General features: G+C 39.1%; 5 protein-coding genes and 2 pseudogenes across 26 annotated transcripts; 2 read left to right on the top strand and 5 right to left on the bottom strand.

Annotated features, from left to right (window-relative positions):
• The first annotated feature begins 169,611 nt into the window (after nucleotides 1-169,611).
• PAQR3 (progestin and adipoQ receptor family member 3) lies at nucleotides 169,612-195,959 on the top strand. Of its 5 annotated transcripts, XR_449607.3 has the most exons (8): nucleotides 169,612-169,991; nucleotides 173,580-173,742; nucleotides 178,085-178,240; nucleotides 181,227-181,424; nucleotides 183,538-183,628; nucleotides 186,939-187,087; nucleotides 189,722-189,842; nucleotides 195,822-195,959. XR_449607.3 is itself a non-coding variant. In XM_007165596.2 (7 exons), the coding sequence occupies exons 1-6, from the start codon at nucleotides 169,807-169,809 to the stop codon at nucleotides 187,079-187,081; spliced, it is 936 nt and encodes a 311-aa protein (XP_007165658.1). In that variant the 5' UTR covers nucleotides 169,612-169,806; the 3' UTR covers nucleotides 187,082-187,087; nucleotides 195,822-195,948. The 5 variants fall into 5 exon arrangements, 4 of the variants coding, with proteins under 4 accessions (XP_007165658.1, XP_007165657.1, XP_007165660.1 ...); XM_007165596.2 differs by lacking the exon at nucleotides 189,722-189,842 and having other exon boundaries at nucleotides 195,822-195,948; XM_007165595.2 differs by lacking the exons at nucleotides 189,722-189,842; nucleotides 195,822-195,959 and having other exon boundaries at nucleotides 186,939-189,655.
• On the bottom strand, nucleotides 191,440-315,810 carry BMP2K (BMP2 inducible kinase). 3 transcript variants are annotated; one of them, XM_007165600.3, is made up of 17 exons: nucleotides 315,116-315,194; nucleotides 297,288-297,376; nucleotides 260,576-260,694; nucleotides 257,270-257,375; nucleotides 253,870-254,012; nucleotides 251,300-251,421; nucleotides 249,073-249,154; nucleotides 245,296-245,428; nucleotides 235,618-235,721; nucleotides 234,100-234,179; nucleotides 229,884-230,044; nucleotides 223,097-223,278; nucleotides 221,582-221,680; nucleotides 220,621-220,805; nucleotides 217,876-218,033; nucleotides 210,973-211,083; nucleotides 191,440-197,270 (listed from the first exon to the last, which is right to left on the bottom strand). In XM_007165600.3, the coding sequence occupies exons 3-17, from the start codon at nucleotides 260,630-260,632 to the stop codon at nucleotides 195,853-195,855; spliced, it is 3,141 nt and encodes a 1,046-aa protein (XP_007165662.2). In that variant the 5' UTR covers nucleotides 260,633-260,694; nucleotides 297,288-297,376; nucleotides 315,116-315,194; the 3' UTR covers nucleotides 191,440-195,852. The 3 variants fall into 3 exon arrangements, with proteins under 3 accessions (XP_007165662.2, XP_007165661.2, XP_007165663.2); XM_007165599.3 differs by lacking the exon at nucleotides 297,288-297,376 and having other exon boundaries at nucleotides 315,116-315,810; XM_007165601.3 differs by lacking the exons at nucleotides 210,973-211,083; nucleotides 297,288-297,376 and having other exon boundaries at nucleotides 315,116-315,810.
• Nucleotides 315,811-442,141: 126,331 nt separating this feature from the next.
• LOC102997340 (Y-box-binding protein 1-like) lies at nucleotides 442,142-445,269 on the bottom strand (annotated as a pseudogene).
• A 1,854-nt stretch (nucleotides 445,270-447,123) lies between these two features.
• Nucleotides 447,124-510,355, bottom strand: ANXA3 (annexin A3). Of its 6 annotated transcripts, none has more exons than XM_057547126.1 (14): nucleotides 509,951-510,074; nucleotides 509,290-509,432; nucleotides 506,675-506,722; nucleotides 487,995-488,082; nucleotides 483,114-483,208; nucleotides 480,380-480,493; nucleotides 476,482-476,572; nucleotides 471,588-471,667; nucleotides 467,930-467,986; nucleotides 467,484-467,577; nucleotides 466,045-466,140; nucleotides 461,305-461,363; nucleotides 451,296-451,418; nucleotides 447,124-447,693 (listed from the first exon to the last, which is right to left on the bottom strand). In XM_057547126.1, exons 3-14 carry the CDS (start codon nucleotides 506,687-506,689, stop codon nucleotides 447,634-447,636), a joined length of 972 nt encoding a protein of 323 aa, XP_057403109.1. In that variant the 5' UTR covers nucleotides 506,690-506,722; nucleotides 509,290-509,432; nucleotides 509,951-510,074; the 3' UTR covers nucleotides 447,124-447,633. The 6 variants fall into 6 exon arrangements, with proteins under 6 accessions (XP_057403109.1, XP_057403105.1, XP_057403110.1 ...); XM_057547122.1 differs by lacking the exon at nucleotides 509,290-509,432 and adding an exon at nucleotides 494,489-494,655 and having other exon boundaries at nucleotides 509,951-510,043; XM_057547127.1 differs by lacking the exons at nucleotides 509,290-509,432; nucleotides 509,951-510,074 and adding an exon at nucleotides 510,274-510,355.
• Nucleotides 510,356-517,835: 7,480 nt separating this feature from the next.
• On the bottom strand, nucleotides 517,836-974,948 carry FRAS1 (Fraser extracellular matrix complex subunit 1). 7 transcript variants are annotated; one of them, XM_057546917.1, is made up of 74 exons: nucleotides 974,778-974,933; nucleotides 967,849-967,880; nucleotides 808,145-808,252; nucleotides 801,575-801,667; nucleotides 789,307-789,466; nucleotides 787,440-787,573; nucleotides 779,591-779,674; nucleotides 777,807-777,908; nucleotides 777,316-777,507; nucleotides 772,431-772,520; nucleotides 770,584-770,619; nucleotides 768,997-769,144; nucleotides 767,415-767,558; nucleotides 765,768-765,902; nucleotides 743,382-743,525; nucleotides 734,967-735,107; nucleotides 733,268-733,408; nucleotides 731,802-731,978; nucleotides 718,421-718,561; nucleotides 715,968-716,111; nucleotides 689,033-689,185; nucleotides 688,654-688,800; nucleotides 682,614-682,760; nucleotides 679,844-679,984; nucleotides 678,780-678,920; nucleotides 676,831-676,968; nucleotides 673,801-674,071; nucleotides 670,168-670,252; nucleotides 666,987-667,313; nucleotides 655,543-655,696; nucleotides 650,101-650,279; nucleotides 645,618-645,734; nucleotides 638,000-638,114; nucleotides 635,751-635,888; nucleotides 633,767-633,799; nucleotides 625,486-625,617; nucleotides 624,259-624,384; nucleotides 620,728-620,975; nucleotides 615,129-615,277; nucleotides 614,780-614,942; nucleotides 612,429-612,564; nucleotides 608,879-609,069; nucleotides 607,504-607,657; nucleotides 606,022-606,285; nucleotides 603,965-604,153; nucleotides 602,052-602,171; nucleotides 601,605-601,784; nucleotides 584,567-584,691; nucleotides 584,142-584,282; nucleotides 582,280-582,507; nucleotides 580,082-580,195; nucleotides 578,214-578,364; nucleotides 576,935-577,094; nucleotides 574,687-574,855; nucleotides 571,771-572,017; nucleotides 570,161-570,505; nucleotides 568,473-568,633; nucleotides 567,773-567,920; nucleotides 560,874-561,079; nucleotides 557,593-557,749; nucleotides 555,383-555,583; nucleotides 553,648-553,835; nucleotides 551,585-551,860; nucleotides 547,687-547,919; nucleotides 545,548-545,708; nucleotides 543,299-543,513; nucleotides 540,283-540,433; nucleotides 538,498-538,605; nucleotides 537,315-537,474; nucleotides 533,650-533,766; nucleotides 528,735-528,901; nucleotides 525,670-525,875; nucleotides 523,969-524,115; nucleotides 517,836-521,786 (listed from the first exon to the last, which is right to left on the bottom strand). In XM_057546917.1, exons 1-74 carry the CDS (start codon nucleotides 974,851-974,853, stop codon nucleotides 521,193-521,195), a joined length of 12,036 nt encoding a protein of 4,011 aa, XP_057402900.1. In that variant the 5' UTR covers nucleotides 974,854-974,933; the 3' UTR covers nucleotides 517,836-521,192. The 7 variants fall into 7 exon arrangements, with proteins under 7 accessions (XP_057402900.1, XP_057402899.1, XP_057402903.1 ...); XM_057546916.1 differs by having other exon boundaries at nucleotides 601,605-601,787; nucleotides 974,778-974,932; XM_057546920.1 differs by lacking the exon at nucleotides 743,382-743,525 and having other exon boundaries at nucleotides 601,605-601,787; nucleotides 974,778-974,932.
• LOC103018876 (LIM/homeobox protein Lhx2-like) lies at nucleotides 749,353-750,602 on the top strand (annotated as a pseudogene).
• Nucleotides 974,949-985,957: 11,009 nt separating the features above from the next.
• MRPL1 (mitochondrial ribosomal protein L1) lies at nucleotides 985,958-1,120,548 on the bottom strand. Of its 5 annotated transcripts, none has more exons than XM_057546839.1 (11): nucleotides 1,120,446-1,120,548; nucleotides 1,112,251-1,112,362; nucleotides 1,101,568-1,101,826; nucleotides 1,099,096-1,099,179; nucleotides 1,097,893-1,097,964; nucleotides 1,094,427-1,094,538; nucleotides 1,088,457-1,088,563; nucleotides 1,064,937-1,065,018; nucleotides 1,063,125-1,063,169; nucleotides 1,060,869-1,060,922; nucleotides 985,958-985,977 (listed from the first exon to the last, which is right to left on the bottom strand). In XM_057546839.1, exons 1-10 carry the CDS (start codon nucleotides 1,120,483-1,120,485, stop codon nucleotides 1,060,870-1,060,872), a joined length of 966 nt encoding a protein of 321 aa, XP_057402822.1. In that variant the 5' UTR covers nucleotides 1,120,486-1,120,548; the 3' UTR covers nucleotides 985,958-985,977; nucleotide 1,060,869. The 5 variants fall into 5 exon arrangements, with proteins under 5 accessions (XP_057402822.1, XP_007165649.2, XP_057402821.1 ...); XM_007165587.2 differs by lacking the exons at nucleotides 985,958-985,977; nucleotides 1,060,869-1,060,922 and adding exons at nucleotides 1,024,573-1,024,890; nucleotides 1,026,662-1,026,784; XM_057546838.1 differs by lacking the exons at nucleotides 985,958-985,977; nucleotides 1,060,869-1,060,922 and adding exons at nucleotides 1,024,576-1,024,890; nucleotides 1,026,662-1,026,739.
• Between the last annotated feature and the right edge of the window lie 22,617 nt (nucleotides 1,120,549-1,143,165).

A 1,143,165-nucleotide genomic window follows, 5' to 3' on the forward strand; every position in this document is an offset into this window, starting at 1 on the left:
CTCCATATTAGCCAACTAAAGTAAGACATTCCCCCACTGGCCCTGAGGTAAGCTGACATGCTGTGGGAAGGCCTATGATAAAGTTTGCATGGTAAGCAACATTCAAGAGCTGAGAGCAACTCCAAGCCAACAGTCAGCAAGGAAACAAGAGCCTCAGTCCTATAACCACAAAAAGATGAATTCTGCCAACAACCTGAGGGAGCTAGAAGGGATATTTCCCCAGGTGAATCTCTGATGAATGCAGTGCAACTGACACCTTAATTGCAGCCTTGGGAGACTGAGCAGAGGACCCAGCTAAGCCAATGCCTGCACCTCTGGAACACACAAACTGTAAGATAATAAAAGTGTGCTGTTTTAAGCCACAAAGTTTGGTAATTTGTTATGGAGTAATAGAAATCTAATAAAGAAATAATAAACCCCAAATTTGGAATAGTGGTTACCTCTGGGGGAGGTGGGATAGGAGATGTAATCAATGAACGTCACAGTGTGGACCTCAAAGATATTGTTCGTATGCTCTTTCCTCTTTTTATATATGCATACTCCCTGGGCTTTACAGATAGTCTATTCTTCCTTTCTTAAGTATACAATATGTTTCTAGTCAACTATATTTTAGCCTCAAATTCTATTTTATCAAACTTAAAATTTTTATCCCAGCTTTCCCTTGGTTCATACTGACCTACATATCCTTTCCCATGCTTTTATTTTCAACATTATCTTGACATTGTTTAAAATTGGTACTCTAGTAGAGAATGTTGCTAAATATTTTAAATCAAATCTTAGAGTCTCTACCTTTAATTGGCCAAGTTAACCCATTTGTTTTATTATAAGTTCTATTATTTTAGAACATAATACTGCTATTATTTAAAAAAATATTTTCCATTTTCTGTATTTTTCTTTGCTTTGCTTTTCTCCATTCTTGCTTTCCATCAGATTGAGTGTTCTTATTCCGTTTATGTCATATTTTCTATATGTGCTCTTATGATGGATGGATTTAACTTAGGACCAATTTAACTTTCTTCCTAATAAAACAAGTGCTACAGCATGCTGGCACGTTCATTTGATCTCCTCCAGCATATTATGTTAATTTTTCCTACAATTTTAGTTCTAAGTTCTAAAATTTCCCCAGAGCTGAGGGAGGAATCCAGCAGCCCATGTTGGTTTGCCATTTTGTTAGGAGAAGAAATTTTTCATTACACTATTTAGACATGTTCCATTTCTTAAGCTATGTGGCAGGTACATGAGTTTTGTTTTATTACTAGCCTTTAGGCTTTATGTGTATGTCATATATTACTTTGTATGAATCATCTATTTCATTAATTTTTTTAAATAAAAAATGAGTGCCTGGCTCAGGTAGATATTTAGTGTTAGTAAATTAAGAAGTAGAATATAAAGAACTAAGTGATTATTCTTTTGATCACTGTTTCATAAATGCTCTGGTAACACTAACTACTAAGAAATTATTACAACAGATAAGACGGATCTTGCCCAGCCTTTCCTTTTTACGTAGAACCAGTGAGCTTTCTATCACATCACTCATTCAATGCCACTGTTAGTTAGTTCATAAAAAGTGTATCTGTTTATCCCAAGCATCCTTAGCCACTTCAAGCATGTTGCTTTTAATGAAGCACATTGCTTTTAATGAAGCACTTGTTACATGCAAATGGTTATTAATGTGAAGGGTGTAAAAAATAATTTAGCAGAACCCACAATGGGCTTATTTTCTAACAATGGGTGGTAGATATGCTTACAAATAATTAAAATAGAAGATTGGTTGTAATCAATGCAAAAAGAGGGTATAAACAGATGAATAGGGAGTGAGAGGAGAAAGCGTAATAAAGATTTCCAACTGATCCTTTGAGGAAGGGAAGAATTGGGACTTCTTAAATAAATGTGTTTTTCTCTCTCTCTCCTCTGGGCCTTCATAAACACTATTTTAACTGCACATACACTCTTATGCATCCTCTTAGCCTAACTCTCACTCATCCTTAGATTCTCAGCTTTGTTGTCATGTCTTTCAGGGAGACTTCCATCCAGCCCCACACCTTTACTTCCCTGAGCCTGGGTTCAGCACCTTTCCTATGTGTGCACCCCAAAATCTGGTAAGTGAGCTCTGTTATAACTTTTATCATAGTCTATTTTATATAAAAATTAACTGTTTATTTACAAAATGGAATGCTTCTGTGTATGCTAAATTGTTAGCTAGAGATTTGCTGGTCTATCTGTGTGAATTATTTGTATTGGGGGGAAAAAGACTTCTGAGAAGAAATTTTTTTTTAGCAGGAAGAGGAAAGCGGGAAATGAAGAACAGAATGTGTATCTCTTCTCCAGCCTGTGCCCAGGCGCTGGATCTGACAGAACTTTGTGAGCCTTGGGGCACAGGCCGCTCTTCTTGGGAGTTCACGTGACAAAGCACAACATACAGGTAGGGCTTAGATCACGTTTTGTATTTTGTTGAAGAACAGTGTGTCATACCAGCCTAAGGGCAACATGGTGGTAGCTCAAGGATTTTGCAGGGTTGAGAATATGAGAAACTGAACACTGGTCGGGTGGCATTCAGTAACTGCATAGATACCAGGCACCTAACAGTGACCGTATAGGCACCAGACAGAAGTGCCTTTGCAGTAACCCAAAGGAGAACACAAAAGGATCCTGTGAGCACATATGAGACACCCTTGGGAATTCTCAGGTAACTCAGGAGGCTTCGAAGGAGAACTGAGGTCTCCAAGTTATGTAGGTTTGAAGCAAAAAGCCTCATGCCAAGTTCAGGCATTAAGGCTAATGCAACTTCATTTTCATCTAAGAGATGGTAAGTCTGGAGATTTTTGTAGGAGTCTTTCTATATCCCCTACAATACTGTGATTTCTTGCGAGTAGGTACTGTGTCTTGTTCACTATGGGGTTCCTAGAATTTGGCACAATATCTGATATATACTACATGTTCATTACAAAATTATTAACTAAATGAATCATGAGTGGTATTAGAACTGAAAAGTGTTTCTTCTAATTGTTCTAATTGTTCCTTTTTACCACTGTATTGAACTGATTCCTGATTTCCTTCATAAAAGATTTTTCAAATGAGCCTTTGAAGAAGTGTGGAATTTGTGCTTCTTAAAAGTGTGGAATTTGTGCTTCTGGTGTTCTTCCCTCTCATATTCAGCTTTCATAAATGTTATTTTAGCTGCATATACACTCTCCTGCATCCTCCTAACCTGGCTAATTCCCACTTATGCTAATGATTCACAGGTATCTATTTGCAAGAATTATTTGTATTGGAGAAAAGACCTGTTTTTTATGGGTGACTCAGTTTCACGTGGGTGAAGTTGCGAGGGGATAAAAGTAAGTGAAACTTTCAAACATTCTTCTCGGTCTGTTTCAAACCACATCCATTAAAATACAGTATTATCTGGTAAGAACAGATAGGTTTTCAAACAAACACAATCAATCTCTAGTGTAATTTGGTCAATTTGAAATTGTGGACGAAGGATTTTCTCTGTAACGTCCCCCAAACAGTACTATTTCAGAATCAGTCCCTGCTCAATGAGTATTACCTCCTTACATTTAGATTACAGGATTACCTAAAAATGTCTCTATATTTTATATGCTGCATTAGATGTTTTCTAAATAACAAGATAAATTCAGAGTGCAATATGGAAGTAAAGGCTGGTGCGTGTTTAGCAGCATTTTCACTTAGAAGGCTGAATCTCTGTGTTGTGGTGAGAAATCAAATCTAATGTCAAAACCCCCTTTTAAGAGAACATGATTTTTCATAGTGATGAGAGAGAGTGACCAAACTTATTTTTAAATTAATTGACTGCTCTCATGTGTCATTAAATAGTTTGTATAGATGGTGGAATACATGAAGGTTACACTCTTTGCCCCAAAGAGGTAAATCAAACAAGTGGAGAGAATTACACAGCTTTCACAAGCTTATATGTCCCTGCTACAGAGTTGCCCATGGAATGTCAGGGCTCCTGGATGGTTTAGATATATGTCTTTCCTACGGGGTATATTTGAAATTTTATGTAAAAAGCTATATGGCACGAATAACAAGCTAGACTTTGAACCTCCACTGTCAAAAAGAGCAATACACTGTGACTATAACAACAGATGTTTGGCAGTGTAATGGGAAATAAATGCTCCCAAATAAAAATTTTAAAAAAATTTTAAGTATCTTTGACTAAAATGAAATAAAACTTTTTCATTAAAAATTTACATAATAAAACTAAAAACAGATTATGGGAATAATGGGATTCTTGACACTTTCAGCTAGAGTTGGGTATCTGACTATCTTATAGAAAAGATATCCTTTGTGTCCTATTTATACCCTCTCCATCCTCTCGCAATCCATGAGACATGCCTTATTTTGGCAGGCTCCCAACCAGAAAGTCAAAATATTAAGAAATCAGTTATAAAGGGAGGTGACTCATCTGAAAATATTTGCATTACACTTCCCACTGAGCAAGAAGCTTAAGGAAGGATTCGAGTAACTTAGAAATAACATTTTTTTGGAGAAAGTCAAATGAGAGTTCAAGTAGAACTCAACTTATCTGTTCAGGCAACTGCTATACAATTTGATTCTTATAGCCTGTTTAAAAAATGTATGTCCATATTTTACTTATAGAAAGGTATGATGCTTGGGTGAAAGAAACTTGCCATTTCTTTTTGTTTTCCAAATCTATGCTTTCACCCCTAAAGTCTACAGGAATTCCAATCAATCATTCTTTGGGGGTACCTTTCATGTTTCTAGGGTCATAGAGTCACAAAAACTTAGATGTATCACAGGAAAAGTCTCTCGGTCTATAACCAACATTACTTTTTCTTCATATGGTGTTTCAATGCTTGTTCACACACTGATTTATTCTTCATGGAAGAACTGTTGTTATTACAGAATTATTATGATCTTCTTCTTTGTTTTAACATATTTGATCATAATTTTAAAAGATAGTAGACTTGTTTTCAGTAATTATGTAATTAGTGCCATTACTGTAACTGCAAATGCTGTCTGATATTTTTTTTATTAATGAAGAAGTATGAGGAAGAGGAGAAGAAAAGATGGAGAGGGAGGAACAGAAGGAAGGAAATAAATAAACATGAGTAAACATACCCACTACCTTTTATTTGGTTCAATGTGGGTCTTAAAATCTTTTATAATAGAAACTCTCAAAGAGAGAACACTTAGAGGACATAATTTCTAGGACTAGTATAGCAAGTCAAAGTTCCAGATTAGCTGCTGTGTGAACCTTGAAATAAGAATAAAATGGTTTATAGTGTTAAGAGTTTCTTTTTTTAATACGAGTAAGGAAACATGTAAATAATACCTAAAAATCAAGTCTTTGTATTAAATATAATTTTTATATGGGTTGAAAATTATATTAGTCATTATTGGTAGAACACTGGATGCTTTGAAAATGTTGAAAGTAATTATTATCGACATGTATAGAGAAAATATCCAGTATATAGATTTTATGTGCTTTTTAAAAATAGCCTGATTAACTTGGTAAATTATTTATAAAACTTTACAATGTGAAGAAAGGACTTATGTCATTATTTAAACTCTGTTATAAAATACCTACAAATGCAACACAGGTAGAAATATTGTCAGTAAAAAATTCCTAATAGTAAAGGATTTTGTCATGAATCTTTTTGTAAATTCAAGATGAGTGATGTTGAACTGTATGAATTGCTAATAAATCAGATTTGCTCATTAGATTGAATCCACAAGGTTTCTTTGATATCAACAAGTCATGACTTTCCACTTTTAATAAAATTCAGAGGAAAAAAATTAGTTAGCTTTTTATCTATTGTATTTCCATCAGCCTCATGTGCCAATAGCCATACTCACAGTTCTTTTTAGTCTTATTTCTTAAAATTGCTATACTTTTTTGCTTTGCCATATTCTTTCAACTTAATTATTGGTATCTTGAGTCTATCAAGCTTTGGGTGGAAAGCCATACCCCTGAATCATTTTGTCCATTTCTAATGGTTAAAGGGTATCACACCCCCAATTAGAAGTTTACTTTGAGACATCTTAATCCATTCAGAGGTTGTAAGCAATTTAAACAGCCATATACCTTAATTTGATTGTTGTTACTAGGCTGAATTTTAATCATCCCTTGTAACTTAAAATCCTTCCCAGTTTTATGTTTTACTGGTTGGAGTTCATAAACAATTGCCTCTTCAATTCTATAAGACCTTGAATTCATGTACTCTATTTCCATTCATTTCTACTTTCAAGCTAAGTCTTTTCTGTCCTGTCTATTTCATATCATTCCTTATCAAATGCAGCCACCATCAAGGAACACACACTACTAAAGCTTTGGTTTTTAACAACTTGCCCTAGAGCTACAAGTTCATTAGGTACATTATCTTGTTTTCACATTTTCATAAACAACTTTACTAAATATTTTGCCACCACATAACACAGACTGCCATGCTTCCAGAATCCAAAAATAGTTTATTCATTGGCTTCCACCAGAAAGCTAAGCCAGTGTTACATATTTCAGATTTATGACGACATCTCCCTTGGGTAACAATTTTTGCATCTGTCAGAAAAGGCTAGAATACACTGCAGTAACAAACAAAAAGCATATGGCTTATCACATAAAAGCCCATTTCATGTTCAGGGAGATTCAGCAATAGCTCTGTTCATCACAGTCTCTCAAGGACCCAAAATAATAGAGATTTAAATTTGACAGACACATTTAAGATTTCTGCCACAGGGGAAAAGTAACATGGCAAACCATTCACAGGTTCTTAAGATTTTCACAAGGAAATGATACCTATCACTAGCCTAGAGCAAGTTACGTGATTACACCTATTATCAAGAGGACAGGTAAATGCTGTCTTACTATGCATGCAGAAAGAAGAGAGCTAGAAATATTTGGTGATCCACAATAATAACTTCCATGGGTATCTGAAAGAGAAGGGCAGCATTAAATAACTGTTTGCTTCTTGTGATTATTATTGTAATTTTGTCAATGCAATACTTACAAATTATGTAAATATGAAAGAAGTGAAATAATAAAACAATACTGAATTCCTCCAGTATAAGATGCTCGTTATTAACTTGAATTGTCAAATCAAATCACAAGTTCAGAACAATAAACAAAAAACTTAATCACAAGGGTTCTTTTTTTTTGAATTATTAATATACCCCCACATCTCTGTCTAAAACATAATGATAGTCAATGATGTGGAAGAATAAAATATATCAAATCATTTACTGAACAAAGATGAGGTAGACTGTTTCTATATAATTCTTTCAAATACTTATTATTTAGAACAACTTCAGATAATATATTATGATTTACACAGCATTCAATCAGTAACTTAATTACAAATATATAAGCATATTCTTTAGTGTTTTCATAAATGATATACTGTACAGGGTAGTAATTGCTTGTATATATCTTTTATCTATTTCTCTGAAGATAATAATTCACAGACAAAGTAATGTGCAACTAACTAATCTCAAATTTTTGAGGGCTCCTCACTGTGTCATTTTTAATAGATATAGTGGCAATAAATTCTTTACTTATTTGAACTATTGGACTTGAAAACAATAGGCATACTATAGCTACATGGAGCAAACAAATACTTAAAATTATTTTTAAAATCTTACATTACCATATCTTATAAGTCTTGCTTGAAAAAATATCTTAAAATTCTAACAAATTAAAATTAAAGAGCAGAACATCTATATCTTAAATTTTAAAAGGTTTTATATAAAAAGAAAAAATATTTAAGCAGGGGAAAATTTCAAGCAATAGTAGTTAATTTTCTTCAAAAACAACAAAAATAAAAATGCATATTATATATTTAGCCAGCTGGTGGGGAAGAAATAAAATATCTATACCTTTTTAAGCAGTCTCCTTAAAAAATTTACGACAAATGAAGTGCTCAGGTTTAGGACTCTTAAGTGAATTGGCCTCTCTTCATCTATTGTAATTAGAGTAAATTGAAGAAAGATAAAACAAACATAGACTTTTTAGTCAACATTCCCAAGGCCTTGGAGTTAGTTCTCTGGACATGAAAATCAAAGGCCCTGCCCACAAGAAGTTTATGTCTAGATGAGTAAATGAGACACGAAAATACAACCAAGAATAAAAATAAGAATAAGATGCTGCTTAGAAATATATTTGAAATAAAGAATAGAAAAACCAAATATTATAGAATAATTTTTAGAGGAAGAGCAAAGATATTAGACAGTATGTACCTGAAAATAAAGTGGGGAATTTGGCAATTAATCTGAACTCTAACCTCTGTTCTGAGTAACTAAATTCAAATAAACTTTTACTTCAATTTCTAGCTTTTTACTCTAACTTATTTTTGGAAAGAACTGTAATTCAAAATGTTTTTAATTGCATAGACTTAGCTGATTTACAAATATGAAATTTAAAAGAGACACATGATATTTAAGTAATCACTTTTGAGAAGACTGGATGAATGTGGGATACATTGTATCTCTACTCCATTCCAAATTTTATGAAATAACAGGAAAAAAAGGATAAATAAAAAATTCCTGGAAAACAAAAAAAAGATGTCAAAAGAGAAAGAAATACTGAACATTTTGAAGATAGAAAGAAGATATTCCTGAATTAACAGAGAAATAACACCATAGAACACCACCATTTATGACAATGCTGGAGAGGGTAAATGGTTGTGGAGTGACATTGTCACGTAAACATTCCACAGATAATATTTACAAGAATTGGATAAAATAAAGAACAATTATTTAGATATGCCATAAAACATTCAAAAGCAGATAGAGCAGGAAGAGAGTTTAGATTTTTTAAAACTGTAACTGAAAGGAAAATGAATTTGACTTTATGACTTTTTGGTCCAAACGTACTAATAACCCCCACAGCTACAGAAAATGATGTAGAGAAAAACCATAGGCACACTGAGTAAAAGTGCCAGATACCAGAGTTCAGTGCAGGGAAAGCAGCTAGAAATGTAAAGGGGAAATCCTGACGCTAAGAGAATCAAGGAAATAGATCAAAATTCAGAGTATAAATTGTCCAAATATCTGGATGACACTATGATAAAACACAGGAAGAGACCAAAGAAAAATAATCTCTTGAAAGGTAAAACTATACAGAATCTGAGCCTAATGCTTTTCCCAGCAAAGTACATTCCCCAACTATGTATAGTTTGGTCACAGAAAGGTCAAAGTGTCAGAGTACAAAGCCCAAAGATGGCAAAGCATCTGGAATTTAAGGAGGAATCCATAAAATTAGCTAGATGAGTTCATTAGCAGATATTTACAGGGCTGAAAAAGAGAATCAGTGAACTTAAAATAGATCAATAAAAATTCTCTAATCCAAAGAACAGAGGAAAAAAGAACAGAACCTCTGAAATAGTCTAACGTGCACATATTTGGAATTCCAGAAAGAAAGGAGAGAGACAGAGAGGCAGAAGAAATTTGAAAGAATATTAACTAGAAATTTACAAATTTGGTAGAAAACACTAATTTACAGATCCAGAAAGGTCAACAAATAACAATCAAGGTAAATAAAAAGAAATATATACCTAGACACATCAGAGACAAACTGTTATGACCAAAGGATAAAGAGACAATCTTGAAAGAAACCAGAGCAAAACATTTCAAGAGGTTTGGAGGAAGTGAGAGTACCGCAAAATTTGATGACTGACTTCTCATCAGAAGCTATGAAAGTCAGAAGACATTGGGATTGCATGTTCAAAGCACTAAAGGATAAAAAATTATTTACAGCAAAGCTATACTTCAAAAATGAAAGCAAATTAAGAACATTTTAACATAAAAAATTAGAGAAACTGTCAGGAACAGATATGCAGTATAAGAAATGCTAAAGGGAGTCCTTCAATTTGAAAGTAAATGACAGTAGATGACAACTCAGATCTATAAGAAAGAATGAAGAGCATCAGAAATAGTAAAAGTATGGGTAAATATAAAACTACTTTTTCTTTTCTCTTTATTTTTTTGTAAGCTATATGTGTATATAAGAGAAAAAAATATTACATGTTATTTGTTACTTTATTGGGTAAATAGATATGTTCATGACAATTGTCTTAAGAAGGGGGAGAAAATGGAAATATATACTGTTATAAGGCTCCCATATTTTAAAAGAAGTAATTCAAAATTATCTCTAAGTAGACTGAATAGGTATAAACTATATATTTATCCTCTGCAGCAATCACTAAAAAATGCAGATATATAAATAGAAAGCTAGCAGAGGTATGAAAATAGAATTTTAAAATTTATTTGATTAATTTTTAAAAGGCAAAAAAAATGAAAGAAGAAAAACTTCAATAAGAAAAATTTCAAATGTATAGTAAAAAGCAGATCTAAATGCAGTCATATCAACAATTACATGAAATGTAAAGGACTTGAATCAATAGGCAAAGACTGCCCCATGGATATAAATGAACTGTCTTCTACATATAAAACCTTAAAAAAAAAACACAAATACTGAAAGTGAAAGCTGTCTAAATGTTTATCTGTAAAAAACAAAAACAACAATATTGATATAAGAAATAAACTTGAAGACTGGTGATATTTTTAGAGATAGAGAGGAATATTTCATCATTATAAAAGTCAACATATCAAGAAGATAAAACAAGGACTTCCTTGGCGGTCCAGTGGCTAAGACTCTGCGCTCCCAATGCAGTGGGCCTGGGTTCAATCTCTGGTCAGGGAACTAGATCCCACATGCTGCAACTAAGAGTTCACATGCTACAACTAAAGATCCTGCATGTAGCAACAAAGATCCCATGTGCTGCAACTAAGACGCAGCGCAGCCAAAAATAAATAAATTAATTAAATAAATACTAAAAAAAGAAGAAAAAACAATTATAAATATACTTGACACAATTAAAGAGCTTTAAAATATAGGAAGCAAAAACTGGAAAAAAAAAAAAGGAAAAACTACAATCTCAGTTGGTGACTTTAACACACATTTCTCAGCAATTAATAGAACAACCAGCAAAACCACCTATAATAAGGTAGATCTGAACAACACTGTCAATCATCTTAATCTACATGACATTTAAAGAACACTACAATGCCACAACTTCAGATTACATAGTCTTTTCAATGCACTTGGAATAGTAACCAAGATGGATCATATGCTGGACCATAAAATTAGTCTCAATATAGTTTAAAAGATGGAAATCTTAGACTATTTTCTCTGGCCAAAACTTAAATTAGAAATCAGCAAAAATAAAACATCTAGAAACACCAAAATATTTTCAAGTTAAATATCTTACTTCTAAGTAAACCTCAAATCAAGGAAGAAATCACAAAGGACATTAGAAAATATTTTGAAGTGGATAATATGAATGTGCAACAAATCAATATTTGAGAAATGCAGCTAAAGCAGTGTTCAGAGAGAAATTTATACATAACATGCTTAAGTATTAGAAAAAAGAAAAGGTTTAGATCAAATTTTAGATCAAGGATTAAGCTACTGCACTAAGAAACTAGAAAAAAAAGGAAATTTAACCCAATGTGATGAGTTTAGGGAATAATTAAGAGTAGAAGTCAATTAAATATAAAACAAAATTAGATAAATATCAATGAAGCCAAAAGCTGATCTTTCAAAAGATCAATACAATTGAATAATTCTATCCAGATTTATCAGGAAAAAGAGACAACATTCAAATTACAGATATCAAAAATAAACAATGGGTCATAACTAAATATTTTATCAATATTAAAAGAATGAGGGAACTTTAAGGTCAAACTTTACCTTAATTCAACTTAGATAAAATGGACACATAGTTTGAAAGACACTAACTATTAAAGTTCACCCAAAAATATGTAACCTGAAACACCTGGATTTACGAAAATTCTGAATAAGCTTTCCACAATAAAAACAACAGGCCCATATATATTTATACCTTCCTGGGTGAATTCTACCTAACACTTAAGGAAAACAAGTAAACATACACAAAATGCTTCCAGAAAATAGAAGGAGGGTAGGGGAAGAACATTTCCCAATTCATTTTATGAAGTCAGAATTATCCTGATAACTAAATCAGATAAAGACATTATTTTAAAAAATACAAATATTCTTCATGAAAATAGATGTAAAAAATCTTTTAAAGATTTAGCAAATCAAATACAGAAATATATGAAATGAATAATATATCATGACTAAGTGGGTTTTATCCCAAGAAAACAAGGTTGGTTTAGCATTTAAAAATCTATTAACTTAATTCAATATATTTCCAGGTTTAAAAAGGGATGAATAAAAAGCATCTGATAAAAGTGAACACCTACTCATGATTAAAAACTCTCAGCAAACTAGGAAAAGAAGATATAAGGGGATTCTACAAAAACCTACAATGTCAAAATTAACTTCCCCAAGGAACAAAGCAAAGATGTTTGCTCTCATCCTTTCTATTCAACATTGTTTTAGAGATGGTAGCTAGTACAATAAGGAAAGGAAAAGACAAAAAAGGCATATGAATTGGAAAAGAAGAAAATAAAATTTGTCCCTGCTCAGACAACCTGATCATCAATGGAGAAAATCTTAAGGAATGTACAAAAAGCTACTTATTAGTGTTAAAATTAAACACAAAATGGAGACCAGACTTGAGAATTCCCTGAGCAGAAAAAAACATTTAAGCCACATAAGCAAAACTAAATCTAGCTTATTACATGAACACAAGTGAAACTTAACTTAGGGTTATTTCTTGTAAGTGCCTCTGAGAGTCACAAAGAAACTTAAGCCATCTTCTTAAAAATCGTATGAGACAGAGAGAGCCTCATCCACCAGAGGGCAGACAGAAGAAGCAAGAAGAACTACAACCCTGCAGCCTGTGGAAAAAAACCACGTTCACAGAAAGAGAGACAAGAAGAAAAGTCAGAGGGCTATGTACCTGATGAAAGAACAAGATAAAACCCCAGAAAAAAAACTAAATAAAGTGGGGATAGGCAACCTTCCAGAAAAAGAATTCAGAATAATGATAGTGAAGATGACCCAGGACCTCAGAAAAAGAATGGAGGCAAAGATCGAGAAGATACAAGAAATGTTTAACAAAGACCTAGAAGAATTAAAGAACAAACAAACAGAGATGAACAATACAATAACTGAAATGACAAATACACTAGAAGGAACCAATAGCAGAATAACTGAGGCAGAAGAACGGATAAGTGACCTGGAAGACAGAATGGTGGAATTCACTGCCATAGAACAGAATAAAGAAAAAAGAATGAAAAGAAATGAAGACAGCCTAACAGACCTCTGGGACAACATTACACACAACAACATTCACATTATAGGGGTCCCAGAAGGAGAAGAGAGAGAAAGGACCAGAGAAAATATTTGAAGAGATTATAGTCGAAAACTTCCCTAACATGGGAAAGGAAATAGCCACCCAAGTCCAGGAAGCACAGAGAGTCCCATACAGGATAAACACAAGGAGAAACATGCCGAGACACACAGTAATCAAACTGGCAAAATTTAAAGACAAAGAAAAATAATTGAAAGCAGCAAGGGAAAAATGACAAATAACATACAAGGGAACTCTCATAAGGTTAACAGCTGATTTCTCAGCAGAAACTCTACAAGCCAGAAGGGAGTGGCATGATATACTTCAAGTGATGAAAGGGAAGAACCTACAACCAAGATTACTATACCCGGCAAGGATCTCATTCAGATTCGATGGAGAAATCAAAAGCTTTACAAACAAGCAAAAGCTAAGAGAACTCAGCACCACCAAACCACCTCTACAACAAATGTTAAAGGAACTTCTCTAAGTGGGAAACACAAGAGAAGAAAAGGACCTAAAAAAACAAACCCAAAACAATTAAGAAAATGTTCATAGGAATATACATATGGATAATTACCTTAAACGTGAATGGATTAAATGCTCCAACCAAAAGACACAGGCTTGCTGAATGGAAACAAAAACAACACCCATATATATGCTGTTTACAAGAGACCCACTTCAGACCTAGGGACACATACAGACTGAAAGTGAGGGGATGGAAAAAGATATTCCATGCAAATGAAAATCAGAAGAAAGCTGGAGTAGGAATTCTCATATCAGATAAAATAGACTTTAAAATAAAGAATGTTACAAGAGACAAGGAAGAACACTACATAATGATCAGGGGGTCAATCCAAGAAGAAGATATAACAATTATAAATATATATGCACCCAATATAGGAGCAACTCAATACATAAGGCAACTGCTAACAGCTATAAAAAAGGAAATCGATGGTAAAACAATAATAGTGGGGGACTTTAACACCTCACTTACACCAATAGACAGATCATCCAAAATGAAAATAAATAAGGAAATAGAAGCTTTAAATGACACAATAGACTAGTTAGGTTTAATTGATATTTATAGGACATTCTATCCAAAAATAGCAGATTACACTTTCTTCTCAAGTGTGCACGGAACATTCTCCAGGATAGATCATATCTTGGGTCACAAATCAAGCCTCAGTAAATTTAAGAAAATTGAAATCATATCAAGCATCTTTTCTGACCACAGCACTATGAGATTAGAAATCAGTTACAGGGAAAAAAACATAAAAAACACAAACACATGGAGGCTAAACAATACGTTACTAAATAACCAAGAGATCACTGAAGAAATCAAAGAGGAAATCAAAAAATACCCAGAGACAAATGACAATGAAAACACGATGATCCAAACCTATGGGATGCAGCAAAAGCAGTTCTAAGAGGGAACTTTATAGCTGTACAAGCCTACCTCAAGAAACAAGAAAAAAATCTCAAATAAACAATCTAACCTTACACCTAAAGTAACTAGAGAAAGAAGAACAAACAAAACCCAAAGTTAGCAGAAGGAAAGAAATCATAAAGATCAGAGCAGAAATAAATGAAATAGAAACAAGGAAAACAATAACAAAGATCAATAAAACTAAAAGCCTTGTTTTTGAGAAGATAAACAAAATCGATAAACCATTAGCCAGACTCATCAAGAAAAAGAGGGAGAGGACTCAAATCAATAAAATTAGAAATGAAACAGGAGAAGTTATAGCAGAGACCGCAGAAATACAAAGCATCCCAAGAGACTACTACAAGCAACTCTATGCCAATAAAATGGACAACCTGGAAGAAATGGACAAATTCTTAGAAAGGTATAACCTTCCAAGACTGAACCAGGAAGAAACAGAAAATATGAACAGACCAATCACAAGTAATGAAATTGAAACTGTGATTAAAAATCTTCCAACAAACAAAAGTCCAGGACCAGATGGCTTCACAGGTGAATTCTATCAAACATTTAGAGAAGAGCTAACACCTATCCTTCTGAAACTCTTCCAAAAAATTGCAGAGGAAGGAACACTCCCAAACTCATTCTATGAGGCCACCATCACCCTGATACCAAAATCAGACAAAGATACTACAAAAAAAGAAAATTACAGACCAATATCACTGATGAATATAGATGCAAAAATCCTCAACAAAATACTAGCAAACAGAATCCAAGAGCACATTAAAAGGATCATACACCATCATCAAGTGGGATTTATCCCAGGGATGCAGGGATTCTTCAATATACGCAAATCAATCAATGTGATACACCATATTAACAAACTGAAGAGTAAAAACCGTATGATCATCTCAATAGATGCAGGAAAAGCTTTTGCCAAAATTCGACACCCATTTATGATAAAAACTCTCCAGAAAGTGGGCATAGAGGGAACCTACCTCAACATAATAAAGGCCATATATGATAAACCCACAGCAAACATCATTCTCAATGGTGAAAAACTGAAAGCATTTCCTCTAAGATCGGGAACAAGACAAGGAGGTCCACTCTCGCCACTATTATTCAACATAGTTTTGGAATTCCTAGTCACGGCAATCAGAGAAGAAAAAGAAATAAAAGGAATACAAGTTGGAAAAGAAGATGTAAAACTGTCACTGTTTGCAAATGACATGATACTATACATAGAGAATCCTAAAGATGCCACCAGAAAACTACTAGAGCTAATCAATGAATTTGGTAAAGTTGCAGGATACAAAATTAATGCACAAACATCTCTTGCATTCCTATACACTAATGATGAAAAATCTGAAAGAGAAATTAAGGAAACACTCCCATTTACCATTGCAACAAAAAAAATAAAATACCTAGGAATAAACCTACCTAGGGAGACAAAAGACCTGTATGCAGAAAACTATAAGACACTGATGAAAGACGTTAAAGATGATACCAACAGATGGAGAGATATACCATGTTCTTGGATTGGAAGAATCAATATTGTGAAAATGACTATACTACCCAAAGCAATCTACAAATTCAATGCAATCCTTATCAAATTACCAATGGCATTTTTTACAGAACTAGAACAAAAAATCTTAAAATTTGTATGGAGACACAAAAGACCCAGAATAGCCAAAGCAGTCTTGAGGGAAAACAACGGAGCTGGAGGAATCAGACTCCCTGACTTCAGACTATACTACAAAGCTACAGTAATCAAGACAATATGGTACTGGCACAAAAACAGAAATATAGATCAATGGAACAAGATAGAAAGCCCAGAGATAAACCCACACACCTATGGTCAACTAATCTATGACAAAGGAGGCAAGGATATACAATGGAGAAAAGACAGTCTCTTCAGTAAGTGGTGCTGGGAAAACTGGACAGCTACATGTAAAAGAATGAAATTAGAACACTCCCTAATACCATACACAAAAATAAACTCAAAATAGATTAGAAACCTAAATGTAAGACTGGACACTATAAAACTCTTACAGGAAAACAGGAAGAATACTCTTTGAGAGAAACCACAGCAAGATCTTTTTTGATCCACCTCCTAGAGTAATGGAAATAAAAAGAAAAATAAACAAATGGGACCTAATGAAACTTCAAAGCTTTTGCACAGCAAAGGAAACCATAAACAAGATGAAATGACAACCCTCAGAATGGGATAAAAGATTTGCAAACGAATCAACGGACAAAGGATTAATCTCCGAAATATAGAAACAGCTCATGCAGCTCAATATTAAAAAAACAAACAACCCAATCCAAAAATGGGCAGAAGACCTAAATAGACATTTCTCCAAAGAAGACATACAGATGGCCAAGAAGCACATGAAAAGCTGCTCAACATCACTAATTATCAGAGAAATGCAAATCAAAACTACAATGAGGTATCACCTCACACCAGTTAGAATGGGCATCATCAGAAACTCTACAAACAACAAATGCTGGAGATGTTGTAGAGAAAAGGGAAGCCTCTTGCACTGTTGGTGGGAGGGAATGTAAATTGATACAGACACTATGGAGAACAGTATGGAGGTTCCTTAAAAAACTAAAAATAGAACAACCATATGACCCAGCAATCCCACTACTGGGCATATACCCTGAGAAAACCATAATTCAAAAAGACACATGCACCCCAATGTTCATTGCAGCGCTATTTACAATAGCCACGTCATGGAAGCAACCTAAATGCCCATCAACAGACGAATGAATTAAGAAGATGTGGTACATATATACAATGGAATATTACTCAGCCATAAAAAGGAACGAAATTGGGTCATTTGTTGAGATGTGGATGGATCTAGAGACTGTCATCCAGAGTGAAGTAAGTCAGAAAGAGAAAAACAAATATCGTATATTAACGCATATATGTGGAACCTAGAAAAATGGTACAGATGAACCGGTTTGCAGGGCAGAAATTGAGACACAGATGTAGAGAACAAACGTATGGACACCAAGGGGGGAAAGCCATGGGGGGGTGGGGGTAGTGGTGTGATGAATTGGGCGATTGGGATTGACATGTATACACCGATGTGTATAAAATGGATGACTAATAAGAACCTGCTGTATTAAAAAATAAATAAAATAAAATGAAAAACTTTAAAAAAAAAGAAAGTAGTTATTTGGCAACTATGAAAAAATAATTGTTTCAGACAAGTATCATCAATAGATGCTAATATTAATGGAGGAAAGTTTGGTGAGGAACAGGATACTTACATGGTCTCAAATATCTCTCCACAAATACTCATTAGTTACTTATTTTTTAATAAGTACAAAATACTTTTACAAAGGAAAAGCTTGGCAGAAATCACCTTAATCAAGTAATCAAAGTGTGCATCACCAGTAATGGTAAATCTTAGCAGAGTGTACCTCTTGGTATTATAAACTAAAAATAATAGAACAATCATTTTTGTTGTATCCCTGCTTAATATTCATAACCTAAATTTAATCAAGAAGAAATCTCAGACTAACCTAAATAAGGGGCATTCTACAAAGTAACTGGCCCATACTTTTCAAACATGTCAAGGTCATAAAACACAGGAAAAGCCTAAGGAACTGTTCCAGACTGAAGGAGACTTAAGAGACATGAAAACTAACTGCAACACATGATTCTCAACTGGATCCTGAACCTCTAAAGAATATAACTGAAACAAAAGGTGAAATTTGAATGGGGTATGTGGATTAGATGGTGGAATTATAGTAATGCTAATTTCCTGATTTTTGATGGTTATACTGTGTTCATGTGGGGAAATGCCCTTGTTTTTAGGAAATAAACACTGAAATACTGAGGTTATATCTGCAACAATTCCAAATGGTCCAGAAAGAAACAATAATAAGGATACATATTAGAGAATGAGGGAAATATGATAAAATGTTAATATTGTGGAAGTTGAGTTCATTGTGCTTTTCTTGCAACTTTTCTACAAGTTGGAAATAATTTCCAAATAAAACATTTTTAAAAGGACAGAGTATGTACTGAATGCATTGAAAAATATATTGTAAAAGCTTACTAGCCAAATAAATGACAAGCCATAGAAAACAGAATAGGGGTCTCATACAAAATTACCATTTTTACCACAATGGTTATATTCTTCAAGTTTTTGGGAGCACCAGAAATGAATACTTGTGTGAAAAACTAAAGAATACAAATTATTACAAAGTGTAAGGCGAAGAACACTGAGCTAGAAATTAGGAGCCCTGAGGTTTAAATCTCTGACAATCTCCAGCCTAGTGCCTCAGGATAGTTGTTTACTTTCCTGAGCCTCCAGCTTACTTAGTTATAAAGTGAGTGATTAAACCATAAAGTCCCTTTTATTTCTAAAATTCTATGATTCAGTTTCCTCCAATTAATGGTTTAAATCAAATTACTACGACCTAAATATCAACTAAATATTTGACTAAGCACAAATCAATGATAAAGTTTGTTGGACTACTATTTTCAGATGATCTTGAATTTATTTGATAATATGGGGAAAAATCTAAAGACACTTTCATATGTAAATGTATATATTTGGTTGTTCTAGATTAAAAATTCTTCACCATTTCTTTTTTTTTTTTTAAGAGCTATTCTTTTTTTTTTTTAATTAATTTTTTTTTTTTTTTTTTTTTTTGGTTGTGTTGGGTCTTCGTTTCTGTGCGAGGGCTTTCTCTAGCTGCGGCGAGCAGGGGCCACTCTTCATCGCGGTGCGCGGGCCTCTCATTATCGTGGCCTCTCTTGTTACGGAGCACAGGCTCCAGACACGCAGGCTCAGTAGTTGTGGCTCACGGGCCCAGTTGCTCCGCGGCATGTGGGATCTTCCCAGACCAGGGCTCGAACCCGTGTCCCCTGCATTAGCAGGCAGATTCTCAACCACTGCACCACCAGGGAAGCCCACCATTTCTTAACATATGATAGAAGAATCATGGCCTGAGTTGAATTCCAATAACTGCCTGAATCAAGTATCTGGAGAAGTGATTATCAAATTGGTCACATTTTCCCTCCTAACCCTTTAGTGCACTTTGTGTTCAATTAGCATAGCCGATCAGGAAATTACACTAACAAACTCATGGGTTCATCATTCAGATGACTCAGTAAACCTCTCACCCTTGCCAGCCATCTGACATATGCTCATCATTAGTCACAAGGTCAATTGAGTGATCACGTATGGACTTATCATTGCAAATTCATCACCAATAGAAAAATAATTCACAAAGCATATCCAATCCGCAGTGGGCTAGTGACATCATTTTTCTGTATGAACACAGAAGATCAAATTAAGTTTCTGGTGCTTTTACCATATGCTATTAATCTCAAACTTCTCCTCTTTGACTTCATAATCGGCTCAAATTTTAAATCCCTGACAATACCGTTGTGCCTTTTAGGAATAAACACCTCCTTAGCTTTGTTGCTCTTTTGAGCAGAATTGGGAGGCAAAATATCTAAAGTGCATGTGCTTCTAGTTCTCCCACATTTGTAACCTAGGAGAAGGCACTCACCTTTTCAATCATCCCTGTGTTGTGGTGTCGGCAATGCAATACACAAAGACACTGCTGTGAGATAAATACTTTTGACTGATCATAATAGTAATATGTCCATCACATTTTCACAAGTCCAATAACTTCCATAAAGCTGAATTTTCAAGTAGGATGTTCATGTGTTCAAAAGTATATTTTAAAAGGTTACTAGCCAAAGAAATGAAGAAACAAACATGTGGTTTGACACTCACTCTGAATCTTCAAATAGTGATCTCACTGAAATGCGCCCTTTTGAATGTGACTAAATATTGGGAATCAGAAGGCAATGTATTTACATGAAGCAGCTCCATAATACCTTATATAGTATGGTAAAGGAAATCCAAAGCAAAACCTTTACATAGAAGGAATGCACCTCTAAAAGAAGCCCAGGCTCTGGAAACTTGTGGAGCCCTGAAATGAACAGAGGACGATTTGGTGATTGGTTATATGGGATACAGTTCAAATCGTTTGGGTTCTCATTCCCACTCTGTCAGAAGAACGCCAAGAGACAAGCATATACAAAAGGAAAGATCTCATTCTGCTTGAATATTACCTTAACCTATGAGCACCACTGCTCCCTTGGTCAGCTTTTTCAGGGCTTGCTGGCACCTCAGCACTGCTGACCTGGTAGGTCTGATTATGAATGATCAATGTGCCTATTTGCAATAAAACTCTTTGCACAGATCTGGACCCTCAGCCCTTATTCAGTCATGCGGATAATAACGGCAGTTCAAGGCACTTGCCCATAACGCCAAGCTTCATTAAACAAAGGGAATGTCACCAAAAGTCCCTTTAACTGTCTTTTTGCTGCTAGGTAGGGAAGAATTGGCCATTCTGAGAAAATGAAATTTACAGTGTTAATAAAATAAAGATTTGTATATCCCTGTGCTCTATTTTGCACATCTTTCTTGAGCTTCTGGTGTTAAAATCCACCTCTTTAGTGGGGAGCAGGGTGAGAAATGTGAACAAAGGATGCTGTGTGCCTGAGGTCAGATTCTGCTTCAGAGGAAATATTTCAATGGAATTTTCTGTGACAGGGAATGGGGTGTTGCCACTCCTCCTCATTCATTACAGATACAACTAGTGTTAGGCTGGTGTCTCAAAGGTTTGGAGGTGGGGGAGCTCCAGAGGAGTGCAGCGTGGACTTGAAAAGAGGGTCCCCTCTGTGGTGCATTGAGGCATGATGAAGTCTGTCCACTTGCTAGTCTCTGGAAGGGTGTGAAGTTTGGATTACTCGTTTTCTCAGGCAAAATATGTTAACAAGTCACTGTTGTTTGGGGAAAGTGTCAGCTATAGAAGTTCTAATAAGAGATGGTCATCTAAGACACAGTCCCCTGTCTATCATCTTCTTACTCATGCTCCTCCCAGGAACTCCCACTCCACTACACACCTTTGGCATCACTCCCACGTCCCCTCAATACATATATTAGTTTCCCTAACTGTTTAGAACACCCATTCATCTTTTTTCATAGTCCTCTCCTTAACGTAAAACCAGGATTTTAGGACATCCTTAATTTTTTTTTTTCCTGCTTGAATAACCTGCTATGATTTAAAATTCATAGGAGAATGCAGTTTTGAACATCAAAATAATCATAGTCAAAGTCTGGGTTCCTTTACAATCAACTAAATGGCTATTTCTGCATAATAACTGGTATTTGCACTTCAACTCTTAGGCAATACCAATTCAAGAAAAATGAGAACAATTCAAGAAAAATGAGGACCCTTGTGCACTGTTGGTGGGAATGTAAATTGGTGCAGCCACTATGGAAAAGAGTATGGAGGTTCCTTTAAAAACTGAAAATAGAACTACCAATGATTCAGCAATTCTACTTCTGGGTATTTTTCCAAAGAAAATAAAAACATTAACTCGAAAAGTTACATGCACCCTCATGTTCACTGCAGCATTATTTACAATAGCAAGATACGGAAGCAACCTAAGTGTCCATCAATGGATGAATGAATATAGAAAAGGTAGTATATATACAAAATGGAATATTATTCAGCCATAAAAAATAATGAATGCCATTTACAACAACATGGATGGACCTTGAAGACATTATGCTAAATGAAATAAGTCAGAGAAAGACAAATATTGTACAATCTCACTTATATATAAAATCTTACACACACAAAAAAGATACAGAGAACAGAATGCTGGTTGCCAGAGGTGGGGATTAGGGAGTGGGCGAAATGAGTAAAGGTAGCCAAAAGGTATAAACTTCCAATTATAAAATAAATAAGTGATGGGGAGGTAACATACAGCATGGTAACTATAGTTAATAATACCGTATTGCATATCTGAAAGTTGTTAAGAGAGTAGATCTTCGAAGTTCTCAAATTGTTGTTACTATGTATGGTGACAAATGTTAACTAGACTTATTGCGGTGATCATTTTGCAATATACACATATATCAAATCATTATGTTGCATAGCTGAAACTAACATAATGCCAATTACATTTCAATTAAAAAAAAAGAAAAACAATGGACAAATGAGAAATTATTCTGTGCGATGAATAAACACAGTCACAAAACTTAGATAAATTAGGCTCCAAATAAAACACCTTTCCACAGAAAGATTTTTGTCTGCAAGTGTTTGGAAATAGTTTTTCCTGTTTTGACCCATAAAAAGTAGACCTAAGGTCGGAGGTATACGTACATGGCCGTGTAGAACCTAATAAGACTAGTTGTTTTGTTCCAACTCACTACTAAATGCTAAGGAAATAGACCATGAAGTTTTCATGCCCATTCAGAAGTTGACTGGTGAGCAAGTTGCACACAGCAGTGGTCTGCAGAGCAGCCCTCTTTGCAAGCAAACAGCTTTCCCTTCTGAATCCCTCTCAAACTTTCAAAACTGTATGAGTCTGTCTGCTCATTCAAAGCCCAGCACTTATTTATGCCCCCAAGTCACCTTGCAACAATTTTGTATGGGAAGGGAAATGTGGAAAAGGTCCAAAAAAAAAGTAGAGAAGGAGGTGGTTTGGTAATATCAGTGGTAATGAAATTAAAAGTACAGAGGAATAATATTCCCAAGATACCCTCCTGAAAAAAGATGCCACACAAAGAATAACCGAAGGATCTGAATATGATTGGCTCAAAGGAAAAACTAAGGGAACACTTTAGAGTTACATTCAAACATTTGAAGTTTATCTGCAGATGGGGCATGGAGATTTGCTCTGTGTTTATCTGAAGGTCAGAAATGGGATTAATGGGTGAAAGTTGTCAAGTAGGAGATTTTGTTTCAACCTAAAAAAAAGAACTTTTGAATCACTAAAACTACCAAACTATGGCTTGCTCAGGAGGTCACGTACTCCCTATGCCTATTTATGAGAGATGCTTTAGGAGACATTACTGGAATGGGTGAGAGATTATTCTTAGATGATTTTTAAAAATACTTCAAACTTTAAGAATTCTATAACTCAATGATGAGGCAGGAGCTAAGAAAGTTTGTGAAGTAAACCAACAAATAAAAAACACAACTAGCATTATTTACTACCCTAATATCATCTTCAAGGCAGACTTGAGTCCCGTTTGGCATTCTCAGGAGGGCACACATCTCTCTTAACCAGTAAGATGATATGAACCTTAATTGCATGAAAATTAACTAATTTTACTTAAAGAAACTTGAAGAAAAATCAAGAAATGACAGTGTACTATTCTGTAAAGTGATTCCATCTATGGAAACTCCCTGTGGCATTAAGATGTCCAGGTTTAAGTTACACAGTTTCTTGGTGTTGGAATAGTTTGATCACCTCACTTCAGTGTGGATGAGAGAAGCTCACTGTTCTCATTTTAAAGCTCAGGGATAAGATGTTCATAATATATCCTTCTCTTTCCTCCCACACTCTTCCAAGACATGAGAAGCTTCTGCCCAATACCATCTATTCAAAGTGAAAGACTAAGTGAGCTATTCAAAGATCCCTCCCAGGCACTTAGAGCTTTGTGCTATTGTCCAGCTGTATAATGCTCTGGTGAAGTCCATGGTTCAGTCTGTTCTAATACACCTCCCACCAGCTGGAATACATGCCTTTAGCATTACAGTCTCTTTTCCATTATTTTTAATCCAGGCCATTCGGGGTTTGTTCTATTTTGTTTTGGACAGTATTATGTCCTTGGCCTCCAGTATTGGGTTTTTTTTTTCAGTACATTTCTACTAGAATATAAATGCTTGTAGATGAAATTGCTCCTATATGGTAGGTAGGAACCCTTCATATTTTTGTCTTTTTGTATTTTCCATTGCACTTGGCATAATGCCTTGCACACAATAGATGTTTTTTTTCCTGCCCAAGAAAGTGTTGCCTGAAAAAGTAAAACAATGCTGAAATGATGACATTTATAAAATATCATACACTGAAATAATCTTTTGATACTTTTCATTCATTTCAACAGTAATTGACCAATTTACTATTGACTTCTATTAAGAGATTTGAAGTACCTGATCTTCTACAATATAAAATCAACAACCTTAGTTTTCCAGAGTGAAAGAGGAAGAAAATTGGAGTGAAAAGAGTAAAATCAGTTTTTGAGCAATTTCATGATTTCCCTATATGAACACTATATCACTGAGTCACTAAATATTTTCAACAAAACAAAGACTTAGCAACTAACAAGTCCAACTTCCTGAAGTGAAAGATAGACTATTATACGTTAGGGAAATGATTTGTTTTGTTGTTAAACAAGAGGATCAAACTCTTGGCTAGATTTTTAAAAAGCAAAGGTGAGACGGGGATTTAGGGGTTGGGGAAGAGGTATAAAAGGGCAAGGCCTTTCTTCTGTTTCTCAGAGAGTCCAGTAAATGTTGACAGTCCCCCTTGGCATAGCCAGAGTTCTGCTGTGGTGGAGTTTGCTTAGTGGGTAAGAGATAATAATGATTTATGGAGGACACTTACTACCAATTCTCTCGTTTCCATCTAGAAGAGGAAACTTTCACTCTATTCCCCAGGGAGCAAGCCATGGAAGAGGTACTCAGGCTCTCCCTCAACTCACTCCTCTCATGGAAGAATGACTGATCTAATTGATAAATTTGGGAGAAGTAATGAAGTCCATTCAGCTCAGCATCTTCTGGGTCCCTCTCTTTCAGATCTTGCTTGACTGCAGGATGCAAGCTTTTGGGCCTCTTCTCCCATGTGATAGTTTAGCAGCTCAAGACCTACCCCTGCAAGGAGGAGCCTATAGTTCTAAGGAGAGAGGAAAGGTTAAAATCGAGTGATATATTAGCAAGACCTCTCTGGCCATAAATCTAAAGTAATATTCACTAATTCAGTTGTTAGAAGTAATAAGGATTTCTATTTTTCTGACTCTCATGTTCTATCTCACAGTTGTTTCAGTATTTGCAAGAAAAAAGATAACAGAAGAGAAAAAGTCTCAATTTTTAAGCTCATGCATTAAAGAACTATATTTATAAGCTATCCTTTGAAATTATAATGATTTTAAAGCCAACATGGAAAATTATTAGATAACTCAGCCTCCAAGTTTTCAATATTAAAATAATCTGTATTCAATTTTTATACTGTTCCTTTTAGTAAAACAGAAAAATTTGAACTGTTATAGCAAAACTTGGTATCCATTTCTTGTGAAGGAAATTTATATTTGCCAGTATATTAATTGTATATATAAACTTACAATTTGGGGCTTTGGACAGTAGAATTATCTTATCAGTTTATTTATGCTAGCCTCATAATGAACACTATTTCTCTTGCTGTGGGTGACATTATTCCCAGATACACCACATCTGAAACGTAACCATATACTTAATCATCATATCAAATAGTATTTTTGGATGGCTTTAAAATATTTTCACTTATATTCTTCTATCCAACCCTTTCAACAGCACCATAAGTTGAGTAGTGCAAATAGTTTTATCTATATTTTAATGAAAAAATTCACAGAGAGATTATGTGACTTCTTGAAGTTACTCAACCAGTAGTAAAAAAAGCTGATACTAGTACCCATGTGTCCTGTCTCCTATTCCTACACAATTTTTGTGTATTTATTATATTGTCATTATATTACAAACTTATAAGGGCAGTATTAATTGCAGGTGACTAAAATGGTACGATTTGTTCTTTGTTTGGCTTCTAAGAGCATATTAATTCAATGTAATTAAAAATATTTATTGAGTATCTAGCACATGGTTTAGCAAATAACTCCAACAACAATAATAGTAATGGAAAGCTCTAAATGTGTTAGGATAGGAGAATGAATGGATAGCTGGATGGATGAATTAAAGGATGGATAAATATGCAATTAGCATGAAAATAAAAGAACAAGTTTTAACCCCTAGGGAGGACAGATGTAGTAATACATAGTTAGAATTCATGTTGATACGTGCTATAACAAAGGCAAGTACATTGTTCTAGGAGAACAGAAGACAGAACAAATCACTGTGCCATGTTTTGAGATTATTCTACAACTGTTGCACCACAGACCCATTGAAATGTTCTTTATGTGGCAAAGAAGAGAATGGGAAGTAATGAAGCATGAAAGGCCCATTGTCAGAATTTTTCAAAGAAAGATACCTTAGAATCCATGAAAATCAACAAAGAATCTAGGAATTTGAAACCCCAAAGAACTTAAATGAAAAGCCCAGCCTTACATGTTTTTATTAAAGCAGTGACATCCAGATGGGGTGGAGGGCAGAAGGAAGACACGTAACATCATGTGCATGTATTTTTAGTGGTCAAAGAAAGCACTGAACCAAGGCATTAACCAGACACATTTCTAACCTTGACATGAGTTGCTAATGAAATGGTCCTTAGGATAAACAGCACAATTGGCCTTATTCTGACCTGAGTCAGCAGGAGCTTTTAGCAGTTCTATCCTGTAAACGTCTTCTGGAATAAGAACAGAACACACTGTTCAAGTTGCTCGAACAGAGCTGGTGGGTCAGTAACTGACACAAGGGAACTTAGGTAGAGGCAGAACAGGGAGAGGATCTCTTTCAGGAGTGCTGAGTGTTAAGGGGATTTAACAGAGTGAAAGGGAACTATTCTGGGAAAAATAATATCTGAATCCAAAATACTTCGGCACTTTAATCGAATATGCTGCTTAAGGAAAAAGCAGTCTGCACCCCAACACCTGCTGGACCTAATGGACTCTGAAATGTTGTTTCAGAATTAATCAAGTCATTTAAAATCATAGCTGCAGTCTCCATTCACTACTCCTGTGCATAAATGTGCTGATCCCGATACTAATCCATGTCGGGTGACTTGAGCAATATATCACCATAATTGCCATTTTAGGGCTGCAAATTGGAGTTAAAATAACCAGATGCAAAAGAGATAGCCATATCATACTCTCAAGATGGATCTTCAAAGTTCAAGGAGAGTTCAAGCATGGAAGAGGCAATAGAAAGGGGTCAAGTGTAAGGGGATTGTTCATGTTCAAGAGGAATTAACTTTACAAATACATTGTTTCTGAGGTGGTAATTGTCCCATCTTACAGTTATTCATACCTCATTTACTCATTGCATTCTTCTCAAGCATTTAATGAAATGAATTTGATTTTGACAAAATATTCCGTTTCAAAATTGCCATTAATTTTCAAGATTTTTTTATTCTCTGCTAAATTATCTGTTTTAAAGGGATAGAGACTAAATTTGGGAAATCTAATATTTCCCTAGCTAATCTTCTCACAAGAGTCCATGTCAGTTTCAGATATTTCCTTCTTAGCTTAGTCAATTAAATCATTGAACTAAAAAACGTCACCAATATCACAAACATCCCAAACTCAAAAGACCAGGAAAGAGTTCTGCCCCATGCGAGTAAAATGAGGGCAGTTTTCTAGCTTATCTGTCACAGTTTCTCACTTACTCTTTGCTTTGGTTAAATCACCAATTCCCCTGATATCTTTAAAATAAATCAGTGTAAAAAGGAAGCACAATATACTATCTCTATTTCAAACTCCAAACTTGTTAACATAGCACTCAAGGGCCTTCACAATCTGGAGCCAACCTATTTGTTCAACGCCTCTTTTTTTCACAAGCCCTTGTACTCCAGCTTCTGCCACAACAAATGGCTCATTGTAATTCAAAGAAGAAGGCTTAAAAAAAAAAAAAAAAAAAAAAAGGATGAAGAAGGCTTGTTTAAACCTCCAAACCTTTTCAAATGTTCTTTTCTCTATGACTTATTTCTCTTCCCTTTTCCTCTAGCTAGTACACTTATAGTCATTTTTTAATACCCAGCTGAAATGTCACTGTCCTTGGCTGACTAGCCATTCCAATACAGGGCAGTTAGTTTTTTCTTTTTTTTTTTGCTTTCCCATAGTGAAGAATGCAAGCCTCCACTGCAATCACTTATCACAACATATTATACAAATGTTCTCTGATATTTTCTTTGTGTCTGTCACCTTCAATTACATTATGAGGTAGTAGAGTAAATATACTAATTTTCATAATTGTTGGAATAATACCTTAAATGTAGATAAAAGCAATTTGCAAAATTATAAAGCAATATTAAAGTTGGAGTTGCTTTGCTATTATTATTTCTCAAAGCGAGCAATATATCACAACATGTCATAGATATTTCTTTGGGTCTAATCTAGTAACCATCAGGAGAGGATGGATAAAATATTTGAAGAAATAATGGTCAAAATTTTTAAAAATTTGATGAAAATTTAAACCTTCCATTCTAAGAGATTCAGTTAAACACAAGGAAAATAAACACAAAAACCATATCAAGGCATACCATAATTAAATTGCTGAAAACTAATATTAAAGAGAAAATTATAAATGCAGCCACTGAAAAAGAACATGTTATGTAAAACAGGGAACAAAGATAAGAATAACTTCAAATGTCAAAAACAATGCAGTACAAAAGACAATGCAATGACATTTTTAAAGTGCTGAAAGAAAAAACATGTAAAAATAGAATTCTATATCTGGGAATAACTTCTTCAAAAAAGAGGGTTAAAAAATATGCTACAAGGATATATTGTACAACAGAGGGAATACAGCCAATATTTTATAACAGCTATAAATGCAGTATAACCTTTAAAATTATGAATCACTATATTGTACACCTGTAACTTATGTAATATTGTACATCAACTATACCTCAATAAATAAATAAATAAATAAATAAAATACAAGAAAAAAAAGAAGGAAAAAGTATATTTTAGGAAAAACTAAACCTCAGAGAAATTTTTGCATCAGACTTCTATTAAAGAAATGTTAAAGCAATTAATTCTTCAGGCTAAAGAAAAATAAAACCACATAGAAATTCAACATACACAAGGAAACCTATGCATGCCAATATGGTAAATATGTGGTAAATCTAGTAAATATTTTAGTCATTTTTAAAGTTTCCTTAAGAAATAAATAAGTATTTTAAAATAATAATAACAGTATTTTGAAGTTTATAACATGGGAAAAAATTATCACAACAATATAACAAAGGATTGGAGGACAGAAATGGAAGTATACAGCTCTAAGATTATTACAGTATGCATAAAATGGCAAAATATTATCTGAATATAAATTATAATAAGGTAAATTATGCATAACCTAAGTGAAATAAAACATACATTGCTAATAATACAAATATATATCTAAGAACAAACACTACAAAATACTCAAACTAATTCAAATGGAGACAGAAAAAGAGAAAAAGTATATATAGGACAAAAGAAAACAAATAGGATAATGGTAAAACTAACCAAAAGAAAACAAATAGGATAATGGTAAAACTAACCTCAACCATGTTAATAATTATGTTATCTATAAACTGTCTGAAATTTCCAGTAAAAAAGCAAAGATTTTCAAACTGAACAAAAAAATCACGATTAAAGCATATACTATTTACCAAAAATGAACTTATAATATAAAGACACAGATTAAAAGTAAAAGAATAGAAAAACAAAAAACATACACACACTAATTAAAAGAAAACTGAAGCAGCTATATCAATATCAGGAAAAGTACACTGCAGGAAAAGGATATGACAGAATATAAAATAGATATTTTAAAATGGCAAAAGTGTCAATTAGCCAAGAAAGAGAAATAATAAGTGTGTATACTGTAAATAACAGTGCTTCAAAATATTTAAAGCAAAAGCTGAAAGAACTGAAAAGAAAAAGAGACAAATCCACAATGACAGTTGGAGATTTCAACACTTAAAAATAAACTGATAGGGCTTCCCTGGTGGCGCAGTGGTTGGGAATCTGCCTGCTAATGCAGGGGACACGGGTTCGAGCCCTGGTCCGGGAAGATCCCACATGCCGCAGAGCAACTGGGCCCGTGAGCCACAACTACTGAGCCTGCGCGTCTGGAGCCTGTGCTCCGCAACAAGAGAGGCCGCGATAGTGAGAGGCCCGCGCACGGTGATGAAGAGTGGCCCCCGCTCGCCACAACTAGAGAAAGCCCTAGCACAGAAACGAAGACCCAACACAGCCAAAACTAAATAAATAAAGTAGTTATTAAAAAAAATAAAAAAAATAAACTGATAGAATACAGACACACAAAAAATGATGGTAGATAAGACTTGAAGAACACAATCAACCAATTTGACATAAGTTACATTATAGAACACTTGTTCCAATGAAGCAAGTCTGAATAAGCTTAAAAGGATTGAAATCATACAGAGTTTGTAATCTGATGATAATGGTATTTTTTTATTGAAGTATAGTTGATTTACAAAATTGTGTTAGTTTCAGGTATACAGCAAAGTGATTCAGTTATTTATGTATATACATATTCTTTTTCAATTATTTTCCCTTACAGGTTATTACAAAATATTGAGTATAGTTCCCTGTGCTATACAGTAGATCCTTGTTGGTTATCTATTTTATATATAGTAGTGTGTATACTTTAATTCCAAACTCCTAATTTATCCCTCCACCCACTTTCCTCTTTGGTAACTAGAAGTCTGTTTTCTATATCTGTGGGTCTATTTCTGTCTTGTATATAAGTTCATTTGTATCATTTTTTAAGATTCCATATATAAGCAATGTCATATGACATTTGTCTTTCTCTGTCTGGCTTACTTCACTTAGTGTGATGATTTCCAGGTCCATCCATGTTGCTGCAAATGGCATTATTTCATTCTTTATTATGGCTGAGTAATATTCCATTGTAAATATATACCACATATTCTTTATCCATTCATCTGTCAGTGGACATTTAGGTTGCTTCCATATCTTGGCTATTATAAATAGTGCTGCAATGAACATTGGAGTGCATGTATTTTTTTGTTATTGTTTTCTCCAGATATATGCCTAGGAGTGGGATTACAGGATCATATTGTAGTTCTAGTTTTAGTTTTTTAAGTAACCTTCATACTATTCTCCACAATGACTGTACCAACTTACATTCCCCACAATGGTGTAGGAGGGTTCCTTTTTCTCCACACCCACTCCAATCTGTATGGAAACACAAAAGACCCTGAATAGCCAAAGCAATCTTGAGAAAGAAAAACGGAGCTGGAGGAATCAGACTCTCTGACTTCAGACTATACTAAAAAGATACAGTCATCAAAACAGTGTGGTACTGGCACAAAAACAGAAATATAGCTCGATGGAACAGGATAGAAAGCCCAGAAATAAACCCACACACCTATGGTCAATTAATCTACAACAAATGAGGAAAGAATATACAATGGAGAAAAGATAGTCTTCTCAATAAGTGGTGCTGGGAAAACTGGACATCTACATGTAAAAGAATGAAATTAGAACATTCTATAAAACCATACACAAAAATAAACTAAAATGGATTAAAGACCTAAATGTAAGACTGGATACTATAAAACTCCTAGAGGAAAACATAGGCAGAACACCCTTTTATATAAATTGTAGCAATATCCTTTTGGATCTGTCTCCTGGAGTAATGGAAATAAAAACAAAAATTTTAAAATGGGGCCTCATTAAACTTAAAAGCTTTTGAACAGCAAAGGAAAACATAAACAAAATGAAAAGACAACCTGCAGAATGGGAGAAAATATTTGCAAATGATGAGACTGACAAGGGATTAATCTCCAAAATATACAAACAGCTCACACAGCTCAATATAAAAACAAAAAAACAAACAACCCAATCATAATGGTATTAAATTAGGAATCAATAAAAAAAATCTGGAAATGCCCCAATATTTTGAAATTAAAAAACACTTTTCTGAAAAACCCATGGATCAAATAAGAAAGCAAAAAGTAAAATTAAAAACTATTTGACCTGATAGAAAAAAATATACAATACATCAAAATTTGTGGGACGCAATTAAAGCTGTGTTTAAAGGAAATTTATTGGTTTAATTGCTTATGTTGAAAAAGAAGAGTTTCCAACATAAAATAAATGATCTGAAAGTTCCACCTTAAGAAGCTACAATCAAACAGAATATTAACTATAAAATATTAGAATAAAGGAAATAATATTGATATGTTAAGTCAATTAACATATAAGTGAAAAACAATAGACAAATAATAGAAAACAAAAGCTGGTTCTCTGAAAAAAAATTGAAAAACCTCTAATTAGACTAATCAAGGAAAAAAGGAGAGAACAAACAAGTAAATTCAGCAATTTATGTGAAAAGAGCAAATTACTTGAAAGACAGAAATTACTAACACTGACACAAACCATCCATCTAGTATGGAAATTAAATTTGGAAATAAAAACTTTCTCACAAAGAAAACTGTAAGCCCAAATAGCTTTACTAGTTGAAATCTAGCAAATAGTTAAGGAAGAAATAATTCTAAAGCTACAAAAAATATCTTAGAAAATAAAGAAGGAGGGAACACTTCCAAACTCATTCTAAATGGCCAGCATTACTTTGATACCAAACCAGACAAAGACATAAAAAAAAATAGGTCACCAGTAACTCTCATGAACATAGATGCAAAAAAGAATCTTAATATAATATTAACAAATGAAATCCAGCAACATTGAAAAAGTTAATGCATAATAACCAAGTAGGGTTTATCCAAAGAATGTAAAGATGGTTTAACATTTGAAAATCAACTTACTTAACCAAACTAGGGCATTAAGGAGAAAAATGATATAGTCATCTCAATAGATAAAGAAAATCAATTTGACAAAAATCTATACCCAATTATGTTAAAAACTATCAACAAACTGGGAATAGAAGAAACTTCTTCAACCTGATAAAGAATACATATAAAAAACCTATAAGTAATATCATAGTAGAGAAAGATTGAACACTTTCTCCCTAAAATGGGAAAGAAGTCATGGATATTCCCTCTCACTACTCCTGTTTAATACTTTCCCTACCCTACCAACTGCACTGACATAGGAAAACAAAGTAAAACAACACAAAAAGCATGCAGAGTGGCAAGGAAGAAGTAAAATTGTCTCTACATGTGATTGTGCACATAGACAACCCTACAGAATCTGGAGAAAACTAACAGAACTAATAAGTGATTTTAACAGTCACAATATAGAAGGTCTGTATACAAAAATCACCTGTATATCTAAATACTTGCAGCAAACAATTGGAAAATATGATTTTAAAAATTCAATTTATAATAGCATTAAAATATGAATTACTTAATGGTAAATTTAACAAAATATATGAACTACCTGTACAGTGACAACAACAGAAACATTGCTAAGAGAAATTAATGAAAATATAAAGAAAAATTTTAAAGGGGGAAAATATACTATGATCATGGATTACATATTCAATATTTTAAGATGTAAATCGTCCCCAAATTGATCTACGTATTTGAAAGAATCCCAGACAAAATTCCATCAGGCCTATTCTGTGGAAATTTACATATTTATTCTAAAAATTATAAAAACACAAAGAATCTAGAACACTCAACACAATTTTGAAAAAGAACAGAGGTGAAAGACATATACTACCTCATTTCAAGATTCACTGTAAAGCTATCAAGAATCAATACAGCGATACTGACATAATGTACAATGGAACAGAATAGTTAGCCTAGAAAAACAGCCACACCTGAATTGATTTTATCAGTGTCTAAGTAATTTGATTGAAAGGGATAGTCCATTCAACAAATATTGCTAGAACAACTTAATATCAAAAGGTGGAAAAGTGAACCACATCTATTATGTGATACAAATTTTAACCTAAAATGTATTTTAAACTTAAACATAAAAGTTAAAGGTATAAAACTTCTAAAAGAAAATATAGGAGAAACTCTTCATGATCTTTATGGTCAGGTTTTCTTAGATAGGACACAAAGTATTATTAAACAAAAACTTGATAAACTGGACTACATCAATATTAAAACTTTTGGCATTAAAAGTTTTCCAAGATATAAAAGAATTTTTAAAACACAACACTAAGAAAATGAATTAACCAATTTTTTTTAATGGGAAAAAAATTGACAAGACATGTCATAAAGTAGATATATGAATGGTTAATAAGGACATGAAAAGATGCTCAATAGTACTTATGCTTCTGGTCAAAATGGAGTTTCAGAGAACAAATCTTTCCTCATGCCTGAAAAACTAAAAAATTGGACAGGTAAGTAAAACAATGGTTCTCAAGACACTGGAAATCAAGCAATGAGAGGTCAGCTAACCTAACGAGTTTAACTTGATGATGGCCCCAACGTAGGAAGAAAATGTCCAGGCCATGGTACATTGCAGGAGGAATCAGCTGGAATGCAAAAGTCTCCCTGAGTTGAAAAAAAAGTTGTTAAGTCTGTGGAGGTCAATACAGTCAGACTTTGTAGGGCAGAGTATCAAAGAGAAGAGAACTGTGAAGACAGAGTATTCTAGAAATCTGAAGAAGGTCTCCCCTGAATATTCAGAAATTATTAGAAGAAACTACTAAAAACTGGAGAGAAAACACCAAGAAGCATTAGAAAGAACAATCCCTTAGGCACACACAGAGAGAGAATTAATGTTTGTTCAAATCTGACAGAGTGTAAAGCCTCATACTTCATGGTGATTTGGTAGAGTATCCAGAAATGTTTTCCCTCAGTAGTGGGGCAAGTTAGCCACTGACTAAATTGCGTTATGGTCATGTTTGTCAAAGCTTAAGAGCAAGAACTGAAAGAATCAAGCTGTTTTCAGGTACCACAACATAAATGCACAAATATTTGGAAATATTTTTAGGATTGCAAAACATCCAGAATCCAACAACTTAAAATTCACAATGTCTGGCATCAAATTAAAAATTAAAAGTCATGCAAAGAAATGATCATAATGAGAAAACTCAATAAATTGAATCCAAAACAAATATGACACAAATAATAGCATATACAAACATATTAAAATTATTATAACTGTATTCAATATGTTCAAGAAGCTAGAGAAAAAACTGACATGTTAAGTAGAGATATGGAAGATAAATTCTTTAAAAGGACCCAAATTGCATTTCTAGAGGTGAAAGCAATGTCTGAAATGAAAATTGGTGGTATTAACAGAGTAGATATTGCCAAAGAAGAGAGTAGTGAGCTTGAAGACATAGCCAAGAAAAGAAAAAGAAAAAGCTATCCGAAAGTACTAGTACTAGAACTAAACATTACTCATACTAAACATGAAGTAAATCATATCACTTGAAGATAGACTGGGATAAGCTAAAAATATATACTATAAACACCAATGCAACTATGAAAATAACACAACAAAGAGTTATAAGTAACAATAAAACAAAAGCAATAAATTTGAATCATTAAATAATCTCTATTAAAGTAAAAGAAAGTAGAGGAGACGGGGAAAGGGAAAAAAAATAACGAACAGGGGAAAAAAAAAGCAAGATAGCAGAATTAACCCTAACCATATCAATGCAAATGACTTGGACCTAAACATTACAATAGCAAAGATTAGCAAATTAGATAGAAAAAGACCCAACTACATACTTCCCACAAGAAATACCTTGTATATATAAAGATACACTAGGTTGAAAGTAAAAGGATGAGAAAAAATATACCAGGATAACACTAATCAAAGGCATGCTGAAGTGGCTCTATTAATATCAAAGTAAATTTCAGAGCAAACAATATCACCAGGGATAAAAAAGGATCATTCTACAATGACAAAGAAGTCTATTCATTCAAAGGACACACCTATCCTAAACATTTATTAACCTAATAACAGAGTGGCAAACACAAAAACTGATAGAACTGCAAGGAAAAATAGGCAATTCTACAATTACAGAAGGAGATTTCAACTCTCCTCTTTCAATAATTGATAGAACAAGTAGACAGAAAATCATTAAGGATATAGAAGATGAACACTATCAACAAAATTGGTGTACTTAGCATTAATAAGCATTCCACCCAGAAACAGCAGAATATGCATTCTTTTCAAGTACACATGGATCATTTACAAGTCATATAAGATATACTGTCTAATCACAAACAGATTAAGTTAGAAATGTATAAAAGAAAAATATCTGAAAAACAAATAACAAACTTTATGGGTCAAAGAAGAAATCAAAAGAGAAATTAGAAAGTATTTTGAATTGAATGAGAATGAAAAATACAATATCAAAATCTATGGGATGTTTCTAAGGCAGTACTTGGAGGGAAATATATAGCACTAAATGTCTATTAAAATAGAAGGTTTCAAATCAATGACCTCAAGTTCCTCAGTAAAGGAAGAGCGAATTAAAACCAAAGTAATTTAAAATAAATAATAAAAATCAGAGCAGATATCAATTGAAAAGAAAACAGAAAAATCAATAGAGAAAATCAATGCTTTTTAAAGTGCTTCTTTAGGAAGACCAATAAAATTAATAAATCTCTAACAAGACTAATGGGAAACAAAAGAGAGATACTACAAATTGCTAGTATCAGGAATGATAGAAGCAACTTCACTGCAGATTCTGCACATATTAAAAGGATAATAAGGGAATAGTATAATAACTTTATTCCAGTGGATTTGACATCTTAGATTAAATGGATAAATTCCTTGAAAGGCACAACCTACTAAAGCTCCCTCAAGGAAAAACAGATAATCCCAATATTACAATATCAATTAAGAATGGAATTTTTAGTTAAAAACCTTGACACTAAAATATTCCCCATCCAGATGGCTTCACTGAGGAATTTTAACAAATATTTTAAAAGGAAATAATACCAATTCTATATAAACTCTTCCAGAAAACTGAAGAGAAATACATATTCCTAAACATATTGTGTAAGGCCAGCATTTCGTTAATACCAAAACCAAAAAAATGTACTTCAAGAAAAGAATAATATAGACCAATATCCTTCATCAACAAAGACCCAAAAATCCTTAATAAAATTTTAGCAAATAAAATCCAGCAATATATAAATACATCATGAGACACTAGAGTTTATCCTAGTAAAGCAAATTTTAAACTTTGAAAATCAATGTAATTCATCATATTAATAGAATAAAACAGAAAAATTATATATTTCAATAAATGCAGAAAAACTATTTGACAAGCTCTAACATTTATTCCTGACAAAAACTCTCAGCAAACTAGTGTAAAAGGGAACTACCTCAACCTGACAAAGGGCATCTATGAAAAACCTGTAGCTAAAACTTTAAATAATGGTGAAAGACTTAATGGTTTCCCTCTAAGATCAAGATGAAGGCAAGAAGTCCACTGTACAAAACTGTACTAGAGGTTCCAGCCAGTGAAATAAGGCAATAAAAATAAATTAAAAGCATAGATTGTAAAGGAAGAAGCACTGTCTTTATTCACAGACAATATGATCAACCATGTAGAAAGTCAATGGAATCTTTAATAATAAAATTAAGTGAGTTTAGTATTAAAGGTTGAAGGATACAAGAGCGATACACAAAAAACAATTGTATTTATGTCCACTCACAATGATCAAAGGGAAATTAATATAAATACATAATATAATTTACAAAAGCATCAAAAATATAAATACTTAGGGGAAATCTGAAAAAAGATGTATATAACCTGTATACTGAAAATAAAATATTTGAGAGAAATTAAAGAAGACTTAAATAAGTGGAAAAATTCACTGTATTCATGGATCAAAAGATTCAATATCATTAAGATGTCAATTCTGCCAAAATTTATTTATAACACAATCCCAATCAAAATTGTAGCAAAGTGTCTTGTAAAAATTGACCAGCTCATTTCAAATTCATTTAGAAATACAAAAGACCTATGACAGTCAAAACAACATTGAAAAAGACCAAGTACAAAGGACTAATACTACCTGAAACTTAACATAATGTGATAACAATGAAGAAAGTGATTATAGACAAACAGATAAATGCAAGGGAATACGGAGTCCAGAAATAGACCCACATATATATGGTTCTATAATTTTTGACAAAGACACAGAGGCAATTCAGTGGAAAGGATAATCTTTTCAACAAATGATGCTGAAACAATTTAATATCCATATGCAAAAAAACAAAAGAACATGCATCCAAATCTTGAACCTTGTACAAAAATTAGTTCACAATGGATCATAGATATCAACATAAAACTTAAAACTACAAAACTTCTAGAGGAAAATAAGAGAATATCTTTGTAAGCTTGAGTTATGCAAAGAATTTTTAGCTATGACACTAAAAGCACAATCCATATGATAAAAATTGATAAATCAGATTTCAAGAAAATTTAAAATTTCTGCTCTGCCTAAGACAGCATTAAGAGAGTGAAAAGACAGACCACAGACAAAGAGAAAATATTTGCAAATCATATAATTATACTCGAAATATAAACATAACTCACAACACTCCATACTAAGAAAACAAGCAAGCGATTTTTTTTAACGGACAAAAGATTTGAACAACCAGCTCACTGAAGAGATACAAATTGCAAATAAGTACATGAATAGATGCTCAATATCATTAGTCACCAGGGAAATGCAAAGCAAAACTACCATATGATACCACACTACATCTATTTGAATACTGAAATTAAAGAGACTAATCTTTCCAAGTCTTGGTGAGGAGGCAAAGCAATTGGAATTTTCATTTACTGTTGATGGGAATGTATAATAGTAACCACTTTGGAAAACTGTATGCAGTTTCTTAAAATGTTAAACATATACATAACTCATGACCTAGCCACTGTGCTCCTATGTACTTACCAAAATGAAAGAATATGTCTATTCAAAGATTTAAATACAAATGTTCATAGCAATTTTATTTGTACAGCTAAAGAGTAGAAATAGTCCATATGCCAATCAATACGTGAATGGAGAAATACAATGTGGTATATCCACACAGTGGAATGCTGCTCAGTGATAAAAAGGGGATAAACTATTATACACACAACAACACTGATGAAAATTGAAATAATTATGCTAAGTGAAAGAAGATAAACAAGAGTACATAATATATGGTTCTATTTATATAAAATTCTAGAATTTTCACACTACTTATAATAACAGAAAATAGATGGGGGTTGGGAGGAAAAAAGAGAGGAATTTCAAAGGGGCACAATGAAACTTTTTGGCTATGGATATGTACATTATCTTGATTACATGATGGTTTCACAAATGTATACATATGTTAAAACCTACCAAACTGTACCCTTGCAATATGTATAGTTTATTATACCAATTAAGCCTCAGAAAAGTTGGTTTAAAAATATTCAACCTCCGTAATCATCAGAGAAATACACTTTAAAACCAAAATGAGGTATCACTACACACTCACTAGAATGTCTAAATAAGTATAATAGTACCAAGTGTTGGTGATGATATGCAGCCACTAGAACCATCATATATTGCTCTGAGAAGGTAAAATGTTACAATCACTTTAGAAACCAGTTTGACAATTTCTTTAAAAAGGTAAACGTACACCTATCATGTGACCTAGGAATTACACTCATATGTGGAAATGAGTGTTTACACAAAGACTTCTTCTCAAATATTCATAGAAAGCTTATTTGAAATAGCCTCAAACTACAAACATCCCAAATGCACATCAACATGGGAATGGATAAAGAAATTATGGTATACCATAAAATGTAATATTGCTCAGCAATAAAATGGAACTAGCTACTTACAGGCACAATGACATGTTAGAATCTCTAAAAAATTATGCCACATGAAGGAAACCAAACCAAAAATAGTACATACTGAATGACACCACTTTATGAAATTCTGGTACAAGCAAAACTAGTTTATAGTGATGTAAAGTAGATCAGCAGTTGCTTGCAGCCAGGGATGTAGGTATCGTCTAAAAGAGGGTAAAAGGGAACTTATTGGTGTGATGGAGCTGTTTGATATCTCAGCCCTGATGTGGTCATGCATATGTTTGTCAAAACCCATCACAATTTAAAAAGGGTGAATTTATTGTATCTAAGTTATGCTTCAATAAAATTGATTTTAAAATAATTTTCACAAATCAACTATTTTCTAGGAAAATATACACTACCAAAATTAAAGATGTAGAAAACTTGAATAAAGTAATTACTATGGAAGAAATTAAATCTGTGAACAATTTTATGAAATTGAAACCTTTAAGATACTGAAAACTTTACAAGAAAATATTGTAAATGATCAAAATGGAGGACAAAGAATTTTAGAAAATCAGAAAAAAAGATATTTTTAGGTTTCCAAAGATTTAATTTCCACAGACAGTTTTATGGTTAAATTCTTTCAATCTTTTGAGGAACTGATCATGTCTGTTCCATAGCAGAGGAAAACAGAATTCATTTAATGATGTCCATAAGAATGATAAAATTAAAACTGATAAGATACCAAATCCATGTAAAACTATGGAACAAAACTCTACACTGACCAAATAAGATGACTTAAAAAATTCAAAGATGGTTCAATATATTATATTGTTTCATCCACAAATAAGCAAAAATAGAAAAACTATATATTCTCCTAAATCAATGGCCAAAAAAGCATTTGATAAAGAGATAAAGTTCTGACAAACATTTTAAATTTAAATTAAACAGCTTATTTATTAATATGTTGAAGAAGTAACTTGCAAATTAAAGATGTCATTTTACATAATGGAAAAACAGTAAAAATGTTCCCATTCAAGTTAAGAACATATAAGGATACAGCTTATAAACACTGTCATGGAAATTCTAATTAGTGCAATGCTACAAGAAAAGTAAGTAAGAGGTATGAATACCAGAAAGGCAGAAACAAACAAACCTTTTTGGAGTGTAACATGTGTTAAAGAAAACACCACGAGAGTCACTAGAAAAATGTATGAAAGCAATAAAAGAGTTCAATAAGATGGTCACTTATCAACTACATATACAAACATTCACGGGTTTTCCAACATATCAACAGAAACCACTTTAAAATATCCTACTTTCAGTAGTAATGAAAAATATTAAATATCTAGAAATAACCTTAACAAGATATATGTGGAACTCATAAAAGTTTAAAAGTTTCCTGAGGAAAATATTAAAATAATTAATTAAATATACATGGATAGCAAGGCTGGATTTTTACAGTGTTTAATTTTTCCATATTAAATTATAAATATAATCTAATTTTTAAAAATCTCCATGTGGTGTCTTATTTTTGTTTTGCACACTGTATTTTGTTTTGTTTTTTGGAACTTGAAAAAATTATTCTAAAGATCATATGAAGTAATAAACTTTCAAAACTAGCTAAATTTTTTTTTAAAAAGAGTAATAATAATGAATATGTTCAGTGATGGAAATCAATAATTTAAATTAGATATTTTTTTCATATGATGATAGACAAATTAATGAAACAATAAGCCCAGAAACAGATGAAAATATACATGCACTTAATAAATTAAAAAGGTAGAAGTTTAAGTTGTTGGGAGGGAAAGGTGAGTACCACGTAGATTAAGCGGACAAGAAATAGTTCTGGTTTTATCTGCTATTTGGATAAAATAAAGTTAGAGCAGTTAATTTTATATGCACTAAAGAAGTAAATGTAATAATGTAAACATAATATTACCAGAAAAATATGTAGGTAGACATTTATCTGATTTCCAGTTGGAAAAATGGATAGTTGTGACCTAGTAAAAACTGAAAACTTCTACATGTCAAAGTTACCGAAACCAAAATATAAAGGAAAGTAACAATTTAAGAAATACTCTAGTACATATCATGAATAAAGGGTTAACATATTACTTAGCTTTTACAAGTTAATTAACAAATACATTCACACTGAGAGGATGAAAAAGAAGAATATTCCATTCATTCAAAAAGAAATCCAAGTAGACAAAAAATATAAAAATATTCAAACTTATTACTGATGAGTGAAATAAAACATCAAATTGACAATATTTGTCTTTCCCAGTTGGATAACATTTGTCTCCTATCACAATGGCAAAAATTTTAAATAATAATACCAGTATTAGTAAGAGTATCAATTTTTATACTCTGCTGGTGGGAATATATACTGACATATTCTTTCAAGATTCCAATTGAGCAACATAAACTACAAAGTATAAATAGTTTCATATTCTTCTAGCTCCATCAGACTTGCACATTTTTGTTTACGGATATTCATTATCCCTGTGTTTACAGTAGTGACTAAGTGGAAACAACCTAGATACCCTAGATCATAGTACACTAATATGATAAATACTTGCAGACCAGAAGAAGTCATGTTGCAGAAGAGCATATGTTCATGAAAATATTCAAATATTATACTGAATACTATATTTGGTATGATTCCAAAATTATGAAGATATATGCCTGGGGCAAAAAGAAAAAAAAAAAGCCTTGACATCCACCACAATTTTATGTATTTCTTTCTGTGTGCTAAGCCTAAAGGTGACTGTACTTTTCTTCTCACTTTTCCAACACTTTTTAAATTTTTTATACTAAAGAATTACTTTTATAAACAGAAATTATTTTTTATGATTATAAAAGTAATTTTTCACTTCCTTTTAGTCAAAAGATTGCACCAAGCATCCTTCCTGGCCCCAGCCAGTTTGTGATGTCCCCTCCGTCTGCTTCCCCTCATACCCTGGGCAGGACACAAATCTGTCTCCCCATCTAGGTTGAGAACTCTGTGAGGAAAAGGGCTGTGACCTGTGCACTGAGGCACCCCATGAGTGCTGAGAGGCTGAAACAGACCGGCAGAAATGACAAAAGTCAATGCAGGAAACGAAGAGAGGTACTGGAAGAGAGCTGGGGTAGGAGAAGTACATTTTTATCCCCCTTACCCCCATAAGCATAGGTAACTATAAACATATATTATGTTTGCCTTCTTTTTCTCCCTCCACCTGTATAAGAATAAGGGCCAGTTATGTTTCCCAATCACTTAGTGCTACTTATAACACTGGTACTCAGACCACACCTCTCACAGCCACATGGACTCTATTATATTTAACTACACCAATTCTAATCCCTTGATAGTAAGAGGCAGCAAAGTACAATGATAAGAAGCTCTTTGGGGTCAGACTTTCTGGGGCAAATGCTGGCTCCACCTCTTATTAGCTATATAACCTTGAACGGACTGCTTAAGTTCTCTGTGCCTGTTTCCCCATGTATTGGGTTGGCCAAAAAGTTCTTATAGAAAAACCCGAACGAACTTTTCGGCCAACCCAATATAATAAGGTTGTTATTAGGATTCAATGAGTTACTACGTGTGGCAGCCTATAATAAAGGGCTACATACGGTGCTGGTAAAGTGAAAACATAAAGACTGTATTACCCAGAACACATAGCAGATATACTTTTTGGTTAATATCTATTGCAGACATGACACCAGAATCAGTGAGTCCTTTGTCAGACATGTGTATGGTTGACTAGCCTGTCTTGACAAAGTATTCATAATCATTCATTGAAAAAGCATATTTAAGAAATTAATCCACATAGATTTTCGAGGCTTTCAGTTTTCACATAAGCACTAAAATGTCAACCTCATTCTTGCTGTAACTTTCTTTAGACGCCAAATCTGAACAACACAGAAAACTATAAATAGATGTTATTCCAATGAGAGACTTTTACAGTTAACATCTAATCATTCTTCTTCGAAGTACAACTTCATCAAACTACAACTTTACTATTCTTCTCAGTTCCATAACTCCAACAAATGACAGTTTAAGATTGTAGACATAAACAGTTAAAGACTTCTTTCTAGTTCTTTTCTTCTACCATGTTATTTGCAAACTTATAATTTCTAAATTCATTCAACTATAAAGATCAAAGAGAGGTGACAGATTTCCATGTCTGATGCTTGCACCCGCTCTGCCTCCTTCTCTGTGGGTTCATGTTTGTGTATGTGTGTGTGTGACCAACGGTTCCTGTTTGTCAATAGAGAAACAGTGTTTAGAGGAAAACCTGGTGTGGGGACTGGGTCAGAGGCACAAAATGACATGTTTATGACAAGGCGCAAACTGTTGTTTTACCTAACCTGCAAGATTTTGTTTGTCTTTCCAGCCTCAGTGGAGTCTATATTCAATATTAAATGCCAAACAAGCCCCCTATGACATTGTGGAAAACTCATCCTATCTCAATAGTGGCAGAATCAGTGGCTCAGAGAAGCTCAAATGGGCCAAGGTAATGCATGACAGCTGCAGCTGCAAAAGAGAGGGAGAAAGACAGAGAGAGGGGAAGCACTTCCTTTCTCTAAGTGCAAAGAGCCAGCAATGGCTCCTAAACACAACCAACCCTTCTGGCAGCTCTTGTGCAAAACAGTTGCCTGTAGGCTTATTTAAAAAAAAATTGAAAGAAAAATTAAGTGAGCCTCTGAAGGGAAGGAAAAATTAAAAAAGACATTTAATTAAGTCATAGAGCTAAGGAGATAAGAGGTTTCCAGTTCCACCTCTATTGCTAAATCAAATTTAATGTTAAAACGAGAATTGTCAATTTCAATGTCAAAAGAGTTCCATTCACTACGGGTTTGTTTTTCCCACTTTGAATCTATTATGGATGTTGGGTTTTATGCCTTCTGAAGAAAACTTTAAGTTTAGAGTGAAACTAGCCCTATATATAAACATATGTCAAAATAAGAATAGGTAGGAAAATACCCAAGTGTCTAAGATTTCCTAAATACTGTCATTAATTATAATGTACTGGGCAGCCACCAGACACATAGAACTATTCCAGGAACAATGTAATGAGATTTGACATGTGTCTCCAAACAAAAAACAAGCACAGGGTTTAAATATTTCAGGTAAATCTTCTACTTTTTCTTCCCTAAATTACCCCAATTATCACATCAACTCTTCACTTATATTTGTGATGACAACTCAAATTGTACAGTTTGAACTAGGGTACCAGGAAATCTCCTTTTGGAATAAAAAAAGAAAAACAAATGAATAAAAATAAAAAACCTCTACCATTAGCTACACCATCACCACCTCCAACAGTTTCGTAAGAAGAACAAAAATACTAATATCAATAAGTAATGGTATTTAAGATCAGTGTCTTTCAAAAATTCTAAACATGTTATGGATATCATGACAGAATGGAAGTGGATTGGTTATTATGAATTTCTCTGAAATTCCTAGTTATAATTGAGACCATCTTATTAAAAGGATGTTAACTAACTGCAATATCTTTGTAATATCTTAGAAGAAATTAAAAGTCAACATTATTGATGTAAGTATTCATATCCACGTGCTCCTATTCTTTGCTTTTTGAGATGCGGTGAGTTTAGGTAGAATTTCCCTGAATTTACCAATGCCACTTTCAGGCACATTTGATCTCCTAGAGAGGAATCTATATTATACCTCCATGAGGCATGTCTGTGGGGATGGAAGAGAGGGCAAGAGGGCGACTTGAGATAATCATTGCTAAAATGTTTTATTTGCACATGATAATTTCTCCTTTCATAAATATCAGCAAATATGCTTCTCTCCCCTCTCCCTCTCCCTTTCTCTCAGGATATCAGGCAGATAAGAGTTATCAGTAAAGGTCATCCTCAATTTCTGTACAGAAATGATCTGTCTCTGGTATGTAATAAACATTTATCCATGACTTTATTAGCTATATTGAAGCTGACAGTTCTGTTAAACTATTTCCTTTCATTTTGCTAGGTCATGACGGTTAATGCTGCTAAAAAATCTCATCACTGCTTTTGATCTCTGTATTGTCTTTCCTGTATTATCGGAATTTTCTGAAGGTAAGCACTGGCTGGAATGACCTATTAAAGTTACAGCCCGTTGAGTCTCTGTTTTTTTTTTTTTTTTTCCTCTTTTCATCACAGTAAAAAAGCAAAGGAGTGCAAAGAATAAATTTTCCTCAGAGGGTTATATTTAGTTGGTTAGTTGACATATTCAGTCAACTCTCAATTATCCACAGTAAAAGGGAACTAAAGTACCAAATGTAAATGAAAACCACACATAATCCAAAATCTTCATTTTGGCTAAATATTTTACCAGGGTATTCTCAGGATCTAAAAAGACAACTTCACATTTTACTCAAATCCCTTTCTCATCTCCAGGGGTCAGTTCTCAGGAAGTAGACAGATGAAGCAAAAGCCAAAGCAAGAAGAAAACATCCCCAGACAATTGATGTGTGCAATGGAAAAACATGATGGAGGGTGCAGTTTGCATCTGGGCCTTTCTACCTTTCTTTCATCCATGCCACATAAGCTCTCCTCTCATTCAAAGAAATGTGTAAGAAATGTTTGCTTTTGAGAAAGGAAAAACAACAAAATAGCCATGAACATATCTGCCTTTGTTAATGGATTAAAGATCTTATAAAACTTGCCCAACAAAGGTTGGTTGTCAATTTAAAGGAAATACAGTTCAGACAGATAAGAAATAAACTTTCTAAAAATGCAAACATGTTTCCTTTCAGTTAAACAAATATTTATTGAGCTCTTATCCCATGCCAGGCACTATGGGAAATTCTGGTAACACAAAAATATGAACGACTCATTTCAGCTCTCATGTAGCTCATAAGGAAGAAGTCACGAAAATAGATGTTTAAAATTGACAGAGTAATATTAAAGCACAGAGAAGAAGCATCTTCCTCAGCTAGGGTGATCATACCGAACCTTGAAGGGCCAGCACAGTTACCCAGGTGAAGAAGCAAGAGTCGGGGGAAGGGCACTGCAGGCAAAGGGAATAGTGTGAGCAAAGGCACAGATGTGTGACACAGTTTTGTGTATTCACAGAACTGCTGGGATCTCCAGGTTGTCAGAGCACAGCAATCATAATCACGGGGGATGAGAAAGGGAAGGAAAAGGCAATTGATGAAACTGGAAACCTGGGCAAGTTCAAATCTCTGGGGGCTGTGTAAGAAACTTAAATTAAGAGTCCTTCCAAGATCATTTACATGCAAGAAAGTAACGACCAACATGACCCTCAATTCCATTATCTATTTGTTCTTTCTTTTAGTTAGTCAACAACATTTTTTAGCATTTATTACATGCCAGGCACTGTTCTAGGTGCCAGTGGTACAGTGGGGAACAGAACCACGTCCTGGACTCATGGTGTGTTCATTCTGATGGGGAGAGAAAGACACAAAACAACAACAAAAACAACAAATTATGTCAGGCAGTGGTAACATGTCAAAGCCTATTTATTAGTATTTTTCTTTTGGCTGCACCACATGGCATATGGGATCTTAGTTCCCCGACCACAGATCAAACCCATGCCCCCTGCATTGGAAGCATGGAGTCTTAACCACTGGACTGCCAGGGAAGTCCCTCAAAGCCTATTTAAACTCTAGTCTCTAAAAATAAAGTAAGGCTGAATAAAGAGGATAGGGATGTGAGGTGAGGGAATGCAGAGCAGTCTAGTTTAAAAAAAAAAAAGGTGTTCTTTTTAAGGTACCCAACACCTAGCCCAGTGCCAGGCACACAGGCATCCTAATATTGTTTGTTGAATGAATGCATGAACGAATGAATGAATGAATGAAAATAATTAGAACTTATTTACAAGGCTCAAAGTCTGAAGACTTCAAATTAGGCATTTCAATTCCAAAACAAAACTCTAATAACTGCATGATCTTCAGATCATTGCTAGTGGACAGAATGTACTCAGAATTTAACAGAAACCAATGTTAGTCACTTCTAAAAGTGGACAAAGTTTTCTCAAAAAGGTCATTTACTGGAGGTAAGAGGAGAGTCCTTACAATTTACTTTTTCATTTTCTGGAATCCAAATTATTTTTTCTGAATAAAATATAATTAAGATAAGTTGAGAGCACGTCCCTAATGATATTAATTGTTGTTTTCATGGAAATTGATTTCTTCTTACCCTAATGTGACTTCCAACAGAGGATTACAAAATCTTTAGATACAAGTGTGATAATGTGCCAGAATTTCTGACTAGCGCTTTTGATTTTTTTTTAAAGAATTGTATGTGAAGGGAACAACATTCCTCATGATGTTAGCTGTGTATGTTTTCTTTTTTTTTTAATTGAAATATGGTTGATTTACAATGTTGTGTTAGTTTTAGGTGTACAGCACAGTGATTCAATTATATATATGTATATGTGTGTGTGTGTGTATTCTTTTTCAGATTCTTTTCCCTTATAGGTTATTACAAAATATTGAGTATAGTTCCCTGTGCTATACTGTAGGTCCTTGTTGGTTATCTACTTTATATACAGTCGTGTGTATTGTTTTGTAAAAGAACTGGGGTTCAGAAAATCTTATCTTTATTCTGTAGAATAATAATAATTGCTAAAATTTACACAGTGCCAGGCTCTGTTTTAAGCATTTTGCATATAAATATTAATTCATTAAATCCTAACAATAGCCCTATGGGAGAAGTACAGTTACTATCCCTAAAACTGGAAACTGAGGCACAGAGAGATAAAACAACTTACCATGTGCCATGCACTGCAACATCCTATTTAATCTACGTAACAGTCTTATTTTAAAAATAACGTAACTGAGGCATAGGGAGGTATAAGTTGCTTCTGTCACAACCACTAATTGGTGGAGCTGGGACTGAGTCCAGGGCAATCAGCTTCAGAGTCCACACCCCTGGAGGCCATGTCATTCTGCCTCCTTTAGCTGTAATGCCTGGGCCAAGTCAGCACTGTAAAATACGATGATGCCAAGTGAGACCTTACGGAAATCGTGGGCTCCTCAGGAGAAACCAGTGGCCCTGCTATATATATTCAGCATCAATCATTAGATGACAATTTTAATATCCTTACCACCAAGGACTTAGCAAATGTAACTTATGGAAATTTTATCTTATACTTTCCCCATCAAATTCTCTACTAGAACTTTTAAATTACCTTGAGCCTGAATTAATTCAAGTATTAATGTCTCTCTGCATTTGTGTTTTGTTTTGTTTTGTTTTTCCTTCCTTCTTACTTCCCTGAGACCCAAGTTTGGACCACTGTGCCTTTAAAAATTAAAAATGCAAATATTACATGGGATAGTCTATTTGTCTATTTCACGTCTCACTTTTAAAATTGATGATTAGATAATTTTGGGTGTTCATAGAGAGATGCGGCCATCCAGACACATGTATATATCAGCATTTATAGCTCTTATTAAAAAGGAAGAATTTCCCTTAAGCTTTCCTTCAGCTGTTTGCTTGTCTAGCACTTTATACACACACATACACACATACAAGAAAAGAGTAGGGTGTTTCCCTTGATGGTCTGCTCCTTAACCTAAACTACATTCTTTGTCATCATGATAACAATTATATCATTGTTCAGGACACATTTCCTAAAGAGCCTTTGTTCTCCTTGGGGACTCAGCATAAATATACCAATAATAATAATTCATGGCCAAATGCTCTATTACCCCAACTTGGAAATGAAAGTTGGTAATGATAACTCTTTTCACCATTCTGAGTACAAATGGAAACAATAGAAGTGCACAGAGTACCACAGTGCCCTCTGACCTTCATGCGTGAGGTCACAGGACTCCAAAGCAAGAAATAAGACCCTTGTGGTCATGGGAATCTTAAAGCGACATTTCAAACCATAACCTGGCATTTCTTAATGAGCTCACATTGCTTAAACTCTGCTCCAGGGTATGGTCAAAAGAAAACCATCCCTTTATCAACTGGTAAAGGCTTCAAGTTCCTAAAATAAATTCAGCAACTGAAAAAAAATAAGTAACTGAAATATCCACTTTCCCGAGGTGATGTGGTATTTTAAGCCAGACATTTTTCTGTGAGAGCTTCCCACTGTTTGGATCGTAATGAATAAAAACAAAGGACCAAATGCTTAACAGCTCTACTAATATTTCTTGTTCTTTTCAAAAGTAGGTCTTGGAGACAACCCATGATAATCAAAAACCACATGGTGGTCAGGTTGCCCTAATTTGACACTACACTCTGCTACATCCATAACCTTGGATAAGCCCAATTTCACAGTCTAAATCAGTTTTACAAAGAAGAAAGTGTATTAATCTTTTTCTTTCCTTTTCTCTCTCAGAAATACCCTAGAGCTCACCATAACAACTATCCTCCAAATGTTTGTTATAGTATGATATTACGGTATAAAAATATAACAAAATCTTTCATGAGATACAGACTAAGGCAAATCCTCCTTATAGTATATTCTGTACCATACTATGCCAAGATATAGCTGAGCTCATGAGTCTATTTTCAAATGATAATGTCTTAAAGACCTCAGGAAGGTTATCTCCTGCATTGATAGCAGGAAAAATACAAGAGTAGGAGTTACATGAAAGAATAATCTGTCTCTTCTACTTAGCATCTTTAACATGACAGTTTCACATCCTGATACTGAGCAGAAATTCAGAAAAAAAGTTAAATCCACTGAAGAAAAAAAAAAAAAGAAAAAGAAAAAAATGTATCCAGCCACAAAGTACAAAACAAACAGAACAGGGCATCAGCATGTGGCAACTCCAATATATCTAGTCTCCATCACTTAGAGGGTATGTCATCCCTAATTTTCAGGAAGAGACAAGGAGTCAATAAGAAGAAAAACTATTGATCTATCAACAAGTTTAATACAATCTTGAAATAAATTCTGTTCAAAACCCAGAAGCCTCCTTCCGTGTAATAGTTAAATTACTGACTCCCATGCAAAACAAAAATCCTGCCCTTAGGCCATTATCAGCATGATCCTTTATTTGAAGTCTTACAGGCTGTTCAAGGGACAAGCCTGATGGTTTGGCCAAAGGGAAACAACACGTCGAGTAGCTCAATACAGGCCAAGCAAAATGGAGCCTCCCAGTGTGAGAATATTAAATTATTACGGCTGCAACAGGGGGCACAATTGTTAGTGGTCCCCTCCCACTTATGGCCTTGCTCCTCTCTTCCCTGCAGTGAGTGTTCATTGTCACACCTAATATTCAAATGCTTTGATAATAATAAGGTTGTCAAGATAATAGCAGGAAACTTTCAGTAGAAACTCCATTTTCAAAAGCCAGCTGTGCTGTCCCAATGGTTCTTCCTAAGAAGATGCCTTCAAAAAGCAAATTTTTTCCCATTCAAAAATCAGAACAAAGCTCCTGTTATATGTAAACACACACACACAGGGTCTAAGTTTAGGAGAACAAATGTACATCAGCAAGTCAGTACTACAAATGATCAAGAGAAAGAATGCTACAGGAGAGAGAATGCCCAAGAAAACTGGCAGGATAAGAAACAGGGCAGCAGAATAGGACGAACCTTTCTTAATCTAACATTCTGTTGGGGGCAGGGAGGGTGTTTTTCCCCTATCCAAGAGCTTTAAGTGGATGCACGAAGGAGACAAGATCTTAAATCAGGGAATGCTCGCCCATGTGGGCATTATTGATGGCACCTTGTTAGAAGAAGCAGTTTGGGTTTCTTTATTTCCTTTCATTTGCACAACATTCCAATCAATGGACCCAGTGAGGTGGGGTGTAATGTGGTTTTTTGGAAGAACACTAGTATTGTTCACATGTTCAATATCTGTACTTCTGAAGGTGGATTCAGGAAACCTTGCCCTTTTGTCCCAATAAAATAATGGCTTTCAGGAAATGCTACCCTTTGGCTTTCTTTTCTCAGTCAATGCTATTTGGTCTACAGCCATTTTAAATTAAAAGTTTCAATGGATTGAAAAAAAGCAGCAGCTGGAGACTAAAGCCCTGCAGGTGGCCGCTGATAAATACAGTATTGTAACTTGCTGGCATGAGCCCTCTCAAAGTGTTCTGAATACAGGTCAAAAGGCTTGACAAATTCCGAAGTCAATTTTAAATTATAATCTACATGCAAGTAAATTTTACCCATGCCACCCATAAGGATTTCTTTTTTCTTTCCCTGGTTACATAGGAATAGATAGAATTTCATTCACATTTTACATAGAGTTATATCAGTGTATTCATTTGTGTCACGGAAATGCACAGTTATTCCAGGGATTTTCCAGCTTAAAACAATGGCGGCCATTTTTTTAAGGAGAGATAACCTATTTTTTTAAAATATATATATATGAGAACATCCTTTAAGTACACTTTTTCTCCTTGGGGCTAGCGGGTTGTTTTAAACCACGGGAAGAAAAGCACTATAGAAAGATAAAGAACTGCTTATTTCCATTGTGACATCATTTGGGACCAGCAGGTACTCTTCCTCGATTCATCTCATTTGGCCACATTTGCTCTATGGCTCTTTGTCCTCTAGCACTTATGTTTCTCATTTTCACAGGATTAATTAGTAATTGCCTGTATATTTCTTCAGAAGTATTGTCTTTTTCATATATTTGCCCTATCTCCATATTTAAGTTTTAGATTTCCCAACATCAAGGATCAGGTCTTTATCGACTTTTGGCATTTCCCCAAAGCAAGCCTTTCTCTATTCAATGTGAATGTTTAATAAAAATAATCGACAGTTTATAAAGAAGAAATAAGATCTAAGAAGGCTACAGAACAACTTCCTAACGTGGTCTTTTTTTTTTTTTTTTTTTTTTTGCAGAAAGGTAGTCAGAGGAGGAGAGCTATGTTATATAATTTTGAAGTGTTTGATTTTTAAATGAAGATTATGTTTTCTTTTATAATAAAATCACAATAAAATAAAATAATTTTTAAAGAAAAAAGAAGGAAGATCTGAAGGGGCACACTAGTTCTCACCTTGAGTGACCCAATTCAAATACACTATCACTTTATTAATCAATAGCACAAATGAGGTGCAGAGATGGAGATGAAAAATTTTTATAGACCTTGCTGCAAGGTGGGAAATGAGGAGTGTATATCTTCTAATCTGAACCTTGACTTAACCTATGCAACTAGAGAAAAGAAATGGTATTTCCTAAAAGGAAATGGAATATCATCTCACCATCCTCCATCTACTAATATTAGGATTCATTCATTCAACAGATTTTTTTTTTGAACATCTACTCTATGCCAGGCATTTTTCTGGGCACTGAAGATACACCAGTGAATAAAATAGGTAAATATCACTATCATCACTGAAATACATACTAGTTGGGATAAACAGACACTAAACAAGAAAATCTTGAATAGGTCACGTGGTGATAAGTATCTTGGGGAAAAAAACAGAGAAGGGAAATTGGGACTCATTGGGTGGTAAGGATGGCTGCAGCTTCACAGACAAGGCAGACATAGAGGGAGATGACATGAGAGAGGTAGGATGGACCAGAACACATAGGGACCAGTGTGCCCTATGTGTTAATAAGCTTGGATTCTTTTTTAAGTAGTAAAAGAACTTACTGGATACCTTTAGGCAGCAAATAATGTGATCTTATTTCCACTTGAGAAAAATCATTCTGCTGCATGAGAGGAGTGGTACAAGAGTAGAGACAGGAAGAGGTCCAGGTCGGAAATAGAAGTTTGAGAAACATCACAGTTAAAATATATTTATATAAAAAAAGAATGTATATATATGTATAACTAAATCACTTTGCTGTGCAAGAGAAATTCACACAGCATTGTAAATCAACTATACTTCAATAAAAAAATTTTTTTAGGGCTTCCCTGGTGGCGCAGTGGTTGAGAGTCTGCCTGCCAATGCAGGGGACGCGGGTTCGTGCCCTGGTCTGGGAAGATCCCACATGCCACGGAGCAACTAGGCCCGTGAGCCACAATTACTGAGCCTGCGCGTCTGGAGCCTGTGCTCTGAAACAAGAGAGGCCGCGATAATGAGAGGCCCGCGCACCGCGATGAAGAGAGGCCCCCACTTGCCGCAACTAGAGCCCTCGCACAGAAACGAAGACCCAACACAGCAATCAATCAATCAATCAATCAATCAATAAAAAAATTAAAAAAAAAAAAAAAGAAAAAAAAATTTTTTTTAAATAAATAAAAATAAAAATGCATTTAAAGTCATGGGACTGCCTGAGACCACCTCAAGAAAAAGAATACATTGAGTAGAAAGGAGGGCTGAGAACAGAACCTGTGAATGTATAAAGGTCTGAAAGAGGAAGCAGTTGGGATTTGTCTGACACCATGGCTCTCAAGCCAATGAACCTAATACCTCACGTAGGAGAAGCCTCCATACCTAGATGCTGCCTATGAAACAAAAGCCCCCTTCTCATCTGTGTGGAGCTGAAGCAAGAATGGCATGGATAATGCTTTTCCAGTGCTAATATTTGCACTGAAGAGACACCATGGACAGGGAATACATGCTTGGGTTTCTTGACCCAAGAGAGTCTGGTGATTCCTAGGTGAAAGGCTAGATCAGGTGTTCTGTTTGAAGAAGATGGACTCAAAGGCCTCAGAGAGACAAGTAGGAGTAGGAAGAGAAGGATAATTATGAAGGGAAGAAAAGAGGCAAGAGAGAGAGGAGAAGGGAAGAACAGAAAAGAAAACCAGCACTAATTTCAGAAAAGAGTATGGCTTAAGGGCAAGGTTATGTCACAGGGTATACAGTAGGTGATTTTTGGTGGTATGTAGATTCTGAAAAATATTTATGTATTATGTATTTTATAGTTATCTTTTGGCAATTAAATTGATTATTTTTGTTTTACACTTCTAGGAGTGAGATAACATTTCCTATTTTAAAAAATGTATTCAAGGAAAAAATAAGAAATCAGTTTAAGGGAAAAAATATACTAAGTTCTTAATCTCCAGAATCCCCAGATCTCTCAACAATACAATGGGATATAACCTGTCTTTCAAGATTGCTATGATAACTAGCAATAAGGGTATACCTGGCAGGCTCTCAATAATAATTAACAAATATTATTACTATTAATATTTTAAGTACCTAGCATGTGCCAAGTGTAATAAAACTTATTTTATTAATGGAAACATAGAAAAGTAAAAAAATAAAGGCAAAACAAATCTGGAGAAACAATTATATTACAAGATTAGCAGAAAGAAAAGAGTGAGGTGGTCATTAATGATAGTGAATTAAAGCAAAAACTGAAGTTAGAAAATAAAAACTTGATTAGAAGAAATTAGGGTGGGACTTCCCTGGTGGTTCAGTGGTTAAGAATCTGCCTGCTAATGCAGTGGACACGGGTTCGATCCCTGGTCCAGGAAGATTCCACATGCCACGGAGCAACTAAGCCCGTGCACCACAACTACTGAGCCTGCGCTCTGGAGCGGGTGAGCCACAACTACTGAGCCCACGCATCACAACTTGTGAAGCCTGCACACCCTAGAGCCCGTGGGCTGCAACTACTTAGTCCATGCACTGCAACTACTGAAGCCCGTGTGCCCTAGGGCCTGAGTGCCACAACTACTGAGCCCATGCACCGCAACTACTGAAGCCTGCACGCTCTAGGGCCCGCGTGCCACAACTACTGAGCCCACGTGCTGCAACTACTGAAGCCCACGTGCCTAGAGCCCATGCTCTGCAACAAGAGAAGCCACCACAATGAGAAGTCCGTGCACTGCAACAAAGAGTAGCCCCCGCTCACTGCAACTAGAGAATGCCCGCGTGCAGCAACAAAGACCCAATGCAGCCAAAAAAATAAATAAAAATTTTAAAAAAAAAAAGAAGAAACTAGGGAGATAGGAATAAAACTGGGAGTCAGGTACTGTAGAAAACAAGATGGTGGCATGATTTTGAGATGGAGTTGAAGGACCCAAGGTGAGGCTCGACTCATCAGGTTGCTAAGCAAAGAAGAGAAGCAGGGGGTCTTGACCTGGAGACCATGGTGGGCTCTGGGAGACCCCTGAAACCGCTGAAACTGGGTGGTGAAATATTATGTATTCAAGTATAGGAGCAAGCATTTTTCTAAATAGAGGGTCCATGTCTCCCATCAGATTTTCAGAGATTTGTGGCCTCAAATTTTTAAGTATTTCTGACTGAGCTAGATCAATTAGTGAACTGAAAACATCTGGAAGCTGTCGTTCTATGTAGGTGCTATTCCAAGTTTGCCAAGTATTGGAATGGTGTTGTATTTAAATAGTCTAGGGAAGAGGGGCCAAGTGTTGAGCTGAACCCATAATGGGCAAGTCCCAGATCCATCACCATTATTTTCCAAAGTGGATTTCTGTTAAGCTATGGCCAGACCTGCTCTAGGCCTGATGGACAGAGAAGCAATCAGTATATGAAAACATGTAGCTATAGCATGGCAAGATTTTCCTTAGATGACAATGACATTGATCCTTGAACAGTGACATTCTAAGCATTAGAGATGGCAGTGAGCATGTCCTTCTGAGATCCTGCCTCCACCAGGTGGCCTTGACCACCAAACTCTTGGATGTACCTCTGAAGGAAATGGGGAGACCAAGGGGAACTATATTCAGGCACTCATCCACCTAATCTCATTGCTCCCTTTGCACTGCTTCTTTCCTGGTTCAATAATAAACTGAAATTACCAGCAACCTTAAACCAAATCTAAGCCATCTTCACACTAGCCCATCCTTAGGGAACAGAGTCAGCCAGCCCCAAGCAGCTCCTTGGAGACTGCACTCGACCTATTTTATCACAACTTAGTACTCTCATAAATATTTCATAAATATCTGTAATTCTAAAAGCAAACTTAGAGTTTAGCACTTCAGCTGAAAAATCAATAGCAGTTATTTCAATAATTGTAGCTCATCCTGAAAAATATTTTCTTTGTTAATTTCTCTAAACAGAGAAGCAAAAGAAAATGGGTCTCCCAAAAAGAGAGGCCAATTCAAGGGAAAAATGTAAATTCCAGAATATACTTTCAAATATCTGTCTTTCCTAACTATTCCTAAACATTTATAAAATTTCCCCCTCCTATATTTTACATGTTTTAAAGGTGAGAAAAAACAAATGATGAAGAATGTGTTTCCCATGGTTGAAAGGATGCCACAATGCAAGTTCTACTAGGAACTCACCAGAAACTCCTCAGTAACAAAGATTTTGAGCACCAAGAGAACTTACAAAATAAAACAATTAAAAATGGATCCACCGAATAAATTAATAGATAAATAAATAATTCAACCAATAATGACTTTAAGTGTTGATTTTTTTCAAGTGGAGGCTCAGCTTCCATTTCTAGTAAAAAAAAAACAAAAATGCTTTCCTGGCTAAGGTAAACAACAGTAACCAAAAATCCCACAGAACCATATTTAATTAAGGTCAGGATGACTAGCTCTTGAAATTCTGGTTTCTTGAAGATGAAGATCCTTACCTCAAGAACTAAGAGAAAGAGAATCCCAACAGACATTGTTAGCATATTTTTAAAGAACAACTTTAGTTTTGTATATAAATGTGACTTTCTCATCTTAGAACATACATTTTTCTCTCAATTTGTTCAGTTTACAGCTAAGAACAAAACAGGAGGTCAAGTATAGTAATGGATAAGAAAAGTATAAAGGAATATTTTTCACAGTGACAAATCAAGCAGATATTTAGAGTCACACACATATCAATTCTTCTTAGGGGAATATAAAACAGTGACATTTTCCATTAGCAATTTTTTTCCACCCAGGTGGAGCACTTAGGAACCACCGGTACTTGGTAGCCTACAGTGAAATGCACATGGGAGGTGTGTCCTCCGCTGAAAGGAGTCTCCTTTCTTTCTCTGAAGTTACTCTTTCACAGAGCTGAGGGGAGGCTCAGAGAGGTGCAGTGTGGGACAGAGAAAGGGAAAAAACCCTTTCTTCACACTCGTGCTGCTCTGAATGCGGACCATCTGTGGCCCCAGCTGGAGCACCGGCAATGGTCTGGCACTTGAACCACACCATATTTACAGATCTAAACACAAATGGCTACTGCCTGATTGTTTCATGATTCATTAGTCAGACAAGCTCTCCTCTCCCGCCAGCACAGCTGTTACAGAGTAAACCTTTGTCACTTAATAGGCCTGATTATTACTTTCCATCAAAGGTATTGATCTGTGTCACCTCTACTTAAGGGAAAGGGGGAGAAGAAAATGGGGGAATAAAATGTACCAGGAAAACAGGAACATGAAGAAGAAGAAGGAGGGCAAGAGGGGGACATTAGATGGGATGAGTGACACTGGCTTCCTTCCTTGCTCTCTCCTGTGTGACCTGAATATCTGGATCCGTGTCTTTGGCTGCCTGCCGTGACTGACTTGCTCAGAAAGGGGAGCCATACCTCACACAGTGTGCAGCCCTGAGCCCCCACACCACTGCGGTCACAGACCCTGACCACACAGATCACTGTTCAATGATGGGCACACGGTGAACTGAACCGGAAATCTGTATCAATTAATAAACCAAGCCAGTGTGCAGATCAAGTACAGGCTCCAGAGGGAATTTTTATAGCTCCTTTAATTATCTCCTTTTGTTTAACAAATAAAGTGAAGCTATAACCCTAGGCTGTTCCCTGACTGTGAGGCACAGTATCCGCCCAGGTGGAGAGGCGCTCCTGTCTAGCTGCCAGGCAGGCACGGCGGGGCAGAGCACCGGCTGGGGATGCTGAATGCCAGCTTGGCACCCTGGCCGGTGCTCTGCTTCTCTCTCACCTCTTTTTACCACTTTCCTCACGTTTTCCTTTCTTCCAAAAACTCAAAGGAATAAAAAGCGAGAGGATTTCCTAGGGGGGGAAAGACAAAGAAAGGCTATCGGAAATTACCCCAACTCAGTAAAAACCAAGGTAAAGATTCCCACCAACATTACCACCGAAGCAAGAATTTTAGAAAAGGAGACCAGAGATCATCTATCTAATCTTCGGATTTGCCTATAAGCAAAGGAAGCCCAGACAGGTTTAGAAGCTTCTTCCTACTACACGGTTTATTGGGTGGGACAGCTGAGTCTAAAAGAAAAGTCCTCTGCTAACCCGTTCAGAGCTCTTTGCATTCCACCAGCCAGCCCTCCAATACCAAAATCTCAACTCAGACAGGGACTGTTTTAACTAATATTTTACCTCCTATAGGCTGATAGAAGATAAGATCATAAAAGAATGAGAGCTTTGATCAGAACTTGTGGAATCATCCTCAATACAGTCACACTTTTGTAAACTATATCCATATCATAGAAGAATAGTATTTTACTTTATATAGTACACATATGTGTCTGCAGAGATATTACACACAAGTAACCCAGTGCATGCATCCTTGCAAATGGGCCTTGCTCTTACCACCACTTAACAGCTCCAGTCCTATGAGATTCCAGCATAGGCTGGTTGCCTTCCCTTTGTCTCCATAACACTCACTGTAATTGTTACCCAAATCTAGTATATTAATGAGACTTTTATTACTCCGTTTCCCCATCTCACCCTCCAATTGCAAGCACATGTCATTCCAGTTCACAAAAGGTCAACAGCCTTGCTAAGCCCATACTGTTGTTTTACGGTGCTCAGCACAGGTGATGGATTGACAAGCCTAGACATTGGGACCCTCCACTGAGTGACCGTCAATCGAAGCAAGAGACAAGGTTCACCCCCGCCAATTCAGTCCATTCAGAATTAAAGGGGATGGGCAGAACTTGGTTTGCTTAAGTTCCTTTCTTAAGATACTGCTAATGAGTATAGCACTGAGGAATATCTGAATGGCCTGGGGCCCTAGGGAGCTGAACAAGCCCATTTCATACTTATTTTATTCTCAGTAGGCCCTTGGCCAAGGGTAGGATGCTAATGGCTTGAGATCGCTTCTGACTCGGCCCAGATTTTAATCAGCAAACTGGCAGTGAAAGACCCCTTGTCCCATTTCCATGTCTATAGTTCTCCAGGTGGTTTAATTGTTCCACTTGATATCCATGTCCAGGGCCATCTAGTCATCTCCCCTTCCTCATTCCCAGTTACCAAATGGCATTGGGAATTTTACTCTTTGGAGCAGCATGTTAATGAAGCATGCAGTGTATGTTTTGGTACTCATAAAAAAGAATTTTAACAGAAATTATAACCTTTATTCTTCTATATAAAACAGAAATCAGATTTGGAAGCAAATGAAATCTTAATGATAGCCAACTTTCAGCTTTTGAGCTTTCCAAACCAGAGTTTCTTTTTGTAAGTTATGTCTATCAGTTGACAGGACCAATATGATTTTACATGGGCACAGTTTGGCAACCAGGAACTCCACATAATTTACTGCACTTGAAATTCATATAAAAAGAAAGCTGTCAGCAAGTAGAAACTGATTAAAATAAAGGGCATTTGTTCTTAACAGGGGAGGAAAATCAGCTTATAGCCATAAAAAAGAAACTGATTGGCAAGAACTCATGTGAAAATGCTAAAGTATTAAAAACATACTTTGTTGTTTTCTCTATTTATATTCCACCCGATAATTTGATTTTGAATCTAAATACGCATTTCCCCCAGCAAATCAACAAAAACGGACCTTACCTAGAAATCTAGGTATGATGACAAACAGCATTTGAAAGTATCCTCTAACACAAAACCCTGAAAATTGTTTCAAATATATGACAGATGGTTTGTTATGCCTTAACAAATTTGGGTGAGGCAGGAAGAACAGGTATACAATCTCAGTTTTATAGACGAGACACTGACGTGTTGACAGGTCAAGGATAGAGAAATATCATCAAACAATGTTTATAAAGCTCTTACATGTGGGGCGCCACTGTCTGGAATGCAAAAGAACTACTGGTTATAATGGCAAGAAGACTTATAAGATGGTGCAAAGAAAAATGACCTGAGTTCAAGGTCTTACCAACAGCTTTGTCTCTGGGGAAAGCCTGAGAGAAAATCCACTTTCTGGCATCCAGTGGTGCTCACGTGTTCTGGAGGTAGCCATGCAAAACGAATCCTGAGTCTGAGGACTTTCTATAAAAGTAAAACAAAACATATATGTGCAGTTAATTAAAACGTGCCTTTAAAAATAGGCATAACACTTGTTCTTATAGAGGTACATTATTTAGCTAAATATACATGGAACAGCTGGGACTAAAACCCAAAAAAAATACATACAGCAGATTGCAATGAAAACTTACGGTTGTATTTAGTTACGTACATATTTTAATTTGGTGCATGCAACCAAAGCCAACAGTACTCAGGGCTGGATAATTGTTCTTTCTTGCTCCTAAAAATGGCAACACCAAAGTATGTTCTAGGAAATGCCTTTTTCGTTAAATATGTTTTCTTTATTTTTTCTGTATTTTATAGGGTGAATGCTCACAGAAATTTTTAAAAGGCACTGTATTTATATTTCTCATTTCTAAGTTTAAAACTCATCATAGTGCATCCTAAAATGTCTCTAGTCAATGCGGTACAAATCTGGATTGTAAAATAATAAATAAATAAATAGATGAGTAATAGCCAACACTTATGACTCACTATGTGACAATCATGCATATAGTAACTCATTTAATCATCAGAATACCCTATAAATTAAGTTCTATTATTATCCAGATTTTACAGATGAGTAAACTGAGTCACAGAGAGATTAAATAACCTGCCTTACAACATACAGTTGATAAGCAGCAGAGCTGGAATTCAAAACCAGGCTGTCTGGCTCCCAAGTCCATGCTCTTAAACTAAAATTTACAAATAAAGATAACTCTACAGAGGCGGGGAGAGAAAGAAGGAAAAAGGAGGGAAGAGGAAGGAAGGAAGGAAGGAAAAGAAAGAGAGGGAGAGAAGGGAAGGAAGGGGGGAGGGAAGGGAGGGAGAAGAATAGAAATCTTTAAAAAATTGAGTCAAAAGAAAAAGAGAGGGAGGATTAATTTGCCTTTATAAGGCAATGGGAAAATTTGAAAAAATTCTCTTGAGGAATTAAAGGAAGTCTTTTTTGACAACTGGAACAGGTTTTTTTGAAAGGAAGGAGGAAGTGGGGGTGGGAGTCTGATGCCAATTGAACCCCGCTATGACCTTGGTGGAGGAGAAATGACTGCAGATTCAGTCCTTCTGTGCCAGATCTCAGGGCCTCCCTTCCAGGAATGCATCCATCTGCCCCAGCATCCTGAACATTTCAAACACTGCTCCTCCCCACTTGGACTTAAGAAGATGTCAAGGGATAAGACACCCGGAAACCTAAAATACAGGCGTAGTGATGCATGGTCACTTGGCAACGGTGGGGTGTACTTAGCTTCATGCCAACGAATGGAGCCTGCTTTCTTGCCAGCAGCCCAGACATTAAGCAAACAGACAACACAGCAGAAGCAGGGGCACAGAAGCAGAAGGGATCTGTCCAGCAGGGGAGAAATCTTCCACACATTCACGGAAAAAATGCAGAAGATAAGAAGAATAGATTATCACTGACGGTAGCAGCAGGATATTTGTGATGAGAGAAAGTACTTGTAACTCAGCAGTTATGTGGACCATATTAAGTGGAAACAGAAATATCATGTAATGATATGTCACTTACTGAATGCCTGGAGGAGCAGCCCACAAAAATAAGCAGAGATGCCAGTCTGTTTTTTGGACTTACGCAGAGCTAGAAATGAAGGTCATCAGAAACCTAATGCCTGAGAGTTTTGTGGTTTGAAGGAGATGAGGGTTTGTTCTATTTTCTTTTCTTTATTTTTTTTTTTCTTTGATACATTAACCCCCTTTGGGTAGCCTCCCGGGGTGTTTAGAGAGTAGAAACAAAGATTTAATAGGCCAGGTGGCCTTATTTGGAACCTTTGCCAGATATCTTAGTGCAGGTATTTGCCACTAAAGCTTGTCAAATAAATTATGACTCTGAACTTCTAGATAGTGATTTTTTGTGGTAAATGGATCAGAATGTTGAGTATGGTACAAATAATCAGCATAGTTACCATTCAGTGAATGCCTACATGTGCTTTTTGGGCATGGGCTAAGTGCTTTAATCCTCACAACAATCTTGAGGGAAGTGCTGTTGCCCCTATTTTACAGAAAAGAAAACTGAGACTTATAGTGGTTACAGGAGCAAAGCCAGGAGTCCACTCCAGGTTTGTGTTTCTCCAAAGTCCTTGCTCGCAAAAGATGTTGCCTTTAGAAATGTCACCAGGAATATTACAGTAACTACACTCCAACCAGCAGCCCTGAGGTTTACCATCAGCACACCCTTGGCTCACTGGCACATGTGACTGCTTCAGCCTTCAACCCTTTGAAAAAGCAGGAATATGACGACAGTGCAGCAATAGGAGTAGTGCAAAGTGCATTAGACAAAATTTGAAAAGAGCTGGGTTTTGGACTTGACTCTGCTTCTAATTCTCAGTTTCCTTGGGCATGTTCTTAAGCCCTCTGAATCCCTACAAAATAATGGCAAAGAGACCTGCCAGATGATTCAATGAAAATATGAAGCAGGAATGCACTTTTTAAACCTCTATATATGCAACACTCAGATTATAACTCGGGTTTACGCAGCCTCAACCGCTGAAATGGAGATCAGTGTTTCCCCTTTATCACTCCTTGTCCTCAAACAGCAGCCACAGATACTAGATGCTGCCATGAGAAACATTCTCCGAATGCTAGAAATTGTGCAGGATGAGCCTGAGCAAAACGACCATAAATTGGGTGTAAGGCCAGCACCAGGGCAAAGACAGAAAAGGAATCGGTGATTCTTGAAGTGCTCCGTGCCACTAACAAAGGGCAGAAAGGGATGAATATTTCCCTATTTTCTTAATGCGTGTTGTTGAGATTGGCATGTGATGAATGCAAGAAAATCAAATCCTATTGCCTTCTGACTGCATCATTATACAGAATGGGAATATTGTATAAATCTATGAGGCATTCAAAAATACATAGACCTATCAAAATTCTGTTCTTGCCTCTACTTGCAAAATTATTCCATCTTTCTTCCTAGAAAGCCGCAAAGTCAGGACTCTTACTAGATCTTGTGTCTCCATATCCTTTGAAATTGCATTTAAAAGTAGTTCCAAAATCGTCAGATTTCTACCAATGTAGTTAGAATTTTTATGGATTTAACTTTTTGAATTAGGAACTCTTAAAAATCTGATAAAAGCCATGGATCCTTTCCTTAGATAAAGGGGCACACACACACACACACAAACACAGGACTGTACAATAAGAAGCCCATCCACGGGCCCCTCAGGGTTTATGGACCCCCAAGGTGAGAACTCCCAGAGCTCACACCTTGTTGTGCAGGTTAATACACCGCATACACTGCACACCTATGCTTGGCCAAGGGGTGAAGTAGGGACTGAACTCCAATCCCCATACCACTGACTAAGCCATGTTGTATCTGCCCAGAGTGGGTGCTGTGTTCTAATTTGTGCAAAGATGCCGAATAGTCACAGCGCTGTCCTGGGACCAGCTCGCACCAGCTGTCAAGCTGAGCCCTTTGTGTGTGTCTCCTCCCAACTCCATGTTCAGTGACAGTCATGCTGAGAGCTTGAAATCAGCCATGATGTGAATGTTTACACCAAGGAAACTAGTAAACTCTACAAAGAAAAGCTGTCCCCAACAAGAGAGCCAGTTGTTGAAGATTTACTGGCATATCACTGCATATGGGCTAGTAGAGACCCTGAAAACCTCTGTCCTGTATTATGTAGATTTGAAATGAAAAGCAGAAAACACAATTTAAAACCACATCCCAGTTTCCTTTCAGCCTGTACTAATTGCTTCTAGGACAAGGATATGTGGGGCCTGACTTGTTTTGAGCACAGACTTCACAGCTAACAGTTGCTGAAGAAGGTATTCACAGAGGGCTGCTGGAAAAACTCGTTCCCATTCGATCCCAGGGGGGTCTAAAGACAGTATCCCAAGCTACAAACCTATGTTTTAAACATCGCAGCACTGAGAGCAGTAACTGCCATAGAACCATTAAGAAAACAAAACTAATGATGGTTGCAAAACAAGTTTTAAGATAAGGATTAAAAGTAAGATCTGATGTGGAAAGTAAATCTAAAGTCCCAATCCTCCTTGCAATGCCAAGGAAGAAAATCCTTGGCCATAACAGGCATAAATTTGTTGTGGACTGATGTCAGGTTTCTTCTGTAGGCTTTTTGAAGAACTGATCTTTACAACTGAACTCTGTCTTGAGCTGATTCTCTTAGGAAGGAAAAATTAAAAAAATAAAACAGTCAGGTCAAACGATTGATTCCAGTTTTGAATTACAGAGGGCTATTGATTTTTCATTAAGGTTCCTGTGCGGCTCTCAAGAGGAGGGAGAAAGAGAGGAAAGTAATTCATTGATCAGAGCGGAGGGCCATGTTCATTTATTGGCTTCCTGCCACGTCCCATTATTCCCGATTCTAAATGTATATTGAAGTCAGTTTATTTTCATCATTGCCTCCTGTCACCAGAAACGTCTCCCAGTAACTATTAGTTTAATCATCCTTCTCTCACAGTGGTAATGAGTGATAATATCCAACATGATCCTGAATTCGTGAATGTTATTCATTGGATTACAGCGTTGCTCCCCCCAAGGCTCTAGTTAAGAGTCTGTCAACACTTTAATAGTCTAAAAAAAACCACATAAATAGTTTGAAGACTTTTTAAAACGTATTTTAATTTTTTAAAAATAACCTGCAGCATTTTTACCACTGTTATTTAAAAAAAAAAAAAAAAAAAAAAAAAGGAACTTCCCTGCTTTCCTGGAAGATCCATGGTTTTTGATCCAACAATGATGATAATTTTAGAGAGTGCATGAAACCTACCCAAATCAGGTATCATATATCTACCAAAGCCACTGGAACCCAATCTAGAGAACCATCAAGCACATGCAGAATAAATCAGGCATTCCACTTAGTACCCTCATTTCATTTGCAGAAACAATCTTCAATTTGTCTGTACTGTCTTGTCTCACATTTGAACCTCTGCTTTACATATTAGCAAACTGAGGTTCCAAAAGACTGAACCACTCAGGATCACCCAACAATGTGGCACAGTGGGGAACAGAACCCACATTCCCTGGCTTCCGTATCACTATTTGTTCCACAACAACATGCTGCCATTTTAATAATCTATCCTCTCAATTCATGCGATATTTATAATGCATAAAAATCAGAAGCTGACTTTAATATCAAATCCTAGAAATGCTGTTAATGATCTTCTCTTTTTCTCATCTAGAGATAGGACCACATTTCCCATTAAGTGCTATCTCACATCTAGGTAGAGTAATAGTTGCCCACATTATGTGAGTGCCTACTCACCCCCCAAGAGTTCTCGATCTCAATCTCAACCCCTCCAGATCATCTGCCAAGGAACTCATGTACATTAACGTTTCTCAGTGAATTTTCCTAACACCCTGTGAGAGGTGGGAGGAATGTTCCCATTTTATAGATGATCTGTCAAAGGCTACAGCAGAAATAATTTACAGAGCCAGGACTCAGAGTCAGGCCTTATCGTTAACGAGGTCTCTTTCCACTACACCACAGCTCCCTCTGGTGCCAAAATTGACAGTGGGAACTATTATAAACAACTATGGAAAAACTACTTAAAAGTAGTACTCCAATAAATCGAGCTGGAAAATATCATAGAAAAAAATCCCATTCAGAGTAGCAAATAAGAATATAAAATGCCTACAAATAACTATGACAAAAAAGTGTGAAACATATAACTAAAACTATACAACTTTACTGAAAATGTAAAATAAGATCTAACTAAACAAATAGATACAAAATATTTTAAATGTGTGAGTTCTTTCCAGTGGGATATTTTGGGGAAAAAAGCATGATAAAATTATTCTAAAACTCCTCTGGATGAGCAAACTATACAAACATGAAAGGTTTTTTGAAAAATAAAAACAATGAAAGGGCACTCACTCCATCAAACATCAAAATGTAGTTTAAAACTTATTTAAAACAAATTGAGAACCTGTGCAAAAATCAACAGACAGATCAATGGAACGAATTAATTGGCCATGAAACAGACTATAACATATACAGTGAAGAAAATATTAAATAATCAGAGGAAAAATTATATATTTGAAGAAATTAAATTTGATACTCATTGTACAAAGTACACCGAAATGTATTTCAGATGAATTACGGAGTTAAATGATTTTTTAAATTCTATAAAACAGGAGGAAAATAGAGATAAATATTTAACTTATGAAAGTATTTTATCAGTATAAAACCTGCAAAATTATGATGGAATAATAGATTTTACTATATTAAAATGTAAAATGTCTATTCAAACATCACAAACTAAAAAAATTAGATTCAAGTCACACACACGCAAAAAAAAAAAAGTTCTACCTCACTAGTATTCAAAATCACCAATTAAAATAACATCATGATAACATTTTTATCTACTGATTGACAAAACTTTTATTTATTTATTTTATTTATTTATTTTAACATCTTTATTGGAGTATAATTGCTTTACAATGGTGTGTTAGTTTCTGCTTTATAACAAAGTGAATCAGTTATACATATACATATGTTCCCATATCTCTTCCCTCTTGCATCTCCCTCCCACCCTCCCTATCCCTCCCCTCTAGGGGGTCACAGAGCACCGAGCTGATCTCCCTATTCTATGTGGCAGCTTCCCACTAGCTATCGGTTTTACATTTGGTAGTGTATATATGTCCATGCCACTTGCTCATTTTGTTGCAGCTTACCCCTCCCCCTCCCCATGTCCTCAAGTCCATTCTCTAGTAGGTCTGCGTCTTTATTCCCATTCTGTCCCTAGGTTCTTCATGACCCTTTTATTTTTTAGATTCCATATATATGTGCTAGCATACAGTATTTGTTTTTCTCTTTCTGACTTACTTCACTCTGAATGACAGACTCTAGGTCCATCCACCTCACTATAAATAACTCAATTTTGTTTCTTTTTAGAGCTGAGTAATATTCCATAGTATATATGTGCCACATCTTCTTTCTCCATTCATCTATTGATGGACACTTAGGTTGCTTCCATGTCCTGGCTATTGTAAATAGTGCTGCAGTGAACGTTGTGGCACATGACTCTTTTTGAATTATGATTTTCTTAGGGTATATGCCCAGTAGTGGGATTGTTGAGTTGTATATTAGTTCTATTTTTAGTTTTTTAAGGAACCTCCATACTGTTCTCCATAGTGGCTGTATCAATTTACATTCCCACCAACAGTGCAAGAGGTTTCCCTCTTCTCCAACACCCTCTCCAGCATTTATTGTTTATAGATGTTTTGATGATGGCCTTTCTGACTGGTGTGAGATGATATCTATTGTAGTTTTGATTTGTACTTCTCTAATGATTAATGATGTTGAGCATTCTTTCATGTGTTTGTTGGCAATCTGTATATCTTCTTTGGAGAAATGTCTATTTAGGTCTTCTGCCCATTTTTGGATTGGGTTGTTTGTCTTTTTGATATTGAGCTGCATGAGCTGCTTGTAAATTTTGGAGATTAATTCTTTGTCAGTTGCTTCATTTGCAAATATTTACTCCCATTCTGAGGGCTGTCTTTTCGTCTTGTTTATGGTTTCCTTTGGTGTGCAAAAGCTTTTAAGTTTCATTAGGTCCCATTTGTTTATTTTTGGTTTTTTTTTCCATTTCTCTAGGAGGTGGGTCAAAAACTATCTTGCTGTGATTTATGTTATAGAGTGTTCTGCCTATGTTTTCCTCTAAGAGTTTGATAGTGTCCAGTCTTACATTTAGGTCCTTAATCCATTTTGAGTTTCTTTTTGTGTATGGTGTTAGGGAGTGTTCTAATTTCATTCTTTTACATGTAGCTGTCCAGTTTTCCCAGCACCACTTATTGAAGAGACTGTCTTTTCTCCATTGTATATTCTTGCCTCCTTTATCAAAGATAAGGTGACCATAGGTGTGTGGGTTTATCTCTGGGCTTTCTATCCTGTTCCACTGATCTATATTTTTGTTTTTGTGACAGTACCATACTGTCTTGATTATTGTAGCTTTGTAGTATAGTCTGAAGTCAGGGAGCCTGATTCCTCCAGCTCCGTTTTTCTATCTCAAGATTGCTTTGGCTATTCAGGGTCTTTTGTGTTTCCATACAAATTGTGAAATTTTTTGTTCTAGTTCTGTGAAAAATTCCATTGGTAGTTTGATAGGGATTGCACTGAATCTGTAGATTGCTTTGGGAGGTATAGTCATTTGCACAATGTTGATTTTTCCAATCCAAGAACATGGTATATCTCTCCATCTACTTGTATCATCTTTAATTTCTTTCATCAGTGTCTTATAGTTTTCTGCATACAAGTCTTTTGTGTCTTTAGGTAGGTTGATTCCTAGGTATTCTATTCTTTTTGTTGCAATGGTAAATGGGAATGTTTCCTTAATTTCTCTTTCAGATTTTTCATCATTAGTGTATAGGAATGCAAGAGATGTCTGTGCATTAATTTTGCAACCTGTTACTTTACCAAATTCATTGATTAGCTCTAGCAGTTTTCTGGTAGCTTCTCTAGGATTCTGCCTGTATAGTATCATGTCACCTGCAAACAGTGACAGCTTATACTTCAAAGGCTTTCACCACGAAGGATCTCGAGAGTATGAGGAATAGCTTGAAAGAGAGAGAAACTTAGTAAAATTAGTCAGACAGAGAAAAACAAATACCTCTTGTTATCACTTATATGTACAGTCTAAAATATAAAACAAACTAGTGAGTATAACAACAACAACAAAAAACCAGGCTCACAGATATAGAGAATAAACTAGTGGTTACCAATCGGGAGATGGAAAAGGGGAGGGGCAAGATATAGATAGAGGACTAAGAGGTACAAACTAATATGTACAAAATAAGTAAGCTACAAGGATATATGGTACTGTACAGGGAATATAGTCAATATTTTGTAGGAACTTTAAATGGAGTATAATCTATAAAAATTTTGAATCACTATGCTGTACACCTGAAACTAAAATAATATTGTAAATAAACTGTACCTCAGTTTTAAAAAAAAGACAATGTAGCAGCTTAGAAAATGCTTTACATTACCAAAAATAGGAAACAAAATTGTGTAAATTACAATTTTAACTACATTAAAGTAGATATGCATAAGAAATATGATAAAGAATTTAAAAGACAGCTGGACTTAATAACTGTATTAGGGGTGTTGGCTTATAATTTTTCTTTTAACATCTTTATTGGAGTATAATGGCTTTAAAATGGTGTGTTACTTTCTGCTGTATAACAAAGTGAATCAGCTATATATATATACATATATCCTCATATTCCCTCCCTCTTGCGTCTCCTTCCTGCCCTCCCTATACCACCCCTCTAGGTGGTCACAAAGAATGGAGCTGATCTCCCTGTGCTATGGAGCTGATTCCCACTAGCTATCTGTTTTACATTTGGTAGTGTACATATGTCAATGCTACTCTCTCACTTCATGCAAGCATACACTTCCCCCTCCCTGTGTCCTCAAGTCCATTCTCTATGTCTGCATCTTTATTCCTGTCCTGCCCCTAGGTTCTTCAGAACCTTTCTTTTAATTTTAGATTCCATATATATGTGTTAGTATATGGCATTTCCTTTTCTCTTTCTGACTTAACTGTATGACAGACTCTAGGTCCATCTATCTCACTACAAATAACTCAATTTCATTTCCTTTTATGGCTGAGTAATATTCCATTGTATATACGTGCCACATCTTCTTTCTCCATTCATCTGTCAATGGACACTTAGGTTGCTTCCATGTCCTGCCTATAGTACTGCAGTGAACATTGTGGCACATGACTCATTTTGAATTATGGTTTCCTCAGGATATATGCCCAGTAGTGGGATTGATGGATCATATGGTAGTTCAATTTTTAGTTTTTTAAGGAACCTCCATACTGTTCTCCATAGTGGCTGTATCAATTTACATTCCCACCAGCAGGGCAAGAGGGTACCCTTTTCTCCACACCCTCTCCAGCATTTACTGTTTGTACATTTTTTGGTGATGGCCATTCTGACCAGTGTGAAGTGGTATCTCATTGCAGTTTTGATTTGCATTTCTCTGATGACTAGTGATGTTGAGCATCCTTTCATGTGTTTGTTGGCAATCTGTACATTTTCTTTGGAGAAATGTCGATTTATGTCTTCTGCTCATTTTTGGATTGGTTTGTTTGATTTTTTGATATTGAGCTGCATGAGCTGCTTCTAAATTTTGGAGATTAATCCTTTGTCAGTTGCTTCATTTGCAAATATTTTCTCCCATTCTGAGGGTAGTCTTTTTGTCTTCTTTATAGTTTCCTTTGCTGTGCAAAAGCTTTTAAGTTTCATTAGGTCCCATTTGTTTATTTTAGTTTTTATTTCCATTTCTCTAGGAGGTGGGTCAAAAACGATCTTGCTGTGGCTTATATCATAGAGTGTTCTGCCTATGTTTTCCTGTAAGTGTTTTATAGTCTCTTACTTTACATTTAGGTCTTTAATCTATTTTGAGTTTATTTTTGTGTATGGTGTTAGGAAGTGTTCTAATTTCATTCTTTTACATGTAGCTGTCCAGTTTTCCCAGCACCACTTATTGAAGAGACTGTCTTTTCTCCATTGTATATTCTTGCCTCCTTTATCAAAGATACTTTGACCATATGTGTGTGGTTTATCTCTGGGCTTTCTATCCTGTTCCATTGATCTATATGTCTATTTTTGTGCCATTACCGTACTCTGTTGATTACTGTAGCTTTGTAGTATAGTCTGAAGTCCAGGAGCCTGATTCCTCCAGCTCCATTTTTCTTTCTCAAGATTGCTTTGGCTATTGGTGTCTTTTGTGTTTCCATACAAATTGTGAAATTTTTTGGTTCTAGTTCTCTGAAAAATGCCATTGGTAATTTGATAGCGATTGCATTAAATCTGTAGACTGCTTTGGGTAGTATGCTCATATTCACAATGTTGATTCTTCCAATCCAAGAATATGGTATATCTCTCCATCTCTTTGTAACATCTTTAATTTCTTTCATCAGTGTCTTATAGTTTTCTGCATACAGGTCTTTTGTCTCCTTAGGTAAGTTTATTCCTAGGTATTTTATTCTTTTTGTTGCAATGGTAATTTGTTCCGTAATTTCTCTTTCAGATATTTCGTTGTTAGTGTATAGGAATGCAAAAGATTTCTGTGCATTAATTTTGTATATTGCTACTTTACCAAATTCATTGATTAGCTCCAGTAGTTTTCTCAGATCATCTTTAGGATTCTCTACATATAGTATCATGTCATCTGCAAACAGTGACAGTTTTACTTCTTCTTTTCCTATTTGGGTTCCTTTTATTTCTTTTTTGTCTCTGACTGCTGTGGCTAAAACGTCCAAAAGTATGTTGAATAATAGCTGTGAGAATGGGCAACCTTGTCTTGTTCCTGATCTTAGAGGAAGTGGTTTCAGTTTTTCACCACTAAGAACGATGGTGGCTGTGGGTTTGTCATATATTGCCTTTATTATGTTGAGGTAGGTTCCCTCTATGCCTACTTTCTGGAGAATTTTTATCATAAGTGGGTATTGAATTTTTTCAAAAGCTTTTTCTGCATCTACTGAGATTATCATATGGTTTTTATCCTTCAGTTTTTTAATGTGGTGTATCACATTGATTAATTTGTGTATATTGAAGAATCCTTGCATTCCTGGGATAAACCCCACTTGATCATGGTGTATGATCCTTTTAATGTGCTATTGGTTTCTGTTTGCTAGTATTTTGTTGAAGATTTTTGCATCTATGTTCATCAGTGATATTGGCCTGTAGTTTTCTCTTTTTGTGACATCTTTGTCTGGTTTTGGTATCAAGGTGATGGTGGCCTCATAGAATGAGTTTGGGAGTGTTCCTCCCTCTGTTATATTTTGGAAGAGTTTGAGAAGGATAGGTGTTAGTTCTTCTCTAAAAGTTTGATAGAATTCACCTGTGAAGCCATCTGGGCCTGGGCTTTTGTTTGTTGGAAGATTTTTAATCACAGTTTCAATTTCAGTTCTTGTTATTGGTCTGTTTATATTTTCTGTTTCTTCATGGTTCAGTCTTGGAAGGTTGTGCTTTTCTAAAAATTTGTGCATTTCTTCCAGGTTGCCATTTTATTGGCATATAGTTGCTTGTAGTAATCTCTCATGATCGTTTGTATTTTTGCAGTGTCAGTTGTTACTTTGCCATTTTCATTTCTAATTCTGTTGAATTGAGTCTTCTCCATTTTTTTCTTGATGAGTCTGGCTAATGGTTTATCAATTTTGTTTATCTTCTCAAAGAACGAGCTTTTAGTTTTATTGATCTTTGCTATTATTTCCTTCATTTCTTTTTCATTTATTTCTGATCTGATCTTTATGATTTCTTTCCTTCTGCTAACTTTGGGGGTTTTTTGTTCTTCTTTCTCTAATTGCTTTAGGTGTAAGTTTAGGTTGTTTATTTGAGATGCTTCTTGTTTCCTGAAGTAGGACTGTATGCTATAAACATCCCTCTTAGAACTGTTTTTGCTGCATCCCATAGGTTTTGGGTGCTCGTGTTTTCATTGTCATTTTTTTCTAGGTATTTCTTTATTTTCTTTTCGATTTCTTCAGTGATCTCTTGGTTACTAAGTAGTGTATTGTTTAGCCTCCATGTGTTTGTATTTTTTACAGATTTTTTCCTGCAATTGATATCTAGTCTCATAGTGTTGTGGTCAGAAAAGATACTTGATATGATTTCAATTTTCTTAAATTTACCAAGGCTTGATTTCTGACCCAAGATATGATCTATCCAGGAGAATGTTCCATGTGCACTTGAGAAGAAAGTGTGTTCTGTTGTTTTTGGATGGAATGTCCTTTAAATATCAATTAAATCCATCTTGTTTAATGTGTCATTTAAAGCTTGTGTTTCCTTATTTATATTCATTTTGGTTGATCTGTCCATTGTTGAAAGTGGGATGTTAAAGTCTCCTACTATTATTGTGTTACTGTCGATTTCCCCTTTTATGGCTGTTAGCATTTGCCTTATTTATTGAGGTGCTCCTATGGTGGGTGCATAAATATTTACAATTGTTATATCTTCTTCTTGGATTGATCCCTTGATCATTATGTAGTGTCCTTCTTTGTCTCTTGTAATAGTCTTTTTTCAAAGTCTATTTTGTCTGACATGAGAACTGCTACTCCAGCTTTCTTTTGATTCCATTTGCATGGAATATCTTTTTCTTTCCCCTCACTTTCAGCCTGTATGTGTCCCTAGGTCTGAAGTGGGTCTCTTGTAGACAGCATATACATGGGTCTTGTTTTGGTATCCATTCAGCCAGTCTATGTATTCTGGTTGGAGCATTTAATCCATTTACATTTAAGGTAATTATCTATATGTATGTTCTTATTACCATTTTCTTAATTTTGGGGGGTTTGTTTTTGTAGGTCTTTTCCTTCTCTTGTGTTTCCTGTCTAGAGAAGTTCCTTTAGCATTTGTTGTAAAGCTGGTTTGGTGGTTCTGAATTCTCACAGCTTTTGCTTGTCTGTAAAGCTTTTGATTTCTCCATCAAATCTGAATGAGATCCTTGCTGGGTAGAGTAATCTTGGTTGTAGGTTTTTCCCTTTCATCACTTTAAATATGTCCTGCCACTCCCTTCTACCTTGCAGAGTTTCTGCTGAAAGATCAGCTGTTAACCTTATGGAGATTCCCTTTTGTGTTGTTTGTTGTTTTTCCCTTGGTGCTTTTAATATTTTTTCTTTGTATTTAATTTTTGATAGTTTGATTAATATGTGTCTTGGTGTATTTCTCCTTGGATTTACCCTGTATGGGACTCTCTGTGCTTCCTGGACTTGATTGATTATTTCCTTTCCCATGTTAGGGAAGTTTTCAACTATAATCTCTTCAAATATTTTCTCAGTCCCTTTCTTTTTCTCTTCTTCTCCAGGCACCCCTATAATTCGAATGTTGGCGCATTTACTGTTGTCCCAGAGGTCTCTGAGACTGTCCTCAATTCTTTTCCTTCTTTTTCCTTTATTAAACTCTGTGGTAGTTATTTCCACTATTTTATCTTCCAGGTCACTTATCCATTCTTCTTCCTCAGTTATTCTGCTATTGATTCCTTCTAGAGAATTTTTAATGTCATCTATTGTGTTGTTCATCATTGTTTGTTTGCTCTTTAGTTCTTCTAGGTCCTTGTTAAATGTTTCTTGTATTTTCTCCATTCTATTTCTAAGATTCTGGACCATCTTTACTATTATTATTCTGAATTCTTTTTGAGGTAGACCTCCTATTTCCTCTTCATTTGTTTGGTGATGGGTTTTTACCTTACTCCTTCATCTGCTGCATATTTCTCTGTCTTTTCATTTTGTTTAACTTACTGTGTTTGCGGTCTCCTTTTCACAGGCTGCAGGTTCGTCGTTCCCATTGTTTTTGGTGCCTGCCCCTAGTGGATGAGGTTGGTTCAGTAGGTTGTGTAGGTTTCCTGGTGGAGGGGACTGGTGCCTGTGTTCTGGTGGGTGAGGCTGGATCTTGTCTTGCTGGTGGTGGTGGGCAGGGCCACATCTGGTGGTGTGTTTTGGAGTGTCTGTGAACTTAGTATGATTTTAGGCAGCCTCTCTGCTGATGGGTGGGGTTGTGTTCCTGTGTTGCTATTTGTTTGACATGGGGTGTCCAGCACTGGAGCTTGCTCACCTTTGCATGGAGCGGGGTCTTAGTCTTGAGATAGAGATCTCTGGGAGAGCTCTCGCCGTTTCATCTTACGTGGGTCCGGGAGGTCTCTGGTGGCCCAATGTCCTGAACTCAGCTCTCCCACCTCGGAGGCTCAGGCCTGACACCAGGCACCAAGACCCTGTCAGCCACACGGAAACCACAAGGAAGAATCTGCACCTGCACCGTGGATGAAAATTTGCAGAGGGGTGAGAGTTTGAATCTTCTGAGCAGGGACAAAGAAGCAAACATTCCAAGAACTGTTTTTCAAGATGCAGACTGCAGATCACCTACCCAGCAATCACCTGGTTGCATCTTCTTCTTGCTGATCCTCTCTCACTTCCTTGGGGTTTGACGTGTGTGTGGCTACAGGAAGGTGTGACATGCTTGTGCTCTTCGGCTTTTCTGGATTCCTCTTGGCAGCCACACTTGGATTCCACAGCTCCAGACTACTGGTTTATTATCAAGGGTACAACCCAGGAACAGCCAAATGGAAGAGATGCACAGGGCAAGGTGTGTGAAGCTTCCATGCTCTCTCCAGGATGCCACCCTCCCACTACCTCCACATAGTCAACCCAGCTGCTCACCCTGTTGGCTTATAATTGATTTCTTCCTCTGTCTTCCATATATTCTGCAATATTTTTATATGTTAAATTTTTGTAATAAATATATTTTTAACAACAGTTAAAAAAGAGAGAAACTTTTTTCATAATCTCCATAAATTACTGACCTAATTTTTTTTAATTAAAGTATAGTTGATTTACAATGTTGTGTTAATTTCTGCTATACAGCAAAGCAATTCAGTTACACATATATACATTCTCCTTTATATTCTTTTCCATTATGGTTTATCACAGGATACTGAATATAGTTCCCTGTGCTATGCAGTAAAACCTTGTTGTTTATCCATCCATAAATTATTTAATTAAGCAAAATAGGTATTTAGATTAATGAGAACTTAAAGTAAGATTTAGCACGGTAATACTCAAATTAGATAATCAATGTGCACGTAATTAAAACTGGTTGTAGAGAGTGTGTGTTTGTGTGCAACATCCATGCTCAAAAATTTCTCCAAATTTCTCTAAACTATAAATAAATTCCAACTTAGCCCACTGCATAAATTGTATACTTACGACTCAGTGATAATATTAATACTCCCTCCCCCAAAACGCTTATTTGTAGCCTGGATAATGGTTTCTTTTTGCACACTATATGATATTTGGTTCCATTAGAGTTAAAAAAATATTCCATGAAAAATTAGGACTTAGCTATTTCTATAGCATCCCCTTTTTAAAGTTTCTGTTAAGAAAGGAAGAATAACAGCTTGAATCCTGAGGCAACAAAACTTAGTGAAATGAATTAGAGAATGGAAACCCCACACTTAACATTTCAATCCCCAATCTGTGCTCGTGGCAAGTCGTTTAACTTCTCTGAGTCTCAGTTCCATATCCATAATTTGGAGGGGAAAATAACTTATCAGAACTGCTGTAAGGACTAGAGATATTGTAAAGCATCATCATTAAAGTAATAGTTTACTATTCTATGTATTTTCTGTATATTATCTCATGTAAATGTTAAAACAATCCTATTCTTTTCTCCATTTAAAAAGTTAGGAAACTGAGGTACAAAGAGATTAAACAACTTAGCCAAGGTCACATGCCAAGCAGATCTGAGACTGAAACCTGGGCAGTCTGACTCCAGAGGCTCAGTGCTAAATCACTACACCAACCTATTTCAAAAGGGCACCCTATACTGTTAAAAGTAATAATTGTTGCTTTTGTTACGACTTGCATCAACAATGCTGCTTATCAAAGAGGTCCTTATCCGTTCAATTTTCTCACAAGCAATGCTGTTTTATATTTATTTTCAACTCAGACAGAACAAGAATATCATAAATATGTGTGAATTGGTTAAAAATAACTCCTTAAATGGTTAAAAGTCTTACAAATATAAATCCAGAAGTGATTGTACCTTACAGTTCAAGGTAAAAAAGAATGGCTGATGTAAATTGTGCCAGTACACCATCAACATAAACCATCAGGGCACTATATATTACTGAGCAACCTCCACTCTGTACATATATCTTGATACAAGCAGTGCTTTTGACACCAATCATTTCCTGAGATAAAATACAGTTTGTAGGGGAGTAATTTCAACACCACATAAAATGGCACCCTCCCACAAAAGAAACATTCATTTTCATACCAAAAAACATGCTCACAGTGTTGAGTAATATAGTCAGCAAACACAAAATAAATGCAGTTCTGTACTTCCTCCTAAATTGCTATTTTTAGTCTCATTTTCCAACCTAAATATTAATTTCTTACCCACAACAGAAAGTGAATATTAAGAATCAGCTGGTTTTCAAACCTTGAGATAACTGTATATTTTCTCTATGCTCTTTTTCTCCTTGAGATTCATTGGAATTTCCTGGCCAAAATAAACCATGACTCTAAACAACAGATATGATGCTGCTTACCGGCAACAAATAAATTATTTCATTATATAGTATCTCTCTCTCTCCTGCACCCCTAACAAGCCCTAGATGGATAACAGGTACCTAATATCTGTTGCCCAATCTAAAAAAGTTTTTCATAATCAGTGCATTTAACACACCCTGTGATTAACATCAAAACTGATGTATTTTCATCTAGTATAACACCCACCACGTGGCATATTTCATACTTCTAAGAACTTCACAAACCATAAAGGCATACATTAGTGCCATCCAAACACCACCAAGAGGAAACATGTAGTTAGGAAATGGTTTTCACAAATAGAAAATGATTTTTGCATATTTTAAAATCTTAATTTAGTTCCATTAAGGTTAAAAAATTCCAAGAGAAATTAGGACTTTTAGGCTTTCTCATGTTGCTCCCTCTTTCAAGTTTCTCTGAAAAAAGGAACAATAATTACTCTAATCCTGAGGCAACAAAATTTAGTGAAATGAATCAGATCATGGGAGCCAATCAGATCGAATTCAATAGTCAATCAAATTTGTCAGTAATTTTTTTAATGTTATTCTATACACAGGCCGTATTGGCGGAGCTGAGACCAAACTATAAATAACTGTTGGATTTTAGCAGTCTGTTCCTCTGATGCACTTTAAAAATAAAAGTGATGGGCCTATTATTTCCATACCTGTCTCATCCTAAGACATGCGCATAGGTAAAGCCAAATCAGATCAACTTTGACCACTGATCATATTGCTACAATTTACAGTATCAATCACAACAGTTATGCATTTGAAGTCAATGAATACTGAGAAGCATGGGGCCAGCAAGAAGAGACATATTTTTAATATTTATTAAAATTAGAAGTTATTCTCAGCCTTAATCCTTTTAGACCTTGCCTCAAAGTAAGAATCCATGTTGATTCACATAGTTTTCCCAGGGAAAAAAAAATTACCAACATTAGAACACTATTTCATACTCCACCAGACCAGGAAAGGAAAAGAACAGATTAGAAGAGAAGGGAGTTACAAAACAACCAGAAAGTCTGACTTTATGACTAGTTTATGGTGCATATATAGTTGAAAAAAACTACTAACTTTTTAAAGAGAGGGCTTTGGAGCACACCATTTGCTGTATAACCAAGAATCTGACTGGCTTTTGTCCTTGTCCCTGGGAGGGAGACTCTAAATCCTTGGAATTTCCTGAGAAAAAGGAGTGTCTTTGTTATTTACACACTCTTTGACTCATACTTGAGTTTATGCTAATTAAGTGACTCACGTTAGGATCCTAGATAGATTGAGGATGAAGGCTGATTATGTTATTAGATGACTGGGGCTTTGATCTGTGATATCTGCCTGACATCCCAGTCTCTAGGGTCTGGAGATTGAGTTCAATTATGTGGACAATCATTCAATCAGCCATGCCTACATAATGAAACCCCAATAAAAACTATCAGCACCAAAGCTTGAGGGACCTTCCTGATTGGTGATTGCATTAGTGTGGGAGGAGTTTCATGCACCCTGATCCCATGGGAAGAGAGCATGGAAATTCTACATTCGGGACCCTCCCAGAGCCAGCCCTATGTGTCTCTACATTTGGCTGGTCCTGATTTATATTCTTGATAATAAAACTTAATCATTAGTGTAGCTCTTTCCTGAGTTCTGGGAGTTATTCTAGAAAATTATTGAATCTGAGGGAGGGGTTGTGGGAATGCCCTAGATTTGTAGCCAGTTGTTCAGATGTGCAGGTGGTCAGGGGACCCCCAAATTCTCAGCTGGCATCTAAAGGGAGGACAGTCTTACTGGGGACCATGCCTTTAAAACTGTGGTGTCTGATGCTAATTTTGTGTGGTTAGTATCAGAACTGTACTGCAGTACACCACTGAATGTCTCCAGTAGGTATTTAAATGCCTACAGGTTTTTTGCTTTAAACTGGTTAAGGAAAACCCAAGGACAGTATATCGACTATCAGAGCTGTACAACTGGAGCATGACAGAAGGGAGAATAAAACCCAACTCTCCAAGGCTATTCTTCTGCCCATAAAGATAGAATGCCTTGCCACACATCATGGAATCATTCATGTTTCTATCAGCCCAATTTCAATATCCAAAAAATAGATTGGCAATATTCTATCACAACCCTGAAAGACATCAAGTTTGATACTTACCTCTAAAGAAGATTGTAACACTGTTCCTAAAGAAATTTGAGAGTAAATAATATAGTTTCCATCTTCACTTTTCAGTAAAATATGGATGGGTATGTCTGCTTACTAGATAAAACATATCTATCTTTTCCATTACCTGGAATTCTTTGGACATATCCACTTGACCTCAGATTTGTAGACATTTTCTGCTTCTTGATTTCATTTTCTAACAACAGCAATATAAAACAGCCTGAAACTTAATATTCGTATCACAGATGAATTCTAAATACAAGTTGAATTTATAATCTAGTCCATTAGAGTTTATGTAATGGCTTTGCAAAGAGAGGCATAATACAAACAAGAATATAGGCAAAATGAATTACATCATAATGAAATTTCTTCCATTTTGTTTGGATTTATCTCTTGCAACATTTTTTTCTTTTCTTTTGAAAGGTAAACTATATTAAAAGCTAAGAATGTGGTTTAATGATTCTGGGTGTTACCTTGGAACATAATATAAAGCTATCTACTCTATACCAAAATATAGTCAATACTAACCTCTTCCTCCCATTAGAAATTACTCTTTTATTTTTGCCTTTATGTAAAAATTTTCTGAATTTTTCATTCTTTGTTATTCATAAAATAATTTCTTTCTAAAAGAAAACCCATGTATAAAGGCTCTTTATCTGGTAAGAGAATAAGAGAATTACAAAAAAATCTCAGAAAAGAACAAAAAAAATTAAATGATTTACTCAAAGTCATGCCACTAGTGAGGCTAGTAAGTGCCAGAATCTAAGATATTTTTTTTTGCAAGATTTGGGGCTATTTCTACTACGTTACTTCTGCTTCCATCATTGGTATTGTAGTCAGTAATTTCAAGGGCTGTTTAGAAGGAAGAAATTACAGAATTCACTCACTTAGAGTAAAAGTAAAGTAATGAAATATTGCCTTATTCAACATTTCATTTTGACCATTTTCAAATAAGTATAACTTAATGGTAAGACCTGTCAAGTCTTTATATGATGTAGAAAAAACGTGGAAAGATACCCACCAAGTTACTGATGATGAAAAGTCATATTGGGGAATGGAAAAGTCATATGGGTGAACGTTTTACTTTGAATATTTTTGTAACATCTGGGTCTTACTTTTGTAATTATGTCAACATTGAAACTCAAACACTAGACTTCTGAAAAACTTTCTGCTCTTTTTAAACTTTTTAAGTTGTTTTCAATAAATTCCAAAACTGAACATAGATCCAAATATCCTCAACAAAATACTAGCAAACAGAATCCAACAGCACATTAAAAGGATCATACACCATGATCAAGTGGGGTTTATCCCAGGAATACAAGAATCCTTCAATATACACAAATCAATCAATGTGATAAACCATATTAACAAAATGAAGGAGAAAAACCATATGATCATCTCAATAGATGCATAAAAGCTTCTGACAAAATTCAACACCCATTTATGATAAAAACTCTCCAGAAAGTAGGCATGTAGGGAACATACCTCAAGATATAATAAAGGCCATATATGACAAACACACAGGCAACATCGTTCTCAATGGTGAAAAGCTGAAACCATTTCCTCTAAGATCAGGAACAAAACAAGGTTGCCCAATCTCACCAATATTATTAAACATAGTTTTGGAAGTTTTAGCCACAGCAATCAGAGACGAAAAAGAAATAAAAGGAATCCAAATCGGAAAAGAAGAAGTAAAACTGTCACTGTTTGCAGATGACATGATACTATACATAGAGAATCCTAAAGATGCTACGAGAAAACTACTAGAGCTAGTCAATGAATTTGGTAAAGTAGCAATATACAAAATTAATACACAGAAATCTCTTGCATTCCTATACACTAACAATGAAAAATCTGAGAGGGAAATTAAGGAAACATTCCTATTTACCATTGCAACAAAAAGAATATAAACCTACCTAAGGAGACAAAAGACCTGTATGCAGAAAACTATAAGACACTGATGAAAGAAATTAAAGATGATACAAGTAGATGGAGAGATATACCATGTTTTTGGATTGGAACAATCAACATTGTGAAAATGACTATACTACCTAAAGCAATCTACAGATTCAATGCAATCCCTATCAAACTACCACTGGCATTTTTCACAGAACTAGAACAAAAAATTTCACAATTTGTATGGAAACACAAAAGACCCCAATAGCCAAAGCAATCTTGAGAAGGAAAAACGGAGCTGGAGGAATCAGGCTCCCTGACTTCAGACTATACTACAAAGCTACAATAATCAAGACAGTATGGGGCTTCCCTGGTGGCGCAGTGGTTGAGAGTCTGCCTGCCAATGCAGGGGCCACGGGTTCGAGCCCTGGTCTGGGAGGATCCCACATGCCGCGGAGCAACTGGGCCCGTGAGCCACGACTGCTGAGCCTGCGCGTCTGGAGCCTGTGCTCCGCAACAAGAGAGGCCGCGATAGTGAGAGGCCCGCGCACCGCGATGAAGAGTGGCCCCCGCTTGCCACAACTGGAGAAAGCCCTCGCACAGAAACGAAGACCCAACATAGCCATAAATAAATAAAAAAAATAAAATAAATTTTAAAAAAAGACAGTATGGTACTGGCACAAAAACGGAAATATAGATCAGTGGAACAGGATAGAAAGCCTAGAGATAAACCCACACACATATGGTCACCTTATCTTTGATAAAGGAGGCAAGAATATACAATGGAGACAAGACAGCCTCTTCAATAAGTGGTGCTGGGAAAACTGGACAGCTACATGTAAAAGAATGAAATTAGAACACTTCCTAACACCATACACAAAAATAAACTCAAAATAGATTAAAGACCTAAATGTAAAGTAAGAGACTATAAAACACTTACAGGAAAACATAGGCAGAACACTCTATGACATAAGCCACAGCAAGATCGTTTTTGACCCACCTCCTAGAGAAATGGAAATAAAAACTAAAATAAACAAATGGGACCTAATGAAACTTAAAAGCTTTTGCACAGCAAAGGAAACCATAAACAAGATGAAAAGACTACCCTCAGAATGGGAGAAAATATTTGCAAATGAAGCAACTGACAAAGGAATAATCTCCAAAATTTACAAGCAGCTCATGCAGCTCAATATCAAAAAAACAAACAACCCAATCCAAAAATGGGCAGAAGACCTAAATAGACACTTCTCCAAAGAAGGTATACAGACTGCCAACAAACACATGAAAGGATGCTCAACATCACTAGTCATTAGAGAAATGCAAATCAAAACTACAATGAGGTATTACCTCACACCGGTCAGAATGGCCATTATCAAAAAATCTACAAACAATAAATGCTAGAGAGGGTGTGGAGAAAAGGGAACCCTCTTGCACTGTTGGTGGGAATGTAAATTGATACAGCCACTATGGAGAACAGTATGGAGGTTCCTTTAAAAATTAAAAATAAAACTACCATATGACCCAGCAATCCCACTACTGGGCATATACCCTGAGAAAACCATAATTCAAAAAGAGTCATATATCACAATGTTCATTGAAGCACTATTTACAATAGTCAGGACATGGAAGCAACCTAAGTGTCCATCAACAGATGAATGGATAAAGAATATGTGGCACATATATACAATGGAATATTACTCAGCCATAAAAAGAAATGAAAATGAGTTATTTGTAGTGAGGTGGATGGACCTAGAGTCTGTCATATAGAGTGAAGTAAGTCAGAAAGAGAAAAACAAATACTGTATGCTAACACATATATATGGAATCTAAAAAAAAAAAAAAAAAATGGTTTTGACAAACCTAGGGGCAGGACAGGAATAAAGACACAGACGTAGAGATTGGACTTGAGGACACAGGGAGGGGGAAGGGTAAGGTGGGACGAAGTAAGAGAGTAGCATTGACCTATATATACTATCAAATGTAAAATAGATAGCTAGTGGGAATCAGCTGCATAGCACAGGGAGATCAGCTCAGTGCTTTGTGACCACCTAGAGGGGTGGGAGGGAGACGCAAGAGGGAGAGTATATAGGGATATATGTATACATATAGCTGATTCACTTTGTTATACAGCAGAAACTAACACAACACTGTAAAGCAATTTTACTCCAATAAAGATGTTAAAAAAAAAAATTTCCAAAACCAAGTTGACTTACTTTCACACAATGAAAATGAATAATTAACAAAAAATATTCTCCTCTTCAGCCATAGTGTGCTAATTTCTGGGACAATGTTTGTGACTATCGGTCAATAAACATCAAAGTAAACCCAATAGTATTTTTAAAATTTCAGGGATGGGCACCTAAAGGGCCAGGGGCACTGGCATATTCCATTCTGTAACTAAGAAGCACAGAGGACATATCACTTGTCTATAAAATCGCAAGAGGTATAAGTAGGTGACCACTGATTCAGTCCCATACCCTGAAAAACCAGCACTGAATCTCACCAAAGGCAAGAGGAAGAAACTTTTAAATTAAACAAGAGCTAGTAGCACTATAACCTGTATTACTGAGGCTATGTTTAGGCAGAACATATGAGAACTCAATCTAAGCACAATAAACATATTGACTTCCATATAAATCTGTAACAAGATATAAGAGAAGTTAAATACAAAATACATGGATTCTGAAAGCTTAAAACAGTCTCTGCCATGTTTTACTGAGGATCTCAGAGCTTTTAAAGATAAAAGAAAAAAAAGCCAAAACAGTTAAAATTGTAGTATGTATATATGCAATGCACACATTCAACAAATTAACACATTTTGCAGAAAAGCATACAGTGTAGACTGGGCTAGTCATAAGATAATTACAGGATTTAAAAATACATAGGGCAGGGACTTCCCTGGTGGGGCAATGGTGAAGAATCTGCCTGCCAATGCAGGGGACACGGGTTCAAGCTCTGGTCCGGGAAGATCCCACATGCCGCAGAGCAACTAAGCCCGTGCACCACAACTACTGAAGCCCATGTACCTAGAGCCTGTGCTCCTCAACGAGAGAAACCACTGCAATGAGAAGCCTGTGCTCCGCAACGAAGACCCATTGCAGCCAAAAATAAATGCATTAAATAAATAAATTTTTTTTTAAAATACATAAGGCAGTATAGGTGTTGAGGTGTGGTCATGAGACAAAAGGTCTCATGTTTATGATAAACAGCCTTCAATCCTGTTAACACATCTCTGAGACTGTATACAACTGATCTTGAAAAATCTAAATCAGGGCCCTTCATGCATGTGAGATCTGAGCCCAGAGTGCCGCCACCTCACCCCTGAGATAGAGTTGGCCTACATTTACCTTTTGAAGGTTACAATGGGACTCTACAACAAACTTCATTGGTGTCCTTGACAGACAGAGAATACCACATTAGATTAACCATGGATCAGAAATATTTCAGTATCTACACTCTTAGGTAGACGTTGTTAACATGCTCTTCTAGCAACAAAAATTCTTGGGGAACTCAGTGAAGTGTTACAAATTCTATCTCTATTTCATAAGCCTACTTTCTTTAGTTCTAGAAATGGACTCATTTTAATATTCAAATACTCAGGACAGGCATTCTAAAGCATATCTGATACCATGGTATCAGTATCAAATAACTTCAGCCACCACGTACTCTAGCAAGCAAAGATGAAACAGATGTAGTAGATGATTGTCTAGTGTACATGAATGACTGAATATCTGAATAAACAGAAGAAAGAAAGAACAGAAAGAGGTAGACATAGAAACGAAAAGGAAAGAAGGCAGGAAGGAAAGAGAGAGCAAGCAGTGAACAGTGCATTCGGGTGGGACAGGGAGTCAAACTGGATAATTCACACCTGAACCCATCAGTCTTCCGGAGCACAAGCCTTGAAAAACCCGTAGTGGACATGATCAGTGTGATTTGGTAGAAAACGCGATTGATTTAATGTCAGAAGATTTGGCTCTAACTAGCAATGTGACCTAAGATGAGTCACTTAACCTTGGCCTGAGTTTCATTTTTAAAGTAAAGACATTAGATTAGATTATCTTTATATTTCCTTCAAGATCTAATATAGTGTAATTCCATTTCTCTTTTTGCTATGTAGCAATTGTAATCAAATCAACGGATAGAAAAGAACCTCAGCAGATTATCAAATTAATGAGGATAAAATGAAATCCAAGATTTAAAAGCTCCTCAAAAAGTATTACATGTTTTATAAGTGTTAGGTATTATTCTCTCCATTATTAATACAAATATCTGATGTAAAAATTCTAAAATAAAAAGCACTTTAAAGTTTCCAAATATCTAAAAGTGAGGCCATGTATTTCTATGTAAGAAAGTGTCAAATTTGATATGTTCTGATATTTTATTATATCTTTTTCAAATATCTACTGAAGATTATTTAGAAGTTACATAATGGAGTAATAAGTCATTTATGTTTATGTTTACCTTTTCAATTTGATTGGAAGCATCTTCAGAGTAGTAATCATGTCATAAATCTATGTATACATAAAACCAATGTCATATGAGAAAATATGGACAAAAATTCCTTAGAAACTGTAAAGAATTACAAAGACTCCATATTCCTGGTAAATTATAAAGGGCTGTATATACTGCATTGTAAACTAAAGAACAGAAAGGGAAGGAATAAGTGCTCAATGAATGTTGGTTAAATTTAAATTATATGAACCAAAGGATTTGGGTTCAAAAAGTTACGCAGAACAAAGGTGTCATACAAATAACAATGAGTCTACTGACAAACCCCTCTCAGGTTTACTGCCAAGAGTTTGTTGGACAACTTTTGAACCAAAAAACAAAAGGAAGGATTTAACCCCATCTCTAGAGCCAGAAGCCAGTAAATTTAACTTGCCAAAGATGTCTGGAGTGGATAATAGTATGGTATCCCTGATCTTAATAAGAAGTGTAAAGAGAACTCAAGAAAAAAATTGTTAATGAAAAATTTTAGAAGTAAGAGAAAAGATACATTGCACAATAGATGGCTAAAAAACAGCCATTCCCTAGTTTATCAACTGCTTCATCTGTGTCTCTGTAAAATGTCTAAAAATAAATCTAGAATACAGTTGATTTATGAGCTCTACATTCTGTAATCTCGCATTTTGCCATTATATCAGTATTACAATGATGTAAATCTGAATCATTTGGCTTACCATCAACATAAAATTCAAACAGAAAAAAAACTGCAACAGAACAAAGAGTTTCAAAAAGTAAAATAAAACTTTTTTCCTTACTCACACAAACTCGGGTTCCAATCCACTCTTTGCAACAATCTCTTCTTATACAATTTGGTTAAATTCATATGAGCTTTTTTATGTTATCAATCTCCTCCCACAACATCGTAATCACTACAAACTTGAATTCCCTCCTACAATATTCTTGCAAATTCTTCCAAGTTCTTTAATTGACAACAGTCATTGTTTTTTTCTCTCCCTATGACTTTTAAGTCATAGTCTTGTTATTAATGGTCAAATTACAACATCCTCTAAAAAGAAAAGCAAAAGAAAAAAGTAGGTGACTCCAAGATATTACTATAGACTATTCAGCAGTAAAATTCAACACATTGAACACTTCCACCAGTAACTCTAATATTTTACTATTTGCTTTATTGGGCATACTTGGGTGTTCAAAGCAATTTGCTAACAAAATGTCTGTTACAGTTAGACACAGTAATTAGGAGGTAGAGGACCTCACCAGGCTTAATTGGGAATGCCTGCCTTTGATCTATTTCCTAGATGAGAGAAAGCAACCTGCATTAGGGGAGAAGTTCAAAATGTCAACTGGTAGAATGCACAGGATACCTGTGTAATAGCAATCAATTCATCATCAACCTCTTTACTGTGTTGACTTTGTCAACTGTTTGTTCATTAGTTTCTCATGCACAAACACTGCAGACAGATATCAAGTCATAATAAATGCCAGCTATTACAGAATAAAAGGGACAATGTAAATAAGACTTCCAAATCAAAAGAGAAATGTAAAAATATGAAAATTAAAATTTTTTATCTTTTCCTTTCGATAAAGTCCTTTAGATTCTACAACCCCAAAATCTCATTTCAAAAACTTATAACAAAATTGCTCTAGTAATTTATTATTACTAATACTATCCTGCTGATGAATCTGGTATTAATACTGTTAATCTTTATCTTCTTCTTTATCACCACCACTACCATCATCATCATCGTCATCATCATCTTTACAGGATGGTCCGCTGAAAGACACTCTAAATAAATGGAAATGGTACTTCTAAAACAAATGGATTTAGAGATTATACCCTTTAAAAGTATGATATTTATATACTGGTTTGGGGGACTATTTTTCTTAGAAAAATCACCCCAGTGGATTTAGTATAGGGTTTAACTTGAAAAACTTTTTAAATATAACTTTCTAGGAAACATATTTACTATTAAAACCTACAATACTGAAATTCCCAATTTAGTCCAATTATCTGTAGGCTTACTTAGCTCTGAGCTAGGTCCTGTCCACCCCATCATCACCACATCATAGCAACCCTGTCTACCTGATTAAGGAAAGACAGACAAGCTCTGAAAATTTAATGAGCTCTGTCCTGTAAAGTGAGTCTGAAGGACAAAGGGCTGTTGTTATTGAGTGTGTGTGTGTGTGTGTGTGTGTGTGTGTGTGTGTGTACTTACAAATGTTGACTGACAAACATCCAGTGCTTATTTTCAAACTTACAAAGGACAGAATTCTCAGGTCACTATGCTGAGAGGGAAGAGAAAAAACATGGAATATTTTATACACAATTTATGCCTAAGCTTCATTTTAACCATGGAATGTGACCTTTATCTCCTATTAATTCCTGCTAACAACCAGCAAAGCCAAATGTTACTCCTTCTTCTGTGGTGACTAATCAGAAACAAACGTGACACATCCTAAATGCTGGAGCAGGAGTGAAAAGGAGAAGCCCAAGGAGCATGGATAATCCAAAAATCCTAACTAACCAAGTGGTGGCCACATTTTAGTAAGCTCTATGGAACACAGCTCTATTGCATTCTCATCCTTCAATTCTGGGGTTTAGAAACAGGGTGTGCATTTTCTCAAAAAGAAGAAAAATGGAAGTCCCTTATTACCTAAGACTAAAGGAAAAAAGTCTTCACCTCCGCCATGATGGTATTGTTTCATATGGTTTGAAATCACAACAGTCACCATTTGCACCAGCTTCTCTGCCAAACTCTCAAAACACAATACATCCTCCTGCTTTTTCTGCAAAACAAAAACATAAAACAAAAAACATCTCTCTCTCCTTCCAATGATGAGGCCTAATATGTGTATTTCCCAATGTCATTCTGACACTCATATCCCAGCCATTCTCTGTATTGGTGGCCACATACACCGAACAACCTAAAACAAAATCTGCATCTCTATACACTCAGTTCAACTGAACAAGCATTTCCTAAATGCAGTGGCTAAAAGCAGGGCTTTGGAATCAAAGAGACCTGGGTTCCAATTGTGACATGGCCTTTTATTATTGTGTGAGCTTAGACAATTCACTTTACTTCTTTCAGCCTCACTTTTCTCATTTCTAATATGGGAATAATTATCATTGTGAAGATTAGATAGAATAATGTATGTAAAGTGTTTAGCATTTAGCTCCTTGACCTCTAGAACAGAGTAATCCTATTCTCTATAGGAGCCTTTGCACCAGGTTGGTTTGTGGTTGGGTTTTTTAATTTACTGTATATTTATATTTACTATGTATGTAAATATACACTAAATTCTACTTTTTCTTCTTTCTTCTTTCACTCATCCACTTTTTTTCTTTTCTTCTCTTCCTTATTTTTTCCACCCACTCCCAAGTCAAAGTGGGCAGAGGAATATGGTGACAATGAGGAAGGTTGGTGGAAATGTTCAGAATTTGAAGGAAGAGCCCATTAATATCCCATTCCTCTTTCCTCCATCCATCACACACATACACACACACATGCACACACACACTCATGCACACTCGATACTTGACTTTAATTCATTCAAATTACTCTGACCAGCATAAGACTGTTTTAGCTACAACACTGGCCCATATACCAAAGTGACCAAATCTGAGCCACAAATTTTGCACGTACATCTGTCAGCATCCTTAAACCTTTGGCTCTACTACTTTTCACCTTTAGCAACAAAACCTTAAAATAAGAAAACCAAATAAGAAAAATCACTTTTCAGCTAAGGCTGAACCATGAGGCTTAACCATGTTGTGATTATACAAAGTGTTAAAAGCCAAACATAAATATTCAAGAAATTAAATCCCTGGGCCCCTATAGATTTCACTTCAGTGTATACTACATAGAAAGACAGTAAAATTTGACCATAGTTTCTTAGAATGAGAGAGAACAACCAGAGAAAACAGACAACCTGCTAGTCACACAAACAGCAGCATCTGATTCTGAAACAATCTCCACTTTGATATATAAAACGTATGAATCTATACACATACATCTTCTAAAATGTTAGAATAAGATAAATATTCTTAGGATAAATATTATTAGTAGGAATTTTCATTATGGAAATAAATATGCTGTCCAATAACAAGAAAATAATTTAATTCCTAAAATTAGCATTATTTTTTAAATTTAATTTATTGAACACTTGAATTCTACATTTTAAAAACACCAACTCTAAAAATTATGTTTTTTTTTTTTTTGCAAAACAATCAAAAGTGTAGAATCAGTGTTATCTAATTTGCCTCAAAAGTAAAAACGTAAGTAATCTGATCAATAGAATCTGCTTATACCAAAGATTCTGCAGAGAAAAAATTTTCTTTGATTTCAGATCATTGAAATAGGGAGTATGGGAGTAATTATTTTTTTACCTCTTTGCTTAGCCTGCCAGAAGCATAGCTAGTATTTTAAAATAACCTGACTCAGAAAACTTCATCCACTGTGGTTCCAGAAAGTATTGGCCAATTATTAATTTTTTCTTGATAGACGCATACAAAAGTATCTATAATAAAATCCATAATAAAAGAATTCTTTTATATTCATTTATTCATTTTGCATTTCTGTCCATGAGGGTCTTTTAATGAGGACAGTGATAATATTGTACTGTGCAGATAAATTAAAGACTTTTAACACTTATGCTGCCCTCCTTATTCCCTTACTTGTTTAGTGATAAAGACTTGGGATCTATGTTCGGCTTTATCTGCGATATTGAGCAAGTCTCTTTAATTCCTCTGCTTCTCTCATCTGTACAATTGATAAAATACCTTCTCTACATATATCACAAAGTTGTGAATCTCACAACTCACTCTGAAAAAAGTCTACCAGCTAAAGGGGCAGAAGAGCTTAAAGAGTCTGACATGTTCAACAAGAATATATCCTGGGGGCATTTACCTGGTAAGAATGGTAAACATAAAGTCATTGTACTTGAATTTCCATAGATCAAGGAGTACATTTTCTTTCCTATAGGAATTCCTCAAGAGCTTTAGTTGTACAATGGTAGTACTCCCTTCTTTAATTCATTTCACATGTTGGTAAAAACAGAAGCAACATCAGATTATCTCATAGAAAATATTTGTGTATAGCATGTGCGTCTTTCTTCTTTTTTGAACTTCTTATATATGGATATGTTTTTTTCTTCAATTAAATAATAAACTCCATCTTATATATACCATACGTTTTAGTCCCTCACGCAGTTCCTGACATATAAGAAGTGCTCAAAAAATTTTTATTCATCTGTCAAATATTTATTGAGCACCTATTGCATGGCATTCCCTGAGCTCTGCACAGGAATATAATGGTCGAAGACACAGACAGGCTTTGCTCCTACGGAATTTAAAGTCTATAAGGGGAGACTTAAAGCAAATATTTGTTTAACCTTCATCCATCAAATACTCATTGAGCACTGACTGTAGATCAAGAACAAATAAATACCTAAATACCTTTACATTTACAATTGTGATCATCGTTCTGAATACACAGGTACCATGAGCTCATAGATGAGATGCATTTAGTTATCACAGCAGGTCTCTATGAATTCAATCAAGAAGTATTTATTGAGCTCTTATGAGAGTGAGAGCTTTTACAGAAGTCTGGACTGATCTTATCTCCCACATGAGAGTGCATCTGCATCGCATGCCTCTGTCCAAGATTTCCCTTTTACTACACGTGCACCCATGCTTTACCATCCTCTGGGTCTCCATGACTGTTGCTGCTATGACCCATTTCTCTGTAATGAAACTGTTTCTAGAACTATAAGAACATAGTTCACATATACAAGTCAGGTAACAAAATCTTGCTTTTAAAAAATGCTATAGAATTTTTGGCTAATTATCAGATGGGCATGACTTAGAAAATAGTTTAGTGGCTGATATATATGCTATTGTAACACCTTCCAAAGTCTGTTATCAAAGCAGGCAGCAAAAGAATAATCTTGTCTCCAGTTTCTAATGTAAGAGACTGCTTGGGAAGCTGATCCAACCAGCTTTCAGATGTATCAGGTTCAATGAGGGAGAGGGTGGACCAAGGGCAGCTCCCTACAGATATAAAGTATGATTCTAAAGTGAGCTAAACTACTTCTAATAAGGACCTTCTATTAATAACCCTTCTGGATTTGATGGATCACATCGGAGGGACAAATAAAAAGATGTTCTTGTGAATCAAGGGTGGTAGCTCTTCCTTCCCAAGCATCAAAAAGGAGGGACCTAGTCCTACTTGATCTCCCTCTCGAGCTTATTTACTAGTGTTGGAAAGGAGCCTCCAGGGCCTCCAAAACAATTAAAGCTGAGTCTGCTCTCTCAGGAGGGGAGGTCTGCATGTGAGAGCCGGCAGGCATGGTAAAGCCCTTCCACTAGCCAAGTGCTGGCACAAGGGCAAAGCTGTGACATTACACGCTAGAGGACAAAACCACAAATGCAAAGTGGGGAAAAATTTGAATCCTGTCCTCCTTTTTCTCCCTGGTCTAGCCTCTAGTCGCTACTTCGAACACCCTCCAAAAAATTAAAGAAGAAAAGGCAAGCAATGAGCTAAACCCACCACCGAGTGTGCACAGGAAGATGGGCCGGAAGGGTAAGTCGTTTCTTTGAGCTCATCTCACATGCAGCCAGCTGAATATAAATTTCCCTCTATCTCATCAAGCTCTCACTGTTTGGCCTCCTCTGACTGATATTGGCTCATCATACTTAATCTAGGGTGAAATTTCCTCGTCTGAGCTAAATTACTCGCAGCCATCAAGGGAAGCGATATTTATTTTTCGTGGGGCTAATGACCTGTCCCCCAGACCCACCCACTGATGGTTATTTACTGGGGCCCAGATGCTTGAGCTCAAAATGAGTGCTAATGTCAGCAGGTGCCATCCCTCATTCAGCTCAGTGATTGAATTGGAGCGATCCCATTGACATTGACTCTGTGACTTTTAAGGCCATTACCCTCAGCCAGAGATGAACCTCTTATCATGGCTATGACAGTGACAGCTGATTAGCGACAAATTACAAGCAGGAAGGTGCAGAGGCTTTAGTGGGCAGGGCAGGACCAATGGTAAGGGTGAGAGGTGTGGAGAGAAAGAGCAGTAGGAAGAGAGAGAGAGATGGAGGGGCGAGAAGAGAGGAAGCAGAGGGAAAACATCATACATTCCTCTTCAGTGTGCTGTTTAATCAGTTCTTAACTACGGCCCCTGAGTATATTTATGTTTTGCATCTATTGGAGTATTATATTTAAGCACACAGAGATTCATACGTATATAAACAGACACTCATGACTCAACACATAAACCTCGAACAGGCAAGAACTCTTACCTAGGGGATTTAGGCTGTAAAAGAGAATATAATATTTTAAAAAACAATAATCCATAGACTATTCAGGCACAAAGAATCTTTCACTAGGGCTTCCCTGGTGGCGCAGTGGTTGAGAGTCTGCCTGCCAATGCAGGGGACACGGGTTCGAGCCCTGGTCTGGGAAGATTCCACATGCCGCTGAGCAACTAGGCCCGTGAGCCACAACTACTGAGCCTGCACTTCTGGAGCCTGTACTCCGCAACAAGAGAGGCCACGATAGTGAGAGGCCCGCGCACCGCGATGAAGAGTTGGCCCCCGCTTGCTGCAACTAGAGAAAGCCCTCACACAGAAACGAAGACCCAACACAGCCAAAAATAAATAAATTAATTAAGTAAAAAAAAAAAAAAAAAGAATCTTTCACTAAACAAAGCAAATAACTATTTTCTCTCTTTTCTTTTTGTGTACTTGAGATTGCACTGACAAAAAAAGTCTTTTGGAATTTGTTTGTTTAACAAATGTTTTTATAGTTTGTAGCCAGATTGTTTTAGTAGAGCCTTATGTGGATTGTTGCTTGAAGAACATGAATGTAAAGTTCTCAATATAATCTTAAACCAAAGCTCATTCTAAAAAGCCATTCAGTTCCTCAGACTGTTCATTTGGTAGACTTTAAATCAAAGCTTTTTTGGATTTTTAACTTAATTATAAGAATTAAAAATTATTTCCTGAACATCCTTTACGTTGAAACAGTTTTTTCTTTGTTTTCTGTTAGGGGGTGTGTGGATTGGCTTGGGGTGTTTTGTAGCTATTCTTCCAAACCTCAATATCCAGAAAGGGAAAGTTTGAGAATTCTAGACAACTTGAGATTTTGAAAGTCAAAGCCTGAAGATTCAAAGAACACCTACCGCTGTTTGTCAGTTATACCTCAATTAAAAATAATAATAAAACAACAACAACAACAGAAACACTGACACTGATTGTTGAGGCCTCGACACTTGCTGGTAAGTGGCAGTTTGGACAATGCCTCATGTTCTGGGCTGAGAATGGGGCTCCAACAGCAGCAGTAGTGTTCCTGCAGCCTCCGCAGCCCCGCGCAGTTAACCCACCCGTGAGTGGGGCGACAGTGCCCAGCACCCACCCGCTGGTGCAATGCAAGGCTCTACGAATAAAACCAAGCGGAAAACTCTACCGTCCTCCTGCCTCTTGATCTTTCTATTGAATCCCTCTTCTTTCGACCTCCTCCCTTCCACAACTCTTGTCCTCCTTGATTTCACATACACTCTTTTGGAAGTACCTTCCAACTGTCTGGGAACCACTCCCAACATATTTGGTAGCAAACACGATAAAATATATTTTTTGTCAAAACTATAACAAAATATAGCACCTCTTAACAAAATACTGTCTGCCAGGTTGAAGCTGTCTGCAGAAATGGGAAGAGGGTGTAGGCATGTAGGAGCTGACCCCCACCAGCTGGTGGGTGCTGGTTTTACACATCTCTTCCCAGCTCTGTGGTCAGGGAGGTCAGGCTGGAAGCTTGAAACTGACCAACATAGGAATATTGACAGCACAGAAATCAGCAGTGTTACGAATCAAGACTTGTTTTTTATTTTATTTTTATCTTTTCCCAGAAAGCCAGTTTTTTAACATTTACCAGCACACACCACTGCATGTAACATTGTCTGTTGTTCAGAAACAACATTTGAATGCTAGGGCAAGACCAGCCTCTGGGATGTCCAAGAGTGTAGGTAGGGAGAAATATGGCCCTGCTGCATGCTTTCCTATCTTCTTGCTGATAAATCTGCATTGCGAGGTTCCATGACAGATGTGCCTGTTTAAGATTGATAGCCAAAGGGCAAGAAACATACTTCCTGTTAAGTGCGCTTATGTCAGCACCCATGGTAGAACCAATACATACTTAATAATCATTGTCTTATCATGCTAAAACATAAAGTTTATTCACAGCAGGTTTTAGCTTGTCTCATATTTGAAAGGGGCCCTTCTTATTAGAATAGGGATGTTCAAAGTATTCAAATGAAAAACAAGACCTTAGTCATCCCTAGGCAATAAAGGAAATTGATCGACGTACTGATCTTTTTGAAACTGCATAAAGTAATGAGTTTAGAAATCTTTTGTTCAAAGTAAAGCACAGAAAAGTTTAAAGCTTTATTCAGACAGTGATTATCACTTTTCATTACTGAAGGCACTAAAAATTGTCTTATCCCTCCATACACACTAGCTCTCCATCCTATCCACTCCTGTGGCCTCAGCTGCCAGCTGCATGCTCTGGACTACACAACCCCTTCTCCAGCCAGATCTGCCTTCAGACCCCTACATCCAACGGCTTACTGGACAGGTCCATTTGCTTATCCCACAGGCACCTCACACTCAGCATGGCCCAGACTAAACTGACAGTCATCAGAGGCCCCTAGCAGCCCGATTCTCCTCCCACGTTCTCTGTCTCCATCAACGGCCATACCATCCACCCCAGTGTGAAGCACCACCCTAGAAGTCATCCTTAATGCTTCCTTAGCCCTCACCCTCAACTCCTGCACCAATGAACAATAGAACCCTGCAGATCTTACCTCCTAAATGCTCCTGTAGTCCATCCGCTTCTCTATTCATGCAGCTACAACACCAATTCAAAGCACTGTCATGTCTCACCTTGACCCTTCCACAATCTGCATACTGGTTTTCCCAGTGTCTGAACTTATATCTCTCCACTCTGCTCTCTGACCAAGCCACAGCAATCTCTGTAAAATAAACTCCTGACCAGATCACTCTCCTGCTCAAAATCCTTCAGTGGCTTCCAGAACCCTTAACATGAGCTACAAGCCTCTTGCTGCCCTATCCAGAGTCAATTCCTGATATTCCCCATATCACACTCAGAGATTGTGCTAATCTGAACATCCTTGGGTAATTTCAGGGTCCTGTGCTCTCTCTTGCCCTCGGTTTCTCAAGCATGTTACCTGGAATACTCTTACTCCTCTCCCCAAACTTTGCTGACTCCTACTTATCCTGAAAATCCAAGACTAGACAACGCTGCCTACAGACAGGAAGCTTTCCTTGACCTCTCAAGGACAGCTGGTTGGGTGTCCCTCCCTCCTTGACGTTCCAGCAGGGCCCTACAATTCCAGCCCTTCCCGCAACGACTGCTAATCTCCCTATTTCCCTCACCAGCATATAAAGTTTGTTCACTAGTATATCGTGTACTTCCTGAAAATGCTGTGCACTTAACGGCTCGATAGATATTCACCGATTGCCCAGATGAGCAAAATGGATTACAATTAACAGTGAGTCCTAGTACCTAGAAGATGGTTGTCAAGACTGCATTGTGAGAGGGCTGTGCCTTCAAGACAAAGTGGACCTCGGATCTCAAGAGTCCTTGGGCCTTCCCAGCTCCCCAGACCTTCCCATTCATGTACTCCTGTTGGCTTTGACTTCACATTTTCCGGAGCTTGGTCCTCACATTTACCACGTGAAGCTGGTTTCTCTAGGGGATCGACCAACACAGGGTCTAATCTGCTTAAACCCTGAACTGGGTGTTTGGTGTCCTCTACATTCTCCCAGAGCCTGACTCTTAAGCTTAAATATCTCAGCCTCACCTTGACTACTCTTCTGTGTGCACTGACAGCAACTCACGATCATCTGCGGGGCATTTTTCTCCAAAAGGCATCACTTAGCAGTAACGCAAATACTGCAAGGCTATTTCAGAGGAATAATTCTTTTCTGACCACAGGATAACATAGCTGTTTTGAGCATTGAATATATAAGATTTTACTGTCTAAATCCCCTCCTTCAGTCCCTCTGAATCATATTCCTCTTGCAGGAAAAGAGAAAGAGACTAAGTTAACTAAAATTGTATCTGATATTTATAACCAAGGTAATTGGGACCACAAATCCAAGGATATGAGCAAAGTAAAATACTGCATGGGAAAGCCGAGGTATAAAAAGAGACAAGCAGAGTTCAGAGGGTCAGCAAAACAGAATGGGATCAGAGGCATCTATCCAAGTCTGGATATGGAACCAGAGAAAGATAAAAGCCAAAGTGTTAGGGAATCAGGAGGAAGGTGAAGGCAGTTTCAAGGCCATACCCTAGAGTGGCCATTTGTATAAGTCATCAGGGAACAGTGAGGGTGTGAGCTGGTCCAACACAAGGAGACAGATGCAGAGCTCAGGCCTATGAGAAACTGTGTGGCATGAATGACCACTTACAGCAGAGTGACCCTCAGCAAGCTACTCAACCTCTCTAAACCTCAGCTTCCTCACCTGAAAAAAATAGGATTAATCATCACGTGTACTTATTAGATTTATTGTAAAAACTGAGACAACATACAGAAAGTGCTTAGGCCATTACCTGGCACATATTAAGTGTTTAATGAATAGCAGTGATCATTTTACTATTATTATTATTATTTGGTTTGAAATTAATTCTGAAAGTGGCCCAGATCACACCTATGTATTTTTTCCATGTACCAACAGTATAATTTAAAATTTATCCCAAGAATCCCAAGGCCCATTGACCTACCTTTGGGAGGTCAGTAATTAAATCACCCTGTCCCCCCACTTCTAAGTTTGGAACTAATGGAAAAATAGATGCATAATTCAGATAGATGGAGATCAAAACACCACTCGTATTACTGGTAAAATTGGTCTAGAGAACATGGGTGAGATTTTCAGCCACAAACCTGGCTGGTACCCCCTGAATCAGATTCATACACCTGGGTACAGTCACCTGGACCAGCACAGTGCAGAGCTGTGCTTCCAAGTTCACTGCCCAGCGGGGTGAGCTGCCTGGATTGCACCCTCTGTGCAGGCCTGGGAGGGTCTGGGCCATGCTGTTTGCTTCTCCTCCCAACTCACCTTTCAAGCCCAGCCCTCCTCCTTCTCCAGGGGTAGAGAGGGGCCAGTAGGGATCCACAGATCCAGATCAAGCCTCTCCCTGTAGACAGGAGTGGGGGGTAAGAATGCCCACCTAGCATGGCCACAGCCACTGTGCCCCCAAAATGCTTGGTTCATATCCCACTTCAGAATATGTATTTCCCCAGTCACAAAAACCCATGGAACTATGGTCTTCATTAGCCTAACTTTCTTTTCTTGAAAGAAAGCACTATTACACTCTTTAATTGCATAACTTGTGAGAATGCTGAAGGACTGCAAATTTTCCACAGTGGTTCTTGCAGCTCCTTGTCCCCTGTAGCCTGTTCTCCCCACCCTCTTGTACTTGGGCTTAGCCCCTAACTGTTCCTCTCCGGCCCTCTTGATAAAATCCACATTGCTCAATAATCATTGCTCATCCACAGAATAAATTCTATCTCCTCTGAGAACTGTCCTTAACCAAGCGTTCCAGAAACTGGCTGAACTTCTGCTAGACCCCTCCTGCTAAAGCCCTATAAAATATTCCACATCTTTCTCCAAGTTAAAACGCCCTGTGAGAGTCTCCTGAAGCCTGGCATTCTCAAATAAAGACCCAGGCTAATGGTGCTCTGGTTTATTTTCTTCCACATTGGCATTCTCTATTGAATCATTCTACCAGATACATAGGCTCAAACCGCCCCATGTTCAATATCATTATAATGCATCTTAAATGCAACATATGAATCTATCAAAACTTAGAGAAGTATAAAATTCTAGGTCTGAGAGAAAGGGGCTGTTGGCTGCACAAATAAACCGAGTTACCTTAAATGGCCCTCATGGTCTGGTGCTGATAACTGCCTATTTAACCGTGGCCTTCTCAGCAAATTCAAACAGTTTAATCTATTAACCTCGATGTGACTTTAAGCTTGACATGGCAAAATTATGTATGTTAGAGGCTTCACACAAGAAAAACTGAAAGATGATGAATAAAAAAAAAAAATTTTACTTCACCAGCATAATCAAATCAACATAACCCATTGCCCACAGTATTCATTGCTTCAAACAAGACAAAAGATCACTTGCTCACAACCTATCTTGTGCAGGAAAAATCAATAGTAGAAAATGCCAATAGCGATGCATTTTGTGGTACTTCAGATGGTCATGCAGTGAAACTGTCCCTGAGACTGAATCCATACTGCTGAAAGTTAAACCAGTAGTATTATCAGAGAATGAGGAAAGGGAATGAACCTGTGACCCCATGAGGGGCCCATTCACCAGGGTGTGTTTGTGAGACAAAGTATCCGAACAAGATAATGTTCTCCTCACCATTTTGACTGGTCAATTTGGATGACATATTTTGGGCATCTCTGCTGATTCCATGACTGCAACTTGTACACCGTCCACAAATCCCCATCTGCAGCTACAGATGGTCCACAATTTTTTTCCAGTGTTTATAACAGCTCTTGGAGGTGGGGGTGGGGAGAATGAAGGTTTCTCAGCCAAGCTGCCCTAGTCAGGTGAGTGCTCAGTCCTACTGAACTACAGCGCATCCAAAAAACAAATGTACAGGGCTATACTTATTCAATGCTGGCAAACCATGTCCCAAGAATTACGCTGAAGATATACACAAATGCTACCTAGCGGGAAGTCATCTTGGTACAGGGCATACCACTGATCTTTAAAAACTGTTGATTGAGGGGATGCTTTCTTTTCAGAATAATTTACACTTCCAGTTATGGCCTGGACACCATAAAGCTATGCCCTCCAATTCAGCAGCCATTAGCCATGTTTGGTTATTTAAAGTAACTAACATTAAATAACACTAACAATTCAGTTCTTCCATCACACTACACACATATAAAGTACTCAATAGACACATGTGGCTCGTGGCTACCATACTGGACTACACAGAAACAGACTCCTTCTATTATCACAGAAATTTCTATCAGATAGCTCTGCACCTGAGCAAAATGGCTTTATCAACAGTGGATACTTTTGCCATAGTTTTTACTGAGTCTTAACACCTCTTAAGTTGCCCAATGCTGTTTTTTTCCCCGTCTTTTTTTTTTTTTTTTCCTGTCCCACAAACATCCTACAAGACATTTTTACAATAGGATCAGTGGCTTCTTTTTGGAAGGCACCAGAAAGACTGTCCTAAAATATCTTGAAATCCTGTGGTGACCCATTGTTTCCAGGCAATTAAATTACTGAATACTAGATTTCAGATTCTTGTTTGCTCTGTGGAATTGAGATGACACGTAGACTTAGAACAATAGTATTGCTCCATTAACCTTCCCTACTTTGCACAGTTCACATTTACAAACAGCTAACTGGGAAGAACTTCCTATTCTACCTTACTTAATGAACGTAATAGCTAGTAGAATGCTAAGCATCCCCTATTCTAACCCTCACAACACAGGTGTATTGCTTTTGTCTTATCCACAAATCAATTTTATTCATGAGATAATTAACATTTAGAGAAATTAGCTTATTAACTTATTAAAATAATTCAGCAGAGCCAAGACAGGAACCAGGTCTTTCTGACAACACTCTTTGCCTCTAACTACTATGGAAGACTGTCTCTTGGTGAGTTAAAAGCCTTATGAAAGCTCATGGGAGCTTATCCAAACAATGCATCAGTGAGCGCACCTGTATTATGATTCCTGAACTCTTTCCATGGAGTTTATGATGCCAGAAAGAAACATGCTCTAGTAGCTACACCAATCATTGGCTCTCAAACCTGACACTTTTAACTCTACCCAGAAACATGTGTAAGTGAGGAAAGCATCCCATAAATCCAGGGAAATCCTTAACTGTTCACCTGGCACTGCAAATGACAAAATTTACATTCATAAACATAAAAAAGTTTGGCAAATGATGTTTACAGCTTTTTATCTTTTGTTGGTGGATGGTTTCCCCTGCTCCCTTCTTTTCAAAAAAGAAATATCATTGATACTGAAAAATTGTATGTAATAAAGACTAACATGTTATGCTAAGAGATGACTAAAAGTTTGCCATTTCTCCATCAAAGATTTAATCATGCAGCTTTTAACAAGAAAACTGAATCACGTTGTTGGTGTCATTAACAAAATTTCCTTTCTGCCAACTGTTGTACTTCTTGTCTTGTGCCAGTTGGCTGCTCTCTTCCATAGCTGAGGCAGCTGCATTTCAGCAGAGAAAGAGGCACAAAGAGATTAAAAAGCCTACTGGGATTTCTTAAAATGAAAGGAGTTGTGTGCATGTGTGTACACACAGAAAAGGGTGTAAATAAATCTCTTCTTGCAAAGATATAGGAATTATGTCATAAGAGAGAGTAGAGACAAGCTAATGGAAACCCTTAAAGAGAAAACCTCAGAACATTGTACCTACCTCTAGTCTTTAGGCTTGTCATCTTCAGGTGAAAATGAAACTTTTATCATCGCTCATGTCATTCCCCTACTTCAAATGTGTTTTAAACACTATTACGTAGGACAGCCCTGTACGACTGTGAGTCAGTTGAGCACAAGATGAAGGGGAACTAGTTCCATGTAAGAGATCATGTATTTGTGTATTTATTTAAATAATGAAGTAATTTATCCTTTAAAAACTCAGGATATTATTTTTTCAACAAATGATAGTGAAGTTTCTGAGGAAAGGGTGCCTTTTTTTAATACATTCAAAGATGCTATAGGGTGGTTGTTATTAAATAATTTTACATAAAGACCTTTTTCTTAAGATAGAAAAATACACTTGTTAACATTGTGACTGAGACTTTTATCCCAAGAAGTTACTTTTAAACTTTTCATTAGAATATAACATTTTCAAGGACATGCCTACTTGAGTCAAGTTATAAAACCTGTAAACCATAAAAGTGTTCATTTATTCATTCATTTGTCCATCCAACAGGTATTTGTTAAATGTCTGTTATAAGATTGGCAACATGCTAGGTGCTGGGCATTTAACAATAATTAAAATTCAAGTTGGCCTTAAGTTTATAAATGTAAAGCAATACTAAGAAAAATGCCCAAAAGATTTTTTGTCAAACTAAACATGTTTATACGAAAGCTCATATTTTAAAAATAATCATGCAAGAATAATTACAAAAATAATAGGAGGAGCTTCAAGATGGCGGAAGAGTAAGACGTGGAGATCACCTTCCTCCCCACAAATACATCAGAAATACATCTACATGTGGAACAACTCCTACTGAACACCCACTGAACGCTGGCAGAAGACCTCAGACCTCCCAAAAGGCAAGAAACTCCCCACGTACCTGGGTAGGGCAAAAGAAAAAAGAAAAACAGAGATAAAGAATAGGGACAGGACCTGCACCAGCGGGAGGGAGCTGTGAAGGAGGACAGGTTTCCACACACTAGGAAGCCCCTTTGCGGGTGGAGACTGCGGGTGGCAGAGGGGGGAAGCTTCAGAGCCGCGGAGGAGAGCGCAGCCACAGGGGTGCGGAGGGCAAAGCGGAGAGACTCCCGCACAGAGGCTCGGCGCCGAGCAGCACTCACCAGCCCGAGAGGCTTGTCTGCTCCCCCGCCGGGGCGGGCGGGGGCTGGGAGCTGAGGCTCGGGCTTCGGAAGTCGGATCCCAGGGAGAGGACTGGGGTTGGCGGCGTGAACACAGCCTGAAGGGCTTAGCGCACCACAGTGAGCCGGTAGGGAGGCCGGGAAAAAGTCTGCAGTTGCCGAAGGGGCAAGAGACTTTTACTTGCCTCTTTGTTTCCTGGGGCGCGAGGAGAGGAAATCAACAGCACTGCTTACAGGAGCTCCAGAGACAAGCGCGAGCCGCGGCTATCAGCGCATACACCAGAGACGGCCATGAGACGCTAAGGCTGCTGCTGCAGCCACCAAGAAGCCTGTGTGCGAGCACTGGTCACTCTCCACACCTGCCCTCCCGGGAGCCTGTGCAGCTCGCCACTGCCAGGGTCCCGTGACCCAGGGACAACTTCCCCGGGAGAACGCACGGCACGCCTCAGGCTGCTGCAACGTCACGCCGGCCTCTGCCGCGCAGGCTCGCCCCGCCTCCTCCGTACCGCTCCCTCCCCCTGGCCTGACTGAGCCAGAGCCCCCAAAGCAGCTGCTCCTTTAACACCGTCCTGTCTGAGCGAAAACAGACGCCCTCAGGCGACCTACAAGCAGAGGTGGGGCCAAATCCAAAGCTGAACCCAGGGAGCTGTGCGAACAAAGAAGAGAAAGGGAAATCTCTCCCAGCAGCCTCAGGAACAGTGGATTAAATCTCCACAATCAATTTGATGTACCTGCGTCTGTGGAATACCTGAATAGACAACGAATCATCCCAAATTGGGGAGGTCGACTTTGGGAGCAATGATATATATATATTTTTCCCTTTTTCTCTTTTTGTGAGCGTGTATGTGTATGCTTCTGTGTGTGATTTTGTCTGTATAGCTTTGTTTTTACCGTCTGTCCTAGGGTTCTGTCTGTCCATTTTTTGTTTGTTTTGTTTTTTTTAGTATAGCTTTTAGCACTAGTTATCATTGGTGGATTTGGTTTTTGGTTTCGTTGCTCTCTTCTTTCTTTTTTTTTTTAATTACTTTAAAAAAATTTTTAATACTTATTTTTTATTTTAATAACTATTTTATTTTACTTTATTTTATTTTATTTTATTTTATCTTCTTCTCTCTTTCTTTTTCTCCCTTTTATTCTGAGCCGTGTGGAGGACAGGCTCTTCATGCTCCAGCCAGGCATCAGGGCTGTGCCTCTGAGGTGGGACAGCCAAGTTCAGGACACTGGTCCACAAGAGACCTCTCAGCTCCACATAATATCAAACAGCAAAAATCTCCCAGAGATCTCCATCTCAACACCAAGACCCAGCTCCACTCAACGACCAGCAAGCTACAGAGCTGGACACCCTATGTCAAACAACTAGCAAGACATGAACACAACCCCATCCATTAGCAGAGAGGCTGCCTAAAATCATAATAAGGTCACAGAACCCCAAAACACACCACCAGACGTGGACCTGCCCACCACAAACACAAGATCCAGCCTCATCCACCAGAACACAGGCACCAGTCCCCTCCACCAGGAAGCCTACAAAACCCACTGAACTAACCTTAGCCACTGGGGACAGACACCAAAAACAACGGGAACTACGAATCTTCAGCCTCTGAAAAGGAGACCCCAAACACAGTAAGTTAAGCAAAATGAGAAGACAGAGAAACACAGAGCAGATGAAGGAGCAAGGCAAAACCCCACCAGATCTAACAAATAAAGAGGAAATAGGCAGTCTACCTGAAAAAGAATTCAGAATAATGATAGTAGAGATGATACAAAATCTTGGAAATAGAATGGAGAAAATACAAGAAACGTTTAACAAGGACCTAGAAGAACTACAGAGCAAACAGTGAAGAACAACACAAGAAATGAAATTAAAAATTCTCTAGAAGGGATCAATAGCAGAATAATTGAGGCAGAAGAACGGATAAGTGACCTGAAAGATAAAATGGTGGAAATAACTACTGCAGAGCAGAATAAAGAAAAAAGAATGAAAAGAATTGAGGACAGTCTCAGAGTCCTCTGGGACAACATTAAACACACCAACATTCGAATTATAGGGGTCACACAAGAAGAAGAGAAAAAGAAAGGGACCGAGAAAATATTTGAAGAGATTATAGTTGAAAACTTCCCTAACATGGGAAAGGGAATAATCAATCAAGTCCAGGAAGCACAGAGAGTCCCATACAGGATAAATCCAAGGAGAAATACACCAAGACACATATTAATCAAACTATCAAAAATTAAATACAAAGAAAAAATATTAAAAGCACCAAGGGAAAAACAACACACAAGGGAATCTCCATAAGGTTAACAGCTGATCTTTCAGCAGAAACTCTGCAAGCCACAAGGGAGTGGCAGGACATATTTAAAGTGATGAAGGAGAAAAACCTACAACAAAGATTACTCCACCCAGCAAGGATCTCATTCAGATTTGACAGAGAAATTAAAACCTTTACAGACAAGCAAAAGCTAAGAGAATTCAGCACCACCAAATCAGCTTTACAACAAATGCCAAAGGAACTTCTCTAGGCAGGAAACACAAGAGGAGGAAAAGACCTACAATAACAAACCCAAAACAATTAAGAAAATGGTAATAGGAACATACATATCGATAATTACCTTAAATGTAAATGCATTAAATGCTCCAACCAAAAGACATACACTGGCTGAATGGATACAAAAACAAGACCCGTATATATGCTGTCTACAAGAGACCCACTTCAGACCTAGGGACACATACAGACTGAAAGAGAGGGGGATGGAAAAAGATATTCCATGCAAATGGAAATCAAAAGAAAGCTGGAGTAGCAATTCTCATATCAGACAAAATAGACTTTAAAACAAAGACTATTACAACAGACAAAGAAGGACACTACATAATGATCAAGGGATCAATCCAAGAAGAAGATATAACAATTGTAAATATTTATGCACCCAACATAGGAACACCTCAATACATAAGGCAAATGCTAACAGCCATAAAAGGAGAAATCAACAGTAACACAATCATAGTAGGGGACTGTAACACCCCACTTTCACCAATGGACAGATCATCCAAAATGAAAATAAATAAGGAAACACAAGCTTTATATGATACATTAAACAAGATGGACTTAATTGAAAATTATAGGACATTCCATCCAAAAACAACAGAACATACTTTCTTCTCAAGTGCTCATGGAACATTCTCCAGGATAGATCATATCTCAGGTCACAAATCAAGTCTTGGTAAATTTAAGAAAATTGAAATCATATCAAGTATCTTTTCTGACCACAATGCTATGAGACTAGATATCAATTACAGGAAAATATCTGTAAAAAATACAAACACATGGAGGCTAAACAATACACTACTTAATAACCAAGAGATCACTGAAAAAATCAAAGAGGAAATCAAAAAATACCTAGAAATAAATGACAATGAAAACACAAGTACCCAAATCCTATGGGATGCAGCAAAAGCAGTTCTAAGAGGGAAGTTTATAGCAATACAATCCTACCTTAAGAAACAAGAAACATCTCAAATAAACAACCTAAGCGTACACCTAAAGCAATTAGAGAAAGAAGAACAAAAAAAACCCAAAGTTAGCAGAAGGAAAGAAATCATAAAGATCAGATCAGAAATAAATGAAAAAGAAATGAAGGAAATGATAGCAAAGATCAATAAAACTAAAAGCTGGTTCTTTGAGAAGATAAACAAAATTGATAAACCATTAGCCAGACTCATCAAGAAAAAAAGTGAGAAGACTCAAATCAATAGAATTAGAAATGAAAAAGGAGAAGTAACAAATGACACTGCAGAAATACAAACGATCATGAGAGATTACTACAAGCAACTCTATGCCAATAAAATGGAAAACCTGGAAGAAATGGACACATTCTTAGAAACGCACAACCTTCCGGGACTGAACCAGGAAGAAATAGAAAATACGAACAGACCAATCACAAGCACTGAAATTGAAACTCTGATTAAAAATCTTCCAACAAACAAAAGCCCAGGACCAGATGGCTTCACAGGCAAATTCTATCAAACATTTAGAGAAGAGCTAACATCTATCCTTCTCAAACTCTTCCAATATATGGCAGAGGGAGGAACACTCCCAAAGTCATTCTACGAGGCCACCATCACCCTGAAACCAAAACCAGACAAAGATGTCACAAAGAAAGAAAACTACAGGCCAATATCACTGATGAACATAGATGCAAAAATCCTCAACAAAATATTAGCAAACAGAATCCAAGAGCACATTAAAAGGATCATACACCATAATCAAGTGGGATTTATCCCAGGAATGCAAGGATTCTTCAATATACTCAGATCAATCAATGTGATACATCATATTAACAAACTGAAGGAGAAAAACCATATGATCATCTCAATAGATGCAGAGAAAGCTTTTGACAAAATTCAGCAGCCATTTATGATAAAAACCCTCCAGAAAGTAGGCATAGAGGTAACTTTCCTCAACATAATAAAGGCCATATATGACAAACCCACAGCCAACGTAGTCCTCAATGGTGAAAAACTGAAAGTATTTCCTCTAAGATCAGGAACAAGACAAGGTTGCCCACTCTCACCACTATTATTCAACATAGTTTTGGAAGTCCTAGTCACAGTAATCAGAGAAGAAAAAGAAATAAAAGGAATCCAAATCGGAAAAGAAAAAGTAAAGCTGTCACTGTTGGCAGATGACATGATACTATGCATAGAGAATCCTAAAGATGCTACCAGAAAACTACTAGAGCTATTCAATGAATTTGGCAAAGTAGCAGGATACAAAATTAATGCACCGAAATCTCTTGCATTCCTATACACTAATGATGAAAAATCTGAAAGTGAAATTAAGAAAACATTCCCATTTACCATTGCAACAAAAAGAATAAAATACCTAGGAATAAACCTACCTAAGGAGACAAAAGATTTGTATGCAGAAAATTATAAGACACTGATGAAAGAAATTAAAGATGATACAAATAGATGGAGCGATATACCATGTTCTTGGATTGGAAGAATCAACATTGTGAAAATGACTATACTACCCAAAGCAATCTACAGATTCAATGCAATCCCTATCAAACTACCACTGGCATTTTTCACAGAACTAGAACAAAAAATTACACAATTTCTATGGAAACACAAAAGACCCCAAATAGCCAAAGCAATCTTGAGAAAGAAAAACGGACCTGGAGGAATCAGTCTCCCTGACTTCAGACTATACTACAAAGCTACCGTAATGAAGACAGTATGGTACTGGCACAAAAACAGAAATATGGATCAATGGAACAGGATAGATAGCCCAGAGATAATCCCACGCACATATGGTCACCTTATATTTGATAAAGCAAGCAAGAATATACAATGGAGAAAAGACAGCCTCTTCAATAAGTGGTGCTGGGAAAACTGGACAGCTACATGTAAAAGAATGAAATTAGAACACTCCCTAACACCATACACAAAATTAAACTCAAAATGGATTAAAGACCTAAATGTAAGGCCAGACACTATCAAACTCTTAGAGGAAAACATAGGCAGAACACTCTATAACATAAATCACAGCAAGATCCTTTTTAACCCACGTCCTAGAGAAATGGAAATAAAAACAAAAATAAACAAATGGGACCTAATGAAACTTAAAGGCTTTTGCACAGCAAAGGAAACCATAAACAAGATGAAAAGACAACCCTCAGAATGGGAGAAAATATTAGCAAATGAAGCAACTGACAAAGGATTAATCTCCAAACTTTACAAGCAGCTCATGCAGCTCAATATCAAAAAAACAAACAACCCAATCCAAAAATGGGCAGAAGACCTAAATAGACATTTCTCCAAAGAAGATACACAGATTGCCAACAAACACATGAAAGAATGCTCAACATCATTAATCATTAGAGAAATGCAAATCAAAACTACAATGAGATATCATCTCACACCGGTCAGAATCGCCATCATCAAAAAAATCTACAAACAATAAATGCTGGAGAGGGTATGGAGAAAAGGGAACCCTCTTGCACTGTTGGTGGGAATGTAAATTGATACAGCCACCGTGGAGAACAGTATGGAGGTTCCTTAAAAAACTAAAAATAGAACTACCATATGACACAGCAATCCCACTGCTGGGCATATACCCTGAGAAAACCATAATTCAAAAAGAGTCATGTACCAAAATGTTCATTGCAGCTCTATTTACAATAGCCAGGACATGGAAGCAACCTAAGTGTCTATCAACAGATGAGTGGATAAAGATGTGGCACATATATACAATGGAATATTACTCAGCCATAAAAAGAAATGAAATTGAGTTATTTGTAGTGAGGTGGATGGACCTAGAGTGTGTCATACAGAGTGAAGTAAGTCAGAAAGAGAAAAACAAATACCGTATGCTAACACATATATATGGAATCTAAAAAAAAAAAAAAATATGGTCATGAAGAACCTAGGGGCAAGACGAGAATAAAGACACAGACCTCCTAGAGAATGGACTTGAGAATACGGGGAGGGGGAAGGGTAAGCTGGGACAAAGTGAGAGAATGGCATGGACATATATACACTACCAAACGTAAAATAGATAGCTAGTGGGAAGCAGCTGCATAGCACAGGGAGATCAGCTCAGTGCTTTGTGACCACCTAGCGGTATGGGATAGGGAGGGTGGGAGGCAGGGAGACACAGGAGGGAAGAGATATGGGGACATATGTATATGTATAACTGATTCACTTTGTTATAAAGCAGAAACTAAGACACCATTGTAAAGCAATTATACTCCAATGAAGATGTTTCAAAAAAAAAAAAAAGAAGAGAGACCAGGGGAAAAATTCTTTATTTTACCACTGAGATACTGGTATGTGGAAGCTGAAAAGTCAATTCATCTTCTTATCTACCTGAGATGCCTATAATTAATGTTTCTTTGGGTTTACTTTTAAAGGTTAAAATAGAATTCTGTGAAACCAATCACTGCTAAGGAAAAGAGCAGCAGCATTCACAAAGAGAGACTATTTCATAATAAAACTGCATTCCATGTTATCTGGCATGCATCCTAACATCCTCAAACCACGGTGACTGTCAATCAACTCAAAACCTGGTCATTAATATTTTATTTTGTAAAATACTCTGTGTGGAATAAAAGTTATGGCCTCCATCCTCAGGAAGCTTTTATTTTACTAGAGTGTAGAAAACGCCACAATTCAAGGCAATGTATTTTTCTTTTTACCAAAACATCCAACAAGGAAGACATATTTCTAACAAAAAATTCAAGTGCTGCTAACATAGATTGACATACATGAATGCGTACTATGGGTATTGCTGATGACTTTTCTAGAACTTCAATCTGGATATCATGTCCTTGTTGCAATCTTTCAGAGGTTCTGCACTGTTTTCAGGATAAACTTCAAAGGATCATAAAATGACCTTCACTTGAACATTCATTTAATTTTAGCACAATTCTAATTCCAGTGTCCTCTTTTCCTTTATTCGGGATCTGTAGGCATGTTACTCTCCCTTATTGCTCTGTCTCCCATTCCCAACAGTGTTCTTTTACCTTATTGCCTCGCATGTATCTTGCAGAACTCATTTTAATGCCTCCTCCCCCTGCAAAGTGCTAGGACCCTCCCTCAGACCTCCACGAAGGATTGATTTTTCTCTTCCAAAATTCCTCCACTGTGTATCTTATATTGTGCTATTTAGTACTGTAGTAGCTTGTTTGTTGACAATCTTTTCTACTATCTTGTGAATTCCTTGATGACAAGGTTGTATTTTAATCATCATCATATTATTCAATGGCTAGCATGATACTTTGCATATTTGCATGCAACAAATTTGTGCTTACTGATTGAAAACTTGGACAAACTTTATAAATGTTCCAAAAAAATACACTAACAACAAGTAGAATTAAAACATATTGACATGGGTATTATTTATTAGAGATTTTAAAGATAGTGGTTTATCTTATAGGTTATTTGCAGTGCTTTGATTTCTACATATTTGTATCAATGTTCTCATTTAAGATGGATTCCACTGTTATCAAAATAGGAACATTTTTGTTAAAATGTTTGTGTAATTTTAAAATAAATTGATGTAAACACATGGATAAAAATATTTCCCTAACTAGAATAAATGTATGTAATGTAAATCTTAAAAAAATAATAATAATAGGAAAAAGAGCTATCTGGGGAGAAGACATAGATACTACACATAATATAAATAAAATAGAGGACCCTGGTGCATGAATACTTAGACAAGAAAGATAGAATAGAAAGTCCCAGAAACAGACTCAAATATACATGAACATGTTAATATAGGTAATACCTCAAATCATGGACATAGATATAGTTTTTAATAAATTGTTTTGGTTTTATAGAATATCTATTTGGAAAAAGATAAAATAGAATATCTCACATCATATACAAAAGTAAATTGCAATGAATCAGAAATCTAAGATAAAAAATGAAACTATACATATACTAGAAGAAAGTAAATGGGAAAAATCTTTCTAACTATGGCTTAAAATCCAGATTCACTAAAAGAAAATATTGACAAAATTGATTACATATGAGTTTAAGAAAATATCATAAGCAAAATCAAAAAACAAAAATCGGGGGAAAATACTTACAATACATAAAATGGGAAAAAAGCTAATGTCTCTAATAAATAGAGAACTCTTAAAATCAAGGGAAAGAAAGACCCAGAAACCTGATAGAAAAATGGACAAAATATATAGGTAGACAATTGACAAAAAAATTATTAAAAGATGGCTCATAAACATATGGAAATATGTTCAACCTCACTTACATATAAAAAAAGAGAAAAACTACACTGAATATTTTTCACCTGTGAGAAGAGAAAAAATTCAAAAGCTTGACAACATATTCAATTGGTTAGGGTATGAGGAAATGGACATTCTAATACATTACTGCTGGGAATGAAGCATGCTGCATTATTGGAAGGGAAGTTTAACAATATCTAAAAAAAACTACTTGTGCATTTAACCTTTAACGTGGCGATCACACTTCCAAAACACATTTATGCGAGCTCCGGAGTCCAATGAGAGGATCCAGCAACCCAGTGTAGCAAAAAGTCTGAGAATAGACACATTGAAGAAGGTAAGAAGAACAGTTTTACTTTACCCACATTACCCCTCCACCAGTACTTAGAGAGACCTCTTCAGCCTGCAGTTTCTCCCACAGGGGACTGTAAGAGCAAAGTGTGCACTTGATTCTCCAAGCCTTGCAGGGCACTACCAAAGAGGCCTACTTCTGGATCACCAACCCAGAACACAAAGATAATCAACACAGATGAATAGTCTGGGGATAGCTAGGAGCAAGGAAAAAGAGCAGGGATTCACAGCAACCAGCCTGTGGCCTTCAGCTGTGGACTGTACTAACCAGCTCACAGTCACCACCAAGAGCCCTGCCTATGAAGTCCATAGGATACCTCACCTGTGAGCCTCCCATAACTAATCCTTGCATGTCCCCAGCACTCCACATGCTCTCCCCTGTAGCCAGCACCCTGTGCTCCACTGTAAGTGGAGCATGCAAGCCTCTACAAATAGCTCATGGATATCATCATCCAACTTGACTCTTCTGGATTGGGAGAAGGCACACAACCTGATCACTTCAGGGCACTCCCTTAGGGAAAATAAATGGAATTCTCTCAGCACCCAACTTTGTGGGACTGAGAAAAGGCATACAATCCTAAGATATTCCCCCCAAAAAAGAACAAGAGGAGTGTACTGGGCACAACCATAGAAAAGATCAGAAAGACCTCCAGAATCTCTAGATGGGCTGATTGGTAAAGCTCTTTCTCTAATGAAGCCAGTTAGTAAAGACTGGAGGAGATGACTGCTTTTCCAAACGTGAAGTCAACAATGCAGGGCTTCAAGAAACATGAAATATCAAGGGACTATGATACCACTAAAGGAACAAAATAAAACTCCAGTGACTGACCCCAAAGAAATGCAGATCTATGAATTGCTTGACAAAGAAGTCAAAATAATTGACTTAAAGAAGGTCACAGCTTCAATAGAACACAGATAGACAAGTAAACAAAATCATAAAAATAATACATGAACTAAATGAGAAGTTCAAAAAGATATAGAAACCATAAAAAAGACCCAAACAGAAATTCTGGAGCTAAACAGTACAATGACTGCACTGAAAATTTCAACAGAGAGCTTCAGTGGCTTATTCAGTCAAGCTGAAGAAAGAATCAGTGAACTCAAAGACAAATCATTTGAAATTACCTAATCAGAGTAACAAAAAGAAAAAAGAATAAAGAAAGCCTATGGGACTAATGGCACACTATCAACAGAATATATACATTATGGGAGTCTCAGAGGAGCAGAGAAAGAGAAAGAAGTAGAAGGCTTCTTTAAAAAAATAATGACAGAAAACTTCCAAAATCTGGGGAGGAAAATGAACACCCAGATTGGTGATGCTCAAAGAAAACCAAATACATTGAACATAAAGAGGTATTTACTGAGACACATTATAATCAAATTATCAAGTCAAAACAGACACAGAATTTTGAAAACAGAAAAAGCAAAGCAACTATGACACTACCCACCACCACCACCACCTCCACCACTGCCTGCCATAAAACTATCAGCAGATTTCCAGCAGAAATCCTGTTGGCCAGGAGAGAGTCAGACAATATATTCAAAATGCTGAAAGAAAAGAAAATTGCCAACCAAGAATATTATACCCAGCAAAGCTCTCCTTCAGAAATGAAGGAGAGATCAAGAGTTTCAAAGACAAACAAAAGCTGAGGGAGTTCATCACCACTAGAACTACCTTACAAGAAAGACTAATGGGTGTTCTTCAAGTTGAAACAAAATGATGCTAATTAGCAACATGAAAACATATGAAAGTATAAAACTCACTGGTCAAGGTAAGTATATAGTCAAATTCAGAATACTCCAACACTGTAATGGTGGTGTGTAAATCACTTTTAACTCCAGTATAAAAATTTTAAAAGTACTGAAAATAACTATAGCTACAATAATTTGTTAATTATTAATAATCTCTTAATAAATTAATTTATATTGTGGGTACACAATATTAAAAGATGTAAATTTTGACACCAATAACAAAAATTGTGGGGAGGGGAGAAGTAGAAGAGTAAAGTTTTGTGAACAAAGTTAAGTTGTTATCATTTTAAAATAGACGTATAACTATATTTTCTGTAAACCTCATGGTAAGCACAAAGAAAAAACCTGTAGTAGATACACAATAGATAAAGAGAAAGACATTAAAGCACACCACTGCAAACAATAATCATCAAATCACAAAGGAAGATGCCAAGAGAAGAAGACAGGAACAAAGGAACTACAAACAGTCAGAAAACAATTAACAAAATGACAAGAGTATGTCCTTACCTATCAATACTTACTTCAAATGTAAATGTATTAAATTCTCAAACCAAAAAACACAGAATGGCTGCATGGGTTAAAAAAAAAAAAAGCAAATAAGACCCAAACATATACACCATCTACAAGAACATCACTTTAGCTCTAAGGATACACATAGGCTGAAAATGAAGAGGCAGAAAAAGTTATTCCATGCAAATGGTAACCAAAGAGAGCAACAGTGGTCACAAGAGACAAAGAAAGTCATTATATAATGATAAAGGGGTCAATTCAACCAAAATATATAAGAATTATAAATATATGTATACCCAACATCAGGGCAGCTATATATATAAAGCAAATATTAACAGAACTAAAGAAAAATAGACAACAATACAATAATAATGGAGAACTTCAATACCCCACTTTCAACAATGGATAAATAATCCAGACAGAGAATCACTAAGGAAACAGTACACTTAATACTATAGCAGACCTAACAGACATATACAAAACATTCATCCAACAGCAGCCAAATCACATTTTTCTCAAGCACAAATAGAACATTCTCCAGGATAGATCATATGATTGGCCACAAAACAAGTCTTAACAAATTTAAGAATACTGAAATCATATCAGGTGTCTTTTCTAACCACAATAGTATTAAACTAAAAATCAATAACAGGAGGAGAATTAGAAAATTCACAAATATCAATATATGGAAATTAGACAACATGTTCCTGAGCAATCAATGGGTCAAAGAAGAAAATAAAAAGATAAATAAGAAAAGAATCTTGAAAAAAACAAAATTAGAAACATAGCATACCAAAATTTATAGGATGCAGCAAAAGCACTGTTAAGTAGGAAGTTTATAATGATAAACACCTACATTAAGAAAAAGAAAGATCTCAAATCAACAGCTTAACCTTAACTTCAAGGAACCAGAAAAAGAAGAACAAGTTAAGCCCAAAGTTGGAAGATGGACAGATATAATAAATATTAGAACAGAAATAAATGAAATAGACACTAGAAAACAATACAAAAGATCAATAAAACTAAGAGTTGGTTTCTTGAAAAGATAAAATTAACAAAGCCTTAGCCAGAATAACAGAAAATAGAGAAGACTCAAATAAAATAGAAATGAAAATGGAGACGTTACAACTGACACTACAGAAACACAAAGGATATGAGACAACTATGAATAAATATATGCAAATAAATTGAATAACCTGGAAGAATTGGAAGAATTTCTAGAAATATACAGCCTACCAAGACTGAATCATGAAGAAAGAGAAAATCTGAACAGACCAATAACAAGTAAGGGAACTGAATCCGTAATCGAGAACCTCCCAACAAAGAAACACCCTGGACCAGATGGATTCACTTGTGAATTCTATCAAAAACTAAAAAAAGAACTAATGCCAATTTTTCTTAAATTCTTCCAAAAACTTAAGGAGGAGGGAGCACTACAAAACTCATTTTATGAAGCCAGCATTACCCTGGTACCAAAGCCAGTTAAGAACACCACAAGAAAAAAAAATTATAGACCAGTAACTGTAATGAAAACAGATGCAAAAACCCTAAACAAAATACTAGCACACCCTAAAATTCAACAACACCCTAAAAGGAGCATACTCAATGACAAAGTGGAATTTATCCCTGAGATGCATGGATGATTCAACATATGCAAATCAATGAATGCAATACATTACAGTAACAGAATGAAAGATAAAAATTATATAATCATCTCAATAGATATCAAAAAGCATGAATTAAAGACTTGAACATGGAGCTTCCCTGGTGGCGCAGTGGTTGAGAATCTGCCTGCCAATGCAGGGGACACGGGTTCGAGCCCTGGTCTGGGAAGATCCCACATGCCGCGGAGCAACTAGGCCTGTGAGCCACAATTACTGAGCCTGCGCGTCTGGAGTCTGCGCTCCACAGCAAGAGAGGCTGCGATAATGAGAGGCCCGCGCACCATGATGAAGAATGGCCCCCACTTGCCACAACTAGAGAAAGCCCTAGCACAGAAACGAAGACCCAACACAGCCATAAATAAATAAAATAAATAAATAAAAATTAAAAAAAAAAAAAAAAGGCTTAAACATGAAACCTGGAACCATAAAACTCCTAGGAGAAAACATAGGAAAAACTTACTTGACATTGATCTTGGCAATGATTTTGTGGATCTAACACCAAAAGCACAGGCAACAAAAACAAAAATTAAAAAGTAGGATCACATCAAACTAAAAGTCTTTTGCACAGCAAAGGAAACAATCAACAGAATGGGAAAAAAATTTACAAATATCTGATAAGGGGTTAATATTCAAAATATATAAATAGTAAATAAATAACCTGATTAAAAAATGGACAAAGGATCTGAATAGATATTTCTCCAGAGAAGACATACAGATGGCCAACAGGTATATGGAAAGGTACTCAACATCCCTAGTCATCAGGGAAACACAAATCAAATCCACAATGAGATGTTACCTCACACCTGTTAGGACGGCTATTATTAAAAAAACAAAAGAAAACAAGAGTGGTAAGGATATGGAGAAAAGGGAACCCTGGTAAACTACTGGTGGGAATGTAAATTTGTATAGCCATTTTGTAAAATAGTATGGAAGTTCCTCAAAAAATTAAAAACAGAAATACCATATGAGCCAGTAATCTCATGTCTGGGTATCTAGCAAAGGAAACAAAAATATTAACTCAAAAAGGTATGTTCACCCGCATGTTCATTGCAGCATTATTTAAAAGAGCTAAGACATAGAAGCAGCCTAAGTGTCCATCGATGGATAAAGAAAATGTGATAGATAGATGATAGATAGATAGATAGATAGATAGATAGATAGATAAAATTATTTAGCCATGAACAAGAAGGAAAAAAGAAGGCAATTTGATTATATACTCAGTCTAAAGACAAAAAGAACTACAAAGAAAATTTGAATTCTATTTAGCAAATTTGCTGTCAGTGATGGTAAACAAGTATTCTAAAACTACTTTGTTTAGTGAGTGTGTAAATAGAGTAAATAAATGTAATTTTTTGGAGCCAATGTTCTCACTGTCAGAGAAAAGAGATACAAATAAGGAATGGGGGAAAGTAATGAATAATCTTGCTGTGTTGGACTGGAATTAGAAGTATCAATATGAGGGAGAGTGAAAGGAAGATCAGAAATCAGAATCAGAAAGAGAGAGAGAAATAGATTTCCTAGCTCATTCTGCACACACATATACACACACACACATACAGGAGTCTAAAAAAAATGACATTGCAATAGCCATGAGCATACCAGTTGCTTAGATCTTGGTTTATAAATATCATTCTCTACTAAAAAGAACCAGGGATCCTTGGAATATAACAATCCAAGAATGCCTTTATTGTTCCAAAAAGTAAGGAAGTTCTCAAAAATTACAGAAACATGAAAAAAAAGAACTTAGGAGCCAGCTTAAAGGGGCTCCCATCAACCAAATCTGGGACAATTTGAGCCTTAAAGTGAATAGTGATAGCAACTGATTATAACCAATTTAATTTTAAAAATCCATAAGATCATACTGCTAATTACATAAGATGATGGAAGGGAAATTCTTCTATGCATTAAAGTGCTAATTAATGAGTATAAAAAGACTGATATAGTTATAAAACTATCTTACAAACATCACAGTAATAACAGATACACATAAGAACCACAAATAGATGCTAAAGCCACTAAGTGAAAGCTTGATGGGGAATAGAATATCTACAACATCTTACATTATCTCCCCACAGATAAATTGTTAACTAAAAAAGGGAAAACCATAACTACACAGTGGAGAAACTAATGAACACCACATTAACCAACCAATCAAATTAATATTGCCAATAATGGAACAAACTAACACTACATGCCCCTAATGTGGCACGCTGAGGGACACAACAGCAAATATCGTATTTCTGACAAAAATGCATAACTTAGTCATGAGAAAACAATCAGACAAATCTTACTTGAGGAATATCCTTCAAAACAACTGGACTCCCTTGTTTAAAAAAAAAAAGGTCAATGCTGTGATAAAGACTGAATCCTTAACCTATACTAGATTAAATGGAGCTGAAGGGACCTGATATCTGAATGCCATGAAGAGATCCTGAACTAGAACTGGAATTTGAAAAATTAAGGATATTATTTAAACAGCTGGTAAGATGTGTATATGCTAGATAACAGCATTGTTTCAACATTAAATTTACTGAATTTGATCACTGCACTGTGTTTTTGTAAGAGAATTTTCTTATTCCTCAGAAGAACAGGCTGATGTTTTAAGAAATAAAGGGGAATACTGTCTGCAGTGTATTTTCAAACTGATCAGCAAAGACAATAAAAACAGTAATAACAATACACACGTGCACTTGTGTGTATGTGTGTGTGGAGAGAGAGGGAGAGTAATAAAGCAAAAGGGGCAAAATGGTAACAATTGGTAAAGCTGGGGAAAAGTTATACAGTAGTTTGTTGTATTATACTTTCTTTTTTCAGCTTTATTGAGGTATAATTGGCAAATAAAAATTGTATATATTTAAGGTACACAATATGATAATTTGATATGTGTATACACTGCGAAATGATTATCACAATCAAGCTAATTCACACATCCATCACCTCACATAGTTACTTTTTTTTTTTTTTTTGGTGTGTATAGTTTCAAATTTACTGTAAGTTTGAATTTTTTCAAAATAAGCAACTACTTCCTAAAAGTGGGCATTGTTTTCTGCCCAAAAAGTTCTCAAAAATCATTCTAATGATGGAAAGATGTTACTTTACATCCATTTGGATTATTATCCAAATAATCATACATGACCAATTTAATTTTAAAAATCCGTAAGATCATACTGTTAATTACATAAGATTAGACAGTCAATAGTCAGGGCTGCCAAGAGAGTTTCCTCTAGTGAAAAAGAAAAAAGTGTGGCTTGCGGGGTTGGTGGGGAGGGCGGACGACAGGTAGCAGAGTGCCTCAGATAGAAGAAAAGCTACTATTTGAATAACTTAGCCCTCAGATGATGAGATTCTCCCTTAGGATTTGAGAAGTGAAAAAGAAGAGAAAAATCAAGACACTACATGGCCTCTGTCCTTTTACTTGGTGCCTCCGAACTCCCCTTTACACTTAGAAGGACATTCTAAGGAAAACTCAGCCACAGGGACACTGGATAAACTTCATGTGCCGAAATCCAGCAGGACGATGTCTCATATCACTTGAGATATTGTTGCCTTGAGGGAACACTGACAAATATAAAACTTCTCTGCTCCCTCCAACCTGGCAAACCTCAAGTTTTAGACTGTGCCCCTTTTATTTTGGGTGACAAATATGTTGAGTTTTATTACTGCAGTGCATGACTTTTCCACTCCGCCAAGCACATAATATTTTTTTATTTTATATCTAACCAGTTGGCAGTGACTTCTGTTCTCAGCACGGCTGACTAAAATTAAGAGTTCATGCAGAGTGTGTCTCTCCCACCCAGACTAGCTTCTAGCATTCCTGCTGTTACTTGTGAATTCTGATCTATCGAGAAAATTGTCTGGGTCTTTGCTTTCTCCATGTCTAGAGAGTAGAGATATATACATAGTTATAATACATTTGCCAACGGGTCTCTGTTGACAGTGAAAAAGTAGGTTGAAATTTTATGAGGTCTTTATAGGCTGCTTTTGAGATAAAAATATTCTCTTAGTTATTGTGAGAAGTGGAAAGTTTTTTACCTATGTTTGATTTTAAATTTTAAATAAATAATGGTAGAGCCTCTATAAATATTATAAATAATATAGAGCCTCTATATTCTCTATTACACCAAACTGTTGCTATTTCATAGCATAATTTGATGTCAGGAAAGCATCTGACCAAATATATCATGATACATTTGTGGCCACAATAGAGATGTACACGGAGAGCTAGTGCAGCTAAGAAGATCATCCACTGGTTGAGTAATAGTGACAATTAATGAAGGAATGGTACCTTGAAAGGCAGGTCGACCTTTAGTGATTGGACTAAGCCATGACCCCACCCTGTGGCCCTGCATTGTAAAACAGTCAGCCTCTGGTACCTCAAATCAGGACACTGATGGTGTATTGATTATGTTGTTCTAATAAGCACATGAAAGTAGGATGATTTTTACCACAGATGACAAAACCAGAATCCAAAGTGCTCCGTACCGCCTGAAATGATCACTCTCATCTAACAAAATGAAGTTCTATTAGGGTTAAATACAAACTCATTTATCCATCAAACATGCATTTCCCACATACTTTGCACCACACCCCCTGTGCTCATTTCGAGGGAAATCCTAACCTTCACAGCCGACATTTTCTTCCCAGTGGAAGCACATCCATTCATGTAACACCCCTGGTCTCCCTCTTGCCACTGTCTCTCTTTTGAAGGGAAGCTAAGTTACTTACCAGTCTAATGAGTTTGGAAGAAGAAATTAAACATAAGTGGCTTAGCGCCTTCCTCTCTTCTTCTTCCTGAGAGCAAGACTGGCCCAAGGAAAGCAAACACCCTTGTCTTCATCTCAACACCCTGAGTCCACAGGGGCAGACATCCACGTGGGAAGGCCCATGGCTGGTTCATGCTGTCTCTGACAGAGTGTGTGGTCTAGTTCTGGGATGCTGTATCGAGAAGTTCATTATTGCTGCATATGTAAGCTATTCCTCCTAACCAGCTTTTATCAGCAATAAAGCTGATATTGGTACATGTATTTCACATTGGATGTTGATAGATAGAAACATAGACACATAGATAGAAACACAGATACATAGGTAAATATTTGTATCATTGTAATATATATATTACATCCATCATGCAATTGGCTCTGAATTGGTCCTCAGGCAGGGCAAGGTGGTATTATTTATTGGACCCCTTCAGACCTCAGTATGAGCCTCTGAGATTGCAGCAGGGAGAAGGGAACTCACTGTGTCATGCATGATGACTTTCTCTTTACCAAGGTCTTCTCAGTGGGTGCTTGCAACTCTGATAGTAAGTGCTCCATGCATATTTCTTGCTATAGAAAGTGAAGCTTAGTCATTTAGTCATGTCCCCAAAGCCACTCAGCTAACAAGCGGTGAAGCCAGAATCAACCCCAGGCTGACCCACTGCAGAAACTCTTGTCTCCTCTGCATGAGGCTACCTCATACCTCACAAATATAACCAGTGAAGAGTCCTTGAGGAGCTCCAGCTTAGATGGAAAGGCCAGTCCTGCCCTTGGGTCCCACAAACACCTCCTGCTTTCTACCACAACCTTGACATTTTAATCTGCCTTCCAAAGGCCTGGCATTTCTGGAATATTCCTTGGAAGCATCTTGACTTCATATTTCTTCATAATCTAAATGTCTACTCCTAGCCTCGTACAAGAGATATGTATTGGAACAATTTTTAAGGTCCGGAAAGAGAAGGCTTGCTACTTAAAAGAAAGATTTTGTAAAGCAAAGAATTCTTCAGGGGTTCAAATATTTATCCCTTATGTTTTTATAAATTTAAATGTTTCAATGAAGGATTTCTGTTCATTGCAACATATCAATTTTGTAACTATTTTTATCATAGAGCTATTTTTAACATTGATATGAAAAACTTAATAGTTATACTTTTCTCATCTTTAAAATTAGAAGGTTGGACTTGAACTAGATGTTTTAAAAGGTTGCATCCAGCATGAAAACCCTACTTATTAATTTCTGAACTCTGCAAAGCAGTTTACAGTTGTCAAAACATTTTAGAATGCATTCTCTCATTAAATCCTGACAATAAGCCTGATTAGGCAGAGAGCAGTTATTATCTCCACGTTCCTGCTGAGAAAACATGCTTCAACCCACTTTGCAATGTGGCTTGGATTGCAGCATAGAGGAGCCTGGAGCCCAGGATTTCTTGCTCCTAGCCCCACATCTTTCCACCACATGGAAATGTATGTCTTAAATTCTCGGTCTATAAAGAGACATAGTCCTCCTTCAGCAGTTGAGGAAATGTAGCTTTACCAGTATTTAGTGCTTGCAATCAACTTAGATACTAAGATTAGACAGTCAATAATCAGGGCTGCCAAGAGAGTTCCCTCTAGTGAAAAAGAAAAAGTGTGGCTTGCGGGGTTGTTGGGTTGGGGGGGACGACTCCTTAACAGGAGGAAAAGGCTGAAAACAAAAACATGAAGCAGGATGTGGATTGATGCTCAACCTCGTCAGGTCGAGGGCCCAATAATTTGCACCACGTGCCCTGATGCCCTACCCGTACCTTCCTTCTATACAGACACCTGCAGACAGGGTTCCGTGTACATCTTCTCCAAAGTGCAGTCTCAAGCCATTCTGTACAGAGGGAGGAAAGAGTGAAGAGCCAAAGAAGCCTGGGGGATGCTGGGAGAAAGTAAGAAGCATATGAGAACATCCAGGGCTCTGAGTAAGAAATACAGGGAGTAGCTTGCAAGTCAGTAGAGGTGCAATTAAAGTTTGTTTTCTATCTTTGTCCTTAAAAGCTGCTGAGTAGATACCAGGATGAATGACTGGGGGTTCAAGGCATCTTCCAGGTAAAAGGAAAAGAGTCTCAGATTGTGATAATGGCATTGGTTCTGCATATGATATCATTTGCGGGCCTTTTTTCTCAACTAATGCTCTAAGATAAAGTTTATTAGAAAATAAACTTATTGGACTTTCATAATGGTACTGAAACACATAGTAAAAATCAATAAATAAGAAGAGGTCAGGTTAGAGGTATATGGAAAGCAATACATGTGATCTATACCAAAAAAGCTGTACATGTTTGCAAAGACTTAAATCTAAAATTGGAATGTACATTACCATTTTCCAAATGTTTTCAATTACAGTCCCCCCAGTGATCTTGTGAAATAGCAGGCATTTGAGGAAAGTTTTTAATTAAACTACATACACAACCGGAAAAGTACCTGGGTCATTGGGCCATCTTGCTGCCTAAGGAATTTTCCCAAAGTAAACACAACTATGTAAACTACGCCCAGTGCAAGAAAGAGACCATTGGCAGCATTCCAGAAACCCCACAGCAACTGAAGTCCCTCCCAACACTTCCCCACCAAAGTAACCACTGTTCTGACTCCTCACAGCGCAGCTGTGTTTTGGCACAGGTTTTCAATTTTTATCTTAAAGTTGAGGAAACTGGGATTTAGAAAGCTGCAATGACCTTTCCACAGTCACACAATTCTTTAGCCAGCCAGATCTGTTCTCCTGATTCCCAGCCGAGTGCTCTATTTTCTATCCCATAATGCCAGATTTTCCTTCAATTTCCTGAAAAATAGGGATGATTTTTGTACCCTACTTGTTGTTCATGTCCATTTAATACTGGAAGGCAGCTGCAATGATTAATGTGAATATGGATGTCAAAATATGATTTGTTAGAAGAATATTCCCGGCAGCAAACACTACTCCTGCTTGCTGCCTTTCTACCCTTTGTTATAAATGGACTCATACTAAAAAAATAAAATTTCCTACCAATTTTCAGTCCTAATGTCACATAGCTAAATAATTACATTCATACCATCTTTGGAATGTAAAATGTTGCCAATATATTTTTCTTTTTCAAATCCTGGGGAAATAACTCAAATATTTTCTAGAGGAGAAAAACTTCCAAGCAAGTAGCTACAAGACAAACATAAAAACAGTGTAATCCTGATAACTACCAGATAGTAATAGTTAGTAGTCTCTATAAAGAAATAGTTCATTTCTTTTAAAAAGTGAATGCAATTAAAATTTTAACCTCCATTTTTCTCTGATGAGCTGACATTTAAATGAATTGATCTCACTCTCCAATGTTCCTTCAAACATGAGGAAAAAGAATTTGTCATAACAGTGATGACTTTTCAAAGTTATCACCTTACAACTTCCAAATACTACAGATAGAGTATGTTTGGTACAAAAACTACTTTGAAGAACCAAAATATTTTGTTTAATGTAGAGCAATTCTGAAACTAACCTCAGAATTTGGTCAACTGATCAGAATTCATAAGCCATTTATATATTTTTTTTATATAGCAGTGTCTTATTAGTTATCTGTTTTATACATATTAGTGTATACATGTCAATCCCAATCTCCCAATTCATCCCACCACCACCACCACCCCTTCTTTCCCCACTCGGTGTCCATACTTTTGTTCTCTAAAGCCATAGTTTTTTAAAAAGGGAAATGATGGCTGTCCTGCTAACACATTTCACATAACCTCAGATAATGAGCCTACAATAGCTGAAGACTATTAAGATTATGCAGAAAAAAAAATCTCATCCCAGAAGAGTGAGTAAGCAAAAGGCTTCACTTCCTTTTTAATGTCAGCATCAGAAACCAACTGGAAAATAGAAAAAGTAAAAACAACTTCTGAATGAGGTAACATAGAAACACCATTCTTATTATTGCACTGGATTATTCAAAAATATAATGAAATTCCAGGAAACATCAGATGCTGGAGGTACACGAAGATAATTTTGTTTTTATAACCAATTTCAGGCAGATAAATACTAGAATCCTTTCCAATTTCTCCCCTATGAAACTGAAGTGTCACCAAGATTTACAGCCCCTCAAGTTCCCTTTTCAGAGGAACATTCATTTACATAAACAGATAATCCTAGATAAAAATTTCCATTAGACAAAGGTGAAATGGATCAATTTTCTCTGCCAAGACAAATCTTAAATCTTGAACAGATAGGGTCATTATTACACCAGCCCCATTTCAGAAATAATGTATTTTTAAAAAATCAGCCGATAGCAGCCATTTCCAGCTTTCCAATTATCTTTAAGAAAAGCTTATTCTGTGGACAATAAAGCACATTACTGCACAATATGATACAGTCCATAAAGATCACAATGTTTTATGAAAGGTTAAAGAAAGCTCAGCACATTTAGGGGAATGTCATAACCCGCAAAGTCTTTCAAGATTCAGCTGCAGCCGTGGGCATGCTGTTCAAATATTGTGCTAGGCACTGCAGTATTCCTTTTTCAGTATCAAAACTGAAAAAGAAAGCATACGCCAGGATGATTCTACTGTGAAACCAGGGATTCCTACAGATAAGATGAGAGAGGCAATCAAATCACAAGAAATAAGTCTCCTCATTTTTGAAGCAATTGGATTTAGTCATGGGAGAGTTACTTCCTGACAAGAAGGCAACTCTATTTTCTTGGTACCCAGTGCCCACTTTCTTGTTTTTTTTCTTCAGGCAAGTTTCTCATGCTGTTTCATTAATATTAATAAACACTATAGCAATTAAGAAAAAGGTCTCTGATTTTTTTTCCCATTCTTTATAAAATGCCGCAACACTTTTAAATGACTAAGGAGTAAGGGATGTGTGCAGCGATACTCACTGTTATAATTAAGTAAAAGTAGTCAAAAATTCTTGGATGCCTGATCAAAGATGGTTTCGGTATAAGAGTATGGAGATTTGGATATCAATCCATATTTTCTTCTGTACTAACCAACAAACACGCGAAACAGTTTCACAGGCTAACGTTCCCTTACTAAACTAAGAGAGGAAGAACTCACTCTACAGCTTTCAACAAAATTCAACACCCATTTATGATAAAAACTCTCCAGAAAGTAGGCATAGAGGGAACCTACCTCAACATAATAAAGGCAATATATGACAAACCCACAGCCAACATCGTTCTCAATGGTGAAAAACTGAAACCATTTCCTCAAAGATCAGGAACAAGACAAGGTTGCCCACTCTAACCACTATTATTCAACATAGTTTTGGAAGTTTTAGCCACAGCAATCAGAGAAGAAAAATAAATAAAAGGAATCCAAATCAGAAAGCAAGAAGTAAAGCTGACACTGTTTGCAGATGACATGATATTATACATAGAGAATCCTAAAGATGCTACCAGAAAACTACTAGAGCTAATCAATGAATTTGGTAAAGTTGCAGGATACAAAATTAATGCACAGAAATCTCTTGCATTCTTATACACTAACAATGAAAAATCTGAAAGAGAAATTAAGGAAATACTCCCATTTACCACTGCAACAAAAAGAATAAATACCTAGGAGTAAACCTACCTAAGGAGACAAAAGATCTGTATGCAGAAAACTATAAGACACTGATGAAAGAAATCAAGACGATACAAACAGATGGAGAGATATACCATGTTCTTGGATTGGAAGAATCAACATTGTGAAAATGACTGTACTACCCAAAGCAATCAACACATTCAATGCAATCCCTATCAAACTACCAATGACATTTTTCACAGAACTAGAACAAAAAATTTTACAATTTCTATGGAAACACAAAAGACCCCGAATAGCCAAAGCAATCTTGAGAAAGAAAAACGGAGCTGGAGGAATCAGGCTTCCTGGCTTCAGACTATACTACAAAGCTACAGTAATCAAGACAATATGGTACAGGCATAAAAACAGAAATATAGATCAGTGGAACAGGATAGAAAGCCCAGAGATAAACCCACACACGTATGGTCACCTTATCTTTGATAAAGGAGGCAAGAATATACAATGGAGAAAAGACAGCCTCTTCAATAAGTGGTGCTTGGAAAACTGGACAGCTATATGTAAAAGAATGAAATTAGAACACTTCCTAACACCATACACAAAAATAAACTCAAAATGGATTCGAGACCTAAATGTAAGACTGGACACTATAAAACTCTTAGAGGAAAACATAGGCAGAACACTCTTTGACATAAATCACAGCAAGATCTTTTTTGATCCACCTCCTAGAGTAATGGAAATAAAAACAAAAATAAACAAATGGGACCTAATGAAACTTAAAAGCTTTTGCACAGCAAAGGAAACCATAAAGAAGACGAGAAGACAACCCTCAGAATGGGAGAAAATATTTGCAAGCGAAGCAACTGACAAAGGATTAATCTCCAAAATTTACAAGCAGATCATTCAGCTCAATATCAAAAAAACAAACAACCCAATCCAAAAATGGGTGGAAGACCTAAATAGACATTTCTCCAAAGAAGATATACAGATTACCAACAAACACATGAAAGATGCTCAACATCACTAGTCATTAGAGAAATGCAAATCAAAATCACAATGAGGTATCACCCCACACCGGTCAGAATGGCCATCATCAAAAATCTACAAACAATAAATGCTCTAGACAGTGTGGAGAAAAGGGAACCCTCTTGCACTGTTGGTGGGAATGTAAACTGATACAGCCACTATGGAGAGCAGTATGGAGGTTCCTTAAAAAACTAAAAATAGAGCTACCATACAACCCAGGAATCCCACTACTGGGCATATACCCTGAGAAAACCATAATTCAAAAAGAGTCATGTACCAAAATGTTCACTGCAGCTCTATTTACAATAGCCAGGACATGGAAGCAGCCTAAGTGTCCATCAACAGATGAATGGATAAAGAAGATGTGGCACATATATACAATGGAATATTACTCAGCCATAAAAAGAAACGAAATTGAGTTATTTGTAGTGAGGTGGATGGACCTAGAGTGTGTCATACAGAGTGAAGTAAGTCAGAAAGAGAAAAACAAATACCGTATGCTAACATATATATATGGAATGTAAAAAAAAAATGGTTCTGATGAACCTAGGAGCAGGACAGCAATAAAGACACAGACGTAGAGAATGGACTTGAGGACACAGGGAGGGGGAAGGGTAAGCTGGGACGAAGTGAGAGAGTAGGAGAGTAGCGTTGACATATATACACTACCAAATGTAAAACAGATAGCTAGTGGGAAGCAGCTGCATAGCACAGGGAGATCAGCTTGGTGCTTTGTGACCACCTAGAGGGGTGGGACAGAGAGGTGGGAGGGAAGAGCAAGTGGAGGGGATATGGGGATATATGTACACCTATAGCTGATTCACTTTGTTATACAGCAGAAACTAACACAACATTGTAAAGCAACTATACTCCAATAAAGATGTTAAAAAAAAAAAAAAGAACTCACTCTATGGAGAAAACTGATCACCTATTATAGGCAAGGTTACAAGAGGGAAAGGGCATAAAGGAGACTCAGTCTCAAACCCTCAAGAAATTTATGCATAGCATGGGGGGTGGGGGGTGGACCACTTAAAGGAATGTTATATTTAGCTCAAAATTAGAATGTAGAACAAGATGGAAAATGATGCAGTCAGATTCATTTCATTTACAAGGGCCCTAAAAACGTGATCCTGCAAACACCCAAAATTATAGTTTAAGGTAAAGAAAAGCTTTGAAGAAGCTTGAGATAGTCACTGATACTTATTCCACCTTATTCAGGAATGGGAAATATAGCAGCATCTTTTAAATAATATGAAAAAGAAAAGAAATTATCATGGGAGGATCCACAGAAGTCTAAGTTATTTTTAAAACTTGGTTGAATAAAATTTAGTTCCTTCATATCAAATACAGTCTTCAACTTTATATAACTAAAACTAGATTAAGTTTAAGAAATAAATTATCCTTGACATCATCATAATCCAAGCAGATACTCATGCTATATTTGAATATTTTATTTGGAGGAAATAGCAGAAGCTGAGCCAAATATGCTCAGTTTATTCTTCTAATAGCATAAATCACTTAGGAAATGTCTTAGTCCATTCAGGCTGCTATAACAAAATACAGACTAGATAGCTTATAAACAACAGAAATTTATTTCTCACAATCTGGAGACTGGAAGTCCAAGATCAGGGCACCAGCATGGTCAGGTGAGGTTCTCTTTCAGGTTGCAGACTTCTCGCTATGTCATCATATGGGAAAGGGGCAAGGAAGCTCTCTCAGGTCTCCTTTATAAGAACACTGAAGGCAGAGATGGGAACTGACCACACACCCACGAGCCAATGAAATCAGCAGATATCTTCAGGAAGCCTGAACTCTAAGGGGCAGTGGGATTGGAGGTGGAAGGCAAGCCTACATTGCTCTCAAGGTTGGAGAGGTCCCAAGTGTCACTGCGGGATAAGTTTCCTAAGCTACCTTTTGGTTTGCAAGGGATCTTTGCAAGGTAAGTCAATATGGGAAAAATGAATTTGGAACTTGTGATATCACTTTTACAAGCACACTTTTCTGAGGGTAGGTGCACCTTAAATGTCATTTTAACTTTTTATGTGCATGTAAATAGCTATTATTTCAGTTGCTAGAATATTAGTCATAACATCTAATGATGTGGAGATTGTTGCCTTATAAAACTCACAGCTGGGTGGCTACATCAAGGCAAAAGCCTGTTTTAAAATCCATTGCTTTAGGAGGAGAATGTTTATTAAAACATTATATCTATTAAAAATATATGATGCATCATTGGGCATTCTCTGTGTTGCAATGCCAACCACAGTTTTTCCAGCAAGGCTTTTTGAGTTGATACCTGGAAACCTGGCGAGGTCTACAGCCTCATAATTTACCACTCCATCAAAAAATAAATAAATCCCAATAACCAGAAAGTAAATCACCAAAGGGGCCTGCATAGCAGCCCATAAACCCATGTTTACACAGGCTCCATGGGGGTAGCTATTGCTGTCAGTCAAATATTTCTAAGCTTGTAGGGAAGTAAATGTTCAAAAAGGAATAAATGTTTGATCTCTGTGTAACAGAAGTTGAATGAATTAATAATAAAGATACACAGGGTGGGGCTGATATTTGTAAAATATAAAAGTGAGATGAGAAAAAAAGGAAAATTAACAACTGAGGTGACAAGGGCTGAATAAACAATTAGAAAGACTAGAAAGACTGGAAACTTTATGTAATTAAGCTAGACTCTACCTTCAGTAGTTCTCACAATGTTACTTAAGTTATAGAGGAAAATAGATTTTTCATCAACTTAACAGCAACAAACTAAGAATAATTTGTAAAAAATAATTTCCAGAGACTCCTGACTTTCTTAATGTGCCATCAGTCCAACACTGCTGCCTGCTTATGCTTTAAAAAAGTACTTATCTATGGATTTTCTATTACCTAAAATAAATATTTGATGATATAGCTGGTCTGGACCCAGTAGGAGTTCCATAAACATATGTCACACTGAATCCAAGTCCTTAAATTGCACTGATTTCCTTTCTGCTCCCCAACTTTGTATAATTATTTTGCTTAATGCTATTTCCTTCAGGGTAGACAAAAAAAAGGCAGAGATGAAAATGTTCAGAGGGTAAATGTGACAAGGCACATGGAAATTTTCTTTTTCAACAAGGTTGAAATTTGAGATTTAAAGGCAGGCTTACCTTTGACCTTCAACTGCTTTAATTCTCTATTCTTCACCCTCATGGGGATGTAGAAGCAATGAAAAGGGTTACTCCTGGAAAGTGGAGCTAAGTAATTAAGCAAGCAACTTTCGCTAAGCCAATGGCATAGAGACTATAAATCACCTTTCCGGAATCCAGCTGAGTGATCAATTTGGTGCCAATCTCACTCCTCTGCTTTCCCTTTCTCCACACTCACTCACTGGTGTAGGGTAGCTCTGGTACACCACCCAGCTCCTTGCTTCAGGACGCAGGCACCCGCTTCCCCTGCTACCTGGATGTGCTGGCTGCTTGTGGGTCACAGCTGAGTCCCTCCTGGGGTACTGCCCTCAGCAGAAGGGAGATGCCTCACCCCAAATCAAGCAAACTCCCCTGGGGCAGCCACATATCCAACGACTAGTCAATATGGGGGTACAAAGACCCACTCCCCTCACCTAAACTTAGGACATCTCCGAAGGGCTTTCCAAGCTTCAGAGCTTCCTGTGAGATCAGCTGAGGGCTCTGCTGCAACTGAATCACAGTTTTCAGTTCTCCTTCTGTCCAACTCTGCTTCCCAAACAAGTGTTCCTAAAAGACTCTTTAAGAAATTTCCTGCACACAAATCTCTGGCTCAGAGCCCTTTCCCCAGAACCTGACCTCCAGATGGGTCCCTCTTAACTTATAGCAAAGCTGCACTGAAACCTAGAGAGGAAAAAACCTCATTGAGAACCACCCAATGTCCATCTATGGCTGCTTTTCTGTTCATGACCCCTCCCTGTTGCTCCACCTGAGAGACACCCTCTTGCTAACAGCCACCTACCTTTAGCAGGGGAAAGAAATCATATTGAACTTTATAGAAAAGTTAGATTGGGGAAAGGAGATACGGAATAATTCAGCAGAACGGTAAATGTCTCAATATCATCTTATTTGATACTCAGTGGCCTTTCTGGGGCAATCTTGTTCATAACCCTGGAGCAGGAAGAGGAAATAGAGCTGAAATTGAATAGCTTGTGAAGATTCCCAACAGGAAACAGACCCGTTCCAACCAATTTCCACCTCGGTAAATTAGTAACTCCCTTGAATGAAGCTTTTTTCTGTAGCCCACCTGGACCCCCCAGTGAATGGAAATTTCAAACCTTTCTTACCTCAAAGTGTTAGAAGGTCCAGGCCACCTCCACTCACCAAGGCTTTTCTCCAACTACCAAGTTGTAGTAGGTAAAATTTTTCTCCCATCCTTAGAATTGTTCATCCAGATTTATTTGGAGGAAGAATAAATGACTCAAAATGTAGAGTTTTTGTTTTGGTAGTCATGGTATATTAGTTTCCTATTACTGCTTTACCAAATTACAAACATGGTGACTTGAAACAAAAGAAACTTATTATCTTGCCATTCTGTAGTTCAGAAGTCTGAAATCGGTCTTACAGGCTAAAATCAAGGTGTTGGCAAGGCTGTATTCCTTCTGGAGGTTCTAGGAGAGAGTCCATTTCCTTACCTTTCCAGCTTCTAGAAGCTGCCTACATTCCTTGGCTTGTGGACCCACCCTCCATCTTCAAAGGCACCAGCATAGCATCTTCAACGCCCCCATCCCCACTTCATTATATCACTATTTTCTTCCTCTGACCCTCCTGGCTCCCTACGAAGCCCCTTGTGATTACATTAGGGTCAATAGATAATCCAGGATAATCTCCCTATCTCAAAATCCATAACTTAATCACACACGAAATCCCTCTTGTCCTGTAAATTGACATATTCACAGGTTCCAGGCATTAGAAAATGGACATCTTGTGGGAGGAAGGGCATTATGTGGCCTACCATACATGGTTATGCATATTTCCAAGGAAATGAAACAGCATGATCTAAATCCTCCAGGAGAACTAGTTTTAAAGTTGAAGTCACAGTCTCACGTCATAAATATTGGTTCAGTCTCTTCTCCCCAGTGCTGCAGCTGTGTAACCAAACATCATTGTGCTAAGAGAAACTCATCCACTCAGCTGCCTGGATTCTGCTACCTCAGCTGGGAGCCTATAAATTTAGTCAAGCTGTTTTTGTGGAAATTTTCCCCAGGTTTACGGGGGGGAAAGCTAGGATCAAAACCTTCTTTCTGACAGGCAGAAACTGGAACAACTTTGTGACTGAAAGTACACTCAAATATTTTCATGCATAACTCAAGAATCAAAAAAAATGGATTGTAGAATTTGATAACTTGCTGGACTCCTAGGGGGCCTATTTAATAAATTCTTTCATTTTACCATTGGGAAAACTAAGGAGTAGAAAGATTAAGTCAAGCTCACCAGCCTCTAAGTAGCAAACCTGAGACATGGCCTCTGTACCTCCTACTCCACTGCCAGGAGGGGATGAAGCGAGGAAGACAGGAAAAAAAAGGCAGACAGGCCGGAAGGAAGGAAGGAAGGGAGGGAGGGAGGGAGGGAAGAAGGAAGGAGGGAAGGAAGGAAATTTAAATGATTCGGGGATCTAGCCTGTACCAGACCTTACACAAGACACTTTGCTGCATATTATCTATGCCATCCTTACAAATATCCTGAGTAATAGAGATATTGGCTTCATTTTTTTTTTTTTGGCTGCGTTGGGTCTTCGTTGCTGCATGTGGTCTTTCTCTAGTTGCAGCGAGCAGGGGCTACTCTTCGTTGTGGTGCGTGGGCTTCTCATTGCGGTGGCTTCTCTTGTTGTGGAGCAGGGGCTCTAGACGCACGGGCTTCAGTAGTTGCAGCACGCGGCCTCAGTAGCTGTGGCTTGTGGGCTCTAGAGGGCAGGCTCAGTAGTTGTGGCGCACAGGCTTAGTTGCTCCACGGCATGTGGGATCTTCCTGGACCAGGGCTCGAACCCGTGTCCCCTGCACTGGCAGGCGGATTCTTAACCACTGCGCCACCAGGGAGTGGCTTCATTTTTTATAGATCAAGAAACCAAGGTTTGGGCTTCCCTCGTGGCGCAATGGTTGAGAATCTGCCTGCTAATGCAGGGGACACGGGTTCGAGCCCTGGTCTGGGAAGATTCCACATGCCGCGGAGCAACTAGGCCCGTGAGCCACAGTTACTGAGCCTGAGCGTCTGGAGCCTGTGCTCTGCAACAAGAGAGGCCACGATAGTGAGAGGCCCGCGCACCGCGATGAAGAGTGGCCCCCGCTCGCTGCAACTAGAGAAAGCCCTAGCACAGAAACGAAGACCCAACATAGCAATCAATCAATCAATCAATCAATCTTTAAAAAAAAAAAGAAAACAAGGTTCAAAGAGATCTGGTATGTCCACTCAAGTTCAGACACCTAATACAGTCAGCTCTCGATCAATGAGGACAAAGGAGGAGACAAATCAAAGTCATGTATAATCCAAAATCCTGATTAAAAAAAAACTCTTCAGAACCTGTTACCAAATAGATTTACATAAACATATTTCCTTGTAATTATATCTAATATTTAGGAACACATTTACCACTCTACAGATCTCCAAAAATGTAAAAATAATTTTAGTGCAACTCATTAGGAACACTAAACATCACGTGTCACTTAATGAGAAATCACTAAAAGCTTGCTAAAAATCTAATTTCTATTTGCTTCCTAGTTCATCGCTTTTTTCTACATATTAGAACAGAACCAAGTTGAGCAAAGAAGTAGTCTCAGTGCTTCAGTCTTTCTCTTCCTCTTCCTTCCCTTTCTCACATTCCTCTACTCTGTCTTTGTAGTACTTGAATCCACAGCCCTCCAAATTCCTTTTGCCTTTGCTTAAACTATAGCTTCCTCTTTAAGGACCCATTGGCTCAGGGATAGGGCTCAGAACTAACCTGACTGTCTAGCTTGGGGGTGTTTGACGGTTACCAGACAGCTACAAGCTATGAAAGCCTTCAGACATGCACTTTTAAGACATTTTCTATTAGTCAAAAAAAAAAAAACAAAAAAACAGAGAGCACAACCCCAAATAACTGAGAAATGATTGTGACTAAGAAGTTGAGACATAAACTTAGCTTTCCAGAGTTCCCAAGCCTTTTCTTCTTGCCATTCACTGCCTAAAAAGCAGGAAGCATAAGAGATACGTGCTCAACAGTTGGCTTAAAGGCATATACAAACCCAGCATCATTTTGCATTATGGTACAAAATAGGACCTGAAAGTTATACATGAAGTGAATTTGAATTTTAAAAAATCACAAGTTGCCCCTGACTTTGAAGGTATTTACAGAGATGTTTCTACAACAAGCCCTATGAATGAGCTTCTCCCTTGGCCTGGAACGTTCCTCCAGCTTCTCCGCCAGCCACCCCACCCCTCACACATACACACACATACACACACACACACACAAACACACACACCTTTCCCTGGCTGCGTCTTTTCACCCCTCCTCATCAGTTCATCAGGCAAGGCTTCCGAGACCCTCCAGACTAGGTTCAGTTCCCCCTCATCCTCTCACTGTCTCTGTAGCTCTTCTCACAGTTGTTAGTTGACTCACCATTTGTTAGTAGACTAGGATAGTGTTTGGGACCAGGTTCTGGAGCCAGTCTTCCTGGGCTCAAATATCAGCTCTGTTGTTTATTAGCTGTGGGATCTTGAGCAAGTTTCTTAACCTTTGGTGCCTCAGTTTTCTCATCTGCAAACTGGAGATCAGAGTACCCACCTCCTAGGATTATTGGGTGGAATACGTGAAATAGTGCATGTAAAGCAATTGGAAAGGTGTCCAGTACACAGTAAGTTCTATTCAAGTGTTTGCTTTTATTATCCATGAGCTATTGATCTCCCTTCAATAGGCTATAAGGTACATGAGGGAAAGAGCTGTTTCCATATTTTTCTCCACTGTACTTCCAGAATGTGTGTTCAGTAAGTCAATTTTGAAGACACAAAGATGTGAAATCCCAGCATTTCCTCTGCCACCATTAAATCTGTCTATCTCATCCATGGACCCAGCCACATTCACTGTTGTCACTACAGCTGGAGCTGTTATCACCACTGCTGCTCCAGCACCTTGACCGATACTTTCAAATATCTTTAGTTCAAATAGTTATGGTACCAGATTCAGAAAAAAAGAGTGGCAGTTCTAAAATATAGTCATTCTAGTAGCAGTGCTGTAACAGATGTTTGTTGATTTCGCTTTCATTTCAAGGGTAACAAAAAGCCCTGGCTAAGCTTAGGGATAATAAAGGCAGAAGCTAAAATAGCTGAACTCAGAAACAGAGAGTAGAGTGGTGGTTGCCAGGGAAGTGGGGGGAAATGGGGAGACAATGTTTCAGTTACGCGGGATGAATAAGTTCTGGGATCTAATGTATAGCATGATGACTACAGTTAATAATACTATATTAGATACTTAAAATTTGCTTTAAAAAAAGTAGATCCTTCACTGTATAGCACAGGGAACTATACTCAATAACTTAAAATGGAAAATAATAAAATGACTGAGTCACTTTGCTGTATACCTAAAACTAATACAATATTGTATATCAACTATATTTCAATAAAAAGGAGGCAATGAAAAAAACAACAAAAAAATTAGATCTTAAGTGTTTTCACTGCAAAAAAAGTAAATATGTGAAGTAATGAATATATTAATTAGCTTGACTGTGGTAATCATTTCACAATGTACACATAAATCAAAATATTATGTTGTACACCTTAAATATATAAATTTTTCATTTGTCAAAAAACTAAGATCTCTAAAAGAAAAGAAAAAAGAATGGTTAAAAAAAAAAGAAGGCAGGAGTTAAAGCTTTGTAAGAAACAAAGACTTTACAAATCCAACAAGTACAAATTCATAGCGAGTATCTACCAACAAGGTACAAAGTAATAAGAACAATAATAGCAGAAACAACAATGAAAATACTAAGATGCTTTCCAGGGAGGCACCATAGCAGAGATGTCAGGAGCACAAGATCTAGATCCTGACTATCTGGGGTCCAAGCCCAGCTCTATCACTTACTAGCTGTGAAATGCTGACAAGTTTAACTTTTATGTGTTTCAACTTCCTTATCTGAATAATGAGGACACAAATAGTACCAGTCTCCCAGTGTTACTATAAGGACTAAACTTTTTGTGAAGAACTTGGAACAGAGTGTGGCACATAGACTATTCAATAAATGTTGGTTATTTTTGTTAAATCAAAGAATGTTAGGACTTTGTTAAATTAATTTTTGTTAAGTGGAACACAGGGTACCATATGGTAGTCAACAAAAGACCACAATAGAAATTGAAAGGGAGAAGTTGATCACTCACAGGTCCTAGAGGAAGTACACAACATGCCTCAAGGGACCACACCACAAGGTCAAGGCAGGGTGCAGACACAGAGAGAACAACAGGACCTGGGGCACGGGCCCTTATGAGGGTCATGGGTGGAGTGCTTTGGGGTTCCTGGGCTAAGTCTGGATTGGTCAATTGAAACCAAAAAGAGTAGAGCTTTGGTCGGCTCCACAGGGGTCTTACCTAGGGGAGCACAAGTGAAGACCCTGGGAGGCAGGGGAAGCAACGATCATAAGGCTGTTGGAGAAGTCACGTCAGGGACTTAATTTGCTTGTGACTCTGCAGGCTGTTGTCCAGGGCATGCCTTTGCATAAGGGGACTAAGTATCAGTTTAAGTCCCCCACAGGTTGCTTGGCCAAACAAAATGGATGCCGAGGCAGCAATACAATGGAGTAGCTTAGCTAAAGTCCGGACAGAGACTTTTCATGAACATTATTTTAAAGGACTGGTAAAGAGTGTTCTCCATACATATGTTGTGTTCACACCTACACACACACATATCATGATCTTTTTTCCCCCACCTCACATTATCACTACACTTTTAGATAGTAAGTACACACTCTTTCAGTTCTTTTCCTGGGGCTCTGGTACAAATCCAAGGGTTCGACCTGTTGTTCTGTCCCTCGGACTCTTAACCCTGTTAAGGCAGGGATCTTGTATCAAGCCAGGCATCACTACCATGTTTTCAATGCAGAATATGGACCTGCAGCCTCAGCTTTCCCGCTCAGCTGAGGCTTTCCTGTGAGAATAGGAGCTTCCTATTCATATTTTTTAATAACACACAAATACCAATGTTTTAACCATCTTCTAACCCAGTATTTATCAAACTTGAATACCTCTTCAGATCTACAGATTTCTATGGATTCCTGTTTAAGAGCCATATTCCAATCTTTAAACTTGTGAAAAAATACTCAACTAGGTTTAAAAATTAGAGCTAATTAAAATTTATAAAATCAGATCCAATTTTCTCTTTCAAGTCTCTTTCATTGGTTCAATAACTATCCATTTAGTGCCTAGTACATACTAGATACTTTGCTAGGCACTGAGGATGCAATGATAATAAAATATAGATCCAGTCTTTGCCCATGTGTAGCTAAAAGTTTACTTCGTGAAGTGGGCAAAGCAGGTCCAGAGAGTAGTTTATCCAAGGCTACACAGACAGTAGAAAGTAGAACCCTGCCTGAAAACCCATTCTTTTGACTTTAATAAGATGTTTGCTTTAAAATAAATTTTTTAATTAATCAAAAAGATCGGAATGCAGAAATCATGGAGATGATTGCTCAAACCTAAGACTAAGGGAAAAGCCAGATAATACACAAAAATCATAGCTTTTTTTAACCTATCAAGAGAATTGAAAACATAAATAAAGCGAAATTAATTAAAATCTACATAGTTATGATCCCATTCTAAGAGAGAGGAGACCAGTGAAGGCTTTCATCGCTGGTGAAGTAGGAGGCAGAATGCATCATAGAGGGGGAAAGGAGAAACTATTTAAAAATTTAAAAAACTATTAAAAATAAAGTCAAAGTTGGTTCTTTGAAGAGATTAAGTCAATTGATATATGCTTAGCAAGTCTTATCAAGTGAAAAGGAGAAAACATAAATTATTACTACTAGGAATTAAAGAAGGACTATAAGGACAGATTCTCCAGATTTTAAAAGAATGCTACTGGAATATTATGAAAACACTTATGTCAATAAATGCTATATCTTTGGTGAAATGAACACATTTCTTCAAAACACACACTTCAAAATTTACACTGGAAGAAACTGAACATCTAAACAGGTCTTTATCTATTAAAGAAATTAAATATGTACTCAAAAAACTTTCCACAAAGAAAACTCTAAGCAAAATTTGCTTGACAGGTGAATTCTACTAAATATTCAAGGAAGAAAAAAATACAAACACACAAACTCAGAAAATAGAGGTAACACTTCCCAACTCATTTCATGAGGCCAGCATAATTCTGGAATGGTTATGAAGAACCTAGGGGCAGGACAAGAATAAAGACACAGACATAGAGAATGGACTTGAGGACGTGGGGAGGGGGAAGGGTAAGCTGGGACGAAGTGAGAGAGTGGCATGGACTTATATATACTACCAAATATAAAATAAATAGCTAGTGGGAAGCAGCTGCATAGCACAAGGAGATCAGCTCGGTGCTTTGTGACCACCTAGAGGGGCGGGAGAGGGAGGGTGGGAGCGATTCACAAGAGGGAGGAGATATGGGGATATATGTATATGTATAGCTGATTCACTTTGTTATAAAGCAGAAACTAACACCATTGTAAAGCAATTATACTCCAATAAAGATGTTAAAAAAAAAAAAACCTGACAAAGATATTACAGGAAAAGAAAACTGAAGGACTAGATCCTTCATAAACTAAATTTTTTAAAAAACCTGAAACCAGCATTTTTTTTAAAAAAAACCATGGTCAAGTAGGGTATATCCAAGAAAATCAAGGTTGGCTTTATATTTAAAAAATAAATCAATGTGCATCTCCTTCTGGCTATGGTGGAGTAACAAGGACTAGATTTATTCTCCTGCCTGAAACAAACTACAGACAAAATATAGGAAACAATGGTTTGAAAGACACTGGACATCAGACAATAAAGAATAGGGATTCCTAAAGACGGGGGTGGGGGAAACGAGGCAAGCCCTAGTTTTGAACTATGTCTTAAGACTCTGAGAGTCTTCAGAAACAGAGACTAAGAGACACACTGAGTTAGGAAGATAGTGATGAGGGTCCAACACTCCCAAGGCAGCAAGAGTTTATTGCAGAATACCAGAGAGGAAAGAGCTGCACAAAGAGAAAACCTAAGAGATCTACAATGAGTCCACCCTTGTGTATTTATCAAAGTACTGATCAGCACAGACACATGGAAAAACTACCCAAGTCCAGAGTAAGAATCACCCTGAGGTAAGAGTGCCTGGCACCCAGGCAGGCCTGTAAGTAAAAATGCCTATTCTCACCAGCCAGACTGGAAAACTTCATGGGGCTTTGAGTATACAGAAGGTCTTACTGAAGCAGTGGAAAACAACCCTAGAATGGACACTGTTCAAGCTCACATCTAAAAAATCTTAAAAGCAAGACCGAAAGGATCAAACAGTTTCCAAGTAATTTAATAGCATACCAGAACAACACTCGGGTATATTTGGAGGAATATAAAAATACCCAGGATGCAACAGGATAAAACTCATATGAAATTTAAAATTTCCAGGCATATGAAAAAGTAGGAAAATATATCCCATAATGAGGAAATAGCTAATTGAATCCTAATAAAAAACGACACAGATCACAGAATTAACAGACAAGGACATTACAAGAGTTATTTTAAATGCATTCCATATGTTGGAAAAGTTCAATAGAGACAGGAAAATATAGAAAAGAACCAAATCAAACTTTTAGAGATGAAAAATACAATGTATGGGGTAAAAAATACACTGGATCGGATTAATTGCAGATTAAACATAACAGGGAAAAATAAGATTAGTGAACTTGAAGCTACAGATACTATCCAAAATGGAAACAGAGAGAAAAGAGAATTTTAAAAGATACAAGTAGAGCAATAGAGAGCTGTGGAACACCTTCACGCAGCCCAGTATATGTGAAATTGGGGTTCACAAAGGAGAGGAGAGAGGCACGGGACAAAGAAATAGTTTAAAGGAATTATGGCAAAAATTTTCCAGATTTGATAAAAACTATAACCTTATAGATCCAAGCAGCTCAAGAAACATGAACAAACTCAGGCATAAGAAACATGAAAAACTACACCAAGGCATACCATAATCTCACTGGTCAAAATTGGTTTTATAGAGAAAATATTAAAAAACAAAGAGAGTAAATACACACACATACAAACACACACACATTACAAAGAGAGGTACAAAAATAAATGATGGCAGATTTTCCGTGGGAAACAGTACAAGCAAGAAGACAATGAAGCAACATCTTTAAAGTATGAAAGAAAACTGTCAATATAAAATTCTGCATCCAGTGAAAATATCTTTCAAAAACAAGAGTGAAATAGACTTTTTCAGACACAGAAAAGCTGAAAGAATTCATCAACAACAAACACACCACAAGAAATGTTAAAGAAAGTCCTTCAGGAAGAAGGAAAATGATACAATATGGAAGTATGGGTCTACATAAGGGAATGATTAGCACAAGAAAGGTAACTACTTGATTGAAGATATTAGATATTTTTCTTATTTAAATCTTCTTGAAAGATAATTGTTAAAAAAAATAGCAATGTAGTGCACAGTTTAGAGCATGCATGAAAACAAAATGTATGATAGCAATAGCATAAAGATTGGGGGAAAGAAATAGAAATATACTATTTTCAAGTTCTTATACTATATGTGAAATGGTCTTATACTAAATGTGAAATGTGAAATGGCATTTTTACTTACAGGCCTGCCTGGGTGCCAGGTGCTCTTACCTCAGGATGATTCTTACCCTGGACTTGGGTAGTTTTCCCATGTGTCTTATACTGCATGTGAAATAGCATAAAGGTTGGGGGAAAGAAATAGAAATATACTATTTTCAAGTTCTTATACTATATGTGAAATGGTTCTTATACTATATGTGAAATGGTTGAAGGTGTCTTTTTTATAACTTAAAGATGTGTACTATAAGCCCTAAAGCAAAACTAAAATAACAAGAGTTATAGCCTTAAGCAAAAACATAAGGAGATAAAATAGAATTATGAAAAAATGTTCAATTAATTCAAAAGAAGGTAGAGAAAGAGAGAAGAACAAAGAACAGGTGGGACAAATAGAAAACAAATATCAGTATGGCTTAAACCTAACTATATCAACAATCTTACTGAAAATAAATGGTCTCAACACTCTAGAGTTTGTCAAACTGAATTTTTTAAAAAAGCAAGTCCAAACTAAAACACTGCCTACAAGAAACATTTGTTAAATATAAAGACTTGAATAAGCTAAAAGTCAAAGAATGTAAAAAGATAAAACTTACTAATAAAAATAAAAGTTGTGTGAATACATTTATATCAGACAAAATAGGATCCAGAGCGAAGAAAATTATCAGAAATAGAGTTATTTTGCAATGATAAGGGGGTCCAATTATCAAAAGGACATAATAATCCTAATGTTTACAGACCTAATAACAGAGGCCAAAGTACATAAAGCAAACTGATAGAACTACAAGGAGAGTTAGACAAATACACATTTATAGATAAATACTCCACTCTTAATAATAGAGAGGAAAATTATACAGAAAATCAGGACAAATATAGAGGAAGTTTGATCATGGATGAATTTCAAAATAATTATACTGTTTCAAAGAAGCCAGACCAAAAAAAGAGTACAAACTATATGATTTTGTTAAAGCAGAACTTGGGGGAAATTTAAAGTAATAAATAGCACATAAAACTGTCTCTATTCACAGAAAACATGATCATCTGTGTAAAAATTTGATGAAACCTAGAGTAAAAGTTATTAATAAGTGAACTTATCAAAGTTTTAGGATTTAAGATCAACATATAAAAATTGATTCAATTACTGTATACCAGCAACAAGTAATTGGAAATGGAATATTTAAAATGCCACTTATAATAACATCAAAAAATACAAAATACTTAGGAATAAATCACACAAAAATATAGAAAACCTGACCACTGAAACCCTCAAAACATTGCTGAACAGAATTAAAGAAAAACAAAATAAATAGATAAGATATGCATTAATCAGAAGACTCAATATTGTTAAGATGTTATTTATCCCCAGATTGATCTACAGATTCAAGGCGACTCCAATCAAAATGCCAGCGGGCTTTTTGCAGAAACTGAAAAACTGAAATTCAGAAAACACGTATGCAAATGCAAAGGACTTAAAATAGTCAAAAACAACCCTAGAAAAGACAAACAGAGTTGGAGAGTTAACACCATCTGATTTTAAGACTTCGTATAATCAAAGTAATGAAGAGAATGTGACAATGGTATAAATATATACCAAGAGATCAGTGAAGAAACAGACCCACACATATACAGACAACTGTTTTCCACATTGGTGCAAAGGAAATCCAATGGAGAAAGAATAGTCTTTTCAACAGTGACGCTAGAACTGGGTACCCATAATCAAAAAGTAAACTTCAATCCATACCTTGTACCACATGCAAAAATTAACTGGAAATGGATCATTGACCTAACTGTAAAAACCTAAAATTATAAAATTTCTAGAAGAAAACATGGAAGAATAACTTTTATAATCCTGTGATAGGCAAAGGTTATTTAGATACAACAAAAGCACAGTCTATGAAAGAACAAGATGAAAAATTGGACTTTATCAAAATTTTCTGCTCTTCTAAAGATACTGTTAAGAGAATGAGACAATAAGCCACAGGCTGGGAAAATGTATTTCCAAACAATATACATGCTTAAAAAATTTGTATCTAGAATACATAAAGATTCTCAAAATTCAGAAAAAAAATTAACTCAATTTTTAAAAGAACTAAAGATTTGAACAGACACTTAAGCAAAAACAATATATATATGAATGCAAATAAGCATATGAAAAGATGCTTAACATGGTTAGTAATTAGAGAAATGCAAATTAAAACCACAACGAAATACTCCTATACACCTATTTGAATGGCTAAAATCAAAATGAAAACACAAATCAATAGAGGTTGGTGATACCAAGTGTTGGTGAAGATATAGAGGAACTGGAACTCTCACACACTGATGGCAGAACTACAAAATAGTACAACAACTTTGAAAAATGGTTATCAGCTTTTTAAAAAAATTACCATGAAATCCAGCCATTTCACTCTTAGGTATTTACCCCAAGGTAAATGGAAAAAAAGTGTCCATTATAAAGATTTGTACACAAATGTTCAGTGAGCTTTATTTTTAATGGCCCAAACTGGGAAAAATCCAAATGTCCATCAACAGGTGAATGGATAAACAAATTATGGCATATTTACACAATGGAATACTACTCAGCAATAAAAATGAATAAACTATTGATACATGATACATTATGACTGAATCTCAAAATAATTATGATAAATGACAAAATGAGTATAATCTACATAGTTCTATTTATATAAAATTCTAGAAAGTGCAAACTAAGGTACAGTGACCAAAAGCAAATCAATGATTGCATAGGGATGACAAAGGTATGAAAGGGTTAAAGGAAGGTGCAATGGAAAACCTTTGGGGGCAATGTATTTCTATATATTAGCAACAAACAACTGAAAAGTGAAAGAAAGAAAGCAGTATCATATACAATAGCATCACAAAAATACCTAAGAACGTTATTGTAATGCAAGACCTCTTCCCTGAAAACTATAAAACATTTCTGATAAAAATTAAAGATTTGAATAAATGGAAAGAGAAACCACATGCATAAATTTGAATTTTCAATATTGTTTTTATCTATTCTGCCCAAATAGATGTATACATTCAACGCAAACCCTATAAAATCTCAGCGATCTTTTTCAAAGAAATTGACAAATCAATTGTAAAATTCATATGGAAATGCAAATGACCTAGATTATACAACATACTATTTTAAAAGGACAAAGTTGGAGGACTTAACACTAGCTGATAAAGCTATCAAGACAGTGTGGTATTGGCTTAAAGATAACATGAACAAATAGAATAGAACAGACAGTTCAGAAATACACCCACAGCATATATGGTCAATTGATTATCAACCAAGGTGCCATGTAAATTTATTGGGGAAAGAAAATCTTTTTGCAAATGATCCTGGAATGATTAGATACCCTTATGAAGAAAAAAGGTAAACCTCAACTCCTACCTCACTCCATGAACAAAAATTGATGTGAGATGTAACATAGATCCTCAAACAAATGCTGGAACCATGAAGCATCTAGAAGAAAGCATAGGACAATATTTTCATAATCTTAGACTTGATAAGGATTTCATAGAAAGAACAGATTAAATTGCTAGCCATAAAAAAGAATGTCTTGTCCTTTTAAAATATGAAATATTATTTTAAAAGTCCCTTTACTACCATCCAAAATACTGTCTCCCCACTCCCTTCTTCAATACAATAAGCTCTTTATAATTAATTATTGTTGGTAGTGGCATCAATACTGTGTCATTGGTGGTGGTTGTAACACTAGTGGTAGAGAAGAAAGGAGTACTAGTAGAGAACTAGTACAGGAGGAGAGAGAGGAGGAGGAGAAAGATAACAGAAGGAGGAGAATTTAGCTGTTCCTCTACTAAAGGACAAATATGAATATTTCCAGTTTCTTATTATTGCAAACAGGATACAATAAACAGCCTTATACATGTTTCCTTGCGCATTTGAGCTAGCATATCTTTACAAAAGTGGAATTTGGTGATCACAAAAATTGCTCTCAAACTGCTCATACATAATTAAAATCGATGAGTACATAAGGCATCTAGGGGGAAAAAAAAAAAAAGATGTAGCTTCTGTAATACCACTGCAATTGATTCCCTTCTTAAAGTATAGTAAATGTTTAGTTGTGGTTTTGAAAATGTCCACAGTTTAGTGAGAGATAGACATAGACACAAATAATCACATATGATAGAGAAAGAATTATAGTATAGATATGTAAAGTTACTCAGGAGTAAAAAGTAGGAAACTGTCTAGGAAAGCAGGGAAGATTCTCTCTCTCTCTCTCTCTCTCTCTCTCTCACACACACACACACACACACACACACAAAGGTATTTGAACTGAATTCTAAAGAACAAGTAATCTGAAATACTGAGAAACAGAGAGAGAGGAAAAAAATTTTGGAAGAGGGAAAGAGCAGAACATATCATGAAAAGGGTGCCTTTAACTCTGTCTTCAGATGCCATCTGGATATAGTTTCCCCAATAACCTCAGGAAAATCACAAATGTTATCAGAGGTAGAAATAGCCTTCAACCAATTTTGCATTTTACACATGATGCATCTGAAGCTCTAGTCCAAACTGATTTTCCCAAACTATAAGCTTGTTAGTGAAAACCTCAAGGGAAGAATTCACATCCACTTATTTTTAGTTCACTATTTTTATACTACAATGAGCTACCTCCATAAAGCAACAAGGAGGGTTTAAAAAAAAAAAGAGTACTCCTACTGTCATAAATATCCTTTTATTCCAAATTCATCAGGTTCAAATAAATAATACTACTTTCAAAAAACATACAAAGATAATTGTTATGGTCTCTCTCTAGCCCTATAAGATTCTAAAAGATCTTCTGATTTAAAATATGTTTTACTATTAAACATGGCTCTTAGAGACAGATTTTTTAAAATTGACAATCTATGAATGCTAGTAGAATGAGTCTATATTTATCAGAATATTATTAATAAGTGGAAGCTTAATAAATTATGTATAAAATCAATAAATTACACATTAAATGTACACTATATGCAATACTGTATTGAGTCTCTGGAGCACACAGACATTGCAATTTGGCACCCATTACCTGCCCTGCAGTTTATTTGTGCTACTTAGTGGTTTAACTCATAAGATATGACATCTGAAATATCTGGGTTTATATGCTGGCTCCACTTCCTTGCTATGAGATTTTGGCCAAATAATCAAACCTTTTTAAGCTTTGATTTCTTCCTCTATAAAATGAAGTAATAATATTACCCAGTTTATGAGTTGTAGTGAGTATTAAATGAAATGAATTCAAAGCAGTCATCATATTGCTAGACACACAGTAAGTGGTCATCAATACATATTGGCTGACATCATCATAATAACCATTTTTATCATCTTCTTCTTGACATGATGGCCTAGGTCTATGTGTTAGTTTGGGTCTCTAGAAAACAGAGCCTGGATCAAGATTAAGTGCTGGTGCTTTCTTTGGGATGTGAAAACTAGGGCAATAAAAGTGAGGAAAAGGGCTTCCCTGGTGGCGCAGTGGTTGAGAATCTGCCTGCCAATGCAGGGGACACGGGTTCGAGCCCTGGTCTGGGAAGATCCCACATGCCGCGGAGCAACTGGGCCCGTGAGCCACAATTACTGAGCCTGCGCGTCTGGAGCTTGTGCTCCGCAACAGGAGAGGCCACGACAGTGAGAGGCCCGCGCACCGCGATGAAGAGTGGCCCCCGCTTGCCGCAACGAGAGAAAGCCCTCGCACAGAAACGAAGACCCAACACAGCCAAAAATAAATAATAAAAATAATTAAATAAATAAATAAATAAATAAAATAAATAAATAAAAATTTTTTTTAAAAAAGCTTTTAAAAAAAAAAAGTGAGGAAAAAAGGGAAATGAGGCAAGAAAGGATGGAAAGCCATGCAAAATGACTTGTTAACATGCTGGCCACAGCTTCATGATGAGTCGTAAAAAGACAGAGGAAATCCTTCAGCAGAAGCATCTGCTTGGCCATACAGGGCTTCTTCAGATGAGCCATGTGGCTGTGTGGTTGGAACTGTCCATGGAAAAGAGGAAGAAGGGGTCAGGGATACTTACTTTCTCCCTCCCATCTTCAGTTTCCCAGTGATCAAAGTTTGTTCCATGGGAATTAGCACACCACACTTCTGGACTCTGTCATCCAGCTCTTTAGGTGGCCACTTAAGATGCCAGATGCCACACCCAGGACTGGGATTCCATTCAAGTCTAAAGTGATGACGGGAGTCAGAAACTCTGAGTTGTAGTCAGTTAACCTGACTACACTGCAGCAACCACAGAGAGTAACAGTGGTTTCTATCTGAAATAGCACATAAAATCTGTGTCAGATATGCTCTGGTTCTCACATACCAACAGCCTGAAATTAGAGACCTCTCATAAAAGTGTATTAGTCGGGTTTTGCTATAATAATGCTGCATAAGAAACAACCACCATATTTCAAGAGTTTAAAACCAACAAAATATTTATTTTTCCCTCACAGGTCTGCAGGCTGGCAGTGGATTGGCTGAGCTCAATTAGGCTCAGCTTGGCCAATGTTCAGGCTGGTTCCTTGCATCTCTGATTCTGGGACCCTGGCAAAAGGAGCTGTGGCTACCTATGGCATGTTCTTCTCATGGCAGATTGTAGGTGCTTAAAAGAGGCAGATGGAAGCTTGCCGTGCCTCTTTAAGCCTTGGCTCAAAGCTGACACACTATCACTTCTGTGAAGAACAGCAGCAATAACTCACGAAATCAGGCTTATAATCCACATTGTTCTAAAATCCCTAGCAGTGCCACTAATCAAACCAAGCCCCATCATTGATATTTTCTATTTCTTCAGGATAATCTATATTTATTAATAGCCAAAGTAGCATGGGTATTTATTTTAACGAATTTTGTTTCCATAATCACATTCTGAATCCTTTGAGGTGTCTCTTCTTCTAAGGCATCTTCTTTGTACTGAAATTTGATGATTGAACACAGCTTGGATTTTACATCGTTAGCAACACCCTTTGCTCCTATTAACACGCCCAGAGACAAAGGACACCTAGAGAAATGTAGAACTCCAAGTACTATGCATTCATGAACTGCAATTCAAAGTCCCTAGGCAATAGGGTTCTTGATACCAAGAATAGCCTAGCTGTTCCGTAGCCTTCTTCCAAGCGCCATGTGTTTGCTTAGTTAACACACTAAACTTTTTTTTTTTTTCTTTTTACTATTGCCAGCATTGCAAAGTCAAAATAGCTGTGGAGGAACAAGCTGTTCTGCCTCATGTCTCATCAACATTCCTTGTTCAGTGTATCAAAACACAGAGAGCATGAAGAGCAAATGCAACAACTCCAAAAAGTTCCCTATTGGGGATTTGCTTCCTGTGAAACTATCCACAGCTGCCTACTCAGAACAGCAGAAGAAAGGTGGGTCTCCTTGTCAAATCCAAATGAAGTCACGGCAAGCAAGTATGGATTTAAACTCTCATTTTGTCACTTGAAAAACAAAAATCAATTATGTAGGCCCGCATGAACTAATATCAAGTTAAAGCTTGCAAAAAGTTTTCTTTCCAAAAAAACCAATTTAAAATTATCAGCAGAAGTTATACTCCAAGTTCATTAAAAAAAAAAAAGTCATTGAACTAACATTCTAACCCAAATCACCTTACTAACCTAGGAAGGATTTTCATTTCAAACAGCAGCCATATTGCAAGCTGTCCTATGCCAAGTACATAAGATGGGTCCATATAAAGAAAGCTAAGAGGAGAGACTGATAAGATGATCATTACCACTTTCATTCAGGTCACAGTTCAGCTAATGAACTTTGCCTTTAAGACAGAACAAAATCAATAGGAGAAAGATTAACCTAATTTTCCACATTTGAACATATATAAAATTAAATATTCAATTTATAGTCTTTCTCTTATTCATGACCTTGTAATTCAATTAATATCTATCCCAACAAAAGAGTTTCTATTTGCATAGTTAAAACATGAAATTCTCATCTAACATGATGACAGTTCAGAGTTAGAATTAGGATAGTATTTGAACTAATACTTAATAATTAATACTATTATAATTTACAGATGAGTCACAATAAAAATAGCCAAAGAGAACATTTGCCACACAGTAGTGATTTTTATAGAATACTGGCAAGAAGTTGTTGCCTTTCCAATAAAAGCCAAGATGATCTAAACCACCAGTCCCCTTTACCTCTGCTTCTACCTTCCTGCAGCATAAAGGGAAGAAATCTCTCCCAGGTGTTCTTTCCAAATGGCTACAGTAGACAATTGTGCATAGACACAGGGGTGATAGCCACATGCCCTATGTTCCAGCCGTGCATTAAGTCCAGAAAGAGAGAGAGCGAGAAGAGGAATAGTATGGTAGGAAAGACAATACACTAAGTCTAAACTTGAGCAACTGCAGATAGAGAAACTGATAATTCTCTGATCGCAGAGGTCAGGCCTAAAACAAAACAGGTCAACTCAAAGTAGATTATGAGGATTATTATTTGGTACACAATTTACAACAGAAAATGGTACAGAGCCAGGTGACAAAAAAAGAGATTATGAACAAGACAGACCTAATCTTTTCTGTATCCTCTCCTTGCTTTAAAATGTTTCACTTATATTTTGGTGATGAAATATTGAGTCAACACTAGCACCTCATACTGGATATAACAGCATGCACCTTTTTTGAAATTTGCTGTTTTAGTCTTTATGTAGAGAATTCCTCTACTTATTATGGTAAAAAGCTATGCTGCTATAATTAAAACACCTAACAATATAGTGACTTAAAAAAACCATTTTGTGTCTTACCCCAAACAGCTCTGAGGACAGCAATGCAATTTGGTGGGACAGTTCTGCTCCGTTCCATCATCTGAGGTTCCAGGGCATCAATGTCACCTAGATGGTTGAAACTGGATGACCAGGGATTCCAGCTGGAGGAAGATGGAAGGCATGAAGGAAGCACACCCACTGCCTTCAGGACTAGGGTCAGAGTTTAGACACCTCACCTCCCCTCACCTTCTACTGGAGAGAACTTAATCACATCCAAATGCAAAGGAATATGGGAAATGTGGTCTGGTCTTGGTCTTGTTTTTTTAAAGTCACTATATTAGTGGGTCTCTTTATTATAGAAGCTTATTCTTTTACTCTAATTTATGGGCACGTGAAAGAAGAAGAGAATAAATTTTATTGAACAACTAGCAATCTCCATATTTCCAAAGAATGCCATGAAAAAAAGATGATTTTTATTAGTACCTTTAAGAATCTATATATAAAAATTATTTCTGTTCACAATCTGTTCCTAAATCACAGGGAAAAAAATCAATGGAAGGAATTTCAGAGATAACCTAGTTTAAACCTCTAACACATGAGAAAACCAAGGCCCAGAGGTGTGAAGTTGCCTGCTTAAACAGCTGATAAGAAAAGCAGGAATGTTTATACATTCTCAGCCCAACATTCTTCACAGCCTGGCATGAATTAGCTAAAATATGCACTTGCCTAAGTCATCTGAACACCTCCAGTAAATCAAAAACGGTTGGGCTCCAAAGTAGATTTTTTTTCTCCTCCTAAATTAGGTGGTTTAGCTATCTAGCCAATTCAGAAGTCCCAATAAATGCTATGCTCTATTTCATATTTTAATGTAAATATTTACATCAAAGAGGAATTGGGAAGTATTGGGAGCTGTGCATTTAGCAGCATTCTTGGCCTCTACCCACCAGATGCCAGTAGCGACCTTCCCACTCCCCAGCTGTGACAAGCAAAAATGTCTCCAGACATCTCTAAATGACCACTAGGGAGAAAATTACCTCCAGTTGAAAGTCACTAATTTAGGCTGTTAGGGGAAAAAAAAGAATTAAGACATGGACAAAAGATCTCAGAGAAAGCTACATGAATGAGCAAGAATTTGCCACCTCCTTCCCACCACAAGGGGGAAGAAAAATAAAGAGCTAGAAAAATAATCCTCAATAATGAGAACATGCATCAGTAATAAACTCTGAGCCATTCCTTAGGCCAAGTTCTGGAGAGGTGGCAACACCACCAAATAGGTTTGTGGGGTTCAAGAACAGAGGGGATTTGCAATCCACTGTCCTAGTTTAAAGTCCTGGGAGATGTTAATATCTCAGAGAAGAAATAGGTGCAGGCCAACTGGGAGACAGCTCAGGGATCAGGGACACCAGTGTGGCTTGGTGATGTCAAGGATCTGATGGTCCCCACTTCAACATCACATCTTGCTGCTACTTAAAGTAACTCCAGAGAAAGAGGAAGGATTCCCCAAATTTAATGAGGTTAATTTTCTGCTACTCCAACTTAAAAAGAGGCTGAATATTAGTTTCCCAGGGGTGCCATAACAAATTACCCCAAAGTGAGTAGCTTAAGACAACAGAAATTCATTTTCTCATAGTTCTGGAGGCTAAAAGTCTGAAGTTAAGATGTCAGCAGGGCTGAAGTCTCTAGGGAAGAATCTTTCTTTGCCTCTTCCAGCTTCTGATGGTTGCCAGAAATCCTTATCCTTCTTTGACTTGTAGATGCATCTCTCCAATCTCTGACCCCACCTGCACATTTCTCCCTGTGTTCACGTGTTCCACTCTTCTTATTAGGGCCCACCCTGATCCAGCATGACCTCATCTTAAGTTGATTATATCTGTAAAAACCCCATCTTAAAATAACGTCACACCCACAGACTCCTGGTGAACACAAATTTGTTTATTCCTTTTTTTTTCTTTTTGCCGAGCCACGCATGCGGCATTTGGGATCTTAGCTCCCTGACTAGGGATTGAACCCACGCACCTCACAGCGGAAACGTGGACTCTTAACCACTGGACGGCCAGGGAAGTCCCTGAACATGAATTTGGGGAGGGGCACTATTCAGCTCAGTTACGGGTTACAATAGAAGTTAAGCAAGCTTTAGAAAAATAAAATTATATCTTTTGCCTGCCTGAGTTTGTGGCTTACACTTTGTACCAATCACAGACAATAAAGAAAAAAGTGTAACTCTACCAGTAATGGCTAAAAATTGTGTGTTCTAGATCTTGAGTAATAAACAATTTCTCTACTATGGTTCTGAGGAAGATTCAGATTCTTCTTCCAGCATAAAAGACAGCTGTATTGTAACATGTGCTAAATCACCCACTATAAAGGAAAATCACTGACACATATAATTGGCTCTTAAAACCTTTTTTGAAAAGTTAACTAACTTGTGTTACAATAAAAAGAAGAGTATATGAACAACTTTCACCTCACTGGCTAGTAGAAACCATTCTGCCTCAATGCGCTTTTCTTCTCTTGTAAAATTGGTCAGGAATATCATGGTACCAGCACTAAGAGAGGGCATTCATGTCTAATATGTGATTTTGAGCAAGGCAAAAAAAGAAGAGCGAGAGGCAGAAAATGGTCTTACCAACAAAAACTACACACTCATATAATTCATAGCTGGACTCCAAACTATGCCCCCATTTATAGAAATTCACATTTCCTTCTATTTTGCCCACATCGTTAAAACAACGATGCAAAATTAAGAGAACATCAGCAATGAACCAAGCTGAACTTGATGTGGGAAATTCTGATGGAAAGAACACAGGGTTTATTATAGTGTGCAACCTGCCTTTTTGTCTGTGTATCTATTGGCACAGGGGAAGAGGATCACAAAGAAGATACAGCTGAAGAAGATAACAGCCATTCCCCAGCCATTCCCGCACCAACAGGCAGACAGGCGGTGCTGAGCAGAACTGCCTGACCAAGCCACGCTGGGTGAGCAGTGTGCAGATGCTGTGTCACCCCCCACCCCACCCCCAGCCCTGCCCTGGCCGGCACGTGACTACCACCTCCACAACCAAAGACATGTACGTTTGCATGTACGTGAGCACAAATTATACAGAGAAGACATGTTTCATACACAGTTTTCAAGTTCCTACTATGTACTAGGTCCTGTTTTACGTAGTTGTAAAAGGGAATATCAAGAATGGCAGTAACGTAGGAAAGAATCAGCCACAGGAGAGGTGACATGAAGACTGAGTCAGAGGCACTGTTACTTGGCAATGACCCTCAGTCCCCTCACTGTTGCCTTAAAGAGTTGGGGGGTGAGAAGACTAATGTTAGGGGCGGGGGTCAACATTTCAGTTGAATATGAGCCACATAAACCTTTTTCAGGACTTTTCTTTTCCCCCTGCTTCTTCATCCCTGATCATGTCATTGTATTGCTCTAACCACATGACCTTTTTACCAAAGGGAGAAGAAATATAAAGAAACCTAAACATAGACGTTTGTGGAGATGATGTCATTTGCTAAACCCTAGATAGGATTCTGATAATATTTAAGACAAATGAATCCTGGGGAGCAGAGTTACATAAAATTTCTCAATCATATTCACCATTTATTTTGTGGTAATCCATCAATCTGGTGGACTGTTGGAAAATGTGGCAAGCTGAATCAGTTTTTAATTCATCCAAACATAGCATCGAGATCAATTATCAGAGTCTAGTTGTTTGATCACCCAGATGTGTCCTTAGTACCTGAAGTATTTACTAAATGGTAACTTAAGATAACCTCCTGCTCAAGAGGAGAAACACAGTCACATGATTTATTAATTTATCCATCTATCCAGCAAGCCAGCCAGCCAGCCAACAATACTTATTAATCCCCTATTATAGGCCAGACATGGTGCTAAGCAATTAGGGATATCAAGAAGAAAAGAAATGATCCAAGTCCACAAGAAATTCATAATATTGTACAGTGGTCTCAAATATTTTTTACTGTACACCACCATCAGGAAAAAAAATTTGAGCACATACACCCAATACCAAAAATGTATATTTCTTTATATGTTAAGCAAGTAATACTGTACTAATAAAGTATGTATATATAATATATACTACTACTACTATATTCATAAAGTGTACATATGTAGATAGAGAAATTATATCAGAAGAAATACATACTAAAATTGAAGTTAGGGCTTCCCTGGTGGCGCAGTGGTTGAGAGTCTGCCTGCCAATGCAGGGGACACGGGTTCGAGCCCTGGTCTGGGAAGATCCCACATGCCTCGGAGCAACTAGGCCCGTAAGCCACAACTACTGAGCCTGCGTGTCTGGAGCCTGTGCTCCGCAACAAGAGAGGCCGCGATAGTGAGAGGCCCGCGCACCACGATGAAGAGTGGCCCCCACTTGCCGCAGCTAGAGAAAGCCCTCGCACAGAAACGAAGACCCAACACAGCCATAAATAAAAATAAATAATTAATTAATTTTAAAAAAATTGAAGTTAAAAGGAATGAAATGAGAAATAAATAGGTCTAAACAGAGTAAGAGAAAGAGTTCAAAGGAAAAAACCAGACCCTTAAATCAGTAACATCAGGGACAGTATTGAAGAAGACAGGTCACTGCTCTTTTGCTCTTTTGCAAAGGGAGTCCTAATGTGAGCTCTTCTAGGCACAGCAGCGACCTCAATATGGCTCCATTACGTTAGTCCCATCCACTGCTCACGCCAGACTGCCCTCTTCCATCACTAGGACTGCAGCGTACAAGACTCCCAGGTGTGAGAGAGCAGTGTCAGCGAGTGCTACATAAATGATTTAGAATACAAATCTGGGGACAGAGAAAAATAGTTTTGCTTTGGAAAATCCAAAACCACCTTAGTTTTAATTTTGTGTGGAAATTTAAGAGAGACTTCAGGATACTCACTGAAGCTTAAGAAGAAAAAAAAAAAAATTACCAGAAGTTCTTTTTTACAGTGATTAATAACTTAACAAAAAATGAAAAGCCAAATGCTGCCACATTATGGGCAACCATCCTTATATCACTAAAAAGAATGATCTTATCATTGACAGATGCTAATACTCAGTGGTTTGAATCACACCATGTGTTACAAATTAAAAGGGCTAAAATCACAATAACACTAATCTGGAAAGAACAGGAGAAAAACAATTGTTAGGAGCTGCAGGACCAACATTTAAAAGTAACCACATAATACGTTTCTATTTCTATTAAAAAGATATAAGTTTATATATAAGAAAAAGTATAAGAATATATACTGAGCTGTTAACATTACTTATATATGGAAGGGAGTTGGGAAAATGGAAACTTTTACCTTCTTAAAATTCCATGTCTCTAAGACTGAATTTTATAAGGAGAATTTACTATTCTTATAATCTGGAAAAATAGGTAGTTATTTTTAACAAACAAAAAAACCTACTGAAAGAAATCATATTACAGTGTAATAAAAAACATTGTGAACTAAAAATCTGTAGACTTGGGTTCAAAAGATCAACACTGCCACTCACCAGCCATGAAATACATGATCACTAATATTTTTGCTGGTTCTGGTAGTGGATGCTGTTAGAGCAAGAAAATTCAACCAACTGACTCCAAAGAACCCTTAAGTTTGCCTAAGTCACCTCTTCTATAATTCTGCCTCTGTCATATATAGTGTATTCCAGCACTGCCCCCTACCTTCTATATGCTGCATTACAACGGGCTCAAAAAGATGGGTTTTTTCCCACCTGTGATGGAGGAATGCACATACTAAAACTATCATATAATGGACTTTAATCTTTACAAGGCCTCCTAGATTCTTCCCCTAGACTACAGTTAGAGGATGGACAAGCAAAACTGCTTGGTGGAAGGTGACATGTATGTATTGAATGGTCGTCTCTGGAAAATGAGGACTACCTACAACCCTCACTGGGGGGCTCCCCAGCCAGTGACCCAGGAAAGCACCCCATCTCTCTGTTCTGCTGAATGGCTCCTCCACACCTGAGCAACCCTGGGTTTTAGTCTTGCATCCATCTCTACCCAGTGCAGCACCCAGGACAAGTTCTTTAACTCTCTGTCGGGGAGAACATTCCAGGTGCATATGTAAAAGTTAGGCTATCTTTTCTTGCTGTACTACATGAGTTCACGGAGAGTGATTTCTTGGTAGCTTCTTGAATTTTATTTCAGCAAACATTTAGCAAGTGCTAGTATGTGCTAGATACTATGTCAAGAGCTGGATATGAGGGAGATATGGCCCCTCCCCTTAGTGTTCCATATAATAGTATCTCAAATTGGTACATGGAAACAGAAGTGAGAGAGATACATTTTCATGCATAGGTTCATTTCTTCATGTTAAAGATGAAGAAGCCCTGGGCCTTATCGTCAAGGAGCTTACTTATTAATATTTGGTTTACACTGATCTACAGAAATAGAAGTGGGAGGTAGGATTTTTGAAAATTCCTTTGTGAGTCAGCACACAGTAAGCATTTACTATGTCCTAGTCACTAGGCTCGATGCCAGGGATACAAAAAAGGTGAAAACTACTTCCAAGAAGCTGATAGGAAACAAATTAGAGAGTGAGGCAGTGAGTGCCCTGCTCTGTGACTGATCAACTGCCTCTTCCTGGAGGACTTGAGGAGTTTGTCCTTGAGGAAGGACCCAGAATCAGATCTTAAGAGATCATTTCTTGCTAGGTAAAGAACAGAAGAGAAGGGAGGTGGCCAGGAATACCACCCGACAGATGCGGGGAGAAAAGGAGAAAGGTAAGCAGGGGGTCCTGACTATGCCAGGCTTAATCCAGAATAAATGTGCTGGAATTTAGGGTCCCCTGACATTATCAGTGGGGACTTCATTAAAATGCACTGAACTCTGGGAGATTCTCAGATCATCTTTAGTGAATAAAGGCTCTGGGCATAAACTTCAACTGAGAATAAGGAATGGGGAAGAGCCCTGCAGATACCCCATGTGAACAGGGATAGCAGCTGGCAGCTAGGACCAAATCAGACTTGCAATCTGTGCTCAGGGAACTGATGGCTCCTGGGACCACTGCTTTTCAGTACTTCTCAAACTTCAGTGAGGGAAAGAATCAATGTTGTTTCTTGTAAATCCTCCAGAGAATCTGGTTCTATGGTTCTGAAGACAGGTAGGTCTAAGATTTTGCCTTTTTTTCCCTTAACAAACACCCCCTCGATTGAGATGCAGGTGATCAACAGACCGCACTCTAAGAAGTACTGCCTTCAAGCTGGACCCAGGGGTCTGATGGAAGAGGTAAAAATTCCACAGCTCTGAGATGCGAAACCCTAAATGTTTCAAGAGTATACCAGAAAATCAGATGCTGTCACTGGGTATGACATACTGACTCACCAGAGCCACGTACAGAGCTACAGGGGTGAAAATATTTTGTGCATTTGCCCAGAAGCATCAAGAAAGTGATGCAAGCCTCGAAGAGTGTTTTTGCAAAAACCATGGGATAACAATTCAAAATTTGCTATTTCTGGGCATATTGCTAATTCTGCTTTACTCTTCCATCTTGCCCTGGCATGTTCCTGTAGGGCTGTACTCTCAGCCCCAGCTATGGCCACACGCCTGAAGGACAAGCTGAGCCCCAGGTGGAGGGGAGTGAGGCTGATGAGCTCTGCCTCTGCCAGGAACCAGTCAGAGCTGACCAGTCATTTCCCCAAGCTCAGTCACACTAACCCCTCTGAGAAAAGGGAAAAGAAGTCAGAAATGAGGTAAGACAGGGCGGTTCAAAACGAGGCATAAGTGGAGGCCAGAAGCTTTTCATCCATCTTCTGAGCTTGCCTTTCAAAAACAAGTCGTTTCAGTTTTCCTGAAGAAAATAGGACAAGTTATCTTCTTTTAGGCTAAAGATAAGGTAAAACTGCAAAGCCATTCAGAAAGTATGTGAACTTAATCACCAAGGTTTCTATTTTATAAAAAGTGTTTTGAATTTAACTTTCTAACGGTCAGGCTGATATTTAGGAAGTTCAGTTCAGATATAGGTAATAAATCGATCTTTTTGTTTAACCTTAGTGTTACCAACTTTAAAAATCACTGGTTTCTCAGCCCTATTTCGGTGTAAGGCTGAAGTCAAGGACTCAATGGGTAACATTCTGCAGGGAAAGACTGACACCTGCAGGACGACTGTGTCACTACATGGTAAAATCCACAGGAATTCTCAAAAATCAAACAATTCGGCAATGCACACTGGGTTACACACTCAGCATATTGCCTGGCATACAACAGCCTCTCAACAAATGATGACTGTTGCTTACTTGATGGTGAATGGTGGTTGTACATGCTTTTGCAATGCATTTCTTGAAATTTAAAAAAAAAGCCCAAGGATGAAGAGGGTCAGAGGCTATTCAAATTATTCAGATCATTCTTCTGTTTTGCATAGAAACCCTTCCCGACAGATAAGAGTCTGTCTTGTTTTTAAAGACCTTACAGAAAGAAATTCTACAGCCTCCCCCAACCACACTGTGGCTCTACAGCCTTCAGCAAGGCCAGGCTGAGGCAAACTTTGTTAGGTATATAAATTTAATTTAAGGAGCTCTGTCTCTCCTTTCAGAATAGACACCACCTCCCAATTTAGACCATCTGTTCAATAAACATTTTTGTTCAAGTACTATGTTCCAGGCACTGTGGTATTTAACCTGTGAACAATGGTGTACAATGGCGAACTAGACAAGTTTCCTGTTCTTGAAAAGTTTCCAGTCTGCTGATCCTGCAAGACTCCAGGGTGCTCCTGCTTCCTTTTCTCTGCCCCCCACCTCGTTTTCAGCTCATTTATTCTTCCTTATAAACACTTGATGCCAGGAACTTCCCATAATCTTCCACACTCCCAACAAAACTAAACTGCCTGTGCTTCATTTTCGCGGGGCTCCAGTCTAGGTAGCAACTTAGCTGATCTGGTAAACTATTCCATGCCAAGGGCTAATGGATCATATCACCATGGTAATTTGAACACATTTTAATAGGGTCTTCCTGAAGAAGACCAATCAAAATCATTCAGACCTTTGTGTTGGACTGATGGAGATGATATTCAGAGTTAGGCATGGCCTTGTGGTACAGCCCTACCTTGCCCATGTGGTACCTAGCCTCCAGAGAACAGAGCCAAACCTTGATTTTTTGGCTTAACGCCACTGTTTAAACCTATTTTCTTATTAGCCTCAACAGAGTTGAAACATATACCCAATCACTTTTTATTGTAGAGTAGCTCCTTTATATTCCTGGTAAATGTCTCTTTTCATTCTTCTTTCTGACATACAGAGGCTCCCCATAGTAATCCAAAAATAACATTGAAAAGTGCAAAATTAGGTCAACTTGCATTTTTCACCAATTACACTTAACTTCCTAAATTTTGCAGAGCAAGTAATCAGGTGGAAAGGCTACCACTCCTCAAATTTATAAATTCGAATCAGATACAAGATGATTAGTAAGCTACTATTCCTGCTTGTTGTAAATGGTGATCTCTCTAAGTAGTTCTTGATCTGTGCTCTTGGCCATTCTCCAAGTGGGTGTTTGTTTAAAATTCCAGGCTCTGTCAGTGGTGATCTTGTTTCTGATAGCATTTAATTATTAAAAATAAAAATATATTAGTCCACATTAAGAAACACAATTCCTTCACTTAGTTGAACTGAACTAATGTATACTAGTAATGAATGTATATTCATTACCAAGAAAAAAGAAGTCAAGAAATATACGGTTTGTGTCCCAAGATGTTAACTTTTTCAATGGGGCATAAATTGTTTTTCTTTATATTAATATCTATCTCTAATCTTAAGAAGGCTCATTGGCAGATTATAACAACTACCCTTGAATATTTCCTTGGATCTGATTGGGTTTTTTTAAACTTATTCTTTTAAATCTCCTGGACAACAAGACAAAGTATATAAATAAGCCTTAGAAATTTATTACTCAGGAAATTAAAAATGCCATAGAAGAGTTTGGGATTAGCAGATGCAAAGTATTATACATAGAATGGATAAACAACAAGGTCCTACTGTATAGCACAGGGAACTATATTCAATATCCTGTGATAAACCATAATGGGAAAGAATATGAAAAAGAGCGTGTGTGTGTATATACACATACTGAATCACTTTGCTATACAGAAGAAATTAACATAACATTGTAAATCAACTATACTTCAATAAAATACATTTTTTTAAAAAGATAAATCCAAATTTAAATTTAGAAAGGAACTGAACATTATTGATGCCTTTCGTACACTTTGTACATGTTATTTCATCTGTTTCTCTTGAGAGCTCTGTCATGTCATGTCATGTAGGTTGTTTAGAAGGATCCTCACCTAACAGATGAGAAAATAAAAGCCAGGAGACATCCTGTAACTTGCCAGTAAGCGATATTTTTCAGATTCAGCCTCGTGTCCATCTGGGTCTAGAGCACATGCTCCTTCCATGATACCTGAAGAACCTTATTCTAAGTGCTGGGTATGAATTTCAAATAAAAAGATAGACTTGGTATGAAGTGAGAATGCTATCAAGGTTGTAGCACCTTTATGGTGTCCAGTGGAACACTATAAAAATAGAAAAAAATTTTGAAGGGATTTGTGTTTACATGTTTAATGTATGTTAGTGATTAACAAACTATGTTTATCATTTATGGAGGCTTTTAAATGTAATTTTCAAAGTGCAGCCATTTAGAGATTAAACATTATAGTGCAGTGTCTGCACATCATTTGTGAGAAATCTAACTCACTATTGCTATAAACAGTTTAGGATAAAAACTCTGACTCCTAGAGTAATGAAGAAGCTTATCACATTTAAGCTTTATTGATTTCTGCTCTGCAGTATGTTTCAATGTATTTAGAATATCATTCTTGTGGCTAATATGATTGACTATGCAATTAGTAGAAACAGATTTATTTGATCCTAATATTCACTCTAAAGATTTTGAACAATGCTATATCCTCATTCCTTTATTCATTAAAAATTTATTGTAAAACAGTTTGGTGTTCCATATAAAACTAAGCATGCAATTGCCATACGACCATGACTGAACAATTGCATTTGGGGGCATTTATCCCCAATAAATGAAAAATTATGTTTACATAAAAATCTGTACACTATTGTTCATTACAGCTATATTTGTAATAGCCCCAAACTGGAAATAACCCAGATGTCCTTCGACAGGTAGTTGGTTAAACAAATGGTGGTACATCCATACTATGGAGTACTATTCAGCCCTAAAAAGGAACAAATTATTGATACATGAAACAACCTGAATGAACTGCCAGGGAATTATCCTGAGTGGAAAAAGCCAACTCCAAAAGGTTACATACTGTATGATTCCATTTACATAATATTCTTAACATGACACAATTATAGAAATGGAGAACAGATCAGTGGCTGTCAGAGGTTAAGGAGGGGGTGAGAGTAAGAGTGAAGTAGGTGTGACTATAAAAGACAACAGAAGAGATCCTTGTGGTGATGAAAACATTCTGTACCTGGACCGTGTCTGTGTCAATATCATGGCTGTGATACTGTACTATAGTGTTACCACTGGGGGAAACTGGGTGAGGGTACAACTCTATTATTTCTTACAATTACATGTGAGTCTATAATGACTTCCCCCAAAAAAAGTTAATTTAAAAAAAAAAAGATATTGGGACTTCCCTGGAGGTGCAGTGGTTAAGACTTCACGCTCCCAGGGCTTCCCTGGTGGCGCAGTGGTTGAGAGTCTGCCTGCCAATGCAGGGGACATGGGTTCGAGCCCTGGTCTGGGAAGATCCCACATGCCGCAGAGCAACTGGGCCCGTGAGCCACAATTACTGAGCCTGAGCGTCTGGAGCCTGTGCTCCGCAACAAGAGAGGCCGCGATAGTGAGAGGCCCGCGCACCACGATGAAGAGTGGCCCCCGCTTGCCGCAACTAGAGAAAGCCCTCGCACAGAAACGAAGACCCAACACAGCCATAAATAAATAAATAAATACATAAATAAATTTTTTTTAAAAATTCCCCATTAATGGATATTTGCATAGTCGCTAACTTTAAAAAAAAAAAAAAAAAGACTCCACGCTCCCAACTCAGCGGGCAAAGGTTTGATCCCTGGTTGGGGAACTAAGAGCCTGCATGCTGCACTGCATGGTCAAAAAAAAAGATATTGACCACCTAACACCTAAGGCACTGCAACTGCAAACAGAATAAAGATTCCTCAAAGGACACTAAATACCTACAAGAAAGAAGGTAATTCCACTGTAGTGTGGTAAATTCAATTCCACAGTTTGCATACACACCAAGGGGACACAGAGGAAAAGCACTGAACCTATATCTGGAATAAGGGTATATGAAAAGTTTCCCAGAAAAGGTAATGCTGCAGCAGAGACTTGAAAAATTAATAGGAGTTATTCTGGCAAAGAAAGGGGAAAAATTGGTGAAGGGCATTCCAGGCAGAGGGAGCAGCATGTGCAAAGGCAAGGAGATTGGAAATAATGTGGTGCCTTCAGGAAACTATGAGTAGTTCGGTATGTCATGTGTCTGGTGGGTAAGGCTGCTGGGAGAGACAAGGCTCATCTCAATCCTAAGTCAGGGTCTAGGTCTTGAGGTATATTATGTTAAAGGGCTTGAAGTATATCCTGTAGGGTATAGCTAGAGATTAGAGGTTTGTCTGTCTCTCCATCTGTTTATAGCAATAAATAAGATTTAGGTTTTAAAGGGCATGGAGGTGGAGACTGAATTGTGAGTTGAAGGTGGGGACCAGAGGTAGCTAGTGACATATTAGAGCAGTAACAACAGGAATGAAGAAAAGGGATACATTTGAGAGACATAACAGAGACAGAATCCAACAGTATATGGTGACTATTTGAATGTGAGAGAGGAAGATAAGGGAAGAATCTAGGGCATAACCGCAAACGAGTAGGACTAGAATGATGATCCCCAGCCCAGAGCAGACATCCCTAATTAATAATTACAGGGACTTCCCTGGCGGTCCAGTGGTTGGGACTTCTCCTTCCAGTGCAGGGGTTGTGGGTTCAATCCCTGGCCAGGGAGCTAAGATCCCACATGCCTTGCAGCCAAGAAACCAAAACATAAAGCAGAAGCAACATTGTAACAAATTCAATAAAGACTTAAAAAATGGTCCGCATCAAAAAAATCTTTAAAAAAAAATTATACTCTTTACAACTCAAATCAGCTCTCCCAGGAGCCACTGCTTATCCATCAGGGTTAGCAAATGAGTTGAATTTATTTTCCACCTCTTACCTTAACAACTCCTGAATTTCTAGATGGATGGTGGTGTTAACCATAAAAATGGGGGAAACAAGAATTGAAGAGAAAAAGTTTGAACTTGCTTCTATATGTTCCTGAGTTTGAAGGTCATGAGAGACATCGAAGTGGAAATACGTAATAAGAAACTGGATATTTAGGTGTATAGCTCAGGATGGAAATTTGGGAACTAGGAGCATATATGTGGAAATTAAACCATAGTAATCGAGACAGTTACAGTCTAATTACAGTATGTAAAGGGACAAGAAAAAAAAAGATCAAGCACAGAACCCTTAAGAACATGGATATTTATGTGATAGGCAAAAGAAGAAGTGATCACAAAAGAGACTAAGGTAGTATGTTAAGAAAAATAAGAAAATCAGGAGAATATGGTTACTGAAACTAAGGAAGGAAAGAAAGGGAAAGTGGTCAGCAATTAAGTGCTGCAGATAAATCAGTAAAATAAGGACTAAAAAGAACTTATTAACAGAGACCCAGGGAAGATGGTGATGGTGGTGGCATCACAGATTTTGGACCCAACCCAATCCAGGCTGATCTCATCTTGAAATCTTAATTGCATCTGCAAAGACCATTTTTCCAAATAAGGTCATATTCACAGGTTCCAGGAGGACATATCTTTTGGGGGGGAAGAGGGGCACCATTCAACCCACTACAGTGTGATGAACATGCAAAGTGCATTCACTCCAGGCCAACAATCCCAAAAGTCTCAACCCATTAGAGCATTAACTCTAAAATCTTATCTAAATATCATCAGCTCAAGAGTCTCAAATCTTATCTAAATCATCTAAATCTGGTATGGGTGACACTCTGGGTATGATCCATCCTGTGACAAAATTCTTCTCTATCTGTAGAGTCTGTGAAACTAGAAAAAATGCTATCTGCTTCCCAAATACAAGGGTGGGACAGGCACAGGATAGACATTCCCATTGCAAAAGAGGAATAAAGGGGTCACCATTCTCAACTAAGCTCCAAATCCAGCAGGACAAATTCTTTTAGGTTTCAAGGCCTGAAAATAATCCTCTGTGGCCTGATGCTCTGTCCTTTGGGCCTATGACAGGACCCTGCCAGTCTCTGTGTCACAAGGGCTCTGCCCTTGAAGACATTCTTCCTTTTTCTTGAAGGGTAACACATGTTTGCAAACAAGTAACTCTATCAGCCAGCTTCCTGCCTGTAGAATCTCAGAAGTCCACAAGCCTTCCTTCATTTTGTCCTTTCTCTGTCCCCTTCAGTCCAAACTGTGTTTCTGCTAATACAACTTTCTCAAAAACTGTGTGTGCCTCCTCTGTATGACCTGGAGGTCTACTCCATTAGACAGAAGGGTCCCCACAGATCTTTCCTGGATAGCCCCATACTATTCCTGGCTTCTACTGAATGGTTGAGTAAATCCATAAGTTACAAGACAATCTCTTAAGCAAAAAGGTTGCCCAGCCACATCCTTGACCCTCTCTCCAGAGCAAGCTTTTCCAACAATGAATTTCCTAATTTTAGCATTCTTTGTGATCTAGACAGTTTGAGAATCTCCCAAATCATCAAATGCTTGTTTCTTTTTGCTTAACAGTTCCTTCCTCCCATTTATCTCTTTCCTTCATGTTTCACTATAAGCAGCAAGGAGAAACCAGGCTGATTTTGTAACACTTTCCTTGGAAATCTCCTCAGCTAAATATCCAAGTTCATCACTTTTAAGTTCTGCTTTCACCCAACAATAGAACTCAATTCAGCCAAGTTTTCTGCCACTTTATAACAAGGATTTCCTTTCCTTCATTTTCTAATGCTATGTTTATTTCCTCCTGAGACCTCCCCAGAAGAACCTTCTAACATTCATATTTCTACCAAAATTTTGTTCATGACAATACATGTATGCTCTAAGATGATAGAAGCTTTCTCTACTGCACTCTTCACTTCCTTCTGAGATCTCATCAGCCTTTCCTTTAACATCCATGTTTTTACCAACCACCCACCACTTCAAGGAAATCTAGGCTTTCTCTATCACACACCTCAAAATTCTTCCAACTTCTATAAACTACCCAATTCCAAAGCCACTTCCACATTTTTAGCTTTTGTTACAGCAACACCCCTCTTTCCAATACCAAAATCTGTATTAGTTGCTTAGGGCTGTCACGAACTTGGTGGCTTAAAACAACAGAAATTTATTCTCTCAGAGTTCTGAGGTCAGAAGTCCTAAGTCTGTAGGGTAGGCCACCCTCATGCTAACGGCTTTGGGAGGGAACCCTTCCTTGCCTCTTCCAGCATATGGTGATGCCACGGGCCATGGGTTCTGTGGCTTGTGGTGGTATAACTCCAATCTCTGCTTCTGTCTTCACGTGGCCTTCTTCTGTGCTTGTGTCTCAAATCTTCCTCTCCTTCCTCTTACAATGACACCAGTCATCAGATTTACGGGCCACCCTAAATCCAGGATGATCTGGAGATATTAAACTTAATTATATATGCAAAGATCCTACCCAAATAAAAGTCACATCCAAGGTGTCAACTGAAAAAGAAAGCACAGCACGAGAGCTGTGAGTTTCAGTTTTATCAGGGAACTTACTGAGGACTTCAGCCCAGGAGACAGCCAAAGGGAAAGTAAAAACAGACAGGGGAATGTTGGAGATACATCTGAGAGAAAGGTAATTGACAGAGCAAGATCCATGAAGAGACTAAAGGGAACATGATCCAGAAAATAGGTAGCAGATTGACCTGAAGTAGCGGGTTCAAAGGGGTCATTTCTACTGAGACAAAGGAAAGGAAACAAAGGATGGTCTTTAATTTGGGGTGAGCTTAGAGGGGGAGGGTTAGCAGCAGAAAGTTGAGGAAGTTCCCACTCTCTGACCTCTTGTTTCTCTGTGAAAGAGGAAGGGGTTGATCTGCTAATGTTAGGTGGTGGGTGGGGAGTAGAAGGTGTGCAGCAAATGTTAAAATATCCAAAGTGGTGTTGAAAGTTCCACAGAAACTGTAAACTGAATTTGCAGAGATACCAATCCACGCCATTTTTGTCATCTTCTTCAGAGACTTGGGTATGGAATTAAAGAAGATATAGTTAAGTTGATGAACTGTTTGTGGTTCATTGTTTCTTCAGGTCAGCCTAATTTGACAGGAGGGCTGAAATCATTGGCAAGGAACTGGTTGTGGTGATGGGGATGGAAGGAAAAGAAGGTACTGATAAAATGCGGCCAAGGGAGGAGATAATTCCAAGGCTTAAGAGACTGAGTGAACAGGGAATCAGGGTTAAAAACAGATTCAGGAGGAAAGATAATGAGTTCATTTTCATTATTTCAGGCTTCCATGTCCAGTTCTGTATGTGAATCCGGATGCACAGAAAGGAGATCTGGCCTGAAACTACAGATTTGTGAGACATCAGCTTAAAGATAGTAACTGAAGCCACGGAAATATATAGAGTAAAAATAGAATACATTTTTTAAAAAACTGAAGAAAGAATCCTAAAACACACCTTGGTTTAATACTCAGGTAGAGAAATAGCAATTATCAAAGGTCTCTGGAATGGATAGGCCGAAAGGTAAGGAAAAAATCCAGGTGTGAGTTGTCTCAAAAGTCTAGAAAAGAGAGTTTCATGGTGGGGTGGGGGGGGAGGGGAGGCAGTCAAAATGTCAATTTGCTGTGCAGATTTGTAAAGATGACTATCTAAAAGATGTCTTATTCATCTCTGTTTTCTGGGACAAATGTGTGGCACACAATTGGAATTCAATAAATGTAAACTTCCATGGTGCGCCCATTCCAATACCTGCAAGTCTCGCTCCAATATCATATTAGAGCTATTAAAAAATGTAAAAAGAATAAACTAGAAGGAAAGAGGGAAGTGAAAAATATCTCAGATGCTCCATGAAGCCCCCATGTCTCTCCATCCCAGATCACTGAAAGCCATCCTATAAAACAAGGCACAATCTGAGTTTCCCCAAACCTCAAATCCCTGTAGGACACAGACTGATCACAGCAACAGTACAAATTTGAAGTTTCCTGGCTCTTGGGCCCACGTGAAGATGTAGGACTCCCAACTCCTCGAGAATTTCCCACCCCCTACCACAAGTGTATTAAAGCCAAGATGTGTCTCACCGCAGGTGCTTATGATGAGATGCTGCCATTTTCTCAGTAACTCTTACTGGGCAGTTCAGTTCCCCATCCTGTCACTTCAAGCGCCCTGAGATTTCTGCTAGATGCAGCTGTTGATCCCCCACCAGGAGGGGGAGGCCCTGGCATTCCTTTACCAGGCATGCTACTGAAGTCTTCTGGCAAGCACCATGACTAAACAGCCAGAGCCCTCAAAGTGCAAAATCCCATAGCTATCTGTGGGGAACTGTGCCCTCTCCCCTTTGCGTTATCACTGTTAGAGATGCCCCAAAGCAACGTCGCTCCTGCTTCCACTGCCTTACAGACCTGAGTGGAAGAGGAAATAGAGCTCTTTCCATTTTTTTACTCATAGACCTCTTTTTCTCTCTAGATTCTGACATGGATTGTTGCTATATCTATGTTTTCATATCTGTCCATTCATTTCATAAGCGCGGGTGGGAGTTAAGTACTTAGTGTTAAAGACTGCTTACTTTAAAAATTAAACCACATGAATGAATTAGAGAGAACTGACATGGGTTATAAATGATTGAAGTCAGTCCAGAAGTCATTTTGCAACAGGTTTCACGACAATAAAAGCAGCTGCCATTCCTAATTCTTCACTCTAGTGTCCCACCATTATCATAATGCAGCCGCCATTCTCAGGTCTCTGTCTCTGATGATCTCTGGGCATCTTTCTACTTCTGTTTCAAATACCAGGTTACAAGCTCTCTTCCCGCATCTCCAGGCCAAATTCCCAAGAAAGAAACTGATTGAAGAAAGCTAATTACCGTTGCTCTTGCATGGACATCTGCATTAGGACATCTCATGGGCCACTGATCCAACTCTGGGTCACCGGTGGCCACAAGGTAATCTCCTGTGGCACTAGCGTGAATACATGCTGAAGGAACTTCCCAGAAGACTTCTATGAGCATGGCAGGCATTCTCAGGCATGATCTTCCTCCACTAGGAAATAAGAATTCCTATACACAGTAACCTTAAGCAGAGCTAATGTACTGAACACACAGTAAGCTTTTAAATATTAGTTCTAGCTTCATGGCTTAAAAAAAAGTCTCAGTGTTTCCTTTTACATGACATTTAAGTCCGTTTAGGATTTATCTAAATTTGTCTAGTTTTATCTATTAATATATATTCCCTTGAACTCTAATAATAGATAACATTTTGCGGGGGCTAACAATATGCCCGGCAGTTTTCTCAGAGTGTTACATGGATTCACTGATTTAATCCTTACAACACAAAGTACTGTTATTATCCCTATTTTACTAGTAAGAAAACTGAGACACAAAGAGGTTAAATACTTGCTAGCTAGTAAATGGTTGAATTCAAACCCAGGTAGCAAGGCTTCAAAGCCCAGAAGTTAATCAGTAAACCATACCGCCTCTCACACAGCAACTAATATTACTAACACAATAACAAAACATAAATAATAGGCATCATGAATGATTCTCATCATGCATGTAGCCAAACAATGGGCTAAAGATTCCACATATATGGATGCAAAACTGATGTTTTGCCCTGTTGCCATTATGAATAAGCATTTGCATCATAATTCGTAGCCGGAGACAAAGCTATAATATTTGCCCCCCAAATTTTGATATATTTCATCTTTATCATTCAGTTCAGTAGATTTTCTCATTTCCATTGTGATTTCTTCATCAACCCATTAAATACTTAGAAGGGTTTTGTTTCAATTCCAATCATTTGGGGCTTTTCGGTTTTCTTGTTCATTCCTAGTTTGTCTATTGTGGTCAGGGAAAATACTCTGAATGCTTTTGGTGCTTTAAGTGTGCTGGGGCTTTCTTTATGACTCAGCGTATGCTCGGTTTTGGTATAGTTCCATGTACATCAGTTTTCCTCTATTTCCAACCACTTGCAAGGACTGACCTTAGCCCAGAAAATCTCGAAGGTGCCCTCTGACCCCAAGTGTGTGAGATTCCACGATAAAAAGTAACCGGTGAAGAGTTAGCTCTAGTTCCTATTTTTCTTCCAGTTACTCTTTTCCCCTTGATTTTCAAAATGTAACATATATTGCTTCTAATTAAAAACAGAATAAGAAAAAAACCCACTTGAATTCGCTGTACAGTACCGCGCTCTCCTCACGGAAGAGGAGAGGCCGGCCGCCTCCCGTACGCGCTCGAGCTGCCCGGGAGCCCCGGGCGAATCCCGCAGGTCCTTGCTTACAAGCGCGCCCGCGCGGACCGCGGCCCCGCCCCCTCCCCCGCCGCGTAGGCCCCGCCCCCTCCCCCGCCGCGTAGGCCCCAGCCAGGGCCGAGGGGCGGGGCCTGCCGCGGCGTGCTGACGTCAGAGAGGGCTGCGTCGCCGCCGGGTCCGCCGGGGTGCTGACGGCGGTGGCCGCCCTGCGAGCCGAGCCCGGCCTGGGCAGCGGCAGGGCCGTAGGACCTCGCGCAACGTCCGGGCTCCGGGGCGGGGGCTGCGGGGGCGAAGCCCCCTCCCCGGGGAGGCGGGGCCTGGGCGAGCTCCCCGCTTGGGGAGTGGCGGCGGCCGGGAAGGATGCATCAGAAGCTGCTGAAGAGCGCACATTATATCGAGCTGGGCAGCTACCAGTACTGGCCCGTCCTGGTGCCCCGCGGCATTCGCCTCTACACCTACGAGCAGATCCCCGTGTCCCTCAAGGACAACCCGTACATCACCGACGGTTACCGGGCCTACCTGCCCTCCAGGCTGTGTATCAAAAGGTACAGTCTGGCCGCCTCCGCTGGGTGCGCCTGGGGGGGCGCGCCGGCGGCCCCTCCTCCTCACCTACAGCCTTTTTGTCTGGTCCGCCTGCTGCTTTCCCCGCTTTTCTCCGTGCCCATCATTTCCTAGCTGCCCCAACCTTTTCATCCCTTTCTGCCACCTCTCCTTTCTCGTTGTCTTTCCTTCTTCCGCCACCGGGCTACTTGATCCATGGACTAATGATAGTAACAATGATCATAATCACTAACTCCTGTGGGGCTTTGCTCTTTACAAAGGAATTTTACATCCTTTATTCCATTTGGTGCTTATCGGGATACATGTTGGAATCGACCCCACTGACAATGACTGAGCCATACTTGCCCCTGTGTATACCTAAGTTTTGTTTATTTTAAAGGCAGCCCTATGGAAATGCAGATGTTTGGGGCCAGATAAATGCCTGTATAATAGGAAACAAGTTCACAATGCCATACATTTAGAAATCCTGGTGTATTCATTCAGCAGATAGTATGGAACCCCTGCTAGGTGCCAGGCACCCTACCAGGTCCTGCAAAGAACAAGCAGGTATGGCCCTTGTTCTCATGAAAATACTGAGGTCTAGCCTGGGGGACACATATTAAAGAGCTAATTATACTATTACATAATAACCATTGTGAAAAAACGCTGTGTGGGAAAAGCACTATAGCAAAGAGAGCCTATAACAGGCACTGCCCTCCACTAGAGCACTATAGAAGTGTCTTTAAAAGAGGAATTTCTTCATCATTTAAACTCTTAAAATTGAGTCCCTTGAAAGCCTGGGTGTAAAAAAACAAAACTGAAAAATGAGTGTTCTAGTTATTAGACTAGCTTTCTGTTAAAACTCCCTATGTGTACTTAATTACAGGACCCCACTTTAAGAGAATTAAGGTACCCATGTTGGTTAGCTCCAGGTCACTGTAGTGACACACCCCACTGCTGGAATGTGAGCCATTGAATTGTTCAAGCAGCAACCACATGTTTGATTCTTGATCTTGTTTTTGGCATGGTCTTACCCCAGTTCCGTTGCCCTGCCTGCCTTTAAAGTGCTTTTCTGACTCAGGGTCACAAGGTGACATCACTGTCCGTCCCTACTTGGCTTCGATGCATGGCCCATGGTACTTCACAATTTGAATCCTGAGTGCCATTTTCCTCCCCTTTGACTCCTTTGCATAAGTTATTACAGAAGAAATCAGAGCTGGGCCCTGCTATGGATGTAGAGTTCCACAAGGATAGAGCAGGTAGTCAGTTGCCTTAAATAGTTTTATACCCACCTCTGCATTCTAATAATAGGGTCCAAATTTCATGGATTAAGGAGTGAAATATAGTGCTTTAGATCTTGGGCTGTTGAGTAAAAAAGACTTGGGTGTGCAGATCTGCCACTTAACGGCTGTGGGACCTTGAACAAAAGTTAACCTCTCCCAGCCTTATTTTCCCCATTTGTAAAAATGAGGGTAATTACAGTATATGCCTCAGAAAGTAGTAGGGACAAAATGGGACTGTGTATGTAAAATGCTACACAGAGCCTGGTACATAATAAGCTCTCAATAAATGGTGACTTGTTATCACCATGGTCATTGAATTTGAAGCCAAATAGATGATGATGATGAAGGTGACTGTTGATTTTGAAGCAGAACAGAGTATAGGTCTAACTTCTCATAGAATAAGAGTAGATCCCCTACTGGGGATATTCTGCTAAGTGCTCTTCCCACCAGCTTGGTCTTTTCCAGGTTCAGCTTTTGCCCTTTGTCTAGAGGGACGAGGACACATTTTGGATATAAGGAGAGGTTTTGTACGTCACAACTGTTCTGCCAATACTCTTGTTAGTTGGAAGGAACATGCCAAGATTATGCCTCTCTGCTCAGTTAATGAGTGTATACTGGGTTTCACCAATGAAAAGTTCTGAGGCAACAGGCAGAATGTGGTATTGGCTGTCAAACAGTCCTGGGGTTAGATGCGTCTCCTCACATTCCGGCATCTCTTCCCCCACTCCCCAATATAAGTAGTTTTTATACTTGATGCTTATACAGGATAAGCCTGAAATCCACGGTACAAGATCCACTTTATCTTTGGTGATCGTCTGATTGTGTGAGACCCTGCTATGTTTATGACATGGGAAAATGTGAACCATGGTGACTGCTGCAAATTCTGTATTAGAGTTATACGTTAGTGCTTACCAATAAGGATTCTGAATCAGTGAAGGTCAAAGACTTTAGTTTAAACAAAAGATTAGATTTTGCAAGAGAATTTTAACCTTTAGTCATGACATCACCTTTCGATAATCTGATGAGTCTTATCCACAGCTGGAGAAACATTTCACAAAATTAAGGAAGGAGCTGGAAGGGACTTGAAGCAGCATCTAATCCAGCTCCCTTGTTTTAGAGATGGAGAAATTGAAGCCAGAGAGGTGAAGTGACTTGCTTATGATCCCAGAGCTAATTTGTTGCCCAGGGTGGGAGTGAAGGGACACTGAGCCTCCTGACTCTTGGTCGGCAGGGAACACTCTGCACCGGCCTGCACTGCCAAGACTGCTTAAACTCAAACCAGTTAGGGCGTATTGAAAGAGGGCAATTAGTACTGATAGTAAAAGTCACCTCCTGTCGTTCCAAACAAAGAATAAACTCGTGCCACCTGGAAACTAGTTTGGTTTCAAAACAACCACAGCAAAGTTGTTGCAGCATGCCTGTCTTTTTTTTTTTTTTTTTTTTAAAGGACTTGATCTTTTTTTTTTTTTTAATTTATTTATTTATGGTTGTGTTGGGTCTTCGTTTCTGTGCGAGGGCTCTCTCTAGCTGCGGCAAGCGGGGGCCACTCTTCATCGCAGTGCGCGGGCCTCTCACTATCGCGGCCTCTCTTGCTGCGGAGCACAGGCTCCAGACGCGCAGGTTCAGTAATTGTGGCTCACGGGCCCAGTTGCTCCGCGGCATGTGGGATCTTCCCAGACCAGGGCTCGAACCCGTGTACCCTGCATCGGCAGGCAGACTCTCAACCACTGCGCCACCAGGGAAGCCCAGCATGCCTGTCTTAAAGGACATTTCCAGCGGATCCATTTGCATTTATCCTGCTTCTCTCAAGGCCATTTAACTTTGCACTTGCATGTAATGAGTACTAAAAAGGTATTTTAAGTTCGTGCCTAACCTTATACTTAGCGGGTTTTCAGATACCTATTACTGAGTGTCAGAGTATGGTAGCTAGCACCCAGTTTTAATCTGCACATTCATTTCTGTAGACATTTAGCATCTAATCTGAGCAAGACACTGTGCTTGGAACAGTAGTGTCATAAAGATGAATCATGCCAGCCGTCAGGGAGTTGATAAGCTGGAGGATGAGATGGAATTTATACATAAATAACTCTAATTGAGGAAGGAAATGGTAAATATAATAGAGGTGAGCAAGAAAAAACTGTAAGATCCCAGGACTGATGGAGATGGTATATCAAATTTAGAAAGGTAAAGATGGGGTTAAGGGCTTAAAGTAGCAAGTATTAGATAATCCCCAAAATTGTCCATAAACTTTTAAATGCTGACAGTGAGCGAACAGATATGAATCTGAGCTGCACGTTTGGTTTTTTCCAGTTTGTTTATTTTATCTAATGAGACGGTAAACATCTGGAGTCATTTGCTGGGTTTCTTTCTCTTCTTCACGCTGGGAATATATGACATGACATCTGTGTTACCTTCAGCAAGTGCATCCAGAGAAGACTTTGTAATTTGTTCTATTTGCCTTTTCTGCTTCCAGGTAAGTCATTTCACAAACGCTATTATTGGTAAAGAGAACTTTAGTCAGACAAGCTTGGGCAGGTGACCTTACTTCACACCCACAACTTGCTTTAAAGAGCCCCCAAAAAGCATATAGGTTAGCTTATTCAGTTTCATAATATAAGCATCCAAAGTATGTTTTTATGAGAGTGTATTTGGATGTTATTAGAGTATATTTGAAATCCAGTAAGTTTTAAAGATTGAGAAAATTTCTTTCTTTTCTCTTCCTTTTTTTAGACATCTCTGCTTTAAGATTAATACAAAGATAGGAATCTCTGTACTGTATTTGCTGACTAAAGTAGAACTCTGTTGTCTGCTTAAAACTTGTTTGGGAAGATTTCTCATCTTTTATATGTCTATGACTTTTGTATTTGTTGTTTCCATACTGTCTTAATTTTAATGTCTTGTTTTGTCGGCATTAATATTTTCTCTCACTTTAACGTTAATTTCCTTTGGGCCTTTTACACGTGCCTGATTTCAGATACTTTCAGTTTCTTCTCCTCTGTAGCCTCTTGTATGTGTTCCTCAGCACTTTAATTTTTCTTCCGGGATCTGTAACAAAGTGCCTTTAAAAGTTATGTTTAATAATTTTTCAAACAGGTAATTCTGAAAAAGAAAACTAATGTGGAACAAAATCCAGTTGATATTTTTTAAATTTAAAAAAAAATGCAGAGAGTACAAAAAATCATAAAAATGAAAAGAAGACGCTATCATGCCTCTCCCTCCAAACGTAGGCCAGCACTCCCTGCAGTTAACCTGCTGCTACTCTGAGAGGGGAATCGATAAGTAAACTGCACAGGTGTTGCTTTCATTGTGTAATAGTCAGTTTCAGGCCTTCATCATTTGACTCAAAACTTTGGACTTAAATGATCAAGAAACACACTGGGAACATCTCCCTCCCCCTTTTCTTCTAATTCTAGCTCCTAGAACCATATTTTAAATTTCTTTGAGGGAAAGAATACTCTGTATTTTTGTGTTCTTATTAGAAGATTATTTTTTCTTTAAGTGTTTTTTAAAGTGTACTCTTTCTCAGGTTTAATTTTTGTCCTGATCGGAGCCTAAACATCTCTTTAAAATCTATCCCAATTTTTTAAATGGAAATGAATCAATTTCTCCATACTTAATTTTTAGATGTATCTTATAGACTAAGATGTGCTGAATATAAGAAAAATTGGTTTATACTCTACTGTTATACAGATATTATCTCCTTTGAGGATCCCACATGTTTTCCTCTACCCCAGGCCTACCCTTTATCCACCCAGCCACAGCTGATGTTATTTCAGGAAACACACATTCATTTTCATAGTGGTTTAAGAAAGCAGTGCATTGCAAAACTGAGAAGACGAAATAATTTAAAAAACTGCCAGTGAAGAAACACCCAAAGTGTTTAGAGTGACTTGCTCAGGATTGTTCAGCAGGACAGTTGAACCCTCTTCTCCTAAATGCTAGTGCAATGATCTTTCTGTTACACACAGTACAGCTTCTAAAGGCAAATGAGCACATCTTCCCTACTTACAAATACCATTTTTATTATTTTTATTTTTATGAAATTATATTTATAACTTGTTCACCCAATTTCCCCAAATTCTTAGAGTCAGCAGGCAGCATGGTAAACCATAAATATATGTATTAATATTGATTTACATTTCATTTTTTAAAGGTATAACATTTTTACTCTTTTCACTTCTACCCTTTTTACGTGCTCAGTGCTTTCCTACCAACCAGATTAATAGAGTACATTCTGAATAGTAGAATGTAATTTTAGGGGCTTTGAAGTCTTTCTATCTTAGAGAAGAATAGAATCTGAGAACACCTTTCCCTAGATTCAGTTCATTAGCATTCAGTTCAAGAAATATCTTTTTAATACCTCTTATCTATATCCAGGCGCTAAGCTAGGCATCGTGAATACAGTGCCGAACAAAACCAGCCTGTCGTAAAGATCAAGTCACCCAGATAGGTGAGCAGAAGCGAGAGTGAGGCAGGGCACTGAAGCAGAAAAAAGAGTGCCTAAAGGCCCAGAAGCTAGAGACAGCTTGGCACTTTCTGGACCTGTAGGTGCTGGTGTTTGTGGTTAAACCCTAGGAAAATGGAGAAAGGTGAGGCTGGAGAGATAGGCAGGAGGCAGATCCCGAGGTATTTGGGTATCATGGCAAGGAGCTTAGACGTGGGATGTCATGCTTAATTGCCTGTCCACCTGGACGGAGTGAGATACTCCACAGGAGGAAACTTTCCAGAAAACGGAGACATACTCAATGTCAGATAATTTTTCAGTCAGTTTTTTAAGCAACTCTAACAACACGTCCCTTTTAAAACAGAGCATACTAAGTCTAGGTTAACTTTTCTAAAACTCAGATGTTCTCTCTGAATACCATATATTTTACTTTCCTCTTGATACTGTAGTTTTTCTCTTTCCACTTCTATTTTCCTTTTCACAATGAAATTAGCTTTATTGTTATTATTACTATAACATATACTCATGTAGAAATTCAAGCAAACACAAAAGTATTTGGAAGAAAAGTCATTTGAAATTCCACTTCCACATTTGACATTTGGGTTCAGATTCCTCCAGACGTTTGTGTATCACAGCTGCCTCACACCTGCCTGCCTACCTTTCCTATCTACCTCCTTCTGAGCTGTGGTCATCTCTGCACTTGCTGTTTTGTGTCACTCGGCATTGTGACAATGAGATCTTTCCCTGTCAGTGAGAATATACACCTTCATGTTCTCTGAATTTACTGTGTTTTATCTCAAGGATAATCAGAGAAAACAAATAACCAAGCTTCTTAGAGTTATGTTTAATTGGGTCAATAAACTCTGACTTGTAGTAGCCAAAGCCACAGACTGTTAAGGATTTTAGATAGTGGATGAAGAAATGAGATTGTGGCTAGGAACCTTGTTTTGAATATTGATATTGAGGCTATGGGGACTTAGGTTTGTTTAATGGCCAGACTACAGAATAGCTAGATGACCATTTATCTGGCCCATTTTCCCTACCCCCACTGTCCCTGGCTTAGTGTAGGCTCTAGTCATTGCTTCCTAGGGCTATGCCTGTAACCTCTCATCTCAGCCTTTCTGTAAGGGTGCGCTTAAAATATTCAGAAGTATCACACAGAGCCCATAACACTGAAGTTAAAACTCCTTGATGTATAGGATGTCATAATCATATCATGAAGAAGGCCACATAGCATTCCTTAATGATGCTGTGTTTCTCAATATGCTGCTTTTCCTGTGGGCCCTCCAATAAACCTGTGCACACCTTTATTTATGTCCTTGATGAATGCCAGGTCAACTTAAGGTGCAGCTCAGGTGGCAACCCTTGTATGAAATATGTAGCTCTTTTCCGCCCGCTAGCCCCACCCCCAAGTACACACATGCACCCACAGACCTGGTACTCTCCCTCCTCTATTTTCTAACTGTGCTCTGCACTGACTTTTCCTATAGGACTTCCTACATCACCACTTGTTCACTTGTTTCAGAAAAATCTCTTTGAGAATAGAGGTTTCATCTTTGTATCCCCACTGTATGACACGCAGTAGGTATTTAATGACTAGAGGGAGTTCAGCAGTAGAAACCTTATCAATCTTCAGAGCAACTGATAGAATTACATTAGCTTTGCTCTCAATTTGATAACGTACAAAGTCAGCATAAGTCATAATTATTTTCCTTGAATGCAGCAAAGCTATGTTTTACTTAAAAGTAAACTCTATACAATGAAGTCTCATACAGACATAAAAGGTCTTAAATTAAGTGAAAAAAACAAATAGCAGAACAGACTATGATTCTGTTTGATTAAGAAGTATATATGGTGTTCTTGTGTGTGTGGACTTCTATATCAGGTGTTTGATACGTTCATTGAAAATATCTGGAAGGACACAAAAAGATGTTATCAGTGGCTCCCGCTGGAGAATAGACTGACTGGGAGGGGTTTATTTTTTTTTACATCATACAATTCCATATTCTTTGATTTATTTTTCTTTAAGGACATATATTCTGTAGTAAGTAGTTTTTAAAAGGAAACTTATCCATAGATCACAATAAGCCTCAGTAGATTTCCTTCTACTACACTGTTCATTAAATTTTTTATGTTATAAAATAGTTATCATTATAGATTTCTTTCTTTATGATTGTTGTCCCCATTTTACCCATGAGGAACTGAGGCTTAGGGAAATGACATATAGTCAGGCACAAAGCTAGGGTCCATGTCCAGGTCTGTTTGGCTGAAAAGCCTGGACTTCACCACTTCCATGAACATCATGCATGAGTTGCTTTTGTTTTTTTGTTTGTTTGTTTCACTTTGCTAAGATTTGTTTTATTTTCCATAGGTCTGTATGCTTTGCTCTGTGGGCTATCATCTTTTTTCCTGCCATCGATCAGAAAAAACCTGTCGAAGATGGATGGCATTAGATTATGCAGGAATTTCTATTGGAATACTGGGCTGCTATGTCTCTGGCGTATTTTATGCATTTTATTGTAATAATGTAAGTAACTTAAAACATTTTACATTCTACCTTTCTTATATAGGTCTTGGGTGTTCTTGCCATGGTTCCCTTGAACTTCTGAATAAGCACATAATTAACTTATAGAAGAAACGAAAGTCTGGTGGAGGCATAAACTCCTTTTTCAGAAGGGCCCTGTGATCTCTAACATCTATTATCAGTTCCTATTCCTTTCACTAACTTGGAAAGGAATGGAAAATAATATATATATGTTGTTATTTTCTGAAACTTAACGTAAACATTAAATTATTAATGTTTCCCCACTAAACCCATATAGCTACATGGTTCCTCAGATGTACATTATGTATCTTTTATTTTTGTGTTTATAGAGTTGAAGGTAAAGTTAGCACTTGTTAAAATTATGAAGCTAGCTGCTGCTTTCCATTTTCCCTTCTCATCCTTTACTCCTCTCTCAGTGAGAAAAAAGCAAAAGGTATATCTGCGAGTGTGTTGACCCATATTCTTATGTAAGAAATATGTTTTCCTTTCCTTAGTCTTATGTTTGGAGGCAGGCCTAGAGACAGACCAGATGGGTGGTGAGTGTCTTTAACAAACATGTGTCTATTGTGAGTTCTACATCCACTCTTCTTTCTGACCCTAAAGTTACAAAAGTCAGTTTTTGCCTTGTGCAAAGCAGCATTTGAAACACTGTGATCAAATTATACAGCAACTGATCTAAATATGCTGGCCAACCAAACTACCCCCTCTCCTCATGTCTCAGCCAAGAAGGCAAACTGAATCTTTCTGAGGGCTCAGTACATCTCAAGGCCTCCCATTCAGAAGGTCCCCATCGACCCTACTCTCTTGTCCTCCTGCTCTCCTACCATACTTTTTTTTTTTGTTTTCTGCTTATCCTTTTAGTTCCTTCCCTTACAGAGCCAAGACTGAGCTGCTCTCCCAGGGGCAGTGTACCTACTAGTCACAGGACTAGAGCCTGTCGTGCCCGAGCCCTCCCCGTGGAGCAGGTGGTCCAAGCCGTATCCCCAGCCTTCACTTTCTAGGAGGATTGGCTGCGGTGCAGGGGTCCTCTGACTGCTGGGAACTCTTAAGTAGGACCTTTGTTGCTACGCAGTAATAGAAAACTGTCAGCACTGCTGGAGTGTAAAACTAGCAAAGCGAAAAATCATAATTTGGTTTGAATGTAAGAACATTATTAATTGTAGCCACTTAATACGTGAGCCATTTGCTTTTTAGGCCTGATTACGTTGGAACATAAGCATAAAATTAAATGTACATGCCATTTACCTTGTAAATTGATTTGGTTTTAGTAGTAAACTATTCATATCTACTCACCTTTCACAACTTATTCATTTTGCATGAAACTGTTTGTATCTTTAAAAAAAAAAAGGCTCGTGAGTACAGTCATGTAATATTAGAATTGTTTTGTTTATTATGTATTTCTCTGAAACCTGTTTTTTGTTTACCTCTTCCCAAATATATCTGATCATCAAAGAGACTAGAGGGACACTTTTTGTAAATCTCTTTTCAGAAAAACTAGAAGTCCAAGGTAGATTAAAGAGAAAAAAAAAAGACTGTTAGAGCTAATACAGTCCATGATCATTTAAAGGAAAAGTTTTCTTCCCTCTGGTATCTTATCATTTCCAAATATTCAGTTGCTATAGTGGCTCTTTACCTTTTAAGGAACACAGGCTGCTTTGAGAATGAGATTGGAAACCATGGACCCTCCATCCCGGATAACGGCCGTTTAGGCACAAACTGACCAGTCATTTTGACGTGTGAATTTCAAGAAGTGTAATGGTCCCAGAGAAGTCCTTGGAGCCCAGGTTAAGAACTCTGTCCTAGGTGATGCTAACTTTTGAGCTTCAAGACCAGCTTTTCAGCTGCTCATTTAGATACCTAAATATTCTCTAAGTCCTTCAAACTTGATATATTTTTAAATGAACATTCTTTCATGCTTCCCCATTTTCTCCCCCCAACACACACACACACACACACACACACACACACACACACACACACACACACTCTGGACCATCTTTGTTCATTTGCTCATTAGTACAAGCCATTTGCATGGCCTTTCATACTAGAAACAGTTGAACCATCCTCTACTGCCCTCTCGCACATCCAGTCAACCACTAAGACTTTAGTTTATTTCAAAGATGTCTCCTGAATCTGGTGCTAACATCTACCTTGTTCAACAAAAGTCCATGCTCCTATTTTCTCCTTGAATCAGTTATTCTATAATAATATCTGCTAGCTGGCTTCCTGTCATCTCTCTCTATTTTTCACTGATGTCGGAGTTATTCTAATAAGTCAGTTGGAAAAACAACCACGTCATCTCCTTCTTCAAGGACTCTGCTTTTCCCTCAGTGCCAGCGTGGTAAAGTACAAATACATAGCCCGACAGTGCATCTGCCTTTCAGCCTCCCTTTGTAAAACTTCCTTGCTCTGTGTGCTGTTCCTTCTCCTTGAGAGCTCCCTCTTCTCATGAAAATCTTATATATTCCTCAAGGCCCAGCTGAGATGTCATTTCCTCTGTGAAGCATTTTTTAGCTAATCCAGGCATCAATTGCTCCCTCTTCTGTAGTTCTACAACATTCTCTTCACAACTCAGTTACAGTATTATCATTAGATTATAATCATTTGCTTATATGTCTGCCCCTCTCATAGCCTATGAGCTCACCCTCTGAGAGAGCCTCTGTCATAGTCGTCTTTGTTTCCACAGGACTTAAATCGCCCTGGCATATAATAGGTACTCAGGAGATGCTTTTGTGTGAATAAATGTGTTCTTTACCAGCTCACTTTGGGGTCTGGTTTATCATCCTAAGAAACCTAGCAGTCGTATGCAACGTGCGTTGTTTTAAGGAAGGGAGGCAATCATGTTTGGAAATGAAAATACCAAATAAATAGAGTTTGGAATGTGTAATGTAGAAGCCAAAACTGAAAATTACTCTTTTCCTTCCCGTATTGTTAATAACAATTAAAATGTGATTTCCTTTCCTCCTAGTACTGGCGGCAGGTGTACTTGATCACAGTGCTTGCCATGATCCTGGCGGTATTCTTTGCTCAGATCCATCCCAATTACCTCACACAGCAGTGGCAGAGGCTCCGTTCTGTCATCTTTTGTTCCGTTTCGGGATATGGAGTGATCCCTACTCTTCACTGGGTTTGGCTCAATGGAGGAATCGGTGCTCCTATTGTACAGGTAGGTTGAGTGCAGTCAGTATTTTTCCCATTTTTTTTTTTTTGTCCTTTCAATTTTATTCCTTTCAGTAAAGTAATGTAATCAGGCCAAGAAGGTGGATCTTTGTCATTTGAGGGCATATTTCTAATTGCATAATGACGCAATAATTTTTCACCTCTATATAAATAAATAAACATACCTTGTAGTGGTAGAAGTCTAACTGTTTTCTTCTGAGATGTATTTCTATGAGATGACACATTCTTAATTCTCTTTCTGTTACCCATAGGTTGTAAATCCCCAAGTCCTTACTGTAGAGGAGGACTCCCAAGTTTCCAGCTTTGTCATCTGAGGCAGGGATAATGCCAGTAGGAGCAGTTGATTTGTTTGTTTGTTTGTGGAGGAAAAGGAGTTGGGAAGGATTTCTTCTTGGACCTGAGTTTGAGGTACCCGTGGGATGTAAAGGTGGAAATAGGGTCTGGATTTAGCTTGGAGTTCGAGACTGGTGATGGAGATTTGACAGTCATTTCTGTCTTGGTAGCTAGAGCCGTGGGAGCACATTCCACCCAGCAAGGAAAATATATTGAAAAATAAAAGGCAGTTAGTTATTATGGGAGAACAGTTGGAGTACATTAGGAAGAACCTCAGTGAGAATTCCTCAGCATGCTTGAGAAGGGAATTAGAAGTAAGACTTAAGTTCTTAGAGATTTATATTAAAATGCCTTAAGTGTGTGCTAGAGAGTAAACTTGAGAATTTTTAACATAACTAATTATGCCAAGAAATCTAGAAGAAATCACATACACTTGTTGCAATGGGACCTTTAGGGATTTAAATGCAGGTTTTATTTAAAGGAATTATATCTTTTTAGAAGGGGGGACTAAAAGTAGGCTTACATACTGTTGGCAGCAGCGTGGTGGAAAGCATCTGCGTATAAAACTAAAAAGAAAGGAAGTCTGTGGTGTAGTGAACTGAGTGATATGATCTGGCTGTTTTGCCAACTTGAGGATGACGGTGATGCTTTCTTTATAAGATGAGGAAATTGGGAGAAAGGTGAGACAGTAGTGAGGAATAACTTCAGTGATCCTGATACCTGTGAAAACATTGTTTTTCTGACAGTTTCGATGCCCAGAAAATAGAATGGGGAAGTGCCACTCTAGATTTAATCCTAACCAGAAATGAATAACTAATTACTGACATAGAAGTGAGTGAAATTTTGGGATGAGGGAAACACATCTTTTTATGCTTATCGTGACAAAGAAAGAGAACCAGACCCATTAAGCCAGTAGATTTTGAAGAAATTCAGAAAAGGAAAAAAAAAAAAAAGAAAAAAGGAACCATCTTGTGTTCAGCAAAAAAAGATGGAAAGAGAGGCACATAACCAAAGATGAAAAGTTCCAAAGAGCTAACCCTGGGAGGCAGGGTGAAGCTGTGTTCTAGAATGTTTGCAAAATCTGAGGTTGATTAGTCTGAGGATATAGGATTTAGGGGAGGGGGCCCATGATGATTCTCAAATATCTGTTAGAGGGAAGAGAAATAATTTCTCTTTATTTCTTCAATGGCTTCTTGGTAAATTAGGTTTATAACCAGAATTAGGAACAGCATGTATAAATTAGAGCTGGCTGATTTTCTTAGAGCAAGGAAAAGCTTTCCAAGAGAGCTGTGAGATGGACTCCTTTGTAGAGTAGTATTCAAGAGAGCCATTTGTCTGGGACGGTGGAACAGATTTCATTGTTGGGCCAAGCCTCTTGGCTCTTTTCCAGCCACAAATCCCTGTTTAGTCTCTCCTCATTCAGCTGGCAACGCCATTCCCATACGTATTCCACCCAGGCACCTACGCTGTAGATGGAGTTGGACGCCCTTAGGACCTAAACTATGTTGAAGCTTCAGCTGCCCTGGTGCCCTGACCTTTAGGGTTGTCTCTGTGTTCCACTCCTCTGGACTGCTTCCTGAAGTATTGAGAGCAAGCTTTCTCTCATTGGAGACTGTCTGCAAAAGCAATTCAGATTTAACACACTTAAACCCCACCTATGAATTCTACTCCTGTGTGTTGTCTAATTCTATGAATTAGATTTATAAGAAATTGAGAATTCAATCACAGTAGGCAAGATCTGCGAAAAAATATGTTTTGCTTTTCAGGACTTTGCACCCCGTGTAATTGTGATGTATGTGATTGCTCTTCTTGCTTTCCTATTCTACATTTCCAAAGTTCCAGAAAGGTATTTTCCAGGTATGTATCACTTATATAATGGTTTTCTAACTTTATTCTAAATATATAGTGGAGGTATATGTTTCAGAGCATCAAAACTTAGATTTTTTTCCCCAATATTATTGATTATAGAATGGCTCTTCTCTTCTCAAATGTTATCTAAAACTTGAACTTTCTAATGGCTTTCACAAACTTTGTCTTTAACTGTCACAATATGAGTTGAGTCCAGTAGATAGGGTCACCACCATTTCATAATTATGAACTACCAGCCACTGCTTTTTTGTGGAGCACTAGTTAGCAATTACCATTTACTTCTTTGTATACCAGCTTATGCTTAAAAATCAATTTATCAATATATGTGCGAGATCCATAAAGCAAACAAGAGGCAAAGTAAAATAACAGGATAATGAAAAGAAGCCAGGTTTAGGATTACTTCATAATGTATCTATCGTAAGTTTCTATAAAAGAAAGCCCGTCAGTCTGGCTTTCAGCTTCCTGGCGCCCAGTGGTAAGAGGAAATTAATCTAAGTTAAGGGTCTTCATTTCCCCAAGATACACACAATCCAGGAACTTAAGAGAAGGACAGATTTCCCTGCTTCTTCAGTCCAGAGGAAAACGTCTTCTGGTAGAAAATAACTAAGAGGACACCGGGTAGAGTGAATAATGTTCTCCAGAACATGTATTTGCTTGTTTAGGAGCTTCAGCTCTGGAGTCAGACTGCTTGGGTTCACATCTCCCGTCAGCCACTTTCTAGCTGCATGAGCTAAATAAGTCACATAAGCTTTCTCAGCCCAGTTTTCTCTTCTGAAACATGAAGATAATACTTTTCTCTCTTGGGGTCATTGTGCGGATTAGATGAGAAAGTGCACATGAAACATTTAGCACAGTTCCTCACAAGTAGTGAGCACTCAATAAATCTTAGCAGTTGTTATTATGATGCCCCTCAACCCCAGTTTCATAAATGAAATATGTGGCTTAGGAAGGGACAGAATGATGCAAGTCCAGGTGACCTTTGGCTCAAGTCAAGAATAACAAGAGACATAAGGCAGTGGTCTTTCGGTTTGGGGGCTAGAAGTAGGGGAGCAGTTTAAATTCAAATTGCAAATTGTCTTCCCTTCTTCCTGGGTTAAGAACCTCTTCCACAGTGAATCAAAGATAGGACATGCCACTCGTCATGTGTGTTGGGGAAGAAGAAAGGATGAGAAACCCCGAAGTATAGAATGAATAGACTGCAGAACCTCAGGCATTCCTCTCTGCACTTGACTTTTCTCCACTGAGTTTTAAATAAGGACGGACTACAAAGAAGAACCTGAATATAAACATTAGGATTTGGGAACATAACTAGGACATGTCCCTGAATTGAAGACCACCCATCTGCCAGGCAGGGTCAGAATTCTCCTCAGAAAACAGTTTTGGTAAAATACATTTTTGTATCACTTTATTAATAATTATTTTATTATTAATTTTTTCTTCATCATAGATGTAGAAAATTAACCAATGAAAGGTGTCTACACTCTGTGATTATGGCCATAGTGTTTTTAGGCCTTAAAATATTCAGATCAAAAGTTCCTACTTGGGGACTTCCCTGGTGGCGCAATGGTTGAGAATCCACCTGCCAATGCAGGGGACACGGGTTCGAGCCCTGGTCCAGGAAGATCCCACATGCCGCGGAGCAACTAAGCCCGTGCGCCACAACTACAGCTACTGAAGCCCATGCACCTAGAGCCTGTGCTCTGCAACAAGAGAAGCCATCGCAATGAGAAGCCAGTGCACCACAGCGAAGAGTAGCCCCCGCTCGCCGCAACTGGAGAAAGCCCACGTGCAGCAACGAAGACCCAATGCAGCCAAAAATAAATAAATAAATTTATAAAAAAATTTTTTAAAAAGTTCCCAGTTGTCTAATATAGGGCACCTATAAAAGGTCAAACGTTATGTAACTTAACTTTTCTCAAGATGAGCTTGACATAAAACATGCCCCATGTAGCTGAATGTGTGCAAATACAGGTACATTTGAGCAGAGATACAGAGATCATAAAAACTGAAACACTCCTTGTCTGGCCAGTCCTCATTTATTACCTGGCTCTAAAGAGAAACATGTTGTAGTGGTGGTGGGATGGTGGGTGAATACTGTGCAATCAAAACATTTAAACCTAAGAACTTACTTTCAGCTCAGGTTAATTTTTTTTTTTTAGTATATAAACATCACAGTGGTATTTGATGGGTTCAGGGATCCCCAAGATGTCCATGGACAGAATTCAGTGAATCTGTGATACTTGTATTACAAACTAATCAGTTTTCTTGATAATCCTCAGTGTTTTATGCTTTTAGAAATGAGTCTGTGAGCTTCACTAGGCTGTCAAAGTGTTCCATGGCACCAAAAAGAGGCTAAGAACCTCCACAGAAAAGATCCTGTTGACTTACACTTTAAAATCTACTTACTATACTGATTATTATTCTTGGTGAGAGAAGACAGAGAAGGTTAGAGAATATTTATAGCATTGGCCAAAAAGTTCGTTTGAGTTTTCCCATAAAATATTACAAAAAACCCAAAGGAAACTTTTGGCCAACCCAGTACACATTACGTGACCATAGAAGCACCATGAGTAAGAAAAAATTATTTACATTTAAATGTCTATGGCTCTGTATTTTGTTATTTATTTTGTTGTTTTCCAAGATGCTTCCCACATGTTAGTTATTTAATCTCCTTGGAATTTAAACTTGTTTGACCACAAAGAGAAATGAAGTAATTTTCCTAAGTTGTATATGAACTAATCAGCCTTAGTTAATTAACTCATTACTAATTACATTTTGCAGATTGTTGCATTCGTCTGATAGCACAAGATTCAGGTCTGAGCTTTCTCCTTACACACCTGCTTAAAATAAAAAGTGCTTCAAGTAGACTTATACCCAAACACAACCGTGTATCTGCTTCATACCTAATAAACTCCATGATTTATAGCACTAATTTGCTTCTCTCATGTAATGTCTTTTCTTCACCAGGTATATAAGTTGAGACATGGGAGACAAAAGGTCAAATTCCTGAAATTAACCACGTCTTAATTTTGAAAAGACATTTGGAATAGTATTTCTAAAATTCACCAGTATACTTAATGAATTTAACACCTTACAGTCACACTCAAATATGAATTAACATTTTTTTAGAAAACACTTCAGTCTGAATTAATCTCCAGTCAGTCTCCAGGTGCTCTGAGACTGCCAAAATCTTTTTGCTGCTCAGTCATATTTCCAGGGCCAGAGATGGAAATATATTTTTATTTTAATATCAAAATAATTACAGTCGATATTCTTTTCTCTCTACCTTCCCTTCCAGGACAACTAAACTACCTCGGATCAAGCCACCAAATATGGCATGTCCTTGCAGTAGTGATGTTATATTGGTGGCATCAGTCAACAGTGTATGTCATGCAGTACAGACATAGCAAGCCTTGTCCTGACTATGTTTCACATTTGTGAATTCAGGTATGGCCACCTGGTGTATTCAGTTATTAAGCAATATATAACAGGGAGTTGTATACCCCACTATTTCTAAGATTCCCATTAGTTTTTCCTTTTCCCTCTGGTTTGATATATCATGAGTAATACTTTATAAAAATGGAAAAATATACTTGGGGATCTGTAACTGTTTGATGGGCCCTTAAGACTACTAATTTGCTGCTTGTACAGAAAGTGAAAATTAGTTGGCATTCATAACAAACATCTGAATGACGATGAATGTGAAGCCAGTGTAGAAATAGTACTTTTACTGAACACCAGCTTAACTTCCTTAGGAAGGGCTCACCTCCATTATAAAATGGAGTCCTCTTGTGTGATTCCTTTAATAGGTGATACTTAGAGTAGATGATCAAGTTTAAGTGCCTAATCAAGGCAAGGGTTGCGATAAGCCTGTGTTTAACACAAGCTGATCGTGATTTTGAGTAATCACTGGCCTGTCAATGTTTGTGAGAAACCGGCACTTAAGATATTATTTCCTTCAGCTGTAGGTTCTCTCCTCCCTAGGAACATTGGATTTTTTAGTTTGCTAGAACAAAAACTTTAAACCCCTTCTCGTTTAAGTTGAGAGAGGCGTTAAGAAAGGGAAAAGAACTTGCATTGTCATTTCCCATCAGATAAAAGTCATGTTAAGAACCGATTACATGACCAGGCAACAAATTCTGTGCTTTAATAACCAAGTTATTAGCCATTTAAGCTTTTCAATTTCAAATATTATTTAATTCCATATAATAATTGAGCTCCTGCCAGTAGACGGTAGATTTGGGGTTCCAAAATTCCTATAACAGAAGACTTTTCACTTCTCTTGAGTTTGCAGTCTTAAATTTCCTGGTGATGGGGGTTCCCAGGTACATGGGTGCTACTTTCAAGGGCATAGAATCCAGATGGCCCAGTTCTTGACGCTGAAATGAACCTTAAGCCTTAGAACAAAGTCATGCAGATGCCCCAGTTGATGACATGATTATTCACCTGTGCTCTGGTCTTTCTCTGTTTATGCATGTGTTAGTATTGCACTGATAACTCACAGTATTGATATACACTATCTAATATTTGGGCCTGAAACTGCATTGTATATACTTAAAAACTAGATCTCGCTGCCCCATCATACAACATAGCACTCTTGTTCTCTGGTCTTTTCATATGCATAAGTTAAATCCCATAAAGCAGTCATTCATAAAAACATGTTGTTTATTGGAATATAAAATATTACCCAAGTTTCTTAATGGGTTGACAGGAACTGCTTTAAATACTGGTGTATCTTCAGAACATCGGAATTTTCTAAGTATCAGGAGGTGTTGCTTGATGGTGACGCTTATTCCCAAAATGTCATTTATACCTCTGATATTTGGAATGTTACTTTAACGTGCCTCAGTTTATGCATCTGTAAAATTTTGTATTTCTTTTCAGTGTAGTGCTTTTGGAATATGAATCCCCTAGTATCTCAGCAAGGAGAATTCTCCCCCAGTAGGCTAAGGGTACACCACATTATACCCATGATTAGGATGGAACGCCACTTTGAAAATGGCCATTTTACCTCATAGGGCCAGAAATTTGATTCATATGCTAAGTGAAAGAAGATTTTGGTGAAATGATAATAGGATATATTTTCCCTAAAGCATCCCTTATTGGCTTACATGGTATTATTGCTTTTAAACAGGTATGTTGTCATTTTGGTCAAACAGAATATACTGCGTAGTTATAATTAATATAAAAATGAAGGAGAAGTCCAGTTATTTTAGGTCTGGCGCCATTTTTTTATTATAAAATCTTCTCAAAATAAAAACATATTGAACTTTAAATTTCATTTTCTTTTAATTTTTAGAAATAGTCTTGTTTTTTGTTGTAGTGTATGAATTATTTAATACTTGCCATCTGAATTAATCGATAAAAAGACCATACTTTAAGACTGTTCTTGAATTTGAAAAGCATACAGGTCTGACTGTAAAGGAGAACTAAATTATACCATGTAAACATTTCATCTTTTTTATGAAAATATTAAATATTTTAAGAAAGTTATTTTTATCTTTACTATAATGTACTTATTATAAAGTAGGGAATGAATGAATGTGGATTGCTGTCAACTATAAACACTTCTGTATATCAGCATTTACTGACCACCTACTGTGTGCACATCACTACTGGCAAAATTTTTAAGACGTTGTTAACATTAAAGAATATTTAAAATTGCCTATGAATCTGAGCCTTGTAATAATGTATATTTATTTTTGTTTTGTAGATTTATTAAAATAAGATTAAAAGTACACTATTCAGCTACAGTACTAAAAAAGACTGGCTTTAATTTTACCAGTGTGTAAACTATAAAAGCTCTTTACCTACAGATTTACATTTTAAAATTATTCATGGCTGTTTTAAATTGTCTGTAGTGATTTGTAAGGTTGTAGTTAATTCATTTAAGAGAATTATCTTTCTATATAAAACCATTTTCAAATAGCAAGATAGTGCCTGTCTTTCTTGTTACACCGAGTGCGGTTCATGAGCTGCATGGCAAAATATGTATTATGTAAATAAACTGGGTTTACTAAATATGTTAAGTGCTGCTTGTCATTCTTTATAATACGTAACAGCTTCACAATCATATTTTAGAATCAGGAATGAAGCTTCAGGGAATGTGTGTCACATCCTAATGGCATCCCACCTGGACAGAGTAACCGATTTGAAGATTGTGATTGACTGGCATAAAGCTGTACAACTCTCCATTTGGCAGGTACCTACCTAGAGATATCCTTTGCCCTGCATTAAATATCAAGGGGCAAAGCCTGCATTTCTGGATTCCTGCTGAGCTGAGTAGGTCTGTATTCACTTGTAATCATCATTCTGGGTAATTTTACCCCTGCCGAAGTGTGTGCAGTGAAGAATCAGCTCAGCTATTAGGGGAGGGGCAGAAGTGTCTTTTACATGCATTTTCACAATAACTGTGTTTACACTGAAAAGAGCTACGGATGCTATTGGGTACTTACATCCCCTGAAATTCTGTACCATACTTCCTGAGTAGGATAGCGGGAGAATGATCCAGAACTGAAACTACCTTTGAGAAAACATTTTCAGAAAGGAGAGGTAGCAACAGTGGGGGGGGGTCTCTTATGAACAGTGAAACTTCCATCCTTAGAGGACAGGAATGATAGCCACCAAGGTGTAGTCATGCTCTACAAACCCGGGATCAAAAACACTGCAGGACACACGTGTAAATTCAGTACTGCCAACAGTCTAAAGCAAAAGTGAACTATCTTTTTAAATGTGCAACAAATAAAACTTCAAAAGCTCATGCTTTCAACAGGAGAATCTTAACTACATCTTACATATGACGCTGGAGCTGGACTTCCTTAAAAAGGGGTGAGCTTACTCAAAGTCAACAGCTCTAACTGCAGCATATATTCTTCTCGAAAGAAGTTAACTATGACTGAACAGTGGTACATCCCACACTGTTCTTTTTAGCTAACCTTTATCATCGGACATTTTGCTCCTTTGTACCGTTTCTTAAAAAGAAACAAAGCCCTTATTTTTCCACATAACTTTAGGTAAATGGTACTACTTACGAAAAGAAGAAGAAGTTCATTTCTAACAAATAAGTTGAATCTTTCCACAAGCCACCAATCTAAAACTCCAGTTTGTGGAATAATACATAAGATAATATTGCGAGCCGCATAGCACAGGGAGATCAGCTCGGTGCTTTGTGACCACCTAGAGGGGTGGGATAGGGAGGGTGGGCGGGAGGGAGACGCAAGAGGGAAGAGATATGGGAACATACGTATAACTGATTCACTTAGTTATAAAGCAGAGACTAACAAACACACCATTGTAAAGCAATTATACTCCAATAAAGATGTTTAAAAAAAAAAAAAAGATAACATTGCGATCTTGACGCCAAACTTAGTCCATCAATCCAATAAACAGGTTTCTCTTTAACATGCCAAAGCCTCTTTTCTGACATAATCAAGGACTACAGTATTTTATTTAAAACTAAGTATTTTTTAAAAGTTAAAATGTCACCAGTTTTTAAAGAGTTTAAAAAATAAATTAAATGTAATGCAAAAACTATGCCAAACATTCAAAAGGTACTTCAAAGTCTTATGTTTTTGCCATACCTTCATCGTTGTAAGTATCAGTAATTGTAATCCCTGAACAAGTTGTGTTATTGTTTTTGTAGTATAAATGCTAGGTCAAAATGTGTTTTCTTACTTAAATCCAAAACTGTGAGCCCCTTAGAAGAGAGATCTAATCTTACTCATTTTCTATTCCATTAGCTGGTGCATAATAGGTGCTTAATGTCTGTCTGTGGTGTAAATGAAAGAACTGACTAGAAGTTTGCATCCAAAACTTTTAATAAGATGACAAATAATGAAAAACTCTGAAGTCACTGATTATAAAGAATATGCAATCCATTTGGGATTTATTGCATTTAAAGAAAGCAGATTATTAAAACAGTAGGTATGATAAATACAGTAAGAAAATAACTTTAAATTTCAAACAAAACAAAGTGAATGAGGGACAGGATTCAGTCAATGAGAATAAGCAATGTAAAGGCAATATAGTACTAAAATCAGTTAGTGCTTAATTAGACATAGGAAGAAAAAAAAAAGCAACTGATTCTGTCTCATAAAACAGTTTTCCAGCTGTATGTGAGGATTGAAGTTAACTTTAGAAAGTATGTTTTCAACAATTAGAAATATAATAAAGATGTAAATCAGGTTTATTAAAAGTTAAAGTTATTTGCTTAGTGGTACATAAAAGGCTTCAGAAAATTCAAGTTTAACAAAAAATGGAAGTGTAATCAAAGAAAGTGCACTTAAAGCTGTTTGCCAGCAATTAAAAAGTAGCTTACTATTACTATTCTGCTTACTATTAGATGACTTTTCAATCACAAAAAGAGCGTAGGAATAAAAACAATTCTCTTTCAAAAGTAGTACAATTTTTAAATAAAAATAACCCCAAATGATGGCCATTTGCATTTTCATCTGTCTACCTTATTCTTTTAGTGGCTTTTGTAAACCCTCACCAGGAGTGAATGTTCCTTTAGTAATGATTGTGGTTGCAATTCCATTTAAAATTTAAAAATTCACATTAACTCCACAGTAGAGAGGTGTAACATGTACATGCATGTGTGCGTCTATATATTTACCCTAATATATAAACACGACTGTGTATAAAAGTTTTCAAATAAACTATCATTGTTATTCTCACAGTAGATCTGTCAGCTCAACATTGGCCCTAAAATGATGCGTAATTTTGCTAAAAAAGAAAAAAAAAAGAAAGAAGAAAATGTTTACTGCACATTCTATATATATATTAAAACAAATGTACCCAAACTCCTCAGAACTAGTGATACTAATACACGTGTACCTTCTAGCAATGCTGATATGAAGTACCACAACCTAAAATAAACCAAGCAGAGAGGCTGAATAGTAGAAAAACTACTCCGCCTGATGAACACCAGAGTAGAGGAGGGGTCTCCACCTTAGTATTTCCCACCAGCAAGATGAGGACAGCAGTCTATCAATCACTGTCACACAATAAACAGGGTAGGATCAAAAGCTGCTTCTATATACAATTCCAAATAATGTCATAACTGTGCCCACGTACACACACACACACACACACACACACACACACACAGGGATGGGGCGCGTAGTGGAAGAATCACACTCTTTCCCGATGGATACTTTTGAATAAACATTCTAGTCAGTTAAATTTTCATCCAGCCTACAACCTCTCCTCCTCTGCCTAATATCTATAACCAAGCAACTTCTTTTGTGTCTTAGCAGATACATTCCTCAGTGCCATAAAAACTGATCTTTTTAACACTAACATTTTGCTGAAGTGATAATATTAAAATAAGCAAATGGTCCACTTTTAAAAAGATGATTCAAAATCAATAAGCATTATTAAAGCTGTTAGGACAGAAATAACTTTGGCCTCAGACTTTTGCTAGCTTCATAATATTTTACTTCCCTTAGTGATGTTCAAGTATTACAGGTTTAGAGTTATGACTACTTTACATGCTAAAGAAGCACAGAGGACAACTGATTAATACAAACATGATTTCTTTTCAACTTGCCTTCCTTAAGCAAGAATTGGACCATCCCATAATAGAGCCAAACTTTTACTGAGTGCTGTGTACCAAGTATGTGTTAGGCTCTTTCACACGTCTTGTGAGCTTTATTCTCATAATTCTCATAAGGGAATTACCTGGGCATCAGCTGTGTGGAGTGACTTACAACCTAACAGTAGTGGGAAAACATGATGGGAAATGGAAAGCAACCCTAATCCTGTACTCCTTGGGAAAATGCCTCTACTTCAACACAAAGGAATCTCCCCATTTCTATCCCATTGGGTCCCCTATTAAGTCCTAAATGTCTCTTCTGAGCTATAATCTCAAGAGAAAAGTCACTGGGCTATGATATAATAAACATAAGAAGGTAAATATTTTAAACAGTGTCCAAGTGTTTCCTTAGAATTTATCCAGCATTATAAGCCAAAGTGTCTATCAGTATCTAAATCATTTAAAATTATTCAGTGTATTGAAAAACAACTGTAAGCAAGGCCTTGGTATCAGACAGACTCTAGGTATTTCATGTTTACATCCCAAGGAAACCATACTAGTTCATCCCTACCGCTTCTAAATTAAGAAACTCATGAGGTCTAGCAGAGACCAAGGCTAAGGACTAAAATAGTCAAAGAAGCATATTGTGTATACATCAACCAACAGATTTCATTAAAAAACAGATTCTGTTTGATACAAACCTACTGTAGTTCATGAATTTACTATGTGTAATCATCAACTCTTCACTTTTAAAAGAAAGTATCACTTGAATCTACTTTGTAAAGTTTTAAAGCACATCTACTTGAGCATTTGCATTAGCAGTATTAATCAACCTGAGAATCAGGAAAAAAAAAAAAAAGGTGCAAACATAATATTTGCCTTTGGCACAAGGACAAGTAACTGGTGCACTTGGGCTCTAAAAGTACAGCTTTTAAGCAGTAATGAATGTCATGCTTGGTCTGCCTCTGCTTCACTCTGATTCACATACTGCTTCCCCCTTTGTCCACAAAAGTTGTATCTGATTTAAAACATAAAAAAGAGAGAAGCAATAAAAAATAGATGGTTTAGTTACGTATACTTTGCTTCTTTCCAAGTTTAGAACTGTGAAAACAGGCAAATAGCTCAACCCAACTGGGGCACTATAATTAAGAGACTCTAGTATGATGACTCATAAAATACATTTCAATTGGGCTCAAAGAGAGTTAATTTAAAATAGAGCAATCGAGGAGAGTGCCAGTTGAAAAAGAGTTTTCACCCTTTTTTTGTAAATAGCTTTAATGGTTCTAGAAACCTCTAAGTGTTAATTTGATAGGGAAGGACAGTTAATTATAACTTAAAATAGTTGGAGACACAGGAAGCACAGATACTCTATTCACATTAATTCATAGGCGTGATTTCTATCTTATTAAACAACTTCTATAAAACCTCAAGTTTCTAATTAGGATTTGTGATGTTAAAAAAAAGGCAATTTGGTAGCTGGGTTCTTTTCACTAAAGACACAGTCAGCTAGAGATGCTAGCCCCTGGTCATCTGACACCTCACAGCCACTCTCAGATCTCCTGTTACTAGTGCAGAGGTATTTGCAGCAGGATGCGCGAGTCCTGCCGGTAAGGCTTTGTGGGTTTCGCTGTTCTGTGCACTTTATTAAAACTACTCCACCCTCCAGACCTAACTCAGAAATTGCTGCTCACGACTTGGGGAATAGTTGGCGAAGGTGGTAATTTAATAAAGCACATTATTAAATGCAACATGATTTTACATTGTAAACGTCTCAAAAACTCAGGGTTTTAGCTACATATTGTTCCCTAAAATAAAATCTCTATATGACCCTTGTCCTCACTCCCAGTTTCTCCAATAATCTGCTTTACTAGGGACATGATAAGTTTTTAGCAAGAAGCCATTCAAAACCAGAACATAATGTGTTCCTGAAGTAGAGTGCTTTTTTTCTTTGTATCATTTTTTTTCTCTACATTTTTCCACCTGTCAGATATCTCTCTTTAGTTTTTGTTCAAGGTGTCTACATAGATATTCCATATTAATGGCACTTGTTTTTTTAAATGAAACAGTTTTAGGCACAACAGTCAGTGACCTCTGGCTCCGCTTTGTAGAGAAAGGTGTAAGGACTAAAATCTCTGCACTCTCCAGATAATAACTTCCTCATTCTTTATGAGAAGTGGATTTTTTTTTTCCCCAATGTGGAAATTAGAAGAGACCTTAAAAAAAAATCCACAAATGCAACTTGTGTATGTACAAACAACCTTAGTTTTAAATGCTGGATTCTGGAATGAGCCTCGGATACGCGCACACACAAGTGACATTCTGTTATAAAAATAAAGCTGCAGCTTTCCAGTCCCTTTTCAGGGACCACACGACTGGAAAGGGCCCACACGCTTCCCCTGGACTTCTGTGCCTTCACGTCTGCAGCTGAAACCCCAGGTTAGAGCTTGCCATTTCGCTCCCTTTGCTCCTGCGTGGAAGAGACGTGGAGTTGCTACCCTGTGCAGATACTTCCTTTTTCTATTTGGTTTATTTAAAAATCACCTATGCTGATTGACCTGTAAGAATGAATGATATAAAGAGCTATACAAATAAATTTTCTTTCAAATTCAATTCATAAAACTATTCATACTTTTTTCTTTGAAACAGGAGTTAATAAGAAGAGTCCGTCAGAAGTTATCTACTGTTTAGAAGGAAACGGAGCAGCACCGAATGGGTCCAATTCGACTGGCTGGGCCTGTTGGGACTGATGTGAGGTGACGCTTTGCACCACGAGTTCTGTAAAGGGCACGGCACCAAAATCATCCATTTTCAACGCATCTGCCCCGGGGAACGACGCGTGGAGTGAATTCGGCCTGGGCCGCCCGGGCAGGACGGGGTTGTGGTCGGCACGGATGTCGCTCAGGCCCTGATGCGGGGGGTGCCACGGCGGGTCCGGAGGGTGGAACGGCTTGGCCCCAAAGGGGTCCAGCAGACCCTCATCGGCTTGCAGGACGTGCCCTCTGTCCTTCCCGTCGGTCAGGGCAACGCTGATGTTCTCCTTGGAGTCCGAGATGGTGAGAAATTCATTGCTGCTCTGGGAGTCCCGGCGGCCCACCCTCTTGTGCCTGCGGGCCCTCTCTGGGGTGCGGTAGGCGGGCTTGGCCGGCTTTTTGGCGCCGGTGGGCGTGCCGTGGTGCCGCTTCCCGTTACTCTTGGCCGCCTCCTGCTTCGTGCGCCTCTGGCGGGAGGACAGTTTCTGCAAGCTGCGCTGCTTGACTTTTTGCTGCTGGCTGCCGGTTATCTCCTCAAAGGGCACCAGCCCAAAAAGGTCCTCGTTGCTGTCGCTTTTACTTGCTGACGCGGGCAAGGGCTGGAACGGAGTGGAGCCAAATATATCCACACTCTGCGGGCAAGCGGGGAGAGCGGGCGCGTCGGGCACGGGTACCTTCTTGCTGAAGGGCGCCTTTGTGAAGACATCGAACTCCTCCGGCTCCAGCCCCGCGGCGGGAAGCCGGCTCTGGGGGCAGGGGTCCTGCTCCGGCTCCCCTTGGCGGGGCTGCTGAGCGCGCGCAGCAAAGAAGGGGACAGCGCCGAAGACATCGAACTCCGGTCTGGGAGGCCCCGCTCCGACGTCCGAGGGTAACTGCGTGGGCGTGAGGAGTGCTGCGCTAGGGTCCTGGATCGCTGCACTGCCAGCTGTGTCTCTGTAGACCGGGCTTGCGCTGCTGTACTTGGCTTTGGCCTGCTCGTAATCCGAATCGGAGCTGTGTTTCTCTTCTTCTTCCTCATCTTCAGAATCCATAAGCAGAGGCCTGTGACCCAGGTTTTCCGGCTCCGTGTCGTCATCGTTAAACTCTCCCTGTTCCCCCTGAAGAACTTCTTCGTCCTCTTGCTCTTCCTCTTCGCTGCTCTTAGGAGAAGGGGGGTCTGACTCAAAATCACTCTCGGATTCATCGTTCCCCTTCTGCACTGGACCGTGTACTGATGGATTCTCTGGGGGTTTCTTTGCAGTCCGGTGGTCTTTAGATACTGGGCTTGCTTTGGTATTCTTGATAGGGTTTGCAGTGCTCTTTTCTTGATTCATGGATGAATGTTCAACTTTCTTTTCAGGAGAACCTGCAGATTCAAAGAAAAATTATTATATCATTCCAATGCATTTCAAAAACCATTTGCAGTAAACATTATGTACTAACACAAAGCATTACAGATCACTCACGGCAGTTCCCTTAGAGGAAGATGTAAGGGCAGTTCTTTATTATTAGGCTTGGGGGATGCACCTGGCCTCACAGTCGATGGTTAGGTCCTTCAGTGCAGACAGACTTACTTGTCTCTCTACTCTACACGCCACCTCCTCACCATTAGGTGATCGCTGACAGCTAAGTCTCATTTACAGTACCCAGAACAGGACTCTGAATACAGTACACAAGCACATTTTCTTCTTCCACCTTCAAACTAAGATTATCCAGACAGTTGCCCTGCTCAGATCCCACGTTTACCCAACAGCCTTCTGCTTATATTTCAACTCTGTTATAAAGTTTTCCCACAGAGATCAGCAAGCGTGAATAGCTTATCTGCTTAGTTATGTTTCGCTGTGTAATTTTTAAATTGGCATTCTGGTGTCTTTTTGTAAACAAGTATCTTATGAGTTGGGTTAACATATGAGTGCATCCCCACAGCCTGATCAAAACTAAGGACCAGCTACTGAACTGAGACGGTACCAAGGATATCTGCCTTCCCTAGATGTCACATCTTCCTGAAACTGTCACACCTATACTACTGGACATTACATTAAAAGCATGCTACTTTAATAAAAATCTTAACTATCAGTATGATAGGTAATAAAATTGCATCAAATACAGTGCTCTACAATTTCACTGTATGATATATAGTAAAGATAAATAGTATGTTAGTTTACATGAAAATATACAGCCCTCCCAATACACTGGTGTACTGAATTGATTTTCCTGAGGTAGGAAACAATTTGAATTGATCCAACCACATATCCACTTATCCCTTCCCCTCTAAGATCAGATATTTTCAAAACAATTAGCTAGGGTTGCAAGTATAGTCTTTAGTCATGGAAACTAATTATACCTTATGATGGAAGGACCATTTCTTTCTCGTTATTAACACAGTGGTCTCCATGGCATAGGACACCTGTGAGTTATTTCCTTCTCTTTGAAAGTCAGCACTGTTGTCTTCCCACCTCTCTGACTATTCCCTCTTGGCCATATTTGTAGAGACTTCTCTTTCACTAACATCTCCTTAACATGTATGCTCCCCAGGGTTCTATCCTTGGCTGTCTTTCTCCCTCTGCATGTCCTGCCCTGGGTCCTAACTACTTGTATGTTAATCAGCATTTACACGGTAATGAGTGGATCTCTGATTCTTACCATGAATACTGATCTATCCATCTAATACTTATCATAAATATGTATGTATCTCCTACCATTACTTCAAACTCAGTAATTTCAAAAGAGATCATCTTTCCTCTTAAAATGTGTCCTCACCAGTTCCCTCTAAATTAGTGAACAACACTTCCATCTACCTACCAAGTTCTGCAAACTAGCAGAAATCTGCAAATCATATTCCCTCTTCCCACCAAATAGTGTTTTTAAAATCTCTGGAATCGGGTCCCTCCTCTCCCCCTCTGCCAGTTGTCTATCCCATCCCCTCCTTATCGTCATCCAGCAACTCCTCAGCCTCTAAACTTGCCTGTCTGCCTCCAGTCCCATATCCCTCAAACTGCTCCTCTACACTGTCACCAGAATAACCCTCCTGAAACGCTAATCATGTGGCTACCGCTGAAAACCCTTCAGCGTCTCGCTGAGGAAAAGGGGATCCACCACTGAGCCCTCAGGTGTAGAACATTTAGAAGTCAACAGAGGAACCTGCAGCGCAAACAGGGAAGTGCCAGAGAGGAGGACCAAACGCAGGTGAGTGTAATGGTGCCGAAGCCAAGAGAGCAGAGTGTTTGCGGGGGAGGGAGTAGACAACTGCGCAGGGTGACGCAAAGAAGCCCAATGAACTGAGGAAGGAAACGCCACTGGCGCCGGTCAGCTCATGCAGGTTGTTGACAACCGTGAAGTGGGGAGTGGGGAGGAAATCTAGTGGGGCTGAGGAGTGAGGGGGAGAGAAGATGTGGAGATTTCTATCAGTTATACTTAAATACAAATATAACCTTCATCCATTATTCATCTGCCAGTTCCCTGAAACCAGCCAAGAGTTACATGCTGTATCTTTGCATATTCATAATAAGCTTATCTTCAATCCTAACAGATTAAAATCAAATCAAATGCAGATTTTCATTTGACTTCTCCATACAGCATACTTCTGATATTAAAAACAAAGATTACTTTTAGATTAGCCAGAGCACTTATTTTCATGAATTTTTATCCAAAAGCAAAAAATGCGATGGCAAAGACCTGCAATCACCCCTGACTTTAGGACAGTCCCTCTAAGATACACGTTAACTTAGTACCTCCTCAGGCTCCTTACCCACCCACAGAGAGCCACACGGGCACCACCCCTCCTGCCTGCTCATGGACACCTCCAGGAACATTCCAGTATGTTTCCTAAAGTGTCTTCTGCAGAACGCTATTCCCGTAACAAGAACCAAACAGTTCTGTGGTCTCAGGCAAATGAGTTTATGAAATGCTGCACTCTACAATGTACCCCCCTCTCACCACCACCACTCACCTGGAAAATGCTTATCGTACTAAAGGTGCTGACACATCGTACACAGAAGAATCTGACTGAATGAAGCCTAGGGTTTCCCAAATTTGCTTCACTACAAACACTTTTATTTGTTACATGTAACACTTATTAACCTTTATAAACAATTCTGCAAAAAGCACTTAGGGAAAATGCCGCTCTACAATTTCCCTGGAAAATGTTCCATTTCTAGGGCACAGAGTTCTGTTCCTAGAAATCTTCTGGAACATTTAACATAGGACAAGAGTCCTTCAACTGACCTTCTCTTGGTATTCTTATATTAATCTTTGTCTTCTAAATTAACTGTTTCCTTTACCCAAATGGTCAACATTGCTTTCCAAAACACATTTGTCACTTTCTACTCCCTACTCTGTCTGCCTTTTGTCAGCTTCTCAAAGTTGTATTAATACAGATACATATTTCTTTGTTGTAAAGTGCTATACAGATCTGCTTTTTAAATTGTCAGTGTGGATATAAATTTGTAGGGTTTCACTTACCATTTTTAACGCATCTTTTACAGGTATCAACATAGTCCATTTAGTAATTCTGATAGAAACATAATAAAACATTGTATGTATAGCATTGAACTATTTACCTCTAGGTTGTTTTACGTCTAGGTTGTTTCTAGTTTTTCAGCATTTTAAACAGAACCATGATCATGCACTTTTTCTTTGAGAGGGGAAAGAAAATCCCTTTTTTAATCATAATTTACCGATTTACTGTTATTCCTTCCTTATGCAAAATCAATACAGAGCTAATAAAGTTAACCCAGTAACAATCTCTACTAAGACCACAGCTAAACCCTCTCTCTACTCTGTTCCCTCATACATGAGGGAATATATATTATTATATTACGAGAGAATAATATGATAATAACAGGTTCTACTTTGTAGGCCTGTTGTAAAGAAAGGACTTAAAATAGTGCCTGACTCAAAAGCACTTGGTAAAGTTAACTGTCATCATCTCCAGAGCAAGGCCAAACTCAATTATCTCATACATCATACTCCAACTTCCTACCTACTTTCTGGACCCAATGGTTGAAGATGGATCTAAATGAGAGGGAAGAATAGGGAGGGGGCAGAGAGGAGGGTGCAATGCAATTCTATGGCTAATTCAAGAGTGGCTCAGGTCTACTTTAGAACTGGCCAAAAATAAGCAGGCAAACAAATGTATATTTACTCACCACAAGGGTGCATTTTGGATCCTGGAAACTGTACCTCTGATTTTTAAATAGCTATAGTTGAGAGCACAATATTAGAAATTGAAAGGATCACTTTCAAAAAGAACATGAAAAGACACACACAATGATCTATCTCATCTTTAGGGTTTCAGATTACATCCCTGAAAAGTATGGGCAACTGGGGAAATTTCTGGTTGGTGTATACAGACTGGTTTTATTTCTTTTATTGTCGCCCCTTCATAAAACTAAAACAAGCAATCAAAAATATTTATCCAAATTCCTTTTTTCTCCCATATTCACATAACCTACCCACCCTGACCCTGCTTAAACGTCTCCCTATTTCTCTATCCTTCCACTCCTTCATAAACTAACATAGAGTCAAGAGCAGCAATGGGCCTCTCTGCCAGCACACTAAGAGCAGCTCAAATATTAAGCACCATGAAGCACAATTTTAAGTACAAGTGGTTATCTCTCTGTAGCACCTCCTGCTGGGGAAAAGTTAAGCTCCAAAGCTGCATGTTACAACCATAGTTTCGCTTCTGTGACAATAGCCATCCACTTAATTTTCCTCTCTTCACTGTGAAGCTATAAAAAACTGAGAAAGAAATGGAAATTAAAGGGGGAAGGGATAAATGGCAGATTGGGATCAACATATAACATACTACTATATATAAAATAGATAACTAATAAGGACCTACTGTATAGCACAAGGAACTCTACTCGATACTCTATTATGACCTATATGGGAAAAGAATCTAATAAAGAGTGGATATATATATATGTATAGCTGATTCACTTTGCTGTACAGCAGAAACACAACATTGTAAATCAACTATACTCCAATAAAAATTTTTTTAAATTACTTCAATATATTCTAAGACTTTTTTAGTCCTGTTCCAAAGGCACAAAAGACTGTCAAAATAAGTATTACAAGTTAGAAAGTTGGTTACCAACTGTACAATGTACAGTGCTTTAAAATGTGACTTCATAGCTGAGTGCCATCAACTTTTAAAACCTATTTCTTTGCCTAAACATATTTCTGTCATTAAAAAAAATTCAGATATTCCTACTGTTTGCTCTTGGTGCTAGACTGCTTCTTGTAAGCCGTCAGAGCAAATATTACACATTTGGTTTACCATGAAATTTAAATCAGGATTATTTCACTGCTTAAGTTAATTTCCCAAAAGTATAGCCTAAATATGTTGCCTTATAACTCAATATATCCCAAATCCTAATAATCCCTATATTTACTGAGATTTGTATTATTAACACAAAAATGGCTGGTTTTCAGGTAGGTAGAAGGGGAGCTGTAATATTTACAATAAGCGCCAGGAACATGTATTTAAAGCATAAACAAATGTCTAGAATGTGCCCAGCATCATACCTCAGTTGCATTTTTCTCCATTAAATGATATTGGTAAAACCCTGTAAAATTTCATATATTGACCAGTCTTTATTTTTGGCTCTAAGTAGGGCATTCTTCTTTCCTTAAACTAAATACAGTGGAATGATATTTTGATGGCTTCTAGTCAGGATATTTTTATTTGTTTTGTGCCTTGGAACTAACTACAAACTGTAAAAATTTCAGCTTTTTGAGTAATCCTCATCTTTTGAGGTTGGGTTTGATTGCAGGAAATAGCCAAAATCTAATCAGAGCCAAATCCTGAGAATAAGGTGAGTGACTAAGATAGGCAGTGCAGATTTGGGTAAACGATTAAGAACAGCAATGATGTTATGAGTCTTAAATTCTCGTGTGGCATATAAATTCATCTCTCGAGAAACAGTACTTATTTACACACATAAATTCTGCTTATTCTCACTGCTTTATGGCTTAATATACCTCTTATATAGAATTTCAAGATAGTAGTTCAAAGCTAACAAAGTAGTGCTTCAATTATTCAGTACCATCCATAAAATAACAAGCATTTACTAAATAAGTGAAATACCAAATTAACCATTTGGTAACTGTCTATATCAAAATATACAGTATACTTCCCTTACTTCATCAAAGTGTCCTTTGATGACCTGTGTTCTCATTTGGAGTCAGGTATTACTTAGTGTCTCAGTTTCCTCAGCTGTAAAGTAGGGACACAGCAATAATATCTGCCTCAGAGAAATGTAGCGGGGATTAAAGTGAGAATTCCGGTAAAGTGCTTATAACAGTGCTGGCACGTTGTAGGTACTCAGTCAAGGGCTATATTATTGCTATTGCCAATGTATTATACCATCATTTCATGGTTATTTGTGGAGTACCTACTATACATTTCTAATGGTACTGAGAAATGAATCAGAGAAGATAGTAACTAATATTGTCCTGAGTGCAAATGCAGTGCCAAGGGGTTTTCATACATTATCTCTTAACTCCCCACCATTTAGGCTCCCACACAACATTAGGGTGAAATCGCCCTGTAAGGTTTGCTACGATCTTTCCCCTTCAATCTTATTAACCACATCTTCAAAAATGTTCCCCTTGCTTTCCACGGCAGAGCACTATCATGACTTCCTACCACTTCAAAATACGCAGTGTTACCAACCAATGCTCATACCCTGGCTTTCTGGCTTCTCTTCTCATTTCTTTCTTTCAGTGACCTTAATCCTGTTTCATAGTTTCAACTATATCTTGAAAGCAAAAAACAAGAAGAGATTTTTAAAGACCTAGTCCAATCTCTTTATATACATAAATAATTTGAAACTAAGGAAAAGCTGAATGACTTGTCCAAGTTTAAGGCCATAATGACTTCTTTGCTGATGACACTAGTTCTAAAACTCTCATCTGTAAATTCTACAATTAAACTACCAGTAGAATATCATCACCAGCAAACATTCAGTATAGCTTAGCACCAACCCCCTACAAAATACTACCACAGACTTGTCTTGTGTTCCTTTTGTATCCTGCCTGAAAATTTACAAAAGCTATGCCTGAAAATTTTTAAAAAACTAAAACAAACAAACCAAAAAAAACTAATAGAATGAGCACAGTATTGTTTCTATTTCAGTAAACAGTGTTTTGTTGAATGGTAGGATAAATAATTTAACCCTGTAGGGTTAAGTTCTGGAAATACTATAAGGCTTTATCAACAAATGAAAGCATATACAACTTTACAAAATCCACAGAAGATAAACATCCAAAAAAGCCTCAGTTTCCTCATCTGTAAAATAAGGACAATAATGGAACTTACCTGATAGAGCTGAACATTAATAAAATTCATCTTATCTAGTGAAAGCTCATTAACTATTAGGGTGTGTGAGAGAGAGAAAGTTTATATTAGATTACCAAAGTATACTTTGATAATGAATTCATTCATCAAGGTACTGTATGGGGCATACAAAGATACGACAATTCCTGACTTCAAGAAACTTATCATTCACTTTAACAGTTGTGAAACCCATGTACTAATCCTGATTCTAGTGATCTGGAAAATGACTGACACAGGTATAAACAATTGGGAGGTTCTGAAGAACAAGCTTATCTAACCAAATGAATTTAAGAACATGAATCCACCAAATGAAGAACATAAGAACATGAATTCATCTATTCCAAGCTCAAGTTTTCAAAAAAAAGATATTCCTAGGTGGTAAAAGTTCAAAGACATCATAGTCTTACGCAGTCCAAAAGATGACTCCAAACTCAAAAGCTAAAATTTATCATCAATTTTCATAGACTTTCTTATACTTATTATTAGTATTCTTTTAAACAAATACTTTGTGAAAAGAATGAGATCCTGGGTAATGCCACACTATTTAAAATAAATACTGCAAATGTATTCTTAAACCACATAAATGAACCTTTATAAACTATATCAAAAAATACAAAATATTTAGAATACGTCCAAAACAATGTGGGGAGAGGGGCATATTTGCATCATACTATTCATATTACCATTCTTCTAATCAGGTTTCCATCTTTTAGAGGACAGTTCTTTTAGTTATAAAACAGGTGGTACATTTTTAATCACATAAGAAGCTTCCAGTTTCAAGAAAATTTTGTTTTGATGTTCTTTTCCTTGCTATCGGATTATAGAGGATGAATGGCTTGAAACTGCTATTGTAATTACATGCCTTCTGTTGTCTCATCATTTGGGGTATAAGGGAGGGGCTGTAAGACTTTAAAGCTCACTTTGAATTGGAAGCATACTGCCTGCCATCATTTCTCAGCAATTTACCATGCCAGACCCAAGGATTACTGGATTAGAAGGTTTTATCAAAATCTGTATGATTTCTCTCAAGACAGGCCAAGCGACAAGGCAATATTTGCCACTCTGATTAAAAATGCCATAAAACTGACATTTCTATCACGTCACTCATGTTACTGTAGGTTTTCATTTAAAACAAGTCCCTTGATACTTGAGGAATCGAGGTGACGGAGGAGTTGGACGTGGAGCTCACGTCGTCCCACAAATACATCAAAAACACATCTACAAGTGGAACGATTCACACAGAACATCCACTGAACACTGGTAAAACAAGTCATTTAACACTTTTGTTTTGCTACTGTTTGTAGAACAGAGTTTAGCATCAGACAGAGCTGGATTCCTGCTTATAAACTATCTTACCTTAAGCAAGTCACTGATCCTGCTCTGAGCCTGTTTCCACTGTACGTGTACAGTAGGATTCAATAAATGGTAACCATTATTACTGACATTCTGGAAGAGGAAAATTCTTGATCTTCAAGAATTACTAGAATCTAAAGTTATAAACAGTACACTCATCATGGCTTATAAAATGACCCAGCAATTGGACTGACAATCTGTAGTCATTTATGTTCCAACAAGTATTCGTTATATATGATGTGACCTTCCCAACCCTAAATTCAATTTAACTTCCTGTTAGATAATGAGACCCATGAGGTAGGTCTGGGGTTGGGGAGAGTAAAGGAAGTTCACCAAACCTAATTAAAGATGAAATGCAATACAAGAAATCTAAAACTTCAGTGACGAAATTCTTCAAATACTATGTTTCAGAATTTGAGAGTGTTTATTAAAATTAGGTTGTCCACGCTGTAATTCAACTAACTGCAGCACGATGCCTTGGGGAGAAGGAAGGCTGGGTGCATTTCAGGACTGGGAATGAACACCATGCTTTTAACAGGACGTCTGTGTGTACACTGTACTGAATACTGGTAGTTAATGCTTTAATAAAAATAGAAATGGCACTGTTAAAACAGTTCTTGGTGGGGAACAGCTTCATAGACAGGTTTTACACTTTATTAAAAGATGTAATTCAGTAGTTAGCTTATTATTACTGGAACTCTGTACTACTACAAGCTAGATGGCAGCTTCAAAACTTATTTAACACTAAGATTTTGGAATTTAGTAGTAAGTAGTAAAAATACTATTTAATAACACTACCTACAAGAGCCACAACAGCGACCAACACTGAGGATGTCCGCGTGTTGTATAACATGCTCTCATTTAATCCTTTCAACAATCTCATCAACTAGCTAATATTATCCCCAATTTAAGATACAGAAACCCTCTAAGAAATTAGGCAACAGCCGGTATCACATGGTTAATCTGGGACAGAACTAAGATGCGTACCCAGGGCTTTTTAATTCTAAAGTCAATGTTCTTTATGACACACCACACTACTAATATCAGCTTAGTAACCTGACATACAAGGTATATATAATTCCATTATAATTAAGATATCAGCTTATGGAATAAGATATTCCCTTTCTATACAGCACCAAACAGATTCTTGATATAATTATTTGATTTCTGCATAAAAGAATAATTACAAAATTTAATCTTGCCCATAAAGAAATGTTTAAAGCTAAGAAGGAAAGCTAGATTTGATTCATTTGAAGACATGGTCTACCAAAATGTTACGTTCAGCTAAGCTTCTTAAGAAGTCCAAAAGTGATCATCATAAGCCGAGGCAACAAACAGGCATCCATATAGACAAACTAAGGCTGCTGACCGTACCAGATCTGCAGTACACGCAGCTAACAAGGAGAAGAAACAGGTATTTTCGCCTCTAAATAGTAGAGGCTACGGGACCTAGGGTTAGGGGCATAGAGTGCAGCCATTCCTCTAGTTAAAGCCCCCTATCCCTTTTTTTGAAGCTAGAATACAATGAAGCAGTACCTTGAAAATTCACAAGGAAAGATTATGTCCAACAAAGAATTATTCACCCAGCCAAATTATCAGTCAAGTGTCAGGTTAGGAAAAAAAGGCAGCAAAGTTCAAAAGTTTTCCTCCCATGCATATGTATTTTCTCAAGAAATTTCTAGAGGAGTTGCTCTACTAACCAAGAAAGAGAAAGAGAGGAGATCCAAGAATTCCCAGGAAGATCGACGGGCAAAAGAAAATACTAGGATGATAAGCGTGTGGCAGGCACAGGAAGCGACCAACTCAGGCTGTGGAGCTCGGCGAGAGACGTAATCAAGTAAAAATGAAAATGACAGCCACCTTAAGTTGGGAGGAAATTTACATTTCCAAATGGAGATGAATCAATGACAGGGTACAGAAAAAACCAGGGAACAAAACATAGTCATTTTTATAAACATCATTATAATTAACTCCAGGAAAAATAAAACCTTATAGAAGGAAATGTAATAATGGTATACTGGACCTCAGTGACAAATACTTACATATGCATAAAATGTACGCATTGAATAACACGGACAACCAACAATTGTGTCAAAACTGTACTGGAAATTAGCAAAAGGACAGGTGCATGTGATTGCGGCTGGGTGCTAACAGTGTAATTAATCTAAATCATCATTTTCCAAAATACGAAGTCTATACACATCATCTAAAATTGAAAAAAAAGTAAGAAATAGAAGAATAAGCATGACATATTACAATGCCAGAAGTGAAAAATTATCTCCAGGGAGTCTGAACAGGGAAAGGGTATAGGGAGGGAGCAAGCAGAGAAGTGACTTTTTTTCATTATAAACCTTGTTAAATCCAACTTTTTAAAGTAGATACACATATTATTTTAACTTAAAAATTTAGCTTAAAAATAATTTTATAAAATTATGATCAACTAAAGAAAAGCAAAGTAAAAACTAATTCATTAATTTCAAAGTTAAGATTAAAAGTTTTAACAGAAATTTTTCTTTCAAAATAAAAAGAACACAGTTCCTAATAAAACCAGTGTAAGGAACACTAGATTCAAGACAGTGTGTCTCCTTAAATGCACTTTGCCACTAAAATTCTTATAGCATTCTGCCTCATGATTGAATTCATTTTATTCTCACCTAGCATTCTCTATATGGTTTACCTAAAATTAAATTATGTTCAGAATTGTCAACTCTCAGATTCAAGTAAGATGGCTTATCACATATACATATCACCCTGTATTGCACACACACACACACACACACACACTTAGAAGTAGTTTCTTGCCTTTCTTCTGCCCTAGTCCTATAAATCTCCAGATGCTCACGATGCCACGTGGAATGTATTTTCAATGGGTAGAATTCCTTTTTCTTTTTCCAATTTCTTCATAAAGCGTATGAGGAAGTTCTTTGCTTCAGAGATTCAATTATTTTACTCTTAGAGGAAAATGAATGCCTTCAAATACTTTATTGTTACCTAAAAATTATTTATAACAAAGTATTTCTAATCTTGATGATGAATAGGTCAGTGGCAGTAAGTTATTTTCAGATTTTTAAATTTTGATTATGTATTTTGAATCTGATAAAAATAAATTAACAAAGCTAATACAGCAAAGGGAGTGCCCTTTTCTTCTCTCTGGAGGCACATTTCTCTTATGACCATTCCCCTCCTTTATTCTAGTCTATGTACTCAATTTTTCATAACCAAACTATTCCAATGTTCTTATTAACACTAAATCTAAAAATATTTTTTGGAGCAGTAGCATTTCTATCAAAGGGCATTTTTTATGGTCATTGTCCTAACACCAAGGAGTATGAATTTTTAGGAATAGTCATAATTTTTTCATACAGCCAATGAATATTAATAGGTACTTACTGGGTTGGCTACTGGGAAGGATTCAAAGACAGAAAATTCATGTTTTCAACCCTCAGCAAGCTTAAAATCTAATAGAGAAGTTAAATACCCAAAGGAAAAAGAAAAACAAAACAGCAACAGCAGCAATCAAGCTCAAATCTGTGAGCATTATTTCTAGCTACAGAAATCCTAGGCCAACCCCAAAATAAGGGTGCCCACAGAAAAGGCAAATCACTGAGGCTTCCTCTAGTTCCTGATTCTACTATTCATTTCCCCAGGGTTCTTTCAGAAGCTATTAAAGAACAGACAAGAAGTTGCATAGATATGTACAAACCTGAAGGGGATTATGTAACTCCTTCTAGAGTATGAAAAAGAGCTAGTACTGAAACCGCTTTCTGCCACAAATAGATCACTATCTGAAGTCACTGAGTACCATGTTCTTGAGAATTTATAAAGACCATTTGTGCTATTATTAAAAAAAAAACCCTGGGGCTTCCCTGGTGGCGCAGTGGTTGAGAATCCGCCTGCCAATGCAGGGGACACAGGTTCGAGCCCTGGTCTGGGAAGATCCCACATGCCGCGGAGCGGCTGGGCCTGTGAGCCACAATTACTGAGCCTGCGCGTCTGGAGCCTGTGCTCCGCAACACGAGGGGCCGCGATGGTGAGAGGCCCGCGCACCGCGATGAAGAGTGACCCCCACTTGCCGCAACTGGAGAAAGCCCTCGCACAGAAACGAAGACACAACACAGCCAAAAGTAAATAAATTAATAAATAAAAAATTAAAATGGAGATTTCTTTAAAAACAAAAACAAAACAAAAAAAAACAGTAACAGTTTTTGACCTAGGGTATTGGGGGTGTGAGGGAGTGCATCTATACATATTAAGTAAACTGACACAGTCAATTTGTCTTCCCCAGTTAATGATTTCATATCATTCATGAAAAAGATAATCTGAAGGAAGCTAACAGAAAATGACAAAAATATGGATTGTTTTCAATAAACGGCAAAGAGTAAAAATATGGAACATCAAAGTATACAGAAACACTCTTAGTTACCGTACTGTTCTGGATAACCAAATCTGAATGTTGAAAGGCTATAACATTGCTTCAGTGTATTATCAGAAATCCTGAACACCTATTTCTTATTTTGGCTTTACATTCACAATGCTTTTCTTTTGTTATTGTTCTCTCTTGTATGAAGTTTTTTTAAATGGTAGTGATGATGTCACATGTTTTACTTGCCTGAGTGAGAAATAAACGAAACAGAACCAAAGAACATAGCTGACAATTACCTTGAATATATTAAACAAAACCTTTACCTTCTAGTAAAGCATAATTTCTTGCAATGCATTTCCCTTTTCTAAGATTAAACTCAATTTTCCCACTCTAACTATACAAACACAAAAATCCATTTATGCCAGAGTGGGATCCTATTCCATCCTAGTTATCTTCGACAGCATTAACTAGGTAATTACTTTGAAAGTATTATCACAAATATTCTTAAATGGTGAATAATTAAATTCTGGATTGAAGTCAAAGGAGTAAGAAGAAAATAGGTAATTTGTCACAAGTTGTAACAAAGTCACTAATACTTTGTAAACACAGCTACAAGAGAGCATGTATAAACTAGGAAAACAGGATTTTTAAGCAAAAGCTAAGTATAAAAATGTCTGTAAATGTATTTTAAGTATATAAAAGTGAGAGATATTTTCATGCATGAAATTTTTCAATACTATCCAATAGTCGAGGTAGAAAGAACCAGTTATGGTTCTACTACGCAAATCAGCATTTTTCTGTGTTTGCAAAAGGCACAAATTGAATAACCCAATGGAAAGAACATTAGGAAAACGAGGATGGCTAAAGGTTAAAATAATTTTCTGTTCTATCTGCTGTAACTAAAACCTGATTCCTACTTTGGCTTTATAATAAGGGTTTTTGCCCTTGTTGCTGTTATTGTTCTTGTGTGTACTTTTTATGGATAGTGATGATGTTACTTATGTAACTTGCCTGAGTGAGAAATGAAAGGAACAGAACCAAAAGGATCTTCTGGAGGATGGTTATGTGGAGCAGAAAGTGGCTCTACATTCTTATCTGAGGATGCTCTCTCCTCGAGCCTGTCTGCAAAAATAAGATGAAACAAAACAAAAAATAAAATAAAAACAAAACGATCTTTAAATTTAAAAGTGGCATACAGTATAAATAAAAGTGAAAATTAAACAAAGCCTTCTTGAAAAATATGAGATTCAAAGTTCATCCGTTTAAGTATTAGTGGGTAGTCCTGAGTTTAATACATACTTGTTGCTACAAAGGCAAGTTTAACAATGTAATCACAGTGCTAGATTTCACTAAATACAATTAACCTAATAAATAACTTAATTTGGTTTATTTAAATACCAGTTGTCTTTAACTTGTAACATATTGGATCTGAAGTTAAACCCAGATTATTAAACAGAGACATATTTGGCAAACTTTCTCTGAAAGCACACATGGAAAAAACATTGCAAATGGTGATTCATTCATAAAATAGGTAAATCCTATTTCTCAATAGCAATAAAAAGTAATTCACTATATGTTACTTCATTTTATGTTATTGTTCATTTCTCATATTACTTGGTTAAACCATTCTCATACATACAAATGCAAAGATATAGATATTTCTCTACTAAATTAAAAGCCTTAACAACAGAATTCGTTTTTTCATTCAACAAATAGTTGAGCATCTAGTATGTGCCAGGCACTGTTCTAGACAATGGGCATGCAATAGCAAACAAAGAGAGGACTCCTGCCCTCATGGAGTTTATATGCTGGCATGGAAAAACGACTGACAAGCAACAAGCATGAGAAATAGAGACTGTTAAAGCTAGAGAGAAAAATGTAGAGCAGGGTAAAAGGAATTAAGGGAGCAGACACAGGTTGCAGTAATAAACAGAGTGAAATAGAGTGATTCTAACAGGTACCAGGTGAGAAAAGACTCCAAGGAGGTAGGAGTAGATACCTGGGGAAGAACACATCAGGCAGAGGAAGTGCTAGAGCAAAGGCTCAAAGGTGGGAGCAGGTCTGGTATGTCTGAAGAAGATTTAATGTATCCTAATTCCCTAGTAGTGATTATTTTTCCCTGCTCTTAAACTCTGCACATCGCAGGCACTTTATCAGTTGAGAACTTCTGGATTTTTATAAAATGCCTCTCTATCCTCTGATTCTTGGTAATCAAACATATGCTATTAGGGACCCATTTTGCCCTTACAGATATTTTAAACATTCCCAGGACTATACTTTTCATGTTTAAGGAATTCTATGGGTAAACTATGCTGGTTTCATTTGAGTTCTAAGGGATGGCAGGATGGGGAGGGAGAATCCAAAGAGAATTAGAATTCTTTAAAAATGACTCGTAACTGCAGAGTGAAACAAAAAAAGCCCCAAGTTAAAGCAGCAATCTCCTAGGACAGTGCTTCTCAAATTTAATGTGCATTCTAATCACCTGGGAGTTGTTAAAATGCAGATTCTGACTGGATGGTTCTGGAATGGATCCTGAAATTCTGCAGTTCAACAGGCTTCCAGAGGACATGACACTGCTGGTCCAGGGAGCGCAAGCTTGAGAAGGCAAGGCCCTAGAGTCTACAATATCCTGAAAATACTCAATTATTGCTATGGACAACTGATTCTTTAAACACCTTTATGATACAATTATGAGCTTTTATGGCTAAAACTAACTCTGCAATATCTACATGAAATTTTAGATTGTTTAAATTTTTACTTAAAATTTTGCTGAAGCACTAATTAATATTTTAAGGCAACACATCTGACAACTGATTTATGCACAAATAAAATTTCCAAAACTTAAGAGGTTATTTTCAAATCCAATACAGAAATGGATAACAATGAAAATTTATTTTAGATGTTCTTTTTCAAGGTATTCACTGTATACTTAATTCAGGAAATCAGTAACAAATGCTGATTGTACTATGAAAAAAAGCTTTTTCATATTTTGTTGTCCAACACTTAACTATAAAGAAGTTACTTTCATAGCAACTTTCTGAAAAAATAAGGTTGGAGAACACCTTATATAACCAAGGGTGTCTTTAATTTATTGTGGTGGGAAGCCACAATCAAACTTTAAGGAGAGGCCTAAGATTCACTGAATCACAGAGGATACCTGTGGGTTACCAATTTTATCAGGCCCTGATAAAATTATACTTACATATATATATATTTGTATATAAGTATATAGTTTATAGGTACTTTGGTCAAAATCAGGACCAGATTTCCTTCCTAAACCATCTGCATCATAATTGCCAGGACTCCTGTGTAAAATGTATTTATACTCCTGTATAAAACCTGGGTCCTATCACAGACCTAATATAATACAAATGAATCAGATTATCTGAATAGAAGCTTGGGAATCTACATATTAACATATTCTCCAGGTTTATAAACCACTACTGTTCCAATGGTTCCCAGCATATAAAGATGCAAAGTTACCACTAAAGTTCTTTGAATCCTCATGCAGTGATGTATTATCTCCATCTATCTATGGTAAATTCATGGTAAATGTATAAACAGCACCATGTAGTTATGACAAGAGTACAAATACTATCATGTAGGGGGTAAACAAATATTTTTTATATATGGGGTCCCCATAGGTTAAAATATGAACATACTGTTCCATACAAAGTTCATTTATCCAATTATTTCAAAACAGGAAGCAGAATAAACTCACTATAAAATGAATCATGTTCTCATTGTTCCAAAAAACACAGCATCAATTTTTCCATGGAAGATTTTTAGAAAACCATTTAGATTTCTAAAGTTCACATGATAATCTGGGTCCCAGGGCACAAAATAAAAAATAAACATACATATTAATTTTTTTAATTATCAATTACCTATAAATAAAAACTAACAAAATGGTATGTAGAGTTTCAAATACATAGTCACCCCTAAAATGTATTTAAGCCCCATTTTCAAAGAACTGGTTTTCTTTTCATTAGAGCAAAACTTGAGCTTGATTTGTCCAATATAAGAAACTTACCTCTTTCTGCCTTCCCAAAAGAATTGTGTGCTGAATAAAGACAGTATCTTTTCAAGAAGTTTAATGGATACAAATGGCAAAAATACGGGATTTTAAAATCCTAAAATCAAACTGTATTTCATACTATCATCAGAAAATTAATATACTCTAAAAAGTTAATTCAGCAGCTTATATGGATAATGGCTTGAATAGCCAAAAGGTTAAAGAATAAGGTTTAAAAGTATAGTCTTCATCTGATACTTTCGACACTGTTCTAATATACCTGAAAAGTTCTGTTATTCTGCCCTAAAGGAACAGTGATAGGTCTGAATCAGCTTAAAATGGTGAGAGTTAATGTTTTACAACAAACTGACTATATATACAGATGTTTATATCTATTTCATACTGTGGCTTCAGAAAAAAAAACCCAACACATTCAGTAGAATATGCAAAGCAACCACAGTCTTTAGTTTCTTCTACTCTTCCTTTTAGTTATTTTGATGCAATTTTAAACAGAAATAAACAATAAATCCACTATCAACAAGAAAACAATATTCCATCAAGTATTACTTTTAATATGTAGAGCTACACAACTATTCAAACAAATGCAACTTAAAAATTTTCCCAAAGCAAACACCTGTATTCTAATTAGTGTTTAATGTATTAAATATTATGACAATTAGATTTCTAAAGTTTACATACTAATCTGGATGCTTTGATACAAAAGACCATGAAAAATACAAGCTTAAACTGTAAAAAATATTGAGACTAGCTTTATTAATAACGCTTAATTTCGATTTAATGTTTTAGTCTTAAATAGGAACAGGTAAAAAATTCCAAACCATAAATATTGTTACACTGAAAGCAAAAGCAAGAAGAATTTGATTTATATTTTATATGTTAAATCCTTTTGCCAGCTGGATTCAACTGTTCTCTTAAAGATCACTAAAAAACAGTTTTTTTTATCACCAATTACTAGTATCTTGGAATTTTAGTATTTCAAAATATAATTTTTAAATTACCTTCTGGAAAATACACACAAGTAAAATATTTCCTAGACAGCATATCTTTTTGCTTTTTTTTTTAAAAAAATAAATAACCACATACCATTTAAAAAATAAAACCTCAAATGGCAATGTTTTATTCTGAACAATCATTAACATGGGCAATGCCTATACTTTTAAGGACCATACATAAAAGTATTCAGTTTCTCATTGGAAAGCTTTCATAAGCCAAATATAAAAAATCTTAGAAAGGACTTTGAAAAATTGTTGATAAATATCTGTACTGAGAAAAAAGATAAATTTGATATTCCAAACACATTGATAATTTATTCATTTTGGAAAAAGTTGATAGCGACAGAGGAACCAACCAGTAATGACCAACAATCAATTTTCATTACACTGTTAGTCTGCTGAAACTCTTAAGGTTCTAGAAGAGGTCTTTTGCCCATTGGTGTAATTTAAACCCTTATCAAGTAGATCAAATATTAGATACCTTATTGGTTGTGAGTGAAACGGGTGCTAAAGATGACTCAATATTATAATAAAGTCAAATCTGGGAGGAAATCTTTCTAAACTATATTCTATACTTTATTGATTTCTTTATAAACTTTATTAAAGACATTTCACCTTTGTTGAACCCCATTACTATGACTATCAATTATTAAGGGAAAACCAGACATTTTTCCATCTCTTACCATGCTGTCATACATCACTTCTGCTGTTGATATGTTTGCCCACAAAGCCCCTTCTACTTGGTTTTTTTAATTGCCAGCTGAGAAACCTGACAGTTTAGATGTAATTTTTAAATGCTGGTTATAGAGCAATAACCTCAGGAGTTAGAGCCCAAAGACTTATACAGAAGGTGAGAAAAGCAGAGGTGACACTGATGGAGTGCCCAGACACTTAAAAGACATTATTTAATCTTCTTGACAACCCTATGAAGTAAGCATCATTATACCCAGTCTATAAATGAGTAAGTGAAACAGCAGTTAAGTGACTTTACAGAGTTAAACCTAGTTAAATGGCTTGGCCAGGTATCAGAATTCACGTTTTCTGGTGCTATGTGCCAATTTAAGTACACTGTCCTTGTGACAGTGATTTCAATAGCTCGGGGACCATCTAGGCAGTTTCCCAAATGGCTGAGTTGCTCCAAGTCTGACCTTCAGATAAAGTTCCTCCTGCGCTGTCATTTGGAATTTAATATCTTCCCATATCTAATGCTGCAATGAAGTCTGAACTCTCTTTGGCATACACATGTGTATACAAACACATACACAAATTACACATGTAATCAGACCTTAAAGTTTGAAAGCAAATAGCTGGTTAAGAGTTTTACATGCTAAATCCAATTTTTATGAAGTTAGGTATACATGAATATTTGTATGCCACTCTTGCCTATGCAAAGTAACTAACACTTGGGTGTCACTACAAATTCTAGGGAGCTTAGAATAACATTTTTATAAGGCACAAAAAAAATGTGAATACTTTACCCATTCCATACATTGATTTATTTTTTAAAAACAGTGGGGAGGGGAGTGTTCACCCAAAGAGTAGAAAAAACTGATCTAGCAAACCTTAGTTACTATCCTGGTCACAGTACAGTAAAATGAATATTTTAATTTTCCCTTTTGCTTTAAAAATAATTCTGTAAATTACAGTGATTGGTTACCCCCTGTATCCCCCTACCATCTCCCTAAAGGAAAGAGGTATTTTACTTCCTTTTTTAAAAACCTTGCTTTTGGGACCACTCAACATAAATTGTAGGAAAAATGCCAAACAAAAATGTTGTAGTTTAAAACAAATTTTTTTAATAAAAAAATGTAAGATTGGTTTTACCAAAGTCAACAAACCTTTATTAAAGGATCAGAACTCATTTTTATATCTGCATTTAATCAATTTAATTTTTCATAATCATATAACCAATATGTAAAATACCAATTTAAACTCCAAACAACTATTCTTACATGAATTCAGGGCATTTATAAACTTTATATAAAATATATACCAATTTGGAACAAAGTACTTCATCTAATAAATGTTCTCATAAGGCCAGTTACCTAAAATAAAATAGAAACTAGGAACTATAACTAGGGACCATCAAGACCCTCTTTTCACATGCAAAATGGGGAAACACACTGGGCACACACGTGCACACACACACCCACAAGACTCAGAAACCTGACAATTATCCACAGACTCCAGGAGTGAGCTTTTTGCTACTGTTTTGCAACCTCCCCAAAATACTCCATACATACCTTTTCCAAAAAATAACTTCTAAAATATGTATAGCGAGACTTGACATATATATTAGGTAGTTTAAGAAAAGGCAATGACTGCAAGTAAAAACATTGAGATATCTGATTTAAAATGGAAAAGAATTTATTTCACTTTTGCCATACCAGGACAACAAGGCAGCCCGTTTATGTCACCACTCATTAAAAGGACATTACAAAACATTAACATAATGTAGTAGCCCATGTTTTCTTTCAGGCACTTTCAAAGGGCATCTCAGACCCACAATATCTTCTACTGAGTGTGCAAGAAAACAGAGCTGCAAAATGATTAGTAAGACAAGATACTAATCTCTCCCTTTTTATTTGAACATTAATTTTCCATTTCTTGGAGATTTCTGAATTAACAAAGATATGCAGTATTTAAGTGCTGGGAATCAGCATATTATCAGCAATCTTGGGTTTAATAGCTACTGTCAAGCAATTGATTTCTAAAGCACACAATATAGTTTGATAGTATATGTAAAAGAAGATGGCCTGAATTTTGCCCTCAAATGCGCAAAAAGAATTTTCTCTTCACCATCCCAAAACAGTCTTTGGCCTTGCTGAATAATTATAGAGCTGTTATTTTACTGTGAAGCAAAATAAGCCTTCAAGTGTCCCTTACTTGATCTTAGAAGGTCAAATTCTCTGTCCAACAGTTCCTCTTCTGTTAACTTGGAGAAATTATCCTCTCCAAAAGGATTCCACCCTGACATATCAGGTGGGTTACTGATGTTCTTCTGATTTGTAATATTTGCAACTGCCTCCTTATCAGCAACTGACCTAGAGTAAAAATTAAGAGAGGAAAAAAATACATTATAGTTGAAAATTTTAAAGTTTCCTAGTTCATACTTTATAAATATTTGGAAAAGCAGATCATTTTATTATGATGGAGGTGGCAGTAAGGGCATGGATTGGAAGGGAGACCACATGGGATTTGAATCACCTCCACAAAGGTCACTAGCTGTGTACCCTTGGGCAAGTCCCTTAACTTCTCTAGGTCTCAACTTCCTTATCTGTGAAACAAGAGTAGCAGTATTTACCTCATAGGGTTACTGAGAAGATTAAATGATTTAATACATGTAAAGCAGAGAGAACATAATAAATAAATAAGCACTCATTAAATATTAACTACTGGGACTTCCCTGGTGGCGCAGTGGTTGAGAGTCTGCCTGCCAGTGCAGGGGACACGGGTTTGAGCCCTGGTCTGGGAGGATCCCACATGCCGCGGAGCAACTGGGCCCGTGAGCCACAATTACTGAGCCTGCGCGTCTGGAGCCTGTGCTCCTCAACAAGAGAGGCCGCGATAGTGAGAGGCCCGCGCATCGCGGTGAGGAGTGGCCCCCGCTTGCCACAACTAGAGAAAGCCCTCGCACAGAAACGAAGACCCCACACAGCCATAAATAAATAAATAAACAAATACTTTAAAAAAAAACAACAACAGTCATTTTAAAAAAAGTATGTTAAAATAAATAAATAAATAAATATTAACTATTATTTATCATAGTGAATAAACCTTAAAGTGAAAATCAGTTGCCATATCAAACAGTATCACTCTAAAATCACTACTGAATAAGGTGATTTTATGTCCTGGTTATGCTGAGAGACACAATAATTTTCCTTTTGACAAAGACATTCTCTACATAGCTACCAACAAAAGGTGGGCTGCTAGAATTGCTTTAGGAATTGCCTAAAACTAGAGGAGGGTTATTTTCTATATAATAAATTATTCATGGTGTTTAAAATATCTATAGTCTGGAGCCTAGGACTACTGGTTCTATGAAAGTTATCCAATAGGCCTATTGGCTTTTAATAGAAGATGAGAGTTTAAAGCCTTCTTAACCTAAGAATACCTGGGTACCTCTCCCTCAACCCAGCCTGGAAATACAGCATAGGCACTAGACAGTATAACAAAAGTTGTCAAGTTCATTTAATAATTCAGATCCAGATCTTCTAACACTGGTAATGGAGGGAGAACCTCTATGTGCTTCTAAAGAAGTATCTTAATTTTGCAAGCCTTGACTCATCCCCTTAAATTCACCTTCCCCTTGGGAGCTCACTTCTACTGCCACCACACAGATCTTGAAAGGGAAGAAACGGCAAAAGTTGCCCATTTAATCCCCTAGCCCAAGCCCCTTCAGTATAGTTGAGCCAAGAATGGAATGTTTAAACACTTACTGAAAGCTAGAATTGGCCAACTAGTAGATAGTCTTTCTAGTAAATATAACTTAGGTATCTTAATAATAAATGTAATTCAGTTTAGAACTCACTCTAGGAATGCACCAACTGCCAAAGTCTAAGCCTGCCTCCGTATGAAGGAATCCCATCTCTAATTCCAAAACTACCTTTAAGGACTTTTGGAGTTCTAGAAACACAGATAAGAGAGGTTAAAACTCAAAGAGAAATGGGCATTCCCCTCCTGCCTGTCAATGATCCTTTTACAACCTTAGGATTCCCTATCTAAATCATCTTCCTCCTGTTCCTGGAATGAATTTATGGATTCTTCTTCATAGACTGTAACTCAACGGGGGGTGTCACCTTAACCTACACTTCAAACACGTGTTAAAATGTGTCTGCAAGTTCTTTGACACTCCTCCCTTCAAAGGGTGGAACCGAATTCCCCTGCCCTTGAATGTGGGCTAGATCTAGTGACTCAATTCTAACAAATGAAATATGGTGGAAGTGCCAACGTGTTACTTCTGAGACTAGATCATAAAAGGCATCAAAGGTTCCTCCTTGCCCTCTCTTTTGGACCACATGTTCTTGAAGAAACCAGAATAAACAATTCCTTGTTCAAAACAGTCTTTGATTTTGCCAAAGAGAATACTCAAACAGCCTTTTGGAGACATCCATGTGACAAAAAACTGAGGCCTCCTGCCCAAAACCATGTGAGTGACCTTACAAACAGATCCACCAGTACCAGGCAAGCCTTCAGTGGACTGCAGCCCCAGCCAACATCTTAACTATAACCTCATGAGAGACCCTTCCCTGGTCATAACCATACAGGTAAGCTACTCCTAAATTCCTGATCCAAAGAAAGTGTGTGAGATAATAAAGGTTTATCATCGTTTTAAACTACTAAGTTTGTCAGACAAAGAATGTCTTAACATATAAGCTAATAATTTTCTTAGCCTTAAATGCTGCTGGATGTTGCTAAGCCTTATTTGCAAATAGCAGTTAGCAGAATCAACTGCTGGAAATGGAAAGAAGGATGGAGATGCAAAGGGGTCAGGAGAGAGGACTAGTAAGAGAAAAAAAGGGAACTCTAAGATGGGCTCTAAATTAATTCAGGAGCCACTTAGTGACTCCACTCCATGATAACACCCACTCCCACAATAATTTCCTTTGTATTCAATGGAAAAATACTTGCCTGTTGGCACTATAAGAGGAGTCCATTATGGTTCCAACCTGAGCTGGAAGTGATGAAGTGTAGGACACTAAGGCCGGTGAGAACTCTTGAGGGGAAGTGAGATACTCTGGTGATGCCTGTTGTCGAGACTGCTGATGTTGAGCTAGCATTTGCTGCTGCAAGAAAGCCTGCTGATACTGCTGCATCTGAAACAAAAAATGCCGTTACGCAGAACAACGCTCAAGGTCACTAAAGCACTGTCAGCGTTGCACCTATTTACTACGCTCCTTCCTTTTCACACTGGCAACAAAATCAGGAACCTGAAAAACAATTTTTATCTGAAGGAGTGGCTCACTACTAGAAAACTACAAGATGAAATCAATCTATTTAAGAAGTTGTTTAACTGGACTTACTGTGGTGATCATTCTGGAATATACGCAAATATCGAATTATTACGTTATCTCAGGTAGATAGTTTCAGGTAAAAGAATATAATCTTATGTCAATTATATCTCAATTAAAAAAAAAAAAAAAAAGGAACTGGAAAGTTAGGGTCACCCGGCAGGATTCAAAAATTCTCCTTTAAATAGTTTAAGAAAAAATGATACGGTAGTTTAAAGTCACTTGGTATAGCGGTTGCTGCAAAAACAGGTCAAACTATTCTCTGAAGCAAATGCAACTTTCCTTTGGGTTTCTTTTCTTTTCTTCAACAGACATTTGCCAAATGAGAGAGACATATGACAAGAGATCCTGGGTAACCAATCATCTCCTTATATACTATCAGATAAGATGTGCCAGATCCGCGTTCAGCCCAATGTAAAGCTGCTTGAGAATACATAACTGGCTTTGATAAAATACATGGTAATAAACTAACTTGAGTTGATTCTGAATTATTGAATTCTGAATAATACTATTCGTACTGTGAATTCCAACACTGGAATGTATACTCAGAGAGAAATCTCTAGAAATTACATAACGCTTACCATTGTAGGATACTGGGATGTGGAAGGTTGCGGCTGATATACTGAATGCATTAAAAACTGTTGTTGAAGTATCTGCTGCTGTTGCACTGCATGTTGATACTACAATTGGAAAAACAAACTCATCAGTATTACTCATGCCTTTTTTGTGCGAGAGCCTTTTTTTTTTTTTTTAGGTATTGATCTTACCATAGCAATGACTTGGGTACTCAATAGTCCAAACACTAATGTAAGAGATACCTATAGTCAGTAAGTGACTATAACTTAAATCAGCTTATTGGAATTGGTTTCAAAATTATTTATGAAACATAATAGATTCAACTAAAACCATCTCCAGCACAGTTTAAGGATGTCTGGAAGAAACCTAAACCGAAACACGTTTACCAGCTGATGAAGACCCCTGAAGTGACTTGTGTCCAGGAACCATTACAGTAAATTCCCATGCTCCTCTGCCTCCCCTTCAATGGTATCTTCTGGCCATCCAATGGCACCCCTATTTAACTATCCTCCACTCTGGGTCTATCAGTCAAGACCAGAGGACAGGGTATACCCATGAGAAGTAGCATGCATATAATTGGCTCAAAAATAGTTCAGGAAATGATGGAAGGACAATGATGACAGTCATTAAATTTAAAATAGTTTAGTGAAACTACAGATGTGCAGGTTCTGATGAGGCAAAGGACAGCCTAGAACTTAAGGTCATCTTTTTCTATGTCCCTTCCAACTCTAAATGCCAACCCTACACACATACACATACACACATCCCCCAACACAGGCAAAAAAAGAATAAGAACAAAAACCCAAGACAATATTACTTCTGAAAGTCTAATATCACCTTTCCAACAATAACATTATTAGTCTATATATATGAACTCAAAATGTAACCTGAAAAAGATTAATATTCATCATAAATTGCAGTACTTATTTGCAATGCCAAATGACTGGGTGAACATCCTTTGCTTCATAAAGCCACGATACAACTTATTACAACAGGAGTACTCTTGAGTATCTCACAGAATGCAAATAAAACATATATTCTTTTTTTTTTAATTTTTTATATATTTATTTTTATTTTTGGCTGCGTTGGATCTTCACTGCTGTGAGCGGGCTTTCTCTAGCTGCGTCGAGCGGGGGCTACTCTTCGTTGTGGTGCTCAGGCTTCTCACTGCGGTGGCTTCTCTTGTTACGCAGCATGGGCTCTAAGCATGCAGGCTTCAGCAGTTGTGGTACATGGGCTCAGTAGCTGTGGCGCACGGGCTTAGTTGCTCCGCGGCATGTGGGATCTTCCCGGACCAGGGCTCAAACCCGTGTCCCCTGCATTGGCAGGCTGACTTTTAACCACTGCACCACTACAGAAGTCCAAACTACATATTCTTTTAATAATCAGGAAACTGAGCAAAATGTTTACTTCCATCTACAGTTCAAAGCGCCCATGATACAAAAGGGGATTCACTGCGATTCAAGAGCGGCATGAATTCCACGACAGCACTTCTGTATCTCAAGTAACGCAAGCATCACCTGCTGCACATAAGCATCCTGAAGTAGCTGCTGCTGCTGAGGATGACGATGCTGCAGATGCAGCTGCTGCAACCTCCAGTCCCCCTGCTGTAGCTGCTGAAGTACTCGATGCTGCTGTGGAGGCTGCTGAGCGGGCCCCTGACCCAGTAAGAGCTCAGGGCCACTTCCAGGTCTCAGCGCTCCTAAAAGAGGTTTCCAAAAACTTACATTAACATACTCATGACTTCAATAAAATGGCTGCATTTCAAAACACGCACTCCAATCATCATTAACCAAGGCATTCATATCCTTATCTTACAGAAACTTCCGTATGCGTAGAGTCTAAAGGGATTATTTACTATAATAAAAGTACCCATGAAAGTTAATTTTGTCAGTTACAACTCGTGAACAAGTCAACATCCTAGAGACACTTAATCTGTCACGCTTCATCTCTCCGTGAACACACCAACCATGACAATTTGAAATGTTCCACATTTCTCAACTGTATCATGCACCATCATGAGTCTGCATCTTTGCTGACATGATTCTCTGTCTAGAATGCCACTTTCCACCCACTGCAACTCTTCTTACCTTTAAAGTTTATCTCAAATCTCTCTTCCTTCTTCCTTCCTTTAGTGCTTCCACTCAGTTTATAACATTTCTTTTTGCCTTGCACATATTAATTGTTTACATGGTTATTTCCTAACTGAAGGATGGGGTGAAGACTTATTTATTACTTCTTTTAGTGCCCCAAAGAACTTTTTCCATAACAGATGTTCAATAAATGCTGCTGTAGTGAATCTACTAACACTGTCTCCTAAATGGGCATTTTTTTTATAAGCTTTATAAATTTAACCATAGGAAAATCCTATGAATAAACTTCTGAAATAACCAAGAAAGGATGAGACAGACAACTTCAAAAAGAGGAAATGCAATATACTATAATTTCTATATTCTCTTCCAACAAGTTACCATAAATTCACATATGACTCTTTAACCCTAAAGGGAGAAAAGAAGGGAGAGTGCAAGAAGAGAGAGAGAAGGATTCTTTTTCACCAATGTTAATGTCTTCAAACTTCCACAGGCCTTAAGAATATACAATGGAGAAAAGACAGCCGCTTCAATAAGTGGTGCTGGGAAAACTGGACAGCTACATGTAAAAGAATGAAATTAGAACACTCCCTAACACCATACACAAAAATAAACTCAAAATGGATTAAAGATCTAAATGTAAGGCCAGACACTACCAAACTCTTAGAGGAAAACATAGGCAGAACACCTATGACATAAATCACAGCAAGATCCTTTTTGACCCACCTTCTAGAGAAATGGAAATAAAAACACAAATAAACAAATGGGACCTAGTGAAACTTAAAAGCTTTTGCACCGCAAAGGAAACCATAAACAAGAAGAAAAGACAACCCTCAGAATGGGAGAAAATATTTGCAAATGAAGCAACTGACAAAGGATTAATCTCCAAAATTTACAAGCAGATCATGCAGCTCAGTATCAAAAAAACAAACAACCCAACCCAAAAACGGGCAGAAGACCCAAATAGACATTTCTCCAAAGATGTACAGATTGCCAACAAACACATGAAAGAATGCTCAACATCATTAATCATTAGAGAAATGCAAATCAAAACTACAATGCGATATCATCTCACACGGGTCAAAATGGCCATCATCATAGCACAGGGAGATCAGCTCGGTGGTTGTGACCACCTAGAGGGGTGGGATAAGGAGGGTGGGAGGGAGGGAGACGCAAGAGGGAAGAGATATGGGAACATATGTATATATATAACTGATTTACTTTCTTATAAAGCAGAAACTAACACACCATTGTAAAGCAATTATACTCCAATAAAGATGTTAGGGGGCTTCCCTGGTGGCACAGCGGTTGAGAGTCTGCCTGCTAATGCAGGGGACACGGGTTCTGAGCCCTGGTCTGGGAAGATCCCACATGCCACGGAGCAACTGGGCCCGTGAGCCACAGTTACTGAGCCTGCGCGTCTGGAGCCTGTGCTCCGCAACAAGTGAGGCCGCGGTGGTGAGAGGCCCGCGCACCGCGATGAAGAGTGGCCCCCGCTTGCCACAACTAGAGAAAGCCTTCGCACAGAAACGAAGACCCAACACAGCCAAAAATAAAAATATAAATAAAAGTTAAAAAAAAAAAAAAGATGTTAAAAAAAAAAATCTACGAACAGTAAATGCTGGAGAGGGTGTGGAGAAAAGGGAACCTTCATACACTGCTGGTGGGAATGTAAACTGATAGAGCCACTATGGAGAACAGTATGGAGGAGTTCCTTAAAAATCTAAAAACAGAACTACCATACGACCCAGCAATCCCACTACTGGGCATATACCCTGAGAAAACTATAATTCAAGAAGAGTCATGTACCACAATGTTCATTGCAGCTCTATTTACAATAGCCAGGATATGGAAGCAACCTAAGTGTCCATCGACAGATGAATGGATAAGGAAGATGTGGCACATATATACAATGGAATATTACTCAGCCATAAAAAGAAACGAAATTGAGTTATTTGTAGTGAGGTGGATGGACCTAGAGTCTGTCATACAGAGTGAAGTAAGTCAGAAAGAGAAAAACAAATACCGTATGCTAACACATATATATGGAATCTAAAAAAAAAAAAAAAATGGTCATGAAGAACCTAGGGGCAAGACGGGAATAAAGACGCAGACCTACTAGAGAATGGACTTGAGGACACGGGGAGGGGGAAGGGTAAGCTGGGACAAAGTGAGAGAGTGGTAGTGTATATATGGACATATATACACTACCAAATGTGAAATAGAGAGCTAGTGGGAAGCAGCCGCATAGCACAGGGAGATCAGCTCTGTGGTTTGTGACCACCTAGAGGGGTGGAATAAGGAAGGTGGGAGGGAGGGAGACTCAAGAGGGAGGAGATATGGGGATATATGTATATGTATAACTGATTCACTTTGTTATAAAGCAGAAACTAACACACCATTGTAAAGCAATTATACTCCAATAAAAATGTTTAAAAAAAAAAAAAAACTCCACAGGCCTTAAATTCAACACCTCTACAAAAATCGTTTTATAACTATTTCTAATTCTTCCAATTACAAAAAAATGGCATGTTCATTTTAATTATTCTTGAAAATGTTTATAAAAATACAGAAAGAAAATTAAAACCATAATTCCGCCACACAGACATAACCACGATTAGCCTTTTAAGTGTATTTATTTCCAGTTGTAAGAGTATTAAAAAGTTCAGCTCCTCAGCTATACATTCATCTTTTAAGGCCCTGATGTCTAACTGGAGAACACTTTCAGCTGCAGGTGAAGCACAAGCACAAGCCAATGAGCATCATGCAATAACTCATGGAACTCCCCTCTCACCTCACAAACTGTGACTTCTCTTTAGTGTTCTCAAGCTGAATAGAGCTCCTTGGTTCTCAAGCCAAGCCCACAGAGCACCAGAGAACTCCCAAAAACCATCACTACAATCCTACATGAAAACCATGCTTTCGAGTACATCATTAAATCCTCATACTATTATTCCCCATTTTGCAAATGATGAAATGAAGGCTCACAGAAGTTCAGTAAATTCATGAGTTAAAGACAAATGATACACTGGAAGAAAATATTTACAATATATTTGGCAAAGAATATTCAGAATACATGAAGATAAAACTCTTCAGAGCAATAAAAAGTAAATAAAAGATAAACAATCTCATGGAAAATTGCAAAAGACAATTCACAGAAGAAAACAAATGGTCAGTAAACATGAAACAGTACCGTTAATCAGGAATATTAAAATAAAATCAAAAATGTTTCACCTGTCAATAGGGAAACATTTTTTAAAAACCAATACTACTGGGCTTCCCTGGTGGCGCAGTGGTTGAGAATCTGCCTGCCAATGCAGGGGACACGGGTTCGAGCCCTGGTCTGGGAAGATCCCACATGCCGCGGAGCAACTGGGCCCGTGAGCCACAATCACTGAGCCTGCGCGTCTGGAGCCTGTGCTCCGCAACAAGAGAGGCCGCGATAGTAAGAGGCCCGCACACCACGATGAAGAGTGGCCCCCCTTGCCGCAACTAGAGAAAGCCCTCGCACAGAAACGAAGACCCAACACAGCCATAAATAAATAAATAAATAAAATTTAAAAAAAAAAACCAATACTATCAAGTGTTGGCAAGGACAGGGATGAAAGGACACTCACACCTTGTTGGTGCTGTAGCGTAAATTTCTGAAGTCTTCTTTGGATGGTAATTTGGCAGTATCTGAATAATTGTAAATGAGTATACTTTAATAGCTTCCTAAGAAGAATGCTGACATGGAAATCAAGTGTCCATTATAAAGATGTTTACCACAACACTATTTATAATAGCAAATATTGGAAATAACCAAAAAGGTTTTATAGACTATGGTACATTCATATGATGGAATATCACATACCTATTAAAAACTACATGGTAGATCCATATGCACTGATATGCAAAGCTCTCCAAAGTATATTAAGTTTAAAAAAAAATCAAGTTGTAGAGAACTATGTATAGTATGAATCCATTTGTGTTTAACCCAACGTGAATTATTTATATCTGTGTACATGCATGCAAGAACATAAAAAAGGACTAGGAGGATGTATACCAAACTGCTGCTAGTTTACTCTGGAAAGAAAAAGAATGGGGACTTCTACATTGTTCTGAATGCTAGTGTCTTGTATGAATTTATTTTTAAAATTTATTCATGTGTTATTTTTTTAACATCTTTATTGGAGTATAATTGCTTTACAATGGTATGTTAGTTTCTGCTTTATAACAAAGTGAATCAGCTATACATATACTTATATCCCCATATCTCCTCCCTCTTGTGTCTCCCTCCCTCCCACTCTCCGTATCCCACCCCTCTAGGTGGTCACAAAGCACCGAGCTGATCTCCCTGTGCTATGCGGCTGCTTCCCACTAGCTATCTGTTTTACGTTTGGTAGTGTATATATGTCCTTGCCACTCTCTCACTTTGTCCCAGCTTACCCTTCCCCCTCCCCGTGTCCTCAAGTCCATTCTGTAGTAGGTCTGTGTCTTTATTCCCGTCTTGCCCCTAGGTTCTTCATGACCTTTTTTTTTTTTTTACATTCCATACTTTTTATATAAGATTTAGTGAGAAAAGCACTGTTAAGAGATGTACATATGGGGGGAAAAATAGTATTTTTTTTCAACTTAAGCTAGAAGTATGTAAGAAAGAGAAATGGTGCCCCTGACATAGGGGGTAGGCCTGACACACTTAGATCTAGGTGTTCTCATGATAAACATAAACAATTTTACAGAACACTGGCATCAGACAAAGCCATCCTATGACCATGATGGACCAGGACAAGACTACTCCATTATCATGTCTCAACACTGACAAAATCAGGAACACAGTCCAAACCAGAAAAATGACCAAACCTCTCTCAATCCTGGCCAAAATGACTAAATGCTGCCTCATTTTCAAATGAGGCTTTTGCTTCCCTCCTTCTATATGATGATAATGATATTATAGCCCCACCTCCCCAAAATTACCTAAAACAAGCCCAAATCCCTTAATACCTCTTTTCAGACACCTTCTTACTGAGATACTCCCACAGATTTCCAGGGTACCTGAGTAATAAACCAAATTTATTCAAATATAAGTGTGTTCCTAGTGGTCTTTGGCTGAAGGGCCAAAATATGTGATAGGGAAGACTAATAGCGAGACTTCCCTGGAGGTCCAGTGGTTAAGACTCTGCATTTCCACTGCAGGGGGCACAGGTTCAATCCCTGGTCAGGGAACTAAGATCCCTCGTGCCGCATGTCACGGCCAAAAAAAAGAAAAGAAGAATAAAATTAAATAAATAAATAAATACAGCTTTATTAAAAAAAAAAGAAAAAAAAAAAGAATAACAACTCCAACCCAAAAGGTAGAAAAAGGAAAACTAACACTGAATGCTTACTATGAAACAGAATTTTCCTAGATACCATACACCTTGTTATTTACTCTTTATAATAGACAGAATGGTTGTTTTCCCATTTTACAGAAGAGAACAGTGAGGCTAAGAAATGGTAAAATGGGAATTGGACATAAAAGACTTCAAATTCCCCTTTTGTTCCCTTTTCCCTTTCCCTATTCCTCCATCAGGTAGGCCTGATCACCACAGGCATATGTTACATCAGATAACATAAACGTCTTCCCTGAGCATATACTTTACCTAATAGTAGTAACAGTAGTTACTTAAGGACATATTATGTGGCAGGCATTATAGTACATAGTCATTTAATCTTCACAACAGTCCCATAAGATAGGTACTAGTATTTTCGTAACACATATTACTAAAAAATAGGAGAAACAGGACTCAAATCCAGGTTCTTAAGACTCAACATGTAGGCTTTTAACAATTACAGTATCCTAATTTAAAACATACTAGTTGAAAACACTTTAACATTAAAGCTTTGTAAGGCTAGAGTTTCAAGTTCCTCCTTTCCAATACAATATAGAATTTTCTATACTCTTGAACTTTAGTATCAACCTCGAACCCTACTAGTTGATGACTCTAGAGATAAGCAGATTGTGAGCTTTTCATACCATACTTTTATACTGCCAGTACCTTACCTTTGCTGACAACATTAGGAAAACAATTAGGTGGGTTTATTAGACATTAGTAGCTTTATGTTTCTTAAAGCACTATGTGACACATCTGCTTCACAATAGTAAGTCTGCCAATAATTTACATTTCTAGGAAACCAAGCCATAAAAGGTTTATGTAAATTAACTAAAAAGGGGATGAGGTTGGCAGAGCTGTATCACCTTTTGGTCTGTGGTTACTGAATTCACCAGGAGCTGGGACTTTAACAGGTATTGCTGAACTTTGAATGGTCAGCACACTAGGAGTGGCAGTAGTAGAATTCGCCTTTGGTCTCTGTCTTGGTGCAATTGAGGTTTCTGTTGGTCCAATGGTATCTGTTATTCTACAACAGAAGAACACATGTCATTCCAAATACTGGGATCACTTCCAACTTACTATTTGTTCTATAAAGGATCTATTTCAACAGATGCATATTTATTATTATTGATAATCATGTTAGTCCTCTTGGCTTCTTCCTAAGTCTCATTTTCAAGTACTAAATGTTTAATGAAGATAAGAAAGTAAATAAAATAAACCTAACCAATTTCCTCAAGCCAGATTGCTACCACTTATAGTCTGTCACCGGAGCTGGCAGAAAAAGAGTATAGAATTGCTCTTAAGGAGATAAAATAAAGGAAGCAAACAGAAGTCTTCCCAATAAGGTTTTAGACAAAACTGAGAGCCAACTCTCTAAACCAGTCAGAGAAATAAAAATAAGAAACAACAAACAACAGTCTCCTTTAGCTTGGACTCCTGGCCTAAAAAAAAAAAAAAGAATAGGCCCTAATGCATGTAAAACAAAAGAAGCCAAAACTTTTAACTGGTGGAGCTATCAGCTCACATTCAGCATCTTGAATCTTTAACTTTGCTTTACTTAAAACACTGAATGGAAATTATATAAAAGTTTTCCCACTAGGACTTAGTTTAGGCCACAAATGTGAGTGGTCAAGTGGAAAGCAGTTTTGAAAGCAAGAGACACTAAATATAATTCAAGGAGACACAGACATTTGCTTTTCTCTTTCAAAAATGGCCAGGAAAAATCTTTAACTTACATATTTATCAACTCTGCTTTCTATAAATTCAGAACAAAAACTCGAATATTTTTTAACAGGGTCTATGTTCACTTTTCAAAAGGATTGCAATAAACTCTCTTTATCAAGTTCCCTTAGCACATTTTCAAAATGATCTGACGCTTAAAAGTTTTGCATACATATGATTTATCAAGTACACATCTGCGGCATTTAGAGAAAGTCCTGTCTATCGTAACTGCACAGAACTCTACAGTTCTTTCCTCTATCTGGAGATACCACAAGAGGGAGCCCTCTCAACAACTATCTTTCTCAGAAAGAAAGGATGTGAAATTGAATCAAAAGATTTTGGAAAATCATAGAAATGCATTGTATGTGTGCTGTTTTCTAAAAATAACATTTATGTTTTAGACGGGATGGGGAATGGTACAAGTCATATGAAAATAGAACTAAAAGGTTATAAAAAGATCATGTATACATGTAACCAATTATATCTCATTTAATCTAATTATTTATTGAGTTCAAATTATGGATATGGCACTAAAACCAATGCTGTACTCCCTAAACTCAAGTAATTTGGGGGAAATATTGTATACAATCTTTCTATTTGTCTACCCATTCTTCATTAAGTGGGTAGTATATAGGCCAGACCTCACCCTGCCTTGTTCCTGTTCTAAATAGCTCCGTAAAGGATTCACAACACACATGAGCAGGGCAAACCTCTAAAAAGCATATTAAAAGTTCTGCAGACTTTGTTTAGTCTAGTGTTTCCTAACTTATTTCACTAATGTACCAATATCTATTATACAATTACTGAGATCCAGCTAACAGGGCTCAGCACCCTGTCTTCAAAGAATTTACAGTCTACCTAGAAAGATATGACACATGTTCATGAAAATATAATAAAATGTAAGACAGAAAAAGTAACCAGCGCTAAGCTAGTACTGTCAAGAGTTTCATGGAGGAGTAATTTTACCTTTAACCTAACTTGGCTAGAGAAGGCTCAGGTGAGAACTGGAGGTTAAACATAAATATGATTTCATCAGACAGTAAAAGAAAGTAAGCAGTCTATGAAGAAATGGGAGGAGAATGCCTGGACAGATTTGGCAAAGTGAAAATACAAACTTAACTAAAATGAAAGAACGAGTAACTACTGATATCAACACTGCTACGCAGCTTCCTTTGCACTATCGTACCAGACACAGAGCTGGTTTTTTGCTTCCTTTCTTCTCTTTTCTGCTAACTAGCCTGAACAATCTTCCTAAAATACAAACACTTCTTCTCTTAAAATCCTTCAGTGTTTCCTTCTGCCAGGACAGTGATTCTCAACCCTTCCATCTTTAAGATATAAATCACATAAGCTTCACATGTGTAACAGTCCCAAGAGCAGATGCAAATTTTGGGGAGGTGGATGGGGGCTTTTAAGAAGTGAAACAAAAAGTGCCACAGATTGAAGGCAGGGCAGGCAGATAATATTCATAAAAGCTTTAAAACATGTTAATAATGATATTGCTATTTAAAGATTCCCCCTCCTCCCCTCTCTGGAAATATGCCTTTTACATGGAAAAAAAAAAAAAAAAAGATTTTCAACTTCTTAACATTTAGAATTTTTCAACTTCTTTACTGATACTATCAATAAAAAGTAAACTTATATTATTGACCAATAAGCACCAATGAACCCTATTTTTTTAATATACATAATGTATAGATTTAACATACTCTGAATAGCACTGTGAATTTTAGTTAACTATTTCATTAACTATTTCATTTCCTTATAATTGTATAGCTGTAACTTGCGTCATGGTGAAAAGATATTCAGAGCATTACTGTTCAGTTGACTCACGCTGTTTAAAAAATTTGTATCTACTTTCTTAAAGATTTAATCATTAACAAAATAATTATTTTAAAATACAAGTAACAATAAAATTCAACTGACAAGTCCTACAATAATTCATAATGACCACTCAACTATAACAGCAGTTGCTAACTACAGCTATGTCATGGGTAAGACAGTCAGTCATGCTGGATTCCTGCAAGTTAGATGTCACATTACTCCTTCGTCTCTTACTCAAAAGAGTATTTTAAATTTAAGTGAATGAAGATAATGTTTTTAAAGTGATGCCGTATTTTTTTAAAAAAACTAAGTCATTCTCAAGTGATATTTCAATAATTTACAAATAACAGATTATTTATAACACACCTGACAACCAAGTTCCAAATAGTAGAACTGACTGCAAAGTTGAAAATTCACCGGCCTAAAGGCCAAAATCCAAATTTCTCAGCATGACATATAAACAAAGTTGCTCATGACTGATATTTACCTACCCCTCCTCAGCTTCATTTCCCACCACTCCTGTATATGTGCCCTTATTATGCCCCAGCCTTGTAGTTTCACAAAGGCTGTCCTCACTGGCAATGTTTGCCTGCTATGGTTTCACTGCCCATCATTCCAAGTGACTAGACTATTCGTCCTTCAAGAAAGAGCCCAGCAACTCCCACCGGATTCTTCCTGTGCTCCTGTCTTCTTTCCCTTCCTCCACCCTCAGAGCTGCCTGATACCTATCAAGGTGTGACTGTTCACCCGTCTATCTTCATTTGGATCAGAACTCCTTGGAAATAAACACTGCTGCTTTTTCTTTGTGGACTCAGTATCTGTATCTTGCATGTAACAAGTGCGTGACAAATATTTTTTATGTATTTTATGTCAAATAAAATACTTTGCATAAGTAAAATATAATATAAAAAACTGTGACCAAGAAATCTCCCCAAATGTAATATTATGCCTGCCTGATAATCTAAAATACAGTCCTGCTTATTAACTTTTAAACTCAAAAAACAAAAAGCATGAGAAAAATCAGTCATTAATTCAATCATTAGTCAGATTTAGGTCTTAACCTATGTAATTCGTATCAAACATTAATGTAGTAAAGAACTATAAAAACTATTTAAAACATTATATTTATCAGTCTTAAAAGTATTACCATTATAACCACTCATTATAAATTATACATAGCTATTTTTTCTTTCAGTAAATTTAAAAAAAGTCATACTAGCTATTAGGTAAAACATAAAATCTCCTAAATTAGTTGCCATGTGATGAAATGACAACTCCCCCCTGTAAAAGGACCCAGTGTAACATCACCAGTTACACAATCACTTCGTGATTGCTGAGAGGGAGCAGTTAAAGCGCAACTGCTGTCAAACCCTGTTACATCATATAAAGAAGCTTATTCTGTACTTGCAATAAGAAATACGACATTTTTTGTGGGTGAAGATGATATTTAATGAATGACACTTGCTAGGATTAAAAACAAGAACTGTCCTCTTTTTTTTAAAATGCCTTTTCAAATTTCAGCATAGTTTTGCCTACCTGGCTTTTATTTGGCTTTTCCTAGAAGCTGCTTCACTAGCAGTCATCGGTTCAGGAAGAGCTGAAGGAATAGGAGAATTCTTGGAAGAAAAAATAAAACTTTTCATTTTAGTTTTCATTTCAGTTGCAGAAAGCTTTACTTAAATACTACAGATACATTCTTAAATTTTAAAAGTATTGTCTCTGAGACAATCTCTTCACCTCAGATATCTATAAATTGTTCACATATATTTGCAAGTATCAGTGCATGTTATACAAATGTCACTTTCATATTTGTGTTCCACAGAAACCCTTGGACAATAAACAGAACAACATCATTATATCCACTTTACAAATGGGTAAATCTTGGGTATAAAGGATTATATTACACTTGTAAATCAATGACTATTTCATACTCTTTGGAAGAAGAAGCAAAACACCAAGCACATGAATACAGTGTTGTTTTACATACTGCAGGTAATTTTCATGACACTGCTTGTCAAGTCTAGAAAACAAGAGCAGAGGCTTCACTCATTTGTTTATCCTCTATAATGTCTGGCTTATAGTAAGTACTCAATAAATGTTTGCTGAGTGAAAAGCCAAAAATCCAGGCAAATGTCAAATAAAGCTACTTTCATTACTAGAATGTTAGTAATGACTTTCAGCTTCAACAGAGAATATATTATATTGACATAGTAAGAACTTCAAGAAACAAAAAGGAAAAGGTACCAAATTCCTTCTTTTTTCTCAGTGGGGTGGATTAAGTTATACACAAAGGAAACCTATAAGAACAAGTCAGGCCAGAATGATCTTCACAATGTTGAGAACAGCTTAAAAATCACTGATGATTCGAGACTTTTACTAAAATTAGCAGACTCGCCATATACTGTTAATCTGATGTAGTTAAGTACAGTATGCAGACACCAGATACAGTTCAAAGCCTTTGCATGGTGATAGCTATTACCAACTCAGCTTCCCTGCCCTAGACACTGGGTTTACATTTATTATTTCTAATCCTCATAATTACTATCCCTGTTCTACAGAAAAAGTAACAAACTATTAAGTAACTCCCTAAAATATACAAAATCAGTCACTGATAAAGACAGAACTGAACCCAGTTCTCTGCATTTACAATGCCGTCGATGCTCTTTATGCCAAAGGTAACCAAACTTTAGAGTGCTCAGTGTCTCAGTAATTTTTCATGACACCCCGGCCCCAACCTGCTCCCCAAAAATCTAACAGTCCTGTTTCTTCAACAGTTAGGCCCAAACAACTTAATAATAGTAGTTTGTGCTGTATCAGACAGAGGTCACTGCGTTTCCCTCAAATATGCAAAATATCCTGCAGTGCCCTCAAGTCCACTGTAGCTCCCCAGAGCACCACAGTACGTAGTTTGGCAACTGCAGCTTTGTATCAAAAATACTAATCACAAACATACTATGAGACCACTCGTCTTGAAACAAGTAACTCTGAAAGTATATATATCCACACAGATAAAATGGATTTTAAATTAATATCCTACTTGCAAAAACTACTTACATTGATGTTGGAGATTGGACAATCCTTTTTGGCAAATTTAAATGCAAAATATGACACTTGAAATATATCAGGTCTACATTCTGGATCCGGTTCAAGCATGAACCCTGCAAGAAAAGATCAAAATGTTAAGACGTTTCATTGAACACGGAAGCAATTAGGGGTACATTAAAAGGATAAAATAAATATATATATACATATATTATATATATATTTCCATTCTAAGAGCAGTGATGATTCCAGCAAACTTTGTTAACGTATATAGAAAACATTAGAATTGCTATTTTATACATTATCCCAAACTAAAGACAAATCAGTCCTAGAACAGTTCTGTACTGAAAGTATGAACGACAAATATGAATATTTTTCTGGGACCCTAACGCAAAAGAAAAAGTGAGTTTAGTAAACACTGGGGAATTATCCAAAAAAGTTCCAGGGCTGTAGTAGGGGTCCTTATTTTCACAATTATCTAAAATACCTCTACTTAATTTTTAAGTGCTTCTAAATCATTAAGAGAAGACTAAATTGTATGCATTATAATCTGTTTAACAAAGTAGTACAGGGTTGGCACTATAATTTTCCTAAAACATGCTTTTTCCCCATGCTGATGATAGCAATATTCATCATAGTTCTGTATTTCAACATGCTATCCTCATCATGTTCAGAAGTATAAGCATAATTTTATGGTTCTATTATGAACAGATTTCACACCAACCCTACAGCATTGCTTGAAAGGCCTGACCTTTTTTCTAACCAAAATGACCACTACCACTTGTCAATTTCTTGAACTACTTGTTAATTTACAATTTCACAAGAAGGCTGACATTTATACTCAATTATATATCTAAAAAATCCATATTTTGTTAAAGCATTCTTCATATTCTAATGCTGCTTCATTGATTAACTCTAAGTTCTTATCTTATTCAAATCATTTTTAAACCTATTTGCAATGTAAAATTTATAGCATTAATTAGATAATATTCTAAAATTCACTAACAAAATTATATACAGAGATATCAAGGTATATAAACAGCTAAATTAAAATTATAAATCAAAATGAATTAAATCTACCTTTCAAACTTAAGTAATATTTGAACAATGTGTAATGCATCTCAAACAGCGTGATAAATTTATTTGCTAAAAACATGGTTGTTTGGCAAGTGACACTAAGCACAAACAAAAATTTATTTGGGAGATTCTGAACTCAGTTTTATTATATTCTGCACATCACTTGATTTTATATACTTAAAAAGGCTAACAGATATCACTTATAAAATTGATATTTTACTATTGTATCACCATTGTTAGAAATAACTCAGAACATTTCATTCTAATATTTATTAATGTATATTCAACTTCATTCAAATCCAGAAAAGATCTGAAAAATCTACAAGGTTTATTTCATCCTCCAAAGTTATATTTTATCTTGATACCAACAGATACTACATGTTTTAAAAGTAACAACAGTACATGATATGGGGATAAATTTAAACAGACTTTTACCAATGTGGGTAGAACTGATAACATCTTATAAGCAAACAAAAGGATCTCTAACTCCCCTGGCTCATGTTTCCATGTGGGAATACATCTCCTGGAGGCACTTTAGTTTGTGGAACTGTACTGATACCATTTATGTGACATAAAATCAGCCTAAAAGGTCATGACTAGCATTTATTTTAGTAAAGTAGAATAGAAAATATTAGAGTGCATTACTGTAAGTATAAGCAATGTTTCAAGAAACTTGTTTTATGTGTATGTATATATAAAATGTATTTTTTATCATGGATAACTGTCAAGCAGTTTGAAAACCACTGTGCTAGTGACCTCTCTCTATTAGTATAATACATTCCTCTCCAAGGGAAAGACAGTGATTTGTCTAATTTAGACTAGAAAAAAAGAAATTAGTACCCACACGTGTCCATCTCTGCTGCTCTTTCTTTCAACAGTTTATTCTCAGGACATGTATGTTCTCTACAGAACCAGGTTTTGCAAGTGGCCTACTTCTGTGGAAGAAGTCCATGGTTTTCCAACATTGTCTATGACTCTGTGAGAGTATATTTGGGGGTTGTATATGCATTAATAGGCCCATTTGGCTTCGGAGTCCATTCTGCAATCTGCTTTGTCATTTTATCTAATGAGATCCTGTGCCCCATCTCTAATTTGGTTCTAAATTCAAAGTATGAACAGGCTGAAACCCACAGTAGAACATGGTTACATTTTTATTTCTGAATATTTTTATATTAAAGCTTATCAGCCATTTAAAAAGAAAAAGAAAAAAATCTCAATAAGGCATTGTTAACGCACTTAATAATGTAATTTTCCAAACTCCCCAAAAGAATGGATTGCAAAATGTACTCCTACATTACTGAATGATGTAATCTGGAGTGTAGAGGTATCAGTCCTAATCCAGCTAAACACTGGAGCATATCTACCAAAAAATGACAATTTCAATTTTTAAGTAGTTGATCCAAAGCCATTTTCTCTCACAATAATTAAACCTCAAGTCTAGTGTTTTATTAACTCCTACTTCATGACAATAAAACCATACCATCTATAGAAATATGCTCCTGAGGAGAAGGGGTGGATTAAGGAATACATGTGTCTAGTTCATCCAAAAGTGAATTAAGTACTTAAGTTTTTTTAAAAAAGACAGAGAAGCTAGAATAGAAGCTAGAATACTAGAATAAAGCTAGAATAAATAAAGCTAGAATACACCCTTGTTTACCCAACTTAATATGATCATGTGAGTCAGCACAAGACCATTCCCATTAAGCTTGATTCTACTGTAAATATAAAATCGACTTTTAAAAAGTAAGCCATATAGAAATGGAAGGGTACTTCTCTGCTCCTCTTACTTGTGTGACTCCTTCTATTGACATAAATATCACTAATTCAACCTAAGAACGCAAAACTGTCTCAGCACTGAAGGTAGCATATGACTAAACCACCACAGTATTTCCAACTGATGTATCAGACTACCTGATAAAAACCACTTGCCAGGGCTTCCCTGGTGGCGCAGTGGTTAAGAATCCGCCTGCCAATGCAGAGAACACAGGTTCAATCCCTGGTCCGGGAAGATCCCACATGCCGCGGAGCAGCTAAGCCCGTGCGCCACAACTACTGAGCCTGCGCTCTAGAGCCCGCGATCCACAACTACTGAAGCCCACATGCCTAGAGCCCGTGCTCTGCAACAAGAGAAGCCACTGCAGTAAGAAGCCTGTGCTTCTCAAACTCAACGAGAGAGTAGCCCCCGCTCACCACAACTAGAGAAAGCCCGCGCGCAGCAACAAAGACCCAACGTGGCCAAAAATAAATAAATAATATAAATAAATTTAAAAAAAACAAAAACAAAACACTTGCCCAAGGCAGCTGAATTAATTATGCTTACTCTAATTTTGCAAAGGAAAGTACACCATCCCTGTGTATTCCAGCAAAAAGAGCAGCTGAAGAAGCAGCGGCTGCTGCAGCACAGCAGTGGCCAAGTTAACCTACGGGTACGTCGAGGACGCACACCGAAAATCCAATGAAGTAGTTTCCATTCAAGTTACATAAAATGAGGGATCCATACCGGGTCCTAAGTAAAAGTTAAACCAGCATCTCTAATCTCACAGCTCAACAAATTTAATAGGAAAATACTTTGGACAGAGGTCTCAAAAGAAGGTTCCTGCTTAAAATTTGTCAACATTGTTTCCTTCCACAAAGACACTTTTTCTCTCCCGCAGACTTCCAGTTACTACACTTACAGTAATTTACCTGAAAAGAGAAATACCCACTCTAATTTTGCAATCATAAATACTTCAAGAATTAACTTGTTATTTTTGTCTGTTGACCTATGGAAAGTAGTATAGAAACTTACATATTAGGCAAAGATGTTCTACAGACCTTATTGTATGGACGGTTGAAATGAAACCAAATTTCACAGCTAATAATAAATGTGTTCAACCATAATGTAAAGACTAAACGGCACTATAAATACACCAGGATAGTATATTTGGGATGGCCCTGGTAGCTGTTCCTAGAAGTTATTGATCACAGCCCTCTCTTTACATCTCCCCAAATGGTAACCCAGAGCCAATGACTGAAAACCTTCAAGGAAACCCTATCTTAATCTCTGATTTCTTTTCAAAGGTACATTAAAATGTCTGAGATTTTCTTCAACAAAAGCATATAGGAAGACAGTGGGTGAAGGGCATAAATGAAGCAAGATTGGCCATGAGTTGATAATCACTGAAGCTGGGTAGCAGGTACATGATAAACCACTGCACTGTTCTGCCTATATTTGTATGTATTTTTTAACATCCATAATAAATTTTAAGTGTTATCTAAATAAGCAAGTTCCTGGCTTCCCACAGAAAACAGTTATTAAAATAAATTTATTTATTATCAAAACAACAAGAAATAACAAGTGTTGGTAGAATGTGGAAAAAAGGGAACCCTTGTGCAATGCTGGTGGGAATGTAAATTGGTACAGCTACTGTGGTAAACAGTACAGAGGTCTTTCAAAAAGTTGAAAATAGAATACCACATAATCCATCAATTCTCCTGAGTATGTATCTGAAGGAAACAAAAACACTATCTCAAAAAGATATCTGCTCCCCTGTGTTCACTGCAGCATTATTTTCAAAAGCCAAGATATGGAAGCAACCTAAGTATCCATCAATGGATGAATGGATAAAGAAAATGAGAGGCATACACACACACACACACACACACACACACACACACACACACCATGGAATATTACTCGGTCATTAAAAAAAGAGAAGGAAATCTTGCCATCTGCAACAACATGAATGAATGTGAGGGCATTATGCTAAGTGAAACTGGTCAGACAGACAACAAATACCGTATGATCTCACTTAAAAAAACAAAAAACAAAAAAGACAGATACAGAGAACAGACTGGTTCATTATATATTATATATCACTATTTCACTGCACAAAGTTAAGAGGTAAGAAAATTAATCTTAGTAGTTACATTTAACAGTATATTCTGGAATATATGATAAATTATGGTAAACCTTTGATATCCAACCTTAACCTGAAAAACCAAGTTTGGCTTCAACGCATCCAAAGAAATCTCTGCAGGGAAAGTACATCCTACTTAGTATCTGACAGCAGATGCCCTGACCCCCACCCAGAAAATCAAAAATTAGGTTAGCTCAGGAAGAATTATAATGACATCAGTAGTAGTGGTAGTGGGAGCTATAGTAGTAATAATGATAGTAGCATTAAAGGCCATCTCTTTCTGAGTACTCACACATACTAAGAAGCACTTCTCATAATTCATTTAATTTTCACAATAACCTTAAGAGGTAGGTAATTTAATATGCTCATTTTAGAAATCAAACTGAAATAAATGGAGCTGCCCCATATTCTGTACCAAATAAGTGACAGAGCAGATGCAAGCCTAGGCCATTTGGCTCCGAAAGCCAAATTGCTCTTAATCTCCACATGTACTTCCTTAACCACCATAACAGAAGCTAAAAGAAAGGTGAAGCAACCAGCCTTCTGTTCACTCTTCAAAACTATTCAGAAATCCCATTAGTTATGCTTCTCATTCTCCTCTAAGTTCTTTTCAACTCTTAGATCCAGAAATGTAAAGTGCTTCTCTCCTCATTGCCCTCCCCAATCCATCTCCATTACTTGTCTATTGGAAAAGTTAACAGAAGCTAAGAAGAAAAATTCTAAATAATTGCTACTTTTAAGAAGTAAAGTCTGCAGAAAGTTAATAAACTGAGCTTTGTGGACAGTAGTTAATATAATTAACAATTATTATCGTTAATTTATTAAATATTATTATATAAATAATAATAACTACCCTTGACCAAACTGGTGATAATCAAAAGTATATTCAAATACTTATATAACCACAAACCATACAGTTTTAACAAAGATTAAGCATGGCTATTTCATTTTCAAAAATCTTGAATCATATAAAATAGATGTAAACAGCATTAGTAAATCTATTCATACTAAGAAGATATATTTTTTTAAATGCTTTATCTTATAAATAAATGTGGGACAACTACATTGTATGAATAGACAGTTGGCAATAAAATGCTTCACTTTCAAAAACTATGAGCACAGCTAGGTAGTTTCTGGTTTCTGAAGGTAGAATTTACTCGAAAGCAATGTAAATCACCAATTAGTTTATTATAAAAGCAGACAGAGAAACCTAAATAGGATGGTGAGAAACAGGCAAGGTCACATGTGAAAAATGTAAAAAATAAAATTGCAAAGAATCTAAATGTTTTCTAAAGACCACTGCATTATAGATAAGTATGTTCGGGTTTTAAAAAATCTCTACTTTGTTACTAAGCTTTTACTACTCAAGACAATATTTAAAAAGTAAAGCCCAGGGCTTCCCTGGTGGCGCAGTGGTTTAGAGTCTGCCTGCCAATGCAGGGGACACGGGTTCGAGCCCTGGTCTGGGAAGATCCCACATGCCGCGGAGCAGCTAGGCCCGTGAGCCACAATTATTGACCCTGCGCGTCTGGAGCCTGTGCTCCGCAAGAAGAGAGGCCGGGATAATGAGAGGCCCGCGCACCGTGATGAAGAGTGGCCCCTGCTCGCCGCAACTAGAGAAAGCCCTCGCACAGAAATGAAGACCCAACACAGCCATAAATAAATAAATAAATAAATAAATTTAAAAAAAAAAAAAAAGTAAAGCCCACAAAAGCCCTTTGACAAGAGATAAAATATCAACATTTACTTGAGTGTTTTTATTTTATTCAACCTTGTTTTTTTATTTCTGCCTAGCTCTGAGAAATCAGTTCAAAGAAATTAATACATGGTCGAATTTATACTAACATTGATAAAACATAAAATCTGTACATTTATTGAAAAATAAAGCAAGCATATGATGCCCAGTAAAGCATCAATGAACCAGAGTCCAATTAGATCCTAAAATTACCTGCAGTGTTTAGCTTTTCTACCTTCCTACTATACACAAACACATATACCCAAACACATACACAGAGAAGGAAAACAAACAAACCTAACACAAGAAAATAAGATCTCAAATGGAAAGAAGCCTCACATGTGAAACAGAATCCCATCCCATCCCTACAGGCTGTAAGAGCTGTAGCTGGTATGTGATTTATCAGTCTAATCAAATGAGAACCTAATCCTAAGTTGCAGAGTTAGTGTACTGGAGCCTGTGTCTGAAGTTTAAGCAGGACTTATGAACCTGAGATATAAACTGGCTGTGGCAAGAGGTAAGATTGGAAATGATTGGATCTCTTAGAATCTGCACTGTGTTGCATTCTGAATCAAATATTGAAAATCTCTCATTTATAGCTGGCAAATAAACCAGAAATTTCTTGTTGTAACTATCAAAAAACAAAAAAAAAAAAAGATCTCATCACTATAAGCAAATTAAATCATGAATCAGGGTATATACTGTCCAGTCTCTCATACAGTTTTGTCCAATGAGGATACTGAGTTGCTAAGACACTTCAAGATCCTCAATAAAATCCTCAGCCCAGTTGTGATTAAAGCATTATACTTAACAACAAAACAGTGCCACAGATACAATGATTTACAACAAAGGCTTCAATAAAAGGTTAAACTTCAATTAGCCAGAACACTCAACAGCCAGAGTAAATTCCTCAATCTATTTTTTGAGCATTCCAATTAATGAGTTTTTTCCATGCTTTTGATGCCCTAATTTTTGGACAATGAAGGAAGAAAGCAACTGGATAAGACAGAGCAGCTTATGGGTATGAAGTTTATTCAAATATACTCTAAAGTATGTTTGCTCTCCAAAAAAAATTCACATTCTGCAAAATGGCAGGCTAAAAATAACAGGGCTAATGAGGAAAAGAGAGCTGGGACAAACCACTGAAAAAAAAAACTATACAGCTCTGTCACCAGAACACTGACAAAAACATTAATTGGTATCTGGAAAGGTAACTTGGGCTGACCAGGCAGGTAGCTTAATTTGGCTGAAAGCTGCCACGAGGACATAAAAACACGTCAAAATAAGACTAGGAGGGTCTCAACCAGTAAGATAAAAGTGCAGTTCCGAGCCAGCGCGGGTGCTAGGCAGGAGGCCATCCGCTGGTAGAGAGTCACACAAAAGCTGAGAGGTAGACCTCCCTGGGAAGAAAACCTCAGGTACAAGCATTCATATTAATGTTCTCCAGTTAGAGTGGAAAGTCTACAAGCTGGCAGTGCAGCAGCCAAGCTCAAGGCTACTTCCTTCCCCTACAAGTTATAACACCAGCTCCCCCACCCCTGCCCTGCCTCCCCTCGCCTAGGAAAAGCATTCCACGTGAAGCAATGTAATTTTTGTGTTCAACTGACATAATTCTCTAGTTTCCAACATGTATGAGCAAATCCACATTAAAGAAACAAAAAGATCATGCTTTAAATAAGTTTGCAAAGTAAAGCTAGATATCCTTTTAGGCTCCATTTTCTTTTGATTATTTTTCTTCTGGAGTGTTTGCCCTCTTCTTTTTGAGTTACATGAGTTAGCCAATTGTCAAATGTGTAACATAAATTACAAAAGTTAGCCAATTGTCAAGTGTGTAATAAATGTTTTTTTCCAGTTTATCATTTGACTTTATGCTTGGGTTCATGGTTTGGGGGAACTTTTAATGGCTTAAATTTATATGTCAATGGATTCATCTTTTCTATGTCCTGAGATTAAAAGCCTAGTTTACACATTACCTATTCCAGTGTTATAAATAAATTCAGACCTATTTTCTTCAAGTACATTTATGTTTTATTTTTTACATTTAAGTCTTTGATTTATCTGAAATTTTAGCATAATGTTTCAAGTAGAGATCCAGTCTGATTTTTCATCCACAAGTGGATAATATAGTTTTGTATTTCCATCTGTTTTTCCCCACTGAGTTGAACTGCTATCTTTATTATACAAAACCTCAAATATATTTACATTGACCCTCTTTTCTACTGCACTGATCTCAGTGGCTGGAGGCTATGACAGAGGATGTTTAAAATGGAAAAAACAGAGTAGAAATGCTAGAAACACTTTAACTGAAACAGTGCAGAGCAGTGCTGTTTAAATACTGCAACTTCCTAACATATTTAATATCTGATGATCCTCCCCCTCCCCCAAATCATCTTCTTCAGAAATTGTACCATGTGCATATATAAAATATTAAATTACAGTACCTGTCAAAAAGGAAGAAAAAATTCCTAAAAGAGGCTGTAATGAAAACTGAGGTGTTCTTTTGGAATCAAAGGCCCACAGGATTTCTCCTTCTGACATACACTTAGGTTGCTTTCTAATTTTATAATCAATAAGGAATACTAAAAAGAGTGGCCAAATAAACTACTATCTAAGATTGGCAATACTGTGATCTAAAGAAGCAACAGATCTGGATATTTGGATTTCAAAAGTTCAAAGACTGAATAACTAAATGTTACGCTGTAAGTTTTTCCAGAAATTTCAGTTTCCTTAATTACATAATCTCTATGTTCTATAAAACCTTATCTAGAGCTTAAAAATACCCATGTACTAATCATTAATTAATCTGCGTTCATTCCTATAGAAGTCTTATAAACCTCTTTTTAAATGTATTTCTTGACTATAGTTTCATAAAATTATAATACATGAAATTAAAAGACTAGGTTTAGGTAAAGGAATGGAAACAGCCGGCCCTAAGTACTGTATCTTATAATTTTTTTAATAAATTTTCCAAGTACTTACTTATTAAACAATGTATGTTATGGGAGTAACGGGAATTGTCTGGGATGGTGAAGCTGCCATCACAGATAGCAACCTGACTCTCACCAAAAGGAAGAGTGAAGAAACAAAGTTTATACAGCAAACATCCCAGGGCCTGTAAAACAAAGCATGAATATCATCAGAGCTCAAGTATCAACTTAACCACAAGACAAAAAAAAAGTAGCCACAAACCAAAAACTAAATATGTTATTAAAAGAAATAAAAGCCTAATGTTTCTATACTGGATCAATCTTTTCACAAATTATAACTTAAACAAATTAATGCACTTAATTTTTAAAAAGGCATTTAACTGTATCATTACCATATTTTTCTATCACATCTGTGGCTAGCTGGCTGAATTAATGTTATCATGGAACTCTAGATCATGAATGATATAACTAAAATTAGAAGTGGCTGGTTCCCTTCGGGAGAAAAATTACACCTTTATTTCTTTCACAAGGAAAATATATATTTAGTACATAACTAGCCTATAACAACCAACGATGTAAGCACAAGGCTCCTCCGAGCAGATTTTTTTTTAAATTCACTATAATATCTGTTTTAAAATCCTGGGATTCCAAGTACGAGTTAACCAGAACCGTTAAACTTAGCAGACAACCATCAATACTGATTATTCCCTGATTTTCACTGATTTCATGAGCACGTCATTATTTCAGAATATATTATTCACTGAGCACATAATATAAAAATTAGTTCTCTACTTCTATATATAATCCTACAATTTTAATTCTACATTACACTAGTCATATTTGTACCTGGGTAATCTATGTAAAATTCAAAAAGGAAGGGCTCTGTCTGCTTCACTTGCATGGATTCATAGACATCATAGCACCAATAAATCTACTTGCTGACAATGAAGACAAAACACCCTAAAACACAAATTGCATCTGGAAAAGTAGCACAGGAAATTTTTAGCTAAACTGCCAACAGCTCAAACCTGAGACACAGTAATAAAATGTGATTTTCTGCTCAAGAAATCATTATGCTGTCACAGGAAGTGTCACCTATAAGCCTTGAGTGTAAGGGGTGATTCTAATTCTAAATTGATTATATAAAATTATCCAGTAGTAACTATACAATTACATTAGCAATAACCGAAATTTAGCCTATCTAAAAATTAGCAAATCAGCTTTCCTTTGTTGGATTTTCTCCACACAGCAACTTAGCAAACCCAATTAACAATACACTAGTTTTATAACTACTATGAAGATCACAATATACAGAAATACCTTTCTGAGTTCAACAATATTAACTTACAACACATTATTTTCAATACTATAACAGTCTTCCAATGAAAAAAGTTTGAAGACTCTAGAAAGTTCAATATATTAGTTCAAAAACATTACTAGATTATTTACCATATGACTAACAAAACTATTAAGATTCTGAATAGAAATAACCAGTTCAATGTGGCTTTAAAAAAATTTACAATGCTTTTTTTCTATAAGGAAGATATTTTCAGCTTTTATGCAGCAAATTGAGAGTAAGCCTTCCTTAAAAGCACTAAAAAATATATTATTAATGGTGTAATATCTGCATTAAATTACACCTTTCTTCTGCCCAAATGATAGTTAGGCAAACTGCGTTTTAGCCAGTTTTATCTTGTCAATCAAACCTTTAGTAACGTGTCTTTTATTGCGGGAGTTCCCAGATAACAATTTTAGATAGCAATGTCAGTGTACTTAAAAAACATAAATCTAAAATACTCTTGCTTTACAGAGTGTGAGCACAGTGAGGTGTCCTAATTTTTTTTCCCACCAAACGCAATTCCCTCTTTATCCATTTGATACAATGAGAACTGTTGAAGAAACAGGAGGGAACGAATGACCTTATCACCATCTTTAATTTTCCTCATTAAAAGGTAACATGAAGCATCTCTCACTGAATTTCCTACTGGTCAATAAAATCAGCATCCTAGTTCTCAGGATAAAAATAACCTACAATGAAAACTTCAAAACAAAAATTTTTTTCCCAAAATATATATGCTAAATGAATACTTTAACCTCAATATCATAACCCTCTGAATCAGCAGTATTTTTTTTCTGGATATTCTTGAATTCACACCTAAAATGTTGTAGCATTTCATCTGAGCTAAGACAAGCATTAAAATGGCATCATGGAAATTAAAACTCTGTCAAGCATATAAACACAGATTCTGTTTTCTGATTATTTTTCTGGATTCTTTTTTATCTTTGAGTATCTATTTGTCATCCCACAGCTATACCAAGTTATCCATTATAGAAATACTGTCCCATATACTAATCTGTAAATGGCATAAATTTTAAACTTATCACTGACAATTTAGTATGCTGCCTGGCATGCATTCGAAGCCTGGTGAAAAATGAAAACAACAAAAAAAGATTCCCTCCTTTTTGTTAAGATACTGGGTAGCAATCGCGTTCTTAGAGACTTTGTTTTTTTTAAATCAACGCTTGATGATTTCAAAACAGCAGTCAAGCTATAATGTCTGTTGCTTCCTCTGCTGTTGAAATACACTTTTAGGTAATGTGGATTTCAACATCAGTCACAAAATTAGGCCAGAAAAGACTTCCACAATTACCTCCTCTAATTAATACCTTCGTTTTATAAATTAAGATCCAACTGAATTTGCTTTCTACATTATACTGCAAGCCATTTACTATAAACCATTTAATGAGTCAAATGTTAATGCTGAGAAGAGCGAATGGAATTTGAGTCACACAAGCTGGTGATCTGTAAGCAGTATCAAATTACCTAAATCAAACTTATTCACGGTTTGATTAAATTATGTATACGGTCAAAAATTCAACTACCACAAGATTTAAGAACCATCGGTGAAAAAGTGTATATTACATAGACAGAGGAAAACCAATCATAGATAGATACTCTTTTTTTTATTATCTTGCAAGAATACTTGGTATCCCAACCCCTATAAGAGAAGGCCAGGAGAGGGGCACCAAGAAGATACTCATTTGGGTTCACACGTTACACTCGACTACTTTCTAAACATTATGTTTTAAAACAAAATAAATGACTTTTCTTGGAAATTCTAGAACTACTTCCAAAGGAGTATTTTTCCTCCATCCCTAACATAGCCACTAGTGGTAGATATGGCTAAATACCTGTTAAATTTAAATGAATTCACATCTAAAATAGAGTCTCCTGCTAGTTTATTAAATATAGCCCAAACACATTTTACTTCTGAAATAAGTTCTAAAGAAGTGTGGGCACTCTAACGTAAAGTTCAACTCTGTAGAAACATGATATATCTCAATAATTCAATCCACATATAGATGCTAAATGATAAAGAACCTCAATATATACAGGTTAGTCAACAGTATGTTTATAATTTTTAAAAAGTTTTACTCATGTTAGTTTCCACTAAAAAGATCCTAAAATACTCCAGAAAATTATAAACAATATTACGTAAGAATTATGTCCAGCTTTTCCATACTGTGATCAACCAAAATTGCACTCAAATCAAAAAAAAATGTTAACAATCATATATAATTTAAATTCTAAAAAATACTGTGGTAAAAAGTTACATTATATGGAAATCCTTTATTTGCCTTTTTATACCTAAGCTTTCCATCTCAGGATTAAGAAGATAATATGTGCTAATATTTTTCTTCTGAAGAAGAAGCTTTACTGTCCACCACTCTCTGCTACTTATTAGGAAATACCTTGCGGAGGACAGGGGGAAAATAATCAGATTTTGTTAATTTGGTTAGTGAAAATGTCAGCCTTTCTTGGCCTTACCCAGATATCAGCCTTGGTGGTGATAGGTTTCCCTCCATAAAGGTTGATCATTTCAGGGGCTCTGTATGACAGAGTTGTATACCTGGCAGTAAATAAGTAAAATGGAGTGGAGATATAAAAAAAAAGACAGATACTACATTGTTTCTACATAAAATACTACGAAAAACTTTTAGGTTCGATAACATTATAAAGAAATAATACTATTTTAAAAGCTCATTAAAAGTCCATCAAGGATTAAACAATACAAAGCATCTATACACATTTTTATTCAACAAGTGCAATTGCATCTATAATGATAAAAACAATTTTTAATTGAAAAATTTTAAATAAAGGTGAGGTATGGGAAACGTAGTTTTCCTTGAATTTCTTCTATGAAATAATACAATTTGACTATGAAAATATCCTTATCAAAATATTTTAGTCTATTAATTTAAAAGTAAAGCTTCCACCTTCTCAAAAAATTAATTTCTATGTTTATTAAGCAGCTTGTTTTTATGGACTCTAACATAATTCCTTGCACACAGTAGTAAATCTCCTTTAGGTTTGTTTTTATAATTGTTGCTTTAAAGTAATCTCGTTGCCATAATTAACTATTATTAATTACACTAATTAAGTACAATTCTAAAACTGACTGTCAGCATAAGCAATTTGGAATTAAAAGATACTGTGAATAAATATTTACCAGTATAAAAACTCCAAATCCATTATGAACAGAATAAAGTAGTGCTCAATGAACAGAATAAAGTGGTGCAGAAATTATTAGAATATCAAAGGAATTCCTATATTATGGCATAATTTAGGATTCATTTTCAGTGTTTATATGTTTCATTTTACAGAGTATCTTAAAGTTCAATATTCTACCATCGTACTTTTTCCAAATTACCCTGACTGGGTGATACATTCTGATGATACTACTACAGAGGAGTGATCTAAGAAACCAGAATATAAACTACATGAGGACGGGACTTTATTTTTTTTGTTCACTGCTATACTGTAGCACCATCAACAGTGTCCACTACATTGTAGGCCCTAAATAATTACCTGTTAACTGAATAAATGGTTAGATCATTAACTCCTCAACTGAGCCACAAAGCACAAGAATCCATGAGCTTATTACATTCATCACTAGTGTACAATTCTGCTGAACCTTAACTATACTTCAGATCTTAACAGCAAGAAATGAAACTTCCAGCAAGTCAAAGATGCTTGAGCAGAATTCTGCAGCTGTCACTATACATCACAACCCAATCTTTTTAAATTATATGTATATACAAATATCCACAAGAAGCTAATTCAATAATTCATTGTTCTGTTTCTTCAGGACATTTATATGTTTAATAAGGAGTTTGTTTTATGGAATCTAACATAATCATCATAGGCTGTTTCCTGAGTAGAAATATGTAAGTCTAGAAAACCATAGTTTTATACAAATGGTCCAGAGTAAGATCAGCTCTACTTGAGCTATCTCAAAATATACGTTGCAGTTCAAACGAAAGCTCCTAGGCAGCCTTAAACAATTGAGAATTTGTCAGGAAGTGAAGAAAAGCAACTTAGAAAAGGCAGCTACTTAGAAATTTCTATTCTGACAGATCTTTCTGCATTCTGTATCATTTTATTAAGATAACCTAAGATTTACAAGCAGTACTATTTTCTAAAACTAGAAAACAGAAAAGTCAGGGAAAGGTCCTTATAATAGTACTCTCACAACCATGGAAAGTACAAGATTAAGAAAACGTAAGGCAGATACGAGTTACATTTCTACCAGAAAGTTTTCCAATACAATATTATAAAGTAACAAGTTTTCCACATAGTTTTCAATGCATTAATAGATCAATCTTCTTAATATTAAATATGAAGTAAAAGTTTAATGTTTTCAAATAATTTAATTTTTTCCTAAGAAGCACAAATCCTCAGTACCGATAAAAACAGATGTTTAACTGAATTCAGCAATAACTTCAAACTCCCTTTAATGATTCCACTAATTACTATAGCTTATTTAACAAATTTCTTGATAAATTTGTTTACAATGCAGATGAAAATTTTGTTTCCATTGTAAAATGTATTTCCTATTGAACTAGATGAGACATAAACTAATCAATGTCTATGGCACAGAAATATCTTAAAGAAATCTATTAATGGAATACCTAAAATTTATATTAGCAGAGCTGGTCAGACTCAAGTTAACTAAAATTCCCATGAGACAAAGCACAATAAAGATAACACTTACTTTTTAATTTCTTCTTCTACTATATTAACTCCATCTTTCTGAGGATTAAGAAATTTATTTGTGGCACTGCCAAAGTCACAAAGTACATAGTTTCCACCATCATTCAACAAAATATTTTCCACCTTCAGAAAAGAAACGCAATTATTAGTAGTATTTTCAAGGTGAAAATTATCTTTTTATAACAATGTTTTTACACAATAAACACTGATATGTATATATAGAGAGAGACAGAGAGAGATAGGTAGAGACAGAGAGAGAGAGAGAGAGAGGATACCTCAAATTGTGAGAAAGGACAAATGATTCAGAACAAAAATATACTTTATCTACTGCTTCTCTCACTAAGAACAGAGAAGTGCTTCTCCCATCCCAGGATGATTTTTGCAAGAGCCAAGGAACCCTAAGTCCTCTCAAAAACTGCTTCTATGGAAGAGAAGAACTAGTGGCAGTCAGAGTCTATACTACACCTCCATTTTTCTCCTTTTCTGACACTTAGCTTACCTATAGAAAGGTAACAAAAACCATTACAATTCTACCTCTGATTGACTCCTAATTCCATTTTTATCTAAAATACTACACTGAAAAACACAGATTTGACTTTATGCCTTAACTTAGAGATCAGAGTTGTAGTAATTTAAATAAAAATTATGTGCACAGTTTCTAAAACAGGAGAATGTGGGTTCACAGCCCAGCTCTGCTACTTATTAGCATATGTACCCTTGGACAACTTGCTTAACTACTCTTGTGCTTTAGTCTCCTTATCTATGAAATGGGGAAAATAATAATATCTATTACATGGGATTGTTGTAAAAACTGAAAGAATTAAAACATGTAAAAGGCTTAGAACAGGGACTGAAATAAGGTAAACACGCAATAAATGATACTATTATTAATATTTTTACACAATATTTTTTATTTTTATGATACAGTTTTAAATGAGTAATTCAATTTCTCTCAACTCTACCAAAATACTCACATTACAGTTTCTTTACAATTTTTCTTCTATATTTCATTTTACTCTACTTTTAAAAATATTCAATATTTGTACAAAATAAAGATTTATACAAGAAATCAACTTAAAAAAAAGAAACTTACTTAAAACAAACACAGGATTGCATAAATTTACACATGTAAAAAGAACTAAGTATATGAAATATGGTCTATATAAAATTATGCAGTTCAACGTCTTTTTTGTTTTAAAATCAAGAAGACTCAGCTGAAAACATCAACTTTACATTTAAAAAGTTAATGAGCTACAACAGTGCAAAAAAATCAGACCGAATTATTGGGGAAAATGTAAAAGTTGCATATTCAAGAGAACTGAAATGAACTATACTGGTTATCGAAATTAAGGGACAGAGGTCTGCAGTCAAGTATTTCAATCTTGCCTTGACTTGTATCCTTTCAGTACAGGTGTCCCTAGATGATGCTTTCACGGTTAACAACCTATATTCTAAGTGACATCTTCTATTCTCTTGTATCTTAAGAGCATTTTATTATCACTTTTCATAAATTTTGTATAATAAGTCAGAATTAGGATTCATTCATTCATTAAATATTTATTAAGACCCTGCTATGTGCCAGGCACTGTTCTAAATGCTTGGATACATCAGTACACAAGAGAAAAATCCCTGCCCACAGGAAGCTTACAGTGTAGTGGGAGAGGACAGAAAATAACCAACAGACATAATACATAAGCAAATTTTATAGTATCAGAGAAAGTGACAAGTGATAATAAAAGGTAGAACAAGTAGAGTATGGAAAGGTTAGGTTGTAATTATAAATAAGGTGGTGTAAGGACAGGACTCACTGAGAAAGTGAATCTGAGCAGATTTGAAGTGGGGGAAAGATTAGCCATGGGATATCTGGGCATAAAGCATTTCAGGAAGAGGAATTTTTGTAATCTTAGTGTTTGTAGGTATCAAAGAGGACACCTATGCTTCTAAACAATATGTGTAATGATAGCTCAAGCAATATGATACCAGGAATGTCCAATCCCCTTTGGGCACTTTTTCCAATTTAACAAGTGGGTACCATATACAAGAGGTCAGATTCCACGAAAATGTAAGACAAAGTGACCTTAGAGTGACAATCATCACCAAATTACAGTAAATTATCTAAAACTACAGTAAATTATAAATAAATGAGTAAAGAGACCCATTTACGGTCACCTCCAATATCTCTGGAAAACACCCTGATGCTTAAAATGAATTATAAGAAATAGGAGGAGTGCTGAACTGGGAAGAATAGTGTGGAGGGATATCCAACCTGTGTCAGTGATGTTCATATTTTTGCTCATATGAAACCTTTTAAAGAAGCCTGCTCTGTAAAACAGAAGCAAAGTAGGGAGCACAAAATCCACCTCTACAGCCGTGCTAGCAACCCTCAGGGTCATGAAAAGCACAATGTCAATTTATTGTCAGTCTTTATATGGCCTCAGGACATGTAGCTGGGGACAGAGAGACCAATCTCAGTGCTAGTAACAAAAACTGGTTTATATGAAGACAGTCCAAGAACATTTTTAACTCCAAAGTTTAAAAGGCATTAATCCATAAGTAGACTAAAGTTCATACCTTCAGATCCCGGTGAATTATTGGAGTCTTACACTGATGCAACCTTGCAACAGCTTCACAGGTATCACAGAATATCTGTAACACTTCTGGTTCTGTAAAACCTGTCTGCAGCTTCTTATTCATCTGATTCACTACCTGCCCAGCTAACCAAAAAAGTAATTTTGAGAAGACATATTTTTAATAAATGAAGACTACCACAAACAAAGAGATTAAGAAATGTCTATGGTCTCAGGTAATGGGGAATTGGCTTTTTTTATAATTTTCATGTAAGGATGCTTATTATACCATATTGTGTTGATTCAATGACATACATTTTTTTTCATATTTTACATCTCTGAAATGAGAACATCTTAAAATAAGTGACGTTCTGCTAATGCTATTGGCCATATTTTAACATCTCCAAATTCAGAGTGTACCTTGTAATTGATGGCATCACAGATTTGAAGAAATGGTTATTCGACACTGTGCTAGTTTTAGGGGTAAACAGTGGTGAACAAAGATAAAGTCTCTATTATCATGGAATTTATAGTCTAAAGGCAGAGATAAACACTAAACAATCACACAAGTATTTATCATAATTACATACAATAAGGATAAAATGAGAGAAACCCAAATTTAAATTAGTGAAGGAGGATGGGGAGAAGAGAATGCCAGAGAAGGCCTAAGGAAGTGATTATTTATGTTGAGACTGAAGGTTAATCAGGAATTAACCTGGCAGAGATCTGGGAGAACACACTAGTGATAGCAAGTGACATATATAAAGGCCTCTAGTTTGGGAAAGAGCTTAATGATTTTGAATAACTTAAAGAGAACCACTGTGGGTATGGTCTAGAAAGCAGAGAAGAGAGTAAAGTCAGATGATACTGACAAGACAAACAAATCAAGATTTTATCTTGAGATTTTTATCTTGAGAACCAAGGAAACTTCCTGATCTGACCTTTTAAAAGATCTCCTTGACTGAGGGATGGAGGAATCACAAGAGTGGAAAAAGAGAGATGGGTTAAGGGGCTAATGCTCTAAACCAGGTTAAGAGATAGTGGGCAGAGTAACTTACTAAAATCAAATAGCCACAACAATGAGCCCCGAGAGGATTATTAAATATTACAATGTATTATAATAATTGATAATCTAATAATGACAATTCTTAATTACTAAGAGAAAATTTACTATCATTATATTTTAAGAATGCAAGTAAATACATGATTCATTCACAGCATTCTAACAGAAATCAAGTTTGGAAATTTGAAAAGGCAAGCTTATGTTAACTTGAAACTTTCCTGTAACAAGTGTGAATAAATGAATGTCTGCTACTGTGTAATCTGTAAGAAGGTGCATACACACCTGTTCCTTCTATTATTACTGCTTAAACAGCATACTCGTGTATTTTCTGAAATAGGTGTTTTTTCTTAGAACTTTAAAGCAGGGGGAAAAAAAACATTTATTTTACCTATCAATCCTCAACTTTCAGAAAACTCAGGTCCATTTGGTTGTAATTTGTTCAAAGTGTCTCATATAAGATTGAGGCACTTGACTAGGCAGCAATTTCCTCCATCCTCTTGTTTGTCAGACACCCTGACTCATTTTATCCAAAAATTAAACAGTAAGAAAAGTGTTTTATTGGTGTTCATTCACATTCTTGAAATATCTTTTCACAGCTAAAGAAATCATAACCTTGAACTCATTCTATCTTTTCCACACTTTCAATGTTGTAATGAGTAGAATAAATTATAAACAAAAGTCAATCTTCTTTCTTCCCTTCAGAGATCTTTGGGCTAGAAGGCTTGAATCACAAAATCCAGTCCCCAAAAAAAGCTAAAAAGCTCTATTTGATCTGCATTTCAAATGTAGAAACAAACAAAATTTCATTATTTAAAATCAAAGTCTTCTGAAAATTAAAGTAAAATTATTCTAATGAAAAATTTAAAAATCAGATTCAGAAAGCAAACAATGTATACTGAAGGTCTTTTAAAATAAGGTGCATGTAACTCCCAAATCTTTACATATTTTTCAAACAATTATCATCTCCTAAACAAGAACTTTTATACTCTGCCCAATTTCATCATTAAAATTTAAAAAGTAAGCATTTTTCTAGCCTCAACAATCTTCATCTCTCTGAGATTACACTTATTACCACTTAATTTAAAATGTTATACCATCCCATTTAAATTTTGATATGACTTTTTTTAACAAGATACTTAATTTTATCTGCAGTAGCCTGCACCATTGGCTCCCAAATACTCACTTGCCTAAAAACTGAAGCTCATGTAGCTCCCCTTTTAAAATGTCTTCTGGATGACAATTAAACTCATCTAGGATTATAATTATGCTCAATTCAATTATTTTAAAAAAGTTACAAGTAGCCAAGCTACAAGTAGCTATTAGTCAACTCTCATCCAGCTAAGAATTGGCACCTTAAATGCTAGAATTCAGGAAAGTAGGGTAAAGAAAATCAGTATCGTCTCCTTAAAGAGATCACAATGCTTTACAGTAGAGAAGATGATATATAAATAAGGAAAAACAATCAAGAAAATATCTAATTTTTTACGTTATATATGGAAATAAGTTACAAACATATCACAATAGATATTATAATATTGATTAATTTCACTTTCCTCTGTCCTTCCCCCTTCTTACAAGACTGGAGTAAATGAGACCACATTTTCTCCATTATCATCACCAACCTCCTTCTCCTCCAACCTTCAGGAAGTGACAAGAGTTCCTGGTACCATAATTAACAATCATAACTGTCTTAAGAGAATTTATATATAAACCAGGGCTCCCTAGAATCCAAACTGTCAGATACAGTCTGATGGGGGAGGGAGGAAAGCAAGTTTGCAGGAAATGGATTAATTGCCCCCATTACACCCATTAAAGTAAAAAAAAAAAAAAAAATTTCAGGGACTTTAAAAATTATTATTATAATTCTTAAGGCATACTATACAAGTAAATATTTCTTTGAAAACACCACATTATATCCAAATAAAATGTAGTTTTCTATCTTCTGATGTTTTCAAAAGACCACATAAGTTTATAAAAATTATAGATCAAAATCTTGCAACACTAATATGGACACAGTATGCTCTTCTTGGTTGGATTATAGAAGAAATGTATAGGGAACAGGAAAGGTGACTGTTCTTTATGTTTTAGATTTTCTGTTTAAAACCCAACAGCATTTTTCTAATTGTCCATTAAAATATGCTCATATCATCACTGCATCAACTATGAGTAGGTTTTAAATACTTTTTAACAGCACTCCTTATTTAGACAAATAATTAAAGCTGAGATTGCAATGAATGCCCAGAATTAGATGACAGCTGCCCTGGGAGAAACCAAGACACCTACTAACCCACTTTTATGGGCAAATTTTTTTAGCATAAAACAACTGCAGAAAAATACTTACCTCGACAATATTCCATTAAGATAAGCACTTCCCATACATTATCACTAATTGAATTAACAGTACAGTCCAAATAACCCACGATATTTTTGTGACCAGACAGCTCTTTCTGTAAAAAATAAACAAAATTTTAAAAACTGGCAAACATATATTTTAAAGGTCTATCATTAACAATGATTTCAAGTCTAAATTGATATATTTAAAGAATTTCAAAAAGTAAGATTAGGTGTAAGTATGGAATCTGACACATTTCAAAAAGGTTTCTACAGTTTCAATGGAAAGTTTATTTATATGTGACTGTCATTTCCTAACAAGCAAATACTTAATGAATACTTACTTTAAATTCATTGGGGAATAAAGAGATGGTTCATTCAAAAGTAACAGTTTCCAGGGCTTCCCTGGTGGCACAGTTGTTAAGAATCTGCCTGCCAATGCAGGGGACATGGGTTTGAGCCCTGGTCTAAGAAGATCCCACACGCCGCAGAGCAACTAAGTCCGTGCACCACAACTACTGAGCCTGATCTCTAGAGCCCGTGAGCCACAACTACTGAGCCCAAGTGCCATAACTACTGAAGCCCATGTGCCTAGAGCCCGTGCTCCGCAACAAGAGAAGCAGCTGCAATGAGAAGCCTGCGCACTGCAACGAAGAGTAGCCCCCACTCTCAGCAACTAGAGAAAAGCCCGCACACAGTAACAAAGACCCAACGCAGCCAAAAATAAATAAATTAAAAAAAAAAAAGTAACAGTTTCCAAAAGTGAGTGTACAAGAAAGTCCTTTGGGACTCAAGAATAAAATATCAGAACTTTTACTTATTTTTATCTTAAAAAGATAAAGAAATTAAGCTCTAACATTTATGAACTAACAATTACACTCTCGTTTGTTTGTTTTGTCTGCAACATATTGCAATTTATGTCCACCTAGTCAAGTGAATTTATGAATGTATGTACTTTTAACTAAATAACCTAAAAAAATAAACAAATACCTAAAAAGGATTTTTGTAAAGAAACCATAAAGATAACACTAATATTACAAGTACAAGAAAATAAGAACATGGCAAACCTGACACTTTTGCTCCTAGTACAAGACAATCATCAACATTTATAAGGTTAAAAATCAAAATGATCTAAATAAGGTCTGTCTGTAAATTAAAAACTCTTATCAAGAATACTGTTTAAAATAATTTACACCCACTATCATTAAAATAAACCTAGTTTTAAGTGTGTAATATAATTTGAGATATTAGCTAACGGCAGCTGAACATGTGAATAATTCATAAATAAACATAAATAGTGAAGGATTAGTCATCAAAAAACAGTTGGAAGACAACTGCTCACCTCCCCAAAATATCTTATTTAAAAGCACAGGATCTGAGTTTTGCTGAGGTTGATGATGACTATATTTTATATATCTGAAAATTATACAAATTCTATTGAAAGGAAGAATTACAGTACAATACCATATCTGGGCTCAAGTTAGAAAACTTAGTCTAAGATTCCCTATTATCTCAGAGTAAATCTTTTCACCCTTTTGACTAATAGCCTTACCTGAAAAAAAGCAAGTCTCAAAGCCTAATCAACTCTAGTCTAGCTAAGGGATAGGGACAATAAAGGCAGAATTCTGATAAGTCATACTGTACAAACGTGCCTATCTTCAAACAAAAAGGATCAAAATATGTGTGTTGATAAAGATGTTGATACAAAATAAGAAAATCTCCCTCTTAGCAGTTGGGGAGGCTTGACAGTAACAAGTGTTTACAAGGAAGTGGAAAAACTAGAACCCTCCTAACACTGCTGGTGTGAACAGAAAATGGTTCAACTGCTGTGGAATTAATGGTTCCTTAAAAAGTTAAATGTGGAATTACCATATGACCCAGCAATTCCACTCTTAGATACATACCCAAAAGAACTGAAAATAAACAATACATATGTACACATATTCATAGCAACACTACTCACAATAGCCAAAAGGTAGAAATAGCCCAAATGTCTATCCATGTTTTTTTTAAAAAGTCCATCAATAGATGAACACATAAACAAATTTTGATACATATATAGTATATATAATAGAATATTATTCACTCATAAAAAGGAATGAAGTGCTGATAAGTGCTACCATGTGGATGAACCTTAAGAATATGGTAAGTGAAAGAAGCCAGACACAAAAGGTCATATACTGCTTGATTCCATGTATATGAAATATCCAGAATAGGTAAATCCATCGAGACATAACATAGACGGGTGGTTGCCAGGGCCTGGAACAAGAGTGGGATGGGGAGCAACTGCTTCATGGGCAGGGGTTTCCTTCTGGAGTGATGAAAAGGTTTTAAAACAAGGTAGAGGCAGTCTGTGCACAATACTGTGAATGTACTAAAAACCACTGAACTGTTCATTTTAAAATGTGAATTATAAAATGTGTAGTATGTGAATTTCACCTCAATAAAACAAAAATGTTAAACATATATATTAGCACTTGATAAACAGTGGATGAGGAGGAGGAAGAGGAAGATAATAAAAGAAAAGAGGAAGAGAGGAAGAGGAGGAGAAAGAGGGGAGAACAAGAATAAGAAACCATCCAGAGCACTGACAATAAGCAACTCTAGAAAAAAAGGAAAGTTTTACTCTGTAATTTTCTCGAAATGTTTAATCTAGTTAACTGAGTAACTGAAATTTTCTTTAATGGTGTATTAAAATATTTTTCACTTTTCCTAATATTAAAGAAGAATTTTTTTCCTTGCTGAAACATACCTTACCAATACTACAGAGTTCACACACACACACAAATCAACTTTACAGCATGATTTTAAAAATGAAAAGCAAAACTAACTGTTGTCTGTGAATAGTAACACATATAGTGAATGTATTAAATACCCAAGGGAATGGTAAGCACCAAATTCAGGATAGGGGTTTCCTTTTGGATGAGGATAACAGTATAAGGATAATGTTAGAGACGAATACACAGAAGGCTTCAACTGTATCTGTAAGCCTTTAATTCTTAAGTTGGGTAGGGGGTAAACAGGTGTTCACTAATTTTCTAAATTCTTCTCTTCTCAAAATATTCCATAATTTAAATTTATTTTAAAAAGGAAAAAAGAAAGCAGAGAAGCTTGCCTGTTGAACTACAATAGGGAAGGGAGGAAAGGTAGGAGTTCTTTGTATTTAGCCCTAAGTATGGCTATAAAGAGTACACTTCAAAGGTTATCTAGATGTGCCCAAGCCAATAAGCAGCTTGCCTAAAGGCTGGTTAATGTTATGTGAAAAACTGAAAGAAAATACACCAAATTTTTCAAATGGAATTACTCTTTCACTTACCATAATTGTAATTTCCCTTTTACAAATGTTGAGGTCTGTCGCGTTATTGACATACATTCGCTTCAATGCATGGCGGAGTCCACCATGAGTCCGCACCAGGAAAACTGTGGAGAATCCACCTAGAAGAACAAGAATCGATTAAATAAGAAGAGTTTGAAGCTCCTGCCAAAATCATGTAACGGCACTGAGGAGCTTAATCTCACAGGGAAATAAACTGATTGTACACAAGACAAAAATAAGAACAGTAAACAACTAACACATTGTACTAAATTAACAGCCAAAACATTGGCTTCCTATGCCAATCATGAAGTAGCACATACAGGATAACATGCTTCTCAAGTTAAAATATACAAATATCATTTGAGTGGGAATATTTCTTATATAGGATGTGGAAAATGTTACAACTTAACTATATCACTATAGTTTGGCAAATACTAGTGATTGCCTACCCATCAGCCCCTCCGTCTCAGTGATGACAAAACACTGATGTGATTTAATATGAGACATCAACAGCATCAGATGGGTGGGTCCCTTTTAAAGTTCCAGAGGTTGAACCAACACTGTTCTAAGGCAATAATGGGAATCTCGTTTCCTCTGTCAGCAACTGATTTAGGATGGAATATGTAACCAATTTTGGCTATATGGGACATAAGGGAAAGTATGCTGAGGGTTGCAGGAAAGATTTTCCAACCAGAAGAAACAAAACAAAACAAAAAAAGGATTTCTATGACGAGGCTCTGCTCTTCCTTCCAGCTTTTGGATTTTGTTCTATAAGAATATAATCTTTAGACCTATGGCAACCATATGTGGCCATGATGGAAAAAAGAATCAGAGAGAAAATGACCCAGAACACTGAATTACTTCGGCTACTGAATTACACAAGCCTTCCAGACCTCTCATGTAAGATTATAAATGTCCTCATTATTTATGCCACAGTCTGTTAACTGTACCTGAGAAAGCATCATATCTGAAACACATAGCCAGGTATTCTAAAGGACAATTACTTCTGTCACATATAAACAAAGATTTCCACCTTAAGTTTTTAAAACTCATTTTGGCATAGGATATTTTGTAGCTTAATTATAATTTTAAAACAAAAAAAAATTACCAATAGCCTCATTCACCTGAGGGAAGACAGCAGAAGCAAGAAGAACAGAAGCAAGAAGAACTACAGAAGCAAGAAGACAGCAGAAACAAGAAGAACTACAATCCTGCAGCCTGTGGAACAAAAACCACCATCACAAAGAGACAGACAAGACGAAAAGGCAGAGGGCTATGTACCACATGAAGGAACAAGATAAAACCCCAGAAAAACAACTAAATGAAGTGGACATAGGCAACCTTCCAGAAAAAGAATTCAGAATAATGATAGTGAAGATGATCCAGGACCTCAGAAAAACAATGGAGACAAAGGTCGAAAAGATGCAAGAAATGTTTCACAAAGATCTAGAAGAATTAAAGAACAAACAAACAGAGATGAACAATACAATAATTGAAATGCAAAATACACTAGAAGGAATCAATAGCAGAATAACTGAGGCAGTAGAACGGATAAGTGACCTGGAAGACAGAATGTGGAATTCACTGCTGTGGAACAGAATAAAGAAAAAAGAATGAAAAGAAATGAAGACAGCCTAAGAGACCTCTGGGACAACATTAAACGCAACAACATTCACATTACAGGGACCCCAGAAGCAGAAGAGAGAGAGAAAGGACCTGAGAAAATATTTGAAGAGATTATAGTTGAAAACTTCCCTAACATGGGAAAGGAAATAGCTACCCAAGTCCAGGAAGCACAGAGAGTCCCATACAGGATAAACCCAAGGAGAAACACACTGAGACTCACAGTAAACAAATTGGCAAAAATTAAAGACAAAGAAAAATTATTGAAAGCAGCAAGGGAAAAATGACAAATAACATACGAGGGAACTCCCATAAGGTTAACAGCTGATTTCTCAAGTGAACTCCCATAAGGTTAACAGCTGATTTCTCAGCAGAAACTCTACAAGCAAGAAGGGAGTGGCATGATATACTTAAAGTGATGAAAGGGAAGAACCTACAACCAAGATTACTCTACCCAGCAAGGATCTCATTCAGATTCGATGGAGAAATCAAAAGCTTTACAGACAGGCAAAAGCTAAGAGAATTCAGCACCACCAGATGAGCTCTACAACAAATGCTAAAGGAACTTCTCTAAGTGCGAAACACAAGAGAAGAAAAGGACCTACAAAAACAAACCCAAAACAATTAAGAAAATGGTAATAAGAACATACATATCAATAATTACCTTAAACGTGAATGGATTAAATGCTCCAACCAAAAGGCACAGGCTTGCTGAATGGATACAAAAACAAGACCCATATATATGCAGTCTACAAGAGACCCACTTCAGACCTAGGGACACATACAGACTGAAAGTGAGGGGATGGAAAAAGACATTCCATGCAAATGGAAATCAAAAGAAAGCTGGAGTAGCAATTCTCACATCAGACAAAATAGACTTTAAAATAAAGACAATTATAAGAAATAAAGAAGGACACTACATAATGATCAACGGATCAATCCAAGAAGAAGATATAACAATTGTAAATATTTATGCACCCAACATAGGAGCACCTCAATACACAAGGCAACTGCTAACACCTATAAAAGAGGAAATCGACAGTAACACAATAATAGTGGGGGCCTTTAACACCTCACTTACACCAATGGACAGATCATCCAAACAGAAAATTAATAAGGAAACACAAGCTTTAAATGACCCAATAGACCAGACAAATTTAATTGATATTTATAAGACATTCCATCCAAAACAGCAGATTACACTTTCTTCTCAAGTGCGCACAGAATGTTCTCTAGGATAGATCACGTCTTGGGTCACAAATCAAGCCTCAGAAAATTTAAGAAAATTGAAATCATTATCAAGCATCTTTTCTGACCACAACGCTATGAGATTAGAAATCAATTACAGGGAAAAGAACGTAAAAAACACAAACACATGGAGGCTAAACAATATGTTACTAAGTAACCAAGAGATCACTGAAGAAATCAAAGAGGAAACCAAAAAATACCTAGAGACAAATGACAATGAAAACACGATGATCCAAAACCTATGGGATGCAGCAAAAGTAGTTCTAAGAGGGAAGTTTATAGCTATACAAGCTTACCTCAAGAAACAAGAAAAATCTCAAATAAACAATCTAACCTTACACTTAAAGCAATTAGAGAAAGATGAACAAAAAAACCCAAAGTTAGCAGAAGGAAAGAAATCATAAATATCAGATCAGAAATAAATGAAAAAGAAATGAAGGAAACAATGGCAAAGATCAATAAAACTAAAAGCTGGTTCTTTGAGAAGATAAACAAAATTGATAAACCATTAGCCAGACTCATCAAGAAAAAGAGGGAGAAGACTGAAATCAATAAAATTAGAAATGAAAAAGGAGAAGTTACAACAGACACTGCAGAAATACAAAGCATCCTAAGAGACTACTACAAGCAACTCTATGCCAATAAAATGGACAAGCTGGAAGAAATGGACAAATTCCTAGAAAGGTATAACCTTCCAAGACTGAATCAGGAAGAAATGGAAAATATAAACAGACCAATCAAAAGCACTGAAATTGAAACTGTGATTAAAAATCTTCCAACAAACAAAAGTCCAGGACCAAAAGTAAGTCAGAAAGAGAAAAACAAATATCGTATATTAACACATATATGTGGAACCTAGAAAAATGGTACAGATGAACCGGTTTGCAGGGCAGAAATTGAGACACAGATGTAGAGATCAAATGTATGGATACCAAGAGGGGAAAGCAGCAGGGGTGGGGATGGTGGTGTGATGAATTGGGAGATTGGGATTGACTTGTATACACTGAAGTGTATAAAATGGATGACTAATAAGAACCCGCTGTATAAAAAAATAAATAAAATTCAAAAATTCCAAAAAAAAAAAAAGAAAACCCTAAAGACTCCACATACACACACGCACCCACACCCACACCCACACACACAAAACTGTTAGAAGTAATAAATTCAGTGAAGTTTCAAGATCAAATTTTTAAAAAAATGTCACTTTTATCAATTTGTTAGTCCTTCTAACACAGCAAACTCAGCAATGATAAGGCACTAGCACTCCAGTTCAGTGCAAAATGCTCAAAGGAAAAGTAAACTATTGGGGATAAACAACAGGGGAAAAGAGCTCCTAGGATGACAGTCCAGAATCAGTACGGATTCATTCCGGAGTCTCCATATCCTCTAACTGCACGTATAAGAAACTGTACAACTCCCACCTCATAGATTTGGATTTCCATGTATATAATGTAGGGGAAATCAAATCAAACACCTCACATGGCAGTTACCAGGAGAGAAAAAGATGATGTTTGGGAAAGGTACTTTAAGTAAAAGCTCTAACAATTCAGGGCATTTCTTTAAAAGATGCTCATTTAACATTAATTTCATATGCAAACATTAACGAATTAGTAGCATTAATAAAGTGCTACTTAAGCTGCTCAAATTTTATTTGATTAAAAAATTAAAGTCAATGCTAAAACTTAGCATATATCTAGATACAGAAGTAGTATGGGTACAGGTCAAGATAAATCATTTATATAGCATTTGTTTTGAGATATTTTAGAGATTCCCCTAGAGCAATGATTCCCAAGCACAACTATGCATCAGAATTGCCTGGTGAGCTGGTGTGTGTGTGTTTATCTTGAATAGTTTCCAGGTTCTGACAAGTCTGAATCAGAAGGTCTCAAGTCAGGCCAAATACATACATTTTGCTAAACCACCCCTTACTCATTATTCTACTTCTGTATATGTTCTTATGAATATATAATAATATAAACTGATTATTAACTGGGGTGGCAGTGGGAGTCCCCCAGATGGTTCTGATGCACAACCTAGTTAAGTACACACTGAACCACAGTAAAAATATTCCTGAAGGAACCATGGATTCTATCCATCAGCGGTCCCCAACCTTTTTGGCACCAGGGACTGGTTTCGTGGAAGACAACCTTTCCATGGACTGCGGGGGCGGGGGAGGATGGTTCAGGCGGTAATGTGAGCGATGGGGAGAGATGGGAAGCTTCGTTCCCTCACCCACCGCTCACCTCCTGCTGTGCAGCCCAGTTCCTAACAGGCCTTGGACTGGTAGCAGTCTGCAGCCCGGGCACTGGGGACCCCTGCTTTATATCCATTCTCAACCGTACATATAACAAAGTAAATATATCCCTATGAATTAGGAAAATTAGGGGGAAAATGTTAACTAAGTTTTGTTCATAAAACCCCTGTTCCTAAAAATTAAAGTTTGATAATTTCATCAATCCTATATCAGACATAGATCTGGTAAAACGTTAAGTCTTCTACATAGAGAGATAATGTGTTCATCAACTATGATTTACACCTAAACATGGTAAACACTGTACTGGTCTTCAGCAGTGCCTGCTCTGAGAATGAAATGGAATAATTTGTTTATATTTCTCCAAATACTATATTTTCCAAACTTTTCTGATTAAGTATTAGTTAGCTAATATTATTTCTGTTTGAAGAATGCATTTAGTGGGAGGTAACTAGTTGAGACATTATAGTAATCCAAGAGAGGACCATTATCTGCTTGCCACCAATCCATATCCACCAAATTCTCCAACACACATTCTTCACAGAAGGCTTTCAGGACCAACCCAATTCATGCTCCTCACTCCCTCAGGCACCTCTATATAGAGTTTTGACGATATCACATACTTCAATTTTTAACTCATTTTATACATAAATCAAAAGAATTTATGGCAGTAACCACAAATTCCACTTATATATTTCTATGTCCAATGCAACATATTGTTCAAGCCCAGTTCCAGGCACGGTTGCTAAATTAAAGCTAAATTTATACTTCCAAATATTGGATTACAAGAATACTATAAAATATTCCAAATGTTCTCAAAATCCCATGAAAATAAAATAACTAATGACGGATATTGGTCTTTGTTATGTTAAAGAGGTGATTACTGGTGATGTCTCTAGATAGCTTCAGGTTGGAGGCTGGTCCCAGAAAAACCAACTACTGTGTATGATTAGAGGGTTGAAACTTTTCAGACTTTTTCCTATCCCACCTCCCAATCTCTGAGGAGAAAAGAGTCGTTAGAGATTGAGTTCAATCACATGACCAATGATTTAATCAACCATACCTATGTTAAGCTACTTCAATAAAAACTACAAGTAACAAGGTACAGAGAGCTTCATGGCTGGTGAACATACTAACATACTGGGAGAGTGGTGCATCCTGACTCCATGGGAACAAAAGCTCCTGCACTAGAGACACTTCTAGACCTCATCCTATGTACCTGTTCATCTGGGTTTTTCATTTGTATCCTTTATAATAAAATACTAGTCATAACTATAGCACTTCCCTAAGTTCTGTGAGTAGTTCTACCAAATTATCAAACCTGAAGAGGGTGTCATGGGAACACCCAAATTTGCAGTCAGCCCAGTCCATCATAAGTGCTGGTGGTTCCCTGTCATCTGAAACAGGGGCAATCTTCTAGGACTGGTCCCACTTGTGGGGTCTGCACCTACTCTGGGTACTGTCAGAACTGAACTGAACTGATAGACATCCAGTTGCTGTCAAAAAATTGTTGTTGGAATGCAACCACTTATCTAGTAGTTGTACTTAAGGATGTATTTTATCTTCTACTTAGGAAGATGAGAAGTATGTCATCAAACAACAATTAAGAAACATTTAGTGTAACCATAATTCAAAATGGATTTGTAGTGGTCCAAAAGGTCACTACAAATTGGGTCCTTAATAAATATTTGTTCATACAATTAGGCTTCCTAATTGTATGCACAGCACCTCTTTAAAATTCTCACAGCTTTCTGTTCCATACCATATAGCACATTTGATCCTGTTTATCGATCTGTCTCTTCCACTAGTTGTTAAGCAATTTGATGAGGGTCTCACACAATAGTAAGTGAAAAATAAATAATGTGTTTAGAACATAACTGTTAAGTCACTTTTGAATTAACCAAACTGCTCTGAGAAAAGAAAAAAAAGGTATTTTTTTCACAAGGTTTGCCTTGTTAAACCTAACATACACTAATTTCTTTGACATAACCTGACTACAAGCAAAAAAGTTTCCCAATCACTACAAGAAATCAATTTCATCAGATATAATTTGCATTCTGAATGTCCCTCAGTTCCTAATCAGTATTTTCTTTCCAAAGAACTGAAAAGCCAACTTGGAAAAAGTTACATAAAATTAGATACCATTAAATGTTTCCTGTAACTGAGGCTCTCAACCCGTTTTCTTGCCCAACATGAAGGACTCTACTCACTCCCCAAAATGATAGAGACTGTCAGTGCAACTGGGAGAAAACTCTCAAAGTTGAGAAATATGACATTAAGAAACTGATTCAGCAAGGATCATCACTGTATGACAAAATCCTAGATGAAAGGTTTATGAGAAATAGGATAGTCACATGGTGTCAAAGTATCAAAAGGAAAAACATTCCTTTTCATGGGAGAAATTTGGGGGTCACTAATTTGGCATTAATATCGACATTATATGCTTCCTGATGTGATGGAATATGAAGTAATTAAACAGCATCACCTGTGAAGTACCTTTGTTAAAAACTTTTAACCTAATAAAACTTATGGCTTATATTGCAGTTTACAGAAAACAGGGGCTAGGAGAATATGGAAAATGATAACACAAAGAAACAGACAAAGTCAGAGATTAACTCTGACTAGCTTTCTTGTACAGTGTTCCATATGTGGAGTACAAAAATGAGGGGAGCAGGACTACATTACAATCAAATGTAATACATAATCCTTGATTAATTACTAGTTTTGAAAGAAACTGTAAAACATGATTTTTGTTGATAAACTATTTGAAAGTAAGTGGTCCCTTTGGGACAATGACAAGTCTTGGCACATCCACAACCACTGAGAGGTATTAAAAATGTAATAGGCTGCTTGGGCAAGCACAGATGTTTAAGAGACAACCAAAAGCTGAGGCAGGGCTGAATGACAAGATTCATCTCTTACACGGGGTCACTCCTTCAAAACTGTGAGAGGTGGTTGTTTCACCTACTGTATGGAAACCAGCACAGAGAGTCAAGCAAAATGAAGAAACAGAGGAATATGTTTCAAATGAAAGAACAAGATAAAACCTCAGAGAAAAAATAAAAATCCCTAATGAATGAGAGATAAGTAATTTACCTAATAAAGAGTAATGATCAAAAAGATGCTCACCAAACTGAGAATAGATGAACAGTGAGAACTTCAACAAAGAGATAAAAAATATTAAAAAATAACAACTAGAAGTCACAGAGCTGAAGAATAAATAACTGAACTAAAAAATACACTAGAGGGGTTCAAGAGCAGACTGGATGAAGTAGAAGAATCAGTCAACTCAAAGACAAGGCAGTGGAACTCAACCAATCAGAGCAGCAGAAAGAAAAAAGAATGAAAATGAGTGGAGATAGCTTAAGGGGCTTATGGGACAACATCAAACGGACTAACATTCACAATATAAGGGTCCCAGAAGGAGGAGAGAGAGAGAAAGGAGCAGAAATCTTATTTAAAGAAATAATGGCTGAAAGTTTCCTTAACCTGAGGAAGGAAAGAGACATCCAGTTCCAGCAAGCCCAGAGTTCCAAATAAGAGGAACCCAAAGAGACCCACATCAAGACACATTATAATTAAAATGTCAAAAGATAAAGACAAGGAAACAACATTAAAAGCATCAAGATAAAAACAACTTGTTACATACAAGGGAACCCCCATAAGCCTATAAGCAGATTTTTCAGGAGAAACTCTGCAGGCCAGAGGGAGTGGCATGATATATTCAAAGTGCTTAAAGAAAAAAACTTCTAACCAAGACTACTCTACCTGGAAAAGTTATCACTCAGAAGTTTAGAAGAGATAAAGAGTTTTCCAGACAAGCAAAAGCTAAAGGTGTTTATTACAACTAAACAGGTCTTATAAGAAATTTGTTAAAGGGACTTCTTTAAGCTGAAAAGAAAGGGTACTAATAGTAACAAGAACACATATGAATGAACAAATCTCACTGGAAAGATAAATACAAAGTAAAGGTAGGGGATTAATCATTTATAAAATAGTATGAAGGTTCAAAGACAAAAGTAGTAAAAATAACTATGATTACAATAATTAGTTAAGAGATACACAAGATAAAAAGAGGTAAACTGTGATATCAATAATATAAAGTGTAAACGGGAGGGAGTAATAATGTTGAGCTTTACAATGGGATCAAACTTATTAAGTAGTTTTCAACTTAAAATAGACTATTATAGATACAAGTTGTTATGTGTAAGACTCACGGTAACCACAAAGCAAAAACCTATATAGGCATACCTCAGAGATATTGTAGGTTCAGTTCCAGACCACTGCAATAAAGCATATTGCAATAAAGCTAGTCACACAAATTTTTTGGCTTCCCATTATATAAAAAGTTATGTTTACACTAAACTGTAGTCTGTTAATGGTGCAATAGCATTATGTCTTTAAAAATGTGCATACCTTAATTAAAAAATACTTTATTGGGCTTCCCTGGTGGCGCAGTGGTTGAGAATCTGCCTGCCAATGCAGGGGACACGGGTTCAAGCCCTGGTCTGGGAAGATCCCACATGCCACGGAGCAACTGGGCCCGTGAGCCACAATTACTGAGCCTGCGCATCTGGAGCCTGTGCTCTGCAACAAGAGAGGCCACGATGGTGAGAGGCCCGCGCACCGCGATGAAGAGTGGTCCCCACTTGCCACAACTAGAGAAAGCCCTCGCACAGAAACGAAGACCCAACACAGCCATAAATAAATAAATAAAAGAACGTGAATTTCTTAAAAAAAAAAAAAAAGACCTGGGACCATGTCTCAAAAAAATAATTATAAAAAAAAAAATACTTTATTGCAAAAATATGCTATCATCTGAACCTTCAGAGAGTCTTCGTAATAACAGCAAAGATCACTGACCACGAATCACCAAGAAAAATATAATAATGATGAAAAAGTTTAAAATACTGCAAGAATTACCAAGATGTGACACAGAGACACAAAGTGAGCAAATGCTGTTGGAAAAATGATGTTGATAGACTTGCTCAATGCAGAGTTGCCACAAACCTTTCATTTGTAAAAAATGCAATATCTGTGAAGTGCAATAAAGGGAAGTGCAATAAAACAAAGCACAATAAAACAAGGTACACCTGTAGTAAATACACAAAAGATAAAGAGAAATATAAGCATACCATTAAAGAAAACCATCAAACCACAAAAGAAGAAAGCCAGAGAAGAACATAGGAAAGAAAACAACAAAACCATGCAGAAAAAAATTAGTAAAATGGCAATAAGCACATACCTAACTGTAATTACTTTAAATATAAATGGATTAAATTCTCCAATCAAAAACACAGAGTGGCTGAATAAATTTTTTGAAAGACTAATCTATACGCTGTCTACAAAAGCCTCACTTTAGATGTAAGGACACCCAGACTGAAAGTGAAGAGATTAAAAAAATATTCCATGTAAATGGAAACCAAAAGAAAGCTGGAGTAGCTATACTTATATTAGACAAAACAGACTTTAAAACAAAGACTGTAAAAAGAGACAAAGAAGAGTGTTACATGATAAAGAGATCAATCCAACAAGAAGATATAACATTTGTAACATTTATGCACCCAACATAGGAGCACCTAAACATATAAAGCAAATATTAACAGATCTAAAAGGAGAAATAGACAGTAATACAATAATAGTACGGGACTTTTATACCCTACTTACATTAATGGATAGATGCCCAGACAGAAAATCAATAAGAAAACATCAGCTTTAAATAACACATAGACTAGATGGATTTAACAGGTATGTACAGAACTTTTCATCCAAAAGCGACAGAATACACATTCTTCTCAAGTGCACATGGAACATTTTCTGAGACAGATCATATGTTAGGCCACAAAACAAGTCTAAAAAAATTTAAGAAGACTGGAATCACAGCAAGCATCTTTGCCAACCACAATAGTATGAAACTAGAAATTAATTACACAAAGGAAATTGAAAAATTCACAAATAACGTGGAGATTAAAGAACACGCTACTGAGCAACCAATGGCTTAAAGAGAAATCAACAGAGAAATTAAAACCTTGAGACAAATGAAAATGAAATGTAACATACCGAAATATATGGGATGCAGCAAGAACACTTCTAAGAGGAAAGTTCATAGTGATAAATGCCTGCCTCAGGAAACAGGAAAAGTCTCAAACAAACAAGGTAACTTTACACCTCAAGAAACTAGAAAAAGAACAAACAAAGCCCAAAGTTAGTAGAAGGAAGGAAATAACAAAGATTAGAGAAGAAATAAATGAAATAGAGACTAAAAAGACACTAGAAAAGATCAATGAAACTAAGAGCTGGTTCTTTGAAAAGATAAATAAAATTGGCAAACCTTTAGATAGACTCACCAAGAAAAAAAAGAGGACTCAAATAAATAAAATCAGAAACGAAAGAGAAGATCTTACAACTGATACCACAGAAACACAAAGGATCATAAGAGATTACTAACAAATTGAACAACCTAGGAGAAATAAATTCCTAGAAATACAAATCCTACTAAGACTGAATCATGACAAAATAGACAATCAACTATGCTCTAATATAAAATAATTTTTTTAAAAAATAGCATCTAAATAGCCAAAAATAAATAAATAAATAAATAAAAAGAAAAAAAAGAAATAGACAATCTGAACAGACTGATTACTACTACTAAGGAGACTGAATCAGTAATCAAAAACCTCCCCACAAACAAAAGTCCAAGACCAGATGGCTTCACTGGTGAATTCTACCAAACATTCGAAGAAAAGTTAATAGAAATCCTTCTCAAACTCTTCAAAAAACACAGGAGGTAATTCTTCCAAACTCATTTTACAAGGCCAGCATTACCCTGATATAAAAACCAGACAAGGGTATCACAAGAAAATTACAGGCCAATATCCCTGATGAATATAGATGCAAAATACTCAACCAACAAAACACTAGCAAACTGAATTCAACAATACATTAAAAGGATTATACACCATGATCAAGTGGGATTTACTCCAGGGATGTAAGGATGGTTCAACATCCACAACAGTCGATGTGATATACCATTAACAACATGAAGGATAAAAATCATATGATCGGGCTTCCCTGGTGGCGCAGTGGTTGAGAATCTGCCTGCCAATGCAGGGGACACGGGTTCGAGCCCTGGTCTGGGAGGATCCCACATGCCACGGAGCAACTGGGCCCGTGAGCCACAACTACTGAGCCTGCGCGTCTGGAGCTTGTGCTCAGCAACAAGAGGCCGCGACACTGAGAGGCCCGTGCACCGCGATGAAGAGTGGCCCCCGCTCACCGCAACAAGAGAAAGCCCTTGCACAGAAACGAAGACCCAACACAGCCAGAAATAAAAAAATAAAGAAATATTTTTTAAAAAAATCATATGATCATTTCAGTAGATAAAGAAAAACAGTTGACAAACTTTAACATCCATTTATAGTAAAAACTCTCAACAAAGCAGGTACAGAGGCAACGTACCTCAACCTAATAAAGGCCATATATGACATATAAGCCCACAGCTAACATTGCACTCAAAAATGAAAAGCTGAAAGCTCTTCCATGAAGACCAGGAATAAGACAAGGATACCCACTCTCACCGCACTTATTCAGCAAAATATTGGGTTGGCCAAAAACTTTGTTCGCGTCTTTTCATAACATCTTATGGAAGTCCTAGACAGAGCAATTAGGCAAGAAAAAATAAATAATAGGCATCCAAATTGGAAAGGAAGAAGTAAAACTGTCACTATTCACAGATGATATATATATAGAAAACCCTAAAGACTCCATTCAAAAACTGTTAGAATAAATGAATTCAGTAAAGTTGCAGGATACAAAATCAATACACAAAAATATGCTGCATTTCTATACACTAAAAATGAATGAATTTATTAATTAAGAGAAATTAAGGAAACAATCCCATTTACAAAAAGAATAAAATACCTAGGAATAAATTTAGCCAAGAAGGTGAAGGACCCGTATATTGAAAACTACAAGACATTAATGAAAGTAATTGAAGAAGACACAAATTCCTGAAAAGGTAATCCATGCTCATGGACTGGAAAAATTAATATAGTTTAAATGTCCATACTACCCAAAGCAATCTACAGATTCAATGCAATCCCTATCAATTCCAATGGCCTTTTTCACAAAAATAGAACCAAAAATTCCAAAATTTGTATGGAACCATAAAAGACCCCACATAGTCAAAGCAATCTTGAGAAAGAAGAACAATGCTGTAAGCATCACACGCCCTGATTTCAAACTATATTACAAAGCTATGGTAACTAAAACAGTATGGTACTGGCATAAAAAGACAAATGGAGCAATGGAATAGAATAGAGAGCCCAGATTAATTAAATAAGCCCAGATATGTATCATCAATTAATTTATGACAAAGGAAACAAGAATATACAATGGGGAAAAGACAGTCTCTTCAACAAATGGCATTGGGAAAACTGAACAGTCACATGTAAAAGAATGAAACTGGACCACTATCTTACACCATACACAAAAATTAACTCAAACTGGATTAAAGACTTGAATGTAAGACCTGAAACCATAAAATTCCTAGAAGAAAACATAGGCAGTAAGCTCCTTGACATAGGTCTTGACAATGATTTTTTGAACCTGACACCAAAAGCAAAAACAACAAAAGCAAAACTAAACAAGTGGGACTACATCAAACTAAAAAGTTCTCACAGAAAAGGAAACTAACAACGAAATGAAAAGGCAACCTACTGGACAGGAGAAAATATTTGCAAATCATATATCTGATAAGAAGCTAATGTCCAAAATAGAGAACTCATACAATTCAATAGTCTTTTTTTAAAAATCTGATATTAAAATGGGCAGAAGATCTGAATAGACATTTTTCTAATGAAGACACAAATATGGCCAACAGGTGCATGTAAAGATGCTCCACATCATTAATTTTAAGGGAAGTGAAAATCAAAACCACAATGAGATATCAGCTCACACTTGTTAGAACATCTATTATCAAAAAGACTAAAAATAGCAAACGTTGGAGAGGATGTAGATAAAAGGGAACCTTTGTGCACTGTTGGTGTGAATTAAAATTGGGGGCAGCCACTATGGAAAACAGTATGGAGGTTCCTCAAAAAATTAAAAATAGAACTACCATTTGATCCAGCAATTCCACTTCTGGGTCTTTATTGGCAGAAAATAAAAACAGTAATTTGAAAAGATATATGCACCCCCATGTTCACTGTAGCATTTTTTACAATAGCCAAGATATAGAAACAACCTAAGTGGCCACTGATGGATGAAAAGATTTTAAAACTGTGCCATACACACACACACACACACACACACACACACACACACACGAATATTATTCAGCCATAAAAAAAGAAGGAAATCTTGCCATTTGCAACAACATGGATGGACCTCTAGGGCATTATGCTAAGTGAAATAAGTCAGACAGAGAAAAACAAATACCATATGATTTCTCTTATATGTAGAATCTTAACGTATTTTTTAAATAAATATTAAAAAAAACTAAGCTCATACGCAGAATAGATTGGTGGTTGCCAGAAGTGAAGGGTTGGGGGATTGAAGGAAATGGGTGAACTGCTTTTGTTTTCTTTTTTTTTTTTTTTTTTTAGTTTAAATAAATTGAAACTTTTTTAATGAGGGGGGTAGGGTTATTCTAGATTTTAAGAGACATTACAATCAAATTCAGTACATAATTCTTAATTAAATTCTAGTTTTGAAAAAACCATAAAACATGTTTTTTTGGTGGTGAATTATTTGAAAGTAAGTTGTAGATTCATGTCATTTTATTCATTAGTATTCATGAGTATTTAAACACATACACATTCTTAAAATGCATACATTATCCTATGTAACTACAGTACCTCTGTCCCACATAAGAAAATGAACAATAATTCTTCTAATGCACAGTCCTGACTCAAAATTATCCATGTGTTTTTTTTTAAATGTATAAAGAAAAAAGTGGTAAAACGTTATTAGTAGTTGAATCTAGGTGATGAACATATGGTTATTCACTGTACTACTCCTTCAAATTTTCTGTAGATTTTGAAATTTTTCACAATAAAGTTGTAAGAAAAAGAACAAAAGACCTAGGATGTTTTCCCCCAGATAACTCTTCTCTCCCTTGCCATTCAACAACCCCACCAGCACCACGGAGAATTATTATTTTACAAGAACAACAATGCCGCTGATTATCCAGGCTCACAACTTCCCCAAAGGCAACGTAAGTCTCTTACCACAGAAAATGTTTATGGTATCTTAGATACCTTATGCTCCAATATCCCGACACACACAAGCACTTCATGTTTATGAAAGACTGGGCTTTAGTAGTGTTTACTTCTATCAAGTTTATTTCCCTAGGGAATGGAAGGAAATGAGAGGAACGGATAAAATTACACATGGTCTTTCTGTATTGTGTATATCATCAGACATCATGCTAGTCAACAAGACAGAAGAAATACTAAGCTGTTCAGCAACTTCTGGTTCCAACCATTGCCAACGAAAGCAATGTCACTTGAAACTATCTTCAAGTTAAGTGGAACAGGCACTTATTTGGCTGTGGGATTTGAGCCAATGACCACTGGCCTGTGATACATCAGAGTTTCGTTACTCTAGGTTAAGGCAATGACTCCAGAAGTTCCTTTTTTAAAAGTGAAAATATCCCTAAAAAGAATTACTAACTTAAATTCATGCCAAAGTTATTGTATCTGTTCTATCTACTACAAGACAATGAAAGAATAAATCAGTTACATTTGATTGGGTGGAGAACAAAAGGAGAGGGAGTTGAAAAGTGAAAAGGCAAGAGCACAACATTCATACAACCCTGACAATACATAAAGCATGGCTAAGCACGTTACCTTATTTAGTTCTCATAACATTATGAGGCAATTTAACTGTTATTCCCATTCTACAGATGAGGAATAAACTAAACACTGAGAAAGAAGGTAAGCAGCTAGTCCAATTACACAACACTGATAAGATGAAGCCAGAGGGGGTTTTTTTTTCTCATAAATCTCACATTCTACTGATTTTTATATCCACACCTGTCTTTGTTATGCCAGAAGAAAAGTCTACGTAGGGGGCTTCCCTGGTGGCGCAGTGGTTGAGAATCTGCCTGCCAATGCAGGGGACACGGGTTCAAGCCCTGGTCCGGGAAGATCCCACATGCCGCGGAGCAACTGGGCCCGTGAGCCACAATTACTGAGCCTGTGCGTCTGGAGCCTGTGCTCTGCAACAAGAGAGGCCGCGATAGTGAGAGGGCTGCACACCGCGATGAAGAGTGGCCCCCGCTTGCCGCAACTAGAGAAAGCCCTCGCACAGAAACGAAGACCCAACACAACCATAAATAAATAAATAAATAAATAAATTAAAAAAAAAAAAAAAAAGTCTACGTAGGATCTGGGAATAACATTAAAATTTAGAAGGAACAAAAGAAAATTGGGATAATCAAAACAAAACAATGCCCCCCCCAACCCCCCAGAGTTTTCTTCTTGATAGAACCTTACTTTATAAGCAGTATTCTTTATACAGAAGAGGCTCGTAGGTCAAAACCATGTTTGATTTGGACTGCACAGTGCCTCAGAAGATCGGTATATTTCAGATGACAATCTAGATTTTTCAGTTTCTCTTGAAAAACTTGGAAATAAGGAAAGAGAGGGTCCTCATTCCCATATGACATCAATCAGATGGAGCTGTCACCTGCCATCCCCTTTACACTGGGCATGTGCTCTGCAGTTCATCACAGCTCCCTCTATTCTTGAAGTTTCTGTGATTCACTGGCCCACTTTACTCTTTTACATTACCTGCCTGGCCTGTGTAGGCATCTGAGTTTGCAACCCTACAACAGGAATTTCTAAAAATTTATCCACCACAGTATTTGTACCTATTATACTTATTCAACGCCTCTCCCTTCAACTGGGTTGTGAGCTCTATAAGGACAGAGACTATGTAACACCTCACTTACCCCAGTATCATCAATGCCTACCACCTTGCCTGGCACTCAAATATGTATTGAGTGAATGACTTAACATTAATAAACTGGTTCTGCTATCTATATATCTGAGGTCTAAGAAGGCAAACATGCCAGGATCACAAGTGAAATCAACCTTGACTTGTGTATGCTGTATCAATGCACTGTTCATACAAATTTCAGAAATTCTTAATTTGAATATTTTGAGAAAGGAACTAAGGCCTAACGATTTGCTTTTTTACCAGTGAATATTGTATTTTACTTTTAATTTAGCATTATGCACAGTATTTAAGGAGAACTCAACTGTAATCGCCCATTTACCAACCGGGTTATCATATGCAGGTTAATTAACCTCAGTGAGATTCAATGGTACAATGAGGATAAAACTGCCTACCTCATAGGATTGCTCTGTGGGTTAAACATAATTGTGTTAGTATGTATTTGGCTTGACTGTCTCCAAAATAAAGGCATTCAATAAATATTATTTCACTTTCAAAATAAATAAATAAATAAATAAACTGGCTCTGCTGGTAGTACTTGAATTCACAAACTACAATTACTACTTTGATCTTCCGTGAATAAAATGCAATTAACCTCTGATTCACCATTTTCCCTTGGTGCTGACTATATTTTTTCCCCCATGTTTTTTTAACATCTTTATTGGAGTATAATTGCTTTACAATGTTGTGTTAGTTTCTGCGGTATAACAAAGTGAATCAGCTATATGTATACATATATCCCCATATCCCCTCCCTGACTATACCTTTAACACACAATACAAATTCGGAAAACAGAATTTCACTTCTTTACCACGTAAATCATTCATTCATTCATTCAACAACATATATTAACTGTTCACAAGGTGCCAAGCACTGTTCTAGGTGCTAGAAACAAAACTATATGGAATTCAGAGAAACCCTTGCCCTTTGTGAGCTTACATCCTAGAGAGACTGAAACAAGATATACAAGTAAAATATGCACTACATAGAAGATAATGATACATTCTGAGGAGAAAAAAATTAAAGTGGGGATGGATCGTAGACTGGAAAATTGTGTTGGGTGTAGCGATGAGGTTGAAATGCTTAATCTGGATGCTAGATGCCTAGAGAAAGCCTGAGGTGACTCTGAGTAAAGATGGAAAGTGAGGGAATGAGGGCAAGTGCATTCCAGGTAGATAAAAGAGGGTGTGCAAAGGCCCTAAGGCAGGAGCCTGCTGATACGTCTGAAGAATAGCAAAGGGACCAGAAAGCCTGGAGCAGAATGAGCAAAGGACAGTATAATAGAAAAAGAGGGCAAATGGTTCAAAGGGAGACAGATCAGACAGGCTCTTACATATGGATAAGAGTAAAGACTTTGCCTTTTGCTCTAAGTAAAATGGAAAGCCAATAGATGGTTCTGAGCAGGAGTGACATAACTGGATTCATATTTTAATATGACCACTCTGTCCACTGTGTGGGGAACAGAGTGAAGGCAGGCAACATTAGAGGTAGGGGAGTCAGTTAGTAGGCTACTGCAATAATTCTGTTGAAAGATGACAGTGGTTTTGACCAGGGCAGTAGGAACAGTGAGAAATGAAAACATTCTAGATATATTTTTTAGAGAGAGCTGACAGGATTTCTTGACAACACCGGATGTGAGAAAAATGGGAGCTAAAAATGACTTCAAGGGTTTTGGTCTGAGACACTGGAAGGATGAAGTCACCACCATTAACTGAGATGGAGAAGACTGTGCTGGAAAACAATTTAACATGGGTCTCTCGCATTTCTGCCCATCTTGCAAGCAGGGCACTGACTGCCTTTGTTGTGGACTATCTTTTCAGGACTGTCTGCATAGTGAACAGCCTCAGAAGACAGAGCCAGTGTATCCCTCAAGAGCAAAGGGAAGGTTCGCTTACTGCCCAGCATAATAAAGGTAACATCTGCCCCCATCTCCGCTGGAGCAAACTTAACGCCCATTATAAAAGACTGTGGTTCCCTAAACTCAGGGTTCCTCTCCTGTAATACAGCACAGTCCACTTCGTGTACAGGCATCACCTGGCCCTTTCATGTTGCCCTTTGGGAACTGAGACTCTGGGAAGTGGAGCAAACACTGATACTCTGGCTATAGCTATTACTGTAATAAAATCCTTTGTCTCGTGTTTTCTGCCACCATCTATGAAACTATGGCAGGCTAACTCCTCAGCTTAACAAGTAGGGTAAATCTCAAAATCTTAACAGTTCTTGACAGACAACAGGGAGGGTTTGGAACAGAATATCAAGTGCACAGTTTGGGACATGTTGAGTTAGAGATGCCTGTTGGACACTCAATTGGAGATGTGGAAATGGCAATTAGATTTCCAAGTATAAAGTCCAGAGAAGTGATCAAAGTGAAAGAGATACATTTAAGAGCTATGCTTATTTATACGTGAATTCTTAATACATCTATCATTAGTTATAGCCATGAGGAGGATAGTTGTGTTCCTGAATCTTAAAAAAAATTTCCCAGAAAAAAGAACGATTATTTAAAAGTAAAACCTCATTATATTTGTCATCAAGGATGTTCTAAAATCAATAATTTTTATATGCTCTTGTTGGATGTGGAAATTAGTAAAATATTTCCACCATAACCATACTTTAAAGATTATATATCATATATCAAGAGCCTTAAAAATATCCATATTCTTCTTCTCATGATTTTATTTTACAGAATTCTACCATAAAGAAATTATTAGTGAAGATACAGAAACCTATATTTCCAGCAACATGCAAATAATTACGTAAATATGTCACATAGGATGGCATTTTGTGCAAGCATTAAAAGTGCTTAAAAAAACGCTAATATAATTTTAAACATATAATAGACTACAGTGGGCCCTCCGTATCCACGGCTTCCACATTGCAGATTCAACCAACCAAGGATTGAAAGCATTTCCCCCCTTCCAAAAAAAATTCCAGAAAGTTCCAAAAGGCAAAACTTGAATTTGCCACAAGCTGGCAACTATTTACATAGCATTTACATTGTATTTACAACTATTCACATAGCATTCACATTGTATTAGATATTATAAGTAATCTAGAGATGACTTAAAGTATACAAGATGTACATAGGTTATATGCCAATGTTAACTCATTTTATATAAGGGACTTGAGCATCCTCAGATTTTGGTGTCCCCAAGGGGTCCTGGAAACAATCCCCTGTGGATACCAAAGGACGACTGTATATACAGAGCAATCTCAGCTGACTTCAGGTACAGCTTCATTCAGGACACAGAGTCTCTTGTCTTTCAACTAATACAATTCCTTTTTCAGTACACTAAGCTGAGATGTATTCAACTGCAAACTTTTGTTTGCAGTTAAGAGAGTCCTAGACGGGCATTGCATACATTAGCAGCTGGATCAAGCCTTAGAGGCTAGCCCTCATTTATAAGATTATTTCTATAGGAATACAAATATCATGTATTTCTCATTAACTGAGAACCATATAAAATGTTTCCAAGGTAGAAGCTTACAAACAAAAATCAATAATTCAGAATTATGATACTCCTATGTTTTGGGTATTAGGTAACAATAAGATAAAGTGGGCTAATATAGATAGTTCCCTATAATACTTAAAATGTCACTTTAGGATCCAGCTTACGCAAAAGAAATTACATATTTGCATGTATAGACATTATATGCCCAGAGACTCAAAATACAAATATTGTCATCAAAGTTACTGACATTGATTTTCCACATCATCGCTAAAATTTAACACAGTTCACTAACACTTCTGTTTGAAACAGACTTCAGAGACGGTCATAAATTCTTTTCGATAACTACAATGTGGGAAATTTCCCACTTCTTGAGACTGACAGAATTTCAAAAGCATTACAAGTTGTCCCTAACCAAGTCAACTAAATTGAGATAAAGGTTTTGATGGGTTTCAACGTTTTGGGGGAAAAAAAATAGTATGTGGAAGCCAGTACATGAAAAGGTCAATAAATTAACCTGTGTAATTTATAAAGTGGTCCTAAAATTTCTTAAATGACTTCTAAAACATGTTATAAGAAAATTCCTTTATCAATGGAAAAAATTAAGCTTCCTGATAGAGATTACTTGGCAAAAACACTCATTTATTTGTAATTTTTTTCAAAAAGATCTAACTACTTATATATTTATATATACACCAATTTTTTAAACTATTTTTATAAAGTCCAGAAAGAAAAAAGTTCCTATTGTGTTTAAAATTAACTAGCTTTGTATCTATCATCTCCTGATCTTATTTCACATGTATATATGAAATTCTAATAAAATAGATTTGTTTTCACCTGCAAATAACTAACAATACATAACCACAGCTTTATAATTCTATATAATAGTAATAATTAAGTGCATAATGACTATGTACTACATGATTAGCAGAAAGTGGGTTTTAGAAACATACTTAGTCAAGTATTTACTATTTTACTCTCTCTAGGCCTGTCTCATTTGTAAAATTATGTTGACAGTTATAGATAATCTCCAGGGATTCTTCAACTCTCAGGAACTAGAGATTAAAAGCAGTCTCAAATATCCCACAATCTTATAGGAAATATGGATAAACAAAGTATCATAACAAGTGGAATAAAAGAGCTATATTCAAAGCATATGGAAACAAAAAAAGTTGTAGTATATGGAGAAAAATCAGAAAGGTTGTCACTAAAGAAGTAATATATGAGCTGAATGTTGAAGATGTATAGTAGTTCCCAAACAGGTAAAGTAAAGCATGGGGGAAAAAACAAGTGTAAAAGTATCAGAGGTGGGACACTTCCAAAATAGAAAATTAAGGACCTTCAAAAATCTGTTCCTCCATAAAAGCAATAAGAACACTGGCAAAAATTGTCAAAACCTCTATTTTCACAACTCTGGAAATTACACAAAGACTTGCAATAATTCAAGAAAAATGACAATCTCAGTAAAAACAGTGAGCTTTGTGACATCTTAACTTGTCCTATTATCATTCTCTCCCAGCTCCACAGTAGTCTTGAAAAGATAAAGCTCACAACCACAGTAACTGCAGCTCTGCAGACAATGGAAGAAATAAAACAGGTTTAGACTTACCAAAAAGCCCAAGACTCATCACTATTAGACCTGTCAGGTAGCTCCCTGGAAAAGCTCCATTCTCAGGGTTTGTCTTTATTTAACCCAACTCATAACTCACACTGCAAAAAGCTCTATCACTCAAGTGGTTGGTGAACACAATCAGCAACAATTCTATAACACTGCAGCTGTCTTATGCAGTGACACAAGGTGGGGATAACAGGAAGTTCACCAAAATAATTTACATAGAAAAATAGGAAAACAAGATATCTATAGGGGGCTTTGAAAAGCTATGACACGGTCCTGGGAACTGAGAAGGCCACACACACATACAGAGTAAAATGGCATGCCCAGGGCAGAACTGAGAAGGCCCTAGCCTCTCATCTCTGGCTGACATTGAGGTTCTGCAAAAGAAGGAAAGGCAGGATAAGGACAGTTGTAAACTGCATCAGAGAACTGAATTCCTGTCAACACACACATAAAGCCCCTTGGCAAAAGCTGGAAGACTTACTGATTCCAGGTGTTTAACAAAATATGTCTTATCACTAGCTGACCACTAACCTAACTGAGCAGAGACTTCAGGGGCATTAAAAAAGAAAAAAAGAAAAAATTCAGACTTTACAGAATCACTCCAGAAAAGTCACTAAACAAAAAACAACAACAATAAATCCTGGGGAGTGGAGGAATCTGGTTTCCAGAATTGCCATATTATGTTATTTAAAATGCCCAGTTTTCAACAAAAATCATCTATCAGCCATGAAAAGAAATAGAAAATTATGGTCCATATAGAAGGGGAAAAAAAAGCAGTCAAGAGAAACCACCTCTGAGGAAATCCAGATGTTGGACATACTAGACAAATACTTTAAGCCAGCTATTACAAATACATTGAAAGGACTAATGAAAACCATCTCTAGAGAACTAAAGAAATGTACAAAAATCATGTCTCCAAGTAGAGGCTATCAATAAAGAGTCAGAAATTACTTAAAAAAAAAAAAAAACAACTTTAGATTCAAAGACACAAACAGGCTGAAAGTGAAAGAATGGTAACATATATGTCATACAAATGTTTGTAACCAAACAACGAGCCAGAATAGTTATACTAACATCAGGTAAATTAGGCTTTAAAACAAAAATAGTTACCAGAGACAAGGAAGGGCATTTTATAACAAGAAAAGGGTCAATTTACCAGAAAAATACAATAATTATAAACATACATATATTTTAAAACAAAACCCCAAAACACATGAAGCAAAAACTGACAGAAATGAAGAAAGAAATAGATGTTTAAACAATAGTAGTTGGAGAATTAAAAATCCCACGTTCAATAATGGATAGAATAAGTAGGCAGAAGGTCAACAAGAAAATAAGACTTGAACACTATTCACCAACTGGACCTAGAAGACATTTATGGAACACTCCCCTCAGCAACAACAGAAAGCACATTTACCAAGTACATATGGAACATTCTACAGAATAGAAAATATGTTAGAGCATTAAAAAAAAACACATTTTAAAAGATTGAAATCATACGAAGTATGTTCTTCAACCACAATGGAATAAAACTGGAAATCAAATACAAAAATAAATTTGAGAAATTTCACTTATAAATAACCAATGGACCAAAGAAGGAATCACAAGGGAAATGAGAAAATACTTCAAAATGAATGAAAATGAAAAAAAACAGCATACCAAAACTTAGGAAATGCAGTTAAAGTAATTCTAGGAGGAGAACTTACAGCTGTGAACAACTGCATCGAAAAAGGATGAGAGATCTCAAATCAATAACCTAACTCCTCAGGTTAAAATCTAGAAAAAGTGGACATGTTATACTCAAAGCAGAAAGAAGGAAATAATAAAAATTAGAGTAAAAATAAATTAACTAGAGAATAGAAAAACTAACAGAGGAAATCAACAAAACCAAATTTTTTTCTTTAAGAACGAAGAAAAAGAAAGAAAAACGGAGATGGAGAAATCAGGCTCCCTGACTTCAGACTATACTACAAAGCTACAGTAATCAAGACAGTATGGTACTGGCACAAAAACAGAAATATAGATCACTGGAAGAGGATAGAAAGCCCAGAGATAAACCCATGCACCTATGATCACATAATCTATGACAAAGGAGGCAAGAATATACAATGGAGAAAAGACAGTCTCTTCGATAAGTGGTGCTGGGAAAACTGGACAGCTACATGTAAAAGAATGAAATTAGAACACTCCCTAACACCATACACAAAAATAAACTCAAAATGGATTAAAGACCTAAATGTAAGGCCAGAGAAAACTCTTAGAGGAAAACATAGGCAGAACACTCTTTGACGTAAATCGCAGCAATATCTTTTTTGACTCACCTCCTGAAGTAATGAAAATAAAAACAAAAATAAACAAATGGGATCTAATTAAACTTAAAAGCTTTTTTTTTTGCACAGCAAAGGAAAGCATAAACAAGACAAAAAGACAACCCTCAGAATGGGAGAAAATATTTGCAAACGAAGCAACTGACAAGGGATTAATCTCCAAAATATACAAACAGCTCATGCAGCTCAATATCAAAAAAACAAACAATCTAATCCAAAAATGGGCAAAAGACCTATAGAGACATTTTTGCAAAGAAGACATACAGATGGCCAACAAACACATGAAAAGATGCTCAACATCACTAAATATTAGAGAAAAGGAAATCAAAACTGCAATGAGGTATCACCTCACACCGGTCAGAACAGCCATCATCAAAAAATCTACAAACAATAAATGCTGGAGAGGATGTGGAGAAAAAGGAACCCTCTTGCACTGTTGGTGGGAATGTAAACTGATACAGCCACTATGGAGGACAGTATGGAGGTTCCTTAAAAAACTAAAAATAGAATACCTTATGACCCAGCAATCCCACTACTGGACACATAACCAGGGAAAACCATAATTCAAAAAGAGACATGCACCCCAATGTTCACTGCAACACTATTTACAATAGCCAGACATGGAAGCAACCTAAATGTCCATCAACAGAAGAATGGATAAAGAAAATGTAGTACATATATACAATGGAATATTACTCAGCCATAAAATGGAATGAAATTGTGTCATTTGCAGAGATGTGGATGGACCTAGAGACTGTCATACAGAGTGAAGTAAGTCAGAAAGAGAAAAACAAATATCGTATATCGCTTATATGTGGAATCTAGAAAAATGGTACAGATGAACCTATTTGCAAAGCAGAAACAGAGACACAGATGTATGGCTATGGGGGCGGGGGGGTGAGGATGAGTTGGGACATTGGAATTGACATATATACGCTACTATGTATAAAATAGATAACTAAGAGAACCTACTATATAGCACAGGGAACTCTACTCAATGCTCTATGGTGACCTAAATGGGAAAGAAATCCAAAAAAAAGGGGATATATGTATACATATAGCTGATTCACTTTGCTGTACAGCAGAAATTAATACATTGTAAGGCTACCATACTCCAATAAAAAATAATAAAAACAAACAAAAAAGAATAAAGAAGAGATACTACTATCAACATCACATAAATAAAAAGAATTGTAAGGGAAACAATTTTATGTCAACAAATTACATAACCTAGATGGAATCAATACATTTCTATAAAGATACAAATTACCAAACTGACTCAAGAAGAAATAGAAGATTTAAATAAACCTGTAGCAAGTAAAGATATTGCATTAGTAATCAAAACACGTCCAACCAAAAAAAGCCCAAGACCAAATGACTTCACTAGTGAATGTATCAAATGTTTAAAGATGAATTAACACCAATCCTTCACAAACTCTTCTAAAAAGCAAGAGGAAGGAACACTTTTTAATGCATTCTATTAAACCAATCACATTGCAAGAAATTACAGGCCAATGTCCCTATACTACAAATGTGAAAATTCTCAACAAAATAATAGCAAACCAAATCCAGAAACATATTTAAAAAAAAAAAAAAAAAAAAAAAGATTATACATTGTGACCAAGTGGGATTTACCCCAGGAGTGCACAAGGTTGGTTTAACATATATAAAAATCAATCACATAATAAAACATATTAATAGAATAAAAAAGCACATGATCATCTCAATAAAAACAGAAAAACGTTTGAAAAAGTCCACCAGTTTCATGATAACAGTGCTCAACAAACCAGGAATAGAAGGGAACTTTCTCAGTGTGATAAAGGGCATCTACTAAAACATCATACTCAGTGGTGAAAGACTGAAAACTTTCCCCATGCAATCAGCAACAAGACAAGAATGTCTGCTCTTTCCACTTCTATTCAGTACTGTGCAGGAGAGTCTACCCAGGGTAATTTAGGTAAGAAAAATAAATAAAAGAACATTCAAATTGAAAAGAAGTAAAAATACCTATTTGTAAATGACAATCTTGTACATAGAAAAGCCTGAAAAATCCACACAAAAAGGAGCTAATAAACAAGTTCAGCAGGTTACACAATACAAGATCATTATTGTAAAATCAATTGTATTTCTATACACCAGCAATGAACAATCTGAGAAAGAAATTAAGAAAACAATTCTATTGATAAGAGCATCAATAATCTTAAAAAAAGTCATAAATTTAACAAAAGAGATGAACGACTTGTATACTGAAAACTCCAAAACATCACTGAAAGAAATTAAAGATCTAAATAAGTATAAAAGCATCCCTCATTCATGGATTGGAAGAATGAACTGTTAAGACAGTAATATTCCCCAAGTACTCCCCAAATTCCCACTTTAAAAAAATAAATAAACTCCCAATATCTCTATCAAATCCTTTTTTCTCTTTTTTTTTTTTTTTTGCAAAACTAGACAACCTGATCCTAAAATTTATATAGAATTTATATAGAAACTCAAGGGACTCAAAATACCAAAACAATCTTGAAAAGAAAAAAGTTGGAGGACTCACACTTCCCAATTTCAAACTACCTACAAAGCTAGAGCAATCAATATAAGGACAGACATATAGCTCAATGGAACAGAATTGAGAGTCCAAAATAAGCCCATACATTTATGGTCAATTGATATCCAACAAAAATGACAACACAATGAGAAAAGAAGTCTTTTCAACAAATGGTGCTAGGACAACTGGATATTCACATGTAAATGAATGAAGTTGGATGGACCTCTACCTCACACCATATACAAAAGTTAACTCAAAATGAATGAAAGACCTAAACATAGAGCTAAAATTATATAACTCAGAAGAAAATATAGGTGTAAATCATCATGACCTTGCATTAGGCAATGGTTTTTTTAACACATGACACCAAAAGTACGATCAACCAAAGAAAAAAAAATTGGAATTTACCAAAATTTTAAACTTTTGTGCTTCAAAGAACGTTAAGAAAGTAAAAAGACAAAGACAGCTGCACTGTTAATAAAATATTCAATTTGAAACCCTAAAAAAAGTGAAAAGATAATCCAGAGAACAGGAGAAGATATTTAGAAATCCTTTATCTGATAAAAATCTAGTATCCAGAATCTATGAAGAACTCTTACCATTGAACAAGAAAAGACTAAGAATCCAATTTTTTAAAAAGCAAAAGATTTTAATAGAAATTTCTCCAAAGAATATATATAAATGACCAATAAACACATGAAAAGATGCCCAGCATCATTAATCATTAGGGAAATGCAAATCAAAACCATAATGAGATACCACTTCACACCCACTAGGATGGCAATAATCAAAAAGACAGACAATGTATTGGTGAGGATGTAGAGAAACTGGAAACCCTCATAAATTTCAAGAGAATATAAAATGGTACAGCCACTGTGGAAAACTTTGGCAGTCCCTCAAGAAGTTAAACATGGAGTTACCATATGACCCAGTAACTCTATTCCTGAAAATATACCCAGAAGAACATTCATAAAAAACTTGTACACAAATGTTCATAACAGCGTTATTTATGGTAGCCAAAAAGTGGAAACAACCCATATGTCCATCAACTGATGGACAAATAAAATGTAGCATTACCCAAATAATGTAATATGACTCAATCATAAAAATGAATGACATAGGATACATGCTAAAACATACATGAAATTTGAAAATATACTAAGTGAAAGAAGTCAGACAAAAAGGCCACATATTATTCCACTTACATGAAATGCCCAGAAGAGGCAAATCCATAAAGAAAGGAAACAGACTGTTGACTGCAAGGGTTTGGGGAAAGGAAGGAAAAATGTGAAGTGATTGCTAATGAGTACAGGGCTTCTTCTGGATTGATGAAAACGGTCTATAGAATTAGATAGTGGTGGTAGTTCAAATATGCTAAATATAGACGGTCCCCGACTTACTATGGTTCAACTGATGACTTTATGATGGTGCAAAAGCAATAGGCATTCAGGAAAAACCATACTTCAGATTTTGAACTTTGATCTTTTCCCGAGCTAGGGTTATACAGTAGGACATTCTTTTGTGATGCTGGGCAACAGCAGCGAGTCGTAGCTCCCAGTCAGCCCAATGAGCACGAGAGCGAACAACTGAAACACTTCCAACCATTCTGTTCCTCACTTTCTGTACAGTATTCAATAAATTACATGAGACATTCAACACTTTATTATAAAGTAGGTTTTGTGTTAGATGTTTCTGCCCAACTGTAAGTGGGCAGATGTAATATAAATGTTCTGAGCATGTTTAAGGTAAGGTAGGCTAAGCTATGATGTTTGGTAGGTTAGGTGTATTAAATGCACTTTCAACTTATGATATTTTCAACTTACAATGGATTTACTGGGACACAGCCTCGTTGTAAGTCGAGGAAGATCTGTATACTAAAATATACTAAAAATCATTAAATTGTACACTTTAAATTGAATTCTATGATATATAATTATATCTCAATAAAGCTTTTATTTTAAAAATCAGAGTATGTCCAAGGAATTACAATTAGCTCCTTATAGCTGAAGCACAGGTCCCAAACTATGAAGTTATGGGAGATGAGGCATGGTAAAGAGTCAGAAATAATTCTAACCATGAAAGATCACTGCTAAGATCATTGTGCTAAGATGCCTGAACTCTGTCCTGCATAAGATAAAGAAACCACAGAAGAATTTTAAGCAAAGGTTTATATTCATCAGATTTGCATTAGAAAGTAATTCTCTAGTAATTGTATTCCTATACAGAGAAAAATGGAAAAAATATAAATATATCATTTATGATAGCAACAATATCACCAACAAAAGCACCAAGGAATAAATCAAACAGAAGATGTATGAGAGATGTACGAGGTAAATTATAAAACGTTAATAAAAGACAAAAAAAACTTAAATAAGTGGAGTTTTCTATATCTATATATTTATGAAAAAGAAGGCTCCATGTTACAAAGTTTTCAATTTCTCATAGATTATTTGAGAAATTCAATGTCATTTAAATAAAAATCTTAATAGTTTTTCATGGAATTGGATATGCTGATTCTAAGGCTCACGTGGAAGTGCAAAGAATTAATAAGAATAGCTAACAATTTTTTAAAGAAATAAGATAAAGGAATGGGGTTAGTCACTTTACCGATTATCAAGATTATAAACTCTGATAAGATTATATAATGGCATAAGAACCACAGAATAACAGAGAAAACTCAGAAACAAATCGACTTATATATGAAAGTTATTTTTAAAATTGATAAATGACATCAGAAACATTGCATATATATCATTGGGAAAAGGATAAATTAGTCAATTAGATCTTTACCTCATAACACATCAAACATAAATTTGATGACTTAAAGATATAAATATTAAAAAATTAAACACTAAAAGTTTTAAAAGGAAAAGGTAAGTATGACTTTGAGGTAGGGAAGAATTTCTTACATTAGATATTTTAAAAACTCAAAAAGATGAAAACGAATAAATTTGACCATATTAAAATTTAAATTACAATTTTTGTTTCTAGCAACATGGGAGGGAGACTAGAGATTCATGGTAGACTACCTTCCTAGTACAGTAGTCCTTAAAATGCTGGATATAATAATCATGGAGGCAGATCAAGAGAATTCCTTGAAACAAAAGGAAACAAGAAGAAAGCATGAATCCATAAGCTGCATTGGAGCCAAAGGCCAACACTGAGAAAGGCAGAAGGCCATAATGGGACCACCACATAAAGCCTAGATCCACAAAGCACTTCACCCTCAATGTAAAATAGAAACCAATCCACCCTGCTAATGATGCTAAAGAGATATATGCCTCGACCTTAGCCTCAGCTCTGAATGAAGTGAGAGAGTCTCCTGAGATTTCCAAGCAAAAAAAAATTCTAAGCCAACAATTTAAAGTAGCTCAGGTGGGTATACCCAGAAGTCTACTAGAGATAAACTCACATTTTCTCTAGAGGAAGGCACTCAGACCTCAAAAAACTCCAACCGCTGAGATTCTATGGAATATGAGCAGACAACAAATATTTTTTAAAAGAAGGAAATCACTGAGCACTCAAGAAACCAGCCACCATGAACAAAAGTCAGAAGGAACAATCAAACTACACAATGAGACTGGAAAAGACTAAAAAATACTGGAATTACCAAACACAGAATACAAAATAACTATGTTCCACATATTTAAAGAAACAAAATAGGAAACTGAAAGTATAAAAAGGGATTAAGAGGTTATCAAAATTGACAGGAACAAAAAAATTGGCCAGGCAATTTTATAACACCATACAAATTGTATTTCTAATATGAAAATTACAATAACTGAAAACAGTAAACAGTAGATGAAGCACACCTGAAGGAGGAAAACTGGAATATATATCCAAATGCAACAGAGTGCTGATATATACTTAAATGTAGCACAAAGGGTCAAAGAGAGGTTATGGGAAAGAGAGGTTATGAGACTCGGAGGATACGGTGAAAAGATTCAATATATGTCTGTCACCTAAGAGGCATTATTAGAGAGGATATGGTTGAGAATTCTCCAGAAGTGATGAAAGACACCAATCAGCAGATTCAGAAAACCCAAAAATACTAAAATAAAATAACAGAAAACCATACCTATACCATCACAGTAAAAGAATACAGCACCAAAGAGAAAACATCAAAGCCACCAGTGAGAAATTGCAGATTACCCACAAAGGCAATTAGAGTGACTACCAACCTCTCAACGATAAAAGCAAGGCAATGAAATGATATCTCCAAAATGCTGAAAGAAAATAACTATCTGCCTAGAATTCTGTATCAAGCAAAAGTCTTTTTAGAATGAAGATGAAATAAAAACTTTTCAGGCTAACAAAATGACCTTTATTAAAGGAACTTTAAAGGAAGAATGTTTCAGAGTAAAGGCAGCTGAGCCTAGATGGAAAGCCTGACATACAAGAAAGAATGATAAACAAAGAGGATAACTATTAAACACTGACTAATAAAACAATAAGTGTAATGTCTAATTTGTAGATTAAAGAAAAGTGAAGATAGATGCAAAATCCTGGACAATAATATCACAAATCAGGAGGAGAGAATGGTGATGTTATATAGGAGTTAGAGCATTCTATGGTTCTCATAATATTTGTGCAGTAAATAGATACTAACTTTAGTCTTGTGTTAAACAACTGCTAAAAAGTAGAGGGAATATATATATATAAAACTTCCAGTTAATAGAGGGGAAAAAATGAAATAAAGGAAAGAGAACCTAATCAGTCAAAAAAAAAATAGCAAAAAAATAATTTTTAAAAAAGATAATAATTAGCAAGCACTGTTTGAAGAGATTGAAGAGGAGTCAAGGGCAGAAGCAGGAGACAAATTAGAAAGGTATTTCAGTATGAAGAAGAAGGTCTTAAAAGGATACAGGAAGACCATTAATAAGAGGTTAGTGAGACATTAATATACACACACACACACAGCTACTTTAAGAGTCCAGGCAAAAGATAATAAAGGCACTGTATCCCTGGAAAGGAGATGACAGACTCATCTCTAGTTTCTCGCTTGGGTGACTGAGTGGCCTTCCCTTCCAATGAAGACAGAGAAGGTGTTGATTTGGTGAGAAGTTCAGGTATTTTATATTTAATAGTTTGATATCATGTCTACAACAGAGGCAAGGAGGTATGTACTACAGAGATGGAGATTTGGGGAATTTATGTTTGTGAATACATTCATCACATAGAGAGACTGGGGGAATAAAGGACAGGTAAAACATCAACACCAGGCAAAGGAAAATGAGCTCACTGAGCACTATGGAATGTTCTAACTCCATCTTAAAATATTTTGGACAACTGCTACTAGAAAAAAAAATACTAAAAGAAAATTCTTTTTTAAAAACTTCTGAAATACAATGAAAGGTTTACAAAGTTTTTAAAATATATTCATCCTCCAAAATCTTGTTTATAGTTTTAGTATATATTAGATATTTCTTATATATAAGCAAGGCAATTCAATCTAAAGTCCATTAGCAAATGAGTTGTTTCCATTTTTTATTTTAGATATTTACTTTATAATACAAATTATATTTTTATTAAATAAAAATAGCTCTATATCAAAGTTCTGAAGACAGCTGTAGTTCAAGCCTTTCCAATTTAAAACATTAACGTGCAATGATCAGAGGAGTAGGAAAACCCATTTTTTTCGACACCTAGAAATTAAATTAAGCTAACTTGACACTAAACAACTTGCACCCATAACTACATTCCAGAATTTGGTTCATTAAAGTAGAATTAAAACCATACATTACAGCCTATGGTTAGCAAACAAAACCCACAAAAACCTGTGTTGCTGAATCTGCATGAGGAAGTTAGGAGGCATGGTAATTCCATCTCATTCAGTACAAGTAAGATAAACATTTGTTTTTAAGTCACAGAAGATATAGAGTGTACTGAACAGGATATGTTAACTCCTCCTGGCACTATCCTTTATCACTACACTAGCCCTAACATGTTGATGCTTATGCAAGCACTTTGTCTAACAATCTCAAGTGTGCCAAGTAAACACAGTGCCTTCTGTAATTACTTCAGAAAGGGAGGAGGGGACTACTGAGAAAAATCGCCACACAGAGCCAAAGTATCAGCAGAGAGCCAGTATCTATTACTTCAAGGCCTGATAGCAAAACCTTGGCACAGAAAACAGATACATATTTAAACATTCTGTGTAAGCCCACTCTACAAGTTTCAAATTGGTTTATCTTGATGTTACTAAACACAAGACTCAAACTGAAAGAATAGCTTGTTTAATTCCTCCTTTTTAAAGACAGCTTGAATCTATTTCCTAATTAATTAGGCCTGTCAGGCAGAGTGGAGCATATTTTTTCTCACCAGCCTCTACCATCCCCTGGGCTTAATATTCCATTGTCTAAATCTGCATTTAGCCTACTAATAGAAAACCATCCAGTACTATTACCCAACTAAGTGCTGTCCAACCACTTGGCCAGCCCCCTGGGTAAATGATGTAAATGACAGTCTGCTTTTGGACTGAGCTGACCAGCAGGGACCTCCAACCACAACAGGGCCACTTTGAGGGCTGAGGCGGAACCATCTCGGCACACCTACAACCCATCTGTGCATACTGGTATGACCGCAGCACATCAGTAAGGAAGAATTTGGTCAAACTCTCTGAAAGTCAGAGATAAGACTGGACACAGGGACTTCACTTCCCTGGTGGCGCAGTAGTTAAGAATCCGCCTGCCAGTGCAGGGGACACCGGTTCGAGCCCTGGTTCGGGAGGATCCCACATGTTGCAGAGCAACTAAGCCCGTGCGCCACAACTACTGAGCCTGCGTGCCACAACTACTGAAGCCCGCGCACCTACAGCCCGTGCTCCGCAACAAGAGAAGCCACCGCAATAAGAAGCCCACGCACCACAACGAAGAGTAGCCCCCGCTCGCGGCAACTAGAGAAAGCCTGTGTGCAGCAACCAAGACCCAACGCAGCCAAAAATAAATAAATTTTTTTAAAAAAAGACTAGACACAGCCTTACAAACATTTTATGTACTTTTAATAGAAAAGTCAATCACACTGAGAGAAAAATTGTACATAAAACTCTTTAAATACACACACACACACACACACACAAAATATCTGAATCAGCAGCAGAATTCCCTCCCCAAAATCAAGTATCTGTGTATAGGTTAGAAACATAAATTCTCTATATGCTTTTACTTCCCATTATTTTCATGTATATTATAAGTACCCACAGCCACTATTATCTAAGCTACTAAAACACAAAAGCTTGAATATCATTTTTAAATTGTAAAAATCACAGAAAATCAAGAAATATATTACATAGTAATTTGCCTATCTATACACTCTCTGAAATCTTGTGCAGGATTTGTATGTATGTAAATTTTCCTGAGGAAAGGATCTATATAACTTTCATTAGATTCTCAAAGAAATATGCAATCCAAAAAAGTTATTTTTTACTACTTCTACTGGCATATGCAGCAAGCATAACTTTTTCCAAATTCTGGCCCTATATATATCCCCTATGAACTGGCTTCTAAGGGTACCTGACCTTTGTTGGCCTCACATTCCTTCTCTGTAAAAATGGAAATGGTGCTGTTGTCCTGTCCACTTAAGAACTGGTGAACACATTAAATTTGGCAACGCAGGAGAAAGTTCTCTAGACAATTAAAAGTCTCTATCAAAATATGTCAATATGTAGTAATTTGATAATGTTTATCATTGATATTTTCATCTGTTAGAATGGTCTATAAAGATATTTAAAATTTCAGACAGAACAAGTACCATTAAAAAATCAAAACAAGTTTTGTCTTAAAAGCACCGATACCCAGACTTTAGTTCTCTCATTTAGCTTGCGGATCTTTAAGACATGCAGGTTTATATTAGAATATACTTTATTTGACAGAGCATAATAGTAATTATGTGTACATTTGGTTAACAATGACTAAAGTGAAATTCTCGAGTAAAGGGTTCCAGATAACCACTGCAACGTCCCTAAAAATATTGCCTACCTGAAGGAATCTGTTCAGAGACAACTGTTAGAAAGTCGCACCTTCGAAAGTACACGATCACAGCTTTTCTAAGAACAAATTCTTTTCACAGTGAAATAATTTATAGAAATGGTATAGAAAGAAAGCTAAGGAAAGAAATAAAACCAGTTATTTCCTCCCCTAGTGAGTGTGTATATATATATATATATAAACAATATTTCTAAAAAATTTTCCCATAAACTGTAAATTACTTAATGCACTGTCCCCCTTGACCTTAAAAGACCTTCGTAATAAAGATGAGAGAGACTTTCAAACAGTTTAGGCAAGTTTCTCACACGCACCCAACAGGTACTATGTCCCGTTTCTCTTTGTTTTTCAACCGAAATCTTACAATTGTGATTTCTAGTAATTCTCATATATATGACTTCAATAAAATGGAGAGACACGCTGTGTTCCTGGAAAGGAATACTCAATACTGTCAATATGCTCAATCTTAAGTTAATATGCAGTTTTTGTGTAATGCCAATCAAAATGCCAACACTGCTGAATTATACAGAGTGCTTATGAAACCTGAAGTTTTCTGGACAGTTCTCTAAACCTAGGATTAAATCTCTGGGATTTAAGTCCAGGAATCTGTTCAATAAGCACCCCAAGTAAAGTTTAAGAACTCTTACATTAGCCCTGCTATCTACTAATGATCAACCTGAAGCCCATTAACAAAGCAGACGTTCATCATGAACTGCTTTGAACACTCTGGAGGGTATTTTTTCTCTCCCTCCTAGGAGACTGGCTAAAGGAGAATGTGACCTGTGGAAATAACAGCACTGGCATCACCTAAAAGCTTGCTGGTAATGCAGAACCTCAGGCCCCACCCCAGATGTGCTGAGTCAGTAGCTGTATTTTAATAAATCCCCAAGTGATCCACATACTTATTAGAGTTTGAGAAGCAGTATATTAGAGAATGACTCCCCAAAATTACTTCTAAAAAATTAATACATTTAAAACAAACCAGCTATTCTAGTAAAGAGGAATATTCCCCTCGAACATCCGTGCTCTATCACCAGTCCCTAGGACACCTCATCACAACTCCCATGAATAAGACTGTAATGAAGTCACTATCTTTGACTTTCCTTTCTGTTATTTCTAGTCACATCTTTTCCCCTCCCTTATCCTTATTTTCTCTCCTACAGCAGAAAAGTCAGATTTTAGAATTAATGTTTTTTTGTTTTGTTTTGTAGAACTGAAAAAGACTACATATAAACTTAGTTTTCTACTACTCTTACTGTTTTCTCCCTTTCTTACATCTCAAAACTCCTCCGTTCACAAATCCGAAGCCTGGGTATTAAGTCTCAATCCTCCCTCACTGATTTCACAACTTCCTGCTCACCAGAATATCAGGCTTCAAAAGCATCAAATTTTAGCCAATTCTTATATATTGTGGTTAAATTTGTCTTTTCTTCCCAAATTCAGCATTATGCTAACCTCTCCTTGGGACTCCTTGGCCTTATAACTCTTAAGTACAAAAAAACCTGCACCTTCAACTTTTCCCAGCTTCCCTCAACAACATCTTAATACATCTTAATACTACAATTAACTTTTTAATTATAGTTAAATTCTACAATTCTACAACCCATCATCTGCTTTCTACAACCATCATCTGCTTTCTTAGCCTACCTTCAATTCTCTCTTCACCCAATCACCATATTCATGCATCTCACCCAAATTGCAATCAACTAACCATGAGACGGGGGTTCTTCCTATGTTCTTTTTTTCAACAAATTTTAGTATGTGGCTGGGCTAGCCTCTGGAAAACATGATTTTACAAGTCTACAGAGAGAGAAAGACAAAAATAAGTTATTATGGGATATTGTGATAAATGCTATGGGCAATATAACTAACATACAAAGAGTTGTAATGAAATAATTATGTTTAGAATACCCTCAATCCAGCATTCTCTTTTCACTGAAGCAGGCCCTGAAATTTCACTGTTTCAGGAAGACTTTCTTGATGAGAACAACATAAGCCAAGAATCTATTACATAACAGCATCATGGACCTAACTCAAACTAAACATGCAACCACTTAATTCACATATCCTCCAATTCAGCGGCTTGCTTATATAATCCCACTATGATTAGGGATTAATGGTTTGCAAGCATCCCATAACTTCATCTGTGGAATGTACTGTCACTTTAACACATGCTTAATATCTTATTTTCAACCTCTATGAATGATCAAGTTAAGAAATTCACTCATTTGATCAGATTCCAAGCATCAAATGTATGAAATCCCTGACTTAGCAGTGGACTGTGTTCTGACAGCTCCTAAGACTACTCTTTGGGTTTCCGAATATTTTTCCCACAGCAACAATCCTACATGTGATAATTAAGTTCTCAGGTCAACCTGCAGTCTAGTACTAATAGTACTATATAATACCTAGTGTCTCGCTAAAAAAAAAAGACATTTCTGTGGGACCGTTCATTCAAGGTTCCAACTTGAGCAGCCAAGTACATCTCACCAAAACCCAAGCACCACAGGTTTCACCCAGCCATTCAAAGTGTGAGAAAGGGATTCCCCCAGATCCAAGCCACAAGCAGTGCCCAAGTAACTACAAGCAGTAACTCAGGCAAGTTGTCTACACATTCTACAACACATTCCTAACTTTTCTTTGGTCACATATCCATTTGAGAATATGATGAGAGTCATAAGCCCTCTCCTAAGAAAAACACGCATGGATGTCGGTGAACCCCAGGTGAAGAACCCCAACTGCAAAGTGTAGGGTCCATACATTGAACTGTACATCGTTACAGACCAGTACTGTCCAATGTATGTCCAATATAGCGAGAGCCACATATGTAATTTTAAATTTTCTAGTAGCTACATTCATTAAAAAGGTAAAAACCAGTGAATTTTAGTAATACATTTTATTTAACCAAAAATACCCAAAATACGATTATTTCAACATGCAATCAACATAAAATTAATGAGATCTTTTACATTCTTTTTTTTTTTTTTTTTCACATTCAGGCTCTGAAATCCCATGTGTATTTTACATTTATGGTACATTTTAATTCAGACTAGCCGTACATCAAGTAGCAGTCACATGTGGCTCGTGGCTACTGTATTACACAGTTTTGCTAGACCATACAATGTATACCCAACAATTCTCAAGCCCTTTGGGCTCAGGATCCCTTTGCAGTCTTGAAAATTATGGAAGACCCCAGAGAGCTTTCGTTTATGTGGGTTATACCAATCTGCATTTACCAGATTAGAAATTAAAACAGAATTTTTTAATGTTTATTAATTCATTGAAAATAATAATAAAAATATTACACATCAATATAGATGACATTTTGCTAAAAATAGCCGTATTTTTTGAAACAAAAATTTAGAAAGGAGAATGGCAATGCTTTACATTTTGGCAAAGCTCTTTAATATTTGCCTTGATAGAAGACTGCTGGATTCTCATACCTGCTTCTGCGGTAGATCTTCTGTGATGTGGTTTTGGCTGAATGAAGCACATGAAGAAAATCTAGCCTCACACATACATGAAGAGGGAAAGATAAAAGACTATCTTAATAGTCTTTTCCAATAACTATGGATATTCTTCTCTGCTACTGTAGCAAAACATAACAGTTAGTGGTTTCTTAAAGGTCACTGCAACATGGTATCTAAAACCACATCACTGAATTTTTTGCACTGTTACATTAGAAGCCAATGGTCGATCTTGTGTTTGTAACGTCATGTATTTGGAAAATAACAGTTCACCAAATTTCCCATTACCCTTTTTTAAAAATCATATTTGTTAATATTATCACCTATCTCCTCAGAAAAGCCTTTAAGTGATGGGAAGCTGTCAAGTTCACAGTGGCAGATATAAGTTTTCCAAAATTGTAATTTTCCTTTGAAAGCTCAAACCCTATCATTAAAAACAGTTGTTTTCCTTGCAGTGACAGGCTCACTTAATTGAGAAAATGTCTGCCAAATACCCAAATCTAAATAAATAACCATAGTTTGTCAGTCATTCTTGCAAATAAACAGTCTTCCATGAAAAAAGCAGCAGGTTCAGGACACAACTCAAACAATCACCTAAGTGCTTTTCCTCAATTACACCACTATACTTCCATTATACAGCAAGTGCTTTATGTATACTTCCCATTTCTTCACATATTAAAAAGATGCGTACTTACGAATGACCAGTAATAACCACATGAAAAGATGTTCAACATCACTTATCTTTAGGAAAATGCAAATCAAAACTGCAATGATACACCACTTCACATCCATTTGGATGGCCATTATAAAATTTAAAAAAGAAAATAGCAAGTGTTGGTGAGGATGAGGAGAAATCAGAACCCTTGTACACTGCTAGTGGGAATTTAAAATGGTGTCGCCACAATGAAAACAGTATGGCAGTTCCTCAAAAAATTAAACATAGAATTTTTCACATACTAATCCAGCAATTCTGCTTCTGGGTATATACCAAAAAGAAATGAAAGCAAGGACTTGAGCAGATATTTGTACACTTATATTCATAGTAGCATTATTCACAATAGCCAAAAACAACCGAAATGTGTCCACCGATGGATGACTAAACAAAATGTGATATATACATACAATGGAATATTACTCGGACTTAAAAAAGAAATTCTGATACATGCTACAACATGGATGAATCTTGAAGACATTATGCTAAATGAAATAAGCCAGTCACAAATGGACAAATACTGTAAGATTCCAATTATATGAGGTACTTAGAATAGTCAAATTCAGAGGGACAGAAAGTAGAATAGTGCTTACCAGGGGCTGGGGAAAAGGAGGAATGAGGAGTTAGTGATTAATGGATACAGAGTTTCAATTTGGGAAAATGAAGAAGTTCTGGAGATGGATAGTGGTGATGGTGGCATAACAATGTGAATATACTTAATGCCATTGAACTGTAAACTTAAAAATGGTTAAAATGGTAAATTTTGTTATATGTATTTTACCACAAGCAGGGAAAAAAAAAAAAAGACATGGACTCAAGAGCCAAGATTGAGAAAAGACTTTTTACTGCTTCATAAGGACGTTCTTAAGAAAAGCTGGCTTTAAAACAACAACAACAACAAATGAGTGCATGTGACAGTGAAGAATACAATGACTACTAATACATTTTGGTGCCAACTGTGTAGATCTGTCTTAAAGCAGCTTTAACCACCACCACTGCTTTTGAACCATCAGTGCAAATGCCAGTACAGTGTAAAAGGCAATTACGTCTTAGAAGTATCATGAAAATAATTTGGACCTGACAGACCCCCTCAAAGGGTCTTGGGGATCCCTCCCCCTGGGGCCCACAAACCACACTTTGAGAACCATTACTGAAGCCTGTTTTTTCAGAAAAGTCAATGAGAGAAAGAAAGAGACATGAAAAGACCACAAAAAAAGCTTTATTTTCATTTTTGTCTTTTAAGATGAGAAAAACAAACAGTTTGATATGCTGAATAGATATAGTAAGTAATTAATAGTAATTAGTATAGTAAGTAATATATAGTAAGTAATCAGATAACTAATGGAGAAAAAAAGAGGAGGGAAAAGATAATCAGGGGGTGTAGTCTCTAAAGTTTGAAGTAAAGGAGAGACAGATATTAGAGGTAGATGGGTGGTGGGAGGGGTTATACTTTGGCTTATAAAAAAGCTCTAAGTCCTGGGGATATAATGTGACTACAGTTAATAATACTATATGTATATTTGAAAGTTGCCAAGAGAGTAGATCTTGAAAGGTCTCATCAGAAGAAAAAAATTCTGTAACTATGTGTAGTGATGTTAACTAGACTTATTGTGGTGGTCATTTCACAGTATATACAAATATGGACTTATTATGTTGTATATCTGAAACTAATATAATCTTATATGTCAATTATATCTCAATTTTTTAAAAAAACTCTCTACTTAGAAAAATACAAACATTAAATAAATGCTTCTTGATGATGGTAATAGTCCCATAGTTTAATAAAAAATATTAAGAAATTTTCTTTTGATATTTTTCAATCATAGATCAAGGACCATTCCATTCTAACTTTTCACTTGCATGCGTATAAAAATATGCCACATATATCACAGAAGTAATGTCATATCATTTTTAAGAAAATTTTTATGGTGTCACATGAATTTATTTCCTGCAAAAACTCAGAAGTGTAGTACTCCAGGCTTAAGTCAGATGCATATGTGCTATGATCTAAAACAAAACTTGAAAGAACCTGTGTCTTTTTATTTTGAATAAATGTAGCATAAACTGGTTAAATGAAATACAAAAGGGGATTTGATGTTACAGCACATCATACGCTAAGCTTTAAAGTTCCCATAACCTTGAACTAGGAACAGAAGGAAGTAGGGGATAAGAAGTCAGCTATTTCTCTTCTTTTCACTTTCCTCCCTACCAGGAGTTCCCAGATACTGCTACGCTAGATTCAAATGAAGAAGCTAAAGTAATGTGATTTTATGTTACTTACTTCACAGTTCTCAAACACATTATTTCACTTAGGACTGAATCTTTCTAGACGGAGACAACAAACTAATTTGGGGGAAGTTGCAATTTTAAACCTTTTCATATTAATCCTGACATCTTAAACAACTGCAACACATAGCTTGATGGCCTCAGCAAGGAGCACAGTGGGAAAACTTTAACTCAAAAATGTTTGGGAATACCTCCTTCCACCTCAGACTCCTCATGTACCCATTAATACTCCAGCTGCTTCCAGAATATTAAAAGTCCCCTGGTCCCTTAAGCCTGCTTGAAGTCCCACTCCAATCAAAGGCCAATGCTTGAATGTGCGCAAGAGCCAATTAAGGAGGGCACATGGTAGAAAAAGTGCTAAATTAAAGTCCTGAGACCTAAATTCTGCCCTCCACAACCAGCACTGACAGTGTAACTTTGGTTCATCCCTTACTCTATGTTTTCATAGTTAAATAAGGGCACTGAAATTGGATAATTGCTACAATTACGGGAGATTTAATGGCGCAGCAGCATTTTAAAAGAAAGACTGTTAGTCCAGCAACACCAACTCCAGTTAATAGACTACTGGGGATCCTCTCTGAAGGAAGGTGAGAAGGCCTTTGCCTTAACTCAGATTCTTGTACACCACCCACCATCGCTATCCCTTTATTTAGTCCTCCGAAAAGCAAAACTCAATAGAACTGACCTCAGAATACACATAATGGCCCACCACAACCTTTTAAAATACACGTAGCCTTTATTAAGAAAGACAGCCACTATTCTAAAGTGAGAACAAATTTGAACCGTAACTCTGTAAATAGGAGTTTCTCATGCTAGAAATTTATAGGACAACAAAATGGTTACATCCAACTTTGAACATGATGGATTCATATAGCACCTTGCAAACTCACTTCTAACATTCCTTACAGACAGGATACTATGGGCAAAATGCCATACACAAACACATGTTTGTTCAATCCATGTATCTGCAACATTTCTTAAATTCCCACTTCAGTGAGCTGAAAAACATAAACCTGTAACAGCTAGTTCACTGGGTTTTAAAAATATATAACTATCAATTTGGATCGAGATCCTTAGAATTGTAAAAATAATATTTTGCTAAAAGACGAACAATTAACAAAGATTTAACAATCTGGTTAACTCTTCACTAGGATTTGAACTAGGCTAGTTGGTAAACAAACAAACAAAAACCTCTTTAGGTCTATATTACTGCAGTACAACACTAGTTAACTATCTTACAAACTTCTGTCATTGATCACAAAAGAGACTATTAAAAGCCTAAGCACAGGGACTTCCCTGGTGGCACAGTGGTTAAGGATCCACCTGCCCAATGCAAGGGACACGGGATAGAGCCCTGGTCCGGGAAGATCCCACATGCCATGGAGCAACTAAGCCCATGCGTCACAACTACTGGGCCTGTGCTCTAGAGCCTGCGAGCCACAACTCCTGAGCCCGCATGCCACAACTACTGAAGCCTGCATGCCTAGAGCTCACACTCCGCAACAAGAGAGGCCACCCAATGAGAAGCCCGTGCACCACAATGGAGAGTAGCCCCTGCTCGCTGCAACCAAAGCCTGCGCACAGAAATGAAGACACAACGCAGCCATAAATTAAATAATTAATTAATTTTTTTAAAAAAAGCCTAAGCACAGTTAAACACATACTCATCCTACTTCTGGAAAAATAACTCAAGACACACATCCTACTGATCATGACTCAGTGGCATCATTTTTTTTTGTACACAAAGAATAGATAGGCCATTAACATTCAGTAGGAGAGACTCTGTTATGCAGGCCAGAGAATGAAGAAGTGGATCATGACCAGTGATGCATAATCCCACTCCCTAGAAAAATAGTCCTGACAACATTCACTAAGTAAAATATTTTACTATGTTATGTGTAAGTCATTTTAGTACTAATATCTTAATGATTCCAAAATGAATATTATAATTTAGACTAACCACTGACCATCTCATTCAAAAGACAATACTTAAGTATGTAAAAAGCTCCAGCCAGCCTGAACAATGGCCCAGCCACAAAAAAATTAAGGAAAATAAGTAAATACAGCAATTAGGCAAGCGAAGGAGTGTGCTGGAAACCTCTCTTCCAGGAAACCAAAGAAGAAATAGAAGAATGTTGAGGGTGATAATGATTAGCTACTAAGAAAACTGCATAAGGACTTGGTTTTTTACCCTCTGATCTGTTACACTAAAGGCTTACAAATTTCCTAATCTAAAAAAAAATAAAAAATTCAATGTTTCTCTACCTAGAAAATGATCACCTCTGATATCACAGACTAGTCAGAGGCGTTTCCCAAAGTAATGATCATATGTTCCTTCACACAGAGCATTAAGGAGATGAGACCCCCTTCTTGCTAATCTCTCATTCTCTTAGATTCTGGGTGTCACATTAAACCTTGGTACTTATCAGCCACTCAGGAGAAAGCCATAGCCACTTGATCATTTCCAACATTATTACTTTCTTAAGATCAGCTACTCAGAGCACATACTTTAGGCCTCTTCAGCTTGCTCTCTCTGTCCCACAGTAGTGGCTTTCTTAAAGATGCCATGGGTCAAGGGAACTCAGGCTGGAATATTTCTGAGAGTCATACCTAATAAAAAGAGCAATGTAGTACGCACAAAACAAAGATGTACTGTTCCTGTAATCATACCAAAAATAAAACAGGCTAGAAATCCAAAAATAAATCTGGTTGTATTTTTTTCATCCATCTAGATAATACTGTACCTACATTATCATCAAATATATCTACTTATTTTAATTTCTATAAAGGGACACAACTTGAAAAACAGGGCCAATCTGCTCCTAAATATCAACTGAACAGTAGGATATGTCAAATCTGGTTGCTATCCAATTGTTTTACAGTAAATTTTTACTGGCCTTCTGACTGCTGTTCAGTTCAAAAACTCAATCTCTTACAAATGTACTGAATACCTATCATGAGTACAGCACTGCAAGAGATATAAGATGAACATAAGCCAAACCTTAAAGGAGCTTTTAATCTTGCAGCAGAGGAAACTTTTTATTAGACATTTTCTTGGAATAGAACAAAGCTGTGTAAAATAAGTGCAATATGAGCAAGAGTTGCTACACAGGGCATCAAAGGAAGGCATAATTACACTCATTTGGTTGCGAACAGGGTTTCATGGAAAAATAAAGATTGCAAATAACTAACTGTATTTTAAATGTATTCTGCAAGATCCAATTTCAGCAGAACTGGGGAGGCAGAGGTGTCTGCATTCTAAGCAAACGTAACAACACAAGCTGAAAAACAGGAATGAGAAAGCATCAGAGAAGTGCGGAAGATATCAAGTACATATGCAATAGTGATATACACCTAGGGTTGGAGTGAGAGATTAAGGCTGGAGAGGGGCTTGGGGTCACATTACAGAGGACCTTGAATCCCAGAGTAATGAGTCTGCACTTCACTTGGTTAGGCAAATAAGAGGGTGACATAATCAGAAGTCCACTTCAGAGAGAATAAATTTGAAGGAATACAAGTGTTGCTTCTGTGAGTAAAGAGCATAAAATGGGAGGGATAGTCCACATAAGAACGTACTTCTTTAAGAAGTATTAGGGACCCAAACTAGAGCTGACAGCACTGGAAACAAAAAGTAACGTTCCTCACACATATCATGGTTAAATTTTCTATCCGTAAACTCACTCAGATAAAGTATAACCATACCCTTCCTCATATATTCTTTACAAATAAAAACTTGAAAAACAAGAACGTTTCTTTACTTCCAGATACCCTCTAAAATACATATACTATAAATGAACCACTTGGAGAACACAAATTACTAAAATGACAAAAGCAGCAACTAAGGCCGTACATCCTTTGAAATTAAATAGTACTCTGAAATGCCATACAATTTTATTTGAGCACCCATCCCCTAACTTAAGGCTACCACATAAGACAACTTCTTAGAAAAGACTTTTTTCCAATGATTAAGAAATAATTTTATACCGTAGAATAAAAAATAAATTGCTACCCTATACTGAAGTTTGCCAAAAAACTCAAATGCAGGGGCTTCCCTGGTGGCGCAGTGGTTGAGAATCTGCCTGCCAATGCAGGGGACACGGGTTCGAGCCCTGGTCTGGGAAGATCCCACATGCCACGGAGCAATTAGGCCCGTGCACCACAACTACTGAGCCTGCGCGTCTGAAGCCTGTGCTCCGCAGCAAGAGAGGCCGCGACAGTAACAGGCCCGCGCACCGCAATGAAGAGCGGCCCCCGCTTGCCGCAACTAGAGAAAGCCCTCGCACAGAAACGAAGACCCAACACAGCCAAAATAAATAAATAAATAGCGTTCCCTTTAAAAAAAAAAAAAAAAACTCAAATGCATGATAATCAAACACCATTCTTTCGTTACAGTCTCAATCCTAAAACTGTTCATCATTATCCCTCCTTTCTCATGCTCCTCTCTTATCACCAGGAGAAGTAAAATTCAGTTATATAGACAGAATCAGAGAATGCTAAAATGGAAAAAGATGTTACAGGTTCATCTTTACCCACTTCATTTTTTTTCCTTGAGGAAACTGAGGTCAAAATGTCACAATGTGTGGACAATGTGTTTTGCACAGGGATGTTCTTTACTTTCTATTTATAATGTCAAAAACTGGAAATAAGTTCAACAGAAAATTGTATTGGAATGGTAGACTATGGTATATTGATGATTCTGAAAAATTCTGATTTTGAAGAACTTTAATTATATGTAAATGTTCACAATATTTAAAAAAAGAAAAAAAGATCCCACATGCAGCAGAGCAACTAAGCCCGTGCACCACAACTACTGAGCCCACGCACCCTCAACTACTGAAGCCCGCACACCTAGAGCTCAGCAACGAGAGAAGCCAGAAGCCACCACAATGAGAAGCCTGTGCACCACAACGAAGAGTAGCCCCCGCTCGCCGCAACTAGAGAAAGCCCACGCACAGCAACGAAGACCCAATGCAGCCAAAAAACATTAAAAAATAATTTAAAAATTTTTTTTAATTAAAAAATAAAGTAAATGCAAAAAAGTTAACAAAAAAAGTTACAATGTGAGTTAGTGGCATTAACTGGGATTAGCAGCTGGCCCGACTCCAAGTTTTGCCTTTTTTTTTTTTTAATAGTTGCCTCCAAGAAGGCATCATTTCAAATTTTAATATAATGTTAAAATAGGAAAACTAGTAGCGACAATTGTTTCACATTTTAAAATAATATCCATGGCAAAGTGCCTCTCCAAAGGTTACGTCCCAAACTATGCCCTTAATGTTACTGGAATTCTAAGACAAACCCAAAATTCCAAAAACAAAGTCCCTCTGTGGAAAGGCCCGACAACCGCTTTCCTACAGAGAGTTTTGAAACTTAGCAGAAATGTGCTGACTGATCTCATTTGTAAAGATGATACACACAGAGACAGAGAATCTCCAAATTAACTAAGTGCCCAACTATTTAAAACGGCTCAGTCATTAACCACTCAATGTCCCAACTGAGTCCCCTAAAAATAGTGGCTTGTGGGTACATAAATGGTTCACCAGATGGATGCAGGATAAAAAATCAGGGAATGAGCAGTCTCAAGCCTTTGCTGATGAAACCTTATGCAGCACTGAAACTGCCATTCAGACTCTTAATGTCAGAATTCCAGATCAAGGTTTTAATCATTTTGATAGCCACCAAACGTGTTCTAATAAATGTGTATGTTCTACTTTAAGCTTTGACCAAAAAAAAAAAAAAAAAAAAAACATGGAGAGAAGGGGTGAAAGAGAACCCCAGATAATACATAAGATTAGTAAAGAACACTAGGGAAGATCAGGAATCAATGTAAGAAGAGACATCAATTCTACCTTCTAGTATGTTCCTTAGTACTAACAACATCAATTTTCTATTTATCCCTCCTGCACACTCCATAATGGAAAAATACTAACAAGTATTAATTTATTTCCATTATTTTTAAAATAACCAAAGACAACCTTTCCAATTTGCTCAGCCCTAAGCACACAAAGTTGACTACAGCTAAAAGCAAAGAAATTTGACATACCAGTGCAATTTAGCCCCTTTATTGGACATAAATGTAGTTTCCACTACATACTTCTGAAGTGTTGAAAATTGGGAATTGTTTTAGTGTCAGTATCTTGTCCTTGAATAAAACTGCCACCTCTAGAGAAAACATATCAGCAGACAATCAAATTTACATCTTAGCCGCTATCCCTACAATGATAACATAAACAACCCAAAAGAGAAGCATCTGTTAGTAAGAGTCTATGTAATATCCTTTACTGCAAATTACTTAAATATTATTGTGAAAGCATATGCTGCTATCAAGGTCAAAATTCTATACAGCTGATTGTAACATAAAAATCATATGTGACTGAATGCCATATAATAATTATCTAATCAAAATGATTCAGATTTTTTACAAACATAAACGTGAAACTTAATTCAGGATAAATGTAATACCTAATCTAAAAGCAAGTTACTACAATGCCAGAATCAGATTTCACTGAAAGCTTGTAACTAAATCTGAACCTAAAACTAAGCCATATTGATTGAGAGATCCCGCATGCACTGTTAGGTACTGTCACAAATTATCTTGTCAATATCACACATTACCTACTGATCTTCATAATAGGTATTAACTACGCGTTACAGAAAAGGAAACAATGTTTCCTGATAGTTTAATTCAACAACAACAAAAAAATCCTGGACAGGAAGGATACAGAGATAAATAAATAAGACCCTGTCCTCAAAAAGCTCTCCATCCAAAAAAGGCTGTCAAAATCAACTGCAGAATATAAAACAATTTCACAATTGCACGTAAAAATACTTTCCTTCTTTTAACTCAGCCACCTTTGCTAAATAAAGAAAAATATAATGTCAATAGAGAAAGATGACTTAAGGGGGCATCCACGTTATTCTTTCTTTGCTGTTTCAAGAAAGCTAATTTAAACAACACTTTGCCTTAAACAAACTTTGTCTTGAAACTTTGTCTTCACCAAAGTAGAAAATTCAGGGTCCCCAGACGTAAGTAGAAGACCTTTGAGGGGACAAGAACTAAAGAGCCCTCCACTGGTACTTCTTAATTCGCAAATTAGGTCTTAAATTCTATTAAAGAATTCTGGTTTAAAAAAAAAAAGTCAAAAATCATTTCCTTTGAAAAGTATTTGAATGTCAATGATACAGTGAGGCAATTTTTATGACACAAAAAGCAATTAATACAGAGTCCTTTCAGCCTCAAGAATTTTACTATCTGCTAGGGGCCTTGAGACAGGAACAATAATTAACCTCCCTAGTGTTTCCAAGTGCTTACATAATTGCATCTCAAAACAAAAGATTAAATGTGATAAGGGGAAAAAAAGCAAACAGCTACAAATGTCCACAGGAAGAAGGGAGTGATCACAGCCAGCAGTTAGGAAGATAGGATTAGACAGCCACAAGCAGAGTGAAAGGCAAACAGAGGATTCAATCACAGAGCAAGGAGGAGAGGCGCACACTGTGGCTGGAGCAAAAAGCATTACTAGGAAATAACCACAGCTAAGATTCAGAAGGTAGGTGAATGACTGAGCATGGACAATCATGAATGCCTGGCCAAAAACATGTGACCAAGTAAGATGACTTCTCAGCAACACAACTGTTCCCTCCCTCCCCTTCACTCCTGAGTTTCAAAGCATCGGAGTCTCCTGGTATTCCTTTGCCTCTCTGGCAGCTCCTTTTTAGTCTTTTCAGTCTTTGCCTACTCTAAATCACCGGTTCTCAAGGCACTGTTCCTGGAGCAGCAGTATCTGCATTGATGAGCAAGTTGATAGAAATGCAAATTACGGGCTCCGCCCAGACATACAAAATCAAACTTTGGAGGTCAGGCTCTGCAATTTGTGTTTTGCCAAGCCCTCCAAATAAATGATTCTGGTAAACTCTAATGTCTGAGACCAATGTTCCACAGGTGTCCTTCATGAGAGCCTTCCCCTTCTCATTCTACACCCTCTGCCTACACCAATCCTCTCCCGGGCTTAAAATAACAGCCAAATGCTCACCAATCAGAAGTACGTGTCTCTAAGTCCAAACACCTTTGCTGAGTACTGGACAATATATTCAACTTCTCACTTGACATGCATTTCCCCTCTCAGGTATCTCAACTAAACATGTCTGGAATTACTGGATATCCTCCCAAACCCCCCCACCCCCAAACCTGTTCCTTCTTTACTCTTCCCCATCTCAATAAATAGCACCTCCTTCATCCAAGAAGTACATAAGCAAGTCATTCTTCACACTTCCTACAACACCCACCTCCATCCAATCCACAACCAAGTCTTCCCATTCAAGCATTAGTAACATCAGGCTCCATCCCCACTGCCATCATCTTAACTAATCATCTAATTTGTATACCTCTTAAACAGTCTCTATAGAGCAAACACCATGATCTTACGAAAATAAATATCGGAGCGTGTCATGGCCCTAATTTAAATCCTTCAGTAGCTTCCCATTGCATTTTCAGACAAAATCTAAAATCCCCAACATGGCATACAAAGACCTGGATCCTGGTCCTCTCCAAAACCACCTTGGATCCTTCTTCCATGTGATTCATTCATGATAGTCCATAGCTCTGGACATATTTCAGTTCCTGAAACTCTTCCCCACATAGGAGTTTCTCTCTTCATGACATACTCCATACCACGCCACCTTCATACCTCTGCCTTTACTTAACTCTCCTCATACTTCAGATTTCTGGTAAAATGTCAAAAAGAAAAAAAAAAAAGCCTTCCTTCATCCTCCAATATAAATTGAATCAGTTATTCTCTCATAAAACCCTATGCTTTCTTCTCACGACAATTATCAAAATTGTTAACTACATTAACCTGATTAATTCTGTTTAACATTTATCTTCTCCACTAGCCTGTAAGTTCCATAATGCCAGAGAAATACCTGTTTTGTTCTCTGCTGTATAAATAGCACCTAGTACAGAGCCTGGCATTTAAAAAAAAAAAAAAGGCATTTAATAAATAGGGAATAGTAACAGTTGTTGATATTTTACTAAATCCTCCCCTCTGCTTTGTTATCTCTCAAGAACTTTTACTTACATGTTACTGGGTAGCCACAGATAATTCCTACAAATGAGATACCATGCTTAAAGATTCTTACTGATCTATCCTGCAAGATCAGATGTACCTTACTACCTTCCTGTAAAATTAACAATGAAAATTGACACCTTGCCTAAATTCACCCTACTCTAAGCAGTTAACTGAGAGCTACTGAGCTACTTTTACAGAACTCTGTAGTAAATTCCTGGCCTCCAATTACTGACAGTGCCAACAACCCCCATGCCCGTGTCAGAAAGTCCTATGCATCCAATCATATTCAAAATACAACTCCTATCCAGTCCCGTAACCTCATGATTAGACTATGTCAACAAATATTGGATGGTGTCCTGCTCTCCACGCTCCCCATAAGTCCGCTTTTTACCAAAGACACTTAGGGGAAAAAGTCTCCTACTTGACAACCCACTCTTCCCATTATCAATCAATATTAAATTCTTCTGACTAGCACTGAAGGTCTACAGAGGCATATGATCCAAAAGCAGTCCTACGTTTTAGTAAAAACTTGGACGGTTACATTGAATTATATGTGCTTGACAATTTGACACTGTTTCAAGCTAAAATTCTTGTATATAGCTCTACCTCATTTCTACAGCCCAAAGTTGAAATGCCACTCCTGAAACTAAATTGTTTTGAGGAAAACCATAAAAATGGCCCACTGTGATATCAGTCCTCTCAACTTTGAGCAAGAACTAAAAAGGTGCAAGTTGTCAGCATTTTCAAACATCTATATACTTAACTAGAAAGAGATTATGATACAAAGTGTATAATATTTCAGAAAGGAAACTACACCAATACTTTAGTTATAACATACAACATAAGTATACCCCTGAGAATGTGGGGTTTTTAAATATATATAATGTATAAAACATGTATGTGCACGTAAATATATACATACATACACATACCTATACATACATACATATAGTTGATCCCCATTATTTGGAGAGTTCATATTTGTAAACTTGCTTACTTGCTAAAATTTATTTGTATCCCCGAAATCAATAAAATATCCCAAAATCAATACAATGGCACTTTCATAGTTATTTGCAGACATGCGCATAGTGGTGAAAATTTTGAGTAAGCCAGCTGGAATCAATGAGGTATTGCTCTGCCTTGATTCAGCTCTCACTGCTATAAACAAGGGCCCTCTTCAAGGTCTATGTAGTGTCATGTTTTTCTCATTTTTGTGTTTTTTATTGGTGAGTTTGTTGTTTAAAATAGCCCCCAAGCGTAGTGCCAAAGTGTTGTCCATCTAGCGTTTCTTAGTGCAAGAAGGCTATGACGTCCCTTACAGAGAAAATCTGTGTATTCACTAAGCTTCATTTAGGCATGAGTGACAGTACTGTTGACCATTAGTTCATTGTTAACGAGTCAACAATAATATATTAAACAAGGTGTCTTTAAACAGAAACACACATAAAACAAGGTTATATAGTGACTCGTTGACAGAAATGCTGTAAACACAGGCTTGCGGTACCCTGACACTATTTCCCCTAGGAACACTGATTCAGTATTTGCTAAATCACTGGTCACAGCGACTTTATAGAACGTGACTACCGTGAATAATGAGAATCAAGTGTGTATTTGAAGAGGGGGGCGGCAGCACTCACACCAGGTTTAGTGAAGACTCAAAGGCACTGCAGAGGTCATTCTGAGCAAGCTGCCTATATTTGCAGTAGCATGGCAAAAACACCTCAGGACAAAGCATCTACAGGGTCTTGCCTCTATTTAAACAACACTGACACAAAGCAAAAATGTAAAATCTACTAAGTTTGTTTTTTGATCTGTCTTTGCTTCTACCCTTTTCCCACTCAATGGTACACCTCTCCCCAATTCAGGTACTCTAAACTCTACAGTAACGCCTTTTCACAAGCACTTGCCCTAATCTTACAATTGGGCAAATGTATCTGTAAATTATTGGAGAATCATTCTTGAATGTAAACCACGTTTGTGCTTAAACATCTTATCTAAATTGTAGCACTACTTATTCAGAAAGAAGAGATGATATAAAGCATATGAAATGACAATATGTTGTCAGGAACAAAAAGTAAACCGAATATAGATGATTTCCGTGGTGCGCGCGCTGAAAATAGAAGAAATACACAAGGAACAAAGCCCAGGCCTCAGCCTTCCCTCTGGGGAAGGCCAAAAGCCTAGTTCCAGGAGCTGGGGTGTCGGGTTGGGGAAGTGCCATCTTCCAAAAGAGTTTGTTCAACGCTTGCTTCCTCCTAGCACTTGATTACGGATTTTTCCAAGATAAATGACAAATTTATGGCAAAAGTAAGTGGAACACTCTAATAGTGACATTAGTGATGGAAACATTTTTTTAAATTTTGTGTGTGTGTGTGCTTGAGCACTCTCCTTTTGAAATTCATTTGTATTTGCCTTTTCCAAAATTACTTCTTTTTTATTGAAAATGGTTTGCTCAGGGTAATGACAGGACATGCGTGGAGCAGCGGTAGAAGCTACCAAAGTCTAACTTGATGAAATGTCAATGATTTCTTATTAAGTAAAAGATCCATCTGGGATTTAGTGAAATGAAGTGAGTAATGTTATTCAAGCCACCCTTTAGTTACTACAACAATTCAAAAACAGAAGTACAGCATGTGAGTTAACAGCCATGTCTTCTTAAAACCTATAGCTTAATCTACAACTCAAACACTTGAAGTTAACGTATAATAAAGAACTAGGAACTTTTACAGCATGGTAAATCTGTCTATCAACACCAATTACCATACATTCATTATTTGACAAGCTAAAGATCCTCCTCCCACCTAAGGTTCAGCTAGGCTCATTATTAGGGGCAATGGCTTGCAAAACAATGACATCCATCCTGAATAATTCAAGATTTCTTTCTCTTTAGAATATTTTATAGACAAAAATCTTCAGGTTTTTCTTTTGTACTAATTTGCTATTGTTTATGGCATTTCAAAAAACACAAGTGGAATCTCAGTCTACTTGTCCCCAAACCACATCAACAACTGACCCTCAGAGAACCAAAACTACTGTCTTTGGTTTCTTCTCTCTTAATCTTGAAACTTAAAAGGGCAAATTATCAACAAATAATTTCTTGAGAAATTTTAAAGTATTTTTGTAATATTCTGCAGTTAAAAACTCAAGTCAGTGAAGTATGCAATAAAACGAGTATTTCTTACAAGCCAATTATACAAGAAATACAAAACTAAAAGTGTAGGATCTTTTTTTTTTAATGGAGCAAACTTTTTTGTAAGCAGACTCTCAACTGTTGACATAGTCTGATAAAGATAATGAAGAATCGAACACAAAACTTCTCAAGTGAAAGTTAACCTGCTTTCATATCGTCTTTTAAAGTCTTATCAAAGAAGACATACCGAAAGGGTATGACTTGCACCCTGCCTGATAGAGAAGATTCTAAAAAACAAAGATAAGTGGACTTCAAGTTTACCTGCTCCCCCAAAGCAACCTACTAACTGAATTTGGGGCAAAGTATCACCTCCATCACGCGCACGCACAGAAATAAATTGTTTTTCAACTGATGATTGAGCAGGAGCAAACCCAGGCTGAACAGCCGGGGCTGCAGAGTCCTGTGCCCTGCGTCGCGAGTGGTGAGGCCAACGCTTGACACCCCCCTGAGCCACAGCGGGGACAGAAAAGCCCCAATCCTGCTCGGTCTGACCCTCTAATGAGTCACTGGTCCAATCACGACACCGCAGCACTCGCTAAGACGTTTCCTATTTATTTCTTTGCGTCAAGAAGGACTGAAAATGACAAACTCGTACTGAAATAACTGTGCACGGGTCAGAGCTGCCGGCGGCGAGAAAAGCCGACTTAAGAGCGAGAGCCCGAGCTACTCTAAGAGCCCCCGCTGGTCCGGCAGAGGAGGCAGAAGGGGTTAGAGTGAGCCGGGAGCGCGAGGAGACAAGCGGGCGAGGACCTGGAGGAGCTACCGCCACACCCCAGCCCTCCCTCACCTGCCGGCCCGAGCCTCCCCAGGCGCCCGTACCTTCGGCCAGTGACTCCTCCAGGGTGACCTGGTAGCGGCCGACCGCGAACACCCGGACCCCCACGGACGAGCTACCAGAGCCGGCCCCGGCCCCGCCGGCCCCGCCACCCGCCGCTCCACCGCCGCCGCCGCCGCCCTCCGACTTGGGCATTCGAGAGAACTTCTTCATGGTCCCGCCGGCGCGCTGGAGGGCGCGGGGCGCGCGCAAGGGCGAGCGAGAGGGTGAGTGCCCGGTCCGGCACGCGGCCGGGCGTCCGCGAGGGGTCGCCGCCCCTCGCTCGTCCGAGCGTCCGAGCGCGCTACGGCCCGCCGAGCCTCACATTCCGCGCGCGCCGAGCGCACTGCCCCGGCCCCGCCGCCCGCTCCGCGGCTCCGCTGCAGCTGCCGGGCTCCCGCAGAGGGCGGCGAGGAGGGCGGGGACAGGGCGGGGCGCGAGGGGGCGGGCCCGAGTGCGAGGGCGACGCGGCCGCCTCCGCCAGTGCCCCGGGAGCCCTCGCCGCCGCACCAGGCGCCCGGACCGCGAGTCCCGGAGGAGGGCGCAATGGAGGGAGATGGCGAAGGGGGCGGGGCGGCCGGCCCCTCCGCGGAGTGGGCTGGTCCGCTCAGGCCGCACACCCTCTGGACAGCATCCCGCGGCACCGCTGCCGCCCCAGCCGAACCCGCGCCGCCCGCCACTCGAGGCCGTTGGCGGCGCGGCGCCCCTGCCGACCGATCACTGAGGCCAGGCGCCCCGCGCAGGCGCGTGGCCTGCGCCGCCGGAAGTGACGGTTCCGGCTCTTGTCACGTGGAGGGGGGATGGGGGAGGCGATGGGGGGGTTGGGGACGAGAGCGAGGTCCGGAATCCCGGGTCTGGGGTCCTGGCCGGGAGGGTTCAGGCCTGGCTCCTGGGGTCCTGGCTTCGAGCAGGGAGGTGGCCCGGGGACCGGTTTTCGCGCTGGCTGTGCGCGGTGTCTGTCATCTCGGCCAGGAGTTGGTATGTCACTCTGGGGGCTTAAAAATGCCAACAACTTTACGCCCGCTAACGGACTTCTCGCTGCATTTCTAAGCTGGTTTTCCAGAGCTTCTCCCCTGAGAATCTTCTTCCGCCCGCCCACCCCGAGCGTGGGAGGTGGGAGCAGCGCGGAACTGGAGCGGATTCCAGGAACCCAACTTCTAAAGCCGTGGTGTCGCACTCTAACAGACGCTTGGGCTAGGGAGCGTTTTGCGGTTTATAAATGATTTAGGAGTACTTTCAGAATCTCGTGTGTGCTGTGCAATAGCCCTGTGAAGTATTCAGAGCAGTTATTAAATCCGTTTAGAGACTTTTCATCACCTTTGGCCAAGAGAGATTAACGGACTCGCCCAAGGTCACATGGCTGGCTTGTGATAGAACTGTGACTACAAGGGCCATCCTTTGATACTTAGTTGCATACTTTGGGCCATCCGGAAAAAGTAGGTTAGGGTCAGATGGTTGAAAAACGGCAGATTTAGGACTGTTTGGAAGCAAAACCAGCCATCGGTTCCCCCTTCCTCCTTTAACAAAGAGATTTGCCCATTTTTAAAAAAAAGAGCCGTTTGCATCCATTTCATAAACTGCAGGAATCTCAACGCCTGCGGGGTGAGGCAGGCAAAGTGAACGTGGTGTTAAGACGTTCGGGGTGGTAGGGAATGGGAAATCATTGAGCGTGTGTAAAGAAAGCAGCCGATTCTCAAATCCAGCCTGCTTTCCCCCCCGTATGAATACAGGCCCACTGTGGCCAAAGGTTCCATTTCTTAAGAGAAGCCAAAAATCTGGATTTTTTTCTAATATGGCACTTTCCAAATTTTTTAAATGTAGGCCAAATAAATTGTGCCTGCGGGACTCCAGTCTGAACCTTCTATGAAAGTAGATGATGTGGTTCTATCCCCACCCCTGTTTCTTTATCCAGCTTTTTAATGAGATACGGGCAGAAATGTTAGAAAATGTGCTTAGGCAAAAGACTTTGGGCTTAAAATCTTCCATTTTTTTCTTCCCCTCTGCTATTTCAAGAGAAGCTATTTCTGACAACATTAAAACAGTGCTCTGGATTTGGGCATCTCTGCTGCATAACCCGCTAAGCTAAAATTCTTCGTCCAGTGACCTGACCTTTAAAAGTCCAGCTCAATGGAAGTCAGATATGTCAGATCATTGATGTGGTGTGACAATTGGGGATTTCCATTCAGAAATAAGCGGACCATTCTCCTTACTGTGGGGATTCACTGTGGAGTCTCATTCCTACAATATTTGAATTATATTTTTTCAAGCCAAATAACAGAAATTTAGTCATTTCATACAGTCTAAACTGCAATCAGCCTAATATACAAAGTTGAGGCCTAATACATATTCATCTGATGACAGCACAAGAGTAAATGAAGTCTCCTGTGATCAGTTTGGGAGCCAATTTACCACAATTGCTAAAAAAACAAACAAACAAACTTTTGTGTACCCAAATAACCTGACTTCTGATATGGAAGTTGATAATTAATTTAAGGCATAGATCCTCTCTCAAAAATTATGGGTAACACTAAGCAATGTGTTCTTTAATTTTTCATCAAGCACATAATAAAAATTTGAATATTGTTTGATCTTCTCAGAATGTTAACTCCACAATATTCTATGACAAATATGTTACTAATAAGAATGCAAAAACATTGTATTACTAATAAGAAGAATGCCAAGCATTTACAAACACTATCAAAAGATGTTGATATTAACTGTCAGATTGTATCCTCCTAGCAACTTTGTGAGTCAAAATTGTGTCCATAAACCGATTTGTAGGCAGAAAATGAGATACTAATCAGTGGAAAAACTATATTGAGAATTCTAGTCTTTTAGTTTTGCATTCATTTCGCTTTGGTTTCCTGTTGGAAAATAAAATAGAAGAAAAAGTATGGATAATGTACATTCTGATCATCTTAAACACTGTCATTGAGGTGACTTACAGTAAGAACACAGATATAGAATAATAGAGATTAAAAAGTTAAAATTACATTTCAGGGTTTTTTTTTCAATATAAACGTCAATCTTTCTAATGTTTACAGCTGTACTGTGATTAAAATAGTTGGAAACTAGCCACATAATAAAGACTTCTATTTAAAGCAGATTGTTTCAGTTTACAAGGTTTCATGTTACAATATACTGATAAAGTCAGCAGATCATTGTAGCCAACTAAACGATTCAGAGATCCTCAAACAGGAAGGAATTTGACAGTGGTGAGGAGGAGGGAGGATTATTGTTATATTTTTGTCTTCTACTGGAAAGCTATAAACCTTCTTGTTACTTTGACCCTCATCTATTTTGCACTAAGGTGGCTCTCAAAGACATATGTGTAGTAAGAATGACTGGCATGGATCAAAGTATGCTTATCCCAAAAGGCTTATTCCAGTGCCATAATTACCTTTATAAATCATCTCTTCCAATGCCTGATTGATCACTTTTCCTCAGGAGTCAATGTTTTCCTTTGATGATGTGTCTTCAATCATTATTAGCCTCATTATGTTTTACTAGGAGGAAAAATTATCCTCCCTGCCTAACAGAATTACATTATACCTAGTTAAATGCCCATATCTTTGCTTTCCAAAAAAGTAAAAGTCCTGAAGTCCATTAAAAGAATATATATATATATATCCATTTAAAAAGTGTTTTTTTAAAATATCACTGATATTTAAATCCTCTGTTAAAACTACTCAACATCATTACTATGCCTGTAAAAAATGTATATACATCAAAGAAAATTCAATCTGATAGTATAGTTTAAAATACCAAGATGCTCAAAAATACTCTTAATAAGAGAAATGACTCATTTGACATAAAATACTTTTCTGTGATGATAGAATTTTTCCTGTAACTTGACCATGCTTTTAAAAAAGACTGCAAGAATGGCCATCATTTAAAAATCTACAAACAATAAATGCTGGAGAGGGTGTGGAGAAAAGGGAACCCTCTTGCACTGTTGGTGGGAATGTAAATTAATACAACCACTATGGAGAACAGTATGGAGGTTCCTTAAAAATCTAAAGATAGAACTACCATATGACCCAGCAATCCCACTACTGGGCATATACCCTGAGAAAACCATAATTCAAAATAGTCATGTACCACAATGTTCATTGCAGCACATTTACAATAGCCAGGACATGGAAGCAACCTAAGTGTCCATCAACAGATGAATGGAGAAAGAAGATGTGGCACATATATACAATGGAATATTACTCAGCCATAAGAAGAAACAAAATTGAGTTATTTGTAGTGAGGTGGATGGACCTAGAGACTGTCATACAGAGTGAAGTAGGTCAGAAAGAGTAAAACAAATACCGTATGCTAACACATATATATGGAATCTTAAAAAAAAACCAAAAATGTTCTGATGAACCTAGGGGCAGGGCAGGAATAAAGACGCAGACGTAGAAAATGTACTTGAGGACACAGGGAGGGGGAAGGGTAAGCTGGGACAAAGTGAGAGGGTAGCATTGACACATATGCACTACCAAATGTAGAATAGATAGCTAGTGGGAAGCAGCTGCATCGCACAGGGAGATCAGCTGGGTGCTTTGTGACCACCTAGAGGGCTGGGATAGGGAGGGTGGGAGGGAGATGCAAGAGGGAGGGGATATGGGGATATATGTATATGTAGAGCTGATTCACTTTGTTATGCAGCAGAAACTAACACAACATTGTAGAGCAATTACACTCCAATAAAGATGTTAGAAAAAAAAAAAAAAGAAATAGAAGCATAGAGAAATTAAGGATCCTGCCCAAGATCAATCAGATAATAAAGATCAAAACCATGATTAGATCTTTTTTTGCCTCCACATTCTTAGCCCATGCTCTATATTGCTATGTTATAATAAACAATGTTTAACTAGTAAACCACTTTTGATATAAAAAAACATTTAAAAGACTGCAAGAGGTAGGCAACTTCACCACCAAGAGAGGTACTTTGATCCCTGACCCTGCTGAATTGGTGGCGGGGGGAAGAGTCCACCAGGTATACAGCACCTTAGCCTCACACCTCATGACAGGAATATCTTCCTGCCTCAAGAAGCATTTGTCCTAGAAGGGGATTACAGTCACATCCCTGGATATGTTCCTGCCCTCCCTCTTCTTGTTAGCCTTTGCATCTCCCTGCTATGGCCGAGCTACTCCCTGCTCTCAGTTACATTCATATAAAACTTAGTAGAGCGTAAAATAAGAACTAATTCTTTTTTTTTTTTTTTTTTTTTTTTTTTTAATTAATTAATTATTTATTTATTTATTTATGGCTGTGTTGGGTCTTCGTTTCTGTGCGAGGGCTTTCTCCAGTTGCGGCAAGCGGGGGCCACTCTTCATCGCGGTGCGCGGGCCTCTCCCTGTCGCGGCCTCTCTTGTTGCGGAGCACAGGCTCCAGACGCGCAGGCTCAGTAATTGTGGCTCACGGGCCTAGTTGCTCCGCGGCATGTGGGATCTTCCCAGACCAGGGCTCGAACCCGTGTCCCCTGCATTGGCAGGCAGATTCTCAACCACTGCGCCACCAGGGAAGCCCAAGAACTAATTCTTATTGGGCACTTGCAATGTACCAGCGCTCTTCAAAAATAGCAATATACCAGTGCTATTAACTCAGTAAATCTTCGTGACCACACTATGAAATGACATCTTAGACCATTACTGTCACTTTGCAGATGAGAATACTGATTCACAGAGAGATAGGTTACATACCCAAGGTCTGTCTTGTGACTTGTAGCAGGTTTCAAAACCAGGTAGTATGACTTCATAGCTCATGCTCTTAACCCATTACACCATGGAGACTTTCCTTGAAAACACACAATAAACAATATGATTGCTGCAGTTTAAGGTGATAAGGTACCTTCCTATGCTCTCTGGTCACATCACTCACCAAATGTGAGTGTGCTACTAGGGTTCAGGGAACCCTACTGTGATAAGTGAGATTAATTTCTGATTAACCAGGTATATTTAAAATTTAACAAATAGTTGCTGAATGTCTGCAATGGGTAAAGCACTGTGAATTGCGGCGGGGGGAGGGAGTGGATAACTAGGAGATGCAAAGTTGAATAAGACAAGATTTCAGAGTTTGTACTCTTGCAGGGTGGGGGAGACATGTACACAACCATGTAATAGAGGCAGGGAAGAAAGATTGAAAGTGGAGATAGAGTTGACTGTAAGCTCTGGACAGAAATGATGAGCTCTAACGTTATGCAATGATGGTACGTTGCCTTCAAATCTCCTCCTGACAGTGTGGTTGATGTTATGATCTTCAAAACTTCTGGGGGGCTTCCCTGGTGGCGCAGCGGTTAAGAATCCGCCTGCCAATGCAGGGAACACGGCTTCGAGCCCTGGTCCGGGAAGATTCCACATGCCGTGGAGCAACTAAGCCCATGCGCCACAGCTACTGAGCCTGCGCTCTAGAGCCCGCGAGCCACAACTACTGAGCCCGCGTGCCACAACTACTAAAGCCCGCGTACCTAGAGCCCGTGCTCCACAACAAGAGAAGCCACCACAATGAGAAGCCCACGCACCACAATGAAGAGTAGAGCCTGCTCGCCGCAACTAGAGAAAGCCCGTGCACATCAACAAAGACCCAGCACAGCTAAAAATAAATTAAATAAATAAATTAAATTAAAAAAAAAAAAAAAAAAACTTCTGGGAACAGAAAAGCAGCTCTTCTGGGTTTGGAAGAGGGTGAGCAGTTCCCATGGAAAGATATTGAATCCTGTCCCCATGTGTTGAACTGATGTTGAATCTCTCTACTTACACAATATTCACACATACTCAAGCAAAACTCTATTCAACTTACTGTAGAGGGACAGAGAGAAAGAAAAGTGTTGAAGTTAAGTCAGCTTTTGCTTCAATCCCTTATCAAAATTCACATCTTGTTTTATCCAGACTTCTGCCAACTGTGGTAGAGACTATTTATTGAACCTGTACGATGTGCTAAATAGTGTATGAACCAATATACAATAAGAACCCATACAGTGTAATAAAGTCATAGAATTTCAAGCTGGAAGGCAATATAATTACTGGAGAAACTGAAGGAGGAACAGGAACATTGTTTGAGCACCTAGTATGTCTCAGGCATTGTGCTTAACACTGTATATATTTAATCCTCTAACAAGGGAAGTAGGTATTACTACATCTGACTTACAGCTCTCTCACTCCAGCCACCCTGAACCATTTTCATTCCTTACCAAGCTGTTTCAGGCCCCACTGCTCACGCAAGGTAGAATGTCTTGTTCTTTCCCACAGTCATCTGAATCAGTGGGTGACTGTGTGGGACTCCAGGGCCACGTCCGCTAGGAAACCTTTCCTGTCCTCTGCCATCTGCCAATCCCAGGTAGAGTGGACTCATTTGCACCACCCCCCACGCTACTCTGTACAACTTCCAGAACTACACCTATCACTTAATTACAAGGGCTTCATTCCATGCCGGTCTCCCTCTACTGCAGTTTAAGAGGTTTAAGGAAAGGGACTGTGTCACATCGTTTTCTTAAAACCCAGTGCCAAGCAACATGCTTGACATATAGTGAATATTGAATAAATAAGTGAATAACTTTGCCAAAAATCTAGTAAGTGGTAGAGTTGGGGGTTGAGACCAGGCTCAAATCTCAGGTATGTCTGAAATCCCAAGCTTCTTAGCTTTTCTACACCGGAGTTTCATTTGTCTTTAAAATAGGAAGAATATGGGGGGGGGGGGGGAGGGCTTTGGCCATGCTGTGCAGCTTGGGGGAATCTTGGTTCCCAGATCAGGGATTGAACCCAGACCACAGCAGTGAAAGCGCTGAATCCTAACCACTAGACCGCCGGGGAACTCCCAAGAATATGTTTTTTAAATTTTGTTTTTCTGTGGTGGTGGTGAATTTTTTTGCTGTTGTTTTTTGAAGTGGGAGCTGGAAGGTGATGTGATCTATGAGTATTAAATAATGCACAACCAATACCAGTCACACTGCCAGCACATAGTAGGCAATGAAGAAATGTCCCCTTTCCTTTCTCTATATCATCTTGTTCAAAGTTGTACTAAATATGACAGAGCTAGGACCCAAACTGCTCTACTGTGCTACCCTTTCATCACAGGTGCTTCACAGGTATAACCTATTGATTCTGCTTTGGAGTGAGTTTTAGGCTTCTTAGCATTTATCATTTATTTTATGTTTTTCTATTTTGGCAGACTTTAAACTGCAAATTGTAGTATAGGACAATATAGGCAGACTTGGGGCAAGAAACAGCCTTTACCTGTCTGAAAGTTTCAGGAGGGTAGGAACCATGGCTTCTTCATCTCCGTATATGCCTGGTCCCTACTAATTGCTTAATAAACATTTGTGGAACTCAGGTACATTGACCAACTTAAACTTAGGTGGCTTGCTGGATCTTTGCAGACAGTCTTAAGAGAAGAAATGCCGCTAGTTGAAAACAAAACAAAAACAAGAAATGGGAAACTGCTCAGTTTATGGAACTATAAGAAAGGAAATTCTGCTTCTGGAATGGAAAACTTAAAAGGGTAAAATCAGGATAGCTTAAGCAAGAGAGTGCCATAAGTAATATCATCAGTAAGACAAAGGTAGGTGAGAGGTAAAAACTCTGAAACCTTAAGTAAATCTGAAAGTAAAGCCTGAGGCTATAATGAAAGCCTGGTCCCTACCACACGAAACAAACAAATCTGCCCTAAGAGGCTGATTTCTTTTCCACTGGCTAAAATCTCACCCTTGTCCTTTTGCACTTGCTATTTCCCTGACTCTGAGCACCATTTTCCCTCCTCGTCATTCATTTTAGACATATACAGCTTTCCCAACTTACCTCCTCCAGAAAATTTTTTCCCAAGTTCCCCACTTCATAGTAAACCATCATTTCTCTGAACCATTGTAGCACTTTTGTCTGCATGCAAAGCCTAGCATACTGTGTCCTTTAATTGCTGAGTGTATATAAGTCTTAACTGTGAAACAAAATACACAATGTATCATTATCATTTTAAAGTAATTCCATTGCATACATAGCCCAATATTGGGCACATTATAGGTGTTAAATACTTATGGAATTAAACAAAGTACCTGGAAAATAAATGCTACTTTGAACTGGTATTTTGAAATGTGCTTTTTAATGGCATTTTGGATTCACAGAAAGGAATAAAAGACAGATGCTATGAGGGGAGAGTTACAATTGATTACAGTCTAGGTAAACAAAGATAAATTTGAATGTACTTTTGTTTAAAAGTAAAAGAGAGCTTCCTATTATAGATCTTTCCTCAGAAAAATCTTAATGAAGTGTGACCAGATATTATATAAAAGTAATTTTTGTCATTTATTTTCATCATGGTGACGATCAAACACCACCTTAGTGCATATTTCAAGCTAACATGAAAATTATATTTATGTACCCACTTCTTAAATTATAATATTTGTAAGTTGCTGTTTGTTGACCTTATTCAATTACATAATTTACATGTTGCTCTAAATATAATATTCAAGGAAATCATTCTTAAACATAAGTATGCTTTTTTAAAACTTTTAATTTTTCACACTTCAACAGATACCTTGTTTCTGTTCTCTCTCTTATCTGCTGACAGCACTGCACCTACTTATAGGGACAGATTAAAAACATTTTTCCCATTTACCATGACAACACCCAGCTAATGCTTACTGATAAACTAGTAGCAAGTCAGAACATATACAAGATGCAAGAGGAATTAGCACTCCTGAGTAAGAACTTTAATTCAGGAGTGAAAAAAAAAGGAAAGCTAAAAGAAATTTATACATTGTTAACATTTTATTAAAATTTTTGCCATTTTTATCCAAATGAAATACTGTTTGTTGAGTCCCCATGTTATATCCTTTTTATAAACAAGCACATTTTTATAAACTCTAAACTTATAAATTTGATGTGTGTGTGTGTGTTTAGGCAGCTTTGCACTAAAATGTTCATTCAGTATTGACAGATACCAAATTCAAATTTTGCACACATACATAAGTACACTTGGTCTTTGAAAATGTGTCTAACAATACATTTTAAGCAAAATAGTTTTTATGAGATAACAATGCTCATATTTTGTACCAAAGAGGATTAACCAACTATAGATTTGGCCCACTTAAACTTTGAGCTTTTTAGTATTGATATGACAACAAATAGATGATCAAAACCTTAAAAAATTAAAAAATTAAAATTGTCTGAAGTAAGTTTACATAACAATTTTTATTTTTGTTGAACTTATCACTTGTTTTGATAGCATTTACACACAGCTTCAAAGACAAAGAGTTACTTTAGCAACTTGGCTGTCTCTGTGTAAATAAATTAATTAAATAGGCACTTATTGCAGTCCTATGTATACATACACATGCACACAGCCTTTTACTACTCACATGGGAAAATAGAAATAAGACTTAAGATCCAAACTTTAAGCCAAACAAACATTGAATTTAGTGGGTATAGACATGGTTTCTTGTGGTCATACTCATCCTGTACGTTTTTTACATTTCTTCTGCTTCTGACCTGCACATTTTCTCGTCCACTCACCATTGTTACCTTTCTCACTTATGACCCATCAACTTTCCTATAATAATCATAATGCATAATCAATCCCTGTTTCTCTAATAATGAGAACTCTAATGATTATCCTTTATAGTAAATGCCCTGCACAACAGGGATAAAATTTAATTGAAATATGTACTGTATGTGCATCTTGGATAAAAATAAGTACCTTCAAGAGACACATCAATGTTTCAGTTTAATAAAAATATCAAAAATACAAACACATTCTCTTCTTTAAAAGAGATTTGTTTTAAGTTCTTCTTCATCAGAAGAATCCATCATTAGCAATTCCAGTAGAACCTTCATTAATATTTCATGTCGTCACATCTCTATTCAAAAAAGCAACACTAATCACTAATTCAACCAATTCAATATATCTGAATTACTAAGAATTTATAAATACTTAATAATTATGCACTAACTAAATCTTTACATTCTAAAACTGATTCTTTAAAAGAATTAAGATGCAAGAACTTTGTGTACTTTTAGTTATATGATTGCTTAGGGGAAGTCTTTTATTCATACCTACCAATTAGAATACCTACAGAATGTGTAATCAAAATCAGTTTCATAGGTATGCTTTATTCAGTACTCGTGAATGTAGTAAATATTGTTTATAACAGCACTTTCAAGATAATATGCTACTATGCTGTAAGAAATACATTTCTTAACCAACAAGTCCTACTGGTTCTTGGGCATGTAAAGCAGTACATTTCGTGAAAGAAATAGAGAAGACTATAGCTTGATGATTTCTGTGTTTTTTATTCACTGGCAAAAGAAAAATAAAGATTGACAATTTCACATAAATCTTATTTTCTCAGGTAAAAGTGTGCTATTATATAAAGGTCATAGTGTTGGTTAAGTTGCCTAAATTCTGGAGTATAACAGTTAATTTAATAGGCTGTGTGGATAATGCATGACAACTCTGAAGACAAATTTAAGTTCCTCATGATGCCACTATTTTGCTTGATTTGTTAAGTGAATCAAATGGTATTTGTGAATATGTGGTATTTTTTACTAGAAATCCAGCAAGAGCAGAAAATAAAGGCTCTCTCCAACAAAACTAAATACTATCTCTCTAGCCACATAGGTGTGGGCAGAACAGAACAAGATTAGCATGGATAGAGAACTGGCACCTAAAATCTGCATGCTGAATTTATATTTCTGAATTCTAATATCAGGATTACCTTTTATAAACATTCCAGGTCTTTGTCAGTTCATTCAATTTAGACTTCATTATTCAACAAATGCTTATTAAGGCAACCATCATGTGTGACTCTTTAAGAGATAATATGATTAATAAGGCACATTCTCTTTATTCAGGAATTACAGTCTAATGAAAAGACAGATACATTCATATCTTACACAAGGCAGAATGCTAAGTGCTGGAATAGAGATAAGAAGTGCTAAAGGAGCAGAGCGGAAAGATAAGTTTTAACTAAGGTATTAAGGAGGGCTTCATAGAGGAGGTGGCATTTGAGATGGGTATTGGAGAAAAGCTGAGATCCATCAGATGGTTATAATAGATCCTGCAAGAGTGACTTAATCTGCCTCATACCTCCCATCTCACCCCCCTTTAACCTGTACTACTTTTTCTTTTTTTCATAGTATTCATGTTCTAATTTATTATTTATTTACCACCACTAGAATGTAAGTGTTCAAACACAGATCTTTGTTTGGTTCACTCATGAACTTTGGTGCCTAGAATTTCCTGGCTTATTGTAGGCACTTGGTAAATATATGTGGAATGAATTAATGAGGGAAATTATAAGTTAATCATGGAAACAGAAAGTGCAAGGTATTTTTTTCAAAACTCTCCAGTGTGGCTGGAATGACTATGAAAGACATTTGATGGCCATATGATATAAATAGAAAATAAACTAGATGTAGTATGAAATGGCCTAGGTTTCCTTTCCTTACTTTCCCATTAAGTAATGAAGCCAACTTCTCTGTAGCTCAATTTCTCATCTAAGAAATTGATGGTTGAACTGTAATAACATACATTTTATAAATAGTTGTTGAATAAACTAAATAACAAGAAGGTCTAGTGCTGAAATCTTTATGATTTTTAGCCATTTTACATTTATTTGTATATATTTTATCTTTATTTGGGCTTTGCTGCCCTGAAATTGTACTCTCTTGCCAAAGTCGTCTCTATATCATTTCATTTATTGTTTAAAAAAACTGAATTCTATAACGTAGATGTATCTCCTCTATCAAATAAGATGATGTTGAATGAATATGTCCAACATTTGCTAAAGTCAGATATATCTCAATGTAACATAACATGCAATGTCAGGGTAAATACACACTAATCTCAGCTGTCACATCAATTAGCTTTTACTGTTCCAAATTACATCAACTCATAGAAAAAGGGAATTCCTTTTTTTTTTTTTTTTTTTTTTTTTTAGGAACAGACCCATGCGACTAGAATCACTAAAAATTCAGTCCATGGTATGGTAGTAGGTTGGTGTCCATTTTGCAGATTAGCCCTGTGAATAAATCCACATCTTTTCTATCCCTGTAATTCATAGGGTCATTTATTCACCCATCTTCCTCATATTTTTCTTCCTTCCCCTGTATTTTACATCAACATTTAGTAGTATCATGAGCCATTTTGTTCAGTGTCTAGTTCACCCTTGTTCAGTAGACTTTCTGAGATGTTCAAAATGTTCTGTATCCAATATAATAGCCACTATGACACATGTGGCTATTATTGAGCACAGAAGATTTAAATAAGCTCCAGAATACAAAAATATTCAGCTCCAGAATACAAAAATATTCAAATATTTCATTTTAAAAAATTATTTGTCACACCAAGAAGTGGGAAGAACTGAAAGTGATATTGTTCTTTCAGAGGTTCCATAATGAATGAACCTCAGTTGAATAAGTGCATCTCAAACTCATATAAAAAAAAAGACAAAAGATGCCAACACTAAGATGACACAGATGTTAAAATTATCTGTCAGAGATTTTAAAGCAGCCATGATAAAAAGCAATCAATGAGCAATTTAAAAAAACAGACTTGAAACAAACAAAAAAATGTAGAAAGCCTCAGAAATTAAATAGAAGATATAAAGAAGAACAAATTGGTAATTTTAGAAAATTGTGGGAAAATACAATAACCAAAATTAAAAACTCAGTAGGTGGGCTCAACAGGAGAATGTAAGGTGCAGAGGAGAGAATTAGTGATCTGGAAGATAGAACAGTGAAATTACGAATCTGAACAGCATAGGAAAATTAAATTAAAAAAAAAAAGATCAGAGTCTCAGAGACTGGTGGGACCAAAATAAAAGATAACATTTGTGTCGTTAGGAGAGGAGAAAGTGAGCCTGAAAAAGGACTTGAAGAAATAATTACTGAAAACTTCCCAAATTTGGAAACCTATAGATTCAGGAAACTTGGCAACCCCAAACTAAATAAACCCAAAGAAACCAGCACCACAGCACAGTAAAATTAAACTTCTAATAACAAAAAAGTTTTGAAGGCAGCCAGAGAAAATGACATTTTACCTACAGGGAAAAATAATTCAAATGACAGCAAATTTCTCATCAGAAACAATAAGAGGCCAGAAGAAAGTAGCATAAGACCTCTCAAGTGCTGAAAGAAAAGAACTGTCAATCCAGAATCCTATACCCAGAAAAAAATACCCTTCAGGAGTTAAGGAGAAATCAAGAAATTCTCAGATGAAGGAAAACTAAGAGAATTTGTCATCAACAAATGAACTCTATCAGAATGGCTAAAGGAAGTTCTCTAAACAAAAAGAGAATGATAAAAAAGAAAACTTAGAACATCAGAAGAACATGATAAACAAAAATATAGGTAAATACAATAGGCTTTTTTTCTCCTCTTGGTTCTAAATTAAGATTGATGGTGGAAGCCAAAAGTTATAACACTGTCTGTTGTGGTTTTACATAGGAAATATTGAAGACATTTATATTGTAAACAAGGGATAGTAAAGGAACATACAGGGAGGTAAGTCTCACGTAATATACAACAATTAACTCAAAATGGTGTTGTAGTCAAATGTAAAACTTAAAACTATAAAACTTTTAGAAAAAAGTAGGAGAAAATATTTGGGATGTAGGGCTACACAAAGAGTTCTTAGATTTGACACCAAAAGCATGATCAATCAAAGAAAAATTGATGAGTCGGATTTTGTCAAAATTAAAAACTTTTGCTTGTGGAAAGCCCTGTTAAGAGTATGAAAAGATAAGCTCCAGACTGGAAGAAAATATTTGTAAACCACATATGTGATACAGAACTAGTATCTAGAATACATAAAGAACTTTCCAAATTCAATAGTGAAAAACAAAACAGTCTGATTGGAAAATGGGCAAAAGATAGACACAGATGTTTCATGGTAAAAATGCATACACATGAAAAGATATACAATTTTATGAGCCATCAGGGAAGTACACATTTTAAACCACAATGAGATATCAATACATACCTATCAGAATGACTACAATTAAAAAATAGTGGCACCACCAAATGCTGGCAAGAATGCAGGGAAAGTAAATTACTCATACATTGCTGGTGGGAATGTAAAATGGTATAGCCAGTCTGAAAAACAGTGTGGCAATTTCTTTAAAAACTAAACATGCAACTACTATACAACCCAGCATTTGCACTCCTGAGCAATTATCCCAGAGAACTGAAGACTTAAGTTCATATGAAAACCTGTACCTGAATATCTGTAGCAGCTTTATTCATAATATCCAAAACTGGAAACAACTAGATGTTAAAGATGTCCTTTAACGTGTGAAAGGTTAAACAAATTATGGTACATCCATAGCATGGAATATTATTTAATAAAAAGGAAGACCATTGTGAAGCAATTATACTCCAATAAAGATATTAAAAAAAATAAGTAAAAAGGAAGGTACTACTGATACATTCAACAACCTATATGAACCTTCAGAGAATTATGCTGAGTGAAAATAAAAGCCGATACCCAAAATTACATACTGTGAACTTAGAACAAATTATTCCATTTATGTAACATTATTGGGAGTTCCTTGGTAGCCTAGTGGTTAGGATTCTGGGCTTTCACTGCGGTGGTCTGGGTTCAAGCCCTGGTTGGGGAACTGAGATCCCACAAGCCTCATGGCATGGCTGGAAAAAAACTGTGTGTGTGTGTGTGTGTGTAACAGTATTGAAATGACAAAATTATGGAAATGTAGAATGTACTAGTGATTCCCAGGAGTTGGGGAGGGTTGGGGGCAGAATGGAAGTAGATATGGCTACTGAGGATTCCTTGTGGTGATGATAATGTTTTAGGTATTGACTGTATCAATGTCAGTAAGTGATATTGTACTATAGTTTTGTAAGATGTTACCATATGGGATCTCTCAGTATTATTTCTTACCATTGCATGTGAATTCACACTTACACAAAATAAAAAGTTTAATTAAAAATAAACAAATATATCATATGAGCCAATTCATGTTTAGCATTAGAATTATTCAAGTTTAGGATTTTTTTTAGTGAAATAAAATGGGACTTTATAATCTTTTACCTTCTAGCTGATAAATAAAAATGAATTCATCTTAGTGTCATCCTTCTTAACACTATAGTTCAGATGAATGTTTTATTACTTTCATTTAGTAGAATTATTATTCTATTGTTGACTAATATTACTGTCTAATCTGACAATTAATGTTAGTTTTCCTTTAAAAGATGTTGATTTGAGAAGTGCTCCTTTCTTCACAAGCTCTTGGAATTTATATATTATTCAAGCCTTCGAAAAATGTTGTATCTTTCTCTAATTTGTCAGGCAGAGAAAAGAACCGCTATATTTGATGGTTTCTCTTCCATCATTGCTCTACTTTTACTTTTGGACTGACTATTGTGTATTAGACTGTTAGGGCTGTTTTTACTTATTCATCATCCAAATTTTCTTTTTTGTTTTTTTTTCTTTAATTTAAATTTATTTTTGGCTGTGTTGGGTCTTCGTTGCGGCGCACAGGCTTCTCATTGTGGTGGCTTCTCTTGTTGCGGAGCACAGGCTCTAGGTGCATGGGCTTCAGTAGTTGTGGCTCAGGGGCTTAGTTACTCTGTGGCATGTGGGATCTTCCAGGACCAGGGATTGAACCTGTGTCCCCTGCTTTGGCAGGTGGATTCTTAACCACTGGGCCACCAGGGAAACTCCCAAATTTTCTTTTAATGAAAGCAACAAATATTTACTGAGTGTCAATTATATTTCATGCACTATTCTAGAGGTGGGAGAAGCAGTAGAAAACAAGACAAAAATCCCTGTCCTCATGGAGTGTTTATATTCTAGAAGGAAGGTAGAAACAGATAATTGAAATATACAGTATGTCAGATGGAGATAAATCCTACGGAGGAAAATAAAGACAGAAAAGGGGACTAAGGAATGTAGGTAGTTAGGTGCATTATTAAATAGTTTCATCAGGGAAGCTCTTGTCTTATTTATACTGGTGAACAATCACACTGTAACATGTTTAAATGTAAATTTTCCAAAGGTAATTTTAATTCTCAGTAAAAGACTATGGCTATAGAACAAGAATTTGCAAACTTTTTCTCCACTGTGATGCATGTGAGTGATGGCATTCACGTGTGTCACACACTCCCATAAGTGAACCAGTGACCAGTGAGACCTTGTGTGCTATGTGTAATTCCTGGTACCTGGCTATAATTCCACCTTGTTCTCTCTCACTCAGGAAAAGCAACTCAAATGTCAGTGAGAATGAGTGAGAATATATGTTATTGGGATAGTCTTAGATTTGAATATGTTTAAAATACATCATTTTTAAAAGTTAGTCATTTATTGCTTGCAATATGCAACTTATTTCAACACATTTGCATGTTGAATCATTGCCATTGAGAGTAATAGTAATTGCATGTGTATAGTAATATCTAATTGGTAGCTCACAAACCTTCTACCTATTTCTAGGGACTAGGCATTGATAACATTGATAACAGGGAAGTTGAGTCAAAGGGCAAAAATTATAGGATCGATAATTTCAGAATACTTTCAGATGATCACTCTTGATGAATACTTCAAGAGAAGCTGAAATTTGACATTAAAGTAAGCAAATCCTCAGTAGATTGTATGACTGAATATTGCTCCCTGAGTGGGCAAATTTTCCTGGCTTAAAAGTTAAATAAATCAGTTGTTATTCTGTTGCTACTCAGTATTACTACTCACTGGTTCAAAACATTTCAAATGACAAAATACCAAGAAATAATTACGTCCAGCCAAACAAAGACCAAGGTAAAAATTCCTCACCATAGGAATTCTTTTCAAGGCAGTAAACGTTTATGAAATGTCCACTATGGAATAAGCATGTACTGTGCACTGGAGGCCGAAGAGAGAATTAAGACAAGGTCTTTATTTTTTCATTTATTTAAAATAGATCTAGTTTTTATTGGTTAGCATACAGTCCAACAGTGTTAGCCTTGATATCCCTATATGATAGACATATCATGAGATTATGTAATTAGATCTTGGCTTAGAAGTTTTCAGGAGGGGCTTCCCTGGTGGCGCAGTGGTTGAGAATCTACCTGCTAATGCAGGGGACACGGGTTCGAGCCCTGGTCTGGGAAGATCCCACATGCCGCGGAGCAACTAGGCCCGTGCGCCACAACTACTGAGCCTGCGCGTCTGGAGCCTGTGCTCCGCAACGAGAGGCCGCGATAGTGAGAGGCCCGCGCACCGCAATGAAGAGTGGCCCCCGCTTGCCGCAACCGCTTGCCGCAACTAGAGAAAGCCCTCGCACAGAAACAAAGACCCAACACAGCCAAAAATAAATATAAAAATAAATAAAAGATTACTATTAAAAAAAAAAAAGTTTTCAAGAGGAAAAAAAATCCAATAAAAATGAATATGATGCCAAATGCCTCATCCATTTGAGGGGATGAGTGAAATGTGGGACAGGGGTTTAAGTGAGGAATCCCTTGGCCCCATACTGTGAACTATGCTGGTCATCACCCGCAATTCCAAGTCCTAGTTTCATCCCTAGTGAAGAGTCATCTTGAAAATTACCTGTCTCTATACATTTTCAGGAATCAAATTCTATTTGATCATGTTTCTCATACAAACCCAAGCCATGGTGGGAAGTGCCTCAATGTGGTACCTGAGTTCCCACTGTAATAGGTTGTATCTTGGTCTACAGGGTAGATGAGGGGTCCCCACCTCAATGCCTGCCTTTCAAAAGCATTACATGGACTTCTTTAGCAATTTGGCTTAGAGATATGAGTTATAATGGGATTCCTGAAGCTTAGGGCTGAGTCCACCAAACACTATTGTTTCTGTTCCCCTCACCCTCCAAAAAAGTAATTTAAATGACTCCTCACTCATTTTTCCTATAGTCAACAGGAGATGCCAATTAGGGGTACATAAGTACTTGGAAATGCTGAGCATATCCTTTAGTCTTTATTCTAATTCTTGGAAGTGTGTTCCAGAGCATGCATAAGAGAGCTGCCTGCCAAGGTTATTGTGGTTGTTAAGAATTCCACCTCCCTCCCTGAAGTTAGCATAATTCTGGACTTAGCTGGGCTCCCTGGTGGCAAAGAGGCACAGTAATGTAAAATGTTTTCAAATGTTGAGAGTTTGGAAAAATGCCAAATGAATGATACTCATTCTTAAGAGTTAATCACTGCATGTATTATGTCTATACTAACATATTTGCACATTTTCATTTCATATCTAGTCAGTGGCAGGACTTAGTTGATCAAAACGTAGCCTTGTAAGAGTTATCTCATGGTTAAGCATCTTCACACGTCTTCAATGTCCATTTCTAGAACAAGAAAAGATGCATGTTGCCCATATTATGAAGAGTAATATAAAATCAGGGATTCATTCAGTATTTTTAGTACTTGACTGTTTGCTGAGTGCTTACTATGTACAAAGCACTGAGTTGAAATTAGCTGTATTTTGGAGTCTTTATTCCTATTTACTGCTCTTCATTTGGAATGGGTGATTGAGTTGGCTGAGCTAGAGTCTATCACATTCAGATACTTTGCTGGTTTGATCAGGCTGCATTTTCTTCTGTCTATTTTCTTTTTCTACATGTAGCAATAACAGCTATGTTATATCTTTTGCTTTAAGTAAACACTTCTGAGTGCTAGTGCAATGCAAGTATTTAGAATTTTAAGTCAGACACTATCTCTAAGTTTCCTCATTTATTAAAAATAAGAAGATAAACCTTAAGACTCTTTTTGCTTAGCCTTCTAGGATTTTATGATGTTCGTTTATAAATGCTGGGAAATATTTTTGGAGGCAAAGTTCTAGGGAGCCTATGGTAAAGTTAAGCAGGTGAAATTTATCTTCTGTACTTCAGCTCCTCTGACATTTCTCTCTCTGTTTTTAGCACCCATACCTCCCACAAAGGCCTCAATATCCCTACGCTAAATTGGAAGAGTAAGGAGGACAAATCACAGTTCTGCCACTCGGTAGCTATATAACCTTGGTTAAGTTATTTATCTTCCAGGCCTGAGATTCCTCATCCATAAAATAAGGATTATCACAGTATATTCTTCATATAGTCATTGTGAAGATAAATAAAATATCGAATGTGAAGTACTTAGCCCATGCACATGTACACATTAAAGATGAACAAAAAGTTGCTAGCTTTTTATTTTGCTAAGTAAAGACATTAAGGAAAAAAACACAACCTTCATCAGTAGATGAAGAGATATTCCACTATATCACTATTTTATAAAGTGATATCAGTATCACTTTATAAAAGAAACGACATAGTACCATCCAAAAAGAACATGATCTCAGAATTTACAATTTTAATTTAAAAAGTTACTACATTGTCCTTGTTGCTCATGTTTCACCATAAATTAATGAAAACCTCACCGTGGACCAACTTCTCTCTGCAGACCTGTGTTTGGAAGCCACTGTGGTAACTTTCCAATTGTCTTATTCATCAAAATTTACCTACCGTGGTCTCATTCCCTTGAAGCCCAGTTCTCTTTTCTAACACTACAGCTCACTGGTTGGTCTATAGTGAATGCTGATGGATAAATGTACTCACCTTTTCAAGAACATATTTATGTTCTAAGACAGGGGGCTTTATCCAGATTGGTGATAGTAGTGGTGAGAATTTCAGACCAGTTGGCAATTCTGGAGGAAAACAATGTAGGTGCAGGTGCCCTTTTCAGCATCCTGAAAGTCCACCTGCTTTATACATGTATCTGGCTGGTCCTGTGCCCAACCTTCTTTATGCTGAGGAAAGTTAGAGCTGCCACAGATAGGCTGGGCCTTTGAGTGGTTTCCTCAGCAGCACCCGTGGGCCACTCTTTAACTATCAATGTAAGTGAAATAATGGTCAGAAAGTTTTCCTGATTATATTTCAATTTATGCCACTTCTCCTGATCAAGTTTATCATCCGTAGTAGATCTTTGATCTATCATGACCTTGATGGGAAAAGAACTTATTTGGGGTAGGTTTTTTCCAAGGATTGACATGAATGAGGCACACCATTCCCCAAAGGCTGGCCACTCGAGGTGGTAATGATGGGCTTCTTCAGGAACAAAAGCAGCAGCTCTAATGCAACAAAACTGGATTTCATTTCAGATGTCACAAGGGTAAATGACAGTATAGCCTACAGTGCACTATAGTACAATAGTGAAGAGTATGGGTCTGGGGTCAGAAGACATTGATTCAAACCTGAGGTTAGACAGTTATCAGCTGTGGAAAGTAGTTAATCTCTCTAAATTTCAGTTTCCTGAAAATGGGTTAAGAACAGTACTGACATCACAAGCCTGTTAGGAGGACTGAACAAGTTAACTCATGTGAAACGTTTTAGCACAGTGCCTGCCCATGGTAAGCGCTTGGTTAATGTTAGCTTTGTATTATCATGTGCACTGTAACAGGATGTGACCACTTTACTGCTGGCCTCATTAACCACTCATACTAAGTATATTTGCTGTTTTATTCAGAACATACCCTGAAATCACAAAATATGCAAACTCAGGTCCAGATCTGAGCAAATGCAAGGCATATCTTGGAGTTCCCCTTTTAATAGGTTCCACCGAAATATCCCAGCCTTTACTGAACTTTATCTTACTTCCTCAAATCACCTCTCACTTCTCTTTTGTTGCTATTATCAGTCCTGTTTCACTCAGATTGTTTCTAAGAGAGGACTTTCTTTGTTGTTGTTTTTGGTTTGGGGTATTGTGATTGACAGCACATTCTTTCATCATGAGCAAACATTACTTGGGTTGTCTAGTGGGTGGAATATCTCAATCCACATTATTTCTCAAGAGTGATGCCCAACGAGTTTGTCTTGAGTGGTCAGATTTCATAATTGCAGCAATTTTCAATTACCCACATAAAAAGGTTGTTGGTACAGATAACAGAAAATTACAGATTCTAAAATTTTGGTTAATCATCCAGCAGAGTCGAGCCAGACTTCTATATATACCCAGTGGCAATGCCAACTGGGTTAAAGGAATTTAGTCTCCCCCTAATCTCCTTGAAACCCTACTCTTTGATATGGGTACTTGGTATAGTCTCAATCTTATGTAAAGTGCTGAGAAATTACAGCTTTGAGTCCTTTCTTCCAATGAGATTGTGGCTCCTATATTCTTGTAAAATAGAAGTTCCAGAGCTGGCTCTGTCATAGGTCTGGGCCCATCTTAGGTAATGTGTCAACCATGTGCCAAGTCACGATTGTGACCAAGCCACAATGCATATGATTAATCTTCAGTGCATACACCCCGGGGAGTGATCACTGTACATCTGGCCTGATTCATCTTCCTAGAGCTAGCTTCAGTACATAAATAGGGGGAAAGTGCAGCCCAAGGCAACCCATTTCAACAGGGGAACACTGAGGTTTTTAGACATGTCTTCTTCACGTTGCTCTGGCTTTCACACCGATTTTATCCCCTGGGGTCATACAGGACAAATCTATTCTCCTTCTTTGAATATTTGGAGAAAGCTATTACTTCCTGCCTGGCATTGCCATTAAGAACAGTATGATCTTGGCCAAATTCCTTCATCCTTCTGAGATTTTTTTTTTTTTAATTCTAGAAAGGAAGGAATTGGATTAGGTGGTCTTTAAGAGATCCTTTAATTTCAATATTATATAATTCTATGAAAAATCTTTTTGATGCCAGTTTATTAACTGTATATTATATCCTATACCACACAATGTACTTACCATACATAATATCAAATTTCTCAAAATAATCCTATGGGGCAATTATTGTTTTGATTTATAAGTGAGGAAACAAAGAGTCAAAGAGATGAACCATGTTCTGAATTTCTGATACTAGCCCTCTGCTCTAAGATAGGTTTCATCTCCATCTTATATTTTCTTGAGAAATTAACTTTAAAATCTCTGAGCTTAGTTGTCTATCTGTCAGATGGGTTTGACAACAAAACCAAGTTGACCTTCAGTTCAGCAGACAATATATCATGTCCTGTGGTCATTGCCATGAGATATTGTGAGGCTGCAGGGGTTCATTTTTGGAGAACTGGATCTAGGCTCATCCAAGTAGGGTAAATGTTTAGAACTTGATAAGAAATCAGCACCAGAATTCTCACCAGAACCTTAAAAAATCCAAAGATGTTGTCATACAAAGACAATCATCCTCCAGCGTTTGATCACTAGGGCCTGCTGTATGGCAGGCATTGAATTAGTAACTTTTACTTAAAATTTCTCATTTATTTCCCATAAGAACTCTGTGGAGTACCAGTAAGTGCATGCATAGTCAACCTTTTACATAAGATGAGATCGACACTAATAGTGGGTAAATGACTTGCTCAGTCAGTAAATAGAAAATCAAGATTATAACCAAGGCCTTTGGGCTCCAAGTTCCAGATCTTTCCACTCTGCCAGTATTTCCCAAAGTGTGTTTCAGTCCACACTCATTCCCCAAAATGCTTCCAAAACTATGTTGAATAATAGTGGTGAGAGTGGATATCCTTGTTTTGGTCCTGATCTTAGAGGAAATGCTTTTAGTTTTTCACCATTGAGAATGATGTTTGCTGTGGGTTTGTCATATATGGCCTTTATTATGTTGAGGTAGGTTCCCTCTATGCCCACTTTCTGGAGAGTTTTTAATCATAAATGGGTGTTGAATTTTGTCAAAAGCTTTTTCTGCATCTATTAAGATGATCATATGGTTTTTATTCTTCAATTTGTTAATATGGTGTATCACATTGATTGATTTGTTTATATTGAAGAATCCTTGCATTCCTGGGATAAATCCCACTTGACCATGGTGTATGATCCTTTTAATGTGTTGTTGGATTCTGTTTGCTAGTATTTTGTTGAGGATTTTTGCATCTATATTCATCAGTGATATTGGTCTGTAATTTTCTTTTTTTTGTAGTATCTTTGTCTGGTTTTGGTATCAGGGTGATGGTGGCCTCATAGAATGAGTTTGGGAGTGTTCCTTCCTCTGCCATTTTTGGAAGAGTTTGAGAAGGATGGGTGTTAGCTCTTCTCTAAACGTTTGATAGAATTTATCTATGAAGCCATCTGGTCCTGGACTTTTGTTTGTTGGAAGATTTTTAATCACAGTTTCAACTTCATTACTTGTGATTGGTCTGTTCATATTTTCTATTTCTTCCTGGATCAGTCTTGGGAGGTTATACCTTTCTAAGAACTTGTCCATTTCTTCCAGGTTGTCCATTTTATTGGCATAGAGTTGCTTGTCGTAGTCTCTTAGGATGCTTTGTATTTCTGCAATGTCTGTTGTAACTTCTCCTTTTTCATTTCTAATTTTATTGATTTGAGTCCTCTCCCTCTTTTACTTGATGAGTCTGGCTAATGGTTTATCAATGTTGTTTATCTTCTCAAAGAACCAGCTTTTAGTTTTATTGATCTTTGCTATTGTTTTCTTTGTTTCTATTTCATTTACTTCTGCTCTGATCTTTATAATTTCTTTCCTTCTGCTAACTTTGTGTTTTGTTTGTTCTTCTTTCTCTAGTTCCTTTAGGTGTAAGGTTAGATTGTTTATTTGAGATTTTTCTTTTTTCTTGAGTTAGGCTTGTATAGCTATAAACTTCCCTCTTAGAACTGCTTTTGCTGCATCCCATAGGCTTTGGATCGTCGTGTTTTCATTATCATTTGTCTCTAGGTATTTTTTGATTTCCTCTTTGATTTCTTCAGTGATCTCTTGGTTATTTAGTAACGTATTGTTTAGCCTCCATGTGTTTGGTTTTTTTACGTTTTATGCCCTGTAATTGATTTCTAATCTCATAGCGTTGTGGTCAGAAAAGATGCTTGATATGATTTCAATTTTCTTAAATTTACTGAAGCTTGATTTGTGACCCAAGATGTGATCTATCCTGGAGAACGTTCCGTGTGCACTTGAGAAGAAAGTGTAATCTGCTGTTTTTGGATGGAATGTCCTATAAATATCAATTATATTTCAATATCTATCTGGTCTATTGTGTCATTTAAAGCTTCTGTTTCCTTATTAATTTTCATTTTGGATGATCTGTCCATTGGTGTAAGTGAGGTGTTAAGGCCCCCACTATTATTGTCTTACTGTCGATTTCCTCTTTTATAGCTGTTAGCAGCTGCCTTATGTACTGTGGTGCTCCTATGTTGGGTGCATATATATTTATAATTGTTATATCTTCTTCTTGGATTGATCCCTTGATCATTATGTAGTGTCCTTCCTTGTCTCTTGTAACATTCTTTATTTTAAAGTCTATTTTATCTGATATGAGTATTGTTACTACAGCTTTCTTTTGATTTCCATTTGCATGGAATATCTTTTTCCATCCCCTCACTTTCAGTCTGTATGTGTCCCCAGGTCTGAAGTGGGTCTCTTGTAGACAGCATATATATGGGTCTTGTTTTTGTATCCATTCAGCAAGCCTGTGTCTTTTGTTTGGAGCATTTAATCCATTCACGTTTAAGGTAATTATCCATATGTATGTTCCTATTACCATTTTCTTAATTGTTTGGGGTTTGTTTTTGTAGGTCCTTTTCTTCTCTTGTGTTTCGCACTTAGAGAAGTTCCTTTAGCATTTGTTGTAGAGCTGGTTTTGTGGTGCTGAATTCTCTTAGCTTTTGCTTGTGTGTAAAGCTTTTGATTTCTCCATTGAATCTGAATGATAGTCTTGCTGGGTAGAGTAATCTTGGTTGTAGGTTTTTCCCTTTCATCACTTGAAGTATATCATGCCACTCCCTTCTGGCTTGTAGAGCTTCTGCTGAGAAATCAGCTGTTAACCTTATGAGAGTTCCCTTGTATGTTATTTGTCATTTTTCCCTTGCTGTTTCAATAATTCTCTTCGTCTTTAATTTTTACCAATTTGATTATTATGTGTCTAGGCATGTTCCTCCTTGGGTTTATCCTGTATGGGACTCTCTGTGCTTCCTGGACTTGGGTGGCTATTTCCTTTCCCATGTTAGGGAAGTTTTTGATTATAATCTCTTCAAATATTTTCTTGGGTCCTTTCTTTCTCTCTTCTCCTTCTGGGACCCCTATAATGCAAATGTTGTTGTGTTTAATGTTGTCCCAGAGGTCTCTTAGGCTGTCTTCATTTCTTTTCATTCTTTTGTCTTTATTCTGTTCCGCAGCAGTGAATTCCACCATTCTGTCTTCCAGGTCACTTATCCGTTCTTCTGCCTCAGTTATCCTGCTATTGATTCCTTCTAGTGTATTTTTCGTTTCAATTATTGCATTGTTCATCTGTGTTTGTTTGTTCTTTAATTCTTCTAGATCTTTGTTAAACATTTCTTGCATCTTCTCAACCTTTGCCTCCGTTCTTTTTCTGAGGTCCCGGATCATCTTCACTATCATTATTCTGAATTCATTTTCTGGAAGGTTGCCTATCTCCACTTCATTTAGTTGTTTTTCTGGGGTTTTATCTTGTTCCTTCATCTGGTACATAGCCCTCTGCTTCTTCATTTTGTCTATCTTTCCATGAATGTGGTTTTTGTTCCACAGGCTGCAGGATTGTAGTTCTTCTTGCTTCTGCTGTCTGCCCTCTGGTGGATGAGGCTATCTAAAAGAGGCTTGTGCAAGTTTCCTGATGGGAGGGACTGGTGGTGGGTAGAGCTGGCCGTTGCTCTGGTGGGCAGAGCTCAGTAAAACTTTAATCCGCTTGCCTGCTGATGGGTGGGGCTGGGTCCCCTCCCTGTTGGTTGTTTGTCCTCAGGTGACCCAACACTGGAGCCAACCCGGGCTCTTTGGTGGGGCTAACGGCAGACTCTGGGAGGGCTCACGCCAAGGAGTACTTCCCAGAACTTCTGCTGCCAGTGTCCTTGTCCTCACGGTGAGACAGAGCCACCCCCCATCTCTGCAGGAGACCCCCCAACACTAGCAGGTAGGTCTGGTTCAGTCTCTATGGGGTCACTGCTCCTTCCCCTGGGTCCTGATGCGCACACTACTTTGTGTGTGCCCTCCAAGAGTGGAGTCTCTGTTTCCCCTAGTCCTGTTGAAGTCCTGCAATCAAATCCCGCTAGCCTTCAAAGTCTGATTCTCTAGGAATTCCTCCTCCCATTGCCAGACCCCCAGGTTGGGAAGCCTGACGTGGGGCTAAGAACCTTCACTCCAGTGGGTGGACTTCTGTGGTATAAGTGTTCTCCAGTTTGTGGGTCTCCCACCCAACAGTTATGGGATTTGATTTTATTTTCATTGCGCCCCTCCTACCATCTCATTGTGGCTTCTCCTTTGTCTTTGGATGTGGGGTATCTTTTTTGGTGAGTTCCAGTGTCTTCCTGTCGATGATTGTTCAGCAGTTAGTTGTGATTCCAGTGTTCTTGCGAGAGGGAGTGAGAGCATGTCCTTCTACTCCGCCATCTTGAACCAATCTCCCCAGATTTTAAATTTTTAAAAAGTAATTTTTTATTGGTAATTATGTGTCAGCAGTGATCTTAGATATTTCTTGGTGAAGGTCATTGTTTAGGAAGTGAAACAGAACTTTCAGATGACGACACCCAGAGAGACAAAACTGGGGATGTGTATTTTATTGAAAGTAACCAGAAAATAAAAGAGAGAAACGCAAAGTAATTCATTGCTAGGATGCATATAAGTATCTCTTGCTGTTTGTCATTCGTGTATGCTACTCAAGTTACCTATTGCTGCATTACAAAGTACACCAAAACTTAGTGGATTAAAACAACAAAACGTTTATTATATCTCACTATTTTGTGAGTCAGGAATTTGGAAAGGGTTTAGCTGGGTGATTCTTCTGCTAGCATTCTGGCAACTGCATTGGTCCTGAGGATCCAAGATGGCTTTGCCTACATGGCTGATGCCTTGATGGGATGGCTGCAGGGCTGGGCTCAGCTGGGCCCCTATTCCTCTTCATGTGGTCTTGGGGCCTCTCTGTGTCCCAAGGTAGTTGGATTTCCTACTCTCCAGCAGGGTAGTCGGACTTCTTACTCAGCCATTCACGGCTCCAAGTGTAAGTGTTACAAGAGACAGAAGATGAAAATGGTAGGCTCCTAAGACCTGGGCCTGAAAACTGAGAAAGGGGGCTTTCATTGTATTCTTTTAGTCAGAGAATCTGAGAGAGTACAGAGCCCAGCTCTCAGTAAAAGTGTCAAAGGATTTGTGGCCATCGTTAATCTGCCACAGAAGCCAAAACTCTTTGGCAGAAAGGTTTGTGTCATGAAGGAAAAGAATACAAACTCTCTTCTGAAATTGTGAGCACGTTAGCTCTTTGATACATAAGTCCTTTTATGCATAGAGCCAAAGTGACACTATAAAAATGTATGCAATCTGACAGCTATATTAAGTTGTTTTATAAAAGAACTGTGTATTAGTTCTGACTTTACATTTGAACATTTCTTTTGTCATCTTAGGCCTCTCGCAAGCACTTTCAAGCCGTTCTGTCACTCCTTTGCTATTTGCTTTTACTAGCCATGATAGCTAATGTTTGAAAATTATCTCCAAATAAGCACCAAAATAATCAATAAGGTGCAACAAACCTGCCAATACTAATACTCAGTGATCAAGATGATAATGGCCGCTCTTCACTGGTGATGGTAGAGCTGTCCCTTTTCACCGAGCAGAGCTCTGTTTTTGCTTTGGGGTCTATCATTGTTCCTATCTATGAAGATTTATAAGCTCTAAAGTACTTTAGAAGAGTTTCAGTATTAAGTTTTATTTGGGTGAGGCAAAGGGCACCCTGTGGAGACCCTTTCACCTTCAGCCCTTTTCTTTGACTTGTCCTTTCTATGGCCCTTTCTTAGAACGTCAGGGGCTCACGTGATCCCACACACTTAACAGATGTTTAATAAAAATTATATCTTAATGTAAAAAATGATTTCACTTCATATAAACAATGATTTCATTTCAGGGAGATAATTATACAAACATTCCTTGGTGTATTTTTTCTTTACAATCAAATAGTAAGATGGAGCAGGGGTTGGCAGACTGAGGGTCTGCCTGAGGGTACAGCCTGAGGGTCCAATCCAGCCAGCTGCCTGTTTTTGTAAATAAAGTTTTATTGGAGCACAGCCACGCTCATCTGCTTACATATTGTCTATTACTGTTTTTATACTACAAGGGCAGAGTTGAATAATTGTGCCAGAGACCATATGGCTGGCAAGGCCTAAAATATTTACTATCTGGTCCTTTATAGAAAACACTGTTGATGCCTGTGATAGTGTAATTCCTTTGGAATTTTCTTCGGAAACTAATTTGGTTTTGTTTGTTTTCAATATACTGATTTTATTGTGGGTAACAAAAGATGGAACAAATCACAGCTTTTTAGTCTCATGGATAAATAGACAAATATACTTTAATAAAACATTGAAATTGCAGGGATAAAAGCGCCCACCACTGTACTGTGTTCCAACTCACTTCTTTTGTTGCTGATTTGACTTTTGTAATTTACTGAGTAACTTGAAACAAAGGCAGCCTCAGAGCTAAGGCACATGAGTGTGCAGGAACAAATGAGTCAACAGGAAAGTTATGGACATGGTGGCCCAAATTCTTGTCAATTTAGTCCCTCTGTCCTGCTTTTGAAGACTTGGTTCTGACTCATATTATAATTGAGCATAAAGGAAACTCAGGGGAAATCTCTGGACCATTTAGAAGGAAATATATGTACTTGTCCATCTCCTGCACTTGTTAGATTATGCTCTGTCTACATATGAAGACAGGTGGTTGATAACATCCAGTGTTAGCTAGGGCATCGGCAAACTAGCCTTATTATCACTATTTGTAAGAGTATAATTTATTTCAATGTTTCTAAAAGGCTAAGTGTTTATCTTAGAATTCCAGTGCTAATATTTCCCTAATGAGATAATGGAAAGTAGATATACAAATTTATTTGCAAAGACATTTATTGCAGCTGTATTTTTTTTTTAATTTTTATTTATTTATTTTTTGGCTGTGTTGGGTCTTCGTTTCTGTGCGAGGGCTTCCTCTAGTTGCGGCGAGCGGAGGCCACTCTTCATCGCGGTGCGCCGGCTTCTCACTATCGCGGCCTCTCTTGTTGCGGAGCACAGGCTCCAGATGCGCAGGCTCAGTAGTTGTGGCTCACGGGCCCAGTTGCTCCGCGGCACGTGGGATCTTCCCAGACCAGGGCTCGAACCCGTGTCCCCTGCATTGGCAGGCAGAGTCTCAACCACTGCGCCACCAGGGAAGCCCCCCTGCAGCTGTATTTATAATAACAAAACACTGACAACAATTTATATATCAGTCATAAGAGATTAAATGTAGTAGAATAAAGGAAAACTGTGTATAATATTGAGGGGGAAAACAAGTCACAAAATGATGCATACAATTTTAACCCAATTTTTTGGTAAACATACATATAATTTATGCATAGAGAAATCCAAAAGACATACAATAAAAACATGATGATTATACTTGAACAATAGCTTTATGGATAATTTTATTTTGTACTTTAGATCTTTTCATATTTTATAAAATTTCCATAATAAGCATGTATTACTTTTGTGATTAAATAAAAGAACAACAGATATTTATTTAAACGGCCATTTAAAAATATCCTCAACTAGTCAACTGTTTATCTCATCTGTGACTGAAAAGAAAACTAAAGAGACTTTCATTGCTTTTTATGGAATTTACTTTGTTGGCTGAATTCATGTAATTCAATGGGCATTTGTAATTATGTAGGCTTAGCCATGGGTTTTAATTTCTCTGTGTCTCCTAAAGATTGGTATGAATTTTGAGATGGGGTCTATTCTATACCTCTTTCCTAAATGCACGCTTTTTTTTTTTCAGTTAAAATAGAAAATGTTTCTCCAAAACTAAAAATTTAGCCACATCATTTCATTTCCGAATAAGAATTTATAATTCAATATTTATATTATTTAACTTCTCATGATGCTCCATTATATTCATGGAAAGCATGATTTTCAAAGAAAAGTATGGAGATTAAAGACCCAAGAACAGCCTTTCGAAATTTAATATGTATTTTCTCTGGAGTGTTATGCTTATAAAAGATGGTGCGACAGCAATTGTTTGCTGAAATCCAAGAAAGGGCCGGTTTCCCTCACCAGATGAATCAAGTCAGTTACGGCAAAGAGTTTAGTCCTACAGGCTCTTCTGCTACCTGGCCTTACAGATAACGGCTGCCAGAACAGAGGAGGCCAAGAAATGCAACTGTTTGGGGTCAAAAGCACCTGCCCGCCCTCTGTGACTACAACCAAGATCAATTTGTGTCTTGCTGGTCACTGAGCAGCCCTGGAATATATTTGGCTTTCGGCCAGTGGTAGCTTGGAAACTTCATATTCTATTATTTCCCTCTTTTGAGTCACTTAGCTCTCCCTTCAACCACTCCTGATCAGATTGTTTAGAATATAAACAAACATTTTCTATTAATCTAACTACAGAATTGATTTCTTTCCAATGAAAGGCTCACAGAAGCTGTGTGAAACCAAAATGTAAGCAGAGGAATCTTCTAGCAACTGTGAAAGAAAATGGAATATTTTCAACAACAGGTGGTAAAGCAGATTGCTTTACAGGAAGTATTAATACTCATTACGAAAGCGATAATCTTAGCTTTGGGCAAAAAGGTAACTAGGAATATTGTGCATAAATGCAAAGTTCTCTATACTCCCAGTCCAGCTGGAAGTCCAAACAAAACTTTTAGACTTTCTAGTAGAACTTGACAAAAATTATGAGAATCTCAAATTTGGGTCTATGTGGCTTGTTTAAATTGAAGCTCTTGTTTTGTTTTGTTTTTTCAGTTGCATTGAGAAAAACAATGCTGTAGTTATATCAGGTATTGATCTGTGCTGGAATAAATTTGAAATAAATGTTGATAGATGACATTTTTTGAAACTTGCATTTTTTTAAAGACCACATTTCAAAGCTTTTCACAAATGTTACAAATGACCTTATCAGATTCTCTTGTATTTCAAGACATTTTTATTTTTATTTATATTACATGCAGTAAGACTCTCACAGAGGAAACAAAATATTACTGTAAATATTCAAGGTGAAAGAGCAAGTATTTGTCATTTAATGTCAATATATACAGTTACTAGTTCAGCATTTTTGCCACTTTATACACTTTGAACAAATCCGTACTAATCATGCATTTGGCTTCCAATGCATGGAAGTGAGGAGAAGGAAATTTCCTTGACAGAGATCCATATCTTAATTGTTTCACACTAACATACTGTCAACACATTTGAGCTTTCCAGTTAATTGTGGTCAACTCAAGAAACAAGATCTTTGGAGTATCAAATTTACTGTTTCAAATCCTTGGGTTAATTCCTTAGTATAACACCTGCTTTGTCATCCAGTAGGTTCTTCAATAATTGTTTGATGGTGATGATGATGGAAATGGTCTTCCCTGGATGGAATGTCATACATGCTGTTTGTATGTATTACCTGATACTGACTTTTGTCTGACCGCATCTAGTACCTTATTAATGTGACCTTCACTTTTTGATTAACCACAAAAATTTTAAGATCATGAAAAGCAGGTATTTTGTAAATGCCAGCTTTCTTTTTTCCAAACGATTCTAAACTGTTCCTTCTCTCTATCTCATTTTCATGTCTGACATGTCATCAAACTCTGATCTACTAGAAAGTATTATATATTGAAAAAAGCACAGGCTTTGAAGTTAGACACCTGAAATTTCAACTCTTGGCTCTGCCATTTTTGTCTGTCTGTGCTATGGTCCGAATGTTTGTGTCTCCCCAAAATGCATATGTTAAAATCCTCGCCACCAAGGTGAGGGTATTAGGAGGTGGGGGTCTTTGGGAGGTGCTTATGTCATGAGATCGGAGCCCTCATAAATGGGTTCGGTACCTTTATCCCATCTGGGAGGCCACAGAGAGATCTCTCGCCCCTTCCACGCTGTGAGTTTACAGCAGAAGGGCAGCCATGTAGGAAGTGGGCTCTCATCAATCCTCCCAGAATCGTGAAAAATAAATGTTTGTTGTTTATAAACTAGCCAGTTTATGGTGCTGTGTTATAGCAATCTGAACAAATGAATATAGTCTGTGTTTGGCAAGTTTTCACCATCTTCGGAGATTTTGGCTACATGTGAAAGAGTAGTTAGGTAGTTAGGGCAATTAGAAGAATTACTTTTGGTGATTGCTGCCCCGGGTCTCAGGCTGGGTCAGAAATCTCTGATCATAAATATTCTCGAGATGGCATTTGTCCTTGTTAGTAAAACACCTTTCAACTTGGGAAGATTTAAATTTAAGTTCAGAAACGTTTAAAATAATCCAAATCATGCCATAAATATTTTTTGTATTAAAAAGGATCTGTACATATTTAGCATTCTTTTTTTATAACTAGCTTCTAAATGCCCACGCCTATTTGTTAACAATGTCACATTATTAATACTTCTCGGGGAAAATTTTCCTGATTAATTGAATTAGTTAGAATATACTGTACAGAGTCTTTTCTTTTCCCCTGTAAATTAAAACATATTTTCACCAAGATTTATTTATCCATCATTTATGTATGCAACAGATATTTACCAAGCCCCTAAAAGGCATTAGATGTTCTAAGTGCCTTGCTGAGAACACAGGAGCAATACACTAGGTGAGGTTTCTGCTTTTGTGGAGTTTACATTCTAGTGGAATGAGACAACAAATAGAGAAGAACATTTCGGAGACTGGTAAGCGCTCTAAAGAAAATAAAACGTTAATTGGATAGAGAGTGATTAGGGGAAGTTTAATTTACACAGGGAGATGGGGACAGCCTAATCTTATTGTAGAGTCTTCTTGCTATGAAGAGGGAGAGGTAATGATTCCACAAGCCATAGTTTCTGAATGTATTTTTATCATTTTCACTTAAGATATTTTAAACTTTTAAGATATTTTAAACCTTTAATGCAGACATGCAAATAATTCAAAATATATGTTTCCTTGATTGTTTGTATACTAAATTTGACAGTGAAATATTCTACTTTCGGTCTATATTCCCTAATTAGAAGGATCGCTTGAACTTTCTCTTTCCTCAGTTTTAATTCATCTGATTTATTTGTAATTTTTACAGTTGTTCTTTAAGTGTTTTTGGAAACCACCTTAACAGTGACTTGTGTTGCCAATAGTGACAGGAAAGACAAAAAATCATCAGCAAAGTGTCAATTTGTCTCTTCTGTATTATCATTTTTAAAAAAGCCTTCTACTTTCAATATCTGAAAGACCGCCTTCTTGAAGAGAAATGAAATTACAACTTTCTGTCAATTGTGAGATCATTTGGAAATAATTCTTTCCTGCTGCTGTTCTACAAAACTTTCAGGAACTGAGAGATGTGCCTCTTGTAGCTACAAAAACTATTCTGTTTTCCTCTGAAGAACAAGAAAAGGATATAGAGTAGCAAACCAAGTGTGATGAATGGACTTATAACTTTTTTTCAATGACAATAAAACATTCACACACCAGATGACACATTAACTTTTTCTTCCTCTTTCAAATCATACAGTCCTATCATTTGGGAATTCCATTCTAGAGCTATCTCAGATGCATATGTTATTTTATAATAATAATTTTTAAAAGCTTTAACAACTTGCTTCCTGTACTGGATAAGTTAAAATCTATCTGACTCCTTTCCAAGCCTTGGGAAGGGGAAGGAGCTCTCATATCAGTCCTCCCTCGCTTTCCTGGAAGGTCTGTGAGCTGAGTGGTAGCACCAGTATGTGCATCTCAGTGATATTTGAATGCAGATTTCTAGAACAAATATTGGAAGGAGAGAACTAAGGCCAAGATTCAAGAAGGTTGAAGAAATTTTGAGGAGATAATCATTTAATTTATGTGAGTTTAAGGCATTTAATCTTTTAAAATTATATCCGGATGAAGGTTAAGATGCTTTTGGCTACAATAACAGAAATCATCACCAGAAATGGCTTAACTGATAACATTTATTTTCTCATATAACAAAGAGTCCAGAGGTAGGGCAGGATCCAAGTTTGGCTGATTCAGTGGCTCAGTGATATCATAAGAGGTTTAGATTCTTTGCATCCCTCTGCTTTGCTGTCTTCAGGAGCAGGTTTATCCCTTTGTTTTTCTCTTTGTTGGAAGATGGCTGTCACTGGGCTACAAAAGTTCTTCTATGTGTCCAGAAGAAGAGAAATCCTATCCCCTAACCAATTAGATTTGGGGTTAGGTACACCCCCCAAACCAATTACAGTTGCCTGGGAAACGCCATGCACAGATTGCTCTAAACTTTAGACTAATCATGATAAGGAGGTGGGAATGGAATCATGTTTCTTTAAAGCACATAGCTGTATGGGAAAGAAGTTATTTAAAGAGTAAATGGGAAATGGTGTTGGGTAGGCAATCAATATTATTCTCTATTTCAAGATATTAAGGTAGTTTAAGAGGGAAATCACAGGACAGCAACTTTTGAAACAATCAGAAGAACAAGAAGTATTCAAAACCAGAAAGAAGTTTGACCACAAACAACGGACCAATGACCTTTACATCAATCCTAGTTCAGAATCAAAAACTGGTTCTGAGAAGCTGCAGACAGCTGCCCACAGCTGCTGACCACACACCTCTCACCCCACCAGCTATGTAAATCCCACAAGCTCCCCCATGTCTGCCCCAAACTTCTCATTCCAGTCACCCGAGGCCCTTTGCCAAAAAACAATCGCTTCTCTCTCACTATTATCCCCAGCCGACTACATCCTACTTTCTTTTGATCCTTTAATTATAAAACAATCCTCCTACATCCTTTATCTCTTCCCCAAATGCTTTCTTTTCACTTCTTTGCAATCTAAGTGAAGAGGACCCCACTTTCGTTCACTGTGTGTGTGTATGTCTGTGTGTCTGTGTGTCTATGTACATGCGTGTGTAGGTTTTGAAAGGGATATGAGTACCACCGCTTCTGCATACTCTACCTTCTACCCCTCCCTACTCTTGGCTCCTTGCTTTGGGCATACCTACAGCTTTACCAACTTGACTCAACCTAAACCCTGTCTCACTATCAAGTCAAAGGAATTAAATAGTAAGGAAAAAATAGGGTGTAGTTGGAGATGTAGACCTAGGGAAGGCTTCACAGAGGAGGTGACAAACTGACAGTGTACAACCTAGAAAGAGAAAGAGCCCATGTTGAAGAAATCTATTTAATATGGTTAGATCATTAGGTAAGGGATGAGAGGTGATGCTGGACAAAAAAGTAGGGGCCATCTCTGGTGGTTTTTAAATCCAGGAGTCTCTATATTAATTCTGATTCAATTTGTCTGAGATGAGGCCTGGACTTAGCTATGTTTAAAAGCTCCCCAGATGGTTCCAATATATAAATGGCTTGTGAACCACTGCTATAAGGAGGCATTGACGTGTTTTAAGTGGGATAATAACAGAGATATGGGTGGGACAGCCAGAAGAGAAACTGTTTGAAATAGGAAGGGAACCTTGAAAGTGCTATGGGAGTTGGAAGGCAGTAGTGTCTAAAGCCCAAGAACGAGGGAATGCCCAACAATGTCAACATTCTAGAGGGCAGGACTGGGACTGAAAAGAGACTATTGGATTTTTCTTATTAGCATTATTTATAAGAGTAACTTCAAAGTACTCAGATCAGAATCACCTGAATTGAGCAGTGATAGACAGTAAAGGAGGAAGGATATTTTGTTGTGAAGAGATGATCACTGTAGGAAACATGGGGGCATTTATAATTTAGTGTGGAAGTGACGTGAGATGTTTGTATGTTGAGAGGAATGAATCTATTTTACCAACAGCATGGTTGAACGTGATTTATGTGTTTCATATTACAGTAAGCCCAATATGAGTGGATCCTATGACATGATCACCAATATCGCACATACAATAAGTACACCACCAGTCTTCCCACTGTGCTAAGAGTGTACCATCCTTGTAACAAGTTGGTTGTGACCCTTTTCTATTCAGCACTGCTCAGATCACACCCAGAGAACTATATTCCTCTGTGGGTGTCATTCTTTAACACCTTTTAGGAGGCTTATCAACAAACTGGGGGCCATTTAGAGGATAGTGGCCAATACATTAGAGGGAATCAAAACCATGTCATGTGATGTATAGCTGAAAAAAGTGGAAATATTTTGCCTGGAAAAATAAAGATTTGAGAGGACATAGTATTTTATATATTTGGAGTCCTTGATATGGAAAATGAAGGAGACATTCCATAAATACTTGGGAAACCATTCTTAGTCTGTCACCAGAGCAAAATTATTCTGGGGGTCTAGAAAAATAGGAAAAGCTTTTTCCCTAGTCTGAATAGGAATGACTTAATGGAATAGAGAGGCAATGATCTTCTCGAGAGAAGCCAAATTAGATGGTTTCTATCATAGGGGAAAGTATGTATGGAACAAGAGAATTAGTGTCCAGTGACCAAGGGAGTAGAGAGTAGATCAAGGAAAAGCACCCCTCCTAAGCTTGGAAGGCAATGTGGTTGCTTTAAGCGACTGAAATATAAAGGACAATACAAATCAGAGAGGAAACAAGAATACTGATATTAGGTAAAAACTGAGGATATAGATTTTATGACCTTATACCTCTATATCTAGAGGTATCAATATCTCTCTATGTAGTACTGACACATGCTCACAAAAAATTCAGACAATATATAAGCGTAAAAAAGAAAAAGAAAATAGTGTTTTCACATTTGAGGGCTTCCAGTGAATGATACTTATTACTCATTCAAGTTCAGAACCAATGAGAAATAAGGAATCAGGCAGATAGCAAAACATCAGCTTTGCTACTGCTAGATCTACTGTATAATCTACAGTCTAGATAGGAGGCAGCAGTGGGCTTGCTAATACCAAACCCCAGGATAGCACTTATCTGCCCCAGTCAGTGAATTATTGGGAACCTGTTACAACCATGGCCTCCTCACCTAAGGGGGTCCATCCCCATAACTTACAGCATGGAATGAAAGAGCGGAAGGGTGGTTTCTGCTAGAGTCGGACTCCAGAGGGAAAGAGACAACGCTCTTCTTCAAACCTGCCAATCTACTCCTTCACCCAGGAGTGGTATTTCTCTAATGCCTACTCCTTACCTGGAAATAAGAGTCAGAGAGAATAAGCATATCCCACCCTATTGCCCACACACCTCCAAGGAGTGGAATAGGAATAAGGGTCAAGAGGTCAGAAGTGTAAGGGAAACTCTCACCACAATGAAACACAAGAAGTAGGAGTAAGCTGTTTCCACCATCCTCCCTACAGGAAACCATTGTAAATGGTTTGGAATTGTTTGGAATTTATTTTTCCAGACTGTTTTTTGGGGCAGATGGAGATAAAGTTTACAGCTTTTTGTAAAAAAATCAGAATGATGTTATGTAAACTATTTTACAATCTCTTTTTTTTTTTTTTTTTTGCTTAGTGATATATTGTAAACTTTTTTCTTCCAAATAAGTATCTTTAAACCCAACTGATCCTTTTTAATAATACTCAGAATTTCAATGAATTATGAGTTTTTCTACTGACTGACATTAAGGTCTTCCTAATTTGTTAACTACTATTAAAAATAATGCCATGAACATCATTGTTTATACAAGGAGACAGAATAATAGTGGTGTTTCAGGCATAATGGACATATTTAGGCGTAGACTGGATGATGACCTGACAGGTACCATTAGAGACTGTGGAAAACTGCAGATGAGCAGTTAGAACAGATGACAGTTGTGAGCTCCGCCAAATAATAAACTCTGGCAAGTGAAGGAATTGTGTACTATCAGTTGTAAAAGTTCTTTAGCCTTGACATGTTAAGAGCTGCCTCACAGGCATTTGTTCAAGTTGCTGGCCAGTGTACTGTTGGTTCATTAACAGACCTTCTCCCCATTATATCTGTATTGTCTTTACTTACTAACTCAGCAAGAGATTTCCTGAGCAAAGTTTCCAAGAAATCCAGGGAAGAAATTACATCAGCACATGACCTTTGAATCCAACACCTCAGCTGTTTTACCATTTTTTAATGAATTTTCTCAGTGCCTCTGCAAACCAGGTCATCACAGTAAGGAAAGAGCCAGCCAAGTTTTTAAAGGCAACAGCCAACGTTACCTTTTGTTTTCAAGTGGGGGAAAGTGTGACTGTTTATAATCATTTCCGAGTGAATGTTTCCTTGTTTTTCTTAGTGAACCCAAATGTGGAGCCTTTCACAATATTAGCTTGTCAGCATTTCAGGAAATTTTTTTATAGGTAGGTGGTAAAAAGATAAAAGGCTGCTGACCCTGAAGCTATATGACTGAAGTTTGCTGTTTTTGAAAAGAAACTCTATAGTAGTTTTTTTTGAACTTTTTATTTGGAAATAATTTTATTACAGAAAAGCTCCATGAATAGTACAAAGAACACACACATATACTCTTTACCCAGATTCTCTCTCTTTCCCTCTCTCTCTTTTTCATATACGTATACATATATGTATAAAAGGAGTTACGTATACATGCATATACATATTTTTCTGAACTTTTAAGAATAAGTAGTATATGCCTAAAGATAAGAATATTCTCTTACATAGCCACAGTACAGAGTACAGTCTTTTTTTGTTTTTGTTTTTTAATTTTATTTATTTATTTTTGGCTGCGTTGGGTCTTTGTTGCTGTGAGCGGGCTTTCTCTAGTTGTGGCGAGCGGGGGCTACTCTTCGTTGTGGTGCACGGGCTTCTCGTTGCAGTGGCTTCTCTTGTTGTGGAGCACGGGATCTAGGCACGTGGGCTTCAGTAGTTGTGGCACGTGGGCTCAGCAGTTGTGGCTCGCGGGCTCTAGAGCACAGGCTTAGTAGTTGTGGCATACGGACGGCTTAGTTGCTCCACAGCATGTGGGATCTTCCCAGATCAGGGCTCGAACCCATGTCCCCTGCATTGGCAGGTGGATTCTAAACCACTGCGCCACCAGGGAAGCCCCAGACTACAGTTTTTAACATTACCTTTCTCCTTACTTAATTTAATAGCAAATACATTTAAATCTATATTTCTAGGTCTCACTTTTCAATCAAAATCCAGATTAATATTTTAAGGACTTACCAGATATTTCTAATTTGTTTTTCCACAAGCATTCCACCATTTACACATGCCCATGCTCCAAACTTGGTAGATCTCTGTCTTTTCTTGAATTTCCTTTGAAAAAAAGAGCCTGAGATAAGGACTTAGGTACAGGCTGTTTTTGGAGGAGCTATTCCCAGGGAACCAGAGCGAAGCACAGGAGGGGATGAGCTGGAGAAGGAGGGAAAGCTGACGGAAGGGTGTATTATCAAGGTCACCCCTGAGGATAGGTCCACATAATCTCCTGCGAAGCCTACAGAATGGCTCTCAGAATTGCCCACCTGAACAACGGTGTGCTGGAGTATTTATCCAGATTCTTATCCCCATTTGCTGAGAGTTACCCCTGGGAGGTTTTAATTCCTCACTTCAAGGCTGAATTTCAATTTATGAAATACCTTTTAAAATTTGAAGTTAGTAATACAGAATTGACACAAGAATTAGTGAGTTTATTTAACAGATAGATGCTTTTGCTACAAAGTCATGTCAATTTTTCTAAAGAAGAAGAACAAGTTTTGTCAACGTGGACACAAATTTTAAAAGAAAATGATCTTTTTGGTACTTGCTTCAGTCACAAGAAAACTTTTAAGTATGTTTGGAATAATTTGGATATGTGAATATACTCTTCCAACTGTAAAATTTATGAAATCTAAATTCACAAAATATTTCTGATAAAAGTTTAAGCTCCAGGTTGAAATATTCTGTAAATAAATAAAATACACACTGGATTTTGAAGACCCTATATAAAAATTTTAAAAATATTTTATTTTTACTCTTGATTACATGTTGAAAATTTTTGATATCTTGAGTTAAATGCAATATATTGTTAACATTTATTTCACCTGTTTCTTTTAACAATTTTTACTTTAGCTACTAGAAAATTTTAAATTATATGTATGACTATATTATATTTCAATTGGACAGTGTTGCCCTAGATAATTAATTGTAAAACTTAGATAACAATAAAGTAATTCAGTAAGGTAACAGGATATAAAATTAACATGTTACATTTAAATCTCCTAAACCTCAAATTTCTTAATGCCTATTTACAGAGGCACCCAAAAAAGATAAAATATTTAGAATAGACTTTACAAAAAATGTTGAATACCCATACAAAGAAAGCCATAAAACACTCTTGAAAGACACAAAAGAAGATTGAAATAGATGGAAAAAGTCCCTTATTCTAGTCTCAAAGTATCAGTTTTGTACCTAATCCGGAATTTTAATGTTATCCCAACAAAAACACCAACACTTTTTTTCTGGAGCTAGACAAGTTGATTTGAAATAAAGTTCATATGGAAAAATAAACATTCTGGAATATTTAGGAAAACATGGCAAAGTAAAGAGCTACAAGGAGGGACTCGCATGCCTGCTATTGAATTACACTGCAAGACCTCTATAATTAAAACCATGTGATACCGGCACATGCATAATCAAACAGACCAATGAAATAGAATGAAGAGTCCAGAAATAGACCCAACTACATGTGGAAATCTCATATATGATAACTATGGGATCTCAAATCCCTGGGGCAAAGATGGACTTTTAGTAAGTGCTGTTGAAACAACTGGGTAGCCATTTGGAAAAAGATGAAATTAGATTCATTCCTCACACTTCACCTGAAAACAAACTCCAAACGCATCAGAGATCAAAATGTAAAAAATGAAATTATACAGGTACTGGAAGAAAACATAGGTGAATTCCACCTTTAACTTCAGTGTAGGAAAAAACTTCTAACTATGACTCAAAATCCAGATGCAAAAAGATGTTTCACTACATTTAAAAAAAAGAAACACTTTTGCATGGTTGCATGGGCAGAAATATACCATAAGCAGAGTCAAAAATCAAATGGCAAATTATAAGAAAATTTTTGCAGTGGATATCAGAAATGAAGGGCTAATATCTCTACTAAAGAATTTTTGAATTTTGAAAAAAACTTATGCCTATTGAAAATGGGGGAAAGACATGAAAAACAACTCACCAAAAAGATTTAAAACTGCAGTATGTGATTCTGAACCAGATCCTGCAGTGGAAGGGGGGGGAAATGCTGCAAAGCAGCGGTCCCCAACCTTTTTGGCACCAGGGACCGGTTTCGTGGAAGACAATTTTTCCACGGACAGGGTTGTTGACGCGAGCGATGGGAAGCGATGGGAAGCTTCACTCCCTCACCGGCCGCTCACCTCCTGCCGTGCGGTCCGATTCCTAACAGGCCGTGGACCGCTACCGGTCCGCGGCCAGGGGGTTGGGGACCCTTGCTGTAAAGGACACTATGGGGACAATTGACAAAATCAGAATGTAGACTGTTGGTTGGAAAAAGTATTGTATTTATTTTAAATTTCCTGCATTTGATTACTGTACTGTGGTTATGGAAGAAATGTTCTTGGGAAATACACTCAAGTATTAAGGGGTAAATGAGTATGATATAAATGGCTCAGAAAAGATACCTGTGTATACGTATATGCATGTGTGTGTTTCTAATCCTCATTAAAGTGTGAGGCCAACTAGTTTAGAGCAAGAGTCAGCAAACTGTTTCTGTAAAGGGCCCGACAGCAAATATTTTCTGCCTTGTGGACCAGATACTTGACTGTCATTGTAGCACAAAAGCAGCCATAAAAATGTATATATAGGGGCTTCCCTGGTGGCGCAGTGGTTGGGAGTCTGCCTGCCAATGCAGGGGACACGGGTTCGAGCCCTGGTCTGGGAGGATCCCACATGCCGCGGAGCGACTGGGCCCGTGAGCCACAATTGCTGAGCCTGCGCGTTTGGAGCCTGTGCTCCGCAACAAGAGAGGCCGCGACAGTGAGAGGCCCGCGCACCGCGATGAAGAGTGGCCCCCGCTCGCTGCAACTAGAGAAAGCCCTCGCACAGAAACGAAGACCCAACACAGTCATAAATAAATAAATAAATAAATAAATAAAAGAACGTGAATTTCTTTAAAAAAAAAAAAAAAAGTATATATAAACAAGTGGCTGTACTCCAATAAACTTCATTTAAAAAACAGGTGGCAGGATTTGCCCATACCCCAATCCTCCCCCCACCCCCACCCCCCCACACACACACCCGTCCAGATCAGGGTTATATTACTTTCTGAAGAAAAGAAGAATAGATTGGAAAAACTGCAGTTTTGGCAACAAGTACTTAGCATAGGACCTGGAATTTAAGTTCTGACTAAGTAGTAGATATTGCCTTTTTTCCCTGTCATAAATAGACTTTTTAAAAACTTTAAAACTGAACTTTTCAGTTTTAAGAAAGAAAAATTGCAAGAATAGTATAGATAACACCCATATACCCTTTATCCAGATTCTCTAAGTTTTAAACATTTTGCTTCATTTACTTCCTCTCTTTGTCTCCCACCTTCCCTCTCCCTCTCTGTCTCAGAATAAAGGCTATGTTTGTAGGCTCTTTTGCAGTTGGATGTGTCTGTATGACCATATACTAGGCAACAGGAAGTTTGCTAAGGTGAGATGTGCAACTTCAGAGGGATGCTGTTACAGGGAAGACGCATACCTGCCTGTCCCCTTCAGCCCTCTGACTGAGTGGAATGTGTGTATAATGATGAGTCATCCGGGACCAGATGGTTGAAGGCAATTCCATCGAGGCAGAAGAACACAAATATAGAAGGAGCCTGGGTCCTTGGCTTGAATGCTGATACACAGACTGTTGGTTGAGAAAGAAAAGAAATTCTCTCTTATATAATCCGCAATTACTTTAGTCTGTCAGCACATCACAGAAGCACTATCAGTATTCTGTGGTGGTTAAGAGCATACATTCTGGATCTAGACTGCCTTGGTATAAATCCTGGTTCAGCCACTTGCCAGGTATGTGACTTTGGGGAATTATTCAATGTCCCTCAGGCCTCTGAGGTTTGACACGAGTACATAGCTCCTAAAGTCATTTTGATGATTAAATGACCTGTTATACTTAAAGTGCTCAGAGCAGGGCTTGGTGTACAGCAAGCATAGGTGTTAACTATTCTTACTTCTCACAGATGCCTGAGAGGTGGGTATTATTTTGAACGTTTCAAAAGATGAGGAACTTGAGATTCAAAAAAGCCAACTGACTTGCCCAAGGTTGTGTAATTAGTAAATAGTGGAGCTAAGATTCAAATTTATCTGCTTCTAACATCTATAAAACATTGTTTTGACTGTAACGATGTAGAGCAAATCTATTGTTGGATTACCCAGCAGGCAAACGAAGCCCATGCTGAAGGCATTCACAGAACAGGGCAGGTCCCCATCAAAATATAGAAAAGAAAAAGTTTTGAGGCATTTTATATTTTTAACATGCATTAGAGTGGTCATTTTGGGAAAAATAAAACATTTGCCAGCCTTTCTGATATTTATTTTCTATTTGCGTTGCTTCTGTTTGCATTAATGTGGGAGAGGGACCCTAGAGTAAGTAGAAGCTCCATGCTTAGGGCCTTTCCTTTACAGGCGCTAACCAGCCCTGTGCGAAGCAAAGATTTCAGTAATATTACAAAGTGGGAGGTATCCTTTTTTGTAAGACTTTATGTATCCCTGTTTAAATAATTTGACCCATGCACTTCCAATACAGACCAAAGACTTGATAAGCTCCCAAACATCTTAAGACATAGTTTAATTGTAGCTCCAATTGCAACTAAAATGCTTGAGGACCCTGGAAACTGAGGTCTTTCTTTTGGAGATTTAGAATGGGGGAGCAGGGAAGAAGAATGTCAGGTGTTAGTCTCATGTTTGCAATTTTTCTTTTTTTTTCCTCTCTAACACAAATTCCCTCATTCGTTTTTTTTTTTAATTTTTAAAAAACTTTTATTGGAGTAGAGTTGATTTACAATGTTGTGTTAGTTTCTGCTGTACAGCAAAGTGAATCAGTTATACATACATATATATCTGCTCTTTTTTAGATTCTTTTCCCATAAAGGCCATTATAGAGCATTGAGTAGAGTTCCCTGTGCTATACAGTAGGTCCTTATTAGTTATCTATTTTATATATAGTAGTGTGTATATGTCAGATCTCTCGTTCTTTAAACCGGTTTTGCTTGCAAATTAAAGGCTATGCATAATATCGTTATTGCTCAGTAGTGACTGTGCTCTCAGCGTGCCAGGGGTCATCTGTTTGGAGCACACAGCCTGTTCTGATGGATCATTCTGGCACATAGAGCACAGGCAAATATATACACACTCATAATCTTACAGTTCACATTTTATTTCACTATTTATTTTATTTTTTAACATGTTGAAACTGGAACTTAAGAAAAGCCTAATGAGCTACATTATACTTAAATTTTTTTTTTAGTTTTTTGAAAAAAGGTTGATTTTTAAAAAATAAATAATACACGCACAAGGTTCAAAAAGCAGAAATCATAAACCGGTATACAGTCTAAAAATCTCGCTTCTATCTTTGCCTCCAAAATACCCAATTGTGTTCCCATCTTTTCTATACAAGCAAATTCTAATATAGATTCTGATCTTTCTCCCTTTTTTACGCACAAGGTAGCATATTGTACACTTTGTTCTGCACTTCGCTTTTTTTCATTTAATATATCATATGTCACTCCATATTAGTACGTAAAGGTGCATTATAGAAGAGTAGTGAAGCACATACATGTTAGAACTGCTATATATACTTCGAAAATGAAATAGGGTTGGTTGTCACATCACTCTCAAAATCTTCTGGAGATTGAACTGGTTATAACTTTAATTATTTTGGCTAAAGCAACAGTTCCAATCCAATCTAGATTCTCTTTCGTGGATCCCTAATGGCAAGAAGTCTTGGGAACTAGATGTGATGAGAAAATAAAGTAAGGCAGATCAGCCTTGCAGAAATGCAGACCTGGCTCTGAAAGCTTTAAAGGGGATCTTCAGTGATTATATCAGGAGAAATAATGTACATATTGTAGCAACATCAGGGAGCAGGCATAAATAAAGCAATGAAATTTGTGTCAATGAAGGGGGATCAGAATATGCCACGCCAAAATATGCCACTTTAGCATAAGGATAATTTTGAGCTGATGACAATTAATTAAGAAATAGACACAGCAGGAACTCTCCGCCCTCCCCCTATGTGACTTAAAGCAAGGCATTAAATTCCCTTTGTGAAGGTGGGCCCTCTCCCCTCTCCAGCATCAGGAGGAGGAAAACAACCCTTATCACAGGAGATAAAAAGTCTGAACTGAGATGAGTCTGCATAAACAAAGTTTACTAAAATAACCCTTAACTTCCATTCGTTTTTTCCCCCCGTATATTTACCTTCCCATAATTTACCACGCCTAGAAGCCCAAACCCCTTTACTTTGTGTTGACAGGTCCTCCACAACTTAACACCCTTTGTTAAAATGGTATATAACTTTCCAGGCCTAGCCATTTCTTCTTTCTCTTTTTTTTTTTAATTTTTATTTTATATTGGTGTATAATTGATTTACAGTGTTATGTTAGTTTCAGGTGCACAGCAAAGTGATTCAGTTATACATATACATATGTCTATTTTTTTTCAGATTCTTTTCTCTTATAGGTTATTACAGAATATTGAGTAGAGTTCCCTGGGATATACAGTAGGTCCTTGTTGATTATCTATTTTATATATAGTAGTGTGTACATGTTAATCTCACACTCCTAATTTATCCCTCCCCCCCACCTTTCCTCTTTGGTAACCATAAGTTTGTTTTCTTAGTCTGCGAGTCTGTTTCTGCTCACCTAACCATTTCTTTTGGTTTTCACTTTTTCATTCTGTGAAACCCATGTGTACATGCAGAATAAACCTTTTCTCCTGTTAATCTAGCTTTTGTCAATTTAATTTGCAGGCTACAAGCACTTACAATAAGACGGTAGAGGAAAGGTTTTTCCTCCCCTACACCAATGATATTACGAAGAGTTCCCATTGACAACCACTGAGAAAAAAAAGATGTAAAGGTGTCAAATTGTTCTCTTAGAACTACCACGCTTGAACATGCTATATTTAAAGTTACCAGCTCCAGTGGATAAAGTTTTAATACTCATTTTGTATACAGAATACTATCTTTCATAATTACAAACTTGCATTTGATCTATTTTCTCCATTGCCATTAAGTTATGAATATCTGATGCCTTGTTATCTTGTTTTTCCTATGATAAAGGACAATTTTTTAAAAGACATAATATCATGACTTTCATACAAATATAAAATGGATATGTGTCAAATATTTTACTTAACTCAATTAATGAGGAAACCAGTAAGATGTAAAAACCAGTTCAAAGGAGATTTCAGAGAACAGATACATATACAGGCAAATAGGAGCACTGAAATAAATTTGCCAGTAGAGGCAAAACTGGCCTCTTCCATATGGTGGAACTAACGGCACATTCACCCTGATAAAGTTGCATTTCTATGAACAGGAATTATTGGCATTGCTGTCAGTTGTCTACAACTTACAGAGTTGTAAAATAGCTCAAAGACAATGAAAGGCATAGACCCTATAGAATGAGATAAACCCTGAAAGGTGGGCTTACGAGACAACACCTAGTATTGCATTAAAAAGACACCTGGAAATCTAAATCTTTTTTTAAAATTTGTCCATTTCAAAGTCTTCTGCAACTCTTCCTCCAAGATGGTTATTAATCACACATAGTGTCACAATAAAACATAATCAACAGGGCACCTTCCCACTTGAACAGGGCACAGGCCTTTGGCCTCATTCAGCCCCACATGCCTCTCAGGCATGACTGACCACCTGCAGGTTGCTGGGTAACTGTCCTTCCAGGAAAGCTCAATCCTTTACTGTCAGTGCACCTTCCCCACGCTGTCTCCTGTTTCTTCCTCCTTGTCCTGTTTTCTTCAATGACAAAATTGGCAACAGTTGTTTCCAGGGTTATAGGACTGCTCTCAGGATATCTGCTAATAGTCGGGGGTAAACGACTGACAGATATAGCTACCAATATACAAGTAGCACCCCACCCCCAAAGCCCATTAAAGGCAGAGTGAGGGGTGATTTGTACTCTAAGGCTAACTGCTGTCAGGGGAGAGGATGGAACGCAGTGTGAGGGCTGAGTGCCATGTGAGGCCAGCAGATGATTGTTCAGAAAAAGAAAAAAAAAACGGGAAAAAACCGGTTTAATTTTCTAAGAGATTAAGGTCTTGTTCTTCATTCACTTATTCGTACTCATCCGTTCATTTATACTGAATATTTGTGCATTTACGTAACAAGCCCTGTGGTACTCACTGGGCAAAAAGACACTATACTTTACTGGACTCCATCATTCCCATCTCTGATTAGCTGTACCTTCTTACTCGTTTCACTGTTACAGCATTTATTCATGTCTTGTGGCTTTTAAAATGTGTTTGTCTATCTGTCTTGTGGCTTTTAAAATGTGTTTGTCTATCTCCTTTAATAATATGAAAACTCCTTAAGACAGTGGAGTGTCTCATTAAACTTGATTTTCCACAATCCTTAACCTAATTCTTAGCTTTTAATTGACTCTCCATAAGTGTTTGTTGCTTTGGTTGATTTTCTTTTAAAACCTCAAAACTCTTTCGGTGATTGTAGATGAGAAATTTAGCCAACTCTTTCCCGTTAACAACTCACTGGCATTAAACATATGCTAAGTCAAGCTGTTTAAAAATCTCTGGGCCCTTCGAGCCACCAGGACTCACCAAGGGAGGCCTTGAATGGGCCCGAACCTGCTGGGCAAGTCCTGGGCTCCCAGTCGCTCCCACAGGAGGGAGGGCTATGCGTGCACTGACTTGTAGGCTGGAGAGGGAAGTGAAGAAAGAAGCCTAAAAGCACAGGTTCAGGGGTTCACCTCTCTAAAGCTTTGCTTTCCCCTTTTTTTCACTTTCACAGTTGCAAGAGACTGTAGGTCTCCTGCCCACCCCTGGGGCCCCAGGGGTCAAGGTTGCACACTGAGCAGTTGTTTGCCAAGCTTGCTTTCTCATTCCCAACTTTCCACAGCAAAACTCATTGCTTCATGCTTGTGGAGACGCTCATGGTTTATTTAATTCTTTAGCGAGGCTTCAACTGGCAGCTCACACTCTTGTTTTAGTTATTTTGGAAAAGGAGTTTTACTTCGTTAAAACATGGTGGAAGGAACATCACATTTAATAGAAAGAAAACTAAAAAAATGGGCGTTTAAATGAGTTGCTGCCCCAGAATGAAAATGAGAATGAAGGTGGATTAAAGGAGGCTAAGGAGTCCTAGCAGTTCCCAGTCTGGGAGATCTCCGATTCAGTACAGACCCTGGGGTCTTACCATCATCGTGTGGTTTGGGGAAGGACAGCAGCAGCATTCCTGGGAGCTTGATAAAAGTTCAGAACTCAGGCCCCACTCCAGATTTTGGAATAAAAATCTGCGTTTTAACCTGAGCCCCAGGTGATTGTGTTCACATTAAAGGTTTGAGAAACACTGATAATATCTGGATGCATTTGCATTGTAAAGACTTCAAAGAAGGGCTTTCCACTTTGCCCTGGGGGCAGGTAACCAACTGCCCCCTTTCTCCCAGGTTGGCTGTGTACTCAATCATCCTTGTGGAATATAAAGGATCACTTTAGGCGGAACCAGCAGTTAGTTATACTAGATCAATGTTCAGATATCTAGAAGCTTCTTAGCCAAGAAGAAAGAATATATTGCAACATTTTATCCTAATAAGAAGTAGGTGTTACTTGCTCCATTTTAGAGGTAAGGAAATTGGGGTTCAGAGAAGTTAAGTAATTTGTCCAAGACCATCCCGCCAGTCAGTGGCATTGCAGAGATTCAGGTCCAGGTCTACCTAACGGCAAATCTCATGCTTTTTCACATGTACGAAGCTTTTGTGGTTGTTATTGTTAGCTCTGCTCTTTTTAAACAGCACTCTTACTTGTCTTTCCTTTCACATTATACATATCTATATTTTTTCAGGATAAATTTATACTGCAGCCTAAATCAGAGCTATGTTTGGTACGATTTAAATTTAGTTATTTGCAACTGCCAACCACCCCGTCCCCCTTCGAGCAATTTTCAAACACAAGGATCTGTAACTGCCGAGGGGAAGGGGAAGGAAACAGAAACAGAAAGGGCGCAGTGACAGAGCAAGGGTTCCACTCCGGAAATGACCCCCAGAGGAGTCGGGGCTGTGCCAGAAAGAAGAGGGCGATAAAAGAGCCGAGGACTCGAAACCGGAGACAGAAGAGAACTGTGTAAACAGATGATTCTGTCCCCTTGGCAGCTCTGCCTCTGTCACCTCCTTCTGATCGACTTCCCACACTCCACACAGAAGGGACTCAACATGTCAACAGCGACAATGTCGGGGCCACAATATGGGACACCCTCGCCAGAAAGGATGTGGGGCAGAGCTCTGAGCATGGCCACAGTCCACAGTTTTATGACATGTCACATACTTGTGGAATGTGGATTTTTTTTCACATCCCTCCTTCAGGCAACTTGGGGGAAGAAAAAGAGAAAACAAAGGCGGATGGGGCTGCGGTGGGACTGCGGCGAGGCGGAGCCAAAAGTTCTCAATGACACCTCCAGGCCTGAAAATGAGCGTGTCTACGAGGACTTCCATTACTTTATGATAGAATTCTAATACGGAATTAACTTTTTTTGAAGTGGCCCAGTCCTCTTTCGCATTTCCAAAGGAGAAACTAGCGTACTGTATATTGAACTCTGCAATATTTATTTCCCCCAATTTTATTTTTTGAAAAAGCCAAAGCCACAGAAAAGTTGAAATAATAGTACAGTGAAATATATACACCCTTTACCTAGCTTTAACAATTGTTAAGATTTTGCCATATTCTCTCTCTGTTTTTGTTGAACCCTTTTCACAACACGCTAACCCCTAAATATAAGCATGGATCTCTACGAACAAAGACATTCTCTACATATCTGCAATATCATTATCTGATCTAAGAAATGTAACATTGATTTAATATCATCTAACATGTAGATTGTATTCAAACTTCCCCAGGTGTCCTATATATATATATATATATATATATATATATATATATATATATATATATTCTTTATAGATCTTTTTTTTCTTTTTTGATCCAGAATCCTATCAAGCCTCAAGAATTGTATTTGGTTGTAAAGTCTCAACTTTTTTTTAATCTAGACTAAAACAGTCTCCCCGCTTCTCCCCCCTTATTTCTCATTACATTTTCAGCATTTAGGGCACTTTCTTGTAAAATATATTACCATCTAGCTTTTGCTAATTTTTTTCATCATGATTTGTTTCAGATTTATATTTATTTAAAACAGCAGATATTGCACACGATTTTGAGGGAGAAGACAGCCACGAGTCAAACTTCTTGATATTAAGCCTTTAACTAGATTGCGTGAAGTTATTTAGAACTAAAGAAGGCAAACTACTAATTCCCATGGGCCAAATCTTGCTTGCCTGATTTTGTAAATAATGTTTTGTGGGGACTCAAGTCATGCCCATTCATGTATATATTTTCTATGGCTGCTTGGCTGCTTTCCTGCTAAGAGCAGAGTTGAGTAGGTATAACAGAGAATGTATGGCCTGCAAAGCATAAAATGTTTACTGTCTGACCTTTTATAGAGTAAATTTGCCAATCCCTGATCTAGAACAAGAAATACAAATGTTCCTTTCTCCTTTGACTTTTAGTCAAGGCATGGTTCAAATACTATCGGATAGGTCATACAGATTTCCTTGATGATGATTTTCTACGTCTCCTTGGAGTAGAAAGAACTCAATTTATCAACATCATTCATCTTGAATTTTAAATTTCTTCTCTTTAAAAACTCCTTTAATGTCCTTATATTGTCCACTTGGATTTAATCCAAACTCTTCAGCATGAACTTCAAGGAAAGGCTCTTCATAACTTGGTTCTAGGCACCATGTCTTGTGTCATATTGGTTCCCCTACATTCTAGTTCAGTGGTTCTCAAACATAAGGGCATAAAAAAAGACCACAACCACTCAGGGGGTGTGTTTAACATGCAGATTATCAAGTCCTACATCCAAAGATTTGAATTAAGAAGTTCTAGGGTAAGGGCTTCCCTGGTGGCGCAGTGGTTGAGAGTCTGCCTGCCAATGCAGGGGACACGGGTTCGAGCCCTGGTCCGGGAAGATCCCACATGCTGCGGAGCAACTAGGCCCGTGAGCCACAATTACTGAGCCTGCGCGTCTGGAGCCTGTGCTCCGCAACAAGAGAGGCCGCGATAATGAGAGGCCTGCGCACCGCGATGAAGAGTGGCCCCCCACTTGCCACAACTAGAGAAAGCCCTCGCACAGAAACGAAGACCCAACACAGCCATAAATAAATAAATAAATAAAATTTTTTTAAAAAAAGTTCTAGGGTAAAAGGCAGTAAGTAATCTGCAATTTTCACAAGTACTCCAGGTCAATCTGGTTCAGGTGGTCTGAAAACCACATATTAGAAATCAGTGCTTTAGCGAGAGCAGAGTATTTGCATTTGACCCCTCCTCCATGCCTTCCATACCCCTTCCAGAAAGTTTTTCTCCTTCCTCTTCATTAAAGGGTCTGGGCAAATGTCCCTTGGTGAAACTGATTTAATATTCTTCCCACTGGGCTCCCTCATAGTACATTTATTCACTCTAGCCTGATCTCATGGAAATGTACACATATCTATTATCATTTCTCTCATTCCACTATTGCAGTTTATCATCTGCCAACCTCATGGAGTTCCTTGAGGGCAAGAAGAGTCTCAGGCATGTGTGTTCCCAAGACACAGTGCCTTGCACATAATTAACTTGGGATGAATATTGTAGTGTATGTTTGAATGAATAAAATGGTCATTTAAAATAGATTTTATTTGATGTTATTGACATAAATTTTATTACCATGTACATGTTGATAACCTAATAAGATAAGCTCTCTCCTTTATATGTGTCATATAAAATATATTTATTACCTAATTCCTGAAAAGGACTTGGTGTTAAAAGACACCATTAACAGCATGAAAAGAGAAGCCAGGCTGTGAGAATTTATTCCCAATTACATGTATGCGACAAAGGATTCCTAACAAGAACGTGTTAAAAGCTCCTAATATTCAATGAGAAAAAGACAAACCACCTAATTAAAAAACATAAGCAAAGATTTTAAAAGGCACTTTACATATGAGGATATCCAAATGGCTAACAAGGATATTAAAAGCCACTTGACATTCTTAGTTAACAGGGAAATGCAAATTAAAACCACAGTGAGATACCGCTATACACCTACTATCCATAGAACGACAAAGAGTTGGCAAGGATGTGGAGCAACTGGAACTCTCATGCATTGCTAGTGGGAGTGTAAACTGGCATAACCATTTTAGAAAACTGGCAGTATCTGTGAACTCTAAATATACATCTGTTCTATAAACCAGCAATCTCACTCTTAAGTATACACCCAAGAGAAATAAGGGCATTTGTGTTTTAAAAGACACAAAAAAGAATATTTGTAGCAGTTTTATTCATAATAACTAAAAACTGGAAACAACCCAGAAGTCCATCAACAGGAGAATAGATAGATAATTGTAGAATATTCATATAATAGAATACCATACAGCAATAAAAAAGAATGAATTACTAATACACCCAACAACATGGATGACTTTCTCAGACATAATGTTGAGTGCAAGAAGCCCAAAATAAGTATATACTGTATGATTCCATTTATGTGAAGTTCAAGAACAGTTAAAACTGATCGATGATGATAAGAGAGTAATGGTTACCTTTTGGGGAGCTATTGACTGGGAAGGGTCCGAAAGGAATCCGTTTTTGAAGATATATTCTTTTTCAGATTCTTTTCCATTATAGGTTACTACAAGATACTGAATACAGTTCCCTGTGCTATACAATTAAATATTCTAGGGTAGGTATATTAGGAGGAAGAGAAGTGTGATTGAAAATGGGGGATAAAGGAGAAAAACATTAAAATTTTTTTCATTAGAGAGGAGCCTAGCAAGGACTTGTGGAAATAGTGTGCAATGGGAAAAAAAGAGTAAAATCAACTGAACTCTGTGTTCCTGAGGTCCTTAAATTAGAAAGGGACTAGGAGGCATGACATCAGCTTTGCTTTCTGAAACAAATACCTTCAATGTTCTTGGTATTTTTAAAAAATTTTTATTGAAATATAGTTGATTTACAATGTTGTGTTAGTTTCAGGTATACAGCAAAGTGATTCAATTATATATATATATATATATTCTTTTTTTACATTCTCTTCCATTATAGGTTATTTCAAGATATTGCATATAGTTCCCTGTGCTATACAGTAGGTCCTTGGTATTATCTATTTTATATAGAGTAGTGTGTATATGTTCATCTCAAACTCCTAATTTGTCCCTCCCCCTTCACCTTTGGTAACCATAAGTTTGTTTTCTATGTCTGTGAGTCTATTTGTGTTTTGTAAATAAGTTCATTTGTACCATTTTTTTTAGATTCCACATGTAAGTGTTATCATGATATTTGTCTTTGTCTGTCTGACTTACTTCACTTAGTGTGATTATCTCTAGGTCCATCCAAGTCGCTGCAAATGACATTATTACATTCTTTGTTTACTGCTGAGTAGTATTCCACTGTATACATTATATATACTACATCTTTATCCATTCATCTGTCCATGGACTTTTAGGTTGCTTCCATGTCTTGGCTACTGTGAATAGTGCTGCCAAGAACATTGGGGTGCATGTATCTTTTCAAATTAGAGTTTTCTCTGGATATATGTCCAGGAGTGGGATTGCAGGATCATATGGTAGCTCTATTTTTAGTTTTTTAGGAAACCTCCATACTGTCCCCCGTAGTGGCTGCACCAATTTACCTTCCCACCAACAGTGTAGGAGGGTTCCCTTTTCTCCACACCCTCTTCAGCATTTATTATTATTGACTTTTTTTTTTTTGGCTGCGCCTGGGCCCCAGCAGTGAAAGCACTGAGTCCTAACCATGGGACCGTCAGGGAATTCCCTATTTGTAGACTTTTTGATGATGGCCTTTCTGACTGGTATGAGGTAGTAGTAGTTATATTTTCAGACCATTTAAAATTTAATGGCCATCAACTTTTCTTAACACAATCTTCTCCTACAACCTAATTTGCTTAAAAATATATGTATATTAGAAATGTCAAATGGAAAAAAAGAAAGTAAAATAAGTACTCATAATGTATCCCTTTTTTATTTAATAAAATTACAGTTTCAAAAATGTCAAGTGGAACAAATAAAGCAAGGAAACAAGCAACAAATGTCACCGCTTTTTTAGACTTCATAAAATAATAAAGTGTCCCTCACTTTTCCCCTTCACACTTCAGAGGTAAACCCCACTATCAGATCAAGCTGTGTTTGAATTTTGTTTTCACAGAATAAATATTCTGTTGTTGGTCTGAGGACGATTAAGAGCTGGGAATCAGTACACACAAGGCAAGGACAAATTAATGCAAGGCTTTGATGGAGAAGGTGCATTGGAATGCATTCTCTTCTTGGTGGAGTGACAAGATGCTCCTTTGTCCTTTGCCTAAACCAGCCCCTTCAGCATCACTCCTGCCGGGCACAAAGACATTTGGTAAAATAAGTACTAGGCGTGCACAACCACAAACTCACAGCTGAGGCTTTGTGTTTTCTCAAGTAAACATAATCCCAACAATGAGACACTGTCTGAGGGGAGCAGGGGGTGGTGGGAGGGATGGTTAGTCGAGTTCTCTTTCCTGACTAGTTACTAGAGTTTTAACGTTTCTCCCCCTTACTAACTCCGCTTTCCTCTTTTCTTGAACGGCGCCCAAGTGACATCTGATGCTCCTTCTAGTGTGACTTTCCAGGAGGGTTTGTTGAACCCCTGGGGCAAGTCAAGTTGCTGGGATGGGAGCAGTTGGAGGGTCTTTGCTGTCTATGAGCCATTTTACCCAGAATCAAGGGCTCAGTTTTTCTCCTTGAGAATTATTTGATGCTTCTATTCTAAAGCTCACAACTATTTTACAATGCTTCTAGACTGCTTAGACTGGATTTTGGGTGAGTTTAGGACCTCCTATATCTTTTTATCTTAAAATTTTCAATAAACTGTTCTACTTTTATTTTCTCTCCCCCTGCCATCCTTAGTCACTGCATCTCTATTCTAAAACGTGTACTAGCATTCTGCCTTTACCCCTCCTCAAATCCCTTTATTGGTTTCATTCATTTAGTTCATTTAACACATATTTTGTTGAGTACTTGCCATTGCCAGGCACTGCTCTAGGTTTAGGGATATAGCAGTGAAAAAGGCCAGGTTCCTGGCATCATGGGGCTTACATTGTAACTGAAAACAGAAGACAAACAAATATATATTCATAGCACAGAAAATAATGTTATGTAGTAATAAGTATCATGGAAAAAAGATACAGCAGTGTGAATGGTTGGAAAATGATGCATAAGGATGAGAGTATTTATTTTAGGCACATTGGTCAGGGAAGGCCTCTCCAATAAGGTGACATTCCTTGTGATGCCTTTACTTTCTTCTCCAGTCTTTAAGGTGCTGGTGATCCATTTCTGTACCTCTCATTCTACATCACACTTTTTTTTTTAAATTTTATTTATTTATTTATTTATTTATTTATTTATGGCTGTGTTGGGTCTTCGTTTCTGTGTGAGGGCTTTCTCTAGCTGCGGCAAGTGGGGGCCACTCTTCATCGCGTTGCGCGGGCCTCTCACTATCGCGGCCTCTCTTGTTGCAGAGCACAGGCTCCAGACGCGCAGGCTCAGTAGTTGTGGCCCACAGGCCCAGTCGCTCCGCGGCATGTGGGATCCCCAGAGCCGGGCTCGAACCCGTGTCCCCTGCATTAGCAGGCAGACTCTCAACCACTGTGCCACCAGGGAAGCCCGAAAGGGAAGATTCTTGACCTACTGTTCTGCTTCTTGTTTATTTTACTTAATAATGTATCTTGGATCTCTTTCTAAATAGAAGTCTTTCATTTGTCCAAAGTCTTCTCTGACATCATGCAATAGTGTTTTGTTTTAATTTTTATTTTGTATTGGAGGATAGTTGATTAACCATGCTGTAGTGTTTTAAAGTTTTCTTCATATAGGTCTTGCACATTTCTTGTTAGGTTTATTCCTAGGTATCATGTCTTTTGGGGATTGGTTTTGCATTCTCTTCCATTTTTCAACTGTTTTTTTTTTTCTTTAAATAAATTTATTTATTTATTTATTTATTTTTGGCTGTGTTGGGTCTTAGTTTCTGTGCGAGGGCTTTATCTAGTTGCAGCGAGCGGGGGCCACTCTTCATCGCGGTGCGCGGGCCTCTCACTGTCGCGGCCTCTCTTGTTGCGGAGCACAGGCTCCAGACGCGCAGGCTCAGTAGTTGTGGCTCGCGGGCCCAGTTGCTCCACGGCATGTGGGATCCTCCCAGACCAGGGATCGAACCCATGTCCCCTGCAGGCAGATTCTCAACCACTGCGCCACCAGGGAAGCCCTACATCACACTTCTTACCTAGAGCTTGTGTCAACACATCCTTCCCTTCAGCCCTTTCCATGATGGTCCTGCTTTCTCTGCTTGCCCTCACTCTGGACTTCTTCCCATGGTCTCACATTCTCTCCCTAATCATTTCCAGAAGTTTCCTTCAACAGCATAGCCCTGTCACAAAGAATTTGCATGTGGGTGCTTAATACCTACTTTTAAATGATTTTACTATTATTCCTCTGTCTTGAAATGGCTATTTGAGAAATAATTCTAGTATAAACCAGAGGTTTTCAAACTTTTGATTTGATGACCTTCTGTCCGTAGGGGATAAAAGACTTTAAGAGAAGCACCTTTCTCAGCTCCTCTGATGAGCCCTGCAAATGCTGCTCACGCTTAAAAAAATATCAGTTCAGTAGAGCTTTGCCTTAATAGACAGCTGCTGTGGTGGCTATTAAATGCCCATGTTGTGGAGCACCATACGTTGAAATCTGGAGTGGAAATGACTCTTAAAAAAAAACACCCCACACTCATTTTTAGTGTGACTCACATTTTGAACAAAGCCCAGACCACCTGTTGTTTATTCCCTACCATTCAGAACTCTACCTTCATTTCTGGGTTTCCTCCAGCGCACATGGAACGGGGATTTGCACATAGTCTTCCATTTAATAAATAAATCCAACAATGGAGTGGATCCTGTGAGTTTCATCAAACAAGATACAGAGGCTGAATTTCTGAGTTTCTTGGCCAGGCCTTTGGGACCACATAATCCTTATAACAAATGTCAATGCTCAGCATAATACCTGGGCCATGATTACTATTGAGTGTATCAATGAACACAAAGGGAAAGGCCATGTCTAGTAATTAAATATTCACAGGCTCTTCAGAATAATTTGATTGTCTCATCCATCATTTGGAAACTGTCTATGCCAGCTTTGTAGGCACTTTTATTATCATAATGAGAAGTAGTTTTTATTAGAACAGTAAACATGAAACGATTATTTACACAGATGCAATGGCCTGCAAAAGGAGTACTTTGCACTCTAATTAAGAACAAAGCACCCAATTACATCAGATTGAACTTTGGAATCACATCTTTGTTTTTGGTTCATCTTGTAATGCCGAACAAGGAATCAGAGAGAAAGAGTCAGGCCAAGTAGCTGTTTCAGGATTGACTTAACGGATTGAGTCTCCTAGCTGCTTTAGGGGCTGCTCAGGTTAAGCCAGATTGGCAGCACCGTGGGGGTTAAGAACCTAGTTGTCGGTTTTGCAGCCTCTGTGATTCCCTTATGTCAGTTTGCTAAGGAATAAGCTGTCAGGCTGTCTACTTCTCAGCTTCTTTCCTGAGTCTGTGCCTTCTGCCTCCCAGCTTCAGGCTTTGCCCCTCCTAGACTATGACCCATCTGGGCAGCAAGGGCATCATCTGCCCACCTGTTAGAAACGCAGCATTTCAGGCTCCACCCCAAACCTCCTGAATCAGAATCTGCATTTTAGCAAGACCACATGTCTGCATGTTAACGTTTGACTAAGCACTAGTCTAAGGGGCTCTAGCCCAGCACAGAACAACGTGGTTATCAAATCTTAGCAAGCCTCAGAATCGTTGACAGAATCATTTATACAAAAATGACAATTCCTAGTGCCCACGCCAGAGATTTGATTTAGGGAGTCTGGGATAAGGGCTTGGAATCTCCTTTTTCCTGGGCATGTGCTGCTGGTCTGGTTCTGAGCTCAGGCTTAATCCTGCCAGTTGTACTTATAAATAGTCTTGTGTCTTTATTACAGTCCTATTAACCAGTATCCTGTGTCTCAATCTTTGCTTTAAAAACTATTTCCAATGGTGTTTTCAGAATTCCTATGCAGAAAGGTCTTAGTACAGCAATCTGATTTGAAGAAGGAGGCTTGAAACTGGTTTTGCTTAACACTTTACATAAAATTGAGGAAGCCTCAGTTGCCCATATCTAGAAACCAGAGATGAAGTTAATGGAGATTATTGGGGAACATCATTACTATTTATTCCGACCAGTCTCCCTGCTGGGCCCAGAGACCTTCTCTTGGACTCCAGGCTTGTAATTAGAGTCCTTTAACCACAAGCATCAGGACCAGCCTCCGCCTAACTCAACATAGGAATTTATTGGGAAGTTATCAGATGGCTCACAGAACAGCAAGATGTTTATAGAACAAGGCTCATAAATGGGTAGGACGCAGGGCAGATTTGGAGGTCTAGGAGCAAGAGCTTCTCAATAGTTCTGTCTCAGAGCCACGCCTGGAATGAACGAGTTCCAACTAGTTTCAATCGTTTTGCTACTTTTCTGAAGATTCAAATCCCAGGGCAGGAACATTTAGCCTGGCTTGGTGAGGGAAGGGCTGGCCACCTTGAGTAACAGTCCTAACAGACTGTATCCAGAAAGAAGGGTAGTCCTCCAGTGGAAATGGGGGTGCTAGAATAGATGCCTGACAGCCGAGAAAGAAATCAATGTCTTACTACCTGAAAGCATACTTCCATGGCGCCTCAGACATCACTAGAAGTAAGTTCCATGAGACCAGAATTTTTCTCTTTTGTATTTTATGTGCATAGAATAGTGCCTGGCACAGGGTAGGTTCTTTATGAGTATTTGTTGAATAAGCGAATGAATGACAGACCAGACCCGCTGTATGACATGACAGTTAAGATATAGCCTCTGGAGTCAGGCTGCCTGGGTTCAAAGCCCAACTCTTTTTTTTTTTTTTTTTCAAATACTTGTGAGGTGCTGCATTTTAATTTATTTATTATTTATTTATTTTTGGCTGTGTTGGGTCTTCGTTTCTGTGCGAGGGCTTTCTCTAGTTGTGGCGAGCGGGGGCCACTCTTCATCGCGGTGCGCGGGCCTCTCACTATCGCGGCCTCTCTTGTTGAGGAACACAGGCTCCAGACGCGCAGGCTCAGTAGTTGTGGCTCACGGGCCTAGTTGCTCCGCGGCATGTGGGATCTTCCCAGACCAGGGCTTGAACCCGTGTCCCCTGCATTGGCAGGCAGACTCTCAACCACTGCGCCACCAGGGAAGCCCAAAGCCCAACTCTTTTACCTCCCAGTTGTGTTAACCTTGGGTGGGTACTTAACTTATATATGCCTGTGTGCTTAGGTGTCCTCCTAGGTACAGTGGTATTGACAATAACAAGTCTCATTTCATAGGGTTGCAGTCAGAATGTGCTTAGAACAGTACCTATTATGTTGGCTGTTTCACCTGTCTATTGCTGTGTAACAAACTCTCCCCAAACCTAGTGACTTAAATCGACATTTTATTTATTTGCTCATGATTCTGTAGTTTGGGCAGGGCTTGGAGGGGACAACTCGTCTCTGTTCCCTGTGATGTCTGCTGGTGCTGGAACATCCACGGTAGCATCTTGGCTCCCATGTCTGGCATCTCAGCAAACATTCCTCAAACGGTTGGAGGCTGGCTGGAAGAGCTTGCCTGGGGTTATATATCTGGGACCTTGGTTCTTGCTGTCAGTGCTCCATTCAGCCTTAGGACTGCTCCCACTCCATGTGGCCTCTCATGTGGTCTCTCCATGGAGTTTCTGAGCTGCCCATGTAAGAAGCCTGGCTACCCTGCTTCCAAGGGGGCAAAAGTGGAAGCCTTTAGGTCCTTAAGGCATAAAGTCTTAAGACTTAGCTTGCATTCTATTGGTTTTTCAACCTTGGCACCATTGACGTTTGGGGCCAGAGAATTCTTTGTCGTGGGGACTGTACTGTGCATTGTTGGATGTTTAACACTTCCCTGGCCTCTACCCACTAGATGCTAGTAGCACCTCCAATTCCCCTAACTGGTGACAAACAAAATTGTCTCCAAACATTGTTAGACGTCCCCTGGGGAACAAAATCTCCCCTGGTTGAGACCTGTTGAGACTTTAACAGTGAGTCACAGGTCAAGTCCAGATTCAAGGGGAGAGGCTGAGGAGGGCATGGATACCAGGAGACTGGTTCATTGAGAGCCATCAGCTTAAAGCAATCTCACCGCTATTACTATCTCAGAACGTTGCTTGCCGCGGGCATCCTTATTCTTCGATTCTGCCCATAGGTTGGGCCATCCCTCCCTCTCTCTGCTCATTCTAACTGCTCGTCTGAACGTCCCCTCTTGTCATGGGCAGGCCTCTGCAGTCCCCATGTCTGGTCGCTGCTCTTGACCACCCTAGTAGCTGGTCGTATTGGTCTTCTTCTCTCTTTCCCATCCTCTGCAGTTAACTGAGCTATCTCTAATGCTCACATAATAGCCCATGACCAGGCTCTGGGACAGGTAAGGCTGATCCTGTAGCCTCTGAATATGGCATATGTCAAACCCACACACGCTAACAATTGCTACGCTCTCTTCCTGAAAGGCACTTACTTGTCTGATCACCTTTTCCTCCACCAACTCCTATTTTTCCTGCAAGATTCATCTTAGGGGCCACCTCCTCTAGGAAACCTTCCTGGAAAGCACAGTCTCTAGTCTGATTTAGCAGTTTCTTAAGGGCAGAGGTCATGTCATGTTCAACTTCACGTTCCCAGCACAGTGTCTATCGCACGGAAAATATTTCTTAAATCGGTAAATGAATGATTTAAAAGGCAAAGGAAAGAGTTTAAAATTTGAGGAGAGGGACTTCCCCGGCGGTCCAGTGGTTAAGACTCTGTGCTTCCGAGGCAGGGGGCCCAGGTTCGATCCCTGGTTGGGGAATTAAGATCTCACATGCGCATGTTGAGGCCTAAAAAATTAAAATTATGAAAAAAGAAAATAAAATTTGAGGAGAGACTGAGAAAGTGTGGGAGTGAATCATGTCATTATTTGGGGGAATAGCCTTCTGGGCAGGAGAAGCAGCAAGTTCACGGCCGGCCGGGAGGCCGGAATGGCTGTGGTGTTTGCAAAAAGCAAGGCGACCAGTGAGTGGGCCAGAGGAATGGAGGAACACAGCTGTGGGAGTTGAGGTCAGACAGGGAACAGAACAAGATCGTTTGGCTTTGCAGGTCCAGCTGAGGACCCTGGATTTTATTCTGAATGAGATGAGAAGTCTCTTGGGGAAGTTTTGAGCATAAGAGTGACTAACGCTGACCCTATATTTTTAGAGGATTATTCTGCTTCCTGTGTTGAGACGGGTCAGGGCAAGGGAGGAAGCAGTGAGACAGGTTAGGAAGCTGTTGCAGTCATCTGGCAAGAGATGATGATGGCCTTCCCTGGTGAACTGGATGTGGAATAGGAGAGAAGAAGAGGTGTCAGGGATGACTTCATGGTTTGGAGCCTGAGCAAGAAGAATGGAGGGTTATTTTCTAAGAGGGGGAGAGTGCTTAGGGATGGAAAATTAAAAGTCTAGTTTTGACTCATGAAGAATGAGATGCTTACTATGCATTCAGTTGGTTGCAGAGTAGACAGCTGGATATACAAGTGTGAAGGGCAGAGGAGATATATTAAATCAAAGATATACATGTGGAAGTTCTAAGCTCTGTTATTACTTAAGTTAGGATAAACTTCTCTGTTTCAAAAAACGACACTATCAACTCTACTTCAATTTAAAAAAAAAGTAAAATTTAAAAAAAGGCAAAATTTAATGACTCAGTACTGGAAGATTATTTCTCATAATTAAATGGTCTAGGAAGGTTTCAGATTGTTGGCAAACTGTGATAAGACATATATCTATGGAGAGTTGGGGACAGAAACCTGATTGAAGGGGTTCAACAAAGAATGGGGAAAGGAGGAATTGGAATTGGTGACTGTGTATAAACAATTCATTCAAGGAGTTTTCTTATAAAGGGAAGCCAAGAAATGGGCAGTAGCTTGATGGAGATGTAGTTTTGAGGTTTTTGTTGGTGGTGGTACTGTTTTTAAATTTTTTAACACTTTTTTTAATAGGAAAAATTACAGCATGTTCGTATGCCGGTGGGAATGGCTCTGTAGAGGGGAAAAGATTGCTGATGCAGGAAGGCGAGAGGAGAATTTCAAGAACCCAGTCCTTGAGTAGGCAGAGGAAATGCCGACCAGAACGAGGGCTTGGCTTTAGATAGGATCATGATATTGTTCATCCATAAAAACAACTGCCAGCCCAAATGTATGGGCACGAATGCAGGTAGGGGGTTCTACCTTCCTGGTTTGTCTGGGATTGAGGGCTTTCCTCAATTATGAGCCTTTCAGGGCCCAAACTGGCACAGCCAAGGGCAAAAGGGAGTGAGTTGGTCACCCTAGAGGTAGGAAGATTTGTGGTATGAGTTTATGGAAATTCTCTTTTGATTGCTTTGAGTATTGCCACATGAGAAAGGGCATGGTGATTCAACCCATTACTAAGCATCTATAAAGCCTAAATTCCAGAGTTATACAATGCGAAGGATATTACCATTAATAAGTTCCTGTTCTTATGGAGCTTATGCTAGTGGGAAACATAGAAAAGAACATGACTGCATGTAAAGCAAGCCCACATGGGCTGTGTGTGTTACTGAACCAAGGTTGGGTCTGCTCACTCAATACTCAGTAATGCCAATCTACTGACACCGGTTGTGGTGAAGGGAAGTATAGCATTTATTGCAAGGCGCCCAACGTGGGGCTAAGCTGGGAGAACGGGCAGCTCATGCTCAAAATGTTCTAACTCCCTGATGGCTTTCAGGGAAGGGTTTTTTACGGCAAGGTGAGGGAGAGGGTCATAGGGTGCATATCAGCTCATGCACATCCTTCTGATTGGCTGGTGGTGAGGTAACAGGATGATGTTTCAGGAATCTCAGTCATCAACCTTCTGGTTCCAACCAGTCCGGGGTCAGCATGCAGTTAGCTTTGTCTTCCTGGTGAGGGTTTTAGTATCTGCAAAACAACTCAAGGATATGTCTCAGGATATTATCTATCACACATAAGGAGGAACTAAAGGTCCTTGAGTTTGTTTTATGGCTAAACTATTATTATTTCATCTTGCTTGGCTCTCTTCCTTTGTTTCTGAATTTTCTCACTTCTCTGACTCAATTTGCTCTTTGGAACTTGAGGAAGAACTAGGAGGCTAAAGCTACAAACAAGAGGCAGGCAGGGGACATGTGGAGGTCTGTCCACAGGAAGATCCCACAGGGTCCTGCTTGGTTTCATGTGTAATAATTTTATTCTTTGTAAAGTCATATTCCATATTCTAAGTCATATTCCATATTCTAAGTCATATTCCATATTCTTCAGGAACCTATTATCTGCTAGATTAGATAATACTCAATAATAATAATAAGCATTTTCTGAGATCTTACTGATTTTCAGCAGCTATACATCCATTATCTCATTTCATCTTCACAACAACCTATTGGGGAGGTTCTAGTTTTATCATCTTCATTTTACAACTGAGGAAACATATGCATGATGATTGGGCAGTTTGCTGTAGCTCACGCAGCGAGTGGTAGAGGAAGATCTTGAAGCCTAGTTGACTTCCCCCCACGAGCTCATAAGCGCTACACTGCATTGCCTTCTAGAAATTGCTATGATGCATGGTAATATATGATGAATAGTACTGACAAGTGCCCTACAAATGTAGAAGAAAGAGAGATCATTTTTATTTATGGCAATCAAGGATGCCTTCATGGAGGAAGTGTCACAAATGGAACTTGAAAGAGGTTAGGTTTTCATTAAGCAGAAGTGAGGGAAGGACATGCCAGGCAGAGAAACCTCAACGAGGACTAAGTTTCTTTTTTTTTTTTGTTACCTTCTATCCTCCTGTACTCCCTTGGCCTTATGATCAGCTTGGTTTTCCTTTACCTCCAAGAAAGATATTTGTGATTTTGAGAAGGTAGAACACAGAGTGGAATGATAACTTTGACTTTCTTACACATGCCCAACTTGTCTGTAGAGCTCCAGAATGGGCAACGAAACTCTGTTGGTCTTCAATAATTTATTTATTGATTATATATATATTTAAATTATAACATACATACACAGAAAAGTGTACCAACCATGTCTTTTCATTAAACAAACATACCTGCATAACCAGCTTACAATTAAGAAACAGAACTTTGCCAGTATCCCAGTAGCCCCCTTCATGCCACCTTTTAATCAGAACCTCCCTCCTCCCCACTCCAGCAAATTTAATAATTATCCTGACTTCTAAAATCATAGATTACTTTTGCCTAATTTTAAACTTGGTATAAACGGAATCCTACATTTTGTTCTTTTTTTCTATCTGGTTCAAACAAACCCAGTATGTTTGTAAGATTCATCAGTGTTACTGGATAGAACTGTAGGTTTTTCATTCTCATTGTTATTATGGTATCTCACTGCATGAATAATCCAGAAAATTCTACTATCTATTAAATCATTCTACTGTTGTACGTTTGAATAATTCCCAGTTTTGGGAGATTAAGAATAGTGCTACCATGAACATTTTTGCACATGCCTTTTGGAAATTTCCTTTGAGCATAAATCTTCACATACACTTAAAGATTTGAGTCTTTCTAGTGCTTTCATGTGTTTGCACCTGGCTGTGCTTCCAGCACCATCTGGCATGTACAGGTGAGGTTATGGAGTCAAAATGTCCACCTGTCAGGGCTCTTGGGTTTGTTGCAGAGCTTCTCACCAGATTACAAAATGCACTGAAGCTGGGTAATCAGGTCTCTGGAGATGAAAATAAAGTGTTGCATGTAGGTGGTTTAGCAAAGATCACCATCTTCTTCCTGAGTTGCTCTGATCCCACACTATTAACAGGGCTAATTCTCACTCCTTTTGAGCAACTCCAATTGCAAAGTCCTTGTAGTTTACTGTTCCTGGACATGGGGGTTTTGTTTACCACTGTATCTACTATGTGCAGCAAGACAGACACAATATTTTTTTCCGTTCCTGATGGTGTACAGACTCATGACCTTGTACCTTCTCATAGGACAAATTTTCCATTCTGTTCAATATGGTAACCACTAGCCACATGAAACTGCTAGCCTTTGAAGTGTGGCTAGTGTGATTGAGGAACTGGATATTTTTAGCATTTAATTTTAATTGATTTCAATTCAAAAGTGATACTCAATTCTGTTGTGGAAGACGTTTAAATACTTTGAACTTGGCTACGAGAATCTACTTTTTTCAACTGTAAATTTTATAAAATCTAAATTCACATCAAGTATTTCTGAATGACATTTCACAACTGAACTGAGACGAGCTTAGTGTAAAATATACAAAAAGAATTTGTATGAAAAAAGAATGTAAAATATCTATTTTTTATATTGATTACATATTAAAATAATGATTTTTTAATATACTGGGCTAAGTAAAGTATACTATTAATGTCATTTCACTTGTTTCTTTTTTATTGTGGCCACTAGCAAATCTTAAACTGTATATGTGGCTTGCATTCTATTTCTGTTGGACGGTGCTCTTCTAGAGATTCCTAAATATAATGTTTCATGGTAATTTCTGATAAACTTCTGCCTCAGGAAGCTGGGTAAGGATATCTGTTCATATAAATACAGAATATGTTTCTGTATATATGGCTGATGGACGGTCAGAAGGGGAAGCACATTTGGTAGTGGAGAATGAGCATGAATCGTGGGGTCAGGTCTGTCTGAATTTGCATCCAAGCTCTGCCACTTAATCGGTAGGTGACCTTGAGCAAATTATTTACCTCTCTGAGTGCATAAACGTCCAAATTTCCTCTTAGGTAAATTAGGAATATGAATACCTTAGAGGACACTGTCAAAGCTCCACCCAGATTCCCTGGGTCTTACTTTTTGTTTCTGAGCATATACACACCCACTCCCTAACTCCAGTGGGCACATAGTTCATACCCCTGAATTCCCCTGGGACCTCCAGCCCAAGTAGACTTTAGCTAGAAATCACACCCTGACTCCCCCAGCCCCTTCCACTTCCCATATCTAAGGGTCAGCTTCTGAGAACCAGCCTAAGATAGCTACTGACTTCCTATGTTTTGGGGGGATTAAATGAGCAGCGCCTGACACAGAGGAGGCTCTAAACGCCACCCCATGATACACACCAGCCAGTACTCCCCAGTGATTTTACTACCACCTCAGGAAGATGTGAATGGTCAGTGATTTTTTTTTAGAGTTTGGAGTGGGGTTGTATTGACACATGCATAGTCTCTCTCTCTCAGACCTTTACCTGTAACCATTTTTTTTCATCACCTCAGATGTAACGAACATCTGTAAAAAAGAAAACCTCATAGATTCATGGCATCTTAGAGAACATTGAATCCATTTATGAAAACAAATGTTACTTGTGTTTCTGGGATTTCTCCCTGAGTACCTTGTTAGTCAGGTGCTATGAGTAATTAAATCACTCCCAGGGTATAAACTGTACTGCTCTGGGGGTTGGGAGAAGCATTAACTATTCAGAACCAAAGAAGGAGATTCTTTCAGTCATAAAAGAGCTTGCTGACACACACACACACACACCCTATATAAATACATATACATCCACCTATAAATGTTGTGATTATAGTATTTTATATGCTAAAGACAATCTGTTTATATTTTCACATATTTTCAGTTCATTCTTTGACACGTTGTTAATAATCCTGAGTTATCATTTATTGAAGTTTATTATATGCCAGACATTATTTTAAGATCTTGACAGACACTATCTCATTTAATCTGCTCGAAAACTCAGTTCCAACATTACCTGCTCAGAGAGGCCTTCCGTGACTGCTCTGAAGTAGCCATCCTCAGCTGCTCTATGGTAGCCTTTATCACTACTTGGAATTCGGCTTTATTTGCTTTATGGGTTTTTTGTGCCTCTCTCCACACTCTCCTTGCCTATCCTAATTAGAGTGTGTGTTGCAGACAACCAGCACTTTTCTGTGTTGCATACCACTGTATCACAGTTACTAGAACTGTGCCTGGCACATGGTTGATAATCAGTAAATATTATTGAGAGACAGAATGAATGAAAAACTTGATATAGGTGAGAACTCTGAAGCCCAGAGAGGCTAAAAGGTTAAGATCCCAGAGTTAGTGAATAGCAGTGCTCTTATTTGAACCCCCATCTCTTATCCACTACACCCTGCTGTCCTTTATATTATGTGGGCTTTAGAAAGATGACATGTCTTACCCATAAGGAAATCACTCTCTGGTAAGAGAGGAATAACATTCACTTCCAATCAACAAGTATTTGCTAACCCTTTGCTAGGGACTTTATTAAGCACTAGGGACACAGAAGCAAACGACACAATACAGCCCAGCCCTGCATGGAGCTTTTGGTCTAGACTCGGGTAGGGAGGACGGATACGACAAGTAGTAACAAGTGAGACAGGTACTTAGAAAAGGCATGCACGGGGCTAGAAAAGAATAGCAAGGGAACCTGACCAAGTCAAGGGGATTAGAAGAGGCTTCTCTGTGGGAGAGAGCATAGCCTGTTCAAGAAACCGAGAAAAGTACAACGTGAAGGTCATGTAGAGGTGAGGACGAGCATGGCAGGAGGTAAGTAGAGAATAGCCTTGAAAATGACATCTATAAATGATATTCACACATGGTGGAGAGTGATCTGTCCTAACAGTGCCATGGGAGTTGAGAGAATGGCAAGATTCCCACTATAGGGGAAGCTTCATGAAATCATTATAATGATACTTATACGTGGAGGGCTAAAAGAATACAGATACACTGAGACAGGAGCAGAGCATCCAAATACTTTCTTGTTCTTTTCTTGATTTTACTTTTTGAGTAAATAATACATTCCTATGGTATTATATATAGAATACATAAAACTGTAAAATATCTCACTTCTACTCTTATTTCTCACCTATCCAATTCCCAAACCTCACACTACCATAGGTAATCTTTTTTTTAATGTTTTTTTAAACATATAAAATTCAAGAATTACTTTATGCAGATACAAGCAATTGTAAATATAAATTCTTATTCCCCCCCCTACTCTTTTACTGCACAATATAGCATACTATGTACAGGCATACTTCATTTTATTTCACTTTGCTTTATTACACTTTTCAGATACTGTGTATTTTACAAATTGAAGGTTTGTAGCGACCCTGCATCAAGCAAGACTATCGGTGCCATTTTTCCAAGAGCATTTGCTCACTTTGTGTCTCTGTGTTACATTTTGGTTATTCTCACAATATTTCAAACTTTTCTATTATTATTATATTTGTTATGGTGATCTGTGCTCAGTGGTCTTTGATGTTACTATTGTAATTGCTTTAGCTTGATTTTAGCAATAAAGTATTTTTTAATTAAAGTATGTACGTTGTATTTTTAGATATAATGCTATTGCACACTTAATAGATGACAGTATAGTGTAAAAATAACTTTTATATGCACTGGGGCACCAAAAAATTCATGTGACTCACTTTATTGCAATATTCGCTTTATTGTGGTGGTCTGGAACTGAACCAGCAATATATATATATATATATATATATATTTCTACACTTTATTTTACAATATATTTTGGAACTCTTTCCATATCTGCACATAGAGAACTTCCTCATTTTTTTTTACAGCTGCACAGTGTTCAGATGGATGTACCATAATTTATTTAACTAGTCTTTTTTATTGATAGCTTTTGGGGTGTTTTCAATCTTTGGCCATTGGATAGTTTTGTAGATTTGGCAACTTATAACTGTGCAAATACATTTATAATTTTTAAAGCTATTGCTGAATTGCCCTCAATAGGGGTTATTTTAAAATGCCTCCAAATAGTTAGACTTAACTGCAAAATTAACCATAAGCCAGAGCAGCAAATAAAATGATTTATTTTAAATGATGCCACTAATATACTTGTTCATGTTCAACAAAATACTGGCTATAACTAAAAATTTTAAATGGAAAGTTGTGTCTTATGGGAGAAACCACATTCAAAATGTTGACCACTGTCCTTAGCTACACGTCAGTGAGAATAAGTCCACAGGCTTTCAATGATGTATGTAACATTCCTCGAACTCACATTCTATCTCCCCAGATGGATTCATTCTATTTATGTGACAACTTTCATCTTAGAAACTCCAAGCCCATTATAAGTACTGCTTGTTAATATTAACAATATGATCGTGATATGGAGAAAACCATCACATTACAGAGACAATTCCTTGGGAAGAGTTCAAAGGTCCCCATCAATTTCATCTAGCCTGATCATATGCGTGAAAGTTCCAGCTGGCAAGTGGTTACCATTGGGAAATGACTTTCTTATACTAAGTTTGCAAGAGATAAGCTGAAGAATTGCATTTAGTGATCTGAAGTTAATGATCTATCTCTGTAACAAGCAGCAGCTTGTTTGCCTGGTCCCCGTGCCATTATGCTATCCTTAGTCAGTGCCATTATGCTATCTCTGGGGAGAGAAGACAGCCGATGAGGAGACAAATATTCCTTGGAATACCACTAGAAGAGAAAACATAAACAGTGCAGAAGGGAAAGAAGAGAGGGATCCAGAACCGGGGTTAAGAGACAACAGAATCCACTAGCCTAATGTCAGTTAAAAAACAAAGTGAAAATCAAGTCCAAAAGGACACAGAGCAAGAACAGAACAGAAATTTAGAAATATGGGGCACCTGCCAAAAAAGATTAGGGTTTTAGTGAAATTGACTACATTTAACAAAGAAAGACTCGTATCTGACATTTAAAATATAGGCGTTATCCAATTAAGAGATTTGGTAAGAGTCCATATCCAGCCACCTGCACCCCAAAGGTTAGAGGCTCTATGACTAAGTTTAAGTAATGTTGACCTTTAGTCAAATGTGCCTCATAAACAAGGTTTATATTCATTGCCAGTGTTCAGATGTACATGGCTGAGTTTGCAGGTCCATGGTGAATAGGTTTGGTGACTGCTTGCTAGGAAGCATCTATGACTACTGGTTGTTTTTGTTTTTGTTTTTGTTTTTTACTTTGTTTAAGGATGACATCAAAAGAGAAGATCACTGGTGCCTACATAAAACCTAATAAATTTACAACTACAAACTCTGAGGTGTAAAAAATATCACCTTTTACCTCTTCTTGTTATTGTTTTAAAAATGTGTTTATTTTTTCTTAATTGGTTTCTTTAAAATTCATCCTAATTCACTGGGTGGTGGAAAATTGAATCTCTGTCATTATTGGGGTTTCATCTCCCGTTGATGACACAAGATTCAAGGATGCTTACGTAGTGCTCAGAAATTTGGGTGTGGTTTTGGCTAACCCAACAGATGTTTCCAAACTCCTTCTGCTTGGGCCACCTTCCTTGATGCTAGGGGTGGATAAGTGGTCAAGTGATAGCACTGACCAATGTGAGGTAAGGGGACTTCTGCTGGGGGCATAGGATATATTTGTCTTTCCTGATAAAATGGATGCAACATCCTAGGGCTCCCTCTTCCTCTCTTTCTCCTGAGTGAATAAGGATGTGATATCTGGAATTGTAGCAGCCATCTTGTAACCATGAAGAATAGGCCAGGAGAATTGCAGATTTGGTGGTCCCAACATCATTGAACCACTGAACCAATTCCAGGATCCACTTTCTTCCAGAACTTCTTGTTGTGAGAGAAAAAAGAAACACCCACCTTGTTTAAGCCACTGTATTGTGAGTTTTTCATTATTTGCAGCTTAAAGTATTGCTAACTGATGCAAACAGGAAACATCTCTATTGTCCAGTCCATCATGGGTTGCTGCTGATATATTTATTGTCCAATGGTTCCTTGAAATTCAGTGACAAACTGCTCCTGGGCCCCTGAACATAGGAAATGACCCGGGGTTGGGACCCTGGTGCCTGGGGCTCCAAAGCCATGAAGCCCTCCTTCCTGAGGCCCTGACTGGGAGCCTGGAGCAGGTAGTACTTTACAAACCTGTAGACTGCTATCCCTGCCCTGGATGGACAAGTTAACCCTCTTCCCTCTTCTCCTCTTGCCACTGTCAAAGGCACTTCTCTTCCTCTTTCTTCAATTCAGGACATCTATTATACTCTCTTCTGTGAGTTGATGTATTTACAAATAAAGGAGCTGCCTTTTCTCATGAAGCTCCTGCTTTCCATTCAGCTACAAACCACTTCTGAGACAAAGGAGCAAAAACTGAGCTACCTGCTTCAAATGCAGGATGGAAAACTAAAGAGAGAACCAACACAAGTTAATATTGTAATAAATCACCTTGCCACACCTACCAGTCTAGGAAGGTGGCCACCATGGCAAGAGACAGGGTGAGAATAATGACAGCTGATGAACTAGAACAACTTTTGAGCCCTGTGCCGACTTGCATGGATGAAATCACTTGGCTTGTTTCTCATGGGCACAGCAGGTTTTCCAACGCACAGATGACACAGGGACGCTGCTTCATCATAAGCAAGAGAGCTGCTGTGGTTTGGGTGTGTGGTCTGTGGTGGGAGGGGAAGAAGGAAAGGAGAGTGAGGACGCCTAGCTATTCATCCTGGACTTGGCCACTTCTAAGACCTGCCATTTTGACCTTCCCTGTTTATATTTAAGTCAGAGCTTTCATTGGAAGGGGTCTGCTTTTTCTTTCTGGATATTTTTAGCTGAAAGTTTTGTTTATGGTTTTAAATTTGATTTTTTTGAAAAAGTAATCATTTACATGATTAATTGCAGAATTGATTGTAATAGCAAATGACTGGAAACAACTTAAATATCAACAGAAGTCTGTAAAACAAATTACAGTACAAACATAGAATGGAATGCTGTATAGCTGTAAAATTGAATGAGCAAATGCTCTGTAATGGATATAAAAAAATCCCCTCTTCCACTCTTGTCTCTTATCCACTAATTTTCCATATCCTCCATAGGTACATTTTTATGATTCTTTTCAGAGTTGCTTTATATACAAGTAAATTAAAATGTAGGTTCTTATTTTTCCTTTTTTATATGAAAAGGAAGATTCTTTTTTTTTTTAAATAAATTTATTTATTTATTTATTTTTGGCTGTGTTGGGTCTTCGTTTCTGTGCAAGGGCTTTCTCCAGTTGCGGCGAGCGGGGGCCACTCTTCATCGTGGTGCGCGAGCCTCTCACTATCGCGGCCTCTCTTGTTGCAGAGCACAGGCTCCAGACGCGCAGGCTCAGTAGTTGTGGCCCACAGGCCCAGTCGCTCCGCGGCATGTGGGATCCCCAGAGCCGGGCTCGAACCCGTGTCCCCTGCATTAGCAGGCAGACTCTCAACCACTGTGCCACCAGGGAAGCCCGAAAGGGAAGATTCTTGACCTACTGTTCTGCTTCTTGTTTATTTTACTTAATAATGTATCTTGGATCTCTTTCTAAATAGAAGTCTTTCATTTGTCCAAAGTCTTCTCTGACATCATGCAATAGTGTTTTGTTTTAATTTTTATTTTGTATTGGAGGATAGTTGATTAACCATGCTGTAGTGTTTTAAAGTTTTCTTCATATAGGTCTTGCACATTTCTTGTTAGGTTTATTCCTAGGTATCATGTCTTTTGGGGATTGGTTTTGCATTCTCTTCCATTTTTCAACTGTTTTTTTTTTTTCTTTAAATAAATTTATTTATTTATTTATTTATTTTTGGCTGTGTTGGGTCTTAGTTTCTGTGCGAGGGCTTTATCTAGTTGCAGCGAGCGGGGGCCACTCTTCATCGCGGTGCGCGGGCCTCTCATTATCGTGGCCTCTCTTGTTGCGGAGCACAGGCTCCAGACGCGCAGGCTCAGTAGTTGTGGCTCACGGGCCCAGTTGCTCCACGGCATGTGGGATCTTCCCAGACCAGGGCTCGAACCCGTGTCCCCTGCATTGGCAGGTGGATTCTCAACCACTGCGCCACCAGGGAAGCCCTTTCAACTGGTTTTTGTTTGTTTACATATATTAATTTTCATTCATTAACTCTTTACTCTTCTACTTTGATTTTTAAACATTTTCACAATTCTGATTAAGCTAAATAAACTTTCCTTTTACAATGCAAAGCTCTATGTTCTGAGGTTTTTGGTGCCATGATTTCTATAAGTCACAGCGTGCTCAAGGCTCCTTACAAGATAATCCTCTAATATTCAGAGAGTAATTATAATTCAGAGGCTTAGTATAAGGGTACTGCCAGACTGCAGCTCAATCAAAATCACAAATAATTTTACAAAACCTGTGTCACCCACATAGCACAACACAGCTAGTGAATATCTTCACAGATGTTTGATTTGTTAGTTGAACTACAATCTATGTTTCTTTGGTGCTTGTAATCCACTGTACCTTACATTTTGGGGAACACAAAGGGAAAGCTTTTCACGTATTTAGTTTGGGTACCAGCTCAGCACCTATGAGCCCATCTATCAGTAAGTTCTTTCTGCCCGATCACCTGAACTGCCTGCCATCATACGAACATACAATTTCAATGCAGTATAATTACAATAAATGTTTTCTATTCCTATATTTCGTGTAGGCAGTCATAGTTGGCCAGAAGGGACAAATATTGTCAGAACTATTACACAATCTCTAATGCAATGAAACTATAAGTAGATGGCTTTTAAATGGGACAATCTTATATAGTTATTTTCCGAAAAACTTGGACTCAAAAAGTCAATCAAAACCCAAATATTTATGACCAAATATCATTCCCTTTCAATAAATAGCCCTACATTTTCATAATAGTCTACAATAACTGCCCCCAAATTACAGCAAAAATATTTTTTCAAAGTTAACTTTTCATTACTCAGGGGAAAAATTATAAAGTCTGTGGCTCTTCCTAGGCCACATTTCACCCTCAATGTCTATTATTCAGTTATTTCAGGTTTAACTGGCAGCTTTATCAGAGCCCATCAGGGCAAATCACAAGATTTGGAGGGCTGGTTAAAGAATTACACAGTGTTAGAGCTCATGGAATCCAGCCTCCTCATCTCACAGATAAAGAAACCAAGGAAAGAAATGGTTAAGTGACTTGCCCACATCATGCAATGGCTTTCTGAGGAAGCCAGGACTGGGAGCCAAGTTTCCTGCTCACCAATACTGTACTCTTTCTACCACATCATGGTGCACATTCCTAGGCATGAATGAAAAAACACACTCCAACAATTGTTATTGACAAAGATGTGGCAACCATTAATGACACTTCAGGCATACACATAATATTTTCTTAGAACATCTTTTTCCTATTGGGCAATCTCATTCCCATAGTTGTCATTACTACCTGTGTGATCAATGACTTAAATTAGTATCACCAGCCCTGACCTCTTCCTTGTATACCATTGCCTGTCCTGTAGGTCTACCTGTGTAATTCACAGACAACTTGAACACATTCTTGCCAAAACTGAGCTTATTTTTTATATCCACCAAATCTGTTATTTCTCTATTTCCTGTTTTGTTTTTTGGCTTGATAATAACTCATGTGTCTAAGTCCTCAGCATTCTTTTCCCTTCACATCCAATTTACTATTAATTTCTGTTGATGTTATATAGAAATCTGTCACATATTTTCTCATTTCTTCATGTCTATTTGCACAGGTCTTTATAACTTTTCACCTGGACTCTCTGCCTTTGTCTCTTTCCTCTCCAAGCTCTTCTTCACAGTGCCTCCAAAGTCATTTTTCCAAAGGGTAAATACTCTCTTGCTCTGCTCTTACCTGAAACTCTGACTGTCTGCCTCATGTCCATTAAATAAAGCCCATAGAGCATGATTATTTAAGGTACTTCATATGAGCTGTCCCCTGTTTGCCTAACTTCTATTCCACCATTGCTTTTCAATGTTAGGTTCCATAAACAGCAAAATACTTGCAATTCTTTGAACTCATTAAACTATTTTATATCTCCATGCCCCTGCACATGCAACTCCCTCTGTCTGAAATCCTATTGTGTGCTCACCTTTCCCACCTCTGAGCATGCTGTCCACTGCTGTTCTCATATGCTTCCTTTCGGACCCAATCCTGAGGGTGAGAGTCAACCCTTCAGTGAAGCCAATAGGCAGTTTATTCTTTGATGGTTACGCTGTGCCTTGTAATGTACTTCTATTACTATATATCACATCATATTATAATTCCTTATTTATGTGAGATTTAGCCTGCCTTAAGACATAGCAGTGCCTGAATGAATAGTAGAATGGGTAAATGGGCACAGGTAACAGTAATCTAGAGAAACATTTTGTGGTCAGCTGTAACCTATATAAATATATTAGAACTTCTGAAAATTTGGTCACTGCTGCTCGAACTAGACTCATTGCCCGAGTCATAGAATTGAAATGTTTTGAATTTATAGGATTTTAATAACTATAATTTAGAATGATTATGATTCATATCTGCCTTACCCTTTCATTGAAACGTGAATTTGTTTCCTCACTATGAAATCATCGCACATAATTATCTCCAGATGACAAATACTCATTTCAGTATAACATGCAGATACAGAAAAGACATTTTCTCTCTTTTTCAATAGGGTATTTACCAGAGTGTTTCACGTAGCTTTAGCAGCATTCGTTAGCATTTGCAGCTCTACCAATCTTTAGTCAAATAAATTTTATCACACACTCATTAAGATGCTCTGGACTTCTGGGCTTTAAGAACATGTATGAATGAGGATATTATACATGTACACATAGATCAGATATGCGGGGTTAAATATGGTGGTTACTAAGTTAAATGGGGACATTTAGCTAATTGCAACACTAGCCTAAGAATTGGCTGATGTTTCATTTCAGAAGTTCTCATACATTCCTACCAAAGTATACACTACAGAGATGAATGCTTTCGTACTTCTGGGGAATCTAGATGCTCACTTCTTACAAAGGTAAAATTTATTTGAATTTGCTAAATGTACCTAGATTTTGCACTTTACTCCATTATAGATTATCTTAAATAACGTAACTTTTAATAAGACCTCTACATAACTCTAGAAAGCTGTGCAATGAGTAAGCTATAGTTTCTAGCACTTCCCTTTTCTTTGCCACATATGCCATGGATTATGAGCTGCCAAGTTTGATAAGCAAGGAGGTAGTGGAGAGAGTACTGAGCCCCGTCATAAAGACTTGGACCCAAGCCTCGGTATGCCACTTACCAGCTTTTGCTCTTAAACAAATCACCTATCTTTTCAGAGTCTCAGTTTCCTCACCTTAATGAGAATCATAACATCTGCCTTACCTCCTCAGAGGATTATTTTTAAAATAGAATGAAAATTGCTCAGAGATCTCAGGCTTGGAAAAGGGACAGAAATGTAGGGAGTTCAGGCAGCCAGAACCACAGCCAAACATCATTATACTGAACCCCTGTAGCTAAGACGCTGCTGCCACCACCAGCAGCCTCTGGATGCCTTAACTTTAGCCATTATCACTGCTGCCCTGATCACTGTTGCCACCTCTTCAGCCAGCACTACCAGGATGAATTATTGTCTAAGTCCTACCTCCAGCTTCTAGGAAGGCTAGAAATGCATGCCTCCAGCTTTTCTTGTCTTTTATGGTGGGAGACTGGCCTATGATCCAAATCGTAGGCCAATAGAATGGAAACTCCCTCAGATACATGAGGAGATTAAGATGCTGGTTCCACAACCTCTTTTTCTTGACTATTCTCATGGTCCCTAACTGGTATCACTGCCTCCAGCCTTGTTCCCCTCCAACCCACTGTTCCTGCTGGCACGAGAGCTGTTTTTTCAAAGGAAAATCTGATTTCTGCCACTGCTGTTTAAAGGCTTCAATCGTCCCCTCCCCACAATGCCTATATAAATACAAATTAGAATACTGTACAGACACTTCTTTTTTTTAAATGGATGAAGAAATTTTATTTCATTTTTAAATTTATTTTGTGTTTTTTTAAATATTTATTTTACTTATTTATTTACTTGGGCTGTGCTGGGTCTTCGTTGCAGCACGCGGGATCTTTTAGTTGTGCCGTGAGGGCTCATAGCTGCAGCATGCCAACTCTTAGTTGCAGCATGTGGGATCTAGTTCACTGACCAGGGATCGAACCCCAGGCCCCTGCATTGGGAGCGTGGATTCTTACCCACCAGACCACCAGGGAAGTCCCCTGTACAGACACGTCTAATCAGGTCCCCACCTGCCCCCATAACCATACTCTTCTGGGCTTCCCATCCTTCACTGGGCCCTCTGCCTGCTGCAATACTAGTTTTCTCAGTGGGTGATGTTGTTTAATGCCTCTTTGCTTTCCCTTTCATAAAAAGGGGAACTATGAAGGAACTTAAAAAACAAAAGACTAGCACACCAACATCTTGCCTCAAAAAAGGCCAGCATTGTGGGATCTTCCAGACAGGGAGGGGATAAAGGCAAGGCCCTTCCTAGGTTCAGGCTGAAGCTTGCAAATGGTAGGAAGAGAACCCTGCTGGGACAATGCTATAGATGGAGGCATGGCCAGCCTGTGGTCAGTGGAGAAGACCACTGAGCCTGTCCAGAGCATAGCACACAGGGCAGGGACCAATGTTGAAGAGCAGTAAGTAGCCAAGACATAAATTCACACCTCAACCCCATTTTTTTCTGGATAACATACTCCTGGGATGCTTGCTTTGACCCATAGATTTCTTTCTTTTTCTTTTTTAGTTTTTATTGGAGTATAGTTGCTTTACAATGTTGTGTTAGTTTCTGCTGTATAGCAAAGTGAGACCCATGGGTTTCTGAAAGTCACTTAAATGAGTACGATGGAATATCTTGCCTGATTACCAAGGTGATCTCAGGCCAAATTATACTTAATTAATTTTTTAATTGAAGTATACAATGTTGTGTTAGTTTCAGGTGTACAGCAAAGTGATTCAGCTGCATATACATATATATATATATATATATATATATATATATATATATATACACACTTTTTCAGATTCTTTTCCATTATAGGTCATTACAAAATATTTAATATAGTTCCCTGTGCTATAGAGTAGGTCCTTGTTGTTTATCTATTTTATATATTGTAGTGTGTAAATGTTAACCCCAGCCTCCTAATTTATCCCTCCCCCTCCCTTTCCCCTTTGATAATGATAAGTTCGTTTTCTAAGTCTGTGCATCTATTTCTATTTTGTAAATAAGTTCATTTGTGCCATATTTTAGATTCCAAATATAAGTGATATCATATGGTATTTGTCTTTGTCAGACTGGCTTCACTTAGTATGATAATCCCTAGGTCCGTTCATGTTGCTGCAAATAGCATTATTTCATTCTTTTTTATGGCTGAGTAATATTCTATTGTATATGTGTACCACGTTTTCTTTATCCATTCATCTGTCAATGGACATTTAGGTTGTTTCCATGTCTTGGCTATTGTGAATAGTGCTGCTATAAACATTGGGGTGCATGTATCTTTTTGAAGTAGAGTTTTCTCCAGATATACGCCCAGGAGTGGGGTTGCTGGATCATATGATAATTCTATTTTTAGTTTTTTAAGGAACTACTTAATTTAGAAGAGTAGTGGACTGGGAGTCAATCATACCCATGACAATGCATGCTCATGTTGTTCCTCCACTTGTAGAAAAAAACCTCCCTTTTGTTGTCTACCAAGAGACTGCTATTCAGCTTTCAGGAGCCAGCTGACTACCCAGATAAAGAAAGTTGTGAAAGGATTCAGAGTGAACTGTTAAGGTTAGTTTCCTCTGGGCAAGGAGATTAGGGTGGGTGGGAAGGGGAATTTTCACTTTATGTTCTTCTGTACTACTTGAATTTTTCAAAACACTAGTGTATTATTTTAATAATTAGATTTTTAAAAGTCAACTCAAAAGTTAGTGAGATAGTGGTGACTCCTTCTTTGCTGTTTTGTTTTTGGCATTTCTTTAAAAAATGGCCTAAAGCATCCTGTAAGGAGAGCACAAAAGCCACCTGGGAAATGCCTTAAGTGGTTTCAAAAAACTGTTATTATGTTAAACATTATTCAGAGCTGTTCCCTCAGAATACTGCTCAACAATGAATGTTGGACATTATTAACTAAAACGTATGCATCAACACATCAAAGGCTAGAATAAATAAGTAAATAAAGATTGTGTTGCATATCCTTTGTGTATGCAAACAATGCTGCTAGTGACCATTTGGGGGCCACTAACCTTCACATATTTTTCCAGCTGTGGCCCCTTCAATGCCTCCCCAATGACAGGACAGCATCCAGGCTTCCTAACAGGTGCCCCAGGTTGTCCTGTTATTCTTCTATCCTGCACACGCTGGATTTATACCACACGCTTTTCAAATGTGCATCAGCTGTGTTTTCTTATTCAATTTTTATTACAACCTTTGAGAAATAAAGACAGTTATTGCCTCTTTGCTGATGAGGAAAGCTCTTGCAGGTTTGTTTTTTTTTAAATTTTTATTGGAGTATAGTTGATTTATAATGTTGTGTTAGTTTCAGGTGTATAGCAAAGTGAATCAGTTATACATATACATATATTCACTCTTTTTTTTAGATTCTTTTCCCATACAGGCCATTACAGAGTATTGAGTAGAATTCCCTGTGCTATACAGTAGGTCCTTATTAGTTATCTATTTTATATATAGTAGTGTGTATATGTCAATCCCAATCTCCCAATTTATCCCTCCCCTGCCTTATCCCCTGGTAACCATAAGTTTGTTTTCTACATCTGTGACTCTACTTCTGTTTTGTAAATAAGTTCATTTGTACCCTTTTTTTAGATTCCACATATAAGCGATATATGATATTTGTCTTTCTATGTCTGACTGACTTCACTCAGTATGACAATCTTTAGGTCCCTTGCATTGCTATACACTAACAACAAAAGATTAGAAAGAGAAATTAAGGAAACAATCCCACTGACCATCACGACAAAAAGAATAAAATACCTAGGAATAAAGCTACCTAAGGAGGCAAAATACCTGTACTCAGAAAACTATAAAATACTGATGAAAGAAATCAAAAATGGCAGATTTTGATGGAGCTAGGATGAAGCTCCTTGGCTCCAGACTATGAATGAAGTTTTCTCTATTTCCACCAAGCTGCCTCATCTGCACTGCCAAATCGCAATCCATGCATGCCATTTTAAGTATTATTCTACCAACACTGTAGACTTTCAACTCATTCTCCTCTAGTGCTATTTCTCAGTACCCTATTCTTTTCTTCCATAAAATGAAAAATTGAAGATAGATATTCAAATGGAATGTGTGTGTAATGTTTATTTCCCCAGCCAGGGTATAAGCTCTGTGAGGGCAAGGGGGCAAGGACCGTGTGCCCCCCCATACCCGTTTAGCACCTGGCATATAGGAGGCACACAATAGACATTTGTTGAATGAATGAATGACGGAACATCAGCTACTGTCTTAGGTGGGACTCTCTCAGTTGCAGATCCCTCATTTAAACTGGCTTGAACAGAGAAAGAATTTGTTGAGTATCTAGGAAGTTCAGGAATCAGCTGGCTTCAATCATAGCTCCATTGAGGTTAGATTAAATTTCTTCTCTTCTTTCTTGCTTCTTCTCTTCCTCCCCTCCCCCATCTTGCTGTTCTCCTCTCCTTCCCCTCCTCTTCTGGCTCCTCTGTCTCTGTCATCCTCTCCCTCTGCAGCTGGGCCTCCTCCACCTCCTCTGTGCGTGGTGAAGTTGGCAGCTGGTAGCTCTGGGACCTCTGGCCTAGTTTGACATCCCAGGAGAAAGAAAGCATATCAACCTCAGCATCACATCTCAATTTCAGGAAAAGAAAATTTTAGGACTGGCCAGATCTGTGTCCTGTGTGGGAGTGGGGTACAGTCACTACTGGCAACCCCTCTAAAATCACGTGGAAGGGGCAGTGGTGTTTTCCCAGAGCAAGGGATGCTGGGCAGATGGAAACATATGTCCTTCATACACTTTCACAAGAATTTTATCAAGAAGTAAAGGAGAGGCTGCTTTTACTATCAAGAGATAGTACAAACGCTGACTGGAACATGGGTTTTCAAAGCTACTTTCTGCCTCTCAAATCTAAACTCTGTGCATGGAGCTAAATTATGACCTTTTGAACTATTTGACTCAGATCATAATTTTTTAAAAGATGGATTAAACTTTATGCTTTGAGTCCCAAGGTGTTAATAAGTCAAGGAGAATAATAAAGACAAGCCCACCTACAACCTTCATATCTATCTGTTCAGCAAAACAGAGGACTGTAAAACAATTTTTTTTGTTTGTTTTTTATTTTGGCTTCCAGCCAGATAAGAACTCTAGAAATTTGTTTGTAGATAAATTGTGTTTCAGTGTCTGAGAGGAAATGTGCTGCTTGGTAACGACCACAGGATGCAGATCCTCATTTCATAAAGAAAAATCTGCAGGCAACATGCTCATTTTTCTCTACATATAGAAAAACACAGAACTCACAGCTCATCTGGCACATGACCGCTCAAGCACTGAGAGTAATGATATTTCTGTAGCCTTGATTCTTACAGGGAGAAGGGGGTTTTAGCTTTGAGCATTTGTTGCTTTGCCCAGGGCCCTGTGTTCAAAAGTTGTCTTCTGGGAAAGAACTAATGATCAGAATTTAAGAAAAACAAACAAACAAACCTTTCCTTATCAGTTTCTACCATTTAGTACGTTGCTTTTGTGCCCTTTCCATATTGGCATGGAGAGCCTGAGTGTGGAACGGTTTTATAAATGAATGAGAATGAGTGTGACAAGTCCCTGTTCAGATGTCCAGTAATGTAGGATCAGAGACTTAAAAGCTGTTTATAATACAGGAAGTATTAAACTAGTTCTTTTTGTATCACAGCTTTTTAATTTTATAAACTGGGTCTTAAGGAGTGAAGTCTTCAGCTTTTTAAAGTTATAAATATATATGATTAATAAGAAAAACACTGAAGGCAATGAAAACAACCTCACATCCTGTACTTCCTGACATCCTCTTTTTGATTTTGTGAAGTTTCCTGTCATTACTTTTCAGCATATTTATTTTCAAGGAAGTTCCCTTAGCAAGAAGATTGAGACCAGCACCCTGTCCCTCCTCTCACACACACACACACACACACACACACACACACACGCACCTCGGAGAGTTAGAAATGTGTATCGTAGTATTCTTCCACAATTCAAGCATAAAGGCCATGACATACATCCTTAGTTATACACGTGGGTGATTGGGGAGCAGTGGAGAGAACCCCCAACACTAAAGAGAAAGCAAGAAGTATCATATTCTAGATTTCTGCACTTCTTATAGTAAAGGAGCTATGAGATAAAAGTTTCACGATTATCATTAGTTATTATTGTTAATAATATCATTTCTTGAGCTACCATTTACTGAGCTTTTGCTAGGTATCATTACTGTGCTAAGTGCTTCACACACACACACACACACCCCTGCATACTACAAATTTACCATGTGCCCGTGATTCTAAATATCAGAGTTTATGCTGTGGATTAAAGCTGTGTTTTTGGTGGTCATGATCCACTAGAGAATCATGAAATTAATTTAATGGGTAGAGATAAGAACAATCATAACATCCTTGTGAAGGGATTTATATTATCCCCAATTTACAGATGAGAAATTCCAGACCTTAAGAGGTTAAGTAACTCGTCCAAGTTCACAGAGTTAGTAAGAAATAAATATTCATTTGGAGCCTTTCAGTCTCCAAAACCTTGTCTTAACTATTAAGGCTACATTACATCGTTTAACAATTCTGGATGTATCACATTATAAATATAACTATATATGGAAGAAAACCTATTTCCTAATATATTCTATAAGGGAGAGCTTAAGGCTTGTGGATAATTAACCAGCACGCATTGTTTTGAATATAGGCTTAAAAAGCAAATGTGTGTGTGTGTGTGTATTAATTAGAGTTGTGGGAAAAAATTCATAGGACTCAGTACCATTAATAGAAATGTCAAAATTCGTGAGTGATTTGTTAAGCAAAGAGAGTTTTTTACTTTTAAAAATTCATAATCACAATTTATGTTTACATAGCACTTTATAAACAGGGCTTTCCTGGATATCATGAGATCCTCAAGCATTCTATGGACTCTATATGTGCGGCCTTTGTATGTACAGGCTGTAAGAGTGGTTACAGCTGATAACGACTAGCTATCAACAGGAAAGCCAACATATTTTGGACACAATCCAACAGTATAAAAATGGTGCTTACAGATAATCTGCCATTATCAAATTCCCAGCTCTTAAAGAAGTAGCAATGCCAACAAATTAATGAACAAACAGATGTATTTAATAGGCCCTAAGCAGTTACACATAAAAATGCAATCAGTAAGTTGACTCTGGAACACCAACAGCTTTTGAAGAAAACATCTCTACCTTTTGGAAATAGCTATGATGGTATTTGTTAAATACATTTGTCATTTCAGAAAGAGCTCCCCAAATTACTAGGATCACATCAGTTGTCAGCATTTGTACACTGTCTTACTCACTCTTTGCTTTTTTAGGAAAAAAAATATTACGGAAGCTCACATAAACAGAATCCCTTCCAAATTGTGTTGGCTGCCATTTTATTCAAGTTTGAGTAAGACCTTAACTACCCTCAAAGACTTCCTTGCGAGATTGTCATATTGCCCATCAGTTTCTGCTGTGGGTTAAGGCAGTGTTTTTGGTGGTTACAACCCACCCATGAAATCAATTTACTGAGTAGAGACAAGCAACTTTTTAAAATGAAACAACAGAATAGAAAATGTCAGAATGCATCACAGGTAGTTAAGGTAAGTAAGGAGCAGTGGAGGAAATTACTGGAAGGTGAGGGGTGTTGATAGCCAAAGTACAAGGCGGAAAAGGAGAAAACTCTACCTGCTCCAGAGTTATACCTAGTGGTAGTTCTACTCTTTGATCCTGGCTGTGGACTAACGAGATTAATAAATACCTATGGGTACCACTAGTGGGAAGAAGGGCAAAAGGGAGAAAAACAGAGAGAAGAGGTACGGAGGGCACGGAGGGGAGTGTCAGAGTGGGATAATGTGAGTCAAAACAAAAATTAGGGTTCATATGTGAAAAAGAGAGAGGGAAAGAAGAAGAGAGAGCAAAAAACTAAGAGATGCATAGGATGAAGCTTGGCAGATAGATCACTCTGTGTTAAAAGGATGCCTTCAGCTGCAGTAACATAAGCTTGACTTGAATGGCTTAAACAACAAAGAAGTATATTGATTGATCTACTGGCTCAGTGATGTCATAAGGACCATCCACAGCTTTGACCTCAATTTTGTTCCTCTTGTGGATTTAGGATGACTATACTACTGGGCCTATGTGCTTTCTTATTTCCATCCAAGGAGGAAAAGGATGGATTCCTATGGTTGTCTGAATAGCAAGGGATAACGTCCCAGAATCCTCCAGCACCTATAGGTGTAAACTTCTGTTTACACCTTATTGGCCAGAATTGAATTACATGTCCATTCCGGATTGGTTGACTGACAGAGGGTTGGCATTACTCAGACCAATCAGACTTCTCTCTGGAGCTGGGATCAATCTCTTCCAGACACATGGCTAGATGAGAGGAAAGCAAAATTGAGGTTCTTTTGGGAAGAAGGGAAAGACATTTTGCTGAGTAGGCGATCAACAAAGTTCACTACATACGAGAACTTTTAAAAAACTTTGGTAACATATCCTAATAGTTCTAGTAGATTTAATATTGAACATCTCTATCATTAAACCAGTATCATCTTTAGAGACCGATTATGTCATTTTCCTTCACATAGAAGAATGCCGTTAAGAGGCATTTAAATAAAAGGAAAGAAATCAAGTACAGAGTGCTTCTATTTTCCATATATTTGACCACAAAAAGAAATCTCAAATTTTACTCAAAAATAATATGCTGTATTCACTTCCAAAAAGACAATGCACAACGATTGACTTCTCTTGGAACAAACATCAGGAGAGAGAACCACTAGCCATTGTGCAGAGCTTACTTCTGTCTCCGATTCCCTCCCCCACTCAGAAGTTAGACTTCAGCATTATCCTCGTGTGCACTTGCCAACTTTCTGCATCATGACACAAAGACATTGCTGGTTAGGATCATTCTAGCCTAAAGAAAGGCAAGCACAAAGCTAGCCAGGCTTAGATGAAATGCACACTGTTTGCTGAATGGCTGTGGTGTTTTGAGGGCTCCCTTCATGAAAGACTAGCATAAAGTCAACAGCCCACAGTTGCTCAAATCTGGGCTTTGGTTTCATTGCCACCACCGGCCACTTCCCCACCCAGGAGAATTACAGCTAAGTGATGTTTTAACTACGTCCCCAGGGGAGTGTTGAGTAAGAAGTAATGCATGCTGGGTTACCAATAAATCATTTCTGGAAAAAAGGACATTTCAGGAAAATTAAACAAAGTGTAGAAAAGCCTTAGCTTGCAATCTGTTGTTGCAGAGTTTGAACGATGACTTTCCTCCCTGCTTAGACAAACACCAAGCAGGAAGCGAAGCGCTGAACAGGAAAAAAAAAAGTTCTGTCCAGAGCCATAGAAGAGAATGGCTAATGATGACTGTCATTGTGATTTCATTGCCCATTTAAACAAAACGAAGGCAGCTAGTTCTTTAACTCTTTCCAATTGAACTTCTGATTATCTTCAGAAGTTCCACAGTGGAGACCTGACAACTCAAGAAATCCAACCAGCCTGGAACATGGGTTTTCAAAGCTACTTCAAAGCTCAGCTAAATACCAAAATAGTTTAACCAGCTTCCCCTCGTGCCCTGGCTACAATGTGCAGGTAAATTGCTCTCCCTGGGATATCTACTTGTGGTAGGGTTCATGGGCACTCAATGTGCATATCTCGTTCACCAGGATTTGTAAATACCTTGTGACGTTTGAAAACCAGACCATTCTTCTGTGCACTTTGTGACTTTCTATTAGGTGAACTTTGCTAGTATCCTCCTGCCTTACATTTCCTCTGCTGCACAACTCCAATGCTTAGTTGTCTATTAAATGCCACTGTAGCACCATCCCACGTCAGTCCAAATTTATTAGCTGAGCTCGCTGTTGGCTGGCTCCATAGCAACCAGCTGAAAATATTATAGGACTTTCCCGATGAGCCCATACTAAACAAAAGCACATGATCTCTTCTTTCTATTTTTTTGTTTTTTTTTTTTTAAATTGCGTTTTAGCTTTATTGTGAATAAGGGCAAAGTCAGATTGTGTGTGTTTTTTTTTTTTTAATTTATTTATTTATTTATCTTTGGCTGCGTTGGGTCTTCGTTTGTGTGCCAGGGCTCCCCCTAGTTGCGGCAATTGGGGCCACTCTTCATCGCGGTGCGCGGGCCTCTCACTGTCGCGGCCTCTCTTGTTGCGGAGCACAGGCTCCAGACGCGCAGGCTCAGTAGTTGTGGCTCACGGGCCCAGTCGCTCCGCGGCATGTGGGATCCTCCCAGACCAGGGCTCGAACCCGTGTCCCCTGCCTTGGCAGGCAGACTCTCAACCACTGCGCCACCAGGGAAGCCCCTCTTCTTTCTATTTTAACATTTGTCTACCTCAAGAGGAGCTGGGCAGAATGTAGAAAATATTTTTCAGCTGGGAACAGAAATAATCAACCAGGTCAAATGCTAGCCCTTATTTCTCTAGATGCCCTACTGATTGTCATCTCACTCTAATGAATGATTCATGCCATTCACCTTGAATCCATCATTTATGTTATCTGAATTTCTATTCTGTGCTTCCTAAAATTGACATTGCTAGGATGAATAAATTCTTATTATAGGTGGGTATTCAGTGAGCCAGTTAATATATTTGACTAAATAATTTCTTTTATAAGATGGTTTCAAAATAATATTTTAAAATTTCAAAAGGTCCTTCGGACATTAACTAGCATTTTGAAGAAAGCCTATGGCACTGATTTTCATTCTCTTCCGAGAGTCCTTCCAGCTCTAAAATGCTATGAATTTATGAATATATGCTACTGTATTCTCAGTAGGAGATTCTGGATTATTATTTTTCATGAAGGTTGAAGAAATTAGTTAGAAATTGACTAGGCAATGCAAATCAATGCATAAAGCAACAGAACAGCATGATTCTATCATTATGTAATAATGCACAAAATAGGTACTCCACAACTATTTCTTGAGTCTTGTCAACTTTACATTTTTCAATTACCAGTTTAGTAATTTTACAAACTATATGTAGTGGTATTTTCAAATTGATGGCTCATTTTATGGAAATATATTTTATGGCTTATATAACTGTAACATGTTTAGAAGGGTATTTATTTCCTTCGTGCTTTGGTCAGATGAGATCTGTCGTTCTTATCCTACATAGGGTCTCCTTATTTAATTATGTATGTGTATGGCTTTAGAGAGGATTACTAGAGTGCTATTTTTCCTTCCGTTATACAGAATTCCGATCTTAGAAGAGTGAAAACCATAAAATTCCTCTTCAGGAGTATCCGAAACCAGACAAACAAACAGAAAAGAAAAATAGCTTTGCCCCATTTGACCTTAACTATGATAGTTGGGTTCAGTGTCTTCTCTGCTGAGGTCCAGGCCCTTGAATAGTTGGACCTAGGCCAGGTGATGCACTTTGTTCCACAGGAGACAAAAGGGCACCCTTACCCCTCTTGACTTTATAGGCATTGCCTCATATCCTTCTTAACAACCTTGCCAACTTACCCCCTCAATTCTCTAAACATTTTCTAAAGCTTGTCACCTGGTTCACATTTCAGACTCCTGGCTTCCAGTAACCTTCTGAGTCATTCCAGGTGCATTCAGCCTGGTGTCTCCCTGGACACCCATCATCATCATCGTCATCATCATCACGATAACATCTCACACTGATGACCATGTGCCAGCTAAGCCATATGCTTTATGTGGATTATCTCATTTAAATCTTAAAACAACCCTATGAGACAAGTACTGTTATTCTGTGCTCAGGTTATTAAGACAGCACATAGCAAATAAGTAGTAAAGGCAGGACTTGAATCCAGGCAGTGTCTTAACTGCTCTTCTCCACCTCCTCCCAACTCTTGCCCAAATGGGGAATTGAATACGAGCCACTTGGGTAAGAGCCAGACTTCCTAACCATATGACGAGGTTGCCAATCTGCGGGAGGATATAGGTCCAGCTGCACAGAATGATTCTGCCTTCCAATGGTCTTCTCTTAATTCTTAGTAGCAAGAGGCTTTATTCATTTCTTTTGTGTCCAAAATTAGCCTTTTAATTTTTATCCACACAATATGCCACAGATAGCCCAGATTGCATTCATTATGAGCTATCATGTCCCTTGTCACTTGTTTACAAGGGCTTTGGCTTGGCCTTAGCTTTTAGGTGAAGTCATCTTAGAAAAACTCAAGAGCCACAGAACTAGGGTTTTAAAAAATGACAAAAATTGCAAGCATTCATTTTATACTCCCACAATCTTGATTTTCCAATTTTTGTTAGTTGAAAACAAGAACAGTAAGACTTCTTAGAAAATAGCAGATCTTTAGAAATACTCACAACTACCTATAAACACAGGCCAAATATACTCACTCCTACATCCTTACTCTACACAAACCAGATAATAGTAAAAAGACTTGGAAAGTGCTTTTTATCTGTAGTTACACTATAAAAACATAATTATAGAAATGAAAGAAAGATGTGAATGGCAAATACTTGCTTACTTTTTTTTTTAGCATATAAATCAAAAACATAACAAGACTAAAGTAGGGATTCACTTAAGAACTTCATGGTGACTTTTAACGGGTGGCATTTTTCAGTAAACATCTAAGTCAGTCTGAACAGTGATATTACAGAGCAAGAGAAGGTCCCTCTGAGGAACTATCTTGCCCCCTGGAGAAAATCAAGGCAAGAGAAGACTTCTCCTCTGGATTGTCAGGGTGCAGGGCAAAAATATTGTTCGGTAAGAGAATGGCCCTCTCATTTGATGAGAATAATAAGAAACACAACACAAGTCTTAGGTTGGTAGGAAATGAAATATCTAGCTCCTGAAATGTCGCTGTGAGTTCTGAGTGACAGAAACAGGAAGGAAGAGTGAGCAATACCTCAGCCTGTGTTGCATTTGGCCTGTTAGGAAACCACACGACGGGGCACGTGATAAACTCCGTCTCTGTTCTCACCTCAACCTTCTCCTCTTGGAATCTGAAACAACATTGGATTTTGATCAAATGAGCAGGGTGGCTGATCCTGAAAGATGATTACCCACCCGAACACAAGGTTCTGGATGGCGGGGGTCTGGTCTGTTTTGTAAGTAGCTGTGCTGTGAGCACCTGGAACATAGTTGGTGCTCAGTGAATATTTGTTGAATGAATGAATGTACATCTCACACCTCAATCATTTGACAGCAGCCTGAGAAATATTCTGGGCTTTTTTGCTCTTCACCTAAATAGTGATGACCAAAAATAAAATTTAAAAAAAAAAAGAAAAAGAAAAGAAGCAGAAGAAGTCATTGGTCATCTGCCAATGGCAGCTGAGTTATTTTGTCATATTCAGTTTGAATTTGTGTCTTCCTTGCAGAATATTACAAAGGAGTAATTGTGTGCTTTTGTGTAAGTGCGTGCACTCGTGTATGTGTATGTGATCATTCATATTGATGAAGGTATATCAAATCATAGATATATAGCCATATCTATCTACGGTTGAGTTTAGTTAACTCTTCATCAACCCTCCTGAAATGAAAGCCTTTCCTAATTCTCCTGATTTAGCAGTAATTACTTATATAAGAAGCAAAGTTGAGTCATGAACAAAACAGCCCGTCCCTACTAATAATGCAACTGAGTGATAATAAGAGGAAGGTAATCTGGGAAGGTCACTCCTCCACTCCAGAGGTCTCATGACATCTAAATTGGGAGTTGGTGGCCATATAAACAAATTCAAATTACCTTCCAGCAAAAACCTCAAACTACTTGTTTGAGATGGTTTCGGCTAGAAGACATGAATCCAGATCAAAATCTAAAGCCCCAGAAGTACTTAAATAGCTGAAACAGAGATGTAGTCATTACAGGAAGCTTAGGAAGGTTCAAAGGAGGTTAAAAAAAGAAAAAGAAAGAAGAGGAAAAGCTACAGCAAGAGAAGCTGGTGGCATTGCCCATCCCTAGTGGAAATGCTGCTGATGTCCTCTGAAGAGGAAGGGGAAGGAGTTAGAGGTGCAAAACAGCCTAGACGGGGACAAAACAGGAAACAGGAGTGCTGATGAAAATGAACTGTGAATCGGGAAGGGAGCAAAGCCTGAAAGCCACAGGGCTGTTAAAGACACCGGAAGAGGACAAAAGAAAAGTAGTTATGGACTATGAGTGAACTATGGGTTAAATAACACATTGACAAACAGATAATGAAGTCTCAAGTTTCCTACTGAAACGACCTGGAAACAGACTTAATCCTGTTATAGTCATTCCAGGGGTGTCCCATTGTGCTAGATTTGCATGGGATCAGATATTGCTCGAACTAAATGGACCTTCAAATTAGGGGAATTCTTTTGCTGTTGATACATAAAGATATCTCATAATAGTATCATTTAATAGTAATAGGTAACATTTAGTACATTGCCCATGCTGACCTAAATAAAGAGGTAAACTGAGGCAAGCTCAAAAAAAAAGAGTTTATTCAGGAATAGTCAGAGGAATTGCAATTCAAGACAAGCAAACTGTAGCAAGCTATAGGAGAGTCTGTTGAGGGTCTGGCGTAGGTTGTATTTATGGGCAGGGGATGTAAAGAGGGGAGAGTTCAGTTAGAGTCAGTCAGAATCAAAAACAAACAGAAACCAGACTTGAAAACTTCTCGAGCAGACACAATCAGTCCAGTCATACAAACAAAGCTCAGTTCAGCCCAGTTTGTTAGATCAACCTGACCTGGGTCATCTTCTGTTCATACCTGTAGCAAAATTTCCTAAGATTGATAACAGACAACCTCTGATCAACCACACACCCACCCCACCCCCAACATCTGAGAAAATTCTGACACTATCAGTTTTGTCTAAGTCAGGCATTTGTGGGAAATCGGTCTCTTAGTCCCTAAATTTTGTCTTCCTGAGGGCATATGTGTGAGATTCTTCATTTTATATCCTTCCGTTCTATTTTAGATTGAAATTCTTTCACACCCACTATATGGGTAATATCATTTACTTCTCACAAATCCTAGACAGTATGTACTATTACCACCCAAAGTTTTTAGACGAAGTCTCTGAGGTTGCATGATTTGTTAAGGGTCAAGTGGCCAGTACAGAATAATTTTCAAGGCATGAATTTCCCACTCTGGACTCCAGAGCCTATGTTCTAGCTACCATTCCATTTTGCCTCCCAAGTTATAGTGCCATTTGATCAATATATGATTTTCTACTGAATACAACAGAGCTGCCTTTGGTTCATTTCCATTTATATTTGCTCTGTTTATCAGAATTGCTGTTATTTTCCTTTGCCAACCTTTAGAGGGAGAGACAATGAGCAGTAAAATGCCCAGAATTAAGGAGCAACCCAAGGAAGAAAAAAAGGAGTCTAGAGACAGTAAGATCTAGAGAGGTAGAACACTGTAGCCAGCTAGGATATTACAGATTATAGCGTTCTATTCCCTCATTAGCGTGAGTAACTTTCTGACCCCTCAATTAAAAGTCTTGCTAAAACCGTCTTAGTAAGTGACAAAAATTCTTTGACCAAATAGGGAATGATAAGTAGTTATTTTTCTTACATGTATTTAATAGTATTGCAATACTTTGGTGGGGGGATTACTATGTTAATAATCTAATGTAACTATATTGTTATGCATAAAATAACAACAGTTTGGTGTGGTTAAGTGATTTGTCCAAGGTCACATAACGTATTAGATTTTTCAAATTTCTCCAAACCTTATTTCATCCAGGAATTATACTATTGCCAGCAAGGCCCAAATGGCATTGAAATTAAGCTTATGTCATATAGTGATAGTTGCTTTGAAAGAAATAAAAACTTTGCTTCGAAATTCAGAGCTTATGTTTCTCATTTGGCTGCCATCCCAGGACTGTGGCCCGCAGAGGGCACTTCCCCAAACAACAGGGACGGTCTGGGATGTCCCACTGCTCTTTCATAACCCGGTTGGTTTGCCATGCTCCTTGGGTTGGGAAATGAGCTCCTCAGGCACTGTTGCTCAGAGCTCTTTAAGGTCTTAAGGCAAATTTTAAATAAACAGAAAGTCCCACAGATACACATATGGTATAAGCTCAACACAGCACACTAAGGGGATTTTACTCAGAGCACAATCATGTTGCCAGGAATTTGAGGACAGATGTAGAAAGATGCACATGCTGTGCCCACGGTGGAAAGACACTCTTCTGGGTTGAAAAACATTCAGAGATGCCTTGTTTTATGCTGGTGTTCATGTCAATATCTTTTTTAGTACAGTTGGCTCTCCGTATTCATGGTTCTGCATCTGCGGATTCAACTATCCAGAGGTGGAAACTATTAGAAAAAAAAAAAGTTCCAGAAAGTAAAATTCCAAAAAGCAAAAGTTGAATTTGCTGCATGCTGGCAACCATTTACTTAGCATTTACATTGTATTAGGTATTATAAGTAATCTAAAGATGATTTAACATATATGGCAGGACGTACATAGGTTCTATGCAACCATGCCATTTTATATGAGGGGCTTGAGCATCCAAGAACTTTGGTATCTGCAGGGGTCCTGAAACCCATCCCCCATGAATACTGCAAATGCTTCTGTGCTAAGGCTGTTGACAGAATGGGAGCTGGCAGCTTAGTTCCATGCAGGATGTGTTTCTAAACTAGACATCTAAGATTTTCTTTGACTTGGATTAATGGGGCTCAGATATAATCATGTGATGAAACACCTAAAAATCATGTTGCTTTTTTAAGAATAAAATGAAATACAAATAATTAAGTAAAAAAAATGCATATTATTTTTTATCAAATCAGTTCTATTGTGTACTATTATAAAGAAATGGTAATATTATTAAAACCAAAGGAATATGGAACATTTATGGAGGAAAATGTTAAATTGAGGAAATTCTACCCATTGACTTATTTTTTTTATTAATATTTTGTGTGGAAGAGACTGCTAGTTGCCTAACCTCACATCCAATTTCCCCTTCCTCTTTAACAGAACCCCAATTTTTAGCTGGGCACAGGGTGTCTTTGTGGAAAACTACATTTCCCAGCATCTCTTGTGGCTAAGTGTCGCCACGTGACTATTTTCTGTCAAAGAGAGGAAAGCATCATTACTAGCTGGGAAGTCCAGAAAGGCTGCTCAGCTGGGAGGGGTCCTTTCTGCTTTTCCTTCTTCTTTTGGCCTGCAATGCAGATGTGAAAACTGGAACTTTAACAGCCCTGAGATGGCCTTAATAATAAAAGTCATGTTAGGATAATGGAGAAAAAAGATATAACATTCTGCAATGGCCAGAGTTGGATTGTCTTCCTCCAGACTTCTTATATCTGAGAAAAAAATCCTCCCAAATTCTGGCTTGCTTTAGGCACTGGCAGTGTGCTTTATTTTATTTTATTTTAACGTGAAACAAAACTTAATCCTAACCTATATATTAGCAATAAAAAATCCCTACCCACAGGTCTAATATTGAATTGTAGAGGTTGAACACCTAAAACTACTGGTAGTCAGTATAACACAAGAGTATAGTTTGAACCACAGGTTTGGTTATTATTGTGTGTTTTCTTAGCAAAACTATAAAGATAATTATTTAAGCTAACTTCTATTTTTAGTTTTGGAAGTCTTGCTTTTGCAAAAAAAAATAAGAAAAGAAAAATGGCACTAGATTTTATTAGTTTCTAGAGTCATTCTCTCTTTCTCTCTCTCTCTCGCTCTCTCTCACTAATATCCAACAATGGTATAAGTTTCACCTTCCTCAAGGTACCTATCTTCCTACACATTTATATAATGCTTTCAGTTCATAGAGTATACCCACATAATTATCTCACATGATTCTCATAGTAAATCCATGCAGTAAGCAAGACAAACATAATTATTTCCATTTTTACCAATGGAGCAACTGGATTTTCCTCTTCATTACATCATTTTGAGGTAGATGAGACTATTATTATTATCCCTAATACACATAAAGCAGAATCATGAAATGCTCACATCATCTGACCCAATCCTTTGAAAACAAGTTGGCATCTAATAAATACCTGTTGGATGTCTGGATGGGTGACTGGATGAGTGAGGGAATAAGGAAAATGAGGCCAAGGTCAGTTAAAGGAGGGATCTGTCACAACACTGGAATTAAAATTAGGATTTCCTCACCTCTATTCTAATTTTTTTCCCATTATACTGTGTTGCCTCTCCCTAGAAATTCATCTTCCAGTTTGCTGAGTCGCTCCTTTGGGTGGACTGCCAGTGAAAGGCAGTGTGCAGGTGGTCATCAATGGTGAACTTCAGCTGATGCCCCAAAACAACATAGCCCATACCACAAAACAGTTTGCTTTCACTGGCAGCTCTCCCAATCTTCACATTTTAATGCTGGGCCAACAGCTATTGTCCTTGACAAGTGACAGTGCAGGCAACATAGGATTCCCTTAAACAAAGTCCATCACATGAATAGCCAGCATGGAGTTCCATCTCTAGCTTTGCTTGACACCCTTACACAGCTAGACTCTTTGTTTCACTTGGGAAAATGTTCCAGGAGGCTTTGTGTTGTAGTGGTGGCTGTGGTTTAACTTGAAGTTTTAAAGGTTTGAACGAGAAACACAAGAGCCACAAGGACTTGGTCTTTGAGAACATTTGCTTTCTTCTGAAAGAGGTGAGAAATGAATAAGAGTCAGAAAGACCTGAGATCATCACTCTGATTCACTCCAAGGTATGTGTCTAAAGTGAATGTACATTGTTTTGCAAATAACCAAGATAGAAATATTAAATGATTTCTCCTAAGTCATCTAATTAGTCGAAATATGAGCAATAGATTCTAAGTCTTATACTGGGGAGCTAGTTCGAAGAAATTCTAAGCTTTCCACTTACTACCTGTGTGGCTTTGAAGAAATTATTCTCTCTGAACCTCAATTTTAATATAGTTATAATTGGAATGCTGTTCCTTGACTCTCAGTTGTTGAAGGTTTGAATGAGCTATTATAAGGTGCATAGCAATTTAGAAGCCACTCAGTTCCACGTTATCTTCAGTCCTTCCCCTTTGATACTGGTTCCATTTTCAGAAACCGTTGCCACATTCTGTGACCAAATAGAAATGCTGAAAACCCCCAAATAATCTCTTTTCAAAACCTGCTGATTTGCTTTAGTGTATAGAAGTTTAAAAAATTCCATAATGTGTAAAATTTACAAAAATATCTAAGAATAACTAGAAGACACTAGGCCTGGTTCAGTTGACCTGTAATAATGCTGGTTCTTTTGTGTACTTTTGGCCCTGATTCTGTAACAGGAATCAGAATATTGAGTGGAGACATTTTGGTGCCTATCACTTTCTCATGATCGAGACCCAGAAGTCCTTACCTATACTTTTTCATAGTTTGCCTTTACTTTATTCAGCAAGTATTTTTAAAGCTCCAACTATGTGCCAGGCACTAAAACTGAGGTGCTAAGGATATAGTGGTGAACAAAACAGATGTTAGTGAGGGGAGACAGACAATAAACCAAATAAGTATGGTCTTTCGGTGAGTGATAAGCATGATGGAGAGAAATAAGGTAGGAAAGGAGATATGGAGCATTGGAACAGGAGTTTTGTAATTAAAATTTAATGACTAGGAAACGTCGCATAAGAAGATAGACCAGTAAAGACTTGAAGGAGGTAAGGAGTGAGCCATGCAGAAATCTGGGAGGAGTATAAAAGGCATGGGAAGTATTTAGACCCTGAAGAAGGAAAGTGCCTACCTTGTTCCTAGAACAGCAAAAAGGTGGCTACAGCAGAGATAACAAAGAGAAAAGAGTAAAACATATAGTGAAATGGGTACAGAGGCAGGGAGGGGGGAAGATTTTGTCTGGCCATTAAAAGGACTTTGTCTTTTACTCTAAGTGAAATGGAAGCCTTTGGTGGATTTGAGCACAGAGGTCACATGATCTGATTTATGTTTTAATGGGACCATTCTGACCGTTGTATTGAGAAATAGGCTGAAAAGCAGTGAGACCAGTAAGGAGATTATTGCAATAATTCAGTGAGAAATGATGCAAATATTTGCTGATTGATTGGATGTGGGATGTGAGAGAGAGGCGTGAAAAAGAACTCCAAGGTTTTGGGCATGAGAAAGAAAAAGGTGGTGTTGCCACTAACATATGTGCAGAAGACTACAGGAAGAACAGGTTTGGGAAAGATCAATAGTTTGGTATTAGACAGAGTATTAAGTTTGAGATGATTATTAGACATCCGAATAGAGATGCCAGGTAGGCAGTTGGATTGGGGAGAAATTTGGGCTGGAGAGATAAGTTTGGGTGTTGACAACCTATACATAATATTTACAGAAGAGAATACATATGTATTGGGTTGGCTAAAAAGTTCGTTCGGTTTTAAATAAAAATAAAAGACACATTTTTCATTTTCACAAAGAACTTTACTGAACAACATGTTCACTAACTGAACAAAGTTTTTGGTCAACCCAATATGTGTGGGTAGATGCAGGCAGGTGGGTAAAATAGGGAGATAGAGCATTTAGTCTCATGGCCCAGAGAACCCGCTCCTTCAGATTATTTGGATGTAGGATGCCTGGGAAGAAGAGGGAACCATTGAGTTCAACAGTTTTCAAATCCTTCAAGTGAAAAAAGATGATCAGCTATGGGAAAGCACTGGCTAGATTGGGGTCTGGGGCAGGGCGTGAGGAAACTCAAGGGACTATAGGTGAAATGTACAAAATAAGGCTACTGAGTGTGGCCGGGGACTCGCTGACTCATCCACGGTGATTCAAAGAGATTTGTTTCATGTTCAGACTTTGTAATACACTATATTGCTCATACAACATGGTGTATCTGTTTATAACTTTAGAAAAATTTGAGAGTACTCTTTGATTCAATAATTCTACTTCTTGACACGGATCCTTAGGAAATAAATTTAATTGTAGTAAAATATTTATATGTACAGATATTCATCACAGTATTACTTCAAAAAAAACAAAAACAAAACCCCCCACAAAAAATAAACAGAAAAACAACTGGAAACAGTCTAAGTGCCCCAATAAGGGGACTGTTTAAATAAATTGTCATTTACTTGTAGGATGAAACATTATACAGCCATTAAAATCAATGTTTACAATGCTTCATAACAGGGGAAATGACTAGAGTATAATGTTAGATAAAAATTAACATAAAACCATGTATATATAATATGATCTCAATTTTATACATTCATGTGGGCAGAGAACACTGAATGAAAATAAATATACCCAACGTATGTCAGTGGTGGACTTGTGTTTTTTCCTGTGTTTTAGATTTCTGTTTTTCCAAATTTTCCATCAGGAGTAGCTATTATTTTATAATCATATTTTAAATTTTTGATTGAGAATTCTAAGCAAAGGTTAAATTAAGAAATTCCTGAGTTGTCCCCGGTTTTCCTTGGGTTGCTCTGACTGCTGATTCCTCTGTTCATTTCAGTTATAGACAGTGTGAGGTCACCCCAACATTTGTTCCTAGAACAAGTGGTCAAACATGAGTGATTGGACAAAAGGCCCCAGAGTGTTGAATAAGAGCTGAGCTGGTGGAAAACTTGTGACACGGGTGTGACGGATCCAGAAGTGCTCTCCTTGGAGCTCTGGAGTGTTTCATCAGCCTGGGATTCCACCCATCTGAGCTGGCAATGGGCCCTGTCGTTTCTAGGACACCTAGAATTCATCATTTGTGCCTGGCTCGTTTTATTCACTTACACTGTTGAATTCTTTGTAGTCGAGTCATTTCCTGTTTAAATCTCTTCAACTTTTCCTCTTTGACCCAGAACTGACTGCACAATATCTCTGTTCTGCAGTGCATGAAAGATTCTTCACAAAAGTAAGTCATCTGTGGGATGTTAGTCTGTCATGGGAAGAAAGGCAAAGTAATGGAGAGCTTCAGTTAGCCCATCGGATTTGGGAGTGACCAGTAGTAATCACAGGTGGTGTACCTACCCAAATTGGATTAGTGCATAGCGTCTTCTGTGTTGGTAAATCCATCCAGGTTTTTCCCCCCCGGGAGGCTGGCTTTAATATCCTTCTGCCTCTTTAAGTTTGGGAAACCACCCAGGCCTCCCAGCTCTTGGCAAGCGACAGATTGACTTCATGTTGTTGTTACTCAGCATTTTGCTTCTTATTGAAATGCCAGGCTCTGCACGACCGGTTTGTGAAGTCTGAAGATCCTCTGGGCGTGCCCAGAAACATAGCAGCCCAGGAAGAGAAAACTGAAAAGGACAGAGTGAAAACAGGAGAGAGGTTCTACAGCTGGGAGCAGCTTGAATCAAGCCCATGTCAACAGCCCATGTCTTCTCTCTTCTCTTGCAATCCTACCGACTCTTATAGGAGCAAATCCAATGCTACCTTCCCAGCCTAATTTAATCTGTTCCTTTGTGTTTCTTAGAACACTTTTATTTTGTCTTACTTACAAGTCTTCTTTGCATCATACTTATTTAAGTATGTCTTATGTATGTATATTTCCCTATTAGATTGTTAGTGCCCTGGACAATTACAGTGACTCAGTAGAGTGTGCATTTCTCTTCCTTAGCACACTGCCTTGCACTTTACCAAATTAAAAAAATGCTTGAATTGAATGGAATGAAATCCCCACCTAAGAAATGATTTGATTTAAAACAGATCTGAGAATGCTGACTCATACATATATCCTGCTTTTTTTGGGTGGATCTGAAATCTTGGGTGAACCTCAATTACTCCTGGGTTTGTTATAGCTTCAGCAAAGGCAATAGCCAGGGTTGCTATGGCCTATAGAAATCTCAGCCTTCATTGACCTTTGTGTCTGTCTTTAAATGATAATGGAATCACATTCATTTTAATAGTTTATATACTAACATTGTAAAGATACTGCAAAGACGACCATGGCCGTATTTAATGAAGAAAAGCAAATTCTCGAAGTGTTCATTTTTTTAAAAGAAAATACATACCCAAGGCATAGGGGATTAATTAAACTTGTATTGTAGGTAGAAAAAGTGGAATGTGATGAATTAAAATGATAAGGGAGATCTATGTTTCTTAGCATGAAAGAGTTCAGAATGTACTGCGCAGTTAAAAAAAAAAGTCTAAAGTAGTACGTTTATTATGATCTCATTTTTTTGGTAAAAGCAAAACAAAAGATAACTTTTATGTAAGGTATGTGTACACATACTTGGAAAAAAGTTTGAAAAAATAATTTGGAAAATGAGTTCTATAGTTAAAGTGTTCATAACAAGAATTGGGTACAGCACAATTAGCTAATTATGAAACATAATTTATATGAGCAACTCTTAATGATAACTAGAACTGATCGGGAATTAGCATCATCGGAATAGAAGTAAATAAAAAGAAAAAGAGCTGCTGCTTAACCTGGCTGTTATAGACTGTGCTGTGAGCAGAACTGCACAGCAGCGGTGATAGGAAATCGGAGGGCACTGAATACGGGGAGTAAAGGGCAAGGAAGGAAGAGTCTGTGTTTGCTTTTGTACTTTTTGATTCACCTTTTTTTGTTTTTTTTTAAAGCTGGCAATAACTCGATACACTCATGGTTATGAAAACACATTTATTATTGAAATGACTGTGGAAAAAAACCCTGTTCTACTGTGAGTCTGAAACTTCTCTGTTCCTATTAAAATATTTTTTAAATCTTGGTTTTAAATTTAAATTTGATTTATTTTTGATAGGAGATACATTAAAACAGGACAAACTCTAAAAGCTACATAATAGTATTTATACAATGAAAAATTTCTCTCCCACTTCTACTCCCCAGCCATCCCTCCCAGGTCCCTTATTACCTCTTTCTTTATATTTTTTGATAATCTGAGATGTCTTAGGACTGCCCTTATTTTGCCAAATTTGAATAATTATGTGCTAAAACATTAACTGTAGTTATTTTCAAGTGATAGGATTACAAGAAATACTGATTTCTTTATAGCTTTCTGTATAAATTTTTTTCACATTAAGTAAAAGAATTAATGATAATTTCCAAAACCCATTTTATTGGACTCTGTGACAGCATGCCTAAATTTGCACTGTCATCATTTTTTCATTACTCCATTTCTCTGCTTCAGGTCTTTAGTCTTAACAATACAGCTAATGCAAAGAAATTTCCTCTTAAGATACTTTTTCTTCCTTACTCTTCATCAATCAATACTTTGTGGGAAAAAATACACATCTAAGTCACAATCTGAAAAAAAAAAATTTCTTACTGGAATTTTTGCTGTGGTTTCTGAGTATTAATTGATCCATACTAATTAAATAAAAATAAATATTAATGAATATGCTTGCTTCCCTTAAGAAACTTAAAGTAACAGCAACCAAAACAATAACAAATTCTTAGGGGACACTTACTTTGCTGGGATGATTAGGAAAAGATCATATTTATCTTTTAAATGAGATTAAAAAAAAACTTGATAATTGGAGATAGGATAAGTGGTAAATGGCCACATTTCAATCTTATAAATATGCATTCTGAGCTACTTTCACTATGCCTGGAGTCAAGTGCTTTTCCAGGCCTGTTCCAGATGTGAGACTTTGGGCTACAGTACCATTTATCCATAAATACAATGTATCTGCCTTGGAGCAGACCACCTCTGACCCAGGAAAATGTCAGCTCTAGTCTGGCTATTTTGCCACCTGTAAATTCAACCCCAGATTTTATTTATTGTGCTTTTTCTTCTATATTCTCTCCTCCTTCCCTTGCTCTTATTCATCTTATTTTTCTTTTTTTGTAGGAGACGAATGTAAACCTAGCTTGATAGAGATGAATGAGCATGATATTGCACCTAGGGAGCCAGGATTCTTGTTTAGTTCTCTCCTAAACTAGGTATCGTAGGCAAGTCACTTCAGTATGCTGGTCATTCATTCCTTCATTCAGCAAATATTTGCTGAGCTCCTACCATGCAGTGTTCTAGGTGCTAGGACGCAGAGATGGATAAGGTGCACTTTTGGACCATGCACCTGGCCCCTCTGTCTGTACGTCAGGAGGCTGGGTCTTAGGACAGCAGCTGAAGCGGTGAGTGGGCACAAGTCTGTGGCCCTCCCCACACAAGGCAGTGTGCTAAGTGTGGGCACCGTGACAACAGAGGAGCCCAGGAGCAGGAGGCATGGAGTGTGGAAGCGAAATAACGCTCTGTCGGATGGTGTCAGGGAGCCAAAGGTGGCAGCCGTGGCTTGGCTCTGTGCCCTTGGACAGTGCAGGCTGCTGCCAGGGCTACCGTGGTCGGGAGGCAAAGCCAGTGTGTGAATCTGGGGTGGAGTGTCAGGTGAAGCCAGCTCACCGACGTAGCACGATGTTTTACTACAAACAACCAACTGTCTAAGAATCGCCAAGTATTCGGGCTCACCTTAAGCCTTGGGTTGGAGAGACAGTAAGTTTGGAAGCCAAGGAGAGTCCAGTGAATTTGAAGCAAATCATTTCATAAAATCAAACCCCTAGTTCTGTGGAGTAAAGGAGGGGCTCTTCTTTCTCTCCCCAGGACCTAGCATTCTTTATGCCCTGACACTGAACGAATATACGAATGAAAAAGCTTTCTGGAACCTAGAAGTATGTCCTAGGGAGCATCTCCTAGGTGGAAAATTGGGAGAGACTGGTGAGCAAGAGCTGAACATTTTATCTCATAAAATAATAATGACACACAGAATGTTGCAATGGAGTGAGGAGCCTTAGCAACACTTTTACTCACCGAGGGGACTGAGAGCCTGGATGGAGTCCAGCTTTGGAGGGGAGGAGGGGAGCTCTGTCCCAGCCCCCTCTCCAGGGCACGCTGAGGAAATGAGTCTCCTACAAGCATGAAAACAGAGGAAGGAGAGCTTTACACAGCGTGGTGGCTGATGAAGGTGGGCACCAGGTGGGGGGCAGAAAGAGGGCAAGGTTTAAAGTCAGCGATTAGAAGGCAGAGCTTCATTTTCACATTGTTGCGACTTATTCTCAGCCAAGCCAAAGATTTTCTGAGACTCAGCTTCCTTCTTTGTAAATCAAGGATTTACTGCTGCCACCCTCCCTGTTCTGAACTTCTTCCTGTTAGAGAATGTATCAATACTTGCATTAGAGATTCAGTCAGTAGCAGAAGTTAAGCTATGGTGATTCCTGAGGGTGGGCTATTGATCTGAGAGGGACACAGGCTGGGGAGAGGGACTGGCCTTTGGAGGAGCTGAGGGTACTCAATTTCTTAATTTGGGTCATAACTCCATGAGTATGTTCAATTTTTAAACATTTAACAAGGTATATATGTATGACATATATACAAAATATATACTTATGCACTTAATTTGTCAATAAAAATTTAAAATATTTGCCCAAATTAGACATTAGTAAAAAAATATTGAAAACTCTTTGTCTACTTGCAGGTGTAGCTGCTTATTGTCAGCTTTATGTTGGTACAGACCATGATTTTGAACCTCATTTTCCATATTGGTAAAGAGTGGATAATAGTACCTGCTTCACAGTAGGTAATATTGGCGAAAGAGCTTTGAAAATGGTGAACTCTCATACAAATTGCTAGGGGGAGAATGCTTTGTCCCCACTCCCTATGTTTCCTCTCTATTAGCACAACAGCCCTGGTCTGCCTTGCCCACCACTTACTCCACCCAGGAGGGTGAAACTGATTGGTAAGTTTGGCAAGTATGATACATCCCTCTTCAGTCTTTCCCTCTTGGAAAACCCCCTGTCTAGTGCAAATGGTTATTGAAGTTTAGGGAGTTTGAGTGCATTCTCCAAATTTAGGCAGATAATAAGTGACAGGGATAGAATTTGAATTCAGGTCTCCGATTACAAAGACCATGCTTTTAAACATTCTACTGTATTGCCTGCCTAATAAGTAATGTATTAAATATAAAATAGATGCTGAGTTGTATGGTACAGCTGAGAATACAACAGGAATTCAGGGAAGGGAGTGTTCTCTATTGGGATCGGTTAAGGATGGCTACACAAAAGACTATAGGGTCAACTCCTGCTAAATTCTCTCTGTGTAAACCTCAGGAGCCAGTGCAGCTGGAATTAGCACTAACCTCCTTCCAGGTCATACTAGAAGAGGGGGTCTGTTGTTGGCAAAAACAGCCAGGAGTTTTTAACCACAGTGCCACTTGGCTGGACCCCAACACTTACCCAGTTTCTGTCTTGGTTTAGCTACAGTTTGTCATTTACCTCTGTTGGTGTTTGCCTTCGAATTCTTCTGAGATTTACCTCATAAGCCATTCTAAGGTATGAAATGGGACAGGAAGCTTATTTTCTAGCACCTGAAGTCTGAGAATATGCAGAGGGTATGTTAACAGCATTTCAGTTTATTTCAGTTTAACAGTTTAAACAGTTTATTTCTTATTATGAGGTACAATTTATATTCAATAAGCAGCATTGATCTTGGATATTTAGTTAGATGGGTTTTGACAACTTTATACCCATGCAACCACGACTCAAAATGAGATATAAAACATTTTTATCACCCCAGAATCGTATAGTATGCTAGTGTGTGTGTATGTCTGGCTTTTTCAATCAACAGTATTTTTGAGATTCATCCATGTCATTGCATTTATCAATAATCTATTTCTTTTTCTTGCCAAGTAGTATTCCATTGTATAGATACACCACAATTGTTTATCCATTCTCCTGTTGGTAGACATTTAGGGTTCTTCTAGCTTTTGGCTATTATGAGGAAGGCTGCTATGAACATTTTTATGAAAGTCTTTGTGTGAACGTATGTTTTCATTGCCCCACGGTAAATACCTAGGAATGGACTTGTTGGGTCACGGAATAGATGTGCATTTATCATTATAAGAAACTGCCAAACAATTCTCTGGAGGGTTGAACCATTTTATATTCATACCATCAGCGTTGCTCTGCACCCTGAAAGAAAATTTTTTGTGAAACCATGATGACATTTTAGTAAAACATATTTATCACAGTGCCTAGGCTGGGAAAGATTTCTGTGGGAACCATTTGGAGGGAGGAAAAAACAGCAAACAGAGGGGAGTGGATTGGCACTCTCCAAATAGCATTCACCAGGAAGCCAGCCCAAGGGGACCACGTGGGCAGCAGGCGCCATAGCTACCAATCAAGGCTGTGTTCTCAGCTGATGACATTCGCTCCGCATGCCAGGCCCTCTGTCCACGATCCAAGTAATCTGGGTAGCTTATTGTTTTTGCTCAAGTTGTGCTTCATTGAAATTCTTTTTGGAGTGTCCCTTTTGGTCACAAGTTCTCTTTCTTGTCTGGGAGCCAAGATGTGAAGCTTATTTAGTAGAACAAGGCTTTTTGAATTTGTGCTGCTGGCTTCACCTCCAATTGTGGTATCAAAACTGACTAGCCTGCCCCCGGCTCCTGATCAGCTTTCCCTTGGCTTCTACAAGGTGGAGAGCAAGTTATTGCCCATCTTTTGGCCTTCTCCCCTTAGGTTACTTTTAACAAGGTTTCAATTTTTTTTTTTTAGGCTATTCAATGGAGGGCAAAGCCTTTGGCTCTGCTTTAAGATGATTTCATTTTGAGACAAAACTCACTTGCTATGAGTTTTTCTTTCAGGTTACCGTAACAGAGGACAGAAATAGTACGGAGTAGGCCCCTAAGGAATTAATCTTAACTTTCTGCAGGCATGACTGACCCTGGCTGTATTGATTCTATTGATTCTATCCTATTGATTCTGTCCTGTTTGTAAAAACTCTTGCTAAAGCAGGTGCCCAGCCATTACTGATTCCTTAGCCAGATTCTGGATGAGAAGTGGGGCTCCAAATTTGGGCACAGCCAGGTTTCAACTCCTATTACCTTATTCTCTTCCTCTGATTGGTACTCACTGTAAGTGCTTGGTAATAAAAACACAAGCTCCCATTTTCTTTTCCTCCTTCCTTACAATGGAGGATTTGTCCCTCTGCTTATCAAAATCAAATTCTTCCGCATGTATTCTGGATCCCATTCTCAAACAATGTGTTCAACTGGTTATTATCTGTAGCAGAAATAATTCTCCTAAATTCGGGATTCTGTCTTCTGATATACACAGTTGTTGCTAGAAAGTGGCTGGCCAGCTGGAGACTATGTTCCTCAACCTCCGTTGCCTTCAGGTGAGGCAACGGAGGTGACTAGTTCTTGTCAATAAATGTGATGATGAGTGTCATGGGTCACTTCTTGACCAAGTAGCTTAAAAAGCAGGAATGCTTCTTCTCCCTTTTGCTCCCTTGATGCAGAGGGGCACAGCAAAGTTGAAACTCATATACTAAACATAAGCGATCCACAAGCTGGATGGAGCCTGGGTCTCTGACTCATCGGTTGGAGAGACCCACCTGCCATTAAGAACTCCTCTGTTAAGAACTTTATGTGAGTGAGAAAAAAATTTCTATTGTGTTTGACCTACTATATATTGCTGAGTCCTTGTGTTATAGCAGGTATCATTATCCTAATTAGCACATTATTTTTCTTTCCTCTGCATCTTTCACATTTCTCTCTACTAGAATCTATCTGCATTCAACATGACCAAGCATCTTCCATCTTAAAACAAAACCAAACCAAAAAATAACCTTCCTCTGATTCCACATTCCTGCGCAGTTTTCTCTTGACTTCCTTTCTTAGACAATCTTATTAGGAAAGTTCTCTGTGCAGTCTTAACTGCCTGCTTCCCATTCACTTTTAGCCCAATTCATATGGCTTCTCCGCCACCACTCCAGTAAAACTGCTCTTGCTGAAACCCTCAATAAATGCCATATTTCCAAATCCAGCAGACACTCTTTGGTCCTCACTGTAACTCCCAGGGTTTAACACAGTCAGCCACTCTCTCCTTCATGACATATTTTCTTCTCTCGGTTCCTTTAAACAATCTCTTATGTGAATGACAAACAGGCATTTTGAACTTATCACATCCAAAACTCATCTCCAACTCATCTCAATAAATGGTACTTCCATTCACCTAGTGGCTCATGCCAGAAATCTGAGGGTCATCTGGGACACATTCTTCTTTCTCACCATTCATAGCCAATCAATCACCATGTCCTGCCAATTTTATCTCCGAATTTTTCTCAAATTTTGATACTCTTCTTCATCTCCGTTTTCCTCCACGACCCCTTCCTTTCTCCACATTTAAGATTAAAAATGTAAATCAGGGCTTCCCTGGTGGCGCAGCGGTTGAGAATCTGCCTGCCAATGCAGGGGACACGGGTTCAAACCCTGGTCTGGGAAGATCCCACATGCCGCGGAGCAACTAGGCCCGTGAGCCACAATTACTGAGCCTGCGCGTCTGGAGCCTGTGCTCCGCAACAAGAGAGGCCGCGATAATGAGAGGCCCCGTGCACCGCAATGAAGAGTGGCCCCCACTTGCCACAACTAGAGAAAGCCCTCGCACAGAAACGAAGACCTAACACAGCCATAAATAAGTAAAATAAATAAAATAGTGTTTAAAAAAAAAAAAAGACCTTCATTAAAAAAAAAATGTAAATCAGATAATATCACTTCCCTCTTAAAATCCTTTAGAAGATTTCCACTGTCTTAGGATAAATTCCCTAATCCTTAATACAGCATATAAACCCTTATATCGTCTTGCCTTGCCTATGTCTTTAGTGTTATCTAGCACTCACTCCCCTTTGCTCATTATATTCCAGCTTTTCTTTTAAATCTTTGAAATCAACAAGTTATTTCCCACCTCAGAACCTCTCTAATTGTAAGGACAAAAACCAACTCAAACAAACTTAAGCAAAAAAGGGAATATAGTAGCTCATGTAAACAAGGAGCTTAATATGTGGCTGACTTCAGACATGGCTAATTCCAGAAACTCAAATTATGATCTTATTGCTCTGTTGCTACATCTTTTAACTCTGCTTATCTTTGATTTGATTCTTTTGATTTGACATGAACTGTCTTAACGGAAGCAAGATATCCACTGTCAAAGATGCCGGTGTACGTAATGAAGAATTAATCTTACCCAAAGAGAGGTCTGGCCTTTGGCTTCTGGGAAATAATCTTTAGGCCCTTGGAATGTCATGCTTGATAAGAGTGTCTCTATTTGCCTAGGGGCCATAGGCCAGCCAGATAGTAGCAATATGTGTTAAGGCAAGGGCTTTGATCCATATCAACAATGTGTGTTAATGTGACTTGGAGTCATGTGGTATCAGTTGATCTCTGGAGAAACTGGAAACAGAGACCACCCACCTGGGCAATCAATCATGCTTAGGTGATGAAGCCCCCATGAAAATTCTGGACACAGATGGTCAAATGAATTTCCTGATTGGCAACACTCTGTGCATATTGTCACACATAGATGTCAAGAGAGTAATGCTATCCTGACTCCACAGGGAGAGGACAACTCAGAGCTCCAGGTCTGACACCCTCCTGGCCTATGAGTCTTTGCCTTTGGCTGATTTTAATCTGTATCCTTTTCCTGTAATAAACTGTAACCATGAGTACCGCAGCTTTCAGTGAGCTCTGTGAGTCTTTCTAGTTAAATCTCAAAACTGAAGGTAGTTGTGGGATCTACCAAATGTGCATTTGGTGTCAGAAGTGAGGATGGTCTTGTGTGAACTATGCCCCCTCTAACCATACAGTTGGCTATTAACACAGTTATTCATTCTTAGCTTAATAACTACAGCAAAATGATTCTGTTTATCCTGATATTCTAAAAGAAAAGATCCAGGGGACACCTTGGCTGGCTAGCTTGGCATAAGTGCCCATAAGTGGGGGAAAGAGTGCTGTGGTTGGTCTCAGTCAGGTATCTGCCTAAAAACTATGGCAGAAATGGGTTCCTCACAGGAGAGAAGGTTTAGATTACCAAAAGAAAAAAAAAAAAAAAAAAAGAAGGGGGCTAGGGATGCTGGGTGGACAAAAATAGCAGACACTCAATATGGTTCATTTGCACCAGCCTTTCCCTCTGCCGGGAACACTCCTGATTCTTACTCACCACCTCCACCATCACCACAATTTTCTAACGACTAAGTATATTGTCATTTGGGTTTCGGTTTAAATGTCACTTCACTAGAGAGGCTTCCTTCAATCAAAATACAAGTTCCCATTAGAGAGTCTTATAGCTCTTGTCAGTTTGTGATTATATATTCCCTGGCATAATTATTAGTTTAGTATCTTAATGTCCTCTTGACTCTAAGCGTGTCTATACTATTTATCATATAATAGGTACTCAAAAATGTCTGTGGAAGGAGTGAATGAATAAGAATGAAAGAAAATGTGTCAATGGATTGCCTTCATGCCAGATCTTATGCTAACTCTTCAAAGGTTCTTTCTTAGTAAGAGGTCAGCAAATGAGTATCTAGTTAAACTTTGGACTCAGTTGTTGGAAGCAACAAAAGGAACTTGCCCCAATTTTTCAGTCAGGAATTCAAGAACTGCATAACCCTTAGAAGTAAAAATCACTGGGTGGGTTAACCTCATCATCCTTTACTGAAACAAAATATGTAATATTTATTTGTGTGGACATATCCCTCATGAAAAACTAATAAAACTATGTGCCTCACCTTGCGTAGTGATTTTATCTGATTTCAGCCACACAGTAACCCAGTGAGCTAAGTAATGCAGGCAGATGTTTCTTTCATCTGTTTAACAGATGAAAAAGAAAAAAAAAAGCTGGGGAATCAGAAAGGTAAGATAAATTAGGATCACATGGAAAAGTCTGTGGTCAAAACAAGATTCAAGATTATTTATCAGCCATCTTGAAGCCTAGTTCTATACTCTTTCTATCAACCCAATGTTGCTCATTCTGTCAGTCTTCCAGCCAATACACGCTACTGTCTCCTTCAGCTGTGGGATGTGTCAAAAGTCACACAGTATTAACGTAGTAAATTTGAATATGGGGGCTTCCTTGATGGCGCAGTGGTTGAGAATCTGCCTGCCACTGCAGGGGACACGGGTTCGAGCCCTGGTCTGGGAAGATCCCACATGCCGCGGAGCAACTAGGCCCGTGAGCCACAATTACTGAGCCTGCGCGTCTGGAGCCTGTGCTCCGCAACAAGAGAGGCCGCGATAATGAGAGGCCCGCGCACCGCGATGAAGAGTGGCCCCCACTTGCCGCAACTAGAGAAAGCCCTCGCACAGAAACGAAGACCCAACACAGCCATAAATTAAAAAAAAAAAAAAAGACCTTAAAAAAAAAAACTTGAATATGAATAAACTTTAGATTTTCCATATCTTGTAGACATTTCAGATTATTTGAGGTTTTAGCATTTTTTATAGCACTCCCTGATTTTCAGTCAGGGACTTACTCCTTCCCCACCCTGTTCTCAGTTTCCGTGGTTCTGGTGATTTTTCCATCCCCAACCCAGAGGTACTCTGGCCAATGAGAGCCTAGCCTTCTCTAGGCTGTAGATTTAATTAAGGGATGACACATGGCCCATAACAGCCATTAAAATTCAAGAGAGGCTTTGGAAGAGGGGCAGACATTCTCTCTCAATGGGCGTGAACCTGAGACAATATGAAGCTGGAACTCCTGCAGTCATTTGCTCCCATGTGGAAACTGAGGCTGAAATCAATCAGTTGAAGTGAAGAAAAACCATATTGTTATGATACATTTTGAACCCTGAACCCAGCTGTGCCTGAAGTCCACAGTACCTCTGGATTTTTAGTTACACAATTCAATAAATTCCTTCTCTTGGGTAAATCAGTTTGAGGAGGATTTTCTGTCTTTATCATCCAGAAAGATCCTAACTAAAATATCCTATAATAATGTACTTTCACTCAATTGCATTCCATACCTTTTCTTGAAAGAAAAAGAGTGGAGTTAGGATTATTTTCTGGAGAATTGCACTGCAGACAACAAGGGACTGGCTTCAAAAAACAACACAACACTAAGAAGTCATTTTACTAGGACTTGGTTGCATACTCCTTGGGTCTGAAAAAAACTTTATGTGATGCCATTCTCCTTCAGGTTAGTGATAACAGGCCACCTCCTCTCACCTCTAGGACCAACTTAATCCCTATGGCTGGACTCTAACCTCGCCAGCTGTCAGGCCTTCCAGAATTTTCCACAGTGAAGTTTGATGCTTTAGATGGCCTTAGCACAGCTGAAATTCCCTCTAGCGATCTAGACCCACACCCTTCTTTTTTCTATCAAATGTCATTGCAAATCTGTCTCAGGAAAAACTTGCTACAAGTCTTTCCAATCTTAGAATAGAATTTCTGGGTACCATCCATTTGCAAATAAGATGTCTGTCCGAAAGTTAAGCCTAACCGATGACTCACTTTTCTGATTGCCAGCCTCACAGGAACAAGAACAGGGAGAATGCTATAGGAATTATTTTGAGGTCAGATGAATCTAGTACATAGAACCATTTAGTTGGCAATAATGATTTCAGCACAAGATGCTTTTAGACATTCTCTCAAAAATTCAGTGTTGGGGCTTCCCTGGTGGCGCAGTGGTTGAGAATCTGCCTGCCAATGCAGGGGACACGGGTTCGAGCCCTGGTCTGGGAAGAGCCCACATGCCACGGAGCAACTGGGCCCGTGAGCCACAACTACTGAGCCTGCGCGTCTGGAGCCTGTGCTCCGCAACGAGAGAGGCCGCAATAGTGAGAGGCCCATGCACCGCGATGAAGAGTGGCCCCCACTTGCCGCAACTAGAGAAAGCCCTCGCACAGAAACGAAGACCCAACACAGCCATAAATAAATAAATAAATAAATAAATAAAATATATCATTAAAAAAAGAGTAAAATAATATGTTAAAAAAAATTCAGTGTTTGATAACTCCCAGGACAAGATGAATTTAGTCTGTACCCTGGTTAGTGAATTTAGCAATTACTTTTCATTTGCCAAAATGATGAACGTTTCAACCTTCTAGAAACCAAACATTACCCAATTGGATGTCATATTTTCAACAGATGATAGGAACATAGTGAATGATAATGGTTGGGTAAAACTTTACTGTAACAAGTATTTATAAGAGTTTACATAATAAGTTGTGAGGTTGTGCTGGTTCTTCTCAACAGATGGTACCTTCTAAAAGGGGGAAAGTTCTAAAGAACAGGCATAAATGAATCCTTCTCATATGTGAATTGCATAACTCATGATACTACTACTTAAACCACGCATGGCCAAGGACATAGAGCCATGTCATTTTCTAGGCTCAACAAAAATAAAAGGGAGGACTGCCCTTGTTAGTCATTTTTTCCCGCAAATATTCCTAGGATACACATGAAAATAATACTAAAAAAATACAAGTCACAATGGTTTAGAGCAGAAAATACTCTGAACTCAGAATTAGGGGACCTAAACTCTGTTCTTGTGCAACTCTCAGCAGGTTACTTTTCTTTGGGTCTCTCATCACATATAAAATGAGGTATTAACTACCAAGGAAGCATTGAGCTATAAATTCGGATTACTGAAGCAGAGGACTTGCTGATGTAATTCTTCTCAGTTTCAGTTCTGTGCATGGATCTAAGCACTAGATAGATGATAGATAGATAGATAGATAGATGATAGGTAGATAGATAGATAGATGATAGATATCTCAAAGAACTTCAAAGATGATCAGGTTAGCAAAAATAAATTAGCTGGGAGAAAAGAAGAACCTGAGTGTGAACACTTTTCATTCATTCATTCATTCATTCACTCACAAATTCTTTTGAGCACTTAATTAGCCAGGCACTACTACTAGCACTTAGCCAGGTGCTAAGGATACAGCACTGAACAAAGTCCCTGTTTTCATAGAACTTATTTTCTAGAGGTGAAAATACATCCTAATCAAATATGTAAAATGGAATGTGTCAGTTTGTTTTCTATGTCTGTGAGTCTGTTTCTGTTTTGTAAATAAGTCCATTTGTATCATATTTTAGATTCCACATATAAGTGATATCATATGGTATTTGTCTTTGCCTTACTTACTTCACTTGGTATAATATCTCGGTCCATCCAGTTTGCTGCAAATGGCATTATTTAATTCTTTTTTTATGGCTGAGTAGTATTCCATTGTGTATATATACCACATCTTCTTTATCCATTCCTCTGTCAACGGATATTTAGGTTGCTTCCATGTCTTGGCCATTGTAACTGGTGCCGCTATGAACATTGGGGTGCATTTATCTTTCGAATTAGAGTTTTCTCTGGATATATGTCCAGGAGTGGGATTGCTGGATCATATGGCAACTCTATTTTTAGTTTTTTAAGGAGCCTCCATACTGTTTTTCATTGTGGCTGCACCAGGTTACCAAAGGGGAAAGAGGGTAGGGGAGGGATAAATTAGAAGTTTGGGATTAGCAGATACACACTACTATATATAAAATGGATAAACAATAAGGTCCTACTGTCTAGCACAGCGAACTACATTCAATATTTTGTAATAAAGCATAATGGAAAAGAATATGAAAAAGAATATATATGTGGGAGTGTCAGAAGGTAATAAGTGCTAAGTAGGAAACTAGAGCAGAGGGGGAGACAGGGAGTGCTTGAGGTTGCCCTTTTACATAAAGTGTCACAGAGAAGGTGGCATTTGAAGAGAGACCTAAAGGAGGTGAGAGAGTAAGTCAGGTTGTTTCCTACTTAGGAATAGCAAGGGCAAAGGTCCTGAGGTGAGCGTGTTTGACGTGTTTTAGGAGCATATGTTGCTGGAGCACAGTGAGCAAAGGGAAGAGTGGTAGAGATGAGATCAGAGGGGAGGAAAAATACCAAGAGAAGCTGGAAGCTGCTGTTTACTTGAAGATGAATTGCCCCATCCTCTTATTTGTGGGTCCTTTGCTAGTAAAATTGCATAGGGGGAATAGACTGGTACAGTCTAATTGTAACATCTGTTTGGTTTAGGGTGGGGTCAGAACCTGAGACTCACTGTCCCTACTGGGCAGAAACATATGCTGTGCCTTGGAGAGTAAAGCAGCATTTCTTTCACTTTCAGCAAAGTTTAATTTATTTTACATTAGGGCCTTCTGTCCTCCCTTGCCTCTAGCATGAGGCCCTGCCATACTCCTGGTACTCCTGTAACTAACGCAAGTGTGGTGGATGTGGTGAGACAGGTTCCAGCATCCATTCCAACCTCCTTCGTGTGTATCTTCTGGTACTGTGGAGACTGGAAATCTAAAAACTATATGTTCCAGACTCCTCTGGAGCTAGAAATTCAGATACAAATCATTTCTACTGATTAGATGCATTTGCATCAGTTAAGAAGGTGGAAGCGAGAGTTTCTTCTTTTTTCACTCTTTTGTCCAACATGCTTTTTCTGCAGCACATTACAGGGTCTGGTCACTAGTTTCACAGGTGTCACAAGTCAATTACAAAGGTGGCAGCAGCAATGGCTTTTGGGGCCACATTAGGTCTCTCATTAGCCCTAGTAGGTACTCTTGCCTTCATGGGCCCCTTCCTCCATTAAAAAAAATTATATTCTACAACTGTATTGGGATAAAGATTAATATATTATTATTATATATTTAAACACTTAATTCAACCTAAAATTTCTTTTTTTTCTTCTAATTTTAAAAGAAATTTAAATAGTTTTATGGGTTCCTAAATGTATTGCTGGCACTAGGCATTATGCCTAATAGTAGTACCCAGCGGAAGAGTTGCCCCCATTGTGTTGGGTTCCCTGGAATAAGCTAAAGTCGGGTGTTCTTGAAGTTAATGCTTCCAATGGCGAGTTCCGAGTGCCCGTCTTCCCGATTGTGGCCGGGAAGCAGCTCCCTGGAAGGCCCATTGGCTGTGTTGTTCTAGGATTCATTTCCAGAGACCCAGCTTTTCCTAAGGTTTTGTAAGCACCCAATTCCCTGTGTTAAATCCAAACTCCATTAAAATAACCAGAATGGTCTGTTTTCTGCAATTAAACCTAATTGATGGGGGTTTATGCCTTTATTCTCATGACTCTTTCAAATCTGTTCCTTACCCTCAAATTCCCCATTCAGTCAGTCTCGCCCCTGTCACCTCATCTCTGTTCTCCCTCACTCCATTACCATTTTGCCTTTCACTGGAAACTTTGGAATCCCCACTCCATTGTGGGGAAAGTCCCGGGGTCCCTGTATTAGTCAGGTTTCTCCAGAGAAACAGAACCAATAGGGTGTGTGTGTGTGTATCTAGGTGTAGACATGTAGATATAGTATGTATATATTTATATCTACATCTCTACATTGACATCCCTATCATCTATCTATCTATCTACTGAGAGGTACAGAGAGAGAGAGAGAGAAAGAGACAGAGACAGAGAGACTTATTTAAGGAATTGACTCATGCCATCGTGGTGGTAGGCAAGTCCAAAATCTGCAGGGTTGGGTCAGCAAGCTGGAGACTCAGGGGAGAGTTGAAGTTGCAGTTCAAGTCCAAAGGCAGCCAGCTGGCAGAATTTCCCCTTCTTCAGGGGAGGAAAGTGTTTTTCCACGAAGGCCTTCAGCTGATTGATGAGGCCCACCCACATTATGGAGGGTGATCTGCTTTTTTTTTTTTTTTTTTTAAATTTATTTATTTATTTACTTATTTATTTATGGCTGTGTTGGGTCTTCTTTCTGTGCAAGGGCTTTCTCTAGTTGCGGCAAGCGGGGGCCACTCTTCATCGCGGTGCGCAGGCCTCTCACTGTCACGGCCTCTCTTGTTGCGGAGCACAAACTCCAGACGCGCAGGCTCAGTAGTTGTGGCTCACGGGCCTAGTTGCTCCGCGGCATGTGGGATCTTCCCAGACCAGGGCTCGAACCCGTGTCCCCTGCAGTGGCAGGCAGATTCTCAACCACTGCGCCACCAGGGAAGCCCGGGTGATCTGCTTTACTCACAGTCTGCTGATATGTTAATCACATCTAAAAAATACTTTCACAGGAACATAGAATAATGTTTGATCAAATAACCAAGTGCTGTGGCCTAGCCAAGTTGACACATGAAATTAACTGTTACTTTTCTATTAACATAAACCCATTTTTAAAACCTCTTTCTTTCTTCTTCTCGCCTGAAACATGTTCTCCTACGAAATCGCCATTCTCCCAATAGTTCTTAGTGTGAGGGCTTCAAGTCACGTCCTAAACTTGACATTCAAAGACCCCATGGAAATAAATGGAAAGAACTAGTAGGTAGTAGTAGTAACTTGGTAGATAATAATTAGATGGGAGCTCTTCCTCCTCTTTGTTTTGCTCCTATCCCTCGCACTCTTCTCATTCATCTTCTCCTCTTGTGTTTCCAAGTTACTCTGTGTTTTTGGAGGAAAATTCAGAGCTCTAAAGATATGCTCACTTCCTACCCAGTGCTAGCTAACTTTAGCTGCACCCTGACCCCACCTCTCCATTTCTCTTTAAGTCTCTTGGTAACTCCCTGGCACGCTGACCCAGAGAAGTTACCATTCTAGATTCTTTCTAACCCAAAGCCTCCGTTTTCTTCCCTTAACTCCTCTGTAACCCTGTAACCTCACAAAGTTACACGCACAGTTATGCCTCATACTTCACATAATCTGACTATTTTAGGATAATTTCCCCCAGAAAGAGACCCCGACACAAGGATCCAGGGATCCCAGGATGCACTGGAAGGTGAGAGCAGATGTGACATAAAAACGAGAAGGGACGGGCTTCCCTGGTGGCGCAGTGGTTGAGAATCTGCCTGCCAATGCAGGGGACGCAGGTTCGAGCCCTGGTCTGGGAGGATCCCACATGCCGCGGTGCAACTAGGCCCGTGAGCCACAACTACTGAGCCTGCGCGTCTGGAGCCTGTGCTCCGCAACAAGAGAGGCCGCAATGGTGAAAGGCCCGTGCACCGCAATGAAGAGTGGCCCCTGCACCGCGATGAAGAGTGGCCCCTGCTTGCCACAACTAGAGAAAGCCCTCGCACAGAAACGAAGACCCAACAAAGCCATACATACATACACACATAAATAAAAAGAATGTAAGCAGAGAAGAATAGCATTAAAAAAAATTTAACAATAAATAAATAAATAAATAATTTTTTTTAAATTAAAAAAAAAAAAACGAGAAGGGAGCCAATACAGGTGTGTTATGAGCAGGTTAATACTGTGTGCAACTGGGGTTCATGCCCCCTTGGGGGTGGAGGTATCTCTGGAAGGTAGTGTAGACCATACCTCAGAGCTGTCCCATCTCAGAGGGGAGAGCATTCAGTATTTATCCACTGCCTGCCATCTGTCATCAGTTGAGGGCTGTCGCAGGTGTGCTATCCCCCCTGGTGCTGCCGTTCTGCCCTAGATGTGGGTCAAGGCAAGCTCCTGGAGAGAGACAAAGGCTGAAGGCACTTGCAGTGAGAGCAGTTAGCATGTACGGAATGCTGAGAGTCAAGAGGATTTAGCGGGGGCACCAATGACATTCTACACTTCCTCTCCTCCTGGCTTTACTGTAACATGGACTTATACCTGTGTCTACTTTCCCATCCTTTCATTCATTTTGCCAGCTACTCTCAGATACAGCATTTTATTTCATCTTCTTGACCAGAGAATTTGGCCTTGCCCTAGTTTTACATAAGAAGAAACTAAGAGGTTAAGAATAAGTAGCTTCACAAAAATTACCCAGCTTGTAAGTTCTGGGACTTTGATTTAGAGACTCTAAAATCCATACATTTTCTAGTACAGCAGAAATCTAGGGGCAGAATCTTGGGGAACACTCATCATTATGAGAAATATCTTGGAGCAAGAAAAGATGGGTTCAGAGTAGCAATAGAAGGGTTATTTTGGAGTCATGGGGGACTCTCTTCATTTAAGACTGGTCTCCACCACTCTCCCCTACCTTCATTTCTATTGACATAGCTTTCTAAAGCTTACTGGGCCAGAATTTTATCTTTTTATCCACAGGCCCTAACACAATTTCTAAGAACAAAGATCAGATACAATGCAATTTTCAGAATTAACGCCTGGTAATAATGTAATGTAATGTAATAAGTGCTCAATTTTATTCAACAATTATGTATCAATCACCTAATACGTACCAAGTGCTGGGTTAGATACTAAGAATACAATGATGGACCACAAATATTCAGTGACAGAAGGCATGAATCAATGAAAGACATGGTCTATTTTTGAATATCAAATATACCACATCCTCAAACTGACTTTATATGGAACCATCAACTACTGATGGCTATTTAACTTTTGCAATTAAGATGAATCTAGTACTCAGTATTTTTTTTTTTCTCAGTCTGGATCTGCCTAGGTTTAGTTTCAAAATTTAACAATAGCAGATAATGTTGATGTGAAAAGAGTATACTCTTCATAGGATGGCTGTGAAGATTAAATGAAATAGTAACTGCCAAATCCCAAGCATTTTATGTAATTTGCCATGCTTGCTTGTATACATAGATTGCAAGTTCCACAAAAATAGTCACTGATTTATTTTATTTTATTAAAATTTTTTTCCAGCTTTATTGAGACAGCTTGAGATTTTGAGATAATTGACATATAACGTGATATACAAGTTTAAGGTATACAATATAATGATTTGATGTATTGCAAAACGATTCCTACAATAAGTTTAATAATGTCCATCACACATAGTTACAGTATTTTCTTGTGATGAGAACTTTTAAGATCTACTCTCTAAGCAACTTTCAAATAAGCAGTACAGTATTTTCAACTATAATCATGCTGTACATTACATTCCTAGAACTTACTTATAAGATACTGGTTTATTTTAATTTACCTACATGTATATCCAGCTTTTATAATGCTTAGCACACAGTAGGTCTTCAATTAATATTGATGGGCTCAGAGATCAATATAGATATTATTAGTTCAATTTTAAAGATGACATAAACACTCAGAGAGATTGAATGATTTTCCCAATTTCTCCAAGCTAGTTGGTAGCAGAGTTAGGACAAACGAGGTCTTTCTAACATTACCGTGCCTAAGGGCCTCTATAAAGCATGCAGCATGGTGCTGAGTACACAGTAGGCCATCAGTATGCGCTATTCCTTCACCACTGCCTTGTTAAAGATGACACGGGGACAAAGGGCGACTCTGCTGCTTCTCTTCCCGAGCTCCGCACGATCTTCCTGTTCTTCAGTCCTGTCTTGACTCGTATTCCCCTTCCACTCCAGAAAATGTGGATGCCCCCACGGCTCAGGCCCTGGCCCCGCTGACCCTCTGGATGTTGCACTGCACATCTGCGATCACTTCTACTCAAACTGCACCCGCCAGCGACGTGACCTTTAGATGCTGCCCAGTCCGCGTGGCTGACTGGTTCCATACTGCTGCTCTGCGAGGCACGGGGGAAAGAAGACTAAAAAGGAGCCTACTTCCCCCTCAGAAAGTATGGGAAACGCAGAATAGGGAAGTTCTGTAAGTCATGGGGAAACGTTTGTTCAGGGTTCCAACTCTGCCCTTTCACCTGTGCCCTGCCTTGATCATTCTGGAGTTCTCCAGGCTTGATAGCACAGTTCTCAGCGAGCAGAGGACATGCAGTCAACCGATCACTTCGGGTCTGAGAGCCTCCTGACCAATCACCCCGGATTTAAAGATACAGTCACTGCTTTTTTTTTTTTTTTTTTTTAACATCTTTATTGGAGTATAATTGCTTTACAGTGGTGTGTTAGTTTCTGCTTTATAACAAAGTGAATCAGTTATACATATACATATGTTCCCATATCTCTTCCCTCTTGCATCTCCCTCCCTTTTGTCCTGTACTAGATGACTTCAGGTTATTGATCTGTAAACTTCCGAGGGACTAATTTTGGCTTCATTACTTATGAATGCTAGATGCCGGTGATGTATTGTGAAATTGCTTGGGGCGAGAAGCCAGGGGGTTCATGAGAGCTCCAAGTTTCCAGACCCTTCTCCCCTTGGAAAGAGCCCTCTCAAGTAAAGAGCTTTGCAACTGCTGCTACTGTTGCCTCAAGGCCCCTTGGTGAGAGTGCCAGGAGCATGGATTCTGGAGCCATAGATATCTTGGTTTGTCTTGTGGTTTCAGAACGATCTAGTTATGTGATGTAGGGTGGCACTTAGCCTTTCTGAGTCTCAGTTTCCTAACTATAAATGGGGATGATGTCACCTGCCTCACGGAGTTAAGGTTAAAGGAGATAACATCTACAGATTGCTCACATCAGTGTTAAGAAACTGGTGTTTATTATTATTATTGAAACGAAGACACCTGAAAGGATCAGAGCACACTTAACACCTACCGGGTCTTCAGGTCTGTTTTCTGAGAAAAGAATGTGAGGTCTTAAAGCCAAAGTCCAAAGGGAAGCTGAATTCTCTCTGCAAGGGAGTCAAGGATGTTTTGTTAAGCTGCCAAACTTCCCCACGGTTGTTAAACAGAATACGCAGTCCTGTGTCAGTTGCCCTATAATTGTTAATAGGAAAGCACTTGAAACAAAAAGGATCATATGCATGTACTAGGTATAGCAAAGGAGAATGGGAAACTGGGGAAAGGTGTAAATAATGCCCAATTATTACTGTATTTCCGATGTTGTGTTAGGTGCTTTTTGTTAGGGAACTTTTGTTACCTCATTTAACTCTTCCTATCTTCCATTATTCCCTCCTTGGGCCTCTTGGCACTATGAGTTACATAAATTATTCCCATCTTTTTTTTCAAATTGAGATATAATTGCCATTAATGTTGTATTAGTTTTAGGTGTACAACATAATGGTTTGGTATATACATGCATATATGGTGAAATGATCACCAGAGTAAGGCTAGTTGATATCCATCACCATACATAGTTAGATTTTTTTTTTTCTTGTGATGAGAAGTTCAAGGTTCACTCTCTTGGCAACTTTCAAATATATAGTACAGTGTTATAAACTACAGCCACCATGTTCTACATTACACCCCCATGAGTTCTTTATCTTATAACTGCAAGTTTGTACCTTTTGACCACTTTTACCCATTTCACCCACTTCCCAAACCCCACCTCTGACAACCACCAATCTGTTCTCTGTATCTGAGTTCCATTTTGGTTTTTTTGTTTTTGTTTTTGTTTTTGTTTTTTTTAATGCTATTCTTGTCTGCTTACATTCTTTTTATGTATGTATGTATGGCTGTGTTGGGTCTTCGTTTCTGTGCGAGGGCTTTCTCCAGTTGTGGCAAGCGGGGGCCACCCCTCATCGCGGTGCGGGGGCCACTCTTCATCGCGGTGCGCGGGCCTCTCACTATTGCGGCCTCTCGTTGCCGAGCACAGGCTCCAGACGCGCAGGCTCAGTAGTTGTGGCTCACGGGCCGAGTTGCTCCGCGGCATGCGGGATCTCCCCAGACCAGGGCTCGAACCCGCGTCCCCCGCATTGGCAGGTAGATTCTCAACCACTGTGCCACCAGGGAAGCCCTGTTTGTTTTTTGATTCCACGTATAAGTGAGATCATACAGTATTTGTCTTCCTCTGTCTGACTTATTTCTCTACTCCCATTTTATAAACAAAAGGAAATGGTGGATCAGCCTCACGAAGTAATTTGCCCAAAGTTACACAGCAAGTAGGTGGCATTTGAACTCAGAGTGTGGCTCCAAAGCCTAGAGTCTTTCCTTTATATCTAGGAAGGGGGAGGTCAGGGAGACTTTCTCCTGAAGAAAGAAGACAGAACCATCACACTGAGGAAGCCAAGAGCAGCCCAGGAGAAGTAGGACAACCGCAGTGTCCCCAGAGGTGTAGCCAGAGAAAGATCTGTGGAGTTTCCCCACAGGGGCTTTCTCTGGGTAGATTACAAATTCTGGGAAACCCTGGACCTCCCAAGAAGTTTCTGGCTGCACCTGGTCCAACCAAACTACATCCCCAGCAACCAGAAGAACGAGGAGACAATCAAGAATGGACAGTTGTTGCCTGGTGGCCAGGGAAGGTCTCCATATTGAAATAATTAAAAGTAGACTAAACAGTGGAAAGACTTCTCTTTGTCTTGTCAGCATTGCTCAAGTCAGCCAGAAATTAAAGCAGAGGGCTTAAGAAGAGACAGGAGGTAGAGAGAAGAAGGAAGCTGCTTTTTCCCTGTCACCAGGTCTTCTCTCCAGAAACATATAGGAATAAACTGAAGACATTCTCCAGTCATTGCTGTCGCATTTAGCCCTCCAGTGACAGAAGGCTAAGGTGCAGGCTGGTACCCAGAAGAACTGAAATAACTGCCAGGTGCCCTGAGCTGGTGGGGCCTGCCTGTGGCACAGGCTGGTACCGCCTTAGAGTCCAGAGGTCCGTGGTGAGGCACAGGAAGCGCTGGAAAAGTAGGACCATTCCCAGCTGAATGTCGCGCTGTGTCACCCACTTCCTGGGAAAGACTCAGCTTTGAGTGGACATACACAAGATGGATCTTACACTGGTTCTCAGCCATGATAGGGAGGTCTACACGTCTCTCAGATTACCTGTCAGTATCTGGAAAGTAGGTAATATAATTAACATCTATTCTGTGGGTTCCATCACAAAGACTTAAACTGGTCTCTAGCTATCTTCAACAGACAGGATTCCACAATAAGATTTCTGAAATTGGAGAGAGAAAAAGAGAGTGAGAGTGAGAGAGAGAGAGGAGCCAAACTTTCCACCAGATACCACAGAAAACAGGACAACAAGTGAACACGAAGGACGGGCTCCTGATGTTCAGGCCCAGAGAAGGCTCTTCACTGAGGGTTGATGGTCCACTTATCCCATGCACTATTTGCTGCATGACTTTCCCATGTCATCAAATAATATGTAATCGGGCAGTTCTTGGGAGCTTGTCCTCATCTCTGTACCAGTCTATATGTCTTCAAAGCCCCTACTAGTTAATTTCTTTAATACCTGGCTCAGAGTTTCCATTCCCAGTGACTCCTTCCTTGACAGATCTTATCAATCCTTCATTGGAGCTCTACGCACCTTTTAATCACCAAACTTCCTTACTTCCTTCCTTAAACATTTTAAAATGTTTTAAAATTAGTTAACTGTTAAAATTTTATAAAACACAAAACTTAGGGGAAAAAAATGGAGTTACCTGTAATCAGACCACCCAGAGATGAACAGTTACCACTGTCATGTGTGTTCTTCCAGTCTCTCTGGTTTTCTGTTTCCCTCTACGTTGTTAACATGTTCTCTTTTTTTTTTCCTATGTAGCAAAATATGAAGTATCTCTTTTATACGTGTGTCTGTTTATCTGCCTATCTATATCTATATCTATTGGGTAGGCCAAAAAGTTCATTTGGGTTTTTCCATAAGATGTTATGATGCATAGTAGTTCACAGTGTTTTTAATATCATCGTTACAGAGCATATCACATTTTACTATAGTTCATGATAAATAGTTAGCACTCACATAGTGCATACTATTCATTGGGTTGTTCTAAGTGCTTACATGCATTGATCTTTTTAATCTGTTTAATCTGAGGTGGTTGGTTTAATTATTACTATCAAATTTCACAGATAAGGAAATGGAGGCACTAAGAGTTTCAATAATTTGTCCATGACTAGTATGTTTAGAGCTAGAATTTGAACCTGAACTAGACTGGCTTCAGACTCTTAATCACTGCTGTATAGGACTTTAACAATTTTTAATTGAGCATCTAATAATCAGCAGTTTCTTTAAATATTTTATTTGTCAACTCTGGAGGTCAGGAGCAACAGTGTGAGAATCTTGTCTGAGGTCAAACATCTTCAAGGTGGGGCAGCCAGGTCTGCCTGTTCCCCAAACCCATCCACCACCACCACCATCAACCCCCAACACTACCGCCAACACCAGCACTACTATCACTACTACCACCACGATCACTATCACCACCACCATCACCCCCACTACTACCACTATCACCACTACCATCACCATCCCTCCCAACACGACCACTATCACTACTGCCACCACCACCATCACCATCACCACCACAATCACCACCATCACTACCACCACCATCACCATCACCACCACTACCACCATTGCCACCACCACCACCATCACCACCACCACTATCACCACCATCACCACTATCACCACCAACACCACCACCATCAGCACCACCACTATCACCACCACCACTATCACCACCACCATCATCACCATCACCACCACCACCACCATCGCCACCACCACCATCACCACCACCACCATCACCACCGCCACAATCACCACCGCCACCACCACCACTATCACCACCATCACGACCACCACCACCATCACTACCACCATCATCACCATCACCACCACCACCATTGTCATCATCACCATCGCCACCACCATCGCCACCACCACCACCACCACCGCCACCACCACTATCACCACCACCACCACCACCACCATTGCCACCACCACCATCACCACCATCACCATCACCACCATCACCACTGCCACCACCATCACCACCATCACCACCATCACCACCACCACCACTACTATCACCACTGTCACCATCATCACCACCACCACCACACTGTATTTACTAATTAGCTGGGTATCTGTCTTTACTTTCTCTTTCTCATTCCCCAGAATATCAAGTCTTTGAAGTCAGAAAATGAGTAGCTTTATTCATCCTGTAACCCCAGCACCTAGCACAGTTCCTAGGCCATGGTTACCATGCAATAAATACTTGAAGGAATAAAGGACTCACAGACTTGGTTTGACTGACAGCAACCAAAGAAGATATTTTGCGTGAAGAGATCAGTCAACACCTGTTTAAACAGAATGTGCAATACATGATGTGAATTTGTCTCTGTAGACTTGACTCTCTAACACAAAGCCAAACGAAAAGTTTAAATTTTCCGCTTTGAAAACCTCTAAACTTCACGTGACAGATGTGGCCAGGAGCACTGGTATAGGCTAGTTATGCTCTGGCTGCAGTTCTCTAAGGGGAGGTGTGACTTTGGCTCCTTCTCCCTCACTTCCCACCCGGACCTTTGCTCTCCCTGCCTTCTACCCCACTGTGGCATGCTCATGTATGTGGGAGCTGATTTCATCTCAGTATCCTTTGTCAAAGTTCTCTTTTGTCTGGTGGTTGATACTGTATCAGTTACTTCAGGGCAAGCCCAGAGCTCTGCAAGTCACCCTGGCCATTATTTATTGCCACATCCAGTTCCACAAAGCTTGTGCCAGAAGAGGACTCCAGTAGGTTTTGATGGCCCGTTCTCCCTCATGCATGATTGTGTTTTAAAACTCATGCAGCTGAATGGGCTGTTTTGGCGTCCTGGGTTTGAGGATTGGGGATTTCTTTTTACTGTTTACTGCTGCAGCCATTCAGCGCCACTCCTCCTCTGCAAGTCTCCTCACTTGAAATTTGCCTCTCTCCCACTTTTGACTTTGCAAAATCCACAGAAACAGGCAAACTCTGGTCTCGGAGCAGGGCTGACCCTTTGGTAGATAAAACTGGCAGAAAGCTTGAGTTTGTCGAAACTAGAAGAAATATACCAGTAGGAAAACAGCTTATGCACAAAGCAACAAATACTTCCTTTATTTTCATAGTCCCACAGGAGATGTACAGAGAGTGGGTGGGAAAGATCCGAATTTGTCAATTTGCTGGGGTGGGTTAAGAAGAAATTTGGGGTACTTTCCGTGGTTCGTAAAACACAAAGTTTCATAGGCAGAAGTTGCCAAGAGGTCTGCTTTATCTTCTTTCCTAATTACAAACTAGAAGTGTTGACTTTCCAACATCCAAAAATCCCCCAAGTGAATCAAGTAGAAGCAATGGTAGGTCTTCCAAACCGAGCCAGAGGATAATAGCTAACATTTATTGAGCACTTAAGGTATGGCAAGCTCTGTGCTATGTGCTTTACCTAAACTGACTTGCTGAAGCCTCACACCTATCTGAATCTGAAGTATTAAATGCTATTGCCATCCTGGCTTTACAGATAAGGAAATCAAGGCACAGAAAGGTTAAGTAACTTGAATGCTCACATGTCACACAATTATGAGTGGTGGGCAGGAAACAAGCCTGGGGAGCTTTATATATCACTGGACTCCCATAATCAGAGAACACATTTGACAAGATCACTGATTTCAGTGAGCGTTTTCCTTGAAGATATCCAAGGCCAGTCTTAGAGTTACTATCACTGTGAAGTACTAAAATAAGTATCATTTATTTACTCTACAAATGCTCATTGAACACCTTCTATCTGCCACTTGCCGGGCAAGGCTATGCCAGTGTAATTACTAGTAACTATTTCTGATTGAATTAAATCCTTCATGTGCTTTATTTCATTTAATCCTCACAACTCTTTCAGGTAGGTTTCGTTGTCAGGTAAAGAATTGATGTTGTAGGGTATACAGAAGTAGAAATACAACACTGTACGCATGAAACATATAAGTCAATGTTACCTCAATTAAAAAATTAATTAAAAAAAGAATGGCTGTGTAAAGAAGTATCTGTCACATATGTGCTGCTATAAACACTGCCATCATGGGTAGTGGAGTCAGGATTTGGACCCAGTCTGATCTGACCCCAAAACCAATGTGTTAAAGACAAAGTAAAATCGTAGAAATTGGAGGTTAGCAATATGACGTGAAATTAGGGAAATGGAAAAAGAAGAGGATACATAGAAGAAAAGTCTGAATTATACTGTTTAAACATTTCCCTCAATATGCCCTGTTATAGCTCCTCATGAACAGACCAAACACCCTGTCATTCTAAGATGAGGTGTACAGATCTCCTGCCTTCTGCAGTTCACCAGTCACAGAGACCAGGACTCCTTCCAGCTTGCTCATTGTCTCCCCTTCACAGTCTTCCAGGGACTAAACTTAGTGCATAACGAGATGACTTGAATGTACTCAGCCGGGTGATCCCTGTCAGAGTTAATACACATTTCATGTAAATGCAGATGGTGCTGGGAATCGTGAGAAACAGAGGATTAAATTAAATGATCCATATGTTCCATTAAGAAGGGTTTTTCAGCAACAGTAAGATGCCTGGACCGTGACAAACATTCTATAGACAATGAAGATGTTTCCAAACAATTCATAATTGTCCCAGTTATTCTGAAACAATTAAAATAGGTTTTGCCTTTGGGACACAGAGCCATGGGGTCCACTTTGAACTCGACCTGCCACCTTGTGGAAATTGGAGGCAATAAAAAACATGGCCCTTGAATAATACACTGTAATAATAATATGATCTGGGCTAACATTTTTTGAGGGCTTATCATACGCTAGGCACTATGCTAACCATCTTTTTCTTTTTCTTTTTAATTGAAGACCTTTATTAACAGGTGCTTGCAGTTTGTTGACTTTTTTGAAAAAATCAAGCTGTAAACTTTTATTACAAATTAAAAATGAGGTTCTTTTTTTTTTTTTTTTTTTTTTTTTAAAAATGAGGTTCTTAAAAATCTCAACTTGACCAGATATGAAACAATTTAAAAACCTTTAAAGGTGTATTGAGAAAAACCAGCCTTTTTTTTTTTTTTTTAAACACGTTTGTCATTACTAAAAAGAGACGTCTTTAGGTAAAAATAATAAAAACCCCATGCTGCATAGATAACGCAGATAGTTCTAGTTGGTCAACAGGCAAAAAGCAAGCACTTTAGTCTTTAGCTCCAATCTTTTGTTCATTTCTTATTGCTGGCATTTCATATTCATTTCTTCTTGTTGGATGAGTAAACCGATGATGGTAGAGATGGTAAGCCAGCATTTACTCAGCCCCGCCCTCCTCAGCGTCGGGAGAGGACGAATTCTCACCTGGTAGATCTGCTGCTTTTGTCTCTTTGCCATCTTGTGGTTTAGGGTTTTCCGGGCGTCTGCGCCTGTAATTGAGGTTGCGGCGGTCCGACGTTGAGGTAGCTGCTGACCTTGGGTCTCATCTCCTCGATTTTCCTTATCTTCTTCACTGCCGTCCTCTCTGCGCTGTCTTTGGCGAGGAGGGCCCCTGCGGAACGGTGGTCTATAACCCCGATACATATTCTGTGTCACTGGTCTACCTTGTTCCCCTGCGCCCTGGTTGTCAGCACCCTCCATCACTTCTCTCTGCACGGGAGGGTTGGAACGCTGTGCTCGACGCCCATAGGGTCTCTGCACTAAGTAAGGTGGGCGCCTTCGCCTGCGGTAGGGCCGGCGCTGTCGGGCCCGGCCTTCGGGGGCACTCTCGATCCCTCCGTCTTTGCCCCACTCTCACTCTTCTGGTAATTCTGATGATAGTTGTGGGGAGGACCCGTGCGACGTGGAGAGCGTCTATAATGGTTATGCTCTGCTGCATATTTACCGCCTTGCGCTGGAACCGCCCCCGGGCCTGCATCGTTTGCTGCTCCGCACCCTTTTCTCCTTCAACGACATCAAACTCCACGGTCTCTCCAGCTCCTACACCGCGAAGGTACCTCCTGGGGTTCTTCTTCTTTACGGCAGTCCGGTGAACAAATGCATCTTCCTCGGTGTCATTCCTGTTGATGAAACCACACCCGTTTCTCACACTGAACCATTTTGCTCTTCCCCAAACCTTCGATGCGATGGCCTTGTCGTCCCCGCCGGCGTGAGGCCGCCCGGGCCGCCGCGCCCTGCGCCGCCGCTGCCCGTCGTGCGGGGCTTGGGGTCGGCAGCGCGGAGGCCGGGGGGCGGCGGGCGGCTGCCGGGTCTCGGCCTCGCTGCTCGTGGCCGCGGCGACGGTGACTGGGGCCCCCTGCGGCAGCTGCGGCCCCTCCCGGGCTGTGACGGTAGCCAGGCCGGCGGCAGCGCTGACACTGCTCGGGGCTCTCTGGGGTCCGCTCTCCGCTCCCGCTCCGGATCGAACTCTGTGCTAACCACCTTTTAAATGTGTTCTCGTTTAATGATCAAAATAACTTTATGAGGTAGGAACTACCACTGTCCCCATTTTAAGGGTGAGGAATAGGTGACTTAGCAAGGTCAAGTAATTTGCCTATAGTCAACAGATTTGGGCAGCATGACCCCAGGGCCTGTGCACTAAACCACGCACTGTCCTGTGCCCTATACAGCCCCTCTCATTCTCATGTAGTATTTAAACATTTAAATAAATATTGCAGTTCTTTGGAAGGGTCAGTAACAACCTTCCATCCTGAGATAACCACGTTCCATCGGAATCATCAGAAACATGCTTTTAGCAGCTACCAGCTGGCCCAATGCATAGGAGGCAAGAAGGTTGAGAGTAGAGGGGTTGGAGGAGAGCTTTCCTTGGAGTCTTTCATTATCTCAAAGTTCCTTTCTCTTTGCAGGGTTCTGTCCAGTGATCACCACTCCCTTCATGTTCTTATCTTTCTTCATACTCACTCATGCACAAATACCATCTGACCTGGATCCTACACCTTGGTTTTCCCGCTGTGTAACCTTGGGCTAGCATCCTAACCTTTCTGAGCTTCATTTTCCTCATCTGTAAATGGCGATGACACTGACACATATAACCATGCTCTGAGAATAAATGAGATCTAAAATATCTAGCATAGTACTCAGCACGTAGTAAGTCCTTGATTCATACATACAACAAAAAGTGATAATTTTACTATCAATTCTACAATTCTACATCACGTTTGAATAGCGTTCAATACTTTTCACAGTAGCTCCAATCATTATTTCCTGTGCTCCTTACATCAACCTAGTGCAAACGGCAGGAAAGATCTACGACCCCACTTTACACATAATTGTCATTAAGATTTGTCATGTACCTACTCTGACTAGGGAACTGGGCTAGGAATTTAGAGATGTATGACATTTACATTGACTGTCACAATGGTTTAGTAGCTATCCTTTTTTATGACAAAGTACACAGTGAATCCCTGGTGAGAGAACAGAAAACATATATATTGGTCTCTGCCCCTCATTCATGGCACAGAGCGCTTAAAACCCTTGTAATTTCCTAAGTGGTAAGAGCACGAGGAGTATCTTTTGTCCTAATATTTGGTCTTTGCTAGTGAGGCGACTCTGGGTGGGCTCCTGGATGAGGGCTGGTCATTGGAAAGACAAAGCCATGATTAGAAGCTTGGAATTTTCAGCCCTGCCCCTCATTTTCTTGAGAAGGGAAAAGGGCTGAAAATGGAGTTAAGGATCACTCAAGCCTATGTGATGAAGCTTCTATAAAACTCCAATAGTCTGGGGTTCGGAGAGCTTCCGGGTTGGTGAACACATGGAGGTGCTGGGCAGGGGGATGGGGGGTGGGCCTGGATGGGGCATGGAAGCTCCGTGCCCTACACATCCCTTCCATCTAGACATTAATCTGTATCCTTTACCATATTCTTTTATTATAAACTTCTAAACCTAAGTAAATGTTTCCCTGAGTTCTGTGAACCACTCTAACAAATTGGTCACACCCAAGGTGGAGGTTGATGGAAACTCCAATCTTTAGCCAGTCGGTCAGAAGCACAGGTGACAACCTTGACTGGCACCTGAAGAGGGGTGTAGTCTTATAGGACTGAGCCCTTAACCTATGGGGTTTGGTATCACCAGGTAGACAGTGTCAGAATTGAGTTGAATTGTAGGACATCCAGCTGGTATCAGAGCATTGCTTGTTGGTGTGGGACCCACTCCCCATCCTCATCTCCACCCCAACCGCTGCCCAACATGGGAAATTGGTGATCAGAACCCGTTAAAGAGAAAAACCCAAGGCCTTCCTAGTTTTGTGTTTTTCCTGTTACACTCTGCCCCTTACTGACTGGAGATGAAGGCTACTTCTATAGCCATAGTGGGTCACCATCACTTCAAGAAGCACAAAGGGGAGGGGATCCAGATAAAATGATGCTTCCCCTACTTCCCCCAGGGCAATTTTGTGGCCTCCTAGAAATTATACTTATGAATATATGACTAACACAATGGAGTGATATGCAGCAGTCAAAATAAATAAAATACATGACATGCAACGCTATAGATAAGTGCCTTTTACGTGTCAAGCACGTTCTAAACACTAGGGATATAGCAGTGAATGCAACAGACAAAAATCCCTGCATTCCAATAACTAAGTTCTCAGGTTGAAAAGAACAGTGGCCTTGGAGTGGGATAAATTCTAAGGCAAAATAGTGGTTAATAGCCTGGACACTGTGAGTTGGGCTGCTTGGGTTTAAATCTTGGCTCTTCCAATGGGCAAATTACTTAATTTCTCTAAGCTTCCATTCCTGTATCTGAGAGTTAACGCCTACATTGGAAAGTTCCTTGAGGGTTAATGATTTATCATATACTACACTGTTTAACATAGTGCCTGATATACAGTAAGCACTCAATGAGTATTAGCAATGATTTATTGCTTGGTGAGACACTTACTTACCAAATCACTTAAGCCAAATTCGTGAGGGCAGACTTGACACCTGACCCTTTTGATTATTGTGTTCTGTCAATTTTACCTCCTAAATACTTCTTGAGTGTGTATATTCCCCCCCCCCTTTTCTCCCTTGCCATCATCTTAGCTCAGACTGACGCTTCTAGTATTGATTAGAGAATTAATTTGCCATGTGGGCTCCCTGCCTTTAGTTTTCTTCTCCCACACATTCCTCTTCCTTGATCAAAAATTTGACCACATCATTTCCCTGACTGAAATCCTCCTTGAATGCTCCTTCCATGACTCTCCCTTGCTTGTAAACTCTTTAGCATGGTCTGTGAGACCTTCATAATCTAGCCCCTGCCTATCACCGGTCACCTCCCCTTGTACTCTAAGCCTCCACCACATTGGTCTCTCTCCCTAAACAGATTTTAAGCTCTTTGGGCAAAGGAAACGAGTTAGTTCCTCTGGTGTACCCAACACTTACTTAGCACAGGGTGTGTCACATGGTAGGTGAACTGAAGTCTATTGAAGAATGGTTGCAATGCTGTCATGCTCATTTTGATGTTGCTTGGTAATAATAAATGATAACATGGTAATTGAACATTTGCCATGTCCAGGCACAGGGCTAAGTGCTTCATAGGCATCGTTTTACTTAACCTTTTTTTAAAAAAAAACAAACCTATGAGAGAGGTAAGTGCTGTTAAGATGAGAAAACTTTGGTTTAGCAGGGTTTCGTAGTTCCCAGCATCACAGAGTGGTAAATGGTAGGGCAGGATGTCAAAACCTGGTATGCGGATTCTAAATCCCTGTGCTTTGTTCCCACATGCATTTCGGAAATCTCAGAACGAGAAATAACTTCTCCATCTTTCTGAAAGGTCTCAGAAATGTTGACCAGTGGTATCCATTGATTAAAAGTTCTGGACATCACTATTTCTGTTTCTCATACAACTATCATTTCTATTTTAGTTCAGACTAATAACTCCAACTAGAATTTTTTACCTTATATATTTCCTTTTAGTCTAGGTATTTCATCCTAGGTCCCTTTCAATGGTGACATGAAAGATTTGTTGAAATGTGTAGTTTTGCCAACTTATTTTAGAGGAAAAGGATATCTTAGAAACTTGATTCTAAACACCCCTTCTGGGAAAGTAGTATTTAACATGAAACAACCACAATTCATGCTTGCCATTCAGATGGGCAGTGGTTAGATCAGTAGTTCAGCAGATGCTTTCTGAAATAAATTATTATGCATTGCCACTGCTCTAGCTTGATCAGACGAGAAAGGGGAAGCCAGGATTACATGCATCTTCGTTTTTATTCCTTTCTTAAGGATGAATGTGATTAATAAGATGATAGACAAATGGAAGCAGCAACAGCTTTACAACAAAAACATGTTTTAAAATATCATTAGTTGTCGGTGCCAGGTACCAAACAATGCTGGTTGATGATAACAGCAGATTACCTTTTACAGAGGCAAGAACTTGTATTACACTGTTTTGCATTTAATGTTTTAGAACTGTACAAAGAGTCTCACTTCCAAAGCAGAAATATAATTTAGATAGTATTAGCTGATCCTTAATATCATTTAAAACTTTCATTTATAAACGGCTACATTATGATGAGATGCTCTACGATAATAATCACTTTTTTGTTGTTATTATTATGGAACAATGAAAATTTCTGTTAGGAAAACAGGTTGCTCTTGACACTTGCTTGTGCTTGTAAATACTGCGAGAAAGAAGTAATTAGAGCTGTGGGAAAAGTCCGTCATGGGAGCAGGCAGCCTTTGGAAATGACACTCTTGACTCAGTCATCTCCTCCACAGATCTTTACGAGTGTGATTGCATAGTCTCCAGAAGTATCCGACTGCAAGGAACAGGACCGATGGATAGAAGGACAGACATGGCGTAAATAATGAGGGGACCATGAATGAATCAAATTGCACAGCACTAGGGGATTCACTGGTGTGTAAGGCTCATGACCTGTACCATTTAGTGAAATGCACCTGTAATTCCATCATCCATTCACACCTGAGTGTAATCCTGTTCCAGCCTAGCATCTTTATAATATATGATGGATGATATATATATATATAATATATTATTATATATTCTTCCTGATATACTGCAATTAAATTTCAATTTGGGTTTAAAAAAATGAGTGCATCAATTACCTAATATTACATAATCTTATTTTTCTCACAAAACTTTAGAAAATTATAGTTTTAATAATATTTATATTAGTATTTATCAAACACTTGCTCTTCTAAGGGTTAACTACTTTAACCCTTATAATAACTCTGTACAGTAGATACCATAGTAGCTCCACCTAGCAGATAAGTAAAACGAGAAAAACAGAGGTTGGGAAATTTGCCCCAAACTATATAGAGAATAAATGCAGAGGGAGGATTCGAGTCCAGTTAACCTGGCCCCTTAGCACCAAACTATACTTCCTGACTTAAGAAAGTGAAGTGAACTACATCCCCACAGAGTATGTTTCCCAGTTCCTCTCCCCTAGGCTAGCCAAAAAAGATCTTGGTTCAGGAAAGATACCAGGTGAGATTGAGGCTTCCAGTACAAGATGCCATGTTTGTTATGAGTCTGGCAGTTAGAAACCTGGGAGTCATCCTCGACTCCTTCCCTTCCTTTCTCCTCACACCAAGATGTCATACCAAGTCCCGTAAGTTTTAACTCCTAAATATCTTTTGAGTCTTTGCTCTTTCCTCCCTTTGTATTACCAGTAGCTTTGCATCACTATTTTGTGTTACAGTCAGAGCTACTCTAATATGACTAATATAGTAACTCATCACCCCACATCCCTTCTATCTTATGTCCAATTCATTGTCCACAGTCACAGGGATCTTTTCTAAATGGACTTCTGGTCATGACACTATGTGATTAAAATTTAAACACTTCAGTGGCCTCCCATTGCTCTTAAGCAAGACAAAATCCTTAGACATTGTCAGAAAAAGTCCTGAATGATCTGGTCCCGCCAGCCTCAGTTTTCATTAATGTTTCCTCCACCACGAGGTCTTTCCACTTGCAACTCCTTTTGTTAGAAGGCTCTGCTGACCTCTAACCCCCACAGCCTTCGCCCTGTTAAGTCTAGTCATTTTTAGATCTGATTCATAACCTTCCTATAGGTCAAATCCTCCTGTTATGTGATCTTATAGCACAATCTCCTTTACATTGAACATGGTTGTAATTTTACATTTATTTCTAATTCCATAAGGACAGAAAACTTTTTTCTTTACTTATAATTTTAATCCTGAACGTGGCACATAATATACATTTAGTAAATATTTTAAATGGAATGAATGGAATACGAATTCTGTGATCTCGAGTCTCCCTTTCAACTGAATGCATACTGCCACTCAGATTTTATTTTTCCATATTCCCAAGGTAGACTCCTAATCAATCAAGTGCCTCATTAATTCTTACCCTCCTACTTCTCATCATATATATGTTTCTAGAGCATTCCCCTTTGAGACCCTATTGACCAGCATAGCACCTGGCTCATACGAGGCATTTAACACATGCTTATTCACCTGAAAGGCAAGCTCAAGACCCATTTCCCAAGAAATATTCCCTATCTAATCCCAAACGTCTTTTACTCTCAATTCCTATACTACTGTCCTCTGTACCCCATAATCTAGTATTTAACTGCGTGTTGTTTCATATTATTTCTTTGTCAGCCACTTTATTCTCTTTTTTAAAAAAAATTTCTTTGCATTTATAATCTCACATTTTAGTATGTACTATCAATATGAAATATTATTATGCAGAATACTGTGGTAACTCATTATCTTGTAATTGTTTTATTTATGCCCACCTCAGTCTCCACATAGATTATGAATTAATTGAGGGTAGCTATTATATTTTCCTTTAAAGACCCTGGAATTATGCTATTTATTAAATAGGTACTCAACTTGTTGATAAAGGAAATCTACCAAAAACTGTAATTTCATCCAATTTTTAAACTAAGATCCTATTATTAAGTAAGAAGAGATACAGATTTGTTCTCACCTACTCTCTTCCTCTTCTCGGCCCCTCCAGTCATCATTTGAGAAAGGTGTTAATGAGCAGAGAAATGTCTAAATTAAAGGCGGAAGGAAGAGGAACCCAAGGCTGGGATGATATACAAAATGGAACTCTAGCTCCTGAATTACAGAATTTTAACCATCGAAAACATCCTATTCATCAGTCTTGAAAACGTAATGAGATTACTTGATAATGTATGTTAGGTGACAGAAGTGAAGAAACCTTAGATAATTTTAAATTACACACTGAACTTTGCAGCAATGGATTTTTCTTTTCTGTCAAGATACACGTTGCTTAAATGTTTCCTAATACAATAAGCCTCAATTACCCAGACCATGGAGCGGGGCAGGGAGAGCTACCAGTTAACTGAATTTCCTAGTTTGCCAAGGGTGAACTGAAGGCTTTCTTCGTGTTTCAACCTTGTTACTGGCAATCTTTATAAAATGTATGCCTCTCCTTTTCTGCCTTGGTAAAAACAATTTGGTTAACGTTATTGTATCTTTCCCTGTTGATTGAAACTATTGTAATGTGTCAGATCGATTCAAATTTCATTGAGTATGAGCAGTTGATGAAATCTGTGCTAAGCCCCAGGCACAGCCTGACAGTTGCCTTTTTGAATAAGTTTTCTGTTTCAACTTAGGCATGCATCTTTTCCTGCAAAGGTTTAGTGCAAAAACAACAGCTCTCATTAAAAAAAAAAAAAACAACAGAAAACAGAAACGATTTTGGTGAATGAATCTAGTTGACTAACTGAGGTGCAGTGGAAGTCAATTGGTAATATTTACCAAAATTATGGATGTATTTACATCTGTCTCAGCAATCCTACCAACTCATGATAACTTATCCCTCAGATACACTTGTACCTTATGAAATTATATATGCATATTGCAGCGTTGTTTATAATAGCAAGAAACCTGAAACATCTGTTGATGTGGTAGGTACAAATATACAAATAATGGAATGATATGCAGCTGTTAAAAAGAATGAGAAAGCTTCCTATATCCTGAAATAAAAAAAACTCCAAGGTACAGAACGATGTTATCTTTTGAGTCAAACAAAGAAGAAATTTAAAATAGGTACTTTTCTTCTATTGTCAGAAAGAAAAACTGAAATAAATTAAAATACTGCAATATAAAAAATAGGTAAGCAACTTGCACATGCAATTCATAAAAGAAGAAAAATTAGTGGCCACTAAACCTGAAAAAAATGTTGAGTGTCTTTTATGTGCCTGGGATTTTAGAGCTGAAAAATAATCACTGTCTTTAAGGGATATTTTGTTATTACTCTTTTAAACTCAGGAAACACATTTACACACTGACAAGAGAGAGAAACCTAAGTCACATATCTCCATGTTTTGAGAATTATAAGGGAAAAAGGATGGGTAGAGAGAGGCATGATATGTTTTGCTCTTTTTAAGAAGAGACTTACTTTAATTGCTGAATGTAGGGAATAGCCATACTGCTTCTTAAACTCTGCTCGAATGTCCAAAAGGTCAATTTCTGATCTGGAAACCATTATTCGGTTCAGAGTAAACTCATCAGTCCCAGCACCCTGTTGAGAAATGCAAGTGTCCACAATACCAATCTCATTGCTCACAAAACAACATATAGAACTATATTTACAGGACATAGATAATGGTAAAATATTATCTGATATTGATATATATCAATTGATATATATCAATTGATATATTGATATATATCAATATATTGATATGGCAAAATATTCAACCACAGTGACTCTCCTTCACTCATTTTTCATCAAACATCATCATTCATTTATTCAAGAAATATTTATTGAGCACTTTCTCTGTGCCATCGCATTGTCAAATGCTGAAAACAGAGATGAGATGCCCCAGTTAAACTTTCAATTTTGTAAAGGATACAGGTGAGACAATGGGCCATTACAATAAAACGTGACATATGGGAACTACTGGGTACTATGGGAGCATATGCTCGGGAGGCCTAAGATAGATCAAAGATTAGGAAAGGTCTGTTTGAGAAAGTGGTATTTAAGCTGGGGTCTAAATAATCAGCCAGGAGAAGAAGGAATGGAGTTCTTACAAAGAAGAAAAAAAGTGTTCCTATACAGGAAACAGCATGTGTGATGGTTTAGGGCAAGAACATAAATAATAAGAAGGAACAGCAAGAAATGTGTCTAGAAAGGCCAGACTTTGTAAACCATGAAATGAAATTCGACTTTATCCCAAGTGTGAAGAACTACTGCAATCTGTTAAACATGAGAGTGTTGAGATCAGATCAGATTTGTGGTTTCAGAAAATTCCTTTGACAGCAACAGTATGAAGAATGGACTGCAGGGCAAGAGTGGGATGAAGATAACAGAATAAGACTAGAAGCTTTGGGACCCATCCAGAGATGATTACATAATGAGAGAGAGAAGGGGAGAGACAGAGAGACACAGAGACAGAGACAGAGAGAGAGAGATGATGATGATGATGGCCTGACCTAGAATAATGGCAGTAGGGATGGAGAAAATGGAGAGATGTAAGAGATGCTCATAAAGGTTGACTGACAAAACTTAATGATATATCATTTGAGGAGAATGAAGGAGAGGGAAGTGTAACATTTCTCGCTGAACAGCTAGGTGAATATTGACACTATTCATTTATTCATTCATTCAACAAACGCTTATTGAGCACCTCCTACGTGCCAGACATTGTACCCTGTGCTGTGCGTATGGTAGTGAACAACACAGGTGATATCTCTGTTCTCACGCAGTTTACGTTCTAATAGATGGAGATGGACGGTAAAGACAATGAACAAGTTGCTCACGTGCATGGCAATAAGAATGATGGGGGCTTCCCTGGTGGCGCAGTGGTTGAGAATCTGCCTGCCAATGCAGGGGACACGGGTTCGAGCCCTGGTCTGGGAAGATCCCACATGCCGCGGATCAACTGGGCCCGTGAGCCACAACTACTGAGCCTGCGCGTCTGGAGCCTGTGCTCTGCAACAGGAGAGGCCGCGATAATGAGAGGCCCGCGCACCGCAATGAAGAGTGGCCCCCACTCGCCGCAACTAGAGAAAGCCCTCGCACAGAAATGAAGACCCAACACAGCCAAAAATAAATAAATAAATAAAATAAATTAAAAAAAAAAAATGATGGCATGGAGTGTGAGTGAAAGGAAGCCAGCTGACCGGTGTAGTGAGGGAAGACCTCTCCCAGGAGGTGACATGTGAGCTGAGACCTCAGAGATGAGAAGGAGACAGCCATAGGCAGACCTGGAGGAGAGAGGACGACACATGCAAAGACCCTGACATGGGAAGAGGCTCAGCATAGTCAAGAAACGGAAAGAAGGCTGATGCGGCTGAGGCGTAGGGAACAAGGCTGGGGAGGAAAGGTACAATAACTTCAGCGAGCTGGGCGAGGCTAGTTCCCGTTGGGGTTATCCACTGAGATGACTGAATGCAGCATGGGGAGCAAGACTGGGGTGGGAGGTGAGGTGGGGAAAATGGTGTGTTTACTTTGGACACAGCTTTGTAGGAGCATGTGGACTTCCACAGGAAATGTCCAGGAGGAAACTGAAGTAAGCATCTTCTATGTGCCAGGCTCAGTATGAGGGTCTACAGACATAAAAGAGCAAGAAGAGGGGGGATTGGAGAAGATGGCGGAAGAGTAAGACGCGGAGATCACATTCCTTCCCACAGATACAGTAGAAATACATCTACACGTGGAACTGCTCCTACAGAACACCCACTGAACGCTGGCAGAAAACGTCCGACCTCCAAAAAGGCAAGAAACTCCCCCCGTACTTGGGTAGGGCAAAAGAAAAAAGAAATAACAGAGACAAAAGAATAGGGACGGCACCTGCACCAGTGGGAGGGAGCCGTGAAGGAGGAAAGGTTTCCACGCACTAGGAGCCCCTTCGCGGGCGGAGACTGCGGGGGGCGGAGGGGGGAAGCTTCAGAGCCACGGAGGAGAGCGCAGCCACAGAGGTGCGGAGGGCAAAGCGGAGAGGTTCCCGCACAGAAGCTCGGCGCCGAGCAGCACTCACCAGCCCGAGAGGCTTGTCTGCTTAGCCGCCGGGGCGGGCGGGGCTGGGAGCTGAGGCTCGGGCTTCGGTCGGATCGCAGGGAGAGGACTGGGGCTGGCGGCGTGAACACAGCCTGAAGGGGTTAGCGCACCACAGCTAGCCCGGAGGGAGTCTGGGAAAAAGTCTGCGGCTGCCGAAGAGGCAAGAGACTTTTTCTTGCCTCTTTGTTTCGCGGCGGGCAAGGAGAGGGGATTCAGAGCGCCGCCTAAACGAACTCCAGAGAAGGGCGCGAGCCGCGGCTATCAGCGCGGATCCCAAAGCAACAGGGGCGCAGAGGGAAAATCGGAGAGACTCCCGCACAGAGGCTCAGCGCCGAGCGGTGCTCACCAGCCCGAGAGGCTTGTCTGCTCCCCCGCCGGAGCGGGCGGGGCTGGGAGCTGAGGCTCAGGCTGCGGTCGGATCGCAGGGAGAGGACTGGGGCTGGCGGCGTGAACACAGCCTGAAGGGGTTGGCGCACCACAGCTAGCCGGGAGGGAGACCGGGAAAAGGTCTGCAGCTGCCGAAGAGGCAAGAGACTTTTTCTTGCCTCTTTGTTTCGCTGCGCGCAAGGAGAGGGGATTCAGAGCGCCGCCTAAACGAGCTCCAGAGAAGGGCGCGAGCCACGGCGATCAGCGCGGACCCCAGAGACGGGCGTGAGATGCTGGGGCTGCTGCTGCCGCCTCCAAAAAGCCTGTGTGTGAGCACAGGTCACTCTCCACACCTCCCCTCCCGGGAGCCTGTGCAGCCCGCCACTGCCGGGGTCCCGGGATCCGGGGACAACATCCCCGGGAGAACGCACTGCGCGCCTCGAGCTGGTGCAAAGTCACGCCGGCCTCGGCCGCCGCAGGCTCGCCCCGCCTCCTCCGTACCGCTCCCTCCCCGCGGCCTGGGTGAGCCAGAGCCCCCGAAGCAGCTGCTCCTTTAACCCCGTCCTGTCTGGGCGGGGAACAGACGCCCTCAGGCGACCTACACGCAGAGGCGGGTCCAAATCCAAAGCTGAACCCCAGGAGCTGTGCGAACAGGGAAGAGAAGGGGAAATCTCTCCCAGCAGCCTCGGGAGCAGCGGATTAAAGCTCCACAGACAACTTGATGTACCTGCATCTGTGGAATACCTGAATAGACAACGAATCATCCCAAATTCAGGAGGGGGACTCTGGGAGCAGGAGATATTAATTTTTCCCCTTTTCCTTTTTTTTGTGAGTGTATATGTATATGCTTCTGGGTGAGATTTTGTCTGTATAGCTTTGCTTTACAATAGCTTTATTTTACTTCACTATATTATAGCCTCTTTCTTTCTTTCTTTCTATTTTTTCTCCCTTTTACTCTGAGCCGTGTGGACGAAAGGCTCTTGGTGCTCCAGCCAGGCATCAGGGCCGTGCCTCTGAGGTGGGAGAGCCAACTTCAGAACACTGGTCCACAAGAGAGCTCCCAGCTCCACGTAATACCAAACGGCAAAAATCTCCCAGAGATCTCCATCTCAACATCAAGACCCAGCTTCACTCAACGACCAGCAAGCTACAGTGCTGGACACCTTATGCCAAACAACTAGCTAGACAGGAACACAACCCCATCCATTAGCAGAGAGGCTGCCTAAAATCAAAATAAGGCCACAGACACCCCAAAATACACCACCAGACGTGGACGTGCCCACCAGAAAGACAAGATCTAGCCTCATCCACCAGAACTCAGGCACTAGTTCCCTCCACCAGGAAGCCTACACAACCCACTGAACCAACCTTAGCCACTGGGGACAGATACCAAAAACAACGGGAACTACGAACCTGCAGCCTGTGAAAAGGAGACCCCAAACACAGTAAGATAGGCAAAATGAGACGACAGAAAAACACACAGCAGATGAAGGAGCAGGCTCAAAACACACTGGACTTAACAAATGAAGAGGAAATAGGTAGTCTACCTGAAAAAGAATTCAGAATAATGATAGTAAGGATGATCCAAAATCTTGGAAATAGAATAGACAAAATGCAAGAAACATTTAACAAGGATGTAGAAGAACTAAAGAGGAACCAAGCAATGATGAAAAACACAATAAATGAAATTAAAAATACTCTAGATGGGATCAATAGTAGAATAACTGAGGCAGAAGAAAGGATAAGTGACCTGGAAGATAAAATGGTGGAAATAACTACTACAGAGCAGGATAAAGAAAAAAGAATGAAAAGAACTGAGGACAGTCTCAGGGACCTCTGGGACAACATTAAACGTGCCAACATTCGAATTATAGGGGTACCAGAAGAAGAAGAGAAAAAGAAAGGGACTGAGAAAATTTTGGAAGAGATTATAGTTGAAAACTTCCCTAATATGGGAAAGGAAATAGTTAATCAAGTCCTGGAAGCACAGAGAGTCCCATACAGGATAAACCCAAGGAGGAACACGCCAAGACACATATTAATCAAACTGTCAAAAATTAAATATAAGGAAAACATATTAAAGGCAGCAAGGGAAAAAAAACAAATAACACACAAGGGAATCCCCATAAGGTTAACATCTGATCTCTCAGCAGAAACTCTGCAAGCCAGAAGGGAGTGGCAGGATATACTTAAAGTGATGAAGGAGAAAAACCTACAACCAAGATTACTCTACCCAGCAAGGATCTCATTCAGATTCGATGGAGAAATTAAAACCTTTACAGACAAGCAAAAGCTGAGAGAGTTCAGCACCACCAAACCAGCTTTACAACAAATGCTAAAGGAAATTCTCTAGGCAAGAAACACAAGAGAAGGAAAACACCTACAATAACAAACCCAATACATTTAAGAAAATGGGAATAGGAACATACATATCGATAATTACCTTGAATGTAAATGGATTAAATGCTCCCACCAAAAGACACAGGCTGGCTGAATGGATACAAAAACAAGACCCATACATATGCTGTCTACAAGAGACCCACTTCAGACCTAGGGACACATACAGACTGAAAGTGAGGGGATGGAAAAAGATATTCCATGCAAATGGAAATCAAAAGAAAGCTGGAGTAGCAATTCTCATATCAGACAAAATAGACTTTAAAATAAAGACTATTACAAGAGACAAAGAAGGACACTATATAATGATCAAGGGATCGAACCAAGAGGAAGGTATAACAATTGTAAATATTTATGCACCCAACATAGGAGCACCTCAATACATAAGGCAAATACTAACAGCCATAAAAGGGGAAATTGACAGCAACACAATCATAGTAGGGGACTTTAACACCCCACTTTCACCAATGGACAGATCATCCAAAATGAAGATAAATAAGGAAACACAAGCTTTAAATGATACATTAAACAATATGGACTTAATTGATATTTATAGGACATTCCACCCAAAAACAACAGAATACACATTTTTCTCAAGTGCTCATGGAACATTCTCCAGGATAGATCATATCTTGGGTCACAAATCAAGCCTAGGTCAATTTAAGAAAATTGAAATCGTATCAAGTATCTTTTCCGACCACAACGCTATGAGACTAGATATCAATTACAGGAAAAGATCTGTAAAAAATACAAACACATGGAGGCTACACAATACATTACTTAATAACGAAGTGATTACTGAAGAAATCAAAGGGGAAATCAAAAAATACCTAGAAACAAATGACAATGGAGACACGACGACCCAAAACCTATGGGACACAGCAAAAGCAGTGCTAAGAGGGAAGTTTATAGCAATACAAGCCTACCTCAAGAAACAGGAAACATCTCGAATAAACAACCTAACCTTGCACCTAAAGCAATTAGAGAAAGAAGAACAAAAAAACCCCAAAGCCAGCAGAAGGAAAGAAATTATAAAGATCAGGTCAGAAATAAATGAAAAAGAAATGAAGGAAACAATAGCAAAAATCAATGAAACTAAAAGCTGGTTCTTTGAGAAGATAAACAAAATTGATAAACCATTAGCCAGACTCATCAAGAGAAAAAGGGAGAAGACTCAGATCAATAGAATTAGAAATGAAAAAGGAGAAGTAACCACTGACACTGCAGAAATACAAAAGATCATGAGAGATTACTACAAGCAACTGTATGCCAATAAAATGGACAACCTGGAAGAAATGGACAGATTCTTAGAAATGCACAAACTGCCGAGACTGAACCAGGAAGAAATAGAAAATATGAACAGACCAATCACAAGCACTGAAATTGAAACTGTGATTAAAAACCTTCCAACAAACAAAAGCCCAGGACCAGATGGCTTCACAGGCGAATTCTATCAAACATTTAGAGAAGAGCTAACACCTATCCTTCTCAAACTCTTCCAAAATATTGCAGAGGGAGGAACACTCCCAAACTCATTCTACGAGGCCACCATCACCCCGATACCAAAACCAGACAAAGATGTCACAAAGAAAGAAAACTACAGGCCAATATCACTGATGAACATAGATGCAAAAATCCTCAACAAAATACTAGCAAACAGAATCCAACAGCACATTAAAAGGATCATACACCATGATCAAGTGGGGTTTATCCCAGGAATGCAAGGATTCTTCAATATACGCAAATCAATCAATGTGATACACCATATTAACAAATTGAAGGAGAAAAACCATATGATCATCTCAATAGATGCAGAGAAAGCTTTTGACAAAATTCAACACCCATTTATGATAAAAGCCCTGCAGAAAGTAGGCATAGAGGGAACTTTCCTCAACATAATAAAGGCCATATATGACAAACCCACAGCCAACATTGTCCTCAATGGTGAAAAACTGAAACCATTTCCACTAAGATCAGGAACAAGACAAGGTTGCCCACTCTCACCACTATTATTCAACATAGTTTTGGAAGTGTTAGCCACAGCAATCAGAGAAGACAAAGAAATAAAAGGAATCCAAATCGGAAAAGAAGAAGTAAAGCTGTCACTATTTGCAGACGACATGATACTATACATAGAGAATCCTAAAGAGGCTACCAGAAAACTCCTAGAGCTAATCAATGAATTTGGTAAAGTAGCAGGATACAAAATTAATGCACAGAAATCTCTTACATTTCTATACACTAATGACGAAAAATCTGAAAGTGAAATTAAGAAAACACTCCCATTTACCATTGCAACAAAAAGAATAAAATATCTAGGAATAAACCTACCTAAGGAGACAAAAGACCTGTATGCAGAAAATTATAAGACACTGATGAAAGAAATGAAAGATGATACAAATAGATGGAGAGATATACCATGTTCCTGGATTGGAAGAATCAACATTGTGAAAATGTCTCTACTACCCAAAGCAATCTACAGATTCAATGCAATCCCTATCAAACTACCACTGGCATTTTTCACAGAACTAGAACAAAAAATTTCACAATTTGTATGGAAACACAAAAGACCCCGAATAGCCAAAACAATCTTGAGAACGAAAAATGGAGCTGGGGGAATCAGGCTCCCTGACTTCAGACTATATTACAAAGCTTCAGTAATCAAGACAGTTTGGTATTGGCACAAAAACAGAAATATAGATCAATGGAACAGGATAGAAAGCCCAGAGATAAACCCACACACATATGGTCAACTTATCTTTGATAAAGGAGGCAAGCATATACAGTGGAGAAAAGACAGCCTCTTCAATAAGTGGTGCTGGGAAAATTGGACAGGAACATGTAAAAGTATGAAATTAGAACACTCCCTGACACCATGCACAAAAATAAACTCAAAATGGATTAAAGACCTAAGTGTAAGGGCAGACACTATCAAACTCTTAGAGGAAAACATAGGCAGAACACTCTATGACATACATCACAGCAAGATTCTTTTTGACCCAGCTCCCAGAGAAATGGAAATAAGAACACAAATAAACAAATGGGACCTAATGAAACTGAAAAGCTTTTGCACAGCAAAGGAAACCATAAACAAGACCAAAAGACAACCCTCAGAATGGGAGAAAATATTTGCAAATGAAGCAACTGACAAAGGATTAATCTCCAAGATTTACAAGCAGCTCATGCAGCTCAATAACAAAAAAACGAACAACCCAATCCAAAAATGGGCAGAAGATCTAAATAGACATTTCTCCAAAGAAGATATACAGATGGCCTACAGACACATGAAAGAATGCTCAACATCATTAATCATTAGAGAAATGCAAATCAAAACTACAATGAGATATCATCTCACACCGGTCAGAATGGCCATCATCAAAAAATCTAGAAACAGTAAATGCTGGAGAGGGTGTGGAGGAAAGGGAACACTCTTGCACTGTTGGTGGGAATGTAAATTGATACAGCCACTATGGAGAACAGTATGGAGGTTCCTTAAAAAACTACAAATAGAACTACCATACGACCCAGCAATCCCACTACTGGGCATATACCCTGAGAAAACCATAGGTCAAAAAGAGTCATGTACCAAAATGTTCATTGCAGCTCTATTTACAATAGCCAGGACATGGAAGCAACCTAAGTGTCCATCGACAGATGAATGGAAAAAGAAGAGGTGGCACATATATACAATGGAATATTACTCAGCCATAAAAAGAAATGAAATGGAGGTATTTGTAATGAGGTGGATGGAGTTAGAGTCTGTCATACAGAGTGAAGTAAGTCAGAAAGAGAAAAACAAATACAGTATGCTAACACATATATATGGAATCTAAGGGAAAAAAAAAAAAAAAAAGGCCATGAAGAACCTAGTGGCAAGACAGGAATAAAGACACAGACCTACTAGAGAATGGACTTGAGGATATGGGGAGGGGGTGGGGTGAGATGTGACAGGGTAAGAGAGTGTCATGGACATATATACACTACCAAATGTAAAATAGATAGCTAGTGGGAAGCAGCCGCATAGCACAGGGAGATCAGCTCGGTGCTTTGTGACCACCTAGAGGGGTCGGATGGGGAGGGTGGGAGGGAGGGAGATGCAAGAGGGAAGAGAAATGGGAACATATTGTATATGTATAACTGATTCACTTTGTTATAAAGCAGATGCTAACACACTATTGTAAGGCAATTATACTTCAATAAAGATGTTTGAGGAAAAAAAAAAAAAAAAAAAAAAAGAGCAAGAAGACCTCCTGAACAGACTCCTGGAGCTCCCCATCTAGCAGTGGCAGCCGACGAGAAAACACAGGGTTTCTGTATCATGAAAGGCTGCTGAATCAGTTTGGTTTAAGTAAGGCAGCTTGAGAGGTACTGGCTCAAGCTGGAGGTCTGTCATCCTAAAACAAGTTGACTGCCCACATTACTGTGAAGTGGGGGAAATGATTTACTCAACACTTCAGTGTACCTACGTCTATAATGATTAGGATACTCATTATCAACCAATGAGCCAAATTAGTAGACACATTAGCTACAAAAGAGAACTCATCAAGGTGGAAAAGAAATACGAAAGTCCATCAACATTAAGCAATATTTTTACATTCTCCTTGAGGGAAGTTAAGAATATATATGAAATTTCCAGACCAACCTTCAAAGCTTGGTGCAGTCTTTTAGCTAAAAAGGCAGGCGTGTTCCTTGCACAACAGACTGTTATAAAAAAAAGCAAAGTAATGTTCAGTTTCATTTAATAGAAATTGAGTTAATCTACAGTAATACGTTAAAAAAAATTTTTTTTTGAGTAAACATACCACTCTCCTCCTCCCCACTCCTGGCTTTTCTTTAGAATGAAAGAGTGAATGAATGCTTAACCTGAATTTCAAAGCCTTATAATGTCATATTTGCATGGAACTTCAGCACAGTAATTATCCTTAGCCACAGGGAAAATAAAATTACCTGCCAAAGAAACTCTCACAGCCGCTGACTCATTTCCAGATCCCAGACACACCAACACCTACGCTTACATTGATAACTCCCTAGGGTGTACCATTGCTCCGTTTCTAGCATCTTTGACTACTGATGAATAGCTTGGGTCTAAAGACTGCAGAGGTGTTGCTCCAAATAACTCATTAGGTAAGCAGAGGCACTGCAGCTCAGTTTAAAACCAGTTTTTCCAATGGAAAGATTTTCTCTTAAATGACTGGATTAGAATTTATAGGTTGATTAATTACATTAGAACCAGCATCTATAATCTAAATTCAGTCAACAAAAAAATACTACAGTCTTTCAATTCTTTATTTTGAAATAACAAGTAAAGCAGAATAAGAAAAAGATAATAGGCAAAAACATAAGCAAATTAATTATCCTTTAAGTAAAGTGAAAATAGCCAGGACTAGAAAAGTCTGTAGGGAATAAATCTATTTATTGCAACACAATTATTTTTATCATCTTAAATCTGATCTCTAGGTAGGAATCTGACCAAAAGTGAATGAATTTTATAATGAATTGTGGAGAACAGAACAAGAATAGTGACTTTCTCATGATGCCTTTCAGACTCTCTTAAGGAAAGCTAAAAGGCCTTTTGTGTAAGTGATTTAAGGGAAACAGAAAGAGAAATATATTAGAAACATGGAATCTGGGACAAACATGAAAACAGTTATAGACTTGAAGCTGTCTGAGAAGAAATCAAGGATGCAAATTGATATTACCTATTTTTTTCTCAAACTTATATTCAGCAAGCCTTAATCATTTGATTGAAAGTTTTATGCCCACTTTTAAGCTATTAAGCTTTTCAATCATCTCCCTCACGCCAGACTAAATGCAGAGAATCCTTTCTTTTCATAACACTTTACCTTGTTCTCCGCTTTATGTTCTTAAACACACGATTTGTTCCTCATGAATATTTGGGGAGATGGTGGCATATGCAGTATAAGGAAGCTTGCTTTAAGACCCAACCCCAGCAGGGAAACTCAGGGAAATTCCTAAAAATCAGGGAGTCCACTGAAGTTCATTATGATGACCCAGGGTTCACAGTTGCCCGCTTCTTACCCTCTGTGTTCTCTTGACCAAAATTTACTCAGGCCTCTCCCCTCCCCCACACAGGCCCCTGAACCCTAGCTTGGCCCCCAGCCTGAGCAGGTGCTGAAATGCAGAACGTCTCCCCTTTTCAGCTGGTCCTGAGAACCAGCTGACACAGCGAGACACATTTCCTGTTAACCCCCAACGATTATGCCCCCTTGCTTGTCCAACTTCCCTTTGAAAGTTTCTGCTAAGGTCTGTTTATCTCCTCCCCATAAAAGAAAAGCTTTTTCTGTTTGATTTTCAGACTCTTGTACATTTCTGAGACTCAACTATTCTCCCTATTGAAATAGTCTCTTGAATAAAGCCTCTCCTTATCTAAGTCCAGATGTGACAGCTAGCAGTCTTCCTACCATGCATTTCTAAGATGTTAGAACTCAGATGGTTTTTCACGTCAAAAGCTATGCGTTGACATACTGTATTAGATTCCTTGTATATGAAATAGCCAGGACAGGCAGACCTATCAACACAGAAAGTCAACTGGTAGTTGCCAGGGGCTGGGGGGTGGGGAGGAGTGGGGAGTGACTGTCAAAGGGCACAGGGTTTCTTTTGGGGCTGATGGAAATATCCTAAACTTAGATAGTGGTGACAGTTGCACAACTCTGTTAAGACACTAAAAAGCACTGAATTGCACACTCTGGGTGAATTTTATGGTACTTAAGTTATATCTCAATAAAGATTAAAAAAAAAACTGTTGTATTCCAATGGTAGACTGAAATAGAAAATGAAAGTGTGACATATCTTGAACTTTAAATTATAAGGTCTTTCTTTTACTTGATAAAATAATGTATATTATAGCCCAAATTTAGTGCATAATTCAATGTCTATTTCCAAAAATGCTTCTTAGCTCAATGAAGTGAGAATTTGTACATCTCAACAAAGTTTTTCAAATATTACAGCAGGCAAGGTAAAAAGCAGCAAAATTGATGTAAAGATTAAAATATGAAATGGAGGGACTTCCACGGTGATCCAGTGGTAAAGAATCCGCCTTCCAATGCATGGGACGTGGGTTCAATCCCTGGTCAGGGAACTAAGATCCCACATGCCATGGGGCAACTAAGCCCGCGCGCCACAACTACTGAGCCCATGTACTCTGGAGCCCGTGTGCCACAACTAGACAAAGAAAACCCGCGCACCACAACTAGAGAGAAGCCCGCGTGCCGCAGTGAAGGGCCTGCGCACCACATCGAAAGATCCCACGTGCCGCAACTAAGACCCGATGCAGCCAAAAAAATTAAAAAATAAAAAACAAAATAAATATTAAAAAAAAGAAATGGAAAAAAATTAACTGGCTATATCATTGTCACTGGAATATTCTCAGAGCTAATTATGGAGGCTGATCTCTAATTCCTTTTTTTTGTCTTGGCCATGCCACGCTGTATGCCTGTGGGATCTTAGTTCCCTGAACAGGGACTGAACCTGTTCCCCCTGCAGTGGAAGTGCAGAGTCTTAACCACTAGACTGCCAGGGAAGTCCCTGATGCATAGAAGCTTTTTTTCCTTCTTGGCCTATCTTTTAGCAAATCAATCAGAGTCATATATTCTAAGTGGCATTTGGATCAACAGTCCTATTCTTGGCACTGAAGAGAGGCTCAGAAGTTAAATGAAATAACATATGTGGAGGAAACGCTGAGAATGGGGCCCAGGGCCCAGACTTTAGTGAGTGCTTGCTCCCTGGGATATTTTCTGCAATTTAAAATATCAATAGTTGAGCATGGAGTGTGTGATATATGCAGGTTTCGGTCTCTGTTTACGCTGCAGCACATTGGAGGGGTTGGTTGACAGCATAGACTGTGGAGCCCAAGTGCCTAGGTTAGAATTCCAGCTCTACCACACTTTCCCTGGGTAACTTGGGGAAGGAACTTAACCTTCTGGTGCCTCAGGTTTGCCATGGGGGTAATAATAGTCCCTATCATGGGATTGTTATGAGGCTTAAATGGGTTGGTATTTGAAAAGAGGTTAGCACAATGCTGAGCGTATAGTAAGTGCCTGATGAGTGTTTATTTAAAAATACAATTTGAGGGCTTCCCTGGTGGTGCAGTGGTTGAGAATCTGCCTGTCAATGCAGGGGACACGGGTTCGAGCTCTGGTCTGGGAAGATCCCACATGCTGCGGAGCGGCTAGGCCCATGAGCCACAACTACTGAGCCTGTGCTCTGCAACAAGAGAGGCCGCGATAGTGAGAGGCCTGCGCACCGCGATGAAGAGCAGCCCCCGCTTGCCTCAACTAGAGAAAGCCCTCATACAGAAACGAAGACCCAGCACAGCCAAAAATAAAAATAAATAAATAAATAAATTTTAAAAAAATACAATTTGGGGCACCCTAATGGGGAGTTCACCCTCCAGAGGTGGTAATTAACACTTGAAAGATGAATCAGAGGCTCACTCCGGAAGAGGCTACCCTTAGACATCAGCTATCTTTAACTCACCGTAGAAGCTATTCATGATCATGATGGATGTTAGATATGATTTTTCACTGGCGAAATGACAAGCTGTGTGGAGTACAGGTACTCCTACCCTGGCATTAATGGAGAAGCAGCCTGGAGCAAGCCCAAAAGCCACCCCAAACTGGATACTTAGGATTCTGAACAATTTAGGATTGTTCCTAACAATTTAGGATTGCTATATAGGATTCTGAACAATCCTGTGTGTGTACGAGCACTTAGATTTAACTGCCTGACTCTGACTAGAATGGTCACTGAATCCTGTCTTCGAAGAGTGTCTCATTTCTCTGAATGCAATCTTTCTTGCAAGGTGTTCTCTGGGTTCCTAAAAGCACAGACTGCAGAGACCTGATTGAGAAGACAGATCAGCTTATATAACCGTGTTTTTGTCTGCTTGTTAATCCATGTGTCTCTCCAGGAACGGATTCAGTCTGTGACTTATTTTCTTTTTGATATTGCCTGTTCACGTCACCAAGAGGCAGGAGACCTGTAGTTCCGACCTGAGTTTAACTTTGGGAGGCCACTGCCAAAAATAACCAAATACGATGAATTACCAAATGGGCCTAGGTGTTTTCAACAGGCTCCATAAAAACGCCAGGAAGAATGTAATATTTTTATCTCTCAAGGAGTTTACGATCCAAACGTGGTAACAAGACAAATACAGAGTTAAAAGGCAAAGGAAGACCTAAAAAAGATAACTTCTTCCGGCATCCATTTAACAATATTTGTTAAGCATATTGTGTGTACCGTGGACTGTGATGAGGGGCATAAAGATGAAATCAGGCAGGATTCTGAGATGAAAAGAGCTAATCTTGAGATGTATTTAAAACAAGTGCAAAGTAACTCAGTTTATAAGCACTCAGGGGCTTACCTATGGCTAGCAGTAAGTCTTCAAAATGCCCAGACAATTCTCCTTTTATGCTGTCCTCAATGTCCTTCTGGCTGATATTTCTGTATTCATCAAAGGCTAAAAAAAAAAAACCAGCACCACAAAAATATTTAAAGTATCCCAGTTGACCACACTTGAATATATTTTGGTTTTTGATTTGATACACAGCAAATCAAGTTATTAAGTGGCAAGCTCAAAAACTCCTTTAAACCATCAAAAACTCAGCACAGAAGTTTTTGGTTTTTTATTACTTTTAAAAAATGTCAAAAAAAAATCTCGTCTACAATAAAACCTGAACTTCATAGGCCATTTTCTCCAATGATCAATCTCTCTCTCTCTCTCCTCTCTTCCCTCCCCATTCCCAGGCTGTAAGCATTTAAAATAGCCTGAACGGTTAAAAGATAAATAATTTATCTAGTAAGGTGGGCTACTTTTAAATTAGAGCAGCACCTGGGAAACAATAATGTGGTCATGAGTCAAATATGTTTTAAATCCGCTAAAGAAATCTTAATTATGACGATTTCTTTGTGCTGAGTAAATCATTCCCTAAGGCAGCATAGCCTACTTCATACTTACTAGAAGGCATTCAAAGTACTTGATCAACATTTGCCCAAAGGCAAAACCTGTACCTACGTCACGGAGCATGTAGGCATACTTTGTAAGCCAAGTATATTTTTTCCAAGTGAATTTCAAAAAAAGAAAATTTGGAGAGAGATCTAGGATTGTTTGGTTTTTATTTTTCAAATAAAGACATCAATAAAGCAACTATAATATACTACTGCCATTATTTTATAAAAAGGATGAAATTTTAATGCCCAGGTTTCCTCATTTTCCCATGAACTCGTCATCAGCCTAGTCATTACTGTGGTTGTTCTCTAGACCAGCACTGGGAAGCCACAGTCAGATGTCCCTATAAGTGGAGATCTGGGCTTCTGGGTGCCGTTGCTTCCAGAATGACTCAGAGAGATGCATGAGTGAAGGGGTGGGTGCTTAGCTGTTCCATGTAATAGTTGGGTCTGATAAAAAGAGTCCCCCTGCCCCCACCCATTTACCTTCATATCAGAAAAAGCTGACTGTTAATCTGCATTAATGCATTAACAAAGACTCACCCGCAGTGCCTGGTTTTCCTGGAAAGTGGCTAACTAGGCAAGAGATGGGCTGGAAGCAGTGCAGTCAGGTTTCTCCATCCCACAGGAACATTCCTCTCTGCTCTCACCCCAGAGAGCTGCTCCTCTCTTCTCCCTGCCATCCGTCCGCCCCCACCCCCGCGGCCCCCCAGGTTGTTTCCTGAAATGTTTGTACATAAAAATGGGCCAGCCTTCACGATTTTTAACTTCATTTTCCAGAACTGTGTATGTTAAACCTTGAAATATTTGCAAAAACAATACAACACAAAAAAGGATTATAATGCGAGTCCATACTCAGCTTCAGTTGAGGAAAGCTCCTTAAACACAGGATCTCAGTGAATGTATCTTCATCCGTGCCCCATTTGTTCTCACCAGCATTATAGAGAATCTATTGGACAAGGGAGAAGACTTAAATGTTATCACAGACCCAGTTCTGTCTCTTTCTGAGGAGGTGGAATGAGAAGAGGGGCAAGTTTATTTTACAGGTCATTGAGATCATCGATAATCCGTGTCTCTCACTTTTAGTGGATTGGAAATCTGACAGTTATGTGGCAGGAGGCAGGGGAGTAATAACCACCCGTGGGGAAGGCAGAAAGGTGGGGTCCGGGGATCCCCAGGTGTCAGGCTTCTCCTCCAGACAGGACAGGAGACAGCATGACCCCGGCTGGTACCATAGAAGTGAGAACATAGTCAGGAGGGAGAATCGTTAAAGGAGATGTTTTCTTTGCTCTGTTACCGACCTGGGCATCCTCTTTGGCCAGCTGCTCATCCACTTTCAGACCCTCATCTCTTCTGCCCTAGACAGGGGAGATAAAAGTGAGGGCAATCCTTTTAAAGAAAAAAATTCCATCACTCGGCATTCCAACCAGCAGGGCATCTTAGAGCTGCTTCTTCACAGTGGCAACCCCGCAGCACAGAACAATCAGGCACTTGGGGCTCTCGTTCTGGCACTGACTAGCTATGAAATCTGTAGCAAATCACAGTTTTCTGAGTCGCAGTTTCCTCCCCTGAAAACTCAAATGCCTTAATGGAATCAAAAGACAAGCCACACACTGGGAGAAAATTATATGAAAACACATATCTGAAAACACATATCTGATACATAACTTGTATCTAAAACATATAAAGAACTCTTAAACCCCAACAATAAGATAACGAACAACCCAATTAAAAATGGGCAGAATATCTGAATAGACATCAGATACACAGATGGCAAGAAAGCACATGAAAAGAGGCTCAACGTCATATGCCATGAGAGAACTGAAAATTAAAACAATACCCCTACACACCAATTAGAATGGACAAAATTCTAAACAGTGACAACACCAAATGCTGGCAGGGATGTGGAGCAACAGGAAATCTCATTCCTTGCTGTTGGAAATGCAAAATGGGACAGCCTCTTTGGAAGATAGTTCGGCAGTTTCTTACAAAACTAAACATACTTTTACCATACGACCCAGCAATTGTGCTCCTTGATACTTACCCAAATAAGGTGAAATCTAATGTCCACACAAAAACTTTGACATGAATGTTTACAGAAGATTTTGTTCATAATTGCCAAAACTTGGAAGCAACCAAGCTGCCCTTCAACAGGTGAATAAACTGTGGTATATCCATACAATGCAATAGTACTCAGTGATAAAAAGGAAATGAGTTATCAAGCCATGAAGAGAGGCAGTCTGAAAAGCCTGCATACTGTATGATTCCAACTATAGGACAGTCTGGAAAAGGCAAAACTATAGAGATAAAGAGATCACTGGTTACCAGGCGTTCAGAGGGAGAAAGGGAGGGATGAATAGCTGGAGCACAGATGATTTTTAGGGCAGTAAAACCATTCTGTATGATACTGTAATGGTGGACACAAGACATTACACGTTTGTCAAAACCCATAGAATGTATAACACGAAGAGTGAATCCTAATGTAAACTATGGACTTTAGTTAATAATAATGTGTCAGTTCATTCATTCATCATCTAATTCTTTTATCATTCATTCATCATCTAATTCATTCATCAACTATAACCAATGTACCACACTAGTGCAGATGTTAACAACAGGGGTCACTGTGAGGGGGGAGGAGGGGCATATGGGAGCTCTCTGTAGTTTCTGCTGCATTTTTCTGCAAATCTAAAACTGCTCTAAAAAATAAAGTCTATTAAAATAAACCAAAACCTAAAAGATTCCCCACTAACTCTACTGTTGAAGGCTCTGTGGCTAAGTGCATGTGCTTGTACACAAATAATTCAGCACATTACAGCAAGATGGGAGACGGAGAAGGAAAAGAAGATTGCCTGAATTATTTTGCAAATTATAGGTGAATGAAATATTTGGCTATAATACTTTAAAAATGCATTTGTTCCAAACTAGTAGTTACCAGCAGGGAGAGGGAAGGGGGGAGGGGCATTATAGGAGTAGGGCAGTCAGAGGTACAAACTATCAGGTATAAAACACACTCTAAGGATATATTGTACAACACAAGGAATATAGCCAATATTTTATGATAACTATAAATGGAGTATAACCTTTAAATAGTGTGAATCACTATACTGTACACCTGTAACATATAATATTGTAGAGCAAATATACTTCAATATAAATAAATAAATAATAAATAAAAAATTTAAAAAATGCATTTGTTCCTATTTGCAAACATTAGGTCTTTGTATGCCTGCCTGATTTTTTTTTAAACTACTCTTTTTTTTTTCTTATTTAATTTATTTATTTTTGGCTGCGTTGGGTGTTCATTGCTGCATGCGGGCTTTCTCTAGTTGTGGCGAGCGGGGACTACTCTTCCTTGCGGTGCGCGGGCTTCTCATTGTGGTGGCTTCTCTTGTTGTGAAGCACAGGCTCTAGGCACGCAGGCTTCAGTAGCTGTGGCACACAGGCTTCAGTAGTTGTGGCTCATGGGCTCTAGAGCGCAGGCTCAGTAGTTGTGGCTCAAGGGCTTAGTTGCTCCGCGGCATGCGGGATCTTCCCGGACCAGGGCTCGAACCTGTGTCCCCTGAATTGGCAGGCAGATTCTTAACCCCTGCGCCACCAGGGAAGCCCCGGCCTGCCTGATTTTTGCATGATTTCTTTCCTCGGTTTCTTTCAGTGTTGCTGCTACTCTGCTCTAACTAGTCATCCCTAATTTGCCACCTTCTTGTCCTCCTTTCATCATTCACTCTGCTCCAATAATACAAATGCTGATGATCACTGGTATTAATTACAATAAGCCAGCACCACCACGTATTGATAACTTTCTCTGTGCTAAGTATTTCACACTCTTTCTCTCTTAATCTTCACAACACGCTCTGAGGCTGGTACTGCTATTATTTTAACTGTACAGATGTGAAATGAAGGCTTTGAGGCTTGACTTAAAGTAACTCGTCTCAGCATATAAAGCTAGCAGGCAGCAGAGGAGCACCAGACTCCAGGTCTTATTCTGAAACCCTGCCCAGGAGCCTTGCTCTCCACTGCCTTCTGGGGGCGTGTGTGCTCACGTGCACACAAGCAGATCTGCACTTATGAGTACAGACCTGTGGGATCATATGTTTGCAGCGATACCTCATCAGTTTGGGTTTGTAGGTTCAAACGTCATAAGGTTGTCACCACTGGAAACAACTGAAACCATAATTAGGATAAACTGTTCCTTAGTGGCATGATGCCTCACTTTGCCAAGTGCTGCTTCAACCCTCAGGCTGGGATGGTTGTTGGGATTTTCTCACACGTTAAGGGCTGCGTAAATCAGCTGAAAGAGGCTGTTGAGATGGGGCTTAAATCATTTCCTCTCTTACACACACCTATGACTCTATCTCATCCTTGACCTCACCGCCTTTTTTATAAAACCAAGAGCCTCCTAAAAAGAGACGGCAAGGTGTGGTCTCATTTGGTCTCATGGTGATGAATGGCTTAGCAGCTCTTCCAAAGGGGGCAAGGATGCAGTTCCAGCAAGCCACATTTTTTTAATCCTGAGACTGATATACCCATCTCTGAAGATAATTCATCTGTATCATGCTTCCTACTTAATTTAAGTGCCACCAAAAGAAATATATATTCTTTCGAGTCCAGAAGAAAATCAACATGTTCTTAAAAATGAAGACATAATGGAAATGAACAATTATTTTTCTTCCAGATGAACATGCAGAACATCTAATGTATTATGAAACCTGATCAAAATACGTTTAATCCATATACTGACCAAAACAAGATTTTTTGGTTGCATCACTATGTTATACCTTTATGAGGATGGTTAAATATTATACTGCGTGGTGGCAATGCAAATGTAAGATGAACAAATCATTTCAAAAGGAAAACTGCAATCTCATCGTCTCACTTTGGTTATTTTCAAACACCCTAGAAACTATTATTGACCATGCAGCTTATTGGGGACTTCAAAAGTAAAAAATAAAACCTTACATCTGCCAAAGTCAACAGAGCTTTCCGGAAGTCACCAGATGTTTCAGAACTAATTTCATCTCCAAGACTCTTCTTATACACTGAAACCAGATAAGAATGAAATTAAGCCTTGATGAACTAAAAAATATCATTGTAAAACACAGAAAAGCTTAAAATGTCAACATTGGCAAGGAATAAGTACCTGATAAAATAAATCTTGTTTCTTCTTTTTTTAAAAAATTTTTTAGTGCTCTTCTGATATGGATACATTCTTCTTGTAACTATTACTGTAGTGTGTGGTGTGATAGATGCACAAGAACAGAAACAACTGCCATTCTGGATCAAATCATGGTTCATTTTATCTGACAAAGGCACTAAGGAAGGTATAGTGAGAAAGCTAGGATGGGCAAGCTGTTAGTTTGCCTTCCAATTTCTATTATGTCCGCCTTCCATAGGAATAGAACCCTGGCCTTAAGCAAGATATAATGTACACAGCTTAAAGACCACATTCTCAGCTCTCCTCTTGGCAATGAAATGTAGGCAGACCTACGTGACATTGCTGGGAAATCTCCTTAATGAAGGCTCATGCCAATCTTAGTCCCTTACTCCGTCCTACTGCCTGGTGTGTAGATTGATCCCTGGAGCTTGGGCAGCCATCTTGGTCTATGCAGGACTATATCTGAGCGATGGCATAAAAATAAGCAGGAAGGGGCCTGGGTTCCTGAAAGTTCTGAGGCGCTGTCATGCCAGTCCTAGAATTGTCTATCTCCAGACTGCTTCTACATATGAGATCAATAAATGTTTATCTTATTTAAACCACTGTTATTTTTCTGTTTTATTGGCTCTAACCCTAATCTTAACGCATACAGTTAGAATGTATTATCTGATAGCTCTCAAAAGTAAGAAAGCTTCCCGAAAACATACTGTTTCCCCATAACAAATGCCAACTGTGTGTTCGCATATTTTAGTACGAATAGTTGTAGCTCCTTTTGCATAGCCTGTGATGTGCAGTGTCCACTGAATTTTAAATCTCTGTTCTGTTCCACCCATGGAGTAGTGATTCCCTTCGAGCCACTGTATACCTGTATGCAGCTGACACCAGGTGGCTCTCTGAACTCCACCTGCATCACCCTCAAGACCGCTATAAAATTAGTCATATGAAGGCTTGTCCTTTCAAATCAGTAAAAGACAACTATAGAAAGTGATGTGAGATTATCTAATAGCAAGAACTGTGTTGAGAGAGAAATTCTTCCAGCGTGATTTTAATAAGTCTCTTTTTGTGAAATCTATAATTTTCCAGAGCAATTCAAGTAAACAAAATCCACTATAAAGACAGATTATTTATCTAAGTAATAATAACATTTAGTAGGCACCACTTTCCCTAATAGTCACGTTATTGTTACATCTCTCCTTCCTTCACTCTATGAAAAAAATTCTTTAGTTTAAAAATATCAAGCCAAAAAAATGAAGCTCTCAATTGCTGGAATTTGGGGAAGTACTTTATAATTTTAGAATTATCTACATGAGTCTCGCACAGCCTCCCACGCCTCTCCTCTACCCCAGGTATTTTGCAGGAAACTAGACCAAAAATATGAAAATTATTTCGATGCAAGTTGAAAACTACCTTATGCATTTTGAGACACAATAGGGTACAGAAAAGCAGATACAATATTTTAATATTGCAGAAGCTGAACTTAAGAGTTCTTGATCCTGATTCAATGTTCTCTCATGCACCGTTAACTTTAGAATACTGGAAAGAGTCCAGAATTTAGCTCTCTATTCATTTAGGTGCTACTGTATCATTGTAGTGTGTGAGCCACTCAATATGCCTGGTCCTTTTATGAGGGTCAAGTTGAGAGGTCCTCTGATGGATTTCTAATGCATGGGTCACCATTGCACATTACATGATGCCATCACTCTTGCTAGAGTTGACTGCATCAGGGCTGGCATCTGACTATAAGTGGCCAGCTGTCTACAAGGTGACCTGGTGGGAGAACTTTGCCCAAAAGAAGGCTCTCTAATAGATAGTGCCTTTCTGAGCCCATTGAAACTTCTCTTAGGGAGTGAGATGTACAGAATTTCTTAAAAAGAGTAACAAAGAAGTGGAAAGACCCCCAGAAATAAGGCACAAAACACAAGTCAGGAATAACAGCCAGAAACCACGGGCAAATAGAAACCTTGAGTAGACAAACGTCATGTGGTAAGGGAAGAGAAGTTTCTTGGTGGCGTCAAGAACAGTAGAGGCAGAGAGGGAGGAGAAAGAGTTACTAGGGTGAAGATGTGCACAGGGAGCAGTGGATGTCTGATGCTGAGGGAGTGACTAGACAGCTGAGTCCCTAGCTGTGTCCTGAATCTCTGTACAGCTCGGCTATACCTGATTGAGACTATTTCCTTCTTTTACTTCTTGTGTATCATGAATCCCTACTTACCAAGGGAACCTAGATGCAGTTCAATTCCTTGTAGCTTTAGAGAACTTAACTCACCCCGATACCAGAGCATCTGGTAACTTTGAACAATGACCACTTGTCATATTTGCAAAACAACAGTCCTAAATGCTAAGACATTCGCTTGGCTCTTAAGATCCCAGATCTCAATCTTAAGGATATTCATTCAATGAATATTTGAATTTATCCCCCACTGTTCTGGGCACTGGAGATATAGCAGTGAGCAAAACAGACAAAAATCGCCCCCTTCATAGAGCTTACATCTTAGGGTTGTTTGTACATAAATGCTGAACTCCACGAGAATCTTGGGGCCAGTCAACTCATGGAGCGGTAACTCTTCTAAGAAACACAAGGAAGTAACATAGCATCTGGGGGTAGAGCCCCTGGATCTGATGATTTTTTTACATGTACATCTTGTTGAACTGAGGGAACCAAACATGTTAAACACCTACAATGTACCCATTTGTGCCCATTATTAAGCAATTATCTCATCTACCCCAAATTTGCCCTTCTAGACCTTGCTTTGTGGAGCTGGGGTTGGGACTCTGCAAATAACATTTCTCTTTTATCCCCCACCCTCCACCTCCCTGTCAGTTTCTACCAATGGGGGAAGTAGAGGGAGATGAGATGGAAGGCAGGAGGAGGAACGAAGGACATGCTATCATTGGCTTGTGATTCACATCAGTGTCAACCCAGGGACAGGCTTTCACCCTGACAGCAGCAGTTGGCTCCAGGCTCCTAGAACAAGTCACCTGTTTACATGCCCATGGAGGTAGTAGCTCCAGCTAGACGGAGGCCCTTCCCCTTCACAGAGATCTGAACTCCAATTCCTAGGGCCTCTCCTCTGGGCCCCTGAAGTACCAACACCAGAAAGCGGTGCCCTCCTCTGAGCTTCTAGTTTCTGAAAATCCCAATCTCTTCCTTTGTCATCCCAGCCTTGAGGATTATACCTCTGAGCTGTGTTTCCGTTTTGCCTTTTCAGTCCTCCAAAAAGGTACTTAAGCAATTCTCTACATTAAATTCGCTCTGTTAAAATACCTAGTGCATTTCTGTTTTTCTGACTAGACCTCATTAGCATACCAACAATAAAACAGTCACTTACCTATCATTGAGGTTATTTACCTTCTAATGGAAATTTCTCAAAGTAACCTCTTTAACACCCATCTGGGGGCCGGTATATCCCTTTTTTGGACCTTTCCTACTGCAGAAGTTTCCTAATACACAGCTGGCCACCCTGATACAAAAACATAGAAACCATGGCTCCCTTAAGGTACTTGGAGGTGGTGACAGGGAGCGGTTGTTTAATAAGAATTGGGCTGGTCTTTGTCCCTGGCTCCTGGGAGGTAACCTCTAAATACTTAGAATTTCCCCAACAATAAGAATTTCATTGTTATTCATGGAGGGGCCCCTGAACCACACCTGAGTTTATGCTAACAAGATGACTCCGGATGGGGCTTGGTCACACCAGAAAGACCAACCAATGTGACTAAAGGGTTAAGGCTTTGAGCCACATGATATCAGCCTGACATCTAGCGGGAGGAGGGGACTAAAGATGGAGTTCAGTCACATGGCCAGTGATGGAGTCAATCATGCCTGTGTAATAAAACCCTGGACACCACAGATCAAGTGAGCTTCCCTGGTTGGCAGTTATACATGGCTGGGCTGGGAGGGGGATGCACCCTGAAGACATGGGAGCTCTGCGTTCAGGACCCTCCCAGACTTTTCCCTATGCATCTCTTCACTCCACCAGTCTTGATTTACATTCTTTATAGAAAACCATAATTGTAAGTATAGAGCTTTCTTGAGCTCTGTGAGCCATTCTAGTGAGTTATTGAACCTGAGGGGGTAGTAAGAATCTGTTGCCATTTGGTCAGAAGTGCATGTGGCCTGGGAACACCTGAGCTTGTGGCTGGTGTTTGAAGTTAGAGTAGTTTTGTGGGGACTGTGCCCTTAACCTGTGAAGTCACCCTAACCGTGGGTTGTTAGTGTCAGAACTGCATTGCAGGAGCTTTCTACTTTTTACACAGCTAACAGACTCTTAGGGCTTTAGCCAATTATACTGAAGCCACATGTTCAACACATCCTCTAAATGGTTCATCTAATTTCCCACCCCAAAAATCATGAGTGGTTTTTAACACATAATATGAATATACAATGATTTGAGTGTCTTACATTGATGAAAATGGTTGATTCAATTAAACAGTGATTGCTGAGAGTGAAATCCACGATAGCTGTAATGTTATAAATGCAAAGCATTAATGCCATTGTTATGTAGCAGTTCCTAGCTCAGATCATATTAAAATTTTCTTCAGAAATCCACAGTCCTTAGCCCATTTTAGAATGTGTCTTCCTTTTTACAGTCTTGCCTCCTCAAAACCACTTGTGACGAAAGATTGGTGGGTTTCCGGGAAAAGCAGCATTGGCTCCTATAGGTGTGAACAGGGGTAAAGGTAAGCAGAAAATAAGATCACCTGTATAGTAGGCTTGGCCAATCTCCTTCATCTGCCTGCTTGTCCTGGTGGTTAAGATTTCAATCAGTGCATCTTCATTTGTTCCCGTGCCCTAAGAAGAAAAAGGAAATCTATTTTTAGAACACTTTAAAAAAAACCTAGTTTCATGCATTGCAGTCTTAACATCTTGTTTTCTACAGGTGAAAAGAACAGTTTTTAGTCAATAAACATAAGGTCCTCTATTGCTCTAAAGTGGTTTTCTAATTTTCCATATATTTTAGTATTAAAATAACATGAATCATCTGAAGTTAACCGATATTAAGCTTCTAAAGAAAATGTCCTACTCTAGTGTAAAACTCCTTTGAATAATTCCAGGAAGAAATAGTATAAAGGGAAAGCCTATGTCATTCAGTACCAAAAGTGAGCATTCACATATGTCATTGGGGGCTTCCCTGGTGGCGCAGTGGTTGAGAGTCTGCCTGCCAATGCAGGGGACACGGGTTCGAGCCCTGGTCTGGGAAGATCCCACATGCCGCGGAGCGGCTAGGCCCGTGAGCCACAACTACTGAGCCTGCGCGTCTGGAGCCCGTGCTCCGCAACAAGAGAGGCCACGATAGTGAGAGGCCCGCGCACCGCGATGAAGAGTGGCCCCCGCTCTCCGCAACTGGAGAAAGCCCTCGCACAAAAACGAAGACCCAACGCAGCCAAAAATAAATTAATAAATTAATTTAAAAAAAATATGTCATTGTATTTAGAAAGGGCTCTGCAATTCTTTTGAATGAGTCCATACTTGTACCAATGCACCTGGTTGGTCAGCGTGGATCCTCCTCTTCATTCAGGGAGATTTTTAAAGCCTCAGTAATGTATGTCATGAGCCTAGTTGGTTTGGGGACTAGTGCTTCCTGAGTCTTGGTTTATACTGAGGTCACTGAATCACACTGAGACTTCAACAGAAGCCATTTACATTAGGACTTGACCAAATAAGGCCAATGTAGCATAAGAAAAGAGGCTGAATTCTGTCCCTCTGTGACAGATTCCTAGTTCCCCCCAATAGCTCTCCTTTTCAAATTACTTATTTCGTTAGTTACTTATTTTTAAATAAACTTTTTTTGGGTTTTTTGGTTGTTCTTCTATTTTAAAATTTTATTGGAGTATAGCTGATTTACAATGTTGTGTTAGTTTCAGGGGTACAGCAAAGTGATTCAGTTATACATAAACATATGTTCATTCTTTATCAGATTCTTTTCTCATATAGGTTATCACAGATTACTGAGTAGAGTTCCCTGTGCTATACAGCAGGTCCTTGCTGGTTATCTATCTTATATATTGTAATGTGTGTATGTTAATCCCAAGCTCCTGATTTATTTTAGAGCAGTTTTAGGTTTAGGGCAAAACTGAGAAGATCCAGTATCTCTTTTATCTTCCTTGATTAGTCACAGAACCCCCATTTTTTAACTTAGCACAAAGCTAACCAAATAAAGACCATATTTCTCAGCTTCCCTTAGAGCTAGGTTTATCCACATAACTAAATTCTGATCGATGGAATACATGTGAAGCATCACGTACAATTTCAGAGAGTCCTTAAAGAGAAAGGATGAACACGTCTTTGTCTCTTACTCTTTTCAGTTGACTGCAATAAAGATATAATGGCTGGATGTTGAGCTGCCATCTAGCCAAGAAGCGGAATCTACAGGCTGAAGATGGCAGAACCTCAAGCCTGAAGGTCTGATAATTATGGTGCCACGATACCCAGCTCTGGGTTGCTTCCTTTGGAATTCTTTTACATAAGAGGGAAACATTTCTAATCCTTGCTGGCGAAATCTAATTCTTACCATTTCACCTGCTCAACTGTCCCCCGTGTGGCAGCCATAGAAATGCACTGCGGAGATTTCATGTCAAGAGAATATACTGCCAAGAATGTAGTTAGCTGGCAGCCTCCAACTGCCACACCTTTGGATCTGTCACACAGTTCACACCAAGGTCATGCTCTCTCCAGGCTGCTCTCAGCCATGACTGCGCATGGAAGGGGAACTGGAGCTGGGCCATTCCTGCCCCATGTAGGACCCTCCAAAGGGCACCCTTTGCTCAGGGGCGCCCCATCAGCTTGCCGTGGCTTTCTTACAGCAGCACTACAGACTGAGGCTCTTCCTATCTGAGCCTCCCTCTCTCCTTTCACAGGTGTCAGACCTGTATTGCAGTCAGAAGTTTCACCCCACCTACGCTGCTCTGTCTCTTCTTTATCCTTCACAAGGATTTCCCCCAATAAGTCTCTTGTACATTTAATTCCATCCTGCCATCTGCTTCTTGGGTGCCCACACCTCTTCCACAGAAAAGAAGATAACTCCTGTCTCTGATGGGAAGGCAGAGCCTTGCTTCAGACCTGGACTCCTTCCTTTCCCTCCTTCCGGTCAACATATATGTTGAGCACCTATCTCAGTGCAGGCTTTCCTCTAGGAATAGAGGAGGTTCCTCGAGTGGTGAGGTTCCCTGATATGATGGAGGTTTGCCTTTTAATTGGATGGAAAAAAAATAATACGTAAATCAACAGAACACCAAATACGTAAAATACCAATATGTAAAATACCAAAAATTTAACAAGATAATTTTAGATAGTAATAGATAGCAATTTAAAAAATTAAACTGAGTGAATGAATAGAAAATATCTGGAAGAAAATCATTCCTGAGGGAAAGAACGTCACATATAAAGACCTCAAGATAGGAATAAGCTGAGAATGTCCAAGGAGCAGCGAGAAGGCCAGTACAGCTACAGCACTGAATTGGGGTGGCCGGCAGCGGAGGAGAGGGTGTGATAATCAGTTTTATGTGTCAATCTGGCCAGGCTACAGTCCTCAGTTATTCAATCAAACAGTAATCCAGTGTTGCTCTGAAGGTATTTTGTAGCTAAAGCCCATTATCAATTGACTTTAAGTAAGGGTGAGTACCTTAGATATTCTACGTGAGCCTAATTCAGTCAAAAAGCCTTAATTAAGAGCAGAGCTGAGGCTTCTCTGAAAAAGCAGAAATTCTACCTGTGGGCAGGAGCTCCAGCTTGTGCTAAGAGTTCCAGCCTGCCCTTCCTAACAGCCTGCCCTACAGATTTCAGATTTGCCTAGCAAGCTGGATAATCGTGTAACCAATTCCTTGCAATCAGTCTCTTACTCTATACCTCCTGCCTACTGGTTCTGCTTCTCTGGGGAATCCTGACTGATACAGATAGAATTTAAAAAAGCCGTAGAGACAGACAGGAGCCAGACTCTGTTGGGTGATGAAGGTCATGATAAGGAGTTTGGATGTTCAGTAGTCAAAACCATTGGAGATTTATGCAGGTGAATAGTATAATCTGATTCTAAAAGTAACTTTATACAAATAATTTTGGCTATTCTGTGGTGAATGGATTTGAGGAGGGCAAAAATAGAGGCAAAGGGACCAGTTCCGGGGATATTGATATGGTCCAGTCAGGAGATGATAGTGGTTGAACGAGAATGAAAGCAATGGATTTGGAGGGAGGGACATGCACACATTTTTGATGGATTCTGGAGTGGAGCTAATGGGCTTGTTGATAGATTTGGGAGCTTTGAAGCGTGAGAGAAGGCAAGGGATCAAGGATAGTTCTAGGGTTTTGACCTAAACAATGGGGTTAATGATGGTGCCGTTGACTCAATAACAACAAAATAAAGAATTTGACACCTCAGGTCAAAAAACAAACAAAATTAGGCTCTGACCATATCCTCTCAGGCCAGGAACATGTGGGCTTAAGGTTCCACAACTGCTTCCCATTTCAGGGTTGTTCTACTAATTGGAGAGCACAGAATCTCCAAATCCATCACATTTACACTCATATCTCAAGTGTGCACCAGAAGAAAGTCACTCTTTCTGATAATCAAGTGCTGGGCAGAAACAGCTTGTGTAGGTCTCATACCTTCATGGATTTCTTCAGCTGTTTCGCATCAAACACTGCCGGTGGGGTCACGAGGGCCACCATGAGACACTTGAAGTGGCCAGAGAGATCACCCTTCAAGTCATCTTTCAGTTCCTAAAATTAAAAAAAAAAACCCAAAGAGAAAAGTATGAAATACTTCTCCTTTCTCTTCCTCCAAAGTCACCTAGTGAAAGACGAACACGAATGTATGAATTCAGACAAATACATGCCCATCCACAGGAGATAAACAGAAATGGTGAAAATATTTCTATGGATATTAGCCTGCAATTTATGATCACTTCCAAAATGTTCTGTTTTATAGATGGTTTTCTGAAGGGAAGCCAGTGGAGAAGGTTCTCTGAGGGCCACAGATAGGAACTGTGTATTAAAATGCATTTCCCAGGCCCTTGATGCTCTCAATGCTTGGGTTGGGGTGAGGGAAGAGGAAGGGGAGGAGGAGCCCCGTAATTCACACCCAGCTTCACTGGGAGGTGCTCTAATCCTGCCTTGCTTCTCGGTAACTGCCAAAGAGTTTTGAAGGGAAAGAGGAGGGAAGACAGTGCTTGGTCATTTGCCTCTGGTGAGAGGGTGCAACTAGGAGGCATCAAAAGCAGTTTTCTGGCAACAACAACAGGGGAAACCCGAAATGTGGTAATAGGGGGACCTTACTTATTGATGCTCTCCTTCAGCAGTGCTTTCATACATTACATAAGTACGGTCCATCTCCCCTGCCTGAAGGCAAGTAACATGGTTTCCATTTTTAATACCCAAAGGAGTGTTATTGAATAATTATTTTTCCTGCTCTTGATTATTTTCAGCCCTGAAACAGAGGCTGGAAGCCTCCCAGACTGCTATGACAATGTGGGTACAGACCAACATCTTCCATGACACCTGGGGGCCCAGCTGGGGCATGCTCCTGCCGAAACAAATGGGATGACGCCACTGTAGTCATCACGGGGTGTTTCCTCTCCAAATGCTAAATTCCACCCCCATCTGTCCTCAACCCAAGCCTTTCCAACTGAATCTTACTTCACATGCTCTCATTCTGTCCCACTGTGAGACATGGTTGTCACCCTTCAGCTCCATCCTTCCTCCATATTTTGGAAATCCTGAAAGGCCAATGGATCACTCACAATCCCTGTACGTGAGTATGCTGCCTTGCCCAGAAGCTTGGCAATTCAGTTAAGCTGACAAAAGTTTATGGGGCGCCTGCTCTGTGTTAGGCACTTAATTGGTGAGTTAGACACAATCCTTACCCCTAGGACGTTACTCCCCAATGAGAAAAATAGAAATAGTCAAAGTTAAATTTCAACATAATATGTTAAGTATCTAATAAAGGGAACACAGAGAAGGGTGTCTTAATGGAGCCCAGGGGCTCGGAGACCACTGTCAGGTGATGCCTCAGCTGCCTTGGATGGTCACTACACACTCTCAGTTCTGGACCCAATAGCCTGATTGGTTTGTGTTTCCACCCTTTCCCCTACACAGTTCATTAGCCACAGAAGCTAAAATAATCTTCAAAAAATATAGATTAGGTCATAGCATTTCCTTTCTTACAAACCTCCAATCGTTCCCTATTGTTCTCAGAATAAAATCTAAACTCTGCACCAAGACCCCAAGGTCCAGCATGGCCTAAGCCTCTCTTCAACCTCATCTCTTCCCTCTGTCACCCTTTACTGTCTACACTCCTGCCATATTAGGACTCTTCCTGTTTCTTAAGTACTCCCAGCTTGTTTTTGCCTCAGGGCTCTTGCATTTGCTGGACGTTCTGTCTGAAATGCTCTTCCCCAGATCAAGCAGAACAGAAGCCTGAGTATTGTTTAGTCTTCATTGAGAGTAAGGTAACAACCTGTCACTGACGTTTCTTCACCACATGATCTAAAGGAGCCATTCACCAGTCATTCTCTAGCATATCATCCATTTTAATTCTTTCATAGCCCCTACCAACATCTGAATTTGTTTTATTTATATATTTATTATTTTTCTAATAGAATGTTAGGTCCATTAAAGAGAGGAGGCTCTGCTTTTTATTCCAGTGAATCTCCAATGTCTAGAATATCTCCTGACCTAGAGTAGTACCCCACTCCTGACACACAGTAGTTTATTACTGAACAAATAAACTGTTTGGAAAAGACACACAAAATGTTCTTGAATAGTTCTTGTATAGTTTCTGGTACTGAAGAAATATTCATCTGCCGAACAAATTTAAAAAAAATAAGTCTATAATTACGTAAACATATTAAAGTTGGAAGAAAAATTAAAGATCATCTAAGACAGGATTTATCAGATAATTGATCAGATAGTTCTTTATTGTGGGGGACGGACTTGTGCACTGCAGGATGTTTACCAGCCTCCCTGACCTCTACCCACGAGATACCAGAAACATCCCCCCCTCTCCCACCAGCTGTGATAATCAGAATGTCTGGAGACATTGCCAACTATCCCCTGGGGAGCAAAATCATTCCCGGTTTATAGCCACTGATCCAAGGCAACTCTCCTTACTCAACAGGTGAAGATAACTGAGGCCCAGAAAGATCAAATAACATGTCCAAGGCCATTTAGACAGTTAAGGGAAGAGACCAGGACTCCTATTCCCGGCTGTTGACTGGATACACAGGGTACTTTCTGTTACACTTGGCCTGAAACAAAAGATCCGTGGGCACAATCATATGGGAGCAGCCTCGATCCATTAGTGATTAGCCCTTTACTGCCTGTTATGTTAATGAAATCTTACCTTTCCATATGCTGCTTGATATTCCTTAGCAATCAGCTGCCGCTGTGCATTCGACCTCTCAGTCAGAATGCTAATGAGCGTTTTCTCATCGGTTCCTAAATGAAACGAAAATAATTGCATTCACCATCAACTCAAATATGCTTAATATCTGCTGTGAACAAAAGAAAAATGATTAATGGTCTGAAACAAATGCAGAGAGGAAGGCATTTTAATTTTTAATTTCCAGGTCTTACCAGGTTGGCATCTTTATTTCTTTGATTGCCTGGCTTTTGGAAAAGAAAATTAACTTTATTTGGATAGTTTAGGGGGAAGAAAACCATCATTGCCCAAATATTCCCATCCGTATATCAGACAGAGGAAGTAGCACAAAGAACATACTGCTTTTTTTTTTTAAAATTAATTTATTTTTTTTATTTTTGTCTGTGTTGGGTCTTCGTTCCTGTGCGAGGGCTTTCTCTAGTTGCGGCAAGTGGGGGCCACTCTTCATCGCGGTGCGCGGGCCTCTCGCTGCTGTCGCAGCCTCTCTTGTTGCGGAGCACAGGCTCCAGACGCGCAGGCTCAGTAGTTGTGGCTCATGGGCCCAGTTGCTCTGCGGCATGTGGGATCTTCCCAGACCAGGGCTCGAACCTGTGTCCCCTGCATTGGCAGGCAGATTCTCAACCACTGTGCCACCAGGGAAGCCCCATACTGCTTTTGAAGTAGAGTTTTTCATCCTTCTGAGGTTCAGTTACTGTCTTATCACCTTTTATCTTTCTATCTCCATATTTGATATAAAAAGTCATTTCTTTTTCTCTAGAAAAAAAGGAACTGACATTTATCAAGAACCTACCACATACTAGGCACCTTTTATTCATTGTCATAGTTAATATTCACAGGGCCCTGGGCAGTAGGTATGATTAAGCTGTTCTAAAGATAAAGACACTAACATTTAGAAAACTTACCTCACTTGCCAAAGTCAGGCAGCTTTTAAGTGGCCCAGCAAGAATCTGAACCCAAATCTCTTAATCCAAAACATTTATTTCTATCAGTGGTCCATACCTCTTTCAGGCATTTCAGACCCATATACTTAACCACCTGTTGTAAGTACAAGTAAAGGGCTGATGCTGGCCTGCCTGAAAACAACCTCCAGGTCACTATTTTTTTGGTAATTATAGTATTAAGATAATGTGAGAAGTTGTGTCTGCTCCTTTGTGGTAGAGGACTGGCCCTGGGTTGGGGGCTGTGAGTTGGCTTCTGTCTTGGGCCTGTATGACTAGAATAGTATAAAAGATCCATTGGAATTCAAGGCTCAACTTCCCTGTGTTGAGGTGACCCACACGCACCTTGGCTCCACACACCCATGGCAGTGGTACACACTCTACATGAATGATGGGGCAAAAGAAACGGTGTACTTGATTAGCTGCTGGGACTCCTAGTGACAGATGTTGCCCCACTGGGTCTTTGGTCTTGTATTCTTCTGCATAGTTAAGTAAACAGAGTTAGATTAACCCTCATTGTGCCCTGTGAGTCTGATTATCAACTTGGACCTATAAAGGTATCTGAGTTGGTCACAACTAGACACCTCCAACTACAAGTATCTCAAACTCAGTTGCTCCAGGTTGGATTCATTCTATTTCTTCTCTAACTTTTCTTTCATCCTATGTTCCCTCACCAATGACACCACTATAGATGCAGTCATCCAACCAAAGATCCTGGGAGTCATCCTAGACTCCTTTCTTTTCCTTACTTTCTACATTGTAACAATCACCTGCATCTCTTGGATTTGTCCTCTTCTCTGCCACTGTGCACTCATCATATTTTACCTAGAAACTTCAATAGCCTCCTAACTTGACCCCCTTATAATTTATACTGTATATTACTGCCTAAGTAAATTTTTTTTCTAAGTAAATTTTTTTAATGCATCAGATCATGTCAGTCCCTTGGTTGAAATCCTAATGATTCTCTGTAACCTTCAGGATGAAGTTTAAGCCCCTTAGCTTGTGCACCAGTTAATTAGGACCTAGCTCCCACCTCATATTCTAATTTCCTACCCCCTTCTCTGCATCTCTATACCCTTTGCCACTAGACTCCAGACATAACTAACTACCCACAGTTACATGTAGGCTGTACACCAGGCAATTTCTCCTCTCTTATTTCTGCACATGCTCAAGACCAGAAATTAAACCAAGATGTCTCATGGTTCAGAGGCTGGATCTGACACGTCCCTAAGGCAAATGCCACCATGACGCCTGGTTTCGGTGTTGGGAGTAGTGCTTACAAACAAAAACCTCCTTCTCAAAGTGGGCCTGGGGGCTTCCCTGGTGGCGCAGTGGTTGAGAATCTGCCTGCCAATGCAGGGTACACGGGTTCGAGCCCTGGTCTGGGAAGATCCCACATGCCGCGGAGCGGCTAGGCCCGTGAGCCACAACTACTGAGCCTGCGCGTCTGGAGCCTGTGCTCCGCAACAAGAGAGGCCGCAATAGTGAGAGGCCCGCGCACCGCGATGAAGGGTGGCCCCCACTTGCCGCAACTAGAGAAAGCCCTCGCACAGAAACGAAGACCCAACACAGCAAAAAAAAAAAAAAAAAAAAAGTGGGCCTGCAAACCAAAATGTGTTAATTCGTGAAGAAACATAATGTTAAGGAAGAAAGACAAGCGATAGAATTTAAAGACCATTAATTCATTCAAATTGACATTAACTTCATGGAAAAGTCTATTCAACCCTGTGTTTAAATAGGCAATCAAAGAGGTAGATAAAGAAATAACTTTCATTTAAAAATAGCGATGAAAAAAAACCTAAACAGGCAGAAATACAATAATATTACACTGATAGTAATAGTATAATTACTATTATGAACCTTAATAGTATAATTCATGGAACTTTGCAAATTGACCCTCAAATTCATAGGACAGGGCAAAGAGCCAAGAAAATCTCTTGCCTTACTAGACACTAAGTGTCATTATAAAATAATAATAGTAATTATGACAATGTTATATTGAGACAGTGAGAGGCAAACAGACCAATGGAATGTAACAGAGAGCAGAAAAATAGCAAAACTTATAGGACAGCAGTGGCATTACAATCAGTGTGGAAAGGATGAAATCTTCAATTGATTGCACTGGGACAATTACATAGACACTTGAGATAAAATAAAATTAGATTTAAATGCCATTCACAAACACTAATTCCAGGCAGATTAAAGATCTCAGTGTGAAAAATAAGATTGTAAAATTTGGGAGAGAAAATACAGGAGGATATCTTTATGAGCTCATCATAGAAAAGACACAATAAGTACAAATCATTACAAAAAATACTGGTAAACTTAATTTCACTAAAATTTAAAACTTCTATGCAATAAAAGTTACTGTAGCCAATATTAAAAGAAAACTACATTCTTGGAGAAGGTATTTTCATAGCTTATAATTTTTTTAAAAAGTTTTGTATCCAGAATTTATTTTAAAACATAAATTTTAAATTAAAGATTAAAAATTTTTTCTTGCCAAGCACAAAGAAGACAACCCAACTGAAAAATGGATAAAAGATATGGCGGTGTAGTTCATGGAAAAAGAAGAAAATAAACAAGAAAGGATGCTTAACTGCATCAATAATGGGGGATGGGGAGGAGGAAGGAAACAGATACAGAATGAGGTACAATTTTAGACCCACTCAATTGGAAAAACTGAATAGGATGACCGCAGCAAGTACTGATGAGAATACGGAGAAAGAGGAAGTCTCATATATTGCTGGCAGGAATACTAATTTGTATATTTATTTGAGAGAGCAGTGTGGCAAAATTTCTAGTTAATCTGGGGATGAACATTACCTTCAACCCAGACATTTCAACCGTTATATTCTAGAGAGGTGCTAGCAAATGTGCACAACAAGACATAAGCATGACTATTCAATGCAATATTTTTATATTGTAATAGAAAAGAATTGTAGGCAATTTAAATGTTCCCTCACTATTCCCATCTTACGATGTGATAATTCAATAAACTATTCTGCAGTTAAAAATTAATGAACTAGGGCTTCCCTGGTGGCGCAGTGGTTGAGAATCTGCCTGCCAATGCAAGGGACACGGGTTCGAGCCCTGATCTGGGAAGATCCCACATGCCGCGGAGCGGCTGGGCCCGTGAGCCACAATTACTGAGCCTGCGCGTCTGGAGCCTGTGCTCTGCAACAAGAGAGGCCGCGATAGTGAGAGGCCCGCGCAACGCGATGAAGAGTGGCCCCCACTTGCCGCAATTAGAGAAAGCCTTCGCACAGAAACGAAGACCCAACACAGCCATAAATAAATAAATAAAATAAAATAAAATAAAATAAAATAAAATAAAAAATTAAAAAAAAAAAAAGAAGCACAATTTAAAAAAAAAATTAATGAACTAGAGCTAAACATATCAACACGGATAAATCTCAAAAACATAATGTTAAGGGACAAAAAAACAAGTTGCAGAAGAAAACATACAGTAGGATTTCAATTTATACTGTTTGAGCCCATGCACAACAATATGTACATACATATGGAGTACAGAATTAAAAGTTTCATGGGAATAAATTCTAATTTAGAATGCTGTTTATCTCTAGGGAATGAGGTGGGAATGAGATCCAGGCAGAATCGGCAGGGACTGTATCTATAATGATTTATGGTGATGATGATGATGATGGTTGTTGGTAGCAGTGATGGTCACGGTAGTGTTTAATATTAAGTAAACATGGCAAATATTAAGTTATAATAAAACCGGGTTCCCTATACTTTTCCGCGTTATTTCACAATTTTTTAAAGTACCTTATAATTTCTCTAATTGAGTAAGGCAACTTGGGTAACCTGAACCCATGCACTTTTAGCTTTAACTTCCTGATGTGCTTCAACATTAAAAAAGGAATTGCAAAGCATCACTCACCAATTCCTCTGATTGCCTTATGAATTGCTTCAGCGTCCACTGATGCGCTAAAGCCAGGATAATCTCTCATTGTCCCTCGGTGTCCAACCTAGAAGAAAATACCTGACAGTCTCACTAGTCCAAAGTGACATCTTTATTTATGTCACATACGCATATTCCCATATGCCTATTGGAAACACACAACAAACCCATAATTTGCACACCTTCTTATCACTTCAGGAGTGGTTCAAGAGAGTCTCCCCACCCCAGATATGCAGGCAATATGACAGCTACCACATCTATAATAAGGCCTCTCCTTTTCTTCTCTTGTATAACAAATTGAAAATATAAAACATTCATTCTCTAGAGCAATGAATTGTGTTAATCACGGTGATTCTGAAGAACACTTGCTTTAAAGTGATATCTGCATGAAAGCAGTGAGAAAGTGGAAATTTCCTACATCCTCTTTTTTCAAGTGATACTTCAAAGCTCTTCACTGTATCTCACCTAGAAGTAACTGCGGTTTATAGACTTCAAGATGTTTTAATTAATGTTGACCATTGTCCTTGGGAAAACCTACACCAAAGGATCCATAAATGAAAACCCCATTAGGACTGTCTGTTCTTAAGCTTTGTTTAATGGATGTACAATTGTGGCAGATAAATTCCCTTCTGAAAGCTCCACTGACATAGGTCTTCAGGAATAGCATGGAAGTAAAAAATGCCATGATACTAATTTTAAGCACATAAACTAGAAACTTGTCAGTAAGCTGAGAAAGACCATCCTACAGAAGGAATAAAATATCTTAAAACTGCTTAAGAGAAATTGAGAAAAATCCAAGTAAACATGTACTTATATGGTACTTCCTAACTCTGAATAAAAGTCTGTCTCTACAGTAACAATGTTTTCTTTCTAAACTGATGTTCCTATCCTATTACTGAGTAATATTGGCTCTGTTGTCTTGTGTTAATATGGCTTCATTTAGGCTCTCCTGAAGTGTTTAATATTTTCATGAAAGGACATTATCTTGTCACATTAAAGTGAATGGAAAATTAATGTTCCGGCACAGTAAAAAATGATAGTCTGTTGATTCAATAGATTGGATTGAACAATTTATTTCAATACCATCCAACATTGTTTCATCTTAAAGCATCCAAAATAAAATTTTGATTCTAAAAAAGTAATTATAACAAGTTAGAAACTAATTGTGAATGTGCCTGATCTAAACGACCTGTAAGAAATCAGTCACTTCAACATAATCTTTGGAGAATTCTCTTTCTTCAAGGCTTAATAAATATTTTATGGATTCACACAGCCAACTGGCTTCATTTCAGTTCCATTCATTTATGAACTTCCGCATTTATCTTATCTGTCCACCTTCCCTGTCTGGTATTTTAGAAGAACCATCACAATATTGGAGCATTTGAGTGCTTCGTGCCCAGCACTGCGGCGCCTTTTTGTTGTTGTTGTTGTTTATTTATGGCTGTGTTGGGTCTTCATTTCTGTGCGAGGGCTTTCTCTAGTTGTGGCAAGCGGGGGCCACTCTTCATCGCGGTGCGCGGGCCTCTCACTATCGCGGCCTCTCCTGTTGCGGAGCACAGGCTCCAGATGCGCAGGCTCAGTAGTTGTGGCTCACGGGCCTAGTTGCTCCGCGGCATGTGGGATCTTCCCAGACCAAGGCTCGAACCCGTGTCCCCTGCATTGGCAGGCAGATTCTCAACCACTGCGCCACCAGGGAAGCCCCTGTGGCGCCTTTTATACATTAACTATAACCTGCACAACAGCACCGATGAATGAGTAAGAATGACCCATGTCACGTATAAGACACCAAGATTTAAGGAGATTGGAGAATTTGCTCAAGTCCACATAGCTAGTTAAGCTGCAGAATTTAAAAGCAGTTCTGAACATTGCAGCCCATTCCTAGTCTGTCTTAAAACGTAGTCTTGGTACCACCTGGGCTGATTCTTTTGTGAAATAAAATTCATATTTTATGGCAAGACAAGAAAAATTTAAACATAAACATTTTTTTCTGCCCTTTGGCCTCCTCTCTCCCCTCTACTGTGCACTGCGTATCTGCATTATGCATCGACTAAACCTCCCCCGTTGGCAGGAATACCTGCTCAGCCATAAAGACAACATTCTCCCAGCACCAACAAGACAACTCCTTAAAAGATGACATTCCGGGCTTCCCTGGTGGCGCAGTGGTTGAGAATCTGCCTGCTAATGCAGGGGACACGGGTTCGAGCCCTGGTCTGGGAAGATCCCACATGCCGCAGAGCGGCTGGGCCCGTGAGCCACAATTACTGAGCCTGCGCGTCTGGAGCCTGTTCTCCGCAACAAGAGAGGCCGTGACAGTGAGAGGCCCGCGCACCGTGATGAAGAGTGGCCCCCGCTTGCCACAACTGGAGAAAGCCCTAGCACAGAAACGAAGACCCAACATAGCAATCAATCAATCAATTAATCAATAAAAAATAAATAAATCTTTAAAAAAAAAAAAAAAAAAAAAAAAAAAAAAGATGACATTCCTTCTTGATCATGATCCACCACTTTGTACTTGCAGATCTGGATTGTGTGAACTGTCAATAATACGTCATTTAATGGACAGCCCTCTGTCTCAAAAAACTTATACAACTGTGCTTTGACTTCTAGAGGGTGGAACAGTTCTCAGAGCTTTCTGAGAGGCTGTTCCTGGGTCATAATCCTCAATTGGGTTCGAATAAAATTTTCCATTTCTTTCTTAGATCGGTTGATTGATTTTTCGTTGATTAAAATGCATATGACCAGGCCCTGCTCTAGACATATGGAATCATGGTCTTTAGAAATGAGGTGTTAGACTGCACATGTTTTAGAAGCTCCCCTGGTGCTTCTGGGCCACGCAGATATTCACATGGCTGCTTCTGAATACAAAAGACAAAACTGTAGTCAGACTCTAATTATCTATGAATTATGAAAACTCAGGGTTTCCATTCTAGCTGTGACCTTTTCACTGCCCTCTGCTACCTATACATCAAAATATGCTGAAATTCCAATGCACAAAACTAGAGAAGGATGAAATTCCCAATCCATTATGCAACTTGCTACCTAGTAAGAATTTAATGGGGAGGAACTACTTGTTTGAATCAAAGGAAAAAACTACACACACACACATATACACACACACCTGTGTGAAAAATGGCACGGGACTTCTGAAATGGAATCTTAGTGAAATCTTTCAAAGTGCTTCGGTCATTTAAATGAGCAGTATATTCATTTGATAGACTTCACTGCCCAAAACATTCAGAGATAAATATATGACTTATGAAAAAAAATCTTACAGTAAAAGAAATTAATGGAATCTTTTAAAGTAATACATGTCAGGCAGTGAACAAGGTGCTTCACAGACATCTTATTCAAACTCTTACCGTGACCTTAAAGAGGGGGATTTTATTATTTCCATTTAAAAATGGAAGAAACTGCATCTCAGAGAGATTATTTGCTTGACATAACTCTGCTACTAAGTACAGCCCCAGAATTTGAACCCACTTCCTTGTAACTAAAATGCCTTGAGGTCTCCACCACATCATAAGGCCTCAGGAAATTCCATATTAGTGGTTCTCAAAGTGTGGTTCCCGGAGCAGCAGCACCAGCATTGCTGGGGAACTTACTAGAAAGCAGATTCTCAGGCCCCACCACAGTCTTACTGAATCAACAACTCTGGGGCTAAGATTCAGGATCCGGGTTTTCACAAGCCCTCCAGAGGATTCTAATGCGCTAACGTGTTTGAGAATCACTGCCCTCTTTCGTTCTTAGCTGCCCAGAAAACCAAAACAAAATCGAGCAAACAAGCCATAGATTCTTTTGTGGGCGTGGAATAAGAATTTGATGATGAGCTCATTGTTGCAGGAATGTTGGCATTTTTACAGCCAAACCAAACTGCTTGCATCGCCTGCTCCACTGCAGGCTTAATTCTTTGACATTTAAATTACTAATCAATACTTATTCTGTGAACCCTACTACCCTAACAAAGTGTCAGCGCTAGTGCAGGGCATCACATGAGTACTTGGCAAAGTCTTTTTTTTTTAATCATGTTTGATCAGATTTCCATCCACATCCCTTAAACACATTTAGTTGCTTTTCTTTTCTCAAACTTGACCTTCAGATGCCCCCAAAGGGAACATGATCCTGAAACCAGTTGGAAAATAAATTTACCGCAAGGAATGTCCAAATAAAGGGGGGAAACAACAGGAGCTCTTTATATTAATAACAATTGCTGCTACTCACTATTTGCTAAGCACGTTTCCTGCATTAGCTCATTCAGTCCTCACAGTAAACTGATAAAGCAGATATAATAAATCCTATTTGCAGATGATGACTAAGATGTCACCCAAGTTCTCACAGGCGGCAATTGGTCTGCCTTTGCTCTTAATGACTAGGCTAGGATGCATCTTTCTTCTTCATGCCTATTTAATTTTCCCTGACCCTCTAAAACTATCCTTCAGATGTCAGTCATAGCCCATGACACCTTGAAGCCACTGGTGTGGCCAAGCCAGGCCTGGGGAGCTGTCTGCCACTACCCCTGAGAGACGCCAGTCTGTCCTTGACTCGGGAAAGTTAGTCATATCTATTTCTTCATGAAAGGACACTGCGTTTGCAAGAAGTCAAACATTTATATTCAGAAGAATGGAGGAAAGAGAAAAACACAGGGTGCCAATCCTGCTGACAAGGAACATATTTAAAGCCAAACACTCCAGAGCAAGAATAGCAGCTGCTGCAGGTACGTTTTGAAGGTGAGGCAAAGCCAAATCCCGCATCACTTCCTAAAGCCCTGGAAAGGCCATGTCCCAAAATTAAGCTTTGAAATCAGAGCCTCATATAAACCTTCAGGACTCAGGAACTCTTGAAGAGCCAGGGAGAAATGATCACTCTCTGCTCAGTGTCAGAACAGTCTGCTGGGTCATGAGGATTTAGGATAAAAGGAAAAATGGAGTAGACTAAAAAAAATAAATAAATAAAAGGATCAAAACTTGGAAAATATAAAACTTCTCATTCAATTTTCCAGGAAAAAGTGGTTTTCAAAACCAAAGAAAGTCTACTATAAAAGGCCCTGAAATGAAATATGGTCAAGTGAGGCAGGTGGCATGGGTTGAATTATGCCCACCCCTCCCCCTCAAGAAATGTTGAAGTCCTAACCCATAGTACTTCAGAATATGACCTATTTGGATATAAGGTTTTGGCAAATGTAATTAGTTAAGATGAGGTCTTAACTAAGGATGGGTCCCTAATCCAATATGATTGGTGCCCTTAGAAGACAGCCATGTGAAGACAGAGACATACAGGGAAATTGTGAAGGGAAGGTGAAAGCAAAGATTGGAGTTGTGCAGCCTCAAGCAAAGAAGCACCAAAGATTGCCAGAGAATCAGAAGCTGGAAGGGGTGAGCAAGGATCCCCTACAGGTTTCAGAGGGAACATGGCCTGCCAACACCTTGATTTCAGGTTTCTAGCATCCAGAACAGTGAGACAATAAATTTCTCTTGTTTTAAACCACCCAGTTTGTGGTACTTTGTTACAGCAGCCCCAGGAAACCATACAGCAGGGAAGAAGCCAGAGAAAAGGCTTGGTAACCACTCAGGTCCTGCAGGGCAAAGAGTAGCATCGTTTTCTTTTCCCTCAGGCTGGCACTGATCACTGCAGACAGAAGGCTCCCATCACCACCGCAGGCTCGCTCTCCACCTGGGGCCAGTAAAGAGAAGCAGGGCGTGGGAAAGCAGGGATTGGCAGCCTCAGGGATGCCTGACAGGAGCAAGAATGCCATTATGGCTTTGTCTGCATGCATCCAAGAGGTTCAAGGGAGATGTCTGCATTTCTTCCTGTGCTCACTCAAAGGAGAAAATACCCATACTTGCCAGCTTTTCTTGTTCTGATTTCATCAGGGGAGTCCCAGAGCCAGAGCACTGGAATGTGATAACAGAGGAGGGTGTTGAGCTGCAGTAGAAAGATGAACGTGACTCAGAAATTAGGGAAGATGGGGACAAACAACCGATTTATGTTGTGTGTCCATAAAACACAGATTATAATAAAGAGAAACCCAGATTCCTTAGAAGCATGTGTCACTCAGGGTTAACCCAGCCAGACCCCTGCCTTCTTTTGCCTCCTGGGCCTCTCCTTTGTTGGCTCCTCCCCTTTGGCTGACATCTATAAAGTAGGTTCTAAAATGGAAAGTCTCTTTCTCTTTTCTTTCCCTCTACTCCTGCTGTGGGTTATTTCTGCCACTTCCCCTTCTATATGCAGACAACTCCCACAGCTGTATTCCCAGCCCAGACTTCTATTTTGAACACCGGTTATATCTCATGTATCAACTCATTATTTCCTTTCAAAATGATTTCTTCTACCATGTATCAGTTACATGGTACTTACTTGTGCTTTATACATATTTGCTCATTTAACCCTCAGAACCCATCCTATTATGATCCCATCTTACAGGGGAGAAGACTGAGGCACCGAGAGTTAAAAGACTTGCTGATAGTCACATAACTTACCTGTGGCACAGCCAGGATTTGAACCCAGGCAATCTGGCTCCAGTCTCTGTGCTCGTGCCGTTTGCTCTTCTTCTTCAACCCCTTTAAATGGCACCACCAACCACCGGAAACCTGGGGGTCTCCTTCAATTCCTTCTCTTTCCATCCAAATGCAATCATCTGCAAGACCTGATGAGACTATCTCAAGAAAGAGAATCTCCTGTGCACTTCTCCCCACCTTCTTTGGCACTCCTGTCATCCAAGTCACCATCATTGCTCCCCTGGACATGGACATCTGCCCTAGTCTCCCTTCCTGCTTCCTTCTATGCCTACCTCTAGCCATTTCCCACATTTTCCAGCAGCCCAGGGATCTGTGAAAGATCTAAGTCAGGTCACGGCATTCTCCTACTGGACACCCTTCTCTGACCTCCCGTTGGATATTCCATAAAGTCCAAACTCCTTGCCCTGTCCACGCAGCCCTGCAACATCTGGCCCAACCTTCCTTGTCACCCTCACCTGGAGCCAACTCTCCCCTTTGCCCATCCCACTTCAGCTCTCCAAAACTCCAGCTGATCTACTGTGATCTTTCTCATCTTCATGCCTTTGTTTGTGCTGTTCCCTCTATCTGGAATGTTTTCTTACCTTCAGTCTTCTGATTAAGGGCCATCTTCTCTGACAGGTCTGCCCAGGACCACTTGACCCTGACTTAACAGGGTCCTCTCCTGTGATTCTGTCTCAGCACCCTTTCCCCCTTAGGGCACTCAGCATTCCTCAATATCTCTGTTTATATCTGTGTCTCCGCCTCCTCTAAATTAAAGTTCCAGAGGGCAGAGACCTTTTGTTTTACTCACAGCATACCCAGCTCCTAGCCCAGTCCTCGGCCTCAGCTAGGGGCTTAATAAACAACTGTGAGTGAGTCTGCTGGAAGTAGATGGAAGCAAGACAATGACATCCCAAGGTGTGGGCTTTCTCCGAGGTCTACACTAGACAATTGGCTGTCTGATGAGGTTGCTTCCTTCAAATATTGATAGTCTAGAAATCAAAGTGATCATTGTATCTTGGGAGATTTGGAAGATGTCCAGACTACATAAATGACCTCTTTCGGCACCACAAGCTATGCTAAGTCTTCCAGTCTGGTTCCACAAGCCCAGATGGATGCCTGGTGCACCTGGGATGTTTCTAGTGATTCTACTGTATCTTCCTTCCTGTCTCTCCAAGCACTCAGCATTTCTCTGTCAAAGGCAGCGGAGCCAACTATCTGGATTGAGCTTGAAACATTGGGCCCCTGGAAAGACTTCATCAACACAAACTTCTTTCTCAGAATCATTTTCATTATTTGTTTGCAGCAGATTATAAATAAGCTGTATTCATCTTCTTTTGAGTCATATAGCACCAGTGTCTGAGAATTATTTTTTTGTACCGCAATCAAAGCCAGGAGCTTAATTTAGCTAAGACTTCATGACCAAATTCTCCTCTCAGCCAAGGGCCACAGAGAGTTGAAGACTATTCTGGCCACATCCTCAGCTCTGTGCATATCTAACTTCATCTTACAGGGGAGACACCTGCATTTAAGGGACCTTCACTCTAACTGTGGAAGATACAGGGAACTTGGCTCACTGAAGTGAGAAATCTGGCTTCATCACATCTTCTTGGCTGGAGAATGGTGGCTGGCTTGGCAGGATTTGGGGAGTACACTGGTGACACTCACTCTCCTCCCACTTCACTTCTATGGGAAGAGGGATCCACCTGAGAGGGACTTAAGATCAGGAACATTTACTGTTTGTAACATCCTGGGAAGAAGACTTCTTGCATCGATGACCAAAGTCATTAATGCTCATGTGATATGATGTTAAAATGCACCGTTTCATGGATTTCATATGTTTGCTGTTAATCCTAACAACAAGTTGCTACAGATTTAAAAATATTTCCTAATGCAAAGTAAACCTGGACAGTGGAAACTCCTTCTGCAGTTCATGCAAAGGCTGTCAGGGCTATAGGGATTCTTTGTGGCCCTTGGAGGACCCTGAAGTAACAAAAGAAGAGAACTGTAATGCTCCCCCAAATCTCCTTGTCCCCCTCCTATCACTTCACTGGGGTTTTCTTATTGCTCTTCTGCCTCAGAGCTTTATACCTGCTGTTCCCCCTGCCTGGATGGTCTTCCCCCAAATATCCTCCCAGCTCACTCCCTCACTCCATGTTGACTTCTGCTCACATATCTGAGCAGAAAATAATGTACCCTATCACTCTCATTCTCCACCTCTGCTCTTCTCCAGAGTCCTTAAAACTGACTTAATATACTATACATTTATTGCTTTGTTTATTAGCGCTCTTCCCTAATAAAATCAGAGGCATGTAAGCTCCACGCTTTTTTATTTCTTTTTCCCTGCTGTATCCTCTGAGCCTAAAAGAGTATCGGGCACATAGTAGGTGCTTAGTAAATATTTGTTGCATGAATAAATGAGTACAAAATGCTTTCTTGTTCTGGGTATGGTTTTCTTTGATAATTCTCAAATGCCATTACCAGACTTTTCAGAGCTCCATGCCATATCTCAAAAATCTGACAAATGCACTCCACCTTTTGTAAATCCTGTTCACATGAGACTGTCACTACTCTTTTTTTTTTTTTTTTTTTAAATGAGGATCTTGAATCAGATGCGTATGTTTTTTGATTGATTGATTGATTGATTGATTTTGGCTGTGTTGGGTCTTCGTTTCTGTGCGAGGGCTTTCTCCAGTTGTGGCAAGCGGGGGCCACTCTTCATCGCGATGCGCGGGCCTCTCACCGCCGCGGCCTCTCTCGCCGCGGAGCACAGGCTCCAGACGCGCAGGCTCAGCAGTTGTGGCTCACGGGCCCAGCCGCTCCGCGGCATGTGGGATCTTCCCAGGCCAGGGCTCGAACCCGTGTCCCCTGCATTAGCAGGCAGACTCTCAACCACTGCGCCACCAGGGAAGCCCCTGTCACTACTCTTATTTAAACACGCCTCCAGAACCTAGGCGAGGTATTTAATCAAACACAAATAGTTGAAGAAGAAAGGAGCAAAGATCTGAGAATGGAGGAAGTGGCAGACTTGAGAATTTTCTACCCTTTTGACTTACTCTCTTAATTCATGTGAGACCTCTGTATTAATCTTATTACTCAGTACTCTAAAATACTTATGTTTTCTAACTGCTTTGCATCCACCAAAAAAAAAAAAATAGACTTTCAAGAGAGTCAAATGATACCTTCTCCCCTTCACATTCCTTGCTCTCAATCTAAAACGTTTTCAACAGCAACAAGTTAGATTGTCAAATTACACTTTTTATTATAATTAAATATAAAAGAGGGACCCTCCCTCCTTGGTGGTTAAGCTTGGGTCAGGGAGTGGCAAAGAGCAGCCCTTTAATGTTCATTCCGTTCATTCCCAGGAAGCCTCTCTCTTTTCACTCCAGATTTTATGGTATTTCTTTCCAGGGTTTGTCCTAAAACAAAGCTCTACATGTTTTGATTTGAAATCCAGGTCTAACCTGTTTTTCATTAACTTCCTGCAGAGGACCATTTGTGAAACTCTCTGAGTGCCAGTATTTACCTAAAGAAGCTTCAGGAACCGTGGTTTGAAACACACACCAAATAGGAAATTACAATCATGTTGAAAGTACCTAATCAGGCATGATACCTATACTGCTTGGGATGTGAAAAGTCCATTTCCATGAAAATAGTTATAAGCCAGATCATCCAGCCCTGAGATGCAGTAGACAGGAGGGAGACCACAGAAGAAATTCAGCACCTCCACATGCATGTAACACAGGTGTCTTCTCCATACGTGGTTTAAATTTGCATGGTCGGGAAGAGCAAACAAACCAGGAAAGAAAGGTCTAGTTGGATGTCCCACCAAACCAAGAAATATGAAAGTGGATGGGGCTCTTATGAATGCTTTGTACCCAGTACCAAAAACATCCAAATGCATGGGGCTGATGTCATCCATGGGGCAGAATTTGAAAGGCACTGCCTTCCCAAAATTCCCTCCACATTAGCACACTGCACCTTTCCTGGGAGCCCTACCACTGGTGTCCTTCCTCTGGGTTACACTGCAGAAATGGGAACATTGTATCCTCATGTGTCAAACCACACCTATCTTGTTCCCAGGAAAGAGAGGAAGGATGGGGTGGGGAAGGGAAGCTGTGCTCTCTAATTCTCACCAAGGACATATTATGATGGGGTAGCTTCTCCTATTAGCAAGTTTCCACCTTAGATAAACCTTCCCCAAACTTTCCACTATCAAGCATCCCTTTTTGTATTTCTTCATGGACCCCATGTTTTGAGTGACCCTGCCTGCCAATCTGTATCTATTACAAAACGTTAACTCATTTCCCCCAGTCTCACTTGTGATTAAAGATGTAACTTCCAATCAGAGCTTCCGATCAGCCTAAGATAACCAGTACCTTAGTGTTGATAGCCTTTTAGTAAAAAATACAGGAATATGACATTTTGAAAACTCTATGCCGCCTTGATGTGAGTTATATATGTATGGTATAATAAAGATATATCTGATCTTTGTCCTGGGTTCCAGCCACAGAGCTTCAAAAACCACTGGAATTTACTGAGAGATGGGAGTGTCTTTACTGTGCTAATAAGGTGAGTCATGGTGGGCCATGAGATAGCTGTAGCATCAGGCTGGTTACTAAAAAGACCCAGCCATGTGATTAGAGGGTTGGCACTTTGGGAACGCAAGGGGACTGGAGATCGAGTTCAATCGTGGCCAGTGACTTAATCAGTCACGGCTACGCAATGAAACTCCAGTAAAAGCTCTGGATGCCGAGGCTCAGAGAAGCTCCCTGGCTGGTGAGCACACTGATATGCAGGAAAGGTGAGGTGCCCTGACCCCACGGGGAGAGGGCTTGGAAGCTCTGCATCCAGGGCCTTTCCAGAGTTTGCTCTATGTGTAGGTTTTATAATAAAACTGTAATTCTAAGTACAGCACTTTCAGTGAATTCTATGAGGTGTTCTAGAGACTTACTGATCAAGGTCATGGAAACCTCCTAATTTATAGCCCCTGGGCCAGAACAGCAGGTGGCTCTGAGGCTTGCCGCTGGTGTCTGAAGTGAGGCTTGAGCCCTTAAACCTGTGGAGTCTGATGCTAGTCCTAGGGAGTGCCAGAACTGTACTGCGGTCCACCCACTGGGAGTGAGAACAGAGGATTATCTTTAAATATATATAAGCATCCAAACCCACAGAATGCCTTTAAATATATATAAGCATCCAAACCCATAGAATGTACAACACCAAGAGTGAACTGTAATGTAAACTACGGACTTTGGGTGATAAAGATGTGTCAATGTAGGTTCATCAATTGCAACAAATGAACCCCTCTGGTGGGGGATGTTGACAATGGGGGAGGCCATGTGCGTGTGGGAGACAGAGGGCACACGGGGAACCTCTGCACCCTCCTCTTAATTTTGCTGTGAACCTAAAACTCCTCTAAAAAATAGTCATATTATATATATATATTTTATATTTTATATATATATATATAAATGCAAGAAAATACTAAAAATAGGCGTGGTCAGAAAATATCTATTTGAGGAAAATCCATTGGTTTCCGATGGCTCTGAGAGAATCATTCCAATGGGGAGAGGATGCTGTTGATTTGTACTAAAACCAGGCCCAGGAAACAGGCAGAAGCTTCTTCACTAAAACAGTGGCAGGGATATTAATTATCAAGGAATATGTTTTTAGAAAAAAGCCAATATACCGAAATGATAATGATTACAACATCTACTGAGTGCTCACTGCATGCCAGGTACTGTTCATGCGTTTCCCATGAACTGATTTAATGCTTTCAAAGCCTAGATGATGTAGGTACTGTTATTACACTTATTTTACAGATGAGGAAACAGACATAGCAAGAGACTAAGTAATTTGCTCAAGGTCATATTCAAGAGTTTGCCTTTTAATCAATTAGAGAGTCATGAAAAGTAGAACTGGGGTTGTGGCTGGATGGTCTTCTTTCTGATCCCGTAGAGCCCATTGCACTAGGTACACGCTGCTTTCATTGTTTAGCTACCCTTTGGATGAACTCCTTCATGTTTACAGGAAGTTATATTTTCATAAAGTTTCTTTTATCCCTTGGTTCCAGAGTCTTTCTATGTTCCCCTTCCTCATTTTGCAAATTAGCATTTGGAATGGGGAAGGGAGAGTGTATAGTTAGTTCGGATGTTACAACAGTTCATGATGATTATAGTGATTATGAGCTAATGTTAAAAAATTTTAGTAGCATAATAAAAATATTAATTTGAGGGTTCAAATAGTTATTGCATTCATTATTATTCTGTAAAAGTAAGTTAGGAATTGACCAAGGAGCAAAGAGCTCAGAGTATTCCTATGAGAAAGCCAGCCTTGTAGAAGGCACACATAGGAAAAATACTGCTATAGTATCTTAATAAAAATGTTCCAAGACATTCTCATTTGTGTGTTGCCTGAGTGCTTGCTATAGATGTAAAGGCAACATTTGACAAAGACCTTGAGTTCAAAGAGCACAAACTGATAAGATACCAGGCCCTCTCATCAGGGGTGAAGTAGTAGAAGCCAAGCCTGAACAGAGATACACAGGTTTCCCCCATTATCTTAATGCAGAGCATCTCTATGAAACCTTCCATAAGCTGAAATGGTGTAAAGCCAAGGGTATCCCCAGATTTTCAAAAGTTCATTTTATGCCACTTTAGTTTTAAGAAAGACCTACATTAATACATTGATGGCATAAAAGCAAAAATCCTCTTTGGATTTCTTTCAGTTACCAAAAACAGGTGCAGGCATATCATGTCTTTATTGCACTTCATTTTGCTTTGCAGATATTGTGTTTTTACAAACTGAAGGTTTGTGACAACCCTACATCAAGCAAGTCTATCAGCGCCATTCTTCCAACAGCATTTGCTCATTTCGTGTCTCTGTGTCATATTTTGGTAATTCCAGCAATATTTCAAACTTTTTCATTATTACTATATTTGTTATGGTGATCTGTGTGCAGTGATCTTTGATGTTACTACTGCAAAAAAGATTATGACTCCCTGAAGGCTCAGATGACAGTTAGCATTTTTTATCAATAAAGCATTTTTAAATTAAAGTATGTACATTGTTTCTTTAGACAATGCTATTCTACACAACAGACTACGGTATAGTGTTAACATAACTTTTTTATCAGCTATATTCCCCGTGTTGTACAATATATCCTTATAGTTTATTTTATACTTAACAGTTTGTACCTCTTTACTGCCCTACCCTTATATTGCACCCCCTACTGGTAACCACTAGTTTGTTCTCTATACTTATGACTCTCCTTCTCTTTTGTTATATTTACTAGTTTGTTGAATTTTTTGATTCCACATATGTGATATGGTACATTATTTGTCTCTGACATTTCACACAGTATAATGCCCTCCAAGTCCATCCACGTTGCTGCAAATAGCACAATTTCATTCTTTTTATGCCTGAGTAGTATTCCATTGTATGTATGTGTGTGTGTGTATATATATTTACACACACACACACACACACACACACACCACATCTTTATCCATTCATCTGTTCTGTTGATGGCTTAGGTTGTTTCCATATCTTGGCAATTGTAAATAATGCTTCTATGAACATTGGGCTGCATGTATCTTTTCAAATTAGTGTTTTTGGGTTTTTTTGGATATATATCCAGGAGTGGAATTGCTGGGTCATATGGTCAAAACTAAACTACTTTTAGTTTTTTGAGAAACCTCCATACTGTTCTCCATAGTGACTGCACCAATTTACATTCCCACCAACAGTGTAGGAGGGTTCCCTTTTCTCCACATCCTCACCGACATTTGTTATGAGTGTTCTTTTTGATAACAGCCGTTCTGACAGGTGTGAGGATATCTCATTGTGGTTTTAATTCGCATTTCTCTGATGACTAACGATGTTGAGCATCTTTTCATGTGTCCAGTGGCTATCTCCATGTCTTCTTTGGGAAAATGTCTATTCAGGTCTTCTGCCCACATTTTAATTGGGTTGTTTGCTTTTTTGATGTTGAGTTGTATGAGTTGTTGATATATTTTGGATATTAACTCCTTATCGGTCATATCATTAGCAAATATTTCCTAGCATTCAGTAGGTCGTCTTTTCATTTTGTCAATGGTTTCCTTTGCTATGAAAAAACTTTAAGTCTAATTAGGTCCCATTTATTTATTTTTGTTTTTACTTCCTTTGCTTTAGGAGACAGATCCAAGAAATACTGCTACAATTCATGTCAAAGAGTGTTCTGCCAATGTTTTCTTCTAGGAATTTCATGGTTTCCAAAACATAACTTTTATATGCACTGGGAAACCAAAAACTTCATGCGACTTTATTGCGATACTCGTTTTATTGCAGCGGTCTGGAACCAAACTGCAATGTCTCCAATGTGTGCCTGTACTAACACAGATCTTTCATAAAAGCAAAGTTATGTAATGCAAACTTTCGAAAAGTGTGGCTACCATATTCAAAAATTTTAACAAAGGAAATAGTAATGCAACATCTGAAACAATGGGAGGGTTTCAACACTCCTAGATAGCATATACAGACTTAGGAAACCAGCTAATCTTTCATCTCCAACAGTAATGTACTGAAATCGCAACCGAAATCTTCCCTCTTGATCATATCACTCTAATAAATTCACCGTACACTGGTAAACACAAACGATCAACCATGTTGTAGAAAAGCATGGACTGATTGCTCATTTGTGTTTGGGTGTGTATGTGCTTTTGTGTTAAGAGGGAAGAAGAGAACAGATAAAACAGTGATAAGAGTATTTACAGAAATCTGAGAGTTTTTTAAATTGTGGTTTAAAAAAAATGTAACATAAAATTTACCACTTTAAACATTTTTAAGTGTACAGTTCAGTAGTGGTGAGAATATTCACATTGTTGTAAAACAGATCTCCAGAACTTGACTTTTTCATTGTATGGAACTAGAACTCTATATCCATTAAGCAACAAATCCCCCCTTCCCCCTCCCCCCAGACCCTGGCAACTACAATTCTGTTTTCTGCTTCTATGAATTTGACTACTTCAGATACCTCATATAAATGGAATCATACAGTATTTTGTTTTCTTATTACTGGCTTATTTCTCTTAGCATAATGCCCTCAGGGTTCATCTATGTTGCAACATATGTCAGAATTTCCTTCCTTTTAAAGGCTAAATATTCCACAATATGCATACCCCACATTTTGTTTATCTATTCATCCATCAACGGACACTTGGGTTGCTTCCAGCTTTTAGCTATTGTGAATAATGCTGCTATGAACACAAGTGTGCAAATATCTCTTCAAGATCCTGCTTTCAATTCTTAGGATATTTATCCAGAAATGGGATTGCTGGATCATATGGTAATTCTATTTTTAATTTGTTGAGGAAGCACCATACTGTTTTCCATAGTAGCTCTGAGTTGTTTTTAATATTTGCTCTCAGATATCTCACTCATAAATGTTAGTTCTTTAATTTGAGACAGGAGGAAAATAGGCAAGAAAAAGCGAGGCAGTAGGAGCCCCTCTCTGGCTAGGGCCTCTTTCTTCACTCGAGCCCCCCAATCTCCTCTCCTGCCCACAGCACATCTTCCCTTTTCTCGTCTACTCCCGTCCCTTCTTTCCTGCTGCCCGATGCCCAATGCTACCATCCCCTTGTGGTGGGCAGAATAATGGCTCCCAAATACAATGTCCACACGGTAATCCTTGGACCCTGTGAATGTGTTATGTTACATGACTAAAGGGACTTTGAGGATGCAATTAAGGTTCCAAACCTTAAAATAGGGAAATTATCCTGGATTACCCGGGTGGGCCCAATCTAATAATGTGAGCACTTAACAGCAGAGAACCGTCTCCAGCTGGAGGAAGTAGAGGACGGCAGAAGAGAGATGTCCCAGAAGGGCAAGCTAGAGAGACTGCAAGCGTGAGAAGGATTCCATGCACCGCTGCGGTTCTGAGATGTAGGGGGCCACACACAAGGACTGGCAATGGCCTCCAGGAGATAAGGATAGCCCCCACTGACAGCCAGCAAGGCACTCATTCTCACAACTGCAAGGAACTAAATTTTGCCGACAACCTAAATAAGCTCAGAGGTGGATTCTTCCCAAAGTCTCAGAATGGAATGCAGCCCTGCCAACTCCTTGATCTTAGCGCTATGAGACCCATTTTGGGCTCTAACATATAGAACTTGTGGAGATAATAAAGGGGTATTGTTTTAAGTTGCTAAATGTGCGGTGATTGCTTATGGAAGCAGTAGGAAACAAATACACCCTCTCTCACACTCACCTGGGTCTCTCCCAGCCCTTCAGAAATGTGTCATAACTTAGAAGGTGTCAGCTGGAGAGCCCGAACAACTAATTCCATGTCGATTCACTAATGGACAAGGGCTAGAGGGAGACTAATTTTTTGGAGAGATGAAATTTTTTTTCATCTGACTCTACTACATATCCATAATAGCAGCAGGAATTTCAGACCTGGAAAGGGGGAGATCAGCCTACTGGCCAGTGACAGAAAATAATCTGGGACCAAGCAAAGCCTCACAATAGCACATCTACCGACACCGTGCATAACAAGGCCTGCTCATGTCTCCATACGGGTCATTCTTGAAGCCTCTCTGCCCCTCGCTTATAAAATAAAATGTATTTTCATCATTAAAAAAAATCAGAGGGACTTCCCTGGTGGCCCAGTGGTTAAGAATATGTGCTTCCAATGCAGGGGGCACGGGTTCGATCCCTGGTTGGGGAACTAAGATCCCACAGGCCGCGTGAATGGCCCAAAAAAAAAAAAAAGAAAAAAAATTTTAAAAAAAGAATCAGAGCACAGAAGGTGATGCATTGAAAATGAAAGTGCCCCTGCTCATAGTTCCACCTTTCCAGAAAGTTTTCATGTAATACAGTCCTTATGTGTCTATTTTTTTCTTTTCTTTTTTCTTTCTCTAAAACAGAATCACTCTGTATGTACTATTCTGTAACTGGATTTTTTTTTTTTTTATTGATTAATATAACTCTGGACATTTTCTTTTGTCAATACATAGACAGCGGACTCACTTTTTCTCATTTTTTAAATGATTACATAAAAATGGCTATAAGTTACAATTGAGAAATATCATAACCCATGGATGGCCATTTATTGTGTATTTTCATTAGTACAAATGAATGCCCATCAGCCTTTATTTCTTCAACCTCATGCAAGTGTATCTATATGATAAATACCCAGAAGTGGAACTACTGGGTTACACAGGGTGAGCATTTAAACACTGATAGATATGGCCAAAATACCGTCCCCGAAGAGTGCCAACTTTACTCTCCTATGAACAGAGTATGAGAGTGCCCGTCTTGCCCACATCCTCTGCAACACTGGTCTTCTTACATTTTTTTTCACCTTTACCAATACTTAGATAGAAATGATTTCTCATTGTGTTATTTACATTTCTTTATTTCTCAGTAAGGTATAGCAACTTTTCATATGTTTGTTGGACATTTATAATTCTTTTCGTATCCTATTCATGTCCTTCACAAATTTTTCCATCGAGTTCATTTTTCTTATTGATGTAGTCAAGTTATTTTTATGTTACTGAAATGAGTCTCTTGTCAAATGTGCTGCAAATACTTTTTCCTGTGGGTTGTCTTCTGACTCCACTAATATACTGTTTGCTATCATAAATTATAAATTTGTATTTAGTTCAATAGATCAATATTTTTCTTTTAGGCTTTCGGTTTGTATCTTAGTTGTAACTGCCTTCCCCAGTCCAAGATTATTTTTTAAATTCAACCATATTTTGTCTTTTTCATTACGGTATTTTATCCATCTGAAATTTAGTTTCATGTAAGAAGGAAGAAGGAATACAGATTTACTTTTTCCCTCAAACAGCGAGAAGTTTTCCTAACATCATTTATTGAATAAGCCATCTTCTCCTCTCTGATATGAAATGTCTTTTTCTTATAATAAATTCCCAAATCACATAATTTATTCTCTATTATTGACCTCCCTGCTTTGGTGTCAGTACAAATTATTTTAACTATGTACCTTTACAATAAATTTTAATATTTTCTTATTTTTAGACATCCTCTAGCTTTTGGGGCATGTTAATTTTTTCACATAAACCTTTTATCAACTTATACAATTTTTTCTTAATATTTTGATTTTCTGTATTTCGATTTGACTCAGATAAGTTACTGTGCTATGAAGGCTTGATTTTTACTTACCCAGATAGATGCCATGATATCCCACCTTTCTCTTGAGATCACACTAACCTATTAAAAGGAAAAAAAAAAAGTATGAACAGTATAAATCTGGGATTCAGAACACAATAATCTCAGCCTAACCCTTTATCTCTAATCCAGAAAACAGAAGTCAACATTCAAAGAGAGACCACCTCAGGAAGAGGATGTTTCTCTAACATCAAGTACAGCATTTGCTAAACAAACATCACCGAACACCAACTATCTATCTACAAGGGACTGTGCTAGACCTGTGAAGGGCTCAAAACAAGAGAGAAAAAAAGTCTCTGTACATAAGAGGTTTGCAAATATGTTTCCTGGAAGCCAATTTTTGACTCATTTAACATCCAGGAGAACTACAGTGATTGTTGACTTCTTTTAACTACCATCATAGGGAACAACAAAAACTTGTCCCCCTCCCCCAGTTTTCAGCTGGCTTCAGTTTGATCCCTTGTGTTTCTGAATCTTCATTTACATTTTACAAGGCTTCAAGTCTACAGCCTGTTATAAACAGACATGCCTGCTCTTTGAGGAAGGTCCAGTCCTTGGTAGGGACCATAGGTGAAAAAGGGCAATTCTTTGATGGATGCCTGGTTGGGAACCCAGACACACTTTCATATGTAGACATTATTCAAACATGCTGGCAAATCTCCAGGATTGGCTTAGAAATAAAGTTGCTCCCACCCTTGCTGGGAACAAAATATTCTAAAAATTCAGTGATAGCCCCAGAGCAACGTTCAATAGGAAATGACACTATTAGTCTCTGGAATTTAAATATTTCTAGGGACTTGATTTTCTCAGGCTTTCTGTAGGGGAGGGCAGTCAGCTTTCTAGTTACAAGGGCTAACGGCTACATCCCTCTAAATATACAGCAGATACAAAATATCATTAGTTCTGGTTTTGCCTCTTAAAGCTAGACACAATTTCATTGAGCCTCAGTTTCCTCATCTGTAAAAAGGGGAGAGGACGGCTGTTGCTGGCACTAAATGAAATAATATGTGTAATCACATCAGCTAATGTTTTGAGTTCTTACTATGTTGCAGGTAATATAAAAAAACACAATAGGGAATTCCCTTTCGGTCCAGTGGTTAGGACTCCGCACTTTCACTGCCGGGCAGGTTCAATCCCTGGCTGGGGAACTAAGATCCCACAAGCTGCGCGGCTTGGCCAATAAGTAAATAAAAATTAAAAAAAATTAAACATTATAAGGTCAATTCCAAAAGGCTGGAGATTTTTGTTAAGTTTGTTCACTGAGACACAGAAAGTACTAAAAAAAAAATGCTTATTGAATGAATGAATGATATCAGCCTCACAATAATCCAGGGGAGCTGGGTATCATTAAGAACATTTCCACTTAGCAAATGAAGAAGTTGGGGCGCAGAGAGGTACAGTCGATCTCTCAGCATCCACGGTTCCAGGCCCCCTCCACCATCTTGCCCCGCGTTTACCCAAATCCTCAGATGCTCAAGGTCCCTATATACAAAGGCACAGTACAGTCGGCTCTCCTTACCCGCGGGTTCTGCATCCGCTGATTCCACCAACTGCGGTTCAACTTTGAAACCCGCGGCTACGGAGGGCCGAATGTACTATAACGTTCCGTCTCACAGCGAGTACGTGTCCCTCTACGGAACCTAGGCAGTCACAGTCCAAGGGTATACATTAACCCCCAAGCCTCTGCCTTACCCAAGTGCCCCGCCCATACACTGTCAAGGCTAATGCTCAATATGCGTTGATTTGCATATAATTGTAAATTACAAACATTTACTACTGATTTCAGTTTTTGTTTTTTAAATTTATTTATTATTATTTTGTCTGTGTGTTGGGTCTTCGTTTCTGTGCGAGGGCTTTCTCTACTTGCGGCAAGCGGGGGCCACTCTTCATCGCGGTGCGCTGGCCTCTCACTATCGCGGCCTCTCTTGTTGCGGAGCACAGGCTCCAGACGCGCAGGCTCAGTAGTTGTGGCTCACGGGCCTAGTTGCTCCGTGGCATGTGGGATCTTCCCAGACCAGGGCTCGAACCCGTGTCCCCTGCATTGGCAGGCAGATTCTCAACCACTGCGCCACCAGGGAAGCCCCTGATTTCAGTTTTAAGAAGTGAAAAATTACTCCACAGTGGAGGTTAAATGACCTAACAACAACAGAACCTTAAACATCCTTTTCTGAAAGAGATTACAGCGTTTACATCATTTCCTTTACTTCCTCCTCGGTCCCTATATTTCAGCCGATGTCTCTACAGAACCACGCGGCTCTGGGAACAAGCCTCTGGTTTTCTTTACATCTTTGAATTCCCTTTCTCGTCAGTTTGAAGTTTTCTGCCTTCATGAAAGCCAATGGAGATATCTTTACAGAATAATGTTTTTATGAGTTACAATTTTCATAGAAAGTTGTAAATGTAGCTCTGGCGGAGGACAGAGTCTGACTGACTGTGTAGAACACAAATCCTTGGAAATAATTTAGCCGGGCCGTGTTACAACCTTCTTATCAGCAGCCTGAGGGGCCTCCAGCGACCCAAAACCTCCTTGACCCAGAAGCTCCTTGACCCCGCAGAAACCACAATTTCCTATATATGGTCACTTGCAAACAAGTACTCAGATCCCCTACCTGCTGACTCAAATGCCAGGGGAATGATTCATGTCCAGTGAATCAGACTCTTGCAATCAAAGAAAAAGGTGAGTCTTTTCATGGAAAAGCAAACTTCTCGGACTCCCAACGCCCAATATGTAAATACACTTTTCTTTTACCTCCTAAAAAAATTAAGTGAAATAAAGTAAATTGCCTAAGTGAAGAGGAGGGACGTGCTCACAAGGATGGGTGGGCTTCAAGTCCTCAGAACAGAGCGTGGAGCCAGCCCTCTTACGACGCCAGGGACCGGGAGAACCGTTCCGACTCCCCACTTTTTCTCTGTTCCCAAGACCCGAGGGTCGGGGAAGCCAAGATGGCCAACTGTATCCCTGCGCGGCTAGCTGGGACGAAAAGCCAAGGGTCGAGGGCGCCGGGACAGCTTGCGCCCCGCCCTGAGCAGAACTGGGTGACCCTCCCAGGGCAGGCAGTTTTGCTGCCCGGGGCCTCAGCTTCCTCAGCCCGCCGAGGCCCTGCACCCCGCAGCCGGGTCGGTACGCGGCGTGGGTGCCAGCCCAGCGCTGACCCGGGGCCGCGCTGCGCTCGCGGGGGAACCGGCCGAGGCGCGACCCTGGCTCCGAGCCGCGGGGCAGCCGGGGTGGCGGGCGAGGCTCCCGGCGACGCGCGGGGAGGCTGAACTTACCTGGAGCGCGGGCCCCGGGAACGGGCGTGCGGAAGAGCGGCCAGCGAGGGAGTGCGCCCCGGCCGCCGCTGCTCCGCGGTCGCTCCCGCCCGTGACCGGGACCGCGCCCCTTCCTCCCGCCCCTCCACCGCCTCCCGAGTCCACCTGATCGCCACCGCAGGCTGGGAAAGCGAAGCCGCGCCCCGCGGCCGTCCGGGCGCCAGTTCCGCGCAGGCGCGCCTTCGGCCTTTCGCCCTCGGAGTCTCTAAAACTCTGCCGCCCTCGTCTCGCTTCATCCTCACAGTGAAACCCATGTCATCGGTTTTCACTTCTCCTTCACTTACATTAAGCTTTTCTTCAGATTTAGTGCAAGCTTGTTTTGTTCTAGGCGTTGTGGATTCAGAGATCAGACAGTCCCCACTGCCAAGAAGCTCAGGGCCTGGTACGGGATGGCGAACATCTAAACACTTAATAACATTCCGTAACACTTATCTAGTATTTCCTTTGTGCCGGGCACTGTTCTGAATTCTTCACAGATATGCACTAATTTAAATCTTACCATAAACCTATAAGGTAGATACTATTAGCCCCATTTTATAAATGAGAAAACTGAGACACAGAGATTAGGTAAAGTGAGCAAAGTCACAGAGGGAGTAAATGGCAGGTTGTTTATCCTGCCAGGCAGGGAGAAATTTTCCTCTACCCTTCTAGGTTCTCCTGGCTGCTCTAAGAATTAAAATGACATAAGACAGATTAACGGAGAAAAAATACACAAAAGTATCACTGTATCCTCACACCGTGGAAGGGACAAGAGAGCTCTCTGGAGACTCCCATTCATGAGGGCTCCACACTCAGGGCCTAACAACCTCCCAAAGACCCCACCTCCAAGGACCATTGCTCTGGGGATTAGGATATCAACATATTAATTTTGGGGGGACACAAACATTCAGATCATAGCAAGCAGTTTATAATAACTCCCACAGTCTCTCCTTAAAAACACTGCTATTAAAAATGTTAATTGTAAATATTTGAAAGATACCAAGAATAAATGATAATATTATAATAATATTGATACCTGTGTACTCACCACCCAGCTTTATCAAGTCTTAAACATTATGCTGTATTTTTTTAGAATGTTTTCAAGACATTTTAAAAGGTATGTTGATACAATTGATGTTCCTTTTGTGCTTTTTCTGACCCATTTCCCTCACTCTTTCTCCAAAGATAACCCAACAGTATACACAGTGTTATTAATCTCATGCATGCTGTTACACTTGTTTCAAAATATTGATATAGCCATAAACATATGATACTCTTTAGCAGATTTTTAAACTTTAAATATGTGGTATCATGATGTATATTCTGCCACTGGCTCTTTCTGTTCAATGCTAGCTACTCTAGTAGCAATTGTTCATCATTCATTTTAAGTGCTATATAGTATTCCATTTTATGGCTATATCATGGTTTGTTCCTCATTCTCCTGATCATGGGTATTACATCGTTTCAATATTTTGCTACTTTGAATAATGCTGCAATGAACATTATTTTATACAGCTTCTTGTTCACAGGTGTGTGAATTGATGACATTACCATTTGAAAATAAAATAAGGATAGAAAGGGAGAAATTTTTGACTGTATGGCATAGGGAGTGATTGGTTACTAGGAGAAGATGTGAACAGGCATACAGATTAGTTTAGTTCAGTGATTAGTTTTTTGTTTTTTAATTAATTTATTTATTTTTGGATCTGTTGGGTCTTTGTTGCTGCACGGGCTTTCTCTAGTTGCAGCAAGTGGGAGCTACTCTTTGTTGCGGTGCGCGGGCTTCTCATAGCGGTGGCTTCTCTTTTGCCGAGCACGGGCTCTAGGTGCGTGGGCTTCAGTAGCTGCAGCACTCAGGCTCAGTAGTTGTGGCTCGTGGGCTCTAGAGCGCAGGCTCAGTAGTGTGGCACATGGGCTTAGTTGCTCCGCGGCATGTGGGATCTTCCCGGACCAGGGCTCGAACCCATGTTCCCTGCACTGGCAGGCAGATTCTTAACCACTGCACCACCAGGGAAGCCCCAGTGATTAGTTTTTAATCAGGGCTGTATTGTGAAAACTTTTAAGAGGATGAACAAATGTATCAGTTAGCTGCCGCCACCATAATGCTATATCACAAACTACCCTCAAACACAGGGGCTTAAAACAAATCATTTATGTATTCTCTCAGCTCTGCAGGATGGCTGAGGTGGCTCTGCTTCATAGGTCCATTCTGGGTCCAGGCTGAAGGGGCAACAGCTACTTGGAGGAAGTTCTTCTCCTGGTGACGTCAGAGTACAAGAGGGTGCACCCAACTATGCAAGAACGTCTCAAGCCCTTGCTTGCGTCACTGCTGCTAACATCCTATTGGCCAAAGCAAGTAACATGACTGAGCCCAACGGCGGAGGAGGGGGAAGTATACTTTGCCCATTGTGGGTAGGACAGTGAGGGGATAGTTCTGAACAGTAAGCTAACCCATCTTAGCAGCAAACAGAGAGGCATTGGGGAGGAGTTGGGAGCTAGCAACATGGCCAAGCTTTGTCAAATGGAACAAGGACAACTACATCCAATATTCAGGTCTGGGGACAGGTAGAAATATTGAGAGTCTCTAGACCCCAGGAGAGTGTTAGGCATGGAAATCAGAGTTTCCTTGGGGAAAGAACTCAACCACTAAACCAAATGTTATTTTGGTGTTTGGGACTACAAAATAATCAACAATTTAGCTAACATTTTTTTTCAGTACCCATTACACTGTTCTAAATACTTTGCACACATCATCTTATTTAGTTTTCACCCCAACCAGATGCGGTAGGTCCTATTCTGTATCATTTTTAAGAGTTGCATAAACTGTACGGCCTGAATAAGACCTTGGCCCAAGGTTACATAGCCAGCAGATCATGTAGCTGAGATTCAAACCCAAGCAACTTGGCTCCAAAGCACTCAGCTACAGTGTACTGCTTATAAATCTACATATAATGCCAAGAGGTTGACCCCAAGGGCCCCTCAGGAATGAGGGGAGGAGAAAGGACTAGGCAGCAATCTAGGTGAAGCCATTCTTCTTTTAAGTTCAAAAGCTCTATAGTTATATACACATTCTCTACCAACTGAAACTGGCATTACTCATGACCCCTGTCAGCTCAGCAGACAGGGAAGACATGCAGACTAAATGGGTGCATGCGCTGAGTGGGTCCCTTCCATTTCTGAAAGTAAATTTTTTGAGCAAAAGAGACAATCTGCTGGTTTACAGCAGCAGCAGGAGGGGGCTAGTGGTTTGGGTATTCTGGCTTCTGTGGTTCAAAACTCTGCACCATATTATGATAGGCATATGTTGTAGGCAGAGTAATGGTCCCCAGAGATGTCCAACAACCCCTGGAATCTGTGAATATGTTACATTACACGGCAAGGGGGAATTGTTGTTGCAGATGGAATTAAGTTTGCTAATCAGCTGAACTTTTTTTTTTCATATTCTTTTCCATATGGTTTATTAAAGGATATTGAATATAGTTCCCTGTGCTGTACAATAGGACCTTGTTGTTTATCCATTCTATATATTATAGTTTGCATCTGCTAATCCCAAACTCCCAATCCATCCCTTCCCCAGTCCCCCTCCCCCTTGGCAACCACAAGTCTATTCTCTGTGTCTGTGAATCTGTTTCTGTTTCATAGATAAGTTCATTTGTGTCATATTTTAGATTCCACATATAAGTCTAATCAGTTGACTTTAACATAAAGAAATTATCCTGGATGATGTGGACCAAATGTAATCACAGGGGTCTTTGAATGGGGAAGAGGCAAGCAGAATCTGAACTAGAGAGATGGTACAATGAGAAAGCTCAACTGGTCATTGCTGGCTTCGAAGATGGGAGCGGGTAATGATCTAAGGAACATAGGTGGTCTCTAGAAACTGGAAAAGGGAAGGAAATGGTTTCTCCCCGGGAGCCTTGAGATGGAATGCAGCCTGTCAACACCTTGAATTTAGCCTAGTAAGACCCATTTTGAACTTCTGACCTGTAGAACTGTAAGATAACATGTTCGTGTTGTTTTAAGCCACTAAATTTGTGGCAATCTGTTGCAGCAGCAAGAGAAAACGAATAGGAACATCTCTGGGCATGACCTACACTGGGTGTTGTTTGCTGCTGCCTTCCAAGCAGTACAGTTAGATCATCCTGTCAGAGCCAAATTTTAATTGAATAATTAAATGGTCTTATTTCAAGTCTACAGACCAGCTTAAATTAGGTGTGATTACCTCTATTTTGCAAATACAGAGAGAGGCTCAGAGGGATTCAGTAACTTCTACAAGTTTTGTCCCACACAACCAGGAAGTAATAAAGCTGGATTTATATCCAGAAGGAAATGAGTAACAGGTGGTGTTTACATGTAGGATTTATTTTAATTATTCCAGGTTCAGCGTTTATCATCTTTGGTTTCAGGATGGCAACTTTAAAATAAAATGCACTGTGTTTATTTGAGGTTTTCTAGTTGTAACAACTGCCCAGTTACCACCATTTAGACTAGAATCATGCTATAGTGTATTTATAAAATTAATACTTTTCCCTCAACAGATGAATTTTCTCAGAAGTAAATGTTAGGTGATAAAATGATAATAATGATAAATGTTAGGATCCCAGAAGCCAGGTTTATAGTCATCCAGAAAAAAAAAAAAAACCCAGAAAAAATTGTTTGATGAAACTTTCACCACTCTGAATACATTGAACCACTTTGTAGTTTTATAAGAAGCTAATTTTCCTATATTACCTTTTCTTTCTGCTAAAAAGAACAATTTGAGAGTCAAATATAAGATTTTAGAGCAAAGTTATTGAGGTATATTTTAAATGTATGGTAAAATGTGAGGGAAAAACTAACAAAAGCAGGTTAAATTGACCAAGCGGTTGTGGATATTATGTTTTCTCTCACAGTTGTGAGCTGAGCCGGCCCAGCATGAGAGAGCCAATTGCTAAATTTTCAGGAGTTTTGCAAGTAAACAGAGCCATTATTAAAAATTATATTAAATAAACACAACTGAATAAGTTATGTTAAAAGCAAAGGTACTCAAACTTTCTAATTCCTTGACATTTTACTGTTATTGATGATCTTGAGGTTATTTATGTTTACTTTATCTGTGTGGTAGAAATGCTCTATAAACTTGTGTTCCTGGGTATCTCTTCCCATCTCCATGTTCAGTGAAATTAGGTTAAATTCTGCCATGGTGAGGGCATATACAACACAAAAGCCAGCAAATGCTTCCAATCAGGCCTTCCCTGATGCCAAAAGCTGGGCGTGAAATATTTATCAGTGTGCCACTGATTATAATAACGGGCAAATTTAGAATTAAGACAGGATTTGAGTTCAAGTGATTATTTCTGATTTATATTAGAAAATTATAATCAAATGACAATGAATTTAAGGACTCTATTATAGTTCTGGCAGAAGAGAAATAGCAAACTAAAAGGGTTTGAATAAATAGTTTAAAAAAGGGAGTCTACGGAAGCATGGGCAGGGTTAAGTCAAAGGAATCCACAGGGGTGATGAAGCCAGAGGACTAGAGACAGGATCAAAGCATGGCTACCTCTAGGTCTGATGGGTGAGGGACGGTGTTGTCACAGCCTCAGGGACAGGGACAGTGGGAGGGGGCTGCCCGACAGGACCTGTGGCCCAGGAGGGATGCAGGCAGTGCCAGAACCACAGCAAGGCAGCGGGGAGGGATAGACACCTTAACTTCTTTCCCATCAGTGTCTCCATTTGGCCAATCTCGACCAAAAGCCAAGGGTGCAAGAAAGCCTCGGAGAAGCAATTTTGGGAAGTCAGTTTCCTGGAGCATAAACAGGGCAGAGAATTGGTGTGAAGGCAAACAGAATAAGCAGCACAGCGACTTTTGTGTGTTACTAGTATAGAGGATTGGTTCATTTTGGAAACATTCCTTTAGTGAGAATGTTGAAGGGAGGCATCTTGAAACCTTTTTTTTTTTTTTTTTTAACAATTTACAGAAACTCTCCCAGTCTGGGATTCTAATAAACTTTTATAATTTGCTGGTCTTGGAGCTTGGTAGCCTTAAACCAAAATGAGCATGGGGATAAAAATTCTGCTAGTTTTTTTAGAGAGAGTTGCACCATGGGTCTATTTTGTTGTATCAATCAAGTGACTGAATTTTTCGGGACGAGCGTTAAATTACAGTTATAGGAGCTTTGGACCATTTTCAAGCAACATCAGTTTGTGCAAAGACTTGAAACTCTGGGATTCATCTGGAACTTTCAAAGAAAATTATCCAGGACAATGACCTACAACTATTTCACCAGGACTGAATGAGGTAGAGAAGGTGAAGAAGTCATTGCTCTTGATTGGCAGATGTGCCCGACATGTTATTGATATTGTCCCTAGGACTTTACCTGGGCCACTAGCTACTCAGTATGCCATTGAAAGGGCTCCTGCTTAGAGCTGTCTCAGGCTCATTTGGGGATAGAATCTTTATTACTCACTGTGGCATCTTAATATTAAGTTGAGCAGTGTAAACTACTGACACTGGACTTTTTTTTTTTAAACACACAAGGTCAGGTGAGTTTTTTTTTTTTTTAAACTTTGGGTTTATTTATTTATTTATTTATTTATGGCTGTGTTGGGTCTTCGTTTCTGTGCGAGGGCTTTCTCTAGTTGTGGCAAGCGGGGGCCACTCTTCATCGCGGTGCGTGGGCCTCTCACTGTCGCGGCCTCTCTTGCTGCGGAGCACAGGCTCCAGACGTGCAGGCTCAGTAATTGTGGCTCACGGGCCTAGTTGCTCCGCGGCATGTGGGATCTTCCCAGACCAGGGCTCGAACCCGTGTCCCCTGCATTGGCAGGCAGATTCTCAACCACTGCGCTACCAGGGAAGCCCTGATACTGGACTATTTTTAACTTATAAAATTAGGAATTTCATGGGGTTGAATCTAGTAGGATATTCTCAATAGTCTCCCTCATCTGTTCTCATTATGTTTCTTCAAAACCCTATTCTGTGAGATATTGCAAAATCTAAATGAGAACTCATTTTCTGCCATTTACCCCCAAGTTTCCTACATTGTATGGCCATGAAATTTCAGGTATCAGGAAGCATTTTCACAGCCAGTCCTAACAATTCATAGATTGGCTCCTGAGACAGCTTCTGCATGGGCCTGAGAGAAATGCATCCCAGGGCTTAGAGCCTGCTGTTAGGCAAGGCACAATCATAGGAAATTGTGAGGAAGTAAAGTTTACACGAAGCCCATGACAGCATCTAAGGAAATCCCAGGTTTGGTTGTGGCATCTTTTCCCCAGATTTCATGAAAAAATCCTTTTTCAAGTCTTGCTGGGTTTGCAAATGTGCCATCAAAAGATGCCAACAGAGCCCTGCTGGCCACTGTCACTGGTTTCCCAGAGGGGACAAAGGCACAGGCTTGCAGAATGCCTGGGCTAAGTTTCATTCTGACTCTGCCATTTTTCCTGCACGAGCCAATAAATTCTTATTTGGAGTTTTGGTCATCTCCAGGGTGAGTCACGGACACTTAACAAATCTTTGTGCCTGTATAAAAGGACATAGCCATTTTCACACTATATCAAGTGTCCTGAGAAGGTTTGATGATTATAAATATAGTGTAACTAATCATCTTATTGTATTGTATTGCATATGGAGATTTTAGTTATTCCTCTTTGTTCTGGGGTTTCAACAGATCGCAAAAGAAGAACTATGATAATGTGGGGATAGGTAATTTATCCTTGATCTTAGCACAAGTAGCGAGTGTCTCGGATGCAACCCCTTCAAAGGGATTTTCTCCAAAAACCTTTGTCTCAAATTTTAGAATGATTTTGCCATCTCAATGGCATTGTCTTACATTAATGAGATGAAGAATCTAATGAGATGAACATAGCAAAAAAACCACAACCAGACTGTCATTTATGAATACAAATTTATATAGTGGCATATGCTATTGGAGACATCAGGAATTCATAACACACAAGTTGGTATTGGAAATACAAAGATCATTTCAGAGTCAAGAAATCAGGTTGACAGCACCACGGATGTTTTACTCAAGTCTGAGCAGGTGTGTAGTATCCAAGAAGAATGAATACCTGTGGGACACCGAGACGGACTATTGTAAAACTGTGCAAAACACATCCCAACGCTCTTTCTGCATCTACCTGTAAGAATCTGTGTGAGTCCGCCAGGAGGCCTGGGGTACAATCTAAGGGCAAAGGTGCAGACTCTTCTATCTTTTAACCTTCACAGCCAGCATGTGATAGCAAATAGCAAGCCCTAAGGGTCTTTTGTTCCTTCTCACCTAAAGACATGGTATAAAAGGTTAGTAAAACACACACAAGGCCTTAGTGAGCAAGTTAGAAAAACCGAAAGGAGAGCTTTGACTGAAGTATAACTGCACATCAATCACCAAGTTCTCTGCTTCCTAGTATGACGTATAAAACATAAAAGAAATGAAAAATTCTGTATCAAAGAAGTAAATCTCAGTTTTACATCTCGGAGCCATTTCTATTTCACAAGTGTGCGTCCACTAGGGAAGGATCAGCGCTCAATAAAGTGTATGTAGTGGGGGATAGAAAGGAAGGGAGGCGGGGATACCCCAAGGGCTTTCCTTTCACGCGGATAACTCACTATCTCACGGTCCTCAGCGACGCTGCTCTTGTCATTCGAGAACAATTCCACGGAGGCTGCTAGGAGCGCTCTGAGATCAGTCTCCACTCCTTCCCGCAATGGCTCTGTTCTGCCATCTGTCTACATTCTGCCCGCCCACGTGCCCTATTTAGTAGGAAGCGAAGGGCAGTGCAAGAAGACTATTCGAGCAAGTGGAAAGTTGCTGCTTCAACGTGCAAGCATTCAGGGACCTAGGAGCAGTGATAAACAACAGGCCAGATCAAAAGTTGCTCGGTGAGCAACTGGCTTCCTGTCCTTGCAGAATTAGCATCAACTTTCTAGGTTGTTCTGGAGAGGATTCCGTGCTCAGCTGATGAGCTCTCCAGCCATGTGACACCAATTCTGGGTGTTCATGAGTCCAATACAGAAGTTCCAGCCCCAACACCCAAGCTGGCCTCGAGTAGCATCTGAGCAGTCAGGAGTCAGGTTCTGGGCTCGCTCACTCCAACTCGTCTTGTCCTGCAAACTTTGTGCTCAGCTCGGAGTTGCTAAGTCAGACTTTCCTCTAAATGTCCTGCTCTGGAGAATGACTCACAGTCTCACCTCCTGCTAATATATTATTACAGCTTTTCTGTTCAGTTCTCCTCAAGCCCACTGCCAGATTCATGCCTATGTCAAGTGGTGCTTCTTTGCTCCAATGAGAAGATTATTTTATAATCCAAGTAGAAGAGATAGTTTTTTTTCCCCTCTACTTACCCCTGTGATATTGCCACCATACTCTCTCTCCTCCCCTCCCTAAACTGATTCCTCTATCATTCACCCATGACACCGTTCATTTGTTTACTGAACAAATATTCCTGGAGCGCTTGTTGTGTACAAGGCACTGCTGGAGAACCCAAGGCATGGCTCACACCCGCCCTTCTCTCAAGGAGCTTGGATTCCGGCTGAGATGCCTAAAACCTTTCACGGTTCATTCTTTCTAGCTTTTAGGACCAAAGTGTTTCCAGCGTAGAATGTTCTCAAAGAGCTAGGGCCATCCTAATACAAATATTACACAATGTGAATGCTCTGTGATTTGCTCAGTGATTACAGTATGCCGTGCATCAGGAAGGGGACGTGTCTTTTACTCCTGAACAATGGAATGGTGCCTCCAGTTCAAAATAACATGACATGCATGCTTATGTTTTTGCCAATACAGCAGAAACAAAACTGAAACACAAATGCAAGCGGTGTGCACACTACGTACAACATCATCAAGCTGCTATTTGAACACTAAATCATTTTAAAGCCATGTGTTCATGGCCTTGTCATGTGCTGATATGATAAAATAAGTGCCTGAGCTACCAAAACAAGAACCCCCAAAAGAGAAATCCCTGAAACACTCTACCAGGAACGGTGCCTTTATCTGCTGTACTAGTACTTTATCTGCTGTACCAGTACTTTAGCTGCTGGGAGTACTAGTACTTTTCTACTGTGAGTACCAGTACTTTATCTGCTGGGAGTACCAGTACTTTTCTACTGTGAGTACTAGTACTTTTCTACTGTGAGTACTAGTACTTTTCTGCTATGACTACTAGTTGGCATCCATTAACTCTGATTTCGCTCTGGCCTGAGCTTTCTCCTAATTTGCTTTATTCAAATGAATCTCTGACTTTTCTGCAACCCTAACCAAATAAAAACCCCACAGCTAGCAAAGCACACGGCTTGTCTGTTATTGGACTGGGAAAAGCCTGGGGTAGCAGGAACTGTGGTAGGTGTTTCAAGCATCCACAGCAATGCTGAATAAAAAGGCCACAGTGCAGCAATCTTGCCTGGTGGCATCCTTTGTCAGGCAGGATGTCTGGATGTGTCCTGGCTGCAGTGTAAACCAGCCGGGCACAAGGACATCCCCCTGGGCCTAGGGTGCAGGGCATCACCGATGTTCTCTGAGGCGCCTGCCAGGCCCCTCCTTTCCCCAGGTTTCAGTCCCCCCCCCCCCCACCATAAGGAGGGTTCCGCTGTGCCTGATGCCTGACAGGCGAGGCCGAGGTTTCTCCCTTGAGTTGTGGAGAAATGCTCGGGTCCAGGGCACTTTGAACTCCCAGGTGAAAAGGGCTGGTGATGCAAGGTACAATCAGAAGCCATGGAGGGCAGGTTGTCAAGTGGACACATAAGCAGGCACACAGGTGCCGATTAGCAGAATTCTGAGCAGAACCTGGGCGCCAGCAACGTGAACTCCGCTGTGCAGAGGCCCAGGAAAATCTCAAGCAGCAGGGAGCTGGAGTGGGGGGAGGAGACCGAAGGCCCTGCATCCCTGTCTCTCTCCCTCTGAGACCTGCCTGGTACACCCCCAGCCCTCTGAGCTCCACCAGCTGTGGAGCTCACTCCTGTCCTAACACCAGACACTGGCTTTCTGAGATCAGCCTTACACAAGGAACAATTTGTTGCTGCTGACACGGTTAATGGGATCCATGGAAAGAACTACTTCCATCCTCTGGGGTCTCAGTGGTTCTTTGTTTAATGAGGTAGCTCAGCTGTGAGTTGATGCATGTGATGTGTGCCTCCGCCACTCAAAGCTATAGTTTTCCCTTTTCAATCGGCAAGATTATAAAAATACCAGTATTTCCCCCCGTTTTATAGAAATGATTTTAGAAAAAAAGTACTCATGGATCTCCTCCATTAAACTTCTGTTCCGTCTTGCAAATTGTTGTGAACTCTGACTTCCAGATTCAATTTTTTTACTTTAGCACCTTTGAACACATAAGCGCCCTCGGTTTCGCCGAGTACGTTGACATTCCGCACGGTGCAGTACTGTCTGTCCACGTTCTTCTCCACCCTGTCTGGGCCCCTCTTGGGCACATCCACCTTGGTATTCAGAGGGTATTCCTCCAAAATGTCCCCTGTGGGCGGCTTCTTCCTCTGTTTCTGGCATTTCCTGGTGATGAAACAAGCCACCAAAAACACCAGAAGTAGGAGCATGATGGCAGCAAGGGCGCTGCTGATAGACGCCCCGGTTTGGGATAGAGAAGCAGCTACAGCTGGCTCTTCCATCTCCAGATTCAGGGACTTCATATTGGTGCCATTCTTGACTTGGTCCCCTTCATTGTCATAGATGAGGGATTCGTCAAGGGTCAGCCAGCCACTGGGGTCCACCAGGTCCCTTCGGTTGCGCCTCAGAGGGGCTGTGAGAGAGCGCTGGACCCTGGGACCTGAGATGGTGTCAGGTCCAATGATGTAGATCACCTGGAGATACCACTGGTGTCCGGCTTCCACCTGCAGGAGGAGGAGATGGCAAGACAAAGCGAACATGTCATTGCTGCCCACAGACCACCCCTGAGGAAAGGCAATGGAAAGACAACTGCCCACCACAAGCCCCAACAGATAAACGGCTTCAAGAAAAGCATTAGCCACACCAGCGTTCAAAGCAGCATTACTTACAGTAGCCAAGATATGGAAACAACCTAAATGTCCATCAATAGATGAATGGAGGGGCTTCCCTGGTGGCGCAGTGGTTGAGAATCTGCCTGCCAATGCAGGGGACACGGGTTCGAGCCCTGGTCTGGGAAGATCCCACATGCTGTGGAGCAACTGGGCCCATGAGCCACAATTACTAAGCCTGTGCGTCTGGAGCCTGTGCTCCGCAACAAGAGAGGCCGCGATAGTGAGAGGCCCGCGCACCGCGATGAAGAGTGGCCCCCGCTCGCCGCAACTAGAGAAAGCCCTCGCACAGAAACGAAGACCCAACACAGCCATAAATAAAATAAATAAATAAAAATTTTAAAAAAATAGATGAATGGAAAAAGAAGATGTGGGGGGTGTGTGTGTGTATATATATATATACTATGCAGCCATAAAAAAGAATCTTGCCATTTGTGACAACATGGATAGACCTAGAAAGCATTACGCTAAGTTGAATAAGTTAGACAGAGAAAGACTAATACCATATGATTTCACTTATTTGTGGAATCTGAAAAACAAAACAAACAAACAAAACAAAATGAAAACAGTCTCATAGATGCAGAGAACAAATGGGTAGTCGCCAGAGGGAGGAGGGTGTGGGGCGCACTGTGATATGTGAAGGGGCTTAAGAGGTACAAACCTCCAGTTATCAAATAAATAAGCCAGGGGATGTAATACACAGCATACGGAATATGGCCAATAATACTGTAACAGCTTTGTATGGGGACAGATGGTTACTAGACTTATCACATCGATCATTTCATAACGTATGCAAATGTCAAATCACTGCAAGTAATTCTTGCCACTGGAGTCCACCTGAAACGAACATAATATGGTACATCAAATGTGTTTCAATTAAAACAAAGAAAGGAAACTGATCCACTAAAGAATCTCTTGCTTTTAAAGTCATGGAATAAATCAGACCATAACTGGCACCCTTTAAGAAAAATGTTGAGGTAAGACTATGCATGGTGCATTTAAGGATTAGTAAATATGCCACTGTAACTGTAGCAGGATAAATAAAGGTTTTGATGAAGTAAAAAAAAAAAAAAAAAGAAAAAGGAAAAAAAAAAGAAAAGCATTAGCCATGGTTGGTGTCTGTGAATAGAGAACTGAACCAAATATTTTGGGGTCCTGTTTTATTTCCACATTAAGGTGATCTTGAGTCAGATATTCACATTTTTTTTCAGTTTCACTACCTGTGCATGGAAGAGCCCTAAGAATTTATCTTTCAGGGTTTCTTTAGCTAAGTCATCACTTATGATGTGTTGGCCTTTATTGATAGCAGTGGAGTAATAGTATTAATAATCACATTTATTCCCAGTACCTTTTATTGTTTTCTATGCCAATTTACTATTTATTGATGAAGTTTAGCTAAAATAGAGTCATTCAACAAATATTCACTAAACACCTACTCTGTGCATAATACACAGATACTTGACAAAAATCTGCTAAATCTTAACACTTCTTGGATCCTCCCCTGAGTTATGTCATCAAGTATTTTATTTCCCTCTCATCTGCCCCCATGGAAACCCTCCATGATTTTGAAATAACTTCTGAAGAGTGATAATAGTTCTGAAATCCAAGGTCATGGCTTACTATTTGGAGACAGAGAAGAGTGGAATTTGATCTTGGAAGTTTACGTTTATTACTGGGACTTCGAGTATTTTTGCTTATCAAATACTAGTAATTCTTGCCATTCTAAATTACTGAATTGTATTTATGAGTTTGTTAAATATTTCCACATGCCTGTGAAAATCAGCTGGTGCAGCAAAGAGCCATGACAAGTGACTATATGCAAATTAAAGAATTTTATTGGTCTATTGGATAGACAGTAAAGTTTTGGATGAATGTTGAGCTTAACAACAATTAAAAAAGACCTGCCAGTAAGAATGCTATAAAAAGAAACTGACATCAAAGAGATGATGTCATCCTCCTTTTTGTAACCTTTAAAGTGACCTTGATCCTGTGCTTCTATTCTTCTCACCACACTCACCTTATAGAGTGCGTCCACCTTCAGAGTAAATCCATCCACGCCTGGCATGCTACTGACCACGTGGAAATCAGGCAACTCAGAAGCAAAGTGGGCTTCAAAGGGCACGTCGTGGAAGTACTTGTCCGTTACCTCTGGCTGACTGCGGTCCTAGGATTTCAGAAAAAAGAAACGCAAGATTTAGAAAGACGGAACCACTGAACTGGCAGGTGGCAGTCACTGGGAGGAGAAAGTACTCTCCACTCCTCCTTCGGTTCGGGTCAGGAGGGTACATGTTACAGGAGCCCTCTCCTTAAGTTGACCGCTGCCTCTGGGCACCGACTGCCCTCTTCAAGGGAGGACACTTGGTGGCCTCTGTGACCTCAAAACCCAATGGGTGGGCTTCCCTGGTGGCGCAGTGGTTGAGAATCTGTCTGCCAATGCAGGGGACACGGGTTCGAGCCCTGGTCTGGGAAGATCCCACATGCCGCGGAGCAGCTAGGCCCGTGAGCCACAACTACTGAGCCTGCGCGTCTGGAGCCTGTGCTCCGCAACAAGAGAGGCCGCGATAGTGAGAGGCCCGCGCACCGCGATGAAGAGTGGCCGCCGCTTGCCGCAACTAGAGAAAGCCCTCGCACAGAAATGAAGACCCAACACAGCCAAAAATAAATAAATAAAAATTTAAAAAAAAAAGCATAAAGATTATTAAAAAAAAAACCAAAAAAACCCAATGGGTGAGAGAGCCTATACCAACAATTCTCAAGCTATTTGGTCTCAGAACATAAAAATTAAGGACACCCCCCCCAAAGCTTTCATCTTATGTGATTGATATCTATCAATATTTACTGTATTAAAATTAACACTGTAATTATGTTACAATTAACAATTTTTTAAAAAATGAAAAAATGTATTTACTAATTCATTTTAAAATAGAAATGAGAAACTCACTACATGTTAACATAAGTAACATATTTTTTAGTGAAAATGTCTGTATTCACACCCACTTCCCAAAAAGAGAGCTGGCACTGTTTTACATTTTTGCAAATCTCTGTTAAAGAACTAGATTCTCACAATTGCTTCTGTATTCAATCTGTTGTGACATGTTGTTTTGGCTGAAGTATATGAAGAATCTGGCCTCACATAAGCTATGTAGTTGGAAGACAGAGAAATGTTTGAATAACTTTTTCAGATAATTATGGATATTCTTTTTTGATACTAAATCAAAACTCAACAAGTGGTATTTTCTCTAAAGATTAGTCACAATGTGGAATCTGACTCCATATCAATAAAACCTTCGTACTCTCGGCACTCATGAGGGACTGAGTAAGAAAAAGGCAAGCATCATCATATCATTATGAAAGTAGTTTTGACCTTGTGGACGCCCTGAAAGAATATTGGGGATGTTCAGGGGTGTCTGGGACACACTTTGAGAAACACTGGCTTAGACTTTCCTCTTCCTAGAACATCAGTAACAGCTTGTCTTGTTACCCACCAAACCTTCACATTTGGTAATATGTATCGAGTTAGCCAAAAGATCGTTCAGGTTCTTTCATAAGATCGAACGAACTTTTTGGCCAACTCAATACTAACATTAAGCAGATAGAAGTAACAACAACAATATCTGTAGAAAACCATCAAGAGTGGGGTTCTATCTGCTTCAGGCAAAACCAATGGCCGAGGAAATCTACTCGTGTGTCAGCCCTTTAACACCAACAGTTAGCATACCAGCAGCAGGAATCTGTGTTTTAGGTGTTTGTTTGGCTGAATGCATCCATACTGTGGCCCTTCATTGTAGATTGTCCCCGTGGGATCAAAGAAAGGCACGTAGCCATCCTTGCCAGTACAAAGATAGACCTTCTCCAGCTGGAGTTTGTAAGCAGAATTAAGGTTTTGTTCTGGATTCCAAAGTACTCGGCCATAAAGGATTTGACCTGCAAAGATTGCAAGGCATTAATTAGGTCAGACTTTAAGATTAAAGAGAAAAAAAGTGTCAAGGATAGGAAGGATTTAACATGCTCCTATAGAGTCAAAAGTACCTTTCTATGAAGAGCTATGGGGTCCATGTGCCCCTAAAATACACATTCATTCATGTATAGCTTCTTTTAATCAGTAAATATTACTTAAGTATTTAGGGTAGGGCAAGCACTCTGTTATGTGCAGGGGATACGAAGGTGAGTGAGACACAGATGAGAGGGCAGAAATAAAAGCAAAGCAATTGCTAATAATAGCTGACATTTATCGAACTCATACCATTTGCTAGGTACTGTACTAAGTCCTTCCCATGGAAGAACTCATGTAGTGCTCACGATTTTACAGATGAGGAAATTGAGTGGTTATGTGACTTGTTCAAGGTCACAAAGTTAGTAAGTGGTGAGGGTGAGATTCAAAGTGCTTTTTCTCGAAAAACCCACACTATTAACTTCCACACGATACTGTTGCGTACAACAGAGGAAGGCACGTAACATCAAATGAGCACATAGCTGAGCACAAAAATCTGCCTGAGGAAAGGTATGGAAGGATTTAAAGAAGAGATGACATTGGGCAGTATCCTGAACGATGAGTAGGCATTTGTCAGAGCATTTGAGGCGGGTGGGAGAGGCTGGGGAGAGCAATCTAGGCAAAAGCAAGTCCATGTACAAAATACGGAATGCTGGAAAGGTATCAGCCCCGGTGTAGGTACTTTTCCTTAGTTCCTGCTAGGGCATCAAGTTCTTTACCTACAGTATCTTATTTAATCCTCCCAAGAGCCTAAGAGATAGGTTCAATTATTATCCCCATTTTAAATAACTTGTCCAGCGTTTCATATCTGTGACACGTGGGGAGGAGGATTTGAGCACAAATTCGTCTGGCTGCAGATGTTCATCCCGAGCACTTACTATGGCACTGGGTAGGCCAGTGATTGGGGTGGAGGGTGCTGGGAGCACTCTGGCAGGAGAGACTCCCGGGAAGGTTGATTAATGGTGTGAGGATTCTGGACTTGAGTATAGGAGTAATAGGGAACGCCGGAAGGTTTTAAACGGGGGCTTAATGTCAACGCACCTGGGCTTTAGAAACATGGAGAATGAAGACAAAGAGACCAGAATCATAGGTAGGGAGTTATTTTAACGCTCTAGCAAGAAAAAGGTATCCAAAATACAGCAGTGAGGCAAGGGGATGCATTCAAGAAGTGTCTAGGAGTTGGAACCATTCATCTTACGATAGATGGGCTACAGGAGGCAAGGCAGAAGCAGAGGCTAGCCCTGAGGTCTTTGGCTGGGCCACCTGCAGTATGGCAATGCAGTCAGTGGGGCAGTGGATGTGAGAGGAACATGTCTGGGGGGAGATAAGTCCAGTTCTAGACGTCTCTAGGTGTCTGAACGACATCCGCTTGGAGAGGTTTGGCAGTTCGGGTCCGCATGTGGAAGCTCAGGAGGGACCAGGGACAAGGTTAATTTTTGTGGGATGGTTGTGGAGTAGTAGGAGCTTAGGAAGAGTTCAGGGTAAAGGGATGAGGCAAGCCATGGGGAGACCGGAGTAGCACTGAAGTGAGAACAGAAGTGAGAGTCAACCATGGAACATGGAGACAGCAACACGGACGGGGCAGAGGACGGAGACCCAAGGCCGGAGAGGGAGAAGTGGTCAGAGAGGTAAGATGGTGTCAACTGAGGCTGGTGCAAAGGAAACCAAACAGGAAAAAGGTGTCAAAATCCATAGGTTTCGTGTCATGGACAGGAGAGGATTCTGAGCCGTGGTGGGACAAACCCGACCTGCAGCAGACGGATGGACGGACGAGTGACTGGAAAGAACAGCCATGAGGACAGTGTGTGCTCACCACTCCTTCAGGAAGCTTCTCAGAGAAAAGAAAAGGAGAACATGGGCTGAAGTTTGAGGGAGAGGTAGGGATGAGAGGTTTTCTTTTTCTCTTACGGGATGTGTTTTTAGGATGAGAGAAAAAAACACAGATGTGAGCAGAAGATTAAAAGTAAGAGAAATGCAGAAGAGATAACAGAGAAAAGGCAGAAGATTGATTCATTTATTATTAATTCATTCAACAAATATTTATTGAGCACCTTGGCATTGGTGGTATGGCGTGCAAATTTGGCATTTGATCACAATCTCTGTTCTAATGGAACTTACAGTCTAGTGGTAGAGATAGGCAATAAATAAGGAAAGAAATATATATATTATAATATTAAAAATTGTGATAAGTACTATAAAAAATGAACAGCATTCTGTGAAAGTGACAAATATGAAGGCTTATATTAGATTGAGTGGTGCAACCAAGGCAAGTCTCTATGGGGAGGTTAACATTTAGATAGAGACCCAAAGGAGAAGAAAGTCAAGGGAACCATGTTTGGGACAGGGAGGGGACAGAGGAACCATTTCAAGTAGAGAAAGCATGCTGGAGAGGACATGTATGTTTGGCATAGATTTGAGGCTGGCATGCAGTGGGGTCATACTGCAGTCTCTCTGAGGAACTGAGAGATGAAGCAGTTTACCCAAAGTCAGACAACGGGTTAGAATCTGGTTGGAAACCCCAGTGTTCTTACTACTCAGACCAGTGCTTTTCCACAGTATCTCACTGCTGATCATTATCGCACCAAGAATGTGAGCTTATTTTGAAATAGCTTGAAGGAAGAATATGGGTCTGTTCCTTGACTAAACCTTGGCTGCCCTGGAACCAACGCTGGGGGACTCTTCCCTGGAGAGTTGACTGAAAGCCAATGAGCAGAGATGCTAGTCCAACGACCTATCTGAAAGCTTCTCAAGTCCAGCGGAGTCTCTGTCTGCGGGTGAAGGGAATGACTTACCTTTGGAGAAGGCCCCTTTGTAATCCATTTCCGCCAGTGACATATCAGATGTGTTGGGGTCCATCAGGAACACCTTCTCATTGTTGCAGAGCTGAAATTCAGTATTGAGCGAGTACACAACAGGGACGGGGCGGTTGGTCTGCTGGAATGCAATGGGTATCAGGAATCTAAATGTGGGAAAAACAAGAGCTTCTTGAGAGCAGGGTCGACTTTGCATTTGCCATTTGAGCTGCCCTCCCTTTCCCACCCTTCTCAGGATTGTGAACAGTACTTTGTTGTAGGTGCTACATATTTACTGAATAAAGAGATGCCTGCAGGCGAGAGTCTTTATTTAGTTCAGGTCCTTATGAGGTTCATCGGCTCTTTGGAGCAGGAATAATCTAATTGGTCTTGAGACTCTACAACACTCTTTGCTTTTCCTGGCCCTCTCATTCTGGAAAGCCCTGAGGGCCGATTTGAGATTAGCGGTAATGAATTTAAAGTTTCCTGACTTTGGCCTTGCTGGACCTTCTGCTGGAACACTCCTTCTTCCTCTGCCACCGTCCTTTGCCTAGTGAACTCTTATTCTTCAGACCTCAACTCAAGTACCACTTTCTCTAGGAAGTTTACCCTCTTTTTCTTCCCTCCCAGGCTGGGTCAGATCCCTTATCATTTGTTCTCATCACACTGTGCACTTTTCTTTCATAGTACTTACTGTGGTTTGCTGTTCTCTTTAAATGTGTGATCAAAGTCTGCTTCACCCATTATGGGTTCCAGAGCGTCATAATCCACACCTATCTGCTCACCATTGTACCTGCCATGCTGGCCAAGCTCCTAACACATATGTTTGTTAAAGAATAATGCACAAGTGATAATTTGAATGCTTTATTCTTCCAATCAAGTCCATCTGATCATTCCCTACTTTTAACTGAAGCTGCTCCAGGGGATAGATTTGAGAGGGCTGAGGTGTAGGAGGAACTTGGGGTGTAGGAGAAACCCACACAAACCAAGGCTGACCATGCTTCAACAGCTTTGATATAACCATTAATTTTACCAAGAGTTCATTTAGCTGACTCAGGGAAATAGGTTTTTCTTGTTGATGTTGGTATTTATTACCAGAACCCACACAGTTCCAGGACGTAAGACACTTGATAAATACTTATTGATTAAAGAGAATGAATAAAGGACTTGAGATGATGATAATGATGATTTATAAGGTTATATGTATGACAGACTCACAAAAATAGGCATAATAGGAGACACAATTCTTTTGAATTAAGTCTGAATTTCCAGTCAGGCTTCATTATTTGCTGTGTTGTAGTTCTACTGCATCCATACGGAGCCATATTGAAAGATATGGAGATGATCAAAAGCAAAATTAGGTCCAAGGGGGAAAGTCACCCTGGGAATAACAGGGAACCCACAGGTAAGGATGTCCCTGAATATCAACCCTGAGGCCTCAGTACACTCCAACAATACTCTTCACCCTGCAGACTTCCACACCCACACAGCACTGGGACTGGAGAAGGGGTTAATGCCTTTTTTGTTCCTTTTTGCCATTTCAAACCTTTGTTCCTCTCTCCTCTTAAAAAAAAAAAAAAAAATCCAGCACCTACCCTGGAGAAACTCTTCTCACACATGTAACTAAGAGACACATAGAGTATTGTTTGTAATAGAGAGGATCTGGGATTATAAGCCAAATAGCGTGGTCAAATAAATTGTGGACTCTTCCTATGAAGATGACTTTAATGCAGTGAAAAACAAACTGCAGCTACATGGATCAACATACATGTTGATTTCACTTATGAATCAACAAGTGATACACTGAGGGGAAAAAAAAGCTGCAGAGAGAATTCACGCAGTATGAAATTTTTATATAAAGTTCAAAAACATGCAAAACCATGTAGAAGTAAATATGAGGTGAACCAAAAATCAAAACAAGGGGTGATAAGTACAAATATCATGCTAGTGGTTACCTTAGTGGAGAGTTGGGGAGAGTACAGCTGAAAGGGGCACTGAAGGTGTTTAAATGGTAGCGGTAATGTTCTATTTCTTTTTTTTTCTTTGACTCCCAGTTTCATTAGTTATAAAATGGAGATAACAGTACCAATTTGTGGGGGGTCATTGTAATGCAGATTGAATGTTAAGAACTTAGTACAGAGTAAGCACATAGTCTGCACTCCATACACGGTCACTAACAACAGTGGTAGTTATTATATTCACTTATCATCAGTATCATAGCCCAAGGGATACCCAATTCATTGCAGCTAGGTAATGTTCTTGAGGTTTTATATATCCACGATATATGGTCTTCTGGGTATCTAAAATATTTCGTAATTTAAAAAATTTATTACGTGAATAAAAATTCCCCAGCAATTCTCTCCAGACGATTTGCCCTCTATTCTTCCTTTCTGCAATCAACTGCCATTTTCCTGGTCACCATCCTTCCCACATTTGGCTGACTACGGGCTCTCCAGCATTGCTCCTGCCCTCAGTCTCCGTGATTTCAACATCTGCACGGATGAACCTTCTACTCCCCCAGCCTCTCGGTTCCTTGATGTCTTCACTTCCAAAGAGCGAGTTCTCCTCCCCACTGCAGCCAACTACCCTCCACCAGCACACTAGGCACCTCCTCCAAAAAAACTCATTTTCAAACACTTCACTCTCTAACTACCACCTCCTATCTTCCCAGCTCACCTCTTCTTTTAATCTCACTCATTAATTCTCCAACCACACCAGACCCTCAGTGACCATGTTTACCAGGATGCAGAGGACCTGGAACACTAATATGCTCATGGTGGGAATGTACACACACAGTTACACATTTATAAATACTGGGAAACGGTGTGACACTTTTTCAAGAAGTTAAACATACATCTGCCTTAGGATCTGGCCACTCCATTCCTAGGTATTTACACAAGAAAACAGAAACCATGTGTCCACATAAAGGCTTGTCTATGTATGTTCATAGCAGCTTTATTTATAATAGCCCAAACTGGAAACAACCCAAATGTCCATCAACTGACCGATTTGATAAACAAATTTAGTGTGTCCATACCATGGAATACAACTCAGCAATAACAGGAACAAACTACTGATATACACAACAATATGAATGAGTCAAAATAATCGTGTTGAACAAAAGCAGTTAGAGAGAAAGAATGCTGTGTGATGCCATGTATATAAATTAGCAGAAAATGCAAAGTAATCTGTAGTGACACAAAGATCAGTGGACACCTGGAGGGGAGGGGTGGGCTGGGGTGAGATGGGAGGGAGGGATAACAAAGGGCCATGAGGAAACCTTTGAAGGAAACAGATATATTCCCTATCTTAATTGTGGTGGTTTCACGAGTGTACACGTATGTCAAAATTGATCAAATTGTATATACTTTAAATGTGTGCTATTCATCTTACATCAATAATATTAAAAGCAATTCAATGGGGCCCTCAGCACTGCCAATCTGCTGCCAACTATAACCCTACCGTGCTTACTTTCCCACTTTCTGAGGCGGCTCTGTTTCACTTCCTCCTCTCTTCTCAAAGCTCATTGTTGCTCACTTCCAGCTAGTGCTTTTGCCTTCCTCTTTCAGTGGATGAGCTCTCTGTGCTTCTGGCTAAGGCCGGCCCTTCCCCTCATGTCCCAGGTCTATCCCCTGCCCTACTCAAGGACTTGGCTCTGCGGATCTTCCCTCTTCACCCTGCATTGTCACATTTCCCCTAACAGACCAATAGGGTTATTCCCACCAGCATACAAACATCCTGAAATATTTTGCACCCTAGAACACAAACAAATTAAACCTCCTTTGACCTGTCACCTGTTTCCCGCTAATGCCCCTCTATCTGACATCCATTATAATAAAATTCCTTAAGCATTGTTGTTCCCTCTTGTCTCCACATTCTTGCCTCCCTCTCTTGAACCCACTCCAATCAGGCTTCATCCCCCTCAGTCCACTGAACCTGCCCTTTGTCAAGATCATCAACCACTTCCCCATTGCCAAATCCAATGGCCACGTCTCAGACTATTAGTTTGAAAGTCGCATTCCAAACTATCTTCTCTTAATGATAATGTCAGATTCTGTCTTCAGCGTCTTTCCTCTAAAATGTTTTCTATTCACTTTGCTCAGCTCCTAGAAAGGTGGCACTAGACTATACACTGCCTGAGAGCAGAGGTGACTTTTAATCCTCTCCTCTAGTCTCCATGCCGAGGCCAGAGCCAAGTGCACGATAAGAGCTGAATAAATACTGGCTGAATGAGTGAACATTGGCACAACATGGACAGTCTCAGGTCAGAGATGGGGATGGGCTGATGGACAGCTGATTCTTGTTATCCGCAGTAGTTACATTCTATAACGTTGCATTGAACACTGAATGAATGAACAGTGAACCATTTGCTCCTGAGGGAAATACAGGGTCGAGTTCCTGCAGCCTCTGGTCACAACATTTTTAACCAGTGATCAATACCTAACCCTGTTTTATGCATGTTTCTGTTTAAAGACACCTTATTTGATATACATTGTTGATTCATTCACATAGAACTCATGGCAACAGCACTGAAATTCATGCTTGAATGAAGCTTATCTAACAATCCATCTAGCTCATCACCACCTTCTTGTACTTAGGAAACTAGACAGCACTTCGGCACTATGCTGCGGAGCTATTTTAAACAGCAAAACCACCCACACAAAGCACAAAAATTCGAAAAACATGGCACTAAACAGACCGTAAAAAGAACACTTGTTTACAGTATGAGAAGGCAGAGTGTTGTCTTGCTCGGATCTGAGCTGGGAATGTGGGTCAGACGACTCGCTATTTCGCCACTCTGAATGTCAAGGAATGATCGGAATGGCACTATGAAAACTGGTTTTGAGGTTAAATACAAATAAATGTTAGCGAGTAGGTAAGTGTGCAATAGTGAGGCTCAACTGTCTTTCCCTACCTTTCTGGGGCGTGTGCAGTGCAGGCCAAAGGCTTTTCTCCTGGGTCCACCCAAGGCTGAGTGGGCTGCACAGTGCAAGGGATCAGGTAGATGGTGTACTCCCCGGAGTAGTCCTTCCTGGAAACACGCAGGCAGACTGTCGTTAGAGGCACCAATTTATAGATTATTTACTTACCCACAAACACACTTCATTAAACGGCTTTCGGATGATATTCGTGTTCAGCTTCCGACCAAGAACTTTATGAGTCTGCAAACACAAGTTTCAGGAATTCATCACTGATTGTTTTAACCTTTAGAGTACTATCCAGAGGTGTTAAGTAGAGCTCCTTTCACTCAGTCAAGTCCTTTTCATGAGAAATGCTGAGAAAGGCACACTGTTGACAGAAATCTGAAAGGCTCCGGGGAAGGCAAAACAGAACTAGATTTCCTTCAGATTCCCATGAAACTTACTTGACAATTTCTGTTTAGTGTTTCTTGTTGACTGACACCCTGTTACACATTCTCCGCTACAAAAGCTTTTATTTATTGAGAGGTGACCGTGTTGTCTGCTGCTGCTCTGATTGAACAGGTGGCAAAGGCCTCAGGGTTAAAGGACCCCATGCCAAAGAACGCCCCACCCCCATTCATTAGCACTCAGTTTCAAGGCTTCGCTCCCAAACTCTACAGCTTCATCCCTTTAAACGAAGTTGAAGAACAAAATCACTCCTCCTCGGAGATGACTTGCTGGGAATTTCCATGTTTATGGTGGGACTCTGTAGGTCATGAACCTGAAAGCGTGGAGCCTTTGTACCCTCACCTACTTCACTTCCCACACTTGTCATCGGTAGCAGCCCAGCCCTGGCAGTCTGCCTGGAAGGCAGCCAGACAGCCAGAAGCTTCAGGAAGATTCTTCAAGGGCCCTGGGAGGCTGCCATCCATTGAATGAGGTGCTCAGGGCCGTGAATCCTAATTCTAACTATCGTGATTGTGAACAGTTCTCACATCCTCTGTGTTCATCCTTTGACCATTTCTTTTGTATTATTTGTATCTGTTTATTAGTAAAGTGATAGCAAAGATTTGGTAAACATAAATAAACAAGTACATAAAATTTTTTAGGACACAGCCTGTGTTCAGTTTAGTGGAATGGCACAGGCTGGAAACGGGAAGATAGTCTAACCCTACTCTTGCTTTGCCTCTGCCACGGTTGTATGATTTTAGACAAACCTGGCGAACTTTCAGGGCTTAGTTTCTAAACCCCTTCATGCCCCAAAAGCTTGTGTGTCTGTATGTCTGTAGTTTTCTCACATGATCCTTATCTTTCTCCAAAGCTTGGACCAGCAGGAAATGAGATCTTGTATACTATCTTTGAATTACACAAAAATTGACCTGTATAACGTGAATACTAACTCTTAATTAATAGAAATAGTTAATCAGGCAGAAGTGCCCATGCCTGACCCTTGCTTTCCAAAAGTCAGGCCAGATCCTGTTGTTCCTCCCCTCAAACCCTGCAGTGGCTCCTGTTACACTAGAGTGAAAGACAAAGTCCGCACACTGGCCTAGAAGGTTCCACGGAGGCCCGACACCCAACTCCTTCCTGTGTATTACCCTCCTCCTCATTCACTCCACTCCAGCCACGCCAGCCTCCTTGCTGTTCCCTGAGCATGCCAGGATTCTGACACCCCAGGAAATTCGCCAGGAACCCCTTCCCCGGTACTCTGCATAGTTAACTCTAGCACCACCTTCAAGTCTTTGCTCGAATGTTCCTTCTTAATGAGGCCTACTCTGAACATCCTAACCAACACTACAATGTCCCTCCACTCCTGATTCCCCTTACCCTGCTCACGACCTTTTATTTTTCCATAGCACTCATCACCTTCTAACATGTGATACTATACTCATTCATCATGTCCACTGCTGTGTGCAGAGATCTTTATTTGGTCCACTGATGTATTCCAAGTGCCCAGAACCTTCCCTGACACATAGTAAAAGCTCAATAAATATTTGTTGAACACATGAATGCAGGACAAATGGCATGGTCTCCCCAGGCTGCAGTCCTATGTTTTCCCATCCCTAAGTATGAGTTAGGTCGACTTCCTGACTATCCCTGCAAATACGCCAAACACAGTCCTAGATGCAGGTTTTTAATCCTGTAGTTCTTCTCCCCTCCTTTCTGAAAACTAGACATTTCCCACCAGTTGCCCTGCCTCCCCCAGAAGCCTTGGACAGCTCTCTAGCCCGTGCCGGGCCTGAGCTCCCCTCGCTGAGCAGCTGTGGTCAGGGCTCTGCACGGCTCCCAGCGCACACAGCACAGAACACTTGGTGTTGTCTGTCACTTTGCCATTTATCTATGGATTTTACCTCCTTAGCTCAAATGTTAGCTACTAAAGGATGTTTATTCAGGACTGACCATGTGCTAAAACCTGCAGTTCTGGGGCTTCTAGATCAAGCAGGCATGCCTTTTACCCTTGGGAAGCTCACAATCTAGTGGAAATGGGACTCAGAGCATTATAAATATATTGAGCTGTGTTACAGTAGAAGCTGGAACAATGTGTGAACAAGGAGGAGCTTCTAGCACTGTATGGGAAGTCAGGGAAGGTGTCACAGAGGGGTCAGCATTTTAGCTGGAGCTCAGAGGACTTTGAGATTTGCCAGAGGAAAAGAGCAGGAAGGACAGGGGAATTGCAAAGGTACAGAGGTATGGATGAGCTGGTGGATTCAGGGGCTGGGGCGATGTTTAATGTGGTTAGAAGGCTGGGTTTGAGGTGAGGCTAGAGGGGAGGATGTGTGTCTCGCTCAAAGAGCTGGACTTCATTTGGTAAGCGGTGGGGAGTCAGCGGTGGATTTAAAGAGGACCTTTTCTCTGCCTATAAATTGGGACAAGTACATGCACAGTCTCATGAGGTTCTAGGAAACACAGCCCTTAATGATTATTTTATTATATATTGATTTCAAAGGAATCAGTATACACAAAAAATACTTGATATAAGACCAAACATTTGTAACTAAAAAAATCTTTCTGAAAATCATTCTTAAGACAATTTGCCGCTTCTTAACTGTAAAGAATAAGGTTTTCATGCGAAATATGGTTCTAATTTCGTGATCTATAAAACGGGGCTAACAATATTTACAATAGACTCCATTATCCTTTTCATGGTAAAAGTTTTCATTTTGTTTGCCCTATTCTCCCGTTTTACAAATGGGATGTTTTACTGTATTTATCCAATCCTCGTTCTACCTCCATATTGGGTGTGGGAGAGGACTAAATCTTGCTATTTATTTTATAGGACACTGGACCATAAGGTGTGACATCTGGACCTGATAACCAGAGATCCTGGATTTTGCACTGGTTGTGGTAACTGGAATGAAATGTCTTTATTATACTAAGCTTTTAGTCGGACGCATTTCCCAGCTTCCTTTGCAGGTAGATGTGCCACGTGACTAGGTTGTGGCCAATGGGAGGTGAATGAAAGTGACGTGCACCCTGCCTGTTCTTACCCTTGGAATAAGGGTGAGCACTTCCCGCTTTACACATCAGAAGCTGATCTGAGCTACATCTGTTTCTTTCTCTCTATGCCAGAGGGTTGTTTCTATCTCCGTTTTAAAATAGAACCCCAGCTTTTGAAGAAGAGCCCTTAAAGAAACTGAGAACGTTTCAGATTTACCCCTGAACGCCATCTTGTATTCACCTGTTATAAGAGCTTGTGGCTCTCCAGAGTTGGTAAGGAGAATCAAAAGTCTGAGCACTCCATAGGAGCTGCAGGTCAAATTCAATCCCTCCGAGATGGTCTGGAGTCAATATGAATGATTTCACATCAGGGAGGGTGTGGTGCTCGATCACGAACTGTCCTATTTCAAGGGGAAACACACGCACACTTATTTGTCAGTTTTATTGTGCTTGTGGTGAATCCCCTATAAAAGCCTTAGAACTGAATTAATACTCTGCTATAAAACAAGGTTATACCTGCCCACTTGCCTCTGAGAATATATTCCACACAGGTTGGGACAGCATGGCCTCTTATTCCAGCCCATCACCTTACTCATGATGGCCATTATGGTCCTATACATTTATAAACAATATGACTATGCTTTGTAGAAATGATGCTAATGAGCATATTCACAATAATACGAGTCCTTAGGTGACAATGAGCCTTGAACACACTTAGCTTTGAATTCCAACCAACGTGTCTCTTGGAGGTAGAAAGATCTCAGTAGTTTATAAATAGAAATATCAATTTCAGATTAAAAAACGCCTCATTTAGGGCCGCTCAAGTCCTCGGTGAAAGGAGGCTATCGTAAACTTCATTAAAAAGATCAGGGTTACTCAGCAAGACACTTCCACTCTTTAAAACTACAGTAATGCAGTGTCATGAATAATTAAAAGTAAGGAGACTATTCTACACTGAAAGAGACTAAAGAGGTATAACTGCCAAATTGTAACATATGAATCTTGATTAGATTCACCTTCCTTTTATATAAACAGATGCAAAGTAAACATAAACAAACATAAAAACAAGTAGAAAAGACATTTGTGAGACAATAGAGGGAATACGAATAGGGACTAGATATCATTGGATCAGTGTGAAATATCTTGGCTATGGTAATGCTGTTGCGACATGTAAGAGAAGGTCCTTGTTTAAGGAGATGTCTACTGAAGTATTTAGGGTAACTTGGCATGAAGCCTGCAACCTGTCTTCACATGGTGTGACCAAAACAATGGGAACGCACGCATGTGTGTATACAACACACACAGAGCAAAATGTTAATAATTGTTGACTTTGTTCTTCATTGTCCTATTCTTTCAACTTTTCTCGGTGTTTGAATGTTTCTTAGTAATAAAAAACTTGAGGAAAAAAATGGCACTGATATTACCTCTGAATTTGGCGTGGGTCTTGAATTCAATGACCAGACGGCCATCCTCTCGAATGTAGATTCTTATTATCTGAAGTCTGGCAGAGAGCACACTGTCCGTCTGGATTCCTGGGAAGGCAACCGTACACAAGATATCCAAGTGAGGGCTTGGAGAAGATCTCCCAGACGGTAGCCTACATGCGACTTATCCCAGTGACACTTCTAAGTAGAGCTGCACGCTTACTTGAATGTAACTTAGGACAAATTTACATATTTGTGTGAACATGGAGTATTTAGAGACATGTGCCAGTTAACATTGTAAGACAGTTCATTCTACTTGGTTCTTTCCTTACAATTCTATTCTCTTGACATAGTCTCTTTATACCTGAAGATGCCACTTAGCCCAGATGCAGGGTCCCAGCCCAGAGCTCAGAAAAAAATGGTCCCTAAAACTTCTTACTATTAACTTTGCACCAGGACGTGGTTACAGCACAACTGCTTCATACTGTATTTTCTTTCCCTCACCAGGACACCTTTCAGTACTTAACAGAACCATAGCCAGTGTCCTGGTGGCTACATTTCATATTGAAAGCAATGGAAAATTAAAGGTTAGCTTGTAGAAGGCCAGCTATACATGGCATAACATGAGTCAACTGTGGCTTTAATATGGGCAATTGCAATCACGATACCCATTGAGTTCAATACGACCAAAAACTAAAGGGTAACCAAAGGAAGGGAAAAAATAAAATTAAAAAAACCCCAAGCTCAAGGAATTATCTGACCCAGAGTGTGAAAATTCCCTAAGTTTTTTTCCTATGAGAAACATAAAGCAAATAAATGATTTGAGCTTAAACCATTAACAGAAGGAAGGACTGTATTTTCCATTACTAGAAGTGAAACCCTATCTAAAGAAATCTCAGATCAAGTAACTCTTCCTCAGATCAAGTAAATCACCACCAGGGAGGGAGAGAGGAAGAATGGGAGCAATAAAATAAGGGGAAATGAGCTTGGGGTTGTGTTTGAAGTATAGGACACTGAAAATGGGGAAAAAGCAAAAATCAACTCAGTGATTGGAGTGAGTGGAGGAGAGACTCATGGAGTTTTAGGGGACATTCATGGGGCAGCAGTGGGAGAAGGTGGGTCTCACAAGAGAGGTGTGAGTTCCTAGCTGAAGGGTTGTCACCAAGCCAGGCCCTGGCGGGGTGAGGGCTCCTCTCAAAGAGAGCCATAACAGAGACAAGCCTGAGGGGAAGGTCATTTTAAAAATTCAGCATTGCAGTCTTTGAAGTAAAAGTAGGGTTAAAATCCCTACTTTTAACAATGCAACAAAAGAGCAAACTCGATGCCAAATGAATAAAATGACCCAGGTTATTCTTGATATATTTTCCCATGTCCGTGCATCTGATTTCAAGACGCTTTGCTCCTTAAACAACATGAATGACACCATTTTTACCTAGGAGAAAATGAACATGACTCTATTCCAAAGAACACACGCTCGTGCGAACCCCCTAACGGGCAGTATAGGACGTATCTGTCACTTGCCGCCCTCTACTCTGGGCCCCTCGCTCTCTGGACTGAATGTATCGTGATGCTGGAGGCCTTCCAGCATCAACATATATCAACATCATTCTTTTTCAGGTACCACAGATCTATATACTTTTTAGACTTTACCTGGCTCTCCTTTGACTGCATATAGGATAACAGGATGAGGAATGCAGCCACTGTTAAAAGTCACTACTTTTTTTTTTTTTCTTTTAATCTTGCTTGAGCATAAGGTAAGACTCGTTAAGATGTCAGTGGGTATACCTGTTCTCCAGAGAACAGTGTCATAGAAGAAGGAAAACTCCATCTCGGTGTGGTGCTCCAAGGAGGCCCAGCCCCTGGGGGCTGTCACGTAGATGTAGGACACGTACAGGGGCACATGCACCGTCAGGAACGACTGAGCAGAGTCTCTCACCTGCCAAGCAAGCAGTGCGCACACAGAGAGGGTTATTTCTCTCCGGGATGAAAAGGCATATGAACATCACATCTTGGTTCAATCTTCATTCTCTCAGTCACTTGTTCAGTATTAATCAAGTGTGCATGATTGTGCCAGGCACCAGGCCAGGAACTGGGTCCTCAACAGTGGAAAAAAACCAAAATCACTGCCCTAATGGAAGCTACAGCCTAGTAAGCGAGACACATAAATTAAAAGATAAAGTAAATAAAGGTATGGGAAGTGGCCAGTGCTTCTTCAGATAGGATAATCTGGGAGGGCTTTTCTGAGGAGGTGACACTTAAACAAAAACACCTGTGAAGTGTGAGAAGCTTTGCCTCCACTGTTCATTTGCTGGAAGCCTTGGCTGAGATTTTTAAGGCATCACAGTTACTCACAAAGGACCTGGGCCGATCTGGGATCTACTGTCAGCACACAGTCCCTGGCTGACCGTAGTTTCCAGAGAGCTGTGGGAGAGCATGAAGCAACCCTAAATGGGAAGATGCCCAAGCCTGGATCCTTGGATGAACGTGAGGCTGACTTGGATGTTTTAGTGAGTACTTATGCCTCCTCCAAAAGGAAAGAAGGTCGTGGGATTTGGATAGCATACCTATGAAACTTACCAACAGACAGCTCAGACCTTCGCCTACTTGGATAATTTCCCACCCCATTCAATGTTGTGTTGAAATAATTTTGAAAAGGCAGCACATCACACTTCCAAGGGAAACTTTTTCTAAAGGGGTTCCTGTTACTGCTATTAATTTGGCTCTGTAATTTTCATTTTACTATGCAATTAACAAAAACTCAATTGAAAGATAACAAAATATGGGCAGAAGCTTTCATTAAGAAGATAACGGTGTATATGTGTATATGAGTAGTGGAGTTGGTTTATTCGCTTTTAAATGTGTTCTATATTTTCCTCCATAAATATATATTTCTTTTATAACCAAAAAGCTTAGTTTAAAACAATTTTATTTTGTCATTGGCCAAATGCTATAATACACTATGGAACTTACACACATTTTTTGTTTGAAAATACTTTACCCATGTAAAGTGTTTCCATGGATAGTTAATGGAAAGAGCCAAACGCTTTATCAATATTTAGAACATCAAAACTTTATTTTTCCAAAGTATTCTTTCGTATTCAAAGTTCTCAGCTGGATTCCAAATTTCTCTAAAGACTCCAGTAATTCCATATTCACTTAAAAATCTTTTGTGAAATGCCTTACTCTGTCTTCTTTAAAAAATTTCCAGATTTTATCTGGGTTTCACACCATGTCCTGTCCCCTTAATATACAGGTGTTACTAAATATGCTTGCCCCAATCTCACCATTGTTGATATTATAAACTCCATAAATTTTCTAGCTGACTCGCAAAATTAATTTTTCCTCTGTTTCTGTTTATTCTCCTTTAAATTCACATTACTTACTAATCCTTAAAAAGAAAAAAACAGCCATTATATATACTGCACAACTATCTTGTGCCAGACACTGCTAAATGCCTTCTCATTTGAGATTGAGACAATTTCACATGAGTTCAGAGAGGTTATGTCTCATCCAACTCTGCTGATATTTGATAAAGAAATATGAACTAGGGCTTGGTTCTAAGTTCTATATTCTTTCTACCATATACCACCTGTTTCAACTACTGTTAAAGAAACAGACAACAGTGAAGTACTTCTGTGTATATATTCTTTCTGTACTGGTTTAAGAAGTAGGACATATATGATAAAAATTCCTTGTCTTTGTGACTTTTAAGCATACGCTGAATAAAAATATCCAGAACTGTAATTAAAGTCATGGAGAACAGAGAACACTAATTTTTGAGGGGCCAGAGGAGGAAACAATCATTTAGCTTTGCATTTTTGAAAGTGAAGGTAGGTTATGCAATTGCAGAAACAGAAAGAGAACCTAAGAATGCCTTAAAATTCTGTTCAGTAGAGGGCGCTAGTATAAACAAAATGAGAGTTAACCAAAATGAGAGGCATCTCAAGGAATCAAAATAAATTTTAACCGAAGAAACTTCTGTAAAATGATTACTCTAAGTCCCTCTACGGGTTACCTTCTTACAGTGTGGTTAAACCTGATTTGAAGTGAAGAACAAACATCTGATTTTTAGTTCATTGAGATAACTACTCAAAATTGGGTAGAACCACTTTTCCCGTGAGGACACATTAGCCTTGTCCCTTTGATATAACGGCCCTCCTATGACTATGACTTCTTGCTATAACATTTTTTTTTTTTTTTTTGGTTACTGATATTTAACGACTATTAAACATTTTAAAAGTGTCTATTTTCACAAGGGTTGCCAGTTAGGCATAGGTTTGGAATAGGTATGAAAGCAAGGTGTTTTCAACAGTTTACCTCTCCATGCTTGAGACAACAGTGCTCTACTTGTCTGCGGAAAGACAGGCACTGCACCTGTCATTTGGACTCATTTCCCCATGTGGGGAGAACACAACGACTTAGTAATAACTTTCCCATCAAAGGTAAATCTTTTTGGCTTTCCAAAATATACCCAGAGGAAAAAACATATATACCTAGAGAAGTAAAACTATTCGATCTTTATATAAATGACTGTGCCAGATAGTTAATTTTCTTCATCTTAATTTAAACATTTTCCACATTAATTTTCCAATTCATAGATTTAGAGGACTATGGGGGGCTCACTCTGGCCACGATACTGCTAAGGGCTCTCTTGAGGGACTTATAGAGAAGACTCCCTTGGTCGGTGCAGTTCTGGGGGTGACAGGATGCAACGTGCCAGCTGAAGGGCTTCAGGAATGAACAAAGTTTCTCATGACACCCAGATGCACGCAGCCTTCAGACAGACCCCCAGGGCACCCACCTGGAAGTCGGCAGTTACGGACCCCCCACAGACGTCAATTAGCTCCGTCATGTCGTAATAGGCATCAAATGTCCAGACACAGCTCTTCAGGTTCAGGTGTTTGTAGAGCAGGATGGTCTTGGGCTCCCGCACGCTGGCATCAAACTGGAAGGGGCGGTCGTAGCCAGGGCCCAGGGCCGTGCTGTCGTGGACCCTGTCGTCCAGGAACCCTGCCTCTGCAGGGGAGGGAGGAGCAAGGAGCAGTAACTCAGTCTGTGGACTTGCGCTTTGCCCAGGAGCTGGGTAGGGAGAGCAGAAACATCCTTGGGACAAGAGAGAGCTTTCCCTCCATCTGAGACGATTAGTAGAGCAGCTCAGGGCTCCCAACACAAGGTTAGTGGGAATGCGAGGGGAGTTTGTAATCTGCCTGCTGTCATGTGCTAAACAGAGTGATTGGGTTCACCGACTCCTGGAAGAGGCTGCAGGAACCAGGGAAGAAAAGGTGAACAGATGAGACCAAAAATGAAGAAGCCAGAGCTCGGTGGCCCTGGTATGTCTAGGAAAAGAAAATACCCTGAAGCTCTGCCTCTCACACCTGGCCAGTCTGGTTCGGTGCTTCACAATCAGTTCTTGAAGAAACGGATTTACTATACAGAGAATTTGTTGATGAATTATTATCATTATTTATTTTTGAAAGCACGGTATTTAAGATCAATTTATTTAATGATGAATTGTTATTTTTTAAGACCAATTTTAAAAAAATAGCTTTTATGGAGAGCCAGCAAACAAACATCTGACTACCTCCCCTGCCTCTTATGGTTTCTGAACTCTTGGAGAAAAAAGTCTTAATTTTGTGTTAATGAGTAAATAGCTCGCTAATTATGCTTGACAAAACCTCCCCTGCTACAGGCAAAAATCATTGGATCAAAGGCTGCCAAGCAACTGAACCGTTCTAAATTAACGAAGATCTTTATGCAGCGGGAGAGCTGAATACAGATACAATTTTAGAATATTAGGGTTAAAATTTGTATAGTACTCAAAGCAACTATAGTATTCTGAAAGAGCTGATGGATTTCTTAGAATGTTTGACACCAGCACCCGGCCCTCTGCCCCACAAGGACTACGGTCTCAATTAACATGTGTTGAATTTAATTGTGTTTAAGTAGGAAGAGGTGCAAACTTTCAGCCTATAAACATGGTATGTTTCTTTCACTAGCTTGCATAGGTGGACCAATTAAACTTTCATCTGTAGCTCAGTGATTTACAAATCATTTACACTCCACTAGTTTCTACTGTATAAAGACCATCACTACCCTAAGTGACGCTTAATGAATATGGAAGAGCACATGAATGCTTTTCTATCTTCCGAAACACTGTGAAATGATTCATCAGGCGCGAAGGGAGGAAATGCACATTTAGTGTGCACTTGCTAAGGTGAATGGAAGTGGACGGGATTCTTTGTAAAATAAAACGTCTGCCCTGCTGAACACGGAGATGTGCTACTGCAGCTGTCAGCTCCCTCAGGTCTGCATCAGCTGCAGAGCCCGAGGTCACACTCTTGCTTGAGCAGTCTGCGTTCAAGGACTGAGAGAGGTGGGGTAGAGAGGTCTGTCCACTGGGGCTGTCCCAGGACAAGCTTGATGGATGGGCTCTCTCCAGAGCTCCCTGAAGAGGCGTTTCATCAGCTGCCCTTCAGGCTGACTTCTCGCTCTGCCCAGCCTCTCCTTCCCTTTAGGAGATGTGGGTCCCTAAATAAACATCTCACACCCCAAGCTCCACCTCAGCCCCCGCTCCCGGAGAACCATCCTATAACATCTAACATCTGCATGTGAGCTTTCTAAAATGCTGAGATGATGGGATTTTAGAGCACAGATCCAAACACGGGAGAAGGAAGGAGCTAAAATTTACCAAGACGGGTGCTTTAAAAACGTAGCCGCACTTAATCCCCACCTTGATTGGTAGCAGTTGTTACCCTCATGTTATAGGTAAGAAAGCAATTGGCTTACAGCTGTCCAGCTATTTTTGTTCAGTTGTATAAGGAGTGGAATAGGGACGGTCAACCTGTCGGTTTCATTCCACGCTCCTTGTTTTTTCCTGTTCACTCCACTGTCCGAGCTGCCTGTGTTTGGTTGCTTGCTGAGGAGGAAATCCACTAACCATGCAGATTTTGAGGACCAGAAAACATGAAAAGCAGAGTGCACTTAGCCATATCCCTAAGGGTCACTGCACTGGGCTGGGCTGGGCAAACCAGCAGGGGACTCTTCCCTTACCTGAGATGCCTCTCAGGTCACGGGTGGTGACGAGATTGGAGCAGACGTGCTGGTGTCTGTAGATGGACTCAGACAGTAGAAAATGCAAGTTGTGCAACGGCATGGTGGAGATAAGGGGCAGCATTCCATCCTGGTGTGGGATCTGCACTGAAATGTGGATTCTAAGGGAAAAAACAGGGTAGAAATCAGTGTTTAGGTGCCCGCTATAAGCAGTTAATATGGTACATTTCTTTCTCATAACTCAATTTGTCTTCATCAATGAATTTACCAATTTTTCTTTTCTGAAGCTTTCCATGTAGGATTTCTCTCTGCACATGAGGGTATGATGTGCATGTAGGGTTATTCTCCTCTCTCCAGCCCCCAGGAGATCCTCCAGACTCAGGACTGATAGCAATCAAGAATCATAGATTTTGTGTGTGTGTGTGTGTGTGCAAGAAAAGATAACATCACAACCACAAGTGACTTTACAGCTTTCTTCTGCTTTAAGTGGAAGCTTTGTTTCCTCATGAGCTAAAGCCTAGTGACTGACACAGGTACTGCTGCCCTTCTCTGTCACCGCGAGTGTCTGTGGAGGTTGCGGTCGCAGCATATTTTTTTTAAAGTATTTGTGCCAAAAAAACATCACTGAGCTCTTAAACACTAAGGCCAGCATCCATACCCAGGAAAAAAGCCTACAAATAGTAATAAACCACTATTCATACGGTCTCTCCCCAACTTAAAGAGCCTTCCCTCCCCTCTCTCCCTGCAGTCCAACAAGGCCACCAGGCGTCACTGGCATCAATCTGCAGTAAGCTCTGCCTTGATCTACATCCTTCCGCATTTAGGTGCCTCTGTACCAGGAAATCTGTAACTTATTTATATTGGCTGCTATTTCTTGTGTGCTTTCAGACTCTTGTTTATATTGCCTCTCCACTATGAGGGCAAAGGACCATTTCCTTCCCTTCTCTTGTTTCCCCAGAGCCTGTAGTACACAATTCTAAATAAAATATGAGCTTAATAAATATTGGTTAAGACTGCAACACAACAGAACTGTACTTAGGGGCTGCCATTTTTTTCACTGCACAAGTTTAAATTTTCAGCATGTTTATTGAGGGTGCGTTTTGAGTTTTTACAGCTTGCCTTCCAGAAAAAAGACTCATGTTTTAAAGAGGAATCAGAACCTCAGAACATGAACAGGATGGCTCTTTTGCTAGGAAGGGGTCAGTAGTAACCCTGGGCAATTCTGTTACTGCTTTTTAACAAAAATAAATTTCATTCTGTTAGAAAAAAAGAAGGATTTGCATATTCTTGGCTCCATGTTCAAATCTTTTTCTCATGCAAATGAACCCCTTTCTCTGAACTCAGTTGCTCATAAAGGCACACGCATAAATACTATGAGGTTTAATGAATATGTATAACATACACAAATTCTTTTTTTGCATGCAAAAATGAAAGCATCCATTTTCCAACAAAATCATAGTGGCACAGGGAAAAAATAAAAGCACATCTGTCCGTTGACTTACAATTTACACAGTGTTATTACGCATTTGCTCACTGGACACTTAGTGAGTGCCTCTTAGCTGCCAAGAAGCACTGTTCTAGGCAGAGGGGATGCAAAATAAACAGTCATGTTCCCTGCCATCATCATCTCCTGGGATGACAAGGAGAGAATGAATAATGATAATGCTCTGAGAGAGGCAGACATGGGTACCAGAAAAGCTGGAAGGAGGAGCTTCCAAATTAAATTGGGGGAAATGATGGAAAAGTTCCTAGAAGAGATGCCATGGGTTAGATATAGTGGGACAATGGGATTTAACGACGCTGAGTGGAAGGGAGCGAGGGAGAGTTGGAGCCAGGAGTAACCACACGTCGGAGGCATGCCACCTAAGAGAGTCTGAAGCCCTGGGGAGTTACACGTGATGCCCTCTGAGTGGCCTGGCAGGTGAAAATGACAAGGTGAGGGAAATGAGGCTAGGAAGATAGCAAGGGGCCAGATCTTAGGGGGCCTTCAAAGAATATAAACGTTTTCTGAAGCACTCATCACCACTATTCTTATTTTGCAGAAGCATCACTCATTGATCTGTCCCACCCAGAAAACACAGAAAGCACAGCTGGAGACTCTCTCTGCCATCGCCTCGCGGAAGGCACCACCTGCCTGACCTGTTGGGGTGCTCCTTGTGTTTGACGTCCAGGTATTTCAAGTTCGCGATGAAGGACTGAGCCTGGAAACCTCGGGCTGTCCCAGCCACCACTGGGGTGTGGCAGATCGCACTGTCTGTTCCGATGGTAACAATGTTGCTCCTTAAGGGGGTCCCCACGTGGCCCACCTTGTCCACAGCCTTGGCCACACAACGTACGTGGAACCTCCGGCTGAAGTAAATGCTGTCCAGGACCTACCAGGAAGAATAAAGCACCTCAGACGTGTACACTACTTCAACAGCTTCTCACGCTGTACCTTCTGGATGATATGCCACACCAATTCCTGGTACAAGGTAATCTGTGAAGACAATTGTCGACTGAAAAAAAAAAGCACAGCCTATAAGTTGAGAGTTATGTTTTATTTGGCAGGCAAAACTGAGGACTTAAGCCTGAGACACAGCATCTCAGATAATTCTGAGAGACCTGCTCCTAAGGGGCAAGGGGGGTGGGGGGAGCCAGAATATAGAGGAGTTTTTGCAACAAAAGACCAGGTAGTCCAAACACCAAAAGATTACTCTTAAGTAAAGAAAACCAGATACCTCAAGTTAAGGAATTGAGCACTTTCCTATGTATGGGAAGATGCAAGAGTTTAGGCTCACTGAAATCATTCCTTTGATATGCACCTCAGCTCTCTGGGGCCAGTATCCTGTGTTTTCTCATCCCGAGTCTCCTCAGGGTGCACCATCGGCTGTAGTGGCGGATGGCTGCAACATCCTTTGTTTACTGACATGGCAGGCGGCATTCTTAGTCCACACCATCCCCCATCCATCCCTCCATCTGTCCATTTATCTATCTGTCTATCCATTGATCTAGCCATCCATCCGTTCACTTACCACGTAAGTATTGACTTTCTACCAGGAGCCAGGCACCAGGGACAGAGCAGTGTGTACGTAGAGCCTAAGGTGGTAAGTTAGGTAACTAGCAAGTTGACAGATGTGGAGCAAGAGCCCAGAGATGACTAGTTCCCTGTGACAGTTGTTCTCTTTATACATTAGGTTCAGCATAAGAACCACTTAACTGGTTTTCAGCACTTCCAGCAAGACTTGTTGCCTCCAAGTCACTTTCGCTGAGGGCCTGGTATCAGGATACAGAGGAAAGATACTTCTTTTCTAGGAGTTCTTAGTTTTCTTTCCTCCCTAATTCTATTCCCTCCCTCACCTCCCACTTAATTACTACACACGTTGCAAGGGTTACAATAACATGCAGACTTGAAGTTGAGAACTTGGCCTCTGACACCTACTGGCCTTTTTTAAAAAATAATAACTTTATTTTTTTTTTAACTTTTTATTTTATATTGGAGTATAGTTGATTAACGATGTTGTGTTAGTTTCAGGTGTACAGCAAAGTGATTCAGTTATACATATACATATATCTATTCTTTTTCAAATTCTTTTCCCATGTAGGTTGTTACATAATATTGTGCACCTACTGGCCTTTGAAAGTCTTTCTACAGATTCTCTCATGCTCCCAGACATACAGAATCCATAAGAGTGCTTAACCCAATGTATGCAGAGGCAACATAGGTCACCAAAACTCTATAGGTTATGAGTGCATAGAGATAGGGAAATACATAATAAGAAAAACAAATTAGTAGTTCTGTGTGCTATAGACCTCCCGCAAAGCAATCATACAAACTTATAAATTCTATTCATGGAAACAATTTTTGCTGAAGTCCATTAAAAATTAAAAATGGAAGATTTTTCCATTAAAATGTTTTAATTAGCTGCCAACACTTTATTTATTTATTTATACATGGACTTCGTTCCGAAGGGATTTGAGGCATCTTACAAAAATGCATACAGTACAATGGTATTAAATAAATAATTGAAGAAATGAAGATAGAGCAAAGGAAACAGGGGTAAAAGTATTAGTCACCAATTCATTGCAAGAAGGAAAACTGAAGCATGAAGTAAAATCATAAACTTGGTACCTGTTACAAATGTATATTTGGCTCAAATCAGACGAAGCCCCTTCATGGTTTTGTTGAACAGAGAATTAGATACTTATGAAACAATACGCTGCCTTGCCATTTACATTTTTAATAATAATAAAGAAGATAATTTAAATTCAAACCAGGTTATATTGCAAAAGAATGAATATTCTGGCCTTCCTGATTAAGCTGTGCCAAAGACAATGGACATGAAGGACCTGCTTTATCCAAAGCCTCCCGTGTACATCTAACAGCTCTCCTCCGCTAGGGCCCCATCCACACGAGGCACTTCTTAAAGTGAGAACAAACTGTGGGTTTGTAGGGAAAAATCTAGAGAAATTCAGTCTGAAAGAAATTTCTGATTTCCAAACTTATTAACGGCACTCATTTCAGCCAAAAATTATTGAACGCTTACTATGTGCCCGATAGTCTGCGGAGCCTGACTCTCCACTGCTTACAGCTCTTCCTCTGAAGAACTTCATTGGTGTGAGGAGCAGCGTCGGAGTACTGGACGGTTTCCTGAGGTCGGGAGAACCACCACTGTTCTCTGCTCTCTGATGGTGGCAGACGTGTGGGTCTGGCCTCCTAACTCGCTGAGGACGCCAACTGCATTTGGAACCTCTTTTCATGTCCTCTCACAGGGCTTTGAAAAATGCTGATCACTTAACAAGCATCCTCTCATTTTGTTTAATAACTGGTCCCTACTATGTGCCATCAATGTGGCGGCTATTTTGGGATGGATGTACAAGTGTGGGAGAACCCTCGGTCCATGTCCTTAAGGAGTTTATACCTTAATCCTTACTGAATGGTTTACGAGATATGAAAAGAACAGTAATCCTTAATTGTACCTACCTGGGATCTTTGACTTACTTCATTTATAGATCACTTTTATTTTTTATTTATTTTTAATTTTTTAAAAAATTTTTGAATTTTATTTTATTTATTTATTTATACAGCAGGTTCTTATTAGTCATCCATTTTATACACATCAGTGTATACATGTCAATCCCAATCGCCCAATTCATCCCACCACCACCACCACCCCTCCGCAGCTTTCCCCCCTTGGTGTCCATACATTTGTTCTCTACATCTGTGTCTCAATTTCTGCCCTGCAAACCGGTTCATCTGTACCATTTTTCTAGGTTCCACATATATGCGTTAATATATGATATTTGTTTTTCTCTTTCTGACTTACTTCACTCTGTATGACAGTCTCTAGATCCATCCACGTCTCTACAAATGACCCAATTTTGTTCCTTTTTATGGCTGAGTAATATTCCATTGTATATATGTACCACATCTTCTTTATCCATTCGTCTGTCAATGGGCATTTAGGTTGCTTCCATGACCTGGCTATTGTAAATAGTGCTGCAATGAACATTGGGGTGCATGTGTCTTTTTAAATTATGGTTTTCTCTGGGTATATGCCCAGTAGTGGGATTGCTGGGTCATATGGTAATTCTATTTTTAGTTTTTTAAGGAACCTCCATATTGTTCTCCATAGTGGCTGTATCAATTTACATTCCCACCAACAGTGCAAGAGGGTTCCCTTTTCTCCACACCCTCCCCAATACAGAGCATTTTTATATATCTGATGTGTCAATGACCTTGTCAAGTGGATTAAGTGGACTTGGTATTTGGTAGATAGGAAACTGAGACTCAGCAGGTTAAGTGAACTTGTAACGTCATGTAGTTAAGAACAGACAGAATCAAGGTTGTAAACAGTTGTCTGAGTATCAGCCTAGTTCTCTTTCTACTACACCATATTACCTTTCCTTATATGTAAGAATAAAAAGATTGTGTGTGTACTCTGTGTACCTGCTTATTTGTTTATTTTATACCAAATGCCATGCAGGGACCTTAAGAAATGTGATAGAGTTGGAGTAACAGAGAGAAACGCCAGGTCCCTCCCTCCGCAAACAGACCTACCATGTGGTTGACACTGGTGAATGGCGTGTTGTCAGTGATGGTCTCAAAGGGAGACCGGGCCCCGTTGCCATCAGTGGGGGTGGCCACTTCCCAGCTGAACTGCACGGACGTCTGGTTGATGCCAGCCTCACTGCAGCGCTCCTTCATGATGGCATACTTGGGGAAATGGGGGTCGCAGGGGGTGACACAGACCAGCGGGTAGCCCGGGGAGGGGGATTTCTTGACCCCCTCCTTGGTAACCTCTTCCACATGGTCATAGTCAGCAAGTGTGACAACCTGCAAAGGAGCAACAAAGCTTCAGCCCGGGGTGGGTATCGGGAAGGTCAGAGAACTAAGGCTCCCTTCCCCAGAGATTCAGGAGATCACTTAACTCCTAGGGATTCTTTACAATATAGCAGCAGTTTTAACAATGCTTGGCCAGGCATCCCTAAAAGATACTGCAGATCTTTTTTTTTTTTTTAATAAATTTTATTTATTTATTTATTTATTATTATTATTAATTTTTGGCTGTGTTGGGTCTTCATTTCTGCTCAAGGGCTTCCCCTAGCCGCGGCAAGTGGGGGCCACTCTTCATTGCAGTGCGCGGGCCTCTCACTATCATGGCCTCTCTTGTTGCGGAGCACAGGCTCCAGATGCGCAGGCTCAGTAGTTGTGGCTCACAGGCCCAGTTGCTCCGCGGCATGTGGGATCCTCCCAGACCAGGGCTCGAACCCGTGTCCCCTGCATTGGCAGGCAGATTCTCAACCACTGCGCCACCAGGAAAGCCCATACTGCAGATCTTTAATGGTGGAGAACATCTTCCTCCCCCGTGAGCTAAAAGCTTTATTATCTTATTGGTCTCATTCCTAATTCAGAGCCCTATCACTCATGTGAAAAATACTCTCCCCTCCCCCCCATACACAGTAACCAAAACTATATCATAAACGGCAGTTACTAGTTTAAAGTTGCATTAAATTGTTAATGGTATGCAGTAGCACATTTGGCATAACAGGAGTAAATAAAGGTAGTATATTTCTTCCATGGTCAAAGAAGAGACACGTTTTGAAATGATCCTTTTACTCTATGAGACTAGTCGGGGGAGGTTATAAGACTTATTAAGACTAGCTCATTATCATGGGTTAAATTCTCCTTGGCAACCTCTACGCATTTTCCTCCTAACTGTGAAGTCAGTGCATTCATTCTGTTCATCCCCAAACTGGGAAACACGGTGGTACATTTCTGCAGATACTTAATTCTATGCGTGGGGCGAGTATGTAGGATAATAGATATGGGGTAATATTCCTTTTTTACTCTTCTAGGTCCCACCAAAGAAATGAGAAGATCAATTGTATTGTACCTTCTGTCTTTATCAGACTAAGGTCTCAGTATGGTTTGGTCTCACTCTTATGTCAAAACAAGGTTTCTCATCCTTGGCACTACTGACATTTGAGCCAGATAATTCCTTGCTGTTGGCGTTGCCCTGTGTATTGTAGGATGTTTAGCAGCTTCCCTGACTTCCACCCACTAGATGCTAATAGCACCTAGTGTGACAGTCATGACAACCACAGATGTCACCAGACATTGCCAAGTGTTCCCCAGAGGTGATGGGAATGAGGGATTTGGGGGAAAGGACAAGAGCCCTCGCTCTTGGTTGAAAATCACTGTGTTATGGGGAGGGGGAAGGGTAAGCTGGGACGAAGTGAGAGAGTGGCATGGACATATATACACTACCAAATGTAAGATAGATAGCCAGTGGGAAGCAGCCGCATAGCACAGGGAGATCAGCTCTGTGCTTTGTGACCACCTAGAGGGGTGGGATAGGGAGGATGGGAGGGAGACACAAGAGGGAGGGGATATGGGGATATATGTATACGTACAGCTGATTCACTTTGTTATACAGCAGAAACTAACACACCATTGTAAAGCAAGTATACTCTAATAAAGATGTTAAACAAAAAAAAAAAAGAAAAGAAAATCACTGTGTTAGAAAAATGAAGACGTGCAGCATTGGAAGTCCTGCTTCTCTCAAGTTCTTATCTAATTACTAGGACATAAGCAACGATCCTTTGGGTCGAGAGACTCACAATGGGCGGCGCTGGCAGGATGAGGCTCCCTGACACCTCCTGGTCTAGAATCGTCACTGTGGCAGTGGTCACATCCCCAAGCACAGCTTCCACTGGGTCATCCGGGCCAAGGACTAGGGAGAACGATTCATGCCACTCCCGGTCTTCATTGGACAGGATCTCAACTTTAAAGAAGATATGATCCACACCTTCGCCGAGGACAGAACAAAGAGGGCAAAGGTCCTCATTAGTGACCCACTTAAGACAGTGCAGGTTGGCACTGCTGAGGCTTTATGTTGAAATATGCCCTTTCCTTTCAGAGGTGTCCTATCAACGTAGTGGCTGCTTATCACGTTGGCCCCATCTCAAGTGAGAAATCTGTTTTCTTGGCCAAATTCCACCTGTGGTGGAGGCTCAGTACTGCAGATTTACCATGCAACACCATATGAGGATTAACAGCCCCTGCCTGACACTAGCTGGTGGTAATAAAAATCTATGATCCAAAATGCACTCCACCCTGGCCATGAGGTTTTTTGCCTAACTTTTCTTTCCCCTTTACATTTAGGCATGAGCCCCTGTGTGGCTGGGTGTTTGCACACCATCCTTCAAAGCTGTCTCCTGGGTACCGATAGCTCAAGGGCTACCTACCAGGCCATTTCTGCAAAGACAATAATGTGAAGGTTTGGCAGCCTGGGATGGGGAGGGTTAGAGCTCAGAAACCCCCTTCCTTTCCGTAAAGTGATTCTCTGAAGGTGCAGATATCTCGGGCAATAGTCAAGGTGCCCTTCTTCCTCTCCTATAGACATCTGGGCTTCTAAGACCTGCCTTTCCCCCAGATGCTTATGCAGAAAAGGAAAAAGCTAGGACACTTGGAAGAGAGGTCCTTGTGAGGATGTGGAGGAAGGGCACCTACCCTCCCTGTAAACACGAACCAGACGCACATGGGATGGAGCCGAAAGCCCTCTGAAGCTCCAGTGGGTGACGGGGACATATAGAGACCACCCCCCCCGCCTCCATTTCCAAGGGAGTCATTTTCTCCCTCCACTTGCCAAGACATCTCTGAAAAGGCCTTCTATCACTTTTGCCCACTTCTGGCTACATCACAAATGGTGCCAGGCTCTATAACAGCCTTTTCACCTTATACTGCTCCAGAAAGTTCTGGGGAAAAGCCAAGCATACAATTCAACTCCTCCTCTGTCTCATTTCTTCCATTAAATAAATACATCAGACAGTTAAACAGCTGGTTGTGACCTGAATCCCATCCTTCTTCCCTGACTCATCTTCATAGCACCTCCTAGTAGATGTCAAACCACTTGAGCATGGAGATTGTGCCTTCTGGGTTTAGTAATCCCCGAGGGGCCCAGCACAGTGGTTTGTACCAATGTTTGCTGAATGACAAACATTCAAAAATATACAAAAACTCATGTATATTTTTAAAAAATCAAGTGCTCCCATTGCTCAACCAAATCATAGGCTAACAACAGCAGCAAAAAAAGTCCTTTTGAATGAGCCAAAATGCCTAGGATGTTCTGAAGTAAAGCATTTCTTTGCCCTTTTATTTTCTTTTTCCATGCCATTTTTACTAATTAGAAAATTTAAAGACTCCCACAATCTCAAATGTGTGCTTAATAAGTACTTCACGCTATTGGAATTACTGTTTCTCTCTTTCATTTTTCTGCTCATTCCTTTCTTCAAATCTAAGATATTTGCCTCTCTCTTAAGTAAAACCTACAGATTGGGATTGGCATTCAATTACCAGGACTGAACTTTAAGATTCGGCTCTTTGGGTAGTAATCCACACCGGACTGGGCCGACCCGTCCCGCGTGCTACAGCGAATCTTGGACGTCCTGTTCTGATCCCCTCTGCGGATCACCTTGATGTTCAGAATGGCCGTGGCATCTGGCCCTGAGGGTTCCCGGACTTGGTATGCAGCTTCTTCAAACTCAATGGTGGGAGCTTAAGGAAACAAGGTTAGGAAAACAAGAGCAAGTTGGAAAAGTGACAAAGAGCTCCACCTCCCATGAAAACACCTTCTAATGAAAAGAGGGAATTTTTCACATTAGTTAACAATACAAAGGCAAAATAGCTTGCAGTCAATAAAAATCAATCAGTATTTACCCCTAAGCAATACTTTGGAAAAAGGAATTTATCCGTGACTCTGCAGGAGTTGTTTCTCACATATTTCTTATTAAAAACAGTATAGTAGAAGAAATATTTTTAAGCACTTTGAAATGTATGATGTCCAAGTTTCCATCTAGGCATTATAGCTCACAGCATGTTTTTAAATCTGCACAATTAAAAAAAAATCTGCACAATTTATCAAGGGACAGAGACACAGTTAAGCCCTTGATAAATATCTATTGACTGATTATATGAACCAACTCCTTTTCATTTATGAGATATGAATTTCATTTATATACTGCTTAAATGTACCAAATCTCTCTCTCACCTCTGATCTTTTGGACTCTCCCTCCCAGTGCTCTCAGCTCCCCAACGCTTAGCTTTTCCTAACTTCTCACAGGTTATTTAGTTAAGGATGAGTAGTTATAGTGACCGGCTACAACAATAATTCAGGAACACAAGATTTCCTAACACAATCTGATTTGAGGTACTATCCTCATTGCTATGAAATGGTTAATTGTTGATTTTTTAAAAAAATTCAAACTATGCCTTCTTTTGTATTATATTCTCATGAGGAAGGGCAACGTGGTAGTGGTGCAGAGAGTGGGATAAGAAGATGGAAAAATTGGGAGCAATTACAAATCTTATACCATTTAAAATATAGACTCTTTCAGAAATTTCTGCTGTCTCTATGTTCACTTCCCTCTTTCTCTCTCAGAAAATCAGTTCTTCCTAATTGTAGAAGATACGCTTCATTTTAGACTTCATAGTTGTTACTGTGTACGCTCTTTGAAATTGAGGTGTGTCACTGTAACACAGTGTGAACTTGTTACTTCTCTGAGCTTCAGTCATTGGGTTTTCTGTGTGAACAGGAGAGGTCCACTTTTTCTGGGTGAACAGGAGAGGTTCAGGATTTGAACCTGAGTTTCCTTGGGTAAAGGGCTAATTCACCTTCAAGGCTGGCTTTTTTGCTTTTTTCCCAATGTCCAAGTTAGTCCCTATTTTAATATTAGAAACCCTAAGAGTCTCACTGACTCTTGCGTAGATTCTAGAATCTGATAAAATAAGGTTTTATATGCACTTTTGTTGCTTACAGCTGTGTAACTAAGAACGTAAATTATATACCTTTGCTGAGGTTCAATTTCTTTACCTATAATATAGGAATAATAACACCTACCTCAAGGGGCTACTGTCAGAATGAAATGAAATGAAATAGTATAATATGCTTAGAATGGTTCTTAGTATACAGTCAATATTCAATAAAAACAGCTGTTACTATTTGTAGTTTTATTGTCCATTTATTAAAATACCTATTTTAATAAAACAATTATGTCCCTATTTGAAACAGATTTTGTTTTCTTTGGTGCCTGGGTCACTCTTTGCTGACACCTGACTAAAGAATTTAAGTGTTTTTAGGTTAGTAGGCCAAATCAATTAGAGAGAAGAAAACTGAGAAATTAGACTTTTCCAGAAAGGTGGCAGCGTTTTAAATCAGTTCATTGGATTCAACTGATTCTGATTGTATTTCCAATCTTGTTCTTGAATTGCAGTGACTTAAACAGTTTTTATTCTCTGTCTGTCTTAGCATCTCTGTCCTAGCGTTTAACCATACTCGTTCCCTATCTCTTGGTGATGTGGTAGAGAACAGTGTGATTTAAAATACTGGAGCTCTGTAGATGGTGATCAGTTGCTGCCAACATTTTATATAAATACTCTAAGACTGTTATCAGTAGACACTTTTATAGTGCTTTCATTTTTCAAAACACCTATAATTATGTTATTGGTAAAACATCAGTTCATGTCCCATCAACTTAAGAGTAACTAAAGGCAATTTCTTCCATTACCGTCTTCATCATTGGATATGGTGATGGTGGCCATGTTATTCTTTCCAACTCTGGCTCCACTCCAGTGGTTCCCAAGAGGATGGCCAAGGTAGACCCTGAACTGTTCCTCAGGCTCAAACATGGAGTCGTCGTGGATATAGACAGTACAGTTCTTCATCTAGAGCCAAGGGCACAAGGAAGATTAAAATTTGCAGGGAGATATCAAAAATTTGCTTGGCTTTCCCTAGAAAATGATTTTTCTTCTTTGTAGCATCAAAAAGTCAACACAGATTCAAAAATATCCCAACCGTTTCATTTATAAAATAGAATGTTTAACAGTTCATGCCTGAGTGGACCTACCTATATGTGGAGACTTGTATTAAATATTCCAAACGATTTTGAATTATTGGTCATGAGTTATGAAAAACAATAAAATGAATCACTAAAAAGAACCTGTAGAACATTTGTGTGCTTTCCCGCATTTTGCCTGGGCTCATCTGTACCTTTGTACATGTTATGATAGGTAGATTTCTGATGGTGAGGGTTTAACATATGGATTAGACTTCCTGGAGAGTTGAATGATTTTCCTTTTCCTTTGTGAAAATTGAAGAATCTTATAAGGAACTCAGAAAGCCTTCTTGTTAGGCTAAAGACACCTTTAAAAGCTACAGAACTCTCAAATGTGTTGCCGAATGGTGGCTCATCTGAAAACTGCTGAGAACTGAATGTCTGAGAACACAATCTAAATCCTTGTTGGATGGAAAGAAATCAAGCGCTTCCCAAACTGAATATTCTCTACTGAGGACTTGTCTTCTTGGCAAAACGTAAAATAAGGTCACAACATTTTAGATAACAGAGCAGCCTCGATTGTAGAGTCATGTGATATGAAGTGTGATTATTTTTAGTTGGACCATTTTAAATTCATTATACTACCATATTGCAAAGGATATGTGGATATAGAGCTTTCACTGTCATACTTCCTAAGTCATACTAAATGGAGGGAGAACATCTCTGTGAACATTTACCTGTGGCTTGCTGACCTGGTTTTAAGTCCCTGAAGAATGTTCCCTTTTTTATCCCTACCACATCTTTCTTACAATAAGAATTTCTTTATGGAAAGCATGAATCTAGTATTGACTCTTCGGTATATCTTAAAAAATAAGACATTCTAGTGAATGACAAGTTCCAAAGACATATTGCTTAGCATGACAAAGAAGATGAAGATTCCAAAATGTGCTTAGGAATGAGAGATTGCCATGTGGGTAACATCTAGACTATTAAGCTGTATTTTCTTTATAATCTTATTTAATTACAAACTGCCTCTTGGATAGGCAGAGAATCCTCTTCTGAACTTAAAACAAATACAGACATGCAGACTCAAAGCTGAAGATTGTATTTATAGTATTTACATGTGTTTTAAACATGTATTTCAACCTGCCACCAGTAAAATTCCCATAAAATACATAACTAAGACAGGGCTTTTATGAGTCATAAAGGTGTGAAAGACTTGAGAGTCTCAAATAAGGACGCTATCGATTTTTTTTTTTTTTTTTTTTTTTGTGGTAAAGACTGGAGGAAGAACCTCGGGTGACCTGGAATGTGTAAAGTCTTTTTATGCTAAACTTCAAAAGAACTAATCATAAGGCAAAAATTTCACACGTTTGCTTATATCAAAACAAAGATTTCTGTTCAACTAAGAACACCAAGGGCGAAGGTAATAGATGAGTCACAGAGAAAGACACTATGTTTATAATATCTAAAACATCTAAAACCGGCAAGGATTAATGTTACTATTTAGGATTATTAATATTAAGATCAATATTTAGAATATACAAGAAAGTACTGCAAGTCAGTAAGAAAATGACAGCAATACAATAAAATAAGGAACACAGGATAAAAATAATAGATTTTCATAAGAGAAACTCAATAAACTAACAAGCATATAAAATAGTATTAATTAGAGAAATGCAAATTAAAATGAGATATCACTTTATACATACCAGATTAGTAAACATTGAAAGATGAGTAATTGAAAAAGTGTTGAAGAGTATGTAGGGTTTTAGCAACATTCATGTACTGCTAGTGACATTTTGGAAAGTATTCTGATATTATTTTTTCAAATTAAGTACTTTCATGCCCTGTGGTCCAGAAATTTTGCTGCTGAGTTTTTATCCAAAGAAATCCCCACTCGGGTGTGTAAGTGGACATGTAAGAGGATTTGCACTGCAGCACTGTTAGTGGTGGCGGCATGATAGGAGGAGGTGACTGGGCCCTAAAACTGAGGGTCTTCACTGTCTATTGCTGAGAGTGAATGGTAGTAAAGGCACATAATGAAATGCTAGGCAACAGTTTGAAGCAACAGATTAGATAGACACATAAATGACATGCACAGATACTAAAACATATTGCTGAGTGAACGCAGAAAACATTTGAAAAAGATATAACACAGTAGCAGTTTTAGAAATAAAAATCATATACATAAAGAACCAGACATTTTTTAAGAACAAATACAAAATAAGAGAGATACACGTTAAGTACAATCGATTGATTACCTCTGAGGTGGGGAAGGGAATGTGGCTGCAGAATAGGGGTAAAATGAAATGAATAAATCAACAAAATAAAGAGAAGGGCCTTGAACTGACCAATGGGGACTGCATGCCTCGAAACAAGGGGTACAACTGACTCAATCATCTGAAACTGAGACCCAAAAATGGAGAAATATGATTCTCATTCAATATATGCTTTGGATATACACTGAGGTTGCAAGCCTTGAGTCTGATGCAGCCGCACTTAGTGACTGGAGTTTCTCAGGAGTTCTTGTGTCCGTATGCATCATTTTTCATTATATTGCCAAGAGAATACTCCACTGTCTTGAATGCGCTCAGCTGAACAGGTGTTCAGTCCTGTGCTATTGGTCCTATGCCAGAATGTGTGTTGCCCTGGAACCGGGGCCCAGGTATTAGAGAGCTGTCTCCTCCTTCTCTAGATAACATTAGTGGAGTGTATTCATCTCCCATGTAGGTTCAAATTCAGAGGAGTCCCCAGTCACTTGATTCTGTTAAATTCCAAAAATGTTCTACGTCATCTAAACATCCCAGCTCAGCCAATGACATAGGTATTTGGTCATAGGTGGGAGACAAAGAGGACAACCACATAGAAGAGATGATATTATTAAAAGAATGAACGGTTAATTAGAAACTTCCTAGGATGTTCAGAATTTGTCTAAATTACTTCACTATGGACAAATAAAAGCATCAGGGAAGGAGAGAATCCCATCCTTCAGGCACCATGAATCCACTTACTTTCTCCCCTTTGAGAAAAGTAATCCGTGAAGAGTCTGTGTTTCTTCTCTCCTCAAAGTCCTCCATGACCTGAGCTGAATGGCCCTGAGTATAGCACCTCACTGACGACTCGTAGCTCAGGTCCCCACTCCGAATGATGGGTACGTGTAGGACGCCCTCCTTTTCCTTCGCTAGGAGCAAATCCTTGGCAAACTGCATGCTGGGCACTGGGTGAGCAGAAGGGAAGACGTAGGCGTCGTTAGTGGGATGCTGAGGGAGCTGGCTGCCACTTGGCAGGACCGGCGGCCAGTTGGCAGGACGGCTCCACTAAGGGCCACCAGAGGCTGATAAACTACAGGCAGTCAGCAGATTTCAAGGCCTGGCTGCCACTCTCAGCACAAGGGAACTGCTTCCACTGTGAGTATAGTTCCAGCAAAACAGAACAAATCAAGTTTGCACCAGTTTTTGCTCAGCTTCTTTCTTACAATAGTCACCATCTCAAGTACAGACAGGCGATGCAAATAAAGAAATGGGCCACGTGGAAAATTCCGATAGAGACCTGAGGACCCAGAAAAGTTCATGTTCCTTCTAAGGCTACCAAAAGGAAAACAGCAGTGCAAGCCTGATGAGAAATGGCCACTCACATTGGTCCTGGGCCAGGAAGACAATAGGGGAGAGCAGGGACATCGGTAAAGGGGAAAGAGCAGGTCATGTTTAAAGGGGGTTGCCCCTCAGCTTCATTCTTTTGTTGGCAGGTCTTCCTATTTGCAAACAAAATCAGAGATCTGCATTTTTATGTCATAGCTCCTAAATTTTAAAATAGCAGGCAATTAAAATAGTAAAAAGAAATTCCATACAGGCCCAAACTATTGGAGCCAAACAAAACACATCCATAAGCTGAATTTGGCCAGTGGGCCCCCAGTCTGTGACTACTGCTGTGGGGTTACCTCTTCTTTAACAACTCCCATGGCCTCATCTGACTTTAGGGAAGGACCGCAGCCAAATGGTGGTTAAAAACAAGGGCTCTGGAATAAGCGGGTCTGAATTTCCATCCCAGCCCTGCTACTTATTAGCGGAATGACACAGGGCAAGTTACTGAGGTTTTCTGAGCCTTGGGTTTTTTTAAACACGTAAATTGGAAATGTTAATATCTAACCTGTAAAATTATTGGGAGGATTGAATTTAATGAGATTAGGTATGCACGGTGCTCAGTACAGAATCTGGCAAACAGCAGGCACTCAAATTTGGGTAGAAATGATTATATTATGGTTTGTGTTGCCCCCTATCTCCAGGCTTCTCAATATAATGGATCAGTGTTTCTTCCTTACTTTCTACAAGGCCTTAAGTAATATTCTGCATTAAGACATGTCCCCTTTCGAGACCAACATTTTGTTGAGTGCTGGTTATTATTTTCTGAATGGACAATACAAAGAGGTAGTCCATCCAGTCATATGTCAAACTAGTCTTTGGGGCTGCAGGAAGCTGACCTTAAAGCTATAGCCACCTATTTCCTGGCTACGTCCCGGATGTGCCCTGCCCAACCTGAAAGGAAGGAACAGGCGGGGTGAGCACCAAGCTCTCTGCAAGTCAATAGGTAGAAAGCTCTCTTTGCCTCCAGCCTCTCCACTGCTCAGAACTGTTGGCGTTAGCAAATACAAAACAAATCCATTATCTGAGCTGAGCCTAACAGTTACCATTTATCACTAAAGAAAAACCCAGAAGATACCTCTAAAAAGAAGATGAGTGACTTTGGCATCAGGTTCTGCACATTACTCGTTTGGGGCTCTTTCCATCCAGGACAACCGTCTGTGCTATTAAGAGGTGGGTGGGAATGACATGACCTTGCATGAGGACAAGAAGGGAGCTTGTTGCCAGGTGAAAAGCAACACAGGCAAGAAAGCTTTTCTGCTCATGGCAGATTTTATCTAATGCTTTGGATTGATTTTTCTTGCTGGTCTGACAGGCATCAAGTTGGAGGTGAGTTAAAAGCTAAGTGGTAATGTTTGGGTTTTGTCATGTATTAATCAACCCCAGATTCCTCTTGAGTTGTGAAAGACTCCTTTCCCTCTATTTAACATGTATTAACCTTTACTCCTATGCCTATCTGCTTAAAAAAAAAAAAAAAGGAAAATCAAAGAAAAGAAAGCAGTGGGTGAACACTCCTCACGATTGCCTTCTGGGAAAAATCCTTGCTTTTAAGGAGCCCCCAGTTCAGTAGGAGACTGAGGCAGAGCCAATGGATAGGCAATGGGTGGGTTTGGAGACATCTATCTGCGGGGGTTATGGCATACAAAGGGCCCAGCCCGGGTCAGGCATTGTGTTAAGGGCTTCCATACACAACATTTCTCATCCTCTTGACAACCCTGCAAGGCACTGCAGTCTCTACAGGAAGTAAGGGCGCCGGCCGTGGGATGTCATTTCTGCCTGACTGCAGAACCCCTTCGCTTTCTGCATGGATGGGGTATATGAATGGGAAATGGAAACCACTCTGTGAAGGCTTATGGGCTCGCAGTGGGTATCATGCACTACCGTCAACACCTCTCTGAGGAAATCAATTTGTAGTTATCTTCTTGTTTGTGTAAGTCTTGTGTCTTGAAATAGATTTCAGGACTCTGCTCTCTACTTCTCGGTAACCCCAGTGTTGAGCACCAGTCTTAGGCATGGAAAATGTCAACCAACGCTGTTACCCGCTAATCTTAGTAACTGACAAAGTGAGTGCAAACACCAGCTGCCTGGAATGCGGTGGCCTCTTTATGGGTGATGGTTAAGTCTGAGATTTAGGAAAAATCCTGGCTCTGGTTCTTTGAGTTAATGAGTAGGTGGGACACAGCTACATACACAGGTGTGCGGTGCAGCAGCGGCTACAAGGCCTTTCTTGCCTTGCTCAGCAGTCCTCAGGGCAACACCAAAGTCTAATTCCAGGCATCAGAGCAGAAGAGAAAGGTGAAAACAGAAAATGTTCTGAGATGAGCTACTTAGATGATTTAAGGGCCTGAAATCAGCCCGGTGGAGAAAGATAAAAGGAGCTAAGATCACTCTGAAAGGCTGGAAGCTGACTCTATAAGGCTCTTGAGTGACATTAAGCATTGTTACATAGAGTGGCAGTGGCCAGCTAAAACTGCAAAATGAAAAGTCAGCATGGTAGAGGATAAAACCAGAAGGCTGGACTCGCATAGGATAGACCTGGGTTTTAACTCTCACTCCCTCACCTCCTCTCTGTGTGATCTTAAGTTATCTAACCTCAGTTTCACAAGTTGGAGAGGATTAGAGGTAATGTAATTAGAGATCTTTCTACCCTAGAATGTGCACATTGAAGGGACTCAACGAAAGCCAGCAGTTACTGGGAAGGATAACCAACAGAAATAATTGGTGAACACTGCAATGGGTTACTGAAATAGATTTGCAGATTTCTTTCTCTGGGATAAATATCTTGAATGAATATATATTGTTGTAGTCTTCCTGAAAGGTGATATTTTATTTAACATATTCATTTTCTAAGTTTGCAACCCTAATGCCCGTCAGTAGAATGCAAGGATAATCTAAATGGAATCTTCTATGTTGATCAGAGTGCAATGAAGTTTGTGCATGTTACTGGAGTCCCATTGGCAAGTGTGACAAATTACAGGTGCATCAGGAAGAAAAGAAATTAACATGTAATAAAATCTACTACATGCCAGGTACTATGGTAGGTATTTTCACATATTTTAACTAATTTAATCCTTACAACAATCTTATAGGTATATCATTATTTATAGATGAACAAAATGAGGCTCAGTAACCTTAGCCACTGAGCAAGGAAGGCCGGCGAGCAAGGAAGTGGTGGGCGGGGATTATATTTCAGGATTTCTGACTTTCCATTCACTTTCCACTTCATCAGAGGGAAATTAACTATCCTTTCATGTAAAAGAGTAAGAAGACTTTTCAAGAATAAAAAGAATAAATGAATTTCCTTTTTTCTTCTTTTTTAACTTCTTTAAGGAAAAAAAAATCCCACATATTCTGCAACTGCACCAAATAGAACCATTTGGTGTAGTGCAAAGAGTGTGAACTTGGAGCCAAAAGTCCTAGAATGCACGCTGGTTCCTCCATTTACTAGACTTTGGGTGTATGTTTACTTCCCTGATTCTCAGTCTCCTTATCCACAAAATAGAAATAAAAGTAAAACAATGGGATTATGAGAAAATGAGATAAGGTTTAATAGATGACTTGTAAACTCTGAGGTAACATGCAACATAAAACAGTATAATTGTTATTATCTTGTTCATGGTTAAAAAGTTACCATTTTGTGAATCATAAACCTAAATATAAAACTTAGAACTACGAAACTTCCAGAAGTGAACATACGAGAAAATTTTTGTAACCTTGGCTTAGGCAAAGATTTCTTACATACAACACTAAAAGCACAATCTGTAATAGAAATATCGATAAATGGGAACACTTAAAAGTAAAAAAGTTTGCTCTTCAAAAGACATTGTTAAGAGAACAAAAAACAAGCAACAGATTGGGATAAAATATTTGCAAAAAACCAAATCTTTGTCCAGAATCTACAGCAATGCAGTAATAGAGGAGAAAACCCAACTTAAAAAATAGGGAAAATATTTGAACAATACTCTGTCAAAAAAGATATATGGATGGCAAATAAGCACCTGAAAAGAGAGCAATGTCATTAGTCATTCACTACACACCTACTGGAATAACTAAAAAGCCCCACAAAAACCTGATGTGGAGCAACTGGAATTCTCATACACCGCTGGTGGTAATGCAAAGTAGTTACAACCATCTTGGAAAACAGGCTGGCTCTTTCTAATAATGTTAAACGAACACTTACCCATATGACCCAGCAACCCCACTCCTAAGTATTGACTCCAGACAAATGAAAACCTATATTCACACCAGAAACTACTCAGCAATAAAGGGAATGAACCGCTCATATTTGCAATAACATGGAAGACTCTCAAATGCACTGTTCTAAGTGAAAGAAGCGAGATTCAAGGTGCTACCTATTACACGATTCCATTTCTACGACATTCTGGAAATGGCAAAACTTCAGGGACAGAAAACAGCTCAATAGCTGCCAGAGCTTGGGATGGGGAGAGGTTGACTACAAAGGGGCACGAGAGAATTTTGTAGGATGCTGGAACTGTTCAACATCTTGATTGTGGTGGTGGGTGAATTTTAACTAATGTAAGTTAGACCTCAATAAACCTAAGTCTAAAATAACACACTATTTTGGATATATGCAAATATGTAACAAAAAAACTGGTTAAAATAGTTGTCTTCAGGGAGGGGAGCTGGAGGGTTTGGAGCCAGGGGTAGAAGGAAGACAATTTTCATAGTATACCTTTTTTGCTGTTTGCTCTTTTTACTACATAAATGAATAGGTTATTTAAAAACCAAAAATTAAAGATCATCCTGCTGGGCTGCCAGTTCCTTCTCTGGTGACTCTGTAGTCACTGAAGAGTTTAATCATGGATTCTATATTCATCACCGGGGATACTGACGAGGGTCCTCCTGCTTGAGGTGAAAGTGTAACTTGATCTTCTCCACCCAACTCTAGAATCTGACAATTCCAGATTTCATCAGTTCTTCCCCAGAAGAACTGGGGAAGTCCTTTGCTGTTCATCCTCTTGTTACTTAGGTCAGCTCTTCAGTGGGGACTCATATTTTTGTGCAGGTACCTGTGTCTATTCATTCCTGCACGTCACCCATAAGACGGCCAGTATTAGTTTCCTCAAACAAAAATCACACCACTCCTCTGCTCAGAAGCAAATTCCTGATGTTGGAACATAAGACCTCTTAGAACTTGTCTCCAACCTGTCTTTCCATTTCATTTTCTTCCATTCACCTCCTGCCAGGCTCAAAGCAAAAGTAAGCATCTCACTGTTCTCCAAATATGTGTCTTTCAAAATTTTTATACCTTATGTATACTATAGCTCTCCATTTAACAAAGCTTTATTTTATTATCCATTAGATAAAATTATCCATTAGATTAACTAACTCCTACCACACCTGAAGACTCTGTTTAAATATCACCTCCTTTGTGAAATCTTCTATGATTATTCTTGCACGCATAGTCACCGTTCAGTCCCCTCTGCCCCTACACTGCTGGATTTATCACACTATTAAGTCATTTATTATAATATATATATTTTTTTCTGTCTAAGGAATTGATCCCCCAACTAGACCTTGAGCTTCTTGAAGACACAACTCAACCAGGCATACCTGGTTGCACTTCACTTTACGGCACTTTGCAGATACTGTGTTTTTTACAAATTGAACATTTGTGGCAACCCTTCCTTGAACAAGTCTATCAGGGCCATTTTCCAAACCGCATTTGCTCACTTTGTGCCTCTGTGTTACAGGTTGGTAATTCTCCCAATATATCTAACTTTTTCTTTATTATTATATCTGTTATGGTGATTGTGATCAGTGATCTTTGATGTTACTACTGCAAAAAGATTATGATTTGCTGAAGGCTCAGATAATGATTAGCAATTTTTAGCAACAAAATGTTTTAAAATTAAGGTATGTACATTTTTTTTAGACATAATGCTATTGCACACTTAACAGACTACAGTATAGTGTAAACTTTTATATACACTGGGAAACTAACAAATTCATCTGACTTGCTTTATTGCGATGTTCACTTTAATGTGGTGGCCTGGAACTGAAACAGGAATATCTCCAAAGTATGCCCATACATCTTTTTGTGCCTAGCAGATGCCAGAAACATGAATGATTATTTCTGTCCCATATTTCTATGTAAAAGTGTGCGTGTGCGTGTACTCATGTACACACACACACACACACACACATTTCTTGAATGAAAATGTGAATGAGTTCCAATGTCATATACATGGATGTTAAGGAAAAAATAGAAATCTGGTCTGAACCACCAGCTGGCATCCCCAGTCTCTTACCGTCCTGGAATGTGTCATTAATTGCAATGACAGCCTGGAAGGGTTTGGTCAGTTCGGCCCCTTGTGCTGAGCTGAGGAAAACCACAAATGTCTCCAGCCCTTCAATCACAGGATACTGAGTGTCGTCCAAGATGGTCAAGGTGCAATACTAGAAGAAAAATCAGGATGTTAACTAGACCTACCGTGGTGCTCATTTCACGATATATACAAATATTGAATCATTATGTTGTACACCTGAATCTGTTATATGTCAATTATACCTCCATAAAATTTTTTTCTAATTAAAAAAGAGAGGGAAAATCAAAGCAAATTTTATAGAATGCTCACCAACCAACACTCATTTGCCTTTGGGAGATTAGGGCAAAGGTGACAATTTGCCTTTCTTCGGTGGTCTTAAAGTAAATTTTTTAAATCCATAAAGTGATCATCTCTGTATCACATACCCTAGGTGTTTTGTTTCTAGATATTTGCATCGATCTATTGCAGTTTCTATCCTAAATCCACGGTGCTGGATATTAGATGCTGAAAATGTCACTTGGAGAGTCTGTCGAAGATCTCTCTCAGTTTGTTCTTTGTTTGTGTTTTTGAAGAACGGGAAGATCATAATATTTCGATATTTTATAATCCTCCAGAGAGTTTGGAGAACAGACTAAAGACAACATGGTCAGACCCATCTGGCCTTTGACCTCTGTATGCGCACCTGCTCGGTGACACCTGGCCCGAAGTCCACCTTCCTAGAGCTGGGAACGTAGTCAACTCCTGGAGTGGCGGAAGCTGGGTCCGAGGGCCGCGTTGCACACCAGACAGACGTGAGGGTGGAAAGGTCAGTCCCGTGGCGGATAAGTGGGATCTTCACCGTGCCTGCATTGAGAGTCACACGTTTCAGGGGTCAACCCTGAACCAGAAATGGGTGCGGTTTTCAGAGCGATGCCCGCCCTCGCAGCAGCAGCGGCTTCAGCGTGCTAGCTTGCCTAGTCCTCCTTCAGTGACGTTCCTGCACTCGCGCCGAGGGAGGCTGAGAGGCGCGTCCCTCTTTGTACTGGCATTAAGACCAGGAGCAGACCTGAAGGGGGGCTTCAGGGAGGTGGTGCTGGAGAGCCAGCCCTTAGGGGAAAGTGGTTTTGTGGCTTCACAAGGAGACTGTTCACAGGAGAACAATGGACCGAGGAGAGGTGGGTCCACTGGAAAACATCTCAAGTCTATTTAGGGAGAAGAAACTCAGAGACTAGGGCCTCAGGGACGAGCTAGAAAATAGCCAGTTAAGGGAAAACCAGCTAGGGGACTCTATGGAGCCTGAATGTTCCTAATTAAATGTTCCTAACTGGCTGATTTCCCTATTTTATTTGAGTGCTGCACACATCATTACTTAAACCATATGTGCTTATTGCTTATCTTCGGAAGAAGCTCATCTTCTGGTCGCTGTGACAACATACTTTGCAGGGTCCTAATGATACATGTGTAAATTTGTAGCTGTTTTCACAATCGAGGTCAGAGAAAAGCTACATGACAAGCCCATCAATCGTATTTTTCCAGCCAATAAGCTGAGAGGTGACAAGCAGTCATGGCTGGGCATCTGGTGTATGGGAAAGGAAACATGGTATGATAGAAAGGTCTGGGTTCTAATCCAGCTCTGCCATATTAGCTGGTCTTTGATGATTTATTTAACCTCTCTGGGACTCCATTTGCTCTTCTACATAAATGAGAATGAATCGAATGCACATGGTATGGTGGCTGGCATTCCGTAAGTGCTCCAAAATATTAGTTTTTACTATCCCTCAGAATTTCACTTTCAAAGAGATGCAAGGTCTTGACCAGGGGGCTCAGATCAGCAGATACTCAGCACATCTGCTGCCTTTTTTGCAGGATATCTGCCAGCAGCATGCAGAAGACTTTGAGATCCTTGTGGAGCCCAAAGAGGGAAGAGGCCTGGGTGGAAGAAATCTGCCCACTGACTGCCTTGGGCTGTTATATGAATGAGAAAGTTCCATTTGTTCAGACACGGAAACTTTGCATTTATTTGTTTTGGCAGCTAGCAGTACACTAAATAATTTACCTCCATCCTCAACAGGTCACATTCCCCTCCTTCACAAGCCAAAATGCTTAGCACCACGCCCTCCCTCTGGACCACAGAGGTCGGCCAGTGAACTCTAAGCCAGATCCCTCCCTGCCGTCAGTAACCAGAGCAAGACAAGTGGATGGAACACTCCCTATCCTTCACTACCTTCCATTCTTGGTCTTGATGCCTAGTATTACCTGCCTCAGACTGACAACGGTGTCACTGAGGAATGGCATTCTCATGTCCTGAGGGCATTCTCAAAACTAAGAGGAAATTGTTCACGGAAGGGATCAGGAGACGGATGAGGGCACCCCAGAGACGCTCTCCATTACCTGCATCCTCGCTGACAGTAAAAGCTGTGTTGCCCAGGGACACAGTGGAGGCATCATTGGGACCAGTGATGAGCACCTTGGCCGACGCCACGCTTCCGATGCGGGCGTTATCGGAAGCATCTGCCAGGGCAATCTCGAACTCTTCTTCCTCTTCATACTCGCTGTCATCAATGAGCATGACATCGCAGGTGGACATGGTGACACCACGCCCGAATATCACACGACTCTCAGCAGACATCCCTCTAGATTTAAAATCAGAGCCCGATTCTAGAGCATACAGGCTACTTCCCATAGCTGACTTAGGGACCGTGTAGCAAATTGCAGATACAATGCTGCTTGAATCCCCTGAAATACAAATGGCAAGAAAACCAAAGCATTTGAATGAGCGCTTCTCAGATTTTGAAATCTCTGGTAATTTGACAGGCTTGATTCTCTCTGACATATTCCATATTCTGTTCAAACTCTGACATGAAACCTTCCTGCTTTGCAGTTTCTTAAGCCTGTGGTATAAACCACTTGAGGATCTAATATACCCCAGATACTTCACCAAACAACCTGAAGTGGATTTCCTATTCTGTGAATTTTGTGCTCTGTTAATTCACAACACTCATTGCCCACCATCTAAGACCACAGCGGGTGGAGAGATAAGAGACATATTTGGTACTTTAACCAGCAAAGTAATTGTGCCCTGAAGGTAGGCTATGAGCACAGTTCACTGCCTTTCTGAATAAACTTCTGCACTTTAATTCCCAGGAAATTAGGAAATAATTAAGAAATAAGCTTGTTTAAAAAAAGGAAGACAAAACAAAATAAACCCCACCTCCATGAACAAACGACTTTACTTATTAGTGCTGCCACTTCCCTGGGTGACAGCCTGTTTGGGCTTGGCTGGCTGGCTGGCCCAGAGCAATCAACGGGGCTTGCTTGTAATCCGAGGGGCATTGCCAAGGGCTGGTGCTCTCTGCAGTGTCTGTCACACTAACACACAGTCAGCAGATGCAACAAAGTACCCGACATCATCACTTGCAGTCATGTTGTGGCTTTGAATGGGGATTTAATTTCCATGTGTTTTAAAGTCTCAATATTGCACAACCATAAATCCATACAATCTTTGTTTTGACTTTCCACCCCTGCAGAATTGCCCTTTATCTCTCACACACAGTTTATTTCTCATCTGAGCTCTACGTGGGACACTCACGTAGGAAAATCTTTAAACACATTTTCTGTCTTCCAAGAACTAAGACAGGAAGCCAGTTCTTACAAATTGTAACTACCCTCCTTGACCAAGGCTACTAAATATTTATGGATTGGGTGATTGATTAAAAATCCCAGGTTCATGAGTCATTTGCAAAGCCAAAAATAACTAGTCTTTTGGTCCCATTTAAGAATAAATGGGAGCATTAACCACTGGAACTGAGATGAGAAGGCTTCCGATAGCACTCACTGTAGGTAGGATAGTTATTAGGATTTCTGGAGACTTAAATGAGTTAATACTCATGAAGTACGTCCACGTATGAGTTAATATGGAACCTGAGCACGTGACACATAAAAGAGACTCAATAAATGTTAGTTATTATTATAGCTCCTTGTCACCTTTGGCACCAACAGACCTTTTCTTTCAATAGGTGCAAATAGAAAGCCAGCGCTCTCGTTGACCCGGTAGGTCTTCTTATCAAACTCTAATGTGGGCTCGTCCTCAGTGTCATTGATAATGACCTTCGCCTGGGTGAACTCCCCCAGTAGGGCATATGCTGGCATGCTGAGCTCCACAGTGAAACTCTCGACGTTCTCAAACACGTCGTCATCGTTGATGACGACGGTGCAGGACTTGGTGTCCTCTCGCTCATCAAATTGCACCTGTCACAAAGGAAACAACAAGGAGTTAAGCTGTGCCTCAGGTTTCCCTGCTCCACACTCCCGGGAAGAGAGGACCCAAGTCCAGTGGGCAAAACACTGAATGAAATAGCTGGTTCTTCTCGCCCCTACTTCCTGCTGTATCACCTCTTCCCATTCTTCCTCTGTACGCTGGGGCTGATTTACTGGATAGGGACATGGAGGGCAAAGATGTCTCCCACAACGTGGTGACTGTAGAAAAACATATAGATAACTCTTCGTATTCGGTTTTATTAACTCACTTGGGATAGCAAGAGTCATTTAATTACTCAGTTCCCCTTCTATTTGTGGCAAGTTTAACTGGAAAGATCTTTGAACCTGGAGTGTGCAGTTCTGGCCTCAAGTCCTGGTTCTGTTACTTCCAAGATAGGTTAGGCTATGAAACTTTACAAACATCAGATTCCTCATCGGCTAAATAACAATAATATACCTATTTCACATACTTACTGGAGGGACTAGATGAGACAACGTATAATGAAGGCACTCAGTATATTTTAAAGCATGGAACAAATACAAGATATTATTTATTATCATCACCATATTACTTGTATAGTCAAAATTGACATAGAATCTCAGTGTACTGAATAATGGAGTTTGAATTCAGAGAAAGTTACATTGTGAACAAGCCAGACTGAATTTTAACTTTACCATTAAATCTTTTGCCATTAAGATGTGCTAGATCCATAATGTGAATTAATTTATCCTGGTATAAAATAGAGAAATTAATTTATATGCATACAATTGTGAACTTATATGGATTTATTCTGGTTTTACTTTGTCTTCAAAAAAGATGAGGATAAAACCTTCAAATGGAACCAGGGCTATGGATCAGTCTAAAACTGAGTGAACAGGCAATGGGCCAGGACTGCACTTTGTGTAACTGAGATAGCTAAAACGTGTAGAAATTAGTCCTAAACCTCTAGGGCCACACAAATCTGAAAAACATGTAATTTTCATCAACAGAAAATTACTATTCCACATCTAATCAACTAATCAAATTAAGTTTTATTATGCTCCACATTTTAAAATGCTCCCAACTAAACGAAACACTCATAGGTCTCTATTTAGGTCTAGAACACAATGCCTTTTGTCTTTCCCTAAAAACCACAAGTATGTGCTCTTTTTTATTATTTTACTAAAAGACTCCTTAGCTTATCTGATCTATTCCAATTCCTCATTTAAATTTGACATAAATTAGGAGTTTGGGATTAAAATATACACACTACTATATATAAAATAGATAACCAACAAGGACCTACTGTATAGCACAGGGAACTATACTCGATATCTTGTTATATATATATCTTATATATATATCTTATAACTCTACTCAATATTCAATCTGAAAAAGAATATATATATGTATATATATATCACTTTGCTGTACACCTGAAACTAACACAACATTGTAAATCAACTACATTTCAATAAAAGTTTAAAAAAATACATTTGACATGAGGCCTTAGCTTAGTCCAGCTGAAATGCCTCAAAGAGAGAGCCCACTCCTCTTTACAGAGATTTATGATGCCATAAGAATAATGAAACTACTTTGAAAAAACATTTAATAAATACCTAATAAGTACCAGGTATTGTGCAATACTTAAATCTGACACATACAGGGCATCCTGCCGTAAAGGAGTTTACTATTTATACAGTAGGTTCTTTCACTTTTGCTTTCACTCTCTCTTTTTTCTCTTTCATTCACACCCTGGTGTTAATTACCACTGCTGTAACATAGAGATGTGCAAACGTGTGTGTGTGTGTGTGTGTGTGTGTGTCTACCCCAGAACTCCTCTCTGCACTCTCCTACCAACCCATAAAGCTGTCAACTTATTGTCTCTAAGGGAACTCACACTCAACATGTCCAAAGCAGAGCCAAGATCACCCCGTCACCAGAACTGTCCCTCTTTGGTGTCCCCTCCCAGTGAGGGCCATCATCATTCATCTCTCCCTTCCGTCTCACTATCTAATCCACTGCTGAATCTTGTCAATTCTTACTGGTCTGTTGAATCCACCCACTTGTCTCCACCTTCACTTTATTTATTTATTTTTTTTACTGAAGTATAGTTGATTTACAACATTGTGTTAGTTTCAGGTGTACAGCAAAGTGATTCAGTTATATGTACATATATATCTATTTTTTCAGATTCCTTTCCCTTATAGGTTATTACAAAATATTGATTATAGCTCCTTGTGCTATACAGTAGGTCCTTGTTGATTATCTAATTTGTATATAATGCGTATAGGCTCCCATCATCTCTCACTGAGCCTATTCCAAGAGCTCCCCAACTAGTCTCCCTACCCTTCAGGTAAAGGGGGGTAGAGAGGAAGGGTTAGGATACCAAAGGCTGAGTGTACAACATGGTGCCTTGGAGACTTCTCTTGATCGTGAAGCAAAATGTAAAGACTGAGAAGCTGGAGAGCAGTTAAAACCGCAGTGGAGATTAGACAGACTGTGAAGAAGAAAGCACTGTGGGAACGCAACATAGAACAGTGACTTGAGGAAGGGTGCTGATGGGCAGGGAGTTGGCATAAAGAAGTGGGGACATGCCACAGTTGCCGACAGCCACGTCTCAGCCCTGGCAGCAGCCCACTGGCAATTCAGGAGTCAGAGGCCCCCCACACCCACCTACCTGGCCGGCATACTCCACATAGTCCTGCTGTCCAGGCTGGGAGCTGACCCTGGAGCTGGAGCTGGCGGTGCCTTGCTCTGTGTGACACAGGACAATGGCGTACTGGTTTAGGTTCCCAGTCCTCTGCACCGTGATGCTGACTGACCCTGCTTTCTCACTGACATTGTAGCTGGAAGCACACAAAAAAGGCAGTCTCTGAAATTCTGAAAGGGCTGTGAAGGATCTACATGCTTAATGCCTGTCTCTTCTGGTTGGTTACTGGTGTCAGACAGTTCCGAGAAGAGGCAGGTTGGTTCTTTTAAGAAGTCAGGTTGTAAGTTGAGGGAATGCGTTCACGTGGGACAGGCACAGAACCAGGTGACCAAGGAAGCTGTGGATGCAGAATGATATCTGTCCCGTTTTCAGAGAGAGTTGAAAGATGGTCAGCACATAAGAGCTATGTACTCCATATTTCGGAACACAAAGAAATAATTTCTCCCAAGTGTGGTAGAGTAATTAGAATAGGTCAGTGAGTTCCTGCAGAAGAAAGCTGCTTGGAAGCCAATTAATGACTTGGTTCAGGTGGGGACTGACTGGGCCAGATCTCCAGGAAGTGTTTAAAGGAGCCAGGGCAGTCCCAGAGGTAAGAAAATGAGAACTGGGCCAAGGTAACAAAGGTGCCTAGGCAAATGGAACTTTATGACAACGGGGGAGTGACAAGGTGCTATAGACTGAAAGTGTCCCCCTCCAAATTCATATGTTGAAACCCTAATCCCATCTGTGACAATATTAGAGGTGGGGCCTTTGGGGGGTGATTACATCATTAGGTGGAGCCCTCATGAATGGGATTAGTGCCCTTATAAAAGAGAGCTCCATCTTCCTTCTGCCATGTGAGGTTACAGCAAGAACTCAACTCTCTATGGATCAGGAAGCAGGCCCTCACTGGACACTGAATCTGCCGGCATCCCAATCTTGGACTTCTTAGCCTCTAGAACTGTGAGAAATAACTTATTATTATAATTATTGAAAAAAGCCACAAGCAAGTAAGGCCTGAGCTGGGCTTTGTTTTTCATCACTGAGTATGGCCATTAGACTTTGGCTTGGGTCTTATTGCTGTGAGGCTTGCAGGCAAAGTCCCTCTGAGAGGTTAGTCTTCATTGCCAGCTTGGGGACCCTCCGTATTTTTTAGTCCATTAAACATTAGAGGGTTGCCCAGAAAACGTCATCAGTTTTATTCGGTGTATGTAATTTTGAAGGAGTTACAAGTAAGAGGTAAATAACAGCAAAGTGTTTTAGATATATATATATATACACACACACATACATACATGTACGTGTGTGTGTATATATATGTGTGTATGTGTATATATATATATTGATTCCAATTTTCCACTAATTCTCCAAGTGTGTGTAATAGTAGGATAGCCTACATCTGGGGCACTTAAAATCAAGTTTGCATGTTTTCCTCCCAAGTTCCAATTTTCATTTAAATTATCATGAGGTTGGTTTCTTAGAATAGTGAGTCTCAAAGGTAGATTTAAAGAATTATTCCCCCCACAAAAATTATAATCCTTGTTATAATCTAATCTATAAAATCAGCACCGTGCTTTACCAATCGGTGACTGACTCTCTGTTTGCCTCTTAACTCCCCAGCAGACTACAAAAGCATCTTGAAGAGCTGCCTATGTTAAGCTATGAATTCTTCCCTAAAGATATAGGATTCTGTGAACACCAAAAGAGCTAGGGGGAGGATGGGAGCTTGAGAACAGGGAGAATGTAGACAGAAGGCAAAGACTTTGTTACTGTGGGCCAGTGATTATTCTTCTGAATGCTTATTGTTTTCCCTATCAGTTCTGCTGGATTATCTTTTAAACTTGAAGACAGAAGGACAAATACTTTCAGGAGAAGAAGTAAAGCACAAGGGTTAAGATCACTGGACTTAAATCCTGGTTTTACTGCTTATTAGTTATGTGATTTCAGATAAGTTATTTAACCTATTTCTGTCTCTGATGCTTTGTTGTTGTGGAGGCAACAATAGTACTCATCTCATAACTACAAGTATTAAACAAGATGACATACGTCAAGTACCTGTTACAGTGCCTGGTACATACAGTATTCAAGAAATATTTGGTGTAACTATGATTTTTATTCTTGTTATCACCCCACCATCATCATTGGATGATTAGAGCTGACCCACAGGGTGCTTCATCCTGACTTCCTCTGCTTTCCTGATTCATTTCTCAAGAATGAACACCAATCACACTTGTACCTGGTATACTTAAAGCTGATGAGGGACCACTGGATATGGAAGATATTGTCGCTGACCACATTGGGTTTACTGTCTCTCACCAGAAACTGAAAACTATCCATCATCTCATGGATCTTCTCCTCATGCAACACATAACGAATCAACCCCAGGTTCACGTCCTCTGTGAGAAAAAAGACACTGAATTAACCCGGGGATGTAAAGACAGCCTCACAGATTCCTACTGACACACCCAGTTTATTCTTCTAATGGGTTACAGACAAAACTTATTGTCCCAAGAACAAAAAGGGATAGTAAGTAGTCTTAAAAACAAAAGTTTCTGCCAGATTTTAAAATAAGATCCTGTGTAAGAAAAGACCCATCTTTATGTATAGAAGTACCCTTATGCTGCTGTAAAATGAGAATCCCAGGGTCTTGGCAAAAAAGCACTTTCATAAATGTCTATGGAATGTGAAAGGCAAATCTTAGAGCCAACAGAGAAGTCTTTGAGCTCGTCTGCTGTGCATATATGCTCATACCCACCCCTACTTCCTTCAAAATAAAGGTTTCTTGGAAGGTATGTGCTAACAAGAAAAGCTGGGGTTGGATTAAAACAGCCCACACACAAGGCACAGATAAAATGTGGCTAGGAGAGAACAAAAGATTGAGGACAGGGAGAGAAAGGAAATATGGCTCATAAATTGTAAGATGCAGTTGTACAATGACTGACTCCAATCAGGTGCATCCTCAAAAGAAGTCTAGAAGACTGTGAAAAGCTTATAAGCAACCAAAATACAAAATGGTCTGCTTGATGTGATTCCACCAAACAGGAAACTATTTCCGTTGAGCAATCTACCCATGTTGATTTTTTTTCTTTGCTGAAGACTGAAAAAAAAATCTATAACCCTTATAGATAAAAAGTAAACCACAAAGGGTCACAGATCTTTCATAAAGTCTGGTGGTTATTTTTGTTTTGAAAGAAAACCCAGGAGTATCACGTGATCCTTTCCGGAAAACTTGGCCAAACCTAAAGCAATTTGGGAGTTGAGGAAGCCTGGTAAGGATAAAATTTTTCTTCCTTCCTTTTTTTTTTTTTTTTTTGCCATAATTCAGAGTAACAGGAAAAAAAAATCAGGAGAAGTAAAATTCCAAAGTTGGATGGTTAGACACTAAGAGATCTATTTGTTTGTAAATAGGTTACTTGGGGGTAAGTAGCTGGCAGTAGTTGTGAGAAAGATCAGGGAAGTAAGGAGAGTGGTGTCAGCATAGACCTCTCCCACTTCTCAGCTCTCCGAGTGCCCACCCTGTGTGAAAGTAGCAGCAGCTCTTCCAGGCTGCAGCTTATTCTCCATGTGGCCATGCTCAGGGCCTGTGGTTATCTCGTAGACAAGCTGCAGGTCTTCTGTGTCTGGGTCCACGGTCAGCAGTTCCTTCTTGGTGATCAAGTTGGTTGCCTGAAATAGAAACCCATTACATTTAATTCCTGAGATGGGAATAAAGCAGGAACAAGATCCTCTGACTCAGATTTAATTCAGCTCAACAATGATTTACTAAGTGCATTTATTGCATGGTAAACTTTGTCGGGATTGAAGAGGTTATGAGGATAGAAACCATCCCAGCCTCTGCCCTTGATGTTCACACTTTATTGGGAAAGAAAGGCTTATGAGCAAGGTAACTGTTGCAAGAGCTGTAATGAAATATACGAAAAGAATGCTACACACTTTTGGGGAGCAGGAGCGATTACAGAAGTCCATCTGGATTACGGAAAGGGGGGTTTGAGGTGGTGGGATTTGAGTTTGGCCTTGAAAGAAGGTTGGAACTTTGAAAGAATGATACAATGCAGGGAAGATGGCCACTTTATACCTTATAGAAGTTGATTACAATGCTTGAAATTGAGTAAGATAAATATATGATATCCCAATATTGCCCAAATGTACTGGCTAAATTTTGATTCACTCATTTATTCACCCAACAAACATTTAGTGAGAGCAAAGGTTTGAGAGGAAAAAAGGGGTGGTCAACAGTATTAAATGTTACTAGACCTAGTAAAATAAGGGCATGTAAGTGACCTTTGGATTTGGTGAAATTGGTGACTTTGGTCATTGGTAACTTTGATAAGAGTCACGGCAGTAGGGTAAGAGTTGAAGGTAGAAGACCAATTGGAGAGTGTCAAGAAGAGAATAGAATGGTTCTGAGTATTGAGAAAAATATCAAACAGGGCATAAGCAAAATCTGTACTAATTTTGTTTCATATATTTAAAAATTCCCAATGAGTTCAGTGGAAAGCTATTGCCTCACTGCTACATATACAACCAACAAATCAACAACATGGAGATGAGAAAATCCACATCCTAGAGGGAATACCACACACAAAAGTCTTTCCAATCTGAACTGAAGAACTGTGTGTGTTTGGGTGGGGATGGGGATTTAATGCTTGACAGGTTACCAGGTGAGAATGTCTTAGAATGACCAAACTGAGAGTTAGGAAAAGGAGAAAAAAATTTAAATTTCTAGAATTCCTCTGAGGATACTTACCTACAAAAAAACTCACTTCCTTCTCATCTGTGGCATATTCCAGATGTTTCTCAAAATCCATCCTCCCCTTCTTCTAGTTAACAGACTTTTAACTGAGCACCTAGCTGCCCAGCTAGACACTCCCATGCAACAGATAGGGCCGTAGGGCCAATTTCTTGTCAAAAGAATATGAGTGCAATGATGTGTTTAATTTCTGCACCACTTGCTTAAAATGAAGTTCCTTGCCCTCTACTTTTCTGTTTCCCTCTTCCCATGGGCTGGAATACTGACGAATAGCTGAAGAGGTTTGGCTGTGCTCTCAGTAGCAACAACCCAGTGATGGCAGAAGAATAAGATACAAGGAATATGCGTCTCTGAATGGTCATGTGGAGCCCTAGCCTCCCCACTTACTTCTGTACTTTATGTGAGAGAAAAGACTTCTATCTCGTTTGAGCTACTGTATTTTGGGGTCATTTTGTAAGACTATCTTAAACTGTGATACAATTCTAACCAAACTCATGGAGCTCAGCAATCTTAAGAAATCAGCTCACTTAGGGAGGGATAAACATGAGTTGAACAGGAGCTCTGTTCATGTTGTCGCGAACAGGATCGAGCCCAAGTCAGTTAGCGTGTCTGCGGCAGGTGCAAAGGCCTTACCTTGCCATCCATGTACTCCAGCCACTGGAGCCCCAGGTTGGTAACAATTCTAGGGGTGCCATCATCTACTGGGAGGATGTCTACCCAGAACTGCTGGGGAGCTGCTGTCGTGATCTGTGGTGAAAGCAACAAAGGAAGCTCATCATTCACACGTACCTGAAATACGTCAGGTCTAGGACCTACAAAGGCTGGGACGCCGGAAATCTGTTGACGCTTCAAAATGGGCAACTGAGCAAGTTTCCATTGCTTATCACCACTTGGCGTGAGGCTTCAGGGAGAATGTTGATGGATAAAGTAAAAACAATATAAGAAGAAAAGCAGGACACAAGTGGCACTCTTGCTGGAGTTTCACCTGCTATGGAAGTTGGTTTTCACACACCTATGCCTTCTCTAGTTGAGTTTAATACTGCCCTGAGGTGAAACAATAAACAAAATATTTCCCTTTCAATAACTTGTAAAAATTTTCATGATTTTCATAATTCAAATGTTAATGTCAAAGTCTCCAGGTAGGATTCTGCCAGATGTGAAAAGATGTTTCACGGGAGGAGATTTCCTTTTTTTTTTTTTCTTTCCTTTTTTTTGAGAGACAACTGTCTACATGGGGAAAGGGGGCAGAAGAAATCAAGAATAAAAGTGTTTGTGGGAATAATGCAAAGAAATTTTGGTTTATAACTTCATTCTCACACAGATACACACATATACGTTCACAACATACATGGGGAGTCTGATCCAGCACCTCCCCGTTTCTGAGCAGATACAGCAAGCTGGCATACAGGACAGCAAGATGCTGGTGTTTCAATCTTCTACAACCCTCCTTCTAGATAATTTCCATTTTCAAAATGACACGGTCCCTCTGGAGATCTGCTGTGACCTTTTATGTTTATCATAGGGGTGACCCTCTTGCTGATTAATTCCGAAATCTTTTTTCTCTTCGGAAAGTCAAACTAACTGGGGAGCAGTTACGGTTTGGGAGAGGGAAAATGAACGTGATGACCTGCCAGGTGGAGATGCAGTGCAGGTGCTGAAATGGCAGGGAAATCCCGAGAGCCATCCCACTGACACCTCGGCCAGCTGAGAATGAGCTTCTCACGGGCTGTTTGTTTCTAAAGCATGCCAGAGGATCTTTCTGCTAGGAGAAGAATCATTTATCATCAAAGTAGGGAAAAAACTCTGCAGGCCTAAGAAGTTGACCCTTTGGTTATCCTGGAAATAAACAGCAGGGTGTGATAACATGCTCACTAAAACTGCTTCTGCTGAGTCAGGTAGCTGTGTGAGATGCGGGGGTCTCCATGAGTCCACCTTTCACCAGAGTTGCAGTTGTTCCCAGGGGAGGGTTACGATACTGCAAGAAATCTGCTAAAAACAAGTTAAAATGGTGGGGAAGGTAGTGGGAGGGGCCTCTTAGTTTCCTGAACATCTGAATGTTAGAAGGAAGCAATTCTCCTAAGGAAGAAAAGCTTGACAGCTTCATGACCTCAAAAGAAAATCATCTTCACCTGTTTCACAAGCTGGTCCTAAAATGATGACAATGATGATGATCACAGCCACAGTTTATCAGATGTTTCCTATGTTTCCTGTGTAAGGTACTGGGCTACGTGCTCCATGTGTATCAGGAGGCTAGATATCATCCCCATTTTACAGACAGGGAAGCTGAGGCTTAGAAAGGTTAAATGACTTACAAAGACACTCAATTAGTAAGTGACAGAGGTAGAATTTAAATCAGTGTCTTTTGGACGCAAAAGCCGTACTCTTGACTGTAATTCTTCATGAGATTGAGAAACTCTGGCTGGCTCAGGAGACATTTTGGAACCATGTGATATTATTGAAAAACCAGATGAAAGAAAAATGAAAGGAATAAAGGGTGAGTGAAAAGGAAGAGGAGAAATAATAGCAGTGATAATAACAATAACTATCATTTATTTGAGCACTCACTCTTTGCCAACAGTGTTAAGCACTTTATATGGATTACCTCCGTTGATCCTTAGGGTAATTGAAGCTGGTGATCATTCCTGTGCCCATTTTACAGATGAAAAGCTGAGGCTTAGAGAAGGTAAGTAATTTGCCCAAGGCCCAGTTAGTATGTGACAGAACCAAAACTAAAACAATGGTATCCTTGGTCTAAAAGGGCCATGTTCTGCCTCCAGACAGCCTCTGGCATGCTTTGCTGTACCTCCCTCTCTGTCGTCTTCGTCCCTCACCTCTTTTCCCCCTTCCTCAATAATAAAGAAGGGATTCGTCCCGTCAGCAACGGTGAAGGTGAACCAGTCTTTGAGGGAGTTGCTGCCGTCGTGGCTGTAGCGGACCCGGTTCTGATAGACGTCCTCCATGGTGAAGCTGGAGGTGTGCTGGAAGGGCTGCCCGTTGGTGGTTCGCTCAATGGTGCCATGGCGTGGGGGCTGCCTGATCATGAATGTGACAGACTCGGCCTGTCAAGGAGGCAAAAGGCAAGGGGAGAAGGGAATTCTGTAACAGAAGCCAGAGGTGTGAGTGATGGCCACAGGCGGTCAAGGGCAGCCAAACCTAAAGACGTTTATAAAATAAAGACTGCATTTTCTTTATAGATACCAAAAATCAAGCTAAGGAGAGAAATTATATTGGTTTCTATAATCGAACTTATATTCTGGTGCCTTCTGTTTTAAGATGACATTTAAATTTGCCCACTAACGGTTATAGCGGAAAACCTGAATTTTTAACCTTTAGGATGATTAAGAACTAGACCTTTTAAAATTACTCATTTCCTTTCCATTCACCCTCCCCCCAACCCACATACACTTTTCCAAAACTCTTATATGTAGAATCTCATTTGCATCAGGATAGAAGCAAATTTCCCATGTCCAACGGCTGCTTCCAGGGTGACATGCAGAAGGAAAAATAAAGAGGTAGAAAACCCTGCTCAGGACTCTCCAGTGATTTCCCACCAACTTGGAATAAAATACAGAGGCCTGACCTGGGCCAAGAAGGCCATCTGTGACCTGGTCCCACAGTTCTTCTCTGGCCTCATCCTTCTCCTGTCCTGTTTGTTCACTGGGGTCCAGACTCTTGGCTGCTGTGTCGCAACGCAAAGGTTCCAAGCACGCTTGACTACAGGGCCTTTGCCGTCCTGATTCCTCTGCCTGGAAAGGGATTCTCCCAGGAAACTGCATAGCCTGCTCTTTCTCTTCCTACCTCTGCTCAAATATCAGCTCCTCAGAGAAGCGTTCCCTGACCACTCGACTTGAAACAGGACACCCATCAATCTCTATCGCTTCTGTCTCTTTATTTTTATTCCTAGCACTTATCATATCTGACATGATAGTCTATGTTCTTTCATTCTTTACTGTCTGTCCCCCTAACCAAAGGTTGTAAACTCCCTAAGGCTGGAACTTTGATCTGTTTTGTTCACAGTGCTGTCTTTAGCATCTAGAGCAGACCTTGCAACTTAGCAGGTAGTAAATATTTGCTGAAAGAATGAATAAATAAATGAATGCATGCTGGCACGGGGAAGGGCATACACAGAACTAATTAATAAGTGCGTGGTACTCTTAATGGAAGCTAGATCATGTCAGCATGTTAGATATTTTAATTAGAAAGCATTAGGAGAGGAAGAGTTTAGTCTCTACATGCCCTATTTTACTGTGTAAAGCCTGGTTCTTTGAGAATGCTCAAATTGCAATAATTAGTTGTCACCCACTGAAGTCTCAGTAAAGGAGGTAAAACTGTATAGGTGAAGAAATTCCTTGTTCACTAATAGGGAGTAATAAAAACACTATATAAAATGTCATCTACCTAATTTTCTGTGGATCATAATAAAAATCAGCATGTGAAAATGATTGTTGCACGTAATCATAGGAAAGAATAAACGTATTTAGGGTTTCAGAAAGGGTTGAAAAACAACTTGATTTCAAATGTATTTAGTTTCTCTTTTCCAGCAGGCCATGGTATGTTCTGGTTTTTAATCCTTCAAGGATGCTTGCACTACACTCACCATCCCACCCCACCCTCAGGATGCACTGTTGCAAAGCAATAGATGCCACTAGATCAGCCTCTCATTCGGCCGGAGAACCCAGGGGAGGACTCTTACCTCTGTGTCTGCATCTACCGCCTTGAGCTCAAACTCTGTGATGGTCTTCCTCACACCTTCCTGTACCCGCATCCCCAAGTTCTGTACAACGGGCAGCGAGTCATCCACAGGGCGAAGAGTAATGTGGAAAGTCTGAGTCACCTACATGGCAGAAAAGTGCAGGTGGGTCACCTGTCCCCAGCACACACCCGAGAAGAAGGTAGGCGCTCTCTGCGTTCCCTTTCACACCATTCCTGGCATGACTGACCAACCAGGAACCCAGAAGTGAGCTCTCTCTGGCAAGATAGAGTTCTCTTTGCCTCTGTTCTGGGCTGAGAGCAGAGGGGAATGAAGTTCTCACAGCACCGGTGGCTCAGCACCCTCCAATCAAAGAAGATGGCGCTGCATCAATACCCATCAAGGAGGGAAGCAAGTTCGTCACCCACCTCGTTGACTCCATCGGAGAGCGTAAAGCTGAAGGCATCTGAATGCTTCTCCGTCTCACTGGAGTGGATATACTGAATGCGTCCTGAAGTGAGGTCAGCTTGAGTAAAGGAATTAATCTGGATACCTAGCAAAAGAAGACAGAACCAGAGAAAGGGTGTCAAGAGGCTAGCCATCCCTCTCGGGTGAGGGAAACGGCACACTCACCAGAAAGAGTCCTCTGTAGTTTTCTTATAGCATTGATATGCTGCCCTCTGAGACCTTGGGTTAGAGCTGCTTGTGTGTTTTTTCCCTACAACAGCATATGTTCTGTGGGAGCACATGCTAACTTAATTATCTAGGCTTCTACTATGTGCCAAGGTAAAGCAGGTGCTCAATAAATGTTATTCTCCTTTCTCTTGGGGTTTATGTATGCAGGTCAAATCTGTGAAAGGTAGAGCCATTGCCTTATTCTCCAAAATCCTCGCTCTTAAGTTTTATATTTCCCCACAGCCTCATAGTCCTTTCTTTAAACCTGCTCTAATTTTTAATATTGTGTGATGGCTTAGCGTTTAAACTCTGGAGTCATAGGGCTTGGCTAAACATAGCCTTGTTTTTGTGATTAGTGAGCCATCCCCGGCACCCATAATTTCCTTGGATATTCTTCAAGGTCCCTTTCACTCTTGTATCTATGATTCTAGCTTCTCATATACCACTTTGGCCAGGGTGGAAGTAACAAAGCTTATTGCATGACTTTGAGGTTTGAGCAATCATTCTTTCTCAACTCTAAAATGACCTAGAAAACCAGTGTCTTTTAATAACATGATAACAGAGAAAACTTGTTAATTTTTTTTCAGAGTCATTCTAAAAGTAAAAAAGAAAAAAATCTGAAGTCATGTGATTTTTAAATAATGCCAAGGTATCCCACTAATGAATAATATCTCTAGGTTTTCAAATGCCCAATAATATTTAGCAAAACAACCCAGAATTCTTGCTTCTATCTTAGGGCTTCTGGGGTTCATCCTCTGGTGCCAGCCAAGACTGAAACAAAATCATATCCTTTAGTCCCTCAGCACAAATTCTCTCTTTCTGATTCTGGGTGTTAGAGTAGTCCTCTATTTAATGTAGTCCTTTGCTTTGGTCCTGAAATTCATTTGTTGCTTCCTGAGATTTATTATTTGTCATTGTTAATCCTGGCAAAACCATTTAGTCTTTTCTGTAAAAAAACAAAGAGATTCTCCTGTGACTATTTTACATTTAACTGTGACATCAATATCATTGCTTTATCTTAAAAATAAAACACATCAACTAGCGTGGTTTACATTTGCAGCTCTCTTTATCATCTGAAATTAGTCACCCAGATAAAATAGCCTCCTGAATATTAGGGCATTAATTTTTTGATGAGGCATTTTATATTTATGTTCGTGCTTGTTACATCAGCTCTCGACAGGCAAAAAATGTAGCTCCCCCGACCCCTATCTTACAGATTTGTCTTGTGGTTCTGGACAGAAATCCATACCATTCTTTAAAAATTTAATAACTTCAGACTGGCTGCACTGAGAAATTTAAACCTATTCCCCTGCTGTGAATCCACTCTCACAGCTCATGGGGAAACACGTGTGTGGATTCTCACCATCAGCTGGTCACCTAACTCACTGTTCCCCTTATGAGAGTCTAAGACTGATTAAGAAAGGTGGTAGAACTCATTAGTTAAGTGGGCAGAAAAAAGTTAACATGCTAGGAGGCCTATAGCTGCCATCAGAAATGCCAGCTTGCAAGATGGGCTCTCAGCTTCTGTCTAGGAACACGGAATTTTGGTATGTTCTAGACGAAGGATGCCTACACGCTAACTGATAAGAGGGACTCTCTGTGCCTCGATTATTTGTACAATTTGGTTTATGTTGAATACTTGCCTTCCTTCTGGGATTCTACAATTTTGGTTTGTACTAGGTAGAGCGTGCCCATGTAACCAGTCCCCCAATAAAAACCTTGAGTACTGAAATAAAAAAAAATAGAAAAGTGGTAGATCTTCCTTCCTCTTGGGAAGGAAGTGCTGGGATTGATCTTTTTATTTTTTAACATTTTTTATTGAGGGGAAATTGACATATAATAAATTATACATATTTAAAGTGTACAATTTCATTATCTTTGGTACATCCATGAAACCATCACCTCAGTCAAAATAGGAACGTATCCATTACCCCAAAAGTTTTTAACTGACACTCTGTAATCCTTCCATCCTTCCCTTTCTTGTGTCCTACCCCATCCCAAAGAAGCAAATGAATTGTCATCTGTCATTATAGGTTAGTTGGTATTTTCTCTAATTTTTTATAAATAGAATCATACAGTATATACTATTTTATGCATGATTTCTTACACTTAGCATAATTGTTTTTGAGTTATCCATATTGTAGCATGTATTAATAGTTCATTCCTTTTCATTGACGAGTAGTATTCCATTGGATGGTTATAGCATAGATTGTTTATCCATTTACCTGTTCATGGACATTTAGGTTATTTCCAGTTTGGGGCTATTACAAATAAGGCTGCTATGATCACTTATGCACAAGTCTTTGTCTGGACATAAGTTTTCATTCTTCCTGGGTAAATCTCTAAGAGTGGGAGGGTGGGAATATATGTAAGGTGTATGCTTAACTTTTTAGGAAACTGCCAAACTATTTTCCAAAGTGGTAGTACTATTTTACATTCCTGCTAGCCGTGCATGAGAGCTCTGGGCTTGATCTTAGTGGGTCTTTCCCAATTCAGTCTAGCAAACATTGAGTACCTACCATGTGCAGAACACTGTTTCAGATTTGCTTATATGGACTGTTTTATCTCAACAGCTCTGGGATGTCAAGGTTGGCGTTATTTTTCTAGATTATGATACTAATAAAATTAGGAAAGAAATGTGACCTATCTGAGGTCACACAGCTAATAAGAGAGCACTGCTGAGACTGGAACTCAAGGTTGTCCACCTCCAAAGTTTAGGCCTGCTGGGAGTCCTTTTTTTTTTTTTCTTACGTGATTACATGTTGAAATGACACACACACACACATATACACACACACATATATACATGTATGTATATATATATACATACATATATATATATATTTTATTCTGTTAGGAGTACTTTTTGTAAAACTTATCTAGCTTTTCTGGGCTAGACAAGGAGGCTCTTGGATTTCACCCTTATCCTTTAATTTTTTTTTCAATATAAAAGGGATACATGTCCATTAAAGAAAATGTGAAAAACACAGAAAAGTAGTAAAGAATCACAAAACCACTCATAGTGCTAACACTGAAATATCACCATTATAATGTTTTTGAATTGAATCATAGAATAATTTTTTGACTATAACCTTTTTCTTGTCTGAAATATTGATTTTGATGGGGTATTTAATATTATCATTTAAGTGATATCCATAATTAAGTGCAGGAGGGTAACAAGTTGCATTATAAGGTAAGCTTCAAGAGGACAAGATTTTGTTGATTCTTCACCAATGTGCACCTAGAATAGTGCCTGGCACACAGTAGGTTCTCGAAACATATTTGGTTAATGAACTTAGTTCAACCACTACAGTTGGTCCTATATCTAAGAGGTCCTATTAAGCACAGATTTTCAATCTCTGTACACTTAAAAAATTTGGTTTTAGCTGTTGCTAGTTGGGTATTGGAAGACTTTAGTTGTTCACTCACCTGCAAGATGGTGCTTCTAATAACATATTGTCCCTACTGGCTCTCACAGCAGGTAGTTACTGTTTGAAATATCTTGAAGGCTTTTAATCCCGTCCAAAGTGTTTTCAGTCACCAAACCTGCTGGCTAAACTATGTATATGGCAGTGTTACGGAGACCCACATTAACCCTGTCAGTTTTTCCAATTCCCCTGGAGGGCTAGCACATTAGAGAAAGTTCAGTCCAGGTCAGGGAAGTTTCTTTGAAGAAACTGCCTTCCTAATGGGATGTTAGGAGATCGCCCTGGAACCTATGGGTTCATCCCATTACTAAATGAATCATACTTCCTTCAGGATACAGAATCCTACCAGGACAGAGGGCCATACATTATACAGATACCTGACTACTGAACATTGTTGCATCTGATAAGGAGGGAAAGGCAGTGGCCTCTGATGTTTGTTCTTAAGGATCAGAGCACAGTCTAGTCACAGAAGGGAATGCACCTCCATTTGGAAGGACAGTTTCTTTGAAGAAACTGCCTTCCTAATGGGATGTTAGGAGATCGCCCTGGCCCTCCTGGCTTTCAGCACAGCTGTGGATGGCTCTATGCCTGTTGTCTGCTCCCACCTCAAGCCCAGGCTGTGGGAGATTCTCAGCTTCTCTGCTTCAGATTTTCTTCCAAGCCTCCTGTTGTGGAATGAGTTATGTCCCCCCATATTCATACATTGACATCCTAACCCTCAGTACCTCACAATGTGACCTTATTTGGAAATAGGATCATTGCAGATGTAATTAGTTAAGATGAGGTCATTACGATGGGTCCTAATCCAATTCGACTAATGTCCTTACAAAAGGGGAAATTTTGACACAAACATACATGTAGAGGGAGAATGCCATGTGAACATGAAGACAGGTATCTACAAGCCCAGGAGAGAGGTCTGGAACAGAGCCTTCCCTCAGGAGGAACCAACCCTGCCAACACCATGATCTCAGACTTCCAGCCCCTAGATCTGTGACACAATAGATTTCTGCTGTTTAAGAGGCTCAGTCTGCGGTGCTTTACGATGGTGGCCCTAGCAGACTAATACACCTCTGCTCTTGGGAGAACCCAAACTAAGACACTGACTGCAGCTTATTCTGGTTGGTGTCACAATATTGAGAGGCTGAGATAAAGAGGAAGCCAAAGAATACCTTTGCTAAAGCATCACCTCTGGGAAGTCCTTCCTAACTCACCCCCAGCCCACTCTTAGGTGGGACTCACAGCATCTTGGCTCCTAATATCCTCTCACATGTTACTGTCACAACTACTGGAACACACTCGCACATATTACATGTTTCCCACTTCCAAAATCTAAGCTTTCTCCTGCAGCGGCTACTCAATAAATGTTTCCTGAAGGTGAGAACGAGTGTGTGCTGGAGATTGCTAAATCCAATATTACTGCTCCCCTACTTAAAAATACAACTGCTGACTATTAGTTAAGTGACTAGAGGCCCAGTTAGGGTGTAGATTTCCCAGCAAGCTCACAGCTTTGTGTAGCTAAATCCTTATCACTGGGATGTGATCAAAAAGGATATGGGAGGGAAGACCTTCAAGATGTTGGAGGAGTAAGACATGGAGATCAACTTTCTCCTCACAAATACATCAAAAATACATCTACATGTGGAACAACTCCTACAGAACACCTACTGAATGTTGGCAGAAGACCTCAGACTTCCCAAAAGGCAAGAAACTTCCCAGATACCTGGCTAGGGCAAAAGAAAAAGGAAAAATAGAGACAAAAGAATAGGGATGGGACCTGCACCTCTGGGAGGGAGCTGTGAAGGAGGAAAAGTTTCCACACACTAGGACGCCCCTTCACTGGTGGAGACGGGGGGTGGGCGGGGGGGGGGGGAGCTTCGGAGCCACAGAGGAGAGCGCAGCCACAGGGGTGCAGAGGGCAAAGCGGAGAGATTCCCGCACAGAGGATCGCTGCCTACCAGCACTCACCAGCCTGAGAGGCTTGCCTGCTTACCCGCCAGGGCAAGTCGGGGCTGGGAGCTCAGGCTCAGGCTTCAGAGGACAGATCCCAGGGAGAGGACTGGGGTTGGCTGCGTGAACACAGACTGAAGGGGGCTAGTGCACCACAGCTAGCCAGGAGGGAGTCCAGGAAAAAGTCTGGACCTGCCTAAGAGGCAAGAGACCATTGTTTCGGGGTGTGCAAGGAGAGGGGATTCAGAGCACCACATGAACGAGCTCCAGAGAAGGGCATGAGCCACAGCTATCAGCGCGGACCCCAGAGACGGGCATGAGACGCTAAGGCTGCTGCTGCCGCCACCAAGAAGCCTGTGTGCCAGCACAGGACACTCTCCACAACGCCCCTCCCGGGAGCCTGTGCAGCCTGCCATTGCCAGGGTCCCGTGACCCAGGGACAACTTCCCCGGGAGAACACACGGTGCGCCTCAGGCTGTTGCAACGTCACGCTGGCCTCTGCTGCCACAGGCTCGCCCTGCATTCCGTACTCCTCCCTCCCCCCGGCCTGAGTGAGCCAGAGCCCCCGAATCAACTGCTCCTTTAACCCCGTCCTGTCTGAGTGAAGAACAGATGCCCTCAGGCGACCTACACGCAGAGGCGGGTCCAAATCCAAAGCTGAATCCCTGGAGCTGTGTGAACAAAGAAGAGAAAGGGAAATTTCTCCCAGCAATCTCGGAGTAGAGGATTGAAACTCCACAATCAACTTCCTGTACCCTGCATCTCTGGAATACCTGAATAGACAACGAATCATCCCAAAATTGAGGAGGTGGACTTTGGGAGCAACTGTAGACTTGGGGTTTGCTTTCTGTGCCTAATTTGTTTCTAGTTTTATGTTTACCTTAGTTTAGTATTTAGAACTTATTATCATTGGTAGATTTGTTTATTGATTTGGTTGCTCGCTTCCCTTTTTTTAATATATATATGTATATATTTTCCTTTTTCTCCTGTTGTGTGTATGCGTATACTTCTTTGTGTCATTTTGTCTGTATAGGTTTGCTTTTACCATTTGTCCTAGGGTTCTGTCTGTCCATTTTTTTTTTTAGTATAGTTTTTAGCGCGTGTTATCATTAGTGGATTTGTTTATTGGTTTGGTTGCTCTCTTCTTTTCTTTTTATTACTTTTTTATTTTAACAATATATTTTTTAATTTTTAATTTTAATAACTTTATTTATTTTTTCTTTCTTTCTTTTTCTTTTCTCCCTTTTCATCTGAGGCATGTGGCTGACAGGGTCTTGGTGCTCTGGCCAGGTGTCAGGCGTGAGCCTCTGAGGTGGGAGAGCCGAGTTCAGGACATTGGTCCTTCTGGCCTCTCGTAATATCAATCAGAGAGAGCTCTCCCAGAGAACTCCATCTCAACGCTAAGACCCAGCTCCACTCAACGACCAGCAAGCTTCAGTGCTGGACATCCCATGACAAACAACTAGCAAGACAGGAACACAACCCCACCCATTAGCAGCGAGGCTGCCTAAAATCATAATAAGTTCACAGGCACCCCAAAACACACCACCAGATGTGGTCCTGCCCACCAGAAAGACAAGATCCAGCCTCATCCACCAGAACACAGGCACTAGTCCCCTCCACCAGGAAGCCTACACAACCCACTGAACCAACCTTAGCCACTGGGGGCAGACACCAAAAACAACGGGAACTACGAACCTGCAGCCTGTGAAAAGGAGACCCCAAACACAGTAAGCAAAATGAGAAGACAGAGAAACACACAGCAGATGAAGGAGCAATATAAAAACCCACCAGACCAAACAAATGAAGAGGAAATAGACAGTCTACCTGAAAAAGAATTCAGAGCAGTGATAGTAAAGATGATCCAAAATTGTGGAAATAGAATGGAGAAAATATAAGAAACATTTCACGAGGACTTAGAAGAACTAAAGAGCAAAGAAACAATGATGAACAACACAATAAATGAAATTAAAAATTATGTACACGGAATCAATAGCAGAATAACTGAGGCAGAAGAACGGATAAGTGACCTGGAAGATAAAATAGTGGAAATAACTACTGCAGAGCAGAATAAAGAAAAAAGAATGAAAAGAATTGAGGACAGTCTCAGAAACCTCTGGGACGACATTAAAAGCACCAAAATTTGAAATATAGGGGTCTCAGAAGAAGAAGACAAAACAAAAGGGACTGAGAAAATATTTGAAGAGATTATAGATGAAAACTTCCCTAATATGGGAAAGGAAATAGTCAATCAAGTCCAGGAAGTGCAGAGGGTCCCATACAGGATAAATCCAAGGAGAAACATGCCAAGAAACACATATATATATTTTTTAACATCTTTATTGGAGTATAATTGCTTTACACTGGTGTGTTAGTTTCTGCTTTATAACAAAGTGAATCAGCTATACATATACATATATCTCCATATCTCCACCCTCTTGCGTCTCCCTCCCACCCTCCCTAGCACACCCCTCTGGGTGGTCATAAAGCACCCAGCTGATCTCCCTGTGCTATCCGGCTGCTTCCCACTAGCTATCTATTTTACATTTGGTAGTATATATAAGTCCATGCCACTCTCTCACTTTGTGCCAGCTTACCCTTCCACCTCCCCGAGTCCTCAAGTTCATTCTCTTCGTCTGCGTCTTTATTCCAGTCCTGCTCCTAGGTTCTTCAGAACCATTTTTTTTTTTTTTTTTTTTTTAGATTCCATATATATGTGTTAGCATACGGTATTTGTTTTTCTCTTTCTGACTTACTTCACTCTGTATGACAGACTCTAGGTCCATCCACCTCACTACAAATAACTCAATTTTGTTTCTTTTTATGGCTGGGTAATATTCCATTGTATATATGTGCCACATCTTCTTTATCCATTCATCTGTCAATGGACACTTAGGCTGCTTCCATGTCCTGGCTACTGTAAATAGAGCTGCAATGAACATTGTGGTACATGACTCTTTTGAATTATGGTTTTCTCAGGGTAGATGCCCAGTAGTGGGATTGCTGGGTCGTATGGTAGTTCTATTTTTAGTTTTTTAAGGAACTCCCATACTGTTCGCCATAGTGGCTGTATCAATTTACATTCCAACCAACAGTGTAAGAGGGCTCCCTTTTCTCCACACCCTCTCCAGCATTTATTGTTTGTAGATTTTTTTCATCATGGCCATTCTGCCTGGTGTGAGGTAATACCTCATTGTAGTTTTGATTTGCATTTCTCTAATGATTAGTGATGTTGAGCATTCTTTCATGTATTTGTTGGTAAACTGTATATCTTCTTAGGAGAAATCCAAGACACATATTAATCAAACTACCAAAAATTAAATACAAAGAAAAAATATTACAAACAGCAAGAGAAAAGCAACAAATAACATATAAGGGAATCCCCATCAGGTTAGCAGCTGATCTTTCAGCAGAAACGCTGCAAACCAGAATGGTGTGGCAGGACATATTTAAAGTGATAAAAGGGAAAGACCTACAACCCAGATTACTCTACCCAGCAAGGATCTCATTCAGATTCGACGGAGAAATTAAAACCTTTACAGACAAGCAAAAGCTAAGAGAATTCAGCACCACCAAAGCATCTTTACAACAAATGCTAAAGGAACTTCTCTAGGCAGGAAACACAGGAGAAGGAAGGACCTACAATAACAAACCTAAACAATTAAGAAACTGGTAATAGGAACATACATACTGATAATTACCTTAAATGTAAATGGATTAAATGCTCCAACCAAAAGACATAGACTGGCTGAATGGATACAAAAACAAGACCCATATATACGCTGTCTACAAGAGACCCATTTCAGACCTAGGGACACATACAGACTGAAAGTGAGGGGATGGAAAAAGATATTCCATGCCAATGGAAATCAAAAGAAAGTTGGAGTAGCATTTCTCATATCAGACAAAATAGACTTTAAAATAAGGACTATGACAAGCCACAAAGAAGGACACTACATAATGATCAAGTGATCAATCCAAGAAGAAGATAAACAACTGTAAATATTTATGCACTCAACATAGGAGCACCTCAATACATAAGGCAAATGTTAACAGCCATAAAAGGGGAAATCGACAGTAACACAGTAATAGTGGGGGACTTTAACACCCCACTTCACCAATGGACAGATCATCCAAAATGAAAATAAATAAGGAAACACAAGCTTTAAATGACACATTAGACAAGATGGACTTAACTGATATTTATAGGACATTCCATCCAAAAACAACAGAATACACTTTCTTCTCAAGTGCTCATGGAACATTCTCCTGGATAGATCATATCTTGGGTCACAGATCAAGCCTCAGTAAATTTAAGAAAATTGAAATCATATCAAGTATCTTTTCCGACCACAATGCTATAAGACTAGATATCAATTACAGGGAAGAAACTGTAAAAGATACAAACACATGGAGGCTAAACAGTACGCTACTAAATAACTAAGAGATCACTGAAGAAAACAAAGAGGAAATCAAAAACTACCTAGAAACAAATGACAATGAAAACACGATGACCCAAAACCTATGGGATGCAGCAAAAGCAGTTCTAAGAGGGAAGTTTATAGCAATACCATCCTACCTCAAGAAACAAGAAACATCTCAAATAAACAACCTAACCTTACACCTAAAGCAATTAGAGAAAGAAGAACAAAAACTCCCCAAATTTAGCAGAAGGAAAGAAATCACAAAGATCAGATCAGAAATAAATGAAAAAGAAATGAAGGAAATGATAGCAAAGATCAATAAAATTAAAAGCTGGTCCTTTGAGAAGATAAACGAAATTGATAAACCATTAATTAGCCAGAGTCATCAAGAAAAATAGGGGGCTTGCCTGGTGGTGCAGTGGTTGAGAATCTGCTTGCCAATGCAGGGGACACAGGTTCAAGCCCTGGTCTGGGAAGATCCCACATGCTGTGGAGCAACTAGGCCCGTGAGCCACAACCACTGAGCCTGCACGTCCAGAGCCTGTGCTCCGCAACAAGAGAGGCCGCGATAGTGAGAGGCCAGCGCACCGCGATGAAGAGTGGCCCCCGCTTGCTGCAACTAGAGAAAGCCCTCGCACAGCAATGAAGACCCAACACAGCCAAAAATTAATTAATTAATTAATTAATTTTTTAAAAAAAACAAGAAAAAAGAAAAAAGGGAGAAGACTCAAATCAACAGAATTAGAAATGAAAAAGGCAAAGTAACAACTGACACTGCAGAAATACAAACGATCATGAGAGATTACTACAAGCAACTTTATGCCAATGAAATGGACAACCTGGAAGAAATGGACAAATTCTTAGAAAAGCACAACCTTCTGAGACTGAACCAGGAAGAAATAGAAAATATAAACACACCAATCACAAGCACTGAAATTAAGACTGTGATTAAAAATCTTCCAACAAAAAAAAGCCCAGGACCAGATGGCTTCACAGGCAAATTCTATCAAACATTTAGAGAAGAGCTAACACCTATCCTTCTCAAACTCTTCCAAAATACAGCAGAGGGAGGAACACTCCCAAATTCATTCTACAAGGCCACCATCACGCTGATACCAAAATCAGACAAAGATGTCACAAAAAAGAAAACTACAGGCCAATATCACTGATGAACATAGATGCAAAAATCCTCAACAAAATACTAGCAAACAGAATCTAACAGCACATTAAAAGGATCATACACCATGATCAAGTGGGGTTTATCCCAGGAATGCAAAGATTCTTCAATATACACAAATCAATCAATGTGATAAACCATATTAACAAACTGAAGGAGAAAAACCATATGATTATCTCAATAGATGCAGAAAAGTCTTTCGACAAAATTCAACACCCATTTATGATAAAAACCCTCCAGAAAGTAGGCATAGAGGGAACTTACCTCAACATAATAAAGGCCATATATGTCAAACCCACAACCAACATCGTTCTCAAGGTTGAAAAACTGAAACCATTTCCACTAAGATCAGGAACAAGACAAGGTTGCCCACTCTCACCACTATTATTCAATACAGTTTTGGAAGTTTTAGCCACAGCAGTCAGAGAAGAAAAAGAAATAAAAGGAATCTAAATCGGAAAAGAAGAAGTAAAACTGTCAGTGTTTGCAGATGACATGATACTATACATAGAGAATCCTAAAGATGCCACCAGAAAACTACTAGAGCTAATCAATGATTTTGGTAAAGTAGCAGGATACAAAATTAATGCACAGAAATCTATTGCATTCCCGTACACTAATGATGAAAAATCTGAAAGAGAAATTAAGGAAACACTCCCATTTACCACTGAAACAAAAAGAATAAAATACCTAGGAATAAACCTACCTAAGGAGACAGAAGACCTGTATGCAGAAAACTATAAGACACTGATGAAAGAAATTAAAGACGATACAGACAGATGGAGAGATATACCATGTTCTTGGATTGGAAGAATCAACATTGTGAAAATGAGTATACTACCCAAAGCAATGTACAGATTAAATGCAATCCCTGTCAAACTACCAATGGCATTTTTCACAGAACTAGGACAAAAAAATTCACAATTTGTATGGAAACACAAAAGACCCCAAATAGCCACAGCAATCTTGAGAAAGAAAAACAGACCTGGAGGAATCAGGCTCCTGGACTGCAGACTATACTACAAAGCTACAGTAATCAAGACAGTATGGTATGGCACAAAAACCAAATATAGATCAATGGAACAGGATAGAAAGCCCAGAGAGAAACCCCTGCACATATGGTCACCTTATCTTTGATAAAGGAGGCAAGAATATACAAAAGAGAAAAGACAGCTTCTTCAGTAAGTGGTGCTGGCAAAACTGGACAGCTACATGGAAAAGAATGAAATTAGAACACTCCTTAACACTGTATACAAAAGGATTATAGACCTAAATGTAAGGCCAGACACTATAAAACTCTTAGAGGAAAACATAGGCAGAACACTATATGACATAAATCACAGCAAGATCCCTTTTGAGCCACCTCCTAGAGAAATGAAAATAAAAACAACAAAAAAAAATGGTAAAAAATAAATAAATAAATAAATAAGTAAATAAATGGGACCTAATGAAACTTAAAAGCTTTGGCACAGCAAAGGAAACCATAAAGAACACTAAAGACAACCCTCAGAATGGGAGAAAATATTTGCAAATGAAGCAACTGACAAAAGATTAATCTTCAAAATATATAAGCATCTCATGTAGCTCAATATCCAGAAAACAAGCAACCCAATCCAAAAATTGGCAGAAGACCTAAATAGACATTTCTCCAAAGAAGCTATACAGATTGCTAACAAACACATGAAAGGATGCTCAACATCACTAATCATTAGAGAAATGCTAATCAAAACTACAATGAGGTATCACCTCACACCAGTCAGAATGGCCATCATCAAAAAGTCTACGAATAATAAATGCTGGAGAGGGTGTGGAGAAAAGAGAACCCTCTTGCACTGTTGGTGGGAAGGTAAATTGATACCGCCACTATGGAGAACAGTATGGAGGTTCCTTAAAAATCTAAAAATAGAACTACCATATGACACAGCAATCCCACTACTGGGCATATACCCTGAGAAAACCATAATTCAAAAAGAGTCATGCACCACAATGTTCACTGAAGTACTATTTACAATAGCCAGGACATGGAAGCAACCTAAGTGTCCATCGACAGATGAATGGATAAAGAAGATGTGGCACATATATACAATGGAATATTACTCAGCCATAAAGAGAAATGAAATTGAGTTATTTGTAGTGAGGTGGATGGACCTAGAGTCTGTCATACAGAGTGAAGTAAGTCAGAAAGGGAAAAATACCATATGCTAGCACATATATATAGAATCTAAAAAAAAAAAAAGGTTCTGAAGAACCTAGGGGCAGGAGAGGAGTAAAGACATGGACGTAGAGAATGGACTTGAGGACATGGGGAGGGGGAAGGGTAACCTGGGATGAAGTAAGAGAGTGGCATTGACATATATACACTACCAAATGTAAAATAGATAGTGGGAAGCAGTTGCATCGCATGGGGAGATCAGCTCGGTGCTTTGTGAGTACCTAGAGGGGTGTGCTAGGGAGGGTGGGAGGGAGACACAAGAGGGAGGGGATATGGGGATATATGTATATATATATAGCTGACTCACTTTGTTATGCAGCAGAAACTAACACACCATTGTAAAGCAATTATACTCCAATAAAGATGTTAAAAAAATGATGACTTAAAAAAAAAAAAAAGGGATATGGGTTCTTCCAGTAATACTCCTGGAAAAGAAATGGATGTGGGCGCCCCTGGTCTTTCCTCCCTGGCTGCTGGTTGGGGGATGATGACAGTACACTCTGGGCCACCTGCCTCTGGATTTTGCTGTGAGCAAAAATAAACTTCTTGTGGAAGGTACTGTATTTTGCAGTCTCTTTGTTCCAGCAGCTTAGCTTCTATCCTGATAATATAACTTCTTATTCTAATTTCCCAAGAAGGAGAGGGTCCTCAGGGTCACTGACATGAGGGTGTGGGCCCTCAACCTTGCAAAGAGCCCACACAGGGACTAGAGCCTCACGTGGCTCTCCTCTGGGGGAGGAGGTTCGCGGCTGTCTTCCACACGGTTCCCATGGACACGTGGCTCCCTGTGACTCCTTGCGGGGAGAAAAGAGGACCTTTACACCTTTTGTACCTAAAGAGAACAATCACATTCCGCTGACTAAGAGAGATGGCATAAGGCTAAGTGCACTTCATAGTTCACCATCAAGACGATGTGTGCAAGCACTGGTGGCAAATGATAACCCCCAGAGGCATCCAGTCCCCACATATCTCAGTGCCTGCACTAGAGACACTGGTCTAGAGGCTGCTCTGCTCTTCTTGGAAACAGGCTCCAGCCCAGCCTCAGCTCCTGGTAGACCCATCCTCACCCACGGAGACAAATGGGGTGAGGTGCTTTTCTCCAAGCTGCAGCCAGCCGCCTTCAGAAAGCGTGATCCATAATCAACATGGACGTCCTCTGAAGGGAGAGCTTTGACATTTAAAAAGGATTGAATTCATGAATACAGTTCCACTTAGGGGAGACAGGGAAGGAGAGAATGCTGACTAAATGCTATAGAAAGGACTGCGGGGCTGATGGTGTGGGAGGGGCAGGGAAGTCCTGCTCCATTAGAGATGGAGAGGGGTCCCCAAGAGTCAAGATCTTCCTATCTGGTCTACTTAGAATCTCTAGGAACAGGAGGAATGAGAAGAAATGGTGGGGGCGGGAGAGAACGTGGATTAGGAAGTCAAGCCTGGTGGGAAAGGGCAGGTGAAGGGAGCGTCCCTCCCTCTGTTTCGGGAGGCTGCTTTCCCAAGAGGAGGGAGAAGTGTGATCCCCTGTGGGTGGTACCCTGAGCAGTGCTGGCCTAGTCTTGGCGTCCAGGATTTAAGCCCAGTGAAGGCTGAGACTGTAAAAACAGAAAAAGCGAATCTGGGGCAGCCTCACACAGGACTCAACACAGCCTGGGGGTCAGAGAAGAGCCAGAGCTGGGACTTACCAGCAGCTGGCAGTGCCTTTCGCGAAGCTCCAAGCCTTTTGGAGCTCTGTGCAGTGTAAATGCCTAACACAACCGCCGAGAGTCAGCCCTTTCATCTTTGGAGAGATATAATCAGCAACCTGACAGAATTCTGGCAGAAGCAATTAGCTCATGAATGATTTATCAGGTATCTCAAGCAGCCAAGGTCTCGGGAGTGCTGATCTGCATACTGCCCCCAGGAACTCTGGGACAAAAGGGGAGCGCACTGGCTTTAATTTGCATTAGGGATTTTGGCCAATCTGTCCATCCTTCCCCATGCCCTCCCACCATACACATAACTCCCTCCTCCACCATCACGCTGGACCCAGACATGTTCACCTCCACCAGCTGCCCCTCCAGTGAGGTCCTCCATGCATCCCCACTCTCCCCCCCACTCACTCCGCCCCAGCCATACTGGTCTCCTTGCTGCATCTGGAATGTGATAGGCCTGGCTGATCCCACCTCAGGATGTTGACACTCGCCAATCCCCTGTCTGGAATGCTCTTTCCTTTACATGTCAGCATGGCTGGCTTCCTCACTTTCTTCAGATCTCTGCTCATATGTCATCTTATTACTAGGGAGGCCTTCCCTCGCCTCCTTGCTCCCTGCGCCCCAAGAACGCCCTCATTTCACCCCCTAACTTATCACCGTTGACATATGATATATTTGCTTGCTTGTTTGCTTACTATCTGATTCCCAGCATCAGGGCAAGTACTTTCTCTGTTTTGCTATTTCCGTGGTTGAATGAATGAAGAATCTGTAACCTGAAATCCAAAGAAAACAATGATCTAAATTTCCTGCAAGCTGACACTGCTTCTAGGATGGACCAAATAAAGACAATTCTACCTTTAGGTTGTTTATTCAGCAAATATCTCTTATCCCTCACATCCATTCAAGCTGCCAAGTTCTATAGGTTCTCCTCCTGAAATTAACTGCTTCCTTCCTTCCTTCCACCATCTACTGTTTACTGGATACTTACAAGGTACCAGGAATAATCTCTTCTATTATTCTCATCTTACTATTCCCACTGCTGCCCCTCCACGTGAAGCCTCACTAGCTTGCACCTGGCCAAATGAGAAACTTCCTACCCAATGGCACTGCCTCCTTTTTCTTTCAGTTCATCCTGTTGGACACTAGATGAATTTCACTTCCCCTCCCTGTTCATAATTCTGCAGTGACTCCCTATTGCCTATCGAATTAAATAGAGATTACTGATCACCACTCTGAAGACCCTCCGTAAACATCTCAATCTACCCATGAGCCCAATCAACTACTATTTTCAGAATATATGCTTTAGCAAAACTGGCCCACTCATAATTTTTGGAATGTGCCCACATGCTGTTCCTATCTCTGGGAATAACACAGTTTCTGTCAGCCCAAATTCTATCTTTCAAGTGCACTGTTAAATGCCACCTCTTTGCACCTTCACACCCGATGTAGCTTCTTTCACTATTGAACTCCTATGATCGCAGGTTTATACAGTTCTTAAAATACCTGCTATCTTCTTCCCTTATGTATGATTATATGCAGAGGCTCCTTATCTTATCCAATAGAGGACTCTAAAGGTTGTGGTTATACCTTATTTATCTTTTTTTTTTTCCTCTGTAGCAGCTAAACCAAGGTCTTACTCAACATGCGTGCTCACTTGTTACTTGTTGAATTCTAGTTATGGAGCCAAGACTGTTGATATCAAATTGTAATTTTTAATTCAACTTCCAGTAAGTAATTATTGAGCATACTTTGTTCAAAGTATAATGCAAGGCAGTATATAATGGTCAGAACAAGTGATGCCAAAAATAAATACCAACAAAGGCAGATTCAAGGTGAATGTGTACACACAGAGGGGCTGCCCCCAGTGCTTCCTAAATCCCAGCTTTTGGTTTGATGAAGTCAGAGATGATGGGCTTACCTGGTGATGCTGTGTGTTCCAGGTGGCCCAGCTGGGGCTCTCTGGTGATTCTGTATATCAGTTCTGCAGGCTCTGTCTCCTGGTCAGTGGCAGACAGCTGCAGAGTGGTGATTTTCTTCATCGAGTTTTCATCCAAGACCAGCCCTTTATTGGTGGTGATGACTGGTGGGGATTTGTCTTCTTCTGAAAATATCAGAAAGAGTGATTTGAAATGGGATCATTTTTAGCCTCCTTTCTTCAATTCTGGGCCTGGCGTCCAGAATAGTCTCCAGGCCTGTCCCTCAGAGAGCGTATCAAGGAGCCACGGCTTCGCACAACAGACAGGATATGATTCCAGATTTCCACATGAGCACCTAAAGGAAAGGCTCAAGCCTCAAGGTGAGCACAGTATGCACCATTCGACCTCAGAACTGCTGGAGGACTTTTAGAGACCCAGTGCCCCCTTACCCAAAACACTGATGGAAAATGACCGGCCAATCAATTTGTTGCCTTCTCCATCAACCACATCAAATTTAAAAGCAAAGCTCCCGCCAGATTCTCCTTTTCCATGACTGTATTCTATGTGGCCTGTAACAAGGACAAGAAAATCAAAATTTGCTATTAGTGTTTTCTGCCCTTATTTCTGAAATGTCAGGTGAGAATTCAGTTGGTATTCACACCAGTGAATCAATTAACCCCTTCTCACTTAGACATTGCTTTTGACATTTTAATCTAATGTTTTCATTTCCTCCCTTTCATCTCCCACTAGCAACTTCCTCATCATCAATGACTCCATCATGATAAAATCATCCTAAGTAGCAAGTAGCATTGCTTACAGTTGAGGCTTGGCATCTGTGGAAGACTCTAAAGAAGTCTCATGAATAAACTAGATCAGCAAAACTGCTCACGTGGAAAATGTGCACTCACCGGACCCACGTCACTGGTGTGACCCTGTTAAATATCCATGTCACAGGGCAAGAGGACAGAGAGCTGCAGCCCACATTCTCCCAGAAGCTGTCACTCCCATTTCCCAGGACAGCCTTAATTCATTTTAGGAAAGACACCGGATATAACCAACCAACAAAGAAATGGATGAACAAAATAAATAAACTCTACCTAGAAGTCAAATGGATCCAAAGGGAAAAATGCAATATATTACATTTTTGTTAACCCACAGGATCACTTATAAGTACCTAGCAATGAAAAGATAGCCAAACATCTAGGAAGAGGTGCCTGCTCTCATATTCTCAAAAGGGACACTGAGGGCTTCCCTGGTGGCATAGTGGTTGAGAATCTGCCTGCCAATGCAGGGGACACGGGTTCGAGCCCTGGTCTGGGAAGATCCCACATGCCACGGAGCAACTGGGCCCGTGAGCCACAATTACTGAGCCTGTGCGTCTGGAGCCTGTGCTCCGCAACAAGAGAGGCCGCGGTGGTGAGAGGCCCGCGCACCGCGATGAAGAGTGGTCCCCACTTGCCGCAACTAGAGAAAGCCCTCGCACAGAAACGAAGACCCAACACAGTCATAAATAAATAAATAAATAAATAAAAGAACGTGAATTTCTAAAAAAAAATCTTAAAAAAAAAAAGTAATCAGCATAAAATAATCCTTAAAAAAAAAAAAAAGGGACACTGAGGCATGGAATAATTAAGGACTTACTCCACTCCCTTCGCTAAACATGTCTAATGAGATTTTGGCTGCCATCAATTTTGGGCGTTAGTGCAGACGGGACCTTCTGCTCCTAGGGGGACACATTTCCACCTCTAAATGGATCTGCACATCATTACATGACGTTGGATTACTTTCCTCCCAAATATGTAACTTTCCTTCCTTTTTTACCCCTGAAAGCACTGTACAGTAACTATGCAGCATTTAACATTTATGCTTTTACATTCCATCAGCATTTCCTGGAGGAGGGATGAGCTATGTAATCTCCCTCAGGCAGCTCCAATTTATGCCCTTCCATTTTGCTTAGTTCATTAACTTGTGATCTTTGGGGAGCTGGAAAGAGATATAAATTGTTCACCTAAGGCAGGCATAATTTTCACCTTAATCCATCCCAATTCACTTCTTTTTCCTCTCTCTCTCACACACATTTTTAGCATCATAGCAAGTCAAAATGATTTTTTTGTCTATAATAGCCCCCAATTTCATCAATGCTATGTCAAAGCATGAACACATTTTAGCCAAGAAGGAGAGTTTTTTGCAAAACCAAAAAAATTGAGAAGACAAGAAAGAATAAATGAAGCTATAACTCAGCTCTTAATTCAAAACAAAAGTGCTCAGTTTGCTGCCATAGGCTACCAGGCACTTAACTCTCATTTGACTACTGGGGGTGGAGTTTCTGGAAGTCTGGGTTGGCAGAAGAGAAGCAGCTGACCTTGGCTGATGTCAGCCTGGGTGAAACTTTGGATGGGGCCTTTAACGGAGATTTGCTCCAGGCTGTCATGCTTTACCAATTGCAGGCGCCCTGCACCAGGATCTTCCTTCAAGATGTACATCACCTGATGGTCATCTGAGTCAGTATCTGTCACTTTCAAGTGCTGTTCTGTGATGGGCGCTATGGACCCTGGAAGAGAATGGGATAGATTAGGTCATTCCCCATCATTGCTTTTGAATAGGACGTCAAATGATTTTAGGAGACTGGAGACTAAATTAAAACACACTCCCTGGTCTAAGGAAGTATCAGCTGCCTGCCCTTCTGTTTCCAGATGAATGAAGTTTAATTTCCATAAGTGAATAGTCCCAACTTCCCAATTTGCTAATCAATCACCCCTTGAGTTTAGATCTGAGCCCCTTTTCTCTTCTGATACATTTTCACTCTCTACCTGTGCTCGCCCTACGCCCGTGACCTTTCAGTTAGTATCTAGATCTATGTAATAACTCCTAGTTCTGTGATATAAATGACTCCCAGACCTATGATGAAACCTGCTTGGACCTAATTTATTTGCTTAAGGATCACCAAATCATTAAAAAACAGCTTTACAAAAAAAAAAAAAACAGCTTTACATAAACTCACAAACGTATCTGTTGTCCTCTCAGACTGAAGAGTCAGAATCATTGTTCCTCAAGACAGAATATATGGTGAGGGTTACAGAGCAGGGAGACCTGAGCGCTGGGCCCTGGAAGGCTTGCACAGGTGTTGGGGACGGAGACAAGGCACTGTCTCCTGGAAAACACGTCTTCTCAGGGTCTTCCCCCTCGCTTTCCCCTCCAGCCATTGTCTCACATTAAAAATAGTAAATTCTGATAAAGTAGGTCCTAGTCACTCATGTGTAATACATACTAGTGTTTGCAGTGGCAATCCACCATGGGCCCTGAGTGTCCCTGCGTGTTCTTGCTGGGTAATGCCAAGAATGCAAGGCCTGACCACTCATTACGCAGGCCATTCTCGGCGAGTAACCCTGAGGGATGAGATGACATCTTCCTCTGGGACAAAGATCAGCCTTGCTTATCGCTACTATAACATGGGGAGTTCCCCAAGCTCAGTGTTTCTCTTCTGTAATGCATTACACTGCACACGGAGGTATTCATCTGGGCCCTCCGCGTCACCCCCATGGGACTTGGAGGGCATTGCGAATAGATGCAAAATTGCTCTTGGCAATGCTGTGTGCTGTGCTGTCACAAAGTACTTTGTCTCTGGCCAAGGAATCTCGTGTCTTCTACCAGCATCCGTGAAACAGTAAGAGGATAACTTATTAGCTTGTAAATAGGGCAAAGTTAAGTCCCATACCTAATACTTGAGACCTTTGGGAATCTCCAAATTTTCAAATACCATTATACCATATATTTTTCACTACAAAATACATGTGAAACTAAGAATAAACAAGCAAACGGAACTCCAGTGGGACACAGATGCTCTGTGGAAAAAAAGCCCACTCTCTAATTAAGTAACTCTCTACTGCAAACTGACTCCAAGACTGACATGTGCCACAGGTCCTTATCCACAAGTAAAACTGTGAACATTAGACCCTAGAACACCATATCTAATGGTTCTCAATTATTTACATAATCTCTCTTAGTGCATGATGACTTCCCAATTGCCCCTCCATGCCTTTTTTTTTTTAAATAAGCATCTTGAAAATCTTCCTAGATTTTGTTGTTTGTTTCCATGGAGTTGGTTGGGCAGTAGCAATGTTCTAAGAGACCTGGGCCTATGAGTAGTTGGATAAATGAAGATTTTTGTGGACCTTGGGAATAGTATAAGCTCTTCTCAATCTTTTCTCAAATTCACAGACAGAGGTCCAAAGAACTTCAGAGGTTTCACATTTGTCATTCACAACTCTTAGTGTCCCCAAAACCACAGTTCTCCCCAACACTAGTCTCCCCAGATTCTGCACACCCAGTTCAAGATCCTCCCACAGAGCTGACATGGAAGGAAGTACTGCACACCAACAAAGAAGAAACCACGGCCACTCTCTTCCATCCCTGTGGTACCTGCTGAGAGCTGGAGGCCTTGGTTTACAGCCAAGTGGGGGGTGTCACCTGTAGGCAGCTCTATGTATATCTCCATCCTCCCTGTGTCTGTGTGGAGTCCATCAGTGAGGGAGAACCGGAACTCATCCACTGCCACACCAGGACCACCAGGCATGTACCCAACCAGCCCGGCCAGGATATCCTGGTAGGTGAAGGAGGAGCCTTGGACCAAAACCCTCCCGTTCTCCAGAGGCTCAGAAGCAGTTTGCCTCCGGAGCAGATGACCTGAGGAAGGAAGCGAAAAAAAGAAAAAGAAAGAAACAGTGGTAGAGCATAAATGGCACCAAAACATTGTCTGATTTTGTCAACCGCTCGAGCCTGGGTAGAATGCCAAGCCCCTCAGAGGCTCATGGTGGCACATATATAAATGACCAACAAATCAGTATTTTACATAGAAGGACAGGGTGAAGCTCTATGGCCTCATCTCCAAATAAAGAAGACAAAGTTCTGCTTTTCCTGGTTGAAAATCTCTTAAGGAGACACAGGTGGATACAGTAATATGGTGGCTTAGGAATCAAATCTCAATCCATGAATTCAAACTCACTTCATTATCTAAACCTTATTTTCACCTTCTGCAAGGTGAAGATAGCACTCTCCACTTGCTGCCTTCTGCCTGGGGCATCTGGGGTGGGAGAGAGGAATATATTTTAAATTCCTTTTAAATTCAGAAAGACACTAAGCATCTTTGGGCTGAGGCATATTTTTCTGTTTTCAAGGTCATGTGTACCACAAAGGGACAGTTAAAGTGCTTCATTAAAGAAAGTGAAAGTGGATGAAGGCAAGCTAAAATGCAATGACCAACGACCTCACCTGCTAGCTCTCCATCAACATCAGTTTCATCTTCAAAAGGCCAATAGCCATTAGGATGGGCTAAGATACCACTTGGGAGATGAAAGTTGCAGAGCTTTAGCTAATACTAGGGGGATGGCACTTAGAAAAGAAGTATGTAGAAGAGTCCCATGGTGGTTTTCTAAACTTCTGGTTTAATCAGGAAAAGTGCTTTCTTTGCAAAAGGAACAAGCTCATAAAGATGTCTACCACGCCTCTAACCTGAAGTGAACACCTTTTGTGATTAATTTCAAGGCTGCTATGCTGTTGCTTGCATGCAATGGCCCAGGATGATCAAGCAATGATGCCTGCTCTGAGAAGAGGACGTGCAGATTCTGAAAACTTGTTTTGCCTGAGGTTACATAAGAAAGCAAGAAAACAGCTGAAATTGAATTTCAGAGACACCAATTACCCAGGATTCAGGCTTTCAGAGCAACCAGAGTCTACTGTGACCCCAAAGAATATTAGCTACCTGTGAATTTGATTATACTTTGATGCAAAGAGTGGACTACACACCGGCAAGGCAGAGGAATGATCAGCTGAAATCTATGTGTTTATTCTAATAACCCATCGGGCACCTCAATTAAGAAGCTTCCCATAGCAGTTGTGCCCTACCATGGCCAGGCTTTTTTGTCAATACAAAAATCAGCTCATTATCTGGAGTGTCCAGGTCCTGCAGGCTCAAAGAAGAATTGCTTATCACCACTCCCGAGCTCAGCTGCACGCCAAGGGGCCGCAAGGTCATCCTGGGAGGCTCGTCATTCTTCCTCTGATTAAAGCATAAAATATTAGGTCTCACACAGATACTGGTTTAAGAAGAAAAAAAATAACATGCATTATTCAGAGAAAGTAACACCACCACATTAACTTTCACTACCAAAATAGCATGTAATGTGTCATTGTCTTTTATTGTTATTATTATTATTGAAATATAGTTGTGTTAGTTTCAGGTATACAGCAAAGAGGTTCAGTTATATAGATATATTTTTTCAGATTATTTTCCATTATAGATCATTATGAGATATTGAATATAGTTCCCTGTGCTATTCAGTAGGTCCTTGGTGTTTATTTTATGCATAGTAGTTTGTATCTAATATGTCAACATCTTTAATTCCCACTCAAAATGGTTAGGTTGAAAGGCGAGCAGGTCACACAAACCAAATATCCCCTTGAAAAGACACTGATGGACATGCTACAGAAATCTTCTCAGGTATTTTCCATAGGTACAAGGATGACATTTTCCAGACCAAAAATATGGACATGTGGTTAGACAAGTATATTTGGGGGATAAAAGGGCACATTATTTGAAATCAGAACAGTCTTAGAAGCCTAAGCATGGCATAGTACCTGTAGGAGGACACATATTTGAAACTGTGGGTGTCTAAAGATATTTCCTTGACCCCCCATCCTCGTGCCAGCACCCCTCAACCACTGTCCCTGAGGGGTGCCGAGAGTGCCATGTTTTATCTTCTCAAGGCAGAGGGCATTCCATTCTCATTTTTATCTTTTATCTCTCTCCCTGGGGTGACAGAGCAAGCCTATGTAGTTGCTCAAATGAGAATAAATACAGCACTGAGGAACACATTTCTTTCATGTTACAGTGTAATGAATAAATGCACTAAAAAATATAAGAAAAGGCAAGTATGCACATAGAACCGCATACAATAATTTCAGGGAAAAATAAGCATATGCTATTTTTCACCTAATATGACATTGGCAAGGTTTCTCTGTCTGACCCTCACAAACTGTTTTCACACAGAACAGATAGATTTTACTCTGAAATGGAAATTCAGATTTCCAAGTCAGACCATCCCCAAATGCCAGCCTTAATTCTACAAGTTTTCTAAAGGTCAGGGTTATATTTTAAAAACTGACCTCTAAAATTCAAGGTCAGACCCAATCTTCTTTGCTTTCTGAGTTCACATAAAGCTATATAATGGTGGGATATGGTGGTCAAAGGCCCCACTTGTCCAACTTCCAAAGTCTTTACCTCGATAGTGATGTTGATGCGGTGGATTTCTGATTGACTGTTTCCATCACTTACATAAAAACTGAAAACATCATGGGTTGGCTCAATGCTTTCATGAACACTCTGAAAGTAGTAAATGTAGTTTTCCAGGACATCTTGAATAGGGAATGATGCTTCTAGGTCACTGGTAGTTCCAGGGCCAAATCGATCACCTGCATCAACAGCGAGAGGGAACTTTTACCTTGATCCATCAATTCCTGCTTCCTGGGCTGAACCAGAAAGCCTGACAGCACTATCAACAGAAGAGGAAAATATGTTTGAGAATAAAGGTGGGAGAGTGGAATTGGAAGACTTGGGATGGGATCCCAGTTTCCCCACTATTTTTCATCTACAAATGGGAATCAAATGAGAAAACATGTATGAAAGCACTCTGAATGTTATTATTTCATAGAGCCTAGAATCAGTGGTTGTTTTGTTAGAAATATTTGATAAAATAAGTCATGGGACAAGTATTGATACAATAGTAAAGGTTTTACCTTAAGCTTTAGTCAATTTCAAAACCACTCTGCAAGAGGAACCTTCTTTCTTTACACAAGAAAAGGTTAACTGCATACCTTTTTATCTAAGAAACATCTCCTTAAGCATGTTTTCATTTGACTATTCAGTTCCTTAAGGAAACCTCTGCATGGGCTAGTGCTCAGCCCCTGGGATGGTACACCAGGGCTACTGTGATGCTCAGGGACCATCCAGAGCTCGGGTGCAGTTCAGGTACTGAGATGCTCAAGTACCATTCAGAGCTCCATAGGAAGTGCTGGCTCTGGTTACCTCTTCTTTTCATCCCAACCCCAAAGGCCAAGGGGAAGAGTAAGCACTGTCTAAATTATGGATGACTTGTCTCTTACTTGGTCTAAGTCTCTGTAATTGATTGATTTTAAATTGTTACATTTTCTTCTAAAGAGAGGAGAAAAAAGAAACCCCTGTGTCTTCAAACACTCCCTGGATATGCATCAACAAAGAAAAGTGTAGATAGAGGATCTGGAAGCGATAAGGCTTTCTCTTTCCCTCTTTCATGGTCCTTTGCAAAGATTAGGTCATATATTAAAAGGCCATTGACTTCCTAGATTGCAGACAGGGTCATTTTTCATTTACCTCCCAATGTAAAGGCTAGGAATGAAAATGCTTTACTTATAATTTGTTTGAAATAAGAATTCAAGACAAATATTATTTTTTTCAATGGCATGAATTTTCTTAAATTTTACCCCTCAGATATGATTCCTCTTGACACCAGAAGAATAGAGGGCTCTAAGTGACCAGTGACCGGATAATCCCTAGGGCATACAGTTCAGGGTTTCCAAAAGGAATTGCTATAATTCCTTCAAATTTTATTTTCTCTTTCCTTTGATCACTGTAAATATAAGAAATATAGTATCTTTATTTGGGTCAAAAATAGCCTAAGTAAATAGTGCCTAAAAATATACTTGAATAGAATAATGACTTACTTTCTGTCTTAGAAAACAAGCTATTCAACAAGTGAATCTGCCACTGAAGCTTTAAGCACCAGTCCTTTCAATTTTTAAAACTGCACCTTCTATTTTTTCACATAAATCACTCTCATTAATGTTCTTCCTTGCCTTCTTAAACAGAATATAGTATGTGCAAATTAAGTAGTTCTTGATGTGTGCAGGCTATCATCATGAACATCTATTACTGCATTGCACTGGAACACAGTGATGCCCGACAGGTGATCAAGGTGGGCCCTGCCCTGGTTGTGCTGGTACTAAAGGAATGTAGATTATCCATGCTGTTAGATTTCATACCAGATAATATGATTATTCTGTTTCTTCCATCTTGCCGGTATGAACTGAAAGTTACTTCTTCTAATGTTTTTAAAAAGATGTTCTTCTGATCAGCTGAATTCTGAATCTAGGTAGCTAGTTTCATATGTATAAAACGGACTTGGTTCTGAACTCCCATGGAGCAAAGGGTGGGTCCTTATACGACGTGCCTTGGAACAATTATTTGCCCCCCGAACGTCTTTTCCTTACTTCCAGGTTCATACTAATGTAGAGCAACGGTTTTCCAAGTGCGGACCAGCAGTAATGGCATCGCCTGTGAGCTGGTGAGAAATGCAAACGCACGGGTCTCACCAGCCTCCTCAAACAGGAACTCTGGGGTTGCTGCCCAGGAAACTGCGTTTGCACAGGCCCTCCAGGTGAGTCTTACGCACATTAAGGTCTGCGAACCACTTTAAGAGAGGCTGAGGCTTGCCAGAAATTTCACTTCTGCATGTACTCCAGGTTAGCATAAAACGATGTTAAAAAAAGCTTAATAAGAAATCACCTGGAGAGAAGAGAAGGCCGGGGGCAACCATCCTTTCATGATTCCCCACCTTTGCTCGTGCTCTTCCCTCTGTGAGAAATGCCATTTTCCCTCTGCCCACAGCAACTCCCACTGACACATCAAGTTCCAACTCAAATGTTGCTTCCTCCGACTTTCTTGCCTTTCCAGGCAAAAGTAACTGTTTTGTCCTATGTCCTTTCTCAGTGCTTTCCTCCTTTCCCTGTCCCGGCGTTTCATGATTGTCATTTATCAGTCTCCATATCTGTCTCCCACTCGAGGCAGGGGCTGCGTCTTATTCACCTTTACATCCACTGTATAAACATTTGTTGAGATAAATCTAACTCAGCAATAAACAAATCTAAGAGCACACACTGAGAGGCAAGATGGGGAAAAGACTCAAGATTTTCTATAGGAAAACATGACCCCTGCTAAATGAGTTTCCGGTAACCAGGCTCAAATCCCGGGCACTGCGCTGGTCACAGACGCTTTCAGTCAGTGGCCTCTCTGCGGGAGCTGCTAGCCGCACACCAATTAGAGCCAGGCGCTGGCACTCAGGCCTCTCACTGCAGAGGCAGCAGGACGGTCACCTGCCAGGAGCTGTGGTCTCAGCGGACCTGTGGACGGTATCCACCCTCTCCCCTCCCCTTCTCTGTGATAACCAGTGGGTCCAGGGTAGATGGTGCGGGGGGAGGGACATTGAGGAGAGGGTCACAGAGAGACAAGCATGCAGTTCAATTCATGTCATATCCTTAGAAAAAGCTGAGACGTAAGCTACGGTTCAGCTAAACTGCAGCTGCCTCACAATAAAAGGACAGGAAATTTTATTTCCTTGACACTCAATTCCGAGTGCAATCCCCAAGCCCCTGCGTCCCCATTGCTGGCACTCCAAATCCCCTCACCCTGCTCTAGTTTTTCCCATAGCACTGACTGACCTCCTGACGTCTTACACAGTGTTTTCATTTATTAGGTTTCTTATCTGTCTCCTCGCACCGGGATCTAAGGCACCATGAAAGTAGTGGTTTCTGTCTGTTTTGTTTACTGATATATCCCCAGTGCTTAAAAGAGTGCTTGGCATACAGGAAACACTCAATTTTTGTTGAGTCAATGAAACCTTCCCTCCTTCCATTTCTTTGAAATGGTTCCATTCCCGCTTTAGTTCTCCAGATCCAGGTTAATTGCAGACCGTTACCCACCTCCACGCTCCCTTCTCTCCAGGCCTGGAACAAGTTACCTGTCCCCGTGTTCTCGATGCAGCCGTACTTGGGCAGGGCACTTAGTTTAATGACGGCGTCACCCTGGAGGCTGTCCTGATCATCAGCAGCAAAGAAATGGTGAAATGAGAGCGGGGCTCTCCCTCCCTCGTCAACCTAAGAAAGAAAAAGATTGGAGAGAGTCCTTGGGTGGTTGCACGTAACTGCAGTAAAAGGAACTGAATTGAAAAGAGTTGCCTGGGGTGACCTTCCAGTACCAATTCCACTTCTTTGAGGAGGCAGATCCTCTACACACGCACGAGATGAGGAATGTTCGAGCTGCTGGGACCGGGCAATCCTTCAGCGGCTCTCCAAGCTACGCTCAGACACGGTGACTTCCGTGTTTCCCTTCAAAGCTGTGCTTCCTTCCATGATGGATCTGGTTGTAAAGCAGCTCTGGCCGACTCTAATCACCTACCTTGGAACAGCTGCACGACAGAATGGCTGCCTTCCTTCCGTATCAACGTTCAAAAGCCTGCAGCTACAGAATGATTCATCCAGTCCTCCCTTGGATACTATGAGGGTAGCTCTGTCCTATAGGAGTTCCCAGCAGGAAGTCCCATTTATCCCATGATAGTGTATGTTTATAGGTGTGCAGGAAGAAAGGGCTCACCATACCTGAAAGCTAGTGCTTATCTTACCGTCAAGGAGGAAAATAAATCGGTTATGAGTAAAAGCAGTTGCTCCAGCTACCTTTTTCTTTTAGGGCCCTGTTTTGTATGCTAACTTTGCAAGCTGACCCTAGTGTTTTTTGCTAGCCTGCTGGATATGAAGCCGTTTACTTCTGAATGACTATTGGCTAAATATAGGAAGATCTACAAGTTACAAAGTGGGAGATCACCCTGACTCTGGGAATGGGGAAGGTCCAAACGATTGCCCCGAAGTGTGGACATGAAAAAAAAAAATGGGTGGAATATCAGAACCATTTAGAAACAACTCAGTTTTATGAATTTTCAGTTGTTCAACAAAACCAGGAGTCCTGAGTTTTTGGCATTATGGTATGTACATAGAGCAGAAGAAGAAAAGTGAATTAACATTTATGGAATCCCTACCATGAGCCAGTACTCTACTGGGGCTTTTTAGTGCTACTTTATTAATCATCAGAGTAATCCTTTATGTAACAGGAATAGTAACACTTTAAAAATGAGGAAATTGGGACTTCCCTGGTGGCGCAGTGGTTAAGAATCCGCCTGCCAATGCAGGGGACGTGAGTTCGATCCCTGGTCTGGGAAGCTCCCACATGCTGTGGAGCAACTAAGTCCACGCACCACAACTACTGAAGCCCGTGCGCCTAGAGCCCGAGCTCCGCAACAAGAGAAGCCACCGCAATGAGAAGCCCGCACACCACAACAAAGAGTAGCCCCACTCGCTGCAACTAGAGAAAGCCCACGTGCAGCAACGAAGACGCAATGCAACCAAAGATAAATGTAAACAAAATAAATAAATTTATTAAAAAATGAGGAAACTGAGGCTAAGAAAGACTATATAATTGGTCCAAGGTCAGTCAGCTAGTAACAGAACTGGCACTTGAATTCAGGTCTAGGTAACTTCATGATCGAGGTACATTATATTTCACCTCCCAACCCCAGGGAGCTGTCAATATTGTTTACAGTGATAAGTATCAACTCCATTTAAGATGGGACCTGGGAGGTTTCCCTGGTGGTGCAGTGGTTAAGAATCCGCCTGCCAATGCAGGGGACACAGGTTCGAGCCCTGATCCAGGAAGATCCCACATGCCACAGAGCAACTAAGCCCATGTGCCACAACTACTGAGCCCGCTCACCTAGAGCTCATGCTCCGCAACAAGAGAAGCCACCGCAATGAGAAGCCTGCACACCGCAACGAAGAGTAACCCCTACTCGCCACAACTAGAGAAAGCCCGCATGCAGCAAGGAAGACCCAACACAGCCAAAAATAAATAAATAAAATAAATTAAAAAAAAAAAAGTGACCTGGGGACACTGTCCATATCCCTATGTTTTAGTTGCTGCAAACATTAGACTATAAATTCTTAAAAGATACATTCCTACTCCTACTGCTATATACATCTAGCATAGTATACAAAATACTGTACACATCTAGATTTATGTCTGGCATAGAAATACTTGTTGACTAATTAAATAATATGGATATAATGATTTGATCTTCTGCATGTAATTATTTTCATACTTTTTGAAAAACTCATGCTTGAAAGCCATATGTATCTTGATACTATTGCCTAGATATTTGAGGGGAAGGACTTGACAGTCAATTTAGGTAGAAATCCTTCATTCACACTGCCACAGACTCCCGCTCTCTACAGCACCCACAGTTCATTGATCTGAACTGCTTACGGTGATAAGGTCAGCGAAAGCAATGACTTGGGGTGGATCCTTGACGGGAGTGATCATGATGGTAAACCTCTGATTGTCCAGGCGGTTGTGGTCCAAATCAGAGACCGAGAAGTGGAAGCTGTCAGTAACCAGATGACCACCGGTCTCAAATGCAGCTGAGTACCTACAAAGGCCAAGAGAAGAACAGAATGAATGAACTACACCGACAGGTCAAGTAAGATGACTGAATCTTTGTTTAGCAAAGGGGCCAGAGATAACATAATCTTTCAAGGGAGCTACTGGTTAGTTGCTTATATATTTTAATACAATTTAAAAAACTTCTGTCACGTAACACCAGGTGGTTATATACCTAATTTTCTTGTTGTTGATGTCTTCCATTGTGAAATTGGAAACCTCTGAGAGTTCTTCCACCTCAGATCCTGAGGTTCTTAAGAGAGCACCATACGCAGGCAGAGAACTTAACTGAATCCAGATCTCTGGGTCGGGGGAAGAATCATCCTAATTAGGCAAATATGAGGCAAGACATGAATGCACGTTTGCAGGAATAAATATTTCCAGTAAAGATCTCGGGTGCTCCCTTCTCTACTAAATGGAAAAATCTCTTTCCCTTTGTGATAAAGCAACACCATTTAAACTGCATGAAAATCCTAGTATTTATTCCTCCTAAAATGTCTTTTTGATAATGTCTTCTTTGAAGAGTAGCTCAAGATAATAGTGGGAAATGCACTTTAGGTATGGGGCATAAGACAAAGAGATGTCCTGTGGCTACTATAAGAGCCACACAAGGTTTTGTTTTTATTACAAGCATCTAGTGAAGAGCAAAACACAGTCAGAAATATGTCATCCTTCTAGAAACACCATTGTAGGATTCTTCTAGAGTTTCTAAGAATAGTTTGCTCTTTAGAAACAGGTAAAGTTCCACTATAACATATAACAACAATTTTAAAATTCTGTGAAACAAAGAATGGAAGGTATTTAGCTTAGCCAAGGACTCACTTTAAGTAATATTTAACGTGATAAAAATTTTAGTTTAACAAAAGAATTTAGGAAATTATGGATTTCATTCTACCTGGACCGAACCTATGGATGTTCAACCCCCAAGATGCCCAATATTAACAAAGATCAGTTATTTCCCTTTCCTCTGCACTGTTTATTGAGAAATAAAATTGGCTTTCTGTGTTTCTACATGGACAATAATTGAATGTCTTAATGAACAATTTCTTCTATCTTCAAGGATATTTTTGGAAATATCTAGGAGGGAGGCAACAACTTCTTGGAAAGATTCCCTGAGTCATTCATCTTTTAGAGCACCTGGCTGTGAACATGAGGGCACTTTACACTTTACCACAGCAACAATAAAAATAAATATTGCATAGCCAAGTGTATTTTCACATGCAAATTTGCATGGCTATGTTGTACAGTTAGTTGAGGTACGAGATCAGGAATATGAGCACGGCTGCCTGGTGATCTGGGGCAGCAGGTTTTAGTCAGCTCTCATTTCTATCCCCAGAGACCTTTGTAAGTTGACAGTTCAGAGCCTCAGTGCAAGATCATAGAATTTTCCATATTTCTTCACATCACTTGATAACAGCATGGAAGGAATCTCAAATTCATCGAAGCTGCAAAACTTCAGAAAATTTCCCCTAAATTTATACTTTAAAAGTTTCTCTATTTTTCTACATGAGTTATCAAATACAATATGCAGGCTTCCAAAAGACTACTTCCTAATATTACTGTGAGTATCCTCTGAGAGGGAATTTTTAGAAGACAGCCAAGAGTTCTAAGGTATTATCTTCTGAGATGGTGATAAACTACAAGGACAGAGCTCCTGGCTCTTGATTAGAATGAACAGCTTCTAATTCCACATTGCTAAATTTGGCAAAAAAATGCAAATTTCATGTCAGGCACAACTTATAATTTTTCAAATCTCAAATGACTGTTGGGTTTGAAACAGTGTGAAATCAGTTGGATTTTTTTCTTTCTGAAAATGCTATCATAGTTTAAAGAAAATTACTATTTTGGGATGTCCAAGATACCATGGGTGAAAAATTCATAAGAATATAGACTTTGTCCTCTACCCAAAGCCCTTCTCACCCATTTTGTATTCATTCCCTTTTTAATTTTCTTTTTATTATTTATACATCTATTGACCCAACATTCAACAAAGGACTAGAACTTTGATGATTAACATTTATGTATGAGCTCCTCTTTTATCCTGTCCCTGGGCCTACCTTCACCCTGGATCTTGTTTCTTATTTCTTTGAACTTCTTGATATAGTTTGATATAGTATTATAAAGTAGCTTCAGTTTTTTTTAACTTAAGAAAAGGGAGTTAGACACTCCTCTTGTGGAATTTATTTTTCTTTTTACTCAGTAGCAGACTGCTAAGGTCCATTAATGTTGTTCTGTGCAGCTATAGTTCATGTGTTTTGAGTGTTCTCTAATATTCCATAGAGTAAGTACACCACAAGATATCCTGTTGATGCTGATGGACATTTGGCTTATTTCAATATTTTTGCTATTACAAATAGACTACTGTTACAAATAGTATTGCTATAAACATTCTTGTATATATTCTTGTGCATATCTTGAGTACCTGTGAAAGTGCCTCCTGAATAGAAATCTAGGAGAGGAACAATTAGGGCATATGAACATTCATCCTCACAAGACAAGGCCAAATTCTTTCCCAGAGTGGTTGTTCCAATTTACAGTTCCATTAGCAAAGAACCTCCGGTAGATCTATTCTATTCTATTTCCTCTGCAACATTTGGTATTTTCATCCTTTAAAATTTTTGCCAGTTGAATTGGTATTAAATCGTATATAGTCTTAATTTGCTTTCCCTGATGTCTAAAAAGGTGAATGTCTCTCCTTATGTTTATTGGCCCTATGGGTTCCTCTTCTAAAATTCCTGCTGATGTCTTCTGTTCATTTTTCAAATGGATTATCTTTTTCTTCTTGATTTGCAGACATTCTTTATATTTTCTTTGTTATTTTTGGTTATATTTGTTGTAAATATCTTTTTCCAATTTGTAACTTGTTTGTTTTTTTGTATTTATGGTGTGTTTGGGAGAACGTAAATTTAATTTTAATATAGTCAAATTTATCAATTTTTTCTTTATAGTTAGCACTTTTTGTTTCTAGTTTAAGAAATTCTTCCTTTTCCCAATATCATGAAAATATTCGCCTATATCCTATAAAGAATTGTACACTTTTACTTATGACACTTAAGTACTGGATTTGCTACAGTTAATATCTGTGTAGGGTATGAGGTAGCAGTACAAGTTCTTGGTCTTTTTTTTACATATGAATAGTAATTTTGTGCAGATTCATGTGTTAAATAGTTTCTCCTGTTTCCACTGATCTGGCTTGCTATAGCTGTTTTATATTACAGTCCCAAGTATGGGTCTGTTTCTGGACTCTCTAGTATATACCAGTGTATACTGCTTTCAATAGTACAGGTTTATAATGAATCCTGATACCTGCCAGGGGAAGCCCCTGCCCTCCTGTCATTCGTTTTCAGAATTTTGGCCCTTTGTTGTTCCTTATATATTGTAGAATCAGCTTATCAAGATCATAAAAAGTCCACTGGGCTTTTGATTGGAACTCAATTGAATGGAAAGATCACTTGTGGGAGAATTGCTATCTCTTTGATACTAAATCTTCCTATTCATGAATATGGCATATCTTGTCATTTATTTAGTGCTTTTTAAATGTCTGCCAATTAAGTATTACAATTTTCCCTGTAGAAGTACTGTCTGTTTTTTGTCAGATTTAGTCCAAAGAATATAATTTTTGTGATACTATTATAAGTGGTATCATCTCTTTAGTTACATTTACTGGCTATTTTTGCTTATGAATAGAAATGCTATCGCTCTGTTGACCTTCTATCTGGCCCCCTGGTAAATTCTCCTTTTATTTCTAAAACTTTGTCAAGAGACTCCTTTAAATTTTCTTTATAGTCAGTCATAGCATCAATTTTGTTACATTTATACCTAATATGCGTTAAGTAATATTATTATAGATAGTATCTTATTTTGAATTAGTGTATTTTTGGCTGGTGCTTAGAAATCTATTAGTTATTTAAGATTAATCTTATATCATCCTCTCCATATTACAAATGAGAAAACTGAGCCCTAGGGAGTTTAGTGACTTGTCAAGGGTTATTACGCTAGTAAAAGTGGTGAGTTTAGATTAGAACCCATTCATTCTAACTGTAAAACCCATACCACCCCTTCCTTACTTGTTTTCTTGCAGTACATAGCAAATTGTGTACAGGAAACCACCATTAAGAAGCAAATCACACAGAATCCCACTTTTGCTTTTTGCTTCTCCCGACATCACTTCACCCTCTTGCAGTTCATGATACTCTAATTAAGAACAGGCTGACCTGTTCCTATCCTTTTATATTCTGCTCCATTTATGACCAGGGTTTCAGATGGCTTTTCCAACTTTTCTGGATGTTCACAGCAAACTCACTAACTATGCATGTCTAGAAAAAACTTCCCCATGACATTAAGTACAAAACTCTTCTACAACCGTCAGAGAAAGTTAGTGTATAACTTAGCTAAGTCTTTAAAATATGCTATGCTTTCAGTGAGCTAGGATAATTCTTTTGGAGTCTTTCCACTCTAGTGGGTAAATTCACATTCAATCAATTCTGAAAATACATGTTCAGTTGCCAATGGGCTTGCATTTTCATCTGCAGCTTATAATATGCAGTTGATGGGAAGGAACTGCTCCTGGAATCCTATTTTGGTCTGTCAAACATTTTTCAAGCCTTGGTGATCTACTGATTAAATCTGTATACATACATTTTTATGAATTCGTGTTTCATAAGATTCAAAAGACCATAATCTATGGTAAGAATCACCCATCAATTAAAAAACAAAATTGAAGGTGTTCAGAAACTATACTAGACCCATGAGAAGGATCAGGGTGGAACACAGTTTCCCATAATTTAAGAAAAGACAATTTTAGGGGAAAATCTGTGCAAAAGCAACTGAAGCAATTGTTCCCAGGCCAATGCTTTATCTTAATGCTACTATTCAGGACTAGATTTTGTAGCCAGACTATTCAGCTCAGAAAAGAATTACTTAAAACTATATAGTGTTTTTTTTTAAAAAGGCCAGGCTATTGGTGGAAATTTTTAAGATTAGCAAAGGAAAAATTCAATACTAAGAATGATTACCATTCAGACAATTATTCTTATTTTCAGCGTATTTGTCAAAACTACTCATTATTATTTTTACATGGAGAGTTCACATCTGTTTACAACATACTTAAATGAAAAATAAAATTAATTATCCTCCTTATCCTTAGCTCCAGAGGTGAAGTCAAGGAAAGAGGATGAGTTTAATTTAGCCAGGATCACTTATCAAATTAAGGTCAGATTGGTGGAAAAAACAACAACAGAGTTCCTGAATCTACCCTTAGTCCCCGAACCACACTGCTTCTCTTGGGGCACTGGATGGAGGGTGAGTCAGGAATCCTGCCACAGGAGCATGCCAGCACTCTGTCCAGAGCTGGACCTGAGACAGACGCTGGTGAAAAGCGGGCCCTGAAATACCATTACTTATTAGTCACTGGCTAGGTGAGTTCTTCTAAAATGCTCTTCTCCTAAAATTCCCATTTGAAATATTATCGATGGAGCTTAAAATATGGGGACTTGGGCTTTTTGACACTGGCACTATTTCCAGGTGACAATCACCCATCCCTACAAACAGGGATTTCATCAACGTTCTGCTCATTCACTTGTCTGCTTGGGAGACGGTGGGAGCAGCTGGAATAAAGATTGTAACTATTCCTAAGAGTAGAATGATAGGGAAGGGGAGAAAAAAGTTCTTTTACGGCCATATGCCTGATGGCCCAAATATTCAGCCCTGGCATCCTTTTCTAGCCTGCCTAGTCAGAGGGTGCAGTGGACAAAAAGACAAACGGAAGAACTTACAACGTAAGCAAGATGTGACCTAGTGATTATAGCTGTGCTTTTACTGGCAACGGTGATGCTCAGAGAGGCGCCAGCAGCCAGCCGAGGCCCCTGGGCCTCGGACAGTGACACCTCCACCCTCACATCCACCGTTGCTGCTGAGATGCCGTCTGTAACTGAGATCTCCATGCTGTCCTCCCGGGCAGAGGATCCATCGTGTAGATACTGCAGAACATTTTCCTCTACATCCTCATATGTGAAAGTGTCACCTTTCAAGAATAAAACAAATTGCAAAAAAACCAATTACTTCTGGGAATAACGCTTTTCATTTCCATAACACCTTTGTTCTCAGGATTTCAAAGTACATATAGTAAACTCCCAGAGTTTATAAACTCTGGGAGTTGTAAGCTAATTAGTCCAACCACCCACCCAATATAAGATTCCCTTTATACTACCCTTGCAAAAGGGTTATTTAGCCTGTCCTTCAACACGGCACAAGGTGGGAGCCTCACTGATTTGCAAGGGAGCTACTTCCACTGACGATAGCTGTAAAATTCTTTTAAGTTTTTAATCATGTTGAGCCAAAATCTGCCTCTAAACTTCACTCATCACTCTTCGTTCTAGAGAATAAAGAACATGCTTCTGTTCTTTATGATAGCCCTTCTAGAATCTAATCTTGATACTGAAGATTTACTGAAAAAGTTAAGAAGGTAAATTATGCTAGACAAACCTGTAAGAGATCTTTGTTCTAACTGAGAACATAAGGTTTTTTAAAATTAAAAAACACTTAGAAATTGAAAAATATATTTAAAGTTAGAAACCTAAACTGTGTAAGTCTAGAGTACTAACTTGTGATAGATCTGATAGGCGTGGTGTGAAAAAAAATGTCAAGGTCATAAATGTCTAAGAAAAATAGGTTTAAACAAAATTTAAAATAAAAAATTTTTAAACAGCAGGATTCATTAGAATTCTAGAATCTCCAATATTCAATATTAAAATTTATCAAAATTGTTTGGTCACAGAACCTTTTTTATGAGAAATTCTACTTAGTGCCATGGGTCCCAATGATTCCACGAGCACAAATGAGGAACTGGTCTTCTTGGATGTTTTATTCAATTCTATTTCTTCATAGATTATTGACTGCCATGTTTGATGTTATATAATGAAACAAAATAATTTATTTATTCTTTGTATTCATCTTCTAAGCCTTCTCTTTCAACATTGTGTTAATGTGATTTACTGGTGCTAGTGGTAATGTGCCTAAAAAAAGTAATAAAACTAATACTTTACAAACATCTTTAGAACTCGTATATTAATTACACAAATATAGGTTAAATATAATGGTAAAAAACTGGGCTATGACTGTTATGCTCCTAACATAGTTCCCTTAGGATGCCAGAAATTTATCTTTTTTTAAATTTAACATCTTTATTGGAGTATAATTGCTTTACAATGGTGTGTTAGTTTCTGCTTTATAACAAAGTGAATCAGCTATACATATACATATATCCCCATATCTCCTCCCTCTTGCGTCTCTCTCCCACCCTCCCTATCCCACCCCTCTAGGTGGTCACAAAGCACTGAGCTGATCTCCCTGTGCTATGCGGCTGCTTCCCACTAGCTATCTATTTTACATTTGGTAGTGTATATAAGTCCATGCCACTCTCTCACTTCGTCCCAGCTTACCCTTCCCCCTCCCCGTGTTCTCAAGTTCATTCTCTACATCTGCGTCTTTATTTCTGTCCTGCCCCTAGGTTCTTCATAACCATTTTCTTTTTTTTTTAGATTCCATATATATGTGTTAGCATACAGTATTTGTTTTTCTCTTTCTGACTTAATTCACTCTGTATGACAGACTCTAGGTCCATCCACCTCACTACAAATAACTCAATTTCGTTTCTTTTTATGGCTGAGTAATATTCCATTGTATACATGTGCCACATCTTCTTTACCCATTCACCTGTTGATGGACACTTAGGTTGCTTCCATGTCCTGGCTATTTATTGTAAACAGAGCTGCAATGAACATTGTGGTACACGACTCTTTTTGAATTATGTTTTTTTCAGGGTATATGCCCAGTAGTGGGATTGCTGGGTCGTATGGTAGTTCTATTTTTAGTTTTTTAAGGAACCTCCATACTGTTCTCCATAGTGGCTGTACCAATTTACATTCCCACCAACAGTGCAAGAGGGTTCCCTTTTCTCCACACCCTCTCCAGCATTTACTGTTTGTAGATTTTTTCAGGATGGCCATTCTGACTGGTGTGAGGTGATACCTCATTGTAGTTTTGATTTGCATTTCTCTAATGATTAATGATGTTGAGCATTCTTTCATGTGTTTGTTGGCAATCTGTATATCTTCTCTGGAGAAATGTCTACTTAGGTCTTCTGCCCATTTTTGGATTGGGTTGTTTGTTTTTTGATATTGAGCTGCATGAGCTGCTTGTAAATTTTGGAGATTAATCCTTTGTCACTTGCTTCATTTGCCAATATTTTCTCCCATTCTGAGGGTTGTCTTTTCACCTTGTTTATGGTTTCCTTTGCTGTGCAAAAGCTTTTAAGTCAGAAATCTATCTTAACGATACTTCTTTTGTTCAGTAAGTTTTTTAAAAATCTGCCTTTGTGACTCCTAAGTGCCTATTTGTTGCTCTTACAAATTCAATGTACCTTCAAGGTCAAAGATTTGACACCCTCTCTCTGCAGAGATATTCAGAAAAATGCATTATTACATGCCTATTAGGAATTATATAAAGGTTTTGAGAAAATACAGATTGTCAGAATAAGTATACAGCATCCCAAGGTGACAAATTTGAAAGGGATAATATTCACTTCAATATATGAGAGCCGACTAATAAAAATTAGATTTAGTTGTGTTCTTTGCACTATTCTGTACTCCCTAAACAATCAGCATGTATTATTCTTTATAATCAGGGAAAGCGCAATAAGTATTATTTTGGAAAGCTGGGCACATTACCACCCGTTTTTAGTGGGTGAAGAAACATGTAGTTTACACTCTCAGAGTCGCAGTGCTTAAAATATTGTGAAGCTTCACAGACCAAAATAAGGAAGACAAATTTATCTCCATGAACAGACCATGGGAAAGTGGCAGCTGACAACTCATGTAAGGTCGTTCTAAATGCATTTACTCCAGGTTTCAGAAATCAACAAATTTTACCTACAACTTGAGGAAATAGCTTCATAGTTTTGGGGTGTGGGTAGTGGTACAGAGAAAGAAGTCCCAGATACTACAGCCAATGGACTAAACACTAAAGGTTTTTCCTTTCTACGTATCTCTTTATAGTTTATCCCACAATGTTGCTTTACTTCTTGTCTGAGACATAAAACCGACTGCAATGCGAGAACAATATTCTGTGATAACATATATGAGAAAAGTGTCTAAAAAAGAACGAACATATGCATACATATAACTGAATCACTTTGCTGTATACCTGAAACTAACACAACATTGTAAATCAGCTATACTACAATAAAACTAAAATATTAAAAAAAAAAAAAGAAATCCAAGCAGGCCAATGACAGAGTGAGCAGCTACCTGAGGCCATGGGCCCTGGGAACCCAGCTGTGTACTTAAGGAGCACGCCATGCTGGGGAGGTTTCCGGAGCTCAAAGAGGAGTTCTTCAGGCACTGTCTCCGTGTCTCTTACTACCAACTGAAGTCCTGCAGTCAGGAGAATAGAGCATAGTGAGAAGATGTGTACATTAACAACTGTATACTCTGGGTACAGTAAAGCCCCAGGCCAGGCTGGAAGCCGTGTTGTGGGTAATTGATGGGTAGAAGAAAGTGCTGTCTAATTTGAATCAACTACAAAAAAGAGTGAAAACTTGATAATACAGTCAGTTCCCAAATTACAAGTAGGTTCTTCCAAAAGTTAACTTACGAGTAGGTAGTTCTGAATTCAGAATACCTTTTTTCTTCCATACAAATGAGGGAATGGTAGCCCATTAAAAGGTCAGTCCTGACTGACCGGGTAGGTTTCCTTCCAGAAAATACTCTAAGAAATTGTGTTTGCTTTTCATCATTTCTTCCCTCCTCCTTTCTCTGAATCTACAGAAGAGCCAAGTTATTTTAACAATGGCTGCTCTGGGTATCACTGACATGAGAAGGAGTGGGGCAAAAGGGACAGTCATCTTTGTATCTGTGGCTTGTTTATAAGTTGGATGATAAGTAATTTTAGGCCAATACCCATAGGTAGGAACTGGATAAGGATGTGTAGAGCAAAGCTTACAAAAATCACAATACCCACTATTGGCTCTTAAGATGTTCTTGGTAAAAGAATAAACTTCTAAAAAGTAAGTATACTAATAGGTAAATAAAATCACATATAAAACAGTTGGGCCAACTCTAACTCTTCACAGCTTCTGAAGGTTATGGTGACTTGTCACTCCTACTGTTACTCTTTACTTTCTAAAGAGAAAACAAGAGCAGTCATTGAAACCACTTCCCTCTCTTCTCTTCTCTGCTCTGTGTTACTTTATATTTTAGCGATGGCAACAAATCAAACTCCTAGAGACTGGAAAATAAATTCTGTGTTGTATTCCATCACTGAGCATTGGCTTCTGAAGGGTTTATTTCCTTCTCTCCATGCTGCTTCCATATGCATGGAAATGGGCAGAGGGATGGCTATGGATGAGATGCCTGCAACTTCTGGAAGAGAAGGTCACTACTTTTTGGTAACCATGAAGAGATTTATACAGGGACTGTTACTGAAATATGGTTCCATTTCCAAAGCCATGTTTCTTTCAGGTTCCCAGTTCTTACCTATAGAAGTGCTGCCTCCTGGGCTGACTTTAAGCAGTGGAGCTGTAACCTGGAACACTGGCGGGTGCCGATCAATGCGAAGTAAGTGAACGGTGAGGGCCATCTCTGGACTTGTGTGCCCTCCATCCGAAACTAGAAAGAGTACACACACACACACACACACACACATCAGTTTGTAGTCTGGTCACCTGATGGCTAGTTCTATAAATATGTAGCCAGAAGCTTTTTTAGATTACCTTAACACTTTGAAGAGATGCTTATAAATAGAAAATGTAAGCAAGCAAGATACTGTGAGCTATTCTACAAAGCTCTTTCTACTGAATAACAAAAAAGCTAAAACCATAACAACAAAGTCATTCTAAGAAGCAACTTTCACAACAAGGTGATATTGACAAATATTAGTGGAAGGGAAAGTAATACAAAATATGCACTCTTAGATGATGCTGGTAGAAGCTTTTATTTATGGAATATTTTAGATTCAATTCATTCTTCCAATGTTCCAGAGAAATACTTTTTTCAGGATATCTCTGTTAGAAATGATGTCTGTCTCATTAGAAAATAATTATTTAAAAGGATAGAAAATGTCTACACAGATAATTCTAATGTCATTTGTTTGGAAGTAAGCAGACCCATTTTTACCTGGTCATTATGCACGATGCACTAAATGGAAGACACCTTTGTGAATAAAACATTGACCTTAAGACTTTATTCCCCTGGATTACCTGACATCCAAGTGAGCATTGATCACTGGAGAGAAATGAAAGCAGATTTGCCAGACCCTTGATTCTTATTTCCACTTTCCTATATCTTAACACGCCTTCCCTTCTCTAAAAGCCAGGTTTGGAGGAACACCTGCACCACCCACTCATTGTTGTATTTATCTGCAGTGCCTGTTGAGAAAACTGCACTGTTGATATTTTAAATGTGTGGTATGCTTATACATGGGTTGGTTACAAGAAACAGGTTTCCTTCACTACTTTCTCATGGACTTAGTTAACAAGTCAGTAGGAATCTGACCTCTACTTCAGCCAAGTGAACCATCACTTAGTGACTCCTGGTAATGATTCCAACAGGTTTTAGATTTGTCTTTTCCTTGAGAACACATCTAAAACATATGGTTGAATTTTATAAGGTACATTCCATGTCCTAGAGAAGTCCAGAAATAGCCCTACTGAAGGAGAGAAGATAGTATCCCTGTGAGAATGAAGGTTTTATGGCTCTGGTCATTCGGTCAAATGTCAAGGTTATTGTATCTGCTTCTTTGTGCTCAATCTTTTGTGCTCTCTGGATGGTCAGAGGTAGGGACCAATGATTCTTAACTTTTGGGAGTTTGAGGACAAAAGTACAAACTTTTCCATAAATTTCAGTGGATTCAGGATTCTCTGAAGTCCCTGGAATCTAAGTTAAGAAGTCCCTTTATTAAATAAAAATAAATGATTGCAAAATACAATTCTATCTTTTTAACGTTTTACACTGATTTTATTTTTAAGTGGGGGGGGCACCTCAGGGAGTCTTCACCATCCTTACCTTACAGAAGAGGAAAGGAAAGGCCCTAAAACTTAAACAGCTTTGGTCATATCGCACAGCTGTTGGTGTGACCAAGGTATATCCTTGTCTCTATAAGTAAAGTGAGGAAAGCTGTTTTCTGGTACAGGTAACATAACAAAATATACCATGAGGGTGAAGCGCTTTGCAAGCAAACATAAGAACTTATAATCAAAATTTAGTAATTACATGTCTAGCCCTCTCTTTAAGCAACGTTTTTGATTTCTCTGAGAGATAGTCAAACTGCCTCTTTGGTCAGATGCCTCCTGTAGGCACCATTCACCCTGTGTGTTTTCCTCGCTCTGGATGGTTCTGTAGAGCAACTGTGCTTGTCTTGAGCACTCGGGTCAGGAATATCAGTTTGCTGTCTCAGCTTGGCTGATTACCAAATGAGCGGTTCTCCCTCATTCCATGGGTTAATGTCAGGGCTCGGGCTTCTTGCTGCCTTAGTTCATTATGTGTCCAAGTTAAATTTTTCTCTCACAAAACTCTGCTAAAAGAGATGGCTTCTTTCCTACCAGATTCCAAAAGTTTTTCGCTTTAAAAAAAAAAGGAACCTCTTATACCTTTCACAACAGTCAACTCAAAATGGATCATGGAACTAAATGTAAGCCACAAAACTACAAACTCTTAGATGATAACATAGTAAAAAACCTAGATGACCTTGGGTATGGTGATACCTTTTTAGATATGACACCAAAGACATGATTCATGAAAAAAATAATTGATAAGCTGGATTTCATTAAATTTAAAAACTTCTGCTCTGTGAAAGAAAATGTCAAGAGGATGAGAGGACAAGCCACAGTCTGGGAAAAAATATTTGCAAAAGACAGATCTGATAAAGGACTCTTATCCAAAATGTACAAGGAACTCTTAAAACTCAACAATAAGAAACAACCCAATTAGAAAATAGACTTAAAACCTCAACAAATACCTCACCAAAGAAGGAACAAATGGCAAATAAGCATATGAAAATATGCCCATCATCATATGTCAGCAGATAATTGCAAATTAAAACAACAATAAGATCCTACTGTGCACCAATTATAATGGGCAAAATTTGGAACACTGACAACACCAAATGCTTGTAAGGATGTAGAGCAAAAGCAGCTTTTGGGCTTCCCTGGTGGCGCAGTGGTTGAGAATCCGTCTGCCAATGCAGGGCACACGGGTTCGAGCCCTGGTCTGGGAGGATCCCACATGCCGCGGAGCAGCTGGGCCCATGAGCCACAACTACTGAGCCTGCGCGTCTGAAGCCTGTGCTCCGCAACAAGAGAGGCCATGATAGTGAGAGGCCCGTGCACCACGATGAAGAGTGGCCCCCACTCACGGCAACTAGAGAAAGCCCTGTCACAGAAACGAAGACCCAACACAGCCAAAAATAAATAAATTAACTAATAAATTAAAAAGGCTTCCCCCCTCCACCCCCGCCCCCGCCTTTAAAAAAAAAAACAACGGAGCTCTCATATATTGCTAGTGGGAATGCAAAATGGTTCAGCCACTTTGGAAGACAGTTTGGCTGGTTCTTGTAAAACTAGACATACTCTCACTATACATACAATTCAGCAATTGCACTCCTTGGTATTTACCCAAAGGAGTTGAAAACTTAGGTCTACACAAAAAACCTGCACACAGATGTTTATAGCAGCTTTATTCATAATTGCCAAAACCTGGAAGCAGCCCAAGATGTCCTTTAGTAGGTGAATGGATAAACTATGGTACAGCTGGACCATGGAATATTATTCAACACTAAAAATAAATGAGCTACCAAGCTATGAAAAGAAGGAGGAATCTTAAATGCATATTACTAAGTGAAAGAAGCCAATGTGAAAAGGCTATGTATTGTATGAGTACAACTATATGATATTCTGAAAAGGGTAAAACTATGGAAGACAATAAAAATAGTGGTTGCCAAAGGTGGGGGGAGGTGAATAGGCAGAGCACAGAAAATTTTTAGGGCAGTGAAAATACTCTGTATGATATTATAATGATGGAAATGCCGTATGGCAAAAATGCCATACCTTGGTCTAAACCCATAGTATGCACAACACCAAAAGTGAACTCTAGAGCAAACTGGACTTTGGGTGATTATGATGTGCAAATGTAGGTTTATCCTTGGTAAAAAGTGTACCATTCTAGTGAGTGATGTTGATAATTGGAGAGGCTATGCTATGCATGTGTTGGGGCAGGGGGTATGGGGAAAATGTCTGTACCTTCCTCTCAATTTAAAACAAATATATTTATTTATTTATTTTGGCTGCACGGGGTCATAGTTGTGGCATGTGGGACCTTTAGTTGCGGCATGCAGGCATCTTTTAGTTGCAGCATGTGGACTTCTTAGCTGCGGCATGTATATGGGATCTAGTTCCCTGACCAGGGATCGAACCCATGCCCCCTGCATTGGGAGCACGGAGTCCCACCCGCTGGACCACCAGGGAGGTCCTCTTCCTCTCAATTTTGCTGTAAACCTAAAACTGCTCTAAAAAATTAAGTCCAAAGTAATTTTTTTTTTTAAATCACTCAACAGTAAAAAAAAGAACCTTAGGCAGAAACAAGATAAATTAATTTAAGGTTGGCCCAAGGTCCATTTCCTTTACTCTGTATAATAGGTTCATGGATCATTTAACTTAAAGTCCTGGAGAAGGTTAATAGTTAACCCCTTCACCTATTCAAGCTTTCAGGTAAGTATTGAGGCTTGGAAACCAAACTGGCACACTACCATGATACTTGTTTTGCATGACCATAACACACACAGACAGACTAAATTAAATATCTCATACTCAGAGTCAGAAACTTGTATTAAAATCCTGGTTCTACTGCTTACCAGGTATGGAAACATGAGCAGATTACTACTCTAATGACCCTTAGTTTCCTCGGCTTTCAAATGTTAAAATAAAACCTGTCCTTACAATATTGTTATTAGGATTAAATAAGACAGCTTATATTGTAAATTGTTTTGTAAAATGTAAATTGCTATAATCTGTTGTATCTTATTACCGATGTATGAATTATCTAGAAGTCTGTCACTAGAAATGAGCTGATACTAGGTTCTTTTCAACAATGACAGAACACTAGAAAAAGAAATAAAAGGCATCTAAATCAGAAAGAAAGAAATAAAACAGTCACTATTTGCAGATAACATGATATTATATATAGAAAACCCTGAAGAGTCCACCAAAAACCAAGAGAACAAATGAATTCAGTACAGTTGCAGGATGCGAAATCAATACATAAAAATCCGCTGCATTTCTATACACTAATAACAAACTAGTAGAAAGAGAAATTAAGAAAATAATCCCAGTTACAATTGCATCAAAAAGAATAAAATACCTAGGGATAAATTTAACCAAGGAGGTGAAAGACCTGTACAATGAAAACTATATGACACTGATGAAAGAAACTGAAGACACAAATAAATGGAAAGATATTCCACACTCATGGATTAGAAGAATTAATATTATCAAAATGACCATAGTACCCAAAGCAATCTCCAAATTCAATGCAATCTCTATCAAAATTCCAATGGCATTTTCCACAAAAATGAGATAAACAATCCTAAAATTTGTATGGAACTACAAAAAAACCCCCAAATAGCCAAGCAGTCTTGAGAAAGAAGAACAAAGCTGGAGGCATCATGAGCCCTGATTTCAAACTGTATTCCAAAGTTATAGTAATCAAAACAGTATGGTATTGGCATAAAAACAGATATATAGATCAAAGGAACAGAATAGAGAGCCCACAGCTATAAGGTCAATTAATTTATGAAAAAGAACAAAGACTATAAAATGGGGAAAGGACAGTCTCTTCAAGACATGGTGTTAAGAAAACTGGACAGCCATATGCAATAGAAGGAAACTGATCCACTAGCTTATACCATAAACAAAAATTAACTCAAAATGGATTAAAGACTTGAACATAAGACCTGAAACTATAAAACTCCTAGAAGAAAACATAGGCGGTAAGCTCCTTGACATCAGCCTTGGCTTTTTGAATTTGACAACAAAAGCAAAAATAAACAAGTGGGACTACATCCCATTTGCACAGCAAAGGAAGAAGCTTCTGCACAGCAAAGGAAACCATCAACAAAATGAAAGGGCAACCTACAGAATGGGAGAAAATATTTGTAAATCATGTATCTGATGAGGGGTTAATATCCAAAAAAAAAAAAAAAAAATATATATATATATATATATATATATATATATATATATATATATATATAAAGAACTCATACAACTTAATAGCAAAAAAACCCACAATCTGATTTTAAAAATGGGCAGAAAATCTGAAACATTTTTCAAAAAAGATACACAGATGGCCAACATGTTCATGAAAAGTTTCTCACTCACTAATCATCAGGGAAACGCAAATCAAAACCACAATGAGATATCACCTCACACCTCTTAGAATGGCTATCATCAAAAAGACAAAAGATAACAAGTGTTATGAGGGCATGGGGAAAAGGGAACCTTTTTATACTGTTGGTGGGAATGCAAATTGGTGCGGCCACTACAGAAAATAGTATTAAGTCTCCTAAAAAAATTAAAACTAGAACTGCCACATGATGTGGTAATCCCACTTCTGGGTGGGTATCCAAAGGAAATGAAATCAGTATCTCGAAGAGATATATGCACTCCCATGTTTACTGCAGCACTATTCACAACAGTCACGATGTGGAAACAACCTAACTGTCCACTGGTGGATGAATGAATAAATAAAACGTGGGAATATAACGTACAGCATAGTGACTATAGTAAATAATACTGTATTGCATATTGGAAAGTTGCTGAGAGCAGATTTTTAAAGTTCTGATCACAAGAAAAAAAAATTGTAACTATACATGGTGACAGATGTTAACTAGACTTATTGTGCTGATCATTTTGCAATATATACAAATATCAACTTATTATGTTGTACAACTGAAAATAATGCAATGTTATGTGTCAATTATACCACAATAAAAAAAATTAAAAACCAATGACACAACCCTAAAATTTACTATTAATTCAAGTGTGACTTTTTAACCCTCAAAGAAGAAAAGAATATCTGAGAGTTTGAGGGCGATGACTTTATCCCTACTAAGATTTATCCCTACCTGAAATATAATAGGACATATGGATGGTTGATTCTAATGGAATAGTCAATCCCAACTAAACAGCTATTTAAGGATTTATGGTCATCCATCCTCATTCTAGACCTAAGTAAGAAAGCTTGTCTCTATTTTGCATCAGCATAGATGCCAGGTCTGATTCTGCTTTTGCTTATTGGCACTCAGCTTGTATTGTACTTGAACTAAAACTAGGATGCTGAGGTCTATACACAGCTATCACAGCTCACTGTCTGGGTCATAACACTTCCAATAGAAGGCTGTTTTATATTCATGATCTTAGCTAAATCATCTGGATAACTTGCTGCAGCTTCTGCAACAGCACTTACTGCTTCACCTTGCACTTTTATGTTAAGAAGACGGCTTCTTTTCTTAAACCGTATGAACCAACCTCTGCTGGCTTCAAACTTTTCTTCTGCAGCTTCCTCATTTCTCTCAGCTTTCATAGAATTGCAGAGAGTTAGGGCTTTGCTTTGGATTAGGCTTTGGCTTAAGGGAATATTGTGGCTGGTTTGATCTTCTATCCAGACCAATAAAACTTTCTTCCTATCAGCAATAAGGCTGTTTTGCTTCCTTATCATTTGTGTGTACACTGGAGTACCACTTTTAATTTCCTTCAAGAACTTTTCCTTTGCATTCACAGCTTGGCTGTTTGGCACAAGAGACCTAGCTTTTGGCCCATTTTGGCTTTTGACATGCCTTCCTCACTAAGCTTAATCATTCCTAGTTTTTGATTTAAAGTGAGAGATGTGTGACTTTTCCTTCACTTGAAAACTTAGAGGTCATTGTAGGGTTATTAACTGGTTTAATTTCAATATTGTTGTGTCTCAGGGAATATGGAGGCCTGAGGAGAGGGAAAGAAAGAGAGGAATGGCCAGTTGGTGGAACAGTCAGAACACACACAACTTTTATTAAGCTTACTGTCTTATACGGGTGTGGTTTCTGGTGCCCCAAAACAATTACAATATTAACATCAAAGGTCACTGCTCACAGATCACTACAACACATATATTAATAATGAAAAAGTTTGAAATATTGCAAAAATTACCAAAATGTGACACAGAGACAGGAAGTAAGCAAATGCTTCTGGAAAAATAGCACCGATAAGACTTCTTTACACAGCGTTGCCACAAACCTTCAACTTGTAAAAAATGCAGTATCTACGAAGCACAATAAAGTAAAGTGCAATAAAACGAGGTAAGCCTGTATGTGCCAATCACTGTTTTGGGAGCTTTACACATATGTAATTATTATTTATTATCCTCATTGATGGATAAGGCATTCAGGTACAGAGACCTTAAGAAACTATTCCAAAGTAGGCTGAACCCCAGGCAGACTGGATCCAAAGTCTAAGATCTTAATCATTATTACCTCTTTTTAATAGATATTAGGACAAGTTGAAACTGGGCTTAAAGAACACTAATCTTTGGTATCCTTGGTGGATTATAATTATTTTTTTCTATGAATACAAAGTTAAGCTATTACTATTTTAACGAGCCATGTAATTATTTTAGAAGAAACTTATGTAACTTTTAAGTTGTTCTTAGAAAATAGCTAAAAGTCATGATGAAGAGAGCAAAAAGAAGGAAAAATTCCATTTTCTAATAAAATTGAGATTAAAATTTTCACCTGTGAAGTGGAATTTCACTGAGTCTGGGAGACCTGAAAGAACAGAAGAGAGAAAATCAGTATACTAAACATTTTGGGGTCAGAAATAGATGGGAAAGGTACAAAATATAGGGCAGAGGTTAGAAAAGTAAAGGACATTTTATCCTAAATTATTATGACTTAAGGAAAGATCACCAGGTTGTCTGCTAATGTTATGTTGACTTTAATGGTGCCAACACTAATTTTAAGTAACAAAAAGAACCACAGAGTGGAATAATTTTATATCACATCAGTTAGAGTGATTTATAATACATTCATTCAGATCCCAATTTACCAGTACATAAAATCCTACAAATCGGTGAATGTGGGTGATGTCGTATATCACTGACAAGGCTTTCTGCTGGGTCAATTCCATTGTAGAATATAGTGATGCCTGGGACATTGATTTACACACTATAACAGTGTAAGAGATTTATCTCGTGGCATTTATCCCGTAGATTATACAGGATAGGAGTCTGCTCTCTCTAAAAAGCTCTAGGAACACAGGCGATCATAGTGGATTCGGAAATAACCTCAACCAGGGCTGACATGTTTTCTTTCCCTCTAAGCCCAGGATAACCTGAGTTTCTTGTAAAGTAGGTCTTGTAAAGTTGGGGTTAGAGGACCATGAACATTTTCACTGGCTATGAATTATCCAGTTAGTAAACACTGGGGATACTCTTAGAGAAGAGGTCTATCCCAGAGCTTAGGGATTTTCAATCTAATTGAGGAGTTAATTATTTTCTAGACAATTGCATCTATAATGGCATATTAAATAATGGCAAATATTACTTTAAATGTTTGCCATACTTGAAAACATAACTCTAAAATTATTCAACCCGTGTTCAACTCACCATAAGAAATCACCAACTGTTCTGTATGATTAAAGCTACTATATAAAAATAATACTCTATATTAATCGTGTTATGTGACACATACATCTTAAAGATCATAAAGAAACAGGCTTCAAGATTTTTAGAATCATTCCAAAGCACAGAAATATTTAGGGGTAGGGACTTAAAACTCAGCAGCTTTGAATACTGGGTCAAGGGGAGATATAATGGGTGGCAAAGGATTAAGGCTATCTTGGCTTAGTGGAAGGGCACACACTTGCTTGAATTAGAAATGTAGTTATTCTTTTGCTCAATCTTCTCTTCTTTAAAAAAGGTGTCTTCGTCAAATCCTGGTTTTAATCCCAAAGGTCGCCTACATGGGACCTTCCATGAAGTATGGCACTAGATTCCCCTCATCCACATGCCCATCTGTCCTGGCTTCGTCCTCAAATCACTCCCATCACTTCAGTCAATGAGATCCTTAAGAAAAGGCATCTTCCTATATCTTAAAACCTCCACCAGGTTCTTATTGTTCTTGGGATAGGCTCCAAATCCCTGCAGTCTCACAGTGGCCTTAAGGTCTGCCCTCTATCTCTCCCTCCAGGCCCATCCCCGCTCTGTTCAACCCTCCACATTCCAGACACAATGACTTTTTTCAGTGCCTAGAATGTCACATTCTCTCCCTCCAGGGCCTCTGCACAGGGACATGTGCCCTTCCTTCAAGGAATGTTCTCCCAATGATCCCAACACACACACTTAGCCTAGTTAGCTTCTACCCACCCCTCTTCTGTCAACATCTCCCTGGGGCAGCCTCCAGTGGACCCTCAGTCTAGGTCAGTCTTGCTACGTCCAATTCCACCACTGAACATTCTTCCTTCTTTTTAGAGCTCTTATCTCAGCCTGCAATTAAACATTCATTACTGGGATGATTGAACAAATTCTGTCTCTATACCTAGGATCTCCAAACTCACCAAGACCAGGATTCCTGCCTCTTTTTTGCTCACCACTAGATCTCCAAGGCCCATTCGGGCCTTGCCATACAGGAGGCACAAAATAAGGCTTTATTAAAAGTATGCCCTGAAGAACCACAAGGCGCAGCTTGGGTGTCTCAAAATAGAGAAAAAAAGCATTACCAGCAAAGGAGAAGGCCATGATCTCCTGGAGGTGGGGGGCTGCAGTGGGGGGACGGTACATGATCTTGCCCTGGTTAATGTCTTCCTGGGTGAAATACCGGATGGGAGAGTGAGGCTGGTCCCTGTGTTCGATGATGCCTAGCAGGAAGAGAGACGGCATGAGCAATCAACAGTAATTCTGACGGCTGACTGAATGATCAGAGCCATAAAGCTGCCTTTCCCACTGGTGGAAGTCTTTTATCCTTCAGGAACAACTGCTCTCAGGTTGTTCTTGGTACACTATTCTTCAGTTATTCAAGAAAAGAGCAAATCTGAAACCCAGATACTCTTGACTAGGTCTCATTGGCCATAAACAATAGTAAGATGCAAACTACTGCCCCCTAATGTAGCTTAGACCTGGGAATTCTGAAGTCATAGACACTGTACCATAATTATGAGATTCTCTCAATTGAGTTTAAGTTCAAAGGTCAAGGTCGCTACAAAAATGGCACAGGCTGGTCTCCTGGTGAGGCTGTAAAGATTTTTTTTCAATCGACCCTCTTTCCTTCAGAAACTCCTTAGTCTCTATGATGACCTTTGGCAATAGTAAGATGTATCTTGATTGTTCTAAGATCTGGATTTGCAATTCTCACTAAGTTATAAATGCTTTAGGGACTGCAGATTTGCCTGTCATTTCTTAATTTTGCAGGTACAGAACTGATGCTATGATCATCATTCATGTCCTACTTACTCTTTAAAAGGAGGACACTAATTCAGCTTCTGAGGGACTGACAGACCTACAGCCATTCAGGCTGCTGGTCTGAAAGAACATCTCCATCCTAGCAACGGAGGGAGGACGACTCTAGCTATGGCTTAGCAGATTAAAAAAGAAGACGGATGACTTTTAGTCTTTCAATTTCTTTGGACTTTATCAAAAGGGAAATGAAATTTAATTTCTCCTTGGGAGAAACTGATAATGTGAAAGGCTCATAGCTAAGGCAGTGGTTGGTCTTGGGAGAGCAACCTCAGAGACAGGAGCAGAAGTGTCTTCGTAGAAGCTGATCTCCTCGCTGTGAGGCACACACACATCTCTTTGGGCACAGGCTTGGTAGCTGAGCCCAAAGTTAAGGGATCTGAAGGCTGAGGACTTATGGCCAGGGCCCACCTCTCCTCTAATTGTAGTTCCACATTACCATGCTCCTGTACGAGAGCACGGAACCGTGTGCTGACACGTTTGTCACGATGGGAATTCCAGAGTTGTGAAGCATTTGACATGACAGATACTAAATGGTCTTCTGGGTCAATATCTCCTTAATGAGAACATTTGCACATTCTCACAATTACGAAGTTTCCTTCCCCTTCATTTGGGTGACCGATACTACTACTGTAAACGTATTTGGTTTTTTGAAGCTCACAGGGTATTCATATGTAGGAGCACTATATAAACTTACAGAAGTCATAAACAGAATTTATTACCTGGGTTAAAAAAAGAGAGGAGGGGGGCTTCCCTGGTGGCGCAGTGTTTGGGGGTCTGCCTGCCAATGCGAGGGACGCGGGCTCGGGCCCTGATCTGGGAGGATCCCGCGTGCCGCGAAGCGGCTGGGCCCGTGGGCCGCAATTGCTGAGCCTGCGCAATTGCTGAGCCTGCGCAATTGCTGAGCCTGCGCGTCTGGAGCCTGTGCTCCGCGGCGGTGGGGGCCGCGATGGTGGGAGGCCCGCGCGCCGCGGTGGGCTTGCCGCGGCTGGAGGGGGCCCTCGCGCAGAGGCGGGGACCCAGCACAGCCAAAAATAAAAAAAAAAAAAAGAGAGGAGGAGAGACTTATCCATGTGGGGGAGAAACAGTACATGTGGCTCAGCCCCCACTGGGCGCTCTGGCGGAGCTCCTTGTCCTTAGCGCATGCTCAGTCCGGTCCACTCGCCTATCAGAACCTCACCAGGGCAGGCCCTGTGTCTACAGGCAGTGCGTGGGTCTGTCCAGTTCTGCCTGTGCGTGGGAGGGGAACTCATCCAGTGATGAAGTTATGTGCACACTATGTTCTCCAGCACAGCTCTGTCAGTACCAAAGCTGACACATTCATCTCCATCTGTCCGGCCACAGTGTCTCCCTCTCAATTGGTTCTCAACTCAGAGGACAGGAACAGAGGTGATGAATAATTGTTACTCCTTAAATCTCAACAAGTAGAAGCAGACAGAATTCCAGAGCTTTTAAGGCTGGTCAACAAGTAGAAGACAGTAGCACCACTCAAAAGATCATTTACTGCACGCCTTACCTTGACTTGGATGCAAAGGTAGAGTGATATTATATATTATCTTTCCACTTGGTCTCTCAGAGTTTCCAAAGGAGAGAGAATGAGGCTGAATCACAGTCAGGCCGTCCTCCCGAGCCTACACAAAGTTTAAGAGAGAAGAAGAAAAAATAGTGTGACGAAAACAAAAGCCAGAGGCAAAAACAAACCTCATTAAAAAAAAAAAAAAAATCAACTTACTCTGTTAGTCACATAAAGCAAAATTTTCTCTGAGAGTTCAACAGAAGGATCTGGTCTACTTGCAGATTCGTCCCGGCTGACCCTTCTGTCCCCTGCCCTTGGCCCCCTGGGTTTATGTTGGTGCATGCTGTGGGTGTCCCAATATGATCACTTCTCCCTAGTTGGAACTCACAGTGGTACATGTGTGGAAGTGAGCCATCACAGCTGGCTATTCTTCTATTCACAGCTGGATCCCCACAGCTCTGCTCCTCTAATTTAACGGGCTAAGATTATATCTGGTGAGAATTTCTCCCAACCCCCCAGCTTACTAGTGGGAACTGTGATGCATTCTTTTCTTTCTTTAACTTTGATGGTTTCAAATGGCTAAAGATGAACTCACCTCAAAGGCCAAAGAGGCTCACCATTTGAATTCAGAGATTTAAGAATTATGTGTTTATTACAGCTTATAACAATAGTCAATATTTCTCTTCATCTCTATCGTACTATTCAAAAGAACTAGATACTGCTTTTTGCTTCTAGCTTTCAGGACCCAGTGAACTAGTCAAGTGAAATTAATCTGAAGGCCAATGTGTATGCAGCTTTCACAATCCATTCACCTGTGTGTCTTCACAACCCATTAACAGTTGACAACATTAAAAAAAAAGGAGAGATTCAGAATTCCGTGACCAGACCTAACAGAGATTTGGGGACAGCAGCAAAAACACAGAGTGGGGAGGAGAAAATGGAAAAGGAGTGTGAGCACGGGCCCCTTGCCTGGGTCACACATGCCGATAATAAAACAGAACAAAAATATCCGCTCATTGCAGACTCTTCCGAACTGACCCTTGAAGAGTTAAGAGTTTGACATGCTCTCCTGCTCTTTCAAGCTCTGCTACTTTCAGAAGGAATTTCCCACTTAGGAAAGGATTGAGTAGGGCTCAGTAATTCTCATGGAGGAGGGCGTGGTGTTCTTCCTTTTACCAATGAAAAGATTGAACATTGCAGTTGCTTCGTAATTGTCCCCAAGGCATACTCCTCCTGGGAGAGGCAGCATTTGCAGGTTAGGACAACCCCCTATTTCAGGTCATTGCTCAGGTCTGGAATGTAATGAGCAAGGAAAATCAGAATTGCAAATAGCAGCTGGTCTCTCACCCTAAAATAAAACAGGTTAGGACAACAAAAGAAAAATATATGCCCTATGTAAGGTGTTTACAGCCCATGCATGCGTGCATACATCTATAATGTGTACACGTGTGGGCACAGATACACGGACAAAAAGTGCAGGGTGAGTACATTGTTCAGTACCATTTGCCACCTTTTAATCTCAAAACCATCAAGATACCTGAAAATTCTCAAAGTATTCTGGGATATTTTCGAAAATTTAGATGTCCCTAAAACAATAAAGTGGTAAGAAAAAAGAATTATCATGGACCTAGGACGACGGAAAAGGGAAATGTGTTCTAGCCAAGAAAACACGTTTTATTACAGATTTGTTGATACTATTTCTTTACTAATAGAAATTGACACTAAGCAGAAAAGGCGAGGACTTGATTCTCTGAAGAAAGCAATATTGAGTTTGAGCTATATCAAAGTATAATCAGTTTTAATATTGGCTATTTGAAATGTTCAATGTTTATCACTTAAACAGTAAGAAATGAGAGACTAAAGTTAATGGAAATCATTATAGAAGACACTTATTTTTTTATTAAACTATCTGTCAACAAAGGAAGATTATAGAATAATGGTTTCCATAATACCCATATTACCTCTGAATACATCCAGAATCCAACCACTTCTCCCCATGACATTGCTACCATCCTGATGGGAGCCACATTCTCTCACCTGGATTACCACAATGGCCTCCCAGCTGCTCTCTTGCCCTCCCCCAACAGTCTATTTCAGCACAGCAGCCAGCATGATGCCTTTAAAAAGGACGTTAGACCTCTACTCAACATCCTGCAATAGCTCTCCATGTTACTCAGAATCAAAAGTCCCTACAACGGCCTGTGAGGCGGACATGATCCCGAATCTGCTCCACCCCTGTCCGCCCACTTAGCACATCTGTGAACTCGTGCAGATTCCTCTGGCTTCCACTTACTTTGATCCAGCCATACCGCCTTCCTTGCTGTTCCTTGAATATCTAGGCATGCTCCTACCTTGATACCTCTAAATGAATGGCTCCCTGGGCCTGGAATGCTCTTTCCTCAGGTATCTGTACAGCTACCTCTCTTACCTTCTGCAAGTCTTTCTTTAAATGTCATTGTCTTAAGGTAACCCCCCTGACCACCTTATTTAAAATTACAACCTAGGTCTCCCCTGCTACATTTCCAGTCTTCTTGGCCCTGATCTACTTTTTGTTTTATCATTATACTTCCCACTAACATGCTATATGTGAGTTGCTTATTTATTTTGTTTATAACTTATTGTCTATTCCCCTCCCCCAAGAGAATGTAAACTCCGTGAGAACATGAATTTTTGTTTGTTCATGGACCCCAAGCACCAAGCACACGGCACATGGAAGTGCTTGACAAAAATTTGTTGAAGGAATGAAAAAATATTATTATGAAAATAATTAAGCTAGTAATAAAAATACTTTAAAAAACAACTTCATTGATAATTTTTTAAGAATATTTTTTCATTGTATTTCAATGTCATCTAAAGAATTAGAGAGGCAAACATTTGAACACTTAAGATATAGCAAAGTGTGCATGACTAACATCTTTAAACTTCCATGTCAGAATTTATAAACGACATTATCATTTCACCCTCCATTAAAAAAAAAAAGAATTTCCCATGTTGACTGTCATTCTACCAAAGCAGCAAAGCCCATGGCGGGCCTGAGAAATCACATACCCGTGAATGATGAGATGAGATAAGTAAAATGAAGGTCCTACCGTCTTCTCACATGGTTTAGTTAGGACAACAAAATTAATTCATATATTCATGTATTCAACACATTTAATTAATTCATATATTCATGTACTAAATTTTTAGTAAGAACCTACTATGTGCAAGGTACCAGGCAAAAAGCTGTAGAAGATACAAGATGAATCAGATATAGACCTTTTCCTCAAGGAATTTCACTTTTCAGTGGGGGAAACTCATAAATAGCTCTAAGGTAGAAAATGCTAAGTAGTGTGGAAAGACTCAGATAAAGCACAACAGTAATTCCAAGGATAACAAGACATTTCCAGAGACTGCAGATAATAATTCTACTAGTATCTGAAATGTCTCAAGAGAAAACATAGACACAGACACCCATAGCCGTAAAACAAACACAGCAGGCCCAGGCTTGAGTCCGTATCACAAAAAGATCAGCTGTTCTAACTGGATCCCTGCTAGCCTCAATAAGAATGGTTTTAAGAGAACTCTTGCTACAGTAATCACTCTGGAAGCAAATGAAACCAGGAAAGAAAGGCCTTTTCCTCAAGTGGTGACCTTGGGCAACCCAACCCTGAGTACTGCAATCACTTAAAAAAGGAAAGACTCAATCTTCTTTCACATTAAGAGATAATAGAATTTATTTCCCCTTTAAGAGAGGACTTGGAAATATGATATTCAAAGTGTGTGTGTGTGTGTACCCATATAATTAATTTGTTTGAATTCGAAGGTCATACAAGAAGATATTATTAGCCATGTGAAAGTAGGCCTGAAAATATTCACTTAGTCAACAAATATTTACTAAGCAACTATTTTATATAAGGCATTGTGCTAGATGCTGAGGAAGATACCAAGATTAATAAATCAAAGATTTTGCCCTTAAGGATCTTCTAAGTCAAATAGTGGATGATTACTTGGAGAACCGGGAGTTGATGTGAATCTATTAACTTACTTGAAGAATCTGACACTATCTATGCTGTGATATGCATGTCTTCAGATCCCCTTGCCCAAACTTGATGTATATTCTAAATGTACACATCTCACACATGTTTATATATATATGATATATGTGTATACATATCTTATATATATGCATGCATATAATTCTGATGAACACTACAAACCAAACCATAAGATCCCATTTAAAGGATCTTAGATTTGATGAATAACAGAACTACAGAAATGCCACAGAACAAATTTTCATTTAGGCAGGTATTTGATTATATTGCTTCTCATTCTGTGCAGTCTTCCTGGGGAATCTCAGTGATTTCTGAGGATTTAACCACTACCTGCCATTAATGATTCTCAAAGGTTTATCACTCACCTTGAATAGCTACTGATCTTCTTCTACCTGCCCTTAATAGGCACGCCCTTTAAAAGCACAGCCCAGACTGAATGCATCATGCCATCCACCCCTCCCCCTCCCCCTCAAGTCCTCATACATTCCCCATCTCAATGAATGGCATCTCTGTATGCTCAGAAACTGGGGTGCTTCGCCCTCTTCCATAGCTAATTGAGCACTGTCTCTAAATATCTCTAACCTCCTCCTAACTTTTTTTTTTACCACCTTAACCGCTTTTAAGTGTACAGTACAGTAGCGTTAACTAGATGCACATTGTTGTACAACAGATTTCCAGATTTTTTTCCTCTTGCAACACTGAAATGCTATTGAATAACAATTCCTCTTTTCTCTCTCCATACCCCACCCATTCCCCACAGGGGCAACCACCGTTCTACTTTCTGTTTGTAAGAGTTTGACTAGCTCATATAAGTGGAATCCTGCATTATCTGTCTTTTTGTGACTGGCTTATTTCATTTAGAACAGTATCCTTAAGGTTCATTCATACTGTAGCATATGACAGGATTTCCTTTTTTTAAAGGTTGGATAATATTCAGTGGTTGTAGATACCACATTTTCTTTATCCACTTATCTGTCAAAGGACATTTAGGTTGCTTCCATCTCTTGGCTATTGTGAATAATGCTTCAATGAACATGAGTGTACAAGTATCTCTTCAAGATCTCACCAACTCTTAATCCTTATTGCCACTGCATGACCTTCATGCCACCAACCTTCCTTGTTCTAGGTGACTTCAGTAGCCTATTTCTTGGCCTCCTTGCTCCCTGTCTGGCCCCATCTGGGGTGTTCTCTACCCTGCAGCCAAAATGACCTTCTCAAATTGAGAATCTGAGCATGCCACCTCTCTGCTGTATCCTACTTGCCCTAACAGCCTTTCTGGACAAAATGGAATCTCCTTCATCTCATCTTAAGGTCCTCCGTGATCTCTCATTTCTTCTTTCTTCTTCACCTAAAGATTTATGCTCCAGCCAGCTGAACTCTCTGTCATTCCCCAAACATGTTATGTTCTCCTGTGTCTCCATCTTCTTTTCAAATGCTGCTCCTCTGCCTGGAATGGATTTCCCCCTATTTCTAGTCTAGATAAGAGGGTCTGCACGTGTAGTGAGCAGAGCAGTAGCAACCCTATCACCTGGGAACCTGTTAGAAACTCAAATTCTCAGCCCTATACCAGACCTACTGAATTGGAAAACTCTGGGGTGGGCTCCAGCAATCTGTGAATTAACAAGCCCTATAGGCGATCCTAATGCAGGCTGAAGTTTGAGACCCTGATTTAGAGATAATATTCACTTCAACCAGCTTGGTTCACCTTCTGGAGGACGCCTTCCCTGACCTCTCCTATGCCTTGCTGGACTAGGTGCCCTGCTATCTGCTTCCATGCCATGTCTCTGTCATGACATTTATTACTGTATTGTCACTGTTTATGTATTTTCTTGTCTCCCTTTTTAGACTCTAAGTCTAAAATAGACTAATAGAGACTGTATTATATGATCACTGAATCTCCAATGTCTTCCACAGAACTTGGCATAAATTAGGGGCCCGAAAGTGTGCAAGACTGAATAACTGAATGATTGGAGAGGTAGACTCCTACCCTTAAATATCTATATGAATATACTATGTATGAACTTAGCATATGTATTCACAATGTGTTTACCAAATATGTACAAAACTTATGTGCTTACATGAGTCCAAATCACTGAATTGAGAATGTGCTTTTGTCACAGATTACAGTATGTCTGTCTTACAGTAATGGCCCTAATTAATGTCAAAAGAAATATAAACTGTGTATATTTTAAGGAATGAAAGAGTAACCTGATCACATTTTACAGTAGACTAACCTTTGTGATACCCTAAATTACACAGGACAGACCTAATTTACAAACATGCAACCTGAGACCCTCAAGGTTAAGTATGTTGAAAAATTTCTAGAGGTTCTCAGCAGAAGAGCGGGAGTGATGCCATCTTCATGGCTCCTGGCCCATTTCTTTTTTCCTCTAAAGTCAAAATAACACCACATTAGCATTCGGCAAGAAATGTGTATGCACATTTTTCTTTACACTTTAGAGAAAATTCTGATCCAAGCTCCTCCAGTCAGAATGATGAATTATAGACTTTATAGTGTCCCTGAATTATGATTTCTTTAAATTACAGTTTACGGTGGAAATGCCGATAGCTTGTATCCATTAAAAACTTTGTTTCCCCTTTTATGTCTCTGTCAAGCCCCAGACCCATAATTTCTAAAACTCTACCTGCTGTCTTTGTTGCAGCTCAGGAGTGCTACACCACTTTGGAGTGTAATTACACGGGCGCTAACTAAAATGTGGATCCATGATGATTAATTTACAAGGACTTAACGTGCTTGTGGCTCTGTCTAGAAGAGGGGTTCTGGCATTACATGCCCCATAGATTTGGATTACAGTGGAACTGCTAACTGTCTGAACTAAACGCCATGTACTAATTTAGCTCTCACCTTGCTCCAAACCTTTCCACGTGTCCACACTTCTTCCCACGCAGCATACAAGCTCCTCTGTGGTCTAGCTTGCAGAACCCTACAGGCTCACCACTCCCTTTCAGCCTCTCTCATCTTCCAGTCTCATTGACCTGTTCGCAATTTTCCCACCAATCATATTGTCTCTCCCCTCTGGGTCTTTGCATGTGTTGTTTTTACGCCTGGTGATGCCCTTTGCCATCACCCCGCTATTCTTTCCAACCTGCCTCCCAAACCTTCACTTGGATATTTGCTACTTATCCTTCTGGAGTCAGCACAGACATCGTTTTCCCCAGGAAACTTTTATAATAGAAAGGAAACTACTAACAGGACTTCTAAAACAGAATAACAGTTTCTCCAGCTAGATGGAACTCTAACTGGCTGAATAATTATACCCAAATAGTCATCTTTAAATGGAAATAAGCCTGAAATCCCTTCCAGGTACTCAAGGAACGGTTCTGTGACTGTCTGGAATGCTGTAAAAGGGCTCAGCAGCAATGGATGGGAGGCTGGGGTGGATTCCCTCTAACCTTCCTTTCACTCTGGGAATTTTAAGTTTCTTCTTTCAAGTCAATGAGAAACGAGTTCACAGGGCTGTTATTTTTGACCCCAGAGCCTGTGTTCTGAGCCAAGCATTCTGTCAAATCCCATCAACCCACCTCCTCCAAGCAGAAACCATGAGCCCTGGCACCCAACTCACGGTCATGTGGAGAGATGCTCCTGGAGAGCGTTTGGGTGCTTCCGGAGTCTGGGGTAAGATGGCGATGTTGAACACGCGGCTCTCCAGATGGGCGTGAGCCTCCGTGGCACTGGACACCTGCAAAGACACGGCACACTGCTGAGCCTCTGGTGGGCAGAGTATGCTTGCCTGTGTTTATTTTTTCCCTTTTGAACCATCTGTCTTTGAATTCTGTATGCTTCTGTATTACAATTTTCATTCTGCTCTTCATATTTTAAGATTCACTTTTTTACTGATTATAAAAAAGATACCTAAGCATTTTAGGCAATTGTGAAGTTGCAGGAAGGTATAAATAAGGAAAAAGAATCATCTAGAATTTCACTACCTAGAAATAGTCGTTACTAATATATCGCTGCATTTCAGTTTAATCTTTTTTCTATGCATATGTGAAACTATATACAACTGTATGTTCTAAAGTTTACTTAACACAATACTATGATATTTTGCTATACCATTAAATATTCTTGAAAACATAATTTTGATAGCTACATAGTGTCTCATTATGAGCATACATAACATATTATATCAATATACGTGATGTTTATTTCACTTTAGTCTTTACCCAGCACAGATATCTACACCTAGATTATAGATGACAAATCCCAGCCTCATCACTGCAAGGCAAGATTAAGAACATTTACAACTAGGGTAGTGGTCACAAAATCAACTTTTTCCTGTTTCAGAAATGCTGAAAAATGATGCTTTTCTCATGCAGCCTCTCCCTTTCCTCGGTGCTACCTCGCTGTTCCCTTAACCTCTCCTTCCTTCCGTTGTCTGCTCCTTAGCCTTGTTAGAAGAATTGCTAAGGCCCATGTGGCCATGTGGAGTTGTGTTAATTCCATGTGAGAGGGGGCAGGGTTCTGTAAATCCTGAGAAAAAGGCAGGAATAGCAGCCCTTTCTCTATGTCTTCTAAAGTTACACCCTCCAGGAAATCTGTCTTCTCTGTACCTTGATCACATCAGGTGCCTGGAGCTCAAGCCTCAGAATATCAACTTGTTTCCAAGGAGGCATCTTATAGTGTCACCATAAATAATACTAACAACCACAGCTATCATTCACTGAACATTTATCATGGGCTCGGCACTGTGCTAGCTACTTTTCAAAAGTTTTCTTACCAAATACCCATCAAGTAGATATTATTATCTCCTTTTTTACAGATGAGGAAACTGAAGGTCAAAAAGTTAAGGTGTCAAGGTCACATAGCCAATAAGCGTCAGTATTTAAAACCCGGTCAGCGGGTTTGTGACCTTCCTACTGACCACAGTGACTCAAGTTGGAAGCTTTAGGAAATCAGGAAAGGGGAAGATATGTTCCCCTATCTCTTGAAGAAAAGGAATGGAACTCTGCAGGAAGTGAGAGGTGAGCAGATTACCAAGCAACGGACTCAGTTCTAGCCTCCCTAGCAAAGACACGGGTGTAAAATATGTTGGTCTTTTTCAAGTTGCATCCCCTGAGGCTATGTCAACGTGATCTGAATATGCCAAAACCAGGGCTCCTTCCCCTGCCAAAAATGTGCCTGCTTTCTTCTCACTATGCCATGCTCTAATTTTTTAATACCACTTGCATTACACAAATCCCAAGTTTTAGATGCAAAGTAACAGATGGGCTGCATTGATGGCTCATGACAGCACATCAACATTAAAACGAAATTAAACCCATACAACTCATTGTATTGCATTTTCTGCTTTAAAGAAAATAAAAAGAAGGGACAAGAGAGAAGAATCATTAGAACGGCATCTTTTTTAAATAGTCTAAAATGCTAAGGGACACTAAAATGATGAATGGGGAAAGTTGCTAACCATTTATTTTAGCACGTAGCTACAGTGTCTGTGTCGTTTCACGTTGAAATATGAGATAAGCCTATCAAACCATGAGATTTTAAAAACAAACACACCAAAACCTTCACATCCAAGAGAAAATGATCCCAGAGAGTTGTTTCATACTTGCAATAAAGATGCTGTCAGTATTCAAAATGTACTTTTTGAAATGCTTCAGAGGGGGTTCACAAATCATGTAAGAAAACTGAGCTTGTTACTTCATAATTACTCCTTGTTTTAACCAAAAATAATTGCTACTCTTCTTTTTTACCAGACACGATTCTGAATGGCTTTGGGCTATAGGGTTTTACTTTAAAATCCACTTCCAAAGGATGATATACTGTCACTACTGAGGATATTCTAAAGAATATCCCACAGATTTTGAAGGAGATTTCAGGTAGGAGTTCTAAACACATTTTGAGCAGAATGTGTGAAGACCCTCCAAAGGGAACCACTTTCTAAGTAATGATGTTTTTAGAGTCTTAAACTCTAGCGAATTTGTTTACAGAAATCAGTAACTTTTGCTATTTTATAATAACCCACTTAGTAACCAACTTGCAAAAGCAATCAAATATCATTTTAGCAGGTGCTGAGAATCACTTTCCAGGGAAATGCTCCAAACTGATAATGTTCTTCATACTGATGAAGGCAAAGGCAGACCTGAGGATTCTAGTTTGTTGAGGTGACTTCTTTTGATTGAGGTCTTTGCTTCCATTCTGACTCATTATTTGAGGATTGTTGAGTCCCCAGGTGCCAAAGTTGAAAAATTAACTTGGGCAAAGGGCACATACTGTTTGCTCACTCATTGGACATTCAGTGTGCTCAGTATAATCTCATTTTAACTGTTTCCAGGTTTATTTCAACTAGCTCTCTGGGAAAGCACACCTTTTACACAATATAAATTAGTCAGACAATGAAGATGTACACACCAGGCATCAGGAGCAGAATGGATGATAATTTTAACAAGGTGAGCTATCGTGGTAGTTTATCCCCTACTGGATTCCTAGACAAAGGAAATGGCTCCGACTTAGAGGGATTGTAATGTTGCTTTGGCTGATCACCATGAGGGCTTCTTTATATTTTCCCTGACACTTTCCCCAAATCTTTTCTGTATCTATGCTTAAATGCTCTTTCTCATTCAGACTTCCTCATTCCTTTGTGTTTCTGTTCCATTATTTATTTCCAAATTATCCTTGACAGAGGTTTGTCTAATTTTATGGGTCTTTCCAAAGATTCAGGTTTTGTACTCATTTACCAATTCTAGCATCTTATAATTAGTCAATTCCTCTTTTACCTCTATAAATGCCTTCCTTTTGCTTTCCTTCGGCTTCTCTGTGGTTCTCCAGCTTCTTGAGTTGAATATTTAGTCCATTAATTTTCATGCTTTTCTGTTCAATAATAAGAGCTTAAGGCCATCGATTTTCTTCCTAGTATTACTTTGTCCACATCATTTAAGTTTTGATAAGTTGTTTCCTCCTGATCAAAATTTCTTAATAGTTTGCCATTTTGATTTCCTTTTAGAACTAGTAGTTATTAAGGAATTCCAAATGGTTTGATTTTTTTTGCCCTTTTATTATTAATTTCTAATTGTACTTCATAGTAGTCAGGGAATGTGCCCAGAATAATTTCTTGTTCTTTAATTTATTGACAGAATAAATGAATCCAACCTTATAGCCTGGTTGCCTCAGTTGGCTCAGGCTACTCTAACAAAAAATACCATAGACTGGGTGGCTTATAAACAATAGAAATTTATTTCTCACAGCTCTGGAGGCTAGAAGCCTGAGATCAAGGTGCCAGTATGGCTGGGTTCTAGTGAGGGCCCTCTTCTGGGTTGTGGACTGCTGACTTTTCACTGTATCCCTGTGGCGGGCAGCAGAGAGGGGGAGCAAGCACGCTTATGACTCTTGTAAGTATGCTAATCCCATTCATGAGGGCACCACCCTCATGACCTCACCTAATTCTAATCAAAGGCCTCACCTCCATATACCATCACATGGAGGGGTAGGATTTCAACATCTGAACTTTGGCGGGGACACAAACATCCAGTCTACCGCACTGGTATTTGACCAATCTCCATAAATGGTAGTCACACACCCTTACACGGTAACAGGCAGTATTCTAAATGCTTTATATGTATTAACTCATTAAATCCTTACAGTAATGCTATTTTACAGATGAGGAAACTGAAGCACAAGGATTCTGCCCAAGTAATTTTCCCAAAGCTAGCACATGGCAGAAGTGAAACGTGAACCCAGTGGGTTTGGCTGCTCAGTCCATGACCTTATCATAAGATGGTAAATGTTCCAAAAACATTTGAAAAAAGAAAATAAGATTTTTTTCTCCATGTGGTATTTTAACATTTTGAAAACACTTTTTTTTCCAAACACTTTAGCCATTATCTATTATATACCTCTTTGTTGTAGAATGACTCTGCTTGTAGAGACACCCAGAAGGCTGAATTGACAGATTAAAAAAGAAATTTCTCAATGCTACTAGTTACATTTTTTTCTTCTCCCAAATGTGACTTCCAGGCAATCACAGAAAATGACCTGAGTTGTTTATAGATAAGGGTGATGGTCTTCATCAGACCATCCAGACATCAGAAGATTCAGGAAGCAGAGGGTACCTGAAAGCGGAAGGAGTCACTCTGGGCTGGGACCCCTGAGTGCCTGTACCACACGATGCCTTCGTTGATGTCTTGCTGGGTGAACGTGCTGGTGGGAGTGGCTGTCCTCCCATCAGGAAGGTGCTGCCCTTCGTCTGCGGGGCCGTCTGCAGGCATATTAAACACAAGGACCACCTCCCCTAGGAAAGCCACACAGTTAGTGAGGACCCCTGGGAAAAGTAAAAGTAAATCAGAGCTCTCGTCTCCTTTTCTACCACTTTTTTTTAACAGAAAAGATATGATGTGCTTCTTTATTTTTATCCAAGGTGAAGGAAAAGATATTAACACAGAATTCAATAGATATCATAAAATCCACCTTTAGACATAAAATTCCCAGTCTTTCAATTAAAAGAGCTAAAAGCCATTCGAGGGCAATTCATGTATGAAGCTACTGACTTTTATCTATTAAAATTATATAAGGAGAACCAAATAGTCGTGAACACTGCAAATACTGGGCATTGAATCGATTCATTTCTACCCACAGCTGTCTATGAACAGAAAATGTTTTCCAACCAGGAAATTTTTTGGTGTAAACACAAGGGGAAATTAGAAAAAATTCAGAAAAAATCATCCTTGGAAGAGTTCTATACAATGAAAATAATAATAGCTAACACTTGAATGCATAGGACAGGTGCTGCACGAAGCACTTTACATAGTGGTTCAAACCCAGTTCCACCACATCGAGCTGGGTGAGCTTACTTAGGTATTATAAGTCTCTGTTCCTCATTGGTAAAATGAGAATAATAGTACCTACTTCACAGGTGCTTAAAAAGAATGTTGGTTATCTTTATTATGTTATTTAGTCCTTCTGAAGATGCTATTGTCATCTCCATTTTAAAGACAAAGTTCTATATGCTCAGAGAAGTTCAATAACTTGTTTGAGGTCACGCAAGTCCAAAGTGGAGGAGCTGGGATTTGAATCTGAAGCTCATTTTCCTGGTCATGAAACTGTGTTACCCGTCATGGTTATTTTATGTTCACAGACCAACAATTACCTTGATAAATAACTGATCATGTTTTCTCCTCCTTCATTTTCTAAACTTTATTAGAATTGAAGCAATGAAATCTAAATCTAAACACCACCACCAACACCACCAATCTGTTTCTATTGCTTATTCCTCACCTGAAGCTACTATTTTCTTAAAGTGAGATTGAAAATACAAAGGTGTTATAGAAACAATCAAAATTTCCCAAGGAGAATATGCCTTCAAGTGAAGACCAAGGAGAAGAATGGATGAACTGCTAAAAACAGAAGCCACGTTCTCATGAAAATGCATCTAACAATAAATCTGAAAGAAGTCTCTCTACCGCTCAGATAGTAAGAGGGAGAGAAGACTGTGTGTGTGTATGTGTGTGTGTGTGTGAGAGAGAAAGAAAGAGAGAGAGAGAAACTGCATACATCTTTTAAATGTTCTGTAGGAGGATACCCAGATCTTAGTGCCCTAGACATATCAGGCAATTGATAGTGCACTTTGATTACCCCAGAGAAATTTGTTTTCTTATTCAAAGGAAATACTCATTCTAATATTTATATGCACTAAATTCAAGTTAAAAATGCACATAATATCCTGGATAGTGATGAAATACTGAAATAATAGAAAAACATCAATATTCTTCTTAAAATAATCATGTGTAGAATCAACTCACTCTAGTTTCTTTCTTGTACTGTTTCTCATTTGTACCTAAGTCACCAATTCCATTACCCATCTCTCCCTGGTTCAACTCCTGTTCATAAGATCCTGCTAATAAACATGCTTTCCCAGGATGTGGACTGTTTATGAATGTGAGTAGTTGCAAAATAGTCTGAAAGGAGATTTCCACAGTGAAAATGTGGAGAGTAGAAAAATAGAAAACATTCAAATGCCAATTTCCTGGCTATTCTGCTTTATAATAGGCAGGCAAAGCAGAATTTTCCTAACAAGTCCTAATGAAATAAACCTATTTTTCAGATTAAAAAAAAAAAACCATTGCGATACTATGCAAATTAACAGGAATCATAGGATGCTGGTTAATCCCATTAATTTCAGCTCAGTAAACAGTCAGTGAGCACCTGTTAAGGGCTAGCTACTGTGGTTAGCCCTTTGGGGTGGGGGACTCAAAGATCAGTAAGATGCAGTTCCTTCCCCTTGAGATCAGCCCCATAAGCAACTGGGAGTCTCTGTGAGATTTTCAGTAGGTTAATGGCACGAACTGATTTAGAACACAGAATATACGTGAAAGTTCTGTTAAAGGGGCTGGACTTTATTTTATAAAAATGATAACAATAGTGGCTAACAATTATGTGGACAGTTTGGTCAACTATAAGTCTGCTGTAAAATCCGGATGAAAGATGGGAACCTGAACTAAAGCAACAGAGGTAAGACTGGAAACACATAAACAGATACAAGAATCTTTGAGGAAGTGGAAGCAACAGAACTTGACAAATGTGGCTGTAAAGGGTACGAAAGAGGGAAGAATCAGATGATCACCTATTAGGTTGGGTGATGTGTAGGGAAGCGATGCCACTAATGGGATGAGCTGGTAGAAGAAAAGATGAAGAGTTAGAGTTCAGCACTGGGTATGAGGAATACAAGGTACATTTGTGCCAAGCCCATGAGTAGACAGGGAGAAATACCGATATTTTGTGGGGTTCACTCCATCGAGGTGAGAGCTTCTGCATCATACCTCACCTCTGCTTTTATCATAGTATGACAAAATCAAGGAGATTACTCTTTAAATATGTGAAAATCCAGGTTTAAAAAACAGTCCAGGCTTAAAAAACAGAAAATAACATCTACTAGTGATTTCCTTTATACTGAACTCAATATTTTAACCAAGAAACTTTATGGGAAAATGTAATAGGTATTAAGAATTAGAATCTCGGGGTTTCCCTGGTGGCACAGTGGTTAGGAATCCACCTGCTAATGCAGGAGACACGGGGTCGATCCCTGGTCCAGGAAGATCCCACATGCCGTGGAGCAACTAAGCCTGTGCGCCACAACTGCTGAGCCTGCACTCTAGAGCCCACGTGCCACAACTACTGAGCCTGCGCTCTAGAGCCCGGGTGCCACAATTACTGAGGCTGTGCACCGCAACTACTGAAGGCTGTGTGCCTAGAGCCCACGTTCCGCAACAAGAGAAGCCACCACAATGAGGAGCCCCTGCACCGCAATGAAGAATAGCACCCGCTCTCGGCAACTAGAGAAAGCCTGCACGCAGCAACGAAGACCCAATGCAGCCAAAAAAATGAAAAATAAATTTAAAAAAAAGATTTGCGTTAAGTGGACTTCTCATTCCCACCTCCTTTTTCACTCCGAATGGCTCCTAAGGGTAATGCGATTTGATTATTACCAGTAGGGAGCTCTGAACACACAGAAATAAGATTATGTTCATAGGAAGAAGTTAATTAAGAGAGTTATAGTAGGAAAGTGTCACAGTCAGGCTTACATGGCATTTATCAAGCTGAAATGGCTTTTAAAAAAAATCACTTAATTCCACATTGTTCTATTTAATACTTAAACGGAATATTGGGATATTGGGCTATCTTTAGGAAATTTAATTTTTTGACTTTTAATGCTCAAGACAAAGGTAAAGAATTTAATACATCAAACCAGTCAAAGATTTTTACAGCTGAAAAGGACTTAAACATTGTCTAGCTTAAAATCAGTGGGTGAAATATGGCAAAGTTGAATAAGGTCTGTGAACTAATTAATAGCATTGTATCAATGCTAATTTCCTGGTTTTGATTATTGCCCTATGATTATGTAAGATGTTAACACTGGGGGAAGCTGGATAAAGGATATTCAAGAGCTCTTTGTACTATTTTTGCAACTTTTCAGTAAGTCTAAAATTATTTTAAAATAAAAAGTTAAAAAATTATCTAGTTTCATCTTTCAAAGAAACTTATGGCTCAAGGGGGTCCACCTGCCTTCCTCAAGGTTATGCAACTATAATAAATGACAGCCCAGCTAGACTGAGTGTTTTATAATTCTATCAATTCTTGATTAGATTATGCTTTTCAATGCCTTTGTGGACTCTATACGTATTTTTAAATAGTACAAAAGTTAATTTTTTCCTCACCACAGAAAATATACAATTTTAAAAATCTGATAAAACTGAGGAAAAACAGATTGTTATTTCTCTACTATTTATCATGCCAAGCAATTTTAATGAATATATTTTTCATTTTCAGGTGATTATTTCTTTTAAAAAATCTACCTGCCTGTTGTTTTTATTTTTATAGCATTTTGTCATCTCCTTACAGTTTTGATCCCTTCTTTTGTGTCTTTAAATCTTTTTAAATATGCTTATTTCATAGTTTTTGTAAGCTTGTTCCTTCATTTGAAACCTTGGGGTTTTAATCTTCTTGTTTGTGTTAGTTATGGTACTATAGATTGTTTCTTCATATGTTCTGTAATTCTGAATTCTGAGTTAATCTTCAGTGGTTTTACCTGTGAGAATCTTGTGTGGCCTGGAGTTGAGGGTGGACATTCCACAGCAGTTTCTACTAGTTTCTGCAAGGGACCCAGGAAGTATCATTGGCCTGAGGTCAATTTTCGTATTAATGCCTCAGCTTTGGGTTTCTCAGACTATGCACACAGTATAACTGAACCTTGGATCTTCAGGAGAAACAGGCCTGAATTTCTGAATTCTCAGCAGACTCTTTTTGCTCCCTCTGAGCTCTGGGAAACACAGGTAAATTTCTCTGCCATCTCTCTGTGCTAGTGAGCTTCTTGTCTTAATTCCAACTTTCTGTCTCTGCACGGGCATTAAATCCCAAGCCCCCAGGTTACTGAGACACACACAACCCCTCAGGCAAGCTATGCCATCAGCTCCTGCCCAGATTGGCTTTCAGTTCCTTCTCTGTGTCTGGCACTTGGAGATTTCTCTGTATTCTTGGGAGGTCAGCTATGAGTGCCTTATAGTTCTGAATCTCTTTTATCCATCATTTCTAGGTGATGATGATGGGTTATCATACTCTATTATCTTGCTAGAAGTGGAAGTAACAATGGAGATCTTGAGAAATGTTTTTATGTAAAGTCTTTTCTTAAAAAGAAAGTCTCAAGAAGAAGTGCGGTGATGTTCTGGGAGGGACACAAGGTGGAGTTTGAAAGCCTGAGCTTTGACATTGTATTGACATGTTATTAGCCAGGTGACTTTTAACAAGTTACTTTCTCTGTAAAATGAAGTTGTTTTAAAACTTAAATTTTAGGTTTATATACTATGTTTACATTACTTAGCATACCAATAATATGTATAGAGCAATGATAGCTATTGTGATTATTCTGTCTTTAAAGGGGATGCGTGGGGTATTAGAAAGCTGAGTTCATTGGAAACACACCCTGGCTGTGTGGCTTTGTACAAAAGCAAGTCCAAGACTGCTGAATGCAATGATGAAATCATGACAAGGGAAAAAAGAGTTACCAAATTGGGGGTGGTCCTGTGTAATTTTGTAGATGATTTCTGAGGCTCTGGCACCTGGAGCTTCAGCCTGTAAGATTCTGTTGGTAATCTGCAGCATCCCACCTTCTGGAACCCACACCATTGAATTAGCCACAAGTCGAAGACCTCTATCATTCTAGAATAAAGAGAGAGTACAGAATTAGGTCCAAGCAAAAAATAGAAAATACTGGTCCTTAAAAACATAAGTTATTAGGTCCTATTGCTGCTAAAGATTGCCTAATAAGAGAGATTCATAGCTTTAGAGTCATACTGTGAACAGTATATGTGTAATTATGTGTAGATATATGCATGTATATGCATATATGTACATACATATATCCTACTTTTTCTCCTAATTTATCATAAGCACATAACTTGTATCATTCAGGAAGACTAAGTCTCTCCATTTCTTTCTTTCATTTGTCCATCTACCTGTCTTTCCATCCTCCCCATCCACCTATCAAGAACTATTCATTAAGCACCTATTATATGCCAGATCTTTTGCTAGAGGCCTGAGGTATATAAGGTTGGCTGAAATAAGACCTCAGTTCCAGAACCTACAGTCTAGTGGGGCAGACAGACATATAAAATAGTTAGGCTGCATCACAAGTGATGATCTATAAGAAGCTTGAGCAGGGTACTGTGGGAGAATAAAGGAAAAAGGAGATTTCCTCTTTGGGGAAGGAATGCTCAGGAAATCTTTCCTATGGAAATACCATTTAATTCTTGAATGACAAAGAATGGGCTTTCTGAATGCTCAACATCATTAATCATTAGAGAAATGCAAACCACAACTACAATGAGGTATCACCTCACACCAGTCAGAATGGCCATCATCAAAAAATCTACAAACAATAAATGCTGGAGAGGGTGTGGAGAAAAGAGAACCCTCTTGCACTGTTGGTGGGAATGTAAATTGATACAGCCACTATGGAGAACAGAATGGAGGCTCCTTAAAAAACTAAAAATAGAACTACCATATGACACAGCAATCCCACTACTGGGCATATACCCTGAGAAAACCGTAATTCAAAAAGAGTCATGTACCACAATGTTCATTGCAGCCCTATTTACAATAGCCAGGACATGGAAGCAGCCTAAGTGTCCATTGACAGATGAATGGATAAAGAAGATGTGGCACATATATACAATGGAATATTACCCAGCCATAAAAAGAAACAAAATTGAGTTATTTGTAGTGAGGTGGATGGACCTAGAGTCTGTCATACAGAGTGAAGTAAGTCAGAAAGAGAAAAACAAATACCGTATGCTAACACATATATATGGAATCTTAAAAAAAAATGGTTCTGATGAACCTAGGAGCAGGACAGGAATAAAGACACAGACGTAGAGAATGGACTTGAGGACACGGGGTGGGGGAAGTGTAAGTAAGCTGGGACGAAGTGAGAGAGTGGCATGGACATATATACACTACCAAATGTAAAATAGATAGCTAGTGGGAAGCAGCCGCATAGCACAGGGAGATCAGCTCAGTGATTTGTGACCACCTAGAGGGGTGGGATAGGGAGGGTGGGAGGGAGGGAGACGCAAGAGGGAAGAGATATGGGGATATATGTATATGTATAACTGATTCACTTTGCTATAAAGCAGAAACTGACACACCATTGTAAAGCAATTATACTCCAGTAAAGATGTTAAAAAAAAATAAAAAAAAAAGAATGGGCTTTCTAAGTGGATAAGTGAGACAGACTCCAGGAAGAGGGCCCAGCCCAAGCAAAGACATGAGACAATGCACTCTGTGCTTAATAAAATATCCAAGTGTCTGGGCAAGCAGAGTCTGGGGAGCTAGGGGAGGGGGTGAATCAAAAGTGACCCCTAAGGTTGGCTAGTAGAAGGTAGAAGCTGTGCTCTAAGTCTCCATTTAGCTTGTAGGCACTGTAAAGTCAACATGAATCTTCAGGGATGGAAATGGGATGAGCAGGTTTGGCTTTTGGAGAACCTCCAGCAGCGGGAGATGGGAGGCACTAGAGCTGGCGTGAATCTGGAGCTGCAGAAGCCATTTAACAAGTTCTCGTAATGGCTCAGGTGAGAGAAGATGAAAAGGTGATTGCAGTGGGAATGAACAGTTAGAAACAGATTCCAGAAACACTACAGAGGCCAAACTGACAGGCCTCGACGACTGATTGAAAGTGAAGCCCTTAGAAACAACAGTTAGGAATAGCTGACTGGAAGAAATCACCTACTTAGCGCCCCTGAGAAGGCAACCATTCTAATTGCTAAAGCTAATGTCATTAAAAAGTGCTGATTTGCAAGGTGCACACCTCGTCCAAAGCCTCCTAATTGACATTTTCCACAGAATGGGATCAGTGGGGCTGCCTGTGTTCAGTTTTCATACTTTCAAAATCACTAAATCTGATGTTTTCAAATAGGGCATTTCAGAAGGGATGTTATTCTAAATTATTGCTATTACTTTCAAATATGCCAGTAAACAGAACAGAGCAAGCAGCATTCCCAGGAGGGGAATATTCAGAACAGAAGAAAACAAATATTCATTTGCTGTCACTTGAGAGCATTTGCGCCTCTCAGGAGGTGATCACAGCTATTTTCACCACAATCACCAAGAAAGTGTCAGTGCCCAGGAGAACAGCAGCCAATGTACCGCCTATGTGATTGGTGCTCAGGGGCAAAAGGCCACAGAATTTTTTTCTTTCACAATTGATTTACCATCTTATTTATGAAAACATCAAAGTGTGCCAAGAACTTTGCATGTTACCTACCAGAATTCTGGGGGAAAGGGCCCTATTCACTCCAGCAGTTTTATATAACATAATACATTTGGACCCAGGAATATTAACTGCTAGAAATTTTTCTAATAGCAGCAGTCCATCATGTTTGATTATGTGATGGAGATCAGTCACACACAGCAACCACATTCTTGGACCGATGAGGCAGTGTGCTTTTTCAAATTCCAAGCAAGTAAATAAGCAGCGTGCCCTGAATGCGTGTCCCAGATGTCTCTCCTACTACATTTCTATATTGACTATACTTTATCAGTACAATTCTCTGTAACTCCTGTGTAAGTGTCAATTTTTAGGAGACAGTTCTCCTTCCAAGTCAGTGTTCAGAGACCAGCAACATATGGAAGCTTCTCAGAACTTTAGACTCTCAGGCCCATCCCAGACCTTCTGAATCAGACCTTCTGCATTAGAATCTGCATTTTAATTTTTTCACCAGCTTTACTGAAGTATACTTGATAAATAAAAATTGTATATATTTCAGGTATACAACATGATGTTTTGATATATGTATAGATTGTGAAATGATCACCACAATCAAACTAATTAAGCCATCCACCACCTCACATAGTTATAAATATTTGTGTGTGGTGAAAACACTTAAGATCAACTCTCTTAGCAAGTATGCAATACAGTATTATTAAGTATAATCACCATGCTATACATTAGATCTATAGAATTATTCATCTCTTATAACTGGATCTTTGTACCTTTGAACAATATCTACCAGTTTCCCCCACTCGACCCAGCAACCACCATTCTACCCTGCATTTATGAGTTTGACTTCTTTAAGGTTACAAATATAAGTGAGAGTGTGCAGTATTTGTCTTTGTGCTTAGCTTATTTTATAGGCTCACCTATGCAGTCACAAATGACAGGATTTCCTTCTTTTTAAGGCTGAATAATATTCCATTGTATATACAACCACATTTTCTTTATCCATTCATCCATTGATGGACACTTAGGTTTTTGGGTTTTTTTTTAACATCTTTATTGGAGTATAATTGCTTTACAATGTTGTGTTAGTTTCTGCTGTATAACAAAGTGAATCAGCTGTATGTAAACGTATATCCCCATATCTCCTCCCTCTTGCGTCTCCCTCCCATCCTCCTTATCCCACCCCTCTAGGTGGTCACGAAGCACCGAGCTGATCTCCCTGTGCTATGCAGCTGCTTCCCACTAGCTATCTATTTTACATTTGGTAGTGTATATATGTCAATGCTACTCTCTCACTTCGTCCCAGCTTACACTTCCCCCACCCCGTGTCCTCAAGTCCATTCTCTACGTCTGTGTCTTTATTCCTGTCCTGCCCCTAGGTTCATCAGAACCATTTTTTTTAGATTCCATATGTGTGTTAGCATATGGTATTTGTTTTTCTCTTTCTGACTTACTTCACTCTGTATGACAGACTCTAGGTCCATCCACCTCACTACAAATAACTCAATTTTGTTCCTTTTTATGGCAGAGTAATATTCCATTGTATATATTGCCACATCTTCTTTATCCATTCATCTGTTGATGGACACTTAGGTTGCTTCCATGTCCTGGCTATTGTAAATAGAGCTGCAATGAACGTTGTGGTACATGACTCTTTTTGAATTATGGTTTTCTCAGGGTATATGCCCAGTAGTGGGATTGCTGGGTCATATGGTAGTTCTATTTTTAGTTTTTTAAGGAGCCTCCATTCTGTTCTCCATAGTGGCTGTATCAATTTACATTCCCACCAACAGTGCAAGAGGGTTCCCTTTTCTCCACACCCTCTCCAGCATTTATTGTTTGTAGATTTTTTGATGATGGCCATTCTGACTGGTGTGAGGTGATACCTCATTGTAGTTGTGGTTTGCATTTCTCTAATGACTAGTGATGTTGAGCATCTTTTCATGTTTGTTGGCAATCTGTATACCTTCTTTGGAGAAATGTCTATTTAGGTCTTCTTCCCATTTTTGGCTTGGGTTGTTTGTTTTTTTGATATTGAGCTGCTTGTATATTTTGGAGATTAATCCTTTGTCAGTTGCTTCATTTGCAAATATCTTCTCCCATTCTGAGGGTTGTCTTTTCATCTTTTTTATGGTTTCCTTTGCTGTGAAAAAGCTTTTAAGTTTCATTAGGTCACTTAGGTTGTTTTTATAGCTTGGCTATTGTAAATAGTCCTGCAATAAACATGGGAGTGCAGATGTCTCTTCAAGACACTGACTTCATTTCCTTTGGACATATACCCAGAAATGGGATTGCTGGATCAAACAGTAATTCTATTTTTAATTTTTTGAGGAACCTCCATACTTGTTTTCCGTAGTGGCCGCACCAATGTACATTCCTGCCAATAGTGTATAAAGGTTCCCTTTTCTCCACACCCTCATCAACACTTTTTATCTTTTGTCTTTTTGAGAGCAGCCATTCTAACAGATGTGAGGTGATATCTCATTGTGGTTTTGATTTGCCTTTTTCCTGATGATTAGTGATGTTGAGCATGTTTTCATGTATCTGTTGGCCATTTGTCTTCTTTTGAAAAATGTCTATGCAGGTCCTTAGCTCCTTTTGTAATCTTTTTTTGGGGGGTGGGCGGGCTATTGAGTTCCTTACATATTTTAGATAATAAACCCTTTTCAGATAGATGGTTTCAAATATTTTCTCCCACTCTGTAGGTTGCCTTTTCATTTTGTTGATGGTTTCCTTTGGGCACAGCATTTTAGTTTGATGCATTTCCACTTATGTTTTAATAAGATCCCAGGAGATGTGGAGTCATGCTGAAGTGTGAGAAGTATGGCCCAGAACAGAGATTACGATGGGCCTAGAATGGTTCTCCCAAACTCCACAGACAAGCCTTTAAGAATATTTACCTTTATAACAGAATAATACATATGCCTCTGTTTCTGAATTGTTTACAGTACATAAAAAGAAAACAGACAACTATCTAAGGAAAAGAAGTATAATTCTTCCCACTTCTTAGCAAGAAGATGGTTTTATCAGTTGCTTTCTTTTGGGACAGTGTCAGGGAAGATTCAAGAAAAGATGAATAGAAGTCTATACACCATCATTTCTACAGCTAACATGTCCAAAATAAATTTTAACCTAATTTCCCCTGTGGTTCTGACATTTTGCAATTTTTTTATCTCCTTATACAGGCACACCTTGGAGATATTGTGGGTTTGGTTCCAGACCACTGTAATAAAGCAAACATTGCAATAAAATAAGTCACACAAATTTTTTGGTTTCCCAGTGCATATAAAAATTATGTTTACATTATTCTGTAGTCTACTAAGTGTGTAATAGCATTATGTCTAAAAAAACCAATGTACATACCTTAGTTAAAATTCATTGCAAAAAATGCTAACCATCATCTGAGCCTTCAGCAAGTCATAATCTTTCTTCAATAGTAACATCAAAGATCACTGATCACCATAACAAATATAATAATAATAATTAAAAAGTCTGCAATATTGCAAAAATTACCAAAATGTGACACAGAGACATGAAGGGAACAAATGCTGTTGGAAAAATGGCCTTGATAGACTTGCTCAATGCAGGTTTGCTACAGACCTTCAATTTCTAAAAAACACAGTATCCGCAAAGTGCAATAAAATGAAGTATGCCTGTAGTTTTTTTTCTGCACAATATATTCCTGCATATATCCCTGTAAATTCAAGAAATTAGCCATAATTTCAGTTGAAGAATCTTCTGCCTAGTGATGTTTTATATATCCTTCAGGGTACCACATTAGAAGAAAATGAAATCTCAACAAGGGATTATGGGGGCATAATTAAAACAGTGCTTTAAATTAAATAGTTCTACTAATTAATTTCATAGAACAATAGGCATACAGAAATGCTGGTAATAAAGTTTAGCCATCATATACTGGATTACAAATAAATATTAATGTTGTAAACCAGAAGTAAAGGCCCATGACCTTATCATTTGGAGGAAAAATCCCACAAACAAAATGAAAACTACCCCCCCCAATTAAAGATTGGAACATAAATGATGAGCTCAAATACGATGGTGTACCCCAACCCCAAGCCAAAATATTCAAGACAAAATTTTTTTAACTTTATTAAATAGAATATGACTGTAATTAGATATAACAGCAACCCTCACATTTTATTTATTCTGTAAAAAATACTTTAATTTGTTACGGCTCATTTATACCATAGCTTTTAAAATTTAATCTTGGAGGGCACTGTGGATTTTAGGGAAGGATTATGGGGGGTGGCACATATAAGGTGAAACATAGATGCTATTTACCAGAATGAAGAACAATGGAGAGATAATTGCACTGTTTTTGTGTTTGCCAGTGTGTGTATGTGCCTCAGAAACTGCAGCTTCAGGTCAAGGATACAGAACCTTCTCTCCATGGAGGTTTCAACTGCTTTATAAACAAACAAACACATATTTTGTAATCAACAAACACTTTTTGAGTGTATACTCTGGACAATGTACCTTACAAGACACTAAATTGAACCAATTCAGCAAGTCCAAAAAAGTGAAACCTTGATATGTGGTGATGATTTATTTATTTATGAGACAGGCAGATTCTTATTCAGGGAAATAAACATTTTGATGCCACTGATATTTATAACTCTCACAAACATCCTTTTAATCAAACTGTGTCCCTATAAGACAACGCATGGGAGGACAGGTTTTCAGAAAATTAAGGGAACGCCCAACAGAGCTTTTAGCTGCACTCAGGCCTTACCAAGGTCAAACAGCCAGAGAAGGCTCTCAGCAATAGAATTTTCCATCCAGTTCATAGCATGACACTTGGGGGCTTTTAACATCAAAGCATTACCCAGTTGCAGAAAATAACTGCTCAAACAACAACTAATGAGGTCAGAAAGATCATCAGATTTACTGCCAAAGTAGAAAAAGGGGCATGATTTTCAGAGATGCTTTAATTAATGAAAAAGAAGGTAATTCCTTGAAAGCCCGGCAGTGGAGAGAGACCCACCAACGTGCAAGGCTTCTCCCTGCCCACATTTTAGCCCATATTAGACCCTGAATTGCTTTAGAATCATATCTCTAGCAGGCTTGGGTTTGGTAATCCACCCAGTTAATGAAAGCCTGTTCAGCAGAGCATTCTTTATTACCTTTTAATCTTTTTGAATTCTTTTGCCTCCTTCCCCAACAGAACATGTTTCAACATCTGTCTTGGGTCTATTTTCTCCTCAGCAACTCAGTATAAGCCTGGAGGGTGGCAGTCAAGTTTACTCACTGCCAGGTCAAGGATAAAAACATAAATTTGGGGGAAGTCATGTAGAACTTGGTAAATAAAAGTGGAACCGACAGCTCTTACCCTCAGTCTCAGATGGGCCACCCCAGCATTAGCTGAAGTGCCCAGTAGGCTGATGAATCTATGCAAGGGATCCATTCAAAGGCAGGAACATGGGCACCAGCCTAACTCAAGCTGTTGCATCCACGCATCTATCTATCCATCCAACAAAAATGTACTAAACTTCTGCAAAGCACCTGGCTCAAGGCAGCAATACTGAAACAGTTTCTGCTCTCACAAAGCTTCCTTTTTCTATCCCTCAGTCCCTTTCCATCTATCTTACCAGGTTAAGTTTTATGTTGAACAACACTAGGATTAATTTTTACATCCATTCACTAGGAATTAGACCTAAAACCCTTTGTCATTCCATTTAAATCACCAGCTAGACATCAGCCAGTAACTGTCGTTACTCCAAATTTAATACACAGGTAGCCTCAGGGTAAGGGCTTACATGCCATCTTCAGAAAAGGCTAGCAGAACAAAATCAATCATGGCTGACTATACAACTACTGGAAGCCATTAACAGTTAAGGCAAATTTTTTCTTCTTGGGCTCCAGTAGACTTATGATTATAAATAGCTTCATTTGTAACAAGATGTGGTGAGCCCACAGGGAAGATTCGGAGAGGCTTGGGGCCCAGACTGCTTGGATACGACATTGAGAAAATGACTAAATTACTGACTCCATTCTGTCCATTAAGGGGATAAGAATATATATGACCGGCTTCCCTGGTGGTGCAGTGGTTGGGAATCTGCCTCCCAATGCAGGGGACACGGGTTCGAGCCCTGGTCTGGGAAGATCCCACATGCCGCGGAGCAACTGGGCCCATGAGCCACAACTACTGAGCCTGCGCGTCTGGAGTCTGTGCTCCGCAACAAGAGAGGCCGCGATAGTGAGAGGCCAGCGCACCGCGATGAAGAGTGGCCCCCGCTCGCCGCAACTAGAGAAAGCCCTCGCACAGAAACGAAGACCCAACGCAGCCATAAATAAACAAACAAACAAATAAATAAATAAAAATAAATAAATAAATAAAATTGAAAAAAAACCTCCACTTAGAAGACCCAACGTAGCCATAAATAAATAAATAAATAAATTAATTAATTAAAAAAATTGAAAAAAACCCTCCACTTAAAAAAAAAAAAAGAATATATATGACCAAAATGCTGAAAAAAAGAATGAGCTAGAATGAAAAAAAGCCATCTGATTAAGTGTGAGGAGCCAGAACACACTTGATTTGAAATCACAGATCCATCACTAAATACCTTTATGAGAAATAAACATTTTTAAACCTCTTTAAATGTTTTTAAACCTCCTTTATTTCAGTTTCCTCTTTTGGAAAATTAAAGATAATAATTGTACAAATATCCTAGAATGATCATGAAGATCAAAAGGAATAATTCACCTCAAGCATTAGTGCCCAATAAAGGTTAAAAACAAAGCAAACAAAAATTACTTTCACCAATAGTAGAATATCCTTTAGAAGTAATAAGGTTATATAGCCTCTATTCTAACCTTCTTCACTAAGACATTGTAAAGACGAGTAGACTAGATATGAGAAAAAGTACTCTGAATTCCTAAAAGAAGATATAGTCTATATTTGTAAAATACTATCAGGATGAGAGCGTCAAGTGTATTATTAGTACATTCTAATGGCTGCTGGGGCTCTGGTAACCGGTTTAATGATCCTAATTCACTGTTTAGAAGCCATTAGCTCACCCGACGGACAGGTAAGCACAGCACTACAGGAGATGGAGGGAAGGAAGGGGGAGAAGGAAGAACACTCACACGCCTCCCAAGTTGTAAGCCCTATAAGAATTCTCAAGTTCTGTGCTTATGCCTTATTTATAAATTAAAATTCTATTTTTCTTTGTTGCGTTTTGGTAGTCGAAGTGGCTAAAATCCTAGAAAATTCCTTCAATCTTGGGCCATACCACACACACTGGTTGTACAATACAATGCACTGAGCTCCAAACATGGAGATTGAAACCTCGATAGAAAAGATGGCTGCTAGGGTTGCACTGAAATCCCATAACAATCTTTGGAAAGAAACCAAGAAGGAAGAAAAGAAAACTTTCTGTGTCTGTCTAGACTTCATCTCTTCAGAAGTAAACCTCATCTCCCAGGGTGATAGCAAGAGGGTGATAATTAGGATTAGCTTCAAGGTCGCTATCTGCCAGCTCCATCTCATCTTCAGCCCTCGCTTCCTCCCACCATTACTGTTTTCAGCAGCTGAAAATAATGAGACCAGAGCCTGAGAAACCAGCTAGCAGACCATACTAGATTCAGCTCTTCACCTTCATGAGGATCAACTGCAAATTGTAAGTGATCATTGGTGAGAAAGTGACAAGTGATTTCTAAACTGTCCTCAGCAAATCAATCTCTCTAGCTAATCATCAATGACACTTCAGTACGTGCCGGTATTTGGAATGAAAAGTTCAAAAAAAATTATGTCTCCCAATCTGCCATCATGGGAAAGAGTCATTCTTGCTATTACAGAGAAAAGAGCTTGGAGTGAAATATCATCAAGTAATAAATGGCTTTGAAAATATTTTTCAACATGTCTCTTAGAACTAGCATGTGCTAGCCCACTATTTCCCAAAATGTGATAGCCATCCTATTAGTAGTATCCCAAAACATTTTATGTTGTACATGGATGAAATTTTATAAAATGGTTATGTATTAATTCTAATATTTTGGAAAAAAGTATAATTCTACATTAAGCCCAGGATTTCACAAGTATTTATTAGGAAGAAGCCATGCTAAAAAAGTAAGTTGATTCAAAGAAAAGTATTAAGTGAATAGTAGGACAGGCACTCATGGATACGGCAAAAACACAGGGAGGTGGCATGGGGGTGACTCAGGCTGAGAAGCACTGCTCTTCCCCGGGCTCCTACCCCCTAGGCCAAGGATTCCTGTGATTACTAAAAGAGTTTTCTCATCCTACTTCAGTTGAGAATGGTTGAACTCATCCTTTTTGATTCATTACAGTAAGCTGACTATGAGCGTCACATCACATGAGCTACTCTAGAAGAGCAGACAAGAACAGGGGTGCACTTGATTCTTACAGTCATGCTCAGGCAGCAGACCAAAAAGGCAGAGGACAATGAGGCATTTTTATGGCAGCAAGTCAACACAAAATTTCAAAAGTGTTCCTTTGGCAGAGAACATGGGGACAGGTCTTTCGGCTCAAGGGTGTTCCTAACAAAATACACACTGCCCTCTGAGATTGGGTAATGTGTTCTATTAATCTTTGAATGTCCTAAATAGCTCCAAAATAGATGCTTAATAAATGTCTGAATAAATAAATAACTACCGGTATCTTAAATTTATGAATATTGCAATATAACATCATCAACAAAACTTCACATCTAGGTGCGAGGAAAATGTAGCTCTAGGAATGACACTTACCTTGGGCACAGTCCTCACACGGAACAGTATATTATGGAAGGAGTGTCCATCATTGGCCTGCAAGACTGTGACATCAGAAGTCCTATCCGAGCCGTCGTGAGCATACTGGAGAAGGCCCCTGGAGAGCTCATCCAGCCGGAATTGATAGCTAGGGGCTGCAGGCGACTGAAGTGTTTGGAGCAACTGGCCATGAAGTGGAGGATCGAGCACTTGGACCACCACGTCCTGTGGGTTGTCGTCATCTCGGATGTCAAGCAGCTGAGTGGTGATGGTTCCCCTCTCTCCTCTGCTAATATGGAGAGCCTCATTCCTCAGCACATAGGGGGCCTGTGGAGTTGAAGGGAAGGAGGAGAAGAGAAGCCATTCGTAGGAAAAGAGAGGACAATCCAGTGGACCAGATACCAGCTGTGTGCAACCTGATTGCCATTTCTATGCTTTTTAAGGAACTCTAGACGCTCCAGCCAAGTGCCAAACTCTTGCATAGTCACAGCATTTGTCAGAGGTGTAGTCAAACATAGTAATCACTGCAAAGGAGGTTACTTCACACCTGTGGTTCTGGAGATTTCTCAAGACACTTCCAGACCATAATATTCATCAGGGGCAATCAAAGTGAGCTGCTTGTTTCTAAATCTCTGAAGTCTCTGCTGTCATGATTTATACTACATCCCCTGAATTGCAACAGAGAGGTGAGTCAGGGAACTCAATTAGTTGTCTGCATTCAAGAGGGACTAACAAGAGATATGGAATTTTGGCATTTGTGTTGGGAGTTGAGCACTTTGCTCCAGGCTACGCTGCAGCAAGCTGACTTGGAGTAAGATACTTCAGCATTCTGAATTTCTGCTATTTCTGGTCCCTCCCAGTAATTTTCTTCAAGCTCTCTCATCCATATCTTCAACCGGCCCACCCCAACTCAGGTTATAAAGCCTGATAAGATCATGGTCTGAGTAAGGCAACCACCTGGTTAATTCATGTGGCAAATTTTAAAATGTTTTCCTTAGGATTATCAGGTTTCTCCCCACCAAATTCAGTAAGCAAATAAAATGTTCTTTCATTGAGATAAAAGTTAATGAACCACACATAAAAACACACACACACAAAAAAAAACCCATAAAAAAATCAAGGCAAGAAGCCAAAGAAAACATTATCTTAGTTTTTAATATCATTTGAAGTTGAACCATCTAGGGCTTTTTCAGTACACTGCCTTTCTTTACTCCAAATGGTTTTCTTTTAACAATACCCCTCCTGGCCTCCTGGAAATTTCAATATCTATTAAGGTAATGTCTAACTAGCGCATCTGTATAATAATCAAATAATAGCTATAGAAGATAGCTACTCCTCAGGATTCCTGAGAATTCAAAAGCTGTGATTCTATACATGGGAATGAATGGCTCCTCAGATTCTGTAAGAGGAGAGGTCAAAGGTGATGTCAAAATCCATAAATGGAAAAGATCAAATTAACTTACATGAGAAAATCTCACAGATGCTCAAAACCATATTGAAATATCACAGAAATGTAAAGAAACAAAAATAAATTAAAATCCATTTCTAAAAATCCATTTTTAAAAAGTTAAAATGACAAAAGTTTCTCATATAATACACAAAATTAAAATGTGCCTTCACCATCTACTCAACTGATTTGGGAAAAGCAAACAAAAATCAGGGAACCATGGCAAGTCATCATCTCAGATTAGGAAGTCACTTGCCAAAAGCTACCCAAGTCTTTTATGCACCTAATTAGAGTAACTATATTAGCACAAACAAAAAGAACAAAACAAAACATCTGAGCTTAAATACTGAGAAACATCTAAGCCAGTAAGTCCTGAGACTTGGTAGCCCTCTGAACCATATTTACAGAGATCGTATGTTTTTGCTTTGATTTAAACAAAATTCATACTCTTAGCCCAACCCTGAGGTGAAATTAATTTAGGGTCAATTTCTAATCATTCCTCAACTTCAGTCATAGCTGAAGTGAGAATGCCATCAAGAATCGCTGAGCTGGGCTGTGAGTCCCATTTGTCAGCCACTTCTGGTTCAAATCTATGTTATCCCATAGTCCATGGTCTTTTCACTTTTGGACCAAAAAATATAAAAATAACTCTTTTTTTTTTTTTGGCTGCACTGCGTGGCATATGGGATCTCAGTTCCCCAACCAGGGATCAAATCCATGTCCCCAGCATTGGAAGTGCAGAGTCTTAACTGCCGGACCACCAGGGAAATCCCAAAATAATCACAGTTTTAAAAACAAGGATCTCATATCCTTCCTTGAACCAAGACTAACACACTACCAAGATCTAATGTTTAGGTAATCTGGGTTCCCCCATGCTGATATCCCAGTCTCCTGCTGTTCACAATTTAAGAAGACATTGATCTTCCTCTTCACTTTGCACATTTCAGCTGTTCAATCCTTCAAGCCCAGGTACTCAGAGCAACTACCACGATTTGTATTCAGGACACATAAGTACAGCTTGACGGAGATGAGTGATGAGAACAGAAGAGCCATCACACTGAATTTTATAGCAACTACCATGATTTCCTCAGACTTATGTTTGGCTGATGACCACACTGGCACTTCATTTAAATAGATCCTTGATAAGATCCTCTAACTACCGCAAACTGAGTTAAATGCAGTTCAGCTACATGATAGATAGGCAAAATAGGCAAACATAATTCCATACCCCTGAGAGAGAAATACTTAGACAAAACAAACCTATTCACCTATGAATAGGGAAGTCTTAACAACTGGTACAGCTTCAAATTATTCTGAAGGGCTAGTATGAGAGTCAGTATAGTAAAGTAAGGCACAACGTAATAGTCAAGAACACAGAGTGTGTAACCAAATTCACTGGGCACAAATCTCAGCTCTCTGTCAGCTATATCACCATAGACAAGTTACTGAACCTCCCTGAGACTTAGTTTCCTCATCTGTGAATTGGGGATAATAATACCTCACAGGGCTGGCATGAGGATTACATGAGAAACATAAGAGTACTATGGATGTATCAGTCATTGTTTGTTGCTGTTATGACCCACAGTACTAAAAACTACTCCAGTGACATCTCATGAGGAAACTGAGACACGATTAATTGAGCTCAATTATTTTTGCTAAAACTACAGAAAATCTTGATTTGTGCTTCAGAATCAGTAGGCATGTGAAATTATTAATTGTGTGGCATTTTCTTACCTGTGTTGAAAATGCTTGTATGTTGATCAGCTGTGGCTCAGAGAAGAACTGCTGGTCACTAATTTTCAGGGAAAAGTAACCTTTCCTGAAAGAAGTCCCCAAGAAAGGAACGAGAAAGTACAATCATTAAATTGGTCTTTAGGAAGACAAGGATTAAAAATATTTTCAGATTATATGCATATAAGAATTTGGATCAAACCACTACAGTAATATACTATTCATACAGTAAATAGAAATGACCACATAAAGATTAACATAGCAAGATGCAGGTAAAACTACTGTATATTCTTCGATCTCATTATAACAATGTTTCTATTTTTTTTGTTTTCTATTTTTCTAAATAGAATATATAAAAGGTTGAAAAATCAGTTGTCGGGCCAAGACAGGTTAGTAATATATTGAAGGCTAATGGTTAAGTTGGAGAATGGAAAGGAATCTTTCACTGTCTCTGACTAGTTCTCAATGATTTCCTCTTCCCTGTGAATCCTCTTCCCAAGCCCTGCCCAGTTCATGTGAGTGGACCCCAATAACACCATTAACAGTGTTTGCAATGTTTGTGTTACATGACTCTATGGCCCAATCCTCCCTCCAGTCACGTACATACATCTGCAATGTGGACTGGACTACAGAAGGATGACTGATTATTCCCTGGAAATTTGGAACTGGCCTGATAGTGCCATTTGACTTTGGGGGGACCACAGTCTATCATGCTGATGAGAATGTGGAGCAAGCCCGTCTGTAGGAGGGAGATGAATGTAGCCTTCGAGCAAAGAGATAGAGATGAGAGGAAGAACTGAGTCCTGCTTCCCATTTCTGGTTCTAACTCCTGGGCTTGCCCTGGAAGCCCAGTTGCCCTTGATATGTTTGAGATCTGAGCCATACCTGCAGTGTTATAACAAGCCTTACAATTTTGCTTAATCTACTTCAAGCTGACTTCCACTACTTGCAACCAAAGAGTCCTAATTAATAGAACAAAATAAGACTCACTCTTTGCTGTGGTTTTTACTTCCTGTTTCAGCAGCTTCAGAGACTACTCGGAGGGAAGGTAGGAGCGGCCCACCTTCAAAGCCAAAGCAAGCTCAGAACTCACTTCGGGCTTGTAAGATGTGTGATTAATATATTATGGAAGGTTTAGAATTCTGTTCTATACTATAGGGACCATTGTTTGAAAGCTTCTTTAAAAGGCATTCATGGAACTAACTACTGAGACGTAAAGAATGTGGATGGATCTCAAATGCATTATGGCAAAAGCCAGAAACAAAAGTTTATATACTGTATGTGTCCATTCACATGACATTTCAGAAAGGGCAAAACAATAAGAGTGAAAAACAGATTGGTATTTGCCAGGGACGGGGGTTGGGGGGAAGGGAGTGCCTGTAAAAATGAGATGGGGGGAGTGACGAAACTGTTTCACATCTCGCTTGTGGTCTCAAGACTGCAAGACTATATATATTTGTTAACACACATAGAGCAGTACAGTTTAAAATGGGGAATTTTATTGGGTGCCAATTATACCTCAATAAATCTGATTTTTTTTTTTTTAAAGAAAGAATGCTTGTCTTCCCTCTCATTCCATCATCCCTTTCATTTTCTGTCCCATTTAAATCCTGTCCCTCTCCACTCCCACCTCCAGACTTCAAGAGAATGCAGGTGATGGAAGAAGCAGAATGCAGAAAGAAAGGATGGTTACTCCCAACCTACTGGGGAAAAACGATCTTGGTGGCACTGAGGTTCCAATAACTGTGTTCAGCCTCTCAGCCATGCCAGCTTATCAGGGCCACTAGGACTGTATTTCCGAGTCATCTTGCACTCCACAGGGGCATTCCAACCCAAAGAAAGCCAATCCTAAAGAATCACGGTGGGCATTTTCATGGGGATAAACAACCAAAAGCCCACATGGCAGGTTGCCCCTTTTGTTTTTGTATCATTCAGAGACTTATATAATTTCCCTTTTCCATGAGTTTCTACCAACCTTGTTTTACTATTCCTCTCATTCTTTCTTTTTAAAAAAATTTTAGATAAAAAAGAAGATCCAAGGTTAATATGGGTACTAAAAAATAAAAAGAGTACTGAAAGAAATCCCTGCAAAATAGTTGCCACTCTTGGTCCCGTTTAGGGGTGCCAAGCTGACTCTGTCAAGAAACAGGTGGTGAGAGATTAAAGAGGTTAAACAGACAAGAGGCTTAACTTTGGTTTTCTGTGGAGCTTTTATGTACTTTACACACTTTTCACAAGTGATTCCAAGACATATGACTACAGGTACGGAGCTGTGTATATATGTGCCTGTGTGTGTGTGACGCAAACACCTAAGAACTATACTTGAAAGAAAATGAATAAAGAAGATAGAGCACAAATTTGAAGAGTGATTCTACGGCATCAGACACCAGAGTTTTAAGCTCCATCTCTGGAGCAATATTTTCCTATGCAATGATCTTTTGCCCCTGGAGGATGGAAGCATGCCCTTTATTCCTAGTACTATTAAGGAGGCAGAAATCATAGTGGCTGAAGGCATGGGGTGTGGAATCAGAGAGCCTTGGGTTGGAGTCTCAGCTCTGCACTCATAGGCTGTGAGGCTTGAGCAAGATTACTTACATGCTCAAGGCCTCAGTTTCCCTATCTATAGCCTAGGATCATAAATATACATAATTCACATAAAGTTCATAACACAATGGCTGGGTCACAGTTAGCACTCAGTAAATATTAGTTGTTCCTATTCCTGTAAGATGGGTCTTTTGAGGTTACTGGCATCACTGGCTCTCAACTGCAATAGGGAACATGTGATCTACTTTTCTCCCCGCTTATCTCCTAGCTCAGACCTTAAACATTTTTAAAAAAATCTTAAATTTAGTGGTGACAGTAGAAGATATTCACCGCATCCTTTATCACTGTTCCATGGGTTTCAACTCCCTGTTTACACATGTAGTCCACTCTGAATGATCTGCACTAATGAAGCAGAGCAGGGTGAAGGATAATCCAAGAGGCTAGTCTTTGGGGTGCATTCCCTGATTTCTGTTTAGTAGATTTACTCTGCTAACTATATGGCTCTATTTGCTTGGGTTAGCGTTAACATTCAACTGCATTCCTGAAGCATATGTCAGCTGGGGTGGGGAAGACAGCCAGAAGCGTGCCAGGCATCAGAAGGAAACTGGATCAGGCTTAAAAATGAACCACATTTAGTCCCATAAAGTGGATAATAACAAGTTAACCGTGACTCTCAGTTTCCTTCCAACTCTGAAATTCTAGGAACCACACAACACCTTGAAAAGTACGCATTCCATCCTCTAGCCACTCCCTCCTCCCGGTATAGTACCCTAATGCTGAAGAAGCAGCTGCAGCATCTGGGTACATAAGCGATTTTGTTTATCCTGGGCCAAGAAACAGGGTAATTGTACTAGGAACTTTCCCATCACATCAGAGAATTACCCATAATTATGTGATAAAATAAAAATGCCTCTAACAGAAGCACTCTCTCTGAACAATTACAGTGATATGTTGACAGGCAGCTGAAAGCATTGGCCTTTGTAGAGTATTGATCTTCCCCAGAAGAAAAGGGAGAGCTATTGAGAAGGGGGGGTTGGGTGCAGAGCACTGATGGAAAGGTGGCAGGAGGAAAACAACAGAACGCTGGGTCACCTGGGCTTTTCTTTGCTGTGCACAAAACGCACTCTTTTCTCCTTCACATCTTTCCAGCTAAAGTGGCCAGCCTTGTCGAGCTGAACCTCTTTTCCATTCCTTGAGAGCACGAGGTGACCATTGGTGGGAGTGCTCACCACATGGAACAGGAGGTCTTCGACCCTGCCATCCTGGTCTTGAACATTCAGGAGGAGAAAATCCAGTGGCTTCACTGAACCAATTGCAAGGGTGAGGGAACCATTCACATGAAGACTAGGGGTGTGTATTTTGCCTGGAAAACATATGAATCCAAAGGTCAGGCTTGGTACAGTCACTAATTAGGTTTTATTATTATTATTATTTAAAGAAATAGACTTATAATGTTCATCAGAGCTACAAAGATGAAACTCTAGGCTATTGTATTCCATAAGACTCCTTCTAATACAGTGGTTCTCATCCTGGATGCACATGAGAATAACATAGGGTCTCAATATTAAATGATAAAACTCCTAGAAGAAAATATAGGAGAAAACCTTGGTGATCTTAAATTAGGCAATGCTTTCTTAGATATGACACAAAGAGCACAAGTGACAAAAATAAAAATCAGATGTATTGGACATCATTAATATTAAAAGCTTTTGTGCTTTTAATAACAAAGGACACCGGCAAGAAAGTGAAAAGACAATCCACAGAATAGGAGAAAATATTTGCGAATTACATATCTGAAAAGGGACGTGTATCCCTTTTATATCCAGAATACATAAAGAATTCTCACAACTCAATAAATGACAAATAACCCAATTTAAAAATAGGCAAAGAATTTGAACGGGCATTTCTCCAAAGAAGATACACAAAAGGCCAATAAGCACATGAAAATGTGCTCAACATCATCAGTCATCAGGGAAATTTGAATCAAAATCACAAGATGATATCACTTCATACCTACTAGGAAGGACAATAAAAAGTATTCCTGAGAGTGTGGAGAAACTAGAAATCTCATATATTGCTGGTGGGAATGTAAAATGGTGCAGCTGCTTGGGAAGACAGTCTGGCCGTTCCTCAAGCAATTAGACATAGAGCTACCATATGATCCAGCAATTCCACGCCTAGGCATATACCAAAGAGTATTGAAAGGCATATGTCCATACAAAAACTGGTACATGAATGTTCACAGCAGTGTTATTCATAATAGCCCAAAGTGGAAATAATCAAAACAATCAAACATCAATTGATGAATGAATAAACAAAATGTGGTATATGCATACGATGCAGTTATTATTCAACCATAAAAAGACATACTGATATACGTTCTAACATGGAGGAACCTTGAAAATATCATGCCAAGTGAAAGAAGCCAGATGTAAAAGGCCACATATTGTAAGATTCCATTTACGTGAAACATCTAGAGTAGACAAATCTATACAGACAGAAAGTAGATCAGTGGTTGCCAAGGGCTAAGGCAACATGGCAGTGGAGAGAGACTACTAATGGTTATTGGATTTCTTTTTAGGGTGATTAAAATGACCTGGAATTAGACAGTGATGATGGTTTCGTAACACTGTGGATATGCTAAAGACTCATTGTATACTTTCAAGGGTGAATTCTATGGTATGTGAATTATATCTCAGTAATAATAACAATAAAGAATCACATAGGGATCTTTTAAAACAATCCTGATACTTAGGCTCACCACCAGAGATTCTGACTTAGATGTTCTGGGGTGGGACCTTAGTGATTTTACAAGCTCCCCAGGTAATCCTAATAGGCTGCCACACTTGAGAACCACAGTCCTATCCTAATACATCTGTCATATCTGACCATCAGACCCACCAAGGGCAAGAAAAGAGTCAAGTGTCTGATACCATTTGTAAGAACAGCACCAGTTAATCTACCATGAAGTAGGATTATCAGTGGCTTACTCAGAATTCATGTGAAATATATGTTGTTTTAAAAATTTACGATCTCTGTCCAGAGGAAACATCTGATGGATGAATTAGGATTCCCGACCTTGATATGGAATTCATCCTGTCTCCTGCAAGTCGTTTTGCTTGGACTTTAACCGGTAGCACTTCTTCCTTTTACAAGTAGGTCAGACAGGGCAGTTTAGGAATGCCAAGTTTCAGGGGGACTACTTCTAACGTAGAATTACTCCAATGAAAGTCGGATTCATTTTCACAAGTTGACTTGTATTACATCCCAAGTTGGGTAAGCTGACTCTCAAGTATTGTACTTGGGGTTTCCAGAAGGATCCTAACGAAATAAGCCAAAGATATTTTCTCCCATGGGAAGTCTTAATATCATTAGAGGTCAGAAATATAGACATGAAAAATATGATTGACTGCAGGTGATAAAACATGATTCATGTTATTGATGAAGGACACTCAGAAGCCAAGAAATGCTCAGCTATAATATAACTCCCAATCCTCATTCACCTGTAAAAGTTCTGGGGTTCAAAATTAAGCCTGAATTTAAATTTGTTTCTCTTTGTTGTTTTAGCTAAAGTGTCCATGGATGTGTTGGACAAGACTAGCTCCATTCCTTAACGTGTTACCTAATTCTTAGTGGCAAGCAGAGTGGCTTGAAATCCATCCACTTCCAACATGTGAACCTAATGGGGCAAGTTCCTCACACTATTCATTAATTACTTATCATTTATCTCCAGTGTGTGCACAAAGGATGCATCATTGCACCCTGGCATAATAGCTCTACGTGTTTATATAAATATAATAAATTATATCTGTAGGTATAATTTTCTATAATGTGGCGGTAGTTCAGGAACACAGCTAAGTTTTATGCCAAATTTCTGATCTGATAGCTGTGACTTTTAAAGCACAGATTGCTCCTTTTTCCCTTCCAAAGATCTTGGAAGTTGAATTTTCCCAATTTTCCATGTTCTATAAACAGTCCCTTATTCCATAGCAGCACCAGGGGTTTTCCGAGAATGGAAAGCCTGCATTTTATACGACGTGAGCCAACTGTATCTGCAAACTCAGCCTCCACGTGGAGAAATTACAGGTGACTTCACCAGAGCATCGGAGGGGAAGCACTTACCAGCACATGTTTCATTAGAGTGGGCAGGGAAGCCGGGAACACAGTTGGAGACACAAAGGCCACTCTTCAGAAGGAACCCATGGTCACAGAGGTGACACCGGTCTCTGTGGCTGCACCGCAAGCACCCCCGGGGGCAGGCTATCGGAGAGAGGACACACTGAATGAGGCAGGACAAAGGCACAGGCGCCCAGAGGGGGCCACCAGTGATAAAGAAATGAAGAGTGGGAGCACAGCAACATAGGACCCCCAGCTGTAGCAAGAAAGAATTCCCACAGTTTCCTGCAGAATTTCACAGAAATGACATTTCCTACCCCACAAAGGAAAGTGAACAGGAAGGAGCACCCCTGCTTTCCACACTATGACCTGAACATGTTGCACATAAATGGATTGTTTAAAAAGTTAACAATACTGACTTGTAAGGGAGGCAGTTTATAGGGATTGAGAGCATAAGCCCTGTCGGGTACTGTTCCTCTTCTACCACTTAACGGCTGCTGAATTCGGATAAGTTGTTTAACAGTCTGTGGTGCAATTTTCTCATCTTAAAAATGGGGATAGAGGGGGCTTCCCTGGTGGCGCAGTGGTTGAGAGTCTGCCTGCCAATGCAGGGGACACGGGTTCGAGCCCTGGTCTGGGAAGATCCCACATGCCGCGGGGCAACTGGGCCCGTGAGCCACAACTACTAAGCCTGCGCGTCTGGAGCCTGTGCTCCGCAACAAGAGAGGCCACGATAGTGAGAGGCCCGTGCACCGCGATGAAGAGTGCCCCCCACTTGCCGCAACTAGAGAAAGCCCTCGCACAGAAACGAAGACCCAACACAGCCATAAATAAATAAATTAATTAATAAAAAAAAATGGGGATAGTAATAGCGCCTAATGCAATGCCTGTTGGTTGGATTACATGGGCTATATATAACGCGAAGTGACTAGCACAGTATCGGACACACGAAAGGACTCAAAGGTACTACTATCACTGCTATTCTTATTTTTATTATTATTATTTTAAATGCATGTGGAGAGCAAGCTATTTAAAAGACCATAGATTATTTATCTAAATCAAGTTAATAAGCTTCTATAAAGCAAGTGTTTACTGCCTAATTATTCTGCTTCCTCAGTTGACATGCTGTTATAGAGAGGTGGCACAGGATAGTTTAAAGGGCCCTGAATTAGAATCAGAAAATTTGAGTTTAATATCTGACTTTATGTTACCCTGGTTAATACTCTTAATGCTCTTTCTTTTTTTTCATTTGTAAAACAGGATTCATAGTGTCTGCCATATTTCACCAAGTCATTGTGAATGTTAAATGAGATAATGCAGATGAAGGAAATTTGGGGAAATATAAAATGCCATGCCTAGGTAATGGCATTACTATTAAATATCAGGTATTCTTTAAAGTGGGGCACACAGTACCAAGTTTTGATGGAAATGATGAGAACAAACTGAGGAAGCTCTTGTGAATAACTCAATGGACAAGGAGATTAAGACTTTGGGTTTAACTTTAGTTTAATAACAAAAGATCAATGTGTCTCACTAAACTGTCCCCAGAAATCCTACTCCTCAAGGATATTATGGCAATATCAGGGTCACTGGTAATTTAGTCTACGCACTGAAAACCCTGGGCCCATGCCAATAGGGCTGACCCACTCTTAATGGACACCACACCTCAGTTCAATATAAGCTTTACATTCCATGAAATATTGGCTTTGTTTCCATACAGACCTTTAGGGACAATATTGATTTGTGCAAGAGACTTATTGGCCTGCACTTCCATATTCTATTTAGCCAGCCATTGACAGATGTGCACGAGAAGCCATCGATTACTTAGGCCAAACTCCCTGGGTTTTCATTCTGCTCCTAATTCAGATTCTCCTTGGTTACCTGAGAATCAGCACACCTGACTTCCTTGCTGCCCTCGCTTCTTTCCAGAGGACACGGCACAGTCTCCAAGTTACCTGTGCATTTGCGGTTTGAATGATCTGCAAAGTTCCCCTTCCCACATTCCTGGACACACTGGGCTTCCAAGAGGAGAAATGGGCCTTCACAGCGGGTGCACTCATGGGGACCTTGGCACTGGAGACAGTGGCTGTCACAGCCTGGAAGACACAAGTCAGGTCAACAGGAATGTGCATGGCTTTCCAAGGGGCTCCTGGCCCTCGTGATGAGGCAGTACAACCTGGTGTGCTGAGCAAAGCAGCAGACTGGGAGCCAAGGAGCCAGGCTTCCAACTGTGACTGCCGCGCTTACCAGCTGGGTGACTTGGCACTAGTCACTCCACGTCGCTGAGCCTCAGCGTTCTCTCCTATAAAATGCAGAGGACACACTGCCCCACCCAGCTCCTTGGGTAAAGATCAAATTACATGATGAAAAATACTATGCAAACGATAAATTGACAGATATCAGCCATTATCATTATTATTAACTAGTCCTCGGCTCCCTGCACTGCTTCACTGAAGTGTCAGTCTTTCCTGACTAACCTGGTCGGTTCTCAGGGTATCACCCAAGGATGCTCCCAGGAATGCAGCCTGTGCACTTTGGGTGGGCATTCCAGGCTGTGAGGATTTTGCAGCGTTAAACTGAGGCTGAAGGGGGTACTGAGGCAGAGAAAGGCGACGGTTAGACATATGGTATTGGGAGGGTCGTGGGAGGGCAGATGGTGGGATAAGACACTCTTTCCCTGTGCTCAAATGACCAGAGCATGCACACCTCTCCACCTGGAGCACAGGACTGTTCAAGTTTTAAGGAAATCCAGAACTAATGGTCAAACCATATCTGTTTGTGTGGCCATATACCTCCAAGATTCCCATGTGGATTTCAAACTTAGCAAATGTTGTACTGGGGCATGGGAGAAGGAAAGAGCGGGCATTTGCATTAGAAGAAAGAAAAGCTCTTAGGAAAGAAACAAGAAATTGGATAAGAAGCCAGAGAGGAAACTGGCCACAGGCTCCTTCTCAGAACAGTAAAATCCAGAGGGGGCGGAAGCTTGGATGAGCACAGGGCAAGGGCTGCAGACACTTACTCTTGCAGAGGCCCAGGTCCCGGTAAAATGACGGTGAGCACTGCTCCACACAGGCGCCGTCCTGGAGAACATAGCCGTCCAGGCACTGCAGGCAGTCTGTCCTCAGAGGCCCGCGGCACGCACTGCAACTCCAATCACACTCTAGAAAGAGAGTTCCTTCGATCAGCTTCCTTTCTGTCCACCCTCAGTCCCAGAGACTAATTTATAAGGACACTGGCTGCAGCTGCATGGGGTGAGTGAGGACAGCATAAGAGATGTCAGATAAGTGAGCTCTAACGAGGCTCTGCTTGGAGCAGCCTGAACGCCTCTCTGAGGTTGAGTGTTTCATAATTATTATAGACACGGCGCGTACAAGGATCACTCCACGCTGGTGCAGAGCCTGCTTGTCAGCGGGGCTGCTGAGAAGCCAGATCAACTGGATCCTACTCCGTACGGGACCCAGAGTTCTTTATCCCCAGAGCCACAACATCTTCATGCAAAGCCTGCCCCAGGGAGCGGCCTATTTGCTCCCACAAACCTAATCTGACCTCCTCCAAATGCCAATAGGTAAAGGATGTCAGAGACTCAACGAAGAATGCATCTGCTCTCTCCACTGACACCAGCCACGTGACTCTCTTCCTCTCAAAAATCAGGCGTTGACCAGCACAACAGAAAGAACCGATGACATCAGACTTACAAGGGGTGTAAAAGAACTGTCCGGAAAGAAAGGAGTTCCTGAAATAACAGATCTCACTTAGAGCAGAGCTGATTCCTTTACATGTTCATTCACTGAACAAGCACTGACGGGATGTATAGCCCTGAACCTCGTGTGGCGGGTGTAGACCCTGCCCTCAAGAAGCTTATGTTCTAGGGGCTCCCAGCCTTAGATGCGCACCCAAGTAATTCAGGGGGGTGGTTAGAAATACAGATCTTCAGGTTCAACATCAGAACTACTGAGTCAGGCCCAGGAAGACAGGGTGCTGTGGCTATTGTTTTTGTCATTGTGATTATCCTAGTTGTTGTGGCTTTTGTTTTTGATGGCCCAGGCAATTTGGATGCAGTCATAAAATGCAGAGTTCTAGCTGGTAAGGTAAGTCCTTCGTGTGTGGAAGACGGGACAAAATAGCAGGATTAAGTACTTGTTTTTGAAGTCAGGTAAATCTGTATTCAAGTCATGGCTTTGGCACTTTTTATCTGCATGTCTTGCACACTTTCCTTAAGCTTTTTGAGCCTCAGTTTCCTTATCTGTAAAACAGGGATAAGAATAGCACCTATTTCATAAGGCTACTGTGAAGATTAAATGGAATAATGAATTCAAGGAACTCAGCACAGTGCCTGGCACACAGCAGTTTAATAAATGTTTGCTGCTGAACTGGTTTCCTTGGAGAACGTATCTCCACTCGGCGCTGCCTCACCCCACCGTCCCTCTCCTCTAAGAAGCTGGGGAAACCTCTCATTAGTCACCTTTCTCTCTTCTTTGATGCAGTATTTCTAAGTCCCAAAGAAGCAGGTAAATGTGCACGATGGTACACGTGCTTCCAAGAAGATTTATAAAGTTAATCTCACTCATTTATTTGACTGAATCAGTCCTGAGGGAAAATGACTAAAACAGAGCCTTGAAAACTGCCAGCATAGTTATGAAATCACTTACAACAGGGAGGATTTGTGATAATCTTGTTTTTCACCACAGACTGACAACCACTGGTTAGAAGGGAAAAACTAGAAAAGGTTCTGTGGTCTTGAACACAGCAGACCGCCTCAGTTAACAACCAAGTAGAATTTCTTGGAATGGAAAGTATGCAATTTTGCAAAACCTTAAAGCATCCCAAGTTTACTTGACAGATGTTTGACCTCCATATCTGAGCCCTAGCTTCTCTGGCAGAATTGGAAAGGTTGGAGGGGTGGGTGGGTGGGAATGTGGAATGGAGGAATGGAGAAGGGAAATGGAACAGGAGCAAGGGAAATCCATCCTTTAATTCTGTCTTCTCGCTTGCTGAGTGCTGCCATTTGAAGAGCATAAGCTCCAATAATGTTAAACACTGGAAAGCAAGGTAAAAGGTAGTACTTGGTTTTTGACAATGCTTGCTTATTAACTCCTGGATGATGGGGGCTGTGTCTTCACTCATTAAAGTATGTTAATCAAGAGATGAACAAATCAGACACAACTCCTGTCCTCATTAAGCTTAGAGTCTGGTAGTCTAGAGTTGTAAATGCAAATGCCTACAGGGCCCAGGAGGGCAACGTAAATCTTTGAAATAGGCCTGGTGTGATAGGACAGGGAATGGTGGGCACTGTGCCACCCTTAGGAGATCATGTTCCACCTAACAGAGGTGACAGCTACTCATCAACCTACTGCTGCACTGCGGGAACGCAAATCCAGTACTGCCAAACCTTCTGACTTTTTCAAAAGAAACTGAAAATCTCAATTATTGTATGTGAAGTCTTCTGATTTTTAAAAGGCAAAGAATTAAAAATTTTAAAACGCTGTTAAATTCAGTGGATCAAAAAAAAACAAAAAAGAAAACCACAAACCCCTGTCTTGGATTAAATACAACCTGAGGGTTGCCAGTTTGCCACCTCTGGTCTAGTTACTAAGACCTGGCATAACATCTAGTACATGGTAGATAGTCAAAAATATTTGCTTAATACATACATACATACATACATAATGACTTTCCATCAGAGAAAGTCTAAACATCTGATGACAGCATTTTCCCAATGTGGGAGCGGACTTCTCTAGCAAAGGGGCATCGCCAAGTGGAAGACTCATGCAATTCTGGAAAAGCTTTACCTTTGCATGTCTTGGTGGAGAAGTCAAGATAGTACTGTGGGGCACAGCTCTCATGCTGACAGTCTCCAAGGAGCAGGACCTTGTTTGGATCTCGGCAGGAGGTACAGCTGGCCTGTGAATCACAGCTTCTGCAATGTGTGTTGCATGCTGAGCAGATAGGAAAAGAAAATGACCAGATGATTCCAACTGCAAATGCTGAAGCACTGATCAAACCTAGACAGATGCTGCAAAGGAACAGAGCCTCGCTCCAACCTGTTTTTCAATCACGGCTCAGAATCCTACCCTGCGATCAACAGAAACAGAATATGTTAATCTTATTTTCCAAAATCAAAAAGGGTAATTTTATTTTCCAGAGAAGATAAATTATAAACCCAAGAACAGAAATCCCACATCCAAACTGCCCTGTGACTCAGCAACAGGATTAATTTATACTTACTCCAAGATCTCTGGAGTAATAGTCCAGAGTGTCATTGGACCCTTGTTTCTTAAGAAATCAAGGCCCCTATAGTTTATGATGGAGATTCAGATTTTTGTGTGATACCAAGATTAAACTTAGGCATCAACTTATTCTGGAGCTCAGGAAATCCCATATTTTAAGATACGAAGGACTTTAAGGTCACCTGGCTTACTGACTTGCTCAGTTGTAATTCTTAGCAGTCACTTAATTTAGGCATTCAGGGATGATCTCCAAGTCTGGTCATGCTTCCACCTCTGCCTGATTCAACAGCTAGCATTTCTCCATTGACTCAGTTGTTCATGCTAGAAACCTTAGAGTCTCTCTGGGCACCTCCCTTTCTCTCACTCCTAATTCAATTATTTACTGGATCTTATTTGTTTGAACTCTCCTATATAATTCCCAGAACTTTTTGCTTTTCTCCATATCTACAAATGCCAATACGTCCAAGCCATCATCATCTCCTCCTAGACCACTATCATAGCCTCCTCATTGGTTTGACTCCCTTGCATTCTATTTTCCATGTATCTGTAAGAGTGATTTTTTTAAATTATTTATTTATTTATTTATTTATTTATTTATTTTTGGCTGTGTTCGGTCTTCGTTTCTGTGCGAGGGCTTTCTCCAGTTGTGGCAAGCGGGGGCCACTCTTCATCGCGGTGCGCGGGCCTCTCACTATCGTGGCCTCTCTTGTTGCGGAGCACAGGCTCCAGATGCGCAGGCTCAGCAATTGTGGCTCACGGGCCTAGTTGCTCCGTGGCATGTGGGATCTTCCCAGACCAGGGCTCGAACCTGTGTCCCCTGCATTAGCAGGCAGATTCTCAACCACTGCGCCACCAGGGAAGCCCAAGAGTGATTTTTTAATTCATACTTCTCAGGTGTCAGAAGACACTTTCATCTATGAACTCACATCCTTCTTCAGTTCTGGAAAAATTCCAGCCACCATTTCTGTAAATATTGCTTCTCCATCATTCCCTCCATTCTTTCTACCTAGAAATCATGATACACATATTTGAATCCTCTCAATATAATCTCCAAGTCTCTTGTCTTTAACTCTTACTCATTCTTCAGTCTCTTCTTCAAGAAGGCCTTCCCTGACTCTCCAGTCTAGAACAGGTCTCCCAGGTACTGTTCTTATACCTTTCATTCATGCCATACATAAAAGTGTTGAATTTCAGCGATTATTTACCATCTGTATCCTTTACAGCTGTAAGCTTCATGAAAGCAAAGACTAGGTTTCTGTTGTTCCTTGCAATAGTCCCCAGCACCTAGCTGGTTATCTGTAATTTTGTTGGTGTTCAATAAATACTTGCAACATAAGTGAAAGAAGCCAGATATTGTAATAATATATACTCAAGCACTAGCATCTCTGCCTCACTCTAAAATCTTCTCTCAGCATGTGTCAGAGGAAAAGTCTAGAGAGTGATCATGTGAGTTTTAGTGCTAAAGGATATCAAAGTGTGTGGCACAGTGCAGAAAAATGACCTCCCTCTAAAATAAAAAGAAACTCCTTTTGTTTCACCTACAAGAAAAGCCACTGGTATAAAATATTTGTTAGAATATATAGACTTGTAATTAAAGGTCCTAGGAAAATTCTAGACTGGATTTTCAAACAGTTTGAAAATATTAGAAAAAATATTTTTATTGTTGGAAACTTACATGAGACTAAACTTTTATCCTGTTGGGAGGTAGGATTTCTACACATGTTGTATCTTAATTTTGCCAAAGGGTTTGACAAAAACCCTAAATATAAACTTGTGAATACAAAAATGAAGTGGGGTCTACCAGCTGCAAGTGGATTTGAAGATGGTTGAAATACATACTCAGAAAGTTGTCAGTAAATCTTTGTAATTGGAAATGAATGTCTTTAGTAGAGTATTATGATGCAGTCTTAATTTCTTAGTTGGCCAATATTTTTATTAATTACTTTAATGAAAACAAAGAAATTATGCTAATGATATTTAAATATTCCACACACACTTACATAGGATACACACATAGTTAAGTTTCACCAGCTGAAAGAAAAACTCAAACTTATTTAGGCCCATTGTATCAATAAACTAAAAGTAATCAGATGAAATAAGCTAAACTGTAAGTAAAGTCCTGCATTTATGTTCTATAACCAATTGTACAAACAGAGGGGACAGAAGGCCTGTTTAGAAAGCATTATTATAAAAAATGATCTAAGAATCTTAGTTGATTAAAAGCTTACTAAAAGTTGATATGGTTACTAAAGAAACGAACACAATCTTAAACTGAAGAGCCTTCATGTAACCTCAATGTCAGCTGGACGCCCTGCTGGACATGGAGCTGCAAAACAAGGCCCCTGTACTGACAGCTGAGAGTTTCTTGTAGTTTACTTCCTCAAGCTTCTGTCTGCCTCCGTGTTCTTGAATCCTTCTATGAAGTCTCTCATTCCCAAAGCATAACTCAGTTCCTTCACTGACTCCCAAAAGAAATGGGGTCCCGCCGAGCATTTGGAAATGTTAAAAGACTATATGGAGGATTTGGAGGGATGCAATGTTGTCACACTAAGAAGCAGGGGGCTTCCATCATTTCTCTTCGAACGCTTCTTCCTCTTTAATCGAACCCCTCAGCCGTCTCCAGGGCAATCCCCAAGTGACCTTGTCTCACTCAAAGTAGTTCTGCACATAACCAAACCCCTTGGGTTCTAGCTTCCCCGTTCAGAGGAGTGTGGGTGAGGAGCCTTTTCTCCCTCTTACAATATTCAGACCAGAGGGTATCAGTCTTCCTGCAGTCACGTTGGTGTGACAATGTCTGGAGTAGCAGGTGCAGCTCTCCGAGGTCAGTGACCCCATGGAAAGTGCTAAGAGGACAGTGAAGAAGGTGCCGAGGGGACCAGAAAGCAGTGAGGGAAGCAGAGATGTAGTGATACTTTAACTGTCGTTCATTGAGGAGGAAGGAACCGCACAGCCTATGAAGCCCATTCTCCCTCCCTGTTTCCTACTGTACCTCGGAGACGGTCCTCCCTTTCTGCTCAGTACTCCACTGACTCCAGCCCTGCTCAGAGCAGAGAAGTCCAAGCTCATGTCAGACTTCGGAAGGGAATCCTGTGAATGAGGGAGGAGCCATTCTACACTGCTCCAGAAGGAAGCTCTAGGGCTGATGAGAAACAGCCCTCATCCCCACCGAAGCACCTGGCTTCCTTCCTCATCTGTAGCAGCCTGTGAGGGGGTGAGAGGGAATCTCTGCCCTGGGTGCGAGGTTGGCTCAGGTGCGCTGGAGTCTTCCTCCTACTCTAGGGCACTACGGTTTCAAGTATTGAGAACCTCATTTATCATCTCTTCTTTAAAGTTCCTTCTCAACTGGTTATCCTGAAATGTTAGAGCTCAGTACGCAATTTCTAAAGGTTCCTGTAATCAGAATATAGACAGCTCTGAAGCTCTTACTTTCTTCTATAATATGGTTATTAATGCCTCCCCTTAATATTGATTATATTTCCTTAAAAGCCCTTTACTGCACAATTCCTAAAATTGTCAGGCCTATAATTGTCTATAACGATGAGCATTAGAAAGGGACATTGTGGCGCTTCCCTGGTGGCGCAGTGGTTGAGAATCCGCCTGCCAATGCAGGGGACACGGGTTCGAGCCCTGGTCTGGGAAGATCCCACATGCCGCGGAGCAACTGGGCCCGTGAGCCACAATTACTGAGCCTGCGCGTCTGGAGCCTGTGCTCCGCAGCAAGAGAGGCCGCGATAGTGAGAGGCCCGCGCACCACGATGAAGAGTGGCCCCCACTTGCCGCAACAAGAGAAAGTCCTTGCACAGAAACGAAGACCCAACACAGCCATAAATAAATAAATAGATAAGTAAATAAACAAATAAAATTTATTAAAAAAAAAAAGAAAGGGGCATTGTGGATTTTTTTTTTTTTTGGATTTTTTTTTATGTATTAGAAATTCAAATAGCCCAATTTAGGGGCATACCTTACTCAGTCTTTGGATGAAGGAAACCTAAGCTTTAGCAAAGGACTAAAGTTAGAAGATGCTTATTTTAACTGAAATGGTCTATAAAATCTTATTTATTTACATGGTAGCCTAGCAGATGCATTTGTGCAGAGCAGCAGCTTCCCAGAAGAGAAATATTTCAATGCAACGTATTTTTGCCACCTATAAACCATATAAGGGATTCTGGTTTTTCTTTTGAACTTTTATTTCTGTGATTCCACTGCAGTGAAGAGCCTCATAAATCTAAGTCACTACTTCTACACCAACACTCTTTTGCTCTTGAATAGAATATGCAAGTGTTTCATTCATGTCTCTTGTGTTACAGAATCTACAGATTCCGGCAGACAGTTGGTATATACCAAGCAAAGTTTTTGTTACAAAAGTAAAAAAAAAACCCCAAAAAACTCTTTTCATTGATCCAAAAGGGATTTTTACCTCTGGTATCTCAACGGATGATGTAAAATGGTGGGTTTCAAATGCAAATCCTTGCAAGAATCTCCATAAACTAACAGTAATACCTATCTTTCGATCTATAAAATATAAATATCTTTTACTGCTTGATTTGCCTCTCGTTTCACATGATGATGGTAACAACAGTAGCTATACTGAGAGCTTATCCTCTGCTAGGGTCTGTGCTAAGTGCAATAACATTAGAGGTAGGCACTATTATAATCTCCCTCTAACAGAAAAAAGAAACTGAGGCCTAGTGGTTAATTCACCTGCTCAAGGTCACAAAGCTAGTTAAGTGGCAGTTAGGATTTGAACTTTAGTTACCTGATTCTAGAGCCCACTCTCCTAACCATTACTCTATAGTTCCTTCAACATGGTACTTCCTAGGACAGAAAATTGAAATATCAGTACTGTATTTGTTAACTGTCATTTTCAAAATGAGAAGAGTATAACACAGTTTTTTGGCAACTGACACTTTACTGATTGAAATAAAGTAAGCTGCCTCAGCCTATTTCAAAACTGTTCCTTCATCTGTGAATCACTTCCTAATTTTTTTTCCACCCAGATTTGCCCTTGCCCTAATTTATCCTAACTGTTTGTGTGTGACTCAGGTAATTAATCATATTTTAACTTATTTGAGAACTAAGACATCTATACAAGTAACTTTCATGCAAGACAAAATAACTACTGTTTGAGCAGAAACTGAATACTTTGTAGCATATCAAGCCTTGCATACTGTCAGTATTCAACAAATACATGTCAAAAACAAATTAAACCCAGAGAAGCGCTGAGGTTGAGGCCTTTATACTAGAATGAGCTCCACTCTCTGCTTAGGACCTTGGAATTGGATCACTGAGAGGAACCATAGGAATAAACTAGACTAACAATTTTATGATTTTAATGAGATAACTAGAGAACAGAAAGGTTAAATGACTGACCCAAGATCACACAGCTGGCACTTGCAGAGGAGATCCCTAGTCCAGCACTTCCAATTAGGCCCATATCTGAGTTATAATCTGCTAATGGCATCCATATGCTTTGTAGATTCATTTTCTTTCTTTTCCAAAAATAAAGGTTACCAGGTGAAAATATGGAAGCAAAAAATCCCTGTTTCCTTCAACGACTCCAGAAGAGCAGGAAAGGAGAGAAAGTTCATTTTTTAAAACTTACGCTGACAAGTGTGGTTGTCATCGAGATAGTGCCCTGGGAAGCAGGCAGCGCTGCAGGTGCCAAGATGGGACAGAACGAGGTCGGTGTCACATGAGGAGCAGGAGAAGGGTCCTCGGCCCTGGCAGGTTCTGCAGGAGCAGTGACATTCTGCAGACGGAAGAGACATAAAGAGAACCTATGAAGCCAAATTCCCTTCCAAAGCAACATCCCAAGAGCCGTTAATAAAAGCCCCAGTGCAGAGAGCGTTAGCTGGTCTGGTTTATTGCCCCACAGTGTGCTTCCTGCCTCTCTCTCTCTCTCGGGAAGGTCCAGCCTTCTCAGCTATTGCCCAAGAGAAGCTCACGGGGCACGCCAGCTCCTGTGTCCAGCACTCACTCACTTTTACAAGCTCCTCTCTGTGCGAAGTATCCAGAAGGGCAATGGGGAACACAGAGATCTTCTAGCAGCAGGTACCGGGCATTCTGGCACCTCAGGCAGACGCTCCCGGTGTTGTAGAGGTCAGCTGCACAGTGCTGGCACAGAGGATGGCAGTCTGGGGAGGACACGGGAGCACAGAGAAGGCACGGATGCCATGAACACAGCGTCCCATTTCTACACCAAAGGGTAAAAGGGATTGCAATTACCACTGTTGCAGCACAGATGGCTGGAGAGTAGCGCAAAGGCAGTATACATCAGGAAAGTAGAAGCTTGGGACCTGTACAAATTGCGTGTTTGAGGTTTTTAGCAAATGGCCAGGCCCAGCACAGCAACTGAGTTTTCATCCCTTTTCTTGAACAACCCTTCAAGTCCTAGGGCAGCATGTGATAGATGCTTGCCAGGGGTGTAGAAAGAACTATCAGATAAAAGAAACAGTTCATCATATCAGCATATCCCCCGAGAGCTCCCAGAACTCGGGCACCGTGTGCCCCTCGTTCACAGAGCTCCTAAGCTGTGCGCAGAGGCCCCACGTGGCTCATCTCCCAAACGTGGCCTTCCAGAGTCAGCAAACCAGTCTCAGACATTGGTCGGTGCGGGGGGTGGGGATTAAGGTTGGTTGATAATAGAATTGGGGGGAAATTTTAGTCTTTAACTAGAGGTAAAGTTACAAAGAGCTGAGTTGGAAAGTCATTTTCAGGACCTGATACGTAGTTCACAGAAGCTGTTGTATCAGTTGTGATTAAATCTATAGGGCTAATTATCTGGGATGGCCAGCACTGTCTCTTGTTCTCACCTGTGTAAGAGTCAGCCTTTAATTAAAGAACTTGGTTGTGTTCAGCTCCCCATATAGGTGAAAATGCCCTCTGTCCTATCTTAAGTGGTAATAACGCTTCAAATCCCATTTACCATCCTCCATCCCAAAGATGGAAGAAAAGCCATAAATCCTGAATTACCCCCCAAAATGAAAAAGGAGTAAAGACCTAGGAAAAGAGAAGAGACTTCTGGTTATAGGTCCTGTCCATCTTCCCCTGTAGGATTCAAAGCACTGTTTGCAGTGGCTAAAACACCATTCAGCGGACACATAGGTCTTGTTTCATTCCAAAGTCTTGTAGACAGTGATTGTGATTTCTAGCGATATTTAGACTAAAAAATCCTTGTCAATAAAACAGATCACCTGTCCCTGAAATCTGTTAAAACCGGTCTTTCTCTCCATACCCTCAGTGATACACTTTCTTAATTGCTGATCATCTGAGACGTGTTCTTTGCCAAAGAAGAGATCTCAGTCCCATACCCAGCACCCACTCATCCGCATGAGAAGCCTTTGAGACCTCTGTAGCCATTCCAGAAGTTGAATCCAGAGTGTCCTCTGCAAAAATCCTCTTTTAGCAGCACACAAGTGAACAGGCCCTGACCTTTCTCTGAACTTCAGGAGTTTCAAATTACAGGCAGCCTTTTGCCAATATTAGAAACAATTCTTGATATCCTAAGAGGCAAATTAATCCCCATTATAGCCCTTCAGTAAATTATAAAGGAAATGATGGCTGTATTGAGAGAAATCTGATAAGGAGGCTATTTCCCCCTGATTTAGTGTACGGTTTCCACACAACGCCAACCTTTTTGTTTTCTTTTTCCTGTGCTTTCCTCGCAGTGCCAGGAGCACTTTGAAAGTTGCTGGAGCAGATGGAGGTAACTCCGTTTTGTGATTACCTTAATGAGTGGGTACTGGTTAGAACTGAAAACCCAGGAAACATGACTGATTCAAGGCTCCATTATTTGAAAAGTCTTGGCCTCTTCCTCTTTAAAGCCAGTGCTTACAGAGAGTGCGGGGCTCTGGCATGCGTCAACAAGATCCGCAGGTGTGCAGTGGCCTAAAAACTAGTTGCATCTAACTGAGGCTTTCTCTAGTGTACAATTAGAGGAATGAAAAAGAATAATCACCAAGGGGATGCTTTGAAGAGAAAGTAAGCAGATCTCTGGAGTATTTTGTGGGTACAATAAATAAATATTTATGGATTTGTCTGATCATGGGGATGTCTAGAAGCTGTTTAAATGAAGAGTGTGACGTATATTAATTACTTCTAAAGGCACCTAGAGCTGGTTTATGGTTGCTCCTTCCCGCTCTCATGGCAGCAGCTTTGGAACCCTTGCTACTGTTCCCTGGTCACCAGCCCACGCTGCCCACCCTTCCACATCCTCCCCAGTTATTTCACCTTCTACTTGATTCAGCCCATCAAGCATGAACACCTTTGATTCTTTCCTGCCAAACTCTTTATTTCATTTCATCTCCCCTCACAGGATGAAATGGCTAATTCCTCCACCCACATTTTTAAATCCGATTTTCAACATTATTTGAACATTACCGCAACATTAGTGCATCTTTTACCCCCATCTCTCTTCATTCTCCTTGACCTCAACCTCCAAACATGCTCCGCATTACCTACTCCCCCCAAAGTTTTTCTCAACAACCACCCCATCTCTTTTCTTTCCTTCACCACCCAACTTCCTTGCCTCCTTAACTTCTCACTTCACTGTAATCTGCCTTCAACCTCCACAATTCAACTGTTGTATTGCTCGTGAAAAGGTCTCTGACCACCTTTTTTTTTTTTAATGTATTTTTTTTAAACGCATTGTTTACTTTGTTTATTTATTTATTTATTTTTGGCTGTGTTTGGTCTTCGTCTCTGTGCGAGGGCTTTCTCTAGTTGTGGCAAGCGGGGGCCACTCTTCATCGCGGTGCGTGGGCCTCTCACTATCGCGGCCTCTCTTGTTACGGAGCACAGGCTCCAGACGCGCAGGCTCAGTAGTTGTGGCTCACGGCCTAGCTGCTCCGTGGCATGTGGGATCTTCCCAGACCAGGGCTCGAACCCGTGTCCCCTGCATTGGCAGGCAGACTCTCAACCACTGCGCCACCAGGGAAGCCCTCTGACCACCTTCTAATGACCAAATGTAATGGCCTCCTCTAATTCCTAACCCACCTGAAAGGTGTGCAACACATGACACTTTGGATCACCCCCTTCTTTGACCTTCTTTCCCCTCTTAGCATGCTTTATCCTGGTGCGCCTCTCGGTCATTCTCTGCCTCTGACTGCCTGATAAGTGTAGAAATTCCTTACAGCCCTTAACTCCTTCTATCCTCCTAACTTAAGTCTCATTCTCTGGAGGTCTTAAACCAGACATGGCTGTTTGCATCATTTTGGTATACAGCTACCAAAAGCCAGTGGAAAGGGCTCAAGAGTTACAGAGAGAGAGAATGGGAACTGGCACAGCCACTGTGGAAAACAGTACGTAGGTTTCTCAAAAAATTAAAAACAGAAATACCACACGATCCAGCAATTCCACTTCTGGGTATTTTTCTGAAGAAAACAAAAACACTAAATTGAAAAGATATATACACCCTTATCTTCACTGCAGCATTATTTACAAAAGCGGAGATATGAAAGCAACCTAAATGTCCATCAGTAGATGAATGGATAAAGAAGATGTGGTATAAATATCCAATGGAATATTACTCAGCCATAGAAAGAATGAAATGTTGCCATTTGCAACAACAGGGATGGACCTTGAGGGTATTATGCTAAGTGAAATAAGTTAGATAGAGAAAGACAAATACTATATGATTTCACTTAGATGTGGAATCTAAAAAGCAAAACAAATGAACAAACATAAAACAGAAACAGAGTCACAGATGGAAAGAACAAACGGACAGTTGCCAGAAGGGAGAGGGTGGGCGGGATGAGTGAAATAAGTGAGGGAGAATAAGAGGTACAAACTTCCAGTGACAAAATAAATAAGTCATGGGGATGAAATCTACAGCATGGGTATACAGACAATAATAGTATAACAACTTTGTATGGTGACAGATGGTAACTAGACTTATCGTGGTGATCATTTTGTCATGTATAGAAATATCAAATCACCATGTTGTGTACCAGAAACTAACATAGTGTTGTAGGTCAATTATACTTCAATAAAAAAACAAAAGAGGGAGTTGTAGAGGCTCCGTAATCACTCAAGGCCTCTGTCTCTCTCCATGGCTCTATATTAAGCCTTAAAAGAGGCATCAGATCAATCACCAGACATACCACATTGCATGATGGAGCGAGTACCCAGAGGCAAGGAGAAATCAATAAATGACACCTGAAAATATAAAACAATCAACCACAGGTTGCCCAAAGCATCACATTAATCAGAGTTAGTTTACAGTTTCACATTACACACGAGACTGTAACTATTTGAGTCTGCAAAGTTCAACTCTTTTTGTTTGCTACCTGTATTTATTCCTCATTCATTTATCCATGGCTTAAAAACTCATCCTGAACACCCAATCCTGTGAATAGACCCCAAAACAACAGTCTGAGTGGGTCCTGTGTTAATACATTCCTGCAAACCTCTCTTCCCTCTGTCTTATACAAGCCCCCAACAGAAGACCACACAAAACCAATATGCTCTCAAACCTTGCTCTGGAGTCAATCTGAAGGTTGACTGATTTTTATTCAACCAACCAGAAAAGAAAAATAAATTCCTAAAACCTAGGAAACACCTTTGTCTTAAGAGGCTTGAAGTCAAAATCTCTTTGCAGGAGAGAATTCCTTGGGAGAGCTCAAAATGAGTTATGATGTACAGGGAAAGAAGCCAGAAATCAGAGCAACAGGGCTTGAGGATTAATCTCAGTGTTCTGATTTACAATCAGAAAAGCATCGTTCCCGAGGGCAGGCTGCTCAGCTGTGACAGGCTACAAGTGGCCAGTCCCCCTGGGCACCAACTGTAGGCAAGCTTCAGGCTCAAGCCCCAGAGGCCACTGTGATCTTCTACGCAGAGAGGGGGCTCAAAACAGGGAGCTTACGGTTTTATTTTTCTGACTACAAAGTGAGCCATGGAAGAAAATATGAAAAACAATTTTACATAGTATAAATGAACATAAAAATCCCCCCATGTAGGCCTTTTAGAATAAACTACTAACATGGATATTTTTCTCTTAGTTCTTTTTCTATACAATTTTCCATATGTAGATTTTTACATAGATGAGATTATATTAAATATTGTCATATAATAACTTTTTTTTCACTCAATACCATCAGCATTTCCACATGTCATTAGGGACTCTTCGTAAACATCATTTTTAGGGGTTGTATAATATTCCAGCATTGAATAAACAAATAAAAATTTACCATTTTTCTTATACTTGATCATTTACTTCCAATTTTCCCACTTTTATAATGAAGGCCATGATAAGACCCTTGTGCATTTTAGATTATTTGCTAAAAGACAATGTTGGGCTTCCCTGGTGGTGCAGTGGTTAACAATCTGCCTGCCAATGCAGGGGACACGGGTTTGAGCCCTGGTCCGGGAAGATCCCACATGCCGCAAAGCAACTAAACCCGTGCGCCACAACTACTGAGCCTGCGCTCTAGAGCTCGCAAGCCACAACTACTGAAGCCTGTGCACCTAGAGCCCGTGCTCTGCAACAAGAGAAGCCACGGCAATGAGAAGCCCGCGCACTGCAAGGAAGACTAGCCGCCGCTCGCAGCAACTAGAGAAAGCCTGCACGCAGCAACAAAGACCCAATGTAGCCAAAAATAAATAAATAAATAAATAAATAAGTAAGTAAATAAATTTATTTTTTAAAAAAGTTACATTCAAGATACATTCTTGAGACTGTTTCATTGTAACTTTGCCTGCACTAGGAAATTTTTTTAAATTTATTTTTTATTGAGGTATAGTTGAATTACAATGTTGTGTTAATTACTGCTGCAGAGCAAATGACTCAGTTATACATATATATACATTCTTTTTCATATTCTTTTTCACTGTGGTTTATCACAGGATATTGAATATAGTTTCCTGTGCTATACAGTAAGACCCTGTTGTTTAAGGAAATTTTAAAATAATAAAACGATCTTGGTTAATTTGGTTGGTGAAAATTGGTGTTACATAGTTGCTTTGGTTTGGATTTCTTTTATTGTAAGCGAGGCTGACCATTTAAAAAATCTTTCTTTCAAACAACAAAACTGTTCAAATATCTACTGTACTCACAGAACTTTCAGTACGGTGGGGACAAGGACCCTGGATACATAATTACACTTAAGTATGAAATCTGTGTAATCTCATAATAATTTGAGATATCAACCCGTGAGTTCTTTCCTCATCCACTGCAACCATCCCGCATTGGACCAGGGAGTGTGGGCCACCATGTGCCCCCAGAGAAAGTTAGCAGAATCAGACCAGCACAGATACCAAATTCACAGAGCCCAGGGCACAGGTGAAAGATAGAAGAGAAAACAAACTTGAATGTGGAAATTGGAGCTAGGAGACCCAGGCCCTCCCCCACCAATACGACCCCTACACTCTCCACCTCTGTACCCCAGCCTAGAAAAACCCTTCGAGCTGGAGAGGAAGAAGCAGCAGAGAGACCATTCAATTTGCCTCTCCCCTCCCCTCCTGTGGAACAGGTTGCAGGTAGCTGAGTGGAATATTCAAGAATCCAACAGTGAAGTGGACTTGGGCTGGGCTTCTTGACTTAAAGAAAGTTGTCTCCAAACTGAGTCCTTTGTCATGAGGCAATAGAGACGGTGGCACAGTGGGATGAGCAACAAGAGAGTGTAAGGCAGACGCTTAGACACGGGACTGCCTTGGGACTATTGCAAACTTTCGTAAAATGCAAACCAGGTAAGCCCAGGGACCATGGAAGTCTCTGACAGGGTACCAACTTGGTCCAGGAAGCAGGTAAAGCTGCATGGAGGAGGCTGAGACAGAGACACTGAGTGGGAGTCAGCTGCTGGAGGAGATGGGCAGGGTGAGAGAGTTTGGAAGAGGTCCCAAGAAGAGGAAAAACATGCAAAAACCCAGAAGCGCAACAGAATAGGATGCCTTCAAGGAACTGAAAAAAGTTCAGTATGGCTGGATCTTGAAGAACATTCGAAAGAGCCACTCAGGACCTGGCTGTGCTAATTTTGAAATACTTTGTAAGTCATGAAAAAGTGTATGGATTTATTCTCATGGCGATTGGAAATGGGTTTGTCTATGTGTCCTTTACCAGTCTATCTACTGAAGTCTCTGTGTTATTATTACAGGTTTAAATGAGAAATTGTTGTATGAAAGGTAACTAGTGGTGGCAGAAGACATTAAAACCACAGCAAAGAACCAACAATCCAAGAAAACTCTGACACACAGCAGCTTTCAATGTGAACTTTTCTGGGGAGAGGAGAGGGGTCCCTATGTTTCTGTCCCCTTCCCCCTTCCATTATGTCCACAGAAGACCCTCCTCTGTTAATAACATCCACTGCTAAACAGTTTTCAAAAGGCTTATGCTAGAGTAGGCATATTAGGAAAACTAAGAATACTGCAGTGTAAGTACACGAAAGCTTCTGTGACCAGGAATGGAGATCTCAGGTGTCCCCTGAGCAAGAAAACCAACACACCAGTGGTTTGTCTTTCAGGCACGACCAGGGAAGACCTTTCCACAAACCGTCAGCTTCCAAAACGCCTTTAAGATTCAAAACAAAGTAGAATTTGGCAAAATCAGTAGTACCTAGTAGGGAGCCCTTATCTATTTGTTAAATGAAAGAAAAAAAAATTGGAGTCAAAATACTAGGAAATTGTGGGGAATTTGGAGGCCCATGAGAAGCTTCACCTGGACTGTTCCATTTGGTTCTCAAAATCCACTCCAGGCCAAGAGGAACAGGGCACTACTCGGCTGTGTGTGTGGCAATTTACAACTGCCTTGTCCGTACAGTTTGAGAGAATGAAGAGAGAAATCTCCCCATGGCCAGCCAGATGTATTAATTATACAATCTAAACATGATTAAGAGGTGTTAGGAGCCAATCTCCAGGCGCTGCAGGAGGTGACTGACGATGTGTCCCATGGAACTGCTACGACACCGGTCACTTCACGCACAGTAAAATCTAGGGGCATAGAAGAATTAAGCTGATTGGGAAGCAAGTCTTGAATTCTTCTTGGTAGGTGGTGACCCTCTGACAAATCCTGATTCAGATCCTTGCTGGACCCACACTGGTAGAAGCACAACTGTCAGAAACGGTGCCCCTAAAATGCCAGTATTCTCAGAGAGGCCGGCAAACCACAGAGTGAGTTCTCCTGTAATCCTCCTCACCCCACCTTCCACGCCCATTCCTCCCCACAGGTGACGTCTGGAACGAGTTCACAGGATACACTAGAGGAAGTTTACACTGTCACTGCTTAATTTGTACCAGGACTACAGTTACTAAAATAGGGGAACTGAGTTTCCAGCCCACCAATCTAGCAGCCTCTGCAAGGATTAACGGCCCATCATAAAAGCCCCATCTGTGCAGGAAGGCATTTGCATCTGACCTTCCTGTCTGTAATCAAAAAAGGAGGCTAACCTCAAATATGTCTAAATGGTGAGCGTGCATCCACTAATTGCTTAAAAACAGAGCCTATTCTGAAGCCCGTCCCTCAGAGTCCTCCCATAGCTACTCAGTAAGTAAATCCTTATTTGTCACTATTTCAGTTATAGTAAAGAGTCTTTAAATAAAAGACTCATTAAGGATGACAAGGAGAGGAGAGAGACCCAGGATACATTTAGGTGTAGCCTGTTTCAGATTACTGGTATATAATAAACATGTGGAGGGGGGAGGGCAGATGGACTTCCAGTTGTTTGTATATGTGCCTGCTTGCTAACAAACCTGGTGAATTAGCACTTTAAACAAAGTAATGAACACATTATAAGGGAGCCTGGAAATGGAGTATTGACTCGAGCTGAAATAAATGCACTTCTTGTTTTTAAGCAAGCAGAAGATTCCATTTGTTTTCTAAATATGCACAGCATGCATACATACTAAAAATGTAAATACATAAAAAATTAATATTTTGACTCAGCAGCAGCAATATCCTCTAATATGTCACCCTGCAGCTGTGAGGAAATTATATGTGGTCATCACCGTGTGATGTTATCTTCAAATCACAAAGGCTCTGCTTCAAGGATCAGTGAGGATTACACACAATCATGATGGATGGAAGCACACGGCAGTGAAATGACTTATTTCACATCTTTGGAGCAAAGTCAAAAAAGCTTGAAGATATTAAAGTAAATGTGTACTGTTGAAGCAATGGCTTTGGATGTTGGTTTTATGGGGCAGTGACTCCTTAGCTGATAAATAATGGACCTATAAAGACAATTTTAGACACATAGTGAGATTTTTAATAATGTCCTGTCAGTCGATTAGGTTCTTAATGAAACCACATTAAATGTGTTTGGAAGCTGTTAAAATAATCAGCACTTGTAGCTGTTCCTCATCAGGTGAAAAAGAAATGATTCCATGCTGAAACTCAGGGTCCTTAAAGTGTGTATAGACTGAATTCTGATGCTACTTTTAAAATTGACGGGGTTCTACTTGTGAGACAAGTACAGCAGGAATCCAGAAAATAACATATGAGTGGCAGAAGAAAAAGAAGCCTCCTCTCTTCCCCTTTTGATCATCACTTTGGTCCTAGCCCACCTATGAGTTCTTTAGAAATCACGTGTTCTTTTTAGGGTTAGGGTTTAGGGTTAGCTCTGAGTTAGTACAAAAACAAAACAAACAAACAAAACTTCCCATTTTTTCAGTGTCTGTGGCTATTGCTTTATCCTGAAAAAACCAATCAACAACAACAACAAAACCTACTACAACAGACTGGCCTTAGCATTATAGGACAGTGATTTCCGCCCAGTGTTGACAAACGTACAAATGTGAGAAGGCTGCAGTAGGACCCACGGAGACAGACAGCTGGAAGAAGGAGTGGGTGAGAGGCAGTGTCAGATGTAAGAGCAAGGCTCTCTCCTCAGTTCTGGTGCAAGTTCTTGCTGCCAACAAGGAGACATAAGCACCACTCCTGCCTTGTACCTGACCTCCCATCAGTTTATGTTTTACTCTTGCCTTACCTCTAAAATAGAAAAAAGTTCACTTCGATCAACATTTATGGAATGTGAATTGGGTGTGAGGCACTATGGAAGTTGCTGCAGGAGATAGAGCACTGAGTCAGAGTCAGACCCTTCCCTCAAGATGCTCATGACAAGGTCCAATGTCAGAAGAAAGCCACACTTAAAATGCAATTAATGTCTAAGGAGGACCAGAGAATATTTTATCCAAAGGGAATAAGAGGGACTTTAACTTTGCCAGATGTGGCAATGATTAAAATACGGAATAGGGGTGGGAAGGAAGCAGGTGTACCTCAGTTTTGAATTACAGTTGATCCTTGAACAATGCAGGGGTTAATCTGAGTATAACTTATAGTCGGCCCTCTGTATCCCCCCCTCCTCTGCATCCTCGGATTCAACCAACCATGGACCATGTAGTACTGTAATATATACTAGTGGAAAATATCTGCATATAAGTGGACCTGTGTAGTTCATACCCACGTTGTTCAAGGGTCAACTGTACTCAGTTCTGAATTACGCTGATTGAAAAAATCAGTAGTGGATGGACAAGAGAGTCAGGAGAAGGAAGGAAGGACCTGGTGGGCGAGGTTTCTTTGGAGCTTTTTGAGTATGTTGTTCCTGTGGATCAAATGTCCAGAAGGTAGACAGATAGAAATGAGAGTCTGGAGATGAAGATCATGTGTGGACTTGAGATAGACTCTAAGGAGAAAACAGAAATGAGCACTGGATCAAGACACTAAGGTCCTAAAGGAAAGGGGGTCAGGGAGGAAGAAGAGAAGGAAAGATAAAGAGGGAAGGAAGGAGATGAAATGAGTAACCAGAAGTGGAAATAACTATTGGGCTAGACCACCTCTTGAGAGTGATGGGACAAACCAGCTCTGGATCACAGATGGAGGAGTTCGCCCGGGCTAGGGTGAGGGAGATCCTTTCTCAAAGGAAGCAATGAGGAAAACGGTATTTAGAAGAAGATACAGAGACATTTGTGGAGAAAAAGTGAGGGAGATTTTTTGCTGTTGTTGTTTTTAGGAGATTATGTTAATCTTCTAAACACAAAAGAAAGCAAAGACGTCAACTGATCGGAGTGAGAGTTGAGTTGAGGGAAAGTATAGTGAGTACACATGGAAAGGCCATGGTGAGCAAGGTGACAAAGAGTTGTAAGTAATACAATTGCTGAGAAGCAGAGAAGGTCCTATTGGAGCTAGATCGGATGATGAAGGTTGATGACGGTATTCACACGCATGCCCTCTGAAGTGGCACTGCTTCAAAGCCCAGGTCTACTGCGTTGTAGCTGTGAAACATTGAGTAAATTGGTTAATGTCTCTCATCTCAGCCTCTTGGGCTGTAAAATGGAAATGCTACTAATCATAGGACTGACCTCCCAGGGTTGCAGTCAGGATTAAATGAGGTAATGTATGTGAGGAGCTAGTACATAGGAAGTGCTCAATAAACATTAGTGATTATTCTTTATCTGTGGCAGGTCCAGTCAGGATTGACACTGATACCGATGGTCATACTTACATCTAAGTCACTATTTTTGCCCCATTACATGTAAACACAGAGATTTACATGTGTGTAAGAAAAGTAGATAAGTGTAGCCATAGCAATTTTGCTGTCTCTAGTACTTAAGAGGATAGCCTATGAGCCTAAATTCAGTTGTGTTCTTTAAGCATAGACACTCAAAGTCTTCTCTGCAATTCAGGTCCTGGCCTGTAGTTCTTATGAAGACAACAGCAATTGTAACTTCACTGGGAGCCCTGCCAAGTTGAAAACTTGTAAGTAAGGTCATTTCTAAAGCTATATAAGATATTGTTTAGGAAAAGTCACATGAAGGAGAAAATACTAGTTCTTGTTTTTAATTTAGGAAGGTCTCAATTTAAGCATAGGTCATGTTCTTTTTTTTCTGAAAGTGAAAGTTCAAAGAAAAGAAATGCCTTGAAATATTCAATCATCCTTCAGCAGACAGCGTGGTCCCTTAAATAAAACACAAATTCGGAGAACAAGGGAGAGACAATCATTGAAAGTTCCAGAGAGAGATTGGATATGCAACTCATAGTTCAAGCAATAGGAGATAGGGTGACAGATGGGAAATAGGAAAAGAATGTGCATTGCCAAAAAAGAAGATAAGGAAAATAAAGAAGGAGGTGTTAAAAAAAAAAAAGAAGACACAAGAAAATTGAAAAAATATAGAGATAGAAGAATAGGGCCAGATGGAATGAAATAGAAGGTGAAAAAGAAGAGATAAGAAGCAAAAAAAAATGAGTCACACTAAGAAGATCCTTGATGCAATTAGCATAGGATGCACTGGAAGGGGATTAAAGTAGACATTAAGGCACCAGAATCAAGTCATTCCTTTGCCCGACATTTCTTGATCACCACCTATGTGCTGGTTAGGCACTGCACTGAGCTCTTAATCCCACTTCCACAGGAAGGTTTCTTGGGATGATCAAATGAAAAAATAAGTGAGAAAATGCTTTAAAAATTATAAAATGTCAAGAACACAACATTATTGCTATTAACAGTAACATGAAAAACAGACCTCGTCCCAGCCAAAGCCTTGGAAGTCATACTTAGTTTACTAAGCAGTAACTCTACCTCCTGCTGGTTACGGCACACATCCACAACAGGAAAACGGCCAATCAAATTAAGTTACACAACGGACGTATGGATATGGGGTGGGGAGTCAGAGAAGGGTGGGGGATGAACTGGGAGATTGGAATTGACATATATACTATGTATAAAACAGATAACTAATGAGAACCTACTGTATAGCACGGGGAACTCTACTCAGTGCTCTGTGGTGACCTAAATGGGAAGGAAATCCACAAAAAAGGGGATATATGCATATGTATAACTGATTCATTTTGCTGTACAGCAGAAACCAACACAACATTGTAAAGCAACTATACTCCAGTAAAAATTAAGTTACACAAACATAATGGAATGCTATTTAGCCATTAAAAATGACAATTATGTGGATTCTTCCAATTATTTACCAACACATGGAAATACACAAAGTGATATGAGAAATAACAAAGAAATACAGGCATAACTCATTTTATTGCACTTTGCTTAATTGTGCTTTGCAGATGATTGCTTTTTCTTTCTTTCTTTCTTTTTTTTTTTAAACAAACTGAAGGTTTGCGACAACCCTATGCTGTCAAATGATGGTTGGCATTTTTTAGCAATAAAGTTTCTTTTTTTTTTTTCTTTTTGGCCACACCTCGCAGCTTGTGGGATCTTAGTTCCCCGACCAGGGATCGAACTCAGGCCCTTGGCAGTGACAGCGCGGAGCCCTAACCACTGGACCGCCAGGGAATTCCCAATAAAGTATTTTTAACTAAGGTACGTAAGTTGTTTTTTAAGACATAAAGCTATTGCACACTTAAGAGACTACAATATAGTGCAAGCATAATTTCTATGTGCACTGGGAAACCAAAAAACTCATGTGACTTGCTTTATTGCAATCGTCACTTTATTGCAGTGGTCTGAAACCGAACCCACAACATTTCCGAGATATGCCTGTACGTAGCTGCTGATTACAACTGTGAAAAATGCATGTATATTAAAACAGATAAACAACAAGGACCTACTGTATAGCACAGGGAACTCTGCTCAATGTTACTTGGCAGCCTGGATGGGAGGGGAGTCTCAGAGAGAATGGATACATGTATATGTATGGCTGAGTTGTTTTGCTGGGCACCTGAAACTACCACAACATTGTTAATCGGCCATACTCCAATATAAAATAAAAAGTTTAAATATTATTTAAAAAAATGCATGTATGTAACCACTGAAAAAGATTAAAGTACATGTGGAGTGATATAAATTATTAAAATTTAGTATGCATTAATGTTTTCATTTAAAGTTTATTTATTTATTTACTAAGGGTATATAAAATAAAAATACATGGCAATCTAAAACAGCTTCCGGCATTTAAAACAGACTGGCAAGTTCTTGCAACTTTCCCCAGTAGTGCCTCTCCAGACCATCTTGTCATACCAGTCCCCGATGATCCACCTCTTAATCTACAATCAGAAAACTCTTCTTGAATCCCTATTGTTGTAATCAACTGTGTTTGTCCTCATCCTAGGTTCCTAGGTTCAAATCTTGGCTCTATCTTCCAACTTTTCTCATTTTGAGTAAATGACTTAAACCTTACTTAGGTTCAGTTTCTTCATATGTAAAATGGAGATAACATTAGTACCTACCTCGGAGGATCATTGGTAGTATTAAATGGCAAAATGCATTCAAAGCAACTAGCACAGTGCTTGTCACATAATAAGCCCTCAGAACTGTCACCTATTATTAGAAACTCACAGAGAACATGAGGTAGTCAATGCCAAGTGCTAGGTAATTGGTAGAAACAGTCAGCGTACTTAGGAATTACAATGTGGGAGATGCCAAAAGGAAGCTGGCCCTAGAAGGGACGGAATCTGAGCGAGGCCACGAGGGACGGATGGGTAGGATTTTGACGATGAAAATAAGGTAGTAACTGCTACACGTTTTAGTGTGTGCCTCTTTCCTTCTCTCAGCTTACAGCCCCAGGAGCAGCTACAGCAAGATGTAGAGCAGCGCCAACCCACTTTCCCCACATGCAGAAACTGCTGTAAAACAGAACTGGCTCCCACCTCTCTGGCTTCAAGTCAGAGTATCTGGAGACAGAGAGCTGTACACTGGCTCATGCAGGGCTCTTCCCCAGTCCTTAATGATGTTCACTTTGAACTGTTTTGTTTTGTTTTTTCATTACTCAGGGTTGCAGTTCTATCAGCTTATTCCAAAACAAGGATTTGTTGCTCTTTTAATCTGTGCATTTCAACTTTTTCACCATGTTTTTCAGGCTCCTCTTTCAGAAATGAGTGACAATAAATGGGGGAAATTGTAGAAGGGACTCAAAAGGTTTTGTTTTGTTTTTAATGATTTGGAAGAAAAATGTTACCAGGTTTTCTAATCAGTCAGCTCAGGTTCAGAGAGCAAACACTTCTCAGACTCAGTGCTAGAGGATAATTACTGATTGCTCTTTGACGCTCTCAGCAGTCAAGAGAGTGGCAACCCTGAGAATTCTTGGGGACCCCTCTGCTTGCCCACAGAGAAGAGAAGGAAGGGAGACAGGACGGGAGGGAGGGACGCACTGAGGGATGGAAGGAAGGAAGTCCACAGTCTGAGTATAGGTTGAGTATCTCATTTTACCTTTAGGGAGTGCCAACAAATTGTCCAACATATTAACATCAGCTAGTGCAGGGCTTCTCAAAGACTGTTCTGCAAAGCACTGGTTAGCTCTGTGAGAGTCTATAATAAATCGAAGGAAGGGGTCTGCAATGAAATGTTTGGCAAATTGGCAGCCTTCTTCATCTCAGAGAGTCACAATGCACATCTGCTTATTTAAGGTTTTGAGAAATCCTGAAATAAAGAAAGCTGCTTAACTTTATTTAACCGAGAGTTTCCTAAATTTATTCAGCCACGAGACATTTTTGCACGTAACACCTATTAACCATTGCTTAGAACTCAACTACCATGGAATACGATATGAAAATTCTCAGAGCCATATTTCTTTGCTGACACTTGTCTTCTTTTGCTTACGTTCTGGCACAGATTTATGAAGAAAACAAACCAGCATTTTAAAAAGTACTGCATAAAAAAATGTTTAATCCCCTAGAATTCTACCATCCTAACAAATCAGCTATTTAAAATTTTGCAGTCTTCATAGAAAACAAACCTATGGTTACCAAAGGGGAAGGCTAGGTGGCATAAACTGGGAGTATGGGATTAACAGATGCACAGCACCATGTACAAAATGGATAAACAACAAGGATTTACTGTGTAGCACAGGGAACTATATTCAATATCTTGTAATAAACTCTAATGGAAAAGAATAAAAAAGTATAGATAGAGCTCTACCCACCACCAGAGCCTCCCATCAAGCCTCTTAGATAGCCTCAAGCACCAGAGGGCAGACAACAGAAGCAAGAAAAACTACAATCCTGCAGCCTGTGGACCAAAAACCACAGTTACAGAAAGACAGAGAAGATGAAAAGGCAGAGGGTTATGTACCAGATGAAGGAACAAGAAAAAACCCCAGAAAAACAACTAAATGAAGTGGAGATAGGCAACCTTCCAGAAAAAGAATTCAGAATAATGATAGTGAAGATGATCCAGGACCTCGGAATAAGAATGGAGGCAAAGATTGAGAAGATGCAAGAAATGATTAACAAAGACCTAGAAGAATTAAAGAACAAACAAACAGAGATGACCAATACAATAACTGAAATGAAAACTACACTAGAAGGAATCAATAGCAGAATAACTGAGGCAGAAGAACGGATAAGTGACCTGGAAGACAGAATGGTGGAATTCACTGCTGCGGAACAGACTAAAGAAAAAAGAATGAAAAGAAATGAAGACAGCCTAAGAGACCTCTGGGACAACATTAAACGCAACAACATTCGCATTATAGGGGTCCCAGAAGGAGAAGAGAGAGAGAAAGGACCAGAGAAAATATTTGAAGAGATTATAGTCGAAAACTTCCCTAACATGGGAAAGGAAATAGCCACCCAAGTCCAGGAAGCGCAGAGAGTCCCATACAGAATAAACCCAAGGAGAAACACGCCGAGACATATAGTAATCAAAGTGGCAAAAATTAAAGACAAAGAAAAATTACTGAAAGCAGCAAGGGAAAAACGACAAATAACATACAAGGGAACTCCCATAAGGTTAACAGCTGATTTCTCAGCAGAAACTCTGCAAGCCAGAAGGGAGTGGCATGATATACTTAAAGTGATGAAAGGGAAGAACCTACAACCAAGATTACTCTACCCAGCAAGGATCTCATTTAGATTTGATGGAGAAATCAAAAGCTTTACAGACAAGCAAAAGCTAAGAGAATTCAGCACCACCAAACCAGCTCTACAACAAATGCTAAAGGAACTTCTCTAACTGGGAAACACAAGAGAAGAAAAGGACCTACAAAAACAAACCCAAAACAATTAAGAAAATGGTCATAGGAACATACATATCGATAATTACCTTAAACGTGAATGGATTAAATGCCCCAACCAAAAGACATAGACTGGCTGAATGGATACAAAAACAAGACCCATATATATGCTGTCTACAAGAGACCCACTTCAGACCTAGGGACACATACAGACTGAAAGTGAGGGGATGGAAAAAGATATTCCATGCAAATGGAAATCAGAAGAAAGCTGGAGTAGCTATACTCATATCAGATAAAATAGACTTTAAAATAAAGAATGTTACAAGAGACAAGGAAGGACACTACATAATGATCCAGGGATCAATCCAAGAAGAAGGTATAACAATTATAAATATATATGCACCCAACATAGGAGCACCTCAATACATAAGGCAACTGCTAACAGCTATAAAAGAGGAAATCGACAGTAACACAATAATAGTGGGGGACTTTAACACCTCACTTACACCAATGGACAGATCATCCAAAATGAAAATAAATAAGGAAACAGAAGCTTTAAATGACACAATAGACCAGATAGATTTAATTGATATATATAGGACATTCCATCCAAAAACAGCAGATTACACTTTCTTCTCAAGTGCGCATGGAACATTCTCCAGGATAGATCACATCTTGGGTCACAAATCAAGCCTCAGTAAATTTAAGAAAATTGAAATCATATCAAGCATCTTTTCTGACCACAACACTATGAGATTAGAAATGAATTACAGGGAAAAAAACGTAAAAAAGACAAACACATGGAGGCTAAACAATACGTTACTAAATAACCAAGAGATCACTGAAGAAATCAAACAGGAAATAAAAAAATACCTAGAGACAAATGACAATGAAAACACGACGACCCAAAACCTATGGGATGCAGCAAAAGCGGTTCTAAGAGGGAAGTTTATAGCTATACAAGCCTACCTAAAGAAACAAGAAAAATCTCAAGTAAACAATCTAACCTTACACCTAAAGAAACTAGAGAAAGAAGAACAAACAAAACCCAAAGTTAGCAGAAGGAAAGAAATCATAAAGATCAGAGCAGAAATAAATGAAATAGAAACAAAGAAAACAATAGCAAAGATCAATAAAACTAAAAGTTGGTTCTTTGAGAAGATAAACAAAATTGATAAGCCATTAGCCAGACTCATCAAGAAAAAGAGGGACAGGACTCAAATCAATAAAATCAGAAATGAAAAAGGAGAAGTTACAACAGACACCGCAGAAATACAAAACATCCTAAGAGACTACTACAAGCAACTTTATGCCAATAAAATGGACAACCTGGAAGAAATGGACAAATTCTTAGAAAGGTATAACCTCCCAAGACTGAATCAGGAAGAAACAGAAAATATGAACAGACCAATCACAAGTAATGAAATTGAAACTGTGATTTAAAATCTTCCAACAAACAAAAGTCCAGGACCAGATGGCTTCACAGGTGAATTCTATCAAACATTTAGAGAAGAGCTAACACCCATCCTTCTCAAACTCTTCCAAAAAATTGCAGAGGAAGGAACACTCCCAAACTCATTCTATGAGGCCACCATCACCCTGATACCAAAACCAGACAAAGACACTACAAAAAAAGAAAATTACAGACCAATATCACTGATGAATATAGATGCAAAAATCCTCAACAAAATACTAGCAAACAGAATCCAACAACACATTAAAAGGATCATACACCACGATCAAGTGGGATTTATCCCAGGGATGCAAGGATTCTTCAATATACGCAAATCAATCAATGTGATACACCATATTAACAAATTGAAGAATAAAAACCATATAATCATCTCAATAGATGCAGAAAAAGCTTTTGACAAAATTCAACACCCATTTATGATAAAAACTCTCCAGAAAGTGGGCATAGAGGGAACCTACCTCAAAATAATAAAGGCCATATATGACAAACCCACAGCAAACATCATTCTCAATGGTGAAAAACTGAAAGCATTTCCTCTAAGATCAGGAACGAGACAAGGATGTCCACTCTCTCCACTATTAGTCAACATAGTTCTGGAAGTCCTAGCCACGGCAATCAGAGAAGACAAAGAAATAAAAGGAATACAAATTGGAAAAGAAGAAGTAAAACTGTCACTGTTTGCGGATGACATGATACTATACATAGAGAATCCTAAAACTGCCACCAGAAAACTGCTAGAGCTAATTAATGAATATGGTAAAGTTGCAGGTTACAAAATTAATGCACAGAAATCTCTTGCATTCCTATACACTAATGATGAAAAATCTCAAAGAGAAATTATGGAAACACTCCCATTTACCATTGCAACAAAAAGAATAAAATACCTAGGAATAAACCTACCTAGGGATACAAAAGACCTGTATGCAGAAAACTATAAGACACTGATGAAAGAAATTAAAGATGATACCAACAGATGGAGAGATATACCATGTTCTTGGATTGGAAGAATCAACATTGTGAAAATGAGTATACTACCCAAAGCAATCTACAGATTCAATGCAATCCCTATCAAATTACCAATGGCATTTTTTACAGAGCTAGAACAAATCATCTTAAAATTTGTATGGAGACACAAAAGACCCCGAATAGCCAAAGCAGTCTTGAGGCAAAAAAATGGAGCTGGAGGAATCAGACTCCCTGACTTCAGACTATACTACAAAGCTACAGTAATCAAGACAATATGGTACTGGCACAAAAACAGAAACATAGATCAATGGAACAAGATAGAAAGTCCAGAGATTAACCCACGCACCTATGGTCAACTAATCTATGACAAAGGAGACAAAGATATACAATGGAGAAAAGACAGTCTCTTCAATAAGTGGTGCTGGGAAAACTGGACAGCTACATGTAAAAGAATGAAATTAGAATACTCCCTAACACCATACACAAAAATAAACTCAAAATGGATTAGAGACCTAAATATAAGACTGGACACTATAAAACTCTTAGAGGAAAACATAGGAAGAACACTCTTTGACATAAATCACAGCAAGATCTTTTTTGATCCACCTCCTAGAGTAATGGAAATAAAAACAAAAATAAACAAGTGGGACCTAATGAAACTTAAAAGCTTTTGCACAGCAAAGGAAACCATAAACAAGACGAAAAGACAACCCTCAGAATGGGAGAAAATATTTGCAAATGAATCAACGGACAAAGGATTAATCTCCAAAATATATAAACAGCTCATTCAGCTCAATATCAAAGAAACAAACACCCCAATCCAAAAATGGGCAGAAGACCTAAATAGACATTTCTCCAAAGAAGACATACAGACGGCCATGAAGCACATGAAAAGATGCTCAACATCACTAATTATTAGAGAAATGCAAATCAAAACTACAATGAGGTATCACCTCACTCCTGTTAGAATGGGCATCATCAGAAAATCTACAAACAACAAATGCTGGAGAGGGTGTGGAGAAAAGGGAACCCTCTTGCACTGTTGGTGGGAATGTAAATTGATACAGCCACTATGGAGCACAATATGGAGGTTCCTTAAAAAACTAAAAATAGAATTACCATATGACCCAGCAATCCCACTACTGGGCATATACCCAGAGAAAACCGTAATTCAAAAAGACACATGCACCCGAATGTTCATTGCAGCACTATTTACAATAGCCAGGTCATGGAAGCAACCTAAATGCCCATCAACAGGCGAATGGATAAAGAAGATGTGGTACATATATACAATGGAATATTACTCAGCCATAAAAAGGAACGAAATTGAGTCATTTGTTGAGACGTGGATGGATCTAGAGACTGTCATACAGAGTGAAGTAAGTCAGAAAGAGAAAAACAAATATCGTATGTTAATGCATGTATGTGGAACCTAGAAAAATGGTACAGATGAGCCAGTTTGCAGGGCAGAAGTTGAGACACAGATGTAGAGAATGGACATATGGACACCAAGGGGGGAAAACTGCGGTGAGGTGGGGATGGTGGTGTGCTGAATTGGGCGATTGGGATTGACATGTATACACTGATGTGTATAAAACTGATGCCTAATAAGAACCTGCAGTATAAAAAAACAAACAAAACAACTAATACTAAACTTTCATTGGGTTATTTGTATGGAAATATGTTAATATAAATGTTTCAGACATTACATGAAATTTCTAAAAATCTTATATTTGTATTTGTATGGAAATATGTATGGAAATATGTTAATATAAATGTTTCAGACATTACAGGAAACTTCTAAAAATCTTATATGTTCTGGTATAATGTTATAAGTAATAATCCTAGTTATTACTTTAAAATGTATATCTCAGAAATAACTAATTTTCTTGTCAACTGCATTATTATGAACTTTCATCAAATCTTTAACCATGGTAATTGTTAAGTCTTTTGTCATTTACAGACAGTTCTGGGTGTACTCTGATGATTTTGCAAATATGTTCCTATAAAAGGGTTTCATCTTCAAGAAATTCATGGAAAAGACTCTGACAAGTACAGGTTTCTGGTAACTGACTGTACTGCTGAACTGAATGAATAAGCATTTTCAGAACTCTAATGAAAAACTGATGAACTCATAAAAGTGCTAACAAAAGATCAAGATGAAAAAAAAATTAATTACATGGGACTGAGTGAACTGATGAGGATGAGTATAATTTTTGTGACTTTCTGTCTGAATTAAAAAAAAAAAATCCCACAAGGACTCAGAGGCAAAGAATATACAAATCAATTTTCACTGCAAAGTAAAGGAGCTGTTACAGTGGAGGATTACTGGACTGAATGTCAATATTATGACATAGTATAAGTGTGTTTCATGTTTGGTAATTGCAATCATTGTTGCTTTTGTTGTGGTCATCCATGTACAATGCTTGGTGTCAGTCTATTTATCTCTTGTAAAAATAAAATACAGTGTGTGTATGTGGAAAAAAAAAAAGTATAGATATATACATATATGTATGTTTAGCTGAATTGCTTTGCTGTATATCTGAAACTAACACAATATTGTAAATCAACTATACTTCAATTAAAAGTAAAATATATACATAAAATTTTGCAGTCTTCCCCTCTACAATTATTACTCTCAGTATTACCTCCTTTTCTACTGTAAGAACTAAAAAGTACAACCTTCCCATTAGACATTCCAGAAAGCCCGAGGCATTTTTTTAATGCATCTTCATTTGGATATTTCTCCTTCATGTTTTCTTTTTAATTCTCACCCTCTTCTATGAACAGGAGAAAGGTTTTAGCTGAGAAAGGCAAATGGAGGGAACACCCCAGGCTTTGAAATTTGGGGAAAACTTTGTTGAGATGCGGACAAAATATAAAGAACAAAAATCTATGAAGAAAAAACCTGGTTTTTTTCACCCCAGTTCATTCACCTTTGCTGAAAGCTTTCACCTCTGGCCTATTCTCACAAACTGTATATTAGCTTTGATAGACTTGAAGGGAAAAAAACCCACACATATAACATCTCCATATGTGATAACACATTGAGGTTATTGGACCTGTTCCCAGGATGTGTTTATTCTTGTCTGTGTGATAGATTAGATGTAATTTTCTTTCTTAAACAGCTAAGTGCAATTAAGAGGTCTCTGATGATGATCTTAGGTACAGCTCAGATAGAGAATAAATCCTGTGAGTAAATGCTACCACCCTGCAAAGCTCACACACGATAGAGGGAGCAGAGAGGGTGCTTCTCCAGGGCTTCCACTGCTAGACCTTCCCAAGGAGGATGGAAATACACACTCTACTGACGGCACTGCACGGGGTGAATTACCTTCTGCTTTGTCTATCACTAGGGCTCCTCCTAACACCTTCCTGAGTTTAGATAAAAGTCATTGAAATGTTCCAGGAGGTTAACTTACGACTGACTGAGGCAACACCTCAGCTAAAAAAAGAGTTCCAGGACCTTAGGTTTAGGGTAAAATGAAGAGAGCAGATAAGCTCACGTGGCTATGTTCAGAAAGTTGTGTTCACTTAGACTTTCACCGTCCTCCTGGACAGCTACCCCAGATGTCCAAAGGTCCAACCTGCCCAAGCTCAAACACATTATCTTCCAGTTTTGGCCCTTGGTAAATAATGCTCCCATTCGTCGAATTTACTTAACCAGAAATCATCCCCAAAATTCCCTCTCCCTTAGCCTGAGGGCTAAGAGATCACCAACTTCTGCTGCTTCTATTAGGTTGAACCATATAAAATTGCCAGTATTTGACCAGGTTTTGCCCACAAAACAGCAATCCCCCATAGGTCAACCTAATATATAATTAATGCTTATTGAAGCCATGCCTCTTGCTTTTCATCCCCTCAGCAATTTTCTCATCAAAGGGCTTCATCTCTCATCTGGATTCTCACAACTCCCTCCTAAAGGTCTTTTTGCCCTCAGGCCTTCTTCTACGCAATCTTCCGCAGATCTTTCTCTTTGCAGAAATGTAATCATAACATTTCCCTCTTTAAAAACCTTCAAGAGATCCCCACAGCCTTGATAACAAAGCATGTTCTCCTTAAACAGAACATACAAAGGCCCTCGTGACCTGCCTTGCTTCCTTCTGCTTCAGGTCACAGCACCCCCGTACTCGGGGCTGGCATTCTACTTAACCCTTTGTTGGTGCCTGAATAGAAAATATTCTTTGGCTCGTTTTCTGGAATGCCCTCCCCTCCAAATCTCCAAACCCCTCTAATTCTTACTCATGTTTCCAAATCACCTCAGTTATGACATGTTCCAGAAAGCCTTCAGTACCCGCTAGCACTACACGCACACACACACACACTCCAGTCTGGGTTAGGGTGCTGTCCCACAGCCTCATTTCATAGCCACAGTAATAACACATTCAACACATACCTCCTTCCTTCACTATACACTACATTTCTTGAATGCAAGCACTTTATCGTATTCACCTGGGCCTCCCCAGAGCCTAGCACAGTGCCTGGTATGGAGCGTGTGCTTAAAAAATGCTTGATGAAGCCACAAACGAATGAATGCATTACAGTGTTACAGAGAGAATTGGGAGGTGTTTGGAAAGGACATATATATATTGAAAAAGTAAACTTTGGGGCCAGTGCACTTCTCTGAAAGATCAACAACTGAAATGACCCGTCAAATTTTTCTGCAACAAATATTGTTATGCCATTCTCAACGCAACAAAGGATTTCCAAGCACTAGACAATGGGTTACCTTATTTAAAACCTTCACTTAATATACCTAATCTCAGGACAGCCCAGGTGTGTCCCTTCCAGCTTATTTTAGTGGAACCTGCTCATCTAGGGCTGGGGACTTTCAGAGCCATTTAGCCTAGTCCCATGATCCTTTAGTCTAGTGGTCCCTTATAAGCCTTAAAAAAATAATGCAATTCCTAATCACCTAACTTACCATCAGAGGGCTCTGGACATTGCAGAGAACAGAGCTGATTAAAAGTTAAATTTTTCCAATCTCCTTACATAAACATGTATTTATCAAATATGTCCCAGCATTAAATTTTTAGGGTCCACATGCAGACTAGGTTGGAAATAGAAATGCCATTATGAAGGTTCAACCTTCTAACATCTCTCTCTGACTATAATCTCTCCTCACTACGATCCATCTTCCAAAAAGCTTGCAGGTTTCCTGCCTATAACACAGTCTTAGTTATCACAGTCACCCCTAAAACTCTCACAGCCCTATTGCCCACAAGAGTCAGTCCAAATTTTTCAGCCTAGAACTTTGGGTTCTCTATACCCTGGTTCCAACTTAAATTTTCCAACCATTTCCTCTAATATGCCTTAATTCAAACCATTGTCCTTCAGCCAGGTTGGACCACTCTCACTGGCCATGAACGGCCCACATGTTCTACCCCCTGCGCCCATCTCCTGGTAGAACCACATCTGGAAAGCCTGCCTTATTTCCCTCTGTCTAACAGAATCCTAGCTATTCTTCAGGAAGAGTTTTAGGCCCCATCTCCTCCACAATGCTTTCCATATCTTTTATTTCTCCCTCCTCTGAACTCCTACAACCCATTCTGCCTATTGATGTTATTATCCATAAATTGCTTTGTACTATGTGTTAACTGTACTTGTGTCTTTGGTTCACCTCCTTAAGTAGCCTGGAAGATCTCTGTGACCCCTCAAACAGCAACTCAGCACCCTGGACTCAGTCGATTCTCAAAAACTATCCACTAATGCGCTTTAACCATGTTAGGAACCTCTGACTAGCTGCTCCTTTGTATCCTAAAGTAAGAATCAGTAGCTGAACTCAAGCTTACAAACTATAATACCAGTTAGATCCGCCCTTGCCAGATTCCTCTTCCAGGGGAGGCACTAATGCCTCCTATTTGCCTGCTTCCCGAGTCAACCCTGACTACGCTGGCAGGACTGGCAAACAGTTCACACCCTCCAGCGGTGGGGTAGCACATTTGTCTAAAGCCTGGAATCTCTGAGCTTCTACTTTCCATTGCCTCTAAAATGTCTGCAGTCTCTATAATCAGGTTTTGCCCTGAATCCCAGCCTGTTTTGGCTGTAGCCCCGCTCTCGACAGTTCAGTCTTCCTAGGGTATAGATCTTGGACCCTAATGTCTTGTCTTTTTTTTTTTTTTTTGGCTGCACCGCACGGCTTGTGGGATCTTAGTTCCCTGACCAGGGATTGAACCTGGGCCCTCAACAGTGAAAGCTCGGAGTCCTAACCACTGGACCGCCAGGGAATTCCCTCGAATGTCTAGTCTTTAGCCAAGGTCATGTGCAAACAGAAATGGATCACCCAGGACCATAGCACCACAGCCACACTTGAAGCGCTCTCAGTGACTTGCTGTATCAAAGGGGCCTGCTTGATACTCTGATCTAGACAACTGGCCACACCTCCTCCCTGCCCAGGAACGAGCCCTACAGCCGGGTCAACCCCTCCAGCATGCATCCAGTCAGATTTCTCAGCTCTCCCACTTGCCCAGTGGATCCCAGAATGCCTCCCAGTCAAGCCCTTCAGAGTGTGACAACAGCTGCTGCAGGTAAATCTCTTCAAGTTGCTCCTAGAAGTGAGTCAAGAAATACAAAGTGGGGCTTCCCTGGTGGCGCGGTGGTTGGGAGTCTGCCTGCCAATGCAGGGGAGACGGGCTCGAGCCCTGGTCTGGGAGGATCCCGCATGCCGCGGAGCAACTGGGCCCGTGAGCCACAATTGCTGAGCCTGCGCGTCTGGAGCCTGTGCTCCGCAACGGGAGAGGCCGCGATAGTGAGAGGCCCATGCACCGCGATGAAGAGTGGCCCCCGCTTGCCACAACTGGAGAAAGCCCTCGCACAGAAACGAAGACCCAACACAGCCAGAAATGAATAAATAAATAAATAAATTTATAAAAAAAAAAAAAAAAAAAAAAAAAAAAAAAAAAAAAAAAGAAATACAAAGTAACCTACTAGTCTGTAAGTTGCCCTCTCCAGACTGTAAGCTCTTTGAGGGCAGAATAATTGTCTTATTCATTTTTTTTTTTTTTTTTTTTTTGGTGTTCTGAGCATCTGACCATTAGGAGACAAAGGTATTTGTCATAGGAATGGATGGATGAACACATACTGCATGGTTCCTTCATCACTATCCAAATTCCGGGCTGCTCTCCTGATTTCTTTCTTTTTGAGATCTGAGTACTAAACTGAGGAGGAAAAATCCCATCTCCTGAAGAAACTGATTTACTTCTAGGTTAATCTCCCTATATTTTTGTGCCTGGGGCTGATGACAAAGTTTCCCCACAGGAGGAGATAATGCAGACAAGAGGGCGACAGTCTTCTGAGTGACTGTTTTGAATATACTTCTTGCTCTCTTAAGCTGAAGTGCACCACATGCACAGAAGGAGCCCTTATCATGACTTCAGTCTTCATTAATATGAGGGTCTAAGTTTTCTCAGGAATTGCAAGAGTATTATTAGAAGATTCCACTTGAATCCACAGATACTTACTAAATGTCTGATAGGAAGCAGTGAAGTGACTCTTCAGACATGAGACAAATATCTTCCAAAGAGAGCTCTTATTCTGATGACAAAGGACAAATACGAGAGCCTTCTGGAGCCTGGCAGGAAGAACCCGAGCCTTTGGCTAGTGACTTCTGAGACTGCGAAGGGGGTCTCACTCACCGGCACAGTAGCCCACGAGGTTGAGGAACTGCTTCTCTTTACAGCTGGTCCTGCAGCTCCCACCAGCCAGAGTGACACGAGGGTGACAGGAGATGCAGTCAGATTCCGATGGGCCGTGGCACTGCCTGCAGGTGGGGTGGCACTCTAGAAGGAAAAACAAGGACCAGGATTGGAATTAGCAGCTCAGCATGTAAACACATGAAGTCCTTGATGTACTCCACAAATTACACTAAGAGCAGACTTCAAATACTAATCATCTTTTGAAGATTCCTGGGCGAGCCTGCCACACCCTTAGGCATTGACCGAAAGACAGCATTTCTAGTGTCAGTGAAAACACTGGCCATGAACAGAACGTGGAATCTAGAACCATTAAATGAGAGGAATTGGCTGCTCAGCATGACCATCCCCATCTATATAAGTAAGGAAGTTCAGGTCAAAGTTACAAAGCAGAAAAGCAAGTGGTAAGACTGTCCCTCTCTAAAATTCAAAGAGCGAGACGGGGAGAAGAGGGAGACATTTTGCTTCTTAGAAATCCCGGGCAGGCAAAGGGGGAACCATCCACAGCAGGGGAAACTAAAACTTCTCACTGGAGTCGGATGCCAGCCGTGCTCTCCCTCCAGGCCACAGTCTGGATGCCTGTTTTAGCAGCAACACTTAAGTAAAATACAAAGAACTGAAAAAGGCCTCTTTCTGGAGGTTATCCTGAGCCATGTTTGAAGTTCAGTCCCTTAGACGAAACTGTCAAAGCTGTTTTCCCCAGAAAAACCACCTAATGACTGAGAGGCACTACACTGAAAAAGAGCAGTGAGTCCCAGTAAGTGTAGGCGATAAAGATAAGGATGGCAAAGAATCAAAGAAGGTTGCAGCTGCGGCTGCATTGGTGCTGCCGAGCTGGGCAGCAGGAGCAAGCGCGTGGAAGGAGGTGGAAGGAGCTCTGCCAAGGACGAGAAGGTCTAAGCCTGTCCTGATTCCAAGAGGAGGGGAGGTGAAGGGCTGGAGCTGGGTAGAGCTTGCTGGAACTGAAGACAAAGAATTCCCTTCTGGCACAGAGCTGGTGGGAAGAAAAGGCACAGAGTTCCAGTAAAGTCAACTGCCTCTCATGTCTTCTGGCGGGAGGCCAAGGGAAGATAAGAAGTTATAGGGAAAAAAAAAAGCAAGCAAGCAAGAAAATGAACTGCTGATTAGAAGGCTAGCATGAATTATCACCCCTTCTACATTCCTGAGGCGCTTAACTTTGCAAACACACATCCAAAAGATACTAGCGCTCTCAGGACGATCTCCCACCGCCCAGGGCTTCCTCCCTGCCAGAATATTTCCGCTGACATTGGTGCCCTGCCGCCTGCGGTGCCCTCCATCTGCGGGCTTCAAGCAGGCAGAGGCACAGGCAGAGAAGAGTTAGAGCTACTCAGACTTTCCTCCCCAAACAATTTTCCACACACGAAAACCAACTGGGCGAGGGTGAGAGCACATAAGGACGGACCACAGTTTTCAAAGACAACCCCACTGACAAAGAAACCAGGAACCCCCCCCCCACCACCTCCACTGAGCTTGATAGAGTGTTTCAAGTAAAACAACCCATCAGGGGCCTGCAGAGACTAAAAAGCTAGTGGAAGAAGACAATTCCAGAAGAAATATAATATTGATCTTCAATGGTCTAAATCTGTGTTCGCATTAAATTTCCTCTTTGGAGTTGGAGGCCAGATGAATCTTACAAGTGTTAATTTATTTCAAAAATATTTTATACATTTACTACCTGTTTTCCGATTCCAGAAACACATACCAAACAATTTCATAACGATGGGCTTTTTCCTGTAAGTTGGCCTCAACACTCTATCTTTAGAAATAAAACTATAATCATGATAGAATGTGTTTTGCCTTGTCTTTTTTTTTCTGTAGATACAAGAAAACACAGTGCTACAGTAAGGTGCTTAAATTTTAGTATTTTGTCGAGTCCAGTGAAACCCTGCACTAATCTGAACTGGCAATTTCTAGAATCTCTGTCACTGAAATATAAAGGTGCTCTTAAAAACATATTGGACTGACATGTCAAGGAAGAAAATAAATACCTCTCTCTCTTTTTGTTCTATTAGGCTGCAGCCAGGGGAAGGGAGGCCGAGACCTACAGAGGCAATGCCAAATGCCTGATCCCACACAAATGCATGAGAACCTGTGGTAGCTCATTTTCGTGATGATCACCATTAAATCCACCCCTCGCTGTATGAAGAGGGTAAAGCTGATTCTAACTTTTCATTTCATCCACACTTCCCTACTGGATGAACAGAATTTCACTTGTTCCCCTCACTCTATCCCTTGACTCCTACAGGTTCAAGACAAGGATTCACAGCCCATTCCTAGTCCCCTGGTATGACAAGGTTTCTAATTACTGAGTCGGGTTGCATTATGAAGATAAAACATGGGCACAGGGAATATGCCCCAGCATGTTACATACTCACCTGTACAGCTGCCTTCTAGGTTAAAGTACCCATCTGGGCACTGGGAGAGGCACTGCCCATCCAACAGCACGTGGGAAGGCCAGCAGGCTGTGCAGTTATGCGGGCTCTTCCCTGCACACCCAAAACAGGATTGGTGGCAAGCTGGAAGGAAGATAAAGCAGAGGAGACAATCAGGAAAGCCACCATTCAACAAGGACAGTAGCTCTGTCCCTCCTGTTAACATTCCTGCATCAATATAAGTTCTGCACATTCATTGAGTTTTTTTCCAAGGACAGGGCACACATCTCACATACTTCTTTCTCAAGGATGTATCCCACGAAGCAAGCATCTGCGGAACCCAGATTAAGAAAGGCATAAATGCCACAAAACAGAAATAACCACTTTCAGAGTCATCCATTTCTTTCTTCCCATGTTCCCATTCTCAGAGAATGTCAGATAAAGAACAGGAAGCCACAAACAGGTCTCCTTCCCTCAGGACAGCGCCTCCACCATCACACATCAACGGGCTGCTGATCACATTGCTCAAATTAAAGAGAAAGGTGATGGAAGCCTTACTTACTGACTCCACAAAGGTTTAATGTGATGCCTACTGTCTGATGGAGATTGAACACACACAGGTGAGAAGAACTGTCCAACGTTTTGAGCGGCCCAAACTAGCTGCATCAACAGACACACAAGCAAGTAACTGCAGTATAATAAATGGGGGATGGAGTGTTACAGAGAAGAAGAGCATCACATCACAGCTCTCTGTGACCTTGACTAAGGTATATAATCTCTCAAGGCTCCCTCTTCGTCATGTATAAAATGAGGGCATAAACTATACGTACTGTTGTGGACACTACATGGCTTGTTTACCCTGCCTCACTCGTTTCTTCCCACAGAAACCACAATAAAGCCTCTTGCCCACGTTTTCCCCTCGCTCCTTCTGCCTCCTGACCAACTCTAGTGCTTCCCTGTATGGCCCCTGCATGATGTGACATGCCCTTCCTCTTGGGAACTGTGAGTAACAAGCTGTCTCTCCTATAGCAATCGTCTCTTGATCTTTTGGCCTCACCGTATCTGAATAATAACAAAATCTACAATTTGAAACAGCCAGTAATTCACCTCCAATCATTCATTCATTCATTTGTTACTAAGCCTCGAGTAGGCCTAGGTGCTGGGGAAACAATTGTAACACAATGCACGGGATGACCCCATGCATTTCAGGCCACCTTCTCTCCAATGGACAAGAGTCACTGCCTGCAGGGACACTACCTTCAGTCTCCTCTTTGCCTCCTCTGCCCCCTCTATCAAACACCTGGAAGATTTAGAGATTTAGAGACCAGCAGCTTGGAAGAACCAGATGGGATTTTACCCCACTGAGGTCTCCATTTCCACCAACCCCCAATAAAAATGCAAATTGCAATCTTTGATTTATGTGGGGCTGTTACAAGCCAGGATGTCCTGGTCCAGCAGTTTAACTGGTTGTTAAAGTACGAAACTCCTGGTATATGGCTGGTATATGATGCTGTCCTAAGCCTTCTGGTGCTCTACCTTAGTACCCTGCCTCATCCATAACCCAGAACCTAAAGGTTTAATACCTGTACCAGGAGGCCTCCAGGACCCTGCTCCTGAGTTAAGGCCAGGACCCATTTGGATTGGACAGTACACCCCACCTTACTGGTTGATAAAATTTTGATTATCCTCCCTGGATACATTGCAGAAATTTCTATCTATTTAACAGTATTTATTACTCTATGAAAAACAGAGCCAGAGTTCCACGTTTTAAAATAATTTCCGCAACTAGAGAAAGCCCTCGCACGAACCGAAGACCCAACACAGCCAAAAATAAATAAATAAATAAATAAATACAGTAGCTATAAAATTAAAAAAAAAAAAAAATGGTCCATGTCAAAAAAAAAAAAGAATCTAAAATAATTTCCTTTTTTTTTTTTTTACATTGCCTTTGCCTTGTTAACAACTCTAACAGCACAAGTCACAGTAATTTTTTTCCAAGTATTTTCAGAATTACTGGGAAAATATTTCCTCCTTAAAAAAAATAGAATAGGTAAGCAAATATTATAAAAGAGGGGTACACATTAGCTCATTATTTAAGACGTTTAACGCAAAGTGAAACAGCATGTAATAGAAAGTCAGGTGGCAATATTTCAAAAAACAGCTAAATTATATTGTCAACACAAAGCCTTCCACGATGATATGGGGAAGCAACATACTTCTACATACTTAAATATATTTATGGTAATACTAATATGTTCATATTAGACTTTACAAGATTGCTAAAATCTATAGCTCTTCCTATTATACCTCCTTAATAAATAGGAAAGCAAAGCGTATCACTGTGGAATTGAAAACTGGGAGAAGATGAATTAACGCATTATGAGCACACAACTTATTTCATCTCATTCCATTCGGTCACAAAATCAATGTGATAACCTGGTTCAATGTGAATAAAAACTGTTATTGAATTATATAAAACAAGAAAGCAATGAGGCCAAATGAGTTGAAAGGTTGATGGGCCAAGAATTCCAGGAGAAAGGCCCTTTGCCTCCCACTAGATTTTAGAAATAAGCCTCACTGGACATCCCCACGGCAGACTTCAGAATTGCCTTCGTTAGAAATGTTTAAGAACTAAATAGATAATGAGCTAGCTAGCTGCTGTGTGGCACAGAGGGAAAAAGATATGCTGGGTGGTGTTCCTCTCAATGTATTTTTTTCTTTATGATACTCTCTTTCCGTAACTACAGGCATTTGCATCTTTTTTTTTTTAACTTCAAAAAAATATTTATTTAGATACAAAGTTCATCCAAGACCCCATATAAAGACCTTGGTCTGTTTTCAAAGAGTATTGTGACAGTCATGGCCTCTTTTTTAACTTTGGTTCCTGTAATTTACACCGGGGACCTGAGTTGATCATTCCAAACCAGTAAATTAACAAATGGAGGAGCAGAAAGGAAGACTGCAGGGTCATAACTGTCTCCAGGGTCTGACACAGTGTCAGCCTGGTGACAGTAACCGACGAAAGTCCCTCCTCTCCAGCTAACAGCAGGCGGCTACAGGCATTTGCATCTTTAAAAAAAAAGCTCATGAAACTTCAATTCTGTGCTGGTTTTGGAAATGTCTACACTATTTCAGTGACTTTTATGAGGGTCTATCATGCTATGGAATGATTTCATAGCAGCAGTTCTGGTTTGAAGTCTAAGATCCTTCAAGGAAGACTAACTTCATTACAGGGCATATATGTAAGAGATCTGAAAAAAGTTCTATGAATAATTTCTCCATGTAACACTACATTTTTAGAGGGTGGCTTTCCGGTTGATGGCTGAGTATATTTCTGAAAAAGCATAACTGAGCTGCTTAAGCACTAATAGTGTCAGTACTAAAAGTGTCCTCAGATGACTGTAAATTCCAGTCAACCTGACTCCAGTAAAAATTTTACCTCAGACAATTAAAACATATCAATTTTTTGTTCATTCTATTTTCTATTTAAATTTCAGACAATGAACACTACTACTTTTTTTTTTCTTTTTAATAGTACAAAAAGTGGGCCAGCCTCCCAATTTTCATATATAAAATTTCCTGGCTTTTCATGTCAAAACAATTTTTGGAGGTAGACGTCTTTCAAATTATGATGTAAATATCAAAATCCTCTAGGATATGCAGTAGGAATACTGTGATGAGGGATGAACGTTAAAAGGAGTGAAGTCAAATAAAATTGCTCTCCCTCTTTCCCTCACCCTTCTTTTCCTTCTTCTTTCTTTTTTTAATGAACATGATCTAACCTACCTCCCCAACACCGCACTAGATTGGGAACCCTTAAAGAGTAAAAATCACATCTCCATCTCTGTGACTCCCACAATACCTGTCCCGGGCATGTCACAAGTTCTCAGTAAATGAGTTTCTGCTGACTGGAAGGGTGGGCAAGTAGGAAGGTGGGGGGGCAGGGCAGGGGGATGGAAACACTGGCAGACACTTCTAGGTCTCCTTTCTCTTTGACCTTTTCTTTTCAGCCCTTCTCTGTTTACGTCATGAATACTGGAGCTTCCCAAAATGGTACCCTCTGCCCTTTTCTTCTCACTCTTGGGCAAACATCCATAGCTTTAATGATGACCTCCATGCTGGTGAGTCCCAGATTTATGCGTACAGCTCTGACTTTTACCCTGAACTCTAATCACATAAATCTAACTGCCTAAGGGATATCTCTGCTTGGTGTTTCACTGGTATCTCATATTCCTCCTTTCCCCAATACTACCAGTATCCATTTCCAAGCTCAATCGCTATCTACTTATTATAAATTATGGCATCACGTTCCCTCTGTCCAAACTGTACTCATTATCCACCTCCAACCCGACATCCTACCCCCTACCTGGTCTTTCTTTTGTATTCCCTGCCTCACCTTTACCCCACCATTCACCAAGACACTCATGCTGAGATTCTTAAGACTTCTACTTTTCCATCACCACAACACAGCCAAGGTAGGTTGACTTCCACTTCATAAATCTCTTTCTAATATCCCAACTTAACCATCCCCATGGCTGCTTGGTGTAGACCTTCAACATCACTCCTGATGTGGATTAGTGCAGCAGCTTTCTAACCAGCCCCACTGTTTCTCCCAATTTACCTGCCACACCACGGCCAGAGAGATCATTATAAAATGCAAACTGACCAAATTATTCCCCTACTTAAAATCTTTTACTGGTTCTCTAAAAGCTGTAGCGTCTAAACTCCTCAGCACAGCACATAGAGCCCTTCATGACAGGACTCACCCCCATGTCTCCAGTATCACTCCCTACAACTCACCTTTTGGACTTTATACTGCAGGAGAACAAAATGCATGATGCTTCTCCAGATACGCCATGCCTTTGCACTTGCTGTTTCCCTGGCCTAGAATGCCCTTTCCCACCTTCTCCCCTGGTGAATTCCCATTAATCCTCCACAGCCTGATGATGTGGTTTTCCTTTGCAAATCTTTCCTCATACCCTCTCCCCGCGACAGTCAGTCCCCTTGTTTGTGTTCTTCCTGTATTTTGTGCCTACAGCCATTACAACCTATATCATGTTCTTTTAATTTCTTGTCCAGTGTCAGTCTCCTCAACTTGGTCACGCTTTCCTTAAGGTATGGTCTATATCTTTTTCGTCTTTCTATCCCCAAAGCCTAGCACACCCATGCTATAAAAGCAAGAAGGGGAAAGTGAAGCAGTTGGAACATTTCTAGAAGGCATGCTTTTGTACAGCTTATGTCAGCACTCCAGGGAGTACATTAAAGACCATTGCTTAATATAGATGCTACGTATTTTATTCCATTAATGCAAGGGAATCCCAACTTCGTAAATAGTAACATACTCTTAAACAGAGCACGCCGACCCCTCCCCATTTATTTCTTTAATTAAAGAAGGCCTTTGGTGAATCTTAAGAACTAAATAGATCAAAATACCACAGTGTACTTTATTTCTTCCCATTCACCCAAAGCAAGTTAATTAATTAATCAAAGTAATCAATGAATTTTCTTATTTAAAAAAAAAGAAATGGGCATTCTGGTCCAAGATGGCAACATAGGAGGCTCCTGAATTCACTTCCTCCCATGGTCATACCAAATCTACAGCTACACACAGAATAATTCCCTCTAAAAGAAATCCAGAAACTAGCTGAGCAATTCCTACACATTAGATGAATGAGGGGGAAAAAAAAAAAAAAACAACCCACATCAAAACGGGTAGGAAGGCAGAGACATACAATCAGGAGGGAACTCACAACGCCCAGCTTCTCCCTGAGGAGTTAAGGGTTTAGAACTAACATCTAGCACCCCAACTTTAAGACTTCCACCTGAGGAATGGGACCCCAAAACTCTAACTCTGAAAGCCAAAAGGGCTTGAATCCAGAAAACTTCTAAGACTAGAGCATATAAAGAAACAGTTCTTCACAAGCTCACTAGGATTTGTGGTGCTTGTTCTCCCAGGGCTCAGGGCAGAGGCCTCAGTCAGAAATGCCCATCTCCCAGTCTTTTCCTGAAGGAGACGTATTTGCATACATTAAAAGCTGCAGCCTGAGGGTCAGGCTTCTACTTTAACACACATGTAGAGAGTGCCTGCAATCCTCTTCTGAGACCTGGGCCGAGGTCAGGCCCTCCCTCTGCCCGGCTCCAGGTCACTCTTCCTCCCTGGAAAGAGCCTGTGTGCACTTCCAGTGCCCTGGCTTTTGTGGCTGCTGCCCAGAGGACACACCCCTTGATGGCCTGACTCTGGTGATCAGCAGGGCTTGAGTACGTGGATTCAGCAGGACTGTAGCAAACAGAGGAACAGTTCTTAACTGGCTTCCCATGTCCTCGGGGCTCAGTGCAGCGGGAGTGGACAGAAAACCCACCTCCCAGACTTTCTCTGAAAGAGGTTCATTTGCACACTTTAGAAGCCGTTGCAGAAGGGTCCAGATCCAATCAGTCAGCATCTAGGTGCTGACTGAGATCCTTTTAGGACAGGGACAGGGCTTTGCACACCCTCAACTCCTGGGTGCCACTGAGAACAAAGAAAGTGACTTGGACAATCACAAAAGTTTCAGAGACAGCCAAGAGCTAGAGCTAGGCTGAATGATAAGGTTCAGACAACAGACTGGTGATTGCTGGGGGGTAGGGAAGGCTGAGGGGAGGGGAAATGAGTGAAGGTGGTCAAAAAGTACAAACTTCCAGTTATAAGGGAAATAAGTTCTGGGGAATCTAATGCACAGCATGGTAACTCTAGTTAACAATACTGAATTGTGTTTTTGAAAGTTGCTGAGAGTAAATCTTTTTTTTTTTTTCAAATTTCTTTGTATCCTTTTATTTGTTTTTTTTAATTTATTTTTAAATTTTTTGGCTGCATTGGGTCTTAACTGTTGTGCACGGGCTTTCTCTAGTTGCGGCGAGCGGGGGCTACTCTTCGTTGCGGTGCGCGGGCTTCTCACTGCAGTGGCTTCGCTTGTTGCAGAGCACAGGCTCTAGGTGCACGGGCTTAGTAGTTGTGGCTCACGGGCTCAGTAGTTGTGGCTCGCGGGCTCTAGAGTGCAGGCTCGGTAGTTGTGGCGCACGGGCTTAGTTGCTCCGCGGAATGTGGGATCTTCCCAGACCAGGGCTCGAACCTGTGCCCCCTGCATTGGCAGGCGGATTCTTAACCACTGCGCCACCAGGGAAGCCCCGAGAGTAAATCTTAAAAGTTCTCATCACAAGAAAGAAAATTGCAACTATGTGAGGTGATGGATGCCAACTAAACCTATTGTGGTGATCATTTTGCAACATAAACATGTATCAAATCATTATGTTGTACAGCTTAAACTAATACAGTGTTATATGTCAATTATATCTCAATAAAACTAGAAAAAAAAAAGGATACCAAACCTGTATTGATTTTGTGCAATTTTGCCCCATGCAGTAAGATCCGCCTAAGGAGGCAATACTATCTTCAAGACTGAAAAAGAAGGCTTGGAAAAATTTAGTTGCTAAAATTTCCCTGACCAAAGCTCTGTGATCATTCTAAGTTTAAAGAAAAGCCAGCGATGCAGGGATGGGGGCCACTGGGATGTTTATTATCTCTGCATTCTTTTTTGAAGCACAATGTTTCTACTGACATAATACATTAGAAGATATGTAGGTAAAATTCATTATTGTACTACAGAGTTCATTTTAATTTTTTTATTAAATACTTATTTATTTGGCTGTGCGGGTCTTAGTACTGGCATGCGGGATCTTTCTTTTTAGTTGTAGCATGTGGGATCTTTCCTTTTAGTTGGCGGCATGCGGGATCTAGTTTCCTGACCAGGGATCAAACCCGGGCCCCCTGTATTGGGAGTTTGGAGACTTAATCACTGGACCACCAGGGAAGTCCCCAGAGTTCATTTTTAAAATAAAACTTGTAATTTCCTCAAAATTATATTATCTTGAACCCTCTTGCTCAACTGTGTGGGAATTGAAAAAACCCATCATTAATTTGCCACAGAATCGGGGCAATTATGTGGGTAGTCCAATCATCCCAACTATGTTCATATCCCATGCTGCTCCACCACTGCCAAGTCGTTGACATGGTGATTGAGCTGGACCATTAATTGAGATGGCCTGGCCTGAAATTAAATTGTAAAGCTCTAGGGCAAAATGAAGAACAAAGGATCTAGGCTTAGAAAGAAGGAAATATTTCCTAAGGAACCATGTCCTCTATTAGAGCCCAGGATCCCCCAGTGCTAAACTATTCTTTAGTTGGTTCATTCTAAGCCTCACTTTCTTCATCTATAAAATGGGAGTAAATATAAACACACAGGATTTCCAATCAAATTCTTGGTTGTATGGAATTCTATAAACAATAAAGTGATATATATATGTGTGTGTGTGTAAATAACTGTAAGAATCTATATCAAAAGTTTAAAAGAGATAGAAGATAGAAAGGTTATAGGTAGGATTTACAGATAAAATAAAGGACACCTAGTTAAATTTGAATTTCAGATAAAGAGTGAAAAATATTTTAGAATATCTCAGGTAATACTTGGGCATACTAAACATTTCATTTTTTATGTGCTAAATATTTTTATTTCCTAATCCTATATTTTTTATATAATCATCTTCCTGATTTACTAAGAGGCTTTTCCTTATATGAAGAATAGATCATGATTTAAAAAAAAAAGAATCAATTGTGGATCTAGTTAGACAGATTTTCAGCAAATAACCGTGATCATATTTTTTCTCCTTTGACATTTTGACATGATAAATTATCTAATAGGTATCTCAATATAAGCTGATCTACACAGTATTAAAATAACCTTATATAAACATTAAAACTTTTAACATAGTTCTGAATTCAATTTGATCTTTTTAAAGGAATTTTATCTAGAATCTGTAGTTTTTTCTTTCTAATGCTCTAATTTTGGCATTAGTGTTATGCTGGACCAAAAAACAAGTGTATTCTAAAATATACTATCTTTTTCTATGCTCTGGGATTTTAGAATCTTATAAGATTTATTTATTTGGGTTTTAGATGGTTTTAATAACTCACACATTAAACTGTCTAAGCTTAGTCCTCTTTCTGAGGAAGTTCTTTGTTAACCTTTTCCATTTTATGTATGACTTTTGATTTACTCAGGCTTTCTATGTCTTCTTGGGCTGATTTTGGCAATCAATCTTTTCCTTTAAAGTAATTTGATGGAGGCTTTAAAAATTTTTAGCATTGAATTTTACATCAGATTTTTTAAAAATCCTGTATTTTTAGTTGCTAAATCTGGGTAACCTAGTAATAGATGTTTTTGGTTTTTTTGTCTATATTTTTTAAGTTTCTGTAATATGTAAAATGCATGCAATGAGAAGAAGTAAAAATTAGGATTTTTTAAAAACAGCTATGGTTAGAAAGAAGTTACACCAGTGATATGATAAAGTGGTGTAGTTATCCTTCTTTAATTAGAGGCTTTGCTTACTCAAACTATCGTCTGCGGACCAGGAGCATAGCCTCACCTGGAACATGCTATAAACGCGGAAGCTCAGACCCCACCCCAGACCTACGAAATCTGAATCCACATTTTAACAAGGTTCTCAGGAGTCTCCTATGAGAAGTTTTGCTCTACAGAGAGACCTCAACCAAAAACGGAGTCTTCAAAATAGTTGAATCCCTTAAATGAAAAAAAAAATCCTCAGCAAGAGTGGAAGGAGAACATGAGACTGAGCTGAGCAATCTGCCCGGATCTTAAGGATACCCGTAGGACTCACACCGGCTCTCAGAGGCATGGAAACTTAGTGGGGAAGATGAACGAAAAAGTAAGGGATGGTCCTTGATCTTGTTTTGGAGGGCTTGGTTTTTTATTAATTTGTTTTGTTTTATTTGTGCAAGGGTACTGACAGGTGTTTCTTGGGGTTTTTGTTTGTTTTAGAAGCTAGAATCTGTCAGTGCTAGTGAGTAATCAGTTAAACAGGTGAGATGAACTCTGGATAAAATTACTGAAGTCCTTCTTTTAGCTAATACTCAAGATTAATATTTAAACATGTACAATTTTGGCGGACTACTGGAAATACTTCCAAATTATCTTCTACGATTAGTAACAGATTTTATTTCGTACAAGCAATTCTAGGTACACTTTGAAAACACAGAGGCTGTGTATAAAAGAAGCATAAAGTCAAAGCTCCACCTTCTGAAGTACCCAAGTTCATTTCTGAGAGTGAGCCCAAAACGCAGGAGAAACACATGCGGTTTTCTGTCCCCATCTCACCAAAGTGCTTCTGCTTTGTAGCCCACCTCAGCCCACCCCTCTGTCTTCCCCATCACCCTGACGTTGGTTTCATAGTACAGACGACTAGCCAAGTGTATGTCGTGGGTTTCGTTGCTGCTGTTGTTATTCATTTATTATTTTCTGTTTCTCTCACTAGAATATAAATTCCACGAGAGCAGGGATTTCATCTGACTCATTCACGAGGGCACCCCAAGTCCCTAGAAAATGCCTGGCACCCAGGGGACACTCAGGATACATTTGTAGAAGGAATGAATAAAGACAGACTGTTCTCCAGCTAATAATAAATAATATTCTCTTTGGTCACCGTTTGTTAATTTTATATTTTTTCATCCTTCAATCACAGACTCGGATCTTAGTCAAATATCTTGAGTAAATTTGCTTCATCTTCCACTAGATAATTCCTGGGTTTGTCATGTATCTCAGAGTAGAAACTTTTATAACAACTTCTGAAAATTTTCATATTCTAAAGTAAATTGCTTCTTCCTATAATGCACCTGCCTCTCACATTCATTAGCCACGGTAATATTCTAATCACTCTGTGCTGCAGTCTCAGAGAAAGGAAGAGGGAGAGTTCCAGAAAACAGTTGTTTTTTTTCTTCTTTATAGAAAAGCACTTGAGATGAAAATGTCTGTAAAAATCAACTCTCAGTGGCATACACAAAAACTCAAACCTTTTAAAACGTTCCTTAAAGAGGAGAGGGTATTTCTCGTGTGTGTGAGAAGGAGGGCCCAATGCATTCTCACAGGGCTCCCAGGCCTGAGTTCTGAGACGAGGCTTCGGCAGAATTGAAAATGGAACAGATTGTGGGAAGGCAGAAAGGTTGCCAGAGATACGGGATGAGTGACAGGAAATACATCAATCAACACACTTAACACTCAGGTAAGGTTGGTAACAATTGGTGGTTGCACTCAGTTTCCCAGTGGAATCTTGGGCAACTCAATTAACCTCTTTCTACCACATTCTCATCACTGATAAATTGAGTACAACAATCTCCCTAGCAGAGATTGCATGGGATTTGGTAGTAAATGTGAGTAGAGAGCTATATGTGTGATATCTAACAATATTGTGTGAATTAGCATAAAATCTCGGGGCTACAGGGTCCTCAAGAGGTCAATCTAGCCCTTTCACAGGGGACCATAATTAAATCATTCCAGAGGGATTCGATGCTAATCTTTTTTAAAAGGTGTCTGTAAAAGGGATTCCCAGAACATTCCCCTTGGTCAAGGATGCTTTCTGAAATTAAAGACGTCTCAATCCTACAGCATTGTAATGCTGTGCTTTTGCCCCTTCAGTGACCAGATTATAGTAGCACGCTGGTGTAGTGCATGGATACTGGAGCCTGGCTGACTCAGGTCCCCACTGGACGCTACTCTGTACTGGCTACATGACGCTGAGCAAGTTACAGCTTAACTTCTTCTAACCTAAGCTTCTTCACTGACCCCATAAGGCTGGCATCAGGACCCAGTGAAAAAAAAACAAATAAGGCGCTTCTCACAGTGTCTGCATCATGGTGTGCACCAAATCAACAGGAATATTATTTTCTGGCTGAATAACCCTGGTTACTCTAATTTATATTAACATTTTAACTTTTAAAGTGTTCATTATTTTTGTTTCTCTTTTCTGATCCCTCTCTAAATTCCCTATTTTTCATTTTAAAGAAAGTGATCAAAATCATAGGAGGAGGTTAACCTCTCTGAGTAGCCTGGGAAGATTTCTTCTTTATTTGTCCTAGGCTCAGAAGGGAAGGCTGTGTGGTGTGTGCTTTGGGAAGGCATTGGGACTCTTAGTGACAAAGATTCCCATATTTTGTAAGTGGTTGCGGAAACAGAGCCACGAGAGTTTAAGGGACCATGGAAAGTTTGGGCAATGCATATATGGGTGGAAACCAGCATGTCTGGGGACTAGAGACCCTCCCCGAATTTTAGACAGCATGTAAAACCCCTGGAGCCTGGTGCATCCCAGGGAGCAGCGGGTTACCCTTGTAACGTTCGTGAATACCTGAGTATACGGACTGAAATTTATACCAAGTGATCATGGCGGCTTTACAATTTACCAAGCACTTTCACACTCTGCACCTCCTTTGATCCTGGCAAAAAGCTTGTGTGAAAGATAATTATCCCTATTCTAATGCTGCGGATGCAAAGGCTCAGACAGCTTAAGCGTGTTGCCTGGGGTCTCTGTATTCCAATTCTGCATATTTCTACTATGCAGTATAACTCACCATGTCCAAAATCTTTTAACCTAACCTTGAAATCCAGCATTTCCACGTGGGAGTACATTCCAATGTAAAATTGAAGCCACTTTAAATGTTAAGCTTGTAATACAAAATTGAGTCTGCAGTATGCTTACAGTTATGTTGCAAAAATAAAAACTCAAAGCGTACAGGAAAAAAGACACAGATATATTATAGCAAAAAGGTAAAGGCAACTGGGTTTAGCTGGTAGATGGTGGGCAGATTACTTTTTTACTTTTTTCTACATTCAAAATTTCCCTTAATGAACATATGTTTACAGTGAAAAATATAAGTAGAATTTTTTTCCAAGTAGCTTGAGAGTTAAAAATTTCATCCAACAGCAAGGAAGGTTCTTGTAGGAGCAGAGGGGGGGCCTCCCCTACCTCCCAAGAAATTATATGTATCTCCCCTTCATCCCATCTTCAACCACTTATAGATGACCCAGCTCTGAGTCAAATTATTCAGGATGGCATCAATTCTCTGTAGATGATATGCCAAAACGATGGCAGGAATCACTTCTAAATTTTGACATAAGTCTAGATTTTGCCCTGAAGAGACCAATTCATACTCAGAGTAGCAAATTAGAACAAATAATAAATGTGATTCTGCAATGAGCTCCGGGTCTGTCTCAGTTACTCATACTGTCTCTGAAAGAATTCCCACCAGGAATTTCTGAGAGTGTAACTCTGGGGACAGTGGGGTAAAAGCAACTAGCTCTTTAAGATCACCTATTATTCACAAAGGGAAGGAGGACGTCAGTGGGGGCCACTCTTTTGCACATCGGTCTTCTGTTCCATCCACAAGCATCCAGGAACCACTGTAATGGGAAAGCCAAGATCTTCTGGCTTTGGTCCCACCTCACAGGATCCCTCAAGAGGTAAGCCCAGAAGCTACCTAACATTTCCTCAAATCAGGCTTACTCACCTTCACACAGCCCAGTGTTCTCCAAGTAAAACTGGGCTCTGCACTGGGACAGACACTCGCCAGAGGTGATGTTTGCCCCAGAGAGCTGCTCAATGTGTAGTCCTTCCTCTGGCTTCTTACACTGGGTGCAGTGAGAGCGCTCTGGACCCACACAAGTCAGGCAAGAGGAATGACAGCCTGCCAAGAGGAATAAAATGCAGGAAAAATCCAAGGATCAGATAGATGTTACAACCAAGGGGAGTCCCTGATTAAGTCAAAATCACTCAGAAAAGTGCACCAGATACATCTCTTCAGGAAACTGTTTTTCTAATGTTCTATACAAAGCCCAAGGTGATAATAACAATATCTGTGAGAGGCCAAATGCGGGTGATGTTAACTAGTAACATTTCTCAGGTCCTGGAAGGGCTGCCAGGCTATATCATGGGGGTAAAAAAAAAGCAAACTGGACAATATTGGCTTGGTTCTCCAGAGATTCACATACAGTGGATGACGACTTAACATTACAGCCTCAGTTTTCATGGGAGATTTTAAGAAGCATTCCTATAAGGTCCGTTACTGTATTTTGTGCAAAAATGGTAGTTGTGTTACTGTCCATTATGGCATCCATCACCCACTATAGAGGGGTCCAGGCAACAAATTTATCTTAGAATTTATGTGAGGAAAGGCTGCTTTTCTAGACGAGGAAGAGGCCCCTTTAGAGCAGCAGCAAGCATTTGACAATCCATCACAGTTTCTGGTTTTCCTTGGCTACTGGTGAAAATCAGAGCCAAAGAGAGTATCTCTCCTGCCCACATTCTGATATAATGAACTCTACTGTCCTTTAAAAGATTCTCTAAATTTTCTTTTCCAGAATATTTATTGCAGCATCCCTGTTTTAAATATATTTTTCTTGTAACTATTCTCACATTCTTTTCCAAGGTGCCCTACGTATAAATAAACATAAATTAACCTTACTTAATTAATGTGTTTGCTCCCAATGTTCTAGTTTCAAAAGGCTCAAATGAGACTGTCCTCCCAATGAGCCCAAAGTCTTTTTGGCAAACAGCTATTGAAGATTTTCCATTTTACTCAACCCAGAGGCATTGCTAGTAACTCTCAGTTTGCTCAACAGTATCATTAACAAAAAGAAGTTCTTCAGGGAAAAACAAAATGAAGACTAAGAAAAACATTAGCAATGGTCCGAGAACAGAAAAAGAAGGAAATAAGAGTTGGGTTGTTTTAATGTACCACGGTAAAGGGAATGACATTCCTCTCAAGAATGGCCAGAAAAATCATACCCTTTTGAGTGTCTTCACAAATATTCAAATGTGATTTTTCAGATTATCCCTTGGTAATGAAAAAAAGCATATAATGCATACATAACCATATAGGATACACTAGACGAAAAGTTGCCCCGAAAAGTAACTTATATCTAATGTCCTTGTGATGGGAAAGTCTCTCAAGAATGATGATGACGCCAGTGATACCTTTGCAGACCCCGTGGTCAGGGTAGAAGCCTTCTCCACAGTTGGGCAGACAGTGGCCTTGGCGCAGGGCCTGGGGGTAGATGCAGGCCGTACAGTGAGAGGCCGAGGGTCCTGAGCAGCTGGCACACGAGTTGTGACAAACTGAGGAAGAGAGGAAGAGGGGAACACAATGAGACCGAGGTGACTAGGGCGCCTACTTCTTGGCCAGGCTCCTTATGTGCTAGGAAGCCCTCTCATCTATCACTCAATCCCCCTTCAGCTGTTGCACAAAATCAAGAGATATATGTGTTCGAAGGTGGTTATAGCACCAGAACTTCCCACATTGCCCCTTTATCCATCTTTCACCATGTTCTATCAATTATTTATTAGCTACCCTTTATTTACGTTTGTATTAAGTGTTTTATACATATTGCCACTTTTAACCTTCATAGCAACGTTATGAGGTAGGTATTATTAACCCCATTTTACAGATGAGAAAACCGAGGTCTTGGGGAGTTAAAAAATTTACCCAAGATCACAGGGTTAATTAGTAGCAGAGCTGGGATTTAGCCCTAGGTCTGTCTGAACCTAAAACTCCCATGTGAATAGGGAAGAGGGGAAAGTTCATGGATCTGGATGTTGGGAGCACTGGGATTTTGACAGGCCTATCCCCTAACTTATGCCCTTAGCCAAGTCTGGGTCTCCCCCGGCCTAGTTTCCTTGGCATATGTATGGCAAGAGGTTGGACTAAATGGTCATTTAAGATACTTACACCTGGACATTTTAGGATTCTAAGTAAGAATTATATTAAAGAATCTGACCACTATATATGGCAATGTCAGGCATGCAGCTCTGCTGCTTTTGTCCTGGTTGGTAACAGTGGGACATCTCTGGCTCCAAGAGGCAGATGGTACCATGCTGTCCTAAGGGATAGGAGTGAGATACTGCAAGAAGGCTCTGGAGGACCATGGTCAGGAGCTGGGAGAGGGGAGTGCGGGGACAGGATCAGACCGTTGAGGGCAGGATATTGAGGAAAAGGGATGAACACTGTATAAGTAAAGAGGTTGGCAAACAAACAGGAGGTTAATAAGACAAGGTTGTGGGACAGGTCTAAATATCCTGCCAACAGGTGGAAGTAAAAATACGTGTGTTTGTTTTGGAAAAGAAGGGCAATCAAGGTGTCCTAGGCAGCAATAAGCTCCCATCTCAAATGGGAATGTTTTGTAGTTTAAGTTGTATAAATCTGAAAGAAACACTATATAAATAGCACATAAAACCAAATTTTTAACAGGTACACACTTTAGCTTTATAATCTACCAAACTTGATTTACTTTTTTAATTTTATTTCTGTGGTGTGCTGTAGTTGCCAAAAATATGTGTTTATAAATTCCACCTATGGAATGATTCTGTCACACCTACAACCTGAGTTAGTGATGGTTTACAAGTACACAGGATGGTGTAAAGATCTTAAAGATGTTCTTGGCATTTCAAAAAGATCCAGTGATCTCTAATGATGAGATCACTGGAGATCTAATGTGTACCAGATACACATAGTTTCTATAAGGAAAAGATATTCCTTTTAACTTGCCATTTTTCCATCATGCACACAAACTTCCAGATGAGCAGCATATAGCACCATCTATAATCAAACATGTATTAAATACTTTTTTGATGATGATGACGATGATGATGACGATGATAACAATTGCCCATGTCTTACCTTTGCATCTGCCAGCGGCATCAGCATAGTACCCACCAGGACATTCAGAAATGCATTTCCCATCATGCAACACGGTCTTCTCAGCACAGGTAAGACATCTGGGACTATTGGGGCCACAACTCTCACAGGACTGATCACAAGCTAAGGGGGAGGAAAACCCATCAAAGAAAATCAGTAGTGAGCAAAGGGAGCAGTGAAAGTCTATTCTTTACAACGTCCATAGTTGGTATCAACATAGTAATCACATTCTTTGGCTGCTCAGCTAAGTTCTATTTCCTTGATTCCAACATTTCTGTTTTCGTAGTTGAAGGAGAAACAAATAATTATTCATTAAACTAAGCATAACAAATACTCTGAGGCCCACCTACCAGTGTAACCAATTTAATATGGGATTTAAAGTCAAAACAGCTGGACTTTCCTGGTGGCACAGTGGTTAAGAGTCTGCCTGCCAATGCAGAGGACATGGGTTCGAGCCCTGGCCTGGGAAGATCCTACATGCGGTGGAGCAACTAAGCCCGTGCGCCACAACTACTAAACCTGCACTCTAGAGCTCATGAGCCACAACTGCTGAAGCCCGTGCACCTAGAGCCTGTGCTCCTCAACAAGAGAAGCCACCACAATGAAAAGCCTGCACACCGCAAAAAAGAGTAGCCCCTGCTCGCCGCAACTAGAGAAAGCCCGCAAGCAGCAACAAAGACCCAATGCAGCCAAAAATTTTAAATATAAATAAATAAATAACTTTATTAAAAAAAAAAAAAAGTCAAAACAGCCTTGGCGGTAGGGTTGCCAGATTTAGCAAATAAAAATCCTCAGTTAAATTTGAATTTCCAGATAAATAATGAATACTTTTTTAGTTTAAGTTTGTCCCAAATATTTCATCCTATGTTTTATCTGACAACCGTGGTTGGAGAGAGAATTCAGGAATTCAGAGTTCTACAAAGTAAGGTCATGCTACAAAATTTGGTTGAAATCACTGAACTTCACACAGCCTTCCAGGATCTACTCGTTCACTTATCCATTCATTTAGCCCCCAAAACATTTCTTAAGCTCTGTGTCAAGTACTGTGCCAGGTGGTAGAGACACAAAACCCAAATCAACTTGGTCTCTGCTTTAAGGGGCTTGTTAAGTCTGCCAGAGGGAGATAAACATATGTAATATTAGCAATATTAAACATATCACTCAGATTGGTCTGTATAGACACAATAAAAATTTCAACAGAATGTGTGTGGGATAGGAGGTATGAAAGGTTAAGAAAGGATTTATAGAAGAAATGACCCTTGAGCATTGTCTTGGAAAGCGATTCAGAGCATGCCAAGCTGATGGGAACGTACTCCCGGCTGAAGCCGCGAGGCGAGTACAGGCCCAGAGCTTGGGAAATCCTGGTAAACAGCAGTTCATTCGGCTGGAAAAGTGGGAAGGGCCAGATTATGGTAACCTGGATGCCAAACTCTATAGTCTAGATTCTCATCCTATGAAAGACGTCCGTAGCCCCTACACAGATTTAAACAAGGTAAAAATATGGCTATGTTTGTGTATAAGAAAGATCACTTTGGCTTTAGTTCGGAGACAGTTTGGAGGGGTGAGGAAGGAGAGTTGGGGGCCTTGCTGGAATAGCGTGGCAATGCTCACAGAACAAGATGACTGGGAGGTGAATCAAGGCTGTGAATGAGGTGATGGATTTGAGAATTGTGTAGGCGAAAGTGTCTCAGATGGCTGCCTGGGGTTTGGCATGGAGACGAGTGATGCCACTCAAGGAACACAGAAAGGAGAGCGGGGGATTACGACAGACTCAGTATGGGATACGCGCAGTCCAATAAACGGCCTGATTTAGAGTTCTGGGACCCAGGGGAGAGGCTTGGGGGTCATCACAGAGGGGTTGTTGAAATCAGAAATTAGTTGATTTATTCAGTAAAAGCATGAAGGATAAGAAAGAAGTAGTCAAGGATCTGGAGAGCTCCAAAATTTACTGAAGAAGGAAAAAAACTAGCAAAGGTAACTAAGAAGAAATGATCCAAAGGTAGGAGAGAAAACAGGAGTGTGGTGGCTGAGAATCCAAGAAAGGAAGAAGTTTCGAGAAGGAAGACATTAACAGTACAGAGAGGACGAATAAAGACTGAAGAGGGTTCACTTCACTTAGAAATTGGGACACGAGTGACCTGTGCCATAACCATTGCAGTGGAGTCATCAGACAGAATGAAAGTGAAGGCCATGATTATCAACTGCTCCTTTAAAGGCTCCTGGCTGTGAGTGGAAGGGTATAGAGGGGAAATAGCTAGAAAAATACTACAGATGAACCTATTTCCAGGGCAGGAATAGAGATGTAGAGAACGGACGTGTGGACACAGAATGGGAAAGGGAGGGTGGGATGAACTGGGAGATTAGGTTTGACATAAATACACTACCATGTGTAAAATAGATAGCTGTATAGCTCAGGGAGCTCAGCTCCGTGCTCTGTGATGACCTAGATGGGTGGGATGGCGGGGGCGGAGAGAGGTCCAAGAGGGAGGGGATATATGTATACATACAGCTGATTCACTTCATTGTACACCAGAAACTAGCACAACGTTGTAAAGCCATTATACTCCAATTTAAAAAAAAGGGGGGGTGGTTAAGGGGATGTATTGTCTCTCCAATACTGTAAAAGCCCAAAGCAAATATAGACCTCGGGAAAGGTTTTTAAAAAGAGAAGAGGTAGAATAATTGTTGAAAGCATATCTAGGAGAAAAAAGGGGAGTTACATTCAAAAGTACAGATGGAGAGATTAGTCTTGAACAGAACAGAGAAAGTCCTTTCTGAGTAGAAAAGGGAGGTGAGGGTGAATGCAGCTTCAGGATTTAAAGTCAAAACAGCTGGACTTTACTGGTGGCGCAGTGGTTAAGAGTCTGCCTGCCAATGCAGAGGACATGGCTCAATCCTCTGACTCAATCTATTCCATACTCACTGGCTAAATTCTTTTTAAAAACAAGCAAAACAAACTTCTTCTCGCTATCAGAGAATCAGTGTTTTAGGAAAAGAGAACTACTGAGACTTATTCTGTCTGTTCTCTTAATCCACCTACACCATACTAACCTCCTGAAAAAGATTTCAAGAACTTGAGAAAAAGGACGGCAATTAATGGGGCCAAATGTTCCACCCTGCATCCTAGAGGATTCAGCATCTCTCTAGAAGCACACATGTAAGGCAAGATAATCTTCAGTAAATGGACAAAGGCAGTGGCCTTCATATCAGAGAAAAAGAAAATCATCCCCTCAACGCATAGCTGGAGCAAAGAAGCAAAAATGAATCTAAAAAGCGTTCTTCTCTCCTACCCTCCAAAAACTTCTGAAGCTTCTATTCTAGAACTGACATATCCACAGAACTGAATAATCTACAAGCTAAGTGGATTTTCCCAGAAATAAAGAATTGCAGAAATTTTTTAAAAATTGGAATTGCCCAACAATAAAAACATTACAGATCGAATGTTTTAGGATACACCTAAAGTAATACTTGGCGTATAATTTGTAAATTTAAATAAAATTATTAGGAAGATGTCATTTCTCCCCAAACTAGTCTATAACTTCAATACAATATTAATAAAACTTCCAGTTGAATTTTATTCGTAATTCAATAAACACTCTGAAGTTCATGAATAGTTAACTTTAAAAATGAAGATGAAAGAAAGGGAAAATTTGCCCAATCAGACACTGAGACATACTGCAAAGCAATAGAAATTAAGGGACAAAACAAAACAAAGCAAAACAATGTGATAGTGGTACAAGAACAGAAATTTGGACTACTCAAACAGCTCAGAGACAGACCTATGTCCATATGGAAATTTAATATCCAATAAGGATCAATGGAGAAGGTTAGATTGAATCACTAAATGATGCTGGGAAAACTGGATCATGAAATGGAGAAAAAATCAAACTGGATCACTACTTAAACTCATATACAGAAGTGGACTCCAGATGGATCAACAACCTACATAAAGAAAAAACTGTGAAATTAATAGAATTTCTTCTATTAATTGTAGTATAATTTCTTTGTGAACTTGAGCAGGGTGGGTCTTCTTAAACAAAAATTCAAAAGCAAAATGTTAAAGTGAAAAATGATGAATTAGAGATTTCTGTTCAACGAAGGGCACCACATTAAAGGTTAAAAGGTAACGAAATGGGAAAATGTTTGCATATTTATGACTGGCAGAGTTAATATCTATAAGGTGCAAGGAATTCCATAAAATCAACAATAAAAAGGTAGCAAGGCCTATAAAACAATGGGAAAAACATATCAAAAAGCAATTTATCAAAGAGGAAACACAAAAGTCCAACAGGAGTTGAAGATATTCTCAAACTCATTAATAATCAGAAAAATGCAAATTAAAATAGGATGTCCCTGTATACCTATTGACCAGAAAAAAACCCTGAAGTTTGATAATGTCAAATGGTGGCAAGGATGTAGAGATGAAAGAGCCCTTATGCTCGGGAGTGTAGATGCTGGTGAGCTACCTGGCACTACTTATCACATAAAGAAAATGCAGAGTCAACAATTAAAGAATCAATTTAAATTAAAAAAAAAAAAAAGAAAGAAACCAACAGTTCTGCTCTCAGGTTATCCATCCATCCCAGGGAACCTCCCACCCAGTTCATCAAAGGACATGTCGGAGGTTGTTCACCGGTGCTCCCTAGTGATGGTGTCCAGATGGAAGGAAGTGAGGGATCCCGTCCCTGCGAGAGCAGATGGGAGAGCTGTAGGGGATGCAGACCAGGAAGGACAATGCAGCAGTGAGAAACAAAGGGCTAGATGACATAGCAACTGGGTGAATCTGAAAAACATACTGCTGAGTGAAAAAAGAACAGCATGAACTCTATAATGTGGTATCATTTAAGAAAAACAAACATATACGTATACTCACTGAAAACAATACCCATTTTACATGAGCCCACTAAAAACAAGAAGATAAAAAAAATTAAAATAGTTGCCTAGGTGAGGAAGGGAAATCGGTATAAAAGGAAGGAAACTGAAAAAAAGGAGAGGGAGAAGGAAGAGAGTGAGAATGGCTAACAGAAACCTCTGAACTTGTGGATTTATTGTGCTAGCTAGAGTCCGAAAAGCCCTTCATAATAGCTCAAGTACTTACATGACTAAAGAATGGGGAGGTTTTGTCCTTTGAATTTCCCCATGCCTTATATCTAATATTTGTAAAACTCAAAGCATGTACCACAGACAAACCTGGTGGTTGTAAATTCTTTCAGCCAGGGCATAGCACCATTTATAACAGGTTGTGCTGGATTTTTTCTCAGCACTCAACTTTGAGATTTCTACAGATATGGGTTGCTTGGTTATAAATTATTAAACCAACACCAGCTGGTCTTTATCTCGAATGGTACTAATCTGAATTGAAAGTAAGTCGGCATTATCAGCGTCTTAATTAATATTCCGATACCAATCAGCGACTTGGTTCACTGTTGCTTTAGAAAATATTTATATGAACCTTTCTGAAGGCATTTGATACAAACTTAGAGAACTCGAACAATTTTATGAAAAGCTTAAACTCCAGCCTTGTCTATCAAAAGGGCCACTGGTCAATGCCAATGGCATCACGAAGTCTTGTATCTGCTAAGCATACGGCAGGCATTCAGTAATTACCTATTGATCAATTGACCGGTTGGCTGACTAATGTCAACAATGGTCCATCCTCCTGTTTGAAAGTTCTCTTTCTGCTTTGTTTCAAAATGTATACAGATAGCATTTCAGATGTATACTCTCTCCCTAAGCCACCTGTTCAGTAGTCTTTTTTTTTAATTCTTCCAGTCTGCAAGGAGACCTGGCTTTCTTCACTCAACCTCTCTGCCCAAGTAGACACCCACCCCTCACCGCCTCAGGCTCACACTAACCATCCCTCCTTTTACATACACGCATCCCTAGCAAAAGTTGCTTTCTCATTCCAGATAATATCGTCTCGGTAGCAGGTCCGTGTCACCACTCCTTGTCAGTGACAGTAGCCAGCCTCCTTGGGGAGTTAAAGGGTAAATGCCTTCAGGCCTTTCAGTTAGTGCAAATTTGACATCTGCTGACCTATAGAGAATACATCTGGCTTAATTGAGCAGGAAAGTGATGTTGGCAGAAAAAGATTAAAATGCTCAGGGTAATGGCAGCCTGCCTTTCTTTCCTTGTTCTCTCCTGAATCCACACAAAAGCCACCTGTGACTTGTCCATATTGAGTGAGACTTCTCACACCAGCGATGCTGATGGATCCCTGCACCGCTTTAAGCAAGCAGCTGCCGGGGGGGTATCTCTCTTCCCTAGGACAAGTGGATTTGTCAGGTCCCAAAGATCATCCCATTTGTGCTGTTGCCCTGCTCAGCAAACAAAATGAGGGCAATAACTCAAGAAAGTTTTTATGGGCTACACATTTTTTATTGACTTAGTGGACTCAGTTATAAAAAAAAAAGTCATCAGGCCTTTCAACAGGTATGGCCATCACGATAAACTGTATTCAAACCTTTCATTCACCGTCAGGTGCCTACCTGTGGACGTGGCAATGTCCACAGGGGTAGCCGGCTGATCTAAAGACTGATAGGAAGACAAGGAGGAAGGGGGAGAAGAGGATCAAGGGAGAGGAGAAGGAGAAGAGAGGGGAAAATGGGCAGAGGTGCATAAGGAGGTATCACATTACAGGGAGCTGTAGAGCAGCGACGAGGCAGTTAATATCTAAACCCAGAAGACCTAGCATGCATTCCAGCTCTGCCCCTTATTAGCTACGTGACCTTAGGCAGGTTTCTTAACCTCTCTGTTTCTTCATCTGAAAAATGAGGATGGTAATAACTACCTCACGAAATTGTGAGGATTAAACACTAAATACTCACACAGCACTTACTCAGTGCCAGGCACTGTGCTCAGTGCCTTGCATACGTTAACTCAGTCCTTGAAACAGCCTTCTGAGCTGGGTGTGTGTTAGTTTCCCACTGCTGCTGTAACAAATGACCACAAACTCAGTGGCTTAAAACAACACAAATTTATTATCATACAGCTTAAGAGGTCAGAAGTCCCAAAATCAAAGCATTGGCAGGACTGCATTCCTTCTGGAAGCTCTGGCGGTGGGGGAGGGGGGCGGGATCCATTTCCTTGTCTTTTTCCAGGTTCTATAGGCTGCCTGCATGCTCATGGCCCCTCCCTGGTATCACTCTGACCTCTGCTCCTGTTTCAGATTTCCTTTTCTGACTCTGATCCTCCTGCCTCCCTCATATAAGGACCCCTGTGATTACGCTGGCCCACTCAGATAATCCAGGATAATCTCCCCCATCTCAAGATCCTTACCTTAATTACAACTACAAAGTCTCTTTTGTCATCTGAGGCAGTGTATTCACAGATGCCCGTGACTAGGATGTGGGCATCTCTGAGGAACCGTTATTCTGTCTACCACGAGTACTACTATTGTTCTCATTTTTTTTTTTTTATAAATTTATTTTTTTATTTTTGGCCATATTGGGTCTTCGCTGCTGCGCACGGGCTTTCTCGAGTTGCGGCGAGCGGGGGCTACTCTTCATTGTGGTGGGCGGGCTTCTCATAGCAGTGGATTCTCTTGTTGTGGAGCACAGGCTCTAGGTGCGTGGGCTTCAGTAGTTGTGGCACACGGGCTCAGTAGTTGTGGCTCACGGGCTCTAGAGCACAGGCTCAGTAGTTGTGGTGCATGGGCTTAGTTGCTCCGCGGCATGTGGGATCTTCCCAGACCAGGGCTCGAACCCGTGTCCCCTGCATTGGCAGGCAGATTCTCAACCACTGCGCCACCAGGGAAGCCCTATTGTTCTCATTTTACAAATGGGAAACTGACACAGGAAGAGATTAAGTAACTTGCCCAAGGTCATGCTCCACGTCCTCCCCCAATACGTTCCTGCCTCTCAATTGGTTAATGTTTAGAAAGCACCTGGGACAGTGCTTAGCACAGGAAGCACTATGCTGGGTTAACTCTTATTGTCTGTAATGGTGTTAAAGGTAGAAGAGACAATAACTGCTTCAGCTTTAATTCAGTGGCACCAACACCGAAGGTAGGTTGGCCCTTGGCTGGCCTAAGAGTGTCTTGTCCCCATGCATATTTGGAAGGCAGTCTGGTGTTGATGAAGAGTTTGGCATTTGGAGCAAGGAAGCCCCACTCCTCTCCCTCCAGCTGTGGGCCTGGAGCAAGCAGCCTGAGCCTCGTGGTCTTCAGATACAGGACGAGGCTACAGAGAGCTCCCAACCTAACAAGTAGTTGCAGGCAAAGGTATTAATGGGGATTCTGCCAGTGGAAAAGAAACATGTTTCGTGAGCTGCTAGAACACTGTCAATCTTACCGGCATTTGCATAAAAGAAACACTGATTTTCGGTGCTATGATTTGAATGAAACAAGGGAGGCTGGAAGAGGAAAAATTGCTTTGGCCTGCAAAGCCGGACACTTACCACTGCAGGTCCCCTGCTTGTTGTAAAACCCGTCACCACAGCTGCTCTCACAGCCGCCCTCTCTCAGCACTTGGAAGGGGTCTCTGCAGGCCAAGCAGTGCTTCTCTGTGGGACCCCAGCAGGCCGCACAGGACTCATGGCAGGCTGCAGGAACAAAAGACGGCAGAAAGGACTAGTTGCTATTTTTCTTCAAAGGCTTTAGAATTTATAAGGAGGAATTTCACTCCTTCACTATGCACATACCTGCACCACAGGAGAAAAAAAACACCCCCCCCCCGCCAAAAAACCCCCCTATTTCTGTTGGCCAGAAGTACAACTTCCATAAATCACTGCTGAGAGAATTGGAACAGGAAATCAAAGGCTGTTGAGTAATGGGAATCACAGGGCAGGGAATCATAATTTCTAGACAAATATGGTCTGTCTAATGAAATCAGATGGCCCTCCATCACCTTGCCTTTTGTAACCACACAACAAAGTGTCAACTAGATAATTGCTCTTAACCTCCAACACATGGAGAATCAGTTAAGGAGGGATGCCATGTACTCTAGTCCTTGATTAGACCTTGAAAGACCCGGTGTTGCTTGATTTCTATTGCTCTTTCCCTCCCTTTCCATCTCTCCCCCGCCTCCATCCCTATCCTTCTGTCCTCCCTCACAACTCTTAGAACTCAGCCTCTGGGTCCCCCCCCCCCCCCCCCCGAGTAGCATCTGCTCTAAACATATATCTTGAGGACTCACAAAGCCTGATTTTCTCTTCTACCTTAGGTTTCTAACTATATGTTGTTTCCAGACCAAAGTTGTTCCTTTAAGACTTGAACATTTCCCCCTCTTCCGGCATTTGATTTTTTTTTTTTTATTACTATTCATGCTTGCTCTTCACCTTAGCAGGTCTATAAAGAGAGGCCTATTCTGAATGATTGAATATATTCGGATCTGGTAAACTGTCTGTATGGCTAACCCCACCCATGCTTCTGATTTTCAAAATGTTTGCTTCACGATGGAACATAACCTATTTTTCAGAGGTATTCATTCTGACCAGAATTGGCAGGGAGAATGCTTCTGCTGGTCACAAGTGACTTGGGAACTGTACCTAAGTAACTTGATTAGGGATCCATTTGGAATCAGAAGAAAGGACGCCTGCATGGTACATCTCAAGATCCAATCCTCTCCTCTCAGTTCTAAACTGCACAGGAAGGCCTTCTTTTCAGACAACTTTTCTCCTCAACAAATTCAGAGATGATCGCAAATTGTGTCAAGTGCTAGGAAGAGCTCTTCGATAAAGAGTAACAGTAGCGGAAGCGGAAGGGACTGACTTTAGGAAGACCTAAAGGGTGAGACGTGGCCAGCCAAAGGGAGAGCCAGAGAGCAGCACGAACAAAGTTCTTGAGAAGGGAAGGCGCCTGGGGGCTCAAGGAACTGGAGGCTCCTCTCGTGACTGGACCTGGTGGACATAGCGGGGCACCGTGGGAAACAGAGGGCACAGTGGCCTGATTCATGGCTGGAGGGGTGGGCAGGGGCCCTATGAAACTTGACCTTGGAGACCATGGAAAGAAATTAGGATTTTTATCCTAACTGCAACGTGAGTCGTGAATGGGCTTAAATAGGATAGACACAAGCCCCGATTTAGATTTTTTAAAAGCCCTCTCTGGTTGCCATGTAGAGAGGGTTTAAGGACTTGCATGCCGGCAGGGAGATGAGTGTGGAGTTGACTGCTCTGGTCCAGGTAAGAGATGACAATGGCAGGTGGAAAGCAGAGACGGACAAAGTTTACTTATTTATTATCTGGTTCCCTTGCTAGACCATAACGTTCATGAGGGCAGAGTCCATATCTCTTCTGTTAACTCTGCCGAGCACACTGCTGGGTGCTCTACAAACTCCACTTATATTTAACACCTTATTTACAAGTGGTACATGAGAATAGTGTTTGTGTTGAGATAAGCCACCAACACTACATTAAAACTAAATATGTGGATGCAAAGATCCCAGTAACAAATTCCACCCTGAATGCACATGAAATGTGCCTGTCATTCATTTAGTCAACTACCCTTCCAATACTCATTACAGTCACTATCTGAAGTGTCTATCAGTGTTAAGTGCCTCTGCCTTACTGAGGAAATGGAGTTGATTCAAAGCCATTACCTAAACAAACAAGCAAACAAACAAACAAAAACCCAACTGCATTTCTAAGAAGACATGCCAGGCTAATCTGTCTATCAATGTTCAACAGAAGCACCTACCACATGCGAGGTGCAGGGCTAGCCTGTGGGGCTTTCCCAGCTGCCACAGGTGAGCCAGGGCCCCGGGGAGTAAGTGCCCGAGGGGATGATGGGGAGTGAGGCAAAAAAGACAACAGGGGTCAGATCACGAGTATCAGGCAGGCAGGGGATTTCATCCTGTAAAAGTTTTAATCAGGGCAGTGGAATTGATCAGTTTTGCTTTTTAGAGCATTTAACAGATACTCAGCTGCACTGGCGGTTAACATAGTAAAAATACTTCCAAGCTGGTTGGTAAATGGCTGTCGTCCTGGCCCCCTCCCTGATACTCTGGCCGCAGCCCTGGGAACGCTGGCAGACACCATGCTCCAACGACAAAAGGTCTGACACGGGAGAGGGTCTCGGGACTCCCCTCCTTCCAACCAATATGATCTGTGCTATACTGCTTGTTAAATATTTTTAATATTACCCCTGGTGCTGCCAATCAGAATGGGGGTCAAAGGATGAGCAGGATAGAGGCTACAGACTTAGGGACGGCACTCAGACCCATCACAAACGGAGCCCTACTTAGCATTCCAGCCCTACCTTCTGCTACCTCCCCCTCATCTACACCAGTTCTAGGGAGCAGGGTGCTCTAAGCATGCCATGTGACTGATCAAGGGTTCTGGATGCCCCGCCCAGGACTCACTCAGCCAGCAATGCCTCTGGCTCCTTCCACAGCCTCTGTAATCCTGTTTACACCTGAGAGGCCTCCTAAGTTGTCACTACTTCTGTGAAGCTTTGCTGAACTTGTCCAGACAAAGTCAGGCGCTCCTTCCTCTATGTTCCTGCAGCACTTTGTATGTGCCTCTCATGCTATTTATCCTACTGTACTAATGATTCAGTTACAAATTAATCCCATTCAATGGAATGTAATATCCTCCAAAACAGGGGCTATGTTTTAGTCATCTTAAATCCCCAGTATTCAGATTGATGCCTGGTATAAAGTCAGTATTCATTAAATGCATGTTAAGTGAACGCACAGCAGATTTTTTTCATTGGTTATGGGGGATTCATCCTATCAGTTTTTACCTTCTGTATGGAAACAACTAAGCATGAGGTCAGAGTCTAAAGTTATGATAAGATAGATACATTCAGAGCTGTAAAATTTACCTAATAAATACTGGAGTCCAGACCTGCTTATGATGACAAATATTTATGCTGCATCTACATTGAGTACCAAATGTGATGCTGGGCCTTCTCTTTTTTCCATCTTGAATAAAAGGCATGTTCCATGGCCGGGCAGGACAGCAGAAGGGATTTTTATTTCAACACAGGACTATGCTGAGCTGTCACTTCTTTTCTTTCTTTTTTTTTTTTTTTTGAGCTGTCATTTCTTATAATGACATACTCCCACTGTGTTTTGCAATTGATTTCTAATTTCTAACACTGAACATATGCTACCGCAGATAATCTCTTCTTGCAGGCTTATTTTACATGGGGCTTTTATTACATTTGGGTTATTACGAAAAATAAAAGGTCAGTCCCTGACTTTTCACCATAATTTCTCTTAGTGATACATTTCAGCTCACCCAGGGTTCGAAGTGTATATTGTGAAAATTGCGGCAATAAGTTAAAACAGAGGACAAATAAGATAAAGCCATTGTCTTATCTCACATGCAGTAGATAATTTATTTAGGAAAGCCCCTGATTTTTCTGGAGCATGACAAGACATGCGTTGGCTTGCTGAGCAATTCACTTCAAAATGAAAAGGAATGAATTACTCTTCTTTTGGCAACTCTATATTGAAATCCTACTCTAAAAATAACAAACTTCTTTTCATACTTGATAATTTTGAAATAGAAGATTGCTATAAAAAAATTTAACCTGTGCTACTCGAAGAATAAAATGCAGCCCTTTTCCAAGGAAGTGTTAAAAGCACTTCCTATGAACCACTTCTTATTTTCCAGGAAGCCTTCCCAGATCCCAGGCAATAGACACAGATTCTCATGGGCTTAGCCTTCAGTTCAAACTGAAGGAGCCTCGGATCCTTGCCTTTTCCATGGTCTTTTGGAATAAGTTTCCCTTCCATTACCAGGGAATTGGCACACTTGATCATCAGGCCCTTTTAGTCATCAGTGAGGCTGTAGTTCAGATTTCCAAACTGCCAAGTTTTCACTCTCAACTACACAAAGCAGCCCAAACTCCAGACACAAGCAAGCACATCATACACAAGGCAAATTCCGTCATTATCCATGTCGTGGCAACTGCTATCATTCATATCTCACAAATGACTAGGAAGGACTTGCCAAGTTTTAAAGTATTATCAGGAGACAGTGAGTAAACTTCTAACAAGAAGTTCTTGTTGGATGAAAAAAATATCTATTTAAACTCAACTTCACTGTTCCTTGCTTTCCTAATCTGTAAAGTGGGAATAATAATATTTGTTGTACTTAACTCATGGGGATATGGCGAGATGACATATTTGAGAAAGCAGAGAATCTTGTATGTGATCGTATGAGTGGCACACCCTGTGAGGCCTAACAAATCTTGTTTCAGGTGGCATCAAAGGCAAAGCAATTATTTAGGGAGCAAATTAAAATGTAACGCAAGACAGAAGGGGTAAGGATGAAAAAGACTGTGGGAAAGGAAGGTTCACTTAGAAAGGTTGTGAAGGGAAGTAACAGAATCAGCAGGGATTCTTCCAGCAGTTACATAAAGGGGCTCCAGCCTTTCCCAGAGGCCTCATACCCTAGAGCTCTTTCCTTGTAATTGCTACAAAACATCAACAAAAGCCCTTTGGAAAGTGACTGAGAATAGCTCTGTGAAGCACAAGGCCAAGCCGAGATGCTGGGCAGACTATGTTCCCTTCCCTTCATAACAGCCACACCTGAGACCAAGGCTACTAGCCTAAGAAGCACAGATGCCAGACAAATCTAAAAGTGAAGTGCATCTGAGTCATCATCGTTTTTGATCCTTTTACTCCCATCTGTTTCTGTCCCCTACCAGGCTGGTCTCTGCCGTCAACCTTCCTCCCTGTGCCAACAGAAGCTTTTACACCTGACATTGGAATGCCTGGTCTCTACATGTTCTGAAAACCGGTATGTACTTGAGGGAGTTCATAATAGAAAAATAAAAACACATGAAAAACCCACGGAGCAACTAAGCCCATGTGCCACAACTACTGAGCCTGCGCTCTAAAGCCCACGAGCCACAAATACTGAGCCCCTGTGCCACAACTACTGAAGCCCGCGTGCCTAGAGCCCGTGCTCTGCAACAAGAGAAGCCACCGCAGTGAGAAGCCCATGCACCGCAACAAAGAGTAGCCCCCGCTCGCCACAACTAGAGAAAGCCCGCGTGCAGCAACAAAGACCCAACGCAGCCAAAAATAAAAATAAACTTATAAAAAACAACAACACATGAAAAACATCTTCAGCCTCATGAATAGGCGGAGATATGCAAATTACACAGGAGAACAGCAACTAGATTCAATGGACTGGATGTACATATAGCAACATGTATGCATCTTAATAACAGTGCTTAGTGAAGGAAACAAAGGAAAAGAATGGTTCATCCTTTGTAACAAACGTACCACTCTGGTGTAGGATGTTGATAATGGGGGAGGCTGAGCATGTGTTGGGGCAGGGAGTATATGGGAAATCTCTGCACTTTCCTTTTAATTTTGCTGTGAACCTAAAATGGCTCTAAAATTTTTTTAAGTCTTTAAAATTAAAAAAAAAGAGGCGGAGGAGCCGTGCCCCCGGCCCCGCCGGTCCCCCCGCGATACTGTTCCACAGTCGGTCGGGCCCCGAGGTGCATGGGGTCATCGAAGAGATGGACCGCAGGGCCAAGAGCGAGGCTCCCGCCATCAGCTCCGCCATCAACCACGGCGACACGGAGACGACCATGCCGTCCATCAGCAGTGACCGCGCTGCGCTCTGCACCGGCTGCAGGGTTAAGATCTCCGACCGCTACTACCTGCTGGCGGTGAACACGCAGTGGCACGTGCGCTGCCTCAAGCGCTCCGAGTGCAAGCTCAACCTGGAGTCGGAGCTCACCTCTTTCAGCAAGGATGGAAGCATCTACTGCAAGGAAGATTACTACAGGCGGTTCTCCGTGCAGCGCTGCGCCCGCTGCCACCTAGGCATCTCGGCCTCGGAGATGGTGATGCGAGCTTGGACTTGGTTTATCACCTCAACTGCTTCATGTGCACTACGTGTAACAAGATGCTGACCACGGGGGACCACTTCCGCATGAAGGACAGACTGGTCTACCGCCGCTTGCACTTCGAGGCGCTGCTGCAGGGTGAGTGCCCCGCGCACTTCAACCACGCCGACGTGGCCAAGAGCGCAGGGTTGGGTGCAGCAAGGGCCAACCCTCTGGGTCTTCCCTACTACAATAGCGTAGGCACGGTGCAGAAGGGGCGGCCGAGGAAGGGCAAGAGCCTCGGGCCCGGGGCGGACCTGGCGACCTACAACGCTGCACTGAGCTGGAACAGGAACGATGTGGAGCTCCTGGACCGCGACCAGCGGTACCTGAGCAGCCGGAAGACCAAGTGCATGCGCAGCTCCTTCAAGCACCACCAGCTTCGGACCGTGAAGTCTTTGCCATTAACCACAACCCCGACACCAAGGACTTGAAGCAGCTCATGCAAAAGACAGGCCTCACCAAGCGGGTCCTCCAGGTCTCATCTCAGAACGCCCAGGCCAAGTTCAGGCGCAACCTCGTATGGCGGGAAAACACGGGCGTGGACAAGTCGACAGAGGCGGCGCTGCAGACGGGGACGCCATAGGGGCCGGCCTCGGAGCTGTCCAAGGCCTCGCTCAGCCACCCTAGGACGCCCACCACCCTCACAGACCTGACCAGCCCCACAGACCGTGACGTCCGTCTGAACTTCTGGGCCTGGCAACCTGGAGGATCACGAACCTCACAGCCCCTCGCAAACGACTCTTAACCAACCTTTTCTAATGAGTCTCCGCCCCTCGCCCCCACCCCACAATTGCTTTAAAAAAGAAATTATCTTTAGTTGAATTCCAAGTGTATTTTATTATTTTTTTACACGCATAAAATAAAGCATTTATTTGATTATGGATTACAGCTTGCCAAGGTTCGGAGTCAATTACAAAAAAAAAAAAAAAAATCCAAACTGAAAAAAATAAAAACAACAGAGCTTTGGAGAAATAATATAACGTAACCTACTTACTTAAAAATACAAACACAAATAAAAAAGTCCACCAAATTTTTTAAATCGTTACATTTTTGTTTGCTTTAGTTGATATAATTCCAAAAAGAAAAAATAGGTAATGTAAGCCCAGTTAATATACATGTTATCTTTCAGGAATCGTCTAAAGAAAGATTTGTGGCAAAGATAATCACTAACCGTTGACTTTACTGGAAAAGCTAATTTTGAAGTAGGTCAGGAATTCCTTCAAAGCAGTAGATACACTTAAAAACATCCAACCCGTCAACTGCAAATCGAGTAACAGTGTTGATCCTGCAAAATTTTTTCACTGTCACTCTGAAGTGAACTAAGAAGAACCAGGAAAAGAGTCAGTGCTGGGAAAACTATAAATTGCTTTCAGGACTTATATTTTCCCATCCTTCTAAAAGTAGCATTTAATAAAACAAGCTGGTTCTTACTACAATTCAATCATTATGGAAGAGATAATACCAAACCCAATTTGCTATTATTTCTTTACTGAGTTTTAAGCACCTTTCAACCTTAGAACCAGAGTCTTGTTATCAAAAAAGGTACTTACCCATAAGCCCGATAAGTATTATGAATTTTTTAAATTTTTGTCTTTTTTTTTAACTTTTTTCTTTTTATTATTGTTTGGCCCAAGCAACTGGATGATGGTGCCGATTATTTATTTATTCATTTATTATTGAATTTTACTTATTTTTTTTATACAGCAGGTTCTTATTAGTTATCCATTTTATACATATTAGTGTATACATGTCAATCCCAATCTCCCAATTCATCCCAGCCCCACCACCACCACCACCACCACCCGCCCCCCGCCACTTTCCCCCCTTGGTGTCCATACGTTTGTTCTCTATATCTGTGTCTCTAGTTCTGCCCTGCAAACTGGTTCATCTGTACCATTTTTCTAGGTTCCACATATATGCATTAATATACGATATTTGTTTTTCTCTTTCTGACTTACTTCACTCTATATGACAGTCTCTAGATCCATCCACGTCTCTACAAATGACCCAATTTCGTTCCTTTTTATGGTTGAGTAATAGTCCATTGTATATATGTACCACATCTTCTTTATCCATTCGTCTGTCAGTAGGCATTTAGGCTGTTTCCATGACCTGGCTATTGTAAATAGTGCTGCAATGAACATTGGGATGCATGTGTCTTTTTGAATTATGGTTTACTCTGGGTATATGCCCAGTAGTGGGATTGCTGGGTCATATGGTAATTCTATTTTTAGTTTTTAAAGGAACCTCCATACTGTTCTCCATAGTGGTGTATCAATTTACATTCCCACAAACAGTGCAAGAGGGTTCCCTTTTCTCCACACCCTCTCCAGCATTTATTGTTTGTAGATTTTCTGATGATGCCCATTCTAACTGGTGTGAGGTGATACCTCATTGTAGTTTTGATTTGCATTTCTCTAATAATTAGTGATGTTGAGCAGCTTTTCATGTGCTTCTTGGCCATCTGTATGTCTTCTTTGGAGAAATGTCTATTTAGGTCTTCTGCCCATTTTTGGATTGGGTTGTTTGTTTCTTTAATATTGAGCTGCATGAGCTGTTTATATATTTTGGAGATTAATCCTTTGTCCGTTGATTCATTTGCAAATATTTACTCCCATTCTGAGGGTTGTCTTTTCATCTTGTTTGTAGTTTCCTTTGCTTTGCAAAAGCTTTTAAGTTTCATTAGGTACCATTTGTTTATTTTTGTTTTTATTTCTGTTACTCTAGGAGTTGGATCAAAAAAGATCTTGCTATGATTTATGTCAAAGAGCGTTCTTCCTATGTTTTCCTCTAAGAGTTTTATAGTGTCTGGTCTTACATTTAGGTCTTTAATCCATTTTGAGTTTATTTTTGTGTATGGTGTTAGGGAGTTTTCCAATCTCATTCTTTTACATGTAGCTGTCCAGTTTTCCCAGCACCACTTATTGAAGAGACTGTCTTTTCTGCATTGTATATCCTTGTCTCCTTTGTCATAGATTAGTTGACCATAGGTGCGTGGGTTTATCTCTGGGCTTTCTATCTTGTTCCATTGCTCTGTTTTTTCTGTTTTTGTGCCAGTACCATATTGTCTTGATTACTGTAGCTTTGTAATATAGTATGAAGTAAGGGAGTCTGATTCCTTCAGCTCCGTTTTTTTCCCTCAAACCGCTTTGGCTATTCGGGGTCTTTTGTATCTCCATACAAATTTTAAGACTTTTTGTTCTAGTTCTGTAAAAAATGCCATTGGTAATTTGATAGGGATTGCATTGAATCTGTAGATTGCTTTGGGTAGTATAGTCATTTTCACAATATTGATTCTTCCAATCCAAGAACATGGTATATCTCTCCATCTGTTGGTATTATCTTTAATTTCTTTCATCAGTGTCTTATAGTTTTCTGCATACAGGTCTTTTGTCTCCCTAGGTAGATTTATTCCTAGGTATTTTATTCTTTTTGTTGCAATGGTAAATGGGAGTGTTTCCTTAATTTCTCTTTCAGATTTTTCATCATTAGTGTATAGGAATGCAAGAGATTTCTGTGCATTAATTTTGTATCCTGCAACTTTACCAAATTCATTGATTAGCTCTAGTAGTTTTCTGGTGGCATCCTTAGGATTCTCTATGTATAGTATCATGTCATCTGCAAACAGTGACAGTTTTACTTCTTCTTTTCCAATTTGTATTCCTTTTATTTCTTTTTCTTCTCTGATTGCTGTGACTAGGACTTCCAAAACTATGTTGAATAGTAGTGTGAGAGGGGATATCTTTGTCTTGTTCCTGATCTTAGAGGAAATGCTTTCAGTTTTTCACCATTGAGAATGATGTTTGCTGTGGGTTTGTCATATATGGCCTTTATTATGTTGAGGTAGGTTCCTTCTATGCCCACTTTCTGTAGAGTTTTTATCATAAATCGGTGTCGAATTTTGTCCAAAGCTTTTTCTGCATCTAATGAGATGACCATATGGTTTTTCTTCTTCAGTTTGTTAATATGGTGTATCACATTGATTGATTTGCGTATATTGAAGAATCCTTGAATCCCTGGGATAAATCCCACTTGATCATGGTGTATGATCCTGTTAATGTGTTGTTGGATTCTGTTTGCTAGTATTTTATTGAGGATTTTTGCATCTATATTCATCAGTGATATTGGTCTGTAATTTTCTTTTTTTGTAGTATCTTTGTCTGGTTTTGGTATCAGGTTGATGGTGGCCTCATAGAATGAGTTTGGGAATGTTCCTTCCTCTGCCATTTTTTTGAAGAGTTTGAGAAGGATGGGTGTAAGCTCTTTTGTAAATGTTTGATAGAATTCACCTGTGAAGCTATCTGGTCCTGGACTTCTGTTTGTTGGAAGATTTTTAATCACAGTTTCAAGTTCATTACTTGTGATTGGTCTGTTCATATTTTCTCTTTCTCCCTGGTTCAGTCTTGGAAGGTTACACCTTTCTAAGAATTTGTCCATTTCTTCCAGGATGTACATTTTATTGGCATAGAGTTGCTTATAGTAGTCTCTTAGGATGCTTTGTATATCTGTGGTGTCTGTTGTAACTTCTCCTTTTTCATTTCTGATTTTATTGATTTGAGTCCTCTCCCTCTTTTTCTTGATGAGTCTGGCTAATGGTCTGTCAATTTTGTTTATCTTCTCAAAGAACCAGCTTTTAGTTTTATTGATCTTTGCTATTGTTTTCTTTGTGTCTATTTTATTTATTTCTGTTCTGATCTTTATGATTTATTTCCTTCTACTAACTTCAGGTTTTGTTTGTTCTTCTTTCTCTAGTTCATTTTGGTGTAAGGTTAGATTCTGTTTTTGAGATTTTTCTTGTTCCTTGAGATAGGCTTGTATTGCTATAAACTTCCCTCTTGGAACTGCTTTTGCTGCATCCCATAGGTTTTGGTTGTCGTGTTTTCACTGTAATTTGTCTCTAGGCATTTTTTGATTTCCTCTTTGATTTCTTCAGTGATCTCTTGGTTATTTAGTAACATATTGTTTAGCCTCCATGTGTTTGTGTTTTTTCTGTTTTTTTCCCTGTAATTGATTTGTAATCTCATAGCGCTGTGGTCAGAAAAGATGCTTGATATAATTTCAATTGTCTTAAATTTACTGAGGCTTGATTTGTGACCCAAGATGTGATCTATCCTGGAGAATGTTCCATGCGCACTTGAGAAGAAAGTGTAATCTGCTGTTTTTGGATGGAATGTCCTATAAATATCAATTAAATCTATCTGGTCTACTGTGTCATTTAAAGCTTGTGTTTCCTTATTAATTTTCTGTTTGGATGATCTGTCCTTTGGTGTAAGTGAGGTGTTAAAAGTTCCCCACTATTACTGTGTTACTGTCGATTTCCTTTTTGATAGCTGTTAGCCATTGCCTTATGTATTGAGGTGCTCCTATGTTGGGTGCTTATATACTTATAATTGTTATATCTTTTTCTTGGATTGATCCCTTGATCATTATGTAGTGTCCTTCCTTGTCTCTTGTAACATTCTTTATTTTAAAGTCTATTTTATCTGATATGAGTATGGCTACTCCAGCTTTCCTTTGATTTCCATTTGCATGGAATATCTTTTTCCATCTCCTCACTTTCAGTCTGTATGTGTCCCTAGGTCTGAAGTGGATCTCTTGCAGACAGCATATATATGGGTCTTGTTTTTGTATCCATTCAGTGAGCCTGTGTCTTTTGGTTGGAGCATTTAATCCATTCACGTTTAAGGTAATTATTGATATGTATGTTCCTATTACCATTTTCTTAATTGTTATGGGTTTGTTTTTGTAGGTCCTTTTCTTCTCTTGTTTCCCACTTAGAGAAGTTGCTTTAGCCTTTGTTGTAGAGCTGGTTTGGTGGTGCTGAATTCTCTTAGCTTTTGCTTATCTGTAAAGCTTTTGATTTCTCCATCGAATCTGAATGAGATCCTTGCCAGGTAATCTTGGTTGTAGGTTCTTCCCTTTCATCATTTAAATGTATCGTGCCACTCCCTTCTGGCTTGTAGTGTTTCTGCTGAGAAATCAGCTTTTAACCTTATGGGAGTTCCCTTGTATGTTATTTGTCATTTTTCCCTTGTTGCTTTCAATAATTTTTCTTTGTGTTTAATCTTCATCAGTTTGATTACTATGTGTCTCGGAGTGTTTCTCCTTGGGTTTACCCTGCCTGGGACTCTCTCCACTTCCTGGATTTGGGTGGCTATTTCCTTTCCCATGTAAGGGAATTTTCGACTATAATCTCTTCAAATATTTTTCTCAGGTCCCTTCTCTCTCTCTTCTCCTTCTGGGACCCCTATAATGCGAACGTTGTTGTGTTTAATGTTGTCCCAGAGGTCTCTTAGGCTGTCTTCATTTCTTTTCATTCTTTTTTCTTTATTCTGCCCTGTGGTAGCTATTTCCACTATTGTATCTTCCAGGTCACTTATCCGTTCTTCTGCCTCAGTTATTCTGCGGTTGATTCCTCCTAGTGTATTTTTCATTTCAGTTATTGTAATAGTCATCTCTGTTTGTTTGTTCTTTAATTCTTCTAGGTGTTCGTTCTTTAATTCTTCTAGGTCTTTGTTAAACATTTCTTGCATCATCTTGATCTTTGCCTCCATTCTTTTTCTGAGGTCCTGGGTCATTTTCACTGTCATTATTCTGAATTCTTTTTCTGGAAGGTTGCCTATCTCCACTTCATTTAGTTGTTTTTCTGGGGTTTTATCTTGTTCCTTCATCTGGTACATAGCCCTCTGGCTTTTCATCTTGTCTATCTTTCTGTGAATGTGGTTTTTGTCCCACAGGCTGCAGGATTGTAGTTCTTCTTGCTTCTGCTATCTGCCCTCTGGTGGATGAGGCTATCTAAGAGGCTTGTGCAAGTTTCCTGATGGGAGGGACTGGTGGTGGGTAGAGCTGGCTGTTGCTCTGGTGGGCAGAGCTCAGTAAAACTATAATCCACTTGACTGCTGATGGGTGGGGCTGCGTTCCTTCCCTATTGGTTGTTTGGCCTGAGGCAACCCAACACTGGAGCCTACCTGGGCTCTTTGGTGGGGCTAATGGCTGACTGTGGGAGGGCTTACACCAAGGAGTAATTCCCAGAACTTCTGCTGCCAGTGTTCTTGTCCTCACGGTGAGACAGAGCCACCCCCTGCTTCTGAAGGAGACCCTCCAACACCAGCAGGTAGGCCTGGTTCAGTCTCCTATGGGGTCACTGCTCCTTCCCCTGGGTCCCAATGCACACACTACTTTGTGTGTGCCCTCCAAGAGTGGGGTCTCTGTTTCCCCCACTCCTGTTGAAGTCCTGCAACCAAATCCCACTAGCCTTCAAAATCTGATTCTCTAGGAATTCCTCCTCCCATTTCTGGACCCCCAGGTTGGGAAGCCTGACATGGGGCTCAGAACCTTCACTCCAGTGGGCGGACTTCTGTGGTATAAGTGTTCTCCAGTTTGTGAGTCACCCACCGAGCAGTTATGGGATTTGATTTTATTGTGATTGTGCCCCTCATACTGTCTCATTGCAGCTTCTCCTTCGTCTTTGGATGTGGGCTATCTTTTTTGGTGAGTTCCAGTGTCTTCCCGTCATTGATTGTTCAGCAGTTAGTTGTGATTCCAGTGCTCTCGCAAGAGGTAGTGAGCGCATGTCCTTCTCCTCAGCCATCTTGAACCAATCTCCCCAAGTGTATTTTAAAATGCAGGCTTTGAGCAACTAGCTAACCACATTTTAGGATCTTGCATGGAAACTGAGGAAGAAAATAATTGCGCCCCTGGCTGACACAGCGGTGTGGACTGGAATTACTTGGAAGATCTATCTGCAACACAGCATTTGTGTCACTGTACAGTTTTGTGGACTGAGCGAGGAAAAACAACACATAATTTAAGTTGGCTAGAGCTTCTGTATTTTCTAAGACTGCCACGTGCCTTAGGAATACTGTTTTATCTCCATACTTTGGATGACTTGTTCATTTTTCTCTCCCTCTTTTTCTCTCTGTACATTTATGACCAGAGCAAAAATGTAAAAAAAAAAAAAAAAAAAAAAAAAAAAAACAGTTTGTTACTTTGAATACTCCTAAAAAGAAAAAAGAAAAAGAAAAAAATCAACCCCCTCCAACGGTCACTTTGTTGTTTTAGAATTTTAGGGGGGAAGTCTGTTCAAATATCAGAAGTTGTAAAATCTAACCAGTAATAAAACCACTTATTGCAACTAAAAAAAAAAAAAAAAAGGGAAAAGAACGAAATATCCACCTAGTAATATGTATGAATATTTAAAATACATGCATACAATACAGTAAGAGCACACACATACAACAAATCCACATTAAATTGCATTAGAATAGTTACTTAAGTGGGGAGCTGGGGAGAAAGGAAGTGGGAACAGGTTATGGGGACAAAAGGAGTAGACAGACAGGGAGATAGACTGATAGATAAGGAGGAGAATAGCCTGGTCCAGGCCAATGATGAAAGGGGGCCATGAACGGGTAAGTATGATTAATTCAACTTCCTTCATATAAATCCCCAAAGTAAGTATTAATAAATAAGTAAACAAGATTACATTTTACATCAATCAAATTGAGAAATGCAATGAGTATGGTAATACCTAGTGCTGACAAGGGTAGTAGGAGGTAGGCACCCTCATGTGTTTCTAGCAGGAGTGCAAATTACAGCTTCTTTAAAGGAGAGTAATATGTTAACATGTGTCAAAAGCTTAAATATGTGCCTATATACACTTAGGGCCAGCAATTACATGTCTAAGAATTTACCCTAATCAAACATATTTACCACAATTTCTATTAAAAATGTTTACATCATGGTTATTTATGATCATGGAAAAATGAGGAAGAAATGTCAAACAGAGGATTGGCTAAATGAATTCTTGCACAGCCACAGATGGAAAATTATACAACAGCTTTAAAAAGATGTTGTAGAAGGATAATAAATAACATGGGGAAAACAGGCAATAAAACTATATATGGAGTGTGATTTTACTTTTGAAAAATAAATGCATCTTTATGTGTCTGTGTGCACAACACACACACACACACACACACACTACATAAATTAGGAAGACATTCACCAAAATACCAACAGCCATGATTTGGGAGAGCTCGAGTCAGGGATTTTCACTGATTTTATGCGCCTTGAATTTTACTGACTTTATTAGATGAATTCACTTGGTACTTAGGGGAAAAAATTTCTAAAGGAGAAAAAAAAAAAAAGCATATAGTCCTTTTCCCTAAGGCAGGGGCTGGGTAAATAGCTAGTTAATCTATTAACCACATTTGTGATACAGCTGAATGATTTGCTTGTCTTGGTAACATATTTGAATTTTTAGCGGGGTCTTCTGTAGACAGAGAGCTTGAACCAAAGGAACGACTTCCCAGCTGATGGAGGCTTTGGCAGGTCCACACGGAGAGAGATTTACAAGCAGGCAAGCTTTTCAAAGGTACATAAGTGAGAGGATAAAGGCAGACATTCAGCTCACCAGGAACACTCCTCAGGTTATCCTTTCTGTCTGCTGCCCCTCTACCTATACTCCTAAATCTACAACACAGCATACCCTGAGGGTTTTCAAATGCGGTGACCACCTAGGCTGAGCCTGACAGCCAAACAGAATTCTCAGATTCTACTCATCCACTGTGACCATTGGCAACTCTCAGCTGCCTGGACTCCCTGGGGTTTTCCTCAGCTCGTGTTAATTAAATGGCTATCGATTTTTCCAGTGATACCTTGAGTCTACTTGTCTATAGAAGCTAAAGACTCAAAGGAGGGACCACCAGCCCAAACCAGGCTTTTGATGGGCGAGTTCCCAGACTTCCTGGCCGCACTAGCACAGCCTGCTCAGATCTGGGCAGTGATTAGCATGGAGGTGCTGGGTACTCTGCGGGCAGCATAAAAAGGGAGGGGAGGGCAGAGCAGGGAGGGTGCTGGGTGGGGAATGGGGAAAAGAGAGGAAGAATGTACAAATGTACGCCACACAGTCTAGCTAAAATAACTGAGAACGCTAAGAACTGGGCAGAAAGCCAGAAGACTTGTCACTACTTTGTAATCCATAGCTGAAATATTTGGGGGTTCAGATTTGTCAGGAAGAATGGGATCTGTGTGGAAGATCAACTCCCTTGCACTTGTGGCGGGCTTTCTCAGCTGGTATGTGATACTTCTGTTCTGTCATCTGCCTTTGGCATACGCGGCAAGGGTCCAATGAGCAGCACGAATGCCAAACACAGCCAGTCGCCTGCTAGAGCAGAGGCCCATCAGGCAAAACACCACCAGCTGCTTTTTTCTTCCTCTCTCCATTTATCCTTTTCGAGAATATCCAGAGAGGGAGGGGATTTGGAATACGATTGTCACCTGCTTCACTGGGCCTAGTTTACTCAGGGAACGAACATTCTAGGAGGGCACTCCTGTTGTCCTCCCTTCTGAATGGCTTAAAACACCCCGTGGAGGGCTTCCCTGGTGGCGCAGTGGTTGAGAATCTGCCTGCCAATACAGGGGACACGGGTTCGAGCCCTGGTCTGGGAAGATCCCACATGCCGCGGAGCAACTAAGCCCGTGAGCCACAATTACTGAGCCTGCGCGTCTGGAGCCTGTGCTCCGCAACAAGAGAGGCCGTGATAATGAGAGGCCCGCGCACCGCGATGAAGAGTGGCCCCCGCTTGCCGCAACTGGAGAAAGCCCTCGCACAGAAACGAAGACCCAACACAGCCATAAATAAATAAATAAATAAATAAAATTAAAAAAAAAACACCCCGTGGATACTTCCCAAGTGCCGGTGACAGGTTTTTTTTAAGAAGAATCACTGTTTCAGCACTCATAAGGCACCCAGGTATCTTAGAGAGGAGGTAAGTAAAGACAAGAAAAAGAAGGGTGGGAAAAATAAGATTCTGTAATTTTCCTGAGGCCACAGGTAGCCAGGAACTGCTGACAGGGAGTAAATAATAGAAGCTAAATGGAAATCGGGTCACCAGGAAGCCAGAGTCTAGGCATGCCTGTACAATCCTATGCTTTCTCCTCTGTGCAGTGGTTTAAGTCACACTTTTTTCAATCAAAAGTTGTTCCAGAGGGCCTTATATGTGCTCAACACTGTGGGGAATTCAGAAGGATAAGACCTGTCCCTGCCTCAGTAATCAGTCACTTTCTATAATAGACCTTTTAAACTGTTTTTACAGCACTGAAGGTAATGAATTCATATAATGGTAACTATTTGAAATGATCTTATTTATTTGCTTATTTACTGACACTCTTCCCCCATTGAGAACGTTAAGTTCCTGAACCACAGGGCAGTTTTCTGTCAGTTCACTGCAGTATCCCAGCGCCTGGGACGCGGAAGAGCCTCAACAAATATTCGTCGCATGAACAGAATGAAGGAGATGGGAATATCACTTGAAGCAATAAGTCCCCTTTACAAGACACTCAGCAATTAAGTGAGACACCATAATTGCTGTCGAATACCAGAGGTTTGAACACGCGTAAGATTTAAAGGGCAAAACAAAATGGGCAAAGGCAGACTCGTAGGCTGTGCTGGGCCCCCAGACTGAATATGTGATCTGGCAGTGAAATTGGGACTGACCCTCCAGCTCTGGGGGATGTTGGAGGGGCCATGGAAGAAACCAGCTTGACAGTGGCTATCCCAACAGAACAAGGAGGGCTCCTGTTTCCTTGAGGCTTGCAGAACATCAGTTTCATAAATGCCTTTGCCAAGAGGTTCTTCCTGGGCACGGTCAGGCTGGGCTCAGCCACAAGCAGAATACAATGCTGAGACCCAGCAAGCACTGCTTTGGGCCTGGCTGCGAGGGGTCAGCGCTTCACGTCCACAAATGGTTGGGCTGCTCCAGTCAAACAAAATTCCAACAAATAATTATCTTTAGAAATTCTTCTGTTCAAACTACAGCTTTTAAGTCTCAGCCAGGTCAGCATCCTATATGTAAAATTTACAGGTTTTCTTATCATAAGTTTTCCTTCTAAATGTACCTTAATGTTGGCTAAGAAACAAATCATTCCAGATTCTCATCATTTAATCGAAGCATTTAAAGAAAATAAAATGATCTCAACTTGTGATGAATACCGTAAACCGTTCTCTGTATTATATTTACTTCTCCATAATATATAAAAGTTGTTTAAAATCAGACACAAATGGCACAAAACCCTTTGTTTACTAATGCAAGCTATTTGATTTTCATTTGCATAAATTGAAAAATAAAGGTACAGATTTGATAATGACAATAGCTGCCTTTTATTGTCCACATACTATGTGTCAGTCATAATATATTTACATTTTCAAACATCTTTTCTAACCTTCATATTAATGGCTTAAAGTAGATAATATTATCCCCATTTTAGAGTGGTGGAAACTGAGGCTCAAAGTGGTTAAATGACTTGCCCAAAGCCATACAGCAGTAAGTGGTAGAGTTGAGGTTCAACTCACACAAACCTAAAAAATGTTGAGTTGCTTGATTCTTTAAGTTTCAAAATCTAAGACCACACAGCAATCAGATATAGAATAAGCTGCAGAGGTTTTTATGTTTGTATTTTTATTTTTTCACATCTCTGTAAGCAGCAGCTAACCCTGCCTTGATTACCAGCTCACTACAGGCAAACATGGACTCTTCTCTTCATATTCTCAGGACCTCGAGCAATGGTCAATAGAGAATGAATGGAGGAGTGGGGGACAGGGAACAGGAAAGGACGGTGGGAAGCAAAAATCCAAGTCTCCTAACATGCAGGGAGGGCTTACAGGTGCCAGGCGCCATCCTAAACGACATGTGTGAATTCACTCATTCAATCTGCACAACAACGCTATACGGCAGATATCACTGTCCCTGCTTCAGCCGTAGGCAATTGAAGCACAAAGTTAAAGAATAGGCTGTTTGAAGTGACAGAGCCAAGACTGGCATCCAGGTGGTTTGGCTCTCGAGCCTACGGTCTCGAGCGCTGTATCACCCTCCCGCCCATCTCTGGGTCTGCAGTATGAAGGCAGCACCTGCCATGGGTACACACAGCTCCATCCTCAAACTTTTGCGAATACTGGAAGTTTTAAGTAGACAAAGCAAACACTGACACACATATAAAAATTGGCTAAATTCTGCTCTTTCTCAACTCAAGGTCTACAGTCTTGAGCTACTCATTTTAAACTAATCTTGCACGGTGTGTGTTAGTTTGGTTGTTTTAACTTTTCTTCTTATGGGCTTTTATATCTATGATTTGTGTGTACAGTTCAGTAGTCCCACCAGAGTAAAACAGAGGTTGATTGAAAAGAGGGGCAAGACAGGCAAGGAAGAATGTTCTCAGGATGGGCGAGCTCAGTCTGGATCTAGATTTAGATTTAATACCAAGGTTTCTAAGAAGAGGTAATGAAACCACCACTCTGGTAGAGAGCATACAGTAAGTCCAGGACAAGTGGTACCTAAGAGCCATGGGGGAAGGGTGCAAGGTCACGTGGTGTTGGGGGGTGGGACAAAGAACATCCATACATGGGTCAAGTTTGACCATCAGGTTGGGGTTAAGAGATGGGCTGTTAATTCCTAGAAAAGGGTCACCACAGGACAGGTGGCAGGAACCAAAGGAGAACCCCAGTCCTAGGACCTAGCGTCCATGGGGTCAAGAAGGAATGCTGGACCAGATCCAGGTGGTGGCAGAAGAAGCCTAGGGGTTAAGGCAGAAGCCTGAGAGCCAGGCCTACAAGTGAGTTCTAGGCATTAAGAGGGTGACTGCGCCTTGGCCCTCCCTGCTGTAGGGAAGAGGCAACTTACACATTGCCTGTCTCCGATTTAGACTGGTATAAAAACTGGTTGGTGCTGATCCTTCAGGGAAAGTGATCAAAGCGTCAAACTCTCAAGTTGGGGAAGGCAGAGGAAATGAAGCAGTGACTGGTATGGGACACAAAATGTGATCTATATTTACAGTGCTATTCAGTTGAATCAAGCACAAGATTATAACAATAATATTAATATATGCACACATGTGTACACGTTTGTAAGCATATGTGTATGTGTGTGTATACACCACAAAACTCAAGGGAAGCGTGGCAGTGAAAAAGGCCCCTAAGGATGCAGTTCTCTGGCAGGACTCAGGGCCTCCTTTCACCCCTCCCTGGTTTACCTGCTCCTACCCTTTCATTGAAGAATCACTGTGTCTACGTGCCAATTGGCTCTGCCCCAAATTTCTCACTCTGCCTTATATTCAACATGGCGAGCATGAATATTAATCAGGTAATTTCTGGAAATGAGTTTCCTCAGCACAGTGTTCACTTTCTTTTCGGTTTTGATGGGTCAATAAAGTGCCAATTGATGCCAGCCAGAACATAAATGACACTGCCAGGAGGAATCAGTTCAGAAAAACCTGTTGTTACCATAAAATGGCAGGCTCGTTTTGAAAAGTTTAGCACTTTCTGGAAGAGCGCTGGTTGACTGACCGATTTCTAAGGTCAATGGTGAAAAGTCACCAAAAATGGTGCAAGCACAAATATTTCAAATAATTCCGACAACGAGAAAGCTTATTTATAAGGAAAGATTATTTGTGCAATCTCAGCGTCGAAACAGTATATGGAAATTGATCACAAGTTTATCTTTAATTTTTAAGATCATTCTCCTTCTCCTCTTCTCTCTCTCCCCTTGCTCTCTTTTTCCTTCTCATTTTATGTATAAAAATGCAACCAGGCTGAACTAAAGCAAATTGGTTTAATTCCCTGGAGGGAGCATGAACAAATTTTCCCAGCAACTTTCTACTAAGGCATTTGTGTATGGGTATGTGAATGGAATGTGGAAGCAGTCAGCTACGTAAACCAGTAATCAAATGAAACATAACCCGTTTCAAAGTGCCCTGAAACAGCATTAACATCACCAGTTAAAACACTGGGCTTGGGAGAAAGAAAAGTGGCCAAAAAAGAAAAAAAAGTAAACATGTAGGTGGGACATGTGGTAGGGGTGGAGGTGGTACGGAGGGAAGAATAAAATCCACAGGGAATTAATTCTCTTTCAAAAGCAAATCTGTCGCAGGAGTGCTAGCAGGAGGTCTCTTTGATGGGATAGAAGAAAGGAGTAGGGCTTCCCTGGTGGCACAGTGGTTGAGAATCTGCCTGCCAATGCAGGGGACACAGGTTCGAGCCCTGGTCTGGGAAGATCCCACATGCCGCGGAGCAACTAGGCCCGTGAGCCACAACTACTGAGCCTGCGCGTCTGGAGCCTGTGCTCCGCAACAAGAGAGGCCGCGACAGTGAGAGGCCTGCGCACCGCGATGAAGAGTAGCCCCCGCTTGCCCCAACTAGAGAAAGCCCTCGCACAGAAACGAAGACCCAACACAGCCAAAAAATAAATAAATAAATTTAAAAAAAAAAGAAAGGAGTAAAGAATACATTCAATAATTTCATCAAATTGAAATTTCAGCAGTTTACCTAAATTGCCAAACCATTAGACACTTATAAAAGTGTATGCACCCACTTTAAGCCCCTTCTAAAATAACAGGTAAACAGAACATGATTGTAATAAACATTAAGGGTTCTTTTCTCTTTTATGGCTGAGACTTCTGTTGAAACACTGGTCCTTCAGGATCACCAAGGGGTAGGACATTCTTTCATTCCTCAAACAGTTGCTCAACAAACGCTGCACAAATCTGAACTCTTTGTGCAGCCCTTGACGTTGGGGATACAGAAATACAGAAGAATTCTTACAGATCTCAAAGAGATCTATAATGTGACTGGCCCCAGGCCCCGCTCTCCTCACATCCGCATGGCATGCACAGTACCAGTGTTTCCTCTAAGGATGGTTTCCACAGTCCCGTGGACTCTGCCTATGACCACGACCTGGAGTGGAGACGGCCAGCAGCCTCCTCCACAGAGGACCTTCACCTGACCTTGGAGCTCATTCGGCCTGCACACCTGATGAATACCATGCACTTGTTCCCTTTCACCACTTTCCCTCCAAATGATTTTTCTAAAAATCTAACCAAGGACATGCAAGAAAGGAGCCTACAGTTGCTTACAGCTCTGGGTGGCCCCAGATGGCTTGGGGGCAGGGGATGGCTTTCTCAGTGGCCCGGCTGACCGTGGCCCAGTCAGTGATTACCTGCACAGGAGTGGCGGTCTTGGTAGAAGCCGTTCCCACAGGCAGACACGCACTGGCCATGCTGCATCAGCAGGGGGGGCCGGCAGGACGAGCACTCTAGCCCACTGGTGCACACGGAACACTGACGCTGGCAGGCTGACTCGGACAAGGTTGGGAGGAAGAGGAAGGGAATCTCTGATTAGTTCAAGGGCACCACCCCAGTGCCAATTCCTACACAGCCCAATTCTGAGGCTCTGGAGACACAGAGAACAAAACAGGCAGGAAAATAACTCTAGAGCCTTCATTTATGTAGCACATACTTCATGCCAGGCACTGTGCAAAGTGCTTTACATATATGAATACATTTAATCTTCACAACAAGTCTACGAGGTAGAGAGTATTAATCCCAATGTTAATACTCATAGAGGTTAAGTAACCTGCTCGAGGTCAAGGTCACATGAAGCTGGCATTGGAAGCCAGGCAGTTAGGCTCAGGGGTCTATGCTCTTTTCTCCTTATCCAGTTGCCGCCAATATCTTTCTCACTCAACCATTTTACAAGAATATCCCTTATGACAGAGATATAAATAACTTCCCAAAAGGCTGAATATTATGAATCAGGAGAAAGAGTAGGGAGGAGTGAATAAATACAAAAATAATAAAAGTGGTTGATTTTTATTGAGGCCTGACTACATCCTAGACACTATTCTAGGCACTTTACATGTACTGACACGTGTAATCCTCACAAAACCCTCCTGAGGAAGGTACCGGTATTACCCCACTTTATAGGCAAGAATACTGAGGCACAGAGAGGTTATACTCACAGCCAGGATATGAACCTACACACTCTTAAATGGATAATTAACCCCACGAGTCAGAGATAGGAGAAAAAGTAACTATGATTTGGCCTCAACCAAGCCAAATTCTCCCAGGTAAGAGCTCCCTCCCAGATGTACTATAAGAATTCTGATTGCACATGAACCCATTCTGGATCCTCTGGTAACCCACAAGAGATAAGCTCTGTTACCAACTATCTGTGTGATATTAAGCAAGCCAGCTAATTCTCTGGCCCACAGATTTCCCACCTGCAAAATGAGAAAGTTCTCATAAGTGATCTCGAAGGTTCATGTCAACTCTAAAGTTCTATCTTGGGTTATAGGAGGGTTTTTTTTTTTTAAGATTTTTTGATGTGAACCATTTTTAAAGTCTTTATTGAATTTGTTACAATATTGCTTCTGTTTTATGATTTGGTTTTTTGGCTGCGAGGCATGTGGGATCCTAGCTCCCCGACCAGGGATCGAACCCGCACCCCCTGCACTGGAAGGTGAAGTCTTAACCACCGGACCACCAGGGAAGTCCCTATATGAGGGTTTTAATAACTGACACCGAGCATCCCAATGACTATCCTTGAAAGTTTTCAAAAGTGAAAAATCCAGCCATGACTACCTAGTAAGCATCTGACTGCCCCATCATCTACCTCCCTGGTAAGCCTGGAAACACCCATCAAACGTTAGAAGAAAGAGACTTGCAAGTAGAGAGGTCAAGTAGCCTACGGATGACATTACTCCCTTCTAATGGTTTTTGGAAATTGTTCATTCCCTGCGCCATGACCCCATCCTGGACACTAGTGAGCCTCAGTCCCCCTCTGGGCTGTCTGCCTGGAGCCGTACCTAAACAGAGACCACCGGCTTGGTAAAATCCCAGACCACAGCTGTGCACACACCGTCCGTTCCGCAGCATCTTGGTGGGGTCCTGACAGAGGTCACAGTGGTCTGGCGACTGAGAGCAGGTCAAGCAGTCTGGGTGGCAATGAACTACAATCAAGGCCAAAGGAGAGGAGAACTCAGTAAAGACCATGTGATTTTTCTTACGCCCTTCTAACAAAGGATCTATGGGGTATATGGACCTGTATAGAACACGGAGAACAGAAAACTCTGGTCCCTATGAAAAAGGACCCCAAATAGCAAAACTGATTTCAATGCAAGATTTCAAGGAATTGCTCCTTGTCTGAAATACCATCACTGTCTCCTGTATCCTTAAAGTGAAGATGCTAAAAACCTTACCCAACTAGCCCTATTGAATGCTTCTACCTCCTAGAATACCTCTAGAAATAGGAATGACTAGCGCCATAATATTGAATAGATGATTTAAGCAGATTCAATAATTTATAATTTCTTAAACATTCTTATTAAACTTTGATGTGCATAAAAGGTTAGGGCGTAAAACCTACACTGCTTAAAAATAGATATTATTTTCTTAAAAAAATACAGTCAGTTTTCTTCTTTTTCTCCAAGATTTCAAAACTCATTCCCAGTAATTGGGATCATCACTGAACTTAGTGGTAATTGTCAGCAAAGGACGTTTTCAGTTTTCGAAGTTGTCAAGGACCTAATTTTCAAGGTATGGGACACTCTAATATGCTAAATATTTGTTTTGAAAAGCCCAGAGAGCCACTTTAGTGAAGGTAACATAATTAAACCCTAAAGTTGCTATTCTTTTCCCATGGTAAACTCTTCACAGAAACACTGATTAGCCAGAATACATTGAATACAACAAGTGCAACTGCCTATATGAAAAACTGCAACCCATGGATGAAAACAATTAATTATGAAATATGAATAGAAGGAAATGCCACTTCTCCAAGAGAGACTGAGCTTACAGGCAAATTACTGCTCAGCCAGAGCAACTTTAGTGCTTGCCAACAATTATTAACTGGAACTAATTCAACCCCAGGTGATTTGAAGGCAGAGTTGCAGAACAAGTAGATAAAATTTTCTTTTGGAAGAAATTAATGAGTCTTTAAACTTCAAAAACCCATCTGAGAACTCCAAAAGCCATCTGTTTAACAGTTCACCTTAAAGAAATGAACGTCCATAACAAACTTTCAGCAATTTTTCTTCTATCTTCAACAATGGAACAGTCCTAACGCATATATTTGCTTTTACAAGTTGTCAAATATTATGTTATTTGATGTTCACAATAATTTTGCAAGGTAGATAAGGCTGTTTTATCAACAAGAAAATTAAGATTCAGAGAGGACCAATGACTTGTGCAAGGTCACATACTCATAATCAGTAGAGTTTGGCAAATACATGGACAAAGCATCATTTGTTAGAAAAATTAAGAATAAACAAACAAACCAATCCAGTGGGTGACTAAAGAAAATGAAGCAAGGGGTGGGAGGAGAGGAGATCTCTCTGAATTTCTGGCAGTAAAAACATCTCAGCAGAAATAAACTGGACATGGACCCACCTGATGTGCAATCCGGACAGCACTGTCCCTTCACCACCTGAGCTAGTGTGGCTACCGGACACGGAGGACAAGAGGGCTCGTAGCACGTTACCTGAGCCCCCCGACACTCACACAGCTTGCAAGGGCCATCCTGCCACTTCTCCCCCTCCTGCAGGAAACGGTAAAGAATGACGTTGTTACCACAGTGCAGAGATTCAGAAGACAGTTTGCTGGCGGAGAACGTATAATTTCCATAAGAGACAAGGTGAAGGCTCCTTGTCAAACCTAACTCAAAGCTAACTCTGAAATAGGACAGTGGTAGAAGAGTTCTAAATTTAAAAGGATAGTATCTCTCCTTCTTTGTTTATCATTGGTTTATTTTAATGTAGAACCCAGGCAGAAAGATAAAGTGCGAAAGCATTCTGGAGCTTCCAGAATAAGCAAGAAGCATATAACGCTTGTTTCTCAACCTATCTCAGCAAAAAAACAACAGCAACAACAACAAAAAAAACACACAAAAGGGGATGACTATGTACCTAGTGATTAGCAGGTACATTAAATACAGTCTTTATAATAACAGTAGGAATCTGTTTAAAACCCTGAATTTCCTTATCGTTATTACAGTAAGAGTAACAGTAGGGTCATTGTATTTTTTAAATGACAGCTCTTGCGTGCCCACTTTTAGTGGGCTGTGGATGTGACATAGGCTTTCTCACACTGAATATTCTTTTCAGCCAAGCAAACAATGGTAATAAACATTAGTACTTTGACAGAGAGTCCAAAGTGAATTATAAAGAGCAATTCCTTTTTGCTCGCTGTCCTATTCACCCTGGAGATAGAAAGGAGAAAAGGTTCCTACAAGAATGTTTAGGGAGATGAAAGAGGTAAAACAAAAGAGAATCAAAGAGCATACTTGAAAATAAAGCTCTGATAAAATGTTTATTAAGCCAGCTGATGTTAAGCATTCCAAACAATTCATGTGACAGTATGTAGCAACAGTGAATGACAGTGTTAGAAGAATGAGGAATATTATCTTGAGAAGGTAGAATTGCTTTTCTTCCATTTCAAGGCAGACTGGGTTCCTGGCCCCCTTATTCTATAACCTCAAAAACTGTAAGCTTGCTCATGTGAACAAACACGCTTGCACTTTCCCTTAAAAAGAAATCATACAACGTTGTCCTGCAAACAACTTAGAGAGAATGAACACTCAGTAGTGCCTGGGGAACAAACACATCCCAGACCCAAAAAGCTCTCTTTTCAATGCTTTGCAGTACATGAAATTGTGTTGATGGGTAAACTGAGTTTTCCAGGCCAGAAAAAATGAGGAGAAAATCATCACAAGAAAGGGAAAGGACCTGTGTAGGAGCTTGTAGTTGGAGAAGTGTTAATTATCATTTGTGGGGCAAAAAAATAAGCTAAAGAAAGGAAGATAAGTTCAATAAATCCAAATCTTGGTTATCATTACAATTCTTAATCCCAGACCACATTGTCATCAAATACGCCTGTTAAAAATACTAAGGCACTAAGTTTCCCCAGGACAATTTATGCAAATAATTGCTTAAAATGATTCTATACGTGTCTATGTACAAGCTAAAAATCTATACTTACTGGAATATGTTTAACTTTACTCGTATTTGAGGACATCTAGGAACAGAGAGAAACAGAAACATATTTATTATTATACCACTAAAAACACCACTAGGCTGATCTTCTCATTTTTTCATTAGGAAATATCCATTCTTCCCCAAGTAACAAGCAACTTCATTCACTGGTTATGAGTAGAAATAAAATCTATCTATATCAAAAACAAGAAAAGCATGCCAATATGAGGTGAAGACAACATGCCTAGGGAGTATTTTTGAATTCTTATTCTCACGTTGTGCTGGGGTATTTGGCTTCAATTCCCCTCAATACGAAGGGCTTTGCAGTCAAGAGATCTAAGCTTATAAGAGCAAATTCTTGAAACTTATATGGTACTGGAGCATCATGGGGATTTGTGCTTATTGAAAACAACTTGCTTTTGTTTAATTCCATTGGGCTTAATTTACCTCCAAAAATGGACAGGGAAATTAATACTGTGATTGAGAGAGAAAACTTGAATTCAATATTTACAGAATTTAATCTCCTAAATTCTTAGGAAACAAGGATGACTAAATGATGAAATATCAATATGAAACAAACAATGCCAACAGCATGATAATAAGCATAATAATGATCACATTTTTAAGCTTTCTTATATGCCAGATATTGTTCTAAGTTTATACATATCATCTCAATAGAGCAATGAGGTAAGTACTATTTTTATCTCTATAACTGAGGATTAAGTAACTTGCCCAAGGTCACAGTCAGTATGTGGCAAAGTAGGGATTTGAACTTAGAGCCTGAATGTTAACCCTATGCAATACTACATGCCCAGCTTATACAAAAAACTGGCAGGTTGACAGATGCAGTTTACCCAGATCGTAAGGAAAAAGGTTGTAGGAATCACTCCACAAATCAAAGTACCTTATCCTAATTCTTATAATCCCTTTTTGATTGGTCAATGATGCAACTGTACTTATGATCAACTGGCATACTTTTAAGAACACATTGAATTTATCAACATTCCAAGAACCCCATGTGGAAAATAAGGGCTATATAAATAGAGCAAATTTGAAGAGATTAAGATAAATATTTTTCCCTTGGGGTATATAATTTAAAAAGTACAGACTTAGGGAGAAATAAAGCTTTAGCTAATAGAGTTTTAGAGTTGGACTATTGCAAAAACCTTCTAAATGGACCACCTACTTCCACTCTCGCCCCCCTCCGTCACTGGCCCACGTGGCAGTAAAAGTGACCCTTTTGCAAGTAAGCCCCACCACAGCACTGCTCTGATCAAAACTGCCCAGAAGCTCCCATCTGCATCAGGGTAAAACCAGGGTCCAGGCTACCTGCTGGACCTCATCTCAACTCCTTTCCCGCTCATTCCTTGCCTCCAGCCAAACTCACTTTCTTGGACATGCCAAGCACACTTCTGCTTCACTGGTTTTTTTATTTGCTGATCCCTCTTCCTGGTATGTTTCTCCCCCAAGATATCCCTGGCTCACTCCCTCACATCCTTCAGGTTTTGCTCAAATTTCTCCTCATGAGAAGACTTCCTCCATCATCTGATGTAAAAGAGCACCTCCCCGCCTCAGTTACTCCCCAGCTGCCTTGTTTTCCAGGCAGCACCCATCACCATCTGACACGTGTGTTTGTTGCGTGTGTCCCCACACTAGAACGGAAACTCCCTGAGAGCAGGGACTCTGCATGCTGTGTCAGCTTCTGTATCTCCAATACCTGGCACATAGTAGGTGTGCAATCACGTTCGTTAAACAAATGAATGGGTAAAAGAAATGAGAAGGAAATGCCCCCTCATTAAATTAGTTTTGAATGATTAATTTTTGTTAGTCTTCGGTTATGAGCCCGATACTCACAAATTCTGCATTTTCTTCATATACACAATAACCATTCCTTGAAACGCATTCAGGACAGCATTTTCCATCTAAGTGAATTAATTCTTCACCCTGTAGAAGTAAGGGTTGCACAGGCACATATCAAATTAACATCTCCAGGTAGCAGCACTCAGTTGCGAAGCGGCTGAATTCCCTGACTGGAATGAAAAACCTGAACCCACCCCTCTCCTTTGGCCCCACGACTTATTCCATCTCCCCTGTGCTATCTTCCTATGAAAAGCCTGGTAAATACAGCTCACCCCTTCCTCCAAGTGCTTTTGCTTTCCAGTTCTGGCAATACTTGTGCATGATTTCCTACCCATGACCAGGAATTCACATGAAGAAGAAGAATGGCCAAGAGTAATGTTATAGTCTTGGAAAGTTATGAGTTTCAGGAAAGGATCAGCCTACCTTAAATACACAAGGCTTGAACTTGTGAGTTGGTTTCATTAACAGTGCTCAAATCAAACCAACATTTTCCCCTGAATACAAAATCAGACACATCCCTATATGCACAGACGAAGTCTCGGGCATAAATTAAACAGCAGAAAACTAATTTCTATTCAATATTCTGAAACTATTATCCAGTTCACATAATCACTATTTAAAAAATTATAAGGGGAAGGAAAGACATGCCACACTAGGAAGGTAGATGTTAAACTTTCAAAGTTATCATTTTAACTTCCCAACATCAATCATTTCAAATTTTTTATTTTTATCACAAAATAATAAATGCTTACTATAAAAAATTAAATAATTCTGAATTCTATAACTTAGAAAACATAATTTCACTGTAGTCCTACCTCCCAGGGAATCTGCTATTAAAAATACAACCTCTATTTACAATTTTTCATATGCATATACTAACATCTAATATCTATAGGCTAAAGAGTATTCTTTAAAGCACTTTCCACTTCTTAAAGATATATCTACTTTCTAAAAGATGGTGATGTTTCTTTACATGAAGACATTATTTAATTTGTGATTTATATTACATTTGAAGTGCAAAAACCATCATAGGTAAAAATGGAATAATGTAAAATTGCATAAACAGAATAATCACAATATTTTATGTTTAAAAACGCTGTGCACTAAAGAAAAACATAAAATAAAAACATTAGTTGTCTTTGAATTGTAGCATCATGAATGGATTTTAAAGTCTCTTTTCTATTTCTCTTGAGTCTTCAGTTTTCTAAAATGAATATGTATTATTTTAATGAAGGAAAAGATCACTTTTAAAAGAAACACAAAAATATATGAATGACTGTAACTTTTTATAGTATCTGAAAAGTTATTTCAAAAAGGAGGGAGTTAGATAGATCACTGTCCCTCAAAATTTCATGCCAGTCAGAGGCCAACGGAGAGCATAGTGTGCTCTAAGGAGCAGACGTATTTACATATAAATTGTTTTGCAGAAACGTGACAAACCAGCTGGTAGTGGAGGCCTAACCCACAAACACAGTGAAATTTGCTTTCAAAGCATATAAAGGGGTTTATAAACATGTAATCTAAGTCACTTAAAACAATGTTTTGAAACAAGACAGAGTATGTGTACTTCTATTAAAGACGAAATGCATGAGAGATTCTTGAGTGCCCGCTTCAATACCTACAGACAAAACTGAAAATGGAGGCTGCATCACCCGGATAAGGCAAAGAAGGTAGCCTTTCTGAGTCTTCAAATGCTGCTGTAAATAACAGCAAGCCCTGCTCCTGGGGAACAAGGATGCAGTTTTGGTGAGGTAGGAATTTCTAAATAGATTTGCTATTTATAGACATCTGGATGCCCCAAACTGCATCAGTTCACTGTGGTGGGGAGCTTGCTCTAATTAGCATCTGACTTCGGCTTTGAGAAAAATTGCTTTGTGAAACAAAGCTAACTTTTTTCTTTCTAAGAGGATTCTGCTGCTTAGGCCAGATGGAATTTGCTAACCCCTCTCTACTGAATCACACCAACATTCATCCATCAGACGAAAGACTGTGTTATTCCACTAACCTGCCCATTGGAAAAGAAAACACTCTTTTGAGGGAATTTCCCTCTGCTGGAGAAAGGAAAGGCACCTCACATTTACGGCATGCCTACCCTCTTCCGTGCACTTTGCTACAAGCTTTGATCCCCCCATCACTTTATCCCTCATACATGAATGCGAGGTCCTTTTTAAAAAAAAAAAAGTAAATTGACTTCTTCATCTGAATTCATGCTCAAAGATAATACTAAATATAGAAACACATGGAAATCGTCATATTGCACTATTCTACTGTTGATTTACTTATGTTCCAAAGTCCAGGAATTTGGTTTTATATATCAAAGACAAGGGTCATGCCATTTTCTCCTTTTTTTAACAAAGAAAAACTGTTTGCTGATTTCAGTGCAATTCGGAACACTGCTGCTGATAACAATGCAATAATTATTACAATGGTGCAGATGCACAATTTTGCCTCTTTTTCTAGAGGTTTACTTTTCTGCACCTTTGTGGATGTAGACATACTCAGACTTATTCCACCTTTGGTATGCAAGATTAGAAATCAAATGATCTTGATATATTTTAGAAAAGGCAGAAAGTAGGGTAGAATTGAATAAAAATACTAGTAGCATACTTTCACTGTTCCCCTTGGCAGATTTAGTCATTTTCTCCAGGTGCTCCTAATGCATTTAATTCATATTAATTCATAATCATTGATGCCACTGCAGATTATAATTTCTGTTTAGCTATCTGACTTCCACCAAAGCCTGGGAATTCTTGAGATTAAAATGTGCTTATTCATCTTTTTATCCCCAAGCTAAGCAGAAGTTAGGAAGCTGGTATCCCAGGCTTTCATAAGGTCATTAGCCAGAGCTATTTACAGAAGTACGGCACAGAAGGAAGGCTAAGGAATATTTGTGTAAGATTCAATTTTGCTTAAAATTTCACCTCTGGTAGTGTATCCAGTTTAGAACCCAGTGCCTTAAAACAAAATATGGGTACGTGCTAGTTGATTCAAGATCTGGAGAAATAGACTAAAGGCATTACAAGTCTTCAATTCATAAAAGAGAAGATGGGTAGGCCTGGGAGGAGGATGAGTTGGGACGAGATGGTGCTACGGGGTGACTTGGCGAATACTGAGGCCCTTTCCGCTTAAGCAGCTGCTCCCCATTTTCCTAAGAACAGAGGACAGGAACTGGCTTATGCTACCAAAGGCAGGAGCCATGGAAGATTGGCAGGTACTTGGAAATGTATTACACTGGGGATAGCGGGTCAAATTATTTTCTGTGCCTGAGACTCTTTGTTTAGACCTGACTGAAAATAGGTGGCTAAAGGACCCACCCTACCAGGATCCCTCTCCCAGATTTTCCATAAACCCTGGGATATTAGACAAATTAAAACCTTGGAAATAACCCAGCATCCTCTGGGCAGACTGCCGAGGCCAGGAAGCTCAGCCTCAGCCCGGGAGTGAGGGAGACAGAAAAGGGCCCTGACTAGGGTTTTTCTCATCTCCATCCAACCATTCTGATTCCCCTGACATAAAGAAAGAAAAGCAATGAAAAGGCATGTGGAGGGAAATAAATCTGCAAAAAGCAAGACCCTCTTTACCTAAATGTGTCTCAGCTCTACCAAGACATAGAAGTAGAAGGCAACATGAAAAAGAACTCTGTCGCTGACAGCCCTGTTTGAATGGCTGTTCCTCTTCGGGCACCGTGTTAAGAGGAGCTGAGACGTGGGGGGAGAAGTAGAAAGAAAAATGCCTTCACAGACACCCAGCGCTTCAGATCTTCCAAGTTTCCCTCATCGACTCAAGTTCACAACCCCGCGGGAAACTGGTGGGGCAGATAGGAGTGGCGAGGGAGGAGACAGCTTTAGAAGCAGTTTGTTGTGCAGCGGATCAAAATCGGGTGCAAAGGGGAAAAAAAGCCATCTCCCCACGGTATACATCTATAGTCCAAACAGAGGCTACTTTGTTAGACGATTCTAGAAATTCTGCAGACAGCAGAAGTCAACAGAGGTCGACAGAGTTAATTATTTATGAGGTCTCCCTCCCTGTCTCTTTAAAACAAAAACAAAGACAAAAACACATTTCAGGGACTTCCCTGGTGGCTCAGTGGTTAAGAATCTGCCTGCCAATGCAGGGGACACAGGTTCGAGCCCTGGTCCGGGAAGATCCCACATGCCGCGGAGCAACTAAGCCCGTGCGCCACAGCTACTGAGCCTGTGCTCTAGAGCCCACGAGCCACAACTACTGAGCTCACGTGCTACAACTACTGAAGCCTGTGCACCTAGAGCCCGTGCTCCCCAACAAGAGAAGCCACTGCAATGAGAAGCCCGCGCTCCAGAACAAAGAGTAGCCCCCGCTCGCCACAACTAGAGAAAGCCCACATGCAGCAACGAAGACCCAACACAGCCAAAAATAAAAAAAGACAAAAAACACATTTCATTTTCTTTCCCGATTCACAGGAGCAGCCTCTAGGTGTTGGCTCTCCTCTCTGCTAAACGCTGCCAGCGGGGCCTGCAACAGAAGCCGGGCCACCGGAGCACCTGCGGACTCTGTTTCACGACCAGAGCAAGCTGGGCGGCCACCAGCGTTGAGGCCCAGCTGCGCTGGCTGATAGGCTAATGTCCCATGTCATCCCTTCCAGTCCATGGCTCTGGCTCAGGGCTTCCCATCTGACCAGATGCACTGCGAGCTAAAAGCTCCAGGAGGCCGCTCCAAATCAGTCTAAACAAAGAGTGGAATTTACTTTACACCACAGAATCCTCAGGCTAAAAGCCTCCTTGAAATTGAGCGTTCAACCTGGTCGTCCCCTCTGCTGCCGAGAGGGAAGGGACAGGTGAGGGACCACCCATCCCGCCGGAGACAGCATTACAGTCCAAACGGAGATGCCTTCGTTCCTTACCTGGGCACACTCCACTTTGGCACACTCCCCAGTCCGGCAGGTCACTTGGCCCCGGTCACACGTGCAGAACTCACAGGCCGAGCCCTTCCATATTTCATCCTGGTACCGCACAAGCCCCCCATGCGAGCAGCTTCCAGCAGGAGACACACAGTCCTCGCAGCATTGCCCATGACGCTGAGCCCTTCTCTGACCCTGAGGAAACAGAGAGAACGGCGGGGAAAGGGCAGTGGTCAGGAGGGCGCGAAAACATCCCACCTGATGGGGCAGAAGGACATAAAACACCAACTCTGTGTGCTGTTTTCTTCCCCCGCCTAACCCAGCTGAGGCACGTTCCCCTCCCCCTCCACCTCCTTCCTGGGAAGCAGGTCCTTCCTGCTTCCGAGCGTCGTAAAAACTTTTGATTCCCTCAAAGGACACACTGGACTAAGAGATGCATTTCCTAAATGACCCCGAATAAAGGTTTGAAAATCAAGCTACACACTCTCAAATACCTTTTCGCATCTTAACGGAGGGCAGGCCTGTCTGTGGCACCTGACCTCACCCCAGTCACATATACACGTGGTGCAGGCGTTTTCACTCCACTGCTCACCATGCTGAGTGAAGAAAAGAAACAAAAAAGTGGAAAATCAAATGTCACATATATCAAGTAGAAACACAAGGCACATGACACAATTTTTTATCATAGTTTTTAACTGAGCCATATCGAATGTACTCTTGAGAAATAATATCATTTAGGCAGCAAGAGGCTCCAAGAAAAAAAGTCAGTAAATGTCCAAAGAGAACTTTGGATTCGTTTTCATCCAACTATATTCAATCCACAGATGTCTTGAGGGCCTGCTCTCTGCCAGGCACACAGAGGGCCTGGAACATCAAGATTAATAGGAAGACCCTGTTTGCTGGCTACTCGATGGTCATTCTTTAGCTCTTCTTTGCTGGGAGACCCAGTTCTCACTGCTACACACTCACGTTCCCAGCTTCCCTTGCAGCCAGTGCACAGACTTTGTCCCAGTCCCAACCGAGGGGACCTCAGGGGAAGTGTGCTAGAGCAGTAGAGGTTGAGGAAAAGACTTTTCTCCCCGATAAAAGAAGACAAGCCCACCCCTTTCTTCCACCAGGCTTTAGTCATGATTGGTTGAGGACGAGCTGCCTGAAGCTGTGGAAGCCACACTGGGACATGAGGTGACAAGACAGAAAGCAAATGCCAACATGCTGAGGATGGCAGGGTGGAAAGATCAAAAGAGTGAAAATCCTTGACAACATCATTGAGACCTGGATTGATCAACCCTGCAACTGTCCCACCTCTGGGCTTCTTGTTATACGCGATAATAAATGTTTCATTTTAGCTACTTTTAGAGGAGCATTTCTGTTGCTTGCAGCCAAGGACACCATAACAGGTATAGAGGCTCTCTCTTCCAGAAGAAATTAATCTAGCACATATGTGGCTACTGTATTGGACAGCACAGATCTAGTATATACAAAAATCCTTTCCCCATTAGTTATTTTCATTTACACTTCAAGCGACCCATCTAGAATTTGTGTCATCCATCCCCTAATACTCAGTTCCAGATTCTCTACTGAGAGTCAAAAATCCCAATTTCTATTTGGTTTTCCTTAGAATGACAGGCAAACAAGGGAAGCAGATGGGTTAATTTTTTATATATTCTTTGCTTTCGAATAATGTAACCTTCTTTTGGCTCAGCTAGGCAGTCCCAAGTCAGAACATTCATTCATTCAATTTGTTGCACTTACTTTTATTTAGTACCTACTATGTGTTGGGTAGTTAGCTAGACTGCCCCAATAGTACTTTCAAGTTTTCAGGCTCCACCACCCCCAGTTTCTTGCCCTTTTCCCTCTCTCACCTTCCACTCCCATGCTCCCGACCCCACTGTAAGGCAGGGGGACACTGTCTCTTGGTATCAGTGCATAAAATCCAACCAAAGCAGGCAGACATTCCCAGAGCCTCCAACATAAGTGTAAACTGACAGTAACCAATGATAGTCTTTTTTCCCTTCAAGATGTGTGAACAGTAAGTTCACCAAGGTTCATGAGCCAGGTGCTGCCTGCCAGCACATTCTTCTGTGTTTCTAATCCCCTCCGATTTAATTTTTTCACAAAGGCTTCCCATGAAGAGAAGAAAAAAGCCGTTTATGAACTGAGTTACTAATCCTGGCAGAGAGTCAGACGTGGGTGGGGGAGGTATGGTGGTTAGAAGGGCAGAGGGCAGATGTGTAAGAATGGATGTCAAAGCACCTACATGGAGCACATCAAAGCTTACCTCGTAAACTCGGCCAGCTGCAGAGCAGGATCGCGAAGAGCACTGTGGGCAACATTTTCCAGGGACTCGGACTACGGTTTCATCCTTAACGCCCCAAAAACAGGCCATCAAAAGGCGGTGTTAATAAAATCCACAACAGTAGGAAAATTTCACTCACAGCCAACTCAGTCATGTGCCTCAAACATCCAGAAACAGCAATTTCCTCTCGTTTAATATTTATTAGTCACCTGGTGCTTTGATAAGAATTAACACCTTTCAGGGCAGTGTGACTCTTAAGAAGTTTGCACATTCCTCAAGTCCCATCCACTTCTAAGAACAAACAAAAGCACAACTAATAACAATAATAACAGTACTTCGCGTTTGCCAGGTACTGTTTTAAGTGTTTTACGTGACCCTGTAAAGTAGATGCTCTTATCCCGCCTTCACAAACAAGAAGAATAAAGATCAGAGAGGTTGTGTGACTTGTCCGAGGTCACAGAGCTGACCTGGTAATAGTAAATGGTTGGCAGAGGGACTTCAGAGCACCAGCCATTCAACACTTAAGAACATTTACCCTCCTGCTGAGTCACTGCTAATCTCAAAGTGAAGGTATCCCTCCCTTGACAAACTACCTCACTATTCTTTTGCACCTTTATGGGAATCCACACATTTATATATATGCATTAGGAGGTCCTTAACATGAAAAAAAAAATCAGTCATGCCCCTAGATATCTAGGAATAAGCCAGTGCAGAGAAATGTGGGTGACAAACACTAGATGCCCAAAGAACCCCCTACCGCCTTATTCCTACAGTTTCAGCTCTACCACCTGCAACCCCAGAATATTAGACCCTTTGTCACCGTTGTCCTAAGAATTTTCACAGCAACAATCTCCTCGTTAATGCCAAAGAATCAGCTTCTCACTTTAACATCACCACAGCCTTTTGAATGGAAGGAAGGTAGGCAAATTAAAGCCAAGAGAAGGAGGATTAGAATAAATCAAGTTTCAGTGACTAAGAAGTGGTAGATCTTATACAGAAGATACCTCCTGAACAGTTAGCTGCACTTTCTCTTACAAAAAGCAGAGAATGAGATTTTATTATCATGGTTGCTATGGAATTCACTCGGCAAGAAAAGAAGGCTGGTGTACTTTGGGGCATGTGTGTAGGGGGGTGTCAAGTAACCTTAATTTTTCATGGAAAGTTCCAGTCATGCTTTTGTGGCTTTTTTAACCCAATTATATATGATCAGCTAGATTAATGCATTACTATCTAATAGGAATTTATTTCAAACACCTGAATCACTGGAATTCACATGACAACTGTTTTCTCTGCTTTAGGTTACCTTATTTCTTTATAATTCTGTAAAAATATTATGACCATTGATGTTCAATAGAGTATGTGAAAATTGGACATGCGTTGAAATCATTGAGCATTTCTTGACCTCAGAACTCGAGTTTAATGAAATTTCAGTGAGGAACTAAAAATAAAGGTATATCTGATGTCATACTCACTATTCAGTCAGTTTATGGAAGTAAACAATGAACTTTTACAATATTAAGTAAATGGGGGACAAATGTCATGATCAGAAATCTTGAACAGAAATATGGAGGTAGTATGAATCTATCTTAACCAGCACAGACTAAACCCAAGGACACTGGCAGAGTCAACTGGAGAGTGGGAGGTATGGGTGGCGGATAATTACCTGTGTAGAGGCTGGTACAGGAAAATCAAGTTTCCGATTCTTACCGGCAATACTTAATTATATATTTCATTGACAGAAACAAAACCTTTCTTCACAAATAGAGACCAAAAAGGGCAGGGAGGAAAAGCATTTAAAGAGAAAATATCCCATTACATGAGAGAACTTCTTGACTGAGAATTGAGATCCCATCTGGGCTGGTGTTTTATAAGCAGGACTGGAAAGGCAAGTAAGAAGAAGGTGAGCAGCAAAGTGGGTTAGAGAAACGGGAAAGGCGTTTTAGCTGTACGTTTTTGTTGCTATCATATACTTGAATCCTATTATTCTGGTCTTCATAGATTTGCCCTTCCAAACCTATAGACTACCCAGGGGCTAGTATGCTAGGGACTGATGACCAAATCCAGCCCCCACCAATTTCCATAAACTTTTACTGGAACGCAGCCACACCCATTAATGTACGTATTATCTATGGATGTTTCTGTGCTATAATGGCAGAGTTGAGTAGTTGTTCCAACTATAGGGCACACAAAGCTGAAAATGTTCACTATCTGACTCTTTACAGAAAAAGTTTGCCAACCCCATGTCTAATATGGTACCCTCAGTAATCAAAGGAGTTCAATACCAAAATAATATATGCTTAACGTCATTACAATTTTGGGTGGGACCACCATTAAGGATATACAGTTGACCCTTGAACAATGCAGAGGTTAGGGGAGCTTACCTCCACAGGGTTGAAAATCCGAATATAATTTATAGTCAGCCCTAGGTATCCACGGTTCCTCCACATCTGTGGTTCCGCATCCGTGGATTCAACCAACCATGGATCGTATAGTATTGTACTATTTACTATTGAAAAAAATCCATATATAAGTGGACCCACATATTTCGAACCACATTGCTCAAGGGTCAACTGTATTTAATTATGGTTTTCCATATTCCTTAAATAAAAATACTTATGACAAAGTTTATAGTATGTTATGGCTCACAGCTCTTGACAAAATATCTTCTCCTATAACACCTCTGAAGATATAAAAATGAGATGAAAATTCTACCACCAAAAAGTAGAACAGCCAACCTCCTACCATTGCCGAGGAAGTCCCACTGACCATAAGACTTTCTGTGGCCTTTCTTTGCTTTATAAACCAAAACAGAAACAAGAACCATCATTTCTTCCCAACTCTCTGCCTTCCAATATCAAACACAACATGGGTTTGTCCCTCAATATGCGGCCACTGCAGTTTGAAGCCATTAGAGCGCCATCCTAGCCTTTCAACTCCCTCGATGTCTTTCTATCTAATCAGAGCCCATAATGTAAAAAAAAAAGGAAAACAAAACAAAAAGAGTGGGAAGTATGTGTGTTGGGGGAGGTGGAGGAAGTGATGAAAAGTGGGGAAGAAGACACTCAAATGTAAAGCACACAGTCACCGAGAAACATGGCGAGAACCCTTGCAAATCGGGGATTACGGTTTTACACTTCATGAATTCAAAATGTAAGAGGGTTGGGCAGTGGAGAGAGAAAAAGATCTGACCTCAGTACAATAGAGCTACACTAAATGAAAACCTGCCAGACCCTTGGTCGAGGAAACACGCACCTTTCTTAGCACCTGGCTATGGATCCAAGAAAGGGAATTAGCCAAGGGCAGGCTGCTTACCCTTGCAGCTTTCAAGCACTGGGTATGGACAGATTTCTCTTGATCAAGGCTGAGTAAACAGAAAGAAAAGAACTTGGGGGAAAATCCCTAAAGAGCAAGTGAAAGTAATAACATTCTGAAGATGCACAGAAAGAACAGATTTCTGGAAACTAAGTACTGCAGGATCTAAAATAAAAGATTTAAAAGCCATTTGCAACTTCAGTAAGATAGAAGAAAATGCAGTCTTTATTAAATAGAAGGAAGAAGCAATAAAGAAAGAAAAAGCATTGGGGTTAAAAAAAAGATGAACCAGTGATAGGAGAAATAAGGAAGAATTAAAGAAAATTAAAGGAAAATCATCAAATTAAAATCAATACTGGAGGTAGTAAACACAAACTCAAGAAGCTCTCTCCATAACGCAGAGGAAAGACACAAAAGTGAAAATGATGAGAGAGAAAGTGACCAATAATGAGGGGGAAGGCAGGGGAGCAATCTAAGAATCATAGGTGTTTCTGAAGAAATGAGAATAATTGGAACAGACATGACTAATCAAAGCCGTAACTAAAGAAAACATTTCACACCTGGAATATAGACTGAAAGGGCTTCACAGTATTCTAGGCAAACTATGTGAAAAGACACCTCACTTGGAAATATCCTGGGAAAATGTTTTAATTATAAAGATGAAGAAACATCCTGCAAGAATTCAACAGAGTAAACTAGCTGAATATAACAGAATAGAAAGCAGAAAAACCTCAGACTCCTCCATAGCACTAAACTCCAGAATTCAATGGAACAGAGTTTATAGGGTTGATATGAGAAAAGATTATAATCTCCTTAAATTTTAGACCCCTACAAATTATCTTTCATGAATGTAGGCAAATAGAAAATAATTCTCAAACACTTAGTGGCTCAGAAGACATACCAATTTTTATCTTTTTTAAAAAAATCTGAAGATGAAGTTCAATTCACTTAGATTAATCAATATTGGGAATGGGAAAATTGTAGTATTAAAAAAATTGATGGGAGAAAATATTTGTAAATGAAACAACAGACAAAGGATTAATCTCCAAAATATACAAATAGCTCATGGAGCTCAATATCAAAAAAAACAAACAATCCAGTTAAAAAATGGGCAGAAGGCCTAAATAGACATTTCACCAAGGAAGACATACAGATGGCCAAGAGGCACATGAAAAGATGCTCAACATCACTAATTATTAGAGAAATGCAAATCAAAACTACAATGAGGTATCACCTCACGCCGGTCAGAACGGCCATTATCAAAAAAGCTAGAAACAATAAATGCTGGAAAGGGTGTGGTGAAAAGGGAACCCTCCTACACTGTTGGTGGGAATGTAAATTGATACAACCACTATGGAAAACAGTATGGAGGTTCCTTAAAAAACTACAAATAGAACTACCATACGACCCAGCAATCCCACTACTGGGCATATACCCTGAGAAAACCATAATTCAAAAAGAGACATGCACCACAATGTTCACTGCAGCACTATTTACAATACCCAGGACATGGAAGCAACCTAACTGTCCATCAACAGATGAATGGATGAAGAAGATGTGGCACATATATACAATGGAATATTACTCAGCCATAAAAAGAAACGAAATTGAGTTATCTGTAGTGAGGTGGATGGACCTAGAGTCTGTCATACAGAGTAAAGTAAGTCAGAAAGAGAAAAACAAATACCGTATGCTAACGCATATACATGGAATCAAAAAAAAAATGGTACTGATGAACCTAGTTGCAGGGCAGGAATAAAGAGGTAGACATAGAGAATGGACTTGATGACATGGGGTGGGAGGGCGAAGCTGGGGTGAAGTGAGAGTAGCATGGACATATATACACTACCTAATGTAAAATAGTTGGCTGGTGGGAAGCAGCAGCATAGCACAGGGAGATCAGCTCGGTGCTTTGTGATGACCTAGAGGGGTGGGATAGGGAGGATGGGAGGGAGGCTCAAGAGGGAGGGGATATGGGGACATGTGTATGCATATGGCTGATTCGCTTTGTTGTGCAACAGAAACTAACAAGGTACTGTGAAGCAATTATACTCCAATAAAGATCTATTTAAAAAAAAATTGGTGATAATAGCATAAGGAAGAACTCTCATCAGACTGAATATTTTAATGAGCCTACAAAAATGTGGATGGGCTAGGGCTCTGTTCACAAGGCATCTGGACAGAAGCTGAAGGCAAGCAATTTCAGTATGAATTTACATCACCCACTAAGGGAACAACCCCTTATTTGAACACAGGAATTTCTCCTTTTGTCAGAGATGATCACTAACTCCTAACATCTGATCATAACTATGCAAACAAATATATCCACATTTGCCTACCAAAAAACTGGAATAAATTCCAAAAGAAATTCTATTGTGATCTTTTGGAATGGTGGAAATATGGAAGATTTTTTTCTTTTCTGCTTTTCCGCTTTTTGCAAACTTTCCTTAAGGAATACAGATTCCTTTTACAATTTAAAAAACACTTTATATTAAAAATCAAATTTTTCTAAAGCTCAAGACCTGGAAATGCATTTCTTCTGATGAACTTGTGTTCTTTTTTAAATGAATGAGTTTTAAAAAATGAATGGGTTAACACATATAAAAGGCTTGCAATCACGCTCAGTGATGTTAGCAACTATCGTTTTGTGATTATTATTATACATAAATGATATGTAACTCATCATTTTGGGAGGCGATATAGTGTAATGGTTAAAAATATGTCAGGTGTGGTCTGTTGAGGCTGTGATGTATAACTACCTAGGTTAGAAGCAATGAGAGTTCATAACTGTGGTACCCTGAGCAAATTATTTAAACCCTGTATCTCAGTTTTATCCACTATAACATGGGATGATAGTAATAGCTCCTACTTCAGAGGGCTGTTACACAAATTAAAAGCTCTTAAAATTAATGATTAGCACATAATATATGCCCCCAGTGTGGGGATGGTGATGGGCAGATGGTGGTGGTGAGAATGTTTCCAACAAAGGCACTAATTCTACAGCACCTCTTATATCATCAGAACACCCAATGGTTAATAGTGATATTAAATCAAGAAAAATGGTTTAAATAGTCTGACAGTTGGGTAGTTTTTAATGTCAAGGCAAAACTACAGACTTGATGCAAGAGTGATTAAGATCAATCTATTTCCAAGACTTCAGAATGCTTGCATAGCAATTAGCTCTAAAGTATGGCAACAAATTTCATCTTTTTAAGGTAAACAATGCAAACTATAAGTGAGTACTGTTTGAAGCTAGAATTTATCTTTAACGTTTTTTTAGAATGGGAACCAGTACTTTCAATTATTCCAAGCTAACCCCTGATATGCAGTCAGGGTTAAGTTTTTAAAGACTTAAAACAGAAGGTTCACAATGGAGTGTTTCCTCTATCCGTTCTCCCACCTCCCTTACTGTAATGGTGGCAAACTGCTTAATTAACCTTCTTACACAAGGGGACTAAAGCCTGGAATGTGTACATCAAAATGCCCCAACACTACAATATCTTCTGAATGTAAGATATTATGCAACTCTACCAAGAAGCTCATTTGTAATCTGAAAGCTAGGACAAGACTTTGTGATGAATTGAGAGGTGTGACACGTGTGCAGTAGTTGCTGTAGTGTGGGTAATACAATCTAGTCTTTCAATTGATACATTTTCCCTTTATTTGGCATTTAGCATTTCTTGCCTAATTGCATTTTGTCTGCCTTTAAAAATATTGCCCAATTGTCACAGTATGCCATGTTATTGATTTTGTTTTATTTGACACAAAGTACTGCTCTGTATCAACTGAATGTTGGCTTCCAGCTTTTTCTTAGATCAAAAAATGAGCTATTTTTCAACTGGAGGCAAACTCCTTCCACGGTTATCTGTCAACTGCTAAGAAACATCCATAGGAGCTACTGGAAGAAGAAAACACTATAAAATACCATGTACACCAAATTTATTTGCAATTGATTTTCTATTGTAAATCTGTGTGAAGAGCCTAATGTTTTGAAAATCAGATCAGCTTTAAATGAAGAACAAGGTCCCCCTATTTTAAACCTCCCTGGAGAAAATCCTTTGATAATTTGAATCATTATCTAATAAAAATTAAATAAGGTACATCTGGATAATCAGGTCCAAAGACATGTATACGTCTTTAAAAAGCAGACTATACCTATGCATTGAAAACCAATAACAATCCTGGTCATCTTACTGAATTTTCCAGATGTTTAGCTTCACATTTTTGGAACATCTGCAACTAGAGTTTGGCAGCTTCTTTATGTGTACCCTGAAGGCTCAGTTTCATTATGTAACAATTAGCCTAAATGGCTGGTAATTAGACCTATCTGTAGCATCTAAGGGTAAAAGAAATCTCTCAGCGGTGGTCTCCAAACGTGTAAGGAAAATAAAACAGCCTTTGCTTCTCGTTCTCAGTACTTCCGAGGTCTGCCTGACAAAATCTCAGAAGAGACTCCCAAGTTCCTGAACAGTGAAGTTAACAGTCTGTGAAGGATCCATTCTGAGGCTGTCTTCCTTACCTGGTTACAAAACAGAGGATGACACTGAGCTGTGAAGCACTGGGCGACCCCGTTTCTACAAACACACTTGGCGCACCGACTCAATGGCCAGTCCTCGCCATCCTGAAACACACGGCCTTCGTAGGAACAGGGTTCTGGAAGGTCAGAGCAATAAGGATTACCGGGGGGGATTGCACTTGCTGATCCCAGGGCTGCCTGCATGCGTGTGTGGCCAGTGCAGTCACACAGGGCCCTGTGCTCAGGGGCGCAGTGCGAACAACAGGGCCCCGTGCTTGGGGTATTGCTCTGCAGTCACTGTATGCAGTTCTTAACTTTCTCTCTGAGTTTCATAAGTGAAATCTGGTGCAACGGGTAGCATGTGCGACAGGTAGCATGTGCTAGGGGTTTGGGGTCTCACTCATGCATGGCCCTACCTCCCCGCTGCCTCCTTGCCTTCTGGGTTCTCAGGAGCCTGACCCCAAATCCATGCCCAGTGAAAGCTGCCACCCTCTAACCATAGCAGGGACCTGGGTGTGGGTACCTGGGGAGTGCATGTACCTTAAGCACCAAGTAGTGGGGGGACCCAGGGTACCTGTTGGGGGGGGGGGTCTTACCCACCCAGCAAATATCCCCATGCCTTAGGGAGTGTGACATGAATACTAAATTAAAAACAGGACAGGTTGCAAAAACCACGGAAGAAAATAAAAGCTTTTTCCCCCTGCTCTTTGAACAAGGGGCCCTGCATTTTTATTATGCACCCAGTAAATTACAGAGTTGGTGCTAGCTGATCCTCTAATCTCTCCAGGCAAAATGCTCCCAATGGATCTTTCTCATGGACAGCCAACAAGAAAGCACCCTAAAATGTAAGAAAGGAGCCCACAAACCCAGACAGCCCACTCTCTACCCCATCCCTAAACTCTGTTGTTGGAGTATTTTTACTTGTAGGGTTATTTGGCCCAAAGCAGCTGCCCGTCCTTTTCCGGTGGATGACATCTGAAATGCATGAGGAATGCATTCTACTTTCATCCTTCCCTAACCATACTTTTTAATCCCCAGAAGTGTTCTCCAGGGTAAACAGTTGCCAGGAATGGAATAACTGGGGATCAGAAAGAAACCAGAGGTCTTTTTAAAGGGAAAAGGCAAGGATAGAGTGTAGCTTCCAGGTGCTATTTAAAAAGAGTAATTTTAGCTATTATACACCAGGAGAGAATATAATACAGAAATGGCAATAATTCATATTTATCGTGAAGCAAACACTACTTAATTATAAAAATGGAAAGGGACATATATCGCTAAAATGTAATAAAAGGGTACGTGGTCCAAGCATGGATTCTAAGGAGAGGGCCTCGAAGCATGCCCCTGGCTTGCTGAGCCATGCCTTGGTTTGCAGGCAGGCATAATCTCCACAGCGAAGAGGCCATAAAGACAAATGAAATACCTGCTTCCTACTTGGTGTGTTTTGGAGAAAGATGTTATGTCAACTGAAAGACCAGCCAGCAGAATTAGTGGTAGTGTTACTACATGGAGAAGTGATTTGTTCTTTCTTCTCTCCACCGAGAGGCAGGAGGAACTATTAATACCTTGGCCTTATGCAATCACAGCAAAGGGTCTTGTCCTTCCTCCCTTTCCTTCTTAGGAGCTATGAACACAGAGGGATTGCATCTGGCCAAGGCAAAATAATAAATCAGAGAGTCCCAGAATCTCAAGTTTGGAATGGAGCTCAGTCTCTGCAACATCGCTTCTGCCATGTGCAAGGCTACACCTCGGTTCCAATAAGGAATGGGGTTAGGGATCTCTGTACCACACTGAGCAAGAAAGAGAAGAGCTGGGATGTCACCAGGTAAACCTCAAAGGCAAAGAGGGTCTCTCTCTACAAGCTCATACTCACTCCCAGGGCCCACACAGACTGGGCAGCAGCTTCCTTCAGGGATGAATTCCAGCTCCTGGTGTCCACACAACAGTGGTGGGCATGGTCGGGAGGTGCATCGGACTTCCCCATGAGTGCAAGAGCACACACTGCACGGGGACGAGGCCCACTCTGTCCCATGCTGTGCATTAGGGAAAAAAAAAAAAAAAAAGAAAAGAAAATTATTGTCAGAATATAGGCTTTCATTTGACCAAACAGACACAAGCCTTCTCTTAAACAAATGAAGGTTGGAGCTCAGGAGAGATGGAAGAAGGCTCTAGGCTTGCAAGGCTGAGACCAGGGTTTGTAATATTCCAAGTCAGAGACCAATTTTATAATTGAGTTGTATTTTTCCTTTTTTATCCCTAAAATTTTACATTTGAAAATTTCAGAAAAGCACAAAAATAAAATAAAAATGACCCCAATCCTATCATTTAAAAAATTCTATGAAGACCAAAGTAAAATATGCACACATACACGTATATCTACTGAATTCTTTATAATAGTTATATTATTTTCAATATAGCTCTCACTCTGTATTATGCTTTTTTTTTTGGCCTTTACTTTTTACCCTGATGAGTTCCCATATTTGTGTTCTCTCTCTCTCTCTCCCTCCCCCCACCCTTCTTTCTCTCTCTCCCGTTCCAGTGATCTTATGGTCCCAGGGAACCCGTCATAGCCAGCAGGAGGCACCTGGTCCAAATTGTAGAGCAAACTAATTCCTGGCGAGGGTGTGCATCTACACACACAGAATGTCCCTAGCCCACTTTAGGCTGGGATACAACATTCCCAAAGCTGGCACTGTATTGGTGATCTAACAGATCTATGTTTTGAGTTATATGATTTACTAAGCACCAAAAGTATCTAAATGAGCCACTCTCAGATGTGATGCAGAGTGAGGGCAGGGGTAAACCCTGAATGTAAAAGCTGCAAGTATGTTGATTGCTTGGGGAAGTAGCTGTCAAAATACATTATGTTCTCAATGGCAGAGTGGAATGATGGTGGCCTTTTTAAAAATGTATGAAAAAAAAATGAGCTTAATCCATAAAGTTTTCCTCTTATAACATTTTCTTAAATATCGTATTCCTTTGCCTCTATTAAATGTAGCATATGATGATATCTGATTCAGCACAAGTCATATATAGACTTCTATTAAAAACATCACACACACCCAGTGCTCAGTCATCTAAATATAATCTGGGGATTTCAACTGTATCACTGAGAAGCATAGAAAATAAACATCCTCTTGCTTCTCCTCAAGCCAGCATCCAGAATAATTATTCACCTCTCTCAAACACAAAAGGACTCTGTCTTACTTAAACAAGTCACTGCCCCTTTATTCTGCAAATTGCTGCCAGGTTGCAAGCATGCCAAGTCTGATGTTTTGGAGTTACTAATAACCTGTGCTATTATTGTAACAATAATAGTAATAGGTAGTCACGGTCATCCAATTATTTGGGAACCAAGTCCTCACCTTACCATCATGAAAATTACTTTCTTTAGGTGGACTTACTGGGAGTACAAGAGGGCAGAAATGCAAGGAATGCACTGAGTTGGATGAACCAAGGATTTCCTTGGATGCATGCATGTTCTCAGATCCAAGCTCAGCCCTCCCTGCCTTGGGGACTATGAGTGTGATGTAATCTTTCTAGATCTCAGCTTCCTGGTCTAGAAAACTTAAATGGTATGACGATATCTTGTGCACTTGGTTATTGTAAAGGTTAAACGAGGCAGTTGTTAAAGAGCCAGCAAGGGGAGTGGCAGGTAGGAGGTGCTCAATCCTCTCCCTTCTCTCCACTGCATGAGTCCACGGTCTTCCTACTCCTTTTCACACCTATGTGCTGACTGTGATCCCGGCAACAGACTTGGATGCCAAGGCCAAGTCCTCTCCTATCAATTTTTACTTCTTCTATAATTAAATATAAAATTTCAAATTTAGTGTAGCATATAAATGGGCAAGTCCATAACTTGCTAATAAATTATTGGCTAATAAAAGATAGTAGGCAATTGACCTTTATGCTTTGAAAGGCCTAAGCATAAAAGCAAAGGAAGAAATTGTAAGAGAAAAATTAATAGGTTCTGATGAGTTAAAATTTTAAAAGTCTGTCAAATATACATTATAAAAAAAATTTAAAAGGCAAATGACAAACTGATTTTTAAAAACAGCAAATTATATTAATTAGAATTATACTCCACTATATAAAATCATTTGCAAGCAATAAGAAAAGACTGGAGGCAAGATCAAGATGGTAGAGTAGGAAGATTCTGAGCTCACCTCCTCCCATGGAGGCACCAAAATTACAACTACATATAGAACAACAACTCTCTCTAAGAACAACCTGCAGACTAGCAGAACAGTTCTTCTACAATTAAGAATATAAAGAAAAAAACCTCATTGAGATGGGTAGGAGGTGACCCCATACCCCTGGCAGGAAACTCAAAAGCCAAATGAATATCACAAACTTGGAGGACCTCCCTAAGAAGTGAGGAGTTCCAGCCCCACATTGGGCACCACAGCCCTGAGACCAGCACCAGGAAGATGAGACCCCATAACTGGATTTGAAAACCTGTGGGACTTACATTGGGGAAAGCCAGAGAGCTATGGGAAACCAAGACTCCCCTCTTAAAGGGCTTATGCACAAACTCGCTCTCTCTGAGTCCCAGCACAGAGGCAGTGGTATGAAAAGAATCTGGCCCTCTAGCCCGCCTGCCAAGGTGGCCCCAGCACACCTTCCAGCCTGTGCCCACTCCACCTCCTGCCATGCCACCAAGGTAGCAACCCTAATCCAGCCCAGGAAAGCCTTGGCCAGTGTCCACTTCAGTTCCAGGCATCTTTCCAGGGAGGCCCCAGCCCTGCCTGACATGCCCTAAAACCCACCCCTGCCATGCTGCTCCAGTCCCAACTGCCAAGGCCACCTGGCACACAAAATCTACATAGGAACAATTCTACACAAGGCCACACCTTTAAGACCAGGAGAGAATTTCACCTAATTCACAGAAGCAAATCCAGAAAATCAAACAAATGAGAAAAGAGAAGAATTTGTTCCAAAAGAAAGAACGAGATAAAACCCCAGGAAAAACAACTCCAATGAAATAAAGATAAGTAATTTACCTAATAAAGAATTCAAAGCAATGGTTATAAAGATCCTTATAGAAATTAGGAGAAGAATGGTAGAACACAGTGAAAACTTCAACAAAGAGATAGAAAATATAAAAAAAGAAACAATCAGAACTGAAGAATACAATAATTAAAAGGAAAAATATGCTAGAGGGAATCAAGAGCAGATTAGATGTTACAAAAGAATATATAAGCAACATGGAAGACAGACTAATGGAAATCACTCAATCATTACAGCACAAAGAAAAAAAAAAAGAATTTTTAAAAATGAGGATAGTTGGGCTTCCCTGGTGGCGCAGTGGTTGCGAATCTGCCTGCAGGTGCAGGGGACACAGGTTTGGGCCCTGGTCTGGGAAGATCCCACATGCCGCTGAGCGACTGGGCCCATGAGCCACAATTACTGAGCCTCCACATCTGGAGCCTGTACTCCGCAGCAAGAGAGGCCGCGATGGTGAGAGGCCCGCGCACCGCAATGAAGAGTGGCCCCCACTTGCCGCAACTAGAGAGAGCCCTTGCACAGAAACGAAGACCCAACACAGCCATAAATAAATAAATAAAAACAAATACTTAAAAAAAAAAAAAGCAGAAGAAGACTAAACCCGTTTACAGTGTTTGAAACCCACTCACTAAAATATTAAAAAAAAAAAAAATGAGGATAGTTTAAGGAACCTCTGAGACAATATCAAGCATACTAACATTTGCATTATCAGGATCTCAGAAGGAGGAGAGAGAAAGAAAGGGGCAGAAAACTTATTTGAAGAAATAATGGCTGTAAACTTCCCTAACATGGGGAAGGAAATAGTCCCAAAGAAGATGTACCCAAAGAGATCCACACCAAGACACATCATGATTAATAAGGCAAAAGACAGAGAGAGAATTTCAAAGGCAGCAAGAGGAATACTATGCATAATATTCAAGGGAAATCCCATAAGGCTATCAACTGATTTTTCAGCAGAAACTTTGCAGGCCATAAGGGAGCAGAATGATATATTTAAAGTGCTGAAAGGAAAAAAATCTTATAACCAAGAATACTCTGCCCAGCAAGGCTATCATTCGGAATTGAAGGCAAGATAAAGAGCTTCCCAGACAAGCAAAAACTAAGATTTCATCACCACTAAACTGACCTTACAAGAAGTGTTAAAGGGTCTTCTTTAAGCAGAGAAGAAAAGGTCACAACTAGAAATATGAAAATATATGAACAAAAAAAAAAATCTCACTGGTAAAGGCAAATATATGGTAAAGGTAATGTATCAACTATTGAAAAAGCAAGTAAAATTTGAAAAGCAAAAATTGTAAAATCAACTAAAACTACAATTAGTAGTTAAGGAATATAGAAAGTAAAAAGATGTAAAACATGACATTAAAAACATAAAACATGTGGAGGGGAGTAAAAATGTAGTGCCTTTAGAATGTGTTCAAACTTAAGTAACTATCAGCTTAAAACCAACAGCCATGTATATATATATCAATCAATATATATGAACCTTAATGTAACCACAAACCAAAAATCTACAATAGATACACAAAAAATAGAAAGAAACTCATCAAACTACAAGGGAAGAGACTAAAAGAAGAAGAAAGGAACAAAGAAGTACCCAAAATAACCAGAAAACAATTAACTAAATAGCAACAAGTACATACTTACCAATAATCACTTTAAATATAAATGGAATAAATGCTTCAATCAAAAGACATAGAGTGAATAGATTACAAAAAAAGACCCATTTATATGCTGCATTCAAGAGACTCACTTCAGATCTAAAAACACACATAGCCTGAAAGGGAAAGGATAGAAAAAGATATTCCATGCAAATGGAAATGAAAAGAAAGCTGGAGTAGCACTACTCTGATCAGACAAAACAGACTTTAAAACAAAGACTACAATAAAAAAATAAATGTGGTCATTACATAATAATAAAGAAAACAATCCAATTTACAATTGCATCAAAAAGAATAAAATACCTAGGAATAAATTTAACTAAGGAAGTGAATGTCCTGTACTCTAAAAACTAAAAGACATCAATGAAAAAAATTGAAAGAGAAATGGAAAGGTATGCTGTGCTCATGCTATGGAAGAATTAATATTGTTAGAATGTTCATATTACCTAAAGTAATCTACAGATTCAACTCAATCTCTATCAAAATACTCAGGGTATTTCTCACAGAACTGTAACAAATAGTTCTAAAATTTGTGTGGAACCACAAAAGACTCCAAATAGCTGAAGCCATCTTGAGTAAGAAGAACAAAGCTGGCAGTATCACACGCCCTGATTTCAAACTATACTACAAAGCTATAGTAAGCAAAACAGTATGGGGCTGGCATAAAAACAGACACATAGGTCAGTGGAACAGAATAGAGAGCCCAGAAATAAGGTCACCACTTGTGGTCAATTAATCTAAGACAAAGAAGGCAAGAATATACAATAGAGAAAGGATGACCTCTTCAATAAGTGATGCTGGAAAAACTGGACAGCTACATGTAAAAGAATGAAACTATACCATTTTCTTATACCATATACAAAAATAAACTCAAAATGGATTAGCGACTTAAATATAAGACCTGAAATCATAAAACTCCTAGAAGAAAACATAGGTTGTACGCTCTTTGACATGGGTCTTAGCAATATTTTTTTGTTCTGTCTCCTCAAGCAAGGGAAACAAAAGCAAAAATAAACAAATGGGGCTACATCAAACTAAAAAGCGTTTGCACAGTGAAGGAAACCTCCACAAAATGAAAAGGCAGCCCACTGAATGGCAGAAAATATTTGCAAATGATACATCTGTAAGGGGTTAATATCCAAAATATAAAAAGAACACATACAACTCAATTTTAAAAAAAGTCCAATTAAAAAATGGGCAGAGGACCTGAATATTCATTTTTCCAAAGATGACATAAAGATGGCCAACAGGACCACGAAAAGACGCTCAACATCACTAGTCACCACTAGTTATCAGGGAAATACAAATCAAAACCACAGTGAGATATCACCTCATACCTGTCAGAATGGCTATTATCAAAAAGACAATAAATAACAAGTGTTGGCAAGGATGTAAAGAAAAGGGAACCCACTTGTAATGTTGGTGGGAATGTAAATTGATATAGTCACTTGGAAAACAGTATGGAGGTTTAATTTTTGAGGAAAAATTAAAAATAGAACTACCATATGATCCAGTAATTCCACTTCTGAGTATTTATCTGAAGAAAACAAAAACACTAATTCAAAAAGATATATGCACCCCAATGTTCATTGGAACATTATTTGTAATAGCCAAGATATGGAAGCAACCTAGTGTCCATCAAGAGATGAGTGGATAAAGAAGATGTAACACACACACACACACACACACACACACACACACACACACACACACAGAGGAATATTACTCAGCCATAAAAAATGAAATTTTGCCGTTTGCAAAAATATGGATGGACCTAGAGGATATTATGCTTAGTGAAATAAGTCTGACAGAGAAAGACAAATATTGTATGACTTCACTTATATATGGAATCTAAAAAACAAAACAAAAGAATAAACAAAACCAAACGAAAACAGGCTCAGATACAGAGAACAAGCAGGTGGTTATCAGAGCGGAGGGGATATGTGGGGGTGAAATAGGTGAAGGGGACTAAGAGGTACAAACTTCCAGTTATAAAATAAATAACTCATGGGGATGTAATGTACAGCATGGAGACTATAGTCAATAATATTGTAATAACTTTGTATGATAACAGACGGTAGCTAGACTCATAGTGGTGATCATTTCATGATGTATAAAAATATTGAATCACTATGTTGTGCACCTGAAACTAATATTATATTGTAAGTCAACTATACCTCAATTTAAAGAAAAAGAAAAAATATCCCAATGGAAAAAAAAAGCAACAAGCTTATGGAATATTCAACTTTATTAACTGCAAAGAAATATTATTTAAAATAAAATTAGATAATATCTTTTAATATCAGATATGGAAAGTGTTTAAAATTCATAGTAGCTATTGTCAGTGAAGCTACAATGGAGTGGAATTCTCCTACACAGAACCTTCTCTCCTGATAGCACCTGGAACAACTCAGCCAGGCAGGGCCTACCCTAGGTAATCAGACCTGAAAAGAAGCTGTACTATCCGTGATAGTCCCACTGGGTTTATCATTAGACACAGACAACTTAAAATTGAATTTTAATGACCACAGATGTCACAGCTTCAATACTCAAAATCTTTAGATGCTTTGACCTACTAATTTCACTTTTAAGAAGTTATCTGGAGAAAATGATCAATGACACACCAAAAAGTTTAAATACAAGGAATTCCACCTCATTGTTCCTCATAGCGAAATTGGAAATATTTTAGTGAATATTGGAAGCTACCCAAGTGCCTAATAATAGGAAATCATGTTCTCCAAGAGTATGCTGGGGAACTATTTACAACATAATGTTATATAAAAAAGCAAGATATAAACTGTATACATAGTATAATTACAATTATGTAAAAACATGTTTCTCTATCTATCTATCTATCTATCCATCCATCCATATTCACTGCCAGCTCCCCCCTCCGCCCCCAACAAAAAAAAAACCTGAGGAAGCAATAGTGGTTTTCATAGCTTGGAGATTACTAGTGGATTTTTTTCTGCTTGCATACTTTTCTATTTTCCAAAATTTCACCAATAAACAAATATTCATTTTAGTCATCAGAGAGCAAAGTACTGTTTAAAATATCTAATGAATCATTTACATATCTTAAATAAAGTAAAATTTGAAAGCTGCTTATAAAACAACTTGAAGTGAATGTCTTTATTCTATTAAAAGTTAGGAAATTGCTTCTAAACATCTAGACGTTTCATTAAAACAAGAGCTTGTTTTTGTCACTACTGAGAAACACTAACTGTCATTTCTTAAACATTTGCAATCATACCACCTCTCAGATGAGGCCACAAAAATTAATTATAATAACTTGTCAATCACCAAAGTTTTCTCAACTGTAAAATGAGAGGGCTGTATTAACTAATCTCTTCGGTACCTTCAAGCTCTCTAATGATGTGAATCTATTATCTGACTCAAGAGACATAAAATTAAGCAAGGGATTCTCCCTTCACAATAAGCTTGAGAATTATGGGAATAACAAAGAACATTCGTCAGGGTGACTCCACTCTTGATGTCAAAGCCACGGAAGCCCAGACAGTGATCCAAAGTGCACAGAATGATGGAAAGGAAGTATTCTCACCTCTCTCTTTGAGAAAAGTCACATGAGTCCCCTCCATTTTCATCTCCTACTCTTATGCCTAAATCAGTGACACCTCTCTCCGCAGAGGGAGAGCAGAGATCAAGGGGTTTGGTACATGCTGATAGATAGATAGATAGACAGATAGATGACAGGTAGATATTTTTAAATTTCACAGTGTTTTCTATACTCATTTACAAAAGCTGTATTTTTTATGAGCATTGTAACAAGCAAAGAAAGCTCTGTAAAATCAAGAAAGAACACATACACAAAACAATGCTCCCACAAGACCTGTGTTGTAGCTGTGCCATCTTAATACCATTAATACCTTTTGAAATCATGTGATTTTGACACTGGCCGAAAGCACATTCTGCAGACAATATCTTATATATATTCTTCTGCATAGCCAAATAACGTCGGCTTGGCTGTTGACATAAGTCCAAAGGAAAGAAAAGGTCATTAAGTATTTGCCTGGTTTACTGACAGAACAAAAAAATAATTTTTCTTCCTATAATTTGTTCCTGTTATGATGTTATACATCCAGAATACTAAATACCTGGGGATGTTCCAGGCATATTGTAATTACATCCTCTACTTTGAAGAGAACAAGGCTGCAGAACTCAGTATTCATTTCTTGCCTCACACACATAAATTAGTTCTCCTTTCAGCCTCACAGGCAGGCAAAGCAAGCAGACCTCCCCCTCCACACTCCTGTATTCAGTCGGATGCGGCCGCTAGGGCATCACCACCTGCCACTTTCTTTTTCAGTGAATCTCCAAGCACCATCTTCTAAGACATGACATTATCTGGTGCTGAGATTAAATTAGTAAAGAGGAAAAGAAAGGGGTTAAAGGTCCTTTCTCCTCCCTTTCACAGGCTAATTTGTGGGGAAAAGAACAGGGAAAACGCATTCCAATACTCTTTAGGAAAACATATTTCAGGCTTGTCTCCCTAACTGGTTGGCAAGGTTGGGCTAATTTGAAAGGACAGCTAATTTGAAAGGATAGCTTTGGGAGGTCATGGATGAAATAGTCACCCAAATGCTGGCTGTAATAAGCCCATGCAAAACTTAAATAACCTGGTCAGCCAAAAGGCTCAAGTGTTTTCCTCACTCCAGAGAAGATGTGGGGACTTGTCTTGACTTGCTGGAACGTCAGCTGTACGAGGTGCTGCCCACAATGCCAGCAAAAGAGGTCCCCTCATGAGGCGAGGCTGTTTATTAAAGGTGGCCTCTTCTTGCCGCCCTGAGCTCAACCCACCTTTGACTTTCCTTCTCTTCAATTTTATTCTCTGGGGACGGCATCACTTCAACAGACGCCCCTCCCACCACACTTGCTCTATCCTAAAGCCTCTTCTAAATCTCCCTTTCAGGGGAAAGCTTCCACTTCACCATTCCAAAGCTCTTAAAACGCCAGGCTATTTTATAACTACTGGGAGAGAGTCTCCATAACTCGTCCTACGGGATGCAAGCCAGAGGCTAAAGAGAGAGGATTACCGCTGTTCAGCAGGAGAGGAAGGTGCTCTGAAACTGCTTCCCAAGCAAGCCAAGGGGGCAAAACAGAAAAGGCGCCAAGATTCAGGAAAAAACCTAGTGATGCAAGTGACAAGGGGAGATTCAGACCCAACCCAGACAAGCATTTAACCCACTCAAGGAAATGAATAATATTAAGAAAAATTTGGCAAGAATCTAAAAAGGTGAAGAAAGAGAGGAAAGAAGAACAGGAAGACAAGAAACATGATCGTTTTCTCTTTATTAAGACTAAAATTCGAGGATTTTGTCTCAACTTAAAAAAAAAAAATCATTCTTCTGTTTCTATTTGAAGAAGTAGACCACTAGAGATTTTTTCCCCTTCAAACTACAATTCCTGAAATTCAGCCTTTTTCTCAGTTACATCAAGTACCAGAAATATAATGATAACACTTTCAGGGGAGTACATTCTGAAAGTTGCATATGGGAAAACAAGGCATGGACATGATCTTACCCAGTTTAGAGCTTCCCATGTACTGTGTCAGAGCCGAAGGGGTGAATTGCAAGGGAGGCAGGGAGAAGAAGGACTTTCTAAACTCTTCCAGAAAAAGTAGGAGACCAAGCGGATTTCTAATTAACCCATCAGCAGATCTGTGGTCCCTGAACAGCCCCGCCACACAGGTTAGTTGGTCGAAGACCAACATGCCCTTGGGACAAGGACATGGATAAGCTGGAGAAGGGATTTACTCATTGTTTGAGTCCTGATGTTTATTGAGCACCTACTCTGGGAAAAGTTCACCAGGTTAGGTGGGAGGCAAGGAGGCTCACTATGAAGGTAGACAAAATATTGTCAATGTTCTCAGAAATCTTAATTCAAGATAAGAAGATTGCACATGCGCATGAACATAACACGAGCAAGCAAATGACAAGTGTCATTAGAGTGGCCATGCAAAGAGTCATTGAACTCTGATGTCTCATGTCCCTGGAACCACCTCTTATTTGAGATGTCTGTTGTTCCCCCAGATCCTGGCCTTATTTTGGATCCTAGGGCTCCTTCACTTGAAAGATTCAGCTTGAGGTTTTTGACCTTGAACCACACACCTGTTCCAACCATTATGAACTGGCGTTAATTCCATCACCAATCTGCCCTTCGGCACTTTACATTTCACAAGGGATCCTCTTGTGTGGCGTGTGAAGTTTCCATCACCCTACATAATGCAGACTGAATCAAGCAGCACAAGGTGATACATGGTATGAAGGCACAGATCCTGCTTGGGTATCATTCAGCAATACATTGTGCAGAAGTGAAAGAGTGGCTTCCTCAGGTAATGTGGAGACAGTGGCTTAAGTGAGGTGATCCTGTCCCACGGGGAAAGTGCACTGTACTCACTGAGTTTTAGGTACACACACTGAATAGCAGCCTAGAGCAGGTATATCAAATCCGGCTAACCTATGCTCTCTCCTGAATGGGTAGAGACACTAACTTGGGGAAAGTTTTGTATCAGGTGGAAGATGAAGATTAAAGCAAAGAGCCTCTTTCTAACACATTCAACTTCACCTGCTGCCTCGGGGGAGCATGTAGGCATGAGTGGAGATGAATTGTAGCCATCCCATTTTCATACTTTCTACTATAAACCTTGCAATAGTCCTTTTAAATCAGTATTTAATATCTCTAAATTAATCCCAGAGGAGCTGGAATGAGAAAGTATAATAAAAGAACTTCAGGGTTGATTTCTAGTACTGTGGTTCTAAATGGGGGGAGGTGAGCCTTTTCATTTTGCCCCCTAGGGGAAATGTGGCCATGCCTACAGACATTTCTGGTTGTCAGGAATTCAGAGGATACTAAATGGTGGGTAGAGGCTAGAGATGCCGCTAACCGTTCTATAATGCAGAGGATGGTCCCCACGACAAAGCCTAAAGTGTTAATAGTGCTGAAGTTTAGAAACTCCACCCTGAATGAGGAGCAAAAGACCATGGCTCTAGGCCAGGTTATACCACTTATTGGTAATATATGGGGCAAGTAACTTACAGTCTTTGCAATTCCACTTTTTCATCTTTAACACAGGAGTAATAACATCTGCTCTACTCACCTACTCAGGGTTGTTTATAAAATCAAGTGAAAAAAATGTATGTGGTACACAAAGGTAAGGTGGCCCTTTTATTATTCAGCATTACAACTTCTTCATCATCAACATTCTCAAACTACTCTTTATACAGACACGAATTCAATTGGCAAATATTTACGTGGGTCTATGGAATAAATGGGACAATTTTAATCTTATTCAAGAAACCTAAATGCCCACGGAAAGTCAAATAAGCTTGAGGTCCTCCACAGTCCAAACAAAGGGGAAAAAAGTCCTCTCTTGTCAGCACAAATTTAGCACTCAGCTTTACCTTGTCAATGATCTACAGACACTGAATCAACCATGGGTCAGAAAATACTTACCGTGTGAATTTTCTTTTCATGATGGCAAGATCCAGGAGTCCTCAGCACACACTCAGGGCAGCATTGGTTGGCGGGTATTTGAAGCACTTCCCCCTGAGCATTTAAAAACAGCTCAGTGTAAAATAGCAGCAACGAACAGTCACTTCAGATTCGCTAACTCTCATGAGTTTCCATGGGTGACAACAATAAACAGGATAAACAGAATACACTAACAAAAAGGATTCCCTCTGTCAAGATGAGCTTCTCTCAAAGATAAAATGAACCCCCTTGTGAAAGTAATTTCCTTGAAAACTGTCTACATCTTTTCACATGTAATGAAGTGAAGAATTTTATTCACTAGAAATGCTCCATCTGAGTGTCACAGCAGAAAAGCAGTAGGGGTGAGATAAGAACTCTATTTCCCTAAAACAGAGAAGAGAAGACTTGGGCGGGGGTGGCCACAGAGCTGGCAGGTCTTCTAACATCCTACAGATGCCTGATGGAGCCAGCAGGGGGGGAGCTAAAGTTCTAATGTTTCACTTTTACCTGGGACACAGAGTGGCAAAGCACAAGGGGCAGGTGACTGAAGGACAGAGCTGGGAGAGGAAATAGCATGGCTGTGGAGGTATCCCATGTACCGTGGGGAGCTGGATAGAATTCCTGGGCTCCAATAAAGATCTACATTGTTTATCAGGGTTTCTATAATTGCACTTGTATTTCCTATCAACACGTGACACTATCAAGGGAATGGGCCTCCACGGGATACCTTAGGATTTATTGGGAAGTTGTCATATGTTAACTAACCATCTATTTACCACTGTGAAGGATCTGTTTATCCAAGATTATTAAAACTATGGCACATACATGTGTCTTTGGGGCCCAATCCTTCTATTAGACCCTCTGACTCAACCTGCTCTTCCACTTAGCATTTCCTCAAGTCCAGAGATGTGGCAGAACGGGTAATTAGTGATTTTGATCAAAAATGGTAGGAGATCCTGAATTAACCAGGAAATCATGACTTGTCCACAGAATAAAAGTCTACAAAGAATTCAGCTGGTAGATTGAAAAAATTATGTATGTCTTAATGTTTCTTTGTTATTTCGGGCTGTTTCCATTAAAAAGAATTGTACCTACAAGAGAATGTCAATTGTACATAACTACATCCTCAAAAGTGGGTGGGAAATGGGACTACTATTTCACAACTGTTAATCCACCAAACAGATAAATACATCAGTAACAGTGATCACCAAATTCTTATTTGCTTAATAAAGGATAAAACTTATATGATATGGGATTTTATAAAATTGTACATATGGCGCAACATTAATGACTATTCACAAAAGTGCCCTCTGAAGCCCAAGTAGAACCTACACTTGTCTAACTTCCACTAAGATAGTAAATATAGAAAATACATTAACCTAATTTCCACTAAGCGTCCAGATAGAAAATGAGATAATCCAAGTGTTGTTTGTATTCTAATATGGAAGCAGGGAGCGAGGGAGAGAGGCAGGCAAAATTGAGGACTTCAAGAGATATTTTGTGCCCCCAAATTAGTTGTCTTTGATTTATATAAAAACTGGTCTTCAGATTTGGCTCTCAAAACTCATTTTATAGATATGATATTCTTTATTTGTGAGTGGATGTTCCCTATCTTGCATCTACCTATTGTACTTCTGTTGGAACGTGAAAGAGGTGATATGGGGCTAAAGGAGGAGCAAAGAATTCTGCATGTGGCACTTGGAGAAAGAAAGACAGGGAGTTCTTGCTACCTAACCATGTAACCTTGCATAGCCTTGTGAGCTGTGGGCTGCAGGGAACACATAAGCCTATTGCCCTGCAGGCTTTGCACTGGGAGCGTTAGGAAGTGGCCACTTGGACAAGAGACATCAATGAAGATTGCTTGCCTAGGATCTAGAGGAACCAACTAACAATAACGATGACGATCATGTGATAATTACAGCTAAAACTGAGTACTTAGAATAGCCAGGTACTCTTCTAAGCATATGTGTGTGTGTATGTGTATACATATACATAGATGTATGTTGTGTATATATATATATAATTTCTCACAACAGCTTGATTAGGGAAACACTATTCTTATCTGCATTGAAGTTTGCAGCCGAAACCCCACAATGTAATACAGTGCCCCTTTGCATGGCATTGTCCTCTTTGTATATATGTTATTCAGAGATCCTGAAGATTGCTTCTGACAGGACCGGGTTAGATAGTCAATGTTCTAAATACCTGTGGTTCTCTTTCTCTCAATCTTTCTCTGTCTCTGTCTCTCTCTCTGACCTTATTTATCTAACTCTATAGCTAGTTATTCTATATGGATATAGGATATGAATACAGAATGTATTATATATGGTTAATAGGATGAATAGATAGCTGATAGATAGATACAAATATCTAGTAGAACTACCATTGACACTTGGTTATTTCCAGTCAATCCATGAGCAAAACATACATTGTAAAAGGGCTTTTTAAATTTTTTTTTAAATGATAGGAACCCAAGTTACTATTAATAACAGTAATAATTTAGTTTAGGGTACAATGGTGATTCATTAACTTGTGCCATGAGCTAATGTAAGTGTACCCAGCAGATGCGAATAACAACACATGTTCCTGAGATACACAAGGAAAGACGTGGCGGAGTAGAAATTACACTGGCTCATGAGCCAGAGACTAAGATTCTTGTTATGGCTGTGCCACTGTCTAGCTCTGTATCTTTGAGCAAGCGACTAAACAACTAAAAGCCTGTTTCTTTGTCTATAAAATGAGAAAGCCTGACTAAATCCATTTTAAAGACCTCTTCCAGTTCTATCATTCTGTCGCTCTGTCTCCCCCATCCCCCATATCTTCAACTTCTCTCTCTCTCTTCTAGGTCAGCCCCCTTTCCCTCTCAAGGTGATCATGTCTCTTTCATAGTAATATCAAAAGCCAAGACAAAACCTTCTCCCTTCCCTTGTTTGGTCATTCTACAAATATTGACTAAGCATCTTCAGCAGACAAATAAACAAGCATTTGCAGTCTGGTCAAGGGCTGTAAAAAGGGCAAGCACAAAGCACACAACAACACCCAAGAGGCTCGATGGTCGGGGATGGGAGGTTCAAAGAAACTTCACAGATGTGGTGGTGTCTGCCTAACATCCCATTTCTTTCTTCCATTCTCAGTGAAGCTCCCTGAAGGAGTAGCCTATACTTGGCCTTCCTTTGCCCACTTCCCATTCACTCCTCGAGCCTCTGCATACATTCCCGCCACCTCATTGACAGCAACTTCAGTGTGGCCACCAGTGGCCTACATGTTGTCAAATTCAATGGATCCTATTAAATTCTTCTCCCACTTACTTCCTTACCTGGGATCAACACTGTTGATACAAACTCCTTCTGGAAACTCCCTCCTCTCCTGGCTACCACAACACTGTTCTCTTCTCTGATCATTTCTTGCCCCTTATCTCTCTGACCATGTCTTCTTAATCTTCCTAAGTTCCCTTTTTTTATGTTCACCTCCCCTTAAAAGATGGTGCTCCCCAAATTCCACCCTTGGTCTTGTGTTCTTTTTTCACACAATCTCTTTGGATGAGCTCATTAATTCAAAAGGTTTACATTACTGTCTCCCTGCTAATGATACCCACATTATATCTCTAACTCTGTCTTCTCCTCTGAGCTTTAGACTCAGACATCCAGCTGCCTTTTGGACATATCCACCTGGCTCTTCCACGAACACTTCAAACTCAATGTGCCCCAAATTGAAACCACTGTTCTCCTCCCAGATAAGATGCTTTTCCTCATTCTCCTATATTCTCAATATCAGTTCGTGGCTCAGCTAGCCAATTAGTCATCAAGCCATAAATATGTGAGTCACCTTTCCTTTTCCTTTCTCTCACCCTCCTACCTTCATTCAGTTCTGCTGATCTATCCCCTAAATACTTACTGAGGCTGCCCTTTCCTCTTGACCCCTACATGACCAGCACTCCGATTCAGGTACTCATCCTCTCATCTGGACTATTCTCACAGCCTCTGAACTGATCTCCTCATCTCCAATATTACGCATTATCTTTGAAAAACCAGAAAGATCTTTCAAAAAGAAAAGCTGGCCATTCTATCCACATGCTTTAATTAGTATTCTATCACCTTAAAAATGAAATTCCAAGCTCCACAGTACAGCATACAAGGCTCTCCATAACCTTGAACTTACCAATTCTCTAGCTTCATCTCTCATATATTCACTCAGTCAGTCAAAAGATACTTATTGAGTGCCTACCATGTATCAGGTGCAATTGTAGGTGCTGAGGATACACGATAAATAAAAGAGATAGTAAACAAGAACTATCAGTAAAATATAGAGTATGTCAGACAGTAGTTAGTGCCAAGAAGAAAAATAAAGCATGGAAAATGAATAGGAAATGTGTGGTAAGGGGCGGAGAATTGCAATTTCAAAAGAATGGCATTTGAGAAAGACTTAAAGGAAGTAAAGGGTCAAAATAGATAGATTAGATAGATAGATAGATAATTTCAATGGGAACAGCAGGGTGCAAAGGCCCTAATGGCAGAGGTATGTCTGGCACAAATCCAGGGAATAGCAAGCAGGCTTGGTGTCTGAAGCAGAGGAAGCAGGGAGAGTAGTCAATTAATCAGAGGGTACAGCAGTACTTTATAGGACATTGCGAGGAGTTACTCAAAGTGAGAAGAGAAGCCATCAAAAGCTATTGGAGGGGTTTAAGGAGAGAAGCAGCATGATGACTTAATTTTTAATAGGATCATCCTGGCTGCTATATCAAGATTACAGTGAAAAAGGCAAGGACAGAAACAGTGAAACAAGTTAAGAGGCTACAGGGAGAATGCAGGCAAAAAAAAAAAAAAGATACTAGGCTGAACCAGAGTAAAAGCAGAGAAGTTGCATCTGCAGTGTATTGTTTCATGAAGGAAAAGCTGGGGGATTTGCTAATGTACTGGATGTGGGATGTGGGAGAAAGTGGGGAGGATGATACTAAGTTTTCTGGCCTGAGCGACTGGGAGAAGGGAGTTTTCATTTACTGAGAAAAATCAGGAGAAGAACAAATTAGGAAGGGACAAAATCATACTTGGTATAGAACAAGGGTCAGAAACTTTTTCTATAAAGGGCCAGATGGTAAATATTTTAGCCTTTGGGGGCCACATATGGTCTACATCACAACTACACAACTCTGTCATTGTAGCACAAAAGTAGCTGTAGACAATACTTAAATAAATGAGTGTACCTGTGTTTCAATAAAACTTTATTTATGGATACTGAAACTTGATTTCATACAATTTCCACATCACGAAATACTGTTCTCTGTTGGTTTTTTCCAACTACTGAAAAATGTAAAAACCATTCTTTGTTCACAAGTCATGCAAAAACAGGTAGAGGCCAGATTTAGTCTGCTGACCCCTGGTTTAGAACACATTTAGTTTTCAGCAATACCGCCTATGTCTTCTAACATTTAATTCAGTGCTTCTTCCATGATACCATAATTATTCACATGAAGTGGAGGAGGGCATGTCTTCATGGTCCTTACAAAACCAGCTCAGATTTACTCAGCAAGCAAAACAGAGATCTTTTAGGAGTGGTTACTCCAGAAAATAGCCTCACAACATACAGCGAAATATTATCAAATTTACCAATATTTGACGTACACGCAGCTTCTCAGAAATACACCCATGCAGAAATTGCAAAATACCCTTAAAGGTATACAGAACCTTCACTCCAGTGTTAGAAACAAACAGAAACTTCTTAGCATTAGATGGCATAAAGACTCAAGATTAATTATCATGGGGTGGGGAGAGATAAAACTAGAAAAATAAACTGTGCTTGTGAAATTGACAGAAAGCTTTTTAAAGAAAATAATTGGTCTTCTCCAGGTAGTTTCAAATGTTCAAATTTGAAGCTTAAGCTTTTTTTTGTAAGTAGATTCACTTTAAAAAGAAAAGAGTCAGCGCTTGGAAAAAAAAATTCTAACAGAATAGATGTGTAGTCAAAAAAATGAAAAAGTTTAACAAAGGAAAAGGAGGAACTATCCCTGACACGTTTGGTTAAATACCAGGAGATTTCTGAGTCAAAGCCTATCCTATGATCCTAGGTAGCCCAACGGCAGCATGATGATACAATCAGTTGTACAACAAATAACGTCTTTAGCAAATCATCTTTGAGAAGTCAATTCTGACTTTCAGTGCGTTCAATGGCTTGTAAAATGTTGTGGTTACTGTCAGACCCAAGGAAGATCTCTGGGCAACAGTTTATTAACTGCATAATCCTATTAAGTTGCCTAAAATCTCCAGGCTTCACTTTCCTCATCTGTAAAGTGGGGATAAAGATACATACCCCACATAATATTAAATGGTATAACACCATAAAACCTTTAAGTTTTAACCTTGAGTGCCTGGTCCAGAGTAAATGCCCAATAAACAGGAATTAAGTTATTCTTAGATACAATATGTTAAAATTCTCTCCTATATTTCCTAAACTTTGCAATTAGAGATTGGGATAAATGTCAAAAACAGATGACTGAAAAAATGCAAGCACCCTACCATTCCCTGACTTTACATTTAGAAAACAGTTAGGACACCATACCTTCTCAAAGGCACACTGAGGGTTTCTGCAAACAGCAGGTTTGCAGATAATGATATCACCATGGCAACGGCAGTTCTGGCATGAATCAGGCTTCCAAACGGTGGCATCCTGCAAAGAAGCATAAGCTCTGAGTTAAAAACTGATCAGTCAAGGTATGAGCACAAAAACGTGGTACCATCAACAGCCCCACAGCCTAAACAATTAAAAGGCAAAGGAAAGTCACAGACACACATGGTGCTTGCTGGGCACTGATTAAACCCGGAGAGGCAATAAAAGCAGTCTAATCCATTTCATCACAGTCAACCCACGTAGCCAAAGACAAGGGCATGCAGCAGGGAGCTGTCGATACCCAGAGTACAAACAATCGATTGGACTGAAACCTCAGGAGGACAAGCTGCTCTCAGACTTGAGGTTTCTCTTTGCTGTTAACTAGCAGACACCATCGGAGCATGTTCAAAGGAAAATGACACTTAGACTAGCACTAACCAGCATCCTAAGAGCAGCTTGTGCCACTAGATACTATCAGCACCTCACACTTCACTTCCCAGTTCTTTGCTACTACATCCACCAATGCTCATCTATTCCATGGTTCACCTTTACCTCTGATGGGATAAGGTACAGACCCCATCACCTGGCTCTCGCCTCTCTCCCTGGCCTCGGCAAATCTCACAGTTCTGAGACTTTCATCCACTCTAGTTGGTCAAGCCATTGGACAGCCCCAGCCTCCCTTATCTGGCCTCACAGCTTACCCTCTACCTGGATCCCCGCTTCTCCCTGACTCCCCCAAAGAGAGCTTGCAAAGCAATACACTTCTTTCAAGCCTCAACCTCAAGAACAAATCATTTCCTAACTCTTAATCCTGCACACTGCACCCTCCACTCGGGTGCGGCTCCTCATGGCTTCTCTGCGACCCCACTGTGTCCTGCACACACTGCCACGCTTCACTGCACTCATCTACATTCCTGTTATCCTGGCTGGACCAGACTGTGAGCACCCAAAGCAGGCACCGTCCTGGGCCCAGCACACTGCAGGTCCTCTAGACCAAGAGCTCACAGTGCACAAGTCGCTTAGTGAAGGCTTTGTCCTCCTTTCTATACTTCCTCGTCCTTTGGTCCTCAAACAATTGAAGTGCTACTTGAATACTTTGGGGAGGAGTAAGGGAAGTTTCTAAACTCTTGATAGAGTCATCAGAATATTAGCACTCGACCTGAACTGGGATGAGCTGGGAAAATGACGGATGCTAGCAAAGGATGCTTTCACACAAAGGTAGACAACAAATGTGACGGTTAATTTCTGTGTCAACTTGGCTAGGCTATGGTACCCAGCTGTTTGGTTCAGATTTACATGGATTGTGCACAACATTCTCAAGGAAAAATGAAGTCATCCTTTTGTGTTGAGAAATGTTAAATGTATAAGCTTTTAGAGAATGTGCTTCAAACCCAAAGTCATTTAAGAAATATAAAACATATCTGAGGTAGACTACATTCCCAGTGGCTAATTCATAAAAAATTTGAGTCAAAAATGTAGAATAGATAGCTAGTGGAAAGCAGCCGCATAGCACAGGGAGATCAGCTCGGTGCTTTGTGAGCACCTAGAGGGGTGGGATAGGGAGGGTGGGAGGGAGGGAGACGCAAGAGGGAAGAGATATGGGAACATATGTATATGTATAACTGATTCACTTTGTTATAAAGCAGAAACTAACACACCATTGTAAAGCAATTATACTCCAATAAAGATGTTAAAAAATAAAATAAAATAAATAAAATAAAACCTGACTTGGAATACCTCTGAATTTCTTTCTCTTTATTGTTACAGCACATTCTTCTGAAATTGGCAATAGTGTGCCAACTACAGTCTACTCTTAACCCAAAAAGCAATGACAAATAGGTGAGGGGAAAGAAAAAATTTCAATCTCAAGCACGATGTAATATATATTCCCTGCTGATTTAAGAAAATGATATCAGCTTCAGGATACAGATTAACTGAAAATGACGACTTCACAAAGTCGGCAACTACTGTTTATTGATCACTTATGCTGACAGGAAGTGCTGGTAGGAGAAGGCACTTGTGGTGCTGGAGGAGGGTGGTCTCATTTGCTTTCCTGACCTCTGCCATCACCCTAGAGAGTAGGCCCAGCAGAGAGGTAGGCAACTGCATATCAACGCTACGGAAAGCTCTTACAGGAACGGCAATGCTATGAAGCTGGCACTGTTATTATCATGGCTATTCCCGCTGAACACATGAGGAAACAAGACGTGAGAGACTGAGCAATTTGCTCGAGTTCACGAAGCTGTAGGAGACCTAAGAACTCAGGCTCTGGAGCCAGGCTGCTGGACTTGACTCCTGCTGTCACCATTCATTAATGATGACACCAGTGAGTCCGTTATCAGGTGTCTGTGTCCCAGGTTCCTCATCTGTAAAGTAGGGATGATAAAATACTAAACTCCGAGGGTTATTGAAAGGATCAAATGAGATGATTTGCTTAAAGAGATCTGAACAGTGCTTGGAACTTACTAAAGGCCCATTAATTTATTTTTAATGTTATTTATTTTTAATCCAAATGCTTCCTACGGTGTCACAGGCATTTAGAAAATATCTTCTAAACATGTCCTTTTCTCAGAGTGAAAACATTCCCCTAAGTACCTTGACTTTCCCATCTTCCCACTCCAGCCTACACAGGCACAATGGAGTGAAATTATTACTTAATTAGGACCCCCAAGCACTGAAAAGACCCAGTGAATGTTGCATTAGAAGAAAGGAATGAATCCACAGTTTGCATTTTCAAGACTACTTAGGTAATTGGAAAAGCCTCTGTAACCATGAACCCATCTTCCTTTTCACTCAGACCTCAGATGACCATGCGAGCTTCATGAACTCGCTTCAGCTCAATGTGGCTCTAAGATGCTTGTCATCGCTACTCTCTCCAGATGTGGCATTCTTCCCCCAGGTATCAAGTTCTTCCCTATACCTCAACTATTTCCTCAGTGACTCTAGCCTCCAGAATAGTCCATTATACCTTTTAGCAGCTCTCAATCACTGAACTCAGCTTACTGAACTCTAAACAGGATGTTCTAAAAACATGAAATAATTTTTCACTTTCATTCGTAACATTCATTATGTTAATTCAAAGTTAAATTTATCTGGGCCCAGGAAGCATTTAATCTGTTCACATATCTGTCTTCCCACTAGTCTATGACTCTCCAAGGAAGGAGAGCTCGCTTTATTCCTTTTTGTACAGCCCCTTCACCTAGCACGATTCTTGAGTGTTGGCTGAATTCATTAGTGAACAACCCTGAGTACTTGCTTATCCTCAAGAAAATATCTATCCCCATGACTTGAGATACCCCAGTTAGGACAAGAGGTCTTGAGAAAACAATGTTTAAGTGACATCACTACAAAATCCCCATAATGTGGAAGGTTATTAGGTCACTGGAATCAAACTACAAAGAAAAATTTTCTTCATCTAGGCATTGTCAAAAAACTTCCTTATATTAATGTCCTCATAGAGTCAATAATTTATGGTTAATTTTAAATAAAATGAGCCCTTTACCAAGGCCTAGATAGATGGCCATATATTTAACGAATCAATTTCTATGGTACCATAAAATTGCTTTATGAAGGTAGGGATGCTAGAGTGCCTCAATCGTTAAAACTCTGGATAAAGCCATAAAGACCAAAGAAATAACACTGTGAAGTAAATTGTACAGATTTTCCATGTCACCATTGCAATTCTGTCACTTTATAATCCTCTCTTCCAATCTAACACACTCTGCAAAAGAGAGTCATAATAGTTTTCCACTAGAATATAGCTTAAAGGATTAAATTATGACAAACCTAAAAAGCAATCTAAACAGCTTTTAATATTTTTAATAATAAGTGAATAAAGTGTTCTTGTAGATAATATAGTGCTTTCATCCCTAAATACCTTACAGTAATAGCAAGGTGCTTCATAAAAAACAACAAAAACTATTTCACTTGGTTAAATATTTATTAAACATTTGTTTAATGCTAAAAATAAACAGTGAATATATCCCTCATGAGTATTCAAATTTCTGGGGGGATATTATTTATGGTATTCTACAGTAGCAGTATATCAACTGTCGACATAAATTTTCTTCCACCTGAATGTTATAATAACCCTATTTTAGGTATTGATTAATTCATCTCATTTTAAATCCCCTTAGCTTCTTAGGCCAAAAATGAGAAAGGAGGAATAAAGCAACCCTAAAATTGTGCTTTTAAATTACAAAATAGTATATAATGTCTTTTTATAATTAAAATATATTTTTGTGCATGGAAACAAAGTATGGAATAATACAAACCAGTAAGCGAAGGGTGGTCATTCCTGGGTGAGGATTCTTTATTTTTTTGTTTTTTTCCTTTTTCCTTATCCATATTTTCTATTTTTTCAATAAAAAAATATGTAACTTATGTGATCTTGTAAAGTTACTTTCAAAATATAAGATAGAAAAACCAAAAATGTGGCGCCCTTTTTCCTGCCAACCATAGGTACATAGCATCTGGGCTTTGGAGTTGAACTGGCATGAGGGGAGGGGAGTTAAATAAAACCACCCACCAAGTACCTAACAGTGAGCCATTCAGCTAAACTTCCTGAGTTATCCCCAAACCTTCTTGCAGTCAGTAAGATTTTAAAAAATTAACTGTGTTCTCTACTTGTCCTTCAAAGCAATGAAAGGACCACAATATTCCACTGGGGCTTGTGTCTTCATTTCTGGAGGTTCATTTCCCTGACAAGTCTGGTTTTCAGGAAAGATAATCCATATAAAAGGGTTCTTTGACCCAGCTCCAGCTCGGACACAGAAATAATGGTTCTTGTTTGTCAAGGAACCATAAAGGAATGAATCAATAACTTTCATAAGGTTATTTCAGAGTTCAATTCTTTCTCCAAGTGCCCTTCCTCAGACAGCTTAGATAAAAAATACCTTTTTCATTTGGTCTCATTTTAAAGTTCATGTGAAGCTCCTCATCCAGCCCCAAATAAAAAGGAGCAGAGGACACACTGTTAAGAAAAGATGAGTCCTTGTATTTACATCAAATTCTCCCCTTTCAGGAGGGACTAATACAAGCCAATGCCAAATAAAAGAGAAAATGGTGATCCACTTCCTGTTTGAGACCTAGTTCAAAGGCTTGCTCCATACAATACCCCCTTATGGAGTTTGTTTTGCACACCAAGGGCCTAAGTAGTTTCGCATTTTGGCCTCCTGGAGTGATTAGCTTGTACCTGATCTCCTCCTGCTGTTGTCTTAAAATGATAAACCTGAAGGCATCAGCCATAAGAAGATCAACTTAGATACAGAAGCAACAGCATGAATCACAGATGAAAAGATAGCTGCTACACATAACTGAAAATGTCTTTGTTCAGTTGGCTGACAAGAGACCCTGAACAGCATGGCAAGTTAACATCATGTTCTTGTACATGTCTTCTTATAGTAGTGCACTAACATAGGTGGAGGCAGGGCAAGGAAAGGAAAGGGAACAAGCTACCGCCAAGGGCCAATACTTCTCCAGATCTGCCACACATTCAGTGTCTCACGGCCCCTCTCAGCATCCTGTGGACAAGGCATCACTACCCTATCGTATCAATGAGGGAATAGGGTGCGAAAAGGCTGAGTGAATTGTCCAGAGCACATCCAGTAACGGGTGGATCTGGGATTCAAACCCATCCTTTTTCTTCTTTGCTACACTGTTATCATATAGCATCAGTAAGAATGAATGCTTTAGTGTATACATGTCAATCCCAATCTCCCAATTCATCACACCACCACCACCCCCCGCCACTTTCCCCCCTTGGTGTCCATACATTTGTTCTCTACACACTAATATGTATAAAATGGATAACTAATAAGAACCTGCTGTATAAAAAATTAATTAAATTAAATTTAAAAAAGAATGAATGCTTTATTATATATATGCTCCTTATTTTATATATGTAGTGTGTGTATAGATAGATAGATAGATAGATAGATAGATAGATAGATAGACAGATAGATACTGTAGAGCAGTCTTACCATTTCAAGTCACTCTTACTTCCACTTTCTCACTTTAATAGGCCAACGAGGTGAGGCACCCTAGGGCAGCGCTGCTAAATTTACAGAGGAAAGGACTGTGAGGTTAAGTGACTTAACTGCCTAACAGGCTCCCCAAGCCTCCAACAGCACACTCCCACCCCTCTTAATCTAACTTCCACACATCCTCCAAGTCTCAGTTGAAATATCACTTCCTCGGGGAGGCCTTCTCTGCCTCCGTGACTAAGTCAATATTTCCCTGCTCATGTTCCCAAAGCTCCCCCTACTTCCAAAAAGCCAGTCTGTTCCTCCAAGTTCTGTTTGGCACAGAAAAGACAAAGGAGAAAGAGAGCACCTTCTGGGTTCCAGATACTTTGGCACATTCACATCTTTCATATTTCTTCCTAAAATATTTTGAGATACATATTATCATATCCCCATTTTACAGATAAGGAAACCAAGGTTCTGACAGGTTAGGTGATATTCCCAAAGTTTGTAAGCGATTGTACCTATATTTGAACCGATGGCCATCTGATTCTGAAACTTATGTTTTTCCCACCACACCCACCTCTGTACCCACATCATTGGTCTATGGACACAAAGTTATACAGCACAGTAGCTCAAGTAGCAATGCCAAATGCCAATATGGTAGAGTGGATAAACTTGGGTTCAAATACCGATTCAATTACTTCCTAGCTTTGGGAACTTAGACAAATCTTAGCTTTTCTGAGTCTCCATTTCCTAATATATAAACTAAGGGTAAGATAGGACCCAATGGAGTGACAGTGAAGGTGAAATAAACTAATGTACTTACTTAGCACAGTGACTGGTGCATAGAAAGCACTTAATAAATGTTAGCTATGACTTTGGTCACTTGCCACAATCTTAACCAGTTGACCACGGTATTTTCAGTAACAGAGGGAATAGTTGTAGCATTTAGAGCTTTACAAAATCCCTCTAGCTTCCAAGATAAGGAGAAGTTAACTTTCCCACTGCTTAAATGTTTACAAAATATTCCACTATAGAGTGCTGTGGAAACTATACTCCTGGAGTAGTACACACACACACACACAAAAAGGAACACTGCAAAATATAGAATAAGATTAAATACCCAGTGAATGTGCTCACATTCCAAATTCTGAAGCAATGGAAACACAGGCTTAGCTCTTCTATTTTTACACCCAGCTTTCCATTTGTTCTAACACAATCCTGTTACAGTGAAAGCCCAAACTAAGAGGACTCCAGTGACAAAATAACCTTCATAAATTCCGGGAGACGTTAACCACAGAAAAAGTTCTAAAATGAATAAAAATCTGCCTCATATTTCCACTTTAAGTAGTCCAGATACTAAGGAGACTCTAGTACAGCTTAAGCTTGAAATTGCTTTTTTTTTTTCTCTAACAATTCAGCTCTCAAAGACTTCATTTCCTATTCCTAAGGCAAATGAAGAAAAAAAAATTAAACATTCAAAATGTTTGGACATGAAATTAAATTATAGCCATACCATTACCTCTCATATTAAAATTATTTATTTTCTTGTCTTCCTCCCCCAATAGATCATTATCATTTGTTCTATAATTAGTCGTTTACGTCTATCTACCTCCCCAAGAGTAAGGACAATTTCTTTACATAGAGGTAGCTTTGTATTCCCATAGTGACTGAAATATGGCAGGCACTTATAATGATTTTGACTGAGTTAATGAATGGATGGATGGGTGGATGGATAGATATTCCCAAATTTAAATAATTGCTGGCAATTTTGTGATGTAATAGCTGAAAGTCAAACACACAGACAACACTTCACTCTCCATGCTGCCCTTGCACCTGCAGTAGCCATTTTCAACACGTGCTGTTTAAGATCCAGCCTTTTAGACCTATGTCTCAGTCAAGACCTTTGCTCTAAAAGGGCCCATCTATTTCTGCCTGAATGCTAGGCTTGTCTGCCTGATGCTCTTGTGTTCCAGCATGTCAAAGCTGTATCATAGCATTTGAAGCTATGCAGCAAAACCTTCATCCCTAACGTTTTCCTCTAGCCAGCCTCTTGGCAGCTGATCTAGTTAAACTGACCACCCAGTAAATGGCTGGGAGTTGTACTGATGCTCACATTCAACTATATAAAGCCACATCCTACTATGTCTGTTGTCAGGCCCAGCAGAGGCCCTGAGTCAAAGGCAGCATCACTGGTGACCACTCCTCACTATTGAATGTAAAGCAGGCTCCTAAACAGGGACTATGCCACTCCAAGAGGCATTTAAAAATTTGCTCTGGGGCTTCCCTGGTGGCGCAGTGGTTGAGAGTCTGCCTGCCAATGCAGGGGACACGGGTTCAAGCCCTGGTCTGGGAAGATCCCATATGCCGCGGAGCAACTAGGCCCGTGAGCCACAACTACTGAGCCTGCGCGTCTGGAGCCTGTGCTCCACAATAGGAGAGGCCGCAACAGTGAGAGGCCCGCGCACCGCGATGAAGAGTGGCCCCCGCTCGCCGCAACTGGAGAAAGCCCTCGCACAGAAACGAAGACCCAACACAGCCAAAAATAAAGAAATAAATAAATATTAAAAATTTGCTCTGAAGAATGAAGGTTAGGATGCTACTGGCATTTAATACACAAGGATCATAAATTCCAGATGTCATGTAATGAGCAAGACATTCCTGCACCAAGAAAAACTGTCCCACTTCCACATGACTTTCAAATGTCCCACAAAACATTCATGTCAATGAAAAATCTGTTTATAGTTATCTGATTATATATCTTAACTGTTCCTAACTGTTTTACACATAAAGAATTTATTGAGTGGTAATAACATACACTGAATTGTCCAGGAATTAACTACCATGTAACTCAAAGAAAGATGGTACTTTATTTTGTTTAGAACTTTATGAAGATGAGAAGATAATAAAAACATGTATTGGAGATTTTTAAAAAACTATGAATATTTCATCAGATACAATATCTACAAACATAATTCATTTGAAATTTAATTATGGACAGTTAACTTCTCCACGAAAATAAAAAATGGTGAAAGTTAGAAGACAAATATTTAAAGTGAGAAACAAAAACAAAAACAACCATCAACTTAGAATTCTATACCTAGCAAACATATCCTTCAACAATGAAAGTAAAATAAAGATGTTTTAAATTAATGAAACCTGTGAGAATTTGTCACATACAATTTCAAACTAAAAAAAAAAAAAATACTAAAGGAAGTTTTTTAGGCAAAGAAAAAATGATTCTAGATGGAAACACAGTAATGTGGGAAGGAATTTTGAGTAATCAAAAGGTCAAATATGTGAGTAATCTAAATAAATAACTGTACAAAACAAAAATGCTAACATCTTGTGGGATGTAAAATATATACAAGTTTAAAATGCCTAATAACAATAATACATAAGATAGTAGAGGGATAGAGACTGTCATACAGAGTGAAGTAAGTCAGAAAGAGAAAAACAAATACCGTATGCTAACACATATATATGGAATCTAAAAAAAAAAAAAGAAAATGGTCAGAAGAATCTAGGGGCAACACAGGAATAAAGATGCAGACCTACTAGAGAATGGACTTGAGGATACGGTGAGGGGGAAGGGTAAGCTGCGACAAAGTGAGAGAGTGGCATGGACATATATACACTACCAAATGTAAAACAGATAGCTAGTGGGAAACAGCCGCATAGCACAGGGAGATCAGCTCGGTGCTTTGTGACCACCTAGGGGGTGGGATAGGGAGGGTGGGAGGGAGGGAGATGCAAGAGGGAAGAGATATGGGGATATATGTATATGTATAACTGATTCACTTTGTTATAAAGCAGAAACTGACACACCATTGTAAAGCAATTATACTCTAATAAAGATGTTTAAAAAAAAAGATAGTAGAGGGATAAATAAAGCTGAAGTGTTTCAAGGTTCTAGTATTAGTTGGGAAGAGATAAATAAAAGGATTACTACATATTGTAATCTCTAGGATAACCATTAAAAAATTAGTAAAAGCACGTATAACTAACAAGCTAATGGGAAATTAAATACAAAAATGATTAGATTGATCCAAAAGACAAAAAGAAAAAACAAAGAAAAATAGAACAGAAGTGACAAATAGAAAACAAATAGTAAGATGGGATATATAAACCTTAAAATATCAGTGATTACATTGAACAAAAATGTTAAAAGATAAAGATTGTCAGACTGTATAAAGACAGATCAGTGGATACAATAGCATTGAGAGCCTTTATCATAAAATATCAACTGAATTTCTCAAAGTAAAACCCCAATATGTATATATGTATATTTGTATGTATTTATACCTCTGCCTCAGTCAAAATAGGATTTCAGAGACCAACTCCTTTAAGAATTCAATTCACCAAGAATTTATTGAGGATTTATCATTGTGCTATACAATATGGAAGATATCAAAAAATACAGCCCAAACCAGAGACAGAATACAACTCAGTCCCTTATATTTGCCCTTGAACTTGAAATACAGTTAAAGAAGCAAGACTTTTGAAACAATTAGAGAACAAAGCAAAAGACAAGAACTGGAGAAACAACCTAGTGTAGAATAAGAGCACTGGACTGAGAGTCAGAACCTGCTTTTATCAAGCTGGGCACACGAGACAAGTCACTTGCGTGGGTCTCAGATCCTCTTCCATAAAATTCAGAGAGTAGATGACATCATCCATAATCTAGAGATGGATTTTGGAGTCAAACAAATCTGGGTTGGAATCTAGCTCCCTGCCTTAATAATTACAGAACCTTAAGCAAGATAATTATCCTGAGTCAGCCTCAGTTTCCTTTTATGTAAAAAGAATTAAGATGATAAAACCTACCCGGGAGGATAAATTAGGTCAGACATTTGCAATTATTGGCACAGTGCCCCGAACTTACAGGGTAGAGCAGAGGCTTCCACTTCTCCAACCTCAGACCTTTCCTCTATCCAGACAAATCTCTCCATGACCTCTGTTACCCAGAAGGATCATCACTACACCCCTGTGCAGAATTTATAAAGCAGTCCATCAGCTGCTGGATTTTTTCCTCATGTGTGCATTTCATGACCATGTTCATCAATATACCAACCACTCTTCATAACGTTTCAAAATACGATACCATAGGGGTAATTGCTTTTTTAAAAAAATCAAACATACGACTTCCCAAAACCCTTTTAAAATGTCCAGTATACAAGTTATATGTCCATACAATACTGATAGCTACTATTTACTAAGCAACTATTAACACATATATATAACATATGTGTATGTATATATACATATATGTGTATCTTATAGGTGCATGTGTGTATATGTACACCTATAAAATACATGTTACATATGTATTACATATATGTGTGTATATATATGTATTTACATGTAACATTTAATCCCCACCAAAAAAATCCTATAAATTAGTTATTATTGCTCCTGTTCTACAAATAAAAAATTGTTTTAAAAACCCAGAAACTTAAAGAAATTATTTGCTCAGTTATTGTACAACTGGTGAAACCAGGATTTGAAGCCCAGACTGCTTGGTGTCAAGAACCATGCTCTTTCAACTGAAAAATGATAGTTCTGATGAGAACAGCTCTCAATAGGTTTAAGCATAACCGATCAAGAGACCGAACTGACTTTGGCTGCTGTTGCCACCTCCACCCCATCACATGCAGCTGGCAAGGATTTCGGGGAGGGAGGGAATCAGGGACCAACAAGGGCAGCTAGCCCTCCCTCGGCAATCTGACTCTCAACATCTTACTGAAGACCGTAAGCTTCTAAGGACACAAAACCAGTTTCCCCTCTGGAAATGTTTGAGGAAGCTTTCTATAAAGCCACGTGGCATAATAAAATAATAATGATATAGCTATAAAACTGTACTAGATAACACTGCTCAAATCAACTTTCTGAATCTTGGCAAATGAGAAGAGTTTAATAATTACTTAGCTGCTGCTATTTCCATTTCCCAGGTTCATAGTGGAAATGTTATTCTAAATTTCTAAGTCAGAGACAGTAAACAGGTGTTATCACTTACACCAGCTCTGGAAAGAGTGATTTGAAATGCTGTGTTGAGAAGGATCCTGAAGCTCTGTCCAGGTAGGTTAAATGAGAAAGATTACTATTGTCTGCCACGTGCTCAGGGTTAAGTTATGGGAAGTAGTAGAAGTTACCTGTGCCATATGTTCCCAGATGCTAAAGCCAACATAATCTACCCTAAAATATTGTTCACCACTGTTACTTGATCCATGAATTAAAGTGGGAAAGAAAAGCAAAGGAAAAAAAAAGAAAACTGGCTGGGTGAAAACCACTGAGATGATCAACTTTAATGATGAACTAATCAACTACACTATACTTTTCTTACTTTTCCATTAAGCTATTCAACTTTTTCCCGACATGTAAACCTTTCCTTATTCATAACTAGTTTACAAAATAGGCTTCTGTTCTGCCTCAGCTATTTTTTGCAAGAACACCCTGGCACAGGCCACAGCTGGCATATGAGCTTAACATCTTCACCTCTGGGAACATGGATCCTACTCCCATTCCAAACCAAGAGGAAATTAACTGCCAGTTCTGATGGGAATGACATATTGACTAAGTACTTAGACCAAGCAATCCACTACCGCAGTCAGCAAAATACACAGTGGTTGTATTCTCTAACAACACAAGAATGCTTGATTAGATTTGCTGCAGGCCTCACTGTTTGCCAGGAAGCCACTGAAAAGAAGCAGGTATCAGGTGTCCCCGAGAGAGACCCTCCCAGGGTTCACTGTTAAATCCAGAGGCAGAACCCAGAGCAATTACACTTCTGGTACAATTACCAGCATCACCCACTCCCTGCCAAGTGAGGAGACTTGGCAGCTGAATAATATAGCTTTCATTTTACATTTCCACTCCAATTAGCTGACAGTACTAGTCAATTGGCTGAAGAAAACAAAATGCAAGGGAAGTTGAAAGGCCTCTATGTGATTTACAGAGCTGTGCCTTCAAGAACAATGACGAGATGAAAGGGGCTGAAAAGAGAATTAGGGGGCCCACCGCAACAAAAGGGCAAGCTGCAGGCAACCCACAGGTGGGATGTACGGCTTAAATGGTGCACCAGAGATATTTAAGCTTAACACCCGTCCCAACTACTGTTTGTTTGACTAATGGCAAGAGAATTAAATTGCCGCCCCTGTAAGGTCTGGCTGGGACTTATTAACATCATACAGCACAGACATGCAACTTCTAGCCTCCCTCGTCCTGCCACACAGTCAACGTTTACAGAGAAGTTACTGAACTGAGTGCAAAGTCAAGTCCCGCTATTGCTAGGAGCTGTTAAAGCAATAGACAATGAGTTTCCGGGGGGCACCCAGTCTTGTCAGTAAGATGAAATGCACACAGGAAACAAGGAGACCATACAGCGGACAGTGGGGAGGAGGTATGGTTGCAGTAACGTTGAATAACTAAGCCATTAGAATCTGCAGACCAGCGCCAGAATCCTAGGTGAATCCCACAGAGGGGTTCTAATAGATTCCACTGGAGTCCTCACTGGTTCTGGCTGGGTAACTCCAAGAACTCTTCCAGAGCTGAGCAGAATCAGCCAGAGTCTTAGGCCCAGTAACAGTCCAGATTGAACCTGGGCAAGGTTCCATGGTGCTGCCCTGCTCTCCTAGATTCTTCCAGAGCTGACGGGAGGCTAGTGACAGCCCTGTAGAGAGCCTGGGAAATTCTGTCTGGTTGCACTGTGGGTGAGCCTGAGATTTCCAGCACCCCTGGGGGAATGATTCCATTAAAGACAGAGCATACATTACAATTTGTTTCCTGGGTTTCATCCAAAATATACAATTTCAGCCTTTATCCATTTTTGGCCCTGGGATTGACATTTAATATAGAGTGGAGGGGTTCTGTGATCTTGTTCCAAAGCTGAATGTCAAATGTATTAAAGAGGAAGCGTCCATTCTGCAGATCAGGGGTTGCCACCTTCTTCTTGGTGGCTCAGGACCTCATGACTCTGTAGAACCTCATGTCCATGAACCATGTTGCTCAATGCACACCAGATGGTTCGACCTGGACCCCATTCTAAACATGGGAAGATGGTCAGCCATGCATTTCAAAGAATGAATTGGGAAGGATGGAATCTCTGTAGAAACAGCATTTGGGGAATGAGAGTACTTTCTAAGGCACAGCAAAATATTTAGTGAGAGCTAACAGACAATTCTTACAAATGCAATAAATAGCATTCTATTGAGCTACTCTGAATAAGAAAGAACATAGGCAAATTTTTTTAAAGTTTCTAATACCTATGCAAAAATACTCTCAGGTAATTTTACTTAAACTATCAGTTAATCAGCCCAGAAGTTGCATAATATCATGTTAACTCTGTGTACATACAGGGATTTGTTACAGAGAAGGGGGAAAAATATCTTAAAATGCTACCAGAGACCACCAAAGGAATTTGGTATTTTTAATCTTTATAATAAATTCTATAGTCCCACTTTTTTAGTTAGAAAAAAAAAGATAGTTGGTCACATATAACTTTTTTATAATAAACATGTGTTATTTTCTTTTAAAAGAAAAAAAATGCTACTAGAGAAACTGAGTCCCCCTAAAACCAAGTTCCCCTGCTGAGTTTGTGATTAACCTCTCTATCCAAACTTTATTCTCTTTCTTGTCCCGCCTGTGTTGCCCTCAGAATTGAGAAGTATCAAAGAAAAGTGGGGATTGAAACTGAACAGGACGTTCCCGAGTATAAAAGCCCCTCCATGTCCTCTGTTTCTTGTTTGTAGAAAACAGATTTTGGTCTCCTAATCTTTCCCCGAGCTCCAAAGAGCAGACTTAACAGTTACTAATTAGGAAAGTGAGGGAATGCAGAAACAGAGGAAAAGCAGTCAAGAAACAATAATTCAGTGATAAAACAGGGTCCTAGTTTCTCCTCAAGGGATATACATAACAATCTGACACACATATTTGAGTTGTTCTGCAAGAACTAAGACCCCCATCCAGGTGGAAGATGGTGACTACATGCTGAAACGAGCACACTGACCCCAGACTAGCTGGAACCAGAAGGCTGATGATTAAGATTCCCCAAAAAAAAAAAAAAAAAAAAGATTCCCCAAACATCACCCTGTTAGCTCACCACCAGCCAATCAGAAGAAAGTCATGCCCCCAGCAACGCTCACCCTAAATGTTACCTTTAAAAACTCTTCCCTGAAAGCCATTGGTGAGTTCAGGTCCTTTGAGCATAAGCTGCCTGTTCTTGCTTGGCACCCTGCAAATAAACACTGTATTTTCCTTTACCACAACCAGTGCCAGTAGACTGGCTTTGCTGCAAGATGGGCGAGCAGATCCAAGTCTGGTTCGGTAACACTAGTATTCTTGAAATTTCTGAATAGTTTGCACACTGACAAGTTGAGGTGAGCTCCTACATAAAATGGATGGAAAAGAGGGAGCAGGCAAAATCCATGGATGCACTAATCTCATACCTTCAGGTTAAGATGATTTACTGTTGGAACTGGCTCTGATATCTTATTGCTTAGTACAATTAGTACTAATTGTACTTCCCTTAGCACAGTTAGACTCCACCAAACATGAGAAATGTGCTTAAAAAGGTTCTCCATTTGGCTCCTGAAAAAAATACCTTTTCCACAACACAGAAAAATCACCACTACACTTAAGAATAGGATCATAGCTATATACACAGTAAATAGCATATTTTTTGAGAACTTACCTCAGCTTAGACCTTAGTGGGCCATTTGGTATCTCTCCTAACTCCTCAATTCAACTTTGTCAACGGAGCAGAGAAATAGCATAGACAATACGTAAGTGAATCAGCAGGCTGTGTTCCAATAAAACTTTACTTATGAGGACTGACATATCATTTTGGTGAAATACTTTTCTTCTGATTTTTCAACCATTTAAAAATGTAAAACCCAGACATAGACTGGATTTGTCCTGCAAGCTATAGCTTGCCAACACTTGATCTACTGCATAAAATTTGAGAGAGAGAGAGAGAGAGAGAGAGAGGAGGAAAGAATGGATCAACGAAATGGGCTGTTTGTATGATTCCAGAGGTATAAGTGAGGAAAGATGTTCAGGGTTCTATAGTAAAATAGCACCTTCTGGTCAATTTGGAGTTGATAACATGAGAAGAATCTTCAAAGAGTTAATCATCTACTCCAACTCACATCACTCCTGTCCCTCGACTCTTGAGCCTGTTGATAAAATTCTAGCCACTGTTCCTGTCCTTGAGCTGTACTAGAAGATATGGGACAAGCAAGATTGTCATCCCTGCCGTCAGGGAGAACGATGGGCCATCATTACCTGATTCCAGACTGAAAAGGAAAGTATCAGTGCTTGGATACCTGCCTATCACAAAGCAAAGCCACTCACTTTCTGCAGAGAAAACAAAAGGAACTAACTTCTGTCAATGGAAAGATCCCATCATGAAATTTATTATCTATGGAGCGGCAGCAAAAATAAGCCCAACAAAATGTTAAAGTTACAAATGTGTAGCAGTAAGGCAATTACTTATCCTGACATCTCAAGTAAACTCTGGAGAAAGCTCAACCTCTCTACAAAGTTTCTTATTGTTCCTCAAGGATGAAACAGATATTTCATACAAAAATATTTTAAATTCAACACATTATTTAGATGCTTAATTAATTTGACCTGGCAGGTGGCTCTTTTAAAAGCTTTTTTAAAGTACATTCTTGTTTAGTACTTTCTATTATTCATCCTGGAAATTGGCTGATATCAACATTACCCATGATCAATTATTGCTAGGTCTAAAAGAAAAAGCAATTAGGAAATATATTATTTGTTGTTCTACTTCCACTATTTATAAGCAGATAACACATTTTTTGCTTGTTTAAAAAAGTTTCAGTGTTCTGATTTTCTAAAACAATGGCTCTTCGGTGTGAAGTAAAACACACTCATGAAATTTCAAAAAGAATTCATTTGCTAATAGCCAAAAATGGTCTTAAATGAGGTAGAACTTCGTTCTTAAACAAACAAATAATTCACTCTGATAATAGATGTATAAATAGGGCCACAATTCACAGATATGTTAATTGTTCTTCCCTAATAAGAACATTAAATAGCATTTGGTTTATAGCATGAAAAAAACCGAAATCATCTTCAAGATGAGGAAAAGAAATATCAGCAAAAGAATGCAATTACCAGACAAGTACCTCCTGAATTATATCTGGAGCTGAAATCTCATATCTGGGAATAATGAATCCTGAAATTGACAATGTTTCCTCCACTGGGATAGAAAGGAGTGTGTCTTTTGTAATTCACAAGTTCTATTTTGTGAACTGAAAGGATAAAGAATTCATTTTAATGACTATTTCCTAAGAAATTTCACATTTTATATTTGGAAAATCACACAGAGAGAAGGCAGAGTTCAGAATATGTTGAGGCAACCAACCTACATGTATCACCTTCTCTTCAATCCCAAGAGCCACCTGGCTTCCCAGCCCTTCCCACAGGAAGAGGGTAGCAAGTGGGTTGCTCTGGGCTTGACAGGGTTCAGGACCATCATTTGTTTCAAGATCTCTAGGAAGACTGGTCTGATTGATTCTGAGGCTAACTTTCCATAATTTCAACAGCAGGGTTAAAATAATGGTGGGTCCAAAATTTCTATGGAGTAATTCTCTTCGATCTGTCCTTGGACAAGATCCGAGAGTTAAGTCAGAACCCAGGTTTCAACCAGGTATCATAGGGCAAACAACGTGCTCTTGGCTGCCATTCCCCGCATTATCTCCTTCATACCCGTCCTGAAACTGCCCAGCCCTGGTTTGGTGCTGCTCTATTCAGGTAATGAACTGGGCTACATTAGGGAAAATGATAGTCTACGCTTCTCCAATCAGAACAGGTTCAACAAGTCCTAGCACGTGGAAGCATATTTCCAGATATACTCAAAACTTACCACCCTCTATGAACAGAAAGTAAGTTTTAGGGCAGTGTAGTGTGCTGTATTTTAAATATAGATCTTTCTAGGACTGTTCCCTTCTCCTTGTGTGTATTCTCCAAAATAAAGTTTCCTAAGAGTCAAATGGAAGTGACCTTGATGGACAGAATTATCATATTTCATTCAGTGAAATATTAACGTAAAGACTTACAACAATGTTTGTTTTGATATATGTGTTTAAGAGAGAGAGAGAAAGAGATCTTTTAGGTTCGTGAGAGGATAGGAGCTTGCAATAGCTACTGTCCAGTGAACTAATGCTGAGAATCTTACCCAGTACCAGGTAAAATTACTCATAAAAACAGCAGTGACAACAGGAGCGATAGATTAGGTAGACCTTGAGGAATTGCCTTCACAGGCAACAAAATAAACGTAGGGAGAAGCAGACTAAACTTGAGAGATGAGGAAGGCAATCTCTTTATCTCCAAACTGAATCTTCAGTCTGTCCACATCCCCCTGGCTCCACCGCCACCTCTGGTCCAGGCCACCCACATCTCTCGCTGGGCTGTGGCTCTAGCAGCCCAAGGCAGCTTACTCTTCTTCCAGACAAACTGCTCAGCAAATTAAAAAATGCAGATTAGCTCATACCATTCTCAAGTTTAAATATGTCAATGGATTCTCACTGCTTTACACAAACATCCAAATTCCTTACCATGGCTTCCAGGCCGCTAAAGTTGCTCGGGCCTCACCCCTCTCTGCTCCCCTCTCCAGCCTAGTCCTCTCAGCCTTCCATGGGCTCCTTAAAAACGCGCTCCTGTGGCCTGTGTTTCCTTTCCCTACACACTCTCCTAAGGTTTCACCTCCTCGCCTGTGTCCTCCCTGACTGCCCTCTCCAATGCAGGCCCCTATTATTCTCTACCATGGCTTCCTGTTTCTCTTCATGGCACAAGAAACAACTGGAAATCACTCTGTTTACATCTGTTTCACTCCCTAGAAGGTAAAACCTTGACAGCTAGACCATGCCTGCTTTGTTTACTGATGAACCCCCAGTACTGAGAACTGTCGATATTTATGGGGTGAGAGAATAAATGATGTCCCAATCCTCCTTCACTCCCTCTCTCTCTCCTATCACAGTGAAGGTCTCCAAGAAATATACCACCCACCACAGAATATATTCTTAGTTGGCTCATTCATTAAATCATTCCCTCATTCCCTCATTCATTGATGGACTGTCTCTTTAGAGTGAATATATATATATATATATAGAGAGAGAGAGAGAGAGAGAGAGAGTCCCTACTATGTTAAAATCATGGGGAAGAAAGGCAGGAAAAGAGGTATTGGTTGTGTTATGACTAAAAATAGATAAGAATAGCTATATTAATCCATATTGACTTAATTTAAAATGGAACATGGGCCAGATGTTTGAAAGGGAAGTATTCTGGGACGTATCTAGACAGGTCTGGGGTCCCAAACATTTTATATGGAAAATAACCTTGTGTTTTCTCTTCAATTTAATTTTACTATATTCATTCATTCAGTCACTCATTCTTTTAACAAATATCTACACTATGTCCCAAGCACTGTGCCAAGTGGTGGGCATACCAGGTCAAGGAGAGAAACTGCCCAGGATGTGAAAGAAATGGTGATGTGGATCATAGGTCCTGCCATAACTGCAGGGAAGGAGAATACTCAACCAATGGGGACACCAAAGATACAAGGAAACAACAAATTCCAGAATAGGAAAAGAACTTTTCACCTTAAAAGAACATTTTACACACACCCACGTTTATAGCAGCACTACTCACAATAGCCCCAATGTAGAAGCAACCTAAGTGCCCATCAATAGATGAATGGATAAACAAAGTGTGGTTGTATACATACAATGGAGTATTATTCAGCCTTAAAAAAGGAAGGCAATTCTGACACGTGCAACAACAAGTATGAACCTGAAGACACTGTGTCAAAGTGAAACAAGTCAGTCACAAAAGACAAGTAGTATGTGATTCCACTTATATGAGATACCTAGAGTAGTCAGATTTCATAGAGGTAGAATGGTGGCTGCCAGAACTGGGGGAATGACGAATGGGGAATTACTGTTTAATTGGTACAGAGTTTCAGATGAAAAGAGTTTTGTGGATTGGTTGCACAAGGTGAATATACTCAATACTACTCAGCTGTACACTTAAAAATAGTTAAGATGGTAAATTTAATATTATGTGTATTTTACCACAACTAAAAAAAAAAAAATTATAGACCAGGGTGAAGTTAAACAGCATGACTGAGGGGACTTCCCTGGTGGCCCAGTGGGTAAGACTCTCCCCTCCCAAGGCAGGGGGCTCGGGTTTGATCCCTGGCCGGGGGACTAGATCCCACATGCCACAACTAAGAGTTAGCATGCCACAACAAAGACCTGGCGCAGCCTAAATAAATAAAAATATTTAATAAAATAAATAAACAGCATGGCTGAGATAGCCATCAGGTGTGCTCCAACCTCAGTTCTTTCTCCACCTACCTTGATGCCCAAAATCCAGAAAGGCAGGTTTACAAACTGGTTAGTGATTGAGTGCTTTAGAGAAAGGGGCAAAAAAGGACACCTCTGGCATGGTCGTTAATCTCAGGGAACACAGACTTTGTTCCTAGATCATAACAGCTGAGAGGACAGCAAAATAGGCTGTCTCTTTGTCCCCTAATTCTGTGACGAGGGTCCCTCAGCTAGTTCATTCAAGGCGGTCAAGACGTGACTGGCTAGGAATGTGGTGTGAGGGCAAACAAATTAAAATAAGTGGCAAGCAAAAGCCAGGTAAGGCCTCCCCGAGACACTTGCACACAGCACATGCTGCTTCTCATGGTTATGAAGGAGTGCAGTAATTGGTCTTAGCACAAGCAACTTACTGGCTTGAGGAAAATTTCTGCTGTAAAATCAAAAACACTTTTCACAGGCGGCCCTCAAGGAAGTCTGAGAGGTATCCATGAAGGGTACTGCTTTTATCAAGATGTCTGTGGGATATTCAGACACAATGAATGATTTGCTTTCAAATTCTCCAGCAAAAAACAAAAAATGAGGAAGGCAGATGAAACAAGATTGGCAAAATATTCTTAATTCTTGAAGCTAGATGAAGGTAACATGGGGTTTGTTATATTATTCCCGCTACTTTTGTGTTTACTTGAAAATTTCTGTGATAAAAATTTATTTTTTAAATGTGCATGTGGCAGAACAATTTATGACAGGCTTGTGGATCACTTCAAGACAAACAGAATTTAGATTATTCCTCACCCATCAAGACGCTGTAAAATTAAGCTGTAAAATTTATTCCTAATAGAATGTTAGGTGCCTTTGCCCACACGAGTCATGGAATGCAGTGCATAAGCTGGGAAAGGGAGCAAGAAATAAGAAAAGAGCCTCTGTCGTTTTAGCTTCCACCTTCTGCAGCTACATTAACCCATTCTATTGGGGGAGTCACGGCAGTGAAGTCAGCTGCCCCCACCAAAGTAGACAGCCAGCTACTCGCCTGAAGATGCAGAGACTTTATTGTCTAGTGTTCCAGCTCCATTCTAAATCCAGTGACAACCATAAATAATGAACCCAACACCTATGAAGGCTATCTGTGCAGATTTGATTCCCAAGAATTATAGGCATGAGTGTTTCTAACTTGAAAAAGCACCCCACTTTGTGGATGATTCACTTTCGACCTTGGGAGGACACAGAGGTGATGACTAATGAAAACTGAACAAAAGTGGTAAAAGGAAATTTTCCCCTGGCCAAGAACAATGCTCAATAAGTGTTTCTTGAGTTAATAAATTAAATAAAATGTTATTTAAAGCCATTTGGGGCAACTGTGTACTGACTTCTTCCTCTCTATGGTTCTCTTATTTGATAAAGAAAACAGTTAAAAATTTACCCTTTAAAAGTTCATGTTCTTCCAGCAATTATACATACATCTGTTATATGCTTTGATAATATGTATCCTGATTATAAAAGCTCTATGTGCTTACTCCAGAAAACTTGGGAAATAAGACACGAAAAAAAAGAGATTCAAAATAACCTCTTTCATCATTTTGGTTTCCCTCATGGTGCCTTACCTCTGTAAGACAAAAGAAATAATGTCTCAAGGGGAGATGCTGGTCAAAGGATACAAACTTTCGTTATAAGATGAGTAAGTTCTCGGGATCTAACGTACAGCATGGTGACTGTAGCTATCAGTACCGTACTGTATACTTGAAATTTGCTAAAAGAGGACATCCTAAGCATTCCCACCACATACACACAAGAAATTGGTAACTATGTGACGTGATGAATATGTTAATTAAGTTGACTGTGGTAATCACTTCACAATGTATATGTACATCAAATCATCACATTTTACACTTTAAATATGTACAATTTTATCTGTCAACTGAACCTCAATAAAGTTGGGAGGAAAAAAGACTGTCCCACGCTCTTTTGCAGCTGGGTGTGTTCATGCAACTATGTTTAAGCCGATGACAAGTCAATGGAATAATATGTATAACCTAAGGATCTTGTCCAGGTGGAAAGAACTTGGAGAGAAGATGGAAGGAAGAGAAGCATGTCCCCCTTCTGCCCTTTCCCTGAGGATACAGATGTGTGGGTAAGTCTTCGTGACCATGCAACACTTGGGTGACAATAGGTCAACACACTAGAAAAAGCCTGGGTCCCCCCAAACTGTGAAGCCACATGTTAGTCCCCGTAGGCTACTCAGATATCCCCTTTCAGGATGGAAGCACTCATTTCTCAGCTGCCGGAAGTGCTGACTGAAAATTGCCTTTGGCTGAAGGGAGCTGCCTCCCGTAATAATATTCCCTTGCTATGGGTAGCCTGCATTCAGTGACTGGTCCATAAGGAGGTGCAAACCCTGGCCTCCTTGCCTAGATGCATGACCAAGTCTGAAGAGCCGTTTCAACTCCAGAGCCCCCCGTGCAATCAGCTGAGGTCTCTGTTGGTGATGTGTCACAGGGCAACTTCTCCCTGTGCTCATTTTGGCTTCCCTCACACTCACAGGTGTTTTTCCCAAGAGCACTCCCCAACACAACACCTGCACAGCAATTTCCACCCCAGAATCTACATCTCAGGGAACCCAACCTTAGTCAATAAGCCACTGTTATTTGCTCTGTCAGTGCAAGTCTATATTTGATCTATATTTCAACTAACTCTAGTACCTATTATGTGCTGAGCTCAGAGCTAGCAATCCTAAGTTAAGACATCACACCTTTGAGCTCAGGAGCATGTAAAATGTGGTGCAATGAACAGCATGCAAATAAGGAGAAAATAAGTATGGCTGCAGAAAGTTGACTATCCCTGGTCTTATAAATATCACCAGGTTGCCCCACACCACTTTCAAGGAAGAAAAAAATCAATCTTGTTCCCAATCTCAACATCCTTGCACTCTCATTCCCTAGTTTCCTTAGGACAGACATCTAATTCCTTTCTTTAGACGACCTGTTCAGACTTCCTTCCTTGAATGACCAGCCTCACCCTTTCTCAAGCTCCTTTGACAAAAGCTCGCTCTTGGTTTGGAGAAAGAGCCCACATGCATAGCCCACAGCTCCAGGTTAGAGGCACAACCTCAGGCCTAGAGGAAGGGACATAAGCACAAGGGTACTGATAGCTAGAGGAAGGCTCTTCACAGAGAAGGTAACATTTAGTCAAGACTAGAAGGATGGATAAGAATTTGAGAAGGTGACAATTTTCACATTTTACGTACTTAGCCAATATTCACTGCAGAATTATTCACAACAGCCAAAATGTGGAACAATCCAAGTGTCCATCAACAGATGAATGGATAAACAAAATATGGTATATCCATACAATGGGATATCATTTAGCCATAAAAAGAAATGAGGTTCTGATACATGCTACAACATGGAGGAACTCTGAAGATATTATGCTTAGTCAAATTAGCCAGACACAAAAGACAAACATTGTATGACTCTACTTATATAAAATGTCTACAAAAGGAAAATTCATAGAGATAGCATATTAGAGGTTACCAGGGACTGGGGGAGGGGAGACTGGGGAGTGACTGTTTAATGGTTATAGAGGTTCTGTTTGGCGTGATGAAAAGTTTTGGAAATAAATAATGGTGATAATTGCACATTGTGAATATAATTAATGCCACTGAATTATACAACTTAAAAATGGTTAAAATGACAAATTTTATGTTACATGTATTTTACCACAATAAAAAATAATTTCAAAAAAAATTGCTTAATGTCATGAATTTACTTCAAATTGTTACTTGGACAGTCCAAGACACAATTTGAAACAACTGTGGAACAACTGTGCGAGCCCCTGGGCCCTGGTGCTGAGTTTCTAAGTGGAGGGCACTTGGAGGGAAGCTAGAAGGGAAATAGGCTTTAGTAAACACGTGCCTCGGTGCAATTTCCCTGCACCTTCTCCATGGCCCCTGTGTGATCATAACCATCATATAAGTTTGAAGCCAGCATATCAGTCACACGCCACCTTATTTTAGTGTCAGTATCAGCCTCCTGCCTACCTGGTTTTTCAATGATAGTATATCCACCTTTGCAAGTGACTTCTTTTCTTCATTTAATTATTGAAGGATGGCATTCACACAGTAAGGTGCACCAACCTTCAGTATATGGCTGCATGATCCTTCTTCATCTGGAGACAGACATGTAACCACCACGCAGGTCTAGAGACAGAACCTTTCCAGCACCCCAGAAGTTTCCTTCATGCCCCTTTCCAGTCTATAACCCGCTCCCTCCTGAAATAATTCCAGCTTCTCTAAATATTAATTAGTTCTGTCAGGCAATTACTTTCAAGATGAAACTTCTTACTAGAACATAAGCATCTCAATGGCCACAGCTGCCTTCTTTGCCAGCAAGTCCCATCTTACTCTACAGAGAGCCCATAATGCCCACCACCATACGCATATCAGGATGAGAATGCTTGCATCTCAGTGAAAGGAAAATGCTGTGTACATTGGAAGCCGTGGTCCTCAGAGCATGTGGACATGGGATGACCATAGCCTCTCCACATTGCATGCCCAGGAAGAAAGCTGCTTATTGCTTTTCCTGAGGCACTGCCACCTAACAGATCCTATGATTTTATAACCCTATGATTTTATAACCTAACAACCGCTGATTTCTGCCAAGAGCTCTGACACCTACAATCCCCTTGCTCTGCAGTGATTATGTGGATGTAGGCAATCCACTTCCCCTCTCTCTTTCTCAGATGCTGTCACACCAGGCAAACCTATTTCCCACAACTTCAGCATCTTCCTCATAGTCAAGGACAGGACAGAGGCACATGAGCCATCCCTATGGCCCCAATTTTTCAGGACATGTAAGTGTCCCTGTGATATAAAGAGCTTGGGGCAGAGGAAGGCAAAGCAAAAAGCTGACAGACTCTATGGAAGTCAGGAAAGCCCCAAAAGACAACAAATCATAATAACTCCTTCTAAGATGAGCGTCTACTTACTGTGTGCCAGGAATTGTATTTGTTGCTGAGGTTCTAAAGTGACCTAGACTCAGGCCTGAAGGAGCCCAGCGGATGAATAAACAGTAAATTTAAACACAAACTTATCACAGTGGATTATTTACATAAAAGGTGATGAGTGCTACAACAGAGGTATGTGTGGCTTAGAATGAGAACCAGAGACCAGGGCCCTCAGCCCAGCTTGAGGGGAGCAGGCGAGCCTTCTGGGAGGTGGTGATGCCTGGATTGAGCCTTGGAAGCAGTTAGATGGGGGGGGGGGGGGGGGGGGGAGGGAAGGAGGAAGAAGAGGCAGTTCCAAGAAGGGGAAGGAGGGGCACATGGAGAGAGAGGCGTGGGTGTGGTGTGTACCACCATCACATAAAGGGCGAGGCCAGGACTAGCAGGAGATGAGGGAGGTGAGCTCAGCAGAGGCCAAGTCAAGAGGGTAGAAAGCGTAGGTGACTCTGTTATGCGAACCCCAAGCAGGACAGAGCCAGAGACACCGGGAACTATGTCACAGGGAGCTAGAGGGTGCCGAGTCGTGAGCCGTTCTGGAAAATGCAGGCCTTTGGTCAGCTCGGTTGGGAGGCAGGCCAGCAGTAAAGAAAATAAATGAAATTAGCCTCCTTGACTGCTTACCCAGAATCAGATACTCCTTTTAATTAAGAGAAGTTATTTTCAAAGGTCAGTTTCAATGAGTCCTGTTGCTATGACCCTCATAGTAACAAATAAGCATCCAGGGGGATGCTGACAGTTTAAGGTTCTGTCTTCAGACCCACAGATATGCACAGACCTCAGGGAAAGGAAACCCAGAGGCTGGACTTGTACCTCTATCAAGTCTTCTCCAGCTCCCTTATCCCTAACTCTACCCTCCACCCCCAGACCACATTCAACATCCTGAACTCCCGCTGCTTTCATTTCTGCTCCAGGTTTGAGCTCTTGGTTTACCGCCTCTCTTGCCTCTCAGACCCACCACACTCTCCGGGAAACACTCGTTCAAGACTTTGGTTTTACTGACTACTGACTCCAGTGCCTGTCTCTTCCCCTTAGTACACGTGCATTAAATAACTACCGAATGGATTAATCTGCTAAGCACATACTATGTGTCAGCCCTGGGTGGTGACTTATCTTCTTCCTTATGGCTCAGTCTCACCCCAAAGCTGAATCTCACACTTGGCCCTGGACACTTTCTCTTGAACTAGTCAAGAGGTTGGGTGCTCCCCAACCGACCCCAGTCTGGCTTGTCACAGAGCGGCTGATATCTCCAAAAGAGAGTAAAAATAAAGACCACAAGAGATGGTTTTCCAGGAGTTGCCTAGCAGCTAAGTATTTTGAAAAAAGTAAAAGAGAAGCATATGAGAGAGCATGACAGAGAGAGTCTACATTAAAAGGATCTGTCTTTGTGTCTCTCTCCCCAGTATAGTCTACTAGAAGGCAGGATCTATAGCTAGATCATCTTTATGTGTCCAATTCCTGGTACAGTGAGAAGCTCATAGTAGATGGTCAGTGCTTGTTGAATTTAACAGACTATCATTAGAGGGATATACCTGTGAATTGAATCAGAACACTTGGGTCAGTCAATTAGGATAACATTTGAAGTAATTAATCAGTAAAGGAGACACACAGATAAAGTCTTACGTGTTTCCCTCTTCTCCAGAAGATAACCCCCTTTCTTTGATGATGCATTCCTTTGTGCATATAAAATCCCCTAGATTAAAGCTTACCTTAATTTCTTGGGAAACTCCCTAAGTCTACTAGCTGAAGACAGTGAAACATTCTTGTCAGCAATACATTTTCAAAAGCAGTATCTCCTCTTAGAACACATTTTTTTTTTTCTTGCAGAGAGATGATTTCATCTATTTGATGTTGGATCTTACTTGTTTCAATTTCAGAAAGTGGCATCTTCTGACCTTTATTTCTGAAGACATCTCCTATTTGGGATATTTATCCCCAGTCTCTATATTGTACAGAGCAAAGAACAGTAGACCAGCCTCTAGGTAGTATCCAGTGGACCTTGGGCAACACATCTATCTTCTCTGGCCCATTTTCTTCATGTTTGAATAAGAAACCCATCAGACCACATGCTTTGTCCAATGGCTTCTGATTCCGAGATAATTTCCTACTAAGGTGGAAACGACTGATGACAGATAGTTGCTCAAACCATGGGGCCTGGGGAAAGAGGCATGGTGATGCAAGTACTAACACATAAAGGGAGAAAGAGGAGCCACTCGTGGGCAAGAGTAGGGGAGACTTCAGAAAAGGAGGCCAGAGACTCTAGTCCTGGCAGAAAACAGATGGCTCAGTCCAACAGGGGCACGGAGGGAAGGGTAAGACAGAGACCATGGATAACGGTGTAGACAAAGTATAGGGAATCCCAGGCAACAGCAGGGAGCCAGGGAGGCATTACTACCATCAGGTCTGAAGGGACATAGGGGAGAATCCAGAAGAACTGTGGCCTTAGGAAGCAGAGGAACCCAATTAACCACAAGCAACTCACGGGGGTTAGGGGGAAGGGGGGCTGGGAGAATGAGTACCCCTACCTCACTCTCCTGCAGCCTTCCCATCTCCTGCCAGGGCCCACTGGTGCTTACACCCAACTGGAAGCCAGAAAGGGAAAGGGCCAATCACTGCATGCAGCCTCCAGGGTTGCAGAACAGAGGGGAGCCATAGGTTTGGAGGGGTAAACAAAAAATACCAACCAAAATACTTTGTGCTATGCAGTTTGGTCTCTGTGGCTCTATTCTTGAAGATAGTCGGGGTGATGTATTAGCACCACAAGGAGACCACTGCCAGCCCTCTGTGGTGGTGATCAATGCTGTGATGAGGTGGGGAACAAGCTGGGTCAGGGTTAGGAATGCTGGAGCAGGAATGGACTTGCTCCTGCAGTTCCAGAGGAAGAGTAAATAGGAGGAAGGGGGGACAAACCAGGAACTCATAGAAGGCTGAGGGCAGTTCCAAGGGGTTGCCTGAAAACCAAAATCCAGAGACACAAGCCATGAACCACCTGGGAAGCTGGGTACGGCCTCGGGTAAATTCCAGTGCATGGGTTACTGCTTGTTTTGCGGGCCTGCCAGCCACAAGCCCGGCAGTTCCCTCCTGTGTGGAGTCCTAACATCGCACAGGATGTCTTCCCAAGAGCCCAGGGAGCTTCTTCCTCAGGGACTCTGATACTTAGATCCTTAGCCATTCTGAGGGTGGAAATGTTCAGGTGAGTGGAGTTACACATGCCTGAGGTGCAGTGGGGAGAACTGTCATACATCAAAATCTCATTCATTCATGAGCGACACTGATCGAATGTGAGGTACCCCAGACTAAGTTTGAGGATAAACAAAACTGCAGGGAAATGCTCTAACTCCTGAAGAGACCGAAGTCTAAACAGTGTTTTGGGGCAATGATGTATGTGTGAATAATAGGTATGCAAACAATTCATTTTCCTCTGTCTGATGGGACCTAAATGAGGCAATGCTTTTCCTTCAAATGACGGTTCTACATTGTACGGACCTGGGAGAAACTACAGAATACCTATTCTTGTAGCCTTGTTTACCTTGAAGTCTTGTTACAGTGAGCGTGTTGTTACTTTCATCATAAATTATAAATGTAGAAAAGGTTAATATAAGTAAATCTGCAATGCATTTTTTCAAACAAACAGTTATACAAATAAAAATTTTCATCAGTGAAGGCATATATATCTAAGAGCCTGACTCGGGAAGGTTTGACGCTGCATTTGCCCCGGGCAGTCACATGCCCTGTGCAGGCCCTTGAATGTGGACAGAGCACTGGTTTGGAAGGAATTATAACTGCTTGGACTCTCAGTCTGGAGTCTTGAGACCTGAATTCTTTTCAAATTGCTCATCGTAACTCTGTTAATCACTTTAGCTCCCTGAACTACAACTTCTTGACAAATAAAATAAAATAACAATATGTGCCTCATAGGCTGCTGCCAGGATTACAGAAGCTTCCAGAAGCAAGTGTGTAACATCGCTACAGCTCCCTCCTCCCCTTTCAAAACATAGGAATCTTTACGTTAGTATTTCCACATTCCTTTTTAAATGCGTAGATGTATCTCCCACCTAAATGGAAAAAATATACTTTAAAAGCCACCCTATATCTCTAGCCCTAAACGCCTCATGAACTTTTATTTATTTTATCTGAGACAGCAGTCTAAAAAGGTAAACAAAGGTTATAATTTGGCTCAGGTTTGGGAGTAGTAGAATCATTTTGGCAAGTTTGATTTCTGCTGCATTCTTGTCCTCCCTGGATTAGTCTCCAAAAGAACAGAACAAAAGAAAAAGAAAAAGGTTTTAATTGAGGTAATTTATGGCATTCCATTTCCTTTCCAGACTTTGCATTCGATGAGCAGGGATTGGATTTCAAGGCTTAATGGTTGGGTTCGGAGAAAACTCCTTTCATTTCTTAATGAAGGCTTAAAACATCAGAGTATATACTGCAGTTCTGTAGTGATAACTATGTATTTGGAATGATTTTTAAAAACAACTTTATTCCAACTGGCGCCCATTTCTTCACACCCCCTTCCTCTCCTTAACAAAGTCAGAGCTGTTCCTGGGCTCCTAGTTCTCTGCAATGTCACCATCACAGATGGCAGCGACTGAGAGTTGAGCCATTTTTACAAAGGAGGCAGGAAATTCTCAGGAGGCCAGAAAGAGGGACAGCGGATCCCTTGCTTCATCTACTACCCCCATTAGACTGGAAGTCAGGAGACCTGGACTTTAGTCCCAATTAACTCCTCTGTAAAACAGTTAGACTCAATTTTCCCTGACCCCTTGAAACTACATGATAGTGATTGCAGAAATCAGTTCAGACACTCAAATTCGTTTTTTGTTTTTTTTGTTTTTGGAGTATATTTGCTTTACAATGCTGTGTTAGTTTCTGCTGTACAACGAAGTGAATCAGCTGTATGTATACATACATACCCTCCCTCTTGGTTCTTGAAAATCAATCAGATGGCGCTAAATCTCTCCGATAATTATGTCTGGAAAGGGGAGCGCTTTATTTTAACTTACTTTATTCTTTAGGGAACAATTATCTTAATCTACTGCGATTTCTGTATGAATGGAGATTAGCCATATTTACTTCGGAAAAACATCACTCATTTTGTCTTAGGCAAAATGAAAGTCTTTTCCTGAGAGCTCTACACCATGGCTGCATAGTACTCCATCGCATAGATGTTTAGGTAATCCATATACCCATACGCAATGGATTCTCATTATTCATGGTAGTTATGTTCTATCAAGTCTCCAGAACACTGAATTAGTAAATACTAAGCCATTGCTCCAAGAGTAAATACAGGGCAGGGTTCCTGCAGCCTCTGGTCACAACATTTTCATCAACCGATCAATACATAACCTTACCTTACATGTTTCTGTTTGAAGACACCTTATTTAATATACACTGTTTATTCATTAACACTGAACTCACAGTCAACAGCACTATATACAATAAATGCCCGAATGAAACGTATGTAACACATGGATTTTCTCCGTAAGGCACGTCACTGCCTTCCTGCTTAGGAAACTAGACTGCACTTCAGCACGATGCTGGGAGGCCACTTTAAACAAAGTGAAATCACCACCAAAAGCACAAAGATCTGAAAAAACATGGTACTAAACAGATTGCCAAAAGGATGCTTGTTTACGGCATGAGAAGTGAAACAAGAAGGGAGGTCATCATCTTGTTTGACTTCAGCCAGGAACATGTACGTCAAGCAGCTCTAACTTTCCACCACTCTGCTCATGCCCTGAATAACCACAAAAGTGCCATGAGTATTGATTTGGGGGTTATAAATAAATGTTAGTGAGTAGGTGAATTCACAAATACGGAATCCACAAATAATGAGGACCGACTGTACTATATCTTGTAGGAAACACTTCCAACACCCTTATCCCTTAGGCACCTCTAAGTCACTCCCTGGTCCACTGTGAGGTCTCCCAGTTCCTAAGGTCCAGAAGCACTGACCCTGTTTCACCACATATTATTGCCCAGCAATTGTGCAGCAAAATTCCTAGCTGCCAGAGAGGAAGCACTCGGCTCATGTTTCTTAAATTAATCAAACCAGTCTGGCTGACCCGAAAGGAAGCTTTAGTCATTCCTCCCTGAAATCAGTGTTACAAAACAATTCTATATTTTTTCCAATACGCAAAGTACCAAACCTCATTAATCTAAAAGAATGGCAGTCCAGAATGAAGAAATAACATGTCCCAGTGAAATAAAATGACATCTACCTCCAACCCCTCAGTTCACCCAGTATCCTCGGGAACTTTCATACACACAGCTAAGAAATCCCCCTTATCACTACCTCAGGCACAATCAAAGGAGGGGAAGGTGTGAGTTTAAAAGAGGTGAAAAACCAGAGCAAAGCAAAGTAGCCAAATCACTGGGTTCCAGACACAGAGACAGTAAAAGCACCATTGCCCAGGCAGTGATACCCTTGCCTGGAGCAGTGTTGCTCAAAGCGTGCATCTGAGGAGCTGGACTGACCATTAAAATATGCAAAATCCAGAGAGACCTTCAAGATGGCAGAGGAGTAAGACGCGGAGATCACCTTCCTCCCCACAAATACATCAGAAATACATCTGTGTGTGGAACAACTCCTACAGAACACCTACTGAATGCTGGCAGAAGACTTCAGACTTCCCAAAAGGCAAGAAACTCCCCACGTCCTGAGTAGGGCAAAAGAAAAAAGAAAAAACAGAGACAAGAGAATAGGGATGGGACCTGCACCAGTGGGAGGGAGCTGTGAAGAAGGAAAAGATTCCACACACTAGGAAGTCCCTTCGCGGGCAGAGACTGCGGGTGGTGGAGGGGGGAAGCTTCAGAGCCACAGAGGAGAGCGCAGCCACAGGGGTGCGGAGGGCAAAGCGGAGAGATTCCCGCACAGAGGATCGGTGCCGACCAGCACTCACCAGCCTGAGAGGCTTGTCTGCTCAGCTGCCGGGGTGGGCGGGGCTGGGAGCTGAGGCTCGGGCTTCAGAGGTCAGATCCCAGGGAGAGGACTGGGGTTGGCTGCGTGAACACAGCCTAAAGGGGGCTAGTGCACCACAGCTAGCCGGGAGGGAGTCCGGGAAAAAGTCTGGACCTGCCGAAGAGGCAAGAGACCATTGTTTCGCGGTGCGCAAGGAGAGGGGATTCAGAGCACCACCTAAATGAGCTCCACAGAAGGGCACGAGTCGCAGCTATCAGCACAGACTCCAGAGATGGGTTTGAAATGCTAAGGCTACTGCTGCACCACCAAGAAGCCTGTGTGCAAGCACAGGTCACTAGCCACACCGCCCCTCCCGGGAGCCTGTGCAGCCCGCCACTGCCAGGGTCCCGTGATCCAGGGACAACTTCCCCGGGAGAACACACGGTGTGCCTCAGGCTCTTGCAACGTCACGCTGGCCTCTGCCTCTGCAGGCTCGCCCCACATTCCGTAACCCTCCCTCCCCCTGGCCTGAGTGAGCCAGAGCCCCCGAATCAGCTGCTCTTTTAACCCCGTCCTGTGTGAGCGAAGAACAGATGTCCTCAGGTGACCTATGTGCAGAGGCGGGGCCAAATCCAAAGCTGAACCCCAGGAGCTGTAGGAACAAAGAGAAAGGGAAATCTCTCCCAGCAGCCTCAGGAGCAGCAGAGTAAATCTCCACAACCAACTTGATGTACCCTGCATCTGTGGAATACCTGAATAGATAACGAATCATCCCCAAATTGAGGCGATGGACTTTGGGAGCAACTGTAGACTTGGGGTTTCCTTTCTGCATCTAATTTGTTTCTGGTTTTATGTTTATCTTAGTTTAGTATTTAGAGTTTATTATCATTGGTAGATTTGTTTATTGATTTGGTTGCTCTCTTCCTTTTTTTTAATATATATATATAGATATATATTTTTTTTCCCTTTTCTCTTTTTGTGAGTGTGTATGTGTATGTGTCTTTGTGTGATTTTGTCTGTATAGCTTTGCATTTACCATTTGTCCTAGGGATCTGTCTTTCCATTTTTTTGTTTTTGTTTTTGTTTTTTTACTATAGTTTTTAGTGCTTGTTATCATTGGTGGATTTGTTTTTTGGTTTGGTTGCTCTCTTCTTTCTATTTTTAATTACTTTAAAATTTTTTTATTTTTAATAATTTTTAAAATTTTTTATTTTAATAACTATTCTGTTTTATTTTATTTTTTCCTTCTTTCTTTATTTTTCTCCCTTTTAATCTGAGCCATGTGGCTGACAGGGTCTTGGTGCTCTGGCCAGGTGTAAGGCCTGTGCCTCTGAGGTGGGAGAGCCAAGTTCAGGACATTGGTCTACCAGAGACCTCCCGACTCCACGTAATATCAAATAGTGAAAGTTCTCCCAAAGATCTCCATCTCAACGCTAAGACCCACCTCCACTCAACGACCAGTAAGCTTCAGTGCTAGACATCCCATGCGAAACAACTAGCAAGACAGGAACACAACACCACCCATTAGCAGACAGGCTGCCTAAAATCATAATAAGTTCACAGACACACCAAAACCCACCACTGGACACGGTCCTGCCCACCAGAAAGACAAGATTCAGCCTCATCCACCAAAACACAGGCACCAGTCCCCTCCACCATGAAGCCAACACAACCCACTGAACCAACCTTAGCCACTGGGGGCAGACACCAAAAACAAAGGGAACTACGAACCTACAGCCTGCAAAAAGGAGACCCCAAACACAGTAAGTTAAGCACAATGAGAAGACAGAGAAACAAACAGCAGATGAAGGAGCAAGGGAAAAAGCCACCAGACCAAACAAATGAAGAGGAAATAGGCAGTCTACCTGAAAAAGAATTCAGAGTAATGATAGTAAAGATGATCCAAAATCTTGGAAATAGAATGGAGAAAATACAAGAAATGTTTAACAAGGACCTAGAAGAACTAAAGAGCAAATAAACAATGATGAACAACACAATAAATGAAATTTAAAATTCTCTAGAAGGAATCAAGAGCAGAATAACTGAGGCAGAAGAATGGATAAGTGACCTGGAAGATAAAATAGTGGAAAAAACTGCCACAGAGCAGAATAAGGAAAAAAGAATGAAAAGAACTGAGGACAGTCTCAGAGACCTCTGGGACAACATTAAACACACCAAAATTCAAATTATAGGGGTCTCAGAAGAAGAGAAAAAGAAAGGGACTGAAAAAATATTTGAAGAGACTATAGTTGAAAACTTCCCTAATATGGGAAAGGAAATAGTAAATCAAGTCCAGGAAGCACAGAGAGTCCCATACAGGATAAACCCAAGGAGAAACACACCAAGACACATACTAATCAAACTACCAAAAATTAAATACAAAGAAAAAATATTAAAAGCAGCAAGGGAAAAACAGCAAATAACATACAAGGGTATCCCCATAAGGTTAACAGCTGATCTTTCAGCAGAAACTCTGCAAGCCAGAAGGGAGTGGCAGGACATATTTAAAGTGATGAAAGGGAAAAACCTGCAACCAAGATTACTCTACCCAGCAAGGATCTCATTCAGATTCGACAGTGAAATTAAAACCTTTTCAGACAAGCCAAAGCTAAGAGAATTCAGCACCACCAAACCAGCTTTACAACAAATGCTAAAGGAACTTCTCTAGGCAAGAAACACAAGAGACAGAAAAGACCTACAATAACAAACCCAAAACAATTAAGAAAATGGTAATAGGAACACTACCTTAGAAGCAGTTCTAAGAGGGAAGTTTATAGCAATACAATCCCACCTCAAGAAACAGGAAACATCTCAAATAAGCAACCTAACCTTACACCTAAAGCAATTAGAGAAGAAGAAGAACAACAACAAAAAACCCCCAAAGTTAGCAGAAGCAAAGAAATCATAAAGATCAGATCAGAAATAAATGAAAAAGAAATGAAGGAAACAATAGCAAAGATCAATAAAACTAAAGCCTGGTTCTTTGAGAAGATAAACCAAAATTCATAACCCATTAGCCAGACTCATCAAGAAAAAAAAGGGAGAAGACTGAAATCAATAGAATTAGAAATGAAAAAGGAGAAGGAACAACTGACATTGCAGAAATACAAAGGATCATGAGAGATTACTACAAGCAACTATATGCCAATAAAATGGACAACCTGGAAGAAATGGACAAATTCTTAGAAAAGCACAACCTTCTGAGACTGAACCAGGAAGAAATAGAAAATGTAAACAGACCAATCACAAGCACTGAAATTGAGACTGTGATGAAAAATCTTCCAACAAACAAAAGCCCAGGACCAGATGGCTTCACAGGAGAATTCTATCAAACATTTAGAGAAGAGCTAACACCTATCCTTCTCAAACTCCTCCAAAATACAGCAGAGGGAGGAACATTCCCAAACTCATGCTACAAGGCCACCATCACCCTGATACCAAAACCAGACAAAGATGTCACAGTGAAAGAAAACTACAGGCCAATATCACTGATGAACACAGATGCAAATATCCTCAACAAAATACTAGCTAACAGAATCAAACAGCACATTAAAAGAATCACACACCCGCAATGAAGACTGGCCCCCGCTCGCCGCAACTGGATAAAGCCCTCCCACAGAAACGAAGACCCAACACAGCCAAAAATAAATAAATAAATAAAATTAAAAAAAAAAAAAAAAGAATCACACACCATGATCAAGTGCGGTTTATCCCAGGAATGCAAGGATTCTTCAATATACGCAAATCAATCAATCTGATTAACCATATTAACAAATTGAAGGAGAAAAACCATATGATCATCTCAATAGACACAGAAAAAGCTTTTGACAAAATTCAACACCCATTTATGATAAAAACCCTCCAGAAAGTAGGCATAGGGGGAACTTACCTCAACATAATAAAGGCCATATATGACAAACCCACAGCCAACATCGTTCTCAATGGCGAAAAACTGAAAGCATTTCCTCTAAGATCAGGAACAAGATAAGGTTGTCCACTCTCACCACTATTATTCAACATAGTTTTGGAAGTTTTAGCCACAGCAATCAGAGAAGAAAAAGAAATAAAAGGAATCCAAATCAGAAAAGAAGAAGTAAAGCTGTCACTGTTTGCAAAAGACATGATACTATACATAGAGAATCCTAAAGACGCTACCAGAAAACTACTAGGGCTAATCAGTGAATTTGTTAAAGTAGCAGGATACAAAATTAATGCACAGAAATCTCTTGCATTCCTACACACTAATGATGAAAAATCTGAAAGAGAAATTAAGGAAACTCTCCCATATACCACTGCAACAAAAAGAATAAAATACCTAGGAATAAACCTACCTAAGGAGACAAAAAAACCTGTATGCAGAAATCTATAAGACACTGATGAATGAAATTAAAGATGATACAAACAGATGGAGAGATATACCATGTTCTTTGACTGGAAGAATCAACATTGTGAAAATGACTATACTACCCAAAGCAATCTACAGATTCAATGCAATCCCTATCAAACTACCAATGGCATTTTTCACAGAACGAGAACAAAAAATTTCACAATTTGTATGGAAATACAAAAGACCCCGAATAGCCAAAGCACCCTTGAGAAAGAAAAAAGGAGCTGGAGGAATCAGGCTCCCGGACTTCAGAGTATACTACAAAGCTACAGTAATCAAGACAGTATGGTACTGGCACAAAAACAGAAATATACATCAATGGAACAGGATAGAAAGCCCAGAGATAAACCCACACACATATGGTCACCTTATTTTTGATAAAGGAGGCAAGAATATACAATGGAGAAAAGACAGCCTCTTCAATAAGTGGTGCTGAGAAAACTGGACAGCTACATGTAAAAGAACGAAATTAGAACACTTCCTAACACCATACACACAAATAAACTCAAAATGGATTAAAGACCTAAATGTAAGGCCAGACACTATAAAACTCTTAGAGGAAAACATACGCAGAACACTCTATGACATAAGTCACAGCAAGATCCTTTTTGACCCACCTCCTAGAGAAATGGAAATAAAAGCAAAAATAAACAAATGGGACCTAATGAAACTTAAAAGTTTTTGCACAGCAAAGGAAACCATAAACAAGATGAAAAGACAACTCTCAGAATGGGAGAAAATATTTGTAAATGAAGCAACTGACAAAGGATTAATCTCCAAAATTTACAAGTAGCTCATTCAGCTCGATATCAAAAAAACAAACAACCCAATCCAAAAATGGGCAGAAGACCTAAACAGACATTTCTCCAAAGAAGATATACAGATTGGCAACAAACACATGAAAGGATGCTCAACATCACTAATCATTAGAGAAATGCAAATCAAAACTACAATGAGGTATCACTTCACACCAGTCAGAATGGCCATCCTCAAAAAATCTACAAACAATAAATGCTGGAGAGGGTGTGGAGAAAAGGGAACCCTCTTGCACTGGTGGTGGGAATGTAAATTGATACAGCCACTATGGAGAACAGTATGGAGGTTCCTTAAAAAACTAAAAATGGAACTACGATACGACCCAGCAATCCCACTCCTGCACATATACCCTGAGAAAACCATAATTCAAAAAGAGTCATGCACCACAATGTTCATTGCAACACTATTTACAATAGCCAGGACATGGAAGCAACCTAAGTGTCCATCGACAGATGAATGGATAAAGAAGATGTGGCACATATATACAATGGAATATTAGCCATAATAAGAAACGAAATTGAATTATTTTTAGTGAGGTGGATGGGCCTAGAGTCTGTCATACAGAGTGAAGTAAGTCAGAAAGAGAAAAACAAACACCGTATGCTAACACATATATATGGAATCTAAAAAAAAAAACAAAAGAACAAAAATCTGGTTCTGAAGAACATAGGGGCAGGACAGGAATAAAGACGCAGATGTAGAGAATGGACTTGAGGACACGGGGAGGGGGAAGGGTAAGCTGGGACAAAGTGAGAGAGTGGCATGGACATATATACACTACCAAATGTAAAATAGATAGCTAGTGGGAAGCAGCCACATAGCACAGGGAGATCAGCTCGGTGCTTTGTGACCACCTAGAGGGGTGGGATAGGGAGGGTGGGATAGGGAGGGAGATGCAAGAGGGAAGAGATATGGGGATATATGTATATGTATCGCTGATTCACTTTGTTATAAAGCAGAAAGTAACACACCATTTTAAAGCAATTATACTCCAATAAAGATGTTAAAAAAAAAAAAAGGAAATTCCATGTTCTACACCAGACCAAATACAATTGAATCTCTAGCGGTAGATCTAGAGACCTGAATTCTAACAAGTTCCCTTTGGATGCTCATGCAAATGTATGTTTGGGAGTCGCTGTTTCATTTAGAAAGTGGGTTAGTGAGAAGGCACAAGTTTTGGGGTCTTCTGAGAAATCTGGGCCCAAAGGCCCAATCCACTTACTAGCTGGGTAACACTGAGACCTCAATTTTCTGTAAATATGAGGATAATATATTATTTAGTTTACAAGGTTGCTCTACTGTGACACTGCTGACATTTTGGCCTGGATAACTGTTTTCAGTGAGGGCTCTCCTGTGCAAGGTAGAATGTTTGGCGGCAACCATGACCTCTACCCACTAGATGACAATAGCAACACCTCAGTAATGACAATCAAAATTATTTCCAGACACTGCCAAATGTCCCCTGGGGAGAGGGGAGCAGAGTCACTGCTGGTTGAGACCCACTCATTTAAAGGATTGTTGGATCTAATAAATGTGACAGGGTCTGACACATGGTAGGCTATCAAAAAATGTTTATTATCTTTCTTCTCCCTCAAATCACAATGAATCCCCAGAGAAGAGAGCTCTGACAATTTTCACAAAGGTCCTCAGTGTTTTTTGTATTTTCGACACCTCCTTTGTTTCTCACCTGTCTTTATAGTCAGTTAAAATGAGCAGGCATTCGGCTATAAAGTTAACTTGGTTTTGTTCTTAATATTACAAATTTTCAGAAGCAACTGGTTGAGTCTAAACTTTACAATTCATGCACATCATATGTAGAGGGGTGAATGTGGGGTGAAAGCTCAGAGCCCTTATATCTTTCTTAGAATTAATTTGACAACAGGTCCTTCATAGGCTAATTCCCCAGCTCTCTAATCAAAGCACTTAAAAGACTGGAGTGCATGGCCCATGGACTTCTCATCCAAAGCAAGTCAACATTCTCCATCTGTGAAACAAAGACGTGGGACCAAAGTCTCAAGTTCCTCTAAAATTCCATATACTTTTTAAAATTCTATGATTCCAATTAACTCCTAATACTTTCTTCTAATTTGTCAATAATTTTATACTTTTAGTATTAAAACTTAATAACTATGATATTTTAATATTCACTCAATAAACATTTCATCAAAGTAACAGTTCTTGAGTGTGTACTTTGTGAAAAGCCCAATCTTCCCACTAACACCAAAAAAAGGTAAGACATGGTCTCTGACCTCAAGACGGAGAGGCAGACACATAGACCAAAAGCCAGATAAAAACCAAATTGAAATATGTGCTCTGTGCAAATACAATTAGAGTAAATCTGAGAAGGGAAAAAGATGAACAAAAGTTCAAATAGTTACTGACAACTCATTATGTTTGAGAGAAAAATGGCTGAAAACAGAACAGTTGGGAAAAAAAGGAAAAGATTCGCACTTGGCCTTCCAGACTCGGGGATAAACAAGACAAAGATCAATTCAAGGCATGCTGAAAACTGCAAGTTACAACATCCCCATCACTTTTTCATAAGAGGAGACATCTCCCCTTGAAGTACAGACACTTTGAGTGATGAAAGATAATGACTATAGAGGTAAATACACTGGATAATTAGAAACGGCAATTTGCTAGAAGAGGTTTCATCAAACTGATGCCTCACTGACTTCTTTGGCAGCTACTTGTCTGAAAAAAAAAAATGTAATTCCAGGGCTATGTAGCAAACTTGGATGTGTTACTTTCTTGAATAGATTGATCACATCAGTATTGCAGCAATCCATTTATTTAACTTCAAAATAACACAGGAAGAAAGTTGAAAGATAGCCTCCAAGTATGTGTTAGAAGTTATTCTCTTATTTTCTTTCAACTGCCGCTTATTCTTTCTCCACTCAAACCTGCCTTGCTTTCATAATAATCAGCAGTGCTGCTTTGGGACAAATATGTCAGCAATAACAAATGACAGGGGTGTGGCCTTGTCACTAGCTCCATATTATATGTATATTTAATATGAGGCACAGATTCATGTCTCCCAGAAGGTTTTAGTGAATTATTTGTGGTTGAGCACATGTGGTGTCCAAGAAAAGAGCTCTGTTCGTTATTGGTTAACTTGACACCTATTTAGAGTGGGAACAACCACAGCAAAAATAAGGTTCTACAAAGGGCTAGAAACCTACTGTTGACAATACTGCTTCATCATTCCAAGTGAAATACACATTACATCAGCCATAAGATAAGACCAGCTTTCAATTTCTTCACATTGAACGGGCAGAGAGCTGGGGGGTGGGAGGGGGGAGTGGGAGGGGAGTGGTTCTTGCTCCCTGTATTTCTACTAAAAAATTATATTTAACAAATGCAGTGCTATAGACTGAATGTCTGTATCTCCTCAAAATTCACGTTGACACCTAACCCCAAATATGGGGTGGGCCTCTGGGAGATGATTAGGTCATGAGGTTGAATGGAGTTATAATTTTTATAAAAGAGACCCCAGAGAGCTCCCTCATTCCTTCTTCCATGTGAGGACACAGCAAGAGCACAGCTGTCTATGAACCAGGAAGCAGGCTCTCACCAGACACTGGATCTGCTGGCACCTTGATATTGGACTTCCCAGCCTCTAGAACTCTGCTAAATAAATGTCTGTTGTTTATAAGCCAGTCTATGGTATTCTATTAGAGCAGCCCCAACAGAATAAGGCATACAGAGAGCTCTCTTTGCCTATCCTTTAGGTATCCTCTACCCTATGATCCCAAATCTCAAGGGAAAAATGCAAGTTGATGGCATTAGGGGCCTTCCCTGACTGTTTTTGTGGTTGTTATTCACACATCATCATCAGAAGTGACATTTACTGAGTATTTACCATGTGCCAGGCACAATTATAAGCACTTTTCAAATATTAAATCATCGAAATAGTTTCTGTCTTTCCAACTTCACAGGCCTGATTACATGCGGCACCAGCACTGATCCTAATGGACTCTTTCTTTTCTTAATCAAATCAGGAAAGGAGGTGGAAGTCTGCATATCATGCAAGTGCACAGATATCCTCATGGATCTCTTCATAAGGGAATATGAGTTAAGGCCAAAAAAGATAAATTGGCATATTACAAGTACTAGATATTTCAAAATACTAATTAGTTACTTTATTTTGACCCTTTTACTGATTTGCTCAGTCCTTAATTTGTAAAAGTTGCTTTCGTGCTCTGTAGACAAAAGCCCTACAGTAGTATCCTCCCCAAAGAATTCATTTTTTTCTCATACAAACAGATCAAAAACAGAAAGCCAAGAAATGTCACCATTCCATGAAAGGACATCAAGCTAAGGGGACCTACAGAGGTGATCATCTCTGGAGAGATAATCACTCACAGAAGTCACAGTTGTTCTTCAGCTAGAAAGATCACATGAGCCACTTCTCTTAAAACCTAAAATCCCCAAACTACTAGAAATCATTTATCATTTGCCACTGATTCCCCACTGGTAAAACTAGATTCCTCTGAAATAACAGTCCCAAGAGGAATTGTGAGATTCAACTAGAAAACCAATCCATCAACACATATGCCTACCACTGAGTGAGAGAAGGTGGGGTACATCAAATACATTTAAAGAAAATTGTCCTTGTCCTCAAGAAAATTTCAATAGAGTTGAAAGAAGTTAAGATATTGAAATAATTTTAAGGTATTTTAGCAGCAAGCTAGGTACCAGAAAAAATGGCAAAGAGCATCCCAAATGAACACTGGCCTATCAATTTCCTTCACTCTTCCTTTCATTTTCTTATGTGTTTGGCTTCTTCCCAAAGCAAGGCTTAACACAAGGTCAAGGACTCAGGGAAAAGGTAATTCATTTGGAAGATGTCCCACAAAGCATGAGTGAGTGGGAGGGAAGAGTGACACAAAGACAGAGGAAAAGCCAATATGAAGATGTGTTACAAAGATCATGGTCAATTGGGGCTGATAGTGGGACCTCTAAGAGGCTAAGAAAATGCTTCCCAGAATGTTCATCTGCAGGGCAGGAGGCTGGGACTATTGGTTGAGAATTTTCAGGGGGCATAAACTCCGTGATACTGATATGCTGCACTTGCCTGCTGGCCAAGCTGTCGCCAGTGGTCTGAAAAGGTCCTGAGATAGAAAGTGAAAAGAGGCTGCCTGATAATTAAGGTGAGGCACTGGTAGTACGAATCTGAGCTTGCATGGACCTATGACACATCCAACCCCCAAAAGAAGCAGCTGAAAGCAGAGATGGGTGGAGGAGATGCGATGCAAAGCCTCAAAAGCACCTGCTACCCAGTCCTGCTCTAAAAGTGTTGTGTGAATTCTCTGCTCACCTGTGAATATTCAGTCCACTCTCTACTCTCAACTTTTTCCTTTGTCTCAGTCCTTCTTCCTTGTCCAATCTTCTCTGTGTATCTGAAACAAGATACATCTTCTGTCCAACAAATTGCCTAACTTCTGAGCTTTTCCACTTTAAAATTCTTTCACAGTGCCATGTATTATTTTAAAAACTTAATCAGTTAATAAAATACTGATGAGCTAGGCTCCCTGGGAGAAACAAAGATGATGGTGATGACAATGACGATGATGATGATGATTATAAAATAATAACTACTAATTATTGACATCTTCTTGTGTGCCAGTCCTTTACATGTATGAGCACATTAAACCTCCATGACAACTCATTGAACTATCTGCTCCATTTTACAGATGCTTCTCCACTTCACTGAGATATAGAGAAATTCAGTAACTTGCCCAAGATCACACAAATATTAAGTGGAAGAGGCAGGATTTGAACCCAGGCAATTTGACTTCGAGAGCTCAGACTAACTTTGCAGGAAGGGTGGGGTGGGAAGAGAGACAAAATAACCACAGTTAAGCAATAAGCATGGTTATTGAGGTAAAGACAATGAGTTGCCTGTAGAAGCAAAAGGATGAGGGAAACTTTTGCAAAGTTTTGCAAAACCTCATCTAAATTACCTAGTACACATTATCCCCAGAATCTCACCCACATTTCTGGTCAGCTTTGTCTCAATCATCCCCCACCCCACTCTTCGTTTTTCATACCCTCCTTCATTGCAACAAGTTTTTGCTCATTTTTGACTTCGGTTTCAAAAGGTCTATAAATAACACTTATGGAAGCCCATGATTTTCATTTAAACTCTACAAGGAAAAAAATCTCCTTCAAGCCCTAAAAAATGATGTTGGAGTCTCCCAACTCTCTTATATGATAAAGAGATCATTATTCCAAATTCTTCATCTACCTTCTTCTTCTCTATCACTTTTGAGGATCAGAGAATATATGAAATCTTGGAGTGAAAACAATATGCAGTCACCACTAGTAATACTGTAGAATATATGCCCACAGACACCATTAAGATAAAGTTTGAGAAATCAATTCAAGAACAAAAGGAAATCTCTAAATTTAGCTCAGGGTTTTAACTCTGAACACCAAGATAAAGGATAAAATAAAAGGTATAATAAGAGTACATACTGATTGTTCTGAAGTATATAATTATTTAATCTTTCTAAAGACTTCTAACAAGGTTTTACATCAAAGACTAAGAACAAATTAGCAAGGGTCCAGAAAACTTTCATTATTCATTCAATAAACTTTCTGAGTTGATATTATGTTCTAGAATAGATGCTTTACTGCCCTAGATACTAGAGATACTATGATCAATAAGACGTGATTGTTATAAATAAGGAACTGGCCTTGAGATTTTTTTTTAAAAAATAAGAAGAATAAATGAGCCTTTCTCTAGATGAAAATAATGCAAAGATCCTCAGGACCTGGTAGTGGGAACAATTTCCTTTCAACATCTTTAAATGTTACTTTACCATATTTTAACATTCTTATGATTCTTCTAATTCATCAGACAACACGAACTCCCCTGAGTAATAAAATGCCAGCCTGGCAGAAGATTTCAGAAGCTAGGTGACAAGGCAGACAATTGGTAGATAAGAAATAATGAGGGGGACTGTCAGTACATTTAGGAAAATTCAACCCAAATTATATGTGGAAGATGTCATGTGTTCAGACCTACAAACATGACCAGGCAATCACTGCAGATCAGCCCTCATTTCTGGTCTGCTAGGGCTGCCATAACAAAAATACCATAGACTGAGTGGTTTAAATGACAGAAATTTATTTCTCACAGTTCTGGAGTCTGGAAAGTCCAAAATCAAGGTTTCCCCCTGACTGGGTTTCTGGGGAGAGCTCTCTTTCTGGCTTGAAGATGACAGCCTTCTCACAGTGTGCTCACATTTCCTTTCCTGGGTGCATGGGCGTGGACCTCGGGCGGGGGGATCAGAGAGCAAGAAGGGCACTCTCCTCCTCTTATAAGGGCATCAGTCCAATCAGATCAGGACTACCACGATGACCTCATTTAACCTTAATTACTTCTGTAAAGGCCCTATCGCAAAATACGGTCACATTGGGGGTTGGGGTTTCAACATATGAATCTGGGGAGACATTCAGTCCATAGCACCCCTTAAAGCTGTCAACGTAGTACAGTGCTACAGATCAAAAGCACAAAAAATTGTATTTATTCAACCATTAAAATAATATTTATTAAGTAAATACTCTTTGCCAGATACCACCTTGTGCTGTGAATAAGAAAGAGGGAAGGGAGAGAGGGAGGGGTTAGAGAGCCTGCCTTGACAACAGCACGTTCTAGTCGATAAGGATAAACAATAAATAACCAAACAACTAAATAAAGAATAACCAGCAGTGGGTGGGGATGAGGGGGAAGGGAGCTGGGAGAGGTGACCAATAGCATGGACAGGGAAGGTCTCTCTGAAGAAGTGATTTTACACTGAGATCTTGAAGGAGGAGAGGGAGTCAGTCACGTGAGGTTTCTGGGGCGAGTGTTTCAAGGAGAAAGAATGGATAATGCAAACACTTGAGTTACTAACAAGCTTGGCACATGTGAGGAAAAGAAGTCACAGTGGCTGAACTGCATAAGTTCAGAGGTGAACAATGTGAGATGAGATCTGAGAAGGAGGCAGGGAGATGTGGATCATGGTAAAGGGTTGGCATTTAGACTACTTCCAACAGAGAGGCATTGGAAGGCATTACACAGGGGCCTGATCTGACTACACTGCAGTCAGGTGGGGTTTTCTGTGGCCAGGAAAGGATGCAGCTGGGCAACCGTAGAGAGAGAAAAACCAGGTTAGAAGGCTAGTGCATCAGTTTAGCAAAAGATGATGGATATTCTGGAGTAGGACTTGAGGTAATGGACTAGAGAGGCCTTAGCATCTATTTTACGGAGTAGAAGCACAGGACATGACTATGGATTAGATGTGGAGGGTAGAATTATAAAAAACTAAAATATTTGCCTTAATCCAAAAATTATATGACAAGGAGGGAAACCGGAAAAAATAGGTTGGGAAAGGGTTATGGAATCAAGGGTTCTTTCTTGAACCTTGTGAAGTCAGGAGATCCATTTGACATGCAAATGGAGAAGTAAAATAGAGATGTTCCATCTGTGTCTGCATGGGAGGGATCAGGGATGGAGGAATGCATTGGCGGGTGACATAGCTGAAGCCACAGAGCTGAATCAGAACCTAGGCAGAGCCCAAAGCTAAAGAAACAGGTCTGCGACAGCACCCGAAGCACACCAACTTTTAGAGGAGAAAGAGCCAGCAAAAACAGCCTTGGGGTGATAATAGGCAGAACACTCTACGACATCAATCACAGCAAGATCCTTTTTGACCCACCTCCTAGAGAAATGGAAATAAAAACAAAAACAAATGGGACCTAATGAAACTTAAAAGCTTTTGCACAGCAAAAGAAACCATAAACAAGACGAAAAGACAACCCTCAGAATGGGAGAAAATATTTGCAAATGAAGCAACTGACAAAGGATTAATCTCCAGAATTTACAAGTAGCTCATGCAGCTCAATATCAAAAAAACAAATAACCCAATCCAAAAATGGGCAGAAGACCTAAACAGACATTTCTCCAAAGAAGATATACAGATTGCCAACAAACACATGAAAGAACGCTCAACATCACTAATCATTAGAGAAATGCAAATCAAAACTACAATGAGGTATCACTTCACACCAGTCAGAATGGCCATCATCAAAAAGTCTACAAACAATAAATGCTGGAGAGGGTGTGGAGAAAAGGGAACCCTCTTGCACTGTTGGTAGGAATGTAAACTGATACACACACCACTATGGAGAACAGTATGGAGGTTCCTTAAAAAACTAAAAATAGAACTACCATATGACCCAGCAATCCCACTCCTCGGCATATAGTCTGAGAAAACCATAATTCAAAAAGAGTCATGTACCACAATGTTCATTGCAGCTCCATTTACAATAGCCAGGACATGGAAGCAGCCTAAGTGTCCACTGACAGATGAATGGATAAAGAAGATGTGGCACATATATACAATGGAATATTACTCGCCACAAAAAGAAACAAAATTGAATTATTTGTAGTGAGGTGGATGGACCTAGAGTCTGTCATACAGAGTGAAGTAAGTCAGAAAGAGAAAAACAAATACCGTATACTAAGACATATATATGGAATCTAAAAAAAAAAAAAAAAAAACTGGTTCTGAAGAACCTAGGGGCAGGACAGGAATAAAGACGCAGACGTAAAGAATGGACTTGAGGACACGGGGAGGGGGAAGGGTAAGCTGGGACGAAGTGAGAGAGTGGCATGGACATATACACACTACCAAATGTAAAATAGATAGCTAGTGGGAAGCAGCCGCATAGCACAAGGAGATCAACTCGGTGCTTTGTGACCACCTAGAGGGATGGGATAGAGGGGTGGGATAGGGAGGGTGGGAGGGAGAAGGAAGAGGGAGGAGATATGGGGATATATGTATATGTATAGCTGATTCACTTTGTTATAAAGCAGAAACTAACACAGCATTGTAAAGCAAGTATACTCCAATAAAGATGTTAAAAAAATAAAGTTCCAACATTCTATTCAAAAAAAATCACATCCTTACCTTCTCCTCACACCATGTTCTGAACCTGGACAACTGAGAGCACATTTCTAACCTCTGTACTGCAAGAGCAATGCAGAAGATTCAGAGAAGTGCAAGAAAAGTGATCAAGAGTGTGAAAGCCGGTCACAGGAATACTAAAGGAAATGATGAAGGCTGTCCAATCCGACTGAAGGAAACCAAGTGGGATACACTGACTTGCTCACCAATTCCCAATATAATTAAGGGAGGAGCATATATCTTATCCCTCAGTTTTGAAAGATCAAACCTAAGATCAATGAAAATGAAGACATTGTCCACAATTGTGCATTTTACTTAAGATGTGTTAGCATCATGCATATAGCCAGATAAATCAGGAGTAGAAAAGCTTACAGGTAAATACCCTAGAATGGGAAGCAGCTGATGCATATCCCAAGGCAAGCCCCGAATGACTTCCTGTCTTCTTTAGCCTAGACAAGCCCTTAACCCCTCTCTGTGCCTCACCCACAATTCTGTGGAAATGCCACAGTGCCTCTTCACCTGGACAGAACTAATTAGTTAACAGCTGGAAATAAAACCACTTCTGTAGAGCATGCACTTTGAGCTGTTTTCCACCTGTGATGGTGCTTTTATGACTTTCAATTCATGCTGCTTCCTTCTTAGGGCCACTTATAGATGAGGGCAGGGGGCAGAGTAATGCCAACTGTCCATGCAGGGATGGAGCTCATGACCACAGTATCAGTGACCTTTCATTGGAACAATGCAGAAAATTCCACATCACAGAGTCGATATGTAGTCTAGAAGTCCAATGTGTAAAACCCTTCTGTGATGGTCAGTTTTATGTGGCAACTTGTCTGGGCTGTAGTCCTCAGTTATTTATTCAAACACTAATCTAGGTGTCATGGTGAAGATATCTTGTAGAGATTATTAACATCTACAATCAGTTGACTTTAAGTGAAGGAGATTATGCTTAATACTCTGGGTGCACCTGATCCAAGCAGTTGAAAGGCCTTAAGAGAAGAACCAAGGTTTCCCTGAGGAAGAAGAGATTCCATGGTAGACTGCAGAGTCCAGGGGTCTACCCAGAGCCCACAATCTGTACAAGCCAAGTCCTTGCACAATTCCTTGCATAACTAAGTAAATAAATAAATAAATAAATAAGTGTGTGTATGTGTGTGTATTCTACTTGTTCTGTTTTTCTGGTGGAACTCTGACTTATACACCTGCCTTTTCTCCATAGAGAAAGAAATCAAGCTTATGTAAATGCACACTACTACATCTAAAGAATATTCATTTCCATAGAAGGGAAAGGGGAAAGGTACTCCCCTCTTACCTGGGAGGCTAAGGGTAACAGCATAGCTCTCATTAATCATATGCTCCATGTATTTGGCAAATCTAAAATTTAGTACCAGGTTCTTAAGGTCATGTTTAATTGAACAGCCCAAAGCACCTCCCTGTAGAATCCCATGTATAGAAACAGGTGTAAAATCTAATGCTGATGCTGTCTTTAAACCTTAGCTTTAGTTCCATGAGTTCAGTCCCTTGAGCTCTCCACCAGAAATGCCTGGGCAGTGGGTGAACATCTGGGGCTGCAAACTATGGAGACAAAGTTTGGTGGAGTAATTTCTTCTCCAAAGAGCAAATATCAGCTAGCTCAGTTTTCTGCCTGTCACCCCTCCTCACCTCTGTAAGGGAGGTCTATGAATCATCCTTCCCAATGGGAAGGGCAGTTGTAAGGGTGACATCATCCTCTGGCTGCCCAGGTGACCAGGATTACAAGACCAGGGACACCCTCCCCTCTCAGCTGTCCACATATGTCCCTTCTTAAGCATCACGCTCGGTTAAAGGATTCATTTTTCTAGTAGAGGAACACAGTGAGGAATATCTAAGTAGTTTTGCACCTCTGTTTGGACCTCCAGCACCAAAAAGGAAAGCTGGACCCATGTGTCGCTTCCAGCTCTCCTTTTCACCTTTTGTATGTAAGAGTTGACCACAGTTTCTCTTTATATGCACCAACATTTTCATTTGTGCATTCATTCACTCAGAAATATTTATTGAGTGCTTTGGAAGAAACTAAAGTAAATCAGACCAGATTTTAGGCTCAAGGATTTGGAGAGAAGCTAAGTACATGTATTATTGTAATACAAGTTGGCATAAAATATACAAATAAAAATTCTGGAGTTTAGACATAGTTAGACATGGTGGGGTGACAGGATGAAAAGAAGGGAAGAACAGAAAAGTGATGGCATGATATACTGAGAGCTTTTACCCATGGGGGACGGCCACCAAACTAAGATCTTCTTGTTATTTTTATATTTAGTTGCGCTAGAAAAGTAATTAATTGGAACACAATTTTGATATGGTCTATAGGGAAATCACCAAAGAATAGGACTGCAACACCATTTGTATAGTAATATGAGTCACTTTGCATATTGCTGCTCTGGTCAGGTTGACAAGCTTGGGACGAAAAAAATACTGTTTGTCTTTACAAATGACATCTATGTAAAGAGACAGGGCAAGAGCCCAAGTAGGTCCTGACCTGGCAAATGTTAATAAGCCTCACGTGATTAGTATGCTGGCTCCAAATTAATATAGACTTCCACATAGTTCACAAGTGACAGGTTTTAAGATAGAGTACCTCAGTAAAAATGCTATTAAATATATGTGAAGCCTTGAACAGATGGCATTTATAATAGATATCCCTGATAACTGATCACCATTTAGTATTCTCTGGCCCAGGCTCATATCAAGGTTTCATGACTCTAGAAGGGAAAGAAAAAATATGAGCAAGATCTTAATTTCCCAAGCAGTCTGTCAAACAGCTGTTTCTCACCACTCTATAAAATCAGCCATTCATCAAAGCTATTTTTTAAGAAAGGTAAAATTAAATTTATATCTGAATCTTCTGCAAGTTGAACAATAGGTTACTAATTTCCTGACCTATTTATTTTGAAAACCCCAAATTTCCAATGTTACTTTCTGGGCCGCCGCTGGGAGCCAGACTGCAGACCACCAAGACTACAGGCCTAGCAGACAGGGTCTGGGAGATGTGAACAGCCTGTCTGAGACCACCACAAGCTGGAATCCTCTGCTGCTTGACATGCCTGATCAGGACGTTGACCTCGGCCATGTCAGAGTCATAGAGCTTCCTCACAGCCTGTCTGAGCTGGTGCTTGTTGGCCTTCCATCCACACTGAACACAGGGGACACAGGTTCGAGCCCTGGTCTGGGAAGATCCCACATGCCGTGGAGCAGCTAAGCCCGTGCGCCACAACTACTGAGCCTGCGCTCTGGAGCCCACGAGCCGCAACTACTGAAGCCTGCATGCCTAGAGCCTGTGCTCTGCAACAAGAGAAGCCACTGCAATGAGAAGCCCGCGCACCACAACAAAGAGGAGCCCCCGCTCCGCAACTAGAGAAAGCCCGCGGGCAGCAACAAAGACCCAACGCAGCCAAAAATAAAAAAATAAATAAAAATTTAAAAATATAAAAATAAAACTCCCTGACCCTTAAAAAAAAACAACACTTTTTTTTGAACATCTTTATTGAAGTATAATTGCTTTACAATGGTGTGTTACTTTCTGCTTTACAACAGTGAATCAGCTATACATATACATATATCCCCATATCTCCTCCCTCTTGCGTCTCCCTCCCACCCTCCCTATCCCACCCCTCTAGGTGGTCACAAAGCACCGAGTTGATCTCCTTGTGCCATGTGGCTGCTTCCCACTAGCTATCTATTCTACATTTGGTAGTGTATATAAGTCCATGCCACTCTCCCACTTCGTTCCAGCTTACCCTTCCCCCTCCCCGTGTCCTCAAGTCCATTCTCTACATCTGTGTCTTTATTCCTTTCCTGCCCCTAGGTTCTTCAGAACCATATTTTAGATTCCATATATATGTGTTAGCATATGGTATTTGTTTTTCTCTTTCTGATTTACTTCACTCTGTGTGACAGTCTCTAGGTCCATCCACCTCACTACAAATAACTCAATTTTGTTTCTTTTTATGGCTGAGTAATATTCCATTGTATATATGTGCCACATCTTCTCTATCCATTCATCTGTCAATGGACACTTAGGCTGCTTCCATGTCCTGGCTATTGTAAATGGAGCTGCAATGAACATTGTGGTGCCTAACTCTTTTTGAATTATGGTTTTCTCAGGCTATATGCCCAGGAGTGGGATTGCTGGGTCGTATGGTAGTTATATTTTTAGGTTTTTAAGGAACCTCCATACTGTTCTCCATAGTGGCTGTTATCAATTTACATTCCCACCAATGGTGCAAGAGGGTTCCCTTTTCTCCACACCCTCTCCAGCATTTATTGTTTTTAGATTTTTTGATGATGGCCATTCTGACTGGTGTGAGGTGATACCTCATTGTAGTTTTGATTTGCATTTCTCAAATGATTAGTGATGTTGAGCATTCTTTCATGTGTTTGTTGGCAATCTGTATATCTTCTTTGGAGAAATGTCTGTTTAGGTCTTCTGCCCATTTTTGGATTGGGTTGTTTGTTTTTTTGATATTGAGCTGCATGAGCTGCCTGTAAATTCTGGAGATTAATCCTTTGTCAGTTGCTTCATTTGCAAATATTTTCTCCCATTCTGAGGGTTGTCTTTTCGTCTTGTTTATGGTTTCCTTTGCTGTGCAAAAGCTTTTAAGTTTCATTAGGTCCCATTTGTTTATTTTTGTTTTTATTTCCATTTCTCTAGGAGGTGGGTCAGAAAGGATCTTGCGGTGATTTATATCACAGAGTGTTCTGCCTATGTTTTCCTCTAGAGTTTTATATTGTCTGGCCTTACATTTAGGTCTTTAATCCATTTTGAGTTTACTGTATGTTATTATGTGTCTTATACAGATCACCTTTTCCCATGCGCAGATGTAGAACGTTTAACTTTGGGGTTAAGGCCCTTTTGGAGTCATGTGGCCCAAGAAAGTAACTAGGATCACCAGTTTAATAGGACAGGGTCAGCAAAGAGGACAGCCTCAAAGGGAACCACAAAAATATTTTGAATAGAAAATGCCAAATTAAGCCTTGACTTGAAATGTGGGTCATCAGGATAGAACAAGGAAATGAAGATATTGAAATCATAAAACAGGTAAGGGTCTGAATCAAGGGCTGATGATTTTCAAGAAGTGGGCAAATTACACTTATTTATTAGCAGTCTACCGTTCAGTGATTTTGCTTGTCCTGATCTGCTTTAAGTGTAGATATTTTTAAATGCTAACCAAACCAATGCATGTTCTAAAATTAGGACCATATGACAATCAACCAGTCAGCAATGCAAGGCACCTGGTCTCAACTTGCTGGAGCACATTTTCCAACAATCAAGAAAAGCAAATAGCTTTATTGGACTAAAACACACACACACACACACACACACACACACACACACACACACACACACACTCATATACAAGTCTCCTCTAAAATGAATATCCTGAGGTTAAAAAACAAAGACCTCTGAAGTGCAAAAAACCCAGGAACATAGAGACTCAAACACCATCTGCAAGTTTATTCAAAAAGGCTAGCAACCAACTTGTAATCTATAAACTCTGGCACAAATACATTCTGTCTAGATTCTGCAAGACAATAATCTTGATAAATCAAGTTTACTTTAATAAAGCTCAACCCAATAAAAAAGCTACATACTATAAACCACTTCTATCAGTTGACTGTATTTCACTTTACTTGCACTCTGCTAAATGACACTCACAGACAGGACACCTACCATAGGCCTACACAAGATGCACCCAGAGCTCTGCAAATAATTGTTAATCAATTGGCGGGCAGTATTAACTCTATAAGTACTGGTCTGGTTAACACATTTTGAAAAATGATCATTCTTCTAGAGCCAGCATGGTAGACAGTCCTGGGATTGAATGCCAGGGCACCATTTACCAACTGTATGATCCAAGATAAATTACTTGACCTGTGTTTGCTAAAAAATGAAGATGTCATAGTTTTTGCTGTCAACTCGACTGGACTAAACTATGAGGATGGAAGGGAGGGCAAAGCCATTTGCAGCACACATAGACTTTGTCCGTTATTTAACCAAACACTAATCTAGGTGCTGCTGCAAGGGGATTTTGCAGATGTAACTGAAGTCCTTAATCGGTTACTTTAAGCTAGGGACATCATCCTCAGTGGGCCTGACCTAATCAGGTGAGCCCTTTTAAGGGACTGGGCTCTTCCCAGCCAACAAGACACCAAACAGCAGCTGGGTCTACAACTGATCTCACCTCCTCTGGATTTTCTCTTCCCAACTGCCTGTGGACAACAGCTTCAGCCGATGCCCAGGGCTTCCATACTGCCCTTGATCCTACCTTCCCAGCTGCTTATGCTGTGGATAGATATGCTTAGCCAGCGCCCACATTCATGTAAGTCAATTCATTGTAATTTATCTCTTAATTTTATCTCCTATTGGTTCTGTTTCTCCAGTGAACCCTGACTGACACAGGGGATAACTGTATGTATTTCACAGGTTTACTATTAGGATTAAATGTGATAGTTTAAAAAGTGCCTAGAGCCGAGCTTCTCAAACTCTACTGTGAGCAGAGATCACCTGGGATACAGATTCTGAGTAGGCAGGTCTGGGGTGGGGCCCAAGGGCCTGTATTCTTAACAAGCTCCCAGTAGATGCTAACATTGCTGATCAATGGACACAGTCTGACCAGCAAGAGCCATTCTAGAACATAATATACAGTAAATAAATGCTAGTTTGCTTTCCCCACACTACCTTTTTGCTCTCACAATTTTCATGTTTCTGTTGGTTTGTTTTTACTTTTTAATTAATTGATGCATTTGAAATATATACTGCACTGACCATATAATGCTCTGGATGGCCATAATATATAAATATAAATATAAACATAAGCATAAGTATAATATAAAAAGCCACCAGGAAAGTAAAAACAGACCAAAAAGATAGCAAATACTAAATAATGCCCTCCCATACCTCATGCCCAGAACTAGAGGCTGCTCACAGAAGCCTGCACTGTTATCACCCAATTGCTAGAAGAACACCAAAACTAAAGAGATCATTTGAACAGTAGAGTAAGGCAAGGCCACTATGTATAGGGTCCAAAAGCAGAACATAGTCAAATACCAACAGAGAAACAATGTAGTATGTCCTCTGGACACAGCGAGCACATTGGTGACCCATCTTGCTGGAAGAGGGACCACCTACCTGAATGTGGTCTTGATTTCAGGGGAAGCCAAAACAACTCCTGTGCAGAGACTAACACTTCCCTCTGTCCCTTCCCTGGTGACTGTTAGTATTCTATTATGATAACAGCTTTGTTCTTGTGGCTTAAGGCTTTGCTCTCTTAGGAATAAAATTACCCTTGGGGAGAAATAGAGACATGAGCTTCAGAAATTGAGGTTTGTGTCCACGTCCACACTCATCATTCAATCTGCTGCTCTCATGAGCCCATGAAATGACACCTAATGAAGAAGTCAATGGTCTCCTTATGGAAATCCAGTGACCATGTAAGTCCATATCTGGCTTGACCCCTCTACAACTCTGAACACCGTCGACCCCTGTCTTGACCTCTGTGACTTCCACGCCATTACTCTCTCCTGGTTTCCCTCCTATGTCTCCAGCTGCCTTAAGTCTCCTTTTCCAGCTCCTCCTCTCCTTCTGTGCACCCCTCCCAGGCTGAGCCACTGATTTCTCCCTCTCTCCTCCGTTCCTAAGCTTTCAACTGCTGCTGGTGATTCCCAAGTCACCTCCACGCTGAGCTCCAGACCCACTAGTTCTCTGCCTTCTGGGCATCTTAATTTAGATGTCCGCAAGTACCTCCGACTCCAAGTGACCCAAATCAAACTTAAGGTCACTCTCTCTAAACCTACTTTCCTCCTGCCTCCGTTTTGCTGACTAGCATCACCATCCACTCAGGGAAGGAAAGGTGGAGACCCGGGTGGCAGTCCGTGCTTCTTCCTCGCCTGGTTACCTCTTACTCATCTTGCAAGATCCACATACTGCCTCTCTTATGAGCCCTTCCTCAACTTGCCCCAGTCTGGGTACAGTTCCACCCCTGGGTGCTCCCTCTATATACCTCCATGGCAGCACTTACCACACAGTAATATAACTGGAAAAAAACAACAGTTTGGTTGCACCTGTCATGTAGTCTCACGGCATCCTGAGCTTTTACTCTACAGCATTTCTTATGACTACAATCCTGTGGTTATTTATTGAATTATTAAGTGTCCATCTTCCCCACTAGACTGAAGATTCCGTAACATTAGGAAATATCTATCTTGTCCTACACACCCACCAGCACACTCAGTGCCCGAGACACTGTATATGCTCAGTTAGTTGGTGCATGAATGGATGTCTACCTGTGTATCTCCTCTACTAGACTCGGAACCCCTTAAGAATAGGAACTGACTTTTATTCCATATTCCGAGTGCTTTAGCGCATTAGTAAGTACAAGGTTGGTTGGCTAAATAACCTAATATAAATATAGTGGTATCACCAGGAGTCAAAGGGCAAGCTTCATATATATAGGACTGTTTGTTAATCAAATCTTTTCAGCCACGTGGATCCCAACTGCCGCAGCGCAGCGTCCTTGCACCAGCCGCCTAGCCCTCAGCCCCGTGCCTCCCTGGGGCAGCTAGTATTTACTGGGCCATCAGAGATGACGGTTACATCCATTTGTCTCACAAGTGGTTGCTAGTTAGTCACCTTAAATGCCTAGAGACATACAAAAGGTGTCTCTTAACAGCATCAGGCTTTATTCTACCTTCAGATGAAAGCAAATTCTCTGAGGTAAGTTATTTGGACTAAATGAATAGCTGGACTCTCTCCTTTATTTACCTTCTCTGGATTTCTGTACACATAACATGTTCAAAGTTTATAGAGATGTCATTTTAAATATATTTTCTGGAGCAGGGAGAGAATCGCTTTTCAAAGCTCCACATTATAAACACTTTTATGCAACTAAGATTTTTTTTTTTTTTAAGGATTTTCTTATTTATTTATTTATTTATTTATTTATTTATTATTTTTGGCTGTGTTGGGTCTTCGGTTCGTGCGAGGGCTTTCTCTAGTTGCGGCAAGCGGGGGCCACTCTTCATCGCGGTGCGGGGACCGCTCTTCATCGCGGTGCGCGGGCCTTTCTCTATCGCGGCCCCTCCCGTCGCGGGGCACAGGCTCCAGACGCGCAGGCTCAGCAATTGTGGCTCACGGGCCCAGCTGCTCCGTGGCATGTGGGATCTTCCCAGACCAGGGCTCGAACCCGTGTCCCCTGCATTAGCAGGCAGATTCTCAACCACTGCGCCACCAGGGAAGCCCGCAACTAAGATTTTTAATGGAACACTTTCCGCTCATTCAGGGAAATTCCACTTTCTTTCATTCCAAGCCTGAGGAGACTGTGAAAGCCGTCTAGGTGTAACACGCCTCACTACCTGCTGGCACTAGATATTAAAAAAAAGAGACCAAAAAAAAAAAAAAAAAAAAAGAGACCACCACAGGTGCTGTCTCTGTGAAGAGCCAGATGTCAAGAAAGTGCCCCCAGGCAGAAAGAATGAGAGGAATGCCAATGACCCCAAAGGGGGCCTGAACTGATGATACACTTTCAGTGAGAACAACTGGATTTTCCCAATTCCGCTCCGTGTCCTCATTCTGAGTTACAGTCTCAAGTTTTCTTTTGCTACGTTCAGAACTGGCAAGGCAGACACGAATTAAAAAAAAAAAAAAAACACGTCACCATTCTCTACATTTCTATACACTTCACAGATAAATGATTGGCCCCATTTGGTAGATGGGAAAAGTGAGGTGCTGGGAAGTGTCCTGAAGATCAAATCCTGGGCAATTCCCTGGGAAATGTGTGGTTTAGGCTGCAACCTCCACTCCCCTCCCCCAGTTTTGCATCAGCAGTGGTGAGGGGATGGGACCTCCTTTTAGGGAGTGCCTCCTTTTAGGGAGTGCCTATCGTGTAGCACATCCTGTGTCGGTGCTTCACATAGAGTATCATTTTAAGCCACCAAATAATCCCGTAGTGGGTTGAATAGGGGCCTCCCAAAATTCATGTGGACCTGGGACCTCAGAATATGACGTCATTCGGAAATAGGGTCTTTGCAGATATAATCAGTTACATTAAGATGAGGTCATACTGGATTAGGGTAGACCCTAAATCCAATGACTGGTGTCCTTATAGAAAAAGTGAGGACACACAGACACACAGAGAGAAGACAGCCATGTGAAGACAGAGGCAGAGATTAAAGTTATGCTGCCACAAGCCAAGGAATGCCTGGGGCCACCAGAAACTGGAAGAGGCAAGGAAGGCTCCCTGAGAGCCTTCAGAGGGAGCCTGGCCCTGCCAATACTCTGATTTCAGACTTTTGACCTCTAGAACTGTGAGAGGATAAATTTCAGCTGTTTTAAGCCACCCAGTTGTGGAAATGGGTTATGGTAACCCTAGGAAATTAATACTAATCCTAAAAGGTAGGTATCATTATTGCCATTTTACTGATGCAGAAACTGAGGATCGAGGACGTTGGGTAACATTTACACAGGAAGTAACGCCATGTTCAATCCAATACTCATCTACATGGGGGAAAGGTTAAAAGGTGGGGGAGGCACCCCAGAGGAAGAAGGTGTAAGGGATGGAGAGAAGGCTGAATTTCTTAGCCTTTGGTGATAATGGACCAGGAGTTAAGAGGTGCTTGAAGCATGATCTCAAGCATGGTTGGAAGATGCTCATCTCCTGGAACCACTCCCGAAGCACACAGCCCACAGTGGCGATTCAGGACCCAGAAGCTCCCAACTGACCTCACCTATGGATGGCTATTTGGTTTTGCTTCAACAAAAGGACAATTTTAACAATGAAACTAAACAAGTACAGCAAGAGAATGCTAAGTATAAACTAGTATCCCAACCACATGTTGGCTCTTGTCTCTAGTGGCTCATGATCTACCACGGCCATACTCAGCTTTTAAGGTTGTACCATGGACCACTGACAATGTTTATTTCTTCCTTCTAAATTTTAAAGTATTTTAAATACACTGAAAAATACGTAGAATAAAATAACTACTCTTGTACCACCGTTTAGCCTAAACAATTTTTAACATTTGGGCACATTTATTTCAGTCTCTCAATTTTGTTTTAAACAATGTCCCCTCTTTTGATGAATATTAAAAAATTTCACGTCACTCTTTTGTCTCTCCCTCCCCTTTGAGGTTCTAATCTACTCTCACTACGGAGGTGTGTAGCCCCAATTGACAATTTTTGGAACAGACATAACAAATTTTTTTTCAGCAAAGCATGACAAAGGTCCCCCATGATGTCTTGATGGGTAGATAAGGTTACTAGAACTAAGAGTAGGTTGATTGACAGTACCCTGATGTGAGTAAACTGACTGGCCTCAATTTGGAGAAGGCTTCTCATTGACATGCTGAAGGGGGTCCTCCCTGGTTCCCGTCTTGTTTAACATATTAATCCACAACTTGGATTGTGGGTCTTAGAAGTATGTGAGTTAAACTTCTACTCAACACATTTCATTCTGTCTTGTGTTTGGTAAGTGTTTATATTCCTCTTCCCCTCCTAGATCCTGGACCAAGTGCCTTGTATACAGCCAGGGGTTCAGCAAATGTCTGTTGAATTAAATCGTATCATACAAGGATAGGTTGCAGAAACTGGTGCAGCCTGGAAATGAGAAGGTGTCCAGGAGAAATGATGGCTGTCTTCACATATTTAAAGGATGATGAGATTTAAGCTATGTAGCTCTGAAGGGAAAAGTTAGAACAACTGGTGAAAGGAACAGTGAATTGATTTCTTCTCAGTATAAGGAAGCTCTTTCTAACAATTACATCTGATGGCAAAGGGAATGGGCTGGGTTTCATGTCCTCCCACAGAGGGCATTTTAGAAAGAATTCCTGCTCTGAGTAGAAGATAAATTGGGTACACTCCTCCCAGTCCAAGATTTTATGATACTCTAGGCTTCCTGGTTTTCAGTCTTTTCTCTTAAATTACCAATTTTCATAAATGTTGATAGATAAAGTAATGATATCTCACACATAATAGGAAGATACCTGCAAAAGAAAAATTTGGTTTTCTGAGCTAGGGTACAACTAAACTACAGTTTTTACCCTTAACATGGTTGGAGTCAACATAAAAATTCCCCTGAGGGCCAATGAAGCATCTGACTTTCAATTCACTAATATCTGAGTGGCTGAGGTCTTAATCTTATTGATTCCCAAAGTGACACCCACCAAGAGACACTAAGCTAGCATCTCTCAGGGGTGTCATTATGTGGCAGGCTTGAGGGCCGTGTGCCGGATGTCTTCCATTTAGCCCCACTCTTAGCCAAGGCAGGTGGCCTGTCTGAACCACATCAGCAGGCTCCTTTGTCCCCCCGGCTGCCAGTAGGATTTGGCCAGAAGTTAGGCGCAGCAGAAGATTAGAGGACTAGTAGAGACTGAGGTTATTTATCCCCCTGCCTCCCTCCCTGCTGGGCACCAATGTCCGGCCAGTCCCTCATCTAAAGAGCGCAGTTCCTGTACAGCAACCCTCTCCACGGGTCACAGCTCCGTCCCCTGGCCCTTTCAGACAGAGGATGAATATTGATTCTCTGCTCTAACTAGCCCTGGGGCACTGCCCCAGCCCTGTGGCTTCCTTATACCACGCTCTGCTCTCATCTTTGAAAAAGAGTCCCTTAATCTCTCCTCAAATTGCCTAACTGAGATGTGTAGTTTGTTTCCTGTGGAAGCCCTGGCTAGCACAGCCAGACACCAGTCAGGACCAACACACCGAAGGGTGGGTCCCATAGCAGACCAAGGTGTCCCTCCTCAGCAGGGCACACAAGCGGCAGGTGCTGCCAGCCCCACCCGACCCAAGCGTCTCCTCCAGTCTCTCTAGCGGCGCTGGTCTAACCACAGGAGGCACCGCAGTAGCACCTGTCTGGGTAGCGCTGGAGATTAAGTCAATCCATTAGAAAATATGTTTTTCTTAACAAAAATGAACCGAGGGACGAAAGTTAATCTTCTTGCTCAAATTCTGAGGAAAAGAATCTTCATTCCATCTGGTAAGATTTGAACAAGAATCCATGTGGCATGAAAAGGATGGCATTGTTTTCTGATTGATATCAGAAATGCCTCCAGGGCTTCCCTGGTGGCGCAGGGGTTGAGAATCTGCCTGCTGATGCAGGGGACACGGGTTCGAGCCCTGGTCTGGGAAGATCCCACATGCCGCGGAGCAGCTGGGCCCGTGAGCCACAACTACTGAGCCTGCGCGTCTGGAGCCTGTGCCCCGCGACGGGAGGGGCCGCGATAGAGAAAGGCCCGCGCACCGCGATGAAGAGCGGTCCCCGCACCGCGATGAAGAGTGGCCCCCGCTTGCCGCAACTGGAGAAAGCCCTCGCACGAACCGAAGACCCAACACAGCCAAAAATAAATAAATAAATAAATAAATAAATAAGAAAATCCTTTAAAAAAAAAAAAAAAAAGAAATGCCTCCATCTTTTCAAGCTTCAAGTCTGGACCACTTAAGGTTTAAGCTACAGGGACTTGCCTCCCTAATTTGATTTGTCCAGTATCCAGTCTGCCGTTTCTTCTTGGTCCCTATTTCACCTAAAATTCCTTTGTGATGGGCATCTAAGACTGGTGTGGCCTCTAAAAAGCCAATGTTACAATAAAACAATGCTGAAAGGAACCAAAGAAGGAAAAGGGTATGTACTGGGGCAGAGGATACAGAGGAGAACAAATCTCTCTCTCTCTCTCACTCGCTCACTTGCTCCCCCTTGCTCTTTCTCTTTCTCTCATTAAGTCTTTGTTAGAACAGCAGAGCAGATAAGAGTGCAGGCAGCCCCAAGCTCAAATCCTAGCCAATGGCCTTGGAGACACTACTTAGCCTCTCCAACCTCAGTTTCTTCATTTGTAAAACAGAGATGATTGTTCCTACCTCGAGAGGGTGTTGTAAAGATTAAATGAGATACAATGTTTAGCAGAGGGTCTGGCACAGAGTTAGTGTTTAATGACTGTTAAATATTATCACAGACAAATGTGTTGGCTTAGTTTTCTCCTTGAAAGTTCTAAGAGCTTTCATTTATGGAAATGTGGTACCTGAGTAGTTAATTTGTCCATGGGAAGGATGTCAGAACAGGGGAAGGCAGACTCCAACGGCAGAACAATGTAAAGGAAAGCGCTCACCACCCAGGGTGCAAACATTAAAGGCAGAATGTGTGTAGAGCACCTCACCCAGTGGCAGGCACACAGTAGGAGCTTAATTGATGGGAGCCAAGAATGCAAGTACTAAAAGAGCCCAAAGGGAGATCTGCCCCTCCACCAAAACAGCCCCCAGGCAATGAGATAAGGGGCCAAAACCTGCTGGGCAGTGTCAGGTTGGGGCCAACGGAGAAGAGTGGCCTGCCTTTGCAGGAAGCAGCAAAGGCTGATTTCACCTACTTCATCTTTCTGCCTAGAACCAAGCCTGCTTAGACTCAATAATGAAAATCTTCACAGCACATTACTGAATACAGTAATGCCTTTCTGCTTCAATAACACTGCAGCCTGAGTATGAGTGTAATGCATTATTTGTATGCGGCTAGGAGAAAATTCAGTGATTTACATTTAGGGTTTATATTTTGTTTCCAAATGAAAACATCCATCCCAACAATTCTTACACAGGTATTCCCACTTTAAGCAAATGGCTCAAGATTTAGGCTGCGTCTCTTGCCTGAGACTTCTGACCTAATTCAGCTTTCCATCTTACTGCATTTAAGAGAGCCTGGTTAAAGATTCATAATCCTGTCATTCTATCCCCAAGACAAATTATATTCCAGGCTGCTTTCATGCCTGAAGACGACCAGTACTAGTCAGCCAAATACTTGGCTTATCTTAATTGTTAGAGAACTGATACGCTCAGCATTTTTGAGACAGAGGAATGAACACACCTCCTCTAACTTTTCCCTCCCTTCTGTATCGGTTACCCCCCCAAACAGAAAACCACTCCTGATTACAAGAAAGCAAAGGGGGCTTCCCTGGTGGCGCAGTGGTTGAGAATCTGCCTGCCAATGCAGGGGACACGGGTTCGAGCCCTGGTCTGGGAAGATCCCACATGCCGCAGAGCAACTGGGCCCGTGAGCCACAACTACTGAGCCTGCGCGTCTGGAGCCTGTGCTCCGCAACAAGAGAGGCCACGATAGTGAGAGGCCCGCGCACGGGGATGAAGAGTGGCCCCCGCTCGCCGCAACTAAAGAAAGCCCTCGCACATAAACGAAGACTCAACACAGCCAAAAATAAATAAATAAATAAATTTATAAAAAAAAAAAAAAAAGAAAGCAAAGGGTCTTGTGGTGGAAGGGGTTGGGGTGTGAGGTATGCTTGGGGACCGTGCTTTTGCTGCCAGCCATTGACAGGAAGCATTATTATCCATCAAGCTGTCTCCTCATTATCTTCTCTTCAGACACATAATCCCCTTGTATATTCAAATGATATTCAAGTCTTTGTTAAGCAGGTCTCATAAACATACCAAATATGGAAGAGATGCATTAACACAGGTATGCTTGCCAGGCCCTAAATTAACAATAAGGTATTTTATGTGACCTAAATGGACCATGCTTTCTTGTAGTCGAGAACATGAGCCAACACATTTCCAAGTGGAAGCAGTGAGCGCAGCAAAATTCAATTTACGGAGAGCTCCTGGGACACAGGAGGCTGGTTCAGAGGCTAAGCATCAGAGACTGGTCCTAAAAATAAAAGAAGCTGCTATTCTGATCTCACAGATGCAGTCGTGTGTTCCGCTGAAGCATGGGTGACACAGCAGACACCGAGGGATGTGGTAATCAACAGTGAGTCACGCAGTGCCCAGTTACGCCATCTGTACAATGAAGCTTAATGTACTTAATGTACAGTAGGTGATGATAAGCAGTGGTAAGAATTATTAAACACGTTGACAATAACAGTGCAATGCCAAGAGAACTGATTTTTATTGCTTCAACCGGCCTGTCATTTTTATCCATGATGGCTCTTCAGAGCAATGTTTTAAGTGAGGAGCACTTTTCCCATAGTTTCCCAATAAGAAATAAAAACGGTCTTGACAAATCTAATGGTTTCCTCCATTAGGATTTGCTGGTTCTCATCACTAATCAGTAAACACAGTCCCAACTTTCTGCACTTTATACGAAGACATGGGTTAAGTGAGAATGAGTAGTAATGAAGCAAGCAACTAGAGTCAAAATATCCCCACTAAAGGCATAACTGCAAGAGCCACAGCACTTTTCAGTTTCAATTCTAAGTTGCTTCCCGTGTTCAAAGACACGATAGCTCTTGGGGATGGGATTGTGGAGATTGTAAAGGATGGCAGATATCAAGAGGGAGGAAACTGACAGAAAGGGAGGGGTCCTGGGAATAAAGAGAGACTGGACCCCACTTCCCCACAGCAGCCCTGGAGGTAGCAAGACTCCGCTAGAGAGAACTGACTTTGTGTTCCTGGTGCCCTAGGCAGAGGGGGCCACAGTCTGTCCCAGGGATAGATGCCCATGCTTTTAGGATACAGCAGGAGCAGCCAAAGACTCCTAAACCCAAAGAACTTTGGGGGGCAGTGAGGAGGGTGTCAGAGATATCTCTTGGCAACTAGTTTTGACTCAAGACAGAGACAAACCACCTCCCTGGAAAACCTGGGAAGAACTAGCAGTGTGTAAACCTCAGTGGTGACAAAACCCCAGGAAGACGACAGAGCACATCAGAAGGACTTAGGGTATTATCATTCTGTCCCTCTGACAGCATGGAGACTCAGTATCAGAAATTGACTAGCGTATACAACATAAAGGCAGTATTTCTAGCACTCCTCAGTTGTGGACAGATATTTGCACCCATCTTCTAAATTAACACCTCACAATGCACTTCTGTTTGTTGGACGTCATGGATAAAATACTGCCACCCAAACAGAGGTCACAAAGCATTATTTTTTATCATATGGTCACCTTTAAATTCAATCCAAAATAATGATACTCTGAGGAAAAGTATAGTTTTAAAATATACAGGGGGACTTCCCTGGTGGTGCAGTGGTTGAGAATCCGCCTGCCAATACAGGGGACACGGGTTCGAGCCCTGGTCTGGGAAGATCCCACATGCCGCAGAGCAACTGGGCCCGTGAGCCACAACTACTGAGCCTGCGCGTCTGGAGCCTGTGCTCTGCAACAAGAGAGGCCGCGACAGTGAGAGGCCCGCGCATCGCAATGAAGAGTGGCCCCCGCTCACCGCAACTGGAGAAAGCCCTGGCACAGAAACGAAGACCCAACACAGCCAAAAAAAAAAAAAAAATATATATATATATATATATATATATATATATAAAGGGGTCCCAAAGAGCTTTTCAATCAAGAACTTCACAAAAGAATCTCAAGAGACTAATAGTTATTTAGGCTAATAAAATTAATGGAAGCAAATTTTTTTAAATGGTGGCATTAAATACAACTTAACTTTTCTTGGATGATTCTACTCAATTAAAGCAAATAACTACATAGATAGTAGAGGACTTTTACTATCAATGCACTTAGCCAGGAGATGAAAATTGTAAACAGAAGGGCAAGGAATGTGCAGTCTTGAACAGACCTAAAGGCAAGGATGCAAATGGAGATACTATAGGGGAAACAGTGAGGTATGAAATGCAAGGGGACGATGGGGGGGGGGGAAGAAGGAGTAGAAGGGAGAGAACAGGACAGCACCTAAATGAGGTGTTCATGAGTCAAGTCACATCTCAAATGCTGCTCCCCCAGCATTTAACATGAGTAAGATGAGAAAGGTTTTAAAGGGTAAAGACAGAAAGAGGCTACTCTTGACTTAGGAAATGACATGAGAAAGGAATGGCCATGGGAAAGTATAGAGAATTTTGCAGAGTTAGTATAGCTACAACTAGGAAGATGGGGCGAGGCTGCATTATAGAGGTCTTTAGGGGCCAAGAGCCTGTATTTAATTTGGTAGGAAATAGGCATAGAAGTATGTGAGGCGGGAAGGAGTAAGATCAAAGTTAGACCTTGGGAAAACTGAAAAGGCTATGGTGATGTGCTGAAGAGAGAAACCAGTAGGAGACAGCAGTTTCACAGCTGTATGCTTTTTTCTTTTCTGGTCAAGAGAGTGACAGCAATATGCTAGGCAAAATGGCTTGAGCACAGTGGCGATCCTGGGCGTGGATAGGGCGGTAAGAGAAACCACAAGGGGAGTCCCCACGGAATCTAACAGAAATGTGGCATAAAGGTGGAGGAGTTAAGAATAACCTCAACTCCAAAATATGTTGTTGAGTGAAAAAGAGTAAGTTGCCCAATTCTAAGCATTATATCTTATATTTATGTAAGAGAAAATGGTTAAAACATCATGTCATATATTTTGCATGGGCTGTACAGGCACATACAGGACACACAAAGAGGCAGCAGAGAATAGTAAGTGACTCTGAAAAGCCAGAGTGCAGGGGTTCAGGTCCCGGTTCTGGCAATTCCCAGCTCTGTAGTCTCGGGCAAATCACTTCTCCTCCCTGGGAGGGGTGAGGCAGGAGAGCCTTAGGAAAGCAGAGAAGATGTGGAAAGGCAGTTGTATAGGGATTTTTCTTTTTAATTAATGAAATCGTGTTTGCCAACAGTGAGGGTTCAGTTGAGATTAGATTTCACGGTTTTCAAATCAGAGCAGAAAGAGGGCCAAGTAAGTTCAAGCTGATGGTAGGCAAGTAAAGGCCCACAGGAAAAGTTCTAAAGTGGTAGCTGGCTTACTTTGAACTTGAATGTGACTAAGGGTGGTAGACAGGAAAGTAAAGACAGGTGCTAAAAATGAAAAAGAGAACTGAGAGAAAGAGAGTGGACACGGATGCTGGAAGCCAAGAGGAAGACAAAGGGCAGTTCAACACGAGAGAGGGAGGGAAGTGACCTGAGAGAGGAAGTCAAAACCAGAGCCATTTCTACCGATGATGCAGTGTGGTCACGGAGCACGGCCACCAGGGCAGTGAAGAAATAGATCACCAAGATGAGTACATAAGTACGGTTAGGACAGTGTCAGAGAGTTGACACGCCTTTTCTTCTCATCTCTCTAGACATCAATGATCACTATTACAATACAATAGACAGGAACAACACAGAAAGAGAGCTGAATGCAAACCAACCTCAAGACATTTCCCCAAAGTTTAATCTTGGGTGACATCCCCAGAATGAGTTTTTTCTCCTTTTCTGGTTCATTTATTCAACAAATAATTACTGTGCAAAGCACTGTACTGTCTATGGGAGATGTAGATCTAGTCTACGGCTCCAGCATTTAAAGGTTTTACAACCTATCAGAGAGTAAAAGAAAATAATTAGCAATTTTACAAGAGCTAATTAATAAGACAAGTGATGTTACAAGGCGATATGAAATAAAGTGACAAATAAATGATGTGTGCTTATAGATGAGGAATACCACTGTTGGTTGTTGGCTATCTTTTCATCCATTCATTTAACAAAGATTTATTGAGCACTAACTACATGCCAGGCAGTGTGCTAGCTATACAACTGTGAGCAGACAGACACAGACCTAGCCATCAGCCCAGGAGGAAAAGATAGATAGTAAACAAACATATGAATAAATGGCGGAAGGCACATTGTGACTAAGTGCCGTGAAGGAAAAGAATGGGATGCTTTAAGAGCAGAATAACAGACAACACAATTGGGGGATCTTGGAAGCTCAAGACGTCATTAAACACACCTTAAGAAAGCACATGGCAGTGTCCTGTTGTGTTCTATTAATTAATCACCCAGTATGCATAAGACTTAACCAACTTTATGTATTAGCTCTAATCCTCAAAATGAGTCTTGTTTATTTGAACATTATCATCTCATCTTCATTTTATGAACAAGTAAACTGAGGCTTAGAGGAGCTGATTAACTTTTCCAAGGTCACAGTTAGGACATGGTAGTGCCAGAATTCAAGGCGAGATCTGTGCAACTCCTGAATTGCGTGCGCTTTCCGCTATGACACGCTGATTTTCATTTCAGAACATGTCTGAAGTTATTCTCTTTTATTTGTGAAAATAAGTCTCTGAAGAAAAACTTTCTAATATGAATATAATAATTACTGTTGCATTGGAAAATAGTGCCTTTATATAGCAATAGGCATGATCTTTTGTAAAAGAACATTCCTTGCACCTCCATTGCTATTTTGCCGGCATCTCACCCAGTTTGAAAACTTGATAACAGTAATCATAATAATGAAATATAGTAATTAGAATTTAATAGGCACCTACTATGTGCTAGATATTGTGCTTGGTGATATCTGGGCATAGCCTTATTTAGTCCTTGTAACAGTCCCACGAAGTGTACATGACTCTCCCCACTTGAGAGATGGCATCTAAAGCTTAGATATTAAGCAACTTGACCAAGGTTACACTGGGTGAGTGTCAGAGTAGAAATTCAAACTCCAATATGGCATACTCACAATGCCACTCCCTGCACCAGCCCATGAATTCCATGAGCCAAAATTAGCTTTGCCGTAGGCAGAAAGAACAGAGGTAAAACAATTTGCCCAAAGTAACGTGGCTAGTGAAAAGTAGACCCAGCCGGGGAAATTGGAATTCCCAGCTCCCCATTCACTTCCTGACCTCAGTAGCTTTGTCTGGGCAAAGATGATGAATGCGTGATAATTGAGAAAAATTACTTAATTCATTCCTAAATGGCTCAAGCCAATTGTACTCAAGGAATAAAAGGGCAGCCTGCAGTTTACAACCCCCTTGTTAGGCCTACTGGACTTCCAAAACCCTTCTTGTAGTACATGCAGCAGTCCCAACCTGGATCATAATTTACATCTAAAGTTCCCAGTGAAGAGCTGCCAACTTCAGTAAATTGACACTGCCCGGTTCCTTCTTTTATTCTGTCTTGCCAGACATCTTGCACACAAAGCACCCTCACAGAATCCAACAAGGTTCAGCATTAACCAGACGCAATGGCTCCAGGGAGAAAGCGTCTCCAAGAATCTTTTAGCACCTGCCTAGCCTCTTTATCAAGAGCTGGCTCAGTCACCGGAGAAATTCAGCATGCCACAGATGGGATGTTCAGGATCCACTTCTATCCACTCCTATCCCTACAGGAGAAAATCATCATAGGGGACTGAAAAAAGGAGGACAGCAGTCACAATATGTTAAGGAAAACTAAAATTATCCCCACTTGAAAGTCGATATGGTATAAGTCTCAGACAAAAAAATCCAATACTCTGATAAAATGAAAAAATGGAACGGACAGTAGTAAAAATTGCACTTTGCACATTTTGACTGTGGCTACTCAAAGAAAAGAGAATTTGAGGTTTCAGATGAGGTTTATATTTGCGAAACCGTCTCGTGTGAATATTACAGGAGGAAAAAGCAAAGATGCTATGAAAAATCATTTTCAGCCTTCTTTAAGGAGTGGCAGACACTGTCATCCATCTGAGTGAGAGCTGCAGGGCAAATGCAGAAGACAAGGAGAAGACCTGTATGGAATGCTTCTGATGGGGGTTCACGAGATGAACTCTACTTAGAGTATAATTCTATATTCGCTCAGCAAGAAGAGAGTTATCAAGCACTTAGTGTGGATGAAGTTCAGTATTATACATTCTAAATAGGTTCAAGACCCAGAAAGAGTCAGCTTGGGAAGACTATATGCAAATAGTTACCACTAACTTTTTGGAACTGGTACAACCTTTATTGACTGCATAAACAGAAACTCACAACAATTAGAATTGGCTCAAAGAATCATGATATGTTTAGAACATAAAACACGTAAGAAACACATAACACAGCATAACCACAGCACCAAGTTCACCATTACAAGCTGAGTTTGAGTGCTAAAAGAAAATAGTTTAAAGGTATCAGTCAAATGTCACCAAGATCAATGGCTGTTTGATCTACAATGACTACCCACTGCATCAACTTGCTTATTGAAGTATAGCGTGGTGGTTAATAGCCTAGGCTCAGACTACCTAGTTCAAAGCCCATCTAAGTCACATCCTAGCTATGTGAACTTGGGTAAATTATTTAAGCAATTTGTGCCTAGGTTTTCTTACCTGTAAAATGGGAAAATAAACAGTACCTAATGCATTTGTGTTTTGTAACCATTAAAGAAGTGATTGTACCTAAGGATTTGGAAAAGAGCTTAACACACAGTAAGTGCCAGTTAATGCTACCTCTAATAAAAATGATCATTATTAATAATGATCAATAGTAATAACTCTTATCAGTACTGATATTATAACCCTTCTTGGACTGTCCACCTTACTCTGAACTATTACCAAAAAAAAAGGATTTTTTATCTTGTTTGAATCACTAAATAGTGGGATCTCTGATAAAATAATTTAGCTTATACCAGAAAATAGGTTTACCAAATTGTATAATAATCATCCTTTTATATACGCGTTTATCCTATGAGACTGTGCGCTCCCCAAAGCAGAAATAGTCTTATTCAGTTCTGTCTTCGGTAATGAGCTCAGACTTCTGAGATCTTCTTTGAATCTGTAGACAGAGCAGATGGTCTAGAAAAGTCTTTAATTATGCCTTTAGCCATCTTGATTTTACAAGTAAATGTATGATTTGTTGTATTAGTTGCAGTGGACAAATAGTTCCACTGTGTATTGTGCTAAACACAATACAATTCCATGTCTTGCTCAGCTAATAATCCAGGGCAGACGTTCCTGTTTGAAAGAGGGATTCTGCTCCAGGCAGTCCTTTAGGAACACAGATTGACAAGAGCTCTTACATCATCAATCAAGGGCTTCCGAAGTCACTCTGGGTGTGGCCGACTCAGCGCCAAAAGAGGGGAGGTACGGAAAACCACTTGTTGGAGGTTTTATGGAACAAGCCAGGAAGTGGCCCATGTTCTTCTACTCGAATTCCATGAGATAGAACTCAATCAAATGATATGTCTAACTGCATGAGAGGCTGGGAGATGTAGGAAGGGGAAATGGATTCAAAGAAACTACTACTTAAAAATATTTGGTGAGTATTGAGAAAATTAAATATTCTTTTGAGAATAGTTTTTATTTACTAAAATTCTGTAGTCAAGATATAACTTCTTCCATAAACTAGCGGGAAATAAGTTTTGAGATTAATTATTCATCCCCGAATTCTTTGTTTCCCTTGCTTAATTAAAATATCTTTTGCTCTCTTTGTGTGTATAAATATAAGGGGTGATCAAAGGGGAAAAAATCGGATTAGTCTGCATGTAACCACTGCCACCTAACCCTTCAACACTTAGTAGACAATTCCAGCCCACATTTGCCTCTGTCCTGTAGCTCTCACAAGTTTCCATCCAAAAGAAAAATAGATGGTCTTGAAATGTTTTCTGTTTTAATATATGAGCCTTATTTGCTTAACCCCATTGCCAGATCCTCAAGGATATCTTTTATGTTTCTCTGGAAAGCGAAAATGATTTTGTAAAATACAAAGTGCCTTCCATATAGTCAAGTGCTATTCTTCTTTGGTATTTCTTTCAGTGCTTAAGCACAGTGGTAGGTATTTAAATAACGAATTAAATCACTTATTGGTTTAACAAAAAGTTAGAGCTCAAAGGGGCTTGTAAGTCAATTAATTGCAAAGCAGACTAATTTTTCACTCCTCCCTCTTTCCATGCCTTTTCAATAAGACTTTGGAGTCTATTTCCGCATCTCTTGAATCTGGGCTGGGCTTGAGATTTGCTTCAACCAACAGAATGTGGTGGAATTAACAGGCTTTAAGAGGCCTTGTATGTCCCAAGATTCACTCTTGGGACATATGCTTTGGCCAAGAGAATAAGCCCAGGCTAACCTGCTGGATGATAAGAATTATATGACGTTCTCATCTTGTTGCCCAACTAAGAGCCAGCCACGGGGGAGGCCGTTCCAGAAGAGCCAGCCCCTAGGCCAACCTGCTAGCCGACTGCAGATGCACCAGCAAGCACAATCAAGATCAAGCAAGCCTGGCCCATGTTAGCAGGACTGCCCAGATGACCCATATCTGCCTCCTGAGCAATAATAAATGCTAATTGTTTTAAGACACTGATGTTTGGGGGGTGGTCTGTTATGCAACAATAAGTACCTAATATAAACCCTTAACTATCATCTACCACAGCCATCATTTTGTAGATGAGTAAATAGTCTCCAGCAGGAAGGTAATAAAAGCAGACATCAATAAAGCTAGGATTACAACTCAGGTCTTCTAATTTAGCAGTTTGATGTGCTTTCTATGAAAACATTTTGCTTCACTTCTAAGATCTTTGGAGTTTCTCAAGTCAACATAACTATTAGGATCCAATAAGAGCTGGACACTGAAGAAAGCCCCATGTAGGATTGTTGGAGCTTTTCATAAGATGAAGTTGTTGGAAACACACTGTAAAATACTATAAAAAGAAAGGCAAGGGTCCCTACTATATGCCAAAGACATTGATGAAAGTATTTTATAAACTATTTTGTCAAAATAAAGGTCACTGGTCAGCTTTATCATACCTTTAACTCAGAAAGCTCTGATTTTTACCCGGACATTAACCATTCTTCAAAAAAAAAAACAAAGTTGGGGGGCGGTAGGATTCCAGCATGATTAACATTCATCAATTTTCAGAGCATCAAGAGAATTACTCCAGAAAGTTGTCTTTTTAATTTGTATTCTGACTTAAAGGACTGAAGGTTAGAGCGCAGAAACCTTGACTTTTCTTATTAGTATATTCCCATCACCTGGTATTGGACCTGAGCGAATGAATAACTGAATGAATCTTAAGCAGAGTCTGATCTTCAGGAAAACTTTAGGAATAGGTTCAAGAAGACAGAAGTTTTGAGAAAGAACTTTAGACTGGTTTCAGGCTGATGAATCAGGAAAATAAGATGTTACTTTAAAAAAGACCTACGTGAAAAAAAGAGGACAAAAAAGAATGAGGAAAATATTATAAAGCTTTTAAAATGAAAAAGGTATTAACTATGTTGAGCCCATGTTTAAATACAACGTCATGAAAATGCTCGACTTTCCCTAATAAAAATTGAGATTTTTAAATAGCCTTTAGTTTCCTTCTGTAAGAAAGTCGTTGTATAGTAATAACTTACATTTATATGAGGCATTAGCTCAGGTACGGTTTTTTTCCCTTTAGAACAATTGTAGTGTTTTACACAAGTACTAAATTCCCACTAGCATTTTAATAAAATCAAAACCTTTCTAAATCTCTTCTACATCTTAACATCTCATGAAATTTTAAAAGGATTAGTTGTATTAATTGGTCGTAAATGCAGTTTCTGTTCCTTATGTTATATTCTTTAATCCGTACTGATTTAGAATTTTTATTACTCTAAAACATTATGAGTGGCTCTGGAGTCATAAACATACCACTTTAAAAATAGCCCTTTTATAGTGTTTCAAGCAGCACATACTACCCCACCCTCTCCAATGGAAAATGCTGAGCATTCCATACAAAGGCGTTCCTGCCTGCTCTCCCTTGAAATCCATTTCAGCTGAAAATCTAGCCATTTGTTCCACCACATCCTATCACAGGCCACTGACTTAATATTTGTCCTCAGGAACTCTGACATGAACTACCCCTCTTGCCCCTCTGGCTTTCTGTGCCCAATGTAGGAACCTACACCTGTCTCCAGCCTCTTGGAACCCAGCTCTGTTCCAGCCAGGTGCCCAATGCAATCCCCACCTGGGGGACACTGGAGGTTGGACAAGCAGAGCGAAAACCTTTTCCTTCTGCCGTCTTTGTCAGATGTAAACATGCACAACTTTTTTCATGTTTCCGCACCAAAAGTAAGAAAATGAATTAGAACTCCTCACACTGCCCAGGTTGGAGGGGAAGGAAAAAACAAAGCGAAACATCCTCTAACAGTTCGAAAGGAAAGGCAAAATATTACTTTTGTCAATATTGGAGCTATGGAGGAAATGATATGTCACGTTATGACTTGGGACTAATTTTTCCAAAGAAGCAACAAGAAACCACAGCACTATAGATCAGCTCCAGTATGGGTTACAAAGATTTGTGGGTTAGAATGGAAACCTAACCCTCATTCATCATAATTTAAAATACTGTTCCCTTGGCAAGGGGTGGAGGGTAGCAGGGAAGGAGGGTTTGCATTCTGAGTACCAAACAACTTTTAGAAAGGGCCCACAACTTAGAAAGAAACCAGTCACTAAGTTATAATCTCTGCGAATAAAACCATTATAAATATTATTCACTCTTGGAATAATCAGGTAACTCAATTAACTGACACTGAGAATAAATGAAATCTTTGACCCTGAAAGTTAATTAAAATAGATTTTTTTAAACAGTGAGAGATACTATATCAATTTTTCTTACAATAGAGAGAATAAGATAAAATTATCAAGGACTGAGAAACATAAATTACATGAAGGTGCACACCTATATAAATAAGGGTCTATGCACATAAATTTACTCAAAAAAGATGAATAAAAACAGAATGAGAAAATGTGAATAAAATATTTTTTATAAGAGTGGGGCAATGTTCCAAGAGTCTCCATTAAAAGAGTGGTATCTTTACTACCTTTTCTATCATCTGAGTTTGGGGCGTGTTTTCTAGAGACAAGCAGTAAGTGAAATTGTGTGTCATCTGCCTGTTGCTTCTTGTTTAATACCATTTCAAGCACCAGGGCCTCTTAGCCCGCATGCTCAATCCTAGAAAATGTTAGAGAGGAGAAGAAATCACCCCACAAATTGTTTCCTAGCAATTAGCTATAAAAACGACTGGAATAAATACTTCTCGGAACTTATTTTTCTTACATAACTCCATTTTATTCTTTTCCCCACTACAGGATGGTTTACACTGACACAGCAAGGAACTAAAACCATGTCTTCCCTTCCCTTTGGAAAAAGCAGCTTCATACTTCAGAATCAACCAGCTCCTGAAAGACTCTTCTACCTGATAGCCTCAGGAGAAATAACTTGGGTTTCCAAAGTTATGAGATAAGAGCAAAACATTCACCTAACAGGCAGTGACAGAAATGGAATAAACGTAACAACGACAATGGCAGCCAGACAAAATTTACAAGATCCTCTACACTGAAAACCCTACAGCTGAGATAGATTTGTGGTTTTGCAATCATTTAAGAGGACATTTTCCTCAAATGTCACCCATCACTCTCAATCTTCATTTACAACAGTGAGATACTGCTTTCTGTTTCCTCAGAAAGGATAGTGGGTGCCCAGTGATGTAGAATTCCTGCTGTGCAAAACAACAGCAATTCTGGATCCAAAAAAATTGTTCTTGTGGTACCATTTCTATCTCTTCCCACTTAAAACCAAATTTTTCCGGGGAACGAACAACAGAATAGAGGGACATAATCATAAATTCCCGCTGATGCGGAATATCATCCCACGTTAGTGCTGTATCCCATGTGTGCTGATTGAAAAACATTTTTCTTGTGGACTCATTTTAGGCATAGGAGTAAAACCTGCTTTCCCTTCTAGCAAGACGTCAAAGTCAACATCAAGAAAAATGTTAAAATTACAAGAGACACATTAAGAACAAACATATTTCCATATCGATGTATTAGTTGTTTGCATATCTTTTAGCCACAACTTGATGCTCATAGAAATATTTCATGACCAAGGCTTGGAAAATGCATGGAATTGGGAATTGAAAAATGGACGATTAAATTCATCATCAAATTCATTTATGGAAGACAAAGTCTTTTCAGCATCATCCTACCAAGAGCCTGAATTATCAGTACAAAATTTCTATCTTGTTTTATCCTAAAGGATAGAGGGCAAAAAGAAGTCTCCTCATTTTACAGATGAAGATCTATGGTATTAGATGAAATTTTTTAAGTTGATATTTAGTACAAGAGCATCTCCTAGGGCAGAGTTCTACAACCTCACCTCAGACAGATGAGGTAGACACGCCCAGCATACTCCTAATAATGCACCAAGATTTTTTTATCCAGAAAAATAAAATAACACTGAAGATGCTTTATCTAGAAGTAATAATAATAGGTAATATTTACTGAGTTCTTATTCTGAGCCAACTGCCCTGTCTAGATTACTCAATTTAATCATCAAAACAATCCCCTAAGGTAGGTGCTATAATGATTCCTGTATCACAGGTGGGAAGATCAAGGCACAGAGAAGCTCTGGCTCATCTAGATCATACAGCTTGTATGTGGCAGAGTCAGAATTCAAACCCAGGCCATCTTAATCCAGATCCCACACTCTACCTAAAGTAATATAAAACAATAGACTTCACTTATGTATACAGGCTCACTTACTAATATAACCTATGGATTAGAGATCTGAAAAGACAAATTCTCATCAAAAAGAAAAAATATGATTATTTCTTTTAATGAAAATAATCCTATTTCTTTCCTTTACTTATAAACCATCTTTTTAGATCTTTAAATGGCTTGGGCTTGCATCTGGGTAACAAAATTAGCCATGGAACAATATCAGAAATGGTGTTGTATAAAAAATAAAATAAAATATTCTAATTAAAATAAACCCTACTTCATGTTTTACATTACAGTGCAAAGGATGTACAGGTGTTTAACATTATTAATAATACTAAGATTATTACAAACTTTTTAAACTTCATCATTTTGTTTACTTTTGATTCAGTGATAAGTTAGGAATAGCATTTACTCCAATGTCTGCATAAACAAAGGAAGTGCCTAAGAAAACAGCACTGAGGAGGTGACAGCAAACTGATGTGCACAAGCTCCACCTAACAAAAAACACTTCTAAACACATCCATCCGTTTCCATGGGAATATGGGGCCAACATTCCCAAACCTTCCAACTGTTCAAGAGAGTTTAGAAATTCCGATTTTCTTATGAAATTTCCATATTTTAATATTTTAGCAATAGACAAGTTTTTTAAACACCATGAGAGACAAATAAAACATGTCAGTAGAGAGTATTTGATGTATTTGACCTACAATTCTTGAGCTTATGACTCACAAAACTGTTGTATTCTTACTAAGGGAAACATTTAAGACGTTTCTTTTTCATGGGTCAGTGGAGATATAGGCACATTACTCAGGCTTTCTTCATTTACCCTTGCCTTCCTCCGTATTAAAAATTTACCCATAAGTAAATTAAAAACTATAAAATCACAAATCAAAAGCATTATAAACAAATTTAATTGCCACACTGATTAATAGTAATAGATACCTAATCTGAGTTGTAGAGCAGATAAGAGAGGCTGGAGATTACGTACAATCCCTGGGGCATCCTTTCTCTCCCATGGGAGAAAAACACTTTAAATGCTTATGAATGAGGGCCCTGAACCAAGATGGTGGAGTAGAAGGACGTGCTCTCACTCCCTCTTGCGAGAACACCAGAATCACAACTAGCTGCTGGACAATCATTGACAGAAAGACACTGGAACTCACCAAAAAAGATACCACACATCCAAAGACAAAGTAGAAGCCACAATGAGACGGTAGGAGGGGCACAATCACAGTAAAATCAAATCCCATAACTGCTGGGTGGGTGACTCACAGACTGGAGAACACTTACACTACAGAAGTGGACCCACTGGAGTGAAGGTTCTGAGCCCCACATCAAGCTTCCCAACCTGGGGGTCCAGCAACAGGAGGAGGAATTCCTAGAGAATGAGACTTTGAAGGCTACTGGGATTTGATTGCAGGACTTCGACAGGACTGGGGGAAACAGAGACTCCACTCTTGGAGGGCACACACAAAGTAGTGTGTGCATCGGGACCCAGGGGAAGGAGCAGTGACCCCATAGGAGACTGAACAGACCTACCTGCTAGTGTTGGAGGGTCTCCTGCAGAGGCAGGGTGTGGCTGTGGCTCACCATGGGGGCAAGGACACTGGCAGCAGAAGTTCTGGGAATTACTCCTTGGCGTGAGCCCTCCCAGAGTCTGCCATTAGCCCCACCAAAGAGCCCAGGTAGGCTCCAGTGTTGGTTGCCTCAGGCCAAACAACCAACAGGGAGGGTACCCAGCCCCAACTATCAGCAGTCAAATGGATTAAAGTTTTACTGAACTCTGCTCGCCAGAGCAAAAACAAGCTCTACCCACCACCAGTCCCTCCCATCAGGAAGCTTGCACAAGCCTCTTAGATAGCCTCATCCACCAGAGGGCACACATCAGAAGCAAGAAGAACTACAATCCTGCAGCCTGTGGAACAAAAACTACATTCACAGAAAGACAGACAAGATGAAAAGGCAAAAGGCTATATACCAGATGCAGGAAAAAGAAAAAACCCCAGAAAAACAACTAAATGAAGTGGAGATTGCCAACCTTCCAGAAAAAGAATTCAGAATAATGATAGTGAAGATGATCCAGGACCTCGGAAAAAGAATGGAGGCAAAGATCTAGATGATGCAAGAAATGTTTAACAAAGACCTAGAAGAATTAAAGAACAAACAAACAGAGATGAACAAACCGAAATGAAAACTACACTACAAGGAATCAATAGCAGAATAACTGAGGCAGAAGAATGGATAAGTGACCTGGAAGACAGAATGGTGGAATTCACTGCTGTGGAACAGGGTAAAGAAAAAAGAATGAAAAGAAATGAAGACAGCCTAAGAGCCTTCTGGGACAACATTAAACACAACAACATTTGCATTATAGGGGTCCCAGAAGGAGAAGAGAGAGAGAAAGGACCCGAAAAAATATTTGAAGAGATTATAGTCGAAAACTTCCCTAACATGGGAAAGGAAATAGCCACCCAAGTCCAGGAAGTGCAGAGAGTCCCATACAGGATAAACCCAAGGAGAAACACGCCAAGACACATAGTAATCAAACTGGAAAAAATCAAAGACAAAGAAAAATTATTGAAAGCAGCAAGGGAAAAATGAAAAATAACATACAAGGGAACTCCCATAAGGTTAACAGCCGCTTTCTCAGCAGAAACTCTACAAGCCAGAAGGGAGTGGCATGATATACTTAAAGTGATGAAAGAGAAGAAGCTACAACCAAGATTACTCTACCCAGCAAGGATCTCATTCAGATTCGAGGGAGAAATCAAAAGCTTTACAGACAAGCAAAAGCTAAGAGAATTCAGCACCACCAAACCAGCTCTACAACAAATGCTAAAGGAACTTCTCTAAGTGGAAAACACAATAGAAGAAAAGGACCTACAAAAACAAACCCAAAACAATTAAGAAAATGGTCATAGGAACGTACATATCAATAATTACCTTAAACATGAATGGATTAAATGCTCCAACCAAAAGACAAACGCTTGCTGAATGGAAACAAAAACAAGACCCACATATATGCTGTCTACAAGAGACCCACTTCAGAACTAGGGACACATACAGACTGAAAGTGAGGGGATGGAAAAAGATATTCCATGCAAATGGAAATCAAAAGAAAGCTGGAGTAGCAATACTCGTATCAGATAAAATAGACTTTAAAATAAAGAATGTTACAAGAGACAAGGAAGGACACTACATAATGATCAAGGGATCAATCCAAGAAGAAGATATAACAATTATAAATATATATGCACCCAACATAAGAGCACCTCAATACATAAGGCAACTGCTAACAGCTATAAAACAGTAAATCGACAGTAATGCAATAATAATGGGGGACTTTAACACCTCACGTACACCAATGGACAGATCATCCAAAATGAAAAAAAATAAGGAAACACAAGCTTTAAATGACACAATAGACCAGATAGATTTAATTGACATCTATAGGACATTCCATTCAAAAACAGCAGATTACACTTTCTTCTCAGTGCGCACAGAACATTCTCCAGGATAGATCACATCTTGGGTCACAAATCAAGCCTCAGTAAACTTAAGAAAATTGAAACCATATCAAGCATCTTTTCTGACCACAACGCTATCAGATTAGAAATCAATTACAGGGAAAAAAATGAAAGAACACAAACACATGGAGGCTAAACAATATGTTACTAAACAACCAAGAGATCAATGAAGAAATCAAAGAGGAAATCAAAAAATACCTAGAGACAAATGAGAATGAAAACATGATGATCCAAAACCTATGGGATGCAGCAAAAGCAGTTCTAAGAGGGAAGTTTATAGCTATAAAAGCCTACCTAAAGAAACAAGAAAAATCTCACATAAACAGCCTAACCATACACCTAAAAGAACTAGAGAAAGAAGAACAAACAAAACCCAAAGTTAGCAGAAGGAAAGAAATCATCAAGATCAGAGCAGAAATAAATGAAATAGAAACAAAGAAAACAATAGCAAAGATCAATAAAACTAAAAGCTCGTTCTTTGAGAAGAGAAACAAAATTGATAAACCAGTAGCCAGACTCATCAAGAAAAAGAGGGAGAGGACTCAAATCAATAAAATAAGAAATGAAAAAGGAGAAGTTACAACAGACATTGCAGAAATACAAAGCATCCTAAGAGACTACTAAAACAACTCTATGCCAATAAAATGGACAACCTGGAAGAAATGGACAAATTCTTAGAAAGGTATAACCTTCCAAGACTGAACCAGGAAGAAACAGAAAATAAGAACAGACCAATCACAAGTAATGACCTTGAAACTGTGATTAAAAATCTTCCAACAAACAAAAGTCCAGGACCAGATGGCTTCACAGGTGAATTCTATCAAACATTTAGAGAAGAGCTAACACCCATCCTTCTCAAACTCTTCCAAAAAATTGCAGAGGAAGGAACACTCCCAAAATCATTCTATGAGGCCACCATCACCCTGATCCCAAAACCAGACAAAGATACTACAAAAAAAGAAAATTACAGACCAATATCACTGATGAATATAGATGCAAAAATCCTCAACAAAATACTAGCAAACAGAATCCAACAACACATTAAAAGGATCATACACCACGATCAAGTGGGATTTATCCCAGGGATGCAAGGATTCTTCAATATACGCAAATCAATCAATGTGATACACCATATTAACAAATTGAAGGAGAAAAACCATATGATCATCTCAATAGATGCAGAAAAAGCTTTTGACAAAATTCAACACCCATTTATGATAAAAACTCTCCAGAAAGTGGGCATAGAGGGAACCTACCTCAACATAATAAAGGCCATATACGACAAACCCACAGCAAACATCATTCTCAATGGTGAAAAACTGAAAGCATTTTCTCTAAGATCAGGAACAAGGCAAAGATGTGCACTCTCACCACTATTATTCAACATGGTTTTGGAAGTCCTAGCCACGGCAATCAGAGAAGAAAAAGAAATAAAAGGAATACAAATTGGAAAAGAAGAAGTAAAACTGTCACTGTTTGCAGAAGACATGATTCTATACATAGAGAATCCTAAAGATGCCACCAGAAAACTACTAGATCTGATCAATGAATGTGGTAAAGTTGCAGGATACAAAATCAATGCACAGAAATCTCTTGCATTCCTATACACTAATGATGAAAAATCTGAAAGAGAAATTAAGGAAACAATCCCATTTACCACTGCAACAAAAAGAATAAAATACCTAGGAATAAACCTACCCAGGGAGACAAAAGACCTGTATGCAGAAAACTATAAGACACTGATGAAAGAAATTAAAGATGATACCTACAGATGGAGAGATATACCATGTTCTTGGACTGGAAGAATCAATATTGTGAAAATGACTATACTATCCAAAGCAATCTACAGATTCAATGCAATCCCTATCAAATTACCAATGGCATTTTTATGGAACTAGAACAAAAAATCTTAAAATTTGTATGGAGACACAAAAGACCCCGAATAGCCACAGCAGTCTTGAGGGAAAAAAACGGAGCTGGAGGAACCAGATCCCTGACTTCAGACTATATTACAAAGCTACAGTAATCAAGACAATATGGTACTGGCACAAAAACAGAAACACAGATCAATGGAACAAGATAGAAAGCCCAGAGATAAACCCACGCACCTATGGTCAACTAATCTATGACAAAGGAGGCAAGGATATACAATGGAGAAAAGACAGTCTCTTCAATAAGTGGTGCTGGGAAAACTGGACAGCTACATGTAAAAGAATGAAATTAGAACACTCCCTAATATCATACACAAAAATAAACTCAAAATGGATTAGAGACCTAAATGTAAGACCGGACACTATAAAACTCTTAGAGGAAAACATAGCAAGAACACTCTTTGTCATCAATCACAGCAAGATCTTTTTTGATCCACCTCCTAGAGTAACGGAAATAAAAACAAAAATAAACAAATGGGACCTAATGAAACTTAAAAGCTTTTGCACAGCAAAGGAAACCATAAACAAGACGAGAAGACAACCCTCAGAATGGGAGAAAGTATTTGCAAACGAATCAGTGGACAAAGGATTAATCTCCAAAATATATAAACAGCTCATGCAGATCAATATTAAAAAAACAAACAACCCAATCCAAAAATGGGCAGAAGATCTAAATAGACATTTCTCCAAAGAAGACATACAATTGGCCAAGAAGCACATGAAAAGATGCTCAACATCACTAATTATTAGAGAAATGCAAATCAAAACTGCAATGAGGTATCACCTCACACCAGTTAGAATGGGCATCATCAGAAAATCTACAAACAACAAATGCTGGAGAGGGTGTGGAGAAAAGGGAACCCTCTTGCACTGTTGGTGGGAATGTAAATGGATACAGCCACTATGGAGAACAGTATGGAGGTTCCTTAAAAAACTAAAAATAGATTTACCATATGATCCAGCAATTCCACTACTGGGCATATACCCAGAGAAAACCATAATTCAAAAAGACACATGCACCCCAATGTTCTTTGCAGCACTATTTACAATAGCAAGGCAGGTCATGGAAGCAACCTAAATGCCCATCGACAGGTGAATGGATAAAGAAGATGTGGTATACATATACAATGGAATATTACTCAGCCATAAAAAGGAATGAAATTGAGTCACTTGTGGAGACGTGTATGGATCTGGAGACTGTCATACAGAGTGAAGTAAGTCAGAAAGAGAAAAACAAATATCGTATATTAACGCATATATGTGGAACCTAGAAAAATGGTACAGATGAACTGGTTTGCAGGGCAGAAATTTAGACACAAATGTAAAGAACAAACGTATGGACACCAAGGCAGGAAAGCGACAGGGGGTGGTGGTGGCGGTGTGATGAATTGGGTGATTGGAATTGATATGCATACACTGATGTGTATAAAATTGATGACTAATAAGAACCTGCTGTATAAAAAAATAAATAAAATAAAATTCAAAAATTTAAAAGAAAAAAATGATTATGAATGAGAGCAATAATATAGGAATTATCATGAATTAGTTCTAAGTTATTTTTAAAGGTAAATTGCACCCAAAATGTGTCATATTAATCATTACTACAAACTTAAAAAACCATGACCCATACGGTTCAGAAACAATGTCACAATTAAAACTTGTAATCCAAAGAAGAATTTCCATTTCCTCTTGCATTTCTCACAGTCATTTAAAGGAGTTCCAGGGACTTCCCTGGTGGTCCAGTGGTTAAGACTCCACGTTTCCAATGCAGGGGGCGCAGGTTTGATCCCGGGTCAGGGAATTAAGATCCCATATGCCACGCTGCATGGTCAAAAAATTTAAAGAAAAAATAAAATAAAATAAAATAAATTTAAAAAATAAAGGATTTCCAGAATTGAGTCCATACCAACCGGAAAGCCCTATCTTACATTACTCTCAAACAACCCAGGACTCACTGTCCTACTGCAGAAAAACTCTGTCACTCATCTGCACTATCATACTTTTTCTGCTTTTCTAGGTCACTTCTTTCTGAACTTTTTGTGCCCATCCTTCATACTCCCATTACATCAAGCTTCCCTCCAAAGGAGCCCAAAAGGAATCAGTTTGTATTCCAACTTGATTGTTTTTCTCTCAAAAATGCATCCATTGAGTTTTGTCCTTCTTTCTTAGAAAGTAAGAATTTGGAGAGTCTGTGAACACCCACATACTGGTAAGTTTTGCCCCATCACACTAGCGTCAAATGTGTGTGACACACTGACTGCTGAACAATTGCTATGATATGTGATTGAGAAGCTCTGCCCTCAATGTCAAAGAGCTCCTGCTACTTACTGTCTGGCTTAAGGGCTATAGTTAAACTATCCCAAACAATGTATAGTGATTCCAACCGCTGTTTGAAGCTGCTCTTCATCACTACTGGATGCCTACGGCCAAAACACAGCGATCATAACTTTAACAGCATATCAACATAGTAGCCATTCTCCAGCAAGAGGATCAAACAGTAATGGCACAGCTAAATGGACCAGAGAATCCAAGAGTCTACTTTGGGAAAAGAGGTCATGTGAGGTACAAGAACGTAAACAAAAATTTAGCTTCACTACAAAGAACCAAGATTAAAAGAACCCAAGCGCCATTTGTCTTGAGCATATTATTTACTGCAGCAAGCCTAAAAACATAATAAGCGATGTATTTTCAAGGCGAAATAGAAAGTTTGCTAGTTTAAGTTTGCTTATTGCTTATTGATTTTGCTTTTTTGATTTTGAAGTTTGAAGTTTTTAAGTTTGCTTTTTGATTTTGCTTTTTGATTTTGAAGTTTGCTTATTGATTACCATGTCTGCATGAGAGTTTAATTCATCGAATGTTGCTTGAGCACCATAGCTGGTGATCATTCTCTTCACTCAGAAATGTTTAAAGGAGAAACTTCCACAGAGCAGTCAGAACAGATAGAACAGCTGGAAAGGCCAATCTAGAAGGGGTGGTGGGGACCTAGAGGTCAGAAAAAGAGGAGCATGGGCATGCAGTGGGGGAGAGTGGCCACAGTCATACCCTGATGAGAAAACAGTTGAGCTAAAACCACATTTGTCCCAGGCCCCAAAAGTGATTGTCAGATAGTTTTCACTAATGGTGTAACATTTAGAATCAGTCAATTCAATTCAATCACCCTTAAAACAGAGGTCATTTTTCAGACTGCTGAAGCTACCTGGGGACAATGCTTCATTTAAGTAATGGAAAAGCAACTGCTTCTTTAGAAAATCTTACACAGAGGCTAAATTCAAGTGTTCACAATAAAAAAAAATAATAACCCCCACTGACTGGGTGGGCGTCATTGTTTTCTCTGGTCAAGAGAGCTGGCTCTGGCTACCAAAGAGGCATTTACAAAACAAAGCAGATGGAAGCAAACTGTGTCAACTGGCTTGTTCCATGACTAGCCCTGCTGAGGATCCAGAAAGAAAAGAAAATACGTGTGAGTTTTAAGCCACCACTGTAGATCTTGTCAAAGAGGTAGACAGTGATATTGAAAAAATAAGGACTTTGGGTTCAAACAACACAGAGGTTCTGATATGGACATAAAAGCTTTGTAAATGCTTTACACCTGCTAAGCTCACAAAAGCGAACCTGAGAAATCGTTCATGAACTTGTACCATTTTTTAATTTAGCCCCAACTTACCAAAAGAGAGTCTTGGGCTTCCCTGGTGGCGCAGTGGTTGAGAATCTTCCTGCCAATGCAGGGCACACGGGTTCGAGCCCTGGTCTGGGAGGATCCCACATGCCGCGGAGCAACTAGCCCCGTGAGCCACAACTACTGAGCCTGCGCGTCTGGAGCCTATGCTCCGCAACTAGAGAGGCCGCGATAGTGAGAGGCCCGCGCACCGTGATGAAGAGTGGCCCCCACTTGCCGCAACTAGAGAGAAAGCCCTCGCACAGAAACGAAGACCCAACACAGCCAAAAATAAGTAAATTAATTAATTAATTAAAAAAAAAAAAAAGAGAGAGAGTCTTCCACTTCTACCCTTTGAATGCTGTCATCAACAATTATTTGGAATCAAGCTTCGACTAAGATTCCAAGGGCCCAGAAACAGCTGAAGGCGAAGGAACCATGGACTCTATTTTAGAACTGATCAGCTAGCAGCAGCATAATGAGCACAAAGGCAGAAAGCACCACATGAAAGAATTACGTTGTTTGCTGTTTTGTGTGTATTTTTTTTTTTTAACTCTAGCTGCTTGGCAACTCTCCTAGATCACAGCTTTGGGAAAGAAATGTATCTCCGTGATGAAAAATGAGCTAACAGAGATCCCATTGACGGCCCACTCACGAGCTCTGTATGAGTCCATGGGTTTCGCCCTACACAAGAAACTCAACCAAATTGATTTCCTGAACAGAGAAAAAAGAGAAGAGGAAGTCGAAGAAAGTAAGCCAGGTATGTTTGCTCAGATGTAAAAGATACCATCGTACAAGCAGAGTAACATTTCATCCTGACCACACGGTGCATGGTGTTTAAAATGCATAATTGAGCTTTCTTCTTCGCTGCTTGCTCTTCACAGTGGGTTATAAATAAGCTCCAAGAAGGTCATGTGTTTCTATATTAGAAAAAGCAAGTGACTGTATCATCAGTAAACTTGAGGAAAAGGTCATGACAAAAATAATAGTTTTGGAAAATAACTTTGCTGTCTAAATATAATCTCTCCCACCCTTGCCTTTTGTTTTCTTTTCTTCCCATTTCAGCACAATTCATACTATTTATTTTACTCTTGGCAACATGCTCAAAGAAAAATTAGATCAGTTTAATTTTTTCATATTTCAGTTTGTTTTCAAAATAACAGTAATGATCTCTTTCTTACATTAAACACACGCCAAAAAGTTTTAGCTCAGATTATATCAATCCAGTTTAAAAATAAAGCAGTCCACTTGTAGGTTCTTAGCCAATGGCATAGCATCTTCAGGTGGTTCTGCTCCAGTCGACAAACCCGCACCCAGAACTTACCGGAAGCCAGGCCCTGTCCTAGGTGCTAGGGATACAAGATGAACAAGCCATGGCCTCAGGATTTTATAGTTTAATGCAGCTACCTGAATCAATGTTTTATTATCTGTGTGAATATAATGGAGAAGTGGTATAAATAATCAAAAACAATCCGAGGCCTCATCCAAAAATAATGGAAACCATCAAAGACAGTGTCACACAGGGTCACTCATGCTACTCCACTACCTCTGTTCCTCACTGGACCAGGAAGATGGTAGAAGGAAGCACACTAGACCAGAGTGGAGAAGGCCTAAGAGAAAGTCAATTATCTGCTGCTACATATTCAAGGACTGGGTTTACCTAATCTCCCAAATAAAGTACACATTCTTACATATGGAACTGTTATCAACTCTCAAGATAATTCTGCTTTGTTTGCTTTTAATTACCCATCTGCTAAGATTTCCAGTTTGCTTATTTTTGCATTTTTTTCCCTCCAGGGATTAAAAATGGATTTTCTTACTTTTGTAAATAATAACAAAGAGAATGATTTTAAATGGTTATGAAAATAATTACATAATTGTAATTAAAATGGGCCTAAGAAGAAGTTTAATACTTTCTGATCTTCCCCATGCAACTGAATTTCTTAAAATGGGCAAATGTAGCTAGTTTTCCAAGCTGAGTGATGGGTATGTGAGATTTCCTTACAGTGTTCTTTTTCCCCTTAAGAACTTTGATAAAATCCCATGATAAAAAATACTTTAGGCAAACAGACCAGGGTTATCTTGAGCAAGTTACTTAACTCCACTAAGCCTTAATTTCCTCTTCTTCACACAGAGACAGTACAATTCCTTCTAAAGTGTACACCATTAGTTCCAAGAGAATGAGGAGATCACAAGAAATTGTGGGTGACATTATTGTCCATGTGTTTCCATGAAGCACAACTCAAGATACCAAGCCCGACGATAAGTGGGCTCATCTCTCAATATAAAGGGCATGACATATATTGGCTACACACATATGTAGACAGTCTCTTAGCCTCATGAAAGAGGGATAAGAAAAAAATCCCATAAATTAAAAGTAGCTGTGAACAAGGCAAATCATAGTGAATAATCTGCAATCCAAATTTGTAAGGACAGAAGAATTTATACTGAACAAAAAACTAAAGAATTTGCAGACCGTTCTTGAGTAAAGAGTTTGGTCTAGTTAAACAAGAAAGATCTTGAAATAACAGGGGTTCCATAAACTCTGGTTGAACATTGTTGGGTAAATGCATGAATCAATGCCATAAAGAAAACTGCTTTACAGAATATGAAAAGGGAAGAACTATGAAATGTAAAGCAGATTCAAGAAATAATGAGAAATCTATTAAATTATTACATGTTCTGTTCTCAAGATAAGGAAAAGGCAAAAGATACTTTGAAGAACACTGTGAAAGAATCTCTTGCATTGCTTTACTCCTCCTTTCTATTATTTTAGAAATTAATACCACCTCCTGCTATCAGATGAGGAGGAGGACAAACTGATAAATATACATCATTAGCACCCATCAAGGGCTAACTGTTCTAAAGTTACTTCTGAGTTTTGCTGAGCAGTGAGAGGAAAGAGCCATCTATTTTCACAAAGTGCTTCGACAAACAATGCTGAATCCATCAAATAAGAATTTAAGGGAATATACAGAAAGGCAATGTAGTTTGGTTTGCTAACAAGCTGAACTCTTGTTCGTTTCAGAGAGTGTATGTAATTCAGTTCAATTCCACAAAAGCTTATGGAACCCCACAATATTCTGGGCACCATTCTGGATCCCAGAAATTCAAAGAGTTGCAAGCAGACACGGACCCTACCCTCACAGAACTTCCAGTCTAGTGGATACAGACACTGGAGATTCCCAGAACACAAAGCGTGGATGGGGGTGGGTGGGGAGTATAGTTGGAATTAAGGCTGGAAGACTAGCAGAAGGTCTTGCATGCCATGGACAAAAACCTCTAGGGATATGACCAGTCTTCAGGTGAGAAAGATCAGCATCAGTCTGGAAGAACCTAGTAGATGGTGAGAGTGAGGCGAGAACACCAATGAAACAGGGAGAGCTGTTAATAGCAACAATCCAGGTGAGCAATAATGAAGGTTCAAGCTTATGCTGGAAGGAGAGCTCTGTGCTGTATTTCGGCAGTAAAGTGAGTAGGACTAGGAGGCTGATGGAACATGACTACAGCTAATGAGACCCATTTCCCTGGGAAATGTCTCAGCAATTTATAGTCATGTCATATATAATGCATTGCCACTGAGAACCAGATTTAGATCCAACCAAAGGAGCAAATGATTTATTCTCACTGCTTCCTTAGCACACAGTAAGACCCTGACAAATATCCACGGGAGGAATCAATGAATTCTCCAAAACTGAGTGAATTCTCAGTCACTATGAATTCTCAGTCACTATGTGTGAGATGTTGGCTCTGAACCACTCTCAATCGGCAAATACTTATAAAAAGGCTTACACACAAAGAACTAGTCTATGTGACATGAGAGACACACCAAAAAAAAGTGCAAGAGAAGGGTCTTTTCTTGAATTCAGAATGCTTGCCCCTAACTGGGGAGAAAATACCTGTATACAACTTTAAACAATAAATAGGCCTGAATTAAAGCATGTACTCGATTTAAAATAACAAACCCTTTACTCCCCCTGGGAACCTGGAATAAGCAACCCAGAGCCCTAAACAAAGGTATGCGGGTGAGAAACTCAACCTGACCCCCAAGTGTTCTGTTACCTTAAGCGCCTCAGTCTCCATCCTGCACCTCAATCTTTTCTGGGGCGGGGGGGTGGGGCGTTGGTGGAGGGAAGCCTAGAGCAGTACCCTATCTCTCCAGGAGCAACACTCCAAACACACACCAATTCACAAGGAAAGACATCGATTCAAATTTATAAGCAGATTTCAACCTTTCTTAATGGCGACGTCGACATTCATTTCTCTAAAATATAGCATAATGGTACAGTAAGTTGAAGAGTGACGTGACACAGAATAAATAGAACAATGCAAATACTGATTTAGCTTCTGGATGTCACTTCGAAGCAGTCCTTTTCAGAACAGCACTTGATTCCTTCCATCCACAGACTAAGATATTATTGCAAAAGCAAGCAAAGGCACTACCTTAAAAATTAATATATCTTCCCAACGAAGAGTAAGGGTTCCTGAAAGTTCTCGTCAGCTGTTAGGCTTTAGCACTCTGGTGGTTCTGATAGAAAGATAAGAAACATGAAGGCTTTAGAAATCCCTAGCTCTAGGGAACTAAGGAAAGCATCTCTCTCTCAGCTATTCTTCAGATCTCTTGATGCTCCTTATTAGAAAAGAATTGCAGCTGAATGCTTTTACTTTTAAGCCTGCATTACACCTAGAAGAATGTGTATTTTTAAGAAAATATCTTGGGTTTCCCTGGTGGCGCAGTGGTTGAGAATCTGCCTGCCAATGCAGGGGACACGGGTTCGAGCCCTAGTCTGGGAAGATCCCACATGCCGCGGAGCAACTAGGCCCGTTGAGCCACAATTACTGAGCCTGCGCGTCTGGAGCCTGTGCTCCGCAACAAGAGAGGCCGCGATAATGAGAGGCCCGCGCACCGCGATGAAGAGTGGCCCCCGCTTGCCGCAAGTAGAGAAAGCCCTCGCACAGAAACGAAGACCCAACACAGCCATAAATAAATAAATAAATAAATAAATAAATAAATAATAAATAAATAAACAAACCCAAAACTTTAAAAAAAAACTAGCACAGCACATATTTCTTTAAAAAAAAAAAAAAAGAAAGAAAATGTCTTACTCTTCCCATGCAGGTAGTTAATAACACAATTATTTGAGAAACTGTGCGTTATTTATCGTTTGTACTCAGGACAAGCCCGTGATCTTCATCTTCCATTAGCCCTACCTTGAGTGCAAAGAAATTGAAATCCCATACCAAAATAGCAGGTTTCACTACCCTGAAGCACATTGCCTTTCTCAAAGAACACCTTTTGCAGAAGGTGGGGCAGACGACTTTTCACCAGATATTTTTTAAACCATTAGCTACAAGAACAAAAGTGAGAGTCCTCTGAGGGCAGGAATTTTGTCTGTTCTGTTCACTGCTGTATCCCAAAGACCTAGAATCTGACTGGCTCATAGTAGGTGCTCAACAAACATTTTTGAATGAAGCATGCTATTTCAGTGTGGGGAAATGGGAGCTTTTCATCCATAATGAAACTTAAAGCTGTGAGAAAAGTGTTAAAAAGAAAGTTCCATAAAAGTTGGCTCTTTGATCAACATATATTTCATTTTTGAAATCCCAAATAATTATAGTATGATTCAATGTTTGTGAGCATTGTGTTTCTTTGGTTAGAAAAATTGATTAATCCTAAAACCAACTACCTTGTTCATAGCGGTGGACAGTTGCAAAGCACTACACACTCCAGGTGGTTTGGAGCATGCTCTTCCCCCACGGACTCAGTGGCAACCCATAGAAAGACCTGAGCAATCAAACTCAGTACGTACTACAAGGCTGGCCTTGGCCTCTGGCGTAGGGACTGTAAAATACAAAGGAAATAAAAATGCTCTAAGCCGTGGGTGTCCCCAAGATAAACAGTGTTTAAAAGGCTTCACCAAGAAATCTGCTAGTTATACGCAAACATCCTTTCTGCATTCCCAGCATAAATCACTTCCCCAGCGGGCTCAGTTTCAGGGTCTGAGTTAATCATTTGGCTGCAGTAAACACTGAAAGCAATCAATCTCACAGGCTTTGGAATTTGTGTAAAGACTTGCTGCCCTTATAAGCTTAGTTTCTGCAGTCTGCATATTTCTAACTTTTTCTTTAGTAGCTAAAAGTTAACTGAAATGATATATCCGATCTTCAACCAACAGGCTGCCCTTCGATCCAGCAAAGACCCAGCAGGCTCTTTGGGGACAAAGAGAAGATGTTTCCTCTTCGAAATTAAGCGAAAAGTAGACACCTTCATGGTGTCTAAATACTATTTAAAGGCAAAGAAAGATAAACTCATAACATCTTGGATGAAATGAGATGCTATCCGGTCCACTGTTTTTCTGTCTGTGTCCTGAGAAGATGCCAGGCTGTTGGAATTGACGGCAGTGTTGGGGGGCTTGGGGTTGGGAAGACCAACCAGATCCCCAGCCCAACAAAAACCCAGCAGCTCCACTTTTACCTCTTTTATATACTGGGACTTGTAAAAGGGATTTCATTTGAAAAATAGGTTCCCTTTCTGAAAGAAGTTTGAAAACTACTTATCTTGTCCAAAGCTGAGCACTCTTGCTTGAAGGCAGGCTAAAACTGACATTTCAGGTTCCTCTGGGAGTCTGCAGGCTCTTCCCGAGATGGGCTTTACAAGCTCCGAGACTATCCTCCTGCCTGGGAAAAACTCGTGAAGCTGCTGGAATCGGTCCCTGTGCTAAACTTGACTTGAAAAGAGAGTGAGCTGCATTATTGACCTTGAAAGTTCTGACAGCACAGTACCTTGATTTTCTGCTTCATTATGTCCAATCTAAGGATTTGCTGCTGATGTACCCAACTTCCCGCTCACTTTTCCATGCTCCACTGAACCTTGGAGCCACCACTGCAGCTCTGACTTGGGCAAACACAAAAACACACACCACTACCTCAAACACCAAGCGGTGAAAGAGAGGTGCAGATGGTGACAGCTAATGTCTCCCCAGGCTGCTACCAGCTTGCCTTCTCGAGGTTGGAAAATTGAGCCTCCTCCAGAGGACACAAGCCTTAAGCGTGAGATTGACTAAGTGCCGGTCTTGAGGTATGTTGTCTGAGGAAGAGAGGAAAGGATATGAGAAAACCAATAAAAAATGGAACATCCCTAACGTGCAGAACCACCTAGCCATTTAAAAGAAAGAAGTCGCCGTACATAGTGATGCAAAAAGATGTCTAAAAATATACATACATATATACTACAAAATATATATATATATACATATATAACTACACTCCCATTCAAGAAAAATATGTATCTCTACATACATGGGTGTGTTCCTATGGAAAATGTCTAGGAGACCCAAGAATCAACAGATGGTGATTCCTATAAAGAATGAGACTTGAGGGGGTCTGCAGTGCACTATATAACCTTCTTGTTCTGTTTAAATTTTTAACTATGGGTATGTATTGACCTCATAATAATTTTTTAATACTTAATATACTGTCTAATATAGAAGACTGAGAAAAGCTAACTCCTCAGAAACAGAATTTAAGAAGGAGAAGGAAGCCGTAATGAAAACCCAAAGCTAGATATTCAAAAGCCAACTCCTTATTTGCTGCCAAGGATGCTCAGGCCCTTAGGTCAATTAACCAAAACAGGGCACTCGCTGTGGGCCTTTCACTCCATGGGCACTGCCCCAGCTCCACCATTTCCAGGATCATGCTGTTCCCAGACAATGCCTCCTCAAAGAATTTCTGGGGAAGTCAAAATACAAAAGGCCAACAGAATTCCAAATCTGGAGCTTTATTCAACATGGAAAGGAACAACAACATTGAAATGACTCTCCCCGAAGAAAGTGTGTGAATTACCTTCTTTGAGAGTTTAAAAGAAGACTATTTCTCCAGTCCATATTTCAAACTAAAAAGGTGTACTCAAAGGAAGGTTGGACCCCTTCTGCTGCCAATCACAAAAATGCCTCATTTTCACTTGAAACGCAAGTCACGTGGATTTTACCAGTGCGTGTATTCCTACAGGTGCTACCAGAAACACTGTGTTCACAGTCAATATAATTTGCAACAATAAACGCTACTAGGAAAAGAAGGATGGATCTCCTTAAATATGAAATCAAAAGAGGCTGAGTATCAGTCAAGTTATTGAGCATCACTGCGGTCCCCAGATAAGCAGTGTTGATCACCAGAATTCTTAACACAGGGGAACTTGATGCCTTAGATACATTTTGATATAAATACTTAAGAACACAAATACATAATTAGTAGCTATGTAGTCTATGAAAATTGGAGTGTTAATTTAGAAACTCAAGAAGGCTTACCAAGACTCAATTCGTTGATTAATTTTTTAAAATTCTTACATGATTTCAACAAACTTGTTTAGAAAGCTTTTGAGTTTCCATCTTTTGTATTCTAGGTTGAGACAGACTAGAAAGTATTTAAGGCGTTCAATTATAATTTTATGTTGAGTTATTTTATTATACAATGTTGTTCTAGCTGAAATTTAAACAAAGTCCTGGCTATTTTCCTAGGCTTCACTAGTTCATAGCTGTGCGGTCTTAGACAAGTAACAGCCTCTTGAGCTTAATTTCTTCATCAATAAAATTAAAAATTTTAATCAGGTGGTCACTAAGCTGCTTTTCAGCTCTAAAAGGCGATGATTCTGAGTCTCCTCTAGTGGCTTATTCACCAGTGCGGCGAGGGGGAGTCATTTCTCTACTCTTCTAAACTAGCAAACCAAAATCCCCAAATAACTCTTTATTTCTAGAAGCTGTTCACATGTTTTATAGAAGAGAAGGTCTTGGAATTCAGAGTGAGGTAATGACAACTTCATCACATACCATGCCAGATAAATTAGCTGATTTTAATTTTTATTTCCAAGCTCATCTCCAGATTGGACTATCTCCACACAACGTGTCACGAAAATTCTCACAATGAACAATTAGATTTAAGTTAAATTTTCCAGAAAGCCCCGACACAGGAAAGCACCACGAAGATCAGGTTACCAAATAGCATAGCAGGCAAATTCTCCAAACAATGCTGAGCTTTCCTCAGACACAGGCTCACCACGCAATCTAGTGCCCAGTATCCCTAACATCTTAATAATAAAACTTACCCAAAACACGTACATATGGCCAAGAGTGGCTCACACTACCCTGTCTAATACCATCCTCAGAGCAACTCTTATCCGAATTTCAAACACAAGGGAAATGAAGTCAAGAGATGACATTTTATTAAACATCACATAGCTAGGAAGAGGCAGAACTGGAGTGTGAGCTCGCGATTTTTGACATTCTCCACTCTCCTTACAATCATCTACTTGCCATTAACTGACTCCTTCCTCAGAGCCAGGAATCAGGCCTTTTACATGTGTTACCACATTTAAGCCAACATGTAATGAGTGGTATTGTTCTGTCCATTTTACAGATGGGGAAATTGAGGCTCAGAGAGGATCCATGACTTCCCTCTAGAAATAAGAGCAAAGCTGGAAGGAAAGCCAAGTCTAACTGATTACAAGTCTTTGGGATTTACCATTGTGGAGTATGGCCTCCCTACCAGGAACTTGGTTCCCTGACTGTTGATTCACTCTATGTGCAAAATTACTTTGTCAACTCTCAATACATTTCTTTCTTTAAAATGGAGGTCAGATTTTTACAAGGCTGTAAACTCTTCAAGCTGACAAAAAAAATCATACCTTCTTCACCTTTTGGTCTAAAGGACCCAAAACAATGCCACACAATAGTAGCCAATTAATCTGTGCTGAAATACTTGATTAACAATGAAAACAGGACTGCACCACTTTAAGCCCTAAATCACAATCTTTTACTAAAATGTTGCCCTGCTTTGGGAATTGAAAGAAACGAGTGAGTGAAGGAATGAATGAAATATTTTTTGTGGGGCCCAAATTTTAGTTGGTGATTAGCTGAAACGTATTTGAAGGACAGAATAAAGCATAATGGAAAAGGAAATACTTTCATTCTCCTCTCCATTCATTTCTAAAGAAATCGGATCCCTATTCGATCAGGCAGAGCCAGATCATGAAATTTAATTCTGGTTAAAAGGTGAAAAATGACCTTAGGAATTGGTTTGTAATAAATGTTTGCTGTATTGAGCCAAAGATCAGCAATGTCTTGCTTGGCAAATATCACTGTTCTTATTCTCCAGATGAAGGTCCACCTAGACCACACATCACCAGAGGCCCTAGGAAGAAAACTCAAGCCCTGACTCAGTCCTGGTTTTACTTCCTGTGGGAATCTATGGCACGAGAATCAGGAGTACTCCCTCAGCGTAACCACACCCAGTCCTTTCTCCCTCCTCTTCCTTCCTTTCTGCTCCTTTCTTATTTTGCCCCCTTGTGTATCAAGTACTCTAGAAAGGTAACCTGCAGAAATAAAAATCATTGTGCTAAGACTTCCAGTGAAATGCAGTGGATAGAATAAGTGTTCACCCCCACCTCTTCCTAAAGACCCACTAAAATGAAAGAAAAGAGATAAAGGTATACAAATCCATGTCAAAGGGAAGAGGAGGCAATAACAGTGGATGATGGAGATCACAATTTTTAAAGACAAAAAGCAGACAGACGAATAGTGACAGACATTTCAGATTTCTCAGCTTTAAGTGCCTTTAAGGGGTAACCCACATTGCAGAACTCTGAAAAGGCTGAAAATGAGAGCTATCAGCTACCTCTGACCACCCCTGCAGCCCTGGTGGAAGAATGAAGATTTAACTTGTGAAGAGGCTGAACCAGAAATGCTCTGAACCAGGGACTACCAAACACAGCTGAGTGAAACATCTGACGGAAAGGGGATAGGTGAGAGCCTGAATATTCAGTGGGGAGACCACCAGCTCCCCATTCCTAGACATGCTCAATTCCAGGCTCCTTTTGCAGAAAGATCCGAAATCAAACGACAGAGAGAAAGAGAGAAGGGGAAGGGGTTGGGGGAGAAAGAAGGGTGAGGAGGAGACGGGGAAGAGAGGGAGGAAGGAGGGAGAGGAAGGGGAGGAGGAGGAGAAGGAAGAGGAGGACAGGAGGGGAGGGGGAAGAGAAGAGGGGGAGGGGGAGGAGGAGAATGGGAAGGAATTGCTTCAAAATATTCACTACAGGGGAATGTGAAGGGGCAGCAAGGTAGCGGATATGGATAAATTAAATTAACTATATCTTAGTAATTGTTGAAGCTAGATGATGGGCACACTGGGGTTCACTCTCCTATTCTCACTACTTTTTTAATGTAATTTTCCATAATGAAAAAGGTTTTCAAAAATAATAATGGGAGCATGGGAAGGGAAAGGATGAAGTGTTACAGAATATGAAGAAGAAGGATGCACGGGATATGTATGTATATAAGAGAACTACATTCTAATCTTCTATGGAAATCAATAGATATTATCTATACCTTAAAAAAAATCAAGAAATGGCAGTATAACCATGATATTTTGCAATGTGAAAGATCATGCCTGAAGAAACAGCTGAAAGCACTAAAAGCAGCTGCTTCTGGAAGGTGAGAGAACTTGCGTAGGGGAGTGCTGTTTTTCACTACAAGTCTTGTTTTACTATTTGTATTTTAAGACTGTGCACATTATTACTTTGATAAAAAAATGAAAATAGCAATTAGAAATAGTTGTGCTACAGTGTTTGGATACTGAGTGCATTTTAAAAATATCTTTTAATGCAGTTCTTGTACAGCTTTTTCAGCAAGAAAAATATAAAAATCTTTGTAAACTTTAAAGTACTTTATAAATTGAAGTTGTTGAGCTCCTTGAAGCTGCTGACTTCCAAAACAGACCTGCACATAGCCACGGTGTGACTTCCAGGCTTCTAACAGCTCAGTAAGGTTCTCTAATCCTCCCTTCAGCCCATTGCACCCACCTCGGGATGGTTCCCCCAAGCAAGTGACTTTGAGATATCTGTGTGAACATAATAAAAAATAATTATAAAATAAAATAAAATAATAATAATATTAACAATGGAAATAAACATAGAGAATAAAAAACAGCTATGCTTTCACCTCTTTTGTCTTGTCTATGGCTCCTGGCCCCTGAACACCCTTAACTCCAACCACTGTCCCTTCCGTGAGCTCCCTTCCACCCGGAGTAAGGCCCATTGCAAAGTTCTCCCACTTCAGTGTCCACAACTGTCATCCTTTCCGAAACTCTGACTCAGCACTTGCAGAATAGGTTAAGATAATTAGGTGAAATTTATTTCAAAAGATTATGCCTAATTTGGAGGCAGTATTGGTAATGGATGCTCTTATACACTGTTGATGTTGATGAGATTATAACTTGGCGCAATCTTTCTGGAAGGTAATTGAACAATAAATACAGGAAGCCTTAAAAATGACTTTTTTCCCTCTCAGCAATTTCACTTGCAGGTATTTATCCAAAGGAAATAATCAGTGATTTGCACAAAAATTCAGTTACAAGAATGTTTATCATAGCCTTGTTTATAACAGTAAAAATAGTGCAAACAACCTGTGTCCTAACACTGGCAACTGTACACCTGAGTAAATTAGGTCATGCGGTCATTAAAATAATTCAATAGAAAGATATTTAATGACATGGAAAAATAGTCATCACACAGTATTAAGTGGAAAAAAAGATTATAAAACAGAATACACATTATCACATTTTTGTAAATATATGTGAATCTACAAGCAAAGAAATGAGCTTCAAAGAATATATATCAAAAGCAACTGTTATCTGGGATTTGAAATTTTTCCAATAAATCTCCTTTTTGCATATGTATATTTTGTTCAGTGAACATATCACTTTATAATGAAAAAAAGGTTAAAAGTTATTTCTTTTTAAAGCTGATTAAGCAAAGAATGTACAGAGGGCTATAAAAGTACTGGTCTTTTTTAATGTTATATACGTAAGTTAATTTTAAAAAATAAGAAGAAAAAGGAAAAAAAAGGTAATGGTCAATCCAAAAGTCAAATTTGGAATGTATTTGTTAGCCCAAATAATAATTCTCCAAAGTCAAGGAATACAGTCTCATCAGAGGTTTATCAATTTTTCTAATCTTTCCAAAAACAAGTTTTGACATTGCTCATTCACTTTATTGTATGTTTGCTTCTATTTCATTAATACCTATTCCTATATTCATTCTTTTCTTCCTCTTTCTTTAGGTTTCATTTATTAGTCTTTTCTCCAACATCTTGAGATTTTTCAGCCTTTCTTTTTAAGTTTTTAATATATATTTTTAAGGTTTTAAATTTCTCTTTTTTTCAATGCTTTAGCTGTACTTTATAGTATTTTTATCATTCTGTTCAAAATGTTTTTTAATTTCTCTTATGATCTCTTCTTTGACCTATTAGAGAAATATTGACATTTTCCAAAATATTTGGGAATTTTCTAAGTAGTTTTTGTTAGCAATTTCTAGCTTTATTTCTCAGTGTTCAGAAACGTACTTTTTAGATTTTAATTTTTTGAAATTAAGACGTGCTCTATGCCTGGTACATGTTCATTTTTGGCAAATGTACCATGTTTACTCGAAAAAAATGTATATTTTGCAGTTGTTGTGTGTACTGTTGTATATACTGTATATCAATTAGGTCAGGTTGATTAATTTGTTCAAATATTATATATCCTCTGATTTTTTGGTCCACTTATCTATCAATTATTGGGAAAGGTATATTAAAACCTCCCATTGTCATTGTGGGTTTGTCTGTGTCTCCTTGTAATTCTGTCAGTTTTTCCTTTACATATTTTGAAGCCATGTTATTAGGTATATACACATTTAAAAGTAGTACAGATTCATGGTAGATTGACCTGTTTATCATTGTGAAATGCTGAGGAATTCTTCTTGCATTAAGATATCATAGCTATACTGACTATCTTTTCTTTAGTGTTTGCATGGTATTTCATTTTCCAAACTTTTACTTTCAATGTTTCTGAATCTTTATATTTAAGATGTGTTTCTTGTAAGCACCATATACTTAGATTTTGTTTACTTGTTTTTCCAATCTGATAATCTTTATCTTTTGATGAGAGGCTTTAATATTTCATATTTAATGGAATTAAATATATATTTATGCTTAAATCTTCCATATTACTATTTACTTTATATTTGTTCCTTTTTCTCTTCTTGCCTTATTTTGGATTTATCAAGAATTTTTTATTATTCTATTTCCCCCCTTAATTTGCTTGTTAGTTATGCATTTCTTAACTTTGTTTTTAGTTGATACTCTAGAAATTATAACATGCATTCCTGACCTATTAAAATCTAGTTTAAATTAGCATTTTTACTACTTCCTAGATCATGCAAGGACCTTAGAATGTTTTTTTCAATCATTTAGATTAACTCCTATATTTACCATTTTTCTTGTTCTTCATTCCTTCCTGTATCCCTGAGCTTCCCTCTGGTATAATTTTTCTACTGCTTAAAGAACATTCTTTAGTATTTTGTTTAGTGTAGATCTGCTAACAATAAATTCTCTCAGTTTTTGTTTGTCTGAAGATGTCCTTTTTCACCTTTGAGTTTGAAGGACATTTTTGCTAGGTATAGAATTCTACATTGGCAGTTGTTTTTCTTCATGACTTTGAAAATATCTTTTCATTGTTTTCTGGCATTCATGGTTTCCACTGGAAAATCATCTTAGTATCTTGTTTCTCCTTTCAAAGTAATGTATCTTTATACTCTCGCTAATTTATGATTTTCTCTTGGTGTTGGTTCTCAGTATTTATACTAAGTTTTCTCTTTCTCTTTATCCTGTGTAGGGTTCAAAGTGCTTGTTTGATACCTCTCAGTTACTCTTCAAATGTTGCTTTCCCGTTCCATCTCTCCTCTCCTTCAGGGACACCAATTACACAAATGCTGTACCTTTCACCAGATCTTATTGGTCTCTTACACTGTTTACTGTATTTTACTTTCCTCTTGCTCTCTGTGTTTCAGACCAAATATTTTCTTCTGCTCTATCTTTTAGTTTACTACTTCACTCTTCAACTGTGTCAAATCTGTTAAAGCCATTCACTGTGTTCTTTTTTTTTTCCTCTCACTTTGTCCCAGCTTACCCTTCCCCCTCCCCATATCCTCAAGTCCATTCTCTAGTTCACTGTGTTCTTAATATCAGTTGTTTTATTTTGTTAATTATATATATTTTTTGGTTCTTTTCCTTAGCTTCCAGTTATCTACTGCAAGTCTCACTCTTATCTTTTAATTCCTTGAACATATTAATCATTGTTGTAAAGACTATGATAATTCCATTATCTGAGACCCTTGTAGGCCTGTTTCTATCATCTTTTTTCCTTTTTTAATTTTCAGTTATATCTTGTCTTCTCATGTACCTGGCTATTTCTGCTTGAGTAGAGAACAGTATGTGTGTGTGTGTGTGTGTGTGTGTGTGTGTGTGTGTGTATATATATATATTTTTTAAGTAGTATTTTTAAAAGTACTGGAGATTTTTGGAGGCTCTAGATGATGCTATTTTCCTCCAGACAGGCATAAGTTCACTTTTGGCAGGTAGCAAGTCTAAGAGCACCAATAATTCTAAAACCATATTAATCCAGCCAGAGATTGACCTGATTCACAGCTCAGCTTCAGTCTTTGTGGGACTGGTCTATTTTCTGCTTATTCACGCTTCTAGGATTCAATCCTTCAATGAAAGTCTGAGGTATTTACTGGCCTTGCTCCCAGGTAGGCCCTAATCCCATTTTGGTCCTCCATCAGCCCCATGATTGTATTAAAAGCTGTGCTCAGTTTCTAAACCTATCAACCACTGTTTTTTGGACATTTCCTCACCTGTATCTTCATCCTATAATTTACTATCTTAATAGCTCTCCTAATGCTTTTAATCAAAAGGTTTCTCATATTTTGTACATATTTTCCAGTTGTTTTCAGTGGGAGACTGGTTCAAAATAACAGTCCACCATTGTCAATAGAGGACTCACTCACCTAACAAGTTTTTTAAATTAAATCCCAAATAAATGTTGTTTTTCTTTATTCATAACCAACTTCAAATCAGCCATGGATCATGCTCAGTTAAATACAGGTGAAAAGGATAGTTTATGTACTCTAGAGGTAATAAGTCAACTATCAGCTTCCATGAGAACAAAATTTCTTCTTAAAAAAGCAAAAAGAGTCTCTCAGCAATCACCGAATGTTTTATCTGTGGCTCTGACTTGTCACCTTTCTAAAAGCCATTTCCTCTTTCAAAAGAAAAAAGAAAGTCCAAATATCTTTTTTTTCTTGCTAGTTTATGTCATTACAAAATTTGAGACTTGTAGATGACTTTAAAGGTCTTCTAGCTCAACACTAACATTTTACAAACTAGGGAACTGAGGCTCAGAGAGGTGAAGTAATTTGCTCATGGTCATACGAGTTCCTAAAAGAGCTAGGAAACTAATCCAGTTCACAATCAGGGCATCTTGCAGTAGATATTTAAAATGAAAAAAGCATAACTTCAAAAAAATTTTATTAAAGAAATAAATAAAATGGAACATAACCAATCACATGTCTGGACCTAATATGGATCCTTATAAACAAACCAACAACAAAACAGAGACAGAAATTTGAACATGACTGAATATCTGAAGTTATTAAGGAACAATTAATTATTTTGTTAGATGTGATAACGTTATTTTGGTTATCTTTTTAGAAGAGTCACTGTCATTTACACACACATATTAAATATTTATTGATGAAATGATACCGTTGGATTTACTTTAAAATAATACAAAATAGGACGAAGGAGGTGACTGTACAGATTAAATAAATTGGCCAAGAATTGATGGGTGGTGATAATACATAGATATTCATTACATTATTCATTTAAATTTGTTTGGAATTTTCCGTAATAAACAGTAAAATTAAAATAAAGAAGGAAGTGGAAATTTCTTCTCAGTTACTTTTTTCTGATCAAAAAGTTGCCAGTTGAATGAATTAAAGGGGGCTAAAATTCCAACCAGTTATAACAAATATCTCTAGATAACAAATGGTTTAAGTAACAACTTGTGTAAGCTATAAGGTAAGCAAAAGAGCAAGAGGCAAAACAATACATTATTTAATATAATTCAACCTCCTTTTTTATATTTCATCACATAAATACTAATAATATTGCTCCTAAAATGTTTTTGTAAATTTCAGCTTAATAGAGTTGTAACTGACAAATAAAATTGTAAGATATTTGAAGTGTACATCATGGTGATTTGATATACATATACATTGTGAAAGGATTCTTCCCATCTAGTTAATTAATACATCCATAACCTCACATGTTTATCCGTTTTTTGTTTTTTTTTTTTTTTTGGTGAGAACATTTCAGTTCTACTCTCAGTAAATTTCTATTTTACAATACAGGGTTATCAACTATAATATTTTTTTAATCTAAAAGAAATTATTTTATTTATGCTAATGCAGCACTCATTGCTTGATGTATTATGAATATTTTATAACCCATACTCTTCCCACTGTGGAATATTGACTATATTGGGGGTATTTCAGAATCCAAGTAAGACTTACTAGAGAAAAAAGGATAAATTGGTAGAACTAGGAGTTGGAAGGTAAAAAGGAGTACCAGATAAAAAAACAATTAATGCTGTCCCAGGTCTCCTGCAAACTGCTTTTTTATACCTAAAATATCTAAAGAGTCATAACTTGGGGGTGGGGGCAGAGCTCAAATATAAAATAGGAGAAATTTTTCAGAAAATGATTTTATCATATATCCCATCAGATATGCCCTGCTCAATCAGTCATCTGCTAAGTGTTCATTTTTGGCTATGCCTTACACTCTTTCTTTATTCCACTGTATCCCTGCTGTCATCCCTACTCTTCAGCCCATGGGCCCAGTACCTGCCTGCCTCCCCACCTGTATGAGGCTGGCACTGTGCTAGACCCTCTCCAGTGACTGCCTGCAGAAGGCAGAATGTTACTTTGGCAGGAAGGACGACTCACCTCCAAAGAACACTGCAGGACTTTCCCAAACTAGGCAAGTCTGTGAGCCCCAGGTTGTGAACCCTCAGTAAGCTAGATCATTCTAATTTAAATACACAGATGTACAGACCTGCACATGCACGTGCAAGCACATAGACACACACACACACACAGACACACACACACACACACACAGTAGTTGCTTACAAATCATAAATCCCAGGGACCAGAAAGTACAGAGATCCTCAGTATTCAGTGTTTACTTATTTAAGACTAAGGAAGATCAAACATTTTTAAATTTATTAACTACAGTTCAATAGCAACTTAGTATCAGCTGACATTTATCAAATGCTTACTCTGTTGTAAGGTAGTTGCTGAGCTAAGTTCATGATCCCACCTTATCTCATGCACATTCATTTTCTCATGCACATATTTATCTCATTTAATTCTCATAACAACCCCAGGAGATAGGTACTAAAAATATACCCCCATTTTCTAGCAACAGAAACTGAGACTCAGAGAGATTAAGTCACTTGTCCAGGAATACACAGTGGTAAGTGACAGAGAATTATTATACAATAGTTGTGATCTTTTTATCAAGGCTTAAAAACCAATCTGATTATGAACACAGGCAGCAAGAGCAAGAGTTAAAAGAAATTGCATACCCCTGCAGATATACTCCTCTACACACATCTTGGATGAATGTCTGGGCTTACCTGTAATAATGCTGATCCCTGAGTTACTTTCCCCGACCTCTTGACCACATCCTGACCAGATATTGGCATGGAGCCCTCCAGAAACAAAACAATTCAGTTCCTGGCCCTGGAGCTAAAGTGCTCGCTATGGCCATCCTTACTTTTCTTAGCTAAGCTCCACATCTGTATAAAGTAAAAAATATAGACCAGGGTGGTGTTTATTAGATGCAATGCACACGATCGCTACTCGAAATGACAGCAGCTGAGGGCTAAGTGACGAGCAGTTTGGCACCAACACAACTGGAGGTGAGGCTCTCTGCAGGTCAGGGACCGGAGGCAGATGCAGCCCTCAGCCTGAGACCACCTGCAGAAGGAAGGCAGGTGCCTGGTTGGAGAGTCCAGGGTCGGAAGGTCTCGCCTTAGATTAAACCAGTGCACATTCTGAGTGTACACAGCCCCTAATACCAACCAGATCCTACTGGACAATTATTACTACAAAAATACCATTTACCCAGCCTTCTCTATGCATCACTGCACTAAGCATGTTATATAATGAACTCTAGTGTGTAATGTTGTTATCATATTTCACAGATAAGAATCTGGAAGCAAAGAGAGCCTTAGTAATGTGCCCAAGATGACATGAAGACAGGATTAGAACCCAGTTCAACCTAACTCCAAAGCACATGCTAGTATTAACCACCATTCACACTGCCACACATGCCCCCAAATCCAGATATGAAGCTCACCTCTCCTTCAGAGAGTGAGTGCAGACACCTGCCAATGCCAAAAGGACACATACCAGATGTGGGGCACTTTCCAGTCAGGTTCAATCCAGTTTCCCCAGACAGGGCTTCAAGTTTCCTTGCCAATCACCTCCAAGAGAGGGTACTGTTATCACAAACAAACATTCTCTCTTCTATTCTTTATGCTTGGAGAGAGATACATATATATTTTATTTATATATGTATTATATATATTATATATATATGCATACAGATACATGTATATAATGAAAGTTATTTTACTTAGCATTTAACAAGTAAGAATTACTGACTCAAATTCCCTGGAACCAATAGGGCCTACAGAGAGCCTTTGGACATTTTACTGTGGCCATGTAAAGGGGTGGCATTAGACTCTATCATAGGCGTCACATCTTTTCTTTATCTGAGAAAAGAAAATGAACCAAAGGACTATAAAAGCCATTTAAGTACAGTCCAGTCCTATCTAGATTCAGAAAAACCACTGCCGGGTAGGTGACCTGAGAGGCTTCTTAGGGCAGGATTTTGAGATGTGACATTATGTCTAGCTCGTGGAGAGTTTTTCTTGCTGGGAAAGGAATGTTTCTTCCAGATGGCACAGTGCCAGTGGCCTCCAGCCGTGTATGTGCTGGTGCCCACCGCTGGGAAGGCCTTCAGCTGGACTGTTAATTCCTCATGGGGTCCCATTCACCCCCAGTACCCTAGCACCTAGCATAGCGCCGGCACACAGTATGTATGCAAAAAACAGTGCTTGAACAAAGAATTAAACAAATGGGGTGGGAGGCAGCAACAGACTGAATGTTCGTGTCCCCACAAAATTCATATGCTGAAACCTAATCCCCAATGTGACGGTGTTTGGAAGGGGGGGCTTTGGGAGGTGATGAGGTCATGAAGACACAGCCCTCAAGGACAGAACTAGTGCCCTCATAAACGAGGTCCAAGAGACAGCCCTGGCCCCTTGAACCCTGTGAGGACAGTGAGATGTTCATCTCTAACTAGGAAGCAAGTCTTACCAGACACTGAATCTGTTGGTGCCTTGATCTTGGATTTCCAGCCTCTAGAACTGTGAGAAATAAATTCCTGTTGTTTATAAGTCACCCAATCTAAGGTGTTCTGTAAGAGTGTCCTGAACAGACTGACAGAAGTCCACATACGGAAGAGCAATTTAGTGACACCATCCCCCTAGCCCGTTGCTTTCAGTGTAACAGCTCCAGGAAGCCCTGTGGGGAATCTCACCATGGCACACACGGAGGGGCAGGGCATCACTGTGGTGCGTCAGGTCTCTGTCCCCATAAACTACTACTCCGGGGCTTCCCTGGTGGCGCAGTGGTTGAGAATCCGCCTGCCACGGGTTCGAGCCCTGGTCTGGGAAGATCCCACATGCCGCGGAGCAACTAGGCCCGTGAGCCACAACTACTGAGCCTGCGTGTCTGGAGCCTGTGCTCCGCAACAAGAGAGGCCGCGATAGTGAGAGGCCTGCGCACCGCGATGAAGAGTGGCCCCCGCTCGCCACAACTGGAGAAAGCCCTCGCACAGAAACGAAGACCCGACACAGCCAAAAATAAATTAAAAAACAAAAACAAAAAAAAACTACTACTCCAGCTTAAGAGTTTACTCCCCAGTCATTAGCTGCATGGCCTTCCACAGGTCACATAATGTCTTTGAGCCTCTTCCTCATCCAAGAGCTAATGAGATTAGGTTGGGTGCCGTCTAGAGTGGCCCCCAACTCTAAATGCTAAAATCTACTTCCCATAAGATCAGTCTCAGTGCAACACCTCTCCCCCCTCAGGTTCCTCCAGCTCTTAGTTAAAAGAACGTACAGTTGTTGATCCTCATTACTCACCAATTCCATATTTGCAAATTCATCTACTGGCTAAAATTTATTTGTAACCCCCAAATCTATATTTACTATGCTCTCATGGTCGTTCGAGGACATGAACAGAGCACTGAAAAATTTGACTCACCTGACATGCACATTCCCAGCTGAAGTCAGATAAGGGGGCTCTCTGCCTTCTTGTTTCAGCTCCTATACTATAAACAAGGGTCCTTTTTTGCAGTCTAGTGCCACCTTTGTCACATTTTTGCACTTTCTGTTGGTGATTTTGCTGTTTAAAATGGCCTCCAAGTGTAGTGCTGACGTACTGTCTGGTGTTCCTAAGTTCAAGAATGTTGTGATGATTCTTACGGAGAAAATACACATGTTAGAAAAGCTTTGTTAAGGCATGAATTACAGCGCTGTTGATCATGAGTTCATTGTTAATAGATCAACAATATATATTAAATAAGGTGTGTCTAAACAAAAACACACATAAAACAAGTTTGTGTATTGATCAGTTGATGAAAATGTTGTGATCAGAGGCTCACAGAAGCCCTACCCAGTATTTCTCCTAGAAGCAATGGTTCAGTCATTGCTAATACAGTGTTGATGGCGACTTTATAGACTATAACTGTTGCAAATAATGAGAATTGGCTGTATACCCTCAGAATGGACTTCCATATACAGTTCTGTAGAAATATAAAAAGCATCCCCATCAGCGCACAACTTGCCCAATCATATGCACCAGCACTGTCCTTGAGATACGATTCAGTCAGAATGGATATTATTGAAAAAACAAAACGAAATGAAAACTCCTACCCTTAACATACCCAAAATAAAAAAACTTTTCCAGAATTAGTCAGTGCTCATGATTGCATATGACCTGGGCTCCTTGACGTGGGTATATCCATCTAGGAACCTGAGTGTCTCCTGGAATGCCTTTCCTCCATCCCTCTTATGCTTACATCAGCATTCTGAATTTTGCAAGAAACAGCCCATGTGTTTCTAAGCTTCTTCCTCAGATCAGTTTGTAACTGTTATTAATAATTGAAGATGGTGTACCCATGAGAGAGTTCTCCACAAATCCACTGCAAAAACACAGGGCAGTAGCAGTAAATAATTCATGCATACACCTGAAACTCCTACTAAGAAGATATACTGGGAGTTTTTGAAAGGAGAGGGAACACAAGAGCAGGAAAAAGGAAAAATAAAAAGGGAAAAATCACGAAGAAAGAGAAGGAAAGAGACAGAATGAAAGAGAAAGACTGAGTATAATAGCAAGAGTTTTAGAAATAAGTGCCACTTTAGAAAGGCATCAGCAACATGCATCAAAATTTGTTTCTATTTGTGAGTGTGGGGCGGGGCTTTTTGGCTTTGTTTTTCTTGTATAATATGGTTTGTTACTGGATGTCTCAAATATACAGTCAACCCAATCACACCACTCATGGCATAACAATTTAATAAATTAAGCCCATACAATTAAAGCCAGCATGCAACTGTCCTTTGAGGCTGTCAAAATTAGGATTAAAAAAAAAAGATCATTCTCCTTAGACTCTGAACTCAGACATGAGGGTTCAAATCCCACCCATACCACTAAGCTAAATGGCTGTCAGTAAGTGGTTTAACTTTTAAACTTCAGATTCCTCACTGTAACATGGGGATAATAACAGCATCTACCACATAAATGAAATAATGCATATAAAAGCACCAATTACCATATCTAGGATAGGGTAAATGTCATTTATTAATATGATACTATAATTGATAACTCACATACTGATTTAGGTCACATGGGGGGCTTCAAATCAGTAGGTAAAACCACAGCATTGAACACATCTCCCAGAAATCCCTTTGGAGTTATCTATCATGAAAGGAGTGATTCTAACAGGAAAAAGAAGAGAGAACAGCAATTTTTTTGTGAGTTTCTCAGGCTTTCCGCTTTTCTTCTCTCATTGCTAAGTAATGGATCAATCACTTCCCAGAGACCGAAACCAATCCTACAAGTGAAAATTATGTGCTTACAGGCACAGCTCTTGGAAAGCACAGTGCTATCGCACTGTCATGAAAAGGAGGGACAGGTAACAGGAAAATAAACTCGAGAAAATGGGTAGCAGATGAAGGAAAAAAACCTCTAGGGCCAAAGTCTCCACCATGAGCAGCTCAGGAAGGAGAAATAAAGATTTCTGAGACCCAAAGAAAGGACCGCGACTCGTAACGTGTCCAGCATTTCTTAAGAGCTCAGAATACGTATCACAACACCTGCCTCCCATTACGATAAAAACAATCTCGTTGGTTATGATCTATAGGAACCTGTCCAACAGCCCTCACTGCATGAACACTTATAATGGAATCTTGACTTTGAAATAACTATTTTGAGGAAAGGAATCATAAAATACATCATTAAAAAAGAAAGAAAGAAAAATACTGGCATCAGAGCATCAGAGAATTCCATGTCCTCCAGAGGCACAGTTCAGGAATCTTCTAGGTCAAGTATTGAAAATGCATGTGCAAGACAAACAAGGTGAAAGAAAAGAAAGAAAGAAAGAAAGAAAGAAAGAAAGAAAGAAAGAAAGAAAGGAAGGAAGGAAGGAAGGAAGAAAGAAAGGAAGGAAGGAAGGAAGGAAGAAAAGAAAGAAAGAAAAAGAAAGAAAGAAAGAAAGAAAGAAAGAAAAGAGGCCAACATAGGGCTAAAGGTCTAAAGACACACTGTGTTTCTGTTGTCATCATTGATAAAATGAGTCACTTAATTTTACTCTCTCTGTTTAGAAGATAATGTTCTCATGGGCCTTGAAAGAGCGTTTTGGGTCATCTAATCCAACCCTCTAACCTGACTGTGAATCCTCAATATATACCTGTGGTTTTAAGAAAGGTGAGAGAGTTGAGATGAGATGTAAGAGTTGTCCACAAAAACACACAATGGGTGTGAGATCTCAATTCCACTTCCTCCCACCATCTTGGGCCTCACCAAGATCTTGGTCAACTGACACGTCCTCTGCTGTCAGTCTATCAGCAATCCCACTGTGGACCCCTTATTTTCCTCATCCATGTATCTTCTCACATAACTCCCCACAAGCCACTAACTATGGATCAAACCCCAAATCTGATCTCTCAGGGCTGCTGCACATGATTATACGACCCTCACATACCCCTACAAAAGACTCCACTTCACCTCGCAGCTGGACCCTTGAGCAAGTCACTGATCCTTTTATTTGTCCTTGGTCTGCTCCCTTTGTCTGAGTCCAACTCACAAGCTGGAACAGTGAAGGCTGTCTTAAAGTTGGGAAAGAGAAGAAGGTTATGAGGGCTGGGTCCTGCCATGGATTTCTTACCCAGAAAGTCATTTGTGAAATTGCTGAGCCATGGAAAGACAAGGGCTATAGTTAGGAAGTGGAGATAAAGTTAAAGAGGCAGAGAAGCTGATTATATATCTAACTGGATGGGTTTAGGTTGACTTATAAATGGAAGTTAGGGATGAGAAGTCAGAAGTCAAGGAGCTAGAGAGAACAAGATGAGACACAGGGCCAGCAAACAGCACCAAATCTAAACTTGTAAACACAGGACCATCTGGCAGGACCATTCCTTCCGTGCAGACCCCCAGTATCTGCCCTGGGTGAGCCGACCAAGCCAGGATCCCTTCCATTCCACTCAATGGCTGTGCCCCACTTCAACCACTCTTGACAAACCCTTCCTTCTCACACTGAAACCACCCCAATTACACCAAGCCACTCTCTTCACACCCACCTCCACAAATGCATTTGAATCTACTGCCATCCCTTCTCCTTTTTAGCTTCTCAATGGAGGAAACATTCCTCCTTCTGTCCCAGGCAAAAATCTCTCTTTGTCTGCTCTCTATCACATTCTGTCTCCTGAATTACCTGTAGGAATCTATCATTGCTCCTCGCTCCCGTATCTCCAGACACTCTTCCTCTAGTTGTCTCCTTACCTTAGTCCAAAAAAGTACTTACAACTCTGCAGTACTTAAATTGAGATTGTCATTTGTGCATTCATTCCACAAACATTAGCTATGGGCCCACTAAGAGCACGACTGGACTGAAAGCTCTGAACACCCAAATTCAGAAAGCAGCTGTTGCTACTGCTTATGTTGCCAGAGATACTTTTTTGGTTTTGTTTTGTCTTATTTTAAGAAGCGGCCCATAATGGACCACCAAACAAAGACCTCATTTCTTATATAAACACCGAACTAATTCTCAAATGAAAGAGGAATAGGGTTGTTTTCCCAGCCAAACCTGAAGTAAAAATCAATAGCAACTGGCTGTCCCTCCTGACTTCCTACACCCTCTTCAGGGGGGCTCTGGTCTGCACAAAGACACTTACGGGTAGGAGACCTGATGAGAAAACACCAAGAAACACAAACCAGCACTGCGAGGGCACTAGCCTTACAGACCTGAACCATACACAGTAAGAGAGAGCAAAGGAATTTTATAGGCTAAGTTTGAGACCATGCTGAAATAGTACAGTACTTTAATAGGCCTGGTTAGTGAGTTCACTTAATAAAACAAACTATCCCCATGGAGATGGTCCCAGGTACCTACTTAACAGCAACTACTTAAATCCACGCCCAAGTTTTTACATAGTCCTTGATTTACTCTAGTTAATGCTGGCAAAATAATTTCACATTTTCCCATTCTTGTAGGATACATGCCTGAATAAGTCATGAATAGTTAACTTTTTTTCTTCTCACTTGAATCTATGCTACTACTCACTTAATACCACTGGGTTTCCTGGCACGATGCTCAAATGTTCCAATGTTCTTCGCACCGCAGTAGATTTCAGCCCTGAAAAGCAGCTCAGAGGTAAACACGCCTTCCTAGTGCTAACATATCATCTTCTTCTCCAAGTGGCACAAATTGAGGTGTCAGGAATGGTGAGCAGTTTGGCTTCTGCCTAAGCTGCTTTTATTATGAAGACTTCACAGAGACATTTTCAACACAATAGTCATTCCTCTCTCCCGACTACACAATTCCTCTATAATCATAAAGATGCAAACACTCTCCTCACTTGGTATCGAAAGAAATAGTATAATAATTCTGTAGGTATGGGTGGGAGTGGTGGGGGAGGAAGAAAGAAAAATAGTCTGGATGGGGTAGAGGAGCCTCAAGGAAAGCTGGGCTGAAAGGAAAAGTCCGCCATGGTTCTGCCTGGCTCAATCAAACAGATCTAGTGGAGAAGGTTTCTATAAATTTAAACCTCTATAGCAAATCCTATGTGATTATATATCAGTCTCAGAATGTTAATACTGGAAAGAATTTATTCCTCTGAAAAACGCTTTCACCCAAGGCACAATGAAAGCACACGAGAATGCAGAAAATCTTCAAAAACTTGCATATCTTAAGGAAAAAAATGTAATTTTTACTTCAAGTGTTAATAACACCTGAAAGAAGTCAGAAAATATCAGAACCAGCAACTTGGTTTCTTTGACGATAGCTTAATGGCAGCAGAAATCATGGCTATTAACACTAAAGCCTGCAGCAAACTCTCCCCAGAAGCTATGAGCTGCCTGAGGGTAGAGCCGTGTCTGTCCCCATATCCTCCGTGCCTGGAGCCAGGGTGGACACTCAGTAATTGTCTAGGAATGAAGGAGGTTAATGAATGACTGTTCAGTTGAATAGGCTTTTGGAGTTGGTTGAAACTCTCACAGTTTCAACTCTTTGAGACAGAAGATGGGAAGTAAAGCTAAGATGTGAACCAAAATGATTCTGATTTGGCTGGACTTGATTAATACCATCACTGCTAGCAGTAATATGCAACACTGAGTTTGTAATCAGTGCTACTACAGCTATTAAATGCATAAAATCTAGTCGATATATTCCTATATATAGTTCCTATATTCCTGTAACCTACCCTGTAATCTAATTATACCTGAAGCTTAATGTAATCATTCCAGTTCAGAATTTATTGAGCTTTGTTTTGAAAGATTTTTTTAAAAATTTAATTTAATTTTTTAATTTAATTTTTTTTTTGGCTGCGTTGGGTCTTCATTGCTGCTCGCGGGCTTTCTCTAGCTGCAGCGAGCAGGGGCTACTCTTCATTGCGGTGCACGGGCTTCTCATTGCAGTGGTTTCTCTTGCTGCGGAGCACGGGCTCTAGGAGTGTGGGCTTCAGTAGTTATAGCACACAGTCTCAGTAGTTGTGGCACACAGGCTCTAGGGCATGCAGGCTTCAGTAGTTGTGGCACGTGGGCTCTAGAGCGCAGGCTCAGTTGTTGTGGCGCACGGGCTTAGTTGTTTCGTGGCATGTGGGATCTTCCCGGACCACGGCTCTAACCCGTGTCCCCTACATTGGCAGGCGGATTCTTAACCATTGTGTCACCAGGGAAGTCCTATTGAGCATCTTGTATGTGCCAGACGCTATGCTAGAAACGAGGTATATAAAATTGGAAAAAATTGGCCACTGTCAATAAGGAGCTAAAAATTCTGGAAGGGGTGACAGAAATATAAACAAAAACAAAAAACAAGCCAAAAAAAGAAAAAGCATTACATGCAATAATAGAAGTAGGTACAAGGGAGAGAAGTAGAGCAAGGAGGGATTAATACTATATTTAGGGGCGAGGGAAAGCTGCATAAAGAGAACATCTGGGCAGAGCTTTGTTTGAAAGAGCAATTGGAGTTGCCAGTCACATAAGGTATGGAAGAGCAGGCCAGGAATCCAGTAAGGGAGCCCCACGGGCAGACACAGAAGTGAGAAGCAGCTTCACGTTTGGGGGAGTGAATAAGTAGGTGCCAAATTGGAAAATGAGTGAGAAAAAAGAATGGAAGGTAAAGAGCTGAGAGTTGGGGAGAAACCAGATTAAGACGAGCCTTGGCAACCAAGGAAAAAAATCTGGACCTCATCCTGAAATCACTGAGGGACCACTGAGGGTTTTAGGCAAGGGGAGGTGAGGAGATCAATTTTAAAAAGATCACTCTGGCTTATAAACATCCTTGATTACCAAAATTTCCGTTTCTAGACCTGGGAGTATTTATTGCTTCTCTCAAGTTGCCACTGAGCCGTCTTGTCCTGTCACTTCTATTTTGTGTAGGCCAGTTTTTTCATTTTTTGGTTTTTCTGTTTTGGGAGGGGTTTTTTTTGGCCGCGCTGCACAGCTTACGTGATTTTTAGCTCCCAGACCAGGAATTGAACCCGGGCCCTCGGCTGTGAGAGTGCAAAGCCCTAACCACTGGACCGCCAATTCCCTTTAGTATGCAAGTATTAATTCCCTAATTTAACTTCACATACCGGGGGCCATGGATCCTTTCTCAGGTTCTTTATTTTCCATGGGTTTACCACAATATTCTCAACTCAGTATCTGCATCCATGACCTCTCTCCTGAACTCTGGACCCTAAAATGCAATTGCCTAATCACTGTCTTCCCTTGGCTTTTTCACGGGTAGCTCAGAGTGAGTTTGCCCAAGATTTGCTTCATTGTCCTTCCTCTAAACCCGCTCCTCCTGTGTTCCCTCTCTCAGCGAATGGTATCTCTATTCATCCAGTTGGCCTGAGCCCAGAAACCTAGAAGTCATCCTTGATTCCTCTTTAATTACCAAGTCTTACTGACCTTACTTCCTTAATGTCTCTTAAATCCCTACTCCTCTCCACCCCAGCGCTACCACTGTGGTCAGCACCACCATCATTCGCTCTTGCCCCATCCAATCTGTTCTCCAGGCCACAGCCAGAGCACAGACATCTTCATGAAAAAATGCAACACTGATCATATCTCTCTCTAGCTCAAAACCCTACAATAGTTCCTATTGCCTTAAGATAAAGTCCAAACCCCTTAAAAGGTTTCCAACCCTTCATTAGTAAGCCCAGGATTCTCTCTTTAACCTTATCTCTCACCACTTCCCTCCCCCTACTCCACATTCAAGCCATTCTGAAATGCTTTTAGTTCCTCCAATATGCTATTCTCCCCTCTCTTCCTCTCTCTCTCTCTCTCTCTCTCTCTCTCTCTCTCTTCCTGCCTCCCTCTCTCTCTCCCTCTCTCAGCTTTCAGGTATATTGTTCCCCTTGCCTGCGACACTAGCCCATCCTTTACCCATTCTCCTTAATAATTGTTTAATCACCTCTCCATCAAGACTTGGTTCCATGAATACAGGATTGCATCTGTCTGATTCACCATATCCTAGCGCCTAGTAAAACGCTGCACATACACTAGGAGCTTAATAAGTATTTTATGAATGAAGGAATTAATGAATATTGGGGTTCATTCTGAGTGGCTTTTAATTATCCTCAGGCAATAATTTCAAGCTTCTATTCATCTGCTTGTAATTGGAACAAAAGCTTTGACTAACACAAAATAAATATATTCTAGAGGACTCCATGCACATGCAGGAAGTTGGTGGAAGGTACACTGTGTCAGCAATGCTTTTCCCCTTTACCTTCTTACTTATTCATTGTTTCATGATCTATGATTAGACATGTGATATGGTTAAAAATCTGAATCAATACTGGAATTGTACAACGTGCTAGGTTCAAAAATAAAGCAATAGATAGAAAGAAATTTGAGGAAGGGAAGGTGGACTGGCCAGCTCTGCACAGATAAATAAAACCAAGAATTTTCAACACAACGAGTAGCTCGGATTTCCCTATTACGCTGCGGAGGCAGATGCCCTAAATAGATACAGTCCTTGTCCTTTAGGGATCTAGATTCCAGACTCTAGAATCTAAGATAGACAACACACGTCCAGGTCACACCAACATCTTTAACTTCTGGCACCCGAGGATCATCATTGAAGAGCTATTCATATTCCAACTGCCATAGGTGGCTATTCTGAATGAAATCTGCCTCACGTGTGATGAGACAAAAAGATCGAGCCAAGTCTACTGTGCTGCTTTAGACAGATCACATCATAGCTATTTCACTGCAAAACATACACAGTCCAATCTGAAGCAGAGCTCAAGCATAACCAAAGAAGTCTTTGTTTATACAATAAAACTGAAGGGTGGCAGAGTCTGATACAACACCCCTTGCCTACTATCCCGCAAGGGGATAAATCTCCCAGGCCAGGCTGGCTAATTCCTGCACTATATTAAGTGCTTTCACATGGTGTGCCAGGACGCACATAAGGCAGTGCGCTTGATTACATTACTTGGTGCCTAGGGCCCTGCAGACTCACCAAAGGAAGGAATGCAGGCCAGCACTGCACTGAAGCCTCTCCCCTTAACTGGGGCTCCCACTCCATTACAGAGGCTCCGGCGTGCTCCCAAGATGTGGAGGGCTTGCTTTAAGAAATTTAAGCCTCAGCAAAGAGTAAGCATCTATAATCAGAGGCACTGGATGAAACTGTTCAAAGGAATTTGTTTTACTTTAGCCTACCCTATTGAGCAGGATCTTAACCAGGCCTCTTCCTACCCTGGTAATTATATGAAAATTTGTATACGTCGTTACTGTTCTAAGCAGAAAGATCAGACCAGGCTGCTAGATCATAAATATTCCAGAGAAGGCCAAACTGGTGGCAAGACTGGATAAGAGATTTCTGAACTTTCATTGCATTCCCAAAGAAACCTGGTGGCCCAGAAGAATAAAGTACCAAAGCATCCAGGGGCTGTACTATCTGTACAACGTTCCCTGGCTATCTTCCTGGATGTCTTCCTTGATTTGTCTTGGGATTAGGAAGCCACATTTCAATTTCCCACAAAGTATTATAGCAAAGGTTATCAAGCCGACACCAGACCACCATCATCCATCCATCTCATCTGTATCATAGCTCCAGACCTAGGTTCAAAACCTAGGTTCTGACCCCACTTGCAGCAAGATTTTAATTCAGTTGAGATCACGTCAGAGACAGCTTAGGAACTGGGTCTAAGTGTCCTAAGATTCAAAGACTTAGAGGCCATAAATCATTCCAGAATAGACCCCAAAAGTCAGCAACCCCCAAGAGTATGCTCAATCCTGCACTGAGATAATCCCTGAGGTCAGACATGGTACCAAACTGCCTCCTCCAGAGCACGACTGGCTGAGGCTGCAGCTCTACACACACGCCCCTTTCCCCCTGCCACCTGGACCCCTACGGAGAACAAATCAGGGCTAATGGGGGCTTCTCTGCATTACACCATCTTGCCATGGGACCAAGACTCCTATCCAGAGAACTGAGGGGAATGAGAGAAACATGAAAGATGTTTTGAAAATCTCAGAAATAAGCTGTATTGAGAATATGTAGTACTTCTTGGATAACTCTAAATTAAACCTTAGAGGGCTTCCTGGTGGCGCAGTGGTTGAGAATCCACCTGCCAATGCAAGGGACATGGGTTCGAGCCCTGGTGCAGGAAGATCCCCCATGCCGCGGAGCAACTAAGCCTGTGAGCCACAACTACTGAGCCCACGTGTCACAGCTACTGAAGCCCGTGAGCCTAGAGCCCGTGCTCTGCAACAAAGAGAAACCACGGCAATGAGAGGCCCATGCACTGCAACAAAGAGTAGCCCCTGCCCGCCACAACTAGAGAAAGCCCACAAGCAGCAATGAAGACCCAACACGGCAAAAATAAATAAATAAATAAACCTATTTTTAAAAATAGTAATTAATTAATTAATTAAACCCTAGAGATAAATCCATGTATGGAACAGTCCCATATGCTAATGAAGGCAAAGTTGATTCTTGCCCTGCTGCCTGCCACCATTGCAGAGGAGAGAATTATTTTGTCATTTGAAGTCACATAAACAAGGTTTGTTATTGTTGTTGTTTTATTATTTATAAGGAAAATTATTTGTTTGGATTTAAGATATTTGGCATATATATTGGTCATAAGAAATGAGTGTACATTTTAAAGAAACCAAACATGCTGTCAACTCCAAAACGAGCAGAATATAAGAAATTCCAATATACTTGTACTCTGTTCGAATACGTTCTAGGCAGCAAATAGTTAAGTCTGAGATACATCCATTTATAACTTTAAAAAATTCTCCCCATCAGTCTGATTAAAGCAAAAGGACAAGGAGCAAACAGGAAAAAAAGATGTATTTTACAATTGTTTTGCTTCAGTAGACAAGCAGCGAAAACAGACAAGAGAGGCTCTTCCTCTCTCCTCAGTGTAGTAATATTAGCTGCTTCTGGAGAGCATAATCTCAACCACCCAATTACAACACCAGCCGTCAGTCAAGACGTTTTGTTTGTTTCATTACCTGATGGTGATGATCTCGAAATTAGAGTTTCCCATACCTTGGTCCACCAACCAGTCATCAAATCACCTGGGAAACTTGTTAAAAGTAAAGATTTGGCTCTCCACCTTTGTCCCACTGAATCACAATCCTCAGAACTGAGTTAGGTGTCTGAGTTTTTAATAAATACCTTAACTGACTATAACTCAAAGTCAGGGTTAGGAACCACTATTCTAAAAAGTCTGACCTGAACTTGCTGACGTAACTTTTGAGGAACTATTAGAAATATAATAAAAGTACTAAAAGAAAGAAATATTGATTCAGTACAGCCATTTGATGGTTTTGGTTTGGCCATTTCATAACTGCATTAACTAAGAAACAAGCAGCCATGTACAGAATCTGTTTGGCAAAGACAATTACATATCACTACTCTTGTAGTACCTTCACAAGCCATTTCTGGAGGCCAAAATATTAATGATTTGAATCTTAATTATCTGTATAGCATGTTAATATTTTCAAAGCCCATTCACAAGCCAGAGACCTCAAAAAATAGCTATCAGGAAGGAGAGTCAGCTAATGGAAAAGCTCACACATGGCTGAGGTATAAAAGATAATAAAATAAATTATAGATTCATGATTTCCAGATTTATGGATCCCAGAAGGTAAGTTAAATTTATAAATATATACATGAAATGACTGTAGGATTCCTTTAAAGCAATGGTAAAAGCCAGATTCTTATTATGTATTTGTTGATTATTCATTCATTTCATTTGTTCAGTTAGTTTTCTATATTGCTTTTCTACACATTATTATAAGGTGATGTTATTACAGTTTTTAATCAAGCATCAAAAACATGCCTAACCACATGTAATTAGACGTGTTCCCTTCTTACTTTGAAGAATGCTTAATTCAACTAAAATTTAGATTTATTATGAAAAAACATAGAAAGCAGGGCAATATACTCATTAAAGTAAAGGAGATTATCAAAGAAATTCTCAATATAGTTAAAGAAAAACGGGATGTCAAACATTCCAAAAATTGCTTTTTATTGTATTTTTTCAAATATTGTGCTTTTAAAACATACATTTTTTCCCTGATTCAGAATCCTTTACCATCTCTTGAGAGCACTCCATCTAGGGATGTAAATGTGGCAGCAGTAGGCCTGTCTTCCCCTCACATTACTCTCTTAGCTTTCCAGTTTGTCTAGTTTCTATCCTAATCAACTCTTGATGACTTTTGCATTGTGGCAAAACAGAACCTCATCTTACATTTCACAATTTATGTACTGATTTCAAGTTCGGTCATGTTTCATATTTTAGCCTATTTCCAACAGTTGCATTTTTTCTCCCTGGGACGTTAAAATCAGTATGTTTGAAAACAATAGTGGGGAGCATACATCCTCTCCCCCACCATCTCTAGTCAAATGAAACAAAAAGTGAATTCATATGGGTCTTCATAAGCACCAAGGAGTCTCCTGTCCCATTACGCCTCCTTATTTCCTCCCCACACCCTCTGAGAAGAGCAATAAGAGGTCCTGGTTTAGGACGTCAGTATCTCTCCTGTCACCGAGTCTTTCGTTATATTGAGAGAGGAAACAGAAAAGCACATCTAGGGTGCTTTGAATAACCACATTTCTAGAACTTAATGATGCCTGTCAACCACCCCACTCTCTTTCCTCTCTTCCAAAACGAGGATTATGAGTGAATGCTATATAATCATATAAAAACATACTGTGTCGGGTAAACCCAACAGTCCAGAGCAGATGTGGAAGGCAGTGACTCCCATTAAACATTTACTCTCTAAAGATTATGTCAACCCTAGCCTGAGCGTTGGCTTCAGAACAAGATACACTTTCAGACTGGCAGGAGCTATCCACACGGAGCTACGTGATGCCAGGAGGAGAGACTGGGGAACAGCAGGCTTTCTAAAGAATTTGGATCTAAAGTAAAGAAAGACTGGAAAGGAAATCAACCCCCTGCTGAGAAAACAAATAAATCCAATCAATTTAAATCAGAAGAACAATCAATGGTGGAAGGCAACATGAAGCAAGGTTAGGCTGAACACTTTGTCTGAACCTCAGGATTAGTTCAAATTTATTACAAAACATAACAATATGAAACATTCTATAACTTTAGCAGAAAATTGTTGCAGGACATGAAATACAGGATAAAGGTATGATCCCAAGACGAGGTTTATTTTCTTTAACATATTATTAAGTATGTATTAATTATTTGCTTTCTTTTTAAATTTTTAGTTAAAAGATCCCCTGATCCTACTGTAAGTTCCTGAAAAACAAGCATTTGGCCTTTCATATCTGTACCACCAGCACTAGCATAGTAGGCATACCAGCTATGCAATGAATTTCTGCTGAACTGACTGAATGAATGAACAAAGTTATATCTCATCTTCTCTTTTTCTGAAATGAATTAACAAACAGCATGAAAGCAAGCAAAAAAATGCATATGGTGAATAATTTAATCTTGCTAGCAAGACCAAATCTACTTATTTAAATGAATAAAGACAGTGGTCTGCACAAGTATATATCGTACAGCACAGGGAATATAGCCAATATTCTATAATAACTTTAAATGGAGTATAATCTATAAAAATTTTGAATCACCTGAAACTAACATAATATTATAAATCAACTATACCTCAACAAAAAAAGAATTAAAAAAAAAAAGATAGTGGTCTGCACTGTATACAGATAAGACTAATTGTGTCCATACCCTAATTGTTCAAAGGAAGAAAAATCTGGTGGGTGGCACCAGATCTCCCTCTTCTCTACATGTCTGCCAAGACTGTTTCCAGACTTCTCACTATCTCTTGCCCTTGATAGATGTATACTAAATATTCTTAAAATCATTTTTGACATTACAGAGCAAACATGTTAAGATTATAGTGGCCAAGACAACTGTGGCGAGTCTGGTGCAAGCTTGGCTCGTGTGCAGTGCAGCAGCCTCTCGAGCACCTTCTGTTCCAATTTATTCCTCAACAACTGATTTTCACCTTGTGTTTAATGTCAAAGTTGTCACAACCTCTCCTGGACGCAACTGGAGTAAAATATTGAACAAAAACACTGTCACGGTTCCCTAGCAATACAGGAGGTTCTAGCCGAGGGCGCTGAGCTAAATGAGCTCCGAGCATGGAGGAGGCTACTTCCCACGCGTGGGTGTTCCACTCCAGCTGATCCCATCAAATGCTGGGGTCAGGACGGTGCAGGGGCTGCTATCTGGCCTGCCGGGCACAGAGCTTAGCTCCTCCCATCAGCATAACTGATCTGCAAAGCTGAGGTGAGAAACTGTAACACACCACTCTTCATAAATGGACATCGTTCACCAGGCCCAACTCTCTATTCTGTCCCCAACCGCCATCTGCACTCCATCCCCATATCCTAGGAGGAAAAGATCTACGAGAAATGGCTGTAATCTACACACAAAGACCCCAAAGGTCACCTGACAACCGTGGCCTCTCAGAAGGCAAGAGAGTACTGAAAAACTTGCAGTTTTTGCGACTCCAGGTATATTAAAATATTGAAAAAAATGACTATTCCAGATGTTTTATTTAACAATTTAAATTTAAATTGTTCAGTGAATGTCTTCGTCAATACTATTTCTGTATCCAAGAGTTAGTGGCTCCTGGAGATAATACAAAAAGTCTAAGTACTGGTCCCTTCATGGCTTTCAGGCTGGTTTCAGTAGGCTTTCCTCAGAGCTCCCCTATAGCCACGTCCAAAGTCCCTGAACCCAAGATACTCTTATTTGCCTTCCTATGTCTTAAAGGGAGAAGCAGAAAAAGCCGTTCATTAGGAAGAAGAAAGCGGCTTCCCCTGCCTCTCTTTGTGCTCCAGAATAAGCAGAGGTGGGTCCTGGCATATTCCAGGTGTAGAAGATAAAGCCACCCCTCCCCCGACCCCCAGCACACACCACTATCTCCAGAAGTGTTTTGTTATTCTACGAACGGGATGCAAATCTAGATACATTTTCACTTTGGTTTAAAGAATAGGAGAATTTCTCAATGTTCAACTTCTGTGCTGGTTTTTCCTTTGGATGAAACTATTTTACTCTTTCGTCCCCTTCCCTCAGATCCTAGACAGGGTGAGTGCACACATTATGTGGCAATAAATTTAGATATGTCTGACTGAGAGAAATCTGTAGTAATGTGGTAACTTCAATCTCAGGGTAATAAAATCTTCATAATAGTCCCCATTACTTCATCTATCTGGTTTACACAGCTTACTAATAGAAATTGGTTGTGTGGGGTTTTTTTTTACCTTTTTCCCACTTTTTCGGCCTCTTCTCCAATTTTCAGCTTTTACTTTAACTATACCATTTAGCTAGAAGTTAAAATACCTTTGTGAAGGTGGTACCCAGTGCCATCCTAACTCAGAGAATTAAGGGGAATTTGTAGAGTCGTTCAGTAAAGTTCATACTCAGTGCGATAACGATCACAGCCAACGTGTACGGAATAAATCCAATTAGCATATGGGTACTTAGAGTTCATTCATTTAATCTGAAGTGACATTTTTTTTTTTTAATTTATTTTATTTATTTATTTTTGGCTGTGCTGGGTCTTCGGTTCGTGCGAGGGCTTTCTCTAGTTGCGGCAAGCGGGGGCCACTCTTCATCGCGGTGCGGGGACCGCTCTTCATCGCGGTGCGCGGGCCTTTCACTATCGCGGCCCCTCCCGTTGCGGGGCACAGGCTCCAGACGCGCAGGCTCAGCAGCTGTGGCTCACGGGCCCAGCTGCTCCGTGGCATGTGGGATCTTCCCAGACCAGGGCTCGAACCCGTGTCTCCTGCATTAGCAGGCAGATTCTCAACCACTGCGCCACCAGGGAAGCCCCTGAAGTGACATTTTGATAACTAAAGAATTGAGCCATTAACACTCTCTGGTTACAACCTGTCTGACAGATTCTCGGCATGAACTTCACTAATTGAGTTTTCAAGGACTTAGGTGAGGATTAGTGAGGGATCCCGTGCTACGTTTCTTCTGTAAAAGTGCTCCTGGAGGTCCTGTGGAAATGGCTCCCTTCCTGGGAAGTATCTAAGAAAGTATGTTCAACAGTTTGGAAACAGAAGAAAATTGTTCTAATTTAGGGGTTTTTTTTCTTTTGAAAGTCACTATATTCAACCTTGATTAAAGAAGTTCAATTGATTAGAACATTTTGGCAGTGTGCCTTTCAAATTAAAAAAATGGTACTGATATAAATATGCAATTTTAAGTCTTGATAGAGCCACTGCAATCTCATTGGGGTATTAAAGGGGAGTAGATTTTATGTGGTATTTTGAGAGATTCTATGACTGTTTGCTAAATGAGTGAAACAGACCAATGAACACTAGCAGAGCGAACAACTGCACTCCTGAATTTTGTCCAGGGCCCTACCTCTACGTACGCCTGCTTTGCTCTTGTTCTAGAACCCTCTTTTAGAGTTCTTCATGTTCTGCCAGAATATCACATCAATATTCTTTCTGTCCTCCATTCGGCTGTCTTATCCTTCTTCCTATAACAAACATGAAAACACATTACAGACTAAAAGCACTATACAAATATACGTTATTATTACAACTTAAGCTATAATGTGGTCCAAGAATATAAGGACCAGAAATTCTCAGTTAGAAATTTTCTTTAGATAGAAAATTCCAACTTTCTAGGCCAGGTACCTATAAAGAAATTCACTAACACTTCGGATGAAAAATGTTAAAAATTGTACTCTTGCTTTGAAATTATGGGGGAAAAGGAGACTGAGAATAAAGTTTTAGGTTCTTACAGACATGAGCACAGGAATACACCGAGTAATGTATTTTTTACTCCTACAACTTTTACATCAAAACAATTCAAAACCACTATGTTGTCTTAAGCCTGTAGGTGGAAAAAATAAACACAAGAACTGAATGTCGAAGCAAAACAAGCACAAGGGAGTTCTAATCCTAAACTTGTCTGCAGTTCACAGTCTAAACTAAAACATTTTCTTTTACAAACGTTTCTCAGCTTCTCCTTTTGTAAAGAAACAAAATCACACTTGTTGGGTCAGCCACTAGCTCTATGGAGTAAAGGTCCTACATAAATCAGTCTTACAACAATCTACGCTTTTAAAAAAATCAAGTTAACCATGTTTAAAAATTAAAGGATGTTTGTCCATATTAAATGGTCCCAGTAGCCAGGCTAAGCACTACAGCGGCTCTTACATTCCCTCAAAGATTTACCACCAGCTTCTTTTCCCTTCTCCAGCACAGTCTTGCTTTAGACTAGCAGTAACCTAAGGTGGAAAGACAGTGGGCTTTGAAGCTGACAATTCTTGACTACATTCCCCATTCTGCCCTTTCACAATGCACGTGATGTTCAGGAAATTCTCTTAGCTTCAATGTCCTTAACTGTACAATAGCGATACTAATACCCACACGTTGAAGATGGCTGGAGTATTAGATGAAATGAGATAGAGTAAGTCCCCTACATACAAACCTTCAAATTGTGAACTGTCAAAGATACGACCGTGCTACTACCCAGACATCACTGGATAGTTTTTTCAAGAGAGTAGATAGAATTGAATCCAGCAAGGAACCAGAACCTGTGCCATCAACATCAGGCAGGAGTGAAATTGCAGCTTGCCCTCCGTCTCCTATTGCTGACGATCCTTCAGCTCTACCATCTCCCACCTCCTCTCCCTCCTCCAGTCGGTAACTCTTCTTGCCTGTTCACTCAATGCCAGCCCCTGGATGCCAGCTGTTGTACTGTACTACTGTACTTCTCAAGGTACTGTACACTGTAAGATTAAAAATGTTTTATTTTTTTAGTTTGTTTTTTATGTATTATTTGTGTGAAAATTATTATAAACCTATTACAATAAAGTACTATATAGCCGATTGTGTTAGCTGGGTACCTAGGCTAACTTTGCTGGACTTACAAACAAATTGGACTTATGAACATGCTCTCGGAACAGAACTCGTTTGTATGTAGGGGACTGGCTGTATATAAACACCAGGAGCCAGGATCAGCTACATAATTTGTGGGGTCCAGTGCAAAATGCAAACACAGGGCACCTTGTTCAAAAATTACTAAAATTTTCAAGATGGCAACAGCAGAGCATAAAACCAAGAGCAGAGCCCTTCTGAGCGTGGGACCTGTGGTACTGCATGGGTCACACACTTGTGAAGCTGTCCTTGCCCAAGAGCATTGCAAGTATTCAATAAATGATAGCTATTATTAAAGGCTGTCCTTGCCCAAGAGCATTGCAAGTATTCAATAAATGATAGGTATTAATTATTATCAGAGTGTTTCACAGAGAAATGGTTTTCCCAATGGGGACACAACCCTCAGAGAATGGAAATGTCATTGAACAACTGCTGGAAAGCCACTGAATGTCTCTTGGCACAAATTTTCTCATATGTAGAACAGAGGTTGGTTCAGAGAAGCGGTTTTCAAACTATGCTTTGAAGCTATGCTCTGAAGAATCCTTGGAGTGCCCTCAAAGACACAAAGGGCTGGGAAGAGGGAGCAAGCCAAGTGGGTCACTTTTTTTGAAACAGAGTGACTATGTTTGACTTTCTTACCTTCATTGGAAAAAACTGAGTTACATGAAAATAAATGAAAACTACTGGATTTGTTGAGCTTGCAGTCTTTCCAATTTTAAGTTCTGTGCTCTATAATCGTTGTATCTTCACAACAACCTTAAAAGTAGAAGGATAGATAACACCACTTCCATTTGTTAAAGAACGTACAGAGTTTCTTTCTTGGGCTGCCTCTCTCCTCTCCAGCTTCCAGAAATTATTTCCTTTTAAGGATATTCCCTTTCTAGCTCCTCAAGAAACCCAGCTCCCTCTGAGGTGACTATAGCGTTAACGCGACCACAGTAGAGGAGGGAAGAGGGCTACCAAAGGGGATGAATTAGAGGTCAATTCAATATGTCCCTCATTTCTACTCAGATTGTGCCTCCTTTATATCCAACATCTTTCTCCCAAACCTGGAGTTCCCTTTCTTCAATTCCGCTCCACAAAGCACCCGGTTGCTATGGGTTCTTTCACGTAAGAGCTCACACTGTGGAACCACAGAGCCTGGGGCTGAGTCTCCACTCTGCCACGTTCTCACCTGTGACCTGGATGGAGAACCCCTCCGGCCAGAGTTTTCTCATAGGGCTATTATAAAGATTAAATGCATGAATATGTATAAACCACTTGGAACAGTGTCTGGAACATAGTAAGTGCTTTCTAAGTGTTTATTAAATAAATTAATAAACAAATTTTATTTACTTCCTACCTCATGTGCCCCTTCACCTCCATCTTTCAAAAGGTTGGTCCAAAGGATTTCACAAGCGGGGGGGGGGGGGGGGGGGGCTGGAACAGGGGTCCAGGACAGGAGGAGTGCTCAGAGCCTGCTGTCATTCGCTAAGAACACACCTCCCATCACAGCCGTTGTTTCTGTATGGAAGGGCCAGTTATAGAACATTCCAAATTTACTTGTCCTTACTCCATGCTTCACACCATCCCCTTTCAAGTACCGCATAAACATGTGATGAAGTAAAAATAAGTTACTGAGGTCAGCCTCAACTTACAAATGACCCCGATGCACCAAGGTCACCTGTCTCCTCCTTCACTGCCCCATGCCTCTTCCCAGTCCCAAAAGCTGACACCTGGCTTGCAATGCCAGGGGAGCCCTTATAAACTAAAGCAATGAGGAGATTTTTTTAAAAACCCATGGGTACAGAATTAGAAAGAGAGGAAATGTAAAAAGAACAGACTGATCCCAAGAGTAAGCACTCAGTTAGGGGCCACTGTTATTGTCCCCCCACTAAAACCACCAGCACAAAAAGGGAACCATGTTCCAGAATGTTGGAAATGTTTGACTCTACTTGCTTATAAACAGTCTACAATTCCTACATTAAGAAGTTCATTTGAGTTCAACTCTAGCTTTTAAAATAAGACCTTCACTCAACAATATAAATTGAAGTAATTGCCACGTGTCAGAAGCTATTCTTGGTTCTGGGAACATGCTGGCCACTAAAAAGTCCATGCCCCCATGGAACTCATATTTAGGGAATTAAGGGGCCATCAGGCACTCACATTTTAGTATGTGTGGTTAAAGCCACTGACATTACATATATCTTTTCTTTTTTTAAAATTTTTATTTATTTATTTATTTCTGGCTGTGTTGGGTCTTCGTTTCTGTGAGAGGGCTTTCTCTAGTTGCAGCAAGCGGGGGCCACTCTTCATCGCGGCGCGCAGGCCTCTCACTATCGCAGCCTCTCTTGTTGCGGAGCATAGGCTCCAGACGCGCAGGCTCAGTAGTTGTGGCTCACAGGCCTAGCTGCTCCGCGGCATGTGGGATCTTCCCAGACCAGGGCTCAAACCCGTGTGCCCTGCATTGGCAGGCAGATTCTCAACCACTGCACCACCAGGGAAGCCCCAACATTACATATATCTTGATTCCTAACTTTATCTGGAGCATAAGGAGCAAAGAACGCTTTGGAGAGAATCCAGATGCATCCTGACCCAGCACACTGAAGAAGAGGATTATAGTGCAACTCAGAGTGGCAAGAAGACAATGGGAAAAGTAGAGAAACAGAACAAAAGGTAAAAGAGGACTAAAGACTAACTTCTTTTATCTTTGCACTTTTAGCCTAAAGCCGAGTCTCCTCTTCCCATACCACAAGATATCTGTCTCAGTTTGCTAGGGCTGCCTTCAGAGTATCCCAGGCTGTGTGGCTTAAACAATAGATTTCTGGAGGTTAGAAGTCAGAGATCAAGTGTCAGCAGGGTTGGTTTCTTCTAAGGCCTCTCTCCTTGGCTTTTAGATGGTTGTCTTCTTCCAGTATCCTCACACGGTCTTCCTACTGTGTGTGTCTGTGTCCTAATCTCCTCTTCTTATAAGGACACTAGTCATTCTGGATTAGGGTCGACTCTAATGACCTTATTTTACCTTAATTACCTCTTTAAAGGCCCTATGTCCAAATACAGTCACATTCTGAGGTACTGGGAGTTAGAACTTCAACATATGAATTTAGGAGGACACAATTCAGTCCCTAACAGTCCTCTCTCTACTCTTAAGATCAAAACCAAGATAATACTATAGTGAGACTTCACCAAGCCTTAAATAGATCCAACCAGATTTTATAAACTATTCTGTGGGAAAAATATACTCCAACTTCCAAATGAGCAAATTAAAAAATAAACTCTTAGAGTATCAATTTAGTAGACCATCTGGAAATAGTCATTTTTTTTACCCTCCTACAATGAGGCTTTCGCTGTTTGAATGAAACCTAACCAAGCAGGATCTAACCATTTGAGGAGAGAATTTCTCCTCTTCAAAAAGTTTTGACACTTTTACATTCAAAATAAAGATCTTTCTGGTCAATTAGACAGGTTTTAAGCATTTCTTTATTTATACATATTCCATTGCTTTTATGATGGTGATTTTTAAATACGTCTCCTGATGAAGGGACCACTCACAGGAAGGGCATCGCTCCTGCTTGAACACAGGCTGAGTGCTAACTTCATTCTTTCTGGCTTCACAGGTTAAGTTGGCGCACGTGTGGCTTTAAACCAAGCAAAATTCCTAACTCTAGAACTTAATTTTAGTAAATTTTATGACAATTGGAAAATTCTGGCAAGTCATCACAGATGCTTTACCCCTCAAGGGGACAATGGCATCAAAGGGGCAGCAAGTATTATCCTTAATCAAACTGAGTAATTCTAGTTTATTATCTAAGCTGCCTCTCTGTAGTTCCCTTACAATTCTGTTATTTTAAAAACCTCGTGCTCTTGATTATAAGTAGATTACTAAATCACTCTATGGAAATGCATACATTCTTTTTTTAATTTTTTTAATTGAAGTATAGTTGATTTACAGTGTTGTGTTAATTTCTGCTGTACAGCGAACTGATTCAGTTATATATATATATATATATATACACACACACACACACATATACATATATACACATTCTTTTTTGTACTCTTTTCCATTATGGTTTATCACAGGATATGGAATACAGTTCCCTGTGCTATCCAGTAGGACCTTGTTGTTTATCCATCCTATATATAATAGTTTTGCATCTATCTGCAGCTAATGTTTTAAATGCTGCATTGTAGCCGCTAAATTTTCCCAGGCACTTGAAGGTTTATAAGAGGCAAAGCAGACTGACCTTGGTGTCTTAGTCTTGGCTCTACTACTTTCAGTGAAGCCTTGAAAAAGTTCCTTACCTTCCCCACGCCTGTTCTTCCATAAAATGGAAATGGTGACTGTAGCTACCTTGTAGGGCTTTGGAGAAGATTAACTGTGAGGGACACATGTAAAGCACTTAATACAATGTCTAGCATGTAAGTATATAGTAAATTGCAGTTACAATTATTAGTAGTAGTACACAGGCTTTATAAAAACCCTGTGAAGTAGGTACATACTATCATGTCCACTTTCAAAATGAAAAAACTGGGACTTGGAGAAGCTATCACTTGCCTAAACCCAAACAACCAATAAGTAACATTCTCTAACTCCGGACCCTGGAATTTACACTAAACCAAGATGAATTACAGGTGTTGATGAAATGTTTTTAGATAAATTGGCACTTACGCCTTTGCCCCTCCCCCCTCATTTTCACTAGCCATTCACATCCATGTTTGCTTCCAAAAGCTAACTGACATAGACATGTAAGTAAATTATTCATGGCTTGTATCAACTATAGACTATAAGCAATATTTACTAATAATCAATACAGGTACCTCTTTGATATGTATAGTCATTAAAGAAACTAGCAACTGTGTTTTCACTGTGAAAATTAATTATTGCCAATTTCAAATGGAAAACTAATTGTTCAAATAAAGGTAAATGTTACATAAAGGTGTTGTTCAATGTGTTCTTCCAAAGATATCTCAGGACGATTTCAGGAAGCAATATTTGGTCACAAAGTTTTTAATTTGAAAATATGAAGAAATTAAGAATAACATCTATCTTTTATTGCTTGATCTTAAGCCTTTAATTTAATGTTAATTGGTGAATAAGAAACATATATTAACATTTATTTAAATAATAAATATCTTCAAAAAGAATTGGTGAATATTCTGGATTATAGAATATTTTCAATTCAGTTTTGTTTCTTTTGGGTCCACATTAACTCCAAGGAGGCTACAAAATAATAATTTATTGAGTGCTTATTCTATATCAAACACTTTATTAAATATATTAACCTGTTGGATTCCCCACAACTGCCCCAGGCATTAAGTACTATTATTATCCCATTTTACTGATGAGGAAATCAAAGCATAGGGATTCTGTAACTTGCGCAAGGACCAACAGCTGCTAAATAAAAGAACCAGAATATGAACTTAGATCATCTGGCTCCAGAGTTTACTCTCCTAAGTGGTACTTTATATGAATCAAGTACTCAACTGACAGTATATAAATAGATTCTGTTAATGGGCTTGAAAACAATCTGTTTTAGTAGGTTAAGCAATGACTATGCAATAATTAATTACACATTTTTTCTTAATGCAATGTCAGATCTCAACTCAGCAAAATTTCCACCAAAAAAGGAGAGTTCCTATCATGTAGTTCATATGAGAACACTCCACATTATTATTAAGATTCTATTATAGATAAAAGTCAGAAAAATTCCAATTTTAAAACTTTTTAACCTAAAGATTCGAACATATATTGAATGCAAATAGGGGGAGAAAAGAATGTTTCATGTGGCTTTAACTCAGTTTGCCTCAGGAAGTCTCTGCTACCTCAAACAACTCAAATATGTAAACTGGAGCACTTGCCATCGTTTTCATTTTGAGAGAATTCTCCAAAGGCCTCACTTTTCGTCTTTTCCCTAATATGAGAGATGTTGTGTGTCCTAAAGTTGTTTGCAAATATATGGGTAATATAAAGATGTAGCACTGCATGCTTTCCTAATTTCACTTTTACAGTCACAGAAATCCACTTGGTTATTCATATAAATTTTTACCTATTCCTTTCGCACTGATGTTATGTTTCTAACTGCATGGTGATTTCCAGGTAGCCTGCTGTGACATCCCAGACTAGCCATCAGGACTGGGGATGGGGTAAGGACATGGAAGTGGGCTCCACAAACGGACGAGCTGTGATGCAGAGCTCACCCTCATTACCTGCAACATCATACAGCATCTATTAAAACCTACTTCTGAGACTGCAGCTTGTAGTAACCTTAACAGAAATCACTGAAAATATACGCTTTGCATACAGAATTTCTCTAAATAGAACGCTTTTAAATTGGTCCTTGGGGTGTCAGAGGATTTTTTAATTTTGTCTTCATAACTGTGTTCTTTCACAATTCACTAGCTTTGTGTCTTCAGATGCTAATTTCTTTTTCTACTGGAAAAGTTAATAGGCACCTCCACTTGCAGCAGATGGTTCTTTTTAAAAAATAAAATAAAAATAAAAAGTTGGAGAGCATCTGGCCAGATATATCAGATCTGGTAGTTCACATTTTAAATACCTGTTATTTTTTATTTAACTTATTCAGGTAAAAATAATTTTAATCCTGGTAACTTAATCTCCTCTTCTGAAATCTTAATAAGGTTTTTATGGGAATAGATATTAAATATAATCAGTTGTCATAGTGGTATGAACACTGTTTTTCTTTTTCAATATAAGCAACATGTCCCAGTCATAACAGCTGAAAAAATAGAGATTCACTTCGATTTATATTTAGCACTTTCTATCTTAGCCTCTAGAAACCCTGTTAACTCCCTTCCATTACTGTAATGTTTACTTTTTCATGGCTTCTGCCCAGGCATTTGAGTTTTAAGCTGGTACTTGTGGTATTTTTCCACTTTGGAATAACTTTATCATATCTTGAATGCTTCTCAGTGCATACCTAATTATTCTTTTTTTGAGAGTGGCTTCCTCCTTTTGGCTGCTCCTGAATCAAGATGGGAATCAAGACGGGAATATGACCACAGGCTTGGGTTTGGAATTTTCCTGGGGTGAACCAGTGTAGTAGTCAGAATAAGGGGTGACTGAATGAAAATTACATGTGCCTCATTGTGATCTTTCATGGATTACAAAAAGCAAAGGTTAAAGCCGATTGAGTTTTTCCCTTTCTCAAACCGTCACCCAATAAACGACTCTTCTGGGCTTTGCAGCTTCCACTTTGTGGACACAGACCACCTGGGTCGTATACACAAGATAGAGCCTTTGCAAGCTTTGTGTGGAACTGTAGGAGCTACTCTGAATCTTTGGATATACCTTTTAACCCATGATCTATGAATGCATCTGAGGGCGACAAAAGTGCAAGGAATAAGATTGTAAGGTCCTTCAAACTCACCTCCCTCCAGGTCCACGGAAGACCCCCAAAACAGCACCACCGCCATTGATGAAGCACCCACTATATGTTCGTCCTCACAATAATCCATCCCACGGAACAGGAACCCAAAGGTTCCCACAGGTTAAATAAATAACATGTGTAAAATTACTTTGTAAGAAAGCAGAGCAGGATTTGACTCAGGTGCATCGTGAAGTCCCCTTTTTCTACCACTCTCACTCTACACTTCTCACCACCCAACCACTGAGAGAATGAGAAGAACTGAAAGCTCCCAAAATACTAGCCCGGGAAGCGCTTCCCTCTGAGCCATCCAAGCTTCGGATCCCAAAACTGAAGCTTTATGATTTTTAAAAATAAATCTGTTTGAAAAAGCAATGCCCTTTTGAAAATCAGCCACAATCAAAGCCCACTGGAAAAGTCCAGCATTACTCAAGAGTAAAATATATTTTGACCCATTCATTCCACCAGGGCCCTTCAGAGCACAGTAAACTCCATCTCTATAGATACTGGTGTGGCACCAAGAAGTTTTAAGCAGAAGAGTGACGTGAGATTCACCTATCAACTAGATACCTCTTCATGCTGCATGATATGGATTTGAGGGGCACAAGACTGGAGGGTAGGAGACATGTGGGAACCCCTGTAGAAATCAAGTTCAAAGTTAATGGCAGCATGAACCAGGATCGTGGCAGTATAAAAATCAGGAAAGATAAATTCAGAAACATATGAAAAGTTAAATAACCAAGCATTTGTAACAGATTAGAGGGGTAAGGGACAGGTAGTAGAAATGAGAAAAATAAGGCTAAATTAATTTAAATACTTGCCACTGTTTTGAAGAGCAATGTAAATAGCCCCACCTAAATGCAAATTTAAACCCCAGATGGGCAAAAACCCTCCCCACAAAAATAATCTTTAACTGCTAAAATTTCTTCTAACACCCCAATTATTTTTAACAGCATAGATATTTCAAGTTTTACTGTGAATTAGGCTCCTGCTGAATATTAATATCCATGATTTATAAACTACAAATTTATCCTTTATGCTTCACATAATTATAATCTTGCCATTTCCAGAATTATGCTCCTTTTGGAAGTTTTACATTTGAAAATTACACTCAGTTAATGTGCAAAAGGATAAGAGAAGCCATTCTATGCAATGACAGCCTTTATATCAACTAGAGGAAAATGCCTTTCTTCAGTTGTCGACTTCTAGAAAAGAATCTCCCATGGCATTTGTTCTCTTAATGACAATGGAAAAATCATTTTTTGCAACACACAGCTGCGCTTTAGGAATAGCGTGGATTTATAACTTCAACGATCCTGAGTCTAGATGAGTTAATGGCTTGAGGGCCACGGGAACAGCATTAACCGCACTCAAAGATGAAGTAAGAAAGTGACAGCGTTCAGAAAGGCCTCTTTGGCCCTCAGAGCCCAATTTTATACTGTATCTACCATGGTAGTTTGTAAGTCAAGTTCTGAAAATAAGGGGAAATTTTTTTCAATCGAAAAAATAGCTTCAAACTTAGTATAATTTTGAGACCTTTTTACCTTCCTGTAGTCTTGAACAATCAACTGGCTCTCAAATTCCAGAGGTGTTCAGAACTTTCTACATTAGCATACAGTTCAGCATTAGAAACTGTTCAGTACTTTCAAAATATTCTCCACACCAATTGAATTAGCTTCCTTCCAATTTGGACCTTAAGGCTCTTGACTTCTGCATGGTAATAAATGCACTGTTTGTGTTTAGCTAGGGTATTATGTTCTTGTACAACATAAACTCTGCCCACCCAATGTGCACCCACAATTACGTGAAGGGTGAGGAAGCACAGCTTTAGGGTTGGTTGGTTCTGAGTCACAAGTTTGCAATGCCACGGTCTTCACTGACATTTGTTACACATTGTCTACGTGGCTGATTTCAAACAGATTTTGAAAAAGTGAAGTTTGAAGAACTAGATACAATTTATATTTCCTCCTACCCATTTCTATAAGAGGCCCAGACACCTGGATAATGTCATAATATGTGTTCTCCAGGCAGACAAAATGAGAAGTCAAATGACCTGGAGTTTGTACCTCAGAGTAAGAAACAAATTAAAAACTTGGAATTCACAAAAAGAGAGCAATTAGAAGTCAAAATAAAGGATCCACATGTAGTCGAAGCATGATTCAAAGGCAAGGCCTCTTGGGTGGGCCCCACCAATTTGTGATTTGTTTTAACATACTGTTACTAAGCCCTATTGGATCAACAATTCTCACCTGACTCAGGCCGGGTGTGTCTCCTTCCCCCTTCTCATATCTAAGAGTTCCCGGAATGGGAGGCTGGGCAAGGCATCAAGGGGAAAGGTCTCCCAGATAGTCAAAGTTGCGTCTCCAGCTCAGTCCTCACTGCCTGGCTGCGGCCATCTGACTTTTACTGCTACTATTAGTTCCTTAGGCCTGTAAGTTAGAGGTTTTGACTTGTTTCTCAGGATGGCTTCAGGTGTAAGTCACAAAAAGACCAAGTACAAGTGGTTGAAACTTCTCTAAAAATAGAGAATTAAAACACCAACCCTGATGGGCAGGAGGGGTGGACATAGTGCATAAAAGAAATGTAAATGGTCTTTAAATATATGAGCACAGAAATGCGATTAAAACTATGCTGAGTAACCATTTCTTACCTAACAAATCCAAAAGTTTGACAGCACACTTAATCATACAGAGAAGAATCATTTCAAGTGACCTTAAAACACAGAAGTTTGACTATCCTCAGTGGAGTACATTCTAAAGACCAAAAAAAAAATATCTTAAACTATTTTCAGTAATCATATTGATCAATTCAATATCAGTTTTGCTCATATGAAATTATTACAGACATGTAGTATCTGTAATTATATTAGTGTCATTGTGAAATAAACTTTTCAAAACAAAAGACAGTAAAAACAAAAATATTCTTAAATTTGAAATAGAATTAAATAAAAACTCATGCATTATTTTCTCTTTAAAAGGAAATATGTATTTCGTAGCTCTGGTCCACTGAGAGGACCAGGAAACAATGATCAATCCAGGAATAATAAGTAGCTTTCAGCATCTAGATTTTGGACCTTGAATAGCACTTCCCACTAAAAGGAACATGAGATCATTAGAAAACTGGCTGACTCTAGAGTGGGGCAGGAAATGTATGAGGATGGAACATCTTTTATCCTAGAATCAAGGAATTTGTCACAGTGTACTGGGGTCTCGTCTAAAGGACTCAACAGCAAAAGTAAAGGACTCACTACCCAAAGATGAGACAAACTGGGCAGCAGAAGGAATATTAACAGCAATGAATTGCTACACCTCAAACATGTTAAATATCCATGAATCCATAATAATACGGTTTTAAAAAGTAAAAAGGGGAAAACCTCACTGGTCCCCTTTGGTGAATGCCAAAGAACCAAATCATTATTCTTAAAACTAGTAAATGAAAGAGAAAAAAAACAACAACAAAAAAAACAACCAAGAACTTACCGTGCTTTTCCTCTCTGAACTGTGCCTTAGGTTAACCAGATACATGATATAGGGAAGTTTTACCTTTCAGATGGATTCAAGCTCATAAATAAGGAAGGAATGATAGAACTGGAATATCAGCATTTTGCTAAAATCTAATAAAATTAGAGAGTCAAGTTATGGTCACTGATAGCCGCTAACACTATTAGGTGAAAAGCTGATGGATAACTTTATAATGTACGGTCAGACTGATAACACCTGAACCTACTTATCACTCTTAACGTCACAAAAAAAGAGAGATAACCATGTACCTCTTGATCAAAGTAGTTTTGTGATTTATGTTAAATTTTTTCAAAAAAGAACCTGAATGAGTAAAGGGTCTAACTACAAATTTACAGAAAATACCAAGGACAGAAAAAACATGTTAAATGACACCACAGAAATGCATTCAGAAAAATTTGTAATGTAAGAAATCCTACAGGACAAATGAAACAAGTATCTTCAACAAATAAATTGCAAGGAAAAAAAGGTGGATATGCTTAAAGATTAAAAGAGATGTGCAGACTATATTTGTATCATGTTTAAACAGTCCAAATATAAACTATAACCCACTAGAAAATCAGAGAAATTTGAACACTGACAGGATAGCTGACAGTCATGAACTGATAATTATTAATAATAAGTGATGGGAACACAAGGGTTTATTACACTAGTCTTTCTTCTTGTGTGTATGTTTGAAATTTTCTTAAGTAAAAAAAAAAAAAAAGATTTAGATAATGCAATATCCAAAGAAGATATACATATGGCCAGTTAAACACATGAAACAATGCTCAATATCATTAGCCATAAGGAAAATGCAAATCAAAACCACAATGAGATTCCAAATTATACCCACTTAGGGTGGCTACAGTCAGAAACTCAGAAAATATCCAGTGTTGTCAAGGATGTGGAAAAATTGGGACCCTCATACACTGCAAGTAGGACTGTAAAATGGTGCAGTCACTTTGGTAAATAGTTTGGCAGTTCCTCAAATGATTAAACATAGAATAACCATCTGACCAGAAATCCACTGCTAGGTATATATGCAAGAGAACTGAAAACATATGCTCACACACAAACTTGTACACAAATATTTATAGCAGCATTATTCGTAATAGCCAAAGTGGAAGCAGCTCTAATGGCATCAACTGATGAATGGCTAAATAAAAAGCAGTATATCCATACAACAGAATATTATTTAACAATAAAAAGGAATGAAGTATTGATACATGCTACAATCTGGATGAACTTTGAAAAGATTATGCTAAGTGAAAGAAGCCAGTCATAAAAGACCACATAGTGAATTATTTCATTTATATGAAATGTCCAGAATAGGCAAATCTATACAGACAGAAAGCAGAACAGCAGTTGGCTAGGGTTGAGCTGGGGTGGGGAGTGAGGAAAAATATTGGGAGGGAGATGGTGACTGCTAAAGGGTATGGGCTCTCTTTTTTGGAGTGATAAAAATGTTGTAAAATTGATTGTGGTGATGGTATACAAACCATTGAATTGTATACTTTAAATGAGTTAATCCTATGGTATGTGAATTATATCATAATAAATGTCAAAATAATAATAATAATAATAATACAGTGGTGGCCAAAACCAAGTGGCTTAAACAATAAGGAATCATTTTTCCTTAACTAAGAAGTTCAAAGGTAGGGTGTTTCTAGGCTTGGTTAGTTCAGTGGGTCAAGAGCAACATTAGGGACACCAATTCTGTTCTTTGTTTCTGTTCTGACCTGCTAAGGTGGCACTCTGTCCTTAAGCTTAGTCCCCTGATGACCAAAGTATTTTTGCAGCTGTTCCATAGTAGCAGAGACAACCACATCCAGAGGAACAAGAGACTGACTCTTTCCTGGATCTCTTTTTGAGAACAAGGAAACATTTTCCAGAATCTTGCAACACACTTCCCCTTAACTCTCAGAGTCCAGAAGTGCATCTTATGCCATCCCTTGACCGATCATAAGTCAGGGGAAGGGAACCATGGAAATGCCTAGATTATCAGCCTTCAAACTGAGGGTATTAGAGTACTGTAACACTGTGGTTACCTGAAGTCTCCTCAAGGGTAGAGTAAGAACAGATAATTTAAAGCAATGTCCAAATCCCCATATCCATATGCTTTCTTTTCTAAGAATAGGTTAAGCCTTTCACTATCTTTTTCACACTATAAAAGAGAGGAGTACTTCTCATCCATCCTGAATTTTTATACAGTATAATGCTCTGATATGTTAAAATATCAGGGTCACCAAACACTGGGGCATTTTGAAATACCAATGTAGGTGTTAAGAAAGTAAAGTACTCTGATAACTTGCAACTAATCCTTCTGCAAATCAGACAGTTAGCAATCCTTCGCTTTTAATAAAATTGAAGAGGGACCTAATCAAGTTGTCAGCCGATCATTAAAAATAATTTTTAATGATAGCTCACAACTGATTTTTGGCCTATAACTTAGACGGTTAGGAGTTCAAAGAAGCTATAACAAATTCCTTCCTTTCCTATCTACTGATTATGTGAACAGGATTTCACAGAGTTTACATCCAGACAAGTGAAAAATGGGAATAGAATTGATGCTGAACTGTGTGTCTCATATAGCAATAAATAATATGCGTTCTGCATGAACTAACTGAAGGGGAAAAAAGCCCCATCCATCTCATTAAGAGATGCATTCCCAATAAAACTGTACATCCTAACATTTAGCAAGTATTTATCAAAACTTGTAATGCATTTATGTTGTTTTGCTCAACTGTGATAATCGAATCCAAAGGAAACTATTTAACACTTAAAAGCCTTATGTTCATAGGAAACATTACAAGTGTTTTAAATTTAAATTTATATACACATTTTGTTGCAGAGAAGTATAATAGGGCAATCAATAAAAGACTTTCAAGCATAAAAATAAATTACATAAGGATAAATTCTGTGGGAAAACGGGATCAGAAATGAAAGTCTGAGAAGGAAACAAAGTACATTTCCTTACAAAGAGGAGTTTCTGTACTTTTTAATGGGTGATGGTTGGAATCAAATTGCTACATTTGATTCTGTTGGGTATACTGACATTTTAGGATAGAACTGCAACAGTCCTAAAATGTCAATGTTTTCCATATGCAAAAAATTACATCCACTGTGACTCATGCATCTTATGATTAAAAAATTTAGATATAAAATTGTAAATATGTAAAGAGGTACATGGATTTCAAAACTATTTTGAGGAGATATGAGTAGAAATGAAGAAAAAGAAGAAGAGTACTGACTTCGGCCAAAGAAAATTCATCACTAAGCCTGAGGAGGGGGCCCACCTCTTCTAAAGGATATGGCCATGAGAAAGGAAAATGCCTGAAAATATCAGGGTTCTCTGAGGAAGGCGGGAATGCGGAAGAGGAACGAAGTCTTCTTACGTAAGTAGAGTTTCTGTCCACCTGTCCTTGACCTACAATGCCCTGAGGCAGCTGCCGAGGCCTCGAGCTCCTTGTCATCTACCACCAGACTCTGCAGCGCCCATATATCTCCAGCTGACATGAGCAGCTAGGTGGGGATCCCATGTGACAGCGGGGCTGGGATAAGGTTCTTGCCAATTTATCTCCCGGGTTTCTAAGAGGGTCTGAATCCCAAGTATTATGAATCTTTCAGTTTTACCCCCCAGAATCTCATTTCCAGGTGCAAAACTGCTCGGACAGGCTGGGTGGGGTGAGCTTATGTGTTGCCCAAAACTATACCTAGAATCATTGCTTTTTTGATCATCAGTTTTGCTACAAAGACGACACGAGTGCTGTCCAAGATGGTTGCTACTAGCCACGTGCAGCTATTTAAATTTAATTAAAAATAAAGAAGATTCATAATCCACTTCCTCCTTTTTCACACTAGCCACCTTGCAGATGCTCAACAGCCCAATGCAGCAAGTAGCCACCAGCACAAATACAGAACATTTTCACTGCTGAAGAAAGTTCTACTGGAAGGTTCCACCATGGCAAACGGCATCCTCATGCAGGGGGACTCTCCTCTCAGGAAACCTGCTGTTCCTCTTTACAGCCTTCCTTATCCTTGGCACCACATCATCCCAGCCTCATAGTCTTTAAGACATGACATCTGATGTATGAATTCCAATTGTTTTCGGGGTTGAAGCTCTTTCTCAGGGGGATATCAGGCCCCAGACAAATCAGAGAATGTAGCTAAACACCCGTTTAATATATACAAGCTTTCAGCATCATGTAAGGAGGTTTTGTTTTTCCAGTACAGGGAAGGAGGACAGATTTTAGGGGGAAATATCCCAACACCACCTGCCTGCGCGTCCCAGTTCAGATCTATCCGGCAAGACATCCGAGAACAGATTTAAAAGGTAATGTAACTAACACTTGAAACTAACACAACATTGTTAATCAACTATACTCCAATATAAAATAAAAATTTTTCTCTACAGGGGGTGGGGATGAACTGGGAGGTTAGGATTGACATATATACACTATTGATACTATATATAAAATAGATAACTAATGAGAACCTACTATATAGCTCAGAGAACTCTACTCAATGCTCTGCGATGACCTAAATGGGAAGGAAATCCAAAAAAGAGGGGATGTATGTATACATATAGCTGATTCACTTTGCTGTACAGTAGAAACTGATACAACATTGTAAAGCATCTATACTGCAATAAAAATTAATTTAGAAAAGAAAACAAAACAAACATTTTTTTTAAATTATTTATTTATTTATTTATTTATGGCTGTGTTGGGTCTTCGTTTCTGTGCGAGGGCTTTCTCTAGTTCTGGCAAGTGGGGGCCACTCTTCATCGCGGTGCGCGGGCCTCTCACTATCGCGGTCTTTCTTGTTGCGGAGCACAGGCTCCAGACGCGCAGGCTCAGTAATTGTGGCTCACGGGCCCAGTTGCTCCGCGGCACGTGGGATCCTCCCAGACCAGGGCTCGAACCCGTGTGCCCTGCATTAGCAGGCAGATTCTCAACCACTGCGCCACCAGGGAAGCCCCAAACATTTTTTTTAATTTTAAAAATAAATAAAAGGTAATGTAGTTATGAAGAATTTAATAGGAAAAAAAGCACAGTCTTGCCACACAAATGGAAGATTAGAAGTGAACTGAAAATAAATATCCCATAGCCATAAAAGAATTTCAGGTGGTAAAGTGAGCCCAAAATGAACACATCCCAAGATGCATATCATGGAATGCTTACATGTATCTTCTTGTAAAGCAGATTTGTACGGTTTACACAGGTATTCATGGCAAAAGCAGAATTGAGCATAGAAAATATTATTTCACATTGTGTTTCCCAAAGCAGATACCTCACCAGCTATTCACATGTACAAACTTTGGACAATAGAATGTATCTTATTAAGATAAAACCTATTCCACTTAGAAGAGATTTGTTTTTTTTATTAACATCTTGTCTATGATAGAAAAAATGATTTAAATATGTATGTATCGTATGGAAATATCAAAATCTTTGCCCAAAGCGCTTACCTATGCATTCTACTCTTTCTCTTAGATGCCTGAGCGCACCAGCCTTTTCTCTACACAACACTGCTGAACACTGCAATTCTGTCTCCTCCTCTAACCCACAGTAGTAGTATGGACAGGAATGCTCTCTGCAGCCCTAGGGAAATAAGTCAATCAAGTCCTTCTAGGCATACACATCGTGGTATCTATTCTGGCTCTTCACAGACCTTTGTTGTTAGTTCCTTTTTCTTAGCTGTGTTCCAAACATGTGAACCTTTGGTGAGACGTCATTCCATTTGTGTGGTTAAGTTGTACACAGTAGCACACCTGTTAATGCTTGGGCCCAATCAGGGATCCAGAAGATGGCAGTTTTCAAGACAGGACTAATGGCAGAATAGTTTTAATGGTTACACACCAAAAAAAAAAAAAAAAATCATCAAATACAGTAAGGAGATGATTGTAAATATTGAAAATGAAAGCTCTTAGGTCTGGCTCCTAATTCATTTCTATGTTTTATTGCATCATCAGTTTGGGGTAAAAATGGAGATGTTAGAACAGAGGGATGTAGATGAGAAAAGCTGGGGCATATACCAAAAAAATGAAGAAGAAGAAGAAATACAGAATTTAGAGACCACGCCAAAAAGCAGAGACATAAAACAACCTCTACACTAACACTCAAGCTGCTTCTGACATCTATACACAAAATCCTTACAAGGAGATACAACAGCAACAATAAGAAATGAAACAAAGCATTAAGCCATGATTTCTAAGGACAGTTCAAGCTATTAAAAAACATACAATGCCAGTGGCCCCCAAAGTTCTTTTCAGAAAGATGCTTTTAACTGTTTCTTTGTTCTTTCTCTCCACCATACCCTCCATGTTTCCATACAGTCCTCTTACATAAATACTCATAAATATTTTCGACTCACACTAACGGAAAAGTACATGGGCCTTCCACCTGCGACAACCTCAAGACCCTATTCTTTCCTGCCAAATCCCCACATATGCTCCTTTGCCTAAACTACCAAAACTCAGCCAATTTCTCTTTGCTTTCAATCAGTGGCATCCAGAATCCTTGAGCCTTAAGGACTTTCCTCAACTATACAAAACTCATGCTGAAAAATATCAGCATCAGCATGAAATGCAACTTACCTCACATATAGAGTCACTAACCTTCTATCTTTGATTAAATACAAATGGCTGAGTTTTTATTCCTTTCCCTAAAAGCAGTCTTTGAGGGTCTTAATGAATAGAAGCAAGTTAAATATCCCAAATAAAGCTTCCTTACACTGGGAAAAGAAAGCTTAATTTACAGCCGCTAAATTAAGGATAGGGAAATGATCAAACTTCTTAACTTCTAATATCACAAAACTGCTATCTTTCTTCCACACTTTTAGGAGTCGAAGAAGGGAATTTTTTCCTTGTGGACATTACAACTCCAAAAACCTTAGAAATGATAACCCTTTCAGATAACGGTCTAAAGCTCTTAACACCTGAAGTGCCACGGTTTACCTCACTCTGCTCATTCCTCACGGTAGGACAATGAATTTGCCATAGCGGCTGTACATCAAATCATTGACTCATTCCAGAGGACTGGAAAAATGTTTGGCCCCATATGCATTGAGCCCCAACTTTCTAGTCAGTACATTTTCAATCTCCTTTACAGATGGTTTTCTCTTTGTACTAGTCATTTATCAAAGAAAAATAAACGAAAAAAGAACTAAGTACCCAAGAAATTTTCCAAACAAGCATTTCAAGAAAACAATAAAACATTCCATTTCAAAATGCATTCACATCTAACCAACCACTCATTTACTTCAGATCCCTCCAAATTACAAAAAAGGACATCAACATGGCCCTAATTCATCAACTACGCCCATGTGTTTGCTGCGTATTCTTCTCAAACAACTAAAGGTGTGTTGTAGAGTGAAATGGGTCCAACCAACTTTCTTTCCCAACTTCAGATAAAGGCAAGTAAACACGGATGTTAGTCTAGGGCTGACCATAACTGGGGGAGTCAAAAGATACGAGACCTGGTTCCAATGATACTTTCTCTAGCCTTGTTGATTAGGCCAATCAAGCAGATGGTAGCTCTCACTTAAGACTTAGTAAACAAGCCACACAGCCTCTAAATGTCTATTTATCCTTGTTGAGAACATCTGTTTCTGTCCTTTGGCCAGCATGTTTCATTGTTAAAACTGCCTTCTTCTACGTGGTAATGTTGGTAAATCATAAGGTTTCTTCTTCCCCAGTGAGAATATGATTATATCTGGGGGTATAATCCTTGACTCAAGCTGGGCCAAGCAGAGATTTTCCTAGAATTTTGACTGGCAATGTCACTCCAAAAAGGGGCTCTCTGTGAATATGAGCTATTTAAACTATGTAAACCAAAGCTGCCACCACAAAGAGACTGCCTGAGATGGTGCTAACAAAGAGCAATGCAGAGGCGAGAGAGGTGTCATGTGAGCACAGGAATGCAGATGCACCTGAAACTAAACTCTTGGGTTAAGGGAGCAATAAATTACAGGCTTTGCTTATGCCAGTTTGAATTGAGTTTCCATCACTTACACTGAGTCCTAAATAACATAATTTTCACATGCCTCCTCCTCCTTTGCTTCTGTCTTTGAAAAAGAACCTTGTCTAGGTGGCCCCTGCCACGTAAGGTCTGACCCCACTCCATCCATCTATCCTGCCTTGAGTGTCTCCATGCATTGTCTCTTCATTCTCATAACTCCTATCCTCTCCCTCCTCTGATTCCATACCCTCTACTCCATAAGCTTTCTCCCTCAACTTTTGACATAAAATGAGTTTCCCCCCTTTATCAGACTCCAATTACAGAAAGGCACTTTTTTAAAAAAAAATTAATTAATATTTTTATTTTTGGCTCTGTTGGGTCTTCGTTTTCTGTGCGAGTGCTTTATCTAGTTGTGGCGAGTGGGGGCCACTCTTCATCGCGGTGCATGGGCCTCTCACTGTCGTGGCCTCTCTTGTTGCGGAGCACAGGCTCCAGACCCGCAGGCTCAGTAGTTGTGGCTCACGGGCCTAGTTGCTCTGCAGCATGTGGGACCTTCCCAGACCAGGGCTCGAACCCGTGTCCCCTGCATTGGCAGGCAGACTCTCCACCACTGCACCACCAGGGAAGCCCAAGGCACATTTTTAAAAATAGTTTTAATCACAGGGTTTGAATTGAGCACTCTGCCTTTTGCTGAACATTACCTCATAAATGTGTCCACACGGCTAAATGCTCTTCATCTATTATTTTAATGGCTATGTAATATCCCATGTCAACTTAATCTATGATGATTTACTTAACCATGCCTCTAATACAGACACTTAGATAACTTCTTAGTTTATAATATAAATAAAGCTGGTAAAAACACTTCTTTATGTATAATTTTTCTTTCTTCTAAATTAATTCCTTAGGGCAAATTCCCAGAAGTCTCATCAAAACTGGATTTGATCATATCACCTTACACCTATTAGAAACTTTTATCTAATAGATGTAAGGTGATATTCCATTATTGGTTTAGTTTTTAACATGGTTATTAACAATGATCCTTCCTAATATATTTGTTTGCTACTTGTATTTTCTCTTATGTGAACTCTCTATTCTTATTCTTAGCCAGTTTAATTCCTAAAGTTTGATGATATTCTTAAATATTTGTATGAATTCTTTATAAGTACTAAGTAATTCTTTAAAGCACTAATTCTTTGAAAATCTGTACTCTATTTGGGGTATTTTTAGTTTTACATTATTAGATATTTTTTGAATTTCACCAAATTTGTCAATATTGTCTTCCATCAGCCTTTAAAAATCAATCATTCAAGACTATCATCAAAAACTCTACAAATAATAAATGCTGGAGAGGGTGTGGAGAAAAGGGAACCCTCCTACACTGTTGGTGGGAATATAAATTGGTGCAGTCATTATGGAAAACAGTTCCTTAAAAAAAAACTAAAACTAGAGCTACCATATGATCCAGCAATCCTACTCCTGGGCATATATCTGGAAAAGACAAAAACTCTAATTCAAAAAGATACATGTACCCCAATGTTCAAAGCAGCACTATTTACAATAGCCAAGACATGGAAGCAACCAAAGCGTCCATTGAAAGATGAATGGCTAAAGATGTGTATAGATATAGATATAGATATATACATACATATATATATATATATAAAGTGGAATATAACTCAGACATAAAAAAGAATGAAATATTGCTATTTGCAGCAACATGGATGGACCTAGAGATTATCATACTAAGTGAAGTAAGTCAGAGAAAGACAAATATGTATAATATATTTATATGTAGAATCTAAAAAAAGATACAAGTAAACTTATTTACAAAACAGAAACAGACTCACAGACATAGAAAACAAACTTATGGTTACCAAAGTGGAAAGGGAGGGGAAAAAGGGATAAATTAGGAGTATGGGATTGACAAATACACACTACTATATATAAAATAGATAAGCAACAAGGATTTACTATGTAACATAGGAAACAATATTAAGTTTCTTGTAATAACCTATAATGGAAAATAATCTGAAATATATATCAATATAAATATATACGTATATAACTGAATCACTTTGCTGTATACCTGAAACTAACACAATACTGTAATCAACTATGCTTCAGTTAAAAAGATCAATCATTCGGGGGCTTCCCTGGTGGCGCAGTGGTTGGGAGTCTGCCTGCCGGTGCGGGGGGCGCGGGTTCGGGCCCTGGTCTGGGGGGATCCCGCGTGCCGCGGAGCGGCTGGGCCCGTGAGCCACAATTGCTGAGCTTGCGCGTCTGGAGCCTGTGCTCCGCAACGGGAGGGGCCGCGATGGTGCGGGGCCCGCGCGCCGCGATGGAGGGTGGCCCCCGCTTGCCGCGGCTGGAGAGGGCCCTCGCAAAGAAGCGAAGACCCAACACAGCCATTAAATAAATAAATAAATAAATTTAAAAAAAAAAAAAAAAAAAAGATCAATCATTCAAAAATCAAGTGTTGGTTTCATCCTTACATCAGAATTCTCTACTAATACCAGCCAATAGAAGTGAAACTATATGACTTCCCTGAAGGGCAATTTGGAAATATGCATTATATATGTACACAAATATGCTTTTAAAAAATGTGTATCATGTGGCTCAAAAATTGTATGTCTAAGGAATTTACCCTCAGGAAATAACTGAAAAGTGTACAAGAATGTTCATCACAGTGTTGCTTACAATACTAATATATTGGAATATGAATATCAGTCAGTAAGGATGGCTACAATAACTTACACTGTATACACGATGGATTTATGATATAGATTAATGTATATTGACATAAAAAGATATTCATTACACAGTATTAAATTTTAAAAAGTGACCAAGAAATATGCATATTATGATGCCTGTTTCTGTTAAGCACACACACACATACAACACACACACACTTATAAAAGAAAAAAAGAGTTCTGCAATAAATTCACCTAATATTTAGTTATCGTTATTTTTGTTCACAGAATTACTGAAATTAATACTTTTCCCTTCTTTTTATATTATATGTTTGTTCTTTTAGAACAAACATATTACTTTTAATATAATAAATAAAACAATATGACCATTCTCAGTTAGAAAAAACAAAAAAGGAAGGTATCATTCTCAAAAGTTGGTATAATATTCTGGGTTTTGTGGTTTGGTTTTTAAAAAAACATTAACATTTATCCTCTTTAATTGTTTTCTTCTTAACTCAATAATTTATTTATAGTGCAAAAAATAGAATTCTTAGTTTTCAAGATACAATCTTGCTTACTAAGTATCCTTGACCTTAATAAGTTTGCATAAAAACACCTCGCAGGAATACACATGCCTTGACGCTCGCAGAATTTCTTTTATTATGCTTTATATTTATCTCCTGCCTGTTATCATTGAGGTTTTTCCTCCAAATCATCAGTGAAACAGAGTAAGAAATGTAAAAAGATGTTTTTTCTTCAACAGCTTAATTCATTCTACTAAAGAAATATGAGTTTCTCTCCTTTTCATAAGCACTTGAGTTATCTTATTCCCATAAAATCTCCCTCTCTTCTCCTCCTAAGTCAAACTATTAAGAATCTTTTCTAGCAGTTCATATTTTTCCAGAGGTCCTACTATTCCTTAAAGTATCTTATCACAGTTGATCTTTCTTTTAAAAACGTATTTTAAATGTAGGAATGATAACTCTGATAAAATTCTAAAAGCAAACAAAAGACAATACGTTCTGTTGTCCAGCACAGGAGAAAAATTATACTCTTCAAAATCCGGGGTAGGATAAATAAAATAAGGTTTCCATTCAAAAAAATTTAATACAATAAAATGTACTTTATTTATCTTAATGCTACCCGGAACATAATTTAATCTTTGCAAGTTGGAAAGTAGAAAAAAGAAATGCCGACGAAAGAGGAAGGAGAAAGATTCCATCACGACCTCAGGGGGAATCATTATGAACATCCATATTAAAGGAGTGGATTAATGCCTATTAATAGGGAGTTTCACTTGACATAATCCAAGATGAACCTGCTTTTGCTGAACTAATAACTCACTGTTGGAGTATGTCTGCACACTGATCTTTTTTTTTTTCCAGCAGTGATGATCGGTTACATGGACCCACTCACACCCTCTTCAACGCTCTACAGAGCGACTACATCTGGACTCTGATGAAGAATGAGAAGAGGGAGGAACATGGCAGAGGAAGGTGCCACGATTTCTCACTTCCAACAATACGCTAATCAATTTGTAGTGACAGAGTTAGAATTCAAGAGCAAATGATTTCCATTTCAAAGGGTCCCCATGGTCTACAGAATGTAATTCACATGCCTTATTCCAGGCCCTATGTGATCTGGAGTTTAAAAATCCCTTCTCAGTGTTTTATCCCATCACTTCTCACACTTTAATCAAACTGGACTGCCTTTGCCACTTATGCTTTTACTCACACTGATCCTCTATCTAAAGAGCCCTTCCCTCATCTCTTCCTATTCTAAACTGACCCATATTTTAAGGTCAAGATCAGAAGTGACTTCTTCCATGAATAACAGTATTCTCAACAGCTAGAACATACTTATTACCTACTAGTGCGTACTTACACATCAAACCCCACGTACTTTCATGTGTTATCTCATTTATCTTTACAACAGTTCTGTAATACATGCACAACTATTATCACAGATGTAGAATACAAACTTATGGTTACCAAGGGGGAAGGGGGGTGGGATAAACTGGGAGATTGGGATTGACATATACACACTGCTACATATAAAACAGATAACTAACACGAACCTACTGTATAGCACAGGGAACCCTACTCAATAATCTGTAATGACCTATATGGGAAAAGAATCTAAGCAGGAGTGGATATATGTATATGTATAACTGATTCACTTTGCTGTACACCTGAAACTAACACAACATTGTAAATCAACTGTACTCCAATAAAAATTAATTTTTTAAAAATCGCCATTTTAAAGACGAAGTAAGTAGCCCAAGGTCGGTCGAACAACAGTGAAGAGCTCAGACTCAAACTTAGGAAGTCTGAATCTAGAGCTCACACCCTTAGCTATGCTGCTGCACACTGGGATAATGACACTTATCCCAAAGTGCTTTCAACTGAGTTCATTATTTGACTGTAGGGTATTGGTTAGAGTATTTTTAGCCACAGTAACATGAAATCCTACTTACATTGGCTTAAACAATGAGGGAATATCTTAACTCATATAACAATTCCCCAGGAAGATCAGTTCCTGTGCTGCTCAATCCATCAGATCAACAACCAAACTCTTCAGGAAACCAAACTCTTTCCATCATTTTCCTCCATCTGTGTGCTGGATAGGTAGTCCAATGGCTGCAAAACCATTGCAGGAGCTCCAGGGATCACATCTTCACATGCCAATGTTCAAAGACTAAGTTTTAAAATCTCCCATTAATATGGGAGAAAATATTTGCAAATGATATGACCCATCCATAAGGGGCTAATATCAAAAACATATACACAGCTCACACAACACAACATCAAAAAAAACACCTGGATTTAAAAATGGGCAAAAGACCTGAATAGACATTTTTCCAAAGAAGATACGCAGATGGCTAATGGGCACATGAAAAGATGCTCAACATCACTAATTGTTAGAGAAATACAAATCAAAACCACAATGAGAAAATAAATAAATAAATAAATAAATAAATAAATAAATGGAAAAACATCCCTTATTTCTATGGATTGGAAGACAATATTGTTAAGAGGGCAATGTTTCCCAAATGATCTACAAATTTAATGTAATCCCCGTCAAAATTCTAACTGCCTTTTTTTCAGAAATGACAAGTTGATTCTCAAATCATATGGAAAGGCAAAGGATCCCAAATACCTGAAACAATCTTGGAAAAGAACAAAGTTGTAGGACTCACATGTCCTGATTTCAAAACTTACTACAAAAAAAAAAAAAAACCCACAATGAGCTATCACCTCACACCTGTCAGATGGCTATCATCAAAAAGTCAACAAATAAATGTTGGCAAGGATGTGGAGAAAAGGGAACCCTTGTACACTGTTGGTGGGAATGTACAATAAATTGGTGTGGCCACTGTGGAAAACAGTATGAAGTTTCTTAAAAAAAACTAAAAATAGAACTACCATATGATCCATCAATTCCACTCCTGGGTATACATTTTTTAAAAAAATGAAAACACTAATTCAAAAAGATACATGCACCCCAATGCTCATAGCAGCATTATTTTTACAACAGCCAAGATATGGAAGCAACCCAAATGTTCATCAACAGATGAATGGATAAAGATGTGGTCAATGTGCACACAATGGAATATTACTCAGCCATAAAAAGAATGGAATTCTGCCATTTGCAACAACATGGATGGTCCTAGAGAGTATTATGCTTAGTGAAATGTCAGACAGAGAAAGACAAATACAGTATGTTATCACTTATATGTGGAATCTTAAAAATATAACAAAAGAATGTACATAACAAAACAGAAACAGTCTCTAGTATAGAAAACAAACTGGTAGATACCATTGGGGAGGAAGGGGTAGGGGCAAGATAGGGATATGAGATTAAGAAATATAAAGTACTATGTATAAAACAGATATGCAACAAGGATATATTGTACAGCACAAGGAAATATAGCCATTATTATGTAATTACTTTAAATGGAGTATAAGCTATACAAATATTAAATCACTATGCTGTACACTTGAAACTAATATATGGTAAATCAACTATACTTTAATCAATCAATAAATAAATAAAAGTTAAAAACCCAAACCCCCTCCAAAAAAAGAAATTTAAAATAATAATTATAAAATAAAATCTCTCATTAATAAAGAATTCTTCTTTCTCCTGAGGTTTCCTTCTTGTGAAGGGATATCAACATATACCTCCAGGGCTTTCTTTTCCCTGGGAAGGTGGCACAATTTCTCTAACTAGCAAATTTAAGGGTAACTGGGCATGCTTAACTCAGTTTTGTCTTCCTTCCTGTTCTAGGAAGCAAGCCTTTCAACCAAGGCATAAGTTTTCCTTTGCTTCTTCAAGCAATAATTCTCACCTGAGCAGCCCTTCTGCATGGGAAAGCTGCCTCTGTAAATCTCTGTCTGTGATGCCTAGTCGGCTGGATGGTGTGGGTTCAGAATCAGTAAGCCTATCTGGCTAAGAGAATTAAAGCTATATCCTCCATGTTAGCTTTACTGATTAAAAAACTTAAAAGGTGATTTTTACTTCTATATTTATTCTTTGTTTCAGAACTGGAGGGAAAGAGGTGCTCTTTATAGGGTTCTTTCAAGCACCCAAAACTTCCCTGCATAACTCATTGGCCACAACTAGGTCATACTCCTAAGCCAATCCTGGCAAGAGAATATAAACTTCCTAACTAGCTTGCAGCTAGGAGTTACACAAGTCATGTGGGGAAGAGGTGGGAACTGGAAGAAAAAATTAGGACTTTGCCAGCAGAGAAAAGGAGAAAGGAGGCTGTTGGGTAGGCACCCCAGGGTCTGTAACTCATATCTTTTAGCACATGGAAGTTGATCAATAAATATCTACAATCCAGGTGGGCCACTATTACTACATATACCAATGGCAAATATGAGAGGGAGAAGGTTCTTCTAAGGCACTAATTTCAGGCTAGAGTTTCTTTTGTTTCTGTTCTCTCAACTCTTAGACCAAGTTCCCTCTGGATTAGAGGGAAACTAAGTACAGTAAGAGCACCAAAGAATAAGTATCTCTGTTAATAATTCTCTCCTACTCACGATTACAAAACCATTTCAAGAATGTAAGGTACAAGGAACTATGAAATCTGCTCTCCCATGTCGATACCCTCCTCTCCCCAGCCCATCCCACACCCATTCAATTTGCCTTTGGAAGAAAGGAATGACATAAATTTAATAAATAACCAATCTTGGGAGCTGTCAGGAAAGAACTCACAGGTCATGGCCCAAACTCAAGCATCTCCTGGGTACTAACAATAAACTGTTTCTTACTGTGAAAGCTTTTCCCTTTCCTTCTTCCTTCCATTTAGTTTATAAACTCAGGGAAACTAAGAAATCATTGCTAAAAAGAATTTAGCTGGCATACCAGAGGATACGTACTAATTTTACATAAAACTGCTCAGATTTTTAAAAATTATTTTGTGCAGATTTTATATTTGTGTTCCTTTTTGTCACACAAGCAGAATGCCATCCATATGAGATTTTCAAAGCCAAATTTTCTTTAGACATTTGCCACTCAAACTCCAAGAAAACATAAGCTTGCTTAACTCACAATTGTCATTTGATATTTATATATCATCTTTTCGCTTAGTAAGCAGAGGGCTTTAAAAAGTAACTAAAATGAGATAACACCATAAGGTGTTATAAATGAGTGACAGTTCTTTTCTAGGAGATATATATATATATATATATATATGTATATGCATATATAAATGTACAACGTAAAAAATAAACATGTATATGTACATTTTTGTAGTTATAAACAGACAAATGAAGAAAAAAAAACAAAATGAGGTACTAGGTTGTAAGGCAATTGGAGCAAAAATGACACAAACTTAAAAAAAAAAAAAAAAAAGGTGTGGGGAATGTATGGTCTGACCAGAAAATTGAAATATATGATCATGCTACCATCTTTTGAACAAGGTAATATGGCTGCCAAGCTCAGTTGCATCTTCTAAGTTCAAAACAAAGCATAAGAAATGTGTTTGTTAAAACATCTGCTCCTACCACAAAAATATGAACAAGAATGAAAATGTATATGGATTATTCATCAATAGAAGCACAAAATCTCTTGTACTATTCCTCTCACACAACTACGCTCAGAAGATATGAATTTCCAAAGAGGAAACTACCACATCTGATTATGGTGGATGATTTATAAAAACCCAGTAAAGAAAAAAAGAATCATCTGAGGCACCTAGAGCCCAATTCTCACTGCCTGGTACCCAAGGGTACAAAATCAGTCCATCTGAAGGAACGCAGGGGAGAAACCCTTCATTGTACACCTCTGGGGTCAGGAGATTTTCTCACCACCACCCCACCCCTACCACAAGGGCTTCCATAAGGCAGAAACACACAGCTCTAATCTTCAATTCACGCGAGTCAGAACCCAAGTTAGAAAGGCTTTGGAAGTCATCCAGACCAAGCCACCACTATCTCATTTATGATACAGACTTTCCAGTCTCCACTTGAATATCTCTAGTTAAAGGAAGCTCATTACTTCTCAAACTTTATTCCAGCACATAGCAGAGTGATGATGTGATTTTCTGTAAAAAAAGTTTTTACCCCAGAATAATTATATTTTAATAAAGAGTAGTCTCTCCCACTTAAAGGCATATTACTCAGTATTTAAAAATAAATGAAGAGGCTGAAAAAATGATGAATTCTTGTTAAACTATAATGAAGAACAGTGATATCCTCCAATACCCAATAGTACTCTTAAGGGAAATTAAGGAATGGCTGACTTTATTGTTTCCCTTCTGAGTATATCCACAAGATGCCAAGCATTCCCCCCACTGCTGAGAAGTTCAGGGTGTTTAACAGCAGTCGCTGACCAAGATTTACTAAGTGTTTGGGGGGGCTTTGAGCACTTAATAGGGAAAGCCTCCAAATTCTCTTCATTTCTCTTCTCCATAAAACTTCTTGAGCACAAACACAAGTCTGAGACATTTTCATTTCTATGGGCTACATCTTTTGTGTTACAGTTTCAAATAAAATAATGCTATAGCACATCAATTTTTTAAAAGGACGCTAGCACTGAAGAGTTCTACTTGCCTTCTTTAATCCTCCTTAACCCTAATCAACAAGGCTTACAGATTAGACCAGAAGTTCTCAATTTTTCCCACCACAATATACAGTGGATAACACTCCCACAAACATATCAGACTTTGACAAAACACCAAAAATATTTTGTAAAATCTTTAATAGAAGTAAATTAAAACCACAATGAAATATTACCTCAAACCTGTTAAGCTGGCTATTACAAAAAGACAAAAGATAACAAGTATTGGAAAGGACGTGGAGAAAGGGAACTCTTGTACACCGTTAGTGAAAATGTAAATTAGTGTAACCATTATGGAAAACAGCATGGAGGTGCCTCAGAAAAATTAAAAATAGAACTACTTTATGACCCAGAAATCCCACTTCTGGGCATAAGTCCAAAAAAAAATGAAATCAAGATCTTGAAGAGATATCTGCATTCCCATGTTCCTCTCAGCATTGTTCCCAATAACCAAGATGTGGAAACAACCCAAATACTCATCAACAGAAGAATGGATAAAGAAAATGTGATACAGATAATGGAATATTACTCAGCCTTAAAAAAGAATGAAATCCTGCCGTTTGCAGCAACATAAGTGCACCTGAAGGACATTATGCTAAGTGAAACAAGCCAGATGCAGAAAGACAAATACGGCATGATCTCACTTACATGTGGAATCTAAAATAGTTACCCTCATAGAGCAGAAAGAAGAATGGCTGGAAGGGTGTGTGGGGAAGAGAAAAGGGGAAGAGTTTAGTCAAGGGGTACAAGGTTTCACTTATGCAACATGAACAATTTCTGGAGATCTAATGTATAACAATGCGACTATAATTAACAATACTATATTATATACTTGAAAGTTGCTAAGAGGGTAGACCTTAAGTGTTCTCACTATGGAAGGAAAGAAGGGAGGGAGGGAGGAAGGAAGTGAGAAAGGAGTGACTGAGTTGATGGATATGTTTATTAGCTTGATGGTGATTATTTCACAACGTATACACATACCAAATCATCAAGTTGTACATCTTATATATATACAATTTTTATTTATCAATTATACCTCAATAAAGCTGGGGAAAAATTTAGTAGAATATGTAGGATCGATTGCAAGTGAGGGCTCAGCTGTAACCCCACCCCTTTTCTTTTATTCAAGAAAACATATCGAGCAATATGGGAAGAGTAGTGTTGTAATAATTATATACATATATGTATAAAACAATATTATATAAACAAACAAACAAATAGCAAACTCAGGTGCTCTAACAAACTTTTTGTGACCTTCCTCAAACTACTAACTACACAACAGTGAACCTTTGCCCAGGGTGAGAACCATCCATGAGACTAAAATTCAAGCTTAAGTACTAGAGTAAGTTAAGAATTTTAAAGTTCTAAAGCTGCACAGTCCGATACAGTAGCCTCGACCCACGTGAGGCTATAAATTTTAATTAACATTAAGCACAATTTAAAATCCAGTTCCTCAGTGTCACTAGCCACACTTCAAGTGCACAACAGCCACATGTGGTCTGTGGCCACCATACAGGACGATGCAGCTCTGGAACATTTCCATCAGCACAGAGCGTTCCATTGGATGGCCCTGGGCTAAGGAATCTTGGAGAGGATCTAATCTAACTCTCTCATTTTACGAATTTAGAAACTGAGACCTCATTTCATTCAAGTGACTTACTCAGTACTACACAGCTAGTAATTACAGAGCCAAAACCCGAACCAAGACACCCTGGCTTCTACCACGCAGTCATTTCCACTCCGACATGTCGTTGCCACCTAGGTGATGTGAGTGTGTCTTCCTTGCCAAGCACAGCTCTGGGTTCTCTCACAAGCATGCTCTCAGGTAACCCTCACACCAACCCTATGAGGTATATTATTATACAGACAACGAAATTGAGACTTGGCTGTTTAAAGTATCATATCTGAGGCCACACAGCAGGTATGTAGCAGAACCAGATTTAAACTCCAGAGCCTGGATCTTTCCACTGTGTTATACTGTATATAGTAAACACTCCACAATTTTAATTCTTCTTGAAAACTTTTTCTCCCTTTCAAATGTGCTAAAAGTTAGTGCCTCTTGATGCACTTTGTCAGCATTTGTGAGGAAAAGTATTCCAAGTAGGAAAATCCCAACACTCAACACTTTCGATCTGGAGAAGGAGAGAGGCTGTGTCCGCCTTTGCTAAGTGTAACTGCTTTACAGAAACAGTAATAGCAGCTAACCTTTATGGTCGGTCACAAGCTAAGTGCTTCCTGCCGATCTCCTTTAACCGTCACAACAACCCTGTGAAGTACATCATTCATCTCCATTTTACAGATATAAAAACTGGAGAGTCCAACCATCCACCCCCAGGAAGAACCTATAAAGGAGATGTTTGCTTGTGGTGAGGCCAAAGGAAGTGAAATTCTTTTTACTCAATATAGATAGAGAAGAACAGGAGATAGGTGAAAACTTTGAGATAAAAAATCTGTTTTCCTCCTCACACTCAATGCCCCTGTCACAGTTAAACATATTAAGTAGGTAGCTTCCCTCTGAGGGATCCCTGATTTAACCCAGTCACACTCTCTCTTCCACTGTGGCTGACTTTGGAGAAAGTCCTGAGAGCCCAGGGGTGCAGCGATATTGTGGAGGAAGAAACACACTCCAAAATAGACTATGCAGTGTTTCTAAAGGTAGGGGACCTTCCTGGGTATTTTCTGACCTGAGGAATGGAAAGAAGAGAAAGGAGGGAAGACAGTGTTAAAGAAAGAAGAGAGACAGACAAAGTCAGTACATAACTGAGAGACGGCTATATGGGGCTTAGAACCCAATGACCCCAGAGTGTCTCCACGAGTCCATAGCGGTGTCAGAAGTTGGGAAACACAGAACATTGCTGCGGATTTGTGTGGGTACATATATATAATATAGTATGTACTATATGTTAAGATGGAATAACCCCTAAACTTTCCTTGCTTCGTGTGGTGAATTTAGTGCACGTTAGTGTGGGAGAGCCTCAGCTAAACGGGAAGGGGTGAGCCAGGGACAGCTGGCTTTTGCAGGAGGTCAGGACAGAGACTGGCAGAGACAACTGCGTGACAGGTGCAGCAGAGAGGGGGTGGGCACATAGGGCTGATGGTAAAATAAGCTAGCCGTGCTCAGAGACCACAAGCAGACTGGCTTGGCTGTGAGAAACGGCATGCTCGGTGGAACGGCTTTAAAGTCAGACCCAGGTTGCAACGCCCTCTTCCTCTAGCACTGACTAGCTGTGTGATTTTTGAACAAGTGACTTAGAGTTTCTTAGCCTCAGGTTCCTGATCTGTGAAGACAGCACCTACTTCCTGGGATTGTTGAGAGTATGAAATACAAAGCAGGTGCCGAGTAACAGTTCCTTCCTCTTGTCTTTCTTCTTGGCTGGTAAAGAGAAATTTTGTTCTTGCAGAAAAGCACATACCAGGCACTGCGCCTGGGTGTCTTCCCCACATTACCTCCTTTACTCTACAAAAACCCTTCAGGAGAGGCTCTACTTATCCCCATTTCACATAGGAGGCGACAGAGATTCAGGAAGGTTATGTAACTTGGTCACAGAGCTGGTTTGTAGCAGATGAGGAAGAATCAGAACAAGGTCTGTCGGCAAACACCCTAATATGAAAAGATACATGCACCCCAGTGTTCATAGCAGCACTGTTTACAATAGCCAAGACATGGACGCAACCTAAATGTCCACCGACAGAGGAATGGATAAAGAAGATGTGGTACATATACACAATGGACTACTACTCAGCCATAAAAAAGAATGAAATAATGCCATTTGCAGCAACATGGATGGACCTAGAGGTTATCATACTAAGCGAAGTAAGTCAGACAGAGAAAGATAAGTATCATATGGTATCACTTATATGTGGAATCTAAAAAAATGATGCAAATGAACTATTTACAAAGCAGAAATAGACTCAGACATATAAAACAAACTTATGGTTACCAAAGGGGGAGGGATAAACTAGGAGTTTGGGATTAACAGATACACACTACTATATATAAAATAGATAAACAACAAGGAACTACTGTATCGCATAGGGAACTATATTCAATATCTTGTATTAACCTATAATGGAAAAGTATCTGAAAAAGAATATATATATATATATATATATATATATATATATATATATATATATGTATAACGGAATCATTTTGCTATACACCTAGTTATATAGTTGTGTTATATAACACAACATCGTAAATCAACTATACTTCAATTAAAAAAAATTTTTTTTAAAGGTCTGTCAGACTACAGGGGCCCTGAATGAACCACTCTATCTGGCAGCTTCCCAGGCAACAAGTGATGAGATGGAAAAGGTATCAGTGGAAGGAATCCTCACAAGACAGGTTGAGAGTTAGCAACTAGCAGCCAGAGCCTAGATCTGTGTTCTCATTTGCTTGGTATGTTTCATGGAATTCTGGGTAAAGCTGGTGCTTTGCCATTTTCAACCAGACCCGCTTTCCACTTCTGGTTACTCACCTGAGTCATGAAGGAAGCACAAGAACTTCAATCCCTGCCTCACTCTCCCCACCTATAAAATGGAGAGTTTGGACTACATGATCTCCAAAGTCACTCCCAGCTCTGAAATGCACGTGGGTAGAATTTACAGGGTTTGGGGCTGGGACACCATGCCACTATCCTCAAAGCCAGCCCCTGGCTGTGAAGCCTCTTACCATAGAAATCCTCTCACCCAAGGAGTTGTTTAATCAGAGAATCCTAGAACAGTACATAAATGTTCTTAAACTTTGTATTTTAATTCAAAATACATAAATGCACATTCATTCAATTTCACTGATGCAGGTGCAGTGCTTTTCTTCAAGACCAGGCCGTGTGGCGAGAGAGCAGAGATGAATTATTCATACAATTAGCTATGGCCATAATGCATCATTCCCACTTCCAGTTTGAAGTTCCTTAAAATGGAAAGAGAACTTCAAGTGGTTGCAAATAAATCTGAATGCAGACTCTCTCTGGACTTTTGTGCTTTTCCCCCAATCTTTTATAGTTATTTCTCTCATACTTAATTTGACAGCAAATTTTCAGTGACTCACCTCTATGGAGTCTTTTTTTAAAGTATTCAACATAGTTTCCCTAGAAACAAATGCTATTCCTTTTCATATTCCCATTTCAGCAGTTTAATTAAACTATAAGTCAGGTTTTGTCATTCTTCTGCTCTAGCTCCCCCAATGGCTCACCCACCTGACTGAAAGGACAAGCTAAAGTCCATAGAAGAACACGCTGCTCTGTCACTGCCAACCTCTCTGACCTCACCTCCTGCTATCCTCCCCCTGGATCACGTGCTCCAGCCACAATGACCTCCAAGTACTTCTTCAAATGGCCAAGCAAGCTCCCACTTCAGACTTCACACTTGCTGTTCCTCCCTGTGGAATTCTCTTCCCCTGGATATCCAAGGGGCAAGCTCTTATAGTGCCCTTCAGGTCTTTCTTCAAATGTCACCTTACTTTCTCAGGGAGCCCTTCCCTATCCCCTTATTTCAAGAGGCCACCCTTGTCCCCTATTCAGCCTTTTCTATCTCCCCACCCCCATACTGTTTTCCTCCTTAGCACTAATCTGACATTCTAAATATTTTATTCATTAGAAGTCGAGCTTCATGAAGGCAAGGATTTTGCCTGTTTGTTCACGGGTGCATTCCCAGTGCCTAGAATAGCAGGTCCAGAGTTGTCACTCAATAAATATTTGTTTAATAATAATCTTTATTATTGTAGTAAATGTATTGTCTTTCTGCCTGAGTTGCATAACCACAATCACAAGTACATCAGGCTAGAGGAGGTGTAGGAACAAACACAGCACAGTCTTGGTAAGCAAAGAAGGCAACTAGAGGGGTCAGGAGTGTGCTAGTGCCCACTCCTTTAACTTGATCGAACCAAACTGACCTCTCCCCGTACTTGATGCTTTCGTATTCAAACGTACAATACCATGCTGCCATGTCAAACATAGAAGGTAGTCTAGCCACTTTCTTCAGATTCAGGAGAACAACAGAAAGAAGACAGGTTGTTTTGTTCTGGTCCACCCCTTAATGGTCAATTACCTTTAGCAAACCTCTCTCTCTCTCATCCTTGGTTCTTCATTAAAAAGGGGGAGAGTATAAAATAATACATGACCTGCCTATTTCACTGATCTGCTGTATGTGTCAGGTAGATCGATAGCTATGAAAATATATTGAAAAGCTACAAAGGACTCTACACAATAAGCAATTTTCTTTGTATTAAAATGGACAACTAACTTGTCTATAATATCTACTACAGCTCCCCAAAACTGATGATGTACTTTATAGCACTTTGATTTTAAAATGATTCCTAAAATGTATTAAAGAATAAACAGAAGGAAGAGTAGTCTTTTAAGGGCATGGAATGGGAAAGAGAGTAGAAAATGGCTTTCACCTCATTCTTTAACAGAAAAATATAAGGAAGGAAAAAACACATAAATCTCCAGAGCAGTAACTATATTACATAAAGTTCAGATTCAAGAATATTACCGTGAACATCTACAATTATCTAGACTCTCAGATATTTCAAATATTTCTCATCTATTTCAATACCACAAGGACAATCCAAGATGACATATTGGTATCACACATGTCAATAGCGGGTTGGGATGTAAATGAGCAAACCCGTTCCAACCATCTGAGTTTTGTTTTTATTACAGAATTTATTAACCTAAAATAAAAAAGTGGTGAAGAATGACTTGTCACACCACTTATTAGAGTTGATGGAGTGTAGACGGTCTTTTCAATAGGCTTTTAACACACTGTTATGCACCATAGTACATTATTAATGAAAAGAAATGCAGGAATCTTGCATCAGCTTTTCCCCCAAGTGATCCTGACATTAATTCAAAATCAATTCTCCTCTACGTGGCAAAGGATCAGAGATAAAATGTTAAATTGTTTGTTACCAAAACTTAAAAGTATAATTCAAAGCAACAGTCAGGATCCTCCATATTGTACTCAATAATTGTATATTTTTTTGGAGGGGGGGGTTCAAAGGAAGAAGCAAACAAATTGTTTGGAAGATAAACAAATTGTGCCCTAGTTCATATCCGACAAAAGAATGGGATCTAATTTTCTCTCTGATTGAAAGAACTCACAAGACAGCCATGGAATGCAAATTGGTGTTGGGTGTTTGAACTTCTCTTCCAATACCTGAGTATCCGAATGGAACTAATTCACTCTGGAAAAGGTATTAAGTAATTGAGCATGACTGTGCCAGGATGAGGGATAATCCTCAAACTGAGAAGGAAAATAAATACATTTTACAATGACAGGGTCACCTCACTCACTCAGTAACCTCAATCAAGCATTTTACATTAAAAAAAAATGAACCAAATATATGAAGAATGACCTACCGCCAACAAGGAACCCTGATAGACACAAGCACCTGTGGGGAAAAAACAAAACAAGAATTAAAAGGGATGCATAATAGACCAATAGGCACTGCCCTGGCCAAAGTACACTAAAACTGCATCTACATGCATCATAATCAGCAAACTGCGCTTTTTCCAAAAGCTTGAGGATTCTGCCCCTGGGGAAATAATCCCATACACCAAAACAACATTTCTTGGACATGCATGAGGGAAAGAATTATTAAAACTCATTATTTGAATTTTAAAATAAATGTATGTATAACGACATGATATAAATACACTGGTGTATTTTCCTATATGACAAATCAGCAAAGCCTTCCTAATCCACTCCCAATTTACTTATCCAGGCTTCTCTGCCACTCTTTGCTTACACAAATTCTCCAGTCCAACCCAAGAGGCCAACTTAGGAAGCCACGGTAATGCTTTCATATGCCAATGCCTTTACTCATTTTTGTTTCCTTCAGGAGATGCATTTGGTCTAATCAATTTCCTTGAACTTGATCCCATCTCCTTCATGGAACTTTCCAGCCCACAAAATTATGCTTTTTCTAAACCAATTTTTGAACAGCACAGCAGGTGCTGATTTAACCTATAAACATGCAGGCAGTGTGCTAACAGATACTAGCTCAGAAACAGGCTGCAAAGAAGATTGAAATAGCATACACACACCAAGACAGAGCACACCTTGACAATGTGCCACACTTAATGTCCAAAGAGGGAAGGACACATTTTACTACAGTGCTTGGACGCCAACAGATCATTCGTGAAGTCTCAGTACTATTAACTTCTCAGGAAAGGACTGGTCTGCCTTATCTACTAATAATGGAATTAAGAACAGTATTCAAAGAAAAGGAGATGGTTATTTACACTTGGGGTTTGAATCAAAGATCTCCATGGGCAAATTTATTGAAATGACTTCTTGTGCCCTTGAAATTCAAATAAGAATAACTTGAGATAAAATCTTGGGGGGAAATTCTTCCTGACTTATTTTTAAGAAATTCTGTTCCAAAGACAGTATTTCAGTCTATGGTATATCATAAGAAAGGAGATATAGATATAGATATATATAGATATAGATATATATGTATATATAAACACATAATGGATATAGATATATATAAAATAATATGACATGTGGATATGGATATATATAAAATAATCGTATATAGGTACATAAATATATATCAACACAATGCAATTCCTAAATTATGTAAATGGACTTATTTATTACTTCTCACGTTTAAAAGTTAAACATAAAGATCATCACTTAGGTACAATTTAACAAAATTTAACCTTTAGAATAAACAAACAAAATTTAACCTTTAGGGGCTTCCCTGGTGGCGCAGTGGTTGAGAATCTGCCTGCCAATGCAGGGGACACGGGTTCGAGCCCCGGTCTGGGAAGATCCCACATGCCACGGAGCAACTGGGCCCGTGAGCCACAATTACTGAGCCTGCGCGTCTGGAGCCTGTGCTCCGCAACAAGAGAGGCCGCGACAGTGAGAGGCCCGCGCACCGCGATGAAGAGTGGTCCCCACTCGCCGCAACTGGAGAAAGCCCTCGCACAGAAACGAAGACTCAACACAGTCATAAATAAATAAATAAAAAGAACGTGAATTTCTTTAAAAAAAAAAAAATTTAACCTTTAGATAAAACCATCCTCAAGTAATTTTATTACCCTCCTCCATAGCACTACCCTCCAAAGGCCAGTAAACTTTCAAAGCTCCAAAAGGAATCAGGTATCTTAAGATGTGTCCAAGTACTCATATCAAAACCCATTTCTGGAAATTTCGACAGATGTTATACAATCACGGTAACATGAAAAAATAAAGCAGCACTGAGTGTGGCATCACAAACACTTGGTTAAGCCAAACATCTGCTAGAAACTCGAGTCAAAACTATGTGTAACTGCTGATAAATTCTATCATTAGAAAAGGGAAATAACTCAATTTGGGTCGCTCTAGGATGTACAATTCTAAAAGAAATAAGCCTTGGCCTCTGAGGGCTTTCCTAAAACACAACATCTCTACCCGAAAGGCAGCTGCAGAAACGAGTCCCCATTAACACAGCTTCCAAAACCTCATTGCTTCCCAGTAGAAAAAAGAAAGCATTCCACTGTGATGCCCAGTCCCATCAAACATTCATCACCACCCAATGCCAGATGCAATCCTCCAAAGCAAGCATATTTCTCCCACACTAGCACAAGCTTCACACCCACCAGCAGATTAAGTCGGGAGGTTTGTTGGCATTGGGTGATAGGTGCAGCTTCTGGTTCTGCCTTTTCACTAATCGATCAACTCATATACTTTGGAAAACAAAGTTACTCTCTCCACTCATCACTTTTTTTCTTAAGGAGCACTGGAATGATTGCAACTCTACCTGAAGTTTCGATTTGGGCTTTATTTGAACTTGAAACTCCAGCTTAAGGGGAATTCTAACTGATGATGCATATCTAGAAGGAGAAACAGGCCTTCTTCAAGGGAAAACAGGAAAAATAAGAGACCAAGAACTTTGCCAGTTTCAGGGTATGGAATACAGCTGAGATGGCAGGTAATTTAAGTTCTGACACCTGTGAGAAAGTGCATAAAGTTGTGCAGGGTGAAGGGATCACATAGTGCCAAGAAGGAAGCTGAGATCTTGAGACCTTCCTCCTGTGGTTGGCGCCTTTCTTTCAGGTCACGTAGGCAAAATGTCACTTCATATTCATTTTTAGGCCCTTTGGCACATTAGAATGTACTCTATTATGAGACACCTGTATAAAATCTGAAGTTTTCAGAGGAAATTTGAGATATAATTTGCACCAGTACTCACATCCTGAAACTATTCACTATGGAAACCCTACCTGATAACGTGAGTAAATTAAGAGACGTTAAATCTAAGTCACAAAATGCCAGACCCATTTGTTCAAAGAAATAGTGGCACATATGACCAAAACATAGGAAGAAATTTGGAAAGCACGGTATCACAAAAACATGGCTCACTAGGAACAAGCAGCCACAAGTTGGCATTTAAATGTTCAAGCTTTATTTTGTGCTAGAATTCAGCATATGGCTTGTACACTGTGGAATAGTTAAAATAGAATCCTTTTCTGGACTGACGGGACAGCTCCTGTCCTGATTATTGTCAACCAGGGGTCAGATCAATTAATAGAGGAGTTAAAACGAAAATGGGCCAACTGATTTTGAACTAGTGTAAGATTTGGCACACGACTCCAACTGTGCCGTGTGGTAGTCCCCTCCCCTCTCCTGAGCCAAGTGGTGGACAGTATTTTATGACTACTCGTATCTGAGTAAAATTGAGTAATATTACCACTCAAGTCCACAACAGTGAATACAGATGACCGTGCTCTCACTAAAGGATTTATTTGCAGAGGGTAACACCCAGAATCCAATCCCCAGAGGAGAAAAGAAATGCAATATGATGGAAATAAGAGCCTATGACAATACAACACCCTTTATTTCCACTAGCTGGTAGTTGCAAAAGCCAAAAGATGCAGAGTTGCAATTATTCAATAGTGGGAAAGCCACCAAGGACCAACGTTTACATGTCCCTACTGCTACCTTACCGATATTAATGATTTCCAGGTATGCAAACTCCTTGAGGGCAGGTATTATTATTATTTTTTTGATGTCTATATGTCCCTACCAGACATAACCTAATAACCTGATATATAAGCTATCAATAAAGATTTGTGGACTGAAAGAATGAAGAGATAGGCTATTTTTTCCCATCCAATGTCTTTCCTTCCTTAACATTGAGTTTTAAGCACTGAATCCTACACAGAAGGAACTCTTCTACCAAGAGTGGAACCAAATATGCTGATCCACCCATAAATAAAACACTCTGTCTATCAAATGATCCTTTTCAGTATATTCTGCTAATGGCATTTAAAGGAAAAAGACTGGAAGATTGTAAGCTTGGCTAAAGTCACATGGGGAGTGATGGACATAGACTAGAACTCAGTTCTCGTAACCAATTCAAGACTCTTTATCCACAGCCGACATGTTCTATCCAGTGTAACTTCACAGGATTTCCACGGGTCGACACAACTCAAGATGTACTTCTCCAGAAACACATCTGATTCAGAAAGCAGCCACATTTGCTAGAAGTTTCTCTGTGACTTGTTGATTTTACTAAGTTCTCAAATCACCGTAGTTTGTCAGCTTAGCAATATAAGAAAATGTAAAATAACATCGCCAATAACCTGCTTGTAAACCTTCATTTTTCTTTTAATAATTAAAATAAAATTCAGAACTAGAAAGATGCAACTGACCAAAAATAAGGCAGCAAATACTGATCGTTTTTTTTTTTCTATGCTGGATGATTAGCAGAAGTATTTTAGAGCTATCACCTAGCCAGCTTCTGCATTTGGTGAATAACAGACCACAGCCCAAAGAAGTTAGGTGGTTCATTCAAGGTCACACAGCAGCAGTCTAAGCTTAATTTGAAATGTGATTTGGCAATACTCATTCACCTGACCAAAATTTTTTTAGCACCTATTGTGTACCAGGAGCTGATTTGGAAGTATAATAACCAGGAGCCATCCTAAGCCCTCCGTGAGCACACAGTTAAGTGAGGAAGATTGTATTTTTATCAGCTAAAATTATAGAATTATTAACTGGTGTACCAGAAACATATATGACATGCTCCCTGAGCATTGAGAAGAAAACAACAAATTTGTCATGGCCTGGATAGCAACAGTATCACAGAGTAGGTCGCATCAAGAGACCCACACTTGTGAATGCTTCTTTTCCATTTTTAAAAATCATTGCCAAGGCTAATAATAAAAACTTGAGGAAATCTCTAATATCCTTAAGCTCTCCATTCTTGACCTCAATGCTCTTATTTTTAAGAGAAAAAGAAAACCCTGACAGAACCAAATCAAAGGACTCATCAGATGACAGCTGATTTTTTGGCTGTGGGACTGTTATCATTTAATTAATTTAATGAGATAAAGTATGTGAAGTGCTTAGCATAGTGCCAGGCAAATAGTACAGTGCTCAGTAAATGTCCATATTCATTCATTCATTCATTCATTCATTCATTATTAGGTAAGCATCATTATGACTTGGATGGAAACTCTCAGATATCTATGAATCCAAGTTGTGGGATGATTCTAGAATGTTCTGAAGGTGGGATGAAAGAGTAAGAAGCAAAGTTTCCAAAGAATCTTTGGAGGAATAGCGCCCCTCGCGCCCTACACTCCTCCCCCATCAGAAGACTGTGGACGTTTTTAAACTTTGCCCTTTTTGTCAACCAGTCTTCCAAAGAGTGAACCCTGCAGGCCCTTAGTAATAATGGCTTTTGTAATTTTAAGAGATTTGCTTCTGAAAAGCAAATCTCTTACATCATTCCAACTGCCCCCTGGTGAGCTATCGGGGACAGCCAGCACGTTTTCCGCGTTGCTGGGACACGATCCTAAATAGGAAACTGCCACCACCAAGTGCAAACGTAATTTTTCTGTCTCAAATTCACATTTGGGTGGCCTAGGTGGACTCTCCCATGTGCTTTACTACAATTAAGCCCTACACGTTTTATTGTCTTTTAAGTTTGCATACACACGCACACATAAAATAAAGACACGGTTCTACAGGTTATGCCCTGTTTGAAAAAGGCTGCACAGGCCCCAGACCAGCTGCTCTTCCCGGGGATGATACACACTTGACATAATTCCCGGGAGGGTGCGGGCTGGCGGGCTCTCCACCCACGGCAAAGTCCCCACTGCCGTGCGTTTCCAAAGCCACCGCCACTTTCTCCCGGGAAGCTAGCTAGGAAAAGGCCGCTGCTCAGGTGGCTGCAGGTGGGTCCGAGCAGGGCTGTGTCCTCCTCGGGGGCCTGCCGCTGCCCCCAGTCCCACGCCCGGGTCCGCACCCGAGCTGAGAAGGCGCCCCGCCCCGCGCCCGCGACGGCCGCGGCTGCGGCTCTGATTTGCTGCGGGCCAGGTGAACTCTTCTTCCCGCAGCTGGATGAATAATGAATGGAGCCGGGAGGGGAAGCCGAGAGCCCTGCGCGGTAGATTAAGCCGTCTTCCTCAGCCCGCCGGCTCCCTTCCCCCTCCCTAAGCACCCGCTAGGCGACTTTCCTCGCGACTCTGAGCAGGTGGGAGCTCACGCCGCCTCGCGTCCCCGGGCCCGCCATCCTAGGACCCCCAAACTCTTCATTTCCTTATCGATTCATTTATTTGCCTGAGCTCACATTGCTCTTGCTATCATGGCGACAACTCCCACAGTCTCCTTCTTTCTCACCCCCAGCTCCAGGGTTTTACACGTAGGTTGGAGCCTCGGAGGAAAACTGGGAGGCAGGGGGCGAAGTCAGAGAACGGAGCTGAACTCTTATTAACCACTTCTTTTCTGGGGAAGAGGCAGGCTCGAGTCTCTCTGTACTGGGGAGATTTCTTGTAGTGCGATTGAATTGTCTACTTCCAGAACACGCTCTAACCACCTTATAAAATCTTAATTGGACTTTATGGGTAGACCCATTGGGGGAAGGAGGGAGGGCGAGAAGGGGGTTTTAAGGTGCCGGATTTTGTTTTTCATAGGAGCATAAGTATTTTTACACAGGTAATTGCAATTGTTCACTCCTCACCTACGCTCCATGTACATGCTTTCCATTCGGGGGCACCGGGGAAGTGGGAAGAAAGAGAATCCAATTTCAGAGATGGCACCTCGGTCTGCCACCCACCCACCCACCCAAATGCACTCAGGGCAGAGGGAGGAGGGAGTGGGGCTTGTGATCTGCATACAAAACAATCAGGAGTTGGAATCTTCTCACAAAAAACCCCCTCTAGTTCCACGGCCACCCACCCACCCATCCCCAAAAAACTTCCATCTGACCCACAATGCCATACACCCGCTGAGCTTTTTAAAAAGCACGATCTCACACACACGCACACACACGGCACCGCTCTCTCACCTTCAGAATGATGAGGCAATACTGCAAATTCCGCCAATGCTAGGGCCACCCCGAGCCACACTTTGAAGACACCCATTGCCGCCTCTGCACCCACGCTGGACAAGCCCAGCCTTCAGCATCCAAGAACCAGTTCTCGGCCAAAACGCAGCCGTCGGCGCCCCGGGCTAGGCGCCCCGAGAGCGGGGTGCGACGGGCGGCGGGCGGTCACCTCCGGGGAAATGAGGCGGTGGACGGGCGAGAGCGACACTCTTGTGGCGGGGGGGGAGGGGGAGGGATTCAATTCACTCACTGCCGGGCGGAGAGCGCGCCTAGCTCTCCAGCAGAGCAGGGCGCCAACGTCGGCTGAGCTCGGGAGAATAAAAGAGGAGGCAGGGCGCAGTGACCCGCGGCCAAGGCTCGCCGGAAGGTTGCCCGTCACCAGCCGACTGGATCTCCCAGCATTTCCCGCAGGCCGGACCCGCCCGCTCCCGGGTCTCCAACCGTGGAGATCCCGGCGCAGGTTCCTCGGCAGCAGCTTTCTAAAGTTCGCTTGGCATTCGCAGCGTCGGCCGCGGGGGTCGCCAGGAGCCCCAAAAGACCCACCCACTCCTCCTTCTGGGCTGGGCCACCCGGCTCGGCGGACCTCAGCCACCCGGAGCGGCTCGCGGGAAACTTCGTGCTGCGCTGCGGGCGGCTCGTGGGACTCGCCGGCGCTGCAGCCACACGCCGCCGCCTCGGGCTGGGCTCCCTGCCGCAGACTCTGCGAAAGCTTCCGAGGAAAGCCGGGGCCGGCAGCGCGGGGAACTCCGCCGCTACTTTCCCGCCCCCGCCGCTGGCCCGGGCGAGGAGCGCTGCGGGGCGCGGCTCGCTAGGCGCCAGCGGCCACCTCCGCCCCGTGCGCCCCGAGCCGGTCTGCTGGGTCGAGGTGTGATTACGGGAGCGGAGGAGGAGCCATGATTTTAAATGCAGCGAGGAAAATGCTAGAGAGCCTGGAAAGGACTTCCGAACTAGAGCCACTCGACCAGAGAGCCCGGAAACGCACAAAATAAGGCCCCCCTCTGGAACCCCGCGTTTAAAGGACACATGCTCCGCCTTCCTCCGCCTCCCCCCCCCCCCCCCACCCTTCCTCTCTCCTTTGCTCGGTGTGAAAATGGACCCAGAGACTCAGAGCTTTTGCAAAAGATTCCAGAGAGTCACGTGGAGAGGGGAGAAGCGAGGAGGGGGGAGGGAGGGGAGGCCGAGAGAGCAACCTGATCCCCTTATTCTTTCTGCTGGAGTACGGATTGCCTTTGTCTGGGGCGGCATCAAAAGTGGTCACACCAGGGAGGGCTGGAGGGGAAGATGGCGTGGTCCTGGCTCCTGCACAGCCTAGGGACCCGCGAACCGAATCCACAGCCCTCACTTGGGAGGGGGTATGCCCACATTCAAGGACCCCAGCGCTACTCCCCCCCGCGCCCCCCCCCACACACACACCCCGCCACTCCGGCTGCACTAAGAGAGTGAGGCAGATCTGATCTACCTTCCTCGCTCTGAGACCATCAGGTCGTCGCATCGTGGGTTTGCCAGCAGCCTGGGAGGATCTCGGTGTGTGTGTCCTAGGCGAGGCCTCCCACCGCGAATGCACCTTTCCCTCTCCCTGAGAGAGGCTGTCAGTGGAACACTACGCAGCCTCTGCGTGGTGGCTCTAGCTGCGCCCCCAAATGCCAAAGACTGGGAAGTAAATGTCAGGGCAGCGCACACTGGGGCATGCCCTTGAAGAGTGGAGGTCTTGATTCCTGGTCAGGACTGAGTGCCGGCAGCTATTTTTTATAGGACCAAATAAAAATAGGACCAAATATTTTTTTTTACAGAGACAGCTATTTTTGAATTATGAGTGGCCCAGAGAAGAGACGTCCTGGGTCTCTCAGTTGACCTCAGGTGGGCTAGCCTGTCAGAGGGGAGTTTGTCCAAGCATTGAACTCCGAGCTGTGAAACAGCAGGGGCCCAATTTATTTCCAGTCCCATCACCATAATCCAGCGGACGTTCTGCTCCGCACTAGCGCTAGTTGGAACGATTCGCTTTTCAGAATAACTCGATAAATTGTAACCGGCAGATCCTGTAACTATTACAATTAGCCCAAGCAAAAGGAAACGTCTGACAACCTAGCACTGATCTTTGAGTATTCACAGGACCCAGGGATTGTGCAAGTCTCTCCTGGGCTGTGGCGGTCTCAGAGACAGAGATTGTCACCTTTGTAGCTGAAGCACATAGTAGGTGCTCATTAAACGTTTGTTGAAAGAATGGACTGAGCAAAATAGTAAGTCCCTGAGAGGAGGCCAGGTATAAAAAGAAGATGTGAGAGAAAAAGGAAACAGGATTTCCAAAGACGCTTTGCTTTTTGCTTCAGATAAGGAGGTATTCTAAAATACACCACTTCTGCCCCTGCCTCAATTTAAACAGTGAAATACTCGGAACAACCTATAATACAGAATGTGTTGAGTGAATTATGATTCCTCCATAAACTGCAATATTACACAGAGATTAAAAATTTCCTAAATGTATATTTATTGACATGGAAAGATGTTTTTAAAATATTATTGGGTGAAAAACATAACTCATAAGAAAATAATATAATGTTCCAATGGTTTTGCTTGTACACATGTACATTCATGCATTCATACACACATATTCATACACACGTATCTCAAAGAATATACACCAAAATACTATCTCTGAGAATTCAAGTGAGTTTTAACTTCTCTTTTTAGCTAGGAGAAATTTTCAAATAACAGAATTAGCTAATTCAAACTGGCTTAAACTACATGTATGGCATTTACTGTCTGTCATAGCTAGAAACTAAGACTGTCCTTAGAAGACCTTCAGATTGGGTCCAATTTAGTACTTTAATGATGTCATAAAGGACCTGAACTATTTCTTTTTCTCTGCTCTGCCTTTGTGATAGACATTACTAGTGCTCACCATCATTTCCTGGATACATGGAATATCACATTTTCCCAGCCCACTCACAGTTAGGTGGGACCATGAACTAGGTCTAGACCTGCACTGTCCAATACAGCAGCCACCGTCCACGTATGGCTATTGATCTCTTGAAAGGTGGCTAGTCCAAATTGAGATGTGCTGAAAGTATAAAATATATATCAGATTTCAAAGACTTAGTACACACAAAAAAGAATGTAAAATATCTCATTAATTTTTTATATTAACTATATGTTAAAATGATAATAGCTTGAATATATTCTTTTAAATAAAATATATTATTAAAACTAACTTTACCTGTTTCTTTTTACTTTTTAAAATGTAGCTTCTAGAAAATTAGGTTTACATATGTCCACTAATCTGTAAGATGAGATATGAGAATGAGATCTAATCTACGAGGATGGTTGAGAAAAAAAAAGCACATAATATCAAGCACTGGCAAGGATGTAGAAGAACTGGCACTCTCATACGTATTTCTGGTATTAAATGCAAAGTTATGTAGACACTTTGGAAAACAGTTTGGAAGTTTCTTATAAAGTTAAACAGGAAGTTACCATATGACCTAGCCATCCTACTCCTCTAAGTATTCACCCAAGGGAAATGAAAACCTGTGTTCACACAAAAACCTGTATGTGAATATTTTTATTGGCTTTATTAGCCACCAAAAATTGGAAACAATCCAAATGTCCCTCAACTGAGAAGTGGATAAACAAACTGAGGTACATCCATACAATAGAATACTATTCAACAACAAAAAGGAACAAAATACTGATACAGACCACAGCATAGAGGAATCTCAACTGCATTATGCTAAGTGAAAGAATCCACACTCAAAAAGCTCATATACTCTGATTGCATTTACGTGACATCCTGGAGAAGCAAAAACCATACTGTCAGAAAACAGAGCAATGGTTGCCAGGAGCTGAGGGTAGAAGGAGAGTTTGACTACAAAGGGCATAGAGTAATTCCGGGGAGAGATGAAACTGTTCTAAAACTTGCTTGCAATGGTAAGTACATGACTGTATGTGTTTGTCAAAACTTACAGAACTATACACTGAAAGCGTAAATTTGCTGTATGTAAATTATATGCTAATTTAAAACAAAACAGACAGCGAGCAAAGAAATCTTAGCAAACAAACATTACTTTCAAATTTGGTAATAACAACAACAATAACAATAAACTTAGTCAAAATAATTATACATGTGGCTCATATTATGTTTCTATTGGACAGCACTGTTTTAGACAGTGAGCTCTGTCACTTTCAGGCCAAAGCAATTATAGCAATGCTCCCTTCCCTTCCTCAGTGAAGTCTGAAACCTATGATGGCAGCATCATTAGATGGTGGAGCCTCTGTAAGCCCAAGTCTCTGAATGACTCTTTGGAACAAAGGCCCTGACAACACTCACTGGATGCCTAGTGTGAGAAATAAACTTTATTTTGTTAAGCAATGAAGATTTGGGGGTTGTTTGTTACTGCAGCATAACCTAGCCTGTCCTGATGAATGCTGCCTTCCATTGTATCAATTTCACCTTCCACTTGGATCTTGCTTTTAGGTACAAAATAACTGCCAGCAATTCTCCGAGCTACATGCTTTTTAGTTTAATCTACAGATATTTGATCCAGAACTATCTAAAGAAGCAAGGAATATACTTTCTTTCCCCAGCAGACATTTCCTTGCGTTTCATTGGTTCACATTCACTCCCATGCTCATCCCTGAATCAACATGTTTAACAGAGTATAGGATTTCATGAACTAGCTGAGACCTGAGTCGTAAGACATGCCCCACCTCTACAGTCAGGAGTTGAGTTAACATCTCCCCAAATTAGGATGATTAATTTGTTGCCCAAACCAAGATACTTTAGAGAGTGCTAAAGAATATATTCATAATTATTCTAGAATAACAGACACAAACCAGGGCTCCCAAAGTACATGGCTTCATGCTAAGAAGATTTGGCTACCTGAATGAAAAGTTGTTAGTAAGAGAAAGTGGAATGGATACTGGGGAGATAACCACAATGACTATTCTAAAAAATATTTTTAATCACATACCTACTGTCTTAGTCCATTCAGGTTGCTATAATAAAATGCCATAGACTGGGGAGCTTATAAACAACAGAAATTTATTGTTCACAGTTCTGGAGGCTGGGAAGTCCAAGATGAAGGTGCAGGCAGATTTGGTATCTGGTGAGGGCTTCCTGGTTCATGACAGTTGTCTTCTGGCTGTAACCTCACATGGCAGAAAGAGAAGGAAGCTCTCTGGAGCCTCTTTATAAGGGCACTAATCCCATTTGTGATGGTTCCACTCTCATGACCTAATCTCGTCCCAAAGACCCCACCTCCAAATATCATTACACTGGGGAGTAGGTTTCAAGATATGAATTGGGGCAGAGGTAGGGGATGGAACACAAATATTCAGTCAACAGCACATACAGAGAAAATAAAGGGTCCACGAGGTAGTAATGACCAAATATATTCTCTATGAGGGAAAAGTCAGCAGAGTGCCAAGCTTGCTCCTGAAGCCAGCTTATTTTCAAGGTATTCTTTCCGAGGTAACACCACTAGGAATCAACATTAGTAAACTCAAGCCTCCTGATGTGTCTGGGACTCCCCCATCCCCCCCACCACCAAGGCTTTCTAATGACCTCAAAACATAAATGACAAAGAACTACATATTCCACATTTTCAGAAGTAAAGTCATGACTTTGAGATTATTTTCACTGCAATCCAAAGATACTGGCCTCCACAAACCGAGGAAAGAGAGACTGTGTTATCTCACTGAGCCCAGGGAATAATACCTAGGATGCAGTCTAAGTTCTAAGACCAACTGGTTGACTGACGTCAGATAAGTCATTAATAGAACTTCTAAGTACTCATCTGTAAATGGGAGATAATAATACCTGGGATCTACTTATCAAACTGGTTGTATGGAGGCTCAAATTAAGAAAATGGATATGGAAATCTTTTGAAACTTTAAGAGCATTATACAAGTGTAAAGTATTATTATTAAGAACTTTCAGCTAGGTCAGGCATTTTTATGTGGGAGTCAGTTTAAAGGCTATGAATAATCATCTTGTAATTGGATATGTAAATGTTCCTAGAGGTCCATTGCAGTAGGCTATTCAGATAAATCAAAACTGATGATGATGTTGATCATGATACTGATGATATTTCTCTAATAGTGAATGAGAAGCAGGGAGCAAAGTTAATGATCTCATAACTTGATCCATGGAAAACTTAGTACCTTTTAGTGTCTTTATTTTTTAAAGTTTTCCAGTGATGATATAATCGGAGCTGCAACTTTTACTATCACTGTGAGTCTGATATGTTTGCTCATACTAATCCATTAGCATTTAATTTTGTTGCTTTTATCTCTTATCCTATAAGCACCCAGTAACAGCTGAACTGTAACAAGTCTGGCTTCAGTGCCCCTGGAATGATTCAATCTTAAAATGATTGTGGATTTCAAAAAGACTGGGAGAAACTGGCCATGGGTTCTCAGGGGAGTGCCCTGGCAGACAGGCAGTCCTGAACCTGCTGTCATTTTTAGGAGGTTATAGAGTTGAGAAATATTTCCCCTGTGGGCACAAGACAGAAAGAAGGTGGGAAAGCAAGACAGTGAAGAGCCATGACCCTGCGTCCCTTCATATCTTGTTTAGAAACAAAAAGTGTGCAGAATTTGGAAGTGCCTCCAATATGGGAGAAATGTTGGCATCTCCTTGAGTTGGCTCTTTCTTATGAACCTTAGCATCCTTCTTTAGCATCCACCATTATGCTTCTTCCCACCAAAACATATCGGCATGAATCTGAACCAGTGATGCCTCAAACATGGCACTGGTATAGAAAATTTAACTTACAATGAAGCAAAGCCAAGGCTTTTAATATAATGCAAAGATACGCAACTGTCAATTTACAGATGATGTTGTAGTCAGAGAGACTTGTTACAAGGAAGAAAGCCCACTCAAATAAGTAAAGGGAAAGAACTGCTGTAAAAATGCAATTAATTTCATAGATATGCAAGGACAAAACAAAGTTTATGCATATATGTACCTATATGATCTAGCATGGCTAGAACATCATGATTTTTCTGTGTTCTCCCCTCATAGAAAAAATACCAAAAGAAGTTTTCTACTCTGATTTTCTAAAATTTATTTGAAAAGAAAGAGGGCAATTGTTTCATTCCCTATATGTATAAATATACTTGATCCACTAACTATATTTATAAATCCTCTTGTAGTCTGAATATATTAAAAGACTGAAAGCTTTGAATTGAACTGGAAAGTTGTTTATATGATGCCACTTTACATACATCACCAAGAATAACCTCAGTGTTTTTCATTTTCAATATAAATGTGGGGATTCCGTTGGTGGCTACCTATATCAGTTAAAAATAAAATAACACTCTGATGAATAGTCACATTTATTAGTGTTATTCATGGCATAAAGCACTACACCCAGAGTAATGCCCTTCTAACTTGAGCAGTTCCAGAGGACCCCAGCTAGCCTGCCTGCCCAGTGCCCATGTAATCAGAAGGAATCCTACCTATGCTCATTTATCAATAGAGTTCTTTAGTTCTGGGTCTCTGAGAAAAGATCCACGGCTTGAAACAGAAATGTAAAGATGAACAAGCAAAATAACTGATCCCAGAGTAAAAAGCATCATGCAAGAAACACAAAAAATTTTTTGAAAAGATGAAATTTATATCCTGAGTTATTTATTTATTTATTTTTAAATATTTATTTATTTATTTTTGGCTGTGTTGGGTCTTAGTTGCAGCATGTGGGATCTTCGTTGCAGCGAGCAGGCTTCTTGCTAGCTGTGGCTCGCGGGCTCCAGAGCGTGCAGGCTCAGTAGTTGCGGCACGCGGGCTTAGTTGCCCTGTGGCATGTGGGATCTTAGTTCCCTAACCAGGGATGAAACCTGTGTCCCCTGCATTGGAAGGCAGGTTCTTAACCACTGGACCACCAGGGAAGTCCCTCAGAGTTATTTAAAAAGACAGGATTTTTATAAAACAAGCTCTGGTGTCTATTAAAAAAAAGACCAATTAAGAACAAAAAAGAGTTTTTTAAAAAAATTTTATTTATTTATTTTTGGCTGTGTTGGGTCTTCGTTTCTGTGCGAGGGCTTCCTCTAGTTGCAGCGAGCGAGGGCCACTCTTCATTGCGGTGCGCAGGCCTCTCACTATTGCGGCCTCTCTTGTTGAGGAGCACAGGCTCCAGACGCGCAGGCTCAGTAGTTGTGGCTCACGGGCCCAGTTGTTCCGCGGCATGTGGGATCTTCCCAGACCAGGGCTCGAACCCGTGTCCCCTGCATTGGCAGGCAGATTCTCAACCACTGCGCCACCAGGGAAGCCCCAAAAAAGAGTTTTTAGAAAATAAACATATAATTTCCAAAATAAGAAAAACTTAATAGAAGTTCTGAATAATAAAACATACAAAGCTGAAGACTTTACTCAGTAGCCTGGAAGATGAAACTGAGGACATTTTCAAAATTTAGAGCAATAAAATATGATATATCTCCAGGAGACCAAGTATCTGTCTAGTAAGAGTTCTCAATGGAGGAAACAGAGAAAACATAAGGAAAGAAGCAAAGAAAAAATAGTTACTCATACTGGGAAAATCAGAGCCTGAGCACAGAACCTCCCTCTCCCAACTGATTAGTGACATAAATGGTTAATGTGGACAGGGCCTTGGGACTGGAGAGAGAAATGAAGAAAGTGTGGCTTATTTAGGATTTAGTGTTCTACAGAGACAGTTTGTTTGGCTTGGTTAGGGCAGCTTCTGTAGAGCATCATTTACAAAGCTGGAAGGATCAAAGACCAGGCATCCAAGGAGAAGGCCTATCACTCTAGTGGAAACTGAAATCGTTTAATGATTTTAAGTCCAGTGGTTTGAGCCTACTGGATGCCTCCATCAAGGAAACCCTCTAGTTCTACCATTGCAAGCCATTCTTAGGAGGAATTGTACCACTGGGCTGAACTGCCCCCTTTTTCGTGGCTGAAGAAGGGCCACCAGCACCCCCTATACACACACACTTAAGCTGAAGAATGCTGACAATATGTTAATTTCCCACTCACTGCTGCCTCACTAGAAAAGTTTCTTTCTTAACTCTCATCTCCTGCCCTCCACTACCGACTGAGAGATCCCAAAAGGCTGACTTACACATTTACTGTTATGGGAAACCAAAGAAGGATCTCAGATTATTTAAGGGGCTCAGCTTCTTAAAGGAGGAAGAACATGGCCAAAAAACCCAACCAAACAAACAACAAAAAACTAAGACAGATATCCCCCATGAGGCAGACTAATATAGAGAGAAAATACAATTTAAGAAAAAAATATTACGCAAGTCAGCGGCATGCAAAAAGATTGGTAAATGAAGGATCAGAAAATGAAAAATTTTTATTTGAAGGAAGATTTTTTAAAATCATAGTACTTGAATTATAAAATTCATTAGAGGAACACCAAAATAAAGTGGATACTTCTGGAAACAAAGTTAAAAGTATGAAAGGTCAAATAGAGGAACTATATCACAACAAAGCCCCAAAATATAAAGGTTGGAAGTCTTGAGTAAAAAGACATGCAAGACAGATCCAAAACAATGCACATTCCAAGAGGTAAAAAGAGAACATACACAGGAGAAGTTTGAAAAGAGAACAGAAGATTCTGCCTTTCAGATTAAATGTGCCAAGCAAAATTAATTTTCAAATGATATGCATTTTGACAAAAACTGATAAAACTATGAAGCCCAAAGATAAAAAGAAAATCTCATAATTTCAGACATTAATACACGCACACATACACACACACAGATTAATTTAGGGAAGAACATCACAATGGATTTCTCACCTGCAGCTCTGGAAGATATGGAAAAATATTTCTAGGCTCTCCAGAAAAAAGAAGATCAAGAATTCTTTACCAGCCTAGACATCATCCCCATGGAAAAGCAAGAGAATAAATTTTATATGATCTCAAAATATACTCCCTTTATATCCTTCTTAGGCAACAGAGAAGCAAAGAGAAAGTTAATTCAGGACAAATAATCTCAAGTTAGTAAAAGATTGAGTGTACAAGAAAAAATGGTGAGCAAAAATAAAATCCTAGTTTTTAAAAACTGTAAAAAAAGTATTAAAATTTAATGATGATAATGCAATTTTTGAAGTATAAAATATATGTTGAATAAGGATTATAAAAAGTGAAAAGGCATAATTCAAGGAAAAGTAAACAATACTTTAGAACTAAAATGCCAATAATACCTAGAAATTAGGGTTAAAGAAAGAGATGTCTTGAAATAAATGTTTATTAGAAGATGGGGGAAAAGAAAGTAGGGAAATACAGTGATGAAGACTGATCTATTTTAATTTTGGAGTGTTAAAATAGAGATCCAGAGCAGAATTTTGAAATTATTGTTGGGAGCAAGAGGCAGGAGGGATAAGATGGTAGATGTAGGGAGAGGAGAACAGAATCAGGTCTTCTTCTTGACCCAAAAAAGTAGAGGATGTATTTGCTTTTCAAACACAGAGAACAGTTAGGCCATAAATAAAACCTTAAAAAATTCAAGAAAAAAAACTAAATATATTCTCTGACAACCATGATAAAAGTTGGCATTAACAAGAAAAGAATAACTTTTATTTTAAATATGTACACTCAAAGATTTAGAAGTACTACTTTAAGTAACTCTTGGTTTAAAGAAGATATCAAAACCAAAGTTATAAACTATAGACAAATTAATTACAAAGAAAATTACTTATCAAGGTTTATGTGATCCAGTTTAATATGGTATATGGTATCCAAAGCAAGAACTAAAGGAGAGTTACAGCTTAAAATAATTTATTAAAGCTAAGAAAGATTGAAAACAATAAAAGCTAATATTTTAACTCTAGAATCAAGAAAAAATGATGTATTAAGTCCAGAGAAATTCAAGAAATGTATTAATAAACACAAAAATATAAATTAATTAAATATAAAACAAAGACTAAGTACATATCAATGAAACCAAAATCATATAGTTTTTTGGAAAAATTAATAAAATGGCCAAGTCTTGCAACTTAGAGAAAAAGAGAGAAGTTCATTGATCAGGTGAGCCCTGGTATCCTTGAAGAGCTCTGTGGTGATTATTCTTTGCAAGCCAGTATAAGAAAAGCTGTCATCTAACTGTCATCTATGAATTCAATGAGGAGGATGGGACGCTAGGATGGCAGGGAGCAAGTGACACCACTTCATCCTCAAAGACAAGGCAGCTATGGTTCCTGTAATGAAAGCAGAGCCAGTGTAGTCATAAGGATATTTAGACCTGCTTAGAACCTTCGTGTTGGCTAATTGATCACAGTGTCCTTAGGACTGAAATAGATAGACAGTGAACTGAAGTCTTTCTTGATGTATATAAGTGAAAGAGCTCTAGATTTAATGTCTAAAAACTCTGACTTAAACCACTACAACAGAGAATTGTGGTTCCTCAACCAATTCCCAGGTTCAAAGTCCCCTGAATGAAGGCAAGGCTGGTGTTCTCTTGAGGAAGGACCTTGCTAACCTTCCAAAAATGTATACGGTAAACCTTCCTTCTAGACTTCCAAATAAACTTGGTGTCATTTAGCAGGGAGACTGTACATAGGGGAAGGAAAATAATCAGAATTTGAGGATTTCTGGGCATCCTAAATCTAGCACCCTTAGGATCCATTTCCATAAATATTTCTCTGGTGTATATTGCAATTATTTTGGGGCTTATGGTAGCTCCTCATGAGTCACTCTATCTCACCTTCTGGGATGTGAAGAGTTCTGAGGCTGGCTATAGGTCTAGCAGCAATGAGTGGTAGTAGGGGTAGTCGTAAAGGAGATTAGCATTCTGCTGCAAACTAACCAACTCAGAGGCCATTTCAGATTCTTAGGCAAAGGAAAATTAGCTACTTCAGTCAGGGGAAATGTTGTTCCATGACATCCCAACTTCTCCAAAAGTCTCAACCCATTGCAGGTGCAAAATCTTATCTATATACCATCAGCTCGAAAGCCCCAAATCTCATCATCTAAGTCAAATATGGGTAGGATTCTGGATATAATCCATCCTAGGGCAAAATTCCCCTCCATCTGTGAACCTGTGAAACTAGAAGACTACTTATATGCTGCTATGGTTTGAATGTTTGTGTCCTCCAAAATTCATATGTTAATCCTAACTCCCAAGATGAAGGTATTAGGAGATGCGGCTTTGGGGAGGTAGTTAGGTCATGAGGGTAGAGCTCTCGTGAGTGAGATTAATAACCTTATAAAAGAGGCCCCAGAAAGCTCCCTTCTTCCCTTCTACCATGTGGGAACACAGCCAGAAATTGCTGTGTATTAACCAGCAAGCAGGCTCTCACCTGACATGAAATCTGCTGGCATCTTGATCTTGAAATTCCCAGCCTCCAGGATTGTGAGTGATAAATTTCTGTTGTTTATAAGCCACCCAATCTATGGAATTTTACTATAGCAACCCTAATGGACTAAGATATATGCTCACACAGTATGATGTGGGAAACGCATAGGATAAGTTATAGACATTCTCATTGTAAAAGGGAGAAAATGGAAGGAGAAAAAGAGTCACTGGTCCCAAGCAATTTCAAAGTCCAACTGGTCATACTTCATTAGGTTTAAAAGCTTGGGAATAATCCTCTGTAGCTCATAGCTCTGACCTCTGGACCCAAGGCCTTACCCTTAAAGTTATCCTTCTTTTTTCTTGAAGGGTAGGACATATTTGCAGATGCATAGTTTTATCATGTTTCTTGCCTGTAGAGTTCTCAGGGACCAACAGCCTTCTTTCATTTCATCCTGTCTCTTGTCCGTCTAAGCTGTCAGTTTTTCTGCAGGTACAACATTCTCAGAGCCTTGGCAGTCTCCTATGTATGTCATGAGAATGTAGGCCATTAAACAAAAGGCTCCTCCACAGATATTTCCGAGATAATTACATCTCTTTTTCTGACTTCTGCTGAGATGGCCAAGGAGATCCATGAGTCATATGCTTAATCTCTTCAAATTCACTCTTCGTGAATGAATGTACTGATCGTTTGATTCTTCCAAAGCACCAGCAAAAGCTGTCCAGACACACCCTTGGCTTTCTCTTTAGAGCATACTTTTCTGGCAGTGAATCTCCAAATATTAGTATTTTTTATTTTGCAATCTGGTTAGGCTAAGAATTTTCTAAATCGTCAGGTCCTGGTTTCTTTTTGCCTAACAATTCTTCCTTTAATTTATCTCTTTCTTCTCTCATTTTAGTATAATCAACAAGAAGAAACCAGGCTCCACCTTCAACGCTTTGCTTGGAAATCTTTTTAGTTAATATCCAAGTTCATTACTTACACGTATTGTTTTCCACACAACTGTGGAACACAATTCAGCCAAACTTCTGCCACTATAAAACAAAGATCCTCTTTCCTCCAGTTCCCAAAAGCGTGTTCCTCATTCCCTTCTAAGCCTTCACCAACAGAGCCTTTAATATTTAATGTTTTTACCAATAGTTGGTTTACGAAAATGTGGGTATTCTTTAAGACAGTATAGGCTTTCTCTACCATGCTCCTCACTTCCTTCTGAACCTTCAATGGCAGTCTTTAACATCCATATTTCTACCAGTAGTTTGTTCAAAGTAATCTATGCTTTTTCTATCATGCTTATCTAAATTCCTCCAGCCTCTATCCATTAAACTCCAAGGCAACTTCCACATTTCCAGGTATCTGTTACAGCAGTACTCCATTCCTGGGACCAAAATCTGTATTGGTTTCCTATGGCTGCTGTAACAAATTACCACTTCCTGGTGGCTTACAGTAACACATCCTTTTTCTCTTATAGTTCTGGAGGTCAGAAGTCTGAAATCCACTTCACTGGGCCAAAATCAGGTCTGCAGGGCCGCACTCACTCTGGAGGCTCAAAGGGTGACTCTGTTTCCATTTCTTTTTTGGCATCTAGAGCTGTATTCCTTGCATTCCTTGGCTCATGGCTCCTCAGCCATCTTCAAAGCCAGCTGTGTAGCACCTTGCCTCAGCCATCGCATTGCCTTCTGTCTCTGTAATCAAATCTCCCTCTGCCTTCTCTCCTTTAAGGAAATTTGGGATTACATTTAAAGCCCACCTGGATAATCCAAAATAATCACCCTGTCTCTAAATCCTTAACTTTATCACATCTGCAAAGGCCCTGCTGCCATATAAGGTAACATTCACAGGTTCCCAGGATTAGGCTGTAGATATCTTTGGGGGCTGTTATTCAGCTTAGCACATCTGGTACTTTCTTTTATTATTTGATGCTAAACATTGTGAATATTACCTTGTTGCTAGATATTCCTGTGTTTGAATACAATTTAGTTACTTGGAAACAATTTGATTCTTTCAACGCTTGCTTTTAAACTTTGTGAGGTGAGATCAAAACAATCTTTAGCCAATGTCTAATTTAGTTCCAATAACTTTCTGAATTCTCTGCCCAATGCCCTATGAATTGCAAGGTCTTTCACTCTGGCTAGTGAGAAGATGATATATTTCTGGCCTTGTGTGAGCACCAGGGGTTGTTCCCTCTGCTTCTGAGGGATAGAATTCTATCCCCAGCCTCAGGTACTTTCCTCATATACATGAGATTATCAGTACCCAGCAGAGGAAGGACTAAAACAGCAGATCAGAAGTTCTCCAGAACTCTCCTGCCAGTTCTCTCCCCCTTTGTACTCTGCCCTAGGAACTCTAGCTGCTTTGTCCTCCTAAGATTCTCACCTTTTTCTCCTCAACTCCGGAAGACTGTTAGGCTCTGCTGGGTCCCCTCCTCTTTGTGCTGTGGCCTGGAAACATTCTCTAGGCAGTAAAATGGGCAATCACGGAGCTCATCTCCTTTGCTTCTCATCTCAATTATCACTATCCTGCACTGCCTGATGTCCAGTGTCTGAAAACTGTTGTTTCATATATTTTATTCAGTTTTCTAGCTATTTCAGGCATGAGGGTAATTCAGGTCCTTGTTAGTCCATCTATGCCGAAAGCAGAAGTTCTTAAAATTTATGTGAAAATATAAAGGAGCTAGAAGAGAAAAAAAATTTTTGAAAAAGAACGTAGTTTAAGGAATCACACTACCACTTGGTTTCAATTTAAAAAAGAATGAACTATTGATATATCCAACAATGTGAATAAATCTCAATATAATAAAGCTACAGTAATCAAGATAATACGGTATTTGTGGTGGTTAGTTTTATATGTCAACTTGACTGGGCTAAGGGATGCCCAGAAAGCTGGTAAGATATTATTTCTGGGTGTTTCTGTGAGAGTGTTTCCAGAAGAGATTGGCATATGAATTGGTAGACTGAGTCAATCCTAACTAATGTAGGTTGGCATAATCTAATCCCTTGAGGTCCTGAATAGAACAAAAAGGCAGAGGGAGAGCAAATTTGCTGTCTTTGCTTGATCTAGGACTTTCATCCTGTCTAGCCCTCAGACATTGGCTCTGGTTCTCAGGCCTTTGGACTAAGACTGAATTACACCACCAGATTTCCTTGTTCTCCAGCTTACAGATGGCAGATGGTAGGCTCCCATAACTGTGTGAGCCAATTCCTATAATAAATCTGTATCTATATATCTCTCTTTCCATATATATATATATATATATATATATATATATATATATATATATGGAAATTATATATAGAAAGAGAGACAGAGAGACAGAGACCGAGACAGAGAGACAAGAGAGAGAGACAGAGAGAGATCTTGTTGATTATTTTTCTCTGGAGAACTCTAATACAGTATTTATATCAGGACAGGTGTATAAATCACTGGAACAGTATAAAGAGTTCAGAAATAGACCTTTTATATATATGGTCAATTGCGGGGGTTTTTTACAAAGAAGGAGAAGGAATAGTCTTTCTAGCAAATGATGCTAGAATAATTAGACATCTATAGGCAAAAATAATGAGCCTAGATCCTATCTCACACTTTATGCAGAAATTAACTTGAAATGAATTATAGACATAAACTTAAAAGTTATTATTATAAAATTTCTAGGAGAAGCCATAGGGAGAAATTTTTGTATCATTGGGTTAAGTAAGGATTTTTTAGATAGATCACAAAAAACACAAACCATTTTTTAATTGATAAATTTGACACCATCAAATTTAAACTGCTGCTTCAGGAAAGACTGTTTAAGAAAATAAAAAGGCATACTGGGAGAAAATGCTTGCAAACACATATCTGATTAATAAATGATATCCATAATATATAAAGAAATCTTACAACTCAATAGTAAAAAATAGACATTCCAGTAAAAAAGTGGGCAAAAGATTTGAATAAACACTTCACTGAAAATGATATAAGGATGTCAAATAAGTACATTAAAATATGCTCAACATTATTTTTCATTAGGGAAATACAAAACAAACCACAATGAGATACCACTACACACTTACTAGAATGACTAAAATTAAAGCCTGATAATACCAAATGCTTAAGAGAATGTAGGCTCACTGGACCCCTCACACGTATTGCTTGTGGGAATGTAAAATGTTTCTGCCCCTTTGGAAATGTTTCAGTTTCTTTTAAAATTAAATATACTCTTAATGAATAACCCACCAATCCCACTCCTTAGTTTCCCAAGAGAATAAAAACATGTCTACACAAAACCTGTACACAAATCTGGTACACTCATAAATGGAATACTACTCAACAATAAAAAAGAATAAATTATTGATACATCCAACAATGTGAGTAAATCTCAAAATCACTGTGTTAAAAGAAAGAGTCCAGACATAAAATGCTACATACTGTATGATTCCATTTAAATGATACTATGGAAAAGCAAATCTATAGGGACAGACATCAGACTGGGAACTAGGACTGGGATAAAGGGACTGACTGCAAAGGAGCATGAAGGAATTTGTTTGGGTGATGTAAATATCCTATATCTCAATCATCTGTCAAAACTCATTGAGATATACTTTAAAAGTGTGGGGTTTCCCTGGTGGCGCAATGGTTGAGAATCTGCCTGCCAATGCAGGGGACACGGGTTCGAGCCCTGGTCTGGGAGGATCCCACATGCCGTGGAGCGACTGGGCCCGTGAGCCACAACTACTGAGCCTGTGCGACTGGAGCCTGTGCTCCGCAACAAGAGAGGCCGCGACAGTGAGAGGCCCGCGCACCGCGATGAAGAGTGGCCCCCGCTCGCCGCAACTAGAGAAAGCCCTTGCACAGAAAGGAAGACCCAACACAGCCAAAAATAAATAAATAAAAATTTAAAATAATACAGACATACATTTAAAAAAAAAAGTATGAATTTTACTAAATGTAAATTATACCTCAATAAAACTGCTTAAAAGATATCTAGTCATAGAAAACCACATGTACATTATGATCCCATTTCTGTGAAGAAAAATTTAAAAATTTTAAATGTCGATGTGTTTACATATATAGAAAGACCTAAAAAAATATTCACTATATTTTCTTAGTACCTGAGGCTGGAGATGGAAGTAGGATTGGGGGCTATCAAAGACTGGGTTCTCTGGAAGCAGAAGCTGATACAGATTTGGCAAGTAGCGTATTTATTAAGGGTCTGTACTTGTATAAGAGAGGGGGAAGAAGCAGGATTACGCAAAGTTGAACTGCAGTGCAGTGTCAACCTAGTCTCACCCAACCCCATGGAAAGCTCTGGAGCATATACAGCTGTTCAGAGGTATCCCAGGCTGGGCTGAAATGGCTGGGATTTTTGGTCCCCCAGCAGGTCAGAGAATGATGGTAAATTAGATCACTCCTGATTCCACTTTTTTATTTTTAGACCCATGATTTCTTTTGATTGGGGTCACAGAGGATGGTGCTCCATCCTCACAGAGTACCACCTCCAAGCTGATGCTTAAACTGCACCTTCAATATCCCACGCCAACACTACTGGGCTGGAGTTTGTGCATGGTGCTATCTCTGATGCAATCAATAAATCTCATGGACTGGGACCTACTTCCAAACCTTCTTTTCTGACAAGTGGGTCCCCTGGTCTGATGTAATGTTATCCTATTGGGACCCTATCCTGATGAATCAAATGCTTCATGAGCCCTCATCTAGTCATGCTGGTTGAAGCTTACGAGCATGAAAGGCAAGCCCATGCCCAGGTCACTTGGCTTTTCCTGTTAGAACAAATCTCTGGCAATTCTAGAATAGAAAGAGCTCAATGTGGTCAACCTGCCGCCAAATGGCTGGCTGGTCTCCTTGAAGAATAGTGCCATTTTGGGGGCTCAGTGTTGGTCTCTCTGGCTGGCAGTTTGGACATTGAGTGGCAGCAGTAGCCAACTCATTCTTGGTAAATGGAAGCCACTGGAACCATGCATAGCTTTCATCTCTCCCACCATGACTACTCCATTCATGTCTCCATGTGCAAGCACTGGAGTGGCCAATGACCAAGACTAGCTAATATCAAACAGCCAGGTAATTTTGACTATGTGGTTTTTCCATGCTTCTTCCATGATAGATGTTCTCTGATGGGTGTTTACATGTGACACAAAGATCTTCACATTTTTGTGACACTCCCATGCATCTATCCACATCCTTTTGTTGCCACTGCCCATGAATTTATATATATTCTAACCTTGAGCTACTTCTCCTCTCACACAAACTGAATAATCAGGCACTGCCTGAAATTCTGTCCTCACTGTCTTTCAACGCCTCTCCTGAGTGAAGCTGCAGTGTAGCTGAAGCCCGTTTTCAGTTTGTACCCATATACTGAGCTGCCCCATCTGTAAATGTCTGCTGTCTGGTTATAAGCGATCTCCCCAATGTCCACAGGGATGAGCTGAGGGATGCAACAGTAGTAGATGGCCAGAGGATCTGGGCTTCCTGCTCATGCAGCTTGCTTATGTCCTTAGCCCTGCTCATGCTTGATCCCATTTTAACTTTCCTCTTAAAATGGATTGCTACTGAACCTCCCTGGTTTACAGTTTAGTGGATCTGATAGAACCCAGTTCCAAGTGCATAGTTACTTGTTATCTCTGGGTCAGATGCTCCATCTCTACCAGAGTCCAGTAGCACAGCAGGAGTTGTTTTTCAAAAAGCATATAATTATCTGCCATGAGGGCATAATCTAGCTACAGAAGCTTGATTCTACCGCAGTAGTTTGCCCACACAGCATCATTCATTCATACATCTAATATAATATAATCTGCTGGGTCATTTGAGCCAAGCAGCAGGCACATTGCAGCAGGGACCTGCTGCAGAACCCTTTCTTGCTCTGCACCCCATTCAATGATGGCAGCCTTCTGTGTTGCTCAGTATATGGGTTGGAGCAGTATTCCCAGATGCAGAATATGCTCCCTTCTAAATCCAAAAAGGCCTACCAGGCATTGTATTTCCTTTTTCATGATAGAAGTTGCAAGATGGATCATTTGTCTCTCATTTTGAAAGGAAATCCTGGCACACTCATGACTACTGAACTGCTGAAAAATTTTCCAGTGTGATAGACCTTTGAATCTTTGTAGGGTTTATCTTCCACCATTAGGTTCATAGGTGTCTTGCCAAGGCTTCCAGTATGCTAGCCACTTTTGGTCCCCTGACACTATTGGAATAATGTTTGATGTAGTGGATCAGTGTGTTATTTTGGGGGATAGCCACATGGTCCAGACCTCTTCAGACTATATTATGATAGACTATCTTATGACAGAAGGTAGTAGATTTTAAATAGCCCTGGGAAAAACTATAAATATATATTGTTGCCTGTTCCATGTTGAGTGTTTTTGTCTGATTAAAATAGAAAAGAATGCATTTGCCAACTCAGGGGCCGCATTCCATGTACCTGAGGCCATGTTAATCTGCTACCAAATTTACATTTTACACAGCAGCTGCAAATGGGGCTACTACTTGGGGGAGTTTGCATAGCCTAATGGGATCCTCTAAGATTCATCTGGCTCCTTTAGAGGTCAGACTTGTAAATTAAATGGATGAGTATTAGTGTATGTACTCTATTGCTTGTACATTTCCTATTGCTTCTGTAGCAAATTCCACACACTTAAATAACAAAAATTTACTATCTTATAGTTCTGGGGGTCAAAGTCTAAAATGGGTCTCACTGGGCTAAATCAAGGTTAGTGTTCCTTCTGGATTCCATTGACTTGCCTTTTCCAGCTTCTAAAGTCTGCCCATATTCCCCTGGTATGTGGTCCCCATTCACCTTTTTTTTTTTTTAAATAAACTTATTTATTTACTTATTTTAGTTTTAGCTGCGTTGGGTCTTTGTTCCTGCGCGCAGTCTTTCTCTAGTTGTGATGAGCGGGGGCTACTCTTCGTTGCGGTGCACGGGCTTCTCATTGCGGTGGCTTCTCTTGTTGTGGAGCACGGGCTCCAGGCACGTGGGCTTCAGGAGTTGTGGCACGTGGGCTCTAGAGCACAGGCTCAGTAGTTGTGGTATGCGGGCTCTAGAGTGCAGGCTCAGTAGTTGTGGTGCATGGGCTTAGTTGCTCCGCGGCATGTGGGATCTTTCCGGACCAGGGCTCCAACCTGTGTCCCCTGCCTTGGCAAGCAGAATCTTAACCACTGCGTCACCAGGGAAGCCCCCTGTTCATCTTTAAAGCCAGTAATAGCTGGTCAAGTCTTTCTCATGTTGCATAACTCTGACACGCTCTCTCTTCTCTCTCTTCCATATTTAAAGTAAACTGATTAGCAGCCTTAATTCCACCTGCAACTTTAATTCTCCCTGACATATAGCATAACAGTCACAGGTTCCAGGGATTAGGACCTGGACATCTTTGCAGGGACTATTACTATTCACACAACAACTCTTCTTTTCCAAGAGTGCAGTTACTTGAGTAAATGGCAACATCCCTTTGGAGAAGGGCTGGGAGAATTATTACTGTGATAATTGCCATCGTGTTGCAGGGGCTTTCTTCCTGTGGATCCAGCCTCCTCTTCAGTCAGTGTGCTCCAGGTCTAAAAACTGGTTCAGATCTGCATTCGAGCGAAGTATCATGGCTTTTTATTGAGGCAATTGCTCTCAGTCTTCTGATCATTTATCCTTGATTTGTTATGATGGTACTCACTGAGTAGTACATATTTTGGCTTTCATCTATTTTGCCCCTAGGGTCACTTGTTCGATTATCCATCTACAAAACTCTCTTCAGGTCAGATCCCCTTGGCCATCATTCCACCCCTGTGGCTCATTACAATAATTGCATCCACCCGGTTTTGAGCAGTTAAGTGCTGCCACCTGGCCTCTATTGTTTTGGGTTCTTAGCCTAGTTCTATAGTAGTCTCCCCTCCCATTAGTTCTGAAATACAAAGGACAAGCTGATCATTTTTAGTGATGTTTGTAGTACCCTCACACCAGCACCTTCTCTATGGCCTTGGTGGGTGGTATGTCCTCTAGGTGCACCTCTGGAACATGATGCTCTCGTGGGTATTCTGGCTTCATGTAGTATACCCACTTCAGCGTGCCCAGTTTCTTGAGCCTTTCGATCCCTTCCTCCATTGTCTCACACAGAAATTCTGGCATTTCAAGTTCATATAATTTATGAACCATCACTTTTTCTATGCTTCTAGAAGCCATCCCAATAGCAAGTCCATACCATCTCCTGGGGACTTTGCCAGGGCATTAAATCCTTTATCTCAGGTGCATGCTCTCAAATCAATAAACTCTCCACTATACAATCTTATGTCTCTGCCCCTTGATCAAGCACCCTAAGATACAGGCTCAGAGTAGCAGCTCCTACAGGTATATGCTGGCTAGATTTATAGCTCCATATGACCATGGGGAAATTAAAGGGACTATGGGGGAACTCTAAGCTTTTATTCTGTGTATTACTACAACTGAGCACAGTAAGTATGTATTCATGTATAACTTGAATTATTTAAAAATTATTTTTAAACAGTTTCTTAAATAACAATAAAAATAATAATAAAAATAAAAATTTTGAGCCAACGAACAGCAGAATCTTTAGTTTTAGTCCCAAGCAGTAATAGTGAAAAAGGAAACACTTACAATCATTCAGGTAAGATTTCTCAGCTCCAGAAATAAAATTATTTTAAAAAAATAGTCCTAAAAGATCAAGATTCAGATGGATTTATACTTTTCATCTTCTTCATGGGATGCAAAAAGACTTAATAATTTCCATAGATTTCTAAAGGAAGGGCTTCCCTGGTGGCGCAGTGGTTAAGAATCTGCCTTACAATGCAGGGGACACGGGTTCGAGCCCTGGTCTGGGAAGATCCCACATGCCACGGAGCGACTAAGCCCGTGAGCCACAACCACTGAGCCTGCGGGTCTGGAGACTGTGCTCCGCAACAAGAGAGGCCACGACAGTGAGAGGCCCGCGCACCGCGATGAAGAGTGGCCCCCGCTTGCTGCAACTAGAGAAAGCCCTCGCACAGAAACGAAGACCCAACACAGCCAAAAAATAAATATAAATAAATAAATAAATTCATATAAAAAATGTATAAAGCAAAAAAGGTGGACAATAAAAAGAGTAATTAACACAAACAACATCATAATGGATGACTTCAACATACCTCTCTTAGATCAAGTAGAGAAAAAAAGATATAGAATATATTTATTAATAAAGATATGGGCACCTAAAATGTGTGGTATTCCAGAATATTTGATGTGAAATTCAAAACGAAAACTCATGCAGTTTAAAAAAATGAGGGCCTCAACTAAAATAACTATTTTTAAGTTGTATAAATGTATAATGACCCTTGAAAACAGAAGTATAAATAAAAAAGGAACCCATGAAGTTTTAATTCTTCTTCCTTGATCTTCTTTGATAGTGATTTTAGCTAATGTTATAACAAGAACTTATATATTTATGCCTGGGAATAGAAGATAGATAGATAGATACATACATAGGGCAAGCTTAGAGAATCAATTCTCAAATAATTGGCTTATCCTTATACATCTACTTCACCTAAGACTATCTCAGAAAGAGTTTATGAACCAGTACAAACCACTACAAAAATTTTGAGTATAGTCTGACTAGAAGTATATCTTTTGAAATTTATTTTAAAAAATGTAACCTCTGAGTAAAAATATTGTTTTAAATAAAGAAATATGAGCCAAGACATTTTCTGGGACTAAAGGACTTAGTTTTGGGGTCATACAAATCCGCAAAAATATAAATAATGCAGAAGAAAACTTCTTGATCATGAAAGCAGCCATGCTCCCACCATGAAGTATATCAATGCCACCAAGATTCATGTTGTCCCACTGGATGCATAGGATCATGTGCTTTATTACACAGCACAATATGTGCTGTGAAGAGCTTATACATCGAAATGCAACATGTAGAAATGATACCATTCACTGGACTTAACACATAGCTCACAACGACAATATAGAATCCTCTAATAGTGAAATAACTAGAAGCTATTTTAAAACCGTGAAACACATTAGCAGAATGGAATAGAAAAGAATTTATAGACCAAATGAGGATGAACTGAATTCTACCTCAGTTGTTTTGGTGGCAGTCTGATCAAGGTTACCTTAACAGAAACCTCAACAGTTTACTCTTTCCTCATGGTAGTGCACTTACAACAAAACCTCTCACATCAGTGTCCTTTCTCACAGACTGTTCACAGTCAGCGCCCTGCTGCTTAGCAGCAAAACACTAAATGATACAGGATAAGCAGTTCCTCTTCAGAAGATCACCTTACAAACATAATACCAAGCTTTGTCCCTATTTTACAGATGAGGAGTTTGATACGATGAGGGATGAGTGACTTGCCCTGACCAGGCTGGTCAGTGGATAAGTAAAAAACGAGATTCTGTCAGAAGCAATTCACAGAGCGCAGAAACCAAGAGTGGCAGGAAGAAGGGAATTAGCCAATATCTCAAACAGATAAGAATGTAATGATGGAACTAGGCATGGTGATTCTAGTAATGCCCATTGCATGCGTACAAAAATATGTTTTGAATGAACATTTAAGAAACCTTTTTCTTAACCAGCAATATAAATTTTCTTTATTTACAGAAACAAAACTTTAAAGACGTCTGTGCCTCTGCTTTTTTTGTTTGTTTTTGATAAACTCTTAAAAGATAACCTGTGTTTCAAAATAGTTAAACAGAACAGTGATTTCCTTATACCAACAAATGCACGTTAGCATACACAGTCCTGGTTAATTAATTAAGACAGTCAAAGAGAGCTTAGAAATCTTGATAAGAAATGTATGCACTACAATATAGCACTAAGGGCAGGGGGAGACAAAACATTCTGAATTTTATAAATCTTTTCTTTTTGACCCAGGAACTTAAACTTTGTCCACCACCTGTTTCATAAACTCTACCAAAATAGGAATAAGATATTTGATTCTGAGATTCTAGGTATAGATATGGGGAGAAGAAGCAGAATGAGGGAGGTCACACAAAATCAGCAGTGAAGATCATCTGGTTATTAATGTAATGCTTTGTTATCTGGTATTTTCCTTTTTAAAGAAAGCAGAACTCAACCCAAAAATTTGAAAGAGTAAGTATTTTACATTGGACAGTGGCTAAATTTTTGAGAGAATGGAACAGAATATAGGAGAATTTTGATTTGCAATCAAGTTCCCTATTCCATCCCCAACTCTCCCACTGTTTTAAAGCCAGCAATGCCCAGAGTTTTTCTGGATATCACTTCCTTTCCATATACAGTGAACTGCCATTTTTAAAGCAGAGTGATACCAAGTGAGTCTCATTTGGACACAATAAAGATATTAGAAAAAAGCAAAGTTAAAAGCAATTTGACATATACATATCATGCATTATTCAGCTTTTCAGAGATTTCAGAAAAAGTTATTGGAAGCAAATTGAAAAGGAGCATCTCCATATAGCATCTTAGTTCCAATCAAGGAAAGATAATTTTTTTACAATTGGGATGAATTATAGTATCTATCTACTTCAGAATTCCTAAATTTCTTTGATCACAGAACATTCTTTACAAGTGTAATATGTTGATGGAACATGTACAGCACTGTGAACACTCAGGTTAAAATAAAGAGCAAAAACATAATCTCAGAATAACTGCTACTAGAAGCATTCAAAAAACCCCTCTAAAACAGAACCTAAATATAACAAACTAAAGAAATTAAATAAATTTATTTGCTAAAGGCCAAAATGAACAAAATAACAAAAAACTGTGTTGAAATTATCAAAGCAGATGTATAAAACCCAGACAAGCAGTCACTAATAAATGACATGCATCAACATGATAGTTATTTGGCAAATGCTACTTTTGCATAAATGTGCAAAGTCAGCATCACGTATTCAGGCTTCTGGTGAGCTCCAGTGTATTCTGTTATAAGGCATATCATTTCTAAACAGCAGATTATCTCATAATAATAGCAAACATGTTTAAGTGTTGGCAGTCTTCTGTGTTTTCTTAATACACGCTAGAGATAACAAATTTCCTAGCACTGATATTTTTCATGGACTACTTGTCCAGATCTTGGTATTTATTGTATTCTATTAATCTTTATGTCTGCCCTTTCACTAATATCACAAGTCTTGAAATCAGGTAGTGTGAGTCTTCTAAATGTGTTCTTCTCTTTCAAAATTATTTTGGCTTTCTAGTTCCTTTGTGTCTTCAGAGGACTTTAGAATCAGCTTATTAATTTCAAAAGAAAATGTCTTCTGGGATTTGACTGGAAATGCATTGAATCCAGATCAGTTTAGAGATATTTGTATCTCCACTTTATTGAGCGATAGAAACATGATATAAACTTTCCATTTATTTAGGTCGTTGATTTCTTTTTTTTAGACATTTGTAGTTTTCAGCATACAGAAACTGCATATACTTTGTTAGATTTATACCTAAGTATTACATTTTATGCTATTTTATTTTATTTTTTTAACTTTTAATTTTATATTGGAATATAGGTGATTAACAATGTTGTGTTAGTTTCAGGTGTACAGCAAAGTGATTCAGTTATACATATACATGTATCTATTCTTTTTCAAATTCTTTTCCCATTTAGGTTGTTACATAATATTGAACAGAGTTCCCTATGATATCTGGGGTTTTATATACCATGTTTTCACCAATGAGGGAACAAACAGAGAAGTTCAGCAAGTCATCTCAGATCTAAGCTGTTTTGTCAGTAGCAATATAAGGAATGGGAATCAAGAAAATTGACTTAAATTCAGCTCTCTTCCTTTCCCATGCTGAGAAAGCCTACAAATGTAGAAGTGCTTTGGATCCAATGAAACATGCAATATAAGGCTTTCTTCCCAAAGAAAAGATGTGCAGACTTTATAGAAATTTTAGCAGCAACAGCAGAACAAATAGCAGCTCATTTAAACAAGTAGCCTGCAGTTTTGGTGTGGAGAGGAATTGTTCAGGAAAAGCTTTTCTTCCCTCCCTGTGAGCATGTTGTTTCACACAGGGGACATGCCATTTTCTTTGGGAAAGGTCACAAAACTGGACGAAGAAAATAAATGATACGTTTCTTATGTTTGCAATATACTTAACACGTTAGATTCTTTTGAATATTAGATTTTGAGAGAATGTAGTAGATATACATGTGGTTATAAAATGATACTTTATGCAAAAATATATTGTGCCCACAAAGTGGGAGATGATATTCACAAAACATAACACCTGACAAAGGACTCATATCCAGAATTTTTTAAAACCTCCTAAAATCTATTTTAAAAGGTAGACAACACAACAGAAACATGGTCAAGAGACTTAAGTTCTTCACAAAATAGAACATCCAAATACCCAAATAACATGAAAAGAAGTTGACTTTTTTAGTCATGATAGAAATGCAAATTGAAATCACATTGTGATACAATTATTCAGCCATCAGAATGGTTAAAATTGAAAAGATTGACAGCACCAAATGTTGGAGAGGACGTGGAACAAATGGAATATCACAGACTGCTAGTAGGAGTGTAAACGAGTACAAATCCTTTGGAAAACTAAAATTCACCAGCCTGAAGTGTTTTTAAATATGGATTCAACTTCTTTAACAAATATAGGACTGCCCAGATTTTTGGTTTCTTCTTGTGCCAGTACTGGTATTCGTACCTTCAAGGGATTGTCCATGCCATCTAAGCTTTACTGCACAATTTGTTATAACAAAATATTTTCTTTTTATTTATTTCTTTATTTCTTTATTTATTTATGGCTGCGTTGGGTCTTCGTTGCTGCGTGTGGGCTTTCTCTAGTTGCAGTGAGCGGGGGCTACTCTTCGTTGAGGTGCATGGGCTTCTCCTTGTGGTGGCTTCTCTTGCTGGAGCACGGGCTCTAGGAACACGGGCTTCAGTAGTTGTAGCACGTGGGCTCAGTAGTTGCGGCTCACGGGCTCTAGAGCGCAGGCTCTGTTGTGGCGCACGGGCTTAGGGGCTCCAAGGAATGTGGGATCTTCCCGGACCAGGGATCGAACCCGTGTCCCCTGCATTGGCAGGCGGATTCTTAACCACTGTGCCACCAGGGAGGGAAGTCTTAATATTTTCTATTTCTAATGTGATTTCTTCTTTGGCCCATGGATTATTTAGAAATGTGTCATTCAATTTAGCAACATTTGGTAGTATTCTAGATTATCTTTTGTTATTCATTTTTAATCTAATTATATGTGGTCAGCAAACATACATTGTATAATATCAATCCTTTGAAATTTATTGAAGCTTGTTTCATGGCTCAACACGTTGTTTATTTTGGTGAATATTCTATATGCACTTTGAAAGAATGTATGTTCCACAGTTATTGGGTAAAATAATTTACACATGTTAATAAGGTCAAATTGGTTAATAGTGTTGTGCAAATATTCCATATCCTTACTGAATTTTTTTGGTCACATCCTATCAATTACTAAGAGTGAGGTGTTAAAATCACCAAATATTACTGTAGATTAAATAAGATTGTTGGTTTGTCTATTTCTCCTTTTAGTTCTGATAGTTTTTGCTTCTACATTTAGAAGCTAGCTGCATATATATTTAGGAGTCTTATTATTTCCTAAGGAATTGATCCTTTTATCATTATAAAATGCCCCCTTTATCTCTAGTCATATTCCTTGTTTTAAAATCTAATTTTCTTTATACTCGCTTTGTATAGTTAAAAGTCTTTTAAAGATGCTTTTAAAAATAGCTTTTAGGGCTTCCCTGGTGGCACAGTGGTTGAGAATCTGCCTGCCATTGCAGGGGACACGGGTTCGAGCCCTGGTCTGGGAAGATGCAACATGCCACGGAGTAACTAGGCCCGTGAGCCACAATTACTGAGCCTGCGCGTCTGGAGCCTGTGCTCCGCAACAAGAGAGGCCGCGACAGTGAGAGGCCCCCACTTGCCCCAACTAGAGAAAGCCCTCGCACAGAAACGAAGACCCAACAGAGCCATAAATAAAAAATAAATAAATAAAATAAATTAATTTAAAAAAAATAAAAATAAAAAAAATAGCTTTTAAGTACATATTTACCCATACCTCTGTCTTGCCTAGTGCTCTTCATTTCCTCCTGCATATCTGAGTTTCCATCTACAATCATTTCCCCTCAGACTAAAGATTTTCCTTTAGAATTTATTGTAGTGCTGTTCTGCTGCTAAATCTTCAGTTCTGTTTGTTTGGAAATATCTATTTTGTCTTAATTTTTCTAAAGAATAATTCACTGGGTACAGAACTGTAGGTTGGCAGGGTTTTATTTTTGTTTTTTTATTTTAAGCACTTTAAAGATACCATTTACCTGTCATCCAGTTTCCATTGTTCTTGATGGGAAGTTTGATGTGATTCTTATTGATATTTCTCTGAATGTAATGTTTCCCTTTCTGATTGCTTGTAAGATTTTCCCTTTACATTGGTTTCTAGCAGTTTGACTATGATGTGACTTTTCTTTATATATATTTCTCCCATTTGGGTTTCACTGGGTTTCTTGAATCTGAAGATTGATGTCATTTAGCAGTTTTTGAAAATTCTTGTCTTGCACTGTCTCGGTGAGACCTCTATATGGATATCTTATCTTTTCCTTCTGTATGTAATGCATATTTTTTGCTCTGGCTGCTTTTAAGATTTTATCCTATTGTTTGTTATGTTCAGCAATTTGATCATAATATCCCTTGGTGCTATTTTTCACCCTTTTGGGGGCTCCGTGTATTTATTGTATACATGGATTTCTAGTTTACTTCAAATTTGGGAAATTTTTGGAAATTATTTCTTGAAATCATTTTTCTATCCCCTCCTACTTCTGAGACTCAAATCAAATGTTACACTTTTTTTTCTTTTTGCAGGTAAATGAGGCTTTGTTAATTTTTTGTACCTTTTATTCTCTGTACTGTATTTTGAGTAGTTTCTACTGCTAAGACTTCATTTTTTTCCTGATCTTCTTTTGCCTAGTTTCTTATCTGCTGCTAATCTCATCAAGTAAATTTTTTTTATTTTAGAGATTATGTTTTTCAGCTCCAGACTTCCAACCTTCATATGTATATAGTTTCTTCCTCATTATGTTCACGTTTTCCTTTAAATCCTTGAGTACTGATAATGCCTGTGTTAAAGCTTTTGTCCAGGAAGTCCCTTATCTCTATCATTTCTTATTCTATTACTATTGAATGATTTTTCTTCTGGTTATGGGTCTCATTTTACTGCTTCTTTGTATATGTAATAATTTTTATTGGACTTTGGACACTGAATATTACATTGTTAACTATCAAGATTTTCTATCTAGTGTTAAAATTTGTTGCACCATTTCGTTAAGTTACTGCAAGTTAAGTTGCTTGAAGTTAAGTTGCCTGATCCTTTTGAGGCTTGTCTTTAAACTTTTTAAAGATAGGTCTAGAGTAATCTTTATTCTAGAGCTAGTTTAGCCATACTATTGATACTAATGCATGATCCTCTGGATTCTATATGAATATCCCAGGAATTCAACAAAGTCTCTCCATTCTGGATGATGAGAATTCAGAAGTCTCCACCCAATGTTATCTCTGAAAATTGTTTAATCTACAGTGTTCCCTTATTGTTCTTATTTGGACTCATGAGTATTTCAGAAATGCATAATGTAGTATTCAGCAACTAACTCATGGGGATCCTATTCATATTTGTAGGAGTTTTTTGTTAGATAACACTCCTTTCTCCACTATTCTGTGCCACAAGTTCCAGCCACCTCAGGTTCCTCCAAACTCCAAACTCTATCCCCTCAATTCAGTGAGACCACCATGTTCTGCTTGGGTTCTCCCTCTCCACATCATGATCTAAAAAATACTTCCAAGGAAAACTTAGGGTGATTGTAGGGCTCAGCTTGTTTGTTTCCCTTCTCTTAGGGATCACATTCTTGCCATGCCTATTGTCCAATGTCTAACAAACACTGTTTTGCATATTTTGTTGAGTTTTTCTGCTATTTACAAGGGGAAGGAAAGTCTGGTACCAGTTACTCGACCAGGTCCAGAAATGGAAATCTATATTACCTTTTATAAAGGAAACTGCCAGTGTTAAAAAGTAACATAAATAAAATCTCCAGGAAGGATTCAAAGAAATTTTGTCAATAATTCTTTGGGATTTGAAATTTGGATTTTTGTTTTGTTTGCTTGCTTTTCTTGCTAAATTACGTTGGTTAATTACCTAGATTTTTATAATCACTTAGATTCCACTGTTGCCTTTCTCTGGTCTAAAATGTCTCTACCTATTTCACTTTTATTTATCTTAAAATGCTCTGGGTAGAATTAGACCATTTTTTAACACTACAGCATTGATTTACAGTGATAGGTTCATGATCAGCTCCTGTAAAATTGTTCACTGAGGATGCTGGCTTTCGCTTATCTTAGAACAACAAATAATAGAGTCATAAGAGGCCTTTCAGAATATTTGTTCTAATCTTCTAATTTTACTCATAAGGAAATTGTGTTCTAGAAAAGTTCAATAACTAACCCAAAATTATCTAGCTGGTGGTTGGCAAGATTAGGACCAGAACTCTTATTTCTCTAAATTCAATTTTTGTTTTGTGTTTGTTTTATTTCATCAAACTACCTTCCTCATCAGAGACGGAATTTGTGTAAGAGGCTTTCCCATTCACTCCATCTGTTAATAAGATTAATATCAATAAAAACAAAATGACTTTCTCCAATTTTTTTCATCATTTATAACTTCTGACATCTTTTTATTGTTGCTAAAGTCCTTTTTGGGTTTAATAAGTCAAAGGAGGCCAACTTAATCACCATACCCCTCCTGCTGGAAAGAATATCTAACTACAGGCAATAAGAAGGTATTCAGACAGAGAAGGAAGCTTGTGCTAGATGCTCAGGTGGCAGAGACGTGGGTACAAAAGAGATTGGGAGGACAAGACTGCATACAGAAAACATTTAGAGCAGAATATGAAACTCTACTTTCATTTCTAAAGCCGAAAGTCTTTGCTGCTCTCCTGTAGCATGTATAAAGTATGTGACCCTGAGGCAAAAAATGCTTGTAGAATATTATTGAAGATGGGAAACCTGTGTGGCAGTTGTTGAAAATAGAGCTCACCTAGCTATGTTAGCAATGTTTTATCACACTACAGAACAAGCTATCGAGAAAGTGAGTGAGAGCAATAGTGCCGACTGCCGCATCACAGCAGGTGATGTTTCACAGTAACTTTGGAGAGTGTCCCCTCTGAATCAGGACCTTGCCCTAGTCCTGGTGTTTCCTACTGTGCAGTTGTGCAGCCTGCTCAGTTCCTTCTACTGGCTATTAACACCAAGTCAGTCTGTATCTACGTGGATTTTTCTTCCTAACTCTCTGTGCAGATGGTATAAGCTATTTTCAAGTCATAAGGGAAAAAAATGAATTCCAAAAGAATTCAAAATGCACTAATTTCCATTACATTAATGATTAGCTTTTTAAAAAATCAATATCTAGTGAGAAATGATTAAAGCCCCCCCCAATACAAATTCTTCATCATCTTGGATGCAATGTTGCTATTAACAAGACTTAAAAATGGTGCTGACTAACTTACAAGATTAGATGGAAAAGAGCAAATATTTTATTAACCCTCCCAGAGTTGAGTTATTTATTGACTATCTTTTCCCACTTCCCCTCATAATACATGGCATTACAAATAACATAAATCAAATATTATATGTCCATTTATAGTACTGTGTCCCAGACTTCCTTAGCTCACCTTAGCTCACAATGTATTGTGTTATTACCCTTGTTATTACTTTTGTGTTATTAACACAAAATATTTTAATGAAAGATATTTTGTGTTATTACCACAAAATCATTATTTTGTGTTATTACTATCTAATTAGACTTTACCGAGTCAGGGGAAAAAAAGAAACCTTTAGAATAGCAGATGCTATGAGCTAACATTATTGAGCACTTACTCTAAGGCAGGCACTGTGCTAAACACTTCTACTTAGATTATCTTATTTAATCCTCCCAACAACCCTATGAGTTACATACTGTTATTACCCCCATTTCTTTAATGAGGAAATCAAGGCTTGGGGAGTGTAAATAACCTGCCTGAAATTACAGAGCTGGCAAGTGCTGGAAGGCTGGTTTCAACCCTGCAATCTGTGCTTTTAACCACTCTGTTCCTTACTCCCATGGTTTTAGCAAGAACTTACTGCACTTGCTACATGTAAAGACAAGCTTGTGTCAGGCCCTTTAGGTGGCTTTTGAAGATCCAAGATAGGAAATAGATAAAGTAACACAATGGGTAACAGACAGGGTTGTGTTCAGTTTCCTGCATATTGGCTGCTATTACAAACATTTCTCTTATACCAAACAAAATATGCAAACAGTAGAGGATGATGGTATTTAAGAGAAATCCTTGAATGTTTTCTAGATTACAAAAAAAAGTAAACCATTGCAAATTTCAGTATTTTATATAGTTTAATTACAAATTACTTAGGATGTTTGAGAATTATAGTACATCACAGTTTCAAGACACCTGAGAACACCAACCTAAAGAATTACCAGATATCATATAAACAATTATAGTATTTTGATGTCAGGAGTCATAGGTTCTAATTCCTGTTCTACCAATAAGTATACGAATGACCTTGACCTTATCTGTAATATGAGGATGATAATGATGATAGCACTCAACTCACAGAGTTGATGTGTTGATAAAAGAGATAATCAATGCGAGTACCTCACACCTGGAAAGCACTCAGTGAGAGTTGGCTATTGTTGAACTTATCCAGGTCACTAGTGACGTGAAGAGTTCTTCTGAAGCCCAGGATGTGAAAAACTCAAACGGGACTTGAGCATGTAATCCCACTAGAGTTCCAAGTACCAGGGCTAAAGGCATGGTGTGTACTTGATTTGTTTTCTACCATAGTGAAGATGCTTTGGAGTTCTCCACCATGATTTGTCTCTTCTTTCACTACCACCAGTTAGACAGCCATGGATCTGAAGAACTTGTGAATATTCCATAAATGCAATATGATTGCAAAGAAAGAAAGAGGACATTTCTTCCTCTTACTTCTGAGTAAGTGACATTGGCAAGGAAAACCACCCCATCCATTAATTCTCAAGGAAAAGCAGTATAAAAAAATTGGAGAAACAGTGATTATGATGGAATTTTGTTTTTCAAAGTCAAAGAAGCTCCTAATGGAATCTTGAATCTACCACTTAATCATTTGTAACCCTTGAATAAGTAACTTAAACTCTATTTCCTCAAGTATTAAATGGCATGAATAATACTTACTTAGCAGGGCTGTTGTAAGGAATGGAGATGATGCTTTAAATAGGCCAAAAAGTGCTTCAGACAGAACAGGAATAAATAAATATAAGCAGAAACTCTCTATATCTCTTACTAATATGGTGCCGATTTTGCCAGTAATATTGATGACAACAATAGTTATAAAGATATGAATCACAGTCTCTGCAAGAGAAAGTACCTACAACCATACAATAATCCTGCTGAGCATTCATGAAGATGTTTTATAAGTTAGACGTATACAGTGAACATTTCACTGACAAAGAGAAAACAACCTACCTGGTATTATTATAAGCTAGCCTCTGTATTCTTAGCTATAAACCTGGAAAATACATCTGTTACTGACAGAATTGGCTACTAAAAAGAAATTTTTTACTTAAATCTACCCCATCCCCAACTGTTATTCAAAACCAGGTTCTGCTTTATTTGGTTTATCTTGGAACTCAGGTGTCTTGTGTTTGCCATCTGACTTCCTGTTGCATCATTGTTCTTTCTTTAGCAAAGTATGATGCTCTGCCTCTAAGTTTAATATAACTGAATGGACTTGTGGCTATCAAGCAAGCACATTAAAAATATACCCAAAGCCTTCTGGGAATATCTGACGCTGGTCATTAAATAACCATCCTGCATCTCACAGTCCCCTGAAATAGCACTTGTATCCTATTACCTGAAGGAATTAAAAGAAAACCGTATATCAGAACACAATTCGGGCACACAAAGACGGGAGGTTTCTGCAGTTTTAAATGCCTGAAAACTCCCTCAAACAAAACCGAAGATCAAAGTTTTGGCCCAGTAATTTTGAATATCAGATGAAATGCCCCAGTTGGGTTAGCTTGATTATTCTTCTTTAGCCTGATTGTTTCTCTCTATCACCTTGTGCCATTAATGGAGAAATTAATCTTAGAAGTTCTAATGGCTCAGCATTTTCAATTATTCACTCCAGCTAAGGAATTTTTTAAGAAAAGCTCAGTGTTCTCAGTTACGATAAGCCTTCCAGCAGACACTGATACCCAACCTGAACTGCTACCCAGAAAAAAGCATCCCCTCCATAGAACTTTTTCTGAGGATTTAAAAAATCCATTCTGCTGCTTATTTCCTTTCTTAAAGTCCATATTCATAATCAACTTAAAGCATAAAAAGCGTTTAATAAGCAATTTAACAATTTTTTCCTGAAGAGTATTTTCAGAAAGAAACAGGGGAGGAATGTGGAAGAACAAATACTACAGTCTTTTTAAGGACCAGTTCTATTATAAGCACTATAATCTAAAATATACTCTGACACCCTGGTCCTAATTTATTGTCTGGGTAGACATTAGGAATATATCAAGCTCTTCTAGTTTAAAAGCAAAACAAAATAAAACAAAATTAAAAAAAAAACCCTCTTATTCCTAGCATCTCTTTCCCTGCTCCTGTGTGACCCTTCCTTGTTCTTACTGAATAATTTCTTCTGTCGATTGTCCTTGATGAAAAGCCAAGGAGTCCTGTGAACCTATTATCTCTCTTTATGAAACAGGCTCTCGATGTTTAAAAAAAGTTTTGGAGGAGACATCACTTCTGCTAGTCTGCTTACTCCAGAAAAGCTCTGTTGACTTTGGCAAGCCTAGGTGCTTCTTTATTCTCCCCTGTAAACTGCAAGCTCAGCCTTCATTTTAAGGAGTTGTACATTTGCTAAATGAAGAGGAGACTGCAGCTTCCCTTATGCTATTCTTTATTCCTTCAAAATTTATACTGCTTCTAAGTAGTTTCATGCTAAAATGAGATCACTCAAACACAGGCATTAGTCTAATTTTTAAGAGCCTCTGTTTTGGTGAATAATTATAAAGTCAAGGTGTTTTATTACCACTCCAAAATATACTTAGGAAAAAAGTCTCTGATAATTGATATTTCATGAATTTTCCCCTTCAAAAAGCTCCATTTTTACAAACTGACCCAGTTTCTCACAGGCTCCAAAATTGTGAACATACTCTTTCAGTTATTGTTCATTAGAGTGGGGAGTATGGTGCCAAGGAATTCTATCTCCAGAGATGAGCGAATTCTCAGAATTCTATCTCAGATCTCCAAGTCTGAGAAGAAAAGAGTTGCTAGAAATTTTTTCATTCAGTTCAGTTTTACACTTGCATTTATGATGTTTATAATGCTACTTCTCATTCAGTCCCAAATCACATGTCACCAGCCCACAGAGGCTTTCCCCCAGCCTCCTCTCTAGAGTGTCCCCATCCCATTACTCTCTATTACATCACTTACCTCTTTCCTGAACAGCATTCATCACAAGGTGTAAGTGCTGTCATTTGTTTATTGAATGCCTTAAGCTACTAGAGTGTGCTCCTGAGAGCAAGTGATTGTCACCTTCTTCATTTCTGTATCCCCAGAGCCTAGCATTGAGTTGAATGAATGAGAAAATGAACGAAAATTTCCTGTTACTGATTAATCCCTTTGATCTGAGCCATTATTTGGGATGCTCTCTTCTATCCCCCATCTCTCCTCAACCAAAATACAGCCAGCATGCTTCCATTTCTTATTCCAAGAGTTTATTGTTCTTTCCCTGATAACCAGTTAATACATGCTCATTTTAGAAAATTAGGGGGTGAAACCTAAATCATATAAAAAAACAATTGAAGTCACTGGGGTTGACCAATCATCCCAGTTTGTCCAAGAACTGAGGGGATTTTCAAGGCATGGAAAAAACCAACAATGTCCAGGACAAGCCAAGAGTTGGTGACACTCCACCCCACCTCTCACTAAGTAGTTACTATTAATAACCTACTCTATTTTCATCCATTACTTCAGGCATATTATAGTTAATTGGGATTTCATTATACAGATAATTTTGAATTCAACTCTTTCCAATTAATTTTATGCCATAAGCATTTTCCCACATCATTAAAATTCTTTCCTAGTATCATTTTTAAAACTGCTTAATATTGGACACTATACTTAAGAGGCACTGTAATACAAGGCTGAAGACCAAAGACTCTGGAGCCAGATTGCCTGAGTTCAAGTTTCAGTTCTGCCTTGGGCATTTTACTTATCCTTTCTGTGCCTTAGTTTCCTCATCTCTAATACAGGGATCAGGAAAGTACATGCCACATAGGGCTGTTGTAAGGACTAAATGGGTTTATATTTGAAAGTTATCAGCACTAATTACCTGTGTTTTTCCTGATAGATTATCACGCGCTATAACAGAATGCTCATACTACACGAACGTCAGACGCTGCTTCCTTCCTCTTTTATTTTTCAGAGGTCTTACTCCCGATTAAACCTTCATATTCCTCACTCTGCCTCCGCATCCGCGTTCCAGAGGACCCAACAAATACAGAAACCTTGCTAATTTGATACGAGAAACAAAAGACATTTCATTATTTTAGTTGCATTTCTTTGATTACAGACACAATTGAATATTTCTTTACTTTACTAAGCTCTGAAATTTCCTCTTTTGTGAACTGACTATTCATGTTCTTTTCCCATTTTTTCTATTGGGTCGTTTTTCTTGTCTGTTTGTATAAATTATTGATATATAAACAATATTAGCCCTTTATGTCATTGGTTTTTGATGTACGGAAGTTCTACATTATGTAGTCAAATGATAATAGATTACTTTGTAATTTTTATCTTTGCTCTAACGCCAGAGTGTACATTCCATAGAGATCAGCACTTACAGTTTCTCCCTATTAATTAATAGTTTAAATTTGTCCATCTGGAATAAATTTTCACATATTGTGTGAGGTGAAAATCTAAATTGATTTTTCTCTGACTATAAAACCATGTCTCCCCAGACCATCTAGTGAACAATCTTACCCTTTCTGATTGATTTGTCATGTCTTCCAATATCATTTATTAAAATTGTATACATGTTGGATTCTTTTCCTGTTACATAAATTTATTTGTCTTCTTTCAGTACACTATACTTGCTAAATTGCTGTGGTTTTATCATCTGTTTTAATATCTACTATGTTGAATCTCAATCAATAAACTTTCTAGGCTTCTGTATTTTTTCCAAAGTGCAGTTATGGCACTTTAGATTGTGTCTAAGACAGAGTCACTTTCTCTTCCTCTTACTGTCCCCAGACTGGAAAATTTGTCATTTTTATGAGAAAATTCTCATAAAGCCTCTACATAAAAGAGGAAAACCTAATTTGTGAAGCAAAGTTGTTTAAAACATGGTACAAATGTGACTAGAATGCTCTCTTTAGTTTGTGTAGGAGCCTGTTGGCTTCATCCTATCCTCTAGTGGAGAGCAAACTAAGAGCCTAAGGTTCAGAATGTGACAGTGACATCACAGGACCTACTAGTGGCATGTTTTTATAGTGACATGAAGAAAAGAGAAATGTGTTTGCCCAGCAACTGTGTGACCAACAGCATTACCTATAGTTGGATGAAGGAGGTAGTCAATAACTATGGACAGACAGAAAGGCAAATGCAAAGGGAGGATCATAGACAAGACTTGTTCAGTCACTTCTGTTGCCTCTACCACCATCTTTTCAACAATTCTGGTCAATCTGAGTTCAGAAGGAGGGAGGGAGAGAAAATGACAGGGGAGCTAGTAGGCAGTGGCATGCCAGCCAGTAACAGCTGAAAGACTCCCACTTGGTCACCCCCAGGATAAATACTAAAAAGGAAAAAAAAAGTATAAGCACTTGAAAGGACAGCAAAATTCCTTTGTAACAACAATCACCGTGTAGGCTAACTGCAATTGTGTGAATATGTTTTAGTTGTCAGCATTTCATTTAGGGTACACTTAACCCTTTATGTTACAACAGGGATCTGTTCAACTGGACTTCTCTTTACCTCCAGGGCAAGAGAGAAAAGACCTTTTCTTTTCTTCCTTCCTTCCTTCCTCCCTTCCTTCCTTCGTTTCTCTTCTTATTGCTCCTGTGCCTTTTAAGTGGGTTTAAAATAAGTATGCACCTTCCAATTCATTCAGATGTATAAACAGGAAAAGGGCAAACAACTCTTTAATGAACAGTAAAGCCAACAAGAGCAAGAATAAACATTCCGCTGAGGCTTGTAACGTGAAATAGAATTCATCTGAAGATTCTGCGGGATGAAGGTTTTTCTTTAACCAGCAATTTTTTACTCTACATGAAGCAGCCACAAGTTTAAAAAGTGAATGTGAAGAGCGTCCTTATAAGGAAGGAATGCTCGCCTGCCCTGGTTAGGGATAGACCATCACCCCAGAAGGCTGTTAAGTGCTGGCGGGCAGCTGTGGGGTTAGGCTAGGAAGCCATTTCCTGAATAGTCCCTTCAAGGCAGAGGCTAAGCTCCACAATGGATGACAAGTTTTAAGGGTCTTTTGCTGTACAGTGAAAAATAATCTGACTTTGAATGACAGCTTGGAGGTGACACGTTTTTAATAATACTGGAAAACTAGTTCAAGTCCTTGAAAGAAAGAGGCATCACCTCACTCTGACTGGATGATAAAATACAGAGCAAAGAACAAATCACCTAAAAACAACTACAACTACAAACATTACTTAGAATAGTGAAGGGACAGTGGTCCTAGGTAAAGGCATTGTTTTTGAAAATGTGAATCATGGCATCCTAGAAGAGGCAAATTAATGTGACCATTCAAAGTATGGATCTTGTGGTCAAACAGACCCAGATCTGAATCTGTGTTGCTTTAGGGATCTGGGGCAATGGGTTTCTTCATCTGTGAAATGAATAGTTAATATTTCTTACTTCACAGGCTTGTTGTAAAAATTAAATGAGATTGGCATGTTAAGTACTTAGCCCAGAAGCTGGCACATTGTAAGTACTCAGTAAATGATAACCGTTAGCATTACTGTTGTTACTTCTCATCGTCATCCTAGTAGGCGAAAGAGCTAGATAAGTCTTCTAGTCCATCTTTCTGCTTCTAATTTGGATCACATTTAATTACTTACAGAAAACAAAATGAGTCCCTCTCTTATTTTTAAGGGTATTTAAGAAAAAAGAAAGTACATGATTTCCTATAGGAATTCTTTCTCACTCAGAAATGTTTTCTAGTTTTTCTAAAAACCTCTCATGTTTCAACATAAGTCTATTTCTTCTTGGCTATATTTACTGAGGGTGGGGAACAACTTATCACCTTCTTTAGCAATATTGTAGATGCTGTACTTTAAGGAAATTATGACTTGGCCCTTCTCTTCCTTTCTCACTCCTCAGGGACCCCACCCCAAATGCACAGCTAATGACTCTACTACTTTCACTTCTCTGAGAGCAAATAAAGAAAATAATGATCTTACTACAGCTGGGTTATAATTCACAGTATGAAAATTACTAATCCGAAACACTAGACAGTGATTCTCAGACCTGTTTTGTAATACATCAAGAAATTTCTCTGTACCAAGAAGAATAATGGCAAACTTGAGCAGTTGAGTCAAGGTAATGGATCATGTAGGGCAAAATCAGGTGATCTAAAGGAAGCTGAGTTAACGATAAGGAGTGACAAGAATCTGCGCAGAGAAAAGGCAGGTAGTTTCTGATAAAGAGCTTGATTTGTCAGAGGGTATGGTGAAACAATCATATATATTTATCTTCTCTTCCTCTTGAGATGGTATGAAAATGACAGAAACAGAATACAAAAAAAAAAAAAAGAGGAAGGGCTCTATTGATGAACAATATATTAGATCAATTTCTGGAAAACTGAGAGCTGATGGAGAAGTTTTTGCTGATGGAGAAGTGTTTAATGATGAAGCAACAAGGAAGAAGCTTCAGTTGAGAGAGAGAGAGAGCCGGAGGAGTGTGCATACATGTAAGTTTTGGGAGTAGGTCAGGGAATACGATCAAGGAGAAAAACAATTTGAAGAATCTAGGAGAGGCACAGGACACAGATATACCAGGTACAACAAACAGTTGCATTGAGCTATGGGTTAAAAACAGAGGAATTAATTAAAATGTGTTTTCAACAAACTTACGGTTACCAAAGGGGGAAGGGGGGGGGATAAATTCGGAGTTTGGGCCTAACAGATACACACTATTATATATAAAAGAAACAACAAGGACCTACTGTATAGCACAGGGAACTATATTCAATACCTTGTAATAACTTATAATGGAAAAGAATCACTTTGCTGTACACCTGAACCTAACACAACATTGTAAATCAACTATACTTCAATTTTTTAATTTTTTAAAATTAAAATGGAGTGTAACCTTTAAAACTGTATAAAAATAAAAGATGAAAATAATTTTTTAAAAAATTCAAAAGGATTCCTAGCTTTTTGTTAAAAAAAAAAAAAAGACAGACAAACAATAACAAGCGTCATATACTGCCAGTGGGAATGTAAAATAGTTCAGCCACTTTGGATAATGTTCTAAAATTGATTGTGGTAGTGATGGTTGCATAATTCTATGTATATTTTAAAACGATTAAATTGTACACTTTGAGTGACTTTTATGATATGTAAGTTTTATCTCAATAAAGCTGTTTAAACAAAAAGAAAATATAAATAAATAAAGTGTGTTTTCAGAAAAGTTCACCTCTCCAGCTATTTTGAACAATTTGTAGAGTCCTACACAAGAGACCCAACATCAATTAATAGGAGTTCCAGGCAGGAAGAACAGGAAAAAAAAAAAAAAAATAGAAATAAGGACATTTACAAATAAATAAGAAAAATTTCTAGAGATGAAGGATATATGTCTCCATATTAAGGAAGTCCCCAATTGCCCAGTACAATGAATGAAAAAAGACCTATATCAGTAGAAGTAATTGTGCACATGAAGAATAAAGAAAAGATCCTAAAATCTTCCCTAAAAGCAAAATTGCTTTCCTACAAAGCAATTGTACTCAAAATAGCATACGGCTTCTCAATGACAATATGGGTTGCCTGAAAACAGTGGAAGAATATTTTTATAGTTCTAATGGAAAAGGATTTTTATAAAGTCAAAATAATGATAACATTTTATTGCTTTTCAGCTTTTAGATTCAACCCTATAGGCAACATATGGAAGACTAAATTTTGGTTACAGAATAGACCGTAAATGTTATCAACTTTTACAATGTAAATGAAAAAGTACAGATGTTAGAAGTTAAGGAGGGGGAGGAGTTGGAGAAGAACTAAATGGAAGGATAGAGCCATTATTATCCTCATCTGACAAGACAGGCAATCAATAATAATGCCTATAGTTGATGAAATAAAAAATTAGGTGTGGTAATATTTCTTAAGTTACTAGGGAAGTGATGGGTAATATCACTGAATAAATATCTCATTTCTCATTTATTTTAGAGGAAGCAAATTTAGGTAATGTCTAAAATTGATAAATCAAGCATGATAGAAAAAGCATATTTAGAGATATGGAAGTAATCTCAGAAATGTGTAATAAGTGGTTGACTCTTGAGAATGGGTGAAGATAGAATAAATAAGGCGAGGAACTAGTACTCATATTACTTGAATAAAAATTATACATAGGTAGGTTGAATAATAGATTGAAAGACAACTAGACTGGACTCATTTTTTTAAAATAAAAGGCATAGTCAGGCAACATAGAGTTTGTAAGATTGACTGCAAAGAGAGGAAGTCATACAAACAAGGGTAATATCTTGATGGCAGCAGTTACCACAAGGATCTCGGCTCTCCTTTACAAATGTATTGAATTTACTCCGCCCGTAATGCAAGATTTTCTGGATTTAAAGGACTGTTGACCAGATAATGTAAGCAATCATTCTTTTGAGGCAGGAAATTATCTATGTCAGTACAAGAACTTTTAGTATCCATGACAAAGTCAGGGCTACATCATCTAGTTGAATATTCAGACAATCAGAATGAAGCTGACTAGGTCGAGCAAGGAAAAAAAGTAAGTCAGATTGCTCCTCAAGTAAGGCTCCTTCAGGTCCCTCTCCAGAATTTAGGACCAGGACCTGAACATGGTGTTCCCAAAGACCTTAAAGTCTCTATACTAAAATGAATAGGTTCATTGAGTTTGTGTCTCAAATTAGAAGTTCAAAGGCTGTGAGTTTGGGGACTATCAGATTGGGAGTGTATGTCTATAGCATATAATGAATTTGCACAACAATAAGGACCTGGGTGTCAGACAGCCCTGACTGCAAAAACCGACTCCACCTATAACGAAAACCATGCACAGCACTTGACTTTCCTTACTTTGGTCTCTTTGTGGCATAGGAATACAGTGATCCCTCTGTATCTGCAGGGGATTGGTTCCAGGACCCCCACAGATACCAAAATACGCAGATGCTCAAGTACCTTATATAAAATGGTGTAGTATTTGCATATAACCTGTGCACATCCACCTGTATACCTTAAATCATCTCTATATTGCTTATAATACCTAATACAATGTAAATGCTATGTAAATGGTTGCCAGCATGGCAAATTCGGATTTGCTTTTTGAAACTTTCTGGAATTTTTTTCCAAATATTTTTCTTAATGTTTTATTTATTTTAGTTATTTTTGGCTGTGCTGAGTCTTCGTTGCTGCGTGCGAGCTTTCTTCTAGTTGCAGCGAGCGGCGGCTGCTCTTTGTTGCGTTGCGCAGCCTTCTCATTGCAGTGGCTTCTCTTGTTGTGGAGCACGGGCTCTAGGCACGTGGGCTTCCATAGTTGTGGCTCATGGGCTTAGTTGCTCCGCGGCATGTGGGATCTTCCCGGACCAGGGCTCAAACCCGTGGCCCCTGCATTGGCAGGCGGATTCTTAACCACTGTGCCACCAGGGAAGCCCTTTCCAAATACTTTTGATTCATGGTTCGTTGAACCATGGATGTGGATCCCTAGAAGACGAAGGGCTGGCTGCAAGTACACCCACAAGATAAGATATTGTTTAGAAAGATATTCAATAAATGATAGCTATGGCTATTAGTCATAAAGGATACCATAAAATTCTGAAAAATGCTTTCAAATCAAAATACGTTTAACTTAAAATCACAATGAAGTACTACGTTAGACATACTAGGATGGCTATACTCGAAAAGACAGACAATAACAAGATTTGGCAAAGATGTCGAGAAATTAGACCCTTATACACTGTTGGCGAGAATGTAAAATGATGTAGACACTTTGGAAAACAGGTTGGCAGTTCCTTAAAAAGTTAAGCCTAGAGTTACCACGTGACCCAGTAATTCCACTCTAGGTATAACCCAAGAGAACTGAAAAGATATGTGCCCACAAAAACTTGCAAATGAACGTTCATAGTAACGTAATAGCCTAATAGTGGAAACAACCTAAACGTCCATAAGCTGATAAATGGACAAATAAAATGTGGTATATGCATACAACAGATTATTATTTTTAGGCAATAGAAAGAAATGAAGTACTGATATATGTTAAAACATAGATGAATCTTAAAAACTTTGAGCTAAATTAAAGGAGCCAGACGCAAAAAGCTACATATTATATGATTCCATTTATATGAAATGTAAATAAATGTCAGGATAGGCAAATCCATAGAGACATAATCCATAGAGACATAGGCCATAGCGATTGCCAGGGCCTAGGGAGAGGGCAAAATGGGGAGTGACTGCTAATAGGTACAGGGTTTCTTTTCGGAGAGAGAAAAATGTTCTGGAATTAGATGGGGGTGATGATTATACAACTCCGTGAATATATTAAAAACCACTGAATTGTACACTTTAAAATGGTGGATTGTTATCTCATAAATAAGCTATAAAGGAAAAGAATCTAAAAAAAAGAATAGGTTTATATATCAATATATATAATTGAATCACTTTGCTGTATACCTGAAACTAACATGACACTGTAAATCAACTATAGTTCAATAAAAATTTTTTTAAAAGGGTGAATTGTATGATATGTGAATTATATCTCAATAAAACTGTTATAAATTTTATTAAATTTAAAACCAAAATGTTATACAATATTATGTATGCAATGTGTGATTTTTTAAAAAAATGTATAGAATAAAGAAGGAAACAAGGATGAAGGGAGAGTTGCAAATTAACCATGGTTGGTTGTTAATCACTCCAAAAGGCTTAGAAACTATTATTCTAATCTGGATCATCAGAAGATTAGATTCGAAAAGGTGGCATGGAAATGTTTCCAATGAAGTCAGAACTTACTTTTTTTAAATGAAACAAAAGCTAACTTAAAATTTTTTCATGCTTTATTTTGTCTTGTTTTTCTCCTTTTTATTTGAGTTTGAAGTTTAGAATGGCTCAGATTAAATATGATAGGTAAAAAAATTATCTTTGGGAAAATAATATTTATCAAATATTTTCTGCTTTTATATGAGTACCCGTGTATGATATGTAAAAAGTCAAGAAATAGGTGGAGCAAGAACTATAGAATGGAGCCAGGAAAACAATGCTTTTCTTTGAAATAACGAGGATGATTTTAAAACACTGAGTTTGGGACCTGGAAGGCAAACATATCAATTTGGCATTTGAATCCTTTCTCCTCCCAAGCCCATCACATTCTTTTCTCTATCTTCAGGCTAAGGCTGGGTAAAAGGTTCATCAATTCCTGGGTATGATCCAAATTAGATTTGGTTTGTACCTTTGAGAACCTATGATCTAAGTGGTACTTGGCTTAGCTACAGTTCTCAGGACTTAATGCTTATCATTATAATGTTATGGTAACAAAACACTGGCAGATATAAAGGAGTGTCATTTATTCTAGTCATATTAAAGATTTTAGAATAAATTATTCCTTTGTTAGAAAAGTTCTTTGAGGGCAAAGTTTACATAAATCAAAGGTATTATTGTTATAATTTCAAACAGAGTAAATATTCATCTACCCACAATGCTTTAAGTATATGGAGAAGAAATGTAAAGGCCACCTAGGACTCCATTGAGCTCTAAGGAGGGTCAAACTATGTTGCTTTGGATCCTCTTGCTTGTTCTCTGCTTTCTTCAGAAACTGAAGTTCAGAGGCGCCACTGTAATGGCTGGACTAAATTTAAACTCCAGTTTTTTTTTTTTTTTTTTTTTTTTTTTTTTTTTTTAAAGGATTTTCTTATTTATTTATTTATTTATTTATTTTTGGCTGTGTTGGGTCTTCGGTTCGTGCGAGGGCTTTCTCCAGTTGCGGCAAGCGGGGGCCACTCTTCATCGCGGTGCGGGGACCGCTCTTCATCGCGGTGCGCGGGCCTTTCTCTATCGCGGCCCCTCCCATCGCGGGGCACAGGCTCCAGACGCGCAGGCTCAGCAATTGTGGCTCACGGGCCCAGCTGCTCCGTGGCATGTGGGATCTTCCCAGACCAGGGCTCGAACCCGTGTCCCCTGCATTAGCAGGCAGATTCTCAACCACTGCGCCACCAGGGAAGCCCAACTCCAGTTTTTTTACTCCAAGTTCATTACTTTTTCCTGACATCTCCCAGTTTCCTCACATTATTTCAGCTTCTTCTTTGGGACTTCTTGAATTCACTCTAAGTAACATCTCCCTTGGCCAAAAAAAAAAAAAAAAAAAAAAATCATAATAAAATATGCTCTCTTAGGCAAAAAAGAAGGACGTATATTACTTCACATAACTTTAAAATGGGGGTTCATATTGGTTAGGTGAAAAGAACAAACGCAACCATGTCAACTTTAAAGGGGAACAAATAAGTGATTAGATGGTGTATTTGGACTGCTGGACAGGAACAGACATGGGACTTTCTCTTGAGTGATTTATTTTAGTCTTTTATTTAAAGCAGCCCTCATTTTTAGGTTGTTTGATTAACAGCCAAATTAGAAGATCAGCAAATTTCTCAGCGGGCAATTTTAACCTTCCAGAATTGGAAATGCTCTTGCATTTTCACTACCACCTTTAAAAATGAAACCAACCCCTTTTCAGGACACTGGTCCCAAGACAGATCAACCCTAAGACCTCTAAATATATCAGAACCAATTCAACCATACTCTGGGGCGGGGGCGGAGGTGGGGAAAGCAGCATAGTGCCTGGCTCCAACGCATTCTCCCTGCTCTCTTAGGTTAGTTATTTTCTGTTTATCAAATTACTCAGCCAGCTGCCTCAGAACCTATCAAGCAGAATATTCCTTCTCTTCCAGTCACTGTTGGTTTTCATAAATCATACTGTGAGGCTAATGAAACTGGCTTGAAAAAAAAAAAAAAGCAAACAGCCAATAGATTTAACAGTTCCTTGTACAACCATGAACTTTGGCTGACAAGACAAGCATTGAGCTCATAGAGAAATCAGCACTCAGATAGGACCCAGATATGGCCAGAAGAAAAGGGAAAGAAGCCCCATCAAAAGGAACTTGGTTACGTCCTAGGAACCTGAATGTGAAAACACATAGTAAGCGGTAAAGGCCTTGCTCGGCTAGACCACCATGAGTTCCCTGGAGCCCAAAGATAAGAATGATATATGGCCTCGCTTTCTGAGAGGTTGTAGTCGTTTCACTTCCCATCACCCATGCCCCCTTTTTTGAGAGAAGAATGTACAATGCACGTATATTTAGGATTCTCCTTACTTTCAGGAGGTGTGGATGTGGTCCCAGGGAACTACCTCTTCCACCAAATGCAGAGGTTGGGAATATAACCTTTTCTGAGCTGATCTGTGTTCTAGTTCCTGGTCACAATAATCGGTTCAGGCCAATCTGTGCCAACTACCCTAAATTCTGGGACCTCTCTTTGAGATTTCTTTGGGGGAGACTATCTTCTGTTGGACTAAGAGATGTGAGGGAACCTGGAGCTGCCAAGAGGACCCTTGTGGAGCCTGAGGATGGAATCAATGCAGCAGAGTAGAGCTCAGACAGACATGGAAACAGACAGAAGCTGAGTTCCCGTATCATTGTTTGAACCTCAAATCCTGCCCTACCTAACGCCCCTGAATTTCTCAGTTACACAGACCGATAAATTCCCCTTCTCTGTTAAACAAGTTTAAGTTAGGTCCTTCATCACCAGCAACAGAAAGAGTCCAAACTGATATACATTTCATATACACAAATGTCCTTGTGTAAACTATAACACATAAATGCATTCATAATTTCAGCCATTTCTATTGGGAGATAATTTGCAGAATCTGTGAAATAGACATTATTGGATATATACCTAGGACAAATGGAAGCAATTATGTACTTTGTAAAATACCAAACTATGCAACATTACTTTGTTGCACCAGAGCATTATTACAATCAGAACTCCTGCCCAGCATATCATTGACCACCCACTGGGACCACAAGTGAATCTGACCAATCTGAGGTCAGCAATGCTCAGACTGTCACATGCAGAGAGTTGTTTATTTATGTAAGCAATCAAAATCCAGTAATTAAACTGAGTAGTACATGATGTTTCACTTTATAAGCAATGTAAATCAATTTAGAAGTGAATTGCCAATGACTAGAGACTAATAACAAAATAATAAGGTTATACAAAAAAGTTTGAGTGGAAAAAGACCAGAACATTTGATTTGGGTCATGAAAAAAGTCAGAGTCTTCTATGGATTCATTTATGACTTTCTGTCTTAAGTCCTGAATGCTCTGAAGATACCACTAACGGAAGGTAAGGAAAAGGAATATTTATTTCTAAATGTCTGTTGTCAGTCAGGAAGCTTTCTGTAGCACAAACAAAATTTAAACTGGCTTAGAGAATAAGGGAACCTATTGACTCACATAACCAGAAATACTAGAGAGCAAACTTTAGGGTCAGTTTGAGCAAACGGTTTGTAATACCATCAGGGCCATTGCCTCCCATTTTTTGGCAATTCCCTTGACTGTGTCATCCTTCTTTTATCGAGTTTTTAGTTAGGCTGGCTTTCCTGATGGTAGCAAAGTGACTACCAGCAGCTCCCAGGACCAAATGCTTTCTCATTTACCCTGGAGGCAAAAGGGGCTTCCCTTCCTTCCCAGCATAAAACCAAATTACTGTGCTTCACACTGGGATTTTCCCACTGCTGAAAAAAATTACTGTGGCCGGATAAGTTATCACTACAGTAATTTCAGACCTGGAAAATGAGCCTGTACCTGAACCAGTAACATAGACATGGCTAGACTAATGAGGACCCAACTTCAGAGCTAGGAAGAAGTTGAACCCACCAAGCCACATGATTTCTACCCAAAGCAACAGGGTGAAATGGATATTATGGAGGCAACAATTACGTTTTTTACTACCATGTGCCAGACTGAAGCTAACCAACAGGATGGGCTATCTGGGCAGTTGCATAGGGTGCCAACCTACTTGAAGCCCTCACAGGAAATGTACCTAGATGGACAAAGTTGTTCAGGGCCTTCGCATGTGAGGGTCATTAAGCCTCACATAATGCCAGGCTAATTTTCCCATAGGAAAACATGGAAACTAGGGAGAGATGAATTCTCACAACATATCCATCTACTACAATTGTTGCCTAATTTTGCCTTTTTTTTCCCTCAAGGTTATCTCTAATATTTCATAGCATGCTTTCTCCTAAAGTAACAGCACAGTGTGTTAGGGTGTTTGGCCTTATATTAGCACGTCTAACTTCTATTCCAAAGATATTGATTTTCAGGCTCACTTTTTCAGCACTATTATTTGGACCACATTCAAATGAATGCTTAGAAGTCATAACTATCAGATACTAAAAATACTTTAAATCATAATAATGGTGAATGTTAAAATAGAGGCAAAATAGTTACAGTTACCAAGTATTTGGAGCAGACACTTACAGTGTCCCTGGTCACCCCTCCTAAGCCCACTTCTGATTTCCAATGGCAATCGACAGTCTCACCTCAAATACCACCACGTCTTTCCATTTTATATCTCAGGGCCTTCTTTGAAATCTTACACTGCAGCACCTACTTGGCCCATAGCCAAGCAAAGCCAGGAAATATAAGAGTTACTCAATAAATATTTGTTGAAGGAGTAAATGTTGAATGAGTATAATAGATTGCTATTAAACTGCCTTGCCAGTAGACAAACTGCAAGGCTCTTGCCATGCCACGAGGGGCATACATGTTTAGAACCTGAACTACATGGGACATAACAGTAGAACGTTCTGCAGTGATGGAGAGTTTCTACATCAGTGCTGTCCGATACAATAGCTACTACCCACATGAAGTTGTCGAGAACTTGAAAAGTGGCTAGTGTGAGTAAATAGCTACATTTTAAATTTTAATTTAATCTTATTTTATTGAGGTAAAATTGACATATAACATTACAGTAGTTTCAGGTGTACAACATAATGTTTCACTCTTTGTATACATTGCAAAGTGATCACCACAATAAGTCTAGTTACTATCCATCACCATATATAGCTATACAAATTTTTTTTCTTGTGATGAGGGCTTTTAAGATTTACTCTTTTAGCAGCTTTCAAATATGCAATACAGCATTATTAACTTTAGTTATTTAATTTAATTTAAATGAATTTGCCTTTAAATTTAAATAGCTGTATGTGTCCAGTAGCTACCCTATTGGAAAGCACAGGAAAGCACAGGACAGGAAATGCCACGTATAGCCACAAAAGTCCTCTTACTCCTTGCCACACTCAGCCGAGGAAGTATTTATTTAGTAACGGTTCATGGATGCACAAAATTATTAGTCACTTTGGGAAACCCACGTGGCTTGAGTCAGCTCCATGCCAGGCACTGTACAAGGTTTTTCGTTTACTTGACTCAAAGTCAAAACCCAGCAAAAACAGGCAGGTGGAACCAAGAAGCTTGTGTGGTTACCTTGGCTTGTGCTTATGATGAGCTTTGAGCACAGACCTTCAGTACTGGAATTCTTTGTGTTGGCTTAGACAGGTAGAGGAGGATGTGACTGAGAAACAAATGTGGCAGTTTAAATCCAGCCCTTTCAAATGCATTTACATTTAAATAAGAAAACAGCGTTGCTTTAAAACAACCATTCATGTCTAGGAAAACATCTCTGAATCCTTTATTATTAGAAAAATTCCCTTTTCCTAAGAAGAAAAAGGAATCTATATTTTGTGTAGGTATCAGTGTTCAGGTTGCAAAGACCGAACCTCTGGTTTCAAAGAAGTTTCTAAACTTGGCAAGCCCTGTTTCCCATCACTAGTAATAAAAGATACTTTGTATGCATACACCTTGCTCTGTGTGGTTAACAGAGGTCACAGTGGGCAGCAGATGCTCAGGGGTTCTATTCTCAGATCTCTCACTGCCTCAGTCTCTGACCTCAGAAAAGCTGATGTAGATTTAGGCTAAGGGCTCCAGGGTGCACATCAGAATGTTCACTCAGAACTCTAATAGCAGCACTTTTGATTCTGATTTGATGAAACAGGGCAGGGTACAGCCACCTACCATCCTGACCCATCCCCTAGGCTTTCTAGGGACCACTTTCTGACATCACTACCCAAGAGATTCACCTTTTCCTCTTTTCTTCTCCTCTGCATCCCTTTCTCTCCCCACCCTAATTTCCCACAATGGTTGCTTATTACATACCCACTCAGCCAACCAGTTAATAGCAAGGATGACTGTGGTATAATTTCAGATCTTGGAGACACAAATTAATGAAATTCAATCAGGTAAGTCTCAAATACACAGTCTCATTACTTAAACCTGCTTGAAGCAGCTGAGCACCTTGGTGATATTCTTTGTTTGAACCAGAGGACTCAATCTCTGCACAAAAGCAATTATCCCCAAAGCATGAGGATACCTTATGCTCCAGACCCAAATTCTCAGTTTCAATGCATTTCCTACAGCACCCCCTGACCTAGATGCCAATTTGCATCTCTTTATCAAGGTTTCCCCTTCTGGGCCATCTTCTGGATTAAATCTGCTGTAGGTTCCAAGGTTCCAGGTTTAGTAGTTGTGGCACTTTGAGGGTTCAGGAGAGTCTGTCATCCTTATGCAGTTCAAGAACCATGGAGAAGAGGGCAACATGAAACTTCAAGCCAATATCCAAGGGGACGCTTTTAAAATTTAGACTTTTACGATGATGACTTTTACTCTGAGTGATCTGAGTGGCTACTGTAGGGTTTTGAGCAGAGGAATGGTAAAGGAGACTGAACTTTCCCAGGCTTCTTCTGCTGGATTTGGATCTCCAAATGTTACTCATCCCTGTATTTCCCACTGCTGTGTTCTGCCAGTCTGGTGGGAAACCTTATTCTTGCTCTGCCTGCTGGGTTCGCTTCCTCTCCCTCACCATTTACAACAAGCTCTGTCCGTCCAGCTCTGCTCCCAGACTTTTTCTTAGCCAGGTGGGCTCTCTACCTGCTGACCCCAGTTTCTCTTTTATTGGCTCCTCCGTGGCAGCCAACAGAGCCAGGCCGGCTCCTTACTAACATCAACAATGTAATAGTTTATCATCTGAAAGCAGTATTGCATTCTGTATGTGTTTGACTTCACATAGAAGTTTCACTTTTTTCTCAGAGATGCCCCAGGTCAGGGTGACCCACATCTGTGAGCGGTCCCTCTCCCACACTGGTACCTTGACTCTGCTCAGCTTGTCATCCTGCTTCTCACCTTTACAGTCTGCTTCACAAGGACATGCCCACACTTTACCGTATGTGAATCACTGCCTTTTGGTTATCAATTAGAAACATTTAGCTCGAGGCTGGGCATACACACACCTGGCGGCAGAGGTGAAGACCTCGAGTCCCTTGTGTACTCCAATGGTGGCCCTCCTCGAGTCAGCAGATCAGCATCACCTGGGAGCATGTTAAAAATGCAGCAGCTCAGACTTCGCCCCAGACCTAGTAAATCAAAATCACCATGTTTAGCAAGATCCCTAGGTGATTTGCAAGCACATTAAAGGTTGAGAAGCCACGCAATTAGTAGAGGCGACTGGGGAAAAACTGAGTGCCCTCCTGAAACTTGTTTTTCACCTTGGTCACTTTGGCGTTCTCATTCTGAGTGTTTCATCCCAAAGGCTGAGGGATTTGAATGTATCACGCAGGTTTCGTGCAGTAAAACGGTAAAATGCCCCATAGGGAAACTTTTTCTTGGGGTTGGCTATCATGTTGTTTTTCTTGGAGTATCCAGGAGTAAAATTTCAAAGAACCACACCAGGATAAGCCATGTGGCTGACAGGGTCTTGGTGCTCTGGCCTGGTGTGCTGGAGGAGGGAGAGCCAAGTTCAGGACATTGGTCCACCAGAGACTTCCCAGCCCCACGTAGTATCAATCAGCGAGAGCGCTCCCAGAGATCTCCGTCTCAATGCTAAGACCCAGCTCCACCCAACAGCCAGCAAGCTCCACTGCTGGATGCTCCATGCCAAACAACTAAGAAGACAGGAACACAACCCCACCCATTAGCATAGAGGCTGCCTAAAATCATACTAAGTTCATAGACACCCCAAAACACACCACTGGACACAGCCCTGCCCACTAGAAAGAAAAGATCCAGCCCCACCCACTAGAACACAGGCACCAGTCCCCTCCACCAGGAAGCCTACACAAGCCACTGAATCAACCTCACCCACTGGTGGCAGACACCAAAACAATGGGAACTATGAATGTGCAGCCTGCGAAAAGGAGACCCCAAACACTGTAAGTCAAGCAAAATGAGAAGACAGAGAAATACGTAGCAGATGAAGGAGCAAGGTAAAAACCCACCAGAACAAACAAATGAAGAGGAAATAGGCAGTCTCCCTGAAAAAGAATTCAGAGTAATGATAGTAAAGATGATTCAAAATCTTGGAAACAGAAAGGAGAAAATACCAGAAACAATGATGAACAACACAATAAATAAAATTAAAAATTCTCTCGAGAGAAGGAATAGCAGAATAACTAAGGCAGAAGAACAGATAAGTGACCTGGAAGATAAAATAGTGGAAATAACTACCACAGAGCAGAATACAGAAAAAAGAATGAAAAGAATTGAGGACAGTTTCAGGGACCTCTGGGACAACATTAAATGCACCAACATTTGAATTATAGGGGTCCCAGAAAAAGAAGAGAAAAAGTAAGGGTCTAAGAAAATATTTGAAGAGATATAGTTGAAAAGTTCCCTAACATGGGAAAGGAAATAATCAATCAAGTCCAGGAAGCACACAGAGTCCCCTACAGGATAAATCCAAGAAGAAACACACCAAGACACATATTAATCAAACTATCAAAAATTAAATACAAAGAAAAAACATTAAAAGCAGCAAGGGAAAAGCAACAAATAACATACAAGGGAATCCCCATGAGGTTAAGAGCTGATCTTTCAGCAGAAACTCTGCAAGCCAGAAGGGAGTAGCAGGACATATTTAAAGCCATGAAAGGGAAAAACCTACAACCAAGATTACTCTACCCAGCAAGGATCTCATTCAGATTTCATGGAAAAATTAAAACCTTTACAGAAAAGCAAAAGTTAAGAGAGTTCAGCACCACCAAACCAGCTTTACAACAAATGCTAAAGGAACTTCTCTAGGCAGGAAACACAAGAGAAGGAAAAGACCTACAAAAACAAACCCAAAACAATTAAGAAAATGGTAACAGGAATGTACATATCGATAATTACCTTAAATGTAAATGGATTAAATACTCCCACCAAAAGACATAGACTGGCGGAATGGATACAAAAACAAGACCCATATATATGCTGTCTACAAGAGACCCACTTCAGACCTAGGGACACGTAGAGACTGAAAGTGAGGAGATGGAAAAAGATATTCCATGCAAATGGAACTCAAAAGAAAGCTGGAGTAGCAATTCTCATATCAGACAAAATAGACTTTAAAATAAAGACTATTACAAGAGACAAAGAAGGACACTACATAAGGACCAAGGGGTCAATCCAAGAAGATATAACAATTGTAAATATTTATGCACCTAACATAGGAGCACCTCAATACATAAGGCAAATGCTAACAGCCATAAAAGGGGAAACTGACAGTAACACAGTAATAGTAGGCAACTTTAACACCCCACTTTCACCATTGGACACATCATCCAAAATGAAAACAAATAAGGAAACACAAGCTTTAAATGACACATTAAACAAGATGGACTTAATTGATATTTATAGGACATTCCATCCAAAAACAACAGAATACACTTTCTTCTCAAGTGCTCATGGAACATTCTCCAGGATAGATCATAACTTGGGTCACAAATCAAGCCCTGGCAAATTTAAGAAAACTGAAACCATTTCTGACCACAGCGCTATGAGACTAGATATCAATTACAGAAAAAAAATTTGTAAAAAATACAAACACATGGAGGCTAAATAATATGCTACAAATAACCAAGAGATCACTGAAGAAATCAAAGAGGAAATCAAAGAATACCTACAAACAAATGACAATGAAAACACGACGACCTAAAACCTATGGGATGCAGCAAAAGCAGTTCTAAGAGGGAAGTTTATAGCAATACAAGCCTACCTTAAGAAACAAGAAACACCTCAAATAAACAACCTAACCTTATACCTAAAGCAATTAGAGAAAGAGGAACAAAAAAACCCCACAGTTAGCAGAAGGAAAGAAATCATAAAGATCAGATCAGAAAGAAATGAAGGACACGATAGCAAAGATCAATAAAACTAAAAGCTGGTTCTTTGAGAAGATAAACAAAATTGATAAACCATTATCCAGACTCATCAAGAAAAAAAGGGAGAAGACTCAAATCAACAGAATTCAAAATGAAAAAGGAAAAGTAACAACTGACAATGCAGAAATACAAAGGATCATGAGAGACTAGTACAAGCAACTATACGCCAAAAAACTGGACAACCTGGAAGAAATGGACAAATTCTTAGACAAGCACAACCTTCTGAGATTGAACCAGGAAGAAATAGAAAATATAAACAGACCAATCACAAGCACTGAAATTGAAACTGTGATTTAAAATCTTCCAACAAACAAAAGCCCAGGACCAGATTGCTTCACAGGCAAATGCTATCAAACTTTTAGAGAAGAGCTAACACCTATCCTTCTCAAACTCTTCCAAAATATAGCAGAGGGAGGAACACTCCCAAACTCATTCTACAAGGCCTCCATCACCCTGATACCAAAATCAGACAAAGATGTCACAAAGAAAGAAAACTACAGGCCAATATCACTGATGAACATAGATGCAAATATCCTCAACAAAATACTAGCAAACAGAATCCAACAGCACATTAAAAGGATCATACACCATGATCAAGTGGGGTTTATCCCAGGAATGCAACGATTCTTCAATATACGCAAATTAATCAATGTGATACACCATATTAACAAATTGAAGGAGAAAAACCATATGGTCATCTCAATAGATGCAGAAAAAACTTTCGACAAAATTCAACACCCGTTTATGATAAAAACTCTCCAGAAAGTAGACATAGAGGGAATCTACCTCAACATAATAAAGGCCATATATGACAAACCCATAGCCAACATTGTTTGCAATGGTGAAAAACTGAAAGCATTTCCTCTAAGATCAGGAACAAGACAAGGTTGCCCACTCTCACCACTATTATTCAACATAGTTCTGGAAGTTTTAGCCACAGCAATCAGAGAAGAAAAAGAAATAAAAGTAATCCAAATCGGAAAAGAAGTAAAGCTGTCACTGTTTGTAGATGACATGATACTATATATAGAGAATCCTAAAGATGCTACTAGAAAACTACTAGAGCTAATCAATGAATTTGGCAAAGTAACAGGATACAAAATTAATGCACAGAAATCTCTTGCATTCCTATACACTAATGATGAAAAATCTGAAAGAGAAATTAAGGAAACACTCCCATTTACCACTGCAACAAAAAGAATAAAATACCTAGGAATAAACCCACCTAAGGAGACAAAAGACCTGTACGCAGAAAACTATAAGACACTGACGAAAGAAATTAAAGATGATACAAATAGATGGAGAGATATACCATGTTCTTGGATTGGAAGAATCAACATTGTGAAAATGACTCTACTACCCAAGGCAATCTACAGATTCAATGCAATCCCTATCAAACTACCACTGGCATTGTTCACAGAATTAGACCAAAAAATTTCACAATTTGTATGGAAACACAAAAGACCCCAAATAGCCAAAGCAATATTGAGAAAGAAAAATGGAGCTGGAGGAATCAGGCTCCCTGGCTTCAGACTATACTACAAAGCTACAGTAATCAAGACAGTATGGCACTGGCACAAAACCAGAATATAGATCAATGGAACAGGACAGAAAGCCCAGAGATAAACCCACACACATATGGTCCCCTTATCTTTGATAAAGGAGGCAAGAATATACAATGGAGAAAAGACAGCCTCTTCACATTAATCATTAGAGAAATGCAAATCAAAACTACAATGAGATATCATCTCACACCAGTCAGAATGGCCATCATCAAAAAATCTAGAAACAATAAATGCTGGAGAGGGTGTGGAGAAAAGGGAACACTCTTGCACTGGTGGTGGGAATGTAAATTGATACAGCCACTATGGAGAACAGTATGGAGGTTCCTTAAAAAACTAAAAATAGAACTACCATACGACCCAGCAATCCCACTACTGGGCATATACCCTGAGAAAACCATAATTCAAAAATAATCATGTACCAAAATGTTCATTGCAGCTCTATTTACAATAGCCAGGACATGGAAGCAACCTAAGTGTCCATCATCGGATGAATGGATAAAGAAGATGTGGCACATATATACAATGGAATATTACTCAGCCATAAAAAGAAATGAAATGGAGGTATTTGTAGTGAGGTGGATGGAGTTAGAGTCTGTCATACAGAGTGAAGTAAGTCAGAAAGAGAAAAACAAATACAGTATGCTAACACATATATATGGAATCTAAGGGGAAAAAAAAATTTCATGAAGAACCTAGTGGCAAGACGGGAATAAAGACACAGACCTACTAGAGAATGGACTTGAGGATATGGGGAGGGGGAGGGGTGAGATGTGACAGGGTGAGAGAGTGGCATGGACATATATACACTACCAAATGTAAAATAGATAGCTAGTGGGAAGCAGCCACATAGCACAGGGAGATCAGCTCGGTGCTTTGTGACCACATAGAGGGGTGGGATAGGGAGGGTGGGAGGGAGGGAGATGCAAGAGGGAAGAGATATGGGAACATATGTATATGTAGAACTGATTCACTTTGTTATAAAGCAGAAACTAACACACCATTTTAAAGCAATTATACTCCAATAAAGATGTTTAAAAAATAAATAAATAAATAAAGTATATAATTCAAAAAAAAAAAAAAAAGACAGCCTCTTCAATAAGTGGTGCTGGGAAAACTGGACAACTCCATGTTAAAGAATGAAATTAGAACACTCCCTAACACCGCATACAAAAATAAACTCAAAATGGATTGAAGACCTAAATGTAAGACCAGACACTATCAAACTCTTACAGGAAAACATAGGCAGAACACTCTATGACATAAAGCACAGCAAGCTCCTTTTTGACCCACCTCCTAGAGAAATGGAAATAAAAACAAAAATAAACAAATGGGACCTAATGAAACTTAAAAGCTTTTGCACAGCAAAGGAAACCATAAACAAGACGAAAAGACAACCCTCAGAATGGGAGAAAATATTTGCAAGTGAAGCAACTGACAAAGGATTAATCTCCAAAATATGCAAGCAGCTCATGCAGCTCAATATCAAAAAAACAAACAACCCAATCCAAAAATGGGCAGAAGACCTAAATAGACATTTCTCCAAAGAAGATGTATGGATTGCCAACAATCACATGAAAGGATGCTCAACATGACTAATCATTAGAGAAATGCAAATCAAAACTACAATGAGGTATCACCTCACACCAGTCAGAATGGCCATCATCAAAAATTCTACAAACAATAAATGCTGGAGAGGGTGTGGAGAAAAGGGAACACTCTTGCACTGGTGGTGGGAATGTAAATTGATACAGCCACTATGGAGAACAGTATGGAGGTTCCTTAAAAAACTAAAAATAGAACTACCATACAACACAGCAATCCCACTACTGGGCATATACCCTGAGAAAACCATAATTCAAAAAGAATCATGCACCACAATGTTCATTGTAGCTTTATTTACAATAGCCAGGACATGGAAGCAACCTAATTGTCCATCGACAGATGAATGGTTAAGAAGATGTGGCACATGTATACAATGGAATATTACTCGGCCATAAAAAGAAATGAAATTGAGTTATTTGTAGTGAGGTGGACGGACCTAGAGTCTGTCATACAGAGTGAAGTACGTCAGAAAGAGAAAAACAAATACCGTATGCTAACAAATATATATGGAAACTAAAAAAAAGAAAAAAAAAAGGTTCTGATGAACCTAGGGGCAGGACAGGAATAAAGACACAGACGTAGAGAATGGACTTGAGGACGGGGGAGGGGGAAGGGCAAGCTGGGACGAAGTGAGAGTGTCATGGACATACAGACACTACCAAACGTAAAATAGATAGCTAGTGGAAAGCAGCCGTATAGCACAGGGAGATCAGCTCGGTGCTTTGTGACCACCTAGAGGGGTGGGACAGGGAGGGTGGGAGTGAGACGCAAGAGGCAGGGGATACGGGGATATATGTATACACACAGCTGATTCACTTTGTTATACAGCAGAAACTAACACAACATTGTAAAGTAATTATACTCCAATAAAAATATTTTTTAAAAATTAACTCTTTTTGAGAAAATTGTAGAAAACCTGGAAAATACAGATAGGCTTAAATGGGAAAAAATACTTGCAAACATCTATAATCCCACTAACCAAGTATAAGTACATTTTCCAAAATGTTATATATATATGGTTTGTTTTACAAAATTACAATATGTTATGTATATCAATATTTGTATTCTGTTTTGTTCCCTTCAAGTTATATAATAAGCATTTCCTCATCCATTTAAAGAAATAATTTTTAGTGGCTGCATTGGATTCCACTCTGTGATTGTATCATTATTTAGTCAATTTCCTACTTAAGCATTCTGATTGTTTCCAAGCTTTTGATGTTATAAACATGCTAAAAGAAGTGATCTATATATAAATATCTGAATGGTTCGCTGACTACTTCATTCTATTACATCACTGAGTCACGGGCTAAAAGAATATTTAAGGCAGGCTGAGACTCTCTAAATGAAGACTCCAAATTCAAATGGGAGTGAACAGAGTCACAGAGCATTGTCCAGTCCCCTCAGAATCCCTTGACCTTGGGCAGGAAGTGAAGTTTGGGGGGCATTCTAGGAACCCCTAGGTAAGTAAAGCTTTTAATTATTTAAACTGATTTCTGAAGACCTGCACCTGCTAGAGCATATTAATCAATGTTGATGAAGTAGTTTCAGCTCTCAGGGATAGCAGATGGATAAACACACCTCTCCTCACACGATTGCTGGCTTCAAGTTCTCCTTTAAAGTGAGCAATGGGCATCAGGCAAAACGGTAATCGTCGTTGAACCCCCCTCTCTCAGCCCACAAAGTGAGACACCAATTCACCTTTGTTCTGATTCCTAATTAAATTCTGAGGTTATACTAATTCTGAAGAGCAAGCTATTCAATGGCAATGAGAAACCTGTAAAGCATTAATACTATATAGATCCAGGGATGGGTGCAAACAGCAAACTGCTCAAGTACTTGCCACATCAGCAAAACAAGGAGAGTAGGATTTTATGCAGACACATCAAATCAGAGAACCAGAGAAAAACCAGTGATTTTTCTCCCTTGAATTTTGTATGACAATCATCTTCTGAGTGATTACCACCATATATTGATTCTCAAAATACATACGCTGCAATGTAAGTCAGACTATTTACCTCTTTCAGATAAGGCAATGCATACAAACAGATTATTTCATTTGTCCCACATCATCTATCTGACCTAGATTCATTTCCTTCAACTTTTATATGAATACCTCCTATGAGTCTTGTTGGGAGATTTGCAAGGCTGATTAACACAGGATCTCTGACTTGAGGAAGGCAAAGTCTAGTCATGAAAGCAAAAGTTCTGATAATGCGTCCAAGTGTACTTAGGGAAAAATAGAAGCAGCAATATATTTAGAAGGAAGTAAGTTAAACAAAGCCTTGGCGTCAACATTTGTGGGTAGGCAAAAACTACAAATGCACCAGGAATATGATACCTGAAAAAATAAATAAATAAATGTGGATCTAACACACAAATTCAGTCTCACTATTGTACCCTGGAAATCAGATGCATTTACACCCAAATCAAAGTCTGTAAAAATAACTATTTTTTGGATCCTTTTTCAATGTAATAATTACTCTTCATAAAAGCTCACAGTAAACATCAATTTCCATGTAATTAAAATCAGTGCCTTTGTTCATGTAACAGGATAATGCCATCATATAACATGCTGATCCAAGAAGGACAGATTGAAATGGGCAGATCTGTATATACAAATGCCTTAGGGAAACAGTCAACTCTAGCTAATTCAATGATAGATTAGAGTTTATGTATTATCTAGACACTTTTTTTTTCCTCTTCCCTGTTCTCTCCCTCAGGATGCTTGACCTTTCCCATTTGCTATTTACTACTTTCAACTGGGCTTGTAGAGCGGCAGAAAGGTGAGGTCAAACATCAGTGTTGTAACTCCATAGAAGTTCTAATGAAAGGGTTTGATAGAAGATAATACTGAAGTATACACAATAGTATTAAATAAAGTTTAGAAATTACCAGAGAATTTTAATTATCTTTGACACTTCCAGGCCTTTTTACCTGTAGAATGGAAAATAAGCTATTGCTGTCACAAAATATGAATAAGCTTGAGTTTTCCAAATTTTTTAAGTGTCTAATCACTATTCAAATGTAAGTTGCTTGTCATATTTTTAGAGGGATCCACAAGTCCAGGGCCCATGCTAAGCTTTAAAACACTGAGTGACTCCTTGTCACTCGGTTCAGACTGAGGCCTCCTGGCCCGCTGCTCTGTGGCTGGTCCTGTCCTCAGTAAGATGCTCATGAATTCTGTGGCCAACAGAGCAAATTGCTGGGAACTTCTTGCCAGGTGTTCTTTCCTTAGTGGAACAACAAAGATTTCCCATGAATAACTGTCCCTGTGTATACTATAAAATATACCATATGTACAGCTCTGTGTAAGAATCCAGCATGGCTCTGGGCATGGTGAGATGCTCAAAATGCCTTTTCCAAACCTGAAAGATGCTCAAAAATACCTTCTCTTAAATTATTTCATGTCATCACACTCATAGGAAGCATTCACATTTTTATTGCATGCTCAAGTAAACGGGAGGGGATTTGAGGACACCTGTACGGGGCTTGATAGAAAAAGTAATTATGTTTTCTTTATATTAAAGAATTATAAAAATAAAATATAAAGTAATTAAAGAACATATTAAATACTGCAATTGTATAAAATTTTCCAAATAAAATATTTTCAAATTAAAAAAATAAAATTGAGTGAATGTCACTGTCATGGAACATTTTCATGCAATAATGGTCTCCCGGCTGCTGGATAACTGCTGAAGCAAATCCACTGATGAGAAATAAATGGGGAAGCAAAGCAGTGTGTACTTCCAGGGCTAGAAATACTGACCCTTTCAAGGCACTCAATCATTCTGACTTTGTTTCTATGTATCAGGAAGTGAGTGATAAAGAATGAATCCTGTTAGGTCAATAGATGCTGGCAGGATCCACAGATGCTTTTGCATCATACTCTTACTTGATGACTGCTGTCAAGAAGGCTGGCTTATAAAGCAGAACCACGGCGAGAGCAGCACCCCTGCCAGTGAGAAGGCAGTTTGCTCTGGCTGGATCATCTATTTTATATTATACATCAATTTTTATTCATCTTCATTTCTTTTTTTTTTTTTTTAAACAGTACTCTTTTTTTTTTAATTTATTTATTTATTTTTGGCTGTGTTGGGTCTTCGTTTCTGTGCGAGGGCTTTCTCCAGTTGCGGCGAGCGGGAGCCACTCTTCATCACGGTGCGCGGGCCTCTCACTATCGCGGTCTCTCTTGTTGCGGAGCACAGGTTCTAGACGCGCAGGCTCAGTAGTTGTGGCTCACGGGCCCAGCTGCTCCACGGCATGTGGGATCTTCCCAGACCAGGGCTCGAACCCGTGTCCCCTGCATTGGCAGGCAGATTCTCAACCACTGCGCCACCAGGGAAGCCCCTCATCTTCATTTCTGATGCTATCTCTGGTTGAAGAAACAAGGCTCAGCAATTTGGGATCACCTAGCCATCTGAATCAACTGTCACAATACAGGTATGAGAGTTTCATATATATAAGCTGACACTTTACTTCTTCAAGGGAATGATTCTTATTGTGCTTAATCAAAGAGTGAGTTACTGTGTCTCACGCATTCATTGCTAGAACTTAATGTACTATGACTCAAAGGTTCATCTCTACCCCATGGAGCCATTCACTTCATGTTAGTTGGCGGTCCACCCAAGAAAACGAAATTCCTGCCTCAGCATTGTCTTGCAAAGTAAATCTGGAGTGTATGCCTACAGTTCCCACTTCATTCACTTTGTAATCTTAGAAAGGAAAGGAACACATTTCCTTTCCCCCCACATTGTCAAACTCAGACTTCATAACAGACCTACAGCATTGTCATATAATTCCAATATCTCAAACACACAAACAAAAAAGCACTCCCAGAATCTTGGGGGTTGGGGAGAGAAAGACTTCAAAAGAAGTCCTTAAAGCAAATTTTTATGTTTTGCTCACTCACCAGCTGTTCCCATTTCCTTTTTCCCTTGCTGCCTTCTACTACATAGCCACTACTTCTTCAGCCTCGCTTGAAGCTGAGTGTGGTCATGTGACACAATGCTGGCCAATGAGAACCAAATGGAAGTGTGAACCATTAACATGTTTAATTATCTTCAATGAAAGAAAGAAAGGAAGAAAGAGAGAGAGAATGGAAGAAAATAGAAAAAAAAGAAAATATTCTTCCCTTCATCCTGTGTCTCTTTATATATATCTTCCTCTTCTCTCCGTCAATATTCTGGAAAGAGTAGACATCCTCCCCGAGTAGACTTACCCAGCATTCATCTCCTCCTGCCTCAGCTTCCAGTTTGGGATCCACTCCTTTCCTGAGAGTCCTGTGCTTGTGGGAAGTTGACCCTATTCCCAGACGTGGACTCAGCCTCCTTGCTAAAGTAACTGGTTCAGATAAACTGGTCTAGGCAAATTTGAAATTTTCCTGGCCATGGGGATTAGGTCATGAATTGGCCGAAATAACTTGGTTTTCTTTCTCTTCTAGGAAAGCCTCCAAAAGGTCACCCACACTTTCTCTTTCTGGATCTTGTGTTTTTCTGAGGAGAGGCCTGAAACTGCTGCAGTCATTTTGTCACCAGAAAGAAAACCAGACCTGAAATAATCTGACACTATGGAAAGCAAAAATACAAGATGATAATAAACTTGATTTTAAACAAATTTCCATGTACTTTACTAACTTTGCTGCACCCCACAGCTTGTAGGATCTTAGTTCCCTGACCAAGGATCGAACCCATGCCCCCTGCAGTAGAAGCACAGAGTCCTAACCACTGGACCACCAGGGAATTCCTGATAATAAACTTTTTAAATGACACTATTAAGCCTAACACCTGCCCTCCTCTGAATTTTCCAGGTATGTGAGGCAATGAACTTCTTTATTATTTGAATTCAATTTTCTGTTATTGGACACCAAAAATATTTTAAAGGAAAAACTCCACATCATAAGGGGTTTTTATAGTACAACCTAAATATGTTCTTTATCTACCGCCTTCTCTCCTTCCTCAATTGTCATTGCCTATGTTTAAGCCTTATCACCTTCCTCCTTAATTTTACCATATAATACTTAGCAAGTTTCTTTGACTTTAATTTCTCTTCCATTCAATCTGTTGATTACGTAGCCATCAGATACTCATTTTAATACAGAAATCTGATCATCACAGTCCCTTCCCCAGGACTCTTCACATGCATTCCCATTGTGCACAAGATAAAATCTAAATCCTTGATCCTGGTATGCAAAGTCCTTCAAGATCTCACCCTTACTTGCCTATCCAGTCTCATCACTAACCATTCTCTCTGCCCCCATCTCTCCCAACACACAATATAGGGATACATTACATTCTCGAAATTCTGAATTACATGTAGTTCTTAAACATATGTACCTCTCTTCTGTTTTGGTGATTGCTCATCTGCAATTCCCTCTGTTGGAATTGTAGAACTCTTTCCCACTGCTTGTCCAATGGGTAAATTAATGTTCATCCTAGCCCAACCTCTTCTATAAAGCTTACTCTAATTTCTCCATAGTATCCATATATGACTATTTTCATACAAGACCAAGTTCTTTGAAGACAGGGACTATGTTTAATTCATCTTTATAACCTTGTTTCTTAGCAGTATCTGACATCATAGGTCCTCTATGTTTGAATAAATGCAAATCATAAATGAATGAATCAAATGCAAAGACTGAAATCTTACTTGGATTATCGGTTCTTCTACATGATAGCTAATTAAAATAATAACCATTAATACATTGACTAAGCCATTCAGATGCCTTCTCCAGAGCCTTAGTCCCTGAGAGGTATTTTCATAACTGTAGCAGATATTGTTTTTGTCTTCCTGGAATGCTTTCCTACTACTCGTCCTTCTTCTAGAATTACTTCTTGATCTTGACCAGTGAGGCAAATATATTATCCTGGACCAGCTTTTGTTTCTTTTTTTTTTCCTGTGGGCCAGTTTTTCTCTTCCAAGAATTTGACTCTTGAGCAGACACCTCTAGGACCTACCTGAGTCAGCTGATGGAAACATACTTGATAACCATACCTGTGAATTTCTAAGGCTGAGAAATCTGAAGCTATCTTGGTTCTTGTCCTTCCCAAAACTTTCTAAAGTTTGGTTCTGTACTTCTATTCTGTGGCCTACCTCCACTGTCCTTCTAATAAATATCCTTTTGTTGTTAAAAAAGAATTGGTTCTGTTTCTTGTAGTCACAGAATTTTAGCTGATGGTGCTTTTTTGATGCATGATAATTTAGGGCTTTCATACTATAAAGTAACATAAAAGGAATACGTATTATTGTTGATCAATAAGTCGGGTTATTTCCCACTATGCCAGGAAATACCTAACCCAGTGCCTGACATACAACACATCAATAAATTCTTGCTGAATGTATACTTTCAGGTGTGGGGAATTAGAGACTGATAATGTCATCATTAGAGGTGGGGCAGAGGTCTTTTGGCTGTTACATTATTCTATTTCTCCCATTCTTTCATTTAAAAATTATTTAGTAAGCATATACAAGATTTTCAAGAAGCTTCCAGTCTAGTTAGTTAAATCATGGAATTAAGAGCAAACATAATCCCAAGCTCTTAGAGGTAAGTTATTACAGTACAATAAAATATAGTGCAATAACAACTAATATTAGGTAAGCAGATGGTACAGTGAGAGTTCATAGGAGTAGCACCTAATTCAGACTTGTGCATTTAGGAAAGATTTCCTTGAAGAAGTGAAATCTAGGCTGAGACCTGAACAGGAGTTTACCTGGCAAAGTGGTTGGGAAGGATTATTCCAAACAGGAGTCATGTGTACAAAGGCTAGAGGAGAAAGGCATGATATCTTTAGAAAACAACCACAAATAGATCAGTATGCAAGGAATTTAAAGTGGGGTTGAGCTCCCCTGGTGGCGCAGTGGTTTGAGAATCTGCCTGCCAATGCAGGGCACATGGGTTCGAGCCCTGGTCTGGGAAGATCCCACATGCCGTGGAGCGGCTGGGCCCGTGAGCCATAATTACTGAGCCTGCGCGTCTGGAGCCTGTGCTCCGCAACAAGAGAGGCCGCGACAGTGAGAGGCCCGCGCACCGCGATGAAGAGTGGTCCCCGCTTGCCACAACTAGAGAAAGCCCTCGCACAGAAACAAAGACCCAACACAGCCATAAATAAATAAATAAACAAATAAAAATTAAAGTGGGGTTAAGTGAGATGAGGCTGGAGAGGTAAATATAGATTATCATGGATCTTGAGGCCTGAAGCAACAAGGAATCAACCAAGGATCTTAAACAATGGAATGATACCATCAGATATAGACATACCATGTTGGCTGAATGGGAAGAATGGACAGGAAGGGGAGAAGCTACAGAAAGGAAAACCACTTAAAGATGTACTGCCCTATTATTATAGCCACATATGGCTATTGAGCTCTTCAATATAGCTAGCATAAATTGAGATGGCTGAAAGTGTAAAATACACACTGGACCTCAAACAGTGAAACAAATAATAATGTAAAATATGTCTATATATATATATGTATAGCAGTAATTTTGAAGTGATTATATGTTGAAATGATAATAATATGGTTACACTGAGCTAAATAAAATGTATTATAAAAATTAATTTCTCCTGTTCGGTCTTACATTTTTTAATGTGGCTATTAGAAAATTTAAAATTATGTACGTGACTTGGGTTTGTGGCTAGCATTGTATTTCTATTGAACAATGCTGAGTTAAAGGGTTACTTTAGCAATCTGTATAAGATGATGAAGGCTTAAACTAAGTTAGATGCAATTTAAGTGAAGTGGACTTACTTAAGAGATACAAAATAAAAGGTCATGAAGAACCTAGTGGCAAGATGGGAATAAAGACACAGACCTACTAGAGAATGGACTTGAGGATATGGGGAGTGGGAAGGGTAAGCTGGGACAAAGTGAGAGAGTGGCATGGACATATATACACTACCAAACGTAAAATAGATAGCTAGTGGGAAGCAGCTGCATAGCACAAGATCAGCTTGGTGGTTTGTGACCACCTAGAGGGGTGGGATAGGGAGGGTGGGAGGGAGGGAGATGCAAGAGGGAAGAGATATGGGAACATATGTATATGTATAACTGATTCACTTTGTTATAAAGCAGAAACTAACACACCATTGTAAAGCAATTATACTCCAATAAAGATGTAAAAAAAAAAAGGGAAACATTAAAAAAAAAAGAGATATAAAGAATTAGGATAGTTAGGTCATGCTGATGGCTGGATGAGAAAGGACAATGAGTGGCAAGAGTTAAGGACGGCTCCCATGTATCTAGCTTGCATACAAGCTAGATGGATACTAGTGAGCTTCAATGAGATAGGAGAGGAGCAGATTTAAGAGGAAGATACTGAGTTCGGTTTTGGATAGTTAAATTTGAAAGCCTCAATACCCAGTTGGAAAAGTTGGTTAGGCAGATAGATATATGGATGTAGAGCTCAAAAAACAGAGCTGGTGAATTTACATATTTGAGGATCCTTGATTACATGTGGCATTTAAAGTGTTTGGTACCATTGAGAGTGCCCAGAGAAAGAAGAGGACTAAGGAGCAAACTGTAACAAGTATAGACTTCATAGGCTATTACGCAAATGCCAACATATACTCTAAGGCAGTGTTCCCCAAACTGTGTTTTGAAGAACATTAGTCCCATAAGATCCTTCTAAGAAAAAGAACATCCTGTGGCAAAATGTTGGGAAAAATACTGCCCACTAGAGATTATAATACACACTAACGTATTAACATATTAAAGGCTCTGAGAAGACTGACAGTGAAGAAACCTCTTTAACTTAGCATTTTCATCATATTTGACTACAGAAACCTTCCTTCTCTCCCAATAATACTTGTTAATATCTTAAGAAACACACTCAAGGAACACACTTTGAGAAGTGTTTTTCTATGGAAATCTAATCCTTTAGTAGGATAAAAGGTCAAGCAGAATTATATCAAATGTATGGCTTTTAGGGCATATTTATAAAGAAGTTACTTTATCACTTCTGCCAAATAGATATATTTTTTCCAGGTTCCTCTATGCAAGCCTAAGCATATGTGGGAGCATTTTATGCTTTTTAAAATTTAAAGTGATCAAATTAAAATAAATACCAGATTTTCCATGAGTAGTATACTATCAATGCTAAAGAACTGCTGTAAGTTCATTACAAGAAAAATTCTTGCTTAAGTTTGAATATGGGATATCTGATGGTCTAATAAGATTATCCCATAAAAACAGAGTTTGAAGGACAAACATAATTTTCCATGGCATCCATTAAAATTGAGAAGAGGCACAAAGTTTTTTTTTCTTATAAACTGCTCATTTAGTTAACAAATGTGCAAGCCACTATAATTTACATTACTTATGGTGCCTTTGGTGTGTTGATTCAGAAAATGAGTCAAGTAATAACACCTTATAAGAGGCAGCAGATGGCATAATAATTTCCCTTGCTTAGCAACTAATATGTTATCCACTATGGGCACTGTCTAGATTTCCATGCTAATGTACAGTATTAGATCATTTAACAACAGGAAGCCCCAACTCCTACAGCCAAGGGTCTAGGTATAAGAGGTGCTACATAAATAACAGCAGGCCATATCCAAACAAAGAAGTTCATACTTAAATTTTAAATTTCCTTTGGATTTAAGGTATCTTGAAATGCCACAGTTTTTAAAGCTACTTTAAAACCTGAATCATGCCATCACTTTGTATTTATGCAACATATTTACAGAAGATATATAAGTTGGATCTTACTTTTCCTCATAAAATTCCTATATGATAGACAGGGAGTTAAGGGAGGAAGGAAAAGCACTGGATATAAAATATCTGGTTCTTGAACTCACCAGCTGATTGATCTGGAGTAAATAAATGCTTAACCTCAAGTCTCTACTTCCACATCAGTAAATTAATAGTATCAGTATCAGTATCAACACCCCTGTCGGTAACCTCACAGGGGTGTTGTGAGGACCAAAACAAAACAACAGAACATAAGCTCAATGAAGGCTCAGATTTTTGTCTTTTTTGGTTTACTGCTGTATCCTTAATACCTAGAAGTGTACCTGGCACATAGTAATCATCCAGTGAATGTTGTGAAAATGTTTTGAATATTATAGAGATGTAATGTATTATATATAAGGTACTATTATCACTAAACTACAGAAGGGAAAAAAGGCACAAAGAGTGTAAGAGCAAGTCACTTGCTCAAGTTATTTCTTAAGTCAGAATGGAGTTAAGACTGGATTCAAGGCAGGTCTCCTGACATTTTATTTGGCTCTTCAACAGTTTTTTTAGAGTGTATACTACATGCCAGGCATGGTTCTAGGTACTGGATATATAGTGGTAAAAAATATATACATGAAAGTCAGACATGGGACATAGACTAGACTGAATAAATGAACACACAAATAAATTGTAGTAAGCACTATAAAGGAAGAATAGCATCTAATGACAAAACAACAGGGAGGGAAGCTTCCCTAATTTACAGCTAGACTATATGTTTAAGCTAAAATTTACTAACAAAACCAGCTCACTCTTTTGAGAAGATGTGTATTTTTAGAGAATGTTCATTCATTTTTACACATATCATTATTTCAAACTATCACCAAGTCAGAAGTTTATCAATATCATCTAGAATTAAGCATTCAAGACAGATCTATGAAAATAAACATTTGGAGAAAACAATGACAGCATTATTCACTTACCTCTATCACTTTAGTTCTCACAACTAGAAGCCCAATGATGTCTATTGACCTTAATATTAAAACTTGGCTATAAGTCTCAAAACATGCCTTCAAAATTATAAACTATCGTTAAACCAAATTCATAACATACCTTACTTTTAGTAAGCACTCAACAGGTTTTGCTGTGTTGCATTTTATTCTTTTAGAATGTTGAGGGTTATCATTAGTATACCGAAACATCATTTTCCCATGGGAACAAATGTTTGTTAAATGATTAGCTAAAGCTAAATGATTAGCCAAGCTAAAGACATGTAATGAAGGCTCTGTTTCTTACTCCTTTGAATTCTCAATGAATCCATTGAGATGACTTGACAAGTCCACATGCTTTTTTAAATGGTTAACTTAGGCTTTTAATCTATGCAAAATTGCTTTCTACTTTGCAGGCAATATTGGGAGAAGAGTAAGAGTTGGAACCAACTCTTCCTTTTTAAATGAACATAAAGGGAACATTGTATTTTGAATTAAAGAACAATTGCTGGTAAATATGCTCTCTTAGCCTGACATGGTTGACAGCTAGAATTTTAAGGTCAGATATTGCCAATCATCAGTAACTTTATTAAACTTTAAATAATAATAATAAAGGCAGAAGCATTTTACTAAACAATTTAAGACAAAAAAATAATCCAAACTTTGTGGGGAAAAATTGGGTTTATATGACAAGTTTAGTGGAAGTAGAAAAATATATTTAAATACTCATTAGAAAAGGGTGGATAGATTTTTTTAAATCTCTTCTAAGGGAGTAAGTTTTCAAAATCTTTCTGTTCAATACAATTATTTGTTACTCTAAGAAACTATAATTTACAATCTTAAATAACTTTTACCCAGAATTATTAATTTGTTTTAAAATCAGCTTTACTGAGGTATAATTTATATTTTAAAAAGTACCCATTTAAAGCATACAGTCAGTTCTTCCATAACTCAGCCCAAGTGTTCCTAAAAATCATAGTGCTATAAAAATCCCCTCAATAAAAAATAAAGGACCCAGGGGGGAAATGGGGTTAGAAGAATAATGAAGACTATGTCATTCACACACACACACACACACACACACACACACACACACAAAGAGGAGGAGAGAAAGGGAGAGGAGAGAAAGGGGGAGGGGGAGGAGGAGGAGAAAAACAAAGATATTACCTAATAAAAATGTAGCACACTTTAACAACTTTAAACCAACTAGAACTAAAAGACATTTACAAGGACTTCCCTGGTGGTCCAGCAGTTAAGACTCTGCACTCCCAATGCATGGGTTCCAGGTTCGATCCCTGGTCAGGGAACCAGATCCCGCATGCCGCATCTAAGAGCCTGCATGCCGCAACCAAAGATCCCACATGCCGCAATGAAGATCCCGCACATGGCAATGAAGATCCCACGTGCCACAACTAAAGACCTGGCACAGCCAAATAAATAGATGAATTTTAAAAAAAAAAAAAGACATTTACAGAACACTCTATTCAACAACTGGAGGATACACATTCTTCTCAAGTGCACGTAGAACATTCTCTAGGATAGACCACATGCTGGGCCGTAAAACAAACCTCAATAAATTTAAAAGGATTGAAATCATACCCAATATGTTCCCCAACTACCATAATTGAGTGAAATTATAAATTAATAACAAACAAATATGGGAAATTAACAAAGATATAGAAATTAAATAACACACTACTAAATAACCAATGGGTCAAAGAAGAAATCACAATGGAAATTGAAAAATACTTTGAGATGAATGAAAATGAAAACACAGCATACTAAAACTTATGGAATGCAGCTAAAGCAAAATTTTATAGTTTTAAATGGCTACACTAAAAAATAAAAAGGATATCAAATCAATAACCTAAACTTACACCTTAAGACACTAGAAAAAGAAGAGTAAATTAAATCTAAAGCAAGCAGAAGGAAGGAAATGATAGATTAGAGTAGTAATAAATCAAATAGAGAGTAGAAAAACAATAGATACAACTAATAAAACCAAACATTGGTTCTTTGAAAAAGTCGACAAAATTGACAAACTTTAAACTAGACTCTCCAAGAAAAGAAAAGAGAAGACTCAAATTACTAAAATCAGGAATGAAGGGGGAGACATCACTTCTGACCATACAGAAAAGGATAGTAAGGCAATACTATGAACAAATGTATGGCAACAAATTAGGTAATGTAGATGAAATAGACAAATTCCTAGAAGGACACAAACTACCAAAACTAACTTAAGAAGAAAAAGAAAATCCAAATAGATCTAGAAAAAGTGAAGATATTAAATTAGAAATAAAAAATTACCCAGAAGAAAAGCTGAGACCCAGATGGCTTCACTGGTTAATTCAAATATTTTTTAAAATAAAAACTCTTCACAAACTATTGTAAAAATAGAAGAGTGAGCATTTCCCAACTCATCCTATGAGGACAGTATTACCCCAACACCAAAACCACACAAAGATTTCACAAGAAAGAAAACTATACAGCAATATTTCTTATGAATATAGAAGCAAAATTGCTCAACACAATACTAGCAAACTTAATCCAGCAATACACAAAAGGGATCATACAACATAACCGAGTGGGTTTTATCTCAAAAATGCAAGGTTGATTTAACATCCAAAAATCAATTAATATATCATGTCAATAGAACAAAGGACAATTCCCACAGAATCTTCCAAATAGATGCAAAACAAACATTTTTAAAAATTCAACATTTCATGATAAAAATATTCAACAAACTAAGAATAGAAGGAAACATCCTCAACATGATAAAGGGCATCTACAAAATCCCTCAGGTAATCAAACCTAATGATGAAAAATGGAGTGCTTTCCTTTTAATATAAGAAACAAGGCAAGGATGTCCTTTCTTGACATTTCTATTAAACATTGCACTGGAGTTTCTAGCCAGACAGATTAGGGGGTAAAAATGAAATAAAAGGAATCCAGATTGGAAAAAAAGAAGCAAAACTATGTCTATTCACAGGTGACATAATCTTGAATACAGAAAATCCTGAGGAATACACACACATGTACTCACACCACACACACACACACAATTAAGAGTAATAATCGAGTTGAACAAGGTTGCTGGATACAAGAACAATACACAAAAGTCAACTGAAGGTCTATACAATACCAATGAACAATCCAGAAATGAAATTGAGAAAATAATTCCATTTATAACAACATCAAAAAGAAGAAAATACTTATGAATAAATTTAACAAAAGTGAAAGACTTGTATGCTAAAACTACAACATATCACTGAAGAAAATAAAGAAGAACTAAACAAATGGAAAGGCATCCCGTGTTCGTGGATAGAAAAACTTAATATTATCAAGATAGCAATACTCCATAAATTGATCTACAAATTCAACACAATCTCTAGCAAAACTCCAACTGAGGAGAAAAAGGACATCTTTAGCCATCAGGGAAATGCAAATCAAAACCACAATGAGATATCAATTCACATCCACTAGGATGGCTACAATCAAGAAGACAGATAATGACAAGTGTTGGTAAGGATGTGGAGAAATTGGAACCCTCACACACTGCTGATAGGAATATAATATGATGCAGCCACTTTGGAAAACAACGTGGTATGCCCTCCAAAGACTAAACACAGAGTTAACGTTTGACCCAGAATTCCATTGCTAGGTATATATACTAGGCAAAATAAAAACATATGTCTGCACAAAACTTGTACTCAAATAACATAGCACCATTGTTCACAACAGCCAAGCAATGGAAACAATCCAAATGTCCACCAATTGATGAATGGATAAACAAAGTGTGATGTAGCCATACAATAGAATATTATTCAACAATAAATATAAATGAAGCGCTGATACATGCTACAGCATAGATGAACCTTGAAAACATTATGCTAAGTGAAAGAAGCCAGTCCCAAAAGACCATAAATTACATGATTCCATTTATATGAAATGTCCCGTATAGGCAAATTTATAGAGATATAAAGTAGTTTAGTTGATGCCTGGTACTGGGGAAGGGTATGTGGGGAAAATGAAGAGTGACTGGATAGATTCCCTTTTGGGGTTATGAAACTGTTCTCAAATTCATTATGGTGATGGTTGTACAACTCTGAATATACTAAACAAAGCAAAACAAACAACCCTGAGTGTATACTTTAAATGGGTGAATTACATGGTATGTGAAAATTCCAATTAAAAATAAAATGCACAAACGAGAAAAACCAGTGAAATTCAAGCTGATTTTTTAAAAAGATCAATAAAATAATAAACTAGCTTAGAAGAAACAAGAAAAAAATAAAGACATGAATTACCAGTATAAAAATGAAAGAGGGATATCACCATAGATTCCATATATATTGAAAGAGTCAAAAAGAAATGTTTTAAACATATTTATTGCGATAAATTTGACAAGTTATAAGAATCAGACCAAGTCCTTGATAGCCAAAATTTACAAAATCAAAACTGGCCAAAAAAAATTAAATACCTGAATAGCCCTATATCATCTGAATAAATGAAATAACTTAAAATCTTCTAACAAAAAATACCTTAATTCCATATGCATTCACTGGTGAATTTTAACCAACATTTGAGGAAGAAAATAGAGGGAATACTTCTCAACTTATTATGAGTCTACCATTACTCTGACACCAAAAGTAAAGCTATCACAAGAAAAGAAAATTAAAAACCAATTTCTCTCCTGAGGCTAGTTGGAAAAGTTCCTATAAAATATTATCAAATCTAACTTAGCAACGTATAAAAAGGATAATGCATCATGACCAAGTGGGACTTACCCCAGTAACAGAAAGTTGGTCTAACCTTTTAAAAATAATCAAAGAAATTCACCATGTTAAACTAAAAAAGGAAATCCACGTGGTTCTCTAAATAGATTCAGAAAAAGCACTTGATAAAATTTAACACCTACTCAGGAACAACGACAACCAAAAACTCTCATCAAATTAGGCATAGAAAGGAATTTGCTCAAACTTTTTCTTGCTGAGAGCCATTATAGAAGATTTAAATAAGTTGAGAGACATACCAGTCATGGATTAGAAGACTCAGTATTGTTAAGGTACCAGTTCTCTCTAAATTAGAATATAATAGATTCAATGAAATTTCAATCAAAATCCCAGAAGCCCTTGTGGTAGAAATTGACAAGTTGATTCTAAAAAAATTTTTCTTTTCTTGGCCGCGCTGCACAGCTTGCGGGATCTTAGTTCCCCAACCAGGGACAGAACATGGGCCCCCGCAGTGAAAGCGTCAAATCCTAACCACTGGACCGCCAGGGAATTCCCTGATTCTAAAATTTAGGTAGAAATACAAATGATATAAAACAGTCAGAACAAATATTTTAAAAAAAGAACAAAGTTGGAGTGCTTATATTTTCTGACTTCAAGACTTACCATAAATTACAGTTATTAGGCCAATGTGGTAGTAGTATGATGATAGACAAACAGATCAGTGGAACAAAATAAGAGAGTTCAAAAATAAACCTACACATATATGGTTAATAAATTTTTGACCATGGTGCGAAGTCTAGGGAAATAGTCTTTTCAACAAGTGGTGCTGGGGCAATTGGATATCACTATGGAACAAATATACTTCCTTCATGACATCATGCAAAAAATTTATTTGAAATAAATCATAAATCTAAAAGTAAAGGTTAAAACGTATTATCCTTATAAAAGACATGTAATAGAGGAAAATACAGAAGAAAAATTTTGCAACTTTTGTGAGGGAAAAGATATATTAGGACACAGAAAGCTCTAACCATACAATAAATATTAATAAAATAGTCTTTATGAAAATTATAAAATTCTGCTCTTTGAAAGACACAACTAAGAAAATGAAGTCAGTCCTCAACTGGAAGAAGATATTTGCAATATATATATTTGACCAAGGGCTTGAAACCAGATAATATAAAGTAACCTTACAATTCAATAAGAAGACAAACAATCCAACTTCTCAAAAGAGAGGAAGATTTGAATAGACACTTTGTACTAATTACCAAAGGAGATAGAAGAATAGTTAATTATCACATAAAAAGATGCTTAACATCATTAGTCACTAGGGAAATGCAAATTAAAATCACAATGAGATATCACTACACACCCACTAGAATAGCTAAAATTAAACATTAAAAATCCAACTTTTCCCAAGGATATGAAGCAATTTCAACTTTCAGATATTGCTGTTGGGGGCATAAAATAGTACAACCACTTTGGAGACCTATTTGGTTGTTTCTTATGAAAGTTGTCACCATATGACCTAGCAGTTCCATTATTAATCCAAGGGAGAAGAAAGCAAATGTCCACCAAAAAACGCTTGTACATTAATGTTCAGAGAAGTTTTATTCATAATAACCACAAACTGGAAACAACACAGATACCCATCAACAGGTGAATGAATGGATAAATACATTTGGCATATCTATATAATGGAATATATTTCAGCAATAGAAAAGAATAATCTATTTGATATATGCAGCAATGTGGATGAATTTTAAAATATTAAAACGTATACATAACAGTGTATGAGCCATCCATATGAAATTCTACAGCAAGCAAAACTATAGTGACAGAACACAAATCTACTGTTGCTTGGAGCTGAAGGCAAGAATCAGTACAAAGTGTACAAGTAAACTTTTGGGGGTGATGGAAAATTTCTGTATCTTGATTTTCATCATGGTAACATGGGTGCAAACTTTTGTCATACTAGGTGAACTATACAGTCAGTTCTACTACAATGTTTGTTTTCAAAAATGCAAACTTGTTTTAACACAATAACAAAAATTTTTAGTATTAACTTGACTTTTGATTTTACATGTGATTTCATCCACTAAAAATACTAGATGAACACAGAAAGCTGCATGCAACTGAAATAAGCCAAGTATAAGTATATACCATATGCCAACCTTTGTGCTATTTTCCTACATTTTACTTCAAACTGTTATAAACCCCACTATACACTGTTATTACATTTGCTTTTAAAAGGTAATTTTTTTAAAAGAAAGGATAAAAATCAGAAAAGCATTTTTTGTATTTTCCCACATATTTTCCATTTCTGGCATTCTTCATTCATTTGTATGGAACTGGGTTTGTACTGGTATCAGTTTTCTTCCTCTCGAAGGACTTCCTTTAACATTTCTTGTAATTCAGGTCTGCTGGAAATAAATTCTCTGTGTTTTATTTGTCAAATAAGTCTTTATGCTGCTCTCATTTTTGAAGGATATTTTCACTTGACATAGAATTCTACATTAACTTTTTTTTAAGCATGTTAAAGTTATCATTCCATTCCCTATTTGGCTTGCATTACTTCTGACAAGAAATCAGTAATTCTTATCTTGGTACCCCTGTATTTAATGTTTCTTTTTCTCTCTGGCTGCTTTTGAGTGTTATGTTATCACTGATTCTCAACAAATTGAATATGATATGCCTTAGAATGGTTTTCCTTTCAATTATCCTGCTTGAAGTTCATTTACTTAGATTTAGAAATCATAGTTTTCATCCTGTTCGTTAAAAATTAAACCATTATTACTTCAAATATATATTTTCTGGCTCCTCTCCCCTGCCCTTTTCAGATACTCCAATTACACATACGTTAGATCACTTTGAATATTCCTCAGATCACTGAGGATCTGGCCTTTTATTACTATTATTATTTTCATTCTGTACCTCAATTTGTATAGTTCCTACTGCAGTACCTTTAAGTCATGCTTCTTTTCTTCTGCAGTGGCTATAGGTGTTAATCCATTGGTGAATTTTCCGTTCAGATATTGCATTTCTAAATTGCATTGCAGCTCTAAAGCTCCCTTTGCCTTCTTTAATGTCTTCCATTTCTCTCCTCATTATGCTCATGTTTTTCATTACACACTTGTACATATTTACTATAGTTGTTTTAAAGCCCTTGTCAGCTACTTCATTCATCTCCATAATTTCTGAGTCAGTTTCTATTGACTGATTTTCTTCCTTCCTTTTTGCATGTCATATTTTTTATTGGGTACCAGACACCATAAAAGCTATGTTCTTAAAATTTTGGATTTTGTTTTCTGCATTTAAAGAGTGTTGAATTTGGCAGGCAGTTAACTTCCTTGCCAATCAATTTGATCCTTTTGAGGTTGTTTTTAAAGTGTTATTGGTGGTCCGGAGTAGCCTCTACTCTAGAGCTCTTTTAGCCCAATTTGAAGGCACAACTCTGGGGTATCTACTGAATGCCCAGGATTTTCAATAATGTCTTTCCGCTCTGGTGGTCAAAACTCAAATGTCTCTCAGCCACATGTAAGTTCTGGGAATTGTTCAACTTAAAGCTCCGCAATAATTGCGTTTAGTCTAGCCTTGCGGCATTTCACTCTATGCAGGCCCATCTCAGCACAGCGCAGACGTCTCAGTGAACCCCCCTGCAGAGTCCTGGAGCGTCCCTGTGTAGCGCCTACATCTCTGGTGTCATGCCTCACAAACCGAAGCTGCCACAGCCTTCCCCACATCTGATCCCAGTGACTTCTATAAAGAGACTGCCATGCTTTCCTTGGTTTCCCTCTTCCTGTGCAGGGTCTGGAAAGTGACATCAGGCAGAATGCTGAGGCTTTTGTACGACTTATTTGTTTCCATCCATTTAGAGAACACACACCCGTACTGCATGTTTTCCACGGTCAGAAAACAGTAGCTTCAAATATTTTTGTCCAGTTTTCTAGCTGTTCACAGGTAGAGGGCAAGTCTGGTATACGTTATTCCATTATGGGCAGAAAAGGAAAGCTAGAATTTTTTTTTTTTTTAACCCAGTTTGAGCTATTTACATGTTGAGGTTCACATATTATCCTAGTATTTATGATAACAGCAGTTGATTGTACCTTCATTTTATAAAATAATTTCATTTACATTACCTGAGTAGTTTTCACAACACTTTGAGTTAATAAAGGTGACCTTTCTTATGATTGCGTTATAGTCAAAAAGATTGAGGCTCACAAGGCAAGTGAATGCTCAAAGTAACACACTTAGTAAGGGTTGGAGCTGGGAATATGACATTAGCATAAACTACTACTGCTAAAACTTATCTCCTGGTTTCATCTATATCACCAAACTCTTTTATTTTTCATCTATCCTCCCTTCCTTCTTTATCCACTTCAGGTTTTAATTATCTTTCATCTTAGGTTTTAATCATCAGCTTTATCATTTTAGCATAGTCAAAATTTTTAAAGAAGCAACTTATTCTCTAACATTTCACTTTGAAAAATGCTACTTTGTAATTCACTACCATAAATTATTTTTAATTTTAATTTCAAGTGACAAGCTATGATCAATATACATCATACCATAACCAATATACTCCAAAACCATATAGGACTCTAAAGGTCTTCCTAACCCCCAAACTGTCAGTATTCATGTGTAACCCTGTATCTGCATCATCTTTCCTCCTCTTTCAAGTCATTTCCCCTAACTTACTTTGACCTATGAAGCTGCAGCAAACTTCTCAGAATTTTTCCTAGTCCAAAAGAAAAAAAAAATCAATTAAATATTAAAATAGAAAGGAAAACAAAAAAATTTAAACAAGAATAAAATAAAAGTAAGCCAGCTCCTCAGTTAGCATGACTAAGTAATAGATTTAAATGACAGCTTTCTAAGAACGAGTCACATTTCTCTCAGTATAATATAGGGCCAACCAACAATGGCAATACTTAAGAAAATTTTAAGACTCAGCTGATTACTTTGTACCTTGAGATACAGGATGAAAAGAGTGTTTTAATCTTCCATCACACTTCTAGTCAACAGTGTGACTACGAGGAGCACTGTACTGAGAAAAAAAAATCTGAGACCACACAGAAATCAGTGGGAAAACATTCTGTGAGTCACGTCATCTGTCATAACCTGCCTGGCTGGAAACAAGGGATGACAGAATGTGAGTCAGGTATTTGCAGTCTCCAGTCTAGGTTAAGAGTAGTAATATTTGAAGTTGCATAATATACCAGGAACAATAATTTTAAAATCTTAAACACCTAATTTTACCAAACATGGGATTTAGATATAAAGAAGGGGTAATGTTCAAAACCAGGTTCTAGAGTCTGATGGAGGGCCCTTTATTACATAGGATAATCCAAACCAAATTAATCCTTTCCCCAGAAGATAGTAACTTGCTGGAGTCAGAGAATAACAGATTTCTTCCATCTCTTTTAATTTTTTGAAGAAAAAGTTATTTTATAAATCCCATAAAACTCTAGATCACCTGATAATCTTTTTTTTTTTTTTTTTTTTTTAACCAAACAGAGGCTTTAACCAAACAGCAGTAAAGGTACAAGGGGCTGGAAGGCCTGAGGGGGCACAAGGCAGGAGGAGCCAGGAAGGTGGTGACCCTGGGAAGGAGGGAGGCACTGGGCCTCTCCTGGGAAAACTATCTGACTCTTGTGGCTCCTGTCCCAGCCTCTGCCCAGATCACCAGCCCAGACGCAAGGGACAAGCCCTTGTATTGTGCTTCTCAGGTGATCCCTTTTTCCAAAGGGCATGTGGGCCCCGATACAGGGAGAGGGTAATGAAGAAGGGCAGGAGTGCTGACATGCCAGCAACCCCTCACCCCTAGGGCAGGTCTGCCCAGCCCGGGCCTTGCCCGACCTCAGAGCCAACTTCAATCACTGGGGAGTGACACCCTACATTCCGTCTTCCCCACTAATGGGCTTTTTACATTCTTCAAAAATTACTGGACCATGTCACGTTCAGCAAAATGGTTAAAATGAAAAAGATAAACCAATTATCGGCAAGGATATAGATCAGTGGGAACTCTCACACACCGCTGGAAGTTATGTTGGTACAACTACTTTGGAAGACTGTGAAGCATTATCTACTATAAATGAACATATACCTAACTTATGATCCAGCAATTCCGCTCTTAGGTATATATCTAAGGGAAATGCATACATATGTTCACCAAAAGAAGTGAACAAGAATGTTAATAAATAGCATTATTTGTAAAATCCCTAAAACCTCCTCCCAAAAAACTGTATAAGAATGTTCAGAATAGCATTATTTGTAATACCTCAAATTGTAAAGAATCCATCCACATGTCCATCAACAGTAGAATGGATAAATTGTGATATATTCACACAATGGAATATTAAAACAGCAATGAGAATTAATAAAATATAAAGACATACAACATGGATGAGTTTCATAAACATACTGAGTGAACCTGGGCCTCCCCCCCAAAATGCATATGGTAATTATTATTCCATTTACATAAAGTTCAAAAAGAGGAATAACAAATACATGTTCTTAGAAGTCACGATAGTGGTTACCTTGAAGAGGAGTATTTTTCAAGGAGGGAAACAAAGGGGTTTCTGGGGTACTGGTATTATCTAGTTCGTGACCTATATGCTAGGTACATGTTCACTATAGGAAAATTCATCAAGTTGTTCATAGTTATGAATTTGTGTTGTATGTCAATAAAAAGTTTCCTTAAAATTACTGGGCAATACCAACAATATACAGCTACATAGGAGAGCTAGAACTTGAATCCTTATAGTTTGTCTCTGGGGTCTGTGCTCTTAACCACTATACTATTGTAGCAATCTACCTTAAAGAAGTACTTGCTAATACTATCTATTTTTAAATATGAAAAACCTACATATGCCAACAGGCAATTAACTGTAAATGTAGGAACGTAATTTGTACAAGTCTAGAAGATCCACGTGGAGCCACAAGGGGGGCTGATTGGGAGAATCATAGAAGTTTTGCTGTATCGGATTTAAACTTTTTACCATGGGAATCTGTTCATGTGTTCCTATTTATGTTTTTTTTTTTTTTTTTTAATTTTATTTATTTATTTTATTTATGGCTGTGTTGGGTCTTCGTTTCTGTGCGAGGGCTTTCTCTAGTTGTGGCAAGCGGGGGCCACTCTTCATCGCGGTGCACGGGCCTCTCACTATCGCGGTCTCTCTTGTTGTGGAGCACAGGCTCCAGACATGCAGGCTCAGTAGTTGTGGCTCACGGGCCCAGTTGCTCCACGGCATGTGGGATCTTCCCAGACCAGGGCTCGAACCCGTGTCCCCTGCATTGGCAGGCAGACTCTCAACCACTGCGCCACCAGGGAAGCCCCCCTATTTATGTTTAATAAAATGAAATTGACATTTCTCCCCTCCAAAAAATAAATGGGCAACATTTTTTTGCATTCAAAGAATATTTGCTATGTATGTAAAAATACTTTGAGTAACAAAGTAAATGTTTTTAGTTCAAAGAAATACATTGATTTCATAGAAATCATAGGAAGAGACATTTAATAACTATTCAAGGAATGAATGACCTTTAGAGATTTGCTGACCCTCCTATCATTGCTATTAATTCTTCCTAGTCATTCATCAGAGATAGTGACGTGATATAGTGGACATCTATTGGTCTTGCCTGCCCAGCACCCAGTGAGCCCCTTCTTTTGGTAAAGGCATTTCAATATTCCCCCTGGGCAATTTCTTCTACCCTACTGCATGGAGTTTTGGTGAGATGATCAATTCTGCCTTCTCCTGACCAAGGAGTGGGTGTGTAAACTAAACTAGGCCAAACAGACTCTTTCTCCTTAAAATTTAAATCTTGAGTAGAGTGACACAAGGTCAGAAAACAAATTCACCTTGACAGTAGCTCTCTGAAGAAGCTGTCCATTGGTTCCTGCTACTTAGATCCCTTAAGCTGCACTGCTTCCTATCCTTTCCAAGTACCAGTTGTTTAACTTTTCCTTAGATTCTGTGAATCACTACATATCCTTACATTACATTTCTTCTCTGGTTAATTTCTGTTGACTGTAACTGAGGAAACACTGAAACAGCTGGATGTAATTATATTCAATAAAAAGGTTACTACAACTTTGCAAGAAAGTCCATAGTATTTAACTTTTGCTTAACTTCTTGCCAGAATTTGCTCCCCTAGAAAGTCTACATTAGTCCTACCTCCACTTCTGGAGCTTCATAGTATAAATATACTCCATCTTCTAAATGGCACAGATTTAAAACTCTATCATTTATCCCCAAGCACTTTCTCAGCAAAATAATTTATTTTCAAATTAAAACATATATGACTACTACACACTCACTAGAATGGCTATAATAAAAAAGACAGACAATTCCAAGTGTTGGCAAGGATGTGGAGAGACTGGAACCCTTATGCACTACTGGAGGGAATGTAAAATTGTATAACCACTTTGGAAAGCAGTTTATATAGTTTATATATTTACATAATTTACACAATATTTTTAAATAGACTTTACAAATAATCATCTAGGCAATGTCATCCTAGGCAACAATGCCCATGAAGTCATGGTCATTTATGTGCAAGTTATATTTTCCTATAATATAGTAAAAACATACTAAACTCTTAAAGATGTGGCTCACTTACCATCAAAATTCATTTCTTGGTCTTCCTTGGTACACTTATTGCCCTTTGGGAAACACTGGGTTATTCAACTTAAAATTTACATAAATTAATTTTCATTAAAGTAATTACCAACTTAGGAAACAGTACTATAAAGTTTTATGCAACATATGACAAGATATAGAAAGTGTTAAACCTTTCATTTAGCAAATACTTGAAAATTGCTTTTGGTTGGCTTTTTTCAAATAAAAGTGACTAAAGAGCTGGAGATGTGGGAAACCGCCAAAGCCAAGGCATCTCCCTTCCTACCCTATACCCAACATGATCACAACCATGTTATTTCAGGGAGAAAAAGGAGACCTCCCCATGGGAAGAAGAAAAAAAGGAAGTAAACGAAATGTTAAGCAGTTATTTAAGGAATTATGGGTCATTGTTTTCTTTAAATTTTTGATTGTGTTCTTCCTTTCTCTACTTGCCAAATTTATTTAATGTCCTTCTATTTTTTAAAATAAAGCAAATACAGTAAAACTTTTTGTTCCTTTGAATACCTTCAGAATGAAAAGTATTATTTCAACCTATCCCTTATAATAGTTACATTTCTAATTCCATATTTTGATTCAAAAACAAAAATTTAAGTGAAGATACCAATTTCTTCCTTCTTATTTTTTAAAGTATTGATATTTATATACAACCTTTTGTGGCTAGTTCTGTTACTATGTACTCTTAAGTTCTCAAAGCACTAGAAATAGGTGTTTTGCCCATTATTACATGCAAAATACAATCCAAAGAACCTAAATGCCCTCAATGGCCAGAGGAGAACACAAAAACATTGGGTTCTGAAAAATGGAACTAAAATTTTCTTGTACTTATAGCTTGATTATTCTTACAACTCTTTATAGGGATTTGCTTTTTTTTTTTTTTTTTTTTGGATTTGCTTTTAATTACTCTAACAAGGATGAGGACGAGCTGGGGAGTGGTAGGTAGATGGAAGGGATAAATTCTTTAAATTCTAAAAATGCATTATTACAGAGTGACAACTAAAGCAACCTCTGTAACATGCCCAAAACAGAACAAAAAATAAATAAATAAACAAAGCTCCAAGGGGTCTATAAAGTATTTTTGCTATTTTACTTGTATAGTCAAATGAGAAAACAAATATTTACCAATAAGTATACAACTATTTAAAAGTTGTATGAAAGGTTACTATTGCCACCTACTGGACACTGCGATTACTACTTGCTATTAAAAAAACAGTCACTACTGAGTAGGTCTCCCCATCCCACCATAAGCCTCTGGTCTTTAACAAGATAATGATAAGTAATACCATTAAACTTATGTTTACGTGTGTTTATATTAGTAATGTTAATTAATAATGTTATATCACATCATTTCTAACAACATGAAATGCCAACTACAAAAGCTGTGTCATAAAATTTTTGTTAGAAAGTACATTGATGATCACCTTATGATGTCCTTGTTTTACAGAAGATTCCAGATTTTGAATTGTTTGCCCATAGGAATTTAAATTGTTTACACATAGGGATAGACCAGGAAGCTAGAAACTACTCCTGGCTCTTAAATTCAGTGCATTATCTTTTTTTTCACCTCAGTCTTTTAAAATCTTGACTTTTATTAAAAATTTTTCACCTCTTATAACTTGGTTAATTGCATATACCAGTGATTCTCAACCTTGCTGCACAAGAATTACCTGTCAAATTTGAAAATAAACTAATGCTGATACCAAAGCCAGAGATTTTTTTTATCCAGGGTTAAAAGATCCATTAGTAAGTTATCAGTGGTTCTCAAAATATAGTCTTTGAACCAGTAACATCACCATCACCTGCGAATGAAACTGAGCAGGACCCTGTGGACAAAGCCCTTCTTTGTCCTCCACTTCCTTGCTTGCAGGAAAAAGGCTTGGCCTCCTAGATGTTCCCTGAGTTCCAGAGGGCAGATTCAAACAGAAGAGTGAAGGAATGCAGAAACAAAGGAAAGGCAGTCAAGAAGCAGTGCAGCCATGGGACAGGGTCCCGGTTCCTCCTGAAGGGCTATACAGAACAATCTGATAGTTCTCCAGGAACTATCCCACCCAGGTAGAGGATGGTAACTTCAGTCAGAGCACAAGCTCTGGATCCCAGACAGGTTGGAACCAGAAGGCTAATGACTGAGCTTCGTGGAACATCATCCCGTTACCTCACCACCAACCAATCAGGGGAAGGTCACACACCTTTCAGTTCTCCCCCCACATTTTGCCTATAAAAACTCTTCCCTAAAAACCTTGGGAGAGTTCAGGCTTTTTGAGCACCAGCAGCGCATTTTCATTGTTCGGCCCTTGCAATTAACCTTTCTCTGCTCCAAACTCCAACATTTTGGCTTGTTTGGCCTCCCTGTGCCCCAGGCGCACGAACTGGGCTTGGCAACAGGAACTTATTAGAAATGTAAATTTTCAAGGTCCACCCCAGACGCTGACTGGCGCCAAGCAATTTGTGCCTGCAAGCCCTCCAGGTGGTGTGGATGCAGGCTAATGTTTGAGAATTACTAGTATTGATATTTACCATAATTATTTAAAACTTTTTACTCTTTTTAAATATAAGATTTTAATTTACTGTTTTCTCAGAGAGAAGAAAATACATTAGTAACACAAAAGAGAGAGGTTTATGTGAAGAGTAATCTAGTGCAACTCTACTATTTTTCCAGAAGCATACCATTATGAACACTCAACGTTAGTTCTAGTTAGCCAATAGGAAAAATGCTCTAATGGAAGGTTAGGGAATAATTCATTCATAGGCCAGTTAATAAGACCCTGGAATGCTCTTGCCCAGAGCAAGTTTTCCAACCATATTTCCTTGTTCTGGTTTGTTGTGCTCAGAAAGGCATCTTTCTAAGACATAATTAAGACCTTTAGCCATATCATACCTTTTAACTCAGGAGTGTCAGTTCTAGAAATATAGAGGAAACTAAATTATGCTCAAAGGTTTTCTCCAAAGCATTGTAAATAATAAGGTTAAGGGGGACCTGAAAGCAAGTTAAATGCCCCCAAACTAAGAAATGACTCCATAAATTAGAGCATCAATAGGATGAAATATTGCTCAATCATTAAAATGCTTTTCATATGAGATTTTAAATAATATGGGGAAATGCTTACTTTATATAACATCATGTGCGTACATGTTCCCTCTGTTTCTCTGTCTCTCTTTCTCTGTCAATTGAAAAAGATAATGGGAAGCACCAAAATATTAATACTGGTTATCTGAGTAGTAGGATTCTGAGTGATTTTTTTTCTATATTTATCAGTGTTTCTAAAGTTCTCTATAATAAGAGTATACTTACTCTATTAGTCAGAAGAAAACCCACAAATACAGTAATAGAGATTCTACTCTGTGAACTAGGGTCTTTAAATAACAATCAGTATGCTTTCAGAAGACCATAAATGTGGGAAACAAGTAGATATCTTTTTCTCTCCATCCTGCACTGCTCTTTTCTCATCCCACTCCTCCAACCCTTTTATTTCAACTTTCTTCACATCACTCTGCCATAACCCCATAACCAGACATACCGAGAAACTGAAGTGTAATTATTCAATATTTTAAAAATTTAAAATTGGTTAGTTAAATAGTTTAATTTATCTTAGAACACATAAAAAGGAGGTAAAATAGCCTAATGGTTAAGAGAACAGGCTTCAAAATCAGACAAATGTAGATTTGAATCTTAGTTTGCCACTTATAGGACCTCACACAAGTTTCAATTTCCTTAACTGTAAAATGAGAGTACCGCCCTTCTTACTAAACTCCAGCGAAGATGAAATGAGAGAATGCATATAAAGCATAAGATAGTAGTAGGCACTCAATAAAAGGTAACTGCTGTTACTGTTTTGTAGTTAATGCTACAGTTGATTTTAGTAAACAGCCCTTAAATTTTAATTTTCCTGTGGGAAAAAAGGCTTAGTGGAGTACAATGGTTGTTCACATCTTTTGGACTTCTTAGACCACTAAAATTTCAAAAACAATTGGGGAGACCTATATGGAGCCATCAAAATATTCTTTACAAAGTGAGTGTTATTAAAACCCACCAACAAATTTATCAGGACTATTATTTCATATAAGAAAAAGCCCTTGGGCTTCCCTGGTGGAGCAGTGCTTGAGAATCTGCCTGCTAATGCAGGGGACACGGATTCGCGCCCTGGTCTGGGAAGATCCCACATGCCGCGGAGCAACTAGGCCCGTGAGCCACAACTACTGAGCCTGCGCGTCTGGAGCCTGTGCTCCGCAACAAGAGAGGCCACAATAGTGAGAGGCCCGCGCACCGCGATGAAGAGTGGCCCCCGCTTGCCGCAACTACAGAAAGCCCTAGCACAGAAACGAAGACCCAACATAGCAATCAATCAATCAATCAATAAATCTTTGAAAAAAAAGAAAAAGCCCTTGAACATCCCTTAAAAAAAGTGGAAGACAGTCTCAGAGTAAAAGAAATCGTTCCCAAGAAAGGACAGTTGGCAACTGCATGACAAAATTATCCTTATTTTTTTTGTTTTGTCACATACCAGTAAACACTTAAGGACCAACACCAGTAAGCAAACTGGTAGCCTGATCCTTCATCCATAAGTTAAGTTGTTTTATCTACCTCATGGGATATTCATTCAACAAACACTAACAACTTGCTATTAAACAGAGGAATTCAGGATCAAATAAAGTATATAAAAACACCATACACAGTGCCTTGTATATTACAAAGCACCATTAAAATATACAATATTTTTAAAAATAAATAAATAAATAAATAAATATACAATATTGTTATTACAAAAAAATACAAATACTATAAATTGATTCCTAAGAGAAAAAAAAGGTTTTCCATCCACTTGTTTTAAGGGCTTAATCATTTTCTATATTCATGCTATCACAAAAGACATTAAGGAATTATTAGAATGAAGATTTTCCATATTTTTTCTTTAGAAAATAGTCATATTTGTGATGTAGCTCATGATTCTGCCATTCTCTGTCTTATGGGAACTGAGGATGTTGCTTTTCCCTCAGATGGTATGGCTCTCAAGGGAAAGTTATTAAGCTAGAAATTGTTGCTATAATTACCAGATTGTAGAATCTGAATACTAGGGAAGAAAATTTAACAGGATCTAAAAGTTAGGTTCAGACACAGAGCAAATTTTATTTTCTTAGTTTTGAAAGTATTATAAGATTTTCCAGTGTTAAAATTTACTTTCAAGTATGATGATCAAGAAATAACAAGACACCAAACTTAGAAATTAAAGAGTTTTTAATTTTCTCTGTTGTTTCTTGATCCACTGAAAATAATTTCTCAATGCAACACATTTAGGCAACTTTTTTGTCACTTTCTTTGGGTTCTACTTCTTTAGGCAATAATGACTCGATCTTTAGTAACAAACCTTCACTTGTTGAACTTCGAAGGAAAGCACGTACCACAAAGGGTCCTGAAAACAAAGACAAGAATCAATTTTCATTTTATTCCACAGATACCTAATGAGCAAATGCAAACATACAACAAGAAACTTTATAGGACTCGTGTTATATTTTCACTTGAAAAGTACTGATATTACTGAACTATTATTTTGAATTATAACAAAGGGAAGATCGCTTCATTTCTAGAGTAGAAGACAAACTAGCTGTACCATAGTATATTAGAGATTTATAGATGAAACTACACATATTCACTGATAATTCATTTCTCTCTTTCAGAAGGTGATCACCTAGAATTTATTTCATTGCAAAGTCAACAGTAAAGGGAACAGGTGATGATATTTACATTTGATGGCAAGAGTCTAAATATTTATTTAAAACAGTCAGCATAGATGCTAACTCTGTGTTACCAAACATTTAGTAAAATTCCTTAAAAATTAAAAAGCCTTTCATAAGAACAATGTTAAGGGACCCATTTCTCTTAAAATGGCAAAGAGAAGATAACTCCATTGCTTTTAGAGATTTACTGTTCATCATTCTACTCCTGATATAGGTTCAGAGGCTCCTATACTCAAAACAAAGTTCTCCATGAAAGAGAAGAATCTATACACATGCAATCACTAAGTACTATGGTCATATCTAGCACAACAGAATTAACAAATGAGGTATTTATTCACCAGTGTGTTTAACTCCCAAAGAAGGTTAAACATAACGTGAGATTGTGTTTTTTTGTGTTTTTTTTTGGTTACTTGCCTTTCTTTCTTTTATTTATTTATTTATTTATTTATTTATTTATTTATGGCTGTGTTGGGTCTTCGTTTCTGTGCGAGGGCTTTCTCCAGTTGTGGCAAGCGGGGGCCACCCCTCATCGCGGTGCGCGGGCCTCCCACCACCGCGGCCTCTCCCGCTGCGGAGCACAGGCTCCAGATGCGCAGGCTCAGCAACTGTGGCTCACGGGCCCAGTCGCTCCGTGGCATGTGGGATCTTCCCAGACCAGGGCTCGAACCCGTATCCCCTGCATTGGCAGGCAGACTCTCAACCACTGCGCCACCAGGGAAGCCCCGAGATTGTGTTTTAATTATACACTTGGTTTATAAAATGAAACATGACAGATTCCTATAATGGTAAGCCTGTAAGTGCAGAGTCAATTGAGGGTTACAGACTCTTGCTTGCTTTCAAGCAGCGGAAAGAGAACACGTTTGCCTGAGGAAGGACTGTGAATGGCAGGTAATGCAGTGGGTGCGACACGTGTTCCTAGCCTATGACACAGCTTCCACGTCAAGTTCCACTGTTCTCCATGAATCACCCCATTCATAGATAGTGATTCTTGTGACATGATTAAAAACCTTGTTTCTTTTCTAAAATAAATAAGATTAAGAAAGCCAACTGCTAGTACCAGTGACAAAGTGAATGGTCTGGCTTCAAAATACCATCTGTCTCATAAATGACTTTAGTTTCTGCTTAAACACTACTGTAAGTTTAAGGCAATCCGTTACAGTTTTCTTCCAAACTTTATTACATTTAATGGTAGAAATAATGTGGGAATTTATAAAGGTTTCACGATGTATTCCTTATTAATGTTAAAGAGGTCTCCTCTCCAAACAACTACAACTTCTTAATAAGGTCATTAGGAATCCTTTGGAGAATTAAATTGTATTTCTTTAATCCCTGGAAATATTATTGTTATTGCAGTTGCATATTAACTGGATTGTTTTCTTAATATTTTACATTTTTAAAGTATCACAGAGCTACAAGGAAGTCTACCCCAGAGAACCACTTACCCAAATTCAGCGGTCTTTGCCTACAAACTTCACTGATAACTGCTTGCAGATTGGCAGCTATCTGGTCACTTGACATATCCAGCTGAAAGAAAAGGATATATAACGTTAATGATGTGAAAGTGAGATGATAATACAATTTTTGATAACTGTATCAGTAGTTGTTCCAGACAGTTTTTTCAAATATTCAACTAGTGCAAATTATGTATTACGAGACCCTACTGTGAAAGAAAAAAACTTCCATAACTCTTTTTTCAGAATACTACATTAACATGTCTTTACATGTCAAGACTTAATTACCTTTTAGAACACATTATAGCAAAGTGTTTTAAAGTTGCTCCACTTGCGATTCCTTGAATTCCAAGTAATTTCCCCAAAGCAAATCCTGGGGCAGAATACACCATTCCCCCCACCCCTTCCCTATCACCAAGGAATTAGTGATATTCTTTCTTCAAGTTATTTGTTTATTTTTTAAAAGAAACTAAGAAAATATTTAGAAGTTAATGCTTTCAAAAGTCCAAAATGAAACTACTTGACAACACACATTCACATAACATATCCCACACAGAGACATTTTCAAGATGCTATGCTAACACTCTAACTCTGTAGTAACAATTATCGTGCTACCTAGTAAAAGCTACAGTAAGTAAATATATAGTGAATGAGCCCTATTCATAAAACACCTAAACCCAGCACACATCTTTGGAAAGTCCTTGAGTTTATCATTCAAATTCAGTGCATGTTATTCTTCTTAAATATACCAGTTAAAATCAGTTCTATTGCATTCCTATGTTTAGAGGATTTTGCACTTTGCCAAGTGAATCCAGTTTTTAAAATTCATATAAAACTTATTAATAGTGTAATTGGCAAAAATTAGACAGTAAGAGTTCAAACAAGAATTCTATTTTCCAATGACTCTTGAGACCATTGTGAGAAATGTGGTACTTAAGCATAAAGAGAATTCCTCCTGAAACAAATTATTATCATCATCATCAGACAACATTTATTCAACATTCACTTAGGCATGATGCAGTACCAAACCCTAAATGAGAAGGTTTGGGCATTACTGGAGGAATTTTCACTTTATGCCAATCCACAAGTGGGAGTTTGGAGAGGGAAGAAATCAAGCAATGCTTAGTTCTCCTTATTAAATCCATAGAACTTATAGACTTTAAGTTGTATTGAAGTAAGTAGTTCACTGACAGACAGGGCATCTTACATTTGCTATGGTAAAAAAAAGAAAACAAAACACCAAGAGTATCAACATGTGTCCTTTCATTCCTCTCTTAATTCTCCACTTTCCCTCAAAATGTCCTCCTTTCTATTATCAACTGAAGTAACCAACACAGCTCTAAGGAGTTCCTTTACCCTTTGTAAAGACCTATACCTACCTTAGATTTGGGAAAGCAATAGATACAAGAAAAAGCAAGAGGTCCAATATATCTTCCTTGATAGTTACAAGCTATACTGTTGGACTGTATATACTAAACTTCTCAGATTTTTGTAATTGTACTTTCTGCAGACTTATATTGCCATTCCTACAATAAGCTAACAACATAGGCTTTAGAAATGCAAAACAAAAAAAACAAACAACAAGAACAAAAAAGAAATGCAAAACAGATGCCTTCAATGGTTTCATTAAGTTTTAAAATATACAAATTGTTTTAAAATAGTTTACACTTTTGTCCAAATTTTAGCACCTCTAATTATCAGTACTATGTCCTCTACTGAATCTTAAAATATATTTTTAGCCATAATACCTCATTTTACTTTTTCTTTTAGATATTTTGTAAAATTACGAAAAAGATATATTTTATGGGCATAACTTTGGTTACACAGTTGACTACCGATGACAAGATAGCTATGTAAAAAACAAATGTATGCATGCATGCATGCATTTTATCAAAACTTGCATAGGAAATTTATTTGGGCCGAGAATGATCTAGAGATAACTCAGGAAAGCAACATTTACAAGCTTCTCCATCTATATCTCAGTTGCTCTGTTCTTCCAGTAGTGCTTTTCCACAGCGTAACATTTTGTGGCCTGACAAAGGTAAGGAGGACCATTTTGAGGATATATTATCTGTTAGATTCTCAATAGCAGAGCATTAGACTTGGCAAAGCAGGAAAAAAGTGGGGGCGGGGGGAGTGGAACGGGTTGACCTTGAAGGCAATATTGAACTATGTTAAGCATTGTATTTTTGTGTGTACATATGTGTGTATTTGAATATATAATAGTCACAACAGTACCTATATGTTTAGCTAAAGTGATTGTCCACTACAGGGCAAAATAGTTATTCCTTGTTCTGTAGCATAAATGTTTTTAAGAAAAGACTGATTTACTGAATCCTCCCTTCTGCTTAACATCCTTATTATATCAGAAATAATTCCCTAAGCAGACTAGATGGAAGACTTCCTAAAGATGTCAGGGTGGTGGCTCAATCGATACAGCTGAACTATACCTCTTTGCTTTAACTCTCAGATTTTCCTCTTTCTATGCAATTCCTAACCTTTGTCTTCAATCACTCTCTACCATTATGAGAAAACTAAAAAACTGTGGTTCTTAACCATTGTTTGTCCCTTTGAGATGCAGACATATGCAGGACAAACTACAGTCATGAGAGTGTGTGATTCTTAAACTTTTTTCGGGTTATCAAACCTTGCTCCAGAAAAATGCACACAGGCACACAAAAATTTTAGCCTATGCTTTTAGGATCTTCAAGGATTCTTTGATTAAAAGAAAGGGGAAGAGAGAAGAAAGGCTCCTGAGGAAAGGGGCTCAGTTAAAAGGGCTACACTTTGAGAACCACCAGTGTCGCTGTTTAATTCGGCTCAAATACTTTGAAGGACTAAGGACAACAGTATGGAAAAAGGATTCAACTTAATTTTCTACATTTTACAGAGGACAGAAATAAAAAAGAAACAGCAAAGTATGTGTGCACAGTTTTTAAATAATCACATGTTCCACCTAAAGTGGCCAGCTTGTGTCACTGTAAATGTCGTAACAGCCTCTAGATGACTGATCATCTCTAGCTGGGAACTGCAGAGAGGACTGCTGCTTTGGATAAGCACTTGTTAGAACACCTGACCTCCAAAACCCCTTCCAAGTGCAATGTTCTAGGGTTACAAAAAGGGTAGCCTGGCAATGGTTTCTGCAGGTGGGCCAATACTCAATTCCCTTGACTCCTGAAAGTCTAAACCAAGAAAAGGAAGACAAGACAGTCTGTGTATCTCCTATACAACATTAAGTAATAGTAGTATTAGTAGTAGTAGTAGTAGTAGTGGCAGCGGCAGCGGCAGCAGCAGCAGTAATAATAATAATAATACTAGAGCAGCTCTATTTATTGGGTGCTTACTCTAAGCCAAACTCTGTTCTAAGCATTACGTAGATATTCTCATTCATTTCTCCCAAGTATCCTAAAGATGGGAACCATTATCATTCCTCTTTTACAATTAGAAACTGAGACTTAGAAAACTTTGTAACTTATTCAAAAGCACCCACATGATAAGGAGTGGCCCAGCAGCTATGTGCATGAGCTCTAAAGGCAGAGAAATGTGACTCTGAACCCCATTTCCACCATTTACTAGCTTGTGACCCTGGACACAGCTAGTAAGTGTTGGTAATCCTTATGAAAATTAAAGTGTCAGTTGTCTGGGAAACACAAATGAGTTGGTTATAAACTAAGGGGAGAAAAAGAGGAAACTAAGTGAAATACTGAAAGGGAAAGAATATACATTTAAGTGGGAAAAATATGAATTTTTCTTTCCACCTAATGAATCCTTTCCTACCTTCCCAGTTTTTAGATGTTAACAGCATACAATCCAGCAACATTTACTTGGCCTTCACTCTTTGTGGAGCAACATGCTGGGGACTAGGAACAGAAAGATGAGTAAGATACAAACCTTACCGTCAAGGAGCTTCCCATCTGGTCACTAAAATACAACATGACAGGTGCTACCCTAATCACATGAACGAAGTGCCACAAGGGTAGAGAGGAAGAAGTGACTGACTTTGACAGAGAAGGCTTCACAAAGGTTATATTTAAATTGAGTCTTAAAGGATGAAGAATTCTGAAGGACAAAGAGGGTCTTCTAGGCAGATGGAGCAGCAAGAGGTAATGTGAGAACAGGCGGATCAGGTGACCAGAAGGCAGCTCACTACATCTAGGCCCAGGGTTGCAAACTCAAATGGCCACAGTGGCCAGAGCAGGGAACATGCATGACGGAAGAGGACTGGGCTTGAGTGCATGTGCACACAGGACCCACGGGACACAGGCTGTGCATAGGTGGAGAGCACTGCTCCACAGGGAAGAAGCAGCAGCCGTTCAGTGCTAACAGAATGTTACCCTGAGGGCTCTGAGGCCGGTTTATCAGAACTCTTGACTGGTGAAGAACAACTAGAAATCAGGATTTCTATGTGACATCATCTAGTTTTTAAATGCTGAATCAATAAAACAAAACAAGTCTGGGGGCCAAACTCAGCCTGTAAGCTGCCAATTTGTAACTCTAGACTTCAAGCTGCATCACTGAACGTAACAGGAAATCCTGAATTTGAACTTGACATAGTGATTTGACACTAAATTATAAAAAGATCTGAATGTAAAGCTAAAGATTTTAGAATATATTCTGTCAACAGTGAGAAGCTACTTAATGTTTTTAAGCAGACAAATGGTATTTCTGGTTTACGTTTTAGAAAGAATTTTAGAGGAAGGGTGTAAAACAGGAGTTGGCAAACTTTCTCTGTAAATGGTCAGACAGTAAATGTTTTGGGCTTTGCAGGCCTAACGGTTTCTGTCACAAATACTCAATTCTGCGGTTGTGGTGCAAATGTCATCATAGACAATACATAAACAAATGACCACAGCTGTGCTTCAAGAAAACTTTACTTTCAAAAACAGGTGGAGAGCTGGAAGTGGCCCACAGGCCACAGTTTGCAGACCTCCGGTGTGGAAGATAGACCAAAGGATGTCTGAGAAAGTGAATGGGCAAAAGAAACCATTACTTTTTGCTAAAGCAGAAAAGATTTTTGTTTTGTTGTGTTTAACAGAAAGCTTTGTTGGGTGCTGATAGACTTTTGGTATCCTACAATGCATCTACTATGCAGATGAGGCAAAAAAATGTTTTGTCAAGCTAAGAATTGTACTGCCATTTAAAATAAAAGTAGGAAAAATGCTTAGCAACTGTTTCAACAACTGCCATAAATTTTATATATGCACTTGAAACAAGATGTTGCACGGGGCCTTTCTGGAAGTTTCTTCAGGACTGATGACCAGGGCCTAAATCTGAAAGCAAAAAAGGCATGTAGTGCGTGCCCTATATTTTAAAGAAAGATGACAACAATTAAGGCCAAAAAGTTCTCACCATAATCAACAACCATGCTAAGTAGAAGCAGGCCAAGAGGCAAGGCTCCAAGAGGCTCTTGTGTAGAGACTGGGGGCACTGCCAGAAGAAGATACTAGCTTGCTGAACATATGCTTGGAGGACATCAAATCAGTACGAGCTGGCCACTGGCCAGAGAAGTGGCAACAACCAAAGCAGGGACCACAGATACAGGCAGACAAGACGGGGCAGTTGCCTCTTCTCCCTATTCCCTTTGCTAAGCCTCTACCACAGAAGAGTTAGGCCTGGAACAGGGAGTGGGGTGAGGTATTTAGAACTGAATCAAGTCACTGCAGCACTCTACAGTCTAGAGTGGGAGAAGGTGAGTGAAATTTTACTAAGCCCTCCCTGCTTCAGATCACGAGCTATAAAAGCCTGGTTCCAAATTGAACAAGGAAAATCTCTGGATATGAGATTACAGTTTTGAACTGAATCTCACTGCACTTTTAATTACTGAGAGCCACTAGAATTATGCCTGTCACCTAACATGCCTGTGCATAACAGAGAAGAAAAATTGTACATGGCACACTTGGAATCAGGGGATGGAGAAGACTATTTCATGTTTGTACGCCACTAAATTCAGACTTTTCAATAGAGCTGTACATTTACACATAGACTGTATTCTGTGCACATGAGAATTTATGTGAATTTATGTTCATAGGAATCATGGTTATAATAATGAGTGATACTGGAAACAATCTAAATGCCCAAGAAAAGGAGTAAAATTGAATAAATTACGATATATCCACAATACAGCTATGAAAATAATACTTTGTAAGAATTTTAATGATTTCGGAGAATATTCAAGATACAGTAATTAAGGAAACGAGAATAGAAAACTCAATATATAGTATGACAGCAATTACATAAAAAATAAATGCATAGTGCCTTGGAAATCTCCTCCCCTTTCCTAGAGCCCTGATGATATGCCTGCCTCCTACCCCTTAAAATTCATTTACTCCCCTCCCCTCAGGGAGAAGGTGTTTTTAGGGCTCGAGGCTTCCCTTTTCCATTCCTTCATCAAGGTTTCTGAATAAGGTTTCTGCTCTGCTACACACACACACAAATACATGCATAGAGAAAGAGCAGTAATGAAAAGCACTAAAATGTTACCAATTGCAATTTTAAAATAACGTTTATATTCTTATTTATGCTATTCAGTATTTTTCAAATATTATTATTATGTGCATGTTATCACCTGTTGATAAAAAAAAACAAACTAGTTTTAGTTTAGCATTTTAAACTATAAAACCAGTCCTTTGGGCTTCCCTGGTGGCGCAGTGGTTGAGAATCTGCCTGCTAATGCAGGGGACACGGGTTCGAGCCCTGGTCTGGGAAGATCCCACATGCCACGGAGCAGCTGGGCCCGTGAGCCACAATTGCTGAGCCTGCGCGTCTGGAGCCTGTGCCCCGTGACGGGAGGGGCCGCGATAGAGAAAGGCCCGCGCACCGCGATGAAGAGCGGTCCCCGCACCGCGATGAAGAGTGGCCCCCGCTTGCCGCAACTGGAGAAAGCCCTCGCACGAACCGAAGACCCAACACAGCCAAAAATAAATAAATAAATAAATAAATAAATAAGAAAATCCTTAAAAAAAAAAAAAAAAAAAACCAGTCCTTTAAGATGCTATAAATGACAAGGCATACTTTATCTCTTCACGTTTCCCTGAAACAAAATAAAAACCATTCTCACTGTTGGTACTGAGGGATAGACCCAGACCTCCACATCCCCCCACCACCATGGGTCCTAACAGCTAATTATGTTGTTACAGGCTTATATATATATTTTTTGAATTGAAAGGCAGTAAAAGTAACCTTTTTGGGGGTGTACAGTTCTATAAATTTTAACTCCTGCATATATTTGAGTAACTACTACCACAGTACTGGACACAGAACCCAAAAAATCCTACCTCATCCCTCATGTGGCCTCTCTTAGCCACTCCTAATCCCTGGTAACTTTTCATCTCTTTAAAAATGTCATACAGATGGAATAATTATATGTAACCTTTGTTTTCTTTCCTCCATAATTTAAAAAATTATGGTAAAATATACATAAAATTTACCATTTTAACCATTCTGAAGTATACAGTTCATTGGCATTAAGTACATTCACATTGTTGTACAACTCTGACCACCATCTATCTCTAGAACTCCTTCTATCTCCTGCATCTAAAAGTCTGTACCCATTAAACACTAACTCCCCATTCCCTTCAACCCCCAGCCCCTGACAACTACCATTCTACTTTCTGTTTCTATGAACTTAACTGCTCTAGGTACCTCATATCACATCTGGAATCATATAATATTTGTCCTTAGAGTGTAGGAAGTGCAAGTGTCAGAATTTCCTTCCTTTTTAAGGCTGAATAATATTCTACTGTATGTACATACGCATTTTGTTTATCCGTCCAGCCTTAGATGGACACTTGGGTTGCTTCCACCTTTTGGCTATTGTGAACAATGCTGCTATGAACATGGGTATACATATACCTCTCTGAGTCCCTGCTTTCAATTCTTTGGGGTATATATCTATAAGCGGAATTGATGGATCTTATGGTAATTCTGTTTAATTTTTTGAGGAACCGCCATACCATCTTCCACAGCAGCTGTACCACTTCACATCCCCATCAGCAATGCTCCCCATTCTCGCCAACACTAATTTCTGTTTTTTTGGTAACAGCCATTTCAGTAGGTGTAGTGCAGCATCTCATTTGGTTTTAATTTGCATTTTCTTGATGGCTAATGATGCTGAGCATCTTTCATGTGTTTATTGGCTATTTGTATATCTTATTTGGAGAAATGTATGTTCAGATACTTTGCTCACTTTACTTATCTTTTTATTATTGAGTTATAAGAGTACTTTATGGGGCTTCCCTGGTGGCGCAGTGGTTGAGAATCTGCCTGCCAATGCAGGGGACACGGGTTCGAGCCCTGGTCTGGGAGGATCCCACATGCCGCGGAGCAACTGAGCCTGTGCGTCTGGAGCCCGTGCTCCGCAACGGGAGAGGCTGCGACAGTGAGAGGCCCGCGCACCGCGATGAAGAGTGGCACCCGCTCGCCGCAACTGGAGAAAGCCCTCGCACAGAAACGAAGACCCAACGCAGCCAAAAATAAATAAATTAATTAAAAAAAAAAAGAGTACTTTATATATTTTAGATACAAGTCTCTTATCAGGTATATATATAGTTTGCAGATATTTTCTGCCATTCAGTGGCTTGCCATATCATTCTGTTGATAGTGTCCTTTGATGCACAAAAGTCTTGTTTTGATAAAATACAATTTATCTCTTTTGTTACCTGTGCTTTTGGTGTCAGTATGTAACCTTTTGAGATACTTTCACTCAGGTTACAGTATGTAACCTTTTGAGACTGACCTAAATTGTTGTGTCTATCAATAGTTCACACCTTTTTTTATCACTGAGTCATACTCCATTATACGGACGTACCACATGTTTTTTTTATGTTTTTTTTTTTAATCCATTCACACATAGAAGGATAACTGAGTTTTTTCCATCTTTTGATGATTATCAATACAGTTCCTATAAATATTTGTGTTCAGATATTTGTGTGAATGTTAAGTTTTGATTTCACCACAAATGTTTCAACTCTATGGGAATGGGATTGGTGGACCTTACAGTAAACGTATGTTTAGCTTTACAAGACACTATCAAACTGTTTTCTAGAGTGGCTGTACTATTTTGTATTCCAACCATCAATGTATGAGAGTTTCTCCATAATCTTGCCATTTTTTAAAAAAGTAATTTTCTGCACAATACTTCCTCCTTTCCTTTTGAGACGCCGATGATATGAAAGTTAGATCTTTGCTATCGTCCCATAGGGCCTTGATGGTCTTTTTTATTTTTTTTCCCAATCTTTCATCTCTGTTTTTTAGATTGAATAATTTTTAAGATCTACCTTCAAGTTCTCTGACTCTTTCCTCTGTCACCTCCATTAATTTCAGCTCCAGAAGTTAATGCACAATTTTTATGAGATCCCTTTCCTAAGTACCCTGCCCCTTGATATCCCCAGTACTTTCTGGTTCCCTGGGGCTCTCCTTTTCAGCACTCTGCCCAGAAAGCTGAGGTTTTACTTACATTTTGCCTCTTACTTCCTCCAACTGTTTTGGCAGTGGGGGCCAACTGGCAGGAAGACAGAGAAGATAAGAAAAGGGTGCATGCCCCTACCTCTTGAGACCATAGATCCTCCAATCAGAAAGTAAGGCAGCCCCTTTCCTCAATTTTACACACCTGTGTCTTCCTCTGCACCCACTGTCACTGTGAGGAGCCATGATCTCTATTTCCCAAGCCTGAGGTAGAGGGCTTCTCTTAGAGCTCTCCTGGGGCGCTCTCTGCCTGCATTGATGTCCGCTTCCCGGTTTCAGGCTATGTTGAGACCAGGCCATGTGACAACACAAAAGGAAAAATGGCAAACTCACCGCCAGTTTGGTGGTACTTCAAATTCTGGCCTTCCCTAATTCACCTGCTACTATTGACTTTTCAGAGTCTTTAAATAGCTGCTCAATGCATTCTGTCCAGGTTTTATAATAGGTGCACTCATTGAGAGAGATAGGGTGTCATGTGATTATTACACCATCTCACTTGGAACCAGAACTTCCCAGGCTTATGTTTTATATATTTATATTTTAGGGTTGGCAAACTTTTTCTGTAAAGGACCAAAGAGTAAATATTTTAGGCTTGGAGGGTCACATATGATTTCTGTTGCATATTCTTTTTTTATACAACCTCTTAAAAGACCATTCTAAGCTCACAGGTGGTACAAAAACAGACCATAGAGCCATTGTTTTCCAACTCCTGTATTAGAATACATTATTTATCTCCAAGTATACAAAAATTCATGCAAAGACAAGTTGTAGTATGATTTATGCCTTACATCACTTTAACAAATCAATATCTTTACCAAAATCTACGGGCGCTGTAAGGCAAAAGCAGCCTTCATCATTGCTCATGATAAAGTTGTTTGAAAAATCCATAATTTTGTGTTACATTTAATATATTTAATAACTCATAATAGGATCTTATAGATGTTTTATTGTTTACTGTAAATACTATATTACTAAATGTAATTATTTGTTTAGAAGTAACACTAATGAAAATTGCAGGGAATTATCTTTCAGATCCATTCAGTTTCTTCTACCAGGATTTGGATAAAGACAGAATTCAGTAAAAGCTATCATACTTATCACTGGTTTTTGAAATAAAGCTAAAAAAAGAAAGCTGTGTGTGCAGTATACTGACAATTACTTATTAACAAATGGGTTGGCAAACAAAGGAAAGCAAGTCAGTTTACTTCCCTACTGCGTGTTATGTCACATATTTTTCATCATGTGTTATTCTATTGAGCAATGATCACTACATTGTTGAGTTACTGCAATGAATTAAAAAGCAAAGTTAGCTGTTTCTCTCAAATGGTATGGTTTTTCTTATGCTATTATTTATATCTGATTGAAGGGGAGAGTCACACTTCCAATCCCAAAAGTTCTGGGAAATTAAAATCTGATTTCATGACAGTATAGATAAGAAAACTAAAAATGATAATAAACTATTTTTAATTCTAATATGCCTACTGGTAAGAACACTGATGAAAATCCATACAATGGATATACCCTAAAATACTACAAGGACTATTCATCCCAGTTAAATAAATATACATCTCTCACAATAAAGCATCAAGCAAAATGCTGGCACATACTGGGTCCAGGATAAACCTTATTTTCTCCTCTTTCTTAGCCCCATACTTTTAGATATCTAAGATCTACTGCCAGTCTACTTCTTTTATTTTTAATGAGAACTAAAAAGTATAGAATTTGACTTTCATATTCTACAGTTTATTTTCCACCTTTAAATTTCCTTACCTATGACACAGTACACTGCAATATACCAAAAATAATGCAATGAAAGAAAAGTTAATCATCAGCTGGAAGAAACAGAGGAAAAGGAGGAGGGGAAGTGGCAATGAGCCATGAGCCAATAAGCTGCCGCCTTGTATCCAACTATTGTTTGTATCTAATTGATTTAAGCAATACTCCTTGCTTGCCACTTTCTCAACTTGTGGATCTAGCTGCTTCAAAATAAGGCTTCATTTTCCATGCGCTATACTATTCACACCTTGTTTAACTGAACTCCGACACATTCACTTTTCCTGTTCTAACATGTTAGCTAAATCTGAAGGCTCTGATTTCAACACAAGATTTTACTATGCTTATATTCCCTTGCCCTGAACTTGTTTCTTTTTGTTACCATATACATCATCTTTTATCAGCTGGCAAGTTGACAATATTCTTGCCACAAAACAATTCACTATTACACAAGCAAAACATAGTGATACACACCTATGAATGGAACATGTCTACAACTTTAAAAAGAGGGGGGAGAAAGAACATCAAAGACACTGCCTTTATATTAAGTATGTCAAAGATCCAAGTATATTTGAAACCCAGACAAGAAACACTAGTTAAATCAGGTCTTGGCATGATTTATTATAAACAGAAATCTGAGATGTCCTATCCTCTGTTTTTTTATTTTTCTTTTAAGAAAATGGTTTGATTTGCCAATAGCATTATTATTTACAAGTCCTCAAAATCTGGATATTTACATGATTGTAAAAGGGTTCCAGTTGTTTTTCCTTTAATGCTATGATAACCATTCATGTCAAAGCTAGGCTATTATATTACATTTAAAAGATGTTCTTCAAAATTTCAATTATATTTAATGAAGTTTTTAGAAGTCTTCCTCAATCTAAATTATTTAAGATTTTATGTTCTAATTCCATATTAATAAATTAAAAGAAAAGAAATAGCAATAGTTTCTAAATCAAAACAGAACAAGTGGCATACATATTTTGAAAGTACAGTTTCTTTAGAATACTTTACTCTTTTATTTACTTAAGTTGATTTCACAGGATACTAGTAGGAATCTGTCTTGTGGTATAAGAAAATAAATAGGAAAAGTAGGACTCCACTCACTCACAGGAGGAATCAATGTTTCATAATAAACTTACTGACACCACTAATTTGGAATTAGTAATAATTCAAAGACTGTCAAATATGTTTTAAAAGTTTTATGATGTAATGAATGTGAATGTAATGAATATGATGTAATGAATGTGATATAATGAATGTGAATTAAGATTACAGAAAAATATTTAAACATCTTTAGAGAACATTTACATTAAAAACACTGTTTAATATAAACCACTGATTTGTTAATTACATAGCATAATTAACTGAGGCAGCATCTATCAAGCAACATTTTTGGATTAGATACTCTATGTTATCAGTTAGTTGTATTTCATTGAAAAACTATTCTGTGGCATTCACTTTCAACTAATTCACATTAATTTTCCCATAAATTTAATTCTATTTTTCATGTCTTTCCAACATGTAGGTGGATGAACAAGGAGGTAGGGAAGAGTAGAGAAGAGAAAAAAAAAAGAGATACAGAAAAAGAAAATAGAAAAGAAAAACTTCAGAGAGCTATTAAAAGAAGGAAAAAATAAAAGGAAAGAGAAAGAGGGAGGAAGGAAGAAGGAAGGGAAAAGGGAGCCTGAAAACAAGTATCAGAAACAAACTACATTAAAAAAAAAAAACCCTACAAATAATAACAATTATTTTTAAATCATGTCAAATAATTTTCATCAAAATACCAGAAATGAACTAACTCTTCATCCAGAGACTGAAAGAGTAAAATAACCATGAATGTTCAAATGGGAAGGAAAATATTACAAAGCTGCTCAAAAGCCTATTATAATTATTCTTCAATTAATCCTCATCTAATCTCCTGCCTAGATTGGTGGCCAGAATTCGGAGAGCCAGGTAAGGGAAGAGGACTGGGTGGGGAGGAGGGAAGGATTTCTCAACATTCCATATACATATATTCACTTAATCTCCCTGTTTTCAATTTTCTCAACTCTTGATCTCCCCCAGTAAGAGACCTTTGTTTTAATCTTTCCCACCATCTGCTAGCATGGGAAAGGGCAGTTACCCAGGGTCATGAAATATGTAAAAATCTTCAAGAGTTTTCAACTAATCCTATTTCAGAGGGTTCTTGCCCCATCCCCACACATACCGTTAACACTCAGTTCCAGAGATATCTAGAGCCAGATCCTAGCCTTTTTAAAGATCCTGAAATTTAAATTATATTAATATTTTGGCTTTCTCCATTGCTGACTTAAGATTTGACATTTTCTAATCAGTTACAACTGTGGTATGCATTCAATCCATCTTTACCTGGAAGCCTCAGAGCACATGTTATTTTCAAGTGTCCATGTGATACTTGGAAAAAGAATATTAATCTTATACTATGGGCCACAATGAAAGTCTCGAGGAATTTTTTAAAAGTAGAAACTAAAAAGGATGCAGTCTTCAACCATAAGGCAGTCAAACTAGGATATACCAAAAATTTAAAAAGTCAAAAAAGGTTCCAAAATTTTAAAATACTCTCCCAAATAAGAATAAAAAGTCCCATGGCAGATTATTTAGAAAATAATGACAAGAAAACTAAATATCAAACATATAATTAGAGGCAAATTCACAAATTTAAACTCTTATTAAGAAAAAAAAAACCTCACAAACCTCATATAAAACTTAGAAAATTAGAAAACAACAAAACAAATCTCAAGATAATATAATAAAGAAAAAGAGCAAATCAATAATTTATAAATAGAAAAAAATAGCAATAAATTCTAAAAACTATACTAAAAAACAAAAGTACTTTAAAAAACATACACAGGATAGCACAGGGAACTATAGTCAATATCCTGCAATAAACCATAATGGAAAAGAATAGGAAAAAGAATGTATATACATGTATAATGGAATCACTTTGCTGTACAGTAGAAATTAACACATTGTAAATCAACTATTCTTCAATAAAATAAATTTAAAAAAAATATACAGAAGAATGTCCTATTTTAGGCTATGCATATAAATTATGCATATAAAATATTTGCATATTTTATATGCAAATAAAAGTGTTATGATGAAGTGTTATGATGTCTGCAACTTAAAGTGGTTTAGAAAATATAAAAGAATATCTACTATTTTCTCTAAGCAAACTACTTATACTAGTTTTTCTAAGCAAATGTGACAAAATTGGTGAATCTAGGTGATGAGTATATAGGTGTTTGTTATACTATTCTTTCAACCTTTCCATTCATTTAAAATTTTCCAAAATAAAAAACTGAGGAAAAAGATATGCTGACATTGAGGGTATTTAAAAATAAGAGCTTAATAAGCTCTTTCAAGTAAGAGCTTAACTAAGCTTTATTAAGCAATAAATTCCAAGAAAATGTGTAATGTTTCATTATTTTCTTACCTAAAATGTTATGTGATTTAATTTCTCTTTAGATTTTCTTTTCTAAAGTGCTATGAACCAAGGAGTCCCCAATGCTCTAAGATAAAATGAAGACAGATCATCAAGATTCCTGATTTTATGGTGTTTCAGAAAATATTACAGTGAAAAGTCATTTTTAAAAGCTTGTATGTACATGTATACTTGAATTACTTTGAAGTGAAAAATTAAAACAGAAAAAGTTGATTGGACATAATCCTATAGAGATTTTGTAAGCATTTAAGAATAAAAATATGTAGATGTTTTAATTGTGTAAATATAAAAGCTGGTATGCAGAAGTCATTCTTCTTTGTACTTATTCATTTTTAATGTTCTATAAAGTGAAATGTGAAGTAATATTTCCCTAGATAAATGGTTTTATGTGGATTTCAATCATATTCTAACTCAAATATCTGCATAAATATCAGCTTCAATAAAAAAAAAAAGAAAATGTTGATTGGAAATATAGCAGGTCCTCACTAAACATTCTTTTGAAAGTGTGGAAAATCCCACTAAGTTTCTGTGCTGACACCAAAGCACTTATAAAGGGGCCAAAACTACAAAAAATGATCTGAAACTGAGTAGATTTTATAGTACACTGCACCCTTTAAAAGGTCCATTGTGCATTATAATACAAATCTACGTTTTTATCCTCAAACTTTATCTAACTTTATTAATCCCAGAAGATTTCTAGGTTAAACTTGATTTGAAAATCAAAGTCTAAAACCCATGAAAACTACAGTAACTATTTCTACATATGTGAGATTCTACTGAACTGGATTCAGACATAAAAGTTAGTTGCTACTTGAAAACATATATACAGAAACATGGGTCAAATTTTATAGGTTCTTTTAGGAGTGTATATAATAGGCCATGAGAGTCATAATTTATTATGGTATGAAATACTATGATAGGTTAAATACATCAAATAGGCACATTCCAAATTTTCCTTTAAACTACAGTTCATGTCCTTTCTTCTTGATAAATGCTCCCTACTACAAGTCCTAATGTACCGTATTTTACAGCTGTAGAATTTTTTTCCTAGTGAAAAGTTCTATGTCTTGATCTCCACCACTCTCAGCAAATGAAACCTAACAACAACACTATCACCTTTGATTTTAAAATATGTGAAGCAGTCAATATTAACAAAAGTGAAAGAAGGAAGAGAGAGAGAACATTTTAGTTTTTGACAAATATAATGATATTATGTGTGCCTCTGTAAAATGGGAAAGTCAACATTAATAGAAACTTGGAAAGAACTTTTACCTTATAATAAAGGACAAGTTAAGAAAACCAGTCAACAATGGGACTGGCTTACAATTACACTTACAAGTGACCTCGAAAAGTAGGCTGGAGGCCAAGATTCTTAAATCAAACAAGCAATCTATCAGTGAGAAAAAATAAAGCATGTTTCTGAGAGCCTCATAGCTGACATAAAATGGATTTGTGGTATGTTATAAAATACTAACAGACACCCTTTGAAAATTACTTCAAAGTCTTCATTCTGGCAGGTTTCTGCTATAATATCTGGACACTGTTTAGTTTTATTGTGTAATGTCAAAATATACACCTGACTAAGCATTCCTATAATGAATAAAGGACAAGATTCTTAATTCTGACTCTCATTTGTGAAATCCCAGGAATGAAAATTTTCACTTTCAATATTACTTCTAAGGACTGTTTGAAAAGTTTAGTGTAAATTAAATTTTTATAAAATAAAATATTGATTCACCATATATAATATATATTTTTTAAGGGTGTTTAGGCTGTAACATTTCTGGAAGGACAAGATAAAACTATTAATAGGAGTTCCATAAGAAAACAATTGCAGAGAGATGGGATTTAGTGTTCCCTTATACATTTTTGTAAACCGCTTGAATTTAACCAAGTGAATACATTAATTTGAAAAATTTTAAATGTCAACAGGTTTATCTGGGCAGCAGAATTATAACTATGATATTGTTTTCTAAATACTAAACTCAGATTAATCATTTGTAAATTATCTAACTACTACCTGAAATTAAACTGCTATTTAGAATATATATACTGAGACACATTATGTCTCAATTTCATTTTTTGAGAATCTGCCTTAGTTTCATTTCTATTTCGTGGAAAGAGTCATAATTTAAATTTTTAAAAAACTTAAGGTCCAGTTGAAGAAATGTCCTTTTTCTCCCCTGTAAACCTTTATTTTTAGTTTTATGCTTTAAGACATTTCCCTTGAACCTGATCACTCAGCAACTCACTTTTATCCCAACCAACTTATTCTTCATGCCAAGAGAGAAAATAAATGGTGATTGCATAACAGCAATATAAGAGACTGAAAAATAAAATATTCCAATAATAGTCTGTTCTGTCAGCATGATGTTCAATATATCATCTGAATGACATTTTCACTGATATGAGTATTTTATCTGATAGTGCGTGTAAACATAAACAATTTCATGAATATGTAAACTACAGGTACAAATGGTAGGAAAGGTTAAGAAGGAAACTAATTTACCTGCAAGTAATGCAGACAAATGTTAGATACTGGCTGGCTATAAGAGCATTAGTAAAGTTCTGATATACAAAGGCATTAGTGGTTGAGTTCTAATAACCAAGATGCTAATCCTCAAGTCAGATAATTAAGAAAGATCATTCAACTGATTGTATTTATCACTTTGATACAGAAGAAAAACCAGCTTAAACTACTCAAGATCAATTTCACATTACAGCAGTATTAGAACTGGATCCTGAAGCAATGTGGCAGTACAGAATTATAACAAGGGAATTCTAGGTGATGTAACTAAAGTAAGATAGTCTCTCCCATACAAGCAAATAAAAACACAAAACTAACACATTTCACTCTCCCTCAAAACATCTTTCTAGATTAGGAGTCAGCAAAACTTTTCTCTAAAGATCCAGACAGTAAATATTTTAAGCTTTGTAGGTCACATATAATCTCTGCAAACTCTTTGTTTTGCTTGTTTTTTAAAACCATTTAAAACTGTAAAGACGATTCTTAGGTCACAGGTTATAAAAAAAAAAATAGGCCACAACTGGATTTGGTCCATGGCCGTACATGGGTTTGTTGACCCTGCTCTGGATAGGCCCCTTTTATCCAAAATGAGGCGGACCCTGAATGGGCATGTAAAGCTGTCAGTGCCCCTTCATCTGCACACTCACCCTAAATCCAATCCTTGTATCATATAGGTGGCAACAACAGAAACAAAGCAACAACAAAAATAAACCTTTAGTATTTCCAACTATATAATAAGAATAACATCACTCGTGGAAATCACCAGCTTTTAAGGAAGATATATTACTTTGCTTTGAAATCTTTTTAAAAAAATCTGTTACCTCTGATAATTATAAAAATAAATATTTTTATGGAATAGTTATATTGTATTAGATACAACTGTAGATAGATTTTTATTCCTTTTTCAACAACTTTATTGAGGTATACTTGATAACTTTATAGAGGTATATTTTGCCTATTATGTTATTCACCATTTTCTAATTTATAATTCAATGATTTTTTTAGTACGTTTATCAACCAACACCATAAATCAGTTTTAAAACTGATGATCCCTGAGGCACATTTACTGTTAATGCCTGTTTCCTCCCACCCCCTCGCCCCAGGCAACCACTAATCTACTTTTTGTCTTTATAGTTTCACCCTTTTTTTGGACATTTCACATAAATGTGGTTTCTGCATCTGCTTTCTTTCACTAAGCATAATGTTTTTGAGGTTCATCCACATCATAGCATGTATCCATAGTTTGTTCCTTCTTATTGCTAAACAGTATTCCAAGGGATATGTTGCACATTCTTAAAGTGTCAATTTATTAAGTTTTTTTTTTTTTTTTAAAGAATTTCACTTTTATTTATTTATTTATTTTGGCTGTGTTGGGTCTTCGTTTCTGTGCGAGGGCTTTCTCTAGTTGAGGCAAGTGGGGGCCACTCTTCATCGCCGTGCGCGGGCCTCTCACTATCGCGGCCTCTCCTATTGTGGAGCACAGGCTCCAGACGCACAGGCTCAGTAGTTGTGGCTCACGGGCTTAGTTGCTCCGTGGCATGTGGGATCTTCCCAGACCAGGGCTCGAACCCGTGTCTCCTGCATTGGCAGGCAGATTCTCAACCACTGTGCCACCAGGGAAGCCCCTATTAAGTTTTGACATATGTATACACTCAAACCATCACCAGTCAGGATAACAAACATGTCAATCATCCCCAAAATTCCTTGTGCTCCTTTGTAATCCCTCCTCCCCACCCCATCCCAGCCACCTTGTCCCCAAGGCAACTACCAGTCTAGTTTCTGTCACTATACATTACTTTGCATTTGCCAGAATTTTACATAAATGGAATCACACAGTATGTACTCTTTTTTTTCTGGCTTCTTTCATTCAGCATGATTTTTAAAAAATTCATTCATGTTAAAGCATGCATCAACTGTTTCTTTTTATTACTGTATTAAAGAATATTCAATTGTATAGACATAACAAAGTTTGTTTATACATTCACCTGTCAATGGACACGTGAAATGTTTCTGGGTTTTGGCTATTACAAATAAATCTGATATATTTGTTTACAAATCTTTGCATAACCATATGTTTCCATTTCTCCTGAGTAAATATCTAAATGTGAAGTAGTGGGATCATATAGTAGGTGGGTATTAAACTTCTTAATCTACCAAACTGTTTGCCAAAGAGGTTGCATCATTTTACATTCCCACAGCAGCATATGAACATTCCAGTCGCTCCACATCCTCACCAACATTGGTATGATCAGTCTTTTTAATTTTAGTCATTCCAATAGATGTGTAATGATATCTCATTGTGATTTTAATTTGTATTTCCTTAACAACTACAATAATGTTGAGCATCCTTCAATGTGTTTGTCATTTGTCTGTCATGTGTTTGTCACCCCTTAGTGAGGTGTGTTCAAATGTTTTGATTTTTAAAACTGGATTGTTTTATTGTTGAGTTTTAAGAGTTCTTTATATATCGTGGATTTATCAGACAGATGATTTACAAATATTTTATCCCAATCTGCAATTTACCTTTTCATTCTCTTAACAGTATCTTTTAAAGAGAAAAAGCTTTTAATTTTTAAAAAGTACAATTTATCAAGTTGTTCTTTTGTGGATCATGCTGTTGGTGTCATATCTAAGAAATTATTCCCTGACCCAACATTTTCTTCTAGAAGTTTTATAATTTTAAGCTTTACATTTAGGTCTTTGACACATTTTGAGGTAATTATATATGGTATGAAGTGTGGATCAAAGTTCATTTTATCAGATACAGATATCTAATTGTTCCAGTGCCGTTTGTTGAAAAGACTTGTTTCGCCATTAAAAATGCTGTTGCATCTTGTTTTAAATCAGTTGTCCATATGTGTTTTGTCCTTTTTTTTTTTTTTTTGGACTCTCTATTCTACTCCATTGATTGTTTTGTCTCTTTTGACATCAACATCACATTGTCTTAATTCCTGTAGCTTTATAAATCTTGAAATCAGATAGACCTCCAACTTTGTCCTTTGTTAAAGATGTTTTGGCTAGTCTAGATCCTTTGTATTTTCACATGAATTTTAGAATCATGTCAATTCTACAAAAAACCTTAATGGGATTTTGACTGAGAATGTACTGAATCTATACATTACTTTGGGGATAACTGACACCTTAACAATATTAAGTTTACTAATCCCTGAACATAGTTCATTCCATCATTTATTTAGATCTTCTTTATTTAATTTCTCTCCACTATGTTTTGAAGTTTCCAGTGTATGGATCTTTCACATCTTTTGTCAGATTTATCCCTAAGTATTTCATATTTTCTAATACCACTATAAATGGCATTCCGTAGTTTTAAATTTTAATTTGTAAATGTTCATTGCTGTTATATAAAAGCAAACTGATTTCTGTATATTGATCTTGTATCCTTCAACTTACTTAACTCACTTCCTTGTTCTAGTAACTAGATCATGTCATCCTTTGAAAAATGAGTTTTACTTCTTCCTTTCTAATCTGAAGCCTGTTTTTTTTGTCTGACTACACTACTTAGAATCCCTAGATTAATGTTGAACAGAAGTGGTGAGAGTGGATATCCTTATCTTGTTCCTGATCTTAGGAGGAAAGCATTCAGCCTTTCATCACTATGATATCAGCTGTTGCTTTTTCTTAGATGCCCTTTATCTGGTTGAGGACATTAACTTCTATTCCTAGTTTGCTGAGACATTTTAGTCAGGAACAAGTGTTGGATTCTTTCAAATGTTTTCTCTGTATCTACTGAGATGATCACATGACTTTTGATTTTTAGTTTGTTAATGTGGTAAATTATAATGATTGATTGTTGAATGTTAAACTAACCTTGAATTCCTAGGATAAGCCTTACTCGGTCATGATATGCTATTCTTTTTATACATTGCTGGATTCTATTTGCTAAAGTTTAGTTTATAATCTTAATATCTACATTCATGAATGATGCTGGACTGTGATTTCCTTTGTCTGGTTTTGGTATCAAGGTAATGCTAATCGCTTTAGGTGGGAGAGTAAATCAGGTCCCTGTTACTCCATCTTAGCCAGAAGTAGAATTCTGTTTAATAGTTATTGGGTCATTATCTCATCTACTCCTTCCTAATCTAGAAAGTATATATCATTATCAACATCATTTTACATATACGGAAAATGGGGAATGGGGAAAAACTGAGGCTCAGAGAGCAAGGTAACACAGTTCTAATCTGGAACTAGGATTTGAATCCATACATATGAATCTAAAACCCCTTCTCTTAACCTCCTACTATACTATACTATTTAAGTAGTACTCAGAAAACATTCTCTTGAGGCACACAGATTAATTTCTTTTTCATTAAGAAAAAGCATTATATCTCTAAAAGACCCAGGTAGTCTGGTCTGGAGCCCATGTCTTAATCACTATGGTATTTGTTAAAAAGAATGAATGAGATGCCATGGTTTCTTATACACTGAGTTAGGATCTATATAAACTATTAACTACTCAATAAACTGAAAACATTACTTAAGAAAAAAGATACATCTAGGAAGAAAGAATCTTATAAAGATACTTTACAGACCTAAACAGTCCAACAGTAACAATAGGTGTTATCATTCTAAAATTTTATTTAATCTTTGATACCACATTGTGAAATAGATATTACTATATAAATTTTATAGATGAGGAAATTTGAGACACAACAACATTAAGAAACTTGTTTGGGAGGAGGGGCAATATAGGAGTAAGGGGTTAAGAGGTACAAACTATTGTATAAAATAAGCTACCAGGATATATTGTACAACATGGGGAACATAAACAATATTTTATAATAACTATAAATGGATTATAACTTCTAAAAATTGTGGGTCACTATATTGTACACCTGTAACTTATATAATATTGTACATCAACCATAATTCAATTAAAGAAACATTTAAAAAAAAAGAAAAGAAACTTGTCTAAAATCTGCCATCCCTTAAGTAGCAGAACAGGTATTCAAGCCCAAGTCTCTACAGCTCTAGAATAGTCTCTTAAAATTTGTATTTGGTTTTCTGTTTGTGTTTCACATTGCACTGTTGCCATCCCTGAGAAACAAGACACACTGCCAAGGGCCTTTTGGGAACAAGGAAATTCCAACATCAGATTCAAGCAGAGCTCAACGCCAAATGAATTAGAGCTAAGCTTTGATGATAATGAAGGCGATGGGGGGTTTCCCAATCCCTGACTGGATTAAACCTGCTTTGCCCCCTTTCTAAAGCAAGTTTTCCTTCCATAAAACTAGATAAGTTCTTTTTATATATTTCTGATGATTTACAATAGGCACAGCTCAATGAGTTTGGACTGCTAGTGGTGGGCTATAATGCAGAATTGCTCTCAGGAGTAGGATGGGAGGAGGTATAATAGCTCTTCAAATAACTCCAGTCATGAGGCAAAACAGGCTAAAGAGCCTGGACTCTTGAGGAGACGCCCAAGGTTTAAATACCAAGTATGCCTCATACTAGCTGTGAGACACTGGAAAAATTACTTAACCTCTTTGGGCTTCCATTCCTTCATCTAAAAATTAGGGATGATAACTTACCTCTTATAGGGTTCAGGATTAAAAGACAGAATATATGAAAAATGTCTGGAATAGTGCCTAGCACTTGGTAGGCACTGTTTAAATTTGGCTAACAATATTATTATTACTCCTATAGTTACTGCACAGGAAAAAATTACATACATTAAATAGGCACGTTAGAAATTCTGTAGGATTAAGAAATATTAGCAAAAAACTATATCTTTTGAAACACAGTCCTATAAAAATCTGATTTATCTATATTAGTGTCCCAAAAATGGCTTTGGAAATTAATTTCCAGCATCTTCTATAAGTGGGCAAACAGCTTTTAAAACACAAGCAGGGATAATCAGAAACAATTCATTAAAATAAAGCAAATTACTCAATTCCATTAAAGTAGTATTAAATACTTACTATGGACTCAGCATTATGCAATACTCTATAAGGTACATGCAAGATCTAGACCCAACTCCCAAAATACTTAAAATATTAGCAAAAATAACATAGAATAGACTAATAAGGCAAAGTACAAGTAAATGTCAGAGAGTGGCACATAACTCTAGAAAAGAAGGAATTCTAAAGCACTACTAAAATTTATGAATTCAACCTATAAAAAAAAAAATCTATGTATATATTTAGTGCCACTCCTAATGCTACTGACAAGGACAAGTTCAAAGGGCTGGTATGTTATAAGTTATTAATGAATCACTTAAGCAAAAAATAAAAGGGGTTACTGAATAATTTTCGCTGTAACTTACTGTTGCTATTTTGGTCTCCAGAAAGTTCTCCCTTTCTTCATCTACCTTAATTTCATGTCCAGTTTTAAATAATTCAAGCATTTTGGGGATGTCTCGGCCAATGGAATCTGGTTAGAAAAGGAGAAAATCCAAAGTTATCACTACATCTAAACAAGTAGCAAAAATTACTGAATAAGAGAAACATTCAACCAAGTTAAGATATAAAAAATGATTTCTGGCAGATAGACTTTAGGGTGGCCCAATTCCTGGTGTTCATGCCTTTGTGTGATCCCTTCCCCTTGCATATGGATGAGAGTTGCAACGTGCTTCTAAGCAAGAGACAGTATGATTATGCATACCTGATTACATTACATAAAACTGCAATGCCTATCCTGGAGGAGTCTCTCTTCCTACTGGCTTTGAAGAAGCAAGCTACAATGTTGTGAGGTGGCATATGGAGAGAGCCATGGGTCAAGAAACTGAGATCCTCAGTCCAGAAACCTGCAAGGAACTGGATTCTGCCAAAAAGCCACATGAATCTGGAAGGGAACTTTCCCCAGTCAAGTCTCAGATAAAATCACAGCCCCAGCTGACACCTTGATTGTAGCTTTATGAGACCCTGAAGCAGAGAACCTAGCTTAGCTGTATACATATTCCTGACACACAGAAGCTGAGATAGTAAATGTGTGTTGTTTTAAGCCACTAAATTTGTGATATTATTGTTGTACAGTAATAAATAACTAATAAGTAAGTATATACAATGATGACGCTTATACTTTAGAAACACTGATGACAAATTAAAATAAAATCTATAAAATAACCCATGATAAAAGCTGACAGTAGAGTCTTGAAATCTTTGAAGAACTTTTTACATACCTTTGTGTGAAATTTGTCTGACCTGCCTTACCATAAAGAAGGGAAGGAACTAGAAAAGTAGCAAGATCTAGCAGTAGAAATAATATCTCAGTTGAGTGGTACAATCTGGAAGCAGCTCATTGCTGCACAAATGGTTACAGAAGCTGGCAGGAAGAAAGAGTTAAGAATTGAGACTTTATTGGATTCTAATGTCACTTTGTCCTCCATTAGGGTGGAAAAAAGATGCAACTGAATAAAGAAAGGAGAAAAAAGGAATCAAGGTAAAAACTAAGAATTTTCAAAGGATCATGGAGGAGACTCCAAACGTAAACTATACCTTCCTAATCTTCAATCATTAACATTTTAACTCAAATTCAACACATAAATATATATATATATTTTTTTTAGTTTTACTTTAAACTTATTTTAAATTTATTTGTTATTGAAGGATAGTTGAGTTACAATGTTGTGTTAATTACTGCTCTACAGCAAAGTGACTCAGTTATACATATATATATTCTTTTTCATATTCTTTTCCATTATGGTTTATCACAGGATATTGGATATAGTCCCCTGTGCTGTACAGTAGGACCTTGTTGTTTATCCGTTCTATATATACCAGTTTGCATCCGCTAATCCCAAACTTCCAATCCAACCCTCTCCCATCCCCCTCCCTCTTGGCAACCACCAGTCTACTCTCTATGTCCCTGATTCTGTTTCTGTTTCACAGATAGGTTCATTTGTGTCATATTTTAGATTCCACATATACGTGATATCATATGGTATTTGTCTTTCTCTTTCTGACTTACTTCACTTAGTATGATAATCTCTAGTTGCATACATACTTCTAATATTCTACAATACCATAACTTAACCTGAAAAAATTTCAATTTTGTACCTAGAAAATGTGATTTATTTGAAGGGTAAGAAATACAATAAGGAACATACCGCTAGAGACACACCACTCTCAGTGTGTCTCCAGCAGCTCTTCCCATGATAAGTCAATATGAAAATCTCATTATATGCAGCCACTGTGGAAAACAGTATGGAGGTTCCTCAAAAAACTAAAATTAGAATTACCATATGATCCAGCAATCCCACTCCTGGGCATATATCCAGACAAAACTATAATTCAAAAAGAGACATGGGGACTTCCCTGGTGGCACAGTGGTTAAGAATCCGCCTCCCAATGCAGGGAACACAGGTTCAAGCCCTGGTCCAGGAAGATCCCACATGTTGCAGAGCAACTAAGCCCGTGCACCACAACTACTGAAGCCCGCACACCCTAGAGCCCGTGCTCTGCAACAAGAGAAGCCACCACAGTGAGAAGCCTGCGCACCGCAACGAAGACTAGCCCCCGCTCGCCGCAACTAGAGAAAGCCTGCGCACAGCAATGAAGACCCAACGCTGCCAAAAAAACCCCCCCAAAAAAACCAAAAAAACAACACAATAATGAGAAATCCGGTGATAATGGGAAGTGGAGATTAATATTTTATATATGATGGTTACAGAAGGCTTCTCTGTTTAAGGTGATATTTGAATAAGAATGTGAGCCAGGCAAATTAGCAAAGAGCATTACAGACAGATGGGACAATGAGTCCAAAGACCTGAGAAAGAAGAACACTTAGTGCATATAAAGAAGGACAAAGAGGCCACTATGGCTGGAGTAAGGGAAATGAAGGAGAGCTACAGAACCAGCTGTAATATATCAATAATTCATCTATAATAATTATAATCATACCTAATCATCATTGGAGTCTTTCACACATAAATAGTTTTTAAACTAACACATGAGAGAGGGAAATTTAGAAATATTTCAAATTGGTTACACTGCAAAACTTCCCTGTGTTTTAGCATTTTTCTTTATATAATCAAATTGTTTCAATAATGCAAGCAATACTCTGAAGTACAGCATGTCAATCTATGAGTTAAAAATAATTTACGTTAGATTTCAATAATTTTATATCCATTACTCTCAAATATGACACAATACCAACTTCCATACAGAAAGCAGTGTCCTACTCAGTAGATGTGAATACTCTTTGGACAAGTCTGCTGGAATATCCTTTTGACAAGACTCCAGCTGGAGCACTGATGTTCAATCCTAAGAACTATGTGTTAAGAGGAACACACAGTAGTGGGTTCCAGTTTTCTAATCCTATCCCTTACCTGCCAACAACTTAGTATGCTTTAAAAGAATTCAACTATTTCCCATATGCCATAGTACCTACTATGGCTTAATATGCATAATAGAAAACTGATTCCATTAAGTCAAGATATTTTTCATACTAGTATTTTTTGTTTAGTAAATGCTAAAAAATAAGATTAGGAATAAAGAAAATCAAAAAATATCAATAAGATATATCTATATTAGATATGAAAGAATTTCAGAGGGCATTTGTATTGTGGAGAAAAAAAAGCTAAGTTGACAAGCAAAATGAAGGCCAATTTCTTCCAAGAAATTTTAAAAAGCAAGTTTTAAATGTCTTTTTTTAATGAGATAAAAAAGAAATACTCAGAAAACAAGCCAAATGTGCACTGGAAAAACAGAGAACTTGCCTATAGTTACGTAAGCAATTAAAATAAAACAAATAAAACTACAGCATTAAACATGCTGCAAAATGTGCACATTCAATCCAGCCAAGTTGGTTACACCCACTCCCACTAGAAAAACAAAATGTTAGATAAAATGGGAAGCTAATGAGCTCAGCTGCAGGGGCTTGTTTGTTTGTTTTTTAATTGCATCCATTTGCTCAAAACGTAATTTCTATTTTACCCTTACGTCTTTCGTTGGATGTAAGGGGAATCAAATGTTCCTAAACAAGATTCTGAATAAGCTCTAAAAATGCATAATACAAGCTTCATTTGTTCTAATGCACATCTGGCATATTCTGTTTTTACATTTTTGACAGGTTAATCATTTGTCTTCATGTTTAAAGAACACAAATGTTTTGCCAGTGCTGTTAAGCAGATCATGTGGGGCTGAAAAGAAGTTAGGGCAGGAGAAATGTCTGCCTGGTTTTCCAAGATGATTTGTTAAGCAAATTGGAGGGGCTGGGCAGGGAGAACATACCTAGGTAACTTGACCATGGTATACACAAGCTATGATTCATTATGAAAGCAGAAACAAAGCCCACTAATAAAAATAAACATTTTCAACAGAAACTTTTCTTATTTGAAATAAAGAAATAAGTTATCTGAAAACCTTTCAGTCCCAAAATTTGCAATGATAATGGTAATAAAAAACCTCAATCCTAAAGAAAATTGAGGCCAAAAGAGTTATTCAAAGAAGGGATAAAGCAGCAAAGGTGACAAAATTAATTTCTGTGAAAAACCAGTTAACCATGCAAAGCGAGGAGCGAGCTGAATACAGATATATTCAGTATTCAGTTTCAGTTTTAATTGACTATATTTAATATTGTTTGGCTTTGTTGAGCTTGAATTTAATTAGAAAAAAATATGAGAATTATTTTCAAATTCAACTGCAACTCTGGTTTAATTTTTTAAATAATGTTCAATTTCAGGTCCTACTTAGGAAAGAAGGTGAGTGTGCTTCCATGAAAACAAACACTACTGTATTGGAAATCCCTAATAAAAAGTGTCAAACCTCAGTCCAATATCTCAAAAGGACGTGTTATTCAATGCAGGCTATCAAGAATAAACAAAACACTAGTACAACAAAACTGAAGAGTATATTTGAATTTGCTTACAGCATAGAACATGATCTATAATTCAGATGAGCATTAGTGGCTATCATGTATGAAGAATTTTCGCAGGATTTTTTTTTAGCTCAACTAGAGTTAAAATTTGAAGACCAATCTACTAAAATGATTTTAAAATACTTGCTCTTTTACCTTATAAAATTTTATTTGAAATAACATCTATCTATAGCAGATATCCAGCACCATCTAAAAGAAACAATGTCTGCAAATTAACTTACTTTTCCTCCCAAATCTACTCCCTGTTTCCATTAATGACATGAACTTATTAGGAGAGATCCCAAGGTTTAAATCTCAGCATCATTTGACTCTTCCCTTTCTCTCTCTCAACATGTCCCTTCCTAACTACTTAGTGCAAAGTCCTATTATCTTTGACATCCGTCCTCTTCACACCAGTCTCATTATGAAGACTTTAAACATTACCTTTATTAGTCTCTGGCGATTGCACCTGAACTGGTCTCCCTGCCTCTACGTTTGATTCATGCCAATACATCTTACAAACTCTTGCTAAATTAAAGCTCTGAAGAATCCCCCACCTTAAAAACTTCTAAGAGATTCCTGCTGAATACAGAATAAAAGTCCAAATTTATTAGGATCTTATTCAAGATTCTGCTCAACATGGCATCAATCTACCTGTCCAACATAGTTTCTTTCATTTCAAAGTAGGGGTACCATTCACTACAGCCAAAGAGAACTAACTGATATTTCTGGGATGTAGCCTATAATTTCTAACTTACTTCAGTGTCTATGATTAACAGATTCTTTCCACTTAAAATAATATCCCCCTTAATCTGCTCACCAAATTATTCAAGGTACAGTTTAAATGTCACCCCCTTCAGGGTGCCTTCTCTGATTTCCCCACCTATGTATAAATTCCTCCTCTACTGAACACCTACAGCATCTTGTGAATTTATCATATAATACTTCATACTTTACAACAAGGCTATTTATGTAGCACCCTTACTTCTCTTACTAGGTTTCATAAGGCGGAAATATCCACAAGGGAAAAGCTGCTCAAAGGAAATAACTGCAGAACCATACACAGTAAGCATTCATACATATATGTTGAATGCTAACATAAATGAGCATACATGTTATATTGATAAAGAGGTATAAAATAGTACGATGATAACATACCTAGTGGGTAATATGTTCCACTAATTTAAAACTAGAATATGGCCTAAATTTAAAGATCTGGTATTATAAAGTAACTAGGTCTTCAAATTACATTAAATCACCAATATTAGTGCCAAAGGAAAGAAATACTAAATCCATATGTTCCTATATAACACAAAACTCAAACACCAGAACATATTATTTATTCTACACATATATTAGCAATTTTGTTTTCTAACTAAACATATATATTAGAAAGTTGTTGATAGCATATTGAAATAGTAAAAGAATTCTCCCTTACTTCGAGTAAGCTTAGGAAATCTTTTTTTCAGTTTCTTCCTTAATGGATTAAGCTCCGGCATTATTTCTGGAACAGCTACATAAAAGTCTGGTTGAATTTCATCATCCAAAATCTAAAAATCAGGGGGGAAAAGATAACCTTAGATTGTATAAAAAGCTTTATCCTTCTAAAAATAAAGTCTAATGTAGCAATAATTTCCCTTATAATTTAGAAAATAGCTATTAAGCACAATTCTTTAATCACAAGGATCATTTGAACACATTTATCAATTATGAAAACCATCAGAAGCGAAACATTTTCTGATGTTTTCTTTTTAAAATAGCCACATCCATTAAAAACAAACAAACAAACAAACATTTAATGGGCTTAATTCTTCCATGGCGTTATGTTAGGCAAAATGTTACAAGCTAGAACATATCACTGATGTGTACACAGCTCATACAGTCTCACAAAGTTGAATTCATACGTCCATCAAAACTGAAGAAATATGTTGAAAATTTTGTAATAGATCACATGTAAAATTAATAACCACTAGCTGCCAAATCACTAGCAACAACACTGCTTTCCTAAATTTGGAGCATCAGGAGAACTGAATCTATAATTATTTTCACAAAGAATTGAAACCAAAATTCTCTTTGCCTCCAAAAAATAAAAGAGGAGTGGAATGGTCAAAGACAAGTTTACTTATAGTTTATTATCCATACTCTATTTCCATTCTAAGAGCAAAGAAAATAATTTCAATTTTTAAAAGACATTTTAAAGTAATTCAGGCAGGCACCCAAAATAATTGTTTTACTCCTACAGTATACTCCATTTAAAAATTCAGTTGATTATAAAATGAAGCAACTTTTTAGAACAATACTGCCTGGGCAACAAATATTTTACCAATGATTTTTTTGCATAAAGTCTTATCACAGTATGTCATTCAAAGCCTTGGTTTGGGGTTACACGCTGAACTGTAAAAACCTGGACTCTGCCAAAATTAAGTGTGATTCTGGAATTTTACCTTCCTTTTACTATTTCTTCTTTTTACAAATTCTTTACTCCCTAAACAACATACTGTGCTCCCCTAAACAATAACAACTTACTTTAAAAGAGAACTTAGAACATGCCAAGCATTCTGCTAAGCATCACACATGGTTTAGTTCATCAAGTCTTTACAATAAATCTACGAAGAAAGTACTATTGACCACACAATCCAGATAAGGAAATGGAGGGCTTAAAGAGGACGAGTCAATCTGTGCACTTTTTGGAGGCAGACCCAGAACTGAAACACAGGCAGTGTGGTTCCAGAACCAGGGCTCTCATCACTAGAAACATGAAAGCAGAGGCAATTTTGAAATGTCAAAGAACTGAATGGGACATTTCTACTCCAACATCTTGTAATACTGAGTCTAAAACATGCTCCTTTGAATTAAATTTAAAATTATGTTTGAAAGTTATGCTATAGTTAACCTTAAGATCATATCATTGAATAATATAAAACTATATGGATGAAAATCATGCTTTAGACACAAGTAAAAATGAAACTATTTAAAAATCCCTCAGAACCAAGCATCCTTGTGATATTTCAGAAGTATTGTAATTAAAGCAAAATGAATTTAGTAAATAAAGTCTTACCTAAGAAATGACCAGAAGTTCAGTAAATTCATCCTACATTTACCTACTATAAGCACTAAGTAAAATAGTATTGATATTTAAACTAATTAAAAAATAGAAGAATGTGTAAAAAAAAAAAATTGCAGCCATGATACTACTTACAAAACTGTACTGAATTTACTTCACAACCTGAATACCTTTTGAAAATAAAATGGATGAGTTTTAAAAGATACCAGGGGGTAATCTGCAAGAATATATTCGTTTTGATGCCTTATATAGGTGGCATTTTTCCCTCTAATAATAGATCATCAGTGGGGCATCTAAAGAGAAATTCTGTACCTGTAATATTTTACTTACCAAATAATTTCAAAATGCACCTGGTTTCCTTATTTGGTTTACTTTTTTCAAAATATTTTATTTAATGAACTTAATGATACAGAATACTTTCTGCTCCCATACCATTTCTTTCTTGAGAAGTAACTTCTTACTTAACATTTTAGAAGTGGAGATATCTAACTCCACTGTTGCTATGACAGTTCTATAAGATACTCTTATGTTTGCGGAAGAAAACAGATGGAAGGCAGTACACAAGTTTAATAAGAATAGTTAGTTCTCTGACTCCGGGGTCCAAGCTACACTCTCAAATTCCAAAGAATCTGTGGTATTGTTTATTTTTTAATATTAAAAGCAGTTTAATAATCTTACTAAATTAAAATTTATGATACATCAGAGAGAATTGGGTACCACCCTCTGACTTTGACCTAGAAGCTGTATGAAAGTACAGTCTCTTCATATTTTCCATTAGTTCTGCTTCCAAAAATAATTCTTGAGATTCCCCTTAAAAATCCAGAATCCACACCAAATTTAGAGAACTACTGGGGTAGAAAAAAACACGCTGCAAGCACTGTTGTGCTTGGTCCAGTTAATGGTCCAGTTAAAACTTCCCCCAAATCAAAATCTGGTTACAGGACAAAAGATAAATTTTCAAATCACTTTCTCCCATTCTAAAAACAAAACAATAAGTATTCCACAGTCTAAAGGATTAAATTTAGAAGAGAAGATTTTAGAGAATGTTAGGGAAATCTTTTGTATTTCAGAAATAACTCCCAAAATTCAACAGATGTGCCTCTTCTCCCCACATCCTTTTTTTTTTTTTTGGCCGTGTGGGATCTTAGTTCCTTCGTCAGTGAAAGTGAGGAGTCCTAACCACTGGACCACCAGAAAATTCCCCTCCCCACCTCTTTAAAAAAAAAAAAAGTTATCTTTGTTTCAAATGGGCTCCACAAATTCTTTGTTATTTTCTCAAGGCAGGCTATATAATCATTTTTTTGCCTCCGTGCTAAGCCTACATTACTTGAACTGATGAAGTTGGGGAGGTAAAAGTTAAGAGTAACTAAAAGTACCATATTATAGAGGTCAGACACTATCCTTTGTGATCTACTAAAGCAAATCACACTTTTCACTCCAAGAAAGCAAAACAAATATCTGACCTTCAAAACGTGAATAGAGATATCCATGTGTGCTACCTTTTGTATTTCATCTCAAATCTCACATTCAAAACCAGAAAGAGGCATAGTGCCCTTTCCAGTCTACCCACAGAACTCTCACAAACATATAGGAAGCAACGAAAAAAAAAATCACAATATAAATCAAGCATAGTTAATATCAGAAAGTCTGGATAGTTTTTTCTTAGCTTGATTTTGAGACTCAAAAGAGTAGGAAAATTTTCCCCTGTTCTGTAAAGCTCTACTAACCATTTATCAAAAGATATGAACAGAGTGGTTATGTTTCACATGTAATAAATCAATAGATGGCAAAGATAACAGAACAATTTCTATAACTAATGAACATGAAAACAATACTGTACCTTCTGAACCAGATTAGTTCCTCCTGCAAATGCAGCTCCATTTTCTTCTGCTATTTTTATCTCTGATGCATTCTACCAAAACACAATAGTATGAACATCAGTCTTTAAGCAAATTCAGTCTGCTTTCAAGTATTTGTCAGAAATAATACCACAGTTCAAAATAAAAACTGTGTTGTTTTTTTTTTACTTTTAATTGAATGTGCATCAATTTTCAACTAGATGCATCAGAGATATTACATCCAGAACACGTTTAGTTTAGAGGTGATTAAAGTGTTTCTTGACTTAACATATGAGGAAACACATCAAAATGGCATATTAGGAACCCACCAACTGGTCCTTAGTCTCCAATGCTATCAATACATCATCTTCCAAAAGTAAAAGATTAAAATATATTTAGTTTTGCTAATTTAAATGGAGACATTTTATCAAACCAATATACAAGAGTAAAATTTTTTTAATTTAAGAAACGAGAACCAAAATTTAGCCTATTGTCTGAAAATTCAAAAGAAAAATGCACAGTATTAGGGTTTTTTTTTCTATATGTTCCATTCATGCCATTTGGTTTTACTGTGAAAATATATCACTCTCTTATTTACTCAAGTTTTGTGGCATTCCAAGAGCTATATTCTCTACTTTCCTAGGAAAAGAGTAAAGAATTTCTTCATTGAAAGTGAGACAGATAGAGAAGAATCAAAACACCTTACAAAACAAATTCATGAACATGTTATAAACAAATGTTTATAATACAAAAAGAATGACAAAGAGCTGTATTACTACACTTGTTATCGCCTTGACTTTCTTGACTTTCCAGACTAGACCATTTTAGAAGTGTGGTTTCTATGTCTTCACAGCCCACTGTGAATGGGCCCACTGCTTTAACGTCAATGTTATTCTTGTTTGAAGAGTTTCAGTAGGAAGCAGCAGCTAGCAGGATAAATTCTATACTTCTCTTCAGTTTCTTGTGAGAAACATAATATGGTAGATGAATAATGATGAAGTTAATGTGGTGGCTTAGCTCTTTCTCAAGCTAATGACATAACCTCAAATAAGTCATCTAATTGCTTTGAGCTTCATGTGGGGAAAATAAGTCTAGAGGAATGCTAAGGTTTCCTCTAACTCTACTCATTCAGTTATTCTAATCATTGACTAATGTGATATGTAAAAAAAATTAAACGATATGAAAAGTTGACAAAGGTTACTCACCCCTGTAAATACAGCAACTTTACTGATCTCTGAAACAAATGGGTATGGCAAACTAAGAACACTGGCAAATGGCTCCACTTTTTTCTAAATACACAACAATGGAAAAACAATTATGAAAAATTCATTCAGCTTTTCTATATCTGAAATATTCACTGGTTACACTTTAAGGCATAAGAGATTACATTTCTTTTGTAAGAAATCCTAATAAAAATCTAAATCTCTCTCCCCAGCTCCATACTCCCGTGGCACTTGGCTTCTATCTCTACATCATTCATCACAGTCTCTCACATATTAAGAGATGTGTTTGCACAATCCATATCTTCCCCAGCACCTAGTACAATGCTTTCCGCGTGATGGATGCCAATAAATGTTTGCTACGCTGAATTAAATTCAAAAGAACGTGTAATTTTTTTTATACCATCAAGCAGGACATGTATATAGCTATGCATATTGAACAATATCCAGCTGATCTGCTCAGTAGGTCACCCCTAATTTCCATCATTGGCTCTAAACAATCAGGTAAATCAGATGATATTAACTTTAAATTCAAGATAGATTGCCAAACCTGAAAGGCTCTTCTGAGTGGGTCTATTTTGAAATTACCTGGACCACTCACCACTTTCAGATATATTTGGGAAGCCAGTTGGAAAATCCCAAATAAATAATGGCATGCATTTGAGGCGCCCTAATACAGGTGGAGTTTCTACAGGGCCTCAGAACTAATATGTTCAGTCATTGGGTCAAGGACCTGTCTAGGCCTATGGCTCAGATCTCTTAGGGAGACATCACAGGGAAACAAGTTCTAGGCCCATAGTTTTGGTGCAGCCTTAAGGTCTGGAAGAAAGAGTTGCTCCCTAATTAAAACTGATTGAAAGATTATATTTTTAGAAAAGCTTTGCATAGAGATAACCTCCTGAGAATTTCTTTTCAGACAAGAAGGCACAAACTCTTAAGCACACTTTATATCAGACATGCAACTCAGTTTTACTTACTGGCATTCCTTTGCCGTTAACATGTCACAACTGACTTCAGTAAATTTTTCAATGGCAAGCAATCACAACAATAGCATCCCCTGGGGGAATGCTGGCTTGTTTTACAAGCACTCTATCGATAACAAAAAATGTCTCAGGAAAACAACTGTACCCTTTCAATGTTATTAGTTTACAAGTGGCTTCCATTTATGAAATGAAACCTGTGGTCCTACAAGACTTCGTTATAAACTACATTAATGGTTGACTGAGAAAGTGATTATCTTGGACACTACAACATTTTAAAATAAAAGAACAGTAACACTATGGTATAAAATAAAATTACAACAGGGCTGGTATGAACTATAATAAATAAGAACTAAGAAATGAGACAGACCTTGGTTCAAATCCTAACTCCACCCCCTACTCTGGGACCTTGAGCAAGTTACTTCACTTTCTGTGTCTCAGCTTCCTCTTCTGAGATTATTATAGAATTAAATGAGCAAATGCATGCAAAGCATTTAGCACTGTGGCTGGTACATAGTAAGTTTCCAGTAAATGTTGATCGTTATTATTAAACTCTTACCAAATCCTTCACTATCATCTCATTTAATCCTCACTATAACCAAATGAACTAATAAGCATTTTATCCCCCTTTATAAAGAGAGGAAAAAACTGAGATTTAGAGAGGTTAAACCAGAAGCTCAAAGAGCAGGTAATTGGTGATGCCAGGATTCTGGCCTGTACTGTAACCTGACTCCAGAGCCTATGCTCTTAAGCACTATGCTGTACTGCCTCCTTCTACATGCTTAATTAATTGTTGTCGTTGAGGCTGTTAAATTGTGTTCAAAAATACATACCTTCTAGTTTGACCAAAAAAAGACATTCTCAGAATAAAAATTAAAATATCATCTCCAAAAAAATTAGACTTCTCAAGTGAGAAGCTTATAAAATTTAGAGCTGTAATGGACCTCAAATCTAATCTAGTGTTTTTCCCACTTTCAGAATTTTATAAACAAGTCTTCCATGGAACTGCAATATATAAACAGACAAAGTAGAAAGGTTCTGGCTGAGATGAGAGTAAGGGGCTTGGCACCCCACCCAAACTTAGTCTCAACTTTAGGATTCTAAGGAACACATCTGAAGGCTACTAAGCTAATCCAAAGTCCTCCTTTACAGAGAAGGAACAACATACCCAGGCAGCCTAAGTCATTTTTCAAAGTTACAGCAATAACTCAATTAATTTTAACACTACTTTTGTTGAAATTTATACCAGCGACTTTCAGATGAAGAAGAGATATATGTTCATCAACTCTGCAGAGTACATTCAACATTTTATTTTATATTTGGAAAATTAAGACAAACAAACATATTTTTCAACCTAAAGTTCAGAAAGAGCACAAGATTTTCTAAAAATTATTACAGGAGACAAAAATTGCTTAAATGAAGAAACAGCAATTCATTCACCACTGTTCACAAATAAATTTTAATTGAGTCTACATACCTTCTTCCCCAGTGTCATATCCAGTGTCAAATCAAGATAGACACCTTGCTTTGGATTAGTAAAGTCCAGAACTTGAAATTTCTTAAGTAAGTGAATAGCTTTCTCCACCTCGTATATCTGCCTTGGATATAAGCGTTTTAGGTAGACATCATCTTCAGGTTCACCTTCCATAAAGGGATATGACTTTATTTTTTCTATCTCATCTTTTTTCTCATCCAATGCTTTTTCTTTGGCACCTTTTTTTGTTTTCTTTGCAGGCCTTAAAAAAAGAAAAAAATTCAAGATCAGTTATCTCAATACGTAGTCCAAGAGACTTAAAAAAAAGGCAATGTACATTAGACCAAAAAAAGACAAAAGATAAAGTTTATTTTAATTCAAAAGCATAGATTATTTTATAGTTTTTCTAGTGCAACAAATATTAAGTGAACTTTTGAACTGTTTGCAATTGATACAAAGTTGGATAAGGCATTGATGTTGCTCTCCAGAAACTTAGAGGAGACAGACATGCAAAGAGATAATTTCAATATGATGTGGTAAATACTTTGAGAATGTTATCAGGGCCATAGGGAAAAGACATTAACCCAGCCTAGGAGGAAGGGAAGAGTTCTGAAAGAGATGACCCCAAAGTCAATTCTTGAAGGATAAGGAAGAATTAGCCCAGATATATACCCAAGAGAAATGAAAATATATGACCACACAAACACTTGTACACAAATATTCATAGCAGCATTACTCAAAAGAGTCAAAAAGTAAAACAACCCACATGTCCATCAACTGATGAATGGATACACAAAATGTGGTATATTCATACAGCAGAATATTAGTAGGCAATGAAAGGAAATGAAGCACTGATACATGCTATAATTTGTATAAACCTTAAACACATTATGCTACGTGAAAGAAGCCAGTCACAAAAGCACCACATGCTGTATGGTTCCATTTATAGGAAATATCAAGAATGGGCACATCTATAAAAACTGAAAGTAGATTTGGTGGTTGTCTAGGGCCAGGGGAGAGGGTTAAGGAAATGGGGAGCGACTGCTAATGGACATGAGGTTTTGAGGGAAGATAATGAAAATGTTCTAAAACTGACTGTGGTGATGGTTGCACAACGCTGTGAATATACTAAAAACCACTGAATTGTACACTTTAAATGGGTGAATTCTTTGGTACGTAAATTATATCGCAATAAAGCTATAGAGTTATCCAGGTAAAGAAACAATGTAATAAAAGTACTGAGGCATGATAAACAGAATGGTACATAAGGGGAGCTATTATAAGTTCTAGCTGACTAGAGCAGGGGTTGGTAAACTTTTTCTGTAAGAGATCAGAGAGCAAATATTCTACGGTCTCTTGTCTCAATGACTCAACTCTGCCATTGTAATGTGAAAGCAGCCACAGCCAATTCAAAAATGAATGAGTGTAGCTGTGTTCCAATAAAACTTTATTTATGAACACTGGTTTAAATTTTATAATTTTCATGGGTCACAAAATAGTTCCTTTTTTCCTTTTTTTTTCCTAATCACTTAAAAATGTGAAAAACATTCTCAACTCATGAACTGTACAAAAATAGATGGCAGGCCAGATTTTTTGGCCCCCTGGCCATATTTTGCTGACTCCTGAACTAAAGGTAAAGCAAAAGGCAGGAAACAGCAGCACATGAGGCTGGCAAATCTAGATCACAGAGGGCCTCCTCTAGAAGCAATGAGAAGCCACTGAACAGGAGTGGGATCTGTACTTCAGGTAGAGTATTCTGGCTGCAATATAAGGGATGGATTTGAAGGAAGCTAGATTGGAGACAATTAAGAGACAACTCGCTCCCTCTCTTCTTAAGGAGGTATGACAGCCTGAACCAGAGCAGTGATGGTAATAGGCTGGACAAATTATAGAGATATTTTACAAGGTAAATATTGAAGATAGGGCAAGGGGAAAGAAAAGACTCTAGAATACTTTGTAGGGTTCTGGCTTGGGTGACTAGACATAGAGTAGTATCATTAACTAAAACCAGAAATAAAGAAAGCAAAACAGGTTTCTTATGACGGAGGTAGTCACAGAGATGAGTTCAGTTTGGGGCAATAGGTTTGAGTGTGGGGTTAGTTGCATCACTGGCCCCAATTCCTTACCCCCTCTCTCTATTCAAGTCCCTCTGCTAAGTGACTCTGCAGTTCCTCCCAATGAAAAGGGTGGAGTATATTTCTCAGTGCCTTGATTTGGTCATGTGACTAGTAGACCAATAGAATAAAGCAAAAGTGACAGTTTCTATGCTCTAAGCTTAAGGCATAAGAGGCTTCACCTGTTTCCACTTGTAAGTTTGTATTTCTGCCATTTTCATAAGAATAGGCCCGGGGTAGCCCAAGGTGGGAGGATGCGAGAAGTGTGAAACACAGGTGCCCCACAGAGCCCCTAGATTAGACAATTCTCAGCTGACCTGCAGCAGACTCACGGATGCACAACAAGCCCAGCCAAGGTCATCAGAGACACCCATCCAAACCTAGCTTAGATCAGCTCACCCAGAGATGTGTGGGCAATGATAATTAATTATAAGGTAGTTTGTTACATAGCAAATGCTAACAAGATGCTTACAAACTAAGAAAATATGTTCAACAGAAAATTACAGGTAGGAGTTTGAAGTTAAGAAGTCAGAGCTAGAGGTCATATATTTTCTCAGCATTAATTCAAATCACACCTTTAATCTTTTAACCATAAAAGTTCTAAATCAGTGAAATAATATTTTAGAAAGATGTCTGGGTTCTAAGGGAGACAGAATAATGGCTTCCCAAAGATGTCCATATCTACCTGGCAAAAAGGACTCTGCAGATGTGATTAAGGTTAAAGAACTTGAGATGGGGAGATTATCCTGGACTACCCAGGTGGGCCCAAATCACACAGTCCTTGAAAGCAGAGAAACTTTCCCCTTTCTCATCCGCATCTGATAGAGATGGGAAGAGACAGGAGAAATTTATTGAGCATGAAAGGGACTCAATATGCCATTCCTAGCTTTGAAGACGGAGGAAGGGGGAGCCATGAGCCAAGGAATATGGGTAGCCTCTCGAAGCTGGGAATGGCAAGGAAACAGATTCTCCCCTAGAGCCTCTAGAAAGGAACGAAGCTCTGATGACTCCCTGATTTTAGTCCAGTGAGATCCATGTCAGAATTCTGACCTACGGAACTGCAAGATAATAAACTTGAGTTGTTTCAAGCCACGAGGTTTGTGGTAATTTGTTACAGCAGCAACAGAAAACTAATATGGGGTCCTATAAAATTTATGCAAAAGAAATGGATGACAGTAAAATGATATTTTAAAAAAGAACCTCAAAAACCAATCCAACATATAATTCCATTCTCACTTATAGCACTCGATGAATCCTTATTACCACAGCTAATAAGAGCATCCTCCCAACTAATAAGCATTTGACCGCATAGCAGATAATGACAGTGCTCATTTTTAAAGGGACACAGGTATCCTACCACTGGACTGCTGATAAGTCTAAGTAGGTGCCCGAGTGGATGATGCGACGTGCCCCAATGGTACTTGGGAGGACACCACAAAATCCCGAAACCTTCCAAACTGGAGAAATCACATTTTATATTTAGTAAAAGAGCAGTGAGGCCAATAGAAGAAGGAGCCTAGAGAGCCTGTTTTAGTAATAAACTCTCTTAAGATAAACAAAGGAATAAATATTGTAACTATAACCTACAGATTTACTTTATGTAAATGCTGATTTCACCACTATATTTTTAACCATGACTGAACCTGTCCATTTAATTTGCAATTAGTAATATGAAGTTCCCAGAGGCTAAAATATGATTTTTAAAGTAATAAATATTTGCAAAACCCAATATAAGTCTGATACGTAACGAGACTGAGTTGGGATATACAGCAGTTTACTTATTTATACTTTAGACCTTGTTTCAGAGAATATTTGAGATGGTTCAGTGAAAATATTAAGTTACAAACAGAACACTATTTTAATAAAAAAAAATAAAGTACATCATTATAACACAAAGTAAATAGGACTCTAAGGAAAACATTGTCTTCCAAAATTTAAAAAAAAAAAACTGCAATTGAATAAAATCTGTCAATAATAATTAATTTTATAAACCCACCACCTGTTGTTTTCCATGACGCTCCAAAAATTGTCTGCCTTTATTCATAAGAATCACATCCAGAAGAACTCTGTTGTTCATGCAATTATGTAAGGCCCTATCAGGAGAACTTAAATACTATGATTCTCAGAGAATAAAATAATCATATCAGAAAGGTTTTGGGGAAGATGAGGGAGAAACACCTGGCAGTCTGAATTAGAGAGAACAGAATTTAGCTGTAGTTACCTGGGTAACTAAACCACACAGATTAAATGAGTAATAAGAGACTGTTTTCAGGTAATAACTTTCTCCCTGCTTCACCTGTCTCCTACCTCCAAGAGCATGAAAGGAAAAAATAATTCCACGGTCATACCCAAATAAAACAAGATAAGAAAAAAAATCAGTGCTATAATAAAGCTCACTTCAGGGGCTTCCCTGGTGGCGCAGTGGTTGAGAGTTTGCCTGCCAATGCAGGGGACGCGGGTTCGAGCCCTGGTCTGGGAAGATCCCACATGCCACGGAGCGGCTTGGCCCGTGAGCCACAATTGCTGGGCCTGCGCGTCTGGAGCCTGTGCTTGGCAACGAGAGGCCACGATGGTGAGAGGCCCGCGCACCGCGATGAAGAGTGGCCCCTACTTGCCACAACCAGAGAAAGCCCTCGCACAGAAACGAAGACCCAACACAGCCATACGTACATACATACATAATACATAAATAAAAAAAGAATGTAATCAGACAAGAATAGCATTAAAAAATAAAAAAATAAAAAAAAAAAATAAAAATAAAGCTCACTTCAAGATCCTTGAAGATCTGTGACCCCAGAGATCCAAGTCCTTTTAAGGCTGAAGAAGCCTTTACTTTGAGGAATTGGGGTAGAGGCAGGAGGGTACACAACCTCAGTCAAACTAAACTGAACTAAACAGAACTAAAGAGAAAATGCCTAGGGCATATAACTATTAATGGAACCCAATGTTTGGAATTCTTACTTCTCAGTGTAATCACATAAATAAAATCACAAACACCCACCTCTGATGCTGGTTTATTCATTAAACTTTAATGCAGGGACTTCCTGGTGGCGCAGTGAATAGGACTCTGTGCTCCAATGCAGGGGGCCCAGGTTTAATCCCTGATCAGGGAACTAGATCCCACATGCATGCCACAACTAAGAGTTCACGTGCCACAACTAAGGAGACCACCTGCCACAACTAAGACCCCAAGCAACCAAATAAATAAATAATTTTTAAAAATAAATAAATAAACTAAATGCAGAAGTTCTGCTTATACCTAAAATGTAAAAACTGACAGAATAAAACCTAGTCAATAATAATACAAATAAAAGCTGGAAAGAGCATTAACAATGACAGAGTCAGATAAAATCACAACTTTTCTTGAACCCGTCACAGAGCTGAGATCGTAGGGCAACCAAGTAGGTCTGAAATCTCCCCACAACCCCACTCCATATGCATACAGCCAGGAGAGTCTCACCTGTAGCAGAGAATAAGAGGAAGGCAAGCAGGCAGGAAAAAAATCAGCTAAACTTTTAGCACTAACGTATAAACCCCCTGAGAGATCCAGACACAAGGGGAGTTCACACTCATTGCATGGGCCTTTTCCACAGACCTCCACCAGATGCTCCCGGGAAAGACGGGAGCAGGCCAGGGGACTAGGGAACCTCCTTCAAGGGTGCAGTATGGAGAAGATCAGCTACTATGTCCGGAAAGGCAAGTAACCCTGAAGCCCTCTAGGGCACAGGTAAACACCCACTGTATGTAGGGAAACAAAAGAAGAAGAAAACACTAGAAAGAAGAAAAAACACTAAAACTTCTATCCTCGGGGGTAGGGCAGGAAATAGTCCTGAGTGCAGCATCATCTACCAATAAAGCTATGGAAGTGCCCAGACACTACGGCACCAGACCTGCAATAGATACATACCATGGGGAGAGGGAGAGAAATACTGAGAAAACCTCATCCCCAAGGACCAGCCACACTGCACCTACTTAAGACAATGGCTGAATTTGGAAACCACAGAATCCCTCCTGCACCCATCGCCAGCCTGACAAGCACTGAGTAATAAGCAACAGCAGTCTTCTACTTGGGGAGGAGCAAGGGTATGGAGAGTGACCCCCTTCTGAGGCATAGCTGCACAGGCAAGGCTGAAAACTGAGCATGCAACAGCAACACTGAGGAAAAAAACTTTCCAGCAACCCAGCCCCCACCCTAAGCACAAGGTAACAGTACAGAAATCTGAAGCTGGTGGTGGTAATCATAGCAGTAACAAAACCAAACCCCAGCTCAACTTCTGACTGGATTGACTTAACACTGTGACAGAGGAGGCATGCCCATTTCCAGGCATAAATAGTATGTACTTTAGTCTCAACTGTTTGAACAAAATATCTAGCAGTCAATAAAATATTCTGAGATACACAAAGAAGCAAGAAAAAGAACCTATTGTCAAGAGAGAAGCAAAACCAGAGTCAGAGATGCCACTGGCAAACCATGAGTATATGCACATATACGGAGAAGAGAGGAGATTCAGAGTGACAAGAGAGAAGAGAGAAGCAAGCACAAGCCCCTCTACCCTGTCTCAGATCCTGATAAAAAATCAGCCATGAAAAAACTATTTTTTTAGTATATTATAAAGTCAATACATTAAAAAATTAAAACCACAATTAAAATTACGAATACTATGATTCTCATCAAGCTACTGAATAACTCTCATTGTTAGACCTGGAAAAAATTATCTGCTAACAAATTTTCAGTTTTTTTTTTAAACATGCATATTTCTTATGCTACAGTTTTTAGGTGAATGGAAACTCCTTTTAAAGTTGTACTGGAATAGAATATGGGGAAGAGATAAAATGAAAAATTTCTATAGGATAAAAGAAAACAACACTTAAAGATAAAATATTCTCAAAATAATTTATGTCCCTAATAAACGAATACTTCCTCAAAGCAGAAAGAAAAAGACAAACAGCCCAATAGAAAAATGGGCAAAAGATATAAATTAGACACACAATGAAGCAACACCAATAAAGACTGATGATATCCAGAGTTGTTAAAAATGTGGGCACTCTCACTCACTGCTGGGTAGGGATGTAAATTGGTACAACCAATACTATTCCAAATTCTCAAAAAGAATCCAGGTACTATTCAGACTCAAAGGAAGCCTCCAGTCTAGCATCATTTCTGCCTCCTCTCTCTTAATCCTATATTCAAGCCATATCATTCACTTTCATCCTTCTGCACCAGTGAAATACCTTTCTGCCAATTCCCCTGCAAAATCCTATCTATCTTTCAAGACCCAGCTCAGGGCTTCCCTGGTGGCGCAGTGGTTAAGAATCTGCCTGCCAATGCAGGGGACACGGGTTCGAGCCCTGGTCTGGGAAGATCCCACATGCCACGGAGCAACTAAGCCCGTGCACCACAACTACTGAGCCTGTGCTCTACAGCCCGAGAGCCACAACTACTGAGCCCGCGTGCCACAACTACTGAAGCTTGTATGCCTAGAGCCTGTGCTCCGCAAGAAGAAGCCACCACAATGAGAAGCCTGCACACCGCAACGAAGAGTAGCCCCACTCGCCACAACTAGAGAAAGACCGTGCTCAGCGATGAAGACCCAACGCAGCAAAAAATAAATAAAATAAAATAAATAAATTTATTGAAAAAAAGAAAAAAGATCCAGCTCAAATACTTCTTGCCATATTCTCCTCCAGGAAGAATTAATTGACCTTTCATCTGTGATCTCACAGTACCTGGTCCATTTCCTCTACTACAGCAGTTAAGACATATTATAGTGCAGATATGTGCTAATTTATAATGTATAAAGAGCTCCTACTAATCAACAACAAAAAAACAGGAATAGGACATGAACAGAAAATTCACAGTAAAGAAAATAAAGATGGCTCTTAAACAGATAAAAAGATATACAACCTCAATAATAACAGTAATGAAATATAAATTAAAACCATGATGATACCATTTATTACCTATCAAATTGGCAAAGTTCAAAAATTTTGACTACATTGTATATGGGAAAATAGGCATTCTAACAATACTTGCTGATAAGGACACAAATTGGCAAATCTCTATGAAGGCAATTTGGTATTACCTATCAAAATTATAAATGCACACATCTTTTGATTCAATTCTATTTCTGAGTTCATACTACAAATATATTCATAGTATTTGACAAGATCTATGTACATGATTATTCAATGCAGGATCATTTGTAATAGCAAAAGGCAAATGTCTTTTGGAAAGACATTTCCAAAATGTGTTTCAATAAGGGAATGGTTAAGTAAGTTATGGTATATTCGCACAATGAAATATTATACCCATGTTCACTGTAGCAACATATACAATAACCAAGACACGGAAGCAATCTAAGAGTCCACTAATGGAGATAAATGGATAAAGAAAATGTAATACACACACACACACACACACACACACACACACACACACAGGAATATTATTCAGCCATAAAAAGAATGAAATCTTGCCATTTGCAACAACATGGATGGACCTTTCTCTTATGCTAAGTGAACTAAGTCGGCCAAAGAGAGACAAATATCATATGATCTCACTTATATGTGTAATCTAAAAAAAAAAAAAAAAAATGCACTTACAGATGCAGAAAACAGATTGGTGATTGCCAGAGGCAGGGGAGTAGGGTGTAGGTGAAATAGGTAAAGATGGTCAAAAGGTACAAACTTCTGGTTATAAAATAAATAAGGCATAGGGATGTAATGTACAGCATGGTGACTATAATTAATAATACTGTAATGTATATTCGAAAGTTGCTAAGAGAGTAGATCTTAATAGTTCTCACCACACAAAAAGAATTTGTAACTCTGAGTGGTGATGGATGTTAACTAGACTTACTGTAGTAAGCACTTCCCAATATATACAAATATTAAATCATTATGTTGCATACCTGAAACTAATATATGTCGATCGTATCGCAATTTAAAAAAAATGACTAAACAGCTCCATCTGAAACAATCTCCAAGATACACTGTTAAGTTAGAAGCAAGGAAGTGAGATGCAGACAGGGTGTATAGTTAGACGGGAAACTATTTTCCTCTACTCACAACAATTCTGACACTAAATGTGTGGATTTTTTTTCCCACACCCTCCAATTATCCAACATCAGCTGGATAGCCTGTAATTCAACACAATTCTGACACTATTTGGATTAAACATCAGATCCCACAAGTTAAGGGTTCTGTCCCACAAGACTGCCCCTACTTCAGATGCCAATTGCAAGTCCGGGCCTCCAGTACTTTTGGTCAACAGCTATATATCGGGGGGGGCCCAGGACCCCTCTCCTCAGGCTTCATAATTTGCTAGAATGGCTTGCAGAACTCAGACAAAAGCTTACTAAACATTTACTGGTTTATTACATAAGAAACGATATGATAAAGGATACAGATGAACAGCCAGATGAATAGGTACAGGGGACAAGGTCCAGAAGGGTCTGGAGCACAGGAGCTTCTGTCCCTGTAGGGTTTGGGTGTACCACCCTTTCAGCACGTGGATGTGTTCACCAACCCAGCAGTTCTCCAAACCCCATAGTTCAGGGATTTTTATGGAGGCTTCATCATGTAGGCATGAGCAATTATGAACGCAATCTCTAGCCCCTCTCTCCTCCCTGGAGGATGGAAGGTAGGGCTAAAAGTTCCAAGCTTGTAATCACAGCTTGGTCTTTCTAGTGACCAGTCCCCATACAGGAGTCCACCAAGAGTTGCTTCACTAGACAAAAAGACACTCCTATCACCCAGAAAATTAAGGGTTTTATGAGCTCTGTATCAGGAACTGGGTCAAAGACCAAATATTTTTGAAAAATGCTCCTAGCCTCCCTATCACTCAGGACATCACAAGGATTTTATGAGCTCTGTGTCAGGAGCTGGTGGCAGAGCCCAATATAAATAGTTCTTATTATGTCACAGAATCCTAGCTCCAACACTTACTAGCTCTGTGACCTTGGGCAAGTTACATAGTCTATTGGTTCCTTGCTTTCTGCCTCTAAAAAACAGCATAACAATGGCTTCCTCATAAGGTTGTTGTAGGTATTAAATTAGTTATTGAATGTTAGTATTCAATACATGTGAAGTATTATTATAATAAGTCATGCCTCTCCTTCAGGACTATCAGGTCAAAGAAGCAGAGATGATAAACTTTTACAACTATATATCCCTGTATGTCTTTACAGAACCAAGCATATTGGTTTTTATTTTTTTTTAATTTATTTATTTTTTCTTGGCTGTATTGGGTCTTCATTGTGGTGCGTGGGCTTCTCAATGCAGTGGCCTCTCTTGTTGCGGAGCACGGGCTCTAGGCACGCGGGCTTCAGTAGTTGTGGCTCGCAGGCTCTACAGCGCAGGCTCAGTAGCTGTGGAGCACGGGCTTAGTTGCTCCGTAGCATGTGGGATCTTCCCGGCCCAGGGATCGAACCCATGTGCCCTGCATTGGCAGGAGGATTCTTAACCACTGCGCCACCGGGGAAGCCCCCCAAGCATATTGTTTTTTAATCAAAGATTTAAATGATAGCAAATGAAATAACTAAAAAAACAAAAACAAAACAAAAAAACTTACCTTGTAGCAGCAGCAAAATGTCTGTTGGGCACTGGAACGTATACAGAACAAGGATAAAGAGACGTCTGAGAAGCCATCTTGGAAAGACTATGCCTTTGACGATGTATCAAGACTTGAAAGAAAAAAAACATGTAAAATATTAATATTAATCACTACATACATAGTTTTTACATTCTCAGTGTTCTCTAAAACAAAAATATTCAATATTTGTGAGTTAACCACAATCTTTAAAAAGTGTAAAAATGGAAACTGTACTTCTTGAAACTAAAGCCAAGTAAACATATTTAATTGAAGAATTCTGTCCTAATTTATTTTTAACTTAGTCTAGGTAAGGCTCAACAAAGTATGTTAGTTCTATTATTATAGATTACAAATACGTATCCTGAATTTTTAATTTAAATTTTCTTCTTCTTCTTTTTTTTTTCTTGTATAGATAATACATTCAAGTTGCCCAAGGTACTTCTGAAGTATAAGAAAGTGGAGGGTACTGTCTTACCAGAGGTCAAGACTTGTTATAAAGCTATGGTAATTAAGACACTTTGGTATTGGCACAAGTATAGAAAAATAGACTAATGAAACAATAAACAGCCCAGCAACAAGCCCATGTACATATGGATACTGAAATATGACAGAGATGTTATTGCAAATCACTGTGCAAAGAATTCAATAAGTGGTGCTAAGACAAGTGATTATCAACAGGGAAAAGAGTATATTTAGATCCCTATTTCACACCACACACACACACACACACACACACACAATCAATCAAATCTAGATGGACTAAGGACTTACATGTGAATGGCAAAACTTAAAGGTTTTCAGAATATAGGAAAATATCTTTATGACCTTTGAGAAGGGAACAATTTCACAAACAAAATCCAAAAGCACTAACCAAAAAGTGACTACATTAGTGTTAAGAACACCTGTTTATCAAAAGATACTTTAAAGAAAGTGAAAAGACAAGCCAAAAACTGGGAGATTATAATAGTAACATACATACTGGACTAAGGCTTAATATCCAGAATATATAAGATCAACCCAATTGAAAAATAAACAAAAGAGATGAATAGACTTCTAACTGAAAAGGAAATACAGATGATGTATAAACATATAAAAAATGTACAGTCTCATTAGTAATCAGGTAAATGTTAATTTCAACCACAATAAAATATCATTTTACGGTGCTACTTAAAGAGTGGTCTGTGAGCCTGTTACAGCCTATCTGTTACCAAATTAAAATTACCCCAGCATGTAAATCAAACACATCACTAAGTAAGTATATTATTTAGTGCAGCTGACAAATTTTTTTCCACAAGGCTTTCTCAATGAAGAAAGAGTGCTTTGATCTTATTTTGGACAGGTAACAGTTTGTAGATGAGATAATTTAAGTAGCACTGTTTTACATGTAGCAAATTGGCAAAACTTTTTTTAAAAGTCCTGTATAGCTGAAAATATCACATAAGGATAAATTTTACACATAGCAGTTAAGAGCATGAATTGGAATACCATCTTGGAAAACAATACAGCATTACCCAAAGAGGATGGGCATGCACACCTCAATGCTGCAGCAATTCTACTCCTGGGCATGTACCCTAGAGGAACTCCTGCACACGTGTACTAAGAGACATGCACAAGAATGATCATCACGTCGTTGAAATGGCAAAACTGAAGAAAAGAACCCAAGTGTGTATCTACAGTAGGATGGATAAATAATTTGTGGTATATTCCTATAATGGAAAGCTACAGGACTGTAAAAATGAATAAACTATATGCCATATATATAGATGGATCTTACAAACATAATTTGAGGAAAAATGTCACTGGCAAAAGAATTCACTTGGTATTATTTAAATTCAAAAACATGCATAAGTAATCAATATTGTATTTAGGAGTGTGTGTGTGTGTGTGTGTTAAAACTATACAGAAGGGGACTCCCCTGGTGGCGCAGTGGTTAAGAATCCTCCTGCCAACGCAGGGACATGGGTTCGAGCCCTGGTCTGGGAAGATTCCACATGCTGTGGAGCAACTAAGCCCATGCACCACAACTACTGAGCCCATGCACAACTACTGAGCCCACGCACCACAACTACTGAAGCCCATGCACCTAGAGCCCATGCTCCGCAACAAGAGAAGCCACCGCAATGAGAAGTCCGCGCACCGCAACAAAGAGTAGCCCCCGCGCACCACAACTAGAGAAAGCCTGCGCGCAGCAACGAAGACCCAATGCAGCCAAAAAAAAAAAAAAACTATACAGAAAAACAATGGAGTGGTAAAATAGAAATTCAGGAAAAGTGCCTTACCTCTGGGGAAGAAGCAGATCAAATAAGACAAATGCACTTGGGCCTTTGAAGGTATTGATAATGTTCTTTCTTTTTTTAAGCTTACTAGTAAGTATCCACAATTTTAAGTTATTATTCTTTATATGTTATAAATAACTTTTGTATGTAGAAATACTAGGAAAATATTTTTATTTAAGGATTACAAAAGAATATACAAAAGTAAAGTCTTCCTCCAACCCCTAAAACCCAGCTTCCATCCCACGTTAGTAATTTCTTATGCATCTCTCTAGAAATATTATTTCCCTACTCTTTTATTAAATGGTAGCACACTCTACTCACGGTTCTACACCTTTATTTTTCATGTAAAGGTATTAGAGCCCATTTTCACACATAGATATAGATGTACACACATTATTTATAAGAGATGTGTATATATAATCTCATGTATGCCTTTCATAAAGGTACATTTATACGTATATATTACAGCAATAATTTCATATCAGTTTATAAAGACTTCATCTCTTCAGGGCTGCAAAAGTACTACACTGGGTGGTTGTATCATAATCAGTGACCAGCCATTAGTTCATTTATAATATTTTGCTATTATAAACAGTGCTGCAGTGAATGACTTTGTACAAACATCATTTTGCACACATACAAGTATGTAGGATAAATTCAAGAAGGGAATTTGCTTGATCAAAGGATATGAACGTTTGTAATTTTGATAAATACTGCTCTCTACAATAACGGTGCCATATACATTTCAACCAGCAATGAAAAGGTTGCCTGTTTCCATACACTCATGCCAACACAGTATGTCACCAAACATGTTGATATTCGTCAATCTAGTAGATGAAAGATGGTATGCAGAGTTGTTTTAATTTGCATTTCCTTATGAATTAGGCTGAATACGTTTTCATGTTTGGTCATCTATATTTTCTTTTCTGTTTAATTGGGCTTAAACTCAATTTTGTTTTCTTTTTTTTTGGCTGTGCCATGTGGTTTGCAGGACGTCATTTCCCCGACCAGGGATTGAACCTGGGCCACGGCAGTGAAAGCCCAGAATCCTAACCACTAGGCCACCAGGGAACTCTCTAAACTCAACTTTTTAAATTAGTGCTCTACAACTAGGTTTTCATGTAAAATAACTGTTAAAACCTAATATCTTAAAATCCACTCATTATATAAACCGATAGCATGTAAACTGTAAGACTTGTCTACACATCAAATGAATTCATGTCATGAGTTAAGTTTCCAAGTGCAAGGCACTGCACATGCAGAAGAGCTACCGAGTCCTCACTGTGGTCTACAAGGCCCTGTGTGAGCTGGCCCCTGCCATCACTCCATACCACTCTCTTACTTGCTCACTATGAACCTTCTTTCAGATCCTTGAATCCCTAGAGTCCCTCAAGTTAATTCCTCACTCAGGGCCTTTACCGTTAATGTTCCGTTTGACAGGGACGCACCAGCTCCGTATCTTCCCCTGGCCTACTCCTTATCATCAGCTCAAACGTCATCAAAGCCACGTGCCTAACAACTCAATTTCATCTCTAATTCTAATCTTCCAAAACAAAGTTGAAGTACAAGAAAACCACCAAAACTGTGAATTCTGTGAACATATGGGTCCGACATTTGGGACAGTATAGGAAACCTGTTTATTTTTGCCGCACAAAAGCCACAAGAGGCTTTAATGGCTAGGAAAAAGAAGAGAAATAGACTAATGAGATCCAGTTCCTGACCTCCAGAGTCTCAAATTTAGTGGGCTATACTGGTATGCAACAGTCTAAGAGGAGATTCTCCACATTTTTAAAGAAGCCAGCTATCTTGAAAAATCACATATGGTAAATGAAGGAAGAGCAATTATCCACTCAAGATTTGGAAAACACTTCCAAAAAATAATTCTAATTGTACTAAACAAGAACCCCACAACCTTGGCAGGATCCTCAAAATAATAATTCTCTTGAATACATCAATTGCAACCTGCTATAAAATACTCAACCACTACTTTCAGAATCCCCAGTCATGACAACCAGAAATTAAAATTTTCAACAGAAATCAAACTGCTACAGACTAAGAAAAAATAAACTACAAAAATACCACTACTTAAATAGCACTGCTAGGCCATGATATCTGTATTTTCAATCCTTCTGTAGTCAATTTATCTATCTGTAGTATTTTATTATATTCCTTTAATATATTTCTTCTCCTCTCACTCTTAGCAAATAACCTCAGTCGCTACTTCAGAGAAAACAGAAGGCCTCAGAACTTCCTCCACTACTTAGGAATCTAACTGAATCTGCACTCATTCTCAAAAGTTATCCTCACCCCTACCCCATGGCAATGAGATGGAAATAACTCCATCTCCTTCGCTAGCTGATTCTCTTAAACATGATACTGAAAGGTTAGAGCTCCCCAGGGCTTCTCAACCTAACTCTATAATCCTCACTTTCCCCAGGAGATCTTATCCACCTAGTCTTTGCCTTCCCACCATAAGCACTGTAGTCCAGGCCACCATCATCTACTACATGGAATACTGCAACAGACTCCAAACTATTCTACTACTCTTGGCCTTTTCCATTTCTTTTCCACCTACTAGTAAGAGGGATGATTTAAAAACGAAATCTCGTCATATCCTTACAACACTTGGATGGCTGCACCTTGCTCTCTGAATAAAGTAAATTCTTAAAAAGGTCCTCCATGAGCTGCTTCTATCCTATTTAGCGAGCTTCATCTAACACCATTCTCTCTCATGCTTGCCACACTTCAAATACACTGGCCTCCTTTGTTTCTTGAACACACCGTGGGTTTTACAACCTTGAGATTTTCAAATATAATCTTCCCTCCATCTGTGACATTCTCCCCTACTACTTCCCACTCCCCCTTCCAATAGCTAATTCGTAACTATCCAATGATCTTTCAGGGACTCTGCTTAAGCTACTCCTTCAGAAAAGACTTCCCTGAAGACTCAGAATAGATTAAGGTCTCTCATATACACTCTTATAACAACCTGTACTTTTCCTTCACAGCACTCAGGACAACTGTAATTAAAAAAATAATTATACAATGAATGTCCGCTCTTCAATAGATGATAAGTACCATGGCCAAGGAGTGTATATAACTTGTTCACTATTCTGTTCCTAACACAAAACACAGTGTTTGGCAAATGATGACATGATAAACATCTGTTGAATGAAAGAAGGAAATGTCAACTAAGGAGAGCAAAAACTGGATTCAAATTACTTTAATATTCATTACAACACATGGAAGAGGGGTGGCATTTTGTTGAAGATCCATGTATTCATTCACTCATTTATTTATTAGACAACGATTATGCCAACGAAACATGTGCTAGCACTGCTTTAAGTATTTAGTGAACAAAACAAAATCCTTGTCCTCACGGAGCTTACATCCTACTGGGGATAGACAATACTAACAAACATAAAATGGTACTGGTAAGAGGAAACCCACTGGGTAAAAGGAATTGAGAATCAAGGGGAAAGTGGGTTGCAGTTTTAAATAGGAAGGTTAAGGTAGGCCCTTTTAAAAAGGTGACATTTGAGCAAAGGCTTGAAAGAAATGAGAAAGTCGGTCATGCAAGTATCTAGAGAAAGTGTTCCAGGCCCACTCCACTTGGGAGAAAAAGTCCTTCCCACAAAGGAATGTTCTTGGTGTGTTTAAGGAACAAAGAAGCCAATGTGCTACAGCACAGTGAGTGAGAAGGAGGGCAGCTGGAGAAGAACTCAGAGTGGTAAGCTGGGTGAATGGAGGTGGAAGAAGGTAGGCACAAAATGATATGGAAGACCCTAGGCCAGTGCTGTCCAATGGAAGTATAATGTAAGCCACATGCATAACTTTAAATTTTCTAATAGCCACAATAAAAAAAAGGTGAAACAGAAATCAGGGAAATTAATTAATAATAAAAATTAACATATTTTATTACAGCTAATACCCCAAAATATTATCATTCCAACATGTTATCAATATAAAAAATTATTGAGATATTTTACTTTTTCTGGTACTAAGTCCTCAAAATCTAATGTGTATTTAATACACTCAGGTTGGATTAGCCACATTTGAAGTGCTCAACTGTGGATAACAAAATGGACAGCACAGCTGTAGGCCATTCTAAGGACTTCAGATTTAGAAAAATGGGGAGGTTTTGCAGAGTTTTGAGCATAGGAGTAACATGATTTGATTTAAGTTCTTAAAGGACCAATCTGACTACTTGTTGAGAGTACACTGTAGAGAAATCTAGGTGAGGGATGGTAGTGGCTTGGAAGGTATTTGCAGTGAAGTAGTGAGAAGAAGTCAGATTCTGGATTTATTTTGAGGGTAAAGCAGAAAGGATTTGTCAACCATTTAATGTGAAGTGTGAGAAAAAGATGGGGAGTCAAGGATATTCTGAGGTTCTGGTCCGAGCAATTGAAAGGATGCAGTAACCATCAAATGAGATGGGGAAGGCTCCAGGCGATGACAATGAGTTTGATTTTAGACAAGTGTTAGGTGCTGATTAGATATACAAGTGGAGATCTAGAATAGACAGATGAGTTTAAGAATCTAAAGTTCAGGAGAGAGGTCCTGATTGTAGATAATTTTGAGAACCATTAAGATACAGACAATAGTCAAAGCCACAAAACTTGGATGAGATCACTAAAAGAGTGAATTTAGATACAAAAGACATGAGGATGAAGGATGGAATCCTTGCTCCTGAGACATTCCAAGGTAAGAGATTGGGAAGAAGAGGAGGAACCAGCAAAGTAATGTGAGAAGTGACAAGTGAGATAAAAAGAAAATTAAGAGAGTGAGACATCCTGAGAGCCATGAGAAGAAAATATGGCATGATAACCTTTGATTCTCCTTCTGGTTCCTTTAGTTTGTCTAACATAATGTTATTTCTGTCATACATGAAGATAGTGCCATTAATGTCTTTTCAGTAAAGATATACTTTTTGGTTTGCTCACTTAGTAGTTATCAGGGTCTGTTGTGATCTCTTGTCACCCCTATCTTTTAAGCAACAACTGTCCCAAATAGGGAATGCTGGTCTTTACACTGAGCTTTCCTGTTATGAAGCTCAAAGAGAAGACTATGATGCTGTTAAAAACAAAACAAAACAAAAAATCAATTAATCACTGGCCTAGGAGTTAAGCTTCAGTCTTCCTCTGCCACTAAGTAGTTATATGAACTTGGCGACATACTTAACAGAATCAGTTTCTTCCTCTGTAAAATGGGGGTGTTCCTGGCTGCTGCCTCCACCCAAAAATCCACTATAGTTAAATAACAATACGTATCACTGTACTTCAAAAACACAAAACAAAAAAATTTTAAGTATTGTACCCAAAAAGGGTTGTCATCCTAGCCAACAAATTAGACCTTATTAACTGCTGAGAAGAGTTGCTAGCAAGAAGTACCACGGAACTAGCCTCCAAATGATAAATGTTGATCCAATCTGGACAACATCTGGAAGTTTAAGAATTGGAATTGCCTGCAACGATGTGCTCCGAAAGCACCAAGCATTCTAAGTTTACGGATGTAAGCCACTAAAATATACCACCTTTTCCATTCCAGATCTCTCTTCACATATCAAACTCCTTTCCCCCCGCAGTCCACAACCCCAGCATCGGAGATAGAACCAAGTCTCTGCCTCGGTCCCTACGGGTGGCTGGAAGGGTGTCAATGTACACCCCCTCCCACTCCCGTCCTAGGGTGCACATTTCCAGAAAGGAGTGAAACCCCTGAGAAGGTCGTTTTTAAGGAGCAACGACCCTCTAGAGAACTTAAGAGTCCAGAAAGAGTAGAGACTTATCGAGCCCCCAGTGCAGACCCGCATCTAGCAGAGTCCGGCTTGCACTGTGCAGCCACAGAAGACCCGGCGCCAGAGCTATTTTCCCCGCAAGCCCAGACGACCCCTCACTTTACCTCTACCGAGGCATCTTACAGCTGCCGCCATGTTGACCATTCCGGATTGTGTTGACGAAATTGGTCCCACGCGTCAACTTGGAAAGAATTTACAAAGGGTTCCTATCCGGAAATGGTGGAGGGGGAAGGGATTCGAAGGAGCAAGAGGAAAGGAGGTGGGACCAAAGTAAGCCCTCGAGCCGGCGCGGGAGGGCGCACCGCGCAGGGGCCCCGTGGCTGTGTTCCCCTTAGTCTTGCGTGCTGTGTAGGGCCCAGTGTTTCCTGGTTCCAGCTCGACAGTTCAACCATCTTCAGGAAAACCTGCCCTTCCTGGAAAGTACGGTCCTGTTGGCGATGCTCCAACTATTTTATTCCTTTTTATTTTTTTCTTTTTGATTCTGCAAGTGCACTCAGAACGATCATTTTATTAATAAATTGTGAGAGTACCCAGGAGAGCGTGAAAAACAGAAAATCTGAATAATCTCACCAGCTTCCACCGCCACATTTCCAGCCTCGTAAAGACTTTTAAAAATTAACCATGCTGTCCACTACCACCCAAGGGGGGTGTCCCACTCACTAACAAACTCGGTTGAACTCATCGCAAGATCAGCGTGGTTTTCAGTTAATCTGAACATTAAGCAGTTCTACATTTTCCCGCTGCTGACAAACTGTGCCATTAGGATCAACTGAATAATAAAACTTGACAAATTTATATAACACTTCTAGTTTTAAAATGGCAGATCTAAGACCTACGCACAGGCTATTCTGACTGGGGGGGAAAAAAAATCAGTATCCTTTCCATTACATCACAACTGTCAGTGTAGTTTATCTAAAACAAATCTGATCACGAATTATATTACTTCCCAGTTTAACATAAAACCCTCCCTTGACTACCTCGAGCTCGCTTCTGGCTTCCGCCTACCTCCCCGGCCTCAACCCTCTGCCCGCAGCCCACTCCCATTCAACCCCATTCACACACACGGTTTCTCACCTCCAGGCCTTTGTTCACTCTGTCCCCTCTGGAACGTCCTGTACCGTATCACCTCGGTAACTGTTTTTTTTAAATTTTTTTAATTTAAGACTTCAACTCCGGGTTTATTCACTGATGAAGCCTCCCTCTTCCCTTCCCAGGCTGATTTATGGCCACCTCTTCCTGGTTTTGTACAAGGCTTACACCTGTTTTTGTTTACCTGTTTGTTTTATACAATTTTATTGAGTTATAATTCACATACCATACAATTCACCAGTCTAAACTGTAAAATTCAATGGGTTTTAGTATATTTATAGAGTTGTGTGACCATCACCACAATGTTACCTGTTTTTCTCAACTAATCATCTGAGCTCTTGGGGACAGAAATCATGTCTTACTCATTTTTGTAAACTCAGCACATACTACCTGCTTGGCACATAGGAGGGTCTCAACAAATATTTGTTGAATAAGTGAATGTTATATGCACACATGAATTATTGACTCGATTAGAATGGCAAGCTTGTAAATTTGCTTCCCTGCAGCTGCCCATAGGACTGGATCAAAGTAAGGTTTTCACAAATGCTTTATTTTGTATTTGTATACTGTACTCATCTACATGAAGTATAAGATTTCTAATTTATTTGCCTGCCTTGCCAACACCTAAGCAGTTACTTCAAAAGTTCCACACCCATTTATGGCTGTTATACAAAAAAAATTAGAAAAAACTGAATCTACCTTTATAACTTTCTTTCCTGTCTCCCTCCTTACCCTTCCTCCCTTCCTTTCACAAATACGTGAGTGCCTGCCATGTGTCAAGCAGTGTGCTTGGCTATGCACAGATATGGTGAATAAAAGAGCCGTTGCTCTCATGATACTTAAAAATGAATTTCACGTAAGGGTAAATGCCAGAATTAGAGCAAGTTCACTTAATTTATCTCAGACAAAAACCAAACATCCGGATTAGACATTCTGGTCCTTAGACTCTACATCCCTTCCTTTTCATAGTTGGGATCAGTTGGCCCCCATGTGTGTGCTTCTTTATGTCTCCTGTTATAATAAGAGAATTTAAACATCCGATACTAGGATTTAGAGTAACATGTAATGTGCTTGTAGTAGTAGCCTTATTGAAGCAATGTCCTGTAGAGGTACAGCTTACCTGATTGTCCACTTTGGGCACCAGAACTTGATAGTATTAGTCAGGTGGGGTCCAGAGTCCAGTAATCTATATATAATAATATATAAAGAGGTTATTTAGCTTGAGACTTGTAAAAACCACAGAAATGCACACTCTGAGATGGGAACTCCAAGCCTCTAAATATTTAACACACAATGAGGTTCTCATTAAAGAGAAGCAATAGAGCGTTTTAGTTAAACAGTGGTGCTCTGGAGAAAAACTTCCCAGGTTTGAATCCCAGTATCATCACTTACTAGTTGTGTGACTTGGGGCAAGTTACTATACCTTTCTGAGCCTCAGTTTCCTCACCTGTGAGATAATTTACTGAGGTACTTACTACCATACCTGGCACAGAGTAAACACTCATTAAATGTTAAATGTTGTCATTACTAAGGAACCAGGGAGAGCTCTTAACCAGAGAGGTAAAATGAATAAGCTGTTCTAGTAACCTTTCTTCCAATATCTGCTTAATTCTTAATATGATACATGCTATTCTTGTTCCTATATGTGCTAGGATGTCACCTTCTTTATATGAGAATTCATTAGTATTTTCAGAAAGTCTTTAGGCTGTGCTTATGTACTTCCTCAAAGTTCACTTTAAAGCAACTTTTCCCAATTGATTTCTAGGAAGGTTTTTACTCTCCAGGAGTCTTGGCATCATGCCAGCTGCCTGCCTGGCTAATTTCCTTGGGAAAAGTTTCTCAATATTTGCCCAACCTTGTAGTTCTCTTGATCTGTGTTCTCTGCCTTCCTCAACTATCTTCCAATTGAGCTGGAAACTCCTTTGCAAGAAGAGTCTCTTCCCATTTGTAGTTCAAGTTAAAAATGAGGACTCTGATTGGACAAAAAAAGGGACTCTGACATTTCCTACTTCATTAGTGTGCAACAGAATCACCCAGAAGGCTTGTTAAAACTCAGATTGCTGTGCTCTACCCCCCAGAGTTTCTGATCCAGTAGGCCTGGGGTAGGGCTCTTTAATTTGCACTTATAATAGGTTCCTGGGTGATGCTTATATACTAGTCTAGAGACCACACTTTAAAATCCACTTCCTATGTAATATCATGAAACATTTACATCCATACCTATCATTAACTTGGGGAGGAGTTGTTTTATTTAACAATTTTATACTCGATATAATATAAGCAATAAAAGCATGAATTTCCCCATGTGATATGTCTCCAGGATCAGACTCTACCCACTCTTATCTTCGCCTTTATACAGAAACTGCTATTCCACATCTGGATTTCAGCTCCAAAACTGTCCAGCTGTCAGCTGGGAGAATTTTCAATGTCTGCCTGTCTACCTATCTGGATTTTAAGTATTACCAACTCCTAGGTTCCCTTCCCTCCTTGTGCTTACTTTATACTCAGATTATTTTTTAATAAAGAAATCACTATCTAGAATAATAATTTCTTAGTAGATTGAAAGTTTGGTGAAGAATTGAAACTCATTTTGTCTTGTCCTTTCCATATATGGGAGTTTCTCTGTCCAACAACCCCTAGGAGATTGCTTTAATTCCAGACTGAATTAGGAGGTTTAGAACTGTCCAGTGGAATGCTGGTAAATGTTTGACAACCAGCTTTCCAGTACAAAAGACACAAATTTATAGTATTTGCCAATCTCCATGGTGTAAACATTCCCAAAATAGATGATTTCAAGCTATCATACATCAAATCAACCAACTCACAAAATTCTGACAACCTAGCACTTGGTTCTCACATGACTACAGCACTACCGGAAGTTTCTTAGTAAAAGCCTTTGGTTACTTTTAGAAGGCCTACACTAAACCAATTCATCCTAGAGCTACACTTCTCAAACTTTAATGTAAATACAAATCATCTGAAAATCTATTAATATGTATATTCTAATTTAGTAGGTCTGAGGTAGAGCCTGAGATTCTGATTTCTTGTTAGAAATCTGTTGGCTCCTAAGTGATATTGAGGCTGCTGGTCCATGGACCACACTTTGAGTAGCAAGGTCCTAGAACACATCCTGGAGCAAAATTCATATTTCCATCGTTAGTCCCAAACCAGAACCTTCTGAATAGGTCTCTTCCTAATACAGAGTATAAACTTAAGTGGATTCCCAAATTTCTAGGTATAAACTCCATGACCTCCATCACTCAGTGGAGATACTAGAAATATCACTAACTTCCTGCCCCGCCTACATCTGCTGCTGTTGGAAACTTTCCTCTCCCACATAAATAAAATTCCACAAGCCCCAGCTATTTGGATCAGTGGAAACCATCTGACTCAAGGAAAATCTATTCATACTGCAGCCAGTGATCTGGCTTGAAAAGAGAAGCTGGGCCAGTCATCCTTCTCACAGAACTGGAATTGGGAAAATGAAGGGCTGCAACATTTAGGTGGGAGAACTCAAGCTGTAAGGTCATGGCGTAGATTCAAGGCTAGAGAAGCCTTGAAAGGCAAGCTGGGGTTATTAGCAAGCAGAAATGATGCCTGAGTAGAGTCACATGAAGCCAGTCAGTTTCAAGAATGGAATGGAGTGAGGATGCCTTGAAAAGCAGAAATATCATGAAGAAGAAAGAGAGCTACCTGCCTCTGAGAGGAAGATAGCAAATGCTGCCTCAGTTCCTATTTCCGTCAAGCCTGCCGTATCACTGTTCCTCTCCCTGCCTTCTTGTGAGATCCATATCTACCATATATATCCCTACAACAACTCCTGTTTTCTTGAGCTATCACCAGTGAATGTCTTTATTTTCTAAACCAACAAACAAAGACCTAATTAAAATCATGGGACTCTAGTTATTCTAGTCAAGATGCATGAATTGGCAGCTCTCTGCCAGAATTAGTAGCAAAGGCTTAATCATGGAATCTCAGAGTTTGAAAAGTTAGATGTATAAACCCTCTCTATGATACTCTTAAATTTCTGGTTACAGATGAAGGAACAGAGGCACTGAGAAGTTCAGTAACTTGCCCAATTTGTACATAGTTGAGTTGGGATTTGAATCCAGGATGCCTGACTCCAGAGTCTATGTTTGTAACCACCAGTATACATGTATCACACACATATTTCTTGCTGGACATTGTGCTAAGCATGTAGTAGCTTGCTTAATTAAAGATAAAGAAACTGAGGCTCCAAAAAGTTAGTGAGTTGCCCAAGGCCACACAAGTAGTGTTCGAGCCTAACAACACAGTCAGTGCATTTGACCATCACCGCGCCTCCTGCTTCACTACCACCCTGAAACTCTGGTGTTTATACATACATACACCTATGACTCAATATTTCTCATGCCAATTTTTTACATTAGAAAATGGCCAGGTAATATCAGAGTGTGTGGAAGAAAGTAAATAACATGTAAGCACCTATACATTATTTTTTTTCTTCAAAGCCAAGGGTGGAAATCACAAGCACCAACAAAACACCAACTGGAGTTAGTTTTTTTTTTATTTCTAATGCACGCAGAGGTAAAACTTGTTTGAAATATTTATCTAAAACATGGCAATGCATTTTTTTTAATGTTATAAATCTGAGAAAAGTAACAATAGCAACAAAGGAATTCTCAGGAAGAGGTTTTATTTTTATAGAAGAGTGTGCAAACTCATGAGAGGAAGCAGTAAGGATTAAAAGGATGTGACTCTCGTCCTCCCTTCTGTGCTGTGTGGCTTTATTGTTTTGTTGACTTAGAAGTGAACTTGACATTTTGTTGTTGTACTCCTTTCAGGTCCTTTCTTTTAAATTAGGTCAGACAGAGGCTGAGTTCCTTTCCAAGGTCTGACCTTAGGGACTAATAAGGGGTTAATAATCTTATTATTAAGATTAAGTAATTATTTCTTAGTTATTTTTATCTGAAAAATATTGAATCAAATACTCCAGTATTCACCCATGTATAGCAGCAACTCATCTTGGTCTAAATTATTGTATTCCGTCTAACAGTTTTTCTGTTGTTGCTACTGGGTTAGCCTTTTTCTTCTTCCCATGGTTATCAGGTGGAAGAGGTAGAACAGTGGTGGTGTTGGAGGGAATAGGGGATGGGATGGGAAGAAAAGAGGCTCAGAGTGGAGCGGGCTTTAATAATCAAGAAGCCAGAGGTTCAGTTCAGGTTTTTGTGGCATGGCCAACCCCAGCAAGCTGTGTCCCCACCCAGTGCCTCAGTTTTCCCATGTGAAAATAGGAAAGACAACATTTTTGTGGCACTTGATTCTCCACTGCAGTTTCTCAGCTTCAGTGACACCTTGTGAATGTATGCTAAATAACTATGGATAATTGTTAAGGGTTAATTTTTAATGGGTAAATAATAGATGCTTTTCTGGCTCCTCTGGGACAGATGACAGAGCTCTAACCCAAGCAAAAAACAAAAACAAAAACACAACAGGTCAAAGGGATATGCGGGGACCCACGGGGAGGGAGTAATTAGCATTTCTGACCCATCAGGGAAAATAGATTGTATTTAGAAAAATAAATAGATTTCTCCAAAAATCAAAGGAAAATAATAATGGCTGGGCATAGAGATAAGAATGGAAATTTTTTACTAAATAAAATTTCTTTTCAACTGTAATAATTTAGGTTCTAAAATATGTACTGGTAATTGCTTATCTTTCATTAGTTTCAACCATTATAACTGGCAGAAAACATGCGATTCTTCAAGAAGATACAAGAATGCATCACTCTCCTGAACCCTCTCCGGGGAGGGCTACAGAAGATTAGGGAGAGTAAGACACCCTGGTGCTCAAGGCTCCACTCTAGGAGAAGGCCCAACCCCTTCCATGGCCGACAGCGAGGGTGGGGATGTTTGCAGGGTTACCACAATCCACCATTTACACAGCACACAGAACGGATTCAGGAAGTAGTGGCTGTGTTATGGGAGGGCTCCACTTAACCCAAGTGCTGTGCACCCTAAGATCCAGACACGTGTTGGAAGGACAAAGGACCTGCAGTGTGTTTTGCATGGCTCTGAGGAGCAGTTCATCCTAAGGGAGGTGAGAGCATTTGAAGGGCACAGGACCAGTGTGAAGGGAAGGCAATTCTGGGTGTGTTCTTCAGGGCCCCGCTTCTACATGCTGCCTTCCAAGGATGAGCGTTAGAACCTGGGCAGGGAGGCAAAAGAAAAATATATAAAAGACATTGCACTGAGACCTCTGGGGGACCTGTGAGCACAGAACTTCTTGCCTATGGGAACCAGGGAGGATATCAGAGAAACTCTTCAATGCCATGTGCATTGACACACTCGGGACAGCTTTGGTGGCTTTGGCACCTTTCTTACAGACAGTAACAAAAAGCAGCAGAAGAGGACAGAAAGTACTGATGCCGGGCAGCAGCGAGTGTGTTTGGGAGCCCCGATGAGACGCCCCCTTGTTACAATCCTTACATCCATCCAGGACCTGGGAGAGCTTGCGAGCATCTTAGGGTGAAATAGAGAACCAATAATTATTGGTCATGTCCTAAAGGCAGAGAAATAATCAAATTCTAGTTCACCCTCAGTCTGGAAAACAGCAGCTGCATGCAGAAAACGCTCTGAGAGTAAGACAAGCAAGTATGATTATGTTTTTTTACAATAATGTTGCCCAATTATTTACTAGGTTTCATTTAATGTTTAATTCTCCTAAATTTTCTTTGGCCAAAGATTAGCAGGGTTTTTTCCCTTGTACCTTTCTATAAAGTATATAATTCCAGTTTACGTAATAAAATATGACACACTGGACCATATATCTTAACTTACTATTAACTGAATTAATATGAAATCCTGGTCTAATTTCCTAAATCTTCTCAAGTTACCTATGACTATTTATCATATCTCTTATTCTATGAGAATTAAGTATCCTTCATAGCCTACAGTAAGAAAGCATTATCACAATTCATGGCAAAATCTGAATAAATTATGCTCACTGGCTAATCCTCCTTTGTCATTTATGTTGCCTCTTTCAAATAATTTAGTAGATTAGAACGAAGCTTTATTTTTACAAAACTGTTCTGCCCTTATCATGTTGCCAAAAATCCACCTGCTACAAAAATGCTTCCTTATCTTATACTCATTTTTTCCTGCCATTGTTTCTCCTTGCTATAATCTGCTAATTAGTGATAATTTCTTATTTTAAAAGAATACTGTACTGGTTGTACTCCATTTGCTACCAACTATATCCTTTATTTATCCTGTCCACCCTGCTAAGTGTATCCTTGGTGACTGACTCTTTTAAACTGTACCACCCCTGGGACTTCCCTGGTGACGCAGAGGTTAAGAATCCTCCTGCCAATTCAGGCAAAACCTAATACACAGTAATAATCATTGTTAATTGCATCTTTGACAATGATTAATCAGGTATCAAAGAGGTGTATAAATTGGGAGAAATTATGATCAAAGAGAAACATAGGCCACAGATGTTTAATTAATGCTCAATTGTTTATGAGTTTAACTTTGGTTAAGCTAATTTTCCTTCTTCTAGACAATTTCCAATTCATCTCTACAAAAAGACCAGAATAATCACCTTCCAATACAAGATTTATTGTGTTCCTTTAATTGAGAGCCTACAGTGACTTCTACATTCACTCCACGAAGTTTTGCTATGAGAGAAAAGGAGCCATTATATTTTGTCTTGAATTAGATATGCCACCATACTTGACTTAGCTCATCTTACTGGAAGCACTTTGAGGGCAGATCCTACAGTCTTGTCTTACATCCTCTACAGAATCAAGCCGAGGGAATCACACATAGTTACAGCTGGAAAAACACTTGTTCTGGGTTGATATTTTTAGCCTTTACCACCAAGACCTATCTGTACAGTCTCTAAACAGAAGACCTTCTTGCCTTCCGTTTTCATATTGACTAGGAATGTAAAGGGAAGAACTGAGAAGTAGCCATAGTCGGCTGGCAGCCAGCCCAGATAAATCATCTGTGGAGATATTGTTTCTTTCAAAAGATATAAACATAAGAGGAAGTCCTAGAGTTTGTAACAATTGTGCATAATAAAATTCCATGAAAACCTAGAAATCCAGATGCAGATCAGTAACATATTGGTTAAATAAGCTGTTATGTTCATGCAATGGACAAGTGTACAGACATTAAGAAGAACGAGATACTCTTTTCTATGAGATTCTCTTTTCTCTGAACTCATCAGTGCTGCAAAGACAATGTTACATAATAGTTTTTCTTTAACATTATATCAGACATCTTCATCTTGTCCTGTATTTATTGCCAGTGTTACTAAACGTTATCATTTACCTCTTTCTCTTTTAGATATATAATTTCTTCTTACTGTGGAAGCATTCATCAATCCCTATTTTACTATTTCTTTTAAATTAGAAATGAATATTGAATTTTATAAAATCTTTGGGGGATATTTCAACTGATTGTATAGTTTTGTTCTCTTTTGACGTTGTTATATGGTAAATTATATTTTGTTATTTTATATTATGCTATTTATTATATATGGTATTATGTTTACTAATTACATTTATTATATTATAATTACATTATAATTAAGGTAGCATTTTGTTTCAGATAGACAAAACAACCAGTGGAATAGGAAGCATCTTAAAATTAGATGCAAGAGTGTAAGGGATTTGAGATTAAAATAAAATTGACATTTTGGATCAGTAGCCAAACTTATTCAACAAAAGTGGGAAAATATGGCTATCATTAATAAATTCTAGATATAGCAACTAGTTAAAAGTAAAAAAATCATGAAACTGTAAAAGTATCAGAAACCTGGGAGACTTGAAATAAATTATTCATGAGGAACACCTTTCTAAGATACAAAGAAAAAAGGATACATTTAATTATATAAGAATTAAAATTTTCCTCATGGCAAAATGCACTACAAAGGTCAGAAAGCAAGCAAAAGAAATTGGGAAATATATTTAGAAATAGATATGCTTTCTTTACAACTTTTGAGAGAAGCACATGTTTCTTTTTCCTTTAACCTGTTATGTGGGTATTAACCTATAATGTAAGTGCATGGTTCCTTTCCTTTAACCTGTAATGTGAGATTTCATCTGTATGGTAAGTGCATGGTTCCTTTCCTTTCATCTGTAATGTGAGTGTCAACATGGGGCACTGTTTCCAAACACAGACTTTGGATGTTCCTGTACTGGTCCCATCACTGACCACCCACAAAAACTTGCAAATGTTGCTTTACTTTCCTGGGGGTTAGAGTCTTAGCTAAGAAATGGAAGCAAAATAGAACCTTCCCCCAGGGATAATAGAATGTTTAAAGGAGTAAATATGTAAATGACTTAGGACAGTGCCTAGTACAAGAGAGATCAATTTAAGTACTTAACAATTTTTTAAAGAGACAGATGAAAGAAATAAAATATGGTGATTTCAATCTATTGATATATATTCTTGACATTAAACTACCTTTTCATTCATTGGATGACCTAACTTGCTCATGCTTTTTCTTACTCTAGTGAACCTGAGTAGCTAATATCATAGCTTAAAATTTTTGCTTTTATATTTACAAGTAAATTTGACCTGTAAATTTCTTTTTCCTTACAGTCCTAATCTATTTTCAGTATTAGGATTATATAGACTTCCTAAGATGAATAAAGGAGCATTCTTCCTTTGCTACTCTCTAGAAGTTTTTCTTTATTAATACTGATGTTATCTGTTTAATAGAAGTTTGATAGAATTCCCCACCCAAACGTTCTGGGTGGGTCTGGTATTTTCTTGGTGAAAGATTGTAAACTATTGACTTAATTCCTTTACTGGTGAAAGAACTCCAGCTATATATTTCCTCTTGTGTCAGTTTTGGTAAACTTTAGGAGCTAGGAAATTGTCCACTTTACATAAATGTTCAAATTTACTGGCATTTCATATATTCTGTTTGTACTCTCTGCTATAACATTGTCCTGATTCTTTCTGTGTATTATTTACTTATGTTTTTGTTTTGCTTAATCAAAGTGTGTTTTTAAAATCTTTTCAAAGAATATTCTTTTGACTTACTAAATCACCTCAATTTTATACTTTTTTCTGTTTTATTAAGTTCTGCTCATATCTTTATTATCTATTTTTTCTATGTTCTCAGGGTTTATTGTTTTGCTCTTCTGATGTCAATTAAAACACTTGGTTATTAATTTTAATAAGTCTTTTTAGTTATAAATAGTTGAACTTTTTGAAGATGCCAGCTTAGCTGTAAGTATCTAAGGGTCAGCACCTCCACATTGTTGCTGGCCTAAGCCTTAGTGCACCCTATAGCAATGTCTATATTGACATTTTTTCCCCTCGACTTTCTGTGTTTTGCTACTTCTCACTTTTCTTTGGAGAGAAGCCCTCTGAAATATCCTTTAGTTATTTTATAGCCAATAAGTCTTTAAAATATGTGTATTTTTTTAAGATAAATCTACTTACATAATTAGGCAGAAAATCTGATTTGCCATATTTTTAAAAACAGCATAATTTCACTCTTCTCCATGATTAATCTGCTGTTTTACACAACCTTTGAGTTTTTAGCTTTATCAATGACATGTACTTTAGAAATTTTTTAAAGAGCCTACCCACTCTTTTAAAACATCCTGTTCCTTGTTTCAGTTCTAGTTTTATGTCTATTTTCTGCCTTGCACCTGATAATTCCAACATTCAATGGATGGCCTTGGGAATCTAATTCTGGTATTGATTGTTTTTGCTGATTCTCTCCCATTGTAGCTGATTTCTTCATTATTGTGTAAATTTAGATCATGAGCTCATGGTTAGCTAAACTTTATCTGTGGGAACGCTATAGGCCTGGGTTGAAGGTCTACCTCTCCAGAGAGTGTTTAAGTTCTGTGTTTGGAATTCCACCCATCTGGGAGCATTTTAAGGTAATTTCTTACCTTCTGTTTGCAAGACCGCAAATAAATTTGCAACCCAAACACTGTGAACACAGATCTGGGGTTCAGAATTCTCAAGATTTCCTACCTGTTTCCTACCCAGAGCAGAGGCCAAGAGAATTTGGTCTTAGTCTCCCTTTGCCAGCAGATATTTTTTTTACTGGTACACCCTTTCATTAAAGGTGAACCTAGGGATAGATAGGTTTAGTTCTAACTTCCCATCTAGTAGGGATGGAGTCTTATCTCCTGCCTCCCATGTGGTCATGGCCATTTTAACAACAAGTCTCTGTGTCAGGTCAGGTGTATCATTAAACTATGGCCTGTATTCCAAATCCAGACAGCTGCCTATTTTTTATGGCCTATGAGCTATGAATAATGTTCACATTTTAACTGGTAATATTTTAAATGGTTACTTAAGTACCTAAATAATATCCTCAATTTTGCCTCTTTGGTCCACAAAGCCTAAAATATTTGCTATTTCGCTCCATAAAAACAGGATTGCCAGCTTCTGTTCTAAACTATCAAGATCTTCAATCCACTCTTAACATAGCTATAACTCTTGCACATGTACCCCCCTTCTTTCAGGGGTCCTGGAAACTTCTACTGCACACTTCAAAAATCAGACATGCACTTAAAAATAAGTTGTTTACATTTCACCTAGCATACCGAACTCTTTTCTTTTAGGAGAGTTTTTCAAGTAATCTTGCCCACCATATTCTTCAGAGCTTCATTAATAATGGCAAAAAATTAAAACAACTTAACATTCAACAAATGGGAATTGTTCATAACAATTATAGAAGCACATACAGTAGAAAACTATAAACTGTTATTGAAACGGTGAGACATAACTAGTTTTATTCTTCGAGAACTACGTTTATTTAGGTCTCTTGTTTAAATAAGTATATTTCTGTGTATGTATGTATATAATCATGTATTTATGTACACATACATTATTTATATGATATATTTATATAAATATGTGAAATACATACCTATACACATACCTTTGATTTATATTTGTCTACATACACAGGAATATAATCATATATATCATATATTTATATACATTGAACTGAAAAGTGGTAGTATACATATATATTGTGTATAAATGTGTGTATATGTGCATGTGTAGAAAAACAGGTTGAGAGATATGTAAGCATGATTTAGACAGGGTTCAAGATTTTAAAAGTAGTTATGTGTAGGTAGTGAGATTATGGCCCATTTGATTTAAAATATTGCGTATTTTTACATCAATTGTTATGAACAGATTCCTACGTAAATAAAATTATAAATAGTTATACATACTTGTATGGGTAGTGTATAATTAAAATATATATACTTTTATATAAGTATTATATTTATATTATATAATATACTTGTCTTATAATAATACATTATGTATTGTGTTATATAGAATACATTAAATATAATGTATTATATCAGATAATAATAATGATATATTTCTATATTATAATTGTTTTATAATCAGTATTACATGATATATCATATTAATACTGTGAACATATTAAACATATATATATACATTGCATTAGTCATATAGTTTGTGTACAATATATGCTATGCAAAGATACATGTTAATATAATACTTAATTGTTATACATTAATATAAACAGTAATATATTACATTTGTACACCAATATAATATTTAATATTGGTATATGTATATTATATTTAATATATACATAGCTAATGCTCTTTAAAGCCTTCTGCTACAAGAAGTAGAATGAGACCAGGAGTATGGCCAAAGCAAATTCTAAAAATATTAGATTATTTATATTCACTTATATGTCATTTTCCTGGAATCTGCATCTGGCTGTTAGAGAGCACACACAGCAAAATCCCGATAAAGTGCCCAGGAGGACATGGGATCCTTTATTTACTGGGACCTCAAAGGAAACATAGTGCTATTCAGTCCCCCATCAAAGAGCTAAGAGCAAATCTTGAAGCACCCAGTAAAAGCCAATGCAAACAAAAAAGATTTTCCACTTAAACTTGAAAAAGTTAAGTTCCCAAGAGACCCCCTACATCAACCACTGAAGCTCATTTGGCAGTAAAAACAATAACATTCAGCGAACAACAAGAAATCTAAAACAATAGCTGTTTTAACAAAAAAAAAATCCAGCAGCTAATCAGTGTCTTTCCTGTTTGAAAGAAGGCAGTGGGAAGTAGACAGAAGACCTGATAGGAAAGATAAAAAGAAGAGGAAAAGGAAAATAAAAGTTTCCAGTTTGACAATCAAGCTGTCTTCTGCATCCATTTCATCCCAAGACCACCAAGCCAGTGTGGAGGCGTTTTCCTCCTTTCCTTTTCGTGAGACTGATCACAACCAGCACTGCAGAGGCCATTAAATTAAGAAATGCTGTTGCATACATGTGTGAATGAGCTGTGAGTAAAGTACTGGAGTAGAGGACACCTAACCTGAAACGTCCTCATGAATGTCCATGTGGCTGAGCAGGAAGTTAACCTGTCATAGATGTGCTAAATCAGAATAGTTGGGTTTTATTTTATTCACTTTTCCCTGGACTCTGTTGAATGACTGTCATCTACAAGTTCAGGCTCCTTTTTGCTGACGATTAACGCACTGGGAGAGCTGAGAGAAAACTGAACGGTAGAGCTGTCTTTTTCTTGACCAGTTCACCTTACTTTCCCAAACTCAAAGTCTTTCCCTATTTCTTTCTCCTTTTTATTGTAGTAAAATGAACATAACCTAAAATTCACCATTTTGATCATTTTACAATTCACCGTACCATTCAGTGGAATTTAGTACTGCCACAATGCTGTGCAACTGTCACCACTGCCTAGTTGCAGAACATTTGCATCACCCCAAAAGGAAACCTACACCCATTTTAAGCAGTCATTCCCTATTTCCCTCTCTTCCAAAGCCCTGGCAACCACTACTGTATAATATCTTCCGTGTGTATGGATTTGCCACTGCTGGACATTTCGTAGAAATGGAACCATACAATCTGTGGCCTTTCGTGCCTGACTTCTTTCACTTAGTTGCATCCATGATGTAGCGTGTATCAGTGATCCACTCACTTGTATGGCTGAATTCCCTGATCCTGTTTTCTGCATTCTGTCTGAATACCAACTTTAAAGGATGTTGAGGGTGAAGCTCTGTTTTAACGGCACATCTACGAGGCCAGTTCATTTAAAGAAGGTGAAAATGGAGATGTTGTTGTGAAATGATCGTCGTTGACAGGCCTCAGCCAATTTGATAATGAAAAGTTTGGGAAATGTTGCAAAAAAATTATTTGCTTTATATTAAAAGCCTTTTAAACAAGGATTCAGGAGATTGTCTTTTTCTTGCAGGTAAGTTAAATGAGGCAGAAGAAACTAACTGCCCTTTAAAACAGATTTTGAAAGGATTTTATTTATTCTTAATAGACGAATGGGAGTACAGGTTGTTCATATCCAATATGGACTCCCTGTCCAAGCACTGTTTATCATTCTAGCCACCACTATCGAATTATATTTCTTGAGACTAATGCAGCTTAACTCCTGCATATTACTTTTCTTTTTATTTATTTTTTAATTTTTTTTAATGCTATTCTTGTCTGCTTACATTCTTTTTATGTATGTATGTATGTATGTATGCATGTATGTATGTATGTACGGCTGTGTTGGGTCTTCGTTTCTGTGCGAGGGCTTTCTCTAGTTGTGGCAAGCGAGGGCCAATCTTCATCGCGGTGCGGGGGCCACTCTTCATCGCGGTGCGCGGGCCTCTCACTATCGCAGCCTCTCGTTGCCGAGCACAGGCTCCAGACGCGCAGGCTCAGTAATTGTGGCTCACGGGCCGAGTTGCTCCGCGGCATGTGGGATCTTCCCAGACCAGGGCTCGAACCCGCGTCCCCTGCATTGGCAGGCAGATTCTCAACCACTGCGCCACCAGGGAAGCCCAGCATATTACTTTTTAAAATTCATCTATCAAATCCATTAATACAGTATAAACAAGAGATGTTCATGTTTCAGTGCAGTTCAAATATCAGGTATAAAGACCCCTCAGTAAGAAAAGGAATCCTATATCTCTTGCCAGAATGTGGTCAGCTCTGGGGTGCTTTGCTAGCTGAAAGACACTTTTATTGTTAAGAGGATAGAGGTTGTTTAAGAGGGTTGAGAGGCAAAAAATTTTAAGTACTTGTTTGTGTTAAAAACAGTGCTAGGCTATCTCATACTCTATGTCAGTCAAGGCTCACCATTTTACATATGTGAAAAGCGAAGTTAAAAGTGTTTTAGTAACTTACTAAAAGGCACGCAACCACTAAATTCAAGCAAGAATTCAATCCCAAATCTGTCACACTGAAGTTTGAGCTAATATTGAGATTAATAAAAATAGCACTAAATTAAAAGTTCAGAGATATTTTTTATTTCGTACTCTGTCACTAACCCTCTTTGGAGATAAATCATTTCATTTATATGGGCCTTAGTTTTCACAACTATAATAGTTGGAAGTTTGACTAGGTGACCTCTATGTAGTCTTCCAATTCTAAAACGTTCCATTAATTTGGCTTCTTACAATAATTGCCATTGCAATATATGCGTGCTGCCACCAAGTAGCAGTAGAGAGTACTAGTTCCTTTTTTAACCCTAGTGGGGAGTGCATTTTGACATCAGACTTATCCGTCAATAGTACAGCTTGTTAATATAACTATAAAATAACAAAATAATCTGGTATTATTTCCTGTAAAGCAGAAGCTTTACATTGTGTCTATGAATCGTATCAGAATCACCTGTAGGTTTTTAAACATAGAGGAAATCCAGAACCCATTGAATGAGGATTTTCAGAGATGGGACTTGGGCATCTGGATTTTGGGGCTCCCATCATTTGTATATTTTATTTTATTTTATTTTTTGCCTATGTACAACGTTTGTCACATCCTCTTGAATCTTTAGCAATTTCTGTTTGTTTTAAAAGTTTAGAATATTCCATAATCTTCACCTACTTTTCATAAGGTGTTATCTGTTATGTTTATTCACTCTTGTGCTTCTCCTGGTTAAAACTTCATTTTTTTCTTTTTTTGGGGGGGGGCCCTGCCTCATGGCTTGCAGGATCTTAGTTCCCTGACCAGGGATTGAACCCCAGGCCCCCAGCAGTGAAAGCACCAAGTCCTAACCACTGGACCACCAGGCAATTCCCAAGACTTCTTTTTTAAATGACTTTTTTTCCCACTCTGATTCATTCCTGGGATCAGTTTCATGTGGGAACATTAAACCAACCTTGCATTACTAGAATAAAGCCACTTTGATTGTGATATATTACTGTTTTACATACCATGGATACAGTTTGTGCTTTTATTTACAAATTTTGCATGCATGTTCAAAAGAGAAACTGGCCTATGATTCTATTCTTGTAATATTCTTTTTACTTTTGATCTGAAGCTTATGTTGGCCTTATAAAAATTTTGAGCAATATATTATTTTCTGTTTCCTGGAAGGGTTTTATATAAGATTACCAATATTTCTTCCCTAAATTTTTGGAAGAACTTACTTGGAAAGCCATTTATCCCTGGAAATCATTTTCTGTAAAGGTACTTAATTATACAAACAACTTTTTGAGTAGATATAGATTTTTTAGATATTTCTTTTCTTGGGTTAGTCTAGTTAGGTTGCATGTTTTAAGAATTTGTAATTTTGGATGAATTTTCAAATTTATAAATATAAAATTATAATTTTAACAGCTTTATCAGGATGTACTTTACATACCATAATTTAACCCTTTAATGTATACAATTCAGTGGTTCTTAGTGTAACCACTAAAAGACGTGTGTAACCATCACAACCATCCAATTTTAGATTTCTGTCCCCCCACAAAGAAACCCATTACACATTAACAATGTTTTTTCATTCTCTCAACCCTCTCAGCTCTAGGTAACCACTAATCTCCTTTCTGTCTCTACAGATTTGCTATTATGGGCATTTCATATAAATGGGACCATACAATATGTGATCTTTTGAGAGTGGCTGCTTTTCTTTACAGAATGCTTTCATGGTTCATCCATGTTGTAACATGGATCAATATTTCATTCCTTTTTATAGCTGAATGCTATTCTATCGTACGGATATTCCACATCTTGTTTATTCATTTGTCAGATTGACATTTGAATTTTTTCCACCTTTTGTTCTTAGAAATACGCTTCTATGAACATTCATGTACAAGCTTTTGTGCAGACATAAGTTTCTATTTCTCTTAGGTATATATTTAGTAGTGGAGCTGCTGGGTCATAGGGTAACTCTATGTTTAACACTTGCAGGAACTGTCAAGCTGTTTTGTAAAATGGCCGCACATTTTGTAAAATGGCTCAGACTGTACTTTCTATCCAAAGGTATCCAAAACCACTTTAGATGCAAAACGTTTAAAGTTGACCTTTGCTGCTGCCCAAATCGTAGCCACTGTGGGCAGTCTGCAAGATGGCATCTCAGGTTTCTCAGGAAGAAATTAGAATACACAAAGGGGGAAATAAGTGTACAATTACATAATGTAGATTTCATATTTAATTTTATGGGAAAAGCAATTATTAGGTGGCTTTTGGTTTTAACTGGAAATAGCCACTCATTGGGAAATAATTACTCGCTAATGGCCTTAAGCGAGTCACTCTGGAGCTTCTCCTAGAACTAGAAAACCTAAGTTCTGCTCCCAGCAGAACACGGAGACGGTGCCCAGTGCTGGCGAGGCAGCACAGAACAGGGGAGTCGTCGCTGGAGGGAGCGGAAAACAGTGCAGCCACTCTGGAAAGGAGTTGGCCAGCTTCCTAGAAAGCGAAACTCCATTGCCCACTTTTCCCCAGTGTCACCTCTTGTGAAAGTCAAGTCAGCGTCCCAGCAGGATCCTGACATTGACACGACTGCCCCTGTCATCCGTTGCCCTGGGAAGGCCCCCGGCGGCTTTCGGTCTGGGGCTCTTCCCAGTCAGGCGAGCGTTTGTGTACAGCTTCTGCGTGGACTTCAGTCTCCATTTCCCCGGGATAAGTGCGCATGACTGCGGTTGCCGAGTCCTGTGATGGCTGCTTTTTTAGGAAGTTTCGCAGTAGGGGAGCGCCTGGCCTGAGCCCCGCGTGCTGGCCTCTGCCCATCTCTCTGCCGCCTCAACCCCAGGAGGGAAGGTCCACGTGGACCAGCGCTCCCTCTGCACCTGCTCTGCCCTCGGTCCTCAGGGTCACAGGGCTTCCCCAGAGCACGGGCGGCGTGGGGCCCTCCCTGCGTCCTGCCCCACCCCCGCCTCATCCGGGCCCCCCGCCCCCCGTGGCTTTGGTGGGAGGGTCTCAAGGAAGGACCCCCTCCTCCGAGCCTACTCCACCCTCAGTCCCCGCTTCCAGAGCTTCTGTCCCGACGCCAGGCCCGTGGGGCTCCCACAGCAGCAGCGCTGGGACTGCCGGGTTTCTGCAGTTCAGTTCAGACTCCATCTACCCGGAGTCAGAGTCCGCAGGTCAGGGCTCGGCCCACGCCCACCACAGGTCCACGTCGTCCTCTGCGCTTGTGGCCGACAGGCTGTGTCAGGAGTTCCCACGCCCCCAGCCCGAGCTCCGTTCGTTGGCTAGCGCGGGCCCCCAGAACACAGGCCCCCAGTCCACGGACTAGAGCACCGGGCTATTAGAAAGGAACAGCCAGGTGGAAAGAGGAGGTGGGGAGGCGTGGGGCGGGGCGCGGGGCTTCCAGGCCTCCTGCAGGCACCCAGCCCGCAACTCTCTGAACCCCGTGTTTACCGAGATTTTGTTCCACGAGCACGATTACAGCGGGGGCCATGGGCAACGGATTCACGTTGCAACCCCTGGCCCTCTCCCCTCGCAGGAGGTGGGCAGGCACGGGGGCTGTAAGATGCAACCCGGCCTGTGGCTTTAGGTTTAGGAGCTGTGTGCCAGGACTGGGGGCCAAGACCCGACCCCTTTCTCCCGTAATTCACAGCGCAGCTCCTGCTGGGCACGGAGGCTGGGGGACGACGGGAGGCTGAAGAGCATGGCGTCCGCCTTCACCCCCTCCCTCCTCTCTTGGCTGAGCCCTGCGGCCGCGCGGGTTCCCAGTGGGCCCCCCCCCGGGGGGGGCCTGTCCCTTCAGGTCCTCCCAGCTGCCTGACACCCCTCTGCCCCCAGCGTGGACCCCAGAGCCCTCAGCTCTTCCCACTCCTGGTCCAGCAGGACGGGGTCCCTGCGGCACCCTGGACAGGCGGGTGATGGGCAGCCCGGCCCCTCCCGGGAGGCAGCCCCGTGGGGTGGGGAGGGGGGCGGGCACTGCGAGCCACCCATGGTCGAGCGCGTCACCTCGGTGCGCGGCGTGGGGCGCCGTGGCTACACGCATCTTGATGGCCGGGATCAGACCCAGCTCTGCCACCAACTGGCTGGGTCCCCGGAGGCCGGTCACTGGACCCCATTGTCCCTGTTCACCCTCTGCAACGTGCGTGACCCGAGGACCCCCTCACAGGTGGTCATGAGGGCTGACCGAGTCGGTTTGTGTGGAGGACAGAGAACAGTGAGGCCAGCAGGTGAGGAAAGAGCTTGTCACTCATGGTGCTGGGCAGGGGCACGCCTCGTCACCTAGGGCCTCCCAGGAGCACGAGGGTTCGGCAGGAATGAGGGGAGGGGTGGCTGGGGACTGGAGCCTAAGGTGTGGGTCCCCGGGAAGGAGCAGGCTCAGGATTGGCTAGAATGAGCCCGGGGCTCCGGGCCTCTCCGGGGTGATGAGGGCAGGGGGACGGTGGCCCCGAGTGTGGGAGCCCCGTACAGAAGGGGCTGGGGTGCAGCCCTGCGCTGGCTGGTTTGAGTCAGAAAGTGACAGACGCGGTGAACGCGGGTACCAGGCCCGACCCAGGGCTCAGCGACAGCTCTTGTTCCTCAGCACAAACGCTGTCCCGCTTCGGCCGGTGCTGTGCCTTGCGATGGAGGAAAGCGGGACTCAGAGGACTGTGGGACTCCGGCATCCAGGGTGGGGCCCGGGCACGTGGGCCCCGAAGTCCTCCGGAGCGGCGGGCACATGGAGCTTCGAGGCTGGGGGAGGTGAGGGTGTGGACAGTGGGGCTGCGCAGACCGCCTTGACACTTGAGAACCACTGGCCCGAGGGACCACGGGGACGCCCGTGGAGGGGGGCGCCCAGGAGAGGCGGCCTGCTGGCGCGGGGCGGGGTCCTGAGTGCCGCCCCGCCCTCCCAGGGCGCCCTGTGCTCCTGCCCAGTCGTGGCCGGTGGGGCCGTGTGGTTGCAGGGAGGCCAGGGCCCAGCACGGCGCCTGCTGCCCGCAGAGGCCCGGCGTTCCTCGGGCTGCTTCTGAGCCAGGCGTGCCCGACAAGCCCCTGCGCCTGGCAGAGCCAGCGGGCACGCTCCCCCAGCGCCCCTCCTGTCCTCGGACAGGCACGTCTGCTCAGCCCGGGAGCGGGGCCGGGCGCGCTGAGTCCTGGGCTGGGCAGGGGGCGCAGCCTGGTCAGGTCCTCGAGGCGCCCCGCCTGCTGCTGGCCCGGCAGGGGCCCCAGGGAACCGGCACCTTCCTCTGCGCCCCACGTCGCTCCCTCCCCCAGGCTGGTCCATTTCTACCTGTTTCTGCAAACCAGATAGACCCTGAAGGGACAGAAACTTAGCTCCGTTGAAACGGCTGAAGCTTAGGCTGCCACCTTGGGGTAACTCCTGAGGAGGGTCCTAACAGTTAGGACCTGAGGCCCTTTCTTTCCCGTCTCCCTCCTCTCGTCCGCCTCATCCGCCTCTTCTCCTTGAACCCCCCTCCGTGCCCCCGCCCCCCGATTTTACGGCCGTCTTCTTCCTTCAGAAAATCAAGAGCATCAAGAAGAAGCTGAGGACTTCCCTGTTAGCGCAGCGGTTAAGAATCCGCCTGCCGGGCTTCCCTGGTGGTGCAGTGGTTAAGAATCTGCCTGCCAATGCAGGGGACACGGGTTCGAGCACTGGTCTGGGAAGATCCCACATGCCGCAGAGCAGCTGGGCCCGTGAGCCACAACTACTGAGCCTGCGCGTCTGGAGCCTGCGCTCCGTAGCAAGAGAGGCCGCGATAGTGAGAGGCCCGCGCACCGCGATGAAGAATGGCCCCCACTTGCCGAAACTAGAGAAAGCCCTCGCACAGAAACGAAGACCCAACCCAGCAATCAATCAATCAATCAATCAATCAATCCGCCTGCCAATGCAGGAGACATGGGTTTGAGCCCTGGTCCGGGAAGATCCCACATGCCACGGAGCAGCTAAGCCCGTGCACCACAACTATTGATCCACCGCTCTAGAGCCCGTGAGCCACAATTACTGAGCCTGTTTGCCATAACTGCTGAAGCCCGTGCACCTAGAGCCCATGCTCCGCAACAAGAGAATCCACTACAATGAGAAACCTGCTCACCGCAACGAAGAGTGTCCCCCGCTCGCCGCAACTGGAGAAAGCCCGTGTGCAGCAACGAAGACCCAATGCAGCCACAAATAATTTAATTAATAAATTAATTTTTTAATTTTTAAAAAATTTTTAAAAAATAAAAAAAAAGAAGCTGAGTCTCCTGTGCATCGACTTCAACAAGAACCTGAACGGGGATGTGACCTTCCTGCCATTCACGCGCGAGGTGCTGGGTGCGTGTGGGCCCCGCGGGGTGGTCGAGAGGCGTCCGTGTGCCCTGCCCCCGGGAGGGCCTTCTTCTCCTGAGGCGCTCAGAGTGTTTGGGTCCCAAGGTTCTGGATCCTTCCTAGGGGAAGGGGGCGGTCTGTCTACCGAGATTCTGCCCCGAAGGAGGTTGTCCCTCGAGACCCCGCCCCGCCCCTGCTCTCTGTGATGTTTCTTTAATCTCACAGGGTCCTCCTGCACCTGACCCGGCGTGGGGTCGTGAAGGGCTGGGGGCTGGGCGGCTTTT

Source organism: Balaenoptera acutorostrata, chromosome 5 (assembly GCF_949987535.1).
Source record: "Balaenoptera acutorostrata chromosome 5, mBalAcu1.1, whole genome shotgun sequence".
Classification (NCBI taxonomy): Eukaryota; Metazoa; Chordata; class Mammalia; order Artiodactyla; family Balaenopteridae; genus Balaenoptera; species Balaenoptera acutorostrata.

Coding starts and splice junctions, on each gene's coding strand:
- MRPL1 (XM_007165587.2), bottom strand. CDS start 1,120,485: ATGGTCAACATGGCGGCAGCTGTAAGATGCCTCGGTAGAG. Junction 1,099,180..1,101,567: donor ATATGACACTGGGGAAGAAG/GTATGTAGACTC, acceptor TTGTGTATTTAG/AAAAAAGTGGAGCCATTTGC. Junction 1,097,965..1,099,095: donor AAGTTGCTGTATTTACAGGG/GTGAGTAACCTT, acceptor GTGTTTTGGTAG/AATGCATCAGAGATAAAAAT.
- ANXA3 (XM_057547122.1), bottom strand. CDS start 494,632: ATGGAAAGAGAAGGAATTGAAGGAGACCCCCAGGTTTCCGGTGGTTGG. Junction 480,494..483,113: donor ATCAAGCAGCATATGGAAAG/GTAAGATTTCAT, acceptor TTTTAATTTTAG/GAACTGAAAGATGACTTGAA. Junction 461,364..466,044: donor AGACTTACTGCTAGCCATAG/GTAAGCCCCTGA, acceptor TTTTTATAACAG/TCTGTTGTGCAAGGAACACG.
- PAQR3 (XM_007165596.2), top strand. CDS start 169,807: ATGCATCAGAAGCTGCTGAAGAGCGCACATTATATCGAGCTGGGCAGC. Junction 178,241..181,226: donor ATGCATTTTATTGTAATAAT/GTAAGTAACTTA, acceptor CTTTCCTCCTAG/TACTGGCGGCAGGTGTACTT. Junction 181,425..183,537: donor TCGGTGCTCCTATTGTACAG/GTAGGTTGAGTG, acceptor TTTGCTTTTCAG/GACTTTGCACCCCGTGTAAT.
- BMP2K (XM_007165599.3), bottom strand. CDS start 315,284: ATGAAGAAGTTCTCTCGAATGCCCAAGTCGGAGGGCGGCGGCGGCGGC. Junction 234,180..235,617: donor GTCCAATCTCCAACATCAAT/GTAAGTAGTTTT, acceptor TTTTCTTCCAAG/AATTCTCCTATTCCTTCAGC. Junction 230,045..234,099: donor AAAAGCCAAATAAAAGCCAG/GTAGGCAAAACT, acceptor CTTCTGTTGTAG/AATAACAGATACCATTGGAC.
- FRAS1 (XM_057546916.1), bottom strand. CDS start 974,853: ATGGGTGTCTTCAAAGTGTGGCTCGGGGTGGCCCTAGCATTGGCGGAA. Junction 777,909..779,590: donor CAGCTGGCCGAGTTTACGAG/GTAAGCTTTGAT, acceptor TTCTTCACTCAG/CATGGTGAGCAGTGGAGTGA. Junction 769,145..770,583: donor GTAAAGTTAAACATATTCCA/GTAAGTATAGAT, acceptor CGTTTCCTGCAG/GAGGGGGAGAAGTGGCAGGA.